The sequence below is a fragment of the Schistocerca americana genome, chromosome 1, assembly GCF_021461395.2.
Source record: "Schistocerca americana isolate TAMUIC-IGC-003095 chromosome 1, iqSchAmer2.1, whole genome shotgun sequence".
Classification (NCBI taxonomy): domain Eukaryota; kingdom Metazoa; phylum Arthropoda; class Insecta; order Orthoptera; family Acrididae; genus Schistocerca; species Schistocerca americana.
The window spans coordinates 222,215,576-223,369,008 of record NC_060119.1 but is presented as its reverse complement, the minus strand read 5'-3'; the positions used below and the strand labels follow the sequence as shown (position 1 = coordinate 223,369,008).

The 1,153,433-nt window shown below is 42.3% G+C and overlaps 5 protein-coding genes, 2 non-coding genes and 1 pseudogene across 11 annotated transcripts; 6 read left to right on the top strand and 2 right to left on the bottom strand.

Annotated features, from left to right (window-relative positions):
• The first annotated feature begins 207,154 nt into the window (after positions 1-207,154).
• Trnaa-cgc lies at positions 207,155-207,227 on the top strand. Its single transcript has one exon. It is a non-coding gene; the product is annotated as a tRNA-Ala (tRNA).
• Positions 207,228-238,949: 31,722 nt separating this feature from the next.
• Positions 238,950-239,024, top strand: Trnat-ugu. Its single transcript has one exon. It is a non-coding gene; the product is annotated as a tRNA-Thr (tRNA).
• Positions 239,025-374,987: 135,963 nt separating this feature from the next.
• On the top strand, positions 374,988-375,935 carry LOC124546505 (WD repeat-containing protein 82-like). Its single transcript, XM_047125040.1, has one exon. The coding sequence runs from the start codon at positions 374,988-374,990 to the stop codon at positions 375,933-375,935; it is 948 nt and encodes a 315-aa protein (XP_046980996.1).
• Positions 375,936-436,104: 60,169 nt separating this feature from the next.
• Positions 436,105-481,342, top strand: LOC124610693 (probable maltase). 2 transcript variants are annotated; one of them, XM_047140182.1, is made up of 11 exons: positions 436,105-436,732; positions 436,877-437,053; positions 437,139-437,296; positions 437,697-437,822; positions 438,631-438,860; positions 456,053-456,248; positions 470,716-470,890; positions 471,780-471,969; positions 472,066-472,071; positions 474,404-474,553; positions 481,083-481,342. In XM_047140182.1, exons 1-11 carry the CDS (start codon positions 436,210-436,212, stop codon positions 481,162-481,164), a joined length of 2,013 nt encoding a protein of 670 aa, XP_046996138.1. In that variant the 5' UTR covers positions 436,105-436,209; the 3' UTR covers positions 481,165-481,342. The 2 variants fall into 2 exon arrangements, with proteins under 2 accessions (XP_046996138.1, XP_046996149.1); XM_047140193.1 differs by lacking the exon at positions 472,066-472,071 and having other exon boundaries at positions 436,106-436,732.
• A 9,319-nt stretch (positions 481,343-490,661) lies between these two features.
• Positions 490,662-494,244, bottom strand: LOC124621636 (transcription factor Adf-1-like). 2 transcript variants are annotated; one of them, XM_047147156.1, is made up of 3 exons: positions 493,833-494,244; positions 491,357-491,404; positions 490,662-491,274 (listed from the first exon to the last, which is right to left on the bottom strand). In XM_047147156.1, the coding sequence occupies exons 1-3, from the start codon at positions 494,166-494,168 to the stop codon at positions 490,750-490,752; spliced, it is 909 nt and encodes a 302-aa protein (XP_047003112.1). In that variant the 5' UTR covers positions 494,169-494,244; the 3' UTR covers positions 490,662-490,749. The 2 variants fall into 2 exon arrangements, with proteins under 2 accessions (XP_047003112.1, XP_047003113.1); XM_047147157.1 differs by lacking the exon at positions 491,357-491,404 and having other exon boundaries at positions 493,833-494,218.
• Positions 494,245-518,342: 24,098 nt separating this feature from the next.
• Positions 518,343-983,267, top strand: LOC124609284 (spastin). Its single transcript, XM_047140064.1, has 9 exons — positions 518,343-518,788; positions 912,858-913,028; positions 921,362-921,592; positions 934,120-934,286; positions 936,553-936,744; positions 941,271-941,528; positions 954,879-955,069; positions 959,614-959,807; positions 981,339-983,267. Exons 1-9 carry the CDS (start codon positions 518,359-518,361, stop codon positions 981,500-981,502), a joined length of 1,998 nt encoding a protein of 665 aa, XP_046996020.1. The 5' UTR covers positions 518,343-518,358; the 3' UTR covers positions 981,503-983,267.
• Positions 548,626-548,743, top strand: LOC124559598 (annotated as a pseudogene).
• Positions 980,966-1,038,194, bottom strand: LOC124609441 (mediator of RNA polymerase II transcription subunit 29). Of its 3 annotated transcripts, XR_006979497.1 has the most exons (6): positions 1,037,883-1,038,194; positions 1,031,518-1,031,579; positions 1,031,356-1,031,440; positions 1,026,645-1,026,846; positions 1,006,282-1,006,447; positions 980,966-981,496 (listed from the first exon to the last, which is right to left on the bottom strand). XR_006979497.1 is itself a non-coding variant. In XM_047140085.1 (5 exons), exons 1-5 carry the CDS (start codon positions 1,038,063-1,038,065, stop codon positions 1,006,440-1,006,442), a joined length of 540 nt encoding a protein of 179 aa, XP_046996041.1. In that variant the 5' UTR covers positions 1,038,066-1,038,194; the 3' UTR covers positions 1,006,121-1,006,439. The 3 variants fall into 3 exon arrangements, 2 of the variants coding, with proteins under 2 accessions (XP_046996041.1, XP_046996033.1); XM_047140085.1 differs by lacking the exon at positions 980,966-981,496 and having other exon boundaries at positions 1,006,121-1,006,447; XM_047140077.1 differs by lacking the exons at positions 980,966-981,496; positions 1,006,282-1,006,447 and having other exon boundaries at positions 1,026,631-1,026,846.
• Between the last annotated feature and the right edge of the window lie 115,239 nt (positions 1,038,195-1,153,433).

Sequence of the window (1,153,433 nt, the reverse complement as noted above, 5' to 3'; positions counted from 1 at the left end):
AGACCAGAGCCGCTACTTCTCAATCAAGTAGCTCCTCAGTTTGCCTCACAAGGACTGAATGCACCCCGCTTGCGAGACCGGACGGTCACTCCTCCAAGTGCTAGCCCAGCCCGACGGCGCTTAACTTCGGTGACCTGACGGGAACCGGTGTTACCACTGCCGCAAGGCCGTTGGTAGTTTTACATATATATCGAATTACTTCTTCATTCTTATGAATGAAAACAACTGTCGGAGCAGCTGAGTAACTACAGTCGCCGGCCGTAGTGGCCGTGCGGTTCTAGGCGCTACAGTCTGGAACCGAGCGACCGCTACGGTCGCAGGTTCGAATCCTGCCTCGGGCATGGATGTGTGTGATATCCTTAGGTTAGTTAGGTTTAATTAGTTCTAAGTTCTAGGCGACTGATGACCTCAGAAGTTAAGTCGCATAGTGCTCAGAGCCATTTGAACCACTTGAACTACAGTCGACGCAGTTCACTGTAGTTTTGGGAATTGACTGAATTATTCGTTCTTGCTTTTCAAAAGAAACCAGTCTGTAATTTTTCTGTCAGTTGAGCCATGTGTGTCCGTTCTTTCAACTGAAACCGCTCGTTAGTGTTTTAGTTCACTGAGCTATCCATTATTTTTGTGAGTGAAACCGGTCTGTAGCACTTTTATTATTTAAACTGAAGCACTGGTTTACAGCTGGAGTACCCAAGGAGGGTAGCCATACCCTCAGGGGTACGTGAAGACACCGTAGGGCGTATGCCAAAGTTAAAATAAGCATTATATATACTGAATAATATATTACTGTGGATTAAGTTGTCCCAAATACAGTTAACACACAACTCTTAAACTGATTTATTGTTGGGAGTAGAAAGTTGAGCATAAAAATTTCCTTAGGAATATGTGAAAAAGGAAGGAAAATTGCCAAACTTTGGAAACTGTTTCACTGAAAAGGTGTTAAGTAACCCTTAGTTCTAAATTAATTGAATCTAGCACTTAAACATTTTTTCAGCCATTTGTTTGTGTGGAACGTAAACATATTGTGCAGAAAAGTTTGTTAACGGCTACATACATATGAGTACGTACATACAGATCATACCTGTGCACACAAACCTGTTTACATTTTGCACCCTTTGAAATGTACTGGTCATAGTATTTCACAGGCATGAAGAAGTACTGTTCACATTCACACATCAGTTTCACAGTTAAGCTTATCTCTAGCCACCACTGTTAACGGTTCATAACCATGTTTCCACCCCTCTGGACTTCGTGATCTCCGGCGTTTTCAGTTCTGAGTATAAACATTCGATCGTTTTGGGACTGTTAAATCATTATTGCTGACTGACGTCTGTTAACGCCTCACGTCACTGTTTTTGTAGTGCCGATATTTCCTTTTTATTGAGGCTAATACATTTTTAGCCCAAGGTTATGAATAGGCGTTATTTAATCCTGTACTTTGTGTCTGGATCAAAATGCCGAAATGCTCAGTGGCATGGGAATGGAATAAATCATGACCTGATAAAAGGAAATCCACAAGATAAATTCAATCCGATGTACAGTACCTGCTATGGTGATTGATATTCTGAAATTGTATTAATTAATGAAACTCAAGGAAAATTAACAAATGATGACGAACATTCGCTGCACAAAAATACTTCCGGCAAGTAACAGATTATGCTTAAAAATAAAGTGACTAATTCATCAAACAATTAAAAATTTGTACCTTATTTCCTTTTTGTTAACACCACTTCAGCATTTACCGAAGGAGAATTGCAGGTGAAGGGTGCAAGCCAGCTGGAAGAGAGAGAGAGAGAGAGAGAGAGAGAGAGAGAGAGAGCTTCAATAAATTTAAAATAAAAAAGTAACTGCTCGTTTACTTAAACGTAAGTTCATAATGTAGCACCGGTTATTAACCTTTTAAATCCATGTTTAATGTCAGAAGAATGAAAAATTTTTATTTTAGTAAATAAATACTTAACTTTAGAAAGTACTTCATTTTTGGAAGTATTCTTCTCCTTGATATGAGATACGTTATCTGTGTCTAGCAAAAGTTGGCAAGCATAGTCACAGTTCATGTATCACCGAAAACGCTGAAAAAGTATGTAAGTGAAATCACTCAAATCCAGAGACTGAGAGAAAATTTTCATCGTAACTGACGTGACCGTCAGAGACTTGGATCAGTCGGTTGTCTCACATTAAAATTAACGGCACAAACCTGCATTCATATAGCTGACGCGTCCGTGGAGACTAGTTTCTCTCGGTTGTTTCAGTCGACTAAAGAAACCGACTAAATGAAAAACCAATCCACTGGCCAGTCGGTATTTAAAACCATTTGTTGTTCCATCACAAATCAGAGATCATTATCCGTATGCCCACGTGGCCAGTGCCGGACGCCAACAACCGACTCAGCGTAGAATATCAGATGTAAAGGAGATCCTGCACCACCAATCTTCCTTTCAGATCCTCGATGTCACTGCTGGCGCAGTGTCCAAAATGGCACCATCCGAACCAATCGGTACTCTGGAGCAGAAGTGCCAGTAAAATGCTTAGCACACCCACAGAATCCTAGCGACCGGAGTAACACTTTGTCGTCAAGGAGCAAAGATCGACATTGAACAAAGTAAAGCGCCTTAGCTCCAGAGAACACAGGAAAAAAGTGCAAAGACTCCACTCTAAAATAAAACGAAAATTTCGGTCCTTCACAATGTCTTCTACAGCATCCGAGGAACCAGTAGTGAACATCTACGTAGGAGTTGTACTGATGTACTGCGAGGAATACGATGTAAAGATTGTTAAACAAATAGACAGCATAATAGCAGAAGAGATAACAATGCTGAAGATAGATGTGGGAGTACCGGTGTTAATATTTATGGTGATGGTAGTACTTTCAGTAGTAGTAATAGTAATAACTATTATTGTTGTTAACTTTGAAACCATAGTCGTTATTATTTTATTTAAAGTGAATGTAGGGCTGAAATGAGACAGCACATATGTCTCGTTGCAGCATTTTAGGTAATGATTTATAATGTAGAGTAAAATGTGACACTGTTACTAGTGATCAGTCTGTAGTATGGCGACGAGAAAACCAGTGATCCCTTTGGAACTATTTGAGGTGAGTACGTCGAGTGCCGGCACTGTATTTCACCCTCTCGCTTCTCTTATGATCACAGAACACAAACACTAAACCATACTATTATCCATCATAATAACCTACACTCAAAAGAAGCACTTAAGAAGCAACTCGCACCCTTCGCGGAGGAAGAAAATCTTTACAGTCAAGCTGTTGAATACATCCCTCGGGATCCCCCGGCCACTCATGCTATATAACTTTATTTTGCCCAACTTACAGATATGTAGTACTTGTCGCATTCAAAGTACAGGGTGTCCCGCTCAAACCTCCGTGATTTCAAGGGCCCAGGAGAGAAAAACCACAGTAGATACGACAATGAAAAATGCACCACATTGTAGAGTATGTCAAAGAATTTAAATTCCCGTGTCAGAAGTGCCAAGTATCGTCGCCAGAGTGCAGCATGGTCGCATGAAGTGGAAATGGCGACTCCACAGTAGTGCACGCAAGCAGTAGTGTGGTTTGCAGAAACAAAATCGCCGATTACTGTGCCAAGAAATTATCGTCGTGTGTATGAATGTGATCCACCTGATGTGAAAATAATTAAGGGATGGTATAGGAAGTTTCTGGCAACAGGAAGTGTTCTGAAATATTCTGGCGGTGCATGTTACGGAGTTTCAGAAGAGACAATGGACAAACAAACGTTTCTCAGAAGCCCATGTAAGTCAATTCGCCTAGCATCTAGGTAACTTGATGTACCTCAATCAACATTGCATCGTGTAATATGTATACTAGAGTCTTCGTATGTTTGCTTACAAAGCGCAAATTCTGATACATCTGACACCAAACAACAAACCACGCTGACAACAATTTGCTGCAGATACGCTGTAGTGTATTGATATGCATGCCAGCTTCCTGGAAAGATGTTTATTCTCAGATGAGGCAACCTCGAGAACTTCTCTTGAAATGTTCTTCAGTGCCCATTACGAATTCTCCTTAATGTCATCAATAGTGTAGAAAGATCGTACTTTTAGCAAACCAATGATTTTAATTGTGGCTAAAAGGATGAGTCCCATGGGTCGAACTCTGGGAAGTAGGGCGGCTGAGGGAAGACACTCATTTAGTTTTTGACACTCTCGAATTGCCAAAGCTGGGTGGCCAGGCATGTCGACATGATAAATGATTTGTGAACTACCTTATTGCAGCTGTACTCTTTTTGTTGCAAATTTCCTGGCTCAGCCATTTCAAAATTCTTCAGTAGTAAATGATGGTTGACTGATTTATCTCGAGTAAAGAATTCAAACTTTATAATTCCAATGTAGCTATAAAGCCAGCATCTTTTCTTGTTAGTCTTTTGCATGAATGTACTGTAAGGCACAGGAAGCAGCTAAAATTCAAAACTGAGAGCAGGAAGATTTTTAAAGTAAACGTAAATGTATATATAGAAAGGTCAGCCTAATGGGGAAAGTATGGGATGTAGAAGGGCGTTGCGCATGACGATGTGTTTCCTACTAAAAATCAATCCTTGAAGAGACAAAAGACACATTGCTACCTCAGACATATATTTCGCGATAATACGATGAAGCTAAAATTACAGAGATGAAAACCGGTACAAAGATTTGCTAACAATCGTTTTTTTCGTGCACCATGTGCCGCTGGAACGGGAAAGGGGGGAACAGACAGTGGTACACAAAATACTGTTCGCCACAAACTGTAATCTGGCTTTAGCAGTATAGATGTAGATGCGTAGGTTGTCAGAAAGTAGCACTGAAAATGGTCAAGACATCGAAATATACAGATAGTTATAACTGAAACCGGCCGTGAAATAAAATGAAAGTATGCTTCAAAAGATGAGCAAAGGGGTGTAGCGCATTTCCTGACATTGGAAGGAGTGCGGGGAACGGAAATTCATCAAGGATGGCACAAGAGCACGGAGATCAGTTCATGTCCATTTCATGGATCAAGGCATGGCACAAGCAATTCACGGAAGGATGGATGTCGTTGGCCGATGACGCACGATCTGGAACGCCTGACTGCACTACCACTGTCCAGTAGGTTGATGCCCCTCATTATTGAAAACTGTCAAGTTTCAGTGACAGCCATTGCCTCGAAGTCGAACTGAGAGTCGCAGTTGTGGCGGACATTCAGTGCTCTCCCTACACTTGTGCCATTCTTCGATGAATTTCCGTTCCCCGCACTTCCTCCGTTGTCAGAACGGTACTACAGTCCTTTGCTCAAACTTTTGAAGCCTCATTTCTCTGTCTCCAGCACGACTGAGCACAGTGGACAGTTGAGGCAGGCACATGCTCGCTCTTTCGTCGCGTAGCTGTACGCCCGTGTCTCTCTAGCGTGATCTTGCAGCAAGAACCTTCAACATCGCAGCGCGTCAGCAATCGTTGGTTAATATATTAAAAAACTATAAACCCGCCTCGATTGCGAAAAAAGCACCTAGTGTTAACCTAGGTTTCGGCGTCGATAACTACACCTTCTTCAGAACAATAAAACCCACAAGTGCCTAAGAAGACCTTTGTCAATGATTAAAAGAACATTGACAAAGGTCTTCTTAGGCACTTGTGGGTTTTATTGTTCTGAAGAAGGTGTAGTTATCGACGCCGAAACCTAGGTTAACACTAGGTGCTTTTTTCGCAATCGAGGCGGGTTTCTAGTTTTTTAATATCTTGCAGGAACACCTTCTTCTGTAGGTAATGGCATTACGATCCCTTCAGCGGTTCTCATTTTATAGCCTCCGGCTCGTTTCTTTTTGAATGACCCTAAAGTTAACTCGTTATTCCTTCTCACAAATAAATACTATTTCACATTATTACTTCTCCTCGGAAATTCCAGGCTTGTGCAACACACTGAGTCATAATACCCACGGGAGGCCAAGTTTTTACGACACCAATGATGATCAAAAAGTCTGCGGTCTGCCACCTGGTAGCTCCATCTGATAGATGGAACACCATCAATAGTTTCACATGTCGTCAGTTCATGAGATACTGTGGAAAGTTTTGGGATTCGACACTAGCTTAGAATCTGATGAGGAAAAACTTTACGCTACCATCTCTCCTCCCCATGCCGACCAATCTCTGATGGTGACTTTGCTTCTGCAAATAAGATTCAAACCAGCTACGCAGAAAACTAAGAAAGTGCCGGTAGACCTGCTGAGAAGTGGTTTAGGGGCAGCCTTTTGGTTTAAATTGCAGCACATACTTTGGCGGGAAGTCCCATTATTCTTTAATTATAGCACACTGGCGATCAATGGCTGGAAACACTCGTAACATCTACATATGAGAGCTGTTCTGAAAGTAAGGTCCGATGGGGCGCGAAATGGAAACTACAGTGAAAATCCTATGAAGCTATGCCTGTCGATCGCGTCACGTAGCTCTATTCAGTTCTGAGCGCACAGTGAGCACGTAGAGCTACCTAGCAGCAGCCGGCCGTGGTGGCCGAGCGGTTCTAGGCGCTCAGTCCGGAACCGCGCGACTGCTACGGTCGCAGGTTCGAATCCTGCCTCGGGTATGGATGTGTGTGACGTCCTTAGGTTAGTTAGGTTTAAGTAGTTCTAAGTTCTAGGGCACTGATGACCACAGCTGTTAAGTCCCATAGTGCTCAGAGCCATTTTTTTTAGCTACCTAGCAAAGTGTCTCCCGCCAAATATGAGGGCCTGTTGAGAGATACCGTCTGATGTCATGCAGCCCACATAACATAACTGTCGTACGTTTCCTTCTTCATGACAGTTATCGGTCGCACTCTGCCGGGGCAATGAACATGCCCCTGCAGCGTTTTCGATGAGACGCGTTTGGTCACCCACATTACAGCCCCTTAATTGGCTCCCGATGATTTTCATCTCTGCTCACATGATTCGCTGGTTATAAGGCAACATCTTGGAATAGATAACGAGCTGTAGACCAGTGTAGAGAATGGACGGAAAGCGGAGGTGGCTGCCTTCTATGGCGAGGATATTGGAAAGTTGGTACAATGCTACGACAAATGTTCTTTATACAGGGTGTACATGAAGTCAGGGTGTAGTTTCAATTATCTCTACGACAATTATGTAGAGAAATAACTGGAAGGTATAGCTAACTTTTGCAAATAAAATATTTTTTATTTTCATCGTAGTTTCCATTCCGCGACAGATCATATCTTACTTTCCACTTTGCCCTCGTACATATTCTTCGAGTCACCATATGATGTATGTCAGACGGCACATTGCAACACTACTAGCAGTTTCATTTTTCTCCTGTTGCACTCCCAAACAGAACGAGAAAGAGAGGGACAAAAGTGTAACAAAAGCTCTTGGAAAATTAAATTGGAATCCTTGGAAGAAGGGCAGCATAGTTCTTACAAAACCCTGTAAGATTAATAGACTGTACATGAACTCCGGGAACGCTTTCAATTATTTATTGCACAAGAACTAAACATTGTACAGATGTCATACATATTGCATTTTGAAGAAAAACTCTGAAAGTTTTTTGTTTTTTTTTTTACAAACATTCGATATGCGAACCATGAGTGACCCGACAGACGTCAATACGGTAGTCGAATTCTTGCCAAACCCGTCCCAGCATGGCATCGTCGACTGTGGCAGTCGCTTCCCGTATTCTCTCCCGGAGCTCTGCTACATCACGTGGTAGAGGCGGTACATACACCAGGTCTTTAATGTGTACCCACAGAAAAAAGTCACACAGAGTGAGATCTGGTGATCGGGGAGGCCACTTCATGAAACAGCTGTCCCCTTCCGTATCACGGCCGATCCATCGATGCGGCAGCTCCGTGTTCAGGTACCCACGAACTTCACGATGAAAGTGGGGTGGAACCCCAGCCTGCTGAAAGATGAACGAAGAGTCCGATTGCACTTGAGGCCTCAAGCATTGCTGCAACATGTCCAAATAGGAATATCCAGTGACAGTGCCCTCGGTGAAGAACTGGCCCGTATAGTTTTCGACGTGACAAGGCACAAAAAACATTTACCTTTGGGGAACCACGCTCAAATTCAATGCATTCGTGTGGATGCTTTGAACCCCAGATTCAACAATTATGCCTGTTCATTTTCCCATTAGTGTGAAAAGTGGCTTCGTCGCTAAAAATTAATGCCATCTCCATCCTCATTCAATTGTAGCAACTGAGAACAAAACTCAAAACGCTTGTCTTTGTCGTCGTCATTAAGCTTCTGCACTGGCTTCAATTTGAACGGTTTCATACACAGATTTTGCCGCAGGACTATCCACACTGTCACTGGAGCCATTTCTACACTCCTGGAAATGGAAAAAAGAACACATTGACACCGGTGTGTCAGACCCACCATACTTGCTCCGGACACTGCGAGAGGGCTGTACAAGCAATGATCACACGCACGGCACAGCGGACACACCAGGAACCGCGGTGTTGGCCGTCGAATGGCGCTAGCTGCGCAGCATTTGTGCACCGCCGCCGTCAGTGTCAGCCAGTTTGCCGTGGCATACGGAGCTCCATCGCAGTCTTTAACACTGGTAGCATGCCGCGACAGCGTGGACGTGAACCGTATGTGCAGTTGACGGACTTTGAGCGAGAGCATATAGTGGGCATGCGGGAGGCCGGGTGGACGTACCGCCGAATTGCTCAACACGTGGGGCGTGAGGTCTCCACAGTACATCGATGTTGTCGCCAGTGGTCGGCGGAAGGTGCACGTGCCCGTCGACCTGGGACCGGACAGCAGCGACGCACGGATGCACGCCAAGACCGTAGGATCCTACGCAGTGCCGTAGGGGACCGCACCGCCACTTCCCAGCAAATTAGGGACACTGTTGCTCCTGGGGTATCGGCGAGGACCATTCGCAACCGTCTCCATGAAGCTGGGCTACGGTCCCGCACACCGTTAGGCCGTCTTCCTCTCACGCCCCAACATCGTGCAGCCCGCCTCCAGTGGTGTCGCGACAGGCGTGAATGGAGGGACGAATGGAGACGTGTCGTCTTCAGCGATGAGAGTCGCTTCTGCCTTGGTGCCAATGATGGTCGTATGCGTGTTTGGCGCCGTGCAGGTGAGCGCCACAATCAGGACTGCATACGACCGAGGCACACAGGGCCAACACCCGGCATCATGGTGTGGGGAGCGATCTCCTACACTGGCCGTACACCACTGGTGATCGTCGAGGGGACACTGAATAGTGCACGGTACATCCAAACCGTCATCGAACCCATCGTTCTACCATTCCTAGACCGGCAAGGGAACTTGCTGTTCCAACAGTACAATGCACGTCCGCATGTATCCCGTGCCACCCAACGTGCTCTAGAAGGTGTAAGTCAACTACCCTGGCCAGCAAGATCTCCGGATCTGTCCCCCATTGAGCATGTTTGGGACTGGATGAAGCGTCGTCTCACGCGGTCTGCACGTCCAGCACGAACGCTGGTCCGACTGAGGCGCCAGGTGGAAATGGCATGGCAAGCCGTTCCACAGGACTACATCCAGCATCTCTACGATCGTCTCCATGGGAGAATAGCAGCCTGCATTGCTGCGAAAGGTGGATATACAGTGTACTAGTGCCGACATTGTGCATGCTCTGTTGCCTGTGTCTATGTGCCTGTGGTTCTGTCAGTGTGATCATGTGATGTATCTGACCCCAGGAATGTGTCAATAAAGTTTCCCCTTCCTGGGACAATGAATTCACGGTGTTCTTATTTCAATTTCCAGGAGTGTAGTTGACGGGATGCACGACGCACTGGAACGTCCGCTTCTCTTTGCCGGGCACAAGCAACTTGTCGTAACGAATTTGTTGTGCCAGTGGTAAATGGCCTTCCTTGTTGGTAGCTTCTTACAGTATTTGATTCTAAACATCCGTTGAGCAGCTGTAGCACACTTGTTTTTGTCAAACTCCAACACACAGAAAGCTCGTTCTGCACCTGAACTTGCCATGTTTGCGACTAGCGCTGACTATTGGCAAATTAACAAACTACGCTGTGGCGGTATACATGAAAAAAAAGAAAAACTTTCAGGGTTTCTCTTCAAAATGACGTATGATTGATATCTGTACAATGTTTGGTTCTTGTGCAATAAATAATTGAAACTGTACTTTGACTGTATAAAGAACATGTATTCTGGGAACATAGTTGACAGTGACAGAACAATGCTAGGAAAAGAGTGAAGGAGACAGTACTAGCGGGAGAGAAATAAAGAAAGGAAGTCACTGGAAGTGGGTGAAAGCTAGTGATGATGAGAGAGGGAGAGTCTATGGAAATGACAACGAGGAAGACAGAGATAGCAACAGTGAGAAGAGACATCAACAGTGGAAAGATATTGAGATAGCAGCAGTAAGAAATAAAAAGAGGGACACAAAGAGAGTGAGAGGAGAGAGTAGTAGTAGGACAGAACGGAGGAGATTGTGGTTGTGTAACAGGAGACAATGACAGACAGACACAAAAAGATAATGACAATGAGTTGGGCTGAATCAGTGAGTGAGAATGGGCAAGGGGGCGTGTATGTGGATGAGCGAATTGTGGCGATGGAGTAATGGGTGTGAGCGAGTTACAGTTACGGAAGTTCGTGGGAGAGAGAGGTGAGGTGCGTGTTAAAAAGAGTGCGAATATGTTCGCATGCCAAAATTTTTGGGAAAATTTTAAAAATGCTCAGGAAAGTGGAATCAATCAATCTTTTCATAAACACGAGCATTTAATTATAACAAAAGCTACATCGGTATTTTAGTTGTGAATAACCGGTATTTTTCGGTATTGGTTTGGCCTCAGTGATAACAGGTATTCTCATTTGTTTGCTAATAACCGAGTAAAAAACTGAAATATGAATTAGCTATAGCAGCGGTGCTAAATTTTTTCGTTTTTAAATACATCTGCATAAAATTTGCATTGGTTTGAAGCACAGCTTATTATAGAAAATGGAAAAAGCGACCAGCGTTATTTTAAAACGATAATAATAACAATAATAACAATAATTTTAATAAAACAGACAAGATTGCCCCCATCTGCTGTGTATGGTAATTTCTCGCTGTCGTAGCTGGACATCTGTTGTATTGCAGGCTGGCACCAAGCCTAGTCTGAAACTATTTTTACGGAGTGACGTAGCAATGACTTGCCTTAAAAGATTAAAGATTTGTTTGCCATTTCTATGAAATAATAAAAGAGGAAGGCAGCATATCATCTACGCCACCATGAAAACTGCGATAAGCAATCACAAGCCGGCCGAAGTGGCCGAGTGGTTCTAGGCGCAACAGTCTGGAACCGCGCGACCGCTGCGGTCGCAGGTTCGAATCCTGCCTCGGGCATGGATGTGTGTGATGTACTTAGGTTAGTTAGGTTTAATTAGTTCTAAGTTCTAGGCGACTGATGACCTCAGAAGTTAAGTCGCATAGTGCTCAGAGCCATTTGAACCATTTTTTCTATGTAAAAATTCTTCAACTTTTGTTCGATTTCTACGTTTATTACTCGAAATAATAGGAATAAAAAACAGAAAATCAGTTATTTGAGAAACCTGTTATTTAGTCAGGTTCAACTGATGTGCAAATAGACCTATATTTTTGGAAACCGGTTGTTTCAGCGATAATCGCCATCCCTAGCTTCATGGTTTCCTTCCGGGTGTTCCGTGGGTTCCTATTCCTATTTCATGCACAATATCTCGACCTTAACCTGGTCGGAGTGCAGGCAACGAGTGCGCAAGAAAAGCCGGCCGCGGTGGCTGAGCGGTTTTAGGCGCTACAGTCTGGAGCCGAGCGACCGCTACGGTCGCAGGTTCGAATCCTGCCTCGGGCATGGATGTGTGTGATGTCCTTAGGTTAGTTAGGTTTAAGTAGTTCTAAGTTCTGGGGGACTGATGACCTTACAAGTTAAAGTCCCATAGTGCTCAGAACCAGTTGAACCATTTTTTGAACAACAAAACTCGCAGCAACAACGCGCCGACAGTTGTTTGCCCAACAGCGGTGGATGCAGGAATGGTACCACGTCGGCTTTTGGGACGAACTGGTTTTGCCCACTATTACGATGACCGTTTCCTCTTGAGGAAGATCCGAGGAGAACGAACGTTGGCAGATTGCACCCGCCATCGTTATACAGGCCTAACGTCTCACGTGAAGATATGGAGTGTCACTGGGCGTACAACACTGTCTCCTCTGGTATGTGTAGGTGATAATTTGGACAGTAGCAGTAACATTTCTGACGTCCTGAGGCCGGTGTCCATAATCTTTTTTTGAGGTCTGTCACATTATTTTTCAACAAGAAAAGGCAAGACAGACGGATTTACCACCCACTGAAAACATATGGTCACGGGTTGCTCAGAAGCTGGCACGGCACCACAGGTCAGCCTCTTTGATAGATAAACTCGGTGTTGAATCAGCATGGAATGACGTACCTGTATATGTTATACAAATTCAGTTCGACTCGATGCTGTAGGGAGTCCACGCTTTATCAGAGATGAACGCATTTTGCCTCACGAAGGTCGATAGCACAGTCGATAGTAAGTAGAATCGATTGTCAACTGCCGCGAGCGCTAGGTGAGTGAATATCTTAGTAGCCTGGATATAACAGTCGGTCAGTGAGCATATCGTGGTTGGAATGGTGAGGGAAAGTATCCCGTGATATCGTATCGGCTGAGAGTGTCCCCACCGCCGCGGGGTAAAACATTAGCCCTATTCATCACAAGTGATATTACTGGCGAGTATTCACGAAGTTTATAGCGTGCTGAAAATCCGCGTTCGCTTCAGCCGCGCTGGCTACACTGGATTGTAGTCCCGCTTGTGTGTGCTAACAACTGTTCAGCGTGTGGCGGTATACCAAACTATTGGTCTGTGTTGTGATTAACCGTAATTACAAGTGTAAGATGAAAGTAGCGTCTGCCTCATATTACAAATAGTGTAAAATATCTTGACATTGATTACTGCAAAAACCCCGCTCTCCATTGCGTTTGTCGAGCAGCAGCATTCTGATTAGAGACGACTCCCAAAACAGCTGAACACGATTAACCCTTGTCTGTTAGGTCACAGTCACGTAATAATTAGAACTCAGGCTGCTGTTCGGTTATTAACAATCGACATTGTGCTATCATATGGACGTTATGTTGCCACATCAAAGTTGGTAATGCGAATCAATACCACAGACCTTAATGAGGGTTCAGTGCAGTCCACAATGACGCATGGGAGACGCTCCTGAACACCACACGTCCACTATCAGCCCTGCAGCGCCCTCACACTGAGGTCAATGTAGAGTCGATCATGCCAGAGATCGCGCAGCTCAAAACCTTTGCTAGAGCAGTCAACATCACAGTCTACGACCAGTGACTAGTTAAACCTTCTCATGAAATGTACTCCATAGACGTTGCGTTTTGTACTGCAAGAGCATAGTTTGCTAATTAGTGCATCGAGTGACGCATTCCTACTCCATGACAGATGCAAATAACTCCTGTGGCAAACAACTGTGGCAAGGTTAAGTAAACTTTTATTCATTTATGTAATAAAGTTAACTACACTTCTGGCCATTAAAATTACCACACCACGAAGATGACGTGCTACAACGCGAAATTTAACCAACAGGAAGAATATGCTGTGATATGCAAATGATTAGCTTTTCAGAGCATTCACACAAGGTTGACGCCGGTGGCGACACCTACAACTTGCTGACATGAGGAAAGTTTCCAACAGATTTCTCATACACAAACAGCAGTTGACCGGCGTTGCCTGGTGAAACGTTGTTGTGATGCCTCGTGTAAGGCGGAAAAATGCCTACCATCACGTTTACGACTTTGATAAAGGTCGTGATTGCGGTTTGCCGTATCGCAACATTGCTGCTCGCGTTGGTCGAGATCCAATGACTGTTAGCAGAATATGGAATCGGTGGGTTCAGGAGGGTAACACGGAACGCCGTGTTGGATCCCAACGGCCTCGTATCACTAGCAGTCGAGATGACTGGCATCTTATCCGCATGGCAGTAACGGATCGTGCAGCCACGTCTCGATCCCTGAGTCAACAGATGGGGACGTTTGCAAGACAACAACCATCTGCACGAACAGTTCGACGACGTTTGCAGCAGCATGGACTGTCAGCTCGGAGACCATGGCTGCGGTTACCCTTGACGCTGCATCACAGACCGGAGCGCCTGCGATGGTGCACTCAACGACGAACCTGGGTCCACAAATGGCAAAACGTCATTTTTTCGGATGAATCCAGGTTCTGTTTACAGCATCATGATGGTCGTAATCGTGTTTGGCGACATCGCGGTGAACGCACATTAGAAGCGTGTATTCGTCATCGCCATACTGGGTTATCATCCGGCGTGATGGTATGGGGTGCTATTGGTTACACGTCTCAATCACCTCTTGTTCGCATTGATGGCACTTTGAACAGTGGACGTTACATTTCAGATGTGTTACGACCAGTGGCTCTACCCTTCATTCGATCCTGCGTAACCCTACATTTCAGCAGGATAATGCACGACCGCATGTTGCAGGTCCTGTACGGGCCTTTCTGGATACAGTAAATGTTCAGCTGTTGCCCTGGCCAGCACATTCTCCAGATCTCCCACCATTTGAAAACGTCTGGTCAATGGTGGCCGAGCAACTGGCTCGTCACGATACGCCAGTCAGTATTCTTGATGACCTGTGGTGTCGTGTTGTAGCTGCATGGGCAGCTGCACCTGTACACGCAATCCAAGCTCTGTTTGACGCAATGCCCGGGCGTAACAAGGCCGTTATTACGACCAGAGGTGGTTGTTCTGGGTACTAATGTCTCAGGATCTATGCACCCAAATTGCGTGAAAATGTAATCACATGTCAGTTCTAGTATAATATATTTGTCCAATGAATACCCGTTTATCATCTGCTTTTCTTCTTGGTGTAGAGATTTTAATGGCCAGCAGTGTATTATTTCATGTGTTCTAGTTCAATGTGCCACCTCACCGAGCAACCAAACAACTTCCTGTTGTGATCGGACAAAAATTTAATAGGGAGTGTTTCAGTGCCCAGATCTTGAACAGGATACTAGATAACCGCACGTGCGCAGTCCGATTACTGTCCCAGCGATCACATCAAATGTGACCAGCTCTCTTTCCTTCGAGCAGGATGTCCGTTGGTTAGCGTCAAGCCTGCGGTGTCCAACAGAGATGAAATTTCTTTTCGGCAGCGCGTGGCGAGCGCAGATCCTGTTGCGCGGGCCCGAGTGTGACGTCACGAGTCGGCAGATATTCTTAGCGGGAGCGGGCGGTCTGCCACGTGGGCACGCCACGCCGGGGTTTGCACCACTGCTGCCGTTGGCTCGACGACGACTGACAATGGCCATCTGGAAAGCTTCCCTCGTCACGCAACACTGCCGGCTGCTCCTACGCCACACACTATCCGCGAGAAAGCATGGGTCCCACACTGTACAGACACATCTGACTGACTGCTTCTCTCTCAGTCCGCAGCTCGTGGTCGTGCGGTAGCGTTCTCGCTTCCCGCGCCCGGGTTCCCGGGTTCGATTCCCGGCGGGGTCAGGGATTTTCTCTGCCTCGTGATGACTGGGTGTTGTGTGATGTCTTTAGGTTAGTTGGGTTTAAGTAGTTCTAAGTTCTAGAGGACTGATGACCATAGATGTTAAGTCCCATAGTACTCACAAGGGAACCTCCCCATCGCACCCCCCTCAGATTTAGTTGTAAGTTGGCACAGTGGATAGGCCTTGAAAAACTGAACACAGATCAATCGAGAAAACAGGAAGAAGTTGTGTGGAACTATGAAAAAAATAATCAAAATATACAATCAAGATAGGCAAGATCAAGGATAGTGTGAGTACACGAGCGCCGTGGTCTCGTGGTTAGCGTAAGCAGCTGCGGAACGTGGGGTCCTTGGTTCAAGTCTCCCCTTGACTAAAATTTTATTTTCGCAAAGTTATGATCTGTCCGTTCGTTCATTGACGTCTCTGTTCACTGTAATAAGTTTAGTGTCTGTGGTTTGCGACCGCACCGCAAAACCGTGCGATTAGTAGACGAAAGGACGTGCCTCTCCAATGAGAATCGAAAACATTTGATCGCAAGGTCATAGGTCAACCGATTCCTCCACAGGAAAACACGTCTGATATATTCTATACGACACTGGTGACGGCATGTGCGTCACATGACAGGAATATGTTGTCGACCCACCTAACTTGTACACTTGGCGAATGGGTAAAAAGATTCTTCTACCTTGGCAGATTTAGGTTTTCTTGTGGATGTGATAATCACTCCCAAAAAAGTGATGAAAACGTAAGACTTTGTCACATAAACTAAAAATAAAAAATTAAAATTTTCACTCCAGGGAAGACTTGAACCATGGACCTTTCACTTCGCAGCTGCGCACGCTAACCCTGAGACCACGGCACTCCTTGATTATACTTTCTTTATGTTGCATATCTTACAGATGGACTATTCAGTTTGTATATTTTGCTTATTTTTTTCATAGTTCCACACAACTTCTTCCTGTTTTCTAGATTGATCTGTGTTCAGTTTTTCAAGGCCTATTCACTGTGCCAGCTTACAACTAAATCTGAGGGGGGTGCGATGGGGAGGTTCCCTTGTCAGAGCCATTTGACTGCTTCTCGTTCTAATAGCCTACGGGTAGGGTGCCAACTTTAACTGGAGCCAAAACCGGACAACTCAAAAATGTATTGACATTACTATTCGCAACACATTACACAAGACATACCTTATAGTTGCTACAACACGCGACACTCACGCTAGTTATATTTTGAAGTTATACTTCTTTTCTGACTTCACGGTATTAACAAGTTCTTTCCCGTTGTTGGATTTGACAAATTTAGCAAATTCAGCACATTTCATATAGTCGTTAAATTTCACAGATAGTTCAGCTTTCACCATTTCCACTTTCAGTCTTTTTCTTTCATTGCTCTAGATATTTAGCATCACACTGAAAATACTCTCAGCTAACACAGTGGATGGTGGCTCTGCTACCACATGTTGAACAACTTGCAGTAAGTTCTATGCTATGCATCTCTTAAAAAATGTCACCCATTTGTATGAAATACTTGAGTCTGCTAAGTCCATAATGAATGGCAAGACATGATTCAGTGCACAGATTTCAGAAAATAGTTAATAACTGTTTATGTTGAAAAAATCTGTTTGTTTCATTATGTTCCCCATTGTAAGGAGTTCTTAAAAATTTAAGTGAGAGATAAGCTTGAAAATTGAATCTTGACAGGCCTATATCACTAACGTCGTTTTTGGAACATATACTGTATTCGAACATTGTAAAGTACCGTACCTCGAAGAAAACGATTTATTGACACATAGTCAGCACGGTTTCAGAAAATACCGTTCTTGTGAAACACAACTAGCTCTTTATACTCATGAAGTAATAAGTGCTATCGACAGGGGATGTCAAATTGATTCCATATTTTTAGATTTCCAGAAGGCTTTCTACACCGTTTCTCGCAAGCATCTTCTAATCAACTGCGTGCCTACGGAGTATCGGCTCAGTTGTGCGACTGGATTCGTGATTTCCTGGCAGAACGGTCACAGTTCGGAGTAATAGACGGAAAGTCATCGAGTAAAACAGAATTAATATCCGGCGTTCCCCAAGGAAGTGTTATAGGCCCTCTATTGTTCCTGATCTATATTAACGACATAGGATACAATCTGGGTAGCCGTCTTAGATTGTTTGCAGATGATGCTGCCATTTACCGTCTTGTAAAGTCATCAGGTGATCAAAACTACTTGCAAAATGATTTAGATAAGATATCTGTATGGTGCGAAAAGTGGCAATTGACTCTGAATAACGAAAAGTGTCAAGTTATTCACATGAGTACTAAAATAAATCAGCTAAATTTCGATTACGCGGTAAGTCACCCAGATCTGAAGGCTGTAAATTCAACTAAATACTTAAGGATTACAATTACAAATGACCTAAATTGGAACGATCATATAGATAATATTGTGGGTAGAGCAAACCAAAGACTGCGATTCATTGGCAGAACACTTAGAAGGAGCAACAGGTCTACTAAAGAGACTGCTTACACCACACTTGTCCACCCTATTCTGGAGTATTACTGTGCGGTGTGGGATCCGCATCAGGTGGGACTGACGGATGACATCGAAAAAGTACAAAGAAGGGAAGCTCGTTTTGTATTATTGCGAAATATGGGAGATAGTGTCATTGACATGATACGTGAATTGGAGTGGCAATCATTAAAACAAAGGCGTTTTTCGTTGCGACGTGGATCTTCTCAAGAAATTTCAATCACCAGTTTTCTCAACCGATTGCGAAAACATTCTGTTGGCACCCACCTACATAGGGAGAAATGATCATCACGATAAAATAAGAGAAATCAGGGCACGCAAAGACAAATTTAAGTGCTCGTTTTCCCGCGTGCCGTTCGAGAGTGGAACGGTAGAGAGACAGCTTGAAGGTGGTTCATTGAACCCTCTGCCAGGCACTTTATTGTGAATAGCAGAGTAATCATGTAGATATAGAAGTCAAACCATTTTTCTAGTTACTCGGAATCCTAGTATAAACTTGCTGAGCTTCTCCAACAAATTTTGCTTGTTCATTTTGCAGACTTTTTTTTGCTCTTGTAATACCTTGAATCCGAAGAAACTATTTCTTTGCCTATTAATAATTTCTGGAACTTCAGGAACACAGAATATATTTAAGTTATCTGCATATAATCACTTTCCACGTGTTGTATGATTGCATTAAATAAATACATAACATTGTGGACAAAATAAATCTAAATTTCTGGGAGTGTTACTTCATCGTCCACTTGAGTGTCGTTTTCAGAAGTTACGAACGCCCAAGTAAGTTTGGCACTATTGTCTTCACCAGAGCCGTCTTGAACCTACTGGAGGCCCCTGAGGGCACATTAGGATAATGGGGCCCCTATCACCTTGACAGAGAACTACACTCCTGGAAATTGAAATAAGAACACCGTGAATTCATTGTCCCAGGAAGGGGAAACTTTATTGACACATTCCTTGGGTCAGATACATCACATGATCACACTGACAGAACCACAGGCACATAGACACAGGCAACAGAGCATGCACAATGTCGGCACTAGTACAGTGTATATCCACCTTTCGCAGCAATGCAGGCTGCTATTCTCCCATGGAGACGATCGTAGAGATGCTGGATGTAGTCCTGTGGAACGGCTTGCCATGCCATTTCCATCTGGCGCCTCAGTTGGACCAGCGTTCGTGCTGGACGTGCAGACCGCGTGAGACGACGCTTCATCCAGTCCCAAACATGCTCAATGGGGGACAGATCCGGAGATCTTGCTGGCCAGGGTAGTTGACTTACACCTTCTAGAGCACGTTGGGTGGCACGGGATACATGCGGACGTGCATTGTCCTGTTGGAACAGCAAGTTCCCTTGCCGGTCTAGGAATGGTAGAACGATGGGTTCGATGGCGGTTTGGATGTACCGTGCACTATTCAGTGTCCCCTGGACGATCACCAGTGGTGTACGGCCAGTGTAGGAGATCGCTCCCCACACCATGATGCCGGGTGTTGGCCCTGTGTGCCTCGGTCGTATGCAGTCCTGACTGTGGCGCTCACCTGCACGGCGCCAAACACGCATACGACCATCATTGGCACCAAGGCAGAAGCGACTCTCATCGCTGAAGACGACACGTCTCCATTCGTCCCTCCATTCACGCCTGTCGCGACACCACTGGAGGCGGGCTGCACGATGTTGGGGCGTGAGCGGAAGACGGCCTAACGGTGTGCGGGACCGTAGCCCAGCTTCATGGAGACGGTTGCGAATGGTCCTCGCCGATACCCCAGGAGCAACAGTGTCCCTAATTTGCTGGGAAGTGGCGGTGCGGTCCCCTACAGCACTGCGTAGGATCCTACTGTCTTGGCGTGCATCCGTGCGTCGCTGCGGTCCGGTCCCAGGTCGACGGGCACGTGCACCTTCCGCCGACCACTGGCGACAACATCGATGTACTGTGGAGACCTCACGCCCCACGTGTTGAGCAATTCGGCGGTACGTCCACCCGGCCTCCCGCATGCCCACTATACGCCCTCGCTCAAAGTCCATCAACTGCACATACGGTTCACGTCCACGCTGTCGCGGCATGCTACCAGTGTTAAAGACTGCGATGGAGCTCCGTATGCCACGGCAAACTGGCTGACACTGACGGCGGCGGTGCACAAATGCTGCGCAGCTAGCGCCATTCGACGGCCAACACCGCGGTTCCTGGTGTGTCCGCTCTGCCGTGCGTGTGATCATTGCTTGTACAGCCCTCTCGCAGTGTCCGGAGCAAGTATGGTGGGTCTGACACACCGGTGTCAATGTGTTCTTTTTTCCATTTCCAGGAGTGTATTTTGTTAGACTAGACATAGAAAGTAGAAAAGCGAAGTTCTAGATATGTTTTTATTTCTTTACAGTCAAATTAAATGAATAGATAATATAATATAATCCACAAAAGTAACTCTTAAATATCTATGTTGATTGAAAAGGTACCCTTCTAGATATGAGATGGGCAAAATAGTTAATCACTTCTTCAAAATCTATATTTTTGAGCATATCACATTCCCTGGACATCAGCGATAAACTGGTTTATCTCTCTTGAAGCATTTTACTTCTTAATTGATTTTTTATTCTTGTCAATTTCGAGAAGGAGCGTTCCGCACTGCATGATTAAAAGGATTATCAATGCGATTTCTACATTTGGAAATGGATCTTCAGTTTTGTTTTCTTTCAAAAGGTGATATATTTCCAATATACTATTAGTTCCTCCATTTTTCCCTACGAACGATTTCCAAGTATTCTGTTAACTGCAGATAGTCCGTTTCCAACGCTTGCTTGTTAACGCCTTCATAATAAATTTCAGCAAATTCTTTGCAACTTTGTCTCAGCTCTTCGGAATTCAAAGTTTTCAAGCGAAAAAATAAACCAAAACTTTGGCTAATGTTCTCAGACGAACTTAGTCGCTGTTTTAGAGGAACGTTAAGGGTATCAATTATGGAAAAAAAGGTTTCTACTTTGAATTTCTCTTTTCCATTCAGTTTGACTGACGGTACTGACCCATCAAGAAAACTCTGGCGAAAGCTTCTACGTTTTGTTCTTTGAGATAGGTCCTTGTAATCAGATGCCGGGTTTCTTTCTTTGGCGGACGATTCTAAGTCATCAAATTTATCCGTGAGGTTAATGATCGAATCTTCAAGTGAAGCGAACAAATTAGTTGCAACGTGCAGTGTTCTTGTTTCTTTCTGAAGATAGTTACTAGTTTTGTCTATTGTTTCCAATATAGAGCTCCAGATTTCCATTAGTGTAATAAATTCTAGCTTTCCCATTTTTCTGGACAAACTAAGGGCTTCGCCTCTAGTGTATCTTGCCTGTTCTGTATCTTCTGCAATGGACATCAAAATTTCTATAATTTGTTTATGACCATTCAAGACACGTACTGCATCAGCTTGGGCTGACCACCTGGTTTGTGTAAGATTTTTAACTATTTTTTTTAAACTAAATGTTCTGTCAACATATTCCATCGGTGGTAGAGCTCGTCAAAAGTTGTACACTGTCTGAACCATTTCAAAAAACTTTGTTGCTTCTGATGCAAAAACAGCAGCTTGGGCAACTACCAAGTTTAGTGAATGTTCAAAATTGTTCAAATGGCTCTGAGCACTATGGGACTTAAATGCTGTCGTCATTAGTCCCCTAGAACTACTTAAACCTAACTAACCTAAGAACATCACACACATCCATGCCCGAGGAAGGATTCGAACCTGCGACCGTAGCGGTCGCGCGGTTCCGGGCTGTAGCGCCTACAACCGCTCGGTCACTCCGGCCGGCCTTAGTGAATGTCCCGCACATAGTATGAAGATGTCAAATTCACATTTCTCCCCTGATTCTTGCTTGTAGACCAGTATACTTCCCCGACATATTTGCAGCATTGTCGTAGCTTTGTTCACTGCAATCTTATATTGCAATAACATGATTGTGTAAAAAGTTCAAGATGGTTCCCGCTATATTCTCAGAATGGTTCAAATGGCTCTGAGCACTATGGAACTTAACGTCTGAGGTAATCAGTCCCTTAGACTTAGAACTACTTAAACCTAACTAACCTAAGGACATCACACACATCCATGCCCGAGGCAGGATTCGAACCTGCGACAGTAGCAGCAGCGAGGTTCCGGACTGAAGCGCATAGAACCGCTCGGCCACCGTGGCCGGCCCTATATCTATTCTGCCAACCGCTTTACTTCCTGCCACACAAGTTATCATAGATTGCTTATGTGCTGGGCTATTTTCATGTGTTAAAAGAATGTGATTAATGTGCTTCCAGTCATTACATCCACTCGGAGAGCACAGATTTACGTCAGAGGAGTTAAATAAGCAGCATGAAAAACAAAAGACAGAGTATTTGGAAGGCGAGTACAACAACCATTTTCTTTCGACGTTTTCATTCTTCTTTAATTTGCGAATAAATAATGCTTTGTTGAAATACCTAATTACTTATTTATTTCCACCTTTGTATGTTCTGGATCCTCAGAAAAGTCAGAATCTTTATTTTGTAAATATACAGGTCCCTTACGAATCAAAATTTCGCGATTTCCTTCCGTAAAATTTTCATGAAAATAATCAGGGGGATCGTGTGATATTTCTTCTGGGTTGGGAAACTTGTTCAACTGACACAGTTGTCGGTGTTGAAGTCACCGAAGCTGTTGCCTTTTTCGTCATAGGGACGGTCGCTTTCTGATTCAATCTCTTTTCCTAAATTGGTAGAAATCTGAAATTGGTGTGCATCAAGATTAAAAAATTCCCGCAATTTGTGATCGACACGACTCATCATGTAGAAGGTTTATTATTTGATTCTTACTTACAGAAGTTGCTCCAGTAGTACTAGTAAAATATGCTGTTAATTTTGGTAACTTTTCAATTACTTCCTTTTGATGTACAGCATTTTTCCTTTTTGCAGATCCACTGGAATATGACCCTTCGAAACCTTACATTATAATTCAGTACTTATTTGTACACCGACAATAGTCGCTAACACAAAACAAAACAGGCAAACGACGATTTAATCAAATAATACCTCACAGCACAGTCAGTAACAACTACAAACAAAACAAACGTCACAACACCGCAGACGAATACAGGGGGATTCCCGATCGTCGAGTCGGTTTATTTTAGTCGGTCGGTCACGTTTAATTTTACGTCGCTATTTGCACCGTGCGGAACTGTGCACTACGCAAAGCTAACAAGCAAGTACGTATTTTAGTCAGTCAGTCATTGTTCGATGTTTTCGAAATAAATTTGATTTTCGTTAATAAATATCGGTTGTCGTTTGGTGATCTGGCAGGAACTAGAGGGACCATATCGATCGTGGGGCTCTGGGCAAGTGCCCGAAGTGCCCATTGTGAAAGAGTGGCTAGAAAATAGGATTTCAGCAATCGACAGTTCCCAAGCAATCTGTCTACAACAGAATAAAAGAGTCAAAAAGCGTGTAGGGACATGCTGGGGTACTCTGATTGCGGGAACTGAAAAAAGTTCTTCAGCTCACTCACCTTCTTCGCGTTTGATAAAACGCATTAAATATCTTAACCACTAACGAGTCAACATCGTATGACAGTAGTTTTAGTCCATGTTTCGCAGTATTGTGCAGTACATGCATGTGACAATGTCCTGCAATAAGATGTGGTGCTTCAAACGTGTTTTTGAACTCCACGAAAACAGATTGGTATTTCTCGTAATTGACGGAACACGAGTTCCGTTGCTGACACTTCTTCTTCCTCGCTAGTTCCCTCTGGCACGAAATACCTTTGGACACTGTAGTTTCTTGACACATCCCACACCTTATAAATATGAGCCTTAGTACTGGCATGATGCTTTACCACTTTCATTGAGTCGTATTACATGTAAAACATTTACGGCATGTTTAACAACATCCGATATTTTATTTCGAAAGCCACCCCGTAATGTCTGTTTCTTGTAGCCATTTGTCTTTGAAATGACACTCACGGTGCTTTTAGCACGCTGCATTTGAGAAGCTCACTATAATTCGATTTTGTATACATACACATATCACTCAGTCACTACAATGCCGTTCTTATACTCTTCAGTTTGAACTAAACGCATGCTGTGACGTTCATCTAATACAGCCACGACAAAAATACTTCACTACATCGATCAGCCGCGCGCAACAATGGGTATATTTGGCGCGTTCATTTGTTTGACAGCGGTATTCATTTTAAAATTAGGTCTTCATTGCGAGCATCGATAATAAAATGAAAATGCGACATTTTCACAGCCTGTTCTGTTTGTTGTTTTTTGCCGCTATATAACTGTGCAGAAGAACAAATACGTATAAACTGTTATTGTTGTAACTCTGCTTTATTGTCCACGTGGAAGGGACATGCAGATGTCATACGAAAATACAAAGCTATAATTGGCAGTCTTTCCTAGTTCGTTCTTAGGAGCGATCTTCAAATGACTTGACGACAATGGGCAATAATGGACACTGTGATGTAATTAAAATACAAAACCTCTTTGGCACGGCTTGCCGAAAAAATGAAAGAGCCAACTTGTATTAAAATACATTGGAATTCGCGGCAACAAATCCACAATGCTCCCAACTTGTGACACAAACTGATACAAAATATTGAATCAAAGAATAATCAAAATGAAAAGTTTCGCTGACTCCATTTTCATTATTTGGCTTCCGTAAAAAGATTTAAAAAATGAAATTAATAAATATTAATGTAGCCTAATTTAATGGGGTCCAGAAACCGGACTTTTGACGTCCGATCGGGACGTTCGATCAGACATCACAGGTTTTATTTAAAAACCGGACTGTCGGTTCTAAAACGGAGAGTTGCAATCCTGCCTATTGGGTGCAGGAAGAATGGACACATGCATGTGTCCGTACTGTTATTAGTCTACTTTTGTCATCGCGGACCCCGTGGGAGAGATACGTAGAGGGTTTTAGTGAGAGGATTTCAAAATGTAAGTCACACATGATTGTTGTTGCACAAGAACTTTTATTGAATGCTGCACTTCATTTGAAAATCACACAGAGACAAGACGGTTTCTGATCATGGTCACCAAGTGTCTGTGAAGAACGGTCGGAATGTTCCTCAGCGATAGAAATCCGCTGCTTGGTCACTGAGTCGTTCGAGAATCGCTGTGTGAACCTCCTCGCGCGGGGATGGGAAAAACCGACCGGTTAAAACCGATACCGGCATTTTAGTTCTCAATAACAGGTATTTTTCGGTAATTTTTTTGGTCTTGATTATAACAGGTGTTCTTTCTTTTTACTAATAATCAGACTACAAAACGAAATTGAATTAGCTGTAGCAGCAGTGCTAAAAATATTTGTTATCAAATTTTTTTTTCAAAAGTAAGTAATTTTTATTCGCGAAATTTCCTTTGCGTTATTACAGAAAATGGGAAAAGTTATCAGTCCTATTCTAATAACAATGCCAACAGAAACGACCAACAAACACATAGCATAAGAAGTGGTACAGATTTGCTGAAACAATAATGAACCTATTACCATGAAATGTGGCCTATAGGATGGTACGCGTGTACAGTGTTCATTCAGTGTGCCACATCTGGTCTATAAGGTACATAGTTTCATGCTGTCATCTTCGGACATTAGTTGTATTTCAGAGTGGCACCATCCCTAGTCTGGAAGTATTTTATGAAGTACGGTACCAATGAAGTACAATTCTCCAGTTCTTTTAAAAGTTTAAGAACGGAAGAAACCACAACAAAGGAGAAAGCTTGTAACTTAACAATTCATTCAGAGTTTAGAATAAAAATTGAAGGTAGCTGAACTGTTGCCTGTGTCTAATTAATATTATCAGGTTGCCTTCCATTCAGAAGGCTGTTGCACTGAGTGACTGTTATATTGACTTGCAAATAATAGCGTTCAGCTATCAGTCGTCCTTTTTAAATCTTATAGCCAGATCTAGATTTCAGGTAGAAACTAGCTATTCTCAATGCACTATCATTTTTGATCAATGTATTTAATGCCTGTTGGTCGGGCTTCATCCACAGTTCACTGAGTATTCACAGCGTTCCTTGAGTATTCACAGTTCATTGAGTATTCAAAGAACTGTGGATGAAGCCCGACCAACAGGCATTACATACATTGATCAAAAATGATAGTGCATTGAGAATGGCTAGTTTCTACCCGAAATCTAGATCTGGCAATAAGATTTAAAAAGGACAACTGATAGCAGAACTCTATTATTTACAAGTCTAGTTAATATTACTCAGTATGCCTTTGTCTGCTTGTAGCCAACGGACAAGTTAACACGAAAAATATAGTTCTTCAACTTCAGTTTTCATTCGTTAGCACTGACTCATATCCATTTCACAAATAGTGATTCGATCATCGATTACAACATCATTTCTGAGCAGAGGTTCAAAACATTAGAATCAATAGCAGAATACTAGTGATCTTTTGTAGTATTCAAAAACTTATCATTTTTCGTGAGAAGCAGCGAAAAGCAGCGACGGACCAGGTTTTCTCTTATCTGCTTATTTAATTCAGTAATTTGATTCTATGTATCTTGAAGCAGGGAGTCGGAATTTTTGAATCTTTCTTCGATTTCTACGTTTATTACTGGAACTATAAGGAAAAAACAACCGAAAGTCGGTCATTTCAGAAACCGATTATTTTGAGTGGTTTTAACACTCCGGTTAATCCAGTGTTGAAGTAAAACAATATAACCGAAAACCGGTTGTTTCAGCGATAGCCACCATCCCTACCCCATCGCCAGGAAATTTACGATTGCTGTGAATCATTTCTTCGATTGCCTGCCCATTGTCATCTGTGAACGATGTTGATGGCCTTGCCTCATGGTCAGCATCACCCACATCCGTGCAGCCTTAGTCAAATTCTTGGTACCATTTCACTGCTGCAGGATGTGACGTGGCGTTTGGCCCATACGAGGACGTTTGAAAAGTCCTTACAAAGTCCGAGAGATGGCACCACCGGCGCGTATTGAGGTCATGTTTAGTTAGTAGTCTCTTTGGAAAGAACGCACACCAAGTTTCAGCCATATTGGTCTATTTCTATCTGTTTGGCATTCGTGTGAACCAAGAAGGTCGAGTGACTGTAAAAAAAATGGACGAAAAAGAATTTAGTGTGGTGATTAAACATTACTTTACGAAAGGCAAAACGCCTCAGGAGACTAAAGAGAAGCTTGATAAACATTACGGTGACTCTGCACGCACCTCCGATTAAAACAGTTTTTTTTTTTTTTTTTTTTTTTTTTTTTTTTTTTTTTTTTTTTTTTTTTTTTTTTTTTTTTTTTTTTTTTTTTGCAAATTGATACTGAACGATCTGGACGCCCTGTGGATGTTACGACTCCAAAAATAATTGGTAAAATGGCTCTGAGCGCTATGGGACTCAACTGCTGAGGTCATTAGTCCCCTAGAACTTAGAACTAGTTAAACCTAACTAACCTAAGGACATCACAAACATCCATGCCCGAGGCAGGATTCGAACCTGCGACCGTAGCGGTCTCGCGGTTCCAGACTGCAGCGCCTTTAACCGCACGGCCACTTCGGCCGGCTAATAATTGGTAAAATCCATGATATGGTGATGGATGACAAAAAAGTTAAGGTGCGTGAGATTGCTGGTGCTGTGGGCATCTCGAATGAACAGGTGCATAATATTTTCCATAAAAATTTGGACATGAGAAAGCTATCCGCAAAATGGGTTCTGCGATTGCTCACGCTTGACCAAAAAACGGAATCGTGTGAAGTGTTGCAAGGATGGTTTGCAGCTGTTCAGGAAGAATCCCCAGGACTTTAAGCGTCGTTTCGTCACTGTGGATGAAACATGAATACATTACTATACTCCTGAGACCAAAGAACAATCTGAACAATGGGTTACCAAGGGAGAATCTGCACCAAAAAAGGCGAAGACCATTCCTTCGCTCAGAAAGGTTATGGCGAGTGTCTTTTGGGATTCGCAAGGGATAATCCTCATCAACTATCTGGAAAAGGGTAACACTATTACAAGTGCATATTATTCACCGTTATTGGACCTTTTGAAAACCGATCTGCAAGAAAAACGCCGGCGATTGGACCGCAAAAAAGTCTTTTTCCATCATGGCAATGCACCAGCACACACCTCAGCAGTTGTGGTCGCAAAATTAATGGAAATAGGATTCCAACACGTTTCACATCCCCCCTACTCTCCAGACTTGGCTCCCTCGGACTACTATTTGTTACCCAATTTGAAGAAATGGCTGGCAGGACAAAGATTTTATTCAAACGAGGAGGTGATTGCAGCAAATAATAGCCATTTTGCAGACTTGGACAATTCCTATTACTCGGTTGGGGTCAACAAATTAGAACAGCGTTGGACGAAGTGTATAAGTCTGAAAGGAGACAATGTCGAAAAATAAAAAAGGTTTACCTCAAACACGTAAGTAGTTTATATTTTTGCACAGACTTTTCGAGCGCCCCTCGTATAACGCCAGAATTTCACGGTAAACCTTTGTGCAATCCAGACGTTTTGCCCACAAGAATCTCACTGAAACGCGTGCTTCAACTTTGGAGTGTCTACAGTTGCTGCGCTATTTCTCTCCCACATTGTGATGCATCTGTTATATCACAGCTATACTGCGTCATGCAGGATGATTAATCGGCATCAGGGCTGGGTTTCCTCCTCCTTCGTGTCCAACTGACATAGTGCTCGAGCTCCATTGATCGCAACGACGATTAGAGGTTTAATTACTGCCGTCCTTGCTTTCCCTTTTCGCAAGTCGCCTGTGACATCTTCAGTACGCAGTACATGATACGCGTGTGCACGAGTATCTTCTCTTAATGAGATACATCTGGAACCCCTGGTGACTACGCACACACTGTGAGCCAGTTATTTTTACACGCTTGTAGATATCTGGAGAACGATGTTTATTGTTTACAGTCGTAAAGAGCCTCGCAAGAAAAATATTTACGTGTTTCTGGATACATATCAGCCCAGAGACCTAGATCTTCGATCGTACTGTCGGAACATTATTTATCACAAATCTACACTGGCAAGTCTTGTCTAAACAACTTAACGATGACCTGTTCGTCTAGCTGAGGGTCACAGCAGACATGGAGAGCTTATGTATCCAGGGCAGCCACTGGTCACACCAGTGATGACGAAATGGCTTTATTTTCCATTTTCGCAATGACACTCACCATATTTTACTCATACCTATTTTAGCGAAATCTGTCGTTTTTCGCGTAGCTACGGAATGACACGACGTAGCTGCACTTGCGTAATTCTTCCGTTAACTTGGTGTTCGTGTTTCATTTCCTTTTTTTTAGAAGTGTTAGGTATCGGTAAATTCCTTTTCCCCTTTCTGTGCTCTCCTTTTACTTATAAACTGCACTTCGTAAGGATTCGGAAGGCATCGTGAAGAAGTTTAATCAACACGTGGAGAAGCTCACGTCAAATACAAGCTGCTATTTACGGAATGGCTTGCCTGTCAGAGTATACCATCAAAAGACCTTGCGTCTCTGGCAGGAGGAGGGGTTATTTGTGCTCCGCCAACCTTTGCTGTCCGTAGTTAAATACGGTGTGGCATAAAGTAACCACTTTCTTCTAAATATTCTTATTTCAGAAAGTCTCTTTTTAATGCCGTTGAAACTTACAGCTATACTTAAGTAGAACTTTGAAGACGTCTCTCACCTGGATCATTTGCAACTGACACGTTAATAAGTGGGTGTAGAGGGTCGACCAAATCTTGATTTTTTTATTTTACTGCGAAGAATCTGTTTTAAAGAACTAGATTATAAGAAACTAAAACACGACTTTTCAAAAAAAAAGTGCTAGTGTACATTGTATTTCAATTCATTGTTTAGTTATTTAAACTAATGTCACCGGACAGCTAATTATTTATCCCGCTGCTATTCGCGTTGACTACGGCCAGTAATTTTAACTATAGACACACTGGAATCTCTGAACTGTATTTAACAATGAACCATTGCGTTACGCTGCAATCAATTTTCGAGTCATTTTCAATAATTGCTACTCTACAGAAAGTGGCACAATCAAGAGAAGAACGCGAGCCAGTGATCATTGTCGGTATCAAATCAGTAAATCAATCTGGATAATCATGAGTAGAAACCGTACGTATAACAGCTGCATAGACAACGTCACGATGTTGTCTTCGCTCAGTGCCACGGTACATATCAGTACTGGTATGTACTGATCAGTAGAGTGCCTCCCTACCAACACAGGCAGAACTAGTGTTATCACCACCTCAAGAAGACGGTGAAAGGAAAATTATTATATGAGTTGTCATTATCATTTCTGTCAACAATAAGCTTATTTTTTCATTAGCAAAAGTACGATCACATGGGGCTTACAGCGAAATCTGTTGATTGTATTGACGATTTATTTGTATGGAGGATAGCACATTCTCGTGGTTGGAGAGCCGTCAGTAGGTGCAGGAATAACTTCTGGCTTGCCACTGGAAATTGTGTTAGAAATATAGAAGTTCATGTTGTATATTAATGAACTGGCAGACAGTATTAAAACTTTTCCTAGATGATGCAGCTACCTACAATGATGTATAGTCTAAAAAGAACTTAACAGATGTTCAGTCTGACCGTGTTAAGATATCAAAGTGATGGGACAACTAACAAGTTAGAAATGTAAAATTGTTCACTTCTCAAAACGAAGAAAAGTTGTGTCCTATGACTACACCCTCCCGCCGGAGGTTCGAGTCCTCCCTCGGTCATGGGTGTGTGTGTTGTTCTTAGCATAAGTTAGTTTAAGTAGTGTGTAAGTCTACGGACCGATGACCTTAGCAGTTTGATCCATTAGGAATTCACACACATTTGAACTATGATTACAACATCAGTGAGACAGTTGATCCATAGTGGTTACGCGACAGTGACTGGTTAAATATTTATCAAGGAAAATCGCCAAACAGCTGTATGTTTTGAGAAATTATTTTGACAACCAGTTTCAGCATCTCATTAATGCAATCTTCGGGCTCCTACGCATTCCATGTGTAGACAATAAGATACATCGATACCTGCGTAACGGAGCCATCACCTGGATTTCGTGAGCTTGTTTCTGGAGTGAAAAACGAATTCACGGAATGCAGATATTGTTGGCTCTAGTTATGTAAGTATCAATGTATCTGACTGTCTGGACATGGAGTGCATAGGGGTCTGAAGAAGGCATTAATGTGATGCCGAAACTGTTTGTCTAAGTAAAATAACTTCTCAAAACATACGGCTGTTTGGCGTTTTCTTGGTAAACAATTTTAATCAGCCAACCGATACAAATACTTGGGTCTAACAATTTGTACTGATATGAAATAGTGTGATCACATTGGCTCTGTTTTTGGTAAACCAGAAGGTGGACTTCGGTTCATTTATAGGATCCTGGGAAAACACACTCGTGCTCATAAATTAAGGATAATTGCAGAATGTGGTGCCACACAACGTGGCGGTATTGGTGATAAGTTGAGAAAACCGTCGTGAAACACCTGTGCTACAAAATGCCACTGTTTCCTGCGCATGTACCCCGACATCAATATGGGATATGATCACCATGCACACGTACACAGGCCCCACAACGGGTTGGCACACTCTGGATCAGGTCGTCGAGCATCTGCTGGGGTATAGCCTCCCATTCTTGCACCAGTGCCTGTCGGAGCTCCTGAAGTGTCGTAGGGGTTTGAAGACGAGCAGCGATACGTCGACCGAGAGCATCCCAGACGTGCTCGATGGGGTTTAGATCTGGAGAACATGCAGGCCACTCCAATTGCCTGATACCATCTGTTTCAAGGTACTCTTCCACGATGGCAGCTCGATGGGGCCGTGCTTTATCATCCATCAGGAGGAAGGTGGGACCCACTGCACCTCTGAAAAGGCGGACATACTGGTGCAAAATGATGTCCCGATACACCTGACCTGCTACAATTCCTCTGTCAAAAAAATGCAGGGGTGTACATGCACCAATCCTAAACCCAGCCCACACCATCAAACCACGACCTCCATACAGGTCTCTTTCAAGGACATTAAGGAGTTGGTATCTGGTTCCTTGTTCACGCCAGATGAAAATCCGACGAGAATCACTGTTCAAACTATACCTGGACTCGTCCGTGAACATAACCTGAGACCACTGTCCCAATGACCATGTACTGTGTTCTTGAAACCACGCTTTACGGGCCCTCCTGTGACCAGGGGTCAGTGGAATGTACCTTGCAGGTCTCCGGGCGAATAAACCATGTCTGTTCAGTCGTCTGTAGACCGTGTGTCTGTTCCAGTGACTGCAGTGAGGTCCCGAGCAAGGCTACCTGCAGTACTCCGTGGCCGTCTGCGGGCACCGATGGTGAGATATCGGTCTTCTTGTGGTGTTGTACACTGTGGACGTCCCGTACTGTAGCGCCTGGACAAGTTTCCTGTCTGCTGGAATCGTTGCCATAATGTTGATCACACTTTGTGGGACGCGGAGGGCCTGTGCTACGACCTTCTGTGTTTGACCAGCCTCCAGTCGCCCTAGTATTCTACCCCTCATAACGTCATCAATATGTGTTCTTGGAGCCATTTGCAACACACAGTCACCATTAGCACGTCTGAAGACGTCTTCACACTTACTCCCTGCACCGTACTCTGACATGCACCAACACACCTCTGCGTATATGGACTGCTGCCAGCGCCACCGTGCGACGACCGCAGGTCAAATGCACCGCATGGTCATACCCCGAGGTGATTTAAACCCGCAAAGCGCCCACCAGTGTTGTTTCACCATGTATCAGCATTATCCTTAATTTATGAACATGAGTGTACTATCTGTGTACAAAGGAGATTACTAACACAACACTCGTGCGGCACATCCTAGGATGTTGCTCAAGTGCGTGAGACTTACTCCAAAGAGAACTAATAGGGGAAGTGCAACGTATACAACGAAGGGCAGCCACGAGTGGTCACAAGCTTTTTCAACTCTGCATCTACAACTACAACTACACTCCGCAAGGCACCTCACGGTGTGCGGCAGAGGATACTTCGTGTACCAGTTGCACTTCCCTATTTCCGTTTTCCAGTAGCCTATGATTCGCGGGAAGAACGATTGCTGGTAAGCCTGAGTGTGGGTTTGAACCTCCCTATTGTTATCTTGATTGTCTTTTCGCAAGATATGCGTAGGAAAAAAATGGTTCAAATGGCTCTGAGCACTATGGGACTTAACATCAGAGGTCATCAGTCCCCTAAAACTTAGAACTACTTAAACCGAACTAACCTAAGGACATCACACACATCCCTGCCCGAGGCAGGATTCAAACCTGCGACCGTAGCGGTCGCGCGGTTCCCGACTGAAGCGCCTAGAACTGCTCGGCCACATCGGCCGGCTATGCTTAGGAAGAAACAATGACGTTTTCGTATTTACTGAATGAACCTGTAGCGAAACGTGCTGCTGTTCTTTGGATCTCCTCTGTTTCCTCCATCAGTCCTATTTGGTGAGAATCCCATACTGACGAGCAATATTAAAGTACTGGCCGAACGAGTGCTTTGTAAGCTACATTTCCTCGGTCATGGCAATGTCCTTCTACATCTTCATGTACTCTCTGCAAAGCACTGTGAAGTACGGGCGGGGTACTTCACATCTGACCTCTTCCAGAAATTCTTCCCGTGTGGAGCGCAGGAACAATGACAGGTTAAATGCCTCCGTTCGCGCTGCAATTAGTCTAATCTTGTCTCGCGGTCTTTACGGGAGCGAAACGTTGGAGACAGTAGTACATCCCTACATTCCTCACGTAATGCTGATTATTGGAACTTATCAAATAGGCTTTCGCGTGGTAGTTCGCTTCTTTCTTCAAGCATCTTCCAGTCAGGTTCTCTGGGACACTCTCCCAGCAAACAGTATACAGTATATCATTCTGAACGGAGGGAAGTCTTCAGACGTAAATGTAACATCGGGCGTGCCCCAGGAGAGTGTATGGGGCCATTACTTTTCGCAATATAGGTGAATGAACTAGTAGATAACGTCGAAAGCTTCATGCATCTTTTCGCGGATGATGTTGTATGCGGAGAAGTGTCGACGCTAGAAAATTGTAGCGAAATCCAGCAAGACCTGCAGAGGGTTGGCTTTTGGTGCAGGAAGTGGCAATTGACTCTCTACATACACAATTGTAACGTATTGCGAATACATAGGCAGAAACACACTTTACTGTATGATTATACGATTGCAGAACCATCACTGGAAGCAATTACCTGCATAAAATATCTAGGAGCATGTATATGGAGCGATATGAAGTGGAATGGCCACATAAAATTAATCACGAGTAACGCATGTCCCAGACAAATTTATTTTCCAATAAATAGCAACTGATTGTATCACCCTGCTCGAAGCAATCTGTATGTGAACGTGCATGAAACGATAAAACTGTTTTTGATATGTGTTTGATAAAATAGTAGCACCTGAGGAGACGGGCGCGCCGCTTCGCTATGAGTATGAAATGAGAAAGTAGCAGCCCCCGCAGTAGCCTCTGCCGAAAATTCTGCCAGAATCTGGCGTTCCTGGCACCGAGCCCCGCGCGTTCATTTGTTACTGCAACAACAAACATGAGAGCAGCGTCGCGACTACGTAACGACTCAAATGCGGCACGTCCGGTGCTGGCCCTTTTGCAATAAAGCGTGCTATCCTGTGGCGCTACGGCGGCGAAACAAAACTCGGTGTCGATTACAGCTTATACTCCGACACTCCCTTTGAGGAAAAAAGAAGCGTGTTTCAAGGTTTCATTCAGGGAACATTTCTGAAGACCAACACAACTAATCGCCCCCATGTCTGAAACAGTGCGATTTAGCGTTAGCTACCAACGATTTTCTAACATTTTGATGTGCACATTGATTACTACTGGTCACTATTTTTCAGAGTATCTACAAACATTTCCGTGCACTGCCTAGAAAGCGTACGGACGATCGTCACTTAGGATTTAGCCGTTCACTTCTTGTACACATTCTTTCATTGCAAATACACTGTCTTGTCACGTTAATGTGACCACCTGCATTGAGAGACGTGCAGGAAGATGGTTAATGAGTTTCTCGAAAGTACCGACAGGGATGTGTATCCATGCCGACTTCAGCGCAATGGTCAGTTGTGATGGGTTTTTCGGTTACGTAACAATGAGGCCCGCCCGGATGGCCGTGCGGTGTAACGCATGGCTTTCCGGGCGGGAAGGAGCGCCGGTCCCCGGCACGAATCCGCTCGGCGGGTTTGTGTCGAGGTCCGGTGAGCCTGCCAGTCTGTGGATGTTTTTTAGGCGGTATTCCATCTGCCTCGGCGAATGCTGGCTGGTTCCCCTTATTCCGCCTCAGCTACACTATGTCGGCGACTGCTGCGCAAACAAATTCTCCTCGTACACGTACACCACCATTACTTTACCACGCAAACATAGGGGTTACACTCGTCTGGTGTGAGACGTTCCCTGGGGGATCCACCGGGGCCGAACCGCACAATAACCCTGGGATCGGTGTGGGGCGGCGGAGGGGTGAAGTGGACTGCGGTAGTCGTCGTGGGGTTGTGGACCACTGCGGCTGCGGCGGGGACGGTGCCTCTCCGTCGTTTCTAGGTCCCCGGTTAACATAACATAGCGTACGTATCAATGGCGCGAACAGTCCGATCAACGCGGTCATACGGATACTCGATTGGGTTTAAATCCGAATACTTTAGTGGCCGGGGGCGTACGGCAAAGTCATCCTGGTGCTCTTCGAATCAGGCATGTACACTGCGACCTGTATTCAAATGGTTCCAATGGCTCTAAGCACTAAGGGAGTTAACATCTGAGGTCATCAGTCCCCTAGACTTAGAACTACGTAAACCTAACTAACCGAAGGACATTACATACATCCATACATGCCCGAGGCAGGATTCGAACCTGCGACCGTAGCAGCAGTTCGGTTCCGGACTGAAGCGCCTAGAACCGCTCGGCCACAGCGGCCGGCTGCGACCTGTGTGATACGTTGCGTTGTCCTGCAATTAGATGCTATCGTGGTGAGGAAAAACAAACTGTATGTATCAGTGGACATGGTCCCCAAGGATAGATGAGTATTGTATTGATCCATTGTGCCTTTCATAACGACAAGATTACCCTGGGAAGGGGTCGTGAAAACATTCCCGAAACCTTAGCACCTCCTCCTCCAGTCTAGACGCTTCTGACGATTGCAGGCTGCCTGTTTTCTGATTTTTCACGCCGATTGAACATAAAACGTGATTCATCTGAAAAGCCCACCTGTGGCCACTCATTGGACGTTCAGTTGTGGTACTGGCGTACAAATTCCAGCATTCGTCGCTGGCGGACAGCAGTCAGGGTGCGTGAACAGACCCCTGCTGCGGAGGCCCATTCAGACCAACGTTCGCTGAACGGCCGTTGAGGAGGCACTGTTGGTAACCCCTTGGTCCATGTGGGCGGTCAGTAGCTCAGCAGTTGTACGTCTATTCGCCCGTACACATCACCCCAGCAATCGTTCACCCCTGTCAGCTATGGGCCGTGGTGGAAAACAGTTGCCTCGGCGCCGGTTTTGGTTAGCGCCATTTTGTGATGCAGGGTATACTTTAATCACGGCGGCTCGCGATCAGTTTACAAGCGTAGCGGTTTCGGAAATGCTTCCACCGTTCGCCCAACATCTACATTGTACTCCGCAAGCCACATAATGACCATGCTCTTTTGGACATCCGTTTCCGCATTACGACAACCACTGCACTATTCCCTCCCTCCCGCCGACCAAGACGCTTTAAATACCTTCCTCTGCTAGTATTGCCACCTGACGTCTGTGAGTCGTTATTTATGAGCACGTCGACTTCGAACACAGGTGTGGTAGTATTAAAGTGACTGGACCGTGTAGTATTAGCGTTCTTAGATGGTTCAAATGGCTCAGCACTATGGGACTTAACAACCGTGGTCGTCAGTCTCCTAGAACTTAGAACTACTTAAACCTAACTAACCTAAGGACATCACACACATTCATGCCCGAGGCAGGATTCGAACCTGCGCCCCTAGCGGTCGCGCGGTTCCAGACTGAAGCGCCTAGAACCGCTCGGCCATACCGGCCGGCTAGCGTTCTTAGATATTGGGTGCCCGGTGGCACCAAACAAACCAAACCAAACCAAATCTAGATGCAGTTTTCTCTGCTGGGGCGCTAAGGAGAGGAGAGAAGCGAAGATTTTGGGGTACTCTAGTATCACATTCCGAGGTGTGCGGGCTCTCCGGTTCCTTCTCCAGCGGAGGAAGAAGCTGCCATCAAATTCCAAAGGGCACAGAACGCTGCCTTCAGACTATGGCCTCGACCTTCGTTTGGTAAGCGCTGCTTCGCTGGATAGAATGTACGTAAGTTTGAGTGGCCGTTCTAGACGCTGAAGGCATTTTATGGAGAGCCATGATTTAGTCAGTTCCACGCCAGTGACTCCGTTAGTTTTCTTCGATTCGCGAGTGGAGGTATTTAAACCATCGAGTGAATAGTGTTTAGACGTTTCTGCAACGTTGCTCATGCAGTGACAGATGCAGGCCAATAATTTCTTGCTTGTCTGATTAACGTCCCCTTTATATAACACGATCCGTGCAAGTGTTTCTATATCTGGCAGAAAACCTTGTAGACAGGGTAACCACAGCTGTGACTAACCATCTTGTGGATTGGCTCTGAGCACTATGGGACTCAACTGCTGAGGTCATAAGTCCCCTAGAACTTAGAACTACTTAAACCTAAGTAACCTAAGGACATCACACACATCCATGCCCGAGGCAAGATTCGAACCTGCGACCGTAGCGGTCGCGCGGTTCCAGACTGTAGCGCCTAGAACCGCTCGGCCACTCCTACAGGCTCTTGTGGACTAAGAAGCCGCTTCAGCTGTATTCAATCATTCTATCATCAGATCACAAACGGTTTCGTGGCACTGAAAACCACATCCTCAGGTGGCTTCAATTTAACAATGAATCATGCTAGAGTAACAAAATATCCACTAATATGAAAAAATTTAAAGAACTTTTAAAAACGTATAAGGTAGAGAAAATTGTACTCACGTAACTCAGCCGGACATAGGGATCCAAGTCCACAATAGATGGTGGAGCCTAAACAAATTACATCACGGCAATCCTCTGATGATGATGAAGCCCCGTAATTCTTAACAGAGCGTAGGGAACGTTGCTGGAGACCCGCACCGCTTTACCACGCAAAGTCCTAGTGGAGGTGGTTTGCCATTGCCTTCCTCCGACCGTAATGGGGATGAATGATGATGAAGAAGACGATACAACACCACCCAGTCATCTAGAGGCAGGTGAAAATCCCTGATCCCGCCGGTTCAAAATGGTTCAAATGGCTCTGAGCACTATGGGACTTAACATCTGAGGTCATCAGTCCCCTAGAACTTAGAACTACTTTAACCTAACTAACCTAAGGACATCACACACATCCATCCCCGAGGCAGGATTCGAACCTGCGACCGTAGTAATTGCGCGGTTCCGGACTGAGCGCCTAGAACCGCATGGCCACCGCTGCCGGCAGACCCCGCCGGGAATCGAACCCCGGACCCCGTGCTCGGTAAGTGAAAACGCTACCGTGGACTGGTAACACGAAGGTCTACATAAATCCATATGGTCTAAACAAATTACTTCCGTTAATCCCCTGGAAACACGCAGATACATAAAAACCCTTATGATTTTTTTATGTGTCTACATAAATAGGTATGCTCGATTTTTTTTCACGCTTGCGGAAACAATCAGTCGCTGCCTAGGCGTTGACAACTGAACACGTGTAAATGATAGCCGTAGAATTTTTTGTTGTGAGCAAAATGGCAGAAAAAATGGAATAACATTATTGCAACAAGTTTTATTTTAAGCTTGCCGATTCTCAAGTTGAAACAATCCCAAGAGGCAACAAGTGTTTGGGGACGAAGCAATGGGTTCCACAAATATAAAATAATGGTACAACCGCTTCAAAGCCGGGCGATCATCAGTGAAGGACGGAACACGTTCAGGTAGACATCCACAAATGATGTTGGTATTGACCACATAAGGACCCAGGTGATGCAGAAAATACGAATCACAACCAGGGAAGTTGTGAACGAGGTTAAAATTAGTATTTGATCCATTCAGTCCATTTTAACGCAATATTAGGACCTCAGGAGGATCTCAGGAAAAACTGTGCCGAACTTCGTTTGGAAATAGCACAGGACATGCTGGATAATGTGAACAGTAATACCAGCTTTTTTAACTCAGTGATCATTGGGTGATGACTCTTGGGTTTATGGGTACGACCCAGAAACAAAGTTCCAGTCATTGAAGTGGAAGCATCCATCATCCCCGTGACGCAAAGAATCTAAGCAGATCCACTGCAATGTGGAAACCGTGCTGACAGTCTTTTTTAACTCCAAAGGTGTGACCTGTCACGAGTATGGCTCAGAATGGACTACTGTCGATAAGGAATACTGCCAAGATGTTCTGCATCGCCTTCATAAAGCAGTGAGCCATAGACAGCCGGACTTTTTGCCAGCGGATAGTTGGCACCTTCACCACGATAAAGCACCCGCGCATTGTTCTCCATTAATTCAGAGATTTTTCACCAGAGACAACATGGCTGTGGTTTGTCAACCTTCCTGTTCCCGCGACCGAGCACCGAGTCACTTTGTAAGTAGGCTGTTTAGGTTTTCTTATTGGTAACGCCACGTAGTGCTCTGTATGAAAATCACTGGCTGTGCTGTGTGCAGTCTGTGGCTGGTTTGCATTGTTGGAATATTTGCTATTGTAGTGTTGGGCAGTTGGCTGCTAACAGCGCGTAGCGTTGCGCAGTTGGAGGTGAGCCGCCAGCAGTGGTGGATGTGGGAAATGAGATGGCGGATTTTTGAGAGCGGGTGATCTGGACGTGTGTCCATCAGAAACAGTACATTTGTAAGAAGGGATGTCATTAACTGCCATATATATTATGACTTTTGAACACTATTAAGTTAAATACATTGTTTGTTCTCTATCAAAATCTTTCATTTGCTAACTATGCCTATCAGTAGTTAGTGCCTTCAGTGGTTTGAATCTTTTATTTAGCTAGCAGTATTGGCGCTCGCTGTATTGCAGTAGTTTGAGTAACGAAGATTTTTGTGAGGTAAGTGATTTGTGAAACGTATAGGTTAATTTAGTCAGGGCCATTCTCTTGTAGGGATTATTGAAAGTCAGATTGCGTTGCGCTAAAAAATATTGTGTGTCAATTTAACCACAGTCATGTATAATTTTTCTAAGGGGACATTTCAACTTCTGGCTTTTCCCTAAACTGAAAAAGACTCTAAAATGGACCAGATTTCCTAACACGGAAGATATTACGCATAATTCGACGGAGCAGCTGCACATCGAAGCTTTCTAGCGATACTCGCAGCAGTGGCAGCAGCTTCGTGATACGTGTGTGTAGAAGCTGAGAGCGGCTACTTTGAAGATGAATTGTGTGAAACAAGTGTATCCGAATAGAGATTGGTTTTATAAATAAAAGTCGTATACCGTTTGGAAAGCCCTCTTATATGTTGAGCAGAGCATAGAAATAATTTGGGCCTACCAATAAACGTGTCCAGTTAAATCCGTGGCGCAGTACGACGTGTAATTTGCCTCGTGCGCTTCATATTGCCAAGAGTCCGTAGGTTCAGGCTTCTTCTGTGAGCGTGTCTTCGCCAGACGCTGCGGAGGCTCCGAATAACAAAGACGAGATGTCTCGACATTGCACAGTGGTTTAAGGTTATTTTACAGGCATTCACAGTTCATTTAGTTATAGAACACTGACACTGTATCAGCTGCAGACAAAGGACTACATAAAAAATAAATCGACAGATTCTGGAGAGCGTATAAAGGGAGATTAAAGTGTTAATGTAAATAAACGTTACCACTGATACATTCGTTGTTCATTTCGTCCCTTCCTTGACGCTTCCGTGGTACCGCACGTGTGGTCGTGGTCAGAACCCACAAGCACCTGGCGATGTACGGCGCTCCAGACAAATTACGAAACATACTGCTCCGCCGATTTAATTCTTCTTCTTCCTCTTTTTCTTCATTTTCTTGTGCCTTTGCCTCGCATCGGTGCAGGGTCGGCGTGGTTATTTACGGACTTTTCGTGGCTACTGTAAGGGGTGGCCAGATGCCCTTCCTAAGCACTTATTTAAACTATGTGAAAGTAAGAAGTCATAATTACTGAATGAAAGTATTCAGAGTGTTAATAAATGCAATACAGTATAATATGTCTGTGTTGAGTGTATTATTACACAGAAAAATGAATTATTACTATACATTATGAATGCAAACACAAACAACACTGGTGTCATACACTACATATTTATTACTTATTTCACAAGCCCGTGTCCGGCTGTTACGCCATTATCAGGTACAAAGATAAAATATTCTACCAAGAACCGACGGAGCAGTCGATCAGTGCAATTAGCATACACAATTATGTGATTAAGTACATTTATATGAGAACCAAATAAAGTGGCCTACTGTTTCTCAATACTTTTGAACCTAAAACATTAAATATGTTCATTATTAACTATATAATTCTTTAGTGTTCAGGAAACTGTCATAAGTTCACACAAAAATGAACGCAGAATATGTTAGAATAAATGATTGGCCACTTGTTCACAGAACAAAAATTCATACATAAATGAATACATAACGTGTTACAAAAGATGGCACTTCTGTTGTAGGCTATGTCTTCAGCTGATTATAAAAGACTTGCTTCTGTAGATCTGTAATGTACTTCACTAATTTCTTCATATCATCTTTCTTCTTCTCCTTGTTAAGAGAAATTTCCTGACATTTACTTCTGTTTGAGGTAGCCTGAAGCACGTACTGGGAAAAAAGGGTAGTGGCGTTCACTTATGTAACTGTATGGGCTTCGAGCCCTCCGATAAAGGAGTTAGCATCTACTTGCCCTTTATTTTCTGAACAATTTAGCATGCTAAAAAGTAATCAAGCTTACCTTCCTTTCGTTTTTTTTCGTTGTTACTTGAAACTTCAAGTTCTGAGCTGCTCATTCAGATATTAACTGCGGAATAGTTAATCAAAGTTCACAACAGAACTCACAATTCGCCGGCCGCGGTGGTCTCGCGGTTCTAGGCGCGCAGTCTGGAACCGTGCGACTGCTACTGTCGCAGGTTCGAATCCTGCCTCGGGCATGGATGTGTGTGATGTCCTTAGGTTAGTTAGGTTTAAGTAGTTCTAGGGGACTGATGACCACAGCTGTTAAGTCCCATAGTGTTCAGAGCCAACCAACTCACAATTGGTTCAGCATGATACCAGGCCTGTGACACGTTTATTTCTCAAACGTCACTACTTCTGGAGTCGTCCGCTATTAAAAACAACTGCAAATTTCAGTCCACTGTCTACTAATGACAGGCATTGAGTGCATCCCGTTTTAGTTCCAATCGATGCATCTACGTCTCAGCAAATCAAAACCGACAAAATCTGCGTATTCTCAATATTTGAGGGTTTATCCCCTTTTAGATGTAAGCGATTTCATTGAGGCGATCGGATGCCCTTCTTGTCGCCACCCCGTTACTATCAGTCTTGATGGCGGAGTCGCCTAACGCTGTTAACATTTTCTGCTTAGATGCCTTTACAGCATTTGGTTTCAAAATAGTGGAGCATATAAATTTAATGTACGAAACATCTGATGTAGATTCTCCTTGTAACACATACAAAGAGATTTTCGAGCAATCGCTAAGTTACGCTTCTAATTTTACTGCCGTACATGTATGAAACTATCAGCGGTATCAAAAAATTTTTAGTGCTCGATCGCTTACCGTTCGTGCTTGAGATGCTGTTTAGGCTGATCTCGCAAGGTTTCAGGAACTAGGCGGCATCCCATCGGTTTCGATCATTCAATTGGCGACGCCTATGATTGTCACTGAAAAAACTAACGGGTCTTTCTGTATTTTTACGATTTTGAGGCAACTATCAATGCTCAATCAAACATTGATCTCTACTGTGCCATGCCCAGAGAATTTGTTAACCAAACTAGCCGGCGAACAATATTATTCAAAAATTGTTTAGCCGGCCGGAGTGGCCGAGCGGTTCTAGGCGCTACAGTCTGGAACCGCGCTACCTCTACGGTCGCAGGTTCGAATCCTGCCTCGGGCATGGATGTGTGTGATGTTCTTAGGTTTAAGTAGTTCTAAGTTCTAGGGGACTGATGACCTCAGAAGAAGTCCCATAGTGCTCAGAGCCATTTGAACCATTTTTTGAACCAAAAATTGTTTTGAAAGACGCTTATCTAAAATTATCCATGGATTTTAATACCTACTCCGAACTTTTCTTTCGTTTCCTTTACTGCTTGCTCAATACACAGATTGAATAACATCGGGGAGAGGCTACAACCCTGTCTCACTCCCTTCCCAACCACTGCTTCCCTTTCATGTCCCTCGACTCATAACTGCCATCTGGTTTCTGTACAAATTGTAAATAGCCTTTCGCTCCCTGTATATTACCCCTGCCACCTTCAGAATTTGAAAGAGAGTATTCCAGTCAACATTGTCAAAAGCTTTCTCTAAATCTACAAATGCTAGAAATGTAGGTTTGCATTTCCTTAATCTTTCTTCTAAGATAAGTCGTAGGGTCAGTATTGCCTCACGTGTTCCAACATTTCTACGGAATCCAAACTGATCTTCCCCTATGTCGGCTTCTACCAGTTTTTCCATTCGTCTGTAAAGAATTCGCGTCAGTATTTTGCAGCTGTGACTTATTAAACTGATAGTTCGGTAATTTGAGGTTCGCCGATGACATCGTAATTCTGTCAGAGACAGCAAAGGGCTTGGAAGAGCAGTTGAACGGAATGGACAGTGTCTTGAAAGGAGGGTATAAGATGAACATCAACAAAAGCAAAATGAGGATAATGGAATGTGGTCGAATTAAGTCGGGTGATGCTACTGTAATTATATTAGGAAATGAGACACTTAAAGTAGTAAAGGAGTTTTGCTATTTGGCGAGCAAAATAGCTGATGATGGTCGAAGTAGAGAGGATATAAAACGTAGACTGGCAACGTCAAGGAAAGCGTTTCTGAAGAAGAGAAATTTCTTAACATCGAGTATTGATTTAAGTGTCAGGAAGTCGTTTCTGAAAGTATTTGTATGGAGTGTAGCTATGTATGGATGTGAAACATGGACGATAAATAGTTTAGACAAGAAGAGAATAGAAGCTTTCCAAATGTGGTGCTACAGAAGAATGCTGAAGATTAAATGGCTAGATCACATAACTAATGATGAGGTATTGAATAGAATTGGGGAGAAGAGGAGTTTGTGGCGGAACTTGACTAGAAGAAGCGATCGGTTGGTAGGACATGTTCTGAGGCATCAAGGAATCACCAATTTCGTTTTGGAGGGCAGCATGGAGGGTAAAAATCGTAGAGGGAGACCAAGAGATGAATACACTAAACAGATTCAGAAGGATGTAGGCTGCAGTAGGTACTGGGAGATGAAGAGGCTTGCACAGGATAGAGTAGCGTGGAGAGCTGCATCAAACCAGTCTCAGGACTGAAGACCACGACAACATCTCTCAAATTTCTGTTAGACTGCGAATTACCACAGTTAGTGGTCTTAAATACGCCATTCGGCTTGAACCAGTAATAGTTTACCATTTGGGGCTGCTAGTGTCCCAGCCATATTCCAGAAATACTTAAAGCTCTTGATTCACGGTATTCCACTTTGCGTCAATTATTTGGATTATGTAATTGTAGCAGGGGGTCGCATGTGGAACACCACACTAACCTTAAATCCCTTTTCAAATGGCTCTTGGATAACAGGCTGTCAATTACAAAAGTGCAGTTTTTCATTTTTTAGCTGGGGCACATCCTCAACAGCAAAAGTATCAGCCACACATGGGATCACGTTGACACAATAACAAACATGACTTCGCCTGCTAATCTCAAACAGCCATTTCTCAACAAAACGACTTGCTGTGCCAAGTTTATACCCTAAGCAGCGCACATCGCATACCTACTCAATCGACTGCACAAAAATGGCGTCAAATTTGTGTGCTCAGCTTTCTGCCAAGTCATTTCGACGCCTTAAGAATTCCTGAGAACACTGCAATGCATAATGCTGCATACACCGGACGTGCGGTTGACGCTCACGATGGATGTGTCCCAGAAAGGGACTGCGATGCTTTCGTCCCACAAATTGTCGAACGACTTTGAAAGATCAATTGCCTTTGCCTCAAAAACACTAACAGTGGCGCAACTATGCTATTCATAAATTTCGAAGGCGGCTCCAGCAATAGTTTACGGTATAAAGAAGTTTCATGTGTATTTGTATGGCAGCAAATTCCACTTATTAACCGATCACAAAATATCGATTTTTGAGCACGAGTCATAGCTCACGGAAAACACAGCGTAGCGTCCACAGTGTTGGGCATTATTTTTAAGTGGGTTTAACCATGAAATTCACTTTTTTCCAACATCTCAATGCAGACGCTACATACCGCCTTTTCATTGGCCTTGACACAGACTTCGATCGCCAGGATGTGGTTTGTTTCACGCTCGATCAGCACCTACCACAAACCATGGACCAATTCCTGCTGACAGCAGAAGCCTTCGCCCACGACTTAGTCCTGTGCAAAGTTTTGTCAACGGCGCATTTCGGATGGCCAGACCACGTATCAGACCATGCAGACTGGCATTTCGTAACTATTTTGTGATGCGTCATAGGCTCAACGCCACAAACAGCATCTTAACATTGGCCACAGACCACTTTCCAGCCCTGCATCCTCCAGTTACTCCATGCCTCACATTGGTGGACGACGTGCATGAAGGCTTTAGTTTGGAGGCAAGTATACTGGCCCAGTATTGATGCTGAAATCGACCCCATGTGCCTCTGCTTTCGTGCCTGCAGCCTAAACTAGGTGGTCCCAGCACAACATTGCTCTCAATAGCCACTCCATGATTACCCACAGGAGGGTGTACACACCGATTTTGCCAGACTATTTCAGGGAGCTATGTGTTTTTGATGATGATCGATGCTCTCTCCAACTTCCCTATGTGGCATGGATGTCGTCGACCACTCATGCTATCATATCATCCGTGTATGACAGCAGTCCACAGTTCACATCATCGCAGTTCGAGGCTTTCTGTCGGTGCAGCGGCATTGAGCACCTGACCACCGTCCCCTTCCACCTAGCCTCCAACGCAGAGATCAAGTGGATGTTGGGATGCTTAATGCTCATTTTTTAAAAAGAAGTGGAGCCCCTCCAGGCCTGTACTAGCTTGATGACCTTCACAAAAAGTTATGTTGTCACCTCCACACTGTAGGCTTCACAGGATACAGGTCTGTAATGTTGTCTGTATGTCTGGGTGTGATCACCCACTAATACAGTCTCATCTAGGAGACAGTAGACAGAAAGCGATTGAAGCGTAGCAGCTTTAAGGTCAGAGAGGAAAAAAGTGCAATGGAAGGTACCACAGGGAAAAAACCCTCTGTCTTACTCTGGGCAGATAGCAGGGCTGATGGGTTTACGCCAGTGGCGACAGTTCATGCTTGGGTCTTAGAAAATGTTAATGGAGAGGTATTACCGTTATATCTGGTCTCTGACGAAGACAGTGTACCTAAAACATACTAAGCGGTCACCTGAGTGGTCAATTTGATTGTAAAATTGGCCATTTGTTGTCTGAGGTATGTTTATGTCTCGTGCATTTGGCTTCTCTTTTGAAACCGTCTAATTTGCTTTATGAGTACAGCTGCTGGTGCCAGTCAGATCTGCTGTGATACAAAGATTCGCCAACAAAGCGTTGTTTGTGTGCTGCACCTGCAACGTGTTTATTTTCCCTGAGGAAAAGTGTTTTTGAGCGGTTATACTTCCACCTGTGGTTGTGATCATATTTCGCCAGATTCAGGATGAAGGGGTTATCCGAATGTCTTTAGTTCCTGTACAGTACCCCATGAGACTATCACATCAAGCTCAGCTGTGTAAGGCCTTACTGGTGACGCTGACCGAGGACTGTTCCACAGCTTCATCACAATGCACCAGTCCATCAGCGTCAATTGGGGCAGTTCGGCAGAAATATTGCATGGGTACAGCCATCGAACCCTGCTAGACGTCCTGTGGCCTGTGCAAGATGCACAGCCTAAAATCAGGTCTACATATTTAGGGTACCTGTGTCTGGGTGTGCACATCAGCTGGCGCCCTAGGGGGACCAAGAGGTCATTTAGGCCGCAGAAGGTGTCAGCTGTTTGATATCGCAACTGTTCACAATCTCATGACCTGCCACCGAAACCAGCTTTGGCTGTGACAGCAGTCACCAACAGCATCCCCAACCCATCCTAGCGGCCACCTCTGACAAGCAACCTGGCATCTGGCAACTATCAACCATGCCTTGCCACCGACTCACTGGTACAATCTATACCCTCATTACACATTCGAAAGCAAGCAGATAAGTAGACCAGAGTGTGTCCAGAAGAGACCATGCTGCTCTATCTACTGGCGAGCAGCCCAGTTACCCCTTCCACCCTGCTACACCAGCAATGGGACAAATCCAGCCATTCTCGACCCTACCTGCCGATTAGAGGGGGATTTACAAAAAAAGACACCCCACAAAAGAATTATCTGAAAATCGAATTTGCGGAATTATCCGGAAATCGGTAGATGTGATGCACATTACAGACAAACAGATGAGTGCGGTTACAGAAAAACTGGATTATTTAATCAAGAGAATGCTGCATTGTGCTGTAAGGGTGCCCCACATAAAGACCAAAGCTGCTATAAAATTAAATGGCATCCCAGTCCATCGCTCCTGGTTGTCGAGCGACAGTCAGGATGACATCACACCACCGTCTGTGGCGTCTCCAGACATCGCCTCGACCTGGAATCCTATCAACTTGAGTAGAATGTCTTCAGTGACGAGTCACACTTCGAACTGAGCCCTAATGCCCAGCAAAGGCATGTCTGAAGGTGCCCTGGACAGCAGCAGGATTCCATCCTGAATATTGCCCCCAACAGCGAGGAGTGATGATTTGGGGTGCTATTTCTTTTCATAGTAAGACCTCTTTGGTTGTCATTTGCGGCACCTTTACAGCACAGCGATACTTCGACGATATTCTACGCCCCGTTTTGTTGCCCTTCAGGGCAACCTATTCTGGGCGTACATTTCGGCAAGATATTGCCTGTCCGCACACGGCGACAGTTTATATTAATTGTCTTTGTGATTGTCAAATTTTATCTTCCCCAGCAAGGTCGCCGAATCTCTTCCTAAATGAGAACGTTTGGAGCATTATGGGCAGGGTACTTCAACAAACTCGGTATTTTGACAACTCGCCAATTGGACAGAATTTGGCACAATATCCTTCAGGAGGACGTCAAACAAATCTGCCAATCAATGCCAAGCCGAATAACTATTTACATAAGGGCCAGAGGTGGACTAACGCATTATTGGCTTGCTCAATTTGTGAAGATTTTTCCACTTGAATTAATATTAAATTTTTCTGAAATTGTTGTCATTTGTTCAAAGAGATTTCGGGCTTGCAGCCGGTCGTCGTAAACTTCATTGCACGATATTTCGGCTGGACAACTGCCAGCAATCTTCGGTTGAGCAGAACGAGGACTGATGGAAGACGTTCTCCGCTCCGTCTTATATAGTGCGCTGATGGTACTGCCGCGTTTGGCTCACTCGAAGATGGCTGGCAGTTGTCCAGCCGAAATATCGTACAATGAAGTTTACGACGACCGGCTGCAAGCCCGAAAACCCTTTGAACACTTGATTCGCCGGGAAAATTTCAAATTGTAGTCATTTGTTTGCCTGTACAGGAACATCACATCTACCGATTTCGGTCCCATTCGGATAATTCCTTCGTGGTGTGTCTTTTTTCTACCATCTTTCACGAAGCGCCTAGCATCCAGCGCACGATAGTCTTATCGAGTATTCATATGATTTTGAAACGCATCACTGTTTGTTTCTGAAGATTTTTGAACACATTCTAAGTTGATTTCTGAACGATTCATAAGTCGAATTTTGAATGTGTGCACAGTGTAAGTGATCTTTCTGCCAAGGGAATCCCCGTTTATCTAGAAATAAAAAACTTTCCCTCAGACGAAAGTTTAAATATGTCTCTAAGCACTATGGGTCTTAACATCTGAGGTCATCAGTCCCCTACACGTAGAAGTACTTAAACCTAACGAACCTAAGGGTATCACACACATCCATGCCCGAGGCAGGATTTGAGCCTGCGACCGTAGCAGCGGCGCTGTTCCGGACTGAAGCGCCTAGAACTGCTCGGCCACAGCGGCTGGCCAGACAAAAGGGGACGAAGCTATACGAGCTGAGCAGAATAAACCCTAACGGGTGAATGCCAATCACTGTTTGTTTATGTGGTTAACTGGGTGTGCAAATGATCAGTGTTGTTATAATTATTAGCGTTTTGGGTTGAGAGTACCAGAGTGGAAATAAACTACTAGCAGGAATAACAGGCAGGAAAGATTACATATTAATCTTTTTTGTTTATCCAAGAAAATGAAATTTTTGACAAAAAATTTTTGTCAGATCGCTACATCATTGTACAGTCCCCTGTTAGCAGCCGCTTAAGTTCTATTCTCGGAATAGCGCGGAAAACGTGTTGTACGAATACGTATAACGCCTAACCGGAGAATAAATGCGGGATAACTAAACTGGTGATTCTGGCAGGGTTAGCGAGGTTAACCGGAGAATAAGTTTTGAGAATGGCAGGAATAGTTACAGAATTAGTGATGATAAAATTTTTTGTTAGAACGGGGAAAGAGAAGAAACGGGGACGTAACAGAGATTATATGGACGAATATGACGATTCCAAATTTGTACAAAAATTTCGTACTACCATTTTCTATTTCATGCTTCAGAAACTGGAGCATATGAATGAAATGTGTAACTATTTCCTGCCGCGCGGGATTAGCCGAGCGGTCAAGGGCGCTGCAGTCATGGACTGTGCGGCTGGTCCCGGCGGAGGTTCGAGTCCTCCCGCGGGCATGGGTGTGTGTGTTTGTCTTTAGGATAATTTAGGTTAAGTACTGTGTAAGCTTAGGGACTGATGACCATAGCAGTTAAGTCCCATAAGATTTTACACACTTTTGAACTATTTCGTAACATAAAATCTTTTGCTTGTAGTAGGCCTAATAGGCATTTCGTATTGGTATTATATTCTGTCGTGTTATTTATGGAAATGAGATACATAAAAATGACCATTTGTGCCACAAAAGTCTCGCTTATTTGGCGTGTGTTACAATTGTTGCAATATTAGAAAGGCCAATTTCGTTTTATTTGGCAGACAGTGACAAAATACACGTAATCAAATCGAGAACCAACACCAGTCTTGGGTACTATTCGTATTAATAGCTTTTTTTCACTATTAGACAACGACGTTTTTGTTTTTCATGTCGGAAAACTTTTGACGAACTTTGATGGGGTATATGATTCTTTCACAGAAAGGAAAGCGCGCCGTGTAAAGCTGCAGCGAGATCAGAGAGGAAAAAAATGCTGGAACTAACGATTGAAGCAATGTGTACTGTCTTGCCTGTCTCTTGTCTGTACTGGTTTTATATTTCCTACATTTAATCTTATGTCACACAAAAGAGAACGTTATTAGCTAACAGGCAATTAAGAGTGCAAATTTTCTGAAGAGTTCGTATTCTCTGGTTACAAATAATCGCATCCAGTTTTAATTGTGAGGGTCTTTTTTTAAGGTGGGTGGGGGGGGGGAGGGGGGTTGTTGGACGTCAAACCAGCCGACTAAGAGCAGGAGAGGCACCACAGAAGGAGATTTTAATTTCCACTGTCCTGAATATGGGTTTGATGGCTTCCATTATAAAGTATGCACGTTTGGATTTGACAGAGCGAAATACAGTGACGTGCAATAGAAGAATGCTGTGTGAAGAGGCGTGGCACTGCACTTTGGCACACTTAAGACCAAATAACACGTCTTACATTTCCTTCAGAAAGATGCGCTCTACATATTTTTTAATTTTTTTTTTTTTTTTAATTTTTGACGCCCTATCTCAAACGCTCGAGGAGGGGGGCGGAGGGGGTTGGCGCCACTATCAAGTTTTTGCCCTGATTCGGAAATATCGTAGATCCAGTGCTGTTTGGACTATTGTATTGTATTAAGCCGGGGACCTACAAACGACGGAGAGGCTTCGTCCCGCAGTAGCCCTCAGTGGTTCACAAGCCCACAACAGGCCACAGCAGTCCACCCCACCCCACCGCCGCGCCACAATGAACCCAGGGTTACTGTGCGGTTCGGCCGCCAGTGGATCCTCCCCTGGAACATCTGATACCAGACGAGTGTAGCTCCAAATGTTTGGGTGGTAGAGTAATTATGGTGTACGCGTACGTGGAAACGGTGTTTGCGCAGCAATCGCCGACACTGTGTAACTGAGGCGGGAAACCAGCCCGCATTCACCAAGATGGATGGAAAACCGCCTTAAAAACCATCCACGGGCTGGCCGGCATACCTCGACACTAATTCGCCGGGCGTATTCGTGCCGGGGACCGGCACGTCTTCCCGCTCGGGACTGTCTGGACTAACTTGTTTTCAGTATTGGTGTACACTGAGTGTGCAGCGACGGCGACACTTGCTCTGTTTATGGTTTACACTTTTGTATCGGGAGTGGGCAGAAAAGCTGTTGTCATTTTTAGAAGAAATACAATAAATGAAACACTACGTTACAACATATTGGTTTACTCGTGTACTGAACATGTGTGATAGATTTTTTTTTATTTGCTAAAAGTGAAGAACGAAATGTTATTGCGGGCACAGAAGAATAAAATAGGAACTGAAGTGCTGGTAAAGTAGTCTCTTGTTCTGTAATTTTCCGAATTATTTTGCCATTCGTCTCAAGTTACGAAATCAGACATCGGTTGCCTAAGATGTCCAGAACTAGAATAATACGTCAAGTGAACAATATCCGGTCTGATTGACACTTCCATTTTGGAGTAAGTTGCTGAAATAACGAGCAGGTGTGTATTCGCATTTGCACGTCTCTGGTGCATTTCACCGCGGACAGAAGTTAACAGGCGTCTCCCTGAAGACTGCAGTGCCAAGCGGTAATGCAACCCGCCAGTAAGTCGTGCCAGCTGCAAACTAAAAGAAATATGTAAACAGATCAAAGCCATCTGTTCTTCCTTCGAGAATATTCCACGGCAAATTACACGCTGTGTAACGATTACATATCCTATGTAAGTCAGTGACCATTAAATCCGTTAGCTGATTGTATAATGAATGGGAAAAATCTCAGAATGACAAAACGTGAGCAGGTAGCTCAACTTCTGCGCCCGGTGCATTAACCACTGCGAAATCCGAAATAACAGACACGATGCCGAATCCGCAGCTGCTATACATTATACGTCAAGTGAAGGTGGAAGGGGAAGAAAGGAGAGGGAAGGGATCGCTGCTGTCAGCTGCATCGGGACATTACGCGGGATCAACAGCGACAAGTGAAAATGTGTACCGGACCAGGATTTGAACCCGGGTCTCCTCATTACTAGGCAGGTACGTTAACCACTGCACCATCCAGGACACAATGTTGCCACAACTTCACGGACTGTCTCAGCATGCCTCACAGCCGAACCACATTCCCATCAAGTGCCGCCTATCACTTGATTGGCCTTTCTGGGCAATGGATCCAACTTCTTCACTGCGGATGCGCAAATACGTCCGACCTCCTGTGGGAATCTCAGAGTATGGATCACCGAGGATATGGACAGGGACTGCACTGTGTCCTGGATGGCGCAGTGGTCAACGCACCTACCTAGCAAGCGAGAGATCCGGGTTCCAAACCCAGTCCAATACACATTTTCACTCACTGCTGCTGATTCCGCATAATGTCCGAATGGAGCTGACAGCAGTGATCCCTTCCATTTCCTTTCCTTTCTTCAAAATGGTTCAAATGGCTCTAAGCACTATGGGACTTAACATCTGAGGTCATCAGTCCCTTAGACTTAGAACTATTTAAACCTAACTAACCTAAAAACATCACACACATCCATGCCCGAGGCAGGATTCGAACCTGCGACCTTAGCAGCAGCGCGGTTCCGTACTGAAGCGCCTAGAACCGCTCGGCCACAGCGGCCGGCCTCTCCTTTCTTCCCCTCTTCACCTTCACATATAACTTCGTAGGTTACATATAACTTCGTAGGTTTATTTCACTTGTCACTAGTCTGGTAGTCTAGCGGCGCCAGCATGTTCCATCAGAGGGTTCGCTGCCCTCTGTAATAAAAAAAACTGAGTGAACCATTCAACGAAGAACTTGAAGCGGTGTCATGTGATGTCCGCCCAGACCAAATGTGGAGAGCAAAAAAATAAAAATGGGGTAAAGTGCTTGCCTGGAAACCGAGAGGTTTTGGGATCGAATCCCTGTCGGACCACGGATTTTTCAGTCTTAGTTTTAATCCAGCCTTCATCTCTCAACGGTGAGATGCGTCGCCAGTAACGACAAGTGTTTCTGATTCCGTGTAAAGCTGTATGTCCTGAAGGAGCAGATGCCATGAAGAGTATAGTGCAAGGAATTCGCGTGGAAGATCGGTCACGGGCTGTATTTTTCTTAAACCTCAAACGTTCGCGGAGTCGGATGAGTTGGTTTCGTATATTGAACGATTTTGGTTTAGTGATGAGAAACGTGATGTAGGGGAGGTATGTGTTAATTGCGACGGGGTAGAAACCAGTGACGAAGCAAGCTGATCATAAAACTGGTCTTGCCACAAATCCCGTCTGTTTCTGATGAAATAAAGAAGAGCATATCATGTGTGATTGTGACAGAGTGCCATGTAAGAGAGAAAATCGATCTGAGAACCGTTTTAAGTGTAATCAGGAAGGGCGTTTCGCGCGTGAATGCAGAAAGGGACGGAGTGGAGCTAGTGACAGTTGATGCCAGAAATAAGTACAGTGGTGCAATAATACTACGGCGTTAATTAGAAAAACGCATAAAGTCGGACAAGGTTCAACACCACTCTGCCTTTTATTTGTACCACTATTCATGGCGAGATTCGTTGTACGCTGTTAGACTCTGGTAGCAAGCTTTCTCTTATTGAAGAAAACTTGTATGAACATCTTGTGCGTATATTCAAGGCTCCCCGGGTTCGGAGGTCTCATTTACTTAGTTGTAGTGTCAATGGGGAGGTTTACCCAGTGGCAGGAAAGGTTGTTCTTTGTGTTAAAATTCAGGAATTGAGTTGGCCTATTGAGAGGCTGGCTATGCGTGCCATTCTCGGCGGTGATTTTCCAAAGAAAACCGGCTGTCTGTTACAGTATGCTAACGCTGCTGTCCAGTTTCAATTTCGTCCAGGGTTTCAGTTTTTGTGGTGTCAACATCAGTGTCGACCGAGAATGTATAACTGTCAGGCTAGCAATCCCAAGTTCGAAACATCACGTTTAGATCCGGAGCAAAGTAAGGCCTTACTAAGGGTATTAGAACATTTTCCTCAGGTACTTATGGACTATTTGGGGATTGCGGACTGTACTGCATATACCATTCAACTGCCTGATAAGATTCCTGTACGTTAGTCTCCATATTGGCTGCCTCCTCCTAAGATGAGAGTATTAAGGAATCTGGTGGATAAGATGCCTACTGAAGGGGTAATTAGACCGTCTGTATCATCTTATGCTTCACATGTGTTTTTAGTAAAGAAACCCCAGGGACAAGGCCATCGACCGGTAGTGGACTACAGGTCATTCAATCAAAAGGTTGCGCTTGAATCGGTTCCGCTGCCTGATCTACATAATTAGGAATGCATGGTTTTCTGGTGTTAAGCATTTTTCTACACTTGATTTGAATCAGCCGACTGCATTCTTCTCGGACTGGAACTTATTCGAATACAGCCGGTGCCTTATGATCTTGCTACGGGAGCTGCCGTATTGAATCGTTTGTGACATGCTGTGTTTGGCGATCTGATGTACAAAAGTGTGTACAACTATCTTGACAACGTGGTTATTTATAGTGGCAGTTTTGAGGATCATTTGCGGCATATTGCCCAGGTACATGTGCGGAAGCGTGAGGCGAGACTTACGGTCAAGCCAGGTTGTTTTGGTTGCGTAAGGAAATTTCATTTTTGGGTCATATAACATCTGCTGAGGGAGTCCGTATTGACCAGCAACGAACTGTAGCCGTGCACAGGTTTCCTGCGCCCAAAAGTAAGAGAGAGATCGCGAGGTTCGTTGGAATGGCGAATTTCCTTCGAAAATTCGTTCCGAATTTTACGCAACTGAATGCTACACCTAATCATTCGCGGCGTAAGCTTTCCTCTGTAGGCCTCCGCAACAGGCATTTTTTGAGGCTTTAAAAGCAGCGTTGGCTAACGCTCCAGTGTTGGGTGTTCCAAATTTTCATAATTTATGTTGCAAACGAATGCATCGAACTCGGGGATTACTACTGTTTTACAGCAAGTGGAAGGGAGGGAGAGAAAGCCCACAGCTTGTGCCAGCTGGGCTCTATCTCAGGCTGTAAGAAAATACTCTGTGCACGAGTTCGAATTGTAGCCGTCTTGCTTGGCCTTGAAAAGTTTAAATTCTGTTTAGAACATAGGCCGGTCTTTATTAGAAATGGATAACCAAGCGTTATCCTGGGTGCTGACGCGTCTGCGAAAGACAGGGAGGCTAGCGACATGGGCGCTGCGATATGTCTGCATTTCGATTAAACTTCGACACATTAGGGGAGCTGAGAACCAAGTCACTGACAACCAAGACGTATGTTTCAGCCTGAGGAGGAATCCGAGGAGGCAGCTTTTGATCCGGGTGGTGAGTCGTTTGTCGGAGTTATTCTTGGCGAAGTATCTGAATTGTTTCATAATTTGGGCAATGAGCAAAAGAACGACTCGAAGTTAGGGCTAATCAACCCATTACATCCCATCGTATGCTTTATCATACGCTTGCTCTTCTCAGGCATATTTGTTTTCAGAATCTCTTTGTAAACACCTGAAATATTCCAGAATGAGATTTTCACTCCGCAGCGGAGTGTGCGCTGATATGAAACTTCCTGGCACATTAAAACTGTTTGCCAGACCGAGACTCGAACACAGGTCCTTTGCCTTTCGCGGGCAGGCAAAGGTCCCGAGTTCAAATCTCGGTCCGGCACACAGTTTTAATCGGCCAGTAAGTTTCATATCAGCGCACACTCCGCTGCAGAGCGAAAATCTCATTCTGGAAACATCCCCTAGGCTGTGGCTAAGCCATATCTTCTCAGTATCCTTTCTTCCAGGAGTGCTAGTTTTGCAAGTTTCGCAGAAGAGCTTCTGTGAAGTGTGGAAGGTAGGAGACGAGGTACTGGCAGAATTGAAGCTGCGAGGACGGGTCGTGATTCGTGCTTGGGTAGCTCAGATGGTAGAGCATCTGCCCGCGAAAGGCAAAGGTCCCGAGTTCAAGTGTTGGTCCGGCACACAGTTTTAATCTGCCAGGAAGTTTCAACTGAAATATTTCTTGTACGTTTCATTGTTAGTTTGAAAGTCAATTGTTGAAACTAACAGTAGGAGTGGAGATCAGGATTGTTTATTTCCTGGTGGAAAGCATTTGTTTTAGTGCTATTGACTTTGCTGCTTCTCTCGTCATGGGCATGCGGTAAGTAATAATAAAATTATGATTTGCAGGATCATAATTTCGCTCATATTATTACAGATTAGTAATTTGAATACTTAAATGGAAAATATAAGCACAAATTGGAAAGGAGTACTTATTTGCTTTGTTGCGGTACTGGCTTATATCTTCACGTATGGAATATCATGCGATGGGCAGTAAGGGGTCATTTTCTCGCAGTTTGTCTGATTTATTTAATATATAATTTGGAAAAGGAGAAGAACTTCAAAGAGGTTCTAAATATCCTGTTCTTGACAGAAGAAGATAAAGAAACTTTGTCTCACATATTTGATGCATGTCAGAAGCTTGAATTTGTAATTGTTCCACCTAATGACAGTCAGAACACTGATAAAAGATGATGCAGAAGTACAACCCGCCATTGTTGCTGGTTTCGAGAAGAAGACTCTGGGACAAACTGCAGAGATAAGATCAGTAAATACTGCCTTGTTGAAAATGTTACATCTTTATCCACTCAAGAGGAAAATCCCTGCTGTTCCAAATCACAATGGCAGTCCTAAGTTAGAAAAACAAGACACTGGATAGAAAAAAGACTACATTCTTCACAAAAATTTGAGGTATCTTGTGATTCTACACCTGATATAATAGACCATCTCTACACATCAAACTCAGTTCCAATAGATATTTGTCGTAAAGTTTTTGATGCTGATTTGGTTGAGATTCTGATGAGAGATACAGTAAAATATGCTGCTCAAATGGAACACAACATACAAATAAGTCATTATGACATGTACAAATACATCACTATTTTGCTGTTACCTAGATACTGTAAGGTCATGCATAAACATATGCTCTGGGAGACCAGACCTGACACATACAATATCTTTGTTTCGAATTCTATCTCCAGAAATACTTTTGACAAAATTCATAGATTTTTCCATGTCAATTATAATGACAGCATTGAAAAAGAAGATAAAGTTTACTAGGTTCAGCCATTAATTGCACATTTAAATAAGAAATTTCAAGGCATCATAGAGCCTCTAGGGTCAAACTTCTCCTTTGATGAGGCCATGGAGCCTTATTATGTCCACCACTTTGTGAAATGGCTTATAACAGGCAAGCCAATTCACTATGGTTTCAAATGGTGGTGTTTAGCTACATCTAATGGATATCTCATCAAATTTGAGCCATATATTGGAGCAAGTCAAAGAGATCCTCATAAGCCACTGGGACATTCTGTTGTTGAAAAGCTCTGTGTGGGTTACATCCCTCGGAACAGCACAGTGTCCATTGATAATTACTTTAACCCTTTTCCCCTACTTCAATATCTTACTTTATAGGGAATCAAATCCACAGGAACCCTGAGAAATAACCGCTTGGAAAAGACACCCATGCCAGAAATAAAGACGGCGCCACGCGATACTACTCATGTGTTACGTGATACAGAGAATTCTATGACACTTGTAAGATGCAATGACAATAGTCAAGTGACTCTGGGAACAAATCTATTGGATGAAGGCGTATTAGGTGGAAGTACATGCTTGAGGTGGAATAGAGAATCAGGGTTTCCATACCACAGCCTTCCCTTGTATGGGAATATAATCACCACATGGGAGGGGTAGATCTTTTAGACAAGATACGGATTCTATACCACATTTTAATCAGATCAAAGAAATGGTACTGCCCAATGATCAGGCTCTGCCTAAATGGTGCTATTAAGAATATGTGGATCATATAATGGCAGCTAAATAACAAAGTAAGCTTACTGGAATTTATCAGACATATTATACTTTCAATTCTGACTTCACCCAACTCTGAAAAGTCAAGAGGTGTGACGCCAAGATTTCTGTCACAAGTGCAAAAACATATAAGATTTGATAATGCTGGAGACGTGATTCATGAGCAGAGCATGCAAAGATGGTGTGAAAAGTGTGGTAAATGCACAAAATTTCACTGTGTAAAATGCAATGTGGGACTCCATACAAAGCGATGTTTCATTTTGTATCACCAATGCTAAGAAGACTAAGTTTTCTAATAAGCAATTATTTTTGGCATTTGTCCTTTATTATTACAGTGTCTTACTTTATTCATGTAATGCAGTACAGTTATTTTGTTGATTCTACTATATGAATTTGCCATGTATACTTAATTCATAAATAAATAATGCAACATTGTTGTTGTTGTGATTTTCAGTCCTGAGACTGGTTTGATGCAGCTCTCCATGCTACTCTATCCTGTGCAAGCTGTTTCATCTCCCAGTACCTACTGCAACCTACATCCTTCTGAATCTGCTTAGTGTATTCATCTCTTGGTCTCCCTCTACGATTTTTACCCTCCACGCTGCCCTCCAATGCTAAATTTGTGATCCCTTGATGCCTCAGAACATGTCCTACCAACCGACCCCTTCTTCTCGTCAAGTTGTGCCACAAACTTCTCTTCTCCCCAATCCTATTCAATACCTCCTCATTAGTTACGTGATCTACCCAACTTATCTTCAGCATTCTTCTGTTGCACCACATTTCAAAAGCTTCCATTCTCTTCTTGTCCAAGCTATTTATCGTCCATGTTTCACTTCCATACGTGGCTACACTCCATACAAATACTTTCAGAAACGGCTTCTTGACACTTAAATCTATACTCGATGTTAAAAAATTTCTCTTCTTCAGAAACGCTTTCCTTGCCATTGCCAGTCTACTTTTTATATCCTCTCTACGTCGACCATCATCAGTTATTTTGCTCCCCAAATAGCAAAACTCATTTACTACTTTAAGCATCTCATTTCCTAATCTAATTCCCTCAGCATCGCCCTACTTAATTCGACTACATTCCATTATCCTCATTTTGCTTTGTTGATGTTCATCTTATATCTTCCTTTCAAGACTGTCCATTCTGCTCAGCTGCTCTTCCAGATCCTTTGCTGTCTCTGACAAAATTACAAAGTCATCGGCAAACTTAAAAGTTTTTATTTCTTCTCCACAGATTTTAATTCCTACTCCGAATTTTTCTTTTGTTTCCTTCACTGCTTGCTCAATATACCGATTGAATAGCACCGGGGAGAGGCTACAACCCTGTCTCACTCCCTTCCCAACCACTGCTTCCCTTTCATGTCCCTCGACTCATAACTGCCATCTGGTTTCTGTACAAATTGTAAATAGCCTTTCACTCCCTGTATTTTACCCCTGCCACCTTCAGAATTTGAAAGAGAGTATTCCAGTCAACATTGTCAAAAGCTTTCTCTAAGTCTACAAATGCTAGAAACGTAGGTTTGCCTTTTCTTAATCTATTTTCTAAGTTAAATCGTAGGGTCAGTATTGCCTCACGTGTTCCAAAATTTCTACGGAATCCAAACTGATCTTCCCTGAGGTCAGCTTCTACCAGTTTTTCCATTTTTCTGTAAAGAATTCGTGTTAGTATTTGCAGCCGTGGCTTATTAAACTGATAATTCGGTAATTTTAACATCTGTCAATGCCTGCTTTCTTTGGGATTGGAATTATTATATTCTTCTTGAAGTCTGAGGGTATTTCACCTGTCTCATACATCTTGCCCACTAGATGCTAGAGTTTTGTTAGGCCTGGCTCTCCCAAGGCTGTCAGTAGTTCTAATGGAATGTTGTCTACTCACGAGGCCATGTTTCGACTTAGGTCTTTCAGTGCTCTGTCAAACTCTTCACGCAGTATCATATCTCCTGTTTCATCTTCATTAAAATATAAATAAAATGAACATTACAATAACTGGAAATTGTTATTGTACCCTTTCTTCATTTATTCGTATAATAAATGATAATCACAAAAAATTCAACATACTACTTGTGATAAAATTGTATAAGGAATTCTACCCCTTACTGCCCATCGTACTATATATTTTATCAAAATCTAAAAAATATATTAATCAGATGGAAGTTGTCAGTAACCAGGATAAGCAAAAACACATGTGTAAGGGTTGTTATGTCACCAACCCCCAGTGTCTTATATTAAGGGGGAGGGGGGGGAGGGAGGATTGAGCCATGCATTCTGGCCTTGTGGCCAGAGTAGTTTCCCTCTGGTTACTGTTGGTTTTCTGTTGTTTAGTTTCTATTCAGAGATTTTGGTCTGAGGGTCTTTGACAGGAAGACTATTTAAGTGCATGTCGATTGCCCTCAAGTCCTTCAAGTTTGGTTCCATGGTGGTGCAAGGACTCTCTACAAGGGGGCAGGTCACACGGCTGCTGTCAGAGGGAGAGAGTGAGCAGACAGTGTAGTGAGGGAGAGTTGTCTGCTGTGACTCTGCGGAGCCAGTGTAGTCACTGGGTAAGTGTGCAATGAGGGTACTGTACTCGAGTCTGAGGGGCCAATTTGCACTGGTGTTCACAAACAGCAGTGACCATGAGTTGGTTTGGTGGGGAAAGCTTTGGACCAAGTTAATCAGGTGGATGCACCGTTTATTGATTTATGAAAAGCATACATATGCTTATCGCCAAAAGTTTGATCATGTGGGGTGACTGAACTGAGGACTTCTTGGTAGGGAGGATGCAGCATGTTATCTTGGATGGAGAGCTATCGTCAGATGTATAAATATCTCTGGGTGTGCCCCATGGCACTGTTTTGTGACCCTTGCTGTTCTTGTTGTGTATTATTGATCTTGCAAACAATATTAATAGCAACCTCACACTTTTTGCAGATGATGCAGTTATCTGTAAGGTAGTAATGTCTGTAAGAAGCTGTCTAAACATTCAGTCAGAGCTATATAAGATTTAAAACTGGTGCAAAGACTGGCAAATTGCTTTAAATGCTCAGAAATGTAAAACTGTTCACCTCACAAAATGAAAAAATATAGTATACTCTGACAGTACTGTCAATGTCACAGCTGGAATCTGCCAACTCATACAAATATCTAGGTGTAACACTTTGTTGGGATATGAAATGGAAGGACCACATAGGCTCAGCTGTGGACAAAGCAGGTGGTAGGTAGACTTCAGTTTGTTGGTAGAATACCGGTACTGGGAAAGTGTAATCAGTCTACAAAGCAGATTGCTCACATATCACTCGTGTAACAGATTCTAGAATACTGCTCAAGTGAGTGGGACCCATACCATATAGGGCTAACAAGGGATATTGAACGTATACAGAGAAGGGCAGCACAAATGGTCACAGGTTTGTTTGACCCATGGGAAAGTGATACAGAGATGCTGAAGATACTGAACTGGAGGACTCCTTAAGATAGATATAAACCACCATGAAAAATCTACTAACAAAGTTTTAAGACCCAGCTTTAAATGATTATTCTGTGATATACTGCAACCCCTTACATACTGCTCACATAGACATCTTGAGGACAAGATTAGAATAAATACAGCATGTACAGAGGCATTCACTCATTCTTCCTGCACCCTATATGTGAGTGAAACAGGAAGAAACACTAATAATGGTTCAGTGGAACGTACCTTCTGCCATACACTTCAGTGGTTTGCAGAGTGTAGATGTAGAGGTGAGTAGCTTCTGCAGTTTTTCTAGACCTCTCAAGAGTATCTGATATTATAATGCACCACAACTTAATTACGAAACTGAAGTGGGCACATATTGTGGAACCAGCCAATGGCAGTTAAAACTCATAACTACAAAAAAATAGAGTGAATAGTTGAACTTGCATAAAATCCTATTACTCAGAAAGACTGTAATAAGTATAGTGTATCACCAGACTTCATTCTGTGATTGGATTTGTTTTTGCACTTTATAAATGTGCTGGAACCAACCAGCCCACATCACAAGTACATTGTATTTGCCGATGATATAAACATACTAATGTTGAAAATGACTGAACAAAACTTATGTAATGAAATCAAAATATGCACCTCACACATTACAAATTGATTTCTGGCAACAATCTAATAATAAACACATAAAAAACGGTTACTATGAATCACCACACAGTACAGAATAAACATCCATTAATACCAAATACACAGAGTTATTCACCGGAAACAAAGAATACATAAATGCTACAAAGTTTTTTGGAGCCTGAATCCAAGAGAATCTGAGATTGGCTCAGCATACAAAGTATGTAACCAATAAACTGAATATCACTCGCTGCTGTATAAAACTTCTCCCAAGTGGCACATCAAGAGAATAATAAAAAAATTTATACTTTGTAAAATAGAGCCCCTACTGTGATGTGGAGTAATTTCTGGGCAAACTCAAAAGCTATTCAAAGTTGTTTCATGGCCCAACAGGGGGTCGCATATGCCATGGAAAGTACAACAACCAGAAACTCAAGTAAGCCTTTATTTAAAGAACTTTGAGTCGTTCCATTGCCCTTTTTTATATTTTTTACAAGTAATGTAGAGGCAAAGTGTGTGTGTGTGTGTGTGTGTGTGTGTGTGTGTGTGTGTGTGTGTGTGTGTGTGTGTGTAGCTCAACAAAGGATTTATTTTGAAACTATCAAGTCTTTTTTTTCTTTTGTGTGTGTGCTTTTGACAACTCGACACTTCTGCTGCTCAGTGAGAGGTCTCCTTTACTCCCAAACCATTTAGTGATAATAAACAGCACCTGGGTATTCAGTACTCACTCATGTAACACAGCAAAAAAACAGGATATGACCACCCAACACAAAAACAAAATGGCCGCTCCCAACAGAAAACAATCTGTACAACAAACTACCTTGTGACATCAAAATATCAAAGATATTTCAGCTGTTTTGTTGTTAATGCCTACCTACTTCAGAACCATTATTATGGTGTAGCTAAGTACTCATAGTCCACACGCACTCAGTAAGTCAGTAGGTAGCTCAAAACACCTCCTCAGTTTATGAGAAGCCACAGGCTCAGCTCACTTAACCACACTAGAATTATAAACAATTCAGTGATCATCCACCTAGTTAATCTTTACTAATGGTTGAGTAAAGACAACTGCCTTTAAAGTGCAAAATATCTAAAGCACAGTAAAACAACAACAGCAGATGATTGTTCTATAAATATGAACCCTGTACTAAGCTATAGCTAACTTAAGTTAACAGATATCTTAATGTCCAAAAGAAACTTGAACAGCAAAACATGCACAAATTACAAACATCAAATCACTTAGACCAACCAGCTGTTTCGTAACAAATATCCTCAGTAATGCAGACCAGTCACACAATGGCATATAATAGTGTACTGTCCTTGCACTTCTACTGTAACCTGGCTGTCGGACACACTAATGCTTTAAACACCCTTTAGGCATCAAACCAACCAATGGTCACCATTTTTGTGAACACCAGTGAAAATTGGTCCCAGAGACTTGAGTTTAATACCCTTGCCACCTTGTGGCGTATCCTTGCACCACCATGGAACCATACTTGAAAGACTCGAGGGCAACCGACATGCTGTGCACTTAAATATCCTTCCAGTCAAAAACCCACAGACCAGCATTTCAGATCGGAAGACTAAACCACAGTCAATCATCAATAACTAGAGAGGAACTACTCTGACCACAAAGCCAGCATGCACGGCTCAATCCTCCCCCCACTCCCTTAAGATGAGACATTTGGGGATGGTGGAGTAACAACACTTACACAAGTGCTTTCGCACACCCTTATTACAGACAACTTTCAGTTTGTTAATATATGCTCTTACTACCTTCCACAAGGTGTTTCTTGATCCACGAATGTGACTGGAGGCAGCACCTTGATGATCTCATATGGCCTCAAAAAACATGTCATCATCTTTGACTTAACCTTATTGGCACTTTGCTCTGTGCCCAAAAATTTTTCAAATATACTAGACTACCAACGTGGTGGATGACACGCCCAAAACTAAACCTTTTAAAATCTCTGGATAAGTGTGCCTGAGCATTATGACTCACTAACATCCGATGTGTACCAAAAAATGGAGAAGGCCTTAGACAGATGTGTCCTGATCTTGGAAATACGTGCTTTACTCCGAAACAACATCAAGAAAATGCATAAAAAATCACCAACAAACATCTATATCCCTGTTTAGTGTGCGAGAGGTGTCCAACATAGTTAAGAAAACCTTCTACATGGGTATCTCTGCTGCCTCGGAATTCAATTCTCTCTTTCTTAAATTGCATATTCTTTGAGGCATCTTTTTAAAAAGCAAAAATTCTCCAAGCACTCGAAAGCACATACAACCTTTTTGACTGCCAAAAATAAACTGATTATTCAAAACAGCTGAAAATGCAAATATACGTCAGGAACATAAATACTGACAAGGTAAAAAAAAACTGGAAATCGGATGCATAAATTCCATGAAATTAAGAAATTTCCATTACTTTTCTACCACATCTCATATATTAAAAAAATTATATTACACTCCTGGAAATTGAAATAAGAACACCGTGAATTCATTGTCTCAGGAAGGGGAAACTTTATTGACATATTCCTGGGGTCAGATACATCACATGATCACACTGACAGAACCACAGGCACATAGACACAGGCAACAGAGCATGCACAATGTCGGCACTAGTACAGTGTATATCCACCTTTCGCAGCAATGCAGGCTGCTATTCTCCCATGGAGACGATCGTAGAGATGCTGGATGTAGTCCTGTGGAACGGCTTGCCATGCCATTTCCACCTGGCGCCTCAGTTGGACCAGCGTTCGTGCTGGACGTGCAGACCGCGTGAGACGACGCTTCATCCAGTCCCAAACATGCTCAATGGGGGACAGATCCGGAGATCTTGCTGGCCAGGGTAGTTGACTTACACCTTCTAGAGCACGTTGGGTGGCACGGGATACATGCGGACGTGCATTGTCCTGTTGGAACAGCAAGTTCCCTTGCCGGTCTAGGAGTGGTAGAACGATGGGTTCGATGATGGTTTGGATGTACCGTGCACTATTCAGTGTCCCCTCGACGATCACCAGTGGTGTACGGCCAGTGTAGGAGATCGCTCCCCACACCATGATGCCGGGTGTTGGCCCTGTGTGCCTCGGTCGTATGCAGTCCTGATTGTGGCGCTCACCTGCACGGCGCCAAACACGCATTCGACCATCATTGGCACCAAGGCAGAAGCGACTCTCATCGCTGAAGACGACACGTCTCCATTCGTCCCTCCATTCACGCCTGTCGCGACACCACTGAAGGCGGGCTGCACGATGTTGGGGCGTGAGCGGAAGACGGCCTAACGGTGTGCGGGACCGTAGCCCAGCTTCATGGAGACGGTTGCGAATGGTCCTCGCCGATACCCCAGGAGCAACAGTGTCCCTAATTTGCTGGGAAGTGGCGGTGCGGTCCCCTACGGCACTGCGTAGGATCCTACGGTCTTGGCATGCATCCGTGCGTCGCTGCGGTCCGGTCCCAGGTCGACGGGGACGTGCACCTTCCGCCGACCACTGGCGACAACATCGATGTACTGTGGAGACCTCACGCCCCACGTGTTGAGCAATTCGGCGGTACGTCCATCCGGCCTCCCGCATGCCCACTATACGCCCTCGCTCAAAGTCCGTCAACTGCACATACGGTTCACGTCCACACTGTCGCGGCATGCTACCAGTGTTAAAGACTGCGATGGAGCTCCGTATGCCACGGCAAACTGGCTGACACTGACGGCGGCGGTGCACAAATGCTGCGCAGCTAGCACCATTCGACGGCCAACACCGCGGCTCCTGGTGTGTCCGCTGCGCCGTGCGTGTGATCATTGCTTGTACAGCCCTCTCGCAGTGTCCGGAGCAAGTATGGTGGGTCTGACACACCGGTGTCAATGTGTTCTTTTTTCCATTTCCAGGAGTGTACTTAAACTAGGAGGATACAATATACAATTTCCTTTAGATTTATGTGTATTCCAGTCCCATAAATAAAACTCAAGATGTTATAGGACAGATAATGGTACTATCATGACAGATATGCTAATTAGGGGAAGTACTTGCAGTACAATGTATAAGAGTGCCACCATGACAGAAGTGCATTACATCAATGTGGCTGATAGAAAATCATCTTGTTGTTTTTGGAATACCCACAATTTTGCACTTTTCATCTATAATCATCATCTGGTTGTTCAACTAATCTATTAAAACGTGCAATGAATGTGTCTAATGCCAATAAAATCCCACGTCTCTGTAGTACCATTTTGTATAAAGTGATTGTTTTGTCATTTGTTTCTACAAAATAGCAAAGATATCGATGATTAGGTCACACCACACACTGAAAGAGAAACTAAGTTGGAAATAAGTTTCCTCTGTGTCTTGTGTGAACTGATGCCATCATAAAAGGCACTCTCAAGATTAATTGAAGTACAATGCTAACCAAATACACAAAGTGGTAGCATGGGGTTAATTTCTCTTATTTGTATATTTTAGCTGTTTGTAAACCAGAAGGGCTGTTCTGCAAAAGTTTGTTGTACATGTTGCTCATTCTGTTATTTCTGTGGGTAGATAAATGGTGGTGAGTAGGTTCATACTGATACCATGAAATGTACCACTTTATAAGTATACCTGATTGTACAATATAAAACACACATGTTAACACCATAAGTACACAGCATAGCATCTACGAAAACAAGAAGAAACATGGCATTATGCACGTATAATGTTTACAATATTTGATTCTATGTGTTTATATTGGTCTGGGCATAGTGCCACAAAATCCCCTCCTCCCCTCCCCTCCTCCACTTACAATAAAGGGGCGGATAAGGTGGGAGGCAGGGGGGCAGAGAGCTTGGCTCTAGTGAGAATTGGGAGGTCTGCCATTGTCGTTACTTGGTAATGGTGGCAGGTTATCGAATTCTTCCAAGAAAGAAGAACAGCTGGAATGAAGTTCCACTTTGACTGAAGTGGATACAGATGTAGATTCCTCTGGGTTGAAGCATTGGACTGAGACCATTGTTGATTCTTTGTGAACAAGACAGAGAATGTTTGGTCACAATGGTGGAGCACCTTGTGGAAGACTGAATAAAGTTTTTGAATGTCTGAGCATATAGTGTCATTGCAGAGTATCACATGGGTACAGCCCCTCGATGATTTATGTACAGAAACCAGCCATATGCTGTAAGCTTGAGGAGGCGGCATACAGATATGACCTATACATTGTTTGTCCTTGTCAACCAGAGACTGTAACTCCTACATTGCCACCACTGCAGGTGGCAAGAGGAAGTCCACAGGGACCATCAAACATTCACCATATAATGTTTTAGCTAGGAAATATTTCATCTTCTTTGTAAGTGGTCTAGATTCTCAATATTACCCACAGTAATGATTCAGTCCAATGTGAATCATGACACATCAATGAGGCCTCCAGAGTACACTGCCATCATTCAACCTGGCAATTGCTTTGATGGCAGTAGGCTGTAGTGTGGAAACATTCCACACCATACAATGTATACAGTTCAGTGAAAAGAAGTGATTAAAACTACCGTTCCCTGTCTTTCATTCTTGACAATGGCCACCTGAAATGAGCAATCCATATATTAATGAAAGACAATGATGTAGACTTGGTTGCCATGTCCTTTAAGGGTACAGCTTACACCCACTGTGTCGTCCTATCAATTGCCGACAAAATATATTGGAATTCATTCAATTCAGGTAACAAGTCAACCAAGTCCAAGTGAATCTGTTGAAAACAGTCTTTTGGCATGTCAAATCTACCCTGTGGTGGAAAGATGTGGTACCCTGTCTTGCTGTGTTTGCAGACAAGACAGATGCATGTCCACTTTCTGCAATCAGCTTTTATCCTAGCCAAAAGTAGTGCTCAGTTACTAGCTTTGTGATGGGATGGACAGCAGGATGCAGTAGGTTATGCATACTGTCAAAGATGAATCAGTGGAATTTTACTGGAACCAAAGGGCAAGGCCTGCCCTGCAAGGTATCACACCAAGGTGCAAGTTAGTGTTGGGAATATGAAGGTGTTCCAAGAATGCTGTTAACTGCTAGTCTTGTGCCTGTTCTGTAGCTAATTCCCCAAACTGAATCAGTGCACTAAATGTGTGAATGTGTGGCATGAAATCTGAGATGACATTGTCTGCCGTGTTTATGTGTTGAATGTCAATTGTAAATTGTACTATGTTGTCAAAGTGTCTGAAATGACAGGGAGAACTGTTCTGACTTGGTTTATATATTGCATGAACTAAAGGACAATGGTTGGTAAAAACAGTGAGTGCGGCCTTCTACATCCTCCTACAGTACATCTCTCCCTTATGTAACACCAACAATTAATGCTCTAAAGCTGACCATAACGGTAGTGTCTCAGTCAGCTTATGTGTAAAGAACCATAGGTGTTATTGGATGCTGTCAACCATCTGTTTAATCACTTTGCAAGCACAAAGCATTTCTGTTGTCCAAAGTAAACGATGTTTCCCATTTGTACAGGGCAAGTCAAAAAGGACATTACACCTTTGGAATGATATACAGGGTGGAGAAAAATTGTGTCACAAAATTTCAACCCTGGATAGCTGATGCCAGTTGGAACCAAAATCACTAATGTTGTGTAGGTCCACAACACACAATTTTTAAACTACAGAACATTAGTGCCACAGGCTCCGATTGGCCACAGGATTGCCCTGTTGCTGGATGCTGTGGACAACACATGACTGTGAATACTTAGGCTGCCAGAGATCACGATGTATCCAAGGCGGCCCGCATGCTCGGTGGTACGGCGCCAGCCTTCCACTCTGGGGGCAAGTCTGCCAGTGTCCCAAAATATCCATTGTAGTTTCATGATAAGACGTACCAGGAACAAATCCATCAACAGAAAGTCTTTTACAAATTGTGTCAGCTCTGAAAAGGGCCTTATTTGTAGCTAGGACATTGTTTACTTAAAGCAGGTGATTGAACTGATGATCATCTGATGTGACACAAGCTTAGTAACATCGAAGGGTGTTTTGCTGAAGTCTTTCAAAGATTGCTGGCATTGCCCTGATGTGAGTGGTGGCATGTTGAATGTGATCCATTAATTCCTCTTTGTTTCTAGGTAGCTCATGTCCGGGTAGATGAACTAGAACCTTGAAGAATCCCCACTGGAAAAATTCCAGTGATGTGAGGTCTGGTGATCATGGCAGTCATGTCCTATGACTACAATATCCGCACACAGCACGACTGTTATGTGCGGGTGCCCCATCATGCTGCAACCACATGCAAATGTCCAGGCGAAAATCTTCCAGCAGACCGGGTAGAGTTTCTTGCAAAAAGTGAAGGTAATTTGCCCCAGTAAGTTGAGGAGATAGATGGATCGGCCCAATCAGATGATCACCCACAATGACTGCCCAAATATTGTGCGAAAATCGTTCCTGGTGTCCGTGGAGGATTTCCCCTTGTCCAGTAATGAACATTTCAAGCATTGTAAAGGCCATCCCAATGGAAGGTGCACTTGTCGCTAAGCAACACAATGATGAAGTCGGGATCTCTTGCAACATGTCACAGAAACCACTCGCAAAACCCTAGCCTGTGTTCATAGTCCAACACAGGATTTAGGTCTTGGACAGGGTGGAAACTACCTGTCATCGCTCAAAACCACCCAGAGTAACCGATGAGTGACCCCCTCATCTTGTCCAACTGCTTGAGTCCTTATCGTAGGTGCTTCCTCGAAGTGCTTGAGAACAGTCTCTTCAAACGCAGCATCCCATTGTGTTTGAGGTCTTCCAGCATCACCATGACATCCCACTAATGAGCCTGTTTCGTCAAGCCGCCAGTGAATTGCTGTAAACATTTGTGGGTGTAGGTGGTGTCCTGGGTACCATTACTAATACAGATGTTGAGCTTCATGCACATTGCAATAGGCTAGCCCATAAACAAAAACCATATCTCATTGTTCTTCAAATGAATACAGTACAATACAATACAATATGCTTACTGTATGACTAAATTGCAGGTGATGTGTGTGTGCTCTGAAACAAAGCTTACATGTGAATGCCTCTGAAGTGAGTTGGAGACAAATAGCAAGAGCTATTCGACACTTCTGCGTATCACGTTGGAGCAGTGACAGGGCAAGACATTTGTGTGTGTGAACTGACATCCATAATGCTGCCTGTCAACTGATGAATGGCAACAGGGCAATCCCATGGCCAATCGAAGCACATGGCGCCAAGTTTCTGAAGTTTAAAAATGGTGCGTTGTCGACCTACACAACATTAGTAATTTTGGTTCCTACTAGCATCAGCTATCCATGGTTAAAATTTCTTGACACCATTTTCCTCCACCCTATATAAATATATTGAGATAACTTACAGGATTAGTAGGTCATTTTGAAGCAAATAACCTCAAGTTTGATTCATGTAGTCCATCAGTACCCAGTTCCATAACCAAGAGTGCCAGTGTGGTGCACAGTTAAAATGGCTGCTTTCACTGGTGCAGAGCATGTTCACTGTGTGTTTTGGTTTCATGAAACGAACTCTGCAACAATTGCTTGGTGTAAATTTTGCATTAAATATGCTAAAGAACCTTCAAGCAGGCCTACAATTTACTCTAGACCCAAGAACGTTGTTGAGATGGGCTGTTGACTGCAACATGATAAATCAGCAGATCACCTGCATGTGTATCTGGATATGCTTGAAAAGTTGTTAATTCCACAGATTTTTGAAGATGACCAACATGGTTTACTATCAATAAAATGGTGCACCATCTCATTTCCTCATGCAATTTTGAGGTTTCCTCGATAATTGCTTCCCAGATCAGTGGATTGGGCATGAAGGGGCAACTACATGGCACCTTGCTCCCCAGACTTGACTCCACCAGATTTCTTTCTCTGGGGTTCCATTAAAGGTCGTGTGAATGTTTCTTCCCTAATAAAAAATTTAGCTGACCTGAAGAATTGAATCTACATTGCTGTTGCACAAGTTATGTCTGATTTGCTGCAATGAGTGTGGGGAGACATTGATTGCCAGTGGAATGTTTGCCACATCACAAATGGTAGTTACATTGAATCAAAATGACACTTGATACTGTTTTATGAAACTTGTTGTTTGTTACAAAGTGACACATCTATTGATTCTTAAGTTATCTCAAAAAATTTCTATCTCTCTCCAAAGTAGTAAAGTCCCTTTTGACTCACCCTGTATTTTTGATAGCCAGATTGTTGGTTAGTAGGGTTTCAATTTTGGCAGCTTGTGGAACACACTGTTTGTAAAAATGTATCATCTCTGTAAACCCTCTGACTTCCTGGGCCATGGTAGGCCTAGATGTCACTCGTATTAGCTCAGTTCTCTCTTCTGTCAGGATCATCCTGGCCTGTGACATGAGATGTCCCAAAAATGTCACCAACTGCTGGCATAATTGACATGTGTCCTTCCTCACCACAATGTCACATTATTCAATATATTAAAGACCTGTTGGGGTGCTCTTCAAGTTACTGAGGTGAAGATGGAAAAACTAACACTCTATCCCAGTAAGGGAAGCTTGCCCAGAGTGGAATCAATAAAGTGCTGTCACATCTGCACAGGTTTTGAAGCTGATGTGTACAAAAACTTGAACAAACCAAAGGGTATAACAATCATCTTTGTAATACCCTCTTTAGCCATAAGTATCTGTAACTAAGCTTTTTCACAATCTATCACACTAAAGACTGAGGCACTTACTAATGAATGAGAGAAATCCTTTAGATTCAGTATAGGATACAGGTTGGGTATAGTCCATGCACTGAGAGCTTTGTAATCTCCACACATTTGAAATGTACCATCCATTTTGGAGACTAAATATATCAAGGAAGTACATGCACTGTTTGCCTTCAAATGTATGCTGCTCTTTTTTAATAATTCTCCTTGGCACTTTTCGCTATCTGTAATTCAGCAGGGGTTAGCTGCCATGTTTGTCAAAGACTACTCGTCCTTCGGTAGTGTCTATCCTATTCAGAGTATCTCCCTTAATGCCATGGTGGGTATGGAGTTGAGAAGCACTAATCACACACTCGCCGAAGTTCCTATCACAGAGTGCACTGTCACCAACCTGTGATGTTCCATTACCCCTAGAATAATGTTGTTATGAAGAGGAGTTGGTGTCACCATCAATGATCCCACTTGTTCAATGCATTATGTGGGAAGGAGACATTGTGTGAGAAGAGGTCCCAGGACCATGAGGACATGAAAAAGTTTGTGGGAAATTGGTTCAAACATCAAGATAAAGAGTTCTTTGCAGCCAGAATAAAAAAGCTTGTACCCTTTTGGAACAAGTGCATAAATGTTCAAGGAGATTATGTTGAAAAGTAGAAAAAGTATTGTTTTGTAAAAATAATCGCTTCTTTCTCCAGACCAATTTGTCTCTTTAATTACTGAATGACCCTCATAATTTCATGTGCTTTAAGGTTCATATATGGTCCATTCAAATGCCCTAAGAAAATCATCAGGTGGATTTGTTGTTTAAGTCAGTTGCATTATCTTGGAAATAAGACCACCCTTAGTTGTCTAAAATTTGCAAAAGGCAGATGGTGACAGGATTAGATGGCTGATAATAGAAGCGTTCTCTGTGATGTTACACAGTAACACAGAATATTTTGCTGCATCATCATTGAAGTCATCAACTGAAAATACAGGTTCCAATATGGTGAACCATTGTTGCGGTTGTTCCAGCAGGAACTGTATCAGTTTAGGTAACACATGCTGCTCAGTGGGTCCAACGAATGTAACTCCATTGATTGGCAGTTCGTAGGATCTTTCTGTGATTGTCGTAATCAGCTTTCTGGAGCAAACATGCCATTAAGCCCTGAACAAGCTGCAAAAGCTGTTGCTTAGGTGGAAAATAGTTGAAGCATGCATTACATTGCAGAAGTGTTGTGGACTACACCTTCCATGATTTCCAAAACCGTACAAAGGTACGGGGAAACTGGGGGCTTTGGAAGGAGACTATGAACAGGCCCAAAAAGAGCAGCATCAGAGAGAGATGATCACTTCTTACAACTTCAAGTTCTGCACAACCATCACACCAACACTATTGAAGCACAAAATTGGCTCCGTCAGGTTCGAGGGGTCAATGTTAGTGAAAGAACCATTCGAAGAACACTGGGAGAATCCAGTCTTCAGCCCAGAAGACCTGCTGCTACAGGTCCAGAACTCACCAGAGAGCATTGCAGAGCTCAACTACGTTTCATAAGGGAACACCTTGCCATGACAGTACAGCAATGGGATTATGTGTTGTTCAGCAATGAGGCACAATTTGGCCTCAGAGCACCTGAAGGAAGAAAGAAGGTCTGGAGAAGGCCAGAGGAAAGGTATTCTCCTTTCACATTATCATCCAGGAAGCCTTTTCAGGGTGGTTCTGCGATGGTGTGGGTAGGAATCAATACAGGTGCAAGGACAGATTTGGTGTTCATAAAGCATGGGGGCCTTACCACACATCGGTATGTGGAGGACATCCTTCTGGAGCATGTTGTGCCATTTGCTCCATTGATTAATCATGATTTTACACTAATACATGACAATGCACATCCACATGTTGCAAGAATTGTGCAAGAGTTCTTGGACAAAACAAAGATTCATGCTATGGGTTGGCCTGCTCAAAGCCCTGATTTGAATCCTACTGAGCACGTTTGGGACTGCATGGGAGAAGAGCCCACAGTGCTATCCAGAGATCCTTCAGGACACTCCTGGAATAATGGGGTTGATTCATCAATAGGATATTACTGCATCAATCAGGAGCATGCCTGTGAGGTTGAATGCCCTCATTGGTGCAATAAGTGGCAATTTGAAGATGTATGCAGAGGTCGCCGAGACCATCTCTGAGGTCTGTGAAGTTAAAAAGTGAAGTGTATAACATCAAAACAGACGTACATTACTTTAGTGAGCTTACTCAAAATTTCCTTGAAATGTGCATCTCTGGCTTAATTTGTTAAATTTGTTTGTAAATGTGTTTCTTTTTTCATTATTGGAAACTTAGATGGGACCGTATCACAGTATTCCATCATAACATAGTGGATTAGTGTCATAAAAGTGTCACAGATTAAAATTAGTTTAATTTTTTGTATGAAATGGAAGTGTTGCATTTTTATTGCCAGTGTATGTCTGTAACAATACTGATATTTGATGTTGCCACGTTTCCAGCACCTCTAAAGCATTTCATTTCTATGCTTCTTTCTTCACCATAGTAGATAACACTATTAGTTCAATTTAACACCCAAGAAGACCATTATCCCCAAGTTATTTCTGTCCCACAAGAAAGAAAAGTTCAGTTTTTCAAATAATAGAACTGCCAAGGGAATGATATGTTTTATTGCTTAATGAAGAAAAAAGAAAAAGTTTCTGGAGACGAATTTTCAACTGGTGCTGAAGAAGGCAAATATGACAGGTATATGGTGGAGTTACAGGAGGTCTAGTTGTTTGTTAAAGAAGTTTACAACCTTTCTTATAACTTTCATTTGAATTCTGTATTTATTATGAAGTTTAACTGCCAGTTACAAATACTGTACCTTAATTTTTGATAAAATTGCATGGCTTTATGTTTAATTGTAGATAGCATGAAAAGGTGAGCATTAATATCAAATTAAATTTTAATACAAAAATGTGAAATGGTTAATTGTTAATGAAAAAATTAATATATCTATAATTTTGTTTTTAATAGGATGTTTGTATTTATTCATAATCAATAGAAATAAAAAATATTTTATTTTCTGTTTGATGTTTGGCATTTTTGTTACAAATTTAAATTTATTATGAATACTCGCATCTTGATGAAATCAGTAACTAAAAATAAAAGATGTTTTATTAGAATATTATATTTCCATATTTGTTAATTATCATTTCAATTTGACAATAATCATCATCATCATCATCATCATCATCATCATCATCACTGTACAGTTACAGTTCCCTTCTGTCCATGTATAACATTTTATGAAAAACATTGTCTGCTGTATCCTGCTACTAGTGCATGAGAGTGCGAGTGTGCCAAATGTAGTGTTGTCATGTGCGTGTACTTAAATCAACCAGAAGCTGTATGCTTGCCAGACTTTGACCTCCAACTGGCTTTTCTATGGGGCTTTCAAGAAATTTTCCAGTTATTATTGTGTGCTCTATGTCTAATATTGTTTTGATAACTGCCTCTTTTTTCTCAAACGTAACTGTTATGCATTTTAATTAACGTCAATATGAAAAATTCAGTAGGCCTACTCACTTTTAAGTTGAAAAAACACACAAAAATAAACACTTCACTTTTTGCCAGGAAAAAAGAAATAAACAATATTGGATCAGTTATTGAAGAACTACTTCCGAAGACTGCATTCTGGCTTATGTCTAATAATCCCAAGGGAAAAACTCAGCTTCAGAAGTTTGTACATGCATTTTTGCTTCCTGAATTCAAAATGATTTAAGAAACTCCAGGTGACTTTGTTCTCTGTACAACATATATTCATGGTCAACAATATTAATCTTCTGTTTTAGCACTTTATGTTGCAGAAATTTCTGGAAAAGTAACCAGTGCAAACGAACATTCTGTGAAGGTTGTTCTCCATAATCTTTGTTCACTGGTATGGTGCGTGGTCTCTGGAAAAGCATCTCTTCCTCTATCAAGGTACAGTCAAGATAACGAAACATGAATAACTTGTTATGAAAACTATACTTTATAGCAAAACTAGGGTAATAGGGGTACCCATAAACTTTCTCATTTATGATGAGAAAGTTAGTAACTGTACCTTTGTTCTGACACTATGAGAATTACTTACATCATATCTCACTTCTGCTGCAGATAATTAGTAACGATTTTCACGAGATGGCAATACGAGTGACTGTGAGCCAGCACATTTCCTACAAGAAGGCCTCTTACAACCCTATGAGCAACTTAAATCTGAAGCTATTATAGCTGGAGTTACAAATGATGGCAGTTGAGTTTAGGCTTGTTCTGCACACCTACATAACACATTCTCAGACAGGCAATGAGCATTCATTAGTGTTCTGAGCACTCTATTGTGAACGCCATAGCCAATGTGAGCATTAAATGTGATCATAGTGAGTTATCATCGCAGATGGTGGTAGTAGGGGAGAAATGCTACTTCAGCAAGTGAGAGATGCAATTTGCAGGATACATGCTATTTTCAGGCGCAAAACATGTGAATGCGTTACTGCAACTGTTGCTTGGAACTAGCACCACTGCAGCCCCTGTCAATGCCTCGACCTGAGTGAACAGCATGTGAAACGGACTATTGTGGAGTGGTTTATCCAGCCCCTCCAGATAAGGTTTTGTCGTCTGTGTTGGGAAACCCCGATGGACATGTATATCATATTGTGCAAGCATTCCACATACATTTCAGTGACCTGCTTGGTGAAAAGATATTGTGTTTTGGCACCACTAAAAAAACCGATACATTTTTTTATGGAACACCTTGAGTTTCATATATGCTGTTCATATGTAAAGTAATTCACTCTCAGGTGATTGGAGTTGCTTATTTCAATATTTTCTTACACACGAAGAACAGTAACTTACTACCTATTTGGTGAGTGTTAAGTTGCCTTACAGGTAGGACTTACATATTCATATATTTTCTTGGAAACATTTCAGAAGCAGCACTTTACAAAATAAATAAATAGTTAAATCAACAAACTGAAGATTATAAGAAAGGCATGCTTTCTAGCATCGCCCAAAGTGTACTCTAGTGTTACGCAGAGATTAAGAAACCAGTAGCTCTCCCTTTTTGCAATACCAATGTTTGCCACCTAATTTGGGAGTTGGGAGGAGGGGGGGGGGTGAAATTTCTGCTTACATCTGAATAAAAAAGTAAGACACAAAGAGAATTCATGCTTCAAACAGCCACCCATGTGGTTGTGTGTGGAGTGTGTGCACCAGTTGAAAATTCGTCTCCAGAAACTTTTTCTTTTTTCTTCATTTCGAAATGAAAAAAGACTGATGATACCTTATTTCTAGTAAGAATATTCTTTCCTACAAGCTGCAATAAAATTTTCCTATATATCTTGCTGTTGGATTTCTCTATCTGTGTATTAAGTAAGTGTTTATATTTGTCATAATGAGTTAAATTTTTCTGTGTATGTTATTTCTCAATTTGTTTCCACTTTACACCATTTGTACCTCAATAACATTACTTTTTTCTATTTGATACTAAAAACTTGCTTTCTCCAGAACAGATCAGATCACCAGGGAACTGTTTACATATACACTTTATTAGAATACTACTATGTAATACTAGTATGTGGTTGAACTAGATGAAATCTCTTAGGTTTAGTGTACAAATTGTTTACTGATGTGTACAGAATAATAAACAAGGACAAACCGAGGAAAAATATGAATTTCAATGGTGAAACCCAGTATACATAGTTTCCTAAAAAATACAGCATACAGTAAATTATTTATAAGGTAAAAGTGTTTTGATCACCTTGTGGTAGGTTATACAAGGCGTTTCCGAAGTGGTGGTCAATATTCAGTGATATAACAGCAATGTCATTCAAAACAAAAAAGTCTAGTAAACATGGGGTCTAAAACGCATACCTTAATACCTAAGAGCAATTCCTGATCTTTGATACTGTGAAACAAATCTCTTCTACTGTAAGCTCTTTGCTTTCCATATTTTGGGAAGTGGCAGTATGGACCAAAACAAGAAAAAAATGCCCAGTAAACATGTGCTCGAAAATGCATACCTTAAAAGTTATGAGCACTTGTTCATTAGAAGAGTTGTGTTTCAAAATAGCGAAGATGAACAAGTTCTTATAGCTGTTAAGTAATGCATTTAAGGGCACATGTTTACTGGACTTTTTTCATGTTTTAGTCCATACTACTACTTCCCAAAATATGGAAAGCAAAGAGCTTGCGGTAGCAGAATTAGTTTCACAGTATCGAAGATCAAGAATTGCTCATAGCTCTTAAGATGTGTGTTTTAGACCCCATGTTTACTTGAATTTTTTGTTTTGAATGGTTATTCCTGTCATATCCTTGAATATTGACTATCACTTCTGAAACACTGTGTATATGAGTAGGAGGCAAGAAATTTCACTCTATGCCACACACTATATAAAAACTTTGACCAAGTACTTCTTAGAGAAAATTGAAGATCAAATAATTAAGACTAGAACACTAAATTTTACCCTCTCAGTATCTTCACTGGAGAAGGTGAACTTGCAGTTCCTACATATGAACATCACATAGATGAAAAAATTAATGAGCAGAGCAGTTTGTACGTATGAATATTAAGTGGATGCAAATATAATTTATAAAAAAATAAGGAAGCACAGAACTGTGTTCATACATCATGTATTGTAGATCCCATCAAGAAAGCGAACCTCCTCTTACATGGATATAGTCAAGGTACCCATTAACAAAAGAAAAGCATGCTTAGAAACCTGATCTGTATATTCTGTTAACCCTTGCAGACCCAAATTATTCCCAGCCATGGAAAAAATATCTGTTCATTATAACAGGTAAAAATGTGTGTTATGATTTTTTCTGGAGGGTAGGCTTGTGTAGAAATGAAACATGGAGGACAAACAGTTCTGACAAGAAAAAAATAGGAGATGTGAAATGTGGTGCTTCAGAATAATGCTGAAGATTAGATGGGTAGAATGGAATACTAAAGAGTTGCAGTGGGGAGAAAAGTAATTTATGTTAAATCTTGACTAAAAGAAGGAATTTATTGATAAGATACATCTTGAGACATCAAAGAACTGTCAATTTGTTAATGGAGGGAACTGTGGGAGATAAAGATTGGGGTGTACCAAGGTTCAGCTGTAGTAAGAAGGTTCAAATGCATGTAAACTTTAGTAGTTATGCAGAGATCAGATGACAGATTAACTAAATTCTGTAATATTATGCTAAGACTAAAAACTTTTGCTGCCCTGTTAAGGAAATACAGAGGGTAGTAGCCCATAACCAAGGTGTAAAAAGCACCAGACTGATGCTTTCAAAAAATATGGTCAAACTCAGGATTTGGATGTGCTAAATTTTGCAGAAAGGGCATTTAAATCTAGGACAACATATATACAGTAGTGGACTACCTTGATCAGCTGATATAGCCAAGACTTCATGGAAAATAATAAACAAATTTTGCAAAGTCATTCCAAAGCCACAAACTGAAATTGTAAACTTCAGATATGTAGGAAACATAATTAAGATACCAATGCAGTCTGCAACATTTTTAGTAAATGAAGACTGAGAAATGATTATAAACTATGTTCTGTATGCCTATAGTTTTAATTATTTACCTTTTCTTTCAATTATATGTGCTGAATCTTTGATTCTGAGACAAGGATATGTTAATTTTCTTTCTATCTCACTTCACCATCTCTGATTACTTCAACCTCTACATTACTCTTTTCAGGTTTTCTAGCTCCCCTACCACATTCACATTTCTGACATTCCACAATCCATGTCATAGAATGTTACCTGTTTGTTGGCTTTTATGTCTTTTTCTCATGATCACCTCCTCCACCATTGCTTACAGAGAATTGAATGTGAGGCTAATTTGAAATGTTTTGCCAATGGAGAGATCATCATGACACATTTTCAATTACAAGTCACATTTCCTAATGATACACATCATGTGTCTTTAATTCAGTAGTTACAATTGGTTTCTGCTTCCCCCTGGCATTCATCATTACTGATTCCTCCACATTTAAGAGCAGTTTACCCCTGGAAGCAAGAGGGTGTCCTGAACCTCTATCCACTTTTTGAGCAGGCTGTTGGCAGAATGAGGATCCTGTAGTTGCGAACAGGTGCTTTCATAACAACATCAGTTTTCACATTTGAAAGTGTCATTCAAGCTGCAAACAGATATAACAACAACTTATTGTATTATATTTGAATTTCTTGCTGAAGAATCCAGTCATTCATTCATTTAGCCAGTCACTAATACACTGTCTTCTGTTGATCCCATCATGAAGGGGAGTTCTGAGAGATGTGCAGAAAGTCAGGGTATACATTAACAGGCAGAAGCTATCACTGCTGTCTACTTCTGTAAAGTGTACTCACAAGAAATTATGACTAGCATTAATTGACTCAAACCGATAATTATGGCAATTACATATAGTTTACTTTATATTAGTATGTTAAGAGAACAATAGCTACAATGAAAGAATCTACTACCACTCCTTATGTGCTACTCAGACTGTCAATCTGTTACAGACTTTTGCACCAGAATATAAAACTTCCTTCTGAACCCTAGAGAGGGATGCACAGCTTATATGGGAATTATTTCCACTTCTCATACTCCATCCATCCATTCTGGTGCCCTTTATCCAGCCAGTGCTTGGTTGGGACTGATATGGTATATCTCCAGTAATGTGTGGAATGAAGATGCTGAGTCACAGATAGGCACAACAAAAAGACTGTCACAACGTTAAGTTTTTGGCCAACAGGGCCTTTATCAAAAATAAATTACAGATACACACACACACACACACACACACACACACACACAACTCTCACACATGACTGCAGTCTCAGCCAGCTGAAGCCATATTGTGAGCAGCTAGCAGCAGCAGCAGTGCATGATAGGAGGGGCAACTGGGTGGGGGTAAAGAGGAGGTTGTTGTTGGGAGGGGGAGGGAAAGCAGAGTAGGGGTGAGGGATGGTGAAGTGCAGCTGGGGAACATGCAGGGGCGAGGTGGAGAGAGGGTAGGGCAGCTAGATGCAGTAGGGAGGTTAGACGAAGGGCTAGGGAGAGTTGGGGCGAGGGGGGGGGGGGAGGGGTGTAGTAGTACAAAGCAGAAAAAAGGAAGAGAAGAGAAAAGCCTGGGTGCATTGGTGGAATAGAGAGCTGTGTAAGGCTGCAATATTCACTGATGATATCTTTGTGATGTGGATTGAGGGTGAGGACACCCTGTCCACGTTTCTCCAGAACCTCAACAGCTTCTCCCCCACTTGCTTCACATGGTCCTACTCAACCCAACACCACCTTCCTAGATACTGACCTCTACCTCAAAGATGGTTACATCAGTACCTTTGTGCATATCAAACCTACTAACCACCAGCAATACCTCCACTTCAACAGTTGCCATTCATTCCATACCACCTTCCACACAGCCTAGGCACCCGTGGTTGTCTCATCTGCAGTGATGAGCAGTCCCTCTTGAAATACACAAAGGGTCTTACTGAGGCCTTCACAGACCGTAATTACCCTCCCAACCTTGTATAAAAATAAATCGCCTGTGCCTTATCTCCCAAAGTCTCACTGTCCGGCCACAGAGAAGCATTCCCCTCGTAACTCAGTACCACCCAGGACTGGAGCAACTGAATTACATTCTCCGCCACGGTTTCGACTACCTCTCGCCATATTCTGAAATGAGAACTGTCCTGCCCACTATTCTTCCCACCCCTCCCGCAGTGGTATTCTGCTGCCCACCAAAACTACAGAATATACTCGTCCATCCCTACACAACCCCAGCTCCCAACTCCTTACCTCATCTCTCACATCCCTGTAATAGACCTAGAAAGACCTGTCCCATACATCCACCCACCACCAACTACTCCAGTCCAAACGACACCTATCTCATCAAAGGCAGGGCTACCTGTGAAACCAGTCATGTGATCTACAAGCTAAGCTGGAACAACTGTGCTGCATTCTATGTGGGCATGACAAAACAACAAGCTGCCTGTCCACATGAATGGCCACCGACAAACTATGGTCAATAAACAAGTGGACCACCCTGTTGCTGAGTACCCCACCCAAGGCAACATTCTTCATTTCATGACTGCTTCACAGCCTGTGCCATATGGATCCTTCCCACCAAACAAGCTTTTCTGAAGCGCGCAGGTGGGAACTCTCCCTGAAACATATGCTACATTCCTGGAACCATCCTGGCCTCAATCTTCGTTAGTCATTATCCTCACCCATCCAGCCCCTTCCCTGTTCCCATTCCTGTACTACACAGCTTTCTATTCCACCAATACATCCAGTCTTTTTTACTTCTCTCCTTTACCCCCCCCCCCCCTTTCTCTGTTGCCCATCGACAGCATCCAACTGCAGCATCCAGCTGCCCTACCCTCTCTCCACATCATCCCTGCATGCTCCCCAGCAGCACTTCACCATCCTCCCACCCCTACCCTGCTATCCCTCTCCCTACCTGCTCCAGCCTCCTCCTTACCCCCACCCAGTTACCTCTCCCATCGTGCACTGCTGCTACTGCTCGCGCAGTGTGGCTACAGCTGCCAGAGACTGCAGTTGTGTGTGTGTGTGTGTGTGTGTGTGTGTGTTTGTGTGTGTCTGTTTTTGACAAAGGCCATTTCAGCTGAAAGCTTATATTGTGACAGTCTTTTTATTGTGCCTATCTGCAACTCAGCATCTCCACTATATGGTGAGTAGCAAATATATTTTTCATAATATTGTTACATTCCTTCCTCGATTTTCCATTGTGTAGAATGAACCATACCTGCACATAGGCCATTATTAGGACTGGGGTCACCAATTGCACAGAAATTTTAAAGCTGTTGCCTGGAAAAGGAACCAGGGAAGCTATAACAATATTACCAATTAACTCTCAAACAAGAATTGAGATGGACAGGAAAATGTATGGTGCATCCACTGAGCAGACTTTTGACATTGTGGAATGGGGGTACTATTTAGGGTACTGAATAAAATTGGAATATATTGGAAAGAATACTTATTCTCACTCTATACAAAAACCAGACTACAAAATAGATATCAACATTACTAATAAATAGGTGAGGGTGTGAACATGTGTAAAATCTTAGTTTGATTCTGACACTTGTTTATGGGAATTTTGATCAAAGGCTTTATTTTATACAGTACTTATAGGAGACACCCCCGTCAGTATTCTTGAGTCTGAATGGATGAAAGTGGAGACTCACTTTAACACCACTCACATTTGTTTTGAAGATTTTTTGGATGTGGATAACGATGTCACAGTAGCAGGATCACTAACAGAAACTGAGACTGTTGACTCAATGAAGACAGTGAACTAAAAAGAAGACGGCAACAATAATGAAGAGGAAGGGGAAGAGGAGGAGGGGGAGGTTGAAGAAGCACTGACAGTGACAACCAGACAGGCCATAGAGGCTTGTAACACAGTGTATATGGAGAAGTGTGGGGAGGTAGAAGATAATGTGTTCTCAGCCTTCATAATGATAGGCAATGAAATTAGCTCACAGGTGATCAAAAGTTTAAAGCATGCCAAAATTACAGATTATTTTAAAGCCAATAATTTCTAAAAAATTTATGGACATACTGCATATTCTTTTACTGAATTTAATTTTTTATGATGAAAATATTTTCTTTTAAACTCATAAACTGTTTATTTCAGAAGAAATAAAACAATATGCATAATAATCTATCTTGATTTCTTTTTTTATATTACCTAAACTACACATAGGCCTATATCACATAGAAATGCAAAAAAATAAATAAATAAATCACAGTACAGTAAAAAAATCGTGGGTTGTAAACCTTCCTTTTTTTCCGGAAACCTCATTATATCGAACCCTCAATGTATCAAATGAATTTCGCCTTTCCTACACATTCGATACATTGAGGTTTGACTATAAGAACACAATCAAAGATCATTTAGACGATCCAGAGTTGTGATTAAAAATGAAAGAGGATAACTACATCACCTTGTCACATTACAGTGCTGTAATGCTTTCAGAAGAAAATTGTGTACCAAAATTTATAGTCTGTGTAGCTGTCTTTTCATTCTTCTGATTTCAATGTTTCATGCATCATGTGGAGTGCTGATTTAGTTTTTTAGATGGACTGAGGGGAGGATCTGAAGACAGACATAGGGAATAGTGGCATGTTTACCAACTTGGAGTCAGTTTTCTGAATGGACTTGTGTTAGTTTTGCAAATGGAATGGAGTCAGTTTTGCAAATGGACTGGAGTTAATGCAAGAGATGTAGTAAAAATTCCACAGAGATCATTGTTCCAGAGTCATCAGTAGGTGCCCTCAATGTGTGCACTGATGAAGAGTAAGACTGTGTTTATATGAAAGAACACTGTACATTAGGGGCCAACCGAATGAGACACTGCAGCTGTAAAGATGGTTGTCTCACATTCAGGAGGATGGAGCTTGCTCTGTCTTGCCATCCTATTTAGGTAATTTCGTAATTGGTTTGCATGAAACATGCAATTACATGCATAACAATTGGTAGTACAATAGACACAACAGCACACAATCTAAATTTATTTTATAATAGTACTAAAGTATGCAGTCTAAATTATTTTACACAATAATAAATTAGAATTTAGGTTCTATGGTGGGCTATAGTAGCACTGCTCAATGCACCATGATGTTAGATATTTTTGAATTTTTAACCAGTTAACAGTTTCAATTCCCTAGGTAGTGCATTAAAATGTTTTGCTCCTTTAATGTATAGACTGACTGCAGTTTTTTTTTCTGTCTCCTGTTTATCGTATGACAATTTTGTACTTGTCTAGTTTTATGTTCATGAATTTCTGCATTACAACATGAATATTTCTTATCTTCTACAGCTAGTATTATTGTTTCAAACATATACACAGAAAGATAGTCATAAGTTTAAAATCTATAAATAATTCCTTGCATGATGTTGTGGCATCTTTCTTGCCTAACACTCTCAGAGCTCTTTTCTGTAGTTTAAATACTTGGTCTATATGAGTTTTGGAAACCCCACCCCATAATATAAGACCTATGCAACAAAGGGATGTACTAATCTGAAACACATCATCCTCATTGTTTGGGTGTTGACATATGCTGTTCTTCTCAAAACATATAAGCTAGATGTTAGTCTTGCGCACACACACATACATGTATTACCAATTTGTTGTGTTCATAATAGTTTGCTATCCATGCATACACCTAAGAATTTACACTCACTGCATATTTTCCCTAATATATCACTAACTTGACAATCAAAACAATTTTGCAAATTACCAATACTAAAGGAAACTATATTTGTTTTTTGTAAATTGACTTTTAGAGTGTCAATTTTGAAACTTGGCCTTTGCCATATCTATAAATTTTTTCTTACGTCTATGCTTAGATTAAACATATCATTTTCCCATCAAAGGCTTGAAGTGTCATCTTCATATATTGTAATGAAGATATCATTTTAAATGTATTTGGGAAGTTTCTGACATAGCAAGTAAAAAGGAATGGGCCAATTATTGAACCCTAAGGCACACTGAATTTAATATTCTTGATCCTCAATGTGTAACTTTTTAATGTTTCTCCATCATTACTGAGTGTGACGGCAGTACACTGCTCATTATAATAAGATGCAAAAGTTTTCCACTGATGCCATCTCTGGCCAATTTTGACAGGAGTATATCATGATTAACCCTATCAAAAACCTTTGATATATACATCTACGTCTATACTCTGCAGACCACCATGAGATGCATGGCAGAGGATTCATCCTATTGTACCAGTTATTAGGATTTCTTCCTGTTCCATCCACTTATGGAGCATTGGACATCATAACAATCGCAAAACAGTGGGGTGACCCTTAGCAGCTACAGCGAGGGTGGGCTATATGGTCCCAACACACTTCCCTGGGACACACCTAAAGCTGCTTCTACATCTGATAATGACTCTTCAGCCAAGATAACATGCTGTGTCCTCCCTACCTAAACGTCCTCAATCCAGTCACAAATTTAATTTGATACCACATATGATCATACTTTTGACAATAAGCATATGTGCAGTACTGAGTCAAATGCTTTTTGGAAACCAAAAAGGGGAACAGTTTTTGTTTTAATACACTATTTATTAGATGCATTAAAGGATATGCTACTTTATGTTGGAATTGTTTAAGTAAAAATGGAGAAATTTCATCCCAGCCACCAGATTCTTTGTTTTTACATCCTCTGATGAGCAACAAAATATCCTTGAGTTCAGGGAGATGATCAGGTTCAGAGTTGACCTTAGCATTATTTCCAAAATGTACTTTATCTGCAGTACAAAAGTCAGTTTCTAGAATATCTATAAGATAGTCTTTAAAAATGTTACTTATATCCTGAGGATTGGTGACAATATTTTCATTAGATATTGGTATGTTGGTGTTATTTTTAGTTTTGCTTTGTTGCCTCTTATTTCATTTACTTTGGACCAGCAGGTCCTTGAGATACAATCTGAGGTTGTTTTTTTTTAAGTTAATCTTTACAGCCTTCAATCTTTTGACTTGCTAACAAAACTGGTACTTCTATTGTTTGTATTTATCCCAGTGCTCCTTGTCTTTTGTCACTCTTTCTATCATATACATTTCTTCCATTTTTTTCTTTCAGTTCTCTAGTAAAATTATAAAATTCTACAGGTCTTGACTGCAGTGACTTATTCTGATTTATATGTATCTTTCTGGTAGTAATAGTCTTATTTAGATGAAAAGATAATATACATAGGAAGACATCCCATGTATTATTTTCTACTTGGGCTTGTAATGCTAAATACCAAGATTCCTGACTAAGGCTCTCTCTCAGTTTGGCAATGTTGGTAACAGAGAGAGTTCTTTTATAGTCATAAATTTTCTTTTGATTTATACCAGGACCTCCCTTTAGCACTAATAGTTGGCCTAGATGGTCAGAGATGTGACCTTTTACAACAACAGCTGTAACAATAATCCCACAGTTGGAAATGCCATGGTCTATAGAGCTTAAACTGATTGGAATGATTTTAGGTGGCACATCTCCAAACAGATCTTTTGCACCTTACGAATAGAAACAGTCTTTAAACCATTTGCTTTCTTGAGAATCTTGTAAAAGGTTAACATTAATATCCCCTAATAGTATAACATTTATATGTTTCTGCTTAGACTCTAATTTAAATAAAACCATATCAAGGGAATTCATAAATAATTCAACATTTTCATTTGGTGATCTATACAATGGTAGGATACAGTATACAACAGACAAGAGTTTCACCCTAATAGCACCAATTTCACAGTGAAAATCAAAAGAATACTTTTTTATCCAGAATATATTTTCAGAAGATTCTATTAAGTTATTTCTTCTCAGGTATATAGCCACTCCTCCATCTTTATGGTCAGTACAACAGTGAAAACCAGATAAGCAATAATTTTGGATTTTAAACAAGTGTATGTTATCTGCAGGTTTTCCTAAGTCACTTCAAGTAAATGCCAAAGAGGTTCCTTCACCAAGAGCCCAGCCAACCACCCATCCTGTCCTCAAAAAGTGTATAGATGTATATTTTTAAGCTATTTACTTTTATTATATTATGATGAAAAACCTATATCACTGTAAGATGATTCCTGGATGAATGAATGAAAAAATAAATAAATGTATAACAGTTTTGAGAAAGGTAAAATTAGTTTGTTTAATCAGAACATCATGGGGTTGAAAGACCTTGCAATTGAAGCTCCTACATAGAGGTGATACAGGCATATTTTTCGATCTTCTTGAGGAGATGGAGATATTTTATTATCAGAGATCTCCTCATACCACTTTGCTCAGTGAGCAGCTGGCAATAAGAAGCACCCAGTTTTAGAAGATTTTCAAAAGCCATCTCATTAATAAAAAGAAAGGGCTTTTAAATGTCTAAAGAGGGACACACACCACCTCATAAATACAGCTCTATGTGGTGCTAAGAGACGGCTCATTGAGAACAAAATTCATAGCTCATGAACCAAACCATTTTCCCAATAATAACTGACAGTGTATGTGTCGGTATTACTGTTAACATCAAACCAGGTTACATAAGTTTCTATATATGTACAAACATAAGAGTTTATAAGTCATTTTGTAATTACATTTTCCATGAAATCATAACAATGGTTTATACTTGTAACTATATACTGTATGTTATTTTCATAATGAAAGCCAATTTGGACAAGATAATTATGTACTCACTGTATGACATATACTCATAACATGTATCTTGTTTTTTAATATCACAACTGGTTTTAGTTTTCATAAAAGAAAATTTAGTAGTACTTTAACTTGTGCCACTTGCAGGTGGATTCTTCCTCATGTTTTAAAATAACTACTGGATATATTTTAATAGTTACAGAGACTGTTGCAATTTTATGAATTTTTATTATATTTTATCTTTTAAATAATTTTAAAAAAAATGTAGAACAACTGTTAGTAATAACAAGGGCCCTAGTTACAGCTGAAATCATATTCCAAGGTTCTCTGCATGGAAATGTAGGCAGCAAGCCTAGTTTAATTTATGTTTGTTACCTGTAATGTCAAGTGATATGGTGTGCTATTATATTTTTGATAACTCATCAGGACTTGGATACAAAGGTATGTAAATTTCCACTGTAGAAGTTGATATAGTTGTGATATAGTTTTCATTTATATTTTCATGCCTGAATCTCATTATGTTCTTGTATTCATGTAGCACTGAAGATAGCTACACAGTAGCTGAAATTGATCTGCAATAAACAGATTAAAAACTTATGACTAATGCTGCCCTTTCTCCCATCATGGATTTCAGTTTCTTGTCTACTGTGACAACTACACCGCCTCCATTACCCATTACCTTGTCCTTTTTATATACACTTAAATTTTCTCCACAAATCTTACTGTTATCAACTTTGGGGTTTAACCAGCTTTCTATACTTGATAATATGTAAGCTTCACTGCTTTTCTGGAGTGTTTCGAACTCTGACACTTTTCTGCAAATGCTTCAATAATAACAGTTGTAGGGCAGCTGCAGTCATCTGGACTGAATGGAGAGTCGCCTAATCTAAAAAAACCCTTGTGTGCATGCCACACACAGTCAGGTATCGGGTAGCTGTCTCTGATATGTAATGTACACCTCACCCATTTATTATATGGGGAATAAAAGAAAATTTGCAACTAGGTTGAACATTTCTTGGAAGGGAGGATGCAGCATGTCATCTTGGATGGAGAATCATTGACAAAAGTGACTTCTAGTGTATGCCAGGGAAATTTGTTGGAACCATTGTTGTTCATGTGTATAGTAATGTCCAGGCAGACATTATTAATATAGAGATTTGAAGTGGAATGATTACATACGGTCAATTGATCATTCGTACTATACCTGGAAAATGTAATCATTTTACAAAGGAAATTACTTACAAACTACTTGTGCATGAATATTGCTAAAGTGTGTGGGGCCCATGCCAAATAAGACGTTAAGGGGAATACAAAGAAGGGCAGCATGAATGGCCACTGCTTTGTTTGACACACAAGAGAGTGCCACGAAAATGTTCAGAAGCCTGAATTGGCAGACTCGTCAATACACAATTATCATGTATTCAAGGACCAGCTCTCACTGAAGAATATAGAGATATTCTTTAACTCCCTATGTTATGTGTCAGTAGGGACCATAAAGACAAGATCATACTAATTATGGCATGTACAAAGCATTTTAACAGTCCTTCTTCCCACACTCCAGACATGATGGACAGGTATAAACAAAATTTCTTTATTTTATTTTATTATTTGTTTGTTAATCAGATTCCATGCAACAGTATGAGCCAAAGCTACCTGGTCATGGAACAAGCCAATACTTAGTTTACAGAATGCTGGTTAGAAAATTTATAAATGAAGTATTAAAGAATTACTAAAACACAAAAAATTGAGAATATATGAATAAATATTACATTACAGAGAAAAGTTCTCAGCTATTGCATGGAACTCATGTACAAAAGAGAAGGAGTATGCCACAAGGAAATGTTTCAGTTTCAATTTGAATAGTTGTGGTTTGCTACCCAACTATTTCAATTGTGCTGGAAGCCTACTGAAAATAAAACCTGCTGAATAGTGCACACCTATATGTACAATGCTTAAGGATGTTTCATCCAAGAGTGTATCATTTTTTCATCTAGCATTCACTGAATGAATGTTATGGTACCATCTGAAGAAGTCAATATTGTCAACAGCTAATCCCATGATAGAAATAAAACACCGTACAAAGACAACAGTGTGAAAGTAAGCAAAGTAAATAAGGTTTCATGTTCCAATGTCAAGAGACAGTGGAGATCATTTTTATAGTCAAAATAGCAGCATTTAGTTCCTTCACAATATCTTGAATGTGACTTTTGCTTCCCAGAAAGCCTTCCATCTATCCTCAGTCCTAAGACTTTAAAATAGTTGAGTTTACTGACTGTTTGAACACCTTTGGACAATGAAATGTCACTTTTACAAGAATTCTGTGTCATAAACTGTATGATTGCATTTTGTTCTGTAAAACCTGTGTGTTGATGTTACTGATTAGCTACATGATTTATATTAGATTCTACATATCTCATAATAATACTTGGGTCATTTGCAAACAGAAAAAATTTTCTGTCATCTATCAAGCATAGTAGCACACTGAGTGTGAAGAAGGTGGATGGCAGTAGTAGCAGATTGTTGATATACATAATTAAAAGCAATGGACGCATAACGGAACGCTATGGCACTCCCCACTTTACTTGACCTTACTCAGATACATATCTCTTTCATGTTCATTCACACTGGAGGACAAGCTTCTGCCTCCTATTTTCCAGATGGGAAATGAACAATTGTCAAGCTTTCTCCTTAATCCCATAATCTTCCAATTTATATAAAAATTTTGTATGGTCCACAGAATCAAATGCTTGTTTTAAATAATAATAATAATAAAAAAGAAAGATACCTACTGTTCTCAGCCTATCATTTAGTCCTTCTAGTGCCTCCACATGTAAGAATAAATAGCATTTTCTGCAGATACACTCTTCCTGAAACTAAACAAAGAGTCTGACAGCAAATTATGTGGAGTGGGATGTGCCACTACTCTCCTATAAATTGTTTAAAAAACTTTTAAAAACACTGATAGCAAAGAAGTTGGCCAGTTATTGTTTACATTATCTCTTACACCCATTCTATAAAGTGGTTTCACTAATGTGTATTTCAGTCTGTCAGCAAACTGACCACACCTGGAAGACATGTTGCACATTACAGAAATAATATTTGGTGCACTGGTCTTCGCAATCCTGTTTGAAATTACATCATAGCAATGGGAGTCTTTACTCTTTAATAATGTAATAACTGATTCAGTGTCGCCTTTGCTTGTTTCCTGTAGTTGTGTGTGATGTAGTTGTCAGGGAACACCAGCTTTCAAATGTCCTACATATTTACCTGTACCATACAGTTTTGATTGAATTTACTGCCTATTCACAAGATGTGATTATTAAATATTTTGGGCAACTCTGGTGGCTTGCTAACTGTTTCAGCCTCACACAAGAGAGGTGTAGTATGTTGAACTCCCACATTCTGCCCCAATACCTCTTTTACAATTGACAGTATAGTTTTGATTTTGTTCTGAGAGCTTTCTCTTAGTGTGATGCATTGTTTTAACATGTATGATAATATTCCTCAGCATTTTGCAATATTGTCTGTAGCAAAAATCACTTTCCTTCATATTGTGATGTGGTCCCACTTCCTCCTGAATGATATTCTAATGTCATTACTTATCCAAATCGGCTACTTATTAGTACTACATATTGGCTGCACGTTTTTGAAGAAAGTGATGCAGGTTTCAAAAATGTATTATATCTGTCATTCAAGTTGTCTGTATTGTACACTTCTCAGCAAGTTAGTCCTATGATCATCATTGGGTTGTCTGCCTTGCGGCAGGTGTGACTGCATAGCCCTCCATGATTCTCTGTCTTCTAGTCCTATAATGCTGGCTTTAAATGTTTGATTTGCAAGTGGACTCATATCTTTAAGTCCTTTATTTATTTCTTTGGGACATGACTCTGCGTTGATTCCTTTCAGCACTAGTATCTCTGGCAGGCTATTTACTAATTTTCTCACACTGTTCCCATCACATAGAAAAAATGTGGTACCACAGTATATATCACCTGCTATGTACTTTGTCCCCCCTGTGAACCATGGACCTTGCCGTTGGTGGGGAGGCTTGCGTGCCTCAGCGATACAGATAGCCATACCGTAGGTGCAACCACAACGGAGGGGTATCTGTTGAGAGGCCAGACAAACGCATGGTTCCTGAAGAGGGGCAGCAGCTTTTTCAGTAGTTTCAGGGGCAACAGTCTGGATGATTGACTGATCTGGCCTTGTAACACTAACCAAAACAGCCTTGCTGTGCTGGTACTGCGAACGGTTGAAAGCAAGGGGAAACTATAGCCGTAATTTTTCCCGAGGGCATGCAGCTTTACTGTATGGTTAATGATGATTACTGTATGGTTAATGATGATGGCGTCCTCTTTACTTTTGGTCAGGCGAATACAGGGTTATAAATACAAAGTCAAATAGAGGTAATGCAAGAGTAGGTTTAATAATGAATAAAAAAATAGGAATGCGGGTAAGCTACTACAAACAGCATAGTGAACGCATTATTGTTGCCAAGATAGACACGAAGCCCACACCTACTACAGTAGTACAAGTTTATATGCCAAGTAGCTCTGCAGATGATGAAGAAATTGAAGAAATGCATGATGAAATAAAAGAAATTTCTCAGATAGTGAAGGGAGACGAAAATTTAATAGTCATGGGTGACTGGAATTCGGTAGTAGGAAAAGGGAGAGAAGGAAACATAGCTGCATAGTAGCATGGAGCTAAGAAATGAAAGAGGAAGCCGCCTGGTAGAATTTTGCACAGAGCATAACTTAATCATAGTTAACACTTGGTTCAAGAATCATAAACGAAGGTTGTATACATGGAAGAAGCCTGGAGATACTGACGGATTTCAGATAGATTATATAATGGTAAGACAGAGATTTAGGAACCAGGTTTTAAATTGTAAGACATTTCCAGGGGCAGATGTCGACTCTGACCACAATCTATTGCTTATGAACTGTAGATTAAAACTGAAGAAACTGCAAAAAGGTGGGAATTTAAGGAGATGGGACCTGGATAAACTGACTAAACCAGATGTTGTACAGAGTTTCAGGGAGAGCGTAAGGGAACAATTGACAGGAATGGGGGAAAGAAATACAGTAGAAGAAGAATAGGTACCTTTGAGGGATGAAGTAGTGAAGGCAGCAGAGGATCAAGTAGGTAAAAAGACGAGGGCTAGTAGAAATCCTTGGGTAACAGAAGAAATATTGAATTTAATTGATGAAAGGAGAAAATATAAAAATGCAGTAAATGAAGCAGGCAAAAAGGAATACAAACGTCTCAAAAATGAGATCGACAGGAAGTGCAAAATGGCTAAGCAGGGATGGCTAGAGGATAAATGTAAGGATGTAGAGGCTTATCTCACTGGGGGTAAGATAGATACTGCCTACAGGAAAATTAAAGAGACCTTTGGAGAAAAGAGAACCACTTGTATGAATATCAAGAGCTCAGGTGGAAACCCAGTTCTAAGCAAAGAAGGGAAAGCAGAAAGTTGGAAGGAGTATATAGAGGGTCTATACAAGGGTGATGCACTTGAGGACAATATTATGGAAATGGAAGAGGATGTAGATGAAGATGAAATGGGAGATATGATATTGCGTGAAGAGTTTGACAGAGCACTGAAAGACCTGAGTCGAAACAAGGCCCCGGGAGTAAACAACATTCCATTAGAACTACTGACAGCCTCGGGAGAGCCAGTCCTGACAAAACTCTACCATCTGGTGAGCAAGGTGTATGAGACAGGCGAAATACCCTCAGACTTCAAGAAGAATATAATAATTCCAATCTCAAAGAAAGCAGCTGTTGACAGATGTGAAAATTACTGAACTATCAGTTAAATAAGTCATGGGTCCAAAATACTAATGCAAATTCTTTACAGACAAGTGGAAAAACTAGTAGAAGCTGACCTTGGGGAAGATCAGTAGATTCCGTAGAAATATTGGAACACGTGAGGCAATACTGATCCTACAGCTTATCTTTGAAGCTAGATTAAGGAAATGCAAACCTATGTTTCTAGCATTTGTAGACTTAGAGAAAGCTTTTGACAATGTTGACTGGAATACTCTCTTGCAAATTCTGAAGGTGGCGGGGGTAAAGTACAGGGAGCGAAAGGCTATTTACAATTTGTATAGAAACCAAATGGCAGTTATAAGAGTTGAGGGGCATGAAAGGGAAGCAGTGGTTGGGAAGGGAGTGAGACAGGGTTGTAGCCTCTCCCCGATGTTATTCAATCTGTATATTGAGCATGCAGCGAAGGAAACAAAAGAAAAATTCAGAGTAGGTATTAAAATCCATGGTGAAGAAATAAAAACTTTGAGGTTCGCCGATGACATTGTAATTCTGTCAGTGACAGCAAAGGACTTGGAAGAGCAGTTGAATGGAATGGATAGTGTCTTGAAGGGAGGATATAAGATGAACATCAACAAAAGCAAAATGAGGATAATGGAATGTAGTCAAATTAATTCGGATGATGTTGAGGGTATTAGATTAGGAAATGAGACACTTAAAGTAGTAAAGGAGTTTTGCTATTTGGAGAGCAAAATAACTGATGATGGTCGAAGTAGAGAGGATATAAAATGTAGACTGGCAATGGGAAGGAAAGCGGATCTGAAGAAGAGAAATTTTTTAACATTGAGTATAGATTTAAGTGTCAGGAAGTTGTTTCTGAAAGTATTTGTATGGAGTGTAGCCATGTATGGAAGTGAAACATGGGCGATAAATAGTTTAGACAAGAAGAGAATAGAAGCTTTCGAAATGTGGTGGTACAGAAGAATGCTGAAGATTAGATGGGTAGATCACATAACTAATGAGGAAGTATTGAATAGGATTGGAGAGAAGAGAAATTTGTGGCACAACTTCACTAAAAGCGGTTGGTAGGACATGTTCTGAGACACCGAGGGATCACCAATTTAGTATTGGAGGGCAGCGTGGAGGGTAAAAATTGTAGAGGGAGACCAAGAGATGAATACACCAAGCAGATTCAGAAGGATGTAGGTTGCAGTAGGTACTGGGAGATGAAGAAGCTTGCACAGGATAGAGTAGCATGGAGAGCTGCATCAAACCAGTCTCAGGACTGAAGACCACAACAACAACAACATGTACTTTGTAGTGGTCTGCCAAGTATATAAGCAGATGCAGATATCTAAATGTGCTTTTTTTATTCTCTAACAGCTTTCAGTTGTGAATACTGAACACATCATACATTTTTAAGCACGACAAATTTGGTTAATATATTATGCTCTTGTCCTGCATAAATTTGTTGCATATTTGTCACTTTACAGCACATACAGATTTAATATTAATGAATACTAGATACATTTAGGCCTGGTTTCCACAGGCATGAATTGCTTATAGGTGCTTGCCCCCACTGCACTCCCCTAATTCAACTTGCAACTTGTATGTAAGGTATGAAAGTCACTTCCCCCACTATCTCCAGTGAGCTTCAGTAACTGCCACTGTGTAGATCTGCACTCATTCATTGGACAGTACACATCTCAAGTCATTTGTTTATGCATGTGAATAGATAGCATCATGGCCAAATAATGGGCTTAGCCTTCAACTAAATAAATAAATCCTTTGTAAAGCAGCAAAATGTTCTTACCCTGTACAACAGGAATCTCATTCTAGCACTTGTCAATTTGTTACACTCATAAAGCAGGACACTATTATTTGAAGTGATGTACGGATTCAAAAAACGTTCTAGTTGAGTGCATGGACTTTTGGGGTTCATATTATTGGTGCAGTCACTGAGTAGTGACTGTGGTGTCCAGTAGTACAAAGTTGGATTACAAAATTAAGTAACCAGTAAAGGAAACACTATATTTATGTCACTTGCAACCTAACAGAGGCTCAACTAACTCTAAAAATAAAAGCAAAGCAAAGAATCGAGACAAAAACCTTACTTTTGCATATACCTTTAGTTTATTGTATGTTGCATCCAAGTACTTGACATAAAAATGTAGAAACAGTGCTCTTTGGAATGTGACATGTGTATTGCAATGTTGCCTGTCTTTCCAATTGTCAGATACCACAGTTTTTCTTGTAGTTTAATGCAAGCTGGAATAGCAACTTATGTATGCATTTTACAATCTATAACCAGAAATGTGGATCAAAAGGAATTCCAAATTAAGAAATGTGGCTCAAAAGGGATTCCAAATTAAGTTTACTCATTCGAAGATGATTTTTAATCCTCAGCAGATAGGTCTCTTTATTAACATAGTGGATGTCTCCAAACAATTTCTGCAATATACCAATTTCCATACGCAACACTTGTACATCTGGTTTCTCTATGTCAACATCAGTAGAAGCATTGCTTTGTACAAATATGGGAGAAGCAAATTTTATCTGAAGCTAAGTAGTAAACTTTGGCTGAGTGATTCTTGCCTGTGGAAACCCAGCTGTATGTTTACTTAATAACCAGAGTCACCACATACAAGATTATATTACCTACTTCTATCAATCACTGCCACATCCAGGTCCTGTTACTAGAATGATGACAATAAATTTTAATCAGTATTCTGGCACCAGAATTCAAAATACTGTCCACCAATGTTTTTCAAATAAATGTTATTTGTGTCTTGTTCAGCTGCTGAGCTTCTATTTTGCTTCAATTTCAGGAATTCCATAAAATTTCAGGAGAACTGCTAGATGTTGGCAACTTGCAGGGGAATCTTCATCATCACAACTGTACTCCTCAAAGGGGAGAATACAGAGGCTGTGCAAAAAGCTGTGATCTAGGCCACTGAACAATTCAGCAACTGGGCTAAAATCAACAGATTAACTATCAACACCAAAAAGACAGCTTCCATGAACTTTCACACTTGCCACTGTAAATAACCAGCCAATAGATACTGACACTGTTTTCAAATTCCTTGGTCTGTGGGTTCAAGATAACCTGCAATGGAATACACATACAAGAAAGGTATATGCCTGAATTAGAACTGGCTGTTATGCATTGAGTGTACTGAAATCATGTGCTAGCCTGAAAACATTAACCAGCGCATACTATACTTACATACAAGCCTACCTAAAATATGGTGTGATATTCTGGGGAAATTCCCCAACTGTCCTGAGCAAATTCAAAATCCAGAAGAGAGCAAAGTATTATTCCTGGGAGCAAACCCAGAGACTCCTGCAAAGCCATCTTCAGAAAGTTGGAAATCCTTACACTGCCTTGCCTATACATTCTCGAGATTCTAAAATTTTTCAGAAACCACATAGTGCCAACTGACTCCAGAGTCATAAAAAATAATGAAATACATAAACACAACACCAGGAAAAACTCAAATCTGCATGTTTTATGCACAAACACACAACTGTGTAAAAATGGAGTTTTCCACAGGGGTCTCCAACTGTTCAATAATCTTCCAATTAGTGTTAAGTCCATCGAAGACAACATAAAATTTAGCAAACCTGTGAAGTCGTATTTGTTGTGTCACCGTTTTTACTCTATAAATGAATACTTAGAATACTAATCTTGCTATTTATGTTAAATTGAAAACACTGAGCAATTGTAGTGAAGTAAACTTGACCAATCTTTGCAATATCATACATTACGATACTATATGTTAATATATGTAAACAATGTTAACTGATATTTTCTGACATCTGCAGCAGACTGTGTACCAACAGATCACATGGAATAAATAAATAAATCATCACCTTCAGATGCTTACTGGCAAAAGTACCCCTCTACTTAAGACCCTGACAATACAGTGACTCACAAGTACACTATGCATGTGCCAATGGGATTTTGCAAGTGCTTTGCCTACTGCTGTGAAATCTCTGCAGTCTGTTAGAGAAAGTTTTACATTAAGATAGTAAAGGAAAAAAGAAAAGTAGATCTCTTACTTGGACTAGGATATGGTGGCGAAGGAAATCTGGAATGACTTTTTCAGGGAACCACTTCACGATACAGTTTCAAGAATGCTAAACTTTACTTCTAAACTCCACTTCTCTGGAATACAAGTCCCGTATCCTGCGACAGTCAAAAAAATAACATAAACATTGGATTTTGAACAAGCTTATCATGATGTACCTTGGGAGAGCACATTAGAGTTCATGGTTCACAGCCATTTGAAAGTGAGTTTCTTCACTTTATATATTCATAAGGAACTGGAGAAAAAGAAAAGATTTTTGAGGGAATATCTTCACTTCATATATTCATTATGAATAGAGGGGAAAAAGTGTGGCAAACTCCAAGGACGCCGCAGTTACTCTAAGTAAGGTCATTGTTATAACAATGTTTGAATACTGTGAACTGTATTTAGATGCCATGGTCATAGAGCAAAGATATCACTTAATGAACTTATATTTAAGTACACTACTGGCCATTAAAATTGCTACACCATGAAGATGACGTGCTACAGATGCGAAATTTAACCGACAGGAAGAAGATGCTGTTATATGCAAATGATTAGCTTTTCAGAGCATTCACACAAGGCTGGCACTGGTGGCGACACCTACAACATGATGACATGAGGAAAGTTTCCAACCGATTTCTCATATACAAACAGCCGTTGACTGGCATTGCCTGGTGAAACATTGTTGTGATGCCTCGTTTAAGGAGGAAAAATGCGTACCACCATGTTTCCGACTTTGATAAAGGTGGGTTCAGGAGGGTAATACGGAACGCCATGCTGGATCCCAACAGCCTCGTATCACCAGCAGTCGAGGTGACTGGCATCTTATCTGCATGGCTGTAACGGATTGTGCAGCCACATCTCGATCCCTGAGTCAACAGAATGGGATGTTTGCAAGGCAACAACAATCTGCACGAACAGTTCGAAAACATTTGCAGCAGCATGGACTATCAGCTCAGAGACCATGGCTGTGGTTACCCTTGACACTGCATCACAGACAGGAGTGCCTGCGATGGTGTACTCAACGACGAACCTAGGTGCACGAATGGCAAATCGTCATTTTTTCAGATGAATCCAGGTTCTGTTTACAGCATCATGATGGTCGCATCCATGTTTGGCGACATCGCGGTGAACGCACATTGGAAGCGTGTATTCGTCATCGTCGTACTGGCGTATAACCTGGCTTGATGGTATGGGGTGCCATTGGTTACACGTCTCGGTCACCTCTTGTTCACAGTGACGGCACTTTGAACAGTGGACGTCACATTTCAGATGTGTTACGACCTGTGGCTCTACCCTTTATTCGATCCCTGCGAAACCGTACATTTCAGCAGGATAATGCATGACCGCATGTTGCAGGTCCTGTACGGACCTTTCTGGATACAGAAAACATTCAACTGCTACCCTGGCCAGCATATTCTCCAGATCTCTCACCAATTGAAAATGTCTGGTCAGTGGTGGCCGAGCCACTGGCTCATCACAATACGCCAGTCACTACTCTTGATGAACTGTGGTATCATTTGACTCAATGCCCAGGCATATCAAGGCCATTATTACGGCCAGAGGTGGTTGTTCTGGGTTTTGATTTCTCAGGATCTATGCACCAAACTGTGTGAAAATGTAATCACATGTCAGTTATACTATAATATATTTGTCCAATGAATATCCACTTATCATCTGCATTTCTTCTTGGTGTAGCAATTTTAATGGCCAGTAGTGCATGTACACAAAATACACCCCTGTGTGGATCAGTTGAACTATGATGGGAACAAGATACCCATTTTTATGCTAACAAGATAGCAGCAGAGTGTCTGAACAGATCTGCAAGCAGCACCTGTGTGACACTGTTGTAGAATTGAATTTTCAACAGGATGGCTCATGTAGCAACTTCTCACAAAAGGAGAAATATACCACTATTAGTAAATCACAATACACTGAATGCCTCCTGGAAACAGGAGAAGAAATACACAAAGTGAACAATACTGAACATGACAAAAGTGCTGACATAGATACATAAAGAGCAGTCATTGAACAGAAACCAGAACTGTAAGCAGTATCATACAGGTAAATTTATCAGAAATAATAAGCACAAAGGTTAGTTTGAGTGAATGCATCTCTAATGCAATTTTGGAAAATATGAGCCAACACATCAGCCACTGTAACAGTCCACAACTCAAAGTCATGAGATATTATTTCCAACAGCACTTCGCTGTGCAGACCTGGTTACTGACTTGCTGTGTAAGTCAGAGGGGGATGCATCAATGAGAACATTATGTCTTTAGAAACTCTCACAGATTTCACAAGAGATAAGTCAGATCAGATTAACTTTCTGTTCCATAAATTCGTAGTGAGGAGGTCCTCAGGGACACAGAACACACAAGAAAAGAATACTTAAAACATTTTTTTTTAATAAATGACAAAGAGATGTGTTACTGATTTATTGATCCATTTTTATCTACAGCTGCACAATGTGCAAGAGATATTTGGATTTTTATGTTAATATTAACAGTTTTACATATTCCAGAAAGTTTCAGTTTTACATATAATATACTGTAGTACATAATAACACACATTAATATATCAATTAATGATTACTTAAATAAATGTTGTTTCACTATATACAGAGAGATAAAATACAAATGTTCTTCTAAATAAGACTACATTGGGTTAACATAGAAAAATTTAATTTTGTAGGTATTCACTTACTGTGTAAAAGCAGTCATCAACCAAGTACGACTTCAATTTAGATTATGTGTTTAATGGTGTCTGGTAAGGCATTTATAGTTTGATACTAGGATGTTAAACAACAAAGAGATATGTTAATGTTTCTTCCATAGATCCTAAATGAACTGGTTGCTGTGGATTTGGAATAAGTCAACAAATCTTTACAATCTTTTCCTTTAAAAGGTAATGCCAAAACTTGCCACAAACATATAAAAGTATATCACTGAGGAGCACAAGATAACTCTTAGACGTAATAACACAGCATTCAAACAGAAAGCAGTTTACGTAAATTATTTACATGGATCACATTACTCTACTCAAGAGGGGGTAAGACTTTCTCCAAAATGCCATAACAACAATAATGAATGAGTCCTGTGCAGAAAAGTTTCATTAAGATTCTTAAACTTGACTATCAACAGATTGCTGGCTATAAAAATTCTGTTGACTATATAAAATGCTTAGCTACTAGAAAAAGCTTTGGATAAACCTGAGCATTGTAAAGGAAAAGCCTGGACCATAAACAAAAACTTAAAAAGGGAAGTACCAAACAACACTCATACTAAATGTACAGCACTGTTAATCCTGCTGAACAACACTCATACTAAATTTACAGCACTGTTAATCCTGCCGAATGGAGGCAAAGAACCTCAATTTATGATCCAGCAGGGGCGAACTTTACAGAGTAATTGTTGTTGTTGTGGTCTTCAGTCCAGGGACTGGTCTGGTGCAGCTCTCCATGGTACTCTATCCTGTGCAAGCTTGTTCATCTCCCAGTACCTACTGCAACCCACATCCTTCTGAATCTGGTTAGTGTATTCATCTCTTGGTCTCCATCTACGATTTTTACCCTCCACGCTGCCCTCCAATACTAAATTGGTGATCCCTCGGTGTCTCAGAACATGTCCTACCAACCGCTTTTAGTGAAGTTGTGCCACAAATTTCTCTTCTCTCCAATTCTATTCAATACTTCCTCATTAGTTATGTGATCTACCCATCTAATCTTCAGAATTCTTCTGTAGCACCACATTCGAAAGCTTCTATTCTCTTCTTGTCTAAACTATTTATCGTCCACGTTTCACTTCACAGAATAATTAACAATGTTTTTATAAGGTCCAAATTGGGCATGCAATTGAAAAATTAAAATGGACATGTTTGATGAGTGTAGAAAGCTTGACTGAGCAAACATATTCCATGTGCCACAAACACTGGTACTTGAAGGGACAGTGATGAACTGCAAATGTGAGTGCACTTCATGTGACAAATGCAGAGATCTCTGAGAGTGATCTTTGTAACATTTATTCGATGTTAGCAATGACTTAAATTATCATCATGAAGAAAAACAATCATTTTTGACAGTTGCAAAACAATTTTATTTGTTTTGCTCCTATTTAAAAAAATATAAAAAGGTCCTCTGTGTTCATATGTAAGAACCAACTATTTCAGCAGGCAGGGTCTACTTGATATTCCTGTATCCACATCTTACCTTGTCATCATTCCCATTGGCATGCTATTGTTCTGGTGTTCATTATCATATTAAAAACTTCAGTAAATCATTCATACAAGTTGGTTTCTAGAAGAACAAATCACAACCGTAGAACATGGCAGTGGTAAGTACACCAGGGGCATAATGGAAAACATCACAATACAGTTGGACACACTGTTAATTACCTTGATGACAAGCATTTGGGATCAGGCATTACTGTGATATTCGATCAGTTGCTTCAGATACCTGAAGCGCTTTATCCACATGGCACATGTTATGGGCACCAGGGTTCCTGCAGCTGCACCGCCAGCTTTTTCCCGTAAAAATAACTTGTTAATGGTTTTGAACTGAAAACAATAGGGGTTATTTGTCCATGACTGTGCAGTATTTTCAAAGCATTGTAAATAATATATCACTGATGTAAAATTGTGTGTATTTTACAATATTTGAAGAATTCATTTCATTGTAATTCTGCCTTACTAAATCATGTCTTACGTAGTACACAATAGCAGGAGTTTCATGTATGTGTTCTATACTACTCTGGTCTAGTATGCATTTTATGTATGTTTCATACACACTGTAGTCTGTAGCTCACACAAAACCCAGGAAAATTTTATTTTATGTAGTGTTGCCTTTGGCAAATAACGGAAAATAGCAACAACTAGAGCCTAAGACAGTTAGTACACCAACATAATACTTTTCAGGCACTAAAGATAGATATAGCTAAACCTACATGTAGGAACACAGTGTAGGTAAGAATATTTACCATTACATGCACATAATAAATGTATCTAACACAAACAAACATTGCTACTAAATGAAAAGGGTTTCTACATGACAGAAACTCAACAGCAATGATCATGGCTTACTGAGCCTGCAGATTGTTGTTCCATGACATTGCTGCTCAGTTCACGCAAAATGGAATCGAGGGGTTCAGGAGTGCAATACTCATTGCCATGCAGGATCTCAGTGGCTCCACACATCTATTGCCCTAGAGGATATTGATTGCTCAGTAGTTCTGTATCATAGACCTGTATCATACACCTTGAGTCACAAAATACGTTTGTTGATAGCAAGATAAGTATCCTCAGAGAGTGCACAGACTGTTAACACAGTGAACACTGTTGTGACTTCCACTGATGCTGCAGCAGAAAGCAGTGTGTTGACAGTGGTGTTTCCTAGCCCTACGACTAAATTAGATACAGGAAATATCAAAGATCTGGCAGGTCGATAGACACACAAACATACACACAAAATTCAAGCTTTCGCAACAAACGGTTGCTTCATCAGGAAAGAGGGAAGACGAGGGAAAGACGAAAGGATGTGGGTTTTAAGGGAGAGGGTAAGGAGTCATTCCAATCCCGGGAGCGGAAAGACTTACCTTAGGGGGAAAAAAGACAGGTATACACTCGTACACACACACATATCCATCCGCACATACACAGACACAAGCAGACAAGCAGAAAAAAATGTCTGCTTGTGTCTGTGTATGTGCGGATGGATATGTGTGTGTGTGCGAGTGTATACCTGCCCTTTTCCCCCCTAAGGTAAGTCTTTCTGCTCCCGGGATTGGAATGACTCCTTACTCTCTCCCTTAAAACCCACATCCTTTCGTCTTTCCCTCTTCTTCCCTCTTTCCTGATGAAGCAACCATTTGTTGCGAAAGCTTGAATTTTGTGTGTATGTTTGTGTGTCTATCGACCTGCCAGCGCTTTTGTTTGGTAAGTCTCATCATCTTTGTTTTTAGATATATTTTTTTCCACGTGGAATGTTTCCCTTTCCAAACAGACCTTGAACTCTCAAGGGCACCGACTGGCTGTCATGTCATCCTCAGCACTTAGGCATCACCCAATGAAGATGCAGAAGGGCATGTGGCCTCCCGCCTCTTATCAGTTTTTGTTATACGCTGACGGAAAAAAATCGCTACACCAAGAAGTAATTGTGCAACAAACGAAAGTTGGCAGGCATATTTCTATATCTGAAAAATGATGTCTATTCAAATTTCGTGGCAGTTGTGTAAGAGTGGTGCTAATAGCGCCTCTGCGAGGATACAAATAAGGTTTCCTTTAAATACGTGGATTAACTATCATGAGCATTAGTTACGTTTGAGACTGGACATAGTGAGTAGAGTTTAGTTAAGAATGCTTATAAGATGACACAGACGCCATTATCAGCACCTAACCAAGTTTGAACGAGATTGTCTAATAGCGCTACGAGAAGCTGGATATTCCTTCAGTGATATTGCAGAAAGGTTTGGCAGGAATGTAGCCATTGTATATGACTGCTGGCAGCAGTGGTCACGAGAGTGTAACGTTGCAAGATGAAACGATTCCGGACAGGCGTGTGGCATTTTGGCGACAGAAGACCACGTGTTTGGCATATAGCCCTGGCGCATCTTACTGCATTTACACCAGCAGTTGGCACCAAAGTGACACAACATACTGTTACAAATCTGTTGTTTTAAGGATAGCTCCGAGCCAGATGCCCCTTAGCGTGCTTTCCACTGACCCCTCACCAACGTCATTTGCGACTTCAGTTGCGTCAAGCGAGAGATAATTGGAGGGAGAGTGAAGGCCTGTTTTGTTTACTGATGAAAGCTGGTACTACCTCATTGCTAGTAATGGGCGTATGTTGGTTAGACGTAAGTCAGTTGAGGAAGAAAGATTCTGTTTAATATCCTGTCAACATCGAGGACATTATCGATGGAGTACAGGCTCGGATGGTGTTAAGGATGGGGAAGGAAACTGGTCGTGTCCCTTCAAAGGAACCACGCTGGCATTTGCCTGGAGCGATTTGCAGAAATCTAAATCTGGATAGTCGGACGCGGGTATCAACCTCATCGTCCTGAATGTGAATGCAGCATGACCAGTTGAGGGCTTGCCTGACTGCAATTAGCTGCCACCTCGCACAGTGCGAAGTCTCGCTGTTACTTTAGCTGTTATGTCATGTGGCAACTGACATGCCGGCCGCTGTGGTCGAGCGGTTCTAGGCGCTTCAGTCCGGAACCGCGCTGCAGCTGCTGCGGTCGCAGGTTCGAATCCTGCCTCGGGCATGGATGTGTGTGACGTCCTTATGTTAGTTAGGTTTAAGCAGTTCTAAGTTTAGGGGACTGATGACCTCAGATGTTAAGTCCCATAGTGCTCAGACCCATTTGAACGATTTTTGAGGAACTGACATACCGCTGTTGGCGAATTGCGAAACTACGCGGTTCCCACAGAGGAAGCAGTTGCGGTTACTAACTGTTGTCACTGCAAAGAAACGCAGCATAGGAGAAGAAAGAATTTGTTCCATGCAAAAACTAGTTTTCTATTAAGCGAAAGTGTTTTTCATTGCCTTCAAGAAACAACTCGAGCACATGTTGAGAAATATTCCAACTTCTATTGCATGTCACTGATGTCATTTGACGAGCCCTGTACAGTAGTGAAATGGTTGTTTCAATTTGTGAACGTCAAGATCAGGGAATATATAACCGTGGAGGAGAGGGTATCTGAGGAGAGCGCAAAATAAACTTCTTTGTAGCAAAATCATGAAAAATGTTGTTTGAAATGTAATAGGTTACTTCTTACAAACCCATATACTTCGAATAACATACAAGACCTGATATCGAAAGAGTCTTTTTACCAAGTTTTATTAGCTATCGAGAGATTATATCAATTAACAGTATGGGAACAGCAATGTTCTAAAGTGCTCGGAATTGACTAATTATCCGATGTATTTTCGATTTTTTGGTAATGGCCAGTACCATTGAAGACCTAACTTGACGAGATGTACTGAAACTAGGCTTGAATTGCCATGAGAAGTACCATGCACGACTGGCGTCAAGTTTGCTCCCTGCCTCCGATCTGGCTTCGCGAAAAGCGAGTAGCGGAAATTCAACACATCAAGAAGTTCTGCGTCTCGTGTGGGAAGTGACGCAAAAGGTTCAACGAAATTTGCTTCGGCTCTCTGCAACTGCATGTACGACCTCACGAGTGGAAGGGACCTTAGCGTCAGAGAGCGTGATCCAGAGCAAATTACGTGTCTGCAGGTGCACGGAGAGGACTCTGAATAATCCGCTAGTCAAGCTACAGCCGAACTGCCTCTCTACATTGAGGGAAAGACAGGGAGCACACCGGCTGCTTTGCAGTCTTTCTCTAACGATTTTAAAGAAATTATTCGTTAAAAAAATGTCTCTTTCGGATCTTACAAGTCCATGATGAACGTCCTATGTTTCCGTTAACAGTCATAGATGATGAGATATTTCGAAATTAAGTAAACCAGTGCGGGAAATTCGAATAGCTAACAAAGAAAAATAATAGTCGGTGCGGGGCGTCATACATTGCTGCGTACGAAATGTAGCTAACGTACTGATTTTTTTTTAACTTGGGAGGAGATTATACACTGTCTAGCCATATTAATGTGACCTCTTGTGAAAAGTCTGAATAACCGCATTTTGAAGCGAAGACTGCTGTGACACATGCAGAAGAGAGTCACATAGTCTCAATTTGGTCTTAATCCGGCGAGTTTGGTAGCCAGGGAAGTACAGTAAATTCATGCTGGTGCTCTTCAAACCACGCACGTACACTACGAGCTGTGTGACATGTCGTATTGTCCTGCTGGTAGATGCTATCGTGCCGAGGAAAAACAAACTGCATGTAGATTTGGACATGTCCACAAGGATAGATGCATACTTGTGTTTATCCATTGTGCCCTGCAGAATGACGAGATCACCAAGGAATGTCACGAAAACATTCCTTAGATTGTAACGCTCCCTCCTCTGGCCTGGCCGATGTTTCTGAATGGCGTGGGCTTTCTGGACGTAAAAAAAAAAAAATCTGAGCACTATGGGACTTAACATCGGAGGTCATCAGTCCCCTAGACTTGGAACTACTTAAACCCAACTAACCAAAGGACATCACACACATCCATGTCCGAGGCAGAATTCGAACCTGCGAGCGAAGCAGCAGCGCGGTTACGCATTGAAGCGCCTAGAACCGCTCGGCCACAACGGCCGGCTACTGGATTGCAAATTCCAGCCTTCATCGCCGATGACCAGCAGTCAGCACGAACCAGGCATCTGCTACGGAAGCCCACACGCAGCAACTTTCGTTAACGGTCGTTGAGGAGACACTGTTAGTAGCCCCTTGTTTCATCTGAGTGGTCAGCTATTTAACAGTTGCATGTCTATTCGCCCGTACGTATTTGCGCAGCCATCATTCACACCTGTCATTTATGGCCCATGATCCAACACAGTTCACTCGGCACTAGTTTTGGCTAGTGTTCTGGTGCCATGCACAATATACAGGATGTTTCAAAAATGACCGGTATATTTGAAACGGCAATAAAAACTAAACGAGCAGCGATAGAAATACACCGTTTGTTGCAATATGCTTGGGACAACAGTACATTTTCAGGCAGACAAACTTTCGAAATTACAGTAGTTACAATTTTCAACAACAGATGGCGCTGCGGTCTGGGAAACTCTATAGTACGATATTTTCCACATATCCACCATGCGTAGCAATAATATGGCGTAGTCTCTGAATGAAATTACCCGAAACCTTTGACAACGTGTCTGGCGGAATGGCTTCACATGCAGATGAGATGTACTGCTTCAGCTGTTCAATTGTTTCTGGATTCTGGGGGTACACCTGGTCTTTCAAGTGTCCCCACAGAAAGAAGTCACAGGGGGTCATGTCTGGCGAATAGGGAGGCCAATCCTCGCCGCCTCCTGTATGTTTCGGATAGCCCAAAGCAATCACACGATCATCGAAATATTCATTCAGGAAATTAAAGACGTCGGCCGTGCGATGTGGCCGGGCACCATCTTGCATAAACCACGAGGTGTTCGCAGTGTCGTCTAAGGCAGTTTGTACCGCCACAAATTCACGAAGAATGTCCAGATAGCGTGATGCAGTAATCGTTTCGGATCTGAAAAATGGGCCAATGATTCCTTTGGAAGAAATGGCGGCCCAGACCAGTACTTTTTGAGGATGCAGGGACGATGGGACTGCAATATGGGGCTTTTCGGTTCCCCATATGCGCCAGTTCTGTTTATTGACGAAGCCGTCCAGGTAAAAATAAGCTTCGTCAGTAAACCAAATGCTGCCCACATGCATATCCCCGTCATCAATCCTGTGCACTATATCATTAGCGAATGTCTCTCGTGCAGCAATGGTAGTGGCGCTGAGGGGTTGCCGCGTTATTGTTCCAGAGATATTTTGGGTGGACAAGATAGCTGGGACACCCTGTATATTCCCGTAATTTCATTGCCCTATATTAATTATTTTTTGCTGTTGCGATCTTTTTCCCGTCTTTGTATTTTAACAGCTATTGCACTCCACTAAATTCTGGATGCAGGGTTCACATCAGTTACGCTAAAAATATGGTTAAGGTAATTTTTCAATATGTCAGTATTAGGTAATGCGGTGTGAAACTGTCATTTATGCGACATTCAATTTAAACAGTCTATTTAACACTTCTGTATAATGGTGCACATTTCTGCAAAATATTGAGCTACTTTAGCCCGGGCCAAGTAACACCACGATGAAGATGAAGTGATGCTAGAATCTGATGGTGATTCTGAATGTTTCTCTAATGTGCAATATGATGTCTAGCACAATAAAATGTTGAAATATAAATTAGCTGTCGGGCAATATGCTATAGTTTTATACGACAAAGAAGAATATTCCGAAGTTTGGACTGATGTGAGTAATGAGGGTGCTGAAGTGAAATGTATGGAAAAGACGAATTCCTACTGCAAATGGCTAGAACAAAAAGATAGACTGTTTTATCCTTGGGAGGATTTGATAAGAATAATCAGTCCAACATGACTGGCAAAACGTGGCTACTTTCAAGTATCAGGGCTTCAGCAATTTGTGTAATAATGCTCATATGCATACCGTACAGCATTCTAAACATATGCTATAATCTCTTTCCATACAGTTACCACAGTGTACAATGTAACTTGAATGTTAACTGGTCACTTGTTGAAATGTGTTACACTTGTATATTTACTGTATCACTTTCCAGATGAATTTTAATATTTCCTGTCCTTGCTTTCAAAATTTAGCTTTTTATTTGTTCCTCATGTCCCTGAAAGTCTACGCTACGTAGAGGGTTACATGAAGTCCGTGAGCACTTTCAATTATTTATTGCATAAGAACCAAACATTGTACAGATATCATACATATCTCATTTTGAAGAGGAACCCTGAAAGTTTTTTTTTTTTTTTCGTATATAGCGCCACAGCGTAGTTTGGTAATGTGCCAATAGTCAGAGCTAGTCGCAAACATGGCAAGTTCAGGTGCGGGGCGAGTTCACTGTGTGTTGGAGTTCGACAAAAACAAGTGTGCTACAGCTGTTCAGCGGATGTTTAGGGCCAAGTTCGTAGGAAGCCACCAACAAGGAAGACCATTTACCACTGGCACAACAAATTCATTACGACGGGTTGTTTGTGACCGCAAAGAGAAGCGGATATCCCAGTGTGAACGAAGTGAATGTGGAGCACGTACGAGAGACATTCATAAGGAGTCCAAAGAAATCGGTGCGTCGTACATCCCGTGAACTCGAAATGGCTGCAATGACAGTGTGGAAAGTCCTGCGACAGAAGCTGTCTATGAAACCATTCAAACTGGACCTAGTGCAGAAGCTCAATGACAACGACAAAGCCAAGCGTTTTGAGTTTTGTTCGCAGTTGCAACAATTAAATGAGGATGGCATTGTTGATCGCTTAATTTTTAGCGACGAAGCCACTTTTGACACCAATGGGAAAGGAAACAGGCATAACTGTCGAATCTGGGTTTCAAAGCGTCCACACGAATGTATTGATTTGAGTGTGATCCCCCAAATGTAAATCTTTTTTGTTCCTTGTCACGACGAAAACTGTATGGGCCATTCTTCTTCGCTGAGAGCACTGTCATTGGATGTTCCTACTTGGACATGTTGCAGCACTGGCTGATGCCTCAAATGCAATCGGACTCTCCGTTCATCTTTCAGCAGCATTGGGCTCCACCCTACTTTCATCGTGAAGTTCGTGGGTACCTGAGCACGGAGCTACCGCATCGGTGGATCGGTCGTGATACGGAAGGGGACAGCTGTTTCATGAAATGGCCTTCCCGATCACCAGATCTCACTCTGTGTGACTTTTTTCTGTGGGGACACATTAAAGATCTGGTGTATGTACCGTCTCTATCACGTGATGTAGCAGAGCACCGGCAGAGAATACGTGAAGCGACTGCCACAGTCGACGATGCCATGCTGGGAGGGTATGGCAAGAATTCGATTACCGCATCTGCCGGGTCACAAAAACACTTTCAGAGTCTCTCTTCAAAATGCAATATGTATGACATCTGTACAATGTTTAGTTCTAGTGCAATAAATAATGAAAGTGTTCCCAGACTTTATATTCATCAAGTTTGCTTTGTCCCAACTTTATATTACCACATTTTCATGAAGAAGTGACTGGGGGGGGGGGGGGGGGGGGAGATCAAGCCGAGTGCAGGTAACATTGGTCCACATTTATTATGGTACCACAGCAACAAATATGACGTATTTTGTTTAATACCATTTTTAATTGATGGTACAAGTCTTTGACAGCACTAGATAAATGTTTTACAAATTTTCTTCCTGTTCTTTGTTTTCCTGTCACATATAAAAAGACAGCCAAAAACTGCGCCAAAGTAATGCCAGTTTACGAAAACACACCGGATAATCTTTTCACAGATACATTAATTTCGTGGCATTAATTTCATGGCATTAATAATACCTAGTTTGTGCAGTTGCATTGAAATGCTAACAGTTTGTCTATCCAAGCATGTAGAACACTGCAGCCCAGTTTGAAGTTGGTTGCAAGACGCCTCTACGGTGTTGCAGTTTTAATGTCGATGAGTGTACATGGAAATTATATACGGAGGTGACAAAAGCCATGGGATAGTAAAATATACATATACAGATGGTGGTAGTATCGCGTACACGAGATATAAAAGGACAGTGCATTGGCGGAGCTGTCATTTGTACTCAGCTGATTGATGGGAAAAGCTTTCCGGCGCGATTGTGATCACACGACGGGAATTAACAGATTGGAGGCGGAATAGTAGTTGGACCTAGACCCATGGAGACATTCGATTTCGGAAATAGTTAAGGAATTCAATATTCCGGCTTCCAAAGTATCAAGAGTGTGACAAAAAAAGCAAATTTCAGGGATTACCTCTCACCATGGAGAACGCAACGGCCGACGGCCTTCACGTAACGACCGAGAGCAGCGGCGTTTGCTTAGAGTTGTCAGTGCTGACAGACAAGAAATACTGCGTGACATAACCGCAGAAATCAATGAGAGACGTACACGTACGTATTTGTCAGGACAGTGCGGCAAAATGTGGTGTTAATGGGCTATGGCAGTAGACGACGGACGCGGGTGCCTTTGCTAACTGCACAATATCGCCTGCAGAGCCTCTCCTGGGCTCGTGACCGTACCATTTGGACCCTAAATGACTGGTAAACTGTGGCCTGGTCAGATGAGTCCCGATTTCAGTTGGTAAGAACTGATGGTAAGGTTCGAGTGTAGCGCAGACACCACGAAGCCATAGACCCACGTTGTCAGCAAGACGCTTTGCAAGCTGGTGGGTAGCTCCATAACGGTGTGGGCTGTCTTTACATGGGAATGAACGGCTCCTGGTTATGTTCGGCTACTTGGAAATCATTTGCAGCCCTTCATGGATTTCATGTTCCCGAACAAAAATGGAATTTTTATAGATGACAATGCGCCATGTCACCGGACCACAATTGTTTGCGATTGGTTTGAAGAACATTCTGGACAATTAGAACGAATGATTTGGACTCCCAGATCGCCCGACATGAATTCCATCGAATAGTTATGAGACATAATCGAGAGGTCAGTTCGTGCGCAAAATCTTGCATTGGCAACACCTTCCTAATTAGGACGGTTACAAAGGCAGTAGGGCTCAATATTTCTGCAGGAGACTTCTGACTCGATGACTCATGGAGCTGCTACATTACTCTGGGCGAAAGCAGGTTCGACATGGTATTAGGAGGAATCCCATGACTTTTGTTACCTTAGCGTATGTCATTACGGAGAATTATCTGTTTGTTAGACAACCCACTCATGATGGTAGTGTAACTGATCCCTTATGGTGTGCAGTTACTAACAAAACATTAACTACAATTACTAACAAAAAATATTGTAGTAATAATCCTGCAGTTTTCGTTATTGCATCGAATTTATTTCTGGAGAAGTGTTTTCCTCATGGAAAGAAAGCATAAAATTTAATTTTCTAAGTGGAGCAGCTGTCTCACTGTACGGAGCAGTTCATTCACCGAATGGAGCAGGAAATTCCTGCTCAACAGGTGACCAACAAAACGACCGCGGAACAAAGCTAGCGTTCGGGGTAAAAGTGGGTCAACGACTCTGGAATTTCGCACTTTCCCCTCAACAAAACATCGCTGCAGAGCGAGTGATGGCTGCTGGCGTGGTTTCCAGGCGAAGCCGAAGTAAGATATATTGTTCACCAGCGCTGAGGTGCAACGGCCGCGTATGGAATTGACTCGACTCGCCACTTCAGAATAATGTCATCTCTACAGTCGTGGAAAATCAGTACTGACCCGTAATTTTTCCTATCCTGTTAATAGAGTTCAAACTATGAATGGACCGGTTAGAACCGACAACGGTATTTTACTTCTGAATGACCGGTATTTTTCGATATTTGGTCTCGGTCATAACAGATATTTTTCTTTTTTACTGATAACCGGGTATGAAACCTATTCGAAATAAAATGGTTCAAATGGCTCTGAGCACTATGGAACAACGTCTGAGGTCATCAGTCCCCTAGAACTTCCAAAGAACTACTTAAACCTAACTAACCGAAGGACATCACACACATCCATGCCCGAGGCAGGATTCGAACCTGCGACCATAGCGGTCGCGCGGTTCCAGACTGAAGCTCCTAGAACCGCTCGGCCACAACGCACGGCAATTCGAAATAACTAAAGAAACACAACGCTACAAATTTTACACAAAAAGCTTATTATTTGTCTGCCTCTATGAAATAATAAAAGAGAAAGGAAGTTGTAGCAAGAGTAAACAGTTCATTAATAATTTATAATATAAATAGAAATTAGCTGATCTGTTCCTTGTATCTACATAATATGCCTTTATATGCTAGCGTCCCTTTGAAATGTAGGACTTAAACACGATAATTAGATTTATACAACCTCAGTTTTCACTCTTAGCACTGACTCTTCCTATGCCCAAGTTGTGATGTGATCCCTGATTACAACGTGACTTTTACAGAGATTAAAAAATTAGAATCACTTAGAGAATATTGGCGAATTTTTTGTAGTATTCACATCCTGATTACTTTTCGAGAAAAGCAGTGAACGCTGGACGGACTACAAATACTTTCATTTATATCTATTTTATTTGATGTATTGATTCTATGAATCTTGAAAGATATAATGTAAAAGTCTGAGGCAGTGGTACAATTTTTCAAACTTAGCGCAACGCCAATGTTTATTGCTGAAAATAGTACAATAAGAAACCGAAAATTACTTATTTCAGAAACCGGTTACTTTGAGAGAGTCAGTTTAAACTGGAGACGGAAAAAAACGTGTAACCGGAAACCGGTTGTTTCAACGATAACCGCCATCCCTTATTCAAACGCTTCTCAGGGGATTCAATTTCCGCTAAACTATAATACGTGATCAAACCTCTTTCATAGCATGTCTCAAATTTTCTGTAAGTGAATCATTTGTTTAGGTATAATAAAATGGGTTTACTTTAATAACTTTTCTTATGTCCTGACCACACTTTTTTTATTTCCAAAAACGCCTTACGCGTTTCGACATTCAGTCATTTCCAAAGCAATGTTATGGCTGGTTAGTTGATTTGGGGGAATGACCAAACAGCGAGGTCATCAGTCCCATCGGCTTAGGGAAGGAAGTCGGCCGTGCCCTTTCGAAGGAATAACCCCGGCATTTGCCTAAAGCGATTTACGGATATCGCGGAAAACATTAATCAGGATGGCAGGATGCGGGTTTGAACCGTCGTCCTCTCGAACGCGATTCCAGTGTGATAACAACTGTACCACCTCGTTCGGTGCACTGTTATGTCAATCGTACAAAATTGTTCCTTATATAAAGTGCATCACGTCAACATTCTCAATCACGAGACAAGTGAAAATGACGGAATGTCGAAACGTGTAAGTTGTTTATGGAAATAAAAAAAAGTGTGGTCAAGACATAAGAAAAGTTATTAAAGTGCATCCAAATGGCCACTTCGTCTCAGAGCAGTTTCATGTCAATTGCAAAATGGATTTATGGACCTCGGCTTTTCAGTTACCTGACTGTCACCCAGTATCTCCTTAGAGTTTCATCTGAAAATAATCATTAAACAAAGTTAAAACACTTCGACGCCAGTTTTAGATTTGCAGTTTGCTTATTACGCCAGTTTTGATTTTACCCAGTTAATTCCACAACCGAAAATAGGACTTAATTTTATTTCCTTTCACAAAACTTAACTGAGCGGAGACAAACTAATAACTTAGTTACCTGAAACGCCCCAGCGAATTAAAACTGTTTGCGGAGCGGACTCGAACGCGGGGTTTTCGGGGGCAAGTACTCTGCTAACTGAGCTACCCGAGTACGACTAAGGACCACGTCTGCACAGCTTTCCTTCCACCAGTACCTCATCTCCTACCTTCTAAACTTGACAGAAGTTCTCCTGCATACTTGGCAGAACTAGAAAACATGGAAGAAAGCGATTGCGGAGACATGCCTTAGCCACAGCCTGTGTGAGTGTTTCCGCCATGAATTTTCACTCTCTAGCAGAGTTAGCGCTAATTTGTAACATCCTGGCTGATTAAAACTGTGGAAACTTACGAGGGCAACACGACAAGTGCCATAACCGGATTTCCCAAAAAATTTGCTCGAAGGAAGAGGAGCCAAAATAAGTGAACGCGTGTCTCGTATTACCCGTAGACGCTAGACCGTTTCCGAGAAAACGACCGTCAAAGTTTTCATGTAATTCAGGTGCCTTTCAGTGCACTATACAGGGCTATTACAAATGATTGAAGCGATTTCATAAATTCACTGTAGCTCCATTCATTGACATATGGTCACGACACACTACAGATACGTAGAAAAACTCATTAAGTTATGTTCGCCTGAAACCGCACTTCAGGTTTCTGCCGCCAGAGCGCTCGAGAGCGAAGTGAGACAAAATGGCGACAGGAGCCGAGAAAGCGTATGTCGTGCTTGAAATGCACTCACATCAGTCAGTCATAACAGTGCAACGACACGTCAGGACGAAGTTCAACAAAGATCCACCAACTGCTAACTCCATTCGGCGATGGTATGCGCAGTTTAAACCTTCTGGATGCCTCTATAAGGGGAAATCAACGGGTCGGCCTGCAGTGAGCGAAGAAACGGTTGAACGCGTGCGGGCAAGTTTCACGCGTAGCCCGCGGAAGTCGACGAATAAAGCAAGCAGGGAGCTAAACGTACCACAGCCGACGGTTTGGAAAATCTTACGGAAAAGGCTAAAGCAGAAGCCTTACCGTTTACAATTGCTACAAGCCCTGACACCCGATGACAAAGTCAAACGCTTTGAATTTTCGGCGCGGTTGCAACAGCTCATGGAAGAGGATGCGTTCAGTGCGAAACTTGTTTTCAGTGATGAAGCAACATTTTTTCTTAATGGTGAAGTGAACAGACACAATGTGCGAATCTGGGCGGTAGAGAATCCTCACGCATTCGTGCAGCAAATTCGCAATTCACCGAAAGTTAACATGTTTTGTGCAATCTCACGGTTTAAAGTTTACGGCCCCTTTCTCTTCTGCGAAAAAAACGTTACAGGACATGTGTATCTGGACATGCTGGAAAATTGGCTCATGCCACAACTGGAGACCGACAGCGCCGACTTCATCTTTCAACAGGATGGTGCTCCACCGCACTTCCATCACGATGTTCGGCATTTCTTAAACAGGAGATTGGAAAACCGATGGATCGGTCGTGGTGGAGATCATGATCAGCAATTCATGTCATGGCCTCCACACTCTCCCGACTTCACCCCATGCGATTTCTTTCTGTGGGGTTATGTGAAAGATTCAGTGTTTAAACCTCCTCCACCAAGAAACGTGCCAGAACTGCGAGCTCGCATCAACGATGCTTTCGAACTCATTGATGGGGATATGCTGCGCCGAGTGTGGGAGGAACTTGATTATCGGCTTGATTTCTGCCGAATCACTAAAGGGGCACATATCGAACACTTGTGAATGCCTAAAAAAACTTTTTGAGTTTTTGTATGTGTGTGCAAAGCATTGTGAAAATATCTCAAATAATAAAGTTATTGTAGAGCTGTGAAATCGCTTCAACCGTTTGTAATAACCCTGTACATCAGCGCACCTGGTGGTGTAGTCGCTAGTTTCTCTCACTTTTGCGCTCCATGTTGCAAACTCGATTACTATTTTCTTTTACTTTTTTTAACTACCCGTGTCAATGAACGTTATTACAAGAAAGCTTTTTTATCAAGTTAGGGCATACAAAGGCGTTTTATTAACTGTAAATATACAAATGGGCTTCACAACAAATGTCATGCATTTATTATAAGTTCCCAAACACACTGATGGGAAAAAATCGCAGTTCCAAAAAATTATTTATGTAACTTCGGCAATGCCTCTGCCTAGGTAACATATTTAAGTGATTAAAATTGCAAGATCACAGGTTAATGGACGCGCGAGATACATAAGACATTGCAAATGTGAAATGCTGGTTTGTTAATAACCCGTGTTACCGCTATAATGTTGGATGCAAACGTGCGCGCCATCTGTTGTAGAGATGCCGGATGTCAGTTTGTGGGACGGAGTTCCATGCCCGTTGCACTTGGTCGGCCAATACAGGGACGGTGAATGCTTGGCTGTGGATAACACTGGAATTGTCGTCCGATGATGTCTCAAATGTGCTCGACTGGAGACAGATCTGGTGATCGTGTAGGCCAAGGCAACACGTCGACACTCTCTAGAGCACGTTGGCTTACAACAGCGGTATGTGGGCGAGCGTTATCCCGTTGGAAAACACCCCCTGGAATTCTGTTGATGAATGGCAGCAAAACAGGTCGAATCAACAGACTGACGTACAAATTCGCGGTCAGTGTGCGTGGGATAAGCACGAGAGTGCTTCTGCTGTCGTACGAAATCGCACCCTAGACCATACATCCAGAGTGTCTAGCACACAAACAGGTTGGTTGCAGTCCCTGAACTGGCCTTCTCCAACAAACACATCGCCATCACTGGCACCGAGGCGGAACCATCTTCCGTCAGAAAATACAACAAACCTCCAATGAGCTGTCGTTTGGAGCATTGAAGTCGCAAATGGCGGTGGTTTGGGGTCAGCGGAATGCACGCTACATGGCATCTAACTGGGAGCTGTTCTTGAAGTAACCGATTTGTAAAACTTTGTTGTGTCTGGCGTAGCAAGACAGCCACGCCACGGAAGTAGCCGAAAGGCACGCGCTAAGCTCACGCAGATGGGCGTGAGGTCTGTGATGATGGTAAAGTGACGACCATACAAGAAATCATGGCACTTTGTAACACCAAACACGAGAGCCAAAGCTTCTTTCTCTATCTGTGAATAATTTCTTTACGGGCGCATACACCGCATGTTGACGTGCACCCTGGACTAGGTTTTCCGGCGTTTCCTAGATCCCCTCGGACCGAATGGCCGGGTGCGGGTGGCACAGCCTCGCCTGTTAGGCTCCCCACCTCATCGCATACGTCAACATGGGGTCCTCTCCACGGCGGGCGGAAGCCTTATAACACGACCGTTCGCCGATTTGCGGGGGAGGAATGTGGTGTCACCGCCAGACACCACACTTGCTAGGTGGTAGCTTTAAATCGGCCGCGGCCCATTAGTACATGTCGGACCCGCGTGTCGCCACTGTCAGGGATCGCAGACCGAGCGCCACCACAAGGCAGGTCTCGAGATACGGACTAGCACTCGCCCCAGTTGTACGGACGACGTAGCTAGCGATGCACACTGACGAAGCCTCGCTCACTGGCAGAGCAGATAGTTAGAATAGCCTTCAGCTAAGTCAATGGCTACGACCTAGCAAGGCGCCATTAGTAACATTGCATGTATCTACAGAGTCTCATTTGTATCGTCAAGAGCGATGTACAACAAGTATGGATTAAAGTTAAATATTCCAGGAGCTACGTACTTTTCTTTATAGCATTCATTACGTATCCTGTTGCAGACCTATCTCTATTCTGCGTGAAAGTAAACGCGTGCCTTCCGGCTACTTCCGTGGCGTGGCTGTCTTCCTACGCCACAACAGTGTCACTGTGGAAGCAATTGTTGCTCAGATTCCTGCTGCAGATGGAATACGATGCGACAGAGCCACACGCCGAACACGATGGTATTCCCTCTCGGTAGTGCCACCTGGCCGATCGGAGCCCGCTCTTCTTGTGACAGTACATTCTTGCGACCACCGTTGCGACTAATCATGTATAGCGGGTACATTCCTGCCAAATGTTTCTGCATTCGCGAAGAAGCAGTATCCAATTTCTTGTAGCTCTGTTACACGACCTCGTTCATATTCAGTGAAGTGTTGACAGTGCCGTCTTTGTCGTCTTAAAGAGGTTCTTGGCTAAAATCAATGCCCCACATCCATTCTCAAAGAGAACTAACACTCACGACCGTTAATGCGTGTATTTAAAGCAAACCTAATTTGCATCCTCTTACTCACACCACAAGCGCCACTCTTTATAAGAGTGGCGCGGAATCTGAATAGACATCATCTTTCAGATGCCGAAATATGTCTACCAGCTTTCGTTTACGTCGTATCTACTTTTTCTTGGAATTGAGATATTTTTCCGTCAGTGTAATATATGTGCGTGTATGGTGGAAGCATACATCACTAGGGGTAAGACAGATACCGCCTAGAGGTAAATTAAAGAGACCTTTGGAGAAAAGAGAACCACTTATATGAATATCAAGAGCTCAGATGGAAATCCAGTTCTAAGCAAAGAAGGAAAAGCACAGAGGTGGTTCAAAAATGATTCAAATGGCTCTGAGCACTATGGGACTTAACATCTGTGGTCATCAGTCCCCTAGAACTTAGAACTACTTAAACCTAACTAACCTAAGGACATCACACACATCCATTCCCGAGGCAGGATTCGAACCTGCGACCGTAGCGGTCACGCAGTTCCAGACTAAAGTGCCTAGAACCGCACGGCCACACAGGCCGGCCACACAGGTGGAACAAGTATATACAGGGTCTATACAACGATGATGTACTTGAGGACAATATTATGGAAATGGAAGAGAATGTAGATGAAGATGAAATGGGAGATATGATACTGCGTGAAGAGTCTGACAGAGCACTAAAAGACCTAAGTCAAAACAAGGCTCCGGGAGTAGACAACATTGTTGTTCAAATGTGTGTGAAATCTTATGGGACTTAACTGCTAAGGTCATCAGTCCCTAAGCTTACACACTACTTAACCTAAATTATCCTAAGGACAAACACACACACCCATGCCCGAGGGAGGACTCGAACCTCCGCCGGGGCCAGCTAGACAACATTCCATTAGAACTATTGATAGCCTTGGGAGAGTCAACCCTGACAAAACTCTACCATTTGGTGACGAAGATTTATCAGACAGGCGAAATACCCTCAGACTTCAAGAAGAACATAGTAATTCCAATCCCAAAGAAAGCAGGTGCTGACAGATGTGAAAATTACCAAACGATCAGTTTAATAAGTCACGGCTGCAAAATACTAACACGAATTCTATACAGACGAATAATTTGGAGAAGAAATAAAAACTTTGAGATTTGCCGATTACATCGTAATTCTGTCAGCGACAGCAAGGGACCTGGAAAAGTAGAGACAGGCTGGACAGTGAAGGGGGAGGTGTTTTTATAGCGATAAGAAGTGCAATAGTATCGAAGGAAATTGAAGGAGATCCGAAAAGTGAAATAATTTGGGTGAAGGTCACAGTTAAAGCAGGCTCAGACATGGTAATTGGATGTCTCTATACGCCCCCTGGCTCAGCAGCTGTTGTGGCTGAGCACCTGAAGGATAATTTGGAAAATATTTCGAGTAGATTTCCCCACAATGTTATAGTTGTGGGTGGAGATTTTGATTTGCCGGATATAGACTGGGAGACTCAAACGTTCATAACGGGTTTCAGGGACAAAGAATCCAGTGAAATTTTTTTAAGTGCCTTATCTGAAAACTACCTTGAGCAGTTAAACAGAGAACCGACTCGTGGCGATAACATATTAGACCTTCTGGTGACAAACAGACCCGAACTATTTGAAACAGTTAACGCAGAACTGGGAATCAGCGATCATAAAGCGGTTACGGCATCGATGATTTCAGCCGAAAATAGAAATATTAAAAAAGGTAGGAAGATTTTTCTGTTTAGCAAAAGTGACAAAAAGCAGATTTCAGAGTACCTGATAGCTCAACACAAAAGTTTTGTCTCAAGTACAGATAGTGTTGAGGATCAGTGGATAAAGTTCAAAACCATCGTACAATATGTGTTAGATGAGTATGTGCCAAGCAAGATCGTAAGAGATGGAAAAGAGCCACCGTGGTACAACAACCGAGTTAGAAAACTGCTGCGGAAGCAAAGGGAACTTCACAGCAAACATAAACATAGCCAAAGCCTTGCAGACAAACAAAAATTACGCGAAGCGAAATGTAGTGTGAGGAGGGCTATGCGAGAGGCGTTCAATGAATTCGAAAGTAAAGTTTTATGTACTGACTTGGCAGAAAATCCTAAGAAATTTTGGTCTTATGTCAAAGCGGTAGGTGGACCCAAACAAAATGTCCAGACACTCTGCGACCAAATTGGTACTGAAACAGAGGATGACAGACTGAAGGCCGAAATACTAAATGCGTTTTTCAAAAGCTGTTTCACAGAGGAAGACTGCACTGTAGTTCCTTCTCTAGATTGTGGCACAGATGACAAAATGGTAGATATCGAAATGGACGACAGAGGGATAGAGAAACAATTAAAATCGCTCAAAAGAGGAAAGGCCGCTGGACCTGATGGGATACCTGTTCGATTTTACACAGAGTACGCGAAGGAACTTGCCCCCCTTCTTGCAGCGGTGTACCGTAGGTCTCTAGAAGAGCGTAGCGATCCAAAGGATTGGAAAAGGGCACAGGTCATCCCCGTTTTCAAGAAGGGACGTCTAACAGATGTGCAAAACTATAGACCTATATCTCTAACGCCTATCAGTTGTAGAATTTTGGAAAACGTATTATGTTCGAGTATAATGACTTTTCTGGAGACTAGAAATCTACTCTGTAGGAATCAGAATGGGTTTCGAAAAAGACGATCGTGTGAAAGCCAGCTCCTGCTATTCGTCCACGAGACTCAGAGGGCCATAGACACGGGTTCACAGGTAGATGCCGTGTTTCTTGACTTCCGCAAGGCGTTCGATACAGTTCCCCACAGTCATTTAATGAACAAAGTAAGAGCATATGGACTATCAGACCAATTGTGTGATTGGATTGAAGAGTTCCTAGATAACAGAACGCAGCATGTCCTTCTCAATGGAGAGAAGTCTTCCGAAGTAAGAGTGATTTCAAGTGTGCCGCAGGGGAGTGTCGTAGGACCGTTGCTATTCACATTATACATAAATGACCTTGTGGATGACATCGGAAGTTCACTGAGGCTTTTTGCGGATGATGCTGTGGTATATTGAGAGGTTGTAACAATGGAAAATTGTACTGAAATGCAAGACGATCTGCAGCGAATTGACGCATGGTGTAGGGAATGGCAATTGAATCTCAATGTAGACAAGTGTAATGTTCTGCGAATACATAAAAAGAAAGATCCCTTATCATTTAGCTACAATATAGCAGGTCAGCAACTAGAAGCAGTTATTTCCATAAATTATCTGATTCATTGGAAGAATCCTAAGGAAATGCAATCCGAAAACAAAGGAAGTAGGTTACAGTACGCTTGTTCGCCCACTGCTTGAATACTGCTCAGCAGTGTGGGATCCGTACCAGTTAGGGTTGATAGAAGAGATAGAGAAGATCCAACGGAGAGCAGCGCGCTTCATTACAGGATCATTTAGTAATCGCGAAAGCGTTACGGAGATGATAGATAAACTCCAGTGGAAGACTCTGCAGGAGAGACGCTCAATAGCTCGGTACGCGCTTTTGTTGAAGTTTCGAGAACATACCTTCACCGAGGAGTCAAGCAGTAAAAAACTCCCTCCTACATATATCTCGCGAAGAGACCATGAGGATAAAATCAGAGAGATTAGAGCCCACACAGAGGCATACCGACAATCCTTCTTTCCACGAACAATACGAGACTGGAATAGAAGGAAGAACCGATAGAGGTACTCAAGGTACCTTCCGCCACACACCGTCAGGTGGCTTGCGGAGTATGGATGTAGATGTAGATGTAGTTGATCGGAATGGAGAGTGTCTTGAAAGGAGGATATAAGATGAACATCAATAAAATCAAAACGACGATAATGGAATGTAGTCAAATTAAATTGGGTGATGCTGAGGGAATTAGATTAGGAAATGAGACACTTACAGTAGTAGATGAGTTTTGCTATTTGGGGAGCAAAATAACTGATGATGGTCGAAGTAGAGAGGATATAAAATGTAGACTGGCAATGGCAAGGAAAGCGTTTCTGAAGAAGAGAAATTTGTTAACATCGAGTATAGATTTAAGCGTCAGGAAGTCGTTTCTGAAAGTATTTGTATGGAGTGTAGCCATGTATGGAAGTGAAACATGGACGATAAGTAGTTTAGACAAGAAGAGAATAGAAGCTTTCGAAATGTGGTGCTACAGAAGAATGCTGAAGATCAGATGGGCAGATTACATAAGTAATGAGGAGGTACTGAATAGAATTGGGGAGAAGAGTAATTTGTGGCACAACTTGACTAGAAGCAGGGATCGGTTGGTAGGACCTGTTCTGAGGCATCAAGGGATCACCAATTTAGTACTGGAGGACAACGTGGAGGGTAAAAATCGTAGAGGGAGACCAAGAGATGAATACACTAAGCAGATCCAGAAGGATGTAGGGTGTAGTAGGTACTGGGAGATGAAGAAGCTTGCGCAGGATAGAGTAACGTGGAGAACTGCATCAAACCAGTCTCTGGACTGAAGACCACAACAACAACAACAACAACATGGTATTTTCAGGGATTACGAACTTTTTAAATTCTCATATTCTTATATTTCGTTGTTATATAAATTATTAATTCTTGTATTTTACTGTTACGCTTAAATTTTCAAGAAGATTTGGTGCACTGCTTTGGATGATACTGGACGTAGAAACATTCGGAACTGGGAATACCACCACGCCATCTCTGGGCAAACACATTCACCCACTGGGATTACATACAACGCTGCTACAGCAAAGGTGTCCTTTCCAATTGGGCATACCTTACAGTGTAACAGTTAATAGGACAACGAACGCTGTGCCTAGCGGATGGAAGCAGTAAATCAGTCACAACAGTTTATGTGAGATCGTGGATAAAATTCAAAGACTCAGATGAACTAATTGTGGAGAGGAACTTACGCTTTATTCAGTGAAACTTTTGATTCACCAGCATGACGACAGCTAAAATAAGAAAGAGGAAAGCCGCAAAATAAAAAGAGCCTGGATTTCCCCTCTGCAATGACTGATAGTAAGCCGGAAACCATGTCTGCAGTGATGAAAGACTTGCAGGAAATGTCGGTGTGGGCTCATGACCGCGGACTCGATTCAGCTCGCCACCAGTAATGGAGGACAGATCTTTGACAGAAAAACTGTCAAACAGCAGTCTGCTGAAAGACCCAAAAGAAACACCAAAGCCGCATACCAGGAAGCGGCTAATATTGACACAACAGCTGCAAGAGGATTTACTTAAATTATTACGAGTACATCGTTATCTCACTCGGGTCATTGTTCAGATTTCTTCTGCATATTAGTGGTGACTGCACGTAATCTAGACTCTGAATACTTCGTATGGCTTAAAGCTGGGTCACGACTTTCAAGTGGACGCCACTTCGGCAACTCGCGGGCCTCTAAGCTATACCAGTCATATCGCGGAAAAGGATCCAACAGTTTATGGTGGAATCGGAACCACCGGTCGTTCCTGGTGACTGCTCTCATCTTTGAGAGGTGAAGACTAGATTAATGAGAGGCTGAAAATTTCCATGCTCCGACCCAGATTCGATCCTGCGACCTCTCAGTTTCCAAGCACGTGCTGTGCCATTAGACCATCTTCTTTTCTTTTCCTTTTCTTTGTCCTGTTTTTTTAATCGGGCCTCCACCCTCGCCTACAACCCTTCCTTGCCCACACCAAATGTGACTTCATCGGCCGGACTTCAGCACCATTGTCACTATATTTGCATCTGTCCGTAGTGAAATAATAACATAGAAACCCTCTGAGTTGAAGGTTTTAGCCCCCACTGTTGAAACTACAAAAGGAGAAAACGCAGTCGTTCTACCGACTTCAGAAAGAAATGAAACCCCTTAGTCGAAAATGACAAACTAAAAAGTTTGCACGTACTGCTTTGGACAAAATAAAATGCATTTCTTCACACGTTTTTTTGGAAAATATGGAAGAAATTAATCGTATTTGCATTGAAATAATTTATTTCTTCTAATTAAATAAAAGCAACTTTCCGTAGTTGACAATCATGAAAGATTTAGCTTCCAAATGAATAAAAGTCACTTTCCTTTTTTGTTGGGAAAGTTATGAAGATACTAGTGGTCCGCCCCGGCTTCGCACGAGTAGTATTAAGTATCTAATTACGACCAGACGACATGATTGGCATAGCGTACTTTGTTTGGGGGCCACGAATAAAATTCAGAGAACAACGTTAACTGAAATACCATCACTTTCGTATAAATTTACGTGATGCAAGCAGTGGACGCCAGGAAAGATGTCTGGAGGCACGACTCTTGTATGTTCTGTATATAATTGACGTTTGAAGTGACACCTCATGGCAATGATGGAAACACAACTATGTAAATATTGTATATGGGTGTATGTACATGTGTGAGTGATAAGCATATAACGGAAGATGACTGTGGTTGCACAACTAAAAGGAAAAATAGGGAAAAACACACATGATCTACATGATTAGCTCGTGTTATAGCACTCCTCTTGTGAAGCTTACTACGCCCTGTGATACATTACTGAGAGTCATTGCCGCAATTCTTTGTCGTGGGTTCTTTATAGCAGACTTCTTCACCTTGCCACGTAAAGAATCGTGTCCACATCTAGATTTGATTCAAGGAAAGAAGAAAGTTGAGTCATCTGATGCGCTGCTGACAGAACATATATATGTAAACGAAGCGTAGTTTCTGAAGTTGCTGAAGTAATTTTTTGGAAAACATTTTATTTATAGAAGAAATAATTAAACACCTCACGTTTTGGGTTCGCATGTTTTTCGCTGTGCAGTTGCTCTCAAACGATTGCAAGGAAGTTATTGGTTAAAAATATTTGATCATTTCAATTGTACGTCTGACTTCAGAGCCTGATGATAAGGTGAGACTGTCTTTTCGTTATTGGTCCTATTCATTATGAGTCTTCAAAGTTGAGTAACTCACCGTCCGTTGTTCGAAGAATTTGCAGTGAATAAGGATGCGAATCGTGACTGGTAACGCAAGAGAAGCAGAAATTGGCAGTCTGAAATTGTCATCATATTGCGAAATGACCAACGGCATAAGTATTTCGAAATTTAGTGTAGTCATCTGCGAGAAATTTCTGAACCCCATACAAGAAGGTCGTGCTCATGTCTGTATGATCTTTAAAAGACCTAAATCTCTGTATCGCGAGTGGAGAATCGTTCGCTACTTTCCTGTTAAATTTGGTAGTGTCCAGACACATAATATCTTTCACCCCATTACCCAGAGCCGCGCGGGGTAGTCGCGCGGTCTCGGGTGCCTTGCCACGGTTCGCGCGGTTCTCCCCGTCGGAGGTTCGAGTCTCTCCCGGGCATGGATGTGTGTGTTGTCCTTAGCGTAAGTTAGATTAAGTAGTGTGTAAGCCTAGGGACCGATGACCACAGCAGTTTTGTCCCATAGGAACTCACCACAAACAACCACCACTACGCAGGGAATCGTGTTTGCTTCTGTGTTTGACTCAAGGAAAACGGAAAGTTGAATACTGAGTCATCTTCTATACTGCTGCAAAAATTTCTTTATGTAAACGAAGTAAAGCTGCATCCCATAGTGCGTTTTATCCGATGCATAGGTAATTAAAACGGCATGTTTTGCACTCAATTTTTTTTTTCATTACGCAGTTGTTCTGGAACGATTGCAATTAACTGCATGTCCTTAACCAGTGATCCAACGAGGAAATGGGAGCTGCAGCGTAATGTGGAAATCGAGCAACGTCGATAAGTGAAGCAACCGGGACTCGATCCCACCCCAAACGCTCTACCACGAGACCATCACACGAGAAACAAATCTGGCTACGATTTCTGTTGTCTCAATCCTATAGTGTTCTCTTGAGTTGTGGCGGCTGTTCGCTAGAAGGCAGTCCCCTCCTTATCACTTAGCTCTCAGGCTGAGAGTAAAATATAGTATAGTCAGGTGTTTTCATTTCAAGAAAAATGATTTACAAGTCGGTATTACGTAAATTTTTAACATGGTCGGAAATGGAACATTTTAAGGCTACTTATAAGTCGCCATTCGTCTAGCTAGATATTAAAAATATTTCATATCTCCAGGTCTAGTCCCCATCGATCACCTCTTACGAAGTATCGTATGGGTATCCTTGGTGGCAGTTGCATGGTTTCACACTTTACCTTTAATTCATGATAATTCAGATAATTTGTAAGAAATTTTTATAAACTGAACACAAAAATCTTCCTCGTGAATCAGCGTATCTATTAATAAAAAGCGGATCAAAATCCCTACAGCAGTTGCTGAGATTAGCGTGCACATGCAGACGACGCGAGGAGGCGAGTTGAATTTATATATAGAGAGATGTAACCATGTAGTTAATGAGACTAAATTGAAGTTCCTCTAACCAGCTAAAATATTCCATCTGTGGTGTACAATAACAGAACACAGAAACACCAGAACAGCGAATAACACGTGTTTGAGGTTTTGTTTCCCTCTAAATAATTACTTTCGGTTTTTTCCTTGATTGTCTTGTTCTATTCTTCACTGACCACCAGGCCCGACAGGATACAGATATGTACAATACAGTACTAAATGTTAAATGGCAGGCCATTAACGCTGCCCAGATCCTTAAATAAGATGAATTCCATTCTACATCTACATTTATACTCCGCAAGCCACCCAAAGGTGTGTGGCGGAGTACACTTTACATGCCACTGTCATTACCTCTGTTTCCTGTTCCAGTCGCGTATAGTTCGCGGGAAGAACGACTGCCGGAAAACCTCCGTGCGCGCTCGAATCTCTCTAATTTTACATTCGTGGTCTCCTCGGGAGGTATAAGTAGGGGGAAGCAATATATTCGATACCTCATCCAGAAACGCACCCTGTCGAAACCTGGACAGCAAGCTACACCGCGATGCAGAGCGCCTTTCTTGCAGAGTCTGCCACTTGAGTTTGCTAAACATCTCCGTAACGCTATCACGCTTACCAAATAACCCTGTGACGAAACGCGCCGCTCTTCTTTGGATCTTCTCTATCCCCTCTGGCAATCCGACCCAGTACAGATCCCACACTGATGAGCAATACTCAAGTATAGGTCGAACGAGTGTTTCGTAAGCCACCTCCTTTATTGATGGACTACATTTTCTAAGGACTCTCCCCATGAATCTCAACCTGGTTGTTATATATATACATATATATAAAAAAAGGAACTTTGTCTACACATTTCGGGCAGGGCCCATCGTCATTTTTTTTTTTTTTCTGTAACACGTGGATACTTCTCATTTAGCGATCTGGAGCCAGGGTTTGGTCCTGGGAAACCAGGGACGGGGTGGGAGGGGGGGCGGGGATAGGTCACTTTTTGTTGGTTTCCCCCTCCCCTCCCCTACACTTGCCATCACACACACTTTTAACGCGCCCTGCGAATTTAATAACAAACCGCAATAAAATAATTAAAATAATTTTGATGTGATAATAATTCGATTACGTCAGTACCTAGTATGTCGCTTTGGTACAACATCCAAGAAACTGCATTTTAGAGAAACATATCATGTGAAAAGCATTCGAAAATCTGAGAACAACATGCGTGATCCAGCTAATTTAAGAACTATAGTGGTAATAAACTCTCACAACTTTGACGTCATAATTTGCACGATATAAAATAGAAGTGGGCCCTCAGCATTATCAGTATTTCACTTAGCACAGTCTAACAGTGTCTTTTGGACGGCCGAGTAAAATGTTAGTGCGTCCATTTGCTGTTATGATGGGATGCGTGGGCGGTAGTTCCGGGTAGTGCAGAATGTGGAACACGGAAAATTTAGTTTTACCGTTTATTAATAAAGACGGTGCGACAATGCATTACGCGCGTCTGGTAACCCGTCATCACTGTGTCGAGAGCGATACATGTTCGTAACTGGCCGGTCTCAAGACTGCTGTTCTTCGTAGCCGGTGGCTGTGTACACGCCACGGCGCGCGACTCAGATTGCATCCACCGAGCGAGCTGGCGCAGTGGTTAGACACTGGACTCGCATTCGGGAGGACGACGGTTCAATCCCGCGTCCGGCCATCCTGATTTAGGTTTTCCGTGATTTCCCTAAATCACTCCAGGCAAATGCCGGGATGGTTCCTCTGAAAGGGCACGGCCGACTTCCTTCCCCATCCTTCCCTAATCCGATGAGACCGATGACCACGCTGTCTGGTCTCCTTCCCCAAAACAACCAACCAACCAATCAGATTGCATTTCCCGTCAGCATTCCGCATGATACGGGCACAGCGCGGCGACTCTGGCGCTGTCCGCTGCGGCCGTACAATTGTGCGGTTACAACAGCGACTGAAAACACAGATCCGAAGGCTACAACTTATGCCACCGCGTTATTTGCTGTTTTCCTATAATAAACTTCCTGTGTTTTGTTGGTACTATTTGTGGATTTTTGAACCACGTCTAATTTGGTGTTATTGCAGGTATTGTCAGACTGGGACTGAGCATCTTCACCTGTCTCGAAAGTTGCCTGCCACGTCGTAAGACCATACATGTCGTCAGACCCCTACACGAACAATTCAACAGTAGCCTGTAAACGTAGCTTGGGATTTATATATAGAACCCCCTTGTCACTTTCGAGACTCTTAGTTTTCATGCTGAGAAAAAAAAAGGTTATCTACAACTTGTACAGAAGTCAGACTGCCATTGAAGAACGTGAAATCGAAGCAGAAGGGAAAATTTCAAAAGGCAATTAAAGTTCAAGGAGAAGAAACTATAAGGTTAAAAAATGGTTCACATGGCTCTGAGCACTATGGGACTTAAAATCTGAGGTCATGTCCCCTAGAGCTTAGACGTACTTAAACCTAACTAACCTAAGGACATCACACACATCCATGCCCGAGGCAGCATTCGAACCTACGACCGTAGCGGTCGCGCGGTTCCAGACTGAAGCGCCTAGAACCGAATGGCCACACCGGCCGGCAACTATAAGATTAGCCAACAACGTTGTAATTCTCTCAGATAGCAAAGGACTTGGGAGAGCAGTTAAAGGTAATATATAGCGTCTTGAAGAGAGGTTATAACCGAGCGAGGTGGCGCAGTGGTTAGCACAATGGACTCGCATTCGGTAGGACGACGGTTCAATCTCGCGTCCGCCCATCCTGATTTAGGTTTTCCGTGATTTCCCTAAGTCGCTCCAGGCAAATGCCGGAGGGTTCCTTTGAAAGGGCACGGCCGACTTCCTTTCCCGCCCTTCCCCAATGCTATGAGACCGATGACCTCGCTGTCTGGTCTCCTCCCCCAAAACCACCCACCCCCACCCAGAGAGGTTATAAGATGAACATCAACAAAAAAATAATGGTAATGCAATATAGTCGAATTAATTGGACGATGCTTAGGAATTATGTATGAAAAAAGACACTGCAAGTAGTGAGTGAGTTCTGTTATTTGGGCAACAAAGTAAATGATTGTAGCTGAGGTAGAAAGGATATAAAATGCAGACTGGTAATAGTAAGAAAAACATTTTGAACAAGAGAAATATGCTGAGCCTGGACATAAATTTAAATGATAGGTATCTGTCTGCAATGTAGCTTTATTTGGAACTGAAACGTGGACATTAAAACGGTACAAACAAGTAGGGAATAGAATGTTTGTCCGCAGCTCGTGGTCGTGCGGTAGCGTTCTCGCTTCCCACGCCCGGGTTCTATTCCCGGCGGGGTCAGGGATTTTCTCTGCCTCGTGATGACTGGGTGTTGCGTGCTGTCCTTAGGTTAGTTAGGTTTAAGTAGTTCTAAGTTCTAGGGGACTGATGACCATAGATGTTAAGTCCCATAGTGCTCAGAGCCATTTGAACCATTTTTGAACCATAGAATGTTTCGAAATGTGTTGTTACAGAAGTGTTGTCTAGCCAGTGGCGTGCCATAGCATCACGCCAGGTGTTCAGCATGTGATAGCTGATGGGTTAACTAACGGTAATTCACTGAAGCGAATTAGGGAAGAGAAGAAATGTATGGCACAACTTGGCTAAAAGAAAGTATCGCTTGGTAAAACACATTCTGAAGCATGAAGGAATAACCTGTTTGGTAATAGAGTTCTACCGTGTGTGTATAAGGAGAGTGGGGGGGGGGGGGGCGATTAAAAATTGCAAAGGGAGAAAAAAGGTTGACTACAGTAAACACGTTGAACAGATGGGGGCTGTAGTAGTTATACAGAGGTGAAAAAGCTTTCACAGGATAGATTAGCATGAAGAGATGCATCGAACCAGTTTTCAGACCAAATACCACAACATGGGGTAACAGCTAACGAAAGTTGCTTTTTGTTTAGCCTTTGGATTCCATTTGAACACGTCTGTTCGTGATACATACAAAAGACGTCCAAAATTCCTATTCTTTTTTCACTCTTCTCACGACGTTGCCGAACCAGAGAGAGAACGAAAACTGCTAGTCCGCATCGAACCACACATGGTCGCGCGCCAATGCAGCAGCTAACGAGGCGCAGGTACAGAACTGGTATCTCCCTCACAATGCCACACCACCGCGTGCCGACGCTGCTCACAAGATAAGGCCTCAGCGGTCTCGTGAACAGGCGGATGCGCTGTTCTGACCTACCTGCGATTGGGCGCTCCTGAGTCCTATTCACAGTGCACTTAATGGAGATGTTCGGACAGTGGCGTTTGCAAACTTGCTCTACCGCGCATGCACAGGTTATAACCGAGCGAGGTGGCGCAGTGGTTAGCACAATGGACTCGCATTCGGGAGGACGAACAGTGCGAAACCGTCACACTGATACAAAGCGTCTTACTTTCCTCGTAGATGGTCGCTCAAAGTAAATGCTAGTTGTCAACGTGGAAGTTACTTTACATGAAGAAAAGAAGTGACAGGCAATACGATAACTTTATTTCCCGTGAACTCATGTAATTTCATCCACATCCACACGGCAATTTCAAGGCAATAAATGATATCATGTGATGTATCCGCGACGCGGAGTTCACATTTCCTGTTTCACGTCTGTAGTTCAGTCGGCGGTAAGTTGATCCCTGACAGTTGCAGTGCACTGGGCGCGACACCTTCGCGGGGTAGAGAGCCTGCTAGAGAGCCTGTATAGGGAGAGAGTGGCCAACCGGACGATACGGCGGCCATTTTTCTGCCAAACTGCGGGCTGGACTTTTGGATGGCCAGTAATGGAGTAGTGGAGTACACACTCACCGAATCAAAAGCACAAGACAATATGGCGAAATCATTCGTTAAATGCCTTTGTATATAAGAATAGTGTGTTATAATAAATTTCACACAGCCAATTTACAGGTCTTGGTTTAAATGGCTCTGAGCACTATGGGACTTAACATCTGAGGTCATCAGTCCCCTAGAACTTAGAACTACTTAAACCTAACTAACCTAAGGACAGCAAACACATCCATGCCCGAGGCAGGATTCGAACCTGCGACCGTAGCGGTCGCGCAGTTCCAGACTGAAGCGACTAGAACCGCTCGGCCACACCGGCCGGCTAATTTACAGGTCTGTTTTCAAATTTAACTATGTATATTGCAAGTTGTTTTATATGTAGTAAAAAGCAAAAACGACTTACTTCGCGTAGATAAGAGTACTTGGTTGGTTTCCACAAGGCTACTGTTTGATTTATGTCAGCCCTGTTGACTGCGACTGCCCACTGCTTTCGTCTTTCTTCATTGTGTGGAAATGCTAACATGCGAAATCCACCTTCGCCTCTACTGGAACAACCAAATCCAGCACTACCTCGCATCGTTTACGAACGTCTGCAGAACGAATTACAGATGTCAAAAACAATATTGTACAATTACTATGGTGTTTACTTCAAACATGTAGGCCTACCGATTTCATCACAAAACGCTTCATTATTTCAACTCGTATTTAAGATCGCAAACGCTAACTACGTACTAAAAACGACGTGCAACTAAATCGAACATGCATGCACAACGCATAACAAGTCTCTCAATAATTCAAATACCATTTAATCGTTTCCAAAAGTCCTCTGAACTTCAATTCAACTCAAAAGCACGGTGAACATAGGAAGCGCGAGGGACGTTTGGCGCCATTTTTCTGCCAAAGCTAATCAACCAATCACGGGCAACTTCACCTATGGCCACTCTCTCGCTGGGCGCGACATCTTCGCGGGGCTACCTCAACCAAGCATCTCTATGGAAACGCCTCAGTGTTGTCACAGTATTGTAGACGGCTACTGTTAACGCCAGCAGCCGTTAGCGCTTCGTAGTTGAAAGCTGGCAACTGCGCTAAGAACTATTAGGTAGCTACTTAACGCCGTCTTGACTATGACACTGGGCATTTGTCGGGGTTTTAAATCTCCTGTTATGTGTGTCCACAGAGAAACAGAATTGAAACTAAAGAAAATGGACACATCTACTGTGTGTGTTTTATGAATAAAAGTCCATCAACTGTCTGTCTTTCAATTTTTATTTCCTATACGCACTTACGAGGAAAAGCTCCACAATGCCACTCGCGGCATTTTGTCGCGGTCTGGTGCAGCAGTCATATCACGTAACTCACGAGGTGACTTTTCTGTAACGTATACCACGAAGTGGGCTCTCTGGGACACCTATGTTTAAACCGAGATTTATAGCAAAAATCATTTGAAATCTGTAACTTACGCTGTATAACATTTACTTTTACAATTATTTAAGTTTTTTTTAAATGCTTCTAGTTTATTTTATTGCACTAAACAAAGCCTGCAGCATTTTACTATTCATCACACAAAAGCACATAATTTTGTGTGGTTCTTTTAAATAGTACACATAAATGAACTGTTAGGGTACTGAATTTTACATTCTGGGAAATTATACAATCTCTGTAGAAAATAAACTTCCGAATAAAACTAAATTCCAGCCTTTAAATTTGCGCATATAAATTCCACCCGATAGGTACAAAAAGAAAGTCTGTCAAATTGGCATTCATTGCTGGAAACTACATTTTTCTTACCACCACTCAGAACACATTCGATTTTAACAGACACTTTAAGTATTTCATTGTATAAAACAGACAGATCGCCATCACAACTTTCCTGAAGTTCTTCCTCTGAATGATACTCTTGTTCGATAGCAGAACTGTGCTCACTGGCTAATGTAACATCGTCGCCTTTTCTTTTGCGTATTTGTTGATCTATATCACTGACACCTTCCTCTATAGACCAACAAACAATTTCATCAAACTCGGGAAAGTTAAAACTGACACATTCGTGCGAACACATTTTGAGCTATACGACACCGTACTGAAGAAAACTGGTACGTAGTTTACGAGGCGTGGTCTAAGGAGACTCCAACATCCATCAATAACACGTGTCAACAATAAATACAGAAGGCGATAGCACAACCGACAACAAAACATCGTAGGCTTGCCAATTTAAGGAGGGTAGAGGGAGTATAAAAGCATGCCACCACAACTGACCTTGGAGAGCGAGTTCGAAAATTTTCGCGCTGTCTGAGAGACCACACCTCGTGAGTTAAGGGATATCTAAGAGCCCGGATTTAGCAGGACAAGGCCGCCATTTTAGTACAGTACATCTGACGTCGAGCTGGCATTTTTATTTTTAGAGAAAAGTCCGACGACCTCTTGTTTTCGCTATTCTGAGGGTGACTTGTAAAAATTTTGCTTAAAAAAACTGGATTCGGTATTCAAATCTCCACGGTCAAGTGTTGAAGCGAAAGTTACGTTTTGGTAATCCATGGCTGTCTATGACGTCCCAGTTCCGCAACTGAAGTGTAGATCTTTGCTTTGTGGCTTTGACGACTCGAAAATATTTTGCATTTCCAGAGGCGTAACCATCTTATTTAATTATTGACATGTTTTGCCGGCCGAAGTGGCCGTGCGGTTCTAGGCGCTGCAATCTGGAACCGCTGGACCGCTACGGTCGCAGGTTCGAATCCTGCCTCGGGCATGGATGTGTGTTATATCCTTAGGTTAGTTAGGTTTAACTAATTCTAAATTCTAGGGGACTAATGACCTCAGAAGTTGAGTCCCATAGTGCTCAGAGCCATTTTTTATTGACATGTTTACATCCTTTGTGAGCGAAAAAAGGAAGTGAAAATTAACTGACAAATTAAAAAGAAATGTGCTTTTTTTAAGAATTACCGAACCTGAGTGAAGCAAAATGTGTAATTTATGATACATCGGTGTTCTTATTTCCACTCTTATGTGGTTCAAAAAGTGGCCCTACCCCATCACTAGTTGGCCATACACGGGCGGATTTCCGCGACCTGCTAGAACCACGGACCAGTTCCGGACCTGACCCACCGATCTGAGGTCCGTATTTTCCCACTCCCAGCCCGTCAGATCCAGCTCTCCGTACTGTCTGGAGGCCGGGTCCGGTCGTGTGTGGGGTCAAATCGGCAGCTTTTCGTGATATATCCCCGCGGATATATCCCAGGACTGCCGTGCATGCGTTACAGGCCAGAGGCCACGGGTCGCTAACTGCAGGAGTCGCGACTGTGTCTCGTTGCAAGTACTAGTACAGTGCGACGTTTTATAGGAATTTCGTTTATTGTAGCACATTTTCGCATTTTGAAAGTAGTTTATATATTGGAGAGGAACTATGAACGATGCTAGGAAGAAAATTGTGGCAGTCGCTGGCTGTTTGAGCCTTTGTAAAGTATAGTAGTTTGTAATACCTGTTAAATAATGGACATAACACAGTTATGCATAATAGACTACATGAACATAGTACAAACAGCATTTTATTGGAGCTTACTATTGTGTTGCCGTATACAACCCATCCCCCTCTTTTACTCTTCTTTCTAGGAAGCTACACCTTTCTGAGATCATTTCAGAAATTACTGAAGGTATTTTAAATCCGTCTTTGCAACTACAACAAAATGCGTATATTTGTCATCAAATAAAACATCATCAGTGGTCTGTAATGAAACATTTTTACAATCTAGCTAGGTTTCTGCACCAAAAAACAGTTCGTTACAAAGGATATTTATGTTACTTAAGATATACAGAGTGTTACAAAAAGGTACGGCCAAACTTTCAGGAAACATTCCTCACACACAAAGAAAGAAAATATGATATGTAGACATGTGTCCGGAAAGGCTTACTTTCCATGTTAGAGCTCATTTTATTACTTCTCTTCAAATCACATTAATCATGGAATGGAAACACACAGCAACAGAACGTACCAGCGTGACCTCAAACACTTTGTTACAGGAAATGTTCAAAATGTCCTCCGTTAGCGAGGATACATGCATCCACCCTCCGTCGCATGGAATCCCTGATGCGCTGATGCAGCCCTAGAGAATGGCGTACTGTATCACAGCCGTCCACAATACGAGCACGAAGAGTCTCTACATTTGGTACCGGGGTTGCGTAGACAAGAGCTTTCAAATGCCCCCATAAATGAAAGTCAACAGGGTTGAGGTCAGGAGAGCGTGGAGGCCATGGTATTGGTCCGCCTCTACCAATCCATCGGTCACGGAATCTGTTGTTGAGAAGCGTACGAACACTTCGACTGAAATGTGCAGGAGCTCCATCGTGCATGTACCACATGTTGTGTCGTACTTGTAAAGGCACATGTTCTAGCAGCACACGTAGAGTATCCCGTATGAAATCACGATAACGTGCTCCATTGAGCGTAGGTGGAAGAACATGGGACCCAATCAAGACATCACCAACAATGCCTGCCCAAACGTTCACAGAAAATCTGTGTTGATGACGTGATTGGACAATTGCGTGCGGATTCTCGTCAGCCCACACATGTTGATTCTGAAAATTTACAATTTGATCACGTTGGAATGAAGCCTCATCCGTAAAGAGAACATTTGCACTGAAATGAGGATTGACACATTGTTGGATGAACCATTCGCAGAAGTGAACCCGTGGAGGCCAATCAGCTGCGCCGGCCGGAGTGGCCGTGCGGTTCTGGGCGCTACAGTCTGGAGCCGAGCGACCGCTACGGTCGCAGGTTCGAATCCTGCCTCGGGCATGGATGTGTGTGATGTCCTTAGGTTAGTTAGGTTTAATTAGTTCTAAGTTCTAGGCGACTGATGACCTCAGAAGTTAAGTCGCATAGTGCTCAGAGCCAATCAGCTGTTGATAGTGCCTGCACACGCTGTACATGGTACGGAAACAACTGGTTCTCCCGTAGCACTCTCCATACAGTGACGTGGTCAACGTTACCTTGTACAGCAGCAACTTCTCTGACGCTGACATTAGGGTTATCGTCAACTGCACGAAGAATTGCCTCGTCCGTTGCAGGTGTCCTCGTCGTTCTAGATCTCCCCAGTCGCGAGTCATAGGCTGGAATGTTCCGTGCTCCTAAGACGCCGATCAATTGCTTCGAGCGTCTTCCTGACGGGACACCTTCGTTCTGGAAATCTGTCTCGATACAAACGTACCGCGCCACGGCTATTGCCCCGTGCTAATCCATGCATCAAATGGGCATCTGCTAACTCTGCATTTGTAAACATTGCACTGACTACAAAACCACGTTCGTGATAAACACTAACCTGTTGATGCTACGTACTGATGTGCTTCATGCTAGTACTGTAGAGCAATGAGTCGCATGTCAACACAAGCACCGAAGTCAACGTTACCTTCCTTCAATTGGGCCAACTGGCGGTGAATCGAGGAAGTACAGTACATACTGACGAAACTAAAATGAGCTCTAAGATGGAAATTAAGCGTTTCCGGACACATGTCCACATAACATCTTTTCTTTATTTGTGTGTGAGGAATGTTTTCTGAAAGTTTGGCCGTACCTTTTTGTAACACCCTGTATTATACGAATGCACAGTGTCTGTCCTTTCAGACATGTCCGAAAGAACAGACACCACTCGGAATCCGCAGCTGTGACACATTATATATAAATTGAAGGTGAAGAAGGGGAGAAAGAAAAGGATTACTGATGTCAGCTGTACTCCGCGTAATGTCCCGACGCATCTGACATCCTTTCCTTTCTTCCCGAGTTTTACATGGGGCACTGTCATACTGGCATCTGGAAGTGCAAGAATTTTTAAATCAAAAGATTATTGAACGATGGTTCGGCCGCACTGGATCAAACGATTCAGTATTACATTACTGGCCTTCATGGTCGCCGGATCTGACAGTATGTGATTATTTCTTGTGGAGGTTTATACAAGACTTTTTTATGTGCCTCCGTTACCAAAAACAATGAATGAACTGAGACATCGCACAACAGCAGCTGTGGAAGCTGTAACTCAAGGGTTGGGGGTTGGGTTGGGTTGTTTGGGGAAGGAGACCAGACAGCGAGGTCATCGGTCTCATCGGATTAGGGAAGGATGGGGAAGGAAGTCGGCCGTGCCCTTTCAGAGGAACCATCCTCGGCATTTGCCTGGAGTCATTTAGGGAAATCACGGAAAACCTAAATCAGGATGGCCGGACGCGGGATTGAACCGTCGTCCTCCCGAATGCGAGTCCAGTGTCTAACCACTGCGCCACCTCGCTCGGTGTAACTCAAGGCATGCTCGCTGCAGTGTGGTAACAATTTGAATACCGCATTGATATATGCCGTGCATCTCAAGCGGGGCATCTCGAACACCTATAAAAATGTATGCAAAACATTTTTGAGTTTCCCGTTCATGAAAAAACAAAATGCATTGTATATGTTTATTAGTTTCAGAAATACAGACGTGCCAAATCGCATGATTCTTTTTCATACATCCTGCTGTCGAGGTGGGTGTCACTAGGTGTTACGCTGCTGCTACGGTCGCAGGTTTGAATCCTGCCTTGGGCATGGTTTTTTCTGATGTCCTTAGGTTAGTTAGGTTTAAGTAGTTCTAAGTCTAGGGGACTGATGACCTCAGATGTTAAGTCCCATAGTGCTTAGATCCATTTGAACCATTTTGAACTAGGTGTTATTGCATATTCAACTGTCAGTGACTATCTCAGATTTTTCAGTAGTGGAAAGGTCTGGAACAACCTTCACTTAGCCCTGTGAATCCACATTTACATCTACATCTGCGGTTCACATTTAAGTGTTTGACAGAGGGTGCAGAAAACCACTTTCAGACCAGTTTACTACGCCATTCCATTCTCGTACAGCAAAGGTGTGCACCTAAAACTATTTTATCACGATGGTCATTACTCTCTATGTAGACGGGAGTCGGCAATATGTTTTGGCATTCGAAGGAAAAAGTTTCTGGTTGAATAACGGCTGAACACCGCTCTTCATGGACTCTCAACCAATCATGCTGTACAAATTTTGCTTGAGGACCCATCACTGCGCAGCAATACAGGAGAAGAGGACGAAAAAGCACAGTGTAGGCGGTCTCTTTAATCGATTTCTTGCACCATCTGGGTGTTTTGCAAATAAAACGCAGTCCGTTTCGTGTTTCCCACATTTCCTATGCGATGGCTATGATCTAACTTATTCGTAGCTGCAATCTCTAGGTACGAGGGTTGGCTGCATAGTACTTACACATGCTTCGATACTTCTCGAACGCGAACGAAATGACCTTGAGAAACGCGCCAGGTGGCACGTGGAACTTAACTTCCCCCTCTATACGGGTTTGCAGTTTGAATGCGTTGCGTTCATGCAATGTATTTTGAGTAGCGGAAACATAGAGATGAGTTCTAGTGCTATGTCAACTCCAGTTAACCCTTTCACGTACATGGGACACATTTGTCCCACATATAAATCACCTTACTGATTGGACTGTAACCACAGTTGATGTGCTGCAGAAGCTCTACTTGAAGCAGAGATATTTGTTTTCTTTAATAGTGTACATCTTTGGTGGCAACAATTACTATAACTACCAAAAGTCGTGGGTTATTGCTGGTGGTTCTCTTTTGAGCTGAGACACAAATTTATTCACTTATTGTGTGCGTATCGTGTTCTCTGCCTTTACTGCCAAAGCTTGAAAGTATATTCAAGTAAGTTTCTCTCTTACTTTAGACCATCAATTTACAAAACGACTGTATTTCATCAGTGGAAAACTTTATTTTCATTCTTTGTGACATAGTTGTCCCAATGTACCTCAATGGTAATTTGTGTACTTGTTTTTGAATGTCATGAAATCGTTACTATTACGTAAGAAAAACGAGCAGAATGATATTTAAAATTCGGTTGAAAATATAATATCTTTCATTTTATTAAATAAGCGGAAAAAATTTGTACTGGTATAATTTCAAATCTGCTTTTAGGTCATGTGCTCCAGAAAAAGAGAATTTCTCATCACTGATGAAAGTGTTATGCAGATTTTGGAGGCTTGCAGTAGTGATGACGAAGATAATCTGTTACTGGGTGAAGGAGATAAAATTTTTCTTGAAGTAGATATGGAAGATGAAAGAGGACATGTTATTATAGAAGATCCTGAAAAAGAAATACGTAGCCCACCTAGTAAAAGAAGGCATACAGACGAAATATCACTTCCAGATGTACCAGAATTTAAATGGTCCAGAACTTACCAACCAAGACAGTTCAGTGATAACATGAATCATGAATTTGGGAAAGTGCTTTTGTTTAGTGTCAGTGAAAATTGTGAAATGCCACAGCCATTTCAAATTTTTTCTTCCACTATTGGCCTAAAAGATTTGATGCATGATACATCTATTCCTGAAAGTATTCGGTACGCAGAACAATCAGGCAATGCATTCAGCACAAGTGGAAGATGAAATCAAGGCATTTGTTGGCATGAACCTGGTAATGGGGTACCATGTTTTGCCTACATTTAGAAGCTACTGGGCAACTGAACCCGATTTAGGTGTTCCTTATATAGCTCAGATTATGTCACTACATCTGTTTGAAGAGATTCGAAAGTACTTACATTTTTCCAACAATGCAGATCAGTCAATAAAGGAAGACCACACATACAAAATGAGACCTGTAATTACCCATTTGAACAAAATCTTCCAGGAATCTCTTAGTGCAACTAGGGCTCAATGTGTAGATGAGCATATGATCAGAGTCAAAGGACATAATATTATGCGACAGTATGTCAAAAATAAGCCAGTCAAATGGGGTTTCAAAATGTGGTGCATATGTGATTCGGAAACTGGCTACCTATTTGAGTGCGATTTATACACTAGCAAAAAAAAAACTCAGGTCCTGAAGTAGGGCTTGGTGAGTCAGTAGTTCTGCAACTGACAAAATCACTATCCGGACTGGGATGTGAAATTTACATAGATAACTTTTTTAACTCTCCAGCTTTGCAGCATTACCTTGGTTTACAAAATATCAGATCATGTGGAACAGTGCACACCAATCGTAAAAACATCCCAAAGACATTCCCTCCAGACAAGGAAATGAAAAGAGGTGATTTATACAGTCTCAGTAGCAATGGTCTGACAATCCTCAAATGGATGGATAACAAACCAGTTTTTCTACTGACTAATTTTATTTCCCCAATACCATATATGACAGTGAAGAGGCGTCAGTCTGGTTCTTCTGAAAGGATCAATGTTCAGTGTCCTCTTACAATGAGAAAGTACAACAAGTGGATGGGAGGGGTGGACCTTATGGACCAGAAGAAACTGACTTATGACATCGACAGGAAGGCAAAGATTAAGTATTACCTGAGAATTTAATTTGATCTTCTTGACACTGGTGTAAATAATGCATATGTAATATAGTCAAAATTGGCAGAAGAATCAGGATTCAAATCAACACTATCATCCCTAGAGTTCAGACAATGCATTGCGAGAAATCTAACTGGAAATTATTCAAGTCGACAAAGGAATTTATCAACAGTTGTGAAAACATCAAGAAGGTTGCAGACCAGTTGTAATCCAAAGAGTTCAGAGCACCGAATGATAAAATCAGACGTAAGGAAGAGATGTGTTCATTGTGCTTCAAAGTGTGTTGAAAATCGCACTTACAATATATGTGAATAGTGTGGTGTTAATTTATGCTTTACTTCAAGCAGAAACTGTTTGGCAGAATTTCACATCAAATAGACGACATATACACAGCGCATGTAATTTTTCGATGTATTAAGTGTAATGTGTCCTGTAACTGTCCTTTAAGGACCACAGGGACAAATACGTCGCAGCTTTTTTTTAGCAGTACAAATAAAAATGTTTGAAATAATAACATATTTTGTTTATAAATCCTCCAGGTACCACGGAGATACAAAAATTTTAATCACTAGCACTTTAGTTTTCTTATGTACCTGAAAGGGTTAAACAGCGAGCTATTATTGGAATTTTAACGGCTGAAAAAGTTACTCTTGTCCTTTAAAGGATGTTTATGGTGACGATACTGTTGATAGGTCAACAGTAAATCGAACGGTAGTAAATTTTCGCAGTTTTAAACCTCGCAAAGACATAATCGTTGATGAAACACGCAGTGAACGTCCAATCACTGCTACAGACGATAAACATCGCTTGATTCAAAATGACCGGCGAATCGCTCGATTGTGTATCGCAAACCATATTCGAATAACCCAGGAACGTATCGGCTCCATTACTGAACAATAATAATATTGCAACACCTCGCGCGCAACTGAAGAGGCTCTGTGAAACCTAAGTTTGTACCGATTCCACACCCTCCTTACTCCCCCGATATTGTGCCTAGCGATTTCTACTCGAAAGAATAGGCAATGGCAAGGAAAGCATTTCTGAAGAAGAGAAATTTGATAACATCGAGTGTAGATTTAAGTGTCAGGAAGTCGTTTCTGAAAGTATTTGTATGGAGTGTAGCCATGTATGGAAGTGAAACATGGACGATAAATAATTTGAACAAGAAGAGAATAGAAGCTTTCGAAATGTGGTGCTACAGAAGAATGCTGAAGATTAGATGGGTAGATCACATAACTAATGAGGAAGTATTGAATAGAATTGGGGAGAAGATGAGTTTGTGGCACAACTTGACAAGAAGAAGGGACTGGTTGGTAGTACCTGTTCTGGGGCATCAAGGGATCACAAATTTAGCATTGGAGGGCAGCGTGGAGGGTAAAAACCGTAGAGGGAGACCAAGAGATGAATACACTAAGCAGATTCAGAAGGATGTACGTTGCAATAAGTACTGGGAGATGAAGAAGCTTGCACAGGATGGAGTAGCATGGAGAGCTGCATCAAACCAGTCTCAGGACTGAAGACCACAACAACAACACTCAAAAGAGACCTTAGGGTAATCACTACACCTCAAACGATAAGGTGCAGACTGCTGTCAAGTCCTGGATTCGAGAAAAGTCGGAAGCATTTATCACTGACGGAATGAAAAAAACAAACTTGTTTCACTTTGAGAGAAATGTTGTACTCTTACCGGTAACTATGTTGAAACATAAATATATTATTTTGAAACTTAAGGACTGTTCTTTAATACGCTTTTTCCTGATCTTCCTATTTGCTTTTGTTCGTATTCTACAAGCATGTGCGTGTTACTTTTCCAGCTACCCTCTTATTTAGTTGAATCAACTATCTTGCAGTCTCCGTTATTTATCTCGTAACTGAAATTTAACGGAATTAAAGAACTCATGTGGAGGGCTTCACACTTCTTATTGTTTAGGACCCACTGTCACGCTTCACACCATGTAGGTATCTCATCTAAATCATTTTTTACCTGTTTATATGTTCTGATGACTTTACTTGACCTTGACGACAGACGACGGTATCATCTGCAAACAATTTGAGGCGGCTCCTCATATTGTCTCCCACGTTATTTAATATATAGATTAAGAAGAGCAGAGAGGTTCAAACATTTCCTTGAGAAACCCTACCTATAACTTCGGTATCTCTAGATGGCTTTCCCTCAGTTAATACTAAGTGTGACCTTTCTGACACGAAATTACGAATCCAGTCACACAGCTGAGACGATATTCCATAGGCGATGTGCAGCTGCTTGTGAGAAGCGGTGTGGAAACGCTTCTGAGAACAGAAACCGCTTGGTAAAGCAAGCGAGCCGCCGGAGTGAGAGAAAATAACGACTAGCACGAGGCAGCTGCAAAGATTCACCAAGGCAGGTGCATGTGCAAACAGGGTGTTTATTCAGTTCGAACACCACCGAGAAGCGGGGAGGCAACTGTTTCGCCCGGCCATCTGCTAGTGCAAGCGAGAAAAGGAAGGTGAACTTGCCTTTCCTGGACTCTGGGTTACAATTTCAATACAGAATTCTTATACATATCGAGAAAGTCTATGATGCTGCCCAACCGCAGATTTAGCGTTACCAAGTGCAACAGGAAACAATGTGATTTTAAGAAGTTCTACCATAACATCTTCTGTTTGGTTGTCTGGCTACTCGAAGTAAACTGACCGTTTTCTTGTCGTAGCGGGCATTTGGGTCATTCTTTGCAATCTTGGCGGAGGCGAGCCCAGAACATTTCCGAAACAACGTCCAATCTTTTCAATAGAGAGCAATATGCAGTCATAGAATTACGATCTGATCAGTCTGGCTGACAAGACTGCACATTGTGTCAAACTGGGGAGATGGAGACTGTCTTGGTCCAGTTCCAGGCTGTTAAAACGTCGGTCTGCTGAGTAAATTGCGTGTTGTTTCATCTCGTCAAATGCAGGCTCCAGGTCACATGATATCCCAAGAAGCCAAAAAAATTAAGCTTTCAAAACACATTTCCTTCAGACTTTATTATGCAAGTCAGCACAGAAAAACAGAAGCCGTGAAAATAATGTAATAAAGCATTATCATGATCAGATGTGTACGCTTCCGTAGCTGCCCGACTGGAAATAGAGGTGACAGGAGAAAACCAGCAACACCTGTTTTAGAGAAGACTACCAACATAAGATTCTAATCGACAAAGAAAATCATCAATACCATAGCGAAAAAAATCCATATCCCACAACAAACCAAATCAAAGACTTAAACTGAAGGAAAATCTTGTCTAATTTTGTAGACACATCTAGAATTTCAAGATTGCGATAAGCAGCTTACACATTTATAAATGATTTAATTCAGATAGCTGCGCGATGTCGCAGAATATAACTGGCTAACTATCCCTGCTGCCAGTACTACGGAATAGTTGATTCTGCCATACGCCGAACAGTAGGTTGCAAGAAAACTGCAGGTTTGTGGCAACGGATGAAGTTTAAGTCGGCGGGATTGTTCTCAACGTGTGTTATCTAAATAAACACGAAGAAAATAATGTCCATAGACATCAAAGCGCTTCCACCGTTCAACATAAGAACACTGACATGGTTTGTATTGATAGATTGTTTCTTCAACGAGGAAAGAAAATCTATAAATAACTTTAAACAATAAATCATTCGTGAAAAACAAGAAATCCTCAACAATAAATGGAAAAGAGAAAAGAGTTTACCATTTATAATTTTTATGTAAATATTATATTTAAAGTCAATGTAAAAGTTTTGTAATTCCTCTTGCTGAATAAATTCAATTTAAAAAAATACATAAAGTTTTTTAAAAGTTGTAATCTCAGTAGAATGCCATGCTGGGGCCTGGTTTCGATTCCCAACAGGATCGGAGATTTTATCTGTTCGGGGACTGGGTGTTGCGTTGTCCTCATCATAATTGCAAAATCATTTTCGCGCAAGTCGTTGAACTGGCATCAAATAAAAAGACTTGCACTGGACGGCCGAACTAACCCAGACAGGGTCTCCCGGCCAATAATGCCATACGATCACTTCATTTCACGATCAGGTAAGCAAATAAAGTGTTAAATATGTGCTACGTGTGAGTTTTTATTAATATTGCAGTTTTTGCTCGTTATTCTTGTTAATATCCAATAGGATTACATGAAGGGATGTAATTTTTTCTATATACATTTTTAATTTTCACTGTCAACCAAACACTTGGTATTGTGTGATTAAAAACAGCTCTTGCAAATATTTTCTACTCTTATTTCCTAACTCGCTGGATACGGAGGATTTAATCATATGAAGATCGCATTACAGATTGTTAAATCGAAAAGGTGCCATCTATATTTACAACAATGTACTAATCTTAGCTTTTCGGTGTCAGAGTTGTCTATCTTCAAAAACATAATGAGTGGATAACAATCCTATCTTCAGCAACATAATGAGTGGATAACAATAAACCATTTGAGACTAAAACTTTTGTGTCCTTCTTGCAGAAACATATAGCGTGCAGGACGTTCTAAAACTCCCCGAATCAGTTACATAAAAAATGGCAACTTCGGAGCCTTGACTCGTTGTTGTTGTTGTGGTCTTCAGTCCTGAGACTGGTTTGATGCAGCTCTCCATGCTACTCTATCCTGTACAAGCTTCTTCATCTCCCAGTACCTACTGCAACCTACATCCTTCTGAATCTGCTTGGTGTATTCATCTCTTGGTCTCCCTCTACGATTTTTACCCTCCACGCTGCCCTCCAATACTAAATTAGTGATCCCTTGATGCCTCAGAACATGTCCTATCAACCGAAACTTCTTCTAGTCAAGTTGTGCCACAAACTCCTCTTCTCTCCAATCCCATTCAATAACTCCTCATTAGTTATGTGACTACCCATCTAATCTTTAGCATTCTTCTGTAGCACCACATTTCGAAAGCTTCTATTCTCTTCTTGTCCAAACTATTTATCGTCCATGTTTCACTTCCACACATGGCTACACTCCATATAAATACTTTCAGAAACGTCTTCCTGACACTTAAATCTATACTCGATGTTAACAAATTTCTCTTCTTCAGAAACGCTTTCCTTGCCATTGCCAGTCTACATTTTATATCCTCTCTACTTCGACCATCATCAGTTATTTTGCTCCCCAAATAGCAAAACTCCTTTACTACATTAAGTGTCTCATTTCTTAATCTAATTCCCTCAGCATCACCAGATTTAATTCGACTACATTCCATTATCCTCGTTTTGCTATTGTCGATGTTCATCTTATATCCTCCTTTCATGACACTGTCCACTCCGTTCAACTGCTCTTCCAAGTCCTTTGCTGTCTCTGACAGAATTACATTGTCATCGGCGAACCTCAAAGTCTTTATTTCTTCTCCATAGATTTTAATACCTACTCAGAATTTTCCTTTTGTTTCCTTTACTGCTTGCTCAATATACAGATTGAATAACATCGGGGAGAGGCTACAACCCTGTCTCACTCCCTTCCCAACCACTGCTTCCCTTTCATGCCCCTCGACTCTTATAACTGCCATCTGGTTTCTGTACAAATTGTAAATAGCCTTTCGCTCCCTGTATTTTACCCCTGCCACCTTTAGAATTTGAAAGAGAGTATTCCAGTCAACATTGTCAAAAGCTTTCTCTAGGTCTACAAATACTAGGAACGTAGGATTGCCTTGCCCAATATTTCTGCGGAATCCAGACTGATCTTCCCCGAAGTCCGCTTCTACCAGTTTTTTCCATTCGTCTATAAAGAATTCGCGTTAGTATTTTGCAGCTGTGACTTATTAAACTGATAGTTCGTAATTTTCACATCTGTCAACACCTGCTTTCATTGGGATTATTATATTCTTCTTGACGTCTGAGGCTATTTCGCCGGTCTCATACATCTTGCTCACCAGATGGTAGAGTTTTGTCAGGACTGGCTCTCCAAAGGCCGTCAGTAGTTCTAATGGAACGTTGTCTACTCCCGGGGCCTTGTTTCGACTCAGGTCTTCCAGTGCTCTGTCAAACTCTTCACGCAGTATCATACCTCCCATTTCATCTTCATCTTCATCCTCTTCCATTTCCATAATACTGTCCTCAAGTACATCGCCATTGTGTAGACCCTCTATATACTCCTTCCACCTTTCTGCTTTTCCTTCTTTGCTTAGAACTGAGTTTCCATCTGAGCTCTTGATATCCATACAAGTGGTTCTCTTTTCTCGAAAGGTCTCTTTAATTTTCCTGTAGGCAGTATCTCATACATAGAATTCAGCCAGTGGCAGAATCGGTGATAGGGGAGTACCAGGGAGGTTTCCGGCCAGGACGGTCAACAGTAGATCACATGTTCAGTCTCCGGCAGCTCACTGAGAAACTGGGTGAATATGGTAAAGATTTGCATATTTTATTCGTTGATTTTAAAAAGGCCTATGATTGCATACATCGCAAGAGCCTGCTCAACTGTTTAAGGGAGTTTAGCATAGCAGAGAAACTCATCAATCTGATAAAGATGTGTCTGAACGAAACACGTGCAAAGGTGAAGATGGGAAATCGCGTAACTGAGGAGTTTGAAATTGTGACAGGGCTCAGGCAAGGGGATGGGTTGTCCCCTATCCTGTTCAACTTTGCCCTCGAGAAGATCGTACGCGTGACCTTCCAAGAGAACGAAGGGATTGAAATCGAAGGAAAGAGACTGGCGTACTTAGCCTATGCAGACGACATCTGTTTACTCTCTAGGTCGGAAGAGGAGTTGGAGCAAATGACCAAAGCACTAAAGGAGGCTGCCCGCAAATTTGGGCTAAACATAAACGAAGCCAAGACAGAGTACCTCGTTATGACGCGTGGTCATTGTCAGACTGCGGATCATCTACAATCACTGCAGGTTGGGGACCATTCCTACAAGAGAGTGCAAGAATTCAAATACCTAGGGGCACTTTTCACTGAGAACTCGTCATGTGAAGCAGAGATCAATGCCACAATACAAGCAGGAAACCGATCTTACCACAGCCTAGCACAACTGCTTCGGTCCAAATATCTTTCCAGGCAGTTCAAGATTCGACTGTACAAAACCCTGATCCAGCCTGTTGTTCTATATGGCTGTGAGACATGGAGTATCCGGAAACAGGACTTCCATAAGCTCCTTGTTTTTGAGAGAAAAGTGCTTCGGAAGATCTTCGGTCCGGTTCTGGATGCAGATACAGGGGAATGGAGGATCAGATACAACCAAGAGCTTGAGGAACTATACCAGCAGCCCAACATAGCAGGAACCGTCAAAGCCAAACGAATGCAGTGGGCCGGCCATGTGGCCCGGATGGAGGATCACAGATGGCCTCGGAAGCTCCTGGATTTCACACCTACAGGAAAGAGACCCTCAGGGAGACCCAAGAAGCGTTGGAGGGATGGACTCCATGAAGATTTAAACCAAGGGTCAATAGATGTGGAGGAATGGCGGATAACAGCAATGGACAGAAAACAGTGGAGGAGGAAACTTGTAGATGCGTGCGGTCCACTGGGCCTGATCACGTAGTAGTAGTAGTAGTAGTAGTAGTAGTATCTATCTCACTCCTAGTGAGATAAGCATCTACATCCTTACATTTGCCCTCTAACCATCCCTGCTTAGCCATTTTACACTTTCTGTCAATTACATTTTTGAGACGTTTGTATTCCTTTTTGCCTGCTTCATATACTGCATTTTTGTATTTTCTCCTATCATCAGTTAAATTCAATATTTCTTCTGTTATCCAACGATTTATATTAGCCCTCGTCTTTTTACCTACTTGATCCTCTACTGCCTACACGATTTCATCTCTCATAGCTACCCATTCTTCTTCTACCGTATTTCTTCCCCCCATTCTTATCAATCGTATCCTAATGCTCTCCCTGAAACTCTCTACCACCTCTGGTTCTGTTAGTTTATCCACGTCCCATCTGCTTAAATTCCCACCTTTTTGCAGTTTCTTCAGTTTTAATCTACAGTTCATAACCAATAGATTGTGGTCAGAGTCCACATCTGCCCCTGGAAATGTCTTACAATTTAAAACCTGGTTCCTAAATCTCTGTCTTACCACTATATAATCTATCTGAAACCTGTCAGTATCTCCAGGGTTCTTCCATGTATACAACCTTCTTTTATGATTCTTGAACCAAGTGTTGGCTGTGATTAAGTTATGCTCTGTTAAAAATTCTACCAGGCGGCTTCCTCTTTCATTTCTTACCCCCAATCCATATTCACCTACTACGTTTCCTTCTCTTCCTTTTCCTACTATCGAATTCCAGTTACCCATGACTACTAAATTTTCGTCTCCCTCACTATCCGAATGATTTGTTTTATCTCCTCATACATTTCTTCAATTTCTTCCTCATCTGCAGAGCTAGTTGGCATCCCTGACTCCTATTGGGTAGAATGTTGCGAACCTCAGTGCACCAGAGTGCGAGTAATAAACTTGTGCAAATATAGAATCAGTGATCAAAAGAAATACTTTGTGTTTCAGCTCTCCGTATTGCCAAGAAGGATAAAAAATTACACAATCGAATATTGATTAGTAAATAAGATAAAACTGCGCGAAAGCCAGGTGCCTGGTCTTCAGTACGATTTTCTGGCAATGGTATTTCGATGGTCGGCAATGAAAGTCTCGTAACTCCGTAAATTTTGCAGGTGAAAGAAGAACGGTTTCTTAAAAAAATAATGTAAAATGATACAGAAAGTTGCTACATGTGTAACTGTACTGTAAAAACCCAGTTATTGACAAATTAGAGAAATCAACGCAATTACAAATCTCTCTTTGACTATTGATTTACTGGTTACTGGAATTACGAGGTACATATCATCGATTTGTGTCACCTAACATCCGATTAACTATGTACAAAGATGATAACCAAATTCAGTGCATCTTTTTAATTTAAAACAACCTCGTGCGAGATAACCATTATTTGATCAGTCGCTCAGAATTTAGATTTTGGCACCCAGCATACAAGGACAGAAAGCTTTCATCTACATCTACATGGGTATTCTGCAAATCACATTAAGTGCCTGGCAGAGGGTTCATCGAACTACCTTCACAATTCTCTGTTACTCCAATCTCGTATAGCGCGCGGGAAGAATGAACACCTATATCTTTCCGTACTAGCTCTGATTTCCCTATTTTATCGTGGTGATCGTTCCTCCCTATGTAGGTCGGTGTCAACAAAACATTTTCGCATTCTGAGGAGAAAGATGGTGACTGGAATTTCGTGAGAAGATTCCGTCGCAACGAAAAACGCCCTTCTTTTAATGATGTCCAGCCCAAATCCTGTATCATTTCTGTGACTCCCATATTTCGCGCTAATGCAAAACATGCTGCCTTTCTTTGAACTTTTTCGATGTACTCCGTCAGTCCTATCTGATAAGTATCCCACAACGCGCAGCAGTATTCTGAAAAAGGACGGACAAGCGTAGTGTAGGCAGTCTCCTTAGTAGGTCTGTTACATTTTCTAAGTGTCCTGCCAATAAAACGCAGTCTTTGGTTAGCCTCTCCCACAACATTTTCTATATGTTCCTTCCAATTTAAGTTGTTCGTAACTGTAATGCCTAGGTATTTAGTTGAATTTATGGCTTTTAGATTAGACTGATTTATCGTACAACCGAAGTTTAACGAGTTCCTTTTAGCACTCATGTGGATGACCTCACACTTTTCGTTATTTAGGGTCAACTGCCACTTTTCGCACCATTCGGATATTTTTTCTAAATCGTTTTGCAGTTTGTTTTGATCTTCTTATGACTTTATTAGTAGATAAACGACAGCATCAACTGCAAACAACCGAAGACGGCTGCTCAGATTGTCTACCAAATCGTTTATATAGATAAGGAACAGCAAAGGGCCTATAAAACTACCTTGGGGAACGCCAGAAATCACTTCTGTTTTACTCGATGACTTTCCGTCAGTTACTACGAACTGTGACCTCTCAGACAGGAAATCACAAATCCAGTCACATAACTGAGACGATATTCTATAAGCACGCAATTTCACTACGAGCCGCTTGTGTGGTACAGTGTCAAAAGCCTTCTGGAAATCCAGACATACGGAATCGATCTGAAATGCCTTGTCAATAGCACTCAACACTTCATGAAAATAAAGAGCTAGTTGTGTTTCACAGGAACGATGTTTTCTTAAGCCACGTTGACTGTGTGTCGATAGACCGTTTTCTTCGAGGTAATTCATAATGTTCAAACACAGTATATGTTCCAAAATCCTGCTGCATATCGACGTTAACGATATGGGCCTATAATTTAGTGGATTACTCCTACTACCTTTCTTGAATATTGGTGTAACCGGTGCAACTTTCCAGTCTTTGGGTACGGATCTTCATCGAGCGAACGGTTATGTATGTTTGTTAAGTATGGAGATAATGCATCAGCATACTCCGAAAGGAATCTAATTGGTATACAATCTGGACCAGAAGACTTGCTGTTATTAAGTGATTTAAGTTGCTTACTACTACGAGGATATTTACTTCTACGTTACTCATGTTGGCAGCTGTTCTCGATTCGAATTCTGGAATATTTACTTCGTCTTCTTATGAGGAGGCATTCCGGAAGGTCGCGTTTAGTAACTCTGCTTTGGCAGCACTGTCATCGATAGTATCTCCATTGCTGTCGCGCAGAGAAGGGATTGATTGTTTTTTGCCGCTAACATACTTCACATACGACCAGAATCTCTTTGGATTTTCTGCCAGGTTTCGAGACAACGTTTCGTTGTGGAAAATGTTATAAGCATCTCGAATTGAAGTCCGTGCTAAATTTCGAGCTTCTGTAAAAAAAGATCGTCAATCTTTGGGATGTTGTGTCTTTTTAAATTTGGCATGTTTGTTTAGTTGTTTCTGCAACAGTGTTCTTACCGTTTTGTGTATCAAGGAGGATCAGCTCCGTCGTTTGTTAATTTATTTGGTATAAATCTCTCAATTGTTGCCGATACTATTTCTCTGAATTCAAGCGACATCTGGTCTACACTTATATCATTAATTTGGAGGGAGTGGAGATTGTCTCTCAGGAAGGCGTCAAGAGAATTTTTATCTGCTTTTTTGAAGAGGTATATTTTTCGTTTATTTTTGGAGGATTTGGGGGTTATAATATTCAATCTCGCTACGACAAGCCTGTGTTCATTAATCCCTGAATCGGTTTTGATGCTCGTTATTAACTCTTATTTGTTGCTAAGAGGTTAAGTGTGTTTTCACAACCGTTTACTATTTCGCTGTTTATGGTGGCTAGCACAGGACATGTCACATGATCACTCAGTGCAAGCAGGCTGCAGTGCCCCATCGACGTAGCTCACACCAAACAGACACGCCACTGCCTTCAAATGGTTCAAATGGCTCTAAGCACTACGGGACTTAACATCTGAGGTCATCAGTCCCCTTGGCTTAGAACTACTTAAACCTAACTAACCTAATGTTATCACACACATCCATGCCCGAGGCATGATTCGAACCTGCGACTGTAGCAGCCGCGAGGTTCCAGACTGAAGCGCCTAGAACCGCTCAGTCACAGCGGCCGGACTACCTTCAGGGTCATTCTCAGTCGGCTGCGAGAGTGAGCAAAGCCCAGCACGATACAAGATACAGGAACATCCAGCAAAGTACCTCACACATTTGAAATTTTTTCGAGACCCAAAACATCAATAACGGCACAAAAGACATGAAGAGAATGACAGACGCACTGGAAAGAAACCTCTCACCACAGAAACGCATTCCAGGACACGAGCGCGAATAGAGAGAGATCCGCCAGCCCAAGCTCTAGAATCAACAAGAGATAACGAAGAACACACTGAATCGTTCACGATACCCACCTTGGGCTGCTTTCACAGTGGCACCGGCAACGGTCGTCAGACGCCGCCGCCAGAGGCGACGGCTTGGGCACAGCACAGAATACAGTGTACCATAGTGGAACCTCGGCTGCAATCCATGAGTCAAAATTTAGTGTGCATCCGCAAAGTTTGCCATATTGAAAGCGAGTAAACAGCTATATCTAAGGCCAAAGGTGATTAGATATGTTTTGTGTATTTTATTAACTATGCATTTTAACTACTGTGCTTACCTACGAATAAACAGTTGTTTGGTGCACTGCTAAAGTTGGAAAAATGATAATGAGCAGTAGTACGAGAAAAGACCATACAGGACAGTAATTGAGCAGTTCCCACAAAGTGGCTGGTAGCAGCACATAATAAAAATGAGTTTTTTGATTTTCTTGCTGTAAACAATTATAGCTCATTAAACGGTAAAAAATACTGTATGTGAATGAAGCAAAAGTACCTCGACCTCTGGAGTTAAGTTTTCAGCAGAGGTTCTCCGTTTCAGCTACAAACAACTTGTTTTGCTTTTGCACGTTTTCTTCACTACTGTTTATTAGTTCATCTCACTCGATTCTGACGAAACAAATTGGCGCACATAACTTATTTCTTTCGTATCTTATAATTTCGTATCACAGCTCGTTGACGATGTGTCTGTTTTTTCGATATTGGCCAGAGTTACTGTCATACTTAATTTCCAAGTACTCTGAAGCATAAAATTTGAAGAATTTGCAGTGAAAACTGTTGTCGCTGGCTACTTCACTTTTGGTTCATTGACGCGCCGACGGTGCCTTGTGGAAGTAGATGCACATTTCTCAAATTAGCCATTAGGATTTATTTTTGTACTTACCGCTGAAAGAAGATGACGAACCACCAACAGTTACGTAATGGGAAAGCTGAAACACATCTCACATTTAGGGCAAAACTTGACAAAAGCTTCTTTTCATCACTAGACACATCAGTCGTTATTTATTGTAAATGTTGTGTGATTAGGGCCTACTGCCGGGTGCAAGTCTTTCGATTTGACGCCACTCCGGCGACTTGCGCGTCGATGGGGATGAAATGATGATAGTTAGGACAACACAACACCCAGTCCCTGAGCGGAGAAAAATCTCCGACCCAGCCGGGAATCGAACGCGGGCCCTTAGGATTGACAATCCGTTGCGCTGACCAGTCACCTACCGGGGGCGGACAGCTGTTATTTATTAATCGAATATGATTCATACTACATAATATGTTAGAGTGAACTTGTAGGTATGGGCCTAATTCAAAACGTATGTATAAATTAAATTTTAATGCAGTCTGCTGTTTCCATTTAAAGTAATACCTACGTGTTACTTTCAGGTTGACAACAGAAAAGAAATTTCCAGTACTGATGAAACTCCTGCAGTGTGTCCCATAACAGCTGTTTCTGTTGGCAGTGAAGTTATTTATCAGCTCAAAGTCCCAGAAAAAAATTAAGAAGTAAAATAAAACTGCTATAAAGAAAAAAACCGATATTTACAAAACGAAGCATCTTCATTGTCATCTAAAGCTAAAAGCCGTGATAAAGAGACCTTTGGAGAAAAGAGAACCACTTGTATGAATATCAAGAAATCAGATGGAAACCCAGTTCTAAGCAAAGAAGGGAAAGCAGAAAGGTGGAAGGAGTATATAGAGGGTCTATTGCAAGGGCGATGTACTTGAGGACAATATTATGGAAATGGAAGAGGATGTAGATCAAGATGAAATGGGAGATACCGTACTGCGTGAAGAGTTCGACGGAGTCCTGAAAGACCTGAGTCGAAACAAGCCCCCGGAGTAAACAACATTCCATTAGAACTACTGACAGACTTGGGAGAGCCAGTCCTGACAAAACTACCATCTGGTGAGCAAGATGTATGAGACAGGCGAAATACCCTCAGACTTCAAGAAGAATATAATAATTCCAATCCCAAAGAAAGCAGGTCTTGGAAGATGTGAAAATTACCGAACTATCAGTTTAATAAGTTACGGATGCAAAATACTAACGCGAGTTCTTTACAGACGAATGGAAAAACCCGGTAGAAGCCGACCTCGGGGAAGATCAGTTTGGATTCCGTAGAAATGTTGGAACACGTGAGGCAATACTGACCCTACCACTTATCGTAGAAGCTAGATTAAGGAAGGGCAAACATACGTTTCTAGCATTTGTAAACATAGAGAAAGCTTTTGACAATGTTGACTGGAATACTCTCTTTCATATTCTGAAGGTGGCAGGGGTAAAATACAGAGAGCGAAAGGCTATTTACAATTTGTACAGAAACCAGATGGCAGTTATAAGAGTCGAGGGGCATGAAAGGGAAGCAGTGGTTGGGAAGGGAGTGAGACAGGGTTGTAGCCTCTCCCCGATGTTATTCAATCAATATATTGAGCAAGCAGTAAACCAAACAAAAGAAAAATTCGGAGTAGGTATTAAAATCCATGGAGAAGAAATAAAAACTTTGAGGTTCGCCGATGACATTGTAATTCTGTCAGAGACAGCAAAGGACTTGGAAGAGCAGTTGAATGGAATGGACAGTGTCTTGAAAGGAGGATATAAGGTGAACATTAACAAAAGCAAAACGAGGATAATGGAATGTAGTCGAATTAAGTCGGGTGATGCTGAGGGAATTAGATTAGGAAATGAGACACTTAGAGTAGTAAAGGAGTTTTGCTATTTGGGGAGCAAAATAACTGATGATGGTCGAAGTAGAGAGGATATAAAATGTAGAATGGCAATGGCAAGGAAAGCGTTTCTGAAGAAGAGAAATTTGTTAACATCTAATACAGATTTAAGTGTCAGGAAGTCGTTTCTGAAAGTATTTGTATGGAGTGTAGGTATGTATGGAAGTGAAACATGGACGATAACTAGTCTGGACAAGAAGAGAATAGAAGCTTTCGAAATGTGGTGGTACAGAACAATGCTGAAGATTAGATGGGTAGTCACATAACTAATGAGGTATTGAATAGGATTGGGGAGAAGAGAAGTTTGTGGCACAATTTGACTAGAAGAAGGGATCGGTTGGTAGGACATGTTCTGAGGCATCAAGGGATCACCAATTTAGTATTGGAGGGCAGGGTGGAGGGTAAAAATCGTAGAGGGAGACCAAGAGATGAATACACTAAACAGATACAGAAGGATGTAGGTTGCAGTAGGTACTGGGAGATGAAGAAGCTTGCACAGGATAGAGTAGAATGGAGAGCTGCATCAAACCAGTCTCAGGACTGAAGACCACAACAACAGTTCACAGCTTGCATATGTAAGCTGTGATGAATCTAAAAGCTTACGTGATGACTTTTTATTAGGTTTTATAACATGTAACACAACTTGTTTCATCAGCGTTATCTTTAGTAAAAGTTTTCACTTAGTCGGTTAAGTTACTTCTGTTTCGTAAGAATGTCCAGTTCGAGCCGTGGTAGTAACCAGTTACCTGTATCGTTTTGCTTTTACTTGGTTTCAATATGGGGTCGAACGCAACGCTTGACTTCCTACACATCAAAGGAACTGCCCTATGCTTCCCTTTCTGTATACTGTCTACTCTGTGGTCACGATACAACGACGCCTCTGTGCTCGAAGGTGATATCTGCACTGTGGGTTTTGCTATAAAAATAACGCCGAATCCATGTGAATGAAGCTACATTTGTCTCGAAAAGGACATGGCGAGTACTGTACACTCTGCTCTCAGTTATCGGTATAACCAAACAAGTTTTACGAATATACGCGATGACCGGAGAAACGTTCTGTTACACACTCGAGACAATCCTAGGCGAAGTTGAAAAGCAAGTTTACAAACACTTTTTTCTGCTGTAATTATTTACAGGTGTGAGACATAGGCCAACGTCAATTGACATTCAATGACTGTCATTCAGCATACGTGTGAAAAAAAAACCATAAAGTTTAGAAGAAGATAGTCTGAACACCTAAAGCACTGAAAAGTGGAAACAATTAGTACATCACGTTCGAAAATCACTTCATATAACAAAATCACCACCCCACTGGGATGAAAACGCCAGTTAATCCCACCCTAGGCTAAAATCTAACCTAATTCATAGATAGAATAGATTATAACCTAAGCTAATCTCCTTAAACCCTGCCAAAAACTGACGACGGGGATCGGACAAAGCTGTTGGCCGATGTTATCGAACAACATCTGGCGGCGGAATCTGGCAACTGTTTCGGTGCCAGTGCAACACAACCTTGTGTCTACCCAAACCGTGGAGCTGCTGTTAGTTCTAGCAGATTTTCTCAAACTCAGGCTAGCGAGTCCAGAGCGTTCTCTGAATTCAAGCCGGCGATACAGAACGTGGGTATCTTTTACAACGAACGTGGAAACCTAAGAGAAAATCAGGTGGATAACGGGCAGGAGGAGATACCAACAAATCCATCCAAGATGTCACCGATCAGACCAAAAATTAAAGTAACACTGGTAGGACATAATTAATCGATATCAGAACTCAAAATTGACAGATGAAAATGTAACTTCAGCAGCACAAGTGTGATAGGGCTATGCAAATGTATATAAATGATCTAGCAGAATGTGTCAGAAGCTCTTGAAAAGTTTGCGTATGATGCGGTTGTCTATAAGAACATAGCAACGCTAGAGGACGGTAACGGTTTGCAGAAGGACCTATAGGAGATTGGTGAATGGTGCAGGCTCTGGCATTGACCCATGTAACGTATTGCCCTTACGTTTGAAAAGAAATTCACTACTGTTCAACTACACTATTGGTGACAAATTGCTGGAAACAATGACTAACGTGAAATATCTTGGCTTATCTATCTGGAGCGACCTTACTTGGTAAACAAATATTAGGAAAAGCAGATGCCAGACAGATCACAGGAAAAATCTTAAGGAAAGAAGTGGCTTAACGGCACTTGCTCGATCAGTTCTTGAGTACTGTTCATCAATCTGGGACTCTTGCCAGGTAGAATGGATAGTCAAACAATCGAACAACTCGTATTAATGACTTTTATTACAAAAGACAATTACGATTACTTAACTTTGATATGCGTCGCAAGAAAAGGGCGACATGTACAACAATCATGAAATTACAATGAAATTCAGACCTTTAGCTGCTTACAGGTGTTGATAAATGTCAACGGGGACAGTTGAAAATGTGCCCGCCGACCGGGTCTCGAACCCGGGACCTCCTACTTACATGGCAGACGCTCTATCCGACTCAGCCACAGGACACAGAGGTCAGTGCGCCTGCAGGGACTTATCTCTGGCACGCTCCCTGTGAGACCCACATTCTCAACTTACTGTCCACACCGTACATTCGTAGTGCCCCTTCCCACTATACTCACTGCTCGCGGCAGTCAATCTACCGATTCTCTTAAGAGGTCGAGCAATGTGAGTGCATCCGCACTGAAGATCATTGGCTGGTAAGCCTTAACTATATGAAGATGGTATCTGTTCTTTCAGACATGTCTGAAAGAACAGATACCATCTGCATATATGCAAAATAATCAGTCTTCTTCAGCATAGACAAATACAAGTCTGTGCTACATAGAACAGCTAAAGAAGTGGCTAACGTTGACACTGCTGTCAAACAGGATTGCCACCAGTCGGGCGCAGCGCTTATGTCCAAGTAGGGGCCGCTGCTGTTGCGTTGTCGTCCTGGAGGGAGGTCAGTCAGCATGCGATTGGCTGACTTCTCATAGCCGTCTATTCTCTGTCGTTTCCGACTGGCGTGCAGGCGCTGACTTTACGCCGTAACACAGAAGATCTAACAAAGAGCGGTGCGTTGTGCATCACGGAGAAGTTTACTATTGAAATTTCCACACAGTACTTTTCCGAATATTCGGACAACTTTTACTTCCTGCCACATACGCCTCGTGAAATGACCGCAACGTGAAAGTTCGAGAAATGAGAGCTAATACAGAGACTTACAGACAATTATTCTTCCCACGTGCTATTCACGAACGGAACAGGGAAGAAGGGATCAGTTAGCAGTACCATAAGTACCCTCCGCCGCACACCGTTAGGAGGCTTGCAGAGTATTAGGGTAGACGTAGTCCGGAAGGAAGAACGCACTTAGACTGCACAGATGATATAAATTTTTGTCTGCCCTATTACCATGAAACAGATTTATGCAGTAGCTATATACCGTCAATATAAATAGAATGTGCACGTATTCAAAAAAATTAAGTACTCAGCACCGTGTTTATGTGGCAAACTGATGTGGTAATGCTGCTCGTTTGACAGTCATCTCTGGCAACAACGCAATTACACAGGCAAGAAAAGAAGGACTTACCGAAATATAACGTAAAGAAGGAATTGGCTCTGAGCACTATGGGACTTAACTTCTAAGGTCATCAGTCCCCTAGAACTTAGAACTACTTAAACCTAACTAACCTACGAACATCACACACATCCATGCCCGAGGCAGGATTCGAACCTGCGACCGTAAGCGGTCGCGCTGTTCCAGACTGTAGCGCCTAGAACTGCTTGGCCACCCCGGCCGGCGAAGGAATTGAATTTGTATCTAAAGGTACTTTTACGTGGCTGATAATAATTGCATACAACCTACAATACAAAGCGGCGACGTTTCCTCGCAACACTAACGGGAGTCACATGTCGCCAACGTTGCCCGAAAATGTTTGTGGCAATACATTTCCGAGACAGAAGTGTTTATACGGGGCAGAGTATATCCGCGAAATGGATGAAAGGGAGCTACTGAAAGTGAGTACGGCTTTTCTGCATTTGCATTCCGAAAGGAAAAAAGTTAGCCAGATAAAGATAAATCGGGCTTTGTGGATGCGTTCTATTTTAAGCAAGTGAAGTACTTCTGAAGGTTTAACTCTGCAACTCATGTTTGAAATGGCTCTGAGCACTACGAGACTGAACATCTGAGGTCATCAGTCCCCTAGAACTCAGAACTACTTAAACCTATCTAACCTACGGACATCACACACATCCATTGTTTGAGAAGCTCAGTAACGTGCTTCTTGAAGCTTTCATCAATATGTACACCCATTGTTTGAGAAGCTCAGTAACGTGCTTCTTGAAGCTTTCATCAATATGTACACCCATTGTTTGAGAAGCTCAGTAACATGCTTCTTAAAGCTTTCATCAATATGTACACCCAAAAGTTTGGAGCATTCGATCCTCTTTTCTGACTCTTGTTCACGAGCTACATCACTTTTTGGTATGACTGTTTCTTGAACAGAACTATGAATTTCATAAACACGATACATCTCCAACCTGTGTTATGGGACATGAAAAGTAATGTATGCGAAAATAATAAATTAAAAAACGACAGTTGGCAAGTTGCAGCCTGTTAGCGTCCGCAGGCGAAAACGTAAATGTACCGAAGGGCAACGAATTGAAGGGGACTGTATAATGGTTCGAATCCATTCAGACTATAATGAAACACGAGAATTGAGATAATCACTTATTTTCATAGGCAAGTTAACAATCAAAGTACACATATTTGCCGAGCTAAGGGCAATCGCTCGACCGACAACCCATTCACCACTCTCAAATCTCGCTCTAGCCGCGGGGGGTGTACTGTTTGGCGCCCTTGGAGGAATAGCCCACAGACCACTGTCCCTCATGTACAAATGTCTCCAGAGAGGACAGCACTGTCCAGAAGCTCAGTCAAACGTAACGGCCGAGCACAGTCCGTGAACACGAAATACACGTGACGAAGTTTAAGAAAGCTTGAAGACTTATCCGACGCAAAACTGAATTGTGGCTCACTGTTGCAGATCACCTACTGCAACGGTAAGCAGCAGGGACTTCCTTCTTCAGACTGCTGTCTTTGTATACGTTACTTTCTCCGTAGCTCTGGACTTAGATCTACGTATTAAATTTATGTTCTTATGTTTACATTCTTGTTGGTAACAAACAAATCGGACGTTTCTTAAAAACGCGCGCCAACTACTCGAAATGAAGCGAGATAATATTGTTTCCTCGCTCCGGTTACGCGGCTTTGGACTGCAGCGCCCTCGGCGTGAGAAAGACAAAGCAAGGCTGAGCGGGTGGGGGGGGGGGGGGGGGGGGGAGGGGATCATTTACCGACGAGGACATAGGTAATATTCGCGGAAACGAAGCTGACACTCCGTGTGGTTAATGATGGGGCCGCTTGTAAATGGAAAATGCGTTTATGGTCGCTCCAATCAGCCACCGCTCGGAGTATCAACTTAGATTGTGCGTGTAGTACATAACGGCACCCTCGTACGAAATAGAGGACAACATGGCAAGACCTCGCCATACGTGGCAAGTTTCTACAACAGCCTACTCTATCTGCAATATTGCCCGGTCATTCTTCAATATTGCTGGTGGATTACAGCAATGTTAACGGCAACACTACAGCGGTCACCTATTTCCGCAAAACACAGCCTGTGTGAAAGCATTTAACCATATCCTGCCTTCGAGGAGAGGTGTAACCATGAAATTTCACGATGTCCAATTAATTGACATTTTACGCGCCTTCAGGCACCAATGCCAAAATCGCGAGGAGCGAATTTTATGCTGAAGCAATATCTGAGCTTCTAACAGCTCCTCACATTCCGATTACACTGGATGGAGACTTAAGCTGTGTCCTGTACAAACAAGGCCAGAGGCTGAACCTTAAATCTTAGTAAGGAATTGTAAACTTCAGCTACCGAATTGCGGATACGTAGAAGGTCAGAAACCCCAAGACCATCACCTATGAGATATAAAGTTTCATAAGCGAGCAGTTCAGTTCAGACAGAATTTACGTTCAACAGATTCTTCTCAACAATGGACAAACATGTAAGATGTGGCACTGTTATTTTTCTGATCACTCAACAAGGGGACTATACGAACTTCCTCGCACCAATCTGATTCATACTAACAGAGTAGTGTAATAAAAACTCTGGTGCGGAAGTTCTTACACTTTGACAGCTGGAGCGACATTAGCGCTCCAAGCGGTGAGAAAGCACACGGTCATATGCGTCGTAAGGATAAAGTTTGTTTTTTATTATTTTCTACTTAATTAACAGAATAGTTGTTATTTTTTACGTTCCATGCGTTAATAAGCTACCAAGAGAAATGAATTAACTTGAAATACATGTAAAAACAGCCAAATTACACGGTTTCAATGGGAAACTTACAACTTATTCATGAAGAAAACATTCGAATATGTCTACATTTGCAGGTTATTCCACTGAAAGCAAGAGAATATAAACAAATTTCATGCGTGAGAAGCCGGCCGTCGTGACCGAGGGTTCTAGGCGCTACAATCTGCAATCCTGCCTCGGGCATGGGTGTGTGTGACGTCCTTAGGATAGTTAGGTTTAAGTAGTTCTAAGTTCTAGGGGGCTGATGACCTCAGAAGTTAAGTCCCATAGCGCTCAGAGCCATTTGAACCATGCGTGAGAAGCATATATTTCTATTGTAGTCTGTAGGCAGTATCAAAGGCACTTTCTTAGACACATTTTTCTTAAACATTTCTTATGGAGTCCAATGACTCACCCTTCCTTTTATTTCACTCGAGTTCCTAATATACGAAGTAAATGATATTACTTTTGCTTCAAAAGCGAATTTGTTGCCGATTCTTGCCTTTTGTGGCTCAGATACAACGATTTGTGGAGCTGGTTTCTTCTGTGTTGGGAAACAGTTTTATTGCCTTTGAAAATTTATTATCACGTCTGTGTGGTTTTCCCTTTAAGCTAGAGCAGTGATGGCTTATTTGTTACGTTAAATAATGAAGGTATTATGTTCTGTATGTTTCCTACATTCTACATTCACTTATTTCGCTTAATGTGTAATGAACAAAATTTTGCTTTGACGTCTTTCTATAAAAGGTCAGATCTTCTATTGTTTACTAGCAATATTTCGTTATCAACATTATTCAGTAAATGTCTGCACGTGAAGCCTAGTTTACACGACGACACTAGGTTAAAGCAGCAACTGCGTTACCGGCCGCAGCGCATGCGGGCCGCGCGTTTGCGCAACTCGTTGGTGAAACTAAACACTTTTTTTTGGGTAACGGAGCATAAAGTTCGCTCTTTGGATATCTATGCTTTGCATACGTGTTTGTGGGATTTCAGTGATGCTAGTTACAAAATCAAGCAACATATTGCTGCTCCTGAGACCGCCATGTGCTATCTGAACATAGTTTGACAATATCTGAGCTGCAGGGAAAAATTTATTGAACTAGGAGCACATATGCAACTCAATTAAGAAAAATACAAGCAAACATAATTCTAGCTGTAGAAATGCCGTTTCTACAGACTAAAATCCCATCGTTCGAGTTGGCCCACTCTTTTTTTTCTTTTTTTAAGGAATAGTGTTGACAGAAGGGTAGGCTACACAAATCAAGAAGCTACATTCTTTATTCAATATTCATCTATATCTATTTAAAACATCGCAGCAGTGCTCCCTATTCACAAATGTTTGAATTTTGAAATATTGCCACTGTACATACCTATCTTCAAGAGAGTAGTTTGCAAACCATTGTCTTCTTAATGCAGCCTGCTTCAAATAATTACTGCTGTTAATGTTTATAATTATTACTGTTAATAATTATTAGTGTTAATGAAAAACTGCATCTTATAGCATGTCGAGTGCATGCAATGTGATATGTAATTTCAGTTATGGCGACAGTGCTTCATGCATTACAATATCTTTATTACTTATCGCATAATTTATTTAGAAGAAACGTTAACAGTTCTGGTGACATTCTAAGATACTTAAAAGAATTCCTTGGATCTTCCAGCAAGGATGCTGAGCAACCGAGCTGACGTCTTTTTTCCATCCAGCCACGAATCGAAACACGTTTCTTATTTTTTTATTATGCAGCGATTCCACGCAACAAGCTTTAACTCCAACACAACTCGTGCGACGTGCAGCTGCCAAAACTTTCATTTCAGACACGACTCAGGAGCCCACAAAACGACGAATCTGAAGTATATACTAGTTTCGCCATGTCTACAGTCAAATAAGAAACCATTTGTGAGCAACTCATTCCACACAACGAGTGGCGCAACCCAATGTCGTCGTAAAAACTATTCTTGACAAGAGAATCGTAAATAAGTTGTCCTGTAACGCACAGTTTCGTATCTCCCAGGGTCCTTAGGAAACTATGTAATCGCTTATTTGCTTTTAATTTTTAATTATTATCGATTTTTGTGGCACTACACACATTCCATACTTTAAAAACATGTTACAAATCAATAAAAATGTTAGTATTCACACTCATTCGATATCTTATTCAGAAGCGTCGCTTGCTGGCCGCTTGAGGTTCTGCTATCGCTGGGCGTAACAAAAACGAGACGGAATGTCGCGACTGTTAAGTTACACTGTGCTAACAGGGTGTGTAGGGACTTCAACATATGCAAACAGGAAGACGCGACCCTCAACCGTTTTCGAAAAAATCCAGTTTGAAAATTTTAGGCTTACTTACAAGCTTTGCATGGTCGTTCGCATCCGACAAGTAAGCGGTCGATAGCTTCGTCTATGAGAGGTCTCTGCGTCTAACCTCACTGCTGGTACTTTTTCTTCACTATCAGTAATTCTAATAACTGATTTGTTATGAGTATGCAGATACCAATATCTAATAAAATATTTATTATTTTCGTAATCTTTATCCTCAAGAAAGAAGAAAAACAAATTTTTGTAAGGAGGTTGGAAATTAAAAAAGATGAGTATAGTAATTTTGTTTTACTGTATCTACATTTGTAACAAATATAACTTGTAAGCTACCGATCACTGCAGTGATCAGCATGAAACTGATTGCAGAAAGATGGAAAACAATAATTATTGCGACATACAGCACATGTAATTAAAGCCGAATTTCTGCATGTGCACGGTTTTTCTATTGCAAAATAAACTTGGTTTACATTCATAAACGGGTCTTGATCATCACACAATTTCACGGCATATCGATGCATTTCACCGAGTTCCCGAAGCATCTCCGTTACACTTGTGTGTTGTTCGAACCTACCAGTAACATATCTAGCAGCCCGCCTCTGAACTGCTTCGATGTCTTCATTTAATCCGACCTGGTACGAATCCCAAACACTCCAGAAGTATTCAAGAGCAGGTCGCGCTAGCGTCCTATATGCGGTCCCCTTTAAGGATGAACCACACTTTCCCAGAATTCTCCCAATATACCAAAGTCGACCACTCGCCTTTCTCACCACGATCCTCACATGCTCCTTCCATGTCACATCGCGTTGCAACATTACTCTCAGATATTTAACCGACATGACTGTGTCAAACAGGACAACATTAATACTGTACCTGAACTTTACGGGTTTGTTTTGCGTGCCCCTCCGAATTAACTTACATTTTCCTACATTTATTCGTCTGCATGAAAAATAAACAGGCGTAAGGCTGCAGAGCGGAGTACATTTTGGAGGAATTACTTAAACACTGCATTTGGCAGAACATCTCCATCTTGAAAAGTTTTAGTGAGAATGGAAAACAAAAGCAGTACCGGCAATGGAAATGGATCCAGGGACCTTTCGCTTATGAAACTGAGCACTTAATCGCTGGGCTATGGTGTCGTTAAACCTTACCAACCATACAAAGTATGTAGGGATGCCTAAAATTTTCAAACTAGATTTTCTCGAAAACGGTTGAGTCAAGCTTCCTGTTTACATATGTTGAACTGCTAGTCGTGCCCTGCGCACCCTGTTTATATGAATCAGATCAATGGGTACGTTCGTACGGCCCCATTGTCAGCCTATCATATTGCAAAAAAAAATGGCTCTGAGCACTATGGGACTTGACATCTATGGTCATCAGTCCCCTAGAACTTAGAACTACTTAAACCTAACTAACCTAAGGACATCACACAACACCCAGCCATCACGAGGCAGAGAAAATCCCTGACCCCTATCATATTGCAATCAAGCACGGAAACGTTATGGCTCAAATGGCTCTGAGCACTATGGGACTTAACATCTGTGGTCATCAGTCCCCTAGAACTTAGAACTACTGAAACCTAACTAACCTAAGGACATCACACACATCCATGCCCGAGGCAGGATTCGAACCTGCGACCGTAGCAGTCACGCGCAAACGTTATGCAGAGCACGTTGGCAGGCGGGTGCTAAATTGCTCCTTACTCCATGACTAATACATCACCAACGGCATCCATAAAAGATATTTTGCAACCGTATTGGAAACTATTTATGAAATCTAAACAAATCAGGTTCATTGCTCGCTTCAGTCATTACTTTTCAGTACGATACTTTTCGCAATAACAATGGAAGGATTAAGCAACAATGAAAGTACAATTAACGTCAGTATTTTTTTTTTCCTTTTCACTCTCTGTGAAACACATGCATGTAACTTAAGAGAATAATGAAGACTGATTATGTAATTTAAATTTACATTTAATATTATGAGGAAAATTGTTTGGAAAGCCAATGAAAAACTGACTTCTTCCACTTCTGTTTTCATGTAGAGGGAAATAAAAACTCATTATTTCTAAAGAAGCAAGAACTTGACTTCTACAAACATGCAACATTTTGATATTATTGAGAAGAAAAACTTTACGTTAAAAGGGAAAAAAATTGCAAGTTAGAAATAAGAAAAATCACTAATTTAGATAAAAATAAAATAAAATAAAATAAAACAAAATAAAAATGTTATTAAAGTCGGTCCACGTGCTACGGTTTGTCTCCGAAGACAGATTTTAGCTGAAATTTAAAATTTTTTTTTAGTTTCGAGAAAGAAAGATTTATTTTAAGGCCATTAAATGGCGGAGAATGCCGGTTCACACAAACACAAGAAGAAAAATCGGTGTACTGGTTGGCGTCGCTGGCTACTAACGTGATAGACACAGATTCGGTTGCCGGTAATCACCTGAAATTTTTCTTTTGTGGGAAGATCCGAAACGGGAACTGGGAAGCCGCCCGATAAAATATACAGTGTGGCGAAGCAGAGGCGTCAAATAGCTGACAGCCACAGGACAGTTGTTATTGTCTTTAGAGTATCTGCTTCCCTGGCAAAATTCCTCTACGTTGTCCGATTTTCATTACACACATACCTTTAACAAACTCACGAACGAAAATTTGGACACGTGGACTGTTAGCAAAACACCTTTCTAAAGGCAGCGCGAACAACGAATATTTTTCGTTCTGTAGCTCTACGGAACGGAAAGCGATTCGCAAGTCGTAATTGGTTCAGCTGTCATATAGTGGTATGTTAAGAAAAAAGAAACTCCGAGAAGAAGATTCTAAACTATAGCACTAGCGAATCTTTCTCATTTTACAGTTACGCAACGTTGTATTTAAGACCTATTTTGAGCTCTACCCATTTTCAGGTATCGTATACGGCATTCTTAATTTTATAGTCCGGTGAACATCCATTCAATGTTACCGGTTCAGTTTGGTGCAACTCCAAAACTTGTAACATCGCGTCGTAATGCCAGTGCATTTGCAAAGAAAAAAATGAGATGATGGTTTGAATGATAACAAAGAACGACATGGAAGCATATTAGGGCTACTTACGAGCTTTCTCTCTCTCTCTCTCTCTCTTCCTAGCTAAAATCGGTCAGATGTGAGTGCTATTTGCAATAAAAGTCCACGATAAGAAGAACCGATTTTATTGAATCCAATAATTATAAATACCAGGAAGCCCCAATAAGCGTAACGTCTTCATATTCAGAATTGTAAAATACATAAATATATATACCATTTCTTATTTAAAAAATGCGCTCTATATCACAGAAACCACCCACAGTGAAACAATATAATAATCATAAAACCGCCTGTTAATCCACATTTTTTAATTCAGAGCAATAGTTTGGTCAGAACAAAGTATATTTTTAACCTTTATGTAATTTTTTTAGAATAAATAATCGCAAGGAGGAACGTAGAATGGATGTTTTTCTTCAGTCCCTATCTGAGTACAACAGAACGGAGAGACACATACGCCATACACTGCGCAATGAAAAGCGAAGTATGAGTATGTCGATTTAAAAAAAAAGAGATAAGTGAAGTATCATTGAGTGATGAATGATCATTTCAAAAGAGAAAGAAATTATCAATGAAAGAATAAAACACAACTGGTGAAATATAGATGATGAATTTAATGGCACTATTTGTTGCATAAACGTATCGATTACTTTCTCAGGAGAGTGAATAAAATACCAAATAACTGGATTAGTCAACGACTGCGCGCCCAACAAAGAGTGCGGGCGGAGCCAAGGTGTGGACAGCGAAACGAGCACGTCTATGCGTATAGTCGGCCACTTAATGCGGCACGGAAGACCGACACGGCGCGGGAAAAGGGCGAGCAAAAGCACCCAACGGCGTTCCACAAGCAGCAACTGTCAGCCTGTAGCAAGTGCTCGACATTCGGCGAGCACTCGCTGGGTGCTCTGCGAATACGGCAGCGTCTGGCGCCGCCCTATAACGCACGTGTCGCTCGTCCGTGTGGTCGAGTCGACAAGCACAGACAGATCTGGCGTGTGAACCGGAAATTCGCGCGGACGTGAGAACTGCTCGAAGTCAGAACACAGAGCCGCAGGATTGCTCAGATGTGATCTGCGCACGCACACGCATCGAGCAACCCTGCGGTTCCGTGATCGACTTCGCCCCCGCGCAGATTTTCAGACCACACGCTAAATTCTGCCTTCGGAGACAAATCGTAGCACGTGGACCGACCTTAATAACATTTTTATTTTTATTTTATTTTTTTATTTTTTCAATCTTTATTTCTTCAATATTTTTATTTCTTCCCTTTAAAGGGGGAAGTAGTGCTTGCACGCACTGTTCTCTATTTGGTTTAGGAATAGTAATTCTGTTGTGACACTGTTTATTTAATCATACAAGAAGGGGGAGGGGAACTAATTTGGGGGACAGCTCTGAGATTCGCCTTACGGCCAGGAAAACGTCGAAAAAGCCCTGGCCACAGCTTTTTATCTCGCCACCTTATTTCGCCGATTTGAGGGCGGCCTGCACCTGCTCCGCGACCTTGGCCGACAGCTGTTGGGTGACGAGTCTCGTCACAGCGGCAGCGATTTCGGCCTGTAGGTCTTTGTCCAACACCATATTTTCTCCTTTTGTCACGGCAGCTACTTGCTCTTGCTTCAGAGGCCGGTTACCCCCTCCACCGCCGCTGGCGGGATCTTCCGGCAGATCGCGTGGAGGGGAAGCAGCCGTTGCCGACTCGCCTTCGCCTTGCGCGGGAAGACCGTTCGCAGGTTTGCCGCGTCTCTTCTTCCTCTTCCTCCTCTTCTTGGCGTCGACGTCATCATCAGCACTCGCCTGCTCTGCGGTTTCGTCCTGCGGCTTTTCACTACCTTCTGCCTGCTCCGACGTTTCGCCCTGTTCCTCCCCATTAGGAACGTCCTGCTGCGCGGACGCTTTCTGCGCCAGCAAAACGCACGGAGGTTTTCGGAGTCTCCTCCTCCGTCTCTTCTTCGCGGTTACACACTGAACGCCGCAATTCTCCTGCTCCGTGCTATTTTCGTCCTGCGTCTTCTCGCTACACTCCAACTGCTCCGCGATTTCGTCGTTCTCTTCACTGGAATCCGCCTGGTCCGAGCTTTCATCTTCGTCAGCAGCAAGAGTGTGGCCTTGAAATGCCTCGCAGCCGCGCCAACTTGCAACGTGCGGCCCGCCACAGCGCGCACATGTCGGCTGATCCTCTTTCTTCAGTGGGCATGTGCGACTGTCGTGGAATCCGGCGCACTTGACACATATTGCCCGATTGCGACAATATTTTGCCACGTGCCCCTCTTGCTGACACTTAAAGCACTGAGGTTTTGGATCGAACTCTTCCGGAAGAGGCTCCACCGTAACTTCGAAGCCCAAGAGCTTAGTCAACTCGAACACTTTGTCGGCGTCCTTCCTCCGTCGCGAGTCCTCACCCGTGTCAACGGCCAAAATAAAAATCGGCGGTTTCTTTTTATTTGTTCGGTTATGCAGTTTGACTGCCACATCCCCGAATCCTTCGTACAGCAGTCCGTCCCGTACACCCTCTTCGTCACACAGCCACGGCAAACCTCGGAGCAGCGCTTTAATTGGCTTTGTCTTCTTCTTCGCCGTCTTCACTTCTTCAGTCTTCTCTTTCTCTTCAGTCTTCTCAATCTTCTCCCTCTTTTCAAACTTCACCTTCTCCAGCTTTTTCTCTTCCCCGATCTCTGGTGCAGGGACAATGTATTTGGCTATCTTAGGCTTGACGGCCTTGTAGTCGTACATGTTTTTTAGCTGTAACTCCAGCAATCTGTCACCGTCCAGACACTTAACAGTGAACTCAAATACCGCCTTAAACCTGAGCTCTTGATGGAGGTCTCGCCATTTTTTCCCCTTGCATTTTATGTACAAAGGTGGAGCGGGAGTTTCCATATCGCGGTTGTTCTGCGCAATTACCTTCGGATCTTTCGTCATGTAAAACCCTTCGTCCGTGAAGACATAACAGGCTATGTCTGTTTCATCACAGTCGTCGCTGCTGTGGTAGTGCTCCACAACAGAACTGCACACTTCACCATTTGTAGGTCCCTTTGGTTTATTCGACTTCTTTCCACGTCTACCGCGTCTGTTCTTGCCCATGATGAACACTAACTGTTACACTTTTTCTTCCGCTGTCAGTAAAGCAAGACACATCTATCGACTTCGCTCGCCCAATTTGAACTGCTCAACACGTGTGTCCTGGGGCAGTGGAGGGGCAGCCTCGGCTTCCGTCGGATTCTTTCGTTACCGCTCGGCTCGGCTGAAGCGACGCGCGCACGATGCCAGGTCTGTTGCCAACTTTGGCGTCAAGCGCGGGCAGACTTAAAAACTCGACATCGCACAGTGCACACATTTCAAATCTGTGTAAATTTCTGATCTACACTATTCGATTTGTCTGCGAAAATGTGATGTGGAACGACCGTATTTCCCAGGTCTGTCCACTCGTTCGATTAATGAATAATAACTTTTTCATAATGAATGAAAACCACCTCCTGGATCACAATTTTGTTTAATTAATGACGACTTGTTTCAATCTGATTGTAGAAAATTATACGCAGACCTAAGCTGGGAAAAAGAAGAATGAGGAGTGACAATATAAAAACTATGTAAGTGAGCACCGACAATGATGCAACAAATAACACAAAAACATTGAACTTATTCATACCCAGTGTTGCAAAGAACAATGGGTCATTAGTGGTAACAATGCAACATAAAACTGCGTAAAAAATAGTACTGAGGATGCTATGGGAGATGTCGCGTAGTCAAATTACTTGACACGTGTACAAGTCACATTAATGACCAGTACATTGCTACACTGTAAATAAGATTCTTCCATCAAAACAAACATTCAAGAAAATAAAAATATTTTCATTAAAAATAGTCAGGGCTCTTTAAGATAAAAATGGCGAAAGGATTCTGGTTACAAAAATCACTATAACACATTAGCAGCTGACATTATTACGTATTAAGGATGGGATTGCCAAATAAAGCGCCCTATACACGCACCATATTATCGACCGACCGATCATTTTCGTGGCAGCCTACACACGACACGACCCGATCGACTGAACTCTACGATTGCAACGCCACCCTATTATTGTTATTTCTATGCTTTCAGTACACTGAGTTTATGTTTCACGAAATCCCGCTTGGTTTTGCACAGAAACAAAAACGGTGGTTTGCCTTGGATATTTTAGAGGTAACAAGACGAAAAAAGCCGAGAGAAAGCAGTGGCAAAGAAGTGCCTAGCGCAAGGAAAGAAATTCATCCACGCTCTGTTACTTTAGCAGTTGCGAACCGACGATTTTCGTAATTGTCTAAGAACGGATGAATCACGCATTACGGAGCTGCTAAATATTATCAAACCATTCTTAACGAAAAATAATACAGTCATGAGAGAGGCCGTAGACCGCGAGGAGAGGCTGTTAGCTATATTAGGATACCTGGCCTCTGGCAGAAGTTAGGACCTCAAATTCAGTGCTGTTGTATCCCCACAATTGTTAACTGAAATGATTCCTGAAACCAGCAACGTGATTTATAGTTGATTGTAAAAATACGTCATGGTAAAGCAAAATAAATAAAACGTTGTTGATTTATTAATGTATGTAGCTTAAAAATGACCTGTGAGTTTAAGAAACTCAATTCAAATTCGAAGAAGGAAGACTGAATATGGTGGTGGTGCACATAATCTAATAAATCCAATAACAGATACATAAGAAATGAAGCATCTAGCAATTGTTAGAACTATAAAAAGCCGGCCGGAGTGGCCGTGCGGTTCTAGGCGCTGCAGTCTGGAGCCGAGCGACCGCTACGATCGCAGGTTCGAATCCTGCCTTGGGCATGGTTGTGTGTGATGTCCTTAGGTTAGTTAGGTTTAATTAGTTTTAAGTTCTAGGCGACTGATGACCTCAGAAGTTAAGTCCCATAGTGCTCAGAGCCATTTTTGAACCAACATAAAAAATTTCGCCTTTTTGCTCTTCATAAAGACAGAAATACAGAAGCTCCATGCACTTTTATTGTCTCTATGTGCCACGCGAAATCATTATGGATTAGACAAAAAAAAATGAAAATATTGCTTCATTTCTCGCATCTGTATTACTATACTCTTTGCATTACGTGTTCCATAAACGTCTACAGTCTTTAAATTTCTCCACAAACTCGGTCCTGAAAATTTCGGCCGCCTCGCGCACCATTATTTATAATATTTAATACCGCACGCAGATGGCACGACGGCGCAATTTGTTGGATGGAATGAGTAGGGGGGGGGGGGGGGGAGGGGAGTCGGCTGTTGAATGATCCTACCTGTCTGGTATACGTATACCGGCAAGTAAAGTTCATCGATCGGTCCTTCTAAATGCCTACATACTATACGTCCAATTTGTCTGTCGGTCGGTCGGGCGGTTGTTGCGTGTGAATGGCCCTTTGGAGTGACCACTAGGTTGCGCCACATACGATAGCAGGATGAGTGACGAATGAGGCAGCAGTGTGTTTCTGCATGTCATCGCCTACGCCGACCGCCATCCCATCCATCCACAGTTAGCTGACACGGTAAACACGATCGTGTTGGCGGAATGAAGCAGCACTGTACGTTTACTGGAGAATATCATCGCAGTTATTAAAATAATTGCGGGAAAATGTTTGTTGATTGGGGGTTGTCAGTGTCATTTCCCGTGGCAATATGAAATTCCAGCTCTTAAGGCACATAAAGATACCGCCAATATTGGCTCTATGCATTACCTTGATATTGTTGTCGATATCAGTTATTTTAAGGTTGTGTTGATAAACCTGTAGCTAGTGCGGCTTTGCTTTGTATAAGGACATGTTCACTGGAGCTATAGTTTCAAATGTTCGACACAGCCCAATACAGTTTTCTGGCCGTAATTACACGTTATAAACATCGGTGTGCAAATACTTTTTTTTTCCTTCTCTCTGTGAGATGTTATGGCGAATCCTATGTGCTATAGTATTTACTGTTCTAAAGGCAATTTTTGTTTGATTTACGTACGGATCGTAAAGTTTTATTACAAGTAGTGCCACGATATGTCGCCGTGACATTCTTTTAGATTTGCGTACGTTTCAGTTTGTGTATACGTTTAACTGTAGACTACCGTATCGATTTACTCCCACAATCTGTTTCACTCTCGTTTCCATTACCATCCTTGTCCTGCGATAACGGCCGATGTAACGTCCTACACGACACTGAAGTAAAGTAGGTTTCCTTGTTCAGTTTGGGACGACACACTTTCACATGGATAATAATTCGTGCGTGTCTGTTTCCTAAACACGCTGAATTTGTTAGCTACTGGCTTTTGATACAGTTAAATCAAGATAATTGAGGGTTTATTTTTTTCAATTTCTTAAGCAAACTGTACTTCAGTGGGAACGGTACACAATTCTATAGTGATTGGTCTGTTACCTCTCTCATTCCCGTGGAACAAAATTATTGCTCCATCGACTTACCTTTTATAATAAAACATCCATGTTTTTTTCTTTTTTGGAAAAATTTCAAAGGCATTTAGAAATGTGCATTAGTGCTAGCCACATTATTAACCACAGTGAAACTCTCAATTTGCTGCAATAGGTCACTAAACGTGTCAAAATCAAAGGAGGGGGAAAAAAAACCTCCAGAAGCTACTAGTATAATTTCATCGATCGGTTTTGTAAGTTATTAGCCAATATTCAAGTCTCAAACTAAATAAGCCCTCAGTCACAATTTTTAGTCTTTTGACCGGGTATCAACACTTCTATGAGTGCTGTCATGAGAAATTATTCAAAATGGCATGTCACGTACAAGATAAATATCAAGCCAGAAAGGCTTTAGAATTTAAAAAAAATACATGGTTGCTACCTGTGGCTTTATAGGTATGAGCAACCTATAGTGGCTCGCCTTTATGGTTTTTTTTATTTTTGTGACTGAAGCCTTTCTAGCTTGATATTTATTTTATACGTGACATGCCATTTTGAATATTTAATTTCTGATGAAGGCACTCATAAGTGTTGAAATCTGGTCAAACGACAAAAAATTGTGACTGAGGGCTTATTTATTTAATTAGGAATGGGTCACTGAACTAAGCAGCCATGTTTAAAACTAAGATTTTTGTCTGTCCAATTCACAAAAGTCATTAGTCGAAACATTTTGTAAACAATTTTCCAACATCTGGTAATGCAGGTGTCAGAAGGTACTGTATACCAAGGTCTAAAATTTGAAATTTGGTCAAGTTCATAGCTGTTGCTAATAATGTTTCGTAAAGTATATAGGGCTTACAATTAATTGTCTGAGGAGGTAACTGGGACAGGTGATCTTACTGATGCTGGGCGAATTCTCTTTTCCTTTTATATAGGTAGTATTCGTAATTTCGGGGTACATGGCGTGATGACTTGTAAAACTGCTTCTTTTCTACGTCATTTCGATTTGAAACTATGTTCTTTGGCCACCTATGTTCTTTGGCCACCTATGTTTTCTAAAAAAAAAAAAAGTTGCGGATTTTCCTATGAAGTCTTCATCGTGGATCAAGGCAGTTCTATTTTCTACGTCTCTCCACTTGACAAAATGTTTAAAGCTTTAAAATTAACTTATTTCTTAGCCGAGAAAGTTAAACAATGACAGCAACTATTAGGCGTAATTCACTCACAGGCCGCTTTAAGGTAATACATACGTATTCTTTTAATGTAATACTTTACTTACGTGTGGGGTTTCTTTCATCGCGACTATTCCAGGTGACTTGCTGTCCAGAAAAAAAAAAAAAGTTTGAAGCAAATGTTTAGCTAGCAGGGGAACATTATCATAATAGCGTTTCTAATAACTTTGTTAGCCACGAAGATATGAATAACATTACGTCGTTTTAAAATAGCGTCCTATATGATTTGGTAATACTTCCTCTGTTAAAGACTTATTCAAAAACGTATCACTGTGTACCAGTCACGTAAACATGACATTATTACAAAAGTAGAAGTGCAGGTACCTATGGCAACGTAACTTGTTCACTTGCTGGAGCAGACAGTAAAAAATAATTGAAACAAGCAAAATGCAAACCTGTCACTTATTCAAGAGAACGTAGAAAAGCTACACATTATGGGCAATGTAAGTTAGGACAGGAATTGCAATATTTTATTTAGGAGTAGATGTGGTACAATCCTGTGGTACTTTCAACCCTTAAAGTGGAAACTGTTGATTGAATGACCAACGTGCATTTGCCTTGTTTTCATTTGTTTACTGTTGGCTGCATCAAGAGGAAGAGATTAGGTCTACCTCAGGTGTCTGCGCTGTTTTTTATGTAGTACAGTCAAAACCAGTGTTTACGATCACGCTGGTTAATGTCCCTCTGGTAGCTAACATTTGCTTCGTCGCTTTTGGATAAAAAGTTATTTGGAGGTCAAAATAAATGGGACAGTTCCGTGTAACATATGAAGGTAATGGCAAATAAGGGTTTATTTCACTAATTTAAATACTAAAGGTACGTCACACGATTCGTCGTGCACAATCGCAGACGCACGGCGATAAAAGGACACGCACAAAAATTTGTGGAAAAAACGCATGTACGTGTGGGCGTTCCATGTCCACGCACTGCCTTATTACACAAGCAGTCTGCTATGAATCCTCTTCTTTGCTTGGAAGCTTGTGCTGTGTTTGTGATGAAAGGGCGACTGTAGATAAAGTATATAAACAGAGGTAAGAGAAATACAAAGTGTTGACAACGTTTGTCTGAAAATTTCAGGTCACAACGAGATTCTAGATTTTCTGCTTGGAATAAAATTTTGTTAATTAGTAACTGGCGACTTTTATTTCCTTTGAGTTACTCATTTCAAAACAAAGCATTTCAATTCTACTAAATTTGTAACTTGTCCTTGACGTGGAGTCACAGTAATATATAATGGGCGTAAAGTCATTATTCCCAATTTTATTAATTTATTATTGTTTCCTTCACTTTCTCAGACGTTAAGTCCGGTTAAAAATGGAGTGACGCGGACCTTGATCAAGCGTCACTTCCTTTTAACTGTACGGTATGTGTTATATTGCATTTAGGAACTTTCGGGTAATTGAACATGTATCAATAATTACGGATTTTTGTAGTTGTATATATATGTTTGGATGTAGCTGTATTGCATTGATGTACTGGTGGATATTGTGTGGTATGACTCCTGTAGTTGATAGTATAATTGGTATGATGTCAACTTTATCCTGATGCCACATGTCTTTGACTTCCTCAGCCAGTTGGATGTATTTTTCAATTTTTTCTCCTGTTTTCTTTTGTATATTTGTTGTATTGGGTATGGATATTTCGATTAGTTGTGTTAATTTCTTCCTTTTATTGGTGAGTATGATGTCAGGTTTGTTATGTGGCGTTGTTTCATCTGTTATAATGGTTCTGTTCCAGTATAATTTGTATTCATCATTCTCCAGTACATTTTGTGGTGTATACTTGTATGTATGTTGTTTACAAAGTCTGCATTTATCTGTTGTGGTATTGGGCTCTTTAATAATATGCTTGCTGTAATACCTGGTGTTTATTGTCTGATCCTGTATTGCAATCATGAATCCTTCTGTCTCACTGTATATATTGCCTTTTCTAAGCCATGTGTTGGATGCGTCTTGATCGATGTGTGGCTGTGTTAGATGATATGGGTGCTTGCCATGAACTGTTTTCTTTTTCCAATTTACTTTCTTCGTATCTGTTGATGTTATGTGATCTAAAGGGTTGTAGAAGTGGTTATGAAATTGCAGTGGTGTAGCCGATGTATTTATATGAGTGATTGCCTTGTGTATTCTGCTAGTTTCTGCTCGTTCTAGAAAGAATTTTCTTAAACTGTCTACCTGTCCATAATGTAGGTTTTTTATGTCGATAAATCCCCTTCCCCCTTCCTTTCTGCTTAATGTGAATCTTTCTGTTGCTGAATGTATGTGATGTATTCTATATTTGTGGCATTGTGATCGTGTAAGTGTATTGAGTGCTTCTAGGTCTGTGTTACTCCATTTCACTACTCCAAATGAGTAGGTCAATATTGGTATGGCATAAGTATTTATAGCTTTTGTCTTGTTTCTTGCTGTCAATTCTGTTTTCAGTATTTTTGTTAGTCTTTGTCTATATTTTTCTTTTAGTTCTTTAATATTTGTATTATCTATTCCTATTTTTTGTCTGTATCCTAGATATTTATAGGCACCCGTTTTTTCCATCGCTTCTATGCAGTCGCTGTGGTTATCCAATATGTAATCTTCTTGTTTAGTGTGTTTTCCCTTGACTATGCTATTTTTCTTACATTTGTCTGTTCCAAAAGCCATACTTATATCATTGCTGAATCCTTCTGTTATCTTTAGTAATTGGTTGAGTTGTTGATTTGTTGCTGCCAGTAGTTTTAGATCATCCATGTATAGCAAATGTGTGATTTTGTGTGGGTATGTTCCAGTAATATTGTATCCATAATTTGTATTATTTAGCATGTTGGATAGTGGGTTCAGAGCAAGGCAGAACCAGAAAGGACTTAATGAGTCTCCTTGGTATATTCCACGCTTAATCTGTACTGGCTGTGATGTGATATTATTTGAATTTGTTTGGATATTAAGTGTGGTTTTCCAATTTTTCATTACTATATTTAGGAACTGTATCAATTTAGGATCTACTTTGTATATTTCCAATATTTGTAGTAACCATGAGTGGGGTACACTATCAAAAGCTTTTTGGTAATCAATGTATGCGTAGTGTAGCGACCTTTGTTTGGTTTTAGCTTGATATGTCACCTCTGCATCTATTATCAGTTGCTCTTTACATCCTCGTGCTAATTATTATTGTTGTTGTTGTTGTTGTCCTGCAGGGCACCTCGATGTGTTAATTCTTACTGCCTTCAGACCATAGCAATATGGCTGTGGAATAGGACGTGGTATGTAGTTATCAGACACTGATATGAAGTTACTCTTTCCAATCTCCTGTTATACATGATAGATTCCTGCAGATATATTCAGTGTGTCCGCTCAGTGAAAGTTTGCAACAGACAGCGATACCCAGTAATTTCTACTTGGTTCACGGATGTTTTTGAGTGAGTCTGGGTGCAATACGCCGATCTTTTTCTTCGTTTATTTTCATATTGGTTGTCCGACTGATAGTAACATGTTTCACTAAGCGGCTCAGCTGGTTTAGTACCAAGGAACATCAATAAGAGTTTTAGGCGAATTTTGTTAACACTGTGAGGCAGTATACAAGTTAATAGTACAAGTGCGTCACAATACTAAGCAGACCATAGTGGAATAGAAAATGAAAATAAAAAGTATTGTGGCAATCTGTAATACGTAAAATATGGTTCAATAAAATGGAATTATGTCGAACGTATTCCTAAAGTGCTTGAAAATACAATTTTATGTCAAAGATTTATAATTTGTAGTTTTTAAAAAATACCGCATAACCATGTACACATAACTTTATTACTACATCCAATCAAAAATTAACTTAATTTCTTCCCTTCCCGAAAAGATAGTGCATGCAGGAACCTTGAGATTGCGCGGCCTGTAGCATTTGCAATAAGGATAGTGTTGCCAGATTCAATCGGGACCGAAGCACTAGCGGAATAAAGTCCGCTAGACAGCAACCTGAACTAACATTCACAAATTCGGATGACAACTGTTTTCAACTCGAAGTTTGACTTAGTTTTCAGCTGTTGACAAGAGTTGTTTGAAATCGGGAGTTTGAAACACTAGTTCAGGGAAGTTGTCTCGAGTTGGTAGTTCATGGTGAGAAAAAACACGGCGGAGTTCAGTGGCTGGAGAATGCACTGTCGGGTTGGGGTTGTTGTGGGGGGAGGAGACCAGACAGCGAGGTCTCATCGGATTAGGGAAGGACGGGGAAGGAAGTCGGCCGTGCCCTTTCAAAGGAACCATGCCGGCATTTACCTAGAGCGATTAAGGGAAATCGCGGAAAACCTAAATCAGGATGGCCGGACGCGGGATTGAACCGTCGTCCTTCCGAATGCGGGTCCAGTGTATTAACCACTGCGCCACCTTGCTCGGTTGAACATGCGCTGTACAGAGCTACGCTTCTTTATTGTAATTGTAAATGACGACTCCTGGGTACGTCTACAAAATCCTTGAGTATATTCACGATAACCCAACAGTCTTCGCGAGTGATATTCGATGAGAGTACATTAAACTTGTATAACCTGTCGTCAAATATCAAAGGTTTACAATTAATTTTTCTGCCGTTGGTCCGACAGCTCTAAATTTTCTCTCTCCGTTCAATGTGTGCGCTGCTACCCTCAAGAATTCTTCGAATTGCCCCCATCCAATTTTGACAAAATCCTTGAAACCTTGCCTGCCTTATTTATAGAGCTCCTCCAGTGCAGAGTAATAAGCTCCGTGGGTTTCTCTTCTTAACAAACTTTCTGGACCACACCGCATCTTTTTTCGATTTATTTCCGTGATGCATCTTCAGCCAGAATCCGGTTTCTTTTCTGTAATGATAGTAACAGTAATAGTAAACGTGGGTGTTTAGTCTGAAACTGTTCACAATATTTTGCAACAGTTGAGAATTGTAAGTTTACCGAACTCACAACACTTCAGAATTTGTCAATGTTTGTTGGAGTTGGTCTTCAGTGTGGAGATACCTTAAAAGTTGGGACATGAGACAAGTGCGCAGAGAAAGAAGAGGGGAAACGTAACTTTAAGTACATATTCCCTTATATTATGAAATTTGTATTAGGTACACTAAAAATCAATGTACAAGTTCTCCTTACAGTTTCTAATTCGAGAAGTTATCATAACTCAACCCAATGTCTTAAAAACTTCCTTGACTCTTCAACGTGCCACATTGCACACTTACCTAGCCTTTTGGCTCTCGATTAGGCGGGTGTGAATGTTGTGTGCATTTTAAATACTCACTGAAACATTTGAAATTGGCGCGCATCTTAGCGCCTTTAGCTACAATGCTTTTCTCATCACACACTTAAACGTCTACGCAGTGCATATTTAGTGAAATTGCAGGTTTGTGGAAAAACAGTCAATTGGAGAAATGATAGTTGTAAGCTCCATGACGTTTACAGTTCTCATTTGTAACCGAGCAAGGAAATTCAGTGTTACGTGCATCTTTGCGCCTGTGCAGTATAAACAGATTGCATTTTTTTTTAAAGAAAAGGTTTCATTATTAGGCTTCCTGAACGACTCATAAGCTCATCGACGAACTATCCTTAATATTAAAAAAATCTTTATAGGATCATGAAGACGACTCTCATGCTCAACAAAGAACTGCATGTTTTGCGATTATTGAAGATACTAAATTTCAAAATAGACTAGGGGCCGGTGCTTAGCCTTGTAAGTGTAGTTGAAAGATGGCGAAATTGACAGTTTGTCGACTTTCATAGTATCGATATATAGCGTAATCCTTTATTTTATTAAGGATTATCCGATAGTTATTGCCAATACATGAGGTACTTGTAGGCATTTATTTCTCGAGAATTATATTTGGCTGACGATTTGACAGACAGTAAATAAAAGTTGGTCGAAAGGCACCATGATCTTAACGCAGGTTGTAATTAAGATCCCGGAAGATTGCCAACAATGAGCCCTCGGCGCAGAAGCAGAGAAGGCGGCGACTGTCTCTCGGCAGGTGGACACTACGCCGGCTGTGTAAAAGCTGTAGATATTAATGGCTCTGTCTCGGCAGAACACGGCAGGCAAGGTGTGATGGTTCTGAAAGTGTATGTTGCCCAAAAATATATAAAGCGCGTACATAAAGTCCGGGAACATTTTCAATTGTTTATTGCACTATAACTAAATATTGTACAGAAATCATTTTGAAGAGCAACCCTGAAAGTTTTTTTGTTATGTATACCGTCACAGCATAGCTTGGTAATTTGCCGATATTCAATGCTAGTCGCAAATATGGCGAGTTCCGATGCGGAGTGAGCTTTCTGTGTGTTGGAGTTCGACAAATGGCCTCCCCGATCACCAGATCTCACTCCGTGTGACTTTTTTCTGTGGGGACACAAAGATGTGGTGTACGTACCCCCTCTACCACGTGATGTAGCAGAGCTCCGGGAGAGAGTACGCAAAGCTACTGCCACAGTCGACGAAGCCTTGCTTGGACGGGTATGGCAAGAATTCGATTGCCTTATTCACGTCTGCCGGGTCAGTCAAGGTTCGGATATAGAATGTTTAAAAAAAAGACACTAAGAGTTTCTCTTCAAAATGCAATATGTACAGGGTGTTTCAAAAATGGCCGGTATATTTGAAACGGCAATAAAAACTAGACGAGCAGCGATAGAAATACACCGTTTGTTGCAATATGCTTGGGACAACAGTACATTTTCAGGAGGACAAACTTTCGAAATTACAGTAGTTACAATTTTCAACAACAGATGGCGCTGCAAGTGATGTGAAAGATATAGAAAACGCAGTCTGTGGGTGCGCCATTCTGTACGTAGTCTTTCTGCTGTAAGCGTGTGCTGTTCACAACGTGCAAATGTGCTGTAAACAACATGGTTTATTCCTTAGAACAGAGGATTTTTCTGGTGTTGGAATTCCACCGACTAGAACACAGTGTTGTTGCAACAAGACGAAGTTTTCAACGGAGGTTTAATGTAACCAAAGGACCGAAAAGCGATACAATAAAGGATCTGTTTGAAAAATTTCAACGGACTGGGAACGTGACGGATGAACGTGCTGGAAAGATAGGGCGACCGCGTACGGCAACTACAGAGGGCAACGCACAGCTAGTGCAGCAGGTGATCCAACAGCGGCCTCGGGTTTCCGTTTGCCGTGTTGCAGCTGCGGTCCAAATGACGCCAACGTCCACGTATCGTCTCATGCGCCAGAGTTTACACCTCTATCCATACAAAATTCAAACGCGGCAACCCCTCAGCGCCGCTACCATTGCTGCACGAGAGACATTCGCTAACGATATAGTGCACAGGATTGATGACGGCGATATGCATGTGGGCAGCATTTTGTTTACTGACGAAGCTTATTCTTACCTGGACGGCTTCGTCAATAAACAGAACTGGCGCATATGGGGAACCGAAAAGCCCCATGTTGCAGTCCCATCGTCCCTGCATCCTCAAAAAGTACTGGTCTGGGCCGCCATTTCTTCCAAAAGAATCATTGGCCCATTTTTCAGATCCGAAACGATTACTGCATCACGCTATCTGGACATTCTTCGTGAATTTGTGGCGGTACAAACTGCCTTAGACGACACTGCGAACACCTCGTGGTTTATGCAAGATGGTGCCCGGCCACATCGCACGGCCGACGTCTTTAATTTCCTGAATGAATATTTCGATGATCGTGTGATTGCTTTGGGCTATCCGAAACATACAGGGGGCGGCGTGGAGTGGCCTCCCTATTCGCCAGACATGAACCCCTGTGACTTCTTTCTGTGGGGACACTTGAAAGACCAGGTGTACCGCCAGAATCCAGAAACAATTGGACAGTTGAAGCAGTACATCTCATCTGCATGTGAAGCCATTCCGCCAGACACGTTGTCAAAGGTTTCGGGTAATTTCATTCAGAGACTACGCCATATTATTGCTACGCATGGTGGATATGTGGAAAATATCGCACTATAGAGTTTCCCAGACCGCAGCGCCATCTGTTGTTGAAAATTGTAACTACTGTAATTTCGAAAGTTTGTCTGCCTGAAAATGTACTGTTGTCCCAAGCATATTGCAACAAACGGTGTATTTCTATCGCTGCTCGTTTAGTTTTTATTGCCGTTTCAAATATACCGGTCATTTTTGAAACACCCTGTATATCTGTTCAATGTTTAGTTCTTCTGAAATAAATAACTGAAAGCGTTCGTGGGCTTTATGTACACCCTGTATATGACTGGCCCCTTTCTTTAGCTGTAGGCTTCTAGGCGCGAAAATGCGAGAATTTCATTGGTCAGTAAGACCTGATGTAGTAGTTTTGGAAAATTATTGATGTGGAGCACACTCCAGGAGAAATGACATTCATTGGATGACTGCTTGTGACAAGAGGCGAATGTTAGGAGGGAAGGCAAGAGGAACTATGGTGACAATTAGACTGCTAGTGAGAGAATCATTTCGAATTCTGCTTACAGAATTCCGTGTGAGTAGTAGTCATTTCACTTTGCAGCTCGAACTGGAGCATGCTGTAAAGTTTGCATTAGATAGCTTTTCTGGATTCACAGGCACTGTCCGATACAATGTCCGCCGACAGCAGCACTGGCAGACAACACACTGACGCCGTAAAAAAAGGTAAGATAAACAACCGGCTTCGGCGTGTATAGGTCGCATTGCACTCAGTAAACGTTAGTGTTAAGAGTAGGAGGAAGATACCCTACTAGCATACATAGTTTTACGAACTCAGTTTGGCAGTCGTTGTCAGATCACGGAAACAGATCAGTATGCTAATAATACAGTAACCTAACTATCGGTTCCTTGTCTTGAATCTCTCTCAACCTTAGTTACTTGTAACTGTTTCATGTTTTTGTGATGATTTGTCAGTGATTAGGAATGTTATTAAACGTGCTTGTGTTGTACTTCACTGCAGCTACTGCACACGTTTTGTGACAAGGTTTATAATAAACAATAGAACTTACGGTAACTTGGACTTTCATTTGCACGTCTCTCACCTGGTCACAAAGTTAAATTAGTGTCACTATTCTACCACCATTTTAAAGTATATAGGGTCATAATTTAGCGCCAATAAAAAAATTCTTGCTTAACAAATGATAGTTTACTGTTCATTGGGCATCTGTATACCTATAGAGGTTAATTACTTAAAGGTGTAGGCGTTTGGGTAGTACATTTTTACGTAATGCACACGGCTAGCATCTACCGACATTCATATTTACTATTTCGAAATATGTACTTATTACCTAAATTGCTTTCCAATAGTATTTTCATTGAATGAATAAACTGAGAATGTCGACAGGCGTAGGTTACACAACTAAATATTCCCCGGCTCGCTTGTTTGGTTTCTCAGCACGATGTAAGCACGAATAAAGAGGTGGAATGGCGCCGCTATGGAATGCAATTACTTTATTTAGAAAATGGCAGCCACGTAAGACATTGATGACCGTATCAGCCTTGGTTTAGGAATGTTGTTCTGTTAGGGCACAGTTTATCAATTGCTAGGGGTTCCTGCCTACTGATTTGTTCTTATTCTTTTCATTATGTATTTCTATCTATGTTCCTTTCGCGTGGTTGAATTCCACATCCAGTGCAGAAGCAGTTCGTGGAAGCAGAGATGACGTAGATGATGTAACTATAATATTCATTTGAGATAAACCCCTTTCACATTCACTGGAAGATATTGGAATTGTATCCAAACCATGTTTATGGGAAAGTACTGTACATGGGAATTTATTTTCTTGAAGATGTACACGGAAATCAAGAGTTCCTTAACTCCTTCATTTAAGCAAAATTTGTGGGCTAACTTAATTTTGGTTTCACCAAATACCAGATGCTTTCCAGGATTTTCTGGCAGATACTTGGTGTCATAAATCTTAACGCGTTCAGGCAAATCAACACCTCGAAGCAGTTGCTTTCCAACCGCTTCTTTCAGACTTTTTACAAAATCAGATGAAGTAAATGCAAGATGCCGATATATGAAAAAAAGTGTCGTCCCAACTTACAACGAATAAAACCAGCAATTTTATTCGTGAAGACACTGCCATCCGCTGCGTACTGCCAAAAACAAAGCTCTGGTTATTGTTTGTTGTACTACTTCTAGGTTAAGTACTTTCTTAGCTTGTATTTTTTGGGAATATTATTGGTCCACACATCTTTCGTTTCACTGACCTAAATATATGTCTGCTATGTTGCTGGTTTAATAGTTTACGTGGGGTAAAAGCTGGATTTTCTAGCTGTGACTGTAGACAATGTACTGCACTTCGCTTCACTATCCTGTAACATATCTTTGAAAGGAAGGAATGTTTATGCACTCATGTCACTATTTTCGACGTTCGTTCAATTGTTTATTTATAGGCTTTAGGGAACTATTTTTAATGGAGAAAGCTCTGAAATCTTGGAGATGAGAGTAAACTTCATGTAGAATTTCTAGACGGCCGTATTTTTGGTCTTTCGTCATCTTTTCTAGCTCTGTTCAGATATTATTTTACGGTTTCTGAGTTGTCGCAACCCCTGAGAGGATTCTTGATATATATTATTTCGTTTTTGTGGTATAATGTAACCTTGCGGCTATCCTTAAATTTTGGCGCTCGAACACTGCAACACTTACATTGTTGTCCCCATGCTGTCAGTAGACATGCTCAGTAGTCTGGGATTGGTCGTACGAATGCTCTGTAAGTTTAGAGTACAGTTTCTGGACTTGGGTTACCGAAACGCGATCGCAACATTTTATTTAAATACGCTCATTTTCTTTGTCTCGTTTTGTGTCGGTGTGCGGATTCCGTCATAGGCTGTCATTTACTATGACTATTTAGGGGAATGTAAAGTTGCACTGCTTGCTGCCTCCGGAGTACCACAAGGAAGTGTGGTAGGACCGTTACTGTTTGTAATGTATGTAAATAACATACGTAGTAGAAAGAGTCGGAATCTCTTTAAGAGTGTTCGCAGATGATGCGATTGCCTATGAGAAAGTATAAACTCCAGATGACAGTATCGATTTGCAGAATGATTTACAAAGGATTGATGAATAACGCAGGCTCTGGCAGTTGGTTCTGAACGTAAATAAAAGTAACATACTGTGCACACATAGGAAAAGAAACCGTCTACTGTAAAACTACATTATTGCTGACAAATTGGTGGAAACAGTGTCTACAGTAAAACATCTAGGAGCAACTACCCAGACCGATCGTGAGTGGATTGATCACATAAAACAAATAGTAAGAAGTCTAACAATGGAAAATCCAGGATGGAATGTAACAATCTTCTGAGATGTGAAGTGGCTACTCACCATACAGCGGAGATGCGGAGTCGCAGATAGGCACAACATAAAGATTTTCACACTTAAATCTTTCGGCCGATGGCCTTTGTCAACAATACACACACATACGTACACGCGTACATAGGAAAAGTAGATGGCAGACTGAGATTCATAGGAAGACCTACAGACGTGAGTTCGTGCGACAACCACACTCATGGAGTTAAATTCACTCTGTATATTCCGTTTGTCTTCTGCTCTTCACTATCAGCACTTTTTATGCATAATTAGGGGAGTTTGGAAGAATTAGGGAAGAAAATTACATTTAGTAAATTAAACTCACATTTAACACTAAAGTATTCATAAAATACTAAAACTGCCGCTTGAGTTATAAAATTATGCAGTTTTCAGAGGGTAATTTAAAGTTCAGACTTATTCATTCCTTAGAAAATAATAAGCTTTCTTCTTCATTGTTTCACATATAAATAAAATAGTTCTCTTGTAGAAAAAATTTTATGACAAAAACAATTGACACACAGCCCACAAGCACTGTCCACAGATTAGACATTACAACATTTACGTATTGTGGAGATTTTCCGTTTTTTGGGACAATAGCGATATTTTCTAGCTACCAGCTTATCTCCATCTGATACTGTTTGTTCCTCTTCTTTGCCAAGAACTTTCGTGATTAATGTTCTCTCTTCCTAGCGAATACGAGGTTTAAAGATTCAGAGAGATTTTATTGCGGTTAATAATTAACATCGTACTCAAAGTATATAAATTAAGGCATAAGGCGTAAGTTTTTTTCTCGTGCAATGTCAGATAATTTAGTCAAACTGGCTTCGTAAAGCGCATCGCTGAATTTAGCAATAAATAAATTACTAACAAACAGGTCATGGGTCTCGACAAGCAGGGTGAGGAAGGATTTGTTTGAAGGTACTAATAGTACGGTGCGGTTAACGGAAGTACTAAAAGTTGAAACCCCCAAATACCCGACAGTGTGGTGTCAGACACGTGTCTGTAGTTGTGTTAAAAAAAAAAAAATGTATCTCATCCATGAAAGAAGTGGCTTGCAAGGCGCTTGTTCGACTAATTCTTGAATATTGTTCGTCAATCTGGGACACTTACGGGATACGATACTGCAGTGCCTGTGTTATCCCGAATACGGTGCATGCATGCTTGTTCGAAGGAAATTTGCATTTGGGCCTCCCCTCGGGTAGAACGTACGCCGGGTGCAAGTCTTTCGATTTGACGTCACTTCGGTGACTTGCATGTCGATGCGGATGAAATGACGATGATTAGGACAACGCAACACCCAGTCCCAGAGCGGAGAAAATCTCCGACCCAGGCGGGAATCGAACCCGGGCCCTTAGGACTGACATTCTGTCGCGCTGACCACTCAGCTACCAGGGGCGGACATTTGCATCGTAATTCAGAACAACACAGGCATTGCAATAGGGTATTTATCCGCCGACACCGGGCAAGACTATTTCGAAAGTATCTCCTCTGCACAACAATACACGTAATGAATGTAAGAATGCAGATTGTAGACAGATGGTGGACGACATATGGAGGTTTGGGTCTACCCGTGAGTCGTACTCGGCTAGCCAACTGGTAAGGCTACTGCTCGCGATAAACGGGAAATCCAGATTCGAGTCCTGGTTCGGCTCAAATTTTCATTGTTGTTGTTCCGTTACACAGATTATGGTTATCCAGTTCGCAACTGCGAAAACATTTAATGTATTTACACGATATAATTTGTAAGAGAGAGACGCTACGGCCGCAGGTTCGAATCCTGCCTCGGGCATGGATGTGTAGTTCTAAGTTCTACGGGACTCATGACCTCAGATGTTGAGTCCCATAGTGCTCAGAGCCATTTGAACCAAACTCCAGTGCCAGATGCTACAAGAGAGGCGTTGTGAGTTACGGAGAGGTTTACTACTGAAATGTTGAGGAAGTAGACTCGTGGAAGAGTCGGGCAGCATAGAACTTTATCCCACATAACATCTCACGAAAATTCGAAGAATTAGAGCTAATGCAGAGACGTATCGACAATCAATGTTCTCACGCGCCATTCGCGAGTGGAACGATGGAGGGAGAATAAATCAGCGGTACCAGAAGTACGCCCCAACACACAACGTCAGTTGGCTTGCGGAGTACTGCTAGATGATGCAGATACAGAACGCTGCCTTGCGACGCTTCACAGGGAAGCAGTGTTGCCAACTCTCCAAAACGAAAGAAGCGAGGAAAAAACTGAAATAAAGTAAGGTGTATTCTGTGCAGATTGATTTTGCAATAATTATACTGTTAACAGACTAGTATGACTTTATTTTCTTAATTTGGAATTGCTATCATTACAGTTATACAAATAATTAACTATGAACATATAACATTTGACTTACATATCCTTAATAACGCAGAAACAATAGGCTCGCATTTTCAAAAGTTCCAAAAGGATGATTTGCATCTCTATAAATGTTAATTTGAACCTTAATTTGTGTCAACGAAACATATATTTAGTACTGCTTCGTACAAATCATTTGTGCATTGTATTTAGCACTGAGCAGAAGTTCGCTGTTCCTCTCCTCATTTGTCACTTGCACATTTTACCGGGTGATCAAAAAGTCAGTATAAATTTGAAAACTGAATGAATCACGGAATAATGTAGATAGAGAGGTACAAATTGACACACATGCTTGGAGTGACATGAGGTTTTATTAGAACCAAAAAATACAAAAGTTCAAAAAATGTCCGACAGATAGCGCCTCATCTGATCAGAATAGCAATAATTAGCATAACAAAGTAAGACAAAGCAAAGATGATGTCATTTACAGAAAATGCTCAATATGTCCACCATCATTCCTCAACAATAGCTGTAGTCGAGGAATAATGTTGTGAACAACACTGTAAAGCAAATGGCTCTGAGCACTATGGGACTTAACTTCTAAGGTCATCAGACCCCTAGAACTTAGAACTAGTTAAACCTAACTAACCTAAGGACATCACACACATCCATGCCCGAGGCAGGATTCGAACCTGCGACCGTAGCGGTCACGCGGTTCGAGACTGTAGCGCCTAGAACCGCACGGCCATCCGGTCGGCCCCGGAGTTAAGGTGAGGCATTGCCGTTGGATGTTGTCTTTCAGCCTCCCTAGAGATGTCGGTCGATCACAATACACTTGCGACTACAGGTAACCCCAAAGCCAATAATCACACGGACTGAGGTCTGGGGATCTGGAAGGCGAAGCATGACGAAAGTGGCTGCTGAGCACACGATCAACAGCAAACGACGTGCACGAGAGATCTTTCACGGGCTAGCAACATGGGGTGGTTCTAATAAAACCCCATGTCATTCCAAGCATGTGTGTCAATTTCTACCTATTTACATTACTCCGTGGTTTATTAAGTTTTCAAATTTATACTGACTTTTTGATCACCCGGTATATTGCAGCTGTGAATTGTAGGTCGTCTTATTCATAATGCATAAAGCAAATTCTGCTTTGTTTAGAAAAGCTTCCTTCATAATTGTGAAGCTGTGATACTTTGCTGATGTCAGCTGTGGTGCAACAGCGTTTCCAGTAACGCCCTCAACTGTTTATATTTTTGCAGTTACATTTTTGTTCTTCTATAGCAGTGTGTGTACTTTGACGAGCCCAGAACACACTTTGTTTTCTTTGTTACGCTTTTTAATTCCCTCTAGTAATAAATTTTCAAGGGATTATTAAAACGTGTTTTGAAATATTAGTTAAATGCATATAATTTTCCTTTAATCATCATGACTTAATGCTTTCCTAGTCTCAAGAAAAACAAAGGCAGAAAACAGGCAGATGATTGTGAAAACGTACTTCCGGATCGCAGCTAAATCACTCATTTGCTAGCTAAATGGTATTAAAAAGGAGCCAGAATTAGCTCTAAAAAGGCTGATTCGCCAACACCGCAGGCAAGCGAACAGCAACTGCAGTTGCTGCGACAGCTGTCTCGCAATCACACCGTTTACATGGGACTCCCAAAACAGGATTTCGTAAACAGATTTTCAATACTGCTTCTGGGTGGTCATGTAAACACTTCAAAATCGACTGTGGAACTACGCTTCTAATTGGCGGTTTTCCAATTCCGCAATCGATTTTCGCTCCCACGTAAACGCAACCGGTTTTGAAATGTGCTTGGACTGTCAGAGGTCTTCTTGCTTTTAAAGATTTTCGGGTAATATGGACGGGGTGGCTTTTTGTACAGTGAAGAATAAGTACCGGTATTTGGTTGAAGCTTTTTGCACTCATCTAGTTGAAGAGAAATAGCGATTGGGCTGACTAAATCAAAATCTGAAAATGCTATCTTTAAGGCGACATATTTAACTGGGCTAACAAATCCGCTTCAGACCTCAGCATGAAAACACGACAGCCAAAACCTGTTTCCAAAACTCGGTTTTCGTCTTTCGGAAGATGTGTCGTATGTGAACGTAGTGTATGGAAGCGGCCGAAACCACCTTACCGGTAGCACGTGTTGTGGCGGTAGACGGTTTGGCGTCACTCAGGAAGCGATGTCTTTGTTTTAGCGATTCAGTATGTTCGTTTAGTATGATTTGATTTTCTATTTTTGTTAACAAATTTTGTGCCGAAATAGCTCAGTCGAGAACCAACTCTTTCTTTTATTAGCGCTACGAGAAGAGAATGTTTGTTGTCTGTATGACATAAATATGAAGAGAGAAAGCTTAGGGGAATACTATAGACTGTGTCCTGAACTCGTCTAATAAAGGTTGTTTTCTTTTTTTTCAGGTACTTCCGTATCTCAAGAGAATGTTTTGAGATTATGACTTACTACTGTTGGCACTCAGATATGAAGTTCTATTTCATTATACAGTACTCATTGTTGAAGAATGAATAACATAAAAAACAGAGGTTATTAACTCCTCGACAACTAGGCAGCGACAGAGAAAATAAGTTCTTTGAGGACGGTATACTGACAGCAGTTGTAGGAAGTAAATTACGTTGCTGTACAGTAACTTCACAGTAGAAGCTGCGTTAGTAATACCCAGTTTCATCACTCAAGAGTTACGCCTCAGACGCTTTGTTTGTTCTTCTTTCACAAGACAAACTGCAAGAATATTGAGTGTAACATCACTGTTTCTCCTGAGAAATAGTCGATATACCGATGCAGTAGTTACACTGCGGTAGGTTTGAGGTTGTTACGTTTGATAATCTGCTGTGAAGCTGATAGTTCTCGCGTTCATCCATAGGTGGCAGGCCGACAGCAGATATCGAATCTTTCGGGCACGCGAACCTGCTGGCGATTGCTCTCCGCGCGTACATTAGCACAGACAAATTGTAGGCAATAACTTCGTTAACTCGTGTATGTGCGAACTTGTAATTCCAGCAACTCCGTAGTCTAAGAGGTATCTGAAAGTGTATGGAGTTCTGTCAATAACTAGGCTTCTACTATATAGTTACACATGTAGCAACTTCATCGCTTTACATTATTTCTTAATAAACTGTTTTTGCTTCATCTGCAAAATTTAACAAAATCGAGTTACAAGGATATCACTGCCAGCCATCGCTATGTTTACGCAAAACTGCGCGCCTTTCGTCCTAATATTGTTTTAACGGTGCTCACCCAGCAAAATGTTTCTTCACTCGTTCAACAGACGTTTCCCTCCAGTTCCCATGAGCCCAAGAGCCCACGCTACCTGGGAACGGGCCTCCCCTTAACGGTTTCTGTCCTTTGTCCGTGGCAAACACGGAGCTCCCCTTCTCCTGCCCTGTCCTCTCCCAATACACCGCTTTGGCCCATCTCGCACAGGACCACTGCCCATCTGCGAATAGCCAGATCTACCCACTTTGCGCTCAAGAGCAGTATTTGGTGTTGTGCTCCACAGTAGGTGCTCAAAACAACGGTCGACAACATAACAAATAGAAAGTATTACTTCCGGAAAAACAGCAGTAAGCGAAGAGAATATGACAAAATAACCTCGTTTTCCAAGCTCTTAGGAAAATTTTACAAAGTTTGTCCGGAAATGAATGATGCTATAGCATTATACGCCACTGACAGAAATCAGATGCCATGCACCACATGAAACAACAAACGTAAGTGAAGTACACAGAGTTTACTGCGAACACTAATCTGTGTCAGACTAGTGCAAACTTTCAGCAATGCTTTAAGTAACGTCTCGACGCGTTTAAACAGAGCCACTTTAAAAATCATATGTAGCCCCACAAACATATGGGACACAGTTTACGAAATGCATGAACCACACAAAACACTATATCCTCCGTACCACAGTTAAGAGCAAAAAACGAGTTTTGCTAGAACAACTGAAAATTTATTCGCGCAAATTCAAGACGACATGAGTTTACCGACTTCGCAGATTCACTTATTAGACGCATATCACACTAAAATATTGCATAATGTGGTCTGAAATTAACATGAATGCGTGTGCGATTCACTGATATTTAATAGTCTACTATCATCCGTAAGGTTATACTTCCAAATACATCGAGTAGTTTTATCGAAGTATCTCTCTACGTACCTTTTGCTTGACGTTGTGGCGTATATATTGTGCTGTGAATGACAATAGGTTACGTGATTCTATTTCTGGAGCTCATTTAGGCTGCTACTCTGGTAAGAAACGCCTCTACGTATCCATAACAAATGTACTTCGCATTTGCAACATCGTTTTTGTCAGCACCCTTTAAATGTAGTCATTAGACGAGATCTTGTAATCGTGATCCCTACTGGAAAGATATTTAGGGAGCTATAGCTTAAAATTAGTCACGAAACCTGCTTCTTGGAATTTTATAGGTAAACCTTCGCGGTATAATGCGTCTTCAGTTAACCGTCTGCCAGTTCAGATTTTGCAACATACCCATGACGCTCTCTCGTGAGCAAAATGAAACAGAGCATTCGTACACCACTTCCTGCATCCAGTGCTAGTCTTATCTGGTAGTGTTCCCGCATACCTGAGCAATATGTCAGGATGGGTCACGATAGTGTTCGGTAAGGAGCATCCTTTGTAGATTTTTTTTTTTTTTTTTTTTTTTCTTCCTCGGTAGCCTGTCTATGAAACAGAAGTCTACTGCCTGCTTTTCCTACGACTGAGCCGATACGATGATTTATTTCGTAATTCCACAAATTTACACACACGAATTTTATTCTCTCTACTTCAATTTGTCCATGTTACATGAAATGTTTTGAGAGCTACGGCTGTATTGTAAATCTGTGAAATAGCTAGCTACACCCAGCCACGCGTTACTGTGGCTCAGTATGGTAAACTGGAAAAGAAAGAAAAAAGCACAAAGGTTATAATATGTTGGGGAATTAGATATACGTCCTAATTTCCTCCTCCTCCGTACCTGTCCCTATTCTCTCTCTCTCTCTCTCTCTCTCTCTCTCTCTCTCTCTCTCTCTCTCTCTCCCCCCTCTCCCCCTTCCTCCTCCTCCTCCTCCTACTACTACTACTACTACTACTACTACGCCTAATCCTATTCTCTGCCGTCCATACTCTACTCTCCCGCTCTCTGTCCATTTTCTTCCACCTCTCTCTCTCTCTCTCTCTCTCTCTCTCTCTCTCTCTCTCTCTCTCTCTCCCTCCCTCCCCCCCCTCTCCCCCTTCCTCCTCCCTCCTCCTCCTCCTACTACTACGGCTAATCCTATTCTCTGCCGTCCATACTCTACTCTCCCGCTCTCTGTCCATTTTCTTCCACCTCTCTCTCTCTCTCTCTCTCTCTCTCTCTCTCTCTCTCTCTCTCTCTCTCTCCCTCCCTCTCCCTCTCCCCCCCCCCCCCATATCATCATCTCTCACCTTCAGGAGTCTTTTGCTATTGCAAATTCAGATTTATAGTATTATCCCAACCATATGCCGATACGATAGAAATACAACTTCCCTGTTTTATGTGGAAACTGACTCTGAGGAAGAAAAATAAACGTTGTTGTGTACACAGGTGACACGTACATAAGCATCCTGCACCCATTAATGGCTATTGTGCGTGCCGACGGACTTGGGCAATTCCAGCAGGGCAACGCGACACCCCACACGTCCAGAATTGCTACAGAGTGGCTACAGGAACACTCTTCTGAGTTTAAACACTTCCGCTGGCCACCAAACTCCCCAGACATGCCCGTTATTGAACATATCTGGGATGCCTTGCAACGTGCTGTTCAGAAGAGATCTCCACCCACTCGTAGTCTTACAGATTTGTGGAAAGCCCTGCAGGATTCATGATGTCAGTTCGCTCCAGCACTACTGCAGACTTTAGTGGAGTCCATGCCACGTCGTTTTGCGGCACTTCTGCGTGCTCGCGGGGACCCTACGCGGTATTAGGCAGGTGTACCAGTTTCTTTGACTCTTCGTTGTATACATATGGGGAAACATTGTTTCTTAATGGGTGAAATGCCACGCTATCGTAGTTAAAACTGCTGCATAAAGGGAGCACACTTTCACCTTTTGGATCTGCAGCTCTCGTCCTTCTTCCCGCATTCGCAGTTAAACTATGGATATTGCATAAAGCGGAATCCATATCCTATAAAACCACGCATATTTGCAGTAGAGCATTTTCTTTCTCATAATCAGTTTAACAGAAACCCTGTACATTTGTAGTTTAAAAGAATATAGTGTCTGAATGTTTAGTAGAGTATCGTTTAAAATTGGAAGTAAATCGGTTAAATATTTCTTGATACTTTTGGTAGCGTTTCACCTTTATATATTACATATTTGTAAAACCGCACGTATTGAATGCAACGTTGTCAAAGTATCCAGTCAATCGACTGATTACTTTTAGAGTTTTGTGGGCATAAACATATGCAGGCTGAATTTTGATACATGACGATTTCTGCTGCTTATCGTCTTTTTACTAATGTTTTATTAGCAATTAGATTATCGAATATTAGTAAAAAAGTGGCTAAAGCAGTAGAAATTATTTCACAAATGACCTGCTGTAATTGTATCTTGATATGGTAGTTAAAAGATACTACTTTTGGAGTTTGTGAACATTTTGGAGGATTGGAACATTAAAATAATTTCCGATTTTAGCACCACTTATAAATCTTATCAATATTTCACTTCATATTTGTGCTGCCTTTTTAAGATAGAATTCATAGTAGAGAACTGCATCTCCTGCAAAAAAAATCTGATGTTACTATTAAATATTAGGTGTCTGTAAGGCCATCAACGTACCACGTGAAGAGCACACTTCCTATCGTTACACTAAAATTGCTTCTACATTAGTCAGCGACGCTCCACACAACACATTTTGCCGCTTTCTCCCTACCAAGATATAATTAGTCCATTAACAAATTTAATTCCATGTATGCTGTTACTGTCATTACATGTTAAATGCAATTGTTTAAACTATGTAATTTTCTGAATTAAAATAAAATTTAAAAAACCAAAAGAGTTGTTGAATTCAGTTTTACTGAACTCAAGGTAACAAAGATTTTCCTCTTGTGATATAGTCGAAGCATGTATCAATCTCTTTCTAAACATACTCAGATGTTGAGACAGACATTCTCCTGTATTCATGGAATGTATCTGGATCTGACTGTAAACTCCCATGCAGTGTATTAAACTCTCCAAACGATACAGAGCGAGGTGGCGCAGTGGTTAGCACACTGGACTCGCATTCGGGAGGTTCTCCGTGATTTCCCCAAATCGCCTCAGGCAAATACTGGGATGGTTCCTTTGAAAGGACACGGCCGAATTCCTTCCCCATTCTTCCCCAATCCTATGGGACCGATGACCTCGCTGTTTGGTCCCCTCCCCCAAATCAACAAGCCAACCAACCAACGAATCTCAAAACAATTCTCTCTGTTTCCTAGAGTGCTTGGAACTTTCCTTCCGCTGAAGAAGTACACTTTCAGAAAAGTATTCTCTTCCAATATGCAAGATCCCCTCACTTCTAAACTGATACTGTTATTACTCAGCTTAGCCGCGAATCTGTAGAGGGTGGTATATGTGACGTACGATATAACTGGTCAGGTACAATATAACTGGTCAGCATTTGCACCCGGAATTTGCAGGTGTAAGTCGGACCTTCCTTGATCCGCCTTGGTGGGTCGTGTCGTCAGATTTCCTCCTACCTGTGCGCGGTGCAGCTCTCGTAAATGTCGTCCCGTGCAGATTCTTCATTGGCGCATTGGATGTCTCTGTCGGTGAAAGCTAATTATCTGAAATTGCTGTCGATCACCTTTGGGATATCTGTTTACTCGAAATTAACATTCAGAAATTCCGTAATATCACTTTTATTCCTGTTAAATCAATTCTGAAACAGTCGGGTCACAAACTACCCGTAACCGAGAGCATGGCTTCCATCGAACAAGACAGGAACAGCTCTTAACGCTGACTGCCGACTTTGGCGCGCAGTCCATATCTCTTACTAGTTTCGTCACAGTTTGTGGATTTTCGATCAAGTTCGTACTTACTAGGATATGCATTTGTTAATGAACGGGTGTGAATTTTAACGAGGCAAAATTATGATAAATAGTTTTAAGCATCTAGAGGCTCCTCCTAGTATTCATGTTGTCATAAATGACTTTAATTATTAAATATAAATAAACAAAATCGGTGACTTTGGCGCCAAGGTGGCGGTACTTCCCGTCATGTATATTTCCAGGCTGACGCTTGTTGCTACGGTCCAGCGCCGAGCCCCACCCCACTACGCGCGACATATGGTCGCTTCGTCACCTACCCAGCCAGCGTGGGAAATGCTCTCCGACTTATGGCGGGCTACGGACTACAGCACTTCCTAACTATCGTGAATACATCAATAAGAGAAAATAATTTATTAAAACTGGTAAAAATGAATTCCTCACGTAAGAGGCACCTTACAAATATCAAATCGGTCAGTTATACGTCCGACTCCATTGTTGTCCGATCTCTGCAGAACGCTACCACACACAGCTGAACAAATAACTTTTGCTCAGGACACTACAGCGTTGGCCCGTGTTTTGAGACCATGAAACGTCCTGCACGCTTCTCGCCACGGTACGCTCAGGCCGTGGCCAGGGTTAAAGCCACTGCTCGCGGTAAACAGAAAATCCAGGTTCGAGTCCGGTCTGGTACAGATTTTGAATTATGGCTGCATATCATTGCATCCTAGGTTCAGTAAATCTGAATCGTATGCACTGATACACCTACGTTGACGTTGCCGCCGCGTTGCTGGCGGCTGGTATATTGCATCTCGCTGCTCGCCGGGTGCCTTGCATTTATGCTGCGTGTGGTGCCAGGAGAAACAAACTGCTCCAATTTCCAGTTGTAAAAACTGTTGTCGGTATGTAAGACCACGCCACGTCGTTTTATGAATTAATCTTGTCCTTAAACACTCTGCTTTCCTTGTGAAAAAAAAATAAATAAATAAAAATCCTATCTTCCGTTTCGCGTGTTTAAGTTCCGTAACGCTTGTCAATAGGTTTTTAAAAAACAAAATATGCGGTTAAAAATGTGATTTTTGTATACATGGTAGTGCAGCGTTGTAGCTTCTTATTAAACTCCTTTTCATAATTCATACCACCCACTGTGAAATGACGCTAGTTGCCAACCACGTCGTCTTGATTTACGAATCTACATTTACATCATTCTCCGCAAGCCACCTAATGGTGTGTGGCAGAAGGTACTTTTTCTACCACTAACTGAACCTTCCAACCTATTCCACTCGCGAATAGCGCATGGGAAGAATCACTGTCGTTAAGCCTCTGTATTGGATCTGATTTATCGAATTTTCTCCTCATGGTCATTACGCGAGACGTATGAAGGAGGAAGTAACAAGTCCGACTCTTCCCGGAAAGTGCTCTCTCGAAATTTCAATAGTAAATCTCTCCGTGATGCACACAACGCTTCTCTTGTAGCGTCTGCCAGTGGAGTTTGTTGAGTGTCTCCGTAATGCCGACTGTAAGGTTCCGTGACGAAACGTGCCGCTCTTCGTTGGATCTTCCCTGTCTCATGTATCAGTCATATCACGTGGTGACCGCAGACAGATGAAGAGTACTGAAGAATTGGTCGAACAACCGTCTTATAAGCCACTTCCTTCGTGGATAAGTTACATTTCCTTAAGATTCTTCCTTTGAATCTGAGTCTGGCATCCGCTTCTCCCCCACTATTTGCTTTTTAAGGTCGCTCCTAGATATTTTACGGCAGATACTGCTTCCACAGGTTTGTCGTCAATAGTGTAGCTATGCAGTAGTGGATTCCTTTCCTATGCATGGGCAGGCTGTTACGTTTATGTTCAGGGTCAGCTGCCAGGGCCTGCACCATTCATCAATTCTCTGGTGGTCATTCTGGTTCAAATGGCTCTGAGCACTATGGGACTTAACATCTGTGGTCATCAGTCCCCTAGACTTAGAACTACTTAAACCTAAGGACATCACACACATCCATGCTCGAGGCAGGATTCGAACCTGCGACCCTAGTGGTCGCGCGGTTCCGGACTGACGCGCCTAGAACCGCTCGGCCACCGTGGTCGGCTATGGTCATTCTGGCAAATCGTTACTATCTTCCGGTGTTGCTTCTTTGTTACAGACAACCGCATCATCTGCGAAAACAGCCTTAGAGAGCATCCGACGATTTCTACTAGGTCATCAATATACACTCCTGGAAATGGAAAAAAGAACACATTGACACCGGTGTGTCAGACCCACCATACTTGCTCCGGACACTGCGAGAGGGCTGTACAAGCAATGATCACACGCACGGCACAGCGGGCACACCAGGAACCGCGGTGTTGGCCGTCGAATGGCGCTAGCTGCGCAGCATTTGTGCACCGCCGCCGTCAGTGTCAGCCAGTTTGCCGTGGCATATGGAGCTCCATCGCAGCCTTTAACACTGGTAGCATGCCGCGCAGCGTGGACGTGAACCGTATGTGCAGGTGACGGACTTTGAGCGAGGGCGTATAGTGGGCATGCGGGAGGCCGGGTGGACGTACCGCCGAATTGCTCAACACGTGGGGCGTGAGGTCTCCACAGTACATCGATGTTGTCGCCAGTGGTCGGCGGAAGGTGCACGTGCCCGTCGACCTGGGACCGGACCGCAGCGACGCACGGATGCACGCCAAGACCGTAGGATCCTACGCAGTGCCGTAGGGGACCGCACCGCCACTTCCCAGCAAATTAGGGACACTGTTGCTCCTGGGGTATCGGCGAGGACCATTCGCAACCGTCTCCATGAAGCTGGGCTACGGTCCCGCACACCGTTAGGCCGTCTTCCGCTCACGCCCCAACATCGTGCAGCCCGCCTCCAGTGGTGTCGCGACAGGCGTGAATGGAGGGACGAATGGAGACGTGTTGTCTTCAGCGATGAGAGTCGCTTCTGCCTTGGTGCCAATGATGGTCGTATGCGTGTTTGGCGCCGTGCAGGTGAGCGCCACAATCAGGACTGCATACGACCGAGGCACACAGGGCCAACACCCGGCATCATGGTGTGGGGAGCGATCTCCTACACTGGCCGTACACCACTGGTGATCGTCGAGGGGACACTGAATAGTGCACGGTACATCCAAACCGTCATCGAACCCATCGTTCTACCATTCCTAGACCGGCAAGGGAACTTGCTGTTCCAACAGGACAATGCACGTCCGCATGTATCCCGTGCCACCCAATGTGCTCTAGAAGGTGTAAGTCAACTACCCTGGCCAGCAAGATCTCCGGATCTGTCCCCCATTGAGCATGTTTGGGACTGGATGAAGCGTCGTCTCACGCGGTCTGCACGTCCAGGACGAACGCTGGTCCAACTGAGGCGCCAGGTGGAAATGGCATGGCAAGCCGTTCCACAGGACTACATCCAGCATCTCTACGATCGTCTCCATGGGAGAATAGCAGCCTGCATTGCTGCGAAAGGTGGATATACACTGTACTAGTGCCGACATTGTGCATGCTCTGTTGCCTGTGTCTATGTGCCTGTGGTTCTGTCAGTGTGATCATGTGATGTATCTGACCCCAGGAATGTGTCAATAAAGTTTCCCCTTCCTGGGACAATGAATTCACGGTGTTCTTATTTCAATTTCCAGGAGTGTATATTGTAAACAGTAATGGTCCTATCACACTTCCTTAGGGTAAACCGGAAATTACCTTTATATCTGTCGATTTTGTACCGTTAAGATTGACGCGACGAGTTCTGTCTGCAAAAAGTCTCGAATCCAGTCGCAAATCCGCTCCGATACTCGATAAGCTAGTACTTTTTTTCACTGAATGGCAGAGCGGGACGGTCTCAAATGCCTTCCGGAAGTCAAGGAACACATCAACCTGAGCGCCATTGTCTACAGTACTTTGGATCTCGTAGAGGAATAGAGCGAGCTGTTAGCGGAATTCATGTTGATTTTTATAGACGAGATTTTCCTTCTCCAAGAACATCATAATTCTTGAGCGTAAAACATGCCCCATAATTATACAACAGATTGACGTCAACGATATAGGTCTATAATTGTGTGCATCTGTCCTACGGCCCTTCTTAAAAACGGGAATGACCTGCAGTTTTTTGCAGTCGCTATGTACCCTTCGTTGCTCGAGCGATCTTCGATAAATTACTGCTAGATGAGGAGTAAGTTCTTTCGCATAATCTTTGTAGAATCTTATAGGTATCTCATCTGATCTGACGCTTTCCACTACTAAACACTCGTAGTTGTTTTTCTGTTTCCCTTTTGGTTATCTCAATATCTGCCGTTTGGACGTTCTACGACAATTGTAAGGGGTAATCTTATAGTGAGAAAGTTTGACATCGGGTAGTTTACTGTTAGATACTTCTTACCCTATACATTATTGCTAGTGAAATGTAGCTAAAAGTACACAAAAGCTTATGAACTGATAGTGACACTAATGTTTCCATTCAGAAGTAAATGCGACTTATACAGCGTGAAGAAAAATTCGCACATTCGGACTCCTGTGCCATGCCTTACATGCTAGTGATACGAAAATCTCTCTTCCAAAATTTCGTCCTGTGCGTATTTCCGGCAGTAGGGAAGAATGGGGGAAATACACTTACCTAAGGAAAAACCGATGTGAGCCATTCGTTACGTCATTAAAACCTACGAAAAGAGCCGGCCGAAGTGGCCGTGCGGTTAAAGGCGCTGCAGTCTGGAACCGCAGGACCGCTACGGTCGCAGGTTCGAATCCTGCCTCGGGCATGGATGTTTGTGATGTCCTTAGGTTAGTTAGGTTTAACTAGTTCTGAGTTCTAGGGGACTAATGACCTCAGCAGTTGAGACCCATAGTGCTCAGAGCCATTTTGAACCTACGAAAAGAAGTACATGCCATACAATGGACATTTCTCAACATATTCCAATCGTCTGTAAATAGTTATAAACAGTACCTTAATTCTGAACATTAAAATAAAAAAAGTGCAAATGCGTGGTATTCCCCACCCTGAGGGTAATGACACGCAAAGTACTGGGTAATAACACGTAAAACAAACAAACCATAAAAATGTACAATACTTGCTATTTTTATTTGCTTATTAGTTACTACAAATAGTAAACATTATATTTAAGAACGAAATAATGTAATTCTACAAACATCTCTTATAATTTTCGTTTTTTACATTTTTATTGATGTGAAAAGAGTTCATTTTCTCATACAGCAAAGATCGCACTTGTAACCTTTTGTATTTTTCCAGCCACTACATTCTTAATGACCCCATCTGCTACAAGAAATATATCGGTACCATAGTTCTGCATCTTTCCCAAACTCTCCACAAACTTAAGACATCTTCTGAAATCGCCAATGGATCAATATCATCCATTTCATCGTCATCACAAATGTTCTGCAAGTCCAGATTTAGGTCATCCTCGGTGCTACTTTCACTTTCTTGGTGGTGTTTCTTCTTATATAATGTCTGTTTCTTCTTCGAGACTTTAAGTTGCAGATTTCTGCACTTATCTGCTTTATTCTTTAAGATTTCTTTTCTTGTTTCCTTCAGCTTTCTTTTTCGTGGCTTCTTTTTGTTTCTTTATTGATAACTCCGTTAGCAGTTTATTCTTCTCTGGAGTTGCTGTAAGGACCACTGACTTTCCCTTGGCTTGTTTCGTCTTAGGAAGAACTTGTTTTTGTTTTGGAACAGGAGATATGTCAAATATACTAACGTGCTTGACGCATGCATTTTTACTTGATGTTGTGACCTCTTCTAGGCCTACTAGATGTGGAACATCATCTGTTGAAGATCCAGGAATCTGTTCTTGACTCCTTTTGGGGATATGTGGCTCGTTTGTAGATGCAACCACTTCATTTCCATTTGTTGGCTTCCGAACCTCTTCATCTTCAAGGACAACATCTCTGAAGATCTCACATTGTTGTAAGTCATGCTGAAATTTGTTTGGATTGAAAGGGCAAATCGCACATGCCTTAAACCCTGACTGCCCTTTGTCCATGGTAGCGACCTTAATATATGATTTATTAAAAAGTTCTGCTAACTCATATGATGTAATTTTTTGATACACCTGTGACTTCATATACATGTCACATTCACGATTGAAGGCTTATTTCAAAGAAGAAAAGAATGTAACATCTAGTGGTTGCAGCTTGTGAGGAGTGTGTGGAGGTATGGTTACCATGACAATAAAATGTTTTTTATAAAATTCAAAAATATCAAGTGAAATGTGGCTGCTGTGATTATCTAAAATCAGCAGCACAGGGTCATAAATAGTTGATTTTACATTGTTCTGAAAATGTTGGATCCATTCGGAAAATGACCCATTGGACCAGCGATTGACACAACAACCATATATTGCTCCAACTGGTCCACCTTTACTTAAGAAATCTGACATCCTCTTCCTGGGGAAGATAAACATCGGGGGGATGTAGGTACCAGCAGCACTGAAACAACATATCACAGTCACGTTTTTCCCCCTTTCCCAAGACGTGGCCCCACCTATTTGTTTAACACCTTTAGGAGCCAAAATTCTCTCGGGCTTTTGTACAGTATTTATCGACGTTGAACACTCGCCCCTCTTTAAATTTATATTTTTCAAACACATGTTCTAAATTTTTAAAATATGCATTAACCTCTTCTTCATTAAATGCCTGTATTCTGTTAATGCTAGTTGCTTCAGGTTTTCTCATGCTAATACTTTGGTGTGTTTTCAAAAATAGAGCTAGCCAATCCTTTCCAGCTAACCTAGATGACTTATCAAAATTGTTTGCAATGTTGTTAGCCTCTGCACACTCAAATGCAATCTTTCGCAGCTGGATTCATGTAATGCCATAGAACAGCTTGGCCATTGTAATAACATGATCCCTAATTTCATTTTCCTGTTCTGTCGAAAATATTGCGTTTCTTCCAAGTTTTGGACTCTCGGTATTTTTAACGTTCATTCCCGTTTGCAGAGTAGCTTCATGAATATCTAAAGCTCTTGATACTGCTTTATTTTTCTTCCAGATTTGATGGCATCAAGAGCCTTACGAAGTTCCTCTTGCGTCCATTTTGCTTTCTGGGTTTTTCTTTTATTATATCTACACATCTGAAATAAAAAAAAAACCTCGTAGTATTGAAAATATAACCTGTAAGGGGGAATACCAAGCACTTCAGCAGCTGCGTGGCATTACCCCACTGTGAGTTCGATGACTTACCTAAGCATAACTCGGCACCTAATTCAAATTTCGTGACAAATCTACAATCAAAGGTTTCATCTAGGGTTAGTAGTTGATACGCAAGAATTACATTAAAGCAGCTTATAGTAGCACTTACCTTGCAAAATAACCAAAATTACATGAGGCACGACGAAAATAAACAATACTTCACTGCTCCAACAATGCCACTGGAAAATGGCTGGCGTGAGGCGCGTAGTAGTTGTTACTCCTGCCGGCAAGGTGTGGCACCAACTGCGAACAGCTTGCGCCATTCAAACTGCGTAAATCAGCCTGCGTGGGATTATCCACATGCGTGTAATTCCCCCAACAATGGACGTTAAAGATTGGTAATCTAGTTACACTTTAGTCACATGTACGGCAACTTTGTCAGCAAACTGGAGTACTGCTGGGTTAGCATGCAGGAGGTCGAGAGTTCGAGTCTCGGTCCAGGCGTTTTTGTTTTTAATGGTAATTTCATTCCGCCATACAATAGTGTAGTATAAACAGTATCTGAGGCCACTCGTATCCGACATTTACGTAGTACAGTGCTTTGTAGCGGCCAGCATAACGAAAACGCGGTCAAACAAGTCAGAACTGGACAGCTGAAACAAATGATACCTAATACGCAGAATAACTATAAGGACAATATCAATTTCTAGACGCTAAATATAACTACACAGTAACACAACTCAACATCTACTACTCATTTTTACTACACATAGTGCGTCCAGTCAAATGTAGCATTTTAGCAGCCAATGACAACAATAATTTCCATATTAATGACCACATGACGTTTACAAATGAATACGTCGTCCTCAGAGTAGATATTCCAAGCCATATTCCCTGCACGTCTCAACAGTGCACGACCCTCTGGATCATACAGCTCTGGACTCTTCGCAATAGGGCTGCATCCGCAGATGCACGAGTAGCATGCACACGCGCTGTCATTTCTTCCACATGGGTCGGCGGAGTAGAATACACACGATTCTTCAAGTGTCCCCACAGGAAGAAATCCAGGGGATTTAGGACAGGTGAACGCGGGGACCATACAACTGGACCCTCCGCCCGATCGATTTCGCATATGAATTCAAAAGTGTGGAGATGCACCATCAGGTTGGTATCATAACCTCTGCCGAACATGAAGTGGAACACCTTCCATTGCGTCAGGCAAATAGTTTGAGAGGAATGAATGAACCCTTAGTGCAGTCAACTGGTCAAGCAGCAACTAGGGACCCAAAATCCTGTACCCAATGTTCTGGCGCACACGTTGATGGCAGAGCGAATTTGATATCCACGGTTGCGGGTGACGTGCGGGTCAATGTCAAACTAATGGTTTGCATTGTGCTTATTGAAGACACCCTCACAAGTGATCGCTGCTTCACCCTACCTCCTGTTGTTGTTGGACCGTTCACAGAATTGCATTCGCAGACGGCGGTCTGCAGGCTGCAGCCGGCCGCTGTGACCGAGCGGTTCTAGGCGCTTCAGTCTGGAACCGCGCTGCTGCTACGGTCGCAGGTTCGAATTCTGCCTCGAGCATGGATGTGTGTCATGTCCTTAGATTAGTTAGGTTTAAGTAGTTCTAAGTCTAGGGGACTGATGATCTCATATGTTAAGTCCCATAGTGCCTAGAGCCATTTGAACCATTTTTGCAGGCTGCAGATGCTGCGTAAAATAATAATGAAAGGGCTGCAGCCCATGCTCGTGCAGCACGTGCGTTGCGAGACACACTGTAACCTTGCTGCGCTACGTGCACCTCGCTGGGTTTCTTGGCGTATGACCTTCAGACCAGCTTCCTCAGTACCTGGCGTATGGCGAGTCCGTGGATGACCTCTGTCACGCGATGATCGAAGGACAGAACCTCTCTACCGAAGGCGAAACTCCATACGACGAAGCACAGTTTTATCTGGATGACGTCGACCGGGATATCTAGCAGCATATTCACGAGCGGCAACACCAATCCGGTTATCAGACGCACCAAGGACCAGAAGCATATCCACATATTCATCGCTCGTGTGTGCCTTAAGTCTGCCACTATGTTTCAGAATAACACAAGAAGAAAATACGGTATTTGTACGAATGAACGTGGAGTATGGCATAGGCGCATTACTCCGTTAGGTACTAGTCCATGTCTGGTGAACAAAGCATCAGTATAAACACGTATTAGTCGCAGCGGGCTATTCCAACTAACGTACATCACCTCTTACAGTTTTTGTTCTGCATGATTCATCCCGACACTCATAACTGTGCAATGTTCGTTTTCGAATTACGCTGTTCCCCTAACTGCAATTAGCCGGCCGCGGTGGCTGTGCGGTTCTAGGCGCTACAGTCCGGAACCGCGGGACTGCTACGGTCGCAGGTTCGAATCCTGCCTCGGGCATGGATGTGTGTGGTGTCCTTAGGTTAGTTAGGTTTAAGTAGTTCTAAGTTCTAGGGGACTGATGACCGAAATTGTCAAGTCCCATAGTGCTCAGAGCCATTTTGAGCCTAACTGCAATTGACGTGATGTTCCCGCATTTCCATCGGTGGTGGTGGTGGTGGTGGTGGTGGTGGTGGTGGTGGTGGTGGTGAAAGGGCAGATCTTGCTCAGAACAGATTTTCAACCTAAAGTCCATAATTCGTCACAGACTTATAAACTCCAAAGATATAGTTGTAACATTTATAGATTTTAAAAAGGCATTTGACTCGGTTGATAGGACACTAGACAAAGTGATCAGAGAATTTTGCATCAAATCTAAATCAGCAAACCTTACTCGTGAAACGCTCGCAAACACCACATCAAAAGTAACGTTTTGGGGTGAAATATTGAAGGCATTCAACATAAAAACAGGTGTAATGCAAGATGATGGCCTGTCTCCAGTCGTCTTTAACTGCTTACTAGAGAAAATAGTAAGAGAATGGAATCAAAAACTAAAAGAACAGAGGCTATCACCAATCAGATTGGGAACTAAAAACAAAGGTATTGAAATTCACTGTTTAGCAATTTCGGACGATTTTGCCATTCATTTTGAAAACCTAACAAATGCTCGAATACAAATCAATCTCTTAGAAGAAATAGCCAACAAAGCAGGTTTAAGAATATCTGTAGAAAAAACAAAATTTATGACAAATATAAAAAATGCCCCGGAACCCCTAGCAACGGATATTGGCCAAATAGAGGGTAAATTTTAAATATTTGGGAGAAATTATCCAAGGTAATGGCTTAGAAAAATTCGCTGTAGAAGAAAAGTACATAGAATGGAGAGCTTATGGAATAACTAGGAATGTCTACTACAAAAGGTTTCTGTCTAAAAATTTGAAGTAGTAAAACAAGAATGCCTCTATGCAAGTGAATGTTTAGTACTGAACCACAAATTAAACAAACTTGAAGGCCTAGAAAGAAAAATCATTCGAAAAATACTTGGGCCACCAAAAAATACAGAGGTATGGAAATTAAGAACTAATGAAGTTTATCGCAACATAGAGAACATATACCGAGCGAGGTGGTGCAGTGGTTAGCACACTGGACTCGCATTCGGGAGGACGACGGTTCAATCCCGTCTCCGGCCATCTTGACTTGGGTTTTCCGTGATTTCCCTAAATCGCTTCAGGCAAATGCCGGGATGGTTCCTTTGAAAGGGCACGGCCGATTTCCTTCCCCATCCTTCCCTAACCCGAGCTTGCGCTCCGTCTCTAATGACCTCGTTGTCGACGGGACGTTAAACACTAATCTCCTCCTCCTAGAAAACATAAACGAAATGCTATGAAAGAGGCGACTGCTATTTTTCGGACACTTATACAGAATGAACAGCAACAGGTTAACCAAACAGATTTTTAAATATCTTTGGGACAAGAAGTCAACAGTAGCCTGGATTCAAGAAGTTAGGAAAGATTTGGAAAGAAACAACATAAATGAAAAAGATGCAACAGAAAGAGAATTTTCAAGAGAAAGTGCTAAAAATGGAAGGATTCCAAGGCAGGACGAGGAAGACTTTGCTGTGAATGGACTATAATAAAAGCTTCCAATATTGTACCTAATTCCTTTGTAGTTGGAGATGAAAAACGGCAGATACTACAAAGTATAATTACATTTATAGGTGTTTCTATGTCTAAGTTTGACTTATACGCTTTTGTAGTTCTGAGAAAGTGTAGTACCACAAGGTGTAAATAATTACATGCTTCAGATCGACCCTATCTCTACTTTGAAAGAACTGTGCATAGCTCTTACGAATAGTAATTATTTTAAGGTATTAACGTATAAAAACAAGGCTAAGAGCAACTTCGTTTTTTTTGTCCTGACAGTGGAAATGGGCGAATTATCTGTTTAAAATTGTCACTCATAGCTCTGGTTATTGAATTGTCACAACTGTCTGCGTATAGGCCCCGAAAAACGCAGTCAACCCAACGCCTAATTATATAAATATTTTTCACTCGATCGTGTTAAGCCACAATTTATCATTTACGAACTAGGCGATACAGTATGCAGTACTCCTTTAGTGGTAGGTTTAATTGTTTTCGTTACTTCTATCGTTAGTTAAATAGCGGATGTGCATTCCCTTACGCTACTTGAGTGCTAGTTTCTGAACTCAGCCGCAGAGCAGTTACGTCACAGCAGGCGTTGTGAGGCTTTGTTTCTAGGCTGCGATGGTCAAACACGGCACTCCTGGAGTGACCTTGGAAGAGCCAATCACAGCTCAAGTTTCAGGACATACGGTAATTGTTATGCGCTTCCGAACATGTTCAACTGGTAGCACAACAGAATAATTTATTGTATTCCCTTCTTATCTGCAGTCTGCATATTACATATCTATTTCGTCTGTCTTATTTTTCATAGCAAAACTCATTTGCTATTTAGAGTGTTTTAATTCCTGATGTAATTCCCCCAGCATCCCTTGATTTTATTTGACTACATTTCATTACTCTTGTTTTACTTTTGTTGTTTATAACTACTTTTCAAGAAGCTATTCATTGTGTTCAACTGCTCTTAAGTTCTTTGCTGCCACTGACATAAGCACAGTGTCGTCGGCAAACCTCAAAATTTTTATTCGTTCTTCACTGAACTTTAATTCCCTTTACAAACTTCTCTTTGCTTTTCCTCACAATTTGCTCAGTATACAGACTGAATAACATCTGGGATAGCCTACGACTCTCACCCCCTTCTCGACAACTGCTTCCTGTTCATATCCTTCAACTGCAGCCTGGTTTCTGTACAAGTTGTAGGTAACCTATCTCTCCGCCCAGTTTTACCCCTGCTACTTTCAAAATTTTAGGGCGTGTTCCAATCATCGTCAAAAGCTTCATCTACAATTACAAATGCTATAAACTATGGTTTCTCTTCCTTTAATGTGTCTTCTAATGGAACCCATACAGTCAGTATTGCCTAAACTTTTCCGACAACCAAACTTCTACCAGCCTTTCCGTTTTTCTGAAAACAATAGGTCTCGCAAAAGACAGCGTCAAAGAATGGAAACCACTGCTTATACAGTTTCCGTTTTCTGACTTTCTCCACGTTTTTAAGAAGAGGAACATCAGCAATGGGAATACAAGTGCCAAGCATGGCAGCATAAAAAAGAGGTATACCTAACCATCAGTCCGCCTCGCCATACCAGCAAGACTATGGAATAACCGGAGGCATCTTCCATGAAGATATGGTACGTGGACAATACGAATTGGGATGGCACACGTGTTACCCTGCGCATCTCTAGAAGATCGGAGTGATAGACCATGCCATATCCAGAAGACGACGGAGTCCTGAAACACGTGTTGGAACATACTGAATTTGCTCCACAGAAAAGAATGAACTGTGGAAAAAAAGCTTTACCTAGAAATAAATTAACTACGTTCGTTTCTTATTGTGAATGACCATTTAATGTCAAAATGTGAATGTTAATTTACACTTCTAAATGGTAGTATTGCCTCCAATGTAAAATAATTAAACATAAATAAGATGATCGATTTGCTACCGTGTTGTGCAAATAAATATGGGGCATCATACTCCATGAGCAAATGTTTATTAACTAGGAAATCTCATTTATTTATAGTTGGTCTTCATCAATTACCGTTTGTCTGATACAAAGTCATATATGGTAAGAAAAAATCATCAAAACTCGTACTGAAGTGAAACGGGAGAAAAACTAGAGCAACAAATTTGTTTAATTCGTTCAAGAGCAATTATACTTTTCACAAAAAATTGCGTTAATGGGCAAAGACTTTGTATTATGAACTAAAGCAAGAAAGAACTCTCAGCCCGTTACAGTTTTACAGATTGATTACATCAGAAAAGTCACCAATGTTGTTTCGAGGTAAGATTTCTCGAAAAACATTCTGAGCCATCACCGCTGGACACCAGTTGTAGTGTCAAGTGGCGCATTGACAAAGGAAATTCTCTCAGTCACAGGTGTGAACGAAAAATTCACGACTTGGGGCTGAGCAAAATGACTAAAAGCGGAGAACATACCATCGACATGTAGTGCTGACTTGATAGCCGCCTTAGCGAAATAAGAATATACACATTTCTTTTAAAGTGTAAGGAGTTTTATACATTATTATTTTATGAAATAATTAATTTTTTGTTTCGTGTTGATCACCAATAGTCGATAATCAGCGGCCACGAGACGATACCGTCCTTATTTTTTTTATTGTAACTGCAAAAAGAATATAAAAATATTGATTAATTTAACATTCCAAATGTACAGTCTTCTTGTTCTGCAGGTGGTCTGTTTCATAACTTACGAGTAAACACGTAATGATTGTAAAGTTTTCGTATGTTTTCTGCCATTGTAAATTACCTGGAGTACTTTATTAAGGAGATGAAAACTCGTTTGTAAAGATATTTTCTTGATTGGATCGATGGGTAAGATTTTCTGAGGAATATTTCAAGGTGGTTTCGCGGTTGCGTTCTTGCTTTCCGAGCACGGGGTCCTGGGTTAGATTCCCGGCGGGGACAATGATTTTCACCTGCCTCGAGATGACTTGGTCTTGTGTCGTCTTCATCATCATTATTCATCTCCATCACGGTCGGAGGAAGGCAACGCCAAACCACCTCCATTAGGACCTTGCGTAGAACGGCGGTGCGGGTCTCCAGCATCGTTCCCCTACGCTATCAAACAGTATTTCAAGGTAAACAGTGCACACACAGGAATGAGATGTTTGTCAGAATTATTAACTGAAGGAAATCTTTGTCACTTAGATAACTAATATCATTCATAAGGATTCATTTTATCTCTTCGTTTTCATTATACTTCAAATAACGCAACTTCTTTAACGGTCTGTAGTTTTTGCAATGAATGAATTTCGTAACTGTTAGTCGTCTTATGTTGTAAGTCTGCCGGCCGATGTGGCCGAGCGGTTCTAGGCGCTTCAGTCTGGAACAGCGCGACCGATACGGTCGCAGATTCGAATCCTGCCTCGGGCATGGATGCCTGTGATGTCCTTAGGTTAGTCAGGTTTAAGTAGTTCTAAGTTCTAGGGGACTGATGACATTAGCTGTTAAGTCCAATAGTGCTCAGAGCCAGTTTGTAAGTCTTTTTTGACAATAATCTGAGTTTAATTTTTCAAGAAAGCTTTTCTTCAACGTAAAACCCTCCTCTATCATTCTTAGTAAAGTTTTAAATATTTTGTCGTGTGTGCATTGCATCTTACGCCACACGCTGCTACAGATTGCTTCTGCCAAACAAAATGACTCCAAGAACTATGAGACTTAACATCTGAGGTCATCACTCCCCTTGACTTAGAACTACTTAAACCTAACTAACCCAAGGATATCACACACATCCATGCCCGAGGCAGGATTCGAACCTGCGACCGTAACAGCAGCGCGGTTCCGGACTGAAGCGTCTAGAACCGCTCGATCACTAAGGCCGGCCTGCCAAACAAAGAAAAGTTTAGGAATGAGTAATATTTTTCTTTAACTGCTGCATTTGCTGACTCCAGTTTGCTTTCGAAAACGTCAGTACACCAGACAAAAATAAGTTGCTGAGCGAGAGTTAAGCTACTATTCTTTCAGGGCAGATCTCACTTTGCCTTCTTATGAGCAAACAGTACGTAATAAGAGTTTTCAGGTGTTGTGCTAAGTAAGCAGATTAATTTACAGTGAACAGCATAGGTTATGTTCAACAGTTATTTTCTTCCGCGTTAAACAGATATTTCAAGTCAGATATGCGTTTCATATTTCGTGACTTTCGTAAAGTACTTCAGTGTTGAGTTTCCGTTAAATAGTTTTCACTGAGTACACAGTTTATTTTGGCTTCAATTAGATTCATTTTCAATATTTCAAATTCAGCATTTCACTAAGATTAAAGTTTCCGGAATCCAACAGAAGCTGTAGAAGTTTGATTCGCTGAGTAATGAAACATGGGAGACAATTGCAAGGTTTTGTCTAGACTCTTTAAGACAACTGCAAATTCCATTAGATAAATTAATCGTTTTATTTTTTTGTATGTGGAAACAATATCAATATCAATACCAATAACAACTTCGGAGGGCTTGATCGACGTGGTCAGCGGAATGTGTTTCACCAAATTAAAGAATAACAAGGAAAAAAGTGTAGAAGGAATTGGATGCCCCTGCCCATATTCTCCGCAATACTATATCAAACGCTGGCAGAGTTTTAACTGGCTACATTGAAATAATCGTCATGAAAATATTTAGATATTTTTCAACATAAACGGTAAGAACAGAGAAGCTGAAAGAGTTCTGCTTACACGTTAATGTCATTCATCAGGCTCTTCTATCTCACTCAAAAACAAAATCGCTACCGTTAATGCCCGCAAATATAAAAAGCGTGCAGAAGAAAAATAAAAGTGTCGATAATTGAAATAAGAAATATATTAATCGACACTCTAAGATGTCTGAATAAAAGACTGACTCCCAATTTTATTGGCATGCAAAACCAAGATGAATTTGAACAAATTAAACAATGAGAGCCCTAACCAAGAAATAATTAATTTGATTTCGAAATTTGAGAAGGAGACAGTGGCTTCCTATACCATAGCATTGATTACTTAGAGAAATGGCCTGTTTCTTTTAATAAATATCAAGTATTTAACTGGATGACGTTGTCTGAAACCCAAATAGGGCGATGATGGGAAACACTGTTACATACCTGACTATAAATGGTGAGAAGAGTTCAGGCGACAATTCCTGTCAGGAAAACATGTATCTGAATAGCTTTTCAGAAACTAAACGCGACTCAGAAGATTGGATGTCTAAACACTCCGTGGAAGAAAGGTGGCTTTAATTTCTTAAGGGAACCGAAAATCCGGAACGCAAATGCCAACATTACGCGAGTGTTTGTTTTCTATTCCGGTACACAACGCCACTGTGGAAAGAGTATTTGCACAGTTATCGGCGCATTGAACTGATGAAAGAAATCGACTGCTGCCAGGGACTGTCGGATCAATCTTACGGTGCCAGTTTAACTACAAGCTGACTCGGATTGAGTTTCATAAATACGTAAATGAGAAAAGGAATTGATAAAAAAGTGAAATCTTCTGAAAAATACGGTGTACCAACTACTTCTGCCTCAATTAGTTCCGTGCAGTTGTGTTCTAAATAAAAAATAATTACATAAAATTTTTGTACTTCATTTCTGCACCTCCATCTCAGAGAACCCCGAAGACGTCCCAGCTAGATATTACAGTCCTGTTTTAATCTGAAATCGCGAAATCTGGCAATCCTATCCATATTTCAGTCCGCAAAGTTCTGTGAACACTGGTTTTTCTGATTCCAGTCTCTCAGACCTTTCCGGGGATAAAAATGATCAACTTTACACCCAGCCATTGTACAATTAGTAAATTAATTTTATGTGTTAAAATGATAATCGTATACTAAATCTTTAATTACACTGATGATGACCTATATCAAGCTACCCCATACACATGTCACACAGTTTCTTGCTGGAAGAAGTTCTATCACATTTATTTGGAGTAGTCTGTGAAGCAGTCTGAGCAGCATCTCCCTTCGAAACAACAAAAGATTTCTTCTTCCACTCATTGCTGCAGTATTAAGCGTGAAAGTGGTGGTGTTCTAAATTCAACTTTGTAGCGCCGTCGAACCTCACTTACATTCTCTGTTTTCCTGTATAACTTCAGCTTTCACTCCGTTCTTCAAACCATAACGAAGTTTTTCACTGCCTTCTGAATGGTTACCACAATATTTCTAACTGCTTTAATTAAAGAAAGATTCGGTTTCAAAGAGTGTATACATTATTATGGGACATCCTGTATGTGCGCTTCAGTGTGTAGAAGCTGGTTTTAGCTGTACTGAACGGCAACGCTGAGATCACAACATAGCGGTACACTTCAAAAGTTCGCCGGCAGAGACTGTTGTCGTATAAAACAAACTTATCTGTGCTTTCGTCTCGAAGTCCGTCGCGGCCGACGCCCACCCAAAGCTGTGTATACACTCTGGCGCCTGCACAGCAGCGGTCTACAGTGGTGTTTGTGGACGTTTCTGGTTGTTCGACAACACAACGGTGCAGGGGTGGCGGGCAGCGTTTAAGCTTGGCGAAAAGCAACCCGCAACAATTTCGCGAGACACGTCTTACGTTGTGTAAACACACCTTAAGAACTGGAGTCGTCTTATACTGCATATTGGTTTCCTCCAGAATGCGTCCTGCTGTTCTGAGTGAAAATTACCTGTGTTAGGGATGTCTCCTCTCCCATGGGAGGGTATAGCCCAGGTAGGCCCCAGTCTTGGACGTCGGGAAGAAACGGGACTCTGGAAGATCTCGAACGGTGCTTGTGTTTTCGGTAAACTTGCGCTCTTTCTCTCTCTCTGTCTGTCTCTCTCTCTCTCTCTCTCTCTCTCTCTCTCTCTCTCTCTCTCACACACACACACACACACACACACACACACACACACACACAACAAAAAGAATTTACGTGTAATCCGAGGACATTGAACGAAATCTAGGAGCACTGTCGCTGGCATACAGTTTAGTTCCTTGTTGTGTTCACTTGGAGGCAGGGTCGCCAACCGTAGCGGAAATCTGCAACGCTTAGCAGAGTTTCTTTACCTTCACGGCCTAGCGGCGAAATTCTACAACTATTAAAAATGTATAGATAATTTTAATACTTTGGTGATTTACAGATTAATACAGATTTAACATGTACTGTGCTTGTTACTTACAGTTTAATCTGCACGCTTTCATATTCTTTCGGAGATGAATCATCTGATGACATATGAGACGATGACATTTAAGAGTTCACATACACTGAATGATGCCGCCGACAATTGGCAGTCGACTGTAATGAACGAAACTATAAATTAAAGCGCTAATTGACACACGAGACAATAAAACATATTATTAAATCAATTCATTAGAACATGTCATGTGAACTGGACGTGTGTGAACTGGATATGGCAACATTAAAGGAATAAGGCTACTGAATAATAACTGCTACACCCAGCTGCTCAACAACACAGAAGAAAACGGACTGCTGGGATGCACTTGCGCGAGATGAGAAAAAAATTGAGTAACAATTATTATGTGAAAAAATGGTTAAATAAAGTGATGACGACACAAAGCGAAATGCGTACTACAGTTCTAGGTGCAAAACGATGCAACTTCGTGAACTACTTCGGAAGCCTGAGACACAAGACAAACGTGAAAGCTATGGGTCGTACAAGAAGTATTTGCCACAAAGAAGATATTTTTTGATTCATACCAGTTAGACAATGGATACTACTATTGCACTATTATTGTCATTAAAGTTGTACTTTATGGATTTCAACTTTAAAGCCAGATTTCGAATCCATACCTTTTATAAACATAGATGCATGTACGTGCATATGTTCAACATCTCCTCCTAAACCACTGGATTGATTTCAGCCAAACATGGTACTTAGTGTCAGGCAACAATCGTTGTGCAGGTAAGAATCACCTACCCGTCATAGTTCAAGATGTATGGCGTCAAAAACGACGACATGTGTGAAGAACTGCAGCATTGTGCATGACGTTTAAATTTATTACTTCTTTACTACTGACTATACTCGCAACATATTTTGCAGACCGTATCCACATACACCGCTGAATGTGCCTACAAAATTATAACACTGTGTGGCACATACAGAGGCGGACAAAAGTATTCAGATACAGGTCACATGCGTATCTCACGGTCAATTGTGACTGATGCATACACGGAATTCGTATCTGCGTATGGGCCATAATGCAGGGATTATTTCGAAAGAGATCGACTGTGCAAATGTCACCGTACCCTCTACCTGGAACGATTAGTTCTGTGTTACCATCACCGGCGTGTGTTTCACTCGGGACAATAGTAATCAGACACAGCCTCGCTTGACCAAGTTAACCGCAGTCTGAAGGAACAACCCGGAGGCAGCAAGCAGTCAGTGTACGCAAGGCAGCTGTTTTGTACTACAGGAAAGCACAGGTCTCGGCAAAAAAGACACTACAGGAAAGCACAGGTCTCGCCAAAAAAGACCAACGTAGCGAAATGACCCGTAAAGGTAGGGAAACGGCAATGGGAGAGCGAAGGCTTATTGGCTGCATAGTGAGAGAAAATATTATGCAGAAATAGGCAACCGAAGCCGAGAAAAGCATTTAGTATCGTCCGGAAATGGAAAGAGGAAAAAACTCTCGTCAATCGCCCACGACAGAGGCGTCCTCAGAAACTCACGAACAGAGACAACAGGAAGATCGAATGGTGAAAAACGACCCGCGAACAACGGCCCCTGCTATGGCTACAGAACTGGCAGGAGGCATTCGTACCAAAGTTAGTGTCAGAAAAGTGGGCAGATGCCTGAACAGTGCTAGGTACAATGCCAGAGTGCAAAGGCGCGAATCGTTCGTCAGTAAGTGTAATGCAAAAAAGCGGATGGTTGTTGCAGAAGAATTTTGTTCGCAAGGATGTGAACTTCTGGGACAAGATACTGTGAAGTGATGAATGCAAATTTACTTTGAGCCGCGTGGATGGCCGCAATTTAGTGTGGCGTCAAGTAAACACAGAGAAGGAGCCCAAAAACATGCAAACAACCACCAAACATGGAGACGACAGTGTGATGGAATGCATGTCTTCCAGAGGTGTTGGCGAGCTTGTCTTCATTGAAGACACCATGGAAAAATTAGTCTATCTCGACATACTCAGCCACCGGAATGGCCGAGCGGTTCTACGCGCTCCAGTCTGGAATCGCGCGACCGCTACGGTCGCAGGTCGAATCCTGCCTCGGGCATGGATGTGTGTGATGTCCTTAGGTTAGTTAGGTTTAAGTAGTTCTAAGTTCTAGGGGACTGATGACCTCAGATGTTAAGTCCCATAGTGCTCAAAGCCATTTGAACCATTTTTGATATAGTCAAACAAAATCTGACGAAAAGTGCTGCGAAGTTCGATCTCGGATGTGACATCTATTTCCGGCAACAAATCTTAAGCATACGGCGGAAATGGTCAAAATGTGGATACTATAGACCATGCCTCATCACCTCATTACACCACCGCAGTCTCCGGACCTCAGTCTCATCGAAAACATTTGGAATGAACTGAAAACGAGACTACACAAACGACATGTGAGCAGTTTGACACGTTTTCTTGCACTGATAGAAGAAGAATCTACATCTACATCATGGATACTCTGCAAATCATATTTTAGTGCCTGGCCGATCGTTCATCGAACTACCTTCACAATTCTCTATTATTCCAATCTCATATAGCGCACATACTAGCTCTGATTTCCCTTATTTTATCGTGGTGATCGTTCCTCCCTATGTAGGTCGGTGTCGACAAAATACTTTCGCATTCGGAGGAGAAAGTTGGAGACTGGAATTTCGTGAGAAGATACTGTTGCAACGAAAAACGCCTTTCTTTTAATCATGTCCAGCCAAAATCCTGTATTATTTCTGTGACACTCGTCCCATATTTCGCGATAGCAAAAAAAAAACACATGCTGCCTTTCTTTGAACTTTTTCGATGTACTCCGTCAGTCCTATCTGGTAAGGATCCCACACTGCGCAGCAGAGGACGGACAAGCGTAGTGTAGGCAGTCTCCTTAGTAGGTCTGTTACATTTTCTAAGTGTCCTACCAATAAAACGCAAACTTTGGTTAGCCTTCCCCACAACATTTTCTATGTGTTTCTTCTAATTTAAGTTATTTGTAATTGTAATACCTAGGTATTTAGTTGAATTTACGGCTTTTAGATTAGACTGATTTACCGTGTAACTAAAGTTTGAGTTCCTTTCAGCACTCATGTGGATGACCTCACACTTTTCGTTATTTGGGGTCAACTGCCTCTTTTCGCACCATTCAGATATTTTTTTCTAAATCGTTTTGCAGTTTGTTTTAATCTTCTGATGACTTTCTTAGTCGATCAACGACAGCGTCATCTGCAAACAACCGAGGACGGCTGCTCAGATTGTCTCCCAAATCGTTTAAAGAGATAAGGAACAGAAAAAGGCATATGACACTACCTTGGGAAACGTCAAAAATCAATTCCGTTTTACTCGATGACTTTGCGTCAATTACTACGAACTATGACCTCTCTGACAGGAAATCACAAATCCAGTCACATAACTGAGACGATATTCCATAAGCACGCAATTTCACTACGAGCCGCTTGTGTGGTACAGTGTCAAAAGCGTTCCGGAATCGATCTGAAATCCCTTGTCAATAGCACTCAGCACTTCATGTGAATAAAGAGCTAGTTGTGTTTCACAAGAAAGATATTTTCTAAACCCATGTTGACTGTGTGAATATCGGTTCGGATACAACGAAAAAGGTTGTTTACTCCATGCCACAAAGACTGAGGGCTGTAATAGAGAGAAAGGGACGCATTACCAAATACTGACTGCTGAGTGTCTGATTATTTTTGCCCATTGTATATTTCGATTTTCTTTCTTTTTTACATAAGGCGTGTTTTGTTACTTGTTCTGCACACATTCAGCTTGACACGTGTATTACACGTTTCTAAAGAATAAGATATGAGTTTTGAGTTAAAAACACATTTAAGGTTTACTTCTTTGATTACTCCCAGTGTCTGAAGACTTTTGTTTGCCTCTGCAGAGCACGAGATATGCCGTCATAAATACTGATGTGCGTGAAAAGCCGCGACATCATGGATGACGTTTAAATACATTTATTCCTTACCACTAAGACCCTTCTACTGCCGAGTCAACGGCAGGAAATCTCTAAAACTGGCCGCGCTTTTGACAGCTTTCAACAGCCAAGTGCAAACGGCTGTAAGCGAAAACGGCTATGAAGAAGCGTTGCTATAGAGATGTTTACAAAATGGCGTTGTAACTCCTGGATATCTAACTAAAAATATAGATTATAATCATGTTATGAGTGAAATAACCCTTACAGAGAATTTGTATTTTGCATACTATTTTGCTTAATTTTGATACTGTGCTTATACATTTGTATGTTACGCATATTTCCATGTATGTTTCACAATTTCAACGATGTTTTCACAAATAGGTGACGATGATTTTTTTTTTCAGTATTACAATAAAAAAGTTCATTTTTTTGTTTTCGTTTCTAAAAGAAAATTTCAAAATGAATACCTGGGAATTGCTGAGTTTCTCAGTTAGTATAAGACTTTGCATAGGAATACAGAACACATTAATATTATTTATGTCAATGTTGGAGGAGCTCATTGTTACAGTATATTATTTAGTTTTCAGATATTTAAACCAATGGAGGACAAGAGTATGTTTGCATTGGTTGATATAATATTCAGTTTGTTAGTTGCAGCTTATAAATTCAGTTTCATTTCAGTGCAGCATATTGTAGAGACACACAAACTGAGTTACGAGGATTCAACTACTGCAAAAATCCTAACGTGTTGTTGAATACGTTACTGTGGAGGAACAATGCTGAGAGCTATAGTGAGAGAGTCAAAGAGCAATTCAGGCTAGTTTGTGTGAAATTTTACAAAATGTATGTTAGTGATACCTACAAGAGGTTTTTAGTAAAACATCAGTTTATACAAGAACATGTCATTTGTGAATCCAAAAATTGCCCTAGTCCTCATACGAAGTATGTGATATATTATACCTTAATGAGAAGTATGAAAGGAACGTCGATGAACACGAAGCCGTAGAGGGTTAAACAGACTCAAGGTGTACTTTACTAATAACAGAAAAAGAGACGTTAGGCACAAAGAATAGCGTCGAATGCTTCAGGGCACTAGCTGAAACAGAAAGTTTGCCAAAGTAGAAAAAATAATACTAGTTGAATGCAGATGTCGGATGAGCTTTCTCCATAATGGCAGACATTAAAACTAAAAAACATAATAGGCTAAACCAGAAACACTAAATGACTTGTTACGAATACGACTGGACAAGCAGACCAAGTCCATTGTCGTATTGCGTACCCAATTACTGAGGAAAATATCCTTAAGTTTGAAAAGTGTGTGTATCAGCTCTCTAACAGTCGAACAGATATTGGAATCGTCTGACGATGAAATATAGCGGTAGTAAATCAATAAGCAAATTGAAATAGTCTTCGAATAGCTCAATGGTGTAGCTCACACCTTCATTACAGTCTTAAAATAAAAAATAATCAGTAATTTCACTAAAGATTATATCTTCTTAAATCTGATTCGTGACTGACAACTAAAGATGATAAAATGTTGTGTTGAACAAAATATATACAACATATATTTATAGCCAGAAAGAATTCTAGCAGTCAATTTTATCCAACCTTCTTTCCTCACTAAGGGCGAGATGTTGGTCAGTTTAAATGTCTATGACCCTAATGTTTTAAAGAAGATAAAAATCCCAGAATATCCTAGAACTGAATTCAACTACCACAAGATGACCAAAATATTACTACATTTACAGGTTCATACATTTCACTGCCATTTTAAGAAACATTCAGACATTTCACACATAAAGCTAACAAAACCCCCTTTCAATTTCCGCATACCTTCACGGTTTCAGACCCATATAAAAAGGAAAGTACTTGTTACGTCAAACTGCAATTACTAAGCTAACACCGACCTTGTGAATGATGCGTGATGGTCAAGTTCATCACCGTCGCCCTAGGTGTTGCTGTCCGTCAGATGGCCTGGTATGGAATATGCTTGTTTATAGTTTGTCTTTATTTAGCCTATATATCGTCATCAAAAATGGAAAACTCAGTTGGAAATAACGTAACGGGTTACTGCCGTCTAGCGAAACTTTTCGCGTTACAAAATCCGAAAGACAGTGTAACTAGAGGAGGACTAGGGAAAAGACAAGAATGAAATATGAAGCCGCAATGAGCAAGGGGGAAGTTTTCCCCAAAATGCCGTTTTGTCAAATAATGACACTGTTGTAGAACTGCGGCTGTTCTGTGATTCGGAATGTTTGTTGCCTACAGCAGTAACCAGCTACAATTTGGCTGTGGTTCATTTTAATCAAAAGGTACCATTGCCAGTTCGGAATTTATACACTCCTCTTCAGACGGTTTGTGTAATTTTTTATAAAAACACGCGATATATTGGTGGGCTGCCATGAAATAACAGCCTGGAACATTTGTTTTCAGTTTTCCTCCGACGTAAAACATTCCAATTCAACTTCGTTTTCACATTCACTCAATGGTACTCAGTATTATTCACGTTCTTTCAACACAAATTACACTACCTGACAAAGAAGTGCAGCATCCAGAAGACACCGACGGATATGGAAACGATTACACTGAGGTGACAAAATTCATGGGCTAGCAATACGCGCATATACAAATGGTATAGCGTACACAAAGTTTAAAAGGGCAGAGCATTGTCGGAGCTGTCATTTGTACGCGGGAGATTCTTGTGGAAAAATTTCCGACGTGATTATGGCCGCACGATGGGAATAAACAGACTTTTATCGCGGAAATGTTGTAGTTGGAGCTGAACGCATTCAATATTTCGAGATTGATAGTGTCGAGAGTATGCTGAGAGTATCAAATTTCAGGCATTACATCTCGCTACGGACAATGCAGAGGCCGACGGCCTTCAATTAACGACCGAGGGCAGCGGCGTTTGCGTAGTGTTGTCAGTGCTAATAGACAAGCAACAATGCCTGGAGTAACCACAGATATCAATGTGGGACGTACGACGAACATATCTTTAGGACAGTGCGGCGAAATTTGGCGTTAATGGGCTGTGGCAGCAGTCGACCGACGCGAGTGCCTTTGCTAACAGCCCGACATCGCCTGTAGTGTCGGAAGTTCCAAGCGGCTTTTCGCGGATGATGCTGTAGTATACAGAGAAGTTGGAGTATTAGAAAATTGCAGCGAGATGCAGGAAGATCTGCAGCGGATAGGCACTTGGTGCAGGGAGTGGAACTGACCATTAACATAGATAAATGTTATGTATTGCGAATACATAGAAAGAAAGATCCTTTATTGTACGATTATATGATAGCGGAACAAACACTGGTAGCAGTTACTTCTGTAAAATATCTGGGAGTATGCGTACGGAACGATTTGAAGTGGAATGATCATATAGAATTAATTGTTGGTAAGGCGGGTGCCAGGTTGAGATTCATCGGGAGAGTCCTTAGAAAATGTAGTCCATCAACAAAGGAGGTGGCTTACAAAACGCTCGTTCGACCTATACTTGAGTATTGCTCATCAGTGTGGGATCCGTACCAGGTCGGGTTGACAGAGGAGATTGAGAAGATCCAAAGAAGAGCGGCGCGCTTCGTCACAGGGTTATTTGGTAAGCGAGATGGCGTTACGGAGATATTTAGCAAACTCGAGTCTCAGACTCTGCAAGAGAGGCGCTCTGCATCGCGTGTAGCTTGCTGTCCAGGTTTCGAGAGAGTGCGTTTGTGGATGAGGTATCGAATATATTGCTTCCCCCCACTTATACCTCCCGAGGAGATCACGAATGTAAAATTAGAGAGATTCGAGCGCGCACAGAGGCTTTCCGGCAATCGTTCTTCCCGCGAACCATACGCGACTGGAACAGGAAACAGAGGTAATGACAGTGGCATGTAAAGTGCCCTCCGCCACACACCGTTGGGTGGCTTGCGGAGTATAAATGTAGATGTAGATGCAGTGCCTCTCCTGGGCACGTAACCGAATGGGCTGGAGCCTAGACGACTGGAAACCCGTGGCCTGGTCAGATGAGTCCCGATTTCTATTGCTAACAAGGGAACCTCCCCATCACACCCCCATCAGATTTAGTGGATAGACCTTGAAAAACTGAACACAGATCAATCGAGAAAACAGGAAGAAGTTGTGTGGAACTATTCCAAAAATAAGCAAAATGTACAAACTCAGTAGTCCAAGCGCAAGATAGGCAACATCAAGGATAGCCAGAACTGAGGAGCGCCGTGGTCCCGTGGTTAGCGTGAGCAGCTGCGGGGCGAGAGGTCTTTGGTTCAAGTCTTCCTTCGAGCAAAAAGTTAAATTTTTTATTTTCAGACAATTATCAAAGTTCAGGCACTCACACATAATCAACTTCGCTCTCCAAAATTCCAGGACATGTTCAGATTTGCTTGGACATATGCAGGATTTGACGGTCTACACACGGAAAAATTTGAAAACGTTAAAAACATACGTTTTGACAGAGCACAGGGAAAAGTGTGCGACTGTGAGACTTTTGGATTCATGTGTTGCAGTTTATATTACAAACTCTTATGTTTTCATCACTTTTTTGGGAGTAATTATCACATCCACAAGAAAACCTAAATCGGGCAAGGTAGAAGAATCATTTTACCCATTCGCCAAGTGTACAAGTTAGGTGGGTCGACAACATATTCCTGTCATGTCACGCACATGCCGTCACCAGTGTCGTATAAAATATATCAGACGCGTTTTCCTGTGGAGGAATCGGTTGACCTATGACCTTGCGGTCAAATGTTTTCGTTTCCCATTGGAGAGGCACGTCCTTTCGTCTACTAATCTCACCGTTTAGCGGTGCGGTCGCAAAACACAGACACTAAACTTATTACAGTGAACAGAGACGTCAATGAACGAATGGACAGATCATAACTTTGCAAAATAAAGAAAAATTTTTTGCTCAAGGGGAGATTTGAACCAAGGACCCGTTGTTCCGCAGCTGCTCACGCTAACCACGGGACCACGGCGCTCCCGAGCTTGAACTGTCCTTGATGTGGCATATGTTCGCGTGGACTACTCAGTTTGAGTATTTTGCTTATTTTTTTATAGTTCCACACAACTTCTTCCTGTTTTCTCGATTGATCTGTGTTCAGTTTTTCAAGGCCTATCCACTGTGCCGACTTATAACTAAATCTGAGGGGGGTGCGATGGGGAGGTTCCCTTGTAAGAGCTAATTAATGGTTACGTTCGATTGTGGGCTGTGTTTACATGGAATGTACTGGATCTCCTGGATGTTCAGCTGCTTCGAGATTGCTGGACATGCATTCTATCGAACATTTATGGGACACAATCGAGAGATCGGTTTGTCCACAAAATCCTGCGCTGGCAACACTTTCGCAATTATGGACGGCTGCAGACACAGCATGGCTCAGTATTCCTGCAGGGGACTTCCAACGACTTCTTGAGCCCACGCCACGTCGAGTTTCCCGCACTCCGAGCAAAAGGAGATCCGACGCGGTATTAAAAGGCATCCCATGACATTTGTCACATCGGTATAGAGATGCAATTGTCTGACAGGTAGAACGACCACCAGAGGGTACTAGTGTGGGTCGTGTTTAGTGTTGTACCAGATCTGCTACATTAGTTAATGGGCGTGGGCAACGTCACGTGGTTGTTCACTGTGAAGGACATGGAGATGCCGTGTGCGACCACATTATCAGCACCAGTCAGTTTGAAGGGGCCACAGTGTGAATCTCTGTGTGGTCTGCTTTTCGAATCGTGCAATATCCAGATTTGTGGTTCTACTGGATGTGAAACTGGCCCCATGCTGAGTGGCATAGGAACTTGATGACAGACTCGTCGTCCTGGTTTCGGTTGACCACGTCTCACAACCATGAGGGAGGATCGTCACATTGTGTATCAAGCACTTCGTAATCCATTCACATCTGCGCCTACCACCAGAGAAGTCACGATCTCCCAGCAAAGTTCTACTTCGGAAACTAGAGTCAAGGTGGTTAGAAATTATGGAGATTCTCCAACGCCGTAAATGTGCTGCCAGCGATTTCTCCACTCCGCTATATTGTGGAGATAAAAACATTGTGAGCAGCGTAGCTGTATGGCTGTGTTGTTCTTCGAAATTGTAACGTAAATATGCGAAAAGATAGTTGCTTGTGTTGCGTACGGATGTACAAACTGAAGCGGTAAAGCAGTAAGTAAGGTGTCACTTTGTGCAGGTAAATACACTACTGGCCATTAAAATTGCTACACCACGAAGATGACTTACTACAGACGCGAAATTTAACCGACAGGAAGAAGATGCTGCGATATGCAAATGATAAGCTTTTCAGAGCATTCACACAAGGCTGGCACCGGTGGCGACACCTACAACGTGCTGACATGAGGGAAGTTTCCAACCGATTTCTCATACACAAACAGCAGTTGACCGGCGTTGCCTGGGGAAACGTTCTTGTGTTGCCTCGTGTAAGTAGGAGAAACGCGTACCATCACGTTTCTTTGATAAATGTTGGATTGTAGCCTATCGCGATTGCGGTTTATCGTATCGTGACATTGCTGCTCCCATTGGTCGAGATCCAGTGACTGTTAGCAGAATATGGAATCAGTGGGTTCAGGAGGGTGATACGGAACGCCGTGCTGGATCCCAACAGCCTCGTACCAATAGCAGTCGAGATGACAGGCATCTTATCCGCACGGCTGTGACGGATCTTGCAGCCACGTCTCGATCCCTAAGTCAACAGATGGGGACGTTTGCAAGACAACAACCATCTGCACGAACCCAGTTCGGAGACCATGGCTGCGGTTACCCTTGACGCTGCATCACAGACAGAAGCGCCTGTGATGGTGTACTCAACGACGAGCCTGGGTGCACGAATGGCAAAACGTCATTTTTTCGGATGAATTCAGGTTCTGTTTACAGCATCGTGATGGTAGCATCCGTGTTTGGCGACACCGCGGTGAACGCACATTGGAAGCGTGTATTCGTCATCGCCATACTGGCGTATCACCCGGCGTGATGGTATGGGGTACCATCGGTTGCACGTCTCAGTCACCTCTTGTTCGCATTGACGGCACTTTGAACAGTAGACGTTACATTTCAGATGTGTTACGACCCGTGGCTCTACCCTTCATTCGTTCCCAATGAAACCCTAAATTTCAGCAGGATAATGCACGACCGCATGTTACAGGCCTTTCGGGATATAGCAAATGTTTGACTGCTGCCCTGGCCAGCACATTCTCCAGATCTCTCACCAACTGAAAACGTCTGGTCAGTGGTGACCGAGCAACTGGCTCGTCACAATACGCTAGTCACTACTCTTGATGAACTGTGGTATCGTGTTGAAGCTGCCTGGGCAGCTGTACTTGTACACGCCATCCGAGCTCTGTTTGACTCAATTCCCAGACGTATCAAGACCGTTATTATGGCCAGAGGTGGTTGTTCTGGGTACTGATTTCTCAGGATCTATGCACCCAAATTGCGTGAAAATGTAATCACATGTAAGTTCTAGTATAATATATTTGCCCAATGAATACCCGTTTATCATCAGCATTTCTTCTTGGTGTAGCAATTTTAATGGCCAGTAGTATACTTTAGCTAAACTTGTAGTTTAGTTTCAATGTGGCCAATTTGTTTCGTTGTTTACACTCACTGGCTTCAAAACTTCATGTTTATAATATGTTGGTTCACGAACGACAGCGCATGAAAAGCGTCTGGATCAGACCAATAAGTCGAAAACACGAGTAACAAACAATATATAGCACACTACGTTCTCATCCTCTGTAAAGCTGATACGGATCGAACTTCGACGTCAAGTGTTCGCATCTCAACATTTTTCATACATACAGAATGTAAGTTGCACCAATGATTGTAATGTGTTAGTGTATGATAACTATTTATTTAACAGAATTTGATGTTAGACTTGTTTTCGTTTGGTACTGACAGCTCGTTTCACAGATGCTGTCCATGCATAATATATCTTACTTCAGTGTTTACCTATGAGATAACACAGTGAGTTGTAATTTGGCAACAAATCATTAACATACAATTTTTGTCACGTGAGTTCCTTATTTTGTACATATATTGTGCTGTTTGCTAAGTGTTACGTCGGAATATCTTTTTCTTTTTCTTTTCGGGAACTTCTATTCCTGAAAGTAGTAACAGTTTCTGTGCATCAAAAACATGAAATGTAACGCTAATCTTTATGCACTTGTTTGTTTTTGTAGTGTTCCCGAAACAAACTCCCCTCAGTCCAGCCATACCGTCTCATGATACTGCTGTTCGTGTGAAGGGAATGTGGAACATTCTGTGTGAACTACACATGCAGTACAGGAGGAGTACCTTTCTTCAGCAGACAAACTATCACCTACAACAGCGGAACAGTAATTTGAATGACGTTATGACGGCGTTACAAATGAACAACTATATATATGAAGAGACCATTTCACTGCTTAGGAGTATGTCAGGTGGAAGTGAAAAGTGATCATCTCACTGTGGCAACACAACATGTTCTGTATTTCCTACGGAAATTGTGATATTTCATGGTCTATTATGGCTCATGTAGTGAGAATGCTGAAAATGTTTGACCCGACAAATAAAGCTAGGCGCAAGTTGTCCTTACAATGAACTAGGTTTCTGATAAAGTACATTGGTTAGCAAGTTTTAAGCTTCTGGATCTGACAAAAGCGACAGGAATACCGTTTTGTTGTAAATAAAATGATTATGTAAGGGGATAACTTATTTGTTGTTGAAATTCCCTTTATAGTACACACAACTGAATGAATGTGCAATAGTGATTGTAATGTAAGTTAAAAATCATAACTGAAATGTATATTCCTGATGGTGCAAGACTGTCAAACGAAATTGGTAATGTACAGAATGACACAAATGTTCTTAGAACGGGTGGAGGAATGTCTCTGAGAGAGGTACAGGTTCTACCTGACACTGAATGTACGTCTTTCACTTTAACAGGATTGCTGAAATGCACCTAAGCTTAAACAATTTTCATATGACGTGGTGTTCTTCCGACAAAAAAAGCACCATTGTGGTGAACATGCGGTTGATCTGAGATTCTGTTATTCTGCGCAATGGATTAAGCTGAGATGTACCCTTTACCCTGTGGCTCCTGCAAGATACAATTTCCACGCCCACACTACTACAGAAGTCAGACAGACGCTCCTAACGTTCTAAAGAGAAATGCCTGAGAAACTTTGAGCAATAAATATCTTCTGGAGTCGTCCGCTGTAAGGAAACGACACAAAAATTCACAAAATTTCTTACGTAACTAGTGGTATACTTGGGTACTGGAGTAGTGCTAGTTAGTGCAAGAAAAACATGAAACTAACGAAAGTTACTATTTATTTTGCAAAAATTCTGAGAAATCACAATGGCACTTTTAGTCATGAATTGAACAAGCTATATCCTGGTTCTTTTCGGAATGTGAAGTTACCTCTCAAGAATAGGATTCGCTAATGAAATTTCTGTACAAAGTTTAAGATGGTTGTTGACTTGGCAGAATGGCTGAGAGGTGCGCCTACTCAACTTGAATAATTATCCTTTAGAATGTTGTTAGGTACAGTCGAGGCTGTCGCGTGTGAAATGCAGTGAAGTGTACTGTTGCGGAGGAAATAATGGGGCTCACAATAGGTGTAGTGCACAATACCGTAAGCTGCGATGATTGCTGTCTGCGCCGTTTGCAGCAGACAAATAAGATAACTCTCGTTCTATCTGGATTGACCTTCGCCAATCAAACTCTCCCAATGCCTTGATGAAGCCAAGGATTCCTATTCGCCCCTAGTCTTAACTATTGGCGTGGTACACCGGTCAGATAGCCAGTCCACCGCGATGCCACTAAAAAATTCGCTCGCGGGCGCTTAACTATAACTCTGTCTGTTCACACTGCACAATAAGTGTGTCGGCCAACACAATGAACACCACTTAATCGCAAGGAGTCAATATGGAGTCGCACTTCGATTCGCTCTCGACAGAGGTGCTCTCCCAGTGAAGTACTGAGGAAAGACTTGTTCCTCGCTCCAAGAGCGACAATGGAACGGCGCCTCTCCACATCAGACGTGAAGGGGTATATCTTTCGGTCTCTTCCATTACTCCTTCAACTCAAGGCGTCAGAAATATCATCCGCCAATCAGCATTGCTCTTCTAAAACGGGAGAATGACGTTTCGTTTAAGGCGACCAATCCGGAAACCTGTAGCATTGGCGTTTGGCATTTGCTGTCTCCCTGTGAAAATCTCTGAAACTGTGTGCTGTGTGTAAAGAATGCGTAGGCTGGGCGCTCCCACACAATGTAGCGGAATTTGCTTTTAAGCCAAACACGGGGTCATTCCCTGTTTTCACTCGGGCCCACGCTGTCCACTCCATGGGCGGTAACTGACTGGGTCGTCCTCTGAAGGGACCAGCGTCCCTTTGTGCAGTTTCTCTCCCGAAAACTAAAAGCTCCTGTGACCATCGTGTCTGGAATGTATGTGTGTACGCCAGCCTCCAGTATTTCAACCATGGTGCGCTTACTTGTTATTTGCATATCGTTTACATGAATTCATACAACATTGACTTTATCTTATCGAGTTTGGGTTCGAATGAAGCGTCTTGATGTGCGGAATATGATTGTGAGGGCGGAATATGTAAGCAATGAAGGTCATGAGACCACGACGTCTTACACCATTTCAGTGCTGACATTCTGGAAATTGTTCATGATGTTAATAAAACGATCAGAAAGCTCTTGTACCGCAGATTAATATAGCCAGTAGTTAGACTTCAAATGAAACGATCGGCTGTTTTGACACGATGTGTTTCATCCTCAACGAATGTATTTCGCATCAACAAATTACACTGAAGACCCAAAGACCTGCTACACCTGCATAATATCCCCCCGTGAGTATGCAGAAGTGCCGCAACACGACGTGGCATGGACTCGACTAATGTCCGAAGCAGTACTGGAGCGAACTGACACCATGACTCTTGCAGGGCTGTCCATAAATCTGTAAGAGTACGAAGGGGTGGAGATCCCTTCTGAATAGCACGTTGCAAGGCATCCCAGATATACTCAATAATGTTCATGTCTGGGGAGTTTGAAGGCAAACTCAGAAGAGTGTTCCTGGAGCCACTCTGTAGCAATTCTGGAAGTGTGGCGTGTCGCATGACAATGCAAATTGCCCAAGTCCGTTGGAATGCAAATAAAATAAATAAATAAACATATCACAGCTAAGTGGAAAGCCTCAAGCCAAAGCAGATAGAATAAACATATGCAAGGTGCAGTACCAATGGCTGAAGACCACAATTAAGTTCCAAAATTTTTAAATATGTCCGTAATCTTTTAAAGGGAGTCGGCCGCAATGTTTAAGCTTGAAAGATAAATTTAAGAATTAATTATGCAAAATTTTCAAGAAAAAATAACCATAATTCTTAAATTTTAAGTAGCTTAAAACGGATAATTAAACACTGGTGGCACTCAGAAGCCTCCAGGGAGGTCGGTCTGCCCTCGTTCACTTAGGCGAGACAGGTGTTGAGCCCAACTACACTTGATCCGTCGGAACCCAACTAGGGGACAGCCACGGACCGACCGACACAATGACTTGCTTCCCATCAATCAGTACATGAGAACTCAAATAGAAAACGTTCAAATAGAAAACAGCGACAACATGGTGAGTAAAGGACACTGCCTGAAATTACGTTAGTGTCCAGGGCAGGTAACCAGAACACTAAAGGCCACAAGGCAGAAAATTCCACTGGTGCACTCGAATTGCAGTCAACCAAAATAGTTAATTGCACCGCATGGCGGCTAAATTTCAGCAGTAGAAACACTCAATGTTGCTCACAGGAAAACCTCCCCAACAGCAAACCTCCGAAACGAACCACCACAACAAGAATGGACGTGGCTTGGGTAGTTGAAACCACTACTCAACTTTGACGTCCTGGATCGGTGAACCACGAAGCTCGTAGCTGTCGGACAGCTCCACACACGCTCCGACACTGCGCAGGGGCTGCCAGCGGACCCAGCCGACTGCACCGCGCGGAGATAACTTCCCTCGTCCGCAACAACCGACCGACTGCCATCAGAATGCAGAGAATATAGTAACTAAGCACACAAGAAGACAAATCGGGAGTCGATGCGCACACACACACACAGCCGACTCATGAACGATCGGCGAACCAAAACGCGTCGTCCGGACGACCGACCGACGATTCACCAAGACCGTGGCCCGACTCAAGTGAAGTGTGGCGGCAAGAGTCGGGCGAGCCATGTCGACGCAGACCTCACTGCTCCAATCTGTCTCCACTAGTGCCGCCTTGCAACTCCCTGACTGGCAGGTCCGGACTGCGCTCCAGACGCGTTCCAACTGACTGGCCGTCCGAACTCGCGACCCGAACTTCCACCCGACAGACAACGACCGGGAAGTAATAGCAGTCGAGGAAAGATACTACGAGAGGGGATATATCGATACGCGCTGCTAGCGCTGCTCACGGTCACGCAAAGCAGCAACTCAGTGACAGTAGGAATTTAAATTAACGTAGTGAGGTCGAAATACGTTAAAACCAGGGTGTAAAATACATTATGGCGGAAACACGAGCCACGCACGGCTCAGAGATGATTTATATACTTCTGCAGTGGCATGAAAACCATTTCTCTTTAGTTACATACATTTACTCAATCGTCCGTTTCCATAACTATAAGCAGAGTAAACAGCAATTAGTCAACTAAGTTCAAGGGAAAAGAAAATTAGTCACCCCTAGAGAAATCCTTACACACAACAGGTCCATCACATCCAGGATAAGCCTCTTTCTGAGGATTTCATCTCGCAATTCCACCAAATTGTGAGGATACTAATGCCGGCGTTTTACCCTGTGTTTCAACATGTCCCGCATTTTTTCTACGACGTGCAAGTCAGGTGATTTTGCAGGCCTATTGAGGTGTAATAGTGCGAGGAAGTGTTCAAAAAACCAGCCACATTCTTCCAGTCCAATGATGTTGTCGTCTTGAAAAATAGGGTTTATCAATACCATACTCACCAAGCAGATCTTGACTGAAACGCAACACCTGATCATTCATAATGTTTAAACAAACATACTGATTCATGTTACTCGTCTCCTCAGTGAGCAGCCCAATTTATGACAAGGAAACAACCCAAAAACATCGCAGACCCACCACCAACTTGAACCTGACCTAGCACCCATTCAGGAGATTAAATGCTTCATGTGACCTTCGGGGCACTCGACAGCGTCTTTTACTTGAATATAGGCAAAAACGTTCTACGTCAGACCATATTACGTATCTCAAATCAGTTACTGTCCACATTCAATGATTTATAGCCCGTTGAAGATGCGCAGCTTTATGTTCCTGTGAGAATAATTGTCTCTCCAAATGTCCAATGAAGTTCCCGTCCCAATGCTCTCTCGCTAACATGTTTGGTTGGAGCTTTATTCACTGCCTGTAGCAATTCCTGTCAGATTTGGAAGCGATTGTGATTTACAAATCGTGAAACACGTCTCTGGTCCCTCTGTCAGGATTCTTTTCCGATCGCATTCTGACGTGTTTCGTCTTCGTATTACACCACTGTTTGTAGAGACTTCGAACTGTCCATCACGAAACAGCAACAAATCTAACAACTTCACACATCGTATGGCCTGGCTACGACCAAACACGATTGCCCCTTTTTTGCCACTCTGTCACGTACTGACATTTACCCATGTTCCCATACAATGTCGTCTTGAAACATAAATGTCTCACTCATCGCTACTTTCTTATTCTCAAGTAGATGCAGCGGTTGAGCACGTGACTCGACCGCTGCGTCATATGTAGAGGCTTGATTTTTTGTCCGTTGAGGTTATATGTGGAAAATGCCTACTCTTACTGCAGAAAATAGAGTATAACCATTTGCTTTTATTGAAATATGTACGGACGTTCTCTTACATCCATCTCCCTTCATATCTTCTTCTTTTTCTTCTTCTTCAGTTATGTTACTAGGCAAGCAAGCTTAATGCGAAAAGAATTGTGAATTTGTTTTCATATGACGGAGAAGTGGCGTCATGTCGTAAGACTAGAGGCTGTAAGCCATACGACATTGTTTTTATGAGTCGTGTAGTCTCAAATGGTTCAAATGGCTCTGAGCACTATGGGACTCAACTGCTGTGGTTATCAGTCCCCTAGAACTTAGAACTACTTAAACCTAACTAACCTAAGGACATCACACACATCCATGCCCGAGGCAGGATTCGAACCTGCGACCGTAGCAGTCGCACGGTTCCGGACTGCGCGCCTAGAACCGCGAGACCACCGCGGCCGGCGTGTAGTCTCAAGGCTAGTTACGTGATCAAGTGCACTGCTCACACATGTCTGCATTTGTAGAGTGTATATGCAGAGGAATACAGGCACCTTATAACAAACGAAGAAAAGGTCGCTCTCTTATATACAGTTTGCAGAGCAGCACATACACTCCTGGAATTGAAATAAGAACACCGTGAATTCATTGTCCCAGGAATGGGAAACTTTATTGACACATTCCTGGGGTCAGATACATCACATGATCACACTGACAGAACCACAGGCACATAGACACAGGCAACAGAGCATGCACAATGTCGGCACTAGTACAGTGTATATCCACCTTTCGCAGCAATGCAGGCTGCTGTTCTCCCATGGAGACGATCGTAGAGATGCTGGATGTAGTCCTGTGGAACGGCTTGCCATGCCATTTCCACCTGGCGCCTCAGTTGGACCAGCGTTCGTGCTGGACGTGCAGACCGCGTGAGACGACGCTTCATCCAGTCCCAAACATGCTCAATGGGGGACAGATCCGGAGATCTTGCTGGCCAGGGTAGTTGACTTACACCTTCTAGAGCACGTTGGGTGGCACGGGATACATGCGGACGTGCATTGTCCTGTTGGAACAGCAAGTTCCCTTGCCGGTCTAGGAATGGTAGAACGATGGGTTCGATGACGGTTTGGATGTACCGTGCACTATTCAGTGTCCCCTCGACGATCACCAGAGGCCCTAGCCACACAACATTTCCATATTACCAGTGGTGTACGGCCAGTGTAGGAGATCGCTCCCCACACCATGATGCCGGGTGTTGGCCCTGTGTGCCTCGGTCGTATGCAGTCCTGATTGTGGCGCTCACCTGCACGGCGCCAAACACGCATACGACCATCATTGGCACCAAGGCAGAAGCGACTCTCATCGCTGAAGACGACACGTCTCCATTCGTCCCTCCATTCACGCCTGTCGCGACACCACTGGAGGCGGGCTGCACGATGTTGGGGCGTGAGCGGAAGACGGCCTAACGGTGTGCGGGACCGTAGCCCAGCTTCATGGAGACGGTTGCGAATGGTCCTCGCCGATACCCCAGGAGCAACAGTGTCCCTAATTTGCTGGGAAGTGGCGGTGTGGTCCCCTACGGCACCGCGTAGGATCCTACAGTCTTGGCGTGCATCCGTGCGTCGCTGCGGTCCGATCCCAGGTCGACGGGCACGTGCACCTTCCGCCGACCACTGGCGACAACATCGATGTACTGTGGAGACCTCACGCCCCACGTGTTGAGCAATTCGGCGGTACGTCCACCCGGCCTCCCGCATGCCCACTATACGCCCTCGCTCAAAGTCCGTCAACTGCACATACGGTTCACGTCCACGCTGTCGCAGCATGCTACCAGTGTTAAAGACTGCGTTGGAGCTCCGTATGCCACGGCAAACTGGCTGACACTGACGGCGGCGGTGCACAAATGCTGCGCAGCTAGCGCCATTCGACGGCCAACACCGCGGTTCCCGGTGTGTCCGCTGTGCCGCGCGTGTGATCATTGCTTGTACAGCCCTCTCGCAGTGTCCGGAGCAAGTATGGTGGGTCTGACACACCGGTGTCAATGTGTTCTTTTTTCCATTTCCAGGAGTGTATTTCATATCTTGTTAGTGACATATACAAGGAGTAAGACCACTGTAGGATTTTCAAAACATAGTTTTTATTAGCTTAAAAGATGCTTTGAGCCTTCTAAAACCTGAGGCAAAACGTCTAAACCGTTAAAAAAAAGCTGTTCTATAGAATATCGACCTCCTGCTCTAGCGCCTCGGATGACCCGAAACGGCCTATCTGCGACAACTCGTTACTCCCATAATGTCTGGGTATAGTTAGAAGCATTTCAGTACGTTATCTTGGCGTCAGCAAGCCTGTATCGTGTAAGAAGAAGACAATTATTACGCTTCGAATCTTGATTTTTGTGTGCTGTATTGACGTTTGATAATTTATTTGTGATCTTATACTAAACAGTTTTGCGTTTCAAGTAAGAATGAGTGGTAAGAAAGTGTACTCGGTCAGAAAAGGTACGAAAACATCGTATAGAACTTGGTGCCGAAACAGTATGTCATCAAAGCGTCCAGAGAATGTATACGAGGCTGAGAGCAGTTCGAAGGGAGTCAGCGTCCCCGCTAAAAAATTGGACATGAAAGGGAAGCAGTGGTTGGGAAGGGAGTAAGACAGGGTTGTAGCCTCTCCCCGATGTTGTTCAATCTGTATATTGAGCAAGCAGTAAAGGAAACAAAAGAAAAATTCGGGGTAGGTATTAAAATCCATGGAGAAGAAATAAAAACTTTGAGGTTCGCCGATGACATTGTAATTCTGTCAGAGACAGCAAAGGACTTGGAAGAGCAGTTGAATGGAATGGACAGTGTCTTGAAAGGAGGATATAAGATGAACATCAACAAAAGCAAAACAAGGATAATGGAATGTAGTCTAATTAAGTCGGGTGATGCTGAGGGAATTAGATTAGGAAATGAGGCACTTAAAGTAGTAAAGGAGTTTTGCTATTTGGGGAGCAAAATAACTGATGATGGTCGAAGTAGAGAGGATATAAAATGTAGACTGGCAATGGCAAGGAAAGCGTTTCTGAAGAAGAGAAATTTGTTAACATCCAGTATTGATTTAAGTGTCAGGAAGTCATTTCTGAAAGTATTCGTATGGAGTGTAGCCATGTATGGAAGTGAAACATGGACGATAAATAGTTTAGACAAGAAGAGAATAGAAGCTTTCGAAATGTGGTGCTACAGAAGAATGCTGAAGATTAGATGGGTAGATCACATAACTAATCAGGAAGTATTGAATAGGATTGGGGAGAAGAGACGTTTGTGGCACAACTTGACCAGAAGAAGGGATCGGTTTGTAGGACATGTTTTGAGGCATCAAGGGATCACCAATTTAGTATTGGAGGGCAGCGTGGAGGGTAAAAATCGTAGAGGGAGACGAAGAGATGAATACACTAAGCAGATTCAGAAGGATGTAGGTTGCGGTAGGTACTGGGAGATGAAAAAGCTTGCACAGGATAGAGTAGCATGGAGAGCTGCATCAAACCAGTCTCAGGACTGAAGACCACAACAACAACAAGGATTGAGATATAGGATTATAAATTTTTTTGCCGTGTTCTCTATTATTTCTCAACATGTTAAATGTAAAATGTGTGCAGTGAAGACATCACGTTGCAAGAACGAAGTTCCCATGACCGACTTTTCAACCGTTCTTCGATAACATAGTGCATGCGATTTCGATAGCAACGGCAACAATACGACAATCCAGTTCTGGAATAGCAGTTTAATGGTAAGAGTTTTCTAAAAGTAGAAGTTTTTAATTTGTTCATGTCTATAAGACTTTTGAAAACTTCAAACCGGTTTTTTCTCGGGACATGATGTTTCAAAACGGCACGAAACATAACTCGAACGATTTATTTTAAAATTTAGCCACAACTATCAAACGACATTTCAAATTGAACCACGTCGGAGATTTTCGATTAGTTAATTTAAACAATATTTGTTAACAAATGACTGACCTTTTTTCAGCGAAAATCGAACAGTCGCTAATTACACAAAAATCAATATTTTAAAATCCCCTACTTGTGTCTCTAGCTATTTAGATTACATAGATTTTTTCTTTTTTCCAGATTCAAATTGGCACTATTTATCCTACGTGCCGCTGTTCGCCTCAAATTCAGCATGTCTCGAGAGAATTGCTGCAGTGTCGCCATTTTGTAATATTTTCGGACAAACATTTGTTGTAATGTACTTGTATACAGTATATGCTCAAAACTACCCCGAGTGTTATTTCTCTATCACCTTTGCTTCTCTATCACGCTTTTTTTTAGGCCGTTACTGCGGTATTACCCCTTAAGAAATTCAAGTTGGGAGTTACATTAACAGCAAATAAAATCTCAGAAAGACGAAGCCTGGTCCTGGTTAAACGATGGAAGCACAGCATTCGTTGGATCAGGACAATGGAGCGTCGGGGAGAAGTGTGTAACATGGCGCCTACGTACTAATTATAGTAACTTCAGGACAAAAACGTCTTCGTTATTGTTTTAAGCCACCATTCTTTTGGCTACCATAACGCAGTTCTCCATCACTTCTACATATACCTACACGTGCTACTGTAGAGTGCATGACTGAGAATATTTTGCAGGGGAGACTGGAGCAGATTGAGGGGCGGGACAAGATGGCTAATCATTTAGTTAAATTCGCCATTAACACCACCCAATTTTTTAAAGGCTCGTCTCCCATGAATCATACAGTAAGTTTTTCACGCATCTCAATGTTTATGTTGTATTATATCCTGAACTATGTATCGTACAAAGATATCATTATGCAGGTACATTCAGTAGTACATACGAATACGGTCTGCGGAATCTGTTATTGATAGAGTGATTAGTAAAGAAGTAATAAACTTAAACGCCATGCCAGATGAAGCAGTTTTACTGCAGGAACAATGAAAACATAGTGAGCGGTACTTTTTTTCCTTCTTTAATATTTTTTGTGGGGGAGGGAGGAGCGAAGGGCTTCAGCGAGAAAAAAGTTTAGAAAAGGTTTGAAATTATATGTAAACTGCAAAGCTCGTTGGAAATCGTTGTGTTCTCTCGTCGTCAAATACTGGGTGAATACAGTGTAGATAACTTGCGCATCTCATGTTACTCTGACTTAACATACACAGAGATTGGACTGTGTAAAAAATTGGACTGTGAAGAAACCGGGTCTTGGTACGGCCACTGATGACCAGTGCAGTTGAGCGCCCCACAAACCAAACATCATGATCATCATTAACATACACAAATGATGTTCATTAGCTCACCATCAAGTGACTACAACACAGTTACACAGCTTTATAATACACTCTTAATGAAAGGGAGCCGGGGCGTGCCACATTTTCCAATCTAATCCCTCTCCCTGCAACACTAGTTAGGTCACTGACATCATCACACTTACAAATTAAACAGGTCTCAGCCATTGTTATTGAAATATATTTTACTTAAAAGTTCACGTAAGAAGTGCAAATAAATATTCAGTAAACTGAAAATTACTCCACTATATAAACACGAGCTCAATGAAGCTGTCTACTCACAAAGGGGAACTGGACAGCAAATGTTGGGAAGGTTCAAATGCTTCTAAGGTCATCAGTCCCCTAGAACTTAGAACTACTTAAACCTAACCAACCTAAGGACATCACACACATCCATGCCCGAGGCAGGATTCGAACCTGCGACCGTAGCGGTCGCGCAGTTCCAGACTGTAGCGCCTAGAACCACTCGGCCACCCCCGCCGGCTGGGAAGGTATAGTCTGTCCAAACCGAAAAACGGGCAGCACCCTTGGTATGAGAATTCACATTTCCTGGAACAACGCTACAACTGAAAGCATGGCTTAGAATCAATTTCTCCTCTAGCAGTACAGAAGAGTGTGCAGAGACTAACATAGATTCTCTACATATGCGTATCTTCTGTTAGTATCATTAGATACTGAAATCTGCATTCCATATAGTCTCAATGTACTTTGTGGAAAATAACAATACTCGGACATCTCTGCGCAGTGCGTTGGAACTGATTCATAAGGCGCGCCGCGGAGGGTCAGGTAACTTGTGAAACACACTGTAGTTCTTTCTTGTGATGTAGTGGGGTGGATAGAGGGCCTGTTGTACAAGCTCCTGTTAGCAGCTGGTTAACCTCTATTATCGGAATAGTGCGAGGAACGCGTTGTACCAACCCGGAATAGCGTCTAACCGGAGTATAAAATCTGGGTAACTTAACATGCGATTTCGGGCCCAGTTTCACTTGAGAATAAGTTTTGACGATGGCAAGAATAGTGATAGACTTAGACAGTGTCTACCGAATTTTGATAGAATTATTTGTCAGAATGACGAAGGAGAAGACTCACATTCCCAACCGTCCACAATTCTACATATGTATTGTACCTTATAGACATTTGCCCACTCACGGGAAGCGTGCAAGGGATGAGTCCCTGCAGTCGCGCTATTCATCTGTGTCCTCGGTGGCTCAGATGGATAGAGCGTCTGCCATGTAAGCAGGAGATCCCGGGTTCGAGTCCCGGTCAGGGCACACATTTTCAGCTGTCCACATCGAAGTATATCAACAACACCTGTCGGCAGCTGAGGTTTTCAGTTAGTCATCATTTATTCCAGGGAAAAGCTGCACAGTCATCAACAGTAACTGTTCTTTCGAGAACAAGTTACTGTCTTCGTATATATAGTATAAGCCTTGTTCCTTTATCATTACTTGTTGCGTGTTTGTTGTGGGGGCCAATTATTGGTCTATAAATCTGTTCTTTCCCCACCTGAGCGTTAAGGTCTCCAGCTATTATTTTAATATCATGCCCTGGGCACTCATCATATACTCTTTCCAAAGATTCATAGAATACTTCTTTCTCTTCTTCTTCCGATTCTTCTGTTGGTGCATGGGCATTAATGATGGATTAGTTAAAAAGAATTTCCCCTTTATCCTGAGTGTTGATAATCTTGGACTAATGTGTGTAAACCCTATTACCAAATGCTATAATTGATAGTGTACAACAAATCCTGTCCCCAGCTGGTGATTTCTTTCACTGCAGCTATAGAATATGTTCGCCTCTTTCTTTTCTAAAACTCCACTCCCTACCCATCTAATTTCTTGTAGTGCTACTATGCTTCAGACTCATTACTTGATCCAGCTTTACTTTCAGTGCTCCTGGTCGATATAGGGATCTCACATTCCGAGTACCAATATATAGATTTGATCTACGCCTTATATTTCTCTTCTTCCTAATTTTCCCTCCTTCATTTACTACTTGTATTCCATCCTCTTTGTCCTTTTCCATGCCAGGTCCGTCTTCCTTCATACGTCCGACTTTACTTTGTAGAAGTTTCGCAACGGTTGTTTTTTACAGAACAGGCTGTCAACCCTGCGTCCAACCCCTACCAGGGGACGGGTGATTTTTAATCAGGGTTTTCTTCCCTTAACCTTTTGGAGAACCAACTCCCAACTGCAAGGCAGCAGTTATTGTTTTGCTAGTTTTGGTCCGCCCCGGGTATTTTATTTCCCCGGTGTCCACCATATCTGGTGAACATTCTCCAATCCGCCACCTGGGGAGGCGCCCGATGGGAGACTAGCAACTCCACACGGGTAGCCACATCCGTAGCGGAAAATATTGCTCACTCCTCTGCCCTTGTGAGAACAACTTGTACATCTCTTAGTGAAAATGTTAGGACCACAGGTCCATTGCTGTTTCAGAGCAACGAAATTGGCTCTCAGCTAGCATTAGCTCCGTCAACGTGTAAATTATTGTGCTTTTTTTTTAAAAAAGTTGTTGAATATAGCTATTGTGTTTCTGAGTTGTTAGTGCAACCCTTAAGCACATCCGTATCTACTGTATCATAAAATAATAGTTATCTGTGTGTTATAAGAGCACATGTAGTTCTCATTCTGCTAATAGAAATTTTTAGTTATTGAATCTACATAATCATAACAGTGGAAGGAATGGCTGGCAAGTTACGTTACTAAATTTCTCTTGATCTGTCACATAAATTGTCTCATGTCATTCCTTTCTTTCTTTCAGAAACGAGTCTGTTGCACTAATGAACCAGCTACTTCTGGTGATTTACTTCTGTCCATTGGAGATTTCATTGTTACTAGCAAGGGAACAGAGAGGTGGATTATTAAAAGGGTGTGTACGACACTGAACAACAAGCACAAGAAACAGTTTTGTTAACTATTTTAGTTCTCTGATGTAATTAAATGAAAATAAAATAAACGAATATTTTTATACGGAAATAATTTGTTTTAATTTTCCAATCCTAATTTTGCGGGTTATGGGTTATGGTCTTCTTCTTCGCCAGTACAGTTCTTCCTCCCTTCTCTGGTTCTACTTTTGTTCTCTGGTGCTACTTTTAAAGCATCACCATCTGCAGCCCTGCTAACTTTTTCACATTTGGGATTGGGTATTTTTATTCTGAAAACAAAATTGACAATTTTAAGCTGAGATCATTGTAGAAAAGGAGGGGGAACACTGTGTAGGCGTCACATCTCCACTCACTTCCCTTTTCCACCCTGATTAAACTCTGCAGCTAGAGAAGACTGCACAATCTAAAATAATGGATGAAATAGTCACTGTTCCTCAAACATTTAGGGTGAGATACAACAAAAACAGCCTCAACTTTGGACCTACGCCATGGGTAGAATTCTACTCCAGCAGAATAAAAAAGAGTATGGTTGCTTGTTCATTGCAAATCATTGCATCTTATTCTTCATTTATGTCCCCAATACAGTTATTAATAATCTTCACATTTTAGAAACAGGAGTTATATATGCCCAAGAACTGCTAAAATGGATGCATAAAGATTGTTTAATAATTCAGCAAAAGTAATTTCTGAAGAACGCCCATTGCTACTGTAATGAATTGATCATTATAAGATGTAAATACGACAGCAAGCTAGTCAGCAATACCTCTCAGAATTGTCAGTAAATCACCCATCTCCAAGAAGTTTTTTGGAGACTGAGAAGACCAGCTATTTCACAAAGCAGACCGAACTTCACAATTGCCACTATATTACACTACTGGCCATTAAAATTGCTACACCAAGAAGAAATTCAGATGATAAACGGGTATTCACTGGATAAATATATTATACTAGAACTGACATGTGATTACATTTTCACGCAATTTAGGTGCATAGATCCTGAGAAATCAGTACCCAGAACAACCACCTCTGGCCGTAATAACGGTCTTGATACGCCTGGGCATTGAGTCAATGAGAGCTTGGATGGCGTGTACAGGTACAGCTGCGTATGCAGCTTCAACACGATACCACAGTTCATCAAGAGTAGTGACTGGCGTATTGTGACGAGCCATTTGCTCGGCCACCATTGACCAGGCGTTCTCAATTGGGGAGAGATATGGAGAATGTGCTGGCCAGGGCAGCAGTCGAACATTCTCTGTATCCAGAAATGCCTGTACAGGACCTGCAACATGCGGTCGTGCATTATTCTGCTGAAATGTAGGGATTCGCAGGGATCGAATGAAGGGTAGAGCCACGAGTCGTAACACATCTGAAATGTAACGTCCACTGTTCAAAGTGCCGTCAATGCGAACAAGAGGTGACTGAGACGTGTAACCGATGGTACCCCATACCATCACGCCGGGTGATACGCCAGTATGGCGATGACGAATACACGCTTCAAATGTGCGTTCACCACGATGTCGCCAGACACGGATGCGACCATCATGATGCTGTAAACAGAACCTGAATTCATCCGAAAAAATGACGTTTTGCCATTCGTGCACCCAGGTTCGTCGTTGAGTACACCATTGCAGGCGCTCCTGTCTGTGATGCAGCGTCAAGGGTAACCGCAGCCATGGCCTCCGAGCTGATAGTCCATGCTGCTGCAAACGTCGTCGAACTGTTCGTGCAGATGGTTGCTGTCTTGCAAACGTCCCTATCTGCTGACTCAGGGATCGAGATGTTGCTGCACGATCCGTTACAGCCATGCGGATAAGATGCCTGTCATCTGACTGCTGGTGATACGAGGCCGTTGGGATCCAGCACGGCGTTCCGCATTACCCTCCTGAACCCACCGATTCCATATTCTGCTAACAATCATTGGATCTCGACCAACGCGAACAGCAATGTCGCGATACGATGAAACGCAATCGCGATAGGCTACAGTCCGACCTTTACCAAAGTCGGAAACATGATGGTACGCATTTCTCCTCCTTACACGAGGCATCACAACAACGTTTCACCAGGCAACGCCGGTCAACTGCCGCTTGCGTATGAGAAATCGGTTGGAAACTTCCCTCATGTCAGCACTTTGCAGGTGTCGTCACCGGCGCCAAGCTTGTGTGAATGCTCTGAAAAGCTAATCATTTGCATATCACAGCATCTTCTTCCTATCGGTTAAATTTCGTGTCTGTAGCATGTCATCTTCGTGGTGTAGCAATTTTATTGGCCAGTAGTGTAGGTGCCTACTTACAATTCATCATGTACCATACAGCTACGTTTGATGGAATATTTTGTTGCCTAGGAATGTTACATCTGAATCGAACTGACTGTGCCATCCTTCTTTTGACAACCTTACCACATAGTGTATTTTATTGTACACAACTACAGTGCATGTGTGGGGCATCAACAATTTGTAGCCTTTGCGACCTCTTCCGATCATAATATTTACGTATTTCTTTCTTCAACAAAAAAGGAAATGGTTCAAATGGCTTTGAGCACTATGGGACTTAACTTCTGAGGTCATCAGTCCACTATAACTTAGAACTACTTAAACCTAACTAACCTAAGGACATCACACACATCTATGTCCGAGGCAGGATTCGAACCTGCGACCGTAGCGGTCGCGCGGTTTCAAGCTGTAGCGCCTAGAACCGCTCGGCGACTCTGGCCGGCAAAAAAGGAAACATCGTGCGTTTTTTGTAGGTGCTCTGTCGTTCTATGGGAATTTTCTTGTGAACTGATACCTGTATACGTTTCCCCACGCTTTATTCGGAAATTTAGAAAGATCGTTTACTGGTCAAACAACAAATACCTGATCCTTTAACTAATTTCAAGACAGATCGTTACGTTATTCATACAAGTACCTTACAAGCTTAGTTAAGTATTTTGCACTAATGTTTTCACTGCATGAGACCACATCAGTTTTCGTCTCTACTGCACTCTTAAACTCATCGACCAGCCTGTAAGTATGTTCAAGCGAATAGTTTTGCGATAAGGGACACTTATCACTCATTTTAGGCACGCTGTTTCTCCAGACGACGTCTAAATAAATATGAAATGATATATACGAAAATACCCAGCTTGCTCTTCAGTCGTTTCTCACCTAACTGGATGGGAATTCCAGGACAACTAGCGGGGGATAAAATGGCGTCGTACAATATAGGTTAACGTGTGGCTAGCCTATTACTCGACTAGCTATCCCTGGATCCATCCTGAGACTGTACAACTGGCCCTTGTCCCAATCGCCTGTTCGCTTTACATATAAAGGAGGGAGTCGGAGGTGTGTTCCCTGACGCGGGGTTGGGACAGTTGCGAGGAGCGACATTTGTGAGGAGACCCGGCTGAACAGGGACACCAAACATGTAGCGCACCGCAGTTCAGTACTGCTATGGACACCAAACAGGTAGCTCACCGCAGTTCAGTACTACTGTTGTAAACACATGGCAAACGCCTAAAGGCGTGCAAAAGAAACGGACACTTAAATTTCTTCTGTTTGCACCGAAGAAGTAGGGCCGCTGTTCAATCAAGGATACGACATCGTCACATCACTGCCGTCACACAGGAGTGCAAAACGATCACTGCAACGCATCAGGCAAAGAGCATGTGATCTGCACAAGATCCGACCGATGCTGCAGGAATATTTCTGCAAGAACATCATTTGCTAATGAATGACTGGAGCAAACATTTACTTGCAGATGACGAAGAGGACCAAATGATAGGATATTGGTGTTCGCCAGCGAAAGGGGAAACAGACTGCAATTCGTTCTTTGTCGATGAAACGTTCAAAAGCTCCAGAAAGCAGTTTGGGCAGTTACTTATTGTTCATGCCGATATTTCTATTTCTGAGGAGAAAACGAACACGGTTCCAACCGTGTACGCCTTGCTACCCAATAAAGAGCGAGAAACGTACGACCGCTTTTTCACAGCTGTTAAGAGCAACATACCTGGATGGAATCCTATAGCTATGATGATGGATTTTGGAGCTGCAATCATCCATTTGTTTCCTGATGCAAATATTTAAGGCTGCAACTACCATTTCAAACAGTGCTTGTGGAGGCAAGTGCAGAATTGCGGCCTTGTTGTTGCCTACAAGGAAAACGAAGAAATTCGTTTCCACATAAGATTGTGTTCCGGTTCAAATGGTTTAAATGGCTCTGAGCACTATGGGACTTAACATCTGAGGTCATCGGTCCCCTAGAACTTAGAACTACTTAAACCTAACTAACCTAAGGACATCACACACATCCATGCCCGAGGCAGGATTCGAACCTGCGACCGTAGCGGTCGCGCGGTTCCAGACTGAAGCGCCTAGAACCGCTCGTCCACCAAGGCCGGCGATTGTGTTCCGCTTTGGCTCACATTCCCCTGGACATGTTAGATGATGGGTGGCTATGCATTCAGGAGAGAACGCCAGATAATGAAAAACGGCAGGATTTTTACGACTATTTTGTTGAACAACGGCTGGATAATGAAGGCATGCCAAGGGATGGATATATGGAACTGCGCAGGAAGGCGTCACCGCACCAACAGTGTTTCAGAAGGATGTAATCGGAGGATAAATACATTAATTTCGAAGGTTCATCCAAACTTTACTCCTTAGTAAAAATTCTCAGAGAGGACGCAGAATATCATGCGCACCAATTTGACCGACTAGTTTTAAATCTAGGTGGGAAAAGATGAAAGAAGTCCGCAATTAAGGCAGATGAGATAGTTTCTAAGGCCCTTACAAGACTCCAAGTTGACGGCAGTATAAAATCATTTCTTACTTGCGTGGCCAATGCACAGAAATTACAATGAAAAGGAAATGGCTGAAGCTACAGCAACACTTGTAAATATTGAAAAGGGGTTCAGTTCACGCCGATCGCCATATTGTAAAAATTGTAAATAAATAATCATCCTGTAAATATTTTAAATAAATATAATGAGGGACGAAGAGAGACTACCTCCGTGTGGTTTTCACTAGAAGCGTCACAAAGTCGGCTAAATGTCTCTTGCAAATGGTAAAAGATACACTAAAGAAGTCTGAAAAGTCATAGCTTTTCTAACAATCAGTATTATTGTGTAGAGAATGTTAGAAACAATGTCTGTTTGAGTGGACATTGAATACATTTTGCTTCAAGACATAAATTGCATTCCTTAACGCTAATTGCTAGAAGGACTCACATTAGACCTCAGTACACTTCCCTGCGTGGTATGGGAAAATTGATGTTTATTTCGAAATAATTAAAGGAAAAAGTTTCTACCGAGGACCAAATTCTTTAGTTGGCTCCTCTTAATACATGGTAGGAGGCTGCCACTCCTATGATATCAGATTTTGGGTGAGGGTTTGAAAGATGGAAAACATTTTCGGTTTCTATAGTTTCTGTAAAATACATCGTTAAATATGAGGTTGAGCGAAAATTATGCCCCATGTAAGAGTAATCACAACAAAAATTCCAATGAAAAAGGCCTTAGGCATAACTGTGCTGCAACTAATGGTTGACATGATATCGTGGGGGAAAATCAGCTCCAATTTCTTATCTGACTAAGGCTACTTTTCCTTGCCCAAAAACATCTGAAATAATGTGACCTGGCTGCACTGGAGGAGTGTGAATGTCCCTCGGCAGCTGCCTGGGCCGGCACAAGCCGAGCGCTCAGTCACACCAAGAGGCAGCAGGTAGTGGCCGCGCAGGTAGTGGTGCTGCATTTGCGACACACCCTGTGACGGTCCCTCAGTATACCGGATTTCTCACAAGTGTCGCATCCCCCCCCCCCCCTTTCCAGGCCTTCAGAACTCAAAAGTTATTTATTTATTTATTTATTTATTAGTACGGCTCTACTGTACTTAGATGAGGTATACACACTTAACACTTGTTCTTAACCAACTTCATTTAACAATAAACGTTAATCTTATAGGATTAAAACACTATCTTTAATAATCTGCAGTTTTTGCTCCCCCTGCAATGAGGAAACTATTAGCTCCAGAAAACACATGAATCGGACCTTTATTGTAGGATGTCTAATGTAGTTTAATATTGTACTGGGAAACATTTTCACTACTAGCCGCCGTTTTCAAGTTTTTCAAGAAAAACATTAAAAGTGACCTTTAAACGTCCTCCCGCCCTTGCCCCTCAACCATGACGCCACAGGGTAGGAGGTGTCAAGTTGCTCATGACACTCCGCCCTACCACTGTACGAAAATATCCGACGATACGAATTTCATCACCTATTATAACTCTTTTAGTCAGCTTTGACTCGGCTAGTAGAGCGAAATGAAGAACCGCGACATTCAAAAAATGGTGCTCCCACTAGCGAAAAAAGTGTTGCAAATATCACACAATGCGGCATGAAAACTGCTCAGATTTTTTAAGAAGAACATTTGACTATAATTCTTCGTCATCATCATCATCATATTCAGTTTAAGATATTAGCGATGACGCCTGTTATGTCTTTGCGGGTGAGTCTTATTCACGCCATCTCTACTCCTGGGCGAGACGACACCTTCGGATTCGTTTATAAAGCTGGCAAAATAAATATTATTGTACTAAAATAAAACTAATACAACTAGGCACAATATAATAAAAGGCTCTTCTATTAACACATAAACAAAAAATTACAAAATTAATTTATTAAAAAATGTTAAGCCTTAACATTGTCATACTGCCCTGGTCTCTCGCACCGATACTTGCCCCTGGGAAGAGACTAACGGAAAATGTCTGGATGCCTCTGTACGACCCCAAGTCTCTGACTGATCCCATGTTAGATATTCGAGAAATGCAACAGACCTGTTGCACACTGTACACTGTTTCTATAACTTCACCCAAGTTTCTCGAGAGAATCACTTCTGTCTCATTGGTAACTAAGTTCCCATAGCATCCCTGTTACACTTACGTATGGTTTACACAGACCTGTTAGGATCCTAGCATCGTGTGAGGAATCGCACGATGTATGCTGTCATTCACAGATACCTGGCAACACACCTGTCTTCGACTCGCCTACCCTGCTACTGATCAGACGTGTTCATTTCATTTAACATCGCTTCTTGGTATAAACCCTCGGAAAACAACTTAACAGCCTCTAGTGTTGACTGTAATCAGATGCTAGCGCCTGATTTCTCCTGTTTGCTGACACAGTTACGAAAATTGAGGTAACAATTGCCACCAACATACTTTATGGATATTGCTTTATTGCTTCCAGCAAGCATTATAAAGCTACATAAATGCCAATTTTAAAATGCGCTCCAGTGTTCTAAATTCATCGTAACTATAACGTGATTCACAACATACCTGTAGTCAAAGTAGATAAATTATAGAAAAAATTGTGAGCGATAACTATAACGTGATTCACAACATATCTGTAGTCAAAGTAGATAAATAAATAAATAAACAAATATTTTGCCCATATTTTCCATCAGGAATAAAAATTAACATAAAATTTAACAAAGGCAAAATTTCCAATTGGAGTACCAAGAAGACAAAATGCAGCATACAGAGTTATCACGTTAACTTCAAGGAAAATATAAATGCTTTTGGGTACAATACTCCAAATAAATCTACCACAATTATACACATTAATGACACAAGAATGCCTTTGACAGCATTGGTGATAATCCATTTATCAAAGTGTAAACAAAGGCCAAAAATTAATGAAGAACTGCAAATTTTCACTCACAACAGAAAACATGGAGAAAATATACTCAATGACAAAGCTCAGACAGTGGCAGTGGACTTTTTAGAAGCTTCTCAAGCATACTAGACGATACATAACAACTTTCAGCGCACTCTAGTTTTTAGAGATAGAAATGATGAAAAACTGAACTCAATGGCCTAACGACCAAGCCGATTCATTAACAAATAAATATGCTGGAGACTATGTAATAAGTTTTCCTCAACAAGGCTAAATCCATCCGAAAATGTTCTAAAGGTGTATCTGACCGCATATATGCATCTTTTTCGTATCATTGATTCGCAGTTCAAGCAGGTAATGTTCTTTGATTTACAAGCCGCTGTAGTTCTACACATGTACGAGCTCTGGACTGTTTAGTTTTTGTTTTATTGTTTGAATCCTATCCAGTAACGTGAAATTGTGTTTAAACGACCCCTGCGTCAAAGTAGTTTTCGGTCTGTTTTTATACAACTACATGAGTACGTTTTAGTCCCTCCCCCCCCCTCCGGCCTACGCGGGTGCCACAGACGCACAGCGTCTGAAAGCCGTGGAGCAGAGCACCAGGTTTCCTCGAGGGTGGCTCAGGCTTCTGGGAACTGTTAAAAGCTTTGAGAGCAGGCAACATAGCGCTCCTCTGAGGTTGACCTTGGCAGTGGTGGCTGTGATAGGGGGGGATCCACACAGTCAGGCAACACCAGCTTGTCCTCGCTATTCTCTGGCTTCGCCCCCTCCGACACCGAATACCTCGCTCTGGGTTTCTTTGAGCAGCGATCTCTGACTACAAACTGTCTCACCTGCCCGCGCGCGCCATTGGCCATTGAACAGTTTGAAATCGTTGCATAATACGCAGCGCTAGTTCTTTAGTTTTCGTCGTACTTGGAGTGACCACGTGGCGCGCTATTTGCTAACCAAGAAATATCTTTATGCGCACAGAAGTTCGTCCCATGGCTCAGGAGTCAAGACCAGAAAGACCTTCGCCTGGTAATCTATGAAGAGCTTTTGGACCGCCTAAATGTGAACGAGATGTTCCTTAAGAGAATCATAACTGGCGATGTGGCGTGGGTCTACGGTTATGATGTTGAGACCAAGGTTCAGTCTACGCAACGGGCTGGCAAAAGTTCTCTAAGACCAAAAAAAGCTCGACAGGTCTACATCTACATGATTACTCTGCAATTCACATTTAAGTGCTTGGCAGAGGGTTCATAGAACCACAATCATACTATCTCTCTACCATTCCACTCCCGAACAGCGCGCGGGAAAAGGGAGCACCTAAACCTTTCTGTTCCAGCTCTGACTTATTTTATTTTGATGATTATTCCTACCTATGTAGGTTGGGCTCAACAAAATATTTTCGCATTCGGAAGAGAAAGTTGGTGACTGAAATTTCGTAAATAGATCTCGCCGCTTCGAAAAACGTCTTTGCTTTAATGACTTCCATCCCAACTCGCGTATCTTATATGCCACACTCTCTCCCCTATTACGTGATAATACAAAACGAGCTGCCCTTTTTTGCACCCTTTCGATGTCCTCCGTCAATCCCACGTGGTAAGGATCCCACACCGCGCAGCAATATTCTAACAGAGGACGAACGAGTGTAGTGTAAGCTGTCTCTTTAGTGGACTTGTTGCATCTTCTAAGTGTCCTGTCAATGAAACGCAACCTTTGGCTCGCCTTCCCCACAATATTATCTATGTGGTCTCTCCAACTGAAGTTGTTCGTAATTTTAACACCCAGGTACTTAGTTGAATTGACAGCCTTGAGAATTGTACTATTTATCGAGTAATGGAATTCCAACGGATTTCTTTTGGAACTCATGTGTATCACCTCACACTGTTCGTTATTTAGCGTCAACTGCCACCTGCCACACCATACAGCAATCTTTTCTAAATCATTTTGCAACTGATACTGGTCTTCGGATGACCTTACTAGAAGGTAAATTACAGCATAATCTGCGAACAACCTAACTGCTCAGATTGTCACCCAGGTCATTGATATAGATCAGGAATAGCAGAGGTCCCAGAACACTTCCCTGGGGAACACCCGATATCACTTCAGTTTTACTCGATGATTTGCCGTCTATTAATACGAACTGCGACCATTCTGACAGGAAATCACGAATCCAGTCGCACAACTGAGACGATACCCCATAGGCCCGCAGCTTGGTTAGAACTCAAAAACCGATAGTTTTCTTTGACTTTAAAGGATTAGTTCTTTATAAATGCGTGCCGTAGGGACACAGTGTTAATCGATGGTACTATCGGGACGTGTTGCGACGCCTGCGAGAAAAAGTGAGAAGGAAAAAATGGAAATGAGCGTTTGGCGCCATTGGCCTTACGGGCAGGTCCGGCCGCCTTGGTGCAGGTCTTATTACATGCCCGTTTTTTTTTTTTTTTTTTTTTTTTTTTTTTTTTTTTTTTTTTTTTTTTTTTTTTTTGTTGATCGTTGTATTTGGTCGTTGCGGAGGTCACATGACATCTGTTCAGGTTCGTTGTTGATCCATTCACTCAGTTTCTTATTACAGAGGCCAACCAGCTCTCTGGCCGAACACGCTGAGCTACCGTGCCGGCTCCACTCAGCTATCGTGGCGGACCGTGAGAAGGAAATGTGGCGAGACAATTCATGGCTCTTGCGTCACGATAATGCACCCGCACATTCATCCCTGTTGGTACGTGACTTTGCAAGTAGGCTGTTTAGGTTTTTGCGTTGGTAACGCCACCTAGCGCTCGTGTGAATTTGATTTCTTTGTTATTGTAATTATATAAAATTTTTTCAAATATGTATTGGCCACTGCCCAAAACAATTTGTAAAATTTTTTGTGGGGAGCATGGATATATATATATATATATATATATATATATATATATATATATATATATATATCCTCATATATATATATATATACAATGACATTTGATCACTGTTAAGGTTAATACATTGTTTGTTCTCCATCAAAATCTTTCATTTGCTAACTATGCCTATCAGTAGTTAGTGCCTTCAGTAGTTAGAATCTTTTATTTAGCTGGCAGTAGGGGCGCTCGCTGCATTGCAGTAGTTCGAGTAATGAAGATTTTTGTGAGGTAAGTGATTTGTGAAAGGTATACGTTAATGTTAGTCAGGGCCATTCTTTTGTAGGGATTATTGAAAGTCAGATTGCGTTGCGCTAAAAATATTGTGTCAGCTTAGTGTTGATCAGAATAGGTAAAGAGCGAAATGTTTGAGTACGTTCATTTCTGCTCAGCTGTTTGAAAATCAAATAATGTAAGAGGTTTATGGGCACAGTCAATCATTAATTTTTCTAAGGGGACGTTTCAACTTTTGCACAAAACACGAAATCAATGTTCTGCCTCATCCTCCGTATTCAGCAGACCTAACACGTAAGGACTTCTTTTATTTCCAAAGTTGAAAACCCCGTTGAAAGAACGAAGATTTGCAACGATAGACGAGATAAAAGAAAATTCGCAGACGGCGCTTCGCATAATACAGCAAGAGGGGTACCAAGAATGCTTCCGGAAGTGAAAACGGCGTTGGGAGCGATGTATCAATTGTGGAGAAGAGTATTTAGGAGACCATGCACAATGGTAAGAGCACGGACTGTGTGCGGCGAAGAACTTGCGAGTAACGAAAAGTTCTAGGCCGTAACGAAACGGTACTCTGTGTCTCGTGGAATACTCGTTACCCAGTAACGAATACATCTACATCTACAGCCATACTCCGCAAGCCACCTGACAGTGTGTGGCGGAGGGTACCTTGAGTACCTCTATCGGTTCTCCCTTCTACTCCAGTCTCGTATTGTTCGTGGAAAGAAGGATTGTCGGTATGCCTCTGTGTGGGCTCTAATCTCTCTGATTTTATCCTCATGGTCTCTTCACGAGATATACGTAGGAGGGAGCAATGTACTGCTTGACTCCTCAGTGAAAGTTTGTTCTCGAAAGTTCAGCAAAAGCCCGTACCGAGCTACTGAGCGTCTCTCCTGAAGAGTCTTCCACTGGAGTTTACCTTTCATCTCCGTAACGCTTTCGCGATGCTCTCCGTTGGATCTTCTCTATCTCTTCTATCAACCCTATCTGTTACGGATCCCACACTGCTGAGCAGTATTCAAGCAGTGGGCGAACAAGCGTACCGTAACCTACTTCCTTTGTTTTCAGATTGCATTTCCTTAGGATTCTTCCAATGAATCTCATTCTGGCATCTGCTTTACCGACGATCAACTTTATATGATCATTCCATTTTAAATGACTCCTAATGCGTACTCCCAGATAATTTATGGAATTAACTGCTTCCAGTTGCTGACCTGCTATATTGTAGCTAAATGATAAGGGATCTTTGTTTCTATGTATTCGCAGCACATTACGCTTGTCTACATTGAGATTCAACTGCCATTCCCTACACCATGCGTCAATTCGCTGCAGATCCTCCTGCATTTCAGTACAATTTTCCATTGTTACAGCCTCTCGATATACCACAGCATGTGAGTGGCGTTCCTCCTGTTGTGAAGCAATGAGCGCGCGAGCCGCTGTGAGTCAGAGCTAGCAGCTAGCTCTGTGAGATGGTAGGAGCGGAGCGGGCCGAGGGCTAACGAGCTCAATAGCTGGCGATTGGCGCGGTCGGTTCGCCGCTGCGCTACCAGACACCGCTGTCTGGGCGAAGGACACCGCGGCAAGAGATCCAGGGCACGGCAAACACTGCACGGAGTCGACTGCAAACTCGCTGAGCCTGGCAGCGCCGAGAAAACACACTCTATCACCGAGTGTCATGCGTCACAGTAGCTGACGAGCCACTTGCATGAATTCTCTCATTTCTTCTTCGTTCAAATCTACTATATGTCGGTAAGCATGCAACAGCATGCGTATCTAATACATTCCAAAACGCCACTCATAAAAACAGGATTTTCCGGTGCACATACCTCGGTGATAAAAACGTAGGGTCTGAATGGTCCTTCGGCTAGGGACGATTTGTAGACCCAGCGGGAGTATCGTCTTAGTCTCACTATCCTACAGTTCAAAGTATGAATATTACACAGTTCCTCCTGCTTAGGCAAATCAGACAAAGGTTGGTTCTTTCTGCAGTAAAGGAAACAAAAGAAAAATTCGGAGTAGGTATTAAAGTCCATGGAGAAGAAATAAAAACCTTAAGGTTCGCTGATGACATTGTAATTCTGTCAGAGACAGCAAAGGACTTGCAAGAGCAGTTGAACGGATTGGATAGTGTCTTGAAAAGGAGGATATAAGATGAACATCAACAAAAGCAAAACAAGGATAATGGAATGTAGTCGAATTAAGTCGGGTGATGCTGAGGGAATTAGATGAGGAAATGAGACACAAAGTAGTAAAGGAGTTTTGCTATTTGGGGAGCAAAATAACTGATAGTAGAGAGGATATAAAATGTAGACTGGCAATGGAAAGGAAAGCGTTTCTGAAGAAGAGAAATTTGTTAACATCGAATATAGATTTAAGTGTCAGGAAGTCGTTTCTGAAAGTATTTGTATGGAGTGTAGCCATGTATGGAAGTGAAACATGGACAATAAATAGTTTGGACGAGAAGAGAATAGAAGCTTTCGAAATGTGGTGCTACAGAAGAATTCTGAAGATTAAATGGGTAGATCACATAACTAATGAGGAGGTATTGAATAGGATTGAGGAGAAGAGAAATTTGTGGCACAATTTGACTAGAAGAAGGGATCGGTTGGTAGGACATGTTCTGAGGCATCAAGGGATCACCAATTTAGTATTGGAGGGCAGCGTGAAGGGTAAAAATCGTAGAGGGAGACCAAGAGATGAATACACTAAGCAGATTCAGAAGGATGTAGGTTGCAGTAGGTACTGGGAGATGAAGCAGCTTGCACACGATAGAGTAGCATGGAGAGCTGCATCAAACCAATCTCAGGACTGAAGACCACAACAACAACAACATAGTCTATGGTGGGCTTGATGGGATTTACACTATGTGATCAAAAGTATCCGGACACCCCCTAAAACATACGTTTTTCTTATTAGGTGCATTGTGCTGCCACCTATTGCCAGGTACTCTATATCAGCGACCTCAGGAGTCATTAGACATCGTGGGAGAGCAGAATGGGGCGCACCGCAACACTCACGGTCTTCGAGCGAGGTCACGTGATTGGGTGTCACTTGTATCATACTACTGTAAGCGAGATTTCCACACTCCTAAACATCAAAACGGTTCAAATGGCTCTGAGCACTATGGAGCTTAGCATTTGAGGTCATCAGTCCCCTACAACTCAGAACTACTTAAACCTAACTAACCTAAGGACATCACACACATCCATGCCCGCGGCAGGATTCGAACCTGCGATCGTAGCGGTCGCGCGGTTCCAAACTTAAGCGCCTACAACCGCTCGGCCTCCCCGGCCGGCAAACATCCCTAGGTCCACTGTTTCCTGTGTGATAGTGAAGTGGAAACGTGAAGGAGCACGTACAGCACAAAAGCGTACAGGCCGACCCCATCTATTGACTGACAGAGACCACCGACAGTTGAAGAGGGTCGTAGAACGTAATAGGCAGACGTCTATCCAGACCATCACACAGGAATTCCAAACTGCATCAGAATCCACTGCAAGAACTATGACAGGCGGAAGGTGAGAAAACTTGGATTTCATGATCGAGCGGCTGCTCATAAGCCACACATCACGCCGGTAAATGCCAAGCGACGCCTCGCTTGGTGTCAGGAGCGTAAAAATTGAACGATTGACCAGTGGAAAAACGTTGTGTAGAGTGACGAATCACGGTACACAATGTGGCGATCCGATGGCAGGGTGTGCTTATGGTGAATGCCCGGTGAACGTCATTTGCCGGCGCGTGTAGTGCCAAGAGTAAAATTCGGAGGCTGTGGTGTTATGGTGTTGTGTTTTTCATGGAGGGGCATCCCTTGTTGTTTTGCGTGGTACTATCACAGTTCAGGCCTATACTGATGTTTCAAGCACCTTCTTGCTTCCAGAATGAGATTTTCACTCTGCAGCGGAGTGTGCGCTGATACGAAACTTCCTGGCAGATTAAAACTGTGTGCCGGACCGAGACTCGAACTCGGGACCTTTGCCTTTCGCGGGCAAGTGCTCTACCAACTGAGGTACCCAAGCACGACTCAAGCCCCGTCCTCACAGCTTTACTTCTGCCAGTGTCTCGTCTCCTACCTTCCAAACTTTACAGAGCTTCTGTAAAGTAAGCACACAGTTTTAATCTGCCAGGAAGTTTCATATCAGCACACACTCCGCTGCAGAGTGAAAATCTCATTCTGGAAACATCCCCCAGGCTGTGGCTGAGCCATGTCTCCGTAATATCCTTTCTTTCAGGAGTGCTAGTTCTACAAGTTTCGCAGGAGAGCTTCTGTAAAGTTTGGAAGGTAGGAGACGAGATACTGGCAGAAGTAAAGCTGTGAGGACGAGGCGTGAGTCGTGCTTGGATAGCTCAGTTGGTAGAGCACTTGCCCGCGAAAGGCATGGGTCCCGAGTTCGATTCTCGGTTCGGCGCACAGTTTTAATCTGCCAGGAAGTTTCACCTTTTTGCTTCCCACTGTTGAAGAGCAATTCGGGGATGGCGACTGCATCTTTCAACACGATCGAGCACCTGTTCATAATGTACTGATTGTGGCGTAGTGGTTACACGACGATACCATCCCTGTAATGGACTGGCCTGTACAGAGTCCTGACCTGAATCCCATAGAACACCTTTGGGATATCTTGGAACGCCGAGTTCGTGCCTGGCCTCACCGACCGACATCGATAACTCTCCTCAGTGCAGCACTCCACGAGGAATGGACTGCCATTCCTTAAGAAGCCTTCCAGCACCTGATTGAACGTATGTCTGCGAGAGTGGAAACTCTCATCAAGGCTAAGTGTGGGCCAACACCATAGTGAATTGCAGCATTACCGATGGGGGGAGGGAGGGGGACGCCACGAACTTGTAAGCCAGGTGTCCGGAAACTTTTGATCACATAGTCTTTGGAGGCACCATTAGTTCATGGGGGGTTCCTCGGAAAACGATAAGAAAGGATTTCTTTATTATTTATTGCCGTCACCGACGGACCAAAACTCAACAGAGGATTCAAAGACGACTATGCATACCATAGAGTTGAAATTTTTACGATATATTCCTGTAATCCTGATCTCGAATAGCCTTGAAAATTTTCGACACTTTTTATCCGTTTCCGAGATACAGAGGTTCAAAGTTACTCTAATTGTACATGTAAAATCCGGTGTGAGGCGAAAACATAGTTTATAAAGTGACATAAGTCGGATAAATATGCTGTAAAGTGTCTCCGTTATCATTTGGAACTCCTTGTTGTAGTAATGAAGCAGATGCGATTTTTTTTTCACGCAGAATCAGGTCTGGGGTGTAAAATTAATTTTGCCTTATTTCAATTTCACGTAAGTAATCGATCAAAATTTCACTGAACAATAGGGTTCATTTCATATGAGTGACATGTTCTGCTGCAGAAGGGAAAAGAAGGGAACCAGTGGTAAAACGCTTCTATTGGAGCACAAAAAATGCGAGTGTGTTCCTGTTTTTTAAAAGACTCTGAGTGAAAAGTGAGTTACTAACTGCCTCATACTACCGTCCTCATCTCCTTTAAAAAATTTCCCAAAAATTTTGGCTTGCGAATATATTCGCGCTTTTTTATGCTGAGGGAGAAGAGGACAGTGCCAGTGGCAAAGAGACTGAAAACTAATAAAGACTTAAAGGTAGAAGACGGTGGTTGTGTTACAGAAAGAGGGAAGAAGACAATGGCAGTGTGAGAGAAAGACAGGAACGCAGTGGCAGCGCAACATAGTTGACAGTGACAGAACAGCGCTAGGAAAAGAGTTGGGCTGAATGAGCGAGTGAGTGAGAGAGGGGAACTGGGAGTGGATGGGTACGAGCGATGTGCAGCGATCATCTTACGTGTATGAGTGAGTTACGGTTAGAGGAGCTTGTCGGAAATCGAAGTGAGTTGCGTGTTTAAGAAAAGCGCGAATATGGTTGCCCGCCAAAATTTTTGAGAAACATTTTAAAGATTGTGAGGAAGGTACGAGGGTAATCTCAAAAGTAAGGTCTCCTATTTTTTTATAAGTAAACAGACCTGTTTATTTCTACAGTGGTTTACATCAGTTTACTGCTTGACCATTTAGCTATTTTTCGACGTAATCACCATTTCTGTCGATGCATTTTTGTAGACGCTGTGGCATTTTTTGTATGCCCACGTCATACCAGCTCGCCGCCATGCTGTTCAGAAAGTTATGAGCCTCTTCTTTCACCTCGTTGTCGGAGTTGAATCGCTTTCCGGCCAAATGTTCTTTTAACCTAGGGAACAAGTGATAGTCACTGAGCGCCAAGTCAGGACTATAGGGTGGGTGGGTGGTTATGTTCCACTGAAACTGTTGCAGGAGAGCAGCGGTTCACCGAGTGATGTGTGGGCGAGCGTTGTCATGGAGAATGTGTACGCCCTTGCTCAAAATTCCTCTTCTCTTGTTCAGAATTGCGCGTTTGAGTTTTTTCAGTCTCACAGTCACAATCTCCACTTGACCCGTGTATGTGTCGTGATATTGCTGTTCTCTCTTCTTTTACAGCTCCACGTCAAATAAAAACAAAACAGATTTCTATGGCGGGGAGCCATCTAGTGAATTAATATAAAAAACTACTCCCGAACTGGCCATGAAGGCCCAACGGTACTGACCGGCCGCCGTGTCATCCTCAGATCATAGGCGTCACTTAGATGCGGATATGGAGGGGCATGTGGTCAGCACACCGTTCTCCCGGCCGTATGTTAGTTTCTGAGACCGGAGCCGCTACTTCTCGATCAAGTAGCTCCTCAGTTTGCCTCACAAGAGCTGAGTGCACCCCGCTTGCCAACAGTGCTCGGCAGACCGGACGGTCAGTGAATTAATATTCATTCCCGTAATCATGGAAGACTAAAATAAGTTAGTAGTTTGAATTTTCTGATTTTGTATTATCTCCACGTTATTAACAATCAACCATTAATTGTCTTAATGAAGTTATTTTTGTCGGTTTGGTAGAGAAATTTGCTTATATTAATCTTTTCCGCCGAGAAAGTCAATTTATTTGAAACGAAGTGTTTCATTTCGACTATTGTCTAGTTTCAGTTTCGTTCAATTTCAAGAGCACATTTTCGTTTTCTGGCACAAATGACATTATACCATAATAAAGAACCAAACAACATATAATACAGTATTGGTACTCCAAGAAATTTGGTGTCCTGAAAACCATATAGAAAATTCACACACTGCGCTTCGCGCGGTCAGTAAGAGGCGTACCAAGACTACTTCCGAAAGCGGGTACGGCGTTAGGAGCGGTGTATCAATCGTGCAGGGAGTATTTCGAAGGAGATCATGCACAGTAAGAAAATGGTAAGGGTAGAAAAATTTTGTGGACAAAGTTCTGGCATTTTTTAAACAAACCTAAGAACAAAACTAAGAAGCCTCATGAAATGAGATGAGCACTTTAAATCAGTATTAGGGAAGGCTAATGGAGGACTTAAATTTGTTGGAAGAGTTCTGCGAAAATGCAATGTTTCTGTAAAGGAAATTAAGTAGGCATGACAACAGACATCAAAAGATTTCAGAGACTCATTGGTAGGATCGTAACAGGCCGCTATGACTGATGCGATAATGTGACAAGAGTTCTCAGGGAAAGTAAATGACAATCGTTGGAAGAAAGACGACGTAGTTCTCATGAAACCGCGTTGGATAAATTTGGAAAACCTGTATTCGAAAATGGATGTGCTACCATTATGCTGCCACTATCGTGTATGTTACGAGGGGATAGTGAGAATAAGCTGAGACGTAACTGTTTAGTCACATGTCGCTAAGCGAAAGTAAATAAATTCTTTACTGTTGTACTATCCTAAATTTTGTGGGTGGAGGAACAGGACTAGAGAAGACTGGAATTTGAGGTAGCAAAATTTCCCGTTGCTGAAAAGTGGTGAGAGAGGTCAGCTGCAAGCTTTAGACTTTGGATGGTTAAGTAGCGGATATTTGTGAGGTTTCCCCGAATTCCACCAATGACGGTGTTGTCGCGCGAGAAAGCTGCACGTAACGGTGATCCCAGGCCGGGGTACCGCAAAGAGGAAATGAGCTGCATTTCGTGTCCAGGCAAATTTTCAGCCAATCAAGGTGAGTCTCTGGTAATTCGCAGAGGACAATGGGACAGCAGATAGGCATGAAGTAGTTGAATAATGATAATTACAACCAACAGCTTTATTGTAACTCAACGTCGTTTATTCAAAACGTACTACCGGTTTTGACGCCGAAAAGCATCTTTAGACCTTTGCATATCTGCCATCAACGTACGAACCACAATGACAATGACCAACGGGGTCTTCAAATGCAAACAGTACATCTTAGTAAACATGTTATGCCACAGCGTGCATCCAACAAAGTCGAGTACAGCGGGGTTATAGGTGAGGTTATAGGTCCCATCGGATTACGGAAGGATGGGGAAGGAAGTCGGCCGTGTCCTTTCAAAGGAACCATTCCGGCTTTTGCCTGAAATGATTTACGAAAATCACGGGAAACCTAAGTCAGAATGGCCGGACGCGGGTTTAAACCGCCGTCCTCCCGAATGCGAGTCCAGTGTGCTAACCACTGCGCCACCTCGCTCAGTGGAAGTTACAGAATCCAGCTGATTTTGGCCCCGCTACACTCGACTTTGTTGTTTACACATGCTGGCGTAACATGCTTTATAAGTTTATTGTTTCCATTTATAGACTCCGTTGGTCTTTGTCACTGTGGTTCGCACTCTGATGAAGAATACGCTTGGGGCCTGATGATGCTTTTCGGTGTCAAAACTGGTAGTATGTTTCGAATAGACGACGTTGGATTGCAATACAGCTTTTGGTTTTAATTATCATGATTCAAGTAAATCGAAGTGAGAGTCCGTCCAGTGTCAACTGCTAGTCAGTTTACGGAAATACAACAAAGGCCTGCTGAGAAAAATCTGCGGGCTTCCCCTGCATTTTGGAAAGTGCGGTTGTCACGATGGCAAAACTTGCGAATTCTCCACTCCAACAGGTGCCGTTTGGAAGCGGTGTGGAACGTAGAGAGAACGCTATACTTGGTGCTCGGGACCGCGTGTTGACGGTTTGTCGCAGAGATCTCGCCGGGTGTCCAGCCACAGCCTGGCGCTTCTTCCGGTGTTTTTTTATTTTTGTGTGTGTAAGTGCCACGTTTAGCGTTTGCGCTGCTTTTCCTCTGTGCAGCGCAAAATTTGTGAATTTATTCCGCAACATGAGTTTGCTTTTTACAGTTAATTTTTAGTACTGGGTTCGTGAGTCGATATTCTCCATTGTTCTTGCATTTGCGAGCTGTTCAGACTTCGAAAAGTCGTTTGACTTTTCAGCAGCAGTCTTCGACTAGCATTCAGGTGATTTTTGTATTTGTACCGTGCCTTCAGTATTGATTTGAATTTGTTCGCAGTATTGATCCTGGTAACTTTTTTTGTAATTTCGCACTTATTAATTTTTATCCTTGATAAAGAGAATTGTAACTGTAGTTTATCTTAAGATGAGAAACATTTTTGAAGATCAATAAATGAATATTTAATTTTTGAAGGCCTCAGTATGATAGTTTTTGTCTTGAAACTGTCTGATGGGGTGACCCTTTAATTTTTTTAAATACCGTCTGCCGGTTCTATATGACTGAATTGTGGTCTCGCTGTGTCGGCGTTCCAGTGTAAAACAGGTGGCGTTGTTTCGGCTGTATGTTGGACTGAGCAGCGTGAGTGATTATCATTGCCAAAGTTATTCTGTTGCTTTGTAAATCCACAAGACGTAAAATTTGCTTCTTGAGTTTATAGTGTTTTGAGTTTGCAAGTGTGACAGGCAGCTTGCACTAACTGCTGCTGAACTCATGTCGATTCAGACGCACCACCACAAGCAATACGTGATAGAAAAGTAAATACAGTAAAGTCCCGTTAATCCGAACTAACTGGGACCGGACTTCTTCGGATTAGCCGGAATTACGGTGATGAGTTTCTAGAATGAAGTATACCAAGCAGATAAGTAGGTTCACCATGGTAACAAATGGGAACAAGTGTGGGAACAATGGTTCACTCTCACTCCCTGCCATTGCTGTTGCGCATTATTGGGACCTTTGTAGTGTCTGAGGTCAGAGCACTGCCAGTTGGCTCGCAAACCTCTTGGTAATGTTAAGTTTTCGATCCTTGGCACGCTTAACAGTTGTATTCGTTCGGGTGTCATAGTGTACGTATTTTCGTCATAAGTAAACGGAAACTGCATACTTTGAAGCGGATAGAGATTGGTGAGAATGTATCTAAACTGGCAACGGAACTGGGTGTTGGTTCAAAAATGGTTCAAATGGCTCTGAGCACTATGGGACTCAACTGCTGAGGTCATCAGTCCCCTAGAACTTAGAACTACTTAAACCTAAATAACCTAAGGACATCACACACATCCATGCCCGAGGCAGGATTCGAACCTGCGACCGTAGCGGTCTTGCGGTTCCAGACTGCAGCACCTTTAACAGCACGGCCACTTCGGCCGGCTGGGTGTTGGAAAAGCAACCATTTGTGATTGGAGGAAGAACCGAGTGCAGCTTGAACAGTCCTGTGCAACGTCTTCGGGAAAAACACACGAAATTTGGCAGACTTTTAAACAGTACCAGTACGATAAAGTGGATGAAGCTCTTTTCCTTTGGTTCAAATGGTTCAAATGGCTCTGAGCACTATGGGACTGAACTTCTGGGGTCATCAGTTCCCTAGAACATAGAACTACTTAAACCTAACTAACCTAAGGACATCACACACATCCATGCCCGAGGCAGGATTCGAACCTGCGACCGTAGCGTTCGCGCGGTTCCAGAGTGTAGCGCCTAGAACCGCTCGGCCACCTCGGCCGGCTTTTCCGTTTGGTTTACACAGGAAAGAAAAAGGGGAACTCCTTTGAGTGGAGCACTGGTTCAGGAGAAGGCTGTTCACCTGAACAAGTTAATGAATGGTGTTGAGTCTTTTAGTGCGAGTACAGGTTGCTTGGACAGATTCAAAAAACGTGATGGAATCCGTCAGTTAAAAGTTACTGGAGAGAAGCTTTCTTCTGACCATGACGCAGTAAGGAATATGATAAGAGAGGGAAAGTATTCTCCCCAACAAATTTATAACGCTGACGAAACTGGCCTTAACTTTAGGGCATTGCCAACAAAAAGCCTGGCATCAAAAGCAGAAGACCATGCTCCTGGTTTTAAAATGTGCAAAGATCGTGTGACTTCATTAGCGTGCAGCAACGTTGCTGGTACTTACAAGCTGCCTTTAATGCTTATCGGCAAATCTGCTAGGCCCAGAGCTTTTAAAAACTGGAACGTGAAGTCCCTGCCCGCATATTATCGCAACCAGGAAAAAACATGGATGGATGGTAAGCTCTTCAAAGAATGGTTTCACGACTAGTTTGTTCTCTCTGCTCGACGGTTTTCTAAGGAAAATCATTTCTCTCTCCGTGCAATCCTTCTGACTGATAACGCACCATCTTACCCCAGCTCTGAGAAATTATATGAAATTGTGTCGAAGTTTTTGCCGCCGAATGTCACGCTACTTCTACAGCCGATGGACCAGGGCGTACTGCAAACATTAAAACTGATTTACAGAAAAAAGTTTTTAAGAATGCCGATCCAAGATCACAGCATTCCTTTGATGGGCAAAATAAAAAAGACCAATGTGAAGGGTGTTGTTTATTGGGCCGCTGAGGCATGGCAAAATATTTAAGAAAATACTGTGAGAAAATCGTGGGGAAAACTGTGGACATCTCTTGAACTTCAGGACAACCTAGTCGTAAATGAAGAGGAAAATCTACTACAAATCCGTGGACGTGAAGAAGCTAGTGAAGGAGACATAGATGAATGGATGGCAGCGGATGGGGCATGTGTGGAGAACCTTACTGACGCTGATTTAGTTCCTGCTGTGACTCAAGACCAGGAAGAAGTGGTCTGCTGTAACGGAAGTGACAATGAGCCCGAAAGCGACAAAGGAGAGCTGATGCCACACAGTGGCGCAGCAGAAGCCCTTGACCTCGCGCTACGTTATTTCGAGCAACAGCCCACTGATACACCTGCTGATTTGATGTTTATGAGACGATGGCGCAACTATGTGTTATATAACAGACTGTCTTCATTACGCCAAAAAACAATGGCTGAGCTTTTGCCACCTAAAAAGTAGGGACAAAATGTCCGCTGAATTTTAGTAAGTTTGACAGCTTTTCTTTCATTGTTATGCATTGTTTAAACCCTTTAGTTAGCCATAGTGCCAGTAGTGTCAGTGTCGTCGTAACTGCCGTCTGCTTCACGTCTGCTGTGCAGCGAGCTACCTTAATTTAAGTATTAACTGTATTTTTCTTACTTGTCACTTCTTCTTCCGTGTGTTTTTGCTTTTAGGAAGCTTTAATTGGCGAGTGCTAGTAATAGTATTCCATAGATTTCGTGTTTGTTTTGAATACAGTCAGAGAGAGTCCCTTTAGTCAGCCATAGTGCCAGTAGTGCTAGTGTTTGTTTTCAATACAGTCCAGAGACAGTTAGTGCTATTTTCATTGTTTTCTACAAGAAGTGACTAGCAACCACAGTTTAGTCAACAATCAGCCGCCTTTAGTGAATTAGCAGTCTAGTTAAAAGTTGATTAACTCTCTACAGTAAATTGATTTCTTAGGATGGATAGGATGTGTGACTGCTGTGTACGGACGCAGGAGGAGCTGGCCACTGTTCGCGAACAGCTGAGCGAGTTGATGGCCGCGGTCAGCCGTCTTCAGGCTGCTGCCTCGGAGTGTAGAGGCAGTGGGGAGTCTGGTGCGTCGCATGGTACACCCCAGGTGTTACTGTCCCTGCGGGTTCCGGGCGCGGTTGGGCCACCCTCTCCCCAAGGGGAGTGGCGGGTTCAGTGGCGTTCGCGGCGCTCGAGGCGGAGGGTAAATGTGGAGGCTGGCCGTGTGGCATCGCCCGCTCTGCCTATGAGTGGACATGTGGCTGCGCCTTCAGCAAGGTCCGAGCAGGCACACGGGGGGAGGGGTTTATTAGTTATTGGGAGCTCCAACGTTAGGCGGGCGATGGAGCCCCTGAGGGAAATAGCGGGAAGGTCGGCGAAGAACGCCAGTGTTCACTCTGTCTGCTTGCCGGGGGGTCTCATCCGAGATGTGGAGGAGGCCCTGCCGGCGGCGATAGAGAGCACTGGGTGCACCCGACTGCAAATTGTTCCACCAATGACTCCTGCCGTCTGGGTTCAGAGGTCATCCTCAGTTCGTACAGGCGGTTGGCGGAATTGGTGAAGGCGGAAAGCCTCGCTCGCGGTGTGGAATCAGAGCTAACTATTTGTAGTGTCGTTCCCAGAGCCGATTGCGGTCCTCTGGTTTGGAGCCGAGTGGAAGGCTTAAACCAGAGGCTCAGACGATTCTGCGGAGATCTGGGGTGCAAATTTCTCGACCTCCGCTATCGGGTGGAGAAATGTAGGGTCCCCCTGAATAGGTCAGGCGTGCACTATACGCCGGAAGCGGCTACAAGGGTAGCGGAGTACGTGTGGAGTGCACATGGGGGTTTTTTAGGTTAGAGAATTCCCTCCCTAGGCCCGACAAGACGCCTCCTGAGACGCGGCAAGGTAGGAGCAGGCAAAATGCAACAGGGAATAACAATAGTAATGTGCTAATAGTAAACTGCAGGAGCGTCTATAGAAAGGTCCCAGAACTGCTCTCATTAATAAACGGTCACAACGCCCAAATAGTATTAGGGCAGAAAGTTGACTGAAACCAGACGTAAACAGTAATGAAATCCTAAACTCAGATTGGAATGTATACCGCAGAGACAGGCTGGACAGTGAAGGGGGAGGCGTGTTTATAGCGATAAGAAGTGCAATAGTATCGAAGGAAATTGACGGTGATCCGAAATGTGAAATGTTTTGGGTGATGGTCACGGTTAAAGCAGGCTCAGACATGGTAATTGGATGTCTCTATAGGCCCCCTGGCTCAGCAGCTGTTGTGGCTGAGCACCTGAAGGATAATTTGGAAAACATTTCGAGTAGGTTTTCCCACCATGTTATAGTTCTGGGTGGAGATTTTAATTTGCCGGATATAGACTGGGAGGCTCATACGTTCATAACGGGTGGCACGGACAAAGAATCCAGTGAAATTTTTTTAAGTGCTTTATCTGAAAACTACCTTGAGCAGTTAAACAGAGAACCGACTCGTGGCGATAACATATTAGACCTTCTGGTGACAAACAGACCCGAACTATTTGAAACAGTTAACGCAGAACAGGGAACCAGCGATCATAAAGCGGTTACGGCATCGGTGATTTCAGCCGTACACAGAAATATTAAAAAAGGTAGGGAGATTTTTCTGTTTAGCAAAAGTGACAAAAGGCAGATAGTGTTGAGGATCAGTGGACAAACTTCAAAACCATCGTACAATATACGTTAGATGAGTATGTGCCAAGCAAGATCGTAAGAGATGGAAAAGAGCCACCGTGGTACAACAACCGAGTTAGAAAACTGCTGCAGAAGCAAAGGGAACTTCACAGCAAACATAAACATAGCCAAAGCCTTGCAGACAAACAAAAATTACGCGCTGTGGTTTCAGTAAAATTATTGTATTTAAATAATACTGTACTTTCTGATCGTTTCATTGCGGATTTCTTTCAGTTACCTTCTATATGATTCTGCAGCAGTTTTTTATATATTGGTCCACGTTTCATAGAGCTATGTTACTTGGCAGTGACAAATCATGCGGAAGTTACTTTCGTCCTTAAGTTTTGCAAATGCGTGTCTAGGGTGATACAGGAGGAAAGGTACAAGTTTTGAGGGATGATATTATTGGTGATTCTGAATGAATAGCTTCAAATGAACATACGCCCTTTTCTTAACTGTATCCGACATACAGCTGTTTGAAAAACACGGGTGTCAGTCGCTTGTCCTTCGCCAGCACTCACATCTGAATGCAGCCCCAGCGACATTAGGCTGCGTACTGTTGTCTTTACTTCACTACTGGCCATTAAAATTGCTACACCAAGAAGAAATGCAGATGATAAACGAGTATTCATTGGACAAATATATTATACTAGAACTGACATGTGATTACATTTTCACGCAATTTTGGTGCATAAATCCTGAGAAGTCAGTACCCAAAACAATCACCTCTAGCTGTAACAACGGCTTTGATACGACTGGGCATTGAGTCAAACAGAGCTTGGATAGCGTGTACAGGTACAGCTGCCCATGCAGCTTCAACACGATACTACAGTTCACCAAGAGTAGTTGAAACGTCCCCTTTTTAAAAATGTATATACGACTGTGCTTAAACTGACACAATATTTTTAGCGCAACGCAATCTGACTTTCTAAAATCCCTACAAAAAAAATGGCCCTGACTAACATTAACCTATGCGTTTCACAAACCGCTTACCTCACAAAAATCTTGGTTACTCGAACTACTTCAATACAGCAAGCGCCACTACTGTCAGCTAAATAAAAGATTCAAACTACGGAAGGCACTAACTACTGATAGGCATAGTTAGCAAATGAAAGATTTTGATAGAGAACAAACAATGTATTTACCTTAATAGTCATCAAAAGTCATAATATATATAGGAGTTCATAACATCCATTCTTACAAATATCAAAACTCCGCCATTTCTCTCTCCACATCCACCACTGCTGGCGGCTCACCTCCAACTGCGCAACGCTACGCGCTGTTCACATCCAGCTGCCGCTGCCCAACACTACAATGCAAGACAACAATGCAAACTAGCCACAGACTGAACACAGCACAGCCAGTGATTTTCATACAGTGCGCTACGTAACGTTGCCAATAAGAAAACATCAACAGCCTACTTACATAGCCCCCATGCTCCCCACAAAAAATTTTACAAATTGTTTTGGGCAGTGGCCAATAATGATTTGATAAAATTTTTCATAATTACAATAACAAAGATATCAAATGCACACACTTATTGATACATTGTTGGTCAAAAGCTAAAATTTTCTCACAGTCCATAAAGACAGTCCTGATCATTCATCACAGTAAAATTGCAGTGTTTTTCTCAAAGTCTGAGCAGTAAAAGAAAATGCACACGGAAGTAGTGGATTTCCATGCAGTCTTGAGGAAGTAGTGTTGTCCTTCCAACGGAAAGACAGTGCTGACTCTTGACATGCAGACAGGTAATGGACCACAACAGAGCAAACCCACCGCAGAGTCAATCGAAGTTTTGAAGAATATTGGTAGGTAGGTCATCACAGAGTAGACCCACTGTAGTCCTGGTAGAGATTGTGGTATTGGTGGGCCACCAGAGGTGCAGACCCACTGCAGTCCTTGTAGAAATAATGGTATTGGTGGGCCATCAAAAATGCAGACCCACTGTAGTCCTTGTAGAGACGGCCAGCAATCATCTGTTGCGACTGTGCAGGTACACAATCACCATCGAAGAGTCTTGCGGACAATATAGCAAGTCCATAAACCACCACTCGTGCACTCACAAAAATTTTTTTTTGAAATGTCCTTAGAACCAGCAATGGTGTTATCCAGTCCCTTGCTGAATTTTTAACACACGTGCAAACACTAACAGTCCCAACTTCTCACATATTGTGCATATATCATGGCCAACAGAAATGTGTGCAGTGAAATGATACTTAATTTGAAGAACTGGTAACAATTACAATTTGATAACATAAAAATGCAATAACAAAGGTACAAAATACATCATTAAAGAACATAACAATACAGATAACATTTGTAGTAATAGGGGCTTTACAAAAGAATAGAAATAAACATATACATCAGTGTTACAGGAATTATGACATAAGTACATACACAAAAGATCAGAATAACTTTTGAAACATTAACTTCACACATGAGCATTAAAACAAAACAGAATAAACAATGTCTAAACATCTTTACAAAGAAAATAACATAGTATTTGAAAAATTCTACAACATAAATCTTATTAGCTAACCACATAAAGACAGAAAAAAGATAAATACACAAGGGTACATAAACACATAGCGGAATAATACAAAAGGAAAGGACAGGGTTCGTTTTCAGTGTGACATTTGGTACTGCAGTCCAACCCAAAACTTCATTCCATAGATCTTTCGTCTTATTTCAACATTTGTTTCCACCAAAAAAAATCCTATTCAAGCTTGCTTTCTGTATTTATATGTTATCATATTTCTTACCTCATTATTTATTTTCCATTATCTTACCTCATCATTTATTTCCAAGAAAATCCTACCTAAACCTGTTGTCCCTAAACCCTACTTTTTTGTTCATATCCTCTTTCAAAAATAGTTTTTCTCCACTTTACACTACTTTTTTGGCCAAACCATTTTCTTATAGCTTCTCAATGCATTTCTTCCAATTCGTCATAACTCATTCTCTTATACAGTCTACCACCTCTTAAGCTAACTTAAATCTACTGAGCTCAGATGCTAAACTAAGGGACAAGGCAATGCAGTAGCACAAAACAATTAACACAAACATCAATGACAAAAAATTCAAATTGGCAAAGCAATTGCAATATTGCAACTAATATAAGGCACTGTGCAGCAAACAAGAAAAATAAATTCGTAGTAAAACTGGCTTAAAAGAGTAATACAAAGTGAAATTTAGTAACACTATGCCTGGCAAACAGCAGCAGTAAATGCTATAACTTATACCTAAGCATGACAAAGCTCAAGCAGAAAAAATAGTACACTAAAGACAACAATGCAGATAAGGGAAATGTCTATTCACATCTTAATATCTATGTAATTAAAGTGGTGCACCACAACTATTTCTACAAAAGAAATTACCAAGTACTTGAAAAGAAAATTATGAATGCAGTTCCTGTGAAGGTAAATGTCCTTTTGTGTTCCCTTATTTTTTTGAAAAAAAATTATTATTTACTCGATCTGTAGACAGAAAATATTTATATTAGTACATCTATAAAATTTTATTTTAACCAACGCTGCAGTGCAGCTAGAAACTAGATATTAAACAAAATGAGTAAATAAATACGTAAAGCAAGCCATATGGCATTTCTCTCAATTAGCAAGACAATAGTCGTGAAATGTTTCTCATCGTTTCATTAGGCATTTTAGTAAATATCATAAATTAAGAGCTCCACAGTATAATCATGTTTTCAAGTTCGACCGTGTCGTTTTTTGCGATGCTTTCTACAAAGGAATGTCAATAGCGAGGATAATGGCCTCCCCCCTTTTTTTTTTCACCTGTGCCTCTGAAAGGCACTCACTAATGACTTCTTTCCAGGCGACTGTCGCCCATCTGGGTGCCCACGACGCAATACGTGCAGGTGGTCACTTAACTTTCTTACGGAAATATTTACGACAGCAGTTTCCGCTACAGTGACAGTCTCATATAAAAATATTTCACAGGTCAAGAATTTGCGTTACAAGTGTGTAGAAACAAAATCCTATTGATATAACAGAGTCCAAAAAATTTTCGTCGGCATTGTAATACATTCACGCATTTACATACATTTCATAATTCTTAAAGTACGATTCTTGGTTTCCAACAACCTGTTTCACAAACCAGAGTCCCTAACCACTACTCATTATTCCTTACCTTATTTGTCGACACTTCTTCAATATTTCATCATAACAGATATGTAGCATACTCAAATAACTCATATAGCATCAGCTTATTGATCATAAACATACCTCAGCAGCATAATACATATCGTCGCCGTAATAATAACATCATAACACCTCAGTCAAATCTCAAAAACGTCGTAGCTTCCTGCAATAATTTCAAAACCTAAAGAAAATTCTCTGCTCATTTCAATAGTGTCATCTAGCTCAAACGTACTTTAAAAATCATGATCCCATACCAAATACATCATTCAAAGCTCTCATAGTATCACAATGGTTCCAAAAAAATATGAACAGTTCACAAAATACAGACGAAATACAATTTCATAAGTGTGAAGTTATCCAACTGTGTAATTGCTAAACATGTGTCACTGATGTGGTAAAAAAAAAGTTTGTCTCTCAGTTAAATGATCAGATAGCAGTGTAATTTATGTGTTAGAGAAATATGGTACCGAAGTGTAAAGTTGTATTAGCAAATACCATATTAGCTAGGGCTCCTTGTGCTTGCTTAACACATGGTACACAAAGTAAGCGTGTACCCCCCCCTGAGGATTAATGTAATTATACCCTCAGGTGTTACAGATTACAGCAATGGAATGAAATGTATCATGGAAAACTTTCTTTGTAATTCAAAAATCTCGAAAAATAAATGGCTTAAGTACAAAATTAATTTCTCAAATGCGTCTCCTGTAGCGCTAAATGTGCGTCTTGCTGTTAAGATAATTCTGTGGAAGTGTCGTAGTTATCGTCCTCTGTAAGCAAAGTTCTGCTGAAGTCAATATACTTACCTCATCATAAATGAAAGTGAAATGCTTTGCGTATGGATACCGTCGTTATTACGTACCTTACCGTGATCAAGAAAGCACTATAACGTAACGTATTGTTGTGCTACGAAAAAGGCTGTCTCTTTGTAGCTATACAACCAAAGTTACTACTAAAACATGTTTTACTTTCCAGAATAATACAGAAGAACTGCGCAGAAATAAAACAGAAACACTGCAAAAGCAACATTGTATATTGTCACTCATTAGTAGCGTTGTGATAAAATCGTGTAGCTGTCACATAAACTAACCACTGTGTCATCTGGTATCTCACAGAAAGTACTTTAAATTCAGAATGTATTTTCAAATAAACCAAAATGTTGCATTAAAATCTCATTAGCAGTACTGGTAAATGTTCTAAGTATGTAAGCCTTATAGTCATTACGTAATCGTGCAACTAACACGCAAGAATGTACACACACAATGACACTGTGACGTCTGTTCACTATAACAATGCATTCGTAATTTCTGTTTAAATAAGTTCTCTTGGTTCTTGATTGGATATTTAACTTCAAACATTGTTGCATATTAACAGATTCTAAGTCTGACAAAAGCATACTAGTAATGTAAAGTGAAAAGTTATATGGCAAAGACAAAGTTAAAAAGCAGATTATTTTTCAATAAACGGTTTTACATGTGAAATGTGGTGTAACCCTTTACTCTTCCTAGTGCACAGAGTTTCAACTTCAAAGCAATTATCATGTTGTATACATCGGTAAAGAATGCTAAAATTTTTCTCCAGGCTAGCGTCTTATGTTATTTTTCTCGGAGCCAGCGTGCGCACGCGGCTGCCTGCTGTGCGAGTCATTGTCTGTCTCTTTGTTGGCGCGCGCCGCTATTGGGGTTAGGGGACCTAACTTCTACACATTCACTCTGACGAGAAGGCCCTGCACTGTTTGAAGCTCGCCAGTTCTGATGGAATTCAGGTCTGTCGTTTTGTCGGTAGTTTACACAGTTTCTTTCTTGTCGGTCACGTGGTGGAGAATTTCTCCCTGAATCGTAACTGCGCGCTGAACTGTTGCGTCTGAAATTATTCTGTCTCCCTTGATAATAATAGTTCTGATTACCATATTGTCTGTTTCTATGGTTATCTCTGTCATATTCATTACTACGGAAATGCGATCTTTCTCTGTAACTATTATTCTGCCAACGGTTGTCATACGGGTGGTGTCTGTTTTGGTCACGATCTGTGTTGTGAGAATAGCCTTGTCGCGTCCAGTTATTATTTCTTTCATCGTGGAATTGCGACGGATATGACCTGTAATTGTTGTGTTCCTGTTTCCGCTTTCCGCGATTGTCAGTGTCAATTTCTAATTCTTGTAAGAGTCCCTGAAAAGCTTCAATGTCGTCTTTGCAACGTCCTGCCAAAATAATATGTCGTAAATGTTCAGGCAATTTGATTAAGCAAATGCGGATGAGTTCTGAGGGGCTGTATGGGTTTGACAGGTACTGATTCTTGTGCAACATGTCTTCAAAATATTTCACAAGACTGGAAAATTCAGAATGTTCGAAATGTTTCATCATTATGATGCTATGTTTTACTCGGTCTTGCGTAGCTTGAGACCAATATGCTGAGAGGAAGGCATTATAAAATTCTCCTTCACTGTGACAATCGTGAATGACCGATCGCATTCTTACAGCTGGTTCATCCTCTAAATAGCCACACATAAATTCTAATCTGTGCTCTAATGACCACTTGGGAGGAAAACAATGAGAGAATTGATGGAGCCACGCTTGTGGATGAATGTCGTTGCCAGAATTCTTAAACGTTTTGAATTTACGTGTAGTAATGAACAGCTTATAGTCAAAATCATAATGTCGGCGAGTCGCATGTCGGTCATTGTTACGTCGTGTCGGCGGTTCAATCTCAAAATTCGGTGCACATTGCCAATTTCTTTCATAACTTCCGAAATGCCCTGTGTTATTATTTTGTGGCTGTTCCGTATTTCTATGTCCCTCTTCCCGTATTGGGGCGCGAGTGTCCTCTGAAATATGTAATTCTTGTATTAACTGTGTCAGATGATCTTGTACTTCCCGGATTTCTCTTTTGTACTGTGTATTGATTTGATTTTGATTTTGTTTGAATTTTCTAATTTGTTCGCACTCTTCTGTGTCATTAAAGACTACCGGTTTTGTGTCATTCAGATTATCATCTACCTTCGTAGGTAAATTATTTAGCTGATCCGAAAGTTCAACTACTTTCTCTGATAATGAACTAATTTCCTCCATGTGTCTTTCTGAACCAATTTTCAGAGTATCTACTGTGTCCTTTAAGTTTTCCTGAGTTTTTGCAAGTTGCGTAACCAAATTGGTAGATGCAACTGAGTCAATTTTAGCTTGCAAGGTCTCATGATTTTCATGAACAATAGTTTGCAGTTCTTTTATGGCTGCTTAGTGATTCTGTAATGCATTTTCATGCCGCGAAAAAATAGGTTGAAAATGCTCACAAATTTGTGTTTTTACGTCATTACAGACTTTTTGACATTTCGATTCAATGTTATGTAACTCAGTAGTTAAATCTTCACGTGTTTGTTCAAGCGTAGTGTCTAACTTTTGAAGATTTTGTTCCATTGTGTCTAACTTTTTAAGATTTTGTTCTACTGTGTCTAACTGTTGCTGTGTTTGTCACTGGTGTTGTTCCATTGTGTCTAACTTTTGAAGCTTTTGTCCCATTTGTTGCATTAATTGTAATAACAATGCACTGGTGTCTGAAACATGTTCCTTAGTGCTTTTCGGCAGTGAATTTGCACCGGCAACATTCACATTTTGACAAGCAGAAAATGTGTCTTGACTTATTTGAGAAAACGGTGAGGACCCAAAACCTGAATCTACAGTATTTGCGAGATTGTGTCCTGTCATTTCGGATTCCTGAGGCGAGCTGTTGCCGACCGATCGACCGATAATGCTTCCCTGTTCACTAATTGTTTCACTATCTACGCCATTATTTGCCGCCCGCTCCATTTCCCTATGCACAATTACCAAATTACTACTTTGAACATTAGTTAATTCATTACACAGTGGCACTAACACACTGCTTTCGTCTTCACTGTCATTTCTCAGTTTACTTTGGAGTCTAGTATTACGTTTTTCACACTCCATTATTGTCACAATATTTCACACGACAACACAGAAAAGCACAATTTGAAGAGCAAAAATAAGAGAACACATTAACATAGTACTGAAAATAATATCTAGTTAATTGCAGCTGCGAAATACTTGGTGCAAATCTACATGCGTGCCACACCTGTTTTACTGTACAACAATGAAAGACTGCAACTACAAAGGAAATTCTCTCTATAATTACGTGCTAGCAATAAACAATAGCTACACTAATTACACAAACTACAAGAAAAAATCAGAAGATTCCAGGTTCGAATCCTGGCAGGGTCGCCATATGAAATGTCCCCTTTTTAAAAATTTATATATGACTGTGCTTAAACTGACACAATATTTTTAGCGCAACGCAATCTGACTTTCAAAAATCCCTACAAAAAAAATGACCCTGAATAACATTAACCTATGCGTTTCACAAACCGCTTACCTCACAAAAATCTTGGTTACTCGAACTACTGCAATACAGCAAGCACCACTACTGCCAGCTAAATAAAAGATTCAAACTACGGAAGGCACTAACTACTGATAGGCATAGTTAGCAAATGAAAGATTTTGATAGAGAACAAACAATGTATTTACCTTAATAGTCATCAAAAGTCGTAATATATATAGGAGTTCATAACATCCATTCTTACAAATATCAAAACTCCGTCATTTCTCTCTCCACATCCACCACTGCTGGCGGCTCACCTCCAACTGCGCAACGCTACGCGCTGTTCACATCCAGCTGCCGCTGCCCAACACTACAATGGCAGACAACAATGCAAACTAGCCACAGACTGCACACAGCACAGCCAGTGATTTTCATACAGTGCGCTACGTAACGTTGCCAATAAGAAAACATCAACAGCCTACTTACATAGTGACTGGCGTGTTGTGACGAGCCAGTTCCTCGGCCACCATTTACCAGACGTTTTCAATTGGTGAGCGATCTGGAGAATGCGTTGGCCAGGGCAGCAGTCGAACATTTTCTGTATCCAGAAAGGCCCGTACAGGACCTGCAACATGCAGTCGTGCATTATCCTGCTGAAATGTAGGGTTTCGCAGGGATCGAATGAAGGGTAGAGCCACGGTTCGTAACACATCTACTGTTCAAAATGCCGTCAAGGCGAACAAGAGGTGACCGAGATGTGTAACCAATGGCACCCCATACCATCACGCCGGGTGATATGCCAGTATGGCGTGATTTCCCTAAATCGCTTCAGGCAAATGCCGGGATGGTTCCTTTGAAAGGGCACGGCTGATTTCCTTCCCCATCCTTCCCTCACCAGAGCTTGTGCTCCGTCTCTAATGACCTCGTTGTCGACGGGACGTTAAACACTAATATCTTCCTACGCCAGTATAGCGATGACGAATACACGCTTCCAATGTGCGTTCACCGCGATGTCGCCAAACACGGATGCGACCATCATGATGCTGTAAACAGAACCAGGCGCTCCTGTCTGTGATGCAGCGTCAAGGATAACCGTAGCCATCTTCTTCCTGTCGGTTAAATTTCGCGTCTGTAGCACGTCATCTTCGTGGTGTAGCAATTTTAATGGCCAGTAGTGTATTTCATTGCCGGCCGGGATGGCCGAGCGCTTCTAGGCGCTACAGTGTGGAACCGCGCGACCGCTATGGTCGCAGGTTCAAATCCTGGCTCGGGCGTGGATGTGTGTGTTTTCCTTAGGTTTGTTAGGTTTAAGTAGTTCTAAGTTCTAGGGGACTGATGACCTCAGAAATTAAGTCCCATAGTGCTCAGAGCCATACGAACCATTTCTACTATTTCATTGCTCGTGGATTAACGGCGAGAGCGTTGACTGATTTCTTGGCCACCAGCGTCACCCCATCTTACCTCATTAGATTTGTGGAGTTGGCTTACGGACGACATCTGCAACCGCAGAATGAACACGAAGGAGGAACTCTGTATGTCCATCTCGATAGAGCATGTCAAATTAAACGCCTTTCAGCCGTCAATTTTCAACGTTATTTTATTGGGCAACCAGTTTCAGCGTTTTACTACGCTATCTTCAGGCCCCTGACCGACGTGTATGAATAATGTACCTCGCTTGTGATTACGAGGATGAGTCAAATGGAAACCTTAAATTTGTTAACAAATCGAAATTTCGCGCCGTTGTCCTGTAAGTTAGTAAGCGTGCTACAAACAGTGTGCAGAATGGCTTGTAGGTGGCATCATAGTGCAGATGCACACATACCATCGCAGTATCAGTATGAAGATGGCTGCCCTACTTGCGATTTGCACGAGGGAAGAACAGCGTTCGGTTATTCGGTTTTTGCGTAGTGAATGTGTGAAACCTATTGAAATTCATCGACGAATGAAGGTTCCGTATGGTGATGCATGTTTGTCACTGCAGCAAGTCTACGAATGGAGTAGGAAGTTCGCAAATGGTGTGACTTGAGTGGAAGATGCTCCTCGTCCACGTCAGGCGCAACGAGTTGTGACAACACAGAACATTGCAGCAGTTGAAGCCATAGTGAAGGAAAAGCGCCGAGTGACACTGAATGACATTGCAGCAAGTTTACAGATTAGTCATGGGCCAGCACACCACATTGTGCATGATGTGCACCAGTTTCACAAAGTGTCTGCAAGACGGCAGCTGACTCCTGAAATGAGAGAACGACGTGTTGATGTTTGTGAATAACTTCTTCGGCGCTTTGAGCGAGAAGGTGATGGCTTCCTTGCAAGAATCGTTACTGGGGATGAAACCTGGGTTAATTTCCCCCAACCAGAAACAAAGAGAGCGAGCAAGGAATGGCGTCATTCCTCATCACCAAAACCAAAGAAGTTTCGAAGAAAACCATCAGCAGGGAAGGTTATGCTGACTCTCTTTTGGGACGAAAAAGGCGTCATTTTGGAGCATTACATGCCTAGACGGACCACTGTCACCAGTGCATCATACACAGTTCTCTTAAAAAAACATCTGCGGCCTGCAATCAAATCAAAGCGACGTTGATTGCTGTCAGCAGGTGTCCTTTTACAACATGACAATGCAAGGCCCCACACTGCCCATACAACAGTTGCAACAATCACAGACTTGTGTTTTGAGTGTCTTCCTCATCCACCATACTCACTAGACCTTGCCCACAGTGATTTCCATATGTTTGGACCACTCAAAGACGCAATGGGAGGAAAGAAGTTCCGTTCTGATGATGAAGTACCCCGCGGTGTATGAGTGGTTGCGCGGACTACCAAAATAATGTTTTTCTGAAGGAATTTATGCACTTTGTAAACCCTGGAGGACTTGCATTGAGCGTGGGGGAGATTATGTTGAAAAGTGATACAGCTTTGTACCACTTCTGCACAATAAATAATATTTAAAAATAATATTTAAGGTTTTCATTTGACTCACCATCGTAACAATCGTCAGGTGATGGTTGAAGTGGTCACTGCAACAAATATCTACTGATACCAATATTGCTGGCCCCTGTTTTGGTCACAAGCGAGGTAGATTATTCCTATACGTCGGTCGGGGGCCTGAAGATAGCGTAGTAAAACGCTGAAACTGGTTGCCCAATAAAATAAGGATGGAAATTCACGGCTGAAAGGCGTTTAATTTGACAACCTCCTCAAAGGAGGAACGTCTCGCTCGTATTTTACATGCGTGTGCTCAAGTAAGGCTCGATTCGATCCAAGACAGGCTCACCTCCCTGAATGAGCTCAGATCAAGTTGTCTACAAGAGTTGTAAAATTCATTGCAGGTGGACTTTTTGAACAGCTTTGTGAGGAAATGTACACAATTAAGCAAAACATTAGATCACAGTGATTCATTTACTATCACTTACATTTGTGCTTTTCCCAACTGTTTTCATCAGTTTCCTCGGAAGCTGTTAAGAACAGGACATACATATGTTCATACGATTTTCTTTTTGTTCAGGATCACTTGTGCTGTGAGCCTTCAAATCACGTATCTTTCCTACCGACTCACCCTGAATAATCGTTATTACATGTATGAAACTAACTGCGTTTCGTTCAATGTCTCTGACTAACCAGGAAAGTACTTGGGCTCGAACAAACCCAAATACACCAAAATAGTGTGAGAAATAATGTAAAGGTCTTTTATTGCACTAGTGATACTCCCGCATCTGCAAAACTCTGCAGTCGTCCGTTAGAGGCCTCTGCGTATGCCATGGTGCATTGCACACCGACCTGCCTGTACGCCAGTCGGGACCAGTAGGGACGGTGCAGTGTGCCTCTGAAGTTGCATTTTGTGACATTATTTGTGTATTGAAGCGTCAGATGGCTCGGCGATTGGTAATCAATCCTGCTAATGTATTGCGATTGGTTGAGATGAAGATACGAAGAACCCTTCTTGGTGAAGATGGTATTGGTGTAGAAGACGAATCATTCACAAGTTTTCTGGTATCTATTGTAGTGCAGAAATATGAGCATAAGTTACAAACAGATACTGTTGTAACACTAACACATAATGATGATGATAGGGATGATAATGACGAACAACTCATTGCAAACGGTAGTGCTACGGCAAGTGCGGGAAGAGGCGATGGAAGCAGTGACAGTGAATACCAACCGTCTCCCAAGAAGAAGGTTAAAGTTGCAAGTATCATCACGGCTTTTGATGACAACACACTGGAGAACATGTACGATGATTATTACGTAAGAGCTTTCGACACACACGACAAGCTTCTGACAAGATACCCTAAACTGAAGTCTAAAAGCAATATTAAAAACGTACTGGATTACGTGGCAAGAAAAAGAGAAGGAAATACAGTTTTCAAAGGAAATCGTACACTGCTGTTCAAGACCATCAAGGAGCGTGTAATGGCGAAATTCGATGAAGCGCGAGAATGCGGTTCCGCCGTTCATTATTGGCATTTACAACATTGGGCATTGGACGTAGCCAGAAATCTCGGGTGTACAAACTTTACAGCTTCACTATGATTTATTACTAATTTGAAAAAGGAGTTTGGGATAACATCACGCCGTATCACTATGCTACAACCACGAAAAGATAAGGATGACGAGGAAGAGCTGATTTAAAGAGCTCAAACGTTTGTTGCAGACGTCAGTGAGCATATCACGAGAGAAAACATCGATATTAGTTCTGTATGGAACTGTGATCAGAGTCAGTTCAACTATGAACTTTCTTGTGAGAGAGCACTATCCATGAAAGGGGAGAGAAACACTATCGCGATGTTGCAATCAGTTAACTGTGCAACAAGTTGCACGATCGATGTTGCTATATAAATGGACGGACGATTGACAGACAAACTCTATATTTGCTTCCAAGAATCCAGTGGAAAGTTTGGACCCCGCGTGTCAAAGGAAATAGAAACGCGGTGCCCTCCAAATGTCGTCGTCGATGCAAGTGTGAGTAGGAAGATGACGAAACAACATCTGAAGACGATTTTTCTGTCAGTTTTGAATCCACATTTTTCGAGAAAGTCATTAGTACTTTGTGACTCCTGGTCTGGACATAAGGATGAACGAGTACTACTGGAAGCATCTGGCGGAAAACATAAAGATTTAAAAATCATTCCGCCTAAAACTACAAAATATGCACAACTTTTGGATGTGTATTTCTTCAGGCAATATAAAATATATGCCAAGAGAATAACAGACTTCATTAAACAACGTTCCAGTAATAATCAGCCGAAATTGCACGACAGATTCTTTATCATGAATATGCATTCTGTCATTTACAATCAGTTATCTGCGGGAGTATACAGACCAATGCTACATTACGCGTGGCAGAACGGTGGCTACGATATTGGTAAACCAGTGAACAACTTCAAAAGTGTCATTGACGTGGCGGTCAACACTGATATTATAGATTGTTCAAATACGCCATGGGATCAACTTGCATTTCTTCACTGTGCGTTTTGCAGTCATTTGTATTGCTCGGAGCATTTTATTGACATTCCGCATTTACATTTATAGTTAAGATTGCTGCGTTGCGTATGGCGTCTACAATTACATCTACAGTGATATACAGGGTGGTCCCGAATTCATGGTACAAACTTTAATGGTAGGTACAGGACATTGTAACAAGGATTTATTGTATAGGAATGTATAGTCGCAGGTGACGCGGTGAGGCGTAAACAGGGGAAAGAGAAATGGAGTGATCGGTTGGTGTCACTGCCGGTAGAGGGCAGTAGATGAACATGATGTATCGCAGTAGGGACAAGCGCCATTCACAATTGTGCTGCCGTAGACGATGGGTGACTTTACGTATGCAGAAAAAGCAGACATGCATTACATGTACGGCCGTGCAAATGGTAACGCCAGAGCTGCGTTACGAATGTATCGCGCGGAGTATCCTAATCGACGAATGCCGGATCATAGAATTTTTCAACGGTTACATCGTCAACTTTGTGAAACAGGTACGTTCGACGTCAACAGACATGACGCTGGTCGATTAAGAGCTGTACGCACTCCAAGACTGGAAGAACGCATCTTGAACATAGTGGCTGATAGACCCGAGTCAAGCACAAGAACTGTTGCGCGTGACGTACATGTGAGTCATCAGACTGTATGCAGAGTGTTAAATGAAAATCGCTTACACCCCTTCCATTTTCAAAAAGTACAAGCATTGAATCCGGCAGATTATCCTCTTCGCATGAACTTCTGCCAGTGGTTGTTGCAGCAATGTGCGTTGCAGCCGGATTTCGTAGGTCATGTGCTATTTACAGATGAAGCGACATTTTCACGCGAGGGTGTCTTTAATGCGCACAATTCCCATGTGTGGGCAACAGATAATCCACATGCAACGCGTCCACATGCGTATCAACAACGTTTCGGTATTAATGTGTGGGCTGGTATTGTGAACGACTTTTTGATTGGGCCATACTTACTACCCACGCGACTCTGTGGCGAAAGCTATCTTATTTTTCTGCAAGAAGTGTTACCAGAACTGCTGCAAGATGTTCCGCTCGCCATTCGTAACCGCATGTGGTTTCAGCACGATGGAGCGCCAGCACACTTCAGCACTGCTGTACGGAATTACCTGAATGCCACGTTTGGTGCTAGATGGATTGGGCGTGGTGGACCAGTCCCTTGGCCACCCCGATCTCCTGATTTCTCTTGCCTCGATTACTTTTTATGGGGACATCTTAAGAGTCTTGTTTATGAGACTCCAGTTGACTCAGATGAGGATCTCGTTGCTCGCATATCTGTAGCTGCTGCAGGTGTGCGTGAAATACCAGGCATCTTTGAACGTGTACGCCAATCGCTGCACCGACGCTGTCAAGCATGTATCGCTCATGGTGGACGCAATTTTGAACACTTACTGTAAACATGACACTTGTCAACAACGATTTCAATAAAATCTTTCGTTTTCCTTTCTGCCGTTATTTCCCCTGTTTACGCCTCACCGCGTCACCTGGGACTATACATTCCTATACAATATATCCTTGTTACAATGTCCTGCACCTACCATTAAAGTTTGTACCATGAATTCGGGACCACCCTGTATAGAGCATGACTGCAGAGTTTTGCAGAAAAACGACACCCACCAACACATTCAGAGGTACATACATAATGGTCCTGTGACCAAATGTTCATACAGATCTGTTTGTTCGAGCCCAAGTACTTTCCTGGTAAGTCTTCAGTTTTGCTCGACTTCGTCAGTTATCAGAAATTCACTCACAACAGAGCGACTGTACGTCTTTTACTAGTGCTTGTAAGCAAATTGTCTCTTATTTAATGACGTAAAGAGCGTTTCTTGAACATTACTAGCTGTTGTTTGCTGCCACTACAGGAAATCAGTGTGATAATTTCTGTATGGAGCAAGAACTAGCGCTGGCAGCTCAAACGACAACGCCCTATTGCCAATCGATTGGCGCGTTGCGGGAAGAGGAACCGCCCAGCCGCATTGCTGGCCAGAGACGCACGTTCTTGGTGGCATGCATCGAGAGCTGTACCACCCCACATTTTGTTCTCTGAGCGTATCGAATCAGGTAACGTAGAGGAAGGTATCAGTGATCATAATCTGTGACACCATCTATGACGACGGCTCCTACAAGGAACGTTAAGAAAGGTAGGAAGATATACTTGCTCAGCAAGGCTGACTGGATACAAATTTCAGAATATCTCAGCAGTCAGCATCAAATATTCGGCGATGAGGACGAAGATGTGGAGAACAAATCGAAAAAATTCAAAGGCATCGTTCAATAAGCCCTAGACAAGTATGTTACGAGTGAGGTTTTAAGGGACGGGAAAGATCCACCATGATTTAATAACCGTGTTAGAAAAGCACTACGTAAACAAAGAGCACTTCATCTCAGATTCAAGAGAAGTAAAAACCTAGCTGACAAACAAAAGCTGAACTAAGCGAAAATGAGCGTAAGGAGAGCAATGAGAGAAGCGTTCCATAATTTCGAAAGCAAGACGTTGTCAACCGATCTGAGTAAAAACCCTAAGAGATTTTGGTCGTATGTAAAATCAGTAAGTGGGTCAAAATCATCAATTCGTTCTCTCAGCGACCACACCAGCACCGAAACGGAAGGTAACAGAGAGAAGTCGAAATACTGAATTCGGTCTTCCGAAGTTTTTTCACCGCGGAAGATCGTCGCTCCTTTCAATCGTCGTGAGAAAGTTGAAATGACAGATATTGAGATAACCGATCGCGGAATTGAAAAGCAGCTACAATCGCTTAGTTGTGGAAAGGCTTCAGGACCAGATGAGATACCCATAAGGTTCTATAAGGATTATGCGAAAGAACTTGAACCCTTTCTAGCAGTAATTTATCGTATATCGCTTGAGCAACGAAAGGTACCTAACGACTGGAAAAAAGCACGGGTCATTCCCGCTTTTAAGAAAGGTCCTAAGACAGATCTATACAATTATAGACCTATATCGTTGACGTCAATCTATTGTAGAATAATGGAACATGTTTTATGCTCAAGAATTATGGCGATTTTGGAAATTGAACAGCTCCTCTATAAAAATCAACATGATTCCGCAAACACAGCTCCTGCTAAACTCAGCTCGGTCTGTTCCTCCATGAGATCCACAGTGAAGTGGACAACGGCGCTCATTCTGATGCCGTGTTCTTAGACTTCAGTAAGGCATTTGACACCGTCCCTTAATGAATAAAATTCGAACTTATGGAGTATCGGTGCAGGCCAGCGGTTGGATTCAAGACTTTCTTGCAGATAGAACTCAACACGTCGCTCTTAACGGAACTAAATCGACAGATGTAAAGGTCATATCCGGAGTACCACAGGGAAGTGGGATACGACCGTTGCTGTTCACAATATATATAAATGATCTGGTAGAAAGCGTCGGATGCTCTTTAAGGCTACTCACAGATGATGCAGTTGTTTATACCAAAGTAGCAACGCCAGAAGATAGTAAGAATTTGCAGAACGACCTGCAGAGAATTGATGAATCGTGCAGACTCTGGCAGTTGACCCTGAACGTAAATAAATGTAACATATTGCGCATACATAGGAAAAGAAATCCACTATTGTACAGCTTCACTATTGGTGAAAAATAGCTGGGGCCGCGTCTGCCGTAAAATATCCAGCCGTAACTATCCAGAGCGGAAAAGCAGACACAAGACTCAGATTCATCGGAATAATCTTAAGATAATGTAACTCATCCACGAAAGAAGTGGCTTATAAGGCGCTTGTTCGCCCGATTCTTGAGTATTGTTCATCTATCTGGTATCCCTATCGGGTAGGACTGATAGAGGAGATAGAGAAGATCCAACGAAGAGCTGTGCGTTTCGTCACGGGATCGTTTAGCTGGCGAGAGTGCGGTACGGAAACGCTAAACTAACTCCACTGGCAGACGTCACAAGATAGGCGTTGTGCACGGAGAGATTTACTATTGAAATTTCGGGACAGCACTTTTCAGGAGGAGTTAAACAACATATTACCTTCCCCCACATACATCTCGCGTATTGACTACGAGGAGAAAATTCGAGAAATTAGAGCCAACACTGAAGGTTACCGTCAATCATTCTTCCCATGCACTATTCGCGAGTGGAACAGGGTTGGAGTGATCAGATAGTGGTACTGAAAGTACCCTTCGCCACACACCGTTAGGTGGCTTGCAGAGTAAGATGTAAATGTAGATGTAGACTAGCTAAGGAAAATTACTTCTACATACATACTTTTAAGAACCTGATGAGTGTTAACTGATTCTTCTCTCGTTTTGGGTAGAACGACAGAAGCACAATATTGTGTACGTTCTACAGTATTAATTTATTCCGTTAACCAGCTTTTGCCATCATCAGATTGTAATATTTATAGCCTAATGGTGGCCTCGTAAGGCAACAACCGGTTACTGAAATAAAATAATACATACACGATTTTGAGCTTCTGATTTACATTTCCCGAGGTGCAATTTGAGTGTATGTTTCGGCCTTTTGTGTTCTATCCTACAGTGATACATCTACATTTACTTACATACTCCGCAATCGGCTGTGGAGTGCATGACAAGGGCTACTTCCTACCACTGAGAGTCGTTCGCTTTGCTCTTTCATTCGCAAATTGAGCGAGGGCCGAAGATTTCATACAGTGGAGGAGATGAGACGGAATCACTGAGGGTACTACGGCGTCTACACCTGCACTTACATACACTACCGGTCAAAAGTTTTGGATAATCCATGACAAAAACTATATACCTTATTTTAACGTACAAACACATTTTACAAACTAAAGAGACCAACATAATAAGTATTTGTTCTCTTTATCATTAAGTACAATACAATATGAGTTAAATTTTAGGATTTTCAAACTACCCGCCATTTGCCTTCAGAACAGCTGTACAAACTCTTGGCTTTTGGGATATAAGATTTTGCTGTGTTTATGCAGATATTGCAGTCCAACACGTCTGTAAATTGCTCCATATATCTTCAACATTAGGTGACCTCAGTTTTCTGACTTCCTGTCAATTTCATCCCCTAAGTTATCAATGGGATTTAAGTCGGGTGACTGACTTTGCCAAACCATATTCTTCAGTTCTCCATCTATTTTCTATTGACGTATTAGTGATGATATAAAACACAAGCTTTTCACAGCTCCAAGGAAACCTGAAAAAGATTATATCTTTCCTACTTCCGAGCACAACAAGAGAGGACGGGTTGAACGCAGACAAGTGCACTTTTAACAGAATCCATGGCTGGTGTTCTCACAAGTTAAAAAGGGACTTCTTTGCATTAACTGTTCAATTTTTGTAAATAATAAAACTGTTGGAGGAAAGAAATCCATTATCGCCAAGAAACTTGTGACTGAACCACTAACAAAAGTTTGCCAAACTTACTGGTAAGGAAGGTGACCTTGAGACTCACTCTCATCTCCAGTACCAAGTTGAAGCGTCAACAGATGCACAATTTAGAAGTATTTTTGGGATCATTATCCTGCTGCGGAACAAACCCACGACCGGTGAGTCTTTTACAAAATAAAATTGAGTTGTTGATCAGTATCCTGTAATATTCTTCCTTTTTTAACGTTCCGCTAGATCACCGGCTTTATTACCAGCAAAACGTCTCCACACCATGACCGAGCCTCTACCATGCTCCACAAATTGGCTTCACACAATTACTCTTCATACGTTCTCCACGAAGTCGACGAACAAACATTCGACGATGGCTTCCAGATATTTCAAACTTATATTCGTCCTTGACCTTGGACCATTGCTGCACGCTCCAGTTATTGTGTTACTGTACCCACTGCAATCTTCGCAACTTATTTTGTTTGCATAAAAAGGTTTCTTGGCCGCTATGCAACCCTTTAACCTTTGTTCATAAACACGACGTTGCACTGTTGAGACATTGGCTGGAGCTGCTCGAGTACTGTTTACTTCCTCGCGAATTTCAGGCGCAGTACAAGTGCTCTGTCATTTACTTTGTACACTTATGAACTGATCTTCCCTGTGTGATGTTACTCGGTGTCTTCCAGACCGCGAAACACCTGGTTGGCACGAGTTTGCTTGATCCGCTACAATTATTACACCACTGTAGTTTGGATTTTATCAACTTCTGTTGCTATTGCCCTACTACAATAGTCATCCTGATTCAGAGCTATAATTGCAGCACGTTTTTCAATTCCGGTCATCTGCTTCCGTCCCATTACGAGGTAATGTGATACGAACCTGATGAGGGATGAAAATACACTACTATATGTACAGATATCCTCTAAACTAATGTGAACTGATTGCAACACAGACAGCCGAAAGAATGAGACCCATTCAAATGGAACCGTCATAGATAAAGGCACGTTAGTGTTGTTGTGATTACTCATCAACGTCCCTCTGTACGAAGAACCAGTCAAATACACAAGCGAGGCCCTTAGTCTTTGTATGTTTATACTTATTTTGTTATCGGAACGCGGATATGTTAGATCATTCAACAGGAAATCCGTGTTTTAAACACAAACCCATAGTTGTGATAGGCGATCGAAAACTTTTGACCAGCAGTGTACATACTTCACAAACAACCATGAAGTGCTTGGAAGTGAGTACTTAGCGTGGTAGCACATGTTGGGTTTAGCTGCTGGTAAACATTTCGGGATGTAGGATCGTGATCCAAGAAACTCTTCTGTTCCTGGCGTTTCGTCCAGGACTGCGCTGGACACCCTCAGAGGCGCTCCTCCGCTGAGTCTTGCCAACAGCTCAGTCCTGGATGAAACGTCAGGAACAGAAGAGCTTCTTGGACCTGACCCTACATCCCGAAATGTTAACTAGCAGCTATGTCATCCGGTCGTGAAAGCCTTCATTCTACATGTTGGGTTTCTTTCCATACCAATCACGTATGGAACGAGCAAAGAATGACTGCTTAAATGCGCTTGTACTCGCGGTGAAACCTCCCCTTAGAAAAATTTATGAATTACTGTGCTGGTAAACTCCTTACGTTATTTGATTTTCAAACAGCTGAGCAAAACTGAACGTACTCAGACATTTCTCTCTTTACTTATTCTGACCATCACTAAACTGACACACAATATTTTTAGCGCAACGCAATCTGACTTTCAATAATCCCTACAATAGAATGGCCATGACTAACAATAAGCTATACCTTTCATGAATCACTTGCCTCACAAAAATCTTCGTTACTCAAACGACTGCAATACAGCGAGCGCCACTACTGCCAGCTAAATAAAAGATTCAAACTACAGAAGGCACTAACTACTGATAGGCATAGTTAGCAAATGAAAGATTTTGATAGAGAACAAACAATGTATTTACCTTAATAGTGTTCAGAAGTCATAATATATATATCAGTTCATGACATCCAGTCTTACAAAATTACTGTCTCTGATGGACACACGTTCAGATCGTCCGCTCTCAAAACTCCGCCATCTCTCTCCCCACATCCACCACTGCTGGCGGCTCACCTCCAACTGCGTAACGCCAGTGTTGCCAACTCTAAAAAACCTGAGTCGCTAGATTCAATATCAAAAGTCGCTAAAACTGATTTTACTAGAGTTGTACTGAAAATTTGAATGGTGCAATAAGCCAGTGGGGAGGGGGGGGGGGGGGGGGGGTAATAAATTATTAATAAAAATTGTCTCATACGTAATTGCTATATGGTCTTAATTAAATGACGCATCGCTTGCAACAACATACATATAAAATACACTAACATTTAATTAAACATGTTATCATAATTCACACAACACATAAATTGTTGTTTCAATCACAGTAGTCAAATACACTGGAAATATACAACTATATTTGTAACAAAAGAAAGCAAGAACTCAAATTAGGTTACAAAATATATACATACTGGTATGTGAGCTATTCATCGTCGTCACTCAGAAGATCGAATAACTCTTCTGTTTCATGCTCTGACAGAACTGTTGTTGATGTAGAGGGTTGAACATCGCTCAAAAGATGATGTTGCAGTTCGACTGGTTTTGTCGCAAAAGAGTAACTTTTGTACATCTGATGGTATGTCAAAAGATGCACAATCTTTATTTTGTTTCTTCAACTGGTCTCTCAATATGATCAAAGCAATAATTGTCTTTAACGATAATCTGTTACGTTGTTTAGTTTTTATAATGTTCATAGAACTGAATACTCTTTCCACTTCTGCATTTGAATGTGGTATGCATAGAACAGTCATTGCTAGTTGTGAAATCAAAGAAAAAGGATTCTCACCTGCGGCATTTTTATACTGCAAAACCTCACTCCAAAATCGAACAGTGTTAGTAGTGTTATTCCACCTAATGAAGTTGATATTATGCCATTCTTGCAGCATACCGCCTATGAAATCGCCACTAAAACCTAATTCTTTGGCTACATCCGCTACAGCATTATTTTTATTCACTTTTAGTGTTTCTTCAACATTCAGCATTGACATTTTTTTCAGGATCATAACGTTACTTGGCAGTCTTTGTTGAATTTGTTTTGTGAGTTTCAGACTAAACTGAATGCATCTTTTCTTCAAATAAACTTCATTTTCTTCAGACAAACTTGACTCAGACAATTTCTGTTCAAACATAAAGCCAAGGTTCGGACTTGCGTTCATACATTCGCTTGGAACTGGTTTTGTCAACAGTTGGAAAAACTATGTTTTATCCGAGCGACTGCATGAGAAATACAAGTGTATGTAGTAATTTAGTGGGGTCATTGTCTTCTCCTTCAAAACCTATTATTGCTATTTGTACGTCTTTTAAAGCATGTTTAAGGTAAAACATGTAAAGATGATTTGAGTTGTCATAATACATCTTGTACAAAAGATCGGCAGTGTAACAATTGTCTTGAACCATGGCAAGTGAAAAATGTAGCTTTAGTTCTCCCCAGTGCTCCAGAATTTTTCGTATTGCTGGTTCAATTGAAAGCCAACGTGTTGCACAGACCTTCAAAATTTGCAGTGGCTGTTTTCCACAATTTACTGTCTCATAAACATTTCCATATTCCTCTTGTCTTTTGGGTGAAATGGAGAACCAATTGTAGCTTTCCCGTACAAGAAACTCTATGTTTCTAGGTATGGTATTCACTGAGGCGTGCGAAACTGCAAGCTGAAGAGAGTGAGAAATGCAACGGATCAATACCAAATGCTTCAAAACATATTCTCTCTTGAGTTGTTCGAAAAGCCTATTGTTTATTTCAACCATTGCATTATCTGTGCCAATTCCTACCATATTAGCGACTGGAAGTTTGAGATCTTTCAAAGAATTCACAAGAACAGCAGCCAGATTTCTTGCATCTCCAGTTTCCTTCGGCAGCGAGTTTGAAAAATGCTGATATAATGGTTTGGTTTTTTACACTATTGTACCGTATAATGATACCTAGCATTTTAGATATTGATACATCTGTGGAATCATCTATTAGTACACTGTATTTTTGGTTGCCTATATCTTCAACCAATGATTGTGTAAAATATGGAGCCAAAACTTCAGTTATAATGTTAGTGCACTTTGTACGGTGTAATTGCATGTTTTTAGCGCCCTCATCAGCGGAAAACACCTTCTTGCACAGTATTCCTAAATGATCTACAGCTAAAATAGAAGAATGTTCAGCAATAAATAAAGAAAAGGCGCCTTCCACTCTGCTTGCTATTCCAACTGTAGTTTCCGGAACAATTTTCACAGGTAAGGTGGTTTGTGTTTTTTTTAAATCAATTTTTTGTTTATGCTTAATAGTTTTCGAATGGTTTCTAATATCACACAATTTAGCATAAAACTCTGTTGCACATACTTGACATCTTGCCTTGGATAAGTCTCCAACTCTGGTTTCAGCCACCCATTGAATTCAGGTTCTGGTTCCCACGCATCCCGATATTTTTGAGCGTACTGCTTCTTCTTCTGCGGTAAATCCAATATGTAAGTCACCACAACATAAGTTTCATCAATTTATAATCACTGAAAATATATCAAAACTCAGGCGAACTAGAAGTCATGAAACAATCTACTCACTCGGTAACTCGATATCAGTCCTATTGTTCATTGTTTAAAATGTAATAATGTCTGAGGTACCCCCACCGAATTGTTCTTGCGTTACCACTGTGCATGTGGTAATAATTTCACTGCTAGTTAACATTTCGAAAAATTAGAGGTTTCTGGACAGAAATGTATTTTATTGTACTTAATATTACATATGTTTTTTGTCAATTTGAAAAATAAAAGGAGTTCGAAAGTTGAAGAACTATAGATCTATACGCTATCGACGATAACAGGCTAGTATGTAATGATTAATGTATTGTTCTATAGTCGAGGTTTTCTTGTTCTGTAGGCAATTCCCACATTCAGGTTTACTAAATGCTGAACAATGCTACATGATCTGCTAAGAACTTAATTTAGCTTCTTAAATCTAGAACAAAGTCAGTGTAGTACCCATTCTATAGTCAAAATCTTAGTTTTGTTAATGAAAATACTGGCCCAAAATAGTTTTGATTTGTACTTCAAAAGTCGTTAGTAGTCCAAAAGTCGCCAGATAAGTCGCTAAATAATTTTTGTCGCTAAAAAGTTTTTTTTGTCGCTAAGACGAAGGCAAAAGTCGCCATTTCTAGCGACAAAGTCGCTAAATTGGCAACACTGCGCAACGCTACGCGCTGTTAACAGCCAACTGCCCAACACTGCAATAGCAAATATTGCAACAATGCCGACCAGCCGCAGACTGCACACAGCACAGTCAGTGATTTTCATATAGAGCGCTACGTGGCGTTACCAACAAAAACCTAAACAGCCTACTTACAGCGGTAATTAATCACATCTTGTCTTCTCGGACCCTACGGCATCTATAAATAGGGGGATGAAGAGTATCTCAAGATTCTTCACTTAATACTGGTTCTTCAAACCATGTAAGTAAGCTTTCGAGGGGTAACCAAACTATATCATCAAGCTTCTTCCAGTCCAGTTCCTCAACATTTTCATGACATTCTCCCGTGACTCAAACAAAACTGTGACCGAAACTTCTTGACACCTATGTGCTGGACTGGAAGTCGAACCGAAAACAGTTTCCTTTCGTGGGCAAGTGCTCTACCGAATGAGCTATCCAAGCACGACTCGGTAGATCTCTTGCCACTGAAAGACAAATGTTCCAGGTTCGAGTCCCTGTTTCACACAAAGTTTTAATCTCCCACGAAGTTTCAAATCAGCGCACATTCCGCTGCTGAGTGAAAATGTTTTCTGAGAATTTGGAGCGGCTCTTCTTTGCATACGCCTAATATCCCCTGTTGATAGGGACAGGAAAAAATCGTTTCTCTTATGCCCTCATTCAGTGTTTTTTGTCTATTTCGGAGTTATTTTTTGCCGATTTCCGAGCTATTATTTATCAAATTCAGCGCTATTTTGTTGCCAAAGTTTCTATTTTTTGCCAATTTCAGTGCTACTCTTTTTCAATTCCGGTGCTACTTTTTTGGTTTTAGTCTTATTTTTTTGTTATACCCAGTGATATTTTTTATCCAAATGCACTGTTTCTTTGCCAATTTTGGTGTTATTTTCTGCCAATTTTGGTATTACTTTGGCCTAATTCGGTTTTATTTTTTACCATCTCCGGTTCAACGTTTTTTGCCAGACTCGTTGTTACCTCTTTTTTGACTTAATTTTGTGCCAAATTTCGTGTATCTTTTTACCAAGATAAGTCTTTTTTGCCAATGTCTTTATTATTTTTTGCCAATTTCTGTGTTTTTATTGCCAGATTTGATTTTTTTGGCAATGTCGGAGTTATTTTTGACGTCACATCGTAGTTCGTTATGAGGAAAATGAAGTAATTTTAAGATTATACATTAACCTTACCCCATGAGGAAAAATGACTGAGTATGACTAACACACGCCTCACCAACATTCTAAGATCAGACTCTCAAATTATTTTTAAGCAATGTCCTTTGTAGATTGACCGCATTTTCCCAGTATTCTCTCAATGAAATGAAACATGCCATCTGCTTGGAATGAAGACACTAAAGTGGGGGGTCAGTGATGCTGTTATTGCTTATAATGATGGCAACATTGGAAGGGTGAAATTGCTATGAGAATTAATCCTGAGCAAACAGCATTAGAGAACTTGAACGGATGGACAAGGTTCGAATTGATAAAGCAGAGTATGCAGCACACTTGGCCACTAAGGAGTCCAGAAAGAAGAAAAGAAGAAAAAAGATCAAGAGGATGATGTACAGTATGGTGCAGGGTGCTTCTGAGTGACTAAAAATAAAAAATTAAGCATATATTGAGTTACAGTCTTTTGAAACTTTGGAAGCTGTTCCCAAAAATTTATATTTTCTGTTGCATTTTTCCCTAAATCTCAGAAACCACTTCGAGTAGAGTATTCAAATTTTCAGGGAGTAATAACATACTTATCCTGAGTCTACTGAACTAAAAGAAGAACATAATGTTACGCACAATTGAAATTATTTAGGATAACGTACAAAAAAGTAGACAAAATTTTAACTATGTAATTAAACAATTTTATTTCCGCAAGCAGTGGCTGAAATGCAATTATTGTGGTTTAGTAGACTGAGAACATACATTTTAATATCCTGTAAAAGTTTCATGTCAATGGCTACAGTGGTTCCTGAAATACAAAGAAGCCAAGTCACTAAATTTAACATTGTCGGGATAGAGCGTTCCAACTGCTCTTAAACGTAGTCTAGATTCCCTTGCTGGTGCAGACGTCTGCTGGAGTTAATAAAGGGAGAACCGCAGCGGTTGTGACGAGGTAAAGACTTCAGACGTTCGTGCGTCAGCTACATGTAATCTCTGGCCGCATTCTGGACACTCACCAAATGAGGGTGAAGTTTTGACAATGCCATGCTGGGGGAACGCCAGGAGAAGCCAACAGGAAGTACTCCAAGTGCCCACAAAAGCTCCAACAGTTTAGTATTCTGCCATGTTCTTCCTGATGTTGTTCGTCTTCTTCTTCTTCTTATTATTATTATTATTACTTGCATTAGCACCCATGCTAAACAGCTGTCACTTTCGTCTACGTCTGTATAAAGTGCATTTTATTTCCATTTTTTCCTTTTTCATCCTCATTTTGACTCTTTGCTACTATGATAGTCTGCAAAGTGTCAGAGTATTTTCATGCATGCAGACGTGTAATCGTAGTGGTCATCAGACAAAATCTGGTGTGATCACATTTTATGAGCCACAAAGTGGTTTGCTACTCCACGAATAACGTTCCGGAAATGTTCATATTTTTAAAAAGTTAAAAAAGGTCCTGCAAAGGAACCACTCTAAAATAAATCATTGTTAGTTATCTCCATAACAGTGGATAGCAGATGTGCTTAAAACTTATGACACTTGAGAATAGCATCTTTGTATGAATAATAATTACGCAGAAAATAAAATTTCGTCAACGTCAAGAAAAACTAATATTACCGGACCGTCATAACTGAAAACGAGAATAGTGGAGCAAAGTCTCATAACATGCTCGCCTATTGTTACGTCAGGAACCAGAGACTCTAGCGTTAACATAGCAGCTTCCAGCGGCGGCTTTGCTACACAAAGGACCCCTAAATCCAGTATAAGCCGCTAAGTCCACACACCACGATCCTAGCTTAAGCCGGGTTGCGGTTATTGGATTCCAGCGAGCTTGACAGTGCCTGTAGCAACGAAGATATTTTTTAGAGGACAAGCAAACACGTTAATCCCGCCTTGTTTATAAATGTACCTGTCCTCTGGTTTACTGTCCTTACCTCTCTTTCTTTTATCTCACTCTTTCCGTTTTCTCTCTCTCTTCTCTCTTCTCCCGTGCTACTGCATAACGTGTCTGGCAGGTTGGCGCATTTATCATTTCGTTATTATAAAAAGATCTAGAAGATATGCCTGACATTAAAACTACTTGCCGGCAGGAAACCTCAACACTTTACTTACACCAACTGTAGTCCTATTCTTCACGCGCTCTGGAGGAAATATTACACTCATTAAAGAACAAACCTTTAAACTAACACAAACACACATCACTACAAATACAGTTCCCATATCATGACAATCGTTTCTGGCGTGTCTGGTCTCTATTTTCATTGATGTTCAAATGTGTTTGAAATCGTATGGGACTTAACTGCTAAGGTCATCAATCCCTAAGCTTACACACTACTTGACCTAAATTGTGCTAAGGACGAACACACACACCCATGCCCGAGGGAGGACTCGAACCTCCTTCGGGACCAGCCGCACAGTCCATGACTGCAGCACCTTAGACCGCTCGGCTAATCCCGCGCGGCTATATTTTCATTGTTGTAGTGTACACTATAAGGGTCAATTTCTTAAAACTTTTTTTTGACGGACAGGAACTCTTTTTTTTGGTGGATGTAGTTGCCCACATTCTACCTAAGCCTCAAATGGAGTTGTGGCTTTTTTTGTCACAAATCGTACTGTGGGGTCCAAAAAGAATACCTTTGTTTTAGCCATGAAAAGTAATTTATTTTAATTCGATCACAAATATATATTCATAAATTTCATATTAGCATATAGTAGAATGCAAAACATAAGTTTAACACAAAAAACTCAAAATAAATCACAAAAGGAAATCAAGTTTATGTAACGATTCATGACAATGAAGTGAAATGAAACAAAGATCCAAAGTAGTTTCCTGTATTAAAAATAACGCGAAACAGTAACAGACTGTTGCAAGATAAATATAAAGGATGTGAAAAATTAGCAGCATTTAATGAACTTCTCATACGAATGGGTTCACAGTTTTTACAAATATTGAATATTCACCCAAGTTCTCCTCTCCACACTCATTACTCATCACTGAGCGACAGATTTGTCAAAATTTCTTTTAACGTATCTCTGGTAAAAATTAAAAAAAAAGACAATCCCACGTTTCCAAAGGGTTGCATAGATCTCCCAATCTGCGTGCAGAGCCTTTCAGTGTAGGAACTTTCATGAGCAAACTGTGGACTGGTGTTCTCCGACTCCTTTGAAGTTGAACAGCCGACAACTTATGTTTCTGCCATAGAAATTAGTTGCCTACTCTCTGTATTCATTTTTCTCTTCATTTTCTGATTCACTAGAGTCACAGCTTTGTTCTGAGCAGTTTCATTTCCTGTATTGTAAGAAGGGTCATTTTCGTCTCTGATATCATTTGCGTTTCTACCTTCATCTTATTCTAATGTTTTCTGACTAAGTCACGAAAATTTGGATGAATAACTGATATAGGTAAATCAGATCTCGAACCCGTAGTAACACTGAAAATAAACGTAAACATTAATTAAGTCAAAATGATATTTAGTTGATAAGTTTTGAACACATAATAAACAGAAACAGTTACGGTGTCGTGGGGTCAATAATGGTACCACTCAAACTTTACAGCTATGTACTGAGGAAGCGGACGACTCGACAAGCTTCTAGTTTGTCTGCAGGTCACTTATCAATTGCCGACAAAGTACTGTATGTGGAGGCGACAACAACAGAATGACGAGCAGAGGAAATGGCAGGTGTGTGCCGTTTCACTGGTTATCAGAAAAGGACCACACAAGTCTGTTTGAGGATTGATACGTTTCTCCCTCTATGTATCACTCCAGTGGTTAAGAAAAACAACACTATAATTAGTTTTTTCTATACTTCTACAGCACGGGTGGGCAACCGACGGTTGATTTAAGTCCAGCCCCTAAAGGAAATTCGTGGGAGGGAGTACGAGTCGCTCGCAATGTACTCCACCCGTGATGCAGTTTCGAATATTCACCGGTCTATTGTTCGTATTATTCCACATTGGCTTCTCTATAACACAGCCCGTATATGCTAAGTTCAAGAGATTTAGACTTGTAAACTTTTTAATATGAACAATGAAATGATGGCGTAATTTATTAAGTGTCCAGAAACAACCCACGTCGGTGTAGTCAGTCATTAATAGTATTTTTTGACAAATATTTAGAAAATGCTGCTATGGTGTTTGTGGATATTTGCACACTAAATTTCAAACACTCTAATGCCCTGTATGTGGCAAAAAATCTCAAAGTTGCTCCTGGCTGCTTGTCGATTGGGATTGCCTGTCTGCAGCCGTATTTTGTTTCTCTATTCTTTCTCGTATTGACATGGTAAATCAGTCTTGTCCAGAATTACAACAGCACTACCTTGAAATTAAAGGTAATTCATAGTAAATTAGCTGCAACCAGTTACTTTTATAGACGTTTATTTTTTCATGATGACATTTCAAGATGCTTGGCATCCCATCTTCGGATGTTTACGTTTATTTACATGTCGTGAAAGTTTTCTCTTTACTAAATGCGTTGCAGAATTTTGCAACGAAAGCTTTTAAGGCAACTGTTGTAAAACATCGTAGCTAAAAAAACTGTTCATGGCTCTTAAATAAATGTAAACAGCTGAAGATGGGGTGAACCTTAAATGAACGTACTCTCAAAACAAGTCTTTCGAGGCATAATTTGTGGGTGTGGCGCGTCGGGAAAGGGACGCTGTTCATAACGGTGAATAACCTCCTGAACATTAACGTCGCGGACGCTTCAGTTCTGGCTTTAGGTCCTAAGAGCGCTGCTGTCACGTAACGTGACGAGGTTACCCGCTAGCTTAGTAAGCATAACCCATTATCAGATCCGCGGACCGCCAAAGATTCTTCCTCTTTAATGTGCTTCATTCATTTTCATGACACTAATAGTAAGATACAACTAGAGAGTGAGATAAATGGGATAAAACGAAACCTTGGTTTCATATTTTGTTATGTTTCGTGGCTTAATATGGCAAAATTGCGAATGAAAATTTTAAAAATGGCCTTCGCAATTTCCGTATTGTAGCAATTTGTGATGATCAAAATCAGATTATATCAGTCATCTTCTGGAAGGATTTCATCTTCTTGTTGGTCGAATACCATGTGTAGTTCACTAGTATACAAAAATGCATATTATTTTTCATTTGCCGATGGAAGGTCTAGTCTGTGAACAAAACATCTTCTGGAATACACGTCTGTGTTGAAACATTCGTTATGACTGCTACATCCTGTCTTGTCTGTTACCAAAGGTTGGTTTGTCTGTGCGTAAAAGAGAAATTACGTTGAGCGCACTTTTGGTGAAGGATAGAGTCTTATTCCAAGCTTGAAGCCTGCCTCCATCTTTCGAATTTATTACCCTGTGCCATAGAGTAATCTGCGAACATTCTGTGCCATCTTCATCTGGTTCCTTGCTTATGTTCGGGCCGGCTGCGGTGGCCGAGCGGTTCTAGGCGCTTCAGTCCGGAACCGCGCGACTGCTACGGTCGCAGGTTCGAATCCTGCCTCGGGCATGGATGTGAGTGATGTCCTTAGGTTAGTTGGGTTTAAGTAGTTGTAAGTTCTAGGGGACTGATGACCTCAGATGTTAAGTCCCATAGTGTTCAGAGCCATTTGAACCATTTGCACATGTTCGGCTTCAGTTTTGTCTATACTCTGTTGATGTAACACATTGCATAACTTATAATAGTTATATTCCGAGCTATGGATTTTTCTATGTAACTGTACTCTATAAAAAATGTTGTAAAGCGTCGAAAAAGACATTTGATGTAGCTTGTATGAATTGACTTTTCTGACCATTGTGGTTCTCCTATCATGTAGCTAGTAAGATATTTTTCAAAAGTGTCAGGGGTGAATAAAGACACGTCACATGAGAGTAGCTGTACATTGTGAGTGACCCATCGAAGACAGACTCATGACCGGTCTCAAAATATACATCTGTCAGTACCTCTATTCAACATTCTGAATTCCTCAGAAACTCTTCTGTACACATTTCTGGACAAACACTCCTGGAGAAGGCGACATTGAGGAGAAGACTTATGAACAGTGTAGGCTTATGAGTTAAAAGGCAGGAGAGTTACGTGGGAAGACAAAAGCTACGAGGTGAATTGGTAGTTCCGCCTCAATAGACAAACCGTACAAAAAATTAGTCATTCCGGCCAGGAGACATCTCGCCAATGCCGTTTGACACACATGTAGCCTTGACAATGGCATCAATTAAGAGAGGAAGACAGACCAAAGATTTTTCAGGTACGTAGTATCCACCTGAAGCCTCGTGTTGATGATAAATCCTGTACAGTTATTAAATGGTGGGAATATCGACTGGTACGTTTTAGATAGCCCAGGACCAAACTGAAGAGATGTTGATTATTGCATTTTATCCAATGTTACAAATAGTGAGTGTAGCATCGTAGCTTATCGATACTGCTGGTGCCGCCGCCAAAATGAAGATTTCTGCGGGGGCAGCGAGTGGCATTTTGAACATCGCCACCAACAGGGTGACCTAATCGATGAAAAACCGTAATCGCGAGAGGCTACAATCTGACCTTTATCAAAGTCGGAAACGTGATGGTACGCATTTCCCCTCCTTACACGAGGCACCACAACAACGTTTCACAGACAACGTCGGTCAACTGCTGTTTGTGTATTGGAAATCGGTTGAAAACTTTCTTCATGTCAGCACGTTGTAGGTGTCGCCACCGGCGCCAACCTTGTGTGAATGCTCTGAAAAGCTAATCCTTTGCATATCACAGCATCTTCTTCCTGTCGGTTAAATTTCGCGTCTGTAGCACGTCGTCTTCGTGGTGTAGCAATTTTAATGGCCAGTAGTGTATAAGCGGCGGGCATCTGGGCACCTTATTCTAGTTCGAAATTAGTTTCGTGTTGGTTGGTTGTGTCGAACGTTACACTGAGCTGTTGATAGCTAACTGTACAGGCACATGTTGAGTGTACATAGACGCACTTCCTTGTTGGGTTTCTGCTTAGAGCTAACTACTGTTGCCACTAGTTGCCAGCAGTGCAGTGGTTCTTCAGCAACAAGTTTAGTAAAATAAAACTGATGTGACAAACGTCATGCGATACCTCCTATGATCGTGTCGGACCTCCTTTTCCGGGCGTAGTGCAACAACTCAACGTGGCATGGAGTCAGCAGATCGTTGGAAATCCGTGCAGAAATATTGAGCCATGCTTCTTCTATAGCTGTCCATAACTGCAAAAATGTTGCCGGTGCAGGATTTTGTGCACGAACTGATCTCTCAGTTATGTCCCATAAATGTTCGATGTGTGGCGATCTGGGTGGCCAAAGCATTTGCTCGAACTGTCCAGAATGTTCTTCAAACCAATCGCGAACAATGGTGGCCTGGTGACAGTCCCATCGTTGTTTGGGGACGTGGAGTCCATGAACGTCTGGAAATGGTCTCCAAGTAGCCGAACATAACTATTTCCAATCAATGATTGGTTTAGCTGGACCAGAGGACCCAGTACATTCTGTGCAAGCACAGCCCACATCATTAGAGAGCCATCACCATCTTGGACAGTGCCTTGTTGGCAATTCGCGTCCATGATTTCGTGGGTGCTGCGCGACATTCGTGTCCTACCACCTGTTATTACCGACTGAAATTGTGACTGATCTGACCAGGCCACAGTTTTCCAATCGTCTATAGTCCAACTGATATGGTCACGAGCCCAGAAGAGGGGCTGCAGGAGATGTGCTGTTAGCAAAGGCACTCGCATCGATCGTCTGCTGCCATAGCCCATTAACACCAAATTTCGCCGCTCTGTCCTAAAGGAAACGTTTGTCGTACGTTCCACATTGATTTCTGCTGTTATTTCACGCAGTGTTGCTTGTCTGTTAGCACTGACAACTCTGATCATAAGCCGCTGCTATCAATTAAGTCGGCTACTGAGTTGCCCGTGGTGAGAGGTAATGCCTTAAATTTGGTGTTCTCTGCACACTCTTGACACTGAATCTCTGAATATTGAATTCCCTAACGATTTTGGAAACGGAAAATGGAAATGAGCGTTTGGCGTCATTGGCCGGGAGGCCCCTTACGGGGCAGGTCCGGCCGCCTTGGTGCAGGTCTTATTACATTCGACGCCACATTGGGCGACCTGAGCGCCGGATGGGGTTGAAATGATGATGAAGACAACATAACACCCAGTCCCTGAGCGGAGAAAATCCCCGACCCAGCCGGGAATCGAAACCCAGCCCGTAGGGCGGCAAGCCGTCACGCTGACCACTCAGCTATTGGGGTGGACGATTTTGTAAATGAAATGTGCCAAGCATCTAGCTCTAACTACTATTCCGTGTTCGCAGTCTGTTAATTCCCGTCGTGTGGACGTAAACCCGTCGGAAACCGTTACACATGAATGACCTGAGTGCAAATGACAGTTCCGCCAGTGCACTGCCCTTTTATATCCTGTGTGCGCGATACTATAGCCACTTGCATGAATGTTTATAGCTATCCTATAACTTTTGCCACCCCAATGTATATTTATTCACAGGGCACTAATATTTTGCTTGTCTGTTCATATTCCTTTGGCGACGGATCCATTTGGCCACCTTCAACCGAGCGAGGTGGCGCAGTGCTTAGCACACTGGACTCCATTCCGAAGGACGACGGTTCAATCCGGCATCCGGTCATCCTGATTTAGGTTTTCCGTGATTTCCCTAAATCGCTTTAGGCAAATGCCGGGATGGTTCCTTTGACAGAGGTCGGCCGACTCCCTTCCCCATCCTTCCTAATCCGATTAGACCGATGACCTCACTGTTTGGTCTCTTCCCCCAAATCAACCCAACCCCCCCCCCCCCCCTCCACACACACACCTTACGCCCACTTATCATTAACAACGTGGACGCAACATTTGGTTCCTCGGAACATATCGATTGGCGACTCTAACCATAACAGTAAGGGACTATGATCGGGTGGGTTAGCGGACCAGGCGAGATGCGTTTGGGGTGCCTGAGTGTTCACCAAACCCGGAATAAAAGCAGTCCAGTGAACACAGGTGTTTTCATTTCGCGAGACAGAATACAGAATTCTCTACACGAAGATGTGGAAGAAACGGCAAGACTTGGTCGCTGGATGTGTTGTAATAACGTCTTAGTTCATTTTCACGGTGACTTGGTCCGAGAGAGACGTCCGAAACATCACAGAACAACAGCTGTCCTGAATTATACCCTCCACACAGTATGAGTTATGTACCATTCCTTGCAGACACGTTGTACAGTCCGCTTCAGGACCATATCGAGGCCGACCGGAGTGGCCGTGCGGTTCTAGGCGCTACAGTCTGGAACCGAGCATCCGCTACGGTCGCAGGTTCGAATCCTGCCTCGGGCATTGATGTGTGTGATGTCCTTAGGATAGTTAGGTTTAATTAGTCCTAAGTTCTAGGCGATTGATGACCTCAGAAGTTAAGTCGCATAGTGCTCAGAGCCACTTGAAACATTTTGACCATATCGAGGGGATGGCGAGGCGAACTCCCGCCAAGGACGCTCTTACAAAGTAGATACACGAACTCATAATAAAAAAAGAGACAGTTTAAGAATGAAGCCGGCCGGAGTGGGCGAGCGGCTCTAGGCGCTACAGTCTGGAACCGCGCAACCGCTACGGTCGCAGGTTCGAATTCTACCTCGGGCATGGATGTGTGTGACGTCCTTAGGTTAGTTAGGTTTAAGTAGTTCTACGTTGTAGGGGACTGTTGACCTCAGAAGTTAAGTCCCATAGTGCTCAGAGCCATTTGAACCATTTTTTTAAAGAATGATCTGGGAGAGGTGCGTCAATTCTCCTACCTCCCACCTCCCTCCCTCCCACTTTATTCCTATCTTCTGCCCGTGAGAAGAAGCCTTTCAGTCGCCCCCCGACACTAAATGTTAGATTTTCTCTCAGTGCCATTTCTGTCATTACATTAAAGATACGACTGTTACCGGAGGGACGTCTGTCACTAACGTGGTGTCAAAAGTGTGTCTAGGAGGTAGTAAGCAGGAAAGAGGAGGAGATATACAGGATGGATCACCTTAAGCTTGCACCCCAAATATTGCGGATATGGAAACTGCCACTGATGTGTGGTTTTCACCGAATGTATTGGTAGTCCGGGGCTCGTACTGCTAGCCAATAAACAGAGTCTAATAACACTTAGAAAGTGCGTTTTTTATACAAATATACACTTTTTCAAATGGAGAGATGTCTGTTCACATTACCAAACTAAAGGTAGAGTAAATTAGGCCGGGCGTTGTGGCCGAGTGGTTCTAGGCACTTCAGTCTGGAACCGCGCTGCTGCTACTGTCGCAGGTTCGAATCCTGCCCCGGGCAAGGATGTGTGTGATGTCCTTAGCTTAGTTCGGTTTAAGTAGTTCTAAGTCTAGGGGACTGATGACCTCAGATGTTAACTGAAATAGTGCTCAGAGCCATTTTAAGTGTAAATTAGAACGTCGTGGTGTTTGCTGCAGGATTCTGAATCGAGTCGTTTACGAGATAGTGTATTGTCAAAAGTTTCCATACTGACACTTGTTTGTGCCATTCAACCTGCATAGTTCCTAGATACGATGTCATGTTTGCTTACAGTGTGCTAGTGCATTGCGACTTGCTAGTCAGTTGGTGTGTGACAATCCAAGCGACAGGCTATGAATGGACGATCGGAATTACCAGTGGAATAAAATAGGGGGAGAGAGAGAGAGAGAGAGAGAGAGAGAGAGGCCATCTTGCTCATTTTGTATGGGGGATGTAGGATGAATGTAGTTCGTTCTTGTACGGTGTATGCGGCAAGATATCCCAATAGAGATCAACCATCTCGGCAATTATTTATCACTTCTTCAATCAGTTACGTGAAAGTTACACCGAGACAACGTAAGAGAAGGAAACAAGTGCTGACAGCAGAAGAAGAAATTAATGTTCTTGTTGCAGTTGTAGTTGATCCGCACGTTAGCTACCGCGGAAGTGGTATGAGTCAGCCAAGCGTCGTAGGCATTCTGCATCGAATAGGTTCCATCCCTATCACATCTCTCTCTGTCAGGAGCTACAAGGAAACGAGTATGAGAATCGTGCTAACTTCTGTACATGGGCATCAAAACAGGATACTCCAGATGCATCACGTATTTTTTTTTTTTTTTTAGTGACCAAGACACATTTACCAATCATGGTCAGGTACACTGCTAAAATATGCACTATTGGTATTTGACTTTCCCTGTTGGATTCATCAGGTGGAATGTCAGCCTCCGTTCAGTGTAAACGTGTATTGCGGGATAATTTTTCATAGACGAAACACTGAAAAAACAATGTATCGCAGCTCCTAACAGATCATCTTCCGCAGATGCTAGAAGACGTTCCTCTGCAGATGTGGCACCAACATGGTGGCTGTCCGGTCCATACTGCATGACGTACTATTGCATGTCTTCACGGATTGTTTGTAAACCGTGAGATTGGACCTGTGCCTTGGCCGGCTCGCTCTTTGGATTTGACACCTCGAGCCTCTTTTTCTGTATGAAAAGCTGGAAGGCGCTGTCTACAAGGACATACCAACTATACACGACAATTTGCAACGACGCATCACTGCGGCCTGCTCGTACATCTCCGCTGAAATGCTAGCACGTGCGCAGCAGCAGTTCCATACCAGACTGGAAGGGTGCACCGCCGCTGCCGGTGGTCATTTTGAACACAACCTGTGATGGTCGGTTGCCTCGTTACTGGTCAGAATTCACGTAACTTGTGTGCGCAGTTCTGTTGTTGTTTAGTGTGTGCAACCGCAGGTATTCTTCACGTCTCGGTGTGGGAACGTTCCAAAATACGAAATGTCGTGAATGACTCGCACTAGAATCCTGCAACAAACAATAATGACATTCTGCTTTGCTGTAGTTTCAGTTTGTTAATGTCAACAGGCATTGTTGCATTTAAAAAAGGTGTATATTTGCATAAAATATACACTTTCTAATTGTTATCACAATCTGTTTATTGGCTAACAATTCGAGCCCCTGTCTACCAAACCGTTCTGAGAAAACCGTACTTGAATAGCACTTTCCATTTTCTCAATATTTGGGGTGAAAGTTTTGGGTCATTCATCCTGTATAACTCTTTTGTCTCTTCAGCGACTTATTTTGGTGCGGTCACGTTGTGGTTGATACGATCTGGTGTATAAATAAAAAGAAAAAGTTCAGCAGTAATCCTGCTCAGGCTGATTAATAATATTGCGTGAGTTTTTAATCGTTCTGCTCAAAGCAAGGAAATGAAAAGTAAAATTATAATAAAAATCAATTTTCTTGAAAGTGATATTTTCTCAGCTCTTAACTAGAGCCCCTTTTCTTTAATTTTCGGTCAGTAGTTTAAACTCTATTAATAATTAGGAGCAAATAAAATCTATGCATCTTACTAAAACTAATGTACTGTAGCCGCCGTAATCAATTAGATATAGATTTGGCTTTACTTCATAATTTTCTAGGTAGTTTATACTATTCGTAATTTATTAACTGCAGTGACATACTTAATTTGTTGTGTGTAATATTTTTTATCAGAATACTACAGTTAAGTAATATCTTCCAATGATGCTCCACCTTTATTAAAAATTGCGAAATTATAGAATTTGTTATCTCTGCGCATAAAAATTTCTGGAAAGATAGTTTTACAAAGGGATGGGGATGGGGAGCGCAGGTTTGGTAGTTCTGCCAGGGGCGTAGGATCACCTCGGTGGTTTCTCGTCTACGTTGATACTAAGAAATCGGCAACTTCTTTCACGATGAGACAAGTCCACACACCACGTCATTGGCATGACGTAGGTCGGTAAAGGAGGGTCACATGACAACAGGGGACCAGATGCTACGCCATCAACAGCCCTACAAAACGACTAGTATGCTTATTTAATGGGGAGTCTATTGATGAATGTTTAAATATTTGTCAGAAACTTTAGTGATTTGTTACTGACGTCAAAATACTACAAAAAGTTCGTTATGCAGTTATTAAAGGAATGCCTTTTAGTGACTACTCGTTGTGTAATTTACCACAAATGTGCATTTTTACTCGCTTCTTTGCTTGCAGTGGGTTATGCCATTTGTTTTGTTTTGTCTGACTGTAGCTTGTTCTCTTGTAGAGTAACTTCCATCAAAACACATCACAACGATTTAATCAATGACTGGACTGACAGAGACGCACTATATATACTACCTTGCAGAAGGGGATGTGGACGGGACACGTCAGTCCTTTGCTGGACGATACCCTGGGAGGTGGTTACCTTGTGCAGGAACGTTTGTGCCACTACAGGGACACTCACGAGACTCATGCTCATCTGAGAAGACAGTTGCAGACGGTGGAATACCATGCGTTGTACGATGGCTTGAGCTTGAAGAATGGGTTATTCATACCATGAATGAAACTCCATAACTTTTACAAATAGGGTTGTGAGAAGGGAAGACGTTATCACATGACGATCTGGAACATCTTTTGGGACATTTAAATCCTTGATACAATCGACTCCTGTACCCAAGATCGATGTTCTGAGGGAGCGTAACCAAAACGGATTTCACCAGACACGGAAAACACCAAGAGTTTTGCACAGTGCATGGCACAGTCTGGTGTGCAGGTTCAGGGTATACAACCAAGCTGGAGGTGGTCATTTCGAGCTATTATTTTTGTGGCGGTGTTCGTAGCGACAAACAATTCGCGGTAGAAACGGCTTACGAAGTCACCACCACACTTTTAATAGCGGGCCGACCGGTCCGCTGGAACAGTGAACAGAAAGATGAAAACCCAAACACTCTGATTAAATAAAAGTCGGTACTTACCTTTATTGATGAAGATACAGAAACACAATAGTGAACTCCGTGTCTACAGAGATCTGTCTAGTTCGAGTCGGAGCGGATAGGTCAGCGTCGGCTGACTACAAACGACAACTCTGCTGCGATGAACACACAACTGACTAGCAAGTACACAATTCGGTGGCGAGTATACAACTGCGCTCGCGACTCCAGCGCTTAAGAAACCAGAAGCCAGCGGTGGCGCGCGCAGACTTGCGGCGATTTGCCGTCTCGCTGGCGCTGCTTATGCGGACGGCGTCCGGACTTTGATGCTGCCAACCTTTTGGCAGCGGGCTCGGGTGGCATTACTGGCTAGGATATAACAATTATTGTAAATACAAACATGTTTGGTAAACGTATGAGTTTTAGCCATGAACAATGAATCCTCTCATACCTCTCCAATGAAGGATTTTCGGGCACGTGTTTATACGAATTAACTTTGTAATGTTTTGATATCAAGAATAATTCCCTAAAGTTTTTGATATATGTTTCTATACACTGTATTTTGTCCGGTGAGCTTACTTCAGTTGCCAAGTGGATCTGGGTTTGAGTTTGAGAACGGTGAACAGTTTTAATCGGTCAGAAATCTACATAGCAGCGCATAGTGCAATGTACCAAAGAAACACTCTTAAAGATTTTAGTAACTTACTGTCATGAGCAGTTGAATCACAGACAGATGTTTCGTAAGAGAGAGAGAGAGAGAGTGCGCTCCGGACAAGTCGAGTGGAATGATTATCGCGTGACGTGGCAGGAATGTCTCCAGACCTGATGCTGGTACTCGACGGTGGAACGCAGGACATGCCAGACCGGCGTTATCACCTCAACTCGTGGGCATCTGACGTATCTACAGTCGCGCACGCAGCAGGCATTCCATCTGCTGTCGCTTCGGTGGGAGCCTTGAGTATCTCGATTCCTGGAAATCCGCCGCTGACAGAGTCAACTACTGTGAAGAATAATGTGGTGGTGACAGATATCAAAAATGGTTAAAATGGCTCTGAGCACTATGGGACTTAACTTCTGAGGTCATCAGTCGCCTAGAACTTAGAACTACTTAAACCTAACTAACCTAAGGACACACATCCATGCCCGAGGCAGGATTCGAACCTGAGACCGTAGCGGTCGCGCGCTTCCAGACTGTAGTGCGTAGAAGCCACTCCGGCCGGCTGACAGAGATCGTCGTTGGGTATCACAGAACAGGGGATAGACGAGACACTGAAACAAATAATTCAGCGATTCAGTGCTGGACAACTGCTCAACCACCTCCTCATCACAGAAAACACAAGCCACTAAGTCACATATGCAGCTCTGCTCAGCGCGCGTCAGGTGACGCAGAGGGTAGAAACGGTGCAGGAACAATGCGACTGGGAAATGTACATTGGCGGATGAAAGTGCGGTACACTGCTCGCCATGAAAACTGCAACATCACAAAGGATAGCAAATGGCGAAGATGAATAAAATAATTTTGTGTATTAGGCCGTGTTATAACGAAAAACTAAAAACGTCTAAAATACCGACATTTCGACCATCTTGTACAACGGTACTGTTCAAAGGCACTAACTATCCGATTCTGGTGACGGTCTTCCCCTGTATACTGTCTTATTGCGACTGTCAGGTAAACACCGATGTCACATTCTGGGATGCCATTGGACAACTCGAAGTAAATATTCATCTTTTGGATCTGCAGCTCTTGTCTTTCTTTCCGTGTTTCCAGTTAAATTACTGACACAACACAGATCAACACAACATCCAAACAATGACCACGCGAGATACAACAGTGTAACAAGTCACACACAAAACAAAATGGCACATACTCAACTATAATAACAAAACTTGTGATGTACCTTTTGCATTTCTTGCTTTTATGTTTTCGTTTTCTTTAAAGGCAAAGAGAAAAGGTGAAGCGGTAGCCCAACGTAGGGTCTGCGCCTACCATCATGTATTCTTGATTTTCAAATGTTAAAAAAGGTAAGTTGTTTTTCCTGTTCCTCGGTAAGAGGAAGGACTCGCTCTCTGCTAATGAACGAAGGTAGACGCACGTTATTTTAGAGCGTAATCAGAGGAAGCCAGTTTAGTTATGTGGATAAGTGAAAAGTCTGTATTTTTTATGTGCATCGAAGAAAAGAATTAGTATTATTTTAATAACTGAAAGATTGTATGAGTCGTTATTCCGAGTAGTACTGTAATAAGAAGAACTGAAGCCCACCTGTGTACTTCGGAGTACTCACGAAGATCCGGTTAACGCAACATGAACACGGTCAAAATTTTGTAGGTCGATACGGCGATCGGACGTAGTATTATTAATTGGTAAGCACAAATCTACAGCAAGAAAAAGAATATTTCGTCCATGTAGAACTAATATGAACTAATATGAATCCATTTACAGGCATAGCCCAGCTTATTGCGCTTGTCCGAGATTCGAAAAAATAATCTCGTTAATTCCATATATCATAAAAATTTTTTTATTATATTACAAACTGTCAACAGAATAGGCAACATATTGAAGAAGCAGAGACTTCAAATAGAATACAAGACAGACAACACAACACAGAAAAACTCAGGACACAAGAGACACCCGCAGATAAATTCAACAGCTCAGGAATATATGAACTCGCATGCAACACTTGCCAACACTTGCCAACACCTGCCAGTATACATAGGACAAACATGCAGGAACTTTAAAACAAGATACTGAGACCACCTCAGAGCCCTAAAAAGCAACCCATAGCACATTTGCCGACCACCTAAAAGCCCATAACCACCACCCAACTACAAAAGCAACAGATTTAAAAATACTGAAATGCAGCCACAGCCTGTACTACAAAATAGCAATAGACGAGAGCTTCCACATACAGAGAGCAATAGCAGAAGGCAAACAAGCTTTAAATGAAAACCATTCTGTAAAGGCACATTATTTAATACATTAAAGGAACTTTACAGAAAAGGCAACACACACAGCTAAAGGAACTTACACACACACACACACACACACACACACACACACACACGCAGAGAGAGAGAGAGAGAGAGAGAGAGAGAGAGAGAGAGAGAGAAAGCGAACAAAATTCAAATTCAGCGCCAAATTCTCTCGGCAACTTCGACATCGTAAGAGATTTGGGGATACACAGTGTGGGAAATATAGCAGACAAAGCCGTCATCTGTGGCAACAACAGCAACTGGTTTAACCCGGCTGGTCATCGGGAATCGAGTTGAATAGACCTCGGATGACAGGTACGGCTACGTCATTCAATGCTGCTTCAGCTCTGTGCCACAGTCGTAGTGTCTGGTGAATGGCGTGGCTGTCTCGACAATACAGGGCCAGATGTTTTCAGTGGGTGAGAGATGTGGGAAGCGTACTAGCCTGGGCAATAGCGGAAATGTCTTCTTTATCGTGGTACGTCAGGGCAGCATGGGCAACACGCAGTCTTGCATTGTCTTGTCGAAAGACAACGTCACCGGTATAGCCACCGGTCTTAATACGTCAGAAATGTAGCAGCTGCTATCCAAATTGCCAGCACTGCAAATCAGTGGTGATCGTGTTGTGTACACAAAATCACGCCATATTCCCACGCCAGGTGTTGTGGCCCATGTGATCAGATAGCTAATAAGGAGATATTAAATCGAATCGGAGAGAAAGAAATTTGGGGTAACTTGACTAAGAAGAAGGGATCGGTTGACAGAACACAACCTAAAGCACCAAAGAACAGAGGGAAGTGTGGAGGGTAAAAATGGCAAAGGGACGCCCAAGGCTTGAAGCAGTTTCGAATAAATGTAGTTTGTAGTAGTTATGCAAAGACTTGCAAAGGACAGACTTATGTGGAGAGCCGCATCAAAAGAGAGAACGAAGACCACCACCGCAACAACAATGACAACAGCAATATGATTCGTTACTCTGCTGTCTCTCTATATAGGTTAGTTATATTTTTATTTGAACTTGATGTTCTCAAATGAGATGATCAGTTTAATTTAATGGAAATTGAAAGTGTTGAAATTTTTCACCAAAAAGGCAACCATCGCCAGAGAGAGCAACACATCATTTAAATGGTGGGAATATGGCCTTAATGACGTACTGCTATTGTGTGTGTTATGACCACGTGGTATGCCTAGTAAGAAGTAATAGGTATGCTACTAACAAATACCCGAGCCAATTGCCATCAACGACCACCAGTCAATATTATTTAGCGAGGCCAGTATCTAACGGGATCGAAGTCCGACAGCATCACTGATCAGAGACGAACGACCGAATCATTCGCAATAATTTCTTGCACCTAATAATAGCAGATACATTAAAATGATCAGCATATAATCTCATGGCCGCGATTTGCTAGAAGCAATGACAAATTAATCTCTGAAAGCAGTGTACGTTCTCTCCACACTGACCAGCCCACTTCGCCGTCTCAGCCATGGCGATCTGAAAAGATGTCAGCTCGTACTGAAACATGTAAATATCCACGCTAGGAGAACTTATTAGTAAGAACAACAGGATTTTTTTTACATTTAAACCAGCGAACATCTATTCAGTTACAATACGCGTCTGCTCACTAAGACAAACAGAGGAAGGAAACAGGAAAAATATGCAAAGCTATGCGCTTACCAAAAGGCAAAAGAAAAACTTCATCCATATGTATCGCTGATTTTCTGGAATATACTATTGCGATTAGTTTTACATTATATGGTTCTTGACTTATAAAGATTTACGTAAGACTTTCAGCTATTCAAAAAATGAAATAAAGGGCACATACTAGCGAAAAACAGGTTCCTACTGAACATTACATGAAAGATAAAGTTTTTATATAAAGTAGTACTTCAAATAGCAACAACGTATTCTTTCGAGAAATAAGATTTGCTTAGCTCATGGACGTCTGCCGTGTCTTCAGTCCATCTGTAACAGTTTCTCTGCCATCCCTTTGTGACTGAGTGATAAAGAGGGAATTTTGTCAATTTGTGCCAGTTTTTTGCTGCAAGCATTTTAGTGGCAGTATTTTTGTTATCTATTTTTTCTTACAGGGAATCTGTTTTACAGTCAGTGTTTTTCTTTTATGTCTCCTAGAGCATTGCATGCAAATCTACGTTCGTTAAGGACAGCCAATTACATTTCAGAATTATGCGGTATGGTTATAATTAAACTTTAGCTACTTGAGTCAGTGTAAACATAAAACTGTTTACCGTATGGCTACCCAACGCCACACGAATGATATATTCAGACTGCACGCTGCAGGATTTGCGTTGTTCAAATGGTTCAAATGGCTCTGAGCACTACGGGACTCAACTGCTGAGGTCATTAGTCCCCTAGAACTTAGAACTAGTTAAACCTAACTAACCTAAGGACATCACAAACATCCATGCCCGAGGCAGGATTCGAACCTGCGACCGTAGCGGTCTTGCGGTTCCAGACTGCAGCGCCTTTAACCGCACGGCCACTTCGGCCGGCGATTTGTGTTGCTAGTAACATTAGTGTCGTGATTTGTCGTTAGGCGCTGGTATTGATATGGCGACGTACGGTTAAAATAGAAGCGTCAGTGTGCGTTACAGCTGCAGACAGTCAAAGTGGGCCTGGACGAGGTGAGAAAGCTGTTTCATCGAAACAACAGCAATACTGCTGCGAGTATCGACGCATTAGGATTTAGGCCTCGGAGACCGCAGTTATTCCAAATGTTACTGTTGCCATGGACGCGTTCTACAAACCGTTCACGAGCTGTGTCAAACAACTGATATTCCATGGTCCACCGTTCGAAAAGTGCTGCGAATAATTGTGCAATGGAATCTCTAGTACAGTTCCAGGTAGTCGTGGATGCAGACGGTCGTCACCTTGAGCAATATTTATTTGTAACCTGGAACGTAAACATCGTTCTTGTGAAACACAACTAGCACTTTATTCACATGAAGTGTTGAGTGCTATTGACAAGGGATTACAGATCGATTCCGTATTTCTGGACTTCCGGAAGGCTTTTGACACTGTACCACACAAGCGGCTCGTAGTGAAATTGCGTGCTTATGGAGTATCGTCTCAGTTATGTGACTGGATTTGTGATTTCCTGTGAGAGGGGTCACAGTTCGTAGTAATTGACGGAAAGTCCTCGAGTAAAACAGAAGTAATTTCTGGCGTTCCCCAAGGTAGTGTTATAGACCTTTTGCTGTTCCTTATCTATATAAACGATTTGGGAGACAATCTGAGCAGCAGTCTTAGGTTGTTTGCAGATGACGCTGTCGTTTATCGACTAATAAAGTCATCAGAAGATCGAAACAAATTCCAAAACGATTTAGAAAAGAAATCTGAATGGTGCGAAAATTGGCAGTTGACCCTAAATAACGAAAAGTGTGAGGTCATTCGCATGAGTGCTAAAAGGAATTTGTAAAACTTCGGTTACACGATAAATCATTCAAATCTAAAAGCCGTAAATTCTACTAAATACCTAGGTATTACAATTACGAACAATTTAAATTGGAAGGAACACACAGAAAATGTTGTGGGGAAGACGAACCAAAAACTGCGTTTTATTGGCAGAGCACTTAGAAAACGTAACAGATCTACTAAAAAGATTGCCTACACTGCGCTTGTCCATCATGTTTTGGAGTACTGCTGAGTGGTGTCGGATCCTTACCAGAGAGGATTAATGGAGTACATCGAAAAGAGTTCAAAGAAGGAGAATTGGCCACTCTTCGGGGGCAGGTGGAGGCTTTGTCTGTTAGGCTCATCGAGCTCGAGGCGCAGGCGTCGGCTCGTAGTGGCGTTGGGGCAACTGTGGTGAGACCTATGCCTACTTCGGTGGCCTTGGAATTGCATGGAACCCCTGATGTCGCTGCGTCTTCCGGCAGTGAGGATCTTACCGGTCAGCCATTACTCCAGGGTGAATGGCGGACAGTGGTGCGCTCGCGCGTGCCTGGCCGAAAGGCGAAGGTGGGATCTGGCCGCGTGGCAGCTGCCTTACCCCTTTCCAACAGGTACGGGGTGCTTCCTAGTGGTGATGACATCGTTTCCGAGCCACCACAGGATGCCTCGCCTGTTGGGCCAGTGACCGACTCTCCGGCAAGGTCCCGACAGTCACAGAGGGCGGGCCTATTAGTTATAGGGAGCTCCAACGTTAGGCGGGTTATGGAGCCCCTTAGGAAAATAGCGGGTAGGTCGGGGAAGAATGCCAGTGTGCACTCGGTGTGCTTGCCGGGGTGTCTCGTCCGTAATGTGGAGGAGGCCCTTCCGGCAGCTATTGAACGCACTGGGTGTGACCGGCTGCAGATAGTAGCACATGTCGGAACGAATGACGCCTGCCGCTTGGGTTCTGAGGCCATCCTTGGTTCCTTCCGGCGGCTGGCTGATTTGGTGAAGACAACCAGCATCGCACGCGGAGTGCAAGCTGAGCTTAATATCTGCAGCATAGTGCCCAGAGTCGATCGCGGTCCTCTGGTTTGGAGCCGTGTGGAGGGTCTAAACCAGAGGCTCAGACGACTCTGCGACTATAATGGTTGCAAATTCATCGACCTCCGTTATTGGGTGGAGAACTGTAGGGCCCCCCTAGACAGGTCAGGCGTGCACTACACACCGGAAGCAGCTACTAGGGTAGCAGAGTACGTGTGGCGTGCACACGGGGGTTTTTTAGGTTAGAGGGACCCCCCCTTGGGCGAAACGATAAAATACCTGACGGCTTACCAGAGAGGACATTATCATCGTTGATAAAGAACGTCCGTCCTCAGAGACCAAAAACAGGAAAAGTCAACGTAATATTGGTAAACTGCAGGAGTATCCAGGGCAAGGTTCCTGAATTAGTATCTCTTATTGAAGGAAATAGTGCGCATATAGTATTAGGAACGGAAAGTTGGTTAAAACCGGAAGTGAACAGTAACGAAATCCTAGACACAGAATGGAATATATACCGCAAGGATAGGATAAACGCCAATGGTGGAGGAGTATTTATAGCAGTAAAGAATTCAATAATATCCAGTGAAGTTATTAGCGAATGCGAATGTGAAATAATCTGGGTTAAGTTAAGTATCAAAGGTGGGTCAGATATGATAGTCGGATGCTTCTATAGACCACCTGCATCAGCAACCGTAGTAGTTGAGCGCCTCAGAGAGAACCTGCAGAACGTCGTGAAGAAGTTTCGTGATCATACTATTGTAATAGGGGGAGACTTCAATCTACCAGGTATAGAATGGGATAGTCACACAATCAGAACTGGAGCCAGGGACAGAGACTCTTGTGACATTATCCTGACTGCCTTGTCCGAGAATTACTTCGAGCAGATAGTTAGAGAACCAACTCGTGAAGCTAACGTTTTAGACCTCATAGCAACAAATAGACCGGAACTTTTCGACTCCGTGAATGTAGAAGAGGGTATCAGTGATCATAAGTCAGTGATTGCATCAATGACTACAAGTGTAATAAGAAATGCCAAGAAAGGAAGGAAAATATATTTGCTTAACAAGAGTGATAGGGCACAAATCGCAGAATATCTGAGTGAACACCATCAAACGTTCATTTCTGAGGAAGAGGATGTGGAACAAAAATGGAAAAAATTCAGAAACATCGTCCAGTACGCCTTAGATAAGTTCGTACCGACTAAGGTCCAAAGCGAGGGGAAAGATCCACCGTGGTATAACAATCATGTACGAAAGGTACTACGGAAACAAAGAAAGCTTCATCATAGGTTTAAGAGTAGTCGAATCATAGCTGATAAGGAAAAGCTGAACGAAGCGAAAAAGAGCGTAAAGAGAGCAATGAGAGAAGCATTCAACGAATTCGAACATAAAACATTGGCAAACAATCTAAACAAGAACCCTAAAAAGTTTTGGTCATATGTAAAATCGGTAAGCGGATCTAAATCCCCTATTCAGTCACTCGTTGACCACGATGGCACCGAAACAGAGGACGACCGAAGAAAGGCAGAAATACTGAATTCAGTGTTCCGAAACTGTTTCACTGCGGAAAATCGTAACACGGTCCCTGACTTCAGCCGTCGCACGGACGCCAAAATGGAAAATATTGAAATAAACGATATCGGAATTGAAAAACAACTGCTATCACTTAGTAGCGGAAAAGCATCCGGACCAGACGAGATACCCTTAAGATTCTACAGTGATTATGCTAAAGAACTTGCCCCCTTTCTATCAGCAATTTATCGTAGATCGCTGGAAGAACGTAAAGTACCTAGCGACTGGAAGAAAGCGCAGGTCGTTCCCATTTTCAAGAAGGGTCATAAATCAGATGCGAATAATTATAGGCCTATTTCGCTTACGTCAATCTGTTGTAGAATAATGGAACATGTTTTGTGTTCTCGTATTATGACGTTCTTAGATAATACAAATCTCCTTCATCATAACCAACATGGATTCCGCAAACAGAGATCATGTGAAACTCAGCTCGCCCTATTTGCCCAAGAAATTCACAGTGCCGTAGACACTGGCGAGCAGATTGATGCCGTATTCCTGGACTTCAGGAAGGCATTTGATACGGTTCCGCACTTACGTTTAGTGAAAAAAATACGAGCTTACGGAATATCGGACCAGGTTTGTGATTGGATTCAGGATTTCCTAGAAGAAAGGACACAACATGTCATTCTTAACGGTTCAAAATCTGCAGATGTAGAGGTAATTTCGGGAGTACCGCAGGGAAGCGTGATAGGACCTTTATTGTTTGCAATATACATAAATGACTTAGTTGACAACATCGGTAGCTCCGTGAGGCTATTTGCAGATGACACGGTTGTCTACAAGAAAGTAGCAACATCAGAAGACTCGTACGTACTCCAGGAGGACCTGCAGAGGATTAATGCATGGTGCGACAGCTGGCAGCTTTCCCTAAACGTAGATAAATGTAATATAATGCGCATACATAGGGGCAGAAATCCATTCCAGTACGATTATGCCATAGGTGGTAAATCATTGGAAGCGGTAACGACCGTAAAATACTTAGGAGTTACTATCCGGAGCGATCTGAAGTGGAATGATCACATAAAACAAATAGTGGGAAAAGCAGGCGCCAGGTTGAGATTCATAGGAAGAATTCTAAGAAAATGTGACTCATCGACGAAAGAAGTAGCTTACAAAACGCTTGTTCGTCCGATTCTTGAGTATTGCTCATCAGTATGGGACCCTTACCAGGTTGGATTAATAGAAGAGATAGACATGATCCAGCGAAAAGCAGCGCGATTCGTCATGGGGACATTTAGTCAGCGCGAGAGCGTTACGGAGATGCTGAACAAGCTCCAGTGGCGGACACTTCAAGAAAGGCGTTACGCAATACGGAGAGGTTTATTATCGAAATTACGAGAGAGCACATTCCGGGAAGAGATGGGCAACATATTACTACCGCCCACATATATCTCGCGTAATGATCACAACGAAAAGATCCGAGAAATTAGAGCAAATACGGAGACTTACAAGCAGTCGTTCTTCCCACGCACAATTCGTGAATGGAACAGGGAAGGGGGGATCAGATAGTGGTACAATAAGTACCCTCCGCCACACACCGTAAGGTGGCTCGCGGAGTATAGATGTAGAAGAAGAGCAGTATTATTGCGAAATATGGGAGAGAGTGTCAGAAATAATACAGAATTTGGACTGTAAATCATTACAAGAAAGGCGTTTTTCGTTGCGGCGGAATCTTCTCACGAAATTCCAATCACCAACCTTCTCCTCCGAATGCGAATATATATTGTTGACTTTGACCTACATAGGGAGAAACGATCACCACGATAAAATAAGGAAAATCAGAGCTCGTACGTAAAGATATAGGTGTTCGTTCTTTCCGAGCCCTATACGAGATAGGAATAATAGAGAATTTGAAGGTGGTTCGATGAACCCTCTGCCAGGCACTTAAATGTGATTTGCAGAGTATCCATGTTGATGTAGATGTACGCAATTAACACATGTTACCCTCTCGTGCGGGTACTAATATGTGTTTCTTTCAATGTTTTATTTTTTGTTTCTCTTCCGTATGCCCTTACAAATGTTTCCACAAAGTTTTATTTTCCTACCATCACTCGTTTTTCATGGAGGCACTCTCAAGCAGGAAAGTTCAATTATAACGACCTTGTATTTTTGTACTTTACATGCGTTGTTCAATAATTATGATTACATTCAATACCGATAGAATGCGGTGACTCTAGAACACCACGACATATCCTAAGACACACGTCTCTCCATATTTTGGGGTATTCATAAATTACTTTGTCAGTCAGCTTCAATTCGCAGAGCATCGGTACTGCATTCAAGAATGATACCCACGGGCGGTTACACATTTCACAATAGACGGTAACGCAGTCAAATTATATGCAGCGTACAAGTTCTTTGCATTATTCCTTGCTTCGGCCATCAGTAATCAATTTTTCTCTCGACGTAGAGGAATTTTCGACATGCTACAGTTTGTTGTTGTTGTAGTCTTCAGTCCTGAAACTGGTTTGATGCAGCTCTCCATGCTACCCTATCCTGTGCAAGCTTCTTCATCTCCCAGTACCTACTGCAGCCTACATCCTTCTGAATCTGCTTAGTGTATTCATCTCTTGGTCTCCCTCTACGGTTTTTACCCTCCACGCTGCCCTCCAGTGCTAAATTTGTGATCCCTTGATGCCTCAGAACATGTCCTACCAACCGTTCCCTTCTTCTTGTCAAGTTATGCCACAAACTCCTCTTCTCCCCAATTCTATTCAATACCTCCTCATTAGTTATGTGGTCTACCCATCTAATCTTCAGCATTCTTCAGTAGCACCACATTCCGAAAGCTTCTATTCTCTTCTTGTCTAAACTGTTTATCGTCCATGTTTCACTTCCATACATGGCTACACTCTATACAAATACTTTCAGAAACGACTTCCTGGCACTTAAATCTATACTCGATGTTAACAAATTTATCTTCTTCAGAAACGCTTTCCTTGCCATTGCCAGTCTACGTTTTATATCTTTTCTACTTCAACCATCATCAGTTATTTTACTCCCCAAATAGCAAAACTCCTTTACTACTTTAAGTGTCTCATTTCCTAATTAATGCCCTCAGTATCACCCGACTTAATTCGACTACATTCCATTATCCTCGTTTTGCTTTTGTTGGTGTTCATCTTATATCCTCGTTTCAAGACACTGTCCATTCCGTTCAACTGCTCTTCCAAGACCTTTGCTGTCTCTGACAGAATTACAATGTCATCGGCGAACCTCAAAGTTTTTATTTCTTCTCCATGGATTTTAATACCTACTCCGAATTTTTCTTTTGTTTCCTTTACTGTTTATATTTAAAAAATTTTGCATCTATTACTAAGGGCGTTCAAATAGTTTTGCACATTCCTCTCTAATGACATTTTTTGTGAACATACTTGGAACATTTAGCTACAAGTTGGTACATAAAAGTATTTTCTTTTATTTACAGGTGAGCCATAATGGACCGTGAAGTAGATGTCAGGTTGCGACAACGGTCGGTGGTGGAGTTCCTCTTCAAGACCGGCGATGACTCTGTCGCATCGATTCACAGGAAGTCACTCCCTGTTAATGGGGAGGACACAGTGGGGCCACAGCAGTATCCAGCGGTGGTAGCAGAGGTTTAAAGAGGGCGATTTCTCTCTACTGGACAATCCAATGCGGTAGACCATAGACGGCAGTGAGTGATGTGAATAAGGAGACCATTGATCAAATCATCCAAAATGACAGATGCGTGACGATACAACAACTCGCTGAAATGACTCGTTTGTCATTGGATAGTGTGGTGTCACTGGTACAGTCACTAGGGTACAGAAAAATCTGTGCACGATGGGTGCCTAGATTGTTGACAGGAGAAATGAAAACGATGAGAAAGAATGTGTGTGAGGGTCTCATGAAGACCTTTACTGAAGAGTGGAAAGAGTGTTTTGACGGCGTCATTACCCAGGATGAAACATGGTTGTTTTTGTCCGAACCTGAGAGCAAAACCCAATCCATCGAGTGGCGTCATCCATGTTCCCATCGGAAGAAGAAACCAGGACTTTCACGAACAGCAGACAGAGAGGCGATGGCCTTCTTCTTCTGGGCTCAGTGTGGTGTCATTTTCATTGACATTTTGGAACCTGGCTCCACAGTTAACCGGGGCTGTTACTGTTTGTCACTGGACAAGCTGCGACGTGCCATCAAGACTCAAAGACCACAGCTTCAGAGTCAGCTCAACAGACTACACCATGATAATGCCAAACCTCATACAGCCATTATGATGTAGGAGAAAATCAGGAAAATGGCTTGGAAAATTGTTCCTCATCCTCCCTAGCGTCCGGACTTCGCTCCGTCTGATTTTTACCTCTTTGGTCGTCTGAAGGCCCACCTGCACGGTAAAACATTTGATAGTGAGATAGACCCCAAAGTGTATTTACATCAGGTTCAAATGGTTCAAATGGCTCTAAGCACTATGGGACTTAACATCTGAGGTCATCAGTCCCAGAGACTTAGAACTACATAAACCTAACTAACCTAAGGACATCACACACGTCCATGCCCGAGGCAGGATTCGAACCTGCGACCGTAGCGGCAGCGCGGTTCCAGACTGAAGCGCCTAGAACCGCTCGGCCACAGTGGCCGGCATTTACGTCAGGGAAAGAACGTTGGGCCAGATGCGTCACAGCCGATGGATGCTACATTGTGTAGGGTGAATGTATAGCTAAATGTTCCAAGCATGTTCACAATAAATTTCATTCTCCTCCTGCAAAAAAATGTTCAAATGCGTGTGAAATCTTATGGGACTTAACAGCTAAGGTCATCAGTCCCTAAGCTTACACACTACTTAACCTAAATTATCCTAAGGACAAACACACACATCCATACCCGAGGGAGGATTCGAACCTCCGCCGGGACCAGCCGCACAGTCCATGACTGCAGCGCCCCAGACCGCGCGGCTAATCCTGCGCGGCCCTCCTGCAAAAAATAAAAAAAATTAGAGACGACTCTGCAAAACTTTCTCAACGCCCTTTGTATTTATTCATTTCTGGTCACACATCACATCTGCGCTCAGTACATTCAGAATTCTCTGTTGACTTAAAAAACCACACTTTCTCTGTGAAACTTGTAACTTCTTCCTGGGCACTGACTGTTTAAATACTTTACAGGAATGCTGCAGGGTGACGTCTCGAAAATGACCGATATTTCGACGGGTGAGTACCCCTGCATTTTCAAGGTACAAAAAAAATAGAGTCTTGTTTGACTGGCAATTTAAACACGGCGCTAAGCCAGACAGGAAATCAAAAGACGTACAGAAAGACAATACACAACGCAAACAACTGAACTATCGCTACAACGCAACGCTACAACGCAACCAAGTATGATTAACGTCCGATATCATTGACAGTAAAGCTGTGTCCCCTTGTCCTTTGACCTGGGTCCGCCGCTCGTGGCCGTGCGGTAGCCTTCTCGCTTCCCACGCCCGGGTTCCCGGGTTCGATTCCCGGCGGGGTCAGGGATTTTCTCTGCCTCGTGATGATTGGGTGTTGTGTGCTGTCCTTAGGTTACTTAGGTTTAAGTAGTTCTAAGTTCTAGGGGACTCATGACCATAAATGTTAAGTCCCATAGTGCTCAGAGCCATTTTTTTGTTTGACCTGGAAGAGAACAGGAATCCAAACTGAATTTAAACAAAGACCTCCCGTCTCTATAGGATTTCTTAGTAATTTAATTTCAACAGCTTCCGTAATAACGCAATCTCAGTAAATGGATGTGTTACAGTATTCCATCTAATCGACAATACCTAGGCAATGTTATGCAATCGTATGTTTCCGGGTAGTCGTAAGTGTGTGTGAACAGTTGTGCTTCATACAACGAACCCCTAGCGTTCTAAAGGCTTGACAGATGTACGACGTGCCACAATTGAAGGGATGCGGTAGGTACACACCGTACTCAAAACAAGATCAACCTCGACATCTTTTTGCAAATACTACCTGCACAAAGCAAAAACAGCAGCTGAAAATATCTCCTGTTAACCTTGGGTAGAGAGCTGTAAACGTTGCAACAAGAAGAAAGGAAGTGTAGATTTTAACATCTCGTCAACGATGAGATAATAAGAGGTGCGCTGTGGTTGGCTCAGGATGACGGAAGATAGTGCCGTCGCGGTTTTGAGGAATGTTAATGGCATTTGCCTGTGGTAATTTAGGGAAATCGGGATAGCCAAACTGAATTTTAATTCAGCTTCCTTCTAACACACCTACAGTGACTTTATATCGACATGGCATATTGGGGGTTAACAGATAGCAGTATGACATTTGTTCGTATTGCAGCAGTCTGAGTAGATGTTGTTTAGGCCGGCCGGTGTGACCGAGCAGTTCTAGGCGCTTCATTCTGGAACCGCGCGACCGCTACGGTCGCAGGTTCGATTCCTGCCTCGGGCATGGTTGTGTGTAATGTCCTCAGGTTAGCTAGCTTTAAGTAGTTCTAAGTTCTAGGGGACTGATGACCTCAGTTAAGTCCCACAGTGCTCAGAGCCATTTGAACCATTTTGCAGCAGTCCACAGACACACCACAGAATTTTTCTCTTTGTGGAAACGAATCGAAAACCACACTAAATGAGCAACCACTCGGCAGTCCAAACATTTGTCGAAACGATAGCACGTAACGCTTGAACGTTGCTGTAGGGAAGGCAATGCAAGGACAATGTGCGTCATGCGAAGGACAAAATTCGTAGCGGAGTGAAAGTTCTCTCAGTGCCACAGAAAGCTCTCTGCGAACAGGAGAATGACCTTAAGTGTTCATTTCGTGTTAGTCACCTTGTCACTCAAGTCTGTGGAAATATAGAATAAAAATCCGGAAATCCGGATAAGTCCAAGTCGGACTTGCGCACCGAGGGTTCCATACAAACTTGATTATAAGTATATATTCATCCATACCTGCAATCGAACATCTCTACGATTTGTGTCTGTTATCGATATCGATACTCGCAAGATATCGGTCCCGGGAGTTCCAAGACTTTCAAGATTTTTTTTATTTTAAGTTTAATTTTTAGTTAATCTCGTGTTGACAATTGTAATTTTACATTTATTTTATTAATTTTGGTCTTATATTAACCTGCTACACAAACTGGCATTTGCAGATGCGTTGACTTCGTCTGTTCTCGTCCCTGTAGCGATTACTGGTAAGATTTGACGGAAATCTCCAGAGAAGAAAACAGTGCAGGCCGCCATAGGGCTATTGTTGTTTGACGAATATTGAATTGTTCTATGGAACGCTTCAATGGAAATTTTATGAGATATCGGAATATCGTCTCAAACAATGGAAGTGCAGTGCTGCATCATTTACCTATATTACTGCGGTGTCTAGGAAGTCTGGTTACTCGGTTCGCCAGAAGAACATTCAAATAAAGCGTGTTAATGAGTTATATTACAAAATGAAATGATACAATACTTAACCTTCGCAACTACACAGATCTGTTGAAAGCAAAGGGCGACATACAAAATAAGCAATCTTCTGCAGTATAGAAAATTCCCAAGTCTGTGATACATAGAGAGTACAAGCGAAGTAGCTAGAGTTGACGCTGCTATAGAACTCGCTAATCTTGAAGATGTTACTGAACTAGGCCGTCACCACTCACCTGTCGGTCGTGGCGCTATGTCCTCTTCACATAGAGGCCACTGTTGTCGCGTTGTCGTCCTGGTGGGAGGTCCGGTCAGTCTGCGATTGGCTGACTTCTCACAGCCTTATTTTATCCATCGTTCACGACTGGCGTGCCGGCGCTTGACTTTATGCCGCAACAATTACGTGCTCTGAAACATACAGATGCTGTATGTGTAGTAGGAATAGACTGTCAGTGGGGTAGTCAAGAGGCCTTTTCGCCACTAACCGTTGGGTGGCAAAGGCACCGTTATCACAGTGTCAAGTGAATTCATTTCATTGTAGCTTAGCCAATTAGAAAGAAAAATTGGGAATTATACAGGCTGGTCCATTGACCGTGACCGGGCCTAATATCTCGCGAAATAAGCATCAAATGAAAAACCTACAAAGAACGAAACTCTTCTAGCTTGAAGGGGGAAACCAGATGGCGCTATGGTTGGCCCGCTAGATGGCGCTGCCATAGGTCAAACGGATATCAGCTGCGTTTTTTAAAAATAGGAACCTCCATTTTTTATTAGATAATCGTGTAGTACGTAAAGAAATATGAATGTTTTAGTTGGACCACTTTATTCGCTTTATGATAGATGGCGCTGTAATAGTCGCAAACGTGTAAGTACGTGGTATCACGTAACATTCCGTCAGTGCGGACGGTATTTGCTTCCTGATACATTACCCGCGTTAAAATGGACCGTTTACCAATTGCGGAAAAGGTCGATATCGTGTTGGCTATTGTGATCAAAATGCCCAACGGGCGTGTGCTATGTATGCTGCTCGGTATCCTGGACGACATCATCCAAGTGTCCGGACCGTTCGCCGGATAGTTACGTTATTTGAAGAAACATGAAGTGTTCAGCCACATGTGAAACGTCAACCACGACCTGCAACAAATGATGATGCCCAAGTTGGTGTTTTAGCTGCTGTTGCGGCTAATCTGCACATCAGTAGCAGACAAATTGCGCGAGAATCGGGAATCTCAAAAACGTCGGTGTTGAGAATGCTACATCAACATCGATTGCACCCGTACCATATGTCTATGCACCAGGAATTGCATGGCGACGACTTTGAACGTCATGTACAGTTCTGCCACTCGGCAAAAGAGAAATTACAGGACGATGTCAGAGTTCTTGCACGTATACTATTTAGCGACGAAGCGTCATTCACCAACAGCGGTAACGTAAACCGGCATAATATGCACTATTGGGCAACGGAAAATCCACGATGGTTGCGACAAGTGGAACATCAGCGACCTTGTTACTACAAGATGTTTCACTGCATGACAGAATGGCGATGTACTTCCAACATGATGGATGTCCGGCACATAGCTCGCGTGCTGTTGAAGCGGTACTGAACAGCTTATTTCATGACAAGTAGATTGGTCGTCGCAGCACCATACCATGGCCCGCACGTTCATCGGATCTGACGTCCCCGGATTTCTTTCTGTGGGGAAAGTTGAAGGATATTTGCTATAGTGATCCACCGACAACGCCTGACAACATGCGTCAGCGAATCGTCAATGCATGTGCGAACATTACGGAAGGCGAACTACTCGCTGTTGAGAGGAATGTCGTTACAAGTATTGCCAAATGCATTGAGGCTGACGGACATCATTTTGAGCATTTACTACATTAATGTGGTATTTACAGGTAATCACGCTGTAACAACATGCGTTGTCAGAAATGCTAAATTCACAAAGGTACATGTATCACATTGGAGAAACCGAAATAAAATGTTCAAACGTACCTACGTTCTGTATTTTAATTTTAAAAACTTACCTGTTACCAAATGTTCGTCTAAAATTGTGAGCCATATGTTTGTGACTATTACAGCGCCATCTATCACAAAGCGAAAAAAGTGGTCCAACTAAAACATTCATATTTCTTTACGTACTACGCGAATATGTAATAAAAATGGCGATGACTTTAAATCGGTATCAAACCACCCAAATGGACAAAACGAATAATTTCACGCTGTTCTTGTAATGGAAACGACGCCATTTTAAGTATTGAGAACACTCCTCATTCTAGGCGCTGCCGCTAGAGGTCTGCGTGCCGTTCTGTGCTGCCATGTCTGTCAGGCATTCACACCGAGTGCACCCGTATTTTCTCTCAAAAACGCATGTTTCTGTTTCCGGTCCTGAGAAAAAAATCGGAGGTGCTATAATTTGGATACAACTCGTACTGTTTCTGAGGACATCCAGTGCATTGTTTTTCCATGATTCTTAGTAGTTGACTTTGTTTAAAATCAGCTTTTCATGGAATCCGCGGACAGTGTGCTTGAAAATGATTAAACCGATTTCACATGAGTGCATCTACCGTATGAATGAAGATAGAAACTTGCGGTAAACTGTAATTTATGCTTCTAAACTAAAGGTTCGCTGTTCATGTAGATGTCAGTAGGGGTATACCTGGTGCAGTTATCTCGCTTGTTTGTGTTTTACCCAGTGCGATGGGTTGTTTCACACGTGTGAAGATACCGAAAATTGTATTTTTTAAAAGTGAAGCACCACAGTACTGGCATGTAAGGTCGTTTCTTAACAATGAGCTACCTCAATGATCGATTAGTCATTATGGGTAACTCATGCACTATTAGCCTGCAAGGTTGCCAAATCTCACTGTTTGTCAATTTTTCTGGTGTTTGTGGAAGATTCCATCTATGTTGAAAGGAATATGTTATGGCACTCTTTCCCATCCCTCTCAATTATCATGTCTAGCTATCTTATTAAAATGTCTCTTATATGTTTTTTTGTTATCTGATTAATTAGCTGAAGAAAGAATGAGTTTGAGGAACTTTCTATTTCATCTTGATATCAGCAGCCTCTCTCTTTACCCCACCTTCTCTTGAAAAATTACTGCAAAGAGTGGATGCGTGGCTGAGTGATTTTGAATGTACCGGTAATAGCGAGAGAAGTTTCGCTTGTTCAGAGTAAGATAGTATCAGTTTCAGATCTCCATGGATGTCCAGTAGTGCGTCTTGCTATCGTTTCAGATTTTTCCCCGTTTTTTACACTGAAGAGCAAAAGAAAGCAGTACATCTACCTAATATCGTGTAGGGCCCCCGCGAGCACGCAGAAATGCCGCAACACGACCTAGCATGGACTCAAATAATGCCTGAAGTAGCGCTGGAGGAAACTGACTCCATGAATCTTGCAGGGTTGCCCATAAATCCGTAAGAGTACGATGGGGTGGAGATCTCTTCTGAACAGCACATTGCAAGGCATCCCAGATATGCTCAATAATTTTCATGTCTGGAGAGTTTGGTGGCCAGCGGAAGTGTTTAAACTCAGAAGAGTGGTCTTGGAGCCAGCTTGTAGCAGTTATGAACGTAAGAGGAGTAGCGTTATCCTGCTGGAATTGCCCAACTCAGTCAGAACGTACAATGCACATGAATGGATGCAGGTTCAAATGGCTCTGAGCACTATGGGACTTAACAAATGGTTCAAATGGCTCTGAGCACTATGGGACTCAACTGCTGAGGTCATTAGTCCCCTAGAACTTAGAACTAGTTAAACCTAACTAACCTAAGGACATCACACACATCCATGCCCGAGGCAGGATTCGAACCTGCGACCGTAGCGGTCTCGCGGTTCCAGACTGCAGCGCCTATAACCGCACGGCCACTTCGGTCGGCTGGGACTTAACATCTGAGGTCATCAGTCCCCTAGAACTTAGAACTACTTAAACTTAACTAACCTAAGGACATCACACACATCCATGCTCGAAGTAGGATTCGAACCTGCGACCGTAGCAGTCGCGCGGTTCCGGACTGCAGCGCCTAGAACCACGTGGCCACCACGGTCGGTGGATGCAGGTGATCAGACAGAATGCCTGAGTACATGTCACCTGTCAGAATCGTATCCAGACGTATCAGGGGTCCCATATCACTCCAACTGCACACGCCCCACACCATTACAGAGCCTCCACCAGTTGGAACAGTCCCCTGCTGCCATGTAGGGTTCATGGATTCATGAAATTGTCTCAATACCCGTACATGTCCATCCGCTCCATACAATTTGAAACGAGACTCGCCCGAACAGGCAACACTTTTCCACTCATCAACAGTGCAAAGTCGGTGTTAACCGACTCCGGCAGGGGTAAAGCTTTGTGTCGTCCAGTCATCAAAGGTACACGAGTGGGCAACGGCTCCGAAAGCCCATGTCGATGATGTTACGTTCAATGGTTCGCACGCTGACACTTGTTGATGGCCCAGCATTAAAATCTACAGCAATTTGCGGAAGGGTTGCACTTCTGTCATGTTGAACGATTCTCTTCAGTCGTCGCTGGTCCCGTTCTTGAAGGATCTTTTTCCAGCAGCAGCGATGTCGGAGATTTGATGTTCTACCGGATTCCTGATATTCGCGGTACGCTCGTGAAATGGTCGTACGGGAAAATCTTCACTTCATCGCTACCTAGGAGATGCTGTGTCCCATCGCTCGTGCGTCGACTACAACACCACGTTCAAACTCACTTAAATCTTGGTAACATACCATTGCAGCAAGAACTGTACCAGACTCTTGTCTTACATAGGTGTCGGCGACCGCAACGCCGTATTTGCCTGTTTACATATCTCTGTATTTCAATGCGCATGCCAATGCCAGTTTCTTTGGCGCTTCAGTGCAGTTCGTGCCATTGGCTAGTTCTAGCAACGGAAATCATCCCCACCATGCTGTAAAGGTGATTCCGCCCGCTAACAAGGGATCGTTGGCGGTTTTTTTTAAGACGCAAGTGTATCTTGTTGCTAGCGCCGACTCTCAGGTGTCACATTTCTTCAAAATTTAGTTTCGATGTAACTTCAGGTTGCTTTATGAAGATTAAATGTTGATTACAGTGAAACGTCCCCTTTTTGAAGAATTATACAAGACTGCGCTTTAACTGACACACAATATTTTTTAGCGCAACGCAATCTGACTTTCAATAATCCCTACAAAAGAATGGCCCTGTCTAATATTAACCTATACGTTTCACAAATCACTTACCTCACAAAAATCTTCGTTACTCGAACTACTGCAATACAGCGAGCGCCACTACTGCCAGCTAAATAAAAGATTCAAACTAAGAAAAAATGGTTCAAATGGCTCTGAGCACTATGGGACTTAACATCTTAGGTCATCAGTCCCCTAGAACTTTGAACTACTTAAACCTAACTAACCTAAGGACAGCACACAACACCCAGCCATCACGAGGCAGAGAAAATCCCTGACCCCGCCGGGAATCGAACCCGGGAACCCGGGCGTTGGAAGCGAGAACGCTACCGCACGACCACGAGATGCGGGCGATTCAAACTAAGGAAGGCACTAACTACTGATAGGCATAGTTAGCAAATGAAAGATTTTAATAGAGAACAAACACTGTATTTACCTTAATAGTCATATTATATATAGCAGTTCATGACAGTCTTACAAATTTCAAAACTCCGCCATCTCTCTCCCCACATCCATCACTGCAGGCGGCTCACCTCCAACTGCGCAACGCTACGCGCTGTTAACATCCAGCTGCCGCTGCCCAACACTACAATGGCAGACAACAATGCAAACTAGCCACAGACTGCACACAGCACAGCCAGTGATTTTCATACAGAGTGCTACGTAACATTGCCAATAAGAAAACATAAACAGCCTACTTACAACAGCTAGGAAACAACTTCTTTGTCGCGACTACGCGCTCGGAAATGTTTTTGGTTTACATCGCAGTATTATCTGATTATTCTCTTTCACTGTATGGGCTTGTAATTGTACTTTGTTTGTAGCCCAGATCTGACTGCAGGCTTTCAGCACTTGCCCGCATCTCGTGGTCGTGCGGAAGCGTTCTCGCTTCCCACGCCCGGGTTCCCGGGTTCGATTCCCGGCGGGGCCAGGGATTTTCTCTGCCTCGTGATGGCTGGGTGTTGTGTGCTGTCCTTAGGTTAGTTAGGTTTAAGTAGTTCTAAGTTCTAGGGGACTGATGACCATAGATGTTAAGTCCCATAGTGCTCAGAGCCAGCCATTTCAGCACTTTTGTTTGTTGGCTGAGTGATTTTCCCTGACCGCAATTATTGATATGCAGCAGGTCGCGAGGCATTAAACTCATTGGAGTGAGTGACTGCAAAGAAATTTTCGTAATATATTCAGATTCGTATGACTTTAGTGACGATCTCTGGTGCTGTGTTCAAACCCTGAAAAGTTCTTATCAGTTCAGTAATTGCTCTCAGCAGTTTATTAGTAGTATTCGTGTGTGTTATTTTTAATTTTGTCGCTGTTTCACAGCCATTTTTCCCGTATTATGAGCTGGTCCAAATGTCGATCGATCACTATGTGCAACGAAATCCATGTCTTTTTTTGTTGGACAGCAATTCCATTCGACGGAGAAAGTTGTCCTGAATAAAACGAACTGCTGCATGTATGGAGGTGTTTTCAATACTCAGAACCTATCAAATTTAATAAAATTTTTTCCAGAAGGTTCTGAACTGAACTTCCGTCTAATGTTGCTTCCTCTCTTGCAGGTCATGAAGATTTCCTAGTCTGGGATCGTGGGCAGAAGCTTTCTGTAACGCCTTTCGTACGAGTGATTACGTGAGCTGTGGGACAGAATTATTCTTCCGTTAGAGATTCTTGGAGTCCGTACGCTAATCCTCTTGTGGGATGTACCTGCTGATATTTATACTCGAGTAGTAATTAACGACGCCCAACATGTGTTGAGAGACAATTCAAAATTCAAAAATCCATATCGTGTCAGGAGTGCGTGTATAGTAATCAAAATTTGACAGAAATGAACCTCCACTTACTCATATACATTGTTCTACCCCCACCCCCCACCCCCACCCCTATCTACCTTCCTTTATGGTTCTCCAAGAGATCATTAGTCAAAGCATTCAAAGTTTTAAAGAGGTTATTTTGTCAGACAGATTTTCAGAAAAAGTAGTACTGTTCCGATGTGCAATACAATAATCCCATTGTGTGAATCTTCACTGTACAGTCGTAGCAAAGCCTTAACGATCTCCATTGCTCAGTTCAAAAAGACATATTCTTTCTAAACTTCTGGGCCTGATAACAAATCTTGCTACTGGGTTGCGCGACACTGCACACACAATGAGGGACAACCATAGGAAAGAATATGAGTAATTACTCCCTTCCTTTTTGAGATATTAGTTTATTTACATAAATCCATGCTATACGCCAATAACAGATAATTTAAAAGATTACAGTAGCCGTCATAAGGAGGTAGATTTTGCCCCTCTTAATTAATAAAGCTCGTAGGAAGAAAGACGACACAGCTCTTTTAGTGTGCATCCCCTTTCAACGATTTCGGGTGAAGTGCAGCCGCTAATAGGAACAACAGGGAATGCATTACGCCAAGGCACACTCGCAAGAGCATGGGACTAGTTAACTATAGTCTGCATGTTTCTTCTGTGTCCGGTGGAGGCACATTGAACATTTGTGGAAGGTAAACGAAAACTTTGACCCTACGTGTAACTGTAAAAGGTACCCAAGATATTCGAGTCTGTGTAAGAGAGATACTCGTCTGAAATCGGATGATTTTTTGAAGATAAAAACTTTTTAGTCGAATGCGTAAGTTTAAATTAATCCTTACTTTCTATGTCCATTCATGCAGAAGATTTTGTTTTGTGAAATCTGCTAAATTTTTTCGAAGCGCCCTCCATAATCGACATCCTGTTAGCATATAGCAGAAACGTAAATGCATAAAATTACGTAATAAAGAGTAGCTTAAGGTTTAATGCTCCAACGAAACGAAGTGATTAGAGACAAACCACCTCTGACGAGGCACTTTGTAAAGGAAATGGCCCAGAACCAACGTAAAAGTATTACCCCTTTATTTTTCTTAAACGATTTAGAGAACACTATAGTGAGAAACGTTACCTATCAAATCATAATGACATACAAAGTCTCGATATTGTTTATATATACTTTATTAGTTCCTTTACCACCAGCGAGGTCATTAGTCACATAGGATTAGTGAAGGATGGGGAAGGAAATCGGGCGCGCGCTTTCACAGGAACCATCCCGGTATTTGCCTAAAGTGATTTAGGGAAATCGCCGAAAACCTAAATCAGAATGGGCGAACGCGGGTTTGAACCGAATGCGAGTTCAGTGTGCTAACCACTGCGCTTTCCCGCTCGGTCGGCTTCAGTGTTTAATTGATTTTGCTCTACTCTAGCAAAGATAATATTAAGCATTATTTGCAGCGATGACACCTTGCGTAAAATGCTTCTCGCAGACACCTCTTTGACAAGTAAAGAAACAAAACGAGTCCCTAACACATGCAGCAGGCTGCTTGGTGACAACATACGTTACGTGTTACGTAAACAAGCCAGTGAGAGAAAATAGAGTTCCCAATGGAACAAGATGACCTTTCTCGTTTTCCGGGGACAAGGCCGTCACTGTGAAGAATATCGCAAGCAGTTTGCTCTGATATTCTGTGCGCCGTCGCTGTTTGCAGAGCCCGTTGAAACAACAGTTGCACTCACGTTCCTTTTAAGACTCGCCACGGTGAAGCTACATCTACAATCTGTTCTGAATAACTTTAAACTTATTTTTTTTCTACAAGGCTAATTGTGGTACCACACCGACGGAATGAGTATGATCTACAACCGCATTCATATTCTTCAAACCACTGTGAGCTACATGGTGGAAGAATCTCCCATTTTACCACTTCCTGTTCCATCTTCACAAGGGAGAATAATTGCTCAAATACCGCTGTGTACACTGTAATTTGTTTAAGGTTATCTTAGCAGCCCCACGGGAGCGATACGTAGACAGCTGAGACTAACTGAAAAACCCGACTGTACACGGGTTTTCATTTTACCAATTTTCTATTAGGAACGGAAACAGAAAATGAACTATTTGTAGTCTAACATCGACAAAATTTCATTTCCAAGTGTTCATGAAAACCTCTTTGAAACTGTGAAACAGTTGTACAAAGAAATACGCTTAATGTACAAATGTATAAGTACAGTATCGAAGTTTTCTGTAAACGTCTCCATGGCAACGCCTTTTCATGGGTCTATAGACGGCTATTGTTCTCGCTTGTAGCCATTTGCGCTTCGCAGTTGAAAGCTGTTAAAAGCGCTGCCAGATATCAGGGGTTTCTTCATCTGGCTTGACTGCAGGAGTATCTTAGTACTAAAGAGTAAATGTACTTGTATAAAAACTTACGCATGATGCGACAGTTTTTCATGCATCTCAGTGTTTAAGACGTCGTATCTTTTGAATATGTGTCGTACAATGGTATATTTGTGTAGGTACATTCAACAGCAAATGTGGATATTGTCTGCGAAATATATTGTGAATATAGTCATTAGCAAAGAAGTTATAAATTTAAACGTCATGCGTGATGCGGTAGTTTTTCACACATGCCATTTTTTATGACGTCATACCTCCTGAATTATGACGGGTAGGTAGTTCTTCACGCCACGGCTCACCGTAAGAGATATGTGTACCTAATTTGGTTGACATCAATCCAGTGGTTTAGGAGATGTGGAACATACGTAGATATTTATAAAATGAGTGAATTCCCCATTTAATAATGTTTCTTAAACCTTTGTAAATATGCTTTCACGGGATCGATTGTGTCTATCTTCAAGCGTCTCCCTGTACCCTGAGACAATTCCTGCTGTCCTTTTTTTTGTGTGCACACGTCCAATATCCGCTGTTAGGCCTGTTTGGTGTGGGTCCCACACACTTGCGCAATATTACAGGAGAACTATCACATTCGCTTGTTTGGAAAAGCTATAGAAATACATAAACACGAGAACAGCTTCAACAAGAAAGAAGAAAGCCTCGAGGTAAAAGGATCGTGGCTTCCCGTGCTGCAGCGAACGACCGTCGCAGGTGGCAAGAGAACCGCAACGGAAATGACCGCGGAGAAGCCCTTGGGCGTTGGCGCGCCAGGTACACTACTGGCCATTAAAATTGCTACACCAAGAAGAAATGTAGATGATAAACGGGTATTCATTGGACAAATATATTATACTAGAACTGACATGTGATTACATTTTCACGCAATTTGGGTGCATAGATCCTGAGAAATCAGTACCCAGAACAACCACCTCTGGAAGCAATAACGGCCTTGATACGCCTGGACATTGAGTCAAAAAGAGCTTGGATAGCGTGTACAGGTGCAGCAGCTTCAACACGATACCACAGCTCATCAAGAGTAGTGACTGGTGTATTGTGACGAGCCAGTTGCTCGGCCACCATTGACCAGACGTTTTCAATTGGTGAGAGATCTGGAGAATGTGCTGGCCAGGGCAGCAGTCGAACATTTTCTGTATCCAGAAAGGCCCGTACAGGACCTGCAACATGCGGTCGTGCGTTATCCTGCTGAAATGTAGGGATTCGCAGGGATCGAATGAGGGGTAGAGCCACAGATCGTAACACATCTGAAATGTAACGTCCACTGTTCAAAGTGCCGTCAATGCGATCAAGAGGTGACCGAGACTTGTAATCAATGGCACCCCATGCCATCACGCCGGGTGATACGCCAGTATGGCGATGACGAATACACACTTCCAATGTGCGTTCACCGCGATGTCGTCAAACACGGATGCGACCATCATGATGCTGTAAATAGAACCTGGATTTATCCGAAAAAATGATGTTTTGCCATTCGTGCACCCAGGTTCGTCGTTGAGTACACCATCGTGGGCGCTCCTGTCTGTGATGCAGCGTCAAGGGTAACCGCAGCCATCGTCTCCGAGCTGATAGTCCATGCCGCTACAAACGTCGTCGAACTGTTCGTGCAGATGGTCATTGTCTTGCAAACGTCCCCATCTGTTGACTCAGGGATCGAGACGTGGCTGCACGATCCGTTACAGCCATGCAGATAAGATGCCTGTCATCTCGACTGCTAGTGATACGAGGCCGTAGGGATCCAGCACGGCGTTTCGTATTACCCTCCTGAACCCACCGATTCCATATTCTGCTAACAGTCATTGGATTCGACCAACGCGAGCAGCAATGTCGCGATACGATAAACCGCAATCGCGACAGTCTACAATCAAAGTCGGAAACGTGATGGTACGGATTTCTCCTTCTTACACGACGTATCACAACAACGTTTTAGCAGGCAACGCCGGTCAACTGCTGTTTGTGTATGCGAAATCGGTTGGAAACTTTCCTCACGTTATAGGTGTGGCCACCGGCGCCAACCTCGTGTGAATGCTCTGGAAAGCTAATCATTTGCGTATCACAGCATCTTCTTCCTGTCGGTTAAATTCTGCATCTGTAGCACGTCATCTTCGTGGTGTAGCAATTTTAATGGCCAGTAGTGTAGTTTGCGGCCGCGAGCATGGCTCCTGTCCATCACCAGCAATGGAGGGTGAAGCTTTGACAATGCCTGCCACTCGTGCTGGCGAAACGCCAAAAAAATCATTAGACGAACGTCGGCCGAAAAACCCGAGACAGAAGCCAACAGGCAGTTTGTATTACAGGAATGGTCATACGAATGTTTTGTAAAAAACCTCTTTTGTAGGCTGACTGCATTTTTCCACTGTCCTTGCAGTGAACCGTAATCAGACATTTGCATTACTTATGACTTGGTCTATGTGACCATTCTATTTCATATCCCTACAAATTCTTACACCAAGCTATTTGTTCGAATTGACCAGTCAAATAAAATCGGATGTAAAATTTTACCAAGTGACCAGACTAAAAATTATCTTAGTCAGTAAGCGGATTTGTAAAGGCGATCAAAAAGTTACCATTTGTGGGCGTTGCTGCAGCGTATATGCAACATGTGCTCGCTGTAAATGCGAAAATGTGACGTATGGCGAGGTTATTGCCAAATGTGTACAAACAGTACCAACGTGCTGTTATTCTTTTCTTGACTGTCGAAAGACAACACCGATAGACATCAGTCGGAGAATCAGGAATGGAGCAGCATGTCTGTCGACAACCACCATTGTGGAATGGTGCACGAAGTTCCGTGCTCATCGCGATTCGAGACGACAGTCGATCCGGGAAGCCAGTCCCAACTCGAAAACTCAAGTGGGAGACATTCGATCCCCGCCCTATAGCCCTGATCTCTCCCCATGCAAATATCACGCCTTCCGTCCCTTAAAAAAGGTCGCGAAGAGTCGACAATTCCTGTCGGACGAGGATGTGTAGCAGGCAGTTACAGACTTTTCATGCAGCAAGAGACAGTGTCTTATCAAACGGGTATCTTCAATTTGGTGCGTTGATGGGATGATTGCCTCACTCCGGCTTTGCCACATTGGTATACAGATTCTGGACTGTATTGTCTTCAAACGGAAACTTTTTGATCGTTCCTTATAAATACCTACTCAGTCCCTCACTGACCATAAGGGCACCGTAACATAGGATGACAGAGAGATGGCCGAAATACTGAACTGACTATTCCGCCATTGTTTTATCGCAGAAGAGCGCGGTAAGGCCTTCCTTTCAATCATCACACGAACGCCGAACTGGCAGGCACTGAGATATGTGATCGCGGAGTAGAAAATCAACTAAATCCGCTCGGTAGTGGGAAGGCATTTGGACTGCATGAGATACCTGTGATGTTCTACAGAGATTATAGAAAGAGCTTGCTCCCGTTCTAAAAGTAGTATATCGTAAGTCGCTGGAACAACGAAGGGAACCAAAGAAGCCAGATCATTGCCGTTTTGAAGAAGGATCGTCGGACAGACGCGCAAAGCTATAGGGTTGTATCGTCGAAGTCAATCTATTGTAGAATTATTGGTCAAGTTCTGTGCTCATGCGTTATGGCATTTCTGGAGAACGAAAATCGCATCTATAAAAACAAACTCAAGAGGACGTCGTTATCAGGAGAAAGAAAACTGGCGTTCTACGGATCGGAGCGTGGAATGTCAGATCCCTTAATCGGGCAGGTAGGTTAGAAAATTTAAAAAGGGAAATGGATAGGTTAAAGTCAGATATAGTGGGAATTAGTGAAGCTCGGTGGCAGGAGGAACAAGACTTTTGGTCAGGCGAATACAGGGTTATAAATACAAAATCAAATAGGGGTAATGCAGGTATTGGTTTAATAATGAGTAAAAAGTAGGAGTGCGGGTAATCGACTACAAACAGCATAGTGAACGCATTATTGTGGCCAAGATAGACACTAAGCCCATGCCTACTACAGTAGTACAAGTTTATATGCCAACTAGTTCTGCCGATGACAGCAAAACGAGGATAATGGAATGTAGTCGAATTAAAGTCTGATGCTGCTGAGGGAATTAGATTAGGAAGTGAGACACTTAAAGTAGTAAAGGAGTTTTGTTATTTGGGGAACAAAATAACTGATGATGGTCGAAGTAGAGAGGATATAAAATGTAGACTGGCAATGGCAAGGAAAGCCTTTCTGAAGAAGAGAAATTTGTTAACATCGAGTATAGATTTAAGTGTCAGGAAGTCGTTTCTGAAAGTATTTGTATGGAGTGTAGCCATGTATGGAAGTGAAACATGGACGATAAATAGTTTAGACAAGAAGAGAATAGAAGCTTTTGAAATGTGGTGCTACAGAAGAATGCTGAAGATTAGATGGGTAGATCACATAACTAATGAGGAGGTATTGAATAGAATTGGGGAGAAGAGAAGTTTGTGGCACAACTTGACTAGAAGAAAGGATCGGTTGGTAGGACATATTCTGGGGCATCAACGGATTACCAATTTAGCATTGGAGGGCAGCGTGGAGGGTAAAAATCGTATAGGGAGACCAAGAGACGAATACACCAGCAGATTCAGAAGGATGTAGGCTGCAGTAGTTACTGGGAGATGAGGAAGCTTGCACAGGATAGAGTAGCATGGAGAGCTGCATCAAACCAGTCTCAGGACTGAAGACCACAACAACAACAAAAACAAACACGCGTTCCGTAAACACAGATCTTGCGAAGCACAGCTCACTCTGTTCGTCCATGAAAACCAGTGTGCGGTAGACTATGGAGCCCAAATCGATCCCGTGTTCTCGTCTTCTGGAAGCCGTCCGACACTGGTCCGCTGTCGTTCAGTGAGAAAAATATTGGCTTACCGAGTATTGCACCACATTTGTGACTGAATTCCGGGCTTGCTAAGAAATAGAATCCAATACGTTGCTCTGATCGGGATAAAATCTATAGATGTAGAGGTGATTATAAGGGGCACTCGAATGAAAACGAGACGAGCATGGCGCGGACGTTGGTAACGCAGGTAGGTGCGTGTATAGAAGTGCCCCCTACTGGAAATCAGGAAGGAACAGCCCGAACGTTCACAGCTGTGCCATTTGTCTTTAGAAGTGCTCGACGTGTGGTCAGCGACTCGCGTGTGTTTCCGACTTCACCATGGAGGCCGGGAAGGAGGAATAACGAGGTGTAGTATGGTTTTTGGCTACGGGAGGAGTGTCCGGTAGTGAAATTCACGTCCGTATGTTTGCTGCGTATGGCGAACACAATACCTCACGTGCGCGTTTGTATGCGCGGAATAAAAGATTTCGAGAACTTTGGGTGTGATTGAAAGACAGTAGTCGGCCAGGACAGGCTCATCGTGACATTAACATTATTTTCATTGCTCCGGATGATGGTGGGAGATATTCGTTTCATGTTGGGCGTGTCATGACAGAGCACCGGATGTTCCTGAAAATCTGTGCGCAGGGTGTTTCACACAGCTTGACGGAGAAGCGGAAGTTGAGCAGAATGTCGACATCATTGCAGCTCCTGGATCGGAATCACGATGGAGAATATAATTTCCTGTCCCGTATTGTCGCGGGAGATGGTGTCATATTTTGAGTCAGAGAGCAGGCGTCTTACTCACAAATGAAAGCACATGGATTCACTCCCACCGAAAAGTCGTAAGCCGTGCACGTCAGCTCCGAGTAAGTCATGATGGCCTTTTCCTTTGACTTCAAGGGCCCGCTACTCATTAACAAACATGGCGCCACAATTAACGCACAGCCGCACTGGACAGGATACACTGCAAAAATTGAATCGCGCCATCAACACCAAACATCCAGGAATGCTGATGAACGGCCTCATTCTGTTGCAGTATAATGCCCTCGAACATGTTGCCAAGGTTGTTCCGACTACGCTGCGGAAGTTTCGCAGGGGAGCCCTTTTACATCATATATAAAGTCCCAATCTCTGTGGCTGTATAGACTTTTTAAGGAAATGTTTACATTATCAGTAGCATCCCCCTCTTAAGTACAGTCCAGGAGAGATCATCTGTAGTGAGGGCCTAAAATAAATTCCCAGTGAGTGTGCAATGATTAATAAAAACTATGGCCTTGACTAAAACGTTCTGCATCTGACTACGTTCAATGAAAGTTCGTGCCCACATGCGAAATGTAAAAGTCTCAGTTGTCTAAGAATCATTATGAGTTCCAAAGAGTAACTGTCTTACAGCCTTCGTAACCATTTTCTAGTAAAATCAACTGCTTCGGACAATATTAACCGATAAATTAAAGTCACAGTTCTGATTCAACAGACAACCACGTCGAGCTACGTACGAGGGTAAGTCAATTATTATCCGCAAAGCAGTTACAAAATTTTATTGCAATCAAATAGGAAACTTAAAACACGCCATTTTTCGACATAGTCACCTTGCGTTTCAACGCACTTGGTCCATCGTTGTACACGCTCCCTGATGCCCTCATAAAACAATTATCTCGGTTGAGCTGCGAGCCAGGAATGCACCGCATCTTTCACTGCTTCGTCCGAGGCAAATCGACGGCTCCTTAATGTCCAGTCCGCAGCTCGTGGTCGTGCGGTAGCGTTCTCGCTTCCCGCGCCCGGGTTCCCGGGTTCGATTCCCGGCGGGGTCAGGGATTTTCTCTGCCTCGTGATGACTGGGTGTTGTGTGATGTCCTTAGCTTAGTTAGGTTTAAGTAGTTCTAAGTTCTAGGGGACTGATGACCATAGCTGTTAAGTCCTATAGTGCTCAGAGCCATTTGAACCATTTGAACCTTAATGCCTGTCTGAGTGGACCAAACAAGTGATAGTCAGAAGGGGCAAGATCGGGACTATATGGAGGATGATCCAGGACTTCAAATTTGAGTTTCTGGAGCGTTCCAGCAGTGTGGGCAGCAGTATGCGGACGGGCATTGTCGTCAACAATACACATTTTCACAGTAGTCCTCGACGTTTGCTTCGAATTGCAGGCTTTAGCCTGGCAGTAAGCATCTCACTGTAACGTACGCTGTTTATTGTCGTGCCCCTTTCCCCGTAATTTTCCAGTACTGGACCTTGTGCGTCTCAAAAAATCATAAGCATCGGTTTTCCTGCTGACGGTTGGGTCTTGAACTTTTTCTTGCACGGCGAATTTGGAGTTTAACGGAAGAGAATCATTTCACGTGAGCGCTCAATGGTTTCTTCATTTGTGGCGGTAAACGCTCCTTCGTCGTGCGTAACACGTGTGCGACCATATCGGAATATTTCAATCCATTCTTAGACACTCCGTTGTGGCAAAACACTGTTCCCGCACTGTACCGAAAGTCTTCGATGAATTTAGGCCTCAAAAAACGGATCACCGAACGTTGCTCTTCTTTGGTGCAAATAGGCAGCGGAGCAGCCACAATTTACAGCACGGCAGCGACAACGAAACTAACCTAGTAGCTTGAAAATTGCAAAGATATAACAACAAATAAACAAAGCATGCGTCATCAACGTAAAACGACAGAACTACCAAAATAAACAAAAATATAACTAAATTGCGGATAATAATTGACTTACCCTCGTAGAAAAATCAGTAAACTGATGTAGGCCAGGTTCGATATACCGTCCATAAAACAGTATAATCAGTGCGCCTCGCATGTTCCTAGCTATCTTTTAAATAATTCAAGTAAGTCAAAACCAACAACAATTTAATCAAAACTGGCCTAGCGCAAAATGAGTGATCCACGTAAATCTATCGAGAATACATTACACCGATTGAATGTACGTAATTAGATTCTTCTTTATGTTTCTTGTTCAGCAGCAATGGCATCCTGGCTTTCTTTGGCTCCGGTACTGTTGCTCTGCTGTCTTTGGTCACAAAGGCGTGTGGCGGGTAATTTCTTCTTTGTCAGTACCACTAGATACTGCGTAGCTCGCTACAGTAAAGAGCTTTCTGCAGCAATTTTTCACTAACATTAGCACAAATACAAGCCCCACTTACAGATCGCCCGGCCGCTCAGCAACATTGATCGATGAAATATGCTACCTTTACACTGAACACGAGGATTAATATTACGTACTGTCGGTCGTGGCAGGTGAACCGTCACAATGGTCTAGTGGGTAACGCCGGAAGATCGGTGAGTAAGAGTTTCATACTGACTGGCGAACGGACTTGCCGCGGTGATAACGCCGGTTCCCGTCAGATCACCGAAGTGAAGCACTGCCGGGCTAGGCTAGCACTTGGATGGGTGACCATCCCGTCTGGCTAGCAAGCAGCGTGCACTCAGCACTTGTGAGGCAAACTGAGGAGCTACTTGCTGACAAGGGAACCTCCCCATCGCACCCCCCTCAGATTTAGTTGTAAGTTGACACAGTGGATAGGCCTTGAAAAACTGAACACAGATCAATTGAGAAAACAGGAAGAAGTTGTGTGGAACTGTGAAAAAATAAACAAAATATACAAACTGAGTAGTTCATGGGAAGATAGGCAACATCAATGAGACTGGGAACGCAGGAGCGCCGTGGTCTCGTGGTAACGTGAGCAGCTGCGGAACGAAAAGTCCTTGGTTCAAATCTTCCATCGAGTGAAAAGTTTAATTTTTTATTTTCAGTTTATGTGACAAACTCTTATGTTTTCATCACTTTTTTGGGAGTGATTATCACATCCACAAGAAAACCTAAATCGGGCAAGGTAGAAGAATCTTTTTACCCATTTGCCAAGTGTACAAGTTAGGTGGGTCGACAACATATTCCTGTCATGTCACGCACATGCCGTCACCAGTGTCGTATAAAATATGTCAGATGTGTTTCCCTATGGAGGAATCGGTTGACCTATGACCTTGCGATCAAATGTTTTCGGTTCCCATTGGAGAGGCACGTCCTTTCGTCTACTAATCGCACGGTTTTGCGATGCGGTCGCAAAACACAGAAACTAAACTTATTACAGTGAACAGAGACGTCAGTGAACGAACGGACAGATGATAACTATGCAAAAATAAAGAAAGTAAAATTTTCACTCGAGGGAAGACTTGAACCAAGGACCCCTCATTCTGCAGCTGCTCACGCTACCACGGGACCACGGCGCTCCTGAACTCACATAGTCCATGATGTTACCTATGTGACCCATGAACTACTCAGTTTGTATATTTTGCTTATTTTTTCATAGTTCCATACAACTTCTTCCTGTTTTCTCAATTGATCTGTGTTCAGTTTATCAAGGCCTATCCACTGTGTCAACTTATAACTAAATCTGAGGGGGGTGCGATGGGGAGGTTCCCTTGTGAGAAGTAGCGGCTCCGGTCTCGTACACTGACATACGGCGGGAGAGCGGTGTGTTGACCACATGCCCTCCATATCCGCATCCAGTGACGCCTGTGGGCTGAGGATGACACGCCTGCCGTTTGGCCTTCATGGCCTGTTCGGACGGAGTTTAGTAATATTGATTACATAAGTTAGCGATAATTACTTTTTTTTCAAAAGCTACCATTAACGTATGACATAATGTTGTGGGGCTACGGCTTGTGAAACAAATGTATGAGCGTCTTCCTCACAGTCCACCCGCAAGAAACATTCTTTGTACTTTGTACGTGCGGCATTCTGGGCCGAGCTGCCGGAGTTGGAGGACATGTGTGCTTGACGTGTGCTTCCTTGTGTGAATGAATGGTGTATGTTTTTCTTACTTAACGTGTAGCAATATACCTTTTCCTACATTGTTGATATTCCAACCTAGAGTTCCCAATATTATTAAATTAATCCGTATTTGCCAACGTAAATGGCACTGCTGAACATCATTATTCTCTGTGTTGTAGGCTGTGTGATTTAAGCTAAGTCCAAGCAAATGGTCCGTTATTCATTCCAGTAGCATGCTGAGGCGGTTTTTGTCCAGAATGAAACACGTGGCAGCGGTCGAGAGGCTACATGGATTCACAGAGATACTTACCCGATGGACAGCATCACCCACATCACGAAGCCTTTGTATCCATTTTTCGGCGTTTGTACGACCATGGGACTACCCCAATACAAGTTCCAAACACGTGGCCCGCCAGCATGCAGCAAGCCAAACGACGGCGTTGTGTACTCTGCATGAAAACCAACACTGTTCTTACCACCTACAACGTGTGCAACTGATATCCCTCCACGAGAAAGGTTTTGACGCTAATGACAATACACCATCGTCATAATGGGATTGCATGTTTTTTACTGGTGGAGCGACAATGTGCTTTAGCAATACGACAGGCAATGCAGTTGATGCATGCTGGAGCACCAGCCCTCTTCCGTATCCTTGTTCAACACCTCATGTACATCTTCCGCAGGAGATAGACAGGACGAGGATGGCCCTGGGTCTAGCCACCTCGATCGGTGGAATTAAGGTCTCTTGGTTTTTAATTTTGGAGGGATCTGAAAAATGTTGTGTGTGCTGAACCAGTTGTGATGCGCAGACTATTGAACGGCGTATGCCTGTTCTGCTACAGACTGGAACATACGAAAGAGTGGGGCAATCTATGGTGCGAGGTATGATTGCCTGCGTGGCATCCGACAGAGGTAACTTTGAGCATCTTTCTTAACATGGAAGGAACGAATGACATTTAATTTGTACTGTAGTGTATCAGTACTAATCGCTTTATTGCAAATTAATCGGTCTTCTCCAGACACATATTAATGTGAACTTTTTTGTTCCTTTTGCTGTCAGATGTTTGTACCCTTACTTAATATGCACATTCTATGTACCCAGTAACTCCGCAATCTTAGCAGCGTGATTTATCAAAGATAGTGCCGTAACTGGCCCATGACTGAATAGTTTACAACTGCATGATCGTTTGGCACTGAGCAGGGAGTGATTGTTGAGGAGTGCCAGTGCACTAACTACAGGGGCCACGTAAAAGGGTAATACCTGAGGAATAGAATACAAAATACGCCAAGAACAGACAAAAACTGAATCTTTCAACGGTGCAAATTTCCCGTTGTGCATAAGTTAAAGCTTCCAGACTACGCTTCAGCCTCTCTGGATAGGTGAAACCATAAAGCCATTCTGGATATGTGAACACACAAAACAAGCGCCCCTATGAAACTTCCTGGCAGATTAAAACTGTGTGCCGGACCGAGACTCGAATTCGGGACCTTTGCCTTTCGCAGGCAAGTGCTCTACCATCTAAGCTACCCAAGCACGACTCACGCCCCGTCCTCGCAGGTTTACTTCCGCCAGTACCTCGTCTCCTACCTTCCAAACTTTACAGAAGCTCTCCTGCGAACCTTGCAAGACTAGCACTTCTGAAAGAAAGGATATTGCGGAGACATGGCTTAGCCACAGCCTGGGGGATGTTTCCAGAGTGAGATTTTCACTCTGCAGCGGAGTGTGCGCTGATATGAAACTTCCTGGAAGATTAAAACTGTGTGCTGTACCGAGACCGAGTCTCGTAGTAAGATTTTTCGAAAGATATATAGGCTTCATTGCCACTATACTGGGGTTTATCGTGCTGCACTTATCTCGAGCCGTTTCATATGACGACGTTCTGCGTAGCAGCTGCGCTATTACGTGTGTCGGTATCTTGAACTCCAACTCCCAGTTCCTTGACCTGTGTGCTGAGCCTCATCATCTGTTTCGCTGTAGGTTTTACAGCACTGTATAGAATGGCACGTACCAGTTGCTGTTTGTGCTAGTTAATTCAAACAGTTTCAACAAATGTTTGCTTATTGTTTACAGGTACTTTGTAGTGGTCCTCGTTTGTTACTCAACGCGCCTGACAGATAAAGGAATGTTCTCGTGTATCTTTCACGCTCAATTAAGCACTTGTACTGACTGTCAACACGGGATACTGTATGTGATTTCGATCGATATCTTGTGGCGTAACTGGATGCCTACTCGTAACTACATCTACATCTTTAGCTGTACTGTCTTGCCGGTATTGCTCCTCTGGACATCAGACTAAAAATAACGGCAAAAAAAGAGAAAACTGAGGCATTAACCCCGGCGCCACTGTACGGCCAGCTACTAGCACATCAACGGCTTAAACCTAGCAAAATTTTTCTGTGCACAACGTAGAGCTTCACCTTTACACCGCAACGCACAAGACTGCTCTTGTGGAAAGAAAGAACCGTGCCCCTCATGGCTGCCCAAACACCTACAGAAGGACCCCTTCCGCGCAACACTGTAGAGTGAACGACCCGGAAGTCTCACAACAGAATGCTCTAAAATGTTGCAAGATCCAAAGAAAACATGTGGACATACAGACACCGTGTGACTGGACATCTGCATACTGCCACTTATCTCTTGCAGTATGAGCTGCATTCAGTTACATCCATTATGAAGGATCTACCCACGACTAACCCAGTTTGCAGTGGACGTGGCCAACTTTTGATCAAAGACGACAGAATACAAAACAGTAACAAATACAGAGGGGTCCAAAAAAATGTATCCACTGTTTAAAAGTCCATAACTGGCAAACTAATTGACGGAGTTGTCTCATCTTTGGTAGTGCAATAGTTTGTAGTTCCGGCAATCGCCACACAAGCTTTGTATTGCGTAGATTTGTTTTGTCAGATGACAGTCGCCAGGTACTCAGTGTTTTGTTCTTAGTTGCACCTAGTTACTCGAGTAAACATGGCTGGCGCAAGGCTTACATTCGATGAAAGGAAGTCAGTTTTGAAGTGGTATTTTAAGTACGAAAACATTAATGAGGTTCAACGGCAATGGCGAAATATCAAACAGAGCCACCGACACGTTTAACGATTTGTCGCATTCGAGACAAATTTGAAGCCGAAGGCTGTGTTAAAGATGTACACAAACAACGATCTGGACGACCTGTAACCGTAACAAGTCCAGCTAACTCCCGTCGTGTGTTACAACAATTCACTCGCTCACCACAGAAGTCTGTGAGACAGTGTGCCCTTGAAACTGGAGTGAGTCGCTCAAGTGTTGGGCGAATTTTGAAGACAGCAAAGTGGAGGTGCTACATCCCACGATTGCTACACGCAATGAACGAGGACTACCCAGATCGTAGAATGGAGTACTGCGAGTGGTTTACTAACATGGTGCGCAACGATGAAGAGTTTGCAGAGATGATTGTGTGGTCTGATGAGGCACAGTTCGAATTCAATGGTACAGTAAATCGACACAATTGCATCTAGACTGAGATTTTCACTCTGCAGCGGAGTGTTACAATTGCATCTACTGGGACGCCGGAAATCCGAACGTCCATGTAGGCAAAGCCGTGAATTTGCCAGGAGTAAATGTGTGGTGTGGGTTGTCTTATCGGGGCTTGATTGGGCCATTCTTCTTGGACGGCACAGTTACTGGTGAGGTGTACCTTAAGAAGCTTCAGACATCCATTTTACCAGCCATCCAAGACTTGTATGGAGACGGAAGAGTTTACTTTCAACAAGATGGTGCCGCAGCCCACTACCAAAATCGTGTTAGGGCGTATCTCGGCGAAAATCTACCAAGAAGATGGATATGCCGTAGAGGTGCTGTGGAGTATCCAACATGTTCCCCAGACCTAACTCCTCTGGACTTTTACCTATGGAGAACCCTAAAGGACGTCGTTTATCGACAAAAGCCACGCGCATTGGATGAACTTCGAGAATCCATCGTACATTCATGAGCAAATATCCAACTGAACACGTTGCAGTAATTAGTTCGTGCTGCAGTTCGGCGGCATCGTTTGTGTGTGGGTGTTAATGGTGACCATTTCGAACACCTACAGTGATATCTTTAAGTTGGACTTTAAGCTACACTTTCACCAAAAATGAGACAACTCCACCATTTAGTTTGCAAGTTATGGACTTTTAAACAGTGGATACATTTTTTGGACACCTCTGTATGTGAATAATATAATCTTCTTACTAGAGAAGTTTATTTGCCTAAATCGCAGACTTCTTGAGATATGAAAAAGTGTTATAAAAGTTACAGTCTAATAATCGTTAATCGTTATAAAAAGATGTTCTAATACACATATTACATACTGTCTACATACACAGACCACTGTGCCACAGTAATGCACTGGCATTTAGTCCTGGGCATATTTCTGAACAACTATAACAAAAGTAAAAACGGTTATGGCCCGTAGAGGTCTGCGCGGATGCGAATATCCGCGGTATTAGTTACTTGGCGGATAAAATCGCGACCGGCGTGGATATCCGCGGGTCATCTGCGGATAATGAGCAAGGCATCTGCCCAGTACGTATGTTGCAATGTTAGTTAAACACTCGAAGTCTGTTGACATTCTTGGAATCTTGCAGGGCCTGGGTAGAGCGAGTGTCTGTTGTCCTCAGCCCCTGGCTACGACCGACGTAGCTGTAACCAAGAGAGCTGCGCCTAATCCGTTTCCGTGTCTTCTGTGTGGCCTGTGAAGTGCTCTCTGGGTGGCAAACCTGCCCACTGTCTACCAGACAGGTGCCCGCTGCAATTTTCCGCTGCCTTCAGTTAGTGCTTTGTAGTGACCGAGTGACAACGTGCATCATTAGCAAATATCAGTGAGAGTTTTTTTTTTCAAATGAACACCATATCGATGGATACAATTTCGTGTAAGGTGAAAAAGGTGATTTTACATTAGTGAAGGAAAACAAATTGAAATCGCCAATTTGGAAAAAAAAAAATTGGGTACGTATTTGATGGCAACGAAAAGATAAAAGATATAGTGGCTTCAAGAATGAGATTTTCACTCTGCAGCGGAGTGTGCGCTGGTATGAAACTTCCTGGCAGATTAAAACTGTGTGCCCGACCGAGACCCGAACTCGGGACCTTTGCCTTTCGCGGGCAAGTGCTCTACCAACTGAGCTACCGAAGCACGACTCACGCCCGATACTCACAGCTTTACTTCTGCCAGTACCTCGTCTCCTACCTTCCAAACTTTACAAACTTTACAAGCTGTGAGTAACGGCCGTGAGTCGTGCTTCGGTAGCTCAGTTGGTAGAGCACTTGCCCGCGAAAGGCAAAGGTCCCGAGTTCGAGTCTCGGTCGGGCACACAGTTTTAATCTGCCAGGAAGTTTCATATAGTGGTTTGTTTTGCATGTAAAAAAGTATATTTCTACACTGGACACAAAAATGGAACTTCAAATTTGCTAAAACATTCGTGTGAGGCTGGACAAAGTAGCATAATTACTTAGTTAAATACCAAGAGAGACGTGAAAGTTCCTGAAGTTCCGCCAAATTTGAAAACAGCCGCGACAGAAAAACTTATCAATCTTGTGAGCAAAGACATTTTACCATTCAAAGTTGCGTGTGGATCTGGGTTTCTCGAGACAGCACAGTTTCTTATTGATGTGGGGGCCACGTACGGTGCAGTGAGTGCTAAGGAACTGCTACCTCATCCAACCACCATATCCAGAAATTTGAAGGAAGCGGCCGATCGTCTGCGTGAAACTGTCTCCGCAGAAGTGAAGAATATATTCAGATATAGGTGGAGCACTAACTGTCGATTTATGGACTGATTCGTACCGTAAAATAAACTATATGGGAGTGACTGCACATTATGTTAATTATGAAGAAGTGAAACTTCAGGATCGAGTGTTCCGCACCAGAAATTTTGAGAGTGAGATTAAAAAAAAAAAAAAAGAAAGAAAGAAACAGGAGACAACATTAAACTTGAATTAATTAAGATACTACAGTCGTTCGATTTATTCAGTGCTGTGAATAATATCGTGCTCGTTACGGATAGAGTTTCAAATATTGTGGCAGCCTTTCGCCAATACAAGAGGCTCTCGTGCTCAGCACACATTCTTAATACTGTGCTGGAGCACACGACTCGAGGAGACGCGAATGATGAGAAGAGTGACGTGCAGCGGTTAATAAATTCCTGTCGAGCTATCACAACTTTCTTTAAAAGATCTGGTCTTCAGAATCGCCTTCAGAAGTCATTGAAAGGAGAAATAGACACACGATGGAACAGTAAACCGGATATGTTTGAGTCTATTAATTCACAATGGTTTGAAGTTCTGTCAATTTTGTCAGACAAAAATCAAGATAATTTGATTGATTCTAGAGACAAGGAGATGTTGGAAGATATAATAACCTTTTTGACACCATTTAAAATAGCTTCTTGTGATCTCGAAGCCTCCAAAACCCCGACGCTTTATTTATGTGTGTTGTGGAAGTTAAAACTTCTCTCCTTCCTTGAAAAAAAAGATGGCGACAGCCCATTTCTGATAGATTTAAAGAGTACAGCCAAATATATTTTAATCAGCAAATGGGACATAACAGTAACCCATAAACTTGCAACGTTTTTGAATCCAAAATATAAAAACCGAAAATTTCTTAGCAGTGCCGAAAAAGATGAAGTTGTAAAGGAAGCGAAAAATTATGTTGCGAGAAATTGTCCACAGTTAAAAGATAAGGAGGAAACAACATCTGGAATTCCTGCAAAAAAACAGAAGTCTGACGTACTTTTTAATGATTTTGAAGATTCCTCAGAAGATGAATCGACGAGAGATCTTGACTTTGCGTCAGATGAAATTCTCAGATATACGAATGATAAAGTCCAATTTTCGGAAGGCATCGACCTGATAGCTTGGTGGCATGGACGTGAAAACGTCTATCCGCGTCTTCCCAAACTCGCATACTTCGTACACTGCATTCTCCAGCGTCCAGCGCGCCATTTGAGAGAAACTTCTCTACTGCGGGACAAATAATGCAGGACCGACGCACGTCTTTGAAGCCACAGACGATTGATGACATCATGTTCCTGCTTAGTAATCTTCCAAAGTAAAAAGGTACTTGTACAGCTTCTCTTACTCCACTATATTTTTTGGGCTTATCTGAATTAGTTACAATTTTTTTCATCTGATTCTTTCTTTTACAGAATTTGAATCAGAAGCAAGCAGAAGAGGAAAATATTTAATCTGAAGCTATGAATTTTTATTATAATATTTATGGTAAAGAATTTCCTCGACATATTGTTAGTATATTTATTATTCCCAACAAGAAAAATTAAGTAGCATTAGGTAAAAGAAGGAAATATTTAACAAGCAATTTGTTTTGCTGTAATTTTCATATTAAAGAGCACAATTTTAAGTTTTTACTCTTCGCAACAAGAACATTCAACAGCTAATACGTCAATATTATTAGACTAGGTAATGATGATCTCATATAAGTGCCTACCTAAATTTTAGCGTGCAGTACAGTACTATCTTAGAAAAAACATTAAGGAAAGGCAAACCTACGTTTCTAGCATTTGTAGACTTAGAGAAAGCTTTTGACAATGTTGACTGGAATACTCTGTTTCAAATTTTGAAGGTTGCAGGGGTAAAATACAGGGAGCGAAAGGCTATTTACAATTTGTACAGAATGCAGATGGCAGTTATAAGAGTCGAGGAGTATGAAAGGGAAGCAGTGGTTGGGAAGGGAGTGAGACAGTGTTGTAGCCTATCCCCGATGTTATTCAATCTGTATATTGAGTAAGCAATAAAGGAAACAAAAGAAAAGTTCGGAGTAGGTATTAAAATCCATGGAGAAGAAATAAAAATTTGAGGTTCGCCGATGACATTGTAATTCTGTCAGAGACAGCAAAGGACTTGGAAGAGCAGCTGAAGGAAATGGACAGTGTCTTGAAAGGAGGGTACAAGTTGAACATCAACAAAAGCAAAACGAGGATAATGGAATGTAGTCGAATTAAGTCGGGTGATGCTGAGGGAATTAGATTAGGAAATGAGACACTTAAACTAGTAAAGGAGTTTTGCTATTTGGGGAGCAAAATAACTGATGATGGTCGAAGTAGAGAGGATATAAAATGTAGACTGGCAATGGCAAGGAAAGCGTTTCTGAAGAAGAAAAATTTGTTAACATCGAGTATAGATTTAAGTGTCAGGAAGTCGTTTCTGAAAGTATTTGTATGGAGTGTAGCCATGTATGAAAGTGAAACATGGACGATAAATAGTTTAGACAAGAAGAGAATAGAAGCTTTCGAAATGTGGTGCTACAGAAGAATGCTTAAGATTAGATGGGTAGACCACATAACTAATGAGGAGGTATTGAATAGAATTGGGGAGAAGAGGAGCTTGTGGCACAACTTGACTAGAAGAAGGGATCGGTTGGTAGGACATATTCTGAGACATCGAGGGATCACCAATTTAGTATTGGAGGGTAAAAATCGTAGAGGGAGACCAAGAGATGAATACACTATGCAAATTCAGAACGATGTAGGCTGCAGTAGGTACTGGGAGATGAAGAAGCTTGCACACGATAGAGTAGCATGGAGAGCTGCATCAAACCAGTCTCAGGACTGATGACCACAACAACAACAAACAGAAACATTTGCAGCCGCCGAACATTGTCGCTCTTTGTGAACAGTGAAACAGCCCGGCGGGAACGGTGGTACGGCGGGCCTTGTAATTAAGTACAAGTGGGACTTCAAACTACGGCTCACGACCAACAAGCCGTGACTGCGATAGCCCGTGAAAGATTATCCTGATCACATTGAAAAGTTACAAAATATTCAAATCATCCAAAATAGTAATGTGTCTTTTAATTTACCAGCCAATTAGTAAAGATAAAGGCTGAAATCGTAACAAAATTGAACATTTTAACTGTAACTCGGTATTGCTTAATAGGAAACAGTGCCTAACATTTGAAGCTAGGGGGCAGTGGTTTTTATATAGACATCGTGAAATCGTTTGCAGTTCCATTAAACTCTGAAAAAAAATTATTTTTTAACATTGAAAGTATTAACTGCGAAATCCACTTCAAATTTTGTCTTGGTAATTTAGACCAATGTTGAGGATGTTTTAAAGTGTGAAAAACTTTGTTTAGTTGAGAATGAAACAGACATTTCATTTATCGCTAGGTCTTCGAGATTTCAATCGTATTTTTAGCTAAAGCTAAATGGACTCCTAATTTCTATAACCACTGATTTTGTTGTCACTCTTCGGAAGACGAGTTATTTCTTCCAGACAAAGTCAATTAATGCTGGCAGTTTAACTTTTTCATAGGTGCGCCAGCGTTTTGCAGTGTAGGCCTAATACTGTAAATATTTTTACCTGGAAATGACGAGGACTGAACGCGTAAGCTATAAGATAATCATCAGCTGACATGAATGGCTTCAAAATTTGACACATCCAAGTAGTGGGTACAAAAAACTGTCGGTAAATGATGCAATGTGCTAGTAACAGTTTAAAACCATCGTGATTTTCAGCTGCCTTGGCACAAGAGCACCGAAATATAATTGTTTCTATACACGTATTTTCATCATTTAATACTATTACATTGAATTTTTTTTTTTTTTTAATAGCGTTTCCAATCTCACGAGATCCGAGCCGCTACTGTGTGTGCTCAGGAGCGCCAATGCTTTCCTGTTTGAAATGGTCTGCCTTAGAGTCGGTATAGAGCATTTCCTGTGATTTAGGAAGTCAAAAGTAGTTAAGTTGTCGCAGAAATGGCACCCAAACAATAACTATGTCATTACATACCATAATTCTAAGTACTACTGTCTATTAATATTAATTACTCATTCAAAACTTAAATATATGCGGATGCGGATAAGGAACTTGCGGATGCGGATTAATTGCTGCGGATGTGGATGCGGTTGCGGAATCGGTTGCGGATTAAGACCTTGCGGATGCGGATTGCACTTTTCTTATCCGCGCAGACCTCTTATGGGAAATCCAACGTCAAAATTATAAAATATAATATACCCGAGATGAAAATAACTCGTTGAAGAATATGCTCCAATGTAGCGTTATACGTTATACAATGTACAAACATCGTCGACATGAGTGACTGTGATCCTTTGATGTAGAGCCGAGAGGAGGTTCTGAATCACAGATTCAGACAGTTCGGCGACAGGGAAGGCTGCAGATTCCCGGATTTATGCCGTGGGGTGGTGCGTTTTCAGATTCCGCTTAACAGGCCACGGGTTCAATACACACAGGAAGCGGCTACACTGTTAGCAGAGGCTGTGTGGAGAGATCTGGGTGGTTTTCTGGGTTAGAGGGTCTTGGGAAAGAGCAAAAACGGTTTCAGTCTGCAACAGTGCAGATCTAACATCGGACAAGAGTTGACATAGGAGCCATAGATATTATAATAATAAACTGACGTAGCAGTGTTGGGAAAGAAATAGAGCTCCAGACGCTAGGAGAAAGCACTGAAGCACAAATCGTTGCATGTACTGAAAGCTGGCTGAAACTGGCAATAAATTCAGCCGAAATTTTTGCAAAGAACCTAACGGTGTCTAGATAGATCAAATACCGTTGGTGGTGGTGTGTTTGTTGCTGTTAAGGTACGTTTACACTGGGATACATGTATCGCGACATGTATGAGCGACATGTCAATTTGACATGTCGCGATACATCACCTCATACAAAAATTCACGGAACTTGTATGCGGACCCTCGAGCTCATACATGTCGCGTATACATTTTGTATATCGCTTTTTGGCCATATACGCGACATGTATGAGCGACATTTGAAGAACTCGCGCATGCGCAGTACTATCATTTCCTGTCGTCTTGTCGACTGCCGCTTATTTCGACGATTAGCGTATGCGTAGTACCAGGCTCTTTGGCGGCTGTTTGAGTTTTGAAGGTGCCGACTGTCGTTTCGACGTTAATGTATCTGCATAAAATATCAAAAAGTGCCATATGCAACATTATTCTTCGTGTTTGCGAGGCCATTGTGCAAGTTTTATCCCAAGAAGTGAAGGTAAAAGTTTTATATATATCAGAGTATGTCATACATTAAATAATTTTTTCATGCATCTGGCACGTATATCAATGTTTTGCTGTTATTCCGGCGGCCTCGCGTGATAATGTTGACAACGGATGCCGACAATCGTGTGTGAGACGTCGGCATTAGCAATCGCGCGACAATGCAAATGTTTTGTCATGAAATCTTCGTTTTACGAGGAATCCCCAGTGGCTAAAAAACGGAGTGTTACTGCCAACTGATCCTCTGGTGGAATCGCTTCCCGAAAGTTTGTGTTGGTTTTGGACACAAGAAGAGCCACAAGTGATAACAAACCGCGGAAATCCTCCATACTCATCCTAACATAATTTCTAAAATATGGCGTTAATTCGCGAGTAACTCTCTATGCCACCATCTACGCTTCCTCCGCCTTTTCTTCCTATCATTTTCCAAAAGAGCAAGTGTATCAGCACATAAAAATGTGAAAACTTCCAAATCGTCGTCGGAAGCTATCGCACAGTGATACATATCAACCAGTGTAAACGCACGCTCATACATGTATGAGGTTGATACTTGTCAACTCATACAAGTCGCGATACATGTCGCAAAGTCGTATATACATGTATCTCATACATGTGCCGATACAAATCGCAGTGTAAACGCACCTTTATAAGTAGCCTATCTTGTGCCAAAATTAAAGTAGATAGTTCCCGTGAGTTAGAATGGGCAGAGGTTGCACTCTACAACCGTAGCAAATTCACGAGTAGCGCTCAGTAAGTAAGCCAACCCTTTTTTTTTCTTGGCCGATTTCGCTAGAAAAAATGTTGAATTTGCTGTGGGCATCGTTGAATATTCCTACTTCAGCTCCTAAGTTTCATGAAGTTCAGTAGGTGGCAGCATTATACGTAGCCTTCAAAATGGCGTCTATAATGGAGGTGCGAATCAAGCAGATAACTGTCATTGCTCCCTGCCGCCGTTGGATAAGCAGCTGCAGCAGCAAGTCGTATACTCCTAGCTCACTCATTTGTTACATAGTTTAATTCTTAATTTCTTTGCGTGTTTTTGGTACTTGCATTGTTTAATTCATAAATTTCGGGCGTATTATAATATTTGAGAGTTGTAGCATCGCGTTTTAGTACCTGAATAGTGTAAATTCGCGTAGTCGTTTGTCTTCTGTTTTTGTTTTGAACGGCCAGTGTTGGTTGGTCACAGTTAGTGTGCTCCCTGCCGCCGTTGGATAAGCAGCTGCAGCAGCAAGTCGTATACTCCTAGCTCACTCATTTGTTACATAGTTTAATTCTTAATTTCTTTGCGTGTTTTTGGTACTTGCATTGTTTAACTCATAAATTTCGGGCGTATTATAGTATTTGAGAGTTGTAGCATCGCGTTTTACTACCTGAATAGTGTAAATTCGCGTAGGCTCCTTCCGCCGCCGAGCAGTGTGTCAGCAGTGCGCAAGTAGCAGCATTACTGCATTTACTAGGCAATCTTGTATTTTAATAACCGTTTAAATTTTGTCGATTTGTTTGCGCTCTCTGTAGATTAGTCCAGACGTTCTTTACAAAACAGTTTTTAGCATGGATAGGGACTGCAACTGCTGTGTTCGGATGCAGGCTGAGTTGGCATCCCTTCGCTCCCAGCTTCAGGCAGTGTTGGCTTCGGTCACACAGCTTGAGGCTGTTGCCAATGGGCATCACTGTGGGGGGTCCGGATGGGGGTTTGTCGGGGACGGCCAGCTCGTCCCACGCATCCCCCGATCGGACTACGACTGTGGTTGCCCGGGATACTGCCCGCATTGAGGCTGATCCCTCACCTGTGGTAGAGTGGGAGGTCGTCTCAAGGTGTGGCAGGGGGCGAAAGACATTCCGGAGGACTGAACGGAAGGCCTCTCCAGTTTGTCTGATGAACCGGTTTCAGGCTCTGTCTCAGGCTGATACTGATCTTCGGCCTGACATGGCTGCTTGTCCTGTTCCAGAGGTTGCCCCTCAGTCGGCAAGATCCGGGCAGTCGCAGAGGGTGGGCTTACTGGTAGTTGGGAGCTCCAACGTCAGGCGCGTAATGGGGCCCCTTAGGGATATGGCAGCAAGAGAGGGGAAGAAAACCAATGTGCACTCCGTGTGCATACCAGGGGAAGTCATTCCAGATGTGGAAAGGGTACTTCCGGATGCCATGAAGGGTACAGGGTGCACCCATCTGCAGGTGGTCGCTCATGTCGGCACCAATGATGTGTGTCGCTATGGATCGGAGGAAATCCTCTCTGGCTTCCGGCGGCTATCTGATTTGGTGAAAACTGCCAGTCTCGCTAGCAGGATGAAAGCAGAGCTCACCATCTGCAGCATCATCGACAGGACTGACTGCGGCCCTTTGGTACAGAGCCGAATGGAGGGTCTGAATCAGAGGCTGAGACGGTTCTGCAGCCGTGTGGGCTGCAGATTCTTCGACTTGCGCCATAGGGTGGTGGGGTTTCGGGTTCCGCTGGATAGGTCAGGAGTCCACTACACGCAACAAGCGGCTACACGGGTAGCAGGGGTTGTGTGGCGTGGACTGGGCGGTTTTTTAGGTTAGATGGCCTTGGGCAAGTACAGAAAGGGCAACAGCCTCAACGGGTGCGGGGCAAAGTCAGGACATGCGGGGACCAAGCAACAATCGGTATTGTAATTGTCAACTGTCGAAGCTGCGTTGGTAAAGTACCAGAGCTTCAAGCACTGACAGAAAGCACCGAAGCTGAAATCGTTATAGGAACAGAAAGCTGGCTTAAGCCAGAGATAAATTCTGCCGAAATTTTTACAAAGGTACAGACGGTGTTTAGAAAGGATAGATTGCATGCAACCGGTGGTGGAGTGTTCGTCGCTGTTAGTAGTAGTTTATCCTGTAGTGAATTAGAAGTGGATAGTTCCTGTGAATTATTATGGGTGGAGGTTACACTCAACAACCGAGCTAGGTTAATAATTGGCTCCTTTTACCGACCTCCCGACTCAGCAGCATTAGTGGCAGAACAACTGAGAGAAAATTTGGAATACATTTCACATAAATTTTCTCAGCATGTTATAGTCTTCGGTGGAGATTTCAATTTACCAGATATAGACTGGGACACTCAGATGTTTAGGACGGGTGGTAGGGACAGAGCATCGGGTGACATTATACTGAGTGCACGATCCGAAAATTACCTCGAGCAATTAAACAGAGAACCGACTCGTGGAGATAACATCTTGGACCTACTGATAGCAAACAGACCCGAACTTTTCGACTCTTTAAGTGCAGAACAGGGAATCAGTGATCATAAGGCCGTTGCAGCATCCCTGAATATGGAAGTTAATAGGAATATAAAAAAAAGGGAGGAAGGTTTATCCGTTTAGCAAGAGTAATAGAAGGCAGATTTCAGACTACCTAACAGATCAAAACGAAAATTTCTGTTCCGACACCGACAATGTTGAGTGAGTATGGAAAAAGTTCAAGGCAATCGTAAAATGCGTTTTAGACAGGTACGTGCCGAGTAAAACTGTGAGGGACGGGAAAAACCCACCGTGGTACAACAACAAAGTTAGGAAACTACTGCGAAAGCAAAGAGAGCTTCACTCCAAGTTTAAACGCAGCCAAAACCTCTCAGACAAACAGAAGCTAAACGATGTCAAAGTTAGCGTAAGGAGGGCTATGCGTGAAGCGTTCAGTGAATTCGAAAGTAAAATTCTATGTACCGACTTGACAGAAAATCCTAGGAAGTTCTGGTCTTACGTTAAATCAGTAAGTGGCTCGAAACAGCATATCCAGACACTCCGGGATGATGATGGCAATGAAACAGAGGATGACACGCGTAAAGCCGAAATACTAAACACCTTTTTCCAAAGCTGTTTCACAGAGGAAGACCGCACTGCAGTTCCTTCTCTAAATCCTCGCACAAACGAAAAACTGGTGACATCGAAATAAGTGTCCAAGGAATAGAAAAGCAACTGGAATCACTCAATAGAGGAAAGTCCACTGGACCTGACGGGATACCAATTCGATTCTACACAGAGTACGCGAAAGAACTTGCCCCCCTTCTAACAGCCGTGTACCGCAAGTCTCTAGAGGAACGGAGGGTTCTAAATGATTGGAAAAGAGCACAGGTGGTCCCAGTCTTCAAGAAGGGTCGTCGAGCAGATGCGCAAAACTATAGACCTATATCTCTGACGTCGATCTGTTGTAGAATTTTAGAACATGTTTTTTGCTCGAGTATCACGTCGTTTTTGGAAACCCAGAGTCTACTATGTAGGAATCAACATGGATTCCGGAAACAGCGATCGTGTGAGACCCAACTCGCTTTCTTTGTTCATGAGACCCAGAAAATATTAGATACAGGCTCCCAGGTAGATGCTATTTTTCTTGACTTCCGGAAGGCGTTCGATACAGTTCCGCACTGTCGCCTGATAAACAAAGTAAGAGCCTACGGAATATCAGACCAGCTGTGTGGCTGGATTGAAGAGTTTATAGCAAACAGAACACAGCATGTTGTTATCAATTGAGAGATGTCTGCAGACGTTAAAGTAACCTCTGGCGTGCCACAGGGGAGTGTTATGGGACCATTGCTTTTCACAATATATATAAATGACCTAGTAGATAGTGTCGGAAGTTCCATGCGGCTTTTCGCGGATGATGCTGTAGTATACAGAGAAGTTGCAGCATTAGAAAATTGTAGCGAAATGCAGGAAGATCTGCAGCGGATAGGCACTTGGTGCAGGGAGTGGCAACTGTCCCTTAACATAGACAAATGTAATGTATTGCGAATACATAGAAAGAAGGATCCTTTATTGTATGATTATATGATAGCGGAACAAACACTGGTATCAGTTACTTCTGTAAAATATCTGGGAGTATGCGTGCGGAACGATTTGAAGTGGAATGATCATACAAAATTAATTGTTGGTAAGGCGGGTACCAGGTTGAGATTCATTGGGAGAGTGCTTAGAAAATGTAGTCCATCAACAAAGGAGGTGGCTTACAAAACACTCGTTCGACCTATACTTGAGTATTGCTCATCAGTGTGGGATCCGTACCAGATCGGTTTGACGGAGGAGATAGAGAAGATCCAAAGAAGAGCGGCGCGTTTCGTCACAGGGTTATTTGGTAACCGTGATAGCGTTACGGAGATGTTTAATAAACTCAAGTGGCAGACTCTGCAAGAGAGGCGCTCTGCATCGCGGTGTAGATTGCTCGCCAGGTTTCGAGAGGGTGCGTTTCTGGATGAGGTATCGAATATATTGCTTCCCCCTACTTATACCTCCCGAGGAGATCACGAATGTAAAATTAGAGAGATTAGAGCGCTCCCGGAGGCTTTCAGACAGTCGTTCTTCCCGCGAACCATACGCGACTGGAACAGGAAAGGGAGGTAATGACAGTGGCACGTAAAGTGCCCTCCGCCACACACCGTTGGGTGGCTTGCGGAGTATAAATGTAGATGTAGATGTAGATGTAGAGTTTCTTTTGGCGGAAAACCAGAGTGTCGCTGGTATTCATAGGCGGTTGCAGAATGTCCACTCAGACCTGTTAGTGAACAAAAGTACGGTGGGTCGTTGGGCGAGGCTTCTGTCGTCATAGCAACAAGGTCGCGTAAACCCGTCCTACCTCCAGCGTACTGCCCGGCAGCACACGGTTGTGCTACCATCAGGAAAATGAGGAAATGACTGCAACGTGTTCGGTGCCACAGAAAAGCAAACGAACTTCTTCTCCATAACAATGGGAGGGCTCACACAAGTCTGTCTACCCGAGAGGAGCTCACAAATCTTCATTGGGATGTTCTTTCTCATCCAACCTAGAGCCCGGATCTCGCACCTTCCGACTTTCATCTGTTTGACCCAATGAAGGATGCACTCTGCGGAAAGCAGTACATAGATGATGGGGAGATTACTGATGCAGCAACACGTTTGCTCCCATGTCGAACAATAGAGTAGTTCAAAATGGTTCAAATGGCTCTGAGCACTATGGGACAACATCTGTGGTCATCAGTCCCCTAGAACTTACAACTACTTAAACCTCACTAACCTAAGGACATCACACACATCCATGCCCGAGGCAGGATTCGAACCTGCGACCGTAGCGGACGCGCAATTCCAGACGGAAGCGCCTAGAACCACTCGTCCACAGCGGCCGGCTTAGTAGAGTGGGAGAATGAAAATTTCACTCTACAATGTAGTGTGTAATGATATGAAACTTCCTGCCGGATGAAATTTGTGTGTCAGAGCGAGACTCGACCTCGAGACCTTTGTCTTTCACGCGCAAGTGCTCTACCGACTGGGCTACTCAAGAACGACTCACTATCTTCCTCCCCCCCTCCCCCCTCCCCCCCCCTCTCACAGCTTTACTTCTGTCAGGAACTCGTCTCCTACCTTCCAAATTTCACAGAAGCTCTCCTGCGAAACTTGCAGAACTAGCACTCCTGGAAGAAAGGATATTGCGGAGACATGGCTTAGCCATAGCCTGGGTAAAGTTTCCAGAAAGAAATTTCGTATCAGTGCACACTATCCTGCAGAGTGAAAATTTCATTCTGGGAACATCCCCCAGACTGTGGCTAAGTCATGTCTCCACAATACCCTTTCTTCCAGGAGTGCTAGTCTTCCAAATTTTGTAGGAAAGCTTCTGTGTAGTTTACAAGGTAGGAGAAGATGTACTGACGGAAATAATGCTGTGAGGACGGTTCGTGAGCCGTGCATGGTCACTTCAGTCTGTAGAGCACTTGCTGGAAAAGGAAAAGGTTCCGAGTTCGAGTCTTGGTATGGCACACAATTTAAATCTGCCAGGAAGTTTGAGTAGAGTGGTACCATGGAGGTATAGAGCCCCCCACCCTTCCCCCCCCCCTCCCCCCCACACACACACACAGTAATGTTGCGTAAGAGCGTCGCACTGAATGAAGTTTGTATTGAAAAATAGGATTTTGTGGCAAAAAGAGTGGGGACTAATATGGTGGATTGGAATCTTGAAAAGAAAACTGCTTTCAGGTAAAAAAAGTTTAGCATTATTTATCGAAGGCCTCTCGTGATTAGTTCCTTTTACCGACCTCCAGACTTAGATGATACAGTCACTGAACAGTTCAAAGAAGACCTGAATCTCATTTCAAATAGACACCCCATTCATATAATGATATTTGGTGGCGACTGGATTTCTTGGCGAAATTACACATTTAATGCCGGTGGCAGGCGTAAAGCATCGTCTGAAATCGTAGTAAATGCGTTCTCCGAAAATTATTCTGACCAGTTATTTCAGGAGTCCACTCACCGTATAAGTGGTTCAAAACATTCTCGACCTCTTAGCAACAAAGAACCTCAAGCAAATAGGAAACATTATGCCAGAAACAGGGATTAGTGACCAAAAGGATACTGTAGAGAGACTGAATACCGCAACACGTAAAAACACCAAAAATAAAAGCAAAATACTTCGATTTAAAAAGTCAGATAAAAATTCGTCTGACGTCCTTCTAAGAGACAGTGTCCATTCCTTTCGAACTAACTATATGGGCGTAGACCATATGCGGCTTCAGTTCAAGGAAATAGTATCCACAGTAATTGAGTGATTTATACCAATGCATTAGCAAGAGACGGAACTAACCCACCATGGTACACTGAAGAGGCGAGAACACTGTTGCAGAAACAATGAAAAAAGCATGCCAAATGTAAAAGAACGTAAAATCTCTAAGATTAGCAAAGTATTGCAGAAGTTCGAAATTTAGGGCGATCTTTAATGCGAGATGCTTTTATTAGTTTCCACAACGAAACTCTGTTACGAAATCAGAGAAAATCCAAAGAGATTTTGGTTGTATGTGAAGTACACCAGCGAAAAGACATAATCAACAACTTCACTTCGCGACAGAGAAGGAAATTTTACCGATGACCGTGCCACCAAAGTGGAGCTACGAAATGCAGTTTTCCAAAAGTTCTTCACCAAAGAAGAGCCGGCCGGTGTGGCCGAGCGGTTCTAGGCGCTTCAGTCTGGAACCGCGCTACCGCTACGGTCGCAGGTGCGAATCCTGCCTCGGGCATGGATGTGTGTGATGTCCTTAGGTTAGTTAGGTTTAAGTAGTTCTAAGTTCTAGGGGACTGATAACCTCAAATGTTAAGTGCTATAGTGCTCAGAGCCATTTGAACCATTTTGAACCAAAGAAGACGAAGTAAACATTCCCGATTTCGAATCAAGAACGGCTGGCTACATGAGTAACTTATAAATAGAAATCCTCGGTGAATAAAAGCATCTTAAATCACTTAATAAAGGGATGTCCTCCGGTTCAGATTCTATGTCAATTAGATTCCTTTCAGAGTACGCCGATTTAATAGCTCACACATACATACAGGTCGCACTAGTAATTAAGAAAGGAAGTAGGAGTAATCCGATGAATCAGAGATCCATATCATTGACGTTGATTTGCAATAGGATTTTGAAAAATATACTGTGTTCGAACATTATGAATTACCTCGAGGAAAACTATCTGTTGACACACAGTCAGCATTTTCAGAAAATATCTTTCTTGTGAAACACAAATAGATCTTTATTCTCACTAAATAATGAGTACTACTGACAGGGAGTCTTAAATTGATTGTATATTTCTAGGTTTCCGGAAGGCTTTTACATCGTCTCTCACAAGCGGCGTATAATCAAGTTGTATGCCTATGGAGTATCGTCGTGTGCGACTGTATTCGTGATTTCTGTTGCAAAGATCGCAGATCGTAGCAACTGACGGAATGTCGTCGCTTAAAACACAAGTGATATCTGGCATTCCCCAAGAAAATGTCATAGGCACTCTGTTGTTCCTGATCTATATAAACGATTTAGAAGACACTCTGAGCAGTTATTTTAGACTGCTTGCAGATGATATCGTCAGTTATCGTCTAGTAAAGTCATCAGCGGATTGAAACCAATTGCAAAATATTGAGACAAGATATGTGAATGGAGCGAAAAGTGGCAATTGACACTGAATAGTGAAAACTGTGAGATCATCTACATGAGTACTAAAACAAATCCGTTAAATTTCAACTATGGGGCCCCTACCTGATTGGACTGAGAGCGGACATCGAAAAAGTTCATAGAAGGGCAGCTCGTTTTGTACTATCTCGAAATAGGGGACAGAGTGTCATGGGTATGATACGGGAGTTGGGGTGGGAATCATTTAAACAAAGGCGTTTCTCGTTGCCGAGAGATCTTTTCTCGAAATTTCAAACGTTCTCCTCCGATTGCGCAAATATTTTCTTGGCGTCGACTTACATAGATGAAATGATCGTTGTAATAAAATAAGAGAAATCTGATCTCGCACGGAAAATTTGAAGTGTTCGTTTCTCCCGCGCTTTGAGAGACCGGAACGGTAGAGAAACTGTGTGAAAATGCTTCGAAGAATCCTATGCCTGGCACTTAATTGTAAATTGCAGAGTAGTCATATAGATGTAGTGCATAAAGTAAAAAGTCGAGCCTTCATGACGTTAATATTTGCGGGGTAATTCACCGACACGACACGCCAACAAATTGTCCCTTAAAACACGTTTTTCTGAGAGTATGTTCATTCCATGCCGCCGCCCCCCCCCCCCCCCCCCCCAATCCCTTCTGATGTGTACATCTATTTACGTGTCGCGAACACTGTTCACCATACGCAAATAAATGGAGAGTTCTGAAGGTGGATTGTTAGGTATCTTGAAACGTCATCATGGCAAATTAACGCCTATACAAGCAACTGATTGCAGATAACGCAATATGAATTACCTCCAGTTTCAACAGTTGCAGTATTTTAATTGCATCTACGATGGACAAGAATGATTTACCGATGTTAATACGACAAAGAACAGAAAAACAAAATACAGTAATGAGATAGGTAATCCCAATTGACAAACAGTTTGGAGTACAGGCACAAGGGAATTAGTCATTAGCTGCCAGTGAGTATTGAATCATATGAAAGGGGCCAGTTGAAAATTTATGCCGGACAGGGATTTGAACCCTGGTCAGCTGCTTACTAGGCAGATGTGCTGACTCTTATGGGGATCGGCAGGAAACCGCGATAAGTGTCGCTAATGAGGAAGAGCATTACATCAGTAGTGTATGGTGTAATTTGACAATTTGGGTCTGCGGAATGCGTGCTAGGGTATTCCGTGCGGTTATGGTGACCTGTATGTCCGGATAGTGTAGTGGTCGGCGCATCTGCCCAGGAGACATGGTTTTGAGTCTCAGTCTGCCAGCTTAAGTCTTTAATTGCCTTGTGTCTTGATCCTAGCAGCTGCAGGACATGTCCATAAGGACAGACACCATATATATATATATATATATATATATATATATATATATATATCTGCCTAGCTGGCAGGAGACCTGGATTTGAATCCTGGTATGTTGCAAATTTTCAACTTACCGCACTGATATAAATCGATACCCACTTACAGCTAATGCCTTTAATTCCTTTGTATCTTGATCCATAGTAGCTGCAGGATCAAAATGTTGTCCGTTCTTTTGGATTTGTCGAAAACAACGAGCGCCACATATATAATTAGTAGTAACTTTGCGAATTGCTTTCGGGGGCCGGATTGAAACAAATCGTGGTCCGGATCCGGCCCGGGGGCCGCTGGTTGCCCACCCTTGGCTTAGACGGTTCATGTAATGTGTTAGGTGAATAGCTGAGCTGTGTCATCCTCTATATTATTAGTGACTTTCAATGTACAAACTATAAGTACACATGGAATACCTCTGAGCGTGGGAGAAGACACCGCCATTTGACTATATATAACTGTATTTTTCTTCTGTACACTCTAGATTTCGTCTTTTACGCTTGAAAGGTGGCTACACTGAGCCACTGCGCCAGAGATTGCGCCAAAGAGTATTATTAAGCCGCCTCCACAGTGCTTGGAGAGAGCTCGTAGTACTCAGTGCCTGTTAAGAACTCGTAGAAGTCAGTGCTTGTCGAGAGCTCGTAGTAGTCAGTGCCTGTCGAGGTCTCGTGGTAGTCTGTGCTGAGATGTTGTAGCAGAGAGTGTTTGTTGAGATGTGCTATTAGGCAGTGCTTGCTGAGATGTGATATTGGAGAGTTCTGGTTGAGATATAATGTAAGGATTAGAGTGATTTTCATCAATATAAATGAGGTAATTAACTCAGTTTGTTTTTATTTTAGTGTCCTAAATAATGCGTCATTATAGGTTCAGTCAACAAAGCATCTGGCGTGTGTTCTTGTATTAGAGTGTAATTCTACTTTCCTTGAGCAATTATGGTATTTCTAATTTTCTTTTATCACGTCAGTATAATTGGTATTTAAAAATTCTTGTCTTGTTGAAGAAGAACCGTGCCAGATGTGTACGTTGAGTCACACTCCCACACACAGAACAATTACATTTGTGCTTGGGTTTTGGTCGCCACGTGCATGGGGGCTTCATTAAATATGACTGAAAATATTTTTTATTTTTGGTAGCTGTATGTCCGATTACGCTGTGTCTCGTAAACGGTTGGCCCTGACTAGAATTATTACGCTAGCTGACTGCAAAGAACAACAACAAAGAATGAAATGAAATTTTTCGTAAACACAGTTAATTAATTAAGTCCCCAGCAACTACAAAACCTACAAAACCCAAGCACAAATGTAATTGTTCTGTGTGTGGGAGTGTGACTCAACGTACACATCTGGCACGGTTCTTCTTCAACAAGACAAGAATTTTTAAATACCAATTATACTGACGTGATAAAAGAAAATTAGAAATACCATAATTGCTCAAGGAAAGTAGAATTACACTCTAATACAAGAACACACGCCAGATGCTTTGTTGACTGAACCTGTAATGACGCATTATTTAGGACACTAAAATAAAAACAAACTGAGTTAATTACCTCATTTATATTGATGAAAATCACTCTAATCCTTACATTATATCTCAACCAGAACTCTCCAATATCACATCTCAGCAAGCACTGCCTAATAGCACATCTCAACAAACACTCTCTGCTACAACATCTCAGCACAGACTACCACGAGACCTCGACAGGCACTGACTACTACGAGCTCTCGACAAGCACTGACTTCTACGAGTTCTTAACAGGCACTGAGTACTACGAGCTCTCTCCAAGCACTGTGGAGGCGGCTTAATAATACTCTTTGGCGCAATCTCTGGCGCAGTGGCTCAGTGTAGCCACCTTTCACGCTATTATCGAGTACAATGCTAAAAGTTCTTAGACCATTAACACGTCGTATATGGTAAAGTCAGCCGAAACCAGATAAACAAGACTACCACACGCATTTAAGATGTAATTATTCAAGTGACGTCAGAGAATGCAGACTCTAAAGGACCTGACTACTGACAATGGTAATCCAGCAATTGTCAATATTAAGAGACATAAAGGAATCCAGATTCTAATAGATTGGACTATCCTCAACAACATCTCATTATGTCATCTTTAGCTGTGGCGTAATGGACTCAGGGAACCTATCGAGACTAACAACTTCTATACAAAAAATTTAAGAAATCATGAGTAGAAAATCTTGCGAGCATCATTCCTGCCCCCCGCCCCCAGGCACCTCCCCTGACATGAGAAAGACAAATATACCAGAGAACGACACTTTCAGAAGTCCTGAGACGCCGCAGAGCATTGTCATAGTAGCGTGAATGTGAATAGCAATGTGCTGTCGAGTGCATTTAGTATTGTGGACCATATGAATGTGAGTGCTCTGTTAGAAACTTTGCATGTACAACCAGGCTCACAGCGACACATCAGGCAGAACCGGTAGAGCCACATCAGTCCCACTCCGCCACTATATCCAGTTTCACCCACCGGCGATTAGGAGGACCTGCACGTCACAGGAACATGCACAACACATCCAGTGTAATACAGTGTCGTAAAAACAGCCCAAAGCTTTCCCGGGGCTGTTTTCTAACACAAAAATTTAGATTAGAGACGGAACGTTAACGTGCTCTTACGCCATTCCAGAACATTAACACTATTTGGTCAAAAAGTATTTTACAGCAGACCACTCTTCTCGTGACATTTAGTGACCAACTCCGCATTACGGAGGGGTCCAGATGATTTTGATGAGGCTGTGAATATTCATCCATCTTCGATAAAAAGAATCCGGGCACCCCCTAAAACATATGTTTTTCATATTAGGTGCATTATGCTGCCACCTACTGCCAGGTACTCCATATCAGCGACCTCAGTAGCCATTAGACATCGTGAGAGCAGAATCGGGCGCTCTGCGGGACTGACGGACTTCGAACGTGGTCAGCTGATTCGGTGTCACTTGTGTCATGCGTCTGTAACGAGATTTCCACATTCCTAAACATCCCTAGGTCCACTGTTTCCGATATGACAGTGAAGTGGAATCATGAAGGGACATGTATAGCACATAAGCGTACAGGCCGACTCGTGTGTTGTCTGACAGAGACCGCCGACAATTGAAGAGGTTCGTAATGTGTAATAGGCAGACATCTATCCACACAGGAATTCCAGACTGCATCAGGATTCACTGCAAGTACTATGACAGATAGGCGTGAGGGGCGAAAACTTAGATTTCATGGTCGAGCGGCTGCTCATAAGCCACACATCATGCCGGTAAATGCCAAACGACGCCTCGCTTCGTCTAACGAGCGTAAACATTGGACTATTGAACAGTGGAAAAGTGTTGTGTGGAGTGGCGAATCGCGGTACATACTGGTAATGTGGCGATCCGATGGCAGGGTGTATCTATGGCGAATTCCCGATGAACGTTACCTACCAGCGTGTGTAGTGCCAACAGTAAAATTCGGAGGTCGTGGTGTTATGGTGTGGTCGTGTTTTTCATGGAGGGAGCTTGCACCCCTTGTTGTTTTGCGTGGCACTATCACAGCACAGGACTACATTGATGTTTCAAGCACCTTCTTGCTTCCCACTGTTGAAGAGCAATTCGGGGATGGCGATTGCATCTTTCAACCCGATCGAGCACCTGTTCATAATTCACGGCCTGTGGCGGAGTGGTTACACGATAATAACATCCCTGTAATGGACTGGCCTGCACAGAGTCCTGACCTGAATCCTACAGAACATCGTTGGGATGTTTTGGAACGTCGACTTCGTCCCAGGCCTCGCCCACCGAGATCGATACCTCTCCTCAGTGCAGCACTCCGTGATGAATGGGCTGCCACTCCCCAAGAAACCTTCCAGCACCTTATTGAACGTATGCCTGCGACAGTGGAAGCTGCCATCAAGGCTAAGGGTGGGCCAACACCATATTTAATTCCAGCATTACCGATGGAGGGCGCCACGAACTTGTAAGTCAGTTTCAGCCAGGTTTCCAGATACTTTTGATCACATAGTGTATAAAAGGCAATGTGCTGACTGACTAACTGATACATCATCGCCCAGCCCAAACAGCTAAGGATAGAAACTTGAAATTTGGAGAAGGTGTGGATCTTATGCTGTAGGAGTCGTTTAAGAGAGGACTTTTCGAAATTCCAACCCTAAGGGGGTGAAATACCGGATAAAGTTTTTCTCGGAGAATCGCCCTATTAAGGCAATTTTGTAGCTAGGCCAACGAAAACTGGTGTTTGATTTCTCAACCAGATACAAAGAAATACGTGTTTGGGCATTTTTAGAAATTTAACCTCATGAGGGTGAAATAGTACGTGAAAGCTTTTTTTCGAAAGTATATCACTAATAAAGAACTACTAAAATATATTTAAAGCTAGATCTATGAACAGTGGTATTTCACTTCTTGGTTACAAATAAAAAAAAAAAACGTGTATCTGTGTTTCTGGAAACGGAACCCCTAAGTGGGTGAAATAGGAGATGAGATTTTTATGAAAATATTTTATTACGAAAGCATTTTTAAAGTTAAATCTACGAAAATTTAAATTTGACTTCTCCGTTAGAAATAAAAAAGTACGTGTTTCACTGTTTTTGGAAATTCAACCCCTATGGTGGTGAAATGGGGGATGAAAATTTTTATGGAAATAATTCGCTGTACAAGCATTCTTGAAGCTAAATCTATGAAAATTCGTATTTGGCTTTACTGCTAGAAATAAATCATGTTTTTGGAAATTCAACCCCTATGGTGGTGAAATGGGGGATGAAAATTTTTATGGAAATATTTCGCTGTACAAGCGTTCTTGAAGCTAAATCTATGAAAATTCGCATTTGGCTTTACTGCTAGAAATAAATCACGTTTTTGGAAATTCAACCCCTATGGTGGTGAAATGGGGGATGAAAATTTTTATGGAAATATTTCGCTGTACAAGCATTCTTGAAGCTAAATCTATGAAAATTCGTATTTGGCTTTACTGCTAGAAATAAATCATGCACATATTACTGGTTCTGGAAATTCAATCCCTAAGGGGGTGAAATAGAAAATGAAATATTTTATGTAAATATTTCATTGTGAAAGCATTTTTAAAGTTAAATCATGAAAACTGATGTTTGCCTTCTCGGTTAGAGATGAAAAATCACGGGTTACACTGTTTTTTGGAAATTCAACACCTAAGCGGGTGAAATAGGGTCAGACTGATTCAGTGACTCATCGCCCAGCCCAAACTGCTAAGGACGGAAACTTGAAGTTTGGAGAGGTTTTGGATCTCATACTTTAGACATCGCTTAAGAAGGGATTGTTGCTCTTAAGGGAATTTTGAAGCTATAACTACGAAAACTGGTATTTGGTTTCTCACTCAGAAATTAAAAGTCACGTGTTTCAGAATTTTTAGAAATTCAACCACTAAGGAAATAAAATAGTGGGTGAAAGTTTTTTTGAAAATGATTACTTAAGAACTACTAAAGGACTTTTAAGGTTATATCTGTAGTAACTGGTATTTAGTAGTTAGAAATTAAAAAAAGAAAAAACGTATCATTGTTTCTGGAAATTCAGCCCCTAAGGGAATGCAATAGGCGATGAAAATTTGTAAGAAAACATTTCGTTACATTAAAGAAAAGTTAAAGCTAATATTATGAAAATTGGTATTTCACTTATCGGTTGAATATAAAGAAATATTTCTTGGAAGATGAAAGTTGCTATGGAAATATCTCCACAAAAATGCAAATGGAACGATTAACGAAAACTTTGGACTCCAGCTACCAGAATAGATTTTTGGTCAGAAGTACATTCGGAAAAGATCATTCGTATATGGCCTTAATCAGCGTGAGAAGCTTATAAGCTGCTGCAATTGGTGAACAACATAAAGATTTGATTAATAAAAACAAAATAATAACGTTGAAGGCCATACAATCTATGCGAGAGAAGCAGCAGGCGCTAAACTAGTAACTTTATAAAGTGATGGTATTCACTCTAGCTGTTCCTCTCAGCTCGTAGCCCTGTTATTGGTACTTAGAGCCATGTCTAAAATGCGTCTTACTGTATAATTTTATCAGTGTAGTATTAATACTTATTAATTTTTTATTTTCTTTATTTTTAGCTAATACATACACTCACATTTTATCTGTTAATATGCTACTAATGCACAGTACTTATAGTACTTAACTACCGCTTAATCTTCATGACTTTACAGGGTGTTTGGAAATTTCCGTTACAAACTCCTAGGACTGGTAGAGGGGCGTGGGTACATAATATTTTGAATAGGAAACTACCGTTTCCGTTCCACGACGGTTTCAGTTCAGATGTGTAATGCGTTCACGAGTGCTGAAGGAACGAGATGTGTCATGGTATGAAATACCACAGACAAAATGACATATACTACGACAGATGGTCACCAGATGCATGCAGTGTTTAAATTACGAGACGCGTGTAGACACGAGGAAAATCTGCTGGCGCGAGTTCTGGCCGCTATGCTAGAAACTGAAGAGACACCAGGTGGGATAGAGAGTGTGCACCAGAATATGCTCCGTAAATACAATGTCGGTGACACAAGTTGGTGGGCGCTTCATCGAGCCGTTGTTGTAATGCTTCAGTACTGTTCTTTATGTCCAGTATACTGCGTTCTTTTTTTGTTTCGGTATAATGTAAACATGTAATTTTAAGTGTTATTACAAACAACTGCGCATAAGTAATAAATGGATGTTTTGTTATGTTTCCTTTCGAATTGCTACCTAATAATTGCGCTGCATCACACCTAATTCAACTCCTGAAGCAGAAACGGATGAGATAAACATCTGAATAGTAATTTTGGCCTCATAAAGTAGCGAACAGCGTATTGTAGTCTTATCAACCACTGAGATGGAGGTACGAAATAGGTTTTTTCCGATTGGAATTACGCAATTTTTCTTTCTATATTAGCATTTCTAAATTACTTCTGTTACTCCTTATGCAAGCTCAGCTAGTTCTTCATCAACAAAAGTCAATGTGCACCTGAAAACATTTACAAATTAATAATGCTACAGTTGAACTATTTTACAAACATTAAGTAGCCTTCAAGTGTCTTGATACACATGAGCTACACCAACTTGGACTCCATTGAATGCCATTCAAATTTTCATAAGAGCAATATGCCATTGATTTGAGTATCTCCAGTCTCTGTGACGCATTGAATTCCTAAGAGCAGCATAAAATCTCGGGTCGGCTTCAACGAGTCATAGTTATCAGCAGGAAGAACTAATTTTAAGTATATTTTTATTATCCTACGAAATTGTTTCATCGCTGTGTACTTTGACATAGGACCACCTGACAAAAAAAGTGAAGCACCCAAAAGAAATGGCCAGATGTCTTGAACACATCATCGGCAGCTATGTAAATTATTAGAGCAGAGCATGAGCTGTGAGAGGCAGAACTGCCACCAGTGTGTATGCCTTGTTGAGGTTTAGTGTTGCTATCAGGCTTAGTAGAGTATCTGAGGGATGTAATCATATGGGTATATTGAGTGATCATTGTGAAGGGTGCAGGAATGCCACGTACTTATGTGAGACAGCGTCATCAGTACCTGACAGAATTTGAAAGGGGCTTGCTCTTGGATGGGTCACCGTCTGGGTTTACCGAGTTCTTTTGGTAAGTGGGGTGCACTCAGCCCTTGTAAGGCCAATTGAGGAGCATCTTGACTGAGTAGTACCGCCACAATCACGATTTTTTTTTTAATTCAGATGTGGTGGCATTCGAATGTGACAATGGCCCAATGAAGGAGATCATGGGAACGTGAGGGCAGGTATACCCATCATCAAGGATCGACTTGACTACTTCTACCAACACAACGGAGGATCACTGTACTCTGTACCAAACATATCGAACACCTACACATCTGCACTTGCCATCTAAGAACAGGCAATGGGCCCCCTGCGACATTCTGTATCATCCCCCACCAGTGGTCGAGATTAGTGGTAGCAAGACTAGAGAATTGCTGCCTCATGCATAGGCTGCCGTTAACACAACACGAGCAGCTGCGTTTGCAGAGATGCTGTAACCGGGAAGCATGGATTGTTGACGAATGCCGTCTGACTGTGTTCAGTGATGATTTGCGGTTCTGCATGATGACGATCTTAGGCGAGTATAACTGGGCAGAGGCCGCATTATTCCAATATCATGAAGAGGCACACTGAAGTCGTGATGTGCAGAGCCATCGGGTACGACTTCAGGTGACGGCTGGTAGTGACTGAGGAAACTCTGACAGCACAACATTACGTCACAGACATCCTGCATCCTCGCGTGTTACCTCTCATGCGACAGTACTGTGGTGCTATTTTTCAAGAAAATTGTCGGATACATACGGCACATGTCTCAATTCACTGTCTACGTGCTATTGAGGAACTTGTTGTGTTGGCCGAAGAGCCAACACCGTGTTACTATAGGAGGCCGAAATGCACGCGTTTTAGCTCACGCAGGCTGGCGTGAGGAGGGAAGAACTATACTGACGTGAGGTCTGGAACATGACAAGGAATTAGAATTCAGAAAGCGGACGTAAGTAGTTTGATACTTAACTTTAATCCATTAATGATGAACGTCGCTCTTGACGGTACATGATTCACAATATTATCTGTTCAGGATACATAGTAACTGAATATGGCGCCTTGCTAGGTCGTAGCAAATGACGTAGCTGAAGGCTATGCTAAACTGTCGTCTCTGCAAATGAGAGCGTATGCAGGCAGTGAACCATCGCTAACAAAATCGGCTGTACAACTGGGCGAGTGCTAGGGAGTCTCTCTAGACTAGACCTGCCTTGTGGCGGCGCTCGGACTGCAATCACTGACAATGGCGACGCGCGGGTCCGACGTATACTAACGGACCGCGGCCGATTTAAAGGCTACCACCTAGCAAGTGTGGTGTCTGGCGGCTACATCACAGAACTCCCGTGTGTAGCAAGATATCCAGATTTGTCCCAGACAGTACGTGTGTGGTATCATGTAAGACCTCAACTCCGCCACATTGTCAGTACCTAGGACGTCAACAACAGCTATTACAACAGTTGTGGGCCAGCTTGCTTAGCCCGCATCTCGTGGTCGTGCGGTAGCGTTCTCGCTTCCCACGCCCGGGTTCCCGGGTTCGATTCCCGGCGGGGTCAGGGATTTTCTCTGCCTCGTGATGGCTGGGTGTTGTGTGCTGTCCTTAGGTTAGTTAGGTTTAAGTAGTTCTAAGTTCTAGGGGACCGATGACCATAGATGTTAAGTCCCATAGTGCTCAGAGCCATTTGAACCATTTGAGCCAGCTTGCTTAAGGAAATGATACATCGGTTGTTGACACCCTTCCCGACCAGAGTAAGTGCGAGCATCCAGGCCAAAGAGGATGGTTATCCGTAAATATGACTCGATTTTGTAATAACTGCGCCGGCCGCAGTGGTCGAGCGGTTCTAGGCGCTACAGTGTGGAGCCGCGGGACGGCTAGGCGCTACAGTCTGGAGCCGCGCGACCGCTACGGTCGCAGGTTCGAATCCTGTCTCGGGCATGGATGTGTGTGATGTCCTTAGGTTAGTTAGGTTTAAGTAGTTCTAAGTTCTAGGGGACTGATGACCTCAGAAGTTAAGTCCCATAGTGCTCAGAGCCATTTTGTAATAACTGCAATCAGACTGAAGTCTCACTTCTTTTCCTGTCCCCATTCTGGCAGTGTGTGTGACAAGAACTTCGTCACCGCTCTTTCAAAAAAATTGTCATAAATCCGGTATGTGTTTCAACACAACAAAAAAATATTTATTTTTCGATTACATACTCAGTTGAAGCACTTTTGCACGAGTAACCCGCAAATCTATACAAACTTCAAAGTATCTGCTTCTCTCTATGTCAAAGTTTACCCTAGCACGCATTTTTCTTCAAATGGCGTTTACTCGTCACCTCCTACGACAGTGCTGTAGATAACTTCAGGCAGCACACTCGCCGGAAGCTCTGATTTAATCGCGAGCTAACCGTATCCTCTAGCTAGTATAAATTATGCGTGTCCTTTGGAAGTCAGATCTGGAAGCTGGAGAGATCTGCAGAGATTGAATAAGAGTCTCTAACCGTTCTTTACATCAACCTGACGTCTTCTAAAGTTTTGTCCCCAGCGCAGAAGACAGCTCGTCGGTCGTGGGCCCGTCTTCGGCGAAGACGGCTATGCTGCCAACTTGAACCTGTGATTGTGCTTTTTATGGGATGCCACTTGCCCAGGTTAGTCTTCGTATCTACAGAAGGCAAGATCTGTAGTACTGACAATGATGGTATGCGACACTTCTCATTACTGTATCCTGATTTGTTATATTTCAAATAATCATATATTTTATACTGTGTTTTACAACACTCGACATAGCTTTCTTAATTTAAATGTTGACGGTGTTGAGACAGCAACCAGCCACAAATTTATGTTAAGTTCCTTTATTCAAAAGGTACCGTTTCCGGTTTCGAATCATTACGATTCATCGTCAGACGGGTTTCATGCTTTCATTACAACATGTGCTACGTTTTTTACTGATCAGGTATCGTGAAATGTCGGTTTGGAGCACTTGTTTTCATAGTTTTCGTGCAGCAGACAACGTTTGCAGTTTCAGCCGCATTCACATCACTGCACACATATACACTCCTGGAAATGGAAAAAAGAACACATTGACATCGGTGTGTCAGACCCACCATACTTGCTCCGGACACTGCGAGACGGCTGTACAAGCAATGATCACACGCACGGCACAGCGGACACACCAGGAACCGCGGTGTTGGCCGTCGAATGGCGCTAGCTGCGCAGCATTTGTGCACCGCCGCCGTCAGTGTCAGCCAGTTTGCCGTGGCATACGGAGCTCCATCGCAGTCTTTAACACTGGTAGCATGCCGCGACAGCGTGGACGTGAACCGTATGTGCAGTTGACGGACTTTGAGCGAGGGCGTATAGTGGGCATGCGGGAGGCCGGGTGGACGTACCGCCGAATTGCTCAACACGTGGGGCGTGAGGTCTCCACAGTACATCGATGTTGTCGCCAGTGGTCGGCGGAAGGTGCACGTGCCCGTCGACCTGGGACCGGACCGCAGCGACGCACGGATGCACGCCAAGACCGTAGGATCCTACGCAGTGCCGTAGGGGACCGCACCGCCACTTCCCAGCAAATTAGGGACACTGTTGCTCCTGGGGTATCGGCGAGGACCATTCGCAACCGTCTCCATGAAGCTGGGCTACGGTCCCGCACACCGTTAGGCCGTCTTCCGCTCACGCCCCAACATCGTGCAGCCCGCCTCCAGTGGTGTCCCGACAGGCGTGAATGGAGGGACGAATGGAGACGTGTCGTCTTCAGCGATGAGAGTCGCTTCTGCCTTGGTGCCAATGATGGTCGTATGCGTGTTTGGCGCCGTGCAGGTGAGCGCCACAATCAGGACAGCATACGACCGAGGCACACAGGGCCAACACCCGGCATCATGGTGTGGGGAGCGATCTCCTACACTGGCCGTACACCACTGGTGATCGTCGAGGGGACACTGAATAGTGCACGGTACACCCAAACCGTCATCGAACCCATCGTTCTACCATTCCTAGACCGGCAAGGGAACTTGCTGTTCCAACAGGACAATGCACGTCCGCATGTATCCCGTGCCACCCAACGTGCTCTAGAAGGTGTAAGTCAACTACCCTGGCCAGCAAGATCTCCGGATCTGTCCCCCATTGAGCATGTTTGGGACTGGATGAAGCGTCGTCTCACGCGGTCTGCACGTCCAGCACGAACGCTGGTCCAACTGAGGCGCCAGGTGGAAATGGCATGGCAAGCCGTTCCTCAGGACTACATCCAGCATCTCTATGATCGTCTCCATGGGAGAATAGCAGCCTGCATTGCTGCGAAAGGTGGATATACACTGTACTAGTGCCGACATTGTGCATGCTCTGTTGCCTGTGTCTATGTGCCTGTGGTTCTGTCAGTGTGATCATGTGATGTATCTGACCCCAGGAATGTGTCAATAAAGTTTCCCCTTCCTAGGACAATGAATTCACGGTGTTCTTATTTCAATTTCCAGGAGTGTACTTGCATATTGAGCGCTTCAGATTTGTCACTGAATGCATTTTCACCACATTTCTATCGTTGCACACGTAAATTTGTATCATTGAGCACTTCAGCTTAGTCACAGAACAGACTTCTAACATGTACCACATCTTTTGATATATACACAGTGTTTACAAACATACGAATGTCAAAGATGGTTCTGATATAAACAGTTAAACCCACATGTTTAACTTGAGGATGAATTATATCCGAATATTTTAACGATCCGAAGATGGCGATAAGCCGAATCCGGTCATAAAGTGTAAACAAATCTATGTGATCAAGACGTACTTGTGAAAATAAAAGTGCAGTTGTATGAGTATCTGCAGACAGATAGTGTATTTCCAGAATGAACTTTCACTCAGCAATGGAGCTTGTGCTGATATGAAACATGAAATTTCCTAGCTCGTTCAGGACCGACTGTATAACGCAGTTGGCCTTAGATTTACACAGAAAATTATCTCAGATCAATCTCGACTCCAAAATCTGCGGTGTATAAACGCATGTATAAACGTTTATCTCAGACAATATCGCTGTGATCTAGTGTCATCTTTGACTGGCGAAATTCCAGTTCACAACCTGGTGATATTACATAACAACGCTTTTGTTTTGCACAAATATGCGTTGCAAAAGAATAAGTTGTTATTAACACGAATGTTTCCAGCAAATACGTGAAAATGCCACTCTCACACTGGTTAAGCTCGAAATATTTATTTCGATCTGCAAGGTTAGGTTAAGGAAATCATCGGCTATGTAAGTAATGGGTGGTGGTAATTACTGATCTCGTAACAATTCTTGGAGACGCCTCGTAATTAATGTAGTTAGTTTAATCATTATCGACTATTAGTGGCAATGCGAGAGAGGAAAATTCGGGGTATTTGCAGCGAAAAGGTAAGTAAGTGAAATATGACAGCAGCCAATAACGACTGAACACCTCTGACAAATTTCGAACAGCAGTAACTACGTAATTCGTCTTAAATTTTTAACTACAAAACAAGTGGTTGAACTAATATAACAACTACTTCTAAGTTGATGAAGAAAACTATTAGAAGTCTATGTAAGTCTGTCAGCAATTACCAGGCGGTTGCTCAGCAATAATACAGAACCCGTGTTTTTGTTAACAGTTGACAGTGGTATTATTTACATACGACGGTGAAGTGGGGATAGGTGTTTTTATGAACATTGATTCTCTCTGATCGGCATTTCTTCTTTGTTATCTCACAGTTGTGCTGCGGTGAAACTACGAAGCGTTGTTGGATTGTGCATATATTGTTTGATATTCAGTTAAGCTTGCTCTAAACATGAAGTTAGTTGACCACGTTGTTCGAAGTTTTAAGGTAGCGAAAGTATTCCGAGAGAATACAGATAAGATAAGTAGCATTGACTTTTCGTCGAGTGGAGACACATTGATTTCCTGCAGTGAGGATGATCAAATTGTGATATATGATTGTGAGAAGGGGACGCAGGTGAGAACAGTGAACAGCAAGAAATATGGAGTTGATCTCATTCATTTTACGCATGCTAGAAACACAGCAATTCACAGTTCAACTAAAGTAGATGATACTATACGATATTTATCCCTTCATGATAATAAGTATATTCGTTACTTCCCGGGACATACGAAGAAAGTTGTCTCGCTGTGCATATCCCCTGTGGAAGATACTTTTCTCTCAGGTTCGTTGGACAAAACATTGCGGTTGTGGGATCTTAGGTCACCGAACTGCCAAGGACTTATGCATCTGTCAGGAAGACCAGTTGCAGCATACGATCCTGAAGGACTCATCTTTGCAGCTGGAATGAACTCTGAACACATTAAACTGTACGATTTAAGATCATTCGATAAAGGGCCATTCATAACTTTTAAACTAAGTCAAGAAAAGGAGTGCGACTGGACTGGACTAAAATTTAGTCGTGATGGGAAAACAATTTTGATATCTACAAATGGATCAGTTATCCGACTGATTGATGCCTTCTACGGGACGCCGTTGCAGACGTTTACCGGTCATTTAAACAACAAAGGAATTCCCATAGAAGCGTCTTACAGTCCAGACTCGCAATTTATTTTCAGTGGTTCGACGGATGGCAGAGTTCATGTGTGGAACACAGATACTGGGTATAAAGTTTGTGTCCTTAATGCAGATCACCCCGCTCCTGTCCAGTGCGTGCAATTCAACCCGAAGTACATGATGCTTGCTTCTGCGTGCACAAATATGGCATTTTGGCTTCCAACAATCGATGAAAATTCTTGAATTTGTTGTGCATAGTGCCTGTAAAAAGATAACGACGTATGTATTAGGTGAAATTTGAGTCGAGTACCTGGATACTTTAGAAGGAAGGCTTTAGTAAAGTATGTCGAAATATTTTTGACAGTAAAATGACGACGCTTTTCTGTGACGAAGACTTGTAGTGTTTAATTCTAGGGTAATTTTGTGTTTGAATCGAGGATAAATGTTTCTTAAGATTGTTATATGTAAAAGAACGAAATTTTACATATGGCTGAATGTTGTAATGTTTAATGGGTTATGGCATTTTAAATTTGGAAATACTTTCATATAGTTAACAGATGGTACTCTATACACACCAGTAGCTGTGTTCATGTAGGACTCCCTGTCAGTTTTAATGATGGCATATTACTTAGCACAGGTTTCCTGGAACATGAATTTATGTCCTCTGCTCGTAAACATAAGGAAAAAGATGTGGTTTTTCAGTCCTAATAGTAAATAGAATACCACATTTAAACTGTGTTTCCAGATTACTTTCTAAGACTTACCTTTCAGAGCAGATGGAAAGATTTCATATGAAAGATGAATCAGAGTGCAGGATAAAACTATGGTGCGAAACTACGTCTACACACTGTGTTTTTGTCATGACTTAAGTTTGTGTCTAGTGGTGGCCAAATATGGAGTGTGTTGATGAATCTTAGAACAGGTGCAATATTATCTCGGTGTGGTACAATTATCCTCAAGCTGTTTTAACGAGAAGTGATATAATGTGCTGACTGCAAGATGCCACTTTGTGTGTGCATATATGTGAGTGTGTGTGCTGTGCTCTTTTTAAATTCACAGTGCCCCTTTTGTAACTTTAAATGGAAAGCGCTACGACAGTTGTTAGCCTATTAATCAGCATACAATAATGAAAACTCATTTGATTATCTAAGTAATGGCTTACATCAAGCAATTCGGCCTATCTCCAGGCAAATACAAATTTCGGTGAATAATTTGTGACTTCTCCTTGACTAATCTCTACATTTTAAGTGACTGAGGACACTAACTAGCAAGCAGTTAGGACAGATGGTGAGCCAAATGGCTGAGGATGATAGTTACCAAGCAGTTGGGGGAAGTGGTCAGCCACTCATTGATTTCAGACTTCTTTTCCCATGTCAACTGTAGCAAAAAGGTCAGACACAAATCAAAATTTAAATGAATATTTTTGTGTCTGAACCATTTCTTCCATCCTTGTGTTGCTTCATTAACAGCAAATTCATTAGAAAAATGCTGTCATATTGTAGTACAGGGTCTCTTTCCTTTCAGATTTATTTGTGTTGTAAATATAACTTTAAATATTTTATTATTCTGTTGTCAAATGTTTCAGAAAGCGTTGTGAACATACAATGGTCCTGTGTATAAGATTTACATTTTGCTATGTTACAGTGGCACTGTTTATATAAATTATTAAAATGATTGACACAGATTCTGCAGTGTCCACATCCAAAGAAAAACTAAGTTATAACACACACATTTTTAAAACAATGTGATATGACTTTCACCCTACAGTTTGTAATATGTGCTTTCTGCTTATGTTATAATTTTGTCTGTAATTTCGATGACACAGGAAAGTGGCATGATTCACATTTACTGTACCCAGAAGACAGTACCACAGTATGAATCTGTGTTGTACAAGATCTATTACAAGTGCACCATTGGAAATGTGTCTGTAATTGTTACATTGCCATTACTACAGTGTCAACTTCCATTGCTTCAGATTTCTTTCTGTCACTGATTCATTATTGTAAATTTTTTAAACATCTAAATTACTTTTTGATAACTATCTTAGTATTCCCCTCCTTGCCGTCCACCCCTCCCCCCCCCCCCACCCCTACACACGCACAAAATCAAAGTTTGTTAGCTGTCTCTTGTGTTGAATTTTATTACATTCTCTCTTTTTCTCAAGTTCTCGTCAAACCGTTTTGAATTCGTCATACATTAATTGTAGATTTAGATGCTAGCTAGTGTGGAGTTAGTGCCTCAAAATTTTGTTATGCATGAAAATACCTGTAATGCTGCTTTACAATCCTCCTCTCATTATTGGCTGTTTTGTGTTGGGCAGAGATACGAAGAAGAGCCAGTTGTTTTTCTCTCTATTCGTTATTTCAGACCCTTTGTACACGTCATTTAGTAAGTAAACACATAGATAATAATTTCATTTCATCAGACTTGTTGAAATGATTGCAAAATACGTGAAGCCTTTAGGTCCATGGTTTTTTCTTCCACTATGATTTATTTTCTCTACATTTGCACTCATGTACTGTGTGCAGCCATGTATATCAGGGCTCTGTTGTTGCTTTTTTAAGGTAGTGGGTGACAGGAAATCTGTGTCCTCCTTGCCATTTCTTTAAGTTGAAACTGTCTGAAAACAGTTAGAAAACTGAGCCAGTTCCACAGTTGCGTGCATAGCTTGAGAAGTAAAGTTTTTACCATGGTGTCTGCATGTTGGACAAATTTTGTAGGGCATCATTTGGCTATTTAGGCCTGTTTAGAGTTCATTTAATATTAGTCAGCATAAACAGTTCAGTGAAATAAAGGAACAATTACTGGGCCTAATAAATCTATGACAATTTCCAATCTAATCCCAGTCACTAGGATATTTTCTGACAATCATACTAAACTTAATGGAGAGAATGAACAATTGTTAAAAATTCAGTAATAATGCACTAAACTCTCTCTCTCTTTGTGTGTGTGTGTGTGTGTGTGTGTGTGTGTGTGTGTGTGTGTGTGTGTGTGTGTTTATTTGTGTTTGTTTTCTAGCTGTGTATAATACTTCAATAGCACTGACTTATTTGATCTACTAGCTAGATATGTTAGATGGTTTCTGTAAAAACAAAAAGGTTCTGAGTTGTCTACTTTCTTCATCCCTGTTGTCTATTATTCAGTTCTTTGTCAGTACTGAGACTAATAAAGGAAGTAATTCTTTTACTGGAACAAAGTAATGTTGGCTTTTATAGCAAATGCAAATATGAGACTTTTAGCTGTGATGTTATAAAATATTTGCATTTGTAGTGTACTCTAATTTATGTGAAGTATATGTATCATTATTAATGCGAATATAATTTTTACCAGAATAGTTGTGTATCTGTGGAAAATTGTAAAATTATCCCTAGTTTTGGTGGCAGTAATTCATGTTTCATGAATATGACATTTAAGTAATGTGGTGCTTATGTCCAATATTTTTATGTGCACCACTCTCTATATTTATGTTATATAGATTTGCACTTTGTAAGTTATATATTTGGCAGAAATGATCCCACAAGTGTAATTTACAGACTGTAGCTTTTATATTTTCTTCTCTTGTTTCCCGTTTTGTCCCACAGTACTATGCATTTTTTTGTTGTTGCAATAGAATCTAGTTTGAGTTGTTAGAGTAGATACTCATTAATAAGACGTGTTTGTATTTAAATGAGTCTGTTCACTCCTGTTCATTGTTGCTCACACTGCTTGATAGAACTGTGTGTAATGATACACAGAATTATCCACGTTTAACATTGATGCCTATAATTGTACTGTTATGGATTCACATTTAGTTTAGGGTAGAAGTAGCAGCGGTGCCATGATTCAGCAAGGACCACAACGTTATTTAAATATCTCAGTTGTCCTTAAATCGCATATTTTAATAATATGAAATATGTATATCATTTTGAAAATTAAATACTTTTACTGTCCATAATTTTATAATTTTGACATACTCATAACTGTAAATTCTATGTTCTTCCATTATTAAATTCATGGAACACATGGTTTTTTTTTTTTTTACAAATTTGTGTACAATGGATGTAAAATATTACAAACATAGTGCTGTTCTGTTTAGGTGTTGGTGGCATTTACTACCGCTTTATTTAAATAGAAACAGTTACAAAACTGAAATAAATTCACAAAAGTCAGTTTAAAACATGATTTTCGTTGCACTTCTTTTCGTTTGTCTTTATTTTCTCTATTTACCTCCAGTGTTCCCATTCTTATTTCACGTCCCACAAGCATGCCCTATAGTTGAATTTTATGTTCGCGCTCAAGGGGCTCTAATGTTGATATTTCAATAGAGAACAATTTTTTTGGGGAGTGGAGGTGGGGAGACGCGATACTGACACTACAGGTTCCGTAACAGAATCCTGGCTTGCATTTTGTATATCTGCATGCAATTAGAGGTTACTTTCAGTTCAACCTGCGCGATGTATTGCTGTCACAGTTCACTTATACTATCGTTCTTCCCAGCTCAACGTAAACATTCTGTCCATCGCCTCCATTTCCAGTGTCATCAACCACTTGAAAAATATGTTCATTTGGATTTAGAGACATCTCTTCATTTATCATTTACTGATATGAATGAACTGCAACCTTCAGTGTTATTTAAATCTCTATCAGAACAAAAAATGAACAACAACATAACGAACAAATTTGTAAGCTACTTTTTATGCAGCAAATTTGTTTCAAAAAATTTATCCTAGCGTATTAAAATGCATATAAACCACATCCCACAACGTCGGGCTGACAACGTGCATCGTCATCGTAGGGGTTAGAAATAGGAATAAAGTATGCCCTCAGGTCTGCAACTAACTTCTGTCCATTTTCTGCAAAAACAGGCCTGGCGATACTTCCGACTCCAGTTTTAAGCATTTCAATGAAAAGTGTTGACGCTGTTTTTCCTCCATTTTACACAGTTAATAAAACTACGAAAAGATGAAATGTAATAACTGTAGATGGCATCTTAACGGTACACCTTGTCATGCACAAATAATGCTTTCTAGCTTCTCTTCGTAATATTATCACGACACTTTTCCAGTCACAGTTAGCCCCTACCTTCAGAGAATTAAAGTCAACAGTAACTTCTTTCCACACTTTTTTTTCTTTGTAATAGCAAAACTTATCAATGTTTTTTTTTTAGCCTCTGTTGTGTCTTTATATTGATCTAATGCGATTTCCAGAAAAAATCCTTCTCATCTGGGGAAAAGTCTGAAGATCACATCTTTTTTCTGGCTACTTCCTCCCATCTTTTCAACACGACACCTTCGATAACAAATACTGTATATTTACGACCTGGAATTAATATCTGTGGTCGAAGTGAAATTATTCGTATTTTGGATTTTCAGCTCTTGTATTTCTTCCGTGTTTGCACTTAAAATTATTGGATACAGATTTCACCTTTTATACAAAACAAGTTTTTTCTTGTTACCCAAACATGTTTCAGCACCTCTATGCCATCATCAGTAGGTTTTGTTTACTGGACACATTTTAGGTTGTAACAGGTATAACAAAATGAACCTAAAGACCGAATTTATTCGTTTCTGTTGTTACCTTGACTTTACATGATGTGGTCTTACAGGACCATATGTATGATGTGCTGCACTGATAGCTTGTCATTTGCAAGCCAAACAATGTAAATGTGAATTTTATGAGCTAGGTAACGTATCCCTTGATATTTTTTATGTTTGATATTTGGCTCAAAGGTGCCTACAGCCCTCCTCTGTAACAATGCAAATGCGTGTCTACATTACCCTCAGTTTCGGCGACGTTTCAAACAGCAAGGAGTCAACACATGCGACAAAAAAGGTCACAGCTCAGAAGGTCATGTGATGTGGAAGATAAGTAAATGATGTCACATTGGCCCAACATTTCGCCACAATTCTGCCCATTGCACCATGGACATGTCACACGATGGAAGGACGTCACACCCCCTCTTACGAAAACTTGACCATTTTTTTAAGTCTGTGTGATAGAGGTCAGAAACGCGACGCTCAGCTTTGAAATCACGCGGTTTTCTTATGGATTGCCGAGAAAAATATTTGGAACACACTTCCGCTCAGAATAAACAGGAAAATGGCTAAGGGGACGACACAATGAGCGTCAATGAAACCACCCCTTCCTTTTGGGCATTGATTTCCACACATTTTGTAGTTGAAAACGACAGTTTGCAGTGCTATGAGGAGCAAGTTGATGTTCTTGTCATCTTTGACGCTGCTGACACATCTCGGATGATTCAAGCCGTAAAGACATTCTGATCCTGCAGCTCCTTTCATTGTGATCACACCACTTTAGAATTTAGTGTGGCTGCAGTTTTTGCTCAAGTGTACAGGGTGGAATCACTAAGGACCGTTTAAAAGCACTCGACGAAATTTGAATGTGATCCAAAGCAGTAAAGGGTGCTTGTGTTTTTTCAGCCTTTCTGTTGCGCACACTGCAGTGGCGTGATCGCCAGGGGTGGAGGGGGGGGGGGGGGAGAGGGGGATGTGTGTGACACAAGCATGAATAAAATGGCAAAGGGTCCCTCTAAGGTTCCCTAAATTTGGCAACACTGTCGACACCACCTGCACACCTTGATGGATTCCTAGGTGCCTGTAGGCACACAACCCCTTGACACCTTTAAGCTGATGCGCAAACCTCCAGATGTCAGACACTGAGATCGGTACCAAACGTTGTGTGTTGATAGAGTATCAAACAAAACACCGATTTCATTTATGCTGTGTGCTGTCGCCCAGTAGAAGATGCATAAACGGTAATTAAAAGTAATACCAGAACTACAGAGCATAGGCAAACCATATCCGTGGAGCCTGAATGCGGAGGTATATGGGAGGTGAGCTGATAGAGCGTCAGATTGTCATGCTAAAGGTCCCGAGTTCAAAACCCACTGACAGAGGTTTTTAACCAGATTATACGTGAAACTTATATGAGAGAACATTTTTCTGCCACGTGAAAGGACACTTCAGAGTTCGTAGCAATGTTCTTTTGGCAGTCTGCCTTTGCTACTTTCAATTAATGAAGCAAAAGCAGACTGCCACAAGAACATTGCTACAAACACTGAAACGTCCTTTTACATGGCAGAAAAATGTTCTCCCATGTAACAATTTCATGCGTAGTCTATTTAAAAAACCGCCATCAATGGGTTTCGAACTCGTGACCTTCAGGACGACGATCTGACTCTATTCCAACATTTTATTTCTTTATTTTTTATTTATTTATTTATTTATTTTGTATTTGGTCGAAGCGGACGTCGCATCACATCCGTTGAAGTTCGTTGCTGGTTCTTTCACTCAGTTCTTTATTACAGAGAGCAGATAGCTCTCTAACCAAACACGCTGAGCTACCATGCCAAATAGCCAATTCCCCTACCAGAGATCTGCACATTCAGAGATCACAGATATGATTTCCCTATACTCTGTAGTTCTTTAATTACCGTTTACGCATCTTCTACTGGACGACAGCGCACAGCACGAACTAAATCAGTGTTTTGGTCGATACTCCATTGACACACAAGGTTTGGTACCGATCTGAGTTCTGACATCTGAAGGTTTGGGTGTGAGTGGCACTACACTGTTACTCTAGCGCCTGTTAGCGAGCTTGCGGAATGTGAGAAGTGCTCAACTGAAGGGGTGTTGTAGAGGGACCCTTTGCCATTTTATCAATGACGCCGCAGGAGGGTGCAAAACAGGAAGGCTGGAAAAGCATACAAAATCTGTAAAAAAAGTGTTGCGAACAATCTGTTGATGTGACAGTATGTTGCAGCACACTCACACTGTGCATACTGACTGGCGGAGACATGTGACCTTCAACACGCACCAGTCACCTGCAAGCAGTCATTCAGGCGAGATCGTTTTTTCGAGGAACCCTGTCGAGTGAGTCAGAGTAAGCACAAAATACAGCAAACATGATTGAGCAGCAGTATGCCATCAAATTTTATGCTCCCCCATGGGTACTTGGCCACCATGGGGCTACAACCTTTGCAGCATCTTTTTCATTCTGTGCTGCATGTCTCTCCTCTTGCTATTCCTTTTCCTCTCCCTTGGGGAACATGTCTGGGGTGTTATTGGGAATGATCCGCATTGCCCATCGCTGACATAAGAACAGTCTCACCTCTTTTTTTCATTCCCTTTTCCTTTCTTTGTTTCCCTTCTCCTCTCATTCCTCCGCTTCGGCATTTGAGGTTCCTCTTTTTCTTCTTCCTCCCTGTGTGCTCCTGACAGATGGCCCACGGGTCTGACACGTAACGGGTGACTGGATAACGTGTAATTCCCAGCTCTGGGTCGACAGGTACGGTTTGCACATACCCCCTGGAACAGGCCAGTCCCAGGGAGGGGTGATTGCCTGAGATGCTACCTTCCCAGATTGCCAGTTGTTCCCTCTGTCAGGTATTCAGAAGGTGCGACCTGATGTGTGAACGATCACTCCTTGTGAAGGGGGTCTCCAGTTGGAAGGAGTGCGCCATCCAAGGGCAGACAATCACAGGGGATTTTCTCGCAGTGAGCCAATCAATGTCTATGAAACATAAACGGAATGAGGCTAACGATTCAAAGACCCTTCCAGCTGCACCACAGCTCCTCGTTGTTTCACATACTGAAGATAGTCCTTTGTAATGGTAAATCCGTTTAGTATCCAGAAAAATACTGATATAATTGTCGGCCCTGTGAGATCTTGCTCTTGTTTATGGAATGGCACTTTGCTTTTGGAGACTACTTCTGATTCTCAAACACAACAAATGCTTGCTGTCTTTCTTCTCCATGGCTATCCTGTTCATGTCAAGGTCCATAGAACACTGAATTCTTCCCGAGGTGTTATTTACACATAGCTGCTCGACAGTCTGGCCGAGGCCGAAATTAATCATACCTCTCTGATCAGGGTGTCATTGCCATCCATTGGGTGATGAAAAGGTAGATTCCTTCTTTAAAAAAAGTGCCCACCTGCAATCTTTTCCTCACCTCTGATAGAGCAGTGCTTCCGTCCAAGATCAAAGCGAGCTATGAAATTATCACAGTCTGACTGCACATTACGAACTTGATGCGATGCTACCAGTGTCATCATTTCAATGACACTAGAATGTATTGTCGACACCCAGCCCAATGGTAGGGATGTGCACAAGAGTGATCGGCCGCCTCCTTCTTCACACTGTATCAACTCCAATGGTGGCCATGCCGCCTCCTCTCAGGATTACCCCATGTATTTTGATGAGTGGACTGTCCAGGAAATCTGGGTAAAGGAAAAAGTGCCTTACCCAGTCACAAGTTGCAAACCCTGTGTTCTCTCGTGTGGCACTTACAGTTCTGTTCTTGCTACCTCTCGCTACATGAAGACATGCGACCTCAAATTCAGCGCTGAGGTTGTGAAATCGGCCAGTGTCAAGGTAGCATCGGCATCCCCTAATCCAGCTGTGCAACAAGTCATCAAACTCTCGTCTCAAGGGGCGAAGCCACCAGCTACACAACCGGCAGGCTGGAAAGGACAGAAGGAGTACACCCATGAAGACTTCCTAGGTCCTTCCAGCCAACCAACATCTGAGTCTTCCTCTCCTAACCAGAAAGGCTTGAAGAAGCCCAACAAAGGCAAATGGTCTTCTCCTTCACCAACTCAAAGATCCTCTTCGATAGTGTTGCCACATGATACCTTAGCTCGGACGGCCTCCATGTCGCCGGTGTGCACCAAAAAGCGTTTTTCTGCATTGGACTCTGCAGACCAACAACACAAGCAAGCCGATGCTTCTGTAGACCTCATTGAGCAGGATCCTCCTGCTTCTGTGCCCTGCAGCAGCGAGTCTTCGCAGGCTGTCACTCGACAGCCACCGAGGTGACACCCCTCGATTTCTTCCTCACCATGATTCTCCTCCAATGGAACGTTCGTTACCTTCAGTCCCACGAAGAGGATATATGGCTGTTTTTAGCATCACAGTGTCCCCTTGCACACTGCCTTCAGGAAACAAATTTGAGTCCTCACAACTGCTTTGAGCTTTCACATTTCTTCCTGGTTCCTTTTGACCTTCCCCCCTGAGGTCGGCATTCCATCTCATGCTGCTCATATGGGATTACGTTCATAGTCAACACACGTCCCTGGCTACCCATCTTCAAGTTATTGCAGTTCCCCTTTTCCTTCCTCACTTGACTTCCCTCTGTGCTATTTATATCCCTCCATCATTCGATGTCACCAGGGCAGACTTCCTTCAGCTTACCGGGCAACGCCCTCCCCCATTTCTGTTACTCGGTGACTTTAATCTGCATAATCCCCTTTCGGGTTCTCTCAGAACCTGTCAGAGAGGTGCTCTCTTGCCTGATATTAATCGACTCAACCTCTACTTCCTTAACACTGGAGCATCTACATTCCTTTCCGACTCCTTGCACATCTATAACCATTTGGACCTATCCTTCTGCACTGCCCAGCTTGCCCATCGTCTTGAGTGGTCCATTCTTTCTGACACCTACTCGAGTGACCATTTCCCATATGCTATCCGTTTGATAACTCCCACCCCACCTGCGTGCACACTCAAATGGCAGTTTACTAAGGATGGCTGGCAGCTTTGCTCCTCCCTGGCGACCTTCAAAGACCAAGATTTCCCCAGTTGTGTTGACCAGGTGGAATATCTCACAAATATTATATTTACTGCTGCAGAACGTTCCATTCCTCGCAATTCCTCTTTACCACGCCGTGTCCCAGTCCCTTGGTGGACTGAGGCATGCCGCGACGCAATTCTCTCGTGGAGACGTGTTCTCCGCGTTTTTAACCATCATCCTACAATGGCAAACTGCATTCACTATAAACAGGTGTGCGTGAAGTGTCATCGCATTTTTTTGGAATAGCAAAAAAGCTAGCTGGATTTCATTCACTAGTTCTTTTAACAATTCCACCCCTCCCACTGTCGTGTGGGCCAACCTCCTATGGCTCTCTGGGTCCAAGATCCTTTCCCCAATTTCTGGCCTGACATAAGCAGGCGATGTCGTTGTGGACTGTGTTGCTAACACCTTGGGCCGCCATTCTGCCGAAATTTCGAGCTCTTGCAACTATCATCCAGCCTTTCTCCATCGAAATGAGTGGAGGAGGCTTGGTTGATATCCTTCTCTTCTCAGAATCGTGATTGCACAATGTCGCCTTTACTATGACATAGCTCGATCACGTTCTCAGTTCATACCCATCCTCTGCCCCAGGGTCAGACGCTGTCCACATTCAAATGTTGTAGCACCTTTCTCTTGTGGGCAAGCACCTGCTGCCTGATATGTACAACAGCAAATGGGCAGTTTGCCGGATATTGGCATGAAGCCACTAAGCCCAGTAAGGACAAAAGCCTTCCTTCTAGCTACCGCCCCATCTCTCTCACCAGCTGTGTTTACAAGGAGGAACATATGGTTCGCGCACAGCTGGTACAGTGGCTCGAGTCTCGCAATTTACTAACGACTGCATAGTGTGGATTTCGAGCGCGCAGTTGACCATCTTGTTAGTTTGACCACTCATATCATGAATGGTTTTCTGCGGAAATCCCAGAGTGTGACCGTGTTTTCCGATTTGGGGAAGGCCTATAACACCTGCTGGAGAACTGGTATCCTCTGTACTCTTTACACGTGGGGCTTCGTGGCCGCCTGTCCCATTTCCTTCAGGAATTTTGAAAAGACCATGTTTTCAAGGTTCGTGTGGGTTCTGCCTTGTCGGACACCTTTATCCAGGAAACTGGTGTGCCTCGTCTCTGGCTCCCTTTTTGTCGACGATTTTTTCATCTATTGCAGTTCTCCACAGATCTGTCTCACTGAGCGGCGTCTTCACCGATGTCTTGATCTTCTCTGCTCCTGTATGAATTTCTAGCGGCGCAGTTGATTTCTCCTACCATCTTTACATCTTGGGTCTGTTCCTCTTCTGTTCGTTGAAACTACGAAATTCCTGGGGTTCATGCTCTTTAGGAAACTCTCTTGGTCCTCCCATGTGTCTTACCTGGCAGCCCAGTGTACGTGGTCCCTCGATGTCCTACGTTTTCTCAATTGTACTTCCTGGGGCGCAGATCAAACCACCCTCCTCCGTTTGTATCGGTCCGTTGTCCATTTGTAACTAGACTAAGGGTGCTTCGTTAATGTGTCTGCCTGTCCGTCCCTCTTACGCCATCTCAACACTATCCACCATCGTAGCATCCGTTTTGCCACTGGGGCCTTTTACACCATCCCAGGTGAGAGACTGTATGCTGAAGCTGCTGAACTACCACTGTCCTACCGCTGTGACTTTCTCCTCAGCATCTTTGCATGCCGTTTGTCTGACATGCGTGGCCACCCATCCTACGCTTCCTTCTGCGATGATTCCTTTGATCGCCGGTATGGGGCATGTCCTTCTTCTCTGTTACCTCCTGGAGTCCGCTTTCGGCACTTGCTACGATGGCTTAACTTCACACTACCTGCAACTTTCCCGGTGGGTGTGAACCCTTCACCACCTTGGCTTCGTAAAGTGGCCCATGTTAACCTTGGTCTTCATTCGCTTACTAAGGACACTACTCCAGCCTCGCTCTGTCGCCTTCACTTTCACGACCGTCGCATGGAACCTTGCGATAGTACCTTAGTGTACACTGATGTCTCTCAGACTGACCATGGTGTCGGGTGTTCCTTTGTCAATCGCGAAAATCGGGTACGGAGACGTTGGCCATGATTCGCCAAGTTTTCTAGGATGAAACTATAGCTTTTAAGTGGCACAAGCTCTTCAAAAATGGCCGAAAGACTGTGGAGGACAAGCCCCACACTGGACGGCCATTGATCTCAAGAACCGATGACAACGTGAAATGTGTGTGTGAAGTGCTGAATTCAGACTGTCGGTTAAGTTTATGCAAGGTCGCAGATGCAGTTGGCATTGATAAGATGACTGTGTACACCATTAGCACTGCATAAGATCTGCCCTAAATTCGTCCCGAATGGGTTGACAGATGACCAAAAGCAAAGGCGACTGTCTGCTTGCGAAGAATTTCTGAAATGCGTTGAAGAAGACCCCGGCTTTCTGGACACCAGAATCATGGGAAACGAAACTTGGACATTCGAATACGAACTAGAAACAAAGCGGCAAATTTCGCAGTGCCACACTGCTACATCAGCTAGTCCAAACAGGATCGAATGTGCAAATTCCGAGTGATGGCCATGCCATCATTTTCTTCTACTCCAAAGGGATTATCATCTCGAGTTTGTACCTGAAGGTCAGACAGTGAATGTTGATTTTACTTGGAAGTGCTAAGAAGACTGTAGAGAAGGCTCAACTGGGTGAGGCGAGCCATCGCCGGAAGTTGGAAATTGAGTCACGACACTGCCCAATCATACTTGCTCTAAGGTCACTGACTATGTGACGACAAACAGCATCGCGGCGATCCCCCAACACCCTTACAGTTCCAACTTTGCACCAGCAGACTATTTCCTATTCCAAAAAGTGAAATCCTCGCTCAAAGGACACCACCATGGGACCCTAAGTGTCATCAAAGAAGATTGCACACATGCGCTTGAGGACCTTCTGGAATCCGCTTACCTGGGAGTCTTTGGGTCGTGGAAAAGCCGTTGGGAAATGTGTGTCGTCGCTCAAGGGCTGTGCTTTGAAGAAGTTTGAGGCTTTGTACAAATATCTCAAACAAATCTATTTTTCCGAAATTTTTCCCAATATTTTTATTAAAATGTATGGGAATCAACGCCCTAAGCAAAGGGATGGTTTCATTGTCCTAGTTTCATTATCGACACTCGTCTTTTTCCGTGCTTTTGTGCATGATATCTTTCATAGTATTAATCGCACAATTCATAAACGGAGTCTTCATTTGGCTGGTGGAATCACTTGTTTTGGCTTAACTTGTGGAGAAAACCATGAGTTGCGATCGTTTTACAGCATGTCGGAGTTCGCATTTCACCTGTATCCATTCTTCCGTTGTTGTGTCGCCGGTTGAGTAGAAGTCTTTCCAGTTAGAACTGTGTTTTTCTATGAGTATTCGGCGTGTGCTTTCGTGGTCCTTGGTGTTTGGCAGGAGCATCTGCATTCTAATGTCATCTATTTCTATGAAGAAGGTTTCTTTCGTTAAGATGTAACTTTCTCCAATGTTACGAAGTCATTGACTTTTAGTATATCCCAGATTATATGCATTCCATGAGTTACTATTGGTGCTATGGCCATTTTAAATAGTGTCATTGCCTTTTTTATTGAGAGTTTCTGAAGCTGTTGAATGTTTTGCTCTTTCATTGCATGGGTATTGAATGACGCCAGAGCTGCTTGCAGAGTAACTCAAGAGATATTTGAATTTTGCTACCACTTCCAGAGGTTTATTTTGAAGGGCAGGTATGTCTTTTGGCGTGACTCTACCACCTTCTCTAAAAATCATCTTTTTGATTTTGCTGTGGTTTATTTGTAGGTCGCCGCGCGGGATTAGCCGAGCCGTCAAAGGCGCTGCAGTCATGGACTGTGAAGCTGGTTCCAGCGGAGGTCCGAGTCCTCCCTCGGGAATGGATGTGTGTGTTTGTCCTTAGGATAATTTAGGTTAAGTACTGTGTAAGCTTAGGGACTGATGACCTTAGCAGTTAAGTCCCATAAGATTTCACACACATTTGAACCTATTTGTAGGTCACTCTCTAGGGTCCATAATGTAAGTCTGATTAGCACATTTTGTAGCACTTCTTTATTTTCTGAACGTATTACCACTTTGTCCGCATAAAGTATAAGCGTTGCTGAGCTGTCCATAATGAGAAGTGTGGCGTCTGCTGTCATCATGTTGAACAGAGTCGGACTGATCGGGTTTCTTTGTAGTACTCCATTTGTTTGTGTTAAATTCTGCTGACATTGAAGTCTTACAGTAGGATAATGTTTATTGGACGACCAATGCCATTGGCCAGTGGACTCCGCCGAAAGGAAGGTAGCGAGGAAGAACTGTCCACCTGCTCCTTCCTCGCCGTTCGCAAGCATTCTTTTCAGCTGCCTACACCAGGGTGATCAAAAATACGGCCTGGGACGCATCTGACTCACGAAGGGATTGTGTTAACGGCCGGCGCTTGAACGAAATTTCTTTGAAAGTTAGATAGATAGATATTCAGCAATCATAGGCCCTGCAGACCACGCGCTGCTTCCACATCCTTTGTGCGCGGTTCCACCAAGTTTCTTCAATTCCCAGGGCTGCTAGGTCCTTCGCCAGGTCGTCCATCCAGCGCTGTCTTGGTCGTCCAATGGGGCGTTCGGTGTTCGGTTTACCCGCTAGTGCCATCTTGGCCTGTCTTCCATCTGGTTGGTTGGTTGGTTGGTTGCTTGGGGGAAGAGACCAAACAGCGAGGTTATCGGTCTCATAGGGTTAGGGAAGGATGGGGAAGGAAGTCGGCCGTGCCCTTTCAAAGGAACCATCCCGGCATTTGCCTGGAGCGATTTAGGGAAATCACGGAAAACCTAAATCAGGATGGCCGGACGCGGGATTGAACCGTCGTCCTTCCGAATGCGAGTCCAGTGTGCTAACCACTGCGCCACCTTCCATCTGGCATACGGGCTACATGGCCCACCCATTGTATTCTTTTGCTCTTTATCTTCTGTAGGATAGTTGGTTGTCGCATCAGATCGTAGATTTCCTCGTTTTTCCACCTCCTCCATTCTCCGTTATCTAAAACTGGTCCCCATATCTTCCTCATTACTCTTCTTTCAAATATTAATAGTTTGTCCCTTTCTCGCTTAGTCATGCTCCATGTTTCTGAACCGTACATTACTGCTCAGCATATCAATGTGTTGTAGATTTTCATCTTAGTGTTCACTGAGATAGATTTAGAGCCGAGCTTCTCTCTGAGGGAATGCATGCATGCTATTCTATCCTTGATGTCCATTTTTATGTTGTTGTCTGTGGTAAACCAAGATCCCAAGTATTTGAACTGGTCTGATCTCTTGAACCTCTTGCCATCTATCTCAAGAAATTCTACTTGCTCTTGTCTTCTTCCTAATTGCATGAACTCTGCTTTGTCTCGATTCACTTTGAGCCCTACCTTCTGTGCATTATTGTCCATTTTCTGGTACATTTCTTTCAACTCGTGCTTTGATTATTTCTTTGAAAGTAGCACGTGATTATTCCCACTCGTTAATCTAAGGGACGTCGCTTTCATTAGATCATAAATAACAGAGATGCCACCAGGAACCCTCTGCCTGCAGCTGACTGTGACATTCCGGTCTTGTTTGCTGTGTTATTGTTTCAAGTTTTCTTTCTTTCGAATAATTGGTAACATTTATCAACCTATTTTCTTAGAGGACAGAGACTGAAATATTTCTGAATGAGAAAAATAATCTTTGGAAGTCTTGTCGGACAAAGGATGACTTTAGATACTAGCTTTCTTGGCTGATGTTGCTCTTCATTTGAATGATTGAATGAAAACCTTAGAGGGGAGCACAGCATTATTTGCGATCTTTGGACAAACATTAAAGCTTTCAGACAAAAACTGTTACTTCATGAAGACAGACAGCCATGGTGTACGTCATTTGAAAATCCAGCCATGTTTATCAGTTGCAAAATACAAAGACCGTTGCGATATTGCCATTTCTCGCTCAACAGCACAGGAAAAGAGAAAGAGAGAGAGAGAGAGAGAGAGAGAGATGGTTTCTGTGACTATAATTCTCTAGTTAAAATACACCATGAACGACTAGAGATAGGACGTTCATATTCACAGGACATGTACATTAGAATGTTCTGCAGAAATGATAAGCATTTGAACTACGTCAGCCAGCGTGTTCAAGGTCGACATCGATACCTCGGCGCAACACTACCTACCGGTAAAATACGCCTGCGGCTCTCGTTGTCTCTATAACCCGAAAGGTTATGGTTGAGTATGACTTGAGGTGACGCGCAGGATGCCTCGGAGACGTACGCGCGGACCTTACCGTCAAATCAGTGAGTTTCAAGAGGGCGCATTATTGGCACGTGAGAAAAATATCCATCCATCCGGGTCACTTACTCAGTTTGCTTCAACAAGCGCTTGTACTGTCGGTCCATCAATTCATCTGAGAGGGAATCGCATCGAGGACGCTACTGCCAGGAATTCTAGAGTACTGTTCCGGTTCTTGGAATCCGTACGAAGTAGATACGACAACAGATACCCACTGATTTCGGAAGATCGACGATGGGATCATAAAAGGTCTTCATGTCCTGTACAAAAGTGTAACAGAAATGATCGGGGAACTTAAATGGGAATCGTTGGCAGGAAGACGACGTAGAGCTCGTGAAACCCTATTGTGTAAATCTGGAGAACAATGGAACAGAACAGAAAATGGATAATAATGGATCGATGTTCCATCCGTCATGCACTGTACAGTGGCCTGCGCAGTATTTGTGTAGGTGTAGATAATGTTACGACGTCCGGATAGACGTTCGTGTTAAAGCGCCGTTTCCGCGACAGGGAGATGCGCCAGCTCCGGATCGAATCCGCCCGGCTGGTTAAGGCCGAGGGCTGGGGCACCGGCCAGCCAGGATGTAGTTTTTAGGAGGTTTCCCACATCCCACTAAGCGACTGCCGGGCTGGTACCTAAGTCCTGCCTCAGTTACACGATTGGCAAACACTTAGGAAACCGTCGTTCACTGCTCACTTTCACATGCATAACAGAGTCCGCAGACATCTGAGGTATACGTTAGGGATGGGAAAAACCCATACCGGTATTTTTGTTATGAGTAATCAGTATTTTTCGGCGTTTGTTTGATCTCGGTTGTAACAGACGTTTTTATGTTTTTTACTAATAAACGGATAAAAAGCCGAAATGTCAATTAGCCACAGCAGCAGTGCTAAAATTTTTCGTTCTTTTTTAAATTAACCTTGTTTTTTTTAAAAAAAGGAGTAATTTTTATTCGTAAAATTAGAATTGGTTTGAAATATTCTGCTATAATAGAAAATTGGACAGGGATCAGTGCTATTTTAGTAACAATGCCGACAGAAACGAACAACAAACACATGGCATAAGAATTGGAACAGCACTGCTGAGACAATGTTCCCGTTGCCGTGTGTCGTGGCTCAAAGTACCCATGTACTTGCAGTATGCAAGACCCACCTGGTGTATGCGGTGGTTTCTCGCTGTCATCGCTGGGCATCCGTTGCACTGCAGAATGGTACCCACCCTTGTCTGTTAAATATCTTTACGAAGTGGCGTAGTAATGAAGTACAATGCTTCATTTGCTTTAAAATATTAAATATTTTCCTACAATTTATACAAAATTATAAAAGAGAAAAGAAATTGTGGTAATAGTACTAAATGAAAAATTTAACAACAGATCATTCATAGTACGTATACAGTAAAAATAGAAAGTAGATGATCTTCTGCCTGTGTCTACGTAATATGCCTTCACGTGCTTGTAGCCAGTGAACACGAACAAGTCAACACGAAATACTGAGTTCTTCAAGCTCAGTTTTCACTCTTTAGCAATGACCATTCGTAATTACCAAATAGTGGTATGATCTCCAAGTACAACACGAATTTTGAGCAGGAATTCAAAAAACTACAATCGGAGTAGTAGAACACGTGATTTTTTTGTACTAATCAACCACTTATCACTCTGCGAGAAAAATAGCGAACGCTGGACGAACTGTTTTCTTTTACTTGTCTGTTTAATAATTTGGTCTCATGTTTCTTGAAACTGAGAGTGTCAAAATTTTCAATCTTCCTATTTTTACGCTTATTGCAGGAAATAACATATAAAAAACCGAAAACCAGTTGTTTCAGTCATTTCTGATATACGTATTTCGTTCCGGGAGAGGGGTGTAACGGAATGGAGACAGAAGGGGCATCCGCCCACCCATTAAATTAAACATGCGAAATCCGTTAATAACCACGGCGAATCGGCGTCGATGCGGAAACATCCTCGTGAATCACTCTATTTATTAGTGAGAAACGTATCAAAATATGTACAATAGTTCCTGAAGTTATCCTTATGTACAGACAAGAGAAACGCTGCGAGGATCGTTAATTATATATATATATATATACGTATTTCTCCATGTAACTGTTTGCGAAGTGGCTACTCAGTGTGTTGGTGCTGAAACATATGTTTCTGCGTGGAGCTCAATGCGACATCAGTGACTGGAAACTTGATTCTTCCACACGCTTGCAACGGAACTTGGTGCTGGACAAGGACGTGCAGCTAGATGCCCTTGGCCGCGCATGAGCACTCGTGGAGGCCAGCATATTCGAGGAATTCCGTTTCCAGCAACGCGAGTACCTGTACTCCGGTTTCCTTTTCACGAAGGTGAGGTAATCGGCATGTCTTCGGAGAAATGCACTCTCCTCGTGACGTCAGTCCTTCTGTTAAATGTATGGTGATGCGTGGAAATCCCCTATTCGAAAATTAGATGCAATACGATTCCAGTCAACCTCATCGTTCAAGGCGCGGAGAAAGGCTAAAGTACAGGAGGGGAAGGGGGGGGGGGGGATGGAGGCTGGGCCTATAAGAACACACACGGTAAACTCCCGATCATCCGGGTAAATTCGAACCCGAGACTACACGGATAACCCACAAATCCAGATGCTCCACATGTGCGAGACTGCAATTGCAGTAAAATAAACAAAACAAAGCCGATTCTCACACCTCGAAAACATTGCATAAAAATGGCATAGTACAAAGAATTACATGAAAATAGAAATCATTTCCCGAAACGTGTCGTGTAAAATATGAATAAAAGAAAATTGTGACTGGTAGCAGAAAAGTTGTTTATAAGCAAACCAGTGTTTTCAGAGGCACAAGCTTTCAAAAAAACATTGATAATGCACAAAATCAAATCAAAGTACCAACGTTTCTACCGGAAACTGCTCGTGCTGTCTACTGTTAGTATTTGCAAAACATGCTATATGACACATTTGAAAGCACTCTGCATTACTTACGCGTCACTCGCCGAAAACAAAACTTATTTACAGAAACTGCACTGAAAATGCGCCGTATTTCTCTCGGAAATAAACACCCATCTTTCCATTCATTATTCTCCCCTACCAATGGCTCTTGTGTTTCTGGAGAATCGATGTATCGACACAGTCCAATGAATTTTGTCTTACATTCTACAATGAAGCGGCAGAAAAACTGGTATAGGCACGCGTATCCAGTTACAGAGATATGTAAACAGGCAGAACACGACGCTGCGGTCGGCAACATCTACATAAGAAAACAAGTGCTTGGCGCAATTTTTAGATCGGATACTGCTGCTACAATGGCAGGTTCGCAAGATTTAACTGAGTTTGAACGTAATAGTCGGCGCACGACCATGGGACACAGCATCTCCGAGATAGCGATGAATTGCGGATTTTGCCATACGATCATTTCACGAGCGTACCGTGAATATCAGGAATCCGGTAAACATCAAATCTCTGACATCTCTGCGGCCGGAAAAAGATCGTGCATGAACGGGACTAACGATGACTGAAGAGAATAGTTCAGCGTGACAGAAGTCCAACTCTTCCGCAAATTGTTGCAGATTTCAATGCTGGGCCATTAACAAGTGTCAGCGTATGAACCATTGATCGAATCATCGTCGATAGACGAAGGCCCACTCGTGTACCCCTGATGACTGCACGACACAAAGCTTTACGCCTCGCCTAGGCCCGTTAACACCGACATTCGACTGTTGATGACTGGAAACATGTTAACTGGACGGACGAGTCTCGTTTCTAACTTTACCGAGCGGATGGACGTGTACGGGTATGGAGACAAGCTCATGAACCCATGGACCCTGCGTGTCAGCAAGGGACTGTTCCAGAGTCATGTGGGACCCCAAATACGTCTAGATATGATTCTGACAAATAATACGTACGCAAGCATCCTGTTTGATCACCTGCATCCATTCAAGTCTATTGTGCATTCCGACGGACTTGGGCAATTCCAGCAGGACAGTGCGACACCTCACACGTCCAGAATTCCTACAGAGTGGTTCAAATGGTTCAAATGGCTCTGAGCACTATGGGACTTAACTTCTGAGGTCATCAGTCCTCTAGAACTTAGACCTACTTAAACCTAACTAACCTAAGGACACCACACACATCCATGTCCGAGGCAGGATTCGAACCGGCGACCGTAGCGGTCGCGCGGTTCCAGACTGTAGCGCCTAGAACCGCTCGGCTAGCCCCTCCGTCGCTACAGAGTGCCTCCAAGAACATTCTTCTGAGTTTGAATACTTCCGCTGGCAACCAAACTCTCCAGAAATGAACATTATTGAGCATATCTGGCATGCCTTTCAACGTGCTCTTCAGAAGAGATCTCCGCCCCCTCGTATTCTTACGGATTTATGCATAGCCCTGAAGGATTCATGGTATCAATTCACTACTTCAGACACAATTCGAGTCCATGCCGCGTCACTTATGCGTGATCGTGGCGGCGCGATATTAGACAGGTGTGCCAGTTTCTTTGGCTGTTCAGTTATGTTACTGAACGGCTGAAAACCTCACTCGGTCTCAACTTCAAGTTGTCTATCTAACGGCTTCCAGGGGCAACAAAACATTTTATTTTCTGTATTACACATAATTATTGACCAAATTTTAAAATTTAAAATGCTGTCACAATCCACTCATTAAGAGGTATAATCTTACGTTATAGCTATTATAGGATGATTCAAAAGCAAAGAACACATTTCAATTTTTGTTACAGACGAACTGTGAAATATAGTAACACATTGTGCACGTCACTGGATAGAGGAAGCTTCAAAGTTTTATTTTCGCAAAGGCATTATACCGTACATTTAACATGAGCACCATGCGTTACTCGAGAAACAGAAACAGTGGTCTACATCGTTCCACACACGAATCAACAGGTCTCTGTTTATTGAATCGATGGCTGCAACAATTCAATATCTCAGCTTATGAAGACTGGCTGCCATAGGTGGGACAAAGACTGTGTCTTTTGTGTACCCCCATAGAAAAAAATTGCAGGGTGTGAGTTTGGTGACCTAGGAGGCCAAAAGCAATGAACTAAATCTTGTTATCCACCTCTTCCAGTCCAACGTTGTGGGATGGTGTCGTTAAGACAACGCCGCGTCCCAAGGTTAGTGAGACGGGACACCGTCATGCATAAAACTGAAACCATTGGAATGTTCGTGAAGTTGAGGAAACAACCAATTTTGCAGCACGTGCAGGTACGACACTTGTCACTGTTCCCTCCGCAAAAAGAAAGGCCCGTAAACTTTCTGATCAGAAACGACACAAAACACTTACAGTTTCGGCAAGTCACTTCCATGTTTGACTACGACAAGTGTGCAGCACATCCACCTGCACCTCTCCCGCTGCTTTTCCGTACATTTCAACCGTCATTGTATTTTCGTTTACTCGCATGGAGACTACAATATTTTTTACATTGGTCTACCCGACGGGAGGCCCTAGCCACACGACATTTCCATTTATTTACATTTGGTCGACATCGTTGACTGTGCGACAGTGAAGTGCTGCGTGGGACAATTGGTGTGAATAACAAGGCGCATCTAAGTAGTTGTAATACGTTGTACACGTTAGGTATTGTTAAGGTAAAGCTGTCACTAACTCGAAGGTTGGTTTCAACTAGGGACGCAAACATCACTATGATAAACATCCATGTATTTATACATCGATGTTCTAAGAAAAATATCGATGTGAAAGGACCGATGTATGGAAAGCGACAATCTTACAAATCTTAAATGTGAGCAGTCTTTCTGACCGTAGTAGATTAGGTACCTTTGATAAAGTTAAATCCAATTACAGTTTTATATTTTTGTTATTAACTTTTAAGAAATATAACTTTAAAGAAAACGAAAACGAAAATAATGGCATTCCGAGGAAAATCTGCAGTCAGGTTAAAAATTGTTTTGGATGATTCAGCTTTAGGAGAAGTCTCTCAAATCTCTTATTTAAGCTGCGCTATAAGTTTTGATTTTGTCTCTGATATTGAAAATAAAATACACACATTCCAAGCCGTCTGTGGTACAATTATCAGAACATTGGACCGTAAAGTACAAAAAGAGGCCATCATGAAACTTTATAAAGTGATGGCAGTTCTCGTATTATCCTATGGAATCGGAAGCTGGTGATCGTTCTTTCGGACACGTTCGGACAGATAAGACGCATTCATACAAATGATTCGCTTAGATGGGCAACGGATACACCTTCTTCAGTGCAGACGCACCAGGAGATCGACCGCCTGCCGGAATCTCAGAGTAGCGAGCATGGAGGGAACGAACAGCGACTGTGTGTAGGTGGTGCACGGTGGGATGTGAGCCGGCCGTGGCGCGTGCCGCAGCTGTCTGCTCAGTTGCGATAACACCGGCTCCCGGATGGCGCAGCGGTCAACACACCTGCCTACTAAGCAGGAGATCCCGGGTACGAATCCTGGTTCAGTGCACATTTTCATTCGTCGCCGCTGATTCCGCATGTTGTCCCGAGGCAGTTGACATCAGTAATCCCTTCCCTTTCTTTTCCTTTCTGCCCCGCCGGCCGAAGTGGCCGTGCGGTTAAAGGCGCTGTAGTCTAGAACCGCAAGACCGCTACGGTCGCAGGTTCGAATCCTGCCTCGGGCATGGATGTTTGTGATGTCCTTAGGTTAGTTAGGTTTAACTAGTTCTAAGTTCTAGGGGACTAATGACCTCAGCAGTTGAGTCCCATAGTGCTCAGAGCCATTTGAACCGTTCTGCTCCCCCCCCCCCCCCCCCCTTCACCTTCAGTTTACGTATAATGTATCACAGCTCCGAACTGCGCGTGGTGTCTGTTCTTTCAGACATGTCCGAAAGAACAGACACCGCACTTTCATATAATTCTTCTCAGTTGCCTGGTGTGATAGTACGCTATTACCTTCTTCCATCCTCTGTACCGCCATTTATGGAAGTGACCTACAGTTGAACATGGACTCCAAACCATAGTCAATCTTGACTTTTTCCGAATTAACAAAATATTGCCGTATGTGGAAGTGGTGACAGAAAGAATCCTTGGATCGACTTGAAATCGAAACATGGACCTTACAGTCTGACACCCACGTGCGACCTACTAAAAACTGCAGGTGTTGGGCAAAACTATGGAAACAAGTGAGAAATGCATACCTCAAAATTGATGTAGATGCTAACCAAGCCTGCAGGTTGTGCTGTCGTATTGGGCCGGCCGCTGTGGCCAAGCGGTTCTAGGCGTTACAGTCTGCAACCGCGCGACCGCTATGGTCTTAGGTTAGAATCCTGCCTCGGGCATGGATGTGTGTGATGTCCTTAGGTTAGTTAGGTTTAAGTAGTTCTAAGTTCTAGGGGACTGATGACCTCAGAAGTTAAGTCCCATAGTGCTCAATGCTATTTGAACCATTTTTTGTTGTTGTATTGGTCAATAAACTTCACTTGTTCAATGTATTTAACACGTTACAATTGTCAGTCGCTCTCAGAACAGTGTTCAGTGTAGTTGTGAGTGCCTTATGTCGGAGCTAAGTAAGTTCGAACGTGGGCAAATTGTTGGTGGGCGTATGATAGGTGCTTCCGTAACCAAAGGAACCAATGTGTTTGGTGTTTCAGGAGGTGCCATATCGAAGATTCACACCGGATACAGGGAAAGCGGAAAAACATCACCTTCTACGTCAGAAAGCAGACGAAAGTGTGTGTTGAGTGATGACGACAGGCGGTCACTGAAGAGGGATGTGACGAAGAATAAGAGGACAACATCCGCAGAAGTAACTGCAGAAATGAATGTCGCACCTGTGAATCCTCTCAGCACCAAAATAACACGAAGGGAACTCCATAGGCAGGGAATTGCATGGTGACCTGAAATTCAAGGTCACTCGTCAGTTCAAATGTAATAAAAACAATGTACAGAGGACACAATTGTGGAATTAGAGCACCATTGGGGAACTCTGAATGCTTCGAAATAAGATAAGGACTTAAGCAAGGAAGTATTCTATCCCCTACACTTTTTAATGTTGTGATGGAGGGAATGAATAGGGCAGTTAAAGATAGAGTAAAACAAAAAGACAAAAAGATGATTTTTGCAGATGATATGGTAATCTGGGGTGATAAAGAGGTAGATCTACAGTTACAACTTGATGCATGGAAGGAAATAATGAAAAGGTATGGATTAAAAATAAATAAAGATAAGAGTGAAGTAATGGTATTTGGAAGAGAGAAAAGGATCAACGGAAATATTACCTTGAATGGAGAACCCCTAAAAGTGGTAGAAAGTTTCACTTATTTAGGGAGTGAAATATCTAGGGATGGAAGAATAACTAAAGAACTTTATAGGAAGTTACAGAAGGGAGGAAATTTCTACCAAACAATAATGTGGTGTCACCGCCAGACACCACACTTGCTAGGTGGTAGCCTTTAAATCGGCCGCGGTGCGTTAGTATACGTCGGACCCGCGTGTCGCCACTATCAGTGATTGCAGACCGAGCGTCGCCACACGGCAGGTCTAGAGAGACTTCCTGGCACTCGCCCCAGTTGTGCAGCCGACTTTGCTAGCGATGGTTCACTGACAAATTACGCTCTCATTTGCCGAGACGATAGTTAGCATAGCCTTCAGCTACGTCATTTGCTACGACCTAGCAAGGCGCCATTATCATTTGCTATTTATCGTGTGATGCATGTACCGCCAGACCGATGTTCACCAATTATGGATTAAAGTTAAGTACTCCAGAAGCTACGTACCTTTTTTGCTAGACTCTATTCCTTTAACTGTTCCAGACCTCACGCCAGCCTGCGTGAGCTTAAACGCGTGCCTTTCGGCTATCTCATAGTGGCTTGGCTGTCTTGCCAAGTCACAACAAATAAAACACCTGATTTGGAGCAAGGAAGTTGCAGAAAAAGCAAAACTTGTGTATAAGAATTATTACTTCCTTATTGTCACCTATGATGGAGAAACATGGACAATGACAGAAAGGGACTGGAGCAGACTGCAAGCAGGGGAAGTTAAATTTCTCAGAGCAGTTAAGGGAAAAACAAGAATGGACAGAGTAAGAAATGTAGAGTTTAGAAAGGACCTTAAACAAGAAAGTATGAGAGAAGAAATTGAAAAAAAGAGATTAAAATGGTATGGGCATGTTAAGAGGATACATGGGCAGAGACTCCCCAAAATTATGGAAAAACTAAATATGGATGGGAAAAAACCTATAGGGCGCCCAAGAACACGGTGGAAAATGGGAGTGAGAATATCTGGAAAGGAGAGGTGTGAACTTGCAGCAAGTGGAGGAAGAAAAGTGGTGGGAGGACCGAGCCAAATGGACAGGACTTGTCAGCACCCAGACCCGGCAGTAGCTAGAGCGGGATCCGGATATAGATAGATAGACCTGGATATCACAGTGACCAGATCTCAGTATTATTGAGCCGGTGGGGCCTACTTTGGAGAGAAGGGCGTGTGATCGCTATCCACCCCCATCACCGTTATCCAACGTGCGGCTATTTTGCAGGAATAATGGTACAATATTCCCTTGAGAAGTATACAGGATCCGTATTTCTCCATTTCGAGACATCTAGAAACTTTTTTGAATGCCAATGGCTTACCAACATCGTATCGGGCATGGTAATCTATTGCCTTTTTGGTGTTTCCAAATTTTTGCTCGACCCTGCACTTCCCATTCCCATTCCATTCACACGTGGAAGCTAGAAGAAACCATCAGACTGTCGACAGATAACAAACATTTCTTCATCTGTTTCCTCTGCGGCAGTGTAAATAAAAACAGCACTAGTTTTAACATGCAATAGTGGTTATCAAACTTGTAATATTTTATTTGAAGCGATCGTCGTTTCAAGACTACAACAACTTCGTCGATGTCTTTACCTATCTTACTTAGTTGCCAGCATTTCAGTGGGCCGAATACGATTTGAAGATGCTGCTTTCTGTGTCGTTGTTGGCTGAAAATAAAATGATAAAAGGAACGGCTGTGGGGTTAATTAAACTGTCTGCGCCAGGTTCCCAATTAGCTGGAACACTTGGTCTGACGTGCTATCCTGCTGTTGTCTCTACCAGTGTGGTACAGGACTCCGTTTCGTTTAACACGGGTTTGTGGCAGCTAAATAGAACTTTTTACGTGAGGCAACAGGGGAATACTACAGACCAGAAGAAGCGCACACCTGATAAAAATTCGAACATGTGGCTCATAATCACAAGAAATGTGAGGTAGCCTGTTACATTCTAACAGCAGTTACTCCACACATAACGCAAAGTAACAACTTTACACGAACAACGTCTTACTACAAGTCAATACAAATTAATAAAACTAGCTGAATACTTGTTAATGGGTGTTAATAACGCTTTAAGAAAGCAAACTGAGAGTTACACTGGAAATAATTAATAACTAAGACATCTGCTCTGACTCAAGCCCAGGCAGGGGCAGCATAAATTCACTTGTGGCGGAAGCGTGGATAGCATCATCGCATCTATTGATCAAGATGCTAGTGGAGGCATCACTAAGAAATCACGACCGAAATTATTACGAGCCGTATTATTGAACAAAGGCAGTACTAACACGAGCTGCACGGTCGTTGGTGGCTACCAATTACAAGAAACGTGCAGACAGACGTGAAAATGGCACCATCACACGCATTATTGCTGATCACAAAGTCACAGAATTGTGACTTAGTGGGGTTGCAAAGCATCTCACTTTAGTTCTGACAATTCGGACGCCACACCACAGTAGGCATTTGTCAGTAGGAGGAGGATCCCTCGGTCAACTTAACAAGGGTGGCCACTATGATTTGTTCTGGGCAGCGACAGACTGAACTCTCAGCTCAGGAGTTGGAGTGAGATGAGAATTATATCAAAACCCTAAGCTGTCGACAGGCGTTGATATACATCAACGGAGACAGTAGAAAATGTGTGCCCCAACTGGGACTCGAACCCAGGATCTCCTGTTTACATGTCACACGCTCTATCCATCTGAGCCACCGAGGGCACAGAGGATAGTGCAACTGCAAGGATTTATCCCTTGCACGCTCCCTGTGAGATCCACATTCCCAACTTAATCTACGCACACTACATTCGTAGTGCCCCTGCCCATTACACTCATTTCTCGCGGCAGACAATCTTACCGAGTCCCGTAAGAGTTCTGGCAATGCGTGTGCATCCAGCACAGATGAAGAAGGTCAATGGCCGGTTAGCCTTAACTATATGACGATGGTATATGTTCTTTCGGACATGTCTTTCGGACACATCCGAAAGAACGGATACCATCGGATGGCTCAAATGGATAAGCGTCTGCCATGTAAGCACGAGATCCCGGGTTCGAGTCCCGGTGGGGGAGCACATTTTCAACTGTCCCCGTTGATGTATATCAACGTCTGTCGACGGCTTAGGGTCTTGATTTAATTATCATTTCATTCTAAGAGAGCTGCATGGTCACCGATGGTATCTGTTCTTTCGGACAAGTCCGAAAGAACAGATGCCATCTTCATACAGAAGTTGGAGGGATCGAAGTGGAGGCAATTCCGTGAATGGCAGGACGGTCTGGCATCCTTATATCTCGTAGTGGCGGTGACTCGAAATTTAAAGTAGAAGTTTGAATGATACTTCAGCCATTTGACTGTACAAACTTCTTTATTTTATATTACTATCAACATTTTGGTCTTGCTGGGTATAATTAGACTTCGTTAAGTGAAGTCATCCCGCCGTAAAACATGGCTGGAAAACATGTTTGCTACCTGTCTGCCATACATTTCGGTGATTTTGTGCTCACCCACACGCTGGGACACACAGTTTAATAGATCTTGACGACGACTTCATCTAACAGGTCTGTTGTCAGTCTGATGCTACCTGTAGCTCGACATATGCGAGCAGCTCGTAGTGGCTTGCGTTCCACTCACTTTAAAAATTGTGACTAAAGCTTTTTCGCTTAATGCTTATTTTATACGTGACGTGTAAGTATTGCTTCTTTTTGCACTATTAATCAGTTTTCAGTCTTCTAACTGTATTTCTAAACTTTTACATAAACAAAAAGTTACCATGTTTGCTGTTGTCAAATAAAACTTTGCCTGTTAGTTGCTGTACTTAATATTCAACTGTTTACATTTTAAATGTTAAGTAGCCTACTTATATTTACTGCCACTGGATGGCGCTCTTGGTGTAACGTTCACCTGCCCGCACTTGCTAACGCGGGCGCCTCAGTCTGTTGCTACCTGTGGCTTTATTGGTATGAGCAGCCCATAGTGGCTCGCCTTCCATGTATTCTTTTTAAAAAAAATTGTGACTTAAGCCTTTCTCGCTTGATATTTATCTAATACGTGACATGTAAGTACTGTTTCTTTCTTGTAGTGTTAGTACTTACACTTTTATATTAAAAAAAATTCCCATAAATTTGTACTTACGTTACAGGCCAATTTGAATATGTAAACGGTCACTGAACTAGGCAGCCACATTTAAAACTTCTTACAAAGTTTGAAGAACCGGCTTTAAATGATGTCTCTACGAATATAAAGGGTGATTCAAAAAGAATACCACAACTTTAGGAATTTAAAACTCTGCAACGACAAAAGGCAGAGCTAAGCACTATCTGTCGGCGAATTAAGGGAGCTATAAAGTTTCATTTAGTTGTACATTTGTTCGCTTGAGGCACTGTTGACTAGGCGTCAGCGTCAGTTGATGCTAAGATGGCGACCGCTCAACAGAAAGCTTTTTGTGTTATTGCGAACGGCAGAAGTGAATCGACGACAGTTGTTCAGCGTGCATTTCCAACGAAATATGGTGTTAAACCTCCTGATAGGTGGTGTATTAAACGTTGGTATAAACACTTTACAGAGAATGGGTGTTTGTGCAAAGGGAAAAGTTCTGGACGGCCGAGAACGAGTGATGAAAATGTAGCACGCATCCAGCAAGCATTTGTTCGCAGCCCAGGAAAATCGACTCGCAGAGCTAGCAGAGAGCTGCAAATTCCACAATCAACTGTATGGAGAGTCCTACGAAAAAGGTTAGTTATGAAACCTTATCGTTTGAAATTGGTTCAAGCACTGTCTGCAGCTGATAAGATTAAAAGAATCGATTTCTGTGATTTTATCCTTGCTCAAATGGAAACAGATGAATCTTTCGTTTCAAAGATTGTGTTTAGTGATGAAGCAACTTTCCACACTAACGGGAAAGTCAACCGTCAAAATGTCTGTACATGGGGCACTGAGAATCCGCGGGAAACAACTCAGTTTGAACGTGACTCGCCTAAGGTGAACGTTTTCTGTGCCATTTCAGCCAATAAAGTTATTGGTCCCTTTTTCTTCGAAGGTGCTACTGTAACTGGACTACAGTATCTGGAGATGTTAGAGAATTGGCTGTTCCCTCAGTTCGAACAAGAAGCACAACAATTCATATTTCAGTAGGATGGAGCGCCACCACATTGGCACTTATCTGTCCGTAACTACCTGAACGTCAACTACCCGAGGCGATGGATCGGCCGCCAGGCAGCCCGTGACAGAGCACTTCATCACTGGCCTCCAAGAAGCCCTGATCTTACCCCCTGCGATTTTTTCTTATGGGGGTATGTTAAGGATATGGTGTTTCGGCCACCTCTCCCAGCCACCATTGATGATTTGAAACGAGAAATAACAGCAGCTATCCAAACTGTTACGCCTGATATGCTACAGAGAGTGTGGAACGAGTTGAAGTATCGGGTTGATATTGCTCGTGTGTCTGGAGGGGGCCATATTGAACATCTCTGAACTTGTTTTTGAGTGAAAACAACCTTTTTAAATACTCTTTGTAATGATGTATAACAGAAGGTTATATTATGTTTCTTTCATTAAATACACATTTTTAAAGTTGTGGTATTCTTTTTGAATCACCCTGTACTACAAACCCCTTCGTATTTTTCCTATGGGGATCATGGGAACAATATTAGATTAATTACAGCACGCAGAGAGGCATTGAAACAGTCATTCTTCTCATGCCCCACACGTGAATGAAATGACAAGAAAAGCTAATAGCTGGTACACTGGGATGTACCCTCTGCCATGCACTGCACAGCGAATTGCAGAACATATATTTAGTTTTAGATGTGAATGTTCTTTCAGCATTCCAAAAAATGAAAATCAAATGGTGCTACGTTTGGACTGTATGGCAGATGCTTTCTAAGCTCCCATTGAAAACGTTGAAGCCAAGCTTTTGTTGTGCGTAGCCTATGGCGTGTTGCATTGTCGTGCAGGGAACAATGTCTTTGCTTAATTCCCACGCCCCTTATTCCTTTTTTTGTGTTGCGCAGCGATGTCAGTGTCGCACAGTACGAGTCGCCATCAGTGGTACAATCATTTGTCAATAACTCTGTGTACACAACTCATTTATAGTCGAATATAGCAGTCGCCATGAACTTCCCTGCTGATGACGTAACTTTGCATTTCTCCCGTGGAGGCGGGCTGGTGTGTCTCCGTTCCATGGACACTCTCCTCATTGCTGGTGTGAAATGATGGACACAAATCCCCTCGCCCCCAATGATGCGGGCTAGGAAATCATTGCCTTCCAAGGCTTAACATTCGAAGAAGGCCAGAGACACCACAAACTTTGCACCTTTGTGTGCAGCTGACTGTGATCACAGAGCAGATATGCAGACGATCTCGGGCAGTGGAACGAGCACTGCCTACTGAGACGCACATCTGTTGAGCAATACCTGCGATATTCACTCTACGATTCCTGTGAATCAGTTCCTCGATTAGTTGGACACTGCCGTCTGTGGCAAATGTCGATGATCTTTCTTCCGTATTAGCGTCATCCACGTCTGTGCATCCTTCGTCAAGTTGCTGGAGACCTTTCTCTACTGCTGATGCGGCATTACATACCGTTCATATTAAGGCTGTTGGTAATATATCGATATATCGAGATTGGATTCAACCGAATAGTATCGATATATATCAACGACGTCCATCAGTCCAATATATCGATATACTGACGTCAAAATGGCCATATCGAGTGCTAATATTTTTATTTTTTCGCAATTAACGGTAAATATTTCAAATTGTTTGTTTTAAATTGCAGTGGAACAGTTTTACTTTCACTGTGTGAAAAAGTCTTGCTATTTTTTTGGCTTTCATCGTGTCCAGTCTTTTTCTTTGATGTGTGAGGCAAGTATAGGTGGCACAAAGAAGCAGTCCGGTTGTACTGGGGCATGGCGGTGTGAATAGAACAACAATATTTCCGATGTGAAGAAATAGCACATCAGCTGCGTTAAAAACCAATTTTTACCGCAACTAGTGTGCTATTTCTTCACATCGGCATTCTTCAAAAACATTTGCTGAAAATGATGAAAAAAATGTAAATGACAAGGTTGCTCTTTGCAGTGGGCGGAGGAAGACGTGTGAGGGGAAAAGCTAACGCTGTCGTAATAAGTGCTCGGCGCTACCAAAAGAAACTGCTACGTTTAACTTCACTCCCAATTTTGACACAACATTTGTTACGTAGCTGGCGTTTGAAGAAATGAAAAAAAAAACAACAGGGTAGTTGACATGTAGTGTTCCGGACAATGGACCCCCCCCCCAAATTGGACACCGTTTATTGTGCCACTTACGTGCAGTTACCATTCTTAGCAAAGTTGTTATCGCCAAGCGTGAACATGCATTGCTTTCCGTTAAATTCTTGCTCTAAGAGGGATAAGCAGGCTGCTAGCTTGTTGAGGTACAGCATATCTAATACTAAATCAGTCTTAAATATACAGCTCTAGAACCGGCAGTATATGTACAATGTGCAACCGATATTTTTATAGGCTAGTACATCGATACTCCTTTCTGTCGATGTACCGATATATCGATACTTTCCTCTGTATATCGACGGCCGATAACGATAATTTTTTAAATATGGACATCTCGGATATTTTTAAAAATAGTCCATATACCACAAAATTTCACGCTGAATCTGTGTGCACTTTAGACGTTTTGCCCATAAGATTGCTACTACCTCGCATATATCAACTCACAAGTGTGTTTTCAGTTACTGCACCATTTCAGTTGGACACTGTGATGCACTTGTTATTCGTACCACAGCAAAACACTGCCTGCAGGAGACACGGAACATGTGCTCTCTCTGCCGATGTGTCACTCTTGGAGAATGTCTTAACGTGGGATGACATGTATAACTTTCTTCCTGAATTCCCTGTGTATGATATCAGAGCCTCTCCAAGATTTTTTTGAACTGTCAGGTACATTTCACAAGCTGTCATGCATTGACTTCATGTGGCAAATACGCACTCACATTTTTTCAATCTAATGTTCTTGAGACAGGTGCGCATGTTTGTCTAATGATAAGACCGTGATAAACAGTGGTAAGGTGAGAGTAATATGACAGTGAGCATTCCAGGCCAGTCTGCTTATTACCAGATCTCCCCCAAGTGGGAGGTCATGGTCACCTCTTTCCCTCCCCTGTCCCCTTCCCCTCAAACCAATGGGGCAACTTAAAAATGGTGACACAATTAAAGTGGCGTTATGCTATTGGTCAGTCGTCGCTGGTGGTCTACCAATAAAAAGTTCAACTGGAAAACAAAAGGTTGCAGGATCGAGTCCTGGTCGGCATTGGATTTTGCAGTCTGTGTTTTAATGCAGCCTTCATTTTTCAAAGATGTGAGGAGTTTCCAGAAACGACACATGGTTGGGATACCACGTTCAACTGTTGGTCCCCTTTCCCCAGTATGATAACTGGGGTGGGTCAGTGACACCTAAGTCGCCGAAGTGGTGTTCAACCGAAAGACTTGCACCAGGCCACTGAGTCACACGAAAATTATTATTATTACTATTATTATTATTATCATCATCATCATCCTGTTGGCCAGCAAGGCTGCCTCAGCCTGCATGTCTGCCAGATTTATGTGAGATGGCAGATCTTATTTATTAGCATTATTAGTGGCCAGTCACATTCATCACACCTTTCCAATGTTATCGCCCAATTATTATTACTGATAACTGCCACACTACCCTCTACGGTTTATGACCCAAAAACAGCAGAGATTCTGGTGCAGCCTGCTTGAGGAAGACAGACATGTCCAAAATGGCTGTCAGTTGGTGGGAGATTAAAACCTTGGAGTTGGTTGTTAGTTATTGCCCAATTATTCTTATATTATTTATTAGCCAGTTTATTTTCCCTATTTATTACTCAATTAGGACTGCCTAGTATATCATCCAATTGTTTTCCTATAATGTATTACACATTTTATTATCCTCATCATTATAATTTCTTTCCCAGTTAGCATTATTTATGACCCTAAAATGTGACTGCCAAGAATTTCTCTCTCGAAATAGTTGTTTCTGGTGTGAGATTCAAAAATAACTGGAAAATTGAAGATGTCTTGCCTGTTCAAATGAAAATTAAAACAGCCCAATTAAGTTTACTTGTTCCACATTTAAAATGGTAGGACATTTAAAAAATCCACTGGGTTCTAAGAAACAATTTTTACAATCACTTCCATCAAACAGGGACTTTTATATTTTATGAGTCACGTTTCCTGTCTGCACTTATGTCCTATGCCCACGCACACCTGATGTACGTCTCAATCTTCCATATACCTATGAACAGGCGAACTGTATTTTTAATCTGTGAACAGCAGTTCTGTCAAAGTGATTAGATTTGAGAAATCGCATTCCTTACGTACACCCTTGTCCTAATACCTACACCTGAGAATACTTTTGGAAAACTTAAACCTAACAAATGTAACTACTGTAAGGAGCTTACGTACAGCATGTATGTACAGGTGATACGTTAAAAACACGCTATAGAGCGCAGAAGAGACATCGCTTAATAATTTATAATCCAAAAAATTGAAAAAACGGTGATAAATTTAAAAAATCCTGAGATTTTGACTGCTAAAACAATTACTGCCGCATATCTTCACACACCTGAAGTAAAGGTAGCTCGAATTCCAATACCGCTGCCTGCACACACAAACCCTTTATAGCCTATCAAGTACACTATTGCCACAAAACAATTGCACTACATATCAAGCACAAGAGATCTCTAACTTACACTGACAGCCCCTAGATCACTGATAAACAATTATTGCAGGTTTCTTTTTATCCTGTTTCACTGTGCGGTAGGAGGGAATGGACCAATGACAATGTCTTTAACAATAACAATCACAGTGACTTGTGCGAGCAACTCCCACACACCACAGCCATCGCTGTTGAAAGTATTCTAACTGATACCAGGCCGCCAGCCACAAGCAGCGAGGAACCCAAGCACCTCTGCAGACATGTGACTCCACGCCAAGGGTCTCTCCTCCAAGCACAGGCTGCTGTGGTTTGTCACTGAGCTCCTCCCTCTTTGTCAGGCATCCAGGTGTATACAGACAGAGCTTCATTCTACATCCCCCCATTAGATGCCAGCACAACGCAGAAATATACTAATTACAAAACTTTTCCTGACAGTGCGTATGTGCGACAAACAGTAATAAACTCGACGGTGGAAAAACTTCATTAAAGTATAGATATGTGTGCTGTCATCTCCTTTATATATATTGTAGCACAATGTTACTTGTCAGCAAGTGCGTACATAATTTATTCGACTCAAGCACTATTTAATGTGATGTATAATGCGTCTGCCATTGCTATTTAGTTCATATTTAAGAAACAAAATCGTGGAAAGCGGTAGAAAAAGTTATTTTATAAACTCGTCCATTACTTACATCTCGCTCTGAATATGGTTAATGTCCAGCTATTTAACAACATGTACATTAGATCCTCTAGGAGACATGTGCACAGAATTTGTGACCATATGTCTGCTATACAAAGATCGATTTGAGAGTTGTTTTGACATCCATGTGCATGCAGTTCTCAGACTGGTTTCTCATCTCAGCATTATAAATGCTATTGTTTGCATTGTCCATTAGACAGAAAGCTGTCTTGATTTCCAACCTATCGCTGGCTATGTAGACTGATATCACAATGAGAAAACAAAACACTGAAAACTAAACTGATTTCTTAAGAAAAGACACTACTGATTACCTCTCCAAAACTAGCTAATCAACACCTGCACTCCCTATATGGTGTAAAACAGATAAATTTATATGTACTAGCTTTTCCAGATGATGATATTACCTTTATGAGGACTGTACAGAAAATCAAATGCATGACAACCACATACTACCTTTGATGTGTGGTGTAGAGTACTAGATTCATTTAACCTCTGTCCCTGCTCCATTCACATGGAAAGTAATTTGCAAGTCTTGCTTGCAGCCCTCAATGGCCTATTCTTTCTCCACCAACACTTTATATTCTTCCTTCGTGGAAGTTGTTTTTGCCACATACTCCAGTGCACTTGCGCAAACTTGCTTCCATATTAGCAGCTAGTAATGTGCAGTGTGATATACATTTTGCATGAGCTATCTGGACATCTAGTAGCAGACAGTAATAGGGGGTGTGTTTTCCGGCCAAAATGCAGACCACATACTGCTCCAAGACTACCATACCATCTGCAAACATCCTACATCTACATCTAAACACATACTCTGCAGGCTGCTGTACAATGCATGATGGAGTGTGTATTGCAACATTATTATCGATTTCCTTTCCTATTCTGCTGTCACATACTGGTCGACAAAAAATGATTGTCTACATGCCTCTGTACACGCCCTACACCCTCTTATCCTATTCTTATGATCGCGGCTGGCAAATGTACAATCTTGGCAAAATAGAATTGATTTGTTAGGAATGTTTATTTGCACACCAGTCATCTTTCGCATATCGTTACTGCCCCAACCTAATAAATCACAGTAACAGGTATAATATTCTAGACAGTAAATTATATCAAACTAATTGGGTGATAAATTATATAATGTTAAGGGCACCTGTGCATTTCTAGCTATATAATATATAGGGATGATTAATTGGGTAACAATTGAAAGCATAATAATTGGATATATAGGACAATGCCCCAACTCTACTTTTTTAACTGCCATAATGGATAAATCTGGCAACCATGTATTCTGCATCTTCTTTCCCGCCATTTTTGGGTGGTGTGACAGGTCATCAGTTACAACAACTGGGTAATAAATTGTAGCAATAATGTAGAAAGGTGTGGCTGAGTTCATTAATAATGGCAATAAATTAGAACCACCATCTTGGATAATTCCAGCAACCATGCAGCCTGAGCTAGCTTTCCTGACCAATAAGACAGCATTCCCTTTATTTCCCTGCCACTTTTAACTCACTCAACTGTCCTGGAGCTGTTGGTGAGGGAGGAAGGGAGGGGGAGGGGTGACCTTGAAGTTGACCTTGGGAAGGATAATGCAGACTGGCCTGGAATGCCCACTGTACTATTACTGGCAAGGCTTTCGCTACAAACCTATTATTCTATCACAAGTGGGAAATTAAGACTTTTTAGGGAATACTTGCTTGTAAATCAAGTGAGACGCGTTCCATCATGAAAAATCCATTGAAATGAAAAGCAGAAATTTTCCTCATCCCAACAGAAACCCACCTGTTTCTTTCGGTATACAGATGATACCTTCATCATATGCCCACATGGAAGAGACAACCTATAGGGCTTCCTCATAAATCTCAGTTCAGTACATCAGAACATCAATTTTACCATGGAAGTCGAAATGGATGGAGTGCTCCCCTTTGTGGAGTGCCTGGTAAAAAGGAGAGCAGAAGGCACTTTGAGCCACAGCGTGTACTGGAAAAAACGCACACCGACCTACAACTACATGTGAACAGCTGCCACCAACTGGCACATAGGAATGGCATGCTCAAAACATTGGTACACAGGACTCGCACTGTCTCTGACAGTGAAAGTCTCAACCAACTTTGATTCCATCAGCAACCGTTGTGCACAGCAACCGTAGATTATAAGGAAGAAGAGGCATACAGCAGTCAATCGCAATCCCATTATTTTTAAATATACTTGCAGATCTAGATCTATTGTCCTTCTACGTGTACACCTGTATGAATATGTGGTGACATGAACTCCCGCGAGTCTGTTGCATTGAAATGGAAATGCACTGAAGATTATTTGTAGCCGAAATCTAGATTTGCAAGCATAATAAAAACTAATGGGATTGCGACTGACAGCTGTGCGCCTCTCCTTCCTTCCAATGAAAGTCTCTACCAAGAACTTAAACATCTGAGGATTTTGATCCAGAGGAACAGCTACAAGGCTTGGCAAGTTTGGAAAGTACTACATCCTATGCCCACCGTACAACAGCCAGAAACAGAAGAGGAACTTCCAATTATTCTGTTTTGTGGCGCTTTATCCAGTAAGATAGGACAAATTCTCCAGAAACACCAAGTGAAGATGGTTCTCTGCCCACCAGCTAAAACATGGTCACTGCTTGATAGTGTCAAAGAAGACCTCGGACTATGGAAACCCAAGGTCTATCAGATATCCTGCTAATATGGCAAAGTATATACGGTATAGGTCAGACAATGTATACTGTCAAAGACAATTGCCCAGAACACCAAACGCACCCCAGATTGCAACAGCCGAAAAAGTTGGCAGTCACGGAATGTTGCCTATCGGACTCATATGGAATGAATTACGACCACACTAAGATTCTGACACGTCCAACTTCTGGGACTGTGTCATTGAAGAATCTATTGAGATTCGAGTAAAGGAACCGCTGATCAATCGTGATAGTAACTACATCCTTAGTAAGGCTTGGGAACCAGCATCTGGTCTAATTAAGAATGGGAAGGAGATATTTCACAACGAACTGACGTCAGGGGCAGTTCCACAACGAACTGACGTCAGGGGCAGGTGGAGAAACAACAGAGGTGGTGCCAGCACGTAGTACTGAGTGCGAACCTAGAACGGAGTGTTGGTGGATGAGTGGGGAGGAGGGGGGGAGGCAATGAGGCTGTGCGCGAATAGCGTATAGAACGGCAGATCGGAGGACGAGGTAGGGGGTAGGGGAGGAGAGAAAAAAGCATCACACCAGTCGCCAAGCAGTCATGAGTTCAGTCCAAGCAGCCGTACAAACGCACTGTTGCTGTTGCATGCTCTGCTGCTGAGACTGAAAGAGAGCTGAAGAGGTGTACTGTCGTGTCCTAACACAGGATAGAGGAAGACAGGGGATCTGAGATCAGTCTGCAATTTCCGAGAGGTGAGGAGCAAATTCAGGAAGACAAACTCTTAGTGAAGGCAGGCTGATGACTTGGATTAGCGCCAGACACTTTCACAGGGCACCTACGAGAGGCACGGATTCTAGGACTCAACGGGATACTTGTAGCAGGAGACTCTTGGAATTCAATGGTCTGATTAACACTATTTATTTGCCATCAGACTAACTACTACACTGCAGGTTAATTCTGAACATTAGAAAAAGCAAAAGAGGTAGCTGGTTGCACAACAGAGGTCAGTATCTGAAGCCACAGGGTGGGTGCTAACAGAAGTAGCGAACACTAGCAGCACGTTAAGTACGAACTTGGAGCAGCACACCAAGGAAGAAAAGCAGACATGTCGGAGCTCACTGAGACTGGACACGAGCCACACAGAGTCGGCGCCCCAGCGCTCTCACTGAGAACTCTCTCTCTCAATGCAAAAACATGGGTTTTTAAAGAATCGGGTGACGTATGTTTTTCCCTTCCCATAGTCGACCCACCAATTAACTGGCACTTAACAAGCTTCGACCAGCTTGGCGAGTCGTTCTGAACCTCTGGGACGCCTCTGGCCAACCACATTTAGAATCCTCCCTCACTCCTACGCAGGAGGTAGAGAAGCTTCTGGTTATTACATTAACAAACTCCATGTTTGGTATTAACAGCAACTCTAGCTATATCTTCATGCTATGGAAATTCCTGGGTTTCCTTATCAGGTTCTCCCAATTGGCCTAGACCCTAAGCCCCAATGCTCCGGCTGCCAGGATGAAGACCATGTGGTGAAACACTACCATAACGCCTGGTGAACATGCCAATCACACCTGTGACAGGGGCAGAGACGAAACAATGATGTGTGCCCGCAGTGGTGGGACCCATGTTGCCAACTGGCAAGGCTGTCAGGCTTTCTCAAGCGACAGCCAGACCAAGGGCAGGATGGCGATCTCAACCACTCTGGCAAAGGAGGAGACGATGCCAAATGATAGAAAAGCTTCTGGTCATTACATTAACAAACTCCATGTTTGGTATTAACAGAAATCCTAGCTATATCTTCATGCTATGGAAATTCCTGGGTTTCCTTATCAGGTTCTCCCAATTGGCCTAGACCCTAATCCCCAATGCTCCGGCTGCCAGGATGAAGACCATGTGGTGAAACACTACCGTAACGCCTGGTGAGCATGCCAATCACACCTGTGACAGGGGCAGAGACGAAACAATTATGTGTGCACGCAGTGGTGGGACCCATGTTGCCAACTGGCAAGGCTGTCAGGCTTTCTCAAGCGACAGCCAGACCAAGGGCAGGATGGCGATCTCAACCACCCTGGCAAAGGAGGAGACGATGCCAAATGATAGACCCAAAGCCGGTGCAGCAGAGAGAAGAACCAGCGGCAGTTCTTCTGTCCGCGAACGGCTGCAATACCCCGTCAGCAAACTAGGGACAGGAAACACTGTTGGGTTAAAACTGATACCAGTATTTTATTTCTGAATAACCGGTATTTTTCGGCATTTGTTTGGGCTCGGTTATAACAGGTGTTTTTTTAATTTTTTACCGATAACTGAGTAAAAAACCGAAATATCAGCTAGCCATAGTTGCAATGCTAATTTTTTTGTTTTAAATAAACATTTTTACAAAAACGAGTAATTTTTATTTGTAAAATTTCCATTACTTTGAAACATTGCATTATAACAGAAAATGGGAAAATCAATCAATGCTATTTTAATAACAATGCCTACAGAAACCAAAACGTGGTGTAAGAATTGGTAAAGCGTTGCTGAGACAATACTATACATGTTACCACATGTCACAGCCTATTCGATGGTACATGTGTGCAATCAATGTGGAAGACTTGCCCCATCTGGTCTATATGGAAGTTTCTCACTGTCGTCGTCAGACATCAGTTGCATTATAGAATGGCACCTTTCCTAGTCTGTGTGCTGGTGTAGCCTGTCGCCAGCACACCGGTCGGCAAAGATCTAGCGCGAAGATCGATAGTAAGCACTCGATCAGGCGAGAGAGAGACACCAGGGACAGACTCGCAAGTAACAATCCGCCAACGCCCTCTCGACTGCAAGTGTTTAGGCTGCCGCCGCTGACTGGAGGGTCTCAGTCACTAGCTCACTGATGGACTGACTCGAGTCACTACTCCAAGCTGGAGTCTGTCATTTGTTTGCGGAGCAGCGTACTTCAGCACAGGTTACGCCAGTACATAGCATCTAGCTTTGTGTCTATAGCAAGACTACCGATATAATCTGCAAGAGGACTATTCTTACTGAACTTGTAACACAACACATCTATCCAACATAAGCAGCTTTCTGTTCTTTCAAATAAAAAACCGTATTAATCCACGTGTGCATTTGTGTTGTAGAAAGAGGATACCGACGACCCATAACATCCTCTCCCTTGCCTCCCTGGTACAAGACTCTACAGTGGCCACCAAGATAGTACAGTCTGGTAGTGCGTTGCAAAAGTGCAGTACTGGTGATATACAATGTTAAAACGGAAGGAGCCACAACAAGCTTGTGACATCGTAGGAGGAGAAAACTTAAGACTTAACAATTCATTCATAGCGTACGTTAAAAATAGAAAGCAGCTGGCCTGCTGCCTATGTCTGCATAATATGCCTTTATCTGCTTGGGGCCTTTGAAAACAGACAAATTAACACGAAACATAGTTTCTTCAACCTCAGTTTTCACCCTTTAGCACTAACTATTCATAATGCCCAAATAGTGGTACAATCCTTAATTACAGCATGATTTTTGAGCACAATGTCAAAAACAAATATGATGATTTTTGTAGTATTCAATCACTTATCTTTTCCGAAAAAAGCAGCGAAGGTGGACGGAATACATTTTCTTTCATCTGCCTAATTAATTTAATATTCTGATTCTATGTATCTTGAAACTGATTGAGACAAAATTTTTCAATCTTTGTTGGATTTCTGCGTTTATTACAGAAATAATAGGCACAAAAAACCTATAGTCAGTTATTTTAGAAACAGGTTGTTTTGAGCGGTTGTAACAGGTCTAACTGGCGTCGAGAAAAACCGATATAACCGAAAACCGATTGTTTCAGAGATAACAGCCATCCCTACCGCAAACGGAAAGGCGGAAAACGCTGCCCGCGGCCGCGAAGATGCAACAGAGGAAGCCGCGCGGGATTAGCCGAGCGGTCTAGTCATGAACTGTGAGGCTGGTACCGGCGGAGGTTTGAGTCCTCCGTCGAGCATGGGTGTGTGTGTTTGCCCTTAGGATAATTTAGGTTAAGTAGTGTGCAAGCTTAGGGATTGATGACCTTAGCAGTTAAGTCCCAGAATATTTCACACACATTTGAACAACAGAGGAACGACTTCACGCGCACCTCACTTCGCGCTGCCGTTGGCGAGATAACTGTGGCCTTCAAAGGGGTCGTGGCGGCAGAGAGGCAGCATTCAGAACGGTACTAACTGCAAAGACCGAGGAATCCTGCTGTCAGCTGCGGCAAACGTGTGCGGGACCTGTACACGACCTCCGTACTGAAGAACGAAACGAGCCCGCCCATACCACCGTCTCATCCATGGAGCACGAGAACAGAAACGACGCAGGGTTTTGCACTATCCCCACCACTCGTGCCAGCTCTAATCGAGCGACCAATGAAAAGTCAGAACTGGAAGAGCAGTGGGAAAGCGCTATGTTTCAACAGCGCTCTTGCAGAGTAAGTTAGTTTCCAGATTGCAAACAGCTGGTTTTTGTCGACCATCTAAGGCACTGCTGCTTCTCTGAAAATTTGCGTACTTATGTGTGAGAAAGTTTCCTCTAAAAATTGCATTTACTGCGATAATTGTATTTGTTTCTGAAAGTTATGAGTAATGTCTTTTTCGTATCGCTGTATAGTGAAATCAGATAACCTGTGCGTGTATGAAGTGAAATCTGAACTTCTAGAATAGTTTTACCAGAAATATTTGGTGTAGTTTACAGTGCATTCGTAAAAACAAGCCATACATCGTGAAGGCTATCAAATAGACGCCAAATAAATTATATGAAGCGCAGTTATTTTACTATCATAACGACCGGGAGAGCGGTGTGGTGACCCCACGCTCCTCCTATCCGCATCCTCCTCTGAGGATGACACGGCGGTCGGATGGTCCCGGTAGGCCACTCGTGGCCTGAAGACGGAGAGTGCAGTTATTTTAGAAACGTTGTAAACAAGTTGTTATTTTTCGTCTTAGTGTTTGACACAGTATTCACACGTGGCATGGTACACAAGATTCCAAGAGGGTAATAGGAAGGGTTGCTCGAAGAAAGTGCTGTCTGTCTAAAATGACTAAAGCTATTGATGTAGTTCAAAAATAGGTGAGTTGGAAGAAGGCCAGTGAGCAGTTTAATGTCCCAAAAACAACTATTATGGGGATGTCCAACACGAAGTACAGTACATCTGAGGAAGCAGCAAAAGCAAAGAGAGCCAGCCCTACACTTTTGGGTAAAGATCTTGAAGAAGAGCTGCTTTAATATTGTCTTGCTATGGAAGCTTCTTTCTTCATGCTACATGCAATGACTTGTGAAGGATGGCTATACAACTGGCAGAGAGAAATAACATTGAACACCCTTTGAAAGACTAAATTGCTGGGAAAATGTGGGTAGTTCATAACGATACAAAACTGAACTGTCAGAAATAAATCTTACATGAAATCCCATAGTAGGGCTCTTTGGTTCAGCAAAGAAAACACACAGCGATTCTACAACTTTTTGGGGGATGTTGTATTATACGTAATTTGCAACTAAATTACGTTATCTCCAGTTTAAGATGTGTTCTGATTTTGTTTAGTGTTATTCTGATTATTTGTACTTGGGATCCGATTCTGGCAGCTATTTTTGGAACTACCTAATTGTGAAGTTTTTAAAAATGTCTTTCATAATAAATTTTCGTGTATTTCCTAATACTAAAATGTAAATAGTGCATATCACTATAAAGTAAATATTACTTGCTTTTAGAGAATTTTTTACTCTTTCCTACCTGTTAAATACACTACAGGCCATTAAAATGGCTACACCACGAAGATGACGTGCTACAGACGTGAAATTTAACCGACAGGAAGAAGATGCTGTGATATGCAAATGATTAGCTTTTCACAGCATTCACACAAGGTTCGCGCCGGTGGCGACACCTACAACGTGCTGACATGAGGAAAGTTTCCAACCGATTTCTCATACACAAACAGCAGTTGCCTGGCGTTGCCTGGTGAAACGTTGTTGTGATGCCTCGTGTAAGGAGGAGAAATGCGTACCATCACGTTTCCGACTTTGATAAACGTCGCATTGCAGTCAATCGCGATTGCGATTTGTCGTATTGTAACATTACTGCTCGCGTTGGTCGAGATCCAATGACTGTTGGCAAAATATGGAATCGGTGGGTTCAGGAGGGTAATACGGAACGCCGTGCTGGATCCCGACGGCCTCGTATCACTAGCAGTCGAGATGACAGGCATCTTATCGGCATGACTGTAACGGATCGTGCAGCCACGTCTCGATCCCTGAGTCAACAGATGGGGACGTTTGCAAGACAACAACCATCTGCACGAACAGTTCGGCGACGTTTGCAGCATGGACTATCAGCTCGGAGACCATGGCTGCGGTTACCCTTGACGCTGCATCACAGACAGGAGTGCCTGCGATGGTGTACTCAACGACGAACCTGGATGCACGAGTGGCAAGACGTCATTTTTTCGGATGAATCCTGGTTCTGTTTACAGCAGCATGATGGTCGCATCCGTGTTTGGCGACATCGTGTTGAACGCACATTGGTAGCGTGGTTTCGTCATCGCCATACTGGCGTATCACCCGGCGTGATGGTATGGGGTGCCATTGGTTACAGGTCTCGGTCACCTCTTGTTCGCATTGACGGTACTTTACTTTGAACAGTGGACGTTACATTTCAGATGTGTTACGACCCGTGGCTCTACCCTTCATTCGATCCCTGCGAAACCCTACATTTCAGCAGGATAATGCACCCCCGCATGTTGCAGGTCCTGTACGGGCCTTTCTGGATACAGAAAATGCTAGACTGCCGCCCTAGCCAGCACATTCTCCAGATCTCTCACCAACTGAAAACGTCTGGTCAATGGTGGCCGAGCAACTGGCTCGTCACAATACGCCAGTCACTACTCATGATGAACTGTGGTATCGTGTTGAAGCTGCATGGGCAGCTGTACCTGTACACGCCATCCAAGCTCTGTTTGACTCAATGCCCAGTCGTATCAAGGCCGTTATTACGGCCAGAGATGGTTGTTCTGGGTACTGATTTCTCAGGATCTATGCACCCAAATTTCGTGAAAATGTAATCACATATCAGTTCTAGTATAATATATTTGTCTAATGAATACCCGTTTATCATCTGCGTTTAGTCTTGGTGTGGCAATTTTAATGGCCAGTAGTGTAAAAACGAAACGGGAGTCCTCTTTTACGCACTTTCGTCTCTAAATGTCATTGCTGCTCGTTCACTCACAGCAATTTAAGCTGTAGTCTTAGGTTCCCGACAAACCACACCCATGGAAATCGCGACATCGTCGAAAAAGACGGTCAAATATTTGTGAGAAGTAAGAATACAAATATCATTGCTGGTCTCAGGATCCGTTACAAAAAAAAAAAAAAAAAAAAAAAAAAAAAAAAAAAAAAAAAAAAAAAAATTCATACAATGAGTGGCGAACCTGTAACTATTGACACACCCCTATGAAGCCCTTAACGACATGGCTGTACTAAATATGATGCACAGGCATTGAAGTTACTGCCTATGTTGAAATGTCCTGATGATTTTTTCCGTCGATGCGTCGTCAACTGATATTTAATTATAAGAGACGCTACCATTGGTGTTCCCGGCGGAGGTTCAAGTACTCCCTCGGGCATGGGTGTGTGCGTGTTTGTCATTAGGATAATTTATGTTAAGTAGTGTGTAAGCTTAGGGATTGATGACCTTAGCAGTTAAGTCCCATAAGATTTCACACACATTTGAACCTACCAATGGTGATATATTTGTGATAAATCTTCAATACGCCAAAAACAGCTTTAGTAAGAAAGCGAATATAAACCTGCACGGGGGTGAAACACAGCGTTTTACAATTGACTTTCCAGTTCTGACTTTTCAATGGTCGCTTGGTTATAGCTGATATGACGTGGTGGGGATAGTGCGACACTCTGTGTCGTTTCAGTTCTCACTACACGGAGCGGAAAGGGTAAAGGAAACTAACGACCAGGAGACGCCTGCCTTCACCTTCGCCACCCAACCGACAGTCCCAGCAACCAACAACCTTGTCACTAGTCACACAGAGTCAAACAGTGCATAACATCCAGTGGAGGCAGCATGTCATGATGGACGAAGTCTGCGGCAGAATACTTCAGCGGTGTGCGGACATTTGCCACCCCGGACATTTGCCACGCAGGACATTTGCCACGGTTTTACCTGCTCCAAAGGGTTGGGTTCCTTGTCTCCCCCTCCTCCTCCTCCTCCTCCTCCTTCTCCTCACCTGCCGCCCGACCCGCAGTAAAGGTACTTACTATCCTTTCCGCTGGTTTACTTAACATATAACCAGACTCTGTTTGTATTTTCCGCCACATGTCTAGAGAGAATTCTGTTGTGGAAACTATTAAATGCATCTCGCATTGAAATCCGCACCAACTTTCAAGCCTCAGTAAAACTTCGCCAATCTTGGAGATTTTGCGTTCGTCTAAATTATACTTGCCTTTTTCGATGCTCCTGCAGCAGCTTTCTGTCGTGTTTTGTGTACCATGGGGGATCAGTTCTGTCTCTTATTAATTTATTTGGTACGAATCTCTCGAGTGCTGTCGATACTATTTCTTTGAACTTAAGCTACATATGGTCTTCACTTACATAGTTTGGAAGGATTGGAGTCTGTCTCTTAGAAAGACGTCAACCGAATTTTTAGTTACTTTTATAAATAGATATATTTCGCGATTAGTTTTGGTGAATTTCTTTGTTACGGAATTGAGCCTCGCTACGGCTGTGTGTTCACTAATCACTGTATCCGTCGTGATGCTCAGGATTATTTGTGACTAAGAGGTCAAGTGTGCTTTCATAACCATTTACAATTTGAATGGCCTCGTGAACTAATTCTTCAAAATAATTTTAAAAAAGCATTTAGAACAATTACGGAAGTTGTTTTCTAGCTACAATAGGGTCTAAAAATGTATTTCTGTCAACATACGGAAGGTAGATTGAAGTCACTGCCAACTATAATTGTATGAGTCGAGTACCTATTTGTGATGACACTCAAGTTTTCTTTGGACTGTTCAGCAACTGTTTCTTCTGAGACCTGGGGTTGGTAAAAGGAGCCACTTATTAATTTATTCCGGTTGTCGAATACAACCTCTGCCCATACTAAGTCACAGGAACTATCTGCTTCAATGTCGCTTGTGAGCTGTAACACACATTACATTATTTTTCCTTAAGTTGTGCTTCTTGTTTCTGTTGTAGTGGAGATCATTGCAATTACGGCTTTTCCCTCCAAAACCTAGAATGCTTTCTCTGTGACCCTGTAAACACCAGAGCTAAACAATGTAGAACAACAACGTACGTTACTAGCATAGCATTCTGTATTACTTCATTTCCTTATTTCTAACATTTTAAAATTGTATGTCGACTTTAGGTGACATGTCAATCATAAATATTCTTATCTCTATTTAGTGAACGTATTTTCAGTCATGTTTCGAACATTGTCCCGCTACACTTTATTAACTAATGTTTCAACGCAAGGGATATCGCATTTTAGAGAGTAAATTAATATGGAGTATGTCGTTCTTCTTTTCAAACATTCCCATACCCATTTCTTCTTTCCTTGTCTTTTGGGCATGCAGTTGTAGTAATTAAAGTAGGCACAAATTGCAGTGATCAAAAAGAAATGATTAGCGTACATTCGCATTCTGTTTACATCATTCCTTTCTTGTTGCTCCCATGGCGATGGACTGTTTCTATCACAATCAGTAAGCGTGAAAGGAAGCTACCGTACAGACAGAGGAATCTATATACTTGGCTGAACTAATTACATACTGACATAATCATTGGGATTGCTATCGTTTCCCAAAAGTTATAAATATTTCGATTTCGGAAAAGAAGCTCTGCATTTGGCCAAGATGTCGAAGAAGAAGGTCCCTTACGTAATGGTTGTATCGAGTAAGATGTGGAGACGGCAGTTTGAAAGCAGACAGAAGAAGTACGAGGAAGGGCGTCCCTTACCTGAGGGATCGCTACTTCGTGAAGGGGCAAGTGTGGCAAATGTCCGGCGTGGCAATTATCCGGCATTCACTCCGGCACGTCGAACAGTCGCCCAAGGTGCCGTCTCGGAGGGATGCCGACCCACTTCGACGGAGCTCCCCCACTAAATCGGCCGCCAGCGACGGAAGGGGAGCTACAACCAACCTAGGCCTGTTGCTGTGCCCGGTCAACACTGACAAAGCACAGCACGAAGGCCACCAAGTAGGCCAAGAAAATTACAGTTCTGCCTTCTAGAACTTAGTGGAATTTTGGAAACTGTTTTAATCACTCAAGAAGGCCTCTGTTATGAATAATCAGAGTTTGCCACGATTTCTACATCTACATCTACATTTATACTCCGCAAGCCACCCAACGGTGTGTGGTGGAGGGCAGCGTTAGAAAATTGTAGCGAAATGCAGGAAGATCTGCAGCAGATAGGCACTTGGTGCAGGGAGTGGCAACTGACCCTTGACATAGACAAATGTAATGTATTGCGAATACATAGAAAGAAGGATCCTTTACTGTATGATTATATGATAGCGGAACAAACACTGGTAGCAGTTACTTCTGTAAAATATCTGGGAGTATGCGTGCGGAACGATTTGAAGTGGAATGATCATATAAAATTAATTGTTGGTAAGGCGGGTACCATGTTGAGATTCACTGAGAGAGTCCTTAGAAAATGTAGTCCATCAACAAAGGAGGTGGCTTACAAAACACTCGTTCGACCTATACTTGAGTATTGCTCATCAGTGTGGGATCTGTACCAGGTCGGGTTGGCAGAGGAGATAGAGAAGATCCAAAGAAGAGCGGCGCGTTTCGTCACAGGGTTATTTGGTAATCGTGATAGCGTTACGGAGATGTTTAACAAACTCAAGTGGCAGACTCTGCAAGAGAGGCGTTCTGCATCGCGGTGTAGCTTGCTGTCCAGGTATCGAGAGGGTGCGTTTCTGGACGAGGTATCGAATACATTGCTTCCCCTTACTTATACCTCCCGAGGAGATCACGAATGTAAAATTAGAGAGATTAGAGCGCGCACGGAGGCTTTCAGACAGTCGTTCTTCCCGCGAACCATACGCGACTGTAACAGGAAAGGGAGCGGAGCTTTAGCCGTGATGGAAAGAAAACTACAATATTTTCAGACTTTTTGCGGTTTTCTCCAAATTCTGCCAAAACTAAGCATTTAATTGGGAAAGCAAAGGCAGAGCATTAAATTCTGCATAGATTACCGAAACTTTGTATTTGATTATATTTTCCTGCAGAAAATCTGTGTCCTAAAATGATAATTTTTCACACTCATTTCGAAAATACTCGTTTCGTCGCTATAAAGCATGCAGCATTTGACGCTTGGCCATTTTAAAGCATAAATTCTTAGGAGAAAAGTTGCAGAGCAAACAAAAGTCAAAGAAAGTGACAAAAAAACCTAGCTGGTAAGTAAATGTGGTTCTGAGCTAAGTAACATATTAAGCTATCTGTGTAACCAGTCATTTATCGGTGGAATATTTCATGAATGGCTGAAATATGCTGAAGTTAAGCCACTCTTTAAGAAGGGAGATAAAGAAATAGCATCAAATTTTCGTCCAGTTTCACTGTTACCAGCATTCTCGAAAATTTTCGAAAAAGTAATGTACAGTCGGCTTTATAACCATCTTATCTCAAATAACATACTGTCAAAATCACAATTTGGATTTTTAAAAGGTTCTGACATTGAGAAGGCTATCTACACTTACAGTGAAAATGTGCTTAATTCATTAGACAAAAAATTGCAGGCAACTGGTATATTTTGTGATCTGTCAAAGGCATTTGACTGTGTAAATCACAATATCCTTTTAAGTAAATTAGAGTATTATAGTGTAACAGGAAATGCTGCAAAATGGTTCAAATCTTATATCTCTGGCAGGACACAATGGGTGTTATTAAGAAAGAGACATGTACCAAGCTGTCAGGCATCATCCAACTTGGGACTAATTACATGTGGGGTCCCACAAGGTTCCATTTTGGGGCTCTTACTTTTTCTTGTGTATATCAATGACCTTTCATCAGTAACATTACCAGATGCCAAATTCATTTTGTTTGCCGATGATACAAACATTGCAATAAATAGCAAATCAAGTGTAGTCTTAGAAAGATCAGCTAATAAAATATTTGTGGACATTAATCACTGGTTCCTAGCCAATTCTTTGTCACTAAACTTTGAAAAAACAGACGACATGAAGTTCAGAACTTTTACGGGGTGTCCCACGAGTATAGGTCTAACATACGGTGACAAGAAGATAGAAGAAGTGGACAGCTTGATAATAAATTCAACTGGGAGGAGCACACCACAGAACTGCTGAAGCGTCTTAACAAATCTATGTTTGCAATGCGAATTTTGTCAGACATAGGGGATATAAAAATGAAAAAGCTGGCATACTATGCTTACTTTCATTCCATAATGTCATATGGGATTATTTTTTGGGGTAATTCATCTAGCCAAGCTAAAGTTTTCCAGGCACAAAAACGTGCAGTAAGAGTTATATGTGGTGTGAACTCAAGAACATCCTGCAGAAGCCTGTTTAGGGAACTAGGGATACTAACTACTGCTTCCCAATATATTTATTCCTTAATGAAATTTGTCATTAAAAATATATCACTTTTTCAAACCAACAGCTCAATTCATGGAATCAATACTAGAAACAAGAATAATCTTCACAAGGATTTAAAGTCTTGTACAAAAAGGTGTGCATTATTCAGGAACACACATTTTCAATAACTTGCCAGCAGCCATAAAAAGCTTAACAACCAATGAAATTCAGTTTAAGAGAAGCCTAAAGGATTTATTGGTGGCCAACTCCTTCTACTCCATTGATGAATTTCTCAGTAAAACCAACTGATTTGTGTATATGTATATACAAGTACAATATAACTTCTGTGCAATTTCAGTGCAGTAATGTGTTCATTGTAAATGTGTGTGTGTGTGTGTGTGTGTGTGTGTGTGTGTGTGTGTGTGTGTGTGGGTGTGTAAGTACAATCTAACTTCTGCACCATTTCAGTGCAGTAATGTGTTCATTGTAAACAAGTATTATAGTAGTTGTATTACATGTTTATTACCTTATAAATAAATAAAAAACTTTTTTATTTGAAATTCAGTGCATTAGTATTTTTAAAATGACTTTCATATAGTGTTCATTAAAAAATGACGATCATTCCACTTGGGACCTGTGGAATGTTACATCAGCTTATTTGTTTTAGTTGTAAATATTTGTCATGTATTGTTGTTTTTCTGACATGTTCCACATCCTGGAGGACCTCCTCACTACGGATCAACTTGAATGAAAGTAAATCTAATCTAAATAACGCCGTTATTCATTTATACGTAAATCTCCTGGTTAACGACTTACTTCAGCTTTTTGTTTTCTATTCAATGGGTTTTTCCAATATTCACTTTCTTTTATTTTTGTTAATGGTGTATGATTCCTGTCCTACACATTATCAAAGTAACAGTCCCGAAAACTGTGAAATTAGCAGGACAATAAAGGACAAAAGATTTGTTTACTGAGGTATTGGTGAAAAGAAATGTGTCACGTTTATTATTGTTTTATTAAGAATAAAGAAACGTAATTCAAACAACTTGTTCTTGAGTTACTTACGATTATATAAAATTGTATTAAAGTAACACAATAAAAGTATATTGACTCAGCCTAAAATTAATTTTCGGCTATGTACAATCTTCTTTTCAATTTTACAGTATCACCTCTTTACATACTTGGAGGATGAGGATCCAAATAACACAACTGTAGTTCTTTAATTTCTTCTGTATCCACATCCTTTGTGTGGTCTCTTCTTCCTTCTTCCAAAATGCCATCATCTATGTCACAGTCATCAGTGTTAGTAACAGGGGCTTTCAGCTGAAACATTGGTACAGCATTAGCATTTGCATGTTTTGCAAATGGTAGTACACTTAATGCCGTTTTTACTTCAGGGACAACCTCCATTGTATCCTGTCCCATACGTGCAGTAAACGGTTTCCAAAGAGTTCCACTGGTGCAGCTTGTATAGACAGTAGTAGATTTGCAAAAGGCCGTATTTTGAAGTCTTCCAGCTCCATTATAGTAGGTTATTTTTCCAAGCTTGCACTTGAAATACGTCCTCACGGAACGTTCCCGGGCAGGTGCTTATGTAGGTGGCAAAAAGGCGATGCCGAATGATGACTTTGAAATCCATTTTTCAAAGATGTGATAGCGAAACACATTTAATGGTTTCGTTTATCTTCGCAGCGTTATCAGTCTCATCGGCGGTAACACTGGAATTGCTGAATTACTCTGTTGCTCTGTGGATTGTTTTTCGTCCCCAATGCCATGAAGAGCTGCAGTTTTCCTTTGCTGAAAAACGACGAAGTCGTATCGCAACCGCTGAAGGCATGTAGGAACAGAATGTTGCCTTTCGAAATTCGAGGAAACTTGAAATTTAGGAGGCTGTGAACAACTTCGCGTTATCTGCCTTTTCCTGACCTCAGCAGAAAAATGTTGAGGGACGATGAGGCTCCTTTTCCTCGAGCACATTAAGGTTTGTTCAGTTGTCATGTCAGACCAAATTCCTGCACAAACGGACATGAGTGAACACTGGAAAAAAAAATCAACTGAAAGTAAAAAATTGTTGTTGGTGAAACTTCCTGAAGATTAAAACTGTGTGCCGGACCGAGACTTGAACTCGGGACCTTCAAGTGCTCTACAACTAGAACACTTGCCCATGAAAGGCAAAGGTCCCGAGTTCGAGTCTCGGTCTGGCACACAGTTTTAATCTGCCAGGAAGTTTCATATCAGTGCACACTCTGCTGTAGAGTGAAAATTTCATTCTGGAAATTGTTGTTGGTCTTTAACCATGTGATTTACATATAAATGAATAAGGAAAAATTAATTTCCAGCTAGGTTTTTTGTCACTTTTTTTAACTTTGTGAAAATACAGTTTGAAGTTCTACAATTTTTTCTGTTGAAATTTTGCATTAAATTAGCCAACTGTCAGGTACTGCTCATTTAATAGCGACAAACGAGTATACGAGGTGCATTCAAGTTCTAAGGCCTCCGATTTTTTTTCTAATTAACTACTTACCCGAAATCGATGAAACTTGCATTACTTCTCGACGTAATCGCCCTGCAGACGTACACATTTTTCACAACGCTGACGCCATGATTCCATGGCAGCGGCGAAGGCTTCCCTAGGAGTCTGTTTTGACCACTGGAAAATCGCTGAGGCAATAACAGCACGCCTGGTGAATGTGCGGCCACGGAGAGTGTGTTTCATTGTTGGAAAACGCTAAAAGTCACTAGGAGCCAGGTCAGGTGAGTAGGGAGCATGAGGAATCACTTCAAAGTTGTTATCACGAAGAAACTGTTGCGTAATGTTAGCTCGATGTGCGGGTGCGTTGTCTTGGTGAAACAGCACACGCGCAGCCCTTCCCGGACGTTTTTCGGACGTTTTTGTTGTAGTGCAGGAAGGAATTTGTTCTTCAAACCATTTTCGTAGAATGCACCTGTTACCGTAGTGCCCTTTGGAACGCAATGGGTAAGGATTACGCCCTCGCTGTCCCAGAGCATGGACACCATCATTTTTTCAGCACTGGTGGTTACCCGAAATTTTTTTGGTGGTGGTGAATCTGTGTGCTTCCATTGAGCTGATTGGTGCTTTGTTTCTGGATTGAAAAATGGCATCCACGTCTCATCCATTGTCACAACCAACGAAAAGAAAGTCCCATTCATGCTGTCATTGCGCGTCAACATTGCTTGGCAACATGCCACACGGGCAGCCATGTGGTCGTCCGTCAGCATTCATGGCACCCACCTGGATGACACTTTTCGCATTTTCAGGTCGTCATGCAGGATTGTGTGCACAGAACCCACAGAAATGCCAACTCTGGAGGCGATCTGTTCAACAGTCATTTGGCGATCTCCCAAAACAATTCTCTCCACTTTCTCGATCATGTCGTCAGACCGGCTTGTGCGAGCTCGAGGTTGTTTCTGTTTGTTGTCACATGATGTTCTGCTTTCATGAAACTGTCGCACCCATGAACGCACTTTCAACACATCCATAACTCCATCACCACATGTCTCCTTAAACTGTCGATGAATTTCAATTGGTTTCACACCACGCAAATTCAGAAAACGAATGATTGCACGCTGTTCAAGTAAGGAAAACGTCGGCATTTTAAGTATTTAAAACAGTTCTCATTCTCGGCGCTGGCAGTAAAATTCCATCTGCCGTACGGTGCTGCCATCTCTGGGACGTATTGACAATGAACGCGGCCTCATTTTAAAACAATGTGCATGTTTCTATCTCTTTCCAGTCCGGAGAAAAATATCGGAGGCCTTAGAACTTGAATGCACCTTGTATTTCGAAAAGTGTGAAAAATTACCGTTTTTGACGTAGCTTTTTTATAGGAAAATTTAATGAAACAGCAAAAGTTTGCTATTCAATCGATGGAGGATTTAATACTGTACATTTTCGGTAAGCTCGTTTTTTTTCAGTTAAACGCTTGGTTTCGGAGAAATTTGAAAAAGTCCGAGAATTTTGTGGCTTCTTGTTATCACTGTTGAAGCTCTACTCACAAATCGAGGCAACCTTAGTTTATTCATAACAGAGGTCTGCTTGGGTGATTAAAATAGTTTCCAGGATTCTACTAATTTTTACAAGGCGACTCCCTTTTTGGAGGTAATTTTACTGGCCTAATAGTGGGGCATAGAGCTGCCACATCGATTCGAACTGTCATCTTTATGATGAACGCGGTCAATGACACTGACGTCCGGCAATTGCGCGATACCTGCTACTAACATAACCCTATCCTTGCATGATGTCACAGACGCCGAGCAAATCTTCCAACACGCCCTGTCAGTGGCAGACGGCTTTTCTTTCCTCGGCGCTTGCCATGATACTTTTTTCCTTCTATCCTTAAACCACTATCCTTCAAATTCTATCTGCTATCTCTTGATGAACCAACATTAGTGGATGATCTCACCCAGACGTACGGACAAAGTCACAGACCCTCATTCTGCAACTCCTCGATTGAAACACCATACTAACACCTTTTTCAGAGGTGACAGAAGAACTTTTTGCGATGGTCACAACACTACTGTGGGCTTAGGAAGACTCCTTTCTTTCCTTCTCTCCAAGTGATCAGTTCGTAAGAGCTCCTGATGATCAACGTGGTTGCTTGCCGGTAACTGTGTCTGTTCACGCGTGAACTGCTCCATCATGAAGTACGCTAGGAGAGGCTAAGGAATCACAAAGAGTACTTCTACATCTACATCTATATTTATACTCCGCAAGCCACCCAACAGTGTGTGGCGGAGGACACTTTACATGCCACTGTCATTACCTCCCTTTCCTGTTCCAGTCGCGTATGGTTCGCGGGAAGAACGACTGCCGGAAAGCCTCCGTGCGCGCTCGAATCTCTCTGATTTTACATTCGTGATCTCCTCGGGAGGTATAATTAGGGAGAAGCCATATATACGATACCTCATCCAGAAACGCACCCTCTCGAAACCTGGACAGCAAGCTACACCGCAATGCAGAGCGCCTCTCTTCCAGAGTCGGCCACTTGAGTTTGCTAAACATCTCTGTGACGCTAGCACACTTACCAAATACCCTGTGACGAAACGCGCCGCTCTTCTTTGGATCTTCTCTATCTCCTCTGCCAACCCGACCTGGTACGGATCCCACACTGATGAGCAATACTCAAGTATAGGTCGAACGAGTGTTTTGTGAGCCACCTACTTCGTTGATGGACTACATTTTCTAAGGACTCTCCCGATGAATCTCAACCTGGCACCCGCCTTACCAACAATTAATTTTATATGATCACTCCACTTCAAAACGTTGCGTGCGCATACTCCCAGATATTTTACAGAAATAACTGCTACCAGTGTTTGTTCTGCTATCATATAATCATATAATAAAGGATCCTTCTTTCTATGTATTCGCAGTACATTACATTTGTCTATGTTAAGGGTCAGTTGCCACTCCCTGCACCAAGTGCCTATCCGCTGCTGATCTTCCTGCATTTCGCTGCAATTTTCTAATACTGCAACTTCTCTGTATACTACAGCATCATCCGCGAAAAGCCACATGGAACTTCCGACACTATGTACTAGGTCATTTATATATATTGTGAAAAGCAATGGTCCCATAACACTCCGCTGTGGCACGCCAGAGGTTACTTTAACGTCTGTAGACGTCTCTCCATTGAGAACAACATGCTGTGTTCTGTTTGCTAAAAACTCTTCAATCCAGCCACACAGCTGGTCTGATATCCCGTAGGCTTTTACTTTGTTTATCATTGTTTATCAGGCGACAGTGCGGAACTGTATCGAACGCCTTTCGGAAGTCAAGGAAAATGGCATCTACCTGGAAGCCTGAATCTAATATTTTCTGGGTCTCATGAACAAATAAAGAGAGTTGGCTCTCACACGATCGCTGTTTCCGGAATCCATGTTGATTCCTACAGAGTAGATTCTGGGTTTCCAGAAATGACATGATACGCGAGCAAAAAATATGTTCTAAAATTCTACAACAGATCGATGTCAGATATATAGGCCTATAGTTTTGCGCATCTTCTCCACGACCCTTCTTGAAAATTGGAACTACCTGTGCTCTTTTCCAATCATTTGGAACCTTCCGTTCCTCTAGAGACTTGCGGTACACGGCTGTTAGAAGGGGGGCAAGTTCTTTCACGTACCCTGTGTAGAATCGAATTGGTATCCCTTCAGGTCCAGTGAACTTTCCTCTATTGAGTGATTTCAGTTGCTTTTCTATTCCTTGGACACTTATTTCGATGTCAGCCATTTTTTCGTTCGTGCGAGGATTTAGAGAAGGAACTGCAGTGTGGTCTTCCTCTGTGAAACAGCTTTGGAAAAAGGTGTTTAGTATGTGTAAAGGTGTTTACTTGTGTCTTATACCTTCTTTGTTTCGTTATACCATTTACTTTCTGAGAGTGTTTTGCATTTTGTAACAGTACGCATGTCATTTTAAATTGCGGGCAACCGCAGTCAAACTTCCACGATTTTGATGAAACGATCCACAGTGGCTGCAAAATATTTTTATTGAAAAGTCACGACCGGGTTCGCGCCAATTGAAGACGCATCATCAGGTGATAGAGATTCTATTTAACAACTCATATTGCAATGGCAACTGCCTTTCAGCCACGCGCTATCATTCACGTCCAATTATAAAAACAAGAACGCTAAAATCGATAGTCCATATTTAAAATGCAGGGGACGGCATGGAACTATGCCATGAGCAGAAGCGTGGCTGAGTGGTGGTAGGCAAGGTAGTTCTGACCGTTCTGTATGTTTTACTGGTGGCGTCGAAGGCGATGAAAACAAAACCGCCGCTGTAGAAAGCCTGAAGGGTGGGGGCCGGCTGAACATGAATTAAACTACTTAAAACATATGTAATTTTTATGGAATATTCCGTCGTTTCTTGAAGGAACAAAGACATGTTAATAACTTGAAGGCACACAATAATATTTATTAAACGGTTCCTTATCATCTGCCTTTCGGCTTCTTAGGCCATTGCCAGTTAACTCAATATTAAACAGACAGTTCACACAACTTTAGCGAGAATTCGTAGCTGTATAAAGAACGTTGTATACAGATATATGACATTTTATGACTATATCGATACAAAACACAATCATAATGTAGTACCTAAGGAGAAAGTGAAAAAATAAATTTTATATTATAATATATTCAAATGTTAAAACTATAACACCTTTGTAGAAAATTACTAGACTGACTGAGCATGAAAAAATGGTTGAAATGGCTCTGAGCATTACGGGATTTAGCATCTGAGGTCATCAGTCCCCTAGAACTTAGAACTACTTAAACCTAACTAACCTAAGGACATCACACACATCCATGCCCGAGGCAGGAATCGAACCTGCGACCGTAGCAGTCACGTGGTTCCGGACTGAAGCGCCTACAACCGCACGGCCACCGCTGCCGGCTGAGCATGAAAGGAATTGGAGACTCTGAATGAAAGATTCCACCTTTGCTTAACATGCTCTGATATTCATATGATGTGAAATGTGATGTTCTCTATAAAGGCAGAAGACTAACATTACTTGAAATTCTGGCCATTAATAAACACCAATCAAAGAATCCTGACCTAGTCCTTAATGACCAAACACAGTTCCATTACTCACCCTTATTAGAGCAGCAGCAGCCAGTTATTATTTCTCTCAACACTGGATATAACTGTTCCACACCCACATTCCTTAGACTCCCCCCCCCCCCCCCCCCCCATCAGTTTGTCGATATGACATAGCAGCCTGTGCCATTACTCACTAGTACAACAATGTTTGCCTATACATTCATATAGTTTTAATATTTCAATGTACTGTAATATAATATTTATTTGTCCAGAGTCTATTCAGGTATATGAATTCTCGCTGAAGTTGTGTGGTCTATCTGTTTAGTATTAAGTTATCTGATGATGGCCTAAGAAGCCAAAAGTCGGTTCATTACGAACCAGTACATAAATATTATTGTGTACCATTAATACTGTGTGTATAAGTTATTAAGATCATGTAACAGTATAGAACAAACTGATACCCGTTTATAACACTGGAAGTGGATATTTAAATTGTAAAATATTGCTGAAGCCTGAGTGGTAATTCAAATTCCGTCATTCACAGATATAATACCATGTTAGTGGAAAGACGCAACAAGATAGTCTGGGAAGCTAAAGACCTATGATGATAAAATAGTGCCTATTCTACTTAAACAGTCAAACTTCGCACTTCGCTAAAAGACCCTTGCGTAGCAGGTCTGTCTGCGCATTCAGGGTAGAATTAGGGGATCTTTTTAGAGCACGACAAATCTCAACCTCCTCTAAAACAAGTGTAGCGCCTTTGCTTTCGAAATGTGGTACGTGTATATTCTTACGGTGATCAGGTGGCCAGTTTCGCGGAAATATTGTTATTATCCGAGAACAAACTGATTTCAGTAACGGTGTCACAAAAAGCTCATTCAAAACGCGCCAATGAAATCGGCTTACAGCAGAAACCAGTTTTGTTGTTCTATTCTTGAAATGTTGCTCACCACTCTTACCTCAGACTGCACTGAACTACTTTTTTTTTTTTTTTTTTTTTTTGAGAAATTTTAATTTGTTAAGAAATGTTAAGAAATTGGAACCAGATACCTTCTAGTTTGTTATTGTGCTGATACTGGGTCATGTCATCAAAGCTTTTGGGCTGAAGGAATCGGTTTCACTTGGAGCCTTGTCTTCCCTTCAAATCGGAAGTGCACGTCAGAAGCAAGTACTGAACATAGAGTGTAGCGATTGCTGATTATTAAATGCTCTTAGAAATTGTTCCCTATATTTTCGGATTCTTGTGCACATTGCAAGAGGAACAATTTTAAAACTGCAACGTGGACCTGAAGTTTAATTTCTCATAACTCTGGTACGTCATTGGCTTCCCAGTAAAAGTTAGTTAGTTGCTCCCCCCCATACAATAATTGCAGTCACATACAACATTAAGCTTTAAAACACAAAAAAATTATATTGTATATTCGTATCTTATTGTTAGAAATGTCTTACGATACACAGTCCTTACACTGCCTTCTAAGGATTTATGCCACAACATACGGAAAGTACGAACTTCTTCGGTGAATAAATTCTTTGTCTATAACGTGAAACAATAATTTATTGCGTCTAGCCAGGAGCAGCTACCGTTACGGCCATACGAGAAAAATTACACATTGCATTCTGAAACCACTTTACATCGTACATCCAGCTATTTTTTTTTTATTTTTTTTTTCTACCGAAATGAATAGACTGGTCGGAACTAACAACAGGATTTCAGGATTGTGTCAGCTTGTTTCGCACATTAAATAGCGTATGTCTAATGAAATTCGTTATCGCTGTATGCTGCCCGCTGTGTACCTCGACTTATCACAACAAGACATTACGGCAAAAATCAATAGTCAAGCAGTTAAATCGACTGGTAATCTAAAATTCCATTCATGAAATCTTACAGGATTTTTTTTAAGCGCTAGTGCTACTCGAGAGATCTTGACGAGATAAGCAGAACAACTAAATGAGATTGGACGAAAACCTTTAAAGCAGAATAGGTTAACAGATTCTAGTAACGCAGGGCGTACTGTAGATGACCCGATAATTTGATGGGCAGTGGCTCTAAGGATTTTAATGTCAACGTTAATAAAATTGCTGCCGTTTTCCGTCCGCGGTGTTGGCAACCCTACCCCTGCTCTGTGACGTCAATAGCGGCCTTATTTCGTCAGATTTGAAGAGCAAGCCGTCTCAGTGATCCGGGGAGCGCAAGCCAAGGCGGTTGTGCGTTAACGCCGCAGTTGGTTATTGTGAATCTATAGTGGTGTGTTGAACAGAAATGGCAACTGAAATGGAATCTGCTTCTGATATGAATGATGCTGGCACACAGCTTTTGGAAGAAGAAAAACGTCCTACAGTTTTGCCCTTAGAAACAGCAAAAAAAGCGAAACCAGCTGGCGCTGAGCAAGACGATGGAGCGACGGAAAAGCTAGTCTCGAATGAAAAAATTAACTCCAATAAAGATGCTTCCGAAGTAAAGTTCTTGTCGGCAGATTCACAGAATGGAGACGCGAAGATTGACATTGAAAATCTAAAGCTAGCTTTCACTGGGATGACGAAGGAAGAATTGATGAAATTTGCAAATGACCCTTTTTGGATCCGTTTGAGATGGCTGCTTTTCGTCCTGTTTTGGCTTTTATGGGTAGCTATGCTAGCAGGTGCGATTGCGATTATTGTGATGGCCCCGAAGTGTGCACCACCGGCTCCACTGAAATGGTGGGAAGAAGGCCCGCTGTATGAAATTTACGTCAGGTCATACAAAGACGGTGGCGTGGACCAGGATGGTATAGGGGACCTCAAAGGTAAGTAAAAAAATTGAAATAAATTCCTGAGGACTAACGACTTCTATTGCATATCATATGTTAGAATAGGGGCGTGTCCCCAGGCTTTTAATGGTTGGATTTAGTAAACGTTTGTGCCTAATGAACACCTGTATCACATTGCAGGTGTGACTTCAGAAGTAAAGTACGTTGACGAACTGGATAGCACAGGCATAATTTTATCATCTATTTTCAAGTCAGATAATCAGGATCCCGATGCTGTTGAAAGTTTCAAAGAAGTAGATCCAATATATGGGTCACTGGAAGATTTTAAAGAACTCCTATCAGCGGTTAAGAACAGGAGTGAGTACTAGATTTATGGTAGATTTCCTTTGTAATATAAAAGACTACTTTCATAATGTGCCACTCCACTGACTAATTTTTTCAGGTTTGCACTTGGTACTAAATTTTATACCGAATCACACCAGCAAGAAACATCCTTGGTTTATTGCATCAGAAAATGGTAGTGACATCTACAGTGATTACTACGTGTGGGCTCCAAGCAAAGGACAGAATGATGATGGAGAAATACCACCTAATAATTGGGTTAGTATCAGAAGTTGTTGTCAGTTGTTATCTAGTTGTGTGCAAATGATTTAAGTGTGATTCATGGCTTTTTAAAATTTTACATTAGTTCCTTACCTGTAATATTTACATCCCTTTTACATTGCTGTTGGACATAAATTTGTAAACTAGAAGTAACTTACATTAACTGATGATCCTGTAATATTTTATTTTGATGTGACCAAAAGCTGAAATGTTTCACACGGTTCTTTGTGTGATGTGTAGCTACTAGCAGCACATAGTTTCAGATATTGCCCTATAAACATGGGTGAGATTTTTCTTATAGTGTACTATAAAAATTACTCTAAATTACAGATAAAATGATAGATCTCTTCTTAATGACATACTTTCTAATAGTACAACAATATTTGTTAACGGATAGGTCAGTGTTAATGGTGGATCAGCATGGGAATGGAGCAGCAAACGAGGGATGTTTTACTTGCATCAGTTTGGTAAAGATGAGCCGGATCTAAACATGAGGAATCCGAAAGTTGTTGCTGAAATAAAGGTAAGGTCTAAATGGAGTAAAGTAGGCTATATTTTGTACAATACTTAAATTACACAACTTTGCCTTCTTGCCTTGCTTAGGGCCCAGTACAAATGTTTGCATTTGTGGGAGTGAGTGAGGTTGGCTACTTTTTAAATAAGTTCTTTCATCAGTTAGATATGGTGAACAGGCAACACTGAAAATTGTCGTGTGAAATGTTTTATATATAACACTTCAGTGATTCCCAAGGATGCTCATTATGTTATTGTACAGATGTTTTTCAGCTGTAGTTTATATACAGCTTCCTGCCCCCCCTTTTTTTTCCCCCCCTACCTTTCTAAGCAGAAAGTCTCCCCCCCCTCCCCCCCCCCTCTCTCTCTCTCTCTCTCTCTCTCTCTCTCTCTCTCTCTCTCTCTCTCTCTCTCTCTCTCCCTCTCCCTCTCCCTCTCCTCTCCTCCCCCCCCTCTCATGTGCCCCCATTTTTTTGTGTGTGATTAATTTTTGTTCTTATCATATGATGATTCCATCTCTGTTAATTCACCCGTGCTTCCTATCGCTCCTCTGTCTTCGCTTTTATGCATTTACATCACTAATTTTATTTGGATCTCACGTTTCTTCAGTGTAGTTCCACTTTTACTTGTGTGTCATAACAGCTAAGGGTTGGTATCATTCTATAATTTGGATATTTGCTTATAGCTGCATATTTCTCTGCAACTTGTATCTTGCTGTTGATCTAAACTATGGTCCTCTTAATGATTGTTACTAATAGAATCACTGTGAAAGTTGTTACTTTGAAGGCACAAATTGTTTTTCTTTTTTTAATTTCCAGAGAGTGCTGCAGTTCTGGTTGGAACTTGGTGTTAGTGGATTCCAGTTAGAAAAGGTGGAGTTCTTGCTAGAAGATGAAGAGCTGAAAAATGAAACTCCATTACCTGTTCCAAGTGATGCCACCCATTTAGATTGGGACTTCTACACACATCTCCATACAACTAATCTTCCTGGGATAGTAGATATACTCACTCAATGGAAGGAAGTCATTACAAGTTATGGTGATGACAGGTATTTATTACTCTTGTTTTGATTTCTGTGCCCTTGTTCATTGTTAACCTATTATAAGATTGTTCCCATTTTTACAATGCTGCTGTTCTCAGTTTCACTTTATGCATTTTTCTTTGAAACTAGTAACATGTTGTGGTGGTGGTGGTGGTGGTGGTGGTGGTGGTGGTGGTGTATAAGGATTAATGTACAAAAGATGCCTGAGAATTGCAGTGAGCATGGCATAGTTGTTTTGCACATCTACCTCAACCAATCGCATATCACAATTTTGTATGTGTGTCTATGGCAACAGTTTATTTGCACTTCTAAAGACAAGTATGGTATTGTTTTTGCCCATAGCTGTTAGCACTTGATAGTTGAAAGCTGAAAATCTAGTTATAGGGGAACACTGGGGACTGAAACCTGAATCGTTAGTCTGTAGTGTGTGTTGCTGTATTTTAAAGTTGAGTAATCTTGGGTATTATATCCTTACTGAGTCTGTTAGATCAGCAGTCCAAAACTGAAGCACCCCCCCCCCCCCCCAGATGGTAGGTATAATATGCAGCATTATTGTGGTTCAGAATATTGGACATTAAAGATCCTTCTGCTATGGTAATTGATGTTTCGGAAGCAGAAAAAATTTGATTGAAAAATTGGTTCAAGGAGCGACAAACATTACCCACATAAACTTGAGAGAATTAAAACTGAAGAAAGATTTCCATAATTTTTACACTGATCTGTAGTGTAGGCCTTATTCAATTTCACTTTGCCATATTTAATGCACTTCATATCCCAAAACCTAAAACTACATGGGAAATTCAGAAAATTTATATTAGATAAGTCTCCAAGTATTTTGATGCATATTATGTATACAAATGTTAAGTAAACTCTGAAAATGCAAGGAGATCTAATACTTAACTTTTAGCAAAATATAAGTGATAAATAAAATGAATGAATAAAAGGGCAATCTAATGTACATTTTCTGAATTTCCCATTTCGTTATAGGTTTGAAACATGAAGTGGATTAAATATGGCAAAATGAGATTAAATAAGGCCTACACTACAGATCAGTGTTTCATCTCAACCGAAATTTCAGGGGGAGTCCAATACCACACATAAGTTTCTGTTTGTTGGTTTTATGTATTCAGTGTAATTTATCTATAATTGATGTTGTCACTTATAAAACAAAAGTATTGGCAATAGGAGGAAATAAGGAACTAAAAATTGTGCTGAATGGAGAAAAACTAGAACAGGTGCAAAATTTTAAGTATCTTGGAAGCAGGATAGACACCGACTGGAAGTGCACCACAGAAATTAAAACAAGGATAGCAATGGAAAAAGAGGCGTTTTATAAGAAAAGGAGAATCTTCTGCAGCGGTATGGACAGAGAACTCAGAAAGAGACTCATAAAATGTCTTGTATGGAGTGTTCTTCTATATGGCGCTGAAACATGGACTATGAGGAAAAAAGACAGAGGCTGGAGGCTTTTGAGATCTGGACATGGCGGAAGATGGAAGGAATAAGTTGGATGGACAGAGTAAAAAATGAAGAGGTACTGAGAAGAGTGGGAGAGAAAAGGCAGTTACTAGATGTAATAAAGAGAAGAAAAAGAAATTGGATTGGGCATATATTAAGAAAGAATGACGGATTGATAAAAACAGTTTTAGAAGGTTATGTAGAAGGGAAAAGAAAGCGAGGAAGGAAGAGATTCCAGATACTGGATGACATGATGGACGGTACAACATACAGCAGCCTTAAGAAGGAAGCAATGGATCGCAGAAAATGGAGAGGCAAAGGACCTGCTAATATAGCAGATAACATGATGATGATGATGATGATAAAATTTAGTTGTGGTGGCTCAATGGATCTGAAGACTTACCAACTCAGTTGCACCAAAAATAGCAATTCGTCTCCCCCTGTCCGCAGTTCGTGGTCGTGCGGTAGCATTCTCGCTTCCCACGCCCGGGTTCGATTACCGGCGGGGTCAGGGATTTTCTCTGCCTCGTGATGACTGGGTGTTGCGTGATGTCCTTAGGTTAGTTAGGTTTAAGTAGTTCTAAGTTCTAGGGGACTGATGACCATAGCTGTTAAGTCCCATAGTGCTCAGAGCCATTTTTTTTGTCTCCCGCTGATGCTGGCCTGCACCCACGCCTTCTCTCACCTCCTTGCTGCCAGAGAAATTTCTGAAGACATACTTACACCCATGATTAAAAAAAAAATAAAAAATATTTCCACAAAGTCAGCACTTTTCTATGGCGCCATAACTTGCTACCGCAGACTAATAGTGTGCCAAAGTCTTTTATTGGAGTATACACACAAGAAAATATCTGTATATCCTTTTAACTTTGCATTAATCAGTTTTTAAAACATTGTCATCGTCGATTGTATTTTCTGAGCAAAAAAATATCGTACAATTCATTAACATTTTTGTTTATATACTCATCTGCCCCAAACATCCCACAGTCCAAGCCAGGATTTATACATTATAATGTACTCTTAATGAGAGTACACTTTCATATTGTTTTGAGCTCATTTCAAATACAACAGCAGCAGCAAACACAGATATCCAGCGGCTGTAGTGTGCAAGTGACTGCCAAGGATATCAATAATGTCTTCATTTGGCATATGATATTGGTATATCCTTTTCTCATGTCAAGCAATTTTTTTCGGATGTTTTGGCCATGAAATGTGTATCAGCAAAATTTGTGTAGCAGTAAAATTTGTTCCTGACTGTTGAAATTCAGCTAGAAATGATGTCACATGGACATTGCTCACATATTGCTAGGTGAAGTCAACAACAATACAGAACTTCTGAAGCAGCTTAAAACAGGTGATGAAACATGAGTATACAGGTATGACATCAAAACCAAGGCTCACTTGTCCCAATGGAAACTGCCTGAAGAGCCAAGACCGACAAATTTGATCACTTGTGAAGGTTATTCTCACTGGTTTTGTAGACCACAATGGGATAGTGCATCATGATTTGCTGCATTATGGTCGTACAGTCAGTAAGGAATACTATCCCTGTAAGTTAGGTGCCATTTGTATGAAGCAATCCAAAGAAAACGACCAGAACTAGGGCAAAACCACTCATTGAAACTGCATCGTGATAAGGCTTCCACTCACACCTTAATACTTTTTGTGATTTTTGGCAAAAAACAAAAGCATTATTTTGCCTTGCTGGACATGGCCGCCCTGCGACGTTCTATGTCAGAGGCTGAAGGGAACCAGGTAAGGACGTAGATTTGATACCATTGATGAGATAAAAACAGAATTGCTGATTTAGCTAAATGCCATAATAAAATGAGAGTTCCAGAAGTGGTTCGAAGATTCGAAAAGTGCTGGCGCGATCGTATATCTAAGGTGGATTACTTTGCAGGGGACAAAGTTGATGTTGATGAATAAATAGTTTCTTTAAGATAAAAAAATTCCCATTACTTTCTGATCACATGTGGAATTTTTGTATCGATGGTTGGGAAAAATTAAGTGCTTACTGTAACAATCACCTTAATGGAAAAGTTGCTATAGTGCAACAAAACTTCATTTTCGGATAAAAACACTTAGTTTGTAGGGGGTAAAATACACACAAATATGTAATGACTAATTTCACATTAGATTTTTTTTATTTTCTGCTTTTGCTGTGTCTTTGTGTTTGTTATTGAACTATATACTGAAGGACTCCATATGCAAGTAAACAGAAAGTAATGGAAAATGAAACTATCAGCTTCCATGCTAATGTGGGCCTCTGGTTATGGAAAGATCACTCAATCATCAAAACCAAGGGTTAACTTTCCCATTTATTAGCTTCAGCAACTCGTAACCAAACTATCTTTTAACGTAACCTAGACCTCTGGGTACACTGCAGATCGTCACCATAATGTAGATTCTGTCTGAGATGAAATCATTAATATTGCAACAAAGACAGTGCAGAAATGTTGTAAATATAGATCAGTAAAAGCAACACCTGTAAGTGCCAAAAACAGATAATTAAGAAAAGGCAATCCATGCAATAAGTCATATGTATTTAAAATAAGGGAAATGCAACCACTCACGTATAGTGGACTGATGTGAGGAGTAGAGAGAAACAAAATGGAAAACAACATTCACACTAGTTTTAAAGCTCTTGCTCTTTTCCAAGCAAAAGTAACCCCCCCCCCCCCTCCCCTTTTACACACACACACACACACACACACACACACACACACACACACACACACACACACACACACACACACACACACACACCCCCCTCGACATGAACATCTGCTATACACTGCAACCAAATTTGATGTTTGAACTGGCTTTCGAAAATGTGGCTAATTTCCCTAGCACTTGTAACCTTTGTGTTTCACACACAAATTTTGAAATTTTAATAATGGCTGCAACGATTAAAACAAATCTGAAGACCATCTACAATATAATCATGTTTCACAGTTATGATGTGTGAAACTCTGAAAGAAAAAAAAGGTGTAATTCTTTGTATACTGATACCAGCAAACCCAGCAATGCTAGGCTGACCAGATGTCCCTGTTTTGCCTGGACTGTCCTAGTTTTCACATAAATGTCCTGGTGTCCCAAGAAAATCAGTCGCAATATGTAAGTGTCCCAGTTTTTAAACAAGAAACAAAATACGTTCAGTAATATTTGTTCCTAGTTTCCTAGAAATAAAACATTATAGAAATATATATTTTCATCCCATTTGGTGTAACTCTTCTTACGCCAAAAGAAAAGCAAGTATTATCTGCTCTCGCTTCTAACTTGCTGACCTGCCACTTGGCCCTCGAGGCAAGTAAAAACAAAACCAAAGGATATATAAAGGACGTGGCTTGTGTTAGCAGTGCTTATTGAATATTGTTTGCCATGTACGCATCCTTGTCCTAATGCTCTGAAATCTTAAATTTTAGTACAAAATGTATAACTTGTACCTGATTGCTGATTGATAATCTTAAACGCTAATTAGTATTACTAAACTGTACCTAAGTATCTAATAACTGATTGAAAATTGCTAAAAATATGGCCAGGCTATTACAGTGAAAAAGTACATATGTCTCTTTATTTCCCAGGAAAATAATTTCATTTATGTGTAATGTACCTACATTGTCCTTTCTATAATGAAGAACCAAAAAAAGGTAGGCCTACACTTGTGTAATATGTAGGGCCCCCATGAGCACGCAGAAGTGCCGCAACATGACGTGGCATGGATTCAACTAATGTCTGAAGTAGTGGTAGAGGGCACTGACACTGTGAATCCTGCAGGACTGTCCATAAATTCGAAGATTATGAGGGTTTGGAGATCTGTTCTGAACAGCATGTTGCAAGACATCCCAGATATGCTCAATAATGTTGATGTCTGGGGAGTTTGGTGGCCAGTGGAAGTGTTTAAACTTGGAAGTTTGTTCCCCCAGCCACTCTGTAGCAGTTCTGGATGTGTGGAGTATCACATTGTCCTGTTGGAATTTCCAAAGTTTTTTGGAATGCACAATGTACATGAATGGATGCAGGTGACCAGACAGGTTGCTTACGTGCATGTCACCTTTTAGGGTCATATCTAGACATATCAAGGGACCGATGGCACACAAACTGCATATGCCCCAAACAATTAGTCTCCATCAGCTTCAACAGTCCAGTGCTGACATGCAGGGTCCATGGATTCATGAGGTTGCCTCCATACCTGTACAGGTCCATCCACTCAATGCAATTTGAAATGAGTCTCATCCGGCCAAGCAACATGCTTCCAGTCATAAACAGTCGAATGTTGGAGGTGACTGGCCGAGGTGAGATGTAAAGCTTTGTGTCGTGCAGTCAAGGGTACTCGAGTGGGACTTCAGCTCCGAAAGCCCATATTGATGATATTTTGTTGATGTTTGCATGCTGACTTTTGTTGATGGCCCAGTATTGAAATCTGCAGCAATTTGCGGAAGGGTTGATCTTCTCTCACACTGAGCAATTCTCTTCAGTTGTCCTTGGTTCCATTCCTGCTGGATCTCTTTCCGTCCACAGCGATATCGAAGCTCTGATGTTTTACTGGATTCCTGATGTTCACAGTACACTCATGAAATGGTCGTACAGGAAAAAGTTGTCTTATGTAAGTGTTGCCAACCACAGCGCCATATTCTGCCTGTTTACATATCTCTGTATTTGAATAAATACTAACATAGAGACAGAGGGGCTGGCCAGTACTTAGCTCAGTACAGCCGATAGATACACAAAACAGAACAGAAAATTTACGTATCGTAGCTTTCAGAACTTTGTTCCTTCGTTGGGGGAGAGAGGGGGTTAAAGGGGAAGAAGGGAAAGTGGATTCAGTTACTCACAACCCAGGTTATGAAGCAACAGGGAAAGGTAAACAAAGAGGGTAGCAAAGATGGAGGCATGGGTGTCAGAGGGAAGCCAAAGATATTCTACTGGAAGTACTGTGCCAGCTTCAAACCAAAGAGGATGCATACAGAAGTAAAGAGGTATATAGTATAAAGATAAATACAACTATGTAGGATGAAAAGTAGTGTGAATGGCTGAAGAGAAAAGGGAAAGAGGAGAAGACTGAAGAGTAATCGGAGTGAGGTTGGTTAATGTAGGTTCAGTCCAGGGGGATGACGGGATGAAAGGATGTGTTGGAGTGCAAGTGCCCATCTCCGCAGTTCCAAGGGACTGGTGTTGGGTGGGAGAAGCCAAATGGCACATACGGTGTAGCAGGTTCCTAGAATTATGCTGGAGGGCATGCTCCGCTACTGGGTACTGGACATCTAGGCGGACAGTTCGTCTGTGCCCGTTCATGCGCTCAGCCAGTTTAGTTGTCGTCATACCAATGTAAAAGGCTGTGCATGCAGGCATGTCAGCTGATAAATGACATGTCTTGTTTCACAAGTGGCCCTGCCTTGAATTGTGTATGTTTTACCAGTAGTGGGGCTGGAGTAGGTGGTTGGGGGGGGGGGGGATGCATGGGGCAGGTTTTGCAGCAGGGTCAGTTACAGGGGTAGGAACCGCTGAGTAGAGAAGGTGTTCTGGGAATATTGTAGGGTTTGACAAGGATGTTATGTTGGTTGGGGGGGGGGCAACAAAAGGTGTTGGGAGAATATTGTCAAGGGATGATCTCATTTCAGGGCTTGACTTGAGAAAATCATATCCCTGGTGGAGTAATTTGTTGATGTATTCGGGGCCAGGATAATATTGGGTGACAAGGGGGATGCTTCTGTGTGGTCTGGGGGTAGGAACATTGTTGTTGTACGGGGAGGAATGTATTGCTCGGGAGATCCGTTTGTGGACAAGGTCTGTAGAATAGTTGCGAGAGAGGAAAGCACTGGTCAGGTTATTGGTGTATTTGTTGAGGGATTCGTCACTGGAGCAGATACGTTTGCCACAAATACGTAGGCTGTAGGGAAGGGAGCATTTGATGTGGAATGGATGGCAGCTATCAAAATGAAGGTACTGTTGTTTGTTTGTGGGTTTGATGTGGACAAGGTGTGGATGTGAGCTTCAACAAGATTAAGGTCAACATCCAGGAAGGTGGTTTGGGTTTTTGAGAAGGACCAGGTGAAATTCAGATTCGAAAAGAAGTTGAGGTTATGGAGGAAATTCAGGAGTGTTTCTTCGCCATGAGTCCAGACCACAAAGATGTCATCTATAAACCTATACCAGGCCAGGAGAAGCAGCTGTTGGGTCTTCAGGAAAGCCTCTTCCATGCTGCCCATGAAGAGGTTGGCATAGGATAGAGCCATCCTGGTTCCCATGGCCGTTCCCCTGATTTGCTTGTAGGTCTGTCCTTCAAAAGCGAAGTAATTATGGGTGAGGATGAAGTTGGTAAGTGTGATAAGGAACGAGGTTTTTGGAAGATCTTCAGGTGGGCATTGGGAGAGGTAGTGTTCAAGGGCAGGGAGACCATGGGTATGGGGGATGTTTGTGTAAAGGGATGTTGCATCTATGGCGACAAGAAAGGTTTCAGGTGGGAGGTGAGTGGGGACGGATTTGAGGCGTTCTAGGAAGTGGTTTGTGTCTTTGATGTAGGAAGGGAGTCTGCAGGTGATAGGTTGGAGGTGTTGGTCTACTAGAGCTGAGATACATTCTGTTGGGGCTTTGAAGCCTGCCACAATGGGATGGCCGGGATGGTTCTCTTTATGGATTTTGGGAAATAGGTAGAAGATAGGGGTACGTGCCTCAGGTGGAGTGAGGAGGATTGTAGAAGCTGTTGTGAGGCCTTGTGAGGGACCTTGGATTTTTAGGATTTTCTGCAGCTCAGTCTGCTTGGAGGGAATGGGATCCTGGGTGCAGCTTTGTAGGTGGAGGTGTCAGAGAGTTGACGCAGTCCTTCTGCCACATACTCCACACGGTCAAGTATCACAGTTGTGGAGCCTTTATCCGGCAGGAGGATGACAATAGAGCAGTCTGTTTTCAGCTCCTTAATGGTACGGGATTCAACTGGGGTAATATTGGGGGTTGTCGGGATGTTCTTCAAGAAGGACTGGGAGGCAACACTGGATGTGAGGAATTCCTGAAATGTCTGCAAGGGATGGTTTTGGGGGAGGGGAGGAGGATCCCTTTGAGAAGGCGGTCGGAACTGTTCTAGACAGGGTTCAACACTGGGTCTAGTATTTGGGGGCTGTTTTTGTGTGGTGAAATGATTTTTCTAATTGAGGTTCCGGGTGAGTGAGAGGAGATCTTTAACCATGGCAGTGTGGTTGAATTTAGGTGTGGGGCTAAAGGTTAAGCCTTTTGATAGAACAGATGTCTCTGGAGGAGAGAGGGATCTGGATGAGAGGTTTAGAACTGAATTGGGACTGGTGATATGTGGCATTTGACTGTGGTTATAGTTGAGATTTGGTCTGTGTGCTGGGATTGGGAGATTGAGTAGGGTGACTAGGCTAGGTTTGTTGTTGGCTATGAGGGGGGGGGGGGGGGTTGTTGAAGGTGCTGTTGTGGTTGGTATTTGTGAGGGATAGGGGGAGGGACCCCACTTCGTAGGTGTTGCACTAGTACTGTGGATAGTTTTTTCAGGTGGTGTGTGGCATGGAACTCAAGTTTACAGCTGGCTTCTAGGAAGATGTTCCTGAGTGTGTTCTCCAAGCAGGGGTTTGAGAGGTGGAGAACTTTGAAGAGAGATAGGAGCTGTTGGGAGTGATGGTTACACGAAGTAGTGTAGAGATTAAGGACAAGTTGGGTAAGGGCTAATGATTGAAGGTTCTAGAAGTCCAGGAGAGACTGGTGGAAGGAGGGATAGCACCCAGAGATGGTAACTTTTAAGTCCTTTAGAGGTAATTCAAGAGGTTAAGCAGGACTGAAGGAAAAGTATGTGGGATTGCAGTTTGGCTACGGTGAATGCATGTTTCCGTAATGAATGTAAATAATGTGGTATAGGATTAGGAATAAAATGAAACAGCCCATTGTTGTGTATGAAAATGAGTAATGTGGTGGTAAACTTCTTGCATAAAGAATACAGTATTGATGATGATCATATGAAAAAGATAGATTGTTACTAACTATATTTTGCAAATGTTGAGTCCCAGACAGGCATAACAAAAGACTGCTAAACAAATAAGCTTTCAGCCAAAAAGCCTTCTTCTGAACTGGCTAATTATAGCTCACCTAATATAACCTTCTTTTGTGTGTGTGTGTGTGGGGGGGGGGGGGGGGTCTGTCGCCGCTTGGTAAGTAGATATTTTTATCTATCGAATTCAATTATTTTGTCAAAAATTGTTTTTGTTGTTATGTTTCATGCATTTTCTTTAATTTAAGACGTCAAAAAACTATCCCATTGGCCTCGGCCCAGTTTATTCCATCCTTTTCACTCCCCAAACTTGGGCTCTGGTATCCAGTTCTCCTTATGACTGCCTGATGCTTTTGCTCGTCCATTTCCTACATCAATTCCCTAACCCCATTCCTACTCTGTGGATCCCTGCTCCATCTATCTGTAACGGTTTATAAAAGTATCCCTTTACTTGGCTAAAACTCAGCCTCATATCCTTTTCAGAAATGCTGCCTAAGCCATGGAATCCCCCCCCCCCCCCCCATGGCCTTATCATAAAAGTCCCCTTCTCTAGATCCCACCATCCTTTCACAATGTCCTTAAACTTTCCAGATACCCTTTGGTCCCCTTCCAGGAATTCCAACTTGGCCTCTTATCCTTCCTCTCATCAGTTCTTAAGAGCACTAGCCTTTCAGCAGAGGAAACAATCACCACACACAACTTTAAATCAATCCTGACCAAATGATTTCCCTGTAGATGAAGGCTCCACCAGTGTCTTGTTGAATTGCAGTGACTACCTGACAGAAGGCTTCTGCCAGCTGTCTTGACTCCTCGACCTCCAAATTCTGCCAGAGTGATCCCATCCCAGTCCCTGCTGAAATTCAAAGGCCCTTCACAGAACCTCTCCCATGAGTCCATCTCCCCCCCCGCTCTCCCTCTCCCTCGAGTCCCTCTCCCTCGAGTCCCTCTCCCTCGAGTCCCTCTCCCTCGAGTCCCTCTCCCTCGAGTCCCTCTCCCTCGAGTCCCTCTCCCTCGAGTCCCTCTCCCTCGAGTCCCTCTCCCTCGAGTCCCTCTCCCTCGAGTCCCTCTCCCTCGAGTCCCTCTCCCTCGAGTCCCTCTCCCTCGAGTCCCTCTCCCTCGAGTCCCTCTCCCTCGAGTCCCTCTCCCTCGAGTCCCTCTCCCTCGAGTCCCTCTCCCTCGAGTCCCTCTCCCTCGAGTCCCTCTCCCTCGAGTCCCTCTCCCTCGAGTCCCTCTCCCTCGAGTCCCTCTCCCTCGAGTCCCTCTCCCTCGAGTCCCTCTCCCTCGAGTCCCTCTCCCTCGAGTCCCTCTCCCTCGAGTCCCTCTCCCTCGAGTCCCTCTCCCTCGAGTCCCTCTCCCTCGAGTCCCTCTCCCTCGAGTCCCTCTCCCTCGAGTCCCTCTCCCTCGAGTCCCTCTCCCTCGAGTCCCTCTCCCTCGAGTCCCTCTCCCTCGAGTCCCTCTCCCTCGAGTCCCTCTCCCTCGAGTCCCTCTCCCTCGAGTCCCTCTCCCTCGAGTCCCTCTCCCTCGAGTCCCTCTCCCTCGAGTCCCTCTCCCTCGAGTCCCTCTCCCTCGAGTCCCTCTCCCTCGAGTCCCTCTCCCTCGAGTCCCTCTCCCTCGAGTCCCTCTCCCTCGAGTCCCTCTCCCTCGAGTCCCTCTCCCTCGAGTCCCTCTCCCTCGAGTCCCTCTCCCTCGAGTCCCTCTCCCTCGAGTCCCTCTCCCTCGAGTCCCTCTCCCTCGAGTCCCTCTCCCTCGAGTCCCTCTCCCTCGAGTCCCTCTCCCTCGAGTCCCTCTCCCTCGAGTCCCTCTCCCTCGAGTCCCTCTCCCTCGAGTCCCTCTCCCTCGAGTCCCTCTCCCTCGAGTCCCTCTCCCTCGAGTCCCTCTCCCTCGAGTCCCTCTCCCTCGAGTCCCTCTCCCTCGAGTCCCTCTCCCTCGAGTCCCTCTCCCTCGAGTCCCTCTCCCTCGAGTCCCTCTCCCTCGAGTCCCTCTCCCTCGAGTCCCTCTCCCTCGAGTCCCTCTCCCTCGAGTCCCTCTCCCTCGAGTCCCTCTCCCTCGAGTCCCTCTCCCTCGAGTCCCTCTCCCTCGAGTCCCTCTCCCTCGAGTCCCTCTCCCTCGAGTCCCTCTCCCTCGAGTCCCTCTCCCTCGAGTCCCTCTCCCTCGAGTCCCTCTCCCTCGAGTCCCTCTCCCTCGAGTCCCTCTCCCTCGAGTCCCTCTCCCTCGAGTCCCTCTCCCTCGAGTCCCTCTCCCTCGAGTCCCTCTCCCTCGAGTCCCTCTCCCTCGAGTCCCTCTCCCTCGAGTCCCTCTCCCTCGAGTCCCTCTCCCTCGAGTCCCTCTCCCTCGAGTCCCTCTCCCTCGAGTCCCTCTCCCTCGAGTCCCTCTCCCTCGAGTCCCTCTCCCTCGAGTCCCTCTCCCTCACACACACACACCTTTTATATGTTCCCCAAAATCAAACAATCCTGGACAGCCCATTGTATATCTACATCTACGTGGATACTCTGCAAATCACATTTAAGTGCCTGGCAGAGGGTTCATCAAACCACCTTCACAATTCTCTATTACTCCAATCTCCTATACCATGCTTCCATACGAGCTGATTTCCATTATTTTATCATAGTGATCGTTCCTCCCTATTTAGGTCAGTGTCAACAAAATATTTTCGCATTCGGAGCAGAGAGTTGGTGATTGGAATTTCGTGAGAAGATTCAGTCGCAACGAAAAATGCCTTTCTTGTAATGATTTCCAACCCAAATCTTGTATCATTTCTGTGACACTCGTCCCGTATTTCGTGATAATACAAAACATGTTTGAACTTTTTCGATGTACTCAGTAAGTCCTTTCTGGTAAGGATTCCACACCACGCAGCATATTCTAAAAGAGGACGGACAAGCGTAGTGGAGGCAGTCTCCTTAGTAGATCTGTTACATTTTCTAAGTGTCCTGCCACTAAAACACAGTCTTTGGTTAGCCTTCCCCACAACATTTTCTGTGTGTTCCTTCCAATTTAAGTTGTTCGTAATGGTAATACCTAGGTATTTAGTTGAGTTTATGGCTTTTAGATTAGACTGATTTATCGTGTAACCGAAGTTTGAGTTCCTTTTAGCAGTCATGTGGATGACCTTACACTTTTTGTTATTTAGGGTCAACTGACATTTTTCACACCATTCCGATATTTCTTCTAAATTGTTTTGCAGTTTGTTTTGATCTTCTGATGACTTTATTAGTCGATAAACGACAGCATCACTAGCAAACAACCATAGATGGCTGCTCAATTGTTTCCCAAATCGTTTATGTAGATAAGGAACAGCAAAGGGTCTATAACACTACCTTGGGGAATGCCAGAAACCACTTCTGTTTTACACGATGACTTTCCGCCAATTACTATGTACTGTGACCTCTCTGACATGAAATCACAAATCCAGTAACATAACTGAGACGATATTCAATAAGCACGCAATTTCACAACAAGCCGCTTATGTGGTACGGTGTCAAAAGCCTTCTGGAAATCAAGAAATATGGAATCAAGTTTAAATCCCTTGTCAATAGCACTCAACACTTCATGTGAATAGAGCTAGTTGTGTTTCACAGGAACAATGTTTTCTAAACCCATGTTGACTGTGTGTCAGTAGACCATTTTCTTCAAGGTAATTCATAATGTTCGAACACAAAATATGTCCTAAAGTCCTGCTGCATATCGACGTTAACAATATGGGGTTATAATTTAGTGGATTACTACTACTACTACTACTACTACTACTACTAATTTTCTTGAATATTGGTGTAACCTGTGCAACTTTCCAGTCTTGGGGTATGGGTCTTTCATCGAGCAAACGGTTGTATATGATTGTTAAGTATCGAGCTAATGCATCAGCATAGTCCGCAAGGAGCCTAATCGGTACACAGTCTGGACCAGAAGACTTGCTTTTATTAAGTGATTTAAGTTGCTTCACTACTCCGAGGATATTTACTGTAGCTGGCTATTGTGCTCCCACTCAAAGAATTTCCACCTTGCTGACAAACACCCCCATTCATTTACCCAAAACCTAGTCTTGCACTTCAAAGATATTAATCATTTCGCTGTGAAACTGTAGCTCTCCCAGTGCCCTTTCAACTCCAAAGCCACTATTTCTTTCCTTATACATCTTAGCAACTATCTCAAGACACACTACTGCAATTGAAAGGTAGGTATAGAAACAAACCCAAAGCACAGCCATGGGCACCCACAAGGCACCCTGTTTATGGGCCATGTAGAGGTAACCTTCCTAGCCTTCCAAAAATCCCAGCCCATAAGCCCGGTCCACACGCAATGATCTGTCTGCGCAGACATTGGCGCAGATGTCTGTACATGCAAAAGATCGGTGCAAATGTGGTGTGTTCACACGACACAAACCCCAATCTACTACTCGCCCGCCATCTGTCGGTGTAGAAAAGAAAAATCCGTGGCAAGCGACTACGCTCCCAGTAAATGTCAAAAATTTAATTCAGTTATTTTGAAATATAGAAATGGAGGAAGTTCTGTTGTGATCTGTGTTCGCAACTTGTGTTGCAAAAAACATTCAGACCAACCGCAGGAAACAGAGAAGGCGGTCAAAATGGTGTAGACAGTGGTTGCTAAAGCGAGAGCAGTTTTCTCACGTACATTTACTGCGAGAGTTGCAGGGCGAACCTGTTTTGTTTTACATTACCTCGTGTTACATTTCCTGGCACATTGACACTTCAATTTCATCTTCAATTGTACTCCTGCGTGGTCTCGGCGTTTCTTGATCACTAAGAAAGCCAAGCAAAGCAATACCATAACGTTGGCTGGTATACTTGATCTACTCTTACACCAGGTCTTCTAGATTTCTGAACTTTGGATAACTCTTTTCGGTAAATAGTTTGCTGACAGACTTAATTTACTTAGCTTGCCTTCATGAGCTCATCCTTCAGGACAGCGTAAATAGCTTCACATGTGTTGGGTATTATTTTACTCAATGCTTGTTTCGATATTGCAGTTGAAAATTCCAAATCCTTGTAGCTCCTTCCTGTTGCTAGGAATTTTAATGTTACCGCCAGCCGTTCATGAGGAGTAATTGCCCTTCTCATACAAGTATTTTTTTTCTCATAATATGAGGGGTTACAAGCTTTAAGAGATAATTATAAGTTTCAACATCCATCCGCAAATAATTTCGCCAGTTCGCAACGAATTTATTTTTTTTTTTTTTTTTTTTTTTTTTTTTTTTTTTTTTTTTTAATTTTTTTATTTTTTTTTTTTAATTACCGTTTCTCTGTTTGCCAAGGCGTCAACTGCCCGCAATTTTTCAATGAGAGCATTGTATGCTGCTGCCTTTTTGTCTCTGTCACTATATTCTTTACTTTTAATCTTCCACAAACGTGGGTGGTTTCTATATATTTCAATGAATTCACTTACAAACTCTCGAGAACACTGACAAGTATCAGCCATTTTAATGCCCTATGCGCACAAATACAAACACTAGACTGAGCAAACAGCTGTTTCGTGCCAGATTTGCGGCAATCTCCTGTCCACACGCTCCAACTTGTCTGCGCAGATGTGGTTTGAACCCACAGATTTGAGAGGTTTCGCTCAAACCTCAGGTTGGTGCAAATCTTCTGTCCACACGCAACGATCTGTCTGCGCAGATGTGATTTGCACAGACAGATCGTTGCGTGTGGACGGGCCTATAGTCTGGCTCAGGTTCATTGATGATATCTTTGTCATCTGGACTTGAAGCCAAGAGATCCTATCCTCATCCCTTCACAATTTCAACATGTCTCCCATTCTTTTCACCTGGTCCTCCTCAATCCAACGGACCACCTTCCTGGATGTTGGCCTCACACAACTCAGTCCTCCGACCACCCTCCAGAATCAGCTACAAAGGAGCTATCTTGTGCCACCCATTATCACCCTGGACTAGAACAACTGAATCATATCCTTTATCAGGGCTTTGATGGTCTCTAATTATGCCCTGATATGAGGGGAAACCCTACCCAAAATCCTTCTCACCCCCTCCTAAAGTGGTGTTAGTTGCCCCCCAATCTGCACAACATCCTAGTCCTTCCCTAAACCTCTCCCATTCCCAACCCCTTGCCACAGGGATCATATTTCTGTGAAGACAGTTAAAAGACCTGCACAACCCACTCAAGCATTTCCTGTTCCACTCCTATCACAGGCTTATCCATCCTACCCCATCAGAGGCTGAACCACTTGCAAATGCAGCCATGTCGTATTCCAACTCTGCTGCAAATGTTGCACATCTCTTTAGGTCTGTATGACTATCATCCATCTGTCCACCAGGATGAATGGTCATCCACCACACTGTTGCCAAGAACAAAACTGACCACCCTGTGGTGCAACGGTAGCTGAGTGTAACATGCTCCATTTCAATAGCTGCTTCACAACTTCTGTCATCTGGATCCTTCCTTCCACCACCAACTTCTCTGAAGTACACAGAGTTCTCCATGGAACATATCATTCACTCCCATAATCATCCTGGCCTCAATCTCCAGTAGCCCAGTGTCTCCACCCCTTCCAGTCAAGTTTCCCCTTCTTCCGACCTGTCACCCCCTCCCAAATTCATGTCACAGTGCCACCTTCAGCATGCATTGCTTACGAAGGTTCCGACAACCATGCATCACATGCTTAGCCTGTGCACGTGGCACCCCTCCCTTCCCACATTCCTAGCCAGAAATCTGGCTGCCTCCTGCTAGCCACCCAGGACTCCTCACCGGTGACTGCAGAGGCAGTAACCTCACTTGACACAACGTATTTCACCTGCCGAAATGCCTCAAAGGGTGTGTGTGTGTGTGTGTGTGTGTGTGTGTGTGTGTGTGTGTGTGTGTGTGTACGTTATGCCTTTCAGTAACCCAAAAGTATGTATGCAATTTTTTTTTTTTTATTTTTATTTTGTAGTTTGTTTGGATAACAGAAAGTAAAATATTCTCGCTAATTTTTTTGCTATTGTAGGTTATGCTTGTATATTGATTTATCAAGTCAGAATCTGATAATACAGCTAGATTCTCAAAATATTGAAACAAGTAGATACCAGAAACAGAATCGAACACCTCATTTTGGTCTTAATATGTATTTAATAAGCAACAGTACATTGTATAACTTTTTTTATTGGACAGTACAGTGCAGCGTCACTCGTTGCCTACTATAAAAATTCATCACTACAATTTGCCATCTCTTCCTCTTAACTATGTTCAGTAGGTGACATATGCTGTACCTGATTTTCCATTGGGTTATTGGACAAAGATGGAGTATAACCATGTCAACTGTGGGTTTTTCATAAAGTGTGATATTGCCCCTCCCCTCTCCTGAAGCCTAGAATGCGGCGACACTGAAATTTTACATAGAAAAGTACTAGATTTGTCATTGCCAGTGTTCACTCTGGTATTAGTTATTTTCTTTTCTTTACCTTGCAATTTTAGTTATTTGTAAATTCAGGAATGTTATGTTATATAAGAGGAAATTTGGGTGTTTTGATCACTGTTACGTGTATATACTATATGCCAAATTATGAAACATACTAGGACTAGAGGAAGCCATAATGTAACCATTTAGAGCTTTCAATGGTAGCTTCCTGAATAATATATGAATGCCATAGTAGTTCTATAATTGATCTGTCGTCATTAGTGAGTTGACAGTAATCTTATTTAACTGTTATTGTTGTCGATAATTTGTAACACAAAGCAGTGTAACACAGATTTGTATATCCAGTCTCTTTCAAACACTTATCTTTTAACAGGATTCTTATGGTCAAAGGAAATGCGTCAAAGAATGCACTGCATCAATACGCTAAAAATAATGGCACAGATTTAGTGGATTTGGTACAGCCGACAGAAACTTTCACTCTTCTGAAGGAAGGATTTACTGCTGATGATTTGAATGACATTGTGAAGAAAGTTTTGGACAGCAGTAATACCGGACGTCCTGTCTGGCAGGTACTGATAATTACTTTATAGATGGTTACTTTTTTTCTCTGAAGTTAATAATCTGAAAGATATCTGCATGAATATAATAAAGCATAATATCTGTGTTTCTCAAGTCAAATACTGCTGGAGCTTTAATGTAATATTATCAAAGCATATGTGAAACATCATCTATGACATAGCTAATTATAAGGTTTTTCTCAACTCATAAGATGTCAGCAACAAGTTCTTTACTTGAGGTAGTACTATACGACAGGATACACCCTTCCATTTCTTTGACTTGAAGTTACCAGTCAGCTATTGGAAGACCTACTGTTTCACGTGAACTTAAATCCATTATGCTCCTTGGCATTTTTTACATGCACAATACAGCAAAAAATTCTGAAGTGACAGGAAAAATTAGAAAAAAAAATCATGTGGTATATACCAAATCTAAATTACTGTTAACCATATAGCCAATTCATGAAGAGCAAGGAATTTTATAATAGGCAGAAATGTTAAAAATATTTACTGTCAAAAAACAGTCTTGATCACAATTTATTTATTACGGTGACCGGTTTTGACTACTATTGCGGTCATCTTCAGACCACAGTAGTGGTTGAAACCGGTCCCCATGATAAATTATTATCAAGACTGTTTTTGATAGTAAATACTTGTAACACATTGATCATTGTTCGCTCCCACAATGTGTTTAAAAGTAAGAAATGTTAAACCTTTTTTCGTGGTGAAGGATGTGGGTGCTACTATTCGGTGTGACAGTGGTCCAGAGGTGTCCTGTTTGTTTTATTGTTAAATATCATGTTTATCTTTTGGTAATTTTCTATTTGTGTGAAGGCTTCAATATTCATCTTGTATTTAAATCTTGTCTAAAGTGAGGTGATAACTATCATTTAATTGTAACCTCACAATGAAACTGTCTAGTCACACGTCAAAACCTGCCCTGAAATTAATGTATTTATTTGTTGTAAATATTTGCCAAGATCATAGTTTGTCAGGCAGCTGGATAACTGTACACCCGCGCCATAGCTGTAGCAGACAATGCATTCGCAACTTGGTGGGCACATATCTTTGGTTGATGGCATATTGGTAAGCAGATAACATGGCAAAATGTGATGCTAATTTATAAAGTGGATTTCAGTTTCTTTTAGTAGTTTTTGTCTAATAAAATTGTTCAGTTACAATTTGCTCTAATATGCTACTCATTAAATGTCAGTAATAATTAGCAGTTGCCTTTGCAGTATCGCTAAGTGTTAGCACATGGGATTCACATTCAGGAGGCTGACAGTTCAAATCCCGGTCCCACCATGCAGATTTAAATTTTCTGTGATTTTTCCTAAATTGCTCCTGGCAAATGCCAGGATGGTTCCTTTGAAACAGGCACAGCTGATTTTTCTTCACCATCCTTTTCTAATCTAAGCTTCTGATCAGTCTGTAATGATGTGGTTGTTGACAGGAAATCAAACTCCAATCTTTCTTCCTTTAATTTTGTTTCTGTTCCCGTCGTAGATGCTTCATAATAACATCTGTCTTTGTGCAAGTCCCAAAGTTTCACAATAATCTGGGATCCAATAATGTTTTCAACCTTGCAAAGATGAAATACAATGAAACACGGTATGCAATTGAAATTGCTTAATTTTCCATAAGACTTATATATGTGTTCTTTACTAGTCAATTTCTTGGACATTCATTCCAATGAGGTCAACAATTTCATTAGAAATTGTAGAAATGTTAGAAGAAACAGGAAATAATTCAGATGATTCCACGAGTTGTGATCTCTACAATGATTGTTGTGCTAATTAAAGTCAGGAACAACAATACAATACCTTCCTAGCCAAAGAAAACATGTATATTAATAACTTTCTGTGAGAAAAAAGATTGTAATGTTTTGGTTAAACGAAGAAGAGAGAAAGCACTTAAATGTGCAAAACCAGTTACATTTAATAAAATCTGAATGTTTACACGAAGTAAAAATATGCGCCATAGTGAAACTTGGAAAAAAAAATGTGAAAGAAAAACTATTCAAAAGCTTTATAAGTGCTTGTGATAGTAAATGCACCATACCGAGGGAGATCTAGGAGACTACATGATCTGAATTGTATGTGAGATTACCATTTCCAGGCTTCCTCGACCTCGTTAAAGAGATTCAGGAAATTATCGAGAAATTCGTAGCTGACATAAAGCTGAAGCTTCTTATCTTCTAAAAGCTGTGTATAAAGCCAGTCAGTCAGCTTTTGTGCAGTTCACACTTTTATGATTACGAAATAAGTCAGCTGCTTTGCAGTAGAATCCTGTGACACATTGGTATACATGAATGCCAGTGATAAACATCCCTGGATTACTGTTTCTGCAGCAGACACTGTCTCTCTCTCTCTCTCTCTCTCTCTCTCTCTCTCTCTCTCTCAGGAACATCAAGGTAAATTAGAAGCAAAAATTAAAACAAAGGATGTTTGTACTTGCAAAAATCGTGTAACTGATGCAGCAAAACCTGGAAAAATAGGAGAAAATGATTGTCAATGTTACATCCAAAAATCTTCATAACATTTTTCAGCAGCGTAAGGCATTTTTCAGAAAATTGTCAGTACAGTTTCCAATAGCTCTTTCTCATTTCAGTTTATCAGCAGAACAGTATTTTTAGATTTTAGTCATTTCTGATTTGTCAGTTTGCATCACCACATTTTATAAAATTGATAAAGTATGCCTAGTACACAGCACAATATGCAGAACAGTGACCCTTGTCATTCCTAATTGCATTCACGATCTCTCTAAATAAAACTATTAGTTACTATGAAGTGCCTTAATGCATTAATTTTTCTTTTATCAGATGTACCTGACACAAGGAAAATGTTTGTTTTTATCACTCAATAAACACTTAGCATTTTTGTGGTGACTACTGGGAATAAACAAGAAACTTCTTCATTGTTAGCAAAATATACATTAGTGAAAAATTATCATAAGAACAGTGCTACAGGAACTGTTATGAAATATTTAATGTCCACAACTTAGTCCTGATTGATGGAACATCATAACTGCCTTGATTTTCTTTCTTTCTTTCCCCTGCTATTCACATGTATAACAATTACATCTGCAGCAGCTTAGCTGTTGATATGAAGTGAAAGTTATTCTAAAAATTAATGATTTGAGACATTTTCTGTATGGTTTAAGTGCCTAAAATCCACATGTGTGCACTTGGGACTTTATGCTACATGGCGTATGCCCTCTTGTCATGCCTGCATCTGCTTATTCGCTGACTTATGTCCTAGGCAGGAAGGGCTGTACAAACAATTGCTATAAGTGATCCTTCATGCAGCAAAAACTAGTAACTTTAACATCTTTTCTTAACAGCTAAAATTTTGACACTGTATTTCTTTCGGTGCATTCGTCCTGCGTGAAAAATTTCTGGATAGGTTTCGACATATTGGATTGAACCATTCTCTTGTCAGACTTTAGCAGAAGATGCAGTTATCTGTATAAAGTGCTATCTGAAAAAAGCTGCACAGATATTCTGTCAGATCTTGATAAGATTTCAAACTGGTTGAAAGAGTTGAAACTTCCTTTAAATATACAATAATTAAAAATTGTGCTCTTCACAAAATAGAAATCCTATGATGGCAAGATCAGTGAGTCGCAGTTGGATATAGGCAACACATATGACGTCATGCTGGAAAGTACTGCCTCCAAATTTTTTGTTGAAAACTCATACAGCTTTTCAAATAAATGAGTTAACATTCTGCACATTCATTCTTCAAGTCCACATATTTGCAGCCCTCTGCCACTCTGAATTGTAGCATACAACATGGCAATGCGTAATACATGAAATAGCATCTACATCTACCTCTACACTCTGAAAACCACTGTGAGCTGCACGGCAGAGGGTACGTCCCACTGTACCAGTTATTAGGGTTTCTTCCTGTTCCATTCACATATGAAGTGCGGGAAGGATGATTGTTTGACTACTGTGTGTGTGTGTGTGTGTGTGTGTGTGTGTGCAGTAATAATTATAGTCTTATTCTTACACTCTCTATGTGCACGATATGTAGGGGATTTTAGTATATTCCTAGTCATCATTTAAAGGTGGTTCTTGAAGCTTTGTTGATAGACTTTCTTGGGATAGTTTGTCTATCTCAAAGTGTCTTCCAGTTCAGTTCCTTCAGTATGTTGTGACACTCTGCCGTGAGTTAAACAAACCTGTGACCATCTGTGCTGCCCTTCTCTATATACGCTCAGTATCCCCTGTTAGTTGTATTTGGCACTGGTCCCACACACTTGAGCAACATTCTAGGATAGATCGCACAAGTGATTTGTACACTGATTGCCCTTCTCCAGTATTCTACCAATAAATCGAAGTCTACCACCTTCTTAACCCATGACTGAGCCTGGGTGCTCATTCCATTTCATATCTCTACAGTGCATAACACCCAGATATTTATGAGTTGACCAATTCCAACAGTGAGTTATTAATATAATAATCATAGGATACCTTACATATATAATGTACAATTTTACGTTTTTGAGCATCTAAAGCAAGTTGCCGGTCTTCACACAACTTTCAGATCTTATCAAGATCTGACCAAGTATTTATGCAGTTTGTTTCAGATAGTACTTCATTATAGGTAACTGCATAATCTGCAAAAATCCTGATGTTACTACTGATATTGTCTGCAAGGGTTACTTCTGATATTGTCTGCAAGGTCATTAACATACAACATGAACAGCAAGGGTATACCTGAAGTTGCTTCTACATCTAACAATGACTCTCCATCCAAGATAACATGCTATATCCTCCCTTCCAAAAAATTGTCAAAACAGTAACAAATATCACTTGATACCCCGTATGACTGAACTTTTGACAATAAGCATAGATGTGGTGCTAAGTCAAATACTTCTTGGAAATCAAAAATACTGATTGTTCACAATAAAGGATGGCAGCCAAAAACAGTTGCAGGATAGAATTTTTTTTTATTAAAATTCTTTACCAAGGTTTCGGTACATATAAACATACCTTCATCAGAAGTACATTTCTAAAATTACATCATGCACTGGAGAATAATGAAACAATTATGCCAAAAGGCGTCGTCAGTAATTAAAATATCATCTCCATTTGTACGACATGTGTAATGGGTACAGGATCAAAGCGAACAGTTTAACAATGTTACTTCAATCTTACTGAAGTAACATTGTTAAACTGTTCGCTTTGATCCTGTACCCATTACACATGTCGTACAAATGGAGATGATATTTTAATTACTGACGACGCCTTTTGGCATAATTGTTTCATTATTCTCCAGTGCATGATGTAATTTTAGAAATGTACTTCTGATGAAGGTATGTTTATATTTACCGAAACCTTGGTAAAGAATTTTAATAAAAAAAAATTCTATCCTGCAACTGTTTTTGGCTGCCATCCTTTATTGTGAAGAATTTTAACAGTTGCTGCTGCAGCCATGTTTAAAATCTTGAAATACTGATTGTCTTGATCGAAAGCTTTTAGTATGTCGTGTGAGAAAAGTGCAAGTTGGGTTTCACGTGTTCGATGTTTTCAGAATCGGAGCTGATTGGCACTGGTATCGTGCAGTTAAAGATATCTCATTACGTTTGAGCTCAGAGAATGTTCGAAGATTGTACAAAAAATAAATGTCAAAAAGATTGGACAGTAGTTTTGTCGATCACTTCTACTACCCTTCTTGTAGACAGGTGTAACCTGAACTTTTTTCCAAAAACTGGACACTTTTTTTTTTTTTGCCCCCTCCCCAAGGGATCTAAGATAGACTATTGTTAAAAGAGGGGCTAACTGAGCCACAAATTCAGTATAGAAGCTGACAGGGGTTCCATCTGGCCCTGGAGCTGTGTTCAGTTTTAATGATTTCAGCTGTTTCTCAACAATACTGACACCAATACTTATTTCATTCATCTTTTCAGTGGTACAAGGATTAAATTGGTACACTTCTGCTGGGTTTTCCTTTGTAAAGGAATATATTTGAAAATTGAGTTAAACATTTCAGCTTTTGCTTTGCTACCTTCAATTTCAATTCCTGTCTCACTTGCTTGGGACTGGTCACTGACTTTGGTGCCACTAACAGTTTTTAAATATGGTTAGAATTTCTTTGGGTTAAATGGAAGATCATTTGACAGTGTTCCACTAAGGTAGTCATTGAAAGCATCACACATTGCTGTCTTCACAGACAAATGTATTTCATTCAGCATCTATAGCCCTATGCTTTGTTTTACACCTATTATGCAATAGTCGCTGTTTCTTTAAAAGTTTCTTTACAGTGCTGAATTCCATGGAGGTTTCCTCACATTATGGACTGTTCTACTGGATACATATCTATCCAGTGTGCATTCAACTATTCTTTCAAACTTGAGCCAGAGTTCCTCCATATGCTCCTGACCTTTGCTGAAATTTTAAAGTTCCTCATTGAGGTATGACACCACTGATTTTTATGTAGGTTACTGAACACACGTTTCCCTGCTTGGTTTAGTTGATCTGTGTGTGTTGGTAATCATTGTTGCCACAACAGTGTCATGGTAAGTGATACCAGTTTCGATGTGGACATCCTTAAAGAGGTCAGGTCTATTTGTTGCTTTTAGATCCAACATGTTTCCATCGTGAGTGATGTTCCAACCTGCCTGTTGTAGGTAGTTTTCAGAGAAGGCATGTAGTATTGTCTCACAGGATGTCCTACCATGCTCACCACTGATAAATTTTAATTTTCCCAGTTAATTGTTGTATGAGTAAAGTCTCCACCAATGATTACAGTATGATTGGGGAACTTGCATACAAGTGAACTGAGGTTTTCTCTAAAGTTTTTGGTAATAGTGTTTTGAATTTAGTGTGTTCACCCACACATGGAGCACCTCCATTCAACATGACAAACCCAGACCACACATGAATGCTGCGACACCTGCAACAATCCAGCCTCTTGGGTTCACTGTCACTGATCACCTACAATAGTGTCCCAACTTGGTCTCATCTGATTTTTATCCGTTTCTAGAACATAAGGAACTCATTCAGGGACTTCACTTTGATAGTGGTGAAGCAGTGTAGGCAGAGATGAGGTTGTGCAGTTGCCAAGATGACGGTTGAGAAATACGAGACATGAAGAATAAAGAAGTAGAATGTTAATGTTGATTTTATTTAAAAAAACTTTGAGCTTTCACATAAAAATTCAGACACAGTACTTTTCAGCAAGGCCTCATACAAATACATGGATGTAACAATTTTTGGTGGCTCAGCAGGTCTAGTTAGAGATTGAGCAGGTGGAAGATTTCAGTTCGTTGGAGATTGCTTACTAAACAATCATACAACCCATCTGAGAATATTGATCAAATGTGTGGGACACATGTTAAATAGGATTAACAGATATCAAACATTTTCAGAAAAGAGTTGGACAAAGTTTCATGGGATTTGATTGAGCCATGGAAGACACACTGAAATGTCAAAAAATCTGAATTGCAGACAGTTGAAGGCATGTAACTATTGTGTGAATCTCTTAGTTCAGGGACCAGTTACAAGAACGAAATCTGGGAATGTACTACAGCATCCTGTGCATCACTTCAGTAAGGACAGTGAGGACAGGATTAGAAGGCACTCCATATGCAAATGCAATGGGGAAAAACTGCAATGGTGGTACAGTAGGGGGGGGGGGGGGAGTATACTTGATCATGCAATTTAGTGGTTTGTAGAGTATAGATATAGATTTACTGGTCAGTAAGACTAAAATGTTAGAAAAATCAAACCTTGCACCTTTCATCAAAACAAAAATTTAAATATATCATTGGTAAAGACATATAATTGCCTGTTTATAGTAAGTTAATGAACAAATTTATTAACAATTTTTTCTCATATTTTTGAGTGTGTCACTCGTTTAAGTTGCTATAAGTTTGTGTTAGCTCCATGCTGCAATTACTAGTTGCAAGGCATTTCTTTCTATTGGACTTGCTCCTCTGTTAGGGACTGTAAAATAAATATAATAACCAATGTGTAGGGGCAGGAAAATTCTATGAAAATGATACCCATGAAATTAATGATTTTTAGCAAAATAACACAAAATCAGATTTCTGTCACAGTGCTCCACATAACACACTTCATCTTTCTTAACAACCACTGACTATACCCTGATGTGGACTTGCTCAAAATAGCCTGCACATCATTTCAAACAATTTTTTTGTTTCAGTTTTGGGCTTCTGTAAGATGTGGTGAGGCCATTTGCCGTAGCTTAATTGTCGCTAGTTGTTTCCAAATGTCCTTGTTTCACTTAGCTCATCCTGATATGGCTGAATATGGAATAGATTCAGTACTAATAACCAGGTCAGTTTCCCCTCTCCAGAGACCGTTAATATGAAATTGTAAAGGCATGTTGTCATGTATCCAACTAGAAAAAAATGGCTCTGAGCACTATGGGACTTAACATCTGAGGTCATCAGTCCCCTAGAACTTAGAACTACTTAAACCTAACCAACCTAAGGACATCACACACATCCATGCCCGAGGCAGGATTTGAACCTATGACCATAGAGGTCACGCGGTTCCAGACTGAAGCGCCTAGAACCGCTCGGCCACACCGGCTGGCTGTCCAACTAGAGCTCCCTTCCTCTGATGACTAACACATGAAGGTAAATCATTAGCACATGTTTATGGATTATGGATTCTCAATAATACACAATTAATAACAAGTAAAAGTTCAAAAACATAGTGTTCAGATCTTGATGCGTCTGGCATTTAGAAAATTACCTGCAGCCAATCCAACAAGTGTTATGTAGGTTAAACAGTCAAAGATTTCAGAACTCTGTATGAAGAACACATGGACTGGATAAAAGTAACAAATCAGCAGTAGCAGCATACAATAGACGCAGGCCATCCTTTGAAAATCGATGACAACCTGGAAATTTTGCACAAAATCAGAAGTAAAAGAGTGGATGTCATGGGAAAAATGGAAATATTTTTTAATAATAAATAATATTCTTAACGTGGTAATAGAATTCAAAAACTCCGAAATCTTCAGCAGTCTTAAGCCAGTTCTAATGCTGTATATTTAATATACCAGTGCAAAATTTCACTGTAAAATGCAACAGTCGATACTCGTGCACATGCTGCATGGCGACCGACCACCAGGTTAGCCGAGAGCGCTAATGCGCTGCTTCCTGGACTCGGATCGAATCTGCCCAGCGGATTAACGACGAGGGCCTGGATGTAGTTTTTAGGCGGTTTTCCACATCCCACTAGGTGAATTCTGGGCTGGTCCCCATGTCCCGCCTCAGTATATGGCTCTGTCATTTGAAACACGTTCGCACTATTTCATGATTTACACTAGATGCAGACAGCTGGGGTACACTGATTACGTGCTGGGGGAGGGGGTTCCGGGTTGGCGGCGCAGGAAGGGCATCCTGCCACCCATTCTAATTAACCATGCCAAATCGGATTGTAACCATGCCGACCCTGCGAAAACGGGGGGACTAAGGCACAAGCGGAAGAATGCTGCAAGGCGACCATTTTGTATTAAGTGTATAGTGTTTACATGCATGTAGAAAAATTTGTGCAGTGAATTAAATCAAAAAACGATACCAAATTTAATAGTGCAGTCTTACACAACAGCTCCATCTGTGTACGTATGCCGTAAACAGAGCTATGTTATGCCAAAATCTTGAGGAAAAACCATCATGTATATAAAAAGTGTATTGCACAATTTTCACATCAAGTGATGTAAAGCTATCTGCACTCCATACAGGATGAGGTGTCAATCATTATAGAAAACAAGAGGCAGATTCACACCAACAGAAGACATAAATTTCTCAGTAACTTGTTGCAGAAAATACAAACAAGTAATAATATTCAGTATTCACAAATCACAAATGTATGAAATATGAAAGAGAGATTTAACATAAGAAAGTGTTTATCCTTTAACATAATTGAGAAATTAATTTCTCTTTGTCTCTTGAATTGGTAGAATCTGTTATAGCAGTTTTATCTCCCAATTAGATATTGTCTGTGAAGGGGCAGTGATTGTTTCTCTGTATTTTGAGGCAGACCTAATAGGTCATTTTTGATCAATTCCACAGGTTATCCTTAGGGGGAAAGTGTTCTGGAATGTCACTGCCCTACCATCATTTATTTTATCTCCACTTATTTGCATTGAGATGCCAACATGTGCTGAATAGTAAGGTTTTTTGGGAAATGATTTGTAACATTCTAAGTTTTATAGGCAATGTAGCTATAATGAGTAGCTGCACAGTGATACCATCTCTCAACTGTTTCTGACACTCTCTAGTTTTCACTAGAAAAGGGACAACTGCAAAAAGTACAAACTAAACCAATACTACTTAGAGACAGCAGCTAGTGATGGAAGCAACAGAGTGAAAACAGATTGTCGGTTGTAGTTCATTCATTTCTTTCAAGTGAAAATGGTCGACACTTTCTTCTTGAGTGAAACCAGTCTGTAGGTCTTCTGTCAGTGGAGCCATGTACTGTTTGCCCTTTAAGCCGATACCATTCTTTAGTGCTGTACTGTAGCAATTCCATTAGCTGTTGGTATACAGCTGGGGTTCATGTACCCTAGAGGTTAGTTAGAAAAACACACACACACACACACACACACACAGGCATCTGTGGGGGTATGATAAAGTTAGTATAAGCATATTCATTTGATTATGTACTGAATATAACAATTGTTCTTGTCATCAGTTAAAGCTGATTAATATATTGCTGTGGATTATGTTGTTCCAGGTGCAATTAAAATGTATCTAATTCAGCTGATGTATCAATGGGAGTATGAAGTTGATCAAAAAGTTTCCTTAGGAATATGTGAAAAAGAAAGGAGCAGTGCCAACTTTCTGTGATTAATTTTACTGAAAAGCTGTGATGATGCCCCGTAATTAAAAATCATTTAATTTAGCCCTTGAACACTTACTGAGCCTTTGTGTGTGTGTGTGTGTGTGTGTGTGTGTGTGTGTGTGGTGGAAGGTAAATATGGTGCAGAAAATTGCATTACCAGCTACATTCGCATAATTCATACCCGTGCGCATGAATCTGTTTATGTTTCAGAGCCTTCGAAAACTATCACATATAGTATTTACCAGTCATGAAGAAGTACTATTCTCCTTCACACACTGATACTCGAATTTCACAATTAAGCCTATCTCTAGCCATCACTGTAAGCAGTATGTAGCCACATTTTCATCCCTCAGGACAGCTGGGAGGACAATTGTAGTTGACTGGCCCCTGTTGCATTCAGTTCTGTGCAGAAATATTTCGTTGTTTAGGCATTGTTAATTCATTATTGCTGACTGCCCACTGTTATCGCCTGTTGCCACTGCTATTGTCATTTGGATATTTGCTTTCTTATTTAGTTCCAATAAGTATCTTTCAGTTCAGTTATTGTCCATGTTTATAATTAGCATTTACTTAACAAAGAACTTTGTGTCTGGATCAAAATGCTAACAAGTGTAAGAATAGAAAAGAGAGTGTGACTGAATAACGATTTATCCTAAAGAGAAATTCAATGTGGTGTACAGTATCTGCAAGGGTGATTCACAGTATGAAAATACATTAATTACAGAGCAAATAAAATTAATGAATGATGAAAAATATTTCTTAGGAGAAAAAAATTGTGACAAGTGACAGTACATGCTTAAAAAGCAAGTGATTTAAATCACCAAACAATTAAGAAAGTTTATCTGATAATCTTTATGTTCACATCACTGAGTGTTTACCAAAAGAGAACCATTGGTGATGGATGCAAACCAGTGGGAAGAGAAAGACGGAGCTTCAATAAATTTAAATAAATAAGTTTTTTCAACAGGTCAAATGTGTTACAAAATAATTCGTTTAAAAGTAAGAAATAACATTCAACACACATTTGAATGAAGCAAGAAATCTTGTACAGCAAATGAGGTGCCATTTGAGAATTTATAGTTCAGTATGAAAGAATGCATGATCTCAGTTGGCACCTTATTTTCCTTAGATGGTTTTGAGCATCATTCTTACTTTTATACAAATGATTCCAAAAAACATTTACCATCTTTCAAAACAAGTTTTGTTCTTGAGCTTAACACTTGATTCGAAGGAATCAAGTTTAGAAATCTAATGTCACAATAGTGTAACTTTTTATGCACAAAATGTGTAGGCCTTGAAAGGAGACTCTTTGACACTTCATTTACATAGCTATCACCAGCTGTTGGTAGAAAGATTTCAGTTTTTCCTCAAATTACTCGTTAAGTTTTTCTTAATTACCCTGATTACTTCAAGCAAATCCCCTCCCCCTCCCCCCCCCCCCCCCCCCCCCCCCACACACACACACACACACACACACACACACACACACACACACACAAAGAAAAAGAAACTAGACATCACGCAGGTCAATTTGACTCGCCTGTTAGTCCATTTCCCACTCTTCATGCGGCTATGAAAATTCAGGCAAAAACCCATTGTGTAATTTATAGGAAGTAATGTTTTTGTTATGCTCAAACACTTGATCAAAAATTGTTTGATCACTTATTTAAATATAAACTTATATGTAGCATCAGTTATTAACCTTTTAGAAACAACTGATTATCCGTCTTATTGCCAGAAGTACAAAAATTCTTATTTAAATAAATAAATACTTCGACAGTATTTCCTTTATTTAGAAATATACTTCTTTGTACCTTTCCTTGAAATAATATATGTTTTTCATCCCTAAAAAAGTTCGGCAACCCTAATTACGGTTTATGTGTAACATAAAGGCCGATGAAGTATGCAAGTGAAATCTATTAAACCCAAAGTGAGCTTGAAAAACTGTCATGATTGAAGAGACTAGGTTAATTTGATTATTACATTTAACTGGAAAAAGAGACTGAATGAAAAAAACAATTGTCTGGCCAATCAGTTATTAAAACCAGTTGGTTGTCCCATCACTAACTGCAGCACTATGTCTCCTCAGTCCTGGCTGACAGTTTCGTGTGCAGTCTTGAGATACTATCCCCTCCCCTTCTCTCCCCACTTAGATTAAAATTACTTAGTGATTGATGTTTCAGTAAATCAAGTGGTACGGGCCACCCATCACCCATGTCCTCGTTGTTACCTGTTCTGTACGTACACGCAGTACCTTATGAAGCATGGCTGCCCTCCATGCCAGCAACATTGCTCCCCACCACTCCAATCTGCCAATCATATTGTAATTTTAACTGGACTAAAAGCAAGGGAAACTTTCTGATTACTTTTATGGAACATTGGTTGGTGTTATATTAGCATTTAATGTTAGGAGCTGAACTGCAAAAACAGCATGTTCTTTGCTTAAGGCACACACATTTACAAGTCAAAGATACAGTATAGCAAAAGTTAAATCTGACTAACTTTTTATTCAGTGTCAGAGTAAAACCATATGTTGATATTGATAGTTAACATTGTCATAATATTACACGCTCACACATTTAGAATAACTCTCAAAAATTACTATAGTAAATATATTGCTGCTTTGAGTATTTATTCTCAGCTCAGGAACATATACTGTAGATACACAAGCTGATGATCAAATTATGGAATCGATAACTTACACTGATGAAATGCTATGCATGTGGCAAATTTGTACCTTAGGCACACACATACGGAATTTTGCAGTCTCTGAGCTACTCAGGGTGGCTTAAATATCATTCTGTGTTTAGGATGTTGGGTACAAATTACTCTAAAACACACAATAAAATAGTATAATTACATGTATGTCAAGAAATAAATTCTCAGAATAAGAAGAAACACCTAAATTCTTAACATACTATATATTTGAATTGATTGATATGTAGTTGTGCACTTCGAGCAAAGCAATTAGTTTTTTTGAAGTGGAGTACTGAACATTACATGCCGATATAATGTGAAGGACTATTCCTCTCAGCTGTGCTGGTAAGTCTCTCTTGCTTGCTCATGTTAGTCTTCTTTCTGTTTCCTTTTATTCAAGAGTTTAAAATTGATTTAATACTTAACATTCTTGTAACAAGAATGCAGTTCTGACAACTTCAACTAGTTAAAGTGCAAGAGAATCAATATACAAATAAAGTTACACCTCATCATGAGTGCCACAGGGACCTAAATAGATTAGATAACTTAAAAAGAAAAAATAATTGTGACTAAAAGGGTTATTTATTATATTTCCTGTGCATCCAATAACCATGTATGCAATTGTGAATTATGGATAGTACTCTTGTGGAGGAAATTGTTGGATTTTATTCCTTGTAACATACTGCTCTGTAGTCCACAAACTACTGTAGAATCTTTCAAATTTGCAAAATACTGCTTTCTTCAAAAGCTGTAATATATTGTTCCTGTAGCCTTTTTAGGCCAAAGACAAAGGGTATTTACTTTTGAGTAAAGCCTAATAATTTTTCAAATATTTCTTCAGGCTATGAATATAATAGATGTTAGCAGGTGTTTGCTTGTTGCCCTCAGAACTGGATTTTACATACTGCTGATAACATTGTTTAAAATGTATGAAAATGAAAATTTCTTTGGCAGTTATCGGGTGGACACAGCGAACGTATTGCTACACGTGTTTCGAGAGAAGCTGTGGATGGCCTTACCATGCTTGTTATGCTATTGCCGGGAACACCAATTACCCTGTATGGAGACGAATTAGCAATTGAAGGAGCAAGAAACATATCAATGCCCTGGAACAACTCGTCACAAACCGGTAAAATTACAAATAATGTATATTTTTAATTTTATCTTTGCGGTGTTTCATAATTAAATCCTTCCTTTGTATACCAAATAATACACACAACAAATATTGTGAAATTCTGATTTGCTAGTTAAATTTCCAGTATCTGCAATGTTGTACATTACGTAAATGAAGGAAATGTTAAAAAAATAGGAAATGTGAAAGAAGGTTGAGTTATGTGCTATCTTCTTTAACCCGAAAATTCTGAAACTCAGTCCCCACTAGTCAGTCTTACTTCATCATCTCATTTGGTAAGTCTCTCCTGACATGGCGTTCTGGGCAACTTTTCCGTAAGTCTCCTTATTTTCTAAAAGTTCCTTCTGCTTCAACCTTTCTGCTCATAAAGCTTGCCCATTTCCTTAACTCTTAGGTCTTTTCTCCTGCCATTGCTTGATGAGTAGATTTTTTATCCATCCAATTATATTTTCAAAAACTGATTACTTTTGCTGATAAACTGCACTTTTGGCTGAGTGCACCAAGACAAAGTAACTTGGCTTCACAAAGCATTTGTTGAAGTGAAGTGGGCTGGGCAAATACTGTGCTGAGTCTATTCCACTGTGTGTGGTCAGTAGTGAACAAAGAATCTAAATCTGAACTGTAGTATCTTTACTTTGATAATATGACCAATGAAATTTTAGACAGGCATTATACACCACATGAAACACACATTACAGTAATTGTAAAATATTTGTCTCCTCTTTAAATATTGCAGAAGTAGCTCAAGTCAGTAGCAGCCAAAGACATTTTGCAAAAAACGTTAAAAGCACTATGCTTTGTGCCATACCGTTCTGTTTGCAATGAAATTATTTAAATTGTTATTGCTGGATTGTTGTTAAATACATAAATACTTTCCTTCACACAGGGTCTTCACAGGCACCTTCTGCAGGTGATACTGGTAGCATTAGTTCTGATACCATTGCATCATCTCAGCTGACTGATAGAAGTCACTTGAACCTGTATAAAGACTTAGTGAAGCAGCGTGAGTCACCATCTATAATGTATGGCTCCTGTGACACATCAGTCATAAATGGCACAGTGTTTGTCATGACAAGGTATGTTAACTTATTTTCACCCTTTTGATCTGAAAAGCATTTATTTAACTTGAACTATATTAACATAGGCGTTTCTTTCATTTGTTGCTGCATTAGGATACGGTACGTACTATAATTTTTGAAAGTTTATATTTGCTTTCACTTCATAAGATAAAGCTGCTCAAATTTTAAATGCCAGTTAAAGCAGGGCCAAAATTATATTTAAATTGAGAAAGATAACTGCTTGAGTTGTGTAAATGATATTACTTAGATATCTACTCATCATATAGAGAAGACATTGAGGCGCAGACAGGCACAAAAAGCCCTTTGTGCCTTTTAGCTTTCAGTCCAGAGGCCTCTTCTGAACAATTTGCATGCAGATGACCACAGTCTCTGCCCATTGTGGCCAGAGTCATAACTGTGCTTAACGGGAGCAACAATCAGATTTTGGGGACAAAGAGGCAGCTTGGGTCAGGGGGGTGGGGAAGGGGTAGTGTTGCTTCTCAGAGCACGCAGGGATGAAGTGGGACAGCATAGGGACTGCTAGGTACTTTCAGGAGGTTGGGAAGCAGATCAGAAAAGGAAGGGGAAAAGGACTAGAGGGTGCGTTGGTGGAATAGAAGGCTGTGTTCTGCTGGAATGGGAGCAGGAAAGGGGATAGGTAAGCAGAGGACAGGGACTAAGGTTGAAACCAGGGGGATTATGGGAATGTAGGATACATTGCAGTAGAATAATGACAATAAACAATATGTACAAAGAACTCACAGAATCCACAGGAATGACTTTTTCTCCTTAAAACAGTAATTACATCTCAAAATTTAATAAATGGCTGGATCGAGAAATCGTTCGACAGTAACTAAACAAGAGATACAATTCTTGTGAATCTATTGACAACCAAGGGATAAACAACAGTCCTTAACTTGTGGGAAAGTGGGTTTATGAACCATAATATTGGCATGGTATTAATTTTACAAATGGTAGGTCCTTCAGTGCACTTGGTGGCTTTCTCTTTGTAATAGCCCATATTTTGACCCTTCTGCTTCGTATAACTTAAGATACCTGCAACATGAACCTGATAGCACAGGCCCATCAGTGAATTAAGCCAATAGATAGTTACTCCCTCTCATACCAAATTAACAACTTGAATAACTTCGACACTCCAAGAAAAAAGTAACTATTTGACCAGTGCAAATAAGAGCTTGACTTTATGAAACAGTTCTGGATTAACAGCAGTACTAACAGTTTAAGCCAGGTACTCATATTCAACATGCGCACAGTATGTCAACAGCTAGTTCACAAACACCTTAGTTCAAGAGAAACAACAGGGTCAGCCTTTTACTCATACTAGAATTATAAACAATTCAGTGATCATCCACCCAACTAATCTTTACATAATGGTAGAGTAAAAGAAACTCTGATTAAAGCTCAAAATATCTAAATACTGTGACCCAGCTGTAGTTCACACATATGCTTCAAACAGCCTTTTAGCCACCAAACTAAAAACAGTCACCACTGTTTGTGAATACCAGTGCAAATAGGTCCCTCAGACTCATACTCGGTGACCAAGCTGGCTCCACACAATCACTATGGACAACACGTTCTATGCCAGTGTGTGAAATCTTAACAATTCAAAGTTTTACAGTTCTGAGGGAAAGTATACTGTTGCTTAACACAGAAAAAGTGTGTTTCAGCAGGGGAAGAGTGTATTTTTAACTAGGAAATCTGAGGGCAGGAATTTTTTTCCTTGTCTGTGTATACAACCTGCAGTGGTTGTGTATGTGAGTTGTGCTAGTGTGAGCCGGCCGTGGTGGTCTAGTGGTTCTAGGCGCGCAGTCCGGAACCGCGGGACTGCTACGGTCGCAGGTTCGAATCCTGCCTCGGGCATGGATGTGTGTGATGTCCTTAGGTTAGTTAGGTTTAAGTAGTTCTAAGTTCTAGGGGACTGATGGCCACAGAAGTTAAGTCCCATAGTGCTCAGAGCCATTTGAACCATTTTTTTTGTGCTAGTGTGAATGAGTTTTGTACTTCAGGAGGAGGCCTTTTCGCAGGAAGCTAAAATGTACAGCAGTCTTTCCATTGTGCAGGTCTAAGACTCAATGTCTCCTCTATATGGTGTGTAGCAATCTATCCTTTTATGATACTGTTGTTTTTCTGTCCTGTACTTTCCATTGTTTAATATGACTTAGTGTGCTAATGGAAACCAAACACAACTAAAATATTGCAAAGTTTGAGCTGGAGGAGAGGTATGAGCAGTGGAAGGGCACAGTTAACAGCTTCACAGCATTTCTGCCCATAGCAAAAGAATGTTTAAAAAATATATGCTATGATTCTGAGTGTTCAAATGAAGCTACTGTAATTTGATACTGGTTGGTAGATTTATTTTTAACATATGATTATGCAGTAATTCAACTGTTAACGGTATGCTTGATTTGTTTCTATGTTTTTGCTGTTTCAGAATTAAAAGTGGCAACCCGGGAATCTTGGTTGCCTTCAACCCCAGCAGTAACAATGTTACTGTCAATTTGAACAGTATTGATAACATATCAGAAGAATTGACTGTGCAGTTACAAAGCTCTAATTTTGTGCATGATACCGTCAGACTGAAGTAAGTAACGCCTTGTCGCTATCTTAAAGTTATCATTTTACTAATGAGGATGCGTCTGTCCATGGTTGGGATGTAAATGTTGCTCCAGTCACTGTAGGACTGCCTTATATTTGGATTAAAATAACATTGACTGCAGCTCCAGTGAGTCAAGTAGTAGGGATTAGCCATCAGCTAGTAAGCTGTAAAATTTGAAATTTTCCTGGCGAATCAGCTGTTCAAAAAGATTTCAGACTTGCAGCAAGTTGTCGTAAACTTCATTGCGTGATATTTTGGCTGGACAACTGCCAGCCATCTTCAGGTGAGCCGAACAAGGACTGAGGAAGACGTTCTCCGCTCCGTCGTATGTAGTGCGCTGATGGTACTGCCGCACATAATGGTACTGCCGCACATGCGTTGCAGTCGCGGAGACAGAAGGACCACACCGCCCAGTGACAGCGCACTTGCTGGTGGAACTGGAAGACTCAGCTGCTGTCGGTATTGTTGCTGGCTGCAGCTATCTAAGTCTTCTGGTGTCTTCGTCTCAAGCAAATTTCAGAGATGACGGGATTCCACGCGTTATTCAATTGGTAACAACTGTCACGGTTCATTAGATTTCCCGCGATGCATATTTCAACGGATTCTTTGATAATGGAGTCCCAAAAAGTTGTTGCTGTGGCCAAAATTGAAGTTTTGTCGTACTCCATAGACTGTCCGTCGGAAATAAAATGTTCCGCAACTGCAAACTAACTGGGTTGTAGTAGGGGAGTGCAATGTTGATGTTCCGTAAAACGCTCTTCCACTGTACACGTTGTCTGTCCTATATAGGCCATACCACATTGGCACGGTATTTTGTAAATTCCCGCCTTCCGCAGTAACAAATCATCCTTCACCGATCCCAGCAAATCCAAAATCCTAGGTGGATGAAAAACCACTTTCACATGAAAATTATTAAGAATCCTCACTATTTTGAAGGAGATATTTCCAAGGAAGGGAAGAAAAGCTAGGGACTTGGCTGGCGTGTTCTCCTCTTTATCCACTTCCCGGTTCCTGGCTTTAGTTGAGAAGGCCCTGTTAATTTGCTGGGTCGAGTATCCATTGTCTCTGTACACTGTCCTTAAATGGGGAAGTTCCTTAAGCAAATTCTCTGTATCAGACACAGTATGTGCCCTTTGCATAAGGCTTTTAAGTACACTCATGGTTTGGGATGGGTGATGGAACCTTGAAGAATGCAAGTACAGATCAGTGTGAGTGGGCTTACGAAAAACAAAATGTCCCACTGAGCCATCACTCTTCCTTTTAACTGAAACATCCAGAAAAGGAAGGCAACTATCTTTCCCTAGTTCCATAGTGTTGTTGTGGTCTTCAGTCCTAAGACTGGTTTGATGCTGCTCTCCATGCTACTCTATCCTGTGCAAGCTTCATCATCTCCCAGTACCTACTGCAACCTACATCCTTCTGAATCTGCTTACTGTATTCATCTCTTGGTCTCCCTCTACGATTTTTACCCTCCACGGTGCCCTCCAATGCTAAATTTGTGATCCCTCGATGCCTCAAAACATGTCCTACCAACCGATCCCTTCTTCTAGTCAAGTTGTGCCACAAACTTCTCTTCTCCCCCACCCTATTCAATACCTCCTCATTAGTTACGTGATCTACCCACCTTATCTTCAGTATTCTTCTGTAGCACCACATTTCGAAAGCTTCTATTCTCTTCTTGTCCAAACTAGTTATCGTCCATGTTTCACTTCCATACATGGCTACACTCCATACAAATACTTTCAGAAACGACTTCCTTACACTTAAATTTATACTCGATGTTAACAAATTTCTCTTCTTGAGAAACGCTTTCCTTGCCATTGCCAGTCTACATTTTATATCCTCTCTACTTCGACCATCATCGGTTATTATACTCCCTAAATAGCAAAACGCCTTTACTACTTTAAGTGTCTCATTTCCTAATCTAATTCCCTCAGCATCACCCGACTTAATTTGACTACATTCCATTATCCATAGTAAATAGAATATTCTCATGGATTGAGTTAAGATGATGAAAAAACTCCATTAACTTTTCTTCTCCATGGGGCCACACTAGGAAAGTATCTTCGACACATCTCCAAAAAAACAGTTGGTTTACAGACCGCTGATTCAAGTGCTCTCTCCTCAAAATCCTCCATAAAAAGGTTAGCCACCAGAGGAGACAGAGGGCTGCTCGTGGCGACACTGTCAGACTGTTCAAAATATTCCTGGTTAAACATAAAATAAGTTCAGGAAAGAGCATGCCAAAACAAAGCAGTGATGACTGATTCAAACTGTTGACCAATTAGTGTCAAGAAATCCGCAAGAGGTACTTCTGTGAAAAGGGAAACTACATCAAAACTCACTAAGAGATCCGAACTACTTACGTGGAGAGCCCCCAGTCTGTTGATAAAATCAGCGAAGTTCCATATATGATGTGAACATTTGCCAACAAATGGTCTCGGCAAAGAAGCTAGATGTTTGGCTAAATCATATGTGGTTGTATCAATATTACTCACTACAGGTCGTGAAGGCAGACCTTCTTTATGTACTTCAGGAGAATATTCGATTTACCATGGAACTAGAGAAAGATGGTTGCCTCTCATTCCTGGATGTTTTGGTTAAACAGAAGCGTGACAGCTCAGTGGGACATCCTGTTTATCATAAGCCCACTCACACTGATTTGTACTTGCATTCTTCAAGGTTCAGTCACCCATCCAAAACCATAAGTGTACTTAAAACCCTTGTGCAAAGGGCACATACTGTGTCTGATGCAGAGAATTTACCAAAGGAACTTGCACATTTAAGGACGGTGTTCAGAGACAATGGATACGCGACCCAGCAAATTAACAGGGCCTTCTCAACTAGAGCCAGGAACCGGGAAGCAGACAGAATGCGCCAGCCAAGTCCCTAGCTATTCTTCCGTTCGTTGGAAATATCTCCTTCAAAATAGCAAGGATTCTTAATAATTTTCATGTGAAAGTGGTTTTTCGTCCACCTTCTAAGATTTTGGATTTGCTGGGATCGGTGAAGGATGATTTGTTACTGCGGAAGGCAGGAATTTACAAAACACCATGCCAATGTGGTATTGGCTATGTAGGGCAGACACGCGTACAGTGGAATAGTGTTGTACGGAACATCAACATTGCACTCGCCTACTACAACGCAATAAGTTTGCAGTTGTGGAACATTGTATTTCCGACGGACATTCAACAGAGTACGACAAAACTTCAATTTCGGCCATGGCAACAACTTTTTGGGACTCCATTATCAAAGAATCCGTTGAAATACGCATCACTGAAAATGTAATGAACCGTGACAGTGGGTACCAATTGAATAATGCGTGGAATCCCGTCGTCTCTGAAATTTGCTTGAGACAAAGACACCAGAAGACTTAGATAGCTGCAGCCAGCGACAATATTGACAGCAGCTGAGTCTTGAAGTTCCACCAGCGAGGGCGCTGTCGCTGGGCAGTGTGGTCCTTCTGTCTCCATGACTGACTGCAACTTATGTGCGGTAGTATCATCAGCGCACTATATAAGACGGAGCGGAGAACGTCTTCGTCAGTCCTCATTCGGCTCACCTGAAGATGGCTGGCAGTTGTCCAGCACGAAATATCATGCAATGAAGTTTACAATGACCGGCTGCAAGCCCGAAATCTTTTTGAACAGCTAGTAAGTTATTTCTCAAGTGAGCTATGCTCACTGTGTTGCCTGTTCTTTTAGTTTCACCCAAAGACTGGTCAGGCATGGCTAGTTTAACAATGGCCCCCACCTCATCCCATCCTCAACCACTGCAATCTGTCAGTCCCAAAGTTATTTTATTCAAACTGTAATGAGTAACTTCTACATCCGAATGTTTGTAATTTATTGAAACTGAACTGACAGATGCGAATTAAAACAAACTTGCAACATTTCCATATGATAGGGCAGCAAGAACATGTTTATTTTAAAAGAACGAAAGTGTGAAATAATTATAACCAACTCTAGAATACATTAGCTATAGTGCTATGGTTGCTGCAGTGTATAATTAAATGACAAGTGGGAATTTTAATAATCTCATAAAGAGCGTTTGATACCATTTTTGCCTGTAGCTGTTATCAATAATGTTCACTGTATACTAAGCAAACAAGTTAGACATTTAAATTCCATTTAATGCACTAGCACCAAATGTATGGTGTCCTGAGGTAGGCATGTTCCACAAAGATTATCGCAGGTGTATATCCAGGTTAAAAAATGCCATAAAAAGAACCAATGGTAATAATGTGTGGATTTGGCTGCATTGGTGTTTGTCTTCTATTAGATAAAACTTGTCATTAGGAGGAAGAATTGTTTGCAAATTAAATGTTGAGTTCACCTTCAGGCGCAGATTTTTTTTTAATTTTATTTTTTTAAATTAGTGCAGAATGCATTTGAAACCACATGGTGATGCTTAATCACAGCATATTCTTGCATTAGCCTTCTGGTAAATTTATTTTTAGGCTTTCTTAAAGCATTTACTGTGGGTTCAGAGCTGTTTGTTTCAATTTATATAAAGGCAACAAGAGCACTTTAATGGACGTTTTGGTACAGCAGCAAAAGAGTAAAGGTAATTTCCAAAGTGAATTCTCTTTGTAAAAGTTGATGGCAACATAAGATCTGAATCAAGAGTGACTGTATGTACCTGCAACAACTTGTTGCTATGTAAATCTGACACCTTTTCTCAGTGTTGCTTGTTACTGCGAATATGTATATATAATCTCTAGCCAATAAGAGTGCACAAAAATGTAGCTGTCAGTCTTTGCAGTAAGTGTTGCATTCTGATATTCTTCTAACTTAATTTTAAATCCATGTGAAAAAAACACTAATTTATGAATATTTTTATGTCCGGTACAAAAATGACCAGAGAAGTTAATGTTTTGTGCTACAACTGAAGCAGCACACGAAAGTAGAACCCAGCATTTTAAATGTATAGTACAGTGTGTTCCCAAAAAAAAGTGTATATTTATGAAACTTGGGAGACACATTTAAGAATCTCTCCCGTTTCAATTACAGATGTTCAGTATGTTCTCCACTAGCAACACGAACAATATCACATCGATACTCGAATTCCTTATGGTAGAGTTAGTGCATAAATCTTATCCTTAATGAAACTGTGCAGAAGAGTCAAATCCGGTGATGGTAGAGGCCAGCTGAGAAGTACTAAGTCACCAGCTGTTTGATGACCAATCCTATGGCTCGGCAGTGTTTCGTTCAGCTATTCATGCACATGACAACTCCAGTGAGGTGGTACCCCAATCTTGTTGAAAAATGAAGTTGTCCTTGTTCAGGCTAGGAAACGAAAAGTTTTGTAACATAGCAAGATACTGTTGACCGTTAACTGTGTGGAGTAGCTACTTTGCTGCAGGTGGCAGTAACCAAGCAAACAGAAGTCAGTGACATCTAGTGGCAATGAATATAAACTAGACAATGTACAGGGCTATTACAAATGATTGAAGCGATTTCATAAATTCACTGTAGCTCCATTCATTGACATATGGTCACGACACACTACAGATACGTAGAAAAACTCATAAAGTTTTGTTCGGCTGAAGCCGCACTTCAGGTTTCTGCCGCCAGAGCGCTCGAGAGCGCAGTGAGACAAAATGGCGACGGGAGCCAAGAAAGCGTATGTCGTGATTGAAATGCACTCACATCAGTCAGTCGTAACAGTGCAACGACACTTCAGGACGAAGTTCAACAAAGATCCACCAACTGCTAACTCCATTCGGCGATGGTATGTGCAGTTTAAAGCTTCTGGATGCCTCTGTAGGGGGAAATCAACGGGTCGGCCTGCAGTGAGCGAAGAAACGGTTGAACGCGTGCAGGCAAGTTTCACGCGTAGCCCGCGGAAGTCGACGAATAAAGCAAGCAGGGAGCTAAACGTACCACAGCCGACGGTTTGGAAAATCTTACGGGAAAGGCTAAAGCAGAAGCCTTACCGTTTCGAACTCATTGATGTGGAGATGCTGTGCCGAGTGTGGGAGGAACTTGATTATCAGCTTGATGTCTGCCGAATCACTAAAGGGGCACATATCGAACATTTGTGAATGCCTAAAAAAACTTTTTGAGTTTTTGTATGTGTGTGCAAAGCATTGTGAAAATATCTCAAATAATAAAGTTATTGTAGAGCTGTGAAATCGCTTCAATCATTTGTAATAACCCTGTATTTGTTCCTCCAATAACCAAGCTGTGGTGCAGCAATCTAAGTTTTGCCAATATAATACTCTGTAATACATATATTCCTTTTGAAACACCCTGTCTATTAGTACACATTTTTTGTTTTGCTAAGATACACATGTACAGAACAGTAATTATTGCGAGAAATTGTGCATTTTTTTGGTAGTACAATTCAAACAAATTAATTTTATGGCCACAAAAACTGGTTCTAAAGGACACTCCAGTGACTCTTTGTCCAACTCGGGTAATGTTCTAATATTGTGGTGGTTTCAAATGAAGTTGTGAAGAAAATTTCTGGAGTATCCTGATCAGCTAAATGAGATCTTTTTCTTTTTCAGGTCAAAGATAGATACTGATGAAGTTCCATTGCCTGCAAAAGCTGCATTGGTTCTCAGTTTTGTTCCGAAGCTGACCTCCTAAATGCAACCTGACAACTGTCATTAAAACAGTGGATTTTAATTTATTTGTACGCTAGCATAGTATTTAAACTTTGACCTGCTCTCAGTATTTTAATAACTGTAACACACATGGTGAATGATTTCATGTAGCCACTTGAGATTGTCCATAAACATTGGCATTTTTCAGCTTGGCAAACTAATACAAGACTGCAGTTGTTTTTTATTTCACAAATCATTTATGAAGTTGAGGTAAAGCAAGGTGGAATACGAAATAATAATGACCTACGTCTAATTATTTTCAACATCCATCTTTTGACTAAGATAATGCCATTAGTGTAAGTTGCTGCAAACAAAACTTGATTTTTAACAGGGCACTGTGAGGGGGTCCTCTGTTGGCTGTTGGAGATATCCATTCGAAGCTGTGGATCAAGGGGTTCCATTTACCATCAATAGTGACAGTGCATTGGCTGAATGAGTAATGTGTGCTTCCTTTTCTAATGTCTGGTTAGTTGTTGTTGATATGCATTTAGTGCACACTTGAACATTCACAGATTAAGTCCTGTTCTGACTTTCAATTGTTTTGTGGGTGGGCACACTCAGGTAAACTGGAAATGAACAAAGGAGGCTTCTTTACCATGGCCCTGAGGCTGCAAAACATTGGAGCAGTTATTTCTGCAATCACCTCTGACTTTGGAATACAAGGATGCAGTTGATCGAAGCTTTCTGAGCATAAAGGTGCACTAGGATGCAGCTGATAAAGGCTTTCTGATCATTCTAAGAGATGAATTGACCACCCGAGTTTCTACCCATATAAATTGTCTGTGATGGGCAAGAACTCGGTGAAAGAGATTTTATTGCTCGGCAAAATACATGTGAAGAGCAGATTGAGAGTTGTATCATGACACACTGGTGTTATTCAGTGCTAAGGCACATTTTTATCTGTCTGACTGCGTGAATATACAAAACTTGTTGTACTGGTGTGCTAGAACACCACAAGAGGCCTCTGTGTACCAGCTGGGTGTGGATTGTGAAGAGTGTGAATCATTGGTCCTTTCTTTCCTGAAGAAAACAAGTGGAGTAACTCGGCCATGTGCCAACATGATTGAGAACTTTCTTCCCCCAATATTGAACAAATTGATGTTGAGGATGTATAGCATCAACAAGATGGGGTCACGACACACAGTGTGAACAGCAATGAGTGTTCGGTAGAAAAGTTCCCCGCACACCTGATCTTGAGGGGTGAATGGAACACCCACCCAATTTAGCTACTTGTTACTTTTTTCTGTATGAGTATTCTAAAATCGAGTGTTTATACTGATTGTCCAAAGATCCTTTACACTTGACGGTGTATTCAGCACCAGTCATGCAGAAACAGTAAGGAATTAAAATGATAAATAAGAGATTTTGTTTTATTGACTTTTGACATCAGCAGTTTCAGTTGCCATATCTGAATCCTACTTGATAATGCTGGATGGAATGCAAACTACTAAATGTGTAAAGGTATGTGCTCGTGCACAAACTTAACTCTTCTGGTGCTGTGGCTTTATTTTTTTTTATGAGCAAGGGTCAAAGACTGGATCTGGAATGGATTCTTCTGTTGTGGAGTGCAACTAGGGATGAACACTGGAGATGAGGCCCAGAAATAAATTGATTAATTAATTAGATCACCATATAAGTAAACTGATGATTGGTGAACAACATTTTAAAGGAAGAAAGAAATTGAAAACTTTCTTTTGATAGTATGGAGATAGGATCCTAATGCTTTCTCTTTGAAAATATTTTGTAGTGCACTGCACCTGCAAAAATCCATCACTGAATGCCACCACTATACAGTGAGTGATTGTCGGTATCACTTTCATCCCATTTTTGAACCTTGCGAAAGACATTCCTGCTGTGGAGAGTGAGTCACTGTCATTGCTGAAAGCACAGAAGCTGCAGGTAATACAGTGGACAAAGTGTTGTGTGCAGACAAGCACCTTTTGATACACTAGTCAGAATATGACATTATTGATGAGAAAGCATGATCTTCCTACCATAATATGATAAATGCTGTTCACATGTGGGTGTAAGGCTACCAAAAGGGGCCTATCATAGCATAGCCTTAAGGATATTAGCATAGCTTAAGCCATGGACATTTAGTGTGATGTGGATGATCAGCAATCTATCACATAATACCAAGCTATCTGGATTCCTTACTAAGTAATATCTTGTGGATGTGGATATATCAGAATTCAGGGTAAGGAGCCAGGGATGGAACAGTATCTCATCTGCTCTGACTTGTGGCCTGCAATCTGTACAACAAATGTATCCAGTATAAATAATTATAATTGTCTAAAATTACTTAGAGTAGACCAAAGGTAAAGCAAATATGTGATATTCTGGCAGGTACCAGGACGTGATACGGGGAAAAGATGTAGCAGATGAAGTAGCCTAGGAAGCATGTAGAAGAGGAAATGGGATTTGGTGTGCTGTTACACCTCATTTGTGCATGACTATTGAGTGAACACATTTTTCTCTTGATGGTCATTAAAAGTTAATGGGACTTACTGATAAAACAGCTACTCCCAGGGAAGAGGGAGGATCACTAGTGAGTACAAACACACCAGAAATTCAGACAAGAAAGCAGGAGTAACAGGACACAAGTGTCTCAAATGTATTTTTTGCTATAAAGTGAGTGAGAGAGTCATATCTGGATAGGTTCAGAGGTATTTGATGGGAATCTGGGAGACCCCAAGGAACTCCTATTTTGCATAAATTGCTGTAGTCATTGCTCATTGTAGAGCAAGGATCATCCTATTTGTACAGTTAAAATAGAAGTAAGATTTCAAATGAATAGTGTGTACCGAAATCCTCAATGTTTGTCTCTGCCCTCAACATCAACCATCAAAAGTACTACATAGTGGTACATAGACACAAGGAAATACTACAAATTACAAAAAAAGTTACTCAAATAATAAAAGTATCTTGCATAGAACATTCATCAAATTACAGCAGTATGTCACCACTTCAACTGTTCTCCAACAAAAGGAGAGTGTAGACTAAAGAACTGAGAGTATGGAAGAAGAAATCTATATTGAGCAGATGCATCCCCGAAGTGGAGTTACGCATATGTGATTTGGAAACCTTGTCTCATAGGACACTTTCCAACAGCCTGGACTTGCCATAAAGAATGGATAAAGACAAATCTTGCAGCTATAATACACTGATAAGCCAAAACAATATAACCAACTGCTTGATAGTGTGTCAGTTCACCCTTGGAACACAATACAGCAGCAATTCTGCGCAGCATGAATTCAGGTCTTTGGTAGGTTTCAGGAGGTCCGTGGCACCAGATGTCTGCGCACACATCACACACATTTCCTATAAATTACAGGATGATGGTTTTGGGGTGGCAGACATGGCATCTGACTGCATCCCCAATGTTGTGCCTTAGATTACTAACACACATCCCATGGAAGCCCAGGTGAATGTCCCACATTGTGTAATACTGTCCCCCACCAGCCCGAGTTTGTGACATGTTGCACATTTTGAGCAGCTTTTTGCCATTATGACTGTATCCAGACATAATCATGGACCTGATGTAACAAGAAACGTGCCTAATCTGACCAGGCAACACATTTCCATTGATTCACAGTCCAGTCTTGATAATCGTATGCCAACTGCAATCACAATTTACTGTCGCTTTTTTTTAAGCACCTTCTTAACATCACTGCTTCACGCAAATACACTCTTAGTGTTCCATAATGTGTACAAGATCCAGAGTGGAGAGGTTTTAATTGCTAATTGAAGAATGAGGAAATGTGTAACCACTTTTTCTCCATGAAATATGATCTGTTCGTGGCATGAGAAACAGTCCCTGGACCATAACAAATAGATTTTGGCATACATGCTCAAGTACTAACAATCTTTTTTAATTGTTACAATAAAATCCCACTTCAGGAACAGTATCCTGACCCTTGAAGAGACATCATGACTTTTCTACTGCAACCTGCACAGATAGTCCCAAATTAAAGTTACCAGAGTGCAACCAGGTATAAAGACTTGAGCAAATGGTCAACCACTGTTTCAGTATAGGTTCTCAAATCCATTAACATCCTGAGCCCATACCAATGTGGATTCGAATGGTATCCCTCAAACCTCATTAATGTAATCTTACTAGTGATGATCTTAAAAGTGTTTCCTATGTTACCATTTGGCAGGCGTTTTTTCTCACTTGGAAAAGACGTACGTCACCATTTGGATATACTGCATCCTTTGTCAACTTGCAAATTTGGTTTGAGATGATGTCTGCATATTCTTATTAAGTCCTTCCTTGGAAGAATTTTTTCCACTACCTAGTCAGTCATTCCCTATCAGACTAGTTCATTCAGGAAAATCTGGTCCTCCAAGGCAATGTTCTAAGTATACTCAAATTTGCAACAGTGATCAACACAATTTCATATCCATAAGGATTTATTCTGCATGCATGGGTTAAATACCACAAGTTTCTTTTTATTCTGTTAATTAGTGCTGTACTAAAACAGGTTTTAGACTGTCTACCTCAGGTTAAAATGTGAGCATGAAAGTACTACTTTCAAATATTTGTAGACCATTGCAGTAACCAGTGCAACCCTAAAACTATTTGTATAGTAGTTACATTCTTTAATCCGACTTAAATCCATGAAACACACTTTTATTCCACTATGTTTATGTAGGTCAATAACAGGGGCGTGCCAAGCACCATACCTCGTGGGGCACCGTTTTTAATGTTTCCCCTTCTGAATTTGTCTTGCTCCTGGTGTAAAACTTAGTGATGTAACCCTCTGATTTCTATTGTTGAGATCCCATCCATTGAAGGGAAATGCCATAGCATTTTAATTTCTCCAGTAAAACTTCATGATCTATACAGCAATGACAAGATCCCAAAAAATGCCAAAAGGGTTATTTTTACTATTTAGTTTACCTGAACAAAGCTTGAGAGGTAATAGGGTTGTTTGTTCATATGGAAGCTGTAATCAAAACCTGTCTGCTATCATAAAAGGCAATTCTTGGATAGCTGGGTCAATATTCTGTTTTAGGTTACCTTCTCAAAACTTATGAGAGCACGTGAAAGGGGTAAAGGAGATGATGCAGTTATCTGGAATGAGGGGAAACATTCCACGTGGGAAAAATATATATAAAAACAAAGATGATGAGACTTACCAAACAAAAGCGCTGGTAGGTTGATAGACACACAAACATACACACAAAATTCAAGCTTTCGCAACAAATGATTGCTTCATCAGGAAAGAGGGAAGGAGAGGGAAAGACGAAAGGATGTGGGTTTTAAGGGAGAGGGTAAGGAGTCATTCCAATCCCGGGCGCGCGCACACACACATACCCATCCGCACATACACAGACACAAGCAGACATTTGTAAAGGCAAAGAGTTTGGGCAGAGATGTCAGTCGAGGCGGAAGTAAAGAGGCAAAGATGTTGTTGAAAGACAGGTGAGGTATGAGCGGCGGCAACTTGAAATTAGCGGAGGTTGAGGCCTGGCGGATAACGAGAAGAGAGGATATACTGAAGGGCAAGTTCCCATCTCCGGAGTTCTGACAGGTTGGTGGTAGTGGGAAGTATACAGATAACCCGGACGGTGTAAAACTGTGCCAAGATGTGCTGGCCGTGCACCAAGGCATGTTTAGCCACAGGGTGATCCTCATTACCAACAAACACTGTCTGCCTGTGTCCATTCATGTCAATGGACAGTTTGTTGCTGGTCATTCCCGGCCGCCCCATTGTAGCTGGTTACCAAGCCCCCACAGAACGTATCTCTGCCTACGTAGATCAACACCTTCAACCCATTGCATGCAGTCTCCCATCCTTCATCAAAGACACCAATCACTTCCTCGAACGCCTAGAATCCTTACCCAGTCTGTTACCCCCGGAAACCATCCTTGTAACCATGACAGGTGGATTGGTCATCAAAGCACCATACCATGGCCCGCACGTTCACCGGATATGACATCCCCAGATTTCTTTCCGTGGGGAATGTTGAAGGGTATTTGCTATCGTGATCCACCGACAACACCTGATAACATGCGTCAGCGCATTGTCAATGCAAGTGCGAACATTACAGAAGCCGAACTACTTGCTGTTGAGAGGAATGTCGTTACACGTATTGCCAAATGCATTGAGGTTCACAGACATGATTTTGAGCATTTATTGCATTAATGTATTTACAGGTAATCACGCTGTAACAGCATGTGTTCTCAGAAATGATAAGTTCACTAAGGTACATGTATCACACTGGAACAACCGAAATAAAATGTTCAAACCTGCCTAAGTTCTGTATTTTAATTTAAAAAACCTACCTGTTACCAACTGTTCGTCTAAAATTGTGAGCCATATGTTTGTGACTATTACAGCGCCATCACAAAGCTAAAAAAGTGGTCCAACTAAAACATTCATATTTCTTTACATACTACACGAACATGTAATAAAAAATGGGGTGCCCACTTAAAAAAACGCAGCTGATATCAGTTTGACCTATGGCAGCGCAATCTAGCGGGCCAACCATAGCGCCATCTGGTGTCCCCCTTCAAGCTAGACAAGTTTTGTTGTTTGTAGTTTTTTTGTTTGACGCTCATTTCGTGAGATATTTGGCCCGGTCACGATCAATGGACCACCCTGTATAGGTGTTAATGCCAGCATTCTTACTTGAAAGAAATTGATTATCATTCTTAAAGTGCAACACTGACATCCAAATTTTATCTAATGTCACATGTTCCTCTTTCCTGTTCAAACTATTGTGGTGTTTACAAATCTCTGTAGCTTCTTTATACATCAATACATGCATGCATGATACTGCAGTGTTTTTGAGAATACACTCCTCTCGCTGAATTTTATTTCATGAACACCCTCTTAGTAAACATGTTACACTACAGCCAATTTATCCAGTACCAGTATGAGCCAGTCCACAACTACAAGGAATATTATCTACACTCACCGTTACCAAAGGGTGTTTTATATCTTTTGCTGATGTTGAACATTCTATCATCTTGGTGGGGGGTCTGAAGGTAGTTTCCACACATACTTGCTCAACGCTTTCCCAATGCGCTCTATAATCGTACTAGCGAATGGAAGGAAAACTTTCCCTTTCGGCAGCCATTATTCTTTATTGATTCTTATTTTGACTGTAGGGCACAGCGCTCGCCAGGCATCGACCGTCGTTTGTCAGCCCAGAAGTTTCAAGTGAAGTCAGTGCTAGCTGTGAAAGCTCACATTGTATGATTGGTCGAAAGCTGCTGCTTGTCCTATCCGTCAGATCGTTCATGTGTGTAGAGTAAAAGACTGATCCTATCACACTTCCCTGGGGTACTCCTGATGATATCCTAATTTGTGATGAACGCTTGACATCCAAGACAGTGTATTGGGTTCTAGCACTTAAGTCTTCAAGCCACTCACATATCTGAGACCTTATTCCACATGCTCTGACTTTTGTTACATCTGCAGTGGGGCACTGTGCGAAACCTCATCTGGAAATTTAGGAATTTGGATTCTACCTACTGTCCTTTATCATGGTTGCAGAACATCATGTGAGAAAAGGGAAATCAGAGTTCCATGCTAGTAATTCTAAATTCATGCTGATATGCAGAAAGAAGCCTAATATTTGAACTTAGAATGTGCGCAATAATTCAGCACAAAACTGAGTGTGTTATTGCTTCGTAATTTTGTAGGTCTGTTCTTTTACCCTGCTATACATGGGACACACTTGCACCTTTTTTCCAGTTGCTTGGGACCCTGTGCTGAACAGGACACATATGATACAAACAAGTCAAGTAGGGGGCCAGTGTCAGTGTACTCTGTTTAAAATTGGGATTCCAACTCTTTTAATCACTCCTCAACATAAGCAATGCCTATTTCTATGTCCTCCATATGTGTGTCTGTGCAATGGTCAAACAATGGTGTGTCTACAATTGTTCTGCATGAGCAGTTTTTAATGCTGAATTTAAAACTTCAGCTTTTCTTTTGCTTTCTTCTATTGCCACTCCAGACAGGTTGCCAACTCACTGAATGAAAGCCTTTGACTTGCTTAGGGATTCTGCACAGGATCAGAAATTTTTTGGTTTCTCAGAAAGATCTTTTGCTAACGCGTCATGTTGGAAGTTATGTATGGTTCATGTACCGATCTTTTATACACCCATATTTCTACTAACTTTTGCATTTCAGCATTTCTGTACTTGTTTTTTGTAAATAGAAAATGCAACTCTCATTTCCTCGGTATTTTCTGAATTTTGTTAGTAAGTCACAGTGGGTATTTTCTGTGCTTAATCCACTTACTCAGCACATACTTCTCCAGAATGGACTTAAAATAGTTTAAACTCTGTCCTCAATTTCAATACATCCATCATACTGAAACTCAATTATCTCCATAAAAATTCTCCTAGCCTTCTTGATGCATTTATTACTCTAGTAACCAATGCTGCTATGGTTTGCAGAATATGGACTTATGATGTAGATATAAGCACTATGAATAAGTTTTTGTTCTTTAGCAGTAAAATTGTTAGTCCTGAGATACGATGCCAAAACATTGGCAATCACACTGGATTGTTTTGTATGGTGAGCAAACTAGCAGACAATGAAAAACATGATTGCCTGCATGTTTAGTAAACTGTGAAACACATGGTGACTCATCTCCAATCAGTGAATTGCAGGTCCAACCTTCATCATCAGACTATTTTCACTGGCTTCTCACTCCAATTAAGTAAAAGACTGCAAAGCTGGGTACAAATTATTGACAAGTTATGTCAGCTAAAAAGTGGGTAACCTTTACATACTGACAGCTAGCAATGAGACAATTTTGCTTGTCTCCAGTATTTATTTCGCATTTAAACTGTTTCTAGGTCTAAGATAATTCCTGCTGTTTGCAGTGCCATAAATGAAGCTTTCTAAGCTTTCATTAAGGTAAATATAAGAAATAATATCAATAAAAATTACTGATGTAATGTAAAAATTTATAAGACCTCTGTTATAGCAAATGGAAGATCCAGGTTCTGGCTCAGACAACCCAATCAGGGGCTACTAACCGCCATGTCATTCTCTGCCAATGGTGTCATTTGGATGTAGTATGGAGGGTCATGGGGTCAGCACACTGCTCTCCCAGCTGCTGCTGGATTTCTTGACTTTGGAACCATTACTTATCAATCAAGTAACTCCTCAACTGGCATCACAAAGCTTAGTGCATGTTGTCCCTGTCCTCCCACCAAGGAAATATCCCTGGCAGTACTGGTGATCAATCCCAGGTCTTCCGCAAGACAGCCAGATGCACCGAGTTGTGGAGGCACATCGTCTTACATGGTATTTGATATCACGTGCTTTACAGTTTGTTAGATGGGTGGTAGCACAATGGAGGGAATGATTTTTATTCATTTCATTAGTATAATGAAGTCTCATAAAATGATAGCAAAAATGTGACATAATTACAAACACTTGAAACATATGTCATGATGATGATCAGATCTTTAACATATTCTAATTTCGTATTAATCAATATTACCTGTTTACTCTCAAAGATATTTATTTTTCTGTCTTCTCTTAAATAAATTAAATATTGAGTATATGAAAATATCTATAGTAGGAAATAAAAACTATAGCAAAAGTGTGTGTACCACAGTATCGGAATGTTTTGTATCGTTTGTGTCAATAGTTATGGTGGAAGAAGATGGAGAGGGCTGAATAATTTCAGTTTGCTGGTTTGTTGTGGTAGAGGGGCTGTCAAAATTGCCCATATCTGCCTGGAAGAACACTTCATGAATTTTAAACTGCACTATGTTCTGTACATGGTTATTGTAGGTTTTCAATTTAAATGCCACATAATCAGAAAATATGTCACGTGGTGACTTTTTTTCTTGTTTCTTGTTGTTTGTAGCTTGTTTTTTGTTTCTGATGGTGTCAATTATATTTATGATCATGTTCAGATCAGCAGCAGCTTCATCATATGCATCTCCTTTTCTACACTTATTCTTCTTTCTTGGAGGTTCTTCTACATCCCCTACTTGTACTTCATCTGATGCAGGATATTCTGTTTGTAGGACAATGTCATTACTTGTTCCCTCATCTTCAGACCCTTCCAAACTTGTCACATCTATATCAACCTCTTCAACTGTGTTCTCCTGAGAATGAAAAGAAAAAAAGCTTACAAAATCTGTGTAATTTAAAGCTAGAAGCATTATTTTCTACATAATATTAACATACCCATAATATGATGCAGCTGTGGCACCCCACAATTAGTGGATCGCTTTGCTAGAACATATTTAAGATTTGTAAAGAATTTACCTAGTCATTTATTTAGAGTAACATAAACCAATATACCTTGTTCCTTCAGTTTCCCTAACATGCAAATAAACCACTAAAAATTGCACATGGCACTGCAGAACTTCCCAAAATGCCTTGGAGTTGTGACAGGAAGCACTGTGGAACAAATCTGTGGTATTATGAATTAAGTTTTCCACAACTGTGCTATTACGGGTTGCCAGTGCTTTCTATTGTTTTCTGTACACAATTGTTGGTTTGAAAAAACTAATTTCAGATGGTAAGGATGAAAAACAAATCTTTTTGGAAACCCATAGAGCTACATTTTAGGTATATTACATGGAGGCCTGACTGAAAAGAAAAAGTAATTTACCCGATGTATTCATCAGCGAGCACTCATTTGATTTCTGCTAACATTTATCAACTCCATACCCTGGAGAACATCAGTGAAGTTGTGACGAGTGTGTGTTCAGCTATGGAATGAGAAGAGTGAGCACAGTGGTAGAGGAACATTTAGGAAACAGGAGATGGAGAAAATCTGGTTTCCAGTAGCTGTCAGGAAGGAAGATGCTCTAATGGATCATTCTTGCCTTCAAGATCTGTGCCTCACAGTCATGAAAAAATGAAAGCATTCACATCCCATTGTTCATTTAGAATAACTGTATTTAATAGAACTGAAGACCACAACCAGAGATGTTATTTGGTAAACTAACAATATGGGGTGTCATTCCTAAACTATATGTATAAAAGGATTGACTACATTACCCTTCTCCAAAAAGCAAAGAAATATTCTGTACTGGTTGGGGTCACACAGATGGCAACAAGTTCTAATACATACAAAGAAAATTATAATGTACATTGTTATAAAGACAACATTAGTACTTTGTAGGGATTCCTCCTCTATGTAATGCTTCTGTTAACCTCTTTGGAATAGTGTTTAAGCTGTTTTGGTAGTCTGAGGTAATATTCTGCCATTCATGGTGTAGACAATATTTCACAGAATTCTTACTTCATGTTGTCTGACCATTTGCAGGTGTATTCCAAAGGTATTCAAGTGGATTAAGGTCTGCATTCTGTGCTGGAAATTTGAGAATATGAGGAGTATGGTACAACAACCACAGATGCTGTATGCTTCGGGCCACTGGCTTGCTGAAAGTAGAAATAAGTGACTAAAACCAAGGTAGCAACGCCATTTTTTGCAGATTTGCCTTTAGGATATTTAAATATTGACATGTGTTACCTTCAACAAAAACAAGATGTCCGCCACCAGATGCAGCCATACATCCCCATACCGTAATTCCTCACCCACCATTCTTTTCTGTGTGTTGATTGTGTATGGGATCCTCCTCCACCGTTCTTTACTGTGTGTTGATTGTGTGTGGGATCCAGCTCAGTATATGGTCATCTTCCCACCAAAAGTCTGCCATCATTTGTTGGTAAACGATGCAGACTTCGGTGTGGAGACGATCAAGTACTGAGCTGTAACCCAAACACATCCAACCCACAGTAGCACACGATGATGGAGGGATATGATATGGCTACATCCGATGAGTTGGCCAACTTGTTTTTGTTTAAGCTAATATAAATTGATATCAATATTTAAATATCCCAGCAAATCTACAAAAAAAGTGTTTTAGCTTGGACTTAGCCGCGCTTACTATTTTCAACAAGACACTGGCACTAAGCATACAGCTCGAATTTTTCGTCTATGGTTGTTGTACAGAATGCCCCATGTTTTCTCCTTCCAGCTCAGAGAACAGACCTTGATCCACTTGAAGATCTCTGTAATAAGCTAGAAAGACTGGTCAGAAAACATAAAATACGAAGTATGACCGGCCTGAAATAACGACACCACGAATGCAAAGTTATGTAATGGGAAAATACTACCTCCGAGACCGCTAAACAGGTTTAATTCATTCCAAAGAGGATAATAAAAGTGATACATGGAGGAATAATACTTTCAGAGTACAAACATCGTCTTTATACTTTTTATGTGCGGTGTATTTTTTTTGTATAATGAATACTTTTTTGCCCACTGTTTGACAAGGAATATTTAATTACTTACTGCAGAAGGCTAATTTAGTTAATCCTTTTACATGTGCAGATTGGGAAGGAAACCCCATACTGTTAGTTTGCCAAATAACATCTCTGGTTGTAAACTTCAGCTCGAAAAATAGTTATTCTAAGTGAACAACAGAGTATCAACTTTTTTTTCTCCACGACTGTATATCGTCGAAGACATTTGCTGTGATAACTAATTCACACACTGCTTTAACTCGTACAATGGGCGGGTCAAATGACAATGGAAGTACTGCTGAGCATATACTCTGCTACTGACGTTTTAAATGCATTTATAATTCTGTAATTAAAGAAAATAAATACTGGAGTACTGTTCGTACAGATTAATGAATTCCCTCACCTCTGAGCATCTGCCTTTTGTCCATCCAACTTTATCAAGCAGGAATGACATCGATTTGAAGGCAAACCAGCCGGAACGGTATTTCTTGCCTGCAGGCATTCCCGAGGTTGCGGCCTCTTTCCTTCTCTCTCTCCTAAAGGAAGCAAGTAGGGAGTTAATTTTCTTCTTCACTTCCTCAGATGGCACTTTCAGTGCTTCCGCAATTTCTTGCCAAGCTTCATTTTTTCTGGTGTGCATTTTAAATTCTGGATCTCTTGGATCCCACAGGCATCTGTGGTGTCTGTACTCTTCAATTAATAGCATTACATCGTCTTCTAACCACTCCATCGCTAACATCACTCACGTTCAATAACGAAAACAAAGGAACACCATAGCACGCGCGAAAAACAACAGACTGCGAATGTTGTCAGTGTCAGCCGCACGAGCGCCGAAGTGGAGGGCGTGTAAACTTCCTGTTATGACTCCCTGAAAGACCGATAACTAGCCCTAACACGAGAGAGCACATCGAAATTCGAACCTAGCACGTCCGAAACTCCGAATGCCGTTTGTTCCAGCTCGCCTATTGTTTACACCCAAGAGAATGCTCGGATGTAAATGAGACATCAGTCTGACGGAATGCCCGAACTTGTAATGTAACATTTCCATCTGCACTAATTCAGTTATCTGTGATATCTCATTCTGATGGCAAACATACTCGTAATAATGACGCGTTTTGCTTAACTTATGAGCGCATGGACGTATAGCACATCGTCACATACAAGTCATTCACTGTCCTGACTTTTGGCAACATGTATATTTTTGTATGCGAAATTTAGCCAGATCTGAAGCTGGGTTGATAACTTACTTACAGGCAAAATATAGCACGTTAATGAGGACAAACTTACAAAAACGCACATGTAATTGCAGCTGTACTCCAGGGAATTTTGATAAGATTACGTTCCTCAGTATTGGATGTTAATGACTTGTCTGGTCCCCTGCCCATTCTTGGATTTTTGTAATGATTTACCACGCGTTCCACCACTGACAATATTTGTTAATGTGATAAATGCTGAGCCTCAATGTCGTCTGGACTTTACATTAAACTTTAGGTCCCCCTACGACTGGCAAGGTCAGTCAGTTAAAAGGTCAAAGGCTGGAAGAAGGCAAATGCATATCACTTGCAATGGGACTTCTCTTAATAAAGTACTAGGGCGCTAGAGCTATCTTGGTTGCGACTATAATTTAATCAAAGTCTCATCTTTTAAGATGATTCACACTAAAATGGTTCAAGAGAAATATATAGTTTTTGCCAGACAATTCTTTCTACAGTTTGTAATGCAAGTAGCCTCTTACTAGAAGCTTTCTTATGAAGATGAAGACATCTACTAGTATAAGCAAAATCAAACTTTTTGTAAAAACAAACAATGAAAACTACAGATTGGAATATCAACAATATAAGGAAAAAGATAAATTGCTACTTGCTCCAAAGGTAACATGTTGAGTTCCAGACAGGCACAATGAAAATACTGTTACACATTTAGCTTTCACGGGAAACCTTCTTCACAAAAGAAAAGACACACACATTCATTCAAAGAAGTAAGCACACTTGTTGTGCCTGTCTGCAACTAAATGTGTCATCTTTACAGTGAGTAGCAACCTGTCATTTTCCTTATAGGCCTATTGTTTTTATAAATACATTAATTTATAGACTGAACTTCGAGTCAGATCTCTAAATGCCACAAATGGACTGTTCACTTTTGTCACAGTGCCACAACAAAGCATAATTTCATTTGTAGTTTACAAGGAACGTTGTGTACATGCAAATACACTATCCGCCACTGCCCAGCAACACTTTTAACTGTCGTCAGCAGCAGTGGGCATTAAAGCATTTTGTCTCTACTGGGAAATCACTCTCGGCTGTGACATGCACAGCTGTCAATTGATGCGATAACACTTTAGTCATATGATAAATGATAAAGAACAAGCTGCTTTAATCAGAATGTAGGTTTTGTCATACCATTCATAGAGGTGTGTTCTTTAAGCCAATATGAGAATCATTCCCATTTGTTGTACTTGATATCTTCATCAATTTCACAACAGAGATTGTGGTCCAAACTGAACTATTGTATAATGAGAAGTGACAGCTTTTAAATAAATGATGAAAATATTTGCACGGAGCACTAACAGGAAACAGAACAGGCAATGAGTCGGTGCATCATGCTGTGAACGGAATAAGAATTATGTACTAAATTTGAAAATACTGAGGCCAGAAAAGCTGCATTAGACATGCTGCCAAAAAGAACTGATCCATTGTTTCATGTATTGTACTGGATCGACAATGGGACAGTACTGATGGGCTTCTCATATAGTTCACTGAAATTCAGTAGATGGTATTGTGTGCTTGTGGGGAAACTGGATAGTCCTTCCAAAGAATTGACCAACATGGATGTGAGGTGTTGGTGCTTGTCGTCCACTTGCTATTCGTCTTGGTTCCCAGCAACTGCAACATATAAATTCATGCCTGAGCCACTGCATCAGCATGCAGCAACTGCTGATTGGCAACTACAGCACAAATTAGGAACAATGCTGGGCACAGAGTGTTGACTTCTCCATTAGGAACTGTTTGCTAGACATGGTCTGCAACCAAGGGTACTATTCACTGTGCTTCTCCCCACAACACATCATACTGCAGCCACTGATGATATAGTGAAGGACATATCTTGAGAGCTGAATAAAGTAAAGTAGTGTTTAGTGATGAGAGCAACTTCTGCTCAGCATCAGTGATGGTTGTTTATGACTGCAGTGTCGGCTAAGAGTGAGTCAACTACTTACTTTTTTCAGGTGGCACCAGTCATTCCTGAGTCTGCATCACAGTACAGGTAGTTACACTCTACCCTCTTTCCTGAGGAAACTTTGCATGTGGAGCTTATGCTCCAGAGCACCATCTATTCAACTCCATTGCCATTCTCACAACAGTGAGAAGTGTTCATGCATCCCGATAGCCTAAGGGGTGCTCATCAGTGTCCTTGGTCAGCATGGTCATTAGAGGTATCCTCTATAGAGCATCTGCAGAACATGATGCAACAGCATATGTTCTAATCTTCATCACTCTTGACGAAAGGCATAAGAATCTGTAAGCGCAAAAGATGATGTCATCAAACACTTCTATGATCCAGCTATATCTCTTGATTACTGATGATATCAGTCAACACTTTTGTAGTACTCTCTAAACACAACTGGAAAAGTAGATTGTTGTTTGAGGAACCTTTATAAGATTTTGAAATTGTCACCCAGTACAGTGGAATACAAATATGGGGATAATAAACTTATTATTTAAAGCACACACTTCTCTCTCTCTCTCTCTCTCTCTCTCTCTCTCTCTCTCTCTCTTTCGTAATTTTTCTCACGTGAAGTGTATGATACTTGAATAAAACTTCATATTTTACCATAATTTTAGGTTGTTCATTTTTATTTCTACTAGTTTTTTTCCCATCAAATGATGCTCTTGCAGCATGATGTTTTGTATCAAATCAATTCCACTAGGTGTCTGGATCATTTGACATCACTGATCCCTCCACTTAAAATGTTTTACCTTTCATTCACTACATCTGCAGGTTTGTATGAAATATGTCATGCTATTTCAATGATTGCCACTTAATGGTAACATATTTTTGGTCTCCTAATTGTTTATTTAATGACTCTTAACATACTTTGTATTTATTACCAGACTGCTTTTGATTTTGATAGGGTGGCTGTTCACTTTTAGGCAGCCTCATGGAATTTAAATTATTTGTGCTTTCAAGACCAAAGTTAGATTTCTAGTGCCTTCTGTATGTTTTTGTTGATCCAAAAGCCGTACTTCAGTCCAGTCATATGATCAAGTTCTAAGGTGAATGCTGCAACTTACAGCCTTCACTTTCATTAATTGTTTGTGTGGAATCAGCTTGAAATCCTAAGATTAACCACACATTTCTGTAATAGCATAGTGATATTGGAGATGACTGATGAGGAACAATAAAGGCAGTATCAAAAAATATCACTCTCTCTATTCTTAATAAAGAACTTTCAAATATAGCATTTGCCCCTACTCGGTGTTATTAACTAAACTGGACTGTAACTGGTTATTTTCAGATGAGAGTATTGGGTGTATCATACAATTTTACAAGTAGACAGATTAAGACTGATGCAACATCTTTGTTCTGACTGTGTTTATCCTATTACATTATATCAGGACTTAAATACTACATACATACTGATTGGTTATAATTAAAGTGCAGCTACTCACAGAGATCCAGTGTAGCTGCAACTATCATATGACAGCGGAACATTGCAGATTTTCTATGCGTTAAAGTGGACCAATTTATGCTGGCAAAAAAATCATTCCAATTTTGCCCACCAGGTGTAAATTTGGCACTGTGAATGCAAGAAAGACGTATATAAATGTTTCCATATTAGGACTAGGACATGGGCAGAAAATGTCAAACAAATGAGAAAGGCATAATGTTGATTCTATTATTAACCACCAGATGTCGGCGAGATTCTGCACCCGTGAAACGATGTGAGCAGCAGTTGCTCGCAGCAATTCTGGTGGAATCTGAGCAATGTTTTCCTATATACTGGCCTTCATATCAGGTGGAAATCAAATGTGTCCCCAGTAAATGCATTCTTTCAGATTTTACCAGAGCCAAAAGCTTCATGTGTTCAGATCAGGTGATCTTGTGGGCCATGCATCTATAAAACCTCTGGAGATAACACGTTTGTGGAAGGTTGCATTAATCAGATCTTTCATTGGGCGAACAACATGAGGTACTGCCTCATTTTGCATGAAAACAGTGGTTTCTACACAGTTCCGCTCTTCAAAAGCAGGAATTGCATCCCGCATCTCGATAATGTGCAGATGTCATGGTACACCAGGGCCTCTGTTTGTATTTTCTTCAAAGAAAAACAGACCAACAATAAAGGTGCTTGTGAATCCACACCACACAGTCATATATGGCGAGTACAGAGACTCTTTGTGCACAACACGTGGTTGAATAGTCCAGCAAATTTGGCAGTTCTGTGCCTTCATTGCCTCTGAAGTGTAAAATGTGCCTTGTCACTCCATAGAATATCATCCAGCCCCATGTCATCAACTTCACCCCATGCCAGAAGCTGAAGAATAATTTCAGAACATTGGTGTGGATCGTGAGATATCAGTTGCAGCATGTCTAGATCTTGTATAGATATCAATATAAAACAGACTGAAAACTTTCAGTACTGTTGACCAAGGAATGGAAAATTCTCGTGACATTGCACAAATGCTAGCATTACCCAGTACACATGCTTCATGGTCAGTTCAGCAACTTCGTCAGTAACTTCCGCTGAGATAGGATGCCTTCCTCTTCCAGATGCCACACCCAGCTCATATGTTTTCAAGTTTCCCTATCATAATCTTTAAACTGTTTAATGACATCGGGTCTCTCCTAAGATCTTCCAGTTGGTGATATTCTCTCAATGCAGCACTATAATTGTTGATGCTCACATATAACAGTTTTGTTAACAATGTCCAGTCTCTCTTCTCGATAGCCATGCTGTTCACCCATGTTAGGGCTTGCCAAACGACAGTGTGGATGCGATACCATCATGCAGGCAGTGTACACTGCCAGATTTGCACATGCTGGCCAAAACTTGAACTAATTTTTTTTCAGCACAAATTGGTTACACATTAATGCATTAAAATATTACCAAGTTTATCTCCCATACAACAATTATGGCCAGCATTGGATGCTGTGAGTAACTATACTTTAATAGCCATCTGGTACAGTAAATGCACCACAAAAGATAACAGCATACACTTTACATGTACATAAGAGTGAATTTTACAGGGTGAGGCAGCTAAGTCATAACACCCCTTGTATCTCCCCAACTGTAATAGATACAAAGATGACATTTGGACAGTGAATTGTAGGGACAGGGGATACTTGAATACATCACATTTCATGTATGTGCTATTTTTTATTACAGAGATATGAGGCCATCTTTGGTTTTTTAAATGGAACCCTATGTTAAATTTTAGCATAACATGATGGGCTTAAAAAGACTGTTTCAAATATGTGTATCATAATATTTAGGCGAATAGTTTTTGAGACACAGATATGTTCTCGTATCGTGTTCATCCATTGAAGCGGCGTTGTCCAATGCAACCTTTCCTGTTGAGCAGAGTCCATGATAAATGTTGCGAGTCTGTCCTTACACAAACACAGCCACTTACTCGACAATAGTAATATATACTGTGATATTTTGTGCAAAAGTTAACTGATGATGTCAGGCAAATATTATTCAGTTATTTGACAACTGTGATACCAAAATAGTAGACAACATATAGTATTAAAATACTACAAGATGTTAATATATTTTAAGTAACAGAAATACAAATGTAAATGAGGAGGCCCTTATTGGTCACAACTGTTTTGTACGAATTTGTTTTTTATTTGCAAATATTTACTATTGATCGCAATACGAATCAAATACACACAAAGATGCAAAATACATTCTGTACATGGTACAAAGCTTTACTGAAGCATTTGCTGAAAATGCTTCCCCTCTGCTGCAATGCACATTTTTAGTCACTGTTCGAATGATTTGTGAACGACTGTGAGGTTGTCATGTGAGATATCAGCACACGCTTCGATGATATGTTGCTTCATATCATCTGGTGTAGTTGGTATTTGAACATCCACTTTATGTTTGATTGCTCCCCACAATAAAAAAATCAAGAGGGGTCAAATCAGGAGACCAGGATGGCCACTTTACTTCAGCATGTCGTCCTATCTAACAATCTGGGAACTTCTCATTTAACAGCTCTGTAGCCACATGGGAAAAGTGAGTAGGACAGCCATCATGGTGGAACCACAAGCACTGACGCGTAGTTAGTGGTACCTCTTCCAGCAAAATGGGCAGAACGTTTCGCAGGAACTGTGCATAGTTATTGCCATTCAGTATACCCGGAATGAATTACGGCCCCACAATGACATTTCCGATAATGCTGCACCACACATTAACACTCCACGGTTGCTGATGCTGTAGCTGTCGAAGCCAATGAGGTTTCTCTATTGACCAGTAATGCATATTATACAAATTCACATTACTGTGGTTGGTGAAAGTCGCTTCATCAGTAAAAAGCACCTGTTGAAAAAATGTTGGATCATCTTGTAGGCGCTGCAGAGCAAACCGGCAAAATTCCTGGTGCCATTCAAAATCCACACCGGAGAGTGCTCCATGTAATGAGAGGTGAAATAGGTGAAATCTATGCCGCTGCAATATGTGTAGAACACTTATCTGACTTATACCACATTTCGAGGCGATACGTCATGACGAAACAGTAGGCTCATTATGCGCCAACACTAGAATGCCCTCTTCATGTACCTCACCAGTTGCAGTTTTCTGCCTTGTCCTTTGTATGGCATTCCATGATCCTGATTCAAGTAGTTTCTTGCAAATACGTGCAAGAAGCTGGCGCATAGGGCACTCACGATCAGGATACAGCTCTCCATGTCGCTTTATTGCTCTAACAGCATTTCTTCTGCTTTCACCATACACTAGAAGCACATCTAACTTTTCTCCGTTGGTGTACATGTCTGCTCCAAGAAACTGTGATGGAAATGCAATGTCTCATTACCCCAGCAGCACATCTATACCCTTCTCTCCAGCTACCTCGTGCGTCACCTTGTGGCGTTATCCAGAAGCAGGAAAACAATGCCTTCCCTGTTAAGTTCCTCAGTGGTCAACAGGAAAGGTTGCATTGGACAGCGCTGCTTCAAAGGATGAACACAATACGAGAGCATATCTGTGTCTCAAAAACTATTTGCCTAAATATTATGATATACACATATTTGAAACCATCTTTTTTAGCCCATCATGTTGTGCTAAAATTTAACATAGGGATCCATTTAAAAGAAACAAAGATGGCCTCATATCTCTGTAATAAAAAATAGCACAAACGTGAAATGTGTGTATTCAAGTAGCCCCTGTCCCTGCAATTCACTGTCCAAACGGCATCTTTGTATCTACTACGGTTGGGGAGATACAAGGGATGTTATGACTTAGCTGCCTCACCCTGTATATTTTATGTTGCAATTTAACATCTAACAATACTATGAAAAGGGAAGTTGGTGCTCACCCCAACTGTCACAGTATGTTAATCATCCACGCTCCACATCACTGGACATTCAACTCACAAAATCCCATATAAGAAGAGTCTGTGAGTGAGTGTGGCAGTACTTTCTGAATTTAGATGTAGCAGACCTGAAAAATCTTAAAAAGTGCATACAAGAGAAACTTTACCAGAGACTTGGCCACAATGTTTTGAGGAAACCCATATTAAGAGCACTGAGAAGATATTTACAGAGCAGAAAGTAATAATGAATAATTAAATCCTTTCTTAAATGTATTTCTTCAGCCTTCTAAGACCTGTTTCCCATAGAAACAAACAAGAACACTACTGAAGAAAAGTGGAGACAATGGACAGGTGTACATAAAAGACCAGATGTAACCAATAGTGTAACTCCATTATCACAGGTGTTGTAGGTATAGCTCAAATAAAAACCTTAAAAGTGCAATACAATTACTGAAAGTGGTACTATCAGTTTCTTAGTTGACAGGAGTTATCTTTGCATTGCAACAAATGACCAATGGTTGGCAGCCTCTTGTTGCAGCACAGGAAAGGAAGTAGTGTCAGTGCAAAGATGCAGTCACTGATTTGTCGACTTGCACCGCATAGTAGCAGTGATAAGTGATACTTTTTTTTTTAGCAGTGGAGCTGTTGAACCTGTGGAAATGTATCACAGGATGAAAGCACAGTATATTTTTTCATGTGAGTCGCTGCACCAAGTGCATTAGTTGTCAAGATGCTCGGCACCTGAGCCAGGTACATCAACAGTGATGAACAAAACCAGTGCCACAGTGGAAGAGCTTGTGAAGGAAAACAGGCATATTACTGCAAACAAAAGAGCCACTGTTTTGGATACTGGTGTTGGTTCAGCACACAGTACTGCCCATGATGGGCTACAATTCAGTAAAGTGTCCTCAAGATGAGTGACATGTCAGCTGACTGTTGAATTAGTGTCCGAGAAGAACTTTTGCATCATTTCCAGGTTGAAGATAATGGATTTCTGGACAGAACTGTTACAGAAGATGAAACCTGAGTGAAATATGACCAAACTGAAATGAAAAGATTGAGCAAGATGTGGCACCATAACTCTTTGCCCAGAAAAAAAAGTTTCAAATTCAGCCATTGGAACAAAAAGTTAAGCTCATTCTCTTTTGAGATAAAAGGTGGGGGTGGGGAGCCCTGGGGGAGGGGGAGTCCTAGACCTGGACGTACAGAGTACTTCTAATATTTTGGAAGATGAATAGCAATGTGTAAGTAGTCTTAAAAAAGTTCCAGTTCCAAGGCTGTTAAAAACCTGCATAGTACTGACTTTTAAATCTTTTCTTGAAAGAAAAACCCTGACAACACTATATTTTTTCCTTTCCCTGAGAGCTGGGGAGGGCAAGCATGGCACCTCCTTGCCCTGGAGCATGGGCACCCTTACTTCTGACTGCAGCTGTTTTGTTGCAACATGACAATACTCATTCCCATACTGCCCATTCAGCCATAGTAATAATACTGGAGATGAAATATGACTGTTTCAAACACCCACCTTACTCATCAGCCTAGCCCCAGGTGACTTTTGTGTGTTGAGGTGGCTCAAATAAGTGCTATGAGGCAAGCATTTCAGAAGTAATGAATAAGTGAAAACTGCTTTGTACGAGTGGCTACATTTACACCCAAAAGAATTCTTCTCATGAGGTATTCATGCATTACACTTCATGGGGATAAATTATGTATCTATAATTTTTATAGATTGCCTAATTTCCATAATAATAAATAGTTAAAGTTTAATTTGAATAACTCTCTTACAAACATTCAGTCTGTTACATAAAAGGCAAAAGATATTTACCAAGCAAAAAGGGAAACAATCAAGAAAAAAGCAAAACAACACAGAACATTTCAACAAAGCAAATAGAATTGTGGTCTGAAATATCAGCAGTGGTAGAAGTGCTGACATGTGAAAATTATTGGCAGTCAGTTTCAAATACTATTCCCTCTCACTGATAGTAAACACTGCTTCTACCATTAAACAATCAAATTGGATTTACTCTGACCCTGATTACACCATCAACAAAAATATTGTTCTCAGAACTATAAGTCCTAAGGAGATTTAAAAAATCACTTTCAATTTAAATAAAATTGTAATTCTTTGGCTAGTATGATAGTGTTTCTAGATGACTGACATGTCAAATCTATCCTTGAGATATCTTTAAATGCAAATTTTATCCAGTGTGTCATCAGCCAGTCCCTGACTCTCAACAAAATCTACCAGAATGCTCAATTAATCTTCCAGAGAATCACCAACCAATTAGGATCTCAGTTAATCTTAGACAAACTAGTCGCTCTTAATACAAGCATTGAGAATAAAGCAGAAACTGAACCTACGGAGACTTTAAAAAGACTTACCTGCTTCAGGTGTATTGAATTTAATGGCCAATCATCTCAAAAGTGGAACTCTGGAAAACTAGTTCCCCAAGCAAGAATTTTGAATATGGGTATAAAAATTCTACAGTGGAATGTTATATCTCTCAATTCAAAAAGAGAACACTTTTGTGTGTGTTACATGACAAAAAATTTCCGTTGGCAGTAGTTTGCAAAATCAGGCTTACACTAGACGTGGATTATACAGGATGAAGAAAAAATGCAGCACTTGGAGGTTGGTATGCGATTCCTTATCCCAGTTCAAGACAAAAGTGTATGTAGCAAAACATAGTCCCACCAATAGGTTTAATAGGAATGCAATTTAAAAAAAGAGTCTATGGCAATGCTGTCACTGCATGCAGTGTGGTCAAGAATAGGTAGCATGAAATCTGCACTATGCCAGAGGTGTCCCATTAGCCCAGAGAAACAAGGCAATGGTGTGGATAATGGATATACAATCTTGCTGATGTTCGCATCGTGTTCGTGGCAAACTGTTACCCCCCCCCCCCCCCCCCTCTCCGCAGCATCAAATTATATACAATTCACACTTTCACAGTGCAGTATCTTGTGTATTTCTTTCTGTTACTGTTACCACTACTTAAACATTAAGACATAACATGAACTTCTTACGGATGTAAATGACTATTCATTTTGACTAAGACACAAGTACAGTCATTAGGGAATGATAGTGTGTATAGTAACAATGTCCGTATCCACTGGGGTCCAAAAATGAAATAGGTAGGCTACACTTTTATTTCACATTATGCTGCACACAATAATTCCATTCTCTATGTTTGATGTCCATGCTTAACTTCACAGAGCTGGTACACATATGTACGAGCAACGTTCACTTTAGTGAAGATGTTCAAAGGGCCACCTTGCATTTGCAAACTCTTCACCACTTGTTGGATCACACTTTGCTAGACCCTATGCAACACACCTGCATCTACCATTGCATGCAAGCTATTAGGTTGTGTACGTTCATTGGTGGAGTGCTATAACCTTGTTCACTTCAGTGTCTCAATAAATATAAATCTAGTGGATAAAGGTCCAGGGAATGTGGAGGCCAGAACATTGGATTTCCATGCTCAATCTATTTCCATTGAAATGGTTCATTTAAATAGCTACACATATTCATTACAAAGTTTGACAGTGTGCACCATGATGCTGAAACCATTGCTGTCATCAAAACTCCAAGTGAAATGTTTTCTAATGCGCCAGGCAATATATTGCAAAGAAACATAGGATGAAGGGGTGCATTCAACTTGTCTAGCAATAGGTAAGGGCCTAAAGGCACTCCTTCCAAGATTCCAGCCCATAGGTTCATACCAAAGTGTACCAGAGAGCCACATTCATGGGTGACGTGTGGGTTGTGTTCCAAGCAATAATGGCTGTTGTGGAGGTTCAAAATATCTTTGCAAGTGAAGCTATATTCATCAGTCCGTATCGCATTATTTATAAAATGTTCATTATATTCCACTTGATGCAAAAGCAAGTCACAAATCTGCATTTGTCAAATGCAGTCTTCTAGCTGCTGGTGTTGAATTAACATGTGATGACATGGATGCAGTTCCTCATCATGCAACACTTCAGCAACTAGTCTTTAACACATCTGGAACTGACTTGCAATATTACAGGTACTTAGCTAAGGTAATTGGTGAATGGTTTCAAGAATCATGTCCTCTGTTTGTGGAGTTCGTCTATCCCTTGGACATACTCTGTCCACTACTTGTGGAAGGTGTTGCTCCAAGCATCAAAACCATTCTTATCAGTATGCCGTCTTTGAGGGTACCATGCAGCATATGCATGAGCAGCAGCAGCTTGGTTATCAGATGCACCCAGCAGCAAAGGTAAATTGATGTATTCATTGTTTGTGTACTCCATCAGGAAGCCACCCTACATGAACTTGACGATTAGTTGTGATTGTGCACTGTGTGGTTAGTAAACATATGCATGTATTTTACTGGATCCCACTGCCATGTGATAGGCTATTGTCATGTGACAAAATGACATCCTGCTTATAAACAACGAGAATTTGGGAATGATCGCCTAAAAAATAAAAAAGGAATCTGACAATGATTCATATATCCATGGCTGATATGGGTTTGACGTCCCATCAGTCTACTGAGTGAGCTGCAATTACTGGTAAGGTAGTGCGGATGATACACATTCCTCTGTACATTCCAATGCACTGCACAATGTGACAGTTTTGCCAGATCCTTGTTTTCATAGATTTTCCAAAATGCTTCTGATCTGACTTTGCTAGATAAACTTTTGTCTTTAATCTGGATGAGAAATCAGGAGCCGACCTCAAAGTGCGGCATTTTTTCTTCACCCTATACATATAAAGGAGATATGATTATTTGATCAGACAGATGGCAATTTCGTTCTTCTCATCTACAATTGGATCCGATAAAAGTATGTGCAGTTACAGAATTTAAACTATGCTGAGGGGTGACAGCTAATATTAAAATAAATAGAACTTTTTTCCCCTGTATCAGTCTAAAGACCACTGCATAGCCACCAATACTGTGAAGGTTTATGTGTTTTAATAAGTGTATTACCAAAACCAATCACCATATGTGATGACAGATGCTCATGCTACAGTGTGGGGATGTGTAACTTCAGATAAAGTTGTGTGCAGATGGATAAAAATCGTGGATGACTGTAAACTGGTATTTCTTAACAATGGTTTCCCAACTTAACACATCAGCTTCCTGGAGGAGAAGACTTGCCACAGATGTTCCCTTTGGATCTGGCTGTTTCAGTTTAGTATCATTTTGTGCAGTTAAAAACAGTACTCTGGGATCAGATAATTGTGCTATAGATATTTTGTTAAAGCTAAAAACAGAAATTAGGGCCACTGTCTATATAAATACTATATGAAAAATTGACAGACCAGACAAGACAAAATACAAAAACATATAAGTAAATTAATTTAGAGTAATAGTCTCTGACCAACAGCTGACAGCTCTCTAAAAGTACATCACAAATGTTATCTACTATGCAGCAGAGGACTGTGTACTTAAACAAAAATCAGTCAAAGAAGTTAAAAAACCATCTTTTGTCTGATGGAATGAGGATCTACACCTATACTCTGCAAAGCACTGGCAAATTTATGGAAGAAGGTATCTCCCACTGGATCACATATCAGCTTCTTCTCATTCTATTTGCATATGGAGTGTGACAATAATAACTGCTTAAAAATCTCTTTGTACTCTGCAGTTAATCTAGTCTTGCCTTCGTAGTCCCTGTGGGAGGGATGCATAGGGCATTGCAATACGTTCCTAAATTACTTACTTAATCCTGATTCTTGAAACTTTTTAAACAGTCTTTCACACGATAAATGGAATCTATTTTCAAGCATCTTATAGTTCAGGTTTTCCAACATCTAAGAGATACATCCTATGTATCAGACAAACCTCTGACCATACATGTTGTCCTTCTTTGTAGAAGTCCAAAGTCCTCTGATAGTCCTATTTACTATGGGTCATACACACATCCAAGGTGTGTCACACATGTATTTCATAAGGACTCTCCTTTATAAACTGGCTGCACTTTCCAGTGTGCTATCAATGAACTGAAGTCAGCCACCTGCTTTACCTATAGTTGAGTCATGTGATCACTTCATTTCATATCCTTGTATGAGTTGACTGAGTGTAATTGTGACTTATTGATTCAGTAGTCATAGCACACAATGTTGTTTTTTTCCCCTTTCATTTTCTGATGAGCACACTTTTGCTTTTCTGAACATCTAAAGCAGGTTGCCAATCATTGCACCACTCTGCTATCTCATCAAGATCTGACTGAATATTTGAGCAGGATTTTTTTGGACAGTTTTTCATTTTAAATAACAGCACCATCTGCAAAAAGATGTGAGGTTATTATGAGTGTCATTGCAAAGGTCATGGCAACTATTTTTTGTCTCAAAAATGGTAACGAATTAAAAAATTCTGTAATATGCAAATGGAAGGTCAGTTCATTTGTAAACATTACATGTAGGGAGATGGATGCGCATCACCATAAAGATACAATACAGCTTGAGAAAAAAAGACGAAAAAATACTTGTTGTTGCAAATGTGTTTTACTGACAATTGCAAGAGGACACAATAGCAAATTACAAACTATGCCCATTCCATGGCATCAGGAGTCTCCCCAAGAAGCCACAGTAACATGACATGGTGCTAGATGGTAGTCCTTTCCAGGAGAACAAAGCGTGAAGAGAGACAACAACGTGAGTCGAGCAGCCATTCGGGATGGATGTTACCTGACTTGAACAGCAATGTTAGATAAAGACTGCAGTTTGTCATAAAAGGAATGTGCAACAATACCATGAGGAGCTTGTGGAAGCAGTAGGAAATACTGCTATACCATACCAAACAGTTACTCCCTGAGTGGATGCATTCAAGCGTGGCAGAGCTGCAACAACTAATGTGCACCGATCCGGGCAGCCTGTCAGTGTGTGTACGGTGTTTGCTCATACCCAGATCATCCAATGCTTGGAGAATGACAGAAGATGGATGCTGAAGGACTAAGTGGACATGTTATGAAACTTGTCATGTGAGAATCGTTGCCATAAATGAATTTTGGGCCAGGGCCTATGAGCCAGAATTGAAATGCCAGTCAACGGAATGGTGTCATCCAGGTTCAGCACATAGGCAGAAATTTCATCACAATCCCTCTCCTGTCAATCTAATGGTCATCATAGCCTATGACATTAGAAGAGTGATTTTGTACAATTTCGTTTCACATGGACAAACTGTTGATGCACTGCACTGCTGTTGCACCTTCTTGCAACGACACCCACAACAGGCTATTTGGGAGAAATGTCCTGAACGTCTACAAATGCATTAATTCTTCAGGACAACATGAGAATGAATATGGCTGTGTTTGTGCAGAATCTGTTCGTGTGATGGGGATGGAAAGTATTGGAGCGTCCACGATATTTGCCAGACTTTTCAGTTTGCAGCTTCGACCTCATACCAAAACTGAAAAAAGCCATTGTATGAAATATGCTTTTGAACACATGAAGATAATGCCAGAGCAGTGACATGTGAGATTAGACAATTCACCTTCCACAATGTTGGTAGTGTGTGATGGATTCGTTAGGAAACTATTTTGAGGGACTTTATGGTATCATAGGTTCATGTTGCTGCCCTGTACTATTGTCAACTGTTGCAGTCAACAGTAAAGCATTTTAGAAATTACAGAATTTGTTTCGTCTCTTTTCTTGTGCTATATCTTTATGGTGGTGGTGTGTGTGTTCATCCATCTCTCTGCATGTAATTTATGCATATGAACCAACTTTGCATTTGCATATTGTTTAATTTTTTTATTTGCAAGGGTCACAACACATTCTCTGGGCATGCCTTAAGTTACATCTACATCTCTCAATGACTTCCCATCAAAGATAATATGTTGTGTCCTTCTAACCAAGAAATCCTCAATCCAGTCACAAATTTCATTTGATTCCCTATATGACCTTACTTTCATGAATAAGTATTGGTATGGTAGTGAATCAAATATTTCAGAAATAAAAACAAAATACTATACCTACTTTGACTGCCTTGATACAAGGCTTTCTGGATGTAATGTTAAAAAAGTATGCATTGGGTTCCTCATGACTGATGTTTCCAGAATCCATGCTTGTTGGCATTGAGGAGATCTTACTGCTCAGATATATAATTAAATTTGAGTTCAGAACTGTACAACAAATGGATGTCAAAGATATTGGATGCCGCAGTTATGATTGAGGAACAGAAAGCAGCACATACGGAAAACTGCTACCACCTGAACTTTACTTCTTGTATGCAATATGAGCAAAAAGCTGTGAAACCAAAAGGTGCTCACGAAAGCGTATAAAATCAGCTGAATGAACTTTTGCAGTTCCCTAGACAAGATAAGCTTCAATATGAAAATATGGAAAGAAGGTCAACAAATTCCTAAATTGGAATGGACTGGAGAGTTTGTGGATACTATCACTCCTAGTAGCATACAATTGAAGCCTTTATCATCTCCTCTGTTGCTATAGGCTCTTTGTCATGTCCTACTAGTGCCTATTAAGATGTCACTTCTGTCTTGGATTTGCTTTTCTGACAGTGTTAGTTGTAATTTAACAGTGACAGTACGGTATATGATTACTAATGTATGAGTTCACTTAATGCGATAACAAAGTGGCATGATTATGTTACGCCGAGTTGTCCTTGCAGTGACGGCAACATCAAAGTACTGTTACATCTGTACACAAATCTGTATTTTCTGTTTTATATTTTGAGAATTGCGTATTACAGGTTTTTTTCACTGCTACAAAACAATTTTCACGAAAACAATTGTAATTGGGGAAATAAACCAAATAAATCATAATTACATTATTACCCTGTTACAAGCAACTGGAGACCAAAAGTCAATTGCGCCAAAATACTCAGAAAATATCCCTGAACAATCATCATACTTTTGTCAGTGGAGATTGGGTTCACTCTATATGGTAATGCCAGAGTTTAAAAACTTGAAATGGTACACAGAATGCAGTTTCAGTGCATCAGACATTGGTTAAGACCATGAAATCCACTCCTGCCAAATTCCTATTAATGGAGGCATGTGACATGTCTTACACATTACAAGAAATCAAACAAAGGAAAATGCGGGATGCTATGTAGCAATATTATGACAAGGAAAGTGGCCATTCACCATATAATGGAGATGCTGAATCGCATATAGGCACAACAAATGGGCTCTCACAAATAAAGCTTTTGGCCTGTAATCCAATCGTCAAAAATACACTCCTGGAAATGGAAAAAAGAACACATTGACACCGGTGTGTCAGACCCACCATACTTGCTCCGGACACTGCGAGGGGGCTGTACAAGCAATGATCACACGCACGGCACAGCGGACACACCAGGAACCGCGGTGTTGGCCGTCGAATGGCGCCAGCTGCGCAGCATTTGTGCACCGCCGCCGTCAGTGTCAGCCAGTTTGCCGTGGCATACAGAGCTCCATCGCAGTCTTTAACACTGGTAGCATGCCGCGACAGCGTGGACGTGAACCGTATGTGCAGTTGACGGACTTTGAGCGAGGGCGTATAGTGGGCATGCGGGAGGCCGGGTGGACGTACCGCCGAATTGCTCAACACGTGGGGCGTGAGGTCTCCACAGTACATCGATGTTGTCGCCAGTGGTCGGCGGAAGGTGCACGTGCCCGTCGACCTGGGACCGGACCGCAGCGACGCACGGATGCACGCCAAGACCGTAGGATCCTACGCAGTGCCGTAGGGGACCGCACCGCCACTTCCCAGCAAATTAGGAACACTGTTGCTCCTGGGGTATCGGCGAGGACCATTCGCAACCGTCTCCATGAAGCTGGGCTACGGTCCCGCACACCGTTAGGCCGTCTTCCGCTCACGCCCCAACATCATGCAGCCCGCCTCCAGTGGTGTCGCGACAGGCGTGAATGGAGGGACGAATGGAGACGTGTCGTCTTCAGCGATGAGAGTCGCTTCTGCCTTGGTGCCAATGATGGTCGTATGCGTGTTTGGCGCCGTGCAGGTGAGCGCCACAATCAGGACTGCATACGACCGAGGCACACAGGGCCAACACCCGGCATCATGGTGTGGGGAGCGATCTCCTACACTGGCCGTACACCACTGGTGATCGTCGAGGGGACACTGAATAGTGCACGGTACATCCAAACCGCCATCGAACCCTTCGTTCTACCATTCCTAGACCGGCAAGGGAACTTGCTGTTCCAACAGGACAATGCACGTCCGCATGTATCCCGTGCCACCCAACGTGCTCTAGAAGGTGTAAGTCAACTACCCTGGCCAGCAAGATCTCCGGATCTGTCCCCCATTGAGCATGTTTGGGACTGGATGAAGCGTCGTCTCACGCGGTCTGCACGTCCAGCACGAACGCTGGTCCAACTGAGGCGCCAGGTGGAAATGGCATGGCAAGCCGTTCCACAGGACTACATCCAGCATCTCTACGATCGTCTCCATGGGAGAATAGCAGCCTGCATTGCTGCGAAAGGTGGATATACACTGTACTAGTGCCGACATTGTGCATGCTCTGTTGCCTGTGTCTATGTGCCTGTGGTTCTGTCAGTGTGATCATGTGATGTATCTGACCCCAGGAATGTGTCAATAAAGTTTCCCCTTCCTGGGACAATGAATTCACGGTGTTCTTATTTCAATTTCCAGGAGTGTAGATGACAGACACACACTCATGCAAACACAACTAACACACGCATGACTGCAGTCTCAGGCAACATCAAAATAAAGATGCTTATGGCATGTTGCATTCTAAAACAACTTTCATAAAATAATCACCTTGTCTACCAACTCTATCACTCTTTGCTGACAGTAAGTACACCAAACAAAATCTGTGATCTAATAATTTATGAAAACTGCAACAGTATACACTCTTATGTCTATAGAACAAAACTAATGCCCATTTATGAATGCAACTATTTGCGCTTTTGCAGCCAATAGCCTTTTCTGAATCTAATATCTGTAATGCTCATGACATATTCAACTCCTGTCTCAATGATCTTCTTTGTTCAAAATGGGAACAGTCATGTCCTGAGCAAAACAAAGAAGCTAATGCACAGATGAAAGAGACAGTCTCAAGAGTGGCCACCCTTTACATTGACCAACCCCTCTCAGAATGTTAGAAGATAAATGTAACTTGTTCAGTCTGTACAAAGGTTGAGGCTACGCAAAAATACAGAACCAACTTTCAGTGTAAAGCAATTACCACTACCATCTGAGTAAGATTTAACCAGGGCAGGTTGCAAACTTATTTACATAAACTTCATCTAATAGATTCCCCATTCTGTGATTGCACTTGTATCTCAGAAGACATTAGCCACGTAACTCTCATGTTCCAAATACAAGGTGCTGTAAGAACTTTTCTTCAGAAGATGCTAAAGAATGACATTCTGCAATCAACCTCTATCAAAGCTCTCTGCAATATGTTCAACCTTTGAGTATATGGTGTGACTGAAGAATTTATAATGACTTGTCAATTAATCTAACTCCTCTTCACATTTATGCTGTTCTAGCAGAATGTAAATGATTAACATTTGTTACTTGTTAATGGAGCCCCCATCCAAAGCCAAATAATTAAATAAGGAACAGTTTCAGACAATCTAAGTAATGGTTATACTGATAATTTTGACATTAAAAATGTAGTTTGAATAAACACCAATAGTATCATTTCAGTTTTAACAGCTGTTTCATTTCTTATGTGTACTTTGACTCATTCCACATCCCTGAAGATTCTCCATCATGATTTGATGCACACAACACAGTGAATAAATGACTGAAGTTAATGCAGCTCTGAACTAAACCTTAGAACTAGTCATTATTCGTTGTCCCATAAGCTATTGAATCTGGTGACTTTCATATGTCTTTCAGCCTCTGTCAACAGAAAAGGAGATATTTGTTTTGGTTCACAATTTGGCTGTAGCTGAATATTGGGCTACTCTTTCCATTATAGAAAAAGTCATGCTAAAAGGTAGATAATACTTTATAATAAAGTATATATATGTTCACTGATGGATTAAGCAACTCAAGTTCTGTATCTTCCATTTTCTCTGATTATGCTTTTGTAATTCATTTTGTAAATGAATTCACTATGTGAGACATTACAATCTAGAAGATGAGCATGAAATATTAGTGTACAGAATTCGTACACCACCATTTCCCTCATTCTATGTTTCATACAGCAAATGGGTTCACCCCTTATAATGTTCATATACAAGGAACCCTTCTCATTTTACAGTAGTATGAAGTAATAGTGCCCCTTTTCCACACTAAAGAATAGTGTAAGCTGAGAAAATAAGGATGGCTCCAGCCAATGTGCAGCTCTGTGCTAAAACACTTGGGAGTTTTTGAAGCTCAAGGTTAATTTGGAGAGTAAGTCCTTGGGATGGGTAAGAAGATGTTAAAAATGAATCCTGTAAGAGAATTCTGTGATTATACAGTACATTTTCTGGGTTGGAATATTCCACATTGAGTTAAACTTGGAATACCCTCCCTTTTTCTTCCAGTAAGTCCCTATGGCAGGAGTTGTATGAGTTCCATAATTTTCTTCTGTGTGAGCAAATTCCTCCACATCCACGAAAATGGAAGGAGAGCCTAAAGCTTTTAGGGACAATAGATATATTGAACTTTATGTCACTGAGGACTTTCTTTTGTGGATCAACTTTATTTACCACATTCTTTCCTAAAATAATCCAAAGGAAAAATTGGGGGCACTTTCAATAATTAAAATTTTATTGTATGTGTTAATATTACTCTGGATTAACCTCTTCGGTTCCCAGGTACCATATATTATACCTCACTTTCAAAATTTTCCATATACTCAGAGCACATATGTCTCAGGAACCAACAATGTCACAAGTGGTACTTCATGCAGAACTTGACTGATAATTGCTCCAAATGTTACCACTTTGCTGAAAGATGTCAGCTCAGTGTAAAATGTAGCATGTGTGCTTCTGCCACGCTGCAAGGGGAAACGAAGGTACACAGAATGTTATTTCTTCAGTGAAGCTAGGTGAAATTTTGGCTCTAATAAAGTAGATACATCCAGAACTCTCTGATTTTGAGTTTGAAGATAGTGAAGACAAATTTGAAATAAATGTCAGATGTATTCAGGAAAATAGTAACGCTTCTTGGGGAACTCCAGATGCAAAACATCTTAGTCAGCTGCAGCAACATTTTAAACCACAAGGGAGAGGAAATGAATAAGCTTCTTGCAGGTAGTTTAGAACTCTTCCAACAACACTTTTTGTTTTAATAATGATGAACTACACTGTTGAGATAATAGACTGTAGAAATTAAGGATATTTTTTCTTTAACAGCTTTTCACAAACACAAGTTATTACAACACAGCCAATGCCTAATCATAACCTTTTGAAGCTATTTTAATACTTTTAAGACCATCTAAAAGACATTCTTTTGTGAAAGTAGTGAGTTTGCTAATTTAGGGTTGTAGAACATCGAGGACAATCATTTGATACCGATTAGGGTGAATACATTCAATGCATGAGAATTCTGAAGGTAGCAGACGTTTCCAGAAACAGGTTCTTCCTTCTTCAAGCCATACATCGACATATACACTCTGCAAACCATTATGAGGTGCATGGTAGAGGGTACATTCCATTGTACTGGTTATTAGGGTCTCTTCAAGTTCCATTCCCACATGGAGTGCAGGAAGAATGACTGCTTAAATGCCTTTGTATGTGCAGTAACTATTCTAATCATATCCTCACAATCCCTAAGTGAGCGATACATTGGGGGAATATTCTTACAGTCATCACTTGAAGCTGATTCTTGAAACTATTAATAGAATTTCTCAGGACAGTTTACGTCTACCTTAAGAGCCTTTCAGTTCAGTTCCTTCAGCACCTCTGTGATGACTCTCCCACAGATTAAACAAACCTGTGAGCATTTGTGCAGACTTTCTCTGTACACATTCAATATCCCTTGATAGTCTTTTTTGATAGGGGTCCAACACAATGAATAATATTCTAGAACCAGTCGCACAAGTGATTTGTAAGCAATCTCCTTTGTAGACAGATTGCACTTCTCCAGTATTCCACAAATAAACTGAACTCTGTCACCTACTTTACCCACTACTGAGCCTATGTTATCATTCCATTTTACAGCACTACAAAGTGTTACATCCAGGTAACCGTATGCGTTGGCCAATTCCAACAGGGAATCATTGATATTATAGTCGTAGGATACTACATTTTTTCATTCTATGAAGTGCACAATTTTACATTTCTGAACATTTAATGCAAGTTGCCAATCTTCAAGCAACTTTCAAATCTTATTGAGATCTGACTGAATATTTATGCAGCTTCTTCCAGATGGTACACCATTTTAGATAATTGCATCATCTGGAATAAGTCTGATTTTACTATTAATGTTGTCTGCAAGGTCATTAATATACAATATGAACAGTAAGAGTCCCAACCCACTTCCCTGGGGCATACCCAAAGTTACTTCTACATCTGACTATGACTCTCCATCTAAGATAACATGCTGTGTCCTCCCTACCAAGAGGTACTCTATCCAGTCATAAATTTCACTTGGTATCCTGTACGATTGTACGTTTGACAATAAACGTAGGTGTGGTACAGTGTCAAATGCTTTTCAGAAATCAAGAAATAAGCATTTCAGCTTTTGCTTTGCTATCCTCAATTACAGTTCCTGTCTCATTCACTAGGGACTAGACACTAACTTTGGTGCCACTAACAGCCTTTACATACAACCAAATTTTTTTGGGGTTTTCTGAAACATAATATGACAATATTCTGCCACAGAAGTCATCGATTGCATCACACATTGCTCCAAACATGCTTCATTCAGCATCTCTCTATCCACAGCCCTAAGCTTTGTTTTACACCTGCTATGCAGCAATGCTGACTCTCATACGGATAGGCAATATGATTGCTTCTGTAATGTGAGACCTATGCTAAATATTATTTGCGACTCTTCTTTGAACACCCCCACAATCTATCTACATTTGCACTGATGAACAAATTATAGCATGTCACCAGTTGGTTTCAGAGAAAAGGTGTTATGGACTACATCGTTTAGAGTAGATATGAAGAACATCATCTTCATACAAAAGCTGATTCCTCAGTTCAGACTGATTCAGGGGAATAGGCTATTCAAATGGAAGCTGCACAAATGCCAAGACAGAGAACAGTGGCCCCAATACCACATATGGCTGCGAGAAAAGACTGCAAAGCATTTGCCTGCAAATATGTCAAAAAAGCAGAAAAACAGATCAAAGTGCTGACTCTCAGGCTGCAACTCAACTCACTGACACTTGTGAAATATTTCATTGTTTTAACAATGGTATAAATTGCTTCAGCAGATTTCACACACAGCTGTAATTGTGCATATGTATGGTAAAGTATCACATATGACACTTCCTATTAGGACCTTGTCACAGTTAAGTTTTTTTTCTTTTTTAATACTGTACCTCATTTCTTGTATCTCTAAGACAATAAAAAAATGTTTTGTTTTCATGTCTACGTGTGTGCAACTATTGGTGTGAAGAGGTTAAAATCTGTCATTATTTACGCAGTGTGTTGGTAGCTATTTCATTTTCTGATAAAGTTTTTTAACCCACGAAGCGGCAAAACAATCGAGAAGGTAATCTGTGGTGAAATAATTCAACACAACACTAGTTTGAAACAAACAGTTTTTGAGGTTCAAATGGCTCTGAGCACTATGCGACTTAACTTCTGAGGTCAGCAGTCGCCTAGAACTTAGAACTAATTAAACCTAACTAACCTAAGGACATTACACACATCCATGCCCGAGACAGGATTCGAACCTGCGACCGTAGCGGTCGCTCGGCTCCAGACTGTAGCGCCTTGAACCGGCCGGCCAATTTTTGAGGAACACGGGCGGGGTTACGGTGTGAATTTTCTGAATAACTTATGTGATGATTATCGTTTATTTACTTTCATTGTAAAGGACCGTACTGACACACAGGCAAAGAACATGTCATTCATCACGTGAATAATCCGCTCTACATCAATTATTGGAGTTGTATCACTAAAGTAGTTCCGTGCATTCCATTTCACAATGGAAGCCACTGTTTTATAATTTAAAGTTACGTAGAGTCAAAACAGACGAATTCCGACCCTCCCCCCTTCTCCTGCTCCCAAAGATGCAATGGCAGTCAGAGATGTACTTCACGAAGCGTCCGAAAGGAATTTATTTGTCTCTTTGGCTAAGAATCTGAAAAAAAATGCATTTTCGTGTCTTTGTGTCGCTTGATAAATGTTTCTCGCACTACAAAATAATGTAAACAATTCACAACAATTTAATATCTGTGGTCACTGCCTTCTTGATGGGGCGAAGCAATTGTAATCATCTCGCGGGCAGTGATTTTTCGAATGCCGCTAAAAACGAATGGTTCGTCTGCCATGACGTCACATTGCAGCATGTCGTTTAGTGATGGCGGACGGATGCAGCGGAAAGGCGCATCTAAGTCCCCGAAAAAGTCGCGGAAAGTCGAGGAACGAACTGTGAAGCAAGACTATACATCTGTCCATAAAAGAAATTTATATTTTGTGTCTTTCCCTCTAATATTTTTATTCAACGTCGTCCGGTCGTTAATTTATCAGCTGTTCGTAATATTTAAGTACTTATATGTCAATACATCCAAACTAGTGCACCGTCCAAAGACAAATTCGAACTGCAAAGTAGAAATAGTTGTCGCGACAAGTGAAACAGAAGCACAAGACAACCCACAAGACATGTCGCAGCTTGCACATAAACATCCAACAGGACCGGGGCCTGGGCCAGGAGATCCTCTGTTAGCCAAGCAGAAGCATCATCATCGAAGAGCTTTCGAGTTCATCTCCAAAGCTCTGAAAATAGACGAGGAGAATGAAGGTAAGTGATAATTTTATAGCGTTTCTTAAAATCCCAGTATAGTGTTCAGTAATTTGCTCACTTTTGCCGCGAGTGTCAGAAAGTTAGGTTAAGTGTCGGTCAGTGTTTGTTTACGCTGAACATATGACAACTATAAACGTCATGCCATGTCTTATCACATGGCAATCCAGACAGCGTACCTTCTCCCCCCTATTTATGCATGTCCAATACGGAGGTGTTTCTATTTATCCAATAGTTGGAGTATAATTGTTTAATCGCACTTCGGTGTAGTTTTTAACTTCAGACTTGCGTAACGTTAGACTTATGGCAAAATATTGCTGATAATTGTCAGTGGTGTTTCTGTGTTTATTTACCCTGTGACAATTCTTGTGCATGTTAAGGGATACCGTGCGATGTTTTTGGGGAAAAGTATTTGCACGAACAAGTACTGTAACTTTATAACTGTTTTGTGATATATCAAGTGCTTTTAAACGCTGTTTTATTTAATTTGTTTGTAGAGCAATGTATGTCCAGAGACAGGTTTATTATGGGGATCCTCTGTCCCGAATGAGACGCACATATATTTGACAATACAAATTTCGTTGTACATTGTTGATAACTACCGCCTTTAATGCAATGAATATACCATATAATTGACTGTAATAAACTTTCGGGATATATTCATATGGGCTACGAAGTGTAGCCACCGATTACGATGTTTCTATTAAAGTTGTGTTTGTGTGTGTACATAAAAACGTTGCAGTACTTTGACATTGTCAACGAACTATGCCACCTCTTTTCGCAAATTTTCTGTTTTTTAGCCCAAAAAGTAATTCAGTAAGTCTGTAGATACAGAGCGGTGTATTATTTCCTTCGGGAGTTTGACTGTAATCACACTAAGGATTTATATTGTGTATTAACGTACGCTGTACTGACAATGAGGTTCTTTCCTTGTGTTAGTTACATTCACTCGTGGTAGTTCCAGGTCATTTTTGATCATCTTGGCGTTCATCGTATTTCGTTTTTCTGCACGAAATGACACAAAGTAGGCACTGTAGAGTTGCGAGTGACGGTTCAAAAACAATATTTCGGGAATATGGTAGCCTTGGTAGGATTAAAAAGACAGCCGCGACTGGAATATAAATTTCCACGCAGTATGTTGCGTACAAGTTTGAACAATCGTTAATTTTCAAATGATAAGAGCGTGAAGCAGTGAAATGTAACCGTGAACGGCGAGGAAGCATTTTTGTGTGAACCAGAACATGGATAGCGAGCCAGTCTGCATTAAATGACTATCAAAAAGCTGTGTTTACTTCTAAATGTTTATTTTACAGTTGACCAACAACTTTTTTTCCACAAATTGCGTTACTGGTGTACAGTAAGTCATATGATACAGAACTCGGACGAGGGCTTTCCAGAATGCGCCGCAACTGTCACCACAGTTTATCTCGTTTTCTGCTTGTATCATTCACTCACTCACTTTCTTGAACAACGCGTTGTTTGGAAATTCTGTCTTGAAAATCCAGTACTTGTGAGCTGTTTTTCATTGAGCAGCTATGAAGGCGTGCTTGGATCTTCGGACGCGAAAAGCAAACCTAATTGTTGCGCCAGTGTTAAGACTATGAGATTATACATAGAATTTATGATGCATCACACACATTCTGCGCTGAGAGACGAATTTGTATTGGCAGGTGCTTAAATGACAAGTGACATGTAGTTATAAATGTTTAAGTTAATGTTTAGTATAGGCCACAACCATCTTTTTTTAATTTCTCGTACTTCACTAACTAAGGAAGAAAATGTATTATGAGAGAAGACAGTTTTATATAAAATTACTTTGCCCACGTCAAAGATTTCAGCGAGAATAGTAGAGGAAGAGGAAAATCGTTAGGCATTTGATATAGGTCTACGAATTGGCGAGGCATTAAATATTTGGGTGATTTTTAATGCATAAATGGGAAATAAAGAGCAGAATTGAGTATTGGAGTCCTTATTATTCAGTGCAATAGCCGATGGCAGCATCGTTTGATTCCCGAACTAGTCATAACAAGAAAACCAGTGGTTATCAGTCTAGGCTCGAATTTATTTTTGTTAAACCCGTTTCGTCGCTTAAATCATTATCAATAGTTACATCACTGCTTGCCTGTGGCTGTGTCAGTATGCAGAAGGACCTGTTTGAGAATGGATTTAAAGTGTTGCAGCTGGTTCAGCGACTACAATGTACATGAGCTTTGATGGCCTCTGTTGTCAAATTAGTGTGCTCACTTGTGCCAACAATATGGCAAATGTAAAGGTGCAGGATCAGACGCAGTCGTTAATGGGTTACATCAGCAGTTCATTGGAAAACAAACATGGCTAATTACGAAAATAAGCAACGTTTGTTGCAGTAGCATGATACTGTCAGTGTCAAATCAAATTCGTCGTGCTTATGGAACTGAATATACGCACGACAGTCAAGGTAACACTGCGGTAAGACAAAATTAATTAGTGACCAATTTCCGCGCTGACGGTGTCGTCAGAATGGTAAATCAATGTGAATGTACTCGCATATTCTGGAGCACGGCGGTTCATATATCTGTTCGACAGTTCAGATCTAGCTTTTCCGTGGTTTCCCCAAACCACTCAAGTAAAATGCCAAGTACTATCTGCTTTCTTCCCAGTTATAATTCGTTCTTAAACCTTGTCTTTTTGAAGTCTTAAAAATCAGAGTAGAATAAGAGATTCCGACTTTTTTGGTGATAATTAAATGATTATTTGCAATCCCATAAGCCATTTGGAACAATTTTCCAAACCATTGCAGTTCGTAAGGCAATGCTTGCTGCACCGTTCATTGTAACTCATTTGACAACTTCGTGAAAGAAGTTTCACCGAGATTTATGACATAGACAGTAGAGCTGTGCTACGAAGTTTACTATTAGTTGGCTAACAAATATTTTTTTCTGAAAGTGTATATGCCGGAACAAGTGACTTGTTTACACGTACTGCCCGCGCAGAACCAAATTGACACTGGTGAGGTGGCTGACGGGAGTAACCCTAAATGGGAAATGCCTTTACGATAGCTTCTATCAGCCACCGAGGTTTTGGTCTTAAGTAGTTTCTCTAAATTGGCGAAAGCAGAAGCAAAGATCATCTGCTTACTCTGTAAATGACATGGCAAGTTTCCTTCGCTATCCTTGTTCAAACCCAGCTTGTCAGCTATACGACCAGTCACGTTAATCTGACCACAGCTTATAAAGAATGTCGGGGGGGGGGGGGGGGGGACTAACAGTACAGTTCTTGTAGGGATCGAAAAACCAGGTTTCGGTTTTTTCAACGCCAGTTTAATCGGACTCTTAAAACCGCTCAAAATAACCGGTTTCTTAAATAATGGATTTTCGGTATTTTATTCCTATGATTTCCTGTAATAACGTAGAAATCGAGCAAAGATTGGAAAATTTTGATTGCTTCAGTTTAAAGATAAATAGAATCACAATATTAAATAAAATAAGCGAATAAAAGAAAATTTAGTCCATCCACGGTCCGCTGCTTTTTCCGAAAAGTAATAAGCCCTTTTCAGATGAATCACGTTTTATGCTCCATCGGACGGATCGCCGTTATCGTGTACGACGTGAAACATCTGAAAGCGTACCCTGCAACAATCGTCGGAAAGGTCCAAGATGGACGGCATTCCCTGAGTCATTTCGTCGTTCTTGAAGGCACCACAGAGTGACCCAAGTATGCAGCGCGGACAGATGAGAAGCGTGCAGGAAGTGTGGCAGTGAGGTTCTGGAAGGTACCAACAAGAGGGTGGAGCCATGACGACTCCGGCGCCGTGGTCGGCCGAGCAAGGTTTCTCGGTTGAGAATCCATGGCGCGAACAGCTCTATCGAAGTGGTCGCACAGATTTTCGATTGCGCTTAAACCCGCGGAGGTTGGTGGCCACAGGACTGCGATAAGTTCATCCTGGTACTCTTCGAATCACACATTTATACTGCAAGCTGTGTGACACGTTGTATTGCCCTGCTGGTCGATGCCATTGTGCCGAGGAAAAACAAACCGCATGTGGCAGTGGACTTTGTCCCCAAGGAAGGCTGCATGCTTACGTTGATCCACTATGCATTCCAGAATGACGAAACGATTCAGGGAACGTTCTCCGGCCTGTATCCCTTTGACTATTGCTGCAGGGTTGTTTGCTTTCAGACTTTCACGCCGCAGACGCCAACGGTCATCTGTCCCATGGAGTATAAAATATGCTTCATATGAAAAGGCCACGTGACGACACAGTGGACGTCCACTTGCGGTACTGATGTGCAAATTCCAGCCTTCGTCGCCGATGGACAGCAGTCACAGTCAGCATGAGGCCTACGTTCGCGGAGAGGTTGTTGAGACACTGTCGGTTCATCTGGACGGTCAGTTGCTCAACAGTTGCACGTTTATTCGCCAGTGCACATCTACGCAGCTGTCGTTCACCTCTGTCGTATATGGCCCTTGTTGCACCACATTTTCACCGGTTTTGGATTGCGCCATACGAGAACAGTTTACAAACTTAACCGTTTCGGAAGTGCTTCAACTCTTGGCTCGAAAGCCAGTGATCATGCCGTTATGGACATAGAGAAATCGCTCCTTTTCCACATTAAGACAACGACTGCAGTGTTTTCTGCTTCCCAGCGCCACTGTTAATGCAGCCACCTGCTGTCTGTCACATTAATGTGACTGGACCGTGTAGTTCCTTCGAACAACGAATTGGGGGCAAAAAAGCAGGCCATTCTCGTTTTCAAAAAGGGTCGTCAGACATGCAAATACCTATCGGCTATCGTCGATGTCAGTTTGTGGCAGAATTGTGGAATAAGTTATATACTAAAGTGTCATGACTGTTTTGATAAATGAAGACCCCCGTGAAAATAAACATGGCTTTCCCAAACATATACAGGGTGCTACAAAAAGGTACGGCCAAACTTTCAGGAAACATTCCTCACAAGCAAAGAAAGAAAATATGTTATGTGGACATGTTAGAGCTAATTTTATTAATTCTCTTCAAATCACATTAATCATGGAATGGAAACACACAGCAACAGAACGTACCAGCGTGACTTCAAACACTTTGTTACAGGAAATGTTCAAAATGCCCTCCGCTAGCGAGGATACATGCATCCACCCTCCGTCGCATGGAATCCCTGATGCGCTGATGCAGCCCTGGAGAATGGCGTATTGTATCACAGCCGTCCACAATACGAGCACCAAGAGTCTCTACATTTGGTACTGGGGTTGCGTGGACAAGAGCTTTCAAATGTCCCCATAAATGAGTCAAGAGGGTTGAGGTCAGGAGAGCGTGGAGGCCATGGAATTGGTCCGCCTCTACCAATCCATCGGTCACCGAATCTGTTGTTGAGAAGCGTACGAACACTTCGACTGAAATGTGCAGGAGCTCCATCGTGCATGAACCACATGTTGTGTTGTACTTGTAAAGGCACGTGCTCTAGCAGCACAGGTAGAGTATCCCGTATGAAATCATGATAACGTGCTCCATTGAGCGTAGGTGGACGAAACTAAAATGAGTTCTAACATGGAAATTAAGCGTTTCCGGACACATGTCCACATAACATCTTTTCTTTATTTGCGTGAGGAATGGTTCCTGAAAGTTTGGCCGTACCTTTTTGTAACACCCTGTGTATTGCAAACTCAGTCCGCTCTGTTCGTCCACAGAACTCAGAGGAGGATAGACATCGGTGCCCAGTTTGATACCGTATTCCTTGACTTCCGAAAGGGCCTTCATACAGTTCCACACTATCGTTCAACGAATAAAATACGAACTTATTGAATGTCGGACCCAAGATGTGACAGGATGGGGTACTACCTCTCCGATAGGAACTAGTCGTTCTTAATAAGACTAAAGCAATACATGCAAAGATAATTTCAGCAATACCCCAAGGGAGTGTTATAGGACATTTACTGTTCAAAATTTGTATTGGTGATGTAGTGATCAGAAACGTAAGGACTGTGGTATGAAGATTAGCATCACCAAAACGAAAGTAATGTCAGTGGGAAAGAGGTATAAACGGATTGAGTGCCAAATATGAGCAACAAAGTTAGAACAGGTGGAATGTTTCAAGTACTTAGGATGCATATTCTCACAGGATGGCAACATAGTGAGAGAACTGGAAGCGAGGTGTAGCAAAGCAAATGCAGTGAGCGCTCAGCTACGATCTGCTCTCTTCTGCAAGGAGGAAGTCAGTATCAAGACTAAGTTATCTGTACACCGTTCAATCTTTCGACCAACTTTGTTGTATGGGAGCGAAAGCTGGGTGGATTCAGGTTACCTTATCAATAAGGTTGAGGTTACGGATATGAAAGTAGCTAGGATGGTTGCAGGTACCAGTAGATAGGAACAATGGCAAGGAGGAAATCAAAGAAAAACTGGGAATGAACCATATAGATGTAGCAGTCAGGGCGAAGAGGCTTAGATGGTGGGGTCATGTTACACGCATGGGAGAAGCAAGGTTACCCAAGAGACTCATGGGTTCAGCAGTAGAGGGTAGGAGGAGTCGGGGCAGACCAAGGAGAAGGTACCTGGATTCGGTTAAGAATGATTTTGAAGTAATAGGTTTAACATCAGAAGAGGCACCAATGTTAGCACTGAACAGGGGATCATGGAGGAATTTTATAAGGGGGACTATGCTCCAGACTGAACGCTGAAAGGCATAATCAGTCTTAGATGATGATGATGATGTAGTGACGAACGTGAGGATCTTAGTGAGACTTACCAGATGGTGCAGTTGTCAATAAGAAGGTAGCAATGCCAGAAGACTAGCGAATTACAGGAAGCTCTGCGGAGGATCGATGACTTGCAGGGAGTACCAGTTGACCCTGTACGTAAATCAATGTAATTTTTTTACACATGAATAGCCCAAGAAATCCGCTGCTGTTATATTATGAAAGGATTCAACTGTAAAATACCTAGAAGGAACCCTAAGGAACGATATAAGGTTGAATTACCCGTTAAAACTACTAGTAGGCAATGGATATCACAAGCTGAGACACAGAGTGTCAATCCATGAAAGAAATGCGTTACAGACAAATTGTAAGATTCTTGCGTATTGTTCACAAGGCTGCGACCTTTACCAGGTTGCTTCACTAGAAGACAGAGAAGGTTTAATGAAGAGCGGCACGTTTAGTCATGGGATCGTTCAGCAAGCGTGAGAGCATTACAGAGATGATACAGTAAAAAACATTGAAATAGACGTTGACATCACGGAGAAGTTTACTGCTGAAATACCAAGATTAGCCGATCAACGTATTATGCCAGTGACCACTGCGAGGAAATCAGAAATTATAGTCCTACGCAGGTTAATGGACGGTACCCCTTCCCACACACCATTCATGAGTGAGTGGAACAGAAATACCTACTGTCACAGTTCTCAATGTGGCTTGCGGACTGTACATGTAACTGTGGTTGGTTGGTTTGGGAGATTAAAGGGACTGACCATGTAACTGTGGTAATGCCTCTGATGACTTTTCGTTTTTAATAGAATGTCAAACGCTCGTATCATTTTTATACTGTTTTTGTGGTGCTTGAATCAGGGATATTATTCCACTTCCCGTAAATTTTGTATTATCCACGCAAGGATGCCACCGTGACACATATTGGACGCCTACGGTTTTTAGACACACTTGCACTCGTTCATGAACTTCTCTCATCATTGGCTTAAGACCTGTGGGTAGCAGAAATGAAGTCGATGATCCAGGATGATAAGACTGCTTACAAATTTAGCATTGAGTGCCAAGTGACACATTTGACCGATGTTACAATTGGTTAGCCGACGATTATTTGCTATCCTCCCATAAATGACGTGGCAGACGCGTTATTTTGATATTCGAGACAGTGAAAAAAAAGATGACTTTCAGTTGAAAAAAATTGTATCTTCGAATTTAAATTGTATTACTCTAATTTAAAATGCCCTTGAAACTTCTTGGCAGATTAAATCTTTAGTGCGGACCTAGACTCGGAACTCGGCTTTAAAGTGCCAGGAAGTTTCATATCAGCGCATACTCACTGCAGAGTGAAAATATCATTCAGGAAATATCCCCCAGGCTGTGGCTAAGCCATGTCTCCGCAATATTCGTTCTTCCAGATGTGCTAGGCTTGCAGGTTCGCACGTGAACTTCTGTGAAATTCGGAAGGTTGGAGATGAGGTACTGGTGAATCATAATGCAACGAACAAAATGAGATTAAAAAAAAGTCGGTAAATCGCTTGCTCGGAAAAGGCAAAGGTCCCGAGTTCGAGTCCGTCTGCACCCTGTTTTAATCTGCCAGGAAGTTTCGTATCAGCGCACACTCCACAGCAAAGAGAAAATTTCATTCTAAAATGCCATTGTTGATACCCTTGGTGACAGTGAATAAAATTTGTAGTTACCTACTTCCCTGGCATGGCTCTAAATGACTATTATCAAAGACCAAATAAATAGAGAAAAGGAAAAACAAAAACACATGGCGGAAAAATCCTAGATCCGAGAAAGGCATGTTGAAAGCTGGTATTTTTTTAATTCACAATCCTGGTTGTGCCCAGAATAGCCGCTGTCGCTACCATGAAATTAATAATTTAACATTTCTGAGCATTTAGAGCAAGTTGGCAGTCTTGACACTACTTCGAAATCCTGTCAAGATATGAATAAAAGTTTATAACAAATTGCAATAGTTCACGACGTCGTCATAAGATCACGTGAGATGATTATGTGGAATCTGACGAGGCGTAACAGGTGGGACGACGTTAACTGTACGAGTTTTGGTGTGTGGGCGCTGCTTTCCGTTACCTCATTGTTCTGGTGGTGGGACACGAACTACGAGCGGACATCCGGACGGCGGCTTTTATTTTCCGTTTCTGGGTTGATGACCGCTAGCAAAATTTCACTCGAAATTCAGATAACACACACAATGCTTGTAACACACAGTAATTTTCCCTTGCTGCAGCCACAAATGGATTACTACAGGAAGTCACCAATATTAGTACAAATAACCCTCCATTCCACCACCATGCACTATACTGTGACTTGCTTAGTTGTTATTATTGTTGTTGTTAGGCTTATCTCTGTGTACAGAACTACTGCAGCCTACATTCATTTGAACTGTCTTACTATGGTTCAAGTGGCTCTGAGCACTATGGGACTTAATATGTATCCAATCAACTGAAACCTTCTTTGAGAGGAGTGTCATAAATTTCTTGTCTCTACTTATCCAATCCACACACCTAATCTTCAGCGTTATTTCAAAAGCTTCTATTCTCTTCTTTCTTGAGCTGTTTGTTATCCGCGTTTCACTTCAGTACAAGGTTACACTCTAAAGAAATACTTTCACAAAAGACTTCCTAATACTTAAATTTGTATTCGACAAATTTATCTTCTTCAGAAACTTTGTCTTGCTATTACCAGTCTACATTTTGTGTCCTCTCTACTTCGGCCATCGTCAGTTATTTTGCTGCCCAAATAGCAAAACCTATGTACTACTGTCTCGCTTCGTGATCTAATTCCCTCAGCACCAACTAATTTAATCCGAATACATTCCATTACCCTTGATGTTTGTCTTACACCATTATTTCAAGATAGTTCCATTCTGTTCAGCTGCTCTTCCAGGTCATTTGCTGTCTCTGACAGAATTGCAGCGTTATTGGCAAACCTCAAACTTTTTATTTCTTCTCCTTGGACTTCAATTCGTGCTCCAAATTTTCTTTGGTGTCCTTCGCTGCTTGCTCAGTGTACGGAATGAATGACACCGGGGACAGGCTACAACAGTCTTACTCCCTTCTGAACCACAGCTTCCTTTTCATGCCCCACGACTCATAACCGCCGTCTGGCTTCCGTACAAGCTGTAAATAGCCTTTCACTGTCTGTATTTGATTCCTGCTACCTTCAGAATTTCAAAGAGAGCATTCCAGCCAACATTGTCAAAGTTTTCCTCTAAGACTAAAAATGCTATATAAGTATGTTTGCCTTTTCTTAACATATTCTCTAAGAGAAGTCATAGGGCCTGTATTGCCTCGCGTGTTCCTACATTTCTCCCGAACCCAAACTGACCTTCCTCGGGTCGGCTTTTACCAGTTGCTGAATTCTTCTGTAAATGAATCGTGTCAGTTACATATTAAACCAGTTCAATTAAAAACTCACTCATGTTCGCATCTGCCTTCTTTGGAGTAGGAAACGCTATAGTCTCCTCAAAGTCTGAGCGTATTTCAGTTGTCTTTTAGCAAGTGGAAAAGTTTTGTCAGTGTTGGTTCTCCCTAAGATCGTCATTAATTATCAGGGAATGCAGTCTTCAGTCTGCTACTCCTAGCGAGTACCCCATCCTGCCGATATATCGACAAGTTTTCTTCCTGTAGATACTCAGGTTTCCAGTCGATTAAGCAAACTGAATGCGTTCGGTGTTCAGTTAGCAGGTCTTCCTTCTGGAGCGTTAGGTCCTGCGGGAAGATCCATTGTTGGTGTTGTAGATAACGTATTCGTTTCAGTAAGATTCAAAGCACACAAATGGTTATACACTGAGCTGACAAAAGTCATGGGATATCTTCAAATATCGTGTCGGAACTCCTGTCTTCCGGCGTAGTGCAGCAGCGCGACGTGACATGGACTCAAGAATTCGTTACAAGTCCCCTGCAGAAATACTGAATCATGCTGCCTCTATAGCTGGCCACAATTGCAAAAGTCTTAACCGGTGCAGGATTTTGTGCACGAACTGGCCTCTTGATTATTTCCCATAAATGTTGGATGGGATTCATGTCGTGCGATCTAGCTGGCCAGATCATTCTCTTAAATTGTCCACAATGTTCTTCAAACCAATCGCAAACAATTGTGGGATGATGACATGGCGCATTGTCACCCATAAATATTTCATCGTTGTTTGGGATCATGAAGTCTGTGAATGGTTGCAAATGGTCTCCAGGTAACCGGACATTACCGTTCCCGTCAGTTATCCGTTCAGGCGGACAAGAGGACGCAGTCCATTCCACGTTAACACAGTTCACACCATTATGGAGCCAGCACCAGTTTGTACAATATCTTGTTGACAACTTCGTGGTGTATGAGGCTCACTCGAACCCTGCCATCAGCCCTTTCCAACAGAATTCGGGACTCATCTGACCAGGCCACGGTTTTCCAGTCGTTTAAGGTCCAAGCACTATCGTCATGAGCCCAGGAGAGGCGCGCAGACGGTGTGCTGTTAGCAAAGGCAGTCGCGTCGATCTTCTGCTGCCATAGCTCATTAACGCCAAATTTTTACCTCAATGCCCTAACGGATATGTTCTTCGTACATCCGACATTGATTTCTGTGGCCATTTCACACATTGTTGCTTTATATCAGCAATGATAGCTCCACGCAAACGCCGCTGCTGTCGCTCGTTAAGTGAAGGCCGTCGACCACGGCGTTGTCCGTGGTGAGAGGTAATGCTGAAATTGGGTGCTATCGGCACAATCCTGACACTGTGGATCTCGGAATATTAAATTCCCAAACTATTTCCCAAAATGGAATGTCTCGCTCCGACTACCATTCCGCGTTCAGAGTCTGTTAATTTCAGTCGTGCTGCTATGATCACATCGGAAACCTTTTCATATGAATCACCTGAGTACAGGTGACAGCTCCGCCACTGCACCATCATTTTATACCTCACGTACGCGATACTACGCCATCTGTATATGTGCATATTGCTGTCTCATGACTTCTGTCGTATCAGTGTATTACGCGGGAACCTCGTTGCGCTAGCGCTGACATCTGGTTATGATTCCATGAACTTTCCAAATAGCTCCCTCACTTGTATTATTGCTTTAAACCTTTAACGTAAGATTATACATCTTAAAGATTAGATTTCGACAGCATTTCATTTTTTTTTTTTCAAATTTCGTCAACAATTGTATGAAATATTGAAAATAAAATTTTGTTTTACCTTTGAAGCCTTTAGATAGGCAGCCCGACACGGGGACCGTGCATTGTGCGCTGGGGTAACCGTTTGGCAATATGGATAGATGTCCATTGGGCGGCAGGGAAGTCGGATGTCTGAACAGTATATTTCCTCCTGTTGGCGGCCAAATACAGACGATGAAATTTTCGTCCTCTAACAAGATTCCAGGGCGGTTACCTCCTGAGTTGCGTGCCACCGCTCAAGTACGTTATCAGCGTGTGCTACGGAAGCTGGTGGCATAGTGATAAGACCGTGGGTCTGATTTAAATTAACTGGCGTTTGGCGTTTTAAGGCGACAAGTACTGTCTATAAGCAACCGTCGCAGCGCTCTACTCTTCGGGACGATAGAAAATCACAATCTCTATCTCCTACAACAATTACGTAAAATTTCTGAAATTTTACTTCCGTTGCCGTTTGTAAGGTACATGAAACAAAACGTTCCAGTATTGCAACTGCTTACTGGCAATTGGTAGGTACAGTGCTTTACGTAGCGTCGCTGACAACGCAGTGGACGTCGACAATGCTGGGCTTCCGTTGCTGTGTTGGTGTACGCACACACTAACTCTTAGTGACAGTGCATATTATGTTCGTAAACCACGACTGTGCCAGCGGAAAATAGTTATTATATGATGAAAAAGCAAAAATCGGAGCGTAGAACGAAATGAGACACTCTAATCTTCAACTAGCAAGAAGTTGAATCGTTCAAGTAGAGTGATTTATAGATTTGGCGCACGAATGGACGGAACGGAAAATATCCGCTCGGTAGAAAATTATGTGAGACATCGAAACTGTTACTTTGGCGCAAAGCAAGGGCCACAAACTGTGTTTCGTGGTAACTTGTTCCTGGTTTATGGTTTCCAGTAACTGCCAGACGTATACGACAAATTTTGTCAAATGACAGGTATCTTGCATTCGAGAAACAATTGCAGAAACTTGTTCTAACATATAAATAGGCTAAATTGGAATTTGCCGAAAATATGTCATGGACTTGAGAATGGAATAAAATGACCTTCAATGATGAGAAGAAGTTTAGTTTAGATGATTTCAGTATTATTGGCATGAGCTCAGAAAAGAGGAGCAGGTAAGAACGAGCAGAAATTTGGTGGTGAAAGTGTCAAGATTTGGGCAGCCTTCTGCAGTATAGGTAAATCAGGCATTGCTTGGGGAAACGCTAGAATGAAATCTTAACACGCACACTGAGATGTAATATACAGAATGGATTAGTATGTATGAGGACCTAGTGGACGAAAGTATGTTTCAACAAGATAATGCATCTGTTCATGTTTTTGCTACAACAAAAAAGTGATTTGAAGATAAATATATTGGTGTCTTGCCCTGGCCTCCACGTATCCTGGATTCAACTACGTGGAAAACCTTTGGGGAATGCTTGCAAGGCAATTTAAAGCCGTGTGTGAGCTGAAGAGCGCTATACGAGAAAAGTGACAGCAATCGACAGAACTTTAAACTCGTCCTTTATTTGGTCTCGCTGTAGGTTCTAATTTGATAATGTCTCACAGAAATCCATTTTGATAACCACCTTTTGGAGTTAATTGCCTAATTGACAGTGAAATAATGAGATGGCTCTTATGTTGACATATATACCTGAGGGTTTGATTACGAAAAGAGCACCTCGCAGCACATGACCTCCTGAGATTTCTAACAGCTGATGTGTGCCTTACAATCTGACTGGCTTTTCTTAGTATTTTTTATGGGCTCACTTAGCGCATTAGATTATATTGATGCTTAGTGAAAACCTGCACACGCGGTAGTGTCAGGGTCAGATGTAAGACAGGAAATCGCGAATTTTTTTTTTTTTTTTTTTTTTTTTTTTTTTTTTTGGGCGTGGGGGGGGGGGGGCTGGAGGGGGTTGAACTGGCTACATTGGCGCCAATCTATAGCGCCTGTGGGAATTGGCAGTGTTTCCGTACTTCATTACAGGTCTGTAGTCTCCATGTGGTACAGGAGACAAGTTGTGGTCAGTGAAGCTAGCGAGCTAGTCGGCCGTGTCATTCTCCCCTCCGGCCACTCAGCCGAGATGAAGTGCTTTTATGATGCGCCACAAGATAGAGCGCAGCCGTGTGCTGTATGGTTTCTTTCTCCGCTGGAAGGACTCACCAGTGTGCGTGCTTGTGCTGTACATATTTGTTATTCGTGTCTAAGTGGCTGGCTCATTCGTTTATTTTGCAACACATGGGCCAACCTCACTTCCTGGGATATCGATTTAGGTTTAGTGAGGCGGCTTTTCACAAACAAACATATTTTAAAGCAAATACTGTATTAACAATTTTAGGATATTTGTGGCTGTGAGGAGAGTGTACGTGTGAACGCGAGACTGTTTATAAGGAAGCCTGTTGACTTTGTAACGAAAGTTTTCTATTATAAGTTACAGAAATTCCTATTTCAACATAATAAAGACTTGGCTTTTCTACACTCATGCCCTTAAATTAAGGATAATGCTAATACGTGGTGAAACAACGCTCAGGTGGGCGATTTGCGGGTTTAAATCACCTCGAGGTATGACCATGCGGTGCATTTGACCTGCGGTCGTCGCACGGTGGCGCTGGCAGCAGTCCACAAACGCAGAGGTGTGTTGGTTCATGTCAGAGTACGGTGCAGCGAGTAAGTGAGCAGACGTTTTCAGACGTGCTAATGGTGACTATGTGTTGAAAGTGGCTCAGATAACACATATTTATGACGTTATGAGGGGTAGAATACAAGGGCGACTGGAGGCTGGTCAAACAGCAGGCCGTAGCACGGTCCCTCCGTGTGCCACAAAGTGTGATCTCAAGATTATGGCAACGATTCCATGGCAACGATTCCAGCAGATAGGAAACGTGTCCAGGCGCTACGAAACGGGATGTCCACAGTGTACAACACTACAAGAAGACCGATATCTCACCATCAGTGCCCGCAGACGGCCAGGGAGTACTGCAGGTAGCCTTGCTCGGGACCTTATCGCAGCTCCTGGAACAGTTGTCTCCTGACACACAGTCTACAGACGACTGAACATACATGATTTATTCGCCCGGAGGCCTGCAAGGTGCATTCCACTGACCCCTGGTCACAGGAGAGCCCGTAAAGCCTGGTGTCAAGAACACAGTACATGGTCAATGGAACAGTGGTCCCAGGTTATGTTCACGGACGAGTCCAGGTATAGTCTGAACAGCGATTCTCGCCGGGTTTTCATCTGGCGTGAACCAGGAACCAGATACCAACCCCTTAATGTCCTTTAAAGGGACCCGTATGGAGGTCGCGTTTGATGGTGGGGGGTGGGATTATGATTGGTGCACGTACACCCCTGCATGTCTTTGACAGAGGATCTGTAACAGGTCTGGTGTATCGGAACGTCATTTTGCTCCAGTATGTCCGCCTTTTCAGGGGTGCCGTGGGCCCCACCTTCCTCCTGATGGATGATAACGCGCGGAATGGCCTACCTGTTCTCCAGATCTAAACCCCTACGACGCTTCAGGAGATCCGACAGGCACTGGTGCAAGAATGGGAGGCTGTACCCCAGCAGCTGCTCGACCACCTGATCCAGTGTGTGCTAACCCGTTGTGCGGCCTGTGTACGTGTGCATGGTGATCATATTCCATATTGATGTCGGGGTACATGCGCAGGAAACAGTGGCGTTCTGTAGCACATGTGTATCGGGACGGTTTTTTCAAATTATCACCAATACCTTGGACTTACAGATCTGTTTAGTGTGTTCCCCATGTGCCTGTGCTATTAGCGCCAGTCTTGTGTAGTGCCACGTTGTGTGGCACCACATTCTGCAGTTATCATTAATTTATGAGTATGAGTGTAGTTACGAGTATGCGTTATGTAGTGCAAGACCGGTGGTGTGTAAGAGTTAGTTAAGACTGTCGAAAGTAGGGGCATCTGATAAGAGGCCCTCCGTTACACTCAGTTGGAAGGTACTATGTTCCTCATTCACCTTCTCCGTCCCACAACCCCCTTCCCCCAGTCCTCATCTAATTTTTTATGTAGTTTTTGTTGACTTAAGATGTAAAAGGAAGCAACGTAATCGAAAACTCGATATGTTGTGACAAGATCTTAAGAGATATGAAAGTACTTAGTAGCTGAACCACGCAGGTTGTCGATTTTTATATCCAAGGGGGAAAAATCAGTATTGAACATTTTCGATGAAAATTTTGACTTTCACATGACTCGTTAACAGTGTAGCGAAGCATGAAGTGTCCTGAAACTTCACGACAAATTACAGCTGTTTGCCAAATCGCGACTCGAACGCACGAAGTCATTGTCAAGGACGATGCTTTAAAGTTGCGTGTACACTAGCGAACCAAGCGGTCCATGTTCCGATTGGCTATATGAAGTGTGTATTACGAAGTCTGTTCAAAAATTCCGGAACATTCGTAATATCGCGCCAATGGTGTGTTTGAGCGCAATGCGGTTGGTTGGTGGGTTTGGGGAAGGAGACCAGACAGCGTGGTCATCGGTCGCATCGGATTAGGGAAGGATTGGGAAGGAAGTCGGCCGTGCACTTTCAGAGGAACCATCCCGGCATTTGCCTGGAGCGATTTAGGGAAATCACGGAAAACCTAAATCAGGATGGCCGGACGCGGGATTGAACCGTCGTCCTCCCGAATGCGAGTCCAGTGTCTAACCACTGCGCCACCCCGCTCGGTGAGCGCAATGCGGTTGGCATTCCTGCACACATCTGTTTTTAATGTGTAACTGCCGGGAGTTTCATTGTCGTATGTCTGTTACTTATTGTTCAGTGCTGTATTGAGTACAAAACGTTGTGTCGCACAGTTTGCGAATTTCGAGATAAGAGTTACCGGAGGAGGAGGTAGAGGAGCAACGCGTTCGCATTAAATTCTGCGTGAAACTCCAGAAAATCTTTACAGGAACACACCAAATGATGCAGGAAGCATACGGTGTTGAGCGCTTAAGCCGTACCAGATGTTGTTGTAGGAATTGTTCACGCGGTTTAAAAATGGCCGGAGGGAAGTTAAAGATAACCACAGTTCAGGACGCCCTTCGTCGTCTATGGACGACACTCATGCCAGGAACGACAACGAAATTGTGCGTGCCAATCGAAGACTGACTGCCCGAGAGAGTCCACATCAATGTAACTTTTTTGCGGACTATGTCATGAAATCCTGACCCAACATCTTGGAGTGCGTCGTGTTGCCGTTAAGTTCGTCCCGTGGCGCCTGAATCAAGACCAAACAGACTTTCGCTCGCAATCTGTGAAGAGCTCTTGGATTTCGCAAGTGAGGACGAGATGTGCCCCAAGAGCATCATAACTGGTGAGGAGGTATGGGTCTACGGTTATGCTGTTGAGACCAAGGTTCAATCTTCACAACAGGTCGAGGAACGTTCTCTCTCAGCTCAGGTCAAAAGCCAAAGCCATGCTGATGGTTTTCTTTGTCTTTGAAGGATTAGTTCATCGTGAATTCGTGACACAGGGAAAACTGATAATCGATTGTACCATCGGGATGTGTTGCGGCGCCTGCGAGAAAATGTGGGAAGGGAACGGCCTGAAGTGTGGTGAGGCAATTCCTGCATGGCTCCTTCCATCACGATAACGCATCCCCATACTCATCCCTGTTGGGGCCTGTCTACTGCACAAAAAGCTCCCCAGACCGGACCCCTTTTATTGCCAAAGTTGAAAACCCCGTTGAAAGGACGAAGATTTGCAACGATAGACGAGATAAAAGAAATTTTGCAGATGGCGCTTCGCGCGATCCACTAGCAACCGTACCAAAACTGCTTACGGAAGTGGAAACGGCTGTACGGTAGTTACAGTTCTACGCGATCTCATAAGATCAGACTTACTCGATTGGTGTTTACATACTACACTACTAGCCGTTAAAATTGCTGCACCGCAAAGATGACGTGCTACAGACGCGAAATTTAACCGACAGGAAGAAGATGCTGTGATATGCAAATGATTAGCTTCTCAGAGCATTCATACAAGGTTGGCGCCGGTGGCGACACCTACAGCGTGCTGACATGAGGAAAGTTTCCAACCGTTTTCTCATACACAAACAACAGTTGACCGGCGTTGCCTGGTGAAACGTTGTTGTGATGCCTCGTGTACGGAGGAGAAATGCGTACCATCACGTTTCCGACTTTGATAAAGGTCGCATTGCAGTCAATCGCGATTGCGGTTTATCGTATCGCGACATTGCTGCTCGCGTTGGTCGAGATCCAATGACTGTTAGCAGAATATGGAATCGGTGGGTTCAGGAGGGTAATACGGAACGCCCTGATGGATCCCAACGGCCTCGTATCACTAGCAGTCGAGATGACAGGCATCTTATCCACATGGCTGTAACGGATCGTGCAGCCACGTCTCGATCTCCGAGTCAACAGATGGGGACGTTTGCAACACAACAATCATGTGCACGAACAGTTCGACGACGTTTGTAGCAGCATGGACTATCAGCTCGGAGACCGTGGCTGCGGTTACCTTGACGTTGCATCATAGACAGGAGTGCCTGCGATGGTGTACTCAACGACGAACCTGGTTGCACGAATGGCAAAACGTCATTTTTTCGGATGAATCCAGGTTCTGTTTACAGCATCATGATGGTCGCATCCGTGTTTGGCGACGTCGCGGTGAACGCTCATTGGAAGCGTGTATTCGTCATCGCCATACTGGCGTACCACCCGGCGTGATGGTATGGGGTGCCATTGGTTACACGTCTCTGTCGCCTCTTGTTCGCATTGACGGCACTTTGAACAGTGGACGTTACATTTCAGATGTGTTACGACCCGTGGCTCTACCCTTCATTCGATCCCTGCGAAACCCTACATTTCAGCAAGATAATGTACGACCGCATGTTGCAGGTCCTGTGCGGGCCTTTCTGGATACAAAAAATGTTAGACTGCTGCCCTGGCCAGCACATTCTCCAGATCTCTCACCAATCGAAAACGTCAGGTCAATGGTGGGCGAGCAACTGGCTCGTCACAATACGCCAGTCACTACTCTTGGTGATCTGTGGTATCGTGTTGAGGCTGCATGGGCAGCTGTACCTGTACACGCCATCCAAGCTCTTTTTGACTCAATGCCCAGGCGTATCAAGGCCGTTATTACGGCCAGAGGTGGTTGTTCTGGGTACTGAATTCTGAGGATCTATGTACCCAAATTGCGTGAAACTTTATCTCATGTCAGTTCTAGTAGAATATATTTGTCAAATGAATACCCGTTTATCATCTGCATTTCTTCTTGGTGTAGCAATTTTGATGGCCAGTAGTGTATGTTTGACGTCCTTGGCCGTAGTGTAAGGCCGCGGTTCTCAACCTTTTTGCCTGTGGTACATGCCATAGTGCGTTATAGATTTTTGCGACACCTACGTCTGATTTTTTCCTGGATGCAAAAAAAGGAAATATACACGTTTTTTATTATGGAACTACTATGAGATAGAGTTTTAAAACTTTATTACTACAAGAAACTATTGCCGATAATTGTTTTGATATTTTATGTATGCAAGATAAGAAACACACCATGTGTCGCGACACATTTAACGATGTCTGTGGTATGTATCTTTTCTGCTAGGGTATGTACCTTTTCTGCAGGAAAAGTCTTTCTCCACCACAACGCCATCGTCCCTCTGTCATTCCCCCACCACGCTCGTTATCCTCCTCCATAAAAAGTTTTTATCACCAAGGGTTCTTTGACTTTCAGTAAGTACCCAAACTCTGAATTCATCTTTAAATGGTCGTAAAACGAAAACGTGCTGTAGTAGTTGGTTTGAGACGTCATTTACTACAGGGCTAAGGCGCAGCAGATGGTAACCTGCGATATCGGCGCACGTGTCCACTGCAAACGGGGCCTTGGCCCAAGTTGTCCACTTATCCTAATGACCCGTGACGTCGTCTGCAAGTAAAGCGCTCCCTGCGGTGGGCAGCGCTGCGCCTCCTCTGCGCTGGGGGCGTAGTCTGTTCCGGATTAAAAACGGCGCGCGTTACTCAACGTACTCCATGTTGAAACACGGTGGTTAGTGAAATCAGCTGCAAGAATGTTTCAAAAACTACTAAAGTATTTTTAAAGCTGCATCTATGAAAATTGGTATTTGATTCACTGTTACAAATTTTAAAAAAATGCGTTGCAGTGTTTCTGGAAATTCAACATCCGAGGGGTGAAGTTTTTTATGAAAAATTTCATTGTGAAAGCATTTTTAAAGCTAAACGTTTGAAAATTGGTATTTGGCATTTCGGCCACAGATGAAAACACACGTGTTTTTTTTTGGAAGTTCAGCTCCTAAGGAGGTATTTCACTGACTCATTATCGCCCAAGCCACATAGCTATGGACAGAAACTTGAAATTTAGTGTGTGTGTGTGTGTGTTGCTTTTATACTGTACACACAGTTTGACTCTTTATTGGGAGCGCGTGGTGATTTCTGTCCACGTGCGTGATTCATCGCATCCTGACGCACGCCACCTGCCATTGTTTACATTTTCAGTACCTCCCCCCACTCTTCACAGCAGCAAGCCATCAGTGTGTTTCCGTCGCCCTGCCAATCACCATCTCGTTATCTACATCTACGTGATTACTCTGCTATTCACAATAAAGTGCCTGGCAGAGGGTTCAATGAACCATCTTCGAGCTGTCTCTCTACCGTTCCACTCTCGAACGGCACGCGGGGAAAACGGGCATTTAAATTTTTTCTTTGGTAGCCCTGATTTCTCTTATTTTATCGTGATGATCATTTCTCCCTATGCAGGTGGATGCCAACCGAATGTTTTCACAATCGGAAAACTGGTGATTGAAATTTCATGAGAAGATCCCGTCGCAACGATAAACGGCTTTGTTTTAATGATTCACGTATCATGTCTGTGACACTATCTCCCCTATTTCGCGATAATACAAAACGAGCTGCCCTTCTTTGTACTTTTTCGATGTCATCCGTCAGTCCCATCTGATACGAATCCCACACCACACAGCAGTACTCCAGAATAATGCGGACAAACGTGGTGTAAGCAGTCTCTTTGGTAGACCTGTTGCACCTTCTAAGTGTTCTGCCAATGAATCGCAGTCTTTGGTTTGCTCTACTCACAATATTATCTATGTGATATTTCCAATTTAGGTTATTTGTAATTGTAATCCCTAAGTATTTAGTTGAATTTACAGCCTTCAGATTTGTGTGACTTATCGCGTAATCGAAATTTAGCTGATTTCTTTTAGTACTCATGTGAATAACCTTACACTTTTCCTTATTCAGCGTGAATTGTGGGGCTCGCAAGACATTTTGACCCCACGCGCCTATCTAAGGGTCAGGTTAGAAAGGGGGTGTTCGTAATTCCACTCCTTAGGGGCTGATATAAAGGATGAAAGGCTTTCTGAAAATATGTCGCTATTAAGACCATTTTGAAGCTAGAACAACGAAAATTGGTATTTAGTTTCTCAGGTAGAAATGAAAAAAAAATGTTTCAGCATTTTTGGAAATTCGACCAATTAGCAGATAAAATGGCGAGTAAAGCTTTTTGAAAATAAATCCTTGTAAAAGAAGCACTAAAGTATTTTTAATGCTACTTCTATGAAAACTGGTGCTTGATTTCTCGATTAGATATTTAAAAGAAGACACATTTCACTGTTTCTGGAAATTCAACCCCTGGTGAAAAGTTTCATGAAAGCATATTCAAAGCTAAATCTGTGAAAGTTTGTATATGGCTTCTCTATTAGAAATTGAAAAAAGTGTTTCGCTGTTTTTGGAAATTCAACCCCCAAGAGGTTAAATATGGGATGGAAATGTTTAAGAAAATAATTAGTTACGTTAAAAGTTAAATCGATGAAATCTGTTATTTCATTTCTCCGTTAGATGTAAAGAAATATGTGTTAATACGATGAAAATTTCTTTGGAAATACCACAACAAGAACGTGAAAGGCAGGATTAACAAAAATCATGGACTCCAGTTACAAGAATCGCTTTTTTTTTATAAGTTAGTTCGGAAAAGACTATTCTTCTATGGCCTTAATTGGCTGAAAAGTGTAGAATGTGTTGCGGTTTGTGAACAACATAAAAATTCGATTAAAGAGAAAAAGTCTGTGCAAACCATACAGTCCACGAGTTCATGTACGAGATCCAGTCTTGTGATATCGAACGGGACAACATTCCTTATTTCTGAATCATGTCTATAAATTCCGAAATTCAAGGTGAGCGCTGTTCTGCTGGCAAACTGGTTCCAAAACCTGGAGGTGTACTTTAGACCCCGTATTGTTAGAGTGACTACATATTATTGAAATGAGTGTAAAAATAGAAATATGCTAATTATAAATAAATACTTGGTATCTAATTGACTGTTGTGTTGTAGTAGTTGCAACTCGCTGGAATAAATGAAAAACTACAGAGAAGAACGTTGCTGCCAGGGCAGTTCAGATTTGTTTTCCTCAACAACTATTGTTTTGCATAAAAAAATTCCATCGGAACAGACGTTGAAGGCCCAATGGTACCGATGGGCGTGTCATGCTCAGCCCCTAGGCGTCATTGGGTACGGATACGGAGGGGCATATGGTCAGCACACCGCACTCCCCGCCGTTGTCAGTTCACGTGACCGGAGCCGATACTTCTCAGTCAAGTAGCTCTTCAGTTTGCCTCACAAGGGCTGAGTGTACCCCGGTTGCCAAGAGCGCTCGGCAGACGTGGACGGCCACCCCTCCACCCTTGGCCAAGCCCCACAGTACTTAATTTCGCTGATAAGACGGGAACCAGTGTTACCACTGAGGCAAAGCCATTGATTGGTTTGTATGATCCTTCCCAACTTACTCCACGCAAAGGCGGAGGTGGTTCCATAAAACGCCTACATTCCTTGCCAGTCATGACGATGTGTAAAAAAAAAAAAAAAAAAAAAAAAAAAAATAATAATAATAATAATAATAATAATAATAATAATAATAATAATAATAATAATTAATAGGCAATTTGTCTTGTGGCACTCTTTCTATGTACTGGGTTTTCTCATATGAGATTTGCAGGCCAGTTCTTTGTGCAATTTCGTGTAACTTCTCTATGGCGTTAGTGGCTTCTTTTATATTATTTGTGAGGATTGCAAGGTCATCTGCAAAAGCTAAACACTTCACATTGAATCTATTATCTTTTCTAATGCCAATTTGGATTCCTTTGACTTCTTTTTCCCATGTCCTGATGATTTTTGAGTGCGCATTTCCATTCAGAAGGGATCTGTTCTGTTTCCCAAATGTTTAATATGATTTTGTGAATTTTTCCTGTTAATCTTCCATCATTTAGTTTCCATAGTTCTGCAATAATTCCATCTTCTCCTGGGGCTCTATTGTTTTTCAGTGTCTTGATAATTTCTACAATTTCGTTGATGGTTGGCAGTTTAGCGTCAGGATTTGGTGTAGACAACCCATGGGAAAATCATACAAGTACCACATTTTAAATACCTGGGAGAAATCATTCAGCCATCAGGGATCAACCTAAAGGCCAATGAGGAAAGAATAAAAAAATTACAGAAAGCATATAAACTCACTGGAACTATTATAACAAAAAGTCCATATCCACTAACGCAAAATTGAGGCACTACAACACTGTCGTACTTCCGGAGGCACTGTATGCATCTGAAACAACACAAATAGGTGGGCAAACTAAAATCAAAGAAATAGAGAAACAAGAAAGGAAAATTCCCAGGAAAATTTTTGGCCCGATACAAGAGCAAGGAATCTGGAAGAAGAGACCAACATCAGAATTATATAAATACACAGACAAGATTACAGATACAGTAAGGAAAAGAAGAATGCAGTTCTACGGACATATCCACAGGATGAATGAAAACAGAATTTCAAAGCGAATTCTTAAAGTCATCAACTCAGGCAGGGGAAAAACAAAATGGATAAAAGAAGTTGAAGAGGACCTCAGACAAGCACAAATAACAGTAAACGATGCAGAAAACAGAACTGAATTCAGGAACATCATCAAAAAACATAAATTTGACACCACAACACAGAAGAGACCAGGATGCAAATGGACAGCGGAGCGAAAGAAACAACACAGTGAACACATGAAGAAAATTTGGGCTCAGAAAAAACACAAACAATCATCATAAAGGAATTCAAGTTCAAACGCTCTCTTAAATGGGAATAATCGAAAATAATAATAATAATAATAATTAACTGCACCACTGGCCATTAAAATTGCTACACCAAGACGAAATGCAGATGATAAATGGGTATTCATTGGACAAATATATTATACTAGAACTGACATGTGATTACATTTTCACGCAATTTGGGTGCATAGATCCTGAGAAATCATTACCCAGAACAACCACCTCTGCCCCTAATAACAGCCTTGGTACGCCTGGGCATTGAGTCAGACAGAGCTTGGATAGCGTGTACAGGTACAGCTGCCCATGCAGCTTCAACACGATATCACAGTTCATCAAGAGTAGTGACTGGCGTATTGTGACGAGCCAGTTGCTCGGCCACCATTGACCTGACGTTTTCAATTGGCGAGAGATCTGGAGAATGTGCCGGCCAGGGCAGCAGTCGAACATTTTCTGTATACAGAAAGGCCCGTACAGGACCTGCAACATGCGGTCGTGCATTATCCTGCTGAAATGTGGGGTTTCGCAGGGATCGAATGAAGGGTAGCGCCACGGGTCGTAACACATCTGAAATGTAACGTCCACTGTTCAAAGTGCCGTCAATGCGAACAAGAGGTGACCGAGACGTGTAACCAATGGCACCCCATTCCATCACGTCGGGTGATACGCCAGTATGGCGATGACGAACACACGCTTCCAATGTGCGTTCACCGCGATGTCGGCAAACACTGATGCGACCATCATGATGCTGTAAACAGAACCTGGATTCATCCGAAAAAATGACGTTTTGCCATTTGTGCACCCAGGTTCGTCGTTGAGTACACCATCGCAGGCGCTCCTGACTGTGATGCAGCGTCAAGGGTAACCGCAGCCATGGTCTCCGAGCTGGTAGTCCGTGCTGCTGCAAACGTCGTCGAACTATTTGTGCAGATGGTTGTTGTCTTGAAAACGTCCCCATCTGTTGACTCAGGGATCGAGACATGGCTGCACGATCCGTTACAGCCATGCGGATAAGATGCCTGTCATCTCGACTGCTAGTGATAAGAGGCCGTTGGGATCCAGTACGGCGTTTCGTATTACCCTCCTGAACCCACCGATTCCATACTCTGCCAACAATCATTGGATCTCTACCAACGCGAGCAGCAATGTCGCGATACGATAAACCGCAATCGCGATAGGCTCCAATCCAACCTTTATCAGAGTCGGAAACGTGATGGTACGCATTTCTCCTCCTTACACGAGGCATCACAACAACGTTTCACCAGGCAATGCCGGTCAACTGTTGTTTGTGTATGAGATATCGGTTGGAAACTTTCCTCATGTCAGCACGTTGTAGGTGTCGCCACCGGCACCAACCTTGTGTGAATGCTCTGAAAAGCTAATCATTTGCATATCACAGCATCTTCTTCCAGTCGGTTAAATTTCGTGTCTGTAGCACGTCATCTTCGTAGTGCATCAATTTTAATGGCCAGTAATGTAAAATTTGATCGCGAATATTTTGTCGTCCTCAGTCTGAAGATTGGTTTGAAGCATCTCTCCACGCTCTTTTCTATTGTGCAATACTACTGTAACCTACATCCATTTGAACCGACTTACTCTAGTCAACCCTTCGTCTCCTCCCATAATTTCTACCCTCCAAGCTTCCCTCCATTTGCCAAGTTTCTGATTCCTCGATACCTCGGGACGTCTCCCAACAACCGATCCCGTATTTTAATAACGTTGTACCATAAATTACTTCACTGCCCAGTTGGATTCCGTAGCACGGATCAATTGTCAGATCACCCCTCTGTTCTTCGGCTTTCTTCGATTGCACGATATTAGTCTTCTATTCTCTTCTTATCTGAACTGTTTACCGTACACGTTTCACCTCCATACAAGACTACATTGCAGAAAAATACCTTCAGAAAAGACTTATTTTCGATATAAACAAATGCATCTTTTTTTAGAAATACTTTCCTAGCTTTTTCTAATATGCATTTTGTATCCTTTTTATATCAGCCACCGTCAGTTATTTTGCTGTCCAAATAGCAAGACTCATCTGCTACTGTGTCTCATTACCTAATCTAAGTCCCTCAGCATCGCCTAATTTGATTCCTTCTCTTTTCCTTCCGATGATACTCATCCCTTTCCAAGACGCTCTCCATTCCGTTCAACTAATTTTCCATGTCCTTCCCGTCTCTGATAGATTACAATATCAGCGGACCTCGATTTATTTCTTGTTTCTGAATTTTAACTCCCATTCCAAATTTTCTCGGTTTTCATTAATGCTGGCTCAGTGTGCTGACGGAACATTTCAGTTATTGCTTCCCTTTCATTTCCTCGAACTAAACCTTGCTACCTTCATAATCGCAAAGAGAATATTCCACTCAGCATTAGACATTATCAAAAGCTTCGTTTAAAACCACGTTTACACTATCGAGAAACCAAATTGCTAATGAGTCAGTGACGTCAATGATCAACTGATTGTGCCGATCGTGCAGCTATAAAATACTTTGTATGATGAATACTGTACATGCCCAGAAAGAGGGAACGGTGTCATAGTCTGCTAACAGTAGAAGTTAAGCAGTTCTCGCCGCGTGTACTCATGTTGTAGAAAAGGACTTTGTCCCTTTTTAATATTTCTTTTGTTTGATTTTTTTTCGTAACACATTGCGAAGGTTGCATGACGATTTGATACTTTTCCTGCTAGTTTTCTCACGTAGGGAAGACCAGATACCTGAAAACAAAAAGATATTTCAGTTTTAAAATACCTGGACGGGGATATGAACATCAGGTTTTAATGAAAGTTGTTTGAAGTAGTAAAAAACAATCATCTCTTTTGAAGGAGAAAAATAGGTGGTTTCTGATGTTATAAAGGGGAGAGGAAATTATGCGGACATGAAGAGGCTGGCAGAAGACCGGACAACCTGAAAAACGACCATGTGAACCTGCCTTTTGGCAAAACACTGATGGTGATGGTTTGCACTTAGCAAGAAAATAAGACACGAATGATAAATTTTTAAAAAAGCGTTATGTATTGCCTTCTAAAATCGAGGCATATTAAGAAAGTAGGTGTAGCATATTTTCATAGTTTCTAGTAAAAGTGCATTCGAAAAAAGTTGTATGATGATGTTCATACACTTTGCTTCTTCCATATAATCGTCATCCCGTTTAGTGCATGTGGTGACTCGTGGCACAAGCTTCTTTGTGCCTTCCTCGAAGACCTCTCCCGCTCGTTCGTTTCCCCACTTCAGAACCTTCTTCTGCACCTGCTCGACCGTTCAAAATTTAATTCCACTCGTGTGTGCGTTCAGGGAGGTAAAAAGATAATAATCTGAAGGCGCCAACTAAGGGGAATACCGGGGTGGGCGGCGTCGAAACATCCCAATCAAGAGTGCCTTGGTGGCTAAGGCTGAGTGAGGGCGGGCGCTGTCGTGTAACAAACGTATCATTGTGCATTGATGGTCTCCCTTCGAGGCAGCAGTTCGACCAAAATGATGCATTTTCGGTCCCAAAATACCGAGGCCATGACTTTTTGGTCTGAAATTGTGGTTTTGAATTTTTTTCAGATGGGGAATTGGTGTGAGGCATCTCTGACGACTGTCTTTTTGTCTCAGACATGTAACAAGCCACCCACGTGTCATCTTCTGTCACAATAGAGCTCAGAAAATCCTCTGCTTGTGATTAAAATCACTTAAGAAATTCGTGGGGACTACCAACCCGATTTTTCTTGTGCTACTGTGTCAGCTGTTTTGGGAACCATCTTGCGCACAGTTTCCATTATCCCATTGTTTTTACGAGTGTCTCAAAATAGTTGTGGAAACATCGCAGAAATCAACCACTTGCAGCCGGCGGTCTTCGAGCAGTTTCCTAGATTTTTTGCACATCTATCAGGAATGGTAGGTCTTCCACGCAGTTTGTTATGAATATTTGTTGTACCATCTTTCACGAAACTGGACAATTACCACATGAGTTTCCGTACTACTGTATTCCTGCGGTGCTCGCTCTAATCAGGGGTCCCCTACCACTCATTGTTGTCAACCCTCAGAAAACAAATAACCACAGACAGCCTTTTATGGTCATAGTATATTTACTTTCAGAATATGCCACGTATAATTTGATGTGTTTCTGTATATTAACTTGAGAGAATAAATGTTTCGTAATATTTGAGAGCCAGTGCCCTATTCTTTCCATTTACAACATTGAGGAGGATTTACCATACGTCTTTGTCACGGATGGCCACAATAAATATGGCTTTGGTTATTTAAAAACTGTATTATCGTTGCTAGTTCTTTAATGTTGTTAACATATTGCAGCTTTTGTAAGAAACAAGGTTACTCATAACTTCATTTTAACTGCAAACAGCAGTCCAATACAGCGCGATTTTGGCGCTGATGTTTAAACCAAAACGTTACTTGTATCCCCGTGATTGATACTTTTAGAATTCCATTCATATCACTAATCTATCTGAGCGAAAGCTAACCAAGAAATGTTGAAACTAAATGAGGTTGAACAAAATAAATGCAAAAAATGAAGCTCCCGCAGCCTAACCGAGAACCGAAGATTATCTCAGAAATGGTTTTACTACGAAAGCTCTCCTGTCAAGATTTTCAGGTATGTAAACGTAGAAAAAGTATCTCCTACATATGAAAGAGTTGTGGAAGCACGGTAGGTTCAAATGGTTCAAATGGCTCTGAGCACTATGGGACTCAACTGCTGTGGTCATAAGTCCCCTAGAACTTAGAACTACTTAAACCTAACTAACCTAAGGACAGCACACAACACCCAGCCATCACGAGGCAGAGAAAATCCCTGACCCCGCCGGGAATCGAACCCGGGAACCCGGGCGTGGGAAGCGAGAACGCTACCGCACGACCACGAGATGCGGGCAGCACGGTAGGTGGAGGGTATTAAGAAAGACATTGATAAACATGCTTTATGCCAAAAGATCTGTGTGCTGAATGAAACTGTGGAGCTGTTACAGAGTCAGAGATCTACATCCTCAAACTTTTCCTTGGAAAACGTTTTCAGATGGAGAAGTAAAGCCTAAAACAAATTATCAGAAAGGTAACGGCGCTTCCATGTTGAAAGAGTCTTGGTACATGAGTCGTTCATGGGCTGATGGTGGAAACAAACCGATTGTGAATGTCGATACGGTGAAAGCAGAATTATGCATTCGTTGTAATTTGAATTTCGAAACGTGCAACAACTTTCCGAAACAATGAGAGCAGCAAAAAATTTGTTGAAAGCTTTAATTAGCAATAATAAATATAATTTTAATATTTTCTGAGGGATTTTGTTGGGTTTTTCTCTCAGCTCAGCAAATCCTTTCGCCAGGCAATGTTCCGTAATTTTGTCAGTTTGATCTGGTAACCCTAGTTGTGACAAGGCAGTCTCAGTTGCCCGTGGGTGCTGCAGCAACCTCATTTGAACGAGCAGTTGATGGAGACAAAACTACTGTTGTAAAAGCGCACTAAGTATAGAAGTGTTAACTTCCTGGCAGATTAAAACTGTGTGCCCGACCGAGACTCGAACTGTGGACCTTTGCCTTTCGTGGGCAAGTGCTGGTAGAGCACTTGCCCGCGGAAGGCAAAGGTCCCGAGTTCGAGTCTCGGTCGGGCACACAGTTTTAATCTGCCAATCTGCCAGGAAGTTTCATATCAGCGCACACTCCGCTGCAGAGTGAAAATCTTCATTATAGAAGTGCTACTCCCCGTAGCACGGTGGGGGGTGGGGAGAGTACTTTATGCCTGCCTTTTGAAAATATTGCAATCTAATCAGTTAATTTATATTTCAAATTTTTGAAAAAAATATTTGTTTTTCATGAATTCTTCTACCAGATTAAATAAATGTTTTAAATTTTTCAGTTAAACTTAAATTTTTCTTTAAGTCACAATAGTAGAGGGTACGTTCCCCATTGTATAAACGCTAACGGCCTTGCCGCAGTGGTAACACCGGTTCCCGTCAGATCACCGAAGTTAGGCGCTGTCGGGCTAGGCAAGCACTTGGATGGGTGACCATCCGGTCTGCCGAGCGCTGTTGGCAAGCGGGGTACAATCAGCCCTTGTTAGGCAAACTGAGGAGCTAGTTGATGAGCCGGCTGGTGTGGCCGAGCGGTTCTAGGCGCTACAGTCTGGAACCGCGCGACTGCTACGGTCGCAGGTTCGAATCCTGCCTCGGGCAGGATGTTTGTGTTGTCCTTAGGTTAGTTAGGTTTAAGTAGTTGGAAGTTCTAGGGGACTGATGACCTCGGATGTTAAGTTCCATAGTGGTCAGAGCCATCTGAACCATTTTTGAGCTACTTGTTTGAGAAGCAGCGGCTCCGGCCTCGGAAACTGACCTACAGCCTTGAGAGCGGTGTGCTGACCAGATGCCCCTCCATATCCGCATCCAGTGACGCCTGTGGTGTGAGGATGACACGGCGGCCGGTCGGTGCCGTTGGGCGTTCATGGCCTGTTCGGGAGGAGTTTAGTTTTAGTTTTTAACACACAACAGAGTAAACGTCAACATTAATTAGCTAAATTTCCTTTTTAAAATTTATTGCGGCTGTCAGAAATTCGGTAATATACGATTTTGGAAGTGAGTTGATTGTGCTAAGTGCGTGCTGAAAGGTATTTTTAGGTTCTCGACTTTACTTACACATTAGTATCGCCTTAAAAAGTATGTTACTAATATAATTCACCAGCAATTTTTCTTTTACAATTTGTTTTCGTGTGGTCATAAATGCGCGTTATGAAAAACGCCTTAATATTACTGGAGTTAATACTTTGAAATTGCTGGAGTGTTGTTCGTCGTTGTTAACACCGCCCAATTCAGTGCAAGGCTTTGCTCTCCAGGCAAAGTGCCCAACCACACAATCAGGTGTTTATAATTAATAATGGCTCGTACGTCAGTTGGTGGCGTGCTGTAGGATGGAAACGCCGGCGTTAATGACATCACCGTCTGCACACCTGCGCTCCACACGACACTCTCACTCCTTCGCTCCCTGCGGCGGCTTCCACGTGAGCATCGTGTGTTAATGAGAGCGCGTCGGCGGTAGGCTTCCCGGGAGGGCGGATCCGCAATTTGCGGAATTTGTTACCCGCCCCCGGTGCGAAATCCCGCGTCGTGTATCAGCGCGTGCGAACCTTTGTGCGGTCGCTGGAAATCTGCGTTGGGGCTGTGGTGTGGGAGCTGTTATTTCCAGGCCCTGCCGTGGTGGGCGCGCGCGCTAGCTAGCTAGCTAGCTAGTCGCTCGCTACCTCTGTGGTGGCCGCCGGCGGCGCATCTGCACAGGGCGCCGCTCGCCGGAAATGGTGACCCGAAATTACCGAACGGAGAGCCCTGCGGCGGAGCGGAATAATTTGTGTGGCGTGGCCAGTTTCGCTGTCGAGAGGAGGCTGCACCTATAGCATCCATTTAGATGCCCCTAATTTATTACAAAACTATTTACATTACGAAATGTTATCTGTGTAATTAACATCACGAGTCGTGATGCTGCTAGTCCATATCCCAGTGCTTGTTTTGAATCCATTATTCAATTAATAGTTGTTTGGATGATAGCCGCCCGCTGTGGCCGTGCTTTTCTAGGCGCTACAGTCTGGAACCGCGCGACCGCTACGGTCGCAGGTTCGAATCCTGCCTCGGGCATGGATGTGTGTGATGTCCGTAGGTTAGTTAGGTTTAAGTAGTTCTAAGTTCTAGGGGACTGATGACCAAAAGAAGTTAAGTCCCATAGTGCTCAGAGCCATTTGAACCATTTTGTTTGGATGATACACACTGAGGTGACAAAAGTCGTGAGATACCGATGTGCACTTACACAGATGGCTGTAGTACCGAGTACACGAGGTATAAAAGGGCAGTGCGTTGGCGGATCTGCCATTTGTGCTCAGGTGATTCAAATGAAACGGTTTCCGACGTGATTGTGGCTACACGACGGGAATTGAGGCCTCGAACACGAAGAGGCAGTTGGAGCTAGAAGCATGGGACGTTCCGCATCGGAAAACGTAAGGGAATTCAGTATTCCGAAATCCACGGGGTCAAGAGAGTGCCGACATCCTTCACTTAAGGGGAGGTTTACTATCTTTTGGTTCAAAAGATCGATTTTAAATTGCATTTTTGGATCCATATAAGTGTTTAGAATCCACCCCTGAAACAGTTTTTCCGAATACGGAACGGAAATGTTTGTTATTCGCAGTTGAACAAAACAATGCACCTGCCTGAAATCGACCCTTTTCACGCACAATTTTTTTGTCTTTCTGAGGACGAGTTGTTGTACTGGTGCTTGGGAGGAAACACACAAAATTCAAATGAAAGCTTGAACGCGTGTGTCTGGAGGTTAGCCCCAAAGCATTTGCATTCTGGTGCGAAGACTGTGGAGATTGTGATTTTCCTGGCAGTGAGCAGCTACAACGAAGAGTATTCCAGCAATTCTGAAGACTATGACAACGATGGACGTCACCCCGGGACTCTATTCGACGCAGTTCGCCAAGCATTCGGACCACCGGATTCAAGCGGCCGAAAACCGCTTGTCACCGGCCGTACGAGCGGCTCTGGAGCAGCGCAGGATGGCCCAGATCGAGCAGAACGCCCTCTATGAGGAAGAGGAAGGACTAGTTTACGGATCCGGAACAGCAGATTGAACGTACGTTGCATAATATTGCATTTATATGCAGTCAAAATTTCAAATGCGTTTTTCTCGAAATGACATTTTTTGTATCGCGCGGTATGGTAAATTCAAATCTACTGAACCGCCCGATTGGCATGATTCTTTGTTTCCGACGAAGCTAACTAAATTGTCTTGGAGTTGTCACTTTCCCGCTACGGTGGCAGGTTCGAATCCTGCCTCGGGCATGGATGTGTGTGATGTCCTTAGGTTAGTTAAGTTTAAGTAGTTCTAAGTTCTAGGGTACTGATGACCTTAGATGTTAAGTCCCATAATGCTCAGAGCCATTTGAACCATAAGCTCTCTCCCAGTGCCAGTATGCATGATATCAAGGACCAGTTAGGGCAGTTACGGGCCAGCTTGTCTCAGAATATACGGCTTCGACAGCCTTCCCAGTCGACCCAGTACATGTACCAAGGGCAGGTGGGGCTGAAGAGTCAAATAAGTAGGCTCCTAATGCCAAATTCTTTGTAAATCTGACTGATTTTATAATCACCGAAATAATATCACATGCTTAATATAACACGCCATCTGAACCCATGAGGTTTCATTTCATTTCCTCTTGCCCAAAAGGGTGTTTCACGTATTTTGCCAAGCAGTTACGTTCATCCTCGTTTGCGAGCTTGTACACGTTGTAGGCCTACGCTTGCAGTAAACATTTAGTATGTCATCCAAATATTTATCACTTTTTTTGTTGGTCCTTCAGTTAGATTCAAATTCTTTGCGTACTTTTTTTTGTTATTAAAGTCGTCACACACTGCACTGCGCAAGCAGTTTGCGGCGTCTACAAATATACTTCAAATTATTTGCTCGCTAAAATCTTTCAAATATCACACGAGTTTCATAAAGTGGAACTTTTTATTTTTAGCGCTGGAATAATATTCGGAAATTTCTGTTACAGAGAAGTATCTGTGCGGTACTAATTCTGAAAGAAAAAAAAGACCATTTACACGGTCACTGGAAATAGACTTATTTATGTAGGTCTTGCCAAGAACCCAAGGAAAGGCAACTAATTTCAGAGGACAGCGGAGGGGGGACTTATGCGCCACTTGTGTGAAAAAATGTTCTCGAACCGGCACTGGTGGTTGTGTGTCAGTCAGTTCAGAAGTCTGAGGTAGGCAAGGGTAAATAACGCTGTCAGATGGTTCTAGTAAACGATTACGGTGCATGTCCCAGTCTTTGGACTGAAGACAGTTTTCCCTTACCTAATATTAACCTATACACGTGGAGGTCGTTGTTCCTTAGAACTAACTGTTGTCCGAAGCAAAAAGAAAAAGCTTACTTTGTCAGTTTGTTCATAGAATTCCGAAATATTCTCTATTATAAGGAAAGTTTGTCTTTACTTTCACGTACACCGCTACTTCCATAATTAAGACCTGCACCAGTTGTGGCAGATACTTATATTGAATCTATTGTGCAGGAGTTACCATTTTATATTCCCCCGCCACATTCCCCTCTTTAACTGGGAAATGCTGCGCGATACGATTGTAATTCAGATCAGCGTCCGCCTTCGAGAAATGCTCGCAACTCACAAAGTTTCCCATTCTTCTGTCAAACTTTTGTTGAATTCAATTCACATTTCAGTAGACTTGCAATATTGGTTTATTTCACAAAGGCTGCTGAAGGCGCAGAGTGTAGCCTACTCTGCAGACACGAAGTAGTTGGTTGGCGTAAAGAAGACCCGTCATACGGATGGGAAGAGTAAACACAAAAGAACTGCATGTTTTGCATGCGATAAATGCAGTCTCTCTTTCTCTGAAAAACCGCTAATTTTGCGGGCGATACGTGCATTCTCTCTTCCTCACCCTTCTTCCTCCCTATCTCCAGTGGGAGACAGCAGAGCTTTCAGTAACATACATTTAATTTTTGAAATTTGTCGTTGGGGCCTCGACATCCATTTCAGTTTGGTTGAAACCAGCACAGGACGTACGTTTTATAGGTTGTCTGGTGAATTATTCTGCCAGTGAGTGAACTTAGAAGATAACATTGCTGGTGCCATAAATCTCAGTGTTTCTTATATACAGTTGCGTTAGAGGTAAGTTGAATACTTGCAGCTTGTTATTCTAGCGTCAGCTGTAGGTGGGATTGCAAGATCTGCGAGACGTTTGCGATAATTTTCTAGGTCGTCTCAAGCGTATGAAGATAAAGGAGTCTATTTTGTTCTGTGTCGCGTTCATGTATTTTCGTTATATACTCGTTGCCTAGGGAATTTATGTGTTAACATTACAGTCTGTTGGAATCGCACGAGTTAGTGAAATTTTCAGGCGGCGTGATGTTACAGATATGAGAATTTATGTGAATACTTTAAAAGGAGGAAAGTTTTCAGCAGTGTAGTAGTTAGAAAAATGACTGTGTCTGGATTCTTTGATTACTTGTCGACACTGTGCTGTGAACCTATAAGGTCTACAACTTCGTTTCCGCCGTTTTGCAATAGACGGCAGTAGCGGCAAGTGGGGTTCAGGTGGTTGGTCATAGGTGTGATACAATAAGCTTAGGCATCTGTAAACATAATGCCATAAAAATATTAGTCGATTTGTATTGCATCATAAGGTTATTCTCGATTAAGTACGTCAACTTAAGTACCCATTTCACGCCATTTACGGGAAATCTGCGGCTGTGGCTATTAAAATGCTGTGTAAGACCAATAGTGAGGGAACTATTAGTAGAAGAACGTGCAGAGAATGTTTTCAACGTCTTAAGAACGATGATTTTGATGTCGAAGACCGTCATGGCGGTGGAAGACAAAACGTTTTCGTGGCTACTGAAACAGACGAAGACAGTCACAGGACATCATTATCGAAAGGAATTGATGCGTTCGAGCCCAGTACTGAAATACAAACGGCCACAATACAGCGACAGGCCAGTACTCGACCCCATTTCGCAAAACGCGTCAAAATATACATAGAAACGTTGAAATGAGAAGTCCTATCCCTCCCACCGTATTTTCCATACGTTGCTCTCTCTGACTACCACGTTTTTCGATCAGTGGCATACAGTCTGGCTGACCAGCACTTCCGATCATATGAACAAGTACAAAATTGAATCGATTCGTGGATCCTCACAAAAGACGCCCAATTCTTCCGCCACGGGATTCGTGTGCTATCCGAAAGATGGGAGAATGTAGTGGCCAGCGATGGGCAATACTATGAATCATAATTTTTTTTTTGTAAGTTTTTCACAAAAAAGCTCCGAACTCCGAGGAAAAAAAAACGGCGGAAGCAAAGTTGTAGACCTAGTATACACGAAGGTCGGAACTTTAATAGTGGCAACTATTTATTTACAGCCCGTAAAAAACAGATACGTGTTTCAAACTTCACCAGCATTGTGTATAACCCGTTGCCAGCGATGTGGAAGTCGTAGGATACTCTTAGCAGTGCCAGTTGTGTTGACAGTTCGAGCGGCGCTGTCTATTGCTCGACGAATTTGTAGCAGTACTGAAGCGAATGCCGAGAAGTGTTTCCTTCAGTTTAGAGATCGATTTGAACGCACGAGGGCTTAAGCCAGGGGAGTGCTTTATTTAAATGGTATAGCACTTAGGAGCCCCATCAGTCAGACAAGTCAGTAACAGCTTGCAGTGTACGTGCTTCAGCATTGTCCTACAGAATTATGGGCAGGTCCTGCAGAAAGTGTCGTCACTTCTGTGTCTATGCTGTTAATTTTTGGAACACAACCTACGACGAATTAGGTGTGACAGTAAGCTGATCGTTAGTCAAACCATAGGGCGCTGTATGGACACAGTACCAGCTTTCACGACATGCCGTTCCGCAGTATGTTGCTTTACGTAGTAATTAATGTCTTTAGTCGGCAACGTTTAGACGAAGCCTCCCAGCCATGTGTTACAGAGTCAGTGCAGAGCCCAGAGACTATCCAGAGCGGCCTCCAAGGCGGTCTGGATTCCGTTCTGGATTCGGCTATTCTAATTTAGGTATACCGCGGTTTTCCTGAACAATGGCGAGCCACGCCCCATTCTTTTTCGAGGCCGCCTCCCAATATAGCGCCGTCTCAAATCACCACACTGTCTCACATCGTTGGATGCCATGATGAACAAGTAAAAAGAAGTATAAAACTGTAAGCAAATCTCAGTTAATTGACGAGGGAGGTTGAGACATTCTGACAACGTCATGTGGGAAGCTTTAAGAAATTCTCGGAGGAACAATTCTGTACAGATAATTTTCAACAATGAAACTCGCTTCTTTCTGCAGTGCTAGGAAGGGCGATGCGGTTCTGGGTACTTCGGTTTCGGGACATAATACTGCGGGTATCATAAGAGGTTCGTCTTTTTCGTGTTTACAAACTAGTCATTGACGGTGCTATTCAGAGACGAAAATTCTATTGTTTTAAAATTCATTACATACTGACCCCACGACTATCTTAGAAGCCCGTCCCCGATGTTATTCAATATGTATATTGAGCAAGCAGTAACGGAAACAAAAGAAAAAATGGGAATAGGAATTAAAATCCACGAAGAAGAAATAAAAACTTTCAGGTTCGCCGATGAGATTGTAATTCTGTCAGAGACAGCAAAGGACTTGGAAGAGCAGTTGAACGGAATAGACAGTGTCTTGAAAGGAGGGTATAAGATGAACATCAACAAAAGCAAAACGATGATAATGGAATGTAGTCGAATTAAATTGGGTGATGCTGCGGGAATTAGATCAGGAAATGAGACGCTTAAAGTAGTAAAGGAGTTTTGCTATTTGGGGAGCAAAATAACTGATGATTGTCGAAGTAGAGAGGATATAAAATGTAGACTGGCAATGGCAAGGAAAGCGTTTCTTAAGAAGAGAGATTTGTTAACATCGAATATAGATTTAAGTGTCAGGAAGTCGTTTCTGAAAGTATTTGTATGGAGTGTAGCCATGTATGGAAGTGAAACGTGTACGATAAATAGTTTGGACAAGAAGAGAATAGAAACTTTCGAAATGTGGTGCTACAGAAGAATGCTGAAGATTAGATGGGTAGATCACATAACTAATGAGGAGGTATTGAATAGAATTCGAGAGAAGAGAAATTTGTGGCACAACTTGACTAGAAGAAGGGATCGGTTGTTAGGGCATATTCTGAGGCATCAAGGGATCACCAATTTAATATTGGAGGGCAGCGTGGAGGGTAAAAATCGTAGAGGGAGACCAAGAGATAAATACACTGAACAGATTCAGAAGGATGTAGGTTGCAGTAGGTACTGGGAGATGAAGAAGCTTGCACAGGATAGAGTAGCAAGAGAGCTGCATCAAACCAGTCTCTGGACTGAAGACAACAACAACAACATATTGTTAAAACAATGACAGCTCAAAAATTGTCAGAGTAGTTCGTTTACAGCAAATGTTTAATCCTCAAAATTTTCGTTGAATAATTCTTTACGATTTTCGTAAGTGCGTAACTTAACAACACTGCGTTGAATCATTTTTTTCACCTTCGCTTCAGCGTTCAGGAGAGACAGTTCACAATTTGTTTGCAGAATGTTGTCGTGCTTTCGTTAAGAAAAACATAAATGCCATTCTCAACATGATCAAAAGGGCTTGAAAGTGGAAGAGATTCATCCTTAGGGATAACAGAGACTACAGTTGTTTATTTTTCATGTACATTTAGTTCTGAAAAAGATCACTTGTTCGCGTAATCCAAGATCAATAGAAGCTAACAAGTGCTCGTTCGTGAAGCACTTCCCAGGCTAAACTATCCCGCTTCTTCGATTACAGCTCGCAACTATTGCCTTAGAGGATGGAAGAAACTGTTAGTAGTAAATGACATACAAAAATGTGCCTTAAGTCATTGATGAAAGCTAGAAAAACAACCTAAAAGGCGAACAGTAAGCTACTTCTGTGGGTTAAGTAGTATCCTGCACTCTACGGGGTTTGATTGTGGTGAGTCCCCAAACCATCGGAAGGCTTTGACTTCGGTTGCCGCCGTCGAACCCCGTCATGTTGGTGACTGATTTTGGTGTGTGCTTTCGTCCAGCTGCCGTAATTCTTGCGCTGGCCGCTTCGTAGCTACCGGATGGACACAAATAACACAACCATTGTAATACGGTAAAATTTCCATGAAGTGATACTGACTTGCGCACCTGCGGATACATTAAACGTCCCCACCACGCGGCACGCCCCACTGAAGCGCCGGGGCCGGCCGTTGTGGCCGAGCGGTTCTAGGCGCTTCAGTCTGGAACCGTGCGACCGCCACGGTCGCAGGTTCGAATCCTGCCTCGGGCATGGATGTGAGTGATGTCCTTAGGTTAGTTAGGTTTAAAAAGTTCTACGTTCTAGGGGACGGATGATGACCTCAGATGTTAAGTCCCATAGTGCTCAGAGCCATTTTTTTGAAGCACCGGGGCCTTTATAAGCACGAACGCCGAACATCTCGGCACCACACTTCTTTGCAGCTTGCTCTGGATCAGCTGGCGTAATGGCTGTTGCATCTCTCGCAGGGAAGATCGAAATAATTTTAATTTATTGTGAGCCTGCAAGAAGCACCCCAGTAGTGAGAGGCTAGGAGACGCACCCAAATCAAGCAGCGCAATAGTGAGACGCAAGGAGACACAACGATATCAAACAGTCAGATGGGAACAGAAAACCATACATCCACGTCTTTGTTCATGAATCGCGCTAAACGTAGTTTCTAATCAGACACTGAAACAGCTAACCATGTTGTACTGTACAATCAAATTTGTAGCACTAAGAAAGATCTTTTATCATTTAGCTACAATATAGCAGGCCAGCAACTGGCAGCAGTTAATTCCGTAAATTATTATCTGGGAGTAGGCATTAGAAGTGATCTAAAATGGTATGACCATATAAAATTAATCGTCGATAAAGCAGATGTCAGACTGAGATTTATTGGAAGAATCGTAAGGAAATGCAATCCGAAAACAAAGGAAGTAGGTTACAGCACACTTGTTCGCCCACTGCTTGAATAATGCTCATCCGTGTGGGATCCGTACCAGATAGGGTCGATAGAAGAGATAGAGAAGATCCAACGGAGAGCAGCGCGTTTCGTTACAGGATCATTTAGTAACCGCGAAAGCGTTACGGAGATGATAAACTCCAGTGGAAGACTCTGCAAGAGAGACGCTCACTAGCTCGGTATGGATTTTTGTTGAAGTTTGGAGAACATACCTTCACCGAGGAGTCAAGCAGTATATTGCTCCCTCCTACGTATGTCTCGTGAAGAGACCATGAGGATAAAATCAGAGAGATTAGAGCCCACACAGATGCGTACCGACAATCTTTCTTTCCAAGAACAATACGAGACTGTAATAGAAGGGAGAACCGATAGAGGTACTCAAGGTACCCTCAGTCTCACACCGTCATGTGGCTTGCGGAATATAGATGTAGATGTAGTGATGCCGCAGCCCTCGTTCATTGTAACGGAGAGATCAACCAGGCAATGGGCTAGAATGTCGCAATAGACGTGAGGTAAAAGCTTCGGAGAATGCGCAGGTCACACGTCATTCCACCTTCCTTTTGGTCGAGTGTTATGGAAAAGTGCCAGTGTTTTTTTTTTTTTTCTGTTGAAGGGAACTTGTCCGGAATGTTGGGCAACACTCCAGCGAGGAGTTTACGTGGGCATCGGCGACGCTGTGCTATGCTGCGCAATCTGCATGCGTTAGCTCACGTTAACTGCCGCTGGTCCCGTGTGATTCTGGCAACGACTAAGTGAATTTGAGTCTCGCTGTCTGAAATATGTTCCTGCTTCAGGACTTTTTGCACAGCTTCGAAACTCGGAGATTTACAGGACGGAGCTGTGGCAGGATTTATTTGCACTCGGGCGTAAACTAGGCTAATTTTAATGAAGCGCCATTGTAAAACTGCGCGCTGTGTTTAAAATAGCTACGTTCCTATCAGAGTAGAAATAAGTACGTGAGGAAACAGTGTTTACAAATTGAGATTTATTGCTTTAGCAGTGGTTTAATACATTAGTGGATCTTCTAAGCTAGGGAATGCAGAACACTGGAGCATAGAGAATTAATCTTCAAAGGGCTGTGTTGATTATTCAATTGAAACTGATTTCGGAATAAAATTACAACGAAATGAATACCCTTAGCTGCGTACAGGCGTTGATATAAGTCATCGGGGACAGTTGAAAATGTGTGCCCGACCGGGACTCGAACCCGGCATCTCCTGCTTACATGGCAGACGCTCTAGCCATCCCCCCCCCCCCCCCCCCCCAAATTTTGTTCGGTATTGTTCGTTACGTTCAGTCTGGGCGGACGTCACAAGACATCAGTCAGGTTGATCGTTGATTCCTTCACTCAGTTTCTTGTATTACAAAGGGTGAGCAGCCCTCTGACCGAACACGCTGAGCTTCCGTGCCGGCATCTGAGCCACCGAGGACACAGCAGATAGTGCGACTGCAGGGACTTATCCTTGGGACACCTCCCGTGAGACCCACATTCGCAACTTATTGTCCTGCACTGTATTCATAGTGCCTTTGCCCATTATATTCATTACTAGCGGCTTTACTGCCGATTCCCGTCAGCGTTTGGACCCTGTGCATCCGCACATAAGAAGATTGTCAAATGACCGGTGAGCCGTATGAAAATCGTATCTGTTCTTGTGGACACGTCCGAAAGAACAGATACCATCTTCATATAGATTTCGGAATATGTAAAACAGCCATTTGCCTCTATCACTTATAGATTTGTCAAAGGGCTTTTGCTTTTTATTTTGAAAGAGAAATCGGAAAACCTCCAGTTGTTCGTAGTTCATCTTTTTTTGAGTCTGTATTAAGTAGCAGAGAAAGCAAAAGCAACTCTACCGAAGAAAATGTTTTTCCTTAGTGTCCTGTTACTGCATGAATTTGACTTTCCTTTAAATAGTAGTATGGAGCCGCATCGTACACTGTGGTTCAAAGGGTTACGGAGAAATGAAAGTAGCCGATAGTGGGATGTCTTAGTAAAACTGATTTTGACTAGGAACTAATAGTGTAGGGCAGAGAGTGAAATTGAAAGAGTATTACTTGTTTGCATTTATCATTTTTGCGCGTGTATGGTACTAATTTGTGTTGTGTTCCACAGTACTGAGCATCCAACTGTACGCTCTAGCCTAAAATATGCTTCCTCTGTAACGAAGCAGTTGCGTTAACTGCATTTAGTGTACCGGAATACGATCGACCAGTTTTTTAAAAGAAGACTGTATCTGATGTCGAAGTTCTTTGGGTTTTTCATTTAAGATTGAGGTAAAGTATTCTCGGAATTCAACAATGTAAACTCTTAAATTTAATGACTTGTTAATGACATGAAAACCCTGATTCCACCTTAATACAATAAGTGAGTTGGAGGTATATTCAATTTTTTGGCATAATTGTTTCAGGATTAATAGGGAAAAGTATTTGACCCACCTGTCACTCTTGCTATCTTTGATTAAAACGTGGGGCACAACCATGAGAGAAGCTATAACACCACACGAAAAAATTGAAAGCAATATTATCATTTCTTGGGAGCTGAAGGGCCTATGAAGACCTCAAATATGTTACCTGTACACATCTGCGATAAGGGAGTATCTCAGATTAATAAAAGGGTTGCCTTTATCTCCTGCAGTTGGTTCTGGTATAATATATCTTCTTCGTACAGGCCTGTTTGTGTACGACAGGATCAGGTGCTTCGTCCGTATATCGTTAAAAGTGCAGGCCTTCATATACTCTATTAAACTTTTCCTACAGTTTGTGACGGATTTGCTTCACATCGCACTACACAGTGCTGTTACAAAGATTGCCGTAGAACTTAAGCATTCTTGTACAATCCTGCAAATAATCGGTGCGCACTCTCGAACATGAGCACATTTGATACGCTTGCACAAGCTACAGACCGTCAAGCATGCTTGCACAAAGTATCTGATGACACATACTTGACAGTCTTGCAGTTAGCTTTTTCCTACGAAACCGTTGACGGTTGCAAGAGCCGACATGGTTGAGCTTCCCCCTTCCGGGCGAAGAAAAGTCTTTCGGGAATAACGTTTGTCGTGAATCCTTATCTTTTTTTAACAGTTTAATCACGTTTTCCACAGATGATTAATCTGCCTCATTTTGCTGTCGGCAGTTAACTTTTCCGGAAGATTTCAGTATATGTTCCGAAAATTAATGAAACTGTACTGGACTTTATGATATTCTCTGAAAGAAGGCCTTATTCGAGATTTATAGAGCCCCTAGGCTGGACTTGGGGTGCTGACGTTACCAGTTGATATTTTGTGGTAAATGACCGGAAAAAATAGCAGTTTAGATCAGTTTTCGAACTAAAAGTCTATGAAGCAACTGTTGTATTCACCATATGCACTTGACGTCAAACATATAAATGTGGCAGGAAGTAGTTGCTATTACGAAATGGCTAGCTTACACGCAGCAGTTATAAAGCTCTGTCACAAGGTCAAAACAGATACAGGTAACACCGATGGCAACAAAGATTCACAATAGTTTACAGTGGTACACACTTAAATTTTCTCTTTGTAGAGTAGTGTCCGCTGATTTGAAACTTCCTGGTAGATTAAAACTGTGTGCTGCACCAGAACTCGAACCTAGGAGCTTTGCCTTGTGCGGGTAAATGCTCTCCCAACTGAGCTACCCGGACACGACTCATGAACCGTCCTCACAGCTTTACTTCCGCCAATACCTCATCTCCTACCTTTCAAACTTCACAGGAGTTCTCCTGCCTGTCAGTAGGTAGAGCACTTGCCCACGAAGGGCATAGGTCCCGAGTTCGAATCCTAGTTACAACCTGCCTGGAAGTTTTACAATGATTAATTCTGTAATACTGGAGTATGAAGATTATGTATGGCTATATAGACCATTGTTCACTTTCACTAATCTGTCCTTGAACACTAGTTTGATCGTAGGCCCAGTGAATGACGGCTACAATCACTTGTATGCTCTCCAGTTAGGTTCCTCTTGGTGGTGATTGTGGAAGAGTCCTGTGTTGAGGCACTGTCTGACAGATTGCTGAGTGAGTGGAGCTGTGTATCTGCTTATATTTATGTTTAAAGGTGGGTTGCCCACTGTGAACTACTTGGGTAACATCAGACAAATGCGTAACTTAAACTTGGAAATTCAACAGTTGTTTATGGTCATCTTCAATCTTGGAAATGCGAGTTGTCCATTGCTGTTCATGATCATAAGTGACACGTACGTTCTTAGAGCGACGTCAGTTTAGGAAAATGAAATGATCGTATGGCATTAATTGGCCGGGATATCCCCTTCGGGAATGAGATTTTCACTCTGCAGCGGAGTGTGCGCTGATATGAAACTTCCTGGCAGATTAAAACTGTGTGCCGGACCGAGACTCGAACTCGGGCCCTTTGCCTTTCGCGGGCAAGTGCTCTACCAACTGAGCTACCGAAGCACGACTCACGCCCGGTACTCACAGCTTTACTTCTGCCAGTACCTCGTCTCCTACCTTCCAAACTTTACAGAAGCTCTCCTGCGAACCTTGCAGAACTAGCACTCCTGAAAGAAAGGATATTGCGGAGACATGGCTTAGCCACAGCCTGGGGGATGTTTCCAGAATGAGCACTTGCCCGCGAAAGGCAAAGGTCCCGAGTTCGAGTCTCGGTCGGGCACACAGTTTTAATCTGCCAGGAAGTTTCATCCCCTTCGGGGTTCGGCCGCCGTATTGCAAGTCTTCTTAGTTGACGCCACTTCGGCGACTTGCTTGTCAATGATGATGAAAATGATAACAATCTCTGGCGTTTTGTGTGTCCAGATTTGGATGAAATGAGGTATGCAAGAAATCGGTTTTCCGCGTCATCGTAGCCATTTCGAATTGCCGAAATCCCGTTAACTATTCATTTAAAAGTCATGGCAGTTTTGCCAACCGAAGTGCTACATGTTTGACCTGGTGTCACTGAGCTCGAGGTTTGAGATGTGGATCAGCTGTCCATTAATAAGTTAAGCAGAATGAGTCCGTATTTAAATAATTACGTCTAAGTCTTTAACGATTATAAGGTGGCGCGGACCACAGCATTAAAACATGTTTAATTTTTCTGGTGCGGAATCTGTATAGACTGCAGCGTAGATAGCCTGCACGCAAATGCAGCCTTCCTCTTAAATAAAGCTAAATTACATGCCCTTAATTCCTTTTCGAAGCACTGAAGCGTAAGTCGGCCGAATGCGGAGTCCGTTTTACGATGAAACTGCTTGCAGCTGCTGAGGCAGTGCCAAGAAGACTCAAGCTGTGCACTGGGAATATCTTCCTGTAAACAGATAGAGCAACAAGACTCTTTTACGCCACTGTCAGCAGAGGTGGTAGAGGATGCTTACACAACTGCATTTTCAATCTTGAATGGAAAAGTACAGTGTGGGGTAGGAGTCAGTTTTTCATTAAGCTGTGTACAAATTAGTGCACACGTTTCTTTCCTAATTAAGACTGTTTTATTCTTAGACGCGACCTCGTAGCCCTAGATCTTGATTATGCTGCGACTCTTAACGTGCAGTCTGGCGCAATAGGTATTTGTCGCAGACGAATGTGCTGATCGGACAACTCTCCAGTAAACGAAACTAATGCTTCTCGCTCTCCCTGACGCTCTTGCCTTAGTTTAAAAAAAAAAAAAAAAAAAAAAAAAAAAAAAAAAAAAAAAAAAAAAAAAAAAAACTTGTTCTCTCAAGTTACAAGAATTTGAGGGAGAAAGAAAATTAATGTTACAGGGGCAGTCAGAAAGTAATGCCTCCTTTTGTATTCTCCTTAATTAAGCTACATTCATAATAAAGAATTAGGCCCACTTCCGCAAAGAATCTTCTACAGCCCACTCCAGTGCAGCGTTCTATATCAGCAGATGGCAGCACTGCAACAAGTTTCGAAAATAGTCGACATTGCCGTCCATATAAGACAGCATCCCTTGCTTAAATTCCTTACCACTAAGGTGAAACGCTCAGCCGAATTCATGAAAGGGAGGAGTTTTTGGCGAAGACTGTGACTGAATACGAGACTGTCATCTTTTTGAACTTGAATCCGAGAGGGGTCGATGGGTACCGTACAGGTGATTCAAAAAGAAAGAACAGATTTCAGCTGTTTATTACAGACAGACTGTGAAAGATAGAAGCACACTGCACATGTCAGTGGATGGAGGAAGGTTCAAAATACACATCGTATGTTCGCACAGACACTATACTATATACTCAGCATGAGCAACTTGCGTTGCTGGAGAGAGATTGAACAGTAACCCATTTTATTCCACGCCCGAATCAACAGGTCCGTGTGTATTGAACCGACAGCTTCAGCAATTCGATTTCTCAGCTTTTGAAAGATAGCTGCCATTGATGGGACGAAGATTGTCCTTTATGTACTACCACAGAAAAAATCGCAAGGTGTGAGGTCTGATGACTTGGGAAGCCTAAAGCAATGAACAAGATCCTGTTCACTTCTTCGAATCCGAAGTTGTGGGATGGTGTTAAGATAAAACGCCGTACGGTGAATGTGAGGCGCGGAGTCGCCATGCATAAAAATGAAATCATTGCAATCTTCGTAAAGTTGAGGAAACAGCCAGTTTTGCAGAATGTTCAGACATTCGTGCCAAAGAAAGCTCCATAACCTTTGTTAATAATAACGGCACAAAACACATTTAGTTTCGGTGGGTCACTTTCATGTTTGACGAAGACGCCGTGGTTTCATGACCCCAAATTCTTACATTATGGCGGCTTACTGTATGCGATAGACGATACGTGTCTTTCAGAAAAAGTGTCCTCTTTACTATCCTGGAGAGCTGAAGTGCAAAAACCATACCTTCTGTTACGGTCATCGGGACGCAATTGCTGCAGTAGCTACAACTTGTAAGGCTTGATATGCAGGCGTCGTTTTAAAACACGTCACACCGTTGTTTGAGGATGTTTTAAGTTCCTGGCCTAACCGTCGTGTGGACTTCCGGCGGCTCCATGTGATTGCATCTCGAATACGCTCGACATTTTAATCGGACGTGCGTGTTCGACCAGTGCTCTTAGCTTTGCACATGTAGTCAACTTCAAAAAACTTTTTATATGCCGGAAGTAAATCTCCCGGATGGCTTCTTGTTGAACCGACGGCGGAATGCACGTTGCACTTGAACAATGGATTGACTTCTCGCAAATTCCAACACACAAAATGATTTCTCTTGTGGTGTAGTTGCCATGTTGCTACAAACAACACCGCAGTTGTGTCAAAACTTTGAACCGACCTCTATCGAGTGACACGCGCAATTGTGTTTCTGTTTTTTATAGTTTGTCTGCAATAAACAATTGAAATCTGCTATTTCTTTTTCAATCACGAGGTACACGATCTTGTTTCAAGGTGGGAAAAAGTGGACAAAGTTAGTGATTATATTGAAAAGTGACAAATTAATGTTGAATGTTGTAATTGTTATCGTATGTACATGGTATTTACTTGTACTGTAAAAAAAATAAAAAATGGGAGGCATTATTTTTTACTGACTCTGAATTAGTAAGTGAACACTGTGCCGTGAAAAAGTTGCTTTGAATTATCGCTACATACAATCCAAAAGTCTGGAATTGAATCATCTGTGGGTGGTAGCATTCTTACTGTCAACTGTTACTTCTTTCACCTCTGGCATTGAATTCTGTGAAAAAGGCAATTTCCACCACAATTCGGAGGTCTCGTTAAACCCTGTTAAACCCTGTAACTGGCTGAATAAGTCAGTGCAAATTTCAGGCGGCGGCTAAGGCTGCCTCTTCAAATAGGACCATTTCCAGTAGAGAACGGAGATGTTCAAACCGGGACAAATTTTACATTTTTTTTTTTTTTACGTTATCGTCGGAGTTCTCTTGCTGGTTCAGATAATGCGTGAAGCAGCAATCACAAAAAGGCGTACAGCTTCAGCGCCCGCATGTGGGGTTTTCTTGACTCCTACAGTCTTCCCAAGGCTGAAGCAGTACAAACGCCTTGGACTGGCCCGAGGTTGACGTTTATATTCTCATACAACTTGGCACTTTCCTATGTTTGCCATCCGGTTTGCGTAGCTCGGCGAAGGACAACTTGCATAATACCGGGTCACAGTGTAAGCAGTTCTCTCCAAGCTAGAGTGAGTTTCGGATGTTGTTAATGAACTATTAGACTGAAGTTTAATCCATTTTTTAACTGAATGTACGTAAAAGGTGTAAAAATTAAATATGCAAAATTTTAATGTCAAGAGGATATAACAAACTTATGTAACAAAACTGTTAAAGGTGCACTGTCCATGAAGCTTTTGATGGTAAATGAAAAGCACCAGTTTGCTTTCGTTCTACTGTATTTATTATAATGTTTTTCTACCAAGAACCGACGGAAGATTCTGTTAACATGAAGCTTTTGATGCTTGTGATTTTCGGAAACGGTGTTCAGATTGCCGCATGATGAATATTGTTTTATAGATGTTGCTGAAAATTCGCCCGTTTGTATTACTGCACAACTGGCGTACGCTCGAAACAACCATTACCCGAATGATGGGTGGAGCTTCCGCTAAACGGGGTAACATGTCTTACGGAGTGTCTATCAATGTAACGAGCACCAAACTCATCTCCCGACACAGAACGAATTGCATAGGAGAGAGTTCGCGAGAACGTGATGGCCACGATACTAGACAACCCCTCCCAATCCGAAAATGGCGGAAACATTGTTTAAAGGTTCTCCGAAATCAGCGGTATCATTTGATGGGGCCCTGTCATGCTGGAAGTACACGATCCACTTACATTGTGAGCACCGCCTATGTTCGACGACAACGTGCAGGAACCACTCAGACGGCAGATGGTAGCACTAGCAATGGAGGGGTGTATAAAGCGTGCCGGGGGGACGCGGTAAACAGTGCAGCCATTGTCGTAATACGGAAGCAGAGTGACTTAGCCTGCGTCCAAAAGGGCATGATCATTGGCTTTCCGAAAAGACTAAGTTTAAGTCCGAAAAGACTAAGTTTAACTGTCCGCGTGCCGGAGTGTTTAAAGTACATGGCAAATTGGCGCTATCTAAAACTGGTGCCGAGGCAATAGTGTGCACCACGGGCCATGGATGACGGGGGCAAATGACGGCTGCAGAGACATACGCGATACGCGCGAATAGGCGTGCAGCTGTTGAGCAACTGACAGCGCAGATGAACCAAGCTGCTAACAACAGTGTCACGTCAACGACCGTTCAGCGAACGTTGCTGCGCGTGGGCCTCCGTAGCAGGTACCTTGTTCATGCACCAATACTGACTGCTGTGCATAGGCGACGAATTTCCACGTCAGTACCGCAGGTAGAGGTCCACTGAGTGGCCTTTTCAGCTGAATCACGACATAGGACAGGAATGTGTGAAACCAATCACCGTGCAACAGTCGTCGGAAGGGTCCACCCTGGAGGCGGTCTGGGGGATGTTTTCGCGGCATTCCATGGTTGATCTCGTCGCTCTGGAAGGCACTACGGCCGAACACTGGTATGCATCTATCCTTGAGGACCATGTCCACCCATTTTGCTGTTTGTTTTTCTTCAGCACGATGCCAGCGACCAGCAAGACAATGTGGCGTGTCGCATAGGGCGCAGTGTATGTGCGTGGTTTGAAGATGATGAGTTTACCTTACTCCCCTGGCCACCAAACTTCCCGGATTTAAACCCAATCGAGAGTCTTGATGCCCTTCACAGCAAGCCACGCTAGGCTTACATTTCAGCAAGATAATGCACGCCCGCAAACGGCGAGAGTTTCTACTGCTTGTCTTCGTGCTTGCCAAACCCTACCTTGGCCAGCGAAGTCATCGAGTCTCCCTTCAATTGGGAACGTTTGAAGTATTATGGGCAGGCCCCTCCAACCAGCTCCGGATTTTGACGATCTTATTTGGACAGAATTTGGCACGATATCCCTCAGGAGGACAAAATTCAAATGGCTCTAAGCACTATGGGACTTAAGATCTGAGGCCATCAGCCCCCTAGGCTTAGAACTACTTCTACTTAAATAACCTAAGGACATCACCCACATCCATGCCTGAGGCAGGATTCGAACCTGCGACCGTAGCAGCAGCACGTTTCCGGACTGAAGCGCCTAGATCCGCTCGGCACAGCGGCCGGCTCAGGAGGACATTGAACAACTCTTTCAATCAATGCCTTGCCAAATAACTGCTTGCTTAAGGGCCAGAGGTGGACCAATGCGTTATTGACTTGTTCAGTGTTTGAAACTCTTTCGGTCTAAGGCGCTGCAGTCATGGACTGTGCGGCTGGTCCCGGCGGAGGTTAGAGTCCTCCCTCGGGCATGGGTGTGTGTATTTGTCCTTAGGATAATTTAGGTTAAGTAGTGTGTAAGCTTAGGGACTGATGACCTTAGCAGTTAAGTCCCATAAGATTTCACACACATTTGAACATTTGAAACTCTTTCTCTTGAGTAAATTATCCAGCTTTCCTGAAATTGTAATCATTTATGTGGCTGTAAGTGTACGTTGCATTTATCGGTTTCTGTCCCTTCGGATATTTCTTTCGTGGTGCGTAGCTTTTTTTGGTATTAGAGTGTTTGTGATAAACTAACCGGAGGATAGTTATCCAAGTTTTCTTTCTCACCCTTTTTGAAGATTATAGCAGCACTTAAAGCATTTCTCCACTCTTCTGGATGGAAATAGATGTTCCAACTTCATTAGTTTCTTGCCGTAGTTATTTGCTGATCCTCATACTGCCCACACAAGATGATTGGGCGATATAAATCCCCTCTTGAACTTCAGTCTCACGAAAAGAAAAAGGGCGAAACCAACATCATTCATTGCTGTTTGGCGTACAAGTTGTAGAACTGTGTTAACCCGCTACATTACTCAACAGTGCCAACATATGAGATTTTCACTATTCAAGACACGGCAAAAGCATCACCTCGCTTTGGTATCGTCACTAGTGAAAATCGTCGTTTTGGAGGCTTTATTTGTCTCCAGAATATTTGTGGCGTCCCAATTACGTGGGCTAAAGGAGGACTTCATGTGGAGGACATCAGCAACTGGGTAACATCTGCATCTACTTCTACATCTACGTGGATACTCTGCAAATCACGTTCAAGTGCCTGGCAGAGGGTTCATCGAACCACCTTCACAATTCTCTATTAGTCGAAACTCGTATAGCGCGCGGAAAGAATGAACACCTATATCTTTCCGTACAGGCTCTGATTTCCCTTATTTTATCGTGTTGATCGTTCTTCACTATGTAGGTCGGTGTCAACAAAATATTTTCGCATTCGGAGGAGAAAGTTGGTGATTGGAATTTCGTGAGAAGATTCCGTCGCAACGGAAAACGCCTTTCTTTTAATGATTTCCAACCCAAATCCTGTATCATTTCTGTGACACTCTCTCCCATATTTCGCGCTAATACGAAACGTGCTGCCTTTCTTTGAACTTTTTCGATGTACTCCGTCAGTCCTGTCTGGTAAGGATCCCACACCGCGCAGCAGTATTCTGAAAGAGGACGGACAAGCATAGTGTAGGTAGTCTCCTTACTAGGTCTGTCACATTTTCCAAGTGTTCTGCCATTAAAACGCAGTCTTTGGTTAGCCTTCCCCACAACATTTTCTGTGTGTTCCTTCCAATTTAAGTTGTTCGTAATGGTAATATCTAGGTATTTAGTTGAATTTACAGCTTTCAGATTAGACTGATTTATCGTGTAACCGAAGTTTGAGTTCCTTTTAGCAATCATGTGGATGACCTCAAACTTTTCGTTATTTAGGGTCAACTGCCACTTTTCGCACCATTCTGATATTTCTTCTAAATCGTTTTGCAGTTTGTTTTGATCTTCTGATGACTTTATTAGTCGATAAACGACAGCGTCATCTGCAAACAACCGAAGACGGCTGCTCAGATTGTCTCCAAAATCGTTTATATAGATGAGGAACAGCAAAGGGCCTCCAACACTACCTTGGGGAACGCCAGAAATCATTTCTGTTTTACTCGATGATTCGTAGAGTAAGAATGCGATTCAGCAGGAATGAGAATTTATTAACTGCACGACCAATTTCGGTACCGCTTCTTCAGGTCCTAACGATTAACTAAAAACAATCAAATACGCGTGGCTGTCGGTGACGTGCTCCGCTGGCTGTCCGTAGCTGTCTCACACATAGAGCGACGTGAGCGTCACTTTCCATACTGACTGACCCGACCGTCTAGCTTTTTTTCTTTTTTCCCCATCAGTCTACTGACTGGTTCGATGCGGCCCGCCACGAATTCCTTTCCTTTCCTGTGCTAACCTCTTCATCTCAGAGTAGCACTCGCAACCTACGTACCGAGCGAGGTGGCGCAGTGGTTAGCACACTGGACTCGCATTCGGGAGGACGACGGTTCCATCCCGTCTCCGGCCATCCTGATTTAGGTTTTCCGTGATTTCCCTAAATCGTTTCAGGCAAATGCCGGGATCGTTCCTTTGAAAGGGCACGGCCGATTTCCTTCCCAATCCTTCCCTAACCCGAGCTTGCGCTCCGTCTCTAATGACCTCTTTGTCGACGGGACGCTAAACACTAACCACCACCAACCTACGTCCTCAATTATTTGCTTGACGTATTCCAATCTCTGTCTTCCTCTACAGTTTTTGCCCTCTACAGCTCCCTCTAGTACCATGGATCATTCCCTCATGTCTTAGCAGATGTCCTATCATCCTGTCCCTTCTCCTTATCAGTGTTTTCCACATATTCCTTGCCTCTCCGATTCTGCGTAGAACCTCCTCATTCCTTACCTTATTAGTCCACCTAATTTTCAACATTCGTCTATAGCACCACATCTCAAATGCTTCGATTCTCTTCTGTTCCGGTTTTCCCACAGTCCATGTTTCACTACCATACAATGCTGTGCTCCAGACGTACATACTCAGAAATTTCTTCCTCAAATTAAGGCCGGTATTTGATATTAGTAGACTTCTCTTGGCCAGAAATGCCTTTTTTGCCATAGCGAGTCTGCTTTTGATGTCCTCCTTGCTCCGTTCGTCATTGATTATTTTACTGCCTAGGTAGCAGAATTCCTTAACTTCATTGACTTCGTGGCCATCAATCCTGATGTTAAGTTTCTCGCTGTTCTCATTTCTACTTCTCATTACCTTCGTCTTTCTCCGATCTACTTTCAGACCATACTGTGTACTCAGTAGACTGTTCATTCCGTTCAGCAGATCATTTAATTCTTCTTCACTTTCACTCAGGATAGCAATGTCATCAGCGAATCGTATCATTGATATCCTTTCACCTTGTATTTTAATTCCACTCCTGAACCTTTCTTTATTTCCATCATTGCTTCCTCGATGTACAGATTGAAGAGTAGGGGCGAAAGGCTACAGCCTTGTCTTATACCCTTCGGAATACGAGCACTTCGTTCTTGATCGTCCACTCTTATTATTCCCTCTTGGTTGTTGTACATATTGTATATGACCCTTCTCTCCCTATAGCTTACCCCTACTTTTTTCAGAATCTCGAACAGCTTGCACCATTTTATATTGTCGAACGCTTTTTCCAGGTCGACAAATCCTATGAAAGTGTCTTGATTTTTATTTAGACTTGCTTCCATTATTAGCCGTAACGTCAGAATTGCCTTTCTCGTCCCTTTACTTTTCCTAAAGCCAAACTGATCGTCACCTAGCGCATTCTCAATTTTTTTTTTCCATTCTTCTGTATATTATTTTTGTAAGCAGCTTCGATGCATGAGCTGTTAAGCTGATTGTGCGATAATTCTCGCACTTGTCAGCTCTTGCCGTCTTCGGAATTGTGTGGATGATGCTTTTCCGAAAGTCAGATGGTATATCGCCAGACTCATATATTCTACACACCAACGTGACTAGTAGTTTTGTTGCCACTTCCCCCAGTGATTTTAGAAATTCTGATGGAATGTTATCTATCCCTTCTGCCTTATTTGACCGTAAGTCCTCCAAAGCTCTTTTAAATTCCGATTCTAATACTGGATCCCCTATCTCTTCTAAATCGACTCCTGTTTCTTCTTCTATCACATCAAACAAATCTTCACCCTCATAGAGGCTTTCAATGTATTCTTTCCACCTATCTGCTCTCTCCTCTGCATTTAACAGTGGAATTCCCGTTGCACTCTTAATGTTACCACCGTTGCTTCTAATGTCACCAAAGGTTGTTTTGACTTTCCTGTATGCTGAGTCTGTCCTTCCGACAATCATATCTTTTTCGATGTCTTCACATTTTTCTGCTGCCATTTCGTCTTAGCTTCCCTGCACTTCCTATTTATTTCATTCCTCAGCGACTTGTATTTCTGTATTCCTGATTTTTCCCGGAACATGTTTGTGCTTCCTCCTTTCATCAATCAACTGAAGTATTTCTTCTGTTACCCATGGTTTCTTCGCAGCTACCTTCTTTGTACCTATGTTTTCCTTCCCAACTTCTGTGATGGCTCTTTTTAGAGATGTCCATTCCTCTTCAACTGTACTGCCTACTGCGCTAGTCCTTATTGCTGTATCTATAGCGTTAGAGAACTTCAAACGTATCTCGTCATTCCTTAGTACTTCCGTATCCCACTTCTTTGCGTATTGATTCTTCCTAACTAATGTCTTGAACTTCAGCCTGCTCTTCATCACTACTATATTGTGATCTGAGTCTATATCTGCTCCTGGGTACGCCTTACAATCCAGTATCTGATTTCGGAATCTCTGTCTGACCATGATGTAATCTAATTGAAATCTTCGCGTATCTCCTGGCCTTTTCCAAGTATACCTCCTCTTGTGATTCTTGAACAGGGTATTCGCTATTACTAGCTGAAACTTGTTACAGAACTCAGTTAGTCTTTCTCCTCTTTCATTCCTTGTCCCAAGCCCATATTCTCCCGTAACATTTTCTTCTACTCCTTCCCCTACATCTGCATTCCAGTCGCCCATGACTATTAGATTTTCGTCCCCCTTTACATACTGCATTACCCTTTCAATATCCTCATACACTTTCTCTATCTGTTCATCTTCAGCTTGCGACGTCGGCATGTATACCTGAACTATCGTTGTCGGTGTTGGTCTGCTGTCGATTCTGATTAGAACAACCCGGTCACTGAACTGGTCACAGTAACACACCCTCTGCCCTACCTTCCTATTCATAACGAATCCTACACCTGTTATACCATTTTCTGCTGCTGTTGATATTACCCGATACTCATCTGACCAGAAATCCTTGTCTTCCTTCCAATTCACTTCACTGACCCCTACTATATCTAGATTGAGCCTTTGCATTTCCCTTTTCCGATTTTCTAGTTTCCCTACCACGTTCAAGCTTCTGACATTCCAAGCATATACGGTTTTTTAAATTAATTGTTAGCTCGTTTGGATCGAGCTGTAATACTATGAAACCGGTGGTACAGTTAATACGTAAATTCTCCTTACAACTGGTGCGGACTCTTACTTTAAGAATCCGAAGCGTGACGTGAGCACCTGGGGAATAGGAATTCAGCGCAATCCACTCGCATGATTCCCGTGTATGGCATTAATTTCGTATACTCTGGCCAACGATATATATGATACATTCTGGGAGTTGATGTGCACTCCTTTGTAGGTATTGTAGCAGAGTTTCACTGAACCAGAGATAAATTACAGTCGACGGATCTGGTTCCCCAGTAAACAGGAGTTTCATGGTTGTGCACGAGACAGGTGATAGAGCTCGTTGATACGGAGAGAATATCTCCTCTTTTGAAGTAAACTTCACGACTGCTGACAGGGGATCGTATCACGGGAAATGCAGCGCCGGACACGACACGGCACAGCACGGCAGGGCGTGTTGCTGTCTCCCCCTCTGGCCATCCGTTCGCTACACGTCTCACGTGCGGAGACACAACACGGCGTATTGATCTGCGCACGCACGCCACGCGGGGGCACGCAATGCCGCACCTGTTGGTCCCGCCACGATCGGAATCGCGCGCTTGCCCGCGACAGCCATAAGACGACTGGGTGATAAATATCGTGTAGACGAAAACCTGTGTATCACACGCCAATAAAGCCAACTTCTGTGGTCCCTGTATCATTATGTTGTCAAATTACACTACTGGCCATTAAAATTGCAATACCAAGAAGAATTGCAGATGAATAACGCGTATTCATTGGACAAATATATTATACTAGAACTGACCTGTGATCACATTTTCACGCAGTTTCGGTGCATAGATACTGAGAAATCAGTACCCAGAACAGCCACCTCTGGCCTTAATAACGGCCTTGATACGCCTGGGCATTGACTCAAACAGAGCTTGGATGGCGTGTACAGGTTCCAGCTGCCAATGCGAACAAGATGCGTAACCAATGGCACCCCATACCATCACGCCAGGTGACGCCAGTATGGCGATGACGAATACACTCTTCCAATGTGCGTTCGCCGCGATGTCGTGTACAGTTCTGCCACTGGGCACAAGAGAAATTACGGGAGGATGACAGATTTTTTGCACGCGTTCTATTTAGCGACGAAACGTCATTCACCAACAGCGGTAACGTAAACCGGCATAATATGCACTATTGGGCAACGGAAAATCCACGATAGCTGCGACAAGTGGAATATCAGCGACCTTGGCGTGTTAATGTATGGTGCTGCATTATGGGAGGAAAGGCCCCCATTTTATCGATGGCAATCTAAATGGTGCAGTGTATGCTGATTCCCTACATAATGTTCTACCGATGTTACTACAAGATGTTTCACTGCATGACAGAATGGCGATGTACTTCCAACATGATGGATGTCCGGCACATAACTCGCGTGCGGTTGAAGCGGTATTGAACAGCATATTTCATGACACATGGATTAGTCGTCGAAGCACCATACCACGGCCCGCACGTTCACCGGATCTGACGTCCGCGGATTTCTTTCTGTGGCGAAAGTTGAAGGATATTTGCTATCGTGATCCACCGACAACGCCTGACAACATGCGTCATCGCATTGTCAATGCATATGGGAACATTACGGAAGGCGAACCACTCGCTGTTGAGAGGAATGTCGTTACACGTATTGCCAAATGCATTGAGATTGACGAACATCATTTTGAGCATTTATTGCATTAATATGGCATTTACAGGTAATAATGCTGCAAGTTCACAAGGGTAGATGAATCACATTGGAACAACCGAAATAAAATGTTCAAACATACCTACGTTCTGTATTTTAATTTAAAAATATTTCCTGTTCCCAACTGTTCGTCCAAAATTGTGAGCCATCTATCACAAAGCGGAAGAAGTGGTCCAACTAAAACATTCATATTTCTTTACGTACTACACGAATATGTTATAAAAATGGGGGTTCCTATTTTTAAAAAAAACACATTTGATATCCCTTTGACCTATGGCAGCGCCATCTAGCGGGCCAACCATGGCGCCATCTGGTTTCCCCCTTAAAGCTATACAAGTTTCGTTCTTTGTAGTTTTTTCGTTTGATGTTTATTTCGTGAGATATTTAGCCCGGTCACGATCAATGGACCACCCTGTATAGTTCCAAGAGTTCGCTTGTGTGTGTGTGTGTGTGTGTGTGTGTGTGTGTGTGTGTGTGGTGCGCATTCGTGCTGCAAGGTTGTCTAATGACCAGGAAGGCGCTTCGCGTGCCGCTCGTGTGGTTTGGTGCTGTTTGGCCGCGGGCGTGGCGGAAACCGCTACGCTGGCTGCATCCTGTCCGCGGGCGGGGCCCCGCGTGCGCATTCATCAGAGACGCCGCAGGCTGGTTGCCATCTCGTGGCGCCAGGACAGCTTCCTGCGCGAAAGAGGAAACACTCCTGTGCGGCCACGATACCGCTGAGTGGTCGTGTGTGAAAGGGGGCGCGACCAGGCTGTCACGGTCGCTGCGTCTGTTTAGACCTTAGGCGCTCAGCTGCAGGAATGAATGTTACCGCCTCGTCGATATCTACACTACTGGCCATTAAAATTGTTACACCAAGAAGAAATGCAGATGATAAACGGGTATTCATTGGACAAATGTATTATACTAGAACTGACATGTGATTACATTTTCACGCAATTTGGGTACATAGATCCTGAGAAATCAGTACCCAGAACAACCACCTCTGGCCGTAATAACGGCCTTGATACGCCTGGGCATTGAGTCAAATAGAGCTTGGATGGCGTGTACAGGTACAGCTGCCCACGCACCTTCAACACGATACCACAGTTCATTAAGGGTAGTGACTGGCGTATTGTGACGAGCCAGTTGCTCGGCCACCATTGACCAGACGTTTTCGATTGGTGAGAGATGTGGAGAATGTGCTGGCCAGGGCAGCAGTCGAACATTTTCTGTATCCAGAAAGGCCCGCACAGGACCTGCAACATGCGGTCGTACATTATCTTGCTGAAATGTAGGGTTTCGCAGGGATCGCATGAAGGGTAGAGCCACGGGGCGTAACTCATCTGAAATGTAACGTCCACTGTTCAAAGTGCCGTCAGTGCGAACAAGAGGTGACCAAGACGTGTAACCAATGGCACCCCATACCATCACGCCGTACGCCAGTATGGCGATCACGAAAACACTCTTCCAATGTGCGTTCACCGCGATGTCGCCAACCACGGATGCGACCATCATGATGCTGTAAACAGAACCTGGATTCATCCAAAAAAAAAAATGACGTTTCGCCATTCGCGCACCCAGGTTCGTCGTTGAGTACACCATCGCAGGCGCTCCTGTCTGTGATGCAGCGTCAGGGGTAACAGCAGCCACGGTCTCCGAGCTGATAGTCCATGCTGCTGCAAGCGTCGTCGAACTGTTCGTGCAGATGGTTGTTGTCTTGCAAACGTCCCCATCTGTTGACTCAGGGATCGAGACGTGGCTGCACGATCCGTTACAGCCATGCGGATAAGATGCCTGTCTCCATCTTGCCTGCTAGTGATATGAGGCCGTTGGGATCCAGCACTGCGTTCCGTATTACCTTCCTGAGCCCACCGATTCCATATTCTGCTAACAGTCATTGGATCTCGACCAACGCCAGCAGCATTGTCACGATACCATAAACCGCAATCGCGATAGGCTACAATCCGACCTTTATCAAAGTCAGAAACGTGACGGTCGCATTTCTCCTCCTTACACGAGGCATCACAAATACGTTTCACCAGGCAACGCCGATCAACTGCTGTTTGTGTATGAGAAATCGGTTGGAAACTTTCCTCATGTCAACACGTTGTAGGTGTCGCTACCGGCGCCAACCTTGTGTGAATGCTCTGAAAAGCCAATCATTTGCACATCAGAGTATCTTCTTCCTGTCGGTTAAATTTCGCGTCTGTAGCCCGTCATCTTCGTGGTGTAGCAATTTTAATGGACAGTAGTGTAGGTTATTAGAGGGCTACACTGGCTCAGTTGAACAAGCATGGCGAAGCGAACTAAATCGCGACCCGTTGAAAGGAGCACTTGCACGAGGTGCTGTACGGAAACGACTGAATACATATGATTATCTGCGTGGTCGCTCGCAGTTCGACGAAGCTATTTCTCTCTCTCTCTGCATCCCACGGACACTTACTGCGCAGAATTGCCGTGCAGCCGGAGTTGGTCGAGCAGTGCGCTTATCTCCACTTCGGTATTGTGACTTCGAGGTGAAGTGCAGGTTGACAGCATGTTCTACTGCTGTGATGGCCGTCGTTGGTATGAGGCTTAGATCGCCGCAGCAGCCCTACTGTCCTACTGGCATTGTATTGGTACTGCATGGAAATTACCAAAAACGATTTTATAGCTCTTCACATAATTTTAGTCATATACGTGCGAATCTTGAAAACCACTGTGAATTGCAGGGCAGAGGGCACTTCCTGTTGTACTATATGTTAGGGTTCTTCAAGTGTGGAGCGTGGGAAGAATGACTGCGTGAATGCCTGTGCGTGCACAGTAATTTGCCTAATCTTGTCTTTACTGTACCTACGAAAGTGCTATGTTGGAACATAGCCTTCCACAGGGGGTGGGGTACAAGAAAGGGCGCCTGACCTGCCTTGGAATCTGGGATACGGAGTTCTTAGTCATTACAGAATTCTCACACACTCTGTGAAATGAATGGACAACCATCAAATTCACCGAGATAAGAGTTTCTTGTGTCACTTATAATATTTATTTCTTGTTGCATGACACGTCTTAAAACTGAAACTCATCTATGTCAAACTAGCCTCTTCCCCACAGCTTTACAGGTGTACACGTTTGGCGCATATGTATCACAGATATCTTTTCCCCTCTATGTACTCCTCTTCCTCGCCACCCCACTGCCCCATCTCTCTGTCCACCTCATCCTCCTCCTTCAATCCGTCCATCTCCTCCTCCTCTACATCTATATCCATATGTCCATCTCCTCCTCTCCCTCTCTCTAACTGTATTTCGCTCCCCCCCCCCCTCCCTGTGTCCATGTCCTAAACCACTCTCTCTGTCCATTACCTCCTCCACCTCTTCCATTTCTACCTCCCCACTACCCCTCTATATCTCTGCCACCTGCAACCCCCCCACCTACGCCTCTCTCTCCCTATCCATATCCTCCATCCTATTCTCTCTCTTCATCCATCTTCTCTTTCCCATTTTCTTTTCGTGCCACCCCACTCCCACTCCATCCATCTGCTCATTCCGTCTCCACTTACATGTCATCCCCCCACTATACCCTATTCACCACCTCCTTTCTCCCCACCTCTCCTGATCAATCTCTTCCTCCCTATCTCATCCTCATATCTATATCCCTCCTCTCCTCGTCTTCCCTGTCTGTCCATCCACCCCTGCCACTGCTCTCTTACAACAGGGCCATTTTATTCGGCAGTGTACAGGTCAGGTGCTTGAGTACAGTTTTTTTTCGCTTTCGTGTAGACTGTACAGCGAAGCAAGTCGATAGGACAGGCTGATATTAATCTTAACGCAGCATGCCTGCCGTGAAGGGCAGCCTATATGTCTGGTTCTAAAAAGGTTTCTTCACCCTGCCTTATAGGATGCATGTCAAAGTAGGGAGGTGAGGCACATACTGTTCCCACACAATGTGTCTGTCATGCAGTGTAGCCTATATGTCAGGGACATGTTTACACGTATCTCTGCTCCTATTGGTGCTAGGAGGTTATGAGAGAGAGAGAGAGAGAGAGAGAGAGAGAGAGAAGATGGCAAGGGATTGCAATGCAAACAGCGAAAACAGATAAGTCTCGAAGGGGCTAGTGGGATAGCTGCCTCGATATCGTGGGAAACGTAAATTATAAAATTGTTTGAAGTCGCTGAAGCGTGGGGAAGCAGCGTATTCCTGCGAATACAGTTTCACCGTGCAAGTTTCTGAGAAATAGACAGAAAGCTCGGTATGTACTGCACTATAAAGACAAGTTGTAATTTAACGTTGTTACCAATCATCTTGAAAAGTTCTTGACTGTTTTTCTTCTTATTTTTACACGATACTGTAATAAACGTTCGAACCGACATAGGCTACACATTTTAAAAATGTGTGATTTGTATATTTGGACAGGCATAGGCCACATATTTTTAATATATATGCTACATAAATGTCTGCAATTCATAAGGTGACAAAGTAGAAACCTTGTTAGTAAGTACCGATATTTTCCTGTTTTGTCACTATCACCACTAAACTTGTAGGCTACATACTCTTCAAATATATGTGGTACATAAATGTATAGGTAATACATAAGAGTAACGTTGTTAGTAAAAGTCTCGAAATTTCTGGACCAGTTTATTTGAAATTTTTACACGATGCTCCAATAAACACTCAGACGTCCATTGACTGGATCTGGAGACATATTCAACCAGTGTCCGTAAAAGGCGAAATTTTGTTAGCAAAAAATCACAAAAAGTTCTTGGCCACCTTACGTCAAATTGGTATACATTACTCTACTAACATTCAGACGGTTTTAAGTTATTACCTATATTTAACAATAATTTACAGATTTTCTCTTATGACTGTTGCGAGAAAGAACGCACACACACACACACACACACACACACACACACACACACACACACACACACATAAAACAAAATTTCTATCCCTCAGCTTTAAGAGGAAAAAGGAATGTATTTGTTGTTTATAGATTTACTATGGAATCTACATCACTCGAAACTTTGCAGTCCTACCCGTCCGCCGATTGAAACTATGAGAAATACAATCATTGAAACTATTACCCCTACAGATCCAGCGGCTGGAGAGATCTCTACTGTACCCCTTATATTAGTGATAACAATTTACTCATTTATTTTAAGTGAGTTAATTTCCCAATCGAGGTTTCATTTATAGTAACAAGGCTTAAGGACAAATGGAGTGGGAAGAAGAGAGAGACAGAAAGAGGCGAGAAAGTGGGAGGGGCTGAGGAGGAGATAGAGAGAGGGTGGGGGTTAAGAGGAGGAGGAGATAGGTAGAGAGAAAGGGAATAGGACATTGGGACGTACATACAATTCCCATATATAATCGGCAATTGCGAGCCATTGCTGGATTCACTAGTCTAATGTACACTGAAGAGCCAAAGTAACTGGTACACCTGCCTAACATCATGTACGCCCCTCGCGAGCACGCAGAAGTGCCGCAACACGACGTTGCATGGACTCCTCGACTGATGTCTGAAGTAGAGCTGGAGGGAATTGATACCATGAATCCTGCAGGGATGTACATAAATCCGTAAGAGTACGAGGGGGTGGAGATCTCTTCTCAATAGCACGTTGCAAGGCATCCCAAATATGCTCAGTAATGTTTACGTCTGAGGAATTTGGTGGCCAGCAGATGTTTTTAAAGTCAGAAGAGTGTTCCTGGAGCCACTCTGCAGCAATTCTGAACATGGGGGAGGACGGGGGGGGCGCATTGCCCTGCTAGAATTTCCCAAATCCGTCGCAATGCACAATGGACATTAATAGATGCACGTGACCGGACAGGATGCTTACGTACGCGTCATCTGCCAGAGTCGAGTCTAGGCGTGTCAGGGGTCCCACATCACTCCAACTGCACACGCCCCACACCATTACAGAGTTTCCACCAGCTTGAATGGTACCCTGCTGACATCCAGTATCCATGGATCATGAGGTTGTCTCCACACAATTTGAAACGAGACCAGACACCATGTTTCCAGTCATCAGCAGTCCAATGTCGATGTTGACGGGCCCAGGCGAGGCGTAAAGCTTTGTGTCGTGCAGTCATCAAGGGTACACGAGTAGGCCTTCGGCTCCGAAGGCCCATATCGATGATGTTTCATTGAATGGTTCGCACACTGACACTTGTTGATGGCCCAGCATCTGCTGCAATTAGCGGAAGGGTTAAACTTCTGTAACGTTGAACGATTCTGTTCAGTCGTTGTAAGCCCCGATCTTGAAAGATATTTTTCCGGCCGCAGCGTTGTCGGGGATTGATGTTTTACCAAATTCCGGATATTTACGGTACATTCGGGAAATGGTCGTACGAGAAAATCCCCACTTCATCCTAACCCCGGAGATGCTGTGTACTATCACTCGTGTGCCGACTATAACACAGCCTTCAAACTCAGTTGAATATTGATAACCTGGCACTGTAGCAGCAGTAACCGACCTAACAACTGCGCCAGACACCTGTTGTCTTAGTCAGGCGTTGCTGACTCCTGCGCCGTATTCTGCCTGTTTACATATCTCTGAATACGCATGCCTATATCGGTTTCTTTGGCGGTTCAGCGTAGACCCACAGTCCAGTGGACTTCCCAAAATAGTCGCCGCTCCAACATAACACATGTATCGTAGCATTGTACCAACATTTCCAATACCCTCGTCATATAAGGAAGCCTCTTTGTTCTTTCCAGCAATGTTCTACGCTGGACTGCAGCGCATTGTCTGTGCCAGAAAGCTATTCCTCGTATCCAGCTGTTCTTGTGAGCAATGAAAACCAGAGAGAGCCAAGTCCGGGCTGTATGGTGGGTGATCAAACGCTTACCATCGAAAACGCTGCAGGAGCGTCCTCATTACCCCTGCACTGTGCGGTCGAGAACAGTCACGAAGAAGGAAGTGCATGAGAGTAACGTTTGTGGGGTTGCATGAAATGGGCTAACTCGCTCGCAGGCACACATCGTTGGCGGGAGACACTATTTTGTAGTCATGTTTACGCGCTCACTGTGCGCTCAGAAATGAGAAAAGCGGCGTGAAGCTATCTTTGGGTATACTGGACACTACCCGCCACATCTGTACAAAACTCAATTGGACTGTGGTTTCCATTTCGCGACCGATGATTCCTTACTTTCCGAACGAGCCTCTGGTGATCTTACGCCGAAGGTTTAACACGATAAGGAGCGAGTAAAATTCAAAAACTGTTGGTAAGTCTTGATGCAGCATACTTAACGACGCGCAAATTATCTAAACTGTATTCAGTCTATGTTTGAAAATGGGAGCATGTAGCTGTGTCCAACAAACTTTGCATGTGTTTTCAAACCTTTTCGAAACATTTCTCGGTGATAGCTGAACAAGTTTATGAAAGGAAAAAAAGATCGATTGCTACATTTTCACCTTTCATATAGTAAAACTTCGCCACCGGGATTGATGTTTTAATTTATTCTCTTTACTGCAAACTCGCGACACATCTTGTAGACGGTATCAACATACACCACTGAAAGCACATGCGAAATTATATAATTGCCTGATACGTAGTTTAGGAGATGTGATGTACGCATTGAGATTTGTGAAAAACTTTTTCTTAAAACGGAGGCAAGAATCCCAGACTATACCCATCCAGTCTGAAGGTGTTTCATACGTGGGAGTTTAATTAATTAGAATCGGTGCTGGGGTTACTGCTTATCATTAATCAGATATTTAGGTTGTACGTGAAATTGCTTTCGTATTTAATTTTAATTTGGTTTTGGGAAAAAAGTTAGTTTCAATTTTTGCGTGCAGGAAACAGCTGGCGGTGCTGTTAGCCAGACTTGTCGGCAGCTGGTGTAAAATGAGACCGCTGCCGGTTTTTGCCGGGCTTTGCTCGAAATGCGCCACGTGCTCACAGGGAATATGCGGGGGAGTGTTTCTGGCTGGGCCCCGGGCACTGTGTAATTACTGTGGGGTGGGGGGCGAGCAGGGGGAGGAATGGTTTTGCGCCGGCTGGAAATGCACAGCGAGACGAGGCTGCTACCGCCTGTCCGTCATCTGCTACATTTCAAAATAGCGGCCTGAACGCTTTGGTAGTCACCAGAAATGTGCTGCGAAGGCATTCCTTCTATGACCTGCTAAGAAGGGGATACTCAAACAGAATGCTGCTGATCTCGGAACTAGAGATAGTACGTGCTCATCTGGTGCACATCCAACACTAAGTTTTCGTCACGTGTGGACAGAAAGCATAGGGCAGAGCTCTGTACAGCACGCCGTATGTGTTTTATTCGTTTTTCCGCTGTCCTATTGAGGCTAGGTTCTTGGGTCTGGAATGAGATATTACATAATTATCTGAATTTTGATTTTAAAAAATCTCTAAAACGAAAATAATGAACGCGGTGATGTAAGAATTGCCATAGTATTTGACATGGTCTTGAATTCTAATACGGGCGTGTTTTTCACTCACTCACTCACTCCGTCATCAGGCCACAAGTGTCCTATCGGGACCATCCGACCGCGGCGTCATCCTCAGATGAGGATGCGGATAGGAGGGGCATGTGGTCAGCACACCGCTCTCCCGGTCGTTACGATAGTTTTCTTTGACCGGTGCCGCTACTATTCGGTCGAGTAGCTCCTCAATTAGCATCACGAGGCTGAGTGCACTCCGAAAAATGGCAACAGCACATGGCGGCCCGGATGGTCACCCATCCAAGTGCCGGCCAGGCCCGATTTACTTAAATTTTTTACACGTTATTATAATAAATCTGGGTAGCATGTTCCAAACTAGAAGTCTTAAACAGAATAGCAAAAGGATCTAGTTTCTTCCACAAAGTACGAAATCTAATCTGGGACAAGGAAGTCACTCAAGGAGCCAAACTGATCTTGTAAAAAAAAACTTACCTCCTGCCAATCATGATGTATAGTCTAGAGGCCTCGGTCATAAATAAGAGGGAAGAGAGTCACGTACAAGCATGTGAAATGAAGTTCCTTAGGTCAGCTCTACAAAAACTAGGAGAGACAGAGTCAGGAATGATTATGTAAGGAGAGACCTCCACGTGACATTGACTACAGAGGAGAGGATGAGTGCTTTGAGATTGAAGTGGTTCGGTTACGTGAAGCGAATGCACCCGACTCTGACTCCACGCCAGTCCAAATGGTTCAAATGGCTCTGAGCACTATGGGACTTAACTGCTGAGGTCATCAGCCCCCCAAAATCTCAGAACTACTTAAACCTAACTAACCTAAGGACATCACATACATCCATGCCCGAGGCAGGATTCGAACCTGCGACCGTAGCGGTCGCGCGGCTCCAGACTGTAGCGCCTAGAACCGCTCGGCCATCTCGTCCAGCCTCGACGTCGGAGATGGAGGTACCAGGAATAAGACCAATTGGGCGGCAAAGAAAGAGTTGGACAGACCAGGTTAAGGAAGATCTCAAGAGGAGAGGAGTAACATGGGATGTAGTGGAGAGGGAAAAGCTATACCAGGAGAGAAACCAATGGAGGCATATTGTTCACAAAGTTCCTACCCGGCTCGCTGGAAGGAGCTGATGATTGTAATAAACATTTAGACATATTAGTCCAACGTTGTTAGCAAACAGGAAAGTTGTATGTGTCGCTTATTTGTTTATGATTAGAATACTGCTACAGAATCTCTCAAGGTCAGAGAGAGAGAGGGACATATTGTTGGGAGGAAATGGACAAAGAAAGGGAGAGGAGGAGATGATGATTAGGACGTATATCCAATTCCCATACATATTAGAAACTTATGCTTTATTTACTTTCTTTTTGATTTAAACAGTCGGAACCAAAGCAAAGCGTGGCTGGGTACAGCTAGTAGACAAAAAAATACAGCTAAAGTCAGATATCAGGGTTAAGACTGCAGCAGTGTGCTCAGACATCAGTGAGAGGTCGCATGCGTTTCACTAAGACTAAAACATAATGCGCTGTGTAACATAAGAGAGAATAGAACAGCCTATCCGATTACAGTGCTAAGTCCACGGAACCAAATTACAAGGGTTTGGAGATTCAAATACCTAGGATCAGTATAAGTTGATAGCTGTAAACGAGGTGGTTACCCATCGGCTTACCATATTACCATTGAATAAATCGCGGACGCTCACTGGAATCTTGTATGCTAGCTTTAGAGAAGTGCCTGTTTGAACCTAAGGCAAAGTATAAAAAGCCTTCATTAGGTCAACAGTGACAATGGCAGTGTGTTACGGCCTGGGAAGAAGAAACATAATCAAAGAACCGCATTCAGTAGGGTTGCGGGTGTTGCGATTCTCGCGCGGAGTTACCGTCAATGACAGAAATGCATTTTTTTTTTCTGTCGAACTCTTCAGTACTTTTGAATGAGTTACAAGTCGTTAACCACAAGCTCCATGAGCGAGGACATGGTATGGACGGCGGTGCTCGACATCACAATTGCTTGGACGCCGAATTGCACAAAGTTCGCTAATTGACAGAGCAGATATCAAGGCTAGGAATGGTCGTTAAATACGCACAGCGTTATCCATAACATACCATATAATAGCCAAAATTGACAGAGTAAACAAGCTTTCGTGTTGTAGTGTCACTGAGCCCTGTGCACTAGGAGTTTAACCGATACAAACATAAAGTTAATGTCTGTGACTGATTGTAGCTGCATGCACATGCCATCTGTAACTCCATTAAGTTTGATTTCCAAGTTTCGTGCATTAATTTATAATTTATGATAATCGCATTTTCCTAACATACCCCAAACAGCGATTTACAGCGGTAGGAGCACATAAGGAACAGTTGTTCATTCCATTCTTTATTTTTTCAGGCAGCTGTCGAAGAATACCACTGCACTGTTGGAATGATGAAATTGTTTCGTTTTTAACAGTAACACCGCGGGGACAAGATGTTTCTTTCTTGACCCAAGCTGTGTCAAAACAATCATTTTTCATCTTTATGTTGACCGTCCGTACGTTACTCAATCGTTTTGCTGTGATGGTTTCTTGCAATGCAAGTGCTTCTTGCGTTTATCGTAAACTTTGTGTCTTAAGCTTACCAGTGAGCTGATACTGAAAATCATCTGTAGTAGCCGAGCGGTGTGAGGCGCATTGCCACGGTTCGCACGGCTCCCCTCGTTGGAGGTTCGAGTCCTCCATCGGGCATGTGTGTGTGTGTGTGTGTGTGTGTGTGTGTGTTGTCCTTCGTGTAAGTTAGTTTAAGTTGGATTAAGTAGTGAGTAAGCTTAGGGACCGATGGCCTCAGCAGTTTGGTCCCGTAAGGCCTTACCACAAATTTCCATTTTTTCATCTGCAGTGATCATTTATTTTGATGTGGTGTGTCGTTGTAATGCATGGGTTATAGTTATCATGAGGGACAATTTGTAAGTAGTGCCTCACATAATTAAGAGTTCAGTGTTCTAAAGTTACCTTCTCGATGAGTAAGTTACTGCTGAATATTGTAGTGAAACCACGACGGTTTCTTACACATATTAAAATACCCCTGGCTATTATACAGTGGTCGAATGAGCGTCTTGATGAAACCCAGTGTTTAGTTTTTAGCTGCGAAGGATGTCTTCAAGGGGGGTTGTAGCTGTTTCGAAGGTGCGATGCATACCCCGGTTTGCTGTTGACAGAAGTAATACTCCGTTTCCGCGTGCTCCTACGCAGTAGAGATGGATCGTTCGTGAACTAACGGATCTCAAGGAACGGTTCACCAGGATGAACGGGGAACGAATTCTAAGGTACAGTCTTTCATAGTTCACTTCGGTCGTGGCTTTCTACTTATAGTTCCCGGGAACGGGAAACGGTCGGTCTCGTTCCCGAACGGCACGCCGGCCGGTCTCGTTCGAGCATCGGTCTGGTTCCGTCTGTCTCGGACTCGGTCTCCCTCGGCCGGACTCGTCCTTCTTCGCGTGGCCACTCGTCTCAGTTCTACTGCCGACTGCTCGTAGTTAGTTCAGTATCGAATTGTTCGTTTCGTTCGCTGCGCACACCCATTGTAGATCTGTTTCGAACCTTTTTTGAACTCTGGACTTTGGTTCTTTTCATATTCTATTCATCGTCCACGACCGTTAATTAAAGTGGATTTTATAATTACGTAAATTACATAAGAATTACGTGGTATGTAATACATACATCTTTCAGGTAACAAAAGGGCATATCAGCTTACTTCACTATTTCGATAAACGGCAGAAGACATACTAATAAAAAGCCAAATTTTTTGTTATTACACGTGCAACGGAAGTCAGCACGGCACACAGGAGTGGCAATTTCCCTTTTTTTTATTCAGGGAAAAATAGCATGTACATTGTTATGGAAGACAGACCGACTTACAACCGAATGAAGCCCGCTCTCCATAATCTAGTGTCTGGTGTCACATTTTGTAAAGAGAATACGATAACTTCTAAAATAGTATTTCAGTGGTACAGGGTGGCCCACTACTAGACTGCTCATTGTTGCCCAACAATCGTCATCTATTGTTTCGAAGTTGTTGTTTGCAAGGAGCTTATTTTTTATTTCTTTACTGCCTAATTATTATATGTTTATCTATTTTGCTGGTTGCGGTCAACAAATCGTGCTTAATTGGCGAGCAGTCTGTATTGGGTGCCGGTTTTTCGTGCACCACCTTATATTATTTCACTGCGATCAGCCACATAACTCTACAGTTGGCTAAACGAGAGGTTTTGCAGAATCACGAAAATTGCTGCTACAAGTGTGTGAGAATTCTGTAATGAATAAAAACTCTGTACTTCAGAGGGGAGTCAAGTGCCCCTCTTGGCGCCTTCCATCTTCAGTTACCTATGCTGCTAATTCTCGATTTTTCATAAGAACCATATGCTATGCAGAAATGAACGGTGAACGAGTAAAAATGAACTGTTCCCAAAAAACAGCGATCACCATTGAACTAGTTCCCAAGGATGAACGAGTTTTCCCATTTATACTACGCAGAGTCGTGACGTCGCATGATTTGAAAACCACAACGCAGTTGGCCGCTGTCTGATACTGCACTCAGCTTTTTCTATCGTCCCATGGCGGAAGACCGGTACTCATTTTCTTCCACACCGGAATTCAAATACAGTTCAGTTTCACACCTTCCATCTACCGATTACAGAATCTCCATAGCCTCTATGTAAAGCCATTCGTAGTATCCACGTGTAGCTGCCAATACTTTGAGTCTCTTGCACTCGAATCCGGTGGTATCCCGGCTGCAAAACACCGCTCCAGAACAGCTGACCTGTCTGTTTTTCCGTTTCTGTAGTTGCCTTTGTGTTCTTGCAGTTGTTTTTCGATTGTTGTTTTAGTAGTATCGAACACTTCACCATAGCTATAGGATAACCTGTAAATTCCTTTTCCAGCGGTTAGCGAGCATCCTTTGCCGATTTCAGGTGTCATGTATCTTTCGGTTGGGTTTGTAGATTACAGCGAATTCCATTTCGTCAAGATCAATCTCGATTTACGTAACAGTCCGTGTGTGTGGGTTTCCGATATACCGTGTGTTCAAGCTATTGTTCCCTGAAGACTAGCATATCGAAAAAATATAATCTGTCGTCTACCTCCTTCTACTGCATAGTAAATCTTTCGCATTAATCTCACTAATGTGTTAATGTAAACGACGTAGTTCTTCTCTGCCATTTCTCTGTAACAAAACGTATCAGTCAGGTAAGGGAACCACCATATATTGTGTCTCTTATTCGCAGTTCCGAATGCGTATCCCTCGAATTTTTCCGTGAAGAAATTTTTTATCTCTAGGCTGAAAGGGATATCTATAGCTACGCTATCAGTCTCTTCGTAAGACCCATCGTGCAGTTCGAAGAAAACTATCACGGAACTATGTTTTAACAGTTTTGCAGTATCACGACAAAAATTTCAGTTTGCTGTTTCTTTAACATAAACGTAACTCATCTTCTATGTTATTGTCATTACTAAAGTACCTGGGGGCTGCACGTAACACTTGCCATTAGAGCTTTTTTCATAACGAATATTGACGTTAAAATCCAAACATATTATACATCGAGTATAGATTTAAGTGTTAAGAAGTCATTTCTGAAAGTATTTGTATGGAGTGCAGCCATGTATGGAAGTGAAACATGGTGGATAAACAGTGTGGACAAAAAGATAATAGAAGCTTTCGAAATGTGGTTCTACAGAAGAACGCTGAAGATTAGATGGGTAGATCACTTAACTAATGTGGAGGTACTGAATAGAATTGGAGAGAAGGGGAATTTGTGCCACAACGTTACTAGAAGAAGGGATCAGTTGCTGGGACACTTTGAGTCATCGGGGGACCACCAATTTAGTATTTGAGGGAAGCGTGGAGGGTAAAAATCGTAGAGGGGGACCAAGAGTTGAAAGCACTGAGCAGATTCAGAAGGATGTAGGTTGCAGTAGTTACTGGGAGATGAAGAAACTTGAACAGGATAGAATAGCATGGAGAGCTGCATCAAACCAGTCTCTGGACTGAAGACAACAGCATACCTATCATACTTCAGGAGAAGTGGCATCATAGACAGTGAGATGAGTGGAACAACTGCCGTGTAGAAAAACTGCCGCATCGTGCGTGACGTTCAAATTTATTACTTCTGTGGTACTCCTTTCCCAGTAAATTTTGCAGACAGTATCCATGTATACCGCTGAACGTACCGACACAAATGTGTCATTGTATAACACACAATTCAAGAGATAAGACATCTTAAATACTGAGATGTGTGAAAAAATGTCGCATCGTACATGAAGTTGTAATACGCTTATTTATTATTAAGACACTCCTACAGTCAAGTCACCCTAAGGAAATCCCTGACACTGTCAGGACTTTTGACGGCTTTCAAATGTGAAGCACAAACGGCTGTAGGCGAAAACAGTAGCCGGCTATAGTCTGAAGAGGAGTTACCACAGAGAATTTTACGAAATCATGTTGTAGGCACGCTAAACAATTGCTCCCAGCATACAGAATATGCCCGGGATCATCTCATGCTGAGTCTGCTACATAATTTCAAAGGTCTTTTCACGAGTACATGGAAATGAAATTTCTTCTACATTACGCCACAATTAATTTTTTGTTCTTGTTTCTGATAGGAAACTGGCAAAATGGTTACCCGGGCAGTGCCGCGTTGGTCATCTTTAGTTCATTTAAAATTACTTCATACTTGACGTCTTTCACTTGCTGCTGTGTTGCCACATCGGCTGTTAATGTGTCACGCGGGCATGTCACGTGGCTGCCGCAAGTTATGTCGGAAATGCGAGACGCTCTGTAGTTTTAAGTGGCGAATGGCTGAACTGAGGCAGGAGACGCATTTTGTAGCCCTGAATTTAAACTTAAATCCTAATTTAACCACAACCTAGACCTGTGTTTTGTATCAGAGAAAGCGGTGGTCAAGAATCTGTTGCAGAACGAAAATCACGATCTCTCTGTTCACGGCTATTAAAGCTAACCTTTACGTGCATACGCAAGACATAAAAATTCAGTTTCAGCGCTAAAAGCGAACTGTAATTTCTCGCTGTCATTGGTTACCTGAAACTATCCTCGTGCAGGCTAAAAGAGCTGCCGCGTTACCAGCCGATGAGCAGTTCTCGTTGGCACTTGGTTGCAGATTACAGGCGAGAAAGGTAGATTCCAGACGAAAAAAGTGATAGGTAGAAAAATAAGAGCAAATAAAAAAGACAATACGACGATGAAAATGATGCCAGAACGAAGTATAAATAATAAAATTACATTTAAACCATTAAATTGAATAAAAATGGTAATCACTGTTTAGATTCAGAAATTTAAAAAAAATCGTGACCTTAGACGAGATTCGGAGCTATGATTTAACATAGCCGATTAATGCACTAACCAGTGCGCTAAAGTACAACGCTCAGCCGAATTGTTACATATTTTACTATAATCACACTGTCGTAGTGGTAAATTGCAACTTTTAGTAACTCTGTTTCACGCAGTGTCGTGCGAAGCTTATCTAACGCAAGCCGATCTGTGATTTTGACAACCGCATATGTAACGCAGCATCGCATGTTGCGCGGAAGTATTCAGTAGTATTTAGATAGTGTGGTGTGTGAAAAGTGTGTGTCTCATTATCATTGTTTTGTGTGTGTGTGTGTGGGGGGGGGGGGGGGGGGATACAGTTATCGTGTATGATGCAACATTAAATAAGTGCTAGAGCCATGGTTTGGGATCCAAACCCATCAAGAGATAATCCCGGACAAGGAACTGGAAGTGCACTGTCCAATTCTTGTGGCAGTCTGGCATCGTCGAACAGTTCGGGCATTACGGTGAGGGCTCTGATCGGAGGAAACCAGCTCCAACGCGGAAAGTGTCGACTATCAAGTAATTTTAATCAGAGTGTAGTACCATATAAGACATTGAATAAACTAGCTTTTGCGCGATGCAAGAGCTGTGTAACAAATCACGGACAAGTTGATAGCTTTCAAGGACACTTACCAATAACTCATGTAAGTGATTCAGGTTAGTCCTCGGTAAATTCTAAAATAAAGTTTTCCTCTTTTTGTGTTTACATTCAGTATCCAAGCGTAATGTTGTTGTTCCCATAAGCTCACCATACCGTTTTTGATAGTGTCGTGTTGTTGAATGGATAACAGATTCCAGGAAATGTAATAAAATTATACGAGGGTGAGTCAAATGAAAATCTTAAATTTTTTTTAAATATTATATATGTTGTAGAAATGGTACAAAGCTGTATCACTTTTCGACATAATCTTCCCCACGCTCAATGCAAGTCCTGCAACGCTTACAAAGTGCATTAATTCCTTTAGAAAAAAATTCTTTTGGTAGTCCGCGCAACCACTCATGCACCGCGTGGCGTACCTCTTCATCAAAACGGAACGTCTTTCCTCCCATTGCGTCTTTTAGCGGTCCAAATATATGGAAATCACTTGGGGGCAAGGTCTGGTGAGTATAGTGGATGAGGAAGACACTCAAAATGCAGGTCTCTGATTGTTGCAACTGTTGTACCGGTGGTGTGGGGCCTTGCATTGTCATGTTGCAAAAGGACACCTGCTGACAGCAATCCACGTCTGCAGGCAGCAGATGATTTTTTAGGAGATCTGTGTATGATGCACTGGTGACAGTGGTCCGTCTAGGCATGTAATGCTCCAAAATGACGTCTTCTTCGCCCCAAAAGAGAGTCAGCATAACCTTCCCTGCTGATGGTTCTGTTCGAAACTTCTTTGGTTTTGGTGATGAGGAATGGCGCCATTCCTTGCTCGCTCTCTTCGTTTCCGGTTGGTGGAAGTGAACCCAGGTTTCGTCTCCAGTAACGATTCTTGCAAGGAAGCCATCACCTTCTCGTTCAAAGCGCCGAAGTAGTTCTTCACAAGCATCAACACGTCGTTCTCTCATTTCAGGAGTCAGCTGCCGTGGCACCCATCTTGCAGTCACTTTGTGAAACTGGAGCACATCATGCACAATGCGGTGTGCTGATCCATGACTAATCTACAAACATACTCCAATGTCATTCAGTGTCACTCGGCGGTTTTCCTTCACTATGGCTTCAACTGCTGCAATGTTCTGTGGAGTCACAACTCGTTGTGCCTGACCTAGACGAGGAGCATCTTCCACTGAAGTCACACCATTTGCGAACTTCCTACTCCATCTGTAGACTTGCTGCTGTGACAGTCATGCATCACCGTACTGAACCTTCATTCGTCGATGAATTTCAATAGGCTTCACACCTTCACTACGCAAAAACCGAATAACAGAACGCTGTTCATCCCTGGTGGAAGTCGCAAGTGGGGCGGCCATCTTTATGCTGATATTGCGACGGGAAGTGTGCATCTGCACTGTGCTGCCACCTACAGGCCATTCTGCATGCTGTTTGTAGCACGCTTACCAACTTACAAGATAACGGCACGAAATTTCGATTTGTTATTACAAATTTAAGGTTTTCATTTGACTCACCCTCGCATGTTCCGGAGGACAGTAGGTAATAGGAGGCTGTAAAGAATTCCGCTACGTCTGGTAAGTGTTGCAGCTTTTGTGAAGGCGTACGAAGAAAAAACCGTCCAGTGTTATTAAAATCATGCGGTTGGATTTGGAATTAAGCATTAGCGAATACGAATCGGAGCGACAGGCCATTTACTGCCGTTGCTGGCGTGCTGCAGCCTGGCTCGTAATGAACAGCGAGTCGATGAGATAGTCCGTGCCGATAGGCGGATTACGACCGGGGCCCGCGGAAACGGCTTAATGTCTGCTGAATTTCAGTGGAAACAATGTTCGCAACTCTGGGTTATAACAGTTTAATTCCTGCGGCCGTTTACATGAAGACTGGGAGAACGTGTAATGAAAGTCTGTCGGTTCCGACTGGATCAATATGAGAGTCAAGGTGAAGCTGTTTGTTAACTGGCCAATGTCGTTTGCAGGGATGGGACACAGTGCCGCTACTGAAGTCATAAATTTGTTAACGGTGTATGGAATGAAATTTCCTGCCACATTATAACTGTGCCGGACCTTTGCCTTTCGCAGGCAATGCCCTTACCGTCAGAGTTATCAAAGTAAGACTAAAGACTCGCCCTCACAGCACAGGTTTACTTCCTCCAGTCCCTCTCTCCTGCCTTCCAACGTGTCAGCAAGAGGGCACTTGCGTTACGCTCCCCCACCCCTTCCCCCCCTTCCTTACTGCGCTCTGCAAGATGACGATGATGACGACGACGACGATGTAGTAGTAGTCCCATACTCCGTGACAGAGCGTAGAGGAATAGTGTTTTTATTATTTTCAGAATACTCGCAAACTCCTAGAACTGCATTCGTAATTCTGTCAGAAAGAAGTAAAACAGAAGTGGTGACATCTGGCGCTTCCCAAGGAAATGTTATACACCTGTGGTGCCCCTGATGTACGTAAATGATTTAGGAGACAATCTCAGCAGCCCTCTAAGACTGTTTGCAGATGTTGCTGCCATTTACTGTCGAGTAAAGTCATCAGAAGATCAAAACGAACTGCTAAATGATTTAGACAAGCTAGCTATAGGGTGCGAAATATGGCAATTGATTTTGGATAGTGAACAATGTGAGGTGACCGTCATGAGTACCAAAAGGAATCCATTAAATTTCGATTACACCGATAAATCACACAAATTTAAAGGCTGTCAATTCGACTAAATGTTTAGAAATTAATGACGCACAACCTAAGTTGGAACGATTACGTAGATAATGCCGTGGGGAAGGGGCGCCAAATTGTTTTCCGCGAACACTGGCGTTCTACCGGAAATGAATAAGTGCTCCGCAAAAAAGTATTAACATGATTTTTTCTTCCTTTTGCCATTTCGACGATTTAAAATTTTACTATGATTTCTTCGTTATTAATCATGATATAAAATTGAACTAATCACTGAATAAAAGAAGTTTCCTTATTTTTGAAAATTTTACTAACATTCAGAATAAACAAGGTGTTACAGAAAAGTACCAGGATTCTGTGTTCCGCCAGAGGAAGCGTTTTGGAACCCCCCGCGGTCTAGAGTATTGCAGTGCGGCATCGATCCTTACCAGGTAGGCCTGATTGAAGACATTCAAAAAGTTCAGAGAACTCCAGCACGTTTTGGGGAGTGTGTGTCACGGATATGATACGCGAGTTGGAGTGGCAATCATTAAACAAAGGCGTTTTTTTTTTCGGTGCGTCGAAATTTTTTCACGAAATTTCATCCGCCAAATATCTCTTGCGAATGCGGAAACACTTCGTTGGCGCGCACCAACATAGGGAGAAATGATCATCTTAATAAGAGAAATCAGGGCTACGACGAAAAGATTTAAGTGTTTGTTTTTCCTACGCATTGCTTGAGAGTTGGACGGTAGAGAAATAGTGTGAAAGTGGCCCGAACCCTCAGTCAAGCAGATAGGTGTGAACAACAGAGTAGTCATGTAGATGCGGGTGTAAAAGTGAGCTGATTCACATCAATTCTTAGTGATATAAGTGTTTTGAGTGTAGTATAAAATTTTAGTTGCCTCGTCTCCAAATGCAACTCGAGGACGGCAGTTATGTAATGATGAGACACAGTATAAATAGTGTTCCATTTACTTGCGTCAGATGAATCGCAAAAATGCCCCGTAACACAGTGCAGAATCATTACCCGACTTCGACCATTTAACGAACGAAACGATAGGCCGGATTCGGGTTTAACGTCCCGTCGACGACGCTGTCATTAGAGACAGAACACAAGCTCCGATGTGGAAGAAAATCGGCCATGTCCTTTTGAAAGGAATCATTCCGGCATTTTCTTAAGCAGTGTACAGAAACCACAGGAAACGCAAATCTCGATGGTCGGGCGGGGATTTGAGCGGTAGACCTCCAGAATGCGACTAGTGTCTTTCCACTGCGCCAGCTCGTTCGATGTCACAGAGCGACTACGAGACCGAATAATAAGCAACGAAGAACGCGGACTAGAACCTGTCCGGATGTCCTCGATGAGGATTTCTATGTATTTCTGAACTATTCCTGACGAGTGCTGCTCTGTTTCTTAGTGTCCAGGCGTGATAATACCGAGAGACTTGTAAAACTTTATCGTACCTTCAACTACTGATGCTTCTTGTATATTCAGTCGGTACTTCGCACCTACACTTGTTTATATTACATACTAAATTCGCCACGATATGCAGGTAGTAACCACGCCCTTTTGGAGTCACCAATCTGCTGACGGGTTTGATGCGGCCCAGCACGAATTCGTGTCTTGTGCCAATCTCTTCATCTCTGAGTTGCACTTGAACCGTGCGGTCTCATTTATTTGTTGGATGTATTCCAATCTCCGTCTTCCCCTGTAGTTTTTACCCTCTACAGATCCCTCTAATATCATGGAAGTTATTCCGTGGTGTCTGACCACACATCCTGTCATCCCGTCCCTTCTTCTTGTCAGTGTGCTCCATATGTTCCGTTGCACGCCGAATCTGCGGCGAACCACCTCATTCCTTGCCACCCCATCTAATGTTCAACACCCTTCTATATCACCACACCTCAGACGCTTTATCATCTTTTCCGGTTTTCCCAAAGTCTACGACTCACTACCATACAGTACTCTGGTCCCAACTTACATGAATGTTGGAAATTTACTCCTTCGATGAAGCACGCAGACTTTTTCGACAAAGAATGCCCCCTTTGCCTATGCTTATTTGCGTTTAATGTATTTCTTACTTCGTCCGTCATGAGCTATTTCGTTTCCAAGGTAGCATAATCCATAACTTCACCTCTCTCTCGTGGTGCCCAGTTGTGATTAATTTATCGCTAACCTCATTTCTGCTACTCTTCGTTACTTTAGCCTTTCTTTGGTTTTTTCTCAATCCGTATTTACTCATTAGACTCTTCATTCACTTAACATAAATCATCTTCACTTTCACTTAAGATACCGATGTCACCAGTGAAACACACCTAGCGCGTGGAAATTCACATTCACAACGAGAGAGAAAAAAATACTTTGTGTGGAGTATAAAGGCTTCGTTCAAATATACGGGGCGCGACCATTTTTGATGTCTAATTAAAGTGAGAATACTGAGGCCCATTTTCACCAGTTAGTCTCTGTCTTCGTCGCGATCAGTCGTTAAACCGAAATCTTCCTCGCCCCCCCCCCCCCCCCCCCTTCACTTTCAAGAAATGACAGACTAGGTCTGCTGCTCGTAGCGACCTTCCTTGCCCAACCTCCGCCTGTCCCATCACACCTTCCTTCCTGCGGATGGTGTATCATGTCGAAAGTTCTCTGGAGAAACCAACAATAAAAGCACTTTAATTCCAAAACTTGTAAGATTTTTCTGTTTATATGCCGTACTGACTACATAAGGATGTGATACTCTAGAAGCCCATCATAGCGTATCGTTTGCACAGAGCCTTATTCACGAAGGCGTCTTTATTCTAAGACTGACGTAATTCACCCGTGTTGGTAAAAGTGAACTTGTTTTTGAAGAGTTTACAGTTTCTGCTTTACGAAAGCCACACGACTTTGAAGGTGATACATGTTGGCGAAATGGTCTGCCCTGCGCATCTAAACGTTCACTGCGAAGATATCTACCCTGTGGCTAATAAACTGGTAATGGTAACTGGCCGCGCAGAATAAAGTGGCATGGGTGCAGAAATGCATTCTCGGTGTGAGAGCAGGGCATTTGCTTCCTGATGTCCGGGAGGAACGGCCGCCTAGGTGGCTGTCGCTTAGCGACGCTCACACAAGGTAAATAACCGTAGTGGTAATGTAATGTCGCAGACAATAATGAAACATAAAACTCTGCCTACCTTCTTATGCTTCCCCTTCCGTAGAGGAACACTGTGTAGCCATTTTTTGGAGAGTTCGACCCACCATTAATGAGAAGTGCATGCAAATTGTCTACAATCCCCAATTCATCGAGATGCAGAATGAAGCTCGTCAACTGGAAATTCATTACGACTGATTAAATTAATTATCAGAAGGTCTAGAGTTGTAAAAGATGTTTTTCTTGAATAATTAGACAGCGCATTCTCAAACACTGTTTGCGCGCGTCTTTGATAAGAATAAAATGAAACAGGAGTACAAAATAAAGCTTTTTTTACAGATAGTCCTAATTTTTAAACGCTATGCCCCACATTTCACTGCCTTTCCTGTGGTGTACGGATCAGAAATTACTCTTATTTCATGTTAGCAGTGAATGATCTTATATTGTCAAGATTCAAGTACCGATGTAGCCGAGGTTTAACTTTTTCAAAAATGATCTACAAAGCCTATGCTCCGCCCGCTAATAAAAAAAAATGATTTCTTTCAGAGTTAATTTCCGGTCAGGTATAACAACTCGATAAAATTTCGAATCCAATTTAAGCGCAGTACTGTAATATATAGAGCACATATGTATAAATGCGATTTTCGTTTATGAACAGCCTTATACGATTCCCAACTCTTTCATTTGTTATTCGTGACGTTGTGTCCCACGTTTCGCACTGAAGCTACCTTCTGATCTTTAGACGAAGAGCGCAACCACAGGTCGATACCTGCAGTACCACATTTCTTCTTCGATGCATTATCTACATCATACTCCGCAAGCCACCTAATGGTGTCAGGCGGAGGGTACTTTTGGTACCACTATCTGTTCCCTCCAATCCTGTTCCACTCGCGAATAGTGCGTGGGAAGACTGACTGTCGGTAAGCCTCTGTATTGGCTCTAATTTCTCGAATTTTCTTCTCTTGGTCAATACGCGAGATGTAGATGGGGGGAAGTAATATATTGTCTGACTCCTCCTGAAAAGTGCTGTCCCGAAATTTCCATAGTAAATCTCTCCGTGATGCACAACGTCTTTATTTTAACGCCTGCCAGTGGAGTTTGTTTAGCATCTCCGTAACGCTCTCTCGCCAGCTAAACGATCCCGTTACGAAACGCGCCGCTCTTCGTTGGATATTCTCTATGTCCTCTTAGTCTTACCTGACAGGGATACCACAAAGATGAACAATACTCAAGAATCAGGTGAACAAGCGCCTTATAAGCCACTTCTTTCGTGTTTGAGTTACATTTCATTAAGATTCTTTCGATGAACATGAGTTTTGTGTCTGCTTTTCCCATTATCTGTTTTATATGGTCATTCCACTCTGGATAATTACGCCTAGATATTTTACGGAACAGAGGATTTCTTTTCATATGAATGGGAAATACGTTACGTTTATTTACGTTCAGGATAAAGTGCCAGAGTCTGCACCATTCATCAATTCTCTTCAGGTCGTTCTGCAAATTCTTACTATCTTCTGGCCTTGCTACTTTGGTATAAACAACTGCATCATCTGCGAATAGCCTTGTAGAGCATCCGACGCTTTCTACTAGATCATTTATATATACTGTGAACAGGAACGGTCCTACCACACTTCCCTGTGGTACTCCGGATATTACATTTACATCTGTCGATTTAGTTCAGTTAGTTATCCCGTTAAGTGCCTCCGACTCCTGGTGAGTTTACACCTGCCATCTGTGCGGAGTGACATTCATGCAGATATGAAATGTGTTGACATTTCAGCGGATCCCAAGAACACTTCCGGCATTTATTTGCTTTCACATTCGCTGGCATTGCCACCTCATTGCTTCCAACTGTCACTTTCCAACCCAACCTCTATCGGCATAACTAATTCCATAACTAAGCCGCTTATCTCACCAAGAACTCAAAGTTCCGCAGAAGAGTCACTCTGCAAAAATTTTTCAAAACTCCTCCCCCTCTTTCTCCTGGTTGTGTGCACGACGTAATTAAGGCGACTGCTCGTGGTAATCATGAAATCTGGATGCGAATACCTGTCTAGCCCACATTTTGTCAAACCGTCTTTATGCGATGAATACATACTTTTTTTAACTTATCTCTAAGTATTTATCACTTCTAAATGGGCATACGGGCTGAAATCAGCTGATTGTGGGAGACACACAGACTCCAGTCTCCTCTTACAGATACATTAAGGAAAACGGCGTAAACTGATGATTTTACTCCAGTGAATTTTAGTTGATAATCTTAACTACAACCGAAAATATTTGCGGCTACATCAGGAGGAGAGAAATCGCGTGGGCATTAGCCAGGAAACGTGGCAAACCGTAGACAGGCTCCGCTTACGCCACAGGATGTACGCTCTGCTGGACGACACGAATGGAGCTTTTTACCAAAACGTACGCATTTCACTCCCGATTCAATGCGGATGCGGGAACAACGCACAAAATAAATGGTGGCGCAGTAGTGCAGAGGACAACCATAGTGGCGACAGCTCCGCTGTTGAACGACAATGGCATGGTGTAGCGGCGGTGCATATCGGCAGCCTGGAGCCTATGCACAAAAATTTTTCTCGTCTAACTTGTAAGCTACAGCGAATAATCCGATTAACAGGTTATGTCAGAACGACCAATAATTTGACAAATACAGACTTTCAAACACTACTGTTTCTCGCTACAGTACCTTCCAAGGGTCGCTCAAACAAAAGAGTACCCAAAGCAAAACAAGATCGATCACACACTGTACGATCGAAATAACACCTAAAAATAAAATTCTCCGCTACTCCTCCTGGGTCTTCTCAAAGTAGTGAAAACTTGTAAAGTACTTATAGCTATGCTTTATTACCTTTATTGACAACAACTGTGTGTTCAGGGCAACCGCAGCTATGGAAGTACATCTTGTGCAATGAAAACCGCAAATCGCTGTAAGATATTTCATTTGGGTACACAAACGTTTTCGTTGCTTAAAGCCACATCTTCAGGTTTGTTTCGAATTAATCATGGTGTTGGTGGAACTCATGCGGCGCGACGAGAGCTTGTCCATGAATTTTGAATCCAGTTCTGTTTTCGGGGGTTGTCGATGCCACCATTCAGCCTACTTACGATTTGACAGTAAGCTCACTTGGCGTATTACTATTATTTGGACACTAATGCTGGGTCTTCTATCCATCTCCACATTTGGCCATCATCATCGTCGTCATCATAGTAATTGTTGATACCTCCAGTCCAAACACTGGTTTGGTGCAAGGGCTAATCAATCCTGTGCAGGTCTCTTCATCTGCTACTGCGCCCTACACCATTGAAACCTGCTTACTGTACGCATCTGTTTGTCTCCCTCTACAATTTTCGCCTCCCACGCTGCCCTCCAATACCAAATTGGTGATTCTCTGATGTGACTGTGTCGTATCAATTTATTTTAGTCAAACTGTGCCACAAATTTCTTTTCTCCCTCTATCCGTTCAAGCACCACCTTATTAGTTACGCGATCTAGCCACTTAACCTTCAGCGTTCTTCTGTAGCACCACATTTCGAAAGCTTCTATTCTCTTCTTGTTTTAACTGCTTATCGTCAAATTTCACTTCCACACAAGGTTACACCCCGGACAAATACCTGCAGAAAAGACCTGCTAATTCTTAAATTTATATTCACTGTCAACACAGTTATCTTCTTAAGAAACGCTTTTCTTTCCAAGTCTACATTTTATATCCTCTCCGCTTTGGCCAACTTTTTTTGTTTATAGTGCCCATATACCAATACTTTCTGTAGTATTTTTTTGTGTCTCAATTGCTAATCTAATTCTCTCAGCACCGTCTGATTTAATTCGATTACAGTGCATTACCCTTTCTTTGATTTTGTTGATTTTCACCTTCTATCCTCCTCTAAAGACACTGTCCATTCCATTCAACTACTGTTGTAAGTCCTTTGCTACCTGTTACAGAACTGCATTGTCATCTGCAAATCTCAAATCTTCTATGTATTCTCACTGACTTAATTCCCACTCCAAAATATGTTTGGTTCCTTTACTGCTTGCTCAATGTACAGGCTGAATAACATCGGAGATAGGCTACAGCCATCTTTCACTCCCTTCTCAACCACTACTTCCCTTTCGCGCCCCTAGACTCTTTATAAATGCCGTCTGGTTTCTATAAAAGTTGTAAATGGCCTCCCTGTATTTTACCCCCGCCGTATTTTACCCCTGAATTTCAAAGAGTGTGTTCCAATCAACACTGCCAAAGCTTTCTCTAAGTAACAGATTCTATAAACGTAGGTTTGACTTTCCTTAGCCTATATTAAAAAAGAAGTCGTAGGATCAGTATTGTCCCGCGTGATCCAAGATTTCTACGGAATCCAAACTGATCTTCTATGAGGTCGGCGTATACCAGTTTTTCCATTCTTATGTGAAAAATTCGTGTCAGTATTTTGCAGCCATAACTTATTAAAATGATAATTGGGCAACATTCACACCTGTCAGCATTTCTTTGGAAATGGATTATTACATTCTTCTTGCAGTCTGAGGGTATTTCGCTGGTCTCCTACATCTTGCACGTCAAATGGAATAAGTTTGTCTTGGCTAGATCTCCCAAGGCTATCAATGTAGTCTACTCCCGGGGCCTTTTTTCCGACCTATTCTTCACGCAGTATCATATCCCTCATCTCTTTTTTCATCTACGTCCTCTTCCATTTCTGTAATATTGTCTTAAAGTTCATTCCCTTTATGTAGACCTTCTATATAATTCTCTTAGCTTTCCTTTTTTTCTTAGGGTTGGTTTTCCATCTAATCTTGATATTCGTACAGCTGCTTCCCCTGTTTGGAAAGGCATCTTTAATTTTCCTGTGGGCGGTCTCACACGACATAATTTATATACCCAACTGCAGATGTGGCTCTAAGCTACGAAACTAGTTGTAGACCCAAATAAAGGATCTTACACACAGCTGTTTGCGGTTTACATTCCATAACATGTCTTCATAACTAAGCGACTGAAATAGGTAGTGGTTCATGCAATCCACTTAACCTCAATTTTTAATGAGATTTTTGCTTCCTCATTTCCTTCTTACATGGCATTGGATGTAATCACTCGGGCCTGATTATGAATGGCTTTTCTTGTACTTGACGGTTCACGAAGTCCATGATGCCGCTCTGTGTAGAAAAGATAGCAACGAGATGAAGAAGTTAGCCATAGCGGGAGTCTCATTAAATCCCTATAAAATAAAAATAAAAAGTGAACTCTGTCCACAGACCCTGGCTGGCCAATCGGTACTGACAGCCGCCGTGACCGTCTCTGTTCAAAAATGGTTCAGATGGCTCTGAGCACTATGGGACTTATCATCTGTGGTCATCAGGCCCCTATAACTTAGAACTACTTAAACCTAACTAACCTAAGGACATCACACACATCCAAGCCCGAGGCAGGATTCGAACCTGCGATCGTAACGGTCGCGCGGTTCCAGACTAAAGCGCCTAGAACCGCTCGGCCACACTGGCCGGCTCCGTCTCTGTTAATGGCGTTGCTGGATGCAGGACGGAGGAGCGCGGTGCCATCACACCGCCCTCCCGGCAGTTGTCAGTTTTCATGACTATAAAGCCCCTACTTCTCAATCAAATAGCTTCTCAGTTGCACTCAGGAGGCGGAGTGGACCACGTTTCAGTCCTCCCACCAAGCAAAAATGTCTGGCGGTACTGGAAATCGAACCCGGGACCTCCGCACTGACTACTCAGCTGCCGCGGCGGACCATTTACACACACTATGGCATAAGAAACAAAGATAACATGTTCTCCACCTCATGGCTGACGACTAACACCAATATTTCTGTAAACATTGGGGTCGAGTTGGCAGTTGATGCACCCGATTATCACAGCCGTCATAACACACTAAACATGTCTTACGAGTTGTAGGTTTTGGTGAGTGCATTTTTAAATGTTTTTATTTTACTTACCTCGACTGATAATGTATGCTTAATAATTCTCACTATCAACGATAATGGTGTAGGTCGAAACAATGATTTAAAATTTTTATCAGCATCAGGTTTCGAACCTGAGTCTCCTGCGTACCAGGCGGATGCGCAAGCCATTATGCCACACTTTTTTTTCTGTTTCTCGTCGTTGCGGACGTCACATGACATCCGTTCAAGTTCGTTTTGTTAATCCTATTTGGGTTCAGAACTGATGATGGTAGTAGACGAAAAGTAGTAACGATAGTATACGATGCAGACAGCTTTATACACAACGCTTAACAATGATAGCAGACTCGTTCGGGGAATTAACGTCCTTTATTGAGAAACTGCTGTGAGCTTGTTACAAATGATCATCAGTAGGTCAATTTTTTTCCCCAAACATTGCTTCCGCACGCACCGGAGATATTAGTTCATTGGTTTGCCCACAACTGACCAAGAGACCGTTAATTCGTTAAATTAACAAAGCTAACACGTCGAGTAACAGATAACTTTCAAGTTAATTTAAAAAAAATATTATTGGACTTTTTAACTTCCGTTAACTTTGAGTGTGTTAATCGTTAATTAGGTGCCTATTACTGTATTTATGATAAAAATGACGCCGCGGAAATAATTTTGTGGCAAGTTCGGGCCATGTAGGTGTGTGGGGAATCAGAGATCCGCGATTGATGTGAGCAATGGAATGCGAGCGATAATAACTAAGTGTTGGCTGTAATTGTTGATTGTTTACTGAGTTCGCATTAAGTGTGGTAAGTTCCTGTGGGATCAAACTACTGGGGTCATCGGTCCGTAGGATTACACACTACTTCATCTAACTTAAAATAACTCATCCCCAAAGGACAAAACACACACACACACACACACACACACACACCACACACACACACACACACACACACACACGCCGGAAGGACGGCTCGAACCTTATACGGGGAGAGCCACGTGAACCGTGGGAAGGCGAACCGCGCGGCTACTCATCGCGGCTCGCATTAAGTACGCCTTTCTTTTGGTGAATTGACTGTAGAAAATAAATCTTGGGAGTCTGATTGTAGCTATAACGACAGTCTAAAGAAAGTGTAGTAGTAACACATCTGAAAAAATTAACTCATAGTCTAGTCAAAATATGGCTGGACATGAAATCAAAAAAGTCATTAAACGATGCAGTACGTCTTGGAAAAAAAGCTTTAGTAAATTCAATTATGAAATACAAATACCCTCGAGTGCTGCATTCAAACAGCCTTTTTTCTGTACGTAGGTAAATTTGTCTCCTAAACGAGCCTCGCTTTCGGGTGGAAACTTTAAAATGTTGATGTTCATCAAGGGAAATTGCACCTTGCGTCAGATACTGATCTCCTTTATTTTGATTCTTCCGTGATTTATCATTGATAACTACATACTTATTAAACTAAATGATTAAACCATGTTTGTTTATCTTCGATGTGCTACATAAATTTCTGCAAACAAAATATTTTTATTCGTTTTGTAAGTAAAAACCGACTTTTACTGCTGCAATGTATTTTATTTGTTCCAGAGGCCTTTCGCTCTTTACTTTAATGCATCTTCAGTGGAATAGTTCTTCGCGTTTATGATTGGCATCTGCGTTTTCTCTCATCTGGTCACATGCTGGAGGTCGCACTGTAAATTCACTTCCGAAACATAAGCATTTTTTCATGCTACCAACTATTTCCTTCACAATTTTCATATTGTTTGTCTTCATTACTGTAGAGCACTGTTAGTCTTCCGTCAAATAGCTGTAGATATTTTACCGATCACTGTGATTTGAAGTCACTACCAACGTGTGTTCACTTTGTTTCATTCTCCTGCCAACCAAAAATGCGAACTGTTCCGCCGAAGATGCCTTAAAGTAAAAGCCGAAACGCTTCTGGAACAAATAAAATATATTGCAGCAAGAAAAGGCGGTCTTTATTTATAAAACTAATATTTCTGTGCTTGCTGCGGATGATGCGCACGCAAACAAACTTGTTAAAACATTTTTTATCTAAGCAGCGGTAATACGTTTGATTCACGTCCTCATTTCACTAACCCACAATGTAAGATTTACTATTACGAGTTAACGATTAACTTCCGATAAATCTCGTGTAAAGTAAAGCTTTAAAGTTTAACAAAGTAAACTTTTGTAGCAACGGATTAACGATTAACGAAGTTGACTTTTTGATTAACGTTGCCCAGCTACGGTTTCACCGCTACTGTTATTGGTTTACCGCAGTGCTCAGAGACGGTTATTGAGAAACAAGGGCTTAGACGGCGCGGCGGAGTAGAATGGCGAGATAGCGATGTTACCGGACGGCTTAGCCGGTGAGCAGCGAGTATGAAAGGAAGGTGGACACAAAGCGTTCCCTCGGCCAGGCAGCAGCCCCCCACCCCCACCCCGGGTCTGCAAACAGCGCGGCTCGGCCCCACCCCAGCCCCGCATCGATCCCAGGCCCCTGGCGCCGGCGCCGCCGCTATTTGCACACTGGAATGCGCTTTGCCCCGGGCGCTGCCTGCGCGGCCCGCCTCCGCGGTTTCGTTCGGCCCAGATGGTCGCACCGCAATTTCTGTGATGAGCTTAACTTCATCACGTGGCTCCCCAGCGGATGACTGAACATGTTGATAAACACTCCCCCCCGTCAGCCCGTCTCTCTCGCACGCCTCCAGAGTGCGCACAAAATAACTCAGCCCGTACCTGCGCAGATGGTGCGGCAGGGGAAGGAAAGACGATAGTGGTGGGGGCTGCCTTGTGAAAGGCCATTGCGCTGTAGGGGAAGTGCATGTTGACAGCTGAACCCTACACGCACACGCATGTCTCGCATAACTTGGAAGTTGCAGCTGACGAGTCTGCAAAAGATCATACCAGCGTTGTATGTAAGGAAAATTAAAGAGACCTTTGGAGAAAACAGAACCACTTGTACGAATATCAAGAGCTCAGATGGGAACCCAGTTCTAAGCAAAGAAGGGAAAGCAGAAAGGTGGAAGGAGTATATAGAGGGTCTATACAAGGGCGATGTACTTGAGGACAATATTATGGAAATGGAAGAGGATGTAGATGAAGATGAAATAGGAGATACGATACTGCGTGAAGAGTTTGACAGAGCACTGAAAGACCTGAGTCGAAACAAGACCCCGGGAGTAGACAACATTCCATTAGAACTACTGACGGCCTTGGGAGAGCCAGTCCAGACAAAACGCTACCATCTGGTGAGCAAGATGTATGAGTCACACAAATTATATTAGAAGTGTAACAGAGCCAAACACTCGGCGAAGTAAGGAACCAGAAAAAGAAATGTCGGGTACGGCCTTTCTGCCACACATTCCCAGAGTGACGGACAGAATCGGCCGTATATTGTGCAAACATGGCGTAAAGACGATTTTCAAACCGACAAGGAAGATCAAAGAGTGTCTTAGATCGGCGAAGGAGAAAAGAGACCCACTTGCAATGTCGGGAATATACCGTATACCATGCACATGCGGAAAACTTTATGTCGGAATGACTGGACGATCCATCAACACCAGGATCAAAGAGCATAAGCGACATTGCAGGTTGGGGCAGGTGGAGAAATCGGCCGTGGCAGAGCACGCACTGAATGAGACCGACCACGTAGCAAAATTCGCCGACACGGAAGTTCTGGCTGTAGAGAAGCACTATCACACGCGCCTGTTCAGAGAAGCAGTAGAAATACAGAAACACGCGAACAGTTTTAACAAGAAAGAGGAAAGCCTTAAGGTAAACGGATCCTGTAGCAAGGTAGCAAGAGGAGAACCGCACCGGAAATGACCGCAGAGAAGCCCTCGGACGTTGGCGCGCCAGGTACATAAAGTCTGCGGCCGCGAGCTCGGCTCCAGTTCACCACCGGCAATGGAGGGTGAAGCTTCGACAATGCGAGCCACTCGTGCTGGCGAAACGTCAGAAAAATCATTATATGAACGTCGACCGAAGAACCCGAGACAGAAGCCAATAGGCAGTTTGTCAACAAGTGGCCACGAAAGTCTTAACAATTTTGAACTAAGGGTAATACTTAGGAAATGAAAATATTGGGGCTGAAGACAGAATATTATTAATAAAATATATCCGTAACATCAAAGTCACAGTCACATACAACCCACGACTTAATGTCCATTAGTAACCTAAAAATGAACTTAAATTGGCATGGCGTTACATTCAAGGTCCATTTGTGAAGGGGAGAGAGATTTTCCTCAAAATTTTAAAACACTGAGGATTAAATTTCGGTGACTTCACATAGCTACTTACAAGCTACTACCCCTTGCATATTCTCGAAAATTTGAAGAAAACTGAGAAGAGGATCTTTCTCATTCTTTTGTAGAGATTTAGCGCTCTTGTTAGATTGTCATGAATACTACTGGAGCAAGAAAAGTGAAGGTGTCGTATCGCGACGGTTTCCCGATAAAGTAAACGTCCTGGATGTGCCTCGACACTTCATAACTTCAGTATTTTGCGGATAGTCGTATGGGATGCGGCATTTGGCGAAAGGTTTCTAGACACAGCTCATCGACATTCAGGATGTATCCGAGCTGGGGGCTGCAGCGAGTGTGGCCGTGCCATTGATTTCCCCCTTCTGGGAGAAAGTAGCGCGTAACCGATCGCTCCTGGGGGAGCGAAGTGGCCACCAGCTGGTCCCACAGGAGCGATCCGGGCAGGAGTCGCAGGCGCAGGTAGCAGCCAGGCGACCCGCTAGCACTAAACACGGTTCTGTGGAGTCAGAGGGTGGCCGGACTGGTTTATTCAGCCGCTTCAACTAGACTAGGAAAGCAAAAGTACAATTATTACATTCTATATGAAGATAGTAACTGTTCTCGAAAGAACAGATACCATCGATGACCATGCAGCTTCTCTAGAATAAATGATAATTAATTGAAACCCGGAGCTGCGGACAGGTGTTGTTGATATACCTCGATGGGGACAGCTGAAAATGTGCCCCGACAGGGCCTCGAACCCGGGATCTCCTGCTTACATGGCAGACGCTCTATCCATCTGAGCCACCGAGGACACAGATGAATAGCGCTGTTCATCTGTGTCCTACTCCACACGTCTGAGTTCAGACCATACTTGGAAAATAATTCAGGATTCTGATGCTTGGCGAGTAAGAGGAGGACACCATATGTCTCGGCTGTCAGAGTCTTTACTCTCGATGGCAAGCGCGAGCGATCGAAAGGTGACGGATTTTTTCGGTTTGATGCGGATAGAGAATCGACAGGGTTAAATGTGATGATTTCCAGCCGAATGCCAATTATGTATTGGCGGGATGAGAAAAAGTTGAAAATTAAGAACTGGATTTGTTTCCTCTACAAGCAAAGACCTAGCCAGCAGTGTCAGAAGATTTCGCTGTCCTATAAATACTGAGAAACCGAGAGGGGTTGTTCTAAGGCTTTTAAGTGACTGTGTGTGTGTGTGTGTGTGTGTGTGTGTGTGTGTGTGTGTGTGTGTGTGTTGTTAGGGGGAGGGGGGTGTTACACTGGTCTATCTCTAAGAAAATCAAGCTGTATGTTGTTCTACAGACAGCGTCTCACTTGCTATGTCCCAGTGTGCCTATTGCAACAACATAGCTGCCCAGCGGTAACAGTTAACAGTGTGTGACAGCTAGATAGCGAGTTTAAAGATGTTCTAGTCTGAACCACTTACCGTAATTGTCTGTCTGACTCTGTATGATCACATTTCGAATGAATTTCATGTTTCCAAGGTAGACCTACGTTATTCACAGTAAGTAATTTCTAGTTCGATCTGTAACATGAATCTTCAATGCTGTCAACTCTTTTGTAAAAACGCTCTCGAAAGTTATAATTCTCAAGTAGTTTGTATATAATACTGTCCTGATTTTCCGGCCGCATTCAATATCTTCGCCTCAGTGTTCACCGTGGTGTGATCGCGTGAGGACTTGTTGGTAAGAGAGGAACTCTGAATACGGCAGTTGTAATGAAAATATGTTAGGAACTGTACTGTCATAATTCCCGAATTTGTGTACATGGTAAAAAAAGTTGGATGCCATTACTTAGACGAATAATTTCAATGAAGGTCAGTACCAGCTTCGCGCACAGAGCAGTATACACACTTTCGAGGGAACGAAAGCAAAGCTTAGAAGACTACGGGAAGCTCTACCCAGCCGCAGAGTTGACCTAGTTCTTAACACTTTTGCGTACTAGCCTCACTCTATTATCGCATGACTTTCCTGTTCAAGTGGAATGACTGCCTTGGGACGTACTTCATTTTGAGAGAAATGTTTTAACTGTATTTTTTGTACTGTTACCTAACGGAAATTGTTGTTTTAAATGAGTAATTTTTTATGTCTTTTCTCCTTAAAATTGTCGGGAAATGTGGCTAGTTCGTAAGGAAGATCGGGGCCATTAAAGATGAAGCACAATGTCGGATAGGCAGCATTTTCAAAGCCATTGGTGATCTAGGGAAACCGCTTAAAACGTAAATGTGAATGGCCGAACACGGTTTAGAACCGCCGTCATTCAGAGTGCTCCACGCTACACAGTTTTAACTTTTATATGTTCTCATAGTGCACAGGATCCCTGGGATGTCATTCATGCCACTTACTTGGGAGATAACGTCAAGTAGCCTGTTTGAGAATACTTAGCGTAAGACAGAATCAAGGCGTTCGTGTACAACGTAACTGACGAGAAACGAAGGATCTCAGAAGTAAAGATAAGAGGCGAACTTGCAGAACATATATCATAGACTATTGTTTAGAGACTGTAACTTGCAGCAGTGAACTGTTTTTGTGTCACAGTACATAAGGAGGCTGTTGTAATATACTTTCGATGTGTGCGTAATTCTCTTACATAAAATCTTTCCCCTTTTGCAAGATACCCTTTCTTCATACTTAATATTTACCAGGGGGTCGTACGAATTTCCTCTCACCGGTTTGACTCATACTGATAGGATGTGTAGGACACTACTAGGACTTAAAATGTAAACAGGGTCACGCAATTTGCAACCTTTTTCAAGAAAATAGTCACTAAACTTCAGGCTTGCTTATATACGTCGTACGGTCGCTGGAATTCAAGGAGTTGCAGCGTAACCAGTAAGCGGTTAGTTTCATAATCGCGGTATCTCTGGAACGAATCTAGCTTCCAGTACTTCTTTTTCTTTCCCTGTAATACTAACAACAAATATGCACAGTACCCGACAGAATTATTTGACGATAGAGAACCGTTTGGGAATGTAAACCAAGTTTATTTTGCAATACACATATTGAAAAAAAAAACACATGCAAAAAATTCGGCCTTTATTACATGCGTTGTATGTCGCAATAATTATTGGTTGCCATATTTCTACGAACAGCATCAACCTGATTCGTGCAGTGCTCTATAGGTTACACATTTACATTTTCACAAATGTAGATAGAATAATATAAATAATATGGGTACACTGATGTAATTGAAAGTTGTCGTGTATCTTACTTTTGTACCCAATTTTCTTACGAAAAATTTGTTTCTCCTTCTTCCAAGAGAAGGATCTTGAAAATTACAAACAAATCATTAAATATTGATCATCTGCACAGTCATAATAAAACTTTTTTTAGAATTACGTGGAAATGAAAAAAATATGTACTGGCAGTGAGATACGATCCAGAATTCTCACAGCCGCCCCTTGTGGCCGAGCGGTTCTAGGCGCTTCAGTCTGGAACCGCGCCACCGCTACGGTCGCAGGTTCGAATCCTGCCTCGGGCATGGATGTGTGTGATGTCCTTGGGTTAGTTAGATTTAAGTAGTTCTAAGTTCTAGGGGACTGATGACCTCAGATATTAAATCCCATAGTGCTCAGAGCCATTTGAGCCAGAATTCTCACGCTTATGAAAAATCGCTTACTTGATCGTGCGATCATACAAAGTACATAAGCACGCCTAAAATTTTCAAACTCGATTTTCTCAAAAACGGTTAAGAGTTGCGTTTTTCTGTTTCCTCATGATGAAGTCGTAGTCCTGCTCTGCACACACTGTCAATATGAGTCAAATCGGTGAGGGGAAATTCGTACGATCCCCTTGTTAGCTACAATACTTCATTCAAATAATGATATACAGACGTACATAAAGTCCGGGAACACTTTGAATTATTTATTGCACAAGAACCAAACGTTGTACAGATATCATACATACGTCATTTTGAAGAGAAACCCTGAAAGGTCTTTTTTTCCCATGTGTACCGCCACAGCGTAGCTTGGTAATATGCGTATAGTCAGCGCTAGTCGCAAACATGGCGAATTCAGGTGCGGAGCGAGCTTTCTGTGTGTTGGAGTTCGACAAAAACAAATGAAATGGCCTCCCCGATCATCAGATCTCACTCCGTGTGACTTTTTTCTGTGGGGACACATTAGAGATCTGGTGTATGTAGCGGCTCTACCACGTGATGTAGCAGAGCTCCGGGAGAGAATATGGGAAGCGACTGCCACATTCGACGATGCCATGCTGGGACGGGTACGGCAAGAATTCGATTACCGTATTGACATCTGCCGGGTCCATGGCTCGCATATCGAAAGTTTCTCTATGACATCTGTACAATGTTTAGTTCTTGTGCAATAAATATTTGAAAGTGTTCGCGGACTTTACGTACACCCTGTATTTTCTGTAGCCCATTAAATACAAGAAAATTACGGATGTCTTCTATTCGTAATTACGTAGTCTGTTCTGTCTAAAGTAGCATAAAAGGATAAAAGGAATGGTTTGGGTAAAGTCCTCTAAGGCTGTAGTGTATGTGAGCGTGAGATTGCCACCTCGTCACAATTTGGACTGTGCTGAATACGCTTGTGAACCTTTGCGTGCGAAAGTTTCCAAGGCCCCCTACATCGTTAAACTTGGCGGTAGGCAAGAAGCGGAAAATTGTTACTTGGAGGCATTCAAAAGAATAAAACGACATAGAGGACCTTGCTCACAGCTGCGACTGAACACTGGGCAACACGTAGACCTTAACATCATTTCTGCATTGTATCTAAGCAGTCATTGTTTCCTTAGCTGAGAAGGCAGTTTAACATGAAGCAGAACAAACGTGTTAAAGCAGCGTTTTTTCAAGCACGACATTGACTTTGTGGGGTACATTTTTAATGTTTGACTCGTGGGCTCGTGAAACTGCTTCACAGTTAGAAAAGCTAAATTTGAAAGTGAGTTCCATAAATTCCTTCTGGGCGACTCATCGTAATCCAGAGAAGATTGTTTTGTGTGTAACACTGTTGGTTATTATGTCTAAAACTACTGCACTTTTATTCCTTTTATTAAGGGGACCTAGGCGTCATGAAGGTCCAAAAACTGGAAATATTCTTTATTTAATAAAATTGCAATTTTTCCTAATTCTGTAAATATTTACTTTATATACTGGGTGATAAAAAAGTCAGTATAAATTTGAAAACTGAATAAATCACGGAATAATGTAGATAGAGAGGTACAAATTGACACACATGGTTGGAATGACATGGGGTTTTATTAGAACCAAAAAAATATAAATGCCCGACAGACGGCGCTTCATCTGATCAGATTAACAATAATTAGCATAACAAATTAAGACAAAGCAAAGATGATGTTCTTTACAGGAAATGCTCAATATGCCAACCATCATTCCTCAACAATAGCTGTAGTCGAGGAATAATGTTGTGAACAGCACTGTAAAGCATGTCCGGAGTTCATGGTGAGGCATAGGCGTCGGATGTTGTCTTTCAGCATCGCTAGAGATGTCGGCCGATCACGATACACTTGCGACTTCAGGTAACCTCAAAGCCAATAATCGCACGGACTGAGGTCTGGGGACCTGGGAGGCCAAGCATGACGAAAGTGACGGCTGAGCACACGGTCATCATCAAACGACGCGCGCAAGAGATCTTTCACGCGTCTAGCAATATGAGGTGGAGCGCCATCTTGCATAAACATCGTACGTTCCAGCTGGTGTTTATGAAACAGGCTGGGGATGATGCGATTCTGTAACATATCGGCGTACCTCTCACCCGTCACGGTAGCAGTTACTGATGTTTTGCTGCCCAGCGCCATCTGTCGGACATTTTGTGAAATTTTTTTTGGTAGTAAAATCCCATGTCATTCCAAGCATGTGAGTATTTTTACCCCTCTATCTACATTATTCCGTGGTTTATTAAGTTTTCAAATTTATACTGACTTTTTGATCACCCCATATATATTACCTCATCATTTTCATGTTTAAATGCCTCCCTAAAGCAGATGCGGCGCGTGAATGCCTAGCTGCCACACTATTTTCAAACACAAAATCTTGCCTGCAATGTTTCGATATTTAATTTTGACACCTACTATTCCATAGCAACTCGTTTGTGTAATGTCCTTGAACATATTAACCATACTATGAGCAGGGATTTATTGTAATCGATCTTTCTGTCGGTAGAAGTAGATTACTTGAGTCTAGTTACGTTTTTGTTGGCTTGTCAGATTTTTAGATTGGTGCGATGGACGCCATAATACGTTTAAATGATGGAGTGGCAAGCAAATTGGAAGCCATAAGCAGACAAGGCATCAAAAATTAGGACAACATGAAAAGTGGGCTGCTACGACTAGACAGGCAACGTGTCGCTGAAGCTGAAAAAGGTGCTAAAAGCCTGAGAAGGGAGGCCAGAATAACAAAGAAAATAAAGAAAACTAAATAAGATAAAAACGATACTCAGTCAACAGGATTATGGAGTTGGAATGTTCTGACATGTTATCATAGAGAAGTTTCAACTGCAAACCGCAAATGGTTACAGACAAAACGGTAAAGCTATGAAAAGGAGTTGCCATATGGACGTTTACAAACAAATTTAAATACTGTACTTACGACATTTGTACGTTACGCATATTCCATTGTACGACTGTTTGATAATTTTAATGGTGCTTTCAGGAATGTGATGAAATAAATTTTTTCGATATTACCTTACAATCACTGTTCATGTTTTGTTTTCGTTTCCCAAAGAAAATCGGTAAAATAAAGACCCTGTCCGCTCGTAATTCAGTAAGAGCGCAAATGAAGTAATACTTAGCGATGTAAACATGTAATCAAAATTATTTTCTTCCAGGTAGAAGTCTCACGCTCACGACATTGGCGTGGTTCACGTTCATACATTGTAGTTTGTGTATCGCAATTTCCTTCTTTATGATATCAATTTCAGAAGTTAATTGTTCTTAGTACTGTAATTCTGACCTGTCGCGTGCTTCCACCGTGCTAAGGAGAGTTCCGAAGGTTAGGATCGAGTTTCAAAACCACTTATACGGTGGTGTAGCTTAGGGTCCTAGGTGTCGAACACTGCAGCCATTCACCCTGATGAACGATCATCTGCGGGTGATCGAAGGAAAGAAAAGAAAAACAAATAAGTTTCTTGTGGTTGACTAGAGCCTTGAAAATTGCATTGATTTGAAAACTGCATTGTAACGTAAGTTTGTCTGGTGGGTGGTATGCTGACAGTTGGGTGTATTTTTTTATGTTTATCGAAGCGACCGAATTTTTTGCCACGTCATTTTAATCATGCATTAACTTTTACATTTGCTTTCATTTCTTACTTCCTATTATTTCTTTTTCATTTGGAATCTTTGTGCATGTGATTGTAAACAAATTAGTTTATTTATCAATATTTCAGCGTTTGAAGGTACCGACCTATCGAACATTATACGAAGGACGAAGTAATCTATTTATATTGGCTGTGTATTGATGTCAAACATTTATCTTTCCTTACACGACGAAATATTTAAAACACAAATTTTCGCACCGTGGACAAAATAAGGAAGACGGAGTTTTAAACGAGGGTGTCATAAATAGATCAAAATTCAAGCAAAATGAGTAATACAATATAAATACCGAATAAAATAACGTGAACAAAAAGAAATTAAATCGAAGCTAGGAAAAAATTTTATTTAAATCAATTAATTAAACAGAAGTAATAATCGCCGTCGTTTCGATAAAAATATAAAGAAACACAATCAGTGGGATTCGAATCCACAACCTTCAGCATATTAGACAAATAACTTAACCGTTGCGCTACAACTCCGTTTTGAAGGCACTAGTAGATCACAAATTTTGAATTTTTGTCGATTTTTCGCAAAACGAGGGTAAATGGCTGCAGGATGTGGCACCTGGGATCCTAACCTTCACCAAGGTATAGATGGTTTTAAAAAATCGATCCTATCCTTGGGGAAACTGTCCTTGTTACTAGGCCATTAATAATAGTTATGTTTTTCTTGCAATTTTGTCGTTAGATCAACTGAAGAAAAAGTAAATAGTCCTGCTATGATTACCAGAGCGTGTGCTCGAGATTTACGTCGTTGCACCAGAAGCAATGTTCTCCGTTGTTGTGGGCTGTGAAGTGTATGACACTGAGTAACCACGGTTCGCCTACGCCGCGCCTAGCGTCGTCCTTGGTATGTGTCGTGTTATCTGAGTCTTCGCTGAGGTGCCATGACGCGCAAAAGAGCACTGCGGAAACGTAAAAACACTTGTTACAGACTTACGCGCAGCTTACACTCATTTTTTATGTTTACTGCATGCTAGTAAAGAATCTTAAGTTTTGCGTCGAACATTCCGCTGTGTTACTACCTTTATTTGCTGTACAAGTACCAATAATGCTCCATTGTTTAACTACGTGTCAGCGCTCACATCACATGCATTCGAAGCATTTCTGGCCGACAAGTTGCTTTCTGTATTTATCAATTCCTGCGCACCCTATAATAAGGCAGTGCTATCACGAATTTCGTCGTGTTCCATTGTTGCTTTAGTATATTTATATATAGTATATATAAGTATATCGCTTTTTTTTATCGAAATTTTCAAAATTGCATTCGCTAACAATGAAAAATAGGAACGCTGTGGAATACAGTCGTTGAGGTAGCCTGTTGAATGAGATTATGATCCGCGGCGTTTGTTAATTACATATCCTTGTAGCCCACGATGCACTGTGTAATATGTCCAATGGAAGTATCAACAAGAAATTTTATTGATTCCCGTTAAGGCTGGCAGTTAAATTCTTACCTAAATGTTACTGTGAAATTGGAGTGCTATAAAATTCTCGTGATAATGGATTTTAAAGTGTATTAAAAGCTGGGTAGCAGACCAGTCCTTTGAATGAATTGCTTCGTAAGTAGTACGTTATTTACATCAATAGTAGCAACCGATTGTTTTGTTGATTGTGAATATGTTTCCGTGATATTTTTCAACCTCCACCCGCTCTACTCTTTACCCATTTCTTGTCCGTTATCACGATGACTGAACAAAAGTACGACCCATTCTCGGACAAACTGATGCGTATTTCTAAATAACCGAAAATAATTAAAACTATTGGCATCCGGCGCAGAATGTCCGATGACTTTAAAGAACAATGGATGTATAGCAGGAAAGGTTTAGTTAAAAATATTGAAGAATCCAGCGCTGTGAGTTCGTGTACCTTGGCAATAGCTGTTGATGCTCCGGCTCCGTGCCATTCGCGGACTCGACGTCAAGAATAATTACAGCAAAATACGCAGTGCGGCACAGGTGGTGGTCGGTTCAACGGACCTTGCTTCCTGCCATCGCCTGCCAGCACCAGTCGATACTCCCGTTTCTCATACTGCGAATTACTGGTTTCTTTTGCGTGGTTGTACCTTCTTTTCTTACATGCAGAAAACGTCATTGATGAACATCAGCCAACATTTTCTATCTATTTTAGTTCGCTTATTGATTGTCGACTCCCATTGTTGCAGCTTTGTTGGGTTAAATCTTCCGATATTGATATTCCTATCTATTTGACAAGAACAGAATGGCATCTCTCTCGTCATGTGACGCCTAAAGAAAACTCTTCACGGGAAAAAACTGCGAGGAGACTTGGTAAGTTACACATCTCGTCCATCGCTAAGACCATTGCGTAAAAAGTGTGTTGCGTTGTCAGAAGAGATTCTGGATTTTCTGTAGACACAGTTCTGCCGCGGTACTGATAACATATACATAAGTGTGGGAGTGAAATAGCGCAGCAACTGGAAACGTAATCACATGTTAGGGCACGTGGGACAGTAAGATTCTTCTGGAGAGGACGTCTAAATTCCATACAGGTTCACAGTGAAATTCGGACCGTATATAGACCAAATGCTGTGTCGCCTCTTGCCGCAGCGAAATATTGCCAACAATTTGACGTAGAACAGATGCGGGTGATAGTGATTGCAAAGGAAAGACATAGACAGTGACCGCAGACGAAAATCTTCAGGCGATTTGTAGGAATCGCTGATTTTCGGATGACGACGACGTTCACACTGCGGTTCTCCAATGCTTCAGTAGTCAAGTAGTGGGTTTCTGCTGTCGAGGAACTGAACGATTGGTAGAACGTTCAGACCGTAGTTCATGTAAATTTCCACATCTACACCTACGTAGATCCACCACAAGCCACCGAACAGTTCGTGGAGAAGGGTACCCTGTACCACTACTTATCATTTCCTTTCCTGTTCCATTCGCAAACAGAACGAGGGGAAAACTACGGTCTATATGCCTCCGTATGAGCCCTAATTTCTTGTATCTTACCTTCGTGGCCCTCACGCACAATGTACGTTGGCGAAGGTAGACTCGTTTGGCAGTCGGCTTCATATGTCGCTTCTCTAAATTTTCTCAATAATGTTTCTCGAAAAAGGACGTCGCCTTCCTTCCAAGGTTTCTCATTTCTGTTCCCAGAGCATCTCCGTAACACCAGTTACGTGTCTCCGTAACACCAGTTACGTGTCTCCGTAACACCACTTACGTGTTGTTCGAATCTTCCGATAACAAATCTAGCAGCCCGCGTATCGGTTGCTTCGATGTCTTCCTTCAATCCGACCTCGGACTCATCCCAAACACTAGAGCAGTACTCAAGAATAGGTCACACCGGCGTCCTATATGCGGTCTTCTTTACAGGTGAACCACGTTTCCTTAAAATTCTTCCACTAAACCGAAGTCGACCATTCGCCTTCCCTACCACAACTCTCATACGCTAGGTCCATTTCACATCACTTTGCAACGTTAAGCCCAGATATTCAAACGACTTGACTGTGTCAAGAGGACGCCAGTAATAATGTATCCAAACATTAAAAGTTGGATATTTCTATTCATTCGCATTAACTTACATTTCTTTTCTTTCCACTTGCAGGGCTACGTGCTATTCACATCAACTGAAAATTTTGTCTAAGTGGTTTTATATAGTCCTACAGTCACTCAACTTAGTCACCGTACCGTACACCAAAGACTGCTGCCCACCTTATCGCCAAATCATTTATGTATATACAGAACAGCGGCGGTCCTATCACACTTCCCCGAGACACTCCCTCCACGATTCCCTTGTCTCTGATGATCACTTGCCGTCGGGGACAGTACCGGGTTCTGTTACTTAGAGTGTCCGCAGCTCGTGGTCGTGCGGTAGCGTTCTCGCTTCCCGCGCCCGGGTTTCCGGGTTCGATTCCCGGCGGGGTCAGGGATTTTCTCTGCCTCGTGATGACTGGGTGTTGTGTGCTGTCCTTAGGTTACTTAGGTTTAAGTAGTTCTAAGTTCTAGGGGACTGATGACCATCGATGTTAAGTGCCATAGTGCTCAGAGCCATTTTTTGTTACTTAAGAAGTCTTCGAGCCACTCGCATATCTGTGAAGTTTTCATATGCTCGTACCTTCATTAAAAGCCTTCAACGCGACACCGTTTCAAATGCTTTCCGGAAATGTAGAATCTGCCTGTTGCCCTCCATCCATGGTTCGCAATATATCATGTGAAGTATTGTATCTATATTTCAGATAGTGTCAGATGTGTGTCTGTCTGAACTTTAGCGTAGCAGTCAATAAATTACTCAGCCTGCCATAATAATATTTGACTAACTTCAGTTTTTGAAGTCGCCTTGTAACAGTGAAGTGATTGAGAATTGTGTAAGTATATTTAAAAACACTGTTTCCACTCAAAGGAAGTAAAATATCTCAAAGCGACATGTTAGTTTGTAATGGGGTCGCGCTGTTAAATGTCGTAAATACTGTTCATTAAGGAATAAATACAGACCCACAAAAAGGGGCATGTAAGTGTACGGAAGATGGCTAGAGTTATGTCACATCTGTTGATGTGATTATTTTAATGCAGATTTCCTGCAGTTTCTCCAAAACCATTCCTTGAGAGTACTGCTGCCATGCTTGGCACAAGGCCACGACCGGCGCAGTGCGTCCTTTTCAGTACTGACCTATCTCACCCTACATGGTATTTTGAACCATCCATCACACGTTCCCCTACAGAGAGGGGTCCAATGCCCTGGGGCTGAAGCAATGCACGTCCCATCTCCTCCTCCCCCCCCCCCCCCCCCACTACTCCACCCTTTATCCGGTGGCGGAGAGGCAAGGGAGGGGGTGCTTCCCAATAGATTTATTGCATTGGACTACCTGATACAGCGAGACCGTTACGGATAACGGTTATTTTAATCTCGTAACCAGGCAGGAGAGAAGCGAGAAACGCTCAGCAGAGTATTGCCACTCAGTGCACAGGTCCATTCTGGCACATTTATAAGTAGTGCCGTTAATATTCTACATCTACATATATACTCCGCTAGCCACCAAGCTGTGTGTGGTGGAGGGCACTATTGCCCTCCCCCCCCTCCCCGTCGGAGCTTAGAGTCCTCCCACGGGCGTGTGTGTGTGTGTGTGTGTGTGTGTGTGTGTGTGTGTGTGTGTGTGTGTGTCGTCCTTAGTAGTTGATTAACTAGTGTGTAAGCTTAGGGACCGATGACCTGAGCAGTTTGGTGCCATAAGACGTTACCACAAATTTTCCATCCAATAACGCCATCCATAACGTTTGAGGAGGCATGAAGTTTTAATTGTTTACCGCTTTACTACTATCATGGGCGTGCGAATATTCTAAGAATCGGCGGTAGCGGAAGTATTGGTTGTTCACAGTACTGCAGAATTTGCTGTCGAACTACTAATTTAAATATGCTCAACGAAATATTTATTTTTTGCCCTTGGCCACTTTCTGTTTGTAGTAGTTATTTAAAATCCCACCCCATTCAGTGTCGTGTCCCTCCCGCCGTAATTTGCACCCACTGGGCGTACTCAGCTTTTAACATTTTGCCCCTTGCATGTTCCGTCACCTTCTTCGACAGCATTGCTTTTCTCATCGTCAGGAAAGTTAATAGCATTAACGTCCACCCTTCACTCTTGTCCACTAAGGCAGTTTGCGTGATCACTTCAAGTGCTTGACTTCGAGATAAGAACTGGCCCTACTTTCAGGTGTGATATGAGTGTTACTAGCGACGTGATGAAGTTAGTTCCCGGGTCTATGATTCGCTTTGTCAAGTAATACGTGGGGATAGTTGTCGAAGACAGTAAGAAATAAATTGGGGGAGTGTTAGAGAGAGAGAGAGAGAGAGAGAGAGAGAGAGAGAGAGAGAGAGAGAGAGAGTTTTCGTTTCATGTCTATATTCCCTTCAATGTGGCGATAAGATTAGAATTTTATTTGATGCGTTGTCAGATTTATAAAGAATAACTAGATCACCTTTCAGCGTCAGTAGTCTGGACTGTAATGTATTCAGCATCGTTGAAGCAAACTGAAAACACGAAATACGCATCACAGATTCCGCATTTATTAGGACGCTGTAGATATTATCGTTTAGATGCTTTTTCGAAAATTGAAATCCATGAGTTGTGAAGTCCTTTGATGCGTAGTTGTATGCGAGTACATAATTCCGGTAATGCATGGACGTTCGGTACCCACAATTTGTTCCTCCCCTTTGCCGTTTGTCTTCTTCATCCCATCAAGTACAGTGCGTCCACGGAAGAAGGGGGGAGGGGGGGGGGGGGACCTGCCTGCCTGCCTGCCTGCCTGCCTGCCTGCCTGCTCTGAAATACTGCTGTGCGAGAGTGGTTTTTACGGAAGAGTGCATCCAGAAATCCGCGCGGCTGGCTGCAGCTCATCCAGCGGACTGTGGCCAAGGCCTGGTCTACTTTTGGCGCCGCGCGGTCGCGCCATCTCAAATATTAACCCCTGCCTCTGGCGGCAATCGATGCGACTTTCAGCGCCGCCAGCTGCGAGCTATCTCCGCTGCCACCGCGGTTACCTGTCCTCAGTCGAACAAAAGCTTGCGGAAGCCAAAGCCGCCTCGGGAGAGAGGGCTGGGGAAAGGTCCAACAAGTCGTAAAAACTCTGCGAAATGTACAGAAGCACAAAGCGCGGGACTGTTTGAGGGCTCTCATTGTTTCACTGTGATTGTGAGACACTCTCCGGGCGTTACTCACGACCCTTAATTTGCTAACTGCTTTGTTCCTTTTCATACCTTCTTTTAATAAGTCATGTTTAAGTGGGAAGTTCGGGGGCCCAGAAATAACTGTAGGCAGAGCAAGTTCTCGCATTCCTGGTAGGTTATCTTGTAATTTAGCTGCAGTACCCGGCAGGGGTGGCCTAGCGGTTCTAGGCGCTACAGTCTAGAACCGCGCGACCGCTACGGTCGGAGGTTCGAATCCTGCCTCGGGCATGGATGTGTGTGTGTTGTCCTTAGGTTAGTTAGGTTTAAGTAGTTCTAAGTTCTAGGGTACTTATGACCTCAGATGTCAAGTCCCATAATGCTTAGAGCCATTTGAACCATTAGCTGCGGTAAATAGTGGCGGGAAGCTCCTTTTACACGAGTGTTACAATAATAGCGTAAATGGAAAATGTTATTCCGCGATTCAGTATCAGCTGTTTATCATACTTTGTGGAAATGTACATTTCCACAAATTACATTCAGAACTGATGTCTGTCAACGGTATGAGACATGACCTTGAAAATCATGAACGCACTTTTGTAATATTTGTGACATGAAAAAAAGCAGTCTCCGAATGTCATTCTGAAGAATTTCGTGCCGTGCCTGACTTCAGACATTCACCGACTCCCCAAGGTCTCATCCTAATTATTCTGACCCACTTCCACTTTTAAGCAATTGGCCCCGCTGCCGTAACAAGTGGTGTTGTTGTTGTTGTTATGGGCTTCAGCCCAGAGACTGGTTTGATGTAGCTCTCCATGCTACTCTATCCTGTGCTAGCTTCATCATCTGCCAGTACCTACTGCAACCTACATCCTTCTGAATCTGCTTAGTGTATTCATCTCTTGGTCTCACTCTACGATTTTTACCCTCCACGCTGCCTTCCAATACTAAATTGGTGATCCCTTGATGCCTCAGAATATGCCCTACCAACCGATCCCTTCTTCTAGTCAAGTTGTGCCACAAACTACTCTTTTCCCCAATTCTATTCAATACCTCCTCATTAGTTAAGTGATCCATCCATCTAATCTTCAGCATTCTTCTGTAGCAACACATTTCGGCAGCTTCTTTTCTCTTCTTGTCCAAACTATTTTTCGTCCACTTTTCATTTCCGTACACGGCTACACTCCATACAACTACTTTCAGAAATGACTTCCTGACACTTAAATCTATAGTCGAAGTTAACAAATTTCTCTAGTTCAGAAACGCTTTCCTTGCCATTGCCAGTCTACGTTTTATATCCTCTCTACTTCGACTATCATCAGTTATTTTGCTCCCCAAATAGCAAAACTCATTTACTACTTTAAGCGTCTCATTTGCTAATCTAATTCCCGCAGCATCACCCGATTTAATTCGACTACATTCCATTATCCCTGTTTTGCTTTTGTTTCCTTTCAAGACACTGTCCATTCCGTTCAACTGCTTTTCCAGGTCCTTTGCTGTCTCTGACAGTATTACAACGTCATCGGCGAACCTCAAAGTTTTTATTTCTTCCCCATGGATTTTAATTCCTACTCCGAATTGTTCTTTTGTTTCCTTTACTGCTTGCTCAATATGCAGATTGAATGCAGTATAATAGCGCAAGTGAGACGAACTGTAGAAGGGCATATGACGTCACGAACTATTTCGCAACAACACCTAAGCTCTAGAGGCTGAAGGTCTAGGGTTAGATCCCCAGCATATGCAAAAATTTTAATTTTCATGTAATTAATGGAAATTTCGCAACAGTGTAGGCAATTGCACGAGTTACTCTCGGCCTTAGGTTTCAGTTCCAAGGCCCCCTATTCCACAGGTCCCTCGTCCTAAGGCTTTAGGTTCAAGCCGCCTACCGCATGGCCTAGGTTCAAGCCTCCTACATCCAGGCTCTAGGTTCGACCCCTACATATGTAAATACCGTAAATTTCACAACGACGCTTAGCCTCAGTTGCCACAAGTAACTATCATATTTTCTCGTAACAAAACGACATAATTGTCTCAATTTCACAACAGAGTTTAACCTTCACAACTCTGAGGCATGTAATAATAACGCTAAAGCTCGGGGTCTCCGAAGTCACCTAAGACATCATTCTGGTGCGGAGAGGTATATAAATCCTGCAGTGAGACCATGTAGTTCATTTCAAAATGCTGCTTCGTAACAGTAGGTACATGCTAAAAGCGTATGGTTGCTAAGTATAAATGTCGGTTTAGCTTCAGATAATGACTGCAAGGTAACACTGGGAATTGGAAATGTTCGTCGTAATACGTAAGTGCAATTTACCGAGATGGAGTGCGTTCAACTGTGCGGGGAAATGAAGTACATCAGTAAGTTCATAACAGAGTATGCTCCATCCAGTCTTCCTCCAGATATCATCTTCGGCAAGGCGGCCACTATGATTGCCATCTAAGGACCTCCTATATTGAAGTTAGCGTCAGAAGACCCATTGCTGTCTGTATAAAATAGCGAGATTTACGCTAATTTGTTGTACCATTTACATGAAATTACTTGCAGCATTAGAGCATTAGCATTGTTGTGAAAATTGTGATATTTATATATGGAGGAGTAGAACTCATGACCTGGAGGGCAGATGGCCTGGGGTTTGGGGGTGTGACTCTAAGGCCTAAGAGCGGGCAGTGATTGGGGGGGGGGGGGGGGGGGGACGACACTGGGGTCTCGAACCTAAGACTTAGGAGCTGTGAAGCTGAGAGTAACGCGCAATTGCCAACATTAAAAGTTTCTGCGAAATATCAGTTAAATTACGTGAAAATTAAAATATTCGGACATGCTGGGGGGTATAACCCCGAACCTTCAGGTTCCAGAGCTTAAGTGTTGTTGCGAAACAGTTTGTGATGTCATATGCCATTGGCCGCTTTGGGCTACTTGCGCTATTACATTGCATAACACTTGTTATGGCAGTGAGAGGGGGAGGGCAATGGAAGTGGGTCAGGGTAATTAGGATGTGACTTTGGGGAGTGGGTGAATGACCCTTCCTCCTAATCACGCTGAGTCAGCTCAAGAGATCGATGGCAGGAGGCTGCTGTTAAAGTATAAGTCTTCCCATCGCATCCAGGACTTGATCTATGGTTGACAAATCACGGGATAGCTCATGCCAATCAAGAATCTGTACATTCCACAAGATGTGTGTGGTGTGAACTCGAGTGTTAGGTCTTGCATTACGCTTCTGAAATATGCCATTTTGTAACCTGGTCATGAAGGGTATGACAACAGGAATTGGAGCGGTATGTGTTAAGAGGATTGCTACTTTCCGTGACCCACAACCAGGTGGCCTATGGACAAGTTAGCGTCGATCTAACCGCCACAAACAGGAGTAATACTCGTCACTGAAAACCAGAGTGCCACTCAGTATCCGTTGAGAGATTTTATGGAACATTGCACTGTTGTCTGTGCTGTGACTTCAGCGGTGAACTACAAATGACAAGTCGAGGTATCAACCTAGTTTCCAGCAATCCATACATGACGGTTCTTGGAGACTCTCTGCCTGTAACCTCTACCCGGTTTTCAGCTCTTATCATACGTCAATTCGTAGTGTTGGAGGCCTTCTGGAAGTGCATATTGTCTAATCTTCTCGCACGTGTGTCATCGTCACTACTCGTCCTGCAATCATAGAACTATAGTTAGCTGCGTGTCCTTATGATGCTCCCATGTCTCTCTCACTAGAGCTGCTACCTGTCTGAAGTTTCCGAAAGACAGCGATACGCTGCAAGTGCGCAGTGTTTCGGTTGTGTTGTTACCATGTCCACCTGAAAACATCGATACTTCAGATGCATTGATTTGCTGTCATGTGTTGTAGAAATAGCGGTTTTCTGCACTAAAAATAAACTTCCATAAGGATGAAATCCTAGTCAACGTACCCCACAGGCATTAGAATACTGGGTTATCGGTTTGGTGGAATTCGGCCAAGGGGTTCTTGATATACGAGGACATTCAGTAAGTGATGCAACACATATTTCTTCCCGATCAATTTCGGTTGAAAAATTGCGGAATTGGTAGTGGGACATTGGAGAATATTCCCGCTCCTGCCGCTATAGTTTCATGTAGTTTCAATATGTGGCGACCGAGCGAGGTGGCGCAGTGGTTAGCACACTGGACTCGCATTCGGGAGGACGACGGGTCAATCCCGCGTCCGGCCATCCTGATTTAGGTTTTCCGTGATTTCCCTAAATCGCTCTAGGCAAATGCCGGGATAGTTCCATTGAAAGGGCACGGCCTACTTCCTTCCCTAATCCGATGAGACCGATGACCTCGCTGTTTGGTCTCTTCCCCCAAAAAACAACCCAATATGTGACGGGCCATACGTAGCCTTCAAAATGGCGCCTGTGACGGAGATGCGTTCCAAGCAGAGAGCTGTCATTGAGTTTCTTTTGACGGAAAACCAGAACATCGCAGGTATTCACAGGCGCTTGCAGTGTGTCTACGGAGACCTGGCAGTCCACAAAAGCACGGTGAATAGTCGTGCGAGGCGTGTGTCTCCATTGCAAGAAGGTAGCGCTAATCTGTCCGATCTCCTGCGTGCCGGCCAGCCGGCCGCACACAGTTGTGACTCCTGCTATGTCAGAACGTGCGGACACTCTCATTCGAGGTGATTGATAGATTGCAGTAAAACATCTCGCTGCACAGCCTTACGCCTGGGTTACTAGCGCTAACACACCAATCGAAGGTGTACGCCCTCTGGGTTCCTTGCCGCATAACGGAAGACTACAAAGAGCATCGGAGGACCATGTGCGCGGAATAGCTTGCGCGTCACGAGGCTGATAGTGACAATTTTTTGTCGTATTTAGTCACAGACGACGAAACATGAGTTCATAACTTCGAAAGAAAAGGCAATCCGTAGAGTGGTACCATACGGACATACAGGCCCTTGCAGTAAGGTGGCGAAAGGCCGTCGCATTGAACGGATATCATGTTGAAAACTGGGGTTTTATTACCAGAAGAACTGGGAATAATATAATGTATGGAATTATGAATGAAAGAAACTAGCTTTCAGAAAGTCTTGTATTGTATTGTATTGCATTGCATTGTATGGAAGTGGGGGTCTAGAAACGACGGTGAGGCTTAGTCCCCGCCGTAGCCCCCACTGGTTCACAACCCAACACGCTACAGCAGTCCACCCAGCCCACCGCCGCCCCACAGGGAACCCAGTGTGATTGTGCGGTTTGGCCCCCAATGGACTCCCCCGGAAACGTCTCACACCAGACGAGTGTAACCTCAATGTTTGCGTGGTAGGGTAATTATAGTGTACGCGTAAGTTTTGAAAGTGTTTGCGCAGCAATCGCCGACGTAGTGTAACTGACGCGGAATAAGGGGATCCAGCCCGCATTCTCTGAGACAGATGGAAAATCGCCTTAAAAACCATCCACAGACTGTCCGGCCCCCCGGACCTCGACACTAATGCGCCGGCCGGGTTTGTGCCGGGGACCGGCACGCCTTCCCACCCGGAAAGCAGTGCGTTAGACCGCACGGCTAACCGGGCGGGCTAAGTGTTGCATGCCCCTCGTAACACGTTAGCTTTCCGCCAGTACATGTCCGCGTGACTTGGTAATTTGATATTGAACCGCCAACGACATCGCCATTAAGACAGTGACTTGAACACTCATCAAATTAGCATTTTAGAACTCCAGAGAGGCCTGAATTAAATCAAAGGCATGCATGAGCAGGAACGGCAGTGAGCATCACCATTCGTATGGTATTCATTCAGTGATCTGGTCTCCGGCAGAAAACGCGTGGATGTTGCTGCTATTTGAATTACGGGAGTCACCTAGTGAATGTTGGTGATTTGTCGAAAAATATATGAAAGGTCACAGATTACTGATTGCCAAAAGGCAATCTAAAGCTAGCATGGAAATCTGAGAAACCAATAGTAACTGTGGCGCTGCGGCTTGCTTCTTGAGAGAGAGAGAGAGAGAGAGAGAGAGAGAGAGAGAGAGAAAGCAAGCTATGAGACTCCGTGAAGAAATAAATACGTGTTTTTTGTCGAAAATTGACTTAGTGAGATTTTGGCTGCGTAAAATAGGATTTAATTGTAACAAATTATAATAAAAACAATATCAACAGTGGCTGGTTGCTATTTTTACTTCTTTGTGAGACTTAACCAGCAAATATCAAAACAGAAGCTATCCAGCAACACACGGCACGGCCCGATTTGGTCACGTGTGTGCGTTTCTATGTGATAATTGAGTGTGCTACTTGCACACGTTTGCCGTTAAGAGCTTTATTCGTAAACAGCTTTTGGAGCATTGTGTTAACTGAGACGACTTAATCTGCGTCAGATTTCAGACGCCAAGGGCCATCAGAGACAGCTGCTGTCGCGTGGACGTCAATAAATGTGAGCAACAGTAGATATCAAGGCTATTCGGCAAGGCGTTGTAGCACGGAGCACTGGGCAGTAAGAAAGAAGGATCGTAAAAATGTAGCCGAAAAACTGACAGAAGCGGTTGGGAGAGTAAAACTGGGTCTTTTGCCGATCCCATTCACTCTCGATCTATTCAGAGCAGCTATCTATATTCATTCAGTTACTCATGACACACTCGTACTTAAGGACTATCGTACAGCAAGACATTAAGGAAAGTTTCCTTCTTTTAAGATGCTGGAAAGTATTGAAGAGTCATTAAGGCGTGGAAGACCGACCTTAAAGCAGAGTAGACTCGAGGTTCGGCATTATCACGGGGAGTTATGCTAGTGACGTAGTCAAAGAGCTCGGCCTTAATTACCATGTCACCGTGATTAATTATCCCGAGAGAGAATTTATAATCCCACCTTTATACTGTTGTGTAAAATTTACGAGCTTTGACGTACTTTAGTTGGCTTTAATCAACCAACTTGTTAATATTCATAAAATTACTTTTGTCGTCTCCCGCGGCTGTATTCAGTACGACTGTCAGGTTGTGTGTGCGCTGTTGCGTTCGAATGTCCGTCGTTCTAATCGTTCTAGTGCAAACAGTGGCATTGTGCACACGATGGTACGTCCCTGACACACACACACACACACACACACACACACACACACAAATGTCATATTAACAAATGTAAATCTACCTGATGATGGAGGTTTAAACCTTTGAAACGCGTCGTGGAGATCAATAAACAGCGACTGGTAACAGTAAACTTGTTGTTTCATTTAATATCATTACATTATATGGAACAAGTTTTTAATTATTTAGCGCTCGAATAGACCCGCCAATTTGAAGCAGACTTCGTACATAGGCTTTCCATAAGGAGGAGGAAAAACACTCGTGGGCGAAAGACTTCTTCCACCTCTTTACATAGCTGTTAGTGTTAGAGCTCAAGGGATCTTAGAGCAGTTTCAGTCAAAGTTAGTAGTGTAGGTTTAAGGTACGTCTTAAGGCGGAAAGGGGTGAAGTGCAAAAAATAATCTGAAAGGAGCAATGTTAGTGACAAATGCACCGGAGTCGATAGACTGATTACTAGTACCGATGAAATTTAAGCCAGTGGAACGAGAAGAACTTTTCAGAACTTTAGAGAAGCTAATACAAGCGACGAACAGCTCAAGTGTTGCTAACTGAAAGGTGGGTTCACACAAGATTGTATGTATTCTTGCTACTAAGAAGGGATAAAGTTTTGCGGTGATAAAAGTATTTTACTTTGCTTCTCGTTACTGTATGTCAAAAAATGTTTGATTTTGCACTGCAGTATAAACAGGTCTCATTCCTTTTCGTATGTAGTGGAAAATTGGGATAAACACCGCCAGCGTGCAAGGCACGGTAATCCACTAGTCGACTGTGAAAACCCTGATTTCCAACATAGCTGATTGCAGTAACATCGCATGTTGCCCCTACATTGTAACCTCCACTATTCCTTCGTTGTTTCGCCATGCAAACTTTGAGGGGAAAAGTAATAGTTTTCGCTGACGACCTCAGGGTGAAGAAGTAAACTCTCGAGTGTTTCTATCACTGAGCCTTTACTGATTGCGGTACGATCTTTCTTCCAAAGGTGAAACTGTGAGCGAGCAGTCGTGAGAGGAAAATGCTGCGCTAATTGAAGAGGAAAATAAGCAGCAAATTGATGGAGAGAGTGAGAGTTGGCTGCAGTTAGGATCACGTGATCTGTAATTAGAAAAGTTTTTTAGATAGTTTCTCACGTGAAATGAGAACAGAATTTTGTTACACTGGTAATTGCACGTTCACGAGAAACTGAAATGTTAATCGGCTAGGATTTTAACGATCCATGGAGACCTTACAGTTGGGCATGATAGTTAAAAAATCTGTTCCAGATGAGGACGCGTCGTCTTAAACACTAGAATTAGACAAACATTCTTCCATGTTTGATTCAAACCATCTTTCTCTGTCACTGGTGTTTGTTTACATGTAGGTTCTTTCGATCAGCGCTATCAATGATGATTGGATTCCTTAAGACAGCGTAAGCCACGGTCCCTCCCTTTACAGTCCGTTCTCCCAGGGGCAGTACTTCCACATCCCCTCGGCAGAAATTCTGGAAATGGTTCTCGGAAATCATACGTTGATATATCAGTAATGATGAAAATATGAGTTGGATCTAGAGACGTGCTCAGGCAGATCAAGAATTAACGCAACTGCTAGCGTTAAACGGAAACTTCAGGTCTGGATACACGTCTGACACAGATTTTGTGTTACGGCTACATTCTAGGTTCAGTAACTCTGAACCGTGTGCACTGATATCATTAAACGTCTTTGCATTTCTATTGATTGTATTACATTCAATCATTAATTTCATTTTATCGCATTTCTGTATTTGCTTAATGATACCAAAATTGCTGATACTGACAATTTATCTCGTCTTCGCTCTCGTACTTTAGATTCTGTAACAACATCGAGATTGTACAGATCATTAAGTTAAAAGAAAATCATTTTGGTGTATGTTTTCTTCGAATGCAATTTCTCTGTAAACAGAAGACTAGTAAAGCATATGAGTGGGTGAAGCCGTATCCAGAGTTAACGCCAGCCACGACGGAAGGAACTACCCAATGTTCTCCTGCCGCCGCCATAACTACAGAATTTCTTAGCCTATTGTAATAAGTAGTTGTGTATTTACGCCCGTGAAAAGTAACAATTTTCGATTTAGATGCAGTTTGTGTTCTCATCTAGGACATTGATGGCTGTTTGCTGGCGTTAGACCAAGTGTTCCGAAGGCCTAAATATCGTACATAATACCGTCTTTGTTGATAAATACTTGCAAAGCACCTCTTGTCTTTTCGTATACAATTTAAAAAAAAAATTGTTATTAGACTCTACGTTTGATACGCCGTGCACCTGCTTCGCTTGAATAGTCGTTTCTTTTCTGTTTCAGGTAATACACATGCAGACACAAAGTTGCTTAGTTTGTGACGGAAAGTTTTTTTTTAAACAAAACCGTAAGTACTTAACATTTATGAAATTACACTCATCATGTTTAACAATTAAACTATGCAAATCGCTATGCACTGCGGATAGTAGGCTCTTTGTCTCAATACCCTACCTTCTTCTCATTATCATCATTGTAATCATTCAATTCGTCACCGTATGAAAGACACCCTCATGACTACATCCTGATTTCTAGGGCGGCGACCCTTCGTTCTGTTAATACAGGTTTCTGATCCATTACGGTATTCATAAGCTCTCTCTCTCTCTCTCTCTCTCTCTCTCTCTCTCTCTCTCTCTCTCTCTTACCAAAATCTTAAAAGATTTCATTACTGGGAAGAATGATTCGCTGATATTAAACTCTGAAGAAAGTAGTCGCTGCAAGATAATACGTGAATGCATTGCTTTCAAGTAGTAAAGTCGGATGTATAAAGTAAATATAAAAAACTGTTTGGCTTCCCAGGGCAAAGAAAGGTCTTCTTCGTATATATATATATATATATATATATATATATATATATATATATATATATTCCCTCCCTCTCCCCCCCTCCCTCTCTCTATTTTTTACACTCCAGTAAATTGAAATCGATGTCTCGCTCAAGGAAAATGTTCTCATTAGTGGAATCGTAATTCAGTTTCGCAGGTCAAACAATTTTGCAGATGGTGAGACAATTGAGGTGCAAGTCTGGCGCATACTTTTCCCTTCTGCTTCGGTCTCCACGTTGTCGTCCACGTTCACGTAACGCGGCTCTACAGCAGACAGTCAAATCATTTCTTTTTCGTTCCAACTCGATAATGAACACAGCAGGATTCTTTCGTCGAAGAAAACTTCCTTCAGTCGGACCAATTAAGTTACGATGCCCTCCTTACTGCAGTCCTTTTAAGTAATCATGCTTCTTAGTTAAGTCTTGCGCTTCTTATTCTACTGTGTCAGGGTCGTTAAATAAATCAGTTTTGTCTTTCCTACTACTGTTCTCACTTTCTTCTTGATTTATTTTTTTAACCCAGCGTCTGTGGTGTATGATAGTCCGTGTCATTAGGCTAGAAAGAGAATGTTATCTGCTCCTCTTGCAATTTTATCTTTGTCTAGAATTTTTCTTTGTTTTATGCATACTTCGAAAAAGCAATGAACTAATTAGGTTTAGCTGCAGTCCTTCCTTAAGCGGTTCTTAACACCATCGTACGTTTTTTGATCTCCCCGTTCATTGCCGTCACTTACTTACTGTGGAGGAGTAGATCTTCATGGTTCAAACATCTTAATCAGTTTTACGATCTGGATGACTTTCTAAAGGTCTGCAGATTACACGAAAGTATCCTCATCTTTCATTATTTTTGAAGCTATTACTAGTGCCTTTACTCTTTTTGAATTTCTCACATTTGTCCACCAAGCGAGATGGTTTTGTGGTTTAGGTAATTATGAATTGGGAAGGAGAGAGGTTCAGATCCCCGCCCATCTGTACACCTATGAGTTTTATACAAGAACTGTATTTGCAATTTAGTGAGAGTCCAGCTGCACAATGTATTGGTGACAATGAAAGTTGGGACCGGACCGGGACTCGAACCCGGATTTCCTGCTTTATGCGAGCGGTCGCCTTAACTTCTTTGCTATCTTATAGTCGCAGTTGTTCCTATTCCTTCAGACATGCATTCATGCATGTATGTGCGGTATTTCACTCCTAAAGACAAGGGTGGGAGTTTAATCATACATCTGTACAAGAATCACATTATGTATGTGAGTATAGGATGTAGACATAAACGGTGACTCATGGAAATTGGGGTCTGTCTGGCGAGCTTGTTGGGATAGCTGAAGCTGCATGGATGCTCACCGAAATGCTCTGGAACAATGGGCATTGCTTCGATCCTACTTCCTGAGTTGGACAGCAATGGTGACTGTGGATAAATTCCAATGCTGCATAAAGGGTGGGTGTTAATAACACACAATCTATAATTGTGTCAGTGTGCGAAAGAATTCATGAACACAGCATCGTGGTAAAAGCTGTATGTATTCTTGACGAGTGGCCCACCCCACCCCGGATTCACATGTGTTGCACTAAGTATCTACAGGTTGACACCTTTTCTGGCATATCTGTAATTTTCTTTTGGGCCATTGCGTAGAGTTAGAATAAAATTTAGAGAACAACGTCAAGTAACCAACCACTTCAATAAACCTCAATCGATATCACACCCAGTAAACGTTAAACCCTTACCAATAATGTGTTTTTATCAACCTAATGTGTGGTAAGTTCTGCATCATGAGTTGTTTAGAAAGTCTTTCCCCGTCCTCCCAGTAGCAGCAGCTCGCGCCAGCCTAGCGCTGCAGTTGGTAAGCGTGTGTATGGTTGATTCCGAGGAGTTCTGCCAGTCACCACTAGATCGCAATGACATCGTTTTCACAGCGATGGGAGACATTAGTTCAACATAGTTCAGCCATTTTACTCAAAATATTTGTAAATTATAAACACAACCCTTCGTCGTGAAACAGTGTCTGTTAGTATAAGGGGTGTTAAAAAAGAAACGAGCCGGAGTCTGGAATGCGCACACCGGTGACAGGAGGGCAGTATCGTGGTGTGTGTAAGGTGTGTGGTTCTGACCAGAGCGTGGAAGTTCACAACCAGTCGCTAGAGGGCACGCGTGCACGTCACGTGACTATACAGAGCTAGCAGCAGCAGCAACATGCATTAACAACGCTGCCTGTCGCATTGCGAACATGTTTGTTCGCCAGAGAATATTGAAGCAGTATGATGGTCGAAGTAGAGAGGATATAAAATGTAGACTGGCTATGGCGTTTCTGAAGAAAAATTTGTTAACATCGAGTATAGATTTGAATGTCAGGAACTCGTTTCTGAAAGTATTTGTTTGGAGTGTAGCCATGTATGGAAGTGAAACGTGGACGATAAATAGTTTAGACAAGAAGAGAATAGCAGCTTTCGAAATGTGGTGCTACAGAAGAATGCTGAAGATTAGATGGGTAAATCACATAACTAATGAGGAGGTATTGAATAGAATTGGGGAGAAGAGGAGCTTGTGTCACAACTTGACAAGAAGAAGGGATTGCTTGGTAGGACATGTTCTGAGACATCAAGGGATCACCAATTTAGTATTGGAGGGCAGCGTGGAGGGTAAAAATCGTAGAGGGAGACCAAGAGATGAATACACTAAGTAGATTCAGAAGGATGTAGGCTGCAGTAGGTACTGGGAGATGAAACAGCTTGCGCAGTATAGAGTAGCATTGAGAGCTGCATCAAACCAGCCTCAGGACTGAAGACCACAACAAAAACAAACGGGCTGCTGTACAGAGAAGTCCCGGGAAATTGTGTAGAAAGGCAGCAGTGCAACTGGGAATATCCAGACGCTCCGTTCAACGCATTCTTAAAAGTGACCTCCATATGTACCCATACAAGATGACCTGTGTACAGAAGCTCACTGAAGAACACAAGCAGCAGAGACTACTGTTTGCTCAGTGCGCGGAGGATAGGGAAGAAATTCTCAAGAACGTTTGGTTTTCAGACGAGGCGCATTTTCAATTAGACGGTGTGGTTAACAAAAAATATGTAGGCTTTTGGGCCACTGAAAACCCACAAGTGCTTCACGAACGACAACATTATGCTCAGAGGATTACAGCGCGGGCAGCAATTTCCAGTCACGGACTTATTGGACCCTTTTTCTTTGAAGAAACTGTGAACAGCGAGCGTTATTTGAGCATGCTTCGCAATAGCTTCACTCCACCGCTTCTTGCTACTGCCTTGCCCTTCAACACGCAGTGGTTCATGCAAGATGGAACAAGGCCACATACTGCAAACACTGTGTTGGACTTTTTACACGAGCATTTCGACATGCGGATCATTTCACTCAGGTTTCCAGGTCGCTTCAGTGGCGGATAAAATTGGCCCCCAATAGTCCAGACCTCAATCCGTGTGACTTTTTTCTTTGGGGGTACCAGTGGAGCTCAGAAGACTTATTCTTCAAGCTTGCCATGAAATTACGGAAGACATATGCCGTAGGGTAACCACTAACTTCAGTGTTCGTTTGAAGGAAGTTAGGAAACGAAATGGTGGACATATTGAGCATGTGCTGAGTTAGAACAAATCTCCATGGACGGTTCTGCATTGTAGTGTATGTTCCTTTCAGATTGTATTGACAATAAAGTTTATATTCAAAAACAAAATGGTAACACCTGTCGTGCGCCACACTGTATTTGAAGCGGGGAGGGTGACGTCGCAAGACGCCCATCTTTTGCACCATTGCAGAGGAAGTTTGTAGGCATGTAGGAGACAAATTTCTGCGTCGGAGTCGATGACAGTTAGGTAATTTCGAAAAATTGATATTTTAATTCTGTTCCACAGCGGGATTAGGTAGCTTGTGCAGGTTTTTGAGTTTAACCGTGTCTCTCGAGTAAAAGCAAAACTGGCTAGCCTGATTTAGACCAATTGATATTGTAGCAGAGCAGAGAATTAATGTAGGTCAGCCAATATACGTTTACGATTAAATAAATATTCCGATCAGTGTGTCGTGTAATTTGTCACGCGCGCTGCACAACACCAACAGTGCGAGGATTCTGACATCGCGCCGCGCGACGCCACGGAAGCTCTCAGGCGCGCACTAAAGGAACGGTTCAGCGTGTTACAGAAGGAATTGTGATTGCAGTGTGAGGTTATATAAATATATGGGGAATAATTAGAATGTGCCGCGTAAGACGGGACGTTCTACTTACTTTATTAATTCAGGCTAACGAAGAGAAATTTTCGGCAAATTATGGTACGCTAAGCGACACGTTATGTTATCAACCGAAATATTGAAACAGGTATGGTTTCTTTTAATGGAGCAACGTACATTTGCAGTGATATTCGAGAGCTCTTGAAAAGGCGATTGCAGAGTTATAACGCTTGTTAACATTGGCTTTGCACAAAAAGTAGCAAAGTGTTGTTTGTCAAATAGCGATACAAATTATAAATGTCGTGTTCCTAATTAGATTTTTATTGTTTCAGATGAAGTCTGGTCATAAGTAAACAACTTTGATTACACGTGATAGAAAATAAAGCAGAATGTGATCACTTCTGAGTGTAAAAAAATGTTGACGTTATAGCTCTTCTTCGAGCATCTCCAGTCCTCTCCATCAGTAAACTACGTAAGGGGCCCCCCAGCAGTTCTTGGGCAAGTAGCGGAGTTGGGAGAGGGGGATTAGTGGATACTCAACCATTTTATTTTCTAGGCGCAAATTTCACTGAGCACATTTTCTAGAATACCTGTGTAGACACTGTTCATCGCGGTTTCGCAGACACACAAGCCTAGAGTGCAATGGGAGAGCCATCTGACGGTGTATTATGTTCAAACACGCACTCGCGGTCGCATACCTATTATACCCCGACTAGGTGACAAACCCGCCATTGCCCGGGTATTCACTCTGCCAGTTTTCCGTTAGAAAAGGAAACAAAACATGAACTGTATTTGTTGTGTAATGTCGAAAAAATTTCATTTCCATGTATTCGTGAAAAGACATCTGAAATTATGCAACAATCGTACAAACAAATACTCCTAATATACGGACGTATAACTACAGTAACCAAATTATGAAGAGAAATATGCAAAATACAAATTCTCTGTAATGTTTACTCAACTCTGATCTAGATTATAAACAGTATTTCTACTTACATGTCAAGGCAGTTGGGCGCAGCTGCTTCACGTGTCCATAACGCGATTTGGTAAACGTATCTAAGACAATGACTCTTTATAGCTTATAGAAAGCTGTTGTTTTCGCCTACAGCCTTTTGGGCTTCGCAGTTCAAAACTACCAAAAGCGCTGCCAAGTGTCAGGGAATCCCTTAAGGTAGCTCTAATTAGAGGTGTACATGTCCGGCTTTTAACCCGCCCATGCTTGCCCGGTGGCCAGGCGGGCAGGCTGCCGCTCGTTGTCAACAGAACGGGCAGGCTGCTTCACTCCCAGGCAAGCCAAGCAGAACCCAACCCGGGCAGGCTGCGGGAAACTTGCTTGCCTGCCCATATTACTGCTGAGCTGCGCTACGCAGCCGTTTAGTCTGCGCGCGTCATTGTCGTATTATGAACGTTAATCAAAAGTTTTTATTTTACCTAAGCACCAAAAGACAAACCCCAACATTATATATATATGTATTAATTTCAGGTAAAAAAATATTGGTTTTATTTGTATATTCCTCCTTTACGCGTATATTTCGGGCTTCTTATAAATAAAAATTAATTGCCAAATGTGTTGATAAGCGTAAAACTCGAGAACGCCTGGACCAGTTCGGCTAAATTTTTTTTGCTGTGTTCGTAATTCTCAGGACAAGGTTTTTATGAAATAAAATTTTTCGAAAATCGACCGAAAATTGGAAAATTTGACAAAAACTGAAAGTGCGTTTTCATTGTGTCCGTGTGTTTGTATTGCATACAATCTTTATGAAATTTTGCACACTATACCTTGAAACCAAGAGGAAGGTCACAGTCTACATAAAATTTCATATGGTGCATGGCAGAGGTTCCTTTACATAACGGAACTCGACAAATTGTACGTATTTATTCCGATCTTGATGAAATTTGGCACACTTGATATTCAAAGCAGGATGAAGGGAGCTGCCTGCTTAAAATTCTGAATGGTGCATGGCGGAGGGTACTTCACGTACACACTTCTACACCAACCTACAATTTTATTCCGATCTTGAAGAAATTTTGCACACTTGACCATCAAGAGAAACATCACAGTCTACATAATATTTCGGACAGTACATTGAAGAGAGTACCTTACAAAAGATTTTGACATCGTTTGCGGGTTACCATGAAAGTTTACTATGTACGCATGTTTCCATGGAGAAGGTTTTTGAATATTTACATGTGCATGTATATATATATACTCATAGACAAATATATATATATATGCGCTGATATATACATTTCTTTTAAACGAAATGTCTATGATCTTTTTGAAATTTGAGAGCTGTCTGACACATTCACAGTCATCGTGTTGGACAATTCGCGCACAGCAAATGTCGTTTAACAGTTGCAAACCATTTTTGGTTGAGTGAACGTGTTATATTGGCTGCAAAAAACCTTGGTGTTAACGAAATGAATTTTCAGATTCAAAATATGAGACCGGGCGAATTGTTGACATACAAGTCGGTTTATTCCGTTACTAACCAAGATGATGTAGTCAACTATCCTACGGAATTTTTAAATTCGCTGGATTTCCCCGGATTACCGCCTCCCAATCTGTAATTAAGTCGGATCGGCAATCATGTTGCGAAAGGTAAACCAGCCACCTCTTTGTAATGGCACCCGGCTTGCGGGGAAGAAGTTAAAGAACAACGTAATCGAAGCCACAATTTTAAAAGGAAAGTACAAAGGTGAGGACAGTTTGATTCCAATATCACTAAGATTCCGACCGACATGCCATTCGACTTTAAACGGTTATAATTTCCAGTGCAGCTTACATTTGCCATGTCGATAGATAAATCGCAGGGGCAGTTGTTATATGTTTGTGGCATCAATCTTGAAAATCATGTTTTTCACATGGCTATTTGTATGTCGCATATTGCCCTGTCGGGACACCTTCAACTTCATTTGTTTACGCACCAGAAAACAAAACTATCAATGCTGCGTATCAAAAAGTATTACAATAAATGCTACCTAGCAATAAATTTTGACACTGATTCACTGATCACCACAAAAGTTGACAGATATATATGAGTTTTCATAGATAGATGAAGAGGAGATGAACTGAGGTGGCGGAATCCAACAGAGAGAGGACGAGGAGAAGGATAGAGGGTGGGGGGGGAGATGGGCCAAGGGATGGGTTCAAAAATGGTTCAAATGGCCCTGAGCAATATGGGACTTAGCTTCTGAGGTCATCAGTCCCCTAGAAATTAGAACTACTTAAACCTAACTAACCTAAGAACATCACACACATCCATGCCCGAGGCAGGATTCGAACCTGCAACCGTAGCGGTCGCGCGGTTCCAGACTGTAGCGCCTAGAACTGCTTGGCGACTTCGGCCGGCCAAGGGATGGGGAGTGGGGGGGGGGGGGGGAGGTGATCAAAGAGATAGTGGGAGAGGACTAAATGGATAGAGAGAAAATACGGGAGGGAAGATGGACTACGAGAGTATGGAATAAATAAATGCCCAGGCAACGCAATGCAGTCTGTGCTGCACTTTTCAACACCGAAACGGATGGATATTTGTACTAAAGAAGTGAACCTCCACCCCCCAAAAAGAAGATTGGTCACCTCCCCAGAAGAATAAATTATCTACGCCCCTATTAACCACTGTACTGCAATGAGAACCAAATTAAGATTTTGGAAGTCTAGATTCTTTAACTTTAGTATGTTTCAGCCAAGTATGACACCAATTATATAAATATTTAACTGCGTTTCCAGGATGTATTTTACTGGTTCTGTGAATTCATTCGAAGTTGGAAAAATCATTCTAAATTGCCAAAATGCATTTTAACAAAATCGAAGGACTTGTTTCGTATCCAGTTCGTCTAAAAACTATAGAACTGGGAATACAATGGCGACCCTGAGCCATTTTTCGCGGCTCCTACGTTTGCGTCATGAGAGTCCACACTTGTAGTCTAGGTCTGCATCATGAGGGACCATATTTCGGACCATCATGATGCAGACTAAGACGACGAGTGTTTACTTGCATGATGCAAATCTAAACGACGACTCTAGACCCTCATAACACAGACCTAAACGACGAGTCTGAATCCTCATGACGCAGATATAGACGCTGTGGAGAGTGGCTCAGAGTTTCCATTATATTCCTACTACAATACATTCATGGAAAAAGACGCTCTTCATTTTAGGAGTATTTGTAGTGTCTAGGTCTTCAGCATCTTGACTCTGCATGTGGGATTCCCCTTAATATAGAAATACAAGAATAAAATTACATTTTGCAATGTGTGTGGAACTCAACAAAATAAATTGTAATTTAAACTCATAATGTGTATTGCCTTACTCCACAAATGAATATTTTATTTTGCAGAACACTTTTCAACATAAAATCTTTACAAATTTTCCTTCAGTTCCCCTGAAAGTATTTTTAGGAGTATCTGGTTTGGCCTAAATAATATTTGGCTACTTTTGCAAACCCAAGTAACAGAAAATGGTTTACAAACAATAATTAATGTCACTTGGAAGGATTGAAATCAAAAAGTTTAGTCTAAAATAAAAATGAACTGTATGCATTACAAAATTTCTATCTCAGAAATTGACGCTTAGAAAGCACAAGAAAGAAATCTGCACTCTTAATTAGTAAATCTGCGCTCAAACTCATATTTTCCCGTTTAATGTCCTACTGTATTTTCAATGTGTCTGCTGATTAGTGTTTGAATTAATTATGACGAGATCGTTAAGTCTGTCTGCATTAAGACGTGATCGTTTTTCGCTAATTAGGTTTCCAGCGCAACTAAAAATTCTCTCACTAGACGCACTAGTGGCTGGTATATTTAATATTTTTCTTGCCACACACGCAAGTCGAGGAAGTCGTTGGGAGTTATTTTTCCACCACTGTAGAATATCTCCCTCGTTCACACAGTGTTCTTGCGAGTATCTGCTGACTTCATCATGTAGGAGAGGAGGCTCTTCTGCCCAGTCCTCAAATTTCGCCATTTTGTACGGCCCTGGATTTGTTTCTTGGGTGCTGTGATTGGGCACTTGTACTGAAACTGTACAGGTTCCAATTAATATTTGCAGAATAATGTGAAGATCGTACTACACATAGTTGAAATTATAATAGGTTTTAGATGATGCTATCATTTATCGTCCTGTAAAGTCACCAGAAGATCAAAACTAACTGCAGGACAATTTAAATAAGGTATATATTTTTGGTGTGAAAATTAGCACTTGGCAATAAATAATGACAAGAGCGAGGTTATCCCTGTGTGTACTAAACTAAGTCCGTTAAACTTCGTTTACAAGATCAACCAGTCAAATCTAAAGGCTGTAGATTCTACTTAATACCTCTGATTACAATTACGACCTACTTAAATAGGAATGGACACACAGAAAATGCTGTAGGCGTTTTAATGACAAAACACTCTTTTGGAGCATTGCTACGAAGTTGGAGAGCCTTACTATTGACGGAAGAGGTCGAAAGAGTCTAAATAAGGGCAGCTGGTTTGGTATTATCGTAAAACAGGGGAAAGAGTGTCGCGGAAATTACACAAGAGTTGGGGTGGTAATCATTTCAACAATGGCGTTTTTTGACGTGGCGCGATCTATATATGAAATTTCGATCACCAACTTACACCTCCGAATTCGAAGAGATATTGTTGAGTCCCATATACATTGGAAGAAATGATCATCAGAATAAAATACAAAAAAGCAGCGCTCAGACGAAGAGCTGCAGGTGTTCTATCCCGCGCGAAATTCGAGAAAAGGAGACAAATAAGTTGAAAGTGGTTCGATGAACCCTCAACTAAGCACTTGCGTGTGTCTTGCAGAGTAACCATGTACATGTAGATGAAGAATATATGCATTATCTTAGGAGCTTACCTTCAGCACACATCTGTCGTGCTGCTTGGTAAACTTCAATTTTTTCATCCTCGGTTAACTTTCTTAATGTGCGGTACTTAGCCACCATAAACGTTGCAATTTTATGCAACATACTAACGCACATTTTCTGTTCTAGGAAGGCGTCAGCGGCTTGTTTCAAAGGTTTCATGTCCTGAAAATACATTTTCTCAACATACATATTTCAGAAGTGGTTCTATAATATTCAGACGGAATAAAATTACAAACCTCTTCATCGTTATCCCGTACGGTACAGTGAGTTTTTAAGGCATAAAACCACGGTAGAACTAAATGTAGGGTTGGATCCTTGTCACTCTCTAGATCAACTGTGGCTTCTTTAAACGGCTTAAGAAATTCTATAAGCTGGCCAGTTATATGGTGATCATAACCCAGCATCTTATCAGAGGCACCTTCATTATGTAAAACAGCCTTCACTGAATCAATCTGAGAATGGACTAATACAAGCATGTCAAAATAACTATTCCAACGAGTTGAAACCCACTGCTTTAATGATGAGTTCAGTCTCACACAGAGACCTCTTCTCTTGACGTACGAAACCGTAGCCCGCACTATATTAAGAATGGCTAATATATTTGGAACATTTTCTTTCAAAAACTGTTCGCTCAGAACATTTTTCAAGACTGTGTTTATACTATGAGCCACGCATGGAAGACGCTGATATACTTCGAGAGCTTTGACAATGTTACTGCCCTGGTCTGTGACAAACGTAATTTTGGCAATGTCTTCACGAGAAACACCCATAGTTTCTAAGCCACCTTCCAACTCGTTTCGAATATTCGAGCCAGTTTTTGGGCAGTCAGGAAACGCAGAGCACATCAGTACATATTTATTCAAACGCCAGTCTGAATTTATGTAATGCATTGTCACGGACATGTAATGCACCCCTTTGTAATTGTCTGTCCATAGATCAATTGTACTGACACATATACCAGAACGAATCGCATTCACTATATCTGGGAGCATTTTGCTGCGCACTTTATCAGCTAAGGTTTGAACTTTCCTAGCTACTGTCACTCGGGAAGGCATAACATTTTTAATATCAACTGAGCCATATTTTTTACCTATGTCGATCAGTGTCTGCCCTAAATTAAGAAATCCTTCTCCCTCTATACTGCTAATGGTCTCAGGTCCTTAGCACACATTTCGACGCACTTTTCGGCCACTAAATCTTTGTCCTCTTTCAAGATATTTACGGAGTGAGGGAACTGCTTGTCAAATTTGCACACATGTCGTAACATACTCGAGGTTCCCGAATAAGTACTTAAGAGCTTTTTACATAGTTTGCATTGAGACACACCTACCGATTTATTTGAAGCGGCCTCATAAACACACGAAAACGTTTCCCATGCGGCACTTGTGCTCTGTTTCGTTACCAGCATGTATTCGCCAGTTGTCAATTTTTTTTCAATCTCACTAAAGTTCGACCTATTCATTGTGCTGCCTCCACCGTTGCGATAAATGAACTGCAGGCTAACTACCTGGCTACTCTAGTCACGGTAGCTTGACAGCGCAACCTGTTGTCAGGCGCAGCAAGCTGAGCGGGTCCCGTGAAGCTTGGCAGGCTTGCGGGAACCCAGGTAGCCCGGGCTTGCGGGAGCCCGTATCGCCCGCATTGCCCACTATGCCTCAGTACACGCGCACTCTTGTGTTTACATCGCGGCAGGCTGACCTGCATGAATGGTTGCAGAGGTGCTAGGGGCAAGCAGGCTGCAAGGGGAATTTCTACACCTCTGGCTCTAATATAGACGTGACTTAGTAGTAAAGAATAAATCTATTAAAACTTTACGCGTGATGGCGGCACTTTTCCACGCGTGATGGCAGCACTTTTCCACGCGTCTGTGTGTTTGTGACGTCATATTTTCTGAACTAGGTGACACTGGGGCACAGTCAGTAATTGTTAATATGAAATTTTGGACTGCCATGATTCCGTCTAGTAGCCTAAACACCCTGAGCATTTAGAAGTCTGTGAAAACTAAATGGCTGATGATGCTGGAATATTGAAATTGTGGCTCTTATATTTTACCAACTTCCTCTGCAAATTTTACCACGCCTTTAGTAAAGATTTGTACTTCTATCTGCAGTCTATCTGTGGATTTTTTTATATTGTTGCTCACTGTGTCCCTTACCAGTGCTCAGTTTTCCCCATGGTGGAGGTAGAGTGGGCATTTTCGCATTACTTTACTGTCAGTTATTCTGTTTGTGAAGTTTTTATCAGACCAAAACATAGAAATAATATAGAAACTGTATGGTATATGCTTCCTACATCACAAAAAAGAATCTACAAATATTATCTAATTTCATCTCAAATTCTTCTAAAACAGGAAATGTGCCCACTATGCCCTAGTGCCCTTCTATGTGTCGTCCAATGATGTATTTCTGTCGGTACATTCAGCGGCATACGTGGATAATGTCTGCGAAATACGTTGCGAATAGAGTTAGTAGCAAAGAAGTAATAAATTCAAACGTCATGCGTGAATCGGCAGTTTTTCACGTATGTCAGTGTTCGTGACGTGTCTCCTGAACTGGTGGCCTACGATAAGTACAGACCTGAGCACCGGGCTGTGTGATGTCGGCAGTGTAATGTTCGTGGTGAGAGAAATACTTACTAAAGCCGCAGGCATACATCTGTCTGTATCAAAGCGCTTTGATCAATTCTTTGTCAGTATAGTAGGGAATCTCTTAGGAAAATTTTTGATAAGTTAAAAATGGCTCTGAGCACTATGCGACTCAACTGCTGAGGTCATCAGTCGCCTAGAACTTAGAACTAATTAAACCTAACTAACCTAAGGACAGCACACAACACCCAGCCATCACGAGGCAGAGAAAATCCCTGACCCCGCCGGGAATCGAACCCGGGAACCCGGGCGTGGGAAGCGAGAACGCTACCGCACGACCACGAGATGCGGGCCTTTGATAAGTTAGAATGGAGCCATTGTTTATGTCGCTTCGCTTGCTTCAGTGCATTTAAGCTGTAAAATGATGAAGTAGAGGGTGGGACAAGTAAAACTGGCCTGTAGAACAGTTCCAGCGTACAAAGAAACACGGCAGAGGGAAGGAAATACAGTACTAACGTGACCATAGCAGATGTTGAAAGTGACTGCCATTCGTCTCTTGTCACGTTGGGCCCTGGTCAGCAGTTTGCTGAAGACGGATCGAAGCTGGACTGCTGGAATTGCTGCAGTCTCATCCGAAATATTCCCCTACAAACTATTGAGTTGCGAGACACGTTACAATCGAGGGCTCCCCACACCAAGCAATCGCTCACTGACAGATCAGGTGGCCTGGGTGGCCAGTTAGCGCCGGCACCAGGCTGGCCTCCGCTAACAGCTCTGCCAGGCGTGAAGATTGTGTAAATGTGCTCAAGGGTTCGGCCGTTCCACCCTGTTGGGACGTGGTTACATGCATACGCACACGTCCAATCATATTCACTCGTCCGGGCCACTTTTATTTGCCCCACTTCGTAATTTGGTGCGTGGCTACAACCACAGCGATTGTTGGAAAATACGAAAAAACGAAATTCTTCGTACCACCGAAGCACGCTGGCTACAAAAACCATAATAAGTGGTTGCAATCGCACAAAACAGTAGCTGCAGCAATCAGCTGCATTCGAATTTGCTGCACTGTCGATGTTATTAAGCGGACATATAAAAATAAAGGATGTGAAAGTACATGGAGGTGTCTTCAGAGTGTACGTAAGTGAAATAAATGTTTATTTGTACTCCAAATAACTTTCATGAATTCCTCATTTGGGGATTTATGTAGTGGTTCACATGTTTCTGGAATAAAACGTAAAAGGGTACGATGTGGGATTAGAATACTATATTGAAAGCTGGAATTGGTCTCGCCTGTTACTAAACATCTTAAATCAGCCATGAGACCATCCTTAGCAGAAATAGAATTAATGAGTTAGAGTGAATACTGCACCAATTACGTATTTTTTCACGACTTGCACAATGCATTGCAAGAATTTATTTTTATGATTAAGTACAAATATTTACATAGGTATTCTGTGATGCTTCGGAAAATCGCTCAAAAAAAAAATCTGTCCGGTTGCAGTTGGCCATAATAACATAACCGCAGGGCACACATACAAACACCACATAAAATACTTCTGTGCATATTTCCTTACGATAATGAGAATAAATTCTCTAAAAGCATCAAAAAATCATTAAAATGCGTAACTAGTGCAGTGTTTCATTATTTAAATCAAGACTAACACAGCTGCAAGCTTTCCAAAAACAACGATCGCGGTGAATTAAATTAAGAAATAACGTTTCTTAAATGAGTATCGTGTTTACAAATATGAGTGGCGACTTTCATGGGGGTAGGCTGAAATATTTGTTCGTCCCTTCTCAAATAATTTTCATTCTTCTCCACGTCCTCGCACTGTAGCTCACGAAGCAAATTTTGGAGAACACTTCGAGCTTCTCAACTCGCTATCCATGGATTCACCCACATTTCCGTTTCTCTCTTATCCGGCAGTGCGCTCGCCACCAACATACTAGGTTGTTAACTGTTAAGCATCCGCTCCTGAACAACTATGTCGAAAAATTTTATGATCGTGTAATAACTCTAGTGAAGTAGTTTGATCCAAGAAGTTTCACGAAATCTTTGACGAAGCACGCGTTTGTGTCTGCCAGCTGTTAACACTACATTGCTGACGTCATACACACGTGCGCTTAGGCCTGTATTTATCGTAGGCCACGTCCAGAACTTTGTTTGGTATCATGACATAATTTTGTAGGTGCATTTAGCAGCATATGTGGATACTTCCAGAATGAGATTTTCACTCTGCAGCGGAGTGCGCGCTGATATGAAACTTCCTGGCAGATTAAAACTGTGTGCCCGACCGAGACTCGAACTCGGGACCTTTGCCTTTCGCGGGCAAGCGCTCTACCATCTGAGCTACCGAAGCACGACTCACGCCCGGTCTCACAGCTTTACTTCTGCCAGTATCTCGTCTCCTACCTTCCAAACTTTACAGAAGCTCTCCTGCTAACCTTGCAGGACTAGCACTCCTGAAAGAAAGGATATTGCGGAGACATGGCTTAGCCACAGCCTGGGGGATGTTTCCAGAATGAGATTTTCACTCTGCAGCGGAGTGTGCGCTGATATGAAACTTCCTGGCAGATTAAAACTGTGTGCCCGACCGAGACTCGAACTCGGGACCTTTGCCTTTCGCGGGCAAGCGCTCTACCATCTGAGCTACCGAAGCACGACTCACGCCCTGTCTCACAGCTTTACTTCTGCCAGTATCTCGTCTCCTACCTTCCCCCAGGCTGTGGCTAAGCCATGTCTCCGCAATATCCTTTCTTTCAGGAGTGCTAGTCCTGCAAGGTTAGCAGGAGAGCTTCTGTAAAGTTTGGAAGGTAGGAGACGAGATACTGGCAGAAGTAAAGCTGTGAGACCGGGCGTGAGTCGTGCTTCGGTAGCTCAGATGGTAGAGCGCTTGCCCGCGAAAGGCAAAGGTCCCGAGTTCGAGTCTCGGTCGGGCACACAGTTTTAATCTGCCAGGAAGTTTCATATGTGGATACTGGTTGCGAAATTTATTGCGAGCAAAGCTAGCAGCACAGAAGTAACCAATTTAAACGTCGTGTATGGCGCGGCAGTTTTTCGGGTGTGTCATTATTTATGACTTCATATCACCTGAACTATAAGTAAATGGTTCTTACATCCAAAGCGATTGTTGTCAGACTGCGAGGGATGTCTGTACAAAGTTTCGCTGAAATCCACCGTCCAATCGTAGTTCTTTCTCGAGCACCACTCGCACTACGTGTTGCCTGTTACGTAGTACGTGTCGCACCTTGTGAAGCGTGCTCGGCTGCACGTCGGCCATATTGCATGCCGCCACTGTTGTCTGTTAATGAGGAAGGACTTCCAATCGTAGTATACCAATAGGATTTCGCAGACTACACTATTTGATACTTCTTTCGATTATTGCTTATGTTAAGAGTTTTTCTCGTATGGTATTCGCTCTGGACTGGAATTTGCTTACCTACAAGGACCTTATTACACTGAAAATGCAGAAAGTTATAACCACCCACCTAAAGTCGATATATACCCGTCCAGGCGATGGCAGCGTAAACTGTCGAGGAATGACTGCTAGTCAGACATACGCACGGTGCATGTATCGGTGAGCTTGTTATCCGTGTATACAGGGTGTTACAGAAAGGTACGGCCAAACTTTCAGGAAACATTCCTCACACACAAATAAAGAAAAGATGTTATGTGGACATGTGTCCGCAAACGCTTAATTTCCATGTTAGAGCTCATTTTAGTTTCGTTCTTCCACCTACGCTCAATCATGATTTCATACGGGATACTCTACCTGTGCTGCTAGAACATGTGCCTTTACAAGTACGACACAACATGTGGTTCATGCGCGATGGAGCTCCTGCACATTTCAGTCGAAGTGTTTGTACGCTTCTCAACAACAGATTCGGTGACCGATGGATTGGTAGAGGCGGACCAATTCCATGGCCTCCACGCTCTCCTGACCTCAACCCTCTTGCTTTCATTTTTGGGGGCATTTGAAAGCTCTTGTCTACGCAACCCCGGTACCAAATGTAGAGACTCTTCGTGCTCGTATTGTGGACTGCTGTGATACAATACGCCATTCTCCAGGGCTGCATCAGCGCATCAGGGATTCCATGCGACGGAGGGTGGATGCATGTATCCTCGCTAACGGAGGACATTTTGAACATTTCCTGTAACAAAGTGTTTGAAGTCACGCTGGTACGTTGTGTTGCTGTGTGTTTCCATTCCATGATTAATGTGATTTGAAGAGAAGTGATAAAATGAGCTCTAACATGGAAAGTGAGCGTTTCCGTACACATGTACACATAACATATTTTTTTATTTGTGTGTGAGGAATGTTTCCTGAAAGTTTGGCCGTACCTTTTTGTAACAACCTGTAGAATGGGGAAGGCGCGCGATCGATTTGATCTTGACTGAAGGCATATTGTGAGGCTCGGCACGAGCATTTCGGAAACTGCACGGCTTGTCGGGTGTTCGAGGAGTGCTGTGGTGTGTTCTACACTTGGCGAAACCAACGTGAAACGACGTCCAGATGTCGTGCGGCTGGGCAGCCACCCCTCATTACAGATGTCGGTCGTTGTAGGCTGGGCAGACTGGTGAAACAGCAAAGGCGGCGAACTGCGGCGGGATTAACATCACACTTTTAATGCTGGGCACAGTACAAGGGTGTCCGAACACTCAGTGCACCGAACACTCCTTAACCATGGGCGTCCGCACCCGACGACCCATGGATGGCCGGCCGGTGTGGCCGTGCGGTTCTAAGCGCGTCAGTTTGGAACCGCGTGACCGCTACGGTCGCAGGTTCGAATCCTGCCTCGGGCATGGATGTGAGTGATGTCTTTAGGTTAGTTAGGTTTAAGTAGTTCTAAGTTCTAGGGGACTTATGACCACAGCAGTTGAGTCCCATAGTGCTCAGAGCCATTTGAACCCATGGATGTGCCAATGTTAAGACTACGACATCGGCAACTACGACTGAAATGGGCACGTCACCATCGACGCTAAACGTCGATAAGTGCACGAGCCCAATGGCTGAGCATTGCATGGCGTGATGAATCCCGCTACCTTCATCATGCCGATGGGAGAGCGCGAATACGTCGTCTTCTAGAGTAACAGCTCCTTGAAACCTGTCACATGTACGAGGTGCATTCAAGTTCTAAGGCCTCCGATTTTTTTTTTTCTAATTAACTACTCACCCGAAATCGATGAAACTGGCGTTACTTCTCGACGTAATCGCCCTGCAGACGTACACATTTTTCACAACGCTGACGCCATGATTCCATGGCAGCGGCGAAGGCTTCTTTAGGAGTCTGTTTTGACCACTGGAAAATCGCTGAGGCAATAGCAGCACGGCTGGTGAATGTGCGGCCACGGAGAGTGTCTTTTGTTGTTGCAAAAAGCCAAAAGTCACTAGGAGCCAGGTCAGGTGAGTAGGGAGCATGAGGAATCACTTCAAAGTTGTTAGCACGAAGAAACTGTTGCGTAACGTTAGCTCGATGTCCGGGTGCGTTGTCTTGGTGAAACAGCACACGGGCAGCCCTCCCCAGACGTTTTTGTTGCAGTGCAGGAAGGAATTTGTTCTTCAAAACATTTTCGTAGGATGCACCTGTTACCGTAGTGCCCTTTGTAACGCAATGGGTAAGGATTACGCCCTCGCTGTCCCAGAACATGGACACCATCATTTTTTCAGCACTGGCGGTTACCCCAAAATTTTTTTGGTGGCGGTAAATCTGTGTGCTTCCATTGAGCTGACTGGCGCTTTGCTTCTGGATTGATAAATGGCATCGATGTCTCATCCATTGTCACAACCGACGAAAAGAAAGTCCCATTCGTGCTGTCGTTGCGCGTCAACATTGCTTGGCAACATGCCACACGGGCAGCCATGTGGTCGTCCGTCAGCATTCGTGGCACCCACCTGGATGACACTTTTCGCATTTTCAGGTAGTCATGCAGGATTGTGTGCACAGAACCCACAGAAATGCCAACTCTGGAGGCGATCTGTTCAACAGTCATTCGGGGATCCCCCAAAACAATTCTCTCCACTTTCTCGATCATGTCGTCAGACCGGCTTGTGCGAGCCCGAGGTTGTTTCGGTATGTTGTCACACGATGTTCTGCCTTCATTAAACTGTCGCACCCACGAACGCACTTTCGACACATCCATAACTCCATCACCACATGTCTCCTTCAACTGTCAATGAATTTCAATTGGTTTCACACCACGCAATTCAGAAAACGAATGATTACACGCTGTTCAAGTAAGGAAAACGTCGCCATTTTAAGTATTTAAAACAGTTCTCATTCTCGCTGCTGGCGGTAAAATTCCATCTGCCGTACGGTGCTGCCATCTCTGGGACGTATTGACAATGAACGCGGCGTCATTTTAAAACAATGCGCATGTTTCTATCTCTTTCCAGTCCGGAGAAAAGAAATCGGAGGCCTTAGAACTTGAATGCACCTCATACTGCGGGACAGAGACTAGCCGGCGTCGGCTCCATTATGCTCTGGGGAAAATTCACGAGGGCATCCATGGGTCCAATGGAGCTCGCGCAAGGAACCACGGCGGCAGGGAGTATCGTACACTAGTTGCAGAATACGTACATCCTTCCATGACCCCCGCGTCCGGCCATCCTGATTTAGGTTTTCCGTGATTTCCCTAAATCGCTCCAGGCAAATGCCAGGATGGTTCCTTTGAACGGGCACGTCCGAGTTCCTTCCCCAATCCGATGAGACCGATGACCCCGCGGTCTGGTCTCCTCCCCCAAACAATCCAATCCAATCTAATCCAATCCAATCCTTCCATGACGATCATGTTTCCCGACAGTAGTGGCTTTTGGCAGCAAGGTAATGCGCCATATCACAATGCCAGGAGTGTAATCGAATGGTTCGAGAAACACATTGGCGTGTTCCAGTTGATGTGCTGACCTCCCAAGTCGCCAGATCTGAAACCGGTCGAACACATATGGGATGTGGTGGCATTAGAGCTCATCGCCCCTGTCCCTGGAATTAACGGGAATTAGGTGACTAGTGTGAGCAGATGTGGTGGCCAATTTCCTCCAGCGATCTACCAAGGCCTGATTGCTTCCATGCGACAATGCACCGCCGCTGTTATCCGTGCCAAAGTTGGACATACCAGCTATTAGGTAGGTGGTCATAATGTTCTGGCTGATAAGAGTACGAGCCAGCTGTATATGTGAACTTACTCGTTACCGACTCGCGTCGCTTCTGAGTGATGCTGTACTGGAGAGACAGACAGGGGGGAGGGGCATTCACTGAGAACGACTGCTCCGTTGCAAGCCTGCAGGCATTTCAGTTGCGTGAGGTGTGTACCCTTTCCTCCCTCCCAGGCGTGGTGAGAACATGAGAACCTGCACAGGCCACGGGTGGAGCGCTGCTCGGATAAAAGGCTTCTGCTTCACACGCGATCGCCCTGGCAGCGGAGGGTGCGCTCCCCACGTAGCGGTTCGCACCGGCTGCTGGGAACACCCGTCCACGTGATGACAGCCGCCCGTTGCATAACACAGAAATTTCGTCTACTCTCAAAGTTCAGCCGTTGTAACTGATTATACCGTACAACCCGCATAGTTGTAAACGATTATCGTATTACTTTCCATCTTCCAAAATATACACAGGTTAGACACGTTGATACATCGTTTATAAAGAGGTATCCATGTCCCCCTTTTTCCAGAGAATGCTGCCAGTTAAAATTGTTCGTTAACTTGCTTAAATTATTTAATATTACAAGATGTCTCGACTCTGGGGTATCTGATGTGGTGTTTTATACATACTCTACTGGCCATTAAAATTGCTACACCACGAAGATGACGTGCTACAGACGCGAAATTTAACCGACAGGAAGAAGATACTGTTATATGAAAATGATTAGCTTTTCAGAGCATTCACACAAGGTTGGCGCCGGTGGCGACACCTACAACGTGCTGACATGAGGAAAGTTTCCAACCGATTTCTCATACACAAACAGCAGTCGACCGGCGTTGCCTGGTGAAACGTTGTTGTGATGCCTCCTGTAAAGAGGAGAAATGCGTACCATCACGTTTCCTGCTTTCATAAAGGTCGGATTGTAGCATATCGCGATTGCGGTTTATCGTATCGCGACATAGCTCCTCCCATTAGTCGAGATCCAATGACTGTTAGCAGAATGTGGAATCGGTGGGTTCAGGAGGGTATTACGAAACGCCATCCTGGATCCCAACGACATCGTATCACTAGCAGTCGAGATGACAGGCATCCTATCCGCATGGCTATAACGGATCGTGCAGCCACGTCTCGATCCCTGAGTCAACAGATGGAGACGTTTGCAAGACAACAACCATCTGCACGAACAGTTTGCAGCAGCGTGGACTATCAACTCGAAGACCATGGCTGCGGTTACCCTTGACGCTGCATCACAGACAGGAGCGCCTGCGATGGTGTACTCAACGACGAACCTGGTTGCACGAATGGCAAAACGTCATTTTTTCGGATGAATCCAGGTTCTGTTTACAGCATGATATGGTCGCATCCGTGTTTGGCGACATCGCGGTGAACGCACGTTGGAAGCGTGTATTCGTCATCGCCATACTGGCGTATCACCCGGTGTGATGGTATGAGGTGTCACTGGTTATACGTCTCGGTCACCTCTTGTTTGCATTGACGGCACTTTGAACTGTGGACGTTACGTTTCAGATGTGTTACGACCCGTGGCTCTACCCTTCATTCGATCCCTGCGAAACCCACCATTTCAACAGGATAATACACGACCGCATGTTGCAGGTCCTGTACGGGCCTTTCTGGATACTGAAAATGTTGGACTGCTGCCCTGTGCCAGCACATTCTCCAGATCTCTCACCAATTGAAAACGTATGGTCAATGGTGGCCGAGCAACTGGCTCGTCACAATACGCCAGTCACTACTCTTGATGAACTGTGGCATCGTGTTGAAGCTGAATGGGCAGCTGTACCTGTACACGCCACCCAAACTCTGTTTGACTCAATGCCCAGGCGTATCAAGGCCGTTATTACGGCCAGAAGTGGTTGTTCTGGGTACTGATTTCTGCACTCAAACTGCGTGAAAATGTAATCACATGTCAGCTCTAGTATAATATGTTTGTCCAATGAATATCCGTTTATCATATGCATTTTTTCTTGGTGTAGCAATTTTAATGGCCAGTAGTGTATATACAGGGTAAACCAGAACTCAGATGACAAACTGAGAGGTTTTTCAGACTTACCTTCTGAGAACCACGGTCTATGGCTCTCGTTACATACTTATTGCATTTCGTTTGGTTTCTTGCCCCAGTTACCTTTGCATCTTGTCGTCTTGCTTGGGATTGGACTACAGGATTCAGGAAACAAGGAAGTAGTCGGCTGACCTAAGTGAGTAGGAGAGGCCACAAACAAGTAACAGAGGGGCAGAAAGGAAGTTATGTTTTGTGTGTATTAGCCTGCAAACACACACAAAATGTAAGAAAGCCTTTGCAAATCAGGGACGCACCTGTACACAATACTAGGCTGTTCATAGTAATCGCCTTTCCTCCACGGCATTATGAATTTATTAAGGAAGAAGATAAAGGACAAATAGAAGTTTCGTCGTTCAGCCGCTGTGGGTACTTTTTCGTAAAAAGTGTGGGGAAACAGCCCTGAGAGAGAGGTGAAACATTGTTGTTCATGAAGGTGAATCAGATTAGAATACAAAGGGCAACGTGTTCAGCAGTTCTCACCGAAACAGTGTGTGGTATGCAGCCGGCACGCAGAACGATCCGAAACCAAATAGCATTGAAGAGAGCCTGCGTCGTAGTACGCTGCAGAGTGTATCTACGTTAGTTTCATTGAATGGATGGTATGGCTTCACATATTTAAAACAAAAAAAATGATTCCTGCAGTCAACCTTACAGGGAAGGCTGCACAAACCTCTCCTCCTGCTTGATATTGTGGACGGGGGCGACTTCCACGCTCTTGGGTTGTCCACTCTGGCGCCACGATCAATTCTGTCTTGTGTCGTTTCTATAAACTATATGCTTGCGAGGCACAAACATTATATCGACTTTACCATCCGATGGTCCTGTGTTTCAGCAACGTATCGGTGCGTCAATAATTGCGAACAGAATTGATTGTAAAAGGGGGATTTGCTTGTTTAGTTTTCCAATTCATTAAAACTCCACGCAATCAATCCGTGATTGCGGTCATTGGATGCTTAAATCCCCTCCTATATGATTTTGTGATTGGATTTTGTATCAGTTGAATAACTCGGTACTCCTTTGTTGTAAAGGACGGATTAGTTTCCTATCCTGGCATGCGTTGTGGCGTTTCTACGGGGAGGAAGATATAACCCATTTGGTAAAGCGTTTACTTAGTCTGCTCGTCTGCTGCTAACACACAGAAAGCGGTGTTTACTTCCAAATTTGAATAATTCACATAAGATTCTGGGATAAGCGGACGTAAATTGTAAGGGTACAGATATCGATATCGCTACGAGATAATTCAGTTTCACCCTACCCATCTGTGATGAATCCAAAATCACATGCGATGCGGCGACGCCCAGTCGCTAGCGAGTGGGGTTCGTTTTTGGCGCGTAGCTAATAACTTGCAAGATCGGTCCATGGAGTGAGCTAGAACGAATCGGGTCGCGGTGCCTGGTGGCGCGAATAGGGGCATGAAGTATTTATTTCACGATGAATTTTGTGCAACGTAATATTAGCTTTGTGTTATTTCGATAAAAATTTTATTGACCCACATCGTTCTCTTCATAAGTGTGTCAAGCCCTGCTGTAGCAGGGAGAAGAAGGGAACCAGGAAAATGAGAATATGCTTCTGCTTACTAAAACACTCTGATTGGGTACCAGCTGCCCCATCCTACCTTCCCCAGCCCTTTTAAAAAATTTTCGAAAACTTTTGGTGTGCGGGAGTATCCTTAAAAATGATTCTAAAAATTTTGGCTTGCGAACATATTTGCGTTTTTTTTTATACTGAGAGAGGAGGAGACAGTGGCAGACACAGTGGGAAAGGGACGGAAAAATAAGTACTGGACGATAGTAGAGTGTGGTTGTTGTATAGAAACATCGAAGGAGACAGTGACAGTGTGAGAGAAAGAGAGTGGTCACAGTGGCAGTGAATCATAATTGACAGTGACAGAACAGTGCTAGGAAGAGAATGAAGGAGACAATGCCAGTGGGAGAGGGGTTAAGATAAGGAGAAGTGGAGGAATGCCAGTGGGAGAGGAGTAAAGATAAGGAGAAGTGGAGGAATGCCAGTGGGAGAGGAGTAAAGATAAGGAGAATTGGAAGTGAATGAGAGCCAGTGATAATGAGATACAGGCGAGGAAGAAAGGTATAGTGACAGTGAGAAGAAACTGCAGCTGTAGGAGGGAATGAATGAGGTGGTGGTGGTGGTGGTGGTGGTGGTGGTAGTAGTAGTAGTAGGACAGAGCGAGAGAGACTGAGAGACAGGAGGCAGTGACACGTAGAAAGACATAAAGAGATGATGACAGTGAGTTAGGCTAAACGAGTGAGAATGTACAAATGTAAGTGAATGGGTATGAGCGACTTCCAGCGATGGAATAGTGGGCGTGATCGAGTTACAGTTAGGGGAGCTTGCATGTTAAAATTAGTGAGAATATGTTCGCATGCCAAAATTTTTGGAAATTTTTTTAAAGGTGCTGGGAAAGTTAGAATAAGGCAGCTGGCACCTTACTTTTCAATGTCATCCAAACAGGAACATATTTGCCTTCTTTGATAGGAGCATTTTCCGGTGGTTATCATATGCTTGTATGTCCTTGCCATTAGTAAATTGTGTCAGCGATTTTTCTTATTGGGTACTGTACACAGCATTAAACTGTGCTAGAAATTTTAATTCTGGACTTCGTAGTAGTTTTAAACTGATCAACGCTTTGAGTCCACACAGGCTACATTTAGAATTCTCTCCCGCTTTCGTTTTTGTGGAACGCCTCCAGCTTTTAGGATCTACTAATTGCTGAAACAATTGGTCGTCTGCGAAAGGCAGGGTATGTGTGTAAACCTAATTACTGGAAGAGATCGAAGAAGTCTAGTATAGGAAGGGGTCTCCTGATCTCACGTGTCTGGATTTCTTTCTCTGGGGGCATATGAAGCAGCTGGTGTATGAAACCGTTGTGGAAACAGAAGACGTCCTCGTTACTAGAATTGCCATCGCTGGTACGTTTGCGGACATTCCCGGAATCTTCGAACGGACGCGACAGCCAATGGTCCGACGATGTAGCGTTCGTTCATAGTCGCGCGTTCGAGCAGTTCCTGTGATCTCCACTGCTGTAATTAGCACATCAAACAACAGTCTGTGGAAATCGTTTCTAGCACCATAAATTGACCTCAGGGACCATATATATCACAACGAAATATATTTGTTTTTTTTATGCTTTCTGCCTCCTATATTAATTTGAACCAATAGTTTCGGAACACCATGTATATACACTCCGGATAGATTTTATAAGTGTCGATTGGCTCATCATTGACTTGGGTAGCCTGGAAGATAAGACATTTGAAGACTTGATCTGTCAGGGTTGTGACAGTCATTGACGTCTCACCGCTCTGAAGGTAGACGAAATTTAGTTCTGTAAAAAAATAGCTCATCATTCATGAAACATACACACTCTTCGTAGGTCGTGCCCGTCGTTTCTTTTAGGAAAGCCATTTTCCGGCGTAGGGATCTCTTACATTTTTGAGTTAACACTTTGTTTCATAATTTAGGAACTACCTAATTTCTTTCCCTTGGATACTATCAAGCTACATCACAGTGTTGTGTTTATAGCGTGATATATTCCACAAATCCGTATGGGAAAACAACGTGCGATGGCGTCCCTAATAAATGTTTCGCACAACCATAATAAATAAGAGTACAATTTCATTAGTCGTGAGCTCTGTGTAAAAAGGAAAAAAACGCAAACATTACGCAACGCATCAAAATATGTGAAAGAAAGGAAAATAACTGATAATGTGAAAACACACATGGCGTGTTTGTGCCAAACTTTATTAGGGGTCCAATCACATATTCCTTCCCCCACCCCTACTCCCCAAGGATTTGTGGAATATATCGGGCTTCGTACATACCAATTTTTACAGTGGTGTAGCATAACGACCAAGGGGATAAAATTAACTAATTGCTAATTATGAAGTAAAAGGTTTATTCCAAAGTAAAGCAACAGCCTACGCAGCGGCTGTTGGAGTACAAAAGACTGTTCTTAGTTTCCATTTCTGCCGCCGGTAAGGATTCGTCCGACTGCGTGCGTCCGATAGTCAGCTTACTTATTTGTCCTGCGACCTACTCCCAAAAACTTGCTGGTTTGACCTTGAACATGTTACTGTTGTACCGCTAACGAGTGTGGTGCTATATATAATATACCAAAATTTCTTAGATTACTGTTGGCTTCGCCTCTGTGCTGCTACACGAGTGCGTGCGTAATAGGAGGTATTATGTGCAACAGAAGTTCCCTCGTTCGGAATGCATCAGTGTTATCAAGAAATAACGATTCCCAGATGTTGCCAGATTCCGTGGCAGTGCAGAATTTATTTGGGGAAACTGCCAGCAAGGCTCCCGTGAAGCTTTTATTTTTAGTGATGACTGGAAAATGGATCCATACAGTTTCGATGAGTTACTGTTTTAATATCTGGAAGCTCTGCGCAGAAGGAGACGAATTTTTTCGGGAACTGTGGGACGATCGCCAGCACACGCTCATGTGTGACGTGGCAGCGTGATGAGTTGGCGCGGAAAGACCATCCTTTCCTGGAGAAGAGGTATGAACAGAATGGAAGAGGTGCGAACAGAAGGAAAGAGGAGACTACGCCTTGAATGCCCCGTGTCTGCTCGTCCGCCAAGCCGCAGTATCGACCTCCTCCGACGTGTGTGTGTGTGTGTGTGTGTGTGTGTGTGTGTGTGTGTGTGTGTCCCACTGCTGCTGCCCAGACGCTCAGCTGTTCGTTAGCAGCCGCGCAAGCCCAGACTTGCGTCTGACTCACCACATGCACGGTCAACAGCTGTTCACAAGAGACAGCGCCTAGGGTCAGTGTCGGGTGATTGCCCGATATTTCTGCATTCACTGCTGATAAAGTTGTATTATTTTCGTTCTTCCACTCTTCGGCTGCGCATTATTTAACATCTCCAGACAAAATACTGGGTGTTAGTTTCAAACCTCACACATTTCAAAGGTCCAGGGCGGAAGAAAGAAGAAAAGAAGAAGAAGAAGAAGAAGAAGGAAAAAAAAAAACTACAGGCGAGATGTTCATGAAATTGCACCAAAATGCCGCGGAAGAGCATGTGAAAGAATTTATATTCTGCATCAGACGTGTCAACTATTGCTGCCGTTCTCTATCCTGGAGGCAACATGTATTACGCGGAAGCCACCGCAGTTACAGAAGCAGTAAAATATGGCGCATTCTCTAGACGAAACTGTATGCTGATATTAACAGATTACCTGAATATATTGTCCGCCTCCGCAGCGTAGCGGTAGCGTTACCGCCTACCACCCAGGGAGCCCGGGTTCGATTCCCGGCAGGGGACTGGGTGTTGTGTATCCATCATTTTCATCATGATTGACTCGCAAGTCCTAAAAAGGGCTTGTAATACGGCGAACTACACCGAATGGGGCCTCTCGGCCAACAATGCCATACGATCATGGGTTTGCTGATTGGAATAGGAGCAGACGATTCGTAATGATTGCAGCCACGCTCTTAAAATCTTGGCAGATTCTCATCCTACCTGTTCAGAGTAGGATTGAAGAAATGTCCACGATCTGATTTATGTAGTGAAGGAGGAGAAGTGAATCATCTATTGTTCTCGTGTACCAGATACAGTACAAAAATCCTTCATCACCGCATTGGTTAACAGCAAAGATCCCTCTTCCAACGTCAGATGCAACGGTCTTGTCACTGATCCCGGTTGCGGGGTGCCTATCTAACAACTTTAAGAGCAAAAAATGTTTTTTTAGTATTACAGATAATTACTGACCGAATCTCAAAATTTTAAACGCTGTATAAGATATTCATTACGTAAAAGTTTTGACAAAGCAAGTGAAGTATTAAAGTTAAAAACTATATATATGTTTTGACACAGCGTAACTCACGACGCGCAAATTATCCACAATATATTCATCCAATACGTGAGAATGAGAGCGCTAAATGACATCCAGCAAACATGACACACAATTTGAAACACGTTCGAAACTCCCCCCCCCCCCCTCCTCCCGCCCCACACACACATTAAAATGTTCAAACGAAAAGTGTTTGTCGCCTATATTTTCACTATTCAGGCAGCAAAACTTAAGAATGAGTCATGATCTTTTATTTTATTACTTCTTTGCTACCAACTCCATTCACCATATGTTTTGCAGACAGTATCCACATGTACCACTGAATGTACCTGCAAAATTATAATTGTATGACAGCTCACGTGAGACCAGTTTTGGTATTGTCTTTTTCAGTAGTCTGTGGGCGAGTGAGCCGAAACTAATACAACCAACATAAAGTTTTGCGTCTTCAATCGTAAATGCTTTACGCACTTAAAGCCGAATATTTAACACACTAACTCATTTTTTAAGTAATCAGACGTTCGAAGCTGTTGTGGGGATAAACGATTGTTTAAAGAAAGGAATGGGAATTATTGGTCATTATTATAAATCAGATGCTCGTGTCTGAAAGTGGCGTTCATTAAAAATGTGCTTGGTGCAAACCTAATGTTTTTTCATGCTTTAATGAAAGGTTATTGACAAACCCGATATTGCTGGGTATTCATTTTGACCTTTGACCAAGACGGTCGTCTTCCTTTCGTTTATTACCACATTATATGCATTACTGAAGCCGACTGGTTGTGAGACGAGTCCGAACAGTTCCTGTATTCTGGGTACATCTGCCTCGTGTGTCTACAAAGTGATTTTTGTAAACGTCTCTACGGCAACGGCCCTCAATAGCTCTACTGACGGCCACTGTTTTCGCCTACAGCCATTTGCGCTTAGCAGTTAAAAGCTGTCAGAAGCTCTGCCAAATGTAAGGGATTTCCATAAATTGTTTCGTCTGTAAAGAATATCTTAGTAATAAAAAAAATTATTCAAACGTCATACACGATGCACCATTTTCTCACGCACCTCAGTGTTTATGAAGTCATATCTCTTGAATTATATGCCGAACAATGATACATTTGTATAAATAGGTTCAGCGGCACATGTGGCTACTATCTGCGAAATATATTGCGAATAGTTAGTAGCAAAGAAGCAATAAATTTAAATATCATGCATGAAGCGGTAGTTTTTAACGCATCTTGTTGTTTGACGTCACATCTCCTGAATTATGATAGGTAGGTGTTTTACCCCCACAGCGATTGCTGCCTGACAGTAAGGGTTGTGTGTACCATGTTTGGTTCAGTTCGGTCCAGTTGGTTAGGAGGAGACGGGGAACGTAATACACACATACATTTGTGTATTAAGTGTGGATGGATACGATCCCAAGTACAGTCGGCCAGTGAGTTACGACGAAGATTTAAACGTGTAGACACATCACTGCGTTAAGTTTTTAACACGTGCACCGATGCATCGATAAATAAACGTTTTATCTCGCTTCTTTATTATACTTCGCCACGATGTGTAAATTTCTGTGGTTGCGCCTTTTTGAAGAAACATGACTCCTTATGGCGACACAAATGTTTTCTAGAAGATCAGAAGAAAAGAAAATGACGAAACCCTAACGCAGTCGGGACTGCTCGGCTGCCGACGCTGTTATGATATTCAACAGGCTCTTAAAAATTTAAAACTCGGCTTCTCGAACACACTCAAAAATCGCATAGTACTAAGGCAAACATTTTTTACTTCTGCGTATGTACTATAATTGTGCGCATGTGTTGTTCGTTGCGCATATTTTTCCCTGTGGAGTGTCGGGCAGTTCTTGTTTCACTCTTGACCATTATCCACTAGCCTGAATGTTATCATACACACTATTCCGCAACAACTGCGGAGGATTTGGTGCGAAAATAGGAAGAACAAATATGAAAGCGGCAATCAAAATATTTTCTTTCTAGAAGATGTAAATAGTTCTGTCGTGTTCATCGTTTGCTACACTAATGGCCATTAAAATTGCTACACCAAGAAGAAATGCAGATGATAAACGAGTAATCATTGGACAAATATATTATACAAGAAATGACATGTGATTACATTTTCACGCAGTTTGGGTGCATAGATCCTGAGAAATCAGTACCCAGAACAACCACCTCTGGCCGTAATAACGGCCTTGATATGCCTGGGCTTGGATGGCGTGTACAGGTACAGCTGCCCATGCAGCTTCAACACGATACCACAGTTCATCGAGAGTAGTGACTGGCGTATTGACGAGCCAGTTGCTCGGCCGCATTTGACCAGACGTTTTCAATTGGTGAGAGATCTTGAGCAGCAGTCAAACATTTTTTGTATCCAGAAAGGCCCGCACACGACCTGCAACATGCGGTCGTGCATTATCCTTCTGAAATATAGGGTTTCGCAGTGAATGAAGGGTAGAGCCACGGGTCGTAACACATCTGAAATGTAACATCCATTATTCAAATTGCCGTCAATGCGAACAAGAGGTGACCGAGACGTGTAACCAGTGGCACCCCATCACGCCGGGTGATACGTCCGTATGGCAATGACGAAGACGCTCTTCCAATGTGCGTTCACCGCGATGTCGCCAAACACGGATGCGACCATCATGATGCTGTAAAAAGAACCTGGGTTCATCAGAAAAATGACGTTTTGCCATTCGTGCACCCAGGTTCGTCGTTAAGTACACCATCGCAGGCTCCTGTCTGTGATGCAGCGACAGGGGTAACCGCAGCCATTGTCTCCGAGCTGATAGTCCATGCTGCTGCAGACGACGTCGAACTGTTCGTGCAGATGGTTGTTGTCTTGCAAACGTCCCCATCTGTTGACTCAGAGATCGAGACGTGGCTGCACGATCCGTTACAGCCATGCGGATAAGATGCCTGTCATCTCGACTGGTAGTGATACGAGGCCGTTGGGATCCAGCACGGCGTTCCGTATTACCATCCTGAACTCACGGATTCCATATTCCGCTAACAGTCATTGGATCTCGACCAACGCGAGCAGAAATGTCGCTATACGATAAATCGCAATCGCGATAGGCTACATTTAGACCTTTATCAAAGTCGGAAATGTGATTGTACGTATTTCTCCTCCTTACACGAGACATCACGACAACGTTTCACCAGGCAACGCCGGTCAACTGCTGTTTGTGTATGAGAAATCGGTTGGAAACTTTCCTCATGTCAGCACGTTGTAGGTGTCGCCACCGGCGCCAAACTTGTTTGAATGCTCTGAAAAGCTAATCATTCACATATCACAGCATCTTCTTCCTGTCGGTTAAATTGCTCGTCTGTAGCACGTCATATCCGTGGTGTAGCAGTTTTAATGGCCAGTAGTGTATTAAAAGTTTGAATACAAGTAACCGTACGGGCAGACAAGTTATTAGTGTGGAATATTAGCCGGCCTCCTCCTAGCAAACAGATCTGTGTTCTCCGGAGTCTACGAACTGTAGAAGCAGCAGTACACTTGAGCAGTCTGTGTGTTACCGGTAATGGGTTTCTGTCATGGTCACTTTCGCGAGGTGTGAAATGCCAGAGGGAGCTAATATTCCCCTCTGAAGAATTGTAGCGGTCATTTAGCCGGCATGGGCGGAGCATTAGTCGCGCCCCTGAGCCGCGGTCCACTGCCGAATCGGATTACGTCGCTAACGAGCAGCTCCAGTGGCCAATCTCAGCCTGCCGCCGGCTGTCCGAGTTTGCGTCCCCCATTAGTCCTGCTCCCTGAGGCACACCTACCTAATGCACCCGTCCATATACCCCTCCCGCCGTTGAGCGTATGCACGGTCTGTATTACCACACGATTAAAACAATCACAGTTGCAGGTTCCCTGTCTGAATGCTTTCAGGAGCAACAAAAACGCGATTTTTCATTATATTATATGAGTGACGGGATTAAAAAATTTAAAAATCTGTCATCTACTCATCGGTAGGTATAATCTTCCGGTAAAGGTTTAACACGAGTGCTATAGTTCGAAAATACCGGGTGATCAAAAAGTCAGTATAAATTTGAAAACTGAATAAATCACGGAATAATGTAGATAGAGAGGTACAAATTGACACACGTGGTTGGAATGACATGGGGTTTTATTAGAACCAAAAAAATACAAATGTCTGACAGACGGCGCTTCATCTGATCAGATTAACAATAATTAGCATAACAAATTAAGACAAAGCAAAGGTGATGTTCTTTACAGGAAATGCTCAATATGTCCACCATCATTCCTCAACAATAGCTGTAGTCGAGGAATAATGTTGTGAACAGCACTGTAAAGAATGTCCGGAGTTATGGTGAGGCATAGGCGTCGGGTGTTGTCTTTCAGCATCCCTAGAGATGTCGGTCGATCACGATGCAGTTGCGACTTCAGGTAACCCCAAAGCCAATAATCGCACGGACTGTCTGGGGACCTGGGAGGCCAAGCATGACGAAAGTGGCGGCTGAGCACACGATAATCACCAAACGACGCGCGCAAGAGATCTTTCACGCGTCTAGCAATATGGGGTGGAGCGCCATCCTGCATAAACATCGTACGTTCCAGCAGGTGTTTATCAGCCATGCTGGAGATGATGCGATTCTGTAACATATCGGCGTACCTCTCACCCTTCACGGTAGCAGTTACAAAACCAGAACCACGCATTTTCTCGAAGAAAAAAGGACCGATAACGGTAGATGTGGTAAATCGAACCCGTGCCGTGACTTTCTTTTCGTACAATGGAGTTTCCACGACAGTTCTAGGATTTTCGGTAGCCCAAATTCTGCGGTTGTGGGCGTTGTCAGACCCTCGGAGCGTGAAATGAGCTTCGTCGGTCCACAACACGTTACTCAACCAATCGTCATCTTCCGCCATCTTTTGAAACGCCCACACCGCAAATGTCCTCCGCTTCACTAAATCGCCAGGTAACAGTTCATGATGCCGATGGATTTTGTACGGATAGCATCGGAGGGTACGCCTCAGTGCCAACCAAACATTAGTGTATGGAATGCCGGTGCGACACTGCACGAGCGCTGACTTCCCCGTGCATAGACGAACCCTCTGCAGTCTCCATTTCTTCCTGAACTGAACTGTCTCGGCAACATTACGCCTTGTGCTCGGTCGCCACTACGGGGTCTATCGTCTAAACAACCCGTGGCTTCGAACTCCGAAATCATTCTCGCCACAGCTGCATTTGTCAACGGACCTTTACCCGTTCGAATCCCCTTCCCATGGCGATAGGATCGTAACGCTGAACTAGCACATTCCCCATTCTGATAATACAGCTTCACTAAAATCACCTTTTCAGGTAACGGTAACGTTAACGTGCTGCGACTGCTGGCGCATCTGATTTTTCTCTCTCATTACAGCTCCTTTTATACACGATTGTCATGCGCAGTCACTGACGTTTCAGTGTCCAGCGCCATCTGTCGGACATTTTGTGAACCTTTTTTTTTTTTTTTTTTTTTTTTTGTTCTAATAAAACCCCATGTCATTCCAAGCATGCGTGTCAATTTCTACCTCTCTATCTACATTATTCCGTGGTTTATTAAGTTTTCAAGTTTATATTGACTTTTTGATTACCCGGTATATACACGGTGGTCAGAAACAATCCGAAAAAACGGTGTTGCTGGGTAGGTTGTGCTGAGAAATAATTGTTAAGGAAAGAATTAGATACATTGCGTCGTTTCCGAGTTTATTACTATTGAAGCTAGCCAATCAGGCTGTTGCACGCGCAAATTCAAGCGGCCCGCCATGTACAATTAGTGTCAGTTGCTCTCATAGCGTAGATGACAGCACACGAACCTTCTCAGCGTTTGGCTCGGGTTCGATCCTTACTACCATCCCATGGCCAATTTTTGTATCGGTCTCATTTTTGATTTTAAGAAACCAAAAGAGGAACACGCCTTGCGACAATCTCTGGCGGGCCACGTGAATTCGCGCGAGCAATGGGCTGGTTGGCTAACTTCGGCGCTAATTAACTCCGAAACGGCGCAGTGTGTCGAATTTTTTTAACAGTTATTTCTCAGCACAGCCTAGCCTCAAACTCCGTTACAAGCTTTTCAGACCGTTTCTGACTACCCTGTATGTGTCTCGAGGCAGCATAACCCACGACACACGAATTATACAAACTATACTCACTTAGTATTTGAGAACTGAGAGCACTTAGCGACTTTCGACAAACTTAACACTGAATTTAAAATCTTATGGAAAAACTTTTTCTGGCCGACGCAATCCACAAAATAATGAAAGAAAAGCTGTTTACCGTCTACTAAATTTACACTGTTCATGGAGTAAACTTCAGCATCAGGAGTGACGTTTCAGTTTATTACTTCGTTACTAATAAGTTTGCAACACATTTTCCAGATAGCATCCATGTATAGCACTGAATGTACCTGCAGAATTTTACTATTGTACAACACACAGTTCCGGACATGTGAGGTCATAAACATGGCGATTTGTGACACTACACACTCGCATTTCATAAAACAGAGCTTCTATTCTTGGATACATGGGACTCCGGTTCCTTTCTGGTACGCACTAAGCTAGGCAATCATTCGTGTCAGCATAAATGGATTGGTATATCTTTATTGTAATTGCCTTCATCTTCTGTCTCCCTTTTCCCCTTCCATGTTATTTGCCATAAGTATCTTATCGTTTTTTCGTACGTGTACATTTACATCCATACTTTGCAAGCCACCGTATGGTGCGTGGCGGAGAGTACCTTGTACCACTACTAGCCATTTCCTTTTCTGTTCCACTCACAAATAGAGCGAGGGGGAAACGACTGTCTATTTGACTCTGTACGAGCCCTGATTTCTCTTATCTTCGTGGTCCTTAACACTCGAACAAAACTCAACAATGTGTCGGGCTACTGTCCTATATGTAACCTCCTGTACAGATGAACCACACGTTCCTAAAATTGCTCCAATAAACCGAAATGGACCATTCGCCTTCCCTACTACAGTTCTTACATGCTCATTCCATTTCATATTGCCCTCCAACGTTACGCCTTGATATTTGACGTGACTGTGTGAACCAGCACACTATTACTACTGTAGTCGAACATTGCAAGAGTGTTCAAATGCTTCAAATGGCTCTGAGCACTATGGGACTTAACATCTGTGGTCAGCAGTCCCCTAGAACTTAGAACTACTTAAACCTAACTAACCTAAGGACATCACACACATCCATGCCCGAGGCAGGATTCGAACCTGCGACCGTAGCAGTCGCGCGGTTACATTGCAGGAGTGTTTTTCGTACTCGTGTGCATCAACTTACATTTATCTACACTAACAAGGGGGCCTTCCATACTGTACCATAAATAACGGATTTTGATGCGCTTCAAATATGTTGTAGAGGCACTTACCCTGGGTACCTGGCTATCATGTTTTTTAGCGACGGGCCATGATTTTTGAGAAAATCGATTTTGAAGTTCATTGCGCGCTTTCCATACCCCTAACATTACATATATTCCGAGCAAGTCAGCGTAGCGCACCGGTAAAGGTTCACGGAGATACCGTGTTCGAATACTGCTCGAGGTTTTCTCTCTCTTTTTTTTCCAAAATCGACCGAATTTTTCCATTTTATTTCAAAGAGTATCAATAAACAGTGTAAGGTGTGCGAAATTATAAAGATATTCAGTTATTAGTTTTTAGTGTCATACGGTATTACAAAATCTTAGTTTTCGTCGTCCACATTGCTTGATGTGCCAGAACAATGTAGTGAGTGATACATATCATAGAGCAACCGAAGCACAAATTTTCACAGTACCACGCCCATTTTATGAAAGCAATCGTCTTGCAGGCGCACGGTTTCTTCGTGAGCGATATCTGGAAACACAATTCTTTTGCATTCAAACAGTTTTCTCTTTCATCCGCTAATTTCGATGCGAAGCGTGGGTATCTTATCATGCTTTCAAAATTAGGTGAGCTGAACTGATGTAGGATTAGCGAATGTAATTATATCGAATCTTCCGTAGAAGCGATCTCTCTATTGTCTTTCATCAGGTCGGAAGCATTCTGAATGATTTTCGTGAAGATTTTCACCTGTCTGTAAAAATAAACATCGTAGGGCTGCCAATAAGGAGTGCACTTTGGTGGCACCACTTTTAGGGCGCAGGAGCTCGCTTTCCTTTCATCAGTGAATAGATGATCGTATAAAGAGCAATCGGTTTTCCCTCACCAGGAAGCAATAATGTACAAAAAAAATTTCTGTCCCACCTATGGAAGAATTACAGAACGCAAAAATTCTTCTTACACCAGATTCGTGAACTTCCCGGATTTCGTGCAGGACACTACATATTTTTGTATTTCCCAGTTAATTCGTCTACTCGTTTTTGAACGTTAGGACCAAATTTTTCGGACAGTTCTTGCATAAATAAAAACATATGGGAGCAGGATTCGAACACGGTACCTCCACCGCGGTAGCCGTGAACCTTTACCGCTGCGCTACGCTGACTTGCACGGAATATATGTAATGTTACGGGTATACAGAGCGCGCAATGAACTTCAAAATCGATTTTCTCAAAAACCAAGGCCCGTCGCTAAAAAACTGTATAGCCAGGTAGGAACTCAGGGTTAAGTGCCTCTACAACATATTTGAAGCGCTTCAAAATCCGTGATTTACAGTATAGAGGGTCCTCTTGTAAGAGCTAGCTGCCATTCATCACACCAAGTAGAAAGAAATTTTATCGAAGTCGTCTCGTATTCTCCTACAGTTACTCAATGACAACATCTTCCCATACCCCTCAGGATCATTAGCAAGCAACTGCAGACTGCTGCTTTCACCGTCTGCCGGACCATTTATCTATGTAGAAAACGACAGTGGTCCTATTACAAATCCCTGGGGCACTCCTGACGATACCCTTGTCTCTGATGAACAGTTACCATTGAGGACACCACACTTTCATATGTTGCTTAAGTCTACGAGCCACTCACATACCTGGGGAAACTATTCAAGAAAAACGCATTTGAAGGTAACTTTTGTACGTTTTCCATTTATAACTAGAAAACGGTGGCCTCCAGCAATATCGTGTCTCAGGACAGAATTTAACTACATTAAATTTCCTACAAAATGGTCCTGTTCATTTTTTTTCTGTAAGACTAATAGTTCGCATGTAGTGAGCGAGAGAATGTGAAAATCCTGCGCATGGTATTTGAAGGTGTTGCGGGTTGCATAAAACTCAGTAGTAGGGGCAGCTGAAATGCCATGTATATGACCTGTGGCTTGCTACAAGTACTATAATTCCATTCTGTTAGTTCTTACCTCCATTTATGTTTGGACCTGTATAACTGAAAATATCTGCTCAACGGTGCAAATGCGGATAGCGTGTGTTGTGAGTCTTGTTTGGAAAGAAACTTGTTCTTTTCACTAGCAGTTCTTGGTGTTACCAACAGTCATGTCTAGTTACTCTTTACCTTCAAAATGCATTCAGCTCTGCTCGGTCCTGTTTCGGGTTTGTTTTGCCGGCGTGTTATTATAGTTACACGTTGACTATGATTCACAGCAGTGTAGACAGATTTACTGATGAACACTTGGAAAAGTTGCAGGCGAAAAGAACTGTAATGTGGTTGCAGTCAGCACAGTAACAGCGCAGCGTACAGACACTGTGCCGCTCCTTCATTGCAGTCACTGAATCCATACAGGAGACTAATATCGGCCTATCCATGCTGCTGTGTCTTATTATTAGCGTACAACAGAAACTGCCGGAAAAGTAGACTAGAGACCGGTCCGATCTTTAATGAATGCAAGCGTGAAGGCGAAGAGTAAAGTGAGAATTATTGTCACCAGCAATTACCGTGAGCCAACGGCCTTGCTGCAGTGGTAACATCGGGTCCCGTTAAATCACCGAAGTTCAGCGCTGTCGGGCTGGGCTAGCACTTGGATGGGTGACCATCCGGTCTGCTGAGCGCTGTTGGCAAGCACGGTGCACTCAGCCCTTGTGAGGCATACTGAGGAGCTACTGGGTTGAGAAGTAGCGGCTCCGGTCTCGTAAACTGACATAGGGCAGGGAGGGCGGTGTGCTGACCACATGCCCCTTCATACCCGCATCCAGTGACGCCTGTGGTCTAAGGATGAAACTGCTGCCGGTCGGTACCGTTGGGCCTTCCAAGGCTTGTTCGGACGGAGTTTAGTTTTTAGTTTTCTTTTAGCAATTACCGCGAGCGAATGAAACATTTATTTTCAAACAAGCCACACAAGGCATACCGTCGACATGTGAAATGCTATGTAGGTTTTGACCACTGCGCGAATTTAGTTAACTCTTTTGCAATCCTTTCCATATAGACCTAACATTTACATTTTCTGTGGATCCCTGCGGAGTCCGTAATTTCGCCCTTTGCAAACTTATTTAGTAGCACAATTTCGTAGAACAGGTGTGAGTTGAATCGGCAAGAATACGATGGTCAAAAACTTTATAGCACTAGCATTTTGGATGTGAAGAAAACGGGGTTTCCCACAAATGCCTTCAACCATCTTTCGATACGGCGGCCGTTAAAGGGCTGGATGTCGCCTCGATTGTTTAATACATGACAGACTTTTAAAATCTTAATGGTTTGGTTCGATCATTGCGTTCTCATCTTTTTTGATTTCCATAGTTTTACATTATGACCAGTTTCTACAATTTGTTTCCTAGAAGATCGGAATCTACTCTGCATTTCCTCTATCATTAGTAGCGAGCACAGTATTTATTATACGTAAGGTATAGATGAAAAACAAGACATTCCCATGACATCATTTAAACTTAAAACAACCCAAAGCATCGGCATCGGAAACATCACATCATCTGCCCCTCCTAAAAGCCGTGACCTGTGTTTCTTTAGAGTTACTAAAAAGTGTGCAGGTTGTTTGTATGTGATATGTTTCGTGAAATCAGTGCAGTCCGAGATTGCGTGTGCGGCATGTCTTTCGGCGTCCATTGTCAGCGAAAAACTTGTTTTGGTCCTCGTTAAAGGCAAATGTTGTCGGTAATACGTCCCATATTCAAAGAGTAACCTCAAATTAGTCGGGTGCAACATTCATTTAAAATTTATTGGCGATTTGCTGTCAGTTGTTTAAATATTAACAGCGCGGCTATTTGGCAGTAGTCGTAGCTGATGAAGACCTTCATTAGGTCTGATTTTCAGTTGAATACATCACCAGAGTAATTTGAAATTGCGCTATGGATTAGGAACATAAAATTAACATTTTGGCTCCATAGTTGTTTATAACGAGAACCAAAAAATTATCTGTTTCGAAACAGTTATTTTTCTTTTTCCTCTCACGCTTTCGAAACACTGGAATTATACGGCATTCTTACTTGCGCAGTAATCTTCGTATTTTGGAGGCTAAGCTGTAACTGCACCACACTTTTCGGTCACCTGCTTCATTTTTTCATCGTTGATGATTTTATCGTAGTACTCTCTCTTCAGGAGTGTGAAGAACGGTCTCTGTTACCCTCTTACCCAGTAAAGCTGGAAAAAACTGCTTGTAATACATTCGTGATGTTTCAGTACACTTCTTATTTTGTGTTTTCTTTCTTCATTTATTTTTGTATTTCTGAAAATGTCTCTGAGCACTATGGGACTTAACTTCTGATGTTATCGGTCCCCTAGAACGTAGAACTACGTAAACCTAACTAACCTAAGGACATCACACACATCCATGCCCGAGGCAGGATTCGAACCTGCGACCGTAGCGGTCGCGCGGTTCCAGACTGTAGCGCCTAGAACCGCTCGGCCAATCCCGGGCGGCTTGTAGTACTGACTGACTGGAATTTTCCCTGGGTGCAACTCGTTTTGATGGCTGCTGTATATTCATATATTCTTCATTTCTGTCTGCTTTATACAGGAATTGTCATAATAATAACGAAAACTGCTACAAGAGAATGTATACCATAATAGGAACAAGGACACATGTTCCGCAAACGAGCTGTTTGCGAGATAATTGCGAATAACTGCATATTAGCGACCACCGAAATATTGTCCTAGTTACTGCAGAAGTAATTGATATTCAAACTTTTCGATTAAGTCTCCATTTAATTCGGCTCAAATTTCACAAATTGCCTGCGGTTGGGGAATGTGGATTGTGCCTGACGGGCGACACGCACATGCTACTGCTAAGGTAAGACGACATGGACATGTAACGCACGGTATGGTTCAAGGTGGTTGAACAGGTCTGTACCTTGACCTCCTAGATCATCTGATATTCGAATATCTCAGTCAGGGATCATTTCAAAAAATGTGGTGCACAACACTCCCGTCTATATAATTGAAGAACTGGCGCAATGAATTATGTTGTCTTGTCAAGCTTTTCGAGATGATCCGGCTGTTGCAAAGAATACGTAACTGCAGAGACTAGAGTTAGTTGCATTGCGATGACAACACGTGGAACACCTCCTTTAGCAGGTACGAGAGCACAGCAAATAGTAATGTGCTGAAGCAGTAGTATACTTCTTGTTAAGGTTGGCCATTGGTAAAATTTGAGAGCCATTTGATGAGAAATTAATCTAAAGGTTTACATCTCATTTAAAACTAAGACGATATTCCGAAGTGATATTATGGGGGGATTGTAGCTATATATTAGCAACCATTTCCTTTCCGGTAGCTTGCTTGTGGACTCACATTTACTGGAACGTTTTTGCTTCTGCGAGGGACGTTCGATAAGTGATACAACAGTTTTTTCCGTCAATTGAAAAAAAATTCAGAATTTGTTGTGGGGCATAGTGGAATATTCGCACTTCAGCCCTTGTTATGTAATGAACTTCCGATAGGTGGCGGCAATATACGAAGCCTTCAGAATGACGCCTGTAACGGTGGTGCGTTCCAAGCAGGGAGTTGTCAGTGAGTTTCTTTTGACGCAAAACCAGAGCATCACAGATATTCATAGGCGCTTGCAGAATGCCTCCGGAGACCTGGCAGTGAACAAAAACACGCAGAGCCGTTGGACGAGACGTCTATTATCGCAACAAGGTCGCACAAACCTGTTCGATCTGCTTTGTGCTAGCCGGCCACAGCCAGCTGTGACTCCCGCAATGTTTGAACGTGCGGACACTCTCGTTCGGATAGTCAGCGGATTACAATCAAACACTTCGCCGTTCAGCTGGACGTCTGACAAGTTTACCCATCCGAGAGGAGCTCACAAAACTTCATTGGACTGTTCTTCCTTATCCACGCTGTAACCCGGCTCTCGCACCTTCCGATTTCCACCTGTTTGGCGCAATGAAGGATGTATTCCGCGGGAAGCAGTACATGGATGATGCGGAGGTGATTGATCTAGCAAGTCGCTGGCTCCGACGTTGGCCAGTATAGTGGCATGCGGGCATATAATCCCTCCCAGTAACGTGGTGTAAGTCCGTCGCAGTGGACGGAGAGTGTGTTGAAAAATAAGGCTTTGCAGCCTTATAAAATCTTGTATACAATCAACAACTTTCAGAAAAAAAGTTGCATTTCGTATTGAACGCTCCGTGTATTAAGGTGGGATAGGACGTCAAACGGGCCGACTTGGAGCACGAGAGGCACCACAGGACATTTTAATTTGCACTGTCTATACTTTTACAAATAATTTCATAAAACTTTGTCAGCATGACCAGGAACGATTCAGAATTCACACTCATAGCAGGTACACTTTTCTTCATAAGTAAGAGAAATTCTTCGATTAATTTTGCACAGCATACAAACCATACTTAAAGGTGTATGAAACTCTAGAATTTTCCACATCTATTAAAAACTGTGGTAAAATTTGAGGTAATTAACTATAAAATTTGTGTTTTTCCTAAACATGAAGTTCAAAATATAACAGCTCATTCGTTTTTTCATATATTAAATAAATTCTAGAGTATGCTGTGCAAAATTCATCGAAGAATCTCTCTAACTTACGAAGAAAAGTGTACCTATAGCAACAAGTGCAGCCATTAGTAAATGAAACAATAATGAAATTTCGCACGTAAAAAAGAAAATTATTTTGTTATGTTTTCGAACTTCCACTGCAATGAGTGTGAATCCTGAATCCTTCCTGGTGATGCCGACAAAGTTTCATGAACTTATTTGTAAAAGTATAGACACTGTAAAATGTCCTGTGATGCCTCTCCTGCTCCAAGTCGGCCCGTTTGACGTCCTACGCCCCTTAACATACACCGTTACTGGCGTCGTTGCTTTGTCTCGTTGTGTAAGAATTTGTAAGGAAAGAATCTACCCTTACAGTGCAACGCATGTTTCTCTTTTCTGGAATATTGTCTTTAAAAAATACTTCTTAGTAAAACTGGTTCATCTGAGACGTTTGCAGTGAAATGCTACCCTCTTTTTATACTGTTAAGTTCTTTTATTTGGTAACTATTGTACAAATGAACACACGAATTAAATAAAAATTACCAGATAAACATTTTCTTCGGATTACGGACTCGTTCAATAGTGGCTAGAAATTTACGCGTTGCGTCGGTTACCTTTCCAGAATTGTTTGCTGCTGTCGATTCGAACGTAAGCATTTATCCGTGTTCGACACAGTGAACCAGTGGCCGACGTCGGAGACGGATGTATGACAGCGCAAGCAAGAAATCTGGAGCTACAGGATGCCGGTAGATGAAAGGCGGGCTCGCCGCTTTCAAGGCTTCGATCCCCTTCCCCGTCCAGTTCACTGACTCTATCTGGGCCAGGGCCACGTTTACTGTTCCGCCGTGTCAATGACTTACTTCACGTCTACATTAACAGCTGCACATGGTGCAATCATCATGTCTGATAATAGACTGCGACTGGACAGTGACATACGAGGGGCGTTGGAAAAGTGCAAAAATAAAAACTACTTACGTGTTTGGGGTAAACCTTTTTTATTTTTCGACATAGTCTCCTTTTAGACTTATACACTTCGTCCAACACTTTTCTAGTTTGTTGATCCCTCCCGAATAATAGGAATTGTCCAAGTCTGCAAAATAGCTATTAGTTACTGCAGTCACCACCTCGTTTGAATAAAGCCTTTGTCCCACCAGCCATTTCTTCAAACTGGGGAACAAATAGTAGTCCGATGGAGCCAAGTCTGGAGAAAAGGTGGTGGGGGGGGGGGGGATGTGAAACGAGTTGGAATCCTATTTCCATTAAATTTGCGACCACAACTGCTGAGGTGTGTGCTGGTTTATTGTCGTGATGGAAAAGGACTTTTTTTGCAGTCCAATCCCCGGTTTTTTCGTGCAGCTCGGTATTCAAACGGGCCAATAACGATGAATAATATGCACCTTTAGTAGTTTTACCCTTTTCCAGATAGTTCATGGGGATTATCTCTTGCCGGCGTGGGTGGCCGTGCGGTTCTAGGCGCTGCAGTCTGGAACCGCGTGACCGCTACGGTCGCACGTTCGAATCCTGCCTCGGGCATGGATGTGTGTGATGTCCTTAGGTTAGTTAGGTTTAAGTAGTTCTAAGTTCTAGAGGACTGATGGCCATAGAAGTTAAGTCCCATAGTGCTCAGAGCCATTTGAAGCATTTTTTGATTATCCCTTGCGAATCCCAAAAGACAATCGCTACAACCTTTCCGGCCGCAGGAACGGACTTCGCCTTTTTTGGTGCAGATTCTCCCTTGGTAACCCATTGTTTAGATTGTTGTTTGATGTCAGGAGTAAGGTAATGTATCCATGTTTCATCCACAGTGACGAAACGATACTTGAAGTCCTGGGGATTCTTCCTGAACGGCTGCAAACCATCCTTGCAACACTTCACAGATTCCGTTTTTGGTCAAGCGTGAGCAATCGCAGAACCCATCTTGCGGATAGCTTTCTCATGTCCAAATGCTTATGCAAAATATTATATACCCGTTCATTCGAGATGCCCATAGCGCTAGCAATCTCACGCACCTTAACTCTTCTGTCATTCACACCATATCATAGATTTTATCAATGATTTCTCCGAAAATGTTGAAACCACTTATAAACTGTTCTAATCGAAGGTTCAGAGTCACCATAATGTTTATCAAGCTTCTCTTTAGTCTCCTGAGACGTTTTGCCATTCATAAAGTAATGTTTAATGACTACACAAAATTCTTTTTCCTCCATTTTTTGACACTCGACTTGATTCACACAAATGCCAAACACGAAGAAATAGACCAATATGGTTGAAACTTGCTGTGCGTTCTTTCCACAGATGCTACTAACTAAACATGACCTCGATACTCGCCGGTGGTGCCATCTCTCGGACTTTGCACGGACTTTTCAAACGCCCCTCGTCTACTATGTGATCAGAAGTATACAGTCACCTGGCTGAAAATGACTTAAAAGTTCGTGGCGCCCTCCACCGGTAATGCTGGTTGGCCCACCCTTCCCTTGATGACAGCTTCCACTCTCGCAGGCATACGTTCAGTCAGATGCTGGAAGGTTTCTTGGGGACTGGCAGTCCTTTCTTCACGGAGTGCTGCACTGAGGGGCGTATCGATGTCGGTCGGTGAGGTCTGGCACGAAGTCGGCCTTCCAAAACATCCCAAACGTGTTCCGTAGTATTCAGGTCAGGACTTTGTGCAGGCCAGTCCATTACAGGGATCTTATTGCCGTGTAACAACTCCGCCACTGGCCGTGCATTATGAACAGGTGCTCGATCGTGTTGAAAGATGCAATCGCCATTCCCGAATTGTTGAACAGTAGGGGGCAAGAAGGTGCATAAAACATCAGTGTAGGCCTCTGCGGAGATAGTGCCACGCAAAACAACAAGGGGTGCAAGCCCCATCCATGAAAAACACGACCACACTAAAACACCACCACCTACGAATTTTACTATTGACACTACACACGCTGGCAGAGACGTTCACCGGGCATTCGCCAGAACCACACCCTGCCATCAGATCGCCAGATTGTGTACCGTGATTCGTCACTCCACACAACGTTTTTCCACTGTTCAATCATTCAGTGTTTACGCTCCTTACACCAAGCGAGGCGCCCTTTGGCATTTACCGGCGTGGCTTATGAGCAGGCGCTCGACCATGACATCCAAGTTTTCTCATCCATACTTGTAGTGGATCCTGAAGCAGTTTGGAATTCTTGTGTGATGGTCTGGACAGATGTCTGCCTATTACACATTACGATCCTCTTCAATTGTCGGCGGCCTCTTGCCAGTCAACAGACGAGGTCGGCCTATACGCTTTTGTGCTGTATGTGTCCCTTCATGTTTCCACTTCACTATCATATCGGAAACAGTGGACCTAGGGATGTTTAGGAGGGTGGAAAACTGCCGTACAGGCGTCTGACACAAGTGACACCCAGTCACTTGACCACGTTCAAAATCCGTGAGTTCCGCGGAGCGCCCCCATTCTGCTCTCTCACGGTGCCTAATGACTGCTGAGGTCGCTCATATGGAGTACCTGGCGGTAGGTGGCAACACAATGCACCTAATATGAAAAACGTATGTTTTTGGGGGTGTGCGGATACCTTTGATCACATAGTGTAACAGGAACTAAAATAAGACTGTTGAGTATATCTGTTTAAAGTATTATTTTACAGGGACGCATACGCCAGATAACATTAAACTGTGAGGAGGACGCATACGCCAGACGCTGATTCTGCATAATTCCTGAACTACCTTATCACTGCAAGACTAAAAAGAAAGGGATCATTCAGTACGCTCTAGACTACAGAAAGTGAGAGTTTGAGAGTAATCCAAAAACGCAAATTAATATCTGAAAACAATCGTGCGTAACAATTTTTCAAACACTTTGAATGACAGTCAGGCTTATGATACTTCAAGGTAAGAAAATTACACACTTAGGCGTGAAAAGTAAACAAACATAGTCTTGTTCAGCGATACGCATGTGTGCCCCAAGAGGAAAGGTCAATATTCTGGAATATGACAGGAAAGATCACTACAAGCAAAAAAGTTTAGTAAACCTGGGACTTCAGTAAGGGAGATGTTTTGACAGTAGCGAATATGAAGAAGTGCTCCTAGCTCTTAAGGTATGCATTTTAAAGCCCACGATTAATAAAGTTTGTTTTGCCTCGAATGATCGTTCCTGTCTTATCCTTAAATATTGTCAATTCCTTCTGGGACATGCTGTATGTTTATACCAACAAGTTTTCGCATAATTGTACCCTCATAGGGCAACAACTGACTAGCATTCACGAAGACGCTAGTATGAGAGAAAAATAAGGGCACCGTCTAACATTAACAATGCCAAATACTATAATAACCATGCCGGCCCTGTGTAGGTACGGTATGAACGCAAAAGATGAAGAGTCTTACCCTTTTCCACAACAGAAATGTTACACCGAAATTTCAATTTAGTACTAATTTCCCTCAAAGTTTTTCAATTACAGCCATTTAGACCTTAAAAGTATAGTAATACCTGCACGCAATTGATCAGGGTTAGTCAAACTTTTTTACCTATCTCTGTTAGGAATAAAATTTTCTAACAGCCCACTGATTTACAAAGTATTTTAGTTATTTTACGGTATAAAATTTATAAAACAGAGCTACGGCGAGTTAAAGCATATAATAATTAATTACCAAATACTCAAGACTGAAATTTTATGAAACCCTAAGGAAAATTATTTTGAACCCTACTACGTACCACCCACCATGAAAGCTGGGACGCCCACTAGTGGCCGGTAGGGACCAGGTTGACTACCACTGCATCAGACTGTCTTTTGCTACTCTCAAATTAAAATAACCAACATCTACTTAATCACGAGTCAGACACAATTTACCCAAGAATGGAAAACGTCAGACGTGTATCGACGACATGTCGTAAAATTGTATTCGTTAATTTTCTTTTCTTTTTTTGTTCAATTTTGTACCACTATTTCCTTTCCTCCTGTATCTTTCTGTCTTTTGAGACTGAAGTTTAATTAGAATCTTTCTGCGAAAGATTTTAATATTATTTTGACTTGATCTTTTCTTGAGAACTGTAAGGGTTTGTTAATACATCAACTAACGACTTAATGACAAGGCCAGAATTTATTCATTTTAACACCTCTGCGACGATTGGTCGTAAAAGCGCTTCACCGCCACTTTATACCTAACAAATCGCTACTTTATCCCTAACAATTTAACATTCATGGAAATCTGTACCACTTAGGTGTTGGCACCTAACTAGCGTATTATTCCTATCTTGATTACGGAAGTGCGCGGATACTCGGACACAGCTTTCCACGAAATGACTAACAGCATTGCAGGCTGTAATGTTCAAAGATTCCCTAATACTACAATGGAAATGGTAATTCCATAAAATAACCTTGTTAAGGGCAAATATGGCTTGTTAACAACTCGAACTTGCTGCTAATAATGTCGTGCATGTTACAATAACAAGTTTGCTCGTGAGTATCACAGCAATACTCAAAGCATGTCAGTAAAACCCTCATATACCACGAAGCAGAAATCACTTCCACTCAAAATGGTTCTGCGCAGGACCACTACTGCGCACCGGAACTAATCTGAACTAAACCCGATCCAAATATTATTCTCTTCACAGCAATAAAGTTACATTCCAGTTGTTGTCAACAATTAGTTGAGTTAAGATCACTGGAGGTTTTACCAATCCAACATACTTCTTATACAGTAACCTTGAACTAACAAGTAACTTGAATTCCTTTCATTATCAAATGGTAAACGAACAGTGTTCGGCAGCAGCTCTAGGGAGCCGCAAAAACTTGATTTGGGTAACTTGTTTTAAACCAACCTGACGACCTTTCAGTAGTAACCTGAAGCCGAAGTCACAGGCTTCTTCTTTTTTTTCATGTTTTATTTACAAAGTGTATAAATAACAGGTGATTAAAAACGATTTATTTTAAACATGCCAACCCTGAGTAGTATTCTGGCAGATGACACACAGCCAGAGAGTCAAAAAGACTTTGCGAAAATAGTTTTGACGGAGCCGTATCAAATTGACCTTTTATTGGTATGTTATATGCATTAAATTTTCATTGAACGTATACTTGCTTTGCATATGAAAGACAGCGTTCTTTCCAACTTCCTTTGAACGGGATGGTTACGTAGCTCTTCAGTATTTCGTCTTATCTGATCACTAAGAGAATTCTTGTCGGTGAGCTTCAGCGTAGCTTCTTCCAGAGTCAGCCAATATTTTGCTCGCACGTGTTTCGACTTGCCATGATACCGCTTAATATACTAATTGTAAAAGTTTTGATACAGATTCATGTCGAACATAACGTCGGCTTTATATGCGTTGCAGAATATCACGACTCATTCTGGCATTCAAGTGATTTCGACCTAATTAAGACGTGGAATCACCGGAGATCTGGGCATGTAACGGAGATGGATTTAATACACAATTTCCTTCATAAATAAGGTTTGTGACTTTGTTCCGGAGTGAATGAACGAATGAGTTTTTTCTGAACCATTTGATGATCACGTTGGCCCTGTAATTAGTGGGGAAGTTTCAGCTGTGTCGAAGAAAGCCTGCAATCACTGAGTCTGTGTTAAATCGTCCAAAAAGGCTTCGTACACATCTGGAATTCGCAATCTTTCGTAAAAGGAACAAATTGTCCACACGATTGATTCTCCCGACTGAATACAGTGTTTAACAGTAATAATAAATGTAAAGATCTCTTACAGCAAGCCAGCCGCTGATTACCAAGACGAAGGACTCCACCAAAGATCCTATTTGGCTGATTTCACGTAATGAAATATTATATTAAAAACTGCACATAGATAAAGGAGAGAAAGAGAGAGAGCGAATGAAAATAGAGATAATACTAATAATCCTCCATTAGTCTAACCTTTCGCCTGCCTTATCACGGATCAGCCAAGACACGGGAGGCCCTTACATTACTGTATAGATTTATGTGTGGAGGTGAAAGGGTCTTAAAGGCAACAGATACACGTCTATACAGACAAAACATTACACAAAGTTAGCGGCTAGCTGCATTCATCATCTATTCATAGAGAAAGAGACGACAACTTATTATCTTTTTAAAAGATGTCGGACGTCGTAGGGTGGACAGATAGGTAAAACAGGCGAGGCGGTGAACTGTGGTGGAACTAGGATCAAACTTAAAGGCTGGGCAGAGTACAGGTGTGTCTCAACACACAGTGCACCGAACACTCCTAACGGTGGGCCTCCGCAGCCGACGATCGATGGATGTGCCAATGTTAACTCCACGACATCGGCAACTACAACTAAAATGGATGCGTGCTCGTCGGCAGTGGACGTTGGCGCAGTAGCAGAGCGTTGCGTTGTCTGATGAATCCCGACACCTTCTTCATCGTGCCGGTGGGAGGGCGCGAATCCGTCGTCTTCCAGGGAAACAGCTCCTTGGCACCTGCACAGCGAGAGGGAGACAAGCTGGCGGCGGCTCGATTGCGTTCTGGGGAACATTCACGTGGTCATCCATGGGGCCAGTGGAGCTCGCGCAAGACACCATGTCGGCCAAGGAGTATCGTACACTGGTTGCAGACCACGTACACCCCTTCATGACGATAATGTTTGCCATAGACAGTGGCATTTTTCAACAAGGTAATTCGCCATCTGAGATCGCCAGGAGTGTGATGGAGTGGCTAGAAGTGCACAGTGGCGAATTCGAATTGATATGTTGGCCGCCCAACTCGTCAGATCTGAACCCGATCGAACATATCTCGGATGTGGCTCTGAGCGCTATGCGACTTAACTGCTGAGGTCATCAGTCGCCTAGAACTTAGAACTAATTAAACCTAACTAACCTAAGGACATCTCACACATCCATGCCCGAGGCAGGATTCGAACCTGCGACCGCAGCGGTCGCCCGGCTCCAGACTGTAGCGCCCAGAACCGCACGGCCACTCCGGCCGGCAACTCGGATGTGATTGAACGTGGCGCAGAGCTCATCGCCTCCCCCCCCCCCCCCCCTGGAATTTACGGGAATTAGGTGTCTTGTATGTGCAAATGTGATGCCTTCTCCCTCCAGCGACCTACCAAAGCCTTACTAGTTCCATGTCACGAAGCGTCGCCGCTGTTATCCTCGTCTATTGTGGACATAGCAGCAATTAAATAGGCCGTCATAATGTTCTGGCTGATCAGTGTATATTTACAGGCGCTGGCGCACATGACTTTGACGCTCTGTAACATTGTTGGATGATGTTTCCAGGCATTTGGCCAGTTTAAATCATTGCCTACTCAATCCCCTCTACAAGCCCCAGAACTTTGTAAGGGGAATTTTAGAGCAACCTATGTAACAAAGATCTCTGTCTCAGGACACAAAACTAAGTCACTATCAAACTATGGTAGGACTCGAAGCGTTGCATACAGCTGGTTCAAATACACTCCTAGAAATGGAAAAAAAGAACACATTGACACCGGTGTGTCAGACCCACCATACTTGCTCCGGACACTGCGAGAGGGCTGTACAAGCAATGATCACACGCACGGCACAGCGGACACACCAGGAACCGCGGTGTTGGCCGTCGAATGGCGCTAGCTGCGCAGCATTTGTGCACCGCCGCCGTCAGTGTCAGCCAGTTTGCCGTGGCATACGGAGCTCCATCGCAGTCTTTAACACTGGTAGCATGCCGCGACAGCGTGGACGTGAACCGTATGTGCAGTTGACGGACTTTGAGCGAGGGCGTATAGTGGGCATGCGGGAGGCCGGGTGGACGTACCGCCGAATTGCTCAACACGTGGGGCGTGAGGTCTCCACAGTACATCGATGTTGTCGCCAGTGGTCGGCGGAAGGTGCACGTGCCCGTCGACCTGGGCCGGACCGCAGCGACGCACTGATGCACGCCAAGACCGTAGGATCCTACGCAGTGCCGTAGGGGACCGCACCGCCACTTCCCAGCAAATTAGGGACACTGTTGCTCCTGGGATATCGGCAAGGACCATTCGCAACCGTCTCCATGAAGCTGGGCTACGGTCCCGCACACCGTTAGGCCGTCTTCCGCTCACGCCCCAACATCGTGCAGCCCGCCTCCAGTGGTGTCGCGACAGGCGTGAATGGAGGGACGAATGGAGACGTGTCGTCTTCAGCGATGAGAGTCGCTTCTGCCTTGGTGCCAATGATGGTCGTATGCGTGTTTGGCGCCGTGCAGGTGAGCGCCACAATCAGGACTGCATACGACCGAGGCACACAGGGCCAACACCCGGCATCATGGTGTGGGGAGCGATCTCCTACACTGGCCGTACACCACTGGTGATCGTCGAGGGGACACTGAATAGTGCACGGTACATCCAAACCGTCATCGAACCCATCGTTCTACCATTCCTAGACCGGCAAGGGAACTTGCTGTTCCAACAGGACAATGCACGTCCGCATGTATCCCGTGCCACCCAACGTGCTCTAGAAGGTGTAAGTCAACTACCCTGGCCAGCAAGATCTCCGGATCTGTCCCCCATTGAGCATGTTTGGGACTGGATGAAGCGTCGTCTCACGCGGTCTGCACGTCCAGCACGAACGCTGGTCCAACTGAGGCGCCAGGTGGAAATGGCATGGCAAGCCGTTCCACAGGACTACATCCAGCATCTCTGCGATCGTCTCCATGGAAGAATAGCAGCCTGCATTGCTGCGAAAGGTGGATATACACTGTACTAGTGCCGACATTGTGCATGCTCTGTTGCCTGTGTCTGTGTGCCTGTGGTTCTGTCAGTGTGATCATGTGATGTATCTGACCCCAGGAATGTGTCAATAAAGTTTCCCCTTCCTGGGACAATGAATTCACGGTGTTCTTATTTCAATTTCCAGGAGTGTAGCTCTGAGCACTATGGGACTTAACATCTGAGGTCATCAGTCACTTAGAACTACTTAAACCTAACTAACCGAAGGACACCACACACATCCATGCCCGTGGCAGGATTCGAACCTGCGCCCGTAGCGGGCGCGCGGTTCCAGACTGTAGCGCCTAGAACCGCTCGGCCACCCCGGCCGCCCTATACAGCAGCAACGCTTAAACTAACAAAATTTGGGAATCTTTGTAAAAGCTGGAAAAAGTCGAAAGAAGAACCCCAAGGAAAATATTGGGACCTAGAGCTCGAGAAGTAATAGAACTATTAAATACAAATCAAAGATCAAACAGAGCTCTGTTTGAAAATGGAAAAGCTAACTGGTGCAATGGGGAAAAGAAGACTACAGTTCTAAGGACAGACATACCGAACAGGTAGTAATACACTAACCAAATCAACTTACTAAACAGCTATAAATCCAATTTCATGAGGTTCACTGAAAATGGCAAAGATATGAGGAACTCTGGAATTAGAGTCGGCACGATACACAAGAGAATACTCCTTAGAGAAGCAACACAACTGGCAGCATTTCAAGAAAGAAAGATGGGTGCAAAAGGAAGGGAGTAGATCTACCAAAAAAAAAGGAACGAGACACACTGTGGAGGGTGGAAACTGGGAGCAGCGAAATTTAAAGAGAAAGAAGCAAAGCCGAAGCTGATTTATTTTACCCTCCAAAAGGATTATACGACCCTCCAAAAGGATTATACGACCCTCCAAAAGGATTATACGAATAAATGAATAAGTAAATAAATAAAAAATAAACCAATCAGCGCCACCTACGGGGTGTCTGAGAAAAGTAATGCGACTGGAAACACTGCTAGGATCTGGAAACACCTGTGCTCTACTTGTGTAGACCGGTGTGTTTATCACTTCCATATGATCAGCCCGAGCTTCAGCTACGTCCAGCCGTCACGTGATTTTTGAGAACGATATCAGTGTAGTTGTATTTATGTTTTGTGTTAAGAAAAGGGAACAGCGGCATTTAAAGCAACGTTATACAATCATGTTTCGTATGAAACCTGGGGAATTCGCAAGTGTGTCCTTTGAAAAGTTGTAACAGGGCTATAGGGAATGTTCTTGACCAAGTGCACAATTTTTTCGCTGCCACAATTCTTTTTTGGAAGGCCGGGAACACGTTGAAACTGAATCTCGCTTAGGTAGACCTTCAACCCAAAAGTTGACGAAAACGTCGAACGTGTGCATGCTCTTTTTGAGATCAGAACGACGTTTAACAATACGGGTAATGGGTGACCTGTTAGATTCAAAACACTTCCACTGTACATCAAATTTTGCCGAAGATTTGCACATGCGAAAGGTTTGTATCAAAATGATGCCGAAAACCCTCACAACTAAGCAGAAGGACAATCGAAGAAAAGAGTACGTTGATCGTCTTGAGAGGATTGCAAATGACCGCGAATGGTTCAGTCGTGTCATCACAGGTGATGAAACCCAGTTTTTTTTGTACAGTCCTGGGACGAAGTGAGGAATGGCATTTTGAGACATCTCCTGGACCGAAAAAAGCTCGAGTGAGCAAATTAAAAAATGTGTGTGAATTCCTAAGGGACTAAACTGCTTAGGTCATCGGTTCCTAGACTTACATACTACTTAAACTAACGTAATGCTAAGAACACCACACACACACACACACACACACACACACACACACACACACACACGCCCAAGGGAGGACTCGAACCTCCGCCGGGAATGGCCGCGCAGTCCGTGACATCACGCCTCAAACCGCGCGGCTAACAAATTAAAGATCAAATCAATGCTGATTTGCTTTTTTGACTGTATGGGTATCGTGTATAAAGAATTTGTTCCTCCACGACAAATTGGATATAAAGTGTTTTACCAAGCTGCCCTTCAAAAGCTCAGGAAAAGGATAAATCTACTGAGAGCGGCAGGTGAATGTATGCTACATCATGACAACGCCTCGTGTCATATTACCACTTCCATCACGGAATTTTTGACCTCAGAAGGCATTCCTGTTTTCACAGTCCCCTTATTCATTTGATCTGAGTCTTTGTTACTAAATTGGAAAAAAATCTTGAAAGGACGTCATTTTTGGACGCTTCAGAACATTCAAAAGAATTTGACCGACGTGTTAAAGGCCCTACCAGTGGAGCCATTCAGCGCTGCTACGAAGACTGGGGAACAAAGACTCCGCCGGTGTATAGCTGCCGAAGTGAACCACTTTCAAGGGGACAATATTGTTTTTTTCCCCCACTTTGGTAGATAAAACATGTCTCATTACGTCTCTCGTACACTTTGTATGTGCCAGGCTGAGTAGGTTGTTTCGCTCTCAGGAGTACGTTTAACATCCGTATTAGTAGAATGGGAAGTGAGTAGTGCTATGAGGAGAAAGAGCCACTGCTACTGTGTCGTTAGGGGGCCGCGCTTTGTTAGCGAGAGTGAAAAAGGCGCTGCGCAGCGCGCTCGTGCGATGTGCCATCTCGGGCCCGCTTTTGAGGAGCGGGCACAAAGCGCGTCAGCCGGACAATGGCGCCCTCCAGTGTGCCGTGCCCGGGGCAGGCACCGCTCTGTCTTCCCGACGACTGATGACCACCAAGTGGCGTCCGCCCACAGCTCAGAGCTCTTTCTGCCTGAACCAGCTGCTGGAAGCACGTGCCGGCGCTTGATCTGAATGCCGGTCAATGAATGTTACCTGCAACCTCTAACAACGGCAGTAAATTAAGCAGGATTTCACGTAATACATCAGCTTACCGGCAAAATATTAGGTACCATACTCAAATGAGCAAGCTGGACGCTTCGGAGTGCTGTAGATGGTGTACTTGGCGATCGTGTGATCCTCCACGTGGTTGGACAAAAATATGGAGGCACCGAAAACCCATTACCATTACCGTCCTTAATCCTGTGTAGGAAAACCGTTGACATTGAAAACAGCTTCCAGGCGTCTCGCAATCGATAAATACAGCTCCTGTATGGTTTTCAAGGTACTCTTTGTGGTGTCCGTAGAGCGAGGTGCCAAGGCAAGGTTGGGTACCTGTATCTACATCTACAGGGCTATTACAAATGATTGAAGCGATTTCATAAAGTCACTGTAGCTCCATTCATTGACATATGGTCACGACACACTACAGACACGTAGAAAAACTCATAAAGTTTTGTTCGGCTGAAGCCGCACTTCAGGATTCTGCTGCCAGAGCGCTCGAGAGCGCAGTGAAACAAAATGGCGACAGGAGCCGAGAAAGCGTATGTCGTGCTTGAAATGCACTCACATCAGTCAGTCATAACAGTGCAACGACACTTCAGGACGAAGTTCAACAAAGATCCACCAACTGCTAACTCCATTCGGCGATGGTATGCGCAGTTTAAAGCTTCTGGATGCCTCTGTAAGAGGAAATCAACGGGTCGGCCTGCAGTGAGCGAAGAAACGGTTGAACGCGTGCGGGCAAGTTTCACGCGTAGCCCGCGGAAGTCGACGAATAAAGCAAGCAGGGAGCTAAACGTACCACAGCCGACGGTTTGGAAAATCTTACGGAAAAGGCTAAAGCAGATGCCGTACCGTTTACAATTGCTACAAGCCCTGACACCCGATGACAAAGTCGAACGCTTTGAATTTTCGGCGCGGTTGCAACAGCTCATGGAAGAGCGAAACTTGTTTTCAGTGATGAAGCAACATTTTTTCTTAATGGTGAAGTGAACAGACACAATGTGCGAATCTGGGCGGTAGAGAATCCTCACGCATTAGTGCAGCAAATTCGCAATTCACCAAAAGTTAACGTGTTTTGTGCAATCTCACGGTTTAATGTTTACGGCCCTTCTTTCTTCTGCGAAAAAAACGTTACAGGACACGTGTATCTGGACATGCTGGAAAATTGGCTCATGTCACAACTGGAGACCGACAGCGCCGACTTCATCTTTCAACAGGATGGTCCTCCACCGCACTTCCATCATGATGTTCGTCATTTCTTAAACAGGAGATTGGAAAACCGATGGATCGGTCGTGGTGGAGATCATGATCAACAATTCATGTCATGTCCTCCACGCTCTCCCGACTTAACCCCATGCGATTTCTTTCTGTGGGGTTATGTGAAAGATTCAGTGTTTAAACCTCCTCTACCAAGAAACGTGCCAGAACTGCGAGCTCGCATCAACGATGCTTTCGAACTCATTGATGGGGACATGCTGCGCCGAGTGTAGGAGGAACTTGATTATCGGCTTGATGTCTGCCGAATCACTAAAGGGGCACATATCGAACATTTGTGAATGTCTAAAAAAACTTTTTGAGTTTTTGTATGTGTGTGCAAGGCATTGTGAAAATATCTCAAATAATAAAGTTATTGTAGAGCTGTGAAATCGCTTCAATCATTTGTAATAACACTGTACATAGGTACAACGCAAGCCACCGTACGATGCGTGACGGAGGTTACCCTATACCACTACTAGTCATTTCCTTCCCTGTTCCACTCGCAAATAGCAACAGGAGAAGAGACTATCTATATGTCTATGAGCCCTAATTTCTCCCGGTGTAGCCGCGGAGTTTGAGGCGCCTTTCCACGGTTAGGGCGGCTCCACCCGTCGGAGGTTAGAGTCCTCCCTCGGGCATGTGTGTGTGTGTGTATGTGTGTGTGTGTGTGTGTTGTCCTTGGCGTAGGTTAGTTTAAGCTGGATTACGTAGTGTGTAAGCATAGGGACCGATGACCTCAGCAGTTTGGTCCGATAGGAATTTACCACTTACCTACCTGTTTCTCATCTTATCTTCGTGGTCTTTACATGCAGTGTATGCTGCCGGAAGTAGAATCATTTGGCACTCAGCGCCAACTGCCGATCCCCTAAACTTTCTTTCTAATGTTTCTCGGAAAAAGAAGTCGCTTTCCTCCGGAGATTCCCATTTGAGTTCCCGAAGCATCTCTTTACACTTACGTGTTGTTCGAACCGACCTGTAACAAATGTAGCGGCTCGCTTCTGAATTATTTTCATGTCTTGCTTCAATCCGACTCGGTGCAGTTCCCAGACACTAGAACAGTACTCAAGAATAGGTCGCAACGTCGTGCTATATGCAGTCTCCTTTACACATGAGCCATCCTTTCCTAAAATTCTCCCAATATACCGAAGTCGACCATTCGCCTTCCCTACCAGGTCCCCCTGCAATTACCTGCTTATGGAGCTCCCTTTGTGTTGTGCTGCTAACAGGGTTCGCGAGTGCTACATTCAGATCTCCAGTGACTTTTGCAGCTGTTGTCCTCTTACTTATCGTCACAATCCTCTTTTATGAGTGCCAGCCGGCCGATGTGACCGAGAGGTTCTAGGCGCTTTAGTCCAGAACTGCGCAGCTGCTACGGTCGCAGGTTCGAATCCTGCCTGGGGCATGGATGTGTGTGATGTCCTTAGGTTAGTTAGGTTTAAGTAATTCTAAGTCTAGGGGACTGGTGACCTCAGACGTTAAGTCCCATAGTGCTCAGAGCCATTTTTTTATGACTGCCCGTCGTGATCACTCGGTACCCATTGTAGCCCGCGTTGTGACAGCGGTTGATGTTTTTCCACTTTCACTGTGTGCGGTACAAATCTTCGATATGGTGCCTCTTGAAAGACCACACACTTCAGCTACCTTGGCTACGGAAGCATCCACCTTATTAACGCCAGTAATTTTCTCACGTTCGAATTCGCTTAGATCCTACATAATACGCTCACAACTACAGAGGACAGCGTTATGATCACGACTGACACTTAAAGCATGTTAAGAACATCGTACAGCTGCCGTTCTTGGTCAAATACAATAGGGCAACCTGTAGCCTTGGTTAGCATCTGCGTTTATGCTACATCAACACCCTCCTGTGGAAAGCATCGGCTCCTTACCTACTTGCAGGGGATTCTTGATTAATTAGGACATGGAAGGATATGGATAGCTGTTCGATTAAAAATGGGATATATTCTGAGAATAGCGCTACAAACGTAAGCCGACAGCAACCTTCATTGACAGTAAATCGAGCAACACAAAGTATATCAATAGAGAACTGAACCAGAGATGTTAAGTCTCCACAATAACACTTAGAAAGAGGATTTAAACTAAACCTACATTAATACTGGGCCGCAGACAGTGTGTGCATAAATAGTTAGCCATACTAGAGAAAAAGAGAGTGCTGAACCCATGAGACCGTGATCGAGATGACAAAGAGGCTAAACAAACGTAAACGTAAAATGCCTGGAGGGCCCATCGGTAGCGACCTCCTCCTCTACCACCATTGACGTCATTAGATGCGGTATGGAGGGGTGTGAGGTAGGCATACCATTTAGTTTCCTCTGTAAGTCGCGGTGGTAACCTCTCGTCTCGCATATTCCACAATGACCCATTCTCAATTGTCAGTCTAGTCCCATTTCACTGGGATCCGCCCGTCGGTCGGCTGTGTACGACCGTATGTGGCCGACTAGTTCGTGTGCTGTTGACGCGTGCCAGTTCCGCTATGTCTCTTGGGATTTGTCGTTAGCGTGCGGTCGTATACGGCCGTCCAGCTAGTCGGACCAATAAGGTTCCAGTGGACGCTTAGCCTGAGATGGTGACAGCTGTGCTCCAGACTTTAATGGCCTCAGAGACGCTGCGCTTAAATGACCTTTCGACCTCAAAAAGTAGTGGCATTGCCGACAACGGCGAGGAGCAGAGGACAAAGATTGTCTGTAGTGGCATAGCAAACTGACCACGGCTTTTGCAGACAGAGGTTTCTTTTTCATTTCTAATCGTGAAGACTGTTGTCCCTGTATTCCTGCGCTCCCACAGCGTGGAAACATGAGAGAATGGAAGAAAAAAAGCTAATTGACCTATTTGTTAGTGTATAGATACTGTCCGACGTCACTACCGGAAATGGTGTACTATACTAGTCGCAGCCCTGTAACGGAGTATAAGATCAGTGATCGTAAAAAGATCCCATGCGATAGAGGCGGGAGAAGAATGTCGCGGCGCGTCAGCGACAGTCGGCTTCAAACCTCGGGAGTGACTGCTGTCCATCTCAACCAGCCCGCGAGTAACATTTGTGAAGGGCACATAAATCTGCACTCTTCACTACGCAAAACAGCACAGAAAGTGGGCCGTAGCCAACTGGATGGATCTAGTGTGGTCCAACGTGTCTCGATTGTCTCTCAGTTCAAATGAAGCAGGGTGTCGACTGCAGCGATAGCCTAGTGGAGCGTTTATCCCATCGTGTGTGCAGTGTTTACTTCAGGCCAGGGATGGTTCTGTGATGTTTTGGTAGTGTTCTTCGCTGTTATTTCTACGTTCTCGGTGGCAAGGTGTCGCCCTGTTTCTACACTCCCCTTTTCAAATTTGAAAATAGTCGTGTTAACAGGGATGCATATGAATACTCGCGCACCCTATTAGACCTCAACTCAGCCACTAAATCCACTCTAGCCATAACCCCATGAAAAATGTCTGGAATACACTCATGCTCATAAATTAAAGATAATGCTGATACATGGTAAAACAACGCTCTGGTGGGCGGTTTGCGGGTTTAAATCACCTCGGGGTATGACCATGCGTTGCATTTGACCTGCGGTCGTTGCACGGTGGCGCTGGCAGCAGTCCACATACGCAGAGGTGTGTTGGTGCATGTCAGAGTACGGTGCAGCGAGTAAGTGTTCAGACGTGTTAATGGAGACTGTGTTGAAAATGGCTCAAAGAACACATATTTATGATGTTATGAGGGGTAGAATACTAGGGCGACTGGATGCTGGTCATACTCAGCAGGTCGTAGCATGGGCCCTCCGTGTTCCACAAAGTGTCATCTCAAGATTATGACAAAGATTCCAGCAGGCGGGAAACGTGTATAGGCGCTACAGTACGGGACTTCCACAGTGTGCAAGACCACAGGAAGACCGATAACTCACCATCAGTGCCCGCAGACGGCCACGGAGTATCGCAGGTAGCCTTGTTCGGGCCTTACCGCAGCCAATGGAACAGCTGTCCCCAGACACACAGTCTACAGATGACTGAACAGACATGCTTTATTCGCCCGGAGACCTGCAAGGTGCATTCCACGAAGCCCGTAAAGCCTGGTGTCACGAATACAGTACAAGGTCATTGGAACAGTGGTCCCAGGTTATGCTCACGGACGAGTCCAGGTATAGTCTGAACAGTAATTCTCGCCGGGTTTTCATCTGGCGTGAACCAGGAACCAGATACCAACCCCTTATTGTCCTTTAAAGGGACCTGTATGGAGGTCATGGTTTGATGGTGTGGGATGGGATTATGACTGGTGCACGTACACCCCTACGAGTCTTTGACAGAGGAACTGTAAGAGGTCAGGTGTATCGGGACGTCATTTTGCACCAGTATGTCCGCCTTTTCAGGGGTGCAGTGGGTCCCACCTCCTGATGGATGATAACGCACGGCCCCACCGAGGTGCCATCGTCGATTAGTACCTTGAAACAGAAGATATCAGGCGAATGGACTGGACTGCCCGTTCTACAAACCTAAACCCCATCGAGCACGTCTAGGATGCTCTCGGTCGACGTATCGCTACACGTCTTCAAACCCCTAGGACACTTCAGAAGCTCAGACAGGCACTGGTGCAAGAATGGGAGGCTATACCCCAGCAGCTGCTCGACCACCTGATCAAGAGTATGCTAACCCGTTGTGCGGCCTGTGTACGTGTGCATGGTGATCATATTCCATATTGATGTCGGGGTACATGCGGAGGAAACAGTGGCGTTTTGTAGCACATGTGTTTCGGGACGGTTTTCTCAACTTATCACCAATACCGTGGACTTCTAGATCTGTGTCGTGTGTGTTCCCTCGATGCCTATGCCATTAGAGCCAGTTTTGTGTAGTGCCACGTTGTGTGGCACCACATTCTGCAATTATCCTTAATTTTTGAGCATGAATGTATTTAAGGGGCAGAAGGTGAAATGTAGCCATGAACCTCTCTTCGGGATCTCATCATCGATGAGTGGCTGCAGCTGGATACGGCAAACCTCAAGAAACTTGTGGACTATTTCACACGGAATTGAGACCATTCTCAAGGCTAGATGTGGTCCTGCATGGTATTCTTGTGGGTTGATAAAATTTTTAATCGGATGTGCTTAATAGCGCACATGATAGCGTACGTTGAAATTGTTGGCAAGACTATCTTCAGTGTGAAATGATGTGATGAATGTGGCGTGCGTTTTAAGATTTGGTGTTGTCTGAGCTACCTAAACTGCGGCGCAAGAGATCTTAATGTGCTGGAGGACATCTGGCTCATAAAGTATTATGAAAGTGATCAGCCAACCACCATTTTTGAACTTACTGTTTCGTGTTATTTTCAGTCTGATATTCGTAATTTAATATTGACAGTTTAAGAGACATGATGCGTTAGAAGTCTTAGGTTTTGTTCACTTGAGAGTGACTGTGTATGCTAATCTGAGGAAGAGTGAGCAAACATGATGAAATCTCTCTTTTCCGGGTTTTCTGCATTTTATGTATTTTAACTAAATCCAGCTCATAAATCAACTAAGTGCGCTGGTAATCGTGTTGAGCGCTTTAAGCTAATAAAACAAAAGCAGAAATGTTAATAACAAAGCTTATTAATATCCAGAAACAAACAATATCCTGACAATCTTACCCCTATCTTACTGCATACATTTTAACAAGTAAATAGTTATTGGCTACCTCAAGGATGGCCAAGCCTGTGCTAATTGTGAGTACGTGTACTTTTGAACTGCTGTGTCGTTGCTGTTTCATATGTAGATGAGCTTGTAGTTATTGTTTTTCTTCTGTAGCGTCATATTGATATTGGGTGATGTGTAGAGCGCCCACTTCGCCATGAATACAGGTGGTACAACTACTTCTTTGAAATGCGATTTTACACAATATTTATTGCAAATTTGTATCTACTTCAGCTGTTTGCAGATGCCGATCACTGGAACCTGGGACTGATCAGATCCAAATGACCTGGAGCACCTTCTCCTCCCCATTCGCAGATTGATATTTTCATTTATACCACTAGGCTGAGATATTGGGAAGTGGCCCCTATCAACGGAAGCACTGTATGTCATAATCGGTCGATATTCTAAGAGGAATAATACTGTAAACTTGCTTAACAGAGCTCCCTGGCGGACTATCTTTTGTTTGTCCTTCACATATGGAAGTGTCTGTCCTTACGTGGGTTCCAGTGATGTGCTATAGTCGATCATATTGTTTACGGCGTGACTAATGTCGCTAATCTGTAGATTTTCAGTATTTATCTATCGGATACAGCCTGAGGATCAGCATACCTAACATGTATGCTACCAAAGGAAAACAACAGAGTCGGAAAGGCTAATTTATTTAATATTTATCCACCAAACCACAGCAAAGTACGTAATTATTTGTCACACACCAGACTAACAGACGTATAACTTGGGTAACGCATAATGATACATACGTGAAAATGGTTCAAATGGCTCTAAGCACTATGGGACTTAACATCTGAGGTCATCAGTCCTCTAGACTTACAACTACTTAAACCTAACTAACCTAAGGACATTACACACATCCATGCCCGAGGCAGGATTCGAACCTGCGACCGCAGCAGCATCGCGGTTCCGTATTGAAGCGCCTAGATCCGCTCGGCCACAGCGGCCGGCGATACATACTTGAAGCACGGAATATTGGTCAGAAATTGGTTATGGCGTGAATAAGAAAGAAATTGTGTAATAGGACTGTTCCCGCTTTTTTTTATCAACATACACGAGTACAGAGGTTACATAAATTGGACATAACGAATCGTCGTCGTTTTGATATAAACTGCTGGATGCAGGCGTCGGGAATTCGTCTTTCCCCATACGTCAAGTTCATTTGTCTACAGCTGTCGTTTGCCCGTTTTCAATTAGGTCAACGATTCATTTCTTACTCGCCTCTTGGAAACCAGCAAAAAATAAGTAATAGTGTCTCGAGCTTCACAAATGTCAGTTGCAGTTACAGTAAAAGGACTAAAACCGCTACGAGGCTTTTGAACACTGCTACGTCCTTTCGTGTTATTTGCGGTTTCATTGCAGAGAGAAAGTCGGTGACATTTTGTCAGAGAAACCGGTGAAACCGAAACAAAGTTGCCTTTCCGTTGGCACTTACATTAATATTTTTGTGTAGTTATTTTGCCTCGCTCTTTTTATAATTTCATCATCGAATGGAATTCGATAGATGGGTCACTCATATGTAACTGTGAGCTTGTGGCATATGTTTACTGTACCACCAAATATTTTACATTTTTGTGTGGATGCACGTAAATGCTACAGTAATGGAGATATTAAAGTTGGAACGGCAGTATAAATTTGTCTAAATGCGTCCTTACTCACGGTATTTCTGCCACAGATGACGGGAGCGCTGGTGATCTCCTGGACTCCAGCCTGACTCGACATGCTGTTAGCCTTATGCCACAATTTGCTCGTGGCCTTTTATAACATTTAGTAATATTATCGATGAATTTAACTCGAATAAAGAGCGGCTTGTCATAGACAAGAATCGTGTTTAAAATATCTTGAATCTTTCGTCACTATCTAGATAAGTATCGCATTATTATTGTTTTTCAGTAGCAGTAGCAGTAGCAGAAATTGGACCCGATCTCTACGGTTGAGACACGTGAAATTTATGCTCTCTCTCTCTCTCTCTCTCTCTCTCTCTCTCTCTCTCTCTCTCTCTCTCTCTCTGTCTGTCTGTGTGTGTGTGTGTGTGTGTGTGTGTGTGTCGGAATCGTAATTACCTGCAATGTCATTATTCATCTATTATGAGGGCTAGATCATAAAGTTTTCATTTGAGTGCGTTGTTGTAGCGTATTATCAACCCAGCGCGACACCGATTTGGGTGGGGGTGGGGGGTATACAACCATCGACATGCGGTCATGGAGTTATTGTGGCCTTCGAACGGAAACTTTTGGGTCGCGCCTAATATGAGAGAGGAAACGGCCTTGCTACAGTGATAACACCGGTTCCCGTCAGATCACCGAAGTTCCGCGCTGTCGGGCTTGACTACCACTTAGATTAGTAACCGTCCTGAAACTTCCTGGCAGATTAAAACTGTGTGCCGGACCGAGACTCGAACTCGCAGTTTTAATGGTTCAAATGGCTCTGAGCACTATGGGACTCAACTGCTGTGGTCATAAGTCCCCTAGAACTTAGAACTACTTAAACCTAACTAACCTAAGGACATCACACACATCCATGCCCGAGGCAGGATTCGAACCTGCGACGCAGTTTTAATCTGCCAGGAAGTTTCATAACAGCGCACACTCCGCTGCAGAGTGAAAATCTCATTCTAGTAACCGTCCTGTCCGCTGAGCGCTGTTGGCAAGCGTGGAGTATTCAGCCCTTGTGAGGGCAATTGAGGAGCTACTTGATTGGGAAGTAGCGGCTCCGGTCACGAAAACTGATAACCGCCGGGAGAGCGGTGTGCTGACCACATACGGCTCCATATCCGCATCCGGTGATGCCAGTTGGCTGAGGATTACCCGGCGGTCGGTCGGTACTGTTGGGCCTCCAAGGCCTGTTCGGAGTTTAATTCTTATATAAGGGAAGCGCTCATGCTATGTCAGAGCCTTTCTTGTCGTGTATGACAGCGACTGCATATATGCGCGGCGGGCTGTTTATTATCTGCTCGGGCGATCTGCTGTGAATGGCAATTGAGGAGGATGATAACGGATAGCTGGCTTTGTTCATGTAAGGTAGTCTAAAAAGTTCGGTGAATTGTCTCTGAAAATTAAGGAAATAAGAGTTAGAAATAAAATTCTTTTACTGACTCCAAAGTAATCACTATTAGCTGCAACACACTTCTGATACCGGTTGTAAAGCATTTTGAAACTGCCAGCAAACCATTCTTGTAGAATCGCCCTAAGCGCCGCGGATAACCGCAACGTCCTCGTCCTCGACTACCCGCTCAACGCTAGGTGACTGTTCACCACCCACCGTATTCTCCAGGTCTGGCGCCGGAAGACTTCTTTTTCAAGATTTTAGACATTGGTGAAACATCAACTGTTAAAATTCTTCACGGTAAATGATGACAGCCAAAACGGTTTCGGTATATATAAGTAGACCTTCATCCGAAGTAAAATATCTAAAATTACACCCTGCAATGGAGATTAATAAAACATTTGTGCCAAAGGCGTCGTCAGTAGTTAAAACATCATCTCCATACATACAACATGATTATGGACAGAGGGTCGGTGCGAACACAGTTTAGCATCAGTACTTCGCCTATGAACTATAGTTTTTTAAGTACTGACGATGCCTTTGGCATAAATGTTTCATTTATCTCCATTGCGGGATGTAAATTTAGATATTTTACTTCTGATGAAGGTATATTTATATATACCGAAACCGTGGTCAAGAATTTTAATCAATCTTTATCCTGCAACTGTTTTGGCTGTCATCATTTACCGTGAAGCCTTCTTTTTATTTCTGAGCGTTAAATTAGCCCTGAAAGAGCTGTGTATCGCAGATGTTGCGCGAGCTCTTCGGCAGATTCGAACAGACTAGCAGAAGGGCTGATAGTGAGGAACGTTGGCCGCAGTATTTACTTCTGAAAATGTCTTCACTACTTCTGAAGATATTCAACAACATCAGAGGAAATCCGACCGAAGAATTTCAACAGATACTGGTTTGAAGCTTTCCAGCGCTCATACAATACTGAGAAGCAGTCTACAAAAGTCCTCATTCAAAATCGAGTCACCAGATTATACCGGTACATGGTGTTCACTTCCAGCTGAACGAATTCGTGAATAAAAAAAGCCGGCGATTTTGGGGATTCGAAAGTCCTCATTTGTGTGAAGCGAAACCACTGGACTGTCCCAAAATTACAGTTTGGGCTGCGGTATGGAGCAGACACATTATGGGCCCTTTCTTGGGCTCCAATTTGTCGCCCCCCCCCCCCCCCCAGCAGTTGTTGAAGAATCGGACAGGCACATAGATTCATGGGAGATAGAGCCCGACCCAATTTACTGGCACAGGCGTTGGTTGGCTTCCATATTTACCCGATCCGGCTTCTTGAGACTATTTTTTTGTGGACACATTTAAACACACGCTGGACGGGATTGAATAGTCAATCTGTGTGGCAACTGAATCCACCTTTTGAGTTGAGACGCCACAAGACGTAGTGGTAAATTTCACTGCTAGTATGCAGCACTCAAGGATAGTGAAGAGCAATAGCAGAGAACGACTTTTATGCTTGCTGATACGAGCTACACAGCTTACGATACAGTATGTAAATTAGTAAGCAGCTGTTTCGAAACTCCTGTATAAAATTCTTACCGCTTTCGCAATATTCAAACCGTTTGTTGCATTCTTTTGTGAATCTTTCCACGTTATTTAATTTTAATATCACTAGGCATACATGTTTGTTTAAAAAAAATACGTTTACGCTGATTCATTCATAGCGATTTTGAATTCGAGCAATAACGGCGTATTAATAGAAGCGCTGGATGCAGCTAAGATTTTCCAACGGGTATGCAAAGCCCCTCGGAACATTAGTGAACCATTTGCAGGGGGTACTCGTAATTTTTAATTAAAGACGGCGGCTGGGGATGCAAAGGGCTGTGACCATATTGAAATTTAACTGAAGCAGATAGCTGCACCACGGCACTTGCTGTTATTTAATAAGGTCTTTTCTGTCGAGGGGTAAACAAGTTTCTGGCAGATCTGATAGAAGGAAAGACTGCCAGAGTGCCGCTGAATGTGTGCCCTTGAGACCAGCCTTTCCGCCGCGTGGCTGTACTTTTGTCACAATATAACTGCCTCTCGACGAAACAGAAATCCCTGTCGGCACCCGCTCAGTTGCTTAGCTGTGTTCCCTGCTGAAGTTCAGTTGAATGAATTGCCAACGTGAAGCGAGCAATTGGCCAGGTGAAGTTGTAGCTCGTGTCACCGTCCGAGCAACACAAACCAAATCGAATTTGTGCGCAAGAATCCTCTAGAAAGGGATAAAAATATCAGAAGTCCTAAATTATCCTTCTTTCACGTTCGCGGTATTTAACATACATGGTAACGAATGTGAAGCATGCTCACGTTTGTGCTCGAAGTTACTGACAAACCGCTGCGACCAGGTTCGTAGATATGTAGAGAAAGTCCTTAGACACACTTATTAGTGCAAAAAAAAAAAAAAAAAAAAAAAAAAAAAACTCCAAACACTAGACGTTGAGAACTATTTCTGATACGTTGTATTAGGCACGTTTGTCACCTTGTCACTGGAATTAAACATTCTCTTCACATATGACAATGCCTGCCACTAATCGTTAATACATCTTACTGCAATTGGAAGCGCTTTTTCGAGATTTTTTGTAGGCACTCCTTTTATAAGAGGATCACTCCGTGCCATATCAACACAATTTTGATTGAAAATTTACATTGACCTCTTAAAATGCTCTTGAGTATTCTGTTCTACCGGCAGCGGACATGATACACCTTTGTAGATGTATAATTCTGCTCTACTGTCTCTCTCCCCGCTTACATCTCGCAACTGGAGTGGCGCAACCGAGGATCCCACCCGGCTGTTACTTAGCCACCATAATTTTTTTTATTATTATTCCGATCTGTGGACACTTCCCAGCAAAGGAGCTCCCCCTCCCCCAGCTCTCACGGAAAGGAAAAAATACAGTGCGATAAGGCGTTTTTCTTTCAAGAAAACCATTTGAAAGCCGGTATTGAGCTGGTTTTAACGGGGTCGTAACTGGAACATTTTATGGCTACTTACAAGTCGTCACTCTTCTTCCAAAATAATAAAAATACTGCATACCCCTGTTCTACCATACCTCCCCCTTCCCCCGCCCCCTTACAAGCTATCGTATGGGCGTACTGTTTTCCAGATGTACTGTTTACGTGACCCATCGCAAGAAACTAAATCCTTTGATCACTTAGTATTTACGGTAGAGTTCGATCTTTTGTGACTGCAATAAAGTACGTAATTGTAACAATTTTGTATTTGGTTGTGAGTTAGCGTGTCAACTGGGATTCCCACTGCATTAGAACACTTACTTCCGCGACTGCTGTTTATTAACAAAGCAGCAGTGGTCAACTACCATAGACTAAAACTTATCGCGTCTAACGTACGCTCAGAGAAAAACTAAACTGTACTTCCCGAATTGCTTCACATAAACTTGTAAGTAGTAGTCCTTATTAATCGTTCGACTTTGCGCTAAGAATTCATGGCGTACTATGCCGCCAAGATGTATATAATAAACATTGAGAGACTACCCGTGCGTTGCAGAGCTAAAGCTAGCAGTAACATTTTGTAATGTCAGGTACACCAAACTATAACATACGTAGATGCAACAGATGCTGGAAAACCGTGTTTATCTGATAGAAATTAGGTCAAAAGATAAGCCATTGCAAATGTAAAATGCTGGTACATTAATAACCGGTGTAACCGCCAAAATGTTGAATGCAAACGTGCACGCATTGTATTGCACATGTGCCCGATGTCAGTATGGGGGGTGGAGTCCCATGCCTGTTGCAGTTGGACGGTCAGTAGAGGGACGGTTAATGCTGACGCTGGAGTTTTCTTCCAATGATGTCTCACATGTGCTCCATTCGAGACAGACCTGGTGATCGATCTGACCAAGGCAACGTGTCGACACTCTGTAGAGCATGTTAGGTTACAACAGCGGCATGTGGGCGAGCATTATCCTGTTGGAAAACACCCCCTGGAATGCTGTTCATGAATGGCATCACAAGAAGTCGAATCACCATATTAACGTGCAGGGGTGCATGGGATAACCACAAAAGTGTTCCTGCTGTCATACGAAACCGGCATGGTAACAGGCATTCATCTGGCCTTCCTGTAACCAACACACGGCCATCGCTGGCACAGAGGCAGGACAAGCTTTCGTCAGAAACCACAGCAGACCTCCACCCTGCGATCCAGTGAGCTCTCGCTTGACACCACAGAAGTCGCAAATGGCGGTGGTTTGCCGCCAGTGAAATGCACGCTACAGGGTGTCTGGCTCGGAGCTGTCCTTTAAATAACCGATTTGGTACAGTTCGTTGTGTCACCGTGGTGCCAACTGTTGGTCATATTGCTGTTACAGATGCAGCATGATGCGCCCAATACGATGGTCTTCCCTCTCGGTAGCCCACGTAGTTGTCCAGAGCCCAGTCATCTTGCGACCGTGCATTCTCGTGACCACCTACCAGCAATCATGTATAGTGGCTACATTTCTGCCAGTCTTTCTGAAGTATCGCAGATACGCATACAGCTTCTCGTAGCCCTGTTATCCGACCTCGTTTAAGCTAAGTGAGATGTTGATAATGGCGTCTTTGATGCCTCAAAAGCATTTTTGCCTAACCGCATCTCAGAGGTAACTAACGCTGACGATCATTACAGCCTGTAATCAGAGTTAACCTGATTTGTTTCCTCAAAAGGCGCTACTAGCAACTGGCACGAAATTTTAATTGACGTAATCTTTCAGATTTAGAAACACACAAACCTACTTTCGTTTATGTGAAAAAGTAATAAATGACCAAATTAGTATAATTAATATAAATGACAACTCACTGATAGTCACTAAAACAACAAAAAACATAATCTCCTCATTACTGGCATTTCCATTAAAAAAAGTTCCTCCGCTACTATTCTCCCTTTCACCGCTGAACATCTCTCACCATACAGAATAACAGACGTACCGATATAACAGTCGAAAGAATATCGAATTGCATACAGACAGCTCAGCATACACAAGAAACGGCCGAAAAACATAGAGCGACAATTGGCAACGATGTCAACAGTAAATTACACGCAATCAGTACGGGTTTTTTTGAAAATCTTATAGCGAAAGAAAAACATTCGTGTGAAATTCGCAAACGCCGAAAATCGGACACCCTGGTGTACGCAGGGCGACGAGATACAATTGGAGGGGTACACTTACGTGATAACATCACAAAAACATCGCAAATAGAATTAAACTGTAATTTAACCTTACAAATCTTGTTTTCCAGAAAGTTCTTACCTAAGACTAAAAGAAAAATGAAGAACTTACAGTGTGTTTCAAAAAGAATGACCTGATATCAAAGCTCCACATTTATTGATAAAAGCATTCTACAAACACGGGATACTAAACTTTACACAAAGTATGTGCTTTTACAGAAGTCACGACGGCTGCTATTCTGTTCTTCACTTCTTTAATGTCACAAGGTAAAGGGGAGATGAACACACTTTCCATCACATATCTCCAAAAGAAAAAATGAAAAAAAATCGCATCGGGTCTTGTATGCCGATCTTGGAGGCTAAGAATGCGAGGTAGACCGTCATTGAGTAACTGATGTACGTTGTTATGCCCATGTAGTGGAGTACCATCCTGCTGGAAAATGAAGTCACAGGAGTCCTCCTGTAGTTGTGGAGAAACCCAGTTCTTCAGCATCTGAACATACGTAGCTCATTCCACTCTCTGTGTTTTACTTTAAAAAAAAAAAGAATGGCAAGAAAAACGTTGAAATTAGGCGAGTCTCTTTCATGCTCGCCGGCCGAAGTGGCCGTGCGGTTAAAGGCGCTGCAGTCTGGAACCGCAAGACTGCTACGGTCGCAGGTTCGAATCCTGCCTCGGGCATGGATGTTTGTGATGTCCTTAGGTTAGTTAGGTTTAACTAGTTCTAAGTTCTAGGGGACTAATGACCTCAGCAGTTGAGTCCCATAGTGCTCAGAGCCATTTGAACCATTTTTCATGCTCAAAATGTGACGAAAGTGCTGGAGTCCCCATAAGCGCACGTTATGTCGGTTTACTTCACCGCTAACATGAAATGTTGCTTCATCACTGGTTAACCGCGGTAAAAACGTACCGTCTTCCCCGTCCTCTAGCAAAGCATTGCTGAAGTCAAATCGTTTACTTTTGTCATCAATCTGAAGGACTTGCACTAATAGTGCCGGCCGCTGTGACCGAGCGGTTCTAGGCGCTTCAGTCCGGAACCGCGCTGCCGCTACGGTCGCAGGTTCGAATCCTGCCTCGGGCATGGATGTTTGTGATGTCCTTAGGTTAGTTAGGTTTAACTAGTTCTAAGTTCTAGGGGACTAATGACCTCAGCAGTTGAGTCCCATAGTCCTTAGAGCCATTTGAAGCATCTGATTTTGCACTAATAGTAGTCTGTATGATTTATAGACCAAAAGACGCCTTAACACTAGCCAGACAATCCTATGAGGCATTGCCAGTTTTCTGCATGCGCGTCGAGTAGACTTTTGTGGCGTTGAAACATTTGCCAAGTTCCTTCCACCATGTCATCAGAAGTGCAGGGTCGACCTGGACTCCTACCTTGGATCCTGCCTCTTCAAATTGGAGATACCAATGACGAATGTTGTTGGATGCAGGCGTATCCTTGCCAAAACTCCGTTGAAAAGTACGCTGGACCAAAATCACTGACCCACTGTTTACAACGTCTTCTGTTGAGCTGACGCCGTCTTACTTCTGAGTGACTCCGAACTGAGAAGACGCCTTGACAGCGATTGTTTGAAACTCTAGGTAGCATCCAGAATCAGGTCATTCTTTCTGAAACATGCTGTACAATAAAGTAATATATATTATATGCACACAACAAACATATACACTTAGAGAAATTAATGAATTACTGTGCTAATAAACCTCTACGTTATTTGATTTTCAAACAGCTGAGCAAAACTGAACGTACTCGGACATTACTCTCTTTACTTATTCTGATCATCACTAAACTGACACACACTATTTTTAGCGCAACGGAATCTGACTTTCAAAAATCCCTGCAGAAGAATGGCCCTGACTAACAATAACTTATACATTTCATGAATCACTTACCTCACAAAAATCTTCGTTACTCGAACTACTGCAGTACAGCGAGCGCCACTACTGCCAGCTAAATAAAAGATTCTAACTACTGGAGACACCAACTACTGATAGGCATAGTTAGCAAATGAAAGGTTTTGATAGAGAACAAACAATGTATTTACCTTAATATTGTTCAAAAGTCCCTATATATATAAATCAGTTCATGATATCCAGTCATTTATTTTCATTTTCCGTGACCAGATCAAATTTTATTTTTCCAATAGTTAGCCACCGCTACGGCTTTGTCGTTGGCTTGTAGCAGGTCACTAAAACTGCAGGGCTCCGGCAGTAGTCGGCACATGAGCAGATGTGCCTCGTCTTGTACCTCTCCGCATACGCAAAGAACGTCGTCATCGTTAGTCAGCAGTCCCCACTTGCACAGATTAGTTTTGCATCTGGGTACACCAGCCCTCAGCCTATTTAGTGTTCTCCACACTGTATAAGGAAGTTTGTTTCCATATGCCATTTGCTCTTTTGGTATTATCTGCAGTGCGGTTTGTTCATTCTCCCATTTACGGACTCTATTATCTTCCTGTGAACCGTCAAGGATCTTGGTTCTTGCAATAAAGCTATTTCTAGACTTAAGCCTCCGAGCCTGAGTGATGTGCCCATTCAGTGGGTGTCGAGAATCTGTTTCTTTCTTTGTTCTCTCAGCGTCTGCTGCCACCTGCCTTCTGATCTTGGATGGGGCAATTCCAGCAAGTAGGTACAAATTACCCGTTGGTGTGGGTCTGAGGCAGCCTGTAACAATTCGCATTGTCTCATTTACACTTACATCAACCTGTTTAGCATGTGCAGATGCTTCCCATACTGGCGCTGCATAGTCTGCTGCAGAAACACACTGAGCAAGTGGTTGTGTTCTCAGTACTGATGGTTGAGTTCCCCATTCATAGTTTGTCATCCTGCGGATGATGTTATTCATGGAGCAGACTTTAGCCTTGGTGTTTTGGCAAAGCGTTCTGTCCAGTACAACCCCAAGGTATTTAGGTGTTGGACAGTGCTTTAGCTTCTTACCTTGCCATGTAACGTCGAGCTCACCTCCAGCATCTCTATTGCGCAGATGGAAAGCACATATTGGGTTTTGTCAGGGTTTGGCTTTAGGTGACTGGCGTCGTGGTATTGGGCCAGTTCTTCAAGCGCTCTAGAGAGATTTCCAGATGTTGCATCAAAATTGGTCCCCTGGACCACCACAGCTGTGTCATCAGCATATACAAACAGTTTTGCATCTTGAGGTATAGGTTGGTCATTAGTGTACACATTATAAAGGATGGGAGAAAGTACACTTCCTTCTGGTAAGCCATTCTTCTGCAGTCGCCATCTACTGTTCTTACCATTTAGGGAGACATAAAATCTTCGATTCCGCAGAACACTACCAACAACCATCGTCAACCTACAGTCCCCTGTGAGGCGATATAATTTGCGCAAAAGCTTTCTGTGGTTTACCGTGTCGTATGCAGCAGTAAGATCTATGAAAGCTGCTCCAGTTATTAATTTTTTTTCAAACCCATCTTCTATACGTTGCGTCAGATTAAGTATTTGCCCACAACAAGATATTCCTGGTCTGAAACCGGCTTGTTCCTTTATGAGCTTTCCATCTATAGTTTCTGCCACCCGGTTGAGAGTGATCCGCTCCAGTATCTTACAGAGATGGCATAGAAGTGACACTGGTCTGTAACTTTTGGGGTCCTTTATCTCCTTGCCAGGTTTTAGTAAAGCCACCACTCTCGCCTGCCGCCATAGTTTTGGAATATTCAGCTCTTTAATACAGGTGTTGATCATTTGTAGTAACCAGTTTCGAGCTTTGGGCCCAAACTGTTTTATCTGATACGATATCCAGTATTACAAATTTACTATTTCTGGCGGACACACGTCCAGATCGTCCGCTCTTAAAATTCTGCCATCTCCCCCCCCCCCCCCCCCCACATCCACCACTCCTGGCGGCTCACCTCTAACTGCGCAACGCTATGCGCTGTTCACATCCAACTGCCCAACAGTACAATAGCGAATATTTCAACAATGCCAAAACATATCAAGGATTACATACAGGATATTTGTATCAATTGGATTACGATGAGGAATAATCCTATTTATTGCATCAGAAGTATTATTCTTTGTATTATTCTTCTGAGCCTTCTTTAGAAGAAGACTAGGACCAACAATTGAGCTGGGAATATTAAGACTACACAGCACAGTCAGTGATTTTCATACAGAGCGCTACGTGGTGTTACCAACATAAAAACCTAAACAGCCTACTTACAACACGGTGAGCAAAACAAAACTGGCCCGAAAAATATTTCATGCACCTTAAAATAGGCAAAATAAATTCAAATGATCATTACCTGGGGCAGCCTATCTTATGGTACAAGAAATATTTTCTGGGTCCGTTTTATTTTGACCCCCTTGTAGTAGGGGCCACTGATGATGCTTCTTACATAAAATGAAAGCGAAACGTAGGTGGCACAAAAACAAATATTTTATTTGCTTGCATACATAATAGTTGTGGTGGTGGTAAAAGATGAATGTGCATGCTGATAACTAAGTGTTTAAGTACCTGTGCGCCTCGCTATGTGTAATGATCAGACAGATAAAGGGAGGAAAGCCTTACCTGAGCGTGTGTATGCGCGTGTGTGTACTACAGAAGCAGCTACCGCTGCTGCATACCTCCGTCCTGCAGCGGTCCGGCCCTCTGTGCTGAGCCCCGTCCTGCAGCGGTCCGGCCCTCTGTGCTGAGCCCCCATTAGCCAGAGAGGCTGGAGCCCCGTCCTCCTCATTAATCGCAACCGACCGGGCGACCACCGCCGCTTGCGACTTCCGGATAATTAAACGCCACGATTTGTGCCTCTCCCGGCGGCCGAGTTCGCTTTGCGGACTAGGGAATCGCTTCGACGGCGATCCCATAAAGCCTGGATTATCTGACGGCGCTTTCTGAAAATGCCGGTCGTTAGCATTGACGCCCCGCGTTTCTATCACAGCCGAGTTACTTGTGCTAGGGAAGTAGAGCAGTGAAAGAAAGACTAAAATCAGGTTCACATGTATTTTGTACTGACAAGCCGCCTGACCTTAGCGGTTTACGCTTTTTTGCTAGTCCGTTTCGGTATTCTGCGTCGTTCTATACTGATGTTTTATCAAGGATACCTGTAGATCAGTTTTTCGTTAGTGAATGCTTTTAAGGGGGGTAGGACGTCAAACGGGCCGACTTGGAGCAGGAGAGGCATCACAGGACATTTTAATTTCCACTGCCTATACTTTTACAAATAAACTCATAAAACTTTGTCAGGTTGACCAGGAAGGATTCAGAATTTACACTCACAGCATTGGAAGTTCGAAAACATAATAAAATAATTTTTTTTTTACATGTGAAATTTCATCATTTTTTTCACTTACTAATGGCAGCATTTGTTGCTATAGGTCCCCTTTTCTTCATAAGTAAGAGAGATTCTTTGATGAATTTTGCGCAGCATACAAACCATACTCAAAGGTGTATGAAACTCTAGAATTTTACAAATCTATTAAAAACTGTGGCAAAAATTGAGGTAATTAACTAGAAAATTTGTGTTTCTTCTAAACACGAAGTTTAAAACATAACAGCTTATTCGTTTTTTCATAAATTCTAGAGTTTCATACGCCTGTAAGTATGGTTTGTATGCTGTGCAAAATTCATCGAAGAATCTGTCTAACTTATGAAGAAAAGTGTACCTATAGCAACAAATCCAGCCATTAGTAAGTGAAAAAATGATGTAATTTCACACGTAAAAAAAAATTATTTTGTTATGTTTTCGAACTTCCACTGCAATGAGTGTGAATCCTGAATCCTTCCTGGTGTTGCTGACAAAGTTTTATGAATTTATTTGTAAAATTATAGACACTGGAAATTAAAATGTCCTGTGATGCCTCTCCTGCTCCAAGTCGACCCGTTTGACGTCCTACCCCCCCTTAACTTTCCTGGTCCCACCCTGAACCGACCTATTCGTATCCACTTCTGCTTCAATTTATGACCCTTCGTTGACCATAGTTTACGTGCGTCGTTCTAAAAGTGAACAACAATTGTTTCTCCAGAAAATTTTAATCACATTTAATTTCAATCAAGATAGTTAAAGAAAAGTATTTTGTAACACATTTTGGTATCTCGGCTATTGTTCTTCGTAGTTGACGTGCAGGCTGAAATATTTATCTTATTGCTCCACAAACTTTCCTATGCATTCAGCAAACTCAGATTTGGACCAGCCACAAACGTTCTCTTTCAGTTCGTTGTCGTTTACATAACACTTCCCGACAAAAAAATCCTTCGATTTGGGAAAAACAGTGTGATCACTAAGGGCCAAGTCCGCGTTATAAGTGGATGTTTAAAAAAGATTGCCACTTAAACTGCCAAAGCAAATCCTTCGTCAACACAGCAGAAAAGGGCGAGCGTTGTCGTGAAGAAACAGAGCCACTGGTCAACAATCCACACCGTTTGGGCTTTGAACGGCACGACGCAGTTCGTGGGTCTGACACTACGTCGCTGCAGTCATTGTCTCTACTGTAGGCATAAAATTTTTGGAAATTTGTGGTAAGATCTTTCGGGACCAAATTGCTGATGTCATCGGTCCCTCGTACCCGAAAAACTGCGGCTATAACTTTTTTGGTGCTGACAGTTTTGTTTGGCTGCTTTGTTTTGTTGGGAGACGTGAATGATGCCAGCCATCCGCTGGCGTTTTGTTTCTGGACTTTCGTTAGGTGAAACCCCGTTCTCGTCACTAGTGACGCTGTGATGCAAAAACATCGCCAACCGTGTCGAATAGAGTGTGAAATGTCAGCGCAACCCCCATTCGTTGCTTTTTGTGTTCAACTATCAAAATTCGAGGTGCTTGGCACACACTTTACTGTAGCCCTATTCGCCACCAAAGCCTATCGTATACAAGTCTGCACCAGCACCCCGAGCTTATAAGTGCGGAACTGTCAACTTTTTCGTTAGCACTGTTACACGATGCACCTAACGTGTGCAAATCTCCATCCAGCGTCCCAAGGGAACAGCAGGCTTGTTTACGTCGCTGAGTGGAAAGTTGATATTTAGCTAAAGCTGCTATTTACTCAACCAACTTTCTCTCCTCCGAATGCGAAAATATTTTGTTGACACAGACCTACAGAGGGAGAAACGAATACCACGATAAAATAAGGACCGGCCGATGTGGCCGAGCGGTTCTAGGCGCTTCAGTCTGGAACAGCAGGACCGCTACGGTCGCAGGTTCGGATCCTGCCTCTTGGGCATGGATGTGTGTGATGTCCTTAGGTTAGTTAGATTAGATTAGTTTTTCGTTACATAGATCCATACTGAGGAGATCCTCGTGGATGTGGAACATGTCGATTTTTTTTAATACTGAAATAACAATACTAATAGTATGAGTATATACTACACATCATTTTTTAATCTGAAATAACAATACTAATAGTATGAGTATTTACAATACATCATTTGTTTCTATTAAAAACTTCGTCAGTGGATTAGAAGGAGTTGGCCACTAGTAAGTCTTTCGGGCTCCTTTTAAACTGATCTTTATTTGTAACTAAATTTTTTATGTTTTCTGGCAAATTACTGAAGATGAGTGTTCCTGAGTAGTGGACCACTTTTTGAACTAAAGTAAGTGCTTTTAAGTCCTTGTGCAGATCATTTTTGTTCCTGGTATTGTATGTATGAACTGAGCTGTTCGTTGGAAAGAGAGATATATTATTTAGGACAAATTTCATTAAGGAGTAAATATACTGAGAGGCAGTAGTTAGTATATCCAGTTCTTTGAAGAGGTTTCTACAGGACGTCCGTGAATTTACTCCACAAATAATACGTATTACACGCTTTTGGACTCTGAAAACTTTTGTTTGACTTGAAGAGTTACCCCAAAATATTACACCATATGACATTATGGAATGAAAGTACGCAAAGTATGCAAGCTTTTTCATTTTTATGTCGCCTATGTCTGCTAACACTCGAATTGCAAATAGAGATTTGTTAAGGCAGTTCTGTGGTGTGCTCCTCCCAACTGAATTTATTATCAAGTTGTCCCAGGAATTTGACTGTCAACCTCTTCTATCTGCTCTTCTTCATACTTTATGCATATGCTGGGTGGAAACCTCTTACAGGTTCTGAATTGCATATAGTGAGTCTTTTCGAAGTTCAACGTCAGTGAGTTGGCTTTAAACCATTTATTAATATCCATGAAAATATCATTAGCAGATCTTTCTAGAACTACTCGACATACTATTTATTGCAATACTTGTGTCATCTGCAAACAAAACGAACTCTGCTTATGGCAGTGTAACTGATGAGAGATCATTAATGTACACAAGAAAAAGCAATGGCCCTAAGATGGACCCTTGTGGGACCCCACATGTAATTTCTTCCCATTCTGATGATGACTGATGACCTAATTCTAGTCCCTTGCACTGACACTCTTTGTTTCCTGTTAGCGAGGTATGACTTGAACCATTTTGCAGCGCTGCCCGTGACACCATAGAAATCTAATTTATTTAAAAGGATGTTGTGGTTCACACAATCAAATGTCTTTGACAAATCACAGAAAATACCTGCTGCTTGTAATTTGTTATTTAATGAATTAAGTACTAGGTTTAAGTAGTTCTAAGTTCTAGCGGACTGATGACCTTAGATGTTAAGTCCCATAGTACTTAGATCCATTTGAACCATTTTTTGTTAAAATGAGGGAAATCAGAGCTCGCACGGAAAGATATAGGTGTTCGTTCTTTCCGCGCGCTGTACGAGATTGGAATAATAGAGAATTGTGAAGGTGGTTCGATGAACCCTCTGCCAGGCACTTAAATGTGATTTGCAGAGTATCCATGTATATGTAGATGTTACACCTTCTGAAGTTTTCTAGTTTGATATTCAATAAGCAGTTAAAGCTCTCTTGTGAGCTGACATGAAATTACACTCCTGGAAATTGAAATAAGAACACCGTGAATTTATTGTCCCAGGAAGGGGAAACTTTATTGACACATTCCTGGGGTCAGATACATCACATGATCACACTGACAGAACCACAGGCACATAGACACAGGCAACAGAGCATGCACTATGTCGGCACTAGTACAGTGTATATCAACCTTTCGCAGCAATGCAGGCTGCTATTCTCCCATGGAGACGATCGTAGAGATGCTGGATGTAGTCCTGTGGAACGGCTTGCCATGCCATTTCCACCTGGCGCCTCAGTTGGACCAGCGTTCGTGCTGGACGTGCAGACCGCGTGAGACGACGCTTCATCCAGTCCCAAACATGCTCAATGGGGGACAGATCCGGAGATCTTGCTGGCCAGGGTAGTTGACTTACACCTTCTAGAGCACGTTGGGTGGCACGGGATACGTGCGGACGTGCATTGTCCTGTTGGAACAGCAAGTTCCCTTGCCGGTCTAGGAATGGTAGAACGATGGGTTCGATGACGGTTTGGATGTACCGTGCACTATTCAGTGTCCCCTCGACGATCACCAGTGGTGTACGGCCAGTGTAGGAGATCGCTCCCCACACCATGATGCCGGGTGTTGGCCCTGTGTGCCTCGGTCGTATGCAGTCCTGATTGTGGCGCTCACCTGCACGGCGCCAAACACGCATACGACCATCATTGGCACCAAGGCAGAAGCGACTCTCATCGCTGAAGACGACACGTCTCCATTCGTCCCTCCATTCACGCCTGTCGCGACACCACTGGAGGCGGGCTGCACGATGTTGGGGCGTGAGCGGAAGACGGCCTAACGGTGTGCGGGACCGTAGCCCAGCTTCATGGAGACGGTTGCGAATGGTCCTCGCCGATACCCCAGGAGCAACAGTGTCCCTAATTTGCTGGGAAGTGGCGGTGCGGTCCCCTACGGCACTGCGTAGGATCCTACGGTCTTGGCGTGCATCCGTGCGTCGCTGCGGTCCGGTCCCTGGTCGACGGGCACGTGCACCTTCCGCCGACCACTGGCGACAACATCGATGTACTGTGGAGACCTCACGCCCCACGTGTTGAGCAATTCGGCGGTACGTCCACCCGGCCTCCCGCATGCCCACTATACGCCCTCGCTCAAAGTCCGTCAACTGCACATACGGTTCACGTCCACGCTGTAGCGGCATGCTACCAGTGTTAAAGACTGCGATGGAGCTCCGTATGCCACGGCAAACTGGTTGGCACTGACGGCGGCGGTGCGCAAATGCTGCGCAGCTAGCGCCATTCGACGGCCAACACCGCGGTTCCTGGTGTGTCCGCTGTGCCGTGCGTGTGATCATTGCTTGTACAGCCCTCTCGCAGTGTCCGGAGCAAGTATGGTGGGTCTGACACACCGGTGTCAATGTGTTCTTTTTTCCATTTCCAGGAGTGTATTTTATGATTATACAGAATTATGAACTTCAGTGTTCGTTTTATGTCGTGCTGGTACAAGCAAAGGGTTGTCTTTGTTTCTTTGTTTACTTTTCACGGCATTGTGGATGTGGAGGACGGAGCTATCGAAGCAGCACTTTCTGTGACACTGGCCGTCGTAATCGATACGAGAATGCCAGGGGAAGGAATTAGGTTAGATCCTGGCTGGGAAGCAGGGATTTACAGCAGGGACTTAAACGCCGTGTTAATGAGGGAGTTGAGGTCCGAAGATATTTGTTTTGATAAAATGCTGTCGATTGTACATGACAGGATTCGACGCGACTCAGTAATGAGGGACCTAGCAAAAGCTCGGTTTATGCACTCACATCATGCCTGTGCCACTTCTCTCTCTCTTCCATCTTTTTTCGACGTGGGACAATAGTGCGACCGCGGAAATGAAAAAGACTTTCACAGTCCTTACCGGTCGAACCGGTACAACAGCTGTTCGGACTCTTGTGACTATTCTCTCAACAGTATTACTCCTGGCAAGCTGAAATAATACAAAAGATACAGTCAAATCAAACAAATGCGGTACTAGCATCAGTTGAGGTGATGCGTGCACACATGGAAAGTAAAATTATATCCACATTTACATAAAACGCATAAACTCAGAATTAAACGCTTGTAGACGTACATTTTTACGGCACAGAGTATTATACGATCATATACACACACATTTCTTTGCCGTTTCCCTCAATAGGCACGCTTTTTTTTTACACTATAAGAAGCTGCCAGTAGACAAACGGCTTTTTTAAACAGCTATACAAAAAATACTTTTCTTTTGTTATATTACTGTATTTATTAAAAAATTACTGAAAAATGTGTAGAAAATCTTGCATAATAGGCAAAAGAGCCCTCGAAAGCTCACGTATTGTCTCGTCTGCTGATCACAGGTGAAAACAGTAACAAGCAGACCGTTCGAAAAGCTGCGCCCTGCGCATGTGCGTATACTGCACCTCCATTGCATATGCACGAATTCACGCGGAAGAGAACGGCTGCAATTTCTCCCCAGAAGATTAACTATGTGCTAAAATTGTACCTTTAACCGTTCTCCCCTGATGGCAGGCCGTCTGCAGCTGACTTGTACACTTTAGGTGCACCCTGTAATATTGGTTTGACAATATGATAACGAGCTGATCCTGGAATTTAAGGAAAGCAAAAGCTCAGTACACCACCAGAGGAGCATGTGTACTCTTCAATTTTTCCCGCGAACCGTGGTCTGAGTTTGTCAGTCACAACTAAAAGTCGGCCGGATAGTCCATCATCATGAATATTCCTTCGTCCGCCAATGAAAGTGACTCATTTTCGAACTGAGCTCCGTACATCACATTTTCATATACATAAGATATGTACGTGTAAATTTCGATAGGGCGGAACTTTTGTTACATTCAGAAACTGTGTTACACGACGAACCTCATTCTTTCCGCGATCGTAAATTTCTTTTTAAAGTCGCACAGACAAACAGTAAGCGACCGTCCCTGCTAGCTATTAGCGCCGTTCTGGCGCCAACGATTAGAAAGGTCTTTGAACGGCAGCGGCGGAGTGTGTAAGGGGAGAATTGCGCTGCTCTTGATATCAAAACGTTCTTTGTTAATCGAGTTTGCACTACCTAATAAGAAACTTCACTAAGTTCTTGTTTATATGATCCCATATTAATATTATAAAAAATCAGTAACTGCCATAAGGAGCTAAATAAATATAATCTCTTTTAGACGAGTCACTCGCATGATGATGATGATGATGATGATGATGATGATGATGATGATGATGATGAAATGATAACACTAACACCCAGTCCCCGGACAGAGCAAATACCCAACCCGGCCCGAAATCGAACCCGAGACCCGTGATCCAGGGGCAGCAACGCTAGCCACTAGACCACGGGCTGCGGACCCGCATGACATTTGTCAAGTCGATATGATAATCATCACATCCGTCATTTTCATTAGCGTTATATATATCGTATATAACAATTGGGCATCTTCGTTCAGTCGGTCATTTTCTTGCCTAGGCATTAACGTGTGGATGTACAGTGCTGGGCTTCCACGTCCGGTGTTTGCGTCCTGGGTGCTTTCTGTTTTGTGGGCATTAGGTCGTGGTCTAATGCATGTTACTGTGCACTGCGTGCCATCTCCTAATGCTGAAGTCGCCCTAGAAGCTGTAATGATGTACTTACGTGAATTTCAAACTCACTTTTGTATAGTTACTTATAGAAACTTGGATTTGCTGAGCTTCTTTATTTTTGAAAACTAACTTATTGCGTCACCATAGCATCTAATACGTATCTCTTAAACACTGAAATACTAAATGATCCGCACATAATCAAGCCTTAGAACAGAGTCCAATTCCCATAAAACAGAAAGCAGCAAGTGCGTCCTTACGATGCGTAATGCTAATTCTTCTAATGCGTAGTGGGCTTAATGAGTCTTACGTCGACGTGATATGGTTATGTGAGAGAAATTAAAGTTCAGTGGTAGTCATGAAGCACTTGGTGGTTGTTTCAGCATGTCGAAGTTGTGTTGAAGTAATACCAATTTTCTGGTGCTGGATTCTGACCTGCTGCCTGGGGACTGTTGCAGGTCGTGTTACATCTATTACTACCAATGTTTAAGTGAATGCAGATGTATTCTGTTCAACAAACTAAGGCTATTGTCGAGCTATGTTATGTTGGCATCTTAGTAAACAAATACGTTTCTAACGGTAACATGGTAGTATATTACAGGGTGTTGCAAAAAGGTACGGCCAAACTTTCAGGAAACATTCCTCACACACAAATAAAGAAAAGATGTTATGTGGACATGTGTCCGGAAACGCTTAATTTCCATTTAGAGCTCATTTTAGTTTCGTCAGTATGTTCTTCCACCTACGCTCAATGGAGCACGTTATCATGATTTCATACGGGATACTCTACCTGTGCTGCTAGAACATGTGCCTTTACAAGTACGACACAACATGTGGTTCATGTACGATGGAGCTCCTGCACATTTCAGTCGAAGTGTTCGTACGCTTCTCAACAACAGATTGGGTGACCGATGGATTGGTAGAGGCGGACCAATTCCATGGCCTCCACGCTCTCCTGACCTCAACCCTCTTGACTTTCATTTATGGGGGCATTTGAAAGCTCTTGTCTACGCAACCCCGGTACCAAATATAGAGACTCTTCGTGCTCGTATTGTGGACGGCTGTTATACAATACGCCATTCTCCAGGGCTGCATCAGCGCATCAGGGATTCCATGCGGCGGAGGGTGGATGCATGTATCCTCGCTAAGGGAGTACATTTTGAACATTTCCTGTTACAAAGTGCTTGAAGTCACGCTGGTACGTTCTGTTGCTGTGTGTTTCCATTCCATGAATAATGTGATTTGAAGAGAAGTAATAAAAAGAGCTCTAACATGTCCACATAACATATTTTCTTTCTTTGTGTGTGAGGAATGTTTCCTGAAAGTTTGGCCGTACCTTTTTGTAACACCCTGTATAACTAAGTTACACTTACAATACAAATGAAACTTACATTAACATAATAAAATAATCTGTTCCAGTTAATTATGTTTGCGACATTGGAAAAATTTTTGACAATTTGTTTCATATTATTTACTCTGACATTTCAAGATTTACGCGACAGTACCTCCCGCACGCGAGAACCGTGAAAAGATATACAGATAATTTCTTAGCCTCTCCCGGCGATTCGTTGTCATCTCGTAGAACTGGGCGTAGTTAGTGGTCCGCGTCTTCCCAACGCTGTGTTGGGGGACCGCCTATAGTGTACCCAATTCTACGAGATGACAAGGTATACAGTTGTACTACACCACTCAGATTGAGCTCCAAACCAGCTGATATGGACTTGGTCTATGCCATGAGACAGTTCTCACTGAACTGTGAAGCTATCAGATGAGGATGTGTACCTCTGGTGCAGAGCAAGGAATCTTCGTCCATACCTTCTATTCTTGCAGCACTTCAGTCCATTGCTAGTTCGCCCCAAGCTACTTCTCCTTGTGGTTACGGTCTCGCGGAACTACTTGTGCTGGGAGTCCCAAACTCTGCAAGTGTAGGGACGGTTGAGAATACCAAAGGTATTGTTTCTCGTGGTACAAGGTCTGGTTTGGACAATGCGTGTGTGGCAACTTACGTTTATCTTGGTGTGATTATCTTCATGAGTTGTCTGCTGTACTTCAATAATATACTGTTACTGAATAATCGATTCAGCTGTTTTATTTTGGTATTCAATTAACATGATTTATCTTCAGACTTGCTAATGGGAGTCGAGCTCAAACGAAACATTTAAGTGGTGCAAAACGAAACTACGCCGAAAATTAGTAGAATTACTGTAAACATAAAATATACCAATGTTTGTCTTTGCCTAGTGAGAAGAGCGCACACACACAGTGACCCAAGTTATGTCTTTCAAACAAAAACCTACATCGAGCTCAGCACATTCCTAGATTTGCAATTAGACCGCAGTAAGCAATGTATCCAAGTGGATGGGCCGACAAAGACAATCCTATCTTTCTCCCCGTTTTCTTACGGGTGGTGCAGGTTTAACTGTAATATATATTACCTTTGTAGCCCAAATGAGCGTTCCATGTGGTAACGAACAGTCTTCCAGCGGCCCAGATGGGCACTGGCTCAGTGCTAGCGTGTCGTCATCTGGCCGCTTCCTCTTGCCGCCCAAGTCTTCGCGATAAGGACACGGTGCGCGCCGGCCGCGCCAGGATGAAAGGCCAACTCTGCCGACGGTTTCTTCCGCTCACGACGAAACTTGAAGCTCAGAACTCGAAGTAGTTGTCGAAGTAAAAGTATCGGCGTTTTGTTCAATGTAACTGTGAAACCGAAACCGATTCACGTTGTCTCGATATTTTACACGTATTACTTTCAGCTAATACTGGCGTTTTGCAAATGATTGACATAATCATGTGTAACCAAGGGTAATTTGTTAATTCACTCTCATACGCACTGTACGGAATACACAGTCGTTTAACGTAGAGAGACACCTCAGGAGCTGAACCATCTAACAACACTACATCGATGCATAACCTGAACGTACTGTGGAAGAGCCTGACAAAAAGTTCCGGTAGAAATCCCATGTTAATATTACGCAAACCGTAGCTATATACAAAACTGTCTGCATAGTTCACTCCCGAATTTGATGTCGATAGTTCTCGAACATCTTTGCCGTAATAACTCTTACATGTTTGGTATTCGATACCAGCTGTCGTGAATATCTGTTCCCAGCAGCGTCTGCCAGTCTCAGAAACTATGAATTCGGTTGAGCGTATTGATAAAATTCTGTTCCAGGGATACAGATTATACTGTGCAGAACTTTCGCTGTCGCCACAGAACCATGACTTCAGTTCTAGAACGTGTAAGGGTACCAATATCGATACTGTTGCACTTTATCGAACCTGTCTCTTTTCGTTCCGGTATCACCGGTGGCTGGAGTGTATGGGTGAGCGCCTGCGGTCTCAGAGATCAGGCTAATGGAGTGAAGAAGAACGAATAGCGGCGAGGTCCCCGTTGGGACGAATAGAGGCGCGAAGTACACGACTACTTTGAATAATTCATTCGTTTTCGAAGTTACATATTTCCCAAAATATTAAATGTACAAATGATGGATGCATGAACAGAACCTAAGCACAGCGTTTTCATCGTGATCATCAGTTGGCGTCCAGAAAGCAGTGCCTTGACGAAATGTCGACAAAGCAATAAAAAGAGATGTCGTATGTTGGAATATGACAGATGTTTTTACAACAGTGCAGCGTGCATTCAGAAGGAATTATGGTTAGGAACCGACCTGTATACAGATCATTCTGAGTTGGTATCGACAATAAACAGAAAAGTACTGGATCGATCAAGTGTACCGGAGGCAACTGTGGAAGGGGTGAGGGAAAGCGTCATACAGATTTAAAAAAAAAAAAAAAAGTGCAGTCCGCGCAAGCTACGGGCCTGAAATACCAAAGCAAAGTGTGTGCAAGATTTTGCTACGGCAGTTAAATCTCAAACCATACCGTCTGCACCCCGTGCAACAATTAAAACAGGAAGATTATGGTCGCACCTTTTACATCACAATGAAGGAAGCACTTAAAGGTTGAACATTTCGCGTCGAAACTGAAAACTGCAGCCTTCCAGTTGTCTATAAAGGTTAATCACAATGTGAGTGCGTGCTGCACTGACCTTCCTCACGAAATTGCGGCACATGGACAAGATTCGCCTAAGGTTAATGTTTTCTGTGTGCAGGCAGGTCTCTTATGGGCCGTTTTTCTTCTGTGGCAAGACTATGACGGTTACTTTTTACCTTCATATGTTGCAATTGTGGTTGTTTCCGCAACTGACTGCCAATTCCGTGAATTGCATCTTTCAACAAGACCGGAGACCCCCTTATTGAACAACAGATGTTCGTCGCTACCTAAACGACTAACGTCCGTATTGCTGGTTTGGGCGCAGTGGTCTCGATGATCCGGCTCTGTTCCCCTTGACTCCACAGGTCGTATGACTTAACGCTTTGTGACTTTAACCTTTGGGGGCACATTAAAGACCGTGTTTACGTAGCCCCACGGCTAAGAGCACTGGAATACTTCGCAGAACGCATCAGTGCTGCTCTGATGACCATTAACAGGATGTTGCTACGTAAGGTATGGAACGAACTTCACTACAACTGACGTGTGTCGTGTAGCCAGAGGGCCACTCAAACGATTTGTAAAGTGCAAAATGCAAACTTGGTGTTTCCGATTCTATTCGTGTATCAGTCATATTTGTACTCGTAATACTTCGGAGAACATATACTATGAAAGCGAATGAATCATTTATAGTAGCTCTGTAAACGGCCACCGGATGGAGTTTTGGAGTACAGTGGATAGCTGCAGTGAAAATATGAACAGTGAGTGTTCATGTACTGTGAATATGGATCTTAGATCGACATAGGGACATTTTCCTGAGCTTAAAATAGAATGAATCCTGCGCTAATTATAAACTGTTCAATTTCGAGGTCACTTTGTCAGCGCAGTGCATTTATTTGAATTAATTACAGTGAAGAGTGGAAGTAATCGATAGAGAGGACACCTGCCTCATAGGCACAAGGTTATGGACTTCATCACAGTGATAGAGTACTTCGGGACTAAGTTGCCCGGATATGCAGTCTACCCATAATCCGATACTGAATCAAATGGACAGCTAACAGGTCGAGCAATAGAACATTCCTTTGCAGTATATGGTAATGATGCAGCTAATAGTAGTGTCGGATGACGGATAAAGAGAGCTAAAGCATCGGGAAGTGCAGAAACTGAGCACCATGATCGGCCACACCCAGCCTCATACACCCAGCTCGGACCTGTCGCCCTCGCATTTCCGCCTGTTTGGGCCACTTAAGGATTCTGCATGTGAAGAGACACTTCGAGGATGAGAAGGGCGTAAATCATTCGGTTAGAACTTAGCTGCGAGCACAGAACAAGAGATTTTGCCAACAGGAATACATGCTTTTACACAACGCTGACGTTAAGGTCATAAAACGTCATGGACACTACATAATAATAATAATAATAATAATGTGTCCTGTCCTAGGGCGGGTAATGTAGTAGATGTAAAAGAAATATCGATTGATATCGTCACCAAACGCCAACTCTTAAGAATAAATACAGTCTGAGCGAAAGTAAATGAGTTCAAAGCAGCCAACCAGTGGCAACGAAAGGTGGTTTTATCCAACCTTTTACCATGGTTTCGACGTTTATAAACGCGTCTTCTTCAGAACGACATACAACAAAATTTCACATTGGAAGTTGAAATAATCAAGCGATCTGACAATGTTTTGACTATTTTCAGTTTGATGTCCATGTATTTAGAAGCAGCCTGAGAAAAATATTGTGTGACATTATGTACTGAACGAGCGCCGTAGAGCATCTGATAACACATCCAGTTCGGTACTCGAAATACTTCGGTCGATTAAGAAGTATTACTCAGTGCGTGCATGCAACGGAGATGGAACATTAGCTCTGTCTAGTTGTCAGTCTTATCGTGTATAAGGAGACGAAAAAGTAGACAACTGTAAACATCGCGGACTCCGAACTTGTTAAAATACACACATCCCTATGTTACGTATACAGGATTGCTGTTACAGACGGTCTACAGGATGCCTTTAAAACCCATCGACCCTCCAGCACTGAACAGTTCCATCATAATTTTGCCGTCTAAATACACACATCCCTATGTTACGTATACAGGATTGCTGTTACAGACGGTCTACAGGATGCCTTTAAAACCCATCGACCCTCCTGCACTGAACAGTTCCATCATAATTTTGCCGTCTAATCATACGAGCGTAAGAGACGCTGTTACTAATAGCCACGATGTCTGGAAAGATACGAAGTTAACTACTGAAATTTGTTGCTTAAATCATCATTGGCAAATTGAGGCCCGTCGTCGGAGTTTTAAATAAAGTGCGCTACTGGTTTTGGCGTAGGATGTTGTTCACATTTTATGCAAGGAATCCGCTATTTGCATTAGAGTTTGTGTCACCTTTTAAATTCTTGTTTTTCGTGTGTTCTTGCTACACTGTCGGTGGCGGAGGCAGACAAGAGGTAACGCTTCTATCGATGTATCGTTGCCCAAGCGGATTTGTGGAGCGGCGATATCGACCCGAAGCGCTGCCCCAGGTCACGGTTGGTCAACTAGGCACGACAGGGCGCCGGTCCCCCTGTAGCGTCACAGGGGGCGAGCAAGGGGTCGCCTCGTAGAACTCAACGAAATTGTGCAAATTTACTTGTTCCGCCAGTCCGGCCCGTAGGAGTATGGCAATCCCAGAGGCGGGGTTCAGGGGAAGCATGCGTGTCTGGGATATAGTCTCAAAGAGCAGTGCCAGCTCCACAGCTGTTGTATAGGAATAAAGTGCTGGTCTACCCTAGTGTCGAGAACTACTGGGATAATTGATGTGTGCTGCTCGAACTGCACCTGATGATAAGCATCTCGTTCTGTTTGAAAGCAGTCGTTAGGTTGGTGCATAAGTTCGTAGCGTTTTTGTTTTGCATGTTGGCATTCCAGTTGCTGTGGGATAATTTATCGTTTATTTTTTATTTGTAGTTCACTGTTGCTGTCTGAGTTTACATATTGTAAATTTATCTAAATCTACATGATTAGTCTGCAATTCACATTTAAGTGTTTGGCGGTGGGTTCATCGAACCACAATCATGCTATCTCCCTACCATTCTATTCCCGAACAGCGCGCGGGAAAAACGAACACCTAAACCTTTCTGTTCGAGCTCTGATTTCTCTTATTTTATTTTGATGATCATTCCTACCTATGTAGGTTGGGCTCAACAAATTATTTTCGCATTCGGAAGAGAAAGCTGGTGACTGAAATTTCGTAAATAGATCTCGCCGCGACGAAAAACGTCTTTCCTTTAATGACTTCCATCCCACCTCGCGTATCGTATCTGCCACACTCTCTCCCCTATTACGTGATAATACAAAACGAGCTGCCCTTTTTTTGCACCCTTTCGATGTCCTCCGTCAATCCCACCTGGTAAGGATCCCACACCGCGCAGCAATATTCTAACAGAGGACGAACGAGTGTAGTTTAAGCTGTCTCTTTAGTGGACTTGTTGCATCTTCTAAGTGTCCTGCCAATGAAACGCAACCTTTGGCTCGCCTTCCCCACAATATTATCTATGTGGTCTTTCCAACTGAAGTTGTTCGTAATTTTAACACCCAGGTACTTAGTTGAATTGACAGCCTTGAGAATTGTACTATCGAGTAATCGAATTCCAAGGCTCTGAGGCTCTGAGCACTATGGGACTTAACATCTATGGTCAGCAGTCCGCTAGAACTTAGAACTACTTAAACCTAACTAACCTAAGGACAGCACACAACACCCAGTCATCACGAGGCAGAGAAAATCCCTGACCCCGCCGGGAATCGAACCCGGGAACCCGGGCGTGGGAAACGAGAACGCTACCGCACGACCACGAGCTGCGGACTCGAATTCCAACGGATTTCTTTTGGAACTCGTGTAAATTTATCGTTTGGAGATTGTGAGTGGAGCTGTGAACACTAGAAAATAGAGTGCCAAGTAGAGAAATCGGAACATTTCCGACATGTTCATCTGTTTGAGTTCTGTAGAGCAGTGACAGCAGCGTAGGTAGCCAGAAGCATTTGCCATTGGACAGAGCACGGAAAAATCAATTGCTTTCGCGTTTTAAGTGGATCCTTTTGACATTAGTGACTCTCCGCGTTCAGGAAGACCTTCGGTTAAACTCGTTAATCAACATCGAAGCTCGTTTGTGTACTCGAGAACTGGCAAATGTGGTAAACTGTGATCATCTCACTATCGTGCGACATTTGCATTCAGTCGGGAATGTCCAAAAACCGGATGTATGGGTACCGCATGCTTTAAGCTAAAATCACAAAAATGGATTGTGGCCCCATGTGCATCTCCGCTGGCTCGTCCTCAGTTGGCTCGTGAAAAACACCGACCATCCTATCCTGTATCGTTACTGGTGGTGTGAAACGGTATTCTCTCTCTCTCTCTCTCTCTCTTTCTCTCTCTCTCTCTCTCTCTCTCTCTCTCTCTCTCCCTCCCTCTCCCCCCCCCCCCCTCCCTCCTTCAAAGCATTTATCCCGACTGGCGGGGTCTGCTGTAATGGTTAACCAGATTTGGCGTGTTAATTTTAATGGGTGGCCAGATGCCATTCCTATCGCCATCCCGTACATTCCTTGGGGCGGAATGTGTGTACCCCAACTGTCTGCGTCTAGTGTAATCCATGGAAGAGTGCGGACGTGTTTCAAATGTCTGCGAGTCGTGTAACTGAGGCGGAACGTGGTGACCAGCCCGGTATTCACGTGGCGGGATGTGGAAAACCGCCTAAAAACCACATGCAGGCTGGCCGGAACACCGGCCCTCGTCGGTAATCCGCCGGGAGGATTCGATCCGGGGCCGGCGCGCCTACCCGAGTCTAGGAAGCAGCGTGTTAGCGCTCTCGGCTACCCTGGCGGGTAAATGGTATCTTTATGCTGACACGTAAGGAAAAGAAAGGAAAGATTGAGCCCATAAAAAGCAGCATTCCCCTTACAAAGACCTGCGCTGATCAACAAAAGATAAGTTATGCCTATGATGGAACGGGTTTGGTGTGGTGTGCTGCGAATTGTTTCGCCCGGGTGTCACCATCACTGCCGACATTTATTATCAACAATTGGGACGTCTTGTAGACGCAATCCAACGACGTGATGTTGCTCCACAATAACGCTACTATGAGACTAACAAGAAACACAGTATAAGAGTTGGGTGTGAAAGTCATTCGGCAGACGCCAAGTTACTTATCTAGCGCCCTCAGATTTTCACATTTCCACTTTCTATCGAACAGTCTTGAAAGAACTCCGTTTGTGAATGACAATGCGCTCCGCACATGGCTTGACGAGTTCTTCGACTCAAAACCACGCGATTTCTACAGTCGCTAAATCGGAACGGTGTTGGCAGACTGTTGTAAATAGTGAAGGAGAATATACTATTCCCGACCAAAGTCTCTGTTATATGTATCTGTTGTGTTTATTAAATTTATGGACCAACGTTACGAACTTACGCAACAACCCAATATATTACTAAACAGCTGGTTTTCCATGATTTCCGTAAATCGCTTCAGGCAAATGCCGGGATGGTTCCTTTGAAAAGGGCACGGCCGACTTCCTTCCCTAATCCGGTGACCTTGCTGTTTGGGGGGGGGGGGGGGGCATATTGAACGGCTGTGAAAAGGTATGAAAAAAAACTGAGTTTCCGGTTCATTAAAAAACAAAATTCATTGTATATATTTATTAGATTCAATATAGTCGAGCCAAATCTAAGGATTCTTTTTGATACAGCCTGTATTATTTGCGCTTAAATATGTATCGCGTAAAGACACTGAAGTTAAAAATAGAGACTAGAGCCCGTAGGGAGGATAAGCAGTAGTAGTGCTTTTCGCACTCTGTTCGTTATAGGAAGAGGAAAGGATTAAGTGACAGTTGTACTCGCTCTACCCTCCGCTAAACACCGTAAGGTGCCTTGCGGATTGTAGATGTGGAAGACTATTGCAGTCTAGTGATTCCTCTCGTCCTTAACCGTATTCAATTCCACATAGTAAGTCAAACGCCTGCCTTAAGTTAAGGTGTAATCGATCTAAGCTCACTGCATTCACGCCCGAGCTCACACATTTAGGATCAACACACATTAATTTGTGTGTCTTTACTGACGGATTACCTAGCATTGTCCGGTTACTTATTCTCCTGATCCTGATTTTTAACTGTCAATGGTTGTATACCTTCACAAGGAAGGCATGAGGAAATGATTTCTTACACCTTATGGGTCTAGAAGGTACTGCGTACTTCCATTTGTTTCAAATATTCCGGGAGTGTTTTAGAGAATATTTGTGTTCTATTAGAGTGACCTAAATGTTATCGGTACGCTGACCATTGTTGGTACACTCAACACCAAAACTGTGTATTCGGAACAGTATCGGTCGTGCATAGTTATTGTCAAACGTGAGCACCATTCCGCGTCCATCCCCCGTCAGAGGGCTGCTCGAACTGTCTCAGTGCCTAAGTATTTTTTTCTGTGTAGTAAGTCCTGCATGTACCAATAATGACATTCTTCTAGGCGTTCCAGTATTACCACACCAAACACCTCAACCAGATGTGTCCAAAACTCGTGGAATTTTTCCTCCGAAATTCCAAATAATACGGTAGCCAAATGAGTTTGCTCCAGGCGTCTCTCTCTCTCTCTCTCTCTCTCTCTCTCTCTCTCTCTCTCTCTCTCTCTCTCACACACACACACACACACACACACACACACACACACACAAACCCTCATTCATTCACTCACTCACTCTGTACTAATTAAGTTTCAGAGACCTGCAACCTTCATTTCTTCCTTCGATGACATTTTGTACACTTGCCACGGTCGTCGTCGTCGTCAAGCGCTTACAAGGACCTTTCGGATCCTGAGCGAATGTTTAAACGGCCGTGACATGTCTAACGTTTTGAACTGACCTTGTTGGTCGAACATTCAGTCCTTGCCCCAGTGGCGCGCAGTTGACACAAAGATTCGCTTTCTGTCAACTTTGGGGTGTGCGAGGAGCCTTTTGACACGACGACCTTGTCATTTTCGCAGTCGAAGCATATATCCCGAGTGTGCTAGAGCGGATGGGCTAGTGAATGTAAACAGGTGTGGGCGTTGCGCCACGGAAGGGACCTCTCCCTGGAACTTGGCGCCGCAGCTCGGTCCACAGCGTGCGCGCGTGCTTTGGTAGCCTCGCGGACTCGCAAGGCAGACGGCAAATATGAACAGGTATGGTGCGCCGCAAGGTGAAGCTCTTGCGGCAACAGCCCGCCTCTCCGTGCGGGGTTACGCAACGCCTTCATGGATATTGTAATTCAGGCTGCCATTTGAAAATGAAATATTTTTTATTATCAGTAAGTAATAGATTCCAAAACAAAATATTTTAAATTACTAATAAGTAAGAACGTAGTCCACATAGCGGACAAAGCACCATACATGGAGGTGGTGGTGGTGGTGGTGGTGGTGGTGGTAGTAGTAGTAGTAGTAGTAGTAGTAGTCGAAATATGCGCCTTCATTGGCCGACACAAGTTGTCTTCTCATTGAACAAACTGAACTCTCACCCAAACCTCCAGATGTCAGACACTCAATCCGTACTTAATGTTATGTGTCGATAGAGTGTCAACTAAAACTCCAATTTAGATCGTGCTGTGTGCTGTCGTCCAGTAGAAGGAGCGTAAACTGCAATTAAAAGTGATACCAGAACTACAGAGTGGTGAAGCGTATCTTTGAGTTCTCAATGTAAAGATTTGTGGTAGGTGAGTTTGCAGAGCGTCAAATCGTCGTACCAAATGTCCCGATTTCGAAACCCACTACTGGCGATCTTTTTTAAGTTTACGCGTGCAATTGTTGTATGGGAAAATATTTTTCTGACATGCAAGAGGACGTTTTGGAGTTTGTCGCAATATTATTTTGGCGGTGTCTTTAGCTTCGTTAACTGAAAGTAGCAAAAATTTAGAGTACATCTGTATAGATAGGTGTGGTGTTATTCATACAAATATACGCTACTATAGGTTTGCTACTGCCAAACAGCGAAGCGAAAGCACGTTGCCAGAAGGACATTGCTACAAACTCCGAAACATCCTCTTGCTTGTCAGAAAAATATTCTCCCATACAACAATTTCACGCGTAAACTGTTGAAAAGCAGCACTTGTAGCGGATTTCGAACTCGGGACCTTTGGTACGATGATGTGACGCCCTACCAACTCACCAGAGATCTATACGTTCAGCGCTCACATACATGCTTTTGCTGTACTCCGTAGTTCTGGCGTTACTTTCAATTACCGTTTACGCATCTTCTGTCCGCCCCATTAGTTGATAGGTGAGCGCGTTGGATTGCCACACACGGGTGCCCGGGTTCGATTGCCGGCTGGGGAGGGAGATTTTCTCTCCCCTCAGGGGCTGGGTGTTGTGCTTGTCATCATCATTTCATCCCCATTGTCGACGCGCAGGTCGCCCAATGTGGCGTCGCACTCAATGAGACCTGCACTTGCCGGCCAAACTTCCCGTCTGGGAACTCCCCGTCACTGACGCCATACGATCATTTCCATTTTTTAATTTTTTTTGTACGAGTTTTCTACTGGACATCACACAGGACGAACTAAAGCTGAGTTAGGGTCGGTACTCTGTCGACACACAACATTTGGTACTGATCTGAGTGTCTGACATCTTGAAGTTTGGATGTCAGAAACGAGAAATTCGTAGAAAACTTCATCGACTTTATAATATAGTGAAATTAATGAGATGAGACCTCTCCACAAAATACGTCTTACGTAGCTGTTACCTGCTGCTGCTCTAGTATATCAGTAGTTTTGTTACGACGACTGATTGTGACTAAGCAATTTTACGAGATGTCAGTGTATATAGTGACGCAGAGACTGAAGTATAAAAATATATGCAGTGTATGTATGTACATAATGAATGCGTTTCTATTCTTTTGCTGTATGTAGAATCTGATAGCATGCATTATATTTTTTAGAAAAAGCCTCGATTCATTACATTCCAGCATAAGTAGAGTTTTTAGGTATTGCTCTGCCTGACCTAGAACTGGATGCGAGATTTTGCCATCAGAGCAACACAAACCTGCCGAGTCTTCTGTCCATTTTAATTATTTACAATGCCTACATTTTTGATCCATACCCCTATGATAACTAATTTATGATTAACATAGTCAATATTGTGCGACACTCTGTTTATTGTTCAGCATTTAAATGATAACCGTTGTTGTGAATCTTAGTGTCTTGGTAGCTTTTGAGACAGTGATGCTCAGCGTCTAAAATGCGACAGGCATGTGAGTGTTCTAGTGTCTGTAGCTCTTAAGGCCGCCTGACGTTCTGCATCGAAGTTCCGTCGGACGCGAGACAGCTCTGACGTTTGTTGCATTCAAGCAACTTAACGCAGTCTGAGCTCTCGTAGAACAATGCGTTAAATCAGATTGAACGTTTGCGAGATTTATTGTAACAATAAAAAATATGGTTCTCAGGCTTACCGTCCGATTTTGTTGTATCTCCACCAAAACTCTCCAGCAATGCCAGGTGGTATAGCAACTCAATATCATAAGCTACGCGCAGAATGATATTGGATTTGCGCTGTCACGGAATAATCCACAAAGATTGAGTCGCCGACCATCGGGCCAGCGTATTCCACTCACATACAACGTAGTTAAAAATATTAATAATACCCAAAAAAAAATTACTTTCTAAAACAGCCTGTGCTGTTTCTCAGGGTTGAAGCTATCTCTATACCAAATTTCATCGGAGTCGGTTGAGCTGCACAGACGTGAAAATCCTGACAGACAGACTTACTTTCGCATTTATATCCGTATGGATACAATGGGTGGTTGTTTACAGGCCGTTTCAGAACCCATCGTAGGTTTTTATAAAATTAGAGAAAATGTCTTTTCCGATTGTTCGTTTATTTTAATCACTTCACATTTTGTTTCTGTGACACATCTGAAGAGAGCTAATTTCGTTCTACGCTGTTTTGAGTGATCATTCTTCTGATTTACTTGATATGGTCGGCCGCGAATTCCTCTCCTACACCAACCTCTTAGTCTCACAAGGAACCCCTTGAGTGCGAGGTTGCAAAAGGGCAATGATTTTTACGGCATTCGACGCCCCGCATATTGTCTACCATGCAGCCACAATATTGGTAACTAATGGCAACAGGTTGCGGAACTGGAGGTGTCCAGTGGTGCGCGCAGCATGATTCTACGGAACATAGTTGAAATGTTTAGTAGACGAGTATCTCACAACAGTGCTACAGTGCTAGTGGTGGTGACACAAAACAGCAATGGCAACGATAAAAAAAAGCAAGCATTGCATTATATCCACAAAAGCAGTTGCCAAAGTTGACATTTCATCAGAAAGTTACCCAAGGAATTTCGCAGAGTCAAAAAGTGGCAGATGAAATATTAGTGCTTCTGCAAGATGGGTCAGTGGGAAGTGTGGTGTCGTATACACTCGACGCTGCGGACAATATACGTGAGGACCACGATGATGATGATGATGATGATGATGATACGTGCCTAACAAGTGAAAGTGATGAAACAGGTGCCGAGCCATGTAGTTCATCATACAGTGAATCAGAATTGCCGTCTCCAGCGAAACGTAGTAAATGACAGTCATTTTCCAAGGAGCGGGTACTAAACGTAACTACGCACAAGGCCGATCATGCTATTCGCTGCATGGTAAAAGAAGTTCTCGTTTTTTTCCTTGCCTATAAAACATATTATCGCGCTATCTGCTGCTGCTCCTTAAAGGATGGCCATTTTCACGATAAACTCCACAACAGACTGTTTCGCATTCAGTTGCACGCCATCACATTCCATCGGTTTTATCACACCGTTACAACAGTATTTTTCCTATCAAGACTGTAAACACAGCACTTTCAAATGAGCTTTTCTGAAGACTGAACTTGCGACCTCGCTCTCGAGGGGTTTCTTGTCAGTGTAGCACTTGCAACCTACATCCTCAGTTACTTGCTGAATGCATTCCAACTATGTCTTCCACTAGTTTTTACTCTCAACAGCTCCCTCTCGTGGAAGTTATTTCCTGATGTCATAACACAAGTCCTATCATCCTGTGTCTTCTTCTTGTCAGTGCCTTCCATGTGTTCCTTTCTCCGTCAGTTTTGTGCAGAACCACCTCTTTTGTTACGTTATCAGTCCACCAAATTCTCAATATCTTCTGTAGCACCATATCTCAAACGCTTCGATTCTCTTATCCGGATTTCGCACTGTCCGTGATTCACTACCATACGCTGCTGTGCTCCAAACGTATATTCTCAGAAATTTCTTCAAGTTAATGCTTGACCAGGAGAAATGCCTGTGCTGGTCTGCTTTTTATCGTCGCTTCTTCTGTCATGCGTAATTTTGCTTCTAAAGTCGGAACGTTCTTTCACTTCGACTGCTTCATGATCCTCACGTTGATGATGTTAACTTTATCACTAATCTCACTGCTGCCGTTCCGTATCATTTTTGTCTTTCTTCGGTTTGCGTTTAGGCCATATTTTGTGCTCAGCAAAATGTACGTTTCATTCTGTATGACCTGTCATTCTTTCTTTCGCTTGAGCCTTTTTTTTTCCTGTGGATACGCAGGGTCGGCATGGTTAATCGGATGTGGCAATGTTAGTGGAAGGGGTGGCCGGATGCCCTTCCTGCCGCCACCCCGTACCCCCTCGGAAGGAATTAGTGTACCCCAACTGTCTGCGACCAGTGTAATCCATGGAATAGTGTGAAAGTGTTCAGATGTCTGCGAGCCGTGTAACTGACGCGGGACGTGGGGACCAGCCCGGTAGTCACCTAGAGGGATGGGGGAAAACCGCCTAAAACCACATTTAGGCTGGCCGGCACACCGGGCGTCGTCGTTAATCCACCGGGCGGATTCGATCCGGGGCCGGCGCGCCTACCCGAGTCCAGGAAGCAGCGCGTTAGCGCTCTCGGCTAACCTGGCGGGTTACCTGTAATTCTTTCTCGCGTTCACTAATTATAGTAACGTCATCAACTAATCTTATCGTTCATATTATTTTAACTTTAATTTTAATTGCGCTCTTGAAAATTTCTTTTATTTCCGTCATTGTTTCTTCTATGTACAGACTGAACAGTAAGAGCAAAAGACTGCAACTATCTCTTACACTATTTTTAATCAGAGTACTTCGTTCTTGGTCTTCCTCCTATCGTTCCTACGTGGTTCGTATGCATATTGTATAGTACCCGCCTTTCCGTATAGCTTACACCTATATTTCTCAGATCTTCAAACACCTTGCTCCATTTCACATCGTCGAAAGCTTTTTCCGGTGTATACTTTGAACAACAAAGTTGTAAGCTGCAGTATTTGTAATACTGACTCGTGCTTGCTGTATGATACGCATATAGTATTGCCATGGCTTGATGTTTACCTCTGCTTATTTTTTAAAAAAATGGTTCAAATGGCTCTGAGCACTATGGGACTAAACATCTATGGTCATCAGTCCCCTAGAACTTAGAACTACTTAAACCTAACTAACCTAAGGACATCACACAACACCCAGCCATCACGAGGCAGAGAAAATCCCTGACCCCGCCGGGAATCGAACCCGGGAACCCGGGCGTGGGAAGCGAGAACGCTACCGCACGACCACGAGCTGCGGGCGCGCTTATTTTAAGCTATGTGGTTTCTATCAGCCAGTAGCTTTCAAGTAGTGTGTAACACGTATTAATTCCCACTGTAAAACATCATACGCTACGTTCTGTGACAGAGATCGTATTACAATTGATAGGCAGTATCCTCTTTGAAATGTACGTGTTACTAACACCGTTGTCACTTTTGACAGTACCGTTACGGATTTGTTGCAAGGCGCTAGCCGAGTGGATGTATGAATTTATGTGGATTCGTTTGCCAAGCATATGTGATGCAGTACATACATATGCCAGCTTCCGAGCGGTGTTTTGTTTGAGATTTAGCTGTAAATGGCGAAGACAACTGCAAAGTTGAAGTGCCACTCTGCCTGACTCTAAATCATCCAGTGATTCCTGTGCTCCTAAACCATGCAACCGACCGAGGTGGCACATGCAACATGTGGTATTAGAGTACAAAGCCTCATTCAGCCAATGTATTCAGGTTTTCCGTTCTTACTTCTTCCAGTACTACGACCGCGTCTTAAGAAAGATCCCCGGCCGCGTCTTTGCCCAAATTTTCCCAATGTAATTTGTTGTCAGCAGGGCAGTCTACACTTATTTTCATTTTCCACACCGCTGACATAGTTCCGACTGTACTTTTTCTGCCCCTGCATATTAGACCCTTCATGCAGACGCAACAGTTTGCAGATGGCAGTAGTACCTCGCCTATGTAGGAGCAATTACACTGCTCCTACTAATGGGCTCGCCGTCGACATGATCCATTACGTGAGATTACGTTAAATCTTCCTTAATGAGATCGCCGCCTGCGTGACGTTAACGACTTAGAGGGAATGATATATTGGAGCATCTCATTTCCTAGCGCGTCTGTGTGCTCTTCCTGCAGCAATTGTCTACACCAGGATCAGGTTCTTGGAGGCGGCGGCTTTCTTCAGCGCGGCGCTGATGAGCCTGTATTTCCCTAATCCTTCTAAATGGGTTGTGGCCGGGAGCCTACATGGCTCCCTTACAGGGCCATGAATTTCCACATGACAGCCGGTGTTCACACCGTCGAGACAGACAAGATGGGAAGTGAGTGACGAGAAAGCCCACATTATGGTCTTAATTCTGATTTCCTGGAATGTGTAGAGGTTAAATAATCCCGGGGAGCGGTCTGGAGATCATAAAGTGGAGTAGTCGTCCGTAGTGGTTGGGTTGGTGATCCTTCGTGATCAATTAATTTTTTCTAGAATGAAATTTTCACTCTACAGCGGATTGTGCGCTGATATGAAACTTCCTGGCAGGTTAAAACTGTGTGCCGGACCGAGACTCGAACTCGGAACCTTTGGCATTCGCGGGCAAGTGCTCTACCAACTGAGCTACCCAAGCACGACTACAGCGCACACTCCGCTGTAGAGTGAAAATTTCATTCTAGAAACATTTCCCAGGCTGTAGCTCAGCCATGTCTCCGCAATATCCTTTCTCCCAGGAGTGTTAGTTCTGCAAGGTTCGCAGGAGAGCTTCTGTGAAGTTTGGAAGGTAGGAGACGAGGTATTGGCGGAATTAAAGCTGTGAGGACGGAGCGTGAGTCGTGCTTGGGTAGCTCAGTTGCCAGAGCACTTGCCCGCGAAAGGCAAGGGTCCCGAGTTCGAGTCTCGGTCGGGTACACAGTTTTAATCTGCCATGAAGTGTCAATATTTTGTTTGGAGAGCCCACAAAGCAGTCGAAAATGCCTTCCAGTGCACTGACATCTTATTTTGCTCAGACACTTTCCTCTATTTTGAAAGGACTCAGTGATGATCTTATTTTCTTTCTTAGGCTGGATAACTTAATTTGAAAAGTCAGTTAGGTTTTATGAAATGAGAAATCATACTGTTATTACGAGAAAAGTCATCACATATTATTTGGACTTACAATAAAGCTGATTTAATTCGCATGTCGAAGAGTAAGAAAGGAACTTTATTTTTTTTATTTTTTTTTACAAGTTGGTACTCCAGTTGCTACGGGTATTAATTAGGTTGTCATTTTTTATTTGTAGTTCACTGCTGCTCTTTGAGTTTATAGATTATCATTTGTCATCTGGAGATAGTGAGTGGAGCTGTGGACGTTAGAAATTGGAGTGCGAAGTAGAGAAACCGGAACATTTACGAAATATTTTTTTTGCGTTCAGTAGAGGGCGGCAGAAACATTTGTGCCGTGTATGGGGATAATGCCATTGGCACAGCACGGTAAGAAAATGTTTTTCTCGTTTTAAGGAGGATCGTTATGACATAGTGGCTCCCCCACGTTCAGGAAGACCATCGGGGTTTGATGAAGATCGTTTAAACGTATTAATCATCGGTGATCCAGGTCAGTGTACTCAAGAACTGGCAAATACACTACTGGCCATTAAACTTGCTACACCAAGAAGAAATGCAGATGATAAACGGGTATTCATTGGACAAATATATTATACTAGAACTGACATGTGATTACATTTTCACGCAATTTGGGTGCATAGATCGTGAGAAATCAGTACGCAGAACAACCACCTCTGGTCGTAATAACGGCCATGATACGCCTGGGCATTGACTCAAACAGAGCTTGGACGGCGTGTACAGGTACAACTGCCCATGCAGCTTCAACACGATACCACAGTTCGTCGAGAGTAGTGACTGGCGTATTGTGACGAGCCAGTTGCTCGGCCACCATTGACCAGACGTTTTCAATTGGTGAGAGATCTGGAGAATGTGCTGGCCAGGGCAGCAGCCGAACATTTTCTGTATGGGCCACAATCCGACCTTTATCAAAGTCGGAAACGTGAAGGTACGCATTTCCCCTCCTTACACGAGGCATCTCAACAACGTTTCACCAGGCAACGCCGGTGAACTGCTGTTTGTGTATGAGAAATCGGTTGAAAACTTTCCTCATGTCACTATGTTGTAGGTGTCGCCACCGGCGCCAACCTTTTGTGAATGCTCTGAAAAGCTAATCATTTGCATATCACAGCATCTTCTTCCTGTCTGTTAAATTTCGCGTCTGTAGCACGTCATCTTCGTGGTGTAGCAATTTTAATGGCCAGTAGTGTATGATGAACTGTGGTCATTCCACCATCGTGCGACATTTCCTTGCTGTGGGGAAAGTTCAAAAAGCGGGTGAATGAGTGCCGCATGCTCCAAGTGAAAATAAAAATTTGCTGTTGACCATATGCGCACCTCCGCTGTTCATCATCGATTGGTTCATGAACAACATCGACCATTCCTATCATGTATCGTTATTGGTGACGGGAAACGGTGTTTTTATGCTAACATAAGGAAAAGAAAGGAATTGTTGAGCCAAAACACTGCAGCAAATCCCCGTACAAAGACCTGCGCGCTTCTGGTGCAACGGTGTGCTGTACTATGAACTGCTTCCTCGAGTTGCAATCAGAGAAGACTGCGTGAAGTGATGCTACTCCACGATAAGGCCCGCCCACGTTATGCCACAGAGACAAAAAAAACGCCATACAGAAGTTGATTTAGGAAGCTGTTCCGCTCTCACCTTATTCACCTGATCTAGCACCTTCAGATTTTCACCTTTTCCGCTCTCTATCGAACAACCTTCAAGGATGTAAATACGCTCCGAACATAGCTCGATGTGTTCTTCGCCTCAAAACCACATGATTACCACAGTCGCGGGACCGAAAAGTTACCCCAACGCTGACAGATTTTTCTAAATAGTGAAGGAGAATATATTATTGATACTAAAGTCTCTGTTAAATGTATCTGTTGTGGTTATTAAACTTACGGAAAAAGACTATGAAATTATGCACCAACCCAATAATATCGTTTCTCACCGATGTGACGCGTCTTCTATGTAATCTGAAACCCCGATTCGTTAATGAATCGGTCCCACTTTGGAAATTATTTAGTGAGAAAGATTTTCGTAACTTTTCAACTGCTCAGGGGCAATGAACTGGCCGATCGGATGTGATTCAAATGGTTCAAATGGCTCTGAGCACTATGGGACTCAACTGCTGTGGTCATCAGTCCCCTAGAACTTAGAACTACTTAAACCTAACTAACCTAAGGACATCACACACATCCATGCCCGAGGCAGGATTCGAACCTGCGACCGTAGCAGCGGCGCGGCTCCGGACTGGAGCGCCTGGAACCGCACGGCCACCGCAACCGACTCGGATGTGGTCCAGTGTCCTATTCCCTTGCAGTCTGTCATCTCTGCACTCCACATTAAATGCATGGAGTTGTGGGAGGAAGAACGGCTGGCAGTAACGGCCAATAAAGTGCGGTTGGTGAAGTCAACAACTCGGCCGTGGCGTTCCTCCTGCCGGTTGCTCAGGCGGGAAGAAGTGACCCTCACGCGTCTTCGGATCGGGCACTGTCCTCTCACACACAGCTTTCTATTACGGCGGGAGGATCCCCCGTTTTGTGATGCTTGTGGTGTGCACATCTCTGTCCGGCACATTTTAACAGACTGCATTTTATACTGTGATGCAAGGGCAGAAGCACAAGTTGAAGGGTATCTGCCCTGTGCTTTAGCTAATGATGAGACGTGCGTATCTAGGGTTTTAAAGTTTTATGATGTGTGGACTCTGGCCCAATCTTTTAGGCTGGAGGTTTTAGTGTATTGCAGAGTGGCTGCTCCTCCCTTTTTTCCTTGAGGTCAGCCAGCCACTTTCATCTGCTATATTGTTTTAGCTCCCTCTACCACTTTCTTCCTGTGTTGTCCATGTTTTACTGCTGGCGGCATGCTTCGTCCCACGCTTCGGTGTGGGTATGCACATATTTTTCCAAGCTTGTTACCTGTGTTTTACGTTTTGTTTTATCTTACTGTTCTGAGTATTTTCTTGACATCCGTCTCAATCTGTTACTGAGCGGGCGCTGAAGACCTTGACGTCGGGCGCCTATACAACCCTCTCCATCCATCCATCCATCTATCAATAACGCATATAATGGGCGTTACAGCGAGCGTGAAATGTTTCGGTATAAAGAGGCCTCGTAGCAGGGCGTGGACCCTTCAGCTAGTCAGAGGTGGTGTTCGGTAAAAGCGACGGACTTGGCTGAGGTTAATTGAAACAAATAAATGTTATTTGTTTCTTTGCAAATTTGAGTGTAGTGTTTTTGTGTGACTTTCTCACTATTGACTTCGAACTGCGTTTCTGTTGTTGTTGTTGTGAATATCGGCGTCGGTTGCTAGTAATGACTTGGAGGCTGTGTATTGAACTTTCAGGCGGTGAACGTATTCCAAACCAGTGGACGGATCTCGGGGCTGTTCTGATAGTGGTTAGGTAGCTACAGGGCTCCTAATTATTGACTATGGAGTTGCGTGTAGTTTAACCCTGTCCGCACTTCAAAGCGAGGCTGCCTACCCTTATTTAGACTGATTTGATAGCGCAGCATAACAGAGAATTAATTAGGGCCCGCTACTAAGCGTTTCTGGTTAACCGGCGTAGCAGTAAATCCCGGAATTTGGCCCTCGCGCCGCACGTTGCTAACAAGAAGACAGTACGAATTTCCCCTCGCCGATTTCATTAATAGTGAAAAGTGTGTACGGAAGACTAAGAAAGACTAAGACTTAATCGTGGTGTAAACAAAAAAAAACGCAACTCTCAACTGTTTTTGAGAAAATCGATAATGAAACTTTCAGGCTTGGTTATGCACTTTGTATGGTCACTTGCATTTAAGGAGTTCGCAACCGAGCGAGTAAGCACGTACTTACATAAGCGCGAGGTTTCTAGATCGAATCTTGCTTCTGGTATTCTCTTTTTTTTATTCTAGCAACAATTTTTACTCTGCAAATTAGATTTCAATAATGGTTCATTTATAATTTTCAAACTCTTTACAAAGAAAGAGGAGAGAGAAATTTTTTGTAAGTAGATTGGAAATAAAAACAAGCTGCTTGAGACGTTTAAATCAAATCAGTTTCCTCATTTCGTTTATATTATTGTATCTACATTTGTGACAAGTATAATTTGCAACTACGCTGCACGAATAATAGAAACATCGAAAACAATAATTATTGCGGCATACAGCTCATGTTTATGAACGTGTGCGTGGTCTTTTTCATGGGCCTGTTGTAAAACACACTCGTTTTACATTCGTAAACGGTTCTCGGTCATCGCAAAATTCTGCGGCTTATCACGCATATCGAAGCACATCAACGAATATTGGTGCAGACGACTGATGGTCTACAATTGATTGAATTTTTGTGCAGTATTCTGTAGAAGCGATCTATCTCTTCTGTTCGATGATGTAAGCGCAACTTTGTAGTCGTTTTATGAGGTACTTCACCTGGCTGCAAAAATAAACATCGCAGAGCTGCACCAGCGAATACCGGTACCTTTTGGAGTTGGTGCTGCATATTTGCTGACCCTCTACATCGTAAAAAGTTTCGTGTTAGCTACACGGGTTCGTTTGACCTCCCAATGAATCGAAGAGCAAAACAAATTATTGTTCTCCCACGTATGGGTTCAAGGCGTCGATTAAAAAATTCTTGCCGCGCGACATTACCCGAGCGGTCTCATGCGCTTCAGTCATGGACTGTGCGGCTGATCCCGGCGGAGGTTAGAGTCCTCCTTCGGGCATGGGTGTGTGTGTTTGTCCTTAGGATAATTTAGGTTAAGCAGTGTGTAATCTTAGGGACTGATGACCTTAGCAGTTAAGTCCCATAAGATTTCACACACATTCGAACATTTTTTGAAAAAATTCTTAATGCTGTTGCTGGAGGATGTTTTGCCCAGTGTAGTGCAGCAGTTAGACCTGCTGTGGACTCAGTAAATCGTCGAAGCCCCTGCAGATATATTGAACGTTTGTAGCCTATATTGCGTAAGTATTGCCGATGCAGGATTTTGTGCACGAACTGCTCTTTCGATTATGTCACATGAATGCTCGACAGAATTCATGTCGAGGTGTCCTGGTGGCCAAGTCATTCGCTCGAATTGTCCAGAATCTTCTTCAAACCAGTCGCGAACAATTGTGGCCCTGTGATATGGCGCACTGTCATTCATTAAATTTCCATAGTTGAACTGCTGCAGATGATTCCCAAGTAGCCGAACATAAACATTTCCAGTCAGTGATCGGTTCAGTTGGACCAAAGGACTCAGTTCATATAATGGAAACTTAGCCTGCAGTATTATGAAGGCCACCACCAGCTTGCACGGTGCCTTGTGCACAATCTGGGTCCATGGCTTCGTGGGGTCTGCCCCACGCTTGAACCCCGCCACCAGCTCTTTATCAACCGAAATTGGTACTTATATGACCAAGCCGTGGTTTTCTAGCCGTCAAGGGTCCGACCGTTAAGGTCACGAGCCCAGGATAAGCGCTGCAGGCGATGTCGTGCTGTTAGCAAAGGCACTCGCGTCTGTCTGCAAACGGACACGTTCGTCGACCGTCCCACATTAATTTATGCGGCGATTTCATGTAGTGTTTCTTGTCTGTTAGCACTGACGACTCTACGCAAGCGCCGCTTCTCTCGGTCGTCAAGTGAAGGCAGTCGGCCATCCCTCCGTGGTGACGGATGATGGCTGAAATTTAATGTTCTCGGCACACTCTTCACACGGTGGATCTCGGAATATTGAATTCCTTAACGATTTCCAAAATGGAGTGTCCCATGTGTCTAGCTCCAACAACCGTACTGCGTTCAGAGCCTGTTAATTCATGCCATGCGGCCGTAATCACGTCGGAAACCTTGTCACATGTCTCACCTGAGTAGAAATGATAGTTGCACCAGTACCCCGCGCTTTTGTTCCTTGCTTACTCGATACTACCGCTATGTGCATATCGCTGTTCCATGACAGTGTACACCCATAGCGCTTATGAAACTAAGTGCTTTCTCGCGCAGCTGCGGACTCGTCCCTAGAATGTTAGCTGTCGTACATAGTAACTTTTTTTTAAGTCTTCTAGCTGGTTTGATGCGGCCCGCTATGAATCTCTCTCCTGTGCCAACCTCTTCATCTCAGAGTAGACCTTGCAATCTACATCCTCAATTGAATCTGTTATTATGAAAAGGTCATAAAACATGATTTTGGTATATTCAAAGAAAACTGTTTTATGCTTCAATGGTACAAGATGTGAAGTTCAAAATGGTTCAAATGGCTCTGAGCACTATGGGACTCAACTGCTGTGGTCATAAGTCCCCTAGAACTCTACTTAAACCTAACTAACCTAAGGACATCACACACATCCATGCCCGAGGCAGGATTCGAACCTGCGACCGTAGCGGTCGTGCGTTTCCAGACTGTAGCGCCTTTAACCGCTCGGCCACTCCGGCCGGCAGATGTGAAGTACTTTGACTTTTGTACTCTGGTGTACCTGGAAACCATTAAATCTACATCTTCCAATCATCAATTTTTATTTCCACATTCTCCGAATTATTTATTTAATCTTAGACTCATGACCTTTTTGAACCAAATTAAAATAAATAATACTAAAACTATAGAATTTTGAGAATTTATTAATAAACACAAATTACAAATAGTATTTTAACATAATCACCATTTCAGATAAGCATTGTTGCAACATTTTCTGTAGGTTTCATACATTTTCATCATCTTCAGCTGTTGGAGGCCAAGTGAATATATCAATATAAAAGTTTTTGTGCTCCTCTGGGATGTACTGTTCTAGTTTTTTTTATATCGTTTACCTTAACTTTGTTTATAGGACATTTCACTGTGTGTGCTAAGGTTGTTGGGAGTCTGATATTTGCTACAGGTTTTAAAAGTCTGTAAGAGTCTGAGTCAGTCCATCAATGAATGATCGGGCTACTAATACCCCTAGGTTGTGGCTGTCATACTCAAACATATTGTACTGTGAAACACCGACGGTGACACTCATTGAAATGTCTTTTCCCATTGTTTCTAAACTCTGGGAATTTCATTTAAAAAGATCTGGCCACCAGTCCTTATAGTTCTTAACAATGTTGTTATCCTCAAGCTGGTTGACAATGAAAGAGTTCTTTTTATTGGCAGAATGAAGAATGAGTTCAATGTATTCTTGCACAGTGTAAACACTATCAGTTTGTAGAAACTTTCTTCTTGTACCCCCAAACACCATATCACAAGGTAGGAAAGAGTGCACCTGGACAGGAAAGCATTGAAAAATTTATTCAAACATACTAGTTGCAGGAATTTTTTGTCCTTTGTAGTCAATGTACGCTTCTCCTCATAATGTAGCCTTCTTTATTATGATTTGTGTTTGTATTTATCATAACGCCGTGTGCCTTTCGCCTTGTTATGGCTGTTACCTTCTTCATTTGAGTCCATGCTCTCTTTTCTGATTAAATTGCCACTACTAATGAGGGATTAGACAACAACCACACACGATTTGTCTTTCAGCGTGGTGCCAACAACAGATCATGAAATCGGTACTGGTATTTAGGGACATAAACCGTAGGCTACTTCCGGTGATTTAAGAAAATATAACATAAAGCTAATAAGAAAATGTAGTATGAAAACGTCATGCGTCATGGACTCGTGACATTTTCATACAAACTACAAATTTTGGCAACGATTTTCTTGGCTTTAAAGGCAGAAATTCATGACGTTCTCATCACAGATACATGCGCCTACACATGGAGAACGCAAAAGTACTGAAATCTGAATTTGTGAAAAATGGGACTCGTGATCTTTTCGTAATAACTGATTCAATTGCATGCATGCCTAAATTTTCAGACTCGATTTTCTTGAAAACGGTTGAGAGTTGCGTCTTCCTGTTTGCATGGTGATGAAGTCGTAGTAGTGCCCTATACACCCTGTCAATGTGAACCAAATCGATGAGGGGAAGTTCGTATGGTCCCCTTGTGAGAACGCATGGTTTCTAGCAGCGGACGCGAGTGTGACTTGGCTCGACGCTACGCAAGCTCCGAGGCACGGACGAAAGGAGCGACAGCTGGTAAGTGGAAGGTCGTCTACTGCTGAAAGTGACCGTGCGTTGAAGTAGATCTCTAATCATTAATGCGTGTCGTCGCGTGCTGGAAAAAGCGGTTACTCTCCTTGAGCGTTGAGGCTTGATAGTGGCACCCGCTGCGTCCAGAGAGACACTCGGTGATCTGATTTCTCATCACGAGCAGATAGTTTGGCAGCGCGGCGACCATGTCGTGCGTGGAGACCTGGATAGCCGCTGGAACATGCCACGTTGCGACTCCATCTCGGTCATACCGAGGAAATCTGGCAGCATTTCGATGAGGAGAAATTCAGTGCAATGTACGAGGGGGTTCGAAGAGTAAAACGTGTTCGGTCATAAAAAAATATATTTGTTAGAAAAATTTATTAAAAGGGCACCTTCCAAACACTATGAGCTGCACTTGAAATGTTTTGTTTGCAAAACCGGTATTAAGAGTATACAACACACCGTCATGGAATATTATACACAGGGAAAACAGTTGAGTTGTTATATACACAGTTGTGTTGTAGAACCTGATATACGTAAAGTTGTTTATCCGTTTGTATCAGATGCCACTGACAATGTGTTCTACGCCTGACTACAAATAGCTGTGAGCACTATGGGACTTAACATCTGTGGTCATCAGTCCCTTAGAACTCAGAACTACTTAAACCTAACTAACCTAAGGACATCACACACATCCAGGCCCGAGGCAGGATTCGAATCTGCGACCGTAGCGGTCGCTCGGTTCCAGACTGCAGCGCCTAGAACCGCACGGCCACTCCGTCCGGCGCCTGACTATAGGTTTGGCAAATAATGATTTCAATTGCAGCTCATGGTGTTTAAAAGTTGTTCTTTAATAAATATCTTTAAGGTGTAGAGCATCAAACATACGAGATTTTTACGTTGGAAAAATATTTTGTTTTTGTTGTTGTTGTTGTTGTGGTCTTCAGTCCAGAGACTGGTTTGATGCAGCTCTCCATGCTACTCTATCCTGTGTAGACTTCTTCATCTCCCAGTACCTACTGAAACCTACATCCTTCTGAATCTGCTTAGTGTATTCATCTCTTGGTCTCCCTCTACGATTTTTAACCTCCACGCTGCCCTCCAGTACTAAATTGGTGATCCCTTGATGCCGCAGAACATGTCCTACCAACCGATCCCTTCTTCTAGTCAATTTGTGCCACAAATTTCTCTTCTCTCCAGTTCTATTCAATATCTCCTCATTAGTTGTATGATCTACCCATCTAATCTTCAGGATTCTTCTGTAGCACCACATTTCGAAAGCTTCTATTCTCTTCTTATCTAAACTATTTATCGTCCATGTTTCGCTTCCATACACGGCTACACTCCACACAATCCACACAAATACTTTCAGAAACGACTTCCCGACACTTAAATCTATACTCGATGTTAACAAATGTCTGTTCTTCAGAAACGCTTTCCTTGCCATTGCCAGTCTACATGTTATATCCTCTCTACTTTGACCATCATCGGTTATTTTGCTCCACAAATAGGAAGACTCATTTACTACTTCAAGCGTCTCATTACCTAATGTAATTCCCGCAGCATCACCTGATTTAATTTGACTACGTTCCATTATCCTCGTTTTGCTTTTATTGATGCCCATTACCTAATCTAATTCCCGGAGCATCACCTGATTTAATTTGACTATGTTCCATTATCCTCGTTTTGCTTTTATTGATGTCCGTCTTATATCCTCCTTTCAAGACACTGTCCATTCCGTTCAGCTGCTCTTCCGGGTCCTTTGCTGTAGAGACAGATCAGCGAACCTCAAAGTTTGTATTTCTTCTCCATGGATTTTAATTCTAACTCCGAATTTTTCTTTTGTTTCCTTTACTGCTTGCTCAATATATAGATTGAATAAAATCGGGGATTGGCTACAACCCTGTCTCACTCCCTTCCCATCCACTGCTTCCCTTTCATGCCCCTCGACTCTTATAACTGCCATCTTGTTTCTGTAGAAATTGTAAATAGCTTTTCGCTCCCGGTATATTACCCCTGCCACCTTCAGAATTTGAATTTTGTTAGTGGTGTTAATTACTTAAAATACTGAACTCCTGGCCTAAACTCGTCACATTTTGACCTTCTTAGTCCTCCTGCTAGTTTCCCGATGTTCCCCGTGTGAAGTCTTCCAGACGTTGTCTCGGGGCCATGTTGTTGTGAAGAACACCGCCACAGTTCACAGTAACTTCTCGCTGATTGGCACAACTGTGTCGTGTTGCGGGGCCAGCTCCATCAGGGGCTACAGTCGTGCTGAGCTCACGTCATTTGACGCCCAGATTTCGTGATAGACTGCAGATCGTATTGGGTCATTATCAACAGACAATAGAACGCAAAACAAAATAACTGACCAAGTTACTACAGCTAACAAAGAATAGACGTGATAGTTGCCATTGACTTTAATTCACAGGGACAAATCATGAAAAGAAAAGTTTGAAAACGTGTTAGGTAAGTGTTGAGGAAAGAACCGAGAAAGCTTTCGCACGTGACAAGGTATAATTTTAAGAAGCACTTTACGATTACTTCATTATATTTTTATGTAATTACGTGTGTTGTTTAGATTGGAGCAAAAACCGTGTTAAAAGTTGTTAAGGTTGAAATGCATAAAACTGGAGGCGGCAATTTCGTCAGGCATACTGTTACGGAAAGTGGCTAGAAGCACCTGCACCCCTAAAGCCACAATTTATTCGTGTTTGCGACCCTGCGACGACGACGCAGATTTTCATTCCGATATTCTGATATTACGTGCTGTGGCTTGTTTTTCAATACGTTCAGTTTTGTATACACATACGGGTTGCGTCCAAAGTGAGTAAATTCATCCCGACCACTACTCGTCAATCGATTAGATCGCATGCTTTGTTCGACTTGTGTCGTTCGTGTTCATTGATATGGATCGCAAGTGGATTCCTTTCCAATGAAATTCCAGAAGGCTTTTGATATCGTTCCTCACAAGCAGCTTGTAAGCACAGTCCTTTGACTGGGTTGGTGATTTTCTGTCAGAGTAATCACAGTTCGTTATAATTAACGGGAAGCCATCTAATAAACCAAAGTGATATCTGAGGTTGTCTAATGTCGTGGGGAAAGTGAGCCAAAGACTGTACCTTCTTGGCAGACAGACATACTATGCAACAAATCTAGTAGACTGTTCAAAAAGATTTCGGGCTTGCAGCCGGTCGTCGTAAACTGCATAGCACGATATTTCGGCCGGACAACTGCCAGCTATCTTCAGGTGAGCCGAACGAGGACTGACGAAGACACAGTCTCGCACAGTCTTCTAGATCACGGACTTCCTCTGTCCGGAGGTGATGGAGGCTAAGCAGCGATGCTGCTGTTCCTCCTTTGACTGCTCTGTTGTCGTCAATGTGGCCTCTCGATGGGATGGGCCTCTAGCTACTTCGCTAGACGTTCTCCGCTCCGTCTTATATAGTGCGCTGATAGTACTGCCGCGCATGCGTTGCAGTCGCGGAGACAGAAGGGCCACACCGCCCAGCGACAGCGCCCTCGCTGGTGGAACTGCAAGACTCAGATGCCGTCGGTATTGTCCATAGCTGCGGCCAGCTCGTGTATTTATACGTGGATGATCGTCGATATCACGTCACTGAACTTACGCTTCAAGGCGATAATAAACTGCTGAAACATAAAATTCATACAAACATGTAATCAAGGATACAGGACAGGTATGTCTGAATGACATTAACTCACGATATGTGAATATTATAATTATAACATTGAATTGAAGACTACTGCAGTAACCATCTTACATGTTAAGCGTCCGAAGAAAGTGAAAGACGAGTCGGAAGGACTCGAAGTTTTGGTTATTTATCTTTGCTAGAAAAGACGATGAAATTCTATCAAAGGTACACAAGTTGTTTTCTGTGAAGTGAATTTACACAAAGTCGATCTTTTACATTAGTCATGATATGTGTCGTGTTTGTTATGTTTCCATATTTTTGTCCACCGCCAGTACGTACTAGAAACTGTTTCGTTGTCACTATTCCCTCTTCCAGTTAATGTTGATTTTTGGCCACCCACTGGTACGTCAGTGGATTAGGTAATTGAATGCCTGTGTTGTCATTCGTCTATTGCTTTCCTTTGTAAATAAAAGGGTTTAGTTAAGTTTATATAATTTATGTGAGACGGCGTTTGATGCAAGGCAAACAGTTGTACTGATGTGTTCGTTTTCGTTCTGTTCCAGGTAATATACACATACGAAAACCCCACACACAGTTTGCTGTGCCTAGGACTGTGCATTTAGCGGGGTAAGTACTGAGCATTAATGAAACTAGTAAAAACGCCACACTTAGTGCACCAGGGGAAGGGGGAAAAACAGAATTGAGCGAAACCTTTGTGCGTTATAGCAAAGAGAAGATTTTAGACGTAGACCATTCATTCATTCAACGAGAATTTTGCTGTAGGTACCACAGTTACGATAAATGGAACAGCTCTACAGAAGTCGTTGCAAATGGAATCTGCCCCTACTCTGCTGTCAGTTTCTAGATAATGACGTCAGGTGCGATCTATATCCTCCATGGTCCCATTCCAGATCTGTTTTACCAATGTTCCTACTCCCTTATACCGCATGAGAATATTAGAATCAGATAGCCTAATGGTTGAGAGAACTTCTGGCGATAACCAAGTTGAAGGCCCTCGTCTGGTACGAATTTTCAGTTTGTCACTACACATTCAACGGTAGATGAGCCTAAAAATAAAATATACAACCCCTACAAAAGACACAAATCGCGTTCAGAAGAATGTAAAGTTTACAATACAAAAAGAAAAAGAAAACACACTCAACTTTCTGGACATATGCATAAGAAAAGACAATCAAATTCATATTTGATATATACACAAAATCCACAAGAAGTGACACAATCATAAATGCAACCTCAAATCACTCGCAGAATCAGATACATTTTAAACAGCTAAACACTCTTGAACCAAAAAGAGCTATTCATTATAAAACAAATAACATTAAAACTGTACACAAAGAAACACTGGTAGACAAACTAAACAGAAAAGTAAACACACAAACAGTGAAAAAAGTAACCAAACTACATCAGCACACACAACCTACACAACCATAAAAAAGTTATTCCGTCACCCAACATTACAAATTCACTCATAAAATATGTAAGATATTCAAAAAACAAGGCATAAACATTAGTTAGAAAACAAACAACTCAATACAAAGGCAAATCACATAACTGAACTCAGAACCAGACAGATACCAACAATGTGGTATCTATGACCTCAGTTGCAGAGACTGTGAGAAAATATACTTTGGAATGACTGGCAGGACAGTTGACACAAGATGCAAAGAACACATCAGAGCATTAAAATACTACACGAACAATTCAACATTTGCGGATCATCTTAATCATGAACATCACAGACCGGACACCTGTGAAAAGATCTTCACATCATAAGAATCACCAGTAAAGACAGACGCCTCCTCACTTTTCAAGGAAATCTCTTTATACACAAAGCATTAACACAAAATGAGGAGCTGCTCAAAGGCTAAATAAATATTGGAAACCAGACACTATATAAAATGATTAAAGGAATTACGTGAAAAGGAAAAGGACATTTTCCATCCTTCACCCTCTCTCATTCAGTTTCTACACAACCCCCCCCCCCCCCCCCCCCCCCCAATTTCATCTCACTTCTTGCCCTCACCATTTTCATTCAATTCGCTATCCAACACACTACTATGCACTTACGTCCGTCCACTCATCTTAATTCTCACTCGCCCACGTACTCACAGAAAGAACCTGTCACTATTGCTTCATAACTCCTGCTCAGTATATTCAGGGTTACGATTATTGAACTATATGAAATAAAATCGTCATAACTTCTGATCGGTTTGCGTTAGGACGTTCAAACTGCACGCTTGGCCGCGGGGCATGATGGGAATTAGTATGCGCATGAGCACGCGTCTTTTTGTTGTTGGCCCATTTTCATTTGGAAAGCGGAAGTGGCGCATTTGGGGAACTGAGAATCCGCATTTCGCGATCGAGGAGTCTCTTCATCCTCAACGGGTGACACTGTGATATGCAGTTTCCAGTCACGGAATAATCGGTGCGATATTCCTCGATGGCACAGCCACTACCGAACGGTACGTGAAGATTTTGGAAGATGATTACATTCCCATTATCCAAGGTGACCCTGATTTCGACAAGATGTGGTTCAAGCAAGACGGAGCTCGACCCCATCGAAGCAGGCGAGTGATGTCTTGGAGGAACACTTTGGGGACAGCATTCTGGCTTTGGGGTACCCAGAGACCACTAGCATATTATTAGCTGCCATATTCTCCGGATCTGAATACACGCGACATCTTTTTGTGGGGCTATATTAAAGACAAGGTGTGCAGCAATAACCCAAAAACCATTGCTGAGCTGAAAACAGCCATTTAGGAGGTCATTGACAGCATCGACGTTCAAACACTAAGCGGGTCATGCAGAATTTCGTTATTCGTCTGCGCCATATCAACAACAATGATAGAAGGCGTATCGAACATGTCATAACCTAAATCCGAATATCTGTAGTGACGTTTATAAGTTGAATAAAGTGTGTGCACGCCGCAGTTTGTAACTAGTTTATTTATTCATATTGTTGAATAATTGTCACCCTGTAAATAATACACAATTATCTACAGGGAAAGAAAAAAATACAGATCAAAGAACAGCTAGTAGCAGTGTTGGCAACACTACAAAACACAGTACACCCACTGGAGTGAATAGTGGTGTACGAAACTGTGCTGTGCAAAAAAAAAAGCGTAGTTCTGCAGATCAGCACAATTATCAGCGCGTAACGAAGAAAGAAACCAAAGATGTGTTAGCAGACGGAATTTCGTGATGTAGGTGGAAAACCAAGTAGAAATTACCCTAAGTAAAAACCAACAAATTGTTAAAGAACTGTTTTTCGATGTTGTTGTTGCGGTCTTCAGTCCTGAGACTTGTTTGATGCAGCTCTCCGTGCTACTCTATCCCGTGCAAGCTTCTTCATCTCCCAGTACCTACTGCAGCCTACGTCCTTCTGATTGTGCCTAGTGTATTCCTCTCTTGGTCTCCCTCTACGATTTTTACCCTCCACGCTGCTGCCCTCCAGTACTAAATTGGTGATCCCTGGATGCCTCAGAACATGTCCTACCAACCGATCGCTTCTTCTAGTCAAGTTGTGCCACAAACTCCTCTTCTCCCCAATTCTATTCAATACCTCCTCAAATGGTTCTGTGATCTATCCATCTAATCTTCTGTGATCTAACCATCTAGTCTTCAGTATTCTTCTGTAGCACCACATTTCGAAAGCTTCTATTCTCTTCTTGTCTAAAATATTTATCGTCAATGTTTCACTTCCATACATGGCGTTTTTCGATGTAGAAAACAAATCAAATTGTAAATATCTTTAATTACAGACGACTAATGATGCCTTATTTCAATAAAGCGAAACACATCTGGTGAGAAAAACATTCATTTTGTTGTAATTGTTACGACGGAACAAAAGCACTCCACGTATAAAGAAAACACACAGAGAAGTAGGGGGATGGATCAAGATTTAAAAGGAGCCAGGTACGTAATACGGTAAAATCGAGGTGGTCCGTTGTTTACAGCGGAGTGTAGGTAGCCTCGTTGGAGTCGTACACGGGCAAAAAGCGCGCGGCCAGACGGCGTGCGGCGGCTGACCTAGACTCTGCAGCCGACATTGGCGGCTGCCCTGACCGGCGCAGCATGGCGGCACGCGGACGTGACCCAGGTACAGCGGCGGCCACACTCGCTCATTAAACCGCGCGCTTCCCGCCGACACGGGCTTCTCATTAAACTCGCTGCGCTGCGCAGTGCCGCCGATGTAGGTCGATCACTGCGCTCGCTATCGTGCCTATCTCGTAATGGCTATTGTGCCCGAGATTGGTGTACTCCAGTGCAGGCGGACGGCGCGTTCAGCTGCAACTGCAGTAATTGCCATGGTTACTGTGCGGCTTAGATCGCTACTGCTGCCGTACTGTCCTGATCGTAAAGCACTGTACCACGTGGAAACTGTCACAGGTTTCGCCGTCTTTTCTGTTCTAAAGCTACGTACTCACTCGGCGAACCACTAACAAGGGAACCTCCCCATCGCACCCCCCTCAGATTTAGTTATAAATTGGCACAGTGGATAGGCCTCAAAAAAACTGAACACAGATCAATCGAGAAAACAGGAAGAAGTTGTTTGCAACAATGAAAAAAATAAGCAAAATATTCAAACTGAGTAGTCCATGCGCGAGATAGGCAACATAAAGAATAGTGTGAGCTCAGGAGCGCCGTGGTTAGCGTGAGCAGCTGCGGAACGTGAGGTCCTTGGTTCAAGTCTTCCCTCGAGTGAAAAAGTTTACTTTATTTTCGCAAAGTTATGATCTGTCCGTTCGTTCATTGACGTCTCTGTTCACTGTAATAAGTTTAGTGTCTGTGTTTTGCGACCGCACCGCAAAACCGTGCGATTAGTAGACGAAAGGACGTGCCTCTCCAATGGGAACCGAAAACATTTGATCGCAAGGTCATAGGTCAACCGATTCCTCCACAGGAAAACACGTCTGATATATTCTATACGACACTGGTGAAGACATGTGCGTCACATGACAGGAATATGTTGTCTACCCACCTAAATTGTACACTTGGCGAATGGGTAAAAAGAGTCTTCTACCTTGCCCGATTTAGGTTTTCTTGTTTAGGTGTAGCGTCCCCATATACGGCGCAGTTACCTCGCATCGGACGGACGGATAATAATTGTCTGAAAATAAAAAATAAACTTTTCACTCGAGGGAAGACTTGAACCAAGGACCTCTAGTTCCACAGCTGCTCACACTAACCACGGGACCATGGCGCTCCTGAGCACACACTCTCCTTGATGTTGCATATCTTGCGCATGGACTATTCAGTTTGTATATTTTGCTTATTTTTTCATATTTCCATACAACTTCTTCCTGTTTTCTCGATTGATCTGTGTTCAGTTTTTCAAGGCCTATCCACTGTGCCAACTTGTAACTAAATCTGAGGGGGATGCGATGGGGAGGTTCCCTTGTAAGAAGTGCGTAGCGAAGACTACGTAAAATTGTACAACACGTTAGGGTTTCTTCCCGTCCCATTCGCGTCCCAAGAACGGGGGCAATGACTGCTTAATTGGTTCTGTACGTGCTGTAATGTAGGGGTTTGTATATTCCTAGATTCCTCACTTACAACTGGTTCTTGAAATTTTGTAACTAGCAGGCTTTCTGTCTTTAGGCGACAGCCAATTCATGTTTGTCAGCATTTACATGATGCTCTTCCATGAATCAAACAAACCTGTGACTACAGTTGTAAAACTACTGTAGGCTACTGTAAAATACCATAAATAAGCGCAGACTACGATAGTTTACATAGTAGCTTTGGTCGTTTTTAAGGTCGCACCCGCGTTACCTGTACGTTACGTGTGTTGCATACCTTGCGGGCGTTACCTAATAACGAATGCTTTCTTTATGCATGCAGTCAGTGTCATAGTTATTCTCTTGTCTGTTACTGAAAAATAAACGGTAATTATAGCAAAATTGAACTTGTCAATGTTTATTTAAATTTTTATTCGCACATTGTTGATTTATAACGTGAAATAGAGGCATTATGCAGTAAAAATAAAGAAAACAATAGATTTATCATATAGTGTTGGAAAACGCAATTTCCTAGACAAAAAGGTAAAATAAGAAAATCGCAAAACCTAAATAAATCACATTTCACTTCAATGCTTCGTCGAACTGATGTAAAATATGTTTCTGTCATTCATAAACAAACTTCGTATTTGTCAATCATAGCAGGAAACTCTTTCCTTTGATCACGATTAAGACAGTTCTATTCAGCAAAGAATAGCTACAATAATTATATATGTATTATGTTCTGCATGTAAACTATACTTGCATCAAAACGATATGCTTTGGTTACATGGTTCAGTGATCAACTAATCATTATTACTTGTAAACTTACTGTAAATACATAAAATACACAATGAGCTAACACTGAATAATGTGTGCTTTTAATAATGTTCAAAAGCCGGCCGAAGTGGCCATGCGGTTAAAGGCGCTGCAGTCTGGAACCGCAAGACCGCTACGGTCGCAGGTTCGAATCCTGCCTCGGGCATGGATGTTTGTGATGTCCTTAGGTTAGTTAGGTTGAACTAGTTCTAAGTTCTAGGGGACTAATGACCTCAGCAGTTGAGTCCCATAGTGCTCAGAGCCATTTTAGCCAATAATGTTCAAAATAAACAAAAAACGAACAGAAGTCGTCGGCTCCCAGTTTCTCTCGTGGTCTTCCCGAGCACGGGGTTCCGGGTTCGATTCCCGGCGGGGTCATGGATTTTTCCTCCCTCGAGATGACTCGGTGTTGTCGTGTCGTCTTCATCATCATCAGCAGCATCATCATCATTCATCCCTATTACGGTCGGAGGAAGGCAATGGCAAACCACCTGTACTAGGACCTTGCCTAGTACAGCGGTGTGGGTCTCCCGCATCGTCCCCTACGCTCCTCTAAGTATGGGACTTCACCCCATCACATTCATTTAAGTTTCTTTCCCGACCAGTGTTACCAGTACAATTAAGTAAATCGTTCATATAGTGTTCCAAAATTACCGAACTGTAGTTTTGGTAGAGTGCAATTCTGCTTCTGATCACCTTTCTCTGTACACGTTCAGTGTGTCCTATTAGTCCAATATGGTATAGGACCTACACACTTGGGCAATATTCTAGGACGGGACACCCAAGAGATTTTTAAGCGGTTTCCTTTGGTTATTGACTACATTTTTTAAGTATCCTGCCAATGGATTGAAGTCTGCTACCTGCTTCACCCACGTGATCATTCAAAAATGGTTCAAATGGCTCTGAGCACTATGGGACTTAACTTCTGAGGTCATCAGTCTCCTAGAACGTACAACTACTTAAACCTAACTAACCTAAGGACCGGTCGCGCGGTTCCAGACTGTAGCGCCTAGAACCGCTCGGCCACTCCAGCCAGCCGTGATCATTCCTGTTCGTATACCTACAGATGGTTGCTGCCATGTATTTGTACGAGTTGTATGATTCTCATGGTGACTTCCTAAATGTTTAGTTATTGTACACACATTATCTCTGTATTACGAGAAACCAGGACTTCAGTCGCCTACACCTATTGACATAAATCAAAGGTAAAGTTTGAAAATTTGTGCCGGACCCGGACTTTATCTAGGATACTCTGTTTCTCTAGAACGGTTGTCTTCACCGCCTCGGCCATTTTGATACGCTTTCCGTCCAACCCTAATTCTCAACCTGTCGCGCAAGCAATAACAACCATAGAACCATTTAAATTAAAAAGTTCTCATTCAACAAAAACTCTATAATCAATTATCAAATAATAAATACCCAAAATAAAAATTATAGTTCTAGAAAAAATAAAGAGGAAAAAACTCAAAGAACAAATAGAAAACAAATTCACGGCCTAAGATGAAAAATTCATATCATTGATTCCACAAAACAACATTTTTAATTAAAATACTTAAGCAACCTAAACAAAAAAATACTCTCCCTTTAAACAAAGAATATTTAAAGGCAATCCCCCATCCTTTATCCTCAGAGCTCGTAGTATTCGCTGAGTCCCGCATGGCTTCGGAAGATAGGGTGCATCCGCGCTGGAGCCGTCCTCGCTCTTATGTGTATGTGATGTTTCTGTCTGTCGAACAGAACGGATACTGCATATTGCTGTAGATGGTAGTCTTGAACTGTATGTCAGAAAAGTAAAGGCAGGTAGAGAGAACCGAAATAAACAGTTGTCGTATAGGAATGTGTGTGTTTGTGTGTGTGTGTGTGTGTGTGGGGGGGGGGGGGGGGGTGTCTCTAATGCGGCTTTGAGCTGGCCACACATACATCTTCCTACATGAAGTCTTATGTGAACTTCTGGGCGATGTTCCTCTAGCTGTCTGCAGACGATTGTGGTTCCAGCACGATGGAGCCCCAGCTTACTTCAGTCGAGAAGCCAGCAGTGGATAGGAATGGGTGGCCCAGTTCCCTGGCCACCGCGCTCTCCCTATTTAACCTGCGTGAGTTTTTTCTTTCGGGGTCGTGTGAAAAGCCTGGTGTACGAGAGTCCCGTCACATCTGAAGATCTAGTTGCCCGCCTGTATGTTGCTGCTGGACATGTGATCGACATGTCTGACGTCATTTCTGATGTCATTTGTCTTTCCATTCCTTTTCAGTTCCCTGTGATTCACACTGCTCTACAAGCCAGAGCTGTAATGTCATTACCGCACACGCATTTCTATACGAAATCTACTTAGTTAGATCCCGTCTACTTGCCATTATATTTTTGACATATTGTTTAGGACCACCCTGCCTGCAGTCTTTCGTTTTGTAAAGTGCACAGTTTTACACTTCTGGAAATTAAAACAAGTTGACAACCATCACAGCACTTCGAAATCTTCCCAAGCACTGACTGGATATTTCCAAAATAGTGAAATAAAGTACTAACGTAATTGTCACAGCCACTTTTGTGTTAAGCAGTTAACAAACAGTTGGCATGATGTACCTGTGCAGTCAAGTGAATAATCACGAAATAGGAGTGTCAGAGCCCTATGAACGAAAGAGAACTCTGTTGGGAATCCACTATGAAACAAACAAGGGAAAGTTGAGAGTTGAAAGGAATGAACAGAGAGGCTGTATAAGGGAAATTAACTTCGATGCAATATTATAGAAAGTGAAGAGGAAATAGATGATCATATCGGAGATACGATAGACACGGCCAGAATAATTAGACAGAGCGCTGATAGTCGTACGTAAGTCGAAACAAGGCCACCGGAGTAGACAGTATTCCGTCAGAACTACTGATACCCTTGTAAGAGTCAGCAATGACAAAACTATTCCACCTGCTGTGCAAGATGTTTGGGACAGGCGAAACACCGGCAAATTGCAGGAAGAATGTAATAATTCGACTCAACGATTCGTGCAGGAGGGAAAATTATATATCTGATGACTGAAGTCACGGATAGATTGCGTGAATATTTAAAAAATTGGAAAAATTAATGTGCAGTTTTTATTAAAATCAGTTTTTTTCGGTATTCTGCACCGCCTATGTGCTGCTGAGCTGCAGGAGCATTGGGTAGAGGGGAAAGTAATTTTAATATCTGCCGATCATATTGTTTAAGAAAGTCACAAGATGACGCTTCTCATGAAAGAAATGAGACGTTTCTTTCAGAACAACTTAGCCAACGCACTGCCATAGGGATGTTTCCAAGAGGTGCCATCATGGGACAGCTGACCCTAGTGCCAGCGGGTCTTCCCCCACCACTGCGCCTAAACATACGGGAGTGGTCACCGCAGCCTCTCCAGTAAAGTTGGCTATAGATACTACGTTTAATGGTGTAGACCCGTCATTGTATCTCCACGGAGGCAATAAAACCACGGAGACACGTTCTGCGGGCCCATTGCTATGCTGGGTGCCGATTGTTTCGTGTGGTTGTTGAATAGCTAGAAAGAATTGTGGCGGAAGTTGCCGCAGTTTTTGCGTATTATGTGCTGACCTCGATTACGTTGTTCGTAGAACCACAGTGATAAAAAGTCCAGTCGTGCCGCGAGAGATTGCTTGCGTCCACAGCGATCGCAGTAATTACTCATGCACGCAGTTTTCTCTGGGAGCTGAATGCACACCACACAACGATGGTGCTTGGGTAGGAGTTGCCGCTCTTTGTACTAGAATCTCGTATCTCTCATAGCCAAAAATATCTCCTATCTTCTTTTCAGTGCGGTTTCCAACATTATGTTTGTTAGTTCTCTCTGGGCGCTGGGTGAAAGTTTATTTCTCGTCTAATATTTTTCTCTTTTTGCTTCTAATTTCCGTACGAGTAATGCGGATTTGTAGTTCTGCGTAGTTTCATCCTGTGAAGGCTACCTCGCATTCTATTGTGTTTCAGTTGGTCAGCCGGCCGGAGTGGCTGATCGGTTCTAGGCGCTACCTTTACGGTCGCAGATTCGAATCCTGCCTCGGGTATGGATGTTTGTGATGTCCTTAGGTTAGTTAGGTTTAAGTAGTTCTAAGTTGTAGGGGACTGATGACCTCAGAAGTTAGGTCCCATAGTGGTCAGAGCCATTTGAACCATCAGTTGGTCAGTATTCAGGGTGAGCATTAATAAAGCCGACAAACTGCAGGAATAGAATCTTCAGTGGAAATGGAGGAGAAAAGGTACTGTGAACACATGTGTGGAAATGCATCGTTGCAACGGTAGATGACGCTGGCACTGGCGAATGAAAGTGCCTCTGACGACGTACCGTGTGTTCCTAATGTGTTGCAGGCTGTGAGATCGACGCAGTATACTGTAAGCGGCACAGTGGCCTGGCATTCATGTCGGGAACAAGCCAAGGTGGTAGAATGAGATTTCCACTCTGCAGCGGAGTGTGCGCTGATATGAAACTTCCTGACAGATTAAAACTGTGTGCCCGACCGAGACTCGAAGTCGGGACCTCTGCCTTCGCGGGCAAGTGCTCTATCGTCTGAGCTACCCAAGCACGACTCACGCCCCGTCCTCACAGCTTTACTTCTGCCAGTACCTCGTCTCCTACCTTCCAAACTTTACAGAAGCTCTCCTGCGAAACTTGCAGAACTAACACTCCTGAAAGAAAAGATATTGCGGAGACATGGCTTAGCCACAGCTGGGGGATGTTTCCAGAATGAGATTTTCACTGTGCAGCGGAGTGTGCGCAGGAGAGCTTTTCTAAAGTTTGGAAGGTAGGAGACGAGGTACTGGCAGAAGTAAAGCTGTGAGGACGGGGCGTGAGTCGTGCTTGGGTAACTCAGATGGTAGACCACTTGCCCGCGAAAGGCAAAGGTCCCGAGTTCGAGTCTCGGTCCGGCACAGTTTTAATCGGCCAGGAAGTTTCAAGCCAAGGTGGTGTTTGTGTACGGCCAAGTAGATGGAAACGGTCGAGAGGCAGCACGGCTATACCAAAACAAGTACCCTCACAGACACCAAACATATCACACAATATTTGAAACCCGTTTTGGGCGTTTGTGTGATCACAGTATCCTTTCAGACAGACAAACGTGCAGGGAGCCGGCGAACTGTGCGTAGACCAAATTTTGAGGACCAGGTTCTACAGAATATTGGGACGAACCTTGTAACAAGCTCCAATTGGCCCGTCAACGTACACCGAAGTACGATTATGTGTATACTGCATGACAACCGCTACTATCCCTGTCACCTACAACTAAAGCAAGGATTATCAGCAGCGTATTTCCCTTTACGGGTAAAAATTTTGTCGATGGTTTTTGCACCAGAACATCACAATTAAGGGATTTCTGTGATCAGTCCTCTTTACCGATGAAGCTGCCTTTACCAGAACTGGCATCATCAATCTGCATAATCGTCATGTGTGGGCTACAGGCAATCCTCGGGTAATGATTCAAAAAATGGTTCAAATGGCTCTGAGCACTATGGGACTCAACATCTTAGGTCATAAGTCCCCTAGAACTTAGAACTACTTAAACCTAACTAACCTAAGGACATCACACACACACACCCATGCCCGAGGCAGGATTCGAACTTGCGACCGTAGCAGTCCCGCGGTTCCGGACTGCAGCGCCAGAACCGCACGGCCAACGCGGCCGGCGGGGGAATGATTCAGCATCGTTTCAGCATCAATGGGTGGGCAGGGATTCTTGACGACCACATATGTGGACCTGTTGTTATTCCACAACGCCTCGACGGAGGAGCGTACCTGGACTTCCTGGGGAATATTTTGCCTGCGCTGCTTAAAAGTGTGCCTTAGGCAATACGTGATAAGTGGTTTCTGCCTAACGGAATACCGACCCACTTCCGCAGTACAGTTCGCTGAACCTCAATATCTTCCACGGATGTTGGATAGGACGCACAGGCCCTGTAGTATGGCTTGCTAGATCACCAGACTTCACCCATTGGATTTTTTCGTCTGGTGGCATCTGAAGAGCGCTGTGTATGCTGAACCGGTTCCTGATGTGCGGACCCTTCAAAAGCGTGATTGCGACGCCTGTGACGCCATTCGGAGAGAGACCAGAACGTGCGAAAGAGCGCGACAATGATGGTGCGACTTGTGAACGCAGTGGAGACCACTTTGAGCGTCTGTTGTGATATGGATGCGATGCAGCTCTGTACTATGACTGGCAACGATTTGTCGTCGTTTCAAGCACACCTTCCATTTCCGGACACATGTTCATCACACCTTTTTTCCTCGTGTTCCAGTCGGCAATCTGTCCCTATCGGTTTTGTTAATGTCACCCTGTATATTCAGTTGCTTTTCTGCTTCATTTTATGGCCATCCATGTGACCCTTATTCTGTGACTTCATACGCCTAAAGTACCTGCTGTAGGCTCGATCTCTGATACAGGCAAGGAGACAGAAAGCTAAATTTTATTTGGAAACGGGGAAGCAGTAACAGAAAGAGCTGCAGGTTTATTAAGTCTGTATTTGCCTCATCAGCGATGCAGGTCTAAGTGTACGGCGGACTTTCCAGGCAACGTTTCGAGGCCTTCCTGGGGTAGATATGCTTGCTTTTTTTTCTGCAGCCTTATGCAGATTGGCTCGCCTTCCATTATCCAATTATAGTGAGCTGTATTTGTGTATGTATGTATGTATGTATGTATGTTGGCTATTGTTGTCGGAGGTCAGCTGAGTTTACTGAAAAGCCAGACTTTGGAGTGACTGCCGGAGTTATTCCAATAAAGTCATTGGGAAACAATAATGCGAGAAGTCCTCCCAGGAGGCAGCACTTACAGACAGGTGACATTAGTGGGGAAAAAAGAATGACAAATGTGAATGCACTGAATGCACGCGTTTAAAGCAAAACCACCCCCTCCACCGATCTCCCTCTCTCTCTCTTTCTCTCTCTCTCTCTCTCTCTCTCTCTCTCTCTCTCTCTCCAGATGGCCCACAAATGTCTGCATGAATGAATCTTCATCGCATCACTAAACGTTCTTGTACGCCCATGTCTTCACATTTGGAGTTTTTAATCTAAAGATATCAACGGCGATGGCTCCGCTTGCCATGCGTTTCTATTTCCTGTATTTCTCTGCGTGCCTGCCTGCTGTGCTGCAGTAGTTGGCATCTCACACCGACAGGAAGAAAATTCTACAATTTCTTGCTAGCGGCTTTATGTTAATCGTTCTCGGAAAATCGATTGAACTGAAAGTTTTCTAAAATTCAGGTAGTGGTTCATTGGTATTTGAAGAATATAATCATCTTGATGAGAGGGATAAATGAAGCGGCTGTTTTTATTGCAGTTGTGGATATTGCGCGTTTTCTATCCTTTCCGCGTCCACGCAGCTAGACAGCTCGTTTCTCTTATTTTTTCAAATCGAAATTATCTTATGATCCTGACATGTGTCGGCTGCAATCAATAGTGTTGTCTAATCGATCGAAACAGCAAAAACACCAGGAAAGGAGCGCAAAGGATTTACTGTCGCGAAACTTGGCTGATAGCCTCAAGTCCGTTCCTCCATCAGGGGTGATGGTATAAGTATAAAATTTGAGACATCCCACATTCTAACAAAATAAGCCATCTTCCTTTCCAAGGCTCTTTCCATTAAATGTGCCAAATAAAATTTGATGTTTTTGCTCTGCATTTTGTGCCGATCATTGTGTAACATATGTATTGTGAGTATATGGTGTCTCCGAGCCTGAATAAAAATGAAGCTAACGTTACGTATATCAGGTCGGTTGTTATGAGTGAAATATTTCATTTCTCGCAACACAGGAAGGTATGAAACTAAATTAATGCTGTTAAGTGTCCTGTAGCCATTGGATCTGGGCGTACAGTGGCTGCGAGTTCTATTACTGATGTTGCCAACTGCGGGTAGGTACTGATTTAACGCTTTGTTGCATAATTACGCGGAAGGCGGACCAGGACTGTCACAACGTCCGCAGTAAGTGGCTTACCGAAACTCTTTCTCTGTAACATTTCGCTTTTAAGTGCGTTCATAATTTTCTTTAATGGATCTTAATATTTCGCTTGGAATCTGCTGGCATACAACCATTACCTTTTGCAGCACATGCAGTGGATGTAGGACGCTTATACAGAACGCGAACAAATTTTTGCGTTGAACATTGATACGATCCAATGCACAAACCAGGAGCTATTACAACTAGCCCTTTATCAACAGACACTCAAAATTACGGTAAAAATATGTGCTTGGAGGGGAATGGAATTTGCTGTCACATCTGTCTCATGCATATGTCGTGCCGTCGTGTGATGCACTCATCTTCTGAAAAACCATATTTCAAGCTAGTACTTAAAAACTTATGTCACAGTTTAAACAAGAACAAAAATAGTCACAAAACCTAACAGTGTTAAATTAATAGTGAATGTATAGGGTACAGAAATACATCGGCAGAAACACACAGATGACGAATTAGTGTTGATAAATGAAGCTAGGAAGAATACTTCATGTTTTCTGGGAGATTTTCCGGGAATGGACGCGGGTGTAAAGATAGTTTTCCGAAAGAACGGGTGGAAATAGGAATTGTTATATTCGCAGAATGATTTACTTTTTTATATTTCACATATATATTTAGATATGACATGGTTTTCTGATTACAAATAATATGTTAAGCAGTGATTAGCTGAAAGAGGTTTTAGCGTGACACGGAAAAAGACAATTGATATAGGTTTGATTTGTCTTGCCACGAAGCAAAGCAAAACATGATTTCAGCGTGGAAATACATCTCTACTTGGGTGCGTTTTACGTGTAACGGTAACAACCTGAGAATGTTAAAATCTTATGCCTTGTAAGAAACTAAACTGCAAAACTTGGCGTTTTTCCAGTGTACCAGTAACTGAGTCATCCAAACACGCGTCACAAACTGATTCAAATCTTCACAGAGATTTATCCCCATACTCGTTCCACAGGCTGTGTTCCTAAGATGGTTTAATGAAAAATCAGAGTAATCCCAGGGAAACCTGTTACTTACATTCCATATCAGTGACGTACTGAGCGTCACTGAATTCGTTTTGGTGTATATGCACTGGAGCGTAATCTCGCTCCGATGGCAGAACAGCTGTGAGGTATACTACAGACGGGTGAACATGAGTGGTGCGCCAAGTCTCGAGTTGTAGCCTTGACCGACTCTAACCTAAAGGACATAACCACAGCAAGGCCGTATTTGCCATCTGTCCATCTGACAACTGTTGACAGACGTCTAGAGTTCTTAAAAGTTTGGGATGTTAAGGTAAAACAGCTGTCATATTATGACAGTAGACAAATGTCAACATGCTTTCAACTCGGGAGGTCGTGTGTAATAAAAAAAAAATAAAAAAACCTTTGTTTTTGTCGAAATACCACAGTGTTTCAACGACATACTGCTGTAGGGCGCAAAGATATATTTCGCCGCCGAAATCAGTTATTTTGTGACGAATTGTGGAATAATTAGCCATTTGTCGGTGTAGGATCTTAGATCAGCACACAAGGGATTCTGTCTGCGGCCCTAGTATTGCTACTTCAGAAGATTTTACACTAAATCGAGAAAAAAAATACCTGTAACGTAGCGTTGTTTATAGTGGCTAGCGTGTGTTAACACTAATATGTTGAAGGCAGTTAATCAGGTAGCAACATGCTTTTCCCTTTTTATAGCGTGAGTTAAGTGAGACGAGAAGAAAGCAATATTGGCTATAGAATATCTGCACATACTTCCTTTGGACATGGACAGTCTCACCGTCCTGTTATGCTAATACTGAGTAAGATGTTGACAGTAGTAGTAGTAGTAGTAGTAGTAGTGGTAGTGGTAGTAGTACGAATACGGGTTTGTCCCGCGCGCAGGCTCCTCATCTCTGTGTAAATATTTACTTAAGTTTCAACTTCCTTAATGTAGTCAAATCTTGCACTCCGCAGTTCTTACTCCTAATACTCCCTTCAAGTAACAAATTAACTATTCCGTGAAGCCTTAGAATGTGTCTTTATCAACTAATCCTTTAATCTAGTCAAATCACGCCATAAATTCGTTTCTTCCCCAATTCGATTCAGTATTATCTGCTCCTCAGTTATGGCGACCTATTGCTACTTCTGTAGCATCATATTTCAAAAACTTCTATTCTCTGCTTGTCTGAACTGTTAATCTCTGCCGGCCGGAGTGACCGAGCGGTTCTAGGCGCTACAGTCTGGGACAGCGAGACCGCTACGATCCCAGGTTCGAATCCTGCCTCGGGCATGGATGTGTGTGATGTCCTTAGGTTAAAACTTCCTGGCAGATTAAAACTGTGTGCGGACCGAGACTCGAACTCGGGACCTGTGCCTTTCGCGGGCAAGTGCTCTACCAACTGAGCTACCCAAGCACGACTCACGCCCCGTCCTCACAGCTTTACTTCTGCCAGTATCTCGTCTCCTACCTTCCAAACTTAACAGAAGCTCTCCTGCGAACCTTCTGGAAACGTCCTTAGGTTAGTTAGGTTTAAGTAGTTCTAAGTTCTAGGGGACTGATGACCTCAGAATTTGAGTCCCATAGCGCTCAGAGCCATTTGAACCAATTTTTGTTAATCTCTGACGTTTCACTACCGTACAAGGTTACACCGCATACAAATACCTTCAGAAAAGACTTCTCAACATTTAAATACATAGTCGATATATTTTTCAGAATCAGTTTTCTTGCTATTGTCAGTCCGTTTGTTATATCCATCACCATAAGTTATTTTACGCCCAGTATCTCATTTCCTAATCTAATTCCCACACCATCAGTTAGCTACGGTACGAGGGTCGCAGTATTTAGTTGTGGGACATCTTGGAATATTCCCGCTTCAGCCCCTATAGTTTTATGAAGTTAAAATAGTTCCGGCACTATGCGTACTCCTAAACGGCCTTTGTAATGGAGGTGCGTTCCAAATAGAGATGTCATTGTGTTCTTTTGGCCGAAAACCAGAGCATCGCAGATATTTATAGGCGCTTGCAGAAGGTCTACGGAGACCTGTCAGTGAACAAGAGCATGGTGGCGATGTGTCTGTCATCGCAGCAAGCTCGCACAAACCTGTCAGATTTCTCACGTGCCAGCCGGCTGCACACAGATGTGACTTCTGCAATGTTGGAACGTGCGGACACTCTCATCACAATCAAGCAACTCGCTGCTTTGCCATGACACGAAAGTCGGCGCACCAGAGAAGAGCTCACAAAACTGCGCTGGACAGTTCTTCCTTATCAACCCTGCAGTTCGGATTTTGCACCTTCCGACTTTCATCCGTTTATCACTGAGAGGGATACACTTCACAGGAAGCAGTATGTGTCTGTTATGGGGATGTTATTGATGCAGCAAGACGTTGGCTCTTGCAACGACCAGTAGACTTGTACCATGCGGACATACAGGCCTGCCCAGTAAGGTGGCGTAAAAGGTCGTTGCATTGAACCGAGATTGAAAATAGGATTTTGTAGCCAAAAAGAGCGGGGAATTATATGGTATATTGTAATTCCTGCTCTCAGGAAAAAATGTACTGTATTACAAATTGAACGACCCTCGACCATTACCAATGCTTTACTTTTATTATTATGTTGATCTTGTAACTTCTTTTCAAGGCGATGTACATTCCATTCTGTTGTTCTTCCATATCCTTTCCCGTCTCTAAGGGAATCAACTGGTTATGGGTAAACCTTAGAAAATTCTCCCAGAATTTCATTCCATTTCCAGATTTCTCGTCTGTATCCTTTATTGCTTGGTCAGCATGTAGACACAACAGGACCGTTAGAATAGTGCTCACACACTGTGCTGTAAGTTATTGCCTGCCTGTCTTGCTCATCGAGTCTTATGCCTGCAGTGTTGCTTGTGTACAATTTATAATCTTCTTCGTCTCCTGTTTTATTCGTGATAAGTTCAGAATTTCAAAGAGTTTATTCCCTTCACCATAGTGAGAAACGGATTGTAGCTCTTCCTTCATCTTGTTTAAAATATTTGTAACAGGAGAGTCGTCCTTGTATCGTCGCTTAGTGTAATTTCCTTTGTGTCACACGTAATTTACGTATTTTTCTTGAGCACTTTAATTCAGCTGCTGTGTGACACCTTTCTGTCTGCCTGCCTGCAGAGTTACTTTGCCCCCATAAATGCGTTTAATAGTGGGTTGGAAATTATTCCTGTACGCATTATATGTGACGTACCCTTACACTCGTGGATAATGTTAAGATACTTGGCGTTACTTGGATTCCTTAAAGAGAGTATTGGAGAATTCCGTGCCGTAGTTGCAGGAGATGCTCAAGACATCAAACGACGCTTGATGCTATGTACGCCTGAAGTTTCCCTCAGTGAATATGAAAGCGCAAGCTACTTGTATATAGATTCGTTTCCTAGACTTTGGAGGAGTCTTTCACGTCGCAGACTGTACATCTTAGGAATGCAAACGGGACAGCGGATCTGAACTATTAACGAAGGATAACGAGAAAGTTTTTTGCCACCATGCTGAAATGAATAGAAGCGTTATGTATGATAACTTGTACCGTACCGACACGCGAAAAGCGTACTTAAACTAATACGTATAAATCTTCGACGTTTAATGAAAATACCATGGAAGGCCGTTACTTAGAAAATGAACGGCAACTCTGTTATTTATTATAAATGCGAATGGAGTTTTAATCCGAGCAACGAAATTAGCTCTGCGATAAGAACGTACTATTACAGAAAAAGAGAGATACGGCCATAGAGAAACCTTTTTTAAATAATTTTTATTTATTTATTTTTACTTTAGTGGCACCTACAGTTTTACTGAAGTCTGTTGAATCGTGTTATCTGGTAGAGGTAGCTTTTGTGATTTCAGGGGTCAAGTATCAACTATTATGTCAAAGTTCGTACGTGCGATCTCCTGATTGACCTCGTATTTTATTCCTACTGTTAACGCGGCATTCAACTTGGAAGATACTCATCACATATGAAAGTTGAAGAACGTTTTGAATCAAAGTTAAACTGCAGGTCCTGGTAAGTTATCTGGTTCGTGTGGTTGGTTAAAGTGAAAAATGTACCATAGGACAATCCTGCTAACGGCTTTGCGGCCATTACGCTCATGTTTGTTTGAACACCATCTAGATTACTTAACTTTTAAATTGGTCACAGTTTTTGGTGGCCTATCTAAGGGATTGCTCAGGCAACACAAATTTCATAGCCAGTATTTTATATAATTATTCATCAAATGTAAAAATTCAAAATTCCATCATAATTTTCTCATAAAGAGATATGTTACGTTAAACGATTGACACAATAAGTATTAAAGTTAGAAACTGTGTATACGTCATGTGACAGCGTAACTAAAGGCGCGCAAATTACCCAGACTATAGTCATCCAGCATTTGAGAATGTGAGGACTCACTGACTGTTAGCTAACTCCATGTATAATTTCGAATGTTTTCTAAACGCTTTTCGCCTGTAGCCCCATAAAATAATGGAAGGATTATAGGTTATCGCTTACTAAATGTTCGTCGTTCATGGGGTAAAAATTCATCATGAAGGTTGACTTTTAATTTAGTACTACCAATATTACAGACAGTATCATTATACGACGCCCGTTTTACGAGAAAAACTGACTTTCAACAAAAATGTTAATAGTTCTCAGTATCTGAATAGAATTTTTTTAAAAAAAAGGTGTGTTGTAGTCTTCATGTGAACGTATGCTGAAGGGGTTCGCACACTTTTGTTTTTGTCTCCTGCACTAGTCTAGGGATGATTAATCCGGAACTATGAACTAACATAATAACGAGAATAAAATTTTCACTCTACAGCGGAGTATGCACTGATATGAAACTTCCTGGCTAGTTAAAACTGTGTGTCGGACCGAGATTCGAACTCGGGACCTTTGCCTTTCGCGGGCGAGTGCATTACCGACTGAGCTACTGAAGCACGACTCTCGACTCATCCTCACAAATTGACTTCCACCAGTACCTAATCTCCTACCTTCCGAACTTCAGAGAAGCTCTCCTGCGAAACCTGCAGGACCAGCTCTCTGGAAGAAAGATTATTGCGGAGACATGCCTTAACCATGTTTCCACAATGGAATTTTCTCCCTGCGAAAGGCAGAGGTCCCGAGTTAGTCTCGGTCCGGTTCACAGTTTTAATCTAATTACGGTTTTACATCTTCAGCTATAAAAGTTTTACATGCGTAACGTCTAATATTTGTATCAGTTGTAAAGTAATCAGACTTTTGATCTGTTTTATAGATTTGGTTTTATTGGAAGTAGCATGACTTCGCAGTCATCTGCGCTTCTTTTGTGATGAACATCTATTGTAAAGAATAGCCCTCTGGGAAGCCGTTTTGTGAAATTAATACTGTACCGGGAACAGAAAGCCGTACGTCCAATGCCTCCTATTGTAGGTAGACTCTGTATCTGAATATCTTAACACCGAACAAATAAAGCAGTACCAGACTTTGTATGGTCAAGCTGTAGAGAGCCTAAGTCACCTGCCACGACAACGCACAATTTCTTTAGACCTTTGACCCTAACATAGCGTAAATTTAATCAGGAAGCCTAACGAGCAAGGACGTATTTACGAATTGTTTTACAATCTCGAAGTAGGTGGGCATTCTTGCACACCGTAGAGATTCAAAGCAGAAAAGCACGCACAGAGGCCCCGAAGACTTAGACATTTCCGTAGCATTTGGTTCCATACTGACCACAAATGCTGAAATGCTGTTACGAGGAAACAAAACTAACAATGATGTTTGCGCAACGAAATATCTCAGTGGCTGTGAATGCTGTTATCGTTACACGTACATATTAAATTGCTCATCCACTGCAGTTGAGTTTAGTTAAAGATCTACACTTTCGGCGATTGATATTGAACACCGTGGAGGCGGCTTAAAATGTTTAAAGTTGTTGTATTCAAACATGAAGCAAAATGAAAGGGAAACATGTACATGAAACTAGCAGGAATAGTATTTAACAGAAACAGATACAGGCAAGAATGAAATACCGCAGAAATAAATGTTCTTACAAACGTCTTACATGTTTCAAATTCTCTCTGTATGCTGACCATCATTCTCGGCGAAGAGTTGGAGGTTGAAAAGGATTGTCTTTCACCCAGATATAAACATTTCGAGGTCGAGAACTAAGATACGCAAATCGAGAACTAAGATACACAACACGTTCATCTGTCATCACAACCTTACGGCAAGCCGCTAATGTTGGAAAAGCTGCTGATAACTTTTCGCACTAATCACTTCAATTCATTGATGCCGTCGGGTCGAAATGAACGGTAACCGTCTTTCTTCATCCAACGACGCATGGAGGTTGTGGATATGGTCATTTCCGCCGACGGCTTCTCTGTTGATTTTGCTGACGAACGATGCAATGATGCATTTAACCGTTCCGTGGCTTCGTTAACGTTGTCATGTTTCGTGGGTTTTCCACTCCGTGGTGCATCTGTCACAGATCCAGTTGCGAAGGCTTTTCTTTCCTGTATCCGAAGATTGAGTGACCTTTAGGGATTCTTTCTTGAAGCGATTAAAAAAATGTTTTCCATGATTTCACTATATGTCTCCCCCGTTCGTTCCTTTCCGTGCGCCCATACGCTAAGAAGAGGTTCTTAAGTTGAGAATCTGCTTATGTCTGCCAGTAAACATGAATGTTTACAATGTACCACTTGGTAGAAACGCAGAGCACGATCACATGGTATAGTATTCGCTAGAACCACAAGAAAAACAACACAATCAGGTTCTGTATTTTTATAAAGTGACTCTTGCATTGTTGTAATTTGACGCATAGCAGTTACTACATTTATTGTTGTAATTTGAGTGACCTCTACCAGAAGACAGACCTGCCACGGGCAGGGAACTGTTTTCAACCCCGAATACATTGCAAGATCCATGTAACTGCGAAACTGTACGTAAAGTTACTTGAATACTTTCCGGTCCTCACTTCTGGCCCGCCCTTTCCATGCTTGAATATGCAAATGACAAGCATTTGAGCGTACGCACACGAAATAGGTAGGAGCAACTTTATCTACATTCTGTATACAATCAAAGAGTAGACACAGAGATTCTCGTTCAGAAATGAGTCGTGACCTGCCTCGATACCCAAGTTGTTAAGACAGTTGATCTGTTTAGCGCCATCTGTAGCATGCCACCGCTCACCAGTAAAGACGACTCATGGACTCTAGGGCAAACGTGAAGAAACTTGAAGCAGGATGGAGTGACGTGCAATGTACGAGCACAAAAAGTAAAATTTAGTTATTTGTAGTCTTCCCGATATTGCAGTTTCCTTGGCCAGTAGTGTAAAAAGACACGTGCAGAAATACATCATGACAAATAGTGTTACTGCCAGGTGCGAAGAACCCGTAACGATGTGGATGACAGCCCATCCTTTTTCGACCTTTGTTTGGTCGTGTTTGCAAACTGCGTTTGTTGTATAAAAAGTGGAGTGACACAGGGAATAAACTTCATTGTAATGTTTTCAAGCAACTCGCACAACACGAACAGATTTTCCGCTCATAAATATTCAAATGTGGGTGAAATCTTATGGGACTTAACTGCTAAGGTCATCAATCCCTAAGCTTACACACTACTTAACCTAAATTATCCTAAGGACAAACACATGCCGGCCGGTGTGGCCGTGCGGTTAAAGGCGCTTCAGTCTGGAACCACGTGACCGCTACGGTCGCAGGTTCGAATCCTGCCTCGGGCATGGATGTGTGTGATGTCCTTGGGTTAGTTGGGTTTGAGTAGTTCTAAGTTCTAGGGGACTGATGACCACAGTAGTTAAGTCCCATAGTGCTCAGAGCCATTTTTTTGACAAACACACACACACCCATGCCCAAGGGAGGACTCGAACCTCCGCCGGGACTAGCCGCACAGTCCATGACTGCAGCGCCTTAGACCGCTCTGGTAATTTTCCGCTCATGCTTTTAACGTATTTGTTGTGCGCTATCACTGTTCATATTTCACTAACCACCTACAGATTACAATTTCTTTTGCGCTGAGATAAAAGCGAAAGTCTTTCAATGGTTAACTCTAAACCTGCGCTTCGATTTGCGTACAGGCCGACGAACCGGATTGTTCCAAACAGTCGACATATATTTTCCTTAGAATTTCGAATAGAAATATAATAATCTCCCAATTCGCTAGGCCGAAACATCTGAACATCTTTGCATGAGTTCGCCCTTTCCTTTTGGGAAACTTTCAAACCGCGTGTAAGTTCGTCTCTGCTTGAGCGCGAATGGAGGAGGCCGTGGTTTTGACTCAATTTCTTCTTCTTCTTCCTCCTCCCCCCCCCCCCCCCTCGGTTCTCTCTTCGTCGACGGGGTGTTAAATGCTGATGTTCCTTCCTTCCTTGTCCTGGGTTCTCCACCTGTTACGTTCGCTGAGCTGTGCTCGGTCTTCCAGAGTTGAAAGATAATCCGCGAGGTATTGTCAGAAGAAATTAGTACGGCACGGAGGCCGCAGAGTCAGCGCAGACAGGGCCCCATTAAACGGTCGCGCTGAGTCTGCCCCACTCCACTCCATTCTACTTCGCGTCGCCAGCGGCTGCAGCAGCGGGCGACAAGTGGCGACGCGCTGCAGCCGCGGGCCCCGGCCGCCGGCGCCGAATTGAATTTCCGGCCGCGGCGCCTACTCGGCTGGCCGCTAATAATTGCGCTAATTGCCGCGCGCCGCGGGTCGATCGCGTCGCCAGGGGGGCCGGCGCGTTTACGGACACTCTACTGTCCCGCAGGCGCCGGTCACTCGTACGTAAAACAGATACTCGTCCCGTGTTTCCTTATCAAACTGGCCAACAAGAGGGTGTTTTCAAAGTGTGTAACATATACCTGCCCAATCTTTTACGGAACACTGCCATGGTTACGATTTGTCATTCACACACTACAGGTTTTAGCCAACGCACCCCATAGTCTCGCAGCGTGTCCCAAACGGTACTTGGTCGGGAGCGTAACTTGTTGGCCAACCCGGTCGGGTCTACTGGTGTCCATGGCCCGTTGCGTCCCCTAGTCCGCCGAGTTGGGTTCTCGCCCAGCCAGCCTGTATAGGGTTGTCAGGTGTCCACCTTTAGCCGGACATGTACTGGTTTTTACGATCGTGCCCGGTCAAATATACAGGGTTATTACAAATGATTGAAGCTATTTCACAGCTCTACAATAACTTTATTATTTGAGATATTTTCGCAATGCTTTGCACACACACATACAAAAACTCAAAGTTTTTTTAGGCATTCATAAATGTTCGATATGTGCCCCTTCAATGATTCGGCAGACATCAAGCCGATAATAAAGTTCCTCCCACACTCGGCGCAGTATGTCCCCATCAATGAGTTCGAAAGCATCGTTGATGCGAGCTCGCAGTTCTGGCATGTTTCTTGGTAGAGGAGGTTTAAACACTGAATCTTTCACATAACCCAACAGAAAGAAATCGCATGGGATTAAGTCGGGAGAGCGTGGAGGCCATGACATGAATTGCTGATCATGATCTCCACCACGACCGATCCATCGGTTTTCCAATCTCCTGTTTAAGAAATGCCGAACATCATGATGGAAGTGCGGTGGAGCACCATCCTGTTGAAAGATGAAGTCGGCGCTGTCGGTCTCCAGTTGTGGCATGAGCCAATTTTCCAGCATGTCCAGATACACGTGTCCTGTAACGTTTTTTCGCAGAAGAAAAAGGGGCCGTATACTTTAAACCGTGAGATTGCACAAAACACGTTAACTTTTGGTGAATTGCGAATTTGCTGCACGAATGCGTGAGGATTCTCTACCGCCCAGATTCGCACATTGTGTCTGTTCACTTCACCATTAAGAAAAAATGATGCTTCATCACTGAAAACAAGTTTCGCACTGAACGCATCCTCTTCCATGAGCTGTTGCAACCGCGCCGAAAATTCAAAGCGTTTGACTTTGTCATCGGGTGTCAGGGCTTGTAGCAATTGTAAACGGTAAGGCTTCTGCTTTAGCCTTTGCCGTAAGATTTTCCAAACCGTCGGCTGTGGTACGTTTAGCTCCCTGCTTGCTTTATTCGTCGACTTCCGCGGGCTACGCGTGAAACTTGCCCGCACGCGTTCAACCGTTTCTTCGCTCACTGCAGGCCGACCCGTTGATTTCCCCTTACAGAGGCATCCAGAAGCTTTAAACTGCGCATACCATCGCCGAATGGAGTTAGCAGTTGGTGGATCTTTGTTGAACTTCGTTCTGAAGTGTCGTTGCACTGTTATGACTGACTGATGTGAGTGCATTTCAAGCACGACATACGCTTTCTCGTCTCCTGTCGCCATTTTGTCTCACTGCGCTCTCGAGCGCTCTGGCAGCAGAAACCTTAAGTGCGACTTCAGCCGAACAAAACTTTGAGTTTTTCTACGTATCTGTAGAGTGTCGTGACCATATGTCAATGAATGGAGCTACAGTGAATTTATGAAATCGCTTCAATCATTTGTAATAGCCCTGTATAAGCATAAATGTCCTGTCTGTCGGCGTTTGTTAGGCTCTCGACGAAATAGAAAACGCATAACTAAGGCTCGTTCCAAGAGAGGTTGCCAGGTTCAAGAATAGAAAAGCCGAATCAGATCTATACTTAACTGTAAATATTGCCCTAAAAGCTGGACTACCTACTTTAAATAATAAGTTGTGTATTTATAATCTTTTGTTAATTATCAGTTACAACTAGCTTTTTGCTAGAGATACCTTCAACGGGCTTAAACTTAAAATAATCGCTGGTCAGCCGAATAACGTGGCAGTAATGATAGCAGAGCAGCGCAGACTACCTGCGGTTCGTACTTGCGTGCCCCAACAAGGGCAGGAGCGAAGCGCGAGCGCAGAGAAATGGCGGGTTGGCATCGGCTAATCGCCACGCTCTACTTCGCCTCGATCACCGTGCGCACAGCGCGATTATGCCATTGTGTGTTGAGCTAGTTCGGCCTACGAAGAAAAACATATGACACTGACATAAGAATAGCATTGTTTGGTATGGCTATATATCCATCTCCTTTTTCCTCAACACATTTATTCCTCGCGCTTACGTCATTGTTTGGGAACGTGTGTTAGTAGTGGATTTTTTATTTCATCGCTTAAAAGTCTAACAAAAGCCGAACAGGCCGGACTTGTATGTACTTGGACGGAAACGACTTTAAAAAGCCGGACGCTTGGCAAGCTTTGTTCCAAACTAATAACTAACGTGCGAGGAATATAGTTAGGATATATAGATTCATCTACCAACGCTATTCTTCTGTGTTTCTCCTACGTTTTTCTTTGTAGACCGAACGAGCCTAATACACATGACAACCATGATACGCTTAGAGCCACCGAGGCAAAGCAGAATGTGGCGGTTAGATGATGTCAGCTCGCCCTGCCCCAAGACGCTCGCTCTTCGCTGGTACTAGTATCAAGAGATTATCCAACCAAGAGCGCCACAAGATTATTTCCAAGAAAAATAACGTCCTTTATAAATTAGATTCATATGAGTAGTGTGAATACTTACCTTTACTAAAGATTATTTCTTTACAGTTGAAAGACGTAAGTTTGGGAATATCTTTCGCCTTCCATACCAGGAGAATAGATAATTGTTTATTTCCCATTTAATGATGCATCACGTTTGTTTCTGTTGTGATATTCTTTACTTCTGGCATCATAAAGACGCATTTTCAGTTCTTATACTGCCAGTTACAACACTCAAGTGTTCTTTGCATCAGGTCGCCATAGTTTTGTTTCCACTCGAAAGGACTTTGTGAGAGGACCACGGGACCTATGAGGTAGAGACCTACAAACGTGTTGAAGGCACACGCGTTAGTAAGTGCGTCACAGCCAGACTTAACGAATTTTCCCTCGTATGAAGAGAAATAATTGCTAAATGACGGCGTCTAGTACACTGAAGTGAAGCAATATTTAATTTTTTTGATTCTAATATCTATGTCATGCAGTGATGGATGAACCTTGTAGTGGAAACGAGATAAAAAGTACGCGAAGATAACACTAGTAGAATATTATAAAAGGACATGTACGAGGGGAAAAGATCTTTTGCGCTATTGTTCTCTTTTATTAGGTCTTGAATGGAATTGAGCTGCATTTGCGCGTGTAGACTGAATGCCCATCAAAACCGTAAAAAGTATTTTGTGGCATTAAGAGTACGTCATTTGAAGAACCTCTTCCATTATGGATAAAAAGAAAAGATAAATTTCATTCTATGTTAGTGAGACAACTAAATACGGAAGCTTTTTGTCTGGCTCGTGATTATTTCAAAAGCCATTATGGGCGTAATTACTGGTTGAATAATACATTAATTAGAACCTGCAGTCATTTATTTTTCTCGAAGTCCGCATTGTCATCATTCGCAGCTTTTACGAAAGTAACCGAGATCCAACAAAACATGAAGGCCACACTTACCATAACTTTACAGCCAAAGATAGTTTTCAGAAAATATTACGTAACATTTGAGGCTCTTGATTATCAGATTCAGAATATAAAGTCAATTTCACGCTATCACATGCGGTAATGTTATAAGTAACTGCTTCGGCTTTATCGGTAGAACATCGTATGCCCTTTCACGCACGGACATGCTGTAGACTTCAATTTCGTGCAACATTAAGCAGCAGGGTGGGGGTGGCGAGGTCAGTCAGTCTGCGCAACTACGCGGACTCTTGCTGTGCGCCAAAACTAACGTGTAAATATGCATTTACTACCCGAGGTATGCTTTGCAGTTTTGATAGGTTCTGAATATGTTGTAATGTACAGCAAAAGAAGAGAGATTTTTATACACGCCCATACGGTCGTTACGTGGGCAAAACGTCCCCTTGGAAAAAAAAAAGTTTGATATCTATGAATGAATGATGAGACGGTAACAAATATATTAAAGAAAACACTTCGAATAAAATTTCTATGCTTTTTAATGTACTTTCGATCGGCGCACCAATATTTGTCGAAAAATTTATTTTTTTCCGGAATGCCCATATATTTGTAAGCATCATAACTTAAAGTTTTAATTCCTATAGGTAAAGCTTTTTGTTTAAGATAAGATGTGAAGTTCTGCCCACCGTGTTAACACCATGTTCGTATAAATGACGATACCCTCGGAGATTGGGTCAGTCGGTTGTCTCACAGTAACTCAGACCTGCGTTCGTATAGCTGACGTGGCGTAGTGAATACATACAGTTGTTCCATTTGTCTAATCGACTGAATGAAATAAACAACCGAATGGCCAATCGGTTCTTCAAACCAGTCAGTTGTCCCATCACTAAGCAAAAGTAACCAATGAAACAAGGAAAAACGTATGAAAGTTTCCCATTATTCTTCGTATGACAGTCCTAGCTGTCACACAAAGTGTAACTGTTGCTGACAGTAGAATAGCTAATGGATACAGAAACAAACATTAGATTAATATCTTCTTGCCCGTATTCACAAGATCAACCGTCAAATGACCCCTTTTAGTTCATTTACGTAAAAGGAAAATTCGACGACAGCAATTTTTATCAACGAAAGAAGCTGTTGAACCCTTAGGAAACCATTTTTTGAGGTACCAACAATAGAATGAAAAAATGCATGTAGAAATGCTGCGAATGCATACAGAAGTGTATCATTTTAAAGGCAAATGTTTTGAGATACAGTGAGAGACTTTTGTAAAAATGTTAAAAGCTATCTACGTAGTGTGTAGGTCAGCTGTTGGTCTTGTGGAATTGCTTTCTTTGGTTCATTTTTTATAAATTAGTTGTCTACACATCACTATTCACGAACTTAGCACTTTAGCACTTTATTATAAAACCTTTTTAATACGAAAGTTTTGAGTACGGTGAAAAATCTTCACTTACTGTTGGTGCCAGTATCTTTCAACCACCTCTAGCGTTAGATTTTAAAGAAATTATTTATTGTTCACTTGGCATATCGTGTTTCTTGTTGCTGCTTTAATGGCTGAGCGGTATTCCTCAACAGAATTTCTTCTGTCATACTAATGGGAAATTCCAGAGAAACAGCATCGTCAGCATGTGAAGCGTTGGCGGGGAGAAGGCGACGTGGGTGTGGGGCGGAATTACGACTCGGCGGGATGCCCAACGTTGAAACACTGAGTCACTATTGTGTGAACCAAATTTATAGATAATGTATTTGCGCATGTTTGTACATTTGGTCAGAGGTGATCTTCCACAAATACTTAAACACTATATGGTACCGCTTTTCTCCGTGTAATTTGGCGTGATCAAGAAGCAGATCAGAAGTCAAACGAGTAGATTAGGTAGCCTGGTTGTGTACAGACACTAAAGCGGTTTTGTTAGACTGACATTCTCTCTCTGTTAAACAAATGGAAATAGCGTATCAATATGTGTCTTTCTGCACCTGCCCCTTCTTTTAAGCACAGTAGTAAATGTGTACTCCGTTGTAACATTTTGGCATGGCTCACTTTTATTGAATTCACATTTATGCACTACATTGAGGTACCGGAGCTGGTCACGACCAGGTCGAAGGAGTACAAAACATCAGTATGAATCCTTGGTTGTGTGTTAATTGCATCTGTGTTTCTTCAGTCTTGGTTATTATGCAAACGTTGTTAACGTAAAAATACGGTAGCTACGACATTCACAGCAGAGCGCTGAACGCTCTTTGGATATCGGAGAACGCGTGACGTAGATGCTCAGAATCAGCCTGAACTCGGCAGCCGTAGTTCCTGACTCGACTCCAACGATAACATCCGTCTGATCCAAATCACCACACCAGCTGCAGTTGCAGGTTGCCTATCTACTGTCTTCCAGGGGCAAAAAGGTTTTATTTTCAGTATTTTATATAATTACTGAGCGATTTCAAACATGTGAAGTGTTTCCAGAATGAGATTTCCACTCTACAGCGGAGTGTGCGCTGATATGAAACCTCCTGGCAGATTGAAACTGTGTGCCGGACCGAGACTCGAAGTCTGGACCTTTGCCTTTCGCGCGCAAGTGCTCTACTTGCCCGCGAAAGGCAAAGGTCCCGAATTCGAGTCTCGTTCCGGCACACAGTTTTAATCTGCCAGGAAGTTTCATCTGAAGTGTTGCCATAAACTACTCATTTAAGAGTTAAAAATCTCTCGTTACAGTTTTAACAGAAGTAGTCACGTGGTACAGTTAGAAAACATGTATTGCGGTAACGTAACTCGCGGCGCCCAAATTACCGAGACTATATTAATTCAGTAGTTAAGAATGAGAGCACTAAGCTACTTCCAACGAGCTTGAAACTAGTTTAAAACCTTTTCGAAACTTTTTCTGCCGACACCCCTCACAAAATAATAAAAAGGGTAAACTTCATCGCTTACAAAATTTTCGCTGTTCATGCAGTAAAACTTGATCAGACGTAATAGTATATTTATGACTCTTTATTACTAACTCCATAAACAACACATTTTGCAGACTGTATCCAAATATACCACCGAACAGCATAAAGAATATTATTGAACAAAACATAGTTACGAAGATACGACGTGATAAACTTTTCTTCTCATCAGATTTTTGAAGTTGTTTCATATGTGGAATTCCTAGGGTGGGCGGTGTTACTGGTTGTTAATACTATGTATGGTAGTATTGTGGAACACGAGCAAGCGTTCTTAGTTCAGGTTTCTTACACTCTTGCATCCATCGCGGTGTACCTACGAGGTACTCCTATAGTTTGTACGTGGTGGTCATCAGCTGATGGTGTTGACGATGGCCAACCACTAAGAGACAGATCTTCAGTCTCTGTGCCTGATGGTAGTGGATGAATGTTAGGATGACGCCGCTGTAGTGTCCGCCAATGCGTTGGTCAATCTCCAGTCCTGGCATAGCTTCTTGCCATAAGTGACAATGCGCGCGCACTGTTGGCTTGAAATGACCCTCCGAAGTCACACTGAACAGCCTACAGAAGCGGCGTAGTCCCGTTCACGAGTGAAAACACAGCGCTTTCTTCGGAACTGCTTACAGAATTCCGCTTGTATTTACCTCGATAACACCAGTCGCCTTACATGGCGATTTCCAATGGTCAAAACGATGTTGAGAAAGAGATTTGCGGTATAAAAAGTGCAGATACATTTGTTGGACGGTACTCACGCTCGGTACGTTTTTGTAGGTGGCAGCTCTTCATTTGTCCGTAGTTTTGTTAGCTATTCTGTTGACCTCCTCGCGTAGTTCAATGCGCAGCGCGCATGAGAAAGAGCGAGCCAGAACTGTATCTAATCCGCGCGGCAGATTATCGAACTTACCAAGTATCGGACCACTTTCGCGACTGGATTCAAGGCTTCCGTGCACAGAGAACTCAAAACGTCGCTCTTAACGGAACAAAATCTACAGATGTAATTTTCAGAGTACCCCAAGGGTACTACAAAATACTAACGCGAATTCTTTACAGACGAATGGAAAAACTGGTAGAAGCCGACCTCGGGGAAGATGAGTTTGGATTCCGTAGAAATATTGGGACACGTGAGGCAGTACTGACCCTACGGCTTATCTTAGAAGCTAGATTAAGGAAAGGCAAACCTACGTTTCTAGGATTTGTAGACTTAGAGAAAGCTTTTGACAATGTTGACTGGAATACTCTCTTTCAAATTCTGAAGGTGTCAGGGGTAAAATATAGGGAGCGAAAGGCTATTTACAATTTGTATAGAAACCAAATGGCAGTTACAAAAGTTGAGGGGCATGAAAGGGAAGCAGTGGTTGGGAAGGGAGTGAGACAGGGTTGTAGCCTATCCCTGATGTTATTCAATCTGTATATTGAGCAAGCAGTGAAGGAAACAAAAGACAAATTCGGAGTAGGTATTAAAATCCATGGAGAAGAAATAAAAACTTTGAGGTTCGCCGATGACATCGTAATTCTGTCAGAGACAGCAAAGGACTTGGAAGAGCAGTTGAACGGAATGGATAGTGTCTTGAAAGGAGGATATAAGATGAACATCAACAAAAGCAAAACGAGGATAATGGAATGTAGTCGAATTAACTCGGGTGATGCTGAGGGAATTAGATTAGGAAATGAGACACTTAAAGTAGTAAAGGAGTTTTGCTATTTGGGGAGCAAAATAACTGGTCGATGGTCGAAGTAGAGAGGATATAAAATGTAGACTGGCAATGGGAAGGAAAGCGTTTCTGAAGAAGAGAAATTTGTTATCGAGTATTGATTTCAGTGTTAGGAAGTCGTTTCTAAAAGTATTTGCATGGAGTGTAGCCATGTATGGAAGTGAAACGTGGACGATAAGTAGTTTAGACAAGAAGAGAATAGAAGCTTTCGAAATGTGGTGCTACAGAAGAATGCTGAAGATTAGATGGGTAGATCACATAACTAATGAGGAGGTACTGAATAGAATTGGGGAGAAGAGGAGCTTGTGGCACAACTTGACTAGAAGAAGGGATCGGTTGGTAGGACATGTTCTGAGACATCGAGGGATCACCAATTTAGTATTGGAGGGCAGCGTGGAGGGTAAAAATCGTAGAGGGAGACAAAGAGATGAATACACTAAGCAGATTCAGAAGGATGTAGGTTACAGTAGGTACTGGGAGATGAAGAAGCTTGCACAGGATAGAGTAGCATGTAGAGCTGCATCAAACCAGACTTAGGACTGAAGACCACAACAACAACAACCCAAGGGAGTGTGATAGTTCCGTTGCTGTTCGCAGTGTATATACATGATGTACTAGAAAATGTAGGAAGCTCTACAAGATTGTTAGCGGAAGATGCGGTTTTCTGGAAGAAAGTAGCAGCGTTAGAAGACAGTATGTTTGGGGAATGACCTGCAGATAATTGATGAATGGTGCAGGCCCTGGTAGTTAACCCTGAACGTAAATAAATGTAACACATTGCGCATACACGGGAAAAGAAACGCGCTACTGTACAACTACACTAACCATGACAAATTGCTGGAAACAGTAACTATAGCAAAATATTTAGGGGCATGTATGCAGAGCGACCTTAAGTGGAATGACCATGTAAAACAGATGCTAGCCAGATTCATAGGAAGAGTCTTAAGAAGATATAGTTCATCCACAAAAAAGTGGCTTACAAGGCGCTTGTTCGAAAGATTCTTGAGTATTTTTACTGTACACTGAAGCGCCAAAGAAATTGGTATAGGCGTGCGTATTCAAATACAGAGAGAGATGTGTAAACAGGCAGAATACGGCGATGCGGGCGGGAACGCCTATATAAGACAACAAGTGTCCGGCGCAGTTGTTAGATCCGTTAATGCTGCTACAATGGCAGGTTATCAATGTTCAAGTAAGTTCGAACGTTGTGGTGTAGGTGGCGCCCGAGCGATGGGGGACATCATCTCGGAAGTACCGATGAAGTGGGGAATTTCCCGTACGACCATTTCACGAGTGTATCGTGAATATCAGGAATCCGGTAAAGAATCAAATCTCCGACATCGCTGCGGCCGGAAAACGATCTGCAAGAACGGGACCAACGACGACTGGAGAGAATCGTTCAAGTGCAACCCTTCTGCGATGAAACATCGTCGATATTGGTTTCCGGGGCCGAAGACCCTCTCGTGTATCCTTGATGACACCACGAAACAAAGTTCTACCCCTCGCCTGGGCCTGTCATCACCGACATTGGACTGTTGATGACTGGAAACATGTTGCCTGGTCGGACGAGTCTCGTTTTAAGTTGTATCGAGTGGACAGACGTGTACGGGTATCGAGACCACCTCATGAATCCCTGGAGCCTGCATGTCAGCAGGGGACTGTTCAAGCTGGTGCAGGCTCTGTAATGGTGTGGGGCGTCTGCAGTTGGAGTGACATGGGACCCCTGGTACGTTTAGATACGACTCTGACAGTTGAAACGTACGTAAGCATCCTGTCTGATCACCTGCATCCATTCATGTCCATTGTGCATTCCGACGGACTTTGGCAATTCCAGCAGGACAATGCGACACCTCACACGTCCAGAATTGCTACAGAGTGGCTCCAGGAGCACTCTTCCGAGTTTAAACACTTCCGCTGGCCACCAAACTTCCCAGACATGAACATTATTGAGCGTTACTGGGACGCCTTGCAACGCGCTGTTCAGCCCTCCACCCCCTCTTACTCTTACAGATTTATGCACAGCCCAGCAGGATTCATGGTGTCGAGTCCTTCCAGCACTATCTGGGACATTAGTCGAGTCCATGCCATGTCGTGGTGCGTCATTTCTGCGTACTCGCTTAGGTCCTACACGATTTTAGGCAGGTGTACCAGTTTCCGTGGCTCTTCAGTGTATCTACTATATCGGACATCTACGGAGAAGGGAGCGGCAACCCCTCGAGCAGCTCGGACATGCGTATAGTCTATGTGATTCCTGCACGCCTCAGCATCACGAGCTGTCCATGTCGCAGACACGACTGGACATTAGGCGGCGGTAGCAACGCTGGCAGAGGCCACCACTTCCGAGGGATCTATTCCTCATTAGTTAAGTGATCCATCCATCTAATCTTCAGCATTTTTCTGTTGCACCACGTTTCGAAAGCTTCTATTCTCTTCTTGTCTAAACTATTTATAGTCCACGTTTCACTTCCATACATGGCTACACTCCATACAAATACTTTCAGAAACCACTTCCTAACACTGAAATCAATACTCGATAACAAATTTCTCTTCTTCAGAAACGCTTTCCTTCCCATTGCCAGTCTCCATTTTATATCCTCTCTACTTCGACCATCATCAGTTATTTTGCTCCCCAAATAGCAAAACTCCTTTACTACTTTAAGTGTCTCATTTCCTAATCTAATTCCCTCAGCATCACCCGAGTTAATTCGACTACATTCCATTATCCTTGTTTTGCTTTTGTTGGTGTTCATCTTATATCCTCCTTTCAAGATACTGTCCATTCCGTTCAACTGCTCTTCCAAGTCCTTTGCTGTCTCCGACAGAATTACAATGTCATCGGCGAACCTCAAAGTTTTTATTTCTTCTCCATGGATTTTAATACCTATTCCGAACTTTTCTTTTGTTTCCTTCATTGCTTGCTCAATATACAGATTGAATAACATCGGGGACAGGCTAAAACCCTGTCTCACTCCCTTCCCAACCACTGTTTCCCTTTCATACTCCTCCACTCTTATAACTGCCATCTGGTTTCTGTACAAATTGTAAATAGCCTTTCGCTCCCTGTATTTTACCCCTGCCGCCTTCAGAATTTGAAAGAGAGTATTCCAATCAACATTGTCAAAAAAAGCTTTCTCTAAGTCTATAAATGCTAGAAACGTAGGTTTGCCTTTCCTTAATCTTTCTTCTAAGATAAGATTAAAATTAAGCAAATATTTAAATGTTACTGTATCTGTATAAATTTTTGTTTGTTACTAGGCAGGAAAGCTGGTCTCTTCGGAAGCTCTTAACGTTAGTTTCAGATTTTGGGTTCGCTGTTAGGTGCTACATGCATATTATTATAAAACGAAACTGAACACGGCAGGCCGCAGGAATGCTTTATTTTGGCCGCAGTTTGACGACCACTGCTTTAAAAGAGATCGTAGCCGCTTGCCTTCCAGATCCTTGTACCACATGCGTTATATGTCGTCCCCCCCCCCCCCCCCCTCCCTTCTTCTTCCCCGCTACTCATCTGTGTAGCGTATGAGATTTTTTGCTTGACTGCAAGTGCGCAGGCTTGTCGCGTGCCCTATTTGACACTGAACTGAGTGCAGAAGCGGGAACACCACACGTTGGGCCGCTAGCACCGCTGAGCTCGGCCCTGCTTGAGATGATGGCACGGCGACCGGGATGGCCTCTCGAGGAACGCTTTCTCGCCTCGGGAGTGGAGTGCTGTTGCAGCACACGTCTCGTGGGCGGCCCACTACTGCGCAAGCGCCGACACGCGGCAGCGCAGGGCAGGGTTGGGTTGGGCTGTGCAGGGCAGAGCGGAGCCCCCCGTGCTAGCCGCCGGGTTACACACGGCCAACTGGTTTATCGACCCACCTGTTGGCGGCGCGGGCGACTTGACGTCTGGACCGCACTGAACCAGCCTTCTTGAAACCCGGCATGTTGGCCGTTTCTTGCTGCTTCGCCACAGGACAGTTTACTGCAACTGTTTTCCACGGCCGTAGTCGTCTGCGTGCGCAGCACGCGAACGGCTGCTCGCGAAGATTCACCTGTGGACGGCTTCGTCAAGCCCTACCTGAAACAGCGAAGAAATCTGTGATGTCGACTGTAAACAGAAAGAAAATACTAAAACTGTAAGAGTACCATATGCTTTGCTGCCCTCCTCTAACCAGGACCGTTATTTGTTGTGAGATTCAAAGTTAATGGAGAAATTTGCGAATTCTGTTTTCTTTCTTTGCTGTTTAGAGCTCAGTGCAACTTAAAATAAATAGTTATATACATTTTCGTGTTTTGTACCTCAATTTCAAATACTTATTCAGTCGATTTTCCACTTCCTGCGTTTTGAAATGTTCCCGCTACCTTGGGGAAGCATTCCAATTACTATCGATGTTAAAGATTGCACCGAATAGTAATATCGACACTTAACGAATCAAGCACACGGTTCTTTGTTGCTGGTTAAGGAATACTTAACCTAAATTGCTTTGGATGTAGGTTTCTCCAATAGGAAAGAGAATCCTTGAAATTACTGCAGCTAGTATTCCTATATGTGTATGTTGCAGTAATAAACTGCAGAATTATTGAGTCATCGATGTTCATTCACGAAAAATACAAAACTCTCTCATTGTCCAATCGTTCCATACACACACGCCACGTGCATTCAACTGCCGTTAGAACTTCCCTCCAAAACCCATCTCCTCCAAAGAACAAACAATTTACAAAAACATAAACACCTCTGGAAATGGAACATTAATGATTTAACCACTAAAATTAATGTCGATAATTCTGTCACAATAGAAAATGCGTAAGATTTGATTCACAATTGGCATAAAACAAAGTAGACACTAAGATCTGCACATAGTAAAATGCGTAATTAAGATCTGCACATAATTTGTATAAAAACGAAAGTAGACACTAATATCTGCACATAGTAATGGGAAAGTGGTTCCATTTCAGTTAGCAGCCAAGTTAACAGTGGAAAGAAAGTAATAACAATAACCTCAAAGATCAGCTCTTGAGTTCTTAACTCCTTTGGCCCTTCTCCATAGAAGTTTTTCCCTTTCTTTCACGGAAGTACTTTTATATGGACGAATGAGTGAAAGTGGACAATTCATTGGATGGATCTTCAGTTATATCTTTTCTCCCTACACGGCCCAAGCACGTAAATTCCTATTCTGTTACAATACGGACCTCTTTCCAGGACTATCTATTATCTAGGTTCGCGTAAGGAGGTGCTTCGGTACCTGCTCCACGTTGCCGCTGCTGTTAGTTGCCAAGATGAATCGGGGCGCATGCATTCATACGCGGGGTCCACAACCCATGTTGCGCGCGTGGAACACCACTGCCAACCTTCAAAGTTGGCTTCCAGCTTCTCGCAGCCGATGTGCGATGGATTGAGTCGACCCTGAAGCGAGAGATTAGCAAGGGATCGGATTTTGTCAATTATATTCCTCTCAAGGTAGTTTTAAACCGGCTGAGGTGGCGAAGTGATTGCCACATTGGACCCGCATTCGGCAGGACAACGGTTCCTATCTCCGTCCGGCCATCCAGGTTTAGATTTTCCATATTTCCCTAAACAGCTCGAGGCAAATGCCGGGACGATTCTTTTGAAATATTCCAAGCTTGTGCTCCGTCTCTAATGACCTCGATTTCGACCGCACTTTAAACCGTAATCTTCCTCACTTCCTGAAAGTTTTAAGTCATCCCCAGTTTGCATAAATATACGAGATGCTCGATGGCTTTCATAACATGAAATCTAACGAGGCAGTCAAAGATGACAGAAGGTGCATTAATCGGAGAGCCGTTCAACAATATGCCATTCAGATTTTTGGTGCAACACATTGTCAGGGCTGTAAAACTAATCGGCCTCCTTCGGCCATGCGTCCTGTTTCGTGCGGCGTTTATCTAGTGATTCTGAATCGGAACAGGAGAAGTCTTCATCACTTGTAGTTTGCTGGCGAGAGGAGGAAAGGCATTGGGTGATCATCTGTCCAAGGTGAAATTCCAAAACTTTCCTCAGTGTTTGCGTGAGGGCATGGCAGGTATGGAAAGTGGTGCGTCGAGTGAATAGAAATGTTAAGCTATCGCCGTCCATCTTGGTGGAATTTGAGCAGGCTATTTTCCAAGCCTGGATTCCACTTTTTCCACAAGCGCTATTAACTGTTAATTTATAAAAATTACTTTCCGGTTTGTTGATTTACAGTATAGTATTTATTCAATAATTCTTTAAAATTGACTTCACATTAGTTTTTAATGTTTATTTGCATTATCAATAGCAAAACGGAAGTGTTTTCTGCATGCTCCGCGTGTTCCTTCCTTTTTTCAGTTAGCGATTTGGACTAAATGTGTGGAGGATACGTACCGGTTGTTCCTGGGGTAATATTATCAGGCTAGCCAAGAGCCTTTACTAATGTTCTTGAGGGACTGCTGGGTCAGATTGCTTGACTCCTGTTGTGTGACTGTGTAGCGGTCGTAACTGTAATGAACTGTTGGAAAGTAGAGCGTTTTGTTTATTACAAGTGATCACGCAGCGAAAGAAAGAGAGATGGTGGAAGCCACTGCAGACCACACCCTGCGTCTAGGGACATGAAAGGTGCCGCTGGGGTTTACTCCCTCATACCACCACCACTACCACCACCACCACCTCAGTTCCCTTGCTCAGAACAACATAGCTGACCGGCTTAGAATTCAAGCCACACACTTGCGCATAGGCTATTTTTGCTGACGATGTAGGAGACGCAAATTTCTTCTACAGGTTCGGATGAGTCCAGGATCTGTTTACATCATCATGATGGTCGCATCCGTGTTTGGCGACATCGTGGAAGCGTGTATTCGTCATCGCCATACTGGCGTACCACCCGGCGTGATGGTATGGGGTGCCATTGGTTACACGTCTCGGTCACCTCTTGTTCGCACTGAGGGCACTTTGAACAGTCGACGCTATATTTCAGATGTGTTACGACCCGTGGCTCTACCCTTAATTCGATCCCTGCGAAACCCTACATTTCAGCAGGATAATGCACGACCGCATGTTGCAGGTCCTTTACGGGCCTTTCTGGATACAGAAAATGTTCGACTGCTGTCCTGGCCAGCACATTCTCCAGATCTCTCGCCAATTGAAAACGTCTGGTCAATGGTGGCCGAGCAACTGGCTCGTCACAATGCGCCAGTCAGTACTCTTGATGAACTGTGGTATCGTGTTGAAACTGCATGGGCAGCTGTATCTGTACACGCCATCCAAGCTTTGTTTGACTCAATGGCCAGGCGTATGAAGGCCGTTATTACGGCCAGAGGTGGCTGTTGTGGGTACTGATTTCTCAGGATCTATGCACCCAAATTGCGTGAAAATGTAATCACATGTCAGTTCTAGTATAATATATTTGTCCAATGAATACCCGTTTATCATCTGCATTTCTTCTTGGTGTAGCAACTTTAATGGCCAGTAGTGACTTTACTTTCTGCTAAAGGCTAAGTTCATGGAACATCCTCAGGTGACAGGTACCTAGAAGTTTGCGGAGTGCTTTGGTGCACTTAAAGACAGACAACAGAAGCATAGGATCTTGCAGACTGCTTTGATGCATTGGTGCACATGAAAACATATAACAGTAGAATTCAGTTTTATGATAGGTTACATGATAGAACACTGCCAAGTACAAATACCGCTGCATCATAAAGAAGGGCTAAGCCTAAGGTAGCGTGTTACACCTCGTACTGTCCACAAGCAAGTGTCGTACAAAACTTAAGAGTTCGTGTACGTAGCGGAAAAGCACACACAGGCGAAACTGTTTTCATGTGTACGAAAATACTTTGCAACCTGATGGTGTCCAATAAACATAACCTATAATGGAAATAAAAGCATTTCTTAACAGCAGCTGATAAGTTGTAGTTTACACATACATTAAAGAGTTAACAGCTGTGGCAGCACATGCATAACATTATTAAATATTTGAAATGTATTCGCAGTTTGCGAATATGAATAACTAACAGCTGCATAAGGAAACGGAGGCAGTGAAAATTTAGGCAGGACCGGACTCGAACCCAGATTTCCCGCTTCATGCAAGCGGTCACCTTTTCTTTGTCCCTGTACGAATCACGCCAGACCCAGACTACCCATATGTATCATAACCTATACTTGTACACTTGTTATATAATGCCCGTACAGATGATATTTTAATTGAAAGGCGATGACCTGGCATCGGCGGGTAAATGCGATATTGCAGTGCCTAGGCATGTACGTCCGAAGGAACATCGCATCGTTGTTCTAACGACACAGGCAGTGCAATATCGTAATTATTTAATACTGTTCGCAGCCGTCAGCGATAAGATTTTCGTGGTGTATTGATCAGTGAAAGATATTACGAATCTGTAGTCGATTTTAGATGATTTTTTCCCCCTCAAAAATATTAGAAGCGAACTAAGTAGACATCGTCCAAGAGAGTCTTAAGACTTCACTGTAAACTTTTCCGGTTATGCTTGTTAATCTTTCCACTGCATCAGTGAAACTAAATGCTCATGAATGAAGTGAGTAAGCCGGCCGGTGTGGCCGAGCGGTTCTAGGCGCTTCAGTCTGGAACCGCGCGACTGCTACAGTAACAGGTACAAATCCTGCCTCGGGCATGGATGTGTGTGATGTCCTTAGGTTAGTTAGGTTTAAGTAGTTCTAAGTTCTAGGGGACTGATGACCTAAGATGTTAAGTTCAAATGGTTCAAATGGCTCTGAGCACTATGGGACTTAACTTCTGAGGTTATCAGTCCCCTAGAACTTAGAACTACTTAAACCTAACTAACCTAAGGACATCACACACATCCATGCCCGAGGCAGGATTCGAACCTGCGACCGTAGTGGTCGCGCGGTTCCAGACTGTAGCGCCTTTAACTGCTTGGCCACTCCGGCCGGCAGATGTTAAGTCCCATAGTGTCCAGAGCTATTTTAGAAGGGAATAAAATAGATTAAAATTGTTCCATTCTGTTACAGAGGACGTGGTGTCTTGAAACAACAATATATGAACTCAGTTTCATACTAGATGGGTTATATGCGGAGGAATACTTTGTTCAGCAACAGCAATAGAGACGCAAACATTAACTTCGAACTTACCAGGTTAGATTAAAAAATAAATAAATAAATTACACAGGCTTGTTCAATTTCTTGGGCTGGTTTGTTTTGTTGTGCTCCTATTCTTGCCCATTTATAAGTTTGATACTGACGAGTGATTCGAACGTAAAGTTACTCTTTTGATATACTACACCGTTGAAAGTTAAGAGTATAGTAAGTTCTTGCCATCTAATATGGCCAAAAAGGAATAATACTAAATTTTGCATGAAGCAGTCCTGCGGAACGCCCGTAGGTATGCAACAGCATTCACGGTAAGCCTATACCTTTTCGGCACTTTGTAGCTTGTTCGTGAAATTATAGCCTGGCCAAAACCATTAGGATTAACCAGCATCTACTAAATTCTCTCTACAAATCCTTGAAGTCTGTAATAGGAATAGTGAAACACCCTGCGTAAATTTAATTAAATGTCCAGCGAAGTCAGTGTGACGTTTTCTCCTGGAAATGCACCTAGTGAGACCGGCACAACAAACCAAGAAGTCACGCCATGGAGCAAATAACCATTTCACCGCCGAATGAACTCATTACGGCGTCTCCTAAATTGTTTCCTGAGACCGAGGTAGTTTCCGGTTGTAGTTGGCCGGATAATTAAAGGTTCTGCGTTTGGTAATCGGGCGACTTTCGCTGGTAGTGTAAACAAGTCGCGTCTGCTAATTAGAGACTAGTACGCTGCACTCCGTTCCTACAGAGTTGGGAAATTTCGCGAAGTTGGTTGTCGTAGTTTGCGTGTTTCTGCGAGCAGGACTCTCCCCACAATGTACGCCTTTGCGAAATAACGCTTTTATGACCCGTAAACGTGCACTGTGTTAACTTCAGTTAGATGGAATACGTAAAGGCCATGCTGCCTCCCCAATGAAGCAAAGTTGGACAATACTTCGCAGCGTCTTATTTGTTTACAACAGTGGCGTAAACGAGGAAAGTATACGATGTGCTGTTTCGTAAAATACTGACGATATCGGAAAACTGCGGCTGTTATTTGATACAGAATGTTGTAAGCATACGGCAGCGACCAACCGCAATTTGGATTTGGTTTACTTAATTGAAAAGGTTCCAACATCGATTCGAATTTATACGTTAATCATCAGACGCGTTACTCGCTTTTATAAAAGCACGTGGACGTTGGTTTAAAGGTGATTTGCCGTGAAACGATCGCCTGAAATATTGGTTTTTATCACTTTTGCGAACGATTATTCATGCTTTCGCTGACACTTGCTGTGATACTCGTTACTACTTACCTAGAGGTAATTTTATAAAAGATCTACGAAATAACATCATATGATTATTTTTTAGCTAGCATTGCCAGAAACGAAAATAGACACTATGTGTGCCATGTTCTGTGACCTCCGTAAATAGTTTTCTCGTCCACCATATAATGGAAAAAAGTATTTGCAGGCATTCTTGCAAAGCGAGACAAGGGTGCTGCTTTTTATCACGCACACTTCTCTTTGTTAGATTGACGACACTGTTAGTGGGAAACAAAAGTTAAGCCGAGGCATTAAAATAACACCAGATAAATGGATAAACACTCTCATATTCGCTGACGACCAAATAATTTTACAAGAGAGGGAGGGCTATCTGCAAAGAGCGGATAGATACGTGAAGACTAAAGTTTTTAACATTTCTTACAAACACACAGAGATTATGAGTTTTGAAGGAAAAGAGCATGCATGGGCTTTCCAGATGGTCATGTTTTTAGGAAAAGTTTTGCACGTTAATCTCTTCGGTTGTGACATATTTTATGTCGTCTCCAATCTGACAGATTATAAGTTGCATAAATATTGGTGCAATACACAGAACACTGAGTAAGTGCGTATAGAAACAAAAATAAATTTTTATGGACATTTGTGGACATTACGAAACCAGGACGAAAGACGTGTTCTGAAGTTAAGTATACAGAGTGATTAGACATAGAGTGGGTTGTACATAGAATTAATTATTAAGAAAAAAATTCGATGCGCTCCGTCGTTTTCGAGTTAATTAGCATTGAAGTTTGCCAATCAGGTCGTTGCGCATGCAAATTCAAGGGGCGCGCCTGAATCGGTGTTGCGTAACGTGTTCTTAGTTTGGTTTCCTAAAACTGAACAAGAAAGAGATATAAAATTGGACGTGAGACGGTAGTAAGGATCGAACCTGAGCGATCACGTGCGCTGTCGTCTACGCCATGAGAACAACTGATACTAGTTGTATCTGGCGGGCGCCCAGTGATCTGATTGGCTAACTTCAACGCTAACTAACTCGGAAGCGGCACAACGCATCGGAATTTCTTGGCAGTTGTTTCTCAGCACAAACTACCCTGCAACAGCTTTACAAGCCTTTCAGACTGTTTTCTGACCACCAAGGCGCACGGAAGGTTGCAGCTTGAGGGATGAGATAAGGAAAGACACATCGGAGCTGAGTTGCACGTTTATTATATTAACCTGTTAGAAAAGAGTAAAATGGCTAGAACTTACCAACAGCATGTCAGACGGAAGATTAATAAAACAAGTTTTGAACTACAATCCATAAGCAAGGTAGATGTACGTGGTACGGCGAAAGAAGAGTCCTGGCAGTTGAGTGAATGCTTCGCGTCACCCACAACCAACCGCGTAACGCGATTTTGTTGACGTATCTGTGGCAGCGCCTCGGTGTTATTGCAACTTTATGGACAACTACAGTCACGTAGCTTCCGTACTGTCGGCAGCATTTTGCTCTTCGCAGTTGAAATCTGGCAGGGCTCTTCTTTTGCCGTGCGAAATACAGACAGAGATCGGAACAGGCGAGGAGCCGACTCGTTGAGGTGAAAAAGAAAAAGAGGACAAAGAAATAGATGCCACATAGGTAGTATCAGATCTGTAACGTTATGAGACAGTCAAATTCTTTTGAAATGAAGACTTCACTGACACCGAAATGCGTCGCTTCGTAACCGTAAAGTTGGGGCTGCCTCACACTGCTGTGTGTGTGGTGTGCTGTGCTGTGTTCGCTCTTAACAGTTCGACTCCACGTGTATCGTCCGTGTGTGTGTTTTGTTTAGCTAGTCCCGGGCTTGGGCGTCGAGGACGCCGGATGCTTTGGAGCCAGTTGCCATATGTGACAACGGTCACCTCTGGAACTGGTCTCGCCATATTAGCTGGGAGCGACACGGTTGAGAGTCAGCTAGCGCGGCACGGCATCTCCAGAAGTCCGCCGAGCTAGGTGGCATACTGAGTAAGACACTGGACTCGTATTCTGGAAGAGCGTTGATCTGACCCTGTCCTGCTTTCATAATGCTTGTTTACTTGGTTCCCATGTATCACACCACGCATCTGCCTGGGTGATTCATTCATGAAAGCTTCGACGGGTTTTACACTCTAACGATTTGGCGTCTTGGCGTATCGAGTACATTCCTTTCTGTTTCACAAAACATTTGCAACCTACAGGATCAGCCATACGCACATCCCATAATAGGGCAATGCATCCCGAAACACCTCTTGGACCATCTCTACGAACTCTGCAACAATTGCAGCATACCTTTGAAATACAGTGAGCACATGTCCAGGGAGGTGGTTCGATGCTTTATCAGCAATATCTACGTGAAACTTATTGATTCTATGTGTGATTATACTTCTTACGAACTTTCGACTCCAGCATAATTGTTCTACCTGCCTCCTTAACAGACACTGAAAATGGGTGCTCACCCATGCGGTACCGAGTCCGAATGCTGACGTTGGTAATAGTTTTCATTACTAGAATTAGATCGGTAAGTAGAGTAGATGTGCTCTGATCATCTGATTGTGAGCATCGCCAGACTTGAATGAAATTTAAAACCTCACCACAGGTTATTAGGGTCGAAGGCATATTGTACTTGTTAAACCTATATTATCATTCCGTAGTTCAAACTCAAGTGCTTGGGATAAACAGCACCTAAATACTTGTATTTCCACGATAGTTCTTACTTTTTCTTGTTTTATCACGTTCGTCCTCCTGTAAGTGGCAGGAAACAATTCGGATGTAACTCCCTGTTCCAGGGGAATCATTACCTATGCATCAGCAAAACAAACGCAACACTGCACAAAGTCGTGATTTTCGTATGGGGAATCTTGATTTAGTTATAAGTGAACCATGCACTCTACTACTACATGATTACTCAGTTTCATTATAGGAATTATACAAAACTATTCCAAGTAGAGTTTAAAGACAGAACTTCTCTTCATAAAGCCACAGTCGGTTTCTTCCAATATCGTGCCAATGAGAGATCTCCAATTCGACTGAAAGTTAGAACAGGAAAAGAACCTTTACGCGCGCCTAGTTGCTTCACATCCCACCCCTGTACGATGCATAAAAAATATTGAAGGCTTTTTTTTCTTTCTGAAAAAAAAAAGGCGAGGCGGAAATTGGAAACTGGCACTCACACAATTCATGCGCATTGAACTGCGCAGAAAAACGGTACATGCCAGACATTCTGGTATCTTCGGTATGAAATACACGAAGCTATTCGCACCGGATCTACAGGTATCCGGAGTAGCTATGTCTGCTCACAATTGAATTCCTCTGAACTGACACAGAATATACTGGGTTATTCGAGTACAATGGTACAAAAATAAGCTGATTTATTTTTCGCTTGAAATGTAGTACACGCGAAAACGACAATATGCCGCGATTGAGAACCATAAATTTTTTTCACTGCCCAAGATAGATAGTTGTTGCTTCCTGTGATGTAATGTGGCAGACGGAAGTTGGAATTGCCTGTTCGTTCACCATTTTGCAGACCTATGAAGGAGAGAAGTGACACAATCTGGCGACCTACCTTCCCCCACGATTCTAACCTCCATTTCGCGTTTCCTTCCTGTAACACCCCAGAACACAATTTATACCGTAATAAGGCTCTACTGCAGTTGCATGCAGTACATAGCTTTAATACCTGTTTTTGAAACATGTTATTCAATGATATACATTACTGTTTTTAATAATCATCAATTTTTCCGCCACCGGCAACGCCGTAACTGTTAGTCCTAGAGGAAAAATTAGTAGGACATTTTTGTAGGAATTAAAATTCATTTAATTCTGTACCGGAAAAAGTTTTCGCAAGAGGCTGTGTTTTTGAAATAGTCGAGAAACACCTGAAAGGGTGACCTCTAAACGCCTCCACATTCTCATGCTCACAGACCACCGGTCACGATATTTAGCATGTTATTCACCACACTCCCCTCTACCACAGTACAAAAATTTGCGGCTACACGAGCTTTTACCCAATTTTTCTTCGTTGACTGGTTGAGAAGCTGTTATGGGCTCGCTGATTGTGAATTCTGTATTGTCACTTTTTTTGATAGAATTTATTTGCAATTTGTGTCTGTAAAATTTCTGATTCATAATTTTGTTTCTGTTTCGCAAAATTTGTGACCTGGAACTTGCAGATATACTACACGACAAACAAAGAACTGGCACAGCAATGAAATGTTTCACAAAAATCGCCGGTTTTAGCGGACATTTTCAGGTCATGGTGAGAAACGGTGGTAAGTAATACTTCAATGTTACATGTAAAGTTGAAAGTGCGGTTAGTTATATGTAATACAGAAATATGCCACAATGTCTCATCGTGATCTGAAGACGACGCATGACGGCTTCAAACGTTCATTCCTATGAAGTGACTCGTTCTTACAGTAAATAAACATTTTAAAAAATTTTCAGTCTGTTTTTGTCTCCACTACAACAAGGTGAGGCGATGCACCATTTGCCTACTGTTATGGAGCATGAAATATCCTCACTAAAGAGGAATAAACTTGAATTTTTGTGTCTTTTCGGTACCACTGCTGTCCATTTTCCCTGAAGATTTTTGTTTCATCACCACCTCGACAGCTGCATGAAACTCTGTATTCCAATCCACTACAACTTACTGGCTATCAACCGTTTTCAAGGGGATTCAGTGGAAACAATTCAGTTCAAGTCTGCTCAGTCATCCACCGCTATGCCAACACCCTACGCACTTAAGGTTGTCTTGGATCGGTACCTAAGTGGGTTTCTTCAGGGAAGTCATTTGCCTGAGTAGGCTGTTGTTTTATTTTGAAATAAACGCTTTATCTAGTCGCTGAATTATGAAATAATTTCGCCTCCTTGGGCATTGTCAAACATCATCAGAGTAAAAATAGTAATGCATAGTGTGATGTGTTCCACAAATCCTTGTGGAGAAAGTAACATGCAGTAGCGTTCCTAATAAGTTATGGGCACAACTATCTAAAACGTAAAATCCATATATAGAACGAAAACAAAGATGCGACCATTGTGAGTATTTTGTCATTGTGCCTGCACACAGCATACAAAAATGTTAGTGTAACGGGGTGTATACGCCCCAGGACAACGAGGGAATCTGGGAAAAACACCGGGAATTTTCTCATCTGGGAAAATTATGGGAATTTTTTTTAGAATTCGGGGAATTTGTCATTGTTTTAGTTTCCAGTTAAATTATTGTAATTTTGACTGGTAAGAACTGATACTCTTAAGTATTGTATTTTAGGACGATACTGCAGTAATGAAACATAAACGAGAGTATAACAGCAATGTGAAGTTATAGTTGCAAAGAAAATGTGCCGTTTACAACGACAAAACACGGCGCAAACACAATAGTCTGCATGCAACAAAACGTGTCAAAGGTTTTAGGACGAAGACAGTGCAGTATTTAATAACAATTAACTGCTGCCATTGATCGTGACGTCATTACTTTATATTTCTAAAGGGTCCCACACACGGGCGACCGATCACAGCGCGGAAATCCCACACAATCTGGATCGTATACTGTTCGTGCACGCAGTTTTGCTACCTGGTTGGTTAGTAGAGGTGCGTGGCAAAATGGCAGTGACCTGTTTCTCTGTGACTGTGCACTTTTCTTTTTTTCTTTTTTTTTCGCTTTGCCCACTTTGAGTAAGAAACTTACGTTAGAATTTAAAGTTGTCCAAGAACTACGAAGTACTCTGAGAAGTTAAGTGGAAACCGTAGTTGCGATTTATATTAAGAAGTAATACAATATAGGCCCTCCGATTTTGCAGTGATTTAATATTTCGATGTTTGTGCTATAGAAGTAGAATTCATGGAAAGTTCATAGTCGTGATACAATGGGTTCCCTCATGATTTCGAGAGTTATTTATGAAATAATTATACGCATTATTAAAGTTCAACTTCTAAAGAGAGTGAAATTAGCATCTACTGTAATGTCACGAGGATATTTTAATTTAGATGTTCAGGACAAATCTGTTGTGCAGTTACACTAAAATCCCTTGCCATTTCATACAAAATAACTCTTCTTCATACAGTTTATAACCAGAGTATCTGTAATCAGTAATGTAGCCATTAACATCATCTCTATAGACACATCGAGTAAACTGTGTAAATACTTCCAGTTGAATTTTAAGAATAATGAATAAAAAGGTATTGAGGACTAATAAACGTAAAACGAATTGTATTGGCACACTGAAAAGATGTACACATACCATGTGGCGTCAGTGAAAAATGTAATAAATTCTGTAAAGCAACTTACAGACGCCAAGAAAAGCGTTTCAAAAACAAGTTTAAGAAATTACGTTCGTTTATTATAAATTTACACAGTGACGTTCATAATACTGATGGAAATTACTTGGCAAATCGCTCGTGTGTGGGGTTTCAAGGCGAGCGACCGATTACAGGCGATGTCACATTCGACGGATCGCCGCGATCCGGCGCTCGTGTGTGGGGGCACTTAACAGGTCGCGAGAAAATATTGTGAATGGTGGTTTGGGAAGCGTTACTTTCAAACTAAATTTCCGTGTACGCAAGATGAAGTATATTACGCATCACAGAGCTATTGACTCTCATTAAAAACTTAACACTTGAAGGACTAACCATATACAAAAAATTTCGGATCCAGAAGAGCAGCTATTAATGCCATTTTTAAAATTTGACAGGCACGCTTGTGTTTGATGTGTCTTAAAGGCTAACACACGCTAAAAAAGACCTATATTATATGTGAAAGCTTTGCTTTTCTTGAATCTGTACTGAACATGTATTAATTTAAACCATTAACGTTTCCTGTTTGTGTGTTCGCGTAGTTCAACAGTGAATTTACTCGGCTGACGGTCATGTATCCTACACTCTGAATATTTGCTGTCATTGGCTGGCAACCTCATGTGGCACAATCTATGATTGTCTGGCAAAAGCGCAACGCAATCTCTATATCAGTGCTTCGGAAACTAACGTGCTGTATTTGGAGGGATTCGTATTTATACTTTCGTAATACAGAAATTTGCAGTGAACATGTTGCCGCACATGAAAGGTCTTTCCAAAATGCCTTGTTTTTTGGTGGGTTCCATTTCCTAAAGTGTCGGGCAGCTCTACGCCGGTGTATAATATATTTACGATGCAGAGGATGGATAAGTTTTACAGCTCTGACGGAAGAATACTGTCATGTAACACGGAAAAATGTACTTTCACCCTGGAAAATTGTGTTTGCACCCAGGAAAGTGTACTTTTAACTGGGAAAAAGGGATTTTCTTTTCTTGTCCACGTATACACCTTCTACAATATAAATACTATTGTCAATAACTCCTAAGCCTATACAAAATGGTGTGTTTCCGTTATAATAATTACACTAATGTATTGTAATGTGTAGTATGCTGGCACAGTGGCATAACTCGCGTGAGGGTTGCATTTTGTTCCATTTTACTTTAGATTTGCCGTCAGGTAGTTGCAACAGTGCACGACATTTCATATGGGATTAAGATCAGAATATTTGCAGCATATTTATCCTGATGATGTAGACTTACGATTACACTTGGTTAAAGGCCGCGCAGGATATGGTGGCCGATGAGCTGTGAGATTTCAATCATTTCTTCGGAAGGGCGCGCCAACACTGCCCGCTTTCGGTCGGTTGGCGACATGCTGCCGAGGACATAAAAATGGCTCTGAACACTACGGGACTTAACATCTGAGGTCATCAGTCCCCTAGAGCTTAGAACTACTTACACCCAACTAACCTAAGGACACCACACACATCCATGCCCGAGGCAGGATTCGAACCTGCGACCGTAGAGGTCGCGCGGTTCCAGACTGAAGCGCCCGGAACCGCTCGGCCACACCGACCGGCTGCCGAGGACAGAGTCTAGGTGCATGCCCTGCAGTATTTCTCAAACGATTTACAGAAACTATCCGGTAAAAATCTGCGTCGCCATGACATGCCTATCATTCCGTTACTGTCATAGTTACTGAGATATTTGCAATTAAGTAAGCCGCTACGCGAAACTCGAAGAAGTTTGTAATGAAGAATAGGGTCCCTATGATTTTGCGTTTGTGCATATTACATATGTTGCTGCATATGAAAATAAATTAATATATTGAATTTTTCCGTAGACTTGGGTGGAGTTCTCCATCTGTCACCATTCTCGAGAAAACTCGTCTTATGTCACACAGTCATTTTCGACTGCACGCGCCAGCCATAAATCCTGAATGAAATATCCATAACGTTGCTCGTATTTCATCAGAGGTTTCAGATTTGGAAACGAGGTTTTGCAAATGATAGCACACAGAGAGCAGAGTGTTACCATATGGTTATTATTCATTATTCCTTGTCTGCCGTGTTATTCCGTTAACTACAGACTTTTCGATGAAAGGATGTAATTTTTAAGGGCTATACATAGCTGGTGAAACGAGAAGTCCTGAGGGTTTTAGAACAACATAAGTGAAGACATTAGACGTTTATTTTTGTACTCAGGATGTGTTTTTTTTATGAGCTCCTTACCTTACTTTTCCTCAGTCACTCACTTAATAAACCACTGTTTCAGAATTCTCTCACGATTGTGTCTGCACATGTTAGCGAGGTGACATTGTGTACACTCTGCTGTGATTTGGAAAAAGAAGCAAGTTTCAATGGGCAACAAGAGAAATCTAGGTTTAAAATAGGCGAAAATAAATAGCTGCTTTTGGTGGATTCTCAACAAAATTCTTTTTAGATGCTAACCAAAGCAGAGGTGACAATAGATCTTTATGGATGGTCGCCATGCAGGTTTGTGCATGGAGTGGATCCACTTGATGTTTACAGAAAATACAATCGTAGGCTTCAGTATAGAACAGCACTTCCCCTTCAGCGCCTGCCCACAACCCCCAACACTACCGCTCTCTCTAAGCTTACCCTGCCGACTGCGCGTCTACCGGTCACGTTGTTCTGAGCCCAATCTAGCAATAACATTGAAATAAACACCTTGGTTCATGTTCATAGCTACTTGAATATGGCTCAATTCGAAGAAGTTTGTAATGAAAAATAGGGGTCGATTTTGCGTTTGTGCATATTACATAATATGGTGCTGCATATGAAATTTAATTAATATGTTGAATTTCACATTAGACTTTGGTGGAGTGTTGGATCTGTCACCAGTCTCGAGAAACTGATCGTATGTGGCACGAAAAACATCCCCGAAAATCAGACTCACATCCGGCGTGAACTACATCATCCAAACATTGCGGCCGGCTGTGCACTCGACACCTTGCATCGCTGGAACAAGGCCGTATCGCGAGTCCTAGGACCACTCAACTCGCCTCCAATAATGTCAAGTTTCTGTGTTTGACCAATTGAAGGCATGCAGCTTCTATGTGCTGCCCTGAAAAATGGACTTTTGCGAGGTATCTGAATACGAGTAACCATTGCGTGCATTTTCCTTCGCAATGTTCGCTCGGCAGCTGTCTGGCTGAGATAGAAATGGATTCACCGACGGGAGCAGTTACTGTCCGCTTAGAAACAGATTGTCGTCGATTATGTGCGACAATCGTCTCCGATTCATACTAGTTAGAATCTTTTTACGACCGCTGTTATGACATGGTGTTATGTGGCCGCGAGCGGCACACCATTCGTTATACACTCCTGAAAATGGAAAAAAGAACACATTGACACCGGTGTGTCAGACCCACCATACTTGCTCCGGACGCTGCGAGAGGGCTGTACAAGCAATGATCACACGCACGGCACAGCGGACACACCAGGAACCGCGGTGTTGGCCGTCGAATGGCGCTAGCTGCGCAGCATTTGTGCACCGCCGCCGTCAGTGCCAACCAGTTTGCCGTGGCATACGGAGCTCCATCGCAGTCTTTAACACTGGTAGCATGCCGCGACAGCGTGGACGTGAACCGTATGTGCAGTTGACGGACTTTGAGCGAGGGCGTATAGTGGGCATGCGGGAGGCCGAGTGGACGTACCGCCGAATTGCTCAACAAGTGGGGCGTGAGGTCTCCACAGTACATCGATGTTGTCGCCAGTGGTCGGCGGAAGGTGCACGTGCCCGTCGACCTGGGACCGGACCGCAGCGACGCACGGATGCACGCCAAGACCGTAGGATCCTACGCAGTGCCGTAGGGGACCGCACCGCCACTTCCCAGCAAATTAGGGACACTGTTGCTCCTGGGGTATCGGCGAGGACCATTCGCAACCGTCTCCATGAAGCTGGGCTACGGTCCCGCACACCGTTAGGCCGTTTTCCGCTCACGCCCCAACATCGTGCAGCCCGCCTCCAGTGGTGTCGCGACAGGCGTGAATGGAGGGACGAATGGAGACGTGTCGTCTTCAGCGATGAGAGTCGCTTCTGCCTTGGTGCCAATGATGGTCGTATGCGTGTTTGGCGCCGTGCAGGTGAGCGCCACAATCAGGACTGCATACGACCGAGGCACACAGGGCCAACACCCGGCATCATGGTGTGGGGAGCGATCTCCTACACTGGCCGTACACCACTGGTGATCGTCGAGGGGACACTGAATAGTGCACGGTACATCCAAACCGTCATCGAACCCATCGTTCTACCATTCCTAGACCGGCAAGGGAACTTGCTGTTCCAACAGGACAATGCACGTCCGCATGTATCCCGTGCCACCCAACGTGCTCTAGAAGGTGTAAGTCAACTACCCTGGCCAGCAAGATCTCCGGATCTGTCCCCCATTGAGCATGTTTGGGACTGGATGAAGCGTCGTCTCACGCGGTCTGCACGTCGAGCACGAACGCTGGTCCAACTGAGGCGCCAGGTGGAAATGGCATGGCAAGCCGTTCCACAGGACTACATCCAGCATCTCTACGATCGTCTCCATGGGAGAATAGCAGCCTGCATTGCTGCGAAAGGTGGATATACACTGTACTAGTGCCGACATTGTGCATGTTCTGTTGCCTGTGTCTATGTGCCTGTGGTTCTCTCAGTGTGATCATGTGATGTATCTGACCCCAGGAATGTGTCAATAAAGTTTCCCCTTCCTGGGACAATGAATTCACGGTGTTCTTATTTCAATTTCCAGGAGTGTAGATACGTTGGACAGCGCACGTTGGCAAACCAACAAATCTGACAGCTTCATTCACGGTGTGGTCGTAGACATGTTCAGACATGGGAACTCCTTGCCTCCTCAAACCATCTTATTGCCCTGATAGCGGAAAAAAAAACATTGGCACATATAGACCACTTCATTGTCACAACCTCCAACAGCAGTGGAAGGCCATCGCTTGGTGGCAGATCTGCACTATCTACGGCGGCCAGTATTCTCTTTTAAGGGGCGCCAAATACACTCTAAGCCGAAAAGATGATGCACCACGGAAGAATTATCTGAATGGAACGGAAATCTGTCTTCAGTCTGGAACCTCATCGACTGGAGTAGGATTGTCTTCAGTGCTGAGCCCCACTTCGAATCTAACCCCAATGACCAGGAAAACGTATATGGAGGCTCCCCGGATAGCAGTGGCATACCAGTGTGATTGTTGCCTGCCATACGCACCGACAACCAGAACTGGTGGTCTGGTGTGCAATTTCATTTCTCAGCATGACATCGTTGGTTGTGATCCGTGATACTCTTACAGTGCAGCGATACGTCGACGATATTCTACGGCCCGTTTTGTTGCCTTTCATGACAAGCCATGCTGGGCTTTCATTTCAGCAAGATGATGCCCGCCTGCACCAGGCGAGAATGTAGGATGCTTGTCCTCGTGCGTGCCAAACTCTACCGTGGCCAGTGGGATCACAGGCTCTTTCCGTAGCTGAGAACGTTTGGTGCATTATAGCCAGGGCGTTCCAACTAACTCGGGATCATGGCGATTTAATGCACCAGTTGGACAGAATTTGGCACGATATCCCTAAGGAGCGTATCCAACAACTCTATCAATGCCAAGCCGAATAACTGCTTGCATAAGGCCCAAAGGTGAACCAGCGCAATGTGAATTTGCTCAATTTATGAAGCTCTTCCTCGTGAATAAATCACCGATTTTTTCTGAAATTGTAATCGTTTGTCTGTCTGCGCATGTACGTAGCATCTACTGATTTCCGTCCCAGTAGGATAAATACTTCGTGGTTAAGTGTGTTTTGTCGTGTGAGCTTATGGGATACCTGTGATACCGAGATGTACTTCACCACTTCTGGGGTTAGTGCATGCCACACACAGTTGTCAGTGTCACATAGCATTGCATATCGTAGCAGAGCGTGTACGTTATTTCTCAAAATAAATTGTTTGAACAACTCTGTACTTAAATTACTAAGCTGATATATCGATAGCAGCTGCTGCAGTAATAGTTGAAAGTTGAAGTGTGCCCGTGTCGATAACGAAAACTGTATAAACCTCACTTCACGGAACGTCGTCTAGGGTCCAGTGTCGTTGCATATATATAGTTTTTTTTCTCTTTTTTTTTTACCGCGGTAGTTTTACAGTCAGACTTAATCTCTGTACGTTTCACGTAACTGCTATGTTGAAACACTTGGAACATCTAGCATAGGGATAGAATTTCGTGCGACCTTGAAACAGCAGTGAACACGAACCCTCCGTGTTGAAGCTAATTACATTACCCGGTGTGCGCCTCGTTTCGGTGCAACATCGACTCGCAACTAGCCCTGATTAAAGCAGTATTCGTCAGTATACGATTGAGCGGCTTATCTGCTGATTTGATCGTACCTCGACGATTACCGCGCAAACTTGTAATTACAGCCCTGACGATAGTAGTCGCTAAGCTGCAGCTACCAGTAATAGCAACACGTGTTTAGCATCGGTGGCAATTATTATTGCCAGTAATATGTGTGTGTATATATGTTTTTTATAGCCTTGAGTCAGTCTTCATAAGTGCAATGGCCCCATTGTGTAGAGTAATGTGAAAAGCGTACAAAGTTTGAAAAAGAAGTCGGTGATGGGCTAATGCGAACCTTTTGAGGTACAGAAAAACGTCTGGAGTAAGTTTTATTGTGCAGTCATATCCCAATAAAACTTTTACAGCAAATCGGTTTTCAGCAGTTATGGCGCCTTGGGATGGTTCAATGGCTCTGAGCACTATGACGTCATCAGTCCCCTAGAACTTAGAACTACTTAAACCTAACTAACCTAAGGACATCACACACATCCATGTTCGAGGCAAGATTCGAACCTGCGACCGTAGCAGTCGCGCGGTTCCGGACTGGAGCGCCTGGAACCACTCGGCCACCCCGGTCGGCTTTTGTTGATCATTTTACCTTCATATTTTCTGTGATGTGAATATATCTCTAGTTCTTCTATAAAATCCATTTTGTGTCCTTCATTTTTTCGGTTGAGTACTTCGACATTTTGCACTAATTTTCCAAGTAGGTGTTCTGTATTATGTATGTGTGTGACTATGCCTGGTATCGTGTGCCTGTTACGTGTGTAGGCTTTAATGTGCTCTGCATACCTGGTGTTGCAATTTCGGCCTGTTTTTTCTGTGTAGAACACAGACAAAATCTGTTGCTTCATATCATTGACATAAATTGATGATGATAATGATGGATGATGATGATGATGATGATGATGATGATGATGATGATGATGATGATGACAGTACAACACCCAGTCATCTCGAGGCAGGAAAAATCCCTGACCCCGCCGGGCATCGAACCCGGGACGCCGTGCGCGGGAGTTATGATGCTGATTTTAAGGTACTGGTACATATATTCGTTAACATAATTACTAAGAACAATCTACCAGATTTTGAAAGTAATAAGTTTAGTAACCTTTGACAAAATTCTCCTCGTGTGATATTGTGTGTTCTAAAATTATCCAGCAACATCCTGATCAAATTCTTGATATAATAATCGAAGAAAAAAATACAGATTATACCCAACAACATAATGGCAAGAAGTTCAAAATTTGGTTCAGTTGTTACTGAAACAGTAAAAGTTATAATCATCTTGTGGTGGAGCTCTTCTTGTTATGTCCGTGCTTGCTACGAAAATAGGATGAGAAGTTCTTCCCTATGCAAGACACTTTTTTCTGTTTTGTTTCACCCATACATATTTCAGCACTTTCGTGCCATCACCAGTGGGTTTAATTTTTATTTTTAACTTACATAATGATATTGTCCATTTATTCTGGTAGCTGTTCTGCTACACAATATACAACTTGTCATAGTTTTGAAGTTGTGGTGCGTTCGCCTGTGTTGTTGGCGAAGTAAATAGGCTTACTTCGTGACCTATGTTCGCTTGGCTCTGCACTTTTTCGATTTCTCAAAACATGGGTGGAGTTTTCGCTGCAACGACCCACAACTTCAAAACTATGACAAGTTGTATACTGTGTAGCAGAACAGCTACCAAAATAAATGGACAATAGCATCATGTAAGTTAAAAATAAAAATTAAACCCACTGATGATGGCACGAAAGTGCTGAAATATGTATGGCTGAAACAAAACAGAAAAAAGGTGTCTTGCATCCCAGTAAAAGTTATGTTAGCATATATTACTAGGGTGAGTCAAATGAAAACCTTAAATATTTTTTAAATATTATTTATTGTGCAGAAGTGGTACAAAGCTGTATCACTTTTCAACATAATCTCCCCCATGCTCAAAGCAAGTCCTCCAGCGCTTACAAATTGCATAAATTCCTCTAGAAAAAAATTCTTTTGGTAGTCCGCGCAACCACCCATGCACCGCGTGGCGTACCTCTTCATCAGAACGGAACTTCTTTCCTCCCATTGCGTCTTTGAGTGGTCCAAACATATGGAAATCACTTGGGGCAAGGTCTGGTGAGTATGGTGGATGAGGAAGACACTCAAAATGCACCTCTGTGATTGCTGCAACTGTTGTACGGGCAGTGTGGGGCCTTGAATTGTCATTTTGCAAAAGGACACCTGCCGACAGCAATCCACGTCTGCAGGCCGCAGATGATTTTTTAGGAGGTCTGTGTATGATGTACTGTTGAGAGTGGTCCCTAGGCACGTAATGCTCCAAAATGACGCCTTTTTCGTCCAAACAGAGAGTCAGCATAACCTTCCCTGCTGATGAATCTGTCCGAAACTTCTTTGGTATTGGTGATGAGGAATAGCGCCATTCCTTGCTCGGTTTCTTCGTTTCCGGTTGGTGTAAGTGAACCCAGGTTTCGTCCCCAGTAACGATTCTTGCAAGGAAGGAGTCACCTTCTCGTTCAAAGAGCCGAAGAAGTTCTTACCAAGCATCAGCACTTTGTTCTCTCATTTCAGGAGTCAGCTGCCGTAGCACCCATCTTGTAGACACTTTGTGAAACTGGAGCACATCATGTACTATGTGGTGTGCTGACCCATGACTGTGTAAACATGCTGAAATGTCATTGAGTGACACTATGGCTTCAACTGCTGCAAAGTTCTGTGGAGTCACAACTCGTTGTGCCTGACCTAGACGAGGAGCATCTTCTACTGAAGTCACACCATTTGCGAACTTCCTACATGGAGTAGATTTGCTGCTGTTGCAAACATGCATCACCGTAGTGACCCTTCATTCGCCGATGAATTTCAGTAGGTTGCACACATTCACTACGCAAAAACCGAATAACCGAACGCTGTTCTTCCCTGGTGCAAGTCGCAAGTGGGGCGGCCATCTTTATGCTGATACTGCGGCGGTATGTGTACATCTGCACTATGCTGCCACCTATAGGCCATTCTGCACGCTGTTTGTAGCACGCTTACCAACTTACAGGATAACGGCGCGAAATTTCGATTTGTTATTACAAATTTAAGGTTTTCATTTGACTCAACCTCGTATATACCTACGTATTTCCTCATATGGCCACGCTTAAGGGGTAAGGCCGGTATTACACTATCAAATTTCTTTGTCAAAGTTTGATCAAAGATGTCATCAAATATTCCGTCAAATATATTTGACAAAGATCTTTGACATAGCGCTAGAAGGGGTATTACACTGTTATCATATTTTTCGTCAAAGTTCAAGATGGCTGACAACAACAACTTGTTATTAACCCCAGCAATTGCATGTACCACAATTGCATTGTGTGCACATGCGGAAGAGAAGCGGAGGAAAAAAGGAAACTTACCTGGGTGAAGACGTGGGTTTTACGACGACACGATAAAAGCATTCAACAAAACTTGTTACGTGAGCTTATATTGGCGGACGTCAAGTAGTACATCAATTACTTAAGAATAGATGAGAATACATTTCTGTATGTTCTCAATGAAGTGTATCCTCATATCACAAAGCACAATATTCACTTAAGAACTGCTACATCTGCAGAAGACAGGCTCACTGTAACACATTACACGAGTGGCTTGGGGTAGGTTAGGTTAGGTTAGGTTAGGTTCGGTCTCCAATCTTCGTAATCTTGTTGTAAAGCGCCTCATCCGCTTCATACATCTCTATTAATTTTGTATTTACCGGCACACACCAATTGTATTTACCGGCAATGTTTATAAAAACACTACAGACGTCAGAATGCAGCGATGCTAGTGCTCCATGTGGTAACATGTCACATTGCAGTGAACAGAAGACAAGCAACTTCATTGATCAAATCTACAGCGAGGCTCTAGATTTGATCAAATATTGGACGACATTTGACAAAGTTCCCTATTACACCATCAAATATCTTGGACAAAGATATTGGACAAAGAAATTTGATAGTGTAATACCGGCCATACCTACGTATTTCCTCGTATGTCCACGCTTAAGGGGATAGGGACAGTAATAGCAGCCTCCCCGCGACAGAAAGACTGGTGGAGTCGTGCAGGCGCGGGTAATGAAGCGCGACCGCTGTGCTGCAGTCAACAATGGCGGGCCAGGCCCCCAAACCCGCGCCAATTAGCGGCCGGTCGTTAGCGAGCCGCCCTCTCTGACACCGGGGCTGACGGGCTGCCGCACACGCTCACGCCTCATCACCAAAGCCGCGGCCGCGGCCACACAAAAGCCCCGCCCACACAACGGACTATTCACCACTGCAGAATGCCAGCTGGGAGTCACGGGCCGGAAAACTGACGGCCAATTACCTCGCATGCTAAGGCCCGAGTTCCAGGCACAGTTGGAACAAAAATTACACGGCCGGTGTGGTTACAGCTGCGCCAGAGGTTTCGAGTTTTGAATAGCACCAGTCTACCCTGAGTGGCAGACGTCATGTGATACCTCCTAATATCGTGTCTGACCTCCACTTGCCCGGTATAATGCATGTCGGGCGATCTGGGTGGCCAAATACACTACTGGCCATTAAAATTGCTACACCACGAAGTTGACGTGCTACAGACGCGAAATTTAACCAACAGGAAGAAGATGCTGTGATATGCAAATGATTAGCTTTTCAGAGCATTCACACAAGGTTGCCGCCGGTGGCGACACCTACAACGTGCTAACATGAGGAAAGTTTCCAACCGATTACTCTTACACAAACAGCAGTTAACCGGCGTTGCCTGGTGAAACGTTGTTGTGATGCCTCCTGTAAGCAGGAGAAATGCGTACCATCACGTTTCCGACCTTGATAAAGGTCGGATTGTAGCCTATCGCGATTGCGGTTTATCGTATCGCGACATTGCTGCTCACGTTGGTCGAGGTCCAATGACAGTTAGTAGAAAATGGAATCAGTGGGTACAGGAGGGTAATACGAAACGCCCGCCCTGGATCCCAACGACATCGTATCACTAGCAGTCGAGATGACAGGCATCTTACCCGCATGGCTGTAACGGATCGTGCAGCCACGTCCCGATCCCTGAGTCAACAGGTGGGGACTTTTGCAAGACAACAACCATCTGCACGAACATTTCGACGACGTTTGGTGCAGCATGGACTATCAGCTCGGAGACCATGGCTGCGGTTACACTTGACGCTGCATCACAGACAGGAGCGCCTGCGATGGTATACTCGACGACAAACCTGGTTGCACGAATGGTAAAACGTCTTTTTTCGGATGAATCCAGGATCTGTTTACAACATGATGATAGTCGCATCCGTGTTTGGCGACATCGCTGTGAACGCACATTGGAAGCGTGTATTCGTCATCGCCATACTGGCGTAACACCCGGCGTGACGGTATGGGGTTCCATTGGTTACATGTCTCGGTCATCTCTTGTTCGCATTGACGGCACTTTGAACAGTAGACGTTACATTTCAGATGTGTTACGACCCGTGGCTCTACCCTTCATTCGATCCCTGCGAAACCCTACATTTCAGAAGGATAATGCACGACCGCATGTTGCAGGTCCTGTACGGGCCTTTCTGGATACAGAAAATGTTCGACTGCTGCCATGGACAGCACATTCTCCTGATCTCTCACCAATTGAAAACGTCTGGTCAATGGTGGCCGACCAACTGGCTCGTCACAATACGCCAGTCACTGCCCTTGATGAACTATGGTATCGGGTTGAAGGTGCATAGGCAGCTGTACCTGTACACGCCATCCAAGCTCTGACTCAATGCCCAGGAGTATCATGGCCGTTATTACGGCCAGAGGTGGTTGTTCTGGGTACTGATTTCTCAGGATTATGCACCCAAATTGCGTGAAAACGTAATCACTTGTCAGTTCTAGTATAATATATATGTACAGTGAATACCCGTTTACTATCTGCATTTCTTCTCGGTGTAGAAATTTTAATGGCCAGTAGTGTAATTCGAATTGTCCAGAATGTTATTCAAACCAGCTGCGTAGAATTGTGGTCCAATGACATGGTGGGGAACATGAATTCCATGAAAGGCTGCAAGTGGCCTCCAAGTAGACGAACATAAGAGTCTACTAAGTGATCGGTTCATTTGGACCAGAGGACGCAGTCCATTTCATGTAAGCGCAGCCTGCACCATCGTGGAGACACTACCAGCTTGCACAGCACCTTGTCAGCAACTTGGGTCCATAGCTTCGTGGGGTCTGCGGCACACTCGAACCCTAACATCGGCTCTAACCAACTGAATTCTGGACTCGTCTGACCAGGCAACGGCTTTCCAGTCGTCTAATGTAGTGCTTCTCAAACTTTTCTTCTACGCCCCTTTTCATGTGGAAAAATAGAATGAGGCCTCTCCAGGCTAAAAAAAAAAAAAATAAATATAATGTTCAAATGTGCGTGAAAATCTTATGGAACTTAACTGCTAAGGTCATCAGTCCCTAAGCTTACACACTACTTAATCTAAATTATCCTGAGGACAAACACACACACACACCCATACCCGAGGGAGGACTCGAACCTCTGCCAGGACCAGCCTTGCTGTCAGCCTGTTGCATCGTGCGTCCCCATAAATGTGACACTTGTCACCGAAATAGGTTAGAGTGTAATCGGCCCATGTGTGAGCATCAGTAGAAACTTCATGCAGATGCGGTGTAATATAAACCGTAATAATAGTAATGATGATGATGGAGTTATTTAGCCACAGGCGTGAACACTGCTAACACTAATGAAAACTTATCGTTCCTAACAGTAAGATGTAGTTGTGTCGCAAGTCAGATTCCGATGCCACGTGTTGCATAGAAGCAGTCATAACAACTGTAACCGTTGATTCTAAAGAAGACCAAAGCCAAAACCTTAAAGGAAAGCTAGCGGGGAAACGGTGTACCTGTGACACTTGAATCACATAACGAAAGTGTTTCTTTTTACCACCTTTAATAACTTTACAAATTTACATTCGTAGTTTCTCATATACTGTACACGTCGTTCGAAAAGATGCAGAAGGAAAATGGTTGCTTAAAGCTGAGAAGCAGAAGGCGCGTAAGTGAAGAAGACTACCTTCATGTAGCAAGTGGATGGTGCTGTTGGTATTTTTTATTATGACGCTGATATGCAATCTTATGTTTTCACGGTGTATTTATAACTTGGAGAATTCTTGTGAGTTTGCAAGGGGTATGTTGTAATTTCTCCACGATATTTCTGCAAAAAAACTTGTTGCCATCTTCAGGTGGTTGCTGATGAGTGCTGTTCTCCTCGGATCAGTGTCCTGTATACGTTGGCCGTTACCCCTTAATCACTACGTGTAGGTCGCTCTCTGTGGTGGTGGTGGTGGTGGTGGTGGTGGTGGTGGTGGTGGTGGTTTGGCGACGCCCGGCTGCGAACAAGGGTCTCCAGTCTTCGCACTATCGCCATCGGGTATGGACCTCGCTGTACGGGAACTCTTCGCTTTTTCAAAAAATGGTTCAAATGGCTCTGAGCACTATGGGACTTTACATCTATGGTCATCAGTCCCCTAGAACTTAGAACTACTTAACCCAAACTAACCTAAGGACATCAGACACACCCATGCCCGAGGCAGGATTCGAACCTGCGACCGTAGCAGTCGCGCGGTTCCGGACTGAGCGCCTAGAACCGCGAGACCACCGCGGCTGGCTTCGCTTTTTCTCCGCTCAGTGCAGGGTTCCAGGTGTAGGCAGCTATAGTTGTTAATAAGATCGTCTTGTACCCTAATTACAGTTGTCTTTAATCACGCAATTCTAGAAGGGGATTGCCTAAGTATCGTTGCTTTATTGTAATCTATTGTACGGCCAGTCTCTATACTATAGTAGTACTGATTTGGTGGGCTAGCGTAATTCAGCGTTGCCTCTATGATCTCTGCACCTCTTATTCTATGATGCTTACAGTGTGCTCAACATATGCCTTGCCTCATTGGCGGCACATTTGGTGGACCCATGGTTTGCGTAGGGTGTGCCAAGTATTGTGAAGGTCTTATGGGGGTCATGGTATGTGTACGTGACAGTAACACTATAAACTTCCAGCACCAGTAAACATACGTAACTTAGTGTTTTCCCTCTTCAACACATTCATAGGGAGTACACGGAAACCCGCCAGGGTAGCAGAGAGCGCTAACGCGCTGCTTCCTAGACTCGGGTAGGCGCGCCGGCCCAGGATCGAATCCGCCAGGCGGATTAACGACAAGGACCGGTGTGCCGGCCAGCCTGGATGTGGTTTTTAGGCGGTTTTTCACATCCCGCTAGGTGAATACCGGGCTGGTCCCCACGTTCCGCCTCAGTTACAGGCGGCGCAGACATTTGAATCACGTCCGCACTATTTCACGATTTACACTAGACGCAGACAGTTGGGTACACTGGTTCCGTCCTGGGGGGTACGGGGTGGGGGCAGGAAGGGCATCCGGCCATCCCTAAAACTAACATTGCCGAATCCGATATAACCACGCCGACCCTGCGATCGATGCGGGACTATGGCGAAAGCGAAAGAATATAGGGAGTACACGGAAAACCTCCTCAGTCCCAAATATGTATTTCCTTGCGATACGCTGCGCATTTGAGGTTCTGTGTGTAACATTTTCACGTACAATTTGCCTATTTACTACATGTTTCCTTGCTTGGGCCACGTTCCTACAAGGATCCTTGCGCGCATTACCGCACCCAGGGAGTTTCGCGCGTGAACAAATGATGTTAATGTAATCGCTGCTGAGCGGACATTGAGAAGTAGCAGCGCGGCTGCTTTGTAGCCGCTACGCTAGTGCGTGACGTGAGCGCCGCGGCGCATGCAGGTGTATCGTGTCAGCCAGCAGTAACGCGAGCCGCAGCCGTAGCGGACACGCGAGAAACCCGCATGCCTCCCCGTCGCCTTGCTTCACTCCTTAGCGACCTTCTCTAGACTTTTGCCAGAGGATGGCGCCTCACCTAACACACCTGTTCCACCTAAGCATTTCGAGTTTCACCATTTGTTTTTTAGCCAAATTCTTATAAAGTGAAGCGAGCATTTCGCCTTACACTGAGGTGACTAAATTCGTGGGACACCTTCTAATATCGTTAAGTACCTCCTTTTACACAGCGTATTGCAGTAGCTCGACGTTGCATGGAGTCAAGTCATTGGGAGTCCACTGCAGAAATATTGAACCATGCTGACTCTGGAGCCGTCAATAATTGCGGGCGAGGTGGCGCAGTGGTTAGCACAGTGGACTCGCATTCGGGAGGACGACGGTTCAATCCCGCGACCGGCCATCCTGATTTAGGTTTTTCCGTGATTTACCTAAATCGCTTCAGGCAAATGCTAGGATGGTTCCGATGACCTCGCTGTTTGGTCTCTTCCACCAAATCAACCCAATTGCGTAAGTTTTGCCGGTGCAGGATTTTGTTCCTGAACTGAAATTTCGGTTATATCCCGTAAATGTTCTATGGGTGGGCAAATCATTTGTTGGAATTGCCCAGAATATTCTTCAAACCAATCGCGAACAATTCTGGCCCGGTTACATGGCGCATTGTCACCCATAAAAATTTCGTTGTTGTTTACGACCTCTGAATGGCTGCAAATGGTCTACAAGTAGCTGAACAAGACCATGTGCAGTCAGTGATCGTTTCAGTTAGACCAGAGGACCCAGTCCATTCCATGAAAACACAGACCACATCATTATGGAGCCACCACCAGCTTGCACAGTGCCCTCACACGGGAACCCCACCATCAGCTCACACCAACTGAAATCGGAACTCAGTGGACCAGGCACGGTTTTACAGTCGTGTATGATCCTACCGACATGGTCACGAGCCCTGGTGAGGCGCTGCAGGTGATGTGATGTTACGAAAAACACTCGCGTCGGTCGCCTGCTGCCATAGCCCATTAACGCCAAATTTCGCCGCACTGCCCTAGTGGGTACATTCGTCGCACGTCCCACATTGATCTCGGCGGTTATTTCACGCAGTGTTGCTCGTCTGCTAACACTGACAAGTCTGCGCAAACGCAGCTGTTCTCGGTCGTTAAGTGAAGGCCGTCGGCCACTGCGTTGTCCGAGGGGGGTGAGAAGTAATGCCTGAAATGTGGTTTTGTCGGCACACACATGACACTGTGGACTCAGGATATTGAATTTGATAAAGATTTCCGAAATGGTATTGCCCTTGCGCCTAGCTCCAACTATCGTTACGCGTTCAAAGTCTGTTAACTCCCGTCGAGGAGCGGCCATTATGACGTCGGAAACATCACGTGATTCACCTGAGCACAAATAACAGCTCCGCCAATGCACTGCCCTTTTATACCTAGTGCAAGCGATACTACAGCCATCTGTATATGTGCGTATCGCTATGCCATGAGTTTTGTCACCTCAATGTACGAATTTCCACTGTCGTCTGTCACCGAGCTCCTGCCTAGAATAAAAATACTGTACGAGAGTCAATCAGTAAAAACTCACCCACAATTTTTTCTCGTAAGAGTTAGAATTTGGTGACAATATTAAGTCAACATTTTTTTTCATGTTGTGTTTTCCTTCGTAGTCTCCATCACCTTCTGTGGCCTTATGCCAACCTTATGTAAAAGTATATTTTCACTGCACGACTTCCGCTCTTACGCTTTTGAAAGCTTATCCCATGTAGAGAATCCCTTAGTAACCCAAACAGATGGAAGTCGAGGGCGCCAAGTGTGGGCTGTGGGGTGGATGAGGCATTAATATTCAAACGAATTTGACGTTGGGCTACCGGGTTCTAATACTAGTCGTGCTACACCGAACACGTGGGAAAGTGCTCTTGAGTTGCTTCTTGGTCTTCACCTATGCCTTGGAATTGTTTTACCCTTTCGGCAACACATACAACAGACTGACACCGTCCCTACCCCAAAATACTGTCATCAAGACTTTGCCAGCTTAGTGAGTTGCCTTGAATTTTTTATTTTTTTGGCGATTGCGGATGGTGCCGTTTATTGACAGTTGTTTTGTTTTCGACGCAAAGTGATGGATCCAGGTTTCGTCGTATCTAACGACCTATGACAGAAGGGCATGTATTGACCTCAAACTGCTCCCACAGTTGAGGTGTGTAAGGATACAGATATCGATAGTATACTCTTAAGGATCGAATCTGCCATTGCGCTTCCTTGCTACAGCGCCTGTGGATCGTATGGTCCGAAGGCGTGAAAGTTGAGCATGAGCAAGCCTGCTGGGAGGATCCCTGGAGCTCGTGCTCAGGGCATCGCACGTAGGAGTGAAGTGTTTTGTGGAAAAATTTTCTGGTGAGTTCGTATGGGACCAAACTGCTGAGGTCATCAATCCCAAGGCTTACACACTGCCGGCCGCGGTGGTCTCGCGGTTCTAGGCGCGCAGTCCGGAACCGTGCGGCTGCTACGGTCGCAGGTTCGAATCCTGCCTCGGGCATGGATGTGTGTGATGTCCTTAGGTTAGTTAGGTTTAAGTAGTTCTAAGTTCTAGGGGACTGATGACCACAGCAGTTGAGTCCCATAGTGCTCAGAGCCAGCTTACACACTACGTAATCTAAAACTACCTTACGCTAAGGAAAAAAAAACACACACACACACTCTCTCTCTCTCTCTCTCTCTCTCTCTCTCTCTCTCTCTCTCTCTCTATTCACTAAAGCAATAAAATAGAGAGCCGGCTTACAGGTGAAACAGCTTTTCTTTGAATTTAGTGGTCTGTTCTAAGCTTTGGTGAAGCCCATTTTGAGCAAATTTTTCAGTATACAAGGATCTGTCATTGTACACGCACTTCCTGTTGTCACGGAAGTCAGTTTTTGAGTCGTGACATACCTGTCTGCACTAATAATGGCATCTGCGCGAACCACCAGGGTTTGAGACGACGTCCCGAACGTCGCCGGTCATGGGACTCATTTTGCAAACTTCCTGACGCGTCAACACTGTCTAGCCAACGCCCAACACTACTGTAAACTGCGCACAGAATTTATATATGTTTACCACGCTTTCATTTTCGGCGAACAAACATTCAATTACAGCACGTTGTTTGTAACAACTGTTTGCGTAGACCTCACGTCGATAGTTCACTACGACTCTGCCATATGCTGGAAAGGTTCGAAGCCTCGTACACGTGCAGAAACAGCGTCCGTTTTGAAACACCTAAAATGAAGTTTCCCTGGGTATACAGGGTTTCCAAAAAGATGTTATCACTTGAATGGGATTGACACTTTAGTTTATTGTTTTTGTTATTTTATATTCTTTTATTTTATTTTAATACAAAAATACGCACTATGTACAGAAACCCGAATGAAGCTAGTGCACTTCTTTGATCTGTAGTCCTGCGTTGTCAATGCATATCTAAAGTCTTTTCACCGTACAGACCATAGCTCGTTCATACATTCCCGTAGCTGTAGAGCGGACAAATTGTGTTTCTCAGTTTTTAAGGTTATTAAGGTCATTAGGTCCTATAGCATACACGAGTTCTTTCACCATTCTCCACAGCCAGTAATCACGTGGGCCAAATGGGATGACCGCGGTGGCCATGCCAAAGGCCCACGTATTACAATCCAGCGTCTACCAATTGTTTCATCCAGATGGTGTCGAACCTTTAAATAATAATGTGATGGTGCACCACGTTGTTGGAATAACCTGGTGTTACGATACGGAAGGTTACCAACATCAAAATTCTGCAATATAGCTAGGTAAGACTCTCCCGTTACACGTACTAGTGGTAATAGAACAAAATAAATAAAAAATAGTAAAAAGATGGATCAGGTGCTTCAAACTTCGAAATAACGCAACACACCTTACGAGAGCCGTTTGAAAAGTCCGTGCAAAGTCCGAGAGATGGCACCACCGGCTCGTATCGAGGTCATGTTTAGTCAGTAGTATCTTTGGAAAGAACGCACACAAAGTTTCAGCAATATTGGTCTATTTATTTGTGTTTGGCATTCGTGTGAATCAAGGAAGTCGAGTTCTTGTCTAAAAATTGACGAAAAAGAATTTCGTGTGGTGATTAAACATTACTTTATGAAAGGAAAAACGCCTCAATGATTACGGTGACACTGCACCTTATATTAGAACAGTTTATAAGTGGTTTAAAAATTTTCGGAGTGGCGATATTGGCACAAGTGATGCTGAACGTTCGACTCCAGAAATCATTGATAAAATTCATCATATGGTGATGGATGACAGAAGAGTTAAGGCGCGTGAGATTGCTAGTGCTGTGGGCATCTCGAATGGGCAGGTACATAATATTTTGCATAAATATTTGGACATGAGGAAGCTATCCGCAAGATGGGTTCCGCGATTGCTCACGCTTGGCCAAAAACGGAATCGTGTGAAGTGTTGCAAGGATTGTTTGCAGCTGTTCAGTAAGAATCCACAGTACTTTAAGCGTCGTTTCGTCACGGTGGATGAAATATGGATACATTACTATACTCCTGAGACTAGGCAACAATCTAAACAATGGATTACCTAGGGAGAATCTGTACGAAAAAAAAGCGAAGATCGTTCCTTCGGCCGGAAAGGTTATGGCGACTGACTTTTGGGATTCGCAAGGGGTAATCCTCATAGACTATCTGGAAAAGGGTAAAACTAGTGCAGGTGCATATTATTCATCGTTATTGGACCGCTTGAAAACCGAACTGCTAGAAAAACGCCGGCGATTGGACCGCAAGAAAGTCCTTTCCATCACGACAATGCATTGGCACACATCTCAGCAGTTATGGACGCAAACTTAATAGAAATAGGATTCCAACTAGTTTCACATCCCTCCTATTCTCCAGACTTGGCTCTCTCTGACTACTATTTGTTCCCCAATTTGAAGAAATAGCTGGTCTGACAAAGACGTTATTCAAATGAGGAGGTGATTGCAGCAACTAATAGCTATTTTGCAGACTTGGACAATTCCTATTATTCAGAATGGATCAACAAATTAGAACAGCGTTGGACGAAGTGTAGAAGTTTGAAAGGAGACTATGTCGAAAAATAAAAAAGGCTTACCCCAAACACGTAAGTAGTTTTTATTTTTTCACGGACTTTTCAAACGTCCCTCGTAACTGCAGGAGAGGATCGAGTGTGCTGCCTTAGTTCATGGGGACGGTCTGTACTCCAAAAGACGCAATTGTGCTTGTTCACGTTGCCGCTGATATGAAATGCGGCTTCATCCGACGCAAACGACACAACACTAGGGTCTACGTGCGTCGTTTCTAAAAACAGTTCTGCAGCTCGTACACCAGCAATTTTATCAGCATCAAATAGAACCTGTATCATTTGAATGTAGTATGGCTTCATTCCCAGATCGAGGCGGAAAATTCTTAAGACGCTTCTCCGTGCGATTCCAGTTTCAAATGCTAATTTCGGAGTTGACTTTCCTGGGAACATAACCATTGTGCCTTGAACATTTATGATATCTTCCGTTCGAATACTACTAGGACATCCATTGTTGTCTTTACAGTCATTGGTCACAGATCCAGCGCGCACATATTTCTCATGCAGTCGACGGATAGTTAAACGGCTTGGAGGATCCTTATGAAACCACTGCTGATTTTTTTTTTTTTTGCCATTGAGGATGGCCGAGATACTTCCAGGCAAGTTGCTACAATCTCTCTCTCTTTTAAAGTAAGTCGAGTGGCCGTATCTAGTCTGCAACGGAAGTTGAAAACTACGTATGTATGCCATATGAGTGGTAACATCCTTTTGGACAAGTCTGTATTAACGGCTGTAAAAAGAAAAGTCGGGGTCGCTATTTGCTGAAAGACCCTCATATTTTCATATTATTCATGTTGTATTGTATGTTAACCGAGGACCTAGAAACGACGGAGAGGCTCCGTCCCCGCCGCAGACCACTTGTGTGGTCTTTGTTACAACCCCACGACGACTACCGCAGTCCACTTCAACCCCCCGCTCCGCCCCACACCGAACCCAGGGTTATCGTGCGATTCGGCCCCCGGTGGACACCCCCCCCCCCCCAGGGAACGTCCCACACCAGACGAGTGTAACCCCTATGTTTGCGTGGTAGAGTAATGGTGGTGTACGCGTACGTGGAGAACTTGTTTGCGCAGCAATCGCCGACATAGGGTATCTGAGGCGGAATAAGGGGAACCAGCCCGCATTTGCCGAGGCAGATGGAAAACGGTCTAAAAACCGCCTAAAAACCATCCGAAGACTGGCCGGTTCACCGGACCTATACACAAATCCGCCGGGCTGATTCGTGCCGGGTGACCAGGCGCTCCTTCCCGCCCGGAAAGCCGTGCGTTAGACCGCACAGCCAACCGGGCGGGCTATTATTCATGTTACGATGCCTATCCACCTGGATAGTCAAATCCCTTTTCTCCATTTTTCATTTCCTGCACCTAGGGCAGGGCGGACTAGGCTCGTTTGCAGCCAAATCCCACCAAGCGGGACAGCGATAAGGGAAGGTTCCCACACGTAACAAAGGCCACCCTGTACATTGTACGGACGTTTACCACCTACATAAAAGCGGGATTTATATTGCTCAGAATTTTTTTTTCTTGACTCCCATTTTTGTACAGGTGGTTTGGCGTCCGTAGAAATTGCAAGGTGGTCTTTGTTACGTGTGGGAACCTTCCTTAATCGCTGTCTCAGGCTGCTGATGAGGCAGGTCTTGCACAATGCATTTAGATGTGTACCATCAATCAGTCCAACCCACATGGTATGGATGGGAAAAATCGGTCGATTTTTCTCATCCCTACACTGGACGTGTACTGGGGAGAACAGCAATTAAACTCCCCGACCAGCCTGTCAGATTTAGGTTTTCCGTGATTTCCCTTTATCGCTTGACGCGAATAACGGTATCATTCCTTCGAAAGAGAACGGCTGAGTCTCTTCCCCACTCAGAGTTCGTAATTCCTCATTTGTGATGACCACGTATCATGGATGTACCAATATTAGTTGTAAAGATGTGTGTCATACTCTAATGTGCAACAGGACTCTAGAGTTCTTTTCGTTTCAGTTGATACATAGTGAGATCCTTCAGAATGTAGATATGTCAGAAAAACTAGAATGTACAACAAATAGTTACAGTGAAAAATAAATACGCTAATGCACCTTCCACAGATATCAAATGAAATTATCGTCATTGATGTGGAATGAGTCAAAAAATTTTAAAAGCCTTTTGTATTTAAGAGGTAATAAACGCTAAATAGAAAAATAATTTGACACCACTTCTTTACAATAATCACATTATTGCGCTGAATTATTACAGAAGTGAGATTGTTCTAGTAATAGAATTATTTGGTGTTATTAATAAAACAAATATACACACTTCTACTAAGGAATTGATCGGTGGAGTAGGTTGTGGTGGCTACCAGTAAATCCTTTAAGCTCATCTTAAACTGAACTTTACTTGTAGCTAAACATTTATGGCTGCTGGCAAGTTACTGAAAATGTGTTCCTGAAAATGGACACGTTTTTGGACCAAAGTAAGTGACTTTGAACCTTTGTGAAGATTATTCTTATTTATAGTATTGATTCCATGAACTGTACTGTGGAAAGAGATATATTTTTATGAAAACATTTCGTTAAGGAGTAATATTATGAGTAAGCAGTAGTTAATATCCCAAGTTCACTAAACTTGCCTCTGCAGGATATCCTCGAGTCCACAACACAAATGGTTCTTATTACACATTTTTGGACCGGCAAAACGTTAGTGTGGTTTGACGAACAACACCAAAAAATCCCATATGATGGAATGAAAGTAAGCATAATACGCCAGACTTTTTATTTTTACATCTCGTATGTCTGACGACATTTGTATAGCAAATACAGAGTTTTTTGGCACTTCAGCAGCTCTGTGGTGTGCTTCTCCAAATTGGATTTATTAGCAAGCTGTAATTCCAAGAATTTAACTCTGTCCATTTTTGTCTGTCAGTCATCGTGTTTCAGGCATACGCTAGTGGCAAACCTGTCACAAGTTTTGAACTTCGTATAGTGTGTGTTTTCAAAGATTAGTGACAAAGAATCGGTTAGCAATCATTTGTCTATGCTCATGAAAATTTCAGTAATCGATCTTTCTAAGATTAAACTTAACTTGCTGTTTAATGCAATGTTTGCGTCACTACAAAACAAACTTGGCGTCTGTTAGTCTTACTGATGAAAGATCATTAATACCCAAAAGAACAAGGTAAGGGCGCTAAGATGATACAGTGCGGGACACCACATGTAATTAGTTGCCAGTTGGAGGATGCCTGACTACTTAATACAATTATCTTTCGTAATGACACGCTTTGTTTCTTGTCAGAGATAAAGTATTTGAACCATGTTGCAGCAATTCCTGTTACACGGTAATATTCTAATTTACTTAAAAGGATATTGTAATTTACACAGTCAAATGCCTTAGACACATCACAAAGTATCCCAGTAGCCTGAAATTTATTGTCTAATGGAAATACGTAAATTTTCGGTTCGGGACGAGCAGGGTTCAAAACAGCTTCTTGGTATCCAGAGTTACCTTTTCTGTTTTTCTCTTGACACAGTTCGTACGAAAAGGACTGGATCGATTTTTTCCCGATTCTCAGCCAATCCGAACCATTCTTTTAATGACTTCGTTCTGGACAGGATGTTATAAACTAATCTCTGACGTTACTTCTCAAAGTAAATTGAAAAAAATATAAAAAAAATTCACAAATATATTTTAATTGTAATTTTCCCTTCTACTATTCACAGAAAAGCAATATGCATTAGTTGTTAACTTTACATTTATCTCTAGAGCTTTCGAAGCGAACTTTAAAAAAAATCAATATTTACGTGACCCCAGAGTATGAGTACACCAGTTTCCTTAGACCAGAAAATGGAACACTTTGATCTCATGTACACAGCTACACGCATCTCAGTTTTAAATTATGTAAATTTTCAGCGGTAAGTCCTGTGATGCGCGCTCCTGAATTACTCATTGCCTCAAAAGCTCGTAACACGACCCTTGAGCTTATTGGCAGCCTTTGATATACTTTCCTGCGCTTCACGATCCGCCTTTGCTGCTGACAGCGTACGCCCTTAAAGACCGTGTCTCCCTCCACTCATAAATAAAGAGCGTAGTCGTATTACGCGTAATCAATTATATCCGCAACTAACCAAAGCTATGAGAAAACGTATTTGCATATACGAGGGCAATCCCAAAAGTAAGGTCTCCTTTTTTTATTTTTTTTATAACTACATAGACCTGTTTATTTCTACAACGGTGAACATTTAGCTATTTTTAGACACAATCACCATTTCTGTCGATGCGTTTTTGTAGACGCTGTGGTAGTTTTTGTATGCCCACGTCATACCAGCTCGCCGCGTTGGCGAAGAAGGATGACGCCACTGGCGTGATTGTTGCTTGGTCTCAGGTGTGAAGTGGTATGCCCAGGTTTCGTCACCCGTGACAATTGAGTTCAGAAAGTTGTCCTGTTCGGCTGCAAGACGGTGAATAAATGCGCGGGAAACATAAACTCGTTGCCGCATGTGGTCCTCAGTCAGCATACGTGGCACCCATCTTGCGCACACCTTCCGGTAGTTTAATGTTTCCGTTAAAATTCTGTGAGCGGTGCTTCGGGAAACCTCAGGAACCAACGTGCAGAGATCATACAGGGCGATCCGCCGGTCATCACTCATGCTTTGCTCAACCTTAAGCACCGTCTCCTCAGAAATTGACGGTCTCCCGCTTTGTTCGTCGTGAATTTCGGTCCGACCAGCTGCAAACACTTTACAGCACTTACGAACATTTTTGACATCCATGCACGACTTACCATACACTTCCGTCAGTTAGCGATGGTTTTCAATCGGCGCAGTGGCCTTTGCATGTTCAAAAACCGAATAACTGCGCGCAATTCACACTTGGCGGTAACATCCAACGGTAGCTCCATTCTGAACGGCTACCAACCCAAGACCGAGCGCCTCACCGCGACCTGCGGATGTTTACACACAGCGCGTGAAGCACTCTTCATTAACAGTGTGGCCAACTGCCACACAAACAGAGTTCTGTACTTATAAAAAAAAATAGGAGACCTTACTTGTGGGATTACCCTCTTATTATGATTATTTTATTACTATGAAGACAACAACCAACACCACCACCACCACCACCACCACCACCACCACCACCACTGTCAATTACCATGGTCATATGTTGGAAGTAGGAACTGGCTGGATGAGCCGTATGCCACGAATTACAATTGTTCAATAAAGTACGTCATTCTTACTTAATTGTTTTTCTCCGTGCAGCGGCCTGTTTGACTGCACTTGGTGTCCTTTTGTTGCGTTAGTGAACGTCCATTCTTTGTATTTCCTGGAACTTAGGTATGAATACAGAAGTTCAGCTCCCTTCAACTGTTAAACGGCGAGGATTTTGTCTAGGCCGTAATTATTGCTGGCAGACACGCGTTTCGCAATAGCAACAGCGAGCGAATACTTTTTTGCGACATGTTTCTACGGTGTGAGAGTCGGTTTTTAGACTTCTGTGTAGTTTTTATTTTTCCGTTGTACATGGCTGAAGTAACAAAATATTGATAGTCTTTAATTTGGTTTATGGCGTATCATAAGTGATTGTCGACCAATATGCGTTGGTGGTTTTCTGTAATTATATGTTCTGCTCTTTTTTTTTTTTCTTCTTTACGAATAAGTAGTGACGATACAAATTCGTATTCGAGTGAAGAAGCGTTCAAATCGCCATCCACCAACATGATTAAGGTTTTCCGAAGGCCTTAAGCCCGGTAAAGGTTACGAATCAGTGGTTTCCTACTCCCTTTCCCATCCTTGTCCAACTGAACTAGCGTCCGGCCATGTGGATGTGACGATATGCTCTCGCCTTTCTTTCCTAATTCTCAGAACGTACACGCAACTCGTTCCAAGCTGTGGGCCACTGTTTTGTCACATTTACAGGTATCTGTAACTCCACTTTAGCTGACAGGCAGATTCGCGTGCATGTTTGCATTGCCCAGCTCTCTCGCCAAGCACATGTTTTATTTTGTTAATTATAGTAGACAGCAAATAAAGTAAGTGCGCAGTTCTATATTCACTCTGTGGCTGAATTGACAGCTATCGCAGATGACCCAACTTGGATTCAGTGCCTGAATTCATCTAGCGCAAATTATCTGCACTGGTGGTGGTGAAATGTTGGAATAATCGGTTACATGTTGACTTAGTGTGTACAGTGCTGCACATTAACGCTCTTTCTATGTATTTATGCAGTCTCTCTTTCAATGATGTTGCATGTACCAGCTTCCCTGCGGTTGCTGACGGTTAAATACATTTCACTGAGAAAATGGTCGGTTACTATAAGATACCTCATTATAATGACACACTAGTTATGTAATAGGGTGTAGATCTATTTCGGCAAAGCATGAAACAGTTTGGTATATCGGGAGGAAAGGTTAAGAAAGGTTGAACTAGGTATTCAATAGATGAAAAGTTCTTTAGAGAATGATCGCTGGCTGCTGTGGCCGGGCGTTTCTAGGCGCTTCAGCCCGGAACCGCGCGACTGCTAACGCAGGTCCGTATCCTGCCACGGGCATGGATGTGTGTGATGTCCTTAGGTTAGTTAGGTTTAAGTAGTTCTAAGTTCTTGGGGACTGATGACCTCAGATGTTAAGTCCCATAGTGCCCAGAACCATTTGAAGATAGTGATCAGCAGCTTATTGGACGAGAATTAGTTGAAAATAGCACTTAAAGCGATTGGTGTTCAAGGAACCAGCTCCTCATCCACCAGAAAGCAAACACACTCGATCTGAGGAGACAGTGGGAAGTCTTAACCATGATGACCATGTCTAATCATTCCGATAATTTTGCCATTGTGTTGACAACGGAGTCTTGTTACTAGGAGGACAGTATTTTCTTCCGTAGAGTTGATATTAGGTTTTCAGATGGGCTGTTTTTCGTTTTCTGTACATCATTACTTTTTTCTTTAAACAGTTATTTCATATTACAATTAAATATAAGCGTCCGCAGTTGCGATGGCTGCTGAATCTATACCTGTGTGAAATTATCAATACTGCCGAATTACGCTTCACCAAATCTCAGAAGTGTGAGCATATTTCCGAAGTAAGAAAGCTGATGAAATGTGATACTAGCCGCGGGCTAAGTAATCTTGAAGCACAACAGTTGCAAAGAAAACACCAGTTACCTACAAAAATTAGAATACACTTGTCGTACAGTGAGCTTAAAATGGCTTGTGTATACATGATCATACAGCCAACTCATAATCTTAAATACATTTATTTGGATGACATATTCGTAACACAGATGTGACATTTGTTTTGTTTGTTACACTTAAGGGTAGAGTCCCTAACGGCGCAATTCAAAACCCACATTCATGGCCAAGGCAGGACACGAAACGAGCGATTTCTGGGTAGCGATGTACATACTAAGCTTTGGCGAGACAGAAAACAAAAGGAGCAGCACTTTAGGAAGTAGCGGTGTCCGGAAGCAATCAATAGATGAAAAGTTCTTTAGAGAGTGATCAGCAGCGTATTGGAGGAGAATTTGTTGAAAATAGCACTTACAGCGATTAGTGTTAAAGGAAACAGCTCGTCATCCACCGAAGTTAAACTGGGCCTACGCTCGTAACAATAAAAACGCCACTACTGCCTATTGAGGTAAACGACCATTTAAATTTAGAAAAATTACATATGCCACGAGAATATGAAGTAGAAAAAAGTACACTAATTTATAGTCTTCAGTAATGAAATAGTAATTCATTTAATTTTAAGTTTTGGTTGTTTTCGTCACCAGCTTCAGTTTTTATCACTCAGCATATAGAGAACAGTCTGGCTAGGAAATACTTAAATGAGACGTAACCTATAGTTACATTGTAGTTGTTTGCTGCATGTAAGCACTGACATAATAAAACGTGCTAATACAGTAGACTTAATAAAAGTCTACGTCTGATCGTGTGTTTTATCTGTAAAGTATGGGAAGCGTAGCTTACGGCAGCAGTAGCTTATCATATGACTAACAGCGAATTCAGCTTACATTTCTCTTATAGGCAAAGCTTGCGATATTGTGTTTTCGAACTTTTATCCAATTTACTGGATCTAGTCATAGAACGCCGTTTACTTAAAGTGAGTTGCTTCTGAATAACAAATTTTCCCTTTTAGAGGAAAACGCCAGTGCTGGCGGGGTATTTCTTTTTTCCATTTACTCTGTTATTTTTTCCGTTACTAGTGCGACCTTCTGGAAGGCAGGGCTGCTATCTCATTCTTTCCGTTACGCTACTGAACTTTCGCGGGCGCTGTGTGGAGAGAAATCCAATACTTGAGTGGTTCGCGACGGGTTGGTGGCGCAGCTGCGGTGGGACGTGAGTAGCGATTGAGACTAGATCCGGAGACCACAACTTAGCGACGTAACGCCGCCCGCTCCAAAGACAAACAAAGATCTCGATACGGATGGCTTTCAGGGGGCGCCTGGCTCTTATTTCTGGCCGTTAGGCGGAGGAGATTTCCGCTGTGTGGCCGCTGGGCCTGGCTAACACACCGGGGTCCCAGAAGACAAGCAGTATCGGAAAATAGCTTGTTCACGGAAATGGAAACGACGTTGCTAGGTACGTTTCCCTTCTCTTGAAATTAACACAACATCCTCCCGTTGCATCTGTAATTCAGTAATGTATAAGGTAAGATATTTCATCATCAATAACAGTACAGTACGGGGGAAAGCTAATAGGTAAAACTGATGGTTCAAAATTTCTGTAAAAATATGGCATTTCAGTCTTTGATAGCTATTTTTTATATACAGTGTGATCAAAAAGTCAGTATTAATTTGAAAACTTAATAAACCACGGAATAATGTAGATGGGTAAAAATTGACACACAAGCTTGGAATGACATGGGGGTTCTATTATAACAAAAAAAAGTTCACAAAATGTCCGACAGATGGCGCGTGAAAGATCTCTTGCGCGCGTCGTTTGGTGATGATCGTGTGCTCAGCCGCCACTTTCGTCATGCTTGGCGTCCCAGGTCCCCAGACCTCAGTCCGTGCGATTATTGGCTTTGGGGTTACCTGAAGTCGTAAGTGTATCGTGATCGACCGACATCTCAGGTATGCTGAAAGACAACATCCGACGCCAATGCCTCACCATAACTCCGGACATGCTTTACAGTGCTGTTCACAACATTATTCCTAGACTACAGCTATTGTTGAGAAATGATGGTGAACATATTGAGCATTTCCTGTAAATAACATCATCTTTGCTTTGTCTTACTTTGTTATGCTAATTATTGCTATTCTGATCAGATGAAGCGCCATCTGTCGGACATTTTTTGAACTCTTGTATTTTTTTGGTTCTAATAAAATCCCATGTCCTTCCAAGCATGTGTGTCAATTTGTACCTCTCTATCTACATTATTCCGTGATTTATTCAGTTTTCAAATTTATACTGACTTTTTGATCACCCGGTATATATAAAATAGCGATCAAAGACTGAAATGCCATTTTTATTTACCGTAAAGAACGATCGCGGCAATCCCATTAAGACAATCATATCTAGTTTTGACAAAATTTCTGTGTGTGCATATTGGTCAGAACATTAATTGGAAATAGCTTATTATAAACTATCGAATAAAAAGTATCAGGAACTGAGCAGGGTGGCTCAGTGGATAGCACAAAGGATTCACATTCGGAAGGACCACGGTCCGGCCATGCAGATTTAGGTTTTCCGTGATCGCCCTAGGCAATTGCCAAGACGGCTTCGTTGAAGGGACACGGTCGATATTCTTCCACAGCGCAAAAAAAGTGCTCCATCTCTAATGATCTCGTTGTTGACGGGACGTAAAACCATAATCTTTCTTCCTTCAAAAGTATCCGAACACTTATTAGTGGAGATTTGTGTGGAGTGTGTCCACTCTCCGCCTTTATGACGGCTTAAACTCAGCAGCGGACACTCCGTGAGGTGTCTGAATGAGACAGCTCGTTCTACCTGTAGACACGAAACGAGAGAAGGTCGTGATGTTCGTCGCTGGAATCTGGAGCGAATTCGGCGCTCTGGCTCATCCCAGAGGCGTCCCATTGGGTTCAGATTGGCTTTCTGTGCCGACCAGTCCGTTTCAGTAATGTTATTGCCCTCAAACAGTTGGCTCACAGATGCTACTTTATGACAGGGTGCATTGTCATGCTGATAGAAACAATTAACGCATTAGAACTGTTCCTCTGGTGCATGCACTACACATTGCTATAAAATGTGTTCCTATCCGTCTGTATTTAGCGTATAAGCACAATAAAGGGACCACATTGCAGCCACGGAAAACAGCCCCATACCGTAACACCACCTCCTCCCTATTTCACTGTTGGCTCTACACATAATGCAGGTAACGTTCTCCAGGAATTCGTCAAACCCAAACCCTCCCAACGGATTGCCACAGGATATATCTTGATTCACCACTCCAAATCATTCCCTTCGTCATCCACGGCCCAGTGGCGTCGCTCTTTGCACCACGTGAAGCGTCGCTTAGCAGTAACTGCAGAACCATCCGCCGATTTCGTGCCATTTCTTACAACCACCGTCCAAAGTCACCGATCTCTCTTGTCCCATCCATTCTCCTGTTACTGCTTATCTGCTAACAACACGATTCCCCCTGCCTCCTTTTATCCTGGCGATTCTGCTTCTTGTGAAATCTAGTGGCCAATTTCGACATAACGTATAAGTGCCAGCGTAGCTTTGAACAAATAATGTATTTGCCTAAGTGCTCGAGTACAGCATCATTTGCTTTACCAGTAACCGCTGATTTTACTACTAAAAAGATCAGTCGACTTAATATGCCTACTTCCATGGACTGATGCAATATGCAATTACTTTCTGGAGCAATTCGACTTCTAAACACAAAATATTCATCACACACAAACTTCTTGTACGGATAATAGAGTAATCAGCCAAAACATTATGACCACTTCCCACAGCGTGTTTCGATGCCGTCTGATGGTGTAGCGGGGGCGTGTTGAGGTAAACTCCTCCCGCTCAAGCCATGAAGGCTCAGGGGCACGACTGGCCGCCGTGTCATCCTCAGCCCAAAGGCGTTACTGGATGCAGATATGGAGGGGCACGTGGTCAGCACACCGCTCTCACGCCCGTGTGTCAATTTCCGAGACCGGAGCCGCTACTTCCCAATCAAGTAGCTCCTCAGTTTGCCTCACAAGGGCTGAGTGCACCCCGCTTACCAACAGCGCTCGGCAGACCGGATGGTCACCCATCCAAGTGCTAGCCCAGCCCGACAGCTCTTAACTTCGATGATCTGCGGCAAGGCCGTTGGCCGTTTTGAACTAAGGAAAGTGTATAAGCGGAACATAGACGAATGGTGAGTAATTCCAGCGACGATACGGCTCGCAAAAGAAAGAATCGGCAGACATAAGCGTTTTTGATAAAGGGCAGAGCTTGTGCCCTTTTTCGCCTGGGAACAAGGATCTTAGAAACGGCGAAGATAGTTGGCAGTTTGCGTGGTACTCTGGTGAGCATCTATGGAGTGTGGTTGAATGACGGTGAAACGAGTAGGCGATAGGGTTATGGAAGTCTACGCCTCACAAAGAAGGTAGAGTTCGGAGGCTTGCTCAATCCGTAAAGTAGAATAGGCGGTGATCGGTCTGACAGTGCTGGTGTAGGTGTCAGTGTTTCGGAGCACCTTATTGAGCAGGGCACACTGTAGCAGACCACGCCTATATGATCCCCTGTCGATCCAACTACATCCTCAAATAAGATTGCAGTGGGCTCGGGATCATGAAGATTGGATTTTGGGTGAGTGGAAACGAGTCGCCTGGTCGGATGAATGTTGTTGCGCCAGGTAGATTGTCGTGTCCAGGTACGCCGTCAGCCAGGCGACAGCTACTCGAAACATGCACCAAGTCTCGGACGTAGGTTGGCGGGGGCAGTATTATGTTACAAGTGACATTCACCTTAGCTCTCATTGGTGTCTGGGTCAGCTATCGAAGCCGCCACGGCGCTTTTGGACGGCGTGAACATTATTGCGCACCGCCTGCAACCATTCGTGCCTCATGTCTTCGCTGACAGTGGCATCTTCTAATAAGATTACTGCCTTTGTCACAAGGCTAAAATAATGATACAGTGGTTTGAGAGGCATGATAGAAAATTGAGGTTAACGTCTTGGCCAGATAATTTGCTTAATTCGAACCCAGTGGAACACATCTGGGACGCTATGGGTCGTCAGCTCTGCACCCACAAATCATTGGCACGTAGAAGAGGCGTTCAAAAAGAAACGAGCCGTAGTCTGGAATGCGCAAACCGTTGATAGGAGGGTAATATCGTGGTGTGTGTAACGAAGTGTGGTTCCGACCAGATCGTGGATGTTCAGTCCGTCGCAAGAGGACAGGCGTGCACGTTACGTGACTTGGAAGAGCAATTGAACGGAATGGACAGTGTATTGAAAGGAGGATATAAGATGAACATAAACAAAAGCAAAACGAGGATAATGGAATGTAGTCGAATTTAGTCGGGTGCCGCTGAGGGAATTAGATTAGGAAATGAGACACTTAAAGTAGTAAAGGAGTTTTGCTATTTGGGGAGGAAAATAACTGATGATGGTCGAAGTAGATAGGATATAAAATGTAGACTGGCAATGGCAACGAAAGCGTTTCTGAAGAAGAGAAATTTGTTAACATCGAATACAGATTTAAGTGTCAGGAAGTCGTTTCTGAAAGTATTTGTATGGAGTGTGGCCATGTATGGAAGTTAAACATGGACTATAAATAGTTTAGACAAGAAGAGAATAGAAGCTTTCGAAATGTGGTGCTACAGAAGATTAGATGGGTAGATCACGTAACTAATGAGGAGGTATTGAATAGAATTGGGGAGAAGAGGAGTTTGTGGCACAACTTGACTAGAAGAAGGGATCGGTTGGTAGGGCATATTCTGAGGCATCAAGGGATCACCAATTTAGTAATGGAGGGCAGCGTGGAGGGTAAAAATCGTAGAGGGAGACCAAGAGATGAATACACTAAGCACATTCAGAAGGATGTAGGCTGCAGTAGGTACTGGGAGATGAAGAAGCTTGCACAGGATAGAGTATCATGGAGAGCTGCAACAAACCAGTCTCAGGACTGTAGACCACAACAACATCTACTACTACTATCGTCCAACGCTGCCAGTAGCATTGCAAACAGTGACACGGAGGCGTCAAACGAAGAGCAAAGAGGGGTTGTTCGTTTTCTGACAGCAGAAGTAGTAGGAGGGACGGATACTCATCGACGGACGTCACAAGTGTACGGCGAACACTGCATGTCCCTTGCAAGTGTCAAGGCGTGGCACAAGCGCTCCAAGGGAGGGCGGGTGTCGTTAGCCGATGATGCACGGTTTGGAGCACCACACTGCATTACCGATGACACCGTCCAGCTGGTGGATGCACTCATTATCCAGGACCGCCGTGTCACAGTGAAAGCCATTATAATTTACGGGAATTGCGCGATCTGTGCGTGGACAGTTGGTTCCACATGCTTTGGGAAACCTATCAGGGACTTGCCGAGGCCATGCCACGTAGAATCGATGTGCATTTCGTTCAAAGGTGGGCCAACATGCTATTAAGCATGTGGTCGTAATGTTTTGGCTCATAAGTGTCACGGTGGCCACTCTAAGAACGCCATATAGGCAACTGTTCAATACTTTACATTAGGTCGTGGACCCCTCTGAAGATGTCCAGCGCAGCTCTGGACGAAACGTTAGGAGCTGAAGAGTTTCATGGACCACGGCCTTACATCCCGGAAGGTTTACCAGAAGATATGTCATCCGGTCGTGAAAGCTTTCATACTATGACTTTATATTAGGTTGGTGCATAAATTCGTAGCGTTTTTGTTATGCAATTTGGTACTCCTGTTGGCATGGGTTTATTTATCGATTGTCATTATTCTATTTGTATTTCACTGTTGCTATTTGAGTTTATGTATTGTCATTTTATCATTTGGAGATTGTGATTAGAGCTGCGGATGCTAGAAAATGGAGCACCAAGTGGAGAAGTTGAAACATTTCCGACATATCCTTCTGTTTTATTTCGATAGAGGTGTGACAGTAGCGGAGGTAGCCAGAAACATTTGCGCCATATGTGGAAATAGTGTCATTGGACAGAGCACGGCAAGAAAATGGTTTTCTCGTTTTAAGGAGGATTGTTTTGACATTCGTGGCCCTCCACGTCCAGGAACACATTCGGGGTTTGATGAAGATCGTTTAAACCCATTGAAGCACGATGATCCATATTTGTGTACTCGAGAGCTGGCAAGTGTGATGAACTGTGATCATTCCACCGTCGTGCGACATTTGCATGCAGCGGGGAAGGGTCAAAACTTGGGTGTAAGCGTGCTCCAAGTCAGAATAACAAAAATCAGCGAGTGACCATATGTGCTTATTCCGTTTGCTCGTCATCTGTTGGCTTGTGAACAACACCGACCATTCCTATACTGTAACGTTACGGGTGACGAGAAATGGTGTCTTCACGCTAACATACGGAAAAGAAAGGAATGGTTGAGCTCAAACAAAACAGCAACTCCCCGTGAAATGACCTATGCGCACCCACAAAATATAATTTTATGCATCTGGTGGAACAGCGACGGTGTAGTGTACTACGAATCCTTTCTCCGAAGTGTAAGCATCACAGCTGACATTCACGTCAACCACTGAGGCGTCTTACAGACGCAACCCAAGAACGACGACAAAGAAAACTGCGTGAAGTGATGCTACTCCACGATAACGCCCGCCCGTATTCTGCTAAACTGACAAAAAGCACGATAGGGGAGTTAGGTTGGGAAGTCATTTCGCACCCTCCTTATTTAACTGATCTGACACCCTCAGATTTTTCACATTTTCCACTCTCTAACGAACAACCATCAAACAACTTCCTTTCCGGGTGAAAATGCGCTCCGAACACGGCTCGACGAGTTCTTCGCCTCAAAACGACGTGATTTCTACAGTCGTGGTATCGGGAAGTTACCCCAGCGTTGGCAGACGGTTATCAATATTCAAGAAAAATAAATTATTGATCACTAAAGTCTCTGTTATGTGTGTGTGTCTCTCGTGTTTATTAAACTTCCGGAAAAACACTACGAACTTTTGCAGCAACCCAATACGTAGCCTACTAATAACAATATCAAAACACATTTTCTGTCTAACGATGCTTGTTGAGAATCACGCACAATTTGCAAATATAGTAGCATTCATCACTAGTATCGAATATGTTCTTGTGGATAGTGTTTTGTGGATAGTGTTTTGTGGATAGTGTTTTGTGGATATGGATATGGCTAGTGTTTTGTGGATATGGATATGGCTAGTGTTTTGTGGATATCTTTGGTAGGAATAAGAATGAAATACCCTTAATGATGTATTTTGTCTGTAGTTGTAATCATAGTGAATACATATGACATTTACATCGATATATACAGGGTGTTCTAAATGTCTTTCCCTGGTTACATAAATTGATAACTCAGGCTAGAAGTAAGATATAAGTATGGAACTGGTGTCTAACTGTTTACAAACTATCAAAGTTTTTTTCACACATCAGTAAACTTCCACAGGAGCACCCATGGTAGCACGTAGCACATCTAGGCGATATTCAATTTCCGTCCACACATTAGCCGACATCACTGGAGGGATCGATTCAACGACTGTGGTTACCCGTTGCCGCAGGGTTTCAAGATCTGGTACACGTGTTCGGTAGACCTCGTCCTTGACATAACCCCATAAAAAGAAGTCTAATGGGGTTATGTCAGGAGAGCGTGGAGGCCAAACCGTTGGCCCATCACGATCAATCCATCGTCCAGGAAAGGTCATATCGAGATAGGCACGGACGTCCAAACCCCAATGAGGCGGTGCACCGTCTTGCTGAAACAAGACATCGGGGTGATACTGAAGCAGAAGCAGCCGAGGAGCAGCATACAGTTGCAACATGTCCAGATACACTGCAGATGTGATGGTAGCCTCAGCAAAGAAGAATGGTCCGATAATTCGAGCCGGCCGGAGTGGCCGAGCGGTTCTAGGCACTACAGTCCGGAACCGCGCGACCGCTACGGTCGCAGGTGCGAATCCTGCCTCGGGCATGGACGTGTGTGATGTCATTAGGTTAGTTAGATTTAATTAGTTCTAAGTCCTAGGGGACTGATGACCTTAGAAGTTAAGTCCCATAGTGCTCAGAGCCATTTGAGCCATTTTTTTTTCTTTTTTTATTTTTTATTTATTTATTTTTTATCGTGCAATAGCGCGCACCGAACATTCACCTTTGGACTGCCTCTGGTGCATTCCATGACCTCGCCAGGGGGTTGTGAACCCCAAATGCACACATTATGGCGATTCACTACTCCACTGACAAAAAAGGTCGCTTCGTCGGAAAAGGCAATTCGCTTGAGATAACCATCGTCGTCCTCAATACGTTATAGCATTTCGACCGCAAAGTCATATCGACGTGTACTGTCATTGGGCAACAAGGCCTGAACGGTTTGCACTTTGTATGCACGAAACAATAAACGTTTGTGTAAAATGTCATGGAGAGAGCTTTTTGGGATCTGTAATTTACGTGAGGCCCTGCGCACCGATTTCTCCGGACTTCGTAGAAAAGACTGCCTTACAGCTTCCACACTGTCTGCTGAGGTTCTTGGTCGACCAGACCTCGGAAGGTCAGCAACCGATCCTGTGTTCTTGAACTTCTCATACCAGGCTTTAATACTCTTGACATCAGGTGGATTGCTTCCAAATGTTGTCTGGAAGTGTGTCTGCACTGTGGTTGGTGATCGTGTCTCGTGGTACCACAGGACACACTGTGCCTTTTCCTGATTGGTTAACATGGCTTCTTGGGCACTGCACCTCATCCACTACTTCCATACTGCAAACCTAAAACAGAAAAAAAACTTTGATAGTTGTAAACAATTCGACGCAAGTTTCATATTTGTATCTTACTTGTAGCCTGAGTTATCAATTTATGTAATCAGGGAAAGTCTTTTCGGACACCCTGTACATTAGCCCTCGTAATCGCGGATGGGGAACGTACTCACGTTAACGGCGGCGTCAGAGCCAGCGTGACGATTAATGATTGTCAAGTCGTTATCTTGCAATAAATCACCTTTAATTTATTGCTGGATTGTGGGTTCTTGATTACTCTCTACTTCCGTATGATTCTGGACAAGTGAAATTCACATCTTAATAAATACTACCACCAAAGATAATGTTCATAGGCAATACTGCGTTGTTCGTTAACAATGGCACAATTTTGTGCAAATATTATAGATGCTTAATAATCTGTTCTCATTTTAAACAGGAACTTTATAACCTGCTTCTATTGATAGACGCAATAACATAAAAATATGATTACCAGTGAATCAAAGGAAAGATAGTAGTATATTTATTACAATAGAGTTGTGCATTACAGTAACAAACGGTATATTTGTTAAAACAAATAACTGAAGAATATAAACTTTCATTCGACTTTTGACATTAAACCAGATAGTCTCTTTGACCTATTCTAAGAAAGGGCAGGAAGACAGGAAAATGATCATACAGGTAACAGAGATGAAGAAATGCAGTGTGATGGTTTCACTCACGGAATTTGGATGATCGAACCGTGTACCGATTCCGCAATTGTTACATTCCCAACAAGTACCCACAGACGTGAGGAATTCCTCTGTGTTCATACCAGCATCGGTAAATGCGGCAAATCAGGACACACATTCGTCAACGATCTACAGGTCTATGATTATGAAAGTATCAGCTTATGATGTACCTAACAGCATTACTCTCAAATCATTCAATGTCTTTTCGTTTAGATATATATTTACTTCAGGACTTACTTACAGAAAAACGTGGCTAAGTCAGTAACAATGTCAAGCAGAAGGATGACAGATATTCAAATAATTGTCAGAACAACGAGGACACTGTTCTTAAAAACCAAAATAGCAGACCGATTGCCACGTTTCTGTTTCGTTGTTCAATCTTTTAAATTCACAAAAGTTTGCTAAAAAATTTATATGCGAAGTGATTCGCAGCGTACGATGTTCAAAATAGACGTCGCAAATTAAATTTCTGAATATATCAGTTTCTGAATGGACGGTCTCTAAGTAATAGGGGTAAAAGTAGTCAGATTTCGTTGCAGATTGAAATTTTAAAAGAATTGAACGGTCAGAGTGTAGCAATTTTTTCACAGGCATGACTCCACGGAATATATAAAAAAGTGAACTAACGTAGCGGATCACTTTTGTAATTTTAAAGCACTTTCTCGCATTGAGTTGAGACGATTTTATGGTCGTTACGCGTCCCAAGTTTTCATATCATAACTAACACTTGGTTTAAGAATCATGAAAGAAGGTTGTATACATGGAAGAACCCTGGAGATACTAAAAGGTATCAGATAGATTATATAATGGTAAGACAGAGATTTAGGAACCAGGTTTTAAATTGTAAGACATTTCCAGGGGCAGATGTGGACTCTGACCACAATCTATTGGTTATGACCTGTAGATTAAAACTGAAGAAACTGCAAAAAGGTGGGAATTTAAGGAGATGGGACCTGGATAAACTAAAAGAACCAGAGGTTGTACAGAGATTCAGGGAGAGCATAAGGGAGCAATTGACAGGAATGGGGGAAATAAATACAGTAGAAGAAGAATGGGTAGCTTTGAGGGATGAAGTAGTGAAGGCAGCAGAGGATCAAGTAGGTAAAAAGACGAGGGCTAGTAGAAATCCTTGGGTAACAGAAGAAATATTGAATTTAATTGATGAAAGGAGAAAATATAAAAATGCAGTAAGTGAAACAGTCAAAAAGGAATACAAACGTCTCAAAAATGAGATCGACAGGAAGTGCAAAATGGCTAAGCAGGGATGGCTAGAGGACAAATGTAAGGATGTAGAGGCTTGTCTCACTAGGGGTAAGATAGATACTGCCTACAGGAAAATTAAAGAGACCTTTGGAGATAAGAGAACGACTTGTATGAATATCAAGAGCTCGGATGGAAACCCAGTTCTAAGCAAAGAAGGGAAAGCAGAAAGGTGGAAGGAGTATATAGAGGGTCTATACAAGGGCGATGTACTTGAGGACAATATTATGGAAATGGAAGAGGATGTAGATGAAGATGAAATGGGAGATATGATACTGCGTGAAGAGTTTGACAGAGCACTGAAAGACCTGAGTCGAAACAAGGCCCCCGGAGTAGACAATATTCCATTGGAACTACTGACGGCCGTGGGAGAGCCAGTCCTGACAAAACTCTACCAGCTGGTGAGCAAGATGTATGAAACAGGCGAAATACCCTCAGACTTCAAGAAGAATATAATAATTCCAACCCCAAAGAAAGCAGGTGTTGACAGATGTGAAAATTACCGAACTATCAGCTTAATAAGTCACAGCTGCAAAATACTAACACGAATTCTCTACAGACGAATGGAAAAACTAGTAGAAGCCAACCTCGGGGAAGATCAGTTTGGATTCCGTAGAAACACTGGAACACGTGAGGCAATACTGACCTTACGACTTATCTTAGAAGAAAGATTAAGGAAAGGCAAACCTACGTTTCTAGCATTTGTAGACTTAGAGAAAGCTTTTGACAATGTTGACTGGAATACTCTCTTTCAAATTCTAAAGGTGGCAGGGGTAAAATACAGGGAGCGAAAGGCTATTTACAATTTGTACAGAAACCAGATGGCAGTTATAAGAGTCGAGGGACATGAAAGGGAAGCAGTGGTTGGGAAGGGAGTAAGACAGGGTTGTAGCCTCTCCCCGATGTTGTTCAATCTGTATATTGAGCAAGCAGTAAAGGAAACAAAAGAAAAATTCGGAGTAGGTATTAAAATTCATGGAGAAGAAATAAAAACTTTGAGGTTCGCTGATGACATTGTAATTCTGTCAGAGACAGCAAAGGACTTGGAAGAGCAGGTGAATGGAATGGACAGTGTCTTGAAAGGAGGATATAAGATGAACGTCAACAAAAGCAAAACAAGGATAATGGAATGTAGTCTAATTAAGTCGGGTGATGCTGAGGGAATTAGATTAGGAAATGAGGCACTTAAAGTAGTTAAGGAGTTTTGCTATTTGGGGAGCAAAATAACTGATGATGGTCGAAGTAGAGAGGATATAAAATGTAGGCTGGCAATGGCAAGGAAAGCGTTCCTGAAGAAGAGAAATTTGTTAACATCCAGTATTGATTTAAGTGTCAGGAAGTCATTTCTGAAAGTATTCGTATGGAGTGTAGCCATGTATGGAAGTGAAACATGGACGATAAATAGTTTGGACAAGAAGAGAATAGAAGCTTTCGAAATGTGGTGCTACAGAAGAATGCTGAAGATTAGATGGGTAGATCACATAACTAATGAGGAAGTATTGAATAGGATTGGGGAGAAGAGAAGTTTGTGGCACAACTTGACCAGAAGAAGGGATCGGTTGGTAGGACATGTTCTGAGGCATCAAGGGATCACCAATTTAGTATTGGAGGGCAGCGTGGAGGGTAAAAATCGTAGAGGGAGACCAAGAGATGAATACACCAAGCAGATTCAGAAGGATGTAGGTTGCAGTAGGTACTGGGAGATGAAAAAGCTTGCACAGGATAGAGTAGCATGGAGAGCTGCATCAAACCAGTCTCAGGACTGAAGACCACAACAACAACATATTAATTATACATTTGTGCTCGTTTGATGTAATTTTCGAGGCAGATAAAATCGAAAAATTAAAGAAAAAAATTGTTTTTACCGGTTTGTTTGTTACAGCGAAATAGCGTTTAGTGTTCATGCTGTTTGTAGAGCGTTTATGATAATGGTCAATCATAGTCCGCCTGCTTAGCTGGGTGGTTGCGTGCTTGCCTACCGTGCAGAGGGTCCAAGTTAGATTCCCGTCCGGGTTGGAGATTTTCTCCGCTCGTGGCTGGGTGTTGTGTTGTCTTCATCATCATTTCAACCTCATCACCGACGCGCAAGTCGCCGAATGTGGCGTCGACTGAAAGACTTGCACTTAACGGTCGAACTTCCCGGATAGGGCATCCTGGCCAACGATGCCATACGCTCATTTTTTTATCAATCACAAGCCTTTTTATTTTGGGGCTTGTGCCTCAGCAGGTTAAAACGGAACTCTTACAGGATCACCTAGTTGTCTGTCTGTTAAAAACCCTTTTTCTCAGGAAAGGGGAGACGTACCAGGTTGAAAATTATGTCCTATATTAAAGTTTACAGTCCCTCGGCAACGTAAAAAATTACTCCTAACTCAGTGCTATCGAGAGATACTGTCATTTCTGTCACATGTGTTGACATTAACGCACCCACTTATCAGACCCTACAGCGTACTTCCCGTTGGCGTAGAATCATGAAATTTGGGAAGAAGCAAGTTTTTCCACATTGCAAGTAAAGGGAAAAAAAATCAGGTAAGTGTTAACATGTAATAACGTCAAGCGAAAAAATGTCATTTTGTTGGGACTTCAGACTTGAAATTAAAACATTCTCGAAAGTCGTGAAATTTCCGGGATCTATATCGTGCCAGTATCAATGACGATAATAGGCAAAAATCTTGAGATTCTCGATTGCTGAAATGGATGGACTGAACTGTCTGTGTACATAATTGTGTATGGAACCCTCAGAATGCGCGTTTCTACTCGCACCTGTCCTGTTCTTTTAGTTACATTTTGTGTGTACCAGTAATGGCCTTATATTTAGATAAAGTCGACATTTTATTGCTATTTTAGTTTCCCCTCTCATAAGCTTAAAAACACGCACAGCGCAGCTAATACAGGCCCCCAAAATATATCCAGAATGACCCAATAGCTCGAGGTACGGACACACACACACACACACACACACACACACACACACACACACACACACACACACTTTTTTACTATATACTTTTTCTGTCGCACAGGACAAGGTGTTATAATACGAGCGGAATTTGATTAAATAGGTGTAAGAGAACAGCACCGATACATGTTTTGGATTACAGCAGAAGCGTATGTCTTCCATTTAGAAACAGTTCGCGATCGTCCCTCAGCATTGCACAGCAGTTTCAGTCTTCGATGAAATTCGTAATTCATGATGTAGAACTTTTCTTGACAACTGTACATCATTGAATGTGTCGTGTTCAGTTTGGAGCTGGTGATGGGCTCACACAATGTTAGGAGCCGGTAGAATGTGTTAAAAGGTTGAGATAGGCGCCTCGCGTAGGCAGTCGCCTCGTATATCGGGTTTCGGCGGTCTCAGACAGGTCGTAGAAACGGCGGGCCGCGTTAGCGTCAGCTCCCGACTCTCGACAGCGCGGCGCGGCGTGCTCGTGAGGAAAGCCGATGATCCCGTCGGGAAATCCGCTGACCTGGAAATGGGCTCCCCAGCCAGGGATGCGCCGCCTAGAGGCGAGGTCTGGAGGATCTAGGCTCGCGGTGACACACCGCTGCTAGGGGTCGTAACTCGCGCACCGAACTACAGCGCATGTTCACCAAGCAGCAGAGGGATCCCATCAGTACATACTGTGATCTGGTGCTGCGACTACATCTGTTCTCTGCAAACTACTGTGAAGTACATGGCAGAGGGTACTTACCATTGTATCACTTCTTAGGGCTTCTGCTCGTTCCATTCGTTCGTGGAGTCGTGGAGCACGGGAAGAATGATTGCTTAAAGTTTTTTTTTTTTTTGAATCATAATTAGTCTAATCTTGTTTTTGTGATCGCTACAGGAGAGATTAGGAATTAGAGGAACAGAGGGAATTAGATTAGGAAATGAGACACTTAAAGTAGTAAAGGAGTTTTGGTATTTGGGGAGCAAAATAACTGATGATGGTCGAAGTAGAGAGGATATAAAATGTAGACCGGCAGTGGTAAGGAAAGCGTTTCTGAACAAGAGAAATTTGTTAACATCGAGTACAGATTTAAGGGTCAGGAAGTCGTTTCTGAAAGCATTTGTATGGAGTGTAGCCATGTATGGAAGTGAAACATGGACGATAAATAGTTTGGACAAGAAGAGAATAGAAGCTTTCGAAATGTGGTGCTACAGAAGAATGCTGAAGATTAGATGGGTAGATCACGATAACTAATGAGGAAGTATTGAATAGAATTGGGGAGGAGTTTGTGGCACAACTTGACAAGAAGAAAGGACCAGTTGGTAGGACATGTTCTGAGGCATCAAGGGGTCACAAATTTACTATTGGAGGGCAGCGTAGAGGGTAAAAATCATAAAGGGAGACCAAGAGATGAATACACTAAGCAGATTCATAAGGATGTAGGTTGCAGTAGGTACTGGGAGATGAAGAAGCCTGCACAGGATAGAGTAGCATTGAGAGCTGCATCAAACCAGTCTCAGGACTGAAGACGACGACAACAACAACAACAACAACAACAACAACAGGAGAGATAATAGGATAGCTGTAGTATATTGCCAGACGTCTCACTTAAAGATCGTTGATACTTTGTAAATAGACTTTCATTGGATAGTTTTCATCTGTTTTCGTGCGTGACCCAATTCACTTTTTCCAGTATCTCCATGATTTTCTCCCGTGGGTCAAACAAACTTGTGACTATCCGTGCTCCTCTTTTTTTGTAAATGTTCTACATCCCTTCTCCTGTGCTGTACAGGTCACTCAAACTCGAGCTATAAAATCCATCCTAGTCGTCAAATATTATGTCTCTGTGCTCGTTGTCAAATATGTGGAGTGTAGGAATCACACATACTCGGTTCGTTAGACAAACAATTCAAACAAATCGTATTAATGAGTTTTATTACAAATAAGTAAATGACAATACTTAACTTTGACAATTACACTGATGTGTTGCATGCAAAGGGCGACATACAAAATAAGCAATCTCTTCAGTATAACAATTCCCAAGCCTGTTTTACGTAGAGTGTACAAGCGAAGTAACGAGAGTCGACGCTTCTATCCAACTCGCTAGTCTTGAAGCGGCTGTTCAACTGGGGCATCACCTATCGGTCGCGGCTCTTATTTCCTCTTCACACAGGGGCCGCTGCTGTCACGTTGTCGTCCTGGAGAACGGTCGGTCAGTGTGCCATTGGCTGATGTCTTCTCACAGCTTTCTCTTCTCTGTCGTTCTCGACCGGCGTGCCGGCGCTTGACTGTACGCCGTAACATGAGCAATATTTTATGACGGGTCGCACGAGATTTTTGTAAGTAATATCTCAGTGCTAACGGCGATTTTGACTGATAGGCTTACCGGTTCTGGACTGTACGGCCTTTTTGGTTGTCATTTATAGTTAATGAAGAAACTAAGAGCTTTTTGTATCACTGGGGGTGGTAAGTTGCGGTTGATCTTTACTATCTATAAACTCGCCCAAATCCAGGTTCAGTGCAGAACATACGCTGTCTCCTCAAATCTTACGAATATTAGTACAACGTAGCCTGCGGTTGGGTTTAGTTTTCAGTTATAATCCAGGATTACGAAAGGGAGAAGCATCAACTGTTTGACATCGGCATTGTTGCATGTGGTAAAAATTACAGTGATATAATGGTAAAATAGTTACTCATCCAATAATCTAGAACATAGATATAACAAGATTCTGTTAACTATTACATGTAGAAAAAGTTTAGTTTTCTCCAATAACAACTCTGACCCTTATTCATCAACAGTCTGAATATCATCACTGATTACTACACGATCTCACATTGAAATTAAGTCCTTCAGATAAACAATAATAAAATCAACTTAGCACTCGTAATTACTTCGAAAAATAGTTAAGTCCGTTGAACATTATTATTATTATTGTTAATAACAAATCACTAATTGTCTTTCAAGTACGACTTCTGTCCGTTGTTTATCAAAGTCAGTTTGTATCGATCACTAGGAAGACTCTTTCGGTTTGCTACTGAAATAGAAGTATGTAAAACAGTTAAACATGTATTTTCATTGAACACAAGTTCCACATCTTTGATAATTCTTGTCAATCAGCTAGCCCATCATTCATATACAGTGAATAGCTGTAAGAGTATGCTCGCTAATACCATAGTATCAGCAACGTAATCAATACTGTCATCTGCTATTACTATCAGTCTGGACATTGATCTGCATACGATTCCGATCAGCAAGGTAGCAAAGGAAACGAAGAAATGAAAAATAAACGCATTATAACAGTTTATTATATGCTAACACAGCTACTGTCGTTACGTTAACATTCTATCATAGAACTCGTGCCTCTGTGTGGTACTTCTTTACCTACATTTACTTACTCGTATTACATTTGAAAACAGTCATCATCTTGGTATCTAAATTGTTCACAAACGTTCTTGTAATTACTTATTTTTGTCGCAAGATATGCTACGAACATATACTAATAGTTTTTCAGATTACGTAAATGAGATCTGAAATAGATACAATTTTTGCAATGTTATTCTTTATAAGTTACTCCTCCATGTACGGTTTTCTTTCCTTTCTAATATTAAAGGAAGGAAACTTCGCACAGAGGTGGCGTTCATAAACAACAATATTGCACAGGTTTTTTCCATCTTAGGTCCCTCTGATAATAGAAACTCGCCTATCCTATGTATAGATTTTTCTTTACATCTTCTTCCTCTGTAAACTTGGATATAAAGCTGCTCTGACTTAGTTTTTCCTTCAGTGATGCCAGTAAAGTTTCCCCTTAACTACGAGCCAACAGAAAAATATTTGCGAAACCACTGTGCTTAGTGTACTGAAAGCGTTTTAGAATACTGGCGGTGCACTGTGACTGTCATTTGACGTAAGACACATACACAACGAATCCGCTTGTTAATCATGCAGTAACTGTCAGGACACCAACAATGATAATTTTACTTGAATGTTACTGTACGGAAAACAAAGATACGGTACCCGCTCTGAAAATGTGCAAACGAGACAAGGTTACGTGTATAGTATTGATTTATCAAGATGAACTGTAGAGATCGCAGTCTTTGTCAAGTTTTATGTGAACAGATAGCTGGCTTCCGGTTTATCGCCATCATCATATACTGAATCTCCCCCTCCCCTCTCTCTTTCTCTCCCTCCCTCCCTCCCCCTCCCTCTCTCTCCCTGTGTGTGTGTGTGTGTGTGTGTGTGTGTGTGTGTGTGTGTGTGTGTGTGTGTGTGTGTGTGTGTCAACAACAGCCCCAAGATAAAATTTACTACAAGATACGTAAACTATATATTAAATAAAGGGTTGTACGTCTTACTATGTCAACAGATTCTGGGCAGAATGGTCATTTTTCTAATGATAACTAAGTGCTCACCAAAATGGTCATTGTATCCGAAAACATCTGGCTGTGTAAGACGAGTAAATAAGATGGTATCAATGGCTTCACTTACTTCGTCCAAGCTGTCGATCCTGCTCTTACGTAATTAGTACGTAAACTTTAGATACTAACGAAAGAAAGACTTTCTAAAGGCAGTGGAAATAGTGTTACAGGGTCCCTCTCGTTAGCAAAGATTAGATAATATAAAAAAGGTAACGTACCAGTTTCAATTTTCGGCTTGGAGTGTCTGCTTATGCAACTGCACAATAATGAGCATCTACACGTACATGAACAGTCTCCAGTACATAATATAATGGTGTACTTGTGAAGTGCACAATACATAAGTGTTTTTTAGTTCTGTGAATGAACCGAACTGGCTGCTTTATTAGCCCGAACGTCATAAAGTGTGTGTAAACTGTGGTATAGGCCAATCTCAGAGAGAAATTACCCCGGGGACCTAATAAACTTCTGCGGTAAGCAACTGCTTGCTAAACCCTTGTGCAATATTCATCTGCACACACGATCGACTAAACAGTTTCCCCTTATCCTGTATGCCTATATGGCACTTCAGTTGCATTTCATCATATATCAAGACTAAATAAATTGCAGCTTAACATCACAGACTTACAAATTTACCTTCCAGAAATGCTGTTGGGATAGCAGGTGCGGATGTCTCTCCGTCGATACACACGAAAAATGAGTGGTGACGGAAAAACTCTTTCAAAATTTTTGTTTGCTCTTATATTTATTCTGAGTTTCAGCGCTGTTTAGGAAGAACGTCCTGTAGGTTTTCGTAAATCATCCCAGTCGAATGCCAAGATGGCTCCCTGAGGAAGATATCGGCCAGTTTCTTGTCAATCTTGAGTTTCTCTCTCTTCTCAAATTATTGCACTGTCATTGTAATGTTAACTTTTTTCTTCTTGCCAGGACAAAGACTGGTTTTAGCCGTAGCTCTATGTTGGGAACAGACTGTAATGTCGTGAAGTTGACTTCCGTTCTTAAAACTTTGATTTTATTTTAAAGTCCCTTGAATATCTCTAGTTTCTAGGTTAGGTTAGTGTGTTTTAACGTCCCGTCGACAACGAGGTCATTAGAGACGGAGCGCAAGCTCAGATTAGGGAAGGATGGGGAAGGAAATCAGCCGTGCCCTTTCAAAGGAACTATCCCGGCATTTGCCTGAAACGATGCAGGGAAATCACGGAAAACCTAAATCAGGATGGCTGGAGACGGGATTGACCCGTCGTCCTTCCGAATGCGAGTCCAGTGTGCTAACCACTGCGCCACCTCGCTCGGTCTCTAGTTTCTAGTAACTGTGAAATGAAGCTGTTTTGACACCGCTCTCGGCGGATAATAGAATGTCATATAAACTTCACAGTGGCACGCCATTCTAACGACCCAACAACAGCTTGGAAATATCCCTATTCAATGTGTTTTTATTCCACCAATTTATTTTGAAATCTACAAAAGATTTACTCCACTCAACTTGTGTCATGTAGATATCTTAGTCTGGTGGCGCAAAAAAAAACCTCTTTAAAAAAATGTTTTCGGCACCATGAGAAGGTAGGATGTTCATCGGAATACACCCTTTGGAATATTAAATTGTGAGGGATAAACTACGGGGAATGAAAGTTAGGTTAGATACTACTTGCGCTGAAAGCAGACTGTGAATGAAAGAGTTGAGAGAATGAGAAGTAGGCAGTAGTTTCGAGGCGAGCACATCAATGTTGTAGCCTATCCCCAATGTTGTTTTCAGTAAACTGAGCAAACAGTAAAGGAAAACAATGAGAAATTTGGAAAGGGGAATTGCAGTTTAGAGAGAAGAAGTATAAACTTCGAGGATTTCCAGTGACGTTGGAATACTACCAGAGAAGGCGAAGGACTTGGGAGAGCAGTTGATTGGAATGGATAGTGTCTTGAAGAGAGGTTGTAAGGTCAATGGCAACAAAAATAAAACAGAGGTAGTAGAAAGTAGTCGAATCAGATCAGGCAATGTTGAGTGAAGTAGGGTAGGAAATGCCACTAAAATATCAGATGATTTTTGCTATTTGGACAGCGAAATGAATGGCGATGTCCAAAGTATAGGGGACATAAATGGTAAGAAAAGCTTTTCTGAAAAAGAAAAATTTGTTGAGATCGAAAATAAATTGGTGCTAGGAAGTTTTTTATGAACGTTTTTTTTCTGGAGCGTAGTGTCGTACGAGAGAGAACAATACTTTTTGAAATATGGTGCTACAGACGAAATCCTAAGAAACGGTGGGATTAAAATGAAGAGGTACCGAAATGGAGAGAGAGTAGCTTCATGGTGCCACTGGGCTAAAAGAAAGGGCAGATTGATGGGATAAGTCTTGGGACATCAAGGAATTGACAGATTCGGCAATGGAGGGTAGTGTTTAGGGTGTAGGGGAGGGGGGTTAAACATTGCAGAGGGAGAGCAAGGACTGAATACAGTAAGCGGGTTTAAGTGGGTGGGTGTTGCAGAGGCTTTTACAGGATAGAGTAGCGTGGAGAAACCAGTCTTTGAATTGCCGATTCCAACAACAAGCATATGGGTGTTTAGAATCGATCAGTCACCGTGTGAACCGATTCCTTGTCACTTTAGAATTAAAGTAGCCATTGAAAAATCCAGAGCTACATGGGGCAGCTTTTATTTGAATATGCTTCGGAGTTACACTGTTCGTCCAGTGATGATGCAACGCAGTGTCGCGTGAGCATCGAACACCAGTCGCTTGTCAGTCTGACCCTTTATACTACCTGTAGCTCGCCTACTGCTACACTTCCATCGCAATCTGCGTGGGACTCTCAAGCAACCAACTCCGATGTAACTGCTTTGGCTGTTGCGTCATGTCTCTGAAGCGACTCTGGCGCAACTCTCCTCGCGTTTTGTGTTGTTTCATAGTAATGTCTGATTAAGACCAAGTGGTTTGCGGCAGACTGGCTGAAGCAGTGGGGAGGCGTTCGTGTTCGTATACGTCTTGGTGAAAAATTATCAAATGAACATAATCATCCAGAAATACTTCACATCAGCCATTCCCACACATTATTACATCCCAGCCTACGCCTGTATTTCCCGATTTGAAGACCAGGTACACTGGGAGGAAGGTAACATTCCATTTGCAAGTATCTGCAGTCCACAAGGCTTTTATCGACTTCTGTAGTCAGCAGAGTATTGTCATAGAAGACAGTCGAAAGAAACATTTTTTATTAAGTCCGCAGCAAAATCGATAAATAATTTCGTCGGCTCAGAGGCGAAGTGCACCATTGTTTGATGGCACTCTAGAATCTTCCAACTCGCCAGTCATCACCGTGCCCACAGATAACTTCATATGCAACACCTCACACGTGAACGTGTAACCCTAATTAGGATGGCATTTCGCACAAATCATACATCTCCCAAGATTACCAACATTTATTAGTTAATTGATGCTGGCAGTCCTTACATCTGAGTACTCCCATCAGTTTTCATTTTTTAAAATATAAAAAGATGTTGAATGCAGTAGAAATATTTATTATGTAATGAGTCTAAATTTGTTCTCTCTCCCCCACCCTCTTGTCTCTTGCCATTTGCCTTTGTGGAAAAAGTTTAGATGAACGTCCTTAGGCAATGTTTATGTAAGAGCTACATGTACGTCGGCGTCTCACGGTTGTCAAAGGGGTTTTCTTTCCACCTGCAAAATAGCGATATCTAGCGTCTGCCCCAAAAACCACCTTTCTGCATCCAATTGACAGTGGTGCCTTTCGCTAAAAATTCTATGTCACTTGTAACGGAACCTATTAAAGGCTTTACTTTACCGAAGTATGCGATACCCTCCAAATTCAACCAGTTTAACGAGTATTTATGATTATAGAAAAGTTATTGTGTATGTTAACAATGATTGCATTACATGTCTCTATAAAAAGTCAACCCATTAAATTATAATGAATAACTGACCCACACAAAAGTTAATATCACTTGATCACTGATACAGCAAATGTCATCATGTAAAAACACTAAGTTCATCTTAAATAATTAATATGATGTACGAAAAATAGTGGCCAACTTAGGTATTTTGGATCTCCTTAAATAAAAATCATCAAGTGAAACCTGTTTGTTCACTAGGACCGTTTTCACTCAGTATTCACGTAAACACTCCTATTTTAGACGAAAACCAATGTAATTCTTAATAATTCATGTTATTTACTTATTTATGCAAATTAGAGAAGTCAATTGACAAACTTCTAAAAAACTTCTAAAGTGTATGTGTGTTATTGTTCGAGGTGGATAAACATTGCAAAGAACATGTAAAAGAAGTGCTACTTTGTGTTGTCATTGTCTTTGGTGGACAGTGGAATTAAGATGGCCACCAGAGTAATAAATATTTGAAGTTTAAATATTTGTTGGTTTCGCTCATTATTTATCATCAAAAGCACATCAAAAACACGGGACCTCATCTTTTTACCCCTAGACAACCAGATTTAGAGCCAGCATTAGCATCGAGACACAGCAGCGATCCAGCAAGCAGCAGCGATTACCACAATGCATTTTAATGGCGCCAACCTAACATCAAGTGCTAACAAGCTCCGTAAATGGGAGTGAAATAGTGCGATTATAGCAATATCTACGACTAGGCGACCATTATACACTCGACCTCGTGAAAACATTTGTGCGAGCGGTCGCTGCAGGATATCGTAAAAACTGTCTCGTAACATACTCTGTGTGCGGACGGCCTTTGTGGACAAAGAACGTGCAACGCGGCCGGCATCCAGCTGCAACCAAAAGTCGCATCGCGTTGCGGTGGACCAGCGGACAACCAACCTTGGTGAAACCGGGCGTCATCCCCCCGGTAGCAAGCCGCTCATTGCTCGGTCGCTTTATTAATTACGGCTGTGACGGTGACGCTGAGGTGTCGGGCGGCTCTGCTGAGTGGAGTCTCCTCTCGTGTTAAACAGACGCTCGCCCTCTTTCACGGCGTCCTCGAGACTCGGGCGATAGCCGTTTGGCTGAGTGCCTCTAGTGAGTGTGGAGACGAGGCGCGCTGGCGCCCCACTCGTAGCCCCTGCACTAGAGATAGGCAGACCCGCGCAGCACACAGCAAGAGGGCAGATCCTCTCCTCTCCTCCACTACACTCCGCGCACGCCGCCTTCCGTCCTTGCTTCCGCTTTGTCCCGCCGAGCGCGGTTCGCGTTGCTATTGTGCTGCGGTGGCTCTCACAGAAAAAAAAAAGACATACTAGAGAAACTCGCTGAAAATAAAAGGCCTTGTCGCATTCCCTTTTGTTACGGAGACGGGCCAATAAAGAACGCCAATGAAAATTGTATTAGCGTGGGCACACTACTTGCTGTGGCATGATTTTATGTAGCTGACATTTTACAGCTTAAGTGATAGATTTTGCCGCAACCAATACACCACTTGATGCCCAGCATTCTACTGTCATTACGACTTCCGCTGCGTAAAACTTTGTGTCTTCAAGTAGGAAACTTTCCAATGGCAACATTTTTCTGTTTCAAGAAAAATGGGGCCGGCCGGAGTGGCGGAGCGGTTCTAGGCGCTACGGTCTGGAACCGCGCGACCGCTACGGTCGCAGGTTCGAATCCTGCCTCGGGCATGGATGTGTGTGATGTCCTTAGTTTAGTTAGGTTTAAGTAGTTCCAAGTCTACGGGACTGATGACCTCAGATGTTAAGTCCCGTAGTGCTCGGAGCCATTTGAACAATTTTTTTTGAAAAATGGGAACTCTAGCCTAATTAAAATAAAGACGAATTTACTGAGATGCTTAGATACACTACAGATATCTATTTCATTTGCGAACTTTAGAATTTTTGTGGCAGATAGAGACATTAAACTCTGTACTTGTCACGATTTAATTATTGAGAAAATTATCAGAGTTTTAAAAACTAAGTTTTACGTGGCAAACGCAGTGTGATATGCAAGTTGGTAAAGATCCGTCGCCGAGTCAGGTATTTTATTTATCAACAATCGGAAACCATCACTCGTTATAAAAATAGCTCTGGTCCCAATTTTAAACAATGTTTTGACCTGCTCATGGACACCATAGAAAAGTACACTGTTTGGGAGCTTCACATTTCCCACGTGCTTTTTCATAAGCTACAGACACTTTAAAACATTCTTCTACCGCTACGGGAAGACAAACTTTGTGGCGGCTGTCTACAGACAGTACTTAGCACGTCAACGTCGCAACTTCGGACCTTTAACGTGAAATGCCAACTAATTTAAATCAGACTGTAAGAGAGTTCAAAGGCTGGCGTTTAACGCTGGTCTTATCTATATCATTATTCTGCAATACATACTTACGTGTTTGGCAGAGGGCTTATAGAACCACTTTGTTTCTCGACCCTTTTATTCTCCAATAGCACGTAGGAAAAATTAATTAAATCTTTGCGTGCGGGCTGTGATTTCTCTAATGTTATTACGAGGGTCATTTCTCCCTATGTAGGTGGGAGTAGTCATTTTCGCATCTGGATCAGGAACGCCTGTGCTTTAATGATTTCCACCACAATTCGCAGCTATTCGAATGACTTACTTGCAGCATAACTCTGCTAAATAAGAAAACTGTAAAGGGGTGAATTTGCATTCACGGAAAGTTTAGTTGATCAGTGTGGAGTGTGTGCACTGAAGACCATAGGAGAGCGAGCTTTTATCTTTGAAGAGATGGGGGAAGGATTAAAAACGTGTTATGGGCAGTTTCTTCAAGTTTTGTTGTCATGGAGGTCTCTTCATCGCAGTGTGGATGGTGATCCTGACTCGTTGTCAAAGGATTTTTGTCAACAGAATTTTTTAGTAAGATTCATCTTATTTAACAAGACTATAACTTTCTTGTAAATCAAGGTACAATCTTGGGGTATATTTTTAACTTACATGTGGGTCTGCAGAGGCTTTAATTTCAAAACAACCTTTCCATTTTACTGGTTTATCTTTACCTTGGTTGCATACACAACATATAGTAGATTTTTAAAATTATGTTTAGGGCCAAAGTTTTCATTTACCTTCCACATATGCCCAATGTCCCCTCCACCGGCCGTACGACTTACAGCCAACCGTCAGTCGAAGTCGTCCCATACATGTCTCACTTACTGCATTCATTGCTGATGCTGTGCGGCTTAAAGTTGATGCAAGCAGAGCCACATAGACAGTCTTAGAGAAATTTCCACAACGAAATAGCTGAGACAGCAAATTTTTTCAAAGAAATACTGGTATGTGTAGGCGTCAGTGCGTTTTTTGCTCCATCCTGTAGAAACACGAAATTTTCGACATTATCTTGCAATTGTGGAAAGCCAACACTGGGTAATGAACAAGCGACCGACCTAAAGTCTACATAACTGATGCATCATTTGTTCCTAAGTCTCTCAGTTATTCGTGTGCAAAACGTTGTGGAGTAGAAAGATGTTACAGTAGTTTTGTAATATATCAGTGTTGCAATATTCCGGTAGTATGAGCTATACATTACCGATAAAGCCACAAAAGACTGATACCTCATGTATGTGCTTCAGAGAACAGAACCCATGTCTCAGGACAGGATTCTGTACGCCCCAATCCCATAGCGCGAGCGAGGGCGGGCGCGCGCGCGCGCGCGCGCGCGCGCACACACACACACACACACACACACACACAAAGCGCGCGCGCGACGGTTGGCCATGAGTTAAACGCTCGCGTACTTGGAATTTCTCTTCAGGCACACATGCAGTACGAAGTTTAGGAGTTGGTTGTAAGGCAGTAGAACATAGGAAGAGATGATGGACGATGCAATTAAATCAGGGGAAACACTGAAACTAATTTTAATTGATGCGCTTCGAAAATTAAAGCACGCGGCGATTTAGTAGAAGGCAGTGGAAGCGCTATCCTCGCTGCCTCTTTGGAAGATCTGTGTAGCATTGCATTCTGCGTCTGGTGATTTCCGCGATGCCCTTAAATCACTTGTGAGACATTTATTTACCAACCATATCTAAAACAGCTTCAAAAGTCTGGTTACTACAGTAATGTCATAAACATCTTAATGTTTATGACATATCTCCTGAACTATTTGTCGTACAAAGATTTAATTGTGCTGGTACATCCAGTGGTGTATGTGGATACTGTCTGCAAAATGGGTTGCGAATAGAATTAGTAGTAAAGAAGTAATAAATTAAAACGCCATGCCTGATGCTTAAGTTTTAATGTTTGAACAGCAGAAAAGTATTCAGCAATAACGTTTTCCCTTTTATTTTTTTGTGTGTGGTGCCACAAGGTGTTTAAGGTTTCTTGAAGTCCCTGAGTGGTCCCGTTCTTTAATACTGGCTGAATATAATGCGAGTAATTTGCGCTCCTTGTGTTACGCAGTCGCACGACATACATACAGCTTCCCCTACTGATGTCGTTTTATGCAACCAGCACTACGTCTCCATCGGGAACATTCGCCAGTCAGGCGACAGCCTCTTAATCCATGTAAGTTTCAAAACGTAACGCAACTTCACAATCGTTAAAAACATATGTTTTGGCAGACCACATAGAGATTGTGTAATTGTGAAACTGTCGCGTTCATTTGTTGTAGCTTGTGTGGCAAACTACTGTGTGTTCGTCATTTTCTTGGGAGTGATCACATTCACATTCATACGAACACCTGAATTGGGCAAAGAGGCAAGTCTCGCTCACCAGGCGTACAAATTAGGTGCGTCGATAAGAGATTCCTATCATACGACACACGTACTGTCACTAATTCCGTGTAAGACATACCAGACGTGTTTCTCGGTGGAGGATTCGGTTGGCTTGTCGCCTTGTCATCAAAGGTTTGCGGTTCCCACTCAAAAGCCACTTCCTTTCGGCTGCTAATGGAGTAGCTGTGCAGAATCAACTGTACTTACACCTTCCTGTTGCAGACGGACGTTACTCCACAATACAGACACAAACTTGAATACAGCGAACTACGAAAAAATAATAAAGATGGTGATGTTGGATGTTGATAAAGATGGTGATGTTGGATGTTGATAAAGATGGTGATGTTGGATGTTGATAAAGATGGTGATGGTGGATGTTGATAAAGATGGTGATGGTGGATGTTGATAAAGATGGTGATGGTGGATGTTGATAAATATGGCGGTGATGGTGGATGTTGATAAATATGGCGGTGATGGTGGATGATGATAAATATGGCGGTGATGGTGGATGATGATAAATATGGCGGTGATGGTGGATGATGATAAAGATGGCGGTGATGGTGGATGATGATTAAGAAGGTGATGGTGGATGATGATTAAGATGGTGGATGGTGGTGATAGTCACGAGGGAAGTTTGACAAGGCTCACCCATTTGGCAGTCCAAAACCATGACAACTTAACCAGAATGACGTACTGTTCCAGGCTGCTCTATATTGCACTTCTTGTTCTTGGAGTGTCCACTGTTCGTTTTGCTTTTTTTTTCCACAGTACAGTAGAGTACACCTTCTTCCTGCTTTCATGCTTGATCTGTGTTCAGTTTTTGATGGGCTATCCACTGAGTCCCTCTTGCCACTAAATCTGAGCCGTCCGGTGTTGCCGAGCGGTTCTAGGCACTTCAGCCTGGAACGGCGCGACCGATACGGTCGCAGGTTCGAATCCTGCCTCGGGCATGGATGTGTGTGATGTCCTTAGGTCAGTTAGGTTTAAGTAGTTCCAAGTTCTAGGGGACTGATTGCCTCAGAAGTTGAGTCCCACAGTGCTCAGAGCCATTTGAACCACAAAATCTGATGGGGAGTTTCCCTTGTCAGTATTCCTGTAGGGGACCTCCAACGACTTGTCGAGTCCGTGCCACGTCGAGTTGCTGCACTAAGCTGGGAAAAAAGGAGGACCGACACGATATTAGCACGTATGACTTGACTTCGTCACATCTTTGCATATGGCAGAACTGATTTGATGCTTTCGAGACCAGACTATCGACTTCACGGCAGGGCCGGTTTAAGATAAGTTGGAATAAAAATTTCTGATAACATATTTTCGCGCAGTGTAAATTGGTGGGAGGTTGCGAGGTCCATGACAGCGTGGGACACACAAAGTGTTCTATAGTGATGAACTGTTTCTGATTTAGGAAGTTGCCCTTTTGTATCCTGATGGAAAATGTTGTTGTAAAGAGCGAGACGGGAGCGAGGGATTTTTCCTTTAGGAGGGAGTAGCAGTAACGTGTTGGGTCCCTCCCTACCTGGGTGCGGCCGCTCTCCTAGGGGAGCGACCGGGCCGTGGCTGATTCAATAAGCGGCCCTACGCCGGTAGGAGCCGTGAATTATGCATGCACGCACCGCCTGCTGTTTGTGCGCGCGCCGCCTCTACACCTGTTGTCGGAAGCACGCGGTGCTCACTGCTACGAGCCTCTTGTGCCCCACCGGTCCCTACCCATTGCTGCTACCAACCTAAACCACGCCCACATACGATACAGCATGGAGAAAACTCCCCAGCTTACATGTTATGTCAGAAACGATTTTGATACTCCGATCAATTATCGGTTTTTCGAACTTCATGTGTTGTACACGAATACTCGCTGTAAATCCACTGTTCTGATTTCGTCAGGTCTCTAAGCGACATTATCAGTCCCTTCGAAATGTTTTAAATAGAGAGAGAATATTCAACAAGAGATTACACGTGATCACTAGCTGAACATTCTAACACTCCGACGTTTTTGAGAGATTTAATGACTACAATCCCTCCGAATGTATAATGACACGTTCCTATTTCTATGCACAGAATTAGGGAATATTTGATCATCTACCATAGATTACGTAGAAGAGCTTTTGCCAATAACAGTGTGAACCGAAGTTTGGGCTGTTGATAGCCGAGGGGGTGAGAAGCAATGTGGTACAAGTGATATTTCCCAGAAAAGCGAGATAAGTGCATCTACGATGCTTGGAACTTAAATAGTGGCAACTATTTATTCACAACCGATACAAAAGAGTTACATGATTGCATCTGTTAGTGTCCTTGGAAGTAGTCACCAGTGTTGTGGAGAACCCGTCGCCAGCGATGTGGAAGACGTAGTATACCGTTAGCAGAGCCTGTTCTGTTGATGATGCGAATGGCGCGGTCTACTACCTGTCGAATCTCTGCAACAGTTCTGAAGCGAATGCTGCGAAGTGGTTCCTTCATTTTCGGAATCAAATCAAGCATCACGATGGGTTCTGACGGAAATGCAGAAATGGATGCGTTACGACGCTGCTCAGACGCACTTGGAGCGCTATGAGCGTGAAGGAGAGGCTTTCTAACGCCGTATCGTAACACTGGCTGAGACATGTGTCACATCGTACGAGCCACAACTGAAACGCCTGTCCGATGAATGGCGTCATTATGGGTCGCCGCGAAAGTCGAAAGTGCGTCAGAGCCCCAGTTATGATGATTCTCGTGTTCGACAGTGATGGTGGTATCCTAACGCATTAGGTTCCTCCGCAGCAGACCGTCAGTACACAGTATTACTTTTCGTTTTTGGAGCATCACGTGAGACCAACTTTGCGGAAGAGGCCACGACACTTTCTGCGCAACCCATCCATCATTTTGCACGACAATGCGTGGGCGCATACAGCGCAACCTGTTGTTGCTCAGTTCGGTCGATGGGACTGGAAGTACTGTACCGTCATCCATCATACTCCCCGGACTGAGTCCTTGTGACTTTGATTTGATTCCGAAGATGAAGGAACCACTTCGTGGCATGCGCTTCAGAACTGTTCCAGAGATTCGACAGGCAGTAGACCGCTCCATTCGCACCATCAACAGAACAGGCTCTGCTAACTGTGTACTACGCCTTCCACGTCGCTGGCAACGGGCTCTACACAACGCTGGTGACTACTTTGCAGGGCAGTAACAGGTGCAAACATGTAACACTTTTGTATCGGTTATGAATAAATAGTTGTCATTCCTTAAATTCCAACCCTCGTAGAATATGGTGAGACGTGTAAAATTGTTGTGCCGAAGGGACACAAGGGCAATATCATTCTATGGTGCCCCATGGTGAACGAAAGAAAAGTAGCTACAATATGTCGGTAAAAGCTACGTTCATGTAGGCTTTGTTGTATATTGTCCAAATAATCTTTTTATGATTGATGAGAATAGGGAATTCACCCAGGTTGCGAAACATTTTCGGTAATGGGATAATGCATTAAACAGTATTCTTTCTTATGTTGTTTCACTATTGTAAGCCGCAAAAGGCATGGTGTCCATGCGGCAGAACATAAATGTTTTTTTATAGCTCTAAATAACAATTTAGTTGTAAATAAATTGACAACAACCAATAATAATGTATTATAGAAAAAATATAAATCACATTCTCCTTAACTCTCAATATTTTGTAAGCAAAGGGATACAAGAACATCCAGCCTTTTACGAATTGTGGTATAAAACTGATACTAAGATTGTCCTGTTATTCCAGCATGCGAACAGAAAATGCTAAAAAGTATTTCTATGCCTTAATATACAGAAAAATAATTTGAAACTGCATTTTGCAAACCAAGTTACTTCTGAAACCTTGTGAACTTCAGTTTTCTCAAAATCACAAGAAGTGTACTTAAATCTCTTTGGTTCTGACCCGCCATTTTTTGTTATAATTTACACTTGAATGCGGCATTTTCATAATGATTGAAGACACTGGGAGCACCAGTCGCAAGAACGAAGTTGGCCTGCCAGAATAATTAATTTTGGCAAATAAAATTATTTTGACAAACAGAAATATATGGGAACACAGCCACAAGTAACTGACAAATATTACAAACTTTAGATCTCTTTCTGTTGCTACCAATGAAATAAAGTACCGGGATCAACAACATACGTCGCTTGCCCAGTGAAAGATCTGTTTAATACATCCTTCCACAAGCGTATTATCTCCAGGGTTTTCCAGATGCGTGGCCTACAAGATCACGTGATCTGAATGCATGTGACTTTTTGCTCTGGGGATATCCTGAAACGCGTTTACCAGCGACACGTCCGGGCTCTACCCGATCTGAAGGCCATTATACAGGTACATGTTGCTCAGATTCCACTGGAACTGCCGCGGGCATTTGTTGATGACGTCATTTTACGAATGCATTATCTCGTCAACGTCCTCGGCGCCCATCTTGAACAAGTTGTATAAGGGCCGGTTTATAATAAAATCAACATTATGTCTTTCTCAATCGTTCGAACGTTTCTGCTCAGTCCCGTTGCTAATACACTGCATATGGAAATATTTTTATACGTCTTTCTTGCATTCACAGCGCCAGATTTGCAGCTGGTTGCCAAAATGGGAATAAGTTTTTTTCAGCGTAAATCGGTCCCGCATTAACGCATTAGCATAGCTACCAAATTTCGGAGCCATAAGATAATTACAACTCACATTAAATTGTAACCACTCGATAGTAATCCTCTCTTCAAGCAGGGTTTTTCGCGAGTTGGAAAAGACGAGTGGACTTCGATGGGAGAGTTGTGGTGCAGTCATTTTACCGAATGATCGTCAGGCTTCTGGCGGCGCTGCCGAATGCGCTCTGCAGTCGTCCGGCAGCGTCTCCCGGCAGGATGGATACGGCGAGCGGTGAGTGTCCTTCGGCTGCAGAGATGGATATCCGGCGCTAGCGGCGGTGGCAGTAAGAAGTCGAGTCTCAAGGCCATGTTTGATGTCGCTTCTCAGGTGTCTTGTGTCTTTAAGTGAATTCTCTGCTATACAGTCTCACAGCGAAGTGTGTCCTCTGCTGTCTCAAAGTCAACTCTCTCTCTCTCTCTCTCTCTCTCACTCACTCACTCACTCACTCACTCACACACACACACACACACACACACACACACACACACACAGTCATAACGATCTCTCCTTGACCGAGACCATTCGGTCTGTAGGCGACGTACACATATCAAAACACATTTTGCATCACCTCGGTTCCGAGAATTCCGGAACCTGTACAGAAAACTGGAAAGAGATCAACATAAAAAAATTATTTCCTCCATTTTTATTGCTCATGAAAACCGTACATTGCATTTTGTACCACTATACAGCGAGACCTTCAGAGGTGGTGGCCCAGATTGCTGTACGCATTGGTACCTCTAATACCCAGTAGCATGTGCTCTTGCATTGTTGCAGGCCTGTATTCATCGTGGCGTACATCCAAAAGTTCATCAAGGCACTGTTGGTCCAGATAGTCCCACTCATAACGACGATTCGGTGTAGGTCCCGCAGAGTGGTTGGTGGGTCACGTTGTCCATAAACAGCCCTTTTCAGTCTATCCCAGGCGTGGTCGATAGGGTTCATGTCTGGAGAACATGCTGGCCACTGTAGTCGAGCGTTGGGGGCGCGAATTGTCGTCCATGAAGACAAATGCCTCGCCGATATGGTTGCACTATACTGTAGGTCGGAAGATGGCATTCACGTATCGTACAGCCGTTAATCGGCGCCTTGCATGGCAACCAGCGGTTACGTTGGCCCCACATAATGCTGCACGCGCTGCACATTGTGTCTAAGGCATTCTGCCTGACTGGGTTGCCTCCAAACACGTCTTCGACAATTGTATGGTTGAAGGCATATGCGACACTCTTCGGTGAAGAGAACGTGATGCCAGTCCTGAGCGGTCCATTCGGCATGTTGTTGGGCCCATCTGTACCGCGCTGCATGGTGTCGTGGTTGCAAAGATGGAAATCGCCATGGACGTCGGGAGTGAAGTTGCGCACAGTTTGCGTCGTAACACGACATCCTGTGGGTGCACGAAAAGCATTATTCAACGTGGTGTCGTTGATTTCAGGGTTCCTCCAAGCCATAATCCGTAAGTAGCGATCATCCACTGCAGTAGTAGCCCTTGGGCGGCCTGAGCGAGGCATGTCATCTACAGTTCCTATCTCTCTGTATCTCCTCCATGTCCAAACAACATCGCTTTGGTTCACTCCGAGACGCCTGGACACTTCCCTTGTTGAGAGCCCTTCCTAACTCAAAGTAACAATGCGGACGAAATCGGACCGCGTTATTGACCGTCTAGGCACGGTGGAACTACAGACAACACGAGCCGTGTACCTCCTTCTTGGTGGAGTGACTGGAAATGATCGGCTGTCGGACCCCCTCCGTCTAATAGGCGTTGCTCAGGCATGGTTGTTTACATCTTTGGGAGGGTTAAGTGACATCTCGGATCATTTAAAGGGATTGTGTGTGTGATACAACATCCACAGTCAACGTCCATCTTCTGAGTTCTGGGAACAGGGGTGATGCAGAACTTTTTTTGATGTGCGTGGTATTCAGTGTGTCAGTAGGGATTATGTCACAGAAATGGATAAGTGTTTTTCTCTGAAAGTACGTGTGACATATTGTGCAGGGGTGGAGTACAATGGACTTTTGAGGAGCAGTTCATGTAATGGCGCTATGTCTGATTGTTGAAGCACGCAGACTTTCAATTCGTCGGCTCAGATTCGATTTCTGCTGTTGCCATTATTTTTTTTTATTCCTCGCTGTGTTAAATTATTAATTACAAAATTCAAATATACGTAAATCACGTGTTGGTTGTGCAGTTGTATACATGACTACAAGGTTTGTAAATAGAGGCTATAGCATATGGCGTGTCCCATTCGTCGTTTTCACTGGATAAGTATGCACCCAAGATACAACACACTTAACACTGTCTCTAACCTTGACAACATGTCCACAAATTTCTTTAGTAACGGCTTATGCAGCTGAAGCAACTTGCTGATAATTACATTCTGTAGAGCTACCAAATTGCGGGGATGTTGATTTCTGTGTTTGACTCGCAGTTCCAAATAATACCGGACTTTTTCTGTTGGTTAGGATCGGACTATTCAGTGGACAGGTTCAGATGTGATTGATTACCTGAGTGTTCTTCGTAGCAGGAATCATAGTTGCAGCCCTGTGAACCCAGATGTTACCTTGGAAGACTTGATTGCACATCATTAAGTGCCACCGTGAGTAATGCTCTTCTGCGAGGTGCCAGTCTCCAGTTCCCTATTGCAAGCAGTTCCCTTCGCAATTAGTACTCAGAAATTGATTTGAGATGCGCCTGATTTCACTAACATCAACAGTTCTTGTCGGATTGGAAACCGATCGTATTTGAGAAGGCTCATTTACGATCTGTTTTGCGTCTACTGTCCTCAGGCAGTGTTGCATTCTGCAAGTGGTACACTATTCCTTCTAGACAGGTTGGACAGTCCCCACAGATACAAGGACAAATTCAGTTACATTGTGGTCAAGGGCATGTCAAAACAAGATCCCTCCTTGCTGCCATTCTGCCACGTCTCAACGTCGATCCATCTTACTACGCCGATGTGATACGTCTGACCTGCACATACAACTTCACTGCCATGACATCCATCGGCGGTGGAGGACCACGTGATTACCTGGTACCAGTTTGTCAAGATCTACAGATTATCAAGGCGACCAGAGTGCTGTTTTAAGAGGGGAGACTAATACACACATCAAAAAAAGTTTTGCATCACCCCGTTTCCCAGAACTCCTGAAGAAGATAGACGTTGACTGTGGATATTGTATCACAGACACATTCCCTTTGACTGTTCAGAGATGTCACTAAACCAGCCAAAAGATGTAAACAAATGTGTATGAGCAGCGCCTATTAGACGGAGGGGGTCAGACAGCCGATCAGTTCCAGTCATTCCACCATGAAGGAGGTACACGGCTCGTGTTGTCTGTAGTTAAACCTTGCCGGGGTTCGATCGCATTGTTACTTTGTGCTAGGAAGGGTTTTCAACAAGGGAAGTGTCCAGGCGTCTCGGAGAGAATCAAAGCGATGTTGTTCGGATATCGAAGAGATACAGAGAGACAGGAACTGTCGATGACATGCCTCGCTCAGGCCGCCCAAGGGCTACTACTGCAATGGATGACCGCTATCTACGGATTATGGCTCGAAGGAATCCTGACAGCAACGCCACCAATCTGAATAACGCTTTTCGTGCAGCCACAGGATGTCGTGTTACGACTAACTGTGCGCAATACGTTGCAAGATGCGCAACTTCGGTCCCGACGGCCATAGCGAGGTCCATCTTTGCAACCCACGACACCATGGAGCGGGGTACAGATGGAGCGCTCAGGATTGGCATCACGTTCTCTTTACCGATGAGTGTCGCATATGCCTTCAACCAGACAATCGGCGGAGACGTGTTTAGAGGCAGTCCGCTGCTGTTTTAGGGTGGTATTATCTGGGGCCGATGTGTGCCGCTGGTGGTCATGGAAGGCGCCGATTAACGGCTGTACGATACGTGAATGAATGCCATCATACGACCGATAGTACTACTATATCGGCAGCATATTGGCGAGGCATTTGTCTTCGTGGACGACAATTCGCGCCCCGATAGTGCCCATCTTGTGAATGGCTTCCTTCGGGATAACGAAAAATCTCGACTTGAGTGCAAGCATCTCCAGACATGAACCCTATCGGACATGACTGGAATCATTTGAAAAGGGCTGTTTATGGACGACGTGACCCACGAACCACTCTGAGGGATCTAGGTCGAATCGTTGTTCAGTGAGACAATGTGGACCAACAGTGCCTTGACGAATTTGTAGATACTATGCCACGACGAATACAGGCAACCATCAATGCAAGAGGACGTGCTACTGGGTGTTAGTGTGACCGGTGTGTGCAGCAATCTGGACCACCACTTCAGGACGTGTCGCTGTATGGTGGTACAACATGAAATGTGTGGTTTTCACGAGCAATAAAAATGGCGGAAATGATGTTTATGTTGATCTCTACTCCAGTTTTCTGTACAGGTTCCGGAAGTCTCGGAACCGAGGTGATGCAAAACTTTATTAGATGTGTGTATTTTGACCAGTGAACTTAGTGTGAGGCAGGCAGAGCGCTGGCTAATAATGTCTTCACATCAGTCCCGAGCTGCCTAGTGCCCGATGAACCTATGTCGCCATACAGTCGGCGAGATACGGCCCACAACCATTGCGCTTTGTGCAGTCCACTACACATTTGCGAAAACTATCTGCGCCAGTACAGCAGAAAACCGTTCGCTACCTTGTATTTCTACTTCTGTCTCTGAACGTATGTATTGGTAGTGTTCTTTGTTTTTGTCGTTTCGTTTGTAGTTCTCCAAAATCACCTTCATGATGGAGACAGTCTCATACAGTACACATTTCTTCATGAAAAGTCCAAGCCAGCTAGTGAAGCACGACATATAGATATCTATTGTATTAATAGGTGATAAAGATACTAGTGTCGTAAGGTGTTACAAATATTTGCAAAGATATTCCTTTATTTGTGTGTTCGAAAGAACAGAGACCATATACATAATAAAGGCAACGACGACCAGTGATCCCTTCAGTGCTGATGCATACCAAGGTCGAACTTTTATGGGAATCGGCGAGATGCTGCGAGTAATGAAGCTAAAAAGCAGGGGCTCTGTATCAATAGTGTGTGGTATAAGTTGAGAATTTTGGTGCGCTAGGGTAGTCCGTGTGGTTCTGGCGACCACTGTATCTAGATGGTGTAGTGGGCAGCGCATCTGTCTAGTAAGCAGGAGACCGCGGGTGGAACCCTGGTCGGGCAAAAATTTTCAACTTGCCGCATTGATATAAATGAATGACCACCTACAGCTAATGTCTTTAATCATTTTAGTTCTTCATATGGCGTAAAAGAGGCGATACCTCTGTCGCGTGTTGTTGCTGCCTTTGCTTCTTACAAATTCTTAACATAGAATTTTTTGAACCATGACAAATTCAGAAGACAGGAATCGTTGAATTATGTACAATCAGAGGATTGTCTTCGTATTTCATGTACTGAATCCAACCAAATATCAAAGACTTACTGGGAACGAAACTATGCCAAATATATTCACATAGTGTTAAGTGATCTCAGAAATTGAAGGTAGAAAAGAATCTGTAATTGTGGAACTAAGCACTGAAATGTGAGTCTGGAAAAGTAAACTTTACCAAGTGTAAATTATGCTAATTTATTCTTGTGTAAGGCTACATTGCTGTTAAAGCAAGGAATATTAATGTTGGAATGAAAATAGTGAACTGTTGTTGTACGTCGGAATTCTTTTTCAGGATGCTGTGTCCTGGGAGCACCATTTACTGTATTGAAGATTCCGTGCACAATGCGACTGAGTCAATATCGGTGTGCTTTTGTGCGGGTTTCCACACCCCTCCTTCCATTGTGCTCGCTAGCTGATCGATGCAGCCGCATCATGTCTCTTCTCCACCCCTCCCCCCACGTCAAGGAGCTGGGGATGAACGTTGCTTGTCTGCGGGGGCGGTTGGTGTTTCTGATAAGGAAAAACTCTTCAACCGGGAGAAACAACTTCAGTCTTTCCTCGAGGTCAGCGCTCCCCTTTATCCTATATAGGATGATAGCATGCAGTTCCTCCTCCTTTGGTCTAAAAATTGCGGCACACTGGAAAACCGTCCAGAGTACTCGGTTAGTAACATTTAGGTCACTTTTTTATTTTATTTCGTGTTGTGGCATTTGGAATACAACACACCCACTGCTACAACAACTGAAATATCTTTATTAACGCATTCGAATTTGGAATATGCTATTTCACGTTCAGGCGTAAACGCACTACTGCAATATTTACCACATGGCACAACTCAGCTGTCTAAAAGTGTTGGCCACTCGCTCCATAAGTAAATCAGCTGCGGTCTTGTCTTTCCTGCTAAAGTAATTACCGTGTTTCAATCCACTTCTACCCGCAAAATAACTTGCAGCGAAGATAACAAATCTTGATTTCATAATGTTGCTACGCACAGCATGAATATTAATTGTTCAAACAATAAAAAAAACTCAATCCTATTTTTTTAGGGGCGCGTATTACACTGAAATTGTGAAATCTAACAATCGCCAAGTGCGTTGATAGGCGTACATTACATTTGTAACTTTAATATTTCTCGCATTTTTAAAAAATATTTTTTGCAGCATGATATTCAGTCTAACAAAACGTTTTCATTTGATACTTCAGCAAATATTTCTTTCGTGCAGGTGTTGTAAAATCAGACACTTTTTCGATGTAACGTTTTTCCCACACCAACTAAAACATCTATGAGCAAGACCAACAGTCGTAAGACAGGCGTTGAGATTTCGCGTCCACACCCACGTAAATATTTGTTTTGTAAACAGTTAACCGAAATTGTTTACATTATTAGAAAAAAGTAGTTGAAGTTACATCGTTACTTTAGGGAGATTTTTAGTAGTATCTCACTAACATTTGTTATATATCTTTTCGTAACTGATAATATTGCAATACCATATAAATCCAACATTTTCTTACACAAATGCGATTTTTTTTGCATCAGTTACACATTACAATTCTCGCCCAACTTCCCTGCTTATATTGGAAATTTTTGTGGTAAGGTCTTGTGGGACCAAACTGGTCATATTGGGCTTATAGTAGATATCCACATGGATTCATTAAGTATCACAGTTCACTTAAGTTCAGCCATGTTTCTTTCAACAAATATTTTACATAATCACGGATTTACTATGCACAGAACAATATAGCATCTGCGTATAACAGTCATCCAAGATAACAAATTTGCGCATTGACGCATAGAACTTCAAAATTAAGCAAATAATATCTCATTTACATCCAGTAGCCGGCCGGAGTGGCCGAGCGGTTAAAGGCGCTACAGTCTGGAACCGCACGACCGCTACGGTCGCAGGTTCGAATCCTGCCTCGGGCATGGATGTGTGTGATGTCCCTAGGTTAGTTAGGTTTAAGTAGTTCTAAGTTCTAGGGGACTGATGACCATAGATGTTAAGTCCCATAGTGCTCAGAGCCATTTGAACCATTTTGAACCACTGCGCCACCTCGCACGGTTTATGTCGGACACGAATTCGTTTCTTCACAAAGTGTTTTGATTGACGAGGAAATTTCTTAAATTTTTGGAGATTGTATGTAGCCAGAACACTTTGTGAAAAAACAGACTTGTGCCAAGCAAGAAGAACTCCGCATAAATAAAGGCTTTTCATTTTAGATACGTGGTTGATATTTAAACGTAATCTAGTTAACAAGGGCGTAATATACTGATACCATAGTTTATTAAAGTGTACAATACCAGCGTTTCTCGTAATCTCAAGCGCTGAGTTGTTGGAAGAATAATTTTCCAATGCGCTGATTGGTAGAAAGTTGACGTAACTGGATGTGAAGGAGAGACTATTTGTATATTTTGGAAGTCCTGTTTGTGATAGTGAAGTGCAAGCAAACAACGAAGTTAACTTTTATCAGTTCCCCAGTATGTACCTATGATGCCGTAAGAGGTTTTCTTAGTAAAACATGAGCGTCAGTTATTTGAGAAACCTTTTTACAAAAATCAGGACACCTATCCGATGAAAGCTAAAGACCTCTTGATTTGCTGTCGCAACACACGTCGACTATAATGGCAACGTGTTCCTCGTAGCATACTCACAAAGAAGATGAGTTTTCTCCCTAAATGCGAGTATTCTGCGGCCGAACGAGAAACTGAATGCGTGCTTATTTACGCAGGGAACTACAGTAACCTGTGCTGATTTCTACATCTATATCTACACCGAGATGGCAAAAGTCATGGGATACCTCCTACTATCGTATCGGAGATCCTTTTGCCCGGTGTATTGCAGTAACTCAACGTGGCATGGACTCAAGTCATTTTGAAGTCCGCTGCAGAACTACTTAGCTATGCCGCCTCTGTAGCCTCTCGATTACGTCCCATAAATGTTCGATGGGATTCATGCCGGGCGATGTGGGTGGCCACATCATTCGCTCCAATTGTACAGAATGTGCTTCAAATTAGTCTCGAATAATTGTGGCCCGATAACACGGCGAGTTGTCATCTATAAAAATTCTGTCGTTGTTTGGGAACATGAAGTTCATGAATGGCAGCAGATCTTCTCCTAGTAGCCGAAGTTAACCAGTTTGTAAGTGATCAATTCAGTTGGACCAGAGGACGCAATCCATTCCATGAAACGTAGCCCACATCATTATGGAGACAGTACCAGCTCGCACCTTGCCTTGTTGACAACTTGGATCCATTGCTGTTGTGTGGGCCACACTCGAACCATAGCATCAGCTCATACCAACTGAAACGGGTTTTCCAGTGTACAGGGTCCAGCCGCCATGCTCACGAGCCTAGGAGAGCTGCCGCAGGCGATGTGCTGTTAGCAAAGGCACCCTCGTCGATCTGCTGCCAGAGCGCGTTAACGCCGGATTTCGCCGCACTGTCCGAACGGATACGTTCGTCGTAGGTCCCACATAGATCTCTGAGGTTATTTCACCCAGTGTTGCTTCTCTGTTTGCACTGTCATCTCTGCGGAAACGCCGCTGATCTTGGTTGTTTATCCCTTCGGCTACTGCGTTGTACGTGGTGGGACGTAATGCTTGAAATTTGGTATTCTCGGCGCATTCTTGACATTCTGGATCTCAAATTGTCGAATTCCCTAACTATATCCGAAATAGAATGCCCCATGTGTCTAGCTCCAACTACCACTGCGCTTTAGATGTTGTTAATTCCCGTTGTGTGGCCATTAGAACGTCGAAAACCTTTTCACACGAATCACCTGAGTACAAATGACAGCCCTGCCAGTGCACTGCCTTGTTATACCTTGTATACGCGATACTAACGCCGTCTGTGTCTGTGCATGTCGCTGTCCCTTTACTTTTGTCCCCTCAGTGTATATTTACGTTCGAGAGTGAGCTGCCGATCCCTGCACCAGTCATAGTCTGTGCAGGTCTTACTGCATTCCTTTGCTGTTTCTTCGGTTTTTTAACTTTCCTGCAGACAAAATTAAACAAGAGATCGAAATGCAAGATAATGTAATAGGCCTTCTGCTGTTCCTGATGTATATAAATGATCTAGGTGATAATCTGAGCAGCCTACTCAGATTGTTTGCAGATGACGCTGTAATTTACCGTCTAGTAAAATCATCAGACGATCAATTCCAATTACAAAATGATCTAGAGAGAATTTATGTATGGTGCGAAAAGTGGCGATCGCCACTAAACAAAGAAAAGTGCGTGGCCGTCCACATGGATACTAAAAGAAATCCGATAAATTTTGGAGCCGGCCGGAGTGGCCGAGCGGTTAAAGGCGCTACAGTCTGGAACCGCACGACCGCTACGGTCGCAGGTTCGAATCCTGCCTCGGGCATGGATGTGTGTGATGTCCTTAGGTTAGTTAGGTTTAAGTAGTTCTAAGTTCTAGGGGACTTATGACCACAGCTGTTGAGTCCCATAGTGCTCAGAGCCATTTGAACCATTTTTGATAAATTTTGGGTGTACGATAAATCGCACAAGTCTAAGGGCTGTCAATTCGACTAAATACCTAGGAATTACAATTAAGAGCAACCTAACTTGGAAAGACCACATAGATAATATTGTGGGCAAGGCGAAACTGAGACTGCGCTTTGTTGGCACAACACTTAGAAGATGCGACAAACCCACTAAAGAGACAGCCAACATTGCACTTGTCCGTCCTCTGCTGGAATACTGCAGCGTGGTGTGGGATCCTTACCAGATAGGATTGACGGAGGACATCGAGAAATTGCAAAGAAGGGCAGCTCGTTTCGTGTTATCGCGCAATAAGGGTGAGAGTGTCACTGACATGATACGCGAGTTGAGGTGGCAGTCACTGAAACAAAGGCGGTTTTCTTTGCGGCGAGATCTATTCATGAAATTTCAATCGCCCACTTTCTCTTCCGAATGTGAAAATAGTTTGTTGATACCCGCCTACGTAGGGAGAAATGATCATAATAAAATAAGACAAATCAGATCTCGAACGGAATGATTTAGGTGTTCCTTTTTCCCACGCGCCATTCGAGAGTGGAATGGTAGAGAAGTAGTATGAAAATGGTTCGATGAACCCTCTGCCAGGCACTTAAGTGTGAATTGCAAAGTAACCATGTAGATGTAGAAAATTAGAATAGTACACTACTGGCCATTAAAATTGCTACACCACGAAGATGACGTGCTACAGACGCGAAATTTAACCGACAGGAAGATGATGATGTGATATGCAAATGATTAGCTTTTCAGAGCATTCACACAAGATTGGCGCCGGTGCGACGCCCACAACGTGCTGACATGAAGAAAGTTTCCAACCGATTTCTCATACGCAAACAGCAGTTGACCGGCGTTGCCTGGTGAAACGTTGTTATGATGCCTCGTGTAAGGAGGAGAAATGCGTACCATCGCGTTTCCAACTTTGATAAAGGTCGGATTGTAGCCTATCGCCATTGCGGTTTATCGTATCGCGGCACTGCTGCTCACGTTGGTCGAGATCCAATGACTGTCAGCAGAATATGGAATCGGTGGGTTCAGGAGGGTAATACGGAACACCGTGCTGGATCCCAACGGCCTCGTATCACTAGCAGTCGAGATGACAGGAATCTTATCCGCATGGCTGTAACGGATCGTGCATCTACGTCTCGAACCCCGAGTCAACAGAATGGGACGTTTGCAAGAAAACAACCATCTGTACGAACAGTTCGACGACGCTTGCAGCAGCATGAACAATCAGCTCGGAGACAATGGCTGCGGTTACCCTTGACGCTGCATCAGACAGGAGCGCCTGCGATGGTGTACTCAACGACGAAACTGGGTGCACGAATGTCAAAACGTCATTTTTTCGGATGAATCCAGGTTCTGTTTACAGCATCATGATGGTCGCATCCGTGTTTGGCGACATCGCTGCGAACGCACATTGGAAGCATGTATTCGTCATCGCCATACTGGCGTATCACCCGGCGTGATGGTATGGGGTGCCATTGGTTACACGTCTCGGTCACCTCTTGTTCGCATTGACGGCACTTTAAACAGTGGACGTTACTTTTCAGATGTGTTGCGACCCGTGGCTCTACCCTTCATTCGATCCCTGCGAAACCCTACATTTTAGCAGGATAATGCACGACCGCATGTTGCAGGTCCTGTACGGGCCTTTCTGCATACAGAAAATGTTCCTAATGCTGCCCTGGCCAGCACATTCCCCAGATCTCTCCCCAATTGAAAACGTCTGGTCAATGGTGGCCGAGCAACTGGCTCATCACATTACACCAGTCACTACTCTTGATGAACTGTGGTATCGTGTTGAAGCTGCATGCGCAGCTGTACCTGTACACGGCACCCAAGCTCTGTTTGACTCAATGCCCAGGCGCATCAAGGCCGTTATTACGGTCAGAGGTGGTTGTTCTGGGTACTGACTTGTCAGGATCTATGCCCCCAAATTGCGTGAAAATGTAATCACATGTCAGTTCTTGTATAATATATTTGTCCAATGAATACCCATTTGTCATCTGCATTTCTTCCTGGTGTAGTAATTTAGTGGCCAGTGGTGTATGTAATTTGCGCCAAATGCAAAATCATAGCGACACGCTGAGCTACCGTGCCGGCTCTTTTGTTCGTTGCATCTGCTCGGGGTGGACGTTGTAAGACATCCGTTTAAGTTCGTTGTTGATCGATTAACTCAGTTTTTTTATTGCAGAGGGCAGCTAACCCTCCGACCGAACACGCTGAGCTACCGTGCCGGCTCCATCTGAGCCACCGAGGACACAGGTGAATAGCGCGACTGCAGGGACTTATTCCTTGCACGCTTCCCGTTAGACTCGCATTCCCAACTGTCCACAATCTGCATACGTAATATTCCTAATAGATATTTGCCCATCCACTCATTACTCGCGTACACTAAGGTGACGATTCCCGTGGGTCTCACGGGAAGCGTGCAAGGGTAAGTCCCTGCAGTCGCACTATTCATCTGTGTCGTCGGTGGCTCAGATGAATAGAGCGTCTGCCATGTAAGCAGGAGATCCCGGGTTCGAGTCCCGGTCGGGACACACATTTTCAGCTGTCCCCATCGAGGTATATCAACAACACCTGTCGGCGGCTGAGGGTTTCAATTAATTATCATTTAATATGCGGTTATCTGCTTGTAGCCCTTGAAAATAGACAAACTAACATGAAAGACAATGTTATTCAACCTCAGTTTTCGCCCTTTACCACTGACCTTTCGTAGTGCCCAAATAGTAGTAATATTTCTGATTACAACATGATTTTTGAAGTGTTTCCAAAAATTAGAATCAATAGGAGAACACCGGCGATTTTTTGTAGCATTCAACCACTTGTCACTTTCCAAGAAAAGCAGCGAGCAATGAACGGAGTAAGTTTTCTTTTATTGCTCTATTAATTTAATATTCTGATTCTATTTATCGTGAAACGGACAAAGTAAAATGTTTCAATTTTTGTTCTGTTTCTAACCTTATCACAGGAAATAACAGGAATAAAAAACCGAATATCCGTTATTTCAGAACCCGGTTATTTTAGGCGATTTTAACAGTAAGCTTAAACCGGCGTCGAAAAAAACACATAATCGAAAGCCGTTTGTTACAGCCATAACCGCCATCCCTATTCGTGGGCCGCCGTAAAGTACAACAGCGGCCTGCGTCGTACAACGGACGCTCAGCTGTCGGGGTCCGTGGATCGAGCCCAGCCTTCCAGCATCGCCTGATATGGGCCTGAGCTATACTACAAACTACTGGAGGCAACAAAGGGTTTTACAGCTTCGGAATGGCTTCTGATTCACCGAAACCCAGCATCTTCCACCAGAACCCACCAACACCTTCTGCAGACCTGTTGTGTGATAGCTGGTACCGTCATGACAAATGGTGAGAAGTTTGCTGTTGTTTATCCTGATTTCATCGATTGCTCATTGCAAACAAATTGCTATAAATCGTTCAGAAGATCGGATGACGAGATCTGAGGCAATGTTGAGTTACACTGTAACGATGATCGAATCTTACGTGAAAAACTTCCAGGTGGAAGTTCCATTTTTGCCACGTGAAATTGCCACTTAAAAAATTTTGAAACAGTAATACCTCCCCTCAAAAGCGCCGCCTAGTGTTCGTTTGTCAAAGCCTCGTACGTAAACAAAACGGGAAAGAACGAAAATATTTTCCACCGGTATGGGTCATGAATGAAACTTCCCATTTGAAATTCTACCGAAAATTAAATCCGCGTGTGGTTGCTAAAAGCGCTATAGGCGCTTGGGATTCATTTTTGATCCTCGAAAACAAGATGTCATTCTTTGCAACAACGGCATTTCATGGCATAGTGGAATACTATTTACCAATAAAAATAAGTTAATATGTTTAATATTTGATGTTCAGCATATATAACCGTTGTAGTTGGAAACACAAAACCTTAATACGTTTATCTTATTAGTCTCAGTTTATTCATTCACAGACTAATGAAATAACCGTTATTAAGCGATAAAAAGCGATAAACCTTTCCTTTAAACGAGAATTATTAAACGATAAACTTTATCTTTCATTATGTGTAAAGCTTGTTGAAATTGGCTAAGTGCCCTCACCCCTCAAATACTGCATGAATCAAGTTTGTGTAATTTCCGTCGCGTAACTTACGCTTGCGCAAGGCATAGACAGTTTCTAACTTCAATCCGTAACTCATTAGGTCAAAACTGTAACGGAAGATTATATTCTATCATTAACTACATGAAATACTGTAAATCAAATATTTGTTGCCCCCCTAGAAACTGTTGGATAGGCAACCTGCAACTTTGATTTTGCACTCTTTTAGCCATATAGTAATACGGACATGACACACTGTGTGTGTGTGTGTGTGTGTGTGTGTGTGTGTGTGTGTGTGTACGCGCGCGCGCGTGTGTGTGTCCCTTCTTCCCCACATTTGCACAGTACAATTAACGAGCTACAGCCGACATATTTGTCTTGTGAAACTCGGTAACTGTATTGATATAACGTAATTCTCATTCTTTGTTCGGTCTTCGTTGCACACTTTTTAATTGGATTACATATTTCGATCACTCAGGATCATCTTCAGATCCAATACGAAGTAAAACTAAATGCGTACCATCCGATATTTATAAAAAGTAGAAAAAAGGAATTGTACATAAATGTAATATTTGCGTAAGTAATTTCATCGGCAGCCAGTCTTGTCTACTCACAATCGCATATTAGAATACTGTGTTTTACACAGATTATATTGGAGGTAAGGAGGAGGGCCGAGGGGAGGGGAAGGGGAAATGAAGTGACGCTGATTAGGGAAAAGGAGAGTGAGGGGTGATGGGGATGCCCTGAGTTTCACGTAGGGGTTTTGCCGAAATTACAGACCATGTAATTACGTAAAAATCCTCGTTAAAATAATAACAGCGTAGAAAAACGATACGTCAAATTTAAGTGCCATAAAATAGTAAAATTATAAAATGGTGCGAGGCGGTTTCGGAGAGAGGAAAGAAGGCAGGGGAGGGGTGATACTGGTAGGAACTCTGTGGATTCGAAAAGGGAGGGTCTTATACTAAAAATTACAAAATGTCAAAAAAATGGCTGAGCACTATGCGACTTAATTTCTAAGGTCATCAATCGCCTAGAACTTAGAACTAATTAAACCTAACTAACCTAAGGACATCACACACATCCATGCCCGAGGCAGGATTCGAACCTGCGACCGTAGCGGTCGCGCGGTTCCAGACTGTAGCGCCTAGAACCGCTCGGCCACCTCGGCCGGCGCAAAATGTCAATTACGTAAAAAAAAAGAAAAAAGAACCTTCTGTTAAAATACCAGTTCCACTTTTATTTTTTATTGTTTCATACTTTATACGGTTTATATTTTCTACGTTTTTATATTTTTAAAATATTTAATGATACTCACGCAGTTCTAGATCCTGCACGTAATTCCACCTCTGTAGTTTTACGATCTTTATGTCTTTTAGTACTTATGGATCCATTGTTCTGGGCCTAAGCTTCAATATATTAACGAAAAAAAACTGTATGCTATTTTTAATACTCGCAGAGTAAGAGATTATGGTTTCATACCTTCAAATTTTCCTACTTATTGTAAAATATTACATGGTACATATTTAGTCTTCACGGGTTTGCCGCCGGATCATGTTGTGCGATTTCCACAACGTGACCCGGCGGCAAACCCGGGAAAGCTTGAAGAGTCGTATCTGGTACATATTTAGTTTTACTTAGTTTTAGATCTCAAGATTATTCTGAGTGATCGAAACATGTGCCGGCCGGTGTGGCCGAGCGGTTCTAGGTGCTTCAGTCTGGACCCGCTACGGTCGCAGGTTCGAAACCTGCCTCGGGCATGGATGTGTGTGATGTCCTTAGGTTAGTTAGGTTTAAGTAGTTCTAAGTTCTAGGGGACTGATGATCTCAGATATTGACTCCATAGTGCTCAGAGCCATTTTTGATCGAAACATGTAATTATGCATGTGTAACTGAGACTAAACAACGTATGAGATTTATCTTACAATTAACAAAATCTGTTTCTCAAGTAAAATTTGTCCGTTCGAAAGACGGAGTTACGTAGAAGTTTTTTGTGTAGTTTAGAGCAAAGAAGTAACCGGGAAAGAGGCATGAACGTAAGTTCCCCAGCCCCATTCACTCGCGAATGGATCTACTGTGTTGCAAACTTGAGGCAGCTGCTCGAAACTAAAGGTACTTCTGTGCGACGACTTATCCCCTTAGTTGAGAACGGAACTAGCAGGGCTCGCATGAGAAAACCCCTTCGAGTTGTAGAGCCCTTCAACTTCCCCGCAACACACTGGCGTCCCAAGGAGCTGGTGCCGCCTCATTACGCCAGCCAAGAAGCGACTGCGAGGCTACGGCAGCGGGTATATTATACGCCAGCTCGGGGAGCGCTCTTTATTCTGCGTGCAGATGAGCGTCGAAAAAAGCTCCAGTTACCTGACTTGATGGAGTAAGTTGTCACTTATATCGGCAATAAAGTAGCTCACTACAGCGGAACTACTTCAGTCAATAATATACACTACTGGCCGTTAAAATTGCTACACCAAGAAGAAATGCAGATGATAAACGGGTATTCAATGGACAAATATATTATACTACAACTGACATGTGATTACATTTTCAAGCAATTTGGGTGCAAAGATCCTGAGAAATCAGTACCCAGAACAACCACCTCTGGTCATAATTACGGCCTTGATACGCCTGGACATTGAGTCAAACAGAGCTTGGATTAATTTTTTACTGACACCATAATTTCGTTCCTATTTTGTTATTTCATAGAAATGGCAGATAAATCTTTAATCTTTTAAGGAAATGAAGTATTGTACTTCATTGCTACGTCACTTGGTAAAAATATTTATAAACTAGGGTTGGTGCCATTCAGCAATACAACGGATGTTCGGCGACGACAGCGAGAAGCTAGCGTATAGACCACGTGGGGGCAGAGGCTTCTGTTACCTCAGATTCCAGGAGGTGGTCCTCCCTTGCGGACGCCTATGCCCGTGAGTGTCGTGGCGCAACGTTGGCTCAGCGTATCGCCATAAGCGGGTTTGCTTTGCGGCATCGAGCTCATCTGTCTAAGTTCGAGTCGTTGCAGACTAAACCATTGGGGTAGCCGCTCGGTCTTGGGCGTCTTGTCACGGTCCGCGCGGCTTCCCCCCCGTCGGAGGTTCGAATCCTCCCTCGGGCGCGTCGTCCTTAGCATAAGTTAGTTTGTTAGATTAGGTAGTGCGTAAGGTTAGGGACCGGTGACCTCAGCAGTTTGGTCCATACGTCCTTACCACAAATTTCCAGTTTTTCCAAACCATTGATTATTTGCCGGAGGAAACATCGACTCATCTATCATCACCAGTTTTCACGTGATTTATCGCCTAACGACACCTTTTTGTTCCCTTACGTCAAATAAAAATGCGTGGATAGAGATTTTCACAATCTCGAGAGGCTATGGAATCTTCCCAGAACTTTTTAAGGCACGATCATCAGAGCGGAAACAAAGTTTCTGGAGTAGACTCGAAAACATGCAAAGTGTACACATCAGTTTTAAGGCGAATATTTTGAAAAGCAATTTTTATGATTTTTATTTACAAGAATGGCTTTGTTTGTTCTTAACCTTAGGAGGCAGTAGGTATTCCTAGTATAGGCATGGATTTTTCGTTTAAAATTAGTCAATTTCTCCGAAATTTTCAAGTGTACCTTGTAGACAAGCGGCGATACCAGCCACAGAACTTCCCTGTGCAGTGGGCAAAACAAAAACATCTCAGGGGCAACGACGACGGGAGAAGGGAGAAAGGTCTTCCCTAAAACGATGCGAAATGATCGCAGTTTCCAATCCGAAGTATCAGCGCCGTTCCTTAATAAGCGTCAATTGGAGACTAAACGAGAGCACTAAGGGGCAAAGTTCCACAACGGGATCAAAGTTGGAGGGCTGCCCCTTACCCTTTTCTGCAGTTTATTACCCCGCACTCTGGAAAGGCGATACGTCTGCAGCCGTCTCCCCCACCCTTCCATCACGACCAACCTTCCGCAGCTCGTAAACGCGAGCAAGCTAAACTACTTCGCAGACCCACCTCTACGACAAACAAATAAAAATAATGAGACTGCCAGAAAATGACTCGTGCAGTAACCATTAACCCCTCGAACGTTTTTTTGTTGCGGAAACGAGATTCTCTCCTCGTAAGGTAGTTTATGAAATAATTTCTGCGACATTGTTAAAGAAGATTATGTTTTTCATTAATTATGTTGAAATTCTTTAATCTTTTGATAGTACGTAACGAACTACTAACTAAACCTGGTGTGGCATGAAATAGGAAGTGCCACAAGAACCTGTAATTTTTTTATGTGCAGTGTCGTCGTAATAAAAATGATGTTGAAACTTCTCTATTAAATGAATTTTTTTTACTTAAATTACAATAACTGAGACGGTGAAACTTCTACATTATTTAATTCTGAAACTGCTGAGTGAAACTGAACATACCGAGCCTACTTTCTCTCTACATATTCTTATCATTTCAAGACTGACTCACAAAATTATTCCTGACAAATACAGCTCTAACGCAATCTGACTGCTCAAATAATTAACACAAAAGAATGGCCCTGAATAAGAAGAAATCCTAACAATAACCCATACATTTCATAAGTCACTTACCTCACAGAAAATCTTCATTACACGAACTACAGGAATGCAGCAAACACAATAAAACCAGCTAAATAAAAGATTCCAATTACTGTAGGCTCTAACTACTAAAAGGCGTGTGGTTAGCAAAGGAAAGATTTTGTTGCAGAGCAAACAATGTATTTAGCAGATATTATCCTAATCATGTGACAACCAGTTCAGCCGGCCAGAGTGGCCGAGCGGTTCTAGGCGCTGCAGTCTGGAACCGCGCGACCGCCACGGTCGCAGGTTCGAATCCTGCCTCGGGTATCGATGTGTGTGATGTCCTTAGATTAGTTACGTTTAAGTAGTTCTAAGTTCTGGGGGACTGATGACCTCAGAAGTTAAGTCCCATAGTGCTCAGAGCCAACCAGTTAAAAAAAAAAATTGTATAATCATCAGTAATAAATGTCCACGACGGATACAAAATCAGACAGTTCACTCGTGCTAACTTGCAAACCTCCATCACTGTTGGCTATTCACCTCCAACTGCGAGTCTGACCAGCCACAGAGTCTCTTACAGAGTGTACACAGAGCTGTCAGAGTTATTAATGCAGAGCGCTACATAGCGCTGCCAACATACAAACACACAAACATCCTACTTACAATGTCATAAGTAGCGTAATGGATAACATCAATTTGTGCTTTGCAGAGACCATATTACCGCTGAACTAAGCACAAACAGTGCGCGAAATTTGACGTAGAACTCTTTCACGGTTAAGTTTTTTTATTGCAGGGGAAACAAGTAATTTTCCCGAGGATTGTTGAAGAACAGTGGTGCAGTATTCATTAAAATCACAATCTCTACTGTCACTGACACAGACTCGGAAAGATGTTGACTGTACTTGTTTTCATTCTATTGTGCTCAATTGCAGCTTCAAGTTTTAGGGAAACATAATGATTTCGCATATTTTCTAAGCCCATAAGAGTGGTCTCAGATCGCTGCTAGCCGGCCGGAGTGGCCGTGCGGTTCTGGGCGCTACAGTCTGGAACCGAGCGACCGCTACGGTCGCAGGTTCGAATCCTGCCTCGGGCATGGATGTGTGTGATGTCCTTAGGTTAGTTAGGTTTAATTAGTTCTAAGTTCTAGGCAACTGATGACCTCAGAATTTAAGTCGCATAGTGCTCACAGCCATTTTAGATCGCTGCTACCTCTGGACCACAGGGTCCCGGGTTCGATCCCCGGCCGGGTTGGGGATTTTCTCTGCCCTCATCATTCGTGACCGTGAATAGATTGGACTATGTACAAAATTGGGACTCTGTACGGGCGCGGATGACCGCGCAGTTGAGCGCCCCACAAACCAATCATCATCATCATCATCATCATCATCATCATCATCATCACGATTTCAGAGCGCGTACTTCGTGCACGACATTGTCCATGGATCTTCGAATTTTTTTCTGTAGCTACACACCACTCTGCTATGAAACCAGTGGTTAATAACGAGATTCACACGTGGATCACTCAACAAAATAGGTTTTTTCTCTTGGATAACACTCAATTAAGCAAAAGTCAGAAATTCGGAAAGGCTTCCTTTCGCCCGCTCCATTTATTTTGTAAATATGTTCCTCGCAGTAATTTCGAATTTTTGCTTTCATTTTTTATTTCTTTATATGTAGGCTACTATCGCTAACGTTTTATTTTTAAAACATTTTAGTGTCTGTGGAACATAATAGAGGAGAAACTGGAGGAGGACAGTTTTCTTGCGACTGTGCAGTGGTACAAATACTCACAAATAACTTTCGTGTAGTATTTATACGACCAGCATACATTACTTTAACTACAGCATATAATTGTAAAGGACGCTGCTGCCCACTGACAATACGAACAAACGGGGAGCCACAGTAGTCAGCGACACTAGATATTCGTTTGAGAAAAGACGATTTCCAGTAGCCACATTAATATCCTGATCAAGGTTTCCCATGGTTTCCCTAAATAAATTCAGGACGACTAGCCGGGAGGTTCCCTAAAAGAGGGCGCGTCCATCCCAGTTACGTTGAGCTAATGATCTCTCCCACTAACGTCCTTTTCGTAATAATGATTCAGTACCGGGAATCCGACAACACGATCATTAACACCAGCACTATTTTAAAGGCCCATTGTAAATTGAAACTGACGATAAAGCAGAATTATTATTAAATTATAATAATTAATAGGAAAGTGTATGTGAACGTGTTGTAAATAGTAGAGCAAAATTTGGAAAGTGTTTGATACATTCCGCAACGCCACGCGACATATATGACAAATATCCACACTGATTAGCAAACTGCTGCCTTCTTCCAATCTACGGCGTACTCGCTGGAGTAATCCATGCGTCGGATGGTAGTGTCTAACAGCAGCGAAGTCACTGCATGCAAAGGGAAGTCGCAATTTTGCACGTTAGGTAGCAAATCATTCCACATTGATCTATCGAATTCAAAGAGCATAATTATATTCCAAGAACAGGCGGGCAACACTATACTTATCTCGCGAAATGATTAGAGAAATTAGAACCTCTACGGAAGATTTTCGACTGCCATTTTTTCGTTCATTCGGGAATGGAATAGCGAAGGGTTTAATAAGATGGTTATACCAAAAATACCTTCCGCCACACACCGTAAAGTGGCTTTCGGTGTACGAGGTGCGGCTAGAAAAAAACCGGACTGTTGCTGGAAAAAACATTTATTTACAATTATTTACAATTTCATGTTATCTCCTTCAATGTACTCTCCTCCTCGGTCTCTACACCGCTCCATACGAATATTCCACTGTTCATAGCAATGCTGCAGATCATTTTCGGTAAGTCCATACATTACTTCCGTCGCTTTTTCTTTTACTGCTTCAACAGTCTCAAATCTAGTTCCTTTCAAAGCTGACTTGACTTTAGGGAAAAGAAAAAAGTCACAGGGGGCCAAATCAGGTGAGTAGGGTGGATGATCTAAGATGGGAATGTTGTGTTTTGCCAAAAACGTCTTCACTGACAACGCACTGTGAGCTGGGGCATTGTCTTGGTGAAGGATCCATGACTTTTTTCTCCACAAATCGTTCCGTTTTCTCCGTACTCGCTCACGTAGGGTAGCCAGGACGCTAATGTAGTAATGCTGATTCACTGTTTGCCCCTCTGGTACCCAATCAATGTGCACAATCCCTTTGATGTCAAAAAAAAAAAAACAATCATCATTGCCTTGAATTTCGATTTTGACACTCGTGTTTTTTTTGTCGTGGAGAACCAGGAGTTTTCCAATGCATCGATTGGCGTTTAGTTTCGGGATCGTAAGTAAAAAACCACGATTCATCGCAAGTAATAACATTTTGTAAGAAGGTGGGATCACTTTCAATGTTTTCCAGGATGTCAGAACAAATCATTCTTCGGCGTTTTTGGAACCATTTTTGAACACACTTTGTTCATGTTGAAACTTTCATGAAGAATCTGCCTAACACTTTCCTTGTCAACTCCTGTTAACTCAGACACTGCTCTGATTGTTAAACGGCGATCTTGTCGAACAAGTTTACCGATTTTTTCAATGTTTGCATCAGTTTTTGCTGACAATGGTTTGCCAGTGCGAGTGTCATCACTGGTGTCTTCGCGGCCATCTTTAAATCGTTTAAACCACTCAAACACTTGTGTTCGCGATAAACAATCATCGCCGTACACTTGTTGTAACATTACAAACGTTTCACTTGCAGATTTTCCTAGTTTGAAACAAAATTTGATGTTAACACGCTGTTCTTTCTGTACACTCAACATTTTCCGACGCACAGACAAAACGTCAACTACTTAAAACAGACGCCACGGGCAGACTGAGTGCAGGAGGCAGATGAAACTCGAGCAGTAGGCGGAGCGAGAGTCACGTGACAGGCCACGCGACTTTCAGCCTTATTGCATTCGTTTTATTGTTTCACCAGTACTAGTCCGGTTTTTTTCTAGCCACACCTCGTATATGCCTACGTATTAATGTAGATGAAACATAACAATCAGTATATTTAATATTACATTAACTCTTTGATACATTCAAGGAAACGTAACATGGCACGGCCGTGGCGTGATATTGCCCTTCCCATGTGCTCTTCAGTGCGTAAGTCAGTGCCCATCGATTAGCCAACGTGCGCCTCCACTTAGATCGTATTGGAATGTACCAGTCAGCGTCAGATACCACTTTGAAGCTTACAAAAACTTTCTCTAACGGAGGAGCTCCCTGTCTAGGAGTACCATCTGTTAGATATGTTCGGCATGCCACGCCTACCCCAGCAGGCGGTGCCCACAGGGGTGGAGCAAGTCGCAGGGGGTCACGTTGCCTAGTGGCTACCCCCTGGCGCGGTGGTCGACAAGTTTTAATTACGGCTAACTCTCTCTCTCCCCAGGCCACACAGCGGGGGCGAGATCGACCGGCGGTCGCCAACCCTTGATACCCGAGCAACATCGCCAATGAGTTGGAAAATCGAACAACAGTTTCTTCTGTCTCAGCCACTAACTCGCACTGATTTACGACGCGCGGACAGAAACCTTGCTCTCGTTTCTTACTCACCTGTTGTCCGAAACGGTCATACGAAAACCGAGTATTCTAAATCACAGATACCAGCACACACTTTATCGCTGGGCTTCTTATACACTACTAAGCCAAAACCACTGGCAACTAGTACATTGACAGTACACGAACACATGTTGCACTCATTCGGTAAAGATGCACGCCGTTGACTGACTGAATGTGAACTGCTTTAGCAAGTTCTCGTTGCAAGTTATTTACCATTCGATCTGTGAGTATTACGTCACGCAGATGTTTGCGCAATGTAGAAACGAGTATGTGTATCCACGGACGGATGTTGACCTAGGTTTTTCAGGGGACACCAAATGAAGCCGGTTTTGCTACGTATGACACTGTCTGTCATCAATTTTAATGCATGCATACATAATTTCAGTAATAACTAGAGTTGTGGTCCACCGAAACTATGATTGAGTAGTTTTGGTGCAGTACATAAATGACGCAGTAAATGGTAGAATTACGGGTAGTATTAATAGGAAAAGAACAATGAGCTTATGAGAGAAAATGGGAGCAAACTTCTCTTTCTTTTTTTTGTTTGTTTTGCACATACTTAGTCCCACACATCATTCAGCATTAGTACATTGTGTATTTTAAATCCTCACAAAATACAAGTAATAAAAATCAGCGTAACTTTTGTGGTCTTATGTAACCAAAGCAATTGCTTTTGATGCAAGTACAGCTTATACGCACAAACATAAAAAATCTTTATTATTGTTTCTTTGTACTCAATAGAACATTTATAATCATGATCAAAGATAATAGTTTCTTGTTATTATTGATGAGTGTGAAAGCTGCTTCAGAATAACAGAAACACACAGTCAGCGAATTATTGGAGTAGTGTTCTATAACTTTTCGTGTTCTGCTACTGTAAATTAAACTTTTTTTTTTTGCGGAAATTGTGTTTTCTAATGGTTCAAATGGTTCTGAGCACTATGGGACTTAACATCTGAGGTCATCATTCCCCTGGAACTTAGAACTACTTATACCTAGATAATCTAAGGACATCACATACAGCCAAGCCCGAGGCAGGATTCGAACCTGCGACCGTAGCGGTCGCTTTGTTCCAGACTGGTGGCCGTCTGTTTTCTAATGCTTATGATTAAAGTTTCATTGTTTTTTCCTTTTACTACTACATCACTCTATATAACGTTACAAATCAACAGTTTTTGAATAAACCTTGAATTAAACATTCGCAATTTAAATTTTGGTGTAAGTACTGTTTATTTTCAAGTAACAGACAGGAAGATAACAATGTAGAACAAAAATTTTGTGTGGGGTACACAACCCTTCATATATCCTCACTCCGCTTCTAGATGGTTTACCACTTCCGGTTTGTAGTGGAATCTAGTAAGACACAGAACGCTTTCGTGAACAACCGATCTAGTCGAGCGGTCTAAGGCGCTACAGTCATGGACTGTGCGGCTGGTCCCGGCGGAGGTTCGAGTCCTCCCTCGGGCATGGGTGTGTGTGTGTTTGTCCTAGGATAATTTAGTCTAAGTACAGTGGAAACTCGATTAACCATCATCTTCGGGACCGTGGTCGTGACGGTTGAGCGAATAGACGATAACAGAAACACTGTATTCCTCCAAAACATAACCTCAATCAATTATTTTATGTATAGACACATATCACTCTCACAGTAATATAATAATATTTCGGAGCGAAAACTAACTAAACACGATTGTAATAGCAAATAAAACTATTTATTACATGATAAAAACATCCGTACAGTAGCTACAAAAGTTGCAAAATACGTAATGTACAGTACTGTAATGTACTATAAACTTACAGGTGAAATTGTTTATCTAGCTTGGAAATAGTCAGTCAATTTCTTCTGCCTTTTTTGATGTTCGAGATTTCAACGCAGCAATATTTCGTATTTTTCGGAGCAGTAGTGCCTGCGTTGCATTAGCCTCTTTTTGACTTTCAAACCATTCTATACACGTGGGCAGCATTGTTTCGGCCTCTGAATGGCTAATAGTTTGTTTTTCTTCATGGTTTGAACACTCGTCTTCATCAGCCCCTTCTTCTTCTTTGTTGGTACTTACGCTGGCAACAAGTTGTCATCACTCAAAATTTGAAAACCCCCGTCCACTTTGTCACACTCTAACCACTCTGATACTTCTTCTGACGTCAAATTTGTGCTGATTTGTAAATTATTGCACAAATTGACCATCTCGTCAACTGTCACACACATGGGTGTTGAGGTCAAAGTTTACTATGCTGTTAGAGCAGTGACGGTTAACAGAAACTGACGGTTTAAAGAGTGACGGTTAATCGAGTTTTTACTGTAGTGTTTAAGCTTAGGGACTGATGACCTTAGCAGTTAAGTCCCATAAGATTTCACACACATTTGAACATTTTTGAACAAGCGATCGAAATGAGGTAACGCCAGGTAGGTATGCAACACACCTAATATACAAAAAAAATGGTTCTGAGCACTATGGGACTCAACTGCTGAGGTCATTAGTCCCCTAGAACTTAGAACTAGTTAAACCTAACTAACCTAAGGACATCACAAACATCCATGCCCGAGGCAGGATTCGAACCTGCGACCGTAGCGGTCTTGCGGTTCCAGACTGCAGCGCCTTTAACCGCACGGCTACTTCGGCCGGCCTAATATACACGTAACGCTGTTACGATCTTAACTGACCGATAGGTACGCAACGCACTTACTGTATAGGTAACGCACCTTAATTGGCCAAGACTGCTGGGAAAACTACCTTAGTTTACGCTTACTTTTGACAGTCTACGGTAGTGCACGAAAAAGGAAAGCCCGTAGGAGATACGAGGGCAGTTCAATAAGTAATGCAACACATTTTTTTTTCTGAAACAGGGGTTGTTTTATTCAGCATTGAAATACACCAGGTTATTCCCCAATCTTTTAGCTACACAACACTATTTTTCAACGTAATCTCCATTCAATGCTACGGCCTTACGCCACCTTGAAATGAGGGCCTGTATGCCTGCACGGTACCATTCCACTGGTCGATGTCGGAGCCAACGTCGTACTGCATCAATAACTTCATCATCATCCGCGTAGTGCCTCCCACGGATTGCGTCCTTCATTGGGCCAAACATATGGAAATCCGACGGTGCGAGATCGGGGCTGTAGGGTGCATGAGGAAGAACACTCCACTGAAGTTTTGTGAGCTCCTCTCGGGTGCGAAGACTTGTGTGAGGTCTTGCGTTGTCATGAAGAAGGAGAAGTTCGTTCAGATTTTTGTGCCTACGAACACGCTGAAGTCGTTTCTTCAATTTCTGAAGAGTAGCACAATACACTTCAGAGTTGATCGTTTGACCAACGGGGAGGACATCGAACAGAATAACCCCTTCAGCGTCCCAGAAGACTGTAACCATGACTTTACCGGCTGAGGGTACGGCTTTAAACTTTTTCTTGGTAGGGGAGTGGGTGTGACGCCACTCCATTGATTGCCGTTTTGTTTCAGGTTCGAAGTGATGAACCCATGTTTCATCGCCTGTAACAATCTTTGACAAGAAATTGTCACCCTCAGCCACATGACGAGTAAGCAATTCCGCACAGATGGTTCTCCTTTGCTCTTTATGGTGTTCGGTTAGACAACGAGGGACCCAGCGGGAACAAACCTTTGAATATCCCAACTGGTGAACAATTGTGACAGCACTACCAACAGAGATGTCAAGTTGAGCACTGAGTTGTTTGATGGTGATCCGTCGATCATCTCGAACGAGTGTGTTCGCACGCTCCGCCATTGCAGGAGTCACAGCTGTGCACGGCCGGTCCGCACGCGGAAGATCAGACAGTCTTGCTTGACCTTGCGGCGATGATGACACACGCTTTGCCCAACAACTCACCGTGCTTTTGTCCACTGCCAGATCACCGTAGACATTCTGCAAGCGCCTATGAATATCTGAGATGCCCTGGTTTTCCGCCAAAAGAAACTCGATCACTGCCCGTTGTTTGCAACGCACATCCGTTACAGACGCCATTTTAACAGCTCCGTACAGCACTGCCACCTGTCGGAAGTCAATGAAACTATACGAGACGAAGCGGGAATGTTTGAAAATATTCCACAAGAAATTTCCGGTTTTTTCAACCAAAATTGGCCGAGAAAAAAAATGTGTTGCATTACTTATTGAACTGCCCTCGTACATTCCGAATGAATCCATTTACAGCAGTGAATATGACGTGCAATTATAGCTACGGTGAAAATCAACATTAGTCACGAAAAAAAGAAAGTTCGGCTGAGGATCGATCTCCCGCCTCCCCATCCACACGCTATTTGGTACAAGTTGTCGGGTACTGAAATAACTGTGTTATTGGTCACTTATAAAAGATGTTGTCGTTGTATATGATTGCTTCTTTGTGCAGTTTCATCCTCGCAGTGCTAATTTAGTTTCAAGCGGGCGAGTATGTTCAAATAGCGGACTACATTGTCGACGTTCCTCCTAGAGACATGCCGGCGTGTGCATGTAACTGCCACACCACCTGCTGGCCAGACAAAGAGCTGTGCTTACGATGCAATTACCTGCGCCATTAGGTTGCGTGTACAGGGTCGATAGGTCGTGAAATTACCTGGCGTGCTGCCGATAGTATTCTCCCTTTTGTTGCTTCACGTTGGTACGCTGCCCTGGCTTGCATGGGTAGTGGGATTATTTCGCATGTCGCTTATCCTATTTGCCCTTCGTCCTTGGCGTTTTCCACGCTGAAAACCGGCATTGTCTTCCCAATCATTGATTCCATTTATTCGTTGAGTGTCCGCATGTAGTCGGGCTTGTGTCGTAAATCCCAGTAGCCGTTTCATTGGTGCCCGGCTTACTTTGAATTGTTTCCAGTGCGGCAGCAGCGTTAATCGTATTAGTAGACGGGTAACTGTGTGACTCTTTCGAATCCGTGTCGTGTAGCATATGCGATCTGGCATAAAAGTCTGACGCGCTTTGCATTCGTTGCTTAATTCTTCAACGCGCCGCAAAGTTTGATACTCGTTGCAACTGACAACAACTCTTCGGTCATTTGACCTCGGTTACATTCCGCAAATGTATAGCGGAACAACAGCAATTTTTACGTTTGAAGAGATTAGTATCCCTTCAAAATGTGGAAATAACCTTTTTACGTTTTAGTATTAACTGAACAACTTATCGCCTCACCTCCAGACTAGAGTTCGTGTGGTTTCAACTCGTTACTTCAAAGCCAAACTCAACGCACTTCGCCGTGAAGAAACATTTGAACCTTAGCGAGCTAGAGGGAATGTAATAGTCGTCACTCCCTCAGAGAAGATCCACAGAAACATTTGTGAACAGCCTAAACCATTAACCCTTAAGTACACGCACGTGGTCTATGACACCACGGAGAACATTTTCACGTTAACACAATGTCTGACAGTTGTTTTGAAAAAGCTACTTTGTCAGTACCTTTAAGCGATCATAATAGGAGTCGTTTGGTATAATGTGCGTGGTATTTTGACAAGACCATTTCCGGTTACCTTACAGCAAACAGTTTTAAGGTATCACGGACCAGCCGCGTACGCTGGAGTCACTTTGTTGTTAGTTCCGCATATGTTATTCCCCTGTGTGTATGTGTACAGTAGTGGATTGGCTAGTGTTTGAACAGACGTTTTCTTGCTTGGTAACTTGTTGTATTATTTTGAGAGTCTTGTTACTACATCATGGCATATTCTTACAACCCAGAAGTGGAGAGAATTAGATGCCGCTGTGGCCGAGCGGTTCTAGGCGCTTAAGTCCGGAACCGCGCTGTTGCTACGTTCGCAGGTTCGAATCATGCCTCGGGCATGGATGTGTGTGATGTCCTTAGGTTAGTTAGGTTTAAGTAGTTCTAAGTCTAGGGGACTGATGACCTCAGATGGTGTCATAGTGCGTAGAGCCATTTGAACCATTTAGATGCCGCTATTATTTTGAACACAAATAAGAAAGAACAATTGAGAAGTAGACAATTCTTGAGGCAACTTTGTTTTGCGCTTCTGAAATACCATCGTCAACAAGGGCAGCGTAAAAAACTTTGCCCAACAGGTTCTGAAGTGGAATCAACGGTGATCTCATGATGGTGCACGGACGGCAAAATCGAAAACGGAAACACCAGATATGTGTTTAAAAACTGTGAGAAATAATTTTCATTGAAGATTCCTTTATTGTGTGCCAAGACTTTATCGACAAAAAGTCCCACTGAATACGTGTATTACTGTGATAGCAGCTCATATTTATGTAACTCCATTTTGTGTAAAAGCTTTTGACCAAAATATAAAATTTTTCGTCTAACTGGATGTATTAATCCCTTCACTTATCAACACTTCCCTCTACAACAATGGTTCCCAACCTTTCTTAGACCATTGTCCCTGAGTGCGACTGCGTTAGACGTTAGCTAACATCCCCGCCCCCCCCGCCCTTGATCCCCCCTCACCCCACCCACGCCCTCTGCATTACCCCTCTCCATTGCGGCACTTCCTTACCTCCACATTGCAAAAAAAAAAAAAAAAAAAATGGTTCAAATGGCTCTGAGCACTATGGGACTTAACTTCTGAGGTCATCAGTCCCCTAGAACTTAGAACTACTTAAACCTAACTAACGTAAGGACATCACACACATCCATGCCCGAGGCAGGATTCGAACCTGCGACCGTAGCGGTCGCGCGGTTCCAGACTGTAGCACCTAGAACCGCTCGGCCAACCCGGCTGGCCCTGCACATTGCAACCTCATTTAAAATCAACCAAGTTAAAATGTGTGCATTATACTTACTGATGGTAAATTACTTGATTACTGCAATCCTTACTTCTGAACTGGCAGAAACTGGAAGACTTCAGACTGTAAATGCTTTGTGTCTGACCACAGACACTGGTGATACAACAACAATAATAGTATGTACAGCACTGTGGAAGCCATTACGTAGTTACTACTGTGTCGTGCTGTCAATTCATTAATCTGTTATTAAGCGAGTAATGAAGCAATTTCTGAACTACTGGCAGTTACTATCTACAACTGGGAGAAGACGTTGTCTTGAGATATTTAAAATTTGTTATGTATTTGCCTTACTTTTATCATCAGCGATGGAAGGGGCAAAGCACAACGTATGTGTGTATTAGTTGGACTATGTTAGGAACTATAACCTCCTTCACATTAATGCTACGAATTGAAAAAAGTAATTGTTGCTGACTTATATGATCAGTATAAGAGTCGCACAAAATTGCTGTAATAGTAACGATCTTTTGAAAATAATTTAGTTTCATGGCTGAAACAGAATCGAATCTTTTAGTTTTTACCCCTCAGGCGGTAATTACCCGAGATTGTGAACCACTGCTCTACAATGTGTACAACAATGCAAATTAAAAGCAGTGGAAACTGTAAGGGTCTACGATAGGGTGACCAAATTATTTTCGGTGAAAACCGGGACACATTCACGTGGGTGCCAATGGACACCTAATTCCGCATGTACCCAGGTTTCTTAATTTTAAATATTAATGTTTTGTTGATACATTTTGTTAACCCGATTATTATAACTAATAAGAGGATACAAAAGATTGATATAATCTAGATTATCTGTATAATTAATGACATTTAATAAACGTATACAGTAATAAAGAAATGTATTACGATTTTACAAAATTTTACAGTCATTCAACTTTTAATCAATTAATATTAACATGAGCTTTAATATTACTGAGCACTTGTAGATGGAATTGACTGTCCTTGGAGAAAATCATTCCACTTGTGAAGACTTTCTTCAACAAAATTTGTCAGTATGCCGAAATGATCAAAGAATGGAATCATCAATTTCAATCTCTTTACTCTTCAAATAAGAAACTGTCTCTTCAACACTTTCCCATTTTGGCGCTCTCTTCAGTAACATCCAATCAAACACCGGCGATGAGGGTAAATATGAGCCGCTCCACTTGCTGAGATATTCTACACAAGTGTCATAAAACTTGTTAACTTCTTCTCTAAAACTCCTTTCCGCTGCTTCTGATACTTCCGCTCTTTTAAGGACAGATTTAACATTAAAACAAATGAACTGCTGTTCTCTCCTCTTAGTAACAGTTTCCATAGTATTTTTCAAAACATCATTTACCTCTATTACACTTTTCGTGCTTCCCTCAATTTCCTTTATCCCATGCTGCAAAGTGCTAAGCTGACTGTGAATGAACCATAAGTAGGCTTCACTTAAAGGGTTACTGAAAAACTGAACCAATATTTTGGGGGCTTTGTCTTCATTTAGGAAAAAATCTTTTAACGGTTAAAACAGGCGGATTACTCTTTCAACTGCTGGAAACAGTGATTCCCAGCAAGTTTTCGAGTGACACGTTATATTCATATATTCAGTTCCCACATAATCACAGAACTCCTTAAGCCTCTCTGTTCTAACAGTATATATGTAAAAGTGTGAGTATACCTTCATGAGGATAGTTTCAACATCACAGCTTAAACTGTCAGCAGATGTCTGCACGCTATTGTGTAAAACATGTGCAGGGCACCCTATGCCTTCAATGTTTTCATGCAATGTTGCCTTTAATTTGGTAAATACGTTGCATTTGCCTTGTCTTTTTAAACCACCTAAGTTTGTGTTGGTGTTGTCTCCACAAAATGCCATACATTTATTTTTCTCAAGATCAGACATTTCGATAGTATTCATACAAAATCTTGAAATTTCGTCAGATGTTTCATTAGATAGGGAACTAACCTTCAAAAGTTTGATCTGAATTCCCTGATTAATATCGAAAAACTGAACAACAAACGGAAATATTTTAGTGGTCTTATGATTGCTGGCATCAGTGGATATCCCGTAGAAAGAAGACTTTTTGATGTATTCAAGACTTTCCTTTACACTCTGGGGAGCAATAACTCCTTTCACTAAGGCTGACACTTTAGTTCTTGCTGAACTAAACTTTTTTGCAATGGAAGAATCATCAGACATAATGCTGTTAAGCTTATTAGTACAATCTCTAGATCTGTAAGTTTGGTAATGTTTTACCGTGTGGTAGGCTAGTGTAAGCTCGGCTGCTCGAACTTTCGTCTCTTCACTTGACTGATGTTTCACAAAATAATTTTGTAGAGCTTTACTGCAGCTCGGTGCACTGTATCTTTTAATGTGTTTCTTTGACCCGATGTGATCAACTATGTCGGAACGTCCACCATGACTTATACTAATAAAACAGTTACATACGGAACACTCTGCTTCGTAATCAAAACGACCTTTCTTATTGAAATTCCATTCCTTGGAATAACAGTCATTGAGCTTGCAGGCACGTTTCAGCATTGCGTTTCACAGTACTGCAGCAATAATACCACTAACATGAGAAAAAACTATTGCAGTTCGACTGACAAAACATCTACTACACTGTTCTGACAAAGAGTGTGTCAGTAAGTGGCGCGACAATCGGACGGTTTCATAGCTCTGTTACAATAATACAACTTACTACTTGTTGGCCAAAGTACCGCTCAAAGTAAATTATTGCCTGAGTGTATCAATACTGATACTGTGATCACTAGTATGGGACAATGGAGGTTTTAGACAAATAAGCTAAAATATATTAATTTCTTGTGTTGTATTTCCTTTAATATAGCGAAATACCAAAAATTTGAGAAAGTTTCACGAAATGTATTTAAAAACTGAATTCCGGGACTTTTGAGCGTCCCGAAACAAATTTTCGGGACACCGGAACACAGAGATGAAAACCGGGACAATCCCGGTTTTCCGGGACGTTTGGTCACCCTAGTTTACGAGACCAGTTGTATGTACTGAGTTGAGATTCCAGGCGCGCTCACAGCGGGTTAGTAATACTGAGATGAAGGTACATATCCAGCATTTTTCCAAAGTACTTTTTATCTCATATTGTGCCCCTAATTTGGAAATTTTTCTGCCACCCGTTGTGGTAGTAGTGATAACTGTATGCCATTTTAGGACGAATGGTTTTTGTGCGTATAATGGAGAGAAGATGGGAATTACGGGCCGTGCCCTTTCAAAGGAACCATTCTGACGTTCGCCTGAAGCGATTTAGGAAGTCAGGGAAGTCAGAAAACTTAGATCTGAATGGCAGCATGGGGATATGAACCGTCATCTTCCAGAATAGGAATCCAGTATCCAACTGGTTCGGTTTGCTAGGTGTACAAGGCTGTATTTAAAAGATACCATCAATGCTGCTAATATTCACAGGCTAAAAGTGAAGTTTACCCTTTCCTTTTTTTCCACCCAGGGCCTCGTATGTCTTTGTGCGAGATTTTATTATTCTGTGAGTGTTACATGCCATCCGGAATTTTTTCCCCTGTTTACTGCGGCTATAACAGTTAAGAGAAATCTCGTTAATAGTATATAAGAGTCTCCCTTTGCTGTAGCCCAGCTAAGACATTTTCTGTGGCTCTTCTTTCCTCCCACTTTGGGCAATGATTAGTGCGTGGGAGTAAATATAACGTTCCATCGTTGTAAGCACATCCAATAGGACTTGTCTTATACCGGCATTACTACTTGTTCTGCTTTTAGTCCTCACTGGGCCACTTTGGTCAATCATTGTCTGGTCATCTTCTTCAGTAGGTTTTACTTCCGACCTGCCCAGTGTCTTTTCATTTTTTCTTATCTTTTTTTGTTGTTCCTCGTCTTTAAATGCCCTTTATATTGTTGCTCGTTTGTCCATTTTAGGTTTAAATCTTATTTTTGTGTTTCAGTTTCTTCAGATTTTGTATGTGTTTTCCAAGTAGTCCAGGATTGATTCTAGCTCTTTCATACCATTCCTGATTTCATTTATCCATCCTGCTTCTTTCTCTATAATTTCTCTATAGTTTTTCGTCGTAATCGGTTTCTGATGTGCCCATAATCCTTTTTTGTATAGGAATGGGCTCCAGTTTGCTGTACACATCATCGTTTGGCACTATCGATTATTGTCCAGCTTCTTGATATTTCTTGTTTATGCATATTCTATATATTCTTCTCTCTACTCTTAGGATTTCGTCGATTCTGTTCTTCTGGGTGACATCTAGTTGAACCACCGTCTTGTAATGATTTAATTTAGTTTTAAGTGGTAGACATTTTTGTTTGTAGACCATGTTCATTTTTCAAGTGTTGTAATTTTGTTAGTTCTTTCTTGCCCTGGAGGTTACAAGTTCAAATTGTATGTTATAATTTTTCCTAGGTATTCAAATTGTTTCGCTTTTTTTGCTTTCTTGTTTTTTACTGTTTTTATAAATTCCATGGAATTTATTGCTGTTTTGAAAACGAATTGCGCGAACTGTCCCACTTTGGAATTCACCTCTAAATATTGGCGGAGTCAGAAATAAATAACTATTTACCTATGTATAGTTGCCTACGTGACGCAACTCAACCAAGCTACTCACATTTATAATTAAATCCTTTGCAATAGTTTATGCGGCCGCAGGCGATGCAGATTGTTTACTTCAGCTTCTGTAAACGTTAAATAAGTGTCAGAGTTCATAACTCACAAGCTGAGGGTTAGGTTCACACGTATTGGATTTTCAAAATGCAAGTACAGCAATCTGAAGTTACAGTGTGTATAACAGTAACGTGCATTGTGTGACAGTTGTAGACAGGGAAAGTAGAAGAATGCGAAAGCAGTCCTGTAGGAAGATATTTAAAAATATATTCGAAGAGTGAAATGGAAAAAGGCCAAGTTCAGGAGCCTCTTTTATTAGAAGAGGGATATATTAATTCGGGTTAATTATTCCAAGATAAGAGTGACTTTGGAAGCAGCAGTATGGAGAGGGAAACTACTGAGTCAGATGAAGATTAGAATAAGTAAGATAAACACAAATAATAGTAAGGCATGGCTAATGGAGTGTAGTGGATTTGAGTCAGATGATGCTGAGGGAATTACATTAAGAAGTTACTCTGGGATTGGTAGACGAGTTTTGTTATTGGAGCGATAAGAGCTGACGACAGGAGAAGCAGGCAGGAGGCATGTGCAAATTGGTAACAGTAAGAAAACCATTTTTTCCTTAAAAATGCAACTATATAACAAGTAATATAAAATTAAATCTTTGGAAGTGCCTTGGGAGAATATCTGCTTGGAGTGAGACCTATATGCAAGCGCAACAATGACGACAAGCAGTATAGACAAGAAAATATGACCTATTGAAACTGAGAAGAGCTGTCGTCGTCATTCTTGTCGTGGTCAACAGTCCGAAGACTGTTTTCATGCGGATCTCTGTGCTGATCTATTCTGTGCAAGCCTCTTCATCTCTGAATAACTACCGCAACCTACATCCATTTGAACCTTATCATTGTGTTCAGGCCTTGGTCCCCCTCTACATGCCCCCACCCCCCTCCAAACATACACACTGCCCTCCATTACGTAGTTGACTATTTCATGATGCTTCAGGCTGTGTCCTTGGCTTAGTCTAGTACGCAATAATTTTTTTTCGCCAGTTCCATTCAGCACCTCATTATTCGGTACATGATCCACCAACTTATAACACTCTGTAAAAGAAGGAATCGATTGAGGTAGCAAGGACTCGTAAATTTATTAATGGCGGGAAACGTGGGAGTCACAATTATGGCAGGTTTAAATGGTTGTAAGTTGCAGTAAGAATGCACATACAGTGGTCAGAATAAATATTCCGTATTGTCGGAACTTCAAGACTGGACGTTGAGATCCAGAAACACATAATGATATCAATACACTATTTTCTTTGCAATGTAATTCTGGGGGAAACAGTACGCATCCCTACAGTGAGGGGCAGTATGTGCAGTCTATGGCAATTGTGTCACTTGTAAAAGTTGTAGTACATGTGCTGTGTATGATCGCGGAAACTGTGTTGCTTCAGTGTGGTTTGGACAATAACGTACGATCAGAGGTTCCGTATAGTCGCTCCAATGACGCAGCGAATGAGACAGGCGGACGTCGCAGCAAATGTCGTTGTAAACCACGATGATGTCTGTAGAATCTGGAACAAATTTCTAGCGACATGATGAGATGTGCAGGACCAATGTGTGCGTGTAAGACCAAATAGACACCTGCAACATAACGTGACAGGTCTACGGCGGCAGTTCCAAACAGCTACAGGTATGCAGTTGTCAACACAAATGATACGAAATAGGCTCCATATGCAGGAATTACGTGCCAGAAGATGTCTCAGAGCTCATCCCCGAAATAGTGTTCGGAGAGTGGCTCGTGTCATATCGACACGAAACCACTGTTTGTGGGCTAGGCAGCAGTGGAAAACAACACTCTTTTCCCGATGAGACCCGTATCAGTCTCCACCCTACTGATATTCGTGTGTGGAGGCAACGAGGCCAACGTTCACATCCCAAATGTATCGTAGACCGCCACCCTTATCGAGGCGTTTGCCATGTTTTGCGGTGAAACCATGTATGGCCTCGGGAAACCCCTTCTGCCAATACACGGGGAGATCGACATTCTTGCTCGCATTGTGGCTCCGCTTGGTGAACATGTTCAAGTAGTATTTACGCTGATGGTCGACAGTGCACGCCCCCATCGTCACAACCTTGTTGATGATTGGTTTGTGGGACGCTGAACTGCGCAGTTATCAGTGCCCATACAAAGTCCCAATTTGTACACAGACCATTTAAGTTTCACAATCCAATCTCATCACTCTCACAAATGGTAGTGATGATGAAATGATGAGGAAAACAACCCGGCCGTGAATCGAACCCGGGACCCCGTGATCCAGAGGCAGCAACGGTAGCCTCTAGACCATGAGCTGCGAACATCACAACTTTTTGAATACCGTCCTAGTGAAGCATAACAACAATCTGATGGAGTAGCCCCCATATTTTCCAGTTGCATTGAGAATGTATGGACGATGCTAAAACGAGCGGCTGACAACCGTCCTGTCCCACCAGAAACCACATAGAGGCCGCTGTGGAGGAATGAAATAATATCCCAAACGCTTACCCGGACAAAGAGTATGCCTAACCCCAATGAAAAGGGTCTCCAGTTACGAGGAGAGCCAATTGGTTCGTAAAAAATTAGGTATGCAAGATGACAGCGAGAAGAAGCCGTAAATGGCTCTGAGCACTATGGGACTTAACATCTGAGGTCATCAGTCCCCTAGAACGTAGAACTACTTAAACCTAACTAAGCTAAGGACATCACACACATCCATGCCCGAGGCAGGATTCGAACTTGCGACAGTAGCGGTCGCATGGTTCCAGGCTGAAGCGCCAAGAACCGCTCGGCCACACTGGCCGGCAAGAAGCCATAGTGACTGCGGTGGGATCATTCGTAAAGTGGTTGTTGATTTTTGTGTTTACCGAGTGGAAATGTGTTCACCTTATTTTATTTTTATTGTGGCTGTATACAGGATGTTGATCCTTCTGGAAAACCAAGATTCTCAGGCAATTTCATTTAACCTGAAAAAATGGGGAAGCTCCCCGGAAACTTTGAAAAAATTTTTAGGGAATTCTGCATTTTTAATCTGTCACTGAAATTGAATTTTAGTGAGTTTTATTAATTACAAATTTTAAATACTTAATATTTCAAAGTGTGTTAATTATATTTGCGTATTCCATTTAAATTATCGATGTTTAAAAACTGCACGTAAACTGCTGCTTATGGCTGGTATATAGCTCAGCTGAGAGGAAAGAAAACTCATTATTGCTGCTCATCATTAATTTATCAGGGGACACCATCTTCCCCTTACACCTGGAATTCTCAGGTAACTTTTTTTCCACGTTTGAGCACCCACGAGGTATCTGACAGAACAAACCCAGTTTTCAGAATGAGATTTTCACTCTGCAGCGGAGTGTGCGCTGATATGAAACTTCCTGGCAGATTAAAACTGTGCCGGACCGAGACTCGAACTCGGAAACTTTGCCTTTCGCGGGCAAGTGCTCTACCAACTGAGCTACCCAAGCACGACTCACGCCCCGTCCTCACATCATTACTTCTGCCATTACCACATCTCCTACCTTCCAAACTTAACAGATGCTCTCCTTTCTTTCAGGAGTGCTAGTTCTTCAAGGTTCGCAGGAGAGCTTCTGTAAAGTTTGGAAGGTAGGAGGCGAGGTACTGGCAGAAGTAAAGCTGTGAGTCTCGGACCGGCACACAGTTTTAATCTGCCAGGAAGTTTCAAACCCAGTTTTGTTTCCAGTTATGTCCAATGTTGACAATAATGAACATTCAACACTTATTTTGACTACTGTTTGAAAAGACCACCATTGAAGGCTGCTACATACCAGTCTTCGGACTAAAGAGTACAACAGCAACGGTAAAAAATGAGCGTATTCATTACTTAGAGATGAAGAGGTTGTCTCAGGAGAAGGAAAGTCAGATAACAGTTGGAAACCAGTAGTATCACTCCGGAATGTGCACTCTCTGCAGCTGCAAGTAATTGGTACCACAGCAACTGCAGGACTGTAGAAAGAAATGGGTCATTCGGCGGGAACAAAGTGGAGGCGCCCACGGTCGAAAGTATCCTGTCGCGCTGGCAGATGGGCGCGTCGCCAAATGTTAGCGGATCCGAGAAGCGCGGAACTTGCACTCCCCCGGCGACGAGGGGCTCGGGTTTCGGCGCGGCCGTTGTCCCGGCAACTGCAGATCGATCCTGGCTGGCGGCCGACGGGCGTAGCGTCAAGTCGCGTCGCGCTGCGCCGCGGCGTGGACACGTGACCGCGCCACCTGCTCCGCCCGCACGCTCCCTGTCTGGGACGGGGGAGCCTTTGTCTCGCCAAATTGCTACTCCCTCTACCCGGACACAGCTGAGCAACTTACTTAACACTGCCCCCTTCCTTAGAATAGCCATACACATACAGGGGTGGAACAAAAATACGGAAACACCGCGAGAAATGCATGCTTAAATATGGGAACATTTGTAGACTTGGAGAAAGCTTTTGACAGTGTTGACTGGAATACTCGCTTTCAGATTCTAAAGGTGGCAGGGGTAAACTACAGGGAGCGAAAGGCTATTTACAATTTGTACAGTAAATTAGCTTACTACGCCTATTTTTACTTATTGCTTTCATATGGCATCATATTTTGGGGTAATTCATCACTGAGGAATAAAGTATTTATTGCACAAAAGCGTGTAATCAGAATAATAGCTGGAGTCCACCCAAGATCATCCTGCAGACATTTATTTAAGGATCTAGGGATATTCACAGTATCTTCTCAGTATATATACTCTCTTATGAAATTTGTTATTAACAACCTAACCCAATTCAAAAGTAATAGCAGTGTGCATAACTACAATACTAGGAGAAAGGATGATCTTCACTATTCAAGATTAAATCTAACTTTGGCACAGAAAGGGGTGAATTATACTGGCACTAAAGTCTTTGGTCACTTGCCAAATGGTATCAAAAGTCTGACAGATAACCAACAAGTATTTAAGAAGAAATTAAAAGAATTTCTGAATGACAACTCCTTCTACTCCATAGAGGAATTTTTAGATATAAATTAAGAAAAAAAGAAAAAAAACAAAAATATTTAAAAAAACACAAAAAATAAAAATTGTTATATTAACTTAAGTATGTTGTTAAATTAACTTAATTATGTCATGTATTGGAAAATTTGACTCGTTACACATCATTACGAAATATCGTATTCATGATCCATGGAACTAGTATTAATCCAATCTAATCTAACAGAAACCAGGTGGCAGTTACAAGAGTCGTGGGACACGAAAGGGAAGCAGTGGTTGGGAAGGGAGTGAGACGGGGTTGTAGCCTCTCCCCGACGTTATTCATTCTGTATATTGAGCGAGCAGTAAAGGAAACAAAAGGAAAATTCGGAGTAGATATTAAAATCCATGGAGAAGAAATAAAAACTTTGAGGTTCGCCGATGACATTGTAATTCTGACAGGGACAGCAAAGGACTTGGAAGAGCAGTTGAACGGAATGGACAGTGTCTTGAAGGGAGGATATAAGCTGAACATCAACAAAAGCAAAACGAGGACAATGGAATGTAGTCGAATTAAGTCGGGTGATGCCGAGGGAATTAGATTAGGAAATGAGACAAAGGAGTTTTGCTATTTGGGGAGCAAAATAACTGATGATGGTCGAAGTAGAGAGGATATAAAATGTAGACTGGCAATGGCAAGGAAAGCGTTTCTGAAGAAGAGAAATTTGTTAACATCGAGTATAGATTTAAATGTCAGGAAGTCGTTTCTGAAAGTATTTGTATGGAGTGTAGCCATGTATGGAAGTGAAACATGGACTATAAATAGTTTGGACAAGAAGAGAATAGAAGCTTTCGAAATGTGGTGTTACAGAAGAATGCTAAAGATTAGATGGGTAGATCACATAACTAATGAGGAGGTATTGAATAGGATTGGGGAGGAGTTTGTGGCACAACTTGACTAGAAGAAGGGATCGGTTGGTAGGACATGTTCTGAGGCATCAAGGGATCACCTATTTAGTATTGGAAGGCAGCGTGGAGGGTAAAAATCGTAGAGGGAGACCAAGAGATGAATACACTAAGCAGATTCAGAAGGATGTAGGTTGCAGTACGTACTGGGAGATGAAGAAGCTTGCACAGGATAGAGTAGCATGGAGAGCTGCATCAAATCAGTCTCAGGACTGAAGACCACAACAACAACATGTATCCTTGAACATAAATACAGTTGCTAGCGAAGCCTGCGGGTTGTGCTGTTGTATTTAATCGCGAACGTCACCTGTGCGGTGTCCTCAGTACGTTGCAAGTGTTAGTCGCGAACAGAACAGTGTTCTGTGTAATTCTGAGTCCATTATGCCAGAGCTCAATTGTTTCTTTAAAGTCAGTACCGCTATTAGACTGTTGTTTATTTGCAGTGTTACATTTACACTTACGCTAACATGATTTCGGTTTCAAAGTGCCATTATCAAGCGTTTTAAGTGTTATACAGTGCCTAAGATAGCATACTCTCGTATTTAAAATACAATCAAGATGGTATACTCAGTGTTGAAACAAAGCAGTAGGCTTTACCAGAAATATCGACCCTTAGACAATGTGTCTAATCGTGTATTTTAAATACGAGAGTATGCCATCTTAGGCACTGTATAACACTTAAAACACTTCATAATGCCACTTTGAAGCTGAGATCATGATAGTGTAAGTGTAAATGTAACACTGCAAATAAAGTCTAATGGCGGTACTGACTTTAAAGAACTATATTTTGACTGTGGCCCCGCGTTATGAAAAAATTATTAAGAGCTCAGTGGATTCGAACGTGGGCAAATTATTGTTGCTCGTGTGGTAGGTGCTTCCGTAACGAAGGTAGTCCGTATGTTTGGTGTTTCAAGAGGCGCCTTACCGCAGCTTTATACCGCTGCATCTGCATCTACATTTATACTCCGCAAGCCACCCAAAGGTGTGTGGCGGAGGGCACTTTACGTGCCACTGTCATTACCTCCCTTTCCTGTTCCAGTCGCGTATGGTTCGCGGGAAGAACGACTGTCTGAAAGCCTCCGTGCGCGCTCTAATCTCTCTAATTTTACATTCGTGATCTCCTCGGGAGGTATAAGTAGGGGGAAGCAATATATTCGATACCTCATCCAGAAACGCACCCTCTCGAAACCTGGCGAGCAATCTACACCGCGATGCAGAGCGCCTCTCTTGCAGAGTCTGCCACTTGAGTTTATTAAGCATCTCCGTAACGCTATCACGGTTACCAAATAACCCTGTGACGAAACACGCCGCTCTTCTTTGGATCTTCTCTATCTCCTCCGTCAAACCGATCTGGTACGGATCCCACACTGATGAGCAATACTCAAGTATAGGTCGAACGAGAGTTTTGTAAGCCACCTCCTTTGTTGATGGACTACATTTTCTAAGGACTCTCCCAATGAATCGCTACCTGGTACCCGCCTTACCAACAATTAATTTTAAATGATCATTCCACTTCAAATCGTTCCGCACGCATACTCCCAGATATTTTACGGAAGTAACTGCTACCAGTGTTTGTTCCGCTATCATATAATCATACAATAAAGGATCCTTCTTTCTATGTATTCGCAATACATTACATTTGTCTATGTTAAGGGACAGTTGCCACTCCCTGCACCAAGTGCCTATCCGCTGCAGATCTTCCTGCATTTCGCTACAATTTTCTAATGTTGCAACTTCTCTGTATACTACAGCATCATCCGCGAAAAGCCGCATGGAACTTCCGACACACCGCATACAGGGAAAGCGGGTAAAGACCTTACGCCAAGTCACAACGCGGACGAAGGCGTCTTGAGTGATCCGTGACAGACGGACATTCAAGCGGGTTGTGACGAAATCCAGGACAACAGATGCAGAAGGCACTGCAGAAGTGTGTGTCGCACTCGCGAAGCCTGTCATCACGAAATCGAACACGAAGGAAGGAATTGCAGACCAAGCTGGAATTCCAAAACCACTCATCAGTGATGCAAATTCTTGTATTAGGAAAATGTGGTGCCGAAGCCATAAAGCCTGGACTGTGAAGCAGTGTCAGAATTATTTTATCCATTTTGGCTGAAGAACACCGCAGCCGTTTACGTAAATTACACTGTAGGAAACACTGCAACCAGCCACAAGTTCTTTTGAAATGATTTTTGTTTTATTTTATAGTTTCGGACCTGAGCCCATCATCAGATGGTAGCGTTGACTTGTTTGAGACTTTTACATTTGTGTCCTCAAATATAACAAATTTTTTGTGATGCATAGTTTACAAAAGATTTTAGATTGGCGTTCTAAATTATTATCAAGTTTTTGTGCTTACATAGTTTTACGCTTATATATGCTCTATACATTGTACTTACTTCCTGAAAAGACATCCTTTACGTATTATATAAAAAACAGGATCCTTGGTGTAAAGAAATGTGTCGACCATCTTGTTTTAGTTAAATTCATGATGGTTACCCCTCGGTGAGGCAATTCGTAGTACACGGCATCGTCGCTGTTGCACCAGACGAATAAATTTGTGGATACGCGCAGGGCTTTGTACAGGGAGTTGCTGCTTTGTCTGGGCTATTTTCACTGTGTTAGCATAACGACACAATTTCTCGTCGCCAGTAACGACCCAAGATAGGAATGGTCGGTGTTGCTCACGAAGCAATGATAACGAGTAAGCAGAGGTGCACACATGGCCACCCGCAGATTTATTTATTTATTTATTTATTTATTTATTTTGTGATTTTGGTTAATGCATGCGGTACTCATACACCCGATTTTTCAACCTCTCCCATTGCATGTAAATGTGACACGATAGTGAAATGATCACAGTTCATCACATTTGCGATTTCTCGAGTACACTGACGTGGATCATTGTGGATTAATGCGCTTAAACGATCTGTATCAAACTCTGAAGGTCTTCCTGAACGTGGAATCACTAATACCAAAACGATCCTCCATAAAAGGAGAAAAGCATTTTCTTTCCGTGCTCTGTCTTGTGGCATTACCCCATACATGGTGCAAATGTTCCTGGTTGCCTGTGCTTGCCCCTCTGTTAAATTCAGACATAAGAATGTGTCTGTAATGTTCCTACTTCTTCACTCAGCATTCCATTTCCTACTGTCCACAGCGACACTGTCTCCAAATGGTAAAATGACCTTATCTGCTAGTCTCAAGAGCTTTGAAACTTTATTAGACCAATTTTCAGAGCTTCTACGATGCACGATGAAGGCTGTTTGAAGACGGACGTAGAGGAGACACTACAGAGATCTATACCGTACGCGAATTTCAGACTTTTTACGTAGTTTTTGTAGGAACCAGAGACTTCATAGTATTTAAGTGTTAATATAGAAGAAAAAGGAAATCTCTTTAGCCTCGAACTGGTGGGCCTGTCTGTCTCTAATCCCCCGTGGCTTGTGGTTGGAGCCTACACCGCTGTTTAAGCAGGAGCAAGAAATGGCCAATGAGACTGGCTACATTCAACTCCTGATTTTGATTGACTGGGAGGCCTATAAGTTAAATAATTTCTTGGAGATGTTGTGGATCTCGAGAAATTGGGCAGTTGGCCGTCAGCCGTCTGGGGTATTTCAGGAGTCCCCAATGGGTGATTCTTACACATCAACAAAGTTACTGAGTGCAGTACAGAAGAGTGAGACAATCCGAAGTGCGTGCCTGAGCATAGGCGTGAATTTTTGCGTTGGCACTTCCTGATTTTCGTGCCAAATGTTTCGAATTAGTGAGCGCGGACTTGCTCGGTAACAAGAGGGGCATCAGCAGAGTACGTAGTCATTATCTAACTAGAAGTGATGTTTGATAAAAGGGGATTACCTCGGTAGGGTTAATTCATGCAACTAAATTTAATTTGTTTCCGTGCGAATTTGAGAGTGATGTTTTTATGTAACTCTATCGATATGCACTTTGAACTACATTCCTGATTATCTGGTGATGAGAGTTGCTAGGAGCTATTTGGAGGAGGTATAGGTCTGTTAGCGGTGAACGTATTCCAGCCCTGGGTTGGATCTTGGAATCTTACCTGAAAGTAGTTATACAGTTACAGAGATGATAATTAATGAGTTTGGAGAGGTATAATCCTGTCTCGGAGGTCAAAGCAAGGATGGCAACCGTTCTTTAGGTTGGTTTTTTATATTTAACAGGTTTCCGATTAAGTGAGAGCAGTCCGTCGCGGAATTTGTATGGCGCACCAAACATCGCCAGGAGTCTGTGTGTTCTGGCCACGACTGTGATTTTGCGCGACGCCACGAAAACTTCGAGGACGAACGAAAGAAATGTTTCACATTATTGGACGTAGAAAATCTGTATAAAGACCGCAATGTGAGGAAGGATATGCTCGCCGCTGTCAGCGTGTAAGGTTATAATCTGCAGCAGTTAGCCATAATAATGTTCTGTATAGGTTCCTAAGCCTTCGAAATGCTTTGTAAGCTCCATCACACGTGTTACCATGCTGATGACCAACCACTTACGAACTGTCCAACTTTGTTATGGTCTTCATGTGTAAGTTACGCTACTTTTCATCTCTTATAGATGTATCGCACTGATGTAATTCGTAGTACTCTCACTGTTCTGGTAAACCAAAATAAAATATTAACAACAACATTTATTTCAAATAAACCTTGATTAATTTCTTGAGTCCTTCTGCCAAAACTTTGCAACCTTTCAGTACCAAGATGCGAATCGATGCCAAGAGTATTTGAAAAAGGCACATAAAACTTCCGTATGAATCATTAGTTGCCAAAACCAGAAGAGTGATAGCCAGCATTGTTGCAAATGGTAAACAGTGTCACATATTCGTATTGGTCTTACTAATCAATTGCTTTTACGATAATTCAAAAACGCATTTACACCTTCTGCTGAAATTCTGGAAAGCGCAAAGGAACGCTTCTGCAAGGGCAGAGTTATTTTTTCTGCAAAAGCGGGAAGCCGCATTCAATTCAGTTAATTTACTTTCGTCCATTCAGCGACAATGCTATGGGACGGAAGAATACTGCCGCAGACATTGCCAGGCAGTGCCCTGTGGTTGCAATTCGTGTGGCCGGCAGTGGTGCCAGGCAATATTGTGAGGCCATATTTTTTGTCGGTAATATTTCGGAGAGCTCGTAATTTGGTTGTTTAGTTACTTCCTAGTTTTAAATGTCCATATTAATGAATATTTGGACGCGGAACAAGTTGTAGACGGTTCTCAGGAGCAAGAGAATGTGTGTAATACACTACAGTTCAACATCGAACTTACGCGAATATGAATCTTATCAGTTGATTTCTGCAGGAAAGACTCGGGTATATTTCCGAAGACAACTGTGATCCTCTCCTCAAATTCTTCCTGACTGCCTGGGTTCGTTCGGTACACCCTTTCCGTGGCCAACTGCACACGAACAGCTGACAACGTGTGAAGTCGGGACTTCTCGGAGGTCATTGATGGGGTCCTCGCCGTCCCAGCCAAAGTCCTGGACAGCGTTCGTTCAGTCAGTTCCGAACGATGCCGGCAAAGTGAGGTAGTGCTGCGCCTTGCTGAAAAAAAAAAAATAGCCGCAGCATTGTTCCAATGTGATATCGGTGGTCACACACAATCATTCAGCATCTGACGATACCAGTCGCTGTTCACGTTGTCTCGCAGTGTGAATGGATCATTGAGACGATCCGCGGTCAGACTGTCGGTTTTGGTTGACTCTGTGATTTTTCAATTGTCATTACTGGAATCTGCCCAATAATAGCAGTTGCGTCGGTTGACGAATCGGCAGTTGTGTCGATTAACGAATACCCCAACGTGAAACACCGCCTCATTGGTCCAAATAGTGTTCTTAAACAAATCCATCCAATCGTTATGCCATGACAGCATAATTTCTCCATACTTCATGCGCCTATGACAGTCCTCCAACGATAACTCCTGCTTGTAATGGGGCTTCCAGGGTTTCCAGAGCAGGTCTTTTTTTTAACACAACACGCACTGTGTGCCTGTTGATTCCGCTCTCACGAGCTGCCTGGCTCGTTGCTTTACCAGAATTGATCGTGAGGAGATCCGTCACTGCCGGTACATTTTCTGGAGATCGCGCCACAGAAGGTCGTCGTCCTCATGGTTTATTCACGACTGATCTAGTTATCTTTAGCTTGTTGTCACAATTCCTAATGGTTTTAGTATCAAGTGTGACATGAGGGTAATGAACGCCCCGCCACTATCGCTGAACAAGGGTTAAAGATCGCCAGACATCAAACTGCGAATCGACCGGGCGCGCTCTTGTAAGGTCGTCTTTTGCCCCATCTCTTCTGTAAGAAGAGGCTAAGGACGGTCCAGGTATTCTCAGCATCCCGAAAACACACCAATACTCATTAGTAAGTATCAACCATCGCAAAATTTTCGGGCATTTACCACCATTCTGTGAAAACAGACATTTTTAATTTCAAATTTCTGTGCCTCAGAGCACTTAAAATAGTTTAAACAACAAAAAAGTTCGCATGTTATTTGGCATTTACAGTTAGAAAAAAAGACACGAAGCTTAAAGTAAAGAAGCTTAAAGCAAAAAGGCGCCTTCGCAATATTGTTTCATATATTTCTTTGTATCCTCGAGTAAATAAATATTTTCCGCAGTTTGGACGGCACTTTTCCTATCATTTAAGTTTTCATACGTTCCTTGTGTTCGTTGTCAAGAACGATCCCTATGGATTTGGCTTTGGTTGTTAATAAGCAGTAGTCTCGATACAGGAATGATAAGCGAGGGATTGTGAATATGTCTTATCACTGGCATTTAGCTGGGACAAGAAAGCCGTAAAAATATGTCTGGAAAGTAGACTGGGCCTCCGCGGATTGTCTGAAGCACTGACCGTATCATTTGTTGTTCACGACAGATATATAGCAGCAGTCGGCCTGATTCTGACGTGAGCTATCTGGACACGGGGCGCCGAATTAAGGTTTAGATAGAGAAAGACGAATTGAGCGCCAGCGCGGCACGCTGATACCTGTAGCGCTCCGTGGCCAGTCGGCGTACACGTTCCTCGTGGCGCCGCACGGCGGCGAAGAAAGGAACTTCGGTCTCTCCAGCCTAGTGTCAACAGATGCCGAAAGTCAAATGTCCTCGACTACGGGAGCATGATGCATAAGACGACATCGGGAACGATCACTATTTTGAAAATTAAATTGTAAATGTTGATACGAGTGTTTACATCAAGCGTCTACTCAGTGATGGTGAAACCATATAGTTCCTATTCAGTAAGAGGCGCAGCTGCTACATGTAATGACAACCATACGTAAGGAGCAGACGTAAAAGCACGCAAGAAGATTGAGTGTAAAACAAAGTGTTATTCAGAAATTTATCTTAAATTGGAAACAGAGCTTCCAGCTCTGACCCTCGCGTCGTCGTTATGGGATTCGCATCTGCACTGACCGAGTACCTCGTCTTGGACGAAACATGGAGGTGTAATTCGAAAATTTCAACCAACTTTCACAATCAGAAAAGATAATAATTTATTCCAACTTAGAAAAACTTTTCATCTCATTGCTTTTCAGCAGCATATATTCGACAAGAGGAAAGAACGACGTTTTCGCACTAAGGACCGATGCAAACTCAAAGCGTACGTATTTTCTGAAAACAAAAGATTGTTGTGCTGCGTGGTTAAGATCGTGAGACCTGTTTCGCCGACAATGTCTGTAGCCGCCATCATAATTTTCTACTTAAAATCAATTATAAGAATGACTCTGAAGCTTGTACAATATCCGGCTTTGAAGTTTCAAACATTAATTGTAGGTAGGGATCTGGTGGAGTGATAGCAGATTTCGAAAACGGTTATCCAGCCCACCAGCGCATAGATCAGTGGGGTTAACAGCCTGAAAAACAAATTGAAGTTGACCAGCAGAACCGATTCGGAACAGTATGGGGTTTAATCAAGACGGCAATCGCCTGCGTGATTCGGCTGTTATGATACGTTACTGAATAGCCACCTCTGCGAAATTCCAGCTTTCTTATAGGGAAAAGACACAAAATATGCTTTGGACAGTGTCTAAAAAGAATTCCACCGAAAAGGCAACGATTTATTTTCGCCTGGCTTGTTAACCATTTATAACTTTCAGAGAAGTGTCGCGAGTGGCGAATTTTGAGTAAAACCTACACATTTTTTGTTTCCATGTTAAAATTTGCTTCTTCTGCCAAAACAAAGTAGAGATTACACAGTATCACCTCACTAATATGTGTGCACATCCAGTTGAGAGAGAATTCTGAAACACTGGCTTATTAAGTGAGGGACTGAGGAAAATCAACATCAGTAGCTTATGAAAAAGCACGTCCTCGGTACATGAGCGTGTAATGTCTTCACTTATGTTGTTCAAACCCCATAGCATTTTTCTTTTCACCAGCTATTGATGGCCCTTAAAAATTAGTCTTTCGTCGGAAAAGTCTGTAATTGGGGGAATAATGCGGTGAACAGTGAAGTTTTGCATAATAACCACACTGAAAAATACACTCTCCTCTTCGCGTTCTGTCATTTGCCAAAACCTCATTTCGATATCTCAAACCGTTTATGAAACATGAGGAATGTCCGCAATAACATATTACACTACTGGCCATTTAAAATGCTGCACCACGAAGACGACGTGCTGCAGACGCGAAATTTAACCGACAGGAAGAAGATGCTGTGACATGCAAATGATTTGCTTTTCAGAGCTTTCACACAAGGTTGGCGCCGTTGGCGACACCTACAACGTGCTGACATGAGGAAAGTTTCCAACCGATTTCTCATACACAAACAGCAGTTGACAGGCGTTGCCTGGTGAAACGTTGTTGTGATGCCTCGTGTAAGGAGGAGAAATGCGTACCATCACGTTTCCGACTTTGATAAAGGTCGGATTGTAGCCTATCGCGATTGCGGTTTATCGTATCGCGACATTGCTACTCGCGTCGGTTGAGATCCAATGACTGTTAGCAGAATATGGAATCGGTGGGTTCAGGAGGGTAATACGGAACGCCGTGCTGGATCCCAACGGCCTCGTATCACTAGCAGTCGAGATGACAGGCATCTTACCCGCATGGCTGTAACGGATCGTGCAGCCACGTCTCGATCCGTGAGTCAACAAATACAAGACAACAACCATCTGCGCCGGTCGAAGTGGCCGAGCGGTTCTAGGCGCTATAGTCTGGAACCGCGCGACCGCTACGGTCGCAGATTCGAATCTTGCCTCGGGCATGGATGTGTGTGATGTCCTTCGGTTAGTTAGGTTTAAGTAGTTCTAAGTTCTAGGGGACTGATGACCATAGCAGTTAAGTCCCATAGTGCTCAGAGCCATTTGAAAGACCATCTGCATGAACTGTTCGACGACTTTTGCAGCAGCATGGAGTATCAGCTCGGAGACCACGGCTGCGGTTACCCTTGACGCTGCATCACAGACAGGAGCGCCTGCGATGGTGTACTCAACGACGAACCTGGGTGCACGAATGGCAAAACGCCACTTTTTGGGATAAATCTAGGTTCTGTTTACAGCATCATGATGGTCGCATCCGTGTTTGGCGACATCGCGGTGAACGTACATTGGAAGCGTGCATTCGTCATCGCCATACTGGCGTATCACCCGGCGTGATGGTATGGGGTGCCATTGGTTACACGTCTCGGTCACCTCTTGTTCGCATTGACGGCACTTTGAACAGTGAACGTTACATTTTAGATGTGTTACGATCCGTGGCTCCACCCTTCATTCGATCCCTGCGAAACCCTACATTTCAGCAGGATAATGCACGACTGCATGTTGCAGGTCCTGTACGGGCTTTTCTGGATACAGAAAATGTTCGACTGCTACTCTGGCCAGCACATCCTCCAGATCTCTCACCAACTGAAAACGTCTGGTCAAGGTGGCCGAGCAACTGGCTCGGCACAATACACCAGTCAATACTCTAGATGAACTGTGGTATCGTGTTGAAGCTGCATGGGCAGCTGTACCTGTACACGCCACCCAAGCTCTGTTTGACTCAATGCCCAGGCGTATCAAGGCCGTTATTATGGCCAGAGGTGGTTATTCTGGGTACTGATCTCTCAGGATCTATGCACTCAAATGGGTTGAAAATGTAATCATGTCAGTTCTAGTATAATATATTTGTCCAATGAATACCCGTTTATCATCTGCATTTCTTCTTGGTGTAGCAATTTTGTGGCCAGTAGTGTGTGTAATTTGCACCAAATGCAAAATCATCGCGACACCTGGTCTTCGTTGCAAACTTTTTCGAATTTCGCGCAGTGTCAAATATCACTGTAACTATGACCGTTAACGAAATGATGGACAGATCATAATGAATCAGTAATATAAAACTACAAGCAAACCCAAAATGAATTTTTTAAGCGAATAGTTCCTGTAATAATCTTTTGAGAAAGATGCAGGGCGTGCGCCTGGATTCTGACATCGTCGACTGGCCTGGTGGCAGACAATGTTGGCACCCCTTTCCGAGCAAACGAATGAACTCGTCCACCGCGTTGGACGAAAATCGGTCGCTGCCCATCCGCCACCGTATCCTGTGCGGACTGTACACTATGGCAGTATCTATAAAAACTGGAGGATATTTGGAAGTAATTGATATCGTGAGAAAACCAAAGACGAGAGATCTTAAAAACGGATTACTTTCACAGGAGAGTGTAAGTGGATAGCTCTCTTCGTTATCATCAATCGTTCCCACCTCCGTGACAGGGCCTTCCATATTCGTACGCAATGTCCGCAGCGTTTCGTGCAATGCTTCCGCTTCGGCGGAACTGCACAGCTGCAGCTACAGTATAGTTCCGGGGCAGTGCGAGATCTGACATGCGATACTGCAGCCAGCCACCTGATACGAGCCGCCTCGATCTCGAGAGTGGTCGCTGGCAGGGCCGCACACAGTCTGGGCTACCGTGGCATTGCCATGGGGTCCCGAGGACGGGGTGCCTAAATCGCTCGAAAAAGAAAAATTAAGATAAAAAATACTAAAATTGACCAGGCAAATAATATCTTTCCCTTATTAAAATATTTTTGCGTCCGCTGCTTCGCTAGCGTACACTGTAAGGTCTGCACAGATTTTTATGTTGTGCACAAATTGCACGTCTAACTTTTCACACTAATTACGGCTTTAGAATCATGGAGTTTCCCGAATGTACTTCTGACCAAAAAGCGATTCTGGCAGCTATTGTCGGAGGCTTCGTTAATCCTGTCTTTTGAATTCTTGTGGTGATGTTTCCATAAAGACTTTCATGCCCTGACACACATTTCTTTAGAAGTCAAATACCAAATTTCATAAACCTTTAAATGTGTTTAAATTTTTTTCGTTTCCTATGTCATCCTCTGGGTTAAATTTAAAAAACTCGTGTTTTTATTTCTAACAAAGAATCTAAATCAAATTTTCAGAGCCGGCCGCGGTGGCCGTGCGGTTCTAGGCGCTTCACTCCGGAACCGTGAGACTGCTACGGTCGCAGATTCGAATCCTGTCTCGGGCATGGATGTGTGTGATGTCCTTACGTTAGTTAGGCTTAAGTAGTTGTAAGTTCTAGGGGACTGATGACCTCAGATGTGCTCAGAGCCATTTGAACCATTTAAAATTTTCAGAGATTTAGTTCTAAAAAGACTTCCATAATGAAATCATACCTTAAAAAAAATTCATCCCCTATTTCACCCCCTGGGAGCTGAATTTTCAAAAACACTGGATCACGTATTTTTATTTCTAACAGAGAAAATGCAGCTTTAAAATATGCTGTAGTAGTCCTTTAATAAAGATTTATTTTCAAAATAAACTTTCACCCACTCATTCACTCCCATACGGGTTAAATTTCCAAACAATGTTAAAAACACTTATTGCTTCATTTCTAACCGAGAAACAAAACACCAGATTTCGTAGTTCTAGCTTCAAAATTACCTCAATAGCGACATGTCTTCAAAAAGTCTTCCATCCCCAGTGTCACCCTCTTAGGGGTGGATGCGAAAAATTCCTTCTTAAATGATGCCCACAGTATCTATGTTTAATGCGCCAAAGGACTCATAAACGAAACGAACGTAACGCAGAGAGTTAAAGATCACAAAAAATGTTATATGTAATTAAATCTGAAATTATTTAAATTTATTGACTCGTTAAATGAAGATACTCTTTGCACACGTTATTGAAAGCTAAGTTGGCAGCGACAGGAAACAAGTGACTGTGGTGAACGATTAAAAAGGTGTCAGTTCTTGGGGCACACATTCCGTGGGAAGTCACGCACGAAAGATACTGCTGCAAATTACTTATGACCGAAATGAACACAACATTAAACAATGACGACTACAGTGTAGTAATAATACGATGTCATTTGATCGCCAAAGTTGCCAGCGAGAAGAATCAACATAGTAGCAGCTCGAATTCCAGCAACTTCTACCGATTCGGTAATAGGAAGACGAGATGGACTACATTGGGATTGATGAGAATTGCAGTGGCACAAAGACGAAAGCTAACCCATATCATTTAATTATACATCAGCAGAGGCAAAAAATTCAAATAATCTTTAGAACTTACTACAGAAATGTATTATTTCGTATTATGTGTGCATGGAAAACGTGTGTTTCAAGACAACACCGTGATACACTCGATTTGCCGAGCGATGGCTAACGAGCGAATAGAGAGATCAGTTCACATGGAAGCTTCTCGTAGTGAGTGTATAATTTCTAGTGTTCTGATTTTCCCAAAATTACAAGATCTAGAAAATTCATACTCCTCGAAGGTTATCTGCCTCAGACAAACGTTGATATACAGACTGGATGACTAATACAGATTACCATTAAATATACATAGACGTGAGAATTTGTTATGCGTCCACAGAAACGTATAGTCGATTTGAAGCCTGAGTTTTGTGCGCCACATTTTGGCTGAACTCAGATGTATATTGATGACTTACCTTTTGCTCTGTGGTTGTTCCGTATTTGACGGTTTTCTTAAAATTTTGCTAACGGGAGACGAATACATTCATGCTGATGAACTGTCGCTCTCAAAACTGATGCTGAGCAACGGCGTTGGGAACTTGAGAGAGATCCGTGTAGTGTTGAGGACTGCGTCACCTGGGGACAAGTTGTTGAATCTCAAGGAAATACGCAGAAAGCAATCACTGCAAAATTAAGGAAACAATCCAGCGACAATAGTAGGAGCGTAACGGCACTGGGGCGACCAGCACACGAGGATAAAGTGCTGCTTGAATTATAAAAAGAACTGGCCAGGTGAGAGTAGAATTTTCGCACTGAGGGTTCTGTGCGAGCTGTTTATGTAAACAGTTCATCCATTCAGGGAATCGAGGTTCACTACGATTTTTGACTGTTATCGACAATGACACTGGCAAGATATTAGTCTCAGGAATTCCAAGACTTCAGAGAATGTTGTAATTTTAAATTTGAAGCCTCATGAAAAAGAAAAATAAATAATTTTTTTTTCTTGTAACTACAAATTAAAATTTTTCTAATTTTTTTTCCTGTACTTACAAAGTGAAACCGTGCTTCTTGCCAAATTTCATGATTCTAGACGAACGGTTTTGATGAATGAATTTGCAAACATCAAAATATGCGGCACAAACGACCGGATATTTGATTGCTTTGACTTAGAAGCTTCACATTTCTACATCGCCAGGGACCATAGACCTCAATATGTGACATAAATTTCAACACGATACACTCACCTGTTCCTCAGAAAAAGGGTTTTGAACAGCGAGACAGACAGATGGACAACTTGTTGTTCTAGTCTTCAGTCCAAAGACTGGTTTGATGCATCTCTCCGCTACTCTATCCTGTGCGAGCCTCTTTATTTCTGAATAACGGCTGAAACCTACATCCTGCTGAATCTGCTTACTGGATTCATCTCCTCGTTTCCCCCTACGATTTTTACCCCCCCTTCCCACCAGTACTTAATTCATGATCCTTGAATGTGTCCTATCAACCGACCCGTTATTTTGGTTAAGTTGTGTCACAAACTTCTTGTCTCCGAAATTTTATCCAGTACCTCCTCATTAGTTATGTGACCTACCCACCTCATCTTAACCATTCTCTGTCGCAAAACATTTGAAAAAAACTTTTATTCTCTCTTTGTCTAAACTGTTTATCATCTGTGTTTCACTTCCATACATGGCTACATTCCAGGCAAATACCTTCATAAAAGACTTCCTAATACTTAAATCTAGCCGGCCCGTGTGGCCGAGCAGTTCTAGGCGCTACAGTCTGGAACCGTGCGACCGCTACAGTCGCAGGTTCGAATCTTGCCTCGGGCATGGATGTGTGTGATGTCCTTAGGTTAGTTAGGTTTAAGTAGTTCTAAGTTCTAGGGGTGTTATGACCTCAGAACTTAAGTCCCATAGTGCTCAGAGCCATTTGAACCATTTGAACTTAACCTGTATTCAATGTTAGCAAATTTATCTTCTTCAGAAATGCTTTTCTTGCCATTGCCATTCTACAGCCACCGTCGGTTATTTTGCTAACCAAAAAGCAAAATTCCTCTACTACTTTAAATGTCTCACTTCCTAATCTAATTCCCTCGGCATTTGACTACATTCCATAATTCCTTGTTTTGTCTGCTCTTTCAGATCCCTTGCTGTCTCTGTCAGAACTAAAACGCCATCGGCAAATCTCAAAGTTTTTATTTGTTCTCCTTGAACTTTAATTCCTACTCCAAATCTGTCTCTGGTTTCATTTACGGACAACCAAGTGATCCTATTGCGGTTAGGTTTTTACCGATTGTGGTATTTGGGGGGGGATTAAGTACGAAGGGAAAATGGAAAATTTGGTAAAATTTCACAATCAGGAGAAAGATTGTTTTGAAAATCGTTCAGTTGTAAAAATAAGCTGTCGCAGATCAAAGATCAGTCTGTATTAGAATATAACAATGAGTTAATTGAGTATACCCAACGAAAGGGACTAAATGTGAGTGTTTCGGCTAAAGCTAAGTCGGAGAATCAGTCGTAAGTGGCGTATAGAATGGTTTGCAAAAGCGAATCAACTTGCAATTTAAATTTATTCCTTAAAGGTGCTGTAGAGACTGAAAGACTAACCAAGAAAATGGCCTGTGTTTTGAAACGGTTGAGAACATGTACAGATTTTTTTTTGCTAGCAGCACTCTTTGGTGGTATGGTTTTTCTTGTTCCCTGAGTTGATCTAAGATAACATACAATCCAATGTGTTAGGCTGGCAGATAGAAACCATCTTTACACTTAAGAGATTCATTAACGTTCTTAAGGCTCTGACAAACAATTTTTAAGAATAAGAAATATAATAAACAAAGTGTGGCAATAGGTCTTTAAACATGGCCTTCTCCTTTTGGAGATTCGATGTAAACCATTAGAAAGAAGTAATACAACACCTAAGGCCTTGCAGTCCGAGATTATGGACATTTGCAGCTGCATATGGCTTTTTTCAGGAATGGCTTTGACAGAAACAAAGATGGAAAATTGGGGTTTAACGCCCCACTGTCGACAAGATCATTAGAAACATGTGTCAACTTGGATAGGAAAAGGATGGGTTAAGGAAATCGCCTGTGTGGTTTCCAAAGCACTATCTCAGAAGTTACCTCACACCCAATTTTGGTGGAAATCTCAGAAGATCCCAATCTGGATGGATGGATGGATGGATGGATGGATGGATGGATGGATATATATATATATATATTCCAATTGCTGTCATCTGGGATGTGAAACCAGTGTCTTACCACTGCGACATACCACTCGGTTGCTCTCAGAAGAGACTAGCATCGAAGGATAGTGCAAAAAAGTACTTGACCAGGCTGCCAACATCTGTGAAAGATGCAAATTGCTTAACCAAGTAATTAAAGCAGTAGAGAAGCACTTTGACGAGCTTTGTGAGGATTAGCTGACAGAGCACGTAATGCGATGTAAATTACTAGTAACACTTATTTGCAAAAACACTGAAGAGCCAAAGAAACTGGTACACCTGCCCAATATCATATAGGGCTCTTGCGAGCACGCAGAAGTGCCACAACGTGACGTGGCATGGATTTGACTAATGTCTGAAGTAGTGCTGGAGGGAATTGACACATTGAATCCTGTCCATAAATTCGTAAGAGTACGAAGTGGTGGAGATCTCTTCTGAATAGCACTTTGTAAGGCATCCCAGATATGCTCAATAATGTTCATGTCTGGGGAGTTTGGTGGCTAGTAGAAGTGTTTAAAGTGAGAAGAGTGTTCTGGAGCCACTTTGTACCAATTCTGGATGTGTGGAGTATCAAATTGTCCTGCTGGAATTGCCAAAGTCCGTCAGAATTTGCAATGGACACAAATTGACGCAGGTGATACAGACGGGATGCTACAAAGTGTCACCTATCAGAATTGTCTAGACGTGTCAGGGGTCCCATATGAATCCAACTGCACACGCCCCAAACCAGTACAGAGCCTTAACCAGCTTGAACAGTCACCTGGTGACATGCAGGGTCCATGGATCATGAGGTTGTTTCCATGCTCAACACAATTTGAAATGAGACTCGTCCGAACAGACAACATGGTCCCAGTCATAAACAGTCCAATGTCAAGTGTTGACAGACCCAGGCGAAGCATAAATCTTTGTGTTGTGCAGTCATCAAGGGTTCACAAGTTGGCCTTCACCTCTGAAAGCTCATATCGATGATGTTTTGTTGAATGATTCATACACTGACACTTGTTGATGGCCCAGCATTGAAATCTGCAGTAGTTTGCGGAAGGGTTCCACTTCTGTCAAGTTGAATAATTCTCTTCAGTCGTTGTTGGTCCCTTCTTGCAGGATCTTTTTCCATCTGCAGAGATGTCGGAGATTTGATGTTTTACTGGTTTCCTGATATTAACGGTACACTCGTGAAATGGTCGTATGGGAAACTCCCCAATTCATCGCTATCTTGGAGGTGCTGTGTCCCATCGTTCATGCGCTGACTGTAAACTCGCTCAAATCTTGACAACCTGCCATTGTAGTAGCAGTAACCTATTTAACAACTGCGACTCTTTTTCTTTTCCATTAATACACGCTCACCTGGAAATAGATTGGGTAGAAAGTTGAATGAAGGGTAGCGGTTTGAAGGGCAAAGGGAAAAAGTGCCAAGGCAAGAGCCAAGGGAAAAAAAAACCTCTGTGATAGTTGGGTTGAATTGTAAGAGCAGTAGTGGTTTTCTTGCTGTCTGTGACAGGTCATGCAAGCATAGGCTTTGTTAGTAATTCGTGTAATGGGTATTATGCAAACGGATACCTTCAACATTGTGCAGTAGTGTTATTCGGCGACTGTTGTTCGGTGCCGGTGTTGGCTTCTCTGTCAGTGTCGGCAAACCTGTAGCAGTTAGGTTCATTGTCGTTTAGTGTCTGATAGGTCACATATATCAGATTCACAGTGTAGGGTAGTGTTGGTGGTTTGTTTGTGTGTTAGTGTGTGAGCTTGTCTGTTTTCCTGCTGTAGCCTGTTTGACTGAACATGTCAGCTGTTATTAAAGCCAACAATGTTGCTGATATGCAGGGGCTTGCCTATGTTGTCGCTTGTGGGTGTATGTTAGCTTGCCATAGGTAGTTATGCCCTAGCTAGTAGAGTCTGTGCCAGACATAGTCGTCTTATATAGGCATTGTCGACCGCAATGTCGTATTCTGCCATTTATGTATCTCTGTATGTGAATACGCATGCCTATACCAGTGTCTTTGGCGCTTCGGTGTAAATACCTGGTTTTAAGGAATCAAGTATGTTATCCACTCATACGTAGCAATATAAACTTCTCTCGTATCTGCCACCTGTGTTGAAGTTTTTAAAAATGAAGTACTAAAGTTTTCTTGCCAGCTTTATTTAAAGCCATCTTGATGTCTTTAACAGGATCTATGGCTGAGCATTCTTTTTCCAAGCTAAAAATATTTTTTAAAAAGTTATTCACATTCACCAGTGAGTCAGGAATGGTTGTCTAGTTTGGAAACACTCTCTGTAGGATAAATGTGCTGTGAATGATTACAGGCTTGTTTAAAGTATACCATATGTCTCTATAAAACATGCTCTGAAAACTAACTCCTCTTTCAATGTAGAAACCACAAATGTTCTTCAGCCCGCTAGATGATATCTTGTAGAGATCGTGCAAATAAAATTATGGAAGACTGATTTGCACTCGGGCGCAGAAGCATTCAAGTTATGTAAAAAAAATGAAAGAGCACTGACATTTATTTTTTATAAAATAATGGTCCATTTTGCACCTACAAGAATGAAGGAAAGCCCATTTAAGTAATGTAAGAATTTGGATCATTAAGCAAATATTGTTTATTGGCTGTTTGCTGTTTTACATGGACCCTGAAACTTAAGTACTTCTTCGAAACCATCTATTCAGTATTGCTTTGTCTTCCAATACTGCATTAGATATTATTTGACTTTCTGTGACATTAATCAGGTTTTTAATTAATTAGTTTTTTGTGGTTTTTTTCTGAACATAAGGTAGCCATACTAGGTAAATAATGATTATCGTAAGAAGTAACTCGATTTGTATTTAATCACAATGTACCTTGGATAGTGTGAAGTATGTGTTATGTGCAATGATGTAATGCCAAATAGCTGTTTCACATAAGGATAAAGTGGGGAAACACTGTCAATGTTACGTTTTGCTTCAACAAAGTATTTAAAATAAAATAGTGCATTTTAAATTTTTCTTTCGTATACCATAATTTTGGTTTATGTCTGTGCTGACAGGCTTTCATGACTGTACTTATGGCCCTGATTGAGGAATGAGTGGTTTTGTGACAAGATGATCTACTGGGATCCACTTGAGTTATGGTACTGAGAAGTTTCCGTTGTAGCTTTACTTCCCAAAGCAAAAAGTCAATTCATACTTTACAGAAAACATTTCACTGAAAAAAGAGGAAAAAAAATTAAACTGAGAAGGTAAATGGAACATTAAAAAAGTTGGACTCAGATGTTAAATAGAGCATTAGCAGTTTGATTGGCTTTATCGTCAGTAGAACTGATGTACAATTTTTGAAGTAATTGTAAGAATGAAGGGAAAGGCAGGTAATATACAATATGTAAAAAGAGCCAAGAGGAAACCAATGCCTGGATTTAAAGTGAGTAAGGAAGGGTGCAGTCTTTTTTCTCTTCTGTTCGACCTGTACTTCAAAGAAGCAGTGACAGAAAGAAAAGAAAGGTTGGGGACTAGAATTAAAATTAAAGATGAGATAATATCAGTGATAAGGTTACCTATAGCATTGCTGTCATCAGTGAAAACAAGGAAGAATTACAGAAACTGTTGAATGTAATCAGCAATTTGCCAAGCACAGAGTAGGAATTGACATTAAAGGAAAGAAAGAAAATAATGATAAGTAGCACAAATGAGATATGTGTCACCTTCAACATTAGAATTGGACCTTGAAGTAGGCTAAGCAAGAGGACATTTTCTGCCTGGACTGTTACTAAATGTATTTACTCAACATGATCACGTCTGTCTGTTTATTATGCCAGTCTCAAGTGATAAGTGTAATACACTCTGTTCTCAAAATATTGACAAAATGATTTTCAAAAGATCAATAACAGCCCAGGGGGAGAAATATTGCCCCAAATAATTGCAAGACTGAATGCAAGTAAACATAGTGGAGAAATTCTAGTCATAGACTAGCATTGATACTTAATGTATTCATTTATTTGTTTGCAATATTCAAAGTTCTATCTTCCCCTACAGTTTTTACCCTCTACAGCTCCCTCTGATAGCATGAATGTTAGTCCTTGTTGTCTTGACACTCGTCATATCTCCTGTCCCTTCTTCTCATGTTTTTCACATATTCCTTTCACAGCCAACCCATGAATCACTTCCAATCATGAATCACTGTCCTAAATCATAATAAATTAAGTCCATAAATTCCAGTATATTGTGCTTCACTAGTTAATGTCCTTTCTCTGTACATACGAACCGTAACTTCCCGTCTCAGACATTCCCACTGTATTTCTGAGTGTAGAATTGTCAGCAAAATAGCTGTAAACAAAGAACTACCACCTAAAGGTTCATACAGAGAGACGAGTAGTAATGACTGAAATCTTCAAATACCAAATGAAGCACAGGAATGTCTCGTTACAGTGTTTGAAAATGTACTATTCAAATGAGTAGAGGCCTGCCTATGTTCAGTGCACCATCCACATTGAGACATTTCACAGATTTGGTCCATATATTTCACCTCTCACAAATATGGTTTCTACATTCAAGAATTTGTCAAATGAAACATTCTCAGAAACACTCCTACAAACTCGCCCATACCATACTATTGTGGAGCCTCAAATAGCCATTAATGATCATATACTAAAATAAAGAGACTATATTTAGACTTAAAAAATGTTCACTAGAATAATTTCTTAGGAGGCTTGGTTTGGCATGTATTGAACTTGGAACAATCTCTCCTTGCATTGACGTGAAGACTAAGCCAGCCTCTTTAGCAGAATTTTTCTGCTGTCCTGTGGAAATATATTCTGTGATAATACAGCTAACGGAAATGTTGTGCGAAGCATACAACACACTCACTTAAAAGTTACTGCTTAGTGGGACTAAGAAAAATTGAAATGCAGTTTATGGAGTAACAATATGAGATAAAAATATGATATCTGCATAGATCTTACCTTATAATCTTGGTCCAGAATTAGGCTCTGTTCCAGTACAAATGATTTGAACAGGCTGCCAGCAGGCATTAACAAAGAAATATGTCTCCATCACCTCTTATCATGGCATATTTCAAGTTAATGTCAGTACCATTGAGCCTTTATTGCCATAAAGGCATCTGGAAGGCACTACTTGGATTTACATGGCCATGTCAAGTAAATTGTTTTTTCTGTAGTAAAGAATACGTAACATAAACGAGTAATATGCGCAGTAATTCCTTTCCATTTGCTGTAAGAAGCGAACTAAGACTTCATTCAATGAAATTTTTTTAGACAGTGGTTGTTACCCAAGGCACTACATTTGAAATTAACAAATGGTGAAAACACTTGAGAGTTGTAAGAGAATAAACACCCTCAATAATTTGAGAGTAGTGTTCATAGGAATATAAACTTTCAGGTTTTAATATGAATTCAATTTCAGTTGTATGTGCCTGTTGAATACTTCCAGTTGTTGCATGTGAATGAATTTAACATATTGTGAAGAGCATAATGTGGTATTATGAATATTGTGTAAATACTATATGTGCATGTCCACATTTTTTACATTCATGTTTCTCATGTTCTAGGTCAGAAGGAGGTAGCAATCGAGCTGTACAAGAAGGGCATATCTGAGTTGGAGAAAGGGATAGCAGTAGACTGTCTTGGAGGGAAAGGTGAAGTGTGGGAACGAGCACAGAGACTTCATGAAAAAATGAAGACCAACTTGGCTATGGCCAAAGATCGTCTTGATTTCCTGGGTATGTTTACAAACAAATGTTATTTTATATATATAACTGTGAAGTGACAAGTATTCAGTCCTCCTTAAGAATTGTGTGACATATACTGTTCCTGTCCATAGTGGAGTCTTTAAATGTAGTGTTCATTTAAAATTTTGAAAGCGTTGTTATGTAAAACTACTGTTTTCTCATTATCAGTGATTTCTATAACACAGCAGTGAGAAAATAAACAAACTCACTAAAATGATTTTTTGTTGTTGTCTTTGTCAAATTTCGGCACCAAAAGGACTTATTTTTGATGTTGTTTAGCCTTGCCAGTCCTGGACCAGTTTTGATTTGCCTTGTCCGCTTTGTGATATCCATATTTTGTTATATCTGTTCACCCATAATATTTAACTATTTGTTTCATGAAGTTCATCTTTTTAAATTGACAGTATAACATGTTTGTATTATTGTCTCCTGGTTGCTTCTTAGTTTGAACGGTTTCTCCCTGAATATCACTTGCAGAATTTTCATAAAATTTCTTTGTTCTCTGTTCCTTAAACTGATGTTGAACAGAAAGCCAGATGTGAAAATGACCTTTATGCACTACATTTTACTTACAATTTTTGTATCTAAGTTATTTTTTTGTCCCCAACCCTCACCCTTTTCTTTAAGTTGCCTCTCTGGAATAATTTCATAGGCTATTTACATTGTTTATCCTATAATATGATTTTACCGTGTGTGTGTGTGGGGGGGGGGGGGGGGGGGTGCACCTTTTGTTGTAGGCATTGGAATGTCTCATTTTAAAATTTTAAGTAAATCCCAGTGACCAAAGGTTTGTGCAGTTTCTTTTAACAGAGCAGTCTGTACAGGAAACTTAGCCAAACTGGGCTATCAGGAGTAATCTGTGAATATTTTATTGACCATCTAAATTTTCTTTCATGTTTGAAGCTGCAACCAAGCTATCAATCCATGTTTCCAGTGGCATACATTCCTGATGGAGGCTGTAAGCATTAGTATCATGCCACATTCCCTGTTGTTTGCTGAATGAACTAGTGTCATGCCATCGCTATGCTGGATTGGCCAGCCACACGTGTCCATAGGTCACCCATAGGAGGCATGAGGGGGGGGGGGGTCACATGTTGGTTACTGCTGGCCATGCTTCAGGGAGTAGAGGACAGTTTAGTCATTTTAGAAAGTGACTAAACCTAAGCAGTCCAGCTTTCAGACCAGGCAGACACATCATCGCCATCTCCTCCTGTTTCTACTCTCCTTGATTGGCCACCAAGTTGCTCAAACCACCTACTCTTCTTCTTCATTTATTCAGCTACCACCAAGATGGCAGATGCCTCCAAATTCTGGCCTCGACAAACCCTTACATAAGCCATAATATCAGAATAGGATCAAAGTTTACTCGGGCTAAATTTCTTACGCCTGTGCAATTGGGTGTAACGATAATTTTTACAAAGAGTTTAATTTCATCGACTGACACTACCTATCTTTGTAATAGTGGAAAAACATATCTCGGAGATCAATTAATGTAAATTTAAGAGTGCAAGACATTTCTAGTCAAGTAAGGGAACTTAGGCATCGACATGGTGGCATTTTGCTGGTACAGTGTAACCAATTTTTACTTGCCTTCACATTCTCTTAAACACATAAAAACAATTATTCAAGTGTTTGTATGTATTTATTGCTACAGTGTGGTACTACACGACTCAAATGGACCGTTTTAGTGGGTATTTAAATTATTTGAATTTCATTTCTGTTTTTATAAAAGGATACTGAAATTTAAGAAGGAAAAAGCATGTGTTGAGCATAAAATAACATAATTAACGATTTAAGATGATTTCCAGAACAGTCAAATAAATGAGTCAGCTTATTTCATTTAATTAGAGTATCTTAGTATACTTCTGTCTTCATAATGTTTTATTTCTTTCCTTGTTTCTTCATAATCCTCAGAGTTGTTTGTGATTTTTGGTTAGGAAGTTAGGTTTGTTTCTTCAAATTCTTCAGGCAGTAAACTGTGTTAACTCTGTGGAAGTTAGTGTGTTTCTTTTTGAGAACCCCCTACATTTTTCTCCCCATACTGAAACAAAATTTTCAGTTTTTATTGTTTCTTTTCCCCCTCATAGTCGAGATCTTGACTTAAAAAGAAATTGTAGAGTTTGTTTGGAAATGTAATTATTATATATTTTTAGTAGTCTGTAGACCACTCTGTTTGCAAGAGAGATCCTTTGCAAATGTGTAAATATATATTTATAAACAAAAAAGATAATTTTAAGTTAATATATGCTATAATGTCTGTATTTTCAGTTACACTCTCCAAAGTACCTCTGTACAGAGTACTCAGATGTGTGGAAAGGGAGGCTGTCAATTTAAAATCAAATTGTGAGATTGTCTGCATCACTATTCAGACTCGTCAACATTGTAGGTTCCTTTTCTTTCCCCCATCCCAACCTTTCCCTCATCCATCCAAAATTACATTACTCCTATGTATGTCAGCTCCTGCATACCGTTGTTGTTGTTGTTGTTGTGGTGGTATTCAGTCCTGAGACTGGTTTGATGCACATGCTGCATGCCCTCGGGAAAAATTACGGCTGTAGTTTCCCCTTGCTTTCAGCCGTTCGCAGTACCAGCACAGCAAGGCCGTTTTGGTTAGCGTTACAAGGCCAAATCAGTCAATCATCCAGACTGTTGCCCCTGCAACTACTGAAAAAGCTGCTGCCCCTCTTCAGGAACCACACATTTGTCTGGCCTCTCAACAGATCCCCCTCTGTTGTGGTTGCACCTACAGTACGGCCATCTGTATCGCTGAGACACTCAAGCCTCCCCACCAACGGCAAGGTCCATGGTTCGTGGGGCATACCGTCTGTTAGTTTATTTAAAAATGATTTTCTAGTACATGGAAAGATTTGGGTATAATAGTTCAGGGGATACTACTACAGTATGATAGAAATGATGACAATGACAACAACAAAGTTACTTATTGTACAGCTACTTCTCACTCTGTGCACCAGCAAATTGTAACTTCTGTCGTCACATTTAGTTTTTGTCTCGGATGACCTACCAGCATTCTGCTACTCACTATAAATAGTGTTTATAATTTAATAATATGTCTGACAGTTTTTGCTGCTCACTTATTTTCAGCATCTAACCATGTAGTTGTCTTACAGTTACAGGCAACATAGCAAATATATATGGAATTTTGTTGTGAATACATTAAGTGACGATACATTATTACAGTGTATACTGTTATATATAAATTTTTTAAATTGTTCACCATTGAATTAATATTGTCACTGGTACAATTAATATGCATAAAAAAGGCATGAATTATTTTCATTACGAAATAAGTCAATGTTTGGCATACCTGTATGTTCTAGAAGAAGAAGATGAGAATTATGACCACCCTGCAAGTTGGTGCACTACAAGAAAGGTCAAGTATGGGCAGTTGTGTAACATATCATTGGGTGTTGCCCATAGGGCTCTGTTTAGTTTAGGAAATGACCATATAGATTAGTATAGTAAGTGGAATAGCTGATGATTTTTCAGGCATAACAACATTTCAACTGCTTAGTGATTAGTTTGCATAAGTGATGGTGTTTCAAGCTTGCTAGTTTAATACTTGCTTTTGTTGTTCATACTTTCCCCATTCCTGACATGCAATACACAGAGAATATGGTGTTTCAGTTAAGTTATAATCAGTTAATAATGTTTTAATCTGTGTTATAATATTTCTTTCAGAATGTTATGATGAAATGCATTTTTATACTCTTTATAGAGGTAAGTAGGTGACATTTGTAAAGCAATTGGATACTGTACAATTTTCAAAGAATTTAGCAGTTTTCTAGAAAGCCATGTTATTTTAGTCTCAATCCAGTTAGCTTATACCACACAATGCAAGTTTCAGTGATAAATCGGGATGCATGGAACAGCATGCATACCTAATATGTTAAAAAACGCGACGTATAAAAATGCAATTTTCTGGTGCTCATACCTCGGGTTCTGTTGGTGATAAGAAAGTAGGGTCATATGTTTTGGGTAGCCCTTGGGCTAGGGACCATTTGTATAACCAACAGAAGGATCATCTTTGTGTAACTACCCTACATCACAGTGCAAAGTATGAATATTGTACACTTCCCCTAGGTATGTTTTTGCCTTCACCAGCGGGCAGAAAACACAGCCGACAAGTCCAACAAGATTGCTGTGCAGCAGATGGCCAAATTTTTTGTGATATATTCTTGAGAGCCCAGCCTCGAACAATTTTGAAAATTTTCTTTATATCTCTACCCATTTCCAAGATAAAGAGGTTCAAATTTACCCTACTTGTACATATAAAATATTCGTCTAAAACCCAGTGTTGGGCAAAAATGTAGCTACAGACTGATGTAGCACAGAGAAATCATCCGGGAACCCCATGCTGTAGTATGAAGCACATACGTATTGTTTTGTTGTTGTTGTTGTTGTTGTTGTTTTAGCATATAAAATCCAGTCTGAGAATAAAATTGATTTTCAGTGATTTCAATTTCACATATATAAACTGCTAAATTTTAGTGATCAATGCAGTTTTTTTCATTATGAGTTACCTGCCTATCTGGAGCAAGGAAAATAAGGGAACCACCAAAAAATGCTCCTATCGAGCACAAAAATGTGAATATGTTCCTGTTTATTAAAAAAAACCTCGACTGAAAAGCGGGGGTGCCAGCTGCCTCATTGTACCTACCTCAACACATTTAAAAATTTGCCCAAAAATTTTGGCATGCAAACATATTCACACTTTTTTATGCCAAGAGAGTGGCAGTGGCAAAGAGACAGGAATTTAATAGATACTGGAATATAGTAGACAATGGTTGTTTTATAGAAAGAATGAAGGAGACAATGAAAGTGTGAGAAAAAGTGATGGACACAACAGCGGTGGAGCATAGTTCACAGTGAGAGAACAATGCTAGGAAAAAAGAGAGAGAGAGAGAGAGAGAGAGAGAGAGAGAGAGAGAGAGAGAGAAACACTGCCAGGGGGAGGGAAGAAAGTGGAAGTTGAAGTGGGTGAAGCAAGTGAAAATAAGATACAGAGTAGAGAAACCAGCATTGGGAAGAACGAATGAGATAGGAGTAAGAGAGAACAAGAGGGAGATAGTGAGAGATAGTAGAACAGATGTAGGGGACTGGGGCTATGACGTGGGAGACAGTTACAGAGATATATAGAGAGATAAGACAATGAGTTCAGCTGAATGAGTAAATGAGAAGGGCAATTGGGAGTGGATGGGTATGGGAGACTTACAATGATGGAACAGTGGGTGTGAATGAATTATAGTTGTGGGAGCTTGTGGATGTTTGAAAAAGTGTGAATATGTTCGCATGCCAAATTTTTTCGGAGAAATTTTAAGGGTGCTGAGGAAAGTAGGATGAGACAGATAGTATACCACTTTTCAGTCAGTCTTTTAAATAATAATCATCATCATCATCATCAATTCGATCACTAAATGATGTGGCCTCTTCAAGTCGTGGATTCAGGTAGGCTTTCAGCAGTCCTCTCCCAAGTGGAACGGTCTTGGGCAGTTCTCTGCCAGGTGCTACCAGCGATCTTCTTGATATCTTTGTCCCATCTGTCTGGTGGTCTTCCTCTAGGCCTCCGATGCTCTCTCGGACTCCACTCCAGTACTAGCTTCATCCATCTGCTGTCTTTTCTTCTCATGACGTGGCCAGCACACTGCCATTTCAAGGAGCCTACTGTCTCTAAGATGTCATCTGCCCTTTTCCTATCCTTTCTTGTATAGCCCAGCACTGACCTTTTCGTGGCTCTCCGTGCTGTCCTAAGCTTCCTTTTTGTAAATGAGTTCAGTGTTCATGTCTTGCAAACATACGTCAGCACAGGAAGAATTCATTGATCAAATACTGTTTTCATCAGATTTACTGGCATTTTTTATCTGAATACTGTTGAGTTCCTCCCAAATGCTTGCCAGCCAAGCTTGATGAGCCAATAGATTTCTGGCCTTACATCTCGCTTCATATTTTTCATATTTATAATCTGGCCAAGGTTGATATATTCACTGACTTCTTCTAATGGACTGTCCTTGACTTTCACATCTTATAAATAAACAGGAACATACTCACATTTTTTTGTGCTTCGGCAGCAGCATTTTCCCCGCAGGTTCTTTTAGACTCTCATCTTAGTTTGAATACCATTATAGCAGAGAAAATTTTCACAATCATATGTTATAAAAATATTTCAATAACCATGTAAAATGGTTTTGTGTACCTTTCACTGTTGCAGTATTTCATTATTTCCTATGTAAGCACTTATTTGACTCTTTGCTCTGTTCTCATCATTGAGTCAGAATTGGAAGACTATGGTCTGTCGATGTAAATTACTATCACTCTTTGCAGTCGACCACTTAACAGTAGTTTAACACTAAAGCAGTTACAGTGTCATTTCTAGTTTTTTTTTTTTTTTTTGGGGGGGGGGGGGGGGATATCAATACTGAAGGAATATAAGCCATTATGAGGCTCTGTCAATTTGTATACAAACCTGATCAATGATAGCTTGAAAATTTTCATGTATTTGTCAGTTCTTCAGTTGTTTATCAGGAGTTGTGAATGTACTGCGGAAAATTTATTGGTATTCTGATGACAACACAACATCAATAAAAATGGACATATTCTCTGTTTTTTTCTCTTTGTTACACTCTTTGTAGGGTAGATGGAGGTTCATGACTCCATTGCCTAAACTTCCTTTTCAGAGAGGCAAAGAAAGGGTGTGTTGTTAGTCAAAACAGAAGATGCATTACCATTAATTTATGTATGTATGTATGTATGCTACAGTTTGTTACCCAGAATTCGTATAGATCAGTGAAACATCTTGAGGCTTCCGGATTGTATATTTTTATCTGTTAAGGAGTCTTGACAGGTGTCTCTTTGGGCACATATGTGTACATTATGTATGAGAGTGTTTCTGTTCTGCTGTAATCCCAAGTTACAGATCATTCATGTAAAGTACCTTCCAATGGTTTTTATTTTAATAACCTTGCCAAGCATGCAGAGTGAAGTGTATCTACAATGAAGGAAATTAAAAAGAAAGTGGAAAAGAATTGCTTTGTATAACACCAAAAAAAGAGGTGGTGCATTTCATCTGTTGGATGAGAAATATGTTGTACAAAAATTGGAAAAGATTGTTAACTGAAAAATTTCCTTTTGTAAATTAAGAAGCTGTACGAAGTTTCTTTCTGTAACTGAAATCACTTGCTGTGAAAGAATTACTTTGTGCTGTTTGGTTTTGAAGCACCACCCTCAAACTGTTGAGAGTTGCCTAACCAAATGTTGTTTTTATATTTTGTGCAAACATGAGTCTGATGCAGCTCTCTATGCCTGTCCATTCTTACTGTGTCCAGCATCCACTTACCAACAAGGCTGACTGCCATGTGGAGGACCCAGAATGAATTCCCAGTACTTTAAGGAGCTAGTTGACTGAGTAGTAATGGCCTTGGTCACAAAAACTGACAGTAGCCAGGAGGGTGATGTGCTGACCCCTTGCCCCTCCATACTGCATCCATTGACACCATTGGCAGAGGATGACATGGCATTTGATCAATACTGCTGGACCTGCCAGGATCTGTGAACAGCTTGTGGTTACAGACACTGAAACCACTTCTGCAATCAAACCTGGGTCTCCCTCAACAGCTCCTCCCCCCCCCCCCATCCTTCCCTCAATACCAATATTGACTAGGCATTAAATAATGAATCTCTAATGATATTCTGTTATTAATATGGCCATGCTTGATGCATGTTCATTATTTTTAGATATTAACTTCACCAAAATACTTCTTTGCACACAGTAGTAATTCATTTCTATGTTTCATCTGCAGAATACATGGCACCTGTGTTAGTCAGTCAGCTAATTCCATTACCCTTTTAATAGTACCCATTGCAGATAAGATAGATTTTTATGTAAAACATTTTACCCAGTTACTATAGGCAGGTGCATATAATTAGGCTATGCAGATTACTCAGAAATAATAGGTGACAATTTTTTTAAAATTTACTCCAACATGATGCAAATTTTCTGTAATGTATCTCGTCTGTGGTCACTCGTAAGTATTAATGAGGAAAAATGAGGTGTGTTTTTACTTTCTTAGGTTTGCTAGTTAAATTTTTCTCTCCGTTTTATTTATGCATGCCATTTTTATTTATCACCATAACTTTGCAGACAGTGTCAATGATAACACTTTTTGATGTCACCAAACTCTTTTATTATCTTATTATTCTTATCACTAATAAATTATGTTATCATCTTAATTTTTTGTATTTCTTTATTTGCTGTTTGCATGTTTACAATAACATTTCAGTTTAAGTTTGATTTTCATTTGTCTTTTTAGTTGGGCTGGTACATCTGAAACAACTGGCAGTAACGCCAGCCACCACAGCTACCGAGAGGCCAGGTCGCAGTCCCCGAACACGGTTGGCCTCCCATCCTCCTACCACAGCTTTGGCCACTCCTGCCCTAGAGCCTCTTCTCAATGGAGGCCCTGGCATTGCCACAAGAGTCAAGCCCCCCATCGCCAGTCCCTCGCTGCCTCCCTCTTCTGGCAAGCCTGCCCCCTCTGAAGGTACACGTCTGACTGAGGCAGAGCACAGTTTTACCAGGGCCACACCTCACACTAGTGGAAATGTATAACCATGCTTAATATGCTTGTGCCACTAACTCCTGCATAGCCTTTCGTACAGCAAAATTCATTTAAATAATACCCAAAAGTTGTTGCTGGGCTGTAAATAGTCACTTGAATGCAGCTGAGTCTGATGTGTCATTTGATATTATACAAATTAAAATGATACATTAGAACTTCTTTGAGATGGTACTCTGCTTGTCAGATACTCCAGTATAATTAGGCAGTGATGTAGCAAGACAGTACTTCATCTGGTTGGCAGCTGTCTTTTCCACCATTTTTGAATGCCCAAATCCTTTTTTATAATTTTTACTTTCATAATTTAATGTTGTGTAATAAGGTTCATTTTGTTTTTATTTTGGCATGTATTTATCTTCACATATGTGGCTAATAGTAACTTACAACAAAGTTGCATCAGTTGAGAATTTAGGATGAAATATAATATGCACATTAGGATATATCAATATGTCACCCAACAGAAGAGGTGCAGACAAACTGACAGAAGCATAGAAAGAAGGAATGTTGAATAACTTAGCTTTTAGATAGGCTCCTTCTGCAGAGAGTGCGCCCCCCCCCCCCTCCCCCCTCTTGCTGTCTACTGGATTTGAATATATATGTATATATATATCTAAAAACAAAGATGATGTGACTTACCAAATGAAAGTGCTTTGCGAAAGCTTGAATTTTGTGTGTATGTTTGTGTTTGTTTGTTTGTTTGTTTGTGTGTCTGTCTGTCGACCTGCCAGCACTTTCATTTGGTAAGTCACATCATCTTTGTTTTTAGATATATTTTTCCTACGTGGAATGTTTCCCTCTATTATAACCATATATATATATATCTCCCCACCTCCCTAAAGTGTGTGTGTGTGTGTGTGTGTGTGTGTGTGTGTGTGTGTGTGTGGGGGGGGGGGGGGGGGGGGCGGCGTGCGCGCACGCGCTCGCGCTCTCTACACACAATAATTTAGCATAGTCACTATGCTTTTGTGCCATATTTGAACCCAGGTATCAAAACCAGTGCGGAAATAAATCTGGGTTTTGCTTCTCGATTTTAAAGCTGTTTCAACCTTGTCCATGTGGAAAGGGTATTGGGTGAAGAAGTCTCATAATGAAGAAATGGACACAGTAGACAAACTGTGCAGCGGGTGGCGACAACATCTGTCACAGATGCCAGTCTAGAATGTGCTGAGGAAGTGGTTTGAGGGGAGACATGCTACAGTTCAGTCAACAAGTTTAATCACTCTGAGAACAATGTGTCCAGAAGCAAGACCTTGCTTTTTTTGAAATTAGTTTTGACGCCAGGGTTCAGCTATGATGCAAATGTGCACAAATGCATGGTGACTGTGTTGAACGATAATGTTATATAGAGCGCAGTTCAGCTAGGATCAGTACTAGTCTCTCTCTCTCTCTCTCTCTCTCTCTCTCTCTCTCTCTCCCTCTCTCTCAAACACACAAACACACACACACACACACACACACACACACACACACACACACTGATAAAACAAAAAATAATTTTGTTTGTTACAGGGAAGCAAACTGATATTTTCTGTTGAAACTGGGTGTCCCATCATGAAAGATGTGATAAGAAGTATTTGTTTGGGCACATTCTCTCTTTTTTTTCTTTTTTTAAAGGGAGAGAGAGAGAGAGAGAGAGAGAGAGAGAGAGAGAGAGAGAGAGAGAGAGAGAGAGAGAGAGAGAGAGGAAATATCTGATGAAATACCAGAAAAATGTGTCTGACAACTTGTAGGAGGGGCCCTCAGTATATATAGTACTCGGAAGGAGTTTCTGTTTCAAAGCTAGGCAATTTGTTTCTTTCTATGTACCTGTCCACTGCTCGGTGCCTTCTCTGTTTTGTGACCAATGAATTATCCTCACATATGTATTGTAACCAATGACGTATTTTGAAGCATAAAGTTTCACAATTTGCATGTATGAAACTTTGTTACCACTATACTTCTTTTTATTGGTGTTGATATTACTAATTATTTATTAATTTTTATTACTGTTGCTGTTAACTGCTATAAAACCATATCCTTCATGTAACTCAATATTTGTCACAGACAGAAATGCACTGAAAACAGTGCTCACTTATATTTTGATGTAAAAACAGTCTTAGGTTTCAGATTTATAATTTATTACATGTTTCACCTGGGCAGAGTTTCATTAGATAATCTGAAAGTGCACAGGGAGGACAACATTATAGATACTATCAAGACAATGTAGCAGATAAATTCAGAAAAGAGAAAAAGTATAAAATCTTTGGTATTCACATTAAAACTAATGCCATCAGTATAAGTCACATTGATAGGAACACAAGAACATAATATTTTGGAAATGAACAATAAATAAACGTCATTTGGGTGATGAAAAAACAGAATGAAATAATTGTGTAAGAAATATGAGAGAGATGCAGTTAACTTAGCTACAATGACTAAAGCAGTCATAGTAGAAGAGAATACAATCATGCCTTCGTGAAAATACGTGGGGGCCCTCCATACAAGGCAGTGTCGCTGCTCCTTCTACTCTGGTAGGTGACACACAAATAACATAGATGTAGCTGTGTTGACCAAGAAGTTAGTTAGTGCAGAAGGAAGGAGAGGGCACTGCACAGTGTGGCATGATGAGCAGAGTTAGTGATTATGGTTGAACAGAGAGAGAAAAAAAAAACATAGTCAAACTAGCATACATCCAAATACCATAAAGCTGGGTAACCAAATATCTAAACTGTATGAATGTAATAAATCTAAATAAAAGAAATAAGTTGTACAGCAGATATAGTGAACTGAAAAGGGTGAAGGGTGGGACAATATTATCAGTATTGAGATATGGAAAAGTACAAATAGAGAGAGAATGTGGTCAAACTGTATGCACGGGAAAGTAAAGTTTCGCTAAAACAAGGCAAACAGAAGTAAAAGAAAGTAAGGGCATTTGAAAGAAAGGAATTATCTAATGGTAAAAACTAGACTCTGAAAGGTGGAGCACAGTTGTAATGTTCTAAATATATAAAATATATATAGGAACTTTGCTGTACTAGTCCGCTACCATATATGCTGTTGGCATAAATTTCAAAGTGACAGATGCACCAGGCATTAATTTTAACGTGAGTACCCAAGATTTCATACTTCATCTCTTTTCTGCACTTACAGTGTTACATAGTCTTGGTCGTATGGAATATGACCACGCCAGTTATTTATAACTTTGTCCTCCCTGTGCACTGACAGATTATCTGATGAAGCCCTACCTGCACAAAAACCATAATAAATAAAGTACAAATCTGCAACACACGACTGTTTTTACAATCAGCTTATAAGAAGGTTGTTGTACCAATCTGTCACCATGGAACAGAATAGTCTTATAGTCTTTATGCTTAAATATAGGCTTTGGCAAGTGTTTTTTCATCAGTAATTGGAGAAGGAAGGAAAGGGAAAGATTTTTCAAAATTTATACTTTTCCTCCATGTTAAGTTTACTTGGGCAATATATTCCTCCACTGCATTATATAATGCAGACATTTTATCTTTCACTTTGTAGCATCTCCTGATTTCTCTATACCTACATCTAGAGCTACTCTTCGCAAGCCACCTTATCGTGTGGTGGAGAGTACTTTGTGTACCACTTCTGCAGGTAGTTTTTTCTGTTTCTCCACTCTCCCCTCAAAGGATGTAGAGTTGCAGAACAGGAAACGTCAAGTGAGATGACTAGGTTAAAAAAAAGAAATTCACAAATTGACTTGGCATCATCACACTCATAAGATGTGTTGCACCAAGGTTGTCCGTGAATTAACTTACCATAATGTTTGTCTTCCAAATTCCCATTCAGCTGGTCCTGTTATGAGTGAATGTGCCATTCTTTAATGAACATTAAATTTGGAAATAGTGAGGATGGTTCAACGTTGCCACATTGTGTGGTCAGTTGTGACAGATACAACCAGTCAGGAATAATCATAAAAATGCATTCTATTGTTCATTGGTTCATTTTGTCATCTTGAATCTATCACCAGATAATTCTTCTCAAGTGATAATGCCACATGCAGACTTGATTGAGCATTGAAACACACTCTTAAAAGGAATATGGCAAACTGTTAATTGTTTAGTCCCCATGTTAGTTGTTAGATAGCACTAATTTGATTAAGTAACAAAACCTTTGAACAGGTATTGGCTAGTTCAGATATGGTAGGCACCCAATGTTGATAGTGAATAAGCTGAAATGCATATCTAAGGTACAGAGAGAAAATTGCTAATCTAAAACATCACATTGCTGTTCATAATGTGCAGCTTAAAATAAAGCATAGAAATAGATATTTGGGAAATGGTTTTTTAATTAGATTGAGGTGAGTACATTTGGCTGGTGTTAAATCCACAGCTTGTTATTGATGTACTCATTTGGTTCTCCATTGATCACTAATTAATAGTAATCTCTTCATTCATGTAGCTAGTTGTGCTAGCTGCAGCTCTATTCAGCATGAGAGTGTAAAAACTCATGTAAAGTATAGCATCAGAGTTGTGTCTGGGAGAAATTATAATTTTGATTGAGTGCCCGTATCACACTCCTTGGAGAAGTGTGCTGCTAGCTGCGAATGTACCATGCCATTCAGATGGCACTGGATGTAGACTTTCTCTGACTTTTTAACCTGCAAAAGCAAGCTTTTCTTTCTGAACATTCTAGTTGTACTAAATTGTCCAGTCACTATCATCTTCCAAACTTTATTAAAATTCATAACTCTGGTTTTAACTTATTTCACAGGTATCCAAACTTCCATTTTGCTGCAGTCCTTTACCAATTCGTAGTCACTATGCATATAGTTTTGGTGTGTCCGTTGCTATGCAGTGTTCTGATAAATACATGTGCATCACAGATTTATGTGCTAGTATCCTTACTCATAACTGACCACCGTCTATCATTCTTTCTGTGTGCGATACAAACCTTTTGTTTTTCTCAGGTCAGGAAAAATATTTCCTGTACATTTTATAAATTTCCCTAGCATTAATAATTTTATGTGAATGGCTGAACTTCTGAACTACTGGTTACACTACTACTAAATGAAACACTTGAAAATGTTGCATTAGTTAGTTGGTGACATGGGTGCCAGGTGAATACAACAGAGGTATGTTTAACACTTGAAGATCAGATTACCAAGGAAGTGTCCCTTCTTGACAAATCCAGGAAGTTAATTTGTGTGTTTACTAGATGTATATAAGAATGTTTGTTTTGTATCTCTATATGTTTGGGTTTAATTTTTTTGTTTACCCTATGTATTTACTTCGATTCGCAAAACCTACACGCACCACTTACTAATGTTTCTGAAGGCTGTGGAAACATTACCTGGCTCTTTAACATAACTATCTAATGCAGGTTGCGTGTTGATGCTTTTCGCGAAGAAGCTGATTCAAATCATGGTGGTGCAAGAAATACTGATCAACTGCGTTCTGCAAACAAGGCATGAAAAGATGGTGGTGACGAGTCAGTCCTTAATCACATAATTGTGAACCATTATTTTGGATTCAGTCCTAAACTTGTCAACTGTCTGTTATTGATTGAGATTACAAGACTCTTCTGGTGATCAGTTGTCATTTAAAGGGGGCATAAAGCCCGGTTGCCCTTTCAGTTTTGCTAGAGAGCTGCGTGTTGAGAATAGCTTTTTCCCCTAGCTTCCATACATTATTATACTTGTCTACAACAACATAGAGTAAAGCTAAACTATAAAAAGAACTTGTCATGTGTGCTGCATGTAGGTCATTTTTAAAAAGTAACTCTGCCATTCTTTTTATAGCTGTGTCAGGGGACTCGAACTTGTTTATATGGTCATTCAAAAGTAACTATGACATTCACTTTTTTTAATACCATACAGGGAGGCAGAGTTAATGTTTAGTTGGATAACAGTTACTTAACCATCAAGGGTTTAATTTTCAATGGGCTTCGAGCAGAACTGGAAAATCTGAAAGACAAATCTCAAATTTTAAAATTGCAAGGGAGAATAACTGTCCTATACTTACCTTCAGAAAGTAATTGACTGTCATGTGGTTGCTGCCCTCATTCTTACACGGCCATGTTGTGGCATCTCCAGTGCTCAGTCAGCAACTGTATAAGACAATGTTTCTGTCTTGCGACAGCCAGGTCAACTTCAACATCACAATAGTCATGTTCCACGCTATGTTCAGCTGCATCTTGTTAAAACACATTTTCATCTATATAGTGTCGTCGTTGTTATTAGGCTATCCCAAATCTGTTAGCCTTCGTGATCATAGAGGTGTCACTGAATGCCATTTTATATCCGTTTTCAAATGCATGTTTACCTACCACAAATTTCTCTGGGTAGCTTAGTTACAGGCACCTCTGCTGTCGTGAAGTCTAATATTTTCGTGGATAACGTAATTAAAGAAGCTATAGAGACAAAAACTGTGAAAGCTGCAAATCACTTTCATTCTTACTAGTGCTGAACACACTGTGGAACCTGATCATATTGAGGTTAAAGCTGGTGCAGCACATGAGAGAGGGAAACATTGCCTTATATGTTGTTGAATTGAGTCCTGATGATGTCATAGCCAGTACTGCAGCAGTCGGCCAAAATCTCATGGGTGTGTAACCAGTTGACGTGTCTGGAAGACAGAGGAGATTTTATTCACTTGTCTTCTTTAAAAGGATCTACACTGAGGTGCGAAAAGTCATGGAATAGCAATATGTGTGTAGTGTCGGTAGCTGGACCGACACCGTGATGTGGATTGCTGAAAAAGAAAGCTTGACTACGCGGTAGCCGATAGCGCACGGCATACAGCAGACGGGCGTGAAGTCTGGAACATGAGAACTTATAAATGAATACGAAGAAAAGTATGTAGATGCTTTTTACTTAACTTTTATTTATTCCTTGGAATACATCTCTCTTGAATACTCGTAAGCTATAGGCACTGATACAAATGGCTCCTTGCTAGTTCGTAGCCATTAACTTCTGATGGCTATTCTGTCTCTCGGCTAATGAGAGAGAAAGGCTTCATACAACTGGGCGATAGCTAGGTTCGCGTACAACTGGGCGGTAGCTTGGTTCTCGTACAACTGGGCGGTAGCTTGGTTCTCGTACAACTGGGGTCGAGTCCACTCTCGTATCACGAGACCTGCCTTGGTGGTGGCGCTAGGTCTGCGATCACAGTGGCGACACGCGGGTCCGACATGTACTACATGGACCGCGGCCGATTTAAACTACCACCTAGCAAGTGTGGTGTCTGGCGGTGACACCACAATGTGCATATACAGATAATGTTAGTATCACGTAAAAAAGTAATAAAAGAGCAGTGGATTGGTGGAACTGTTGTTTATACTCGGGTGATTCATGTGAAAGGATTTGTGATGTGATTATGACTGCACAACAGGAATTAATAGATTTTGAACACAAAATGGTAGCTGGAGCTTGATGCACGGGACATTTCATTTCTGAAATTTAGGGAATTCAATATTCCAAGATCCACAGTGTGAAGAGCGTGCCAAGAATACCAAATTTCAGGCATTACCTCTCACCATGGACAGTGCAGTGGCTGATGGCCTTCACTTGTGACAGAGAGCAGCAGCATTTGTGTAGAGTTGTCAGCGCTAATAGACAAGCAACACTGCATGAAATAACTGCAGAAATGAATGTGGTGCATACAGTGAATGTATCAGTTATGACAGTGCGATGAAATTTGGCGTTAATGGGCTATGGCAGCAGATAACCCAACGCGGGTGCCTTTGCTAATGGCACGACGTTGCCTCTCCGGTTCCTGTGACCATATCGGATGGACCCTAGACGACTGGAAAACTGTGGCCTAGGGTTGGATGAGTCCAGATTTCATTTAGTAACAGCTGATAGGTTTAGAGTGTGGTGCAGACCCCACGAAGCCAAGGACATAAGTTGTCAACAAGGCAGTGTGCAAGCTGGTGGTGTGGTATGGTCTTTTTGTTTGCATCAAATAGACTGTGTCCTCTGGTCCAACTGACCCGATCATTGACTGTAAATGTTTATGTTCAGCTAGTTTTTCCCAAACAACAATGGAATTTTTAAGGACAACAATGAACCATGTCACTGGGCCACAACTGCTTGCGATTGATTTGAAAAACATTCTGGACAATTCGGACGAATGAGTTGGCCATCCAAATCGCATGAAATGAATTCTATCAAACATTTATGAGACACAATCGAGAGACCAATTCATACACAAAATCCTGCACCAGCAACACTTTTACAATTATGGACAGCTGTAGAGCAAGCATGCCTCAGTATTTCTGCAGGGGGCCGCCAACAACTTGTTGAATTGATGCCATGTCGAGCTGCTGCACTATGCTGGACGAAACAAGGTCCAACACTATGTTAGGAGGTGTTCTGTGACTTTTGTCACCTCAGTGTACAATCAGAAAAGTGTATGTCTAATAATGCATCTCTTGGAATACATCAGATATAACCTTCCTTTAATTTATACAATGGCTAAGTACTGGAAAATGAAATCTGATTCCTGAATTTTGTGGAAAGGTATGCCAAGGAATGTAGATTGAAGGGAAGCTGGCAGATATGAAGATCAAAACACAAGAAGGCGGCAATAGGAAATTTGTTGAAACATTAACTTGGGAACTGGTAATGCAAGAAAACTGAGCTGTGGTTCATTGTCTGATTCCAAAAAGACTCACAATAAGTATACATAATTCCATCTAGCGTTGCAAGCTTCAACAATGTCAGCTTATTTAGAATAAGTGAAATTATTGTATTGCTCTGGCATTTAGTTCCTGTCAGCAACGAATGTGAAATGGTAGCATTTCAGTGCAGTCTCCCTGTGCCCCCAACGCCCCGCGGGCAAAGGAAAGGGGGGGGGGGGGAATATCCAAATGTGAATTTGATTTGGAATGTGGTGATTATTCTCATTCTGTTGCTATGAGCTGTTATTGGTTCAGTTAATTCAGACACTAAAGGAATCCTCCGAAGATGAAAAATGTTTCTGCCACACACAGTGTCTGCCCCTTCAGGAACCTATTAGTGTTTGAAGAGGACATCTGCATTATCTTGCACCACTTGTGAATTTTTGGGATTGCCTTGCCCCAAAGATACAAGGTGGTTATAATTAAACTTTACCTATTTAACACTTTATAACGTGGAAAATAATTACCGTACAAGTACCCAACTTGGTAGCATTAATGTGCAGGGTGTGGGTTGCGTGATTTCCAAGAGTCACAGCACCACCGTCAAGTTCCAACTATGGCCACCAGGTGCTGTGATCAGTCATTGTGATTCTAAGTTTCACACATCTGACCAGTCGCAGTGCACTTGTTGACATGTCAACATGAGCTTGGACAAAAGAAGCAGAAAATTATTGGTGCGTCCGGCCATCCTGATTTAGGTTTTCTTTGATTTACCTAAATCGCTCCAGGCAAATGCCGTGATGGTTCCTTTGAAAGGGCACAGCTGACTTCCTTCCCCATCCTTCCCTAATCCGATGAGACTGATGACCTAGCTGTTTGGTCTCTTCCCCCAAACAACCCAACCCAACCCAACCATTATTGGTGAAGCTATATTATCAAAACAACAGTAATGCTGCAGATGCAATTCGAGAGTATTCTCAACTGAAAGGATTACAGAACGGTCCTCTTTCTCCACCTTCTGTGCGGAACATGATGAGGTTGTTTGAATCAAATGGAGAACTGGATGTCGCTCTGGGAAGAGGCCGACTACCTGTTGCACCACAGGTGGTTGATGAAATTGCTGTTGCTATGGCAAACAACGCTGTGTGCAATTCCCGATCGTCAGGCAATGCACGTACTGTGTCATGGCAGTTGAACATCCTGTAGCACACTGAACGGAAGGTGCTTCAAACCGTTCTCAAACGGTATCCATACAAGATGCATATCATACAGCAGATTGCAACACACGATGCAAAACGATGTGTTGACTTCACTCTCCACATTCTCGCAAGGTTTGAAGTTGACGACTATCCTATGAACAGACAGAGCTAATTTTTCTCTGACAGGTGAGGGGAACACACGGACTTGCTGAGTTTGGGTATCCTCACCTCTAGTCACTGTGCATGGAGCTACTCTGTATGGTGAACATGTCACCGTATGTTGCGGCTTCATGGTTATTTTCAACATTAACCCATTGTTTTTTGAACAGGTTGGTGGTCAAGGACCACAGATGTACAGTGTGACTGGCCAGTGTTACTGTGATGTACTTCACCAGCATGATGTCATACCCATCCTACAGGAGACACACACATTGAACTCAACAGTTTTCATGCAAGTTGGGGCCCCATAGCACATTGCTCGTGAAACTCAACTGCTTCTCCAAAACACAATTGAAAATGATTGAATTATTGGCCAATCGTTTCCAAATGCGTGGCTAACATGATCACGTGATCTCACTCCCTGTGATTTCTGGTTGTGGGGCTACCTGAAGGACAGGGTGTACCAGGGGAACATTCACACATGTACTGATCTGAAACTGAGCATATCAAGAGGGGTAGCCAGCATATCTACAGACATGTTTCCATCTGCTGTGCGGAATGCAATCTTGCACTTTCTGACTCTTCTGTACACTGATGGGTGCCATATTGAGCCCATTTTGTTGCGCGAGTGGCACCGGTATTTAATAACTAGCACATCAAAAGTATTTCAGTTGATTGATTCTGCCTTATTTCTCTTCCTCGTGTCCTTGACATTAATGCTACCAAGTTTGGTACTCGTATGGTAATTATTTTCTGCTTTATAACATGTTAAATAGGGAAAGTTTAATCATAACCATATGGTATTATGCACATTACCTTTATCTCAGAAAGGTAACACGCATTCAACAGATACTTAATGGTTTTAATTTATACTGCCTAAATTTCTTGTTCACCATTGTGCTTGGTGATTAAATTTAGCTATGGCAATATAACTTGGAGACTTATGACTGGAGCTTTTCAAGAAATGCTTGCTAAACATTGCTGAAGGAAACAGAAAGTACAGGCAGTGCAATGATACACTCATCCTACAGATACATCACAATCACTTGGAGAGGGTAGGAGTAAAATAGCAGATTGAGATGCTGAAACATGACTATCAAAGCTTTTCATAAGAATAGATTAGAAACAACTGAACACTGTAATAGCTGGTGCAGTTATTTGTGTTAGGTGGTTGTTATTCTTATGCAAACAAATATTGTTAAGCAGCTTTGGATACTGTAATAGCACAATATAGATAGGCTACTGTTGTTTATAATAGAGTTTGTATAGTAACTATCTACCTTTGAAGTGCATGTAATGTTAGGAAGTGGAGGGGAACAAAATTTAAAGAATACATCATAGGACTACAATTATAAAAAAAGGGCAATTGTGGATAAATTTTGCTGCTGTCTGAACTGTAAACAGAGCAGAGGATGGGAAAAGGTGAAAGTAGCTATCTAAACATGAATAATCAGCAAGTGGAATGATTGCCTTCACATATTGGTCTTAATTCAAAAGCTGTGAACAGCTATTTTTTTGTGCTAGACTGAGGCGATACGTGGGAGCCACATCACTTGCTCCTTGTGACTACTGTTACAATGAGATGAGTGGTTCCAACACCACCTATGAGGTACCTCAGATAAAGTTAAAAATTGGTCACCATCTACATACTTGCAAATTGCAATTATGTTAACATTAGTGACACTCAACTGTCAATGCTGTTTGTGAGGTTTGGTTGATACATCATCATGGTCATGGAAAAATTGTTAGAGCAATTGAAACAGTTCACCTTGTAGTCAGTCTATCCAGAATTTTACCAAGCTTGATATCCTCTTTGATGAGAAAATGAATAATAATGCTTTGTGCAACAGGTGGCTGCACTTTGTACTTGTTTTTTTCTCTTTTCTTTTAAGAAACATTTGCTACAAAATGAAACTAATGCTTGCCAGTTCCATATTTATCACATACCCACATCTGATGCATACCTACAGTGAGCACCCCCACACCATTATTGGCTCTTTCCATATCCATAGCATGCAGTTCTGGTCTAAATTCGAATGATATTTGTATGCTGTTATTCTGTTTATCATATCTTTGTAGCAAAATGTGTTAAAGATTTGTGTAAATGACTTATTGAATTGGGTTAACTGAAGTAGAATTAAAATGAGGTAAGACAACAACAGTTCTAATGCTACAAGCTTCTCGCCACCACTCTTCTTTTTATGGTTATCTGTTTTTAAGTCAATGAGTAATTACTGGTATTTAGATTGTCATCTTCAAAAGTCTGAAGGATGTTACCCCAGCCCCCTCCAACTTCAGTTTTATTGAGATTTGATTTGTTGCTAGCTGCTATTTTGCACCTAAATCATTAAAAATAGGTTTATTGAATGAGTTTTGAATTAGACAATTTTGTCATTCCTATTTTTATAGTAATTTTATTTTGTATTTGTTTTATACTCAAGTTAACAATTTATAATGAAAGAAGAGGAAGAAATGAAGTAATAGATATTGCTGCTAAAGAAAGCTTACACTGTGTTACAGCTCTCGGGCGGAAGCTCACCATACCTGCACGGAGGACTATTGGGTCTTCGGCTAGTAAGAGTCAAACGTTACCCAGAAGTATGGGGTCACGTTCACAGACATCATTAGGTTCATCAAGACCTGGGAAGCCTCAATCCACACCACCTGTTGTCAAAAGACAACTTTCAGTAAGTATACAAATTAAAGAAATACTTTATATTCCATTGAATTTGATTCTTAATTGTGACTTTATGTTGTATGGCCAACAGCAAAGTGAAACATTGTGGATCAGCTTTTTTTCTGTCTATGCAATGCTGATAACTGTGACCAGTTATTTATTTACATGTATGATGGATTATAATTGTGGTCTCCTGCTGAGATGTGGAACGACTCAGTCAGTTTACAGCTATAACTACAACGATAACAAATGGAATATGCTGTCTGCTACAGAGTGAAACCTTCATTTTGGTGAAACCAGTAGATGCATCTGATGTTATCTTTCAGCAGTGCAATAGCTTTTTCACTTGTGCAAGTATCAATTGTGCCTCACCTTGTTTGAATATATTTATATAAATTTTGCTTAGATGAAAATGCTTAACATAATATACTGGAAGATTTTCTTCAACATCAGCACCTGGACTTCAGAGGACACAGATTCTTAATTAGTGTGCACCACAAGTGGTGTAGAAATTGTAACTTGGATTTGATTAACATGGCACTGCAGTCGATCATTCAAAAAGTGCATTTTAATGGCTTCATAAAGGAAGCAAACATTCAAACAACCTAACTGATACAGGCAGTTGACTATTGTCACATCTTAAGCAGATGTCTACAAGATGATTGTGGGTGAGCACCACATAACATTCTTACAGTCTGTTTTTGAGCAACAAAGTCGTCTTTCTTAAATATAAGTTACCCGAGAACATTATTCCGTAAAACATTATCGAATGAAAATATGCATAACATGTCAGTTTACTGATTTCTCTCTTCCCAAGCTTTGCCGTGAGCAAATGTGGTTGAACTAAGTTTCCACTGTATTTATTATACCCTCTCAAAGTGCTGCACTTCTCATTGGCGTAGTACTCGTAGAGGTGCAGAATTGAATATGTTGTGAGTTTTTGAAACTGAGGGCGAGACCATTCACAAAAAAACCATCAGTGAAGATCTTTGTATACCATTTCTTCTGTTTCTTTATGTAGCCTTGGATTGATTACAACAGTAGTGTCATCTGCAAAAAGAACTAATTCTGCTTGTTGTATATTAGACAATAGATCATTTACATACATGAGGAACAATAGTGTAACTGAGATGAGATTGAGCCTTGGGAGCCCCATACTTGGAATGGTGTCCCCATTCAGAATTATGTCGCCAGACTACATTGGTTGTATTATTAAGTACAACCTTCTGCATTCTTTTTGTTGGATATAACATTACCCATCTGTTGGCTGTACCATCAGTCCCATAATACACTGATTTGTATACGGGAGTAGTGTGATTCGCTCAGTCATATGCCTTAGACAGTCACAGAAAATACCAACAGGTTCTATTTTATTATTTAATTCTTGTAAAATCTGGTGAGTGAACTTGTGAATGACATTCTCAGTAGCGCATCTCTATTGAAATAATAAATCACTTTCTCAAAAGTTTTGGAGAATATCAGCAATGAAACATATCGGTAGTTATTGACATCTGTTTTATGACATTTCTTGATCTTTCCAGATGTGTGGGGTTTTTTTAAGGAAGGAAAATTTTTTATGCTCTGATGTCTATAGGTGATTTTTATATGATTTTAGAAGCATGATTTATACAAATATATGTAACCATTTTCAATAAATACTAGGAACATTTGGCTCATTTTTATGGACTAAAATAAATAATTTTGAAGTCTTCAGTGTTGTAATAAATCAACTAATAATTTAATAATTAACATGCAAAATAACAATATTAACATTCAGTTATAAAGTAGAATATAACTAACCAACAACTTCCGTGAATTCTGGTGGTCTCAGACTGCTGTGCACTGCTACATTCACTTGTTCATATTTTTACAGTGATGCTCAACAGTTGGGAGTGCTTGTGCATGATGAAAAGATTGAACATTAACATATTGTATATGCCATTTCCATTGAGGAAAAATGTTTCTGTTGCAGCTAAATATTAATGTGCACAATTGTAGCCAGAGGGTCTGAAAGTGTTAAAGAGGAGTTTAACACTGGCATATTTCAGTCTTTCTGGAAAAATGCCTTGAGTTAGTGATGCACAACATATCTCAGATAAGACTGAACTTATTATATGGGAACCAATCTTTAGTATTGTATTGGAAACACCATAAAAACTAAATGAGCTTTTATCTTTGAGACATTGTATAATTTTCTTAATTTCAGGAAAAGAAGTTGGCGATACATTCGTATGATTGAATTTTATGAGGATGTTTTTTCATTATTTGAAATATAGGGTCCAAGTAGCTCTCCAGTGCGACGATACAGTGGAAGTGGTAGCGGCCCATCAGGTGGAAAGAGCACTCCGTCACGTAAAACACCACCCCAATCCCTGAAGGGTGTTGACCCAAAATTAGCACAGATAGTGCTTGATGAAATTTTAGAAGGTGGTACATCCGTCCAGTGGGAAGATATTGCTGGTCAAGAGGTAAGATAAATGTTCTGAACCAAAATTTCCTTTTTTTTTCTAAAATTATGTACCGTTACATAAGAAATTGTGTCTTCAGGAAGTCTGTCTCTTCTCTTTTTTTATTGACGAGTTGTTTTGTTGCATGTTTAAATTGTGATAAAGAATGATGATTAAAAATTTCAGTCAAACTTTTGTAGCCTGGATTTTTTTTCTGTGTCTCATTTCTTTTTTTGTCATTTTAGTATGTTGGAAATTGTTTTGTTATAAAAAAAACAATATAAACTGCTATTTTTCAAAACTAGATTGAGATTAATAATAATAATAATAATAATAATAATGTTAAATAGGAATTAATTTCTCCCATTTGAATTTCAACCAATTTCTGAATGTCTGATAGAAACATCTCAGGAAAGAATTAATCCAGGAGGTGTTCTGAAAAGATGATCCCCTATCACTTTAGGCAACGCAGTTTGTTCTGCAGATTCCAATGAGCCCAAATCTACATGCAAAAGTGATTCTGGGCATTCTGAAAACCCCATCAAAATTCGGACCCAAAAAGGAATGCTTTCTTGGAACACTGAACACACATTCCTTTTTAAAAACTGGAAAAATAAAACAACTGTCAAAAGCTTTAGATGAACAAACAATATCTGTTTCGCCATTACAGGAAACACTGTTTCCAGATGACAATACTGTGGAATACATGAACCATCACATCTTTAAAGGTAAACTAGTAAATAGTTACCAACAATGTATTCCACATCTAGGAATGGCATCTGCCATCAGTTGTTAAATGATGGACTCAGTGACAAATTTTTATTCTCTGTCAGAGAGACTGGCACTTCTATTATAGCAATGTGGAAACAAAAATTACATGTTCATTAACTGCCATGCTCCCATAAATAAAGACAATAAAAAGAACCCAGATAAAGTGGAATATTTTTGGGAAACCTTACAAATTGAAGTATCCAAAATCCCAAAATGGAAAAATATTATTTGGAGAGCTTAAAGCTCAAATAGGGAAAGGGAAAGAATTTTGAAAAGTTGTGAGGCTACCCAGCACACAAAAGAACCAACAGAAATAGTGAAAGATTGTCTGCGCAAAACTTCAACTTAAAACTGACATCCACATATTCCAGAAAGTTCCCCAGGAAAGAAAAAAAGCTTGGAGATCACCGGATACAGATTTAGGAGAGCTCCAAATTGATCATGGTAGGATTTCAAATAGGAACATTAAAGAAATGGTGTACGTCAAGGGGAAGAAAGGAGAAAATATTGAAATAGACTACTGCTTGATGACAGTTAAGTTAAAATTTATACTCAAATGCAAGTATAGGAGCCAGAGAAATAAAATACACTCCTGGAAATTGAAATAAGAACACCGTGAATTCATTGTCCCAGGAAGGGGAAACTATATTGACACATTCCTGGGGTCAGATACATAACATGATCACACTGACAGAACCACAGGCACATAGACACAGGCAACAGAGCATGCACAATGTCGGCACTAGTACAGTGTATATCCACCTTTCGCAGCAATGCAGGCTGCTATTCTCCCATGGAGACGATCGTAGACATGCTGGATGTAGTCCTGTGGAACGGCTTGCCATGCCATTTCCAGCTGGCGCCTCAGTTGGACCAGCGTTCGTGCTGGACGTGCAGACCGCGTGAGACGACGCTTCCTCCAGTCCCAAACATGCTCAATGGGGGATAGATCCGGAGATCTTGCTGGCCAGGGTAGATGACTTACACCTTCTAGAGCACGTTGGGTGGCACGGGATACATACGGACGTGCATTGTCCTGTTGGAACAGCAAGTTCCCTTGCCGGTCTAGGAATGGTAGAACGATGTGCTCGATGACGGTTTGGATGTACCGTGCACTATTCAGTGTCCCCTCGACGATCACCAGTGGTGTACGGCCAGTGTAGGAGATCGCTCCCCACACCATGATGCCGGGTGTTGGCCCTGCGTGCCTCGGTCGTATGCAGTCCTGATTGTGGCGCTCACCTGCACGGCGCCAAACACGCATACGACCATCATTGGCACCAAGGCAGAAGCGACTCTCATCGCTGAAGACGACACGTCTCCATTCGTCCCTCCATTCACGCCTGTCGCGACACCACTGGAGGCGGGCTGCACGATGTTGGGGCGTGAGCGGAAGACGGCCTAACGGTGTGCGGGACCGTAGCCCAGCTTCATGGAGACGGTTGCGAATGGTCCTCGCCGATACCCCAGGAGCAACAGTGTCCCTAATTTGCTGAGAAGTGGCGGTGCGGTTCCCTACGGCACTGCGTAGGATCCTACGGTCTTGGCGTGCATCCGTGCGTCGCTGCGGTCTGGTCCCAGGTCGACGGGCACGTGCACCTTCCGCCGACCACTGGCGACAACATCGATGTACTGTGGAGACCTCACGCCCCACGTGTTGAGCAATTCGGCGGTACGTCCACCCGGCCTCCCGCATGCCCACTATACGCCCTCGCTCAAAGTCCGTCAACTGCACATACGGTTCACGTCCACGCTGTCGCGGGATGCTACCAGTGTTAAAGACTGCGATGGAGCTCCGTATGCCACGGCAAACTGGCTGACACTGACGGCGGCGGTGCACAAATGCTGCGCAGCTAGCGCCATTCGACGGCCAACACCGCGGTTCCTGGTGTGTCCGCTGTGCCGTGCATGTGATCATTGCTTGTACAGCCCTCTCGCAGTGTCCGGAGCAAGTATGGTGGGTCTGACACACCGGTGTCAATGTGTTCTTTTTTCCATTTCCAGGAGTGTATTTAAAACTGACAAAAAGAAATTACATATTTTCCATGAAAAATTAAACAACTTACAAACTATAGATGGGAAAAATGACAGTGCCAGGATAATAGATGCTGCCATGTAAACACCCCAATGGAAAAGAACAAAAAACATGGGTGGTAGACAATTAAAGCACTGAAAAGTAACAAGGCTTCTGGAAACGATTCAGTTGTGATGGAAATGTGAAAAAATGCCAGTGATTACATGATTTTAAGTTTTTCAAAGATTAGAGAAACTGAGAATATTCCAGAAGAATGAAAAAATGCACTCTTACTTCCTTTACACAAGAAAGGAAATACGGTAGATGTCAACACTTACAGAGGAGCATGTTTAGTGGCTGTTACGTATAAAATCTTATCCAAGACCCATCAAATCATTTGGAAGAGTAATTATGCAATCAGCTCAGTGAATAACAAGGGAGGGTTAGAAAGGATCGGTCTTGTATGGAACGAATTATGAATTTGAAAGTGATTGTAAGGAATTATTGTCAAAGAAGCAAAAATCTTTTCACAACCTTGGTAGACTTCAAGAAAGCCTAAGACTGTGTAGGCAAAGAAACATTCTATACATTGGAAGAATTTGGTAGAGACAGAGGAACTGTGGAAATAGAGAAACATTGACAAAAACAAAAACGTAAAATGAAATTCCGTGGGAAAATTTGAAACAAAAACTGGTGTAAGGCAAGCTGAGGCCTCTCATCATTGTTATTCAATTATGTTTTGGAGAAGGTAATAAGGGAATGGACTCTTAAGACTTAAGTAAAAAATAATTCAGAAAATCAAATTGGGATCCAGTAACTTAAATGTCAAACTCAACTTCCAATCTTTGCTGGTGATTTAGCAGGATTTTCCAAAAACTGTGATACAGAAACTCAGCAAGTAAACAATTTTGAAAGAAATGGCAGAACTTAAATTCCTGAGCACCAGATATGGTAGAATCAACAGAGTGAATATATTTATGTATTTAGGGGAAATAATGCAGACAAATAGTCTAGGTAAAGAAGCAAACATAAACAGTGTCCAGAAAATGGAAATGTCTTATCAATTAGCAAAGGACATTACAATAAAAAAATCACTCTTAGCAAAACAAAAATCCAACCCTACGACACTGCCTTTATGCAGTGGAATGTTCAGTCCTCAGCGAAAAGGGAGAAACCTAGGAGTTGGAGAAAAAGGAAATACGTGGTCCGAGCAAAGTTGGCAGTATGTGAATGAGAAGTAGTGAAGAAATCTACTCTCACTATCTGCTGCTGTCAGGGGAAAGAGGAGGATTTCATTTGATGATCTTTCTGTTCAAATGAACCCGGAAAGGCGTACTAGTTACAAAAGCAGCAATTCTAGAAAGGCCAAGTTTCTCAAAAAAGGATTAGGAAGTTAAGGTATTTCCAGAAAAAGCTCAGAAAGCACATCAGGGTATGGGCAGATGAAAGCAGAAAAGAACACAGAGAGAATGAAGAAATACTGGAAAGATGGAAATTATTTCAGAAGGTCCCTAGATGGCCAAAAGTGAAGAAGAAGAAGAAGAAGAAGAAGAAGAAGAAGAATATTAAATAGGTATTTTGTCTGTCTTCATTGCATACTTTGCCCTTGTCAATACTTTGTAAGTGTTTTTATCAGCAGAGAGTAAAATATATTCCTGAATTGAGAAAGTTTACAGTCATATTTTTGCTCAATAAATTGCATGTGGCAAGTTTGTATTATCATAGATTTTCAAAATAGCACTTTTTTCTGCATTTTCAACAGGTGGCAAAGCAGGCTTTGCAAGAAATGGTCATTCTTCCCTCATTGAGGCCAGAATTGTTCACTGGACTGCGCACTCCAGCTCGAGGTCTGTTGTTATTTGGGCCTCCAGGCAATGGGAAAACACTTCTAGCTCGAGCTGTTGCCAATGAATGCAGTGCAACATTTTTCAGCATCAGTGCTGCAAGCCTCACTTCTAAATATGTTGGAGAAGGAGAAAAGCTAGTGCGAGCCTTGTTTGCTGTAGCAAGAGAGCTTCAGGTATAAATATCAAAATATTCCTGCTTCAGATTAAATTACAAAATGTAATGCTGTGTTTTGATACTTCTATGACACTGTTTTATATATAAAACCGTCGGTTCTGGAATTAGGTTAAATACTTAATACTTATCATGAATCTATTGTTGGGCTGTTGTACACTTTGAAGTAAGCTTTATCAGAAGTTACAAAAAATTCAGTGGTACTCACTGTACTTGAGAAGTACTCAGTGAAAGATCAACTTAAAATTAACTTAGAATTCCACCTTCTTTAGAATTTGAAGATTATTGTACATAATTTCTTTCTCTAACTGTGCCTAGCTCTTTTCTTGGCCCATTATCGACAAATATGAATGCAGTTGTTTGCTAAATTGCTTGTTACAATCTGTTGGGCTCACCCTGATATGAACAGTGTGGATGCTATTCACATTATCAATTCATTCTCCCTCATACACCAGACTGTTTGATGTTTTACTGTGCAGGCTTAAGGATATTTAGCAATGATCTCATGGTTTATGGTAGGCGTTTCATTTGGTTAACTTCTCCCAGCAGGTAACACTGCAGTTTCACCGTTGTGTTAATATTAGAATACAAATAAGAGCTCCAAACTGAATGGTACTTAGTATTTAAGTTTTAAATATTTGTGTAGAAATCTATTAAACGGAATCACTATTGTCTCACAAAACTTTATCTTCTCTAACATTGTTTTGTTACTGGTCTATTTGCAACAGAAATTCTTTTATAATACTACATGAAATATCTATTTCAAAGCTCTTTGCAGCACTTACTTGAGACATAGACTTCTAGCTCAGTTCATTAGCTAATGGGAGATCTTTGTCACCGTTCGATATGTTGGTCATATTGAAGTTGTACAAGCCAAAATATGCATGATGCTGTGGTCTATCCATTAGTTCACCACTGATTATATAGTTATTACCACAGAATAATTCCAAGGTGGTACCACAATGGACATCTCGTAGAGACTTTCCAAAAAGTCCCCTTGATGAATGTGGAAAGTGGTAGCGTCTGCCATCGTTAAACCAAAATAAGTCTTCCAGAATACCAAAATTGTTGGGAACTTGGAGTAAAGCAGTAGGTAATTTTAAATATGATAGTATTTAATGATGTCAAAAAATGTAGTTTATTAAAGGCTACACAAAATACTAAGTAAGTCAATAATCGTCCTAATATAGCAGTTGTAGAAATGCTGTGTGCTTATGAACAATAAATTCACTTTGTGTGAAAAACCACTATTATCATCATCATCATCACCACCACCACCACCACCACCACCACCACCACCTTTTCTAGTGCAGTACCAGTAGATGGTCAGTTAGAAAGGCCATCACATTTTTAAAATGTTTTAAACAGCTATATCTTATCTGCCAGTCCAGATTTCTAGGAAATTCAACAGTGGGAAATAGTACCAACAAAAAAGATGTACTTTTATAATGAAGCCACTGAACGTGATTACTTGAATAACACACAGAACAGCTTTCAGCAGCGCTTGACTGCATTTGTGCTTTTTAGTACAATTTTCTAGACAAGAACCGACTTTAACCTGCTGTAATTTTTTTTTTTTCTTGTAAGTTTTTAGTTTGTATTGACAGATTTAAATAATCTATGATTTGCACTTCTTCCTTTCTTTTCTAAAGTATTTTAAGATTTTGGTATGTTCTAATAGAATGTTGTTGTTGAATAGACAAAACTCCACCAACATCCTAGGGTTATGAAGTAAAAAGTCACCACTGTGTAAAGATTTTCCACTTTTGTTTCATAGCAAGGATTGAGTTGATATAACCACTTCAATATGTTGAGATATAACTGCTTTGATTCTAGTATTAATTTTGGTGTTCGGTGATCTGTCTCAGTAATCACATAACCAAATGATAGGAGTTTTCTGTTTGTAAATGCTAAGAGGCTCGTTGGAAGCCTGTACTCATAATTGTGAATTTTTGGCTTCTACGCTTCTACTGTTAGATGATAGCTTCTCGTGTGTAGTACGAGCACATTTTTATAATTTACTGACAAGCCTGCTCCAATAACTTGACACTTAAATGATGCGGGGACAGATTCTTGAGAATGGTGGCAATGTTGCTTGTATGGCACATAATCCTGCTTTTGGTTGCCATGACCCCATGAGTTTCAGCAAAGATTGCTGTTGACTCTCTAAAGGAAATAAACAGCCACCTGGCTAATGGGTCAGCAGTTCGTATATTGTTACTGAAACCACCCTATGCTGATTATTTTTCTTTATTTATTTTTATTCATCCAAGGATTATTTCACAATGATACAGGAATTGTGTTGGTAATACAATAACAATCAATAGCTCTAAACATAAACAGAATACATGAATTTTCTCTATAAGGATAGGTGGTTGGCTGTGGCCTTGATGAAGGAACCACTGAAGTGATTTAGGAGGGCAATGGAATACCCAAATCAGGATGGCCAGACAGAGCAAACCTCGTCCTCCTGAATATGAGGTCATTATCTTAACACCTGCAGTGCTACATGTGACTGGTCTCTATTATGCAATTGCCACATGTGATTGGTCTCTTTTATATGATGTTCTTTGATTTACAAACAGTTTACTTCAGATGACTTGTAATGTAAGACGTAGTTTTCTCTTCATTGCCAACACACACACACACACACACACACACACACACACACACACACACACAATAATGACACCCACTGATGACTTCAGGGCCATGAAGATGCTGCTGTGCTCCTTGCACTAAGCCCAGTCTGTTTGGAAAACTGACTGCAGGTTCACCAACATCCGTCTATGGTCCATTGGTCCATGTTTGTCTCCCTGTCCTTCCCACTGTCCATCTGAAAAACTGAGTCCCCCCCCCCCCCCCCCCCTCCCATCCTCCCTTCATAATTAGTGAGATGAGATGTTAAACTCAGGAGAATGACAAGATATAACATGTAATTTTCTTGTAAGAGCAGTAAACAGTGATCATGTATTGAAATGTAACAAGGTGTTGCAATTAAACCCTTTCATTATTATCCACTACTCTGAGTCCTCAAAGTAATCTTTAACTGTGTAGTACACACTACTTACTAAGAAAGTTTCAGTTGCCTTTTTCAACAGATTTAGTTTAGCAATCAGTTTCATTTCCACAGACAGTCAATTACAGAATTTTATTACGTGTTAGAAAATGCTGTTGTGAGTCTTCTGTTTCTTTGTCTTGGTAAATGTAAGCCCAAACACTCTCGTCTTCCATCGTCATGTGTAGAACTATTACTGAAATACTTATACTGTAGTGTGATCAAAATTACTTGATAGTTGACATCTCTCACTTACTGCTACATTGTTGCCACATCCACTGCTGGCAACTGCTTCGTTACAGGTGGAGCATTGTTAGAAGCGGCTACCAAGGTATAGGAGCTGCTCTGTCGACAGCTGACTTTAAGTGACCAATGACTAAACTGCAGCAGACGATGTGTTTTAAAGCTATGAAATTAAACTCTTGTCCTATCCTAACCACAACTTTGTGATGTGTGGTGTATCTGTGAGAAAATGGCAATCAAAAGTCTACAGCGCAACTAAAATCATGATTGCTGTGTTTACGCCATTTAAGGCCAAACTGTACAAGCAAATGCAAAACAGAAAAATTTCATAATATATTCATTTGCATAGCCATCTCCCACAGCAGTAAAATAAAACTGTACTTTCTCACTGTCATTGGTTACCTGAAACTATATCCACACTGGCTACACAGGATGCCACATTGCTAACTGATGAGTGCTCGTGGTTGACATTTGGCTGCAGATTATAGGTGACACAAGCAGATTCCAAATGAAAAAAGAATGATAAGAAGAAGAGAAAGTAAAGTCAATATGAGGATGAAAATGATGTGGAAAAGTATTAGAAATGAAATAAAATAAAATAAATATTTACGTCAGTTGATTGAAGAAAAATAATAATCAAAGTCTTTTGATTAATTAAAATTAAAAAAAAAAAAAAATCCACTGACTCTGACGAGATTCAAACCTATGACCCTACACAAGCCAGGTTTATATCTCTTCAATAGGCTATGCCATAACTTTTCAGAAAGTAATTGTAGAATTCAAAAATTTAACCTCACGCAGTGTCTTGTGAAGCTCATCTAACATATGCTGATCTCTGTGATCACAATAACTGTATATGTGATGCCGAATCGTGTAATGTGTGGAAGGGTCCAGTAGTGTTTGGTTAGTGCTGTGTAAGACGTCTTTGTATTTTGTTAGCTTTGTGTGTGTGTGTGTGTGTGTGTGTGTGTGTGTGTGTGTGTGTGGTGAAATAAGAAATATATTGGTCAGACCAAGAGTATTTGGGATCCAAAAACATCAAGAAATAGGCCGTAATAGGAATCTGAAGTGAACTGACTAATTGTTGTGGCAGTTTGGCAACAGCAAATTGTTCAGATGTGTAGTTAAGCACTCTGATTGGAAGAAACCAGCTACGACATGTGAAGTGTCAATTATCAAGTAATTTTAATCAAAGTATAGTAATGTTTTAAAAAAAGATGCTGTTATTTACCAAACAGGAAAGCGCTGGTAGATAGACACAATGAAAAAAAAAACACACACACACACACACACACACACAAATAAATATCAAGCTTTCGCAACCCACAGCTGCCTCATCAGGAAAGAGGGAAGGAGAGGGAAAGACGAAAGGATGTGGGTTTTAAGGGAGAGGGTAAGGAGTCATTCCAATCCCGGGAGCAGATAGGGACAGGTATACACTCTCTCGCGGGCGCGCACGCGCGCGCGCGCACACACACACACACACACACACACACACACACACACACACACACACACACACACACACATGCGAATGGACAGTTTGTTGCTGGTCATTCCCACATAGAAGGCTTCACAGTGTAGGCAGGTCAGTTGGTAAATCACGTGGGTGCTTTCACACGTGGCTCTGCCTTTGATGGTGTACACCTTCTGGGTTACAGGACTGGAGTAGGTGGTGGTGGGAGGGTGCATGGGACAGGTTTTACACCGGGTGCAGTTACAAGGGTAGGAGCCAGAGGGTAGGGAAGGTGGTTTGGGGTTTCATAATGTTTTCCTTGATATGCATCACACTTTGGTAGATATATTCACTTGGTACAGTAAATATGCCCTGTTTTTTAAAGTAGTTCTTTACAATGAGCCTGATTACTACTAAGCATTGTCATTCTTACGGCCATGTCTTGTTGTTTAAAAACTGTATACATATTTTGCGCCTTCAGTTCTCAGAAAAGAAACCCTTAGCTAAGAAGTGAGTATACATAATAATAGTACATCACAACAAGACAATGGCTGCTATGAACTGATGATTAAACCCAGAGAGCATAATGTGCTGATGGGATATTTTCTGCCAGTATCTTTGTGTATTCATTCCATGTTAACCAACAATCAGTATTCTTTCTTAAAAACTTCGTGCTTGTTATGCAGTCTGGACTTATCCTATATGCTTACTGCAGCAGTTGTTTTCCCTCTTTATGTTGATGTGCTTGCTGTTTGTTTTCCTTGTGTTCAGAGTTAATTTATTATGTACTACCCAGTCATAAATATACTTGCAGATTTGTATTTTCTAATTTTCTGGTGTTTTATCAGTGACTATGATGTTGCTGTCATCAGCAAAGAGAACTTTTTCTCCATGCTTATACTGTCTGGAAAGTCATTGATATACGTTGAGAATAGAATTGGACCCAATACACTACTCTGAAGAACACTTATGTTTGTGTTTCTTGCCTGACAGTTGCTTTACTAAAAATTTAACCTCAGTAGATATGTGAACTATCTCTATCGTGTGCATCCTGTTGTTTAGATAAGAGTGAAACCACTTGTTCTTTATTCCTACTACACCGAGTGCTTCTGGTTTCTTAAGCAGTATTTGAAGGTCAACGGTGTCAAAAACCTTGGTCAAGTCGAAGAATGTGCTTGTAACACAGTCTTTCTCTTCAAGAACTTGAAGAGCAACTTCTGTAAACTCTATAATGACCGATATTGTACCTCCCCACAACAGAAATCAAACTGTACTTCATTAAAAAGGTTATATTTATTAATGTAACTCATTAGTCTGTCATTTATGATGGACTCAATTATTTTTGAGAATGAAGATAGTTGTGAAACTGACCTTTAATCCTCAATATTTTCTGCACTGCCCTTATTTAGTAAAGGCACAACTTGTGCATGCTTTAGATACTATGGAAAAATAACTGAAGTGAATGGCACAATTATTATGTTTGTTAATGACGGCTTGTATGCTGTCCATTTACAAAATTAGCTAATTCCTGAGAATTTCCTGTTGTTACGCTCCCATATTTGATTTGTATGTTATTATATACCTGTCTATCTTTTTCCAATTTATCATTTTATGACATCCCAAACTTCTTCGGTTTTATTTTCTGGAATATATATTATTTTATCATTAAATGAATTTTTTGCAGCAAGGTGCACCATCATCTATATTTTTATATCTGTGATAGTAATTTAGGAACTTTGAAGTGGTGTGTTGCTGGGAGGACTTTCTAATACCAGTAGCTACCCATTTACTTTCCTTAGCTGCTGCTGCTGTAGATGGTGACTATTTTTGAAAAGTCCCCTCAAAAATTATTTTAAACCATGTGTAGTATTTAAAGGACTTAGCATCTACATTGTTTCCCTACACACTCCATCCGAGTTTTGATTTGCCAGTTCTCTAGAAAAACTATGTATTTTCCATTCTCAGAACATCCATTTTTAGGCCTGCATTCTGCTAGTTCTACAAAGCCCTTTTTAGCTTCGTTATGTGACAGTACTGAGCAGAAAAGCTAATTTATATTATTAATGCTTTACCATTTTCCATGCCAGTACCTGTAAGTAAATTATCTAAAATTGATGGTGAATTTTTTGATACCCTTGTAGCAGTGTTTATCATTTGTGCCACACCAAAAGTGTTTGAAATGTTTAGAAACTTATTATTCATTTCACACTCAACACCTTTGTTAATATTCATGTTCCCACATACTATTATGTTAGTTTTGGAAGCTGAGACTTTTTCCAGGACTTCAGTTTATTTGGTACAGAAATTGTGTACGTTACCTCAGCTGCAAATCCAAAATGTTGATCGATACTAATTGTTACCAGATCACCTCTAGCACTAAAAAATATGTGCCACCTCTGATATAAATATGTCATACCCCACACTTAAAGGTAGTTCTGCAACATTCATATGATGATAGCACTATATGCTGCAATTCATTATGTCTTCACAATGCTCTGCCACAGTGCTCACGGTTCTTTTGTGAGTTAATGCTTGGCACTCGCACTACCCCAAGTTCTTGCAGCCTATTATTCCTTCCCGGGCCACATTTCCTTCATCGTGCCGCTCCCACCCCATCCTAACTCCTTCCCCACTCCCCCTCCTTCCCCTCTCTGTGTTCTGATTTATGTTGACCTCGCTATTGTCCCTGTATTCCTTGCAATTTTGTTCCTCTTGCTATTCTCTTTCATCTTTTTTGGCGTTTTGGTCCCCCTTTGGGGTTTAACTCCCACTTCTAAATTTTCTGTAATTAGTGTCAGCCTTGTCAGCCATTTGTGGAAGAACTCCATCCCTAGCATCTATGGCATGGATTCCTTCCCTCCCCCCCCCCCCCCCCCCCCTTCCTTCCCCACCGTAGCCCCCCACCACCCCTCTAGGTCCCCAGCACATGTAGCCAGTCTGTGTGGTGGGGCTGTTATGTACCCATATGACTAAGCACCCTGACAACACAGGAATTGCACTACTGATACCTGAGCTGTTTCCTCCCCATGTATGCTAAGGAGTGGGTGCTTGTCATTCTGAAGCATTGGAAATCCCAGCAATGGCCGCCATGCCAGACAGCCGCTGCTATGGCTTGCTGGTGCCCATGGGGGAACCCCTGACCACAGTAGGTAGTATTAGGGCAGATGCTTGGCACATGAAGTGTATCACACTGCAAAAATCTGGCTGTTCCCAAATGGCTGGCTCTTTGATGGTAACATATCATTGAATGCTACTTTGTATGACCCTACTGCCTTCCCTTTCCTGACTAAACACTGGGAACCGGGCCAGGCTTGATGTCTTCAGATGAAACACTTTCCCTGCTACCTGATCTGTACTAGGACAGATGGGGACACCCACTGCCACAAAACCATTGTTTTTTTGTGGAGAGCGTCAAGGTCAAGTCTGGTAAAGTGGAGTCTCTCTTTAAGATGTGGCTGGGCTCGCCATTGATCAAAGCTTCTTCTACTGCCCCATCTTCAGCCCCTCATCCTTGTGATCACCTTGGAGATGTTCCAGTGTCTTATTACGCCTCAACAGTCTCTGAATATGGTCCTAAGAGTGATTTTTTTATATGGACCTCATCCTGCAAACTGTTGAAGAACTCCAGGCTAATCTGGAGTGATGTGGCATTAATTTTGTTTAACATATGCAAAAGAGTCATGAAGACAACCACACTGATACTGGTGCCTTTACCCTGGCTTTCTCGGGGGATACACTGGTTGTGTGTTACCAATGTCTTCCCACCGTATAGCGGACCCTCTGTGTGGTGACTGTGGCCACTCACTCCATGAGGGAAGCCCCTGTGTTCCGCCACCTGTGTGTGTCAACTGTCATGACAGCCACTCTGCACACTTGCCAGGTTGCCCAATTTATATGAAAGAAAGCAAGATCCAAGAGTAAAAGTCCCTAGATCGTCTGTCTTATGCTGAGGCTTGCCAAAAATATGACTGTCTGCACATAGTGTAGATTTCTTCAACTTTTGCCTCTGTTACACCCTTTGCACTTCCTGCCTCTTCCTAACCCCAGCCCCATTCCCCTCTCATATCCCCCTCACCTGCAGTTCCCATGCCCTCCCCTGCCAAGTGCTGCTACCCTCCTTGGCCGAAGTAGTGCCAAGTGCCCCCCTTCTTTGGCACCTGCCAGTGATGGCCCCTCCCCCCCTCCTCCTACCCTCCCGGCATCTCTCAGGCGGGAGGCCAGCTCCCACAACTCAATCACAGGTCGTTTGCTCTCTTACAGGTCCGGATCTTGCAGAAGACTGCTCTCCCTCTGTGTCCTGCCCTCCTCGACCTCTGAAAGGGAAGAAGAAGAAGAAGTCACAGGACACGGCCTCCCTGGTGCCCCTGGGGGTCCCATCTGTCCCTTTGCAAACAATGTCTGACATCTTATTTATGGATGTCACCCCATCCTCATTGGTGACGACCACTGACTCGGTGACATGACCTCTCCTCAGCTTGTTTATGTCTAACCTGGACTCTTACTGCATAATAATACAACAGTTTGTTTCCTCTTATTCTGCATTCTGTTTTATTCATAAAAAAACACAGTTCTGTGATGACCACTCTCCAATGCGGTTACTGGATGTTCTTTCTGAACTTTGCTGGCCCTGGGATAGCACACCAATGTCACCTGTGACTGGATCCCCCTTCATACCAACCTGGGACAATAGCGGTATGAGTGCGAATTACACCATCAATCACCATTTGCCATGTCTGCCTCCCTCTAGGTAGGTCACTTCCTTACATTTAGCTGCATACCTTAATTCAGCAACTCCTGCCCCCAAACCACCTCCTTGCGGACTTCAGTGCACACCATCCCTGTGTGGGAGAGTCACTTCAGCAGCTTGGGGTCTTCCAATTGCCAACTTTTTACAGTCTTCGATTTGTATCTCCTCAATGACAGTTCCCCTACCCACTTCAGTGCCACTCTTGGCACCTTTCCTGCTATCAATCTCATGATCTCCTCTGCTCTCAAGGCTTCCCTACGTTTGTCAGCCTATGGTGATCTTTGCGACAGTGACCACTTTCCAGTTACTCTGTAATTTCCCTGCTGCCACCAGGCAGACAGTCCAACCCCCTTTGGGCATTCTGCAGAGCCAATTGGGCTTTATGTATATCTACTGTGCACTTAAACACCTCTCTCTCAGTCTGCATTGATACGGTCATGCAAGATGTCTCTGCCACTCTTCTTCATGCCACTGACTTTCCTGTCCTCCTATCCCCAGGTCATTGACCGGTACTATGGTGGACCAAGGACGCAGCAGTCACTATCCAGGATTGCCAATGATTGCTGCAGTGATTTAAACGACACCCTTAACAGACCAACCTTATGGCTCTTAAGCGTCTCCGTGCTAAGGCTTACTGCCTTATTAAGCAGATTAAAAGGAACGCTGGGATCGCTATGCTTCCTCCTTGGGGGTGTATGCCTCTTCATTGCAGATTTGGTCCAAGTTCCATAGCCTTCTGGGCTGCCAGCAACAATCAGCTGACCAGAGTCTTGTCCTACAGGGTGCTCTGGATTATTGATCCATCGATCCTTGCAGAACACCTCACGACACACTTTGATCGGCATCCTCTTTTTATACTACTACCTTCCTTCAGCAGAAACGATGAGTTGATGAAACCCCTCTCTGTTTCAACCCCCACCAAGCTAAATCCTATAATGAAACCTTCAGTGAATGAGAATTCTTGCAGGCTCTTGCGTCTTCACATGACACTGTTCCAGGCCCAGATTTCATCCACGACCAGATGATCCGACACTTAGTTGTTACCCAGAGGCAACATCTACTCGGGATCATCATCGGCATTTGGCTCACATGTGCTTTCCCCTCTCAATTGTGAGACAGCATGGTTATCACTGTCCTTAAGCCCAGGAAGAACCGAATGCCTGACCAACTACACGAGCAGATGGTTAGCTTCCAATTATGTTGGGTACTAGCATCTCAGGGCCTTTTGTCCCTGTATTAGTGTGGCTTCTGGGAATGACGATCTCAAAGTGACCATTTACTCGAATTGGAAACAGCAATCTGATAGGTTATTACTAACCACGAGCACCTTGCTGCAGTCTTCTTTGACCTACATAAGGCATATGACGTGGCCTGGAATTGTCACATTGTAGTTAACCACCATGATTGGGCTTTCACGGCCCCCTTCCAATTTTTATCTGCGCGTTTTTATCCGACCAGCTCTTTTGGGTTCGAGTTCGCTTTTCTCTCAGCACCTTTGAGATCCAGTGCGATAAACCACAGGGTTCTGTGTTAAGTGTCACACTCTTCCTCATCACCTCAACGGGCTTTTAATCTCTGTTGGACCTCTGGTTACCCTGGCATTGTATGTCGATGATCTTTGCATCTGGTGCAGCTCCCACTTGGTAGCATCTGCTGACTGCCAGCTCCAAGGCACCATCCGATGGGCCTCTGCCTGGGCCCTCTCCCATAGCTTCCAGTTCTCTCCTTCCAAAACGTGGGGTATGCATTTTTGCTGTCGACCTGATCCAGAACTTTATTTGTTCTAGCGCAGGCCCTTATCTTATGCCTTATTTTTGATAAAAAGCTGACTTGGCTGCCCCATATTTGCCACTTGAAAATGGCACAGAAGCTTAATGTTCTGTGGCCCACACATCTTGGGATGCAGACCTTGCTGCTCTTCTCTATTGTTATCATGCTTTGGTTTTGTGAAGACTAGAGTATCATGTAGTGTGTTCACAGCAGAGCTGTTAGCCATTAACAGAGGCCTCAATTTTGTTACTCAGCCTCCCTCCATCATGTTTTAATGTGTACCGACTCAATAAGCAGCTTGCAGGCTATAGACCAATGATACTCTCGCCACCCTTTGGTCTCTGCGATCCATGACCTTCTCTCTTCCCTCGGCCATGCCGCCAGCTCCATTGCCTTCCTCTGGGTTCTGAGTCATTGAGCAACCCAAGGAATGAACTGGCTGACTATTTGGCTAGAGAGGCAGATACCTACCCCCATTCCATTTCATGATTCTAGCTGCAGATACATGGATGCACATCAAATCTGTCTTTGCCCAAAAGTGAAATGGCATCTGATGCGCTTCTGTTCTCAGTAATAAACTCTGCACAATCAAAGAGACTACTGCAGTTTGGTGCTCTTCGTTCCACTCTGCTCAGAAAAAGTCCACTGTCTTACGTCGTCTACACATCAGTCATATTAGGTGACTCACCTGTTGTTCTCTCTTGCATAATGAGCCACCCTCACTGTGGGGCTGTGGAGCCAGACCGATGGTATCCTATATATTGATGGAATGTCCCCTTCTTTTGGCCCTCTGTACTAAGTATAGCCATCCAGATTCCTTGTCTTTAGTATTTGCAGACGATTTACAGAAGGTTGAACTTGTCCTCAGTTTCCTCTGTGAAAGAGGGTTTTATTTCAGTTATAATGTTTTGCTTTACTCCAGCAGCAGGGGCAGGGAGGTTGTGATTGGAACCTCTCTTGGTGTTTTCTAGGACTGGGACCCATGACCACTTCTCTGTCCAAAGACTGTTCTTTTATCCCTCTGTTTCTCCAGTTTTTAGATTTTGCCTACCGTTTTATGCCTTCTACTGCGTGTGTTTTAATTTACTTACTTTATAGTTTGACCCCTCTGACTGGATCCACCCCCCTTTAGCGGACACACTATCTTATGCAAGTAACTTTTGTATCGCGGGACTGGCAACCTTGCCATTTAGTCCCATAACCCCCTTCAATCAATCAGTCAGTCTTCACAAGCCAAGCACTCTGTAATGCATAGCACTCCACTGTTCAAATACGGTAATTCAACTTCAGTCTGGTGTTCTTTATTTTTAATGGACTGCACATTTTGAGGAATAATAGATAATTCTAAGCAAATTTCCATCAGAGTTTGTGCACTCTGATGTTGATCACTCAATATTCTGTGCACACAATGAAGAAATCTCCAAACTGGTTGAGATACTTTAAATGGAGGGGAACCTGTTGTCACGGTTTAACCTGAAGAAGGTGTAGTTCTCCTACCCACGAAAACAGATATTTGACCTCGTGTAACTGTTACCTTGTTTCATGGACCTGGAATTCCAACTATCTGTGATTGTGTATTGCTATTTAAGATGATTCTAGTGTTCTTCATTGGTATTGATTTGAGTTCTGGTTGTTTGCTACGGTAGTAATATGTGCTTTTTCGGTCATTGACTTAGTGGATTTGGTTCCCATTTGCTACATGATTCATAGCAGTGACCTGCTTAGATAGACAAAATCAATGGCATAAAACCTTGAAGACAATATTGTGAACTTGCAGTGTTATTATGTTACTGCATTAGTCCATACAATTTCTTCAGCCTAGTCAAACTTTGAAGCACAGTTGGTATTCAGAGATGTGCATACCTCCATGTATAGAAAGCAAATTAGGTTTGATTTTATTCTTGAGTACTGTGAGCACAGAACTCAAATTGAGTAAAAGATAAGTTTTTGCTTTGTGGTCTGTTCGAAATATCTGAGCTTCTGTTTCCACCTCATGTATTTTCATAGATCTTGCATCCTGAATTGCAGGAATGTTTGCTTTTATAATTACATTGGTTGATTGCTGTATTGTTCACAGCCCTCTATTATTTTTGTGGATGAGGTGGACTCGCTTCTGTCTGAACGCCGGGAGAATGAACATGAAGCTAGCCGGAGATTAAAGACAGAGTTCTTAGTGGAATTTGATGGGCTGCCATCCAATCCTGAAGAAAGGGTTCTTGTTATGGCAGCCACCAATAGACCACAAGAGCTGGATGAAGCAGCTTTAAGGTAAATTCATTTAAACGTATTAGTCATATAATTTTATCATGTGTCAAAGCATTTCAGTAGTTGTATACAAGGGACTCTCATAAGACCATTCTATGCATATTTGATGATTAAGAAAGTGATTGCAATAAACATTATGTAGAATTATGTGGAATGATGTATTTTGGAAGAGATTCTTAAATGATGTAAGTGTTGAACTGAGGTCTTGTACACAGTGGCAGGGTCCTAAGGCCATGACAAGCTGTCTGTTAAACTTCATAATTTTTTGAGTAGAGTATTAGCAACAAAACTTTAGCATCAAAGGCATTTGTGAAGATACGCAATCGGCAATAGCTTAAAACACCATATGTGATATGAGAACACAAAAATGGAAATAATATATGTGAGATGCAAAGGGCACATTGATGTGAGAGGGGTTGGGGGGTGGAGGAGGGGTGCGGGGGAACGGGAGCAGTAGTACTAGTAGAAATGAGAAACTGAAAACACCAGTAGCTGATAGTATAATGGTCTGGGAGAAAAGACACACAGCTTTCTGAGTCTCTGTTCAATAAAGGTACAATTACATAGTGCAATAGTTATCAGAATACCACCAGATTAAGAATTGTATCGGGAATTAGGATGAACGTAATTTGTTGTTGTTATGCGTGTAACTAAAAAAGTAAGTTCACTCATCCTTTTGCTTCATCTGCTTCAGGAACTGGCAAATGAGCCAGATGCGTAGTCATTGTTCTTGGTATGTACACAAAGACTATCTGTGGAAGGTATGACAAGGCTGTCTACGGATCATAAATTACCTGTTTAGACATCACATACCTGCTATGACAGCTGAGAATTAAACAGTTTGGCAATTGTACTTTCCGAACGTTTAATGAAGAGAGAAATTCTGGAAACAGTCCTAAAAGGTCCAGAATGAAATTTTCACTCTGCACCGGAGTGTGCGCTGATATGAAATTTCCTGGCAGATTAAAACTGTGTGCCGGACCGAGAATCGATCTCGGGACCTTTGCCTTTCGCGGGGCACTTGCCTGCGAAAGGCAAAGGTCCCGATATCGATTCTCAGTCCGGCACCCAGTTGTAATCTGCCAGGAAGTTTCAGTCCTAAAAGATGTTGTCTGTAGGCATTGCAATCTAATTTGCCCTTAAACTTGTGGATCTGTCCACAAAACCCTTGGTATATGTGGAGGCAATCAATGCAGCACTCAACACTTAGATTTGCAAATCCAAATTTAATGCTAAACTTGACAGTTTTTTATTTATATGGTGTCTAATGAGCATAACTGCCCTTTTCTCCATTTTTTTTTTTTCATGCCTCGCTGTAGTTGAGTTGTTCTCTGTTGTGTATCTCATAGTATTCTCATATCTTTTGATATCCTCTCATAAACATATCTGACTAGTTTTTGTAGTTCACTTAATTTTATCTAACTTACATCATCATTTAGTTTTAGAACTTTTCCCTTCATCAGCTGTCTGGCATTCTCTGAATTTTTTCCCTGTTTGTTCATCATTGGCCGTGCAAAAGCTCAAGCTGTTTACAGCATAAATTTGTAAAAGCCTGATTTCTCATTAAGTTGACAGTTGCAGCATTTGCTAGAACTTCAACACATTTGTTAATTTTAATTGGTATTAATTCTCTTGTACCGCAATTTTGTAGATAACTGGAACTGGATTCATGCCAAATATGGTTTTTCTAAACTTATTATGGTAATCTCCCACTGGGACGTAGGCTTCCTAGGTGTGTAAAAGAACCACATGTATGAAATGATGAATATAGTGCGTCCTGAAAAAATGTATTTCCTGCCGGCAGTTTGTTCACTTCCGAGTACATACTCTGTAATTTTTCTGAATGCAGATCGTCTTCATTTTTTTGTACCTCTGATACTCCAACAATTTCCCATTTATTATTATTTAGTTCTGCTTTCAGTTCCAGTAACAAATCTACAGTACTAGGCATTCTATATGGGGTTTGGAGGAAGCATTTAAACATTCATTATGATATTTGGTTCTAACCAAACTGAATTTACCAAGATACGGGTGCAGAAGTACCATACCCAGTGTGATGAATGCACAGCCAATGTTATTACAGTCCACTACTTCCAATATGCTTTAACCCAATTAGAGATACAGACATCCAGAAACTCCAGCAAAGCATTAGAGCATCAGACAACCCTATCCATGACACACTAGCCTGTCAGGCCCAGGGTTTAGTGACACATTTGCCTCAGCTAAATCATGGCAGCATGGGGCCCATATTAGTTTATGCTTATCTGCAATTGTTTCAAAATGTAAAAGGCAGATATCCACACAACCAGTTGAGACTGAGCTTGTGTTAGCAGTGGGTCAAATTAGTTTGTTTTGTGTTATAGAAAGTTTGTAGATGCCTACCATGTGGACTGCAGAGCTGCCTGTCTCTGATCACAAAACTGAAGTCCCCTTGGATTGCAGTTACTTGCATGATGGTGTGAAGAGTTAAGGTGCGCAGGATGGGACATGAAAGTGATGGCACATTGTGGGACACACTTCATCTGGTTCATCTGCTGAGATCTGTCCTCCTTAGAAGGGCCTACCTAAATCTTCCCCATTCTGATGTAGCTACAGCTTCATGAGATTATACAAACCTCTCTACATACAAATTAAGTGCTGTGATAAACTGAAGTCCACTGGAGAGGTATATGTGAAGACACAGTACTTGATGTTTGTTGGATGAAGGATAATAAAATTTCTAGTACAGTTTTACCTATATGAACAGTTTGGTACAAACTTGACAATACTCTATCAAATAGCTTTTTGCATGAGAACAGGGTACCTCTTAAGGGTGTAGAATAGTGTTAAAGCTACAGTAAGTAACCTAGGTAAAAACTCTTCATTTGTGGACAACTTCTGAATTACCTGTTATCAATCTCCAGCTTCTGTGTTGAAGAGAGAGCAACCGTTTGCAGCAAAGATGAGTATAGATATTTACTTCTCAGCTTGAATATTTCTTTGAGGAACCGCACGACTGCTACGGTCGCAGGTTCGAATCCTGCCTCAGGCATGGATGTGTGTGATGTCCCTATGTTAGTTAGGTTTAAGTAGTTCTAAGTTCTAGGGGCCTGATGACCTCAGATGTTAAGTCCCATAGTGCTCAGAGCCATTTGAACCATTTTTTTAAAAATTCTTTGATAGTAAATTAACATAGATGTCCCATCTGAAATAAAATAAAAGATGTCTAGGCACAGAACATCCTAAAGTGTCATACAAAAAGAGTGTGAATACAGGTTGACTACTTCACTTACTGCACTGAATGTAGTTTTACATTGTACAGATCAACAAAGCAGATTTGCTTAAAGTTGTTAAATACTGTGTTCAGTGAGAGGATTAGTGTGTTGACTACTGCTTACTGAAATAGCTTCCAAAAGTTTGTGCTCATGGTACGGTAGTCTCTGAGGGTCCACATTATTGCCATAGAAGTTGACATTTTGTGTTATCCGTGCATCTCATGAGTGGCTATACACGTACAACAAAATCATTTTATTATGTGAGCTTGGAAAAGTATCATCTGCTTATGTGGCAGAGGTAAGATTTTCATTTGTCAAAAGAGGAAATCAACACCTAGGTTCAAATTGGTTTTACAGGGAAGAAGAGAGAATATACCGTATGAATTGGAAAGGTGTTTTTAATGATAAAATTATATCATTGTATGAAATTTATGTTTTTGTTCTAGCAGTTGAATACAAGGGGTATACTCTTTGACGGTAACCTATTTTCACTAAGCCAGTCCCCATTTTTTTTATGTTCCCTATGCATCTACCATGCATGATGGGGAACCTTTATGTTACCCAGAAGACTCTTGGCAGATTAGAAAACACTAATTTGAGAATTCTTGCATCTGATATCCTTCTTCAGTGAACAATCTTTTAGCCACGGAGACACAATTAATTATAAGACTTGGAGAAGCAATGATGTAGAATTACTTCCTATATTAAGAGGACCTTATACTTCCCAATATATGAGTTAAGAATTTATTTCCTAACAAAGAACTAGTTCTTAGATGTGCAGATCCTGCAGTCAGTTTCAGCTGATGACACTGTGTTGTATATGCTCTTGAAAGCTGGATTACACTCTACCATGAATGCTGTTGCTAAACCACACATAAATGGGAAATACTTTTATAGTTTTCACAGAGTTACTATGTGAAGCTGCAGCTAATATGTTCCTACCATGTAATTAAAATTTTATCATATAGACAGCAGTTTTTTTTACTGTGCTGGTTTATAGATGAGTCAGAGTAAGGTGATCCCTGACAATTGCAGTGGGCTGGGTGCAGCAGCTTTGCAGGCCCACATCAGCCAATAATGTAATGTGATTTTATAAATGTTTCTATTGACAACACTTCAATGCTGTCACTGCTTTGTAGACAGTTACTGATTTTTGCCTGCAACTGTCAGTGCTTCGCAGTTGAAAGTTGGCAACAGTGCTGTGAGCTGTCGGGGATCATCTTATGCAGTCTCCACTATAGATGTAGTGCTTTCATAACATTGTAATGTACACAACAGAGTGTAATGTTCCAGACGTTTTACGAAGCGCATCTACGTGTGCCTGCCGGATCAGGAGACACGTGTTGTATTGCTGCGGAGGTTGCTTAGTAAGCACGGCAATCCACTGCGTGACGATGAGCTGCAACGATTGGCTACTATGACTGATGGCTATTCTGGAAGTGACCTTACTGGATTAGCAAAGGACGCTGCCCTTGGTCCAATAAGAGGTACAAATGTTATTACAACAGTTACAGTGCATATACACAGAGAGAGTCATTAAATTTATTCATACATCATAATTTTTGTAAATATTATCTTTAGTATCCTGTGAGTGGATCAAGGTGAGAGCTGACACTGTTTCCCAATTATGAAGTTGTCCATCCAACTCGTAATCCTGGTGCCTCAGAATACAAGTTGGATACTATCAGAAAAGAAACTCAGTGGAAAAGGACAAAGAACTCTGATAAATAACTGAGAGTGAAAAGTTATGTAGAATAAGAAATTACTATTGAATCCCACAAGGTACTAACTGTATTTTGTGCAGTTGTGCATGTAACCTGTGCAGCTAAGTGCCATGAGAATATAAGTCCCGCACCTGCTGCAGAGTAATACAGCTCCAGCTTCTAGAAGCTTCCCTGTCACCAGTCACTTAGCCATACTACCATGACCCGGAAAACACATTCTCTCCCACTACATAGCATCCCAGCTGCCGTTAAGTTACTCTTTGAAGCACACACATTGTGCAGTGTTACAACTCCAACTACTTGCTCTTAATACTCATGCAACTGATTCATGACATCTCCCTACACGAGGGAAAATTTTGTGGTCTTTGCCCTTGAAGGGTGCAGAATTCTTCTGTCAGTTACGCTTCTATGCTCCTCATGAATTATTAATTCCCCCCCCCCCCCCCCCCCCCCTCATTGAAATTAAGTACGCCATGTTTTCTTATTCTTAGTTCATGGTGTGCTAAATGTCCAATTAGACTTTGGGATTTTTCTATTTTATCCATGCGTCATCGTAATGCCTGTTCCACACTAACACACTCTAAAACACTCATACTGAGTAGAATGAATTTTCTCTGACAGAATTCCACAGTGCTTGCAACTCGTACATCAGTGTCTTCGAATTTATTGTTTGAGCCCACTAATTTAAAATAACTTAAGATTTCTCATGTCACATTATAAACACCTACATTCTCCATATTGTTTTAGTGTAATCCTGTGGATGATTGGAATTTCATAAGTTGTAGATCCAGATGATGTACCACTGTCTGAACTGAAGTAAACCCAAATGTTAACATGGTAATTTGCATTACCATATGTGTTGTCACCATACTGTAACTAAAACAAACCTTTCAGGCTATTGGCGTGTACCATCATCCAATTATTCCCTTTTAAATATCATTTGGTGTGTTGCAGTATACAGGTCTTGTCGCGAACTTTTCCTCCCTGTTGGAACTCATTTGGAAGTTGGGTCTTATCATAGCTTTCCTTATTCTATGATTCAGACTGAGCACGAAAAGTTCTTGCACACTGGTGGAGAGGTCTCATTTGATCTTTCAAGTCGAGCGCATAATCACAAATACAACTGCGGGGGTCTTTTTAAGATTCACAGTTTGTAACACACTCTCTCAAAGAACAGCTCATGAGATGTTGGAATCGAAGTATCTAAATCAATCTGTGCTCTATGTGATACCAATGTTCCAGTTAAGGTTCTGTGTGTTTTTTCTTATGTTCTATTTATTAGTCTGCAGATGGTAGCTAGTTCTTTGAATTTTCTCTATATGTAGTGTGGATGGTATGCCAAATTTTAAAATAATATTTTCTTCTAGCACTGTTGGTACCGTTTCAGCGTCTTATTCTGTGGTTAGAAACTTTGTCAGCATATCCTAAAAGGGAAAATTATATGTTTGTCTAAGGGGATGCATAATGTCTATATCACATCTTTGAAAGACATGTTTAGGAGTTGCCATTTTTTTGTGTAGTCATTGTAGTTTTACTTGTGTAATTTTATTCTTTTGACAGATTTTGATCAGTGCTGGTGAATATACTGTTGTATTTCAGCTTTCATACCTTCCTAAATGTAATATTTCTTTATTCCTACCATATGTTCTCCCTGTTTCTTGATGACCACCAATTGTTGAATCATGAACTGCTTCTGCTTTTTCTTTTGCCTTCACTCTGCTTCTGTGCATGGTTGTTACTAGGGTTTGGCATGGTTAATTTAAGGGGTGGCTGGATGCCCTTCCTGTTGTCACCCCATTACGCCCCTGGGAGGGAATACACATATCCCAAGGGTGTACAGTGTAATTGTGTGAAAGAGTGCGAAAATTTTCAGATTTTTTGTGAATAGTGTAACTGAGCTGGGAATTATGTACCACTCCAGTAGTCACCTAGTCAGATATGGGAAACTGCCTAAAAACCATTTCCAGGCTGGCCAGCACATTGACCTTCATTGTTAATCCGCTGAGCCGATTTAATTTGGGGCTGGCTCAGCTCCCCATCCAGCATGACGTGCTTTAAAACATACTGCTATTTGGGTGGATTGAATCGCGAAACTGCTTCAAAATTGCTTTGTCTTCTAGACTCAAGCTAGCAGCTGGTTCCTGCACAGATGTGCATCCTGTTACTGCCCATGCATCATGATCATGCAAATGGCCTAGGGAACTTGCTCTCCCACATCTTATCTCCCTTTTTCCAGTTGGTTTATTATCTCTGTCACATACAACATCAGAAACAAATACAATCTGAAACTATGCTAGGTTTCTCACTTGAGGATCCATGGTCACTTAAGGATCCATGGCAGAACAGCTTAATCGAGGTGGTCCCATAGATTCTTGATAGGGTTTTAATCCAGGAAGTGTGGTGGCTAGGGGAGTACAGTAAGGTTATCTGGTGCTCTTCGAACCATTCACCCCCCTGCGGGTCCGGGGGTTAGAATAGGCCCGAGGTATTCCTGCCTGTCTTAAGAGGCGACTAAAAGGAGTCCATCCCCCTCAAGGGGGTAGTTAGCGCCTGCGTCTGGAGACGGATGGTTCCACGACCTATATTTGTGGTCTTTTTGGTTTTTCACTTCTCGTTTCTTCCTTCCTTTGGTTGGTTCCTTTCTTTGTTCTTCTCCATCTCACTGTCTTCCTTACTCTTTCCCTTGCCTTCTTCTCCTTGCCTTCTTCTCCTTGCCTTCTTCTCCTTGCCTTCTTCTCCTTGCCTTCTTCTCCTTGCCTTCTTTTCCTTGCCTTCTCTGGTTTCCGCCTCGGCGTTTGAGACAGTCTGTCCTCTCTCTCTTCCTTTTCCTCTTCTTCCTTCCTCCCTGTGCGTGCCTGAAGGCCGACCCACGCGTTCGCACGCGTAGCCGGTGATGGGGTAACGCGTAATTCCCCACCCTGGGTAGACAAGTAAGGCACGCACGTACCCCCTGGTAAAGGCCAGGCCCAGGGAGGGGTGATTGCCTGAGCTGATACCTTCTGACCATGCCGATTGGTCCCTCCGTCTGTTTCTCGGGAGGTGTGACCTGAGGTGTAAACATTCACCTAAGGCGGGAGTGCCCTCTGCGAGGGTCCCCATAAGGAAGGAGCGCGCCATCGGAGACGCTGGCAATCATGGGGGATTCCTCCGCAATGGATTTCTCTTCTTCTCTCTCGACTTCTGCCCACAAACGGAAACATGACCAGCCACCAGTGACAAAAGTACTACTGCCTGCCCCATAGTTCCTCGTCGTTTCTCGATCTGAGGACGGAAAGGATTTTTCCTCTGTCAACCCTTTCATTATCCAGGGAGGGCGTAGATGCCATAGCCGGTACTGTTAAGTCTTGTACAAGGTTGCGTAATGGTACCTTGTTACTAGAAACTGAGAGCGCCTTTCAGGCACAGAAACTGCTTCGAGCCACACTCCTGTACACGTTCCCTGTCCGGGTGGAGGCTCACCGGACTTTGAATTCATCTCGTGGTGTGCTCTATACTAGATCCCTCGACGGATTGACTGACGAGGAGATTCAGTCTTTCCTCGCTGAGCAGGGCGTGATGGCTGTCCATAGGGTCATGAAAAAGGTCAACAATGACCTTGTACTGATCCGGACACTTTTCTTGATCTTTGATAGTGTTAAGCTGCCATCGCGCATCAAAGCGGGCTACGAGGTTATTTCTGTTTGCCCCTATGTCCCGACACCTACGCGCTGCTACCAGTGTCGGCGTTTTAATCACACTCGCCAGTCTTGTTCCAATGCGGCTAAATGTGTCACTTGTGGCAGGGATGCCCATGAGGGTGACTGTCCACCTCCGTCTCCTCGTTGTGTGAACTGTCAGGGTGACCATGCAGTGTCCTCCCGCGACTGTCCCATCTATAAGGAAGAACGCTGTATCCAAGAAATTCGGGTCAAAGAGAAAGTGTCCACCTCGGCTGCTCGCAAGCTATTAGCTAGTAGGAAGCCCACACTGCTCCCAGCGGAGAAATACAGTACTGTCCTCGTCTCTCCTCGGACTACCAGGGAGGTGGCAACCCAGACATGCGATCTGACCTTCAGCGCCACGGTCGTCCGTTCGGCCAGTGCTAAGATCGCGCGGTCGACGTCTCCTCTTCCTCCCATCACCCCACAGACACAAGCCCCTTCATCAGCTTCTGCTAAGACGAAGACCCAGAAGTCAGATGCATGGGCCTTCAAGAAGGAACCGTCCCGTGCAAACTTCCTACGTACCTCGACCTCCCAGCCATCGACCAGTACTTCCACCAAACGACCTTCCAAGAAGGCTTATAGAAAGCACAGTTCTCCTTCTCCGCCACGGTGCATTTCTTCTCCTGCGCCATCCAGCGGTTGCCGCCCAAGGCCGTCATCCATTTCGCCTGGCCGCACCGCTGGTAGCCGAACATCTGGCCGTTCACCGGCGGAGGAAGCTCCCCCTCCCGGCCATCTTACCAAGATGGCCGATGAACCTATAGAACCAATGGACGATGACTGTCCGCCTACTGATAGCGGCGGCAGTGCTCGCTCGAAGCCAGGCCCTCAGCGGCCTTCGAGGTGACCCCTTCTTTCATCTTCCTTTTCTTCTTACGATGGCACTTATTCACTGGAATATTCGCAGCATTCGCTCCAACCGAGAGGACTTGAAGTTGCTGCTCTGCTTGCACCGTCCGCTCGTCGTAGCCCTCCAGGAAACGAAGCTACGCCCGTGCGATCAAATCGCCTTGGCACACTACACCTCTGTGCGTTTTGACCTACCCCCTGTGGTATTCCGGCTCATGGAGAGGTTATGTTGCTGGTCCTGGATGATATTTACTACGATCCCATCACGTTGCACACCGGCCTGAAGGCAGTTGCCATCCGAATTACTCTCCCCACTTTTACATTTTCCATTTGTACCGTTTACACTCCATCATCGTCTGCCGTTACCAGGGCAGACATGATGCAACTTATTGCTCAGCTACCTGCACCATTTTTGTTAACTGGAGACTTCAATGCCCCCCATCCCCTTTGGGGCTCTCCAGCATCCTGCCCGAGGGGCTCCCTGTTAGCAGACCTTTTCAACCAGCTCAATCTTGTCTGCCTCAATACTGGCGCCCCTACTTTTCTTTCGGACACATCTCACACCTATTCCCATTTAGACCTCTCTATATGTACTACCCAACTTGCACGCCGATTTGAGTGGTACGCACTTTCTGATACACATTCGAGCGACCACTTCCCGTGTGTTATCCATCTCCTGCAGCATACCCCCTCTCCGTGCTCATCTAGTTGGACCATCTCCAAAGCAGACTGGGGGCTCTTCTCTTCCAGGGCGACCTTTCAGGATCAAACCTTCACAAGCTGCGATCGTCAGGTCGCACACCTCATGGAAGTCATTCTCACTGCTGCTGAATATTCCATCCCTCACACCACTACTTCTCCACGTCGCGTACCGGTCCCCTGGTGGACCGCAGCATGTAGAGACGCTTAACATGCTCGTCGACGTGCTTTACGCACCTTTAAATGCCACCCTACAGTGGCGAATTGTATCAATTATAAACGATTACGAGCACAGTGTCGTCGTGTTATTAAAGAAAGCAAGAAAGCCAGCTGGGCTGCTTTCACAAGCACCTTCAACAGTTTTACTCCTTCTTCTGTTGTCTGGGGTAGCCTGCGCCGGCTATCTGGCACTAAGGTCCACTCACCAGTTTCTGGCTTGATGGTCGCGAATGACGTCCTTGTGGCCCCCTGAGGATGTCTCCAATGCCTTCGGCCGCTTTTGCGCAGAGGTTTCGAGCTCCGCTCATTATCACCCTGCCTTCCTCCCCCGCAAACAGGCAGAGGAGGCTAGGCCACCTAACTTCCGCTCCTCGAATCGTGAAAGTTATAATGCCCCATTCACCATGCGGGAACTCGAAAACGCACTTGCCCGGTCACGGTCCTCCGCTCCAGGGCCTGATTCTATTCATATTCAGATGCTGAAGAACCTTTCTCCTGCGGGTAAAGGTTTCCTTCTTCGTACTTATAATCGCATCTGGATTGAGGGACATGTTCCCGCATGCTGGCGCGAGTCTATTGTTGTCCCGATTCCTAAGCCGGGGAAGGACAAGCACTTGCCTTCCAGTTATCGACCCATCTCACTTACCAGCTGTGTCTGTAAAGTGATGGAGCGAATGGTTAACTCTCGTTTGGTTTGGCTGCTCGAGTCTCGACGCCTACTTACCAATGTACAATGTGGATTTCGTAGGCGCCGCTCTGCTGTTGACCATCTGGTTACCTTGTCGACCTTCATTATGAATAACTTCTTGCGGAAGCGCCCGACCGCAGCTGTGTCCTTTGATTTGGAGAAGGCTTACGACACCTGTTGGAGGGCGGGCATTCTCCGCACCATGCATACATGGGGCCTTCGCGGTCGCCTCCCTCTTTTTATTCGTTCCTTTTTAATGGATCGACAGTTCAGGGTACGTGTGGGTTCTGTCCTGTCAGACACCTTTCGCCAGGAGAATGGGGTGCCACAGGGCTCAGTTTTGAGCGTCGCTCTCTTCGCCATAGCGATCAATCCAATAATGGATTGCCTCCCAGCTGATGTATCAGGCTCCCTTTTCGTGGACGATTTTACCATCTATTGCAGCGCGCAACGTACATGTTTCCTGGAGCGCTGTCTTCAGCGTTCTCTTGACCGTCTTTACTCCTGGAGTGTCGCCAATGGCTTCCGTTTTTCTGGCGAGAAGACGGTCTGTATTAATTTCTGGCGCTACAAAGAGTTTCTCCCACCGTCCTTACGACTCGGTCCCGTTGCTCTCCCATTCGTGGAGACAACAAAATTTTTAGGTCTTACATTTGACAGGAAACTTAGCTGGTCTCCACATGTGTCATATTTGGCTGCCCGTTGTACCCGTTCTCTAAATGTCCTCCGTGTTCTCAGTGGTATGTCGTGGGGAGCGGATCGAACCGTCCTACTTCGTCTATATCGGTCGATCGTCCGCTCCAAGCTGGATTATGGGAGCTTCGTATACTCCTCTGCACGGCCATCCATCTTACGCCGCCTCAACTCCATACAACATCGGGGTTTACGACTTGCGATCGGAGCGTTTTATACTAGTCCCGTCGAGAGTCTTCATGCTGACGCTGGTGAATTGCCACTCACCTACCGGCGCGATATACTGCTTTGTCGGTATGCCTGTCGGCTACTGTCAATGCCCGACCACCCGTCTTATCGTTCCTTTTTTGACGACTCTCTCGACCGTCAATACGGGTTGTATGTCTCTGCCCTGCTACCCCCTGGAGTTCGCTTTCGTTGCCTCCTTCAACACCTTCATTTTTCACTCCCTGCAACCTTTCGAGTGGGCGAGAGCCACACGCCCCTTTGGCTCCAGGCTCAGGTTCGCGTTCATCTTGACCTCAGCTCGCTCCCAAAGGAGGTTACCCCCAGTTCGGTCTACCACTCCCGTTTTGTCGAACTTCGTTATCCGGTTCACCCTTTCGTGCACCGGATCCAACGCTCTCTTCAGCAGCTGGTGGACGTCGGTTCTCCGGTTAGCTTTATGTGGGTTCCTGGCCATGTCTGTATCCCTGGGAACGAAGCTGCAGATGCCGCGGCCTAGGCTGCGGTCCTCCAGCCTCGGACAGCTTCTTGTTGTGTCCCTTCGTCAGATTGTAGCAGGGTCATTTGTCGGCGCATTTTATCGCTGTGGCATGCCGATTGGGCTGCACTTACGGACAAAAAGCTTCGGGCCTTGAAACCTCTTCCCGCGGCTTGGACGTCCTCCTCCCGCCCTTCTCGATGGGAGGAGGTCGTTTTGGCCCGGTTACGAATTGGATACTGCCGGTTCAGCCATCACCATCTGCTGACGGCTGCGCCGGCGCCGTTCTGCCCATGTGGGCAATTGCTGACGGTCCGCCACATTTTAATGTCCTGTCCGGATTTTAACACACTGCGTCTTGATCTTGGCCTGCCATGTACTCTAGATGCCATTTTAGCGGATGACCCACGAGCAGCTGCTCGCGTTCTTCGTTTATCAACTTGACAAACCTCTCTAAGGACATTTGATTATGCTGTTTTTTTTAATCCTATGCCTGTCAGTCTGTCTTTTATCGTGTTTTCCCTTTTTGTTGCTGTTTTAAACTTGTGACTCGCAGTGCGTTCCTAACGTAGTCTGGGCGCTAATGACCATTGAAGTTGTGCGCCCTAAAAAAAAAAAAAAAAACCATTCACATACGCTGCTGGCTGTGCAACATGTTGCATTATCCTGCTGGTAGATGCCATCTTGCCAAGGAAAAGCAAACTGCATGCAGGGGTGGATGTGGTCTCCGAGGATAGATACTCCTGGAATCCTGTCAAGGACTTGAAAAATCCGCGTCAGGCAGAATCTCTCTTGTACTCGGTTTGAAAAGTGGAATAACTTGCTATTAAACAGGTGGTTATAATTTTTGGCTCATCAGTGTATGTCATTTTATGTCATGCATATTTCCATTATTGCGTTTCTTTCTTCATTATCGACATGCTGGACTCTGAGGTGGTCGTTTAACTTACTGGCCCTGGATTTTCTCTTTCTGTACTGTCATCACTTGTTCCACTTCAGATTCCTTCTGCTATCAGCATTTGACACTTCATCACTATACTTTCTTCTTTTATATTTAGCACACTCATTTTACAGGTGCCATTTTTTAAGCACTAGCAGTGCTTTGGGGACATAATTTCCTGGTCTTAGCTCCTGTTTTGTAGTGATACCTTTCAACACTTTTCTTACATTTACACACACTCAAAAGTTTGTTCCCTTTTGAAACCCATTATCAGTCCTTGCTCTCTTCCTATTTAGTCTCTCTTGGTATTCCTCACACTACTATATGTCCATGGCTTCACAGCTCCAATGGCAACCAAATTAACATTGTCTGCCTGTGGCTCCTGCCGCCATTGAACCGGCTCTTGTTTTTTCACAGCTCCTACCCCTTCCACATTAACATTTCACTTCTCAGCAACTACTACTGCACTTTCACTAAAATCTTTTTTTTATGAAATCCTCTTTCTGGGAGCTATTGTTACCATCCTGTGTGTAACTCAATTTGCTTCCCATGAATCCATAAGCTTTTTGCACCATAATCTATCACGACATTCTATTTATATATCTAAAAAGAAAGATGATGAAACTTACCAAACAAAAGCGCTGGCAGGTCGATAGACACACAAACAAACACAAACATACACACAAAATTCAAGCTTTCGCAACAAACTGTTGCCTCATCAGGAAAGAGGGAAGGAGAGGGAAAGACGAAAGGAAGTGGGTTTTAAGGGAGAGGGTAAGGAGTCATTCCAATCCCGGGAGCGGAAAGACTTACCTTAGGGGGAAAAAAGGACAGGTATACACTCGCACACACGCACATAGCTGTATGTGTGGATGGACATGTGCGCGTGTGCGAGCGTACACCTGTCCTTCCCTCCCCCCAAGGTAAGTCCTTCCGCTCCCGGGATTGGAACGACTCCCCACCCTCTCCCTTAAAACCCACTTCCTTTCGTCCCTCCCTCTCCTTCCCTCTTTCCTGATGAGGCAACAGTTTGTTGCGAAAGCTTGAATTTTGTGTGTATGCCTGTGTCTGTTCGTGTGTCCATCGACCTGCCAGCGCTTTTGTTCTTTTTTTATATATATATATATGCACCCTCCCACCACCACCTATTCCAGTCCTGTAACCCGGAAGGTGTACACGATCAAAGGCAGAGCCACGTGTGAAAGCACCCACGTGATTTACCAACTGACCTGCCTACACTGTGAAGCGTTCTATGTGGGAATGACCAGCAACAAACTGTCCATTCGCATGAATGGACACAGGCAGACAGTGTTTGTTGGTAATGAGGATCACCCTGTGGCTAAACATGCCTTGGTGCACGGCCAGCACATCTTGGCACAGTGTTACACCGTCCGGGTTATCTGGATACTTCCCACTAACACCAACCTGTCAGAACTCCGGAGATGGGAACTTGCCCTTCAGCATATCCTTTCTTCTCGCTATCCGCCAGGCCTCAATCTCCGCTAATTTCTAATTTCAATTTGCCGCCGCTCATACCTCACCTGTCTTTCAACTTCATCTTTGCCTCTGTACATCCGCCCCGACTGACATCTCTGCCCAAACTCTTTGCCTTTACAAATGTCTGCTTGTGTCTGTGTATGTGTGGATGGATATGTGTGTGTGTGCGAGTGTATACCTGTCCTTTTTTCCCCCTAAGGTGGGTCTTTCCGCTCCCGGGATTGGAGTGACTCCTTGCCCTCTCCCTTGAAACCCATATCCTTTTGTCTTTCCTTCTCCTTCCCTCTTTCCTGACGAGGCAACCATTGGTTGCGAAAGCTAGAATTTTGTGTGTATGTTTGTGTTTGTTTGTGTGTCTATCGACCTGCCAGCGCTTTTGTTTGGTAAGTTTCATCATCTTTCTTTTTAGATATATATATATCTACGGAAACGGTTCCAGTCCACAAAAAGTTCCTTTCAGCTATTAAACAACCCTTTCGGCAGTTTTAATAACTTTTGCTTTATTTCCATTTCCGTTTTTCTCACGTCACCGATCATTTTTAGCCGCTTCCCACAGGTTTTAACGTCATTATTTCTTCATCAAACAATTGTTAGCTTCATTTCCATAATCTGCCACCACCAAACCACTCCTTTTAATACATCCTCACGTAGTTTTTTCGAAATTTTCCCGAATTTCTCCACCCTTTAACGTGTTTTGGCGGCAACACAACCACCTAACCTTTATGCACATCATTATCTACCTACACAAGTTCACCACAGGATCAACATAGCCCAGCCCTAACCAACCCTTTTTCGCCTTTTTTCACACCAGATCTCCATTTGCTTTCTAATTTTACCTTTATCTCTCCCCATATATTTTTTCATATTTATTCTCATTTTCATTTCAGCCTCGTGTTCCACTTTCCACCTTCTAGTACCATGTCACCCTCACAACACCTTCACAACGACCCCATTAAGTTTTATTTACATTCCCTCCGCAAACATGCCTTCGCCCTAGCCAGATTACACTCCCATATTTTATTTTCTCAGGCTTGTCTGACATTTGGCATCACCCCCAAAGGCCTCACACTTAAAGTTCCCATCTCTGGCTGCAACCCTTCTTTCCATCAGTCCCTATACCAGTTCCAAACCAAACAATCCATTGCCCTCACCCACCTAATCCTTCACCTACACATCCACTCAGCCAATCAACACGCCCATCAACTCCTATCCTTTATAAAAATCCTCAATCTTTCCTCTCCCACATCCACACCTGTTGTTCAGAGCATCCTCCTACAGGCCAACCGCAAATTAGAGCAGCATGCCACCCTCCACCTTAAAAAACTATCCAATCTCCTGGTTTCCCACCTCCGGAAAGGCAACTCACTCACCCTTCACAACCTTTCCAGCAAACCTCAACCTCCTCTCATTGCACACAAACCCAGTCTCTCCCATCTACTCAATCTCCCACTTCCAGCTCCACTCCCTCCAAAACCTCAAAATTCCAATCAACGCAATCTGGAACCACAACACCCCAATTCAGTAGTTAACCTTTCCTCCAAACCTCTCTCCCAATCCGAAACCTCTGTCCTATCCAAAGGCCTCACCTTCAGCCCCACTCCCAGATTTAACCAAACAGCCCTCGTCAAAGATTTACTGTCCTACACCCGTACTCTCTGCTGGAAATATCACTTTGCCACGAAGAAAAATGATCCTAATCCTACTCCTAAGGATCCAACTCCCCAAGACACTATCCAAATTGAACCATGCCTGGAACAGTTCCGTCCTCCGTCACAGCGGGACCCACCTCCTCTTCCTCAAAATCACCCTCTCCTAACCTTCCAGGAATTTCTGACTTCCAGCCTTGCCTCTCAATCCTTTTTAAAAAACCTTAATCCTACTCCCAACATCACCACTGCTGAAGCCCAGGCTATCCGTGATCTGAAGGCTGACCGATCCATCGTCATTCTTCCGGCGGACAAGGGTTCCACAACTGTGGTACTTGATCGTCGGGAGTATGTGGCTGAGGGACTGCGTCAGCTTTCAGACAACACTACTTACAAAGTTTGCCAAGGCAATCCCATTCCTGATGTCCAGGCAGAGCTTCAAGGAATCCTCAGAACCTTAGGCCCCCTACAAAACCTTTCACCCGACTCCATCAACCTCCTGACCCCACCAACACCCCGCACCCCTACCTTCTACCTTCTTCCCAAAATTCACAAACCCAATCATCCCGGCCGTCCCATTGTAGCTGGTTACCAAGCCCCCACCGAACGCATCTCTGCCTACGTAGATCAACACCTTCAACCCATTACATGCAGTCTCCCATCCTTCATCAAAGACACCAACCACTTTCTCAAACGCCTGGAATCCCTACCCAGTCTGTTACCCCCGGAAACCATCCTTGTAACCATTGATGCCACTTCCTTATACACAAATATTCCGCATGTCCAGGGCCTCGCTGCGATGGAGCACTTCCTTTCACGCCGATCACCTGCCGCCCTACCTAAAACCTCTTTCCTCATTACCTTAGCCAGCTTCATCCTGACCCACAACTTCTTCACTTTTGAAGGCCAGACATACCAACAATTAAAGGGAACAGCCATGGGTACCAGGATGGCCCCCTCGTATGCCAACCTATTCATGGGTCGCTTAGAGGAAGCCTTCCTGGTTACCCAGGCCTGCCAACCCGAAGTTTGGTACAGATTTATTGATGACATTTTCGTGATCTGGACTCACAGTGAAGAAGAACTCCAGAATTTCCTCTCCAACCTCAACTCCTTTGGTTCCATCAGATTCACCTGGTCCTACTCCAAATCCCATGCCACTTTCCTTGACGTTGACCTCCACCTGTCCAATGGCCAGCTTCACACGTCTGTCCACATTAAACCCACCAACAAGCAACAGTATCTCCATTATGACAGCTGCCACCCATTCCACATCAAACGGTCCCTTCCCTACAGCCTAGGTCTTCGTGGCAAACGAATCTGCTCCAGTCCGGAATCCTTGAACCATTACACCAACAACCTGAAAACAGCTTTTGCATCCCGTAACTACCCTCCCGACCTGGTACAGAAGCAAATAACCAGAGCCACATCCTCATCTCCTCAAACCCGGAACCTTCCACAGAAGAACCCCAAAAGTGCCCCACTTGTGACAGGATACTTTCCGGGACTGGATCAGATTCTGAATGTGGCTCTCCAGCAGGGATACGACTTCCTCAAATCCTGCCCTGAAATGAGATCCATCCTTCATCAAATCCTCCCCACTCCACCAAGAGTGTCTTTCCGCCGTCCACCTAACCTTCACAACCTCTTAGTTCATCCCTATGAAATCCCCAAACCACCTTCCCTACCCTCTGGCTCCTACCCCTGTAACCGCCCCCGGTGTAAAACCTGTCCCATGCACCCTCCCACCACCACCTATTCCAGTCCTGTAACCCGGAAGGTGTACACGATCAAAGGCAGAGCCACGTGTGAAAGCACCCACGTGATTTACCAACTGACCTGCCTACACTGTGAAGCGTTCTATGTGGGAATGACCAGCAACAAACTGTCCATTCGCATGAATGGACACAGGCAGACAGTGTTTGTTGGTAATGAGGATCACCCTGTGGCTAAACATGCCTTGGTGCACGGCCAGCACATCTTGGCACAGTGTTACACCGTCCGGGTTATCTGGATACTTCCCACTAACACCAACCTGTCAGAACTCCGGAGATGGGAACTTGCCCTTCAGCATATCCTTTCTTCTCGCTATCCGCCAGGCCTCAATCTCCGCTAATTTCTAATTTCAATTTGCCGCCGCTCATACCTCACCTGTCTTTCAACTTCATCTTTGCCTCTGTACATCCGCCCCGACTGACATCTCTGCCCAAACTCTTTGCCTTTACAAATGTCTGCTTGTGTCTGTGTATGTGTGGATGGATATGTGTGTGTGTGCGAGTGTATACCTGTCCTTTTTTCCCCCTAAGGTGGGTCTTTCCGCTCCCGGGATTGGAGTGACTCCTTGCCCTCTCCCTTGAAACCCATATCCTTTTGTCTTTCCTTCTCCTTCCCTCTTTCCTGACGAGGCAACCATTGGTTGCGAAAGCTAGAATTTTGTGTGTATGTTTGTGTTTGTTTGTGTGTCTATCGACCTGCCAGCGCTTTTGTTTGGTAAGTTTCATCATCTTTCTTTTTAGATATATATATATCTACGGAAACGGTTCCAGTCCACAAAAAGTTCCTTTCAGCTATTAAACAACCCTTTCGGCAGTTTTAATAACTTTTGCTTCATTTCCATTTCCGTTTTTCTCACGTCACCGATCATTTTTAGCCGCTTCCCACAGGTTTTAACGTCATTATTTCTTCATCAAACAATTGTTAGCTTCATTTCCATAATCTGCCACCACCAAACCACTCCTTTTAATACATCCTCACGTAGTTTTTTCGAAATTTTCCCGAATTTCTCCACCCTTTAACGTGTTTTGGCGGCAACACAACCACCTAACCTTTATGCACATCATTATCTACCTACACAAGTTCACCACAGGATCAACATAGCCCAGCCCTAACCAACCCTTTTTCGCCTTTTTTCACACCAGATCTCCATTTGCTTTCTAATTTTACCTTTATCTCTCCCCATATATTTTTTCATATTTATTCTCATTTTCATTTCAGCCTCGTGTTCCACTTTCCACCTTCTAGTACCATGTCACCCTCACAACACCTTCACAACGACCCCATTAAGTTTTATTTACATTCCCTCCGCAAACATGCCTTCGCCCTAGCCAGATTACACTCCCATATTTTATTTTCTCAGGCTTGTCTGACATTTGGCATCACCCCCAAAGGCCTCACACTTAAAGTTCCCATCTCTGGCTGCAACCCTTCTTTCCATCAGTCCCTATACCAGTTCCAAACCAAACAATCCATTGCCCTCACCCACCTAATCCTTCACCTACACATCCACTCAGCCAATCAACACGCCCATCAACTCCTATCCTTTATAAAAATCCTCAATCTTTCCTCTCCCACATCCACACCTGTTGTTCAGAGCATCCTCCTACAGGCCAACCGCAAATTAGAGCAGCATGCCACCCTCCACCTTAAAAAACTATCCAATCTCCTGGTTTCCCACCTCCGGAAAGGCAACTCACTCACCCTTCACAACCTTTCCAGCAAACCTCAACCTCCTCTCATTGCACACAAACCCAGTCTCTCCCATCTACTCAATCTCCCACTTCCAGCTCCACTCCCTCCAAAACCTCAAAATTCCAATCAACGCAATCTGGAACCACAACACCCCAATTCAGTAGTTAACCTTTCCTCCAAACCTCTCTCCCAATCCGAAACCTCTGTCCTATCCAAAGGCCTCACCTTCAGCCCCACTCCCAGATTTAACCAAACAGCCCTCGTCAAAGATTTACTGTCCTACACCCGTACTCTCTGCTGGAAATATCACTTTGTCACGAAGAAAAATGATCCTAATCCTACTCCTAAGGATCCAACTCCCCAAGACACTATCCAAATTGAACCATGCCTGGAACAGTTCCGTCCTCCGTCACAGCGGGACCCACCTCCTCTTCCTCAAAATCACCCTCTCCTAACCTTCCAGGAATTTCTGACTTCCAGCCTTGCCTCTCAATCCTTTTTAAAAAACCTTAATCCTACTCCCAACATCACCACTGCTGAAGCCCAGGCTATCCGTGATCTGAAGGCTGACCGATCCATCGTCATTCTTCCGGCGGACAAGGGTTCCACAACTGTGGTACTTGATCGTCGGGAGTATGTGGCTGAGGGACTGCGTCAGCTTTCAGACAACACTACTTACAAAGTTTGCCAAGGCAATCCCATTCCTGATGTCCAGGCAGAGCTTCAGGGAATCCTCAGAACCTTAGGCCCCCTACAAAACCTTTCACCCGACTCCATCAACCTCCTGACCCCACCAACACCCCGCACCCCTACCTTCTACCTTCTTCCCAAAATTCACAAACCCAATCATCCCGGCCGTCCCATTGTAGCTGGTTACCAAGCCCCCACCGAACGCATCTCTGCCTACGTAGATCAACACCTTCAACCCATTACATGCAGTCTCCCATCCTTCATCAAAGACACCAACCACTTTCTCAAACGCCTGGAATCCCTACCCAGTCTGTTACCCCCGGAAACCATCCTTGTAACCATTGATGCCACTTCCTTATACACAAATATTCCGCATGTCCAGGGCCTCGCTGCGATGGAGCACTTCCTTTCACGCCGATCACCTGCCGCCCTACCTAAAACCTCTTTCCTCATTACCTTAGCCAGCTTCATCCTGACCCACAACTTCTTCACTTTTGAAGGCCAGACATACCAACAATTAAAGGGAACAGCCATGGGTACCAGGATGGCCCCCTCGTATGCCAACCTATTCATGGGTCGCTTAGAGGAAGCCTTCCTGGTTACCCAGGCCTGCCAACCCGAAGTTTGGTACAGATTTATTGATGACATTTTCGTGATCTGGACTCACAGTGAAGAAGAACTCCAGAATTTCCTCTCCAACCTCAACTCCTTTGGTTCCATCAGATTCACCTGGTCCTACTCCAAATCCCATGCCACTTTCCTTGACGTTGACCTCCACCTGTCCAATGGCCAGCTTCACACGTCTGTCCACATTAAACCCACCAACAAGCAACAGTACCTCCATTATGACAGCTGCCACCCATTCCACATCAAACGGTCCCTTCCCTACAGCCTAGGTCTTCGTGGCAAACGAATCTGCTCCAGTCCGGAATCCTTGAACCATTACACCAACAACCTGAAAACAGCTTTTGCATCCCGTAACTACCCTCCCGACCTGGTACAGAAGCAAATAACCAGAGCCACATCCTCATCTCCTCAAACCCGGAACCTTCCACAGAAGAACCCCAAAAGTGCCCCACTTGTGACAGGATACTTTCCGGGACTGGATCAGATTCTGAATGTGGCTCTCCAGCAGGGATACGACTTCCTCAAATCCTGCCCTGAAATGAGATCCATCCTTCATCAAATCCTCCCCACTCCACCAAGAGTGTCTTTCCGCCGTCCACCTAACCTTCACAACCTCTTAGTTCATCCCTATGAAATCCCCAAACCACCTTCCCTACCCTCTGGCTCCTACCCCTGTAACCGCCCCCGGTGTAAAACCTGTCCCATGCACCCTCCCACCACCACCTATTCCAGTCCTGTAACCCGGAAGGTGTACACGATCAAAGGCAGAGCCACGTGTGAAAGCACCCACGTGATTTACCAACTGACCTGCCTACACTGTGAAGCGTTCTATGTGGGAATGACCAGCAACAAACTGTCCATTCGCATGAATGGACACAGGCAGACAGTGTTTGTTGGTAATGAGGATCACCCTGTGGCTAAACATGCCTTGGTGCACGGCCAGCACATCTTGGCACAGTGTTACACCGTCCGGGTTATCTGGATACTTCCCACTAACACCAACCTGTCAGAACTCCGGAGATGGGAACTTGCCCTTCAGCATATCCTTTCTTCTCGCTATCCGCCAGGCCTCAATCTCCGCTAATTTCTAATTTCAATTTGCCGCCGCTCATACCTCACCTGTCTTTCAACTTCATCTTTGCCTCTGTACATCCGCCCCGACTGACATCTCTGCCCAAACTCTTTGCCTTTACAAATGTCTGCTTGTGTCTGTGTATGTGTGGATGGATATGTGTGTGTGTGCGAGTGTATACCTGTCCTTTTTTCCCCCTAAGGTGGGTCTTTCCGCTCCCGGGATTGGAGTGACTCCTTGCCCTCTCCCTTGAAACCCATATCCTTTTGTCTTTCCTTCTCCTTCCCTCTTTCCTGACGAGGCAACCATTGGTTGCGAAAGCTAGAATTTTGTGTGTATGTTTGTGTTTGTTTGTGTGTCTATCGACCTGCCAGCGCTTTTGTTTGGTAAGTTTCATCATCTTTCTTTTTAGATATATATATATATATATATATATATATAGAACAAAAGCGCTGGCAGGTCGATGGACACACGAACAGACACAGGCATACACACAAAATTCAAGCTTTCGCAACAAACTGTTGCCTCATCAGGAAAGAGGGAAGGAGAGGGAGGGACGAAAGGAAGTGGGTTTTAAGGGAGAGGGTGGGGAGTCGTTCCAATCCCGGGAGCGGAAGGACTTACCTTGGGGGGAGGGAAGGACAGGTGTACGCTCGCACACGCGCACATGTCCATCCACACATACAGCTATGTGCGTGTGTGCGAGTGTATACCTGTCCTTTTTTCCCCCTAAGGTAAGTCTTTCCGCTCCCGGGATTGGAATGACTCCTTACCCTCTCCCTTAAAACCCACTTCCTTTCGTCTTTCCCTCTCCTTCCCTCTTTCCTGATGAGGCAACAGTTTGTTGCGAAAGCTTGAATTTTGTGTGTATGTTTGTGTTTGTTTGTGTGTCTATCGACCTGCCAGCGCTTTTGTTTGGTAAGTTTCATCATCTTTCTTTTTAGATATATTTTTTCCCACGTGGAATGTTTCCCTCTATTATATTCACGACATTCTATTTAGTTAGAAATCTCTTTGTAATGGACTTTCAAATGACAGATCTACCTCTGCCCCAATAGTATGAACTCTGTGCTTCACTTCTTGCTACCTGCAGTTCAGTATCTACAGCACCTTCCATCTTAGCAACAGTATTAATGATTGCTGTTGCCCTAAAACCTTCATGTGGACCACACATCCAAATGTTCCACAAAACTTTTTTTAAACTAGACTTATTAGTATTCCACTATCGATCAGAAATCTGATAGGATTCCATTTTCTATTTCTGCACTACAATTCTATTGTTCTTGTTCATGCAGTCAACAAGAAATATTTTGCCCAACAAGACACGATGCGACTACCCCATTACACTCCCATTCAGTTTTTTTGCTGACAACCCACACTCGTTACATGGTCTTGCATAGTGGCCCTTCTTATTAAACATAAAACATGCACTTATGTGTCTTGACTCTGACCACAGAGTGCTGCTCCCCAACATAGTAGGTTGTGAGAATTTTACTGGTATTAGAAAGTCTGTTTCATTGTACCACCCTTCACATTCTCATTCTATCCATCTGCATTTTCTCATTCTTATTTTGATAGCCCATCCAGGCACTGCTTCAAGACCCTGTTCCCATCAACATGTATGACAGTCATCACTACATGCCCTAGCTTTTCACAGATATAACATTTTAGGCCATTTATAAAGGCTTACATTGATGCACCTCCCATGTGATCACATGTTGTCCTTCTGATGTTGGCTCTTTCTAGAAGCTTCTGTTATCAGTCACGTAGCCATGCTACCCTGACAACAAAAACACAGTCTCTCCTGCTTCCTAGTGTCCCTGCTGACATTGTCACTCTTACCTCTTACAGGTGCACATATTGTGCAGTTTTACAACTTCAGCTACTTGCTCTTAATACCTAAGGACTCATTCACTACAGCATGATGTATAAGAAGTTTCTGGAGAATTGCAAATTGTGTCTGTAAGTTACCAAGAAACATTCTTCTGGTTATAAACTTGTGTTTGGCAAGTATTTCATAAAAGGCTTTGTATGCGTTGTGACTCATTCTTCTACGTAATTGTTAAGGAAAAGGGAGAGGAGTGCCTCTCTCTAAATACTTAACTCTCACAACACCATGGGGTAGCGTTACTTTGTGCCCAACTTTTGAAAATATTATAATCTAGTCAGGTACTTTATATTTTAAAATTTTGAGAAAAAATATTTGTTGTTTTCAGTGAATTAACTTCCATAAGTTTAAATTTTTTTAGCTAAACGTAACCCAAAAATTTAAGTCTTATTAATAGATGTCACTTTTCCCAGTGCATGTCGCATTCAATATTTTCAGGTTCAGGACATTATTTATACATTAACGTATCTGTTAAAAATCAGACAATGGAAACTCCAGGTAGGAATATCAACAATGCAGGAAAAGACAGAGTGCTACTTACAGCAAAGAAGACATGTGAAGTTGCAGACAGGCACACTTAAGACACAATGTCTTTTTTTAATTGTGCCTGCCTGCAGCTTGACATGTCTCCTTTATGGTAAGTAGCAGTCTGTCTTTTGCTGTATTGTTGATATCTTTAAAAAGTATGTTCTGAGTAAATGTAAGCAAGAATTAACGAAATTTGCATTTTTAAAAATTTTTTGGTGGTGGTCATTGTACTACATGTTACTGAAAGTGTGATGATATTGCCAAGTGTGTGCTAAAAGATATTTTCATGTTCTGGACCATATTTACACATCACAACCGTCTTAAAAAGTATGTTGTTTATATAAGTTGACAACAATTAATGAATTTGTGGTGAGCGTAAACTGTGCATTATTGAAAATGTGTTGGTATTGCGAGGGTTAATGTCTGGGTTGTTAATTCCTGTTACAGTCTTTTTACCTTGAAATTTCATTCGAATACCAACACAAATCCTGTCTGCTTACAAAACAAGAACACCATCTTGCTGTGCTATTGTTCTCTTTCTAACCTAGAGCCACAATTATTTTTCATTTAATCTGCAAATAATCTTCTTCCCTCCATTTGTGAATAAAGAATGTCTTCTTCTTTCTTTGGTATATATTTTTTGGTACTCGTATCCACATGAAAGTTGACAAGATCTGTATTTTATTAGGTTACATTCATTTTAGATATCCTCAGTCATATAATATTTTCTGGCTGGTTCCTCTGTAATCAGTACTGAAATGTGCAATGTTGCATATTTATTTCTTGTCTAATTATTGTAAGATCAATAATATGTTTCATCATTTATCAGTTTAAATGAAAATAAAGAATAGCAGTAAGGATTTACAAAATTTTGAATAATTTTTTTTCCAACCATATGATGTTTATTTATTTATGCGTCCAAAATGAGATTTTCACTCTGCAGTGGAGTGTGTACGGATATGAAACTTCCTGGGAGATTAAAGTTGTGCCAGACTGTGACTCAAACTCAGGACCTTTGCCTTCTGCAGGCAAGTGCTCTACCAATTGAGCTACCCAAGTACGACTCATGACCCATCCTCACAGCTTTACTTGCCAGTACTGGCCTGCTGCCAGCGAAAGGTAAGTCCTGAGTTCGAGTCTCTGTCTAGCATACAGTTTTAATCTGCCAGGAAGTTTCACTGGATATGTATCTTACAGATTGTGCAATTTTGTTATGGGACTATAAAAGATTAAAATAGGTAACAGAATGAGAGTTATCCAAAGTGCCAAAATGTAGTAACTACAATGTTGCCCGAATGTTGGAAGAATTCTTACAACTACTGATAAGGAATGAATTGTGGTAACTTAGAAAAATAACTAAATTGTGCAATACCTTTATTTCAGAACTTAACCCTGAGCAAGTCCGGTGTATGGACCCTAACAGTGTACGGAACATAAATTTTCAAGACTTTGTTGACTCTCTGAAGAGGATTCGCCGCAGTGTTTCTCCTTTGAGTTTGTCAGCTTATGAACGATGGAATGCTGAGTACGGTGATGTTAGTCTGTAACAGATATATGCAATAAATGTAACATAGCTTGCTTTAAATGTCACTTGGGATTTTAAGAAATCTTGATTATACTGCAAGATGTACAGGTGCATCACTGAAAGCAAGTACACATTCACGTCAAAGAGTTCCATATGTTCATTCGTATATTGTTGTTGCTGCTATTAACTTAAACGTGAGTGGTATGAAAAATGAGAATTGTTAAGAATACACTGCTTTGTGTTAAAAACTATTTGAAATACTGAGAACTTGCCTGTTTTGTGATTGCCTTTTTTTTTAAAAAAAAGTGTAGATTTAAGTTTACAGTGAAGACATTCATTTATAAATCCGTTGTACATACCTATTCATTTGTATATTTCATTGTTTGTGTTTTATTGTTGCCCAAGTGGAATAGCATATTTCTGAGTGGTGAAAAAGTTACATGATGTTCTGATAGTTGATTCTATAATATACTCAGTTTTTCTGTACAGTATCACTACACACTTAAAGCATGTAAAACTTAAGATTTCATTTACATCTCAGTTCTGAGTACTGTGATCTTGAATGTAAGTCTGATAATTTTTATTTCTATAACGTTGCCAGTGCTGCAGTTTAAAACGCAATCCTTCCCAAGTCACTTCAAAATTTTGTCATGTGACTGAAAAGTGCTTTGGACATAACTGAAGGATAAGAGAGGGTCTTAGAAATTAACAGCATAATGTCTTAAATAACTTCTTTGTTTTACAGAAGTCTAATAAGTTATAGCAATAGCAGCTGAAATGTGAGGCCTTGATTATACAATGACAAAATGTTAACTTTTAATGTTGTTACAAATATAGACTGTGATTTTTGAATTCTAAATTTATGCACAAATTAATGTAATTTGTGTTAGTTGCAGTTTACTTAGTGTACAATTTTAGTTAGCTAGGTAATAGAAAATCAGAGTTTTAGTCATTAATAACTTACTAGGCAAATATAATCTTTTTATGTAGTTTTATATTTTTATGTTGTGTTTTGCAGTGATTACTACTAAATTTATCACTTGCTGTCCAAATTGTTGTTTTGGTAACTGTAACAGCGTTACATAATACTGAGTACAAATGTCCCCCATTTCCACTGTGAGAAACTACTGTTGCGCTGTCCATACAAAGCACCAAGTGTTCAATAACATATTTCCATATAATCATAATATTTTGGTGTAAATCACTTTGCCAGTCTTTCTCTCCCTTTCTTAAGTGAAGTGTAAATTTAAATAACAAGAAAATGCCATCTGTGGGTGGGTGGATGTATAAAATAGATGAAGAAATATGAAGATTACTAAGTTTTTGTGTAACATATTGGTACTTTACAATTTTGTTTCTACTGTTTTCGTTGCTTTTTTATACAGTAAAACAAATGGAACTAACGGACTGAGGAACTGTGTAGTTTTAGTGGTTATACTTATTGGAAAGAGTTCAGTCAAGGAAATTATTCATTGTTCTGACACTGATTAAACTAACCAGCCCTTTATCCCTCCCCCCCCCTCCAACCTCCCACCCCCTTACAGAAATGTATATTGTGGAGATGTTAACAGACATAAAAGTAATCACTAAATAATGTTTATAGATGTAATTATTCTGTCAGTTGAAGATGATTGATTCTTTCTGTCACTGATTTGTTAAATTGTAACTTCTGTACATATGAGAACCTAATCCTTTGTGTTTCTGTACTGATGGAAGTAGTAGTTCACCACATTTCATGATATGTTAAGTGAAGGACTGACTAACTCAACCTCCTGCACACACCATGCCAGCAAAAAAGTTCAGTGGTTGTCAAAATGAAAAGTTCAACTTCATTAGAATTTTGTAGTACTTGTTTGTTTGTTAAGAGTGAGTCTGCAACTAAACATATTATGACAAATGTTGAGAACTGTATGTGTCACTGTTCTTTTGCAGTCAAGTTCACATCTCATACTGTTTCATTCTTTTACTGTGGTGTAATTGAACACAATTCACTTGCTCAATATATTAAATGTAGAATAGTGGTGCTTAAATAACTGAAGTGAAATAATGTCAAATACTTCAATTAAAATTGCATAGTTTTTCTATTGCAAGAAAATTGATAAAACATTAATTACTTCGATACATAGAATATACTTATGGATGTGACATTTACCTAAAAATGTGCAAGGAGATGCTGTGTGGAATCATTTGTCATGCAGCCACTTCTTAAAATTTTTTGAAGTTCCAACTCTTAAAGTTACAGTGCAAGCCTCTTATGATGCTTATGGTGTACTCCCTTCATAAAATTCTGAGGTTGATGAAGAAAGATAAAATAAATTGAAGCATATGTAAGATGATAATTAAACAAGAACTAATGGAATGAACCAGTACTTGGTTGAATATGTTCGTTAGATATTTCAGTAAAAGACACAAATTTTTACGGGTAATTAAAAGACACTTTCACTTTGCATGTATTGCTAAATAATTTCCATGTATTCTCACAACTCTGTGATGCTGTGGTGTGCAACTACTAGATGCGCTATGCAGCCGTATATAACAAAATTGCCTGGGCCTGAAATTCTAGTTTTCTTGTTTCAAGGAAGACCTTTCTTTTGCAGTTTCACTATGCGCAATGTCTGTCTTTGTGATGTTTCTCACATAAGTGATAATTCTTCTGCTGCCAAAGAATTTGTAAGGCAATTGCATATTTGTTTAAAAATCTTCTGTACTGTCTGGTAATGATCTCAGACAAATCAGAAATATCCAATAATAGGTCTAAAAAGATTTGTAGAGCTTAATTTTTTTTATGCAACAGAATGAATGAAAGGAAACATAAAATTTGAGAAACTTAAGATTGGGATGGTTGTGCAATAAGGGAAAAAAGTAAAATCAGCCATTATGATATGCAGTGCACATGATATGCAGTGCACAGAGTTGCTAAGTGAGCCAAAGCTTTTCCCGTTTAGAACATGTTCTTAGATAAGAGTTGGGCATTGTTTTTACCCCACAGGTGAAAGGAAGATAAGTGACATGAAAAGTCAAGTCATTAGCAAGTTATGTGCTTGCAACTGTGAAATTTGTTACTATTCATATGTCTTTATTATGTTCTTTTCATCTGTAACTTTAGCCGTTCCATCCTGTAGTTATTTTTCTTCAGTGATGTAAAATGTCTTAAATTTTAATGTGTTTGTTAATACCAACCCTCACATAATGCTCCCTCACTAAGAAATGAGAAAAGTCATTGCATTGTTGTATGGATACTGTGAAGCTAAGTACTAACCTCAGTCTAATGTGCTCAATCTTTCTTCCAAATTGTTATGTAATGTACAGACTTCCCTCATTTGATCAGAATTGAAAGATAACATACACCTGGATAGAAATATACCTTACAGTGGAGAAACGAAAGTTAAATTAGTAAGCTTTTTTATGGCATAATATTTTAGTCAGTAGTAAGTGGGCATTTTTAAATGATTTTGTCACTGATGTTAACAGTGGATTCCGTATGCTCAGTCAAGAATCTATTCTCAAGGCTTTAATGGATGTCATACACATGCATATAGTTTATAACTGTATTTTGACGTCAATGGTGGATGTGCTGTGCTGGAATTCAGCGTGTAAATATGTATTGTAATCATTTAACATTATTTTCACATGTTCTCCAGATGCATAAAAATGGAAAAAAATAATTTGCTGTTTACAAAGAAAAATGTGTGTTTGTTCCTTTTTGCCCAGTTGATGTTAATATTGTCTTAAGTATTTATATCATACAAGTATACATGACTTTATTGTTGAAAACCGAACAAAAAATTATAAATTTATTTTAATCAAGTTAGAAAATAATATGTCATATTACTCAATTTTAAAATCACTCTGGTACTTTTCAATTTGGTCCTCTTCAATGCCAAAGACTTATAGGATCTACGAAAGACAAAGATTTCCTTTCAGATAAAAGAAAAATTCAGCGGCTCTCCGTTGTCGTTATAAAGCCTGAACAGAAATTCAAATCCACCGAAAAGTTGTGCCTAAATATAGAAAGTTTAAGGAAAATATGGTATGACAAAGAGGAATTTTAGTGAAGGGTTTTATTTTAAGAGATTTTCCTTAAAATTTTTACATTTTGGCATAGCCTTTCTGCAGTATGTGAATTTGTTGACTGTTCTATTGTTTAACAGCACCAGAAGATAATCACTGAGGCATCCTGCAGCTTACACCAGTCATAGTTTGGTTGAGGCCAAATATAGTGCAATGAAATCTGCATTTGATATGTAATTAATACAACCAGTGAGGCATTCGAAATACTGGTAAAACCCGCTGCAAATGGACAAACTTGTGAACCTGAAATTTTGACTGAAAGTCTGGAGGATCACATGCTAGGTAAGGATTTTTAGCAAGTATTTAGGAAAGGCTCAGTGGGTAGTACAAGTAAACAACAGCACAGCAGTGCTGTTAGTTAACATTCATCAGTTTCATTAATATCTTGTTTTGTTCAGGAACATGCTGATTAGTTTATAAATTAAATGCAATTTCACAGTGAGGTTCTATTTACAGGGTGAATCCATACTCCGTCACTGAGGTAGAGGGTTTTTGGAAAGGAGGACCTCGACGTACCTGGCAAATGAGTCATAAAGATGTTGTAAATTAATGAAATACTTCCAGGAGGGAAGATTTTAATGGCATTATAGATCCTGTGAATGACTTGTATTTCCTTTGAGATATTTCTACGTATTTTGGTATGAAAGGCACCTGGTATCTGGCACTCCTTACAGAGTAATTGCGTATTGTTAGATTTCCTCGCCCTTATGACGCTGTGAAGCCAACTACACTGTGGTACTTTTGCATATGAGGGTTGTTGCATTACTCTGTGTTTCATGTTGTATTGGGGATTGCATATTGATAAAGTCTTTTTCCCTGTTGTGAAGGTATTTTCACACTAATAAACATAATTCAGGTAAAACATCCAATCGTGGTGTCGTTTGTAATGAGCCCCTGGAGACCAAGGGCCCCTTATACCAAAATTCTCAGAACTAATTCCAAAATTTTGTCAGTTGAGTTTGTCATGTTCGTTTATGACAGACTTAACCTCCTTGCTTAGTTATTGTTGTATGGAAATGTAATAGTGCTGCTTTACTTGTCTTCAATAATATAGGGACGTATTTATGAAAGAAGTAGAGATGCCGAGTTGAAATAGGCACAACAAAAAGACTGTCACAAATAAAGTTCTCTCTCTCTCTCTCTCTCTCTCTCTCTAGCGCAAACGCAACTCGCACACACGACTGCAGTCTCAGACAAATGAAGCCGCACATTGCATCCTGGACTTTATTTTCCATAAACACATACAATTGAAATGGATATCAAATTTCTTTTTAAAATCTCTATGCAGACATATGTCAAAAGAATGAATAAATCTGAATGATACTTCATTAACATTTCATTTGTTTGAGTAAACATCATAACTGTATAGCCAACAAATACGTACTGTCAAAGGACTTCAGGCTTATCCAAAATAGGCCGTTGGTGCTAAGAGCACCTATATTTGTGTCTGTGCAAGGAAGCTACTAAGAACATTGTGAAGACATGCACTATCCCTCAGCACGGTTTTAAACATGCAAATGAAATAATGAATATGCACAATATTTAGGCTTTCCTCTGTTATTAGTCATTTAAAGTTTTTTTACCTGCAAGTATCATTGACTGGTAAGAATACATAAGGATTCACATCATTCCTTTGGAGTGGTATGTAACACCAAAAGTTTGGGTTCACCCTGTATATATATGGACACGACTGGCTTAATCTTAAATGCATATTTAGTTATTGGGTCTGTTGCTGGGGATGTGAATTGCGAAGCAAAAATGACTTCAGTTTCTTTTTAAAACAATGGTTTAAAATTGAAACAGTTTCAGACTATTAATGTTGTGAGGGAATGAGATTTTTCAGGTGTTTTGTAGCCAAAATTTTTAGAAACAAATCATGTAATTGATCGAGCATGAAATCTTGTACACATTTTGAATATAAATGAGCAAGCTCTATTAACAGAAGCCCTGTTCATTTGTTACCTAGGAAATCATCCAGAACTTAAAAGTTTCCTTATTATAAGAGGACTTATTAAGGAGCAAGTCTTGTTTTGTATGCTTTTTATTTGTCTGAGGTATTCAGGGTGGGCTCCATGCTGTCCCAAGAAAATTAAAACTGTGCTTGGAGTCCTGATCTGCAAAGAAATCAGAGGTGGCAAAGACTCTTCTGAAAAAAGCCATGGGGTCAAGGAATACCAATGACCATAAGACTATAACAATAATGATACTTAACATCTGATCAACTTTTATAATTAAATACACAATAAAAGCCTTCCTATAAATCAAATTTAATATGTACAACAGGAAGACTCTCAGAATTATAGTTTTTGGCCATTGAGGCCTTCGTCAACAATACACACACACTCACACTCATGCTCACGCAAACGTGACTCGCACACATGACTGCAGTCTCAGTCGTGCCTGTCTTATGACTCAGCATCTCCACTATATGGTGAGTAGCAACTGTCCTTCTCATAACATTGTTACATTCCATCCTGAATTTTCCATTGTTAGAATTAATATGTTCTGGTTTTGGTAGAAGTTGAACTCTTCTACAGAATTATCAACGAGTCAGGGGTTCAGACTTCTTGCAGCTGAAGACCAGCTTCAAGGTAATTTATAAGCTAACTAGACCCTCACTTGCGGCAACCCCAGTGTGTGATCAACTGGCAGAAGTTTAAACAATACTGGTACATCAAACCAAAATCTGATAGCAAGATTTAGCATCAATGAGGAAGATTTAGGCATCAAAGGAACAGTACTATTACTGTAAGTCATAATGAACCAGGCAGGACTTAAATAGTTCAGCTCTCCAGGCTGTTGCTGGCTCTTCAGATTGGCATTACTATTCAGTGTCCAAGACAAACAAATGTATGATGCTGAAACATAAGGAAGCTGTGCAACCAAAGGCACAAAAAGTGAAATGCAACAAATTTGAGTAATATATACTGACTTTTTCGTGTACTGTGATTTCTGTTTGTAAATAACTCTTCTTATAGCAACATCATTGGAATTTTGTTTCTAATGAACTAAGCTGCCATGGAATTATGAGATGACATTGTATAACCAGGGTTCACTTTATCAAAAGTAAAAACAGAATTTGAACCACAATGAGTAATACATATTCGCAGTGTTTATATTGAGAAGTTCAACCGAGTTAGCAAGTGGCAATCAAGAATTTTGGCTACATCTACCAAGATACAATGGAAGCACCCTTGATGAACAATCCTATGTATCGTTTAGAGAATAGGTCAGCAGCTGTCCGTACATATTACCATCTCATGTCCTGCAAGTAGCTATTTAAATTCCTTAGAGTTGAAGACCAGCAATGAGGTAATTTATAAATTAACTGAACTCTCACAATGTGTTATGCAGTTTTTAGCTTTTTAAAAATAGTTTCTAGATGAGATTCCATGGTGTATATCGGTTCAGCATACTTATACCACATTAACTGATCCTTCTGTCGCTTCATGGTTGAAAGCTCATAATTGTAAATGAAAAGCACAATACTGTGTATTAACCAGTTTTTGGGTCAAAAGGCCATCATCAGTATTTAAGTCTGGGATGCAGCAGCAAAAAAAGTTAAAATTACAGCTTAATCTTTGTGTTTCACTTTAGGTGAATGTTAATCCTTTTTGGTGTAATTCTGCCCACACTAATTACTGGATGTCTGAAACCTACACTGTGTGGTAAACTCTACCATTTAGCTGGAATTGCCCCTCCAGAGATCAGGCATGAGATAGCTGCATGCAGAGATAGGTATAAGTCATCTACATCCAATAAACACCCATTATATAACCACACCAATCTTTTCCTTCACAACTGATGACCATTAAAAGTTTCATGGGAACAACAGATAACTGATGTGTTCCTGATTATGTATGTGGAAGGTGAGGTCTGAATACCATTGGAAAATATAGGTGTTGGTTTTACTCAAGAAAGGCCCATTTGAAGAAAACTAAACAGGCTCAGAGCTTGGGTCACAAGGACAAAAGACAATCTGTAGAAATGGGGTTATCTCACATTATCAGTTCAGCACACTATAGAGCAATTATATCAATGTAGAATATGTCCTGCAAGATGCACCATTGATGACCTGATTACTGCATTGTGATTGCCAAATACTGGTTTAAAGCTGTTTAGATTGTCATCTGTGTCTTCATTTCTTTTGTTTAAACAATGAAAAGTCCAGGTTGAGATAGGAACAGTATTCTGCATTCTGGCTGCAGTGGCCAGAGATAGGAACAGTATTCTGCATTCTGGCTGCAGTGGCCAGAGATAGCAGTCATGTGTGCATGAAATGTTCCTGCTTCGTACGTGTGTTCTTTCCTGAAGAAGGCTTTGGCCAAAAGCTCATTGTGTAACACTTTTTTTCATTTTGCCTGTCTGCAACTCAATGTGTTTTCTTTTGTTTAACATTCTTTCAATGTATATTAATGTAAAATTAGCAATTGCTTTATAATTGTTGTTATGTATATATATCTTGAATACTGAAGTTTGATGCTTTGACGAATGAATGAATAAATAAATAAATCAGTGTTTAAAATTTGACAACCATACATACAGACTTTAAAGCTGAAACTGGTTAACAGAATAAATAGATACTGTAGAACAAACAAAGTATTGTGCTTTTGATTTATAACTTTCAGCATATTTGTGTGCAACGAATAATTCCAAGTAGCACTCAGTGAATGCACTCAGTAAGCTAGCACTCTTAAATTGCTGACTGCCGCACACATGGTGATGGGCATTTCACTGCCAGGCCCGGCTAGGTCAGAAAAGGCCATAGCATACCAGTTGGTACACAACATATCAGTTGGTACACAATATCAGTCGTAAGCTCTGCTGTGGCCGGTGGCAGCCTTATCGTAGTTAATGTGGTTATCTTTTCATCACCAAAATAGGCAGTTAGTTACAAAGCAAATGTTACTGGATATTAGTATTCCCATTCAATTTAGTGATATTTTGAACACATCAGTATTTTGTTTCAGCCTTGCTCTGTGATTACTGATGATTATATCCTGCACTGAGTAGAAATGAATTAAATGTATTTTGCACAAGTGATACAAAATAGAGTTGTTAAGATTCTGTAAGTAAGAGGGGTTAGACCCATAGATTGACATTACTTTCATAACAGTTGAATTTCACCTTGAGCAACTTGTGACTTTGTTCAGAACAAAAGTGCAAAAAGAATTTATATTATGTATAATTGTTGGTTGGTGGTTTTGGGGAAGGAGACCAGACAGCGCGGTCATCGGTCTCATCGGATTAGGGAAGGATGGGGAAGGAAGTCGCCCGTGCCCTTTCAGAGGAACCATCCCGGCATTTGCCTGGAGTGATTTAGGGAAATCACGGAAAACCTAAATCAGGATGGCCGGACGCGGGATTGAACAGTCATCCTCCCGAATGCGAGTCCAGTGTTGTATATAATTAAATTCAGATAAACAATAATACCTGGTCATTTGTTCGATGAATAATGTGACTGTGTATCTATAACACCTACTTTAAAGCAGTGAAACACTCATACATAATTTCAATTCGCTATCAGCAGTAATTTTTCACAGATAAATAACACTTCAAAACTAGATGGCACACCCAGAAGAAAGGGTCAATATTCAGGGATATGACAGGAACAGTGCACATAAACTCTCTGAGGTATGCATTTTAGAGTCCATGCTTCAAATGATTGTTCCTGTCATATCCCTGTATATTGATCATTCCTTCTGGGGTACCCTGTATACAGAATGCGTTTACTCACTGAAAATCTTAAATATTGAGTTTGATTAAAATGAACACATCTGGGACAATTCTGAATCTCAGCTTTCGTGATCGAGGGCTCGTAGACAGATAAGTACGCCCCTTCACAATTCCAAGTTCAAATCAAAATAAGATGTGTAATGTAGTGTCAGCTTGTGATTGTTGGCAGTTTACAGACGTGTAATGTAGCGTCATCTTGTGATTCTTGGCACTTTACAGACCAGTATTCAACATTCTTGAGGATGGCTGTTCCAATATGCAGATGCTGAGGTGGTCACTAAATATAATTAATATCTGCTAACTGGTAGTGAAACCAATTTATTTCATTAGTTGTTTTGATGCTTCCACATAAAGTATTGTTGTTACATTATATATTTTTATTTAACTTTCTGGTCAACTGAAAGTAACTGCATAACCCAAACAAAGCCAGTTGCACCTGGCTGACTGACAGCTATTTTTGTAGATGTACTGCTGGCTTTCACAATTGCGACACAAAGGAGGAGAGCAAACGACGAAACTTTACTTGTTGCATCATTATACACCAGTTTTTTGTGCTCTTTTTCTTCTCTCTCTCTCTCTCTCTCTCTCTCTCTTTTTTTTTTAAAAAAAAAATATAGAAAGTCATATTTCCTGTCCCGTTTTGTGTCTTGATCAACTGCTGATGAGTGCACTGTTTCCACTTTACTTTTTGTGCATATGCAATAAAATAGGAAGAATACTTCAGTATTTTCTACGTGATTTAAGGACTGTGATCAAAAAGTAATATGAAGTTTTTTAATTTTGCAGGTTTTATACATCTGACTTTCAAAAGTTTTTATCATGTTGGTGGCACACTTGTTTCTGATGTCTGTTTGCATTTTCAGCTGTTTTGAATATTTAGTCTATTTATTGTTGACAGTCAAAGATTACATGTGTTTGAGTGCTCGGCGAATTTATACTGCTGGAAAAGGTGGCTCAAAGTATTTGCATTAAGTATTGCTTGAAAAGTGGAATTAAGTGCAGGACCCATTTGAGATATTGATTGAATTAAGTGCAGGACCCATTTGAGATATTGATTGTGCTTTTTGGTGAATCTGTTATGAGTAAGACAAGAGTTTACGAGTGGTATAAATGTTTCAAAGAGGGCCGAGAGATGATGACGACTGTCCCTGATGCCCTAGCACATCAGTTACTTACGACAATGTGGAAAATATCCGAATCACCATCAGAGAGGTTGCTGATCATGTTGGAATATCATTTGGCTCAGGCCAAGCAGTTTTTTTCAGATGTTTTGGACATGAAATGTGTAGCTTCAAAGTTTATTCCGAAACCATTGAATTTTGACCAAAAACGACATTGAGTAGACATCGCTCAGAACAGAATGATGCCAAAGAAGGTTCTATAACAGGTGACGAAACGTGCGTTTGGGTATGACGTTGAAACCATGGCCCAGTTATCCTAATGGAAACTGCCTGAAGAGCCACAACCGTAAAAAATTCAAGTTCGGTAACTTCTGAAGGTCCTTCTCACTGTTTTTGTCAATTACAATGGGATAATGCATCACGAATTCCTGGCTTATGGTCAAAGAGCAGTCGTGAAGTAAATGACCAGAACTGCTTCAAAATCACTCATGGAAACTGCATCCCGATAATGCATTTTCCCACACATCAATGCTTGTTTGAGATTTTTTGGCAAAATACAAAACCGTTATCTTGCCTCACTCACCATGTTCACCGGATGTGGCCTCCTCCTGACTTCTTTCTATTCCTGAGGCTGATCAGAACCATGAAAGCATATAATTTTGCCTCCGTTGATGAGATAAAAACAGAATCGCTGAAGGAACTGAACACCATAATGAAAAGTGAGTTCCAGAAGTGCTTCCAAGATTTGATACAGCACTGGCACAAACATGATCTGAGAGGAATTACATTGAAGGAGACAAAGTTGGAGTTGATGAGTAAATAAAGATTCTTTAAGAGAAACAAAAACCCCTATTACTTTTTGAGCACCCCTCATTGAAAGTGTAAAATTAGTACACAGATCTGTGGCAGCAACTAATGGCTTGAAGTCTTCTTAAGTAATAGAATCCAGTATGGTGTCCTTGATGGCAAGTGTTTCATTGGAGACAAGGTATCACCAGCAGTGCCCCAGGGAAGTGTTACAGGACCGGTCTTGTTCTCAATATACATATGGATAGGGTGAGCAGCAATCTGTGGCTGTTCACTGGTGATGAGTGTCTGGATTTTATGTAATATTAAATTGGGTAATATGTACATAAATACATAAGCAAAATTGGTGAAATATGAAACGAAGCAACTACATGCAAAATTCAAAATTTTATTTTTTTGCTAGAAAAGATATTTGACTAGCCTACCTATGACATTAGATATTTAATTCTTAATAAGTTCATATTTGTTACAAAATACTGAAGCACTAGCGTCTCCTATTCCAGCACTTAAGTCACATTGGAATGCAATGCACAGTTAATTATAATATACATGCTTTTCCAAATGTTCTTTCTATAAATAAACAAACATCACTCAACTTTGCAAGAAGTCATTGGTGCAAATTTATACAGAGGTGTTGTGCTAGGGATAATATTCTCAGTGGGTTCTACAATTTCATCATTAAATAAGCAAGACAAAATAACAAGATTTGAGTACCAGGATTCTTATTCAGCACAGATCCCAGTGTGCTGGAAACTACAGCACCTACTTCATCTTGTACAATACTGATCTCCCGATCTGCATTTTTCATTATTCCCACAGCCGAGATACTTGAGATCTCCAGTTTTTTGATAATGTCGGGAAGCCAGCTGAAGTGACTAGCAGTGTATGAAACTGAATTGAGTACTTTAGAACTGTTGAATGCTGACAAGGATTCACTCACAGTCACTGCACAATCTAAAGAAAAGCCCTCCTTCACTGACTTCACGGCTTCAAAGTGCTTACTGTAGAAAATTGCAGCTTCACTCTATGTTGCCCACCTTGTTATCACAGGCTTCAGAGGCTGAGGTAAATCAGGTAGCTGCTACTGTTGCTTATAGCACTGTACACAGTAAGGACATTTCAGAAAAATCTTCTTCACTGCTGATACCATTGTATTTACTTCTTTGAATTGATGTCTGTCCCTGCCACTCATTGCAATGTGTGAGCCAAACATGTAACATGCACTAAGTTTGTATAAAATACATTAAGTGATGTCTTTGCTATCAACATGTATGGAGCTGCAGTTGTGTACATCAGTAGGACCCTCTCTTCTTTTATGCCATCTGGCCATAGTTCCTAAAGTCCATCATCGATGAATCTACCAAATGTTGAACTGTTTGTTGCCTCCAAAAGTTTACAATACATTAAATAGAGTTCAGATGCAGTCTTAGAGTCCAACTTGCCACAGTTAGATTGGCGATGAAACAGCCTGCAGCATCCATTGTCTCGTGATCAGAAATCCATGCAAGTGATTTGCCAATGTCAGCCCTAATTTTCTCTAAAATATCAACATAGCAAGAATCCACGTAATTCACCTGGGTGGACCCTTCAGGAATTTTGAGGCTGCAGTATTCCTGTAAGAAATATTTAAGTTCAGGTCCTGAAGTCTGTCCCAGGGTATGTTCCCCGCAGCCAATGCAAAACACATTTACTGCAGCTGTGTAAGAACAACTGTTTCTTTGAAGAAATTTGTTGTTTATTCCTAATATGTTATTGCTTCGTAAACATTCAGTTTGAGATTTCACAGTATATCCTACATGTTTATCACAAGTTTGGCAAATGGCTATTTTACTGTTTGTGGTTGAAGAACTGGCAGTAGAAATCCATGTTTTCAGCTTTGATGACAAACTGTTGCCATGGTTAACTTAAATGCAATTGACAGTTATACATTGTGAAGCATTTGAGAACAAAAAAGAAAAGGGTTTAAAATGATCATTGTTGTCCACATCAAATTCGCGTAATTTATATTTGAGTGTAATGGGGTTCAGGAGAGTATGACACACACAGAAATTTTCCCCCCTTTTTTGATATGTAACAAAAAGTAAAATTAAAAAATGAAATTTATGTAGTATAGTGTGAAATATGGATTATACCTCAAAATATGTAATTTAAAACTTTGAATAAGGTTTTTTTTCTCAGTGTAATTTATCAATATTTTAGTTTTTCTTATAACTACACACAAAGGAATAGAATATGTAACTACATAAAATCCAGGCTTTACTGATGGCACTGTGATGTATGGGAAGATGTCCACGTTGAGTGACTGTAGGAGGACACAAAATTATTCGGACAAAATTTCTAGTTGTTGGGATGACTGGCAGATTGCTCTAAATGTAGAAAAATGTAACTTAATGCGGATGAGTAGGAATAACAATCCCATAATGTTTGAATAAAGCATTAGTAGTCTGTCTGACACAGTCAAGTCGATTAAATATATGGGTGGAATGTTGCACAGTGATATGAAATGGAACAAGCATGAAAGGTTGGTAGTAGGAAAGGCAAATGGACAACTTTGATTTATTGGGATTATAGCTCATCTGTAAGGGAGACTATGTATAGAAAACTAATGTGACATGTTCTTGAGTACTGCTTGAGAGGTCTGGGTAAAGGAAGACATCAAAGCAATTCAGAGGCAAGCGGTTAATTTCATTACTGTTAAGTTTGATCGACATGTTAGTATTACGGAGGTGCTTCGTGAACTTGAACGGGAATCCCTGGAGGGAAGACGACTTTCTTTTGATCAACAACTATTCAGAAAATGTAGAAAACTGGCATTTGAAGCTGACTGCAGAACAGTTCTATGGCTGCCAACATATATTTTGTATAAAGGCCAAGAAGATAAGATATGAGAAATTAGAGCTCTTGTGGACTCGCAATAAGTCATTTTTCCCTTGTTCTATTTGTGATTGTAACAGGAAAAGAAACAGCAAGTAGTGCACTGTACAATGGCTTTTAGAGTATGTACGTAGATGTAGAACCAACTAGGCACAAAGTCAGACTAAGCTTTGATGACGATAGGGGTTTGTCATTCCATATTTTCTCATGCCATATCATCAGCTGTAAGTAGCTGGCAAGATGTGCATGCCAGTTTCTCGGCATCCTATGACCAGATGTTTTAAATGGGAGTGAGATATGGAGAACATGTTGGCTAGGACGATACTGAAAAATCCTCTGTATTGAAGTAGGTCAGGACAGCATGACAACATCTGGTTTCGTATAATCTAGTTGAAAGATAATGTCATCGAGACCTTGAAGATTGGGTGCAGCCACCATCCTTAACACGTGAGAAATGTAACAACTACAGTTCAAATTAGCGGCTATGTGAATAAGAAGTGATCATGGTGTGTACCCAAGAGCACACCACACCATACCGTCACGTAAGCAGCTGGGTCCATATCACAATGACTAATGCAATCTACATCTACATCTACATTGATACTCCGCAAGCCACCCAACGGTGTGTGGCGGAGGGCACTTTACGTGCCACTGTCATTACCTCCCTTTCCTGTTCCAGTCGCGTATGGTTCGCGGGAAGAACGACTGTCTGAAAGCCTCCGTGCGCGCTCTAATCTCTCTAATTTTACATTCGTGATCTCCTCGGGAAGTATAAGTAGGGGGAAGCAATATATTCGATACCTCATCCAGAAACGCACCCTCTCGAAACCTGGCGAGCAAGCTACACCGCGATGCAGAGCGCCTCTCTTGCAGAGTCTGCCACTTGAGTTTATTAAACATCTCCGTAACGCTATCACGGTTACCAAATAACCCAGTGACGAAACGCGCCGCTCTTCTTTGGATCTTCTCTATCTCCTCCGTCAACCCGACCTGGTACGGATCCCACACTGATGAGCAATACTCAAGTATAGGTCGAACGAGTGTTTTGTAAGCCACCTCCTTTGTTGATGGACTACATTTTCTAAGCACTCTCCCAATGAATCTCAACCTGGTACCCGCCTTACCAACAATTAGTTTTATATGATCATTCCACTTCAAATCGTTCCGTACGCATACTCCCAGATATTTTACAGAAGTAACTGCTACCAGTGTTTGTTCCGCTATCATATAATCATACAATAAAGGATCCTTCTTTCTATGTATTCGCAATACATTACATTTGTCTATGTTAAGGGTCAGTTGCCACTCCCTGCACCAAGTGCCTATCCGCTGCAGATCTTCCTGTATTTCGCTACAATTTTCTAATGCAGCAACTTCTCTGTATACTACAGCATCATCCGCGAAAAGCCGCATGGAACTTCCGACACTATCTACTAAGTCATTTATATATATTGTGAAAAGCAATGGTCCCATAACACTCCCCTGTGGCACGCCAGAGGTTACTTTAACGTCTGTAGACGTCTCTCCATTGATAACAACATGCTGTGTTCTGTTTGCTAAAAACTCCTCAATCCAGCCACACAGCTGGTCTGATATTCCGTAGCCTCTTACTTTGCTTATCAGGCGACAGTGCGGAACTGTATCGAACGCCTTCCGGAAGTCAAGAAAAATAGCATCTACCTGGGAGCCTGTATCTAATATTTTCTGGGTCTCATGAACAAATAAGGCGAGTTGGGTCTCACACGATCGCTGTTTCCGGAATCCATGTTGATTCCTACATAGTAGATTCTGGGTTTCCAGAAATGACATGATACGCGAGCAAAAAACATGTTCTAAAATTCTACAAGAGATCGACGTAAGAGATATAGGTCTATAGTTTTGCGCATCTGCTCGACGACCCTTCTTGAAGACTGGGACTATCTGTGCTCTTTTCCAATCATTTGGAACCCTCCGTTCCTCTAGAGACTTGCGGTACACGGCTGTTAGAAGGGGGGCAAGTTCTTTCGCGTACTCTGTGTAGAATCGAATTGGAATCCCGTCAGGTCCAGTGGACTTTCCTCTATTGAGTGATTCCAGTTGCTTTTCTATTCCTTGGACACTTATTTCGATGTCAGCCATTTTTTCGTTTGTGCGAGGATTTAGAGAAGGAACTGCAGTGCGGTCTTCCCCTGTGAAACAGCTTTGGAAAAAGGTGTTTAGTATTTCAGCTTTACGCGTGTCATCCTCTGTTTCAATGCCATCATCATCCCGTAGTGTCTGCATATGCTGTTTCGAGCCACTTACTGATTTAACGTAAGACCAGAACTTCCTAGGATTTTCTGTCAAGTCGGTACATAGAATTTTACTTTCGAATTCAATGAACGCTTCACGCATAGCCCTCCTTACGCTAACTTTGACATCGTTTAGCTTCTGTTTGTCTGAGAGGTTTTGGCTGCGTTTAAACTTGGAGTGGAGCTCTCTTTGCTTTCGCAGTAGTTTCCTAACTTTGTTGTTGTACCACGGTGGGTTTTTCCCGTCCCTCACAGTTTTACTCGGCACGTACCTGTCTAAAACGCATTTTACGATTGCCTTGAACTTTTTCCATAAACACTCAACATTGTCAGTGTCGGAACAGAAATTTTCGTTTTGATCTGTTAGGTAGTCTGAAATCTGCCTTCTATTACTCTTGCTAAACAGATAAACCTTCCTCCCTTTTTTTATATTCCTATTAACTTCCATATTCAGGGATGCTGCAACGGCCTTATGATCACTGATTCCCTGTTCTGTACATACAGATTCGAAAAGTTCGGGTCTGTTTGTTATCAGTAGGTCCAATATGTTATCTCCACGAGTCGGTTCTCTGTTTAATTGCTCGAGGTAATTTTCGGATAGTGCACTCAGTATAATGTCACTCGATGCTCTGTCCCTACCACCCGTCCTAAACATCTGAGTGTCCCAGTCTATATCTGGTAAATTGAAATCTCCACCTAAGACTATAACATGCTGAGAAAATTTATGTGAAATGTATTCCAAATTTTCTCTCAGTTGTTCCGCCACTAATGCTGCTGAGTCGGGAGGTCGGTAAAAGGAGCCAATTATTAACCTAGTTCGGTTGTTTAGTGTAACCTCCACCCATAATAATTCACAGGAACTATCCACTTCTACTTCACTACAGGATAAACTACTACTAACAGCGATGAACACTCCACCACCGGTTGCATGCAATCTATCCTTTCTAAACACCGTCTGTACCTTTGTAAAAATTTCGGCAGAATTTATCTCTGGCTTAAGCCAGCTTTCTGTACCTATAACGATTTCAGCTTCGGTGCTTTCTATCAGCGCTTGAAGTTCCGGTACTTTACCAACGCAGCTTCGACAGTTGACAATTACAATACCGATTGCTGCTTGGTCCCCGCATGTCCTGACTTTGCCCCGCACCCGTTGAGGCTGTTGCCCTTTCTGTACTTGCCCAAGGCCATCTAACCTAAAAAACCGCCCAGCCCACGCCACACAACCCCTGCTACCCGTGTAGCCGCTTGTTGCGTGTAGTGGACTCCTGACCTATCCAGCGGGACCCGAAACCCCACCACCCTATGGCGCAAGTTGAGGAATCTGCAGCCCACACGGTCGCAGAACCGTCTCAGCCTCTGATTCAGACCCTCCACTCGGCTCTGTACCAAAGGTCCGCAGTCAGTCCTGTCGACGATGCTGCAGATGGTGAGCTCTGCTTTCATCCCGCTAGCGAGACTGGCAGTCTTCACCAAATCAGATAGCCGCCGGAAGCCAGAGAGGATTTCCTCCGATCCATAGCGACACACATCATTGGTGCCGACATGAGCGACCACCTGCAGATGGGTGCACCCTGTACCCTTCATGGCATCCGGAAGGACCCTTTCCACATCTGGAATGACTCCCCCCGGTATGCACACGGAGTGCACATTGGTTTTCTTCCCCTTTCTTGCTGCCATTTCCCTAAGGGGCCCCATTACGCGCCTGACGTTGGAGCTCCCAACTACCAGTAAGCCCACCCTCTGCGACTGCCCGGATCTTGCAGACTGAGGGGCAACCTCTGGAACAGGACAAGCAGCCATGTCAGGCCGAAGATCAGTATCAGCCTGAGACAGAGCCTGAAACTGGTTCGTCAGACAAACTGGAGAGGCTTTCCGTTCAGCCCTCCGGAATGTCTTTCGCCCCCTGCCACACCTTGAAACGACCTCCCACTCTACCACAGGTGAGGGATCAGCCTCAATGCGGGCAGTATCCCGGGCAACCACAGCCGTAGTCCGATCAGGGGATGCGTGGGACGAGCTGGCCGTCCCCGACAAACCCCCATCCCGACCCCCACAGTGTTCCCCTTGCAAACTCTATACACACTGACACATCCATCATGATGCTGTGTGCGGAACCAGGACTCGTCCAAAAATATGATGTGGTGCCACCTTTCTAGTGTTCTTGTTAGGCACACTAATTGGAGAGCCTCTTTCTGCTGCTGCATCGAGGGAAGCCACAACAATGTAATCTGTGCTGATAGTGTCGTTCTAGACATTGTTGCACCATCTGTATGGATGCTTATCTGGTAGCTAATGTTCTGTACGACGTTGTACACAATGGTAAGGAGAGGTCAACTAGGAGAGTGGTGAACCAACTGTTCTCGCAAGAAAGCTGGACAGGAGCAGAAACGATTAGTGAACAAGTTAACACAACACACAGAAGATTTACTAACTTGTATTTCTTGAAATGTATGAAGACTCATTGCAAATAATGCAACAAGAAATAAGAGTTCAGCTCGTACAATAGCAACAACAATAATGCCGAAGCCGTGATTATGTGGCGTCCTGCAGCAAAATGGCTCCAAGCAAGTGTCGGCTGAGAGGCTGCCGCTGGCTGTTCTATATTGTGATGGCACAGGGCACTTGAAGTACAGAGCTGCAGAAGGTGTGTGGCTCAGTTGATGTGCACCACTGGGTCTGCAGGATTCCGCACTACTGCTATTGGAGTTGGACGGAAACTTGTTATTCCGTTGTCTACTAGATATGCCAGTTGGATGGTATCGATACATGATACCGCACTGACAACCCAATTTCTTGATTCAAGGTACATGGCATGGTTTTACAATTCTGCACAGTGAACAATATGCCTGTCCTGTATGGCACGAGTATAGCCCTCCTAACCCATCAATTCCGTAACTGCACTACTATATCAATTGCTAAATCTAAAGTCACTTGATAATTAAATCAAATTACTGCAGAAAGAACATTTTGTGGTATCCAGATCAGTGCGAGCAGCACCATTGCACAATGATGATAGCAATTTCGATAGGCCATGATACAGCTGCCATTGGATTCTGACAGATGCTGGTAGAAATTTCCCATCATTAAAATAGCAACAGTTAAAATTCGTATGCAGTTTATGAATGAGAAACTTGCTGCATAATCTTTCCTTAAATACAGAATGTAGACAATGATACTCCTGAAATGCCCATAATTTGATTTTCCAGGAATCCCTATCTGACATTCGTTGCATGCCACCTTCATGTTTGAGAAACTTAAATGGCCAGAAATGTAGATGTAACTTCAATACCCATCAGTAAAGCTCTAAGTAAGGGGTATACTGACACTTCACTTCGGTAAATGACTATTGAAATGAATGGTGGTAGTATCCATGTTGATCTGAGCTTCAGTGACCGAGAAACTGTCCATCAGTCCATCAGTTCAGTTGTAGACAACTGTTTTCCTTGCATACGGGCAGTCTAATGTTAATGTAATTTTTATAAAGTTTATTTAGTCAATGCTCACATAAATTAATGCCTCTACCAGTTTACTCAGTATAAACAGGGCCAGTTTAAGACAGAAGCAATATAAGCCCGTTTAAGACACAAGCAATATAAGCCGCTGGTTTGGGCACCAACTGAGAGGGGCGCCAGAGGCACCACAACTAAGATTTCTATTCAGCATGTGTCACAATTAGTAACAGCCACTTGGGGTGCCAAGCTGAAAGGGCCACCCAAGTGCAAGATTTGTATTCAGTGTGATACAAATTAGTAGCAAAAATGTGTGTGGTAAAATGATCTCAAACTGGCTCTGATTGTACAAATTCCATAATGACTTTTTGGCTGAAGGCTGTATCAGAACTATTTATGGGTTTTTGATAATAACTAGCCAGCTGAAACCAATACACCCATTAAACAATGCCTGTGAGAACTGAGTGAAACAAACTTTTTGTTAGAAGTAATGTGCCAACTGATTCTTTCTGCCAACAACAGGGCTAATGGGACAATGTAATTTATATTCCATCATGCACCAAAGCAAACATCATTCAACAATAATAATCACTTCATACTTTTAATACTTCACGTACCACTTTTCTACTGATATCCAACATGGCAAAGAAAGAAGCATGAGAATACATTCATAAGCAGTCTGTGGCACATAATATTGTAGTCTTACTTCTCTAATGTTTATGATCAACTACTGTTGTACACAGGACTTGTTTAAGACCACAAGATGCCTCTACTCAGGTATATTTTTAAATTTATTTTACTATCATACAAATGTGAAGATAATGTCTAATACAACTTTATTTGATTAATTGAAGCAGTACCTTGCCTCATGCATGTAATGAATTTCTTCATCATAACAGTGACATGAAATTTTTAGACCATAACATACTTAGTCCTTGTACACACTGAAACTGACGAAGTGCCCAGTGTATTCCATTGGTAGGGAAGAGCAAGGTAACCACTGCTCCATGTTTTGTACATGGCTTGGCATGTAGGAAACCCTGTTGCTTGGCATTCCAAACCCAACCTGTATGCAGGATACTCACATAAATTTCAGTTATCACATCGAAATAATCAAGTTGTGCTTGTGAACTGGTTATGGTGTTAGTTTTTCTCTAAACCTTCACCCATCAAAGTGACACATTTTTCCCAGCATAACTTGGCAGAATCTGTATTTTGAATTTGTAGATAATGTTTCACCGCCTACCATGCTATGGTTTCTTAATTTCTCCTTTTCTCCTAATTTTATATCCTCAGCACTAAATTTCAGCTATTTAGCATGATGCTTGATGTTGATCTTTCCCCAATACATTTTTTTACCGTTTCTGCACACTGCACTTGCATCTCTCACATATGTGACTTGACAAAGTAACGACTATACTGAAAGAACTTAAGTCAATACATCAATTTGTCAGAAGGCGGAAGAGGTGAATTGGATAAAGAACTGGCTAAGAGGATAACATTTAATTTCAGATAAGAAGCCTAGGAAACTGAGTACACTGTTCTGTCTCAACAGCCATGGAGATTTTGTTGAGAAACAATCAATGTAGCATATACACATAAATCTTTCTGATATTCAACTTGTTTCAATTCCTGGCTGTCACGGATGATGGGGGAAGGCAACACTTATGTCAACCGCTTGTAACCTACTATCTGAATACAGAACTGCGAAGGACCAGCAGATTCCTGTCATGTGCCATGTTGTAGAAAGGAAAAACATTTCAATTGATTTATGAGTGCTTATAACCCTTGTATCATGGGCTATAGCACTGCTTGAACCAGGTAATTATTAGATCAGCAAGAGATTGCAATACTTCATTATGAAATGTCTATATAAGCAGAATAATTGCTTCCTTTAAATAATCTATGAACTTTACAATCTGTCCCATGGATTTGTTCCTGCAAATGGCAACAGGAAATTTACAGACTTGATAACTGGCGATCTCCTGCAGGAAACTGACAAGCATTGTAACACTATTCCTGAAATTCATTATCTTCCATCTTGTACGTGTGCTTTCAAAATAGATGACCTGCAGCACCCATAAGTACACACAATTTCCCTGAAAACTTTATATTTAATGCTCTGTGGAAGGAAATACATCGTCACATATGCAGTATTGAAGACCTCCCTCAAAGAAGGTTGTATATCAGATTTTTGACAAAGCCGGGTTTTCAATACAAGATTAGCTATTTGTAGTTGTAAAGTTGACTATCCGGCAAGAATGATAGATATTAATAAATGTGATGGAAGTGGATGATGTACTTCTCACTCCAAAGGATACTGTATCATTAAAAGCATAGAAAGGAAAATAGGTCCATCAAATTGGTAGCAGAATGCCTAGAAAAGTAGGGGGAATGGAAAATCTTAGGTTTCTGCAACTGGTAAAAATTGCCTAAAGAAAAAGCTACATTAAAGGTGATACATACATGAACATTGTATATAATGTTAATGTAAAAATTGTTCACTGGAATAAGTTGCTTGGTCTGGCCACTGATTTGGGCAAAACAACAACTCGACAATAATACTTTTGTTCAACTACCTGGTTTTGACAGAGTTTTTTTTTACAACAATTGAACATAAGTTTATTCTTTCGAGGCATAGGTTTCTGTCTTGGGACCATACTTTTGCATTAATTGGAAAAAAAAGTAGAGATGTTGAGACTACATATGAATGGAAGTATGTAATATCTAACACTTGTTGAAGTCCACCTTTCATTACAATGGAAATGAGACAGAATGACTGTTGCTATCAATGTTCTTGAAGGAAATATGGCATTTGATCCAAACTTGAAAACAAATAGTTACTTGCTTGTTAATCATAATGTCATCAGGTCTTGTCTAAAGACGGAAGAGAAATTCAGCTTAAAGTTAACATCTCTGTACCTGTTATGTTCCCTTTATTGCATAAAGAGCTGCTTCTTCATCCTCTAGCGGCAGACAAAATGAGACACTTGAATATGTGTGATTATCTTGATGTACAATACAGGGAATTTTATGTGAACTTACCTTCTTAGTGAACAGTACAACTATTTTTTCCTCTGTTCACTTTTTTCTTTGTTATTGTTTCTTGTCCTTTGCAGAACTAGTTTTATTTTCAACTTGGGTATTAATTAAATAAATACTCTATTTTTTGTATGTCAGATAATATATTTTGTTAATACTTTCCATTATTTTTTGTCAATGTAACAGAAAATCAATTCTTTTTTGATATACAACATTATTTCATGATGTACTTTTACAGAATATGCATTGCTCTTACACAGAAAGCTACAAAAAAATTAAGATAACTTTCTAAATATTGCAAAATATGCTAAATACATGTTGCTGTTCTGTAACACATACTGCATCACTTGACCATACATAATAAAATGTATAAATAAATAGTATCAAAGGAAAACAACCATTACTTTTACTTTCTGGAAAATTATGAAATTGCAATATACAACCTTCTTTAATGGAGGTCTTCATACGTCTATAAAAGTGAGTCCCAACTTAACACAAGTACACAACGCGTCCTTTCAAGAAGCAAGTATGTAAAATTGTGCATTGAGGTGTAGGTGGTGTTGGACATTTTAACATCAGTTTATGCTTAATAATTACCAGTTGGTTATAATTAAAGTGGAGCTACTCGCAGGGATCCAGTGTGGGCTGTAATTATTGTATGACAGTGAAACTTAGCAGATATTCTAATGCATTAATGTGGAACCGATTTACAATGGAGGAAAAAAAATTCCCAGTTTTGGCCACCACGTGAAAATCTGGTGCTGTGAATGCAAGAAATACACACAGAAACATTACCATATATAAGAGATTAGCAACAGAGTGTGAGCAGAAAAGGTTACACATGTGAGAAAGATAATGTTTATTTGATTATTAACCACCACTTATACAGTTTGTTCAATACGAGCACTGGAGATTTTGATGAGGTTGTTTAGTGTCAGATTTGTACCAGGTGGCCAAAACCGGAACTAACTTTTTCCTCGTGTACATCAGTTCTACATTAACACATTACAATATCTATCAAGTTTTGCTGTCACTTTGATTTTTGATTTTGATTTACTTTCATTCCAATTGATCCGTAGTGAGGAGGTCCTCCAGGATGTGGAACATGTCAGAAAAACAACAATACATGACAAATATTTAAACTAAAACAAATAAGCTAATGTACCATTCCACAGGTCCCAAGTGGAATGATCGTCATTTTTTAATGAACACTAAGAGTCATTTTACAAATACTATTGCACTGAATTTAAAATAAATAAAAAAATTGAGTAGCTTCACTTTAATTACAACTACCCAGTACTTGTTTGTCCATATGTAATATTTATCAGCAGTAACATACCTGAGCAAATGAAATCAGCTTTATTTGGGAAGTATCTGCATTCTCTCAATTTTATAAATAATACCTATTTTAAAATTTGGCAAATATATTACCTAATTTATTGGTTTCTGCTGCATCTCATTTTGTTGCTCAGTATTGCAACAGGTATAAATGAAGTAATGCAGAACCAATATCTGGATCTCACAAGATCTTTGAAATTATACAACAGAATTATCACCATTTTCTGCAAGTCTTGAAATAGTTTTCTTCTTCAGAAATCTGGAACATACAATGTAACAGGCTAACATGAGTGTACAACTGAAAATTATTTTCTTTTGCAGTCTAATGACATTTCATGGCTGCCATTTAGTTGGGTAAGATACAAAGTGAGAGGATCTTTAGCTAGCACACTTAGAAAGCTAAAGCTGGATTTGATATCCAGTTTAGGTAGAGATCACTGGCTGCTACCATTATGTGGTATACACTTGCCAAATCATGAACGTAGTGTTTGATCCCAAACAATTATAATAGAAACTGCTATGACTGACATCTCTTTTACATATTTGTCTTGAGAGACCTTAATATAACAAAATGAGGCATTAGCACTATTACCCTACCTATTACGTTACATCAAAGGTTCTCTGGTTTCTAGCTGCATCAGGTCGTTAAAATTACATGAGCTTTCGGCCAAGCACTTCTTGTCCATTGTTGTGGTCTTCAGTCCTGAGACTGGTTTGATGCAGCTCTCCATGCCACTCTATCCTGTGCAAGCTTGTCCATGGTCAAGTGATATGACTGCCAGAGGGCTGCTGATATGCCTCTTATATACATCAGCTCCTGACTGTGACGTCACTGGTGCTTACAGCATCTCCATATATACGTTGACATGGTGTTCAGTGTGCTTGCTTCAACTGCGTGATTGCTGGATTCCACGCTGTGGCTGCGGGCCACAGTCTCTATTTAGGGTGTGGCCTGCAGCTCAGCGCAGCATGGGATCCAGCAAATGCGCGGCTGAAGCAGGCACAATGAACACTGAGCCAACATATGCCCATAAAAGGAGATGCCGTGAGCACCACTGACATCACAACGGGCACTTACTTCATATAAGGGACATACTAGCCGCCCACTGCAGTTATATCACTTGACCATGGCCAAGGAGTGCTCGGCCAAAAGCTCATGTAATTTAAATCACTTGATGCAGATGGAAACCCAAGAACTTTTTATTCAATCCTACCGTGGCAATACTCTGCTTTCTTACAGTCCGTTACAGTATATAAAGCTAAGTATGTTAAGCAATACATTTTTGCATGGCTTGCTGACAGTATATACATGTTAAATACATTGCCTGAACTAAAAAGTGAAACATTTAGGAGGGGTGATTAAATAAAATGAAACTTTATTGGTTGAGAGGATATGTAAAGTTATTTCAGTGATTACAAAATCGAGCCAACTTTACAAAGAATTTGGCTGTATAAACCCACTTATCAGTATGTTTTTGCACCTTTTCTGGCCTGGATGCGTGCACAGGTTTGGTTGGGAAGGGTATCATAATGCCGTGGTCTCCTGTTCTGAGGCAAGCTGGTCCACAATAATTGTAACTGGTCCTTTATACTCTGGATACTGGCACTGGGGCAGAGCTGACATCTGAGCTGGTCTCACTCACACGATGTGTTGGGGAGCAGGTCTAGGGATCTTGCTGGCTGTGGGAATGCCTCAACATCACACAGACAGTACATACATACATACACATACTATGAGTGAATGAGCACGTCTTGTTGAAAAATGGCACCTTGATACTGTTGCATGAGATGTAACATATCAGAACACAGGATGTTTGTGAGGTACCATTGTGCTGCCTGATTTCCCTCAACAATTCCCGACCATGACATGAAATCATGAACTCATACCCAATGGTTTTACAAAACCTAATGCCAGGAGTAACATCGCTGTCTCTCTCCAAAATGTTGGAAGAACGGGATATCTCCCCAGATCATTGCCGTACTTGCCGATGATGGTCATCTGGGGTAGTGCACAACCACAATTTATTGCTGAAAACAATGCCACTCATCAGCAGGTCCTGTTTCCTGATCATAGCACCATTCCAAATGCAGGTGTTGGTGGTGTATGTTAATGACAATTTATGCATGGGATAGTAATTCTCTAGTCTGGCTGCTGCTTGTCTCCAACAAACAGTGTGGTATGACACAGAATGGTGTGAGGTGACAGAGAATGTGGCAGTGTGTCCAATACTTACTCTTTGATGGCAGGCATATATGTGAAGGGGGCTGCAATGTGTGTGTGGTGCACAATAGGGTGGTCCTCTGTTGTGCCAGTCAGAACCTTGATGATGAGTATGCCTGCTCTCGCATTTCCATGCAGTCAAAAATAGGACCACTTTCACACTAGAATGCCCCACAAATCAGAATGCGACATGATTCGACCAGCCGCTCAAATGAAGACCCACAATTGGGCCTCTTTCAAAATCTGTCACATGCTGACACTGCAGTCTCACACATAATCTCCTTGTCCTTCACAGTGATTACTCCACAAATGATGCTTTTCACATCCTTTACATATCCTAGCAGGTCTGATAACAACACAAAACACTAACAACTGTAAAACACTCTGGTTGCCATTGTACCTGTCTTTTACATACATACTGGTGATGTGTACGGTACTTGTATGAAATTACACTGACACCCAACGCCAACTTCTGGATGCTTCACTTTTTTTTTTTTTTTTTTGTCAGGCAATGTATAATCAAAATATTTCAAGAAAAAAGTGGCATGTGCTAATGTTCTTGTGGCTGACTTCCAAATAACAGACCAGTAATTCACAAAGCAGACCTATTGCACTACGCTATGCAGCAGTTTTTCCAAGCACTCTATCTGTTTCTGTGTACTATTTGTATGTTCTGTATGTCATACATTTGGAACTGGGATTCTACAACTACTGTCATAATCATACAGTTAATGACTTAAACACTAACAGATCTAGTGTAAAATAATGTTTAGAGAACATAAAATTTGTAAAACTTTTTTGCTTGTTATCAATAATATTGGCAGCAGGATAAAAGTTTACACAACTTTCATTTGATGAGGTTAACTGATCATTTTTATAACACAGGAGGTTTTATTGTTAGTGAGGACAAAAAGTAGCAGATCAATCCTGGCACACCTACTGTCTGACTGGGTCCAGAAAGTGAGGTTTTGGACTATTCAAGGAATAAAGGAAAAAACAGAGACCCAAGCTTTTGTCAATGAATTTTTGACTATTTTATAAAAAACAATGCTTACATTTACATCAGTGTCAACCAATTGTGTTGTCTGCATTTACAGTAGTTTACACATTTTAACATTTTCAAACTACACAGATTTCAATATGAGTGACTAATATATTTGTCTTTTATTGATTTTTATGATTATCAAAACTTAGAAGCTATCCATCTGGTTGTTTACAGCTCTATTCTGTAAGCAATTTCTTTGTCGCCCAGACATGTTTTTGAGTATTTAATGTACATTCTGCTGTCCAGCTACGGATTGAATCTGCTTCACAGATTGATGACGAGGGTTGGTGAGCCAGCCATCCTGGCTGTGATGTTTAAGCAGTTTCCCTCATCTAACCAGTAGCGTATTTACATATACGGTAGGCCCACTAGGTATGGGCTTAGGGGTGGCGCCTTAAGGGGAGTGGCATTTTTTGCTCTGTACTCATTTTAACTTTTTACATTTTAAAATAATAGCACTTACAAATGACAAAAATTTTTAATATTGTTAAATAACTTGCTACTTTCAATAAGCCTTAAGAACGAAATTCGACAATACAATCTTGGAAATATACATAGCTTACTTGGTGACTGAATGGAAATTTAACACTGGGTTTCTTCATGATTGTTGCAAACATTTTGAAGTAAGCTGTCAGGACAGCAATCTATAATACAATGCTTGAAATGTTGTTATTCCTAGATTTTTGTCAGCTTCTACTTAACCTTACCATATTTTCCCCGTGAAAGTACCAGGACCCCTGAGAAGCTGTGATAAACTAATCAGCAGTTTCTTAAGTACTGTAACATGTGTGGGCCTCAGTACGTAATACCTGACTCTACTTAAATTTCTTGTAGAAATTACGGGTAAGTATAAGTCACCCCTCCATTACTGTAATTAATGTGAAAGCTCTGTGGTCTTCAACATATGAGCTTTGACTTAATGACACCTGTTTAACAAAACATGTTGATACTGAGAATGTTTTACATTTTTGAACACGTTTATATGAAAAAAACATAAGCAGAATGTCTAATAATGTGTGAAATACACTTCAAAACAGTTTAAAAATTTTATTTATTTATTTACTTAATTATTTTTTTGGCAAAAAAGAACAACAACCATCTTTCCTTTGTCTCATTTACTGTGCTGCAGTCTGCACAATATCAAAGTTCCCACTCTGTGCAACTGAATAGTACGTGGCACTGAAAATTTCATATTCAACTTCTTAAATAAGCTTTTTTTCTTCGAGGGAATGTTATTTTTATTTTATGTTGGAAGAAAAGGCGCATTTGCACGTAGACATAACAGCAGTGTTCACACAAATGACAACACACCACATCAACTGCCAACAAGACTACTTAAACTTTGTAGTCAGTCTTCTCTGCTCACAGAAACCACTAAAATGTTATAAGAATAAGTAGGATAAGAGTCGATACAGCACACCTCACTGGAAGAAATTGCAAAAATTATTTGCTTTTTAAATTAGAAAGACAGTGTTAAGAATATTCAGAACATATTTGCGACCCAGCTAAAATTCTGGCGACATGGGAAACAGAAGCCGAATTCCAGCTGGCAGGTGTGCTTCTACTGTTCACTGACAACAGAGAAACAGGTGACAATGAAATCAAATTATTCTGCATTGTCGTTCTTTCATAGCACAGTTACGTAGAGTAATCCGAGCTGGTCAGTTCATCGCTCCATGTTTATCGATCTGTTGTAGAATTTTAGAACATGTTTTTTGCTCGAGTATCATGTCGTTTTTGGAAACCCAGAATCTACTATGTAGGGATCAACATGGATTCTGGAAACAGCGATCGTGTGAGACCCAACTCGCTTTATTTGTTCATGAGACCCAGAAAATATTAGATACAGGCTCCCAGGTAGACGCTATTTTTCTTGACTTCCGGAAGGCGTTCGATACAGTTCTGCACTGTCGCCTGATAAACAAAGTAAGAGCCTACGGAATATCAGACCAGCTGTGTGGCTGGATTGAAGAGTTTTCAGCAAACAGAACACAGCATGTTGTTATCAATGGAGAGACGTCTACAGGCGTTAAAGTAACCTCTGGCGTGCCACAGGGGAGTGTTATGGGGCCATTGCTTTTCACAATATATATAAATGACCTAGTAGATAGTGTCGGAAGTTCCATGCGGCTTTTCGCGGATGATGCTGTAGTATACAGAGAAGTTGCAGCATTAGAAAATTGTAGCGAAATGCAGGAAGATCTGCAGCGGATAGGCACTTGGTGCAGGGAGTGGCAACTGACCTTTAACATAGACAAATGTAATGTATTGCGAATACATAGAAAGAAGGATCCTTTATTGTATGATTATATGATAGCGGAACAAACACTGGTAGCAGTTACTTCTGTAAAATATCTGGGAGTATGCGTGCGGAACGATTTGAAGTGGAATGATCATATAAAATTAATTGTTGGTAAGGAGGGTACCATGTTGAGATTCATTGGGAGAGTCCTTAGAAAATGTAGTCTATCAACAAGGAGGTGGCTTACAAAACACTCGTTCGACCTATACTTGAGTATTGCTCATCAGTGTGGGATCCGTACCAGATCGGGTTGACGGAGGAGATAGAGAAGATCCAAAGAAGAGCGGTGCGTTTCGTCACAGGGTTATTTGGTAACCGTGATAGCGTTACGGAGATGTTTAACAAACTCAAGTGGCAGACTCTGCAAGAGAGGCACTCTGCATCGCGGTGTAGCTTGCTCGCCAGGCTTCGAGAGGGTGCGTTTCTGGATGAGGTATCGAGTATATTGCTTCCTCCTACTTATACCTCCCGAGGAGATCACGAATGTAAAATTAGAGAGATTAGAGCACGCATGGAGGCTTTCAGACAGTCGTTCTACCCGCGAACCATACGCGATTGGAACAGGAAAGGGAGGTAATGACAGTGGCACATAAAGTGCCCTCCGCCACACACCGCTGGGTGGCTTGCGGAGTATAAATGTAAATGTAAATGTAAATGTAGATGTAGATGTAGATGAAAGGAAAAACCTTTGTGCTCATGTGCCACGTTTAAAGTAAAAAGCTTTGTGTTCATGTGCGGTGTAGCACGATTGGAACTGGATACAGTCTTTCTTTCTTTCTTTCCTTTTACATTTTTTTTCCTTTTGTTTTGACTGTTGGTTGACAATTTTATAAGTGCCTTAACATGAATAACAGTGAAAAAAGCAAATGTGCAAAATTAAGTGGGGCGGCATTTCGGAAACTATCAAAGGAAAGGTTAGAACAAGAAGCCAATGTTCTAAAAACACTTGGCAGAGTAGATAAATTTTTTGCAAAAAATGTTGTTGGTTCGACTTCGAGTTCAAGTAGTATGGATGATATTTCTGGCACTGCAGCTGTTGTAAAAGAAGTAAATACAGACAAAACAAAAGTTAAAAATGAAGAAAAGCAAATTGTTCCAGATTTCGAGTTTCACAAAAACTAAGTGTTGAGTCAGACATTAAAAAAACAAATAATCTTGTTAGTATATGATCTTGCAGAACGGTGTGTCAATGAATCAACAGTCGACATTCTCTTACAATGTGGCATTAATCAAAATTGTAATGGTGATTTTTCTAATTCGAGAAGATCAAAAGGTGATAAAACCAGATATTTGTGCAAAAATGTATTTTACCGTTAACTTTTAAATGGTGAATCAACTTTGCATGATTTTCTAGTATACTCCTGCAGCAACGGCACTGTTTTTTGTGCACCATGTAAATTGTTCAGAGGTAAGGCCACGACTGCTTACTAATGGTATTGCAGATTGGAAAAATATTTCTAATATTTTATCTTGTTATGAGAATTCACTTGAACACAAAAATTCTGAGTTATCGCTCTTAACAAGAAAAAAGTCACTTGGAACAATAGATAACCATCACATGTTGAGACAGAAAAAAATGTACTGGCACAGTGTGTTGAAAAGGGTGTCTGCAGTAATGAAGAAGCTAAGAAGTCGTGGACCTCTCCTACGTGGATACGTTGAACGATTCCATTCATTACATAATGGTCAATTTATGATGTCTCTTGAACTTATAGCTGAGTTTGATCCCTTTCTCACAGTGCACATTGAATGATATGGAAATCCAGGACAGGTACATACAAGTTATCTTTCTTCAACAATCTGTGATTAAATAATAGAGCTTCTTTCTGAACGATTAAAAGGATTATCATAAGAGAAATAAAACAGGCCAAATATTTCTCTGTAATAGTAGATTCTACTGCAGGCATTTCACATATTGGTCAATTATCTTTCATGTTAAGATATGTGAAACAGAATGGTGAACTTGTTGGACGTTTCCTTCTGTTTTTACCAACCCGGGACACAAGTCCGAAAAGTTAGCTGTGGCCATACTAAAAGTCCTGTCTACAAATTCCACTGATATTACTGACTGTAGAGGCCAGTCATATGACAACACAAGCAATATGTCAAGAACCTACACTGGTTTGCAGGCACGCATTAAAAGAACAAAATCCAAAAGCGCATTATGTGCCTTGTGCAGCACATTCTTTGAATTTAGTCGGCACTAGTGCTGCAAGCTGTTGCTGGGAAGCATGTTCATTTTTAAATGTAGTGCAAAACTTTTACAATTTTTTCTCTGCTTCTACACAGTGCTGGGATAAACTTCTTTTTTTCAAGAAACCAAGAAGCAAAATGGTAGAAAGTTTATAAAAAAACACGTTGGTCAGCAAGCGAGGTAGGGTGTGCAAGTCTATATGAAAACTGGGAGGGCATTGTCAATGCCCTCGCACATATTGCCAATAATATGCTTGAAAAACCACTTGTGCAATATGAGGTTTCAGCTTTATTGAATCAACTCAGCAGATTAGAAACAGTATTCATGACGACAGTTTGGAAGGACATACTCCAGAGATTTAATAGTGTAAATCTGAAATTGCAAAGTGTAAATATTGATACTAAAATAGTGTGCGAATTATATGAATCACTAGTAGGATTTATTGCATCTATTCGTGGCATGTTCAACTATTATGAAAATAAATCCATAGAGATTGTGACTGGTATAGACTATGAATGCACCTATAAAAGATCACAAAAATGCAAACTTCATGATGACGAAGAAGTGGACTCTGAAGAAGTTTTTCTGACTGGAAGAGAAAAATTTAAGAGTCGAAACATTTCTGCAAGTACTCGACAACTTGTACGTCGAATTAGTGAGGAGGAAGGGAAGCTATAGAACACTATTGGACTCCTTCACAGCTTTCAGTAACCTTACGAACAGTTCTCCTGATGATGGTGCTGAATGCGCAGCAAAACTCCAAGCGACATATGACAGATTTAGAGCCTTCCTTCCCTAGTGAATTTGTACATTTCGCAGAACTTTTGAAATCTTCTGAGCTTAGTAATATACCAGTCGAAATGAGTATATTTTTACGAAAACAAAGGTTACAGTCTGTGTTTCTGAATGTTGACATTGCTCTTAGAATATTTCTATGTATGGCACTTGCAAATTGTTCAGCAAAATACTTCATCTCTTAAAAGACTGAAACCATACGTATGTTCTATGTTGTCCGAGGAGAGATTGAATGCCTTGTCCATTCTTCACATCAAAGCTGACCTCCAGCTGATAACCTTCTGAACTATGAAGAAAACCTATAAATCAGTGACTAAAGGAGATACCATATCACAAGAAATGTAGCAACAGGCCGACTTCCAAATTTAGGAGGCTCTTATGTGCTATAGGATATCTTTGTGTGCTGTGAAGCATCTTACTTTCAAACACTTGGCAACAATAGTTGCCTCCGCTGGTGTGCTTAACCTCGATAGTGAAGGAGAGTCGGCCATTAAGTGAACTGCTGCAAGTGGCTGATAGAGCACATACCCTGTGCAACTCGCATGCTGTGTTGGCCGCTGCTGAATCCCACCAAAAATGGCTGAATCCGGCTGACATGGTGGCCTTGGCCTGCGTTGCCAGACATGAATGAAAATCTCTTGACCCCACACGCACAATTTTGTCACACGATGCTGACCCCAAGGTGTTTAAAAAAATGAAAATGATTATTGATATTTCCAAAAGCGCTTTGACTCTCAAGCTACCAAGTGCAGGACACCATGTTTGTACCCAAAAGCCTCTCACAGCCTTGCTTAGGCACAGCCAACTGTGACGACCACCATCTGCTCCTAAACTCACAGAAGAGCAAGACACGCCTGTTTCAGTACGAGCCAATATTATGCAAATTGACTTCAACAGCTGTCAGACACACAGCTTCACAAAGGCTGTTCTTCTCTGATGGCTCTACAGGATGAACATTTCTAGTTGACACCAGATCAGAAGTCAGCATCCTCCCTGTTACTTCCTTCCCTTCAGACAATGCACAAACGAGGTTCAATTGAAAGTAGTCAACAACTCAGCCATTCAACATATGGATGAAAAACACTGGCGACTGACATTGGACTCGCAGAGAAATGTAGGCGTACCTTGGTGCTGGCCGTCATCGACCAACCTATATTGGATGTCGATTTCCAGAAGAAACACGCATTGACCAAGGAATTACACAACACATGCCTCACCCATTCCACCAACAGCAGCATTATCCACAGAGTACAGGGAACAGCTAACATCTCACACCTGCCCGAGCTCAGTGCACCTACCTTGAAGGGTGACAGAAGCTGGTGGGAGCATTGTCACTTCAACCTGCAAGTGACCATTCATAGTTTGGAGGAGGAGACTGATGCAAAAAGGAGCATCTCTAACAAGTTACGCACAGAAAATGGAAGGCTGAAGACTGCACACTGGAGGAGTCTGACCTGCAGACAGTTCAACTGATGTTAAAACAGCTGATGGTGCAACAACAGTCCCCCCCCCCCCCCCCCCCCCCCAGCACTTCCCCTGTTGTGGCAGCACCTGAGCCGAGCCACAGTGGTACAGAACAAAAAGAGGCATAGTTAGGCACTAGACGGTGCACCACATTCAAACACCAGGCACACCGGTCTCCCATGTTCGCAGACTCACACTGGATTGCCTACGTGAAATGGAGGATGTTTTCGACGAGAGGTTGCAAGGAGGTATCACTTGACCATACATGGTCCCCCCCTGCAACACCACGTCTGTAGGAAAAACGGTTTGTGACATTCGTGTGGTGGCTATCGGGCACTGAACACCTGAACTCTTCTGGACAGATATCCCATGCCACACATACCAGACTTCACTCATTTGCTGGTCAGGGGGACCATATTGAATGTGTCAGATTGCCGCAAGGTTTACAAACAGATTCCCACGGCCAAACCAGACATATCTAAAATGGCAGTGACAGTCCCTTTTGGGCTGTTTGAAGTTTTGTTAATGCCATTTGGACTCAAAACTGCTGCTCAAACTTCGCACAAGTTTTTGTACATTGTAATGTGAGGGTTACCTTATTGTTTTGCATACCTAGATGATATTTTGGTGTAATGGAGCTTTTCTTATTATTAGTCTTACTATATGTACCAAGAGCAAATTAGTAGTGCTTGGCCTTACATTAATTTCAATCACAAACTACTGCATATTAATTTCTATCTGGAACTATGGCTTATATTAATTTTCATCAAGAACTATTATTGTTTATTTTTGTGGACTAATAGATGAAACTGTCTGTTGTTACAGAAGTTTATCTGTTGTTGCATCTAAAGTGAGGATTACAACAGTTTTAGGTAGCATAATGACAGTGAGGAAGCGTTTCTGAAGTGGAGAGAACTCAAAAACCAATAAACAAGAACCAAGAGTCAAGAAAAAAGAAAGAAGAGCAAAGATATGATACGTAACTTCCCAAACTACGTTTTGTTCTCTTATTCATCTACACAATCTTGGCGTCATTACTACCATTTTTGATCTGCAATGCAAACAAAGAGATTTTGCAGGGCTGTCTCTATCTGACTGTGGCAACCCATAGATACACATCAACCCTAGCAGTCTCACACATTCCTAGATCGCTATGTCCATCCGCTAAGGCAGTGAGTTTTCCTCGGGGTTCTGCCGTGAAAATACAAAATAGAAAATCTGATTGGGTTTTGAATTTTGATGGAATAAGTTACGGATAAGGCGGACTTTGTATTATTGATTGAGATAGTGCTGTAATTTGACCGTGCATGGCAGACCGGGTCGGCAACACTACAAAAAGCGACTGTATGGAAACAGCATCAGAAACTAGTTGAAATTTACCTTATAATCTTGTTAGAAACACAGTACTAATTACAATATAGTCTTCATGGCTGTCCTCCTAATTCTCTTGTAGGACGACCCGTCTTTCACTTTTCTCCGTCTGTTGAAAACTTCTTCAAGTTGTCACTGTCAGGATCAATTTACAAATTCGGCGATAACCATTTCGAATCACTATTAATTTTAATTTCCACCCAAAAGCATATTTAACACAGCGCCGAAAAATACACGTCTTTTGTATGAAGACAAGAGAGAGAGTGTAATCAATTAGTTGTTAAAAACAAACACCTACGTAAAAAAAAAAATCAGAATTATTTATAAAAATTGGTTGCTGGCGCAGCGCTCTTCCGCATGCGCGATCGTAAATTATATCTTTGTATTGGCAGACGCGCGGTAATCAAAGTACCATTACAATGCCGTTGACTCTGCCGTGTGACTGTATACTAGGATACTATGGTTGCTGGCTACTGTTTCAAAGAAGGTAGCTCGGGTTCCAGCACGGCTTCCCGCCAACCTACCTTTGCTCTCAGTCTGGCTCATCTCCTAATGGCATCAACATTGGTTTGGTCCTGCACCTGCGCTGTGATGGATACAGCACATGGAAACATGCTTGATATCAAGACACTCAATGTTAAAAATTCACGCACATTGTTTCCACATCTGCCCTGGAGCCCAGTGACTTACTGAAAATTTTCACTGCAAACATTCTGACAGGCATGCGTTTTGTGCCTACGTGGGTACTATCCAAGTCTGCCTGTCACCACTGTTAACGTGTGTGGTGGCTGTGTGACCTTTGTTCCTGATCTTGCGTGTCGATATTTGCTGCGAGACAAAATTAATCCAACACCTCATGCCAGTAGAAACTCATTAAAGTGTTGGTGGATAATCTGGGATGAGGTGGCAACTTCTTGCAGTGACTCCCACTCTTACCACAAGCTCCTTTATTTTCCTTAAAAATCAGCAAGTGACTTTCTCCAAGAACCGTTAATTTTTGACACTAATTTATATTCCTTTTGCGTGGCAATTCAGTGTTAAAAAGTGTCATTTTTTTCTAACCATGGTAGGCACTGTTCCTACAGCACTTAACATGCCACATCTTGCTACCAAGTATTCAGTTTAGTAAATCAGGTAGGGAAACATTCCTACAAGATGAAGACCCAAGCTGATTCAGATCAGCCAGTGTCTACATGAACTTTTACACGAAAATTTCAATGCACGTTCTATTAGATGATAGCACTTAGCACTTACATATAACTGCTACCAGAATATTCTGCATAGGTGACATGAGTCTTGCTTGGGCCAGAGCCAGAGTTTGATAGCAATTTCCATAACTGATGCTGCTACTAAAGTAATGACCAACCATATTCCTGGTATACCACCTAGCTAGCACAGTTGAAAGCATGTAACAGTAGTCAAAGCAACTTTGACATGTTTCAATCACACAATAGCTAGCCTTGCATGTAATGAGGGAATAATTAACAGAAATGTAAAAAAGTTTCATAGATACATGACAGACTAGATAAGAGCTCTAATCACAAGAGATAGCACCCAACTACGATCACTACCATTAACAAACAGTAATACTTTTAGTATCAATATTTACAGGTTTAGAAAGAGAATATCAATTGTTAATTTTTGTCATAGTAAACGCACAGAAAGGAATACTGGAACCTCACATAATTAATCCAGTAGATTCAGTTAAACACTTAATTCAGGAAGACATTAAAGATAAGAAGTTCCCAATGCTCTTGCAGAATGGAGAGGATATCAATTATTCTGCATAACTGATGTTGATGTGTTTATGTTGGGCCATATATTGAACTATGTATTAAATGTCCCATTAGCTGCAAACAAACTGTTTAATTTGTACAGAGTATCACCCCTAACTTCTTTAAAATGATGGAAGTTAAAAATTATTCATGTTGCAATGTAACCAAGCCAATGATACATTAGGAATCCTACATCATCAGTGGCATCGATCTCTTTGTTCACATAAAAGAAAAATTCATAAAAAGGTGTGTCCACAAAAATCAATTATTTCATACCAAAGTTTGTAAATTCAGTTCTATTAATATTACTAAATATATACCAGCAATTGTCTCTGACAACAAAGACATAAACTCTTTACTTTGTAAAGTACCTCTATTCTTCTTCATTGTGCAGAGACATGGCAGCAAGTGGTGTTTTCAAGAAACACTGTTAAGAAAATTTAGAGAACTGGCATTTGAAACTGACTGCAGAATGATCCTACTGCTACAAACATACAGTTCACGTAAGGCCCACAAAGATATGAGAAATTAGGGCTCATACAGAAGCATATAGACAGTCATTTTTCCCTTGCTCTATCTGCAATTGGAACAGGAAAGGAAATGATTAGTGGTGGTACAGGATACACTCCCCCACGCACCATATGCTGGCTTCTGGAGTATGGATGTAGCCATAAATGTAGATGTAAATGAAGCTGGATCGTTTTGCGCGGCTGCAGAAAGCAAATATATTTTTTGTTTTGTTTCTTCCAATTGCGGTGCCACAACACAAAAAATGTTGCAGAATACAAACATTTATAAGTCCAGATACCATACTTCATTTAATATTTTGAGTGTGACGCAATTTTTACAACAATTCCATCAGTTAATTTTCTCCATACCAGAAGAAAACTTGCGGACATTATCATGCCTCCACAGAAGACAACGAAGCCAACATCAAGATCATCAGCTAAGCAAAACTTCATAATTTCATACGTGGATATGCCCTTTGATGCAACTCACGCCAATAATGACTCTTGGCCAGTCTGAGAACAAGTCATTGACTCTGCAGCACAGAAGAGGCATATTACAGCACATGGCTGGATTTAGGGGAGGGCAAACCAGGGCTGCAGGCCTGGGACCTCCTAAAGAGAGAGGCTCCCCACAGCCCACAAATGAACTAATGATACCAAACAATATAGAAAATTATATTTGGGTAAAAAATCTTAGTTCATTTGTCCTACATCACTGCATTAATACTGCACCTGCTTGACTGATTATTATATTAATATGAAACTTGTTTCAATTACATTTCCATTTTATAGTTTATAATAAGCATGGGCAGGTGAGATGGGGGACAGATCAGGTGAAAAAACAATTTAATCATACTTCTCTAACTACTCCATAAGTCTTTACTATTTCAAGCAGCCCTGATAAGCATGTACCACCTTCCACTGACATTTTCGCGAGTATCCCAGTGGAAAGTTGGGGCAATACTCTACTCCCGTCTCTGGTGATGAATCCTGATATCATATTTAAAATCTGACTTTGAAAATACAGGGTGTGTCCGTAAGAGCATGCAAAATGTAGGACGACATAGAGAATGCTCCAATGAACAATTTGAGGTAGGGAACCTGGGGTCAGAGAAGCCAGCTTAAGGAGATACGGAAGTAAACTTCTCTACCACTTTGTCTAGCATTGCTGTTTTTGCAGCTTATTTACAACTAAGATGTGTGCAAGTTTACACATACCATGCTGTTTATTTACATACACAGTCTTCACTTCCTGTAAGGAAACAAGGAGGACAAGCTGATTACTAGGAAGTCATGATGCAGGTTTTGTTTTCTTTATTTGTCCATAAGGTGGCTCTGTTGTATCATATTTACATTGTCCCACAACAGAATGCACTATGAATCAATGACAGACCCATTCGTTACTCAGTGCTATTCAGAGACATACAGTACAGTATGATGGAGCAGTACTGGTACAATTTGACGGAACTCAATGACATGCCCCTTGTGTATGGGGAAGTACGTTGCAACGCTCTCACTGCTTGAAATACTGTACAGGGAACAATTTCCTTGCAGGCATCATCCATCATGATGCGTGTTTATTTCTCTTGATCAATGAATGTGGGAGACTGGTTCATTGGAAAGAAGAAATGAGGGACCTGGCAACATGAAGACCACTCGCATAACCCGATTTTGAGGAGGAGGTGCTGGAACATTTTGCAGCAGACCCCACTACAAATACTCATCGCATTGCACGTGAAATGGGTGCTGCACATACTAGCATGCGGTGAGTACGTCGTGAACAACAATTACACCCATGACACCCACAACAAGTCCATGCGATGCTTGTGACTGACTTTGCACCAAGGCCGCATTGTATCAGTGGTTGCTGCAACAATAGACTAATCAACCAGATTTCTTCCAAATCGTGCTGTTTATTGACGAGGCCTCATCTGATAGTATGGTATTTCGAACAGCAAGAACACCTTTGTGTGGGATGAAAAAAACCCTCATGCTCTAGTAAAGTCACATAATCAAGTACATTTTGCTGTGGATATCTGGGCCAGCAATGTGGGCGACAATCTCAATGGGAAATATCTTCTACTTGGCCATCTGAATGGCCACCTGTACTTGAGATTCATGAGTTGTTGGCGAATGTAGCCCTGGCTGTTTGTGAGAGGATGTGGATGCAACATGATGGTGCACCACCTCACTTCAGTGTGGATATCTGAAACCATTTCAATGCTGTATTTCCTGGTCACTGAACTGGAAGGGGAAGTCTTATTCCACAGCCTGAAAGGTCACCTGACCAGAATCCCCTTGATTATTTCCTATGGGGATTTCTAAAGTCACTTGTGCATGAGAGCCCAGTAGATATGGAGATGGAATTAGTTGCCAGAATTGCAGCTGCCTTTGATGTGATTTGAAACACACCAGGGAAATCCGTCAGGGTGCGTCAGACTCTTGTTCACCAATCCCATGTTCCCACTGAGGTTTATGGCCGCCAGTTTCACCACATTTTGTAAGATATGGTATGAATGGTACATTCGTGGTGTCAGTTGTGTCAATGATAGTATTTGCAGTTAATTGTAACAACTGTAAATTAAAAAGTAAACAGTAATGTGATTTTACTCCTATTATCTCCTTAAGCTGGCTTGTTTGTCCCCAGATTCCCTACCTCAAATTTTCAGTGGAGCATACTCTATGTCCTATTAAATTTTTGCATGCTTTTGTGGAAACTCTCTGCATAATGTAACAGGATAGTTAAAAAAAGCCTACTCATCAAGTAGTGGCAGAACACAAACACAAAAAGGTGCTGCCACTTGGTGATGAGAAGATCTTTTAATCTATCTAATTACAATAAATTTTCAAAAACTGAAAATTAAATTCTGCCTTGTAATACAAATCTATCATACAGTACAGAGCAATAGGAAAATATAAATACGGAACCATGTTAGCAAATAAAACACAATCAACTACAATGTTTCATTCTGACAGTGGTACGTTGAACACAATAGATTCGTTGGTCCTGTTGCGAGATGGTATTGTGCATCAAAGGAAAGTAGCCTATTGAAAACTATCTAGCTTAAAAGTAAAAGAAGAACTTGATTGTGTTGTGGATCAAGAGACCTAGACCAGTTCCAGGGTTAACAGCTAAGATCAAGTCAGAGAGCCGCTAATTCTATGATCAGCTGTCTGCTGTTTGATTGAGGAGAGATCTGTTCATTTTCATGCCAGTTAAACCCTCACCATAGTAACTGGGAGACAAATCCTGATATCACAGAATATTTTGAAACCTGTCTTACCCTTTCTAACCCACACCTAAAGGGTAGGACCTGTCTGTTTCCAACATACATCCACAGTAGAGGACCATTCCTACGTATATGTAGGGATGTGTTCTTTTTAGCAAGTAAAAGATAAAAAAATAAAGAGCATTGTTTTGACAGTGGTATGCCACAAGCACCATGTACTGATTGGTCCTGTTGCCAGAGGAGGAAATAGTGCATCACCATAAGTTGCCTATTCCAAATCCTCCAACATGCAAGTGGAAGAACAGTCTCAAGAAGATCTTTAGAGGCCTATTGCAATTGCAGTGTTGAGGTTGGTTTGATTTGGTGGAAGAGATCAAACAGCAGTCTCATTCAATCTGGGAAGGATGGGGAAGGAAGTCAGCCATGCCCTTTCAAAGGAACCATCCTGGCCTTGCTCGGTGCAGGGTTGAGTGGCAATACAAATGAAGTTCTACAACTGATTATTGGCTCACAGACACATAGTGAAATTGTCATATTGGAATGTGAGGATCTTGCAGGAAAAGGCACCAATACAAATGCCGCTGCAGACCCGAGCAAATCCCTGTCTAACAGGCGTCCAATATAAAACTTAAATCAGAACAAAAAGAGGTAGTGGACAAACAGCAGGCATACAGGGCCAGTGGTATTGCATTGGTTCAGTGATAGTGTCAAGGAAGTTCCACAGTTAATTCTTGGCTCATTCTCATCTAGCACAGAAGTCAAAAGAGAAGATCAGAAAAGACTGGGTCATCAGGTTCAAAATGATCCAGTGGTGATCCATGGATTCAGAAAAATCTAAGACAATCAAGAGGTTACTTTGGTCAGAACTAAATGAAAATAGCATTTTTCATATTGAGCTGCGATAGGCTCAATAGAAAGATTCACACAATCATAGCTTTCAGCCATTAAGCGCACACACATTTGCAGTCTCAGAGAGCTGAAACTACAGTTCTCTGAGACTGCAGATGTGTGTGCAAGTTGCACTTGCATGAGTGTGTGTGTGTGTGTGTGTGTGTGTGTGTGTGTGTGTGTGTGTGTGTGTGTGTGTGTGTGTGTGTGCGTGTGTGTGTACTGCTGACAAAGGCCTTAATGGCCGAAAGCTATGATTGTGTGAATCTTTTTATTGTGCCTAGCGTGGCTCAGCATCTCCACTATACAGTGAGTAGCAACTTTCCTTCTCTCATATTCTTACATTCCATCCTGGATTTTCCATTGTTTGATTTCTCATATTGGGGAGATAAACCATGGAGGCACTGCCTGATGAGTGTGATTTCCCCCCCCCCCCCCCCCCCCTTTCCTCCTACACACACACAATATGAATGTAGAAACATGTCTGGCTGACAAATAGAAAACAAATATTTTATTTAATTGATGCAGATCTGGAAGATCTTTCTTTTGCAAAAAGTTAAAAATGAAGCCAACAGACTATAGAAGTTCTGTTTTTCTTGTTATCACCTTTACACTACACTGAAGAGCCAAAGAAACTGTTACATCTGCCAGATATTGTGTAAGGCCCCTGCAAGCACGCAGAAGTGGCGCAATACAATATGGTATGGACTCGATTAATGTCTGAAGTAGTGCTGGAGGGAACTGATGCCATGAATCCTGCAGGGCTGTCTATAAATGCGTAAGAGTACAAGGGGTGTTCTCTTCTGAACAGCACATTGCAAGGCATCCCTGATGTGCTCAATAATGTTCATATCTGAGGAGTTTAGTGGCCAGCGGGAGTGTTTAAACTTGGAAAAGTGCTCCTGGAGTCACCATGTCACAAATCTAGGCGTATGGGTGTCGCATTGTCCTGCTGGAATTGCCAAGTCCATCGGGATGGACAATGGATATGAATGGATGCACGTGATCAGACAGAATGATTACGTACATGTCACCTGTCACACCAACTGCACATGCCCCACACCATTACAGAACTTCCAACAGCTTCAACAATCCCCTGCTGACATGTGGGTCATTGGATTTCTGAGACTGTCTTTATAACCGTACACGTCTATCCACTTGTTACAATTTGAAACGAGACTAGTCTGACCAGGCAACATGTTTCCAGCCATCAACAATCAAATGTCGGTGTTGACGGGCTCAGATGAGGCTTAAAGGCTTGTGTCGTGCAGTCATCAAGGGTACATGACTGGGCGTTTGTCTCTGAGGCACCAAAAGCCCATATTGATGATGTTTCATTGAATGGTTCGCACGTTGACACTTGTTGATGGCCCACTGTTTAAATCTGCAGCAATTTGCAGAAGGGTTGCACTTCTGTTATGTTGAACAACTTTCTTCAGTCGTCACTGGTCCCATTCTTGCAGATTTTTTTCCATCTGCAGCGATGGTAGAGATTTGATGTTTTACCGGACCCCTAGTATTCATGGTACAATCGTGAAATGGTCGTACAGGAAAATCCCCACTTCGCCACTACCCCAGAGATGCTGTACCCCATTGCTCGTGCATCGACTGTAACACCACATTCAGACTCACTTAAATCTTGATAACCTGCCATTGTAGCAGCAGTAACTGATCTAACAACTGCACCAGACACTTATTGTCTTAGATAAGCGTTTCCGATTGCAGCACCTTATTCTTCCTGTTTGAATATGCATGCCAATACCACTTTCTTTGGCGCTTCAGTGTATTATCTAATATGCACAGTGTCTATATCGAGTCTGTCATAGTACTGCAGTTTAAATATTTAACAAAACTAGTTGATTACAGATAAAATTTAGAGTGACTTGTCTCCAATTTTAGAAAATTTGCAGTTTACACACAATAACTATGTGCTGGTCTGATGATCTCTCATGACATGTGAGCAGTGTATGACACTTCTGCTTTCTGTATCTTATATAGAAACAGTAGCAGATGCCATGATACTTGTATTTCTATTTTTTTAGTTTCAGGATATGAATTTGTACCATTTAAAAGAATAATTATGCATTTGTACTTTAGAAATCTTACTTTAGAAATGTGTCATTGCATTTCAAATAATGTACATTTCACATAAATTATTATTTACTTACATATCTAAAAGAGATAATTAATAAAATTCCATTAAGCAAGTTAATAGATGCACAAGAATATTAACCACAGCGTTTCAGTCTACTGTTAACTTGGGCATCTTTCCTGCATCCTGTGTCTATTGGTCCAGAATTTGTATTGCTTTCCTTCCTATCCATTCCTTAACATTTTAACTTACTTTTCCCATTCCAGATATTTCCTTTTTACTGACAAACTGCCTTACATTACACACTACTGCACCTATGTAGTCACTCCCATTATACTTCATTATTGAACACTTAATTGTAACACAATTGTCAAGTTTACCAGTCACTCTATGATATTAATAACTGTGAAGGTAAAAGTCCTGTAAAACTTCTAAAAAATTAACTAAATGGCTTCCTGTTCTCAATAAGGAAAAATAGCAAATAATTCAAATTGTAATATCAAAACATAGATAAAATTACATCATATTTCTGATGCAGCAAGGAAAATAATTAGTTTCACTCTCCCATACCAAGATTCTGTGCAGCAGCCAGAAGAACATCATGGATTTCCTTTGTATAACCAACTTGAGCTCGCACGGTTGCCAGATACTGTGGATATGTTAGGGAGCCAACATCCTGTGCTGGCAAAGGCTCTGTTCGTGCCGTAGCCACTGGTAAGGGAAGGTATCGCTGGCTACTGGACAGCTGGTTTAGGCATTCTATTGATGTCTTCTGTCAAACATAAACATTAATGTCTTTTATTAGCTAAAATTGAACAGTGCATTCATTAGAGAGTAGCAAATCTAGCAGCAATCTATTTCACAATATTCAGTACAAACTAGGTAGTCACTTTATCCATAATTTTCTTTCTCACAACATTTAAATAAAGTGAATATAATAGAGGGAAACATTCCACGTGGGAAAAATATATCTAAAAACAAAGAAGCTGTAACTTACCAAACGAAAGTGTTGGTATGTTGATAGAGACAATGAAAACAATAAAAAACACACAAACAAATTTCAAGCTTTCGCAACCCAAGGTTGCTTCATCAGGAAAGAGGGAAGGAGAGGGAAAGACGAAAGGATGTGGGTTTTAAGGGAGAGGGTAAGGAGTCATTCCAATCCCGGGAGCGGAAATACTTACCTTAGGGGGGAAAAAAGAACAGGTATACACTCGCGCGCACACACACACACACACACACACATATCCATCCGCACATATACACACACAGGCACACCCCCTAAGGTAAGTCTTTCCGCTCCCGGGATTGGAATGACTCCTTATCCTCTCCCTTAAAACCCACATCCTTTCGTCTTTCCCTCTCCTTCCCTCTTTCCTGATGAAGCAACCTTGGGTTGTGAAAGCTTGAAATTTGTGTGTGCGTTTGTGTGTTGTTTGTGTGTTTTTTATTGTTTTCATTGTCTCTATCAACATACCAACGCTTTCGTTTGGTAAGTTACAGATTCTTTGTTTTTAGATACATTTAAATAAAGTTATATTTAATTTGTTAAAAAGATCAACATGCAATAAGTAATATAAGGTACGTACTGAATATGAAAAAACTGGAAAAAAGGCTCCACAGTCAATAGTACAAGCAGCACCAAGAACTGTATGTGTGAAAAATTAACCTACTTTACTACATACAGAAACAAGTTATATTAGTCATGCCCTATTCTGACAGCTCTGTCCTTTGTATACATACTATCCCAACTGCTTAGGGAATCTTCTGGTGCAGCACATAATTAGATATGAATTGTGTAAGTATTTCTGTATGTGAAAAGTCGGAAATGTATGATTCTTATGCTTGTTTCTACTGCTGATCAGTGCCTTTTTCCCTATGTTCACGATTGCTAGCTACCTTACTTACCTTATTTTCTCGTGTCACATATGGTGAACATAATTTGGAATGTACCATTCCATTTATGACACAATTTATTTCACATATTCTACAGCTTGCATGCCACCAGCAAGGAGCTGGGCAGGCTTGGTCACAGGTGGGCAGGGGTGAGCAAAGAGCTGACGTGAGGGCAGTCTAGCAAATGGGTCATATTCTATGTGATACTATTGAATACACATGGGCAGGGCTGTGCTGCCTGTGATTGAGCCACCTGGCAGATAGCCTAGACCAGCTGCATCCAACTAAGGGTGAGCTGAGGGGTGCCCCCACCCTAGGAGGTATCACTGGAAAAGCCTCTTCCACAGTTTTGAGAATGTTTAACATATAGTGATATGATGTGCGATCAAAAAGTAATGAGAATTTTTGTTTTTCTTAGAGAGTTTTTATTCATCCATCAACATCAACTTTGTCCCCTTCAAAGTAATACCCCTCAGATACAATAAAATTGTGCCAGGACTTTTTCCAATGTCGGAAGCACTTTTGGAACTCATTTTTTGTATGGCGTTCAGCTCCTTCAACAACCGTTTTTATCTCATCAATGATGGCAAAACGTCCTTTGAAGGTTCTTTTCAGCCTCAGTAACAGAAAGAAATTGCAGGGGGCTGAGTCCAGTGAATAAGGTGACTGAGACACATAACAGTTTTGTTTTTTGCCAAAAAATCATTGGGATGTGAACAGGAGGATTATTGTGACACAATTTCCACAAGTGGTTTTGCCACAGTTTTGGTCATTTTCTACAGATTGCTTCATGCAACTGGTGCATAACTTCTAGGTAGCATTTCTTATTGACTGTATAAGCATAAGGCAGGAACTCATTATGCACTATCCCACTGTAAGTGAAGAAAACAGTGAGAAGAACCTTCACATGTGATCAAACTTTTTTTTTTTTTTTTCTTTTTTTGCCTTGGCTCTTCTGGTTGTTTCCATTGGGACGAGTGGGCCTTTGTTTCGAAGTCATACCTATATACACATGTTCCATAATGTTACAATCATTTTTAGAAGTTCTGGATCATTCAGTAATTGTTGAGCGATGTCCACACTATGTCATTTTTGGCCAAAACGCAACAATATCGGAGAAAAATACACGTTTCATGCCCAAGACATCTGAAAAAATTGCTTGGCATGACCCAAAGGATATGCCAACATCATTAGTAACCTCTCAACCTCTCTGATGGTGATTCAGTAATTTCCTAGAACCATTCTCTCTCCTTCTTCCACATTGTAATCAGTAATTGTTGCGCTAGGGCCTCCAGGGCAGTCACTGTCTTCCGCACCCTCTTGACCCTCTTTGAAACAACTCTTGTCTTACTCATAGTAAATTCGTCAAAAGCCCCAGCCAACATTTCAAATGCATTACTGCACTTTATTCCACTTGTCAAGTAAAATTTAATGCAAATTCTTTGATCCATCTTTTTTGAAAGTAATAATTTGCTGAGTATAATCTCTTCATCTGTCAACAATAAACTATTTAAAACAGCTGGAACATGGGAACCAACACAATATTGTTTTTTAAAATCGGATGTATAAAGCCCATTAAATTAAAAAATTCCTGTTATATTTTGATCGCGTTTCTTACATAAAGGGCCATCACATGAAAATGAGACAGATGGAAATAGCTTAGTAAACTGTTTATTATTTCAAACGTAATTGTTAATATATTTAGCTCACTGTGCGACAAGATGGAACCAAGACTGTACCCATGTGTACACCTCTTCATCCTAAGCAAATCAACGCCCATGAATGTCTTTCTTCTGGGCTCTGAAAATATGGAAATTGCATGGGAAGAGACTGGGACTGTATGGAGGATGTGTAATGGCTTCCCCAACAAAACCACTGCAATATAGTTGAAACAACCTTGGCAATACATGGGCCTGTCTACATTTGTGGCTGCCGGTTTGCTTCAGACTCCCAAGCCCTCACCACAGTGATCATATACTGTAGATGAACCATGTGCATGACCTGTCCAATCCAGCCACTCAACACTTCCTAGAACAGTCCCATCACAGGCTTATCATATCCCACCAGAGGCAGGGCCACCCGTGAAAGTTCATATTCCATACATCAACTCTGTTGCAGTAACTCCACGGCTTTTCATGCAAGTACAACAACAAATCTGCTGTCCACAAGAATGAATGGCCACTACCAAACTATGGCCAAGAACAAAGTTGAACACTCAGAAGTGTAATAAGCAATTACTGGTAGGTGCAACATGTTCGATTTCAAAGACTGCTTCACATCAAGGGCCACCTGGCTCCTTTCCTATGGTACCAGGTTTTATGAGCTGCGTTGACGGGAGTTGAGCATGCAGCATGACAGTTTTAGACTATTAACAGCAAATACTGTGAATTTGTAAATTTATTGTGCAAGATTAAAAAAAGGGTTGTAACCTGTGTAACGGGCATAATTTTAGAAATGAAGGCACAGTAGAAGTACCTATCAGATAACATCACAGTGTGCTCTAGAAATGCATATTACATATCTCTTTCCCTGTTGGCAAAACAAGTTAAAGGTAACAGAGAGCCAGTAATGTTGGAGGAACAGATGTTATGATGTGACAGTAACAACAGAACAACAAAGTTTCTGCTAAATTAGTGGATCGTAGTGATAAATTGGATTATACACTACCCAACCAGTTTCGGTTGTTATGAATCAGTAACCCCTGTCCTCCATTAATGGTTTTGTGTACTATCAACTTTCTATGGCACTTAGATACTACAGTAAATTCTGATAAGTTACACAAGCCTTTGTGTCTAAAATAACTCATAGTTCACATGTACACTGTGTACACCAATGTAGGCCTGTAAATACTGTGAGGTCACACTCCAATATTGGAAACTAAAGACAAACATGATGTGTCACAAGTAATGTCTGATATTCTGCTTGTGTGCCTGTCTCACACAAAAATATAAAGATACTTAACACCTTCACCACAATTGGTTTGTGTTGTATTTAGTTGTCTAACTGAGATATTCACTAGAGTTTAAATTTGCCCACCCTGACAGTATTTTAATTGTTCATTTAACTTATCCTTTATAAATTACAAAATCTTACCAATTCAGAAAGGGATCTTCAAATTCAAAAATTCAAATATAGCAGGAGAAAAAAGGTGAAAGCATTCAGAATTGAAGGTTCCTCAATCCTCCAAAGATTGGAAACAGTTCAGGAAAACAATGCTGAATCTGGACTGTTGTACAAGAGTGATGTGGTGAGAGAGGAGGGGAAAACAAATCTGTGCTACAAGTATATCTCAAACCAAATTCACTGATATATTAGAAAACTTTCAACATTAAAGAAACAAAACATTATATCTTTTAACTAATTAGTCACATAATAACAAACATACCAAGTGGAGTTCCATCTGATCACATATGGAATAAAATTCTTCTATACTCTTATCAAATCTTGGGGGCTGAACATCCACAGCTTTCCTGAAAGGATACAATATACTACAAAAATGTGTTAACACTACTAATAATAATTCTTTATTATTATATTCTATACTTACTGTGGCCCAACATCCACCAAATAATTCTGATGAAGAATTTGTGCTGCACTCTTTATTGTGAGCTGTGATAAACAGAAAAAAATCAGATGATTATGACTCTTGCCATATGAAGCAGTAACAGATTTTAACATTTTCATTAAAGCAGTCGATTTTGCAAGTTCTACTAAGCAGTATCTATCTACATAAGCTACACACCTGTCAACTGATATTTTACTGCTTCAGATGATTGTTTGGGAAATTATAAACAGTAGAACATGTCATGGTGCAAGAAATGAGACACGCAGTGAATAAGCAATCCATTAATTTTTATGAATGATGTTGAAACAGTTTTATTGTATAAGACCAGGAGATAAATAGTATGCAGATATGAACCTTTGAGAATGGCGCACAGGAGTCATGTCAGTTTAACAACACCAAAAAAATTTGTTTGTTTATGGACATAACATAGTTACCAATCACAACACCAGACATTATGTATGCCCTTATCAATTTAGAAAGGTGAGGGGAGGTGCTTATCAATTATGTGAACTTGAACAACTCACTAAATAGTGGAGATACTCAATTGCAAATAGACACAATGCAAGATTGAGAATATTTTTACTTTGGGGTACTGTGCAATGAAAACCTGGAGGACTAACACAAGAAAGTAACCCAAACTTTTCCTGCACTCTAAAAATCAGTGGACGGTATAACAAAACTGTCACCAACTATTCTTGCCAATGTAAATGCTCTCCTAAGTGCACTACCCAAACAATTAACAGAAGAACTGACGTAGGGATTAGTACAGTGAAAGAGTGTTACTAGCATCGACAATACAGTCAGCTGGTAGGGTAATATTCACAAAATCTGGAGATCTTGGTTTCAACCCATAACAGTGTACAAATTTGGAAGTCAAAAGTGATGTCACAACACAGGCAAACGCAGAATGATTTACACCTTCTACAGTGAATCTGCATAACATCTTCTCAGTTATCATGCAGCATTGGGTTGAGTAATATATTTTAGGAATCAACAGCTACTACCACTAAAAAGCTAACTGCTTACTAATAGGATTTGTTTAGTGTCTTCATTTTATGGGGGAGTTTGCTGGAAAACTAGGCATATGACAGGAGGTACAATGACTCCAAAAAAGCAACTTATAACAGGAGTCAGAGGGGTCGGCATCATGCTTGGCAATTCAGTTCCCAGATATTTTGTTTACAGTGAAGATAGTGTTAACAACAGACAGGAGTGCAGACAAAAGTGATAGTATTTTCATCGTCCTGACAGCTTCAAAATGTGGGAGATTTTATCTATATCAAGTGCCATGAGTCAGTAATGAAGAGACATTATAATGTACCTCTCTGGAAATAAATTTCTGAGCACAGCTGCAAGTAAAGGAAGTGTTGCTGAAAAAGATGATCAGAAAACTATGAAGCACACAAAGTAAAGAGTGTAACACTGCATCAATGACAAGGACATTTGATACTGAAAATTAACTATGGAAGAAAACTAGTTACAGACTACTCAGGCACTTAGCAGAATCTGTTTACACTGAACACATATTGCCATATACACTGCTCTGCCCAGTACTGCTACTTATACACAAATGTTCAAAAAGGCCCTTAGATATTACTTCATGCCAGGCTGTGGCAATGAAGTGTTATTTCAGACTGACTACAAATCAGTTGTGTGACAAATCTGCTTGTATCACTCTTACAAGGAAATGATGCCTCTGCTAAAAATCATGCTCCACTTCAACAACCATTATTGAGATACTGTTAGGACTATCAGACAAGGGGATTTCAAGCTAGAAGATGCTCTGCATCAAGGCACATGCCTCATCTGTTACAGACTACCCGACAGCTACTGTCACCATGATGCTCAGAAAAGACAGGCTTGTCTCCCATCTAAAAGGCGGGAAAATTTTCGTACACTTGTGCAGACATTTTAGGGCATCCGACATAAGAAAATGACTAACCTCTCACTGCCTCAGGGTGTACCTTATGAGAATATGACATTAAGTGCTGAAATGAGTTTTTTGCAACACTGTCATGATTTACAATTGCTGTTTCTTTTTAATTTTGTTAATTATTTTTCAGAAACCGCATCATAGAACCTCTTACGACCACAGGAAAGTGCAAGTACTGCCATCTATGTAACAAAAGTAAAAAGTAAACCTGCAGTGTCACGGTAGTTCAGTCTGACATGTCAGATGGTTCATTTCATTATTACAGCAAGAAGGGGTGTTACTTTGGAACGTTGCCCACTGCAAACAACAGTGAGGCCATTGGAACATTCAGTATTTACTGTGAGACATAAGACCTTGAAGATCAGATGTGCAGTGATCGATCACAGTCGTCCACACCAGCTGATGATCACTATCTGCAAATTACTGCTGGCAGTTACCCAAAGGAGAATGCAAAAGAACTGTATGCTACTGTTTTACAGTCAACTGGGAAGGCTGTGTTTGGTCTCTCAAGCCAACGACATACAAGACCAGCACCATTTTGTATGAAAAAGGTGGAAAACCAGAACTGGAACTTCGATCAGAGTCAACAGGTTCTCTTCACCAGCAACTGTAGGATTTGCCTGACACCTGATGATCACAGCAGAGGACCACGGAGATGCTGAGGTACTAATATGTGTCTCATAGGGTAATCAGAGATGTGAATCCATCATGTTAAGAAATGGTCTTACGTGTGGATGCTGGACACTGAACAGTATTGAGGGCACTTTTAAGGCTGCTCCATGTCAGCATTAAATTTACTGTGGAGGTAGAAAAAGATCAACAGCCGCTCTTTCTAGATGTGGTGGTTATGACGAATGGTGAGAATCTGGCCCACAGAATGTATTGAAAACTGACACACATGGGCCAATACCTGCACAAACTTTCAAATCATCAGCCACGTAAGAAATGAGGTATGATTAACACACCTATAATGTGTGTAAAATGAGCATGAAAGCCACAGCACAATGGATGTAACACCTGGAATTCGTTCTAAAGACCAATGGGTACTCCACCAGTTGCATATGAAGAGTCATGAAATCTAACATACAATGAAGTGACACATTAGAAGAAATGTGGAGTGTGGCCTTTCTACATCCCACAAGTGACAGACCTCACACTGTGTGCACGTGGAAAATTCTATGTTGGAATGATCAGCTAATCCAGCAGACATAAAAGATGTTGCAGACTAGGACAGGTGGAGAAATTGAGTCAATGGAAGCATCTGATTCCACCCATTGGCTTTGACCCGTAATGTAATGGTGTTGTGGTGTGTGACGTCACTAGGGTGCAGAGTTTTTGAGCTGGTTGCGTTTGTAGATGTCATGTTGATTTTGATGGTGCCCTCGGGTGGTGCACAAGTACATGTTGAGTTTAATGCGTCATACTGGGTTCCCTTGAGATTTGGTCGTGATTTTATTAACATGGTTTTGAGTTTACATAGTTGGTGCAGTAACGTGGGTTGTGGAAGTGTTTTCAGTGAGTTATTAACGTTTTTTTTGTTTATATGTTTGGCCTTTTTGTTAGGTCTAATTAGTTTGGTGTCTAATTTGTTTTACTGCATTTTTGTTAGGTATGGATATGACAGTGAAGTTCACAAGTGTATCATTAAGTTTTGAGATAGGTGGTGATATGATGTCTGTCATAAACTTTCTGCAGATGTTTGGTCTCATGTTAGGTGTCACATTTGTGTCGACAACATGAGAATGACAAGAGTCTGAGCAGCTTGGACCAGGGACGTGTATATGTGGCACTGTTTTGCGATAATATCTGGCAGGTGATAAGATGTGGTACGTGAATCACGAAATCTGGGTTGGCCACAAGGAATATTGTCTAGCTTACTTATTATTTTTGTTTTCAGTCCTCTGTAAGCTTTTGTGCGTAAGAGATTGGTGTGAGTGAAAGAACTGTTTTGGATTGGTTTATTTTTGTCAAGAGATTTGTTCAGGTTATGCCAAGTATAGGGGGAAGTTGGGTGGGCTGGGGGTGGTTGCTGAAATTGATGAGTTACAGTTTGGTAAGAGGAAGTAAGGGAGGGGCAGAGCTTTGGTTTGTAGATATGGGAGGCTGTTATTTCAAGGGGTGGGGTATGCTGGTTGAGTGACATTATTGTGTAATTTTTATTTTTTTCTGCATTTGTTGGCAGGTGTATGTAGTGATATTATTGTTGCCATTTTGTATACACTGGAAGTAGTCATTTCAACCATGTTAATGATGTATGGGTCAAAGCAGATGAGTGGAATCAGACGCTTCTTTAATGCCGTGAAATCAGACATGGTAGAGAGTGAGCAATGGGAGGCAGACCACATAATGAAACTCACTGACATGTATGTTCTATTATGGAGAAGAACTACAATGCTTCTTTGTTCAGGGAAACCAGAGAAAATTGTAACTGTGATAATAATGTTAACAAGAAAAAAGAATTCCTCAATGTAAATGGATCCTGGATTCGTGTGCTGAAGCAAGTGGCCATTTCATGTAACAAGGAGAACCACAGTGTGATCCTGGAAGGCCAGCAGGCATTGATGTGACAGTTAGATATAATCTCCAACTGTGAGCTCAACTTCAGTCCATCACCAGCAACAGGGAGTGAATTTTTGGTACTGGCACCCACTCATGCTGGCAAAACCTCAGAAAAATCAAAAAACATTGACTAAAAATCCTAAGACAAATGCCAACAGGCAAAGCATCATGTGGTCCCGAAAGCCTCTGCAGCTTTGTAAGAGCACATATTTCTGGAATTATTTTCCATTCTTCCCTGAAATGCAACAAACTAGAAAGAGGTTTGTCTGGCAGGTTCAGTCTTTCACTGGCACTTAAACCACTCTGACGTAATACGTTTGTTGTTTACAGTATCGAACGTACAAAAACAATTGGTAAAGAATAGGTAAAGAAAGTGGTTGCATTTTTGGACTTGGTATGCCTATGAGGGCATACAGAGCATATGAAAAAAAAATGGTGTATTACACAGATTGTACACCTGGCAGTTTGATTCAAATAGTTGTTTTGCAATGTTTCACTAGGATCTCATAAAGAACGAACATAAAGGGAATTCCATTTCAAAAAGGGTGTAGAGGTAATGGGAGAGAAACATACTGGTTAAAGACCATCTTTGTACAATGCATGAAGTACAAACGTTTCTGCTAATACTGTGCTTCTATTGCCCAAAACAATGGCTTTAAGCAGAATCCACACACAAATAATTCCATGACTGCCCTGTGCAAAGAAATACGATTCTAACTGGAGCAGATTAAGAATTGTGGGTTCTCATTTAGATAAAACAACAAACTGCACACTTCTGTATGAAATAGAATTTGGATTATGTAGGATGTGTATTATGCAGGAACGACAGACACTGCAGTTTCTACTAAGCAAACAAAACTGATGCAATGAACCACCACAGAAAAAGAAAACTGTAGCTTGAGTAAGAATGTCTGTTTGCATGTACTAAAATTTCATTTAGCCAATTTACACCATGACTAAATGAATGAAACCTAAAATCTACAGATATGTTGTTTTGATCAAAAATACAGTATTGCATTTCAAGGTATCTTTCAATATACGAAGTACTTGTTAATTCTGTTACACCCTACATACCTTCACATTTAATGAAAAATAAATAAATACAAAAATAAAAAAATTGAGATGCCCACTAATGGAATTCATATTTGATACAGCTACATGTATGTGAAATTATGTGAACACTGACATGCTCATATCTTTGGCAATACCTGAAAATTAATGAAGCATTTAGGGTAGCTAATGTAATTTCCTTCACACAAAGCTCAAGAATTTGAGAATCACCTAACAATGTACTTATAATCAATTATAGCACAGATAATGAGTTTGGCAGTCATACAAGAATTACACGCATTCCTTGTAGATTCTACCAATTTTCGTAATACAATACATAAACTTTAAGATGTTCCAAAGGCAAATCGATTTTCATTTACTCTGCAGTGTTTAGAGTACATGTGTCCTTTTTGTACATATAACAGTACCAAATGCAAGTGCTGATCTCGAGAAGCCATGTGATATTATAGTGTTCCATATGATTTTTTTATCATTTAGCTGTTCATGATCTAACAGCAGCTACGTTAATCGCATACTCCGGCGGAAACCAATTCCTGTAACATATATTTGTGACTGCGATGTAATAGTTTTTGCTGCTTTCTATCATAATAAATAATGACAGTTTCACTAGTAACACAAGTACGTTAACAACGGAGAAAAACTTACGGCTAGAAGGGTTTTTGAATATCTGTGCGGTTACAATACCTCCACAACATAATCATAATATTGAAACATAATAAGGTTTACACGAAGGGGAAAACATCTGAGAGAGTCTGTAATTATAGATATTATACAGTTGCCTTACCGAAAGTGAATCTCTTAGAGGACCGATTAACATTTTCACTTTGGAAATATTATCTAGCCTTTCCTGGGGTTGTGTCAGAGATTGGGGTATTTGCTGTACTACTTGTGGATTCCCAGGCTGCTGTGGTCCCATCTGGGACATAGCTCCTGGCATCTGTGGTTGCATTGGTTGCATAGGCTGCATTTCTATTTTGAAAATATTTACTAATGGTTAGCAAGATTTCCTTCCTCAATATCTGTAGTATTACTAGTGGCAACAGCTGAACATCCACATTCACCGCTTTATAAAACGAAAACAAACACACCAAAGACATTGTTAGAAATTATAACCAGTGATCACTGCTTATAATGGATGATAACAAAGTTGATTTTGTTCAACCCAAAACAAGGACGTTGACCCAAACACGATATCTTGTTCTCGAACATGATTCCGTGAAAGAATATTTCGATAGCATTTCTTGTATGCTCCATCCACTTTTAGAATTTTGCTTTCATTGTAAGTAAACTTAAAAATTTAAGTACCATTCTTAATTCCTTATAGATGAATTTACGGTATTTCGCAGCACAGAGAGCGTTTACTTTTAATTTTTGGTCAAGTGTGAGAGGAAAATAAAAGAGAGAAGACCTGCTAATGGAAATAATTTTGATTACGTCGAGTCGTGTTTCTGGAACAGCACAACTATCTAACGACAAAGCTATCCAATACGAATTATAATGAGTAAAAGTAAATTATAACTACGGATTTGTATGACAAGTCACTCAGGTACAGATGGTTGTTGCTACTCATATTAGTTAGAGTGCAGGATGTTTTTACAGTATTTTATTTTAACTGAATCTGAGAAGAATATTACAAAACCAAAAAATGCCATTTGACAGTATTATTAACACGTTCATAGCAAAAAAAAATTTTTAGTGAAATTCTGCTTTGTCTTTTCCACTTACAAAAATAATGTAGTAATTGTGATCGATTCATTTGTCCTTTGCTTATTTTTCACTTTAGTACTAAACACATTATGCCACTAGAACAAAATCTGGATACAATATGAAAGATAAGTCACAGAAGTGTAAATCAGGCTCATTCTAATAATTAAAAAGAATTAATTTTTACACAAATAAGTACTATAGCTCGAATAAAGTAACTTAGTGATTGACAGATTGCAGTCCTGGTGTACAAGTTTGCCAGTGTGTTGCCAATGACACTTGCCAAGACTCTACATGTTCCCCCAAAATAGGCAACACACGAACGATTTGCTGGCTGCTGGTCCCTACTACTTGAGTTGCTGAAACGTCAATCAGTAAGTTATCAAAATGAAGTATAATAACCATAATCAAATACATACCACCATATAGACATCGACACAAGCACATAAATACGTTTTTGCGCTTAATACACATTACATAAAATGTAAAGTAAATCTGGAATAACTTAGGTTGCTAATTTTTGAAACTGATAGATACCAAAAGACAACAGCCAAATTAAAGCAGCTTTTCTTCGAACTATATGTTTGTAATCAAGCTGATACCTGTCACTGCTCTTCCTCCTTAAATGCACTTTCAACTGGATGGCAGTTTCGATTGCTACTTTAAACTTATAGATGTGACTGAAACCAGTAGGAATAGTCTCGAGCAGAAACAAAAAGCATGAGTAGTTATTTTGATAAGGAAATGAATTTTTTGTAATTTTCTGTAAGAAGTGTGATACACAAAATACAATCTGCATTTATAGGGATGTGTCAATTAAATGAAGTCTTTTTGTGTAGGCCTATGGAAATATTTCTTTCATTTTACATTATGGTTATATATCTCCCTGTTTAAAAAAGCAGCACAACAATTTTATATGTAGGTGTGAGGAAGTAGATAATATATTTCATTATGTAAATAATCTTCTGCAAAAATCTCTCACTGGTTCATTTGGAATGTTCCTAATCACACTCAGGCGTATCTTCACAACAATTTTTTATTTGTACTTATTCTTAAGAAGCTTTTATCATCATCAAAACACAAAAATTTGTAACAGTTTAATTCAGTTATATATAAATAAATGTTCAGTTTTAATGCAGATGCTATTTGACTTACCTATGTGATTGCTTTGCATGCATGTTTTTCTTTAACATGTATACATAACTATATTATTTTCACTGAAGTATACATTTGCACAATTTATATTTCGAAAATTCTCTCTTTTATATATTTAGTTGGATCAGTGTTTACTACACAGAGTGCCACCTGTGTACAGTATTATATTGTTTGTAACTGCAGGAGGCATATCGTTTTCTTATGAGATCAGCAGAAATGGGCTCACAACTGATCCATTTGGAACACTGTGCTTCTCTAGGTTAAAATCAGAGCACACACTCATGACTGTATTGTAAATATTATTCTTTATCTATAAACACTGCTCTATTTTTCACATACGGTTTTACAATGTCAGGAGGTTTGTATCTCATACTATTGTTCCAAACTGTTGTAAGAAGTTGTTATGAAATGAACAGTCAAACACCTTAACAAGATCCAGAAATAATGTTGCTGCTATATAATCTATAAGGTTTGTTATTGTAGTGTTGATAGATGTGGACTTCTACAGCGATTCTGTGCCTTAAAACAGACTGACACTTCAATATATGAAACTTCCTGGCAGATTAAAACTGTGTGTCCGACCAAGACTCGAACTTGGGACCTTTGCCTTTCGCGGGCAAGTGCTCTACCATCTGAGCTACCGAAGCATGACTCACGCCCGCTACTCACAGCTTTACTTCTGCCAGTATCTCGTCTTCTACCTTCCAAACTTTACAGAAGCTCTCCTGCGAACCTTGCAGAACTAGCACTCCTGAAAGAAAGGATATTGCGGAGACATGGCTTAGCCACAGCCTGGGGGATGTTTCCAGAATGAGACGAGATACTGGCAGAAGTAAAGCTGTGAGTACCGGGCGTGAGTCGTGCTTCGGTAGCTCAGATGTTAGAGCACTTGCCCACGAAAGGCAAAGGTCCCGAGTTCGAGTCTCGGTCGGACACACAGTTTTAATCTGCCAGGAAGTTTCATATCAGTGCACACTCCGCTGAAGAGTGAAAATCTCATTCTGACTTCAATATATGTTTTATCACCAGCTGAGGGAGACTTTCAAGCTGTTTCCCAGTAGTAGTAGTGCTCTGTTTGAGAAAGACCTGAACTGCTTGAGTAGTTTTCGTCACAGCTCGAGAAATCTCAGGTTCTGCTTAATTTTTCAATGACCCCACGATCTAGGGACTTCTGTTGATACCATCCTTATGATTTGACTTACGCCCAATTGTACAAACGTTGCTGAATTTGACATTAGTTCAGAAACTGAACTCTCTTCAGGGCTCCGCTCTCTTGTATAACACTAACCTTGGATCCACCAAAGGCAGTTCAGTGTTGATCTAAGACAGCAAGAAACTTGCTTGGAAACACCACAGAAATTGGGCATTGACACGGTTATCATGCTTCGAATGCAGACATTAATTGTACATTGTAGATACCTAGTATGTTTTATCGACAGTGTCGTATTTTGAAGATGGAGGGCAGTAAACAGAAAAAGAACCAATCTTTGAAATTCTCCTCATACAAAATAGATTTTTTACTGTAAACCGTATTGAGCCAATATAATGACAATAAAAAAAATCATTGAATTTACTACAGCCAACAAGGATAAGGTGTAACTAAATTTTTATAAATACATTGTTAATAAATTCCGCACTCATTGCACTGTAACTCCTGTTAGCTTCATTTTCAGTTGGTTTTGAACTTTCTTTATAGGAAGATTTTCATCCCAAAGTTATGTCGGATGCGTTAACACATTTTAATTCACTTTGGTTAAGCTTAGAATCTGAGACTGCTTGCACATTTAATGAAAACCTTCAGTGAAGATTCTTAAATATCTCTGCACTTTTGCCACCAGGAGATATAATAAGGATATGGGTACAGTTCACAGTGCCCAAAATACCAGGAAAATGTGTTATTTGATAAAATCCACACTGCATTTTCGGCACGTTATTTTCTTCTATAGGTATTTCGATGAATACTTTCTTCAGTTAGGCAAAGCAGGTCGGTACTGTGAGGACAACTGTGCAAGCTGTTGCTACATATGTTTGAAGAAATCGCCAATCACCATCTGAAAGCTTTCTGTAGCACAAAAGACCGGCCATCGTGGCCGTGCGGTTCTAGGCTCTTCAGTCTGGAACTGCGTGACCACTATGGTCGCAGGTTCGAATCCTGCCTCGGGCATGGATGTGTGTGATGTCCTTAGGTTAGTTGGGTTTAATTAGTTCTAAGTTCTAGGCGACTGATGACCTCAGAAGTTAAGTCGCGTAGTGCTCAGAGCCATTTGAACCATTTTGTAGCACAAAATCTTAGTGTTAAAAGTAGCATGCATATTAGAGTCAGTGGCTGGTTTCTTTTCATGGCTTCAGCAGATTTGTATACTTGTAACCTTAGTTATAAAGGCTGCACAGTATTTTTTTTTCAAGCTTAGATGATTTATCACTTAACGTCAAGAATTAGTTCGCCCTTTGTCGTCTTCAGCAGACACATTGGAATACTCAGATATCTAGATATCTGCGAAGTAAATGAAAGAAAGCAATATACTGTAATTTACACCATGTAAGTTTCTTGCACAGAGAATACTGCCCAACACAATGGCCCCGAACACTCGGAAAATGGAAAGAGTGATGTTGTTTCAAAATGTATCATTGTTATAATTATCTTTATGGCCCATAGAGCGGAGAAAGTAGTATCGAATCGAAAAAAAATTCCTAGTATTGACCTGGATTTGATCATGAGTACCTTTATACAGGAGACCAAAATGCAAGCTTTGAGCTACCAACACAGTTGCACAAATTGCACGTAATGAATGACAGCTTGCTGAACAACTTACATATACTTGCTTATTTCTCCTTCATTCATCAGTGCTCATGCAGTTGCCATAGCAGTTCAGTCACTTGTTCGATATTTCAAAAATTAATAAGCGTTGTGTGGTTATTGCTACTAAAGCCAAGAGAGCATACTAATAAGAGACTTCAGTCATTATTGGCGATTGTCAGAATCAGCATAATAATTCTTCACAGCAAATATTTCGAATTATCCTTCCTTACTCTGCTGCTGAGTGTCTGTAAAATGCCTCGAAATTAATCACATGAATTGAGAGACGTCTCTATGAATTTATTGTGAGATAACTTGTTATCTGCACTCATTATGTATATAGCCAATAAGTTCTTTAACCTAACCTTATAGATAAAAGAAAATATTTCGCGCTTCAGCAGTGTGAGAATGGTGCAGCTACACATTTATGCATTAATAACGACTTCTTCAGTATATCCATTTGTATTTATGCAGAACAAAAGCGTTGTTTTGTAATGCCACTACATTGTAAACTGACGATTACGTTTAAACCTGACTTCGATCCGTGAATTTTCGCCATTTGAATTTGATCCTGCTTCACTGTGATGTAATCTGAGATTAACTTTTGTACAATGCAAGTTTCTGAGTTAAGCTAGATCTGAGGTCATTTCCTGTGTTAATGCAGTGTTCTAATATACTATAGATTGTAATAATAAAAATAGCTGTGAGAAACAGACTGCAGTAACTAATAAGTAAATAAAATAGTGCAGTCACAGTTTAGTCCAATACTCAAAGTTTTCGCTATCCCTATGATCCAGTGACATCCATTGGCACTATCTCCACGATGGGTCTTGGCAGTTTAATTGATTCTCATGCTAGCGATTCCAGTCAGCTTAAAACGATTTATTTCATTTATTAGGCATTTAATACTTGATTAACTTCCTTTCTTGTTTCATCTGAATTTTATAGTCTTAAAAGCTGGTAAAATTTTGATGTGTTATTTTGAGATGTAAACAGGGACTGAAATGCTCATTTGCAATATACTTGGCAAATCATCACAGTCAATTACTGTCCAGCTTGAGAGTCAAGTAATCCTTTTTAGGATAACATTTTCGCCTTTGATGGTTCGCTTTACTTAGTTATCACCAGAAATGTTTATATATATATATATATATATATATATATATATATATATATATATCTAAAAACAAAGATGATGTGACTTACCAAATGAAAGTGCTGGCAGGTCGACAGACACACAAACAAACACAAACATACACACAAAAAATTCAAGCTTTCGCAACAAACTGTTGCCTCATCAGGAAAGAGGGAAGGAGAGGGGAAGACGAAAGGAAGTGGGTTTTAGAGGAGAGGGTAAGGAGTCATTCCAATCCCGGGAGCGGAAAGACTTACCTTAGGGGGAAAAAAGGACAGGTATACACTCGCACACACGCACATATCCATCCACACATACAGACACAAGCAGACATATTCTGAAATATGTCTGCTTGTGTCTGTATGTGTGGATGGATATGTGCGTGTGTGCGAGTGTATACCTGTCCTTTTTTCCCCCTAAGGTAAGTCTTTCCGCTCCCGGGATTGGAATGACTCCTTACCCTCTCCTCTAAAACCCACTTCCTTTCGTCTTCCCCTCTCCTTCCCTCTTTCCTGATGAGGCAACAGTTTGTTGCGAAAGCTTGAATTTTTTGTGTGTATGTTTGTGTTTGTTTGTGTGTCTGTCGACCTGCCAGCACTTTCATTTGGTAAGTCACATCATCTTTGTTTTTAGATATATATTTCCTACGTGGAATGTTTCCCTCTATTATAACTATATATATATATATATATATATATATATATATATATATATATATATATATATGCTGGCAGTGTGTGAGAACTCTTATTGGAAATTTGTTCAAATACAATAAGAGTTTGTATGATGGTGGCATTTGATGCTATTTCCTCCTGTGTTTCATGTCACTGTTAAGTTTTAAGCAGAGTTACAGCTCGTTGTTGTGCCTAGTTTCTTGCATATCTCATTCATTCACACCATGTGATTCAAATTTTGCATCATAATTCAAGCAGACTCAATACTGTATTGCGCAGTATGGCACCATGGCATATCAGGAAATCTTGAGCGCATTTGATTGTGAGTATCATTTGTCCAGCCCTTCTTTGAGACTAGTACTTACAAAGAATAGTGAGTATGAACAACATCATTCTTACCAACTGATTCTGAAGCTTCAGTGTAGTACAACAGTTTTGAGGGTCTTGTCCCTTTGGAAAAATACCATACCTCAGAATCAGTTCTAAGACAAATGTGAAGTTCAAAGCAAGTAGTATGGTATGCTGGGTTAGAATACTAAGAACACAACAGACTGAAGGAGATAATTATGTTTGTGAGGCAGTGAGTGCATACCACATCAACTGAAAATCAATAATAACAATAATTTCTTTGTTTTTCATGTGGTTTCGTTTCTTTCATTCTCCATCTATATAATGGTGCCATTTTCATTTCAGATAGCATAAAATTTGTACTATTTGTCTTTTTAATATTGAGAGATAAATTATTGGAGTTTTCAGTCTGTGAACAACATTTAATAATGCAATTTTATTTTTGTGAAACATTTAGCCCCTGTATGGCTTCTGCTTAAACCAATGCCCCACATATACACTATCAGTTGCGAATAACCCCCATTGGCCTTTGTATATTTCCCACACATCTTCAGAGATGTTCCTATAGTTAGCCTATTCCATGACAAGCTATTCTTGGCTTTATCTGGTGGTTAAACAACTGCCTCTAATAAGATAATCTTCAGTGCAGCACAGTGCTAAGACGGTAATTTTTTAACAAGAATACATCTGAATTTTTTGTGCAATACCAAAACAACTGCATTACTATGTGGCACTGAAGATTATTGTATATGAGCCAGTTGTTTAAGCACCAGATAAAGCCAGGAATAGCTTGTCATGGTATAGGCTAACCATAGGATAACTGTATATACTGTGTGACACCATTTTATTGCCCAATTACTTATTACTGTATAGCATTCCTACTCCAAGAGGCCTGTGATATATTGTCAAAAATCTTTAATAAATGCATAATAAGAGATGGGACCACATTCTAACTTTTATAAAAGACGTATTAAAAGTACTCTAGGACATCAGAAAAGATTCATAAAACGTTTTCTATAAAATATATTTGATTGAATTGTAATATGGGCCTTAGCTTTGACCATACTAGTCGAGCTTTGGGAGTATTTTTACATTTGAAAGTTGCAGTATTTAACTGAATTTAGTGTCACTTGAAGAAACATTTATAAATATGACTGAGAAGCATTCAAAGTGTCAGAATTACACCCTTGAAGACACTGTGAGACTAATGGAAATCGTGGTAGGCCTCAAGAACATAGTCATATCTACCGTAGCGAAAACGATTATTGAGAAATATTTTACCAAACGTGAAATGTTATGCCCATCAAAGTTAACAGAGGTTGCAAACTGGTGGTAGTCATTATGTGGAGCATAAATTGCATATAATGTATAGCAGAGAATGGCAGATGATGAAGTTTTAAGGTAAGTAAACAAGCATTGTGTGGCATGATGCAACAGCTTCTGTAATTATTATAATTCTTCATAACACAATAGTGATACTGAAATGGTAATTACTTTGATAAAAAGTAATTATGTGTTATGGATGACACTCACGAGTTATATGATATTGTCCTGCAGTCTCTGTCAACATAGAGATCAGTGAGCAAAATGTATAGCTTTTAATTTTGGGATACTGGTCACTGGTTAACTTGTTGTATTGCTGTAGACTAAAATCATTGAATGATTAAATAATGGAGGTAGTAATGGCTGGTTTAAACGAAGAAAACATATGAAATCTTGGCATATGTTTGTATACCTACGCTACATCCATTTTTGCAGTTCTTTCACTTATACAGATCGAATTTTTATTATATGGTTGCTATTAATAATTACATCGAGACGTATGTATATGGAGAAGAGTAACTGATGACATTATTTGCAGTGAACAACCACTATTATTTTTAAATTTCTGAGGTAGAATTACATATTGTCACCGCATAACCATAAACAAGTGCAAATCCTAAAGCAGGACTGTCAATGAGGTACAGCTCTTACCACTGAATGCACTTTTATTATGAACAGCCAGAAGAGAACTGAACTCCTGGATGGAGAGTGCTGTTATTTATACAAACACTGAATATAAGAAATTTCTGGAATCTCCCAGAATTGATAATATTAAATAACACTAATTGCTGGTTCTCGGGTTTGAATTTGCAGACTGCAGCAAGCCAGTTACTGCCTTTAACCTGAAACACCACACTACATACATCATGGCTTGCGACATTGCTCTCTCTCCTGAAGAAATTGCAACCCACTATTTCAAAAAACTCTCATTGGAGATGACTACACCCCCCAGGCCCTACCCTTGCCGATAGTCCTCTGTATAGCAGCACTTGTGGATCCTTATGTTCTGGTCACATTGTTACATCCTCTTCACTATGATGAGCATCGGAGGTAGCCCTTTCCATTTATGCATCCCGATCATAGTGTGGGTTGTCAGTTTTGTTGACGAGATGCCCCAATCATTGGTCTGCACCTTATTGTAGTAGGGCTTCATAAGGATAATACGGACAACTTCTCAGCACCTCTGTCTTCTTGATGAAGGGTCATAATGCTGCTTGACTTTGTGTGTAAAGTCTGATAAATGATGAAGGATATATGTGGTGCAAAGTAGCGCTTTAGTAAGTTTTCTGATAGTCCCATTTTCTGCATGGATGTAAAACATTATACCAAGTCTCTCAGGCTGAATCTCACTGGCCAGTGCTTATGGAAGTCTCCGTCTTTCTCTGTATGTGAGTCAGCTGTCTTGCTTCTTCAGTCCTGGTGATTAGGTGCTTCATGTAATCATATTGAGTATGCTCCAATTGAAACAGGAAAAGTATATTCATTACTGAGGTCCAAAGGTTCAAAGTTACAATCCTAATGCATGTAAAATATGCACATAATATCCTGTCTGAGACGTAAATGAAGTTTTAACTGACGCAGTGGACACATGACAAGACTTCTAGTTTCATTGAAGGGTTCTGTGGCAAAAAGCTACGTTTTTAGTCAGCATTTTTCACAAATATAGCATTATGATGTGCAGTCTCTGTATAGTGTGCACCTCACGCCTATACAGATATCCTGAAGTGGCAATGAAGTGACAAAAAGGGCTAAAAAAGATTGTAAACCTATCTGAAAAGAACTTGAAATGACTGCCAAAAATACATAAAAATGTGAAAGACTACAAATTCAGTAACATATTTCTAACAGCATGTTTGCTATTTTAAGATACAAGTCACAAGTCAGGCGTTTTCGATTAATTGCGATCGATGAGCAAAGTATCCAGAAAAAATATCAAGTAAACGATTTTTTATTAACCTTATATTATGTGTATTTATTTGTTGTTTATACGTGTCAAAGTAGATAAATGTGTCGAGGTATGTAAATAAATGTCAAAAACACTTGATTTTGTAGATAAAGCTGTCTTTTCTTGCTGCAACTTAATTTATTTTTCCCAGACACATTTCGTCTTTTTCTGGCTCTCAGGCATCTTATGTGGGATATACAACGAAACAGTTTTGTTATTTTTAGATTATCAAACAGTTCAGGTTTTTGTTATGTAAATAAGTAATTATTTACAGTTTTCTGTGATCTGTGTTTCCTCTCATGTGGTCTGGAGGTCGCACTAGCACTTTATTACCGAAAAATAAGCACAGTTTTGTATTCCGATCTTTTTTACACTGTTTACCATGTTTCTCCTTCTTTTTTGTGGTGTACTATTATTCTTTTTCCACTAGATATAACTATTTGTTCGAATGCTGTGCTTTTAAGAATATAAATATTGTAATGTAATTTTGTGTTTCCTCCTCTTTGGTTTGTTTGCCCAACGAAGGATATGTTCAAAAACAACTTCTATTCATGATGTTTATATCTGTGTATATGTGTGTATGAGAGAGGGAGCTGAAGAGTGTGTATATGGTTTTTTTAAATAGTGTGTAGGGGTTGTGGTTTTTTTGTAGTATGAGTGTGTTGAATATGAATGTTATAGCTGTTAGGGAGTGCTTGAAAGCTTTGGTGGTAGCTGATTTGACTTTTGGTGTCAGTGTTCCGTGGAGGGGCTCATGGATAAGTGAGTTAAAAGGTGTTTGTTAAAGTTTCAATTAAACCAGAAATTCTTGGTCACGGAATTCATTATTATTATTTTTAAATTTCTTCATTTCATTGTATCTCAATTTCACGTGTCCATCTCCAGAAAATTGAAAATCCCACTTAGTTGTTAATTTCAAATACGTGTCTGTTAAAAGAATTTTAAACTCGTTGTTATGCTCTATACAAAGATTTTCTCCATTTCTAGTATTGAAATATTTGCATCAGTAACATTATACAAAATATTTCCCTCCATCTCGCTAATTTTTTAAACAAATTAGAATTACTTACATGATTGAGTTTCTTGAGTAAGGGCTCCATTTATACAGTACAAACTTATATTAATAAAATTTAAGTTTAGTTTGAAATAGCAAAACTCCAGCTCATGTTACAGAAATCCTGAGCGGTTTTTCCTTGATATTTCTTTCTTGCTTCTTATTTTCACACTCCAGTTTTTTTCTGATGCTGCTGATGCATCACTTTTTTCTGTGATACTGTTGCCATGCCATCTTCTTCTGTTCGTAGTCTGATGAGCTGCTAAAGTAGCTCACAGAGTTCTGATGTTCTCAAACAATACAGGACACCAGATGATTTAGTAATATCTGTGCAAACCATTAGCTAAAGAACCAGCTTTGTCTGTATGGGCTAGCAAAAACCGTTTACAGATCGTACATATAGTTGATATTTTGAGTGACAAAGTTGATTCAAGAACAAAAACGAGACATCTGTTAACAGTTTCCTGAACTAGCACTGTGTGACAAGTTTATCTTTTGTGGAACAGAGACAGAGAAAACTGGTTTGATAGAAGCACAACACATAAATACTGGGAAGCATGATGAGCGAGCTCAGACAGCTCTGAGGCTTCCTAGAGGCAGGAGTTATGGAATGGCTTCTGCTTGCTAGCATATAGTAGCAGCTGAACAGATTGAGTTTTGTTTACTTATCAGCATAATCTAACCAATTTTAAAATTTCAAGAAGAAAGCATCATCTGCATGAAAAGTACTATCGAGTTAAATAATAATAAATAAAATCGAATTGCACCTAAAACTCACAAGCTAAATTCTTCCTGTGTATTTCTTAAAACGCCTTGCGGGGGAAATGTAAGAATTCCATAAGTTTTTAGATATTTTCATAATTAAAAAAATTTCAATTAATATCCTGTGCTGAACATTATATGTCACATTTTTCTTTCCATACATGATAACATACGCTATAGTGTCTGCAGGAATTTTATCATTAAATGTTCCACAAAGTTTCATCTCTTTTTTTTAATGGTAGCTATGTTCTTTCTTCGAGACATAGTTATGACAGAAGTTGGACAACTTCTTATAGAATTATAAGGATTAATGTCAACATTGTCTTTCAGTTGTGTAACCAGTTTAATATCTAAAAAAGGTTTCTAACCTCTTCAAATAATTATTTGATGGAAAGTTCCACATTCCTTAAGGAAAAACTTAAAGTCATCTATTCTTCACATAAAGTGTGTGTAGCTTAAAATGATCATATAATGATGAATCAGCAATTGATTACTTTTTCGATTTGTCTGAAATGTAATGAATCTGAAGTAATGCATATCAAATTCTACTGACTTATAGAAATTTGGAATATCTAACTCAAAATTCTTCTTCTCTCTCAATGCAGAGAGTTCCGCAGTTTGTAATCCATAAGAAGATATAAGAATTTGTGGATTTTTCAGAATATTATCTCATTGTTCAAACTCATAACTAGGTTTGTGTTGAACTGTAGGTACACCAATTTCCATAGATTCTACAACAATTCTACCTTCATTTGGAAGTGATCTTTTATTTCAATTCCAGCATCTTGTAATAAGCCCATCTAAGAATAGCATACCCAGCACTTGAAAACCATGTAAAAATCACAGGATGATCTCTCTCCTATATGACCTCTTTATGATATTTCAAATTTCCAAGCTTTCCAAGCACTTAATTTTTTTGCTCTTAGTTAATGCATTGTTAAAAATATTTCCTTCTCTGCTTATTTTACCAGCAAGAGAAGAAGTTGGTCTCATCAAAACTGATACTGAAATAAAAAGATGTTCAGTTTTAAATAAAACATTATCTCCTTTCTGTATGGTTGTAAAATCAAATAGTTTTGCCACATAATTACCAAGTAATTTTTTATTGTATTTTTCATCATACATTGGGTAATCTGATCCTTTGATTTTAACAATCCTAAAGCTCATGTACAATTGGGTGTAATTAAGATGATCCTATTGATCACCAATATGGAGGTTAATTTCAGTAACCTTGTAAGGAACACTAAGGTTATTTTTAGTTTTCTCATTCACAGGGAATGAGTAAAACTGATAGTTTTCAGTCTTGTTCATTTAATAAGGATAAATTTTATTAAGCCATTTCCAAAACGACTGTCACAATAGCGCCATTGAAGTCATTCACATGACCGTTTTCATCAGTTTAGTTATTTCTAAATCATGAATTTTGTTGTGAACTGGAATATGTATGGGATAATGTGGTTAATGAATTAATGGTCCACCAGATTCAGCATTAGTCTTAAATGAAACAATAATATTAGTTTCTTTATGAAAGCAATCAATACGCTACAAGAACATTCTATCAGCTTTACTAAAATTTATAGTGATTAATTCAGATGGAATAGTTTTACAAACAATATTAGCAACTATCTTTTCATTAGCAAGAATAATTTGGCCACTAAATCCAAGGACACTTCCAATAGTATCATTTATATCAACATACAATTTACCATCACCTTCATTAAAAACTAATTTAAAATTTCACCTACTTTGATGGAATATTTGATTTTTCTGAGAGAATAAATTTTTCTAACCTTTTAAAAGTGTAATGACCAGTAAGACTTTCTAGTGTCTCGCCATCACAATATAATTTATTGTTTTTCAATCAAATATTTGGAGTTAAAAATGTTGTACAGAAGCCAACTAGTGCAACATTACTACAGCCAACTGATGTAGGAACAGTCAATCTTTTTCTGAGAACAGGTGACTTACCGCTCAACTGAAATAGGTAACTCTTTTATTACTAATAAAAATACCAATTAAATGAAAACTTATTGGGAATCAAAAATAAGAATTCCAGAGAAGAAATAAAAAACAAGCATGGAAAGCTCTTGCCTAATTCTATTCAACATGCAATAATAGGACCAAGCAGATGTGGAAAAACAACATTAATTACTGACAATTACATTCTAGCTTCAGTACACTTCAATTTCAATAAAATCAATCAATTATAAGTTTACTCTACAAATTTAGATGAGCTAAAATATCAAGAGTTTATAAAAATGTGTAAGAAAGGGGAACACAAAAAAATGGGAAGATTACTACCTTAATTGAAAATGATGATGAAATCATACAACTGGATGAATGTCAAGATGAGTGGGACCTAAATATCTTTGAACCAAGTACCTAAATTTAACTGATAGTTTTTATAGTTAATGGATAAGGATATATTCACTGAAGATGCTTCTGAAGAGCAAGCAACATTAGATATATTTGGGATTGGCACCATTTATAAAGAAATAAAATTTAATAGGAGAAAGTATTTTGTACTCATATTTTTAAGCAAGAGGGCTATTGTGTTGTATTTCAGTATATTTTAGACTGTAATATTTTTATGTGCAACTAAAGTCTGTGTTTTTTGGGTTGTCCAATTCATGATTCCTTGGAAACCCTCATAATTTCAAACACAAAGTATCTGATGCCAGGTGTTGTTTACTTATACAAGGCCTAAAAAGTCAGAGCCAAAGAATTAAGATATGGAGCATATTCTAAAATGAGAAGACAGCAAGTTACAGATCTTATCAACAATGACTACAATAATGTCTATGTCCACCCCTGGTAGCTGAGTGGTCAGCACGATGGAATGTCATACCTAACAGCCCAGGTTCGATTCCTGGCTGGGTAGAGATTTTCTCCACTCAGGGACTGAGTGTTGTGTTGTCCTTATTATCATCATTTCATCCCCATCGACACGCAAGTTGCTGAAGTGGCATCAACTCGAAAGTCTTGCACCATGTGTATGGTCTATCCGATGGGAGGCCCTGGCCACACAGCATTTTACTAACAATGAACTGATGAATTCTACTGTACAAGAAATAAAACATGATGCAAAGGAACCAGGAATTTAGGATACTCCAAGGAAACAACAAGTTATTTGCCTCATTAACAATAAAGTCAACAGCAGCAGTAGCATTAACAACAACGATAACAGCAACAATAAGGTGAATGAACTAAAAGCTAAAGAACAACAGCTTTTTCAAGTGATTCATATTATGTGTGAAAATTTAAATTTTGGGGAATTATATGAATTGTATTTAACAAATGAAACATATTTGTGTAAAGCTGTTCATTAGATTAAAAAGAGAAATCTATTCGATGACTTTTGTTGGAAACATTTAATATGAAGATCTTACAAATTACCTGAAAACTTTATGAAAGAATTTCAAGTAGATTTAAAATACATTCAAGACATGGTAATTTGTCTAAAAATTTCATAACAGACTGTCAAGATGAAACAGACTGGAATAATATATCAATGTATCAAAAATTATTTGAACATTTTGTTAGAGAATTTCAAGATATAGTTAAATGAGATAATATATGAAGATGTAAAAAATTGTCTGAGGATTTTGTAAGGGGATTTGAAGACAAAATGTACTGGGTCATATCGACAAAAAATTTTATGAGAGGATTTGAAGAAAAAATAGTTTGGAGTGAAGTATCAAGTGATCAAAAATTACCTGAAGATTTTGTGAAAGAGTTTCAAGAGATAATACACTGGGATCAGATATTAGTTGGACAACAATTATCAGAAGATTTTATGAGATGCTTTCAAGACAAATTGGAATGGCATACTATATAAGTGTTCCTAAACATTATCTGAAGATTTTATGAGGGAGTTTCAAGATAAATTAAATTCAGAGGATATCAAGTATTGTCTGAAGATTTTATAGTAGAATTTAAAGATGAAGTTGACTGGGATACCATACTCAAATGTCAAAATTTATCCGTATCATTTATTCAAAAAATAATAATGCCTTGTGAAATAATGGAACAGCTTGAAGGTGGCGACTGTTCTATTTGTTTAATCGATGAAAATGTTCAATTTGTGAAAACAAATTGTAATCATACATTTCATAAAGAATGTATTGGTAAATGGTTAAAATAACATTCTTCTTTTCCGATGTACAGAAAAGATATTAACGGAATATAATGCTCAAAGTACATTTCTACACTAACACAATCTAATGAAAAGTAATTATATCGTTAATCAGTCATCCGAAATACGGAAATAGTTGCAACAGGAAACAATTTGTATATTTCCTCTCATCCTCTGGTATAAGTTTATTGCATTCTGATCATAATAAAATATTAAATGTTCTTCAGAATCAAGATGTACGCTTCTAATGTTACTCAGTTGTTTTTATAGATGTCACAGTCACCATCGAACAATCTTAATAGGATGAAGGTTGATCTTTTTTCTAAGGTACAACATGAGGTAATAATCCACCTATTTCTCCATATTTTTCACATATTATTCCCATCGTACTGCGAATAGTACCTCTGAAGTCTTGTACACTTTGATATTCGGTTTTGTTAAAATGTTCCTAGTGACTTTTCTCTCTTTCTTTTCATTTTTTCTATGTTTTCAAACTGATGGTAAAACTTCTCCATTGCCCAATTTCATGAGTTTTCAGCTAGTTTCATTTTTTATTTTAAAATTATAGAATATAGTCCTGATTCATTGGCAAATACTGTGTTTGGTTACATATTTGAAGGAATAAGCGAATCGTTTACCCGAGTGTCACTGCATGTTTTTCCATGTTTTTACTAACATGGCCATGAATTGCTTTTTTGAGGATTGGTAAAATCCAATATTTCACTAACATCTTTAACTTTAAACCAAGGATTATTCTTTTCATCAATTATCACAAACACTTCTTTATTATTACATGAAAGCTTGTAGTTGATGAAGTGGCTACTGAAGCAGCCTCCGGCTGTGCCAGCTCTATGATCAAAAACTATTTTAATTCCATCATATAATATTTTAAGTGTATATAAATGAAGGTTGTTCTACTATCATTGTTTGTGAAAATAGTAGCAGCAATGCCAGATGAGAAGATTAAAAGAACAAAATTTTGAACGATATTGGTTATTTGGGTATTCCATCAACAGGTGAAGCAACTCAAGTGAGTGATGATGTATTCTGAGAAAAATTAAGCTAATACCTATTAAGATGTAATCTTTACCTGAATGGTGAGTTAAGACATTTTAAATTTTATGAAGAGTTCTAGATGTGGTATACATTAAGGAATTCTATAACCAGTATGTGTAAACAGAATAGAAAAATATGAAATGGCACTGCAAAGGAGCAAATAAAAAAGCATTACAAGTAATAGAGCCAGCATTTCGTATATGCAAAAAATGTATTGATACTCAGTTTGTTTGTGATAGCAATAATCCTGATATTTTAATTACAAGTAAAAGGTGAATACAGAGAAATGGAATATATGCAAACTAATGTTCAAGAGATCTAGATGGAAAACATAAATGTTATATTATGTGATACTTTTAAAAAAAAATGAAGAATGATCCAGCAGAAATACATTTGGATAGAAATGACGTATGTTACTTGGAGATTGATGAGAATTTGCCAAACTACAAAACAAATCTATTTTAAGTTTTAGTACATGGAATTGGTCATAGATTAGGTTTGTGACATTCAGATGTTTATGGAGAAATAACATATCCCTATTATAATGCTTCAAGATGATATCAAAGCTATTCAAAACTTGTATTTTGAAAAAAATTTCAACAACACAGCCATTTATGCCAAAAAGAATACCAATTGTTCCATTATGTCACATTAAGAAGCTCAATCACTTACTATTCATGAGTGAAATTTTATATTTTTTTATCTGAAGTTGTTATGGACAGGTAATGTTATGAAATCACAATTAATAACTAATTAACGTTTTCACCACAAGTTGTACAGAAGACAGATGGAACATACCAAAGACCAAGTGACAAAGCTGTGTTATTTGTTGGCAATATGATATATATGACACATTTATATTCATCACAATTAATCTCAGAATATTCAAAGCCACCATCTAGTACAGGATTACATAAATACCTTGTATTAAATGGTAAAGTAAACAAATATCAGGTAGAACATACATGTTCTTTAATGACTTTACTATGCAGCGATGGGAGCATGTAGTTTTTAAAATAATATGCATGACACTATAAACAGACGGTTTACTGGATTGCCTACAGGAATAAATTCTGTGATCAGTTAAATTAATGGGGTGTTGTATTTTTCAAAAATAGTATATTCTATGAATACAGTGTGTTTACATTGGTTATATGTTGAGTGGCTTACTGTGGACCTTACTAAGGTCTGAACTGTGTGTTGTTCCTCCATTTAAGTACAGCGAAGTGCAACATAAATAGAGTGTACATTCACTGTAATCTTTTAGTTAAGCATTTCCAAGACAGTTTAGTGTGGTTAATCTAATTTAGAGTTCCTTTTCACTGTAATCATTTTAGTTAAGTATTTGTAAAACATTAACATTCTGGTGGGGTTGTTAGTTAACCCACCCTGAGATTTTTTATGGGAAATTCTGCTAAAGTTAGAATGTACTTTTCCACAGTAGTTATTATGGGCAGCCTGGTAAACCAGGTTGACATCTGTGAATTGGTTGGTTAGCTGTTGGAAATAGTGGAGTTTACATTAGTAAGAGTGGAGTGATCTATTACTTATGGTTAGTGTCTTATTACAAAACATATTAAAAGTCAGCGAGTTTGAATGCTATTCCATTTCACTTTAGTGTGTAATGACTGTTCCTGCTCTGTAATGAGTACAAGTGACTGCTTGCCAATTAATTTTGGGAGTGCATAAACCTTATTGGTTTTCTAATTTCTGTAATCATACTACTACCCAATCGTTAAGTACTTTGTTGCTTATCACCATATTCACAGATTGGGTAGGTGTTTGTTTTTATTTATTTATGTTTGGCTCTTAAATGGTGATATAATGAAATATATGCTGTCCTGTGTAAAGTACTGCACTGTTACTAATTTTCTAAGGTTAGTTCTTAGTATGTTGTAATTCACATTGTATAGGACCTGCCCCATTCACCAACACACTCGCGGGTGGCGAGTTCACACTGACATCCTGTCCATCAGGTTTTCCTGCCTTTTGTGGGACTGAATTGTATCTGTATAGCTTCTCCTGGTTCTGAGCTTATTTCACCAATGGATGTATTGCATTGCTTGTGTTACTGCTGTTATCAAATTGGCTGCAACCTTTTAAGATATATTTAAAAGACAATTAAAAGATTTTGTAAATGTTAAGGTTTGATTTTTTATGTGGATTGACTGATTTCAGATACCTGTCAATAGTTCACAAATTGCTTAGTTTCTTAATTGTTTAAAAGATGTTTTGCTGATATCAGTTGCTAATCTCATTTCCTTATTAATATTCGACAAATTGTTTAATTTCTTATTCGTATTTAAAAGCAATTTATTTCTGACTCATAACGATGTTGGCTTTTATTTAAATAAAAGATTATGCATGTTTTCAAAAGTGAACTATGCCATCTTGCTTTCTGGCCCAGGGCTACCACACAACAGCGTATTAACCTGCTTTAGGGTACCTACACGGAGTTCAATGAACTTCCTAAAAAGTAGTTAGAGGTGGCATAGCTGATTTATCTTTATCTGCTATTGATTTGCAATGAATCATCAGCATTGGTTCCTAAGGTAATAAATATATCAAAAGATGCATTGCAAAAGTTAGAAAATCTTAGTAGTGATGTGGCAACCTGTATCAAATCTAAAAGTGTAAATATCGCAAAACTGGCATATCAGTTGATAATTTTACTTCACAGAAATACATAAAAGGTTGTTATAGATCAATATGTAGGCAATGTACAAATGAATCTCATACAAGAATACACAACAGCATAAATGTGGAAAAAGCGTTACTGTATATTATTATGTTAACTGCTTGAAACGAATTCCGAGTGGAGAACATGCGAAAATGTTATGAATGAAAAAAGAAAACATCAAACTAAATGTGATAACATAAGGAAGAAAGGTGTCTGTTATCCATAAATAAAAAAATTGATTGTGTTTATTCAGAACATGTGTGTAAAGACAAATGTTCAAGATCATGTAAGAAATGTCTTGTGGAAAATACTAAAAATAAGAAACCTAGTATTAAAAATCAGGATGATCATACTTCATATTCAACCCCAATTAGTTTCATTTTAACTTATTAAATTTTATTTCTCTTATGTAATATTCTAAGTGTTGATATTCATGATTGTTCAACTTTGTGATTATTGAAGAAGGAATAATTTGACTGGGTATAGCAAAGAAATAAAGCTGATGTAATTGTATTTGTTAATAGACATCCTTGGAAGAAATTACCCAATACTAAAATTGAAAATGATGATAGAGTTTTACAAAATAATGAAACTAAATCATTGAAAGTAACATTTCCTTTTCCTAGTAATGGATTGGAGAAATCAAGAGACAGAAGAAAAGTCAAAAGTTATCGAGTTAATAAAGCAGACTACAGACTACAGACTATAAATTTCGAAAATAATCTAAACTTAATTGATCCTAATTTTCTCTTGAATGCATCACAATTAAAGTAAATTTTAGACTTTCTTGTGAGCACAAAACGCAAATAAGTATAAATATTGTGGACTTTAGATTTCAAACACAAACCTATAGAATCAAACGTGGAAGAGAGTTAATTAAAAAAATTACCAATGGTAAGCAAATATTTTCTCAAAAATATAGAAATTTCGTGGACGAGAATCAGGTTCACCTTTAAACAGATTTTCTGGCTTGCAAATAGGAGTTAATAGATATGTTCCATTAAGAAGCTCCTCTTATATTGACTAGCCAGAAACAAAAGCCGAAGAAAACTTGTATTAATATAAAAAATAATGATAAAAAATGTTTTCTATGGGTTATAAAATCTCCTTTGTTTCCTGTAGATAAAAATGTGGATAGTAACACAAAATAAAAATGCTGGTATTGGTATTGTTCACAAACTTGAAAATTTTGAATTTACTGTAGTGGCAGATAATATTAAAAAATGAGACTAATATTAGTGTATCTATTAATGTTTGTTCATTTGATGATAAATAAAGTGTATCCTTTAAAAGTTACAAAATATAAGAAAGAGAAACATACAAATTTGCTATATTTCAAGAATAGGATTAATTCAAAGTATTGTTGTATTAAACAATTTATCCAGGCTTGTTTCTGGTCAAATTACAAAACATGAAGAACTAAAATTTGTTTGTCATATGTGTTTACTCCACTTCAGTAAAGAAGAATTAGATACTCATCTACCAAATTATGTAGTTAACAAACCATTAAAAGAAGAATTACCAGACATAATTTTAATTAATTATTGTGTTTATACTGGTTGCTGGTGACAAGGAAAGCTAGTTATTAGTATTTTATTAATGATCTCATTTACAACCAGACATATCACAGTCATCAGAGTCGCTCAAGAAAGTTATAATTAAGCTTTATTTGTTTAATCAAAATCGGACGATGAATCTCCTTTCCCGGAGTCTTGATGATTCAAAGCGATCTGCAATCCTGTGTAAATAAAATATCTCGGTTTTCTTGCATTGCGTAGTCAGTCGGAAACCCTCAGATCAAGTGCAAAGTTTGCTTTGATAGAGTTTAATTATCCAATTAAATAATGGAGCTCTTGGATCTAATAATTGCAGGTTCGTTTCCAATTCATCACAAGTTACCTTCTGATTACCAACGAACCGACACCTCCAAGCAAATTTCCAGAGAATACATATATAATGAAATTCCTTACACACCTTTGATGCAAATGCTCAGTACATATTTTCTTGAGTAACATACAATATATTTTCAATCTCTTTCTTCCAGTAATCTCGATAGCAAAATTACAATTATTTAATACAGCTATTCGGCATGGAGAAGATTCTAGAAGTCCCTCAAGATGCCAGAGAGAATATTACAAAGAGTAATTATGCGCTCATTGAATAGTAATAGCGTTGTACTACTTTGCGCATCGATTCTGCGAGTATATAGATGCTCAAGTAGGAAACGTAATTCACTCATAAAATTTTGCAGGGATAATCAGTAGAATAGAAAGAGATATTACACAGAGAAAGGTTCCTATGTAAGTTTTAAAAATAATCAACATACACCTGAAAGTTCCTTTTGTTATTTATGCAGAATTTGAAAGTATGCTTGCAAAATTGTTTAATTGTCAGCCAATTTGAAAATGATAAAAGCATTCAAATTAATTCAAAAATGTCTTGTATTAATAGAGTATGATTTTCATAATTGTTTATACAAGGAAATATTAAAATACTGACATAGACTTAGCAACAAAAAGACAGTTAATAGAATTAAAATTTAATGATGGATGTTTTACTATGAACTATCAGAAACATCAACAAAGTGGTTTCTATTATTATATCAAGCACATCGATGGAGACTGTAAGGTTCCAGTCATGTATTAAGGATGAAACTGTCATAAAAAATTCACTGAATGTATGAAGAAAGAGGCTGAGGAGATTGGAAGTACTTATTCATAAACTGAAGAAATGAGATCACTAACATCTGAAGAGTAATCAAGACATGCAAGATCTGAAATATGCAATTATGAAGACATTTTATAGAAAAATAATAATAAAGCTAATCTCGATGATCATTTAACAGGAGAATATATAAATCCATTATGCGAAGCTTCCTAATTTTCTGTCAGTTTGTTTAAATAATCTTTAGGGATATAATTCTCATTTGTTCATAAGAGAACATTGTTATGATAATAAAGAAATACATTTAATACATAATAATGAAGATAGATACATTAGTTTTGTCAAGAAGAGAGAAAATTTGAAGATGAGGTTTATTGATACATTTAGGTTCATGGTTTCAAACCTTGAATAACTTTCATAAGATTTGAAAAAGGATCAAATGACCAATATAAAATTTTTTTCCAGAAAATCTAGACAATATAGTAGTCAAGAAAGATGTTTATTCCTATGAGTATATGGATAGTTGGAATAAATTTGAAGAAATATAGCTTCCATCAAGAGAAGAAATTTACAGTAAAATGAACGACTGAAATAAATGATGAAGATTTTATCTATGAAATATTAATCTGGGAAAATATTAACATAAAAAATCTTAGAGAATATCATGGCTTGTATCTTCAAACTAATGATTTGTATTGAGTGATGTGTTTGAAAGTTTTAGGAAAACTTTCATAAAAGCATATGATTTGGATCCATCTTGGTACTTTACTGCACCTAGGTTATCTTGGGATGGAATGGTAAACAATGACTGTACAATCACTAGAATTATTAGATGATTACAATATACTGCTAATGGTGGAAAGAAGTAAGAAGTGGTATATCCCAAAGGAAATAAAATATATGTGAAGGTGAATACTAAATATATGAACGATTATGATGTAAAAAGGTATCAAATTATTTATCTTATTTAGATGCCAACAATTCTGAATGATTATGATGTAACTCGATATTCACCACACAGTGGATTTGAATGGGGCAATCCAGATTCTTTTGATTCTACAAAAAGAAGTGAGATGTCGACTGTTTCTAAAACTGCATATATATTTGAATTACATCTAGAATATCCTAGAGAAATGCATTAACTTGAATACGTAACTGAGAATGAAAGCAATGAACGATTTTGAAAAAGATTTCTACAAACTGATGTGTAATTTATTATTTGCAAAAAGATGGAAAATATTGAAAGAAAGTGTATATAAAAGTAGTTTCAGATGGAGATAAATTTGAAAGACTTGTGAGAAAGCCAAACACCAAAGGAAGAAAAATATTTTATTAAAAACTTGTTGCAATTAACATGAATAAAACTGAAATTGTATTTAATAAACAAATTTGAATTGGTATAAGTATACTTGATTTATCTAGAGAATTAATGTATGATTTTCACTACAGAGTCATGAAACCAAAAGATGATGAAAACATTGAACTTTGCTATGGAGACATGGACAGTTTTATCTATAAGATAGAGACCAAGATTTCTATGAAGACATGAAATCAGTGACTGACAAATTTGATACTAGTGACTATCCAACACATAATATACACAATGTTCCACAAGTAAACAAGAATGATGTAGGAAAACTGAAAGATGAATATAATGGAAAAATATTGGAAGAATTTTGTGGTCTGAGAGCAAAAATGTATAGTTATAAAGTTTGTGACAAGAAGGAGAAAAATCAAAAGGAGTCAAGAAATCTGTTGTTAAAAACATAATAAGCATAGAAGATTATAAAAATTGTTTGTTTAATAATATTGATCAATACAGAACTACAAAGTTAATATTAAGCTTTAAACAAAAAATGTATTCAGTCAGGGTAAACAAAAAGCATTGAATTCTGATAATGATAAAAGACTTGTTTTGGAAAATACAACAGGTACATTGCCATATGGGCATTATCAGCTGCCACTATAGTCTTCTTCATTATGGGAATCTTATTCTTCACCTTTAAAAAGTGACTAATGTACGAGGGTAATCCCAAAAGTAAGGTCTCCTCTTTTTTTATTAGTACATAGACCTGCTTATTTATACAGTGGTTTAAATCAGTTTACAGCTTGAACATTTAGCTATTATTCGACATAATCACCATTTCTGTCGATGTATCTTTGTAGACACTGTGGCAATTTTTTTTTATTCCCATGTCATACCAGCTTGCCGCCATGCTGTTCAGAAAGTTATGAACCTCTTGATTCACCTTGTTGTCGGAGCTGAATCACTTTCCAGCCAAATATTCTTTTAACCTAGGGAACAGGCGATAATCACTGGGCGCCAAGTCAGAACTATAGGGTCGGTGGGTGATTGTGTTCCACTGAAACTGTTGCAGGAGAGTAATGGTTTCCCAAGCCATGTGTGGGCGAGTGTTGTCATGGAGAATGTGTACACCCTTGCTCAACATTCCTCTTCTCCGGTTCTGAATTGCTCGTTTGAATTTTGTCAGAGTCTCACAGTACCTGTCAGTGTTAATTGTGGTCCCAGCAATTCAGCTCCGATGACGAGGTGAAAGTAGAGGTTCATATCTTTCTTAACAGCATGTCGGCGACCTGGTATGACATGGGCATACAAAAATTGCCACAGCATATACAAAAATGCGTCGACAGAAATGGTGATTATGTCGATAAATAGCTAAATGTTCAAGCTGTAAACTGATGTAAACCATTGTAGAAATAAACAGGTGTATGTACCTTACTTTTGGGATTACCCTTGTAATTCAGGTTTATTACATATCATTTCTGCTATTTCTTCAACAGTGTAAACCCTTACAGGTTTTTCATTGTTGTTTTATGAGTTGTCCATTTATAAATCATAAAATTCAAATTTTATTAATAAATTTTTTTACTGTCTAAATGGAGCCCCTGATGGAGAACAATTATCATTCTATTCTAATTCGTTTAAAAAATTAGCGCATTACAGGTAAATGTTGTGTATAACAGTATTGGATGGGAATATATCAATACTAGGTATGGAGAAATACTTGTATGGAACTTAATAATGAGTTTAATGTTCTTTTACCAGATAGATATTTCAAATTACTAACTAACTGGAAATTTCAGTTTTTTGAAGATGGACAGGTTAAATTAAGATAAAATGGAAAGAAGAAATTGAAAAATAATGCTAATGAATTTCATAATTCCAATTTTCTATTGTTGTAGCTCTTAATCACTGCTGTGGTGTCAGCCTGGTCATTATTTTTACCCTGAGGGATGATAACCTTTTTCTCGCCCAAGTGCACTCAACTGTCCTTTTACTACTAATAAAATATCAAAATATATAAATAAAATAGAAAATGTAAAATTATATGCAAATACCTGAAGTGGTTCATTCCCCTGCTCATTTACTTATTTATTTTTCTTAGTGTTGAGGTGAATGATTTGAAAGAAAGTAGAATCCTTTTGTAGGTTTTGGGTTGCTTCTTGCATAGAAAAACTGTCATAAATCACGAAATTATGAGGGATTTTGTGATTTATGAGATTTTTTTCATAGATTAAAATGAGCTAGAATCTACAAAGAGATTCTATTCACTACCACTTTCACATAACTGGTTGAAGAGGTTGATACATAATTGCTGAGATGGTTGACATCTATTGACCTGTATTACGCCATACACCATACATCAACGAACTGCATTCTTCCTGCTCTCCCCACAGACAATGCTCATGTCCACATTTTCTGCATAGGTAAATCCCATTGTCCACTCAGGATCTGCTCCTTAGATCGTCACACACTAATTGACTAGCAAGTCACAATGCACTCAAGGAACACTCAGGCAAAATGTAAGCAGATATAACATCATATCTTGCAACTATGCAAGGTGACTGCTACAAACAAGTGTCGGCCTGTAAAATTTTCAAAATATAATATCTTGTGAACGTCTCGCACTTGAATCCTGCAACAAAACACCACTAACATTCCAGTTTACACTATTTTGAGTTTATTAATGTCAATAGGCATTGTTCCATTTGAAAAGGGTATATTTGCTCAAAAATATACTTTTAAAGTATTGTTACAATCTGTTTATTTGGTAACAATACAAGCCCCTGACTACCAACCCATTCTGTAAAAACTGCACATCAATAGTAGTTCCCATTTCCGAAATATTTGTGGTGCAAGTCTTAGGTGATTCATCTTGTACAATCAGCACATCCTACAATAGCAGGGAAAAGAATGGACCCACAAAAAAAAAAAAAATGCTCCTGCTGGAGAACATTAAAGGTGAATAAGTCCCATTTTAAAAGATTCTGACAGAAAAGTTGGTAACCAGTTGCCTCAGTCGTCATTCCTCTCCAGAAACTTTGGCATGCGAACATATTCACGCTTTTTTGTGCTGGAAGAGAGAAGCAGACAGACAAGGATGGTGGAAGAGAGAGGAGACAGTGCCAATGGGAGAAAAAGAGAGAAGAAACAGTGATGGTGTAAGAGAAAAAGTGGTAGTGAAAGAGAAAGAGAGATGTCAAAGAACAGTAGTGGGAGCCAGAGTGAGAGCAGATATTGATGAACAGTGAGAGTGGGAGTAGCAGAGAAAGAGAAATGGATGGAGATAAAAAAAACGTGAGTAAAAGAGTGAGGAGGTAGTGGAAATGAGACATACAGATGAGAGGAGACTGTACTAGGCTTAGAGGTGTCTGAATCCCTGCAGAACGATGAATTTTACCGTATGAGAATGGGGGAATGCGCAGCTTGGACCGAAATTTTAATCACATGGCTATAGGAGAAAAATAAGGTGGACCTCTTAGAATTTTTGAATTGCCAAATTATGGTGGAGACAGTAGCAGTAGGAAAGAAAGAAAAAGAGACAGTGTACGTGAGAGAGGAGATAGGGGCAATGTGATGTACTGTACTGTAAATCAGTGGGAGAGATAGAAAATAATGGGAGAGAGACATATATAGGCAATGGCAGTGAGAGAGAAATGCTGAGTATGGAAGTTTAAGCACAAAGAGAGACTGAGTGAAAGAATTTAGAATTTTCTTTCGGTGTTAAAAGAGTACGAATACGTCCATAAGCCAAAATTTTTGGTGAGAAATGCCAAATGAGGCTTGAGACAGCTGGTTCTCCGCTTTTCTGTCAGAGTGTTTTAAAGAGGAACATAATCGCCTTTTTTGTATCCAGACAAGAGTGGTTTTTCGCTGATACTGTATGCTACAGTCGTGCCATAGTAGTTAGTGCTCCAAGCTATCTCTGTTAGGGAGATCTCATAGCTATTTATACTTCTTACACTTCTCAGGGAGAGCTCTATAGAGAGTACCTCTACTTGAAAAGTCTATCTAAACTTCTCAGAAACATACTTCGCCACCTAAATATTTGTGAACGTGTGTAGACGGAACAGGGGGTGAAAGAACAAGCTCTTTTTAAGAAAAAAAGGAAAAAAAGATAAGGAGATGAGGCACTGGCGGAAGTACAGCTGTGAGGACGAATCGTGAGTCGGGCGTGGGGAGCTCGGTAGAGAAAGACAAAGGCCCCGAGTTCGAATCTCGGTTCGACACACAGTTCTAATTTGTCAGGAAGTTTCATTACAGCGCACGCTCTGCTGCTGAGTGAAGAATTTCATTCTGAGTACTGTAGGTAGCATTTAGAATGTGTACACCTTTGCACATCTGTAAAATGAAAATCTGGTGCTGGGTAAAATTCAGTACTGCGTTGTTCCAGCCTGTGTATTGTAACTTACTTGTATCCTCCTTGGCGTGTTGTCCACAAAGTGGTCGAGACATAGCCTCTCAAAATATTCCTATTCTTCGATTGTGTTCGTCCTGTGGTCATTCAGTATGTGAGAAGGATTTCTCTGACAATTCAATGGAAGTTTTAGCTGTTCTGAGCATGCTCACTCTGGTTCATGTCAGGTGACATTGCAGTCTATACAATTTGGTTTTCTATCGAAGGAACGTATTCACGAGATGGGAGCTACGTGCTCTCGGATTAACGTCCTGATAGATGAACATAAGGTCGAAATTTTGACGGTAAGAGTGGACAACAGGCTGAAGAATAAAATCCCGACATTCAATAGTCCTCAAGTTACCGTTGATGCAAGTGGGGGGCGTTTGTCATTCTTAGGTGATACCGGCTCAAAATATGACTGTCTCACCTCCATCTACATCTACGTCTTCATCTACCTCTACATAGTAATTTGCATAGTAGAAGGTATTTCCCACTGAATCAGTTATGAAGGCTTCGTCCTGTTTATTCACGTATGAAGCACAGGTAGAATGGCTGTATAATGCCTCTGTGCACGCTCTAATCAAGCTAATCCTGTCCTCACGATCCATATGGCCCGATACGTAGGACGTTGTATTATATTCCAACATTCATCATTTAAAGTTGGTTCTTGAAATTATTAAATTTTTCTCGGGATACTTTCCGTCCTTCTTCAAGCGTCTGGCAGCTCAGTTTGTTTAGAATCTCTGTGATGGTCTCCCACACACCCAACGAACATGCGGCCCAGAAATACTGTATCTACCTGATTGTCTCCATCAGGATGTGATATGAGAAAAGTGTAAGTTGGGTTTCACAAGACCGACGTTTACGCAATCCATGCTGGTTGCCATGGAGCAGGTCATTCTGTCCGAGATATCTCCCTGCTGAAACTGTGGAAATGCATGCTTGAGTTGTCTATTGGTATCCGGCAGCTTCCACGTTCTTCTAAGATGATCTTCATTTGTCTGACAAATCCGAAACGCTGTAGTGAAGAGAACATGATCGAAATTCCCTTTCTTGTGATCCCTTGCCAATGGTGTATTACTCGTTTGAGGAAGTTCCAATAATAATATTGCTACTTTTACGTATGTGTACCGAACGACAACTAAGAAAAGACCAGGAGTTCTGCATATTCCTATTATCATCGTTTTCTGCTCTAGGGCTGTTTCAGAACGGTAATGAGTGCTCACGCCGGAACTGTGGCCGAAATACAAAGGGCGATCAAAAAGTTTCTCTTTGAGGGCCTTGCTGCAGCGTGTACACAACGTAATGCGCCTCCGATACCGGTATACAGGGTGGTCCATTGATAGTGACCGAAATAAGCATCAAACGAAAAAACTACAAAGAACGAAACTCGTCTACCTTGAAGGGGGAAACCAGATGGCGCTATGGTTGGCCCGCTAGATGGCGCTGCCATAGGTCAAATGGATATCAACTGTGTTTTTTTAAATAGGAACCCCCATTTTTATTACATATTCGTGTAGTACGTAAAGAAATATGAATGTTTTAGTTGGACCACTTTTTTCGCTTTGTGATAGATGGCGCTGTAATAGTCACAAACGTATAAGTACGTGGTATCACGTAACATTCCGCCAGTGCGGACGGTATTTGCCTCGCGAGACATTACCCGTGTTAAAATGGACCGTTTACCAATTGCGGAAAAGATCGATATTGTGTTGATGTATGGCTATTGTGTTCAAAATGCCCAACGGGTGTGTGCTATGTATGCTGCTCGGTATCCTGAACGACATCATCCAAGTGTCCGGACGTTCGCCGGATAGTTACGTTATTTAAGGAAACAGGAAGTGTTCAGCCACATGCGAAACGTCAACCACGACCTGCAACAAATGATGATGCCCAAGTAGGTGTTTTAGCTGCTGTCGTGGCTACTCCGCACATCAGTAGCAGACAAATCGCGCGAGAATCGGGAATCTCAAAAACGTCAGTGTTGAGAATGCTACATCAACATCGATTGCACCCGTACCATATTTCTATGCACCAGGAATTGCAATGCGACGACACTGAACGTCGTGTACAGTTCTGCCATTGGGCACAAGAGAAATTACGGGACGATGATAGATTTTTTGCACACGTTCTGTTTAGCGACGAAGCGTCATTCACCAACAGCGGTAACGTAAACCGGCATAATATGCACTACTGGGCAACGGAAAATCCACGATGGCTGCGACAAGTGGAACATCAGCGACCTTGTCGGGTTAATGTATGGTGCGGCATATTGGGAGGAAGGATAATTGGCCGCCATTTTATCGATGGCAATCTAAATGGTGCAATGTATGCTGATTTCCTACATAATGTTCTACCGATGTTACTACAAGATGTTTCACTGCATGACAGAATGGCGATGTACTTCCAACATGATGGATGTCCGGCACATGACTCGCGTGCGGTTGAAGCGGTATTGAATAGCAGAATAGCATATTTCATGACACGTGGATTAGTCGTCGAAGCACCATACCACGGCCCGCACGTTCACCGGATCTGACGTCCGCGGATTTCTTTCTGTGGCGAAAGTTGAAGGATATTTGCTATCGTGATCCACAGACAACGCCTGACAACTTGCGTCACCGCATTGCCAATGCATGCGCGAACATTGCGGAAGGCGAACTACTCGCTGTTGAGGGGAATGTCGTTACACGTCTTGTCAAATGCATTGAGGTTGACGGACATCATTTTGAGCATTTATTGCATTAATTTGGTATTTACAGGTAATCACGCTGTAACAGCATGCGTTCTCAGAAACGATAAGTTCACAAAGGCACATGTATCACATTGGAACAACGGAAATAAAATGTGCAAACGTACCTACGTTCTGTATTTTGATTTGAAAAAACCTACCTGTTATCAACTGTTCGTCTAAAATTGTGAGCCATATGTTTGTGACTACTATAGCGCATCTATCACAAAGCAAAAAAAAAACAAAAAAAATCTTACGGTTAAACCTTTTCTGGCTTAGTAAATACAACTCTAAGGGACGTTTAGTTGAAACATTTACGGATTTCGGAAACTACACATATATAAAAAAAGTTTTCCATCAGCTTGGTTCCGAAAGTTCCGGAACATGTACAGAAAATTGGAATAGAGATGATCATAAACATCATTTCCGCCCTTTTTATTGTTCATGAAAACCACACATTATATATTGGACCACCATGCAGCGAGACCTTCAGAGGTGGTGGTCCAGATTACTATACACACCGGTATCTCTAATACCCAGCAGCACATCCTCTTGCATTGATGCAAAAAAAAGGTTCAAATGGCTCTGAGCACCGTGGGACTTGACATCTGAGGTCATCAGTCCCCTAGAACTTAGAACTGCTTAAACCTACCTAACCTAAGGACATCACTCACATCCATGCCCGAGGCAGGATTCGAACCTGCGACCGTAGCGGTCGCGCGGTTCCTGACTGAAGCGCCTAGAACCGCTCGGCCATAGCGGCCGGCCACTGATGCATGCCTGGTTTCGCCGTGGCATACTATCCACAAGTTCATCAAGGCACTGTTGGTCCAGATTGTCCCACTCCTCAACGGCGATTCGGCGTAGGTCCTTCAGAGTGGTTGGTGGGTAACGTTGTCCATAAACAGCCCCTTTTCAATCCATCCCAGGTTCATGTCTGGAGAAAACTGTGGTCACTCTAGTCGAGCAATGTCGTTATCCTGAAGGAAGTCATTCATAAGATGTGCACGATGGGTGCGCGAATTATCGTCCATGAAGATGAGTGCGACGCCAATATGCTGCCGATATGGTTGCTCTGTTGGTCGGACGATGGCGTTCACGTATCGTACAGCCGTTACGGCGCCTTCCATGACCACCAGCGGCGTGCGTCGGCCCCACATAATGCCACCCCAAAACAGCAGGGAACCTCCATCTTGCTGCACACGCTGGACAGTGTGTCTAAGACGTTTAGCCTGACCGGGTTGCCTCCAAACAGTCGCCGACGATTGTCTGGTTGAAGGCATATGCGACACTCATCGAGGAAGACCTTTTTGACCGAGTGGTTCTAGGCGCTACAGTCTGGAACCGCGCGACCGCTACAGTCGCAGGTTCGAATCCTGCCTCGGTCATGGGTGTGTGTGATGTCCTTAGGTTAGTTAGGTTTAAGTAGTTCTAAGTTCTAGGGGACTGATGACCTCAGAAGTTAAGTTCCATACTGCTCAGAGCCATTTTTGATGAAGAGAACGTGATGCCAATCCTGAGGGGTCCATTCAACACGTTGTTGGGCCCATCTGTACCGCGGTGCACGGTGTCGTGATTGCAAAGATGGTCTTCGTCATGGACATCAGGAGTGAAGTTGCGCATCATGCAGCCTATTGCGCACTTTGAGTCGCAACACGACGTCCTGTGGCTGTACGAAAAACATTATTATACATTGTGGCGTTGCTGTCAGGGTGTATCCGAACCATAATCCGTAGGTAGCGGTCATCCACTGCAGTAATAGCTCTTGGGCGGCCTGAGCGAGGCATGTAATCGACAGTTCCTGTCTCTCTGTATCTTCTTCTCCGAACAACATCGCTTTGGTTCACTTCGAGACGCCTGTACACTTCCCTCGTTCATAGCCTTTCCTGGCACAAAGTAAGAATGCGGACGCTTTCGAACCACGGTACTGACCATTTAGGCATGGTTGAAGTACAGACAACACGAGCCGTGTACCTCCTTGCTGGTGGAATGACTGGAACCTATCGGCTGTCCTACCCCCTCCATGTAATAGGTGCATGGTTGTTTACGTCTTGGAGCGGGTTTAGTGACATATCTGAACAGTCAAAGGGACTGTGTCTGTGATACAATATTCGCTGTCAATGTCTATCTTCAGGAGTTCTGGGAACCGGGGTGATGCAAAACTTTTTTTGATGTGTGTATTAAATAATATTCTCGTAGGTGTAACTAACATCTTTGGATCTCAGTTTACAGTGTGACACTGATTTTTTTAGTGCTAATTCCGCAGGAGAACTTGCGTGAAGTATGGAAAATTGGAAAGAGGTACTATGGAAATAGAGCTGTGAGGACAGATTGTGGGGTGTGACTGGATAGGCTGGTGGGTAAAATTAGTAAAATACTAATCACTTTGATTTCGATTGGGTCTTTGTTTGATTGGTATGCTGTGTCATACTCAAGTGGTATGCAATTGTGGCATTTCATGAATAAAGTTATGTATTCCTAGAAACCCAAAATTTGTTTGCCAGCAGCGGAAAGAGGTGTTACCTGTTGTGCAGCATTGTAAGTTTTTCACCATTGCACTATGAACCGAAAATATTTTCTTGCGATTTCCTTATCGATGTGTGATCTGACTGCTTATAGCTCTTTCACAGAAGGGATAAAAGCGTTACAGTCAGCAAGACTGGAACCGCAAACCATAACAGACGCTTTCTCTCAGGTTAGCACGTTTCCACAGAACTACCGAAGAGGCATGCGTCTCGGTCTCCTCTTATGAGACCAGTAGTAGCTAGAACTCGTAAACTGCTATTTAAAGGACGAGATTAGATGCGATTTTCATGTGCAACGACTTTCCTGGGCTGAAAATCGTAAATTTACAATCTTTTGTTAGAGCTCAAGCGTTAATAATAACTCAGATTATTCAATGGAAATGACAGGAAAAATCAAGTGAACTTTGAGGCTTAATTCCGTGCACGCCAGGAAGTAACTCGTCGATCACAGAGTTGCCAAATATACCTCGCCTTGTTGCCAAATCTCAGTTACATTACCAGCAGGAAGAAGACGAACCGATGTGATCCTACAGTGGGCTGGGAAGTGGACCATAGCTGACGTCTCAAAGACGCGGCTGCTACGGCCTGGAATACGTAATCCGTCTGATTCACATTTCTATAACTGGGTTTAGGGACTGTTGCGTAGTTACTAATAATACTCAGAACTGACTGCAAACTAAGCTTTATAAATCAGTAACTCTCATAGTTGTTTTTATATATCTTTCATAAGTGTACTCAAAACTAAGAAAATCATTGACGAACGTTTTCGTGCCTCGCCGATAGTCGAGCACAATAAACAAATAAAAATAAAAAAAGACTGTGTGCGTGTGTTTGTGTTTGTGTTTGTGTGTGTGTGTGTGTGTGTGTGTGTGTGTGTGTGTGTGAGAGAGAGAGAGAGAGAGAGAAAGAGAGAAAAAGGGAGAGAGAGAGAGAGAGAGGGAGAGAGATAAAAATAAAAAAGAATGAGAGAGAGAGAGAGAGTAAAAAGTTACTGCAAAAAAACTGAATCATGGTATGTAAAGAAATCTTTCAATAAAATGACACGTTCTACATCATTACGAAATGTCGTATTCATGATCTAGGGAACAAGTATTAATCTAATCTAATCTAATCTAATCATATCATATTGCTGACTAGTCATGAAGAGGCACGAATTACAGAAATTATCGCCAATATCAGTAACCAAATCTAAGCTTTAAAAAAAAAAAAAGACTACAGTTTTTGTAATAAACCGGGACTCCTTTAAAGACTCTTTCGTTCCTGTTAACTAACCACGAAAGATGTGTCATATACCTCCATTAAGAAGGAACAAAGTGTTCATGCATTTAAAGATGAAGCGCATGATGTGAAGTTCTGTGACAGAGATACGAATCCAGCATGCAATCGGATTGTTAACTAAGTAAAATCAAATCTTACGTAACGGTTTTTCTTACCAACTGCTAGATGTTTGAATCTAAAATAAGGATACAAATTTTTGTGCCTTAGCGACAATCGAACCGCACATCTACTGTCCTTCTGTATCATCCACGAACATAGCTTAAGTAACACTTTGTTACTCACCAACAGTAAGATGTGCGCGTGTTTGACCAGAAATAACGACACCTATTGCGATTGTTGGCAACACATGAACAGACATTAAAAATGCACGTTAATTTTCACTAGCAGTCTGGTATGCACGTGATAGGGCTTGAAATGAGATTATGAATATTTTTGTGCTGGATCAGAATTCGGACCCACATACCTTTGGAGGAGACCTAGAGAAGATTGCAGTCTTGGGAAAAGGAACGCAATGATTGAACTATACTGTTCCGAGAGATTCAGATCCTCTAAAGGTGAGATACGAATTCGAATCACAGTCCAGCACCAAATTTCAACGTCTCTAATTCAATCAAGTACAAGAAAAATAAGAGCCACGTCCCTTTAAATGGGTATCGTTTCATCAAATAAAATAAAATTTTCTAATGTAAGTAAGTTTACTGCAGACAGTATTTCTGTTTACCATGACTTCCGCCTATGTCATTTCCCAACGTAGACCGGCTCTGCCCAATTGGTAATGAAGGAACGTGATGTTTAATGCGGATTCTGGATTATAACGTCGTTCTCTTGAGGTTACCAGAGGTAAAGTAAATCTGTTTGTGCCTCTTAAAAGTAAATGCCTGAACCCACGCATTGCACCTGTGATAGTTCGTTCCACCAGATCATTGTGGCCACATTTCTCAGCCCCAGGACTGTGTTGTAACGGATGATGTGATTAGCTTACAAAATTAGTCACGGGGGAAAAAATGCGAGTATATTAAATGGTTAAGTAGAAGCAATCTTCTGTCGTGGAGATTATGCTATTCTCATGTCAGCAGGATGTAAAGACTCTTCTAGGCATCATAGCCTCGATGTAAAGCCATTTTGAAATATTTACTAATTCAGCAAATTTCTTAGTTCGAGAAAATCCACTGTGAAGTGTGAAGTTACCGGATAATTCGATTATTACCGTCATTGTTACTATCATTTTCTTCATACCGTTGCTGGAACACATGTGCTTGAAGATCATTTAATGGCTTTTGGTCATTATAGAAGCACTTGCCCAAGAAGAGGTTCTTTCCCTGCCTACGGAGTCCTTTTCATGTTAATATCAAACATCAGCAATTACTCGCAGATTACATTAAAACTAAAGTAATTGATGAAGACGTTACTTGGTAACAAAAACGCGCTACCTTTCTTAATTTACTTGCGCCTAGAAATGGCTGTCGAATACTGCCAAACCAAAAGCCAAGGGATCTTTTTGCCTTCCGTTATACGTCGCTGTCAGTTCTTCCACAAGATTTGGTCGACGTGACCTGTTTCAAGTTGTGTATGGCAGAGAATGTTTTAAAAAACCAATTGTTTTCCCTTGCAATAAACAGAAAGATTTTCATTGTAAGCTATCCAAGTTCAAAATTTTCGCATTATTAGTTCAGATTTAATATTCACTTCTACGATGTAGGAAAGTATTTCACAGTTGCAAAACCCGCATCCCACTCATTGACCTTATACTTAGTCGCCGACCATAAATTCTAGCTCAGAGGACACCAGTTTAAGTAACCTAATGTAGCTAAGACTGTTTGCCAGCGCTCTTTTTCACCGGAAAATATGCAATTCACTCATTGGGCTCCAATAGTACACTGTAACAGTAATTTCTGTGTGTACGCAATGCAGGCGGATTGTGGAATTTAGTGGTGCTCTCTCTCCCACTTCTGTATACAATATGCCTGACCTAAACGGGCCCTTTATCATTACAGGCCCTGGGCAGTGCAACATCATACTGACAACAGTAATGTGGTTATACTGACATCCTCACCGTTCGTTTTAGCTGATTTTGTAATCATTTAAATAGAACAACATGACCTTCCTGTGGGAGACGTTTCGTCCCCCCTTTTCCTTGTGTGAAATTTGTCAGTAAGCTTTTTGCCTTCCAACCAGCGAAATGCGGCAGAGTACAGCCAGTAAACGATTCACATAACACGATTTAGTGCCGTTAAGACGATTTCTTTAAACATTGTCGTAACTGAAGGAATTTAGTTTCTTCTTAAATCGTCTTATGCAGCAACGTTCACAGATATCTCAACTAGGAACAGCTCTTTATCCGTGTACGAAGGTTTTGAGACAAACTTCCCACAGTTTGCGTCAGGTTGATCTTTTCGTCTGGTAGCACTGCATAAGTATTTTGTCTACAAGGTATCACAAGTAGTGTTCCTGTAGCTGTGGGAATCATTGGTTGAAAACGAGTTTAACACCAATGGGTACAGTACTGCCAAATATTCAAAATGATTATCAACCTAAGTCTGAGTGCATCCACAAACTGAGGCGTATTTGCAATACTGTAGCTAGACTGTGTATCCTTGTCTTCTTGAGTGGGCATTGGAAGACATTTACACACACGTATACAATGCTATGAATACTTCGAACGCTGTAGCTATCGTTGCTCTCAAATCTAATTTTACTAGATCGGAGGATACAAAGAAACAATCAGACCCATGGGTGTGGACAGAAACTAAAGGGCAGATGCGTGCACTGTGCAGATCTGCGCTTTTTCTTCTTCCAGTCTATACAAATAATGTATACAAATCAGCGTATGCATTGCTTTCATAATGTTTCCCTCTTGTTTAGTCTTCTAATGTTGAAGTGGATCCACACCCATGAGTCTGATTGTTTCTTTGTATCTTTACATCTTACTATCTTTGTGTGTTACTGCTCAGTGTTCAAAGAGCTATAAATTATGCCTGCTCCCACGAGGTATTAGAACGAGGTCGCAAGAAGGCTAACGAGTTATAATCAAAATACACTGAGACGCCAATTTGTCTGTCGTCATGGTGTGTCATGGTGAGTAAGAAAGTGTTACTTAAGCTATGTTCGTGGATGATATAGAAGGACGGTAGGTGTGCTGTTCGATTGTCGCTAAGGCACAAAAATTTGTATCCTTATTTTTGATTCAAACATCTAGCAGCTGGTAAAAAAAACCGATACGTATCATCTCATTTTACTTAGTTAACAATCCGATTGCGTGCTGGGTTCGTATCTCCATCACAGAACTTCACATCATGCGCTTCGTCTTTAAATGCATGAAAACTTTGTTCCTACTGAATGGAGGTATATCACACGTCTTTCGTGGTTAGTTAACAGGGACGAAAGAGTCTTTAAAGGAGACCCGGTTTATTACAAAAACTGTCGCCTTTTTTTTTTAAAGCTTAGATTTGGTTACTGATATTGGCGAAAATTTCTTTACGTCGTGCCTCTTCATGACTAGTCAGCAATATGATATGATTAGATTAGATTGGATTAATACTTGTTCCAGAGATCATGAATAAGACATTTCGTAATGATGTAGAACGTGTCATTTTAATGAAAGATTTCTTTACATACCATGATTCAGTTTCTTTGCAACAATTTTTTACTCTCTCTCTCTCATTCTTTTTTATTTTTATCTCTCTCCCTCTCTCTCTCTCTCTCTCTCTCTCTCTCTCTCTCTCTCTCTCTCTCTCGCTCTCTCTCTCTCTCACACACACACACATGCACACAGTCTTTTTTATTTTTATTTGTTTGTTGTGCTCGACTATCGGCGAGGCACGAAAACGTTCGTCAATGATTTTCTTAGTTTTGAGTACACTTATGAAAGATATATAAAAACAACTATGAGAGTTACTGATTTATGAAGCTTAGTTTGTAGCCAGTTCTGAGTATTATTAGTAACTACGTACCAGTCCCTAAACCCAGTTACAGAAATGTGAATCAGACGGATTACGTATTCCAGGCCGTAGCAGCCGCGCCTTTGAGACGTCAGCTATGGTCACTTCCCAGCCCACTGTAGGATCACATCGGTTCGTCTTCTTCCTGCTGGTAATGTAACTGAGATTTGGCAACAAGGCGAGGTATATTTGGCAACTCTGTGATCGACGAGTTACTTCCTGGCGTGCACGGAATTAAGCCTCAAAGTTCACTTGATTTTTCCTGTCATTTCTATTGAATAATTTGAGTTATTATTAACGCTTGAGCTCTAACAAAAGATTGTAAATTTACGATTTTCAGCCCAGGAAAGTCGTTGCACATGAAAATCGCATCTAATCTCGTCCTTTAAATAGCAGTTTACGAGTTCTAGGCACTACTGTTCTCATAAGAGGAAACCGAGACGCATACCTCTTCAGTAGTTCTGTGGAAACGTGCTAACCTGAGAGAAAGTGTATGTTATGGTTTGAGGTTCCAGTCTTGCTGACTGTAACGTTTTTATCCCTTCTGTGAAAGAGCTATAAGCAGTCAGATCACACATCGATAAGGAAATCGCAAGAAAATACTTTCGGCTCATAGTGCAATGGTGAAAAACTTACAATGCTGCGCAACAGGTAACACCTCTTTCCGCTGCTGACAAACAAATTTTGGGTTTCTAGGAATACATAACTTTATTCATGAAATACCATATTTGCATATAACTTGAGTATGACACAGCATACCAATCAAACAAAGACCCAATCGAAATCAAAGTGATTAGTATTTTACTAATTCGTGCCGATAGAGGCACGCTTGTGTACAGAAACTCAGTGTTATTGAAACAGACTTTCGTCGTAAGGTTATCGTAGGAAGTTTTATTTCATTTCTTATAATACACTACACAATTTTCGAAACGGTTTCTTTTAGTGTTGTTTAAACATTAGTTAACATGAGAGAGAAATTAATCATCAACGATATATGCGAATTCTCTGATGTTATCTATAACAGTCTTACAATGCACAAGCAGTTTATTGATTACATTCATGTAGAAAACTTGTTCTGCGTTAAAGCTGTCAAACAAGGTTTTATGAAGAATAAAATGCCACTGCCACACGACAGCTGCTGTAGAAAATACTTTACTGACGCATTTTGGCACGATGCGCTCTCCCCATACATAATACAAAAGTTTCGAGATGCATCTGCAGCCTGGCCATCTATTAAACCTGAAAAGAACAAAATGTCGCATAAGTTAGCCCTTTTTCCACATGCGACTATTTTGGGTTCAGAAGTGAAGGGAATTGTGTTCAAAGTTCCATTAGATCGATAACTTCCGCAGACAGCAGTATGGCGTTTTAAAAAACGTAGCAGTGAATGTACTTAAACTCGCGACGTCTTATCAACAGTGCGTGACGCTTACCGTTACGCTACTAGCTGACACATAGCTACAACACCTCCAGAACTCAACAACAATTCCTCCAGAACTTGCGCACTGCACAGTGCAGTGAGGTAATGCATATGGCCGGATCTAGGCTTCTGAGAGACAGACAGTTACAGCTTTTCTTTTGCACTGCACGACGTTTTTAACAAACAGATAGCGCAATATAGTAGCTCAAGTCGAAAGGAACACTTCCTGTTTAAATTTCTGCATCCTACACTGTTGGCAGCTCTGTGTAGGTGTCAGTTACGTGATTTTATTTCGGTGATTACAAAATAGAGTCGAATGTATGCACTGGGTAGCCAAGGCAGCTAGTTCATGGCGATTCGGTCAACCAAGTAAATGAATGTACTGAACATGCTGCAAACCACTACAGGGAGTCTGTGTGTCAGAATTCTCATCCAGTGCGGTGCAACATTGTTACGATAGAAAAATGAGTGATAGAGCAGAGACTTTGGTGGTCTCTTGGAATGATGCTAGGTTCTTATACTTATGGTCTGGGTTCGATTCCAACTTCTGCTGATGATTTTTGATAGTGAGAGACAAATTCTATTCTCTTCTGGCTACGCCAAGTGAAGAAGGTATAACCGCATTGTGGTCCATAATTCATATTAAACATGATATTCCTTCTCTACCAAGTAGACGTTAGGTTGAACCACAACGAAGTCAGGAGGCGCCACACGTAGAAACTCTGTCAACAATAACCTTTCTTATACTAGTTATTTATTTCGAGTGACGAAACAAACGCTATGTAGAGTCACAGAACAGTTAATCCATCTTTTATTTGAGATTCTGTATTGCGATAAAATTGGTTCTGATCTAGGAATGCAACTCAGACCGCCCTTAACGCGGAATTAGATCCCTTCGTGACAATACAGCTCAATTGCGATTTGTTGTTTGTTCAAAACTGCAGATTCCTCAACATCTCCACATATTGCGCGTGAAAGGGTTCGAATTCTGGCCCGGCACTAAAGCTTTCATTATGTATTATCAAGCTCTAGCATGAGAACACCTATCTGCTGGTGGGTAATAATTTTGAATTTTAATGTACTTTCATTCGTTGTCAACACTAACGGTATCTGACGTTTTTGAGTCCTAGTGAGACACAGAACTGTTTGCGAAATCATTGTAAATTCAAGGATGAAATTCAAGGATGTTATGCCGAGCTGCTGGTGGAGAAAAATTCGGTAGCTGACGTCTCTTTGTGTGCAGTCCACAACGATATGTGTGGGGCTCGATTCACAGTCAGCACTGAACTCTTCGTCATATTATTTCTAGTTCAAACATGCTCACATGTCGCTGCTGGTGTAACAAACCCATTTTTAACGTTCGTTTTCTCAAGAATATAACAGCGATAGGTTCCAGGTTGGAGTCCTGGGAAAGAAAAAATTAATGCTTCGTCTCGTCATTTCAGTTAAAACATCTAGCTACTGCCGAAAAAATCCGATATTTCACAGTTGATTGTGCTTCGACGGCAATCCAATTAGGTTCTGGGTTCGAATCCCTGTCCAACACAAAGCTTTACCTCACGGCATTTCAAGTAAGTTACTTGTGAAGAAGCAATATTTAACATCTCTCGTAGTTCGTTAACAAGGACAATAGCTGCTGGGTAGGAATTCGCGTCCGTTAACAATGTTTACGTTATGTAATTTAAAGTTGATATTTGCTAACTGATACTGTCTAAAATCGAGGTATATCACTCTCCGTATGCCTAATCAGCAATGACTGTTAGTTTCCGTCAGTCACGAAAACTTTGCTTAGTCTGCATGACCTGGATTTGAATCCATATGCAGAACGAGACGGTTCGTCGTGTCATTTGAAGTTCATACATATTCTCAACCAGCTGCTCGTGAATAACTTAAATTTTTAATGTCATTTTGTGTTAAATAATAAGTACGGTATGTTATTTTGAAGAGGAAATCATGTATACAACGAACGTACTACGTGAATTACCTATCTGACATAATAATGAGATTGGTAACATTTCATGTATGTCATTTATTGCAATAAATGTGAGCTTACAAGCCTGAAGAACCGTCTTATCTCTGATAAGATGTTCGCCGATATTTGTAGTACCTTGGTATTACTTTACATCTTTAGTTATTGCGATACAGAGCAGTGTTTTCTAGTGGTGACTTGTTGGAACCATTTTCAACAAACGACTGTACCGAGGGACGCTTAGAGGACCTGCTAGACAGCTGCGCTATGTGGGTTGCATTCGAATCAGGCGAAATGCAATTCAGGTCGTTCGGATACTTTTGAGCACGACTGTACATCACCGATTTACGTCCCATTCGGATCGTCCCTTCATGATGCATCGTTCTCTCTCTCTCTCTCTTTCTTTTTTAGTGTATCTGGATTGCGAAGTGCAGTCTGGAGAACAGAGACACTTTCGCCATTGTATGCAGTGAGGTGCAGGCATGATTTTTGTAGCTGAGGACATCCCGATTCCTCATACGTACTCTGATTAATTATTGTCAGTGAAGTATTGAAAAAAAATGGTTCAAATGGCTCTAAGTACTATGGGACTTCATCTGAGGTCATCAGTCCCCTAGACTTAGAACTACTTAAACCTAACTAACCTAAAGACATCTCACACAGCCATGCCCGAGGCAGGATTCGAACCTGCGAACGTAGCAGCAGCGCCTAGAACCGCTCGGCCACAACGGCCTGCTCAGTGAAGTATCCATATCTAACTTAAACGGTACATTTCGATTGCAAATCTGTGCCGCGCGGGATTAGCCGAGCGGTCTTAGGCGCTGCAGTCATGGACTGTGCGGCTGGTCCCGGCGGAGGTTCGAGTCCTCCCTCGGGCATGGGTGTGTGTGTTTGTCCTTAGGATAATTTAGGTTAAGTAGTGTGTAAGCTTAGGGACTGATGACTTTAGCAGTTAAGTCCCATAAGATTTCACACACATTTGAACATTTTGCAAATCTGTAAAGATATAAACGGTTCGTGATTATTTCCCTGAGTATGACAGTCAGCTCTACTTTCGGAAGAATTTGTTAGATTTGCGAGTGACAGAGCGTTTAGCTGCTCATTTATTCGAGGTGGGCGGATCTGATTGAGCTAAATTTGCACTTAGCGTATAGCTTTGCGGGTCTTGCGCTTGCGTCTACACTTTATGGAAATACGGCCGAGCGGTTCTAGGTGCTTCAGTCTGGAACCGCGCGACCGCTACGATCGTAGGTTCGAATCCTGCCTCGGGCTTGGATGTGTGTGTGATGTCCTTAGGTTATTTAGGTTTAAGTGATTCTAGGGGACTGATGACCTCAGATGTTAAGTCTCATAGTCCTAGGAGCCATTTGAACTATTTGAGCATTTTCTCAAAATTACTTTTTTGTAGGACAGAGTTTACCTTGGGAATCTTTTGCGGGTTCACTCGCTGTGTGTGTTGTGACTAGTGGCAGTATCAACAAGAGTCACGCGTGACTGGGCCCACGTAGAGATATCCGCTGCCAGCTGTGCAACAAGAGGCACATTACACCGAGGTAACAAAAGTCGTGGGTTAGCGATATGCACATGAACAGATTGTGGTAGTATAGAGTACACGAGGCCTAAAAGGGCAGTGTAATGGCGGAGCTGTCATTTGTACTCGGGTGATTCCAGTGAAATGGTCTCCGCTTTATTATCGCCGTACGACGGTAATTAACAAGACTTTGAACGCGGAAAGATAGTTGGAGCTAGACGTTTGGGTGATTTCAGTTCGGAAATCGTTGGGGAATTCAGTGTTGCGAGATCCGCAGTGCAAGAGTGTGCCGAAATACCACATTTCAGGCCATTATATCCCACCACGGATAACGCCGTGACCGAGGACCTTTACTTAAACGACCGAGAGCAGAACTGTTTGCGTAGAGTAGTCAGTGCCAACAGACAAGCAACACTGCGTCTAATAACCGTAGAAATGAATGTGGGACGTACAACGAATGTATCTGTTAGAACAGTGCGGCGAAATTTGGCGTTAATGGGCTATGGCAGCAGATGACCGACAGGAGTGCTTTTGGTAACAGCACGACATCACCTGCACCGCCTCTCCTGGGCACGTGGCCATATCGGTTGGACCACAGACGACTGGAAAACCGTGACATGATCAAATGAGTTCCGATTTCAGTTGGCAAGAGCTGATGGTAGGGTCCGAGTGTGGAGCAAACCCCACGAAGCCATGGACCCAAGTTTTCAACGAGGCGCTGTGCAAACTGGTGGTGGTTCCATAAGAGAATAGGTTGTATTTACATGGAATGGACTGGGTACTCTCTAAGTGAACCGATATTTGACTGGAAATGGTTATGTTCGGCTACTAGGAGACCATCAGTAGCCTTTCACTGACTTCGTGTTCCCAAACAACGGTGGAATTTTTATCGGTGACAATGCACCATGTCACTGGGCCACAATTGCTTATGATTGGTTTGAAGAACGTTCTGGACAATTCGAGCGAATGATTTAGCCACCCAGGTCATCCGACATGAACAACATAGATCATTTAAGGGACATTATCGAGAGGCCAGTTCGTGCACAAAATCGTGCACCGTCAACACTTTCGCAATTATGGACGGCTATAGAGGCAGAGCGGCTCACTATCTCTGCAGGGGATTTCCATCGACTTGTTGAGTCCACGCCACATCGTGTTGCTGGACTACGCCGGCAAAAGGAGGTCCGTCGCAGTATTATCATAGGAGGTACTCCATTCTAGAGTCGCGAAAGCTTGGAGTTCCTGAGATTCAGTCAGTTTTAACACATCAGTGAGAGTAGAGCTGCGATGCTTTAAAATTTGACCCACTATTCTGTTGCCAGTAAGATTCTGAATAATTGCCTGGCTAAGCATTTTCATCTTGATATGAAGGGTTATAAGTGCAATTAATTTACAATACCACATCATGCACTTAATATCAATGATCCATTCCTTGCAAGTCTGATTACTATGAGGACTTGTACAAAACATCAGAAACGAGCAACAGCTACGTGATTTGAGCGTCAAAAATTCGTCTAATTTCCGGACCAGTTCATCACACGGTAGAGCGTAGGGCACAGCTCGCGTCACTTTCTAAAAATAGACGCTCCATTTCAAGGAAAAAAGGAAGGACGTCGTGAGTCATCTGTGAGTTAGTAGGTTGCATAGTGTTTTTCGAGCTAGGCTTTGTATTTCGTCCGCCATCTTATTTTTCATCAATCGAACGGGACCTGGCCTCCAGAATACTGTGCTTAGGTTACATTGTGCTGCTGGGCTTACTGTGCATCTAGCGTTCTGGCTATTGCCGTTAATAATCTTTGACTTTGTTGGCTCTGAAACTGAATAAGTGCAGTCAGTGGTTGCTCTTCTGTAGCTGCCATTTCATACACAAAAATGTTCTTCAATATACACTATTAGACAAAAAAAAAGAAGACTCACCGCGAAGGAACTTCGCAAATTGATCACAGCCGCGCGGTGTAGCCCCCGGTCTAGGCGCGTTGTCATGGTTCGCGCGGCTTCCCCCTTCTGAGGTTCGAGTCCTCCGTCGGGCATGGGTGTGTATGTTGTCCTTAGCGTAAGTAAGTTAGATTAAGTTAGATTTTAAGAAACTGTTAAACGCTGAGGAGCAGGTACACGAGGAAACAAGAAATAATGGAGAAATTGGGAGAAGCTGGGAAGCAGAATTAGGACAAATTACATGGGAAGAAATGGAAACAGCTGTGAAGAAGATGAATGGGGGGAATGCCCCAGGACCTGATGAAGCATCAGTGGACATGATAAGAGCAGCAGGCCCAGCGCGAATGCAGTGGCTGTATAGAGTACTATCAAGTTTGTGGAGAAATAGTACAATACCTGACGATTGGAGAAGAGGAGACATTGTTCCCGTCTTCAAAAAAGCCGATAAGAGACTTTGTAAAAACTACAGAGGAATAACCCTCATGAGTCACACAGCCAAGATTTTTGAAAGAATTTTAATAAATCGGGTAAGTGAAAAGATAGAAAAGGAGTTGACTGAAGAACAGCATGGTTTTAGGAAAGGAATAAGCATAATCGACCTGCTATTTTCTATCCGTCAACTAATGGAAAAAAGTTGGGAGTATAACAAAAGGTTGATAATGGTTTTCATAGACATAGAAAAGGCATATGACTCAGTTAATAGGGAAAGACTCTGGGAAGAAATGAAGAAAATAGATATAGAAGATGGATACATTAATATAATAAAGACAACGTACAAAGGACACAATTGTAGAATTAGAACATCATTGGGGAACTCTAAATACTTCGAAATAAGACATGGACTTAAAGAAGGAAGTATTCTATCTCTTGCAGTTTTTAATGTTGTGATAGAGGGAATGAATAGGGCAATTAAAGATATAGTAAAAGAAAAAGACAAAAAGATGATTTTTGCAGATGATATGATAATATGGGGCAATAAAGAGGTAGATGTACAGTTACAACTTAATGCGTGGAAGGAAACAATGAAAAGGTATGGATTAAAAATAAATAAAGATAAGAGTGAAGTAATGGTATTTGGAAGAGACAAAGGGATCAACGGAAATATTTCTTTTAATGGAGAACCCCTCAAAGTGGTAGGCAGTTTCCCTTATTTAGGGAGTGAAATATCTAGTGATGGAAGAATAACCAACGAAATTAATAGGAGGTTACAGAAGGAAGGCAATTTCTATCACACAATAAAACAAATGATTTGGAATAAGGAAGTTTCAGAAAAAGCAAAACTCCTGATGTATAAGAGTTATTACTGCCGTATTGTCACCTATGGAGGAGAAACATGGACAATGACAGAAAGGGACTGGAGCAGACTGCAAGTAGAGGAAATGAAATTTCTCAGAACAGTTAAGGGAAAAACAAGAATGGACAGACTAAGGAACGTAGATATCAGAAATGACCTTAAACAAGAAAGTATAAGAGAAGAAATCGATAAAAAGAGACTAAGATGAAACGGGCATGTTAAGAGGATATGTGGGCAGAGACTCCCCAAAATTATGGAAGAACAAAAGATGGATGGAAAAAGATCCAGAGGGAGCCAAAGAACACGGTGGAAAACGGGAGTGAGAATATCTGTGGAAAGGAGAGTGTGGCCTGGCAGCAAGTGGAGGAACAAAAGTGGTGGGAGGACCGAGCCAAATGGAGAGGACTCGTCAGCACCCAGACCCTGCAGTGGCTGGAGCGGGATCCGGATATAGATAGAAGTAGTTTGTAAGCCTAGGGACCGATGACCTCAGCGGTTTGGTCCCATAGGAACCTACCGCCAAAAACTGATCACAAATTGATATTCATAAAGGTACCGACAGAAAATGCAAAATTGTGAACTTTAACGGGCGATGTATGAATGTGTGACAATGCAGTGCACTTTAGCTGCCCAGCTGCCAAAGATAGTACACAGGGGACACATAGATACCAGGGCATAAAGTCTTTGCGATTTCGTTCAGTTCACTCAATTGGACAGTAACTATGACTATCAGACAGTCTCATGAACAATACATACAGATGTTAGCATTTGAGAGAGGACGTGTAATTGGGCTCAAAGAAGTCAGTTGGAGTTATAGCCGAATCGCTCGAAATTTGAATAACAGCGATGCCATTGATCGACGATGTTGGCAGGAACGGGTGAATCGTGGTCGAAAACATCAAGAAGGAAGCCGTCGGCGTAGACGACAAAACGTGAGGACCGAGCAAACATCAGAGAGGCACTCAGAGCCCCCCATCCACCAGTATCATCGATCCGACGTGTGACTGATGCTTCAGTGATCACAAGGTCCATTAACACGTGGCTCACAGAAAGGGGGCAGAACTCACGGCGCCCCTGGCGCCGACTACCATTAACCTCTGTACACCAACAAGCCAGTTTGCAGTGGTGTCTGGCAAATTCGACCTAGAATCTCATTGACTGGAGGCTGTCTTCAGTGATGAGTCCCGCTTCGAACTGAGCCCAGATGCCCAGCGAAGATGGGTCTGGAAACTCCCTGGACAGCGGTGGTACACCAAACTGACTGACGCCCGCCATGCGGCTCGACAACCAGGAGTCATGGTCTCATTTCATAACAGGACCCCTTTGGTTGTCATCCGCGGCACCTCTGTAGCACAACAGTACACCGGCGATATTCTGTGCCTCGTTCCGTTACCGTTCATGGCAAGCCAGCCTGGGCTTACATTTCAGCAAGACAATGGCCGCCCACACACAGAGAGAGTTTTTTTTTTACTTGTCCTCGTGCTCGCTAAATCCCACCTTGGCCATCAAGGTCGCAGGATCTCTCTCCGATTGAGAACTTACGGAATATTACGGTCGGGGCAGTCCACCCATCACTGGAGTTTGACAATCTAATGCGCCAACTGGACAGAATCTCCCTCAGGAGGACATCAAATAACTCTGTCAATCAATGCCAACATGAATAACTGTTTGCGTAAGGGTCAGAAGTGGACCAACTCGTTATTGATTTGCTCCATTGGTGAAGCTCTATTTCTTGAATAAATCATTCATTTTTTCTGAAACTGTAATCATTTGTTTGTTTGTACTTGTACATCACATCTACCGACTTTCGCTCCATTTGGATTATTCCTTCATGGTGTTTCATTGTGTAGAGTGTATAAGGAAAAGAAGTAGTACAGTTCAAAATTGTGACTCTGCTGGAAAACTTTTTGATTGGGTTGATGTGGAGTCGTGGCCCACTGAATCGTCAGCCGACCCGTCTTGTCGTGAGAAATGTCTGTTTCGTCCGAAGGTGGACGAGGTGGCAGAGACAATGCATTATTAAAACACGAGTATGTTTGTTTACATTTTTTGCAATACATACACATGAACAAGGTAAATATATACACAACAACTTCATTTATCCAGAGTAGGAGGTAAAATCCGGATACTCCAGAAATGCTCTGCTAAATGCAAGAATACAAATCATTTGTTTTGGCACTAACAAAAAGCACTTGTTTTGCAATTAAGGGACTAGTATTTGGATGGAGTGTTAAAAAATCACTTTTTTCATTTTCGTCTTAAGAAATTTTCACTAGCTTTCTGAACAAGAAAAAGTTTACTCTGAGGAAATTGAATCGAAGAAAGCCCCAAAATTAGAGGAATTTAAGTGTCTGCACACACGACAACGACCTCATGTCAAGCAGACAGCTCTGTTAAAAACAGGTATTTGTTCATACTTGTTAGTTTTTTATGGCTTTTTCGTCTCTAATGTCTTAGTGACACAAGGTTATAACAGATGTAATTGCATGGTACGACTCAGAGTCCAAATGAGAGTTTTAACAATTGTGTATGGGAACGGATACCAAAACCTGTTCTGGCAGGACAAACTACTTTGAAAATAGGTGTGCTGGATGCTCTGCTACGTTTCAATGATGGTGCAGTATCAAGGTTTAAGATTACGGAATTGATGGGTGTGCCTGGTGGACTAAATATGTAAAAAACTTTCATTGCCACTGACCGCAGGAGACTCTTCGAAGCAGAGAAGTCAGTGTTGAAAGGCACCAAAGTAGTAAGGGTAGGAATAAGTAGTCTCAAAAAGAGATAGGAGGGAGAACAGAAACGAGATGAATATCGACTGGGATACATTAGTATTGTGCAAGTAGGTAGAGGAACAAACTTTAATTTCAACTCACCCGGAAGTTCACTTTGTTTTTTGTTCTCGTACACGTTGATTAAAAATTATTAACGATACAGGGCTCGAATTTTGTGTACTGTCTTAAAAGATAGTTAATTAAAAAGTGGAGTATTCTTATGGTTCAAATGGCTCTGAGCACTATGGGACTTAACATCTGAGGTCATCAGTCCCCTAGAACTTAGAACTACTTAAACCTATCTAACCTAAGGACATCACACACATTCATGCTAGAGGCAGGATTCGAAGCTGCGACCGTGGCAGTCGCGCGGTTCCAGACTGGAGCGCCTAGAACCGCTCGGCCTCCACGGCCGGCAGTATCCTTATGACTTAATTTTGAAAATTAAAAGCTTTTTTAAAGAGAAACTATAAGTTGATTACCGAAATTTTTGACAATCATTATTAAAAAATTTTAATTTATTAAAGTAACGTCTTCTTAATGGTGTAAAGAACTTCCAGAAAAAATCGAGCTTCTACTTTGGTTTTATTTCGAGACGCTGTACATAAATAATTAACGTGCTTCATTTCACTTGCAACACAAAATACAATTTGGAAAAAAGTATGAGACCAAAAGCCGTGCTTCATATATCAAAGTGTTCCCAAAATATCTATTAAAACATGGTAGGCTTTACAAAGGCTTAGCGTCTGAACTGTACTATCTAGAAAACTCACAAAATTTTCAAGATTTCCAATTGTGTTCACGAACCAGTCCCCTTAAACTCTAAAGTTATTGTAGTCTACTCACCTTTAGTGGATGTTCTAGGTAAATCATTAGCCTCCGAATGAGGCGTGATTTCTTCCACCTGAAACATCACTATCGTCGTCCATTCCACCATCAACGTCGTTCTCAGTAGTACAACAGGAGGCGATACAAATTTCGTCACCGACCATCATGTCCGCCCCTGGTAGCTGAGTGGCTGCCGACACGGTAGCTCAGCGTGTTCGGTCAGAGGGTTGGCTACCCTCTGTAACAAAAAACTGAGTGAATGGATCAACGTAGAACCTAAACGAGTGTCCTCGGACGTCCGCCCTGAACAAATTCAACGAATAATATAGATCAAAATAAGATTCAAGGAAAAAGTGGTCAGCGCGACGGAATGTCATATCTAATGGCCCGGATTCGATTCCCGGCTGGGTCGGAGATTTTCCCCGCTCAGGGATTGGATGTTATGTTATCCTTATCATCATCATTTCATCCCCATAGACACGCAAGTTGCCAAAGCGGCTCAACTCGAAAGACTTGCACCAGGCGAACGGTCTACCCGACGGGAGGCCCTAGCTGCACAGAATTTCCATTTTTACCGATCATCATTCCGTAACCAGCATCACTGTCATTATGCGATCAGGCATCTATGTCACTATCATCCACATCCCAACTACAGGCAGTGTTTGCTGACATATCAAGGAATTCAGAGGTGTTGTCAACTTCACAAACTTCAGTTCAGCTATCGATTTCAATACATAAATCACACCAACTTTCTTCCTCAACGAATTTAGCCAGTGCCGTCTTCTGTATACATTTTTGATGTTCTCCATCAGTTGTACAAAGCGTGCGAGCGTTAGGTTAAGAGGGAAGAAATTCACTATGATGTAATCACTGACTAGCTGCTCCACTCCCGGATGTAACGGTATATTGTCAGTAAACGATGTGGCCTTTGGCGGAAGACTATCTTCCTCCAAATATCTTCTCACATTTGACAGAAAATCATCATGAAACCAGTTTTTAAAATGCCACTGTCCGTCCATACATTATTTTGTAATTTGTGGATAACTCGTAAACAGGACTGATTAACATGTTTCAGAGCGCGCGGATATTTTGATTTTCCTATCAACAGGAAATGGAATTTGTATCTTCTGGATGATTTGCTACAAGGCTTATTTGTAACTCGACCTTTAGACCTCTTAAAACTCCCTGCAAAACAAAAATTGAGTCAGGAAAAAGAAATCAGAAAATTGGGGAAATTCCTTTATAAGTAAATAATGCAGTTATTAAAGATAGGTCCCAAATTGCAGACAGCTTTAATAAGCTTTTTTCGGTAAGTAGCAGATAATTTGCTGATCACTTACGGTGGCTAGTTATGAATGGCATACAAAAACAATTTCAACACTCACTTTTTTGGTTTTTGTCATCTGTGTGTTGGTCGACTTGCGGGACATATGGAGATCAACTGCTACTGATGCTAATCATAGCAGTTGATTTTCTATGGAAAAACTCGACTACACGGTGGCGTTCGAAATAATGGTTGAAATTGTGAGTGGCGAAACCGCTAGTGGCGGGGTCGAAAAGAGCGATTGATTACTGGCGATCTTGCTGCCCAGGTCGCCAGCGATATGTCGCTCGCCCTCCGAAGTGGCCGTGCGGTTAAAGGCGATGCAGTCTGGAACCGCAAGACCGCTACGGTCGCAGGTTCGAATCCTGTCTCGGGCATGGATGTTTGTGATGCCCTTAGGTTAGTCAGGTTTAACTAGTTCTAAGTTCTAGGGGACTAATGACCTCAGCAATTGAGTCCCATAGTGCTCAGAGCCATTTTTTGATATGTCGCTCGTGTGTTACGAGTATGCTGGCATGTGACCGTGACATCAGCAAACAGTGATCGGGGCCAGTGCGATACACGGGCCGTGTGGCATGCATCATAGCATGTAACACGAAAGTTTTTACGAGCTGCAGCGACCATCTCTGGCAGTGAGCGAGTTATTATTTTAGGACAGTTTTAGCTGTGCAGTTAAATGCACTCACCCTCTCGATAACACATGACAGAGTTGTAGACTTTAGTGGATATCTTTCCACTGACATACTGACTTCCCGCCTGGCCCCGAACGTAGCCGAGAGTGTGCGATGTATGTCGGGCAAGTGTGATGTCACGAGTTCGTTGCAAGGGGGGGGGGGGGGGGCGGTCCGTATTTCCCATGGTCCCTGACAGCGGCGAGAGATATGTGAATGTTGCTCACGATCTGCACCGAACATTTCACGCTCGAGAAATTCTCGGTGCGCTCGAGTCGCTACGTCTCGTTTTTAAACGCTGGCCCCCCTCCACCACCCACCCACGAGCGACAGATGGCAGCGATGCGTCACAAGCGATGTACTACGGTCGGTTGCTCACTTCGACCCCGCCTTGCCCGTGCGATTTGCCAAGCAGTTTCGACCAGTATTACGAACGCCACTGTACCGAGAAATTCCGCTATGGAAAAAGGAAAAGCTACGTTTAGCAGCAGTGGCAGCTGATCTTCGCACCCCCGTGAATATTTAAAAAATATTAAAAGAAATGGGCATTATAATTTATTAAGCTTGTTTTGAAACGCTTCTCTTTGGAACTGTAAGTCACTTTACAAAACATATTACATTCTTCACTGATGCCAACTGAGTTATGTTTATCTATCCAGTGTGCTAAAACAATCCGTTTTTCATTTATTAGTCCACGACTCCTTTTTCCTTCATTAGTCTTCTAGTTTAACTCCAGATATTCACACGGTTTGTTTTGCATTCTCGGTGCGTATATTGAAATGTTGTCAATAGCAGTGCTAGTGATTATCGTAGGTTTTGTTATAAATTGATGGAAGGAAAGGTTATATGAAATGAATGAGCGGCTTGAGTATAACTATGTAATGGATTTGTTCTGAGTATTTAAACTGATATGTTCACTTGATATTGCAGTACGCCAATATGTTTGGAAATTCAAACCTTTACTAATGCCTGTAGTTGTTCCATTAATAACTAAAATTCATCAGATGGAGCCTGTGTTTCGTGACTATTACTATGCACTTCCCATCAGTTCTACTTCTACAGCACAAGCTCCAAAAATGCTACTCACTTCAAAATCGGGGTGTGTATTTTGTATTACTTCTAATGTAAATGGCAACGTCAGCCTCAACTTCACTTCCCAGAGAGGTTCGTGGTTCCTGCATTACTAGAAATTCTACCGTAACGGCCAGGGTGGCCGAGCGGTTCTAGGCGCTACGGTCTGGAACCGCGCGACCGCTATGGTCGCAGGTTCGAACCCTGCATAGGGCACGCATGCGTATGATGTCCTTAGGTTAGTTAGGTTTAAGTAGTTCTAGGTTCTGGGGGACTGATGACCTCAGAAGTTAAGTCCCATAGTGCTCAGAGCCATCTGAGCCTTCAAAAGTCTTACATAAAGTTCTCACTCAATGTGGACAGAGCGAAACAAAACCAGGCTTGATAAATAGACAAGCAAGTTGCAGCCAGGCAGCCATATTGGTGCACATCGCATGCGATTCATCAGTTTGCGTGAGAATTTCAAGCAATCAGCGATCGATCGCTGCGATCGGCAATCAGCTCATTTCATAACAGGACCCCTACGGACAGATTGCACTACCTGGCGACTGATCGCTGCGATCGGCCGCTCGTATGTGGTATCCCTTACACTTCTTGGAGGATGGTGTGAGGTGGGGGGGGGGGGGGGGGGAGAGCGTTCCTCGTCTCCTCCACTGTCGGTTAGGGAAGCGTCTCCAGTAACCTGTCGTCCTTCGCATGCAGGACTTGTTGCTCTCCTGTCGCAATACGCTATTCTGTCCCTCCGTCAGGCGCTTCTGTCTCATCTCATTTTTCACACACGCGGACGCTTCGTCGTTGCATCTGCAATTATTCTAGAGCCCCCAGGCGTTCGTTCTTTGACTACACTCCTGGAAATGGAAAAAAGAACACATTGACACCGGTGTGTCAGACCCACCATACTTGCTCCGGACACTGCGAGAGGGCTGTACAAGCAATGATCACACGCACGGCACAGCGGACACACCAGGAACCGCGGTGTTGGCCGTCGAATGGCGCTAGCTGCGCAGCATTTGTGCACCGCCGCCGTCAGTGTCAGCCAGTTTGCCGTGGCATACGGAGCTCCATCGCAGTCTTTAACACTGGTAGCATGCCGCGACAGCGTGGACGTGAACCGTATGTGCAGTTGACGGACTTTGAGCGAGGGCGTATAGTGGGCATGCGGGAGGCCGGGTGGACGTACCGCCGAATTGCTCAACACGTGGGGCGTGAGGTCTCCACAGTACATCGATGTTGTCGCCAGTGGTCGGCGGAAGGTGCAGGTCCCCGTCGACCTGGGACCGGACCGCAGCGACGCACGGATGCACGCCAAGACCGTAGGATCCTACGCAGTGCCGTAGGGGACCGCACCGCCACTTCCCAGCAAATTAGGGACACTGTTGCTCCTGGGGTATCGGCGAGGACCATTCGCAACCGTCTCCATGAAGCTGGGCTACGGTCCCGCACACCGTTAGGCCGTCTTCCGCTCACGCCCCAACATCGTGCAGCCCGCCTCCAGTGGTGTCGCGACAGGCGTGAATGGAGGGACGAATGGAGACGTGTCGTCTTCAGCGATGAGAGTCGCTTCTGCCTTGGTGCCAATGATGGTCGTATGCGTGTTTGGCGCCGTGCAGGTGAGCGCCACAATCAGGACTGCATACGACCGAGGCACACAGGGCCAACACCTGGCATCATGGTGTGGGGAGCGATCTCCTACACTGGCCATACACCACTGGTGATCATCGACGGGACACTGAATAGTGCACGGTACATCCAAACCGTCATCGAACCCATCGTTCTACCATTCCTAGACCGGCAAGGGAACTTGCTGTTCCAACAGGACAATGCACGTCCGCATGTATCCCGTGCCACCCAACGTGCTCTAGAAGGTGTAAGTCAACTACCCTGGCCAGCAAGATCTCCGGATCTGTCCCCCATTGAGCATGTTTGGGACTGGATGAAGCGTCGTCTCACGCGGTCTGCACGTCCAGCACGAACGCTGGTCCAACTGAGGCGCCAGGTGGAAATGGCATGGCAAGCCGTTCCACAGGACTACATCCAGCATCTCTACGATCGTCTCCATGGGAGAATAGCAGCCTGCATTGCTGCGAAAGGTGGATATACACTGTACTAGTGCCGACATTGTGCATGCTCTGTTGCCTGTGTCTATGTGCCTGTGGTTCTGTCAGTGTGATCATGTGATGTATCTGACCCCAGGAATTGGTCAATAAAGTTTCCCCTTCCTGGGACAATGAATTCACGGTGTTCTTATTTCAATTTCCAGGAGTGTATGTTTGTCGCGTGTTCTGTCTTCTTGATGGTGTGTCGCCTACAAGTGTCCACTGCTATAATTTTCTAGCAGAATCGATTCAGTGCCACTTCCAAGAAGAGGGCTCATAAAACACGGTTCTAGTAATGACTTCCCAAAACAAAGCAATGCTTTATCTCTGTGCAGATATCTGTAAAAAGAACCACAGAGTACAACAGGGGCCGCATTATTTCGTTGCACTCTGTGTCAATTTTCCGTTTTGTCTACTGAATTTGTTGTGAAATGTGAAGCCAATTAAAATAAAAGAAATTCCCTCCTTTATTCTTACTACTACCTAAGGTCCCAAGATTGGTTTGACGCAGCTCTCCACGCAAGCCTACCCTGTTCAAACCTCTTCATCTCTGCATAACTACTGCAGCCTACGCCTATGTAATCTCGCTTGCCATAGTCAAGCCTAGGACTTCCTCTACAACAGTCTTCCCCTCCCCCCCACCCCGCCCCCACTTCCGCACATATATACCGCTCCCTCCCTCCTTTATTAAAATGACGATTCGTTGATGTCTCAGGACGTCTCCTATTAACTGATCCTTTCTTTTAGTCCAGTAGTGCCACGAATTTTTTTTCTCCCGAGTTCAATTTAATAACTCTTTGTTAGTTATGCGATCTATCCATCTAACCTCCAGCATTCTTCTCTAACACCACAAATCAAAAGTCCTATTCTCGTCCTGTCCGAACTGTTTCACTACCATACAGGGCTACAATCAACACAAATACTTTCACAAAAGGCTTCCTAACACTTAAATTTACCTGCGATAAGGACAGAAACTAGATAATGAATTAAACCTGCGCCTATACTGGGTCTTGACTCCGGGTCTTCTGCTTATAAGGCAGATCTGTTGTTCACTACACGACCCTGACCTTCTAGCTAATACCGCTGCACGGACTACAATGCCCTCCCTAACACACATCTAGACTAGCATGGCTGCTGATTCCGCATGATGTCCGAAAGAAATGACACCACACATTCATATATAATAACCGAAGGTCGCAGGAAAATCCACACGATATAGCGTAAACCAATTTCCAAGTTCGTTTTTCGATCGGTGTTTGGTGTGGTACGATCGATAACATGGTGATAGATCCAGTCATTCAAGAAGAGCGAATGATGAGACGTAATTACTTGCATTTTTGTTTTGGAAAAACCATTTTTGAACACCTTGATGACGTTCCTTTGATCACGCAGACTGCAATGCACTTCCAGTGTGACAGAAGTAGTCTGTCACTCCCAGTTCTGGCGGAGATAACGATCTTGTCGCCCCCGGTGCAGGTTACACAGTTGATGTCACGTTACACACCTGGGCTCCTTATACTGAACGTCATCCCTCAACTGCCCTCCCACTGGGGAACCACCGGAAGTTGATCAAAGTCACCAAGGGGAATCCCCCACATAGCTCAGGCAATTGATGATGATGATGTTCGGTTTGTGGGGCGATCAACTCTGCGGTCATCAGCGCCCATAGAAAGTCCCAATTTTTACACAGTGCAATTTTTTACACAGTTCAGTCTAGATGATGATGATGAAATAATAAGGACGATACAAACACCCAGTCCCCAGGCAGAGGAAAATCCCCAACCCTGCTGGAAATCGAACCTGGGAACCCATTTAGTCAATTGAGTTATCAGTATTGGTCACGTGGTATAAAATCATCCGGAAGGCCCCCCCCTCCCCCCCCCCCCCCGCTACCTCTCTCAGCCATAGGTAGCGCAATAAAATGATGGGAAACCCAATGAACCAATAGGAAACGAGCTCTCCCCTTTCGCTCAACTAGCTCTTCATTTGAGATCTGAGCACCATGAGGGAGAGGTTCAGGTTTTTTTATTAACAATAGCCCGCATCTCGCGATCGTGCGGTAGCGTTCTCGCTTCCCACGCCCGGGTTCCCGGGTTCGATTCCCGGCGGGGTCAGGGATTTTCTCTGCCTCGTGATGGCTGGGTGTTGTGTGCTGTCCTTAGGTTAGTTAGGTTTAAGTAGTTCTAAGTTCTAGGGGACTGATGACCATAGATGTTACGTCCCATAGTGCTCAGAGCCATTTGAACCATTTTTATTAACAATAGCAATTAAGTACTAGAGTATCAACATTTCTCTCTCTCTCTCAACTATTACACGAGCCTAGTCAGTTGTACTCTGTAGTGGAAGGGTTTATAAATGAACTGACGGAAAAAACGCAACACCAAAAGGTAATTAATGTAGAGTAACGAAATTCTGGGAACGCATTTGTCTAGGAAACAAATTTCTGTGATCAATACTGCAACATCACAGGTTACTGTAAGTACGAGATAAGCCATTGCAAATATGCAATGCTGGTACATTAATAACCAGTGTAACCGCCAGAATGTTGACTACAACTATGCAAACGTACGTGCATTGTGATGTATCGGAACCAGATTTCAATTCATGGGATAGCGTTCCATCCCTGTTCCACTAGGTCGGGGGACGAATGATGGTGGTTGAGGATGACACTGGAGTTCTCGTCTGATGATGTCCCATTTGTGCGCGATTGGAGACAGATCTGGTGATCGAGCAGGCCAAGGCAACATATTGACACACGGTAGAACGTGTTGGACGACAAGAGCGGCATGTAGGGTAACGTTATCCTACTGGAAAACACCACCTGGAATGCTGTTCATGAGCCGGCCGGTGTGGACGAGCGGTTCTAGGCGCTTCAGTCCGAAGCACGCTGCTGCTACTGTCGCAGGTTCGAGTCCTGCCTCGGGCATGGATGTGTGCGATGTCCTTAGGTTAGTTCGGTTTAAGTAGTTCTAAGTCTAGGGAACTGATGACCTCAGATGTTAAGTCCCATAGTGCTTGGAGCCATTCGGAAAAAAAAAGAATGTTCAAATGTGTGAAATCTTATGGGACTTAACTGCTAAGGTCATCAGTCCCTAAGCTTACACACTACTTAACCTAAATTATCCTAAGGACAAACACACACACCCATGTCCGAGGGAGGAATCGAACCTCCGCCAGGACCAGCCGCACAGTCTATGACTCCAGCGCCTTTTTTTCAGTAATCTTTATTGAACAAACTAACAGTACATATATATACACTATCCAAGAGTTCTTCAAGGTACCATTTAAAACATATACAAATGACTGTTAGTTAAACAAAAAATATCAGGAAAACATTAAATACAACGAAATATAACATATTCTTTTTTTTTTTTTTTTTTTTTGTCGATGCATGAGAACGTGGATAAGGATGTTGCATCATGTGACGGGTAGGCATGGCACACCCCAACTTTGAGGGGGTCAAGGAAGACGCTGCGGAGATAACCGGCAAATGTTTGTCGGTAAGATGGTTTTCGGGTGAGGGTGCTATACGCGGTCACAACTTTCTACCAGAAGTCAAGGACTGTATGCGGACCACTCTGAAAGAGGTATTCTAAAGGCTGTCTTCGAAACCAGATTAGGGTATGGTGCTTGGCAAGAGGGTAGTGAAATGTCTGGGGCAACAACAAAAAATCCGGGGTTACCGTCGTTGGCGGGGCACGGAGGTGAAAGCCCACGATTCATTGGATGAGGAGCCATACGTTTCGCTTCAGGGGGCACGTAAGACGGTGCTCGTCGGTATCTTCGAGCTGACAGTCAGGGCAGAGTGGGGAGGTGGCCAGTCCTATGCGATAAAGTCGACTATTAGTCGGGAATTTGCCATAGACTAAAACATACCAGAGTGCAGACACAGACGACGGTAAAAAGGGTGCTTGCACACACCCCCAAACCGTTCGCCAGTTAATGTCAGGGTGCTGTAGCCTCAGACCGCTCGGCTAATCCCGCGCGGCGGAGCAATTTGTTTTTGAATGCTGTTCATGAATGGCAGCACGGCCGTTCGATTCATCAGACTGACGTAGAGTTTTGCGTGAGATAACGACGGGAGTGCTCCTGCTGTCATACGAAATCGCACCCCAGACCATAACTCCGGGTGTAGGTCCAGTGCGCTTAGTATGCAGACAGGTTGATTGCTGGCCCTCAACTAACCTCGTTTTAACCAACATACGGGCATCACTGGTACCGAGTCAGAACCAGCTTTCACCACAAAACACGGCTGACATCCGCCCTGCCCTCCACTGAGCTCTCGCTTGACACTACTGAATTCGCAAATGGCGGTGGGGTGAGGTCAGAGCGTCTGGATTGGAGCTGTCGTTGAAGTAAGCTATTTGTAACAGTTCGTTGTGTCACTCTGGTGCCAACTGCTGCTCACGTTACTGCTGCAGATGCAATACAATACGCCAGAGCCATATGAAAACACGATAGTTTTACCTCTCTGTAGTGGCACATGCAGTCTGGTGCCTGGTCTTCTTGTGAGCGTACATTCCTGTGTCCAGCGCTGCCAGCAATCATATACAGTGGTTACTCTCCTGCCAAGTCTTTCTGCAATATCACAGAAGGAACCTCCAGCGTCTCGTAACCCAAATACAAGACTTCGTTCAAACTCAGTGTGGTGTTGATAATGGCGTCTTTATCGCCTTAAAGGCAGACTAACATCGACTCACCACGTCCAATTTAGAAGGTAACCAACGCATACCACCGTTACAGCGTGTATTTAAAGCAAACCTGGTTTGCATCCTCATAGTGATGCTACTTGCGCCACCCTTATGTGGCTGGCGAGAAATCTGAATCGACATCATTTTTCAGATGTAGAAACACGCCTACCAACTTTCGTTCATGTCGCACAACTCCTTCTTGGTGTTGCGATTTTTTTCCCGTCAGTGTAATAACAATGATGCATTAACTTTGTAATTTATTATTAACTATTTCTTTTTTGCAATGAAATTTTACAAAATTTTTGTTGTTATCAATATTTTTCTTTTACTTACAAAATTACTTGTTTCTCACAGTATTTTTTACATAGCTGTTTTTTTCTTATATACAATAATTTGCGAAGCTAACTTTTTTTGCAGTGTTCTTGTTGATGTATTTGTACAGCTATTTTTTCTTTGAAATTATTTTTTCTGGTGTATTATGACTAACAGATACAAGTATTTACAGTAAAGCTAGAAGAAACTATACACTGCGTTCCCCATATAATTATTACTTTCAATGCACACAGAATTTACATTTCTTTCATTATATCACGTATTTAGATCGTTACTATTAACAAGATACAAAAACTATTTACATTTCTTTCATTACGTCGAGCATTTAATCAATGACTTCTGAGCATGTATTTCTCCATGTACAATACATTCATAAGAAAAGGGGAGTAGCTCACTAGGTGAAGAAACAACCACACACATACACTCGTACACGTAAATATGTACACGATATTTTACTAGCACACATAATGTTCAGACGTGTACATGCTACACACTCACACATTTACAGATAAATAGACAGCCACACACTCAACACTCCAATGAATCGTGTGAATCTGGAAGGGTTCCGGTCCCATCCCCGCAGATGAATCGTTTGTCATCACGACGGGACAGCCCTATTTTTAACAGTATTATCGGCCGCATATCCAAACATGTCGAATTCTTCGTGATTGGTTACTTCTCACGGATCGCAGCCTTTCACCCCGTAGATGACTCTCTCTGTATCCGTATAAAGTAACCTGAGATCAGCGAATTTCGGCTTCACAAAGTCATAATGAAATCGGTACATGTGAAGTTTGGAGAGATCAAATGGTTCAAATGGCTCTGAGCACTATGGGATTTAACATCTATGGTCATCAGTCCCCTAGAACTTAGAACTACTTAAACCTAACTAACCTAAGGACAGCACACAACACCCAGTCATCACGAGGCAGAGAAAGTCCCCGACCCCGCCGGGAATCGAACCCGGGAACCCGGGCGTGGGAAGCGAGAACGCTACCGCACGACCACGACTTGGAGAGATCCAGAACACACAAACCGACAGACATTGCGGGAACCGCACTGAAACCGTAGCCCTTAGCCATCTCCACAGCGATTGTTCAGATGAAATTTGACCTGACAACGTAATCTCTTGCGCCATAACGCCCATCCCACTGGTAAACAAAATTAATTTCGCTGTATTCTCTAACATTCGCTATGATTTTTCCGAAAATTGAATTGTTCATTAATTCGTAGAAAACTTTTTTAAAATCTCCCCTCGTGAGAGGCCTCTGTTCGGTGTCTAAATCGATGTACTCCTTCAACAAGGGACGCTGCTTGTAGGGGATACCGCGAGTAATACTTACGAGTTACATCCTCAACCTAAGACATTGTTGGAAATTTCTATAATGGATAAGATGACGTTGTTTATCCACTGGAGTTGTCAACAACTTTGGGATGGAACTATTCCGCAGGACAGGCGCTCAGGACATAGAGGCAAGTCTCTGTGCTGATCAAGCGAACTCCACCTGCAGAACATATCCATCACAAGCATCTTCAGTCTTATTTTTGATCTTTTCCTTCAAACTGGCGATTTCCTCCTCAGGCAGCCATCGGAACCCTCCAAATGATGGACTGTGTTGCATGGCTTGTCCATCGACGTTTATAGCTAGGTAAAGGACGTGATTTAAATCGTCAAATGGCCTATACTCCTCCTCACTCATTCGCAGGTTATTTTCCTTGGCGTACCTGCCACGCACTGGCCAAGTGCGCACGAATCCTACATTCAAAGAAGAGCAATGTATCAACATTGGTCAACAGTTCGATGTTGTCTTGTGTTTTCCTTAACACTGTGTCTTCCGAAAGCCCTGGTGCGGCTAAATAAAATGCAGGATCCAAATAGTTAGTGTGGTGTCACCGCCAGACACTACACTTGCTAAGTGGTAGCTTTAAATCGGCCGCGGTCCATTAGTACATGTCGGACCCGCGTGTCGCCACTGTCAGTGATCGCAGACCGAGCGCCACCACACGGCAGGTCTCGAGAGACGGACTAGCACTCGCCCCAGTTGTACGGACGACTTTGCTAGCGACTACACTGACGAAGCCTTTCTCTCATTTGCCGAGAGATAGCTAGAATAGCCTTCAGCTAAGTCCATGGGTACGACCTAGCAAGGCGCCATTAGCATTATACTGCATTTATCTAGAGAGAGTCTCACTTGTATAATCAAGAACGCTGTATACAAATGAGGGATTAAAGTTAAGTATTCCAGCAGCTACGTACTTTTCTTTATAGCATTCATTACGTATCCTGTTTCAGACCTAACGCCCGCCTGCGTGAGTTAGCGCGTGCATCTTGGCCGCCTCTTTCAATTAGTGTGCGTAGTGTTGGCAAGTCTGCCGACACTACATATTTGGCGACGAGTCTCAAAAGAGGAATTAGCGTTCGTATTGCCATAATTTACTTGTGACATGGCTTCGCCACAATCTGCAGATGTACTGTCCGAATTTTATGGCTTGCAGAATCAGCAGACGCAGGCGTTATTGGATGCCCTTGGACAGCTCGTCCAGGGTCAACGTGCAATGCAAACCGATGCGGCAGCCGCCGCTTCGCCGCTACCACAGCCACAACATGCTGTTGCACCCCCGTTCCGGCCATTTGACCCGGCAGTGGAAACCTGGACGGAGTGGTCACGCCAATTTGGATTCCATCTCGCTGCCTACAGAATTCAAGGCAACGAGCGGCAACCTTTTCTTTTGGCCTGTGTCGGTGTGTCCACCTACCGTGTGATAGTGAAATTGTTTCCCCGACGCGACGTAGCAACTCTGTCCTACGAAGAAATTTTGTCGGCATTGGACGCATATTTAAAAGAAACGGTCAATGTCGTTGCAAAAAGGTATACGTTCTTTCGTACAAAACGTACGGCCAGTCAGACTAATAGGGAGTGGGTTGCAACATTGCAAGGCCTTACTCGGGATTGTGCTTTTGAGTGTGAATGTGGACTCCCTTATTCAGATTCTATGGTATGTGATGCAATTGCACAGAACGTTTCTGATGTTCGTATACGGGAACAGATTTTGAAGCTAGTCAATCCCTCCCTTCAACAAGTGATAGACATATTGGATAGGCAAGACACACTTGACTTTGCTCGGGAATCATTTGCAACTTCGCCAGCCGTGTGTCACATTAACCGGCCCGCCGGGCGCGCTGCACGGAACGGCAAACAGCCCTCGCGCACGTCCGCGCAGCTGCCGCTACGCTCTAAACCAGGTGTGCCGCGCAAGCATGCAAATGCAGTGCAATCATGTCCGTGGTGTGCAACTAGACATTCGCGTGACAATTGCCCGTCACGCCAAGCTATTTGCTTTTTCTGTAATAAGAAAGGACATGTTCAAAGTGTTTGCCAGAAAAAGCTCAGATCAGACACTCACAACCATTCCAGGCCCTTTGCTTCGCGCCGGAATCGAACCACGGACACACGGCCTCGTGAACCTTCGCCCATGGACATTCATGTAGTTCATTCCACTCCGTCCAGTGCCACTTTCTCTAACAGTGCCTGTGTTCGTCCCACAACTAGTGTGCATCGACGTCGCCGGAAATCCCGTCAAGTCGCGAGTGCTTCTGTACCAGTATCAGTTCCAATTGCACGAGACAGTCGCTCTTGTTGTCAGCAGGACAATAAACTTTTTGTAGATATGGACATTCATGGCCACGTGATACCATTCCAGCTAGATACCGGCGCTGCAGTTTCATTGATCAATCACGACACGTACAAACAGCTGGGCAAACCTCCGTTGCGTGCCGCAAATGTTCAGTTAACTAGCTATTCCGGTCAGACTATCCCTGTGTTAGGACAGTGCAGCCTTCTTGCAACATACAAGGGACAAACAAAACTTGTGTCATTTTATGTCCTTCGTTCTTCTTCTGCAGTGAACTTGTTTGGTTTAGATTTATTTCAGTTGTTTAACTTGTCTATCGTAAATCAGGTCCTATCAGTGAATCAGACTGTGCCTTCCGCCAGTGTTTTTCGTCTATGTGAAGAATTTGCAGACATTTTTGCACCGAGCCTTGGTTGCGCTAAGAACTATGAAGCACATTTGGAACTGAAAGTCAACGTGCAACCGAAATTTTTCAGAGCGCGCAATGTTCCCCACGCATTGCGTGATGAGGTCGCAAGAACGTTAAACGATTTAGAATCCCAAGGTGTAATTGAACGTGTGCAGGCTTCTCTCTGGGCCTCACCCTTAGTAATTTTGCCAAAACCTTCCGGAAAATTGAGACTTTGTGTGGACTTCAAGGCAACTGTGAATCCACAACTAGTGATTGCAACTTTTCCTTTACCCCGCCCGGAAGATCTTTTTGATAAACTGTGCCCGGGTAAACACTTTTCGAAGTTGGACCTAGCAGATGCGTACTTGCAAATACCAGTGGACGAAGAATCCCAGTGTGTCTTGGTGGTTAACACGCATCTTGGTTTGTACCGATTCAAAAGACTGCCATTCGGGTGTGCATCCACCCCTGCATTGTTTCAGCAATATTTACAAACTGTTTGTGCGTCGGTTCCTACTGCAGCGAACTATCTGGACGATATTGTGATCTCCGGAAAGACAGAAGACGAACATTTAGCAAACCTCCGGACATTATTTCAGGTCTTGCGACAAAATGGTCTTCGCTTGCGGAAGAACAAATGTGTGTTTTTTGCTCGTGACTTACCATATCTGGGACATGTACTCAATGCCCAAGGCGTACACCCGAGTCCAGAGCACCTCCATGCCATACAAGCCTTGCCTTCGCCGCAGAATTTGAAGCAGCTACAGAGTGTGCTGGGAAAAATTAACTATTATCATAACTTTGTTCCCCATGCCTCTTCCATTTCAGCTCCGCTTCATCGCTTACGCCGTAAAGGTGTTCCGTTCGTCTGGACGACGGAATGCGAAAGCGCTTTTCGCCAGTTGAAATCGGCGTTGCTTTCAAATACTTGCCTTACGCCATTCGATCCCCAGAAACCCCTTTTGTTGATGGTAGATGCATCGGATTTCGGGATCGGTGCTGTGCTTGCGCACAAAGATGGATCGCATGATCGCCCTATTGCCTTTGCGTCCAAATTGCTCTCATCTGCGCAAAGAAATTATTCACAGATAGAGAAAGAAGCTTTGGCTCTCGTATTTGGTGTTACTAAGTTTCATGATGTCTTGTATGGTCGTCACTTTACCGTCATCACAGACCACAAACCTTTGACATCGCTTTTTCATCCGAACAAGCCTGTACCTCCACGTACAGCGCAGAAATTCATTCGCTGGTCTATTTTCCTCTCGCAGTACCGCTACGATATCTTGTATCGGTCCAGTGCTAAGCACGGAAACGCCGATGCGTTGTCCCGTTTGCCTGTTGCTGAGGATAGAGCATTCGATTCTTCCGAACTTGCTTGCATGTTCATTGATTCGGAAACCGATGACGTGGTCGAATCGTTTCCGATTGATTTTCGTCGTGTAGCTACCGCCACAGCTGATGACCCTGTCCTTGCTACCGTTTTGCGTTTTGTTGCTACTCAATGGCCCTTGTCAAAGTCGCGGATCGAGGATCCGTTGGTTCGCCGATTTTTTGCTCACAAGGAGAGACTTTTTGTACGACGTGGTGTTTTGCTGTTGCGTTCTGATCATGATCAGTCCAGAGTCGTGGTCCCACGTTCGTTACAGTCCTCTGTCTTACGGCTTCTCCACCAAGGACATCGGGGTATAGTGTGAACGAAACAACTTGCTCGTCAGCACTGTACTTGGTTCGGAATCGATGCTGCGATTTCGAATATGTGCTCTTCTTGCATGGCATGTGCCGAACAACAATCCGCACCACCGCGGAAATTCTTTGCATGGCCCAAAGCCACTTCCCCTTGGCAACGCTTGCACATCGATTTTGCTGGTCCATTCTGGAATGCTCGATGGTTGGTTGTGGTGGATTCTTTCAGTAATTTTCCTTTTGTTGTCCGGATGTCTTCCACGACGTCAACTGCCACCATCCAAGCGTTGTCTGCTATCTTTTGCATTGAAGGTCTTCCACAGACTATTGTTTCCGACAATGGCTCACAATTCATGTCCGCAGAACTTCAGTCATTCTGCAAGGCCAATGGTATTCAACATATGACGTCTGCGCCGTTTTCGCCTCAGTCAAACGGTGCCGCTGAACGATTGGTCCGGACTTTCAAGTCACAGATGTTGAAGTTGAAAGAGTCGCATTCTCGGGAGGACGCGTTGTTGCTCTTTTTGTCTTCGTATCGCTCTCAGACCCGAGATGGTCGCTCGCCGGCGGAGTTGCTCCACGGTCGTCCTCATCGAACCTTGATGTCCTTGCTGCATCCGCCGCACCAGGTTCCTGTGCAGCGGCAAACTCCTGCTTTTGCTCCAGGCGACGTTGTATTCTATCGCAACTATCGAGGTTCACGGCGTTGGCTCGCAGGGCGCATTCTTCGCTGCCTCGGCCGCGCGATGTATTTGGTTTTGGGGGCCTCTGGTGAGGTGCGTCGGCATCTCAATCAGCTGCGCCTCTGTCGTCACCTGGGTTCTGCCGCTCCCCGTCTGCTTTCAGCGACGGTGCCGTCCGGTCAGCGCCCTGGGGACCCATCTACTGGCTCGCCTCATCCCCAGGTGTTACCGACGCTGCCTTCCATTTTGCCCCATGGCGACGCGCCGCCGCCGCCGCCGCCGCTTGTTCTCCCGCCGGCGCCGCCCGCAGTGGACGCTTCGCTGCAACCGCCAAGCGCCTCCCTGGGTCACGCGCCGCCGATTGCTTCCCGTGACCAGCTGTCCTCCGCCATGGAACTCTTGCCCGCTTCGGAGCACATGGCGTCTTCGCGCGTCGGGTACCCCGACGCAATGGAGGTCGACCCTTCGGCCCCTCCTGTCTCTTTACGGGCGCATACACCGCATGTTGACGTGCACCCTGGCCTAGGTTTTCAGGCGTTTCCTAGCTCCCCTCGGACCGAATGGCTGGGTGCGGGTGGCACAGCCTCGCCTGTTGTTAGGCTCCCCACCTCATCGCATACGCCAACATGGGGTCCTCCCCACGGCGGGCGGAAGCCTTATCAAACAACCGTTCGCCGATTTGCGGGGGAGGAATGTGGTGTCACCGCCAGACACCACACTTGCTAGGTGGTAGCTTTAAATCGGCCGCGGTCCATTAGTACATGTCGGACCCGCGTGTCGCCACTGTCAGTGATCGCAGACCGAGCGCCACCACACGGCAGTTCTCAAGAGACGGACTAGCACTCGCCCCAGTTGTACGGACGACTTTGCTAGCGACTACACTGACGAAGCCTTTCTCTCATTTGCCGAGAGATAGTTAGAATAGCCTTTAGCTAAGTCCATGGCTACGACCTAGCAAGGCGCCATTAGCATTATATTGCATTTATGTAGAGAGAGTCTCACTTGTATCATCAAGAACGCTGTATATAAAAGATGGATTAAAGTTAAGTATTCCAGCAGCTACGTACTTTTCTTTATAGCATTCATTACGTATACTGTTTCAGACCTAACGCCCGCCTGCGTGAGTTAGCGCGTGCATCTTGGCCGCCTCTTTCAATTAGTGTGCGTAGTGTTGGCAAGTCTGCCGACACTACAGTTAGTAGCCACACACTCCGGAACTTCTGGAATGTGTTCGCAGGTGTACATCTGTACTCATATATAATCTGGCATATTCACGTAAATCAGGGATGCCGTAGGTAAAGGCAGGTCATTGCCGTTGTGGATACATATCGTTTATGCGAAAAAGTCAAATACACTAATGAAGCTGTTGGTCCTGTTTTATTAGCAGAATGGGTATATGATGGAATATTCAAACTGAAATCCCTGTTTTAACGACAAATCCATTGTTGTGACAGATGATCGAAAACTTTTGACCGTTTGTGTATTTTTACTTGGTCGTGACTTGTTGCAGTGCAGCTGAAAGAGAGATTTTGAAGATGGCAGTTCTATAGTTGAACCCGATAATTCTGTTAAAATAACCTTCCAATGAAAAGAGTTAAATAAAAATTATTCAGTGAATGCTCTGCAACGTGCATGCCACAAGGTTGCTAAGGAGTTGTTGTGGTTGGGCGTATCATTCCTGCCGGTCGGAGTGGCCGAGCGGTTCTAGGCGCTACAGTTCGGAACCGCGTGACCGCTACGGTCGTAGGTTCGAATCCTGCCTCGGGCATGGATGTGTGTGGTGTCCTTAGGTTAGTTAGGTTTAAGTAGTTCTAAGTTCTAGGGGACTGATGACCTCAGATGTTAAGCCCCATAGTGCTCTGAGCCACTTGAACCATTTGAACCGTATCATTCCGCCACCAGTGCGGTTGACAACTGGCGGACGTGCTGCAATACGTCTGCATAATGGATCCCATACGTGCTCGATGGGATTTAAGGCAGGGCAACGGGCAGTTCGCCGAATATCCTCTCGTTCCAAGAACTGCTCCACCTGCCGTCGCACATTGTCGACCGAATGCACCCCTGAAAAGACGCATCTTGGGAAGGGCTACAGTGTCATAGTAACGTTGACCACTGAGTGTATGCTTGAACCGTGAATTTACTTTCAAAACCTTTTCTTAAGAATTTACTTTATTTACTAGCGATTCATCAAGAACATTAACACATTTAATCACACTATGTGAGCGTGGAAATAGTTGCCAGTGGATAATTGATGAAAACAAATTAAATTTCTTTCAACAAATGGAAATTTTGTTCCTAAAACCTTTTTTTTTTAAACAGATTTAAAATTATAATCAGAAAGCACCCTCTAAAAATCAAGTTACAATTTATTCAGAGGCAGAAAGAGCAAATATTGACAGTATGAGCTTTCGGGCTGAGAAGCTTGCCGCTCCCTTTTAACACGGCGTAGTCACGACCGCTCACAACAACCTCTGAAAGACTACACTGGTGCCGGGAGGACGACGGTTCAATCCCGTCTCCAGCCATCCTGATTTAGGTTTTCCGTGATTTCCCTAAATCGTTTCAGGCAAATGCCGGGATGGTTCCTTTGAAAGGGCACGGCCGATTTCCTTCCCAATCCTTCCCTAACCCGAGCTTGCGCTCCGTCTCTAATGACCTCGTTGTCGACGGGACGTTAAACACTAACCACCACCACCACCACTATACTGGTGCAATTCTGCAACACACCAGATTACTTTAAACTAAAAATTTTAACAACTCACAAGCACATAAACTATGCACCCCGTAGGAGCGATGGAAATGGTACAAAACACTAACATTAAAAAAAATTAACTTGCCACCGAAGGTGCAACTTGATTTAAAAAAAGTTTTAAGGTGGAAGGGTGGCAACTTTACATACTGAAATGACCATTTAAATAAAAACCCATGAAATGCAATCTTACATAAAATATACAACATGCTCTACATTACACATATACCGCCTCTCAAGATGATAGGCAAGATAAAAACATATTTCAGGAATTCGGCCGTTACACTTCAAGCAATAAATTCGTTAACACCGAATCCGACAAACATGACAGAGGCAGCTATTAACGTACGGCAGACCGACAGACAGAAAGACAGACACCAACTGCCTAACAAATGCGGACGGGAGACAGACGAGCAAGCTGGGGACGAGAGACTGACCAAGAAAACAAGTAGAATTTAACAAGTAAATGAAACAACATATCACGAATCACTTAACTTCTAATAAACTGCGATGTCTGGCGAAGACCTGGCGCAGCACCCCCGAAACGCTCTCCCGAACCGTCGGCTGCCAGCCGCTTCAACAGACGCAGGAAGACGCGCCGATCTCCCGTCTCACGGCGTCGCAGCTCGTACCGGCCAGACCGACGTCATGGGTTGACTCCTGTTGCTCTCGTGTCCTCCGCGAAGCCACTACCCCTCGCTATACGGCGCGGCCCACTGGACTCACGTGGCGACCTCACATGCACCGACGCTCAAAACGGACAAGTCATCTTGTGTCTCAGACCGACCAACCGATCGATCCAACCGCCAATGACCATTTCCTGAACAAACTCGAGCAGACTGGCGGCCTAACGCATACTAGCACTCAGGACGACAGACAGACACTGACTGCCCCACTCTGGCCCGGCTGACCAACTCACCAGACTCGCCGCCTAGCGAGCTCATAGCGCCCCTTAAATGCACGTGAACAGGCTACCTTTCTCCTTTCCCACCAGAGGGAGACACAAAAGCTGCAATTGCCACAGCGGTGCCACCGTCAGAAACGGAGGGCGACTGCTTCACACTACGCGCTGCGGCGCGCTCTTCAAAACAGCAAATTTTACCACGGCTCAACGGTATTCAAAGATTTGGATGTCAGTACACCCGTGCGACTTTACGTCTCCCTACACCATATCTCATGGATCACCAAAACGATCATGTACGACAAGGCTGGCCGGTCCCTCACACGGCGAGATCTGCGCAGCTGGAGGATATCTCCCCGAGAGGAATTTCGGCTAATGGACTGGTCCTACCCGTTCTCTCGACTTAAATCCGATCGGACATGTGTGGGCTGCGTTGAGAAGACGTCCCCATGTACCAACACCGATCCAGAAAGTGTCAGCCGCACTGGTGGCGGAATGGAACGTCTTACTACAAGAACTCCTTACCAAACTTGCGCCCAGCAACGGACCACGTTGAAGAGTATGCACTGCACGTATTTTATCTATGAAAACATGCCATGCATGTTAGAAATGTATTTGAAAGGTGGCTACACTGAGCCACTGCGCCAGAGATTGCGCCAAAGAGTATTATTAAGCCGCCTCCACAGTGCATGTCGAGAGCTCGTGGTAGTCAGTGCCTGTCGAGGACTCGGGGTAGTCTGTGCTGAGATGTTGTAGCAGAGAGTGTTTGTTGAGATGTGCTATTAGGCAGTGCTTGCTGAGATGTGATATTGGAGAGTTCTGGTTGAGATGTGATAGTAGAGAGTCGGTGTGAGATATAATGTAAGGATTAGAGTGATTTTCATCAATATAAATGAGGTAATAAACTCCGTTTCTTTTTATTTCATTGTCCTAAATAATGCGTCATTACAGGTTCAGTCAACAAAGCATCTGGAGTGTGTTCTTGTATTAGAGTTTAATTCTGCTTTCTTGCGCAATTATAGTATTTCTAATTTTCTTTTATCACGTCACTATAATTGGTATTTAAAAATTCTTGTCTTATTGAAGAAGAACCGTGCCAGATGTGCGTTGAGTCATACTTCCACATACAGAACAGTTATACTTGTGCTTTGGTTTAGTCGGTTTTATAGTTGCTGGGGACTTAATTAATTGTGTTTACGAAAATTTTCTTTCATTGTTTGTTGTTATTCTATGCAGTCAGATTGCGTAACAATACTAGTCAGGGCCAACCGATTACGAGACACAGCGTAATCGGACATACAGCTACTAAAAAATAAAAAATATTTTCAATCGTATTTAATTAAGCCCCCATGCATATTCTGAGACAAATCTAAAGTGCTCAATGATACAAATTTATGTGTGCAACGATAAGAATGTGGTGAGAACTACGAACATCATTTGTTGGACGAAAACTATGAAAACAAATACTCCAGGCCGACATTTCACGACAACTGATCAATAAAAAACCACAGCACATGTTCTAATGAAAGCATGAAAGCCATCTGACGATGAATTGCGTAAAAGATGAGCCAGACAGTAGGGGGTTTTACTTTATTATATGAGCTTCCAAACGGTTACTTCATTTTTCCATTGTGGCCAAGCCACGGCCGGCAGTGTTAGCTGGCTGTAAATTCTTTCGTCCCACAGTCTAGTAACAGGAAGTCAGCACCGAGGAAGGGCACCTTAATCACGCGCCTCCCTCATGTGCTTACGAGGTAACGACATTCCAGGCGTCGCTTACAGACAACGCTCTGGAAAGTTCCATTGCCGCACCCGCGGGTTTCTCGGTCCCGACCAATCAGGGCGGAGGAAGCCACGTGGTGCGTCGAATATACCCGGCCGCCCGTCGCCGCGCTCGCTCTCTTGTCTCCTTGTGCTCCTGGAAGCGCGCCCTGTAGCAGTAAACACCTTCCGCTTCTCCCGGCGCTCAGTCAACCGGCATGCCGCTCGGACTGGCCCGATTGGTAGACGCCAGCTTTCGTTATCTTCGCGAACTATGTTTCGCCAAATTTTACGCGCTGGCTCACCCTCGCCTCTCTAGGCCTGGCTGTTTGACCCATTTTTAACATGCTTTCGCCAATAAATGGCCTTTGTCTAAATATTATCCTATTCAGTCCATAATGCCCATCGCTTGCCCACACTCCCATCCTGTACAGTTGTAATGATTCGAAACTGGTAATACTACCTTTTGAATAAACGAACTTAAAATAAATTTGTGGTTGGTTGCCGTCGCAACACCATCAACATTTGTTTTCAAATAACAACCGCGGTCTCCAACCATGTCATCATGTGACAAAATTGCATCCCTATTTAGCCATGACCACTTGTTGGCCTTGCTTGAGCTCAGTTCTTATTTTGTTAATTAGTCCAGTTCTTAGTTGCTGTTGAATTTAATGTAAGTGAGCCGTGCTGCGGCTCGCGTTGGTACCGTTGCTAGACTGGCGTCGTTTAGTTGGCATAGTTACGATTGTCGTCTTCTTCTTGTGTTCATTGGCGCCAGTGCGTTTGCAAGTGAATGCAACGCGCGGCTGCCTGTCTCATCAATTGCGAAGTTTTGAGGGACTTCCCCAGGTCGATCCTTGGAGCAACGTATGCATCCCCCCCCCCCCCTTCTTGATTTGGTCAGATTTGATGATTGTTTTCCAATATATATATATATATATATATATATATATATATATATATATATATATATATATATTCCAATGACTGTAATTTCAAGTTTGAAGATGTTTAACTGGTTCTTAAAAGAACGCTATTCAGGCCTCAGCCGAGAAATAGTTTTTAAATTATTACTATTGGGCTCTTCAGCCGGGAAATATTTGAATCTGTTGTCACTAAGGCTTTAGCCGTGAGTGTTAATTGTCTTAAAATTTTAATTAGACAATTGTATTCTAGCAGAGAGATTTTGATGATTGTCCTTTAAAAATATTTTAATAATTGTAATTGCAAGTTGAAGACGTTAACTGGTTCTTAAAGGATTGCTATTCAGGCCTTCAGCCGTGAAACAGTTTTTAAATTATTACTATTGGGGCCTTCAGCCGAGAAATAGTTTGAATTTGTTGTCATTAAGCCCTCCAGCAGTGGAACACTTATTAATTTATTGTCACCTTTTATTTGTTGTTGTTTCCCAATAATGCGTACGTGATTGAAAAGTAAACTAACCAATAGTAATTGATTATGGCGCCGTCCACAATCACGACCCAATCGTGCCTTCCTTGGTACCAAGTCTCAGTAAGTGATACTTTTTATTGTTTTTGTGCTGGGTGTGGTTATGACAGTTTCTAATTATGAATTAGTTTGTAACAAGAAATGAGAGGAGAATCGATTTTGATCTGTCCGACAGATTTATGGTAAGTAAAAAAATGTACGCATTACTATAACAGCCTAATTACCTATCTACGGCAGTTTAGCGTTAGCATTAGCGTCCTTATTTGTAGGCTGCTAGAACTCTGTGGTAATAGTTCAATATTTCACAAGGCCGCAGAAGGCAAACATTAAATTAAAATCAGTGCATAAAAACACATTTGAATTAGTCTGTGTCACCAAAAAATCGCATTGCTCAACAAAAATACGAGGGCTATCCACAAAGTACATTACGTTTTGGAATTAAAAATAAATAAAGTATTGGAAATTTTTTTTATTATATACAGATGAAAGCCACACTTAAATACTACTTTTCTACATAGTTGCCATTTAAATTAAGGCACTTATCGTAGCGATGGACGAGCTTGGAAATTCCTTCGTCGTAAAATTCGGCCGCCTGCGCCTTCAACCACGTGGTTACCTCTTCTTTTGGGACGGAAAAGGTGTGATTTTTGTGGATTTCCTGGAAAGAGGCACTACAATAAACTCTCAAAGGTATTGTCAAACTCTGCACAACCTCAGACGAGCAATACAAAACAAGCGCAGGGGAAAGTTGGGCTCAAAGATCTTGCTGATTCACGACAACGCCCGGGCCCACACGGCAAATGCCACTCGTGAAGTTCTCGAATCTTTTAAGTGGGAGTTGTTTCCTCATCCGCCGTACAGTCCCAACCTGGCACCGAGCGACTTCCGCTTATTCCCAGCAATGAAGAAGTGGTTGGCTATGCAGCGTTTTGATGACGACGCACAGCTTCAAGAAGAGGTAACCACGTGGTTGAAGGCGCAGACGGCCAAATTTTACGACGAAGGAATTTCCAAGCTCGTCCATCGCTTCGATAAGTGCCTTAATTTAAATGGCAACTATGTAGAAAAGTAGTATTTAGGTGTGGCTTTCATCTGTATATAATAAAAAAAATTTCCAATACTTTATTTATTTTTAATTCCAAAACGTAATGTACTTTGTGGATAGCCCTCGTATCTCGCAAACGGCGATGGTTGCATTTCTTTGAAAACATTGCTCAATATTATCAATCATTATTAGGCTAAATGGGAAAATATCACCCAATCTGGTCATCCATGTGGTACTCAATTATGAAAACCGTTCCGACAGCCAATGATGGGGAAGGCTTTGTGTAGAGCGGAAGGGATATGTGACGACAGGACATTCAGTTCGCTCGTTTCTAAAAGATATTTTTCACTGCTTGGATTCGTTCACGCCGAGTGCGCCCTGCATCCCTCCCTCTCCCGATCGTCCAAAATCTATTTACGCTATAATAAGTGAAACCATCAATTCCATGCACAATTTAAGTCTTAAAATATGCGTGCACTCATGCACTATCAAATAACTTAACAATCAAAGCTAAAGGAAAAACATGCAATGTCAGAATTCAATATTTTGTTGTGATGCATTTTATTTTATTTGAAAAAAAGTATAACAGCCAGTTTTTCCAAACTCTCTACCGACTTGGGTTAGCTCTGCGTGTTGAGCCGCTGAGCTAATAGTCCTTGGATTTGGGAGGCGATGTGGTTTAAATCCATCCGCCTGCAACGTCGACAAAGGCTTTTTGTAGTTTCCGGTTTTCAATTTAGGCAAATGCCAGGATTGTTCCCTTACTATAGGCCATAGCCAATTCCTTCAGAATCCCTTTCTTCCGAGACGGATTCCAATTTCCTTAAAGATGCAGTCTCTATGCTTAATTGAAAAGAGCCGCATCGAAGATGAGCCGAGCATCTTTTCGGAGACCCCAGGCAATAAAAGCTATATGATAAATAAACATAGACCCAATTTCTCCTCATTTAGGCTCGAGCATTTGTCTACTGGGAAATTCTTTAATGCAGAAAATGAGCTTTCTTACACTGTAAGAAATGATAAGTGCATACTTAAATGAGGAAATTTGGGGAGTGTAGGGCTGAATGATTTCAGATACATTGCATTTTCTCCACCAAAAATTGTTTTAGCTTCTCTGCCGAACATAGATCTCTTAATTCCAAAAGCCCTGTCGGTAGTAATCGTGGTGTCCCGAAAATTAGCATTCGTCCATTCCTGATCACTTTCTCAGCTCAAATCCAGACTGAAAGAAGTGTGAAGGGAGATTGGAGAATGGGTGCTTCTTAGTGGTTTGCCAAAATACGACACTCGTATGTAAGGAGTTTATATTGCGCTTGGTGAAAACTCTCAGATCATTGTCGAATAAAATGGTTTATCATCCATTCATGGAAATTTTCAGAATAAATGAAAAACATGAATCTTATTAAGTAAGGTCTACTTTAACAAATGAGACGCCGTCATTTACAAAATCCTCACTACGTCCTTGTACACGTGCGGAGGTTGATTGCGCTCCAGTGATGAAATACTGGAATGTACACTATTAGTAATTCCCCCTCCTTATTTCTGGGGCGTAAGCATGACATTCCTGCCGCTCTGTACAGGTCTTCAGTTCGCTTTGAGGTGTAACAAAGTCGTATGTTTGTCATGTATTGCGGCATAGCAATGCTTTCGATTGTCAGTTCCGAGCAAACGTAAACGGATGCCGACAACGGAGTAGTAACGCGTACTCTACCAGGGGTACGAGTACAGTGTGATTTACGAAAATGTTCACGTCCGTTAACAAATAAAACATCCGCGCGATGCGGTTGTTCTAGCTTCTCTGTCGAACATAGATCTCTTTATTCCAAAAGCCCTGTCGGTAATAATCATGGTGTCCCAAAAATTAGCATCCGTCCATTCCTGATCACTTTCTCAGCTCAAATCCAGACTGAAAAAAGGGTGAAGGGAGATTGGATAATGAGTGCTTCTTAGCAGTTTGCCAAAATACGACACTCGTAAGTAAGGAGTTTATATTCCGCTTGGTGAAAACTCTCAGATCATTGTCGAATAAAATGGTTTATCATCCATTCATGGAAATTTTCAGAATAAATGAAAAACATGAATCTTATTAAGTAAGGTCTACTTTAACAAATCAGACGCCGTCTTTTACAAAATCCTCACTACGTCCTTGTACACGTGCGGAGGTTGATTGCGCTCCAGTGATGAAATACTGGAATGTACACTATTAGTAATTCCCCCTCCTTATTTCTGGGACGTAAGCAAGACATTTCGGCCTCTTTGAGGTGTAACAAAGTCGTAGTTTGTCATGTATTGGGGCACAGCAATGCTTTCGATTGTCAGTTCCTAGTCAGAGTAAACGGATGCCGACAACGGAGTAGTAACGCGTACTCTACCAGGGCTACGAGTACAGTGTGATTTACGAAAATGTTCACGTCCGTTAACAAATAAAAAATCGGCGCGTTGCGGTCAGCCTGTGGAGTCTGCAACCCGCGCTGCGCCGCAGCTGGGCCTTGCCGAGGCCGGCAGCGACCGCGCAGGAAAGTTCTGGAAGGGCGCAGAGTGGTGGGGGCGGGCCGCAGTGGTTGCAGCAGCGGCAGGGGCGGCGGCAGGGGGTGGGTGGTGGGGGCAGCCGGCGCGGCAGGGGACGCGTATCGACCCAGCTTGGCGCGGCGCCCCGGCAGCTGCCCGCACCCCCACCTCCAACCCCGGACGCCCCGAGCGGGCTAACGCTTTGCACCGTGCGCGGCACCGCAGCGGGCGCGGCAACTTGTCAAAAGGCGCCGACCGGTCATCTGGCACACGGATTTATGTCGCACCGCCTGTCCAGAAATCCGTGGCGCACCACACCGCAGGCGCCCTGCAAAGGCACTACACACTCGGATATGTGCCTGGGCACATCGTCTATGTTTAGTAACTTATAAAACAATAGTCAGGAGAGGGCAAAGAAGTGTATTACTTAGGATGTCGGGAACGTTTAGCACAACACCTGTTGAGGCCCTGTATGTGGTCCTAGGAACACGCCCAATAGACCTCACTATTCGCTGTAGAGCTGCCTCATATTGGTTGAAAAATGGTGACTTCGAAACGGTTTTCCAAATAACAGGAGAAAACATACAAACCAAGCAACAGCTACATAAATGGAAGTTAGACACGTGGCAAAGAGAATGGGAGACATCAGACAAAGGGCGGCGTGTCTTTTCCTTTTTTCCAAATGTATCTGAGGGGTTAAAGCTAAAACATGTGGAGCTAAGTCGTGGCATGGTTCACTACTTGACTGGGCACGGACCATATCCAACACATCTACACCGTATGGGAGTAAGGCAAACCGAGATTTGCACATGTGGCATTCTTGGAACGCCTGAACATGTCGTGCTAACGTGTAACCTACTGGACCATGCACGACGTGCAATAAGAGATGATGAGGTCAGTGCGGTTCTTCAGGACCCAGATAAATGGAACACCTTAAATAGTCTGGCTGACTCAGTGTCAACGACACTGCTTGACATATGCAAAAATCAACATCCTACTGCCAGAACAAGAATACAGACAGTAACAGAACCTCAACACATTACTTGGGAAGATACAAGCTCTGACAGTGACACAGACAATAGAACAGACAGTGATTAATTCTGACGGAAGGTGTAGAAGGGCTGCGAAATAGATATTGATCAATACTATATGGATGTAGATGGGCCTAACTCACAATGATTGTGTCACACATACTGATGATGTACTTCATTCAACATACACTGTAGGCTCCCAGTTTTTTCTCACAGAGTAACAGAGATCTCATTGGACATTCACGCAGATTCCCCTTCCTGTTGGGCTTGTCACTTGTCTTGCTACATACACTGGATTTACTTGTATTAAGTAATTTTACACTTAAATTATCACAATTTAAACTTCTATGTACCTTATTTTTGATTTGTCTAATATAGTATCCTAGCTTTATGATATATTAACATTGTTTTTCTGTTTTTGTAATCTACTGCCCAAAATAAAACCCTGTATAGAGGAATTGATTATGTATAATCTTCAGCTATCTGAATATTTCTGTAATTTCATTTGTGTTGGGGATAATTTTGGTATCATTTATGATTAACAGTCTGCAAGATAAAATTGTATTGCTAAATGTTAATATTCATATTATTTTATTATTCACATGTAATTTGAAACCTCATTTTCAATGTCACATAGAGGAATCTAGTTATGTTCAGTCTACAGGCACATACATAGCCTCCACATTCAGGAATTGCATGTGAGAGAATCAGACACTTATTTCCTTTTACTCTAAGTATAATCATATTCTTTTTATTAATCTTTTTAATAATTGATGATTTGTATGTTATCTCATACTTTAATTTTATTTTTTAATTTTTGAATAGAGGCATCCTATTATGTTTATACATAGCTACTGAATACCTCCTGTATCTAAGATTGTCTATGCAAGCTATTTCAATATTCATTATGCTACTATGTTTCATGTGAAATTCTAATATCACTTACAATCTTACATAGAAAAATCTAGCCTAGTTCAAATTTTGGGAATATGTTTAAATTGTACTCTAAAATTGCATTAGCGAGAACTCGGTTCTCTGTAGACACTTTATAGTTTAGAATTCTTTTTCTTTGTTTTCTTTCGTGTATATTTCTTTTTTATATCTTTTATGTTTCATTTTATATTAAAATAATTTCATTAGTTTTTATCAATTAGTTTGCAGATAAACGTCACTCACTGTATTAATTAGCGTACTAACACAAGAGCAACAGCCAGGGCAGAAACTTTAGAAAAGGTCCGCCTCCACGTGGCAGGGACGGTAACGGAATGGGGACTTGTCAAGCTGACATAACTTGCAAGCAGCCATTTCGGCTAAGAGACCAAACACTGCCTGGCTTGTTACTTGTTTTAAGTAGCACACGGCCCACCTTAGTAACCCAGGTGGTGGGCTACTCTGTAGTGTTTAAATGAAAAAAAAAGCCTATGATTAGCAGTTCAGTGCAACCGCGAGAAGTATGCAGGAATAACACCACCTGCGGGTACATCTGTCCAGTGGAGTGAGCACTCGGGTTTGTAGAACGAGAATTCTGTCCGCAACAGATGTTGCAGCTCCAGTCACGTGATTTTGGGACCGCGTATTTTAGCCCGTATAACACTTTCAGGATTATTACTTCGGTGCTACAGATAGATCATCTTCAGAAGTATCTTCAAATTTTGTGTTTCTCAGACATCTTAACATTTTCATACAAGGCAGTGAAGTTGGCTTATAGATGTGACGAGCAATGGTATTGTGCTTTTCCGCCATAGTATCAGAGCTCAGATTCCACTTTATTTACGATTTTTCGGTAATGAGATAAGAAGTGACAGCCAGAAACATCTTTTTTTTCCCAAATGGTTCTAATAACTCTAAGCACTGTGAGGTCATCAGGCGCCTAGACTTAGAAGTACTTAAACCTAACTAAGCAATGGACATCGCACACATCCATACCCGAGGCAGAATTCGAACCTGCGACCGTAGCAGCAGCGCGGTTCCGGACTGAAGGGCCTAGAACCGCTAGGCCACAGCGGCCGGCCAAACACTTTTTTCTTACGTTTATTGTTGCACAAAGGCATATTGTCGAATCTCTGCTCTAATTAAATACATTACAATGAAAGTGTATAGAAACTGTCTCATGCTAAAATACTTAGATACACACAAAGATTTGAGAATATGCATAAATTTTAGAAAATTAAACAAGATTGCCATGTATAAATTTTATCTGCACATCAACGTAATACCAACACACATACAGTGATTGACAGTTTACTCAAATACACTTGTCTCGCAAACACACGGCCATAAAATCGCAGAAATTTTCTCTGCAGTTCAGGATCTTATACTATCGTGCCTTGAAACTTTGTGTTTCTCAGACATCTTAACAATTTCATACAAGGCAGTGAAGTTGGCTTATAGATGTGAAGAGCAACGGTATTGTGCTTTTCCGCCGTAGTATCAGAGCTCAGATTCCACTTTATTTACGATTTTTCGGTAATGGGATAAGAAGTGACAGCCAGAAACATTTTTTTTTCAATTGGTTCTAATGACTCTAAGCACTATGGGAGTTAACATCTGAGGTCATCAGGCCCCTAGACTTAGAAGTACTTAAACCTAACTAAGCAATGGACATCGCACACATCCATGCCCGAGGCACAATTCGAACCTGCGATAGTAGCAGCAGCGCGGTTCCGGACTGAAGGGCCTAGAACCGCTAGGCCACAGCCGCCGGCCAAACATTATTTTCTTACGTTTATTGTTGCGCAAAGTCATATTGTCGAATCTCTGTTCTAATTAAATACATTACATTGAGAATGTATAGAAACTGTCTCATGCAGAAATACTTAGATGCACACAAAGATTTGAGAATACGCATAAATTTTAGAAAATTAGACAATATTGCCATGTATAAATTTTATCTGCACATCAACGTAATACCAACACACATACAGTGATTGGCAGTTTACTCAAATACACTTGTCTCGCAAACACACGGCCATAAAATCGCAGAAATTTTCTCTGCAGTTCAGGATCTTATACTACCGTGCCTCGATATTTTTCAATATATACAGTGCCTTATATCAATACGACATTTACAATTATTCATTTGCAATACATGCGTATGAAAACTAGCTGGTCCTCCCCACATGCTTCGTTTTACATCTGTAGCAATGAGGTACTGCACAATAGCTGTTACTAAAGCTCAAACGTGCAGAAACATCCATAAAACAAGACGAATGCTTGTAATATTCAAGTTTCGCTATTACCCCAAATAGTAGGGTAGCAGCATAGTCCCAAAATCACGTGACTAGCCCGGTTTGATGTTGAGAACATGGGCAGTAGGTTATGCTCACTTCATAGCTATGTACTGTATACTCTATGGCAATACTGTACAAGATAATAAGTTGTTTAACGTTGTTACCAAATATCCCAAAAAGCAATTGACCGATTTAAGTCACGTTTTCAAACGATACTATGGTATATATCGGACGGACATATGTTATATGTTTTTAAAAATGTATGTAATACATAAATATCTCTACAAGACAGTCAGAAAAAGTGTGAAATGCTTCTAAGGGTTTTCATCGTAGATTGTGCTGCGAAATAATTGTAAAGAAAACAGTTCGATACATTGCGCCGTTTCCGAGTTAATTTTACAATCAGTGTCCGTTGTTCGCACAGTTTGGATGATAGCACATGAGACTGCTCAACCTTTGACTCATATTCGAACCTTACTACCGTGTCCAGTTCTTGTACCGCTTTCACTATCAGATTTAGGAAACCAAACGAAGGATATGTTTGGCGACCCGTTTGAATTTACGCGTGCAACCGCCTGATTGGCTAACTTCATCGCTAATTAACTCGGAAACGGCGCAACGTATCAAACTTTTTTCTTAATGATTATTTCTCAGCACAACCTGTCCTGCAACTCCCTTACAACCTATTGAGACTGTTTCTGACCGCCCTGTATATGTAATATATGAAGGGGAAACGTTGTTTCCAAAAGTCTCGAAAATTTCTTGACCGATTTACTTCAAATTTTTTACACGAAACTTTCCTAAACATTCGGATTCACGCAGCCTGCTTATATTTTTACAATGTATAGCATATAAATAATACATGTTATTGGCAAAGAATCGAAAAGATGTAGACTGAAGTACTTGAAATTTTTAAATGCTACTCTAATAAACATAATATGTAATAGGGGCACGTTGTTACAAAAGTCTCCAAAAGATCTTGGCTAATTTACGTCATTTTAACTACGATATCAGGGCATTTAAAGCATTATTTTTCTTAACAACAATTTCTCAACATAACCTACCCTGCAACACCCTTACAAACTTTTCACACTGTTTCTGACCATGCTGTATATATAAATATATGTTCCATTAGAAATATCCTTCCGAAAAACTTTTGTGTGCATATGTATTGTAACTAAGACATATATTTGCGTATGAAGACTCAATTAATTGTTCCTTCGTACAATTTTTAAATTACGATCTGTTATGTGGATACGAAGACTCAGACTGTGTTCCATAATAACAGACTTGTACGTTATGTAATCTCCTTCGTATACTGGCTATCCCCAACGCTAAGCTTACTCTGTCATTTAACTCAAAAGTTTTTCTGTTAACTTTGTAGTTATAGCTATTGTTGGCTGTATAGCCAGTGTTATCTAAAGCTAAAATAAATAAATAAATAAACTGTAGTGCTACACCATGTAATCACGTAGGAGCGTTAAAAACCTTGTTGTCTCGTGCTCCTAACAACAATACTACGAGGGGCACTTCAGAAATAATGTACAGGTAGATATTACTGTGGACTGTTTGATGCAACAACAATGAAGATTACGTCAGATGTAGTTGGAAGCTTGAGGAAGAAGCACATGTTTTTGCTTCTTCACTGTGTACTCTAACAAAAGGTCGGCGAACGTAAAATGAACCCTGCAGGTATTTCAAGTACTGTGACTGTTCAAGACAAGAGGTCGCACTTCAAGACCGAAACTCTCGCGGCTAAAGCCCGACAGAAATCCACAGTGCGTTAAGTGAAATTTGTGGTGAGTTTGCAGTGGACCGTTGGCTTAATCGTCTCCGTGGTGGCCACATGGGCATAGACGATAATCAAACACCCGAAGGGCTAAAGACATCAGCAGATGAACGAAGTGTGAAACTTGTGGCAGATATCTTTGAAGAAGATCGCAGATCTGAAGCCACGGGAATTGCCCCAACATCAGTATTCCGTATTCTGACAAATGATTTGAAGAAGCGAAAAATTTCTGCGAGATAGGTCCCACACTGTTTGACTGCTGAAGAGAAGCAGAAACGGTTGGACATTGCAACCTTGCTCAATCAACGTTTCGATCGTCAAGGTGAAGGAGTCTTGTGTCGAATTGTCGCTATTTGTGAAGTGTGGGGTAGAGACTTTGAACCGGAATTGAAATCACAGTCCAATAAATGGAGAGCTACTGGAGAGATACAGACTTAGTACGACCCCGAAATATATATATATATATATATATATATATATATATATATATATATATATAAAAATCGACGCGCTTAATGAAAGCTCAAGCGAATGATGATATTTGCTTATGATCACCAAGGAATCATCATGAGAGATAGAGTCCCAGGCGGAACAAGTGACACAGCAGTATATTAGCGTTGTTGTTGTGGTCTTCAGTCCTGAGACTGGTTTGATGCAGCTCTCCATGCTACTCTATCCTGTGCAAGCTTCTTCATCTCCCAGTACCTACTGCAACCTACATCCTTCTGAATCTGCTTAGTGTATTCATCTCTTGGTCTCCCTCTACGATTTTTACCCTCCACGCTGCCCTCCAATACTAAACTGGTAATCCCTTGATGCCTCAGAACATGTCCTACCAACCGATCCCTTCTTCTGGTCAAGTTGTGCCACAAACTTCTCTTCTCCCCAGTCCTATTCAATACTTCCTCATTAGTTATGTGATCTACCCATCTAATCTTCAGCATTCTTCTGTAGCACCACATTTCGAAAGCTTCTATTCTCTTCTTGTCCAAACTATTTATCGTCCATGTTTCACTTCCATACATGCCTACACTCCATACAAATACTTTCAGAAATGACTTCCTGACACTTAAACCTATACTCGATGTTAACAAATTTCTCTTCTTCAGAAATGCTTTCCTTGCCATTGCCAGTCTACATTTTATATCTTCTCTACTTCGACCATCATCAGTTATTTTGCTCCCCAAATAGCAGAACTCTTTTACTACTTTAAGTGCCTAATTTCCTAATCTAATTCCCTCAGCATCACCCGACTTAATTCGACTACATTCCATTATCCTTGTTTTGCTTTTGTTGATGTTCATCTTATATCCTCCTTTCAAGACACTATCCATTCCGTTCAACTGCTCTTCCAAGTCCTTTGCTGTCTCTGACAGAATTACAATGTCATCGGCGAACCTTAAAGTTTTTATTTCTTCTCCATGGATTTTAATACCTATTCCGAATTTTTCTTTTGTTTCCTGCTTGCTCAATATACAGATTGAACAACATCGGGGAGAGGCTACAACCCTGTCTCACTCCCTTCCCAACCACTGCTTCCCTTTGATGTCCGTCAACTCTTATAACTGCCATTTGGCTTCTGTACAAATTGTAAATAGTTTTTTGCTCCCTGTATTTTACCCCTGCCACCATCAGAATTTGAAAGAGATTATTCCAGTCAACATTGTCAAAAGCTTTCTCCAAGTCTACAAATGCTAGAAACGTAGGTTTGCCTTTCCTTAATCTAACTTCTAAGATAAGTCGTAAGGTCAGTATTGCCTCACGTGTTCCAATATTTCTACGGAATCCAAACTGATCTCCCTCGAGGTCGGCTTCTACTAGTTTTTCCATTCGTCTGTAAAGAATTCGTGTTAATATTTTGCAGCCGTGACTTATTAAACTGATAGTTCGGTAATTTTCACACCTGTCAACACCTGCTTTCTTTGGGATTGGAATTATTATATTCTTCTTGAAGTCTGAGGGTATTTCGCCTGTCTCATACATCTTGCTCACCAGATGGTAGAGTTTTGTCAGGACTGGCTCTCCCAGGGCTGCCAGTAGTTCTAATGGAATGTTGTCTACTACCGGAGCTTTGTTGCGACTCAGGTCTTTCAGTGCTCTGTCGAACTCTTCACGCAGTATCATATCTCAAATTTCATCTTCATCTACATCCTCCTCCATTTCCATAATACTGTCCTCAAGAACATCGCCCTTGTATAGACTCTCTATATACTCCTTCCACCTTTCTGCTTTCCCTTCTTTGCTTAGAACTGGGTTTCCATCTATCGTACCTCCATGCAAAACCTCCGCAGAAAAATGCACAAAACCCGACCTCAGTTGCTCGATGCTGGGCCACTCATTCTCCACGAAATTGCGTCCCCGCATATCGGCAGCGTTGTAGCCCAAAAACTGAGCAAATACGGATGGGAAGTGTTACAGCATCCTCCCCACAACCCCGACATGAATCCACAAAATTTCGACTTGTTCGCGAAGTTAGAAAAAACGTGTGCATGGACATCGTTATCTTTCTCTGGGAGAGCTTTCTACCATTGCTGCCCGGGCCATTCGTTAGGTGAACAGCTATCGTGTCCTGGGTGGAATAACAGAACTTCCGAGACTTTGGGATTCAGCAGAGAGACTATACTGAAGGACTGTAAAGAGATGTTGCAGAAAAGTGTAAGTAAAGGAAATTAGTGTGCATTATTTATGAAATGTCCCTCGTACTAGAACATCAACAAATCTGCTACAAGAAGTACACTGTGCTTTTAAACAATACTTTCCCCTTACTTTACAAGTTCTGCTTTGGTAGGACGCAATTACTTGGAGGCTATTAATTAGTGTATCTCCTACCAAGCTGGTTGAACATCTTCATTAGTTGCATATGGATACCTCTACGTAGATTAATTAACTAACGTATGTTTCTCAGTATTATTTGTAAACAAAACGTCAGAAAGTACAGGAGTGATATCATAGTAGATGTGCCGTGCGCTGTCACGATTGCACAAAATGAATGTCCGATTTACGTGTGGTTACTTTCCATCTCGCTTGTTCTTTGACAGTTATGCAGAGTACAATAACGCCGCTGTTTACCTGATCGTAACAGCACGGTGGCACGCCATGGCAGATCGATGCTACACGCCTGTGTTGCTATTTATGGATGTAACATTCGCTATGATCCACTGAAAACTGGGGCTTCTCACGAAATCAGTTCGTCGTAATAAATTAGTAACAGTAATACCAAATGGTCACGAATCCACACCAGTACCGGCTGATGGAAAGGTGGTGCTGAAAAGTAATCGTGTTTGTGGAATATTATAAGCAACTAACGTGTGTTACAACCTGTTGCGAGTTATTATTTCGATGAGTCACCCGTTTCAAGCTGTTTAGCTCATCGTCAGGCATTAAGAGAGAAAGGAATCTCTTCGGAACTTGTTTTATGATTTGTTCATCGTAATCTAAAGAAACGTCCGCCCAACATCCTTAGTGATGGGTCGTCGGGCAGAGTGAATCTGCACCAGATGTAGGGCCTGCTTATTTGGCAGCTACTTCATTATTACTCTTGCATGAATGACAGAATGAGGCACATTAAAGCGCTGAAGATGTTCGCTGTTTTTGCCAGTCAAATGACTCAAATGGCTCTGAGCACTATGGGACTTAACTTCTGAGGTCATCAGTCACCTAGGACTTAGAACTACGTAAACCTAACTAACCTAGGGACATCACACACATCCATGCCCGAGGCAGGATTCGAACCTGCGACCGCAGCGGTCGCGCGGTTCCAGATGTAGCGCCTATAACCGCTGGGCCAGTCACCGCCTTAAATGTTTAACTCATGAAATATCACTGGTCAGTCACTTTCTCTGTCATGCCTGTCGTGCTCATGAAGTCTTGTCTTTAGTATGTGCTATGGAAATGTACGAAGTTGCTTTTGTAGTGCAAGGTAGGCGCGTAGAACCGTTAAAAAGTACTGAGAAACAGATTGTACCTCCTGTCTAACGAGTGGTATTTAGAAGAACGAAGTCCATCGTTACCGTTACGGCAGATTTTAGAGATAACATCTGAGTACACTTGAGTTAATGTGTCGAGAGCGCTAGGAGGGCGTAAAGAAAAGCAGAACACAGACAAATTGCCTTCTCCTTGGAAGAGGAGGAGACGACAGTCTTGAGTCTTCGGAGAATGTAACGATTTGTGAAAAGTTTTATGCGGTCGAATGTACATCCAAGACAAGTGGATGGCTTCATTGATGCGGTTATTGATCGGTTCCTCTTCAATGTACAGGGTTATTACAAATGATTGAAGCGATTTCACAGCTCTACAATAACTTTATTATTTGAGATATTTTCACAATGCTTTGCACACATATACAAAAACTCAAAAAGTTTTTTTAGGCGTTCACAAATGTTCGATATGTGCCCCTTTAGTGATTCGGCAGACATCAAGCCGATAATCAAGTTCCTTCCACACTCGGCGCAGCATGTCCCCATCAATGAGTTTGAAAGCATCGTTGATGCGACCTCGCAGTTCTGGCACGTTTCTTGGTAGAGGAGGTTTAAACACTGAATCTTTCATATAACCCCACAGAAACAAATTGCATGGGGTTAAGTTGGGAGAGTGTGGAGGCCATGACATGAATTGCTGATCATGATCTCCACCACGACCGATCCATCGGTTTTCCAATCTCCTGTTTAAGAAATGCTTCTGCTTTAGCCTTTTCCGTAAGATTTTCCAAACCGGCGGCTGTGGTACGTTTAGCTCCCTGCTTGCTTTATTCGTCGACTTCCGCGGGCTACGCGTGAAACTTGCCCGCACGCGTTCAACCGTTTCTTCGCTCACTGCAGGCCGACCCGTTGATTTCCCCTTACAGAGGCATCCAGAAGCTTTAAACTGCGCATACCATCGCCGAATGGAGTTGGCAGTTGGTGGATCTTTGTTGAACTTCGTCCTGAAGTGTCGTTGCACTGTTATGACTGACTGATGTGAGTGTATTTCAAGCACGACATACGCTTTCTCGGCTCCTGTCGCCATTTTGTCTCACTGCGCTCTGGAGCGCTCTGGCGGCAGAAACCTGAAGTGCGGCTTCAGCTGAACAAAACTTTATGAGTTTTTCTACGTATCTGTAGTGTGTCGTTACCATATGTCAATGAATGGAGCTACAGTGAATCTATGAAATCGCTTCAATCATTTGTAATAGCCCTGTAGTAATGACAACTCCAGTAGTGAGCTGGATTTCCCGAATATCTATATTACTGAACGGCTGAGTGCATTACGTCATACCGTATCTCGCCATATGACAGCTTTGTCGAATGTTACGCTTCCCACACCATCACGTCTGCACTACCAATACGATCATGTTCAACAATTCTCGTGGGTGCATTACATGTTTCCACCTCCCGCCTTATTAGGGTACATCCAGAATTGTCGAATATGATCGTTTTGGTGATCCAAGTGTTAAGCTGTGAGGAGGCATAATGCTGCATGGGCGAACTGATCTCCAAACCAGTGAACACAGTATGCTCAGGAGTCAATGTTATTGAGACGCTGTACTCCTTCGACATGTGCGTCTTTTCAGGGGTGTATTCGGTCTTGACTTCATATTTAGGTATGAAAGTGGGCGACCGCATGGAATAAAGAAGGTGCAGGAGCTTTTTGAACTACAGGACATTCGGTGAATGGACTGCCCTGCCCATTCCCCCGACTTAAATCCTATAGACCACATTTGGGATGCGTTGAGAAGACGCATTGCTGTAAATCCAAATTCAACAATGACCATCTTGCACTTGTCAAAAGTTCTGATGAAGGAATGGATCGCCGTGTCACAAGGCCTCGCTATCAAATCCGTTATAAACAAACATGTGTTGTAAACCGCCTCCTCTTGGGTATAAGCCGCACCCTGAACTGAAATATTTTATAAGCATAAATCAAGAAAGGCCGGCCGGGGTTGTCGAGCGGTTCTAGGCGCTACAATCTGGAACCGAGCGACCGTTACGGTCATGGATGTGTGTGATATCCTTAGGTTAGTTAGGTTTAAGTAGTTGTAAGTTCTAGGGGACTGATGACCTTTGAAGTTAAGTCCCATAGTGCTCAGAGCCATTTGAACATAAATCAAGAAAATTATAACTCTAGAAAGATTTTCTGATAACGGATGCAGATAAACAAATAAATTAAGTAGAGGAAGTCTTATATTATCAGTCACGGAGTAGGTTCCTCTGAATGGAATGAGATACCGCCTAATTTCTGGGTTTAAAGACCTTAACTAACAGCATCCTGGGAAGAATAATTAACATTAAAAATAATAGGGTATCTAACGCTAGTTTATTATTTAAATTTCGTAGATTTATAAAAAGAACCATAAAAAATTTTCACCCGCGCCGCGTGGCTTCAGATACAAATTTGTGTATGCGAGATACCACGCGCGCGTACCGATCAGCTGCACCAACCCTCTACCAATCTTTACCCACTGTATGCACCTGCGAGTCGCACACGTGTAGAAGCATTGTGAATGACAACACATAACACATGAAATGTGAATATTTTAATTATCTGTTGAAAACAGGCGTAAATCACGATACTTGTTTGGGAAGACTAATGAACATTCGATGTGTAATACGTCGTATGCAGTGACTGTTAATCATCCTTTGAAGATGGGCGTAGTACTCGATACTAGTTCGGTTCGGCAATATTCGAATATTACGCAGAACCAGTCGATGTTATTATACTGAAAATGACCTACAGTTTCCAGTAGCTTGTTGAGACTAGTCGCAATGGAATGGCTCCAACAAAAATAGGCTAATACTGTCGCCTATAGGACCGTATGAGGGAAGTATTGTTCAGGAACCTTTCATTCTCACATACGTGATTCTTCATGGACAACAAAAATGGTTCAAATGGCTCTGCGCACTATGGGACTCAACTGCTGTGGTCATAAGTCCCCTAGAACTTAGAACTACTTAAACCTAACTAACCTAAGGACAGCACACAACACCCAGCCATCACGAGGCAGAGAAAATCCCTGACCCCGCCGGGAATCCAACCCGGGAACCCGGGCTTGGGAAGCGAGAACGCTACCGCACGACCACGAGATGCGGGCCATGGACAACATATTGTCTCATTTCTGTGTTAGTGTTAAACAGAGAGACGCAGTTCCATGTGGGACAAATTCATTCTGGCTGAACCCAAACACATTACACATATAGGCAATGTAAACTTGGCTGCAGTTCTGTCATTGCCTGGGGACTGCTTCTCTTGCTAAGTGGTCTGCCCAATCCATGAAAACACGTTACTTTTCAGAGCGAGCTGCTATTACCCTGCTGGAGTTCTGACATGTGACAAGTTAACGCCCCTTCGTTATATTGGTTTGATGCACAAATTCGTAGCGTTTTTCCGAAAGTTCAAAAAACACAAAAGATACACATAACATGAATAATATATTCTTCTTCACTATTTACAATAGACTGCCAACGCTGGGATAACTTTTAGATTCCGCGACTCTAGAAATCACGTGGTTTTGAGGCGAAGAACTCGTCTAGCTATGCTCAGAGCGCATTTTCATCCTGAAAAGAAGTTTCTTGAAGCAGGTCCGGTAGAGAGCGGAGAAGGTGAAAATCTGAGGGCGCAAGACTAGGTGGGTGCGGAATGACTTCCCAACCCAACTCTAGCAGATTCCGCATGGGCATTACCGTGAAGTGGCATTATTTCACGCAGTCTTCCTGCTCATTGTTCTTGGCTTACGTCTGCAAGACGTCTCAGTTGTTGACAAAAAATGCCAGCAGTGATGGTTACATCTCGGCGATGCAGTTCATGGTACACCACACCATCGCTGATCCACCAGACGCGTAAGTACCGTTTGTGGAATCGCTCAAGTCTTTGTATGGGGAGTTGCTGCTCTGTTTGCGCTTAATCATTCCTTCCATGTCCCTATGTTAACACAAAGACACAACTATTCGTAACTAGTAAAGATACAGGATAGGAATGGATGGTGCTGTTCACGAGGGTACTGGTGACGAGCAAACAGAGACACACTCATTGACTTCTGTGATTTTGGCCTAGAGCATGCAGTACACAACAACCCACCTTTTGAACCTTCTCCTTTGCGTGCAAATGTCTCACAATGGTGGAATGCTCACAGCTCATCACGTTTTCCAGTTTTCGAGTGCACTGATGTGGATAACTGGATTAATGCGTTTGAAAGCTCTTCACCAAACCCCGAAGGTCTTCCTGAACATGATGAGTCACTAATGTCGAAACGATCCTCCTTAAAACGACAAAGCCGTTTTCTTGGGGTGTTCTGTCCAATGGTATTATTCTCATACACGATGAAAACGTTTCTGGCTGCCTACGTTGCTATCACCCCTCCACTGAACTCGATTTCTCCACTTGGTACTCTATTTTCTTGCGTCCACAGCTCCATTGACTGTCTCGAAATGACAAAATGTCAATATGTAAACTCAAATAGCAACAGTGAGTTACAAATAAAAAATGACAGTCGATAAACAAACCCATAGCATCCGGAATACCAACATGCAAAACAAAAACACTACGAACTTATGCACCAACCTAATATATGGGTTGTAGCGACCGGTCTGTTCAGAGCCGCTACGCTACACGATGGGTGAGAGAGATGGTGTGGGAGAGTGCTGATTTGTGCGGGAGCGAAGAGTCAAACAATGGCAGCATTAACAACCATAGGTTTCCAGCAGCACTGATCAGCGCAATGACCATCCTCTAGGCCGTCGAGAGAGTGCGCAAGTGAAGCCAGTTGCAGAATGCACTGATGCCCCGACAGAGCCTGTGACGTCTGTTGCCCTGTATCGTTGGCGGCTTCTACCAGTGTGCCACGTTGCCCAAGAGCAGGCGAAGAAACGAGCATGGCCCAATCAAGAGCCACGGAGTTCGGCCGGCTGTGCACCCATGCGCTTATTCGTGGTAACACATGTCTTGCAATTTGATGCGATAGCTGACACCAATTGTTCGATGTTGAGCAGGATGGCCTCGGTCACCAACCAGGGGTCAACCAGGGCGATGGCCTATGACGCCCACGTGGCTAGGAGGCGGCGAGGGTGGGATTGCCCCAGATAGTTTGCAGCGTGTCGGCTGAGGTATCTCAGAAAGCAGAGGCTGGCCGCACACCAGCGTCTTGCATTGATAAAGATTCCAAGTCCAGTAGGTACTAAGCCACAGGTGTGGAGCACCTCGGGCCGGAACTTGACAAGTTGATCAGAGGGCATGCCGCTAGCCAGTCGCTGTTTCTCTGAAACTCGACAGACCATCTTTCTCTCCTGCTCAAGGTTCAGACAGAACGGCGGCACAACTGAACACCCTGAGTGTCTAGGCTGGATTATTTACACACTTATGGCTACATACACTTCTGACTGGGGGAAGGGGAGGGGGCGGAGCGTGGGTGGGGGAAGGGCACGAAGGGTTTTGTTCCACATTATTCGTCCTGTCAGTTTTTCCTGCCTCGTTACAGGGCTCCGCATCCAGCAGAGGTTGCTAGGAGCTGTGTTTCATTTTTCGGCAGCACGGATATGCACCGAGTTACAAGATGCTACTTCTCTCTTGGGCACAATGTGCCGTGGTGTACGCTGTTCAGCGCTTCGCCCCGGCGTCGTCGCAGACCCGGACGGCTGGAGTGTGTGAAGTACGAGGTGCGACAATAAAGTAATGAGACTGATGTGAAAAAATAGTTGCTTACCGTTTTAGTCAAGTTTAGTGTTGTCTCCTTCAAAGTAGTTCCCTTTTGATTGCACACACTTTTTCCGGCGCTTCTGCCATTGATGGTAACATTTCTGGAACTCGTCTTTTCTAATATCCTCGTCACAGCTTTTTGCACATCTTGTGTTGTTTGAAATGGTGTCCCTTGACCGCCGTTTTGAGTTTTGGAAATAGAAAAAAAGTCGCATGGAGCGATATCTGGTGAATAAGGTGGCTGTAGCAGTGCTGAAATTTGTTTTGAGGTTAAAAATGGTTCAAATGGCTCTGAGTACTATGGGACTTAACATCTGTGGTCATCAGTCCCCTAGAACTTAGAACTACTTAAACCTAACTAACCTAAGGACATCACACACATCCATGCCCGAGGCAGGATTCGAACCTGCGACCGTAACAGTCGCGCGGTTCCGGACTGAGCGCCTAGAACCGCGAGACCACCGCGGCCGGCTTTTTGAGGTTAAAAATTGCTGTACTGACAGAGCAGTATGAGATGGCGCATTATCGTGATGCAGAATCCAATTATCAGTAATGTTGGCACGGACACGAAGAACTGTTTCACGAAGTCTTTCTAAAATTTCTCTGTAGTAATATTTGTTAACAGTTTGTCTAGGAGGCACCCACTCTTTATGAACAATTTCCTTGGAATCAAAGAAGCACACGAGCATGCATTTTACTTTTGACTTTGACATGCGAGCTTTTTTTTGGTCTGGTTGATCCCTCTGAGCACCATTGCGAACTTTGGTGTTTTGTTTCTGGATCGTACTGAAAAAACCAACATTCTTCACCATTGATAACATGGCTCAACAATTCTGGATTTACACTCCTGGAAATGGAAAAAAGAACACATTGACACCGGTGTGTCAGACCCACCATACTTGCTCCGGACACTGCGAGAGGGCTGTACAAGCAATGATCACACGCACGGCACAGCGGACACACCAGGAACCGCGGTGTTGGCCGTCGAATGGCGCTAGCTGCGCAGCATTTGTGCACCGCCGCCGTCAGTGTCAGCCAGTTTGCCGTGGCATACGGAGCTCCATCGCAGTCTTTAACACTGGTAGCATGCCGCGACAGTGTGGACGTGAACCGTATGTGCAGTTGACGGACTTTGAGCGAGGGCGTATAGTGGGCATGCGGGAGGCCGGGTGGACGTACCGCCGAATTGCTCAACACGTGGGGCGTGAGGTCTCCACAGTACATCGATGTTGTCGCCAGTGGTCGGCGGAAGGTGCACGTACCCGTCGACCTGGGACCGGACCGCAGCGACGCACGGATGCACGCCAAGACCGTAGGATCCTACGCAGTGCCGTAGGGGACCGCACCGCCACTTCCCAGCAAATTAGGGACACTGTTGCTCCTGGGGTATCGGCGAGGACCATTCGCAACCGTCTCCATGAAGCTGGGCTACGGTCCCGCACACCGTTAGGCCGTCTTCCGCTCACGCCCCAACATCGTGCAGCCCGCCTCCAGTGGTGTCGCGACAGGCGTGAATGGAGGGACGAATGGAGACGTGTCGTCTTCAGCGATGAGAGTCGCTTCTGCCTTGGTGCCAATGATGGTCGTATGCGTGTTTGGCGCCGTGCAGGTGAGCGCCACAATCAGGACTGCATACGACCGAGGCACACAGGGCCAACACCCGGCATCATGGTGTGGGGAGCGATCTCCTACACTGGCCGTACACCACTGGTGATCGTCGAGGGGACACTGAATAGTGCACGGTACATCCAAACCGTCATCGAACCCATCGTTCTACCATTCCTAGACAGGCAAGGGAACTTGCTGTTCCAACAGGACAATGCACGTCCGCATGTATCCCGTGCCACCCAACGTGCTCTAGAAGGTGTAAGTCAACTACCCTGGCCAGCAAGATCTCCGGATCTGTCCCCCATTGAGCATGTTTGGGACTGGATGAAGCGTCGTCTCACGCGGTCTGCACGTCCAGCACGAACGCTGGTCCAACTGAGGCGCCAGGTGGAAATGGCATGGCAAGCCGTTCCACAGGACTACATCCAGCATCGCTACGATCGTCTCCATGGGAGAATAGCAGCCTGCATTGCTGCGAAAGGTGGATATACACTGTACTAGTGCCGACATTGTGCATGCTCTGTTGCCTGTGTCTATGTGCCTGTGGTTCTGTCAGTGTGATCATGTGATGTATCTGACTCCAGGAATGTGTCAATAAAGTTTCCCCTTCCTGGGACAATGAATTCACGGTGTTCTTATTTCAATTTCCAGGAGTGTATTTACGTTTGTTCTAATAGATCGGCTGCCACATTTTTCTGTGTTTCTCGCTGTTGTGGTGTGAGATTTTTGGGACAATTTTTGCACAAATCTTTCTCATACCAAGATCTTCAGTTATTAGACGAACCGTTTCTCGATTGATGTTCAGTTCTTCTGCAATCATTTTCACGGATAATCTTAGATCAGATCGTACGAGTTCACGCAACCTGGCCGAGCTGACATCCGTCCATGATGTTGATGGTCGTCCACTGCGGTCTTCGTCTTCAACATTCGTTCTGCATTCACTTTATGCCAACGAAAAACTTGAGCTATTGACATAACCTCGTCTCCAAAAGCCTTCTGAAGCTTACCGTAAGTTGTCGTCTCGTTTTCATCCAATTTAACGCAAAAAGAAATGGCATACCGTTGCGCAATATTATGCGGCTCCATTTCCGTGATGAGAGACACAAACACGTGTTAACTGATTACAGCACAACTCATGACTGAGCAGTTGCATCGATGTGACGCTTGGACTAGAAGCAGCTTATAGACCAAGGTCAAAGATATTGTGCCTACGCAAGCCACATCTTGCAAAGTAAATCAGTGTCATTACTTTATTGTCGCATCTCGTATGTCAGGAGTAGTACCCAGTGGTCTGCTTGATTAGCATATTGGGCAGAACTGGCCTCCACTGCCTGGCAGCGGCCGAAACAAAGCTTTAAAAAAGCTGGAATTCGCACACCAAACATATTCGGGGTGCAGCAGTCGTGAAGCTAATAACTTTTCTCTTGCAGCAAGTAAGGTGATCCGAGAAGATTTGATCCAGCCACGAAGACAGTGAAAAATAAGCTACGAATAAAAACAAATCATTAGAAGCGCGTGCTGGAGTTAATACTGTAACGGTCCAGTTACACACATTTTCTTACGCCCGGTAATACATTAACTTCAAATACAGAGCTAGTAAAATGAATATTAAAGTGTTGCTGAGTGATGGGAAAAGGACAACAATAGGGAAAAATCATTTTGTACACGATTCTGATAAACATAATTCCATGTAATCTGCAAAAGACGTCCGAGCCACCATTCAGCTTGGGGCACTGGGGAATGCACTAGCCGAAAGAATTACACGATTGTGGTGGAGGCTCTGAACAATGGTCTAAGAGACTAGACATTCACAACTCGCCTTCGTCTCGTAAGAAACAAGAAGAGCATGAGGTTGTATTAGTCAGTTACTGTTTGGATTCGTTCTGGACAGTCTGTTATAGAATTGCGCCAGAGTCATTGCACCTATTATCTATATTGGCTCTGAGCACTATGGGACTTAACATCTGTGGTCATCAGTCCCCTAGAATTACTTAAACCTAACTAACCTAAGGACATCACACACATCCATGCCCGAGGCAGGATTCGAACCTGCGACCGTTGCAGTCGCGCGGTTCCGGACTGAGCGCCTAGAACCGCATGACCACCGCGGCCGACTATTATCTATATTGTTTTAGAGGTTGTTAGAAAGTTACTTCTATGAGGAGTAGTGCCTGTATTTATTATTCGAAGAATGTGCGAGGGTTGGAAATTAAAGAGTGGCAACTATTTATTCATAACCGATACAAAAGAGTTACATGTTTGCAACTGTTACTGTCCTTCAAGGTAATCATCAGCGTTGTGTAGAACCCGTTGCCAGTGATGTGGAAGGCTTAGTATACCATTAGCAGAGCCTGTTCTGTTGATGGTGCGAATGGAGCGTCCTTCTGCCTGTCGAATCTCTGGAACAGTTCTGAAGCGAATGCCACGAAGTGGTTCCTTCATCTTCGGAATCAAATCAAAGTCAAAAGGACTTAAGTCCGGGGAGTATGGTGGATGGTACAGTACTTTCCAGTCCCATCGACCGAATAGAGCAGCCACAGCTTGCGCTGTATGCGCCCGCGCGTTGTCGTGCAAAATGAAAGGTGGGTTGCGCAGGAAGTGTGGTCGCTTCCTTCGCAAAGGTGGTCGCAGGTGATGCTCCAGTAAAAGACCGGTAATACTGTGCATTGACGGTCTGCCGTGGAGAAACTTAATGCGTTAGGATAACACCATCAGAGTCGTGCACGAGAATCACCATAACTTTAGACCGCTCCATTCGTACCACCAACAGAACAGGCTCTGCTCACGGTATACTCCGTCTTCCACATCGCTGGCAACAGGTTCTACACAACGCTGGTGACTACTCTGAAGGACAGTAACAGGTGCAAACATGTAACTCTTTTGTGTCGGTTGTGAATAAACAGTTGCCACTATTTAAGTTCCAGTCCTCGTATACTGAAATTTTAATTAGTGAATAATGCTTTAATTGTATGTAGTGAACGGAAATGACAATATTCTCGTTTTTTCCGGTAATTTACGCAATGTACAGTTCTTTTAAATCGCTGCTTGAAGATGAGAGAAATATTTACCCTTTGTTGTTCCATTTGGTAATCTTTGGTTTTGTTAGCGGCACCCTTAGGGGCGAAACTTTATTGAATGCTGTCAGATCCGAATTCTTGGGTCACCGCTATGATTCTTATACTGGCAAGTCAAATATATCTCGAGGTTATTGTGGTGGTTCATCCGAACGAAAATGCTGAACTTTAGCTCTCGGGATTGAATAATAGCTAATTAAACGCAAAAATTAGTTTTATGAACGGGAGCCGCCACATCATCCCACGACTACTTGGATAAAATGATGTATTGACTGCGGAGATTGCCATGTTGACTAATTACCGCCTTCGATTTGTTTGCGACAACAAGCATAAAATTATTTAAAAATGCAGTTACCATTTTCGACCAGTCAGAGGCACTCATAGGCTGTTTACATATACAAAAGACGATCCGACGAGAGCCATTATAGGATTTATATAGTCTGTCAAGTGACTAAAAAGAATAAAATTGTATCTAAATGCACTTTTTGGAAGCAGTGACGTAAAGTACCCACTGCATAGTCAACATACAAAAAATTATGGAAACACCACAAGCACAGCATATTCCCATGGCTAATACGGTCTAGGGTAAAAAACGTTGACACTAGATAAATACAGATCGTGTGTGGTTTTCGAGGGAATCGTCTACCATTCTTCACGCAAATTAGCAACAAATTCAGGTAACGACGTTAGAAGTGCATAGCGATCACGCATCCTTCTCTCCAAAGTAGACTACAGAGGTTCAATAATATTGAGATCTGATGATTGTGGTGGGCAGGATACATGTGACAAATCATCCTTGACACCCGAAACCAGACCTGCACAATGCGAGCTCTATGAGCAGGAGCTCTGTGGTCTTGGGAAACAACATCATATTTGGGGAACAAAGACTGTACCATGGGACGGACCCGGTCAGCCATAATGGTCACATAACCCTTGCCAGTAACGGTACCTTTGAGAATAACCGTGGGGTAATACCACAATATGGCTGTCCAAATCATCACCGAGCCCCCGCCATGTTTCACTCTTGCAACGTAATCTCGGTCGGCAGCAGGAAACCAGTGTGGAAAAAAAAATAAAAAAAAATCATCCGACCACATGAATTTCTTCCATTTTTTCACCGCCCAGGTTGTATGGCTTCAGCACAAAGTTTTCTTCTTACGGGCTTCTGCATCTCTGATGAGTGCTTTTGGAATTCCAGTTCCTGCGCAATTTCCTACTTCTGGAGCTCCCTTCGTGTTGTTTTCGCGCTGACAGAGTTCCCGAGTGTGACATTGACTTTTTCGGTGACGTTTTCAGTTGTCGTCCTCTTATTTTACGTCACAGTCTTCAATGAACCCCGTCACGAAGACTCAACATACATTCACGTCCTCGTTGTGACTTAGCGGATAATGCATATCCACTTTCTTTGTATACGGTAAAAATCTTAAGTGGTAAAAAGCGCTGAAACTGTGGTTGTTGGTGTGGCAGCGGCACTGGTATACTAAAGTCGTCTCTGGAAATAATGGCCCTTGGAAAACAAAATTATCCAAAATTAATCTATGATGGAATCTTGGTATATCAAGAAAATGGCTACCGCAAGTGGCGTGGTAGCAATATATTAACTCCATCTTATTGGATACGTCAAGAGCCCCATTTCTCATACTGCAATGTATGACTACAGCACTACGACCGTGACGGTAACTAAGACAAGAATTTTTTTATTGAACCTAAGAGGATAGGATTGTTAATGATTGTTACATTCAATTTCTTATGTGTTCATTTTCTGAAAAGGAATTGTGACTTTAGAAGTTCTGTTTCGGGTTATTTCACTGTCATTTCCAAAAAGGATATCCTCATTTCTTTGTCATTAGTTTTAAATGATTTTAGGTAAATTCAAATTATCAAAATGCCGTTAGAAAATGTTACAAAATCACGACAATACAAGATTGTCGTAATTTAGTGAAATTTAGGAAAGCCAGTACAAACAGCTTCAAAGTTATGGGAATATTAAACGTAAAAACAAAGGCCGCTTCGCTAAAGTATTTGCTAAGAATACCCTTCAGATTATTTTAACTTATTTCAAGTCATAAAATTCTCATTTCTTAATAACAGTCATATTTGAAGGTGGTAGCCATTGTGCTACGTCATAATCTCACAGCTTACATCCACCTTGATTCCAAGTAAGACAATTCAGACAAATTTTATTGAAGTTAATTCAGTATGTACCGAAGTAAAATAATTTCATAAACAGTAAAACAAAGTTAAATTGCTCCTTCTCATCTGGCGACTGCAAACCTTCGTGGAAATAATATTTTTTACAGGGGGAATGTCGTAAGGTAAGATAAGAACCAGTCTATAAGTCAGCGCTTACCTGTGGATAAAATTATAAGGACGGCAGTGAGGTGATTCTACAGTGTGTTTCCCTTCGCTGTGAGTCGAAATAAGTTCAAATTGAGCCCCGGTATCCCCATAAGCATAATAAATTAGCAGCCTTAAAATTACATTCTGTTAGGTTACGCTTGGTCGCAAATAATTAAACATCATTTAAGTCAGTATAAAATGCAGAGTGCAGAGAAAATGCCGCTACTCAACTGAGCGGTAAAAGCTTTCTTCGCTGGGAGAGGGGAGTCGTTTTTTGCTGATAATGCGGAGGATACGGGATCGGCCCGCTAGCAGCTTGGTTGCCACAGGAAGGGGCCAGGGTCAGAAATTTTCGGTCGACGAATCAAGTATTCTCCAGTGAAGTAAACCGTTATTATCGATGTATCAAACATTTCAAGAGTGAACACAGATTTCATATAAGGTAAAAATTGCGATTTTAGTAGTTAAAAAGAAATACTCTCCCTGCTATGAAAATTTTTAAAAAGTCCGATTAAACGTGATTCGTGTACTCATAATTTAATATGCGAATCGGTCACACGTTGCTATCGGTGGGTCCGGTTGCAGGCTTTTCACGAATGATGCAGTCGTATTCGGAGACGTCGCGACGCCAGAAAATTGTAGCGGAATGCAAGAGGACTTGCAGAGGACCGACACTTGGTGCATGGAGTGGCAGTTGACCCTCAACATGAACAAGTGTAGCGAACTGCGAATACACAGACAGAAAGACCTCTTACTGCACGATTACGAAATTGCAGAGCAATCACTGGAAGCACATAAAATATCTATGAGTATGCGCACGGAAGATCTGAAGTGGAACAATCACATGAAATTAATCGCGAGTAAGGCAGATGCCAGATAGATTCATTGGAAGAATACTCAGGAAACGTAGTCCTCCAACAAAGGGAGAAGCTTACAAAACACTCGTTCGACCAATACTAGATTATTGCTCGTCAGTCTGGGATCCGTACTGGACAGGACTGATAGAAGAAATAGAGAAGATACAAAGAAGAGCAGCACATTTCGTTACAGGTTCATTTAGTAAACACGAAAACGTCACGGAGATACTGTCAACTACAGTGGCAGATGCTGCAGGAGAGGCCTTCTCCACCACTCCTAGAAGATTTAATCAGTATATTGTTTCTTCCTTCGTATATCTCGCGAAAAGACCATAAGATAAAATAAGAGGGATTCGCATCCACACGGAGGATAACCAGCTATCGTTCTTCCCGCGAACCACATGCGACAGGAACAGAAGAAGGGGGAAGTCACACTGGTACACGAAATACTCTCCGTCACACAACATAGGCTGGCTTGCAGAGTGTTGTTGTAGATGTAGATGTGTGTGTATAATTTTACCCCCTGCTTTATCATTACATAGATAGTTACTTGGCATTTTCTAGAGATTCTGTAACGGTTCATATTTTTCCTCCTTTTCTTTATATGTAGACAGTCTGATGATTACCCCGGCTGGTTGAGATCGGTTAGCTGCATTTTGAAGTTACTTTATGGTTATTGTCGCAAGAAAATAAGCGAAGAAGGAGCAAAATAATTTTTTCCATTTTTTCTGCGAAACACTACGAAAAATTGAATAAAAATATTCCATACGCTGTAATGACATTATGTGCCGCAGTTTCACGTTGCGGGTCAGGTGGCCTAATTGGAAATGAGTGACTAATGTTATTACAACACGCGGACCTCAATTTTACAACCGAGTAGTGAAATGGATTGCTCGTTCACGTGTTAAATTATCATTTTCGTTTTAGCCCTTCCCTTTATTTAGCGTGCGAGGAGACGTATGAAACTACCACTGCTCACTCACTATTAGGCGTTCGATCGGAAGAGCAACACAACAGGTAGGTTCCAGTAATAGTCGTTTCACATAACATGTGGATGCACGAATGCCGACTCTTGGAACGATAAATTCGGGCGAGGAGGGTCATAAAGCGATGGACTGTTTATTCATGATAAGAGAATTTTGAGGTTAATTTCCCAAAGGCTGTAAGTTTCTGTAATGTAAGTTTTGTAGTTCAAATAATGGAAGTGAATGAGGATGAAAGACTGGTTCCCACTAAGATCCATGTAAGAAAGTGCTGCATCTTATCGCCACTATTTTTTTTAAATGTATATCGAGGAGGCACTGAAATACGTTTCTATAAAATCAGGACAACAAAAAGTGTTTATGAAACAGATTTAGCCTGCATAGAGCTCTTTTGGCCCAAAGTAAAGAAGAATAGGGAAATTGAAGAGTGGTTCAAAAATGGTTCAAATGGCTCTGAGCACTATGGGACTTAACAGCTATGGTCATCAGTCCCTACAACTTAGAACTACTTAAACCTAACTAACCTAAGGACATCACACAACACCCAGTCATCACGAGGCAGAGAAAATCCCTGACCCCGCCGGGAATCTAACCCGGGAACCCGGGCGCGGGAAGCGAGAACGCTACCGAACGACCACGAGCTGCAGACAAAATTGAAGAATGGAATTAGCATTATATTTGACGTACAGTATGAGTTAAATACAAACAAAGCTAAGACAAAAGTGATGAAGTAGTAAGAAGAAAAAACTTTTTAATCTTCAGTACTAGGCAGACAGAGCGGTACAATAGTTGAAGAATCTCCTATCTATGACGCTAGATTACACTAGATGAGCCAAAAACAGGAGACTTGATTAGTAGAATGGATCTAGAGGAGGAAACTTTGTCTACTGGCATCAAATACACAACTGGCCATTAAAATTGCTACAACACGAAGATAACGTGCTACAGACCCGAAATTTAACCGGCAGGAAGAAGATGCTGTGATATCCAAATGATTACCTTTTCAGAGCATTCACACAAGGTTGGCACCGGTGGTGACACCGACAACATGCTGACATGAGGAAAGTTTCCAACCGATTTCTCATACACAAACACCAGTTGACCGGCGTTGCCTGGTGAGACGTTGTTGTGATGCCTCGAGTAAGGAGGAGAAATGCGTACCATCACGTTTCCGACTTTGATAATGGTCGGATTGTAGCCTATCGCGATTGCGGTTTATTGTATCGCGACATTGCTGTTCGCGTTGGTCGAGTTCCAATGACTGTTAGCAGAATATGGAATCGGTGGGTTCAAGAGGGTAATACGGAACGCCGTGCTGGATCCCAACGGCCTCGTATCACTAGCAGTCGAGATGGCAGGCATCTTATCCGCTTGGCTGTAACAGATCGTGCAGCCACGTCTCGATCCCTGAGTCAACAGATGGGGAGGTTTGCAAGATAACAACCATCTGCACGAACAGTTCGACGACGTTTGCAGGAGCATGGACTATCAGCTCGGAGACCATGGTTGCGGTTACCCTTGACGCTGCATCACACACAGGAGCGCCTGCCATGGTGTACTCAACGACGAACCTCGATGCACGAATGGTAAAACGTCATTTTTTCGGATGAATCCAGGTTCTGTTTACAGCATCATGATGGTCGGATCCGTGTTTGGCGACATCACGGTGAACGCGCATTGGAAGCGTGTATCGTCGTCGACATACTGGCGTATCACCTGGCGTGATGGTATGGGGTGCCATTGGTTACACGTCTCGGTCACCTCTTGTTCGCATTGACGGCACTTCGAACAGTGGACGTTACATTTCAGATGTGTTACGACCCGTGACTCTACCCCTCATTCGATCCCTGCGAAACCCTACATTTCAGCAGGGTAATGCACCACCGCATTTTGCAGGTCCTGTACGGGCCTTTCTGGATACAGAAAATGTTCGACTACTGCCCTGGCCAGCACATTCTCCATATCTCTCACCAATTGAAAACGTCTGGTCAATGGTGGCCGAGCAACTGGCTCGTCACAGTGCGCCAGTCACTACTCCTGATGAACTGTGGTATCGTGTTGAAGCTGCATGGGCAGCTGTACCTGTACACGCCATCCAAACTCTGTTTGACTCAATGCCCAGGCGTATCAAGGCCGTTATTACGGCCAGAGGTGGTTGTTCTGGGTACTGTTTTCTCAGGATCTATGCACCCAAACTGTGTGAAGATATAATCACATGTCAGTTCTTGTATAATATATTTATCCAATGAATATCCGTTTATCATCTGCATTTCTTCTTGGTATAGCAATTTTAATGGCCAATAGTGTACTTACTTACTTTACGCGATCAGTCCCAGAGGACCGTGCGCTGGTACAAGGTTCCTCCTCCACTTGGTTCTATTTTGTGCCTCCTGGTGCCAATCATTCTCAATTCCAATCTGCAGCAGGTCCTCATGAATTCCATTTCTTAATCTCTTCTTTGCTCTTCCTAGTGGGCGTCTTCCACAGGGAGTATAATCCACAGCTTTCGAAGGCCATCGGCATTTATCCATCCGACTGACATGTCCTGCCCATACAAGGCGCTTGGTTCTCATCAGTTCTACAATGTTTGGTCTATTGTACATTTCGTCTAGTTCAGAATTATGTCTGATCCTCCATTCTCCAGTGGTCTCATCTTGTACCGGACCAAAGATCTTCCTTAAGACTTTCCGCTCAAAAAAAAAAAAAAAAAGAAGATTGTTCAAGTCTTTTTTCTGGATACTCCAAGTTTCACAACCATACAGTACTACGGGTTGAATCATTGTTTTATACAGAATTTGAAATTCCTCGAGAGACCACGCGATGCAAGAAGTTGACTGAGACCAAAATATGATCGGTTGGCTGTTTAGATCCACGCTTTGATTTTTGCTTCACATGCTGCGTCTTCTGTAAAGATTACCCCCAGATATTTAAATTCACGAACCCTTTTTTAGGATCGGTTTCCGAATATCAAAGGCTGGAGTGGGTCTCTTGAATAAGCATGGGTCCTGCTCATCACCAGATGTTCCGTCTTTGATTCATTCACAAGGAGTCCAATTTTACTTGCTTCCGCATCCACGCTTTCACTCATCCGCATTATTTCCTCCTTAGGTCTGGACAACAGAAGTTGTGTGATTATCTCACTCGCTACCTTTTACGAGAGACTTCTCTCATTATCTTTTCAAGTGTCAGGTTGAACAATACCGGCGAAATACCATCTCCTTATCTCAATCCAGTGTTTATGTTAAAGCTCTTCGTGAGTCGGTTCCCGAGCTTCACTTTGCCTTTTGAATCAGTGAGACAAATTCCAACGAGGCTGACGAGTTTCTTAGGTATTCCAAACTCCGTTGGCAGTTCCTCAGGCTCTCCCGGTGGATGAAGTCATACGCCTTCTTAAAATCTAGGAAGAGTGGGCTGTGCTTCAACTCGTGTTTGTGCCGTTGACAGGTTGGCGTCGTGTATTCGGATTGTGATCTCTCGTTTTCTTAGTCCGATAACTGGCGCCACTCCGTTTGCTCGCTTTATCTGTCCGTGAGTGGCAGCAGTGGCGTTTATCGATAGCGAGTAGTGTGGAGCGACCTATAATATTTCCGGGTCGTCGTGTGTCGGTACGGAGCAGCAGTGAGATCCGACGGTGCACCGAGCGAGGTGGCGCAGTGGCTAGCACACTGGACTCGCATTCGGGAGGACGACGGTTCAATCCCGCGTCCGGCCATCCTGATTTAGGTTTTCCGTGATTTCCCTAAATCGCTCCAGGCAAATGCCGGGATGGTTCCTGTGAAAGGGCACGGCCGACTTCCTTCCCCATCTTTCCTTAATCCGATGAGACCGATGACCTCGCTGTCTGGTCTCCTTCCCCAAAACAACCAACCAACCAGATCCGACGGTGCCAGTACTCGGCCAGCCTTTCCCTTGCCTGACTTGACTGGCAACGACCGATGGTTGATCTTTCGGTCGGTCGTCTCAGTGGACGACGTGTATCTGGTCTTTCGCCCGTTTCTGTGTTCTTAGCGTTCATGTCTACGTGCAGTTCGTCTTGTTGCTGTATAGTGGCTGTTTTAGCCATTGCCTTTTGCGATTCATTGTATATCTAGTCAGATTTTGAATAGGCCGTTTGGTCTTAACCCTGTCTGCGTACTAGGGTTTGGTGGAGCCAACTTGTGTAATTAAATGTTTGTCATTTGACGATGTTAACTGTTATTCTATCGTAGTATTGGTTATCGCATCTTCGGTGGATTTTGCGAGTGGGCTGGTCGGCGTTTAAGCTGCCCTAGTTTGAGTTGTCATCCTGTTAGGTGAATATAGCTCTTGGCTGCCTGTCTCACCGCTTACCCAGCTATAGGGACTTTTTTTCTCAGGTCGATCCTAGGAGCACTGACTTCTTTATTTGGTCTGATTGTGTCAATTGTTTAAATTATTCCTATTGCTTGTGGCCTTCAGCTGACAAATAATTTGAATTATTTGTTAACAAGGCCTTCAGCCGTCAGTGTAGCTTGTGTTACAGTCAATTTTTTAAACTGATTCTTTAAAAAATTATTTTGATATTTTTAACGTGTAATTGTCTTCCTCATTTGTGATTCAGGCTTTCAGCCGTTAATTGTTCTGAAGTATTGCTTGTGACCTTCAGTTGACAAATAATTTTGAATTCTCTCTTAATAAGGCCTTCAGCCGTCAGTGTAGCTTGTGTTACAGTCATTTTTTTCCAAACGATTGTTTTAAAAAGTTATTTCCTTAAATAAAGTGTATGTGTTTACTGTGCAACCAACGGTAACTGATTAGGCCCCGTCCACACCTTTTCCTGCTTTCCCTAAGTCCCACGTTTCACAGCTCATGATGTTCTTCGCCATACTCCCACAACTTTTCGGTGAGTTGTCGCAGCACAAAGATGTTGTCGACAGTTGAACGCCCTTTCTGAATCCCCCCTGATGTTCACCAATCACTTCTTCTGCAAATGGCTGTATTCTATCCAGTATATAGTTTAAGTTCTTGTAGCAGATATTCAGTAGGGCGATTGTTCTATAGTTAGTGCAGTTCATTTTGTCAGCTGTCTTGTGTATAGGACATATGACAGCTGTCTTCCAATATTCTGGGATCTCCTCCAAAATCCAGATCCCCTTGAGTAATTGGTGAATTTTCTTGCTGAGTCCCTCCCCTCCACCTTGAATGATTTCTGCCTGGATACTATCTTCTCCTGGGCTTTTGTTCTTCTTTAGCTTCATTATCTGATTCTTTATTTCCTCCAGTGTGGGTGGAGGATAGTCTAAATCTGCAATGTCAGGAAACTGAAATTCAAACAGATCTTTAGGTTCATCACAGTTGAGGAGTTCTCTGAAATATTGTTTCCACCTTTCTGCAATGTCAAGCTCACTGGTGAGTATGCTCCCTTTATTGTCCTTAATGAATTTTTGTGGCTTTGGGATCACTTCTTTAAGAATTTTACTTTCTGGTACATCTTTCGTGCCTCTTTCCCCAAGAAATCTTGTTGAGCCTCATGTATCTGTCCTTTAACGTACATTCTCTTTGCTCTTCTCAGGGTTGCTTGAGTAGTTCTCTGAACTTCTTCGGACTGTGCTTTGGCTTGTGCAATATCAGCCCCTTGTAATCAGCTCTCCTTGGCTTCTCTTCCCTTGGCTAATGCCTTAATGCATTCATCCCCAAACCAAATCTTTTTGCCTCTGATCCGTTTCTTGATGACTACATCCGCCACCTCATTTACACCATCCTGAACTTCTTTCCACATTTCATCTGGGTTCTCTTGTGAACGTCTGCCTGCAGATTTTCAAAGTGGTTGCTGAGCTGGAGCCGAAATTCTTCTTTCTTTGTGTTATCTTTCGACGCATCGATATAGTAGTGTACAACTTTTGTAAGGTTGCTATAACTTTGGCTTTGGGTTGTGCTTTTAGCCAGCTGTTTATGAAGAAATGATCACTCTGTACCCCTTGCTGTCTTTGACCCTCACCCAGTTCTTTGCTTTGGAATCTATTGCAATGTGGTCTATCTGATTAACTGTTTTACCATCTGGCGATACTCAAGTTCCTTTATGTATATCCTTCCGTTGGATATTTGTGCTGGTTATGAATATCCCTTTGGATGCTGAAAAGGTTATGAATCTGATGCAATTGTCATTGTAAGGTGGCAGAATAAATGGGCAAAAAAATGGCTCTGAGCACTATGGGACTCAACTGCTGAGGTCATTAGTCCCCTAGAACTTGGAACTAGTTAAACCTAACTAAGCTAAGGACATCACACACATCCATGCCCGAGGCAGGATTCGAACCTGCGACCGTAGCGGTCTCGCGGTTCCAGACTGCAGCGCCAGACCCGCGCGGCCACTTCGGCCGGCATAAATGGGCAGATTCGCAGCTTACGTGAGAGCTTTATACATCGCAACAAGAATGTGAATATGACACCTAACGTAATTCAGCGGTTATGTGAACATTGGCCTATCAATGTGTAATGGTGACAGTCAATCAACAGTAATTAATACACCGTTTCTATACAATGCATGTCTTTGAGTGGAAGGTGGGACAGGCAACGCGAGTCGTTTTCAGTTTGAAAAGCCAGGCAGACAACGGAGTAGCGAAGGCGCGCTGCAGCGGTTATGACGGAAACCACTTAAAGGGGTGGCAGGAGGAAGGTCAGCGACCCCGACCAGGCGATTCAGGAGGGAGGAACGTGTGTAGCGATACATCTACACAAGGGACAGAGAAAAAGCTTTAGAAAGCTGCATTTCTGAATTCCAACGGGATATGAACAAAAACTAGTAACGCATTTCAAAAATGGCTCTGAGCACTATGGGACTCAACTGCTGAGGTCATTAGTCCCCTAGAACTTAGAACTAGTTAAACCTAACTAACCTAAGGACATCACAAACATCCATGCCCGAGGCAGGATTCGAACCTGCGACCGTAGCGGTCTTGCGGTTCCAGACTGCAGCGCCTTTAACCGCACGGCCACTTCGGCCGGCTAACGCATTTCGATTACGTGTCCAGAGAGAGTGACGCATGGAAAGGTCAATGTACTTCAAACGTCTAGAATGGGCACAAAACGCCCGAATGGCGGAAACGCACTAGGAAGGAGAAAAATACTGAAGTTTCGACGCAGTTTGATAGAAGGGACATTGCAATTGGTAGAGAGAGTTTCCACAAAATAAGAGGAACGCTCCTATTGGTCGAAAAAGGCCTTGACGTGAAGAACGAATGGAAGTAGAACAAGAGAGAATTTTTTGGGGACTCTTCTCTGAACTGGCGTCAAGTGCAGAACGGAGTGCTTATCATTCTGTACGACACAGAGAGGAAACTGGTGTGGACACTGCGTTCACAGCGGTTGCAATCCAGCTAGAGATTAACTGAGCAACGTTTAACTCCAACTGTGGGGAAACGAACCAGCTAAATTAGTTAATTGTTCTTGCGAGAACTGAGACGGCACTATAATATGCACGCTGCTCCAACCATGTGCGTATTGCCACATACTAAGACTAGGGCTGAGTACATGTTTTCTCGCATAACGAGAAACAAAGGGAAAGTTTCTGCTGGAAAGTTCAGCAAAGGCCTGATTAGTTTTGTAGGAATTTCAGTGGGAGGGAGCGGCCTTGCAGTCGGCAGCTCGTCGCAGCTTAAGGTAAACACCGCGTGCAGAGGCGTAGACTTTGTTGGTTCACCAGCTTGCGTCCACTGTAAACTCGAGTGGCCTTGAGTAATCTTGCGCTTAAATTTGTCACATAACTAACCATTCACCGTAGATTTGATTGTCATCCTAAATAGTACCGATCTTTGAACCGGAATCATAACGTATGTGTAGGAGCAGTTTTGTAAAGAAACTTCCAATTAAACTTTCATATTATTGTGCTTAGGATTAATGTTCTTTCAGAGAGTTAATATTTAATAGTGTTGTGTATAGGATTATTTCACTTTTTTATGTTGGCGAGATGCGTTATCCTTTGTGCTGTGTTTATGTCATCGAGTTGAAAACTGTGTAAAAGCTGTAATTTTTGTGCTAAAATTTGCGACATTAAACTTGTCATTTCAACCTACACAGTTGTTGTCAATTCTAGAATAAGCACACAATTTACACCGTTGTTGACTGGAATGCATTCTCTCTTCCAACTTTAGCATTCGTGTCACCCAGTAAGACTTTACAGTTATTATTTGGGATGGCACCTATTCCGCGTAGAATTCATCCTTCACTTTGGATGTACTCTCTTCTGCGGGTGCATGGTAATTCACAACCGATATTTTACATCTCTCTACGTCTATTGTTAAAATTGCTGTTCTAGGGCTCACAGCGTCAAACCGAGACAAATTAGCAGCCAGAGCCTTACTCACACAAAATGTCACGCCCAGTTTGTGTCCTGTCTCACAGCCTCCATAAAAGATTGTGTACTTCTCCATATCTAGGGTACCAGTATCCTCCCAGCGGACTTCCTGCAAAGCGACAAGATCCATGTGGCACGAAGAAGCACTCCATTTGCGTCAGTGTGCAACTGGTGGAGAACACGCCAGAAATTTTTGAAATTTGGTGCCATACAATGATTTTAAAAAAATTATCGGGTGTGTTCTGCCCATACCATAATCCTTTGGCTGATTGTTGTTGCCTTAGGGCCTAAAAGAATGAGAAAGCATGTGCCCTATGGGTGGCATATGCAATGTATCACGCTATTGCTTTGTAGGTTTTAAGATACCTGTGCACACGGAGGTATAGTCAAACAGTGAAGCTGTGACCAAGTTTATGCATCTAGAGAGCACATCACGTCTGCTGCAGAACTCTTACGTCAACATTTTGAGGCGAACGTTTCAAATACAGACAAAAGACAGTTGTGAGCTGGTGACTTTATATCGTCATCATACTTTGAAGAGTTTCGACTTGGCTTAGTGAGTACTTAGTGGTGCTTCAAGCACATTCAGTATTCTCATAGGAAGCGAGCGTACTACTCGACATTAGAAAACTCATTTACTATCTTCACGCCTTGCAACTTAAGACAGGGCACACAGCCTCTAGGTTGGGATTGTCTTTGGTTTCCCCTGCATGCTGTAAATTCTCTGTTCAAATGCAGAAGAGGGAACGAGGCGGTGCAAATGGCTCTAAGCACTATGAGACATAATATCTGAGGTCATCAGTCCCCTAGACTTAGATCTACTTAAACCTAACTAACCTAAGGACATCACACTCATCCATGCCCGAGGCAGGATTCGAACCTGCGACCGTAGCAGCAGCGTGGTTCGGGAGTGAAGCGCCTAGAACCGCTCGATCACAGCGGCCGGCGAGGCGGTGAAGTGCTAAGAAATTTGAGTCTTAAGGGTGCATGTGTTTGTTTGTAAGCAGCAATCACTCTCAGAGGTATAATCTGCTGGCCCTAATATTATAGTGATAAACAAAAAAATTATAAAGATCATGAAAGGATTAGCAACCCAAACTGACTCGTAGTATTGTCTCAAAAAGTAGGTGCATAGCACACACTTCCATATAATTGAGGACAACGGGTTACATAGGACCTGCATGTTTCAGTATAGAACAGAATACGTATTCCTCTTCCGTAGCCTAAACCAGAGAAGGTAATGACGTTGGACGTTGGGGTCTGGAGCGAGGCTGACGTTCTAACTCGTCCCAAAGGTATCCCATTGGGTTCAGGTCGGGACTCTGCGTGGGTCACTCCGTTTCAGAGATGTTGTTCTCCACAAATCATTGTTTCACTTAGTAACATTCTCCAGGCATTCGTCGAAGCCCAACCCAAATCCCTCCGTCAGATTGCCAGTCTAGAACATGATTAATGACTCAGGATCACTCGTTTCTAAGCATCCATTATGGGTGGCGTCACTCTTTACACCTCAAGCGTCGCTTAACATTGACTACTTATGTGTGACTTATGAAGAGCTGCTCCATCGTTAACCTCATTATGTTTCATTCCCTATACACAGTCATTGTTCTAGCTGGACTACTGGTAGCACTTTGGAACATACAAGTAATTTCTTCCGCTAACTTCTTGCGGCTTTTACAACCAGGCAATGCACTACAGTCCCTGCCAGTCAGTACGGGTTTAGCTGTGGTTGTTCCTTCCTCTCCACAATCACATCACCAACAGTCGACCTGGGCAATGGTAGAAGCGTTGAAATGTCCTTCAGGAATTTCTTACACATGTCACACCCAACCACTAGGTACTGAGCCCACCCGGCCGACTCAGTCTGCTGTTACTCCTTCGTAAGACTCTCTGCCTCATTTTATGGAGAAAGTAGGTCAAAACCGAGTACTTTAGCTTTGAGTTTCAATGATCAGTGAGTTGGCAAATTAAGGTTACTCAGGTCTCTTTTATAGAGTGTTACAGGTGTAAGTGCAAATATTTTTGTTGGTTACTGTGGACAGAGTACAGGACAACATTACATCAGTATTTACTTTATCTGAAGATTAATAATATACCTATTAGGATTAGTAGTTTTTTGGTCTGTTAATATCTCAAAGCACATGTGGTAAGATTGAGCCATTAATGCTGGGCAGCGGGTCAGACGTTGAAGAGTGGGCATATGGACGCAAAATGGTAAGTCTATACTGACAGGCATGTCCACTTACAATTAGTGGTGCAGTTATGACCAGGTAGTAAATTACGTGATCTGTTTGCAGAAGCACTATTAGAAGCAGAGAAGAAACAACTAACACGCTGAAGTGGGCACATGTTAAGGTACCAATAATTTAAACCTATACTCCTAACACCCTAGATGTTGAACAACGTCATACTAGTCCGATTTCAGGTTAAAATAAACCATATCTGCATAGAAAATAATAACCTCGTTAGATGCAACACATCCAGTTTCGCCATGCTTGTGGGATAGAATGGGATACCCATTTAAATGAATGGAGGAAACTTGAGAACAGGAAAAAAGTTTTATCCTACGCAAAAAATTCATTAAAATATATAGAAATCCTTAAAACTCTCTTTTAATTGCCAAAACTGCTTTTCGACGAAGAACTTCAGATTCTCAAAATATTACAATAACATAGGCAGATTTCTCAGTAACTGGTCCTAATAAAAAATAAAAATACACCATCTTTTCTTAACTACAGAAATCTCAGACGAAGTAGTTGTTCCTTTCCCAGTATAGTTACATTGTACATGAGCCCAGCCATGACAAGACAGTGGATCCACCCACCCTTCGATAATGAAAATATAGCTTTCTACAAATTATGCATGCTTCGTCTGGGTCTTTTTCGCCCGATGAAGTCGGAGAATCTTCCAATTTGTTTGAGCCAGTCTAATCTTGCTTCTTCACCTTCTTTACGGCTTGGCCCTTTTGATCCTCCCTATAAAAAGTTTTCGTTTTTTGTTTTTCTTTTCTTCTTTGTCATTCCTGTTTTTTCCTCAGCTTCAAAATTATTTTGTTTATGGAGGAGGTCAATAATACAGTTTTGACTTTTTTCCCATTGATGATTTTTCTTCAACCATTGAAAAAAGCATTAGAAACTTTGGTGACACGAAGAAACACGACCATATATCAGAACTTGTAGCAACCGCAACCGATCTGTCCGATATCATTTCCAAAGTCCCAGGAACAGCTACCAGTTTATCTTGTGGTTGTAGAAATTTTTCGGTTGTAGAAGACTGATAAACTTTATCTTGGAGCACACTGGCGTCAGGGCCACCATCTTGAAATGTCTCTGCTCCTGATATTTCCTCTAGTGGTGCTTTGCCTTATGGTCCTCTTTTTTCCCTTAAAAGTGCGGTGCAAAATCGGGTTGGCCCAGTTTTACCCCACCTACTATACTAGGTTTTGCTCCGTAGTTGCCAAACTGAGGAAAACTTGGCGCTGGAAAGTTAACATTCACGTTATGTACATCATATAAACATCGAAACGCATTGAAAACATGATTAATCGAAATAATTATTTTCTATTTCTTATCAGGTAATATTTCTCTTCAAAGCACTGCTCAAAGAAGCGCCAACATAGCAGGAAATGTCAACAAAAACATTATAGAATATTAGAAGGAAAAGGAACAGGCATCCTCTAATGACAGTTCTCAACAACTCCCAAAAATGGCGGCTGCTAGCAGTTCTGAGCGTTATCAAACCAACGTCAGCACCAATCATGGAGATCTAGAGGTGCCTGGTTTGACCTGCATACACTGCTTTACCCAACTTTCCCCTACTGTTAGTCCCCCTCTGGTGACATGTATTGGTCAATTGAGCATTCTCGCGTATTGAGATATTTAAATGGAAGTTTCTCAATTAAGTGACACAACAAACCATTGAGTAATTAAAAATCTTGACGAGGAAATAATTTCCAGTGGCGATGGTGTAAGGTTTCTTTCAAAAGGCACTGAGCCCTACAAACCAGCTGACCAGTGTGATATTTTGTTTTTTAATCACCTTAGAGTCAACATCGTCTAAAATGATTGTATAGGGGGTTGTATCAAGCCAGTGAGCATATTGGCTGACGTCATTGTTCAGTAATCATATCCGATCAAACTAGAGCAATTCTTACGCATGAAATTACGAATGGTGAAATAAATGATCGGTAAATGAATCTCACGGTGGCTCTGGCTTCAGTTAACAAAAGAACACGAATAGCATTCGATCGTTTCATCATCGAATAATCCGCTGCAGCTCCTGACAAATTGTCAAAACTCAAATAAATTTATTTGCATAACATGAAGATAAGGTAGATAAATTAAAAGTGATTAACACGAATATGTCCAATGAACGACGTTTTATTGTCCAGTTAGCTCTGCAGCCCATACGTAGTGGAAATGTCTTTGGAACTTGTAACTACAAATAGCCCGGACCTCATCGACAATGTCAGTATAGAAAAGGGGATTAGCGATCATGATGTCATTACAGCAACTATGATTACGAAAGTTAATCCGTCAGAAAGGCTAGGAGAGTGTTTCTGCTAGATAGAGCAGTTAATCAGTTGTTTGTCTCTCACTTAGCGAATTGACATCACTTAGTTCCAGTAATGTAGAGGATTTATGGACAAAGTTTAAGCAGATTGTAAATCATGGTCGGGAGAGTTATGTACCTAGTAAGTGGATAAACGATGGAAAACATCCGCCACGGTCTGATAACGAAATTCGGAAGATGCTGAGGTTCAAAAGAGAAGCCGGCCGAAGTGGCCGTGCGGTTAAAGGCGCTGCAGTCTGGAACCGCAAGACCGCTACGGTCGCAGGTTCGAATCCTGCCTCGGGCATGGATGTTTGTGATGTCCTTAGGTTAGTTAGGTTTAACTAGTTCTAAGTTCTAGGGGACTAATGACCTCAGCAGTTGAGTCCCATAGTGCTCAGAGCCATTTGAATCATTTTTTTTCAAAAGAGAACGCAGAATTGACGACAAGCGAAGGTTAGCAGAGATTCTTGCGTCTGTGGGAAGATGTATACGCGAAGCATACAACTATCACCATCACACCTTAGCAAGAGATCTGGCAGAGAACTCGAGAAA

What these genes read in the sequence shown, in the direction of transcription:
- LOC124546505 (XM_047125040.1), top strand. Translation starts at nt 374,988, where the DNA reads ATGAAGTTAGTTGACCACGTTGTTCGAAGTTTTAAGGTAGCGAAAGTA.
- LOC124610693 (XM_047140182.1), top strand. Translation starts at nt 436,210, where the DNA reads ATGGCAACTGAAATGGAATCTGCTTCTGATATGAATGATGCTGGCACA. An exon ending in ACAAGTTATGGTGATGACAG is followed by an intron (nt 438,861 to 456,052) that starts GTATTTATTACT and finishes ATCTTTTAACAG; the next exon opens with GATTCTTATGGTCAAAGGAA. An exon ending in CATGATACCGTCAGACTGAA is followed by an intron (nt 474,554 to 481,082) that starts GTAAGTAACGCC and finishes TTTCTTTTTCAG; the next exon opens with GTCAAAGATAGATACTGATG.
- LOC124621636 (XM_047147156.1), bottom strand. Translation starts at nt 494,168, where the DNA reads ATGTTAGCGATGGAGTGGTTAGAAGACGATGTAATGCTATTAATTGAA. An exon ending in CAAAAGGCAGATGCTCAGAG is followed by an intron (nt 491,405 to 493,832) that starts GTGAGGGAATTC and finishes AATATGTTCTAG; the next exon opens with CAAAGCGATCCACTAATTGT. An exon ending in ACAGCTGCATCATATTATGG is followed by an intron (nt 491,275 to 491,356) that starts GTATGTTAATAT and finishes TTTCATTCTCAG; the next exon opens with GAGAACACAGTTGAAGAGGT.
- LOC124609284 (XM_047140064.1), top strand. Translation starts at nt 518,359, where the DNA reads ATGCAGCGGAAAGGCGCATCTAAGTCCCCGAAAAAGTCGCGGAAAGTC. An exon ending in AGATCGTCTTGATTTCCTGG is followed by an intron (nt 913,029 to 921,361) that starts GTATGTTTACAA and finishes TTGTCTTTTTAG; the next exon opens with TTGGGCTGGTACATCTGAAA. An exon ending in TGCCCTTGGTCCAATAAGAG is followed by an intron (nt 959,808 to 981,338) that starts GTACAAATGTTA and finishes CCTTTATTTCAG; the next exon opens with AACTTAACCCTGAGCAAGTC.
- LOC124609441 (XM_047140077.1), bottom strand. Translation starts at nt 1,038,065, where the DNA reads ATGCAGCCTATGCAACCAATGCAACCACAGATGCCAGGAGCTATGTCC. An exon ending in CTCTAAGAGATTCACTTTCG is followed by an intron (nt 1,031,580 to 1,037,882) that starts GTAAGGCAACTG and finishes TGTTTATCACAG; the next exon opens with CTCACAATAAAGAGTGCAGC. An exon ending in TTGGTGGATGTTGGGCCACA is followed by an intron (nt 1,031,441 to 1,031,517) that starts GTAAGTATAGAA and finishes GTATCCTTTCAG; the next exon opens with GAAAGCTGTGGATGTTCAGC.